The 1,105,548-nt window shown below is 46.3% G+C and overlaps 10 protein-coding genes, 2 long non-coding RNA genes and 9 other non-coding genes across 36 annotated transcripts in view; 9 read left to right on the forward strand and 12 right to left on the reverse strand.

The window, feature by feature from the left end:
- PLA2G15 (phospholipase A2 group XV) overlaps positions 1–8,127 on the forward strand; it is a 40,686-nt gene extending 32,559 nt beyond the window's left edge. The window contains exons 4-6 of the mRNA XM_029051101.2: positions 67–165; positions 1,483–1,707; positions 5,350–8,127. Coding sequence (XP_028906934.1) covers positions 67–165; positions 1,483–1,707; positions 5,350–5,861 — 836 coding nt within the window. The 3' untranslated portion in view covers positions 5,862–8,127. The remainder of the gene's footprint in view (positions 1–66; positions 166–1,482; positions 1,708–5,349) is intronic.
- Positions 8,128–26,771: 18,644 nt separating this feature from the next.
- Positions 26,772–46,936, forward strand: LOC103166279 (receptor-interacting serine/threonine-protein kinase 2-like). The gene is made up of 12 exons (XM_029051925.1): positions 26,772–26,871; positions 29,329–29,516; positions 31,243–31,396; positions 31,731–31,886; positions 32,738–32,886; positions 35,537–35,586; positions 37,103–37,264; positions 37,510–37,595; positions 39,181–39,249; positions 40,736–40,907; positions 42,060–42,248; positions 45,823–46,936. The coding sequence occupies exons 2-12, from the start codon at positions 29,365–29,367 to the stop codon at positions 46,143–46,145; spliced, it is 1,662 nt and encodes a 553-aa protein (XP_028907758.1). The 5' UTR covers positions 26,772–26,871; positions 29,329–29,364; the 3' UTR covers positions 46,146–46,936.
- Positions 46,937–48,068: 1,132 nt separating this feature from the next.
- Positions 48,069–48,206, reverse strand: LOC114807070. The gene has a single exon (XR_003755123.1). It is a non-coding gene; the product is annotated as a small nucleolar RNA SNORA7 (small nucleolar RNA).
- Positions 48,207–68,225: 20,019 nt separating this feature from the next.
- On the reverse strand, positions 68,226–68,363 carry LOC114807044. Its single transcript, XR_003755097.1, has one exon. It is a non-coding gene; the product is annotated as a small nucleolar RNA SNORA7 (small nucleolar RNA).
- Positions 68,364–84,427: 16,064 nt separating this feature from the next.
- SLC7A6 (solute carrier family 7 member 6) lies at positions 84,428–153,114 on the forward strand. 3 transcript variants are annotated; one of them, XM_029050886.1, is made up of 12 exons: positions 84,428–84,477; positions 86,142–86,215; positions 86,379–86,537; positions 110,678–111,240; positions 128,971–129,096; positions 131,893–132,037; positions 134,452–134,575; positions 145,458–145,561; positions 146,589–146,685; positions 147,892–148,041; positions 149,981–150,164; positions 150,797–153,114. In XM_029050886.1, the coding sequence occupies exons 4-12, from the start codon at positions 110,721–110,723 to the stop codon at positions 150,889–150,891; spliced, it is 1,545 nt and encodes a 514-aa protein (XP_028906719.1). In that variant the 5' UTR covers positions 84,428–84,477; positions 86,142–86,215; positions 86,379–86,537; positions 110,678–110,720; the 3' UTR covers positions 150,892–153,114. The 3 variants fall into 3 exon arrangements, with proteins under 3 accessions (XP_028906719.1, XP_028906717.1, XP_028906721.1); XM_029050884.1 differs by lacking the exon at positions 86,379–86,537; XM_029050888.2 differs by lacking the exons at positions 84,428–84,477; positions 86,142–86,215; positions 86,379–86,537 and adding an exon at positions 106,757–107,206.
- Positions 115,474–115,611, forward strand: LOC114806892. Its single transcript, XR_003754946.1, has one exon. It is a non-coding gene; the product is annotated as a small nucleolar RNA SNORA7 (small nucleolar RNA).
- On the reverse strand, positions 121,095–121,232 carry LOC114807107. Its single transcript, XR_003755160.1, has one exon. It is a non-coding gene; the product is annotated as a small nucleolar RNA SNORA7 (small nucleolar RNA).
- Positions 153,115–162,488: 9,374 nt separating the features above from the next.
- SLC7A6OS (solute carrier family 7 member 6 opposite strand) lies at positions 162,489–170,789 on the reverse strand. Its single transcript, XM_029050490.1, has 5 exons — positions 170,473–170,789; positions 166,171–166,554; positions 164,159–164,353; positions 163,001–163,115; positions 162,489–162,767 (listed from the first exon to the last, which is right to left on the reverse strand). The coding sequence occupies exons 1-5, from the start codon at positions 170,689–170,691 to the stop codon at positions 162,634–162,636; spliced, it is 1,047 nt and encodes a 348-aa protein (XP_028906323.1). The 5' UTR covers positions 170,692–170,789; the 3' UTR covers positions 162,489–162,633.
- Positions 170,790–170,843: 54 nt separating this feature from the next.
- On the forward strand, positions 170,844–240,746 carry PRMT7 (protein arginine methyltransferase 7). Of its 4 annotated transcripts, none has more exons than XM_029050485.2 (19): positions 170,844–170,932; positions 186,629–186,834; positions 188,703–188,739; positions 192,527–192,625; positions 202,537–202,686; positions 205,218–205,326; positions 207,259–207,371; positions 207,978–208,219; positions 208,660–208,840; positions 216,504–216,631; positions 217,919–218,057; positions 221,101–221,184; positions 222,420–222,467; positions 223,549–223,638; positions 227,735–227,896; positions 232,542–232,616; positions 234,063–234,226; positions 236,198–236,294; positions 240,538–240,746. In XM_029050485.2, the coding sequence occupies exons 2-19, from the start codon at positions 186,740–186,742 to the stop codon at positions 240,694–240,696; spliced, it is 2,172 nt and encodes a 723-aa protein (XP_028906318.1). In that variant the 5' UTR covers positions 170,844–170,932; positions 186,629–186,739; the 3' UTR covers positions 240,697–240,746. The 4 variants fall into 4 exon arrangements, with proteins under 4 accessions (XP_028906318.1, XP_028906319.1, XP_028906320.1 ...); XM_029050486.2 differs by having other exon boundaries at positions 234,066–234,226; XM_029050487.2 differs by lacking the exon at positions 192,527–192,625.
- LOC114806821 lies at positions 210,106–210,242 on the reverse strand. The gene has a single exon (XR_003754879.1). It is a non-coding gene; the product is annotated as a small nucleolar RNA SNORA7 (small nucleolar RNA).
- A 3,155-nt stretch (positions 240,747–243,901) lies between the features above and the next one.
- Positions 243,902–414,246, reverse strand: SMPD3 (sphingomyelin phosphodiesterase 3). 3 transcript variants are annotated; one of them, XM_029050603.2, is made up of 8 exons: positions 414,177–414,246; positions 302,338–303,974; positions 279,144–279,219; positions 270,159–270,314; positions 262,369–262,458; positions 259,313–259,376; positions 251,533–251,695; positions 243,902–249,264 (listed from the first exon to the last, which is right to left on the reverse strand). In XM_029050603.2, exons 2-8 carry the CDS (start codon positions 303,670–303,672, stop codon positions 249,163–249,165), a joined length of 1,986 nt encoding a protein of 661 aa, XP_028906436.1. In that variant the 5' UTR covers positions 303,673–303,974; positions 414,177–414,246; the 3' UTR covers positions 243,902–249,162. The 3 variants fall into 3 exon arrangements, with proteins under 3 accessions (XP_028906436.1, XP_039766069.1, XP_039766070.1); XM_039910135.1 differs by lacking the exon at positions 414,177–414,246 and adding an exon at positions 335,625–335,645; XM_039910136.1 differs by lacking the exon at positions 270,159–270,314.
- Positions 414,247–452,912: 38,666 nt separating this feature from the next.
- LOC114806438 lies at positions 452,913–535,513 on the reverse strand. Its single transcript, XR_003754473.1, has 3 exons — positions 535,365–535,513; positions 519,117–519,251; positions 452,913–452,988 (listed from the first exon to the last, which is right to left on the reverse strand). It is a non-coding gene; the product is annotated as an uncharacterized LOC114806438 (long non-coding RNA).
- On the forward strand, positions 532,772–534,122 carry LOC120638028. The gene is made up of 2 exons (XR_005659481.1): positions 532,772–532,983; positions 533,968–534,122. It is a non-coding gene; the product is annotated as an uncharacterized LOC120638028 (long non-coding RNA).
- A 276-nt stretch (positions 535,514–535,789) lies between the features above and the next one.
- OSGIN1 (oxidative stress induced growth inhibitor 1) lies at positions 535,790–871,456 on the forward strand. 9 transcript variants are annotated; one of them, XM_039910211.1, is made up of 16 exons: positions 535,790–535,842; positions 551,787–551,876; positions 577,581–577,768; positions 578,200–578,272; positions 584,628–584,684; positions 593,011–593,105; positions 689,948–690,045; positions 806,028–806,137; positions 831,175–831,238; positions 852,508–852,612; positions 853,219–853,261; positions 862,681–862,786; positions 865,435–865,571; positions 867,090–867,281; positions 868,172–868,263; positions 869,802–871,456. In XM_039910211.1, the coding sequence occupies exons 12-16, from the start codon at positions 862,720–862,722 to the stop codon at positions 870,799–870,801; spliced, it is 1,488 nt and encodes a 495-aa protein (XP_039766145.1). In that variant the 5' UTR covers positions 535,790–535,842; positions 551,787–551,876; positions 577,581–577,768; positions 578,200–578,272; positions 584,628–584,684; positions 593,011–593,105; positions 689,948–690,045; positions 806,028–806,137; positions 831,175–831,238; positions 852,508–852,612; positions 853,219–853,261; positions 862,681–862,719; the 3' UTR covers positions 870,802–871,456. The 9 variants fall into 9 exon arrangements, with proteins under 9 accessions (XP_039766145.1, XP_039766146.1, XP_039766143.1 ...); XM_039910212.1 differs by lacking the exons at positions 584,628–584,684; positions 831,175–831,238 and adding an exon at positions 812,103–812,147; XM_039910209.1 differs by lacking the exon at positions 584,628–584,684.
- Positions 635,664–635,801, reverse strand: LOC114807127. The gene has a single exon (XR_003755180.1). It is a non-coding gene; the product is annotated as a small nucleolar RNA SNORA7 (small nucleolar RNA).
- On the reverse strand, positions 747,316–747,453 carry LOC114807181. The gene has a single exon (XR_003755234.1). It is a non-coding gene; the product is annotated as a small nucleolar RNA SNORA7 (small nucleolar RNA).
- LOC100079251 (phospholipase A2, minor isoenzyme) lies at positions 775,780–787,761 on the reverse strand. Its single transcript, XM_029051239.2, has 4 exons — positions 787,566–787,761; positions 781,783–781,942; positions 779,737–779,864; positions 775,780–776,059 (listed from the first exon to the last, which is right to left on the reverse strand). Exons 1-4 carry the CDS (start codon positions 787,723–787,725, stop codon positions 775,938–775,940), a joined length of 570 nt encoding a protein of 189 aa, XP_028907072.1. The 5' UTR covers positions 787,726–787,761; the 3' UTR covers positions 775,780–775,937.
- Positions 808,748–808,885, reverse strand: LOC114807263. Its single transcript, XR_003755314.1, has one exon. It is a non-coding gene; the product is annotated as a small nucleolar RNA SNORA7 (small nucleolar RNA).
- A 34,633-nt stretch (positions 871,457–906,089) lies between the features above and the next one.
- NECAB2 (N-terminal EF-hand calcium binding protein 2) lies at positions 906,090–1,048,547 on the forward strand. The gene is made up of 13 exons (XM_029049794.2): positions 906,090–906,348; positions 914,638–914,662; positions 961,604–961,712; positions 983,094–983,119; positions 985,830–985,927; positions 1,010,761–1,010,897; positions 1,016,989–1,017,107; positions 1,019,050–1,019,129; positions 1,030,352–1,030,408; positions 1,036,521–1,036,633; positions 1,041,111–1,041,188; positions 1,046,566–1,046,657; positions 1,047,474–1,048,547. The coding sequence occupies exons 1-13, from the start codon at positions 906,142–906,144 to the stop codon at positions 1,047,500–1,047,502; spliced, it is 1,170 nt and encodes a 389-aa protein (XP_028905627.1). The 5' UTR covers positions 906,090–906,141; the 3' UTR covers positions 1,047,503–1,048,547.
- Positions 942,233–942,370, forward strand: LOC114806958. Its single transcript, XR_003755011.1, has one exon. It is a non-coding gene; the product is annotated as a small nucleolar RNA SNORA7 (small nucleolar RNA).
- Positions 1,048,548–1,053,573: 5,026 nt separating the features above from the next.
- On the reverse strand, positions 1,053,574–1,076,140 carry SLC38A8 (solute carrier family 38 member 8). Its single transcript, XM_029051723.2, has 11 exons — positions 1,075,958–1,076,140; positions 1,075,664–1,075,854; positions 1,071,733–1,071,931; positions 1,069,911–1,070,067; positions 1,067,879–1,067,983; positions 1,065,461–1,065,518; positions 1,061,784–1,061,898; positions 1,059,349–1,059,496; positions 1,057,203–1,057,387; positions 1,055,773–1,055,824; positions 1,053,574–1,053,788 (listed from the first exon to the last, which is right to left on the reverse strand). Exons 2-11 carry the CDS (start codon positions 1,075,850–1,075,852, stop codon positions 1,053,686–1,053,688), a joined length of 1,311 nt encoding a protein of 436 aa, XP_028907556.1. The 5' UTR covers positions 1,075,853–1,075,854; positions 1,075,958–1,076,140; the 3' UTR covers positions 1,053,574–1,053,685.
- Between the last annotated feature and the right edge of the window lie 29,408 nt (positions 1,076,141–1,105,548).

Here is a 1,105,548-nt window from a genome sequence, read left to right on the forward strand (position 1 = left end):
TCTAGGGCTAAAACTCTGTTTTGCAGGGGATACTGTAGTCATTGATGCATTCATTTTTGTCCCTAGGCATGTACTTTTTTAATCTGGTGGAGAGCCTGGCGGATTGGGGCTACAGGAGAGATGGAGATGTCAGGGGAGCCCCATATGATTGGCGGAGAGCACCAAGTAAGCCATACTCTATCCTTCAAGGCGGTATTGGTCTTCATTTTGCTGGAAAACAATATGCCCTTAGCCTGGACCTTCATAACCGTCCAAGCCACAGGCCTCCATTTCCCTCCCAGTTCAGCAGGGTTTCTCCAACCATTTATGGAAGGGCTAGGGTGAAAATCATGCCTCTCCTCCATACCCCCTCAGCCCCCCCGGCCTTTGAAACAGTAAATTTTAACTTCCTTGGCCAGAAAGAGAAGGAAGCAAAGAGCATACTGCAGACATTTCTCTTCCCCTTCCCCCTCCCCCAACCCAAATTTGTAGATTGCCTTTAACTGCTGGATTGGTTGTGGAAGTATATGGGAAGAGGGGCCCATTCTCTTTAGAAGGTTTTCAAACAAACTAAGTCTAACCCCTGAAGTGCATTCCCAAAGTGTGGCCATTGCGGGAAGCAAAAGTAGACTCAAACCTTGAGTAAATTGCACTTTGGAGTAGCTTTAGGGACCAGTCCCCAAAGCAATTGTAGTGAACAACTATATCCACTTGGGTTATATAGGGTACGTGGAAGACCACATTCAGGGACAGTAAGATTTCACATTCCGGATGATTTGGATGCCAATGAAAGACTTGTATACACCCATTAGCAAAAAGTCAGTGCATCTCCAAAGTCTGCCCTGGCAACCTTCTGCCTGTCCTGCTAGAGAAGGGAAGAGTTTGTTTTAAAGAGATTTTTGAAGTCTGGTCTAATAGATATAGGTTGATGTCCTTGTAGTACTGAAAGTGAACATTCAACTTGAACTGTAGAAGGACATCTAATGCTCCGTAAACAGACCAAGAGGTTGGTTGGGAAAGAATCCTCTCTTCCATTCTAATATAGTTTAGGGTTGACCCAGTGGATATGTGATTAATGGGTTTTTGTCTCTTTCTCCCTGTGGGTTTTCTATATTTGAAAGCTTTCTTGGTGTACCAGACTAGAGGGACAAAAAGGCTACAGTAAGCTTGTAGACTGGGAGTCCAAACCTAAGGCAGGCTAAGTTGTCAGCCAGATCTTCTGAAACTCTGCCAGTCAGAAGATGAATTAGGTTAGTTGACTCTCACCAAAGCCTGAACTGTAAATGAGCCAGAGCTTGCCATCAAAATTTTCCCTTCGGCTGCCTGGTTGTCCTTGGGCCTTATCTGCTAACCTCCTGTCTGTCAGAGAGACCACTTTCTTGTGGAAAGAGCCAAACCTGGGGGAATGTTGGGGGCGGGGGGAGGCGATTAACTTTTGCATGAGTTTGAAAACAGCCACTTGAACAGCTTTGTCTAAAGGGCATATGTTGATTGCCATTCCAGATGAGAACGGCGAGTATTTTGAAGCACTCCGGAAGATGATCGAAATGATGTACGAGCAGTATGGGGGACCTGTGGTTTTGATTGCCCACAGTATGGGTAACATGTACACCCTGTACTTCCTCAACCAGCAACCTCAGGGCTGGAAAGACAAGTACATCCATTCCTTTGTGGCATTAGGTGCCCCTTGGGGGGGCGTGGCAAAGACCCTCCGAGTTCTGGCTTCAGGTAAGCAGTCCTGAGGAGAGGGTTTCTTTCTGAATTACACCACTTACATACATATCCATATGTATTTATATTTATGTCCATCTCCCCCTCTAGATTGTAAACTCCTGGTGATCAAGAAACATGTCTATCAACTGTCTCGTACTCTCCCAAGTGTTTAGTCCAGTGCTTTGCCCGCAGGAAGCGCTCAATTAAATATCATGGATGGATTGGACTGAATGCATGGGAGGGTTCAGACTAGCTTTAAACGACAGGTTGTTCAGCCTAATTTAGTTTTCAAAGTGAAGGAGCACAAGTTTTGAGTTGACTGTTACTAGTAATTTATCCGTTCCGTCCTTCTGAGAGCCAGTGTCATCACTTTTTCTGATTAATGGCTCTTCTGGACATAGATTCCTCTTCCTTCACTAGAGCACTTTTATTACTCTCCTTCCCACTAAGCCCCACTTTCCCAAACCTGCATTTCTTGTGCTACCAAATTCTTAGTTTGCCATCGTGCTTTAGGAACTTCTTGGAACCCATCCAGTTTCCTTCACAGTGAGTGATCTGCCCTGGAGAGAACCTTCAGGCCTATAATGGATTCTTCATAATGACTGGATCCGCCCCTTCCCGTCCGCCCAAATAGCTGTGGTATAACCTCTGGTCACATTGGGACTAGACAATTTTATCTGTCTCCTCACTGTCTTCCCTTCCTCTAGCCTCTCCAATTCGTAGCACTCACTGCTGGATGGGTCACCTCTCTCCACTGGCTTCCCATAACTCTGCATCAAGCAGAAATTCCACCCAATTGGAACCAACTTTTAGGAGTATAACTCCCACCACCTTGCATCTCTGCTCTCTTCAACCTGCTTCTTCCCACCCTGCTCTCTTCATTCCTTCTAATTGTACCTTTCTCAACGCTTGCGCCTCTGTCAGTCAGTGCTATTTGAGTACTTACTGTGTGCAGAGCACTGTACTAGGAGCTTGGGAGAGTACAGTACAACAGAATTAGCAGACACCATTCCCTGCCCATAACGAGCTCACAGTCCCCTCACTCATGCTGTTTCCCTGGCCTGGAAACCCCCCTCTCCACCCCCCAAATCTTAAAGCCTACATCCTTCATTGTGCCTTCCTTGATTAGTTTTTAGCATCCTAAGTCTTAAAAACCCATCAGCCACCTCTAGCACCTATGTACACACTTATACTCCGCCTCAGCAGTTGAGTGTGTGTGTATGTGTATATATGTACTCACTTAATACAATTATTCATTTGGATTACTCTGTACTTTCCTTTGTCTCCCCCATTTGAGTATGAGCTCCTTGTGGCAGGGGACAGTGTTACTTGTTTGTTTTTGTACTTTACAAGCATGTAGTATAGTGCATTATACCTAATGAAAACTCAAATACTTCTACCCACATGGAGGCAGGAGAAATAGGTTTACCTTAGTACTTTCTGGAAAGATTTAGCTTGAGGGTTTCCTTTTATGGTTTGACACCTGATGCCGCTCATTACAAACACAGTTCTAGCTTGGTTTTAGTAGGTGAGAGACGAAGGAAGGGGGGAACCAATGAACCCGAAATGTGAAAAAGAATATCTGAGTTTGAGGTCGTCAAAAAAATCTTTTGGATGTTTTATCCATTACAGCAAATCATCCTCTACCCACAGCCCCTGTTCATTACTAATGATCCTAATGAGCTCTGATTTTCATGATCACCTGTCTGTTATCCCCGTCAAAGGCATTTCAGCTCCTACTGAGAGTTGAGCCCAGAGTAGGTGCCTGGGAGAGTACAACATTAAGCCAGACAGGATTACTGCCCTCCAGGAATTTACAATCTAATGGAGCAGACAGGCTGACCAAAGGTGTTAACAAAGAATGAGAACAGGAGGAAAAACAAGGACATAACTAAATAATCCAAATGTATCAGGAAGAAATAACTAAATAAATGAATATGCAAATATTCCTATCTTTTCACCACTTAGGTGGGCATAAGTGATAAGGATGGTATTGGGTTGAAGTGCCTGGGGTTTTGTAAATTTTAATTAGGAAAGACTTCTCAGAGGAGGTAGAGGTGATTAGGAGGCTTTGAATAAGGGGAAAACTATGGTCTGGATTTTTTTTTCAGTAGGGGAGGGAGATGGGGGTCTGAGACGAGAATCTAGAGCGAGTTGCCCTTTTTAAATTTCTCACGTGAGCAATTTTTTCACATTTCCCCCCAACTCACCCACACTCCCCTTTCCAGGCAAATGTGAGAGAAGCAGAATGGCCTGGTGGATAGAGCACGGGCCTGGGAGTCGGAAGGTCCTGTGTTCTAATCCTGGCTCCTCCACTTATCTGCTGTGTGACCTTGGGCAAGACACTTTGCTTTTCTGTGCCTCTGTTACCCCATCTGTAAAATGGGGATTAATACTGTGAACCAATGTAGAACATGGACTGTGTCCAACCTGATTAGCTTGTATCTTCCCCAGCACTTAGTACTGTGCCTGGCGCATAGTAAGCGCTTAACAAATATCATTTAAAAAAAAAAAGTGGCATGGGAAAATGAGGAAGGGAGGTGTGGGGCAACTCTTTCCCCTACTGTAATAAAAAAAAAAAAAAAAAGGGTGGAAGCAGGAAAAAAACCTGGGGCTGAACTTCCTGTCTGATGCTGAATTAGTTTGCCACACTCTTTGCCCTAGTTGGTTTTAGTTAATGAGATCACATTGCTGTAGGATCTGTGGGCCTAACCGTCCCCTAAGATTGCAGACATTAGATTAGACTGTGAGCCCATCATTGGGCAGGGATTGTCTCTCTCTGTTGCCGAATTGTACATTCCAAGCGCTTAGTACAGTGCTTTGCACATAGTAAGCGCTTGATAAATACGATTGAATGAATGAATGTTAATTCACCATGCCATGCAGACGCCCATGAATCAACGGCGACACCTAGCGGGTCTTCTAACTGCCAGCTTTCCTTACCTCAGGGAACGGATGTGGGAGGTGAATGCAGGATGCCTAAACTATACAGCCTTGCTTCTGACTTTCTGTATTGGCTTCTTTCATCGCCTCTTAATAATAATGATGGCATTTGTTAAGTGCTTACTGTGTGCCAAGCACTGTTCTAAGCGCTGGGGTAGATGCAGGGTAATCAGGTTGTCCCATGTGGGGCTCACAGTTTTCATCCCCATTTTGCAGATGAGGTAACTGAGGCACAGTGAAGTGACTTGCCCAAAGTCACACAGCTGACAAGTGGCGGAGGTGGGATTAGAACCCATGACCTCTGACTTCCAAGCCCGTGCTCTTCCCACTAGGCCACGCTTCTACCTTTGATTAAGCCGAGCCTTATATTAAATGTGTCTAGGGCAGTACTGACTTATGGAGCAGAAGGGAGCAATGTCAACTGTTCTCAGAGGGCCACAGATACAATTACGGAAGGGGGAGCTGAGACTTGATGGGTGGGAGTTTTCGTTGGTGGGGGGGATTCCCCCATTTTATTGGATTCTTCACGTACCCTGCAAAGCCACTAACTTGCCACCTGCACATCCACTTCAGCCTCAGACTAAGTGGCGGGAAGTTGGGTGAGGCAACCGTGTTGTGTGGGAGGGAAGGGGTGCCACTGACCAACCAGGAAGCTATTTCAGGGTGTCTCGTGTGCCATTTCTCAGTAACCAAAGGGCCTCTTCAACCTTGCAGGAGACAACAACCGGATTCCCGTCATCAGTACGCTGAAGATCCGAGAGCAGCAGAGGTCTGCGGTCTCGACCAACTGGCTGCTCCCGTACAATTACACCTGGTCTTCAGATAAAGTGTTTGTGAGCACCCCCACAGCCAATTACACCCTCCGGGATTACGAGAGGTTCTATAAGGATATCAACTTTACGGATGGCTGGTACATGCGACAAGACACAGAACCCTTGGTCTATCAGATGACCCCTCCTGGGGTGCGGCTTCACTGCCTGTATGGCACCGGGGTCCAGACCCCGGACTCATTCTACTATGAGAGCTTCCCTGATCGAGACCCCAAGATCTTCTACAGCGATGGCGACGGAACTGTGAACCTGCAGAGTTCGTCGTACTGCCGCAAATGGGTAGGCCAGCAGAAGCAGGAGGTGACGCTGTTAGAGCTGCAAGGTAACGAGCATATTGAAATGCTCTCGAACATCACCACCATTTCCTATTTGAAAAAGGTTCTCTTTGGTTCGTGACCACGTGTTCTGGTAGCCAACGCCATCACACCGGATGCCTTCCCTTTTAACAAGGGGGAAACACTACTTCAATGCCGTGAAATTTACTTTCCTTTTTACACTTTTGGAACCTCTTTGTCTTTCTCCCAAGGCCACCTCGTGAACTAATGGTTAATGATCATCTGTCTCTTTGGATTTGATATCTGTAATCCCAACCCCATCTCCCCTATGCCCCCAATTCCTTGTCATGTGCTTTCTGGGGCACCAGTGAACTATTCAGTGTTTCAACACTCTAGTTGATGAATTTGCTCACCATTCTGCCCAGAAGAACCGACTTCTCTCGCAGAAGAATGAACCAGTGGTCTGGCTCACTTCTGCAGTGATAAAAGTGTAGACAGTATCAGGGACCTGAGAGGAAAGTATGGTTTTTCCAAAGCTCTGTTTTCCCTGTCTGCTTCTGTGGGGTGTTTTATGAATTTAAAACCCACAAAAGCAAATAGAAAACCTTGGAAGTTGGGAAAAGAGTCCTTTCACTTGGTTCTAAAGTATATTTTATTTTCACACTGCCACATATTAAGCTAGCTGGCTTCTGGCCAAGAAAAGATCAGAGTTAAGTTCTTGATTGTATTCAGTCCTTTGCGGAAGCGAGACCATGGATCAACTGCACTGCTTAGTTCTTGATCAAACTGTTGCTCAGTCACAGGGCTCGAGGGTTTCAGGCTGCTCCTTCCTGAACAAGAAGGAAAGAACAGGCCTACTGGATTCCATGAAAAAGGATACTGTCAGGAATATGTAATGTTTGGATTACCCTATGTGTTTGCTAATCTGTTCAGGTACCAAAGTAACCGCGGATCTTATGGATACCAGTTTGAGAGGTGCACGCGTAGAAGATCATGGCAGTAAGGCTGCTGTTACCTCTGTCAGTAAATCAGGCGTTTTTTCTTTCTCCAGGATATTTAGGCTATTTATAGACCTGTAAAGATGCAGGCTCAGTTCTGGGCTGCTTCTAGAGGGTATGTCTATGACCGAGGTCCTTGAGATATTTTAATTTTACACCTGGAATGAGGGGGCAGGATACAAGCAGGTTAAATGCATCATTTGCTGACTTTTTTTTTTTGAGTCCCAGTGGGGCTACCCTTAAAGAGGCTAACTTTTCCTCCCCCATCCATCAAAGGCAGGCCATTGATCCTTAGCAAAGACGAGGCCCACAAACCTCGACTCAAGTAGCCCATTGCTCTTGCCACTGTTCTTTCATCTGCCATGTCTGACTGAAGGGTCCACCCCCCGCCCAACTCCCCACTCAGCCCTGTAATCTGTGCAGGGGCACAGATGTGGCCACACAAGCATCCCAGGTTGCTGTGCCAAGATCCCTTAAGGGCTCCCTTGCAGGAACCCACCCCTACTCTTTTTAAGTACATAAACAGTTTTTTGAGGGGGTTGTTAAATGAACCATTTCAAAATGTTTAAATCGAGGCTGGTCACGATTGTAGTGACCAAAGACATTTACCTTACTCTAAAGCAGAGCCCCCAAAGAATGTTTTAAGTACAAAGAACACTGCCTTATTTTTCCTCACCTCACTACAATAGCCAAATTTCAGCATGGTCCATTGTTCGGTTGTCTTCAGCCTCCTCCCAGTACCCACAGGCTTATCTGTCTCTCTTAAAGCTTTTTATTCTTCCTGCTTCACTCTGACCTTCCTTTAAGGTTATATGTAAATATCTGTTGCTGCTTTTACGTGTGCTGTGTACTTGCCCATGTTGGTGCATGTGTCTCCCCCCCACCCCCCCAACCCCCATTAGAGGCACCATATATCACATGGGGCAGAAAATTAGACGGGAGCCTACGCTCACCTATTGGATTCTCAGTAGTGTATTAGACGCATCTAAATTTTGTGTGCCTTTTTCTTTCAAGGCATTTTCCACAGTTAAATATGTAGCTTTATGAATGAGAGAAGGGGGGATAGGGAGGATTTTTAACCTTCATTTGTGTTTTGGAAGAATTTCAGGTGGATTTTTTTTTTTGTTTAGTTTTGTTTAATCTAGGCTAATTCCCAACCCCTGGTGCTATTCAGATTGGGGATCAAGGGAAAAGCATTATTGGCTGTTGACTTTTTATTCTTTTTCCTTTAAGATGTCTGGAAATGGAGCCATAGCTGGTTAGATTCTAAGACTGCTGGGAGGTGGCTGGCCTGTAATTCTGCTCCAGGGACCTCTCCTCTGTGGTATTTGGGAAATGCAACATCTTTGTGCTCATCTGAACCAGCTCTCTCTGCTCTCTTCAATAAATGTATTTGAGTGCCTACTGTGTGCAGAGCACTGTACTAAGCACTTGGGAGAGTACAGTAAAGATAAAACTCTCTTATTCTGGTGGGTTTTAAGAAGGATAAGTAAACCTGGTTTTATTGTCCTTAGTATCTGTTCATTCTTAGAATTTTAAAAGCAGTATAATGTATATCTAATTTTAAAATCTTTTTCCAAAAAAAAAAAAACCACGTTTGAGTCCAATGCCTGGAAACAAATGAAATTTCCAACCCACAATCACCACGTAGGACAGAAAAGCCACAAGAAGTGACCACCAGCCCTTCGAGGCTTGAGTGGTATCTAGAAACGCTTTACTCCTAGCCGACAGTAGGCCCACACCCTTCTTGGGAGTTGGGTAGGAATGAAAAGTGAATCATGAGGCTTCATAAAGCTGTAGTAGGCAGTCGGAGTCTTGGTGATGTCAGATTCAACTTGTCTTCGTAATCTCCTACCATGGGGGAAGTACCAACCTCAAGGGTTTTCAAATCAATTGGCACATGCATCTTTGGAAGTATCGACTATCACATTGTCTTTTATTTCCTAAGTTAAGACTGAAAATGACCCTGAACTGTTGGACGGTGCCTGCAGTTGGCATGGCAGACCTATTCCAAGGCGACCGAGCCCCACTAAGCCGCCCTGCTTGCCAGAATTGTTTAAAGTAACTGGTGTGGTTTTTAGCTTGAGGCCCATAGGTACTAGTGATATTCTATAGGGAATGCAGAATATAGAGGTTGTTTCCCCTAAGCACAAAAATGTGGGGGCCTCCAAGAAGAGGGCACAGGAGCACAAAACCTTAGACTTTCTGCAGTTTTAGCGTGCCAACCCTTTGCCCCAGGGCAGGGCCTAACCAAGAGTGGATCTGTTTCAACACTCAGATCCACTACTCTGTGAACTGTCATCTCAGACTTCCAGCATTCCTTATCCAGTACTTTACCTTATCCAGTAGCCAGTACCCTCTTGAATTCATGGATTTATTTTTAGGCAGCAGCTGAGGTTTCTGACTTGAATCGCAGAGCATAGTAGTCAGTGCCCACTTTTAGAAAAAAGAGGTCCTTGCTTTGATGGGATTGGTTGGCTTTTTTTTCGGGGGGGGGGGAGGGGGTGGGGTGGAGGGGGGGGAACTGTTCCCGAGAGTAGGATGACTACTGATGCTCTCATGGAAATCAGCCACCCAGACGCATGTGACATCACATGTATTACTCTGGGCACTCAACGTAGGGATGTCGTCCTACGCACCATTCGCAGCAGCCTATAGAAGTTCACCTCAACCTAGGGTGTCTTATGGGGGAAGACCCCCTGTAACACTCCACATTTTCTCAAGAATGTTTTCATTTCCTTCCCAGAGCTCTGTGAACCTGGGTGCCACTGCTGAGGTGGGGCATTTAGCCATAGGAGCCGAGGAGGAGGGAGACTGGGCTCTTGCATACTAGTACTGTATCTGTACCGGACAGGTAGTAGACCAGCTGAAAATTGGAATGTCTGCTAAAAAACTGGATGAATGGCCACCCCAACTAGGGGAAGAGTAGCAACGGCTCCGTGTGGGCTAGCAAAACACACTGAGGTTTCTCTGAGCCCATGGCCCACCTGGGAGGGAAAAAGTGCCCTATGGTACCAAGTTCAGTTGGCTTACAAGGGAACTAATTTTAAGGCTTTTTGTTTTTAAACTTCAGGGACACAAGTTGTAGTGTCAGATATCTCAGTATATTTTAAATGACTGTGTAGAAGTGTTCCTTTTTATTTCATTTTAAATCAAAGAATAAATCCCAGTAAATGAGTGTACATGTCTAAATGAAGGGGGAGCATATGTTATGTCCTACTGGAAATTAGGGTATTGATATCGCTTTAGAAGAAAACGTGTAGCCGTTGTTTCCTTCTGGGTTCTACAGTAAGTAAAGAAACCCTCTCATATCTAGTGCTGGCTCTTTATAACTTATTCCCCCCAGGGCCCTTTTTCATAAACCAAAAATCAAGGACCAAATGCACTCTTAGTGACAGAGCAAAATTTGTGACACATTTCATTAACGATGGTGCCACAGGAAACAGTGAGCAGTAGCAGAAAGTGACTTTGGAACCCAGCAATAATGGCAGAGGAGTTGCAGGCCAGACACGGTGTGTGCGAGGCCCTCTTGAAAAATTCAGGGAATGTGTAGTTATCACTTTGCTGCTCTATACTTAACAGTATTTTGTATGGAACCTAATTGTGAGACCCAGGATTTTATATGTATAATTCATAGACTATGTATATTAAATCCTGCACATAGTATCTATTTTTCTTTTGTCTGTGAATGATGAAACATGTCGATGGAAGATTTTACATTTTGTTGTACTTTGATAACATAATAAAGATCAATCTAATATTGATGGATTCATGTGTCATTGGAAATTTTTTAATAGCATTTTTTGAGCGCTTACTGTGTGCAAAGCACTGTACTAAGTGCTTAATTGATAAAACTTGAATGTTTCTTGAGTGATTAATCTGTATTCCTGCCGGTATGTGAACGGTATGTGTCAGACTCTCTTGCGTAACAGTGCATGTGGCAATCTGGAAAGTTACCCCAGTCTTGCTAATTGATGTTTGTTTACAGGTTCTCATTTTTGTTGTGTTGCTCTTCCTCCAGATCAAGGGGTTGGAACAAGCTGGCAGTGGGGCTTCATGCAGAGGCCAAACCCTCCTAGGGCAACCGCAGGACCAGTTTCTTCTTGGGTCCGTGCCCACGCCTCTGTAGGACACAAGGCCTGTAGGGCAGAGACCGGAGTTGGGATTAGAACACAGGTCCTTCTGACTCCCAGCCCCATGCCCTATCCACTAGGTCATGCATAGTTCCCATCATATTCATTCAATCATATTTATTGAGCGCTTACTGTGTGCAGAGCACTTTACTAAGCGCTTGGAATGTACAATTTGGCAACAGAATTCCCATCTGCATGCTCTAAGCCAGTGTTCTTCAAACTTGGTTGTGATCCTGCAATGGTACTGAGCGCTTACTGTGTGCAGAGCACTGTACTAAGTGCTTGAGAGAGTGCAATACACTCTAGACTATGAGCTCATTGTGGGCTGGGATTGTCACTTTATTATTGTTTTCTTTACCAAGCGCTTAGTATGGTGCTCTGCACAGAGTAAGTGCTTAATAAATGCGATTGAAAGGCACGTTTCTTGCCCACAATGAGCTTATAGTCTAGAGCGGGAGACAAACATTAATATGTACATAAATGCTGTGGGGCAAATACCAAATGGCCAAAGGTCACAGGTCCTAGTGGAGAGAGGGTTTAGGGGAGATCTCTTGGAGATGTGCTCTCAATAAGGCTTTAAAAGTGGGGAGAGTGATTGTCAGATATGAAGAGGGAGGGTGTTCTAGGCCAGAGGCAGGTTGTGGGCAAGAGATTGACGGTGAGGTAGATGAGACTGAGGTAGAGTGAGTAGGTTGGCATTAGAGGAGTGAAGTGTGCGTGCTGGGTTGTAGTAGGAGAGCAGTGAGGTGAGGTAGAAGGGGGCAAGGTGATTAAGTGCTTTAAATCTGATGGTAAGAAGTTTCTGTTTGATGTGGAGGTGGATGGACAACCACTGGAGGTTCTTGAAGAGTGGGAAAACATGGCCTGAATGTTTATGTAGAAAAATGATCGGGGCAGCAGAGTGAAGTATGGACTGGAGTCCATAGTTCATACTGGAGTCGTCACACAGTTTTAACTTAGCACAGAGTAAGCGCTCAATAAATACCATTGATTGACACAGCTTTGAAGTCTGAGGTCCTTAAGGACCTCAGGCTGAGGGACAGTTTGCTCCCTTTTTTGGTCCCCATTACTTTAAACTGGGCTTCAGTTTACTTTTGAAACTGGACTACTTTTTCTGAAGGAGTCCCTGCTCTCCCAGGTGCAATGAGTTGAGGGTCTTGTCCTAGCTTTCCTTGCCTCTCAGTGGTCTCCTGGAATTGTGAAGGATGGTCATAGTTTAAATTCCAAGAACTACATTCTGCTTGGTTGACTAAGCTCTGGCAGCTAGATGATGCAGCAGGAGAGAGGGCAATACCGTGTATGGTGTTTACTCCCTTTGCACTCTATCGGGACTCCCGAGATTTGTTATAAAGTTTATTAAGCACTTATACACCAAGCACTGTACTGTGCTGAGCACTGGAGTAGAAACAAACATAGCAGATCAGACAGGGTCTTTGTCCAGAAGCAGCATGGCCTAGTGGAAAGCTGCTAGTCCTGCTAATCCTGGCTCCGCCGTTAGCTGTGTGACCTTGGGCAAGTCACGTAACTTCTCTGTGCCTCAGTTACCTCATCTGTCAAATGGGGATTAAAAAAACTGTGAGCCCCATGTGGGACAACCTGATCACCTTGTATCCCCCAGCGCTTAGAACAGTGCTTTGCACATAGTAAGCGCTTAACAAATACCACAATTTATTTTAAGGGACTCAAGATCACATTCTAGGCTGCTTCCCTCCAACTTTTCAGATAAATAAACGTGTCTGACACCCAGGATAGCCAGACTGAATCAGAACCCTGGGTCCATGGAGCAGAGCCCTGGATTCTTGGAGGGCCTCCAGAACCCAATTTTTGCCTGTAGTCCTCAAGTTGGGGAACAAAAGTTCTAGAGTGGCCTGGTCCCCAGGAAATCCTGGGCCCGGCCCAGTTCACCAACCGAACACTCCGTTTTATTTATTCTGTTTCCACGACTTGTGAACATCTCTGTGCCTGTCTTCCTGGCTAGAAAATAAGCTCCTTGTGGGCAGGGAATGTGTATCATGCTGCTGTTTTACTTTCCAAGTGCTTAGTACAGCGTATTACTTGCAGTAGGCACTCAATACGGCTGCTGCTGCATCACAGGGAGCCAGAGTTCCCTGGTTCTCATCTAACCAAATGCCACCAGCTGAACCTGGAGTTGCTATCTACATTTGGACACACTTTCAAGGTTCAGTTAAGTGATGGGAAAATAAGTGTGACATTTAAGTGCTTACTGTGTGCCCAGCACAGTACTAGGATACCGTAGGCATCTTTGAGAATCAAAGTGGCTTAGTGGTTAGAACGCGGGCCTGGGAGTCAGAAGGACCCGAGTTCTAATTTGACTCTGCCACATGTCTGCTGTGTGACCTTGGGCAAGTCACTTCACTTTTCTGGCCCTCAGCTACCTTACCTGTAAAATGGGGATTAAGACTGTGAACCCCATGTGGAACAGGGTCTGTGTTCTACCCGATTTGCTTGGCACATAGTAAGTGCTTAACAAGTACCATTTTTTTTTTACTGTATAAATAATAATTGTGATATTAAGCATGCCCTATGTGCTAGACACTCTACTAAGCACTGTGGTATATATAAGATAATTAGGTTCTACATGGGGCTCACTAAGTAGGAGGGAGCACAGGAAGCATTTTGCCAATGAGGGACCCGAGGCACAAAGAAATTAAGTGACTTGTCCAAGGTCACCCAGCAGGTATTCATTCATTCAATAGTATTGAGCGCTTACTATGTGCAGAGCACTGTACTAAGCACTTGGAATGTACAATTCAGCAACAGATAGATAATCCCTGCCCGATAACGGGCTCACAGTCTTAAGGTATGTGGGGTTAGAACCCAGGTTCTCTGATTCCCAGGCTATTGCTCTTTCCACTGTGGGACAACTTCTCTTCCCATGCATCACTACTGATCTCCACATTTTCCAGTCCACAGGTTGTCAGGGGAGGTTTTTCAGATAGCTGTAATTAATGTTGGTATTAAGCGCTTACTATGTGCAGAGCACTGTTCTAAGTGCTGGGGTAGATACAGCGTAATCAGGTTGTCCCATGTGAGGCTCACAGTCTTCATCCCCATTTTACAGATGAGGTAACTGAGGCACAGAGAAGTGAAGTGACTTGCCCACAGTCACACAGCTGACAAGTGGCAGAGCTGGGATTCAAACCTATGACCTCTGACTCCCAAGCCCGGGCTCTTCCACTGAGCCACGCTGCTTCTCATAAGAGCTGTATTCTCTTTGCCCTGACTTAGCATGGGTAATCAGAAGTGGCTGTATTGGTGAAGGGCTTTAGAGCTATGGTGTTTATTCCTTCAGACACCCTTGTGAGGAACTGTGATCTATACATTTGAAAGGAGTCTGAGGTCAAGAAAAATTAAGCTACTTACCTAGGGTCACGGAGCCAGTCACTGGCAGAGAAAATTCCAGGACTCTCCCAGCTTTCTTTCATCAGTTTAAGGCACGGTGTAAGAAGTACTTGGTGCTTCGTTTCAGGGGCTGGCAAACCCAACAGGTGTTGGCATTGCCCATGGTTTGTTTTGTTTTTTGGTAAGAACTTGCTTCCTTCTCCACCCTGGCAGGAGATCTGGAAAGTGCTGTGAGAGTTACCTGCTTCTCAGGAGCCAGGACCTGTCTTGCAGGTCAGCACTTCATAGGGGCTCCGTGTATTTTACCCGGAGAGCAAGACAGAGGTGTCACAACATGGTCATGCCAGCTTGTTCAAGTTGGTCTTGGTCTCCTTTTTAAGATAACCTTCAGTTTTACTTTGAATCTTTGCAAACGTCAACCTCGTACCCCTCTGCCCTGGGGAGTGCAGCTAGGGGAATTCACCTCCTCCCCTCTCTCTCCATTTCTAGTGTTCAATGGCATTTTCTTCAGGCCCCAGGGTCAATGGCTTCTGCTGCTGCTTTCTCCTGTATCATCACAAATGCTGGGAATGAGGGATTCCCTGAATGAAGGGCTCAGAGGAGCCTTTTTTTTTTCATGATATTTGTAAAGCGCTTACTATGTGCCAGGCACTGGACTAAGCACTGAGGTAGATACAAATTAGCCAGTTGGACACATTCCATGTGCCACTTGGGACCCATAGTCTTAATCCCCATTTTACAGGTAAAGAAATTGTGGTATTTGTTAAGCACTTACTATGTGCCAGGCACTGTACTAAGTGCTGGCTTGGGTACAAGCAAATCGGGTTGGACACAGTCCCTGTCCCACGTGGGACTCAGTCTCAATCCCCATATTACAGATGAGGTAACTGAGGCCCAGAGAAATGACTTGTCCATGTCACACAGCAGACAAGTGGCAGAGTCAGGATTAGTATCCAGGCCCTTCTGACTCCCAGACCGATGCTCTATCCACTAGGCCAGGAGACTACTCACTCCAGTCCCTTGCACCAGACAAGTCTATACCCAAACCAGCTAGGACAGATGAAGCCCAAGGAAAGGAGATGTTGTGCAGGGATGGAGCCGAGCTTCCATCAAGGCAATTAGGTGATTGCCCTGGAATCCATTGGAGTTTAGGGAGCTCATTCAAGCTCATAGGAGGGGGGAGGTCCTGTTTGCTCCAACATATTCTGCCCATGGAAGTCTCTAGAATGGTGTATGGCACATAGTAAGCACTTAAATACCATCATTATTATTATTAAATCCAGGTCCTTTTGGGGCTGCTCCAAGCTCAGAGGGGATCAAAACTGTCTGCAGTTTTGAGATCAATCAATCAGTCAATTGTATTTACTGAACGCATATTGTATGCAGAGCTCCGTACAGTGCCTGAGAGAGTACAATATAATGGATTTGGTAGACAAGTTCCCTGCCCCAAAGGAGCTTACAGTCTAGAGTTCAGGGTTCGGAGCCTTGTGCATGGTATTGGTCCAGAACTATGAGCCTCAGAAGTACACAAGCTCCTAAGCTCTGTCCCCTTTACTCCTTCCTGCTTTCACCCACCCTCAGGTCCACAGCGCTTATGTACACATCTGTAATTTATTCATATTAGTGTCTGTCTCCTCTAGATTATAAAATCCTTGGCAGGAAATGTGTCTAACAACTCTGTACTCTTCCAAGTACTTAATACAGTGCTCTGCACACAGTAAAAGCTCAGTAAATACCAGTGAATGATTGATTCACAAGAAGCAATATGGCCCAGTAGAAAGAGCACAGGACTGTGAGTCAGGAGACCTGGGTTCTAATCCCAGCTCTGCCACTAGTCTGCTGTGTGACCTTGGGCAAGTCACTGAACTTCTCTGTGCCTCTTTCCTCATCTGTAAAATGGGGACTCAATCCCTCCCCCTTAAACTGTGGGTAGAGGACACATGGGACAGGGACTCATCTGATTATCTTGTATCTACCCCCAACAATTAGTGCAATGCTTGGCACCTAGTAGGTACTTAAATGCTGTTATTATTGTTATATTATTAATAATATTATTATATTGTTATCAACATCATCAGGACATCAGGAGGGAGAGATTCCAAAATAAACCTCTGCCTTGGGACTTGCAGCCAGGTGGTTCTTTCATGAAAACTGTCACAAGGAGTCGTCAAGTGAACCAGGCCCCAGTGTGCATTCAATGCGCAGCCTGGAAGAGAACCGGCTAGTCAGGAAGTGAGGAAGAGAGCAGGAGTTGGAGGAGAGTAGGCCATGAGGTGGAGAGTCACTAAGCCAAGGAACGGAAGCTGGAGCCAGCGTGGAGGAGAGTAAGGTAGAGAATTAGATTTGGCCAAACTCTGAGTGATGGTGATAATGGCTGGGCTGGGCCATCTTCAAAGCCTGACACCGCCTAGCCTGGGTGGGGCTGGGCCACAGCCAGGCATTGGGACCACTGATCTGTGAAAAGCCAGGATGTTGTGGACTAGCAATGGGCAGCCAGAAGGGTGAGGGTCACTGAGGAAGGGCCAGGGAAAACTGGGGTATGAATCAAACATTGCTATTTATTGAGCACTTATAGCATGTGATGCTTAATATTCATTCAATCAATTGTATTTATCGAGCGTTTACTGTGTGCAGAGCACTGTACTAAAAGGTTTGGAGAGTACAATATAACAATAAAACATACACATTCCCTACTACAGTGGTGAACGGGAGGGATGGAGCCAGGCGGGGATGTCCTCGCCCAAGCGGTTAGTACAGTGCTTGATACAGACACTCACACACATCCCCACCCAACAATGTCATAAAACTACCGAAAAAAAGATTAAAAAAAGAATTCAGCCATTTCAGGAGTGAACGAGAGAGAAGAATCTTGGCCCAGAATCAGCGACAAGGTTAGAATTCAGACCCTTCATTTCTTGCTTCTGTGGTGCAGTTTCTAGCATATGGTTTGCCTCATTGTACTAGCGCATAATAGTCCACGCCCTCTCTCCCTCTCGCTACCAAACTCTTTGAGAGCCAGCCTGTCTGGGTTCCGTTCACCCAACGGTAAACAGACCCCGACAGGCTGCCGCCATGCCTGGACTGGTCAAGCTGGCCACACCTGACCAGCTGGCATTCCTGGCCCTGGGCTTATTATGCTCAACCTCAGCAAGAAACAGTGAAAATAGAGGACCTTTCAGGTCGGGGGTGGGTGAAAGGGTGACCATGGCTTGAGGTGAAAGGGGGAGGGAGGGGAGGAGAGAGACGGAAGGTCATCCCACAGTGGGAGGAGGAGGTGGAGCTAACAGTTGCAATAAGTCCTGGGAGCCGAGGCTGGGGCTTTGTGGTCCAGTGGCAGACCCAAACTGGGTTTACAGATTTATACACAGAAACTTTTCTTCCCCTGACTTCAGTCTCTAGCTCCAGGGTTACAGTGCCTTACCAAGCACTTACCAAATACCATAATTTTTATTATTCCATAGGGAACCCATCAGTCGATCAAATGATCGATGGTATTTATTGAGCACTTACTGTATGCAGAGCACTGTACTAAGTGCTTGGGAGAGTACAATATAACAGAGTTGGTTGACACGTTCCCTACCCACAGTGAGCTAGGGCTTTCCCTAGCTTGTACTGGGGAACTTGCAAATTCTCTTTTGATTTCTGCTCCTTTTTCCCCCCTACTTCCCCTCCACCCCTCTCTTTGCTGAAAAGCTCTGAGTAGGCAGAGAACAAATCAGGAAAATGGAAAAGAAAGTTACCTCAGCTCCTTTGGTCTGTTGCAACAGGGGGAGCCTTCATTTTAATTTGTTCAGCAGCTGAGCAATGTGCTGTTATTTTTAGCTCCTCTGCTCTGGAAGGGGGAGCTGGGGAAGGTTAGGTTTTCTGAACTAAACTCCAGACCAATCAAGCTGGGACTCTTGAGCAGAGTCCAAATTCCCAGATAGTTCGTTTTGGAAATAGATTGTCCTGCTAGATCAGCAACCCCCAAACTGGGGCCAGGAGACTGTTTGTGGCTTGGCTTTTGAATTTCAGATGGCCCTGGCTGCTTCCCTGCCCCAACAAGCCGTGTGGGACTCATTCCCTCATTTTGCCAGCAGATCAGGAAGCATGTTTAAGTGAGAACAGACTAGAGACCTGCCAGGGAAAGAGGAGTAATATTTTAACTTGCAATTGCCTGGTACTGCTCAATCAATCAATGGTATTTTTGGTATGGTATTTAAGCGCTTACTACATGTCAAACACTGTTCTAAGCACTGGAGTAGGTATACATTAATTCAGTTGGACACAGTCCCTGTCCCATAGGGCCGCTGACAGTCTTAAGTAGGAGGGAGAACAGGCATTTAATCCCCATTTTACAGTTGAGGAAGCTGAAGCACAAAGAAGTTAAGTGACTTGCCCAAGGTCACACAGCAAGCAATTGGCAGAGCTGCGATTAGAACCCGGGTCCTTCCAACTCCCAAGCCTGTGCTCTACCCACTAGACCACACTGCCTCTCACATTCTTACTGAGCACTACCTGTGTACATAGCATTGTACTAAGCGCTTGGGAGTACAGTACAGTGAATCGGTAGACACATTCCCTGCCCTCAAGGAGCTTGTGATCCAGATGGCTTAATTTAGGTTCCATGACAGCATGGTGATTTATACTTCTACATGAAGTAGACCCCCACCTTCTCTCTGCCTCTTAAAAATTTACCTGCCAGCCCCCTGAAACCACAACTCTTTAAAGAGCTTCTTCCCATTTTCCTGTGTCTCACGATCATGCCCGAAACTACCCTGTTTTCCCCTTATTGACCGTCTCCCCTTGGTCCTTCCTTCTACCCCAGCTGGGCACTGCCTTTTCTCTTTTCGTTTCTTACCTTGTTTCCCTGCAAAGGCTGAACGCTTCTCCAGTTTACAGCACCTAAATGCTCAATAAATATGAATGATTGATTGCAGGGGGCAGACTTGGGCGAGATGTGGGAAAGATGACTGCTGTCTTCTCCCAGTTCTCTCCTTTTAGGAGTAAAAGTTGCCTTCCCTGTGACCTACCCTTAGTTCATTCTTTATATGTAAACTATCTGCATACCACATGTAAATTATATAGAAACATGGGCAAACCAGATGTGACCCTCTCCTCTCTCTCTCTTTTTAAAAAATATTTAAGCACTTACTCTGTGCCGAGCTCAGTATTAAGCGTTGAGCTAGATACAAGATAATCAGGTTGGACACAGTCCCTGTCCCCATAAAGCTCAAAATCTTCATCCCCATTTTACAGATGAGGTAACAGGCACAGAAAAGTAAAGTGACTTTCCAAGGTCACATAGACAAGCGGCAGAGCCAGATTAGAACCTGGGTCCTTTGACTCACATGTCTGTGCTCTTTCCATTAGGCACGGTGGAAAGAGCCTGGGCTTCGGAGTCAGAGGTCATGGGTTCGACTCGCGGCTCTGCCGCTTGTCAGCTGTGTGACTGTGGGCAAGTCACTTCACTTCTCTGTGCCTCAGTTACCTCATCTGTAAAATGGGGATTAAGACTGTGAGCCTCACGTGGGACAACCTGATTACCCTGTATCTACCCCAGCGCTTAGAACAGTGCTCTGCACAGAGTAAGCGCTTAACAAATACCAACATTATTATCAGGCCACACTGCTTTTCTGTTTCCTAGAGCTGGATGTGGCCCCAGCAAAGTTCAGCTGAATCAGCTCAACTCATCTCTTTCCGGTTTTTTTTTTGCCCCCATTTAGTAGAGAAGTAGTGGAGGTGATAGCAGCAATTGCAGCAGCAATTATGGATGTGGGGTTCATTCAATAGTATTAAGTGCTTACTATGTGAAGAGCACTGACCTAAGCGCTTGGAATGTACAGTTCGGCAACAGATAGAGACAATCCCTGCCCACTGATGGGCTCACAGTCTAAATGGGTTCTGCACTAGATACTTGAGCAGTACAGAATAACGAGGTGACGCTTTCCCTGCTGACAAGGTTTACGCTCCTTGTGTAAAGGAGTGACAAAAACTATGTACAGCTATAGTGACAAAAATAAATACATTAAGAGGTCACATACAAGGGCTAAGGAGGGTGTAACTATGTTCATAATGCTGGATATGGCTGAAGGGATCATAGTATAGCGGATAGAGCACGGGCCTGGGAGTCAGAAGGTCATGGGTTCTACTCCCGGCTCCGCTGCTTGTCTGCTGTGTGACCTTGGACAGGTCACTTCACTTTTCTGGGCCTCAGTTACCTCATCTGTGACATAGAGATTGAGACTGTCAGTCCGATGTGAGACAGGGACTGTGTTCAACCCGATTTGCTTGTATCCATCCCAGCGCTTAGTACAGTGCCTGTTACACAGTAAGCGCTTAACAAATACCCCAATTTTTATTATGATATTGATCAGGAAATTAATGGAGGGAAAGCTTATTGGAGAAGGTAGGACTGTAGAAGGGATTTAAATGTGGGGAGAGCGGGGGTCTGGCTGATGTAGGGAGGGAGGAAATAGCTTGAATGAGGAAAAGGAGGCAAAAGGGGCTGGGTCATTGTGTGGTCCAGGGTGGTTGAGGGGGCAATGTGGGCTCATCTTTCCCAATCTGGGGGTCCCTGAGGCATATAGTAGAGTTGATGAGCCATTCAGAGCAGGGGGGACCAAGGTCTGGGGACATTGAGACCTGAGAGAAAACAGGGCTGCCTGTGTGATCAGGGGTTGCCGGGGAGGGGTGAGGTGGGAAAGGCAGCTGGGCTCAGCTCTCTCTGCCTGGGGGTCCTCAGGGTTCACAGGATGGGAGCCTTCCCCAGCTTTGAGCCCCTGCCTCTCCCATTTCCAATACCCTTTCCTCCTTTCCTTAATAAGCTTTAGTGTTTGTCTCCCCCCACTAGATTGTATAGGCTCTTTGAAGGCAGGGATGATGTCCATTGCTTCTATTGTACTCTCCCAAGTGCATAGTACAGTGCTCTGCACACATAGCGGTGAGGGAGGAGGGGAAAGAGCAGATCCGGAAGTGACAGCACCAGAGGTGGGAGCCACTGCTTCGGGAAAGACCCGTTTGCATTCAGGGGTAAAGTGAGGGGCTCTTCCCGACCTGGGGACCCCGATCTTGGGCTTTCCCTGGCATCCACTCCCCACCATCAAAGCAACCCTGAAGGTTTTTTCCAGAGATTACAACATTTCCGCATCCTGGCTTCTGCCAAGATCAGCACACGGCCCCAGGGAACCCTCTGTGCCAAAGAGGAAGCTAAGGGGGATGGTGAGTCAGAAGTAGAACCGAGCTGATCCCACTCTCTGGGGAGCTGTTTGCACTCAGGGAGGGACATTGAAGGGGCATTTATCTCCCTGGGTGCCATGTCAGGCTGTGCCCCAGGCTAAGGTGACCATAAATTGGAGAGCACATAAAGGGCCTCCAGGTGGAATCCTTAGGCGGCTAGTCTGAAAAGGAAGCCAAGGAAGACAGGAGGCTAGAGAGGAACAGAAAAAAGATAGAGAGGGAATAGGAAGACAAAGAGAAGATGGGGAATTCATTCATTCAATTGTATTCACTGAGCGCTTACTGTGTGCAGAGCACTGTACTAAGCGCATGCAATGTACAATTTGGCAACAGAGAGAGACAATCCCTGCCCAGTAACGGGCTCACAGTCTAAAATGGGGAGACAGACAGCAAGACTGAGCTCCTCATCTTCCCTCCCAAGCCCGGTCCTCTCCCAGACTTCCCTATCACCGTGGATGGCATGACCATCCTTCCTGTCTCTCAGGCCCGCGATCTTGGTGTCATCCTTGACTCGTCTCTCTGGTTCACCCCACACATCCTATCCGTTACCGAGACCTGCCGGTTTCACCTTTACAATATCGCCAAGATCCGCCCTTTCCTCTCCACCCAAACGGCTACCTTACTGCTACAGGCTCTCGATATATCCCGGCTAGACTACTGTGTCAGCCTTCTCTCTGATCTCCCTTCCTCCTCTCTCGCCCCGCTCCAGTCTATTCTTCACTCTGCTGCCCAGCTCTTCTTCCTGCAGAAACGATCTGGGCATGTCACTCCCCTTCTTAAAAACTTCCAGTGGTTGCCTATCAACCTCCGCTCCAAACAAAAACTCCTCACTCTAGGCTTCAAGGCTCTACATCACCTCGCCTCTTTCTACCGCCCACCCCGCACGCTCCGCTCCTCCGCCGCCCACCTCCTCACCGTCCCTCGGTCTCGCCTGTCCCGCCATCGACCCCTGGGCCACGTCCTCCCGCGGTCCCGGAACGCCCTCCCTCCTCACCTCCGCCAAACTGATTCTCTTCCCCTCTTCAAAACCCTACTTAAAACTCACCTCCTCCAAGAGGCCTTCCCAGACTGAGCTCCTCTTCTCCCTCTACTCCCTCTACCACCCCCCTTCACCTCTCCGCAGCTTAACCCTCTTTTCCCCCCATTTCCCTCTGCTCCTCCTCCTCCTCCCTTCCCATCCCCTCAGCACTGTACTCGTCCGCTCAACTGTATATATTTTCATCACCCTATTTATTTTGTTAATGAAATGTACATCGCCTCGATTCTATTTAGTTGCCATTGTTCTTACGAGATGTTCTTCCCCTTGACTCTATTTATTGCCATTGTTCTTGTCTGTCCGTCTCCCCCGATTAGACTGTAAGCCGGTCAAAGGGCAGGGACTGTCTCTATCTGTTGCCGACTTGTTCATTCCAAGCGCTTAGTACAGTGCTCTGCACAGAATAAGCGCTCAATAAATACTATTGAATGAATGAATGAACAAGTAGTCAGGCATCAATACCATCAAAATAGATATTCAGTTGTATTTACTGAGCGCTTATTGTGTGCAGAGCACTGTACTAAGCACTTGGGAGAGTACAATACAACAATAAACAAACACATTCCTGCCCACAGTGAGTTTACAGTCTAGAGGGATGCCTCTCTCTCTCTCTCTCCTCTCCCCCCCCCCCCCCCCCCCCAGCACTCACCAAACCATCACCATTGCTCTGGGTTGTGGCCACACCGCCCAAATAGCAGCAGAAATGTTCTTGCTTCTGGCTGTATTCTGTCATAAGGTGTTTCTGCTGGAAACCTCCTGGGAGCAGCCAGTAAGCAACAGACTGGGCGGTGGTGGTGGTAGAGGACAAGGAGGAAGAGGGGAAATGAAGGAGAAAAAGGAGCAGGAGGAGTAGGCATAAGCGGTGGCGGTGACTTGACAGACTCTGCCACTTCCTGTTGGACTCCAAATTCTTGAAAATGCCTCAGATCAAGGATCCAAACCACAGTACTGCAATTATTCATTCATTAGTATTTATTGAGCGCTTACTATGTGCAGAGCACTGTACTAAGCGCTTGGAATGAACAAGTCAGCAACAGATAGAGACAGTCCCTGCCGTTTGACGGGCTTACGGTCTAATCAGGGGAGACGGACAGATGAGAACAATGGCAATAAATAAAGTCGAGGGGAAGAACATCTCGTAAAAACAATGGCAACTAAATAGAATCGAGGCGATGTACATTTCATTAACAAAATAAATAGGGTAATGAAAATATATACAGTTGAGCGGACGAGTACAGTGCCGAGGGGATGGGAAGGTAGAGGGGGAGGAGCAGAGGGAAATGGGGGGAAAAGAGGGTTAAGCTGCAGAGAGGTGAAGGGGGGGTGGTAGAGGGAGTAGAGGGAGAAGAGGAGCTCAGTCTGGGAAGGCCTCTTGGAGGAGGTGAGTTTTAAGTAGGGTTTTGAAGAGGGGAAGAGAATCAGTTTGGCGGAGGTGAGGAGGGAGGGCGTTCCGGGACCGCGGGAGGACGTGGCCCAGGGGTCGACGGCGGGATAGGCGAGACCGAGGGACGGTGAGGAGGTGGGCGGCAGAGGAGCGGAGCGTGCGGGGTGGGCGGTAGAAAGAGAGAAGGGAGGAGAGGTAGGAAGGGGCGAGGTGATGTAGAGCCTTGAAGCCTAGAGTGAGGAGTTTTTGTTTGGAGCGGAGGTCGATAGGCAACCACTGGAGTTGTTTAAGAAGGGGAGTGACATGCCCAGATCGTTTCTTCAGGAAGATGAGCCGGGCAGCGGAGTGAAGAATAGACTGGAGCGGGGCGAGAAAGGAGGAAGGGAGGTCAGAGAGAAGGCTGACACAGTAGTCTAGCCGGGATATAATGAGAGCCCGTAGCAGTAAGGTAGCCGTTTGGGTGGAGAGGAAAGGGCGGATCTTAGCTTTATGGCAGCCAGCAAAAGTTGGTCAAACATTTTTAGAGCACTCAGAACTCGAAAGATATGGAAGTTTAGTGGAGTACACAGGGAGAGGAAAAAGGGGAAAGTTTTATACCAAATCCGAATGCTGCCATTCCATTAATTTAGCCAGGGTTCAATATGGTTCAACCCCATCTCAGAGGCAAATTTCTGCAAGTACACAAAGTTCAACGGATACCAAGTCTTGGACCAGAGCATGTGTACTTATAATTGACCGTGAGGAACAGGACCTCCAATTCAGTTGGCAGAGGAAGTTTCAACATACAGGAAGAGGAAGATGAAGTTGAACAAGAGATATGAAGTTTACCTGCTCCTGAATTTGAAAGCTCTTTCTGGCTTACTGATCGGAGTTAATTCCCGGGGATTCTGCAAAAATCCTGCTGCAAAAGTAAGTTTCTCAATACCTCTTGATTCCCCCTTTGACCTTAGTTCTGTTTCAAAAACAGGGGCAGGAGGGTCTGAATATTTCCACCACCAGGCTCTGTCAACAGTTCCCTGCTGGGTGTCACTGCCACAGTTTAACTACACAAAGGATCTTAATATACGGTGACCTGACTCTTGGATTCTCAAAGTGGGACAGAGTGTGGAGCCCAGGTGGGGACCAACAAGGGAGGAAAGACGGACAGCCAGAGAAGGGAGGGGTAAATTTTTTTTTAAAAAAAAAAGACAAGGAGAAACACGCAAAGACAGAAAGAAAGAGGGAAGGAAGACGAGGGACAGGGAAAGAGGACAAAGGAGGAAGGTGGGGATAAGAGGTATGGAGACCAAAAATCTGGTCCCCTTAAACTGAAAATGGCAGAGAAGTGGGGAAGAGAGCTGGGGGTGGGGGAGGGAAGGAAGGGGGGGGAAAAGAATGAGGAGCAAGATGGGGTGTTGGGGCAGGGAGGGGGGACAGAGGAACAATAATAATGTGTCAAACCTTGTTCTAACTGCAGGGGAAAATACAAGATAATCAAGTTCGACACAGTCCCTGTCCCACACAGGACTTTAAGTCTAAGTAGGAAAGAGAACAAGTATTGAATCCCTACTTTACAGCTGAGGTAAATGAGGCCCCTAAAAGTGAAGTGACTTGCCCAAGGTCACACACAAGCAGGTGGCAAAGCTGGAATTAGAACCCCCAGTTTCTCTGACTCCCAGGCCTGGGCTATTGCCACGCTGGAATATACTTAGCATTCTGGCCACGTTAGCGATACGGATCCTGACACATCCTCTGGGACAATAAAAGCTCCACTCCCGTGGTCCAGATGGTCCGAGTCCCGCGCCGTTGCCGGATATCCAGTGTGCGGTGGTGGGGATTTCACTTCCTCAGCTAGGAGAATACCAAGGGCTCCCGGGGCATGGCAGCTCTGGAGCCCCAGACCCTGTCTTGAAGCTGGCATTCAGAGAGTCTAAGGGAAGGATCCTCTCCTCCTCTCTTCCTCCTCTCTTCAGAGGGCAGGAGAGGAAGAGAATCTAGAGGAACAGAGGAGGAAGAGTGGAAAGAGAAAGAAAGAGAGAATCAAACAATCAATGCATTGTGTGTGTATGTGTGTGCAGATCAGTCTGAGAGGGCAGATCATTGTACTAAGCATTTGGGAGAGTGGGTGGACATGTTCCCTGCCCACAGTGGGAGAAGAGAATATTTAAAGGTTGGGCAGACAGGACAGCTTTTCTCCTGAGCTTGCACCTTTGTTTATGGTGCTTGATCTGCCCAGGGATCCACCCAGTCGAATGCTACTGCCTGAGGAGTTCTAGGGACCTTTTTCCCTATGACGATGGGGTTGGTCTTTGGGAACTGTCTCACTCACGGCCCCACAGCCTGGTAATGCTTGCTGGGTGGGGGAGGCGGAGGGAAGGGGGTGCATGAGCCTGGGGGTAAAAAAAAAAAAAAGCCAGAAATGCAGTCTGTCAATGAGGTGGATGTGCTGATGGCAGTTTCCTGAGCCGATTCTGGGGGCGGGCCCCTCAGTCAGTCCAGAGTTCATAAACATTGTGGTCTGCCGGGGCAGTCCCTGATAGTGTTAGCTTGGACCTGAAAGTGAGGTTTGCCCCATGCAGGCTGTAGTCCGCAAAGGGGTTTTCCACTGGAAAATTCCCTTCCTGCAGTGCTGCTGCCCCTGGACAGAAAGTCTTTGTGTCCTGTCCGAGGCCCTGGGCCGCTTTCCATCCTCTGCGTCCCCCTACCCGGCCTCACGGGCCAGAAGCGTTTGAAGCAGTCGCTTCCCATGGGCGGTGGGGAGAGTGGCGGGGGGAGAGGGGGTGGCAGGGCGGGACTTTGGCAGGGGGGAGAGGGGGTGGCAGGGCGGGACTTTGGCAGGAGGAAATGTAGGGGCAGCCAATGACGGGCCGGTCAACAGCCTGGGCTGAGTCACAGTCAGGAGGACTGGACGGGGCTCGGACGGTTGCTGTCACTGGAGCTCAGCCTTGGAGCCTCTCTCTGTGTGTGCCCACAGGAGCACGCACAGGCAAGGCCATACACGTGTGCACTTGCCAGTGCAGGTGAGTTGATTCCTTTCCCTTCCCGCGGTCGAGCCGGAGGCTCCTACGTGGGCAAGAAACGGCTGTGCCGCCGACGGGGGCAGTATGGGGGTGAGAAGAGGGCACTTGCTGACCGGGATGCATCTGTTTACTGTGATAGTGTACTCTCCCAAGGGCTCAGTACAATGCTCTGCATACAGTAAGAGCTCAATAAATACGATTGAATGAATGGATCGAGCAGGAGACTCCGACATGGGCAAGAAACGGCTGTGCCGCCGATGGGGGCAGTTTGAGGCTGGAAAGAGGGCACTTGCTGGCAGGGAATGTGTCTGTTCATTGTTATACTGTCTTCTCCCAAGTGCTCAGTACAGTGCTCTGCATACAGTAAGTGCTCAATAAACATGTTTGACTGAATGACTGATGGAAGAGGGGACTGGGAGAGAGGTTGGCACCGGGTTCGGGCTTCTCCCAATGATTTCCCATCCTATGAAAGCTCCACAGACTGAGGACCCCAAAATTTACGTATCAATCAATCATGTATATTGAGAGCTTACTGTGTGCAGAGCACTGTGCTAAGCACTTGGGAAAGTACAATATAACAGAATTGATAGGAATGGATCTGGGGAAGCCTGTGTGGATTTTTTTTTTTGTCCCTGATGGATTCCTATTCCTCAATCAATCATATTTACTGAGCGCTTACTGTGTGCAAAGTGCTGAACTAAGTCCTTGGGAGAGCACAATATAACTGAGCTCATAGACATGTTCCCTGCCCACAGCGAGCTTACAGTCTAGAGGGAGATACAGCCATTAATATAAACAAATTATGGATACGTACGTAAATGGGTCTGTAGGGCTGAAGGAGGGATGAATAAAGGGTGTAAATCCTAGCGCAAGGGTGACGCAGATGGGAGTGGGAGAATAGGAAATGAGGGCTTAGTCAGGGAATGCCTCTTGGAAGAGATGTGCTTTTAACAAGGCTTTGAAAGTGGGGAGAGTGATGTCAACCCACTAACCCTATCTCTTAACCCCTAACCTCTAACTCTCTAACCCTTTAGCCCATATCTTCACCCCAAATGCAGCTCCCTAACTCTTTCTATCATTTGATTCCTTAACCCCAACCTCTTAACCTTTTAAACCCCTCACTCCTTAAATCCAATCCTCTGGCCCCAGTTCCCCTAATTCCAACTCTGACCCCCCGACTTCCACTCTCCTCCTATGTAGATGATATTGACATTATATTTTGCTATTGGATCTGAAACAAGGATCTACCAAGGGCTTAGTATGGTGCTTTGCACTCAGAAAGGAGCGCAGAGAGATCAGGCTCTGTGTGTGTGCGTGTGTATGGGTGACTTTTATATCCATGTACCAGTATGTCTATATGTTTCTTTGTGCCTGAGTCCTCTAGACTGTAAGCTCATTATGGGCAGGGAATGTGTCTTAGATTGCTGTGTTGTACTTTCCCAAGCATTTAGTACGCCATGCATACCGTAAATGCTCAGTAAATATTGATTGATTGAGCATCTGTGTAACTTCCTCCATGTGTCTGTTCTGTGTAAATCCGTGTGCCTTTGTGGCTTATGTGACCATGTGCCTCTGTGGTTCAACTGGGTCATTATTTCTGAATGATTGTAGCCTACAAGCCCAGATGTTCAGTATGTCCATGTGACCGTGTGACCACGTGGATCAGTAGATCTGCATGAGAGTATGCCCATGTGTCGTGTCCATAGGCGTCTGAGTTACCTTGTGTCCATATGCCTGTGTAACCATCTGACTATTTTTGTGTTGTCTGTGTGACTATGACTGCATGACCAGCTATTTGTGTGACTCTGACACCGTGTGTGTGCGTGTGTATGCGAGCTCCCCTCTGGCAGATGCCCTCTGGCCCTACCTGGATGTGACTCCTTTCCCTATCAATCTCTTCTCTGTTTCTGACACTCTAGCCACGTCAGTCTCTCCACCTCATATCTGGGCTCAAGGAGCCAGGGCTTGGCTCAAGGTGAGGGAAAGGGTAGTTGAGTGAATAGAGGGTTGGAAGAGAGTGGTTTGGATAAACGGGCGTTTGCCCTCCTTTAAAAACCTAAGAATGTTTTACTGGCTCCACCTTGCTTGTTTAAAGGGGTATCTATGTCCCCAAGCAGGGTCAAATTTTCACATGTGCAGCACCTTGAAGGTGAGGGCTGATCTAAAGGTTTGGGAATCTGGGTTGGAGACCTTATAATGGGCCCTGTTCTGGGTAGGCCAGAGGTACTATTATTATTATTATTATTTATGATCTGAAGACTCTGGATGAACATGGAAGTAACTTGGGCAGGAGTCTAGTCTGGGCGGTGGGGGCAGCGGTCACACTGGGAGTGTTTTTGGCACACGGACACAACTCTGTTGCCTTTGGTGCCGGACCCCTCAGAACATGGACTCAGCAGGTTTTGCCACGTATTCTCCAAGACCCAATCATCTGACCAGCTGACTGTGTCCTGGCAGGTTTCTCGCCCTCTTCTCACGGCCCATCTATCCAGCATGTCGGACAACATCCCCATCATCTCCCAGGAGGACCTGGGCCATCTCTTTCTGACCAAGTCCGAGTCTGGCTTCAGCCTCAGAGCTCAGTACCTGCCCCGGAACATCAGTGTCTCTGTGAAACTGCTGACCATTCAGTGGGGGACAGACAGGTGGGTCCTGAGGATGTGGCTGATTGACCCTCTGGCCTCTCCCCATTCTTGAGAGCCAGGGCAACTTGTTTGGCCCTGGGGTTGGGGCAGGATTTGAAATAACCAGCTTCAGACCCTGGCCTCCCTGAAAACAACTAGCACTGAGAGGGAGCAGCAAAGATTCCCAACTCTGCTCCACACCCCCTCTCCCTGTGATTCTCTGGGACCCTGGGAGTAAGGCGAAATCCCGGGTGGGGAATGGGGTGGGTAGAGCAATCTAGCCTTCACATTTACATCCTCCCTTGGGAGGCCTCACAAGGACTTCCCTTGGCCTGGATGGCTCTTAGCAATGTGCAACAGAATTGGTGAGCCCAGGATACCATTAGAGAAACAGCATGGTGTAGTGGATAGAGCACAGGCCTCGGAGTCAGAAGATCATGGATTCTAATTCCGGTTCCACCACTTGTCTGCTGTGTGACCTTGGGTAAATCACTTCTCTGGGCCTCAATTACCTCATCTGTAAAATGGGGATTGAAACTGGGAGCCCCATATGGGAGAGGGACAATGTCCAACCCTATTTGCTTGTGTCCACTCTGAGGCTTAGTACAGTGCCTGGCACATAGTAAGCACTTAACAAATACCACAATTATTATTATTATTATTTATTATCCCGACACGGAGCCTCTGGGCCCTGCAGGTTCAGCTGGATTCCCCCAGGGAAGAGAGACCTCCATAGGGTAAGCAGATGTGCACGCACACACCAGTGAATGACACTGTCTTTCACATGGATACACCCGTGCACACAAGCACATATAAGCTATTATCATCCATCTTCTGTGTTTAAAGATGACGCTACTGACAGTGAGATTTCATCCATGGGGGTTTGGTTGTGGCCAAAGAAAAAATACACACTCCACATTCCCATCCCTGATGTGCCATCTTGATGCATTTTATTTGCAGTGCCTTAGTCGGTTATACATACTCCACATACATATATGCATGCACATATAGCTGTCCTTCGGGTTTGAAGATGACGCTTCTGATGGTGAGACTAATTGGTGGTCGCAAATGCAGGTGATAAAAGCAATGAATGATTAATAATCTCTCCCAAATCATCTGCATGCAAAGACTGCCTCTTGCTGCATTGGTTACCCACAGTGCTTGACAGCATTTTTGTTCCTCCAGTTTTGTGTTGCAATCTTCCCCAAGCCTTTGTTCTGTGAAAGTCATCCAATTTCTAATTGCAGAATGCCAAGCTGGTTAGTCTTCTGCTGTTGTCTTCCAACTGTCCATGGCTATGCCTCACACATGTCCCTGTGCCTGTGTGCATACTCATACAAGCATGCAAAGACACATCTTCAGAGTAGTGACATCATTTGATTTATCCCTCTTAGGTACACAGTAATGGGCATACATGCAGGCAGATACACAAGCACAGACATATGGGCACTGGTGAAATTGCCTGCTTTACACCCACAGGGTGACCATCTTTTCCACACACAAACACAGACATGAGCACATAACCCGAGCACTGAACGCCCTTGGCATAAATGTTCTCTATGATGAACTGACTCCCTCTGGAAGTTGCAAGGCCCCCATGTGTGGCCATATACAAGAAGAGAAACAACAGAGATTTCCGGTCTTCGGGCTCTGGCTCTTCCAGTAGGTTCCGGGGCTCCGTCCTGAGGGAGTCCGGGGTCTCTTCGCTCTTTCCTCCTTCCTACTGATCCCATGTCCGTGCCTGCAGGGAGCTCCCGGAGCTGCTGCGGGAGGTGGCCGATGTTTGGAGCATCCGGTCCAGTCAGCTGCTGCCCCCTGTCGGGGTGTTCAGGGCGCCGGGGCTGCTGGGAGTCGTGACCGAATGGATGGAAGCGGGATCTCTGCAGGCACTCATCCATGAGGTACCCAGACTTCTCCCACCTCCCCAACCCTTGGGGACACCTAAGCCTAACGGAGTCTCTGGCCTGGGCAGGCCCTGCTTTCCCCCCAATTGATATCCTCTTCTCCCGTTCCGAGTCTGAAGGGGGCATGGGGTGGCCGGGGAGAAGATCTGCATTCAGTTTACACTCTGGTCACAGCCTTGATTGGGCTGGAAGCTGGAAAGTGGCATGAGGTGTGCCCATCAGCACCTGTTAAGCAAGAAGGCTCCCTTGGAGCCCCTTCCTGGGCCAGGGTAAAAATAACCAAGTTAAAGATTGACTCCAGGGCTTGAGCTTGCTTATTTCTTTATCCCAGCATCAGTTGTTTCCGGAAGTGCCCTTTCCCTTGTGCATGAGGATCCTGGCGGATGTGGCTGAAGGCCTGGACCATCTCCACAATCAATCTCCTCCTGTTCTCCACCAGGCTTTGAAGCCCTCCAATGTGCTCCTAGATGCCCGACTCAGAGCCAAGGTGAGGGCCTATGGGGAGGAATGGGCTTCTTGCTCTCTTCCCATTATCCACAAGGAATATCAGCCAAGACAGAACCTCAGCCCAGATGCTCAGGGATTCCAGGGAGGCAAGCAGCAGGGAATCCAGCCCCTTGCTCTGGACTGAGCTTTGAAGCTGCCTTAATTTAGGCCTGATGACTAGCCACTTGGCCTGCGCTCTGAAATACATCAGGCTGTCTTGACACTGGACATCATGAAGCGGTGTGGCCTAGTGGAAAGAGCACAGGCCTGGGAGTCCGAGGACCCGGGCTCTATTCTCAGCTCTGCCATTTGTCTGTGGTATGATCTTGGGCAAGTCACTTCACTTTGCTTGGCCTCTGTTTCTCTTTCTGTCAAATGGGGATTGAATCCCTGTTCTCCTTTCTAGGTAGACAATGAGCCCCATGTGGGACAGGGACTGTATCTGACATGATTATCTTGTGCCAACCCTCAGTGCTTGGCATCTAGAAAACACTTAACAAATCCCTTAGTTATTATTCAGTTATTAGGCTATGGGTAAGTACAAATTTTACCTGAAATGGCATCTCTGCTCTGGTTTAATCGTCCTGGTGATTTTGTACATGGCTATCAATTCAAGGTGGTATCAATTCAGGTCCAGATACTGGACCTGGATGGTGGGAGGGGCTGAGGAGAATTTAAGAGCTGGCATGTAACAATAAGATTGACCAATCACAACTCTTAAGTTATTTCCCTGATTCCTCACATCTTGCTTCTACCAACTCTTTTGTATTGTACTCTCCCAAGTGCTTAGTACAGTGTTCTGCACGCAATAAGCTCTCAATAAATACCAGTGATTGACTGATCCCCCCACAGATATCTGACTACGGTCTGGCCCATTGGAGAGAGAAGAATCAGAGAACTTCCCTGATGAATGGCAATACCCGGAGCACCTGCGATGTGGTCTATCTTTCCCCTGAGCGGCTCCATGGAGCTGAGCCCACCCCAAACAGTGATGTGTACAGGTGAGGGAGGGTATTGGTGAGGGTGACATATGAGGTCAGTGATGGCTCCTTTGTAGGGTAAGTCAGACAAGAGAGAGGATTCAGAGGAGTGCCATACAACCCCTGGGGGAGAGGACAAACTCATTCCCATTTGTGTCTGGCCCTAAATGCGGCAAAGTGAAGAGGATGGTTTCCTTTCATTCATTCAATAGTATTTATTGAGCGCTTACTATGTGCAGAGCACTGTACTAAGCACTTGGAATGAACAAGTCGGCAACAGATAGAGACAGTCCCTGCCCTTTGACGGGCTTACAGTCTAATCGGGGGAGACGGACAGACAAGAACAATGGCAATAAATAAAGTCGAGGGGAAGAACATCTCGTAAAAACAATGGCAACTAAATAGAATCGAGGCAATGTACATTTCATTAACAAAATAAATAGGGTGATGAAAATATATACAGTTGAGCGGACGAGTACAGTGCTGAGGGGATGGGAAGGGAGAGGAGGAGGAGCAGAGGGAAATGGGGGGAAAAGAGGGTTAAGCTGCGGAGAGGTGAAGGGGGGTGGTAGAGGGAGTAGAGGGAGAAGAGGAGCTCAGTCTGGGAAGGCCTCTTGGAGGAGGTGAGTTTTAAGTAGGGTTTTGAAGAAGGGAAGAGAATCAGTTTGGCGGAGGTGAGGAGGGAGGGCGTTCCAGGACCGCGGGAGGACGTGGCCCAGGGGTCGACGGCGGGATAGGCGAGACCGAGGGACGGTGAGGAGGTGGGCGGCGGAGGAGCGGAGCGTGCGAGGTGGGCGGTAGAAAGAGAGAAGGGAGGAGAGGTAGGAAGGGGCAAGGTGATGGAGAGCCTTGAAGCCTAGAGTGAGGAGTTTTTGTTTGGAGCGGAGGTTGATAGGCAACCACTGGAGTTGTTTAAGAAGGGGAGTGACATGCCCAGATCGTTTCTGCAGGAAGATGAGCCGGGCAGCGGAGTGAAGAATAGACCGGAGCGGGGCGAGAAAGGAGGAAGGGAGGTCAGAGAGAAGGCTGACACAGTAGTCTAGCCGGGATATAACGAGAGCCCGTAGCAGCAAGGTAGCCGTTTGGGTGGAGAGGAAAGGGCGGATCTTGGCGATATTGTAGAGGTGAAACCGGCAGGTCTTGGTAACGGATAGGATGTGTGGGGTGAACGAGAGAGACGAGTCAAGGATGACACCGAGATCGCGGGCCCGAGAGACAGGAAGGATGGTCGTGCCATCCACGGTGATAGGGAAGTCTGGGAGAGGACCGGGCTCGGGAGGGAAGATGAGGAGCTCAGTCTTGCTCATGTTGAGTTTTAGGTGGCGGGCCGACATCCAGGTGGAGACATCCTGGAGGCAGGAGGAGATGCGAGCCTGAAGGGAGGGGGAGAGGACAGGGGCGGAGATGTAGATCTGCGTGTCATCTGCGTAGAGATGGTAGTCAAAGCCGTGAGAGCGAATGAGTTCACCAAGGGAGTGAGTGTAAATGGAGAACAGAACAGGGCCAAGAACTGACCCTTGAGGAACTCCAACAGTTAAAGGATGGGAGGGGGAGGAGGTGCCAGCGAAGGAGACCGAGAATGACTGGCCAGAGAGGTAAGAGGAGAACCAGGAGAGGATGGAGTCCGTGAAGCCAAGGTGAGATAAGGTATGGAGGAGGAGGGGATGGTCGACAGTGTCAAAGGCAGCAGAGAGGTCAAGGAGGAATGGAGTAGGAGCCATTGGATTTGGCAAGAAGGAGGTCATGGGTGACCTTAGAGAGAGCAGTCTCGGTAGAGTGGAGGGGACGGAAGCCAGATTGGAGGGAGTCTAGGAGAGAATGGGAGTTAAGGTTATGGGAGTTTCCTGGTCCTGGGCAAGTCAGGTGGGAATGATGGGGCTCTGCCGAGTTTGAGTGGATCACAGGGAGGGCAGCTTCTCCCAGTCATTACCTCCGAGTGCTTCAGGGTCCATTCACTCTAAGCCGCCTGAGCTGTTGACCCAGCTGGAGTGAGAGTCAGATCAGCCAGTGAGACCCACATGTATTGAAGATGGAGTCGTTTGGTTAATCCCCAGGCACACGGGTGGCAGAAACAACAATCCAGAGAGAAAAGAAGTGGAGAGACAAGGCAGAGGGAGTGGCCCAGGGAGGCTTGGGAAAGGCCCTTGAGGCTGTCCAAGCCCTGGAATTTCTCCTGTTTTCCAGGGTAGGAGGCCGAAGTGTTTTTCTTTTTTTTCTCTCTCTCTCTCTTTCTCCCTCACTCCCTTTCTCCCTCCTCCTCACTCCCTGAGTCTTCAGAATCAGGCCAGGTAACAGCAAAAGATCCTGGTTCGAAGAGGTGAAACCTGGACATAGAGAGTTTGGTGACTCCGACTGCCGCAGCAGTCAGGGAATTCAGAACCCGTGACTCGCTGGGGCTTCACCAGCTCTCCTCATCTCCTTCTGGTTCCCCTTTTGCTTCCCCTTCTCTGGACTCTGGAGCAGGATGCGGCATAGCCCAGTCAAGAGAAAGTGCAGCTCAAATCAAGGGAGCCAGATCTGGGAAGGAACCTAGAATGGGAACAACTTCCATTCCCAATTTCTGACCATTCCCTTTTCCCATTTCTGTCTTGATCCTGGGCCTTTTCTGGTAGGGACTGAAGCCATCCTTCCTCCAAATGATCAGTAATCTCCCTTCCCCCTGCCTCTGCAGCTTTGCGGTGCTGTGCTGGGAGACTTTCAGCAGGCAGAAGCCTTTGGAGGGTAAGTATCTCTTGGGCATTGGGTCCTTTTGCTCGGCCTCTGATTGTTGTAGTTTCTCTTGGCTTTGTTGGCCTTCCCCCTGCAGTCCTTGTGGCTTCTAGAGCATGGCTGGGCCAGGCAAGCCCCTCTGTCACTCCTCAAAGGCTCCTGGGCTCAATTCCTGCCAAATGCTTACAGTTCCTCTCATTCTTGGTGTCCCTCTCCTTCCCTCCTCTTTCTTCTGCCTGTCCAAACCAGAGACTGTCAATGACCCTCTGTTTCCAAAGGCTGGACGCTCCTCTCCCTGACGTTGCTTGCCTTCAGGGCCCGGTACCCAGGTCAGGTGTGATCCCTGGGACCAGGCCAGCTTTCCCTGCTAGGGAAAGGGTGAGAAGAGTTAGAACAGGAAATGGACATTTTCCATACATCCACCACACATATGCACTCCCTCTCTATACCCACCCCACTCCAACCCCAGGGTGAACAGAGGGGAAAAAGCTGCTCCAGAAAGCCCAGAGGAGAGAGAGGCTTTTTGACCTTGGAAAGCCATTAGCATCTCTGAGTGTCTGCCTAGCTCTGATTCTGTCTGATGTCATCTTTATCTCTGTCTCTGCCTCTCCCTAGAGCTCTCTATTAAATAACATAATTCCACGAGCCCTATTATTCTGGATTAGACCACAGGTGCTTCCAGCCCAGTATTATGTCTCCAAAAGTGACATTGGGATTCTGGGAGGAAGCATAATAATAATAATAATGTTGGTATTTGTTAAGCGCTTACTATGTGCCGAGCACTGTTCTAAGCGCTGGGGTAGACACAGGGGAATCAGGTTGTTCCACGTGGGGCTCACAGTCTTAATCCTCATTTTACAGATGAGGTAACAGGCACCGAGAAGTTAAGTGACTTGCCCAAAGTCACACAGCTGACAAGTGGCCGAGTCGGGGTTCGAACCCATGACCTCTGATGGTGCCCTCCTGGACATCCATCTATATGATCAGAGTTGCAGCATCTATCATCCCTAACTTGCCCAACTCTTGGTCTCAATCAATGATATTTATTGAGTGCTTACTGTGTGCAGAGCACTGTACTGAGCGCTTGGGAGACGGCAAAACAATAGTCAGTAGATATGATCCCTGCTCACCGGTAGCTCTAGACTGTGAGCTCGTCCCTCTAGACTGTAAACTCATTGTGGGCAGGGAACGTGTCTGTTTATTGCTGTATTGCTGTATTGTACTCTCCCAAGCACTTAGTATAGTGTTCTGCACACAGTAAATGTTCAATAAATATGATTGAATGAAACTAGCTGATTCCTTGGTCTCTGTTACTGTCTCCAACTGGAAGTACACAGAAAACTACCTGTGTTCTCCGGCTCTGCCTCGGTTCAGTCCACAGTTTCTGACCTCTAGTACAGCCCCTACCTTGGTGCAAATCAATCTGTGGACAGCACTAGCGACCTCCTCTGGACCGAGGAGATGTTAAGAAACAAATACATTATGATAGAGAATTATGATTATGATAGAAAATGTCTATTTGTTTTAGAGAAGAAGACCCTGCTGGAGGCTGTGACTGGCATCAGCTGTGGCCTGAGACCAGAAATCGAGGAGGAGATGGTCCCCAGAGACGTCCCTCGGCGCCCACAGTTGCTGCAACTCCTCAAGCTCTGCTGGCATCAGAAACCCCAGCTCCGGCCCCCAGCCGCAGGTACCCTAAGCCCTCCCTACCTCTTTCAGCCACAGAGATGCCAGCGGGTTGGGGTGGATGATCACAGAGCTGAGTAATCCCTGTTCTAGGTTGACTCGGTGGCAACTGTAGGGGACTCTGGGACCAACCTCCCCTCTCCTACCCACCATGAGACAACCCCCCCCCCCGCACCCCGCTCCTCATCTGCTCCAACCTACCCTGGACTCAATTTCATCCTCCCCCACCGCAACCTCTTTGTCCCGCAGACTGTGCCGCTCTCCTAGAGGAAATCCTTGCTGCCCTCGGTCCAGAGGAGGTCGCTAGTGCTGTCCACAGACTGATTTGCACCAAGGTAGGGGCTGTACTAGAGGTCGGAAGCTGTGGGCTGAACCTAGGCAGAGCCGGAGAACACAGGCCAGAGAGGCCCTCCTTCTTCTCTGAAATGGGAAGCAACATGGCCTAGTGGGAAGAACATGGGCCTAGAAGTCAGAGGAACTGGATTCTCATCCCAGCTTCGACTCTAGCCTGCTGTGTGACCTTAGACAAGTCACTTCACTTCTCTGTGCCTCGTTTTCCTCATCTGTATACTGGGGATTAAATACTTGTTCTCCCTCCTACTTAGGCTGTGAGCCCCATGCAGGTCAGGGACTCTGTCCAGCCTAATTTACAAGTACCTATCCCACTCTTAGAACAGTATCTGATACATAGTAAATGCCGAACAAATACCATGAAAACAATCTGGGGATTTCTGAGGAGCATGGAGCAATTCATGCTGGAGGGATTTAGGTGGCTTTTAGTTAAATTCTGCCATGCCTTTCCCCACTCCCACTCCACCCTGACTCCTGTCTTCATGTTCACTTCCAACTAGAAAGTTTGGACTGGTTCCTGTTCATCCCCAATGTAACTCCAGCCAGAGGAGTCTGAGCCTGTGCTGGTTGCTCATTTGTTGCTCTTATTGCCTTATGCCTGCCCCCGTTCCAACAGGAAAGGTTTCCTTTGAGGCTTTGGGTGGAAAGGGGACAGCTAGGACTCTGTAGAAATGCCCTCCCTCTGGTCAGGGTCACAGTCAGCCCTCCTGGAGCTGGAGGAGTCAACACAGAGTCAGCCTGAAATGGTTGAAGTCATCTTGAAGCCCAGGAGGCCGTGGGACTGGGAGCTGGGGAGACTCCAACACAGTTAGCTGGGGCAGACACGGCGGGGTGGTGGCTTGACCGTTAAAGCAAGGATCGCAGTGGGAAGTGTTGAGGTTAGGCTTGAGGAAGAACTTGCCAAATGTAAGACCTGTAAGACTCTGAGGCAGATGACAGAGGGAGCCTGTGGAATGCCCTTTCCAAGGCCTCTAAGAACAGGAGAGTCCTTTGTCTGATTCGATTGGGAGAGGAATGTATTTTATGTTCCCAAGCACCTTGTGTAGGGCCCTGCACAGCGTGCTCATTGCTGTTGTTGATGAAGGATCTGACTTCTGATGCTAGCTCTGCCACTTGTCTTCTGTGTGACCTTGGGCAAGTCAATTCACTTCTCTGTGCCTCAGTTACCTCATCTGTAAAATTGGGATTAAGACTGTGAGTCTCATGTGGGACATGGACTGTGTCCAATCTGATTAGCTTGTATCTACCCTAGTGCTTAGTACAGTCCATGGCACATAGTAAGCGCTCAACAAATGCCATTAAAAAAAAATGACTCTGAAGTCACTGGATTAAACATGGAGACCTATCCTTCTTTGACCATCTTTCGACATGGCAAGACCCTGCCTGAAGGCCACTCTCCTCCCATAATACCCACTGAGGTTGTGAGGAGGTGGGCAGACGAATGCCCGATCATTGAGGGGATGGTGTTGGGGGCGCCAAGGTCAGAATGTGGGCAAACCTGCAGTCTGGTTTTTCAGTCCCTGATTGTTTCTCTCTTTTCTCTCTCCATCCTTTCTTCTCTTTCCCCAGGAGAGGGCAACAGAAGACTGCAAGACTCCCCAGCCACTCACTCTCCAAATTGATTTGCCCAATTTGGAGGTGAGCTCAAGTAATAGGTTTCTCCCCTTCCCTCTTTTGCCCCCCCTCCCCCCCACTTTAAACCCTTCTGGGAATATGGGAAACTGCTGCTGGAACTGGGCTCTTGAAGAAGAGTCTTCTCTGCCTTTCCCCACAGTCTGATCCAAGAGACTAGAGGAGGTTCCATCTTGGGGAGGTGAATCTACCTATTCCCATGTCACTCACCTGGCTCTGCGTAAATTAGGGAATCATCTGGACACTCTTCATTTTAGACTGAATCCAACCTGCCTCTCTGGCTGTCTCCTGAGCCACCGTGGTGGCACGCGCCCCCTGGGTTGCCGCTTCCCAGCCCGGAGCAGGAGCCAGAGCCTGTAACTAACCCTTACCCTATCCCTAGGCCTAGCTCTAGTTCTAGCCCTAACGCTAAACTTAACCCAAACCCTAACTCTAAACGTAACCCTAAGCCTAACTCTAATCCTAGGCAAGACTTACCTTTATCCCTAATACTAACCCTAAGCCTAATGCTAACCCTAACCCTCCCTCTCCAGACTGTAAGATCATTGTGGGCAGGGAATGTAGCTGCTTGTTTTTATATTGTACTCTCTGAAGCGCTTAGTACAGTGCTTTGCACACAGTAAGCACATTAAAATAAATGGCTGTCTCCTGAGCCACTGTGGTGGCACAAGTCCCGTCAGGTCGCCACTTCTCTGCCCGGAGCTGGGGCCGGAGCCAGAAAAGTAGAGCAGTGATAAAGCCCACAGGCTACTAGCCGGTGCCCAAAAATTAAGTCAACATCTCCGCTTCACCTCTGGTCCCTTTCTGGCTCCATGGGGTGAGGCGGACAAGCCCCAAATGCTGTGGAGGTGAAGCTAATGACTTTTCCTCTTCAGGGCCAATTCCCCCCTCGGCTGTGACTTGACAGTCCTGCTCAGGCATTCTGAGGAGTGAAGGCCACCTGTGCTAACTCAGCGCCAAACAAGGAGGGGAAAAGATGCAGCTTATTCAACTAGCCGGGGGCTGGTAGATGCACAAATATGCTTTCAGCAGGGGATTGGGATGCTATTCTTTGCCAGAGGAGTTTTGACTTGCCAAATTCAGTCTCAAAGCCTTAACTGAGCAGGCCCCTGCCCAGAACTGCCCATTTGCTAGCAAATGCGGGAACATTTTTCAAATGATTTGTGCTAAGTAGACTCAGAATTTGAGGGGGAAAAGAAAGGCAACATCTGGAATTTCCAATTCTTTGGTTTGGCAGCCCAAATTGGAGAGATTGCATGACACCCCACACTTTCCCCTTCCTTCCCCTGGCATAGAAAGTCGGGCAGAGATCTGCAAAGACAGGATAAGCTAGAGATGTAGAGCGAGAGGTAGGGGGAGAGAGACACAGAGAGAGGCACAGCGTATTTTGTAGCATCTTCAAATGATGCCAAGCAGGGTCCCCAATTTTCTTTTATGCTCTTCAAGAGGAATAAAAGCACCAAGTCTTTCTCTTTTTCATTTGTTCCTTCAGGTCCCTTACACCAAGAACCGTGACTCCAGGGTCATCAGCAAAGAGCTTCCTCTGCAGATACCCAGCCTGTCCACCAAGGCCTCGCCAGGGCTCAGCACAGGGAACAGGAAAGCAAGGGAGGACAGCCAGGAGGCGTCTGCGGACCGCCCACGCCCACCTCTGGTTCACCCAGGTATGTGGGGCTGGAGGAGGAGGAAGAGCCCACTTCAGAACTTGTTTAAAAGGGTAGAGAGTCTTCTGAAAATATTTCCTTCTCCAGGAGGCATTCCTGGATTAATTCCCACCTTCCTAGTCATGTCATCTCACCAGCCTCCTCAACAGTCATGTATTGATGACTGTTGGTTTATTTGCTATTGATTTCTTCACTTTTGTCTATTATTTATCTATTCTCTCAACTATAGTTAAGAAAGAGAAAACTATAGTTAAGAGGGAAACAGCATGACCTAGTGGCAAGAGCATGGGCTTGGGAGTCAGAGGACGTGGGTTCTAATCCCGGCTCCATCACTCGTCTGCTGTGTGACCTTGGGCAAGTCACTTAACTTCTCTGTGCTTCTGCTACCTCATCTGTAAAATGGGGATTAAGACTGTGAGTCCCATGTGGAACAGGGACTGTGTCCAACCTGATTACCTTGTATCTACCCCAATCTTAGAACAGTGCATGGTACATAGTAAGTGCTTAACAAATACCATAATTATTATTACATGCAACAATTGAAGGCAGAGATTGCATCTCTCAAATAGCCCCCCAGCACCCAGTTGAGTGCTATGCACCCCATAGGTGCTCAGAAAATACCATAGAGATACCAGAGATGGAGGGGAAAAACCCCAAAATTTGAGCAGGTGGTGACCGGAAAGAGCCACTTCTTCCCCATTCCAGACTTGCCCTGTGTTAGTGTTGCTCAGGGACTGGGACAGGTCTCTATTGTTCTTGAGACTGTTTTTCCATCTACGTATGAATATAAGACAGTGAGAGGGAGGTTGCTTGTTTGGTGGGGGCTGGGGAAAGTGGCTCTCCCTCCCCAAAAGCACCCTCTCTGTGCTTTTGGATGGGACCAGGAGACTCAGAGTGACCAGTTCTTAGGCATCCGATAGTTCTACCGAGAACAGTGTCTCGACCGTTGTTTTGGGGTCAGGCAGATTCAGAGACAGAAAGGAGAAGGTACAGACTTCTTCCTCTACTGCTGGGTGGATGTTAAAGATCAAACCTAGTAGGAGTGAGCAAGAAGACAGATAATGAGCTGCCCAAAGAAACAGACTCCCTCCGGTCCCCCTCCTCTGCCAAATCAGTGCACTTGGTTCTCACCCACCTGTTTCCCTCCTCCAGCTCATCTCATCTGCAGTGGTCAGCAGCCAGCCCAGCATCCCCCTCTGTCTGGTCACGGGATGTCCAATCTCAGAGCAAGTGAAAGAAGCAATGGATGGCATTCCTGGAAACAGAGGCAGCAGGTCACCGAGTATAGCCCCTCCCATCATTGCCCCCCATCACTCAGGCAGTCAAAGCAGATGGGTACGGGTGAGTTTGGCATGGGGCGGTCTGGGAGAGGGGAGATGGAGGGGGTGGGATGTGGGCAGGGGATCTCCAAATATCTGACTGAACTGAAGGGCCGGGAGTAGGAGGAAGTGTGGGTGGCCCAGCTCTACAAGTTTCCTTTAGATCAAGGTCTTAACTAAGTGAAACAGAAACTTTCTAGATCAGGTCTCAGGGAAGGAAGAAAATAACAAAAAAGCCATTCACAAGGGTAGCTGGTGCACAGTTAGGGAGAGAGAATATAAGAGAGACAAAAGTGAAGGAGAGAGAGAGAAGGAGGAGGAAGAGAGAGGGAGGGAGGATGGGTGAGAGAGGAAGGGAGGAAGAGAGGAAGAAAGGAAGGAAGAGAGGGAGGAGGGGAGGGAAAGATAGGGAGGAAGGGAGGAAGAGAGGGAGGGAAGAGAAGAGTGAGGGAGGGAGGATGAGAGTATGAGGAAGGAAGGGAGGATGAGAGTATGAGGAAGGAAGGGAGGATTAGAGTATGAGGAAGGAAGGGAGGATGAGAGTGTGAGGAAGGAAGGGAGGATGAGAGTGTGAGGAAGGGAGGGAGGAAGAGGTAGGGAGGAAAAGAGAGGGAGAGGGAGAAAGGGAGAGGAGAGAGAGAGGGGAAAGGGAGAGCAAGTGAGGGAAGAAGGGAGAGAGATTCATTCAATCATTTATTGAGGGCCTACTGCGTGCAGAGCACTGTACTAAGCACTCGGGAGAGTACAATACAACAATAACCTGACACATTCCCTGCCCACAATGAGCTTACAGACTAGAGTTGGGGGAGACAGACATGAATACAAATAAATAAAATTACAGATATGTATAGAAGTGCTGTGGGGTTGGGAGGGGGGAAGCGGAAAGGGAACAAGTCAACGTGACGCAGAAGGGAGTGGGAGGAGAGGAAAGGTGGGGCTTAGTATGGGAAGGCCTCTTGGAGAAGATGTATCTTCAGTAAGGCTTTGAAGCAGGGGGAGAGTAACCGTCTATCGGATTTGAGAAGGGAGGGCGTTCCAGGCCAGAGGCAGGACGTGGGCTAGGGGTCAGGGGTGAGATAGGTGGTATAGAAGCACAGTGAGAAGCTCAGCACTAGAGGAGTGAAGTATGCAGCCTGGGTTGTAGAAGGAGAGAAGCGAGGTGAGGTAGGAGGGGGCAAGGTGGTAGAGTACTTTAAAGCCAATGGTGAGGAGTTTTTGTTTCATGCGGAGGTGGATGGGCAACCTTTGGAGTTTTTTGAGGAGTGGGGTGACATGTCCTGAATGTTTCTGTAGAAAAATGATGTGGGCAGCAGAGTAAAGTATGGCTGAAATGGGGAGAGGCAGGAAGCTGTGAGGTCAGCAAACAGGCTGATGCAGTAATCCAGGTGGGATAGGATGAGTGATTTATTAACATGGTAGCAGTTTATGGATAGAGAGGAAAAGGCAGATTTTAGCAATGTTGTAAAAGTGGGATTGACAGGATTTAGTGATGGACTGAATATGTGGGTTAAATGAGAGAGAGGAGTCAAAGATAACACCAAGGTTATGGGCTTGTGAGACAGAAAGGATGATGGTGTCATCTACAGTGATGGGAAAGTCACGGGGAGGACAGGGTTTGGATGGGAAGATAAAGAGCTCTGTTCTGGACATGTTAAGGTTTGAGGTGATGGGAGGACATCCAAGTAGAGATGTCTTGAAGGCAGGGGGATATGGGAGACTGGAGAGAGAGAGAGAGAGAGAGAGAGAGATCGTTCAGGGCTGGAGTTGCAGATTTGGGTGTCATCTTCATAGAGGTGGCAGTTGAAGCCATGAGAGTGAATGAGTTCTCCAAGGGAGTGGGTATAAATGGAGAGTAGAAGGGGAACCAGAACCTTGAGGGAATCCCCACAGTTAGAGGGTGGGAGGCAGAGAAGTCTGTGAAGGAGACTGAGAATGAACGACCAGAGAGATGAGGAGAACCAGGAGAGGATAAAGTCAGTGAAGCCAAAGTTGGGTAATGTTTCCAGAAGAAGAGGGTGGTCTGCAGTGTCCAAGGCAGCCGAGGGGTCTAAGAGGATTAGAATGGAGTAGAGGCCATTGGATTTGGCAAGAAGTAGAATATTGGTGACCTTTAAGAGGGCGGTTTCTGTGGAGTGACTGGGACAGAAGCCAGATTGGAGGGGGTCAAGGATTGAATTGGAGGAGAGGAATTCGAGACAGCAGGCATAGACAACTCGCTCATGGAGTTTGGAGAGGAATGATAGGAGGGAGATGGGGTGATAACTGGAGGGAGCCGTGACCTCAAGGGAGGAGTATTTTTGGAGTGAGGAAGGAAGGGAGAGAGAGTGAGGAAGGAAGAAAGAGAGTGAGGGAAGAAGGTGGAGAGTGAGAGAAAGAGAAAGTGAGGGAGGAAGTGAGATGGAGAAAGAAAGCGAGGGAGGAGGGGAGAGACAGAGGGAGGAAGGGAAGAGAGAATTGGGAGGATGAAGGGAAGGAGAGAGTAAGAGAGAGAGTGGGGGAGGAACAGAAAGCAAGAGTGGAGAAGTGGAGAGAGAATGAATGGGGGAGGGAGGGAGAGAGTGAGAGAGAGAGAAGCAGAGTTGCTTAATGGATAGAGCATGGGCTTGAGAGTCAGAAGGACCTGGGTTCTAATCCTTGCTCTGCCACTTGTCCACTGTGTGACCTTGGAAAAGTCACTTAACTTTTGTGCATCAATTACCTCATCTGTAAAATGGTGATTAAGAATGAGAGCCCCATGTGAGATGTGGACTGTGGCCAGTCTGATTATCTTCTATCTACCACAGTAGTTAATACAGCACCTGGCACATAGCAAGCACTTTACAAATGCCATTTTAAAAAAGAGGGAGAGAGAGCAGGAGGAAGGGAGAGTGTGGGAGGGAGAGAGAGTGAGGAAAGATATTCATACAGTGCCCTGCACACAGTAAGTGCTCAGTGAATACAATTGATTGATGAAGGGGGAGCTAGGGGAGTGAGAGAAGGGGAAAAAAAGGGTTTTTTTTGTTGTTGGTATTTAAGCGCTTACTATGTGCCAAGCACTGTTCTAAGCGCTGGGGTAGACATAGGGGAATCAGGTTGTCCCACGTGGGGCTCACAGTCTTAATCCCCATTTTACAGATGAGGGAACTGAGGCACAGAGAAGTTAAGTGACTTGCCCACAGTCACACAGCTGACAAGTGGCAGAGCTGGGATTCGAACTCATGAGCCCTGACTCCAAAGCCCGTGCTCTTTCCACTGAGCCACGCTGCTTCTCTAAAAAAAAGGGTTGAGTGAAGAAAGGTGGGGGGGTGGGGAGGAAGAAAGAATGAGGAAGGGAGGGGAGAGAGACTGAGGAAGGAAGGGGTAGGAAACCCAGCTGTGACTGGGAGACCAAAGGCATTTGCCTCTGGGCCAGTCTCTCTTGGGCCCCAGCTCCCTGTCCTTAAACTGTGTACAGAGCCAGTCTTGGGGAATAGGCTAAGGCAGAGAGCGGAACACAGGACTTCCTACCCAACTATCTTATGGGTGCCTCGCCTCGGTGTGGGGTGGGGGAGATTGGGGAAAAAAACAGGCTTGCTTGGCTGCCAGCTCCATTCTCAATTTGTTCTCCATTTGTTCAGGGGCCAGTCCCCCAGAAAACTGCTGCCAGGTGCTGGAGTTGCGGCGAGAAGCGATCCTACGCCGCATGACTGAGGGCTGGCTGAACCGAGTCTTGGATGCCCTGCGGTCCCGCCAGGCCCTGTCACGTGCTGACTATGAGGCCATCACCTCTGGCCCCACAGTGACTGCCCGTGCCCGGGTGCTACTGGACACCTGCCTGTGCCTGGGGGAGGGGGCATCCCAGGTGGTAGTGGCCGTGCTCTTGGGTGGGCCAGGCGGCCCCTTGGCCCGGGATGGCTGCTGGCCAGAAGGCTTCACACTGACAAAATGGCAGCGACAGTGAGCCAATCTGCCTACCTCACCCACTGGGCTAAGACCACTGGGTTCTGCATCAACAAGGGGCCCTGAACTGGACAAAGAGGAGGAGGTGCCCATGGGAAGCCCAGGCTCCCCAGGGCCCTCCAGATGCTTCGTGCTGAGAAGGCGGATGGCAGTGTGATCTAAGGGGCTGGGGGGGCTGAATCCAGTTCAACCCCGGAGTTTGAGGAGCATCTGGGGAAGCAGGGAAGAGACACCTGGCTGCACTATTGGTCAAAGAGCCTGGGAGAACCAAGGGAGGAGAAAGTGTACTGGTCGCGGCAGCCAGTGGGGCACTGCTTGTTCCAGATACATGAGGAGCTGGGAAGGGTCAGGCCACAGAGTGGCATCGAAGCAGCTACTACTCACCCTAATCCTGAACTGAGTCTCCTCCTGAAAGCCTGGCCCCAGCCCTGGTCTTCGCCTCCATCCCAGTGTGAGGGCTGTCAACGCATCCTTACCCTCTGCTAGATCAGAGGTGGCGGCTGATAACCCGATGCATGGAACTGCCGGTCCTGGGCTCTGGTGCCTGGTTCTGCCTTCCACCATAGTCACCAGGCTGGCCAGCAACCCCCAGAGGCACAGAAAGTGGGACAAGGACACCTTTGACAGGTGGAAGACAGAGTGGACTCTCTCATTTTCAGGGGGTTATGACCCCAGCAGCAAGGGGCTGTCAGCAGTTCAGGGGCCCCTGAGTCCCACCTTATTCCTCATAATACTACTACTACTACTACTAATAATGATGGTATCTGTAAAGTGCTTACTATGTGCCAGGCACTGGACCAAGCACTGGGTTGGATACAAGCAAATTGAGTTGGACACAGTCCCTGTCCCACGTGGGGCTCACAGTCTCAATCCACATTTTACAGATGAGGTAATTGAGGCAAAGAGAAGGAAGTGACTTGCCCAGGGTCACACAACAGACAAGAGGTGGAGCCGGAATTAGAACCCATGACCTTATGGGTCCCAAGCCTATGCTCTACCCACTACAGCACGCCCATCTATTTTACTCAGGCATCACTTCCCTTCTTGGGAGTTCATTGTTTTCTTCTTTTCCAGAGGTTAGCTCTCTCCTCCCTATTTCTCTACCTCCCACACTCTGACTACTTCTCTGGGCTTTGATGAGATGGGGGTGAGGGCTGCTGTCTGACCATATGTGCATGGGGGACTGAGAAGAGGGAAGGAAAGTCACTGGGAAAGGGTAGGGCATCTCTAGAGAAGCAGCGTGGCTTCGTGGAACGAGCATGGGCTTGGGAGTCAGAGGACATGGGTTCTAATTCTGGCTCCACCACTTGTCTGCTGTATGACCTTGGGCAAGTCACTTAACTTCTCTGTGCCTCAGTTACCTCATCTGTAAAATGGGGATTAAAAGCGTAAGCCCCACCTGGGACAACCTGATTATCCTGTATCTACCCCAGAGTTTAGAACGGTGCATGGCACATAGTAAGTGCTTAACAAATACCACAATTATTATTATTATTGTCCCAGATGCGTTTGCCTTAAGTTCTGTATGACTGCTAGTTGAGGTTCTTTAGGCTTCCAGGGATGGTGAAGGCACTTGAGAGGGCACTAGATATTTATTGGTTTTTCTTTTATAAAGGTACCAGGCGGTTCTGAGGTGTCCTGTCTGATTTACCAGTTGGGACAGAATTTGCCTCGGTTGATCGGATTAGTCAGGGTTTGTCTTGTCTTATGCTGTCGAGTCGCTTCCGACCCATAGCGACTCTCTGGTAGAGATGTGTCCATGAAGCCCCACCTCCATCTGCAATCGTTCTGGTAGTGTATCCATAGAGGTTTTTTGGGTAAAAATACAAAAGCCGCTTACCATTACCTTCTTCCGTTTAGAAAAGTCGAGTCTCCACCCTCCACTCTCTCCCATGCCGCTGCTGCCCAGCACAGAGGAGTTTTGACCTGTAGCAGATTGCCTTCCACTTGCTAGCCACTGCTCAAGCTAGGAATGGAATGGGTATGCCTCTGCTTGACTCTCCCTCCCATAACCGAGACTGGTAGAGTACTGGAAACTCTCCAGGTGCCATCTTGAGTTGGGGAGACAGAGTTTAGGGAGGGGGGAAAAGGAATCTTTTGAAGGAGTTCATTCATTCAATAGTATTTATTGAGCGCTTACTATGTGCAGAGCACTGTACTAAGCGCTTGAAATGTACAAATGGGTAATAGAGACAGTCCCTGCCCTTTGATGGGCTTACAGTCTAATCGGGGGAGACGGACAGACAAGAACAATGGCAATAAATAGACTCGAGGGGAAGAACATCTCATTAAAACTATAGCAAATAAATAGAATCAGGGTGATGTACATCTCATTAACAAAATAAATAGGATAATGAAGATATATACAGTTGAGTGGACGAGTACAGTGCTGTGGGGATGGGACGGGAGAGGGGGAGGAGCAGAGGGAAAGGGGGGAGAAGAGGGTTTAGCTGCGGAGAGGTGAAGGGGGGGGTAGAGGGAGCAGAGGGAAAAGAGGAGCTCAGTCTGGGAAGGCCTCTTGGAGGAGGTGAGCTTTAAGTAGGGTTTTGAAGAGGGGAAGAGAGTTAGTTTGGCGGAGGTGAGGAGGGAAGGCGTTCCAGGACCGCCGGAGGACGTGGCCCAGGGGTCGGCGGCGGGATAGGCGAGAATGGGGGACGGTGAGGAGGTGGGCGGCAGAGGAGCGGAGCGTGCGGGGTGGGCAGTAGAAAGAGAGAAGGGAGGAGAGTGGAAGGGGCAAGGTGATGGAGAGCCTTGAAGCCTAGAGTGAGGCTTCATTGGGGCTGCATGCCCTCTGCTCCCTCCACTCCCTCTATCCCACCCTGCCCTGTCACTGAAAAGCCACAGAGTGGAATTGGTGGGCAGGAAACTGTTGGAACAGTGGGAATTGGGGCTACTGACCTACCTGTGACCAAACTGGAACCGCTGTTCTCCTCTCCCAGATAGCCTGAGAACACAGTCACCTTTTCCCTACTTTGAGGGGGTGGAGTGAGGCGGGGTGCGGCTGGGACTGAATCCGGCTGGGCTGGCCTGGGCATGGCAAAAAAGGGCAGGGAGAGGCTTGGCAGTATGAGGTGACTCTGAAGTAAGACCCCACTCTGCCTCTGCTAGGTGGCACAGAATCGTTCTCCAAATGCAGGTGCCAATTGGCCCGATCTGATGCGGCAGCTGTCCCGGTGAACTTCCCAAGAGTCCATTGGCCCAGGGAAGGGGCACATTGCTGGGAATCAGGGACTTGACTCTGTCCTGATTCTGGGGTGACGGAGCTGTGTCCTGACTGAGTGCCAGGTCAACCGTGGTCCGAGGGCAGGCCGAAAGTGCGGTCATCATTTTTCACAAGCAGGCTGCTGACTGTCTACAGTCTTCCTGTTGGTACGTCACCGCAAGTTCCGGAGTTGGGAATAGTCCCCTTTCAGTGCTTCTGGCACTGAGCCTCTGCTGGCCTGTGGGGAGCCACAGGGAGGCAGTTGATAACAATCTACAACTAAGCTGTGTCCAACTGAATTATCTTGCATCTACCCCAACATTTAGTTCAGTGTCTGGCACATAATAGGCGATTAACAAGTACCATAAGAGAAGCAGTGTGGCCTAGGGGAAAGAACACAGGCCTGAAAGTAAGGGGACCTGCATTCTAAACCCAGTTCTACCAGGTGTCTGATTGTGTGACCATGGACAAGTCACCTCACTTCTCTGTGCCTCAGTTCCTCACCCATAAAATGGGGATTAAATCCTACTCCCTCCTACTTAGACTGTGAGCCCCTGGTGGGACAAGGACTATATCCAACCTGATTAACTTGTACCTACCCCAGAACTTAGAAGAGTTCTTGGCAAATAGAAAGCGCTTAGCAAGTACCATCATTGTTAATTACTATTATTACCATTAAAACAAAAATGCTGCGATAGACTTCCATGTGTGCAGAACATTTCTGGACCAAACTGATGGAGGGTTGATCTGCATGAGGAGGAGACATGCCTGGGAAAGATTTTAAATCAGTGGGGATGACTCAGGGAGAAGCCATTTATCCTGGGCTCCAGGGTAATGGTTCACTCAGAGTGGCCTGTCCACACCCACTCCAGGACACAGTTGCCAAATGTTAGTAAATTCAAGCAACTGTGCCCTCAATTGCCACAGAAAAGGCTGGTGCAGTGGCATCCTGAAGCCCGCCATCACCGTCACAGTGTTTACAGAAATTGAAATGTTTCTGTGGTCTTTACAGACATGCCCAATTTGAGCTTATTTTCCTGAACTCTGAATTTGTCAACTACTGGAAACACTGGTGCAGCTGCAGCAAGCACCACTCTGTGGTTTTCTGGATGGTTGGTGACTCTACAGTAAGGACCACCAGAAGAAGGTGAGGCTGGAGGTGGAGAGTGGCTGAAGAATGACATCATCTGCAAAAGAGGACTCGGAAAAAACTTGGGATATCTGGTAAGGTGGAAATGCAAACAATTTTTAACCAAAAACATTACAAATGAGCTGTACAAACCAAAAACTTATAGCACTTACGTACGTAACCATAAATTATTTATATTAATGTCTATATCCCCTTCTAGACTGTAGGTTCACTGTGGTCAGGGAATGTATCTACCAACTCTGTTATATTGCATTCTCCCAAGCACTTAGTACAGTGTTCTGCTCACAGTAAGTGCTCAGTAAATATGACTGATTGATAGGCACGTGAATGCCAAAGATTGGTGGAGAAAGCCTGTTCTGCTTGCCATCAATGCAGTGACAACTGCCAAAACTGGAATTATCATCTACAGTTCAAGCCATTGGTTGGTATTGGCTTTGTATGTGCATGTCCAGCTGGAATTGTTTATTAATAATGATTGCGGTATTAAGCGTTTACTGTGTGCCAGGGACTGTACTAAGCACTGGGGTGGGTAGTTGGACACAATCCTGGTCCGACATGGGGCTCCCAGTCTCAATCCCCATTTTACAGATGAGATAACTGAGGCACAGAGAAGTGAAGTGACTTGCCCAAGGTCACACAACAGACAAGTGGCAGAGCTGGAATTCCAACCCATGCCCTTCTTACCCCCAGGCCAGTGCTCTACCCACTATGCCATGCTCTTTCTTTATTCACTTCATGCAGTTAGTTCACCTGCAAAATCTGCCCAAGGAGAAGCCCTCGTCCCAGTTCTGCTTGTTGACAAACGTGAGTATTTGTGGAGCTCTGGAACTCTGGAAATAACACAAACTTAATTGGAGAATGTGGAGGAAGGGCATGTTCGACCTGGGTTAGTTCAGCAACACACTGATATCATCGATTGACACTGCTTGCAAACCCCATTCCAGCCATGCAAACCATGTGCTTCCCCTCCTGCCAGACCCTACAAACGTACCCACCTCACCTTCCTCACATAGCCTTCCTCACCTCCCCTCTACTAGCATTTTCCCAGCACTTAGCTATAAGTAGATGTATTTTTATTATTTATGATTTGTCACTTTATTTGTACATTCCTGTTCTCTCATCTGCCTGGCTCCCCAGTATTACAATTCCTTCAAGCCCCAGGACTTGGCTCTTTTGTCTCTTCCCCTCAGCTCTTAGTAGAGCTCATAGCTCATAGTAGAGTCTAGTAGTGGCCAATGCCTGACACTCCTAGGAACTGGCCCAGGTTAGGGTATTTTTTTAGCCAGGTAGGCGGTAGTCATGGAGTCTCTTCCCATATTCCTTTCTAGAAGCATGACGTGGTGGATAGAGCATGGGCCTGGAAGTCAGAAGGTCATGGGTTCCCAGCTCCACTATTTGTCAGATGTGTGACTTTGGGAAAATCACTTCACTTCTCTGGGCCTCAGTTACCTCATCTGGAAAATGGGATTGAGACTGGGAGCCCAATATAGGACAGGATCTCTGTCCTGCTGCTCTCCACCACCCACCTCTGCTGCTGCTTCTGCCTAGATGGAAGCAGTGTCTGGTGACTGAGAGCTGCTCAGTCTATCTGACAATGGGCAATGGCAAAGACAGTAAGGATGGTTTGGTGGATTGTTCACCCCCACCCTTCTCTCTCTCTCTCTCTCTCTCTCTCCCTCTCTCTCTCTCTCTCCCCCCCCCCCACGCTTCCCCTGTTTCCCTCCCCATTCCCCCTCCCCATCTCCTCTCTCCCTCCTTTCCTCCCACTCCTCCATCCTTCCCTCTCTTTTCTCTCTCTCCTTTCAGATTCTTTTTGTCCATCTCACCTTAGAGAACCAGAATCTTGTCACTTCGCTACAGAGGCTCCTGATAACTACTCTTAAACCAACTCTTGTGGCTCCTAAACTGGGAAATGGAGCTGGGAGTAGTGTTCCCACTCCTAGCTGGAGTCCTGGAAGATGGTGCCTATGTGTTTCCCAGACAGATTAGCATTCAGGCCATCCCAGCAGCAGTGTCCCCAGGGAGAAGCTATCAGTGCTAACAAGGAGAAAAGGAATCAGGATCAGGGAAACAGAAGAAGGAGACAGGTCAGAAGTGAAGAGATAGAGGAGGGAATTAAAAGCAAACAAAAGAAACAGATCAGGCAAGAGAAAACAGAAGGAAGATGGTTTAATCTGCAGCAGGAGGGATTAGGTTAGCCCTAAAGAACAAGTTCCTAGCAATGAGAATTAAGTGGGTGATTAAGGGAGGTCTTGGAATCTCTTTCCCTAGAAGACTTGAAGAACAATAGAGATTCTTGTCTGGGTTAATAATAACAGTGGTATTTGTTAAGCACTTACTATGTGCCAAGCACTGTTCTAAGGACTGGGGTAGATCATAAGGTTGGACACAGCCCCTGTCCCACATGGGGCTCACAGTCTTAGTCCCCATTTTACAAATGAGGTAACTGAGGCCCAGAGAAGTGAAGTGACATGCCCAAGCTCACACAGCAGACAAGTGGTGGAGCTGGTATTAGAACCCATGTCCTCTGACTCCCAGGCCCGTACTTTTTCCACTGGGCCATTAGAAACAATCTTATGAAGAGGCAGGCAGGTGGACTAAATGACTTTCTATAAAAAAGCACCAGAAAACAGCAAGTAGTAGTAGTCAGGCCTTGGGAGATAGTTAATTCTGTTTCCATTTTAATTGCTGCCTAGAGAAGCCAAGTCATCTAGGATGCCAAACATAAACACATGAACAAAGCTCATTGCGGACAGGAAACGTGTCTACCAACTCTGTTATAGTGTGCTCTCCCAAGCACTTACACAGTGCTCTGCACACAGTAAGACTCAGTAAATACGATTGGTTGATTGATCAATCGATCATTGGGTCAGACCCAATGGTCTATGCAGCCCAGTATTCTGTCGCCGACAGCTGCAACCGGATGCTTGGAGGAACTGTGTGCTGGTTGCCCTCCTTAATACTGTAATGTTTAGAGATGGGCCACCTGACATCTCTAATTTTCCCCGTAGTGGACCACTTATCCTGTCTTTATGGTATTTGTTAAGTGTTTACTATGTGTCAAGTACAGTCCTAAGTGTTGGGGTAGATACAAGTTAATTAGGTCAGAAACAGTCTCTATCCCTGACGGGGCTCATAGTCTAAGTAGGAAGGAGAACAGGTATTAAATCCCCATTTTACAGATGAGAAAACTGAGGCACAAAAAAGTTATTTGCCCAAGGTCATACAGCAGGCAAGTGGCAGAGCTGGAATTAGAATCCAGGTCCTGACCCCCTGGACTGTGCTCTTTCCATGCTGCTCCATGGATATATTCAAACCCCACTCGAACCTGTTGATATTTTCAGCCTACACCACTCTCCATAGTAATAAATTCCCTGTTTACCACTACTGGATAAAGAAATATCTTTTTTGTTTGTTTTGAAGTTACCACCTCCAAGCTTTAATGGGAAGTCTCCTTCATCCTGTTACAGAAAGAAGAATTCCGTGTTTGCCCTGTCCATGCCCTTCATGATTTTGTAAACTTCAGTCATGTGCCCACCCTCCCCCACAGCCTGTATCTTTCCAGACTGAAGAGTTGTAACTTTCTCAGTTGTTCCTCCAATCTTCTGATCATCGCGGTTGCCCTCTTCTGTCCCTTTGGCGGTCCAATGATCCTGTAACCAGAACTGCACATGGTCTTCCAGTTGTGGGTGTACTGTGTTTTTATATACTGCAAGGACAAACTGTGCCTTTTTCTAATTTCCTATTACCTTCCAGATGAAGCCCATTTTGTTTAGCTTTTTTGGCTACAGCTGCACTTTAGACCAATAATCCAAAAGCACAATCAACAATGATTCTCCAGATCTCTTTCCTGAGTGGAGGCCGATAGCTCTGTGCCCTTCACCGTGGTGTTGTCATCTGGATTACTTTGCGCGGGGTTACTTTGAAGCTCATCTGCCATTCTTCAGTCCACCCAGTTGGCTCTCTGAGGGAGATCGTCCTGTAGTTTCTTCCCACCTGCAGGGCTTTTCACTTTCTGGAAGAGCTTAATGTCCTCTGCAAATTTTGAGATTTCATGACCCACTTCGCATTCAAATCTTTTAGGGAAATATCCACTCACTGGTATTGCCACTGGCCTTGGACCCAGTAGGTATCATAAACTAGGCTCGTTGTGTGCTCTGGACAGGTCCAAAACCCTCTTCAAATATTAAGTCACCATTACTATCAGGTTAAATGGACTGTGGAGGATTCCAGATCTGTCCTTGAAGGGCCTTGTGGACTTAGAGAAGTCCCTGAACTCTGGCCTGGCCCCTTTTCCCCTTCACCACTAGGAATTAAGAACCAATCTTAAAATGTAAAGACTGATTGGAGTTTTTTCCTCCCTCCACCCCATAACCTCCAACACCTCTTACCTCAGCCACGGCCCACAGGCAAGGCCAAATCTGAGGTTTCTGGTAAATTATGATGCAGCTATGGGCAGGAGCTATGGGGGTACAAGCGACCAGCAATTATCGGACAGTTATTATGCCCCTTGGTTGAAACTAGGGAGGGGGCATCTACACTGCCCTGCCAGGTGCCTCATGCACTCAAGGCCTCAGGTGTCTCTTCTTCAGGGTTTCCTCTAGACTGCAGGGAACTTGTTTACTTATTGTACTCTCCCAAGGGCTTAATACAGTGCTCTGCACAGAGTAAGCGCTCCACTGATTGATTGGACTCAGGCTTGGGTAGACGATGTCTCCTCAGGATATCTGTGCCTCAGGCTAAGGAATTCTCAGGGTGGCTGGAAGGATGTTGTCCTGCAGGGAGTAGGGCTGGGCTCCAGGTGGCTGGGAAGCTCAGGGTTGAGTATAGGCCTCAGGTTTTCTTTTTCTAGATTGTTCATGGACTCACATGGATGACTGCAGGCATATACATAGACACAGGTCTACACAGACATACACAAATTCCAATGCCATCTCCGCTACTTGTCTGCTGCGTGACCTTTGGCAAGTCACTTCACTTCTCCATGCCTCAATTCCCTCATCTGCAAAATGGGGAGTCAATGTCTGTTCTCCCTCCTATTTAGAGTGTGAGACCCATGTGCGTAATAAGAATGATGGTATTTGTGAAACGGTTACTATGTGCCAAGCACTGTTCCATGCACTGGGGTAGATACAAGGTAATCAGGTTGTCCCACATGGGGCTCACAGTCTTAATCCCCATTCTTTACATGAGGGAACTGAGGTACCGAGAAGTTAAGTGATTTGTCCAAAGTCATACAGCTGATAAGCGGTGGAGCCGGGATTAGAACCCTCGATCTCTGACTCCCAGCTCTGTGCTCTTTCTACTAAGTCACGTGCATAGTGTTTGGCACATAGTAAGTGCTTAACCAGTACCATAATAATTATTATAAATTACTCATTGCCATGTTCTTGGACCTTCTCTCCACCCCACTGCTTGGGTTATGCTGGTGAGACTCCTGTTTCTGTAGTGCTGGCAATGGGAGCCCAGATGCCATTTTAGGGGGGAAAGAGGGGTGGGGGGAATGGCAGCAGCAGGGTCCCACCTGATGGACTATAGTGGAAGGAGCAGGGGTTGTATCGATGGCCAGGAAGAGGCCATTTTGGCTCTGATGGCTGCTGAGGAAGAAACTCCACAAGACTGTAAGCTCCTTCCGGGTAAGGATCGTGTCTACCACCTCTGTGGCATTGTACTCTCTCAAGAGCATAGTATAGTGGTCTCCACAAAGTAAGCATTCAATGAATATAGCTGATTAATTGATTAAGAAGCTATCCCTACTTCCCCAGGCTGCTTCTGGTCAGATGCCAGCACAAGTGTCAAATCACCTCCAGCTAACCAGGCCAAAGTGAGACCTTATTGGGTCCCACAAGAGTCTTTCTGGGTGGATGAATGAAACTCCTAGATTGGTGTCTGTCCTGCCTATAGAGAGACTTCAATCACCAGAGGCAGCAGACACATCTGTTTAGAGCCTCCAGGGCAGATTTTTCTTCCCTTCAGCTCACCAATCACTTCCCCTATAGAGATTTTCCCCAGTTGTTTTCTTCTCAATTCCTTCCCTTGTTCTTTCTCTTCCCCCATCCCCCAACTCCCCCATTTCTGACCCTGCTCTTTTGCTTAGAAAATTGATGGGATTTTCCTGTCCTGGGGGCCTTGAGTTTATGGCTTCTGGTTGAACAGAACAGGACCTGTCTTTGCTGCAGAATAAGGGGATCTGCTGAATGGTGTTTGCTCTCCATTGTCTGCAATGAAGCAGAACGAGTCAAGAAGCAACTTGAACCTAAAGCAAACCAAGAAGGTGTTTTTCTCCCCAAGTCTTGGAGATAAGATTTATAAGCTCTCTCTCTCTAGCAATCACCTCAGTGAAGAGTGCAGAAATCAAAATTCCCTTCCAACAAATTCAAACCAGACTTTCCTTGGAAAATAATATATATCTTGACCCTCATGAGCACACAAAGTTTGATCAGAAACCAAAATGAGGGGCATGAGTGCTGCACCAATGATTTCTGATGAGCACAAGCTGAACTCTACCCTGAGGTTCTTCAAGAGCTGAGAATTCTAATGATTCTCATCTCCTGCTGGCTGAATGAAAACTGGAGTGAGTCTGGGGAGTACGTGAGGCAATCGGTATTCTCTAGAAGAGGTGGTCTGTTGGAACTTACAGTTGGTGGGGTCACTGCGCCCTTTGAAATCCATGAGGTGGAACCCTGTGTGGACTGAAATCCCAAGGCCCCAGGAAGGCAGGCCAGTTTCACAATGGATTGGCGCATTTTGCGCTACGACACGTTAATAAGGCGAAATCCCTCAAGATGATCGGATAAATGAATGATTTGTACAGGCTGCTGACATTGGCTTCATAGTCTAAATTACAAACTCACTAGACCTTGCAACCAGGGGGTGGCACCGGGGGAAAAGGAGGGGGGGACTTTCTGGGAGGTACAGTGCTCTGCACAGAGTAACCACTCAATTTGATTGATTGAATCATATTAATCAATGGCCTGGGAGGTCTCTTCTGCTCCCCCAGCTGTGGGGGTCAGCTCCAGAGGAAGACCGCGGCTGGCCTTTCCCCCCGCCTCCGCCTCGGGGGTCAGTTCTGGAGGAAGCGACCCAGGCCGACAGCACAGAGTATGTGGATTGGGGGTGGCCCCGGAGTGAATTGAAGGTAGGGTTGGGGGAGGAAGAGCGGGCAGGGATGAGAATTTAAGAACACTTAATGTTCTTCTCCCATTTTCAATTATTTATAAATTAATGAATCATTAATAATAATAATAATAATAATAATAATAATGTTGGTATTTGTTAAGCGCTTACTATGTGCCGAGCACTGTTCTAAGCGCTGGGGTAGACACAGGGGAATCAGGTTGTCCCACGTGGAGCTCACAGTCTTAATCCCCATTTTACAGATGAGGGAACTGAGGCACCGAGAAGTGAAGTGACTTGCCCAAAGTCACACAGCTGACAAGTGGCCGAGCCGGTATTCGAACCCATGACCTCTGACTCCAAAGCCCGTGCTCTTTCCACTGAGTCACGCCACCCTCCTTTTATATCTTTCATATCTCTCCCAGAAGTGCCTCTTTCCTGCTCTAGGAGCCCAGCTCACAAATGCCCAACTATGAGACCTCTTTCCTGCGTTCCTTCCTCCAGAGCTGACCACCGTGGCGGGGGCAAGAGGGCAGAGGCTGCCCAGGCCCTTTCTCTAGCTGACCTTCATCGTTGGGGCGAGGGGCAGAGGCCCCCCAGGCCCTTCCTCCAGAACTGACCCGCACAGTAGGGGTAGGGGGCAGAAGCTGCCCAGGCCCTTTCTTTGGAGCTGACTTCCATGGTAGGAGCTGAGGAGAGAGGCCCCACAGTAAAGCCTCAGAGGGCAGAGCCTCTGGTACCTGGCTTCCTCCACTGGAAATGCTTGTAGTTTCCAGGGAGTGGACCAGGGGGGCAGGCACCTAACTCACAAATGCCCAAATATAAGACCTCTTCCTCAGGTCCCTTCCTCCAGAATTGACCCCTGTGGTGGGGGCCAGAGACAGAGGCTCTGTGGTACAGGCTGGGGGGGTGGATGGGGAGCAGATTGGGGGGTGGGTGCCAGGCTGGCATCAGAGTGCATCATATGACCGGCAGATGTCAATCATAGGGGTTATGGCTCATAGGGGTCATGGGGTAATTCAACTTCTTCTAGTAGGGATTGGTAGATCTGATAGGACACCCACACTAATTCGTAATCCCAACAAACACCTCTTATGCAAATCATACCTCCTGTACTCCAAACCTGGACTGACTGTGTGTAACCCTTTTAGTACTTTGATATTCACCAACACCCCCCCCCCCCCCCCCCGACACACATTCAATCAATCAATCATATTAATTGAGTGGTTACTCTGTGCAGAGAGCTGTACTAAGCGCTTGGGCGAGTACAATACAACAGGGTTGGTAGACACGTTCCCTTCCCACAATGCACTTACAGTCTAGAGGGTGAGCTTACACACTAGAGTCTACATTCTACATTCTTTATACTCTATTTTCCCTATCTGTAATTTATTTTATTGTTTATCTTTCCCACTAGACTGTAAACTCCTTGAGGACAGGGGTCATATCTACCGACTCCATTCTATTGAACTTTCCCAAGTGCTCAGTACAGTGCTCTGCACACAGTAAATGCTCAATAAATACCATCAAATGAATGATTGTTGGGGGAAAGGCATTTGTAGTTGTCCCTGTTGTAGTCCTAGTGAGATCCCAGGGGATTTGGTAATGCGCAATTCTTCGACCAAGCCCCGTACCTTTTTTTCTGGCATTTAAGCATTACTATGGGAAGCAGTGTGGCTCAGTGGAAAGAGCCCGGGCTTTGGAGTCAGAGGTCATGGGTTCAAATCCCAGCTCTGCCACTTGTCAGCTGTGTGACTGTGGGCAAGTCACTTAACTTCTCTGTGCCTCAGTTACCTCATCTATCAAATGGGGATTGACTGTGAGCCTCATGTGGGACAATCTGATTACCCTGTATCTACCCCAGCGCTTAGAACAGTGCTCTGCACATAGTAAGTGCTTAACAAATACAAACAAATACAAATACCATTACTATGTGTCAAGCACTATTCTAAGTGCTGGAGTAGATATATGTTAATCAGGTAAGAGACAGTCCCTGTCCCACATGGGGCTCACAGTCTAAGTAGGACTTCCCTTTAACAATCAATTGTTTATTAAGGGCAGCAGCATGGCCTAGTGGAAAGCACATGTACCTGGGAGTCAGAGGACCTGGGTTCTAATCCCGGTTTCACCAGTCCTCTGCTGTGTGACCGTCTAAGACTGTGAGCCCCATGTGGGACTTGATTATATTTTATCTACCCCAGCACTTAGTACAGTTCCTGGCACATAATAAGCACTCAACAAATACCATAATTATTAGTAGTAGCAGGAGGAGGGAGAACAGGTATTCAATTCCCATTTTGCAGTTGAGGAAACTGAGGCACAGAGAAGCTAAATTGCCCAAGGTTACACAGCAGACAAATGGAAGAGCTGGGATTAGAACCCAGTCCCATGCTTATCCACTGTCCACTAGGCCACGCAGCTTCAGAAGCAGCGTGGCTCAGTGGAAAGAGCATGGGCTTTGGAGTCAGAGGTCATGAGTTTGAATTCCGGCTCTGCCACTTGTCAGCTGTGTGACTGTGGGCAAGTCACTTAACTTCTCTGTGCCTCAGTTACCTCATCTGTAAAATGGGGATTAAGACTGTGAGCCCCACGTGGGGACAACCTGATTCCCCTGTGTCTACCCCAGCGCTTAGAACAGTGCTCTGCACATAGTAAGCGCTTAAATACCAACATTATTATTCACGTGCTGGGACTTGCCATTTTTGGGGCCTAAGAGGGCCTGAAGGTGGGGCTGATTGAGGCCCGTCTCCATGCAGGGCTCTATAGTGAAGTTTCTCTTACCTTTAGTAAAGGTTATTCCTTGGATTTGTTTTTTTCCTGGACTATTGTTTGTTTGGATTTACTTTGGCTCCATGCACTTTGATTCATTTGAGGGACTTTCTTTCCCGGGCTACATATCAGTTAATAATAATAATGTTGGTATTTGTTAAGCGTTTACTATATGCCGAGCACTGTTCTAAGCGCTGGGGTAGACATAGGGGAATCAGGTTGTCCCACGTGGGGCTCACAGTCTTAATCCCCATTTTACAGATGAGGGAACTGAGGCACAGAGAAGTTAAGTGACTTGTCGGCTGTGTGACTGTGGGCAAGTGGCAGAGCTGGGATTCGAACTCATGAGCCCTTTCTCTAGTTATAAAAATATTTGAACATAAAACATAAACCAAATCTCCATTTCCTTCCTCCATGATGATATTCTGTCACCATCTTTCTCCAAAGGGCTTGGTTTGAGCTCCAGACATTAGCTGACAAATCCTTTCAACCTTCCTATGTGCTTGGAGAGAGGGTGGGGATTCATGTCCTCAGGCACAAGTTAAGTTAAGCCGTTTACCAGAGGACACTAAGGGAGGCAGGGGTGAAATCAGGGCACTGCCACAGTTGCACAATCTCTTCTTTCTCGCAGCCGTGTTTTAAAGAAGTCTTCTGGTTCAGTTATGCTTACCGCTGTCTTCCATCAGCAGCTTTCCCCCTCCCTTCTCCCCCAGCACTGAGAGCGGGTGGGCTCTTGCTCCTGCCAATGAGGTGGGTAGGAAGTGTGGCTTAGTGTATAGAGCACCCACCTGGGAGTCAGAAGGACCTGGGTTCTAATCCTAGCTCTGCCACATGTCTGCTGTGTGACTTTGGGCGAGTCATTTCATTTCTCTGGGCCTCAGTTACCTCATCCGTAAAATGGGGATTCAGACTGTGAGCCCCATGTAGGACAGGGACTGTACCCAACCTGATTAACTTATATCTACCCCAGTGCTTAGAACAATGCTTGGCACTTAGTAACTGCTTAACATGTACCATAATTATTATTTATTGAGTGCTTACTGTGTGCAGAGCATTGTACTAAGCGCTTGGGAGAGTACAATATAACCAAGTTGGTAGAAATGTTCCCAGCCCGCATCGAGCTTACGGTCTAGAGCGGCTTTGCCACTTTGTCAATATCAGTCACCCAGCTCTGCCTTCCAGCCTGGCCTTCAAGGGAAGAAGAGGAGGGAGAGGAAGAGGTGGGCATTTATTTGCCCAGCTCTCTATATGGAATGGGAGGGGTTTGTTTCTGCAGGTTTTTCTTCACGCGGAAAGGGTTCCTCCCCAGCGACCGAAGTTTTGGAGCCAAAGAGTTTGAGGTCTACGACCTGGCCCCCTCCACTTTCCTGCTACCACCAGGGCTGGCTACAGTCAGTATGCCAGGTAAGCAACTACCTCAGGGCACAGCTTCCGATAGCCATGTGAACTGGACCCTGGGAGGGGAAAGAAAGGGTTAATGGGCTGCCGTACGATAATGTCATTATGTTTACCGCTTGCACACACAGCGAAACGTGATGACGTTATACAGAATGATATGTTACACACTGCATGATGTCGTGCAGGCAATCGTTTCCCTGCCTCAGGCGGTCAGGTGTCTGAAGTCGGGCCTGGCTAGCGTTTGCCTACCACATATACCCACCCCAGCACTTACAGTACAGTGCCTGGCACAGAGTAAGCACTTGAACAATACTACAAGTATTATTACTATTACTATTATGTGAAGAAGAGGTGGAACCTCCCCCAGTAGTTGTAGCTAAAGAGAAGAGGAGTTGCTCATGAAGTCCCAAGCTCTTCCAGCACACCAGAGGGGAATTGAGACCTGGGGCCACAAGGATTGAAACTTGAGACAACTTCTCCACCTCCCATCACCACCTGCGTTGAAGAGGCAATGTCCTCCAGGTTGCCTTCAGCAAGTCCGGAGCCTTAAGGTGGGAGTTCAGAGTTGTTTTTTTTTTTTTTATGGTATTCATTTGTTAAGTAGCAGTGGCATGGGAGAGAGTCGAGGGAGGAGACTCACGTCGACTGTGCGGAAGGAGGCAATGGTAAACCACGTCCCTGTTTTTTTACCAAGAAAACTCTATGGATACACTACCAGAACAGTTGCAGATGGAGGTGGGGCGTTCTGGAAGAGATGCATCCATGGTGTCGCTCTGGGTCGGAGATGACAGCATAAGATAAGACAAGATTTGTTAAATGCTTACTTTGTGCCAGGCACTGTACTAAACACTGGTGTAGATGCCAGCTAATCAGGTTGGACCCAATCCTTGCCCCACATGGGACTCACACTCTTAATCACCATTTTACAGATGAGGGAACTGAGGCACAGAGAAGTGAGGTGACTTGCCCAAGGTCACACAGCAGACAAGTGGTGGAAGCAGAATTAGAACACAGGCCCAATCTAGCACTCCACCCCGTCACCACCACCTCCTCTCAAGCCCTGGTCCCCAGCTTAGAAAGGCTGATCTGTTACTTGCTCTCCTCTGCCACCTCTAGGATGGAGGGAGGGCAGAGCCCACTGGTACTTATATTAAAAAAAAAAAAAGCCAAATCTTTAAAAAAAAAAAAAAAGTTTCCTTTATTTCTGAGGGTGAGAAAGCCAAGGATCTGGAAATGTACAGGAAGAGGGGGAGTGGCATCGACTCTGTGCATCCATAGCAGCCATATTGGTAACAAAATCTGATCAAGATGCTGACTTGACTATCCAAATCGGTGGCCATCTTGGAAAGGTCAGAAACCCCTGTTGCACAGAGCCCTGAGCCAACCGCTTACTTTACTTTCTGTCCGAAGGCAGCCCTGGTGCCCTCTGCAGTTGTGGACAGTGTGAGGCTCTGCGGCCTTTAAATCCATTTATGGAACATTGGGAAAGATTATGAACTCTACTTTAATATCCTGGCTAGGCTGCTGCCCCACAGCTTTTGTCTTTTGGAACTATTTCTGAAATTTCTTGTGAGTTTTTTGTTTTTAAGATTTGAACCGGTATTTTTTGAAAATAGCCCTTTCCTCTTCTGCGTTGTTGCTCCTGATTTAGAGAAGAACTTCTTGAGGGCAGGAAGGGCCAGGGCTAGAGATTTCATGACTGTCTGGATTCAGACCAAGATGGCTTTGGAGAGGGGAGGGAGAAGAAGGGAAGGGGAAGGCTTAAGGTGCACAGCCACTTGCCAGCAGGAATTCTGCTCCTTAATCTGCCCCCCGCCCCCGTGGCCTGAACCTAGGCCTCTACTTCCAGGGGCTTCCCAGTGGATTCATTTCCAGTTTGTGGCCCCTGAAAATTCTTTCGACCAGCTCCAAAGACGAAGACCAGACCTATTCATTTAAGCTTGTTGTGAGCAAGGAATGTGTCTACTAACTTGGTTAGATTGTACTCTCCCAAGTGTTTAGTGTGTGCGTGTGTGTGTGTACGTGTGGTTGGTATTTGTTAAGCACGCGTGTGTGGGGTATTTGTTAAGTACTTACTGTGTGTCAGACACTATACTAAATGCTGGGGTAGATACAAGCTAATCAGGTTCGACAGAGTCCCTGCCCCACATGGGGCTCACAGTCCCAATTTCCATTTTACAGATGAGGTAACTGGGGCTCAGAGAAGTTAATTGTCTTGCCCAAGGTCACAGTAATAATAATAATGATGACATTTGTTATTCACTTACTATGTGCCAAGCACTGTTCTAAGTGCTGGGATAGATACAAGGTAATCGGGTTGTCCCATGTGGGGTTCACAGTCTTAATCCCCATTTTACAGATGAGGGAACTGAGGTACAGAAAAGTTAAGTGATTTGCCCAAAGTCACACGGGTGACAAGTGGTGGAGCCGGGATTAGAACCCACAACCTCTGATTCCCAAGCCTGTGCTCTTTCCACTAAGCCACGTGCTTAGTACAGTGCACTCCACATAGTAAATGTTCAATAAATACCACTGATTGATTAATTAGGGTTATCCCCCTCTCCCCCAGTTTACTACAGTTTACTACATCAAAGTGCGCTTAATAAATACCTGTCATGATAGTGATGAAATGTAGGCAACATCACAGGACTGGACAGAAGGAGCCCCCCAAAATTCTCTGATCTGGCAGCTAGAGGAAATGGCTTTCCCAGCCCCGTATGGATCAGTGTCAATAGCGGTCGAATGGCCCTGTGCAGCACATTGTAGTAGTAGGTTCTTGGGTAACATGATGACGATGATGATGATGACGATGATGAAGCCTCCATCCTGAGACTTCAAGACCAAGAACCGGCTCCAAGGAATTGATTATGGTGGTTTGTATAATACTAACCCACGCTTTCTCAGCCCTGCCGGTCATGTTCTTGTTGGGGCATGAACGAGCAAGTAGGCAGACAAGGGCGCCACACACTGCGAAGTGCGCGTGGAGGATTTTCACTCACCAGACGCTTTTATGGTCGAGGCGACCGCGGCATAGTGCCGATGCTGGGCCGACACAGTTGGCCTTCACCTCCCCGGTTAGCTGTTTTAGCTTGGAACGTGCAAAGGGGCATGGGAAGCAGTGTGACCAAGTGGATAGAATACAGGCCTGGGAGTCAGGGAACCTGGCTCCTAATCCTGGCTCTGCCACCTCCTGCCTGTTGTGTGATCCTGGGCAAGTCATATGACTTCTCTGCGCCTCAGTTACCTCATTTGGAAAGTCGGGACTAAATCCTCCTCCCTCCGACTTAGGCTTTGCGCCCCACGTGAGACAGGGACTGCATCTGACCGGATTATCTTGTATCCACCCCAGAGTTCGGCACACAACGACTAAAAAATACCATTATTGTTTTTATTTATTCCCCATTTAACCTCAGAGGTTAACACTCATAGGATCTTAGCGTTTACAGGGTCTTTGAGAGGCCATCTGGCCCCGGCCCCAGTCTCCAGGCAAGCGAATGACCACAACCCAGGGTGGATAGTCTATTTGTTTTTTCAGGATCTCTGGCGATGGAATTCCACAACCTCCCTTGGCTGCCAGTTCCAGTGTTTAATCCCCATCCCAATTATGAAATTCTTCCATGTGTCCAACTGACCTCTTTCTCGCTGCAGCTCAGGGACCATGTGAAATCCCTGTGTGGCCATGCAGAAGGGCTTTTCCCCTAGGCCTGAACCCTTTGATTTAGGGAAACAAGCAATCCTTTGAGGCAGCTAGATTGTCTCCCCGTACCCCTCTGCTGCCCTGACTGGACCTAGGTAAAGTCTGAGGGTCCTGGGGTCCCTGGGATATGCCCCTTGTCGCTCTCTGCTCACCGTCCCTGCCTGCCTTGAGGACTTCTGGTGGGGATTGGCAGCCTCTACCTCTTCTTCTACCCTGCCCCTTTGCAGTCACCCTCAGTGAGGAGGAAAACAGGAGATGAGAGGATGATTCAGGCCAGGGCTTGAAGAAAATCTACAGAATGTTTAATCTGCCCCCGTGATAATTGGCTGAATCTTGGGTAAAGAGAGGGAGGAAGCTTTTGACTTAAGCCATTCTCTGCTATTTGTGCAGATGGTGCTTATGCTGTGGCTATTGCATAAAATACTGGAGCCCTATCTGTCTGGGGACCAGACACTCGGCCACAGCTGAAAGTTAGTTTTTTAAAAAACTGGAATGTCACCCTGGTAGCCAGTGGGCTGTCAGTTGATGGGGACTTGAGGGAAGCAGCACAAGTAAGTGGTAGAAACAGTGGCTGCCGTCACTCCCTCCTACTGCCCTGGAGCAGCCATTTTGGAACTTTTTCTTATAAGTTCCAGCTTCTTATAAGTTTTACTTATAAGTTTCTTATAAGTTTTTCTTATAAGTTTCTTATAAGTTTTTCTTATAAGTGTTTCTTATAAGTTTTTCTTATAAGTTATGTTTTTCTTATAAGGAACTTTTTCTTATAAGTTATGTTTTTCTTATAAGGAACTTTTTCTTATAAGTTACAGTTTCTTATGAGTTCCAGTCAGTTCCGACTGACATCCCAAACTGCTCTCGACTGTAGTTTCCAACTGGCTGGGGCCTTGTGGACAGCAGAGGAAGGATTTTAAAGAAGCAACCACAGAACAAAACAGCCTCCCTTACCATGCTGAGTGACCTTCCCTTGCTCACCATGGTTAGGAGTGTACCATCACAGTAAACTTTATGAATAAAAATAATTATTATTATTTTATGGTACCTGTTAAACATTTACTATGTGCCGAGCACTGTTCTAAGCACTAAGGTAGATACAATGGGGTTGGACACAGTCCCTGTCCCACATGGGGCTCACACTCTTATCCCCATTTTCCAGATGAGGTGACTGAGGCACAGAGAAGTGAAGAGCCTTGCCCAAGGTCACACAGTAGACATGTGGCAGAGCCAGGGCTTTCTGAGTCCCAGGCCCACGCTCGATCCACTAAGCCACGCTGCTTCCCTTTAGAACACTGGGAAGCTGTGATGACTTGAGTACCAGGGACTGGAAACGCAGTCACTGGTCCAGGCACTTATATCCTGACTTGACTAGTACATCAGCCTCTTAGTTGCCCTCCCTACCTCCAGTCTCTCTGTCCTATCCAGTCCATACTTCACTCTGCAGCCTGGATCGTTTTCCAAAGCATTTATCTTGGCGTGTCTTGTCACTCTTCGAAGATCTCCAATGGTTGTCCATTCCTCTCCATATCAAACAAAACCACCTGACCAAAGGCTTTAAGACACTCAAATCAGTTCTCTCCCTCCTATTTATCCTCGCTCCTCACCCCCGACGCCCCATTTCCCATGCTTCATTCCTCTCAAGACAACCCACTCACAGTGCTTGAGTTTCATCTCTTCCACTGCCCATCTCTTGCTCATGCTCTCCCTTCTACCTGGAACTCACGCCTGCTTCACAACCGGTAAATCACAGGTCTCCCCATCCTCAAAGCCCTTCTGAAATCACATCTCCTTCAGGAGCCTTCCCTGATTAACCTCTCATCTCCCAACCCTATTTCTTCCTGACTTCTCCCATTCCAGCACTTTTGTCACCTAGGCAGTTGGGTACACTTAAGTACATATCTTCATACTCCATTGCTACAAATGCTGCCTCTCCTACTCTGGCTCCTACCACTTATTTTAGCGCCTGTCTCTCCTGCTAGATTGTAAGGTCACTGACATTCATTCATTCATTCAATCGTATTTATTGAGCGCATACTGTGTGCAAAGCACTGTACTAAGCACTTGGGAGAGTACAATATAACAACAAATGGACACGTTCCTGCCCACAATGAGCTCACAGTGTAGAGACGAGCTCGTCTACTAATGCTACTGTACTCTTCTAAGCGTTCAGTACAGTGCCAGGCACCCAACCAATCAGTGGCACTTATTGAGTGCTTACTGTGTGCAGAGCACTGTACTATGCACTGGGAACAGCAAATGCTTAATAAATACTATTGACTGATTGACTGATGGATGGACTATAACGCCCTAGGAATGGTGGGTAACTGCCCAACACAGGGCAGTTATGCCCCAAACACTCCACCACTTCTGGGCTTCCCAGAGAGAGCAAGAAACTTGGGCAAAGGAGAGTCCAGGACTGAAGACACATTGCTCTGTTCCTCCACTTCTCCTCTCCTGGCCCATTTGTAATGTGGTTTTCCTATTTACTGGGATATTGAAACTCTTCTTGTCTCGTCTTATGCTGTCGAGTCGTCTCCGACCCATAGTGACACCATGGACACAAAGCGACACTTCTCTCCCAGAACGCCTCACCTCCATCTGCAATCGTTCTGGTAGTGTATCCATAGAGTTTTCTTGGTAAAAACACGGAAGTGGTTTACCATTGCCTTCTTCTGCGCAGTAAACTTGAGTCTCCTCCCTCGACTCTCTCCCTCAGACTCTCTGTGCCACTGCTGCCCAGCGTAGGAGAGTTTTGACTTGTAGCAGATTGCCTTCCACTCACTAGCCACTGCCCAAGCAAGGAATGGAATGGGTATGCCTCTGCTCGACTCTCCCTCCCGTAGTCGAGACTGGTAGAGTACTGGGAACTTTCCAGGTGCACCCCTGAGAGGGGATTGAAACTCTCATCACCCAATAATCAATCAATCAATAGTATTTATTGAGTGCTTACTGTGTGCAGAGCACTGGACTAAGCACTTTAAGAAAGCACAAAACAGCAGAGTTAGCAGATACGTTCCCTGCCCACAACAAACTTACAGTCTAGAGGGGGAGACGGACATTCATATAAATAATTTCTAATATATGACTTAAAGATATGTACATAATGCTGTGGGGTTGAGGGTGGGGCAAATATCAAATGCCCAAGTGCTTAGATGACGCAGAAGGGAGAGAGAACCAGGGGGAAAAGGGCTAAATTGGAGAAGGCCTCTTGGAGGAGCTGTGATCTTAATAAGGCTTTGAAGGCGAGGAGAGTAGTGGTCTGGTATATATGAAGGGGGAGGGAGTTCCAGGCTAGGGGGAGGATGTGGGAAAGGGGTCGGCAGCAAGATACATGAGATCGAGGCACAGTGAATAAGTTGGCACTAGAGGAGGAAAGTGTGTGGGCTGGACTGTAGTAGATCAGAGAGGTGAGGAAGGGTGGGGAGAGCTGATGGAGTGTTTTAAAGCCAATGGTAAGGAGTTTCTGTTTGATGCAGAGATGGATGGGCAGCCAACTGAGGTTCTTGAGGAGTGGAGAGACGTTGACAACTTTTTTTAGAAAAATGATCCGTGCAACTGAGTGAGGTACGGACTGGAATGGGGAGGGACAGGAGGCAGGGAGGACGGCAAGAAGGCAGATGCAGTAGTCAAGGTGGGATAGAATATGTGCTTGGATCAAGCAAGGTAGAAGTTTGGATGGAGAAGAAAGGATCAATTTTAGTAATATTGTGAAGGTAGACCCAACAGAATTTGGTGACAGATTTAATATGTGGTGGAATGAGAGAGATGAGTCGAGGACAACGCCAAGGTTACAGGCTTTTGAGAGAGGGAGGATAGTGGTATTGTCTACAGTGATGGGGGAGGGCAGGGTACAGGTGGGAAGGTGAGGGTTTCAGTTTTGGACATGTTTAGTTTGAGCTGTCACCGGGACATCCAGGTAGAGATGTCCTGAAGGCAGGAAGAAATGCATGATTTCAGGGAAGGAGAGAAGTCAGAGCTGGAGATGTAAATTCAGGGCACCTTTTCTAAACATTCCACCAGCAACTGGGACATCTAGTTTGGGAAGTTTTGAGTTTGAGCTGTGCATTAGATGGGAATGATGCCACGCTTTCAGGGTTAGGTGCAACTCTTAAACTTTGGTCCATTCTGGTTGGTGAATTCTGGTATTGTCTTCCACTAAGGCAGTACCAGAAGCAGCATGGTATTCCACTGTCATGACATGGTCAAAAGTGCATGGGTCTAGGAGGCAGGAAGCCTGGGTTCTAATCCCAGCTCTGCCACTTGCCTGCTGTGTGACCTTGGGCAAGTCACTTAACTTCTCTGTGCCTCAGATTCCTCAACTGTAAAATGAGGATTCAATACCTGCTCTCCCTTATACTTTGACTGTGAGTCCCATGTGGGGCAGAGTCGGTGTCTTACTTGATTAAATTGTATCTATCCTAGAGCTTAGAAGAGTGCTTGACACATAGTAAGTACTTAAATATTATTATCTAACTGCATAGTCTATAAAAGGACTGTGTATTTTCCTGTGCTGCTAAATTCCCCAGCATGCTCAGACCAAGACTTCTAAAGTAGCCTCAGCCTCCAGATTCCTTCTTTATGAAAGGCAACATCCCACCAGCCTAGTGAGCAGTGTGGCCTAGTGAGAAGCAGCATGGGCTAGTGGATAGAGCACGGACCTAGAAGTCAGAAGGACCTGGGTTCTAACCCCAGCTCCACAACTTGTCCTCTGAGTGACCTCGGGCAAATTGCTTAACTTCAATCTGTGCTTCAGTTACCTCATCTGTAAAATGAGGATTAAGACCGTGAGCCCCATGTGGGATGTGGACTGATTAACTTATATCTACCCCAGTGCTTAGTACAGTGCCTGACACAGTGAGCACTGAGCCTTTTTTCTAGACCGTGAGCCCATTGTGGGCAGGGATTGTCTCTATTTGTTGCTGAATTGTACTTTCCAAGCACTTAGTATAGTACTCTGCACACAGTAAGCACTCAATAAATACGACTGAATGAATGAATGAACTTAACAAATACCATTTAAAGAAAAAAATCCTTCCTGCGGTGCTGGTTCCTATTCAGAAAAGCCAACCTTAAGCCAAACTGATTAGGGCTGTGTCAACAATTAGGCCTATTCTCCTAGCACCTATGGTGTTGGTTGGTGGGGGCAGAATGGGGGGCGGCAGAGGGTGGGGAGAAGGGGCAGGGGGAGAAGCTAGGGGAGTGGATGGAAACAAAGTGGAAAAGTTTAGTCTGATCATCCAAGTTAGCTGGGAATATGTTTAAACCCAAAGAAGTGAGGTGAGAAATTGTGTGTAAAGCAGCCCCCAAGCTTGCTATTCTCTGTTAACAGCGTTCACATAAGTGTTGACCAGTGAGATCACTCTAGGTTCAGATATTTTGGATGTTCAAATAGCCCATTTGTGTTTTCAATGGCAAGCTCAGCTCTGTCGGTCCCAGCTCTTTCCCATCATTGCAAATGCTGAGGTTCCTTTCTTCTGCTCCAAGTGAGCTTCAAATTTCCTTTTCCTCGGAGGGCAGAGTCTGACTTTTCCTAGCTTGTGACACATGTTCCTTTCTGGAAGCTCTAGATCTCATCAATCTAGTTTCATTGGTTTAGCGCTCCCTAGAGCAGTCACTCTGAAGCTTGTTGTGGGCAGGGAACATGTTCACCAACTCTGTTATATTGTACTCTCCCAAGCACTTAGTATGGTGCTCTGCACACAGTAAGCGCTTAATAAATACCATTGATTGATTGATTAGTCAGTCAGTCATATTTACTGAGTGCTTACTGTGTGCAAAACACTGTACTAAGTGCTTGGGAGAGTACAATATAACGATAAACAGACACGTTCCCTGCCCACAGCAACCTTACAGTCTAGAGGGGGAGACAGACATTAATATAAATAAGTTACAGATAGGTACATAGTGCTGTGGGGCTTGTGGGGAGGGGGATGAATAAAGGAAGCAACTCAGGGCGACACAGAAGGAAGTGGAAGAAGAGGAAAGGAAGGTCTTTTGGAGGAGAAGTGCCTTCAATAAGACTTGGAAGCGGGGGACAGCAATTGTCGGATATGAGGAGTGAGGCCATTCCAGGCCAGAGGCAGGACGTGGGCGAGGGGTTGGTGGTGAGACAGATGAGATTGAGGTATTGTGAGGTTAGCATTAGAAGAGTGAAGTGTGTGGGTTGGGTTGTAGTAAGAGAGTAGAGAGGTGAGGTAGGAGGGGGCAAGGTGATTGAGTGCTTTAAAGTCAATGGTGCGAAGTTTCTGTTTGATGCTTAGGGAGAGTGACTCCCTTCAGTAGCTGCCCAGTTCTAGAAATTATCAGGCAGAGGCAGAAGTATTGGCTGCAGGAGATGAAGGCAAGCCCTGACACTGTGACAGTTACTCGTAGTTGGGCAAACTGGCTGTGCCTGGGAATGATAATAATATTAATATTTTGGGAAGGCTGAATTTATATCACCCTTGATTTTCCAAAGTGTTTCCACGTTACTTCATTTTGTCCTCCTATCAGATTTGTGACGCAGGAAAAGGGAGGTATTGCCAGCCCCATTTCAGATGGGGAAACTAAGTCAAAGAGAGATTAAATGATTTCCCAAAGTAAAGACCAGAGCCCAGATCTCCTAACTCATAGTTGCCTGCTCTTTGGTCAGAAATCAATTAATTATATTTTTTAAGCACTTTCGATGTGCGAAGCACCAATATTAATTTAGACATAGGCTCTGGCCCATGGAACTCAAAATCTAAAAGATGAGGACATAGGGAAGAAATGGCAGGGTAAATTCAACAGTCCTGAAATAATAATAAAAATTAGCATTTCCTTCTCCATCTCCTCAGCACTGCAGGCTGGGCTGCCCCGTTGGGACTGCCCAAACTTCTCAACATTCCAAATGTGGGACTTGCCCTATGAAGAACATGGAAATTCCTATACATGAATAAGTATATATATAAATAAATCATATAATAATAATAATGATGATGGTATTTGTTAAGCGCTTACTATGTGCCAAGCACTGTTCTAAGCGCTGGGGTAGATACAAGGTAATCAGGTTGTCCCACGTGGGGCTCACAGTCTTAATCACCATTTTCCAGATGAGGTAACTGAGGCGCAGAGAAGTTAAATGACTTGCCCAAAGTCACACAGATCAGAGCCCACGACCTCAGACTCCCAAGCCCGGGCTCTTTCCACTAAGCCACACCCAGTATCCTTCAGAGACCAAGATGTTTGTGCCCTTTCCTGACTGCAGCCTCTGCCCCTCAGGCACTGCTTTCCCCTCCCCACCCCCCTCACTCCCCCCCACCCCCAAACACAAACGCACGCACACACACATGTACACACTCAGATTTGGAAGTGCAGTTGGCACTGGTCAAGTTTCAAGCCAATTTTCAGGCCATGGAGATCACTCACTCACTCACTTGTCCCATAAACTCAATTCACAACCTCTGAAACAATGTGTAAGATATCCCCCACTGCCTGGAATGCTCTCTTCATCAGTCTACATCTATACCCTCCTTCCAGTCTTTGTTAAAGATCCGCTTCCTCTAAGAGACCAGTCTATCATCATAGTGGTGCACAGTATTTACTGAGTACCCACTCTGTACCCTTTCACATAAACCATGCTGCAGGAGTCAGAGGATGTGGGTTCTAATTCCGGCCCTGCCACCCATCTGCTATGTGATCTTGAACAAGTCACTTCACTTCTCTGTGCCTCAGTTCCCTCATCCCCTTGATTCTATTTATCGTGATTAAGTTGTCTTGTTTTTGTCTGTCTGCCTCCCCCGATTAGACTGTAAGCCCGTCAGTGGGCAGGGATTGTCTCTATCTGTTGCCGAACTGTACATTCCAAGCGCTTAGTACAGTGCTCTGCACATAGTAAGTGCTCAATAAATACTAGTGAATGAATGAATGAATAAAATGGGGATTAAGACTGTGAGCTGTGGGATAGGGACTTTGTCCAAGCTTAGATTAGCTTGTATCTACCCCAGGGCTTAGAACAGTGCCTGGCAAATAGTAAACCTTTAACAAATACAACAGTGATTGTTATTATTATTACAGAGCAGCCTGGTCCTCTATTTATTTTTACCAGATGCTGTTCTCTCTGTGGCAAAATTTCCTGGAGCTTTCCCCAACTTTGTCCCTCCTGGGGCCCACACCCACCTCCAGTGTCTGATAAAGCATGCAGTGCCATGGGAGAATTCCCTGCAGATGGTGACCCCACCCTGCAAGTTGCTTTGGTTCTTAGGCAATCCTGAGGCAAAGTCACCGCATAAACCCAGGGCATTTACTCCCATCTGGAGCAGTTCTAGAGGGCCTGGTTTTCCCACTCGCCCTGTGACAGGGCCAGGGTTGTGGGTGCTGGAGAAATTCAAATAAATCCAGACCCGATCAATCAATGAAGCATGGTTTACTTGAATCTGTCTCTCATTTCCCTCTCCTCTCTCTTTCCGGAAAGAGATGCTTCCATATCTTTAAATTACATATTATACATTATCTATGTATATTTTTATGGTATTTAATAATGGTGGTATTTGTTAAGCGCTTACTATGTGCAAAGCACTGTTCTAAGCGCTGGGGGCGATACAAGGTGATTAGGGTGTCCCACATGGCTCACAGTTTTAATCCCCATTTTACAGATGAGGTAACTGAGGCACAGAGAAGTTAAATGATTTGCCCAAAGTCACACTGCTGGCAAGTGGCAGATCCAGGATTAGAACCCACGACCTCCAACTCCCGAGCCCGGGCTCTTTCCACTGAGCCACGCTGCTTAAGTACTTACTAGGTACCCGGCATTGTACTAAATGCTAAGGTAGATACGAGCTAATCGTGTTGGACACAGCCCATCAGCGCTTAGAACAGTGCTTGGCACATAGTGAGCACTTCAATACCATCATTATCATTATTTTCATTATTATATCCCACATGGGGTTCACAGTCTTAAACCCCAATTTATAGATGAGGTAATTGAGGCAGAGAGAAGTCACTTGCCCAACGTGTCACAGCAGACAAATGGCAGAACCGCAATTAGAACCCAGGTCCTTCTAACTTCAGGCCGGTGCTCTGTCCACTAAGCCACAGGGCTTCTAATGTCTCCCATTCTAGGCTGTAAGCCTGTCGTATTATACTCTCCCAAGTGCTTAGTACAGAACTGTGTTCTATTCATTCAATAGTATTTATTGAGCACTTACTATGTGCAGAGCACTGTAGTAAGCGCTTGGAATGTACAAATTGGTAACAGTTCTAGTCAGCGCTCAGTAAATACTACTGATTGGTTAAATGACTGAAAGAGCACAGGCCTGGGAATCAAAGAGTTCTAATTCCTGCTCTGTCAAGTGCTTGCTGTGTGACGTTGGGCAAGTCATTTAACTTCACTGTGCCTCAGTTTCCTCAACTGTGTAATGGTTGAGCCATTACACAGTGACTGAGACTGTGGGAGCCATGCCGGACAGGGACTGTGTCTGACCTAATTAATTTGTACTCACCCTAGCCCTCAGACACAGGGTAAACACTTAAATACCATTAAAAATCAATCAATAGTATTAATTGAGTGCTTACTCTGTGCCGAGCACTCTACTGAGCTCTCGGGAGAGTACATTACAAAAGATCTGGGAGACATGCTCCCTGCCTTCAAGAATCTTACAGTCTAATAATAATAATGGTGGTATTTGTTAAGCTCTTACTATGTGCAAAGCACTGTTCTAAGCACTGGGGGGGATTACAAGGTGATCAGGTTGTTCCATGTGGGGCTCACAGTCTTAATCCCCACTTTACAGATGAGGCTGCTGAGGCCCAGAGAAGTGAAGTGACTTGCCCAAAGTCACACAGCTGGCAAGCTGCGGAGCCGGGATTAGAACCCACGACCTCTGACTCCCAAGCCCGTGCTTTTTCCACTGAGCCACGCTGCCTCTCTAAGTCTAAATTCAGTCTAGTCATAAAATCCTAGTATCTTTCCCTTTCAACCATCCATTGCAGGCTGAATTTCCAGACCTTGAGAGTTCCCTGAAATGAATCATTAAAGAAAAATTTGCAAATACTTGGGTGATAAGGTGTTAATAAGTGCTCTCAAATCATATGAATTCACCTAATCTCATTTTGGACAAGGAGATTACCTTGCCTCACCTTGCCAGAGGTGAGGAAGAGTAGATATGGTATTTTGGGATTTGAAATGGCCAGGCCGCCTCACACATAAACTGGGAAAGGGAAAGGTAAATTAGAAATGTCATGGAAAATGAAATTTTTTTGAAAATAGGGAAGCAGCCTAAGGATTAGGGTTCCCTGCAGTGGGTACCTCCTGGAAGAAATTTTCATAATAAAAGAGCTATTTAACTCCTTGTAAAGGGCATAAGGTTACTGGCTGGGAGAGGCAAATCGATTACTTGAATTACCGTAGATCAATTATCCAAGAATATCGCAGTTGGCCTGCTTTTTTTAACAACAACCCAACAGAAGCACAGTTGTTATCAGTGCCACAGTTAGACCCAATCTCCTGAAGGTCGTGGATTCTAATCCTGCCTCTGCTACTTGTCAGCTCTGTGACCTTGGGCAAGTCACTTAACTTCTCTGTGCCTCAGTTACCTCATCTGTAAAATGGGGATGAAGGCTGTGAGCCCTATGTGGAACGGGGACTGTGTCTAACCCAATTTGCTTGTATCCACCCCTGCGGTTAGTACAGTTCCTGGCAAATAGTGAGCACTTAAATACCATTATTATTAATGATAATAATGAAAAACCACTGAAATCATTTCTTTGCCTACAAGAGGAGTTGATTCAAAGGAGCATCTCTGTATCAGACTTCTTTACATGATTGGAACCTGAAATAGGGTATCATTGAAAATTAAAGAGCCTTTCTCTCTCTCTCTCTCTCCCCCCAAATCCCAAAGAATCCCTGATCCTTCATTTCTTACTTATGCCACCCCTGACCGGGGGCACCCCCCAGCCCCTGTGGCCCACTGTCTCCCTCCCACCCCCCCCTTTCAGTGGCTTGCTGCGCCTCCCCCCCCAACCTGTCCCAGACAGCCATGTGTTGTTGCCATCGGAGAAGCAGCATGGCTCAGTGGAAAGAGCCCGGGCTTCGGAGTCAGAGGTCATGAGTTCGACTCCCAGCTCTGCCACTTGTCAGCTTTGTGACTGTGGGCATGTCACTTAACTTCTCTGTGCCTCAGTTCCCTCATCTGTAAAATGGGGATTAAAAGTGTGTGAGCCCCACGTGGGACAACCTGATTACCCCGTATCTCCCCCAGCGCTTAGAACATTCATTCAATAGTATTTATTGAGCGCTTACTATGTGCAGAGCACTGTACTAAGCGCTTGGAATGAACAAGTCGGCAACAGATAGAGACAGTCCCTGCCGTTTGACGGGCTTACAGTCTAATCGGGGGAGACGGACAGACAAGAGCAATGGCAATAAATAGAGTCAAGGGGAAGAACATCTCGTAAAAACAATGGCAACTAAATAGAATCAAGGCAATGTACAATTCATTAACAAAATAAATAGGGTAATGGAAATATATACAGTTGAGCGGACGAGTACAGTGCTGTGGGGATGGGAAGGGAGAGGTGGAGGAGCAGAGGGAAAGGGGGAAAAAGAGGGTTTAGCTGCGGAGAGGTAAAGGGGGGGTGGCAGAGGGAGTAGAGGGAGCAGAGGAGGTCAGTCTGGGAAGGCCTCTTGGAGGAGGTGTTTTAAGTAGGGTTTTGAAGAGGGGAAGAGAATCAGTTTGGCGGAGGTGAGGAGGGAGGGCGTTCCGGGACCGCGGGAGGACGTGGCCCAGGGGTCGACGGCGGGATAGGCGAGACCGAGGGATGGTGAGGAGGTGGGCGGCAGAGGAGCGGAGCGTGCGGGGTGGGCGGTAGAAAGAGAGAAGGGAGGAGAGGTAGGAAGGGGCAAGGTGATGGAGAGCCTTGAAGCCTAGAGTGAGGAGTTTTTGTTTGGAGCGGAGGTCGATAGGCAACCACTGGAGTTGTTTAAGAAGGGGAGTGACATGCCCAGATCGTTTCTGCAGGAAGATGAGCCGGGCAGCGGAGTGAAGAATAGACTGGAGCGGGGCGAGAGAGGAGGAAGGGAGGTCAGAGAGAAGGCTGACACAGTAGTCTAGCCGGGATATAACAAGAGCCCGTAGCAGTAAGGTAGCCGTTTGGGTGGAGAGGAAAGGGCGGATCTTGGCGATATTGTAGAGGTGAAACCGGCAGGTCTTGGTAACGGATAGGATGTGTGGGGTGAATGAGAGAGACGAGTCAAGGATGGCACCAAGATTGCAGGCCTGAGAGACGGGAAGGATGGTCGTGCCATCCACGGTGATAGGGAAGTCTGGGAGAGGACCGGGTTTGGGAGGGAAGATGAGGAGCTCAGTCTTGCTCATGTTGAGTTTTAGGTGGCGGGCCGACATCCAGGTGGAGACGTCCCGGAGGCAGGAGGAGATGCGAGCCTGAAGGGAGGGGGAGAGGACAGGGGCGGAGATGTAGATCTGCGTGTCATCTGCGTAGAGATGGTAGTCAAAGACGTGAGAGCGAATGAGTTCACCGAGGGAGTGAGTGTAAATAGAGAACAGAAGAGGGCCGAGAACTGACCCTTGAGGAACTCCAACAGTTAAAGGATGGGAGGGGGAGGAGGCGCCAGCGAAGGAGACTGAGAATGACCGGCCAGAGAGGTAAGAGGAGAACCAGGAGAGGACGGAGTCCGTGAAGCCAAGGTGAGATAAGGTATGGAGGAGGAGGGGATGGTCGACAGTGTCAAAGGCAGCTGAGAGGTCAAGGAGGATTAGAATGGAGTAGGAGCCATTGGATTTGGCAAGAAGGAGGTCATGGGTGACCTTAGAGAGAGCAGTCTCGGTAGAGTGGAGGGGACGGAAGCCAGATTGGAGGGGGTCTAGGAGAGAATGGGAGTTAAGGATTTCTAAGCATCGATTGTAGACGACTCGTTCTAGGATTTTGGAAAGGAAGGGTAGTAGGGAGATAGGGCGATAACTGGAGGGGGAAGTGGGGTCAAGAGTGGGTTTTTTTAGGATGGGGGAGACGTGGGCATGTTTGAAGGCAGCGGGGAAGGAGCCATTGGAGATTGAGTGGTTAAAAATAGAAGTTAAGGAAGGGAGGAGGGCAGGGGCGATGGTTTTAATAAGGTGAGAGGGAATGGGGTCCGAGGCGCAGGTGGAGGGGGTGGCACTTGCGAGGAGGGAGGAGATCTCCTCTGAGGATACTGCAGGGAAGGATGGGAAAGTAGGGGAGAGGGTTGGTGGGGGGGAGGGGAGAGGCGGAGGGGTGACTTTGGGGAGCTCAGACCTGATTGTGTTGATTTTCGTGAGGAAATAGGTGGCCAGATCATTGGGGGTGAGAGATGGGGGAGGGGGAGGTACAGGGGGCCTAAGGAGAGAGTTAAAGGTCCGGAACAATCGGCGGGGGTGACGGGCATGGGTGTCGATGAGGGAGGAGAAGAAGTTTTGCCTGGTGGAGGAGAGGGCAGAGTTAAGGCAGGAAAGGATAAAGTTGAAGTGTGTGAGGTCGGCTTGGTGCTTGGACTTTCGCCAGCAGCGCTCAGCAGCTCGAGCATAGGAGCGTAGGAGGCGGACAGAGGAGGTGATCCAGGGCTGTGGGTTAGTGGAGCGAGAGCGGCGGAGGGAAAGGGGGGCGAGAGAGTCGAGATGAGTAGAGAGGGTGGAGTTGAGAGCGGAGACCTGATCGTCGAGAGTGGGAAGTGAGGACAGGGCGGCAAGGTGAGGAGAGATGCTTTTGGAAAGACGGATGGGATCGAGAGAGCGGAGGTCTCTGTGGGGCAGTAGCGAAGATTTGCAGGGGGAGGGAGTGTGAGAGATGAGGCAGGTGAGAAGGTTATGGTCAGAGAGAGGGATTTCAGAGTCGGTGAGGGAGGAGATAGTGCAGCGGTAGGAGATGACGAGATCGAGGGTGTGACCGAGTCGGTGAGTGGGCGCGGTATGGTGGAGGAGGCGGTCGGCAGAGTTGAGGAGGGATAGCAGGCGGGCGGCAGAGGAGTCGTCGGGTACATCCATATGGATGTTGAAGTCTCCGAGGATCAGAGTGGGCAGAGAGAAGGAGAGAAGGAAGGTGAGAAAGGGGTCAAGGTGGTTGAAGAAGTCGGAGGTGGGACCGGGAGGGCGGTAGATGACAGCGACAAGTATCTGGAGGGGGTGGTAGAGGCGAATGATATGGGCTTCGAAGGAGGGGAAGGAAAGGGAGGGGGGAGGAGGGATAGTGCGGAAGCGGCAACGGGGCGAGAGGAGGAAGCCGACGCCTCCTCCCTTACCGGTGAGTCTGGGGGAGTGGGAGAAGGAGAGGCTTCCGCCGGAGAGAGCGGCGGCGGAGACCGTGTCTTCGGGAGAGAGCCACGTTTCCAAAAGGGCGAGGAGGAGGAGAGAGGGGGAGAGGAAAAGGTCATGGATGAAAGGTAGCTTACCTGTAATAGAGCGGGGGTTCCAGAGGCCACACTTGAAAGTAGCCGTGGGTGCAAGGGGGGAGGGGGGGAAGGGTGGGAGGAGGGGAGGGTTTGGATGGGAAGGAGGTGGCGGGGCCCTGGACGGGGAGGGGGGATGAGGGGTAGCGGTGGGACAAGAGGACTGGGATGGGGCGTGGGTGGGGAAGAGAGAAGGGGGGAGGGGGGAGGAGGGGGTTTGGTGGGGGGAAGAGTAGGGGGAGGGGGAAGAGGGGTAGCGCTGGTAAAGTGGGGTTCTAGAGCGGGGGAGGGGAGGGGGGGAGGAGACAGAGGAGAGAGCGGGAAAGAGCTGAGCGAGAGAGGGGAAGGGGAAGGGGAAGGGGAGGATAGGAAGGGGCGGGGGGGGGGGGGAGGAGGGACATGGCGAGGCCAGAGAGGTGGGTGGCAGCACGGACAACAATAAACAGTAACAAATGAAATCAGTAATATAGCAACATGATACAGTATGATACAATACAGTAGTGCTAATATAGCAACATGATACAGTATGAGCTCGGCACCTAGTAAGCGCTTAACAAATACCAACATTATTAGCGGGTGCAGGTGATATTCGCGGCTGCACGTCATTTACTGGACTCCCCTCTAACCAACCCTCTGCGATTACCAAGGGACTGACTACAGAATCTTCTAACTACTAAAGCACTATGAGTGACCAATATACCTTTCTACTTTAAAGGCTAGGGTCCATTATCTGCTTAGGGCTGAAGGAGAGAGGATGAGGGTTACGGATAGAGGCAATTATGGGAGAAAAGGAGTGGGATGGTGAAAATACTAGGGGGAAAAATTGGCTGAGTGTTATGGAGGCAAATCAGAGACTATAGCCAGAACTTTGGTTCAGGAAAAAGCTCAGATAAGGCATCTCTGTCATACGTTTTACCGAGAAGCAGCATAGCCTAGAGGAAAGAGCACAGGCCTGTGAATCAGAGCACCTGGTTTCTAATCCCAGCTCCATCACTTTCTTGCTATGTAATCGGGGCAAGTTAATTGATTCTCCTTGCCTCAATCTCCTCATCTTTAAAATGGGGATTCAATAACTGTTCTCCCTCCTACTTAGACTATAGGCTCCATGTGGGACAGGGACTGTGTCTGGCCTGATTATTTTGTAACTACCTCAGTGATTAGTACAACGCTTGGCACATAGCAAGCGCTTTACAGAGACCACAATTATTAACGGTGCCTGCTCTCCCAAGGCCAATGCACCGAAGAGCTAAAACACGAACTCATCTCTGGGTCTGGGTGGTGGGGGTTGAGGGGTGAAAGAGGCAGGTTCAAACCCACAGGTTTCTTCATCTAGAATTGGTCTGGTGAGACCGGAGGTCCCTGGGTGGAGAGGGAAGGGATGGAGAGAGGTTTCTAATTTGGGGGGACTCTAACTGGAGAAAATTCTGCAACTTTAGATGATGATTATTATTATTATTATTGTAGTATTTAAGTGCCAAGAACTGTTCTAAGCTCTGGAGTAGATACAAGGTAATCAGGTTGGACACAGTCCCTGTCCCACATGGGGCTCACAGTATCAATCTCCATTTTAGAGATGAGGTAAATGAGGCACAGAGAAGTCAAGTGAGCCCACATCCTCTGACTCCCCAGCCCGTGCTCTTGCCGCTAGGTCATGCTGATAACTCCTGATGCCGAGGAGTGTTTTCCATCGACGGTCGGACAGGGTGTGCACTTGTTTCAGGTTCAGCTGGGAGAGCAGACAGCCGGGTTGCGTTGGGTTGGGCCCTGGATTCCTAATGCAGCACTCTGTGTACTGGGCCCACCCAGTGGCTGCCTCTGCTGAGAGCCAGACTCAGCTTGACTCTGGGGAAGTTACCACAGACAGAGCAGTATTTGGATGTGGCCGCGTGATGGGTTTAATGCCTGAGTGCATGCCACCAGCAAAGGCAGTAGGCACGGTGAGGGCCCTGGGTGCTCCTGGTGAGAATCCAGGACTTCATCCCCTTCCTTCATCCTCAGTGACATCAATGTTCACATCACTCCCACCTGCCACTCACTTCTTGCTCATGCCCTTCCCCTGCCTACAATTCCCTTTCTCTTGATAGCTGACAGGTCATTGCTCTTCCCATCTTCAAAGCCCTTCTGAAGTCACAGGTCCTCCAGGAGGCTTTTCCTGAGTGGTCTAATCTCCCCACCTTTTAATAATAATAGTAATAATTATGGTATTTAAGCGCTTACTATATGCCAGGCACTCTAAGCACTGGGGTAGGTACAAGATAATCAGGTTGGACACAGTCGCTGTCCCACAGAGGTCTTATAGTCTTCATCCTCATTTTACAGATGTAGGAACTGAGGCACAGAGAAGTTAAGTGACTTGCCCAAGGTGGTCACATAACAGACAAATGGCTTATGATGTTCCCCCAGCTGCCATTTCAGCACTTCCTAAATTTTTTCCCCTAAATAACCCCCGTAGCATTTATATGCACAAATTATATAATCCATTACTTCCAACTAATTTAAGCATCTGTCTCACCTGCTAGATTATAAGGCTTCTGAGGGCAGAGATGGTGTCTAACTCTATTGTGCCTCTCCCAAGTACTTAGTAGGGTGCTCTGCATACAATAGGCACTCATGATGATTGATTGTACAACTCTGACTCTTCTGAATCCTACTGACCTTTGCCTCCATTTATATGCACAAATTATATAATCCATTACTTCCAACTAATTTAAGCATCTGTCTCACCTGCTAGATTATAAGGCTTTTGAGGGCAGAGATGGTGTCCAACTCTATTGTGCCTCTCCCAAGTACTTAGTAGGGTGCTCTGCATACAATAGGCACTCATGATGATTGTACAACTCTGACTCTTCTGAATCCTACTGACCTTTGCCTCTACTCTTCATCTGCTTCTCTGAGATCGTATCTCTAACTTTCCATCTCCATCTGGACTCTCTCACTCTTTCTCTCTCCATAATAGCTTATGATCTCGCCCACAGCCCCCTCCGCTCAACCAGCCCTATACTCCCATCGTGACCGCTGGTCTCTCAAAATCACCCCAATTCACTCAGACCATTTCTCCTTCCTTTTCTCATTGGCCGCTCCCCATCCTCCTTCACTCACCGAAACCCTATTCCTCTGTGGGACTTGACCACCCAACCTCAAGCCTTGGATCACCCCCACTGTCTGCTTTCTCTTTTACCATGCTCGCATAGCTAAGAACCAACAGAAATCAAGGTCATTTAGATGTTAATTTCCCCAGTTGCTGCCTTCTCCACTTGGAAAGCCCTCTCCTCAGGTACCCCTTCCTGACTGCCAACACCTCCACTGGTACCTTAGATCCCAACACTTCCCACTTTGTGAAAGATCTCATTCCTCCACCTCTATCCCCTTCTTCTCTGGCTCCATCACTGTCTCCTTCCCTTCTGCCATTAAACAAGTCTTCCTTCTTCTGTCCAGGTCTTCCCCGTTCTGGAACAGCTGCCTCTCCTCCCCACTTCCATTCAGTTACTGCCATCCTTCTTCTGCTGCTGCTGGCTAAATTCCTTGACCAGGCTGCCTGCACCTATGCTTCCATCTCCTGCCTATTCAACTCTTCCTGGCTCCTTAAACTGGATTTCACTTTGACCACTTCACTGAAACTGTTCTTGCAAAATCCACCAGTCGGTCAAGCAATGGTATTTATTGAGCGCTCGCTGTGTGCGGAGCACTGTACCAACCACTTGGAAGAGTACGAACCCACAGAGCTGGTACACACGTTCCCTGCCCACAGCCAGGTTTACAGTCTAGAAGGGGAGACAGACATTAAAATAAATGTCATGGCTGTGACCCCCTTCCATCCAAATCGCCGGGTCCCTCCTCTGTCCTGATCTTTCTGAACCTCTCTGTTCCCTTTGACACATAATTATAGACCGGCCATCCTCTCCTCCTTGAAACTCCTTCTGACTGCTGCCTCGAGAGCATAATACTGGCCTGCTCCTACCAACTGGAAGCTTCTTTTCTGTCAGTCCTCCTCTTGGCTTTACTTGCTAACTAGGAGGACTCCCCAGGCTGGAGCCTGGTTCGTCTGCTCTTACTTGATAGTCCCTCTTTTGGGGAGTTCCCCATTTATGACTTCCCCGGAGATTACTCCGGTGGAATTCTCCTTTCACCCCCGCCTCACTGTGTGATCCGGAGCAAGTCACCTTCCCTCTCTGAGCCTGTTACTTCCTCACCTCTAAAATGGGATCCAAATAAACAGCACGGCGGAAGAGCTGCGAAGGGACATAAGGTGCAGCGCCCTGCCGTTTCTTCAAGAGGCCGGCTGCTAGCGGGCCGAGGGTGGGAACGAACCGGCCGCACCGATACCGCATCTGGGTCACGATATGTCGGGAGCCGTGCAGCGGGACGATCTTCTCCCTGGCGTCCAGCTGCTCTCCGAGCCCCGGCTGGGGACTGTCGCGACATGACGCGCCGATCTGGCCGGTCCCAGGAGGCAGCCCCCCGCACCTGTCACCGTCCCCGCCCTCCCGCCATCACGTGGAGCGGGGAGGGGGATCCGGGAGGAGGGGCCGAGCGGCGGCGGCGGCGGGAGGAGGAGGAGCAGGAGCAGGCGGCGGCGGCGGCGGCGGCGGCGGAGGCGGAGGAGCATCTCGGAGGCGGCCGGGGCCATGCGGAGGTAACGGGCTCCGGGGTGGGACGATCCCGGGCGGGACCGGGGACCCCGGCGATCACTGTGAGGGGCGTCCCCCGGGCCCGGCCCCGCCCGCGGCTCTCTCTGGCGTCCGTCCCCGGGGGACCTCCCGAGGGGAGCCGGAGCCGGAGGAGCCCCCCGGGCTATTCCGTTTCAGCAGTTGCCGAGCCGGGGGCGGGCGGCGGGCCGGACCCGAGACCAGCCCCCGGGGCGGGGTAGAGGCGGACAGCTCTTGCGCCTCTCGCTCTTCGGCTTTGTCTCCGTCGGCTCTGCGACCTTCCCCGCGGGCTGCGGGGCCCGGCTCCCGCACGGCTCCCGCGGAGCCCACCAGTCCCACCGTCCCCGTGCCCTGGCCGGGATCTGCTGGGCGCAGACATCGCCCCAGGCAGGCCGTATGGAGGAGGGCCGGGCGGGGGAGGGGGGAGAGAGGTGGTCGTTCCACCTCCCGAATGGCCGAGGAGAGAGCCTATCTGAGGGGGAAGGGCTTTCTGCAACCAACGCGGGGAGCAACCCGGTGGGGGACCCCCGAGAAACACGGTTCTACTACCGAGGCCCGGCAAGCGGGGACGGGGCTTGGCCGAGGATCTCTGCAGTCTCCCTCTCCGGATGCCTGAAACTGATTCTCACTGCACTCCCGTAGGGCGGCGATGAGGCAGTGCTGCCCAGGCTGAGATTTGAGTCGAAATAAAATCGCCTGGCCCATCCGTTTTGACCCCCGCCGCACTCTCTGATTTTTCCTTTTTTTTGGAGGGGGTGGGGGCGAGGTAGCGGGCGGGAAATGATCTCTCTCTTGCTGTACTGTACTTTCCAAGCGTTCAGCGCAGTGCTGTGCACACAGTAAGGGCTCGATAAAAACGACCGAAGGAACGCATCGCTGAATTCCCGCCGTTCATGCGGGGAGAGCTGGTCCCCAGGTGCCCGGGCAAGCTGGGCAGGGACTCCCCACTCCGAAAATCTTTTTTGTCTTCTGTTGTGGTTGCTATGGAGGGCAGGGCTTGACCGGAGAGGCGGGGGTTACCGGATGGACCTTTAAATAGACCCGAGTTACCGTTCACCTCCCTCAAGAGAGGTCTCACCCTTGCGGGAGGCGTCTTAGGCGCGCTCTCCCTGGACGTTCCCGCAGCACTGTGTGGAGTCAGGGTGAGTTGTTCCTCTAAGATCAGGATGGTCTCACCAGCCGCCGCCTCCTTCCAAGGGATGAACTCGGTGGAATAGAGGGGCGGGCACGGGTGGGCTTTTGCTTCTGTTGAGAGTTCCCGAGCCACAAGTAATAATAATAATGTTGGCATTTGTTAAGCGCTTACTATGTGCAGAGCACTGTTCTAAGCGCTGGGGCAGACACAGGGGAATCAGGTTGTCCCACGTGGGGCTCACAGTCTTAATCCCCATTTTCCAGATGAGGGAACCGAGGCACAGAGAAGTGAAGTGACTTGCCTACAGTCACACAGCTGACAAGGCGGCAGCGCTTCCCCTGTGCACACAGTAGGCCCTTGCTAAGCGCCATCGATGATGACGAGGGAGATGGGTCTGGCCAAAGAAATGTTCATTTCGTCCCTACGAAATTAGAGATGTTCATATATTTTCCTTACTCCGGGATCTCGGTTGAAATGACTCAAAGAGGCTTTAGTGACTCAGTTACTGTCTTACAGGGTTTGAGAAGATAGGAGAGGAAGAAACTCCACATGAGTCCAAGATTATGTTTATACCCTAAGTACCATTTACGGTAAGTAATAGCTCATCGGTGGGGTTTGGCGGCTCTTAGCTCAGTGCCATTGTTATACTTCAAGCTCTCTGATGTGCGTCTTTCCCGGAAACCTGTGTAGCGATTGTGCCATCTGCTTGTTTTGTTTTTCCTTTTCTTTTTAATTTCCCTTCCCTCCTCCAAGTCGCTGATGAAACCACAGTCGGTGCATCGTAGACGAGCTTGGGGCAGAAATGGCAATGATGGCATGGTGGTATCAAGATGAAGAACTGTGTTGCTCATGTTTCCAGAACTTGGGCATAACCTCAGAACAGTGACTACCCTTTACACCAATAACCCACCGGTAGGAGTCAATCAATCCCTCGACTTTATTGAGCTCTTGCCGGGAAAGCATAATAGGAGAGAGTTGGTAGACACGGCGGCCCCTGCCTACAAAGAGCTTCCAGGCCGGGGCGGGGGTGGGGTGGGGATAGACATTAAAAAAAAAAATACGGATCGGGGAAATAGCAGAGTGTAAGAATATGTACGTAAGTGCCGTGGAACTGAGTGGGGGCCGACTATCAGGAACTTAAGGAGTACAGATCCAGGACAAGCTCCCTGCCCACAGGGAGCTTACAGACTAGAGGGGAAGATGGATGTTAAAATACATCGCAGGGTGGATATGTATGGTCCTGTGGGGGTAGGGTGAAAATCAAAGTGTTTCTGGGGGACAGACCCAAGCGCATAGGAAACGCAGAAGGGAGGGCAGATAGGGGAAAGGAGGGCTCAGTCAGGAAAGGCCTCTTGGAGGAGATGGGATTTTAGGAGGGTTTTGATGGTGGGGAGAGTGGTGGACTGTCGGCTATGAAGAGGGAGGGAATCTCCAGGATGGAGGCAGGATGTGGGCAAGGGGTCAGGGGCAGGTAGATTAGATTGAGGCACGGTGAGTAGGTCGGCGTCATTTCTTTGTATTTGGAGTTCAGTGGAATTATTATGAACTCACTGGTTTTCTAGAATTGAGGAAAATTACTTAAATCAGTCATAGGAAAGTCAGATATGATGAAACCACTAGTCAGAGCCAGATAAATGTTCTGAATGAGAGCCAACTGATCGTGAGAAAGGGGAAAAACATATCTCTAGCTCTTGGCCAGTCATCCGCAAGACGAGTTGGAGGTGGAGACAAAAGGTTGATTATCCCCCAAAGAGACAGAAACACACTTACTTCTACATTTTAAATTTCTTAGGCTTCATCTGTTTAGGCTGAAAACACCGGCCAACTCATCGGGCCAGCCACCCTGTCATTTGTGGCCTTTTCCAGCTCTTTTCTCCCTTCGGCCTTCGTCTCAAAACTTCAACAAACTTCCTTTGAATGATTTTTTCCTTTCCTGACTTCCTTTTGTTGAGGCATGGCAGATTTCTCCTCTTCTGCCCCTCCCCCTCCCTCTGTCCCTTCCCTTCCCTCTCCCCCTCTCCTTTCCCCTTGGCAATGTCTGGCGGTATGTGCTGGATTTTTCTGTGGCTGCCCTAAAGTATACATAAGTCACGTGACTATTTCCAAGGAAGGACTCCTCTGGCAAAAGGCTGTTCTAATTATGTCTGTTTTCCTGCTTCATTTGCAAAGGTGTTTGCATCAAATGCTACAGTACTGGTTTCTCTTCTGCAAAAGCTCTGTCAAATGTTTGCTGTTGATGGAGTCTTTTGAGTAAACAGTTTGGTGATTGCAGCTTGAAAGGGAACATGCTGGTGGGGTATTTTACAGTTTAAAGTGATTTTAACCTTGCCTCTCTTTAGGAAGAATTGTGGTGATGCGTTTATAGGACACTTTTCTTTCAAGCAATTCAGTGCTCTGAATATATCTATCATCTCATTTAGTCTCACAATCACCTTGTGCGAAGGCATTACAGAGTTCGTGAAAGAGAATGCTAGATATCGCTGACATTCTAAACCCTCATTTTGCTCATCCGCTAATTTAATAGCGGAAGTTAAAGCGAAGACTCGTGTTCCTAAGATTTCATTCTCTAGGATAAAACACTCTAGGACACTATATACATAGATATACAGATCGTATGCAGCTTAGTAGGAAAGACAAAAATTAGAGAAAGGGAAGAACAATGGAAAATGGAAAGGAAAACCATAACAATGAGCTGAAGAACAATGTGGCTAAAGGAGCCCTTTTTTAAACCATGCCCCTTCCAAACCTGAGTAATCCTCTCATTTCCCTCCCATCAATCACCTCTGCATTCACATCTTTATCTGTTGATTTATTTATTCATTTGTCTCTATTCTTTGCATCTATTCTCTGCCAATCACTTATGGCAGTTATTGAGCGCTTACTGTGTGGAGGGCACTGAACTAAGCCCTTGAGAGAATACAATAGAGTTGATAGACATTAACCCTGCCCTCTAGGAGGGGAGACCGGACATTCAAATAAATTACAAAAAGGGGAAGCAGCAGAGTATAAAGAGACGTACATAAGTGCTGTGGGGGTGGGGTGAGGATAAAAGTGGTTAGGGTGTAGGGACCCAAATGCATAGGTGACACAAAAGGGAGGGAGAGTAGGGTGGGGAGAAGAGAGGCTAGTCAGAAAAGGCTTCCCGGAGGGGACACACATGATTTTAGCCAAGCTTTGAAGATGGAGAGAATGGTGGTCTGGGAGTCAGAAGCCAGATGAGGAAACTGAGGCCCAGAGAAGTTAAATGACTTGCCCAAGGTTATACAACAGACAAGAAGTAGAGCCGGGACTACAACCCAGGTTTTCTAACTCCCAGGCCCACACTCTTTCCACTAAGGCTATGCTGCTTCCCCAGAGTCTGTTCCAAAAGTGGGGAAATGCAAGTCTGGGACACTCGTCTTTCCTCTCCACACCCACCTTCTGCCAACCTTCCCCTTCCCGGCAGAAACTCTGGCAGGTAGAGTCCCTGTTCTAGATGAACGAGCCTCTAACTCATGGCAACAGAGCAGGAAACATGCATTTTGTCAGACCTCTTTTTGCACCAGTCCCATCTGTCTCACCTAGTTATTTTTTGAATAAGGATAGCACATTCCGATCAGCATCCATGGGGTAACTAGATTCTTAGCTTCTTGAGGGCAGGGATCATGTCTATTATATTGAACTCTCCCAACTGCTTGTTACAGTCCTCTGCCTGCAGTAGATGGCCATTAATTGATTGATTGAGAACCACTGAGATTGGGGATGGAACCAAATGCAGCTCAAGTGAGTCAATGACTGGTGCTGGTGTGTCCACTCTCAGCTGGCCTTTTCCAATCACGTAGTGCCCAGTTCGGCATGCACCTAATCAATTAGTGATAGTTACTGAGTGTTTATTCTGTGAAGAGCACTATACTAAGCTTGGGAGAGTACAAAACAACAAAGTTGGTAGACAGGTTCCCTGCCAAATCCAATGGCTCCTACTCCATTCTAATCCTCCTTGACCTCTCTGCTGCCTTTGACACTGTCGACCATCCCCTCCTCCTCCATACCTTATCTCACCTTGGCTTCACGGACTCCGTCCTCTCCTGGTTCTCCTCTTACCTCTCTGGCCGGTCATTCCCGGTCTCCTTCGCTGGCGCCTCCTCCCCCTCCCATCCTTTAACTGTTGGAGTTCCTCAAGGGTCAGTTCTTGGCCCTGTTCTGTTCTCCATTTACACTCACTCCCTTGGTGAACTCATTCGCTCTCACGGCTTTGACTACCATCTCTACACAGATGACACGCAGATCTACATCTCCGCCCTGTCCTCTCCCCCTCCCTTCAGGCTCGCATCTCCTCCTGCCTCCGGGACGTCTCCACCTGGATGTCGGCCCGCCACCTAAAACTCAACATGAGCAAGACTGAGCTCCTCATCTTCCCTCCCAAACCCGGTCCTCTCCCAGACTTCCCTATCACCGTGGATGGCACGACCATCCTTCCCGTCTCTCAGGCCCGCAATCTCGGTGTCATCCTTGACTCGTCTCTCTCGTTCACCCCACACATCCTATCCGTTACCGAGACCTGCCGGTTTCACCTCTACAATATCGCCAAGATCCGCCCTTTCCTCTCCACCCAAACGGCTACCTTACTGCTATGGGCTCTCGTTATATCCCGGCTAGACTACTGTGTCGGCCTTCTCTCTGACCTCCCTTCCTCCTCTCTCGCCCCGCTCCAGTCTATTCTTCACTCCGCTTCCCGGCTCATCTTCCTGCAGAAACGATCTGGGCATGTCACTCCCCTTCTTAAACAACTCCAGTGGTTGCCTATCGACCTCCGCTCCAAACAAAAACTCCTCACTCTAGGCTTCAAGGCTCTACATCACCTTGCCCCTTCCTACCTCTCCTCCCTTCTCTCTTTCTACCACCCACCCCGCACGCTCCGCTCCTCTGCCGCCCACCTCCTCACCGTCCCTCGGTCTCGCCTATCCCGCCGTCGACCCCCGGGCCACGTCCTCCCGCGGTCCTGGAACGCCCTCCCTCCTCACCTCCGCCAAACTGATTCTCTTCCCCTCTTCAAAACCCTACTTAAAACTCACCTCCTCCAAGAGGCCTTCCCAGACTGAGCTCCTCTTCTCCCTCTACTCCCTCTGCCACCCCCCCTTTACCTCTCCGCAGCTAAACCCTCTTTTTCCCCCTTTCCCTCTGCTCCTCCACCTCTCCCTTCCCATCCCCACAGCACTGTACTCGTCCGCTCAACTGTATATATTTTCGTTACCCTATTTATTTTGCTAATGAATTGTACATCGCGTCGATTCTATTTAATTGCCATTGTTTTTACGAGATGTTCTTCCCCTTGACTCTATTTATTGCCATCGTTCTTGTCTGTCCGTCTCCCCCGATTAGACTGTAAGCCCGTCAAAGGGCAGGGACTGTCTCTATCTGTTGCCGACTTGTTCATCCCAAGCGCTTAGTACAGTGCTCTGCACATAGTAAGCGCTCAATAAATACTATTGAATGAATGAATGAATGAATGCCCGTAAACGGCTTACAGTCTAGAGAGGGAGATGGATATTAATATAAATAAATTATGGCTGTGTACCTAAGTCCTCCAGGGCTGAGGGTTGGGTCAATAAAGGGTACAAATCGAAGTGTAAGGGCAATGCAGAAGGGAGTGGGGGAAGAGAAAATGAGGGCTTAGTCAGGGTAGGTATGGGACTTCAGAATTCTTCTGGCTTGACAGTGCGTGACGAGCAAATTCGGAGAAACTGCCTCTCCTTTCAAGGCCCCTTCCATTCCTGAGCTTTTATGGCCTATGCGGACCAAGCTCAGGAGGGTGGCAGGCTGGTGATTTTTCCGGTGTATGGGATAACGGGGAAACCTGGCTTGGTTCCTGAAACTTTATCAAGTTAATCGTTTGGGCTGTCTGCTTCTTGGGAGAAATTGTCACGAATGTGTTCCTTGATTGACTGACTGGCTGGAAATACAGATGGCAAGGAGAAAATAGAAAGGTAAAATCTATCTCATGATAAGAAAGGCCAGGGTCTCCTGACTTATTCTTTCCTATCCTTTTTCAAGTGGGGCAGGACAGCCAAATTAACAGCCTTGGGTTGGAAAGAAATATGAATTCCTCCACTTGGTTATGTATTATTTTAACCTTCTTGTAGCTTTCTATTTTTTAATGGTACTATTCTTTCAAGGATTCCTCTTCACTGAGATGGAAATGTTGACAAGTAGCCTTTAATGGACATGAAAACTTGCACTGAAAGTACCTGATAAAGCATTTGGTAGAGGCTGTAATTACACGGCTTCTTTTTTTCAAGAGCCTTGGAGATTTTTTTTACCAGGCGTGAACTTTCAAACAGTGACAAAGGCATTTTATGGGTGTCAAAAAACTTAGGGTGAAGGGCTCGTATTTCATGCAGGCAGAAAGAGGACTGGGAGTGGATCTCATTGTTGGATGGTATCCTTTTTAGAAAAATCCTTAAGATCACTCTCCCAAGGCTCTCGGTCTGAGTGTTAGAGGCCAGCCACACTGGACCTGGCCCACTGGCCTCAGTCTGATTCCTGGACTGAGCAGTGGGCGGTGGCATGTGCTTGTGGCCTTTCCTGGCTCAGACCTTCTTGGACCGCTGCCAGAACTCCAGTGGCCTGAGAACACACACGTGTGCAGTAGTATCCTCATTCATGCCGAGAAGTGTGTTTTACGTGGTTTCCACTGTGCTATCCATGAGTCCCGAGCCCTGGGATTGTCTGGCTTGGGTAAGAGAGACCCCCTCAAATCAACAGATGCCCCCTTTCATTTAGTGATATTTCATGTCTCATGTGTTCTCCAGGGCTGCCATTCCTTATGCAAACGGAGTAGTCACTTCTTGCAACCGTGACCCTTTGGGCCCTCCCTCAGGCTGCTGAAATGAGCCACAAATTGCATTGGCTTTAGCGGTTTTTGCTACATGGCCCAGGCTGGTTGGGGATTCCCCAATTTCTCTGGGTTGTCTGGTCTATGGGAGCATCTCAAAGCTGCCTGATCCTGGTAGCTCCACACCTCCCTCAGCCTGTGACATAAGGCGGTCCAAAAGTTAGAAAACATGGCAATTGCAAAAAACTCTGGAAACGAGAACACTTAAAAGAACACAATGACCTCTAAAGTCAGAATATCCCAGGCTGGTAAGTATGGCAGAGCCAGCTGTTCCGCTCGGCCTCAGTGCGGCGCCCAGTAGTCAGAAGCTGGGGATGTCATCACCCACCGTTCAGCCAGTACCGGTGCCCGCGGGTCCAGCTGGGATTGTTTAGTCAAGTTCCATGGCTGGTTCTGTGCTACTTGGCGGCGTGTTTACACTATTGAAGCGACTCGTAATTGGAGGAGAACCCGGAGGCCTAGAATTTTAGACCTGGGCTGGTTTGGTGGCCTGTTGCGAGCAAGCCCAGGGTGCTGCCCCAAATAGCCATGATTACAAGAAAACAAACTCTCCCACCCCCAAAAAGTTAGTCCTGGCAGTAATCAACCCCACCATTCTCACGCACAGACCCTTTAGCGCACACATTCAAATACACCTCCGGGTTCACATGTAAAAGCACACATACGTAACACCTTCCTAATATTGAGATATATAAATATGTATACATGCATATATATATACTTATATTTCTTGCTATTAAGACAAATGGAAACAAAACCACAGAAGAAGAAAACAAAGAAAAAGGGAGAAAAAAGAATGAGGGAAAAAATAAGAGGGAGTAGAATGTGAAGAAAAGAAATGTAGTGCAGACTCCCAAGTGCTTAGTATGGTGTGCTGCACATAGTGAGCACTCAATAAGTAGCATGGCTCAGTGGAAAGAACATGGGTTTGGGAGTCGGAGGTCATGGGTTCGAATCCCAGTTCTGCCACTTGTCAGCTGTGTGACCGTGGGCAAGTCACTGAACTTCTCGGTGCCTCAGGTACCTCATCTGTAAAATGGGGATTAAGACTGTGAGTCCCATGTGGGACAACCTGACTATCCTGTATCTACCCCAGTGCTTAGAACAGTGCTCTGCACATAGTAAGCACTTAAATACCAACATTATTATTATAAGTACCATCGATGGTGATCAGTTCTGGAATGGAGAGAGGAGGAAGAAGAGGTAGGACTCACAGGGAACCTGGTCTTCACAGGCTCGGAGAGATGAGAGGACCTGTTCCCCCCCTTCTATATTTCATTTTTGTTGCCCCTCAGGATCCCTTCTCTTTCAGAGGAAAGAGCAAAGAGGAAATGCCTTTACATTCCGGTGTGTGCCTGTGGATAAAGCCAACAGGGAATTATTCTTTTCATTTTTAGTATATATAAGATTTTGCATAATATAAAAATCCTATAAATTTGTATCAAGCTTTTATTTTTATTAAGGACTTTCACCCCGGTGATCTCATTTTGTCTTTACACTATCCCTGGGAAGCAGGAAGTAGCGGATATTCATTTTACATGTGAGTAAACAAACATAAAGGTGACGTGATTTACTTAAAGTAACACAGTGGCCCAGTGGCAAAGCTAAGTCTAAAAACCAGGTCTCCTGCCTCCCAGACCCATGCTCTTTCCATTAGACCACACTGCCCTTTATTTGTAATCCATTTTAATCTGTTTCTTTCTGTAGACTGTAAACTCCTTGAGGGCAGGGATCGTGTCTACCAATTCTGTTGTCCTTTCCCAAGTGCTTAATACATTGCTCTGCACTCAAGTGCTCAATAAATACGATTGATTGATTGATTGATCGTCCCCTTTCAGAGCACAGTGCCATCCATAAAATCTCTCACTTCCAGGAAAAGGCACTCCCTTGAGCATAAACAAAAGGATCCTCTTCTTCCCCCAGCAGATGGTGGGTTTATGGAATTAGTTATCGCAGGAAGTTGTGCAGACAGAAAATATGAGCAGGATCAAGATGGGTTTGGACAAATTCAGGGATAGGAGATTTCTAATCGGCTACTAGAAATAAAGGTTGGGCTGTTAGGATTGTCCTAACAGTGAGGATGAATGCCAAAGAGGGGAATCAGCTCACTTTTGTTCCTGGCACCCAAGTGTTTCTGTTTTAGAGACAAGAATAACCACCTGATTTGATCATTGGTCTGACCCAGTAGAGGCAGTGCGTATGGTCTTATGTAGTTGAGGGGTAAGTGGTGGGTGAAGAGAGCCAATGTGTAAGAGGGGTAAAGCCGGTGGAAAGGCTTAAAGCCAATGTTTGAGGCAGAGGGAAATGGGATACCCCTGGGGGATGTTGAGAAATGAAGAGAACAAAGAGATACACGGCCAAGCAATGTTGCAGGAAGATGATCTGAAACAGCAACGTGTAATAGAGACTGAATGGGGAGAGGCTGGAGGCTGGGAGACCAGAAAAGGGTCGGATACGATATTCTAATTGTGATATAAAGGTGGCTGTTTGCATCGAGAAGGGGTGGATCTGGAAAACCTTGTGGAGGGGAAGAGAAGGGAAACTGGCAGAATTTAGTTGTTGATTAAATATGAGAGCTGAAGGACACTGAGGAGTCGAGGACGACCCCAAGGTTGCGGGCTTTTGGGATAAGGAAGATGGAAAACCCCGGGGTGGGGGAGAGTGGATTTGGGTGGGAAGATGAGAAGGACAATTTTAGACATGTTGCTAGATGAGCAAGTAGAAGGTGGGTAACAACTCCTTCCACCTGCACCTTTGACTCTATCTCTTAGCACCTTATCAAAACACTTGCTCTTTCTTTTCTTCTCTCCCTGATCATGATCTTCAACTGCTCACCCTCCAATAACTCCTTCCCCACTACATTCAAACATGCTTACATAGCCTCATCCTAAAAAAACCCCTCCCTTGTCCCTCATGGCTCCCTCCAGTTATCTCCCTCCTACCATTCCTCTCCAAACTCCTTGAGCGAGTTGTCTACACTCCTCCCTCCCCCTCCACTTCTCCTCCAATTCTGTTGTCTACACCCCTCCCTCCCCCTCCACTTCTCCAATTCTGTTGTCAACCCCCTGCAATCTGCTTCCTCCCCCTTCACTCCACAGAAGCTGCCCTGTCTCTAAGGTGACCAGTGACCTCCTTCTTGCCAAATCCAATGGATGCTACTCCATCCTAATCCTTCTCGACCTCTCAGCTGCTTTTGACACTGTTGATCACCCCCTTCCCCTGGAAACATTATCTAACCTTGGCTTCACTGACAGCGTCCTCTCCTGGTTCTCCTATCTCTCTGGCCGCTCCTTCTCGGGCTCCTCTGCCTCCCACCCTCTAACTGTGGGACTCCCTCACGGCTCAGTTCTGGTCCCCTTTGATTCTCCATCTACACCCACTCCCTTGGAGAACTCATTTGCTCCTATGGTTTCAACTAGCATCTCTACATCGATGATTCCCAAATCTGCCTCTCCAGCCCTGACCCTTCTCCTTCTCTGCAGTCTTGCATTTCCTCCTGCATTCAGAACAGCTCTACCTAACCACCCAAAACAGAACTTATCTTCCCACCCAAAACGTCTACAGTGGTGGGAAAGACGGGTAGACACAACACTATCCTCCCCATTGCACAAGACCAAAACCTCGGCATTGTCCTCGACTCATCTCTCTTATTCAGTCTGTCACCAAATCCTGTTGGTTCTATTTTCATAACATCACTAAAATCCACTCTTTCCTCTCTATCCAAACCGCTGCTACTCTGACCCAAGCACTTATCCTATCCTGCCTTGACTACTGCTTCAGCCTCCTCAATGACCTCCCTGCCTCCTGTCTCCCCCTACTCAGTCCATACTTCACTCTGCTGCCCGGATCATTTTTTGAAAAAAAGTTCAGTCCATGCCTCCCCATTCCTGAAGAACAGCCACTGGTTTCTCATCCACCTCCACATCAAACAGAAACTCTTGACCATCAGCTTTAAAGCACTCAACCAACTCACCCCTTCCTACCTCCCCTCGCTACTCTCCTACCTCAACCCAGTTGGCACACTTTGCTCCTCTAATGCCAACCTACTCACTGAACCTTGATCTCTTCTATCTCCTCATCGACCCCTTCCCCACATCCTCCCTCTGACTTGAACTCCCTCCCATTTCATATACCACAGCCCACCATTTTCCCCACCTTCAAAGCCTTATTAAAATCACTTCTCCTTCAAGGGGCCTTCCCCAACTAAGCCCTCATTTCCCCTACTCCCTCTCCCTTCTGCATTGCCCTTGCAGTTGATCCTTTAAACACTTATTTACCCCACTCCCAGCCACATGGCACTTCTGGACAGATCCATAATTAATTTTAATTGTCTGTGACTTCCACTAGACCGTAAGCTCTTGTGGGCAGGGAATGTGTCTACGGATTCTGTTATATTGTACTCTCCCAAGCACTTAGAGTTCTCTTTCCACAGTAAGTCCTCAATAAATACCATCGATTGATTGATAATGCAAGTGGGAGAGAGTGAGTGGGTGAATATGTGAGAGGGAGACTGGCAGGTTTGAGAGAGTCGGTATATAGACTATATATATGGCAGAAAGAAAAAGAGAGAGCAAGAAGGGGGAGGAGACACTGTGGGTGGTCAGTGAGCCCAAGATACTAGTTATTCTAATTATTAACAAATCTTACAGTTAATCAAGGACTGTTTCCCAAAGGATCTTGTGGATCTAATTTGGGTTTAAAATTACATCCCCAATATATATCAAAGGAAAGAAAGAAACCATTCATAATATTAGGAAATAAATCAAGGAAACCTGAGAATAAGACAGTTGGGAACAAACACAATGTGCTTATGTCAAGAATGGTTTGGCTGCAGGGTCTGAGGGAGGAAAAATAAATACCCACAGGTGGAAAACTGGCTGGAGATTGCATCAGAGTTGAAGTGCCCAAACCTCAAAATGTCTGCCTGTACAAATTTATTCTTACAACCCCGTTAAACAGTCTGCCCCTGGCTCTTCAGTAATCTGAGGAGTAACTCCCACCCCTGGTCTGGATCACTTCTGAATGGAAAAAGGGAAGAGCTTGGGGTTTTTGTCATGCACCTCAGTTGAAACCACACCAACCAATTCAGATTCCACCCAGCTGGTCACTCAGGTAGGGTAGGGGTTCAGAGCTGTGCAGTCACTTGTCGTGGGGTTTCTCTGATGGATTTTTTATTAAGGACCTGGGTTCTAATCTACTGTGTGACCTGGGGCAAGTCATTTAACTTCTCAGTCTCAGTTCCCTCGTCTGTAATGCGGGGATTAAGACTGTGAGCCTTTTGTTCATTCAATAGTATTTATTGAGCGCTTACTATGTGCAGAGCACTGTACTGAGCACTTGGAATGAACAAGTCGGCAACAGATAGAGACAGTCCCTGCCCTTTGATGGGCTTACGGTCTAATTGGGGGAGACAGACAAGAACAATGGCAATAAATAGAGTCAAGGGGAGGAACATCTCGTAAAAACAATGGCAACTAAATAGAATCAAGGCGATGTACAATTCATTAACAAAATAAATAGGGTGATGAAAATATATACAGTTGAGCAGACAAGTACAGTGCTGAGGGGATGGGAAGGGAGAGGGGGAGGAGCAGAGGGAAATGGGGGGAAAAGAGGGTTAAGCTGCAGAGAGGTGAAGGGGGGGGGCGGTAGAGGGAGTAGAGGGAGAAGGGGAGCTCAGTCTGGGAAGGCCTCTTGGAGGAGGTGTTTTAAGTAGGGTTTTGAAGAGGGGAAGAGAATTAATTTGGTGGAGGTGAGGAGGGAGGGCATTCCAGGACCGCGGGAGGATGTGGCCCAGGGGTCGACGACGGGATAGGCGAGACCGAGGGACGGTGAGGAGGTGGGCGGCAGAGGAGCGGAGCATGCGGGGAGGGCAGTAGAAAGAGAGAAGGGAGGAGAGGTAGGAAGGGGCAAGGTGATGTAGAGCCTTGAAGCCTAGAGTGAGGCTTTGTGTCTAACCTGATTACCTTGTATCTAACTCAGAGCTTAGAACAGTGCCCGGCACATAGTAAGTGCTTAACAACTACCATTAAAAAAAGGAATAGCTTTGTAATTCAAAGGTCAGTCACATGCTTTTGAAAGAACTGTGAACAGACTCGTCTAGGAATTCTGGACTTGCAATGAAAGTTGGGAGTGATTCCACCACATTTCCTTAGTCTGCCTATTTTAATTGGCAAGGCAACTCCCCATCCCTAAGAAAATTTGATTGTACATTTGGGGTGGTGCATGCTCTCAGTCTTTGCATTGGAGCAACAAAACCTGGACCTCACCACTGCCAGGAAAAATCTTCCTACTTTTATCCAGCGTTCCCTCCCTTTCCCATTTTCCCTTCCACTTGAGACAACCTCTATTGCTTGGTTCCTTTCATTCATTCATTCATTCAATAGTATTTATTGAGCGCTTACTATGTGCAGAGCACTGTACTAAGCGCTTGGGATGAACAAGTCGGCAACAGATAGAGACAGTCCCTGCCGTTTGACGGGCTTACAGTCTAATTGGGGGGGACGGACAGACAAGAACAATGGCACTAAACAGCGTCAAGGGGAAGAACATCTCATAAAAACAATGGCAACTAAATAGAATCAAGGCGATGTACAATTCATTAACAAAATAAATAGGGTAACGAAAATATATACAGTTGAGCGGACGGGTACAGTGCTGTGGGGATGGGAAGGGAGAGGTGGAGGAGCAGAGGGAAAAGGGGAAAATGAGGCTTTAGCTGCGGAGAGGTAAAGGGGGGATGGCAGAGGGAGTAGAGGGGGAAGAGGAGCTCAGTCTGGGAAGGCCTCTTGGAGGAGGTGATTTTTAAGTAAGGTTTTGAAGAGGGAAAGAGAATCAGTTTGGCGGAGGTGAGGAGGGAGGGCGTTCCAGGACCGCGGGAGGACGTGACCCAGGGGTCGACGGCGGGATAGGCGAGACCGAGGGACGGCGAGGAGGTGGGCGGCAGAGGAGCGGAGCGTGCGGGGTGGGCGGTAGAAAGAGAGAAGGGAGGAGAGGTAGGAAGGGGCAAGGTGATGGAGAGCCTTGAAGCCTAGAGTGAGGAGTTTTTGTTTGGAGCGGAGGTCGATAGGCAACCACTGGAGTTGTTTAAGAAGGGGAGTGACATGCCCAGATCGTTTCTGCAGGAAGATGAGCCGGGCAGCGGAGTGAAGAATAGACCGGAGCGGGGCGAGAGAGGAGGAAGGGAGGTCAGAGAGAAGGCTGACACAGTAGTCTAGCCGGGATATAACGAGAGCCCGTAATAGTAAGGTAGCCGTTTGGGTGGAGAGGAAAGGGCGGATAGATGGTTCCTCCATCTTGTGTGTTATGATTTGGTCTTTCATCCTTGGCCCCAGGGTTTTGTTAATCAAATATTTAGGGGTAGAATCCTGGGGTTAGAAGGGAACTTAAGCCCCCTGCCTCCAGGCAGGTAAATGGCTAAACAAACCAGGACCAATGATTTTCTATTCTTTCCTTAAAGATCTCCCAGATTGTAATTCCACCACCAATCCCTCTCCTTAGTCTAGTTCAACATCTGATCATCCAGGCTGCCAGGTAGCATAGAGGATTTATAAAGCAAAGGAGAAAGTCACTTGATGAGAAAGCAAGGTAGGTCTTCTATAGGAAATCCCAAGACCCAATGAACTGGTTCTCTACCCACCTGGCTGAGCTGAATTGGGTGTGAAAGGAGGAGTTGGGAAGGACAGCTTTTGCCATTCATTTGAGAATATCATACATGTCTCTCACTCTCTCACTTTCATTCACTCACTCTCTCTCTCTCACACACACACACACAAAGAGTGGACAATGACTGCATGGAGTTGTCAGGGATGTATGCCATGTGGAGATCAAAAGCTTAATGGTTGAAAACTGGTGATTTGCTAATAAACATGGCACTTAAACTCTCCCGGTTTCACCAGGAATCTGCCTACACCCCAACTGCCTTTTCCACCCATCTTCTTTTCCTCCCTTCAGCAGGAGGACAACAAAATTCCATCAGCGGTTTTTATTTTGCTCTGAGGGTTTTTTAAGATGAGGTAATCCAAATGTACTGCAAGTTCCCTTCTCCTTCCAAGGCCTCCTGAAGGCCGGTTCTGCATGCTTACTTGTATGTATTTTGGTCCGTTTTGGTGGAGGGGCAAAGGAAATCCAAGTCTTGTGTCATAGGATTCCTTCTCCACCTGTGAGTAACTCCAGCAGCCTGCCAAGCTGGAAAGGTCTGAAAGAAGGGGTTGCTAGCTTTATCGTTTCCCATTTCACTTGTCTAATACTGGCATCTGGGGGGATGAAATATGCTTTTTTTTCCCTTTGGTTTTTGCTTTTGCATCATTTGAGGGAGAGCAGGTGGGGCTTCCAGAACAGCTGATCCCTTTGCATTTTACCATTCCCAAGGCAGCCTGACAATTGGCAAGGCCTATTTATACTTATACCCTTGAGTTTGTTGGGTGGAGACTGAAGCTTCAGTTTATCTCTGAGATCACCTCTCTCCAACTCCGCCTCTACAGAAGTTGAATTTAGTTAGTGAGCCCTAGCTAATGGCGGAAGGATCTGCTTGGAAGACCTGGAATGCATTTCTCTCTCCATTCCCCTCCCTGCCCAACCCCCACTGGATAAAGCCCAGACTGTTTAATTAGTCTGGTAGCTTGGATTAAGTTGGGTGGGAACGTACCTGGTACTAGTTAGTTGATGTGGTTTCTTTTTGTCTTAGGTCTCCCAGATAGGAAAAACACTGACCAAAAATCAGTCGTAATAGCTCTAGGAGGCATCTGCACTTTTCTAAGTGAAATCAGCACTGTTTAAAAAATTTAGCTCTACTGCATGCAGTCTCTAGAGGGAAAGGTGAAGTGACCTAATGGCCTTGGATTTTGAGATTTTGTGTTTGAGGGATGGATTGGTTAGTTGTCCCCTGTCAGGTCAGTAGCCCTCGCTCTGTCGATGCCAGTTGTAAGTCAGGTAAGCCATTCTTTTTTTCTTTAACTGCTCCTCTTCTCTCTCAGTCTCCAATCAACTCGACCTTTTTAAAGGTGTGTCTCCTGTCCCAAACTCCCAATCCTATCCTGCGTGATTATCCTGTAGATTTAAACTCCTCCTGTGGACCCTAAGCGTCTTGTGGGCAGGGATCACGCCTACCTGGGGAAGCAGTGTTGCCTAGGGGCAAGACCACAGGTCTGGGAGTCAGAAGCCCTGGGTTCTCATCTGGTTCCACCACTTGCCTGCTGTGTGACCTTGGACAGTCACTTAATTTCTCTGTGCCTCAGTTCCTTCATCTGTAAAATGGGGATTCAGTACCTGTTCTCCCTCCTACTTAGACTGTGGGACCTGATGATCTTGTATCTATCCCGACGCTTAGTATAGTGCTTGGCATATAGTAAGTGCTTAACAAATACCACAATTATTACTATTATTATTACCAACTCTGTTGAATGGTACTTTCTCCAGCACTTAGTACAGTGCTCCGCACACAGTAAATGCTCAAAAAATACCAACGATTGACTGAAAAAAGAAAATTACTGGTCTTGCCCTCCCTGCACTTGTTTTCATCCCTGCCTGTGATGATCCCCTCCTGGTTGCCTTAATTGTGTATGTCCCTGTTTCTGTTTCCTGGGGGAAACCTGCGAGGTGAGGGCTGGGAGGCTCCAGGAGGGATAGGAATGGCTGTATTCAACAAATACCAAGGATTTATCAGAAAATGGGGCCTGTTGTGTGTGGGGGGTCTCACTTAATTAAGCCTTGGCACAGGTTTAAAGGTGGTTAGAGTGAGTTGGAATGAGGGGAGGGTGGAGTGAGTAAAGAACAGAATAATTGAAAATCTTGTTCTTTTAAGTGAAGCAGCTTGGCCTAAAGAACACAGGCCTGGGAAGCAGGGGACCTGAGTTCTAATCCCTGCTCTCCCCCTCATCTCCTCTGTGACCCTGGGCAAGTCCCTTCACTTCTCTGTGCTTCAGGTTCCTCATCTGTAAAATGAGGATTTGATACCTGTTCTCCCTCCCACTTAGACTGTGAGCCCCAAGGCGGAAAGAGACTGTGTTTGTGTTGATTAACTATCTACCCCGGTGCTTAGTACAGTGTTTAGCACATAGTAAACACCTAACAAATGCTATTATTATTATTATGTGGCTAGGTCACGGCTGGCAGCAACAGGGAGACTTTTTGGCACCGTGACTAGAAACAGCTAGCCAGTACTGCCTCTGCCATGGTGTTGATTGTAAGTCTGTACTCCTGGGAGTTGCTGAAGCTCACCTGTTGATGTTGTGTGATAATTTGGGCTCCATAAGAAGGCCCTTACTTATCTGCAGAATAATCAATGGGTAATCAAGGCCTGAGGTGGGGAGGGATCAGGTGGGTTGCTTTCCTACTTTTTCAACAGGGCCTGAAACCATCTTGCCCTTTCAGCAGGCTTGAGACTATCCCTGTATTTTTATGGTGGCCTGGTGAGACACCATCACATTTCCCGATTTCTCCAATTGAAATAACATGCTAACCATCTTACTTCTTTTAATTTTTACTTCTCACTGAGGCTACTATACAGTATTTGCCTGTTTAAGCGTCTTTCCCCCACCCCCAACACACACACACGCGCACACACACACACACACACACACCCCACACCCCCTCCCCCCAAATTTCAGGCTTAAAGGAAGTGGAAATGAGTCAAAGGGGAAATAAGAAGCATAATGCCACTGAAGCCATGCACCTCCACCCCCGATTGATGGTTGCAGTTTAGGATCATCCCCCTGCCTATACATCTTGCAGCTGTGAGGATTTTCCACAGGCTGGCATCCCCATGCTTCCTTCATCATCAGCAGCAATGGTATTTCTTGTGCTTAATAATTAGAGTACTTGTTAAGCACTTACTATGTGCCAAGCACTGTTCTAAGTCCTGGGGTAGATACAAGTTAGATTGGACACCGTCCATGTCCCACATAGGGCTCACACTCTTAATCCCCATTTTACAGATAACTGAGGCCCAGAGAAGTGAAGTGACTTGTCCGAGATCACACAGCAGACATGTGGCAGAGTCAGGATTAGAACCATGACCTGACTCCCAGGCCCGTGTTCTATCCACTAAGCCACGCTGTTTACTATCAGTCATATTTCAATTAATGGTACTTAGTGAGCACTTTTGTTCATTCAATAGTATTTATTGAGCGCTTACTATGTGCAGAGCACTGTACTAAGCGCTTGGGATGAACAAGTCGGCAACAGATAGAGACAGTCCCTGCCCTTTGACGGGCTTACAGTCTAATCGGGGGAGACGGACAGACAAGAACAATGGCACTAAACAGCGTCAAGGGGAAGAACATCTCATAAAAACAATGGCAACTAAATAGAATCAAGGCGATGTACAATTCATTAACAAAATAAATAGGGTAACGAAAATATATACAGTTGAGCGGACGGGTACAGTGCTGTGGGGATGGGAAGGGAGAGGTGGAGGAGCAGAGGGAAAAGGGGAAAATGAGGCTTTAGCTGCGGAGAGGTAAAGGGGGGATGGCAGAGGGAGTAGAGGGGGAAGAGGAGCTCAGTCTGGGAAGGCCTCTTGGAGGAGGTGATTTTTAAGTAAGGTTTTGAAGAGGGAAAGAGAATCAGTTTGGCGGAGGTGAGGAGGGAGGGCGTTCCAGGACCGCGGGAGGACGTGACCCAGGGGTCGACGGTGGGATAGGCGAGACCGAGGGACGGCGAGGAGGTGGGCGGCAGAGGAGCGGAGCGTGCGGGGTGGGCGGTAGAAAGAGAGAAGGGAGGAGAGGTAGGAAGGGGCAAGATGATGGAGAGCCTTGAAGCCTAGAGTGAGGAGTTTTTGTTTGGAGCGGAGGTCGATAGGCAACCACTGGAGTTGTTTAAGAAGGGGAGTGACATGCCCAGATCGTTTCTGCAGGAAGATGAGCCGGGCAGCGGAGTGAAGAATAGACCGGAGCGGGGCGAGAGAGGAGGAAGGGAGGTCAGAGAGAAGGCTGACACAGTAGTCTAGCCGGGATATAACGAGAGCCCGTAATAGTAAGGTAGCCGTTTGGGTGGAGAGGAAAGGGCGGATCTTGGCGATATTGTAGAGGTGAAACCGGCAGGTCTTGGTAACGGATAGGATGTGTGGGGTGAACGAGAGGGACGAGGCAAGGATGACACCGAGATTGCGGGCCTGCGGGACGGGAAGGATGGTCGTGCCATCCACGGTGATGGAGAAGTCTGGGAGCGGACCGGGCTTGGGAGGGAAGATGAGGAGCTCAGTCTTGCTCATGTTGAGTTTTAGGTGGCGGGCCGACATCCAGGTGGAGACGTCCCGGAGGCAGGAGGAGATGCGAGCCTGAAGGGAGGGGGAGAGGACAGGGGCGGAGATGTAGATCTGCGTGTCATCTGCGTAGAGATGGTAGTCAAAGCCGTGAGAGCGGATGAGTTCACCGAGGGAGTGAGTGTAAATGGAGAACAGAAGAGGGCCAAGAACTGACCCTTGAGGAACTCCAACAGTTAAAGGATGGGAGGGGGAGGAGGCTCCAGCGTAGGAGACCGAGAATGATCGGCCAGAGAGGTAAGAGGAGAACCAGGAGAGGACAGAGTCCGTGAAGCCAAGGTGAGATAAGGTATGGAGGAGGAGGGGATGGTCGACAGTGTCAAAGGCAGCAGAGAGGTCAAGGAGGATCAGAATGGAGTAGGAGCCATTGGATTTGGCAAGAAGGAGGTCATGGGTGACCTTAGAGAGAGCAGTCTCGGTAGAGTGGAGGGGACGGAAGCCAGATTGGAGGGGGTCTAGGAGAGAATGGGAGTTAAGGAATTCTAGGCATCGATTGTAGACGACTCGTTCTAAGATTTTGGAAAGGAAGGGTAGTAGGGAGATAGGACGATAACTGGAGGGGGAAGTGGGGTCAAGAGCGGGTTTTTTAGGATGGGGGAGACGTGGGCGTGTTTGAAGGCAGAGGGGAAGGAGCCCTTGGAGATTGAGTGGTTAAAAATAGAAGTTAAGGAAGGGAGGAGGGCAGGGGCGATGGTTTTAAGAAGGTGAGAGGGAATGGGGTCCGAGGCGCAGGTGGAGGGGGTGGCACTTGCGAGGAGGGAGGAGATCTCCTCTGAGGATACTGCAGGGAAGGATGGGAAAGTAGGGGAGGGGGTTGTTGGGGGGGAGGGGAGAGGCGGAGGGGTGACTTTTGGGGAGCTCAGACCTGATCGTGTTGATTTTCGTGAGGAAATAGGTGGCCAGATCATTAGGGGTGAGAGATGGGGGAGGGGGAGGAACAGGGGGCCTAAGGAGAGAGTTAAAGGTCCGGAACAATCGGCGGGGGTGACGGGCATGGGTGTCGATGAGGGAGGAGAAGAAGCTTTGCCTGGCGGAGGAGAGGGCAGAGTTAAGGCAGGAAAGGATAAATTTGAAGTGTGTGAGATCGGCTTGGTGCTTGGACTTTCGCCAGCAGCGCTCAGCAGCTCGAGCATAGGAGCGTAGGAGGCGGACGGAGGAGGTGATCCAGGGCTGTGGGTTAGTGGCGCGAGAGCGGCGGAGGGAAAGGGGGGCGAGAGAGTCGAGATGAGTAGAGAGGGTGGAGTTGAGAGCGGAGACCTGATCGTCGAGAGTGGGAAGAGAGGACAGGGCGGCAAGGTGAGGCGAGATGCTATTGGAAAGACGGATGGGATCGAGAGAGCGGAGGTCTCTGTGGGGCAGTAGCGAAGATTTGCAGGGGGAGGGAGTGTGAGAGATGAGGCAGGTGAGAAGGTTATGGTCCGAGAGAGGGATTTCAGAGTTGGTGAGTGAGGAGATAGTGCAGCGGTAGGAGATGACAAGATCGAGGGTGTGACCGAGTCGGTGAGTGGGCGCGGTATGGTGGAGGAGGAGGTCGGCAGAGTCGAGGAGGGATAGCAGGCGGGCGGCAGAGGAGTCGTCGGGTACATCCGTATGGATGTTGAAGTCTCCAAGGATCAGAGTGGGCAGAGAAAAGGAGAGAAGGAAGGTGAGAAAGGGGTCAAGGTGGTTGAAGAAGTCGGAGGTGGGACCGGGAGGGCGGTAGATGACGGCGACAAGTAACTGGAGTGGGTGGTAGAGGCGAATGATATGGGCTTCGAAGAGTGCTTGGGAGAGTACAATACACCAGAATTGGCAGATATGTTCCCTGCCCACAGTGGGCTTACAGTCTAAAGGACTTTAAAAATGGTATTTGTTAAATGATTACTTTTGTGTCCAGCACTGGGGTAGTTTATCAGGTTGGACACAGTCCCTGTCCTGAAAGGGGCTCACAGTCTAAGTTGGAGCAAGCAGAACATTTGATATTTTGTTTTCTAGGTAGCTACATTTGGGGATGGCCCAGGAAGGGCAAAGGTAATGAGTGAAATTCCAGGAAGTGTGAGGAGGAGGGTGTCCACTGACAACCTTCGCAAATGCTGGAGGAGGATGCACCTGTGACAACACCTGATTTACACCAGCGCACATGGGGCAATATAATGCTGATGTGGGCCATCTTGCAGAAGTACACCTGTGTCATACGATCCAAGAGAGTTTCTCCAGCAGAAACCCTGGACACTACACTTCAGTGCCTTTGCATTCCCCTCCCAGGCCCAGGTGGACTCTGGTGCTGTATCTGAGCCGCCAAACTCCAAGGGAGACTCGATGCTGCAGAAAACTCTAAAAAGGACCTAAAAGTGTCCAGTTCCAGGTTGGTGCTGGATGAGGGACAGAAAACTGAAAACTGGAATGTCGAGTATGGGCTCAAGTTACTGGCCACCCTAGAGCAAGTTGTGAATCAGACCATTCGACACAGTGAGTTTGCAGTTCTTACCTTAAAGAAGAGCTTTGCTTTTCCCAACTCTCATCAGTATTGTTTTGTTTTCTCTAGCTTTTAAAAAGATTGGTCAGTAGATAGGAACGAGAACCCCTGCCAACCTCCCTCCCCTCCCCCCCCATTCTCCCTCAGCAACCGGAACCACTTTGGACCTAACGTAAACATTCTGCATTCCAACGTAGCTGAAGTCCTAACTCCAGAGAGAGAGAGGCCTGTTTACGAAGTGGAAAACTTGTTTGAGTGCAAAATGTGGTAAACCTGATAGCTAATCCCAGAATAATTTTGGTATTTGTTACGCACTGTGTGTCAAGCACTGTTCTAAGTGCTGGGGTAGAGACAAGTTAATCTTGTTGGACACAGTCCCCGCCTCACATGGGTTCACAGACTAAGTAGGGGGGAGAACAGGTATTGAAGACCCATTTTGCTGGTGTGGGAATTGAGGCACAGAGAAGTTAAATGACTTACCCAAGGCCACACAGCAGACAAGTGGCAGAGCTGGGATTAGAACCCGGGTCATTTGATACCATGGCCCATGCCCTTTCCTCTGGCTGCTCCTCAATACATAACAAAGGACTGTCTCTTTCGCCTTTTGCTTTTCAATTCCAGTTTCTAGGGCTTGCCTCAAGAAGGGCTTCAGAAAGTGTAATGAACAGAAGGGGAAATGAGTAGTGGCATGAATTAACCCTAATTTTGGACTAATTGAATTTTCTGTTGGACTAGTTGATTATAGAGTTGGGCCAGTTACGTGAAAACAGATACAGATGGACCTTTTTACTTAGCTGCTAACTGTTGAAAATGTTGACTCCAGTGCAGTGATTAGCAAGAGCAGAAGGAAAGAATAAGCCATCTGGGAAAACAACACGTCTTTTTTTGCGGGGAGGAGTAGGGAATTAAGAAGGGTGCTCTTGAGTGGAGATACTAAATTGTTCCTATCCTGGCAGAGTGAAGTATAGTCTCAGATTTTAAAAAACAAAAACAAAAAAAGCCTTAAGAGGGTGTAATGCTTGCCTTATTGGCTCAGTGGATTATTTTCAGAAACACTGGTCTGACTTTTTTCTCAAGTCATTCCTATGTCTATGAAGAAAGTATTCTTTAGAATTTTCACTTTTCTTCCACTTTGCAAAAAAAAAAAAGTCCAAGAATTCCAAGAAAGTAAATGTACACTGCATATTAATGTGCATTAAGAAATCATCAAATAACATTGATTTGGCCACACATTATGCTAAGGCTAACCAAATCTAGTTAAGCAAATATAGTCTTCAGAACCAGACACGGTAGCTAAATTAAACAGGCAGTATTAGTGTGTTGCTGGCATTACATTCTTTTCAAAGCCAGTAATTAAACTCTTTGAGGAAGGTTAGTAATTTGAGAGTTTTCAATAGCTTGATCCAAAATGGAGGATTTAATTATTTTTAGGACTCCATAAGTAAACTTGGATCCCAGGCAAGCACCCTGCTTTTAGTTCTTAGAGCTGCTGTATCTCTCTAACCAATTTCTCACCATTTTTATGTTGATGTTTTGACTTTCTGCCAGTTCCCAGAGACCTGCCTGTACTTGTTGAATGAGAACAATCACCCACGTCACCTGCAGTGACAAGGCCTGAAACCCTTTTCCATATTTTCAGGCAATTGCCCAAAGTAGTTCTCATGGAGGAGACATGGCAGCCAGTGGGTATAGCATTACACAGATGACCTGTTTTTCCCTTCCCAGTTTACACTGATGTAGCCAGAATTTGGGGGAACTCAAAGTGGGCCAGCGGCCAGGGCCAGGAGGTAAGGCAAGAGCCAGGGAGCAGGGTTGAAAAAGCAGGAAAGCCAGAAAGTTGGAGCTGGACAGAAAGAGAAGGGTAAGGGGGAAAAAAAGATAGGAGGAAGAAGGAGCAGAAAAGACAGAAAAAAGAAGGGATAAAGAGAGGAGTAAAGCAACCAGAAATCTGGTCATCCTAAATGGGGTCAAGGGAGAGAGAGAGAGTAAGGAGGAGGAAGAAGGAGGGAATGGGCAGAAGGAAAAAGTGGCAGCATTTAGAAGAGGACTGAGTTTGTGCAGTGAAAGAGAGGGGTCAAAGTTGACATCAAGATTGTGAGCTTCTGGCACAGGGAGGGTAGTGGTGTTGTGTGATCATGGTGGGAAAGATAGGAGGAGTGGGTTTTGAAGAAAAGATGAGTTCAGTTTTTTCTATATTGAATGTAAGGGCATTCATGTGGAGATATCCTGGAGACAAGAGGAAATATGAGATTGTAAAGAAGTTTGGGGCTGGTGAGATAATATTTGGGAGTCATCCTCATAGAGGTGAAGCCATGTGAGTGGGTTTCCGGAGAGTAAGTGTAGTATAGAACAGTCAATGATGCTGAGATTGTGTTCTACGTGATAATGGACTCAGCGCTATCAGTCTTGACTAAAGAAAACAATCTCATGAGGAAAAAAAAAAAAAGGACTCCCCAGCTGTACATCTTTAGCCCAAAGCATTTCTCCTTTTCACTGTTGAATTGTATTCAAAAGTTCTGGTATCAAATTATCCTAATGTTTTTGGACCAACAGGTCAGTTATCCCGAGCACAGTTAAGATAAAAGCCAGAATGAATGAAAATTTTCAACTTTCATTTGGTTTTCCCTGTGTAGAAAAGACCAGGGCCTCTTGGAGTAAAGGTCAAAGCCATAAATCAAGAGTTCTGAATCAGCTGGTTGCAGCTTTTCTAGTCGCTTTAGGAGAGAGGCAAATTTTTGGTTCTTTCAGGAGGGTTGAGAAGAAAGAGGTTACCAACTTTAGGGAAATCTGCTTCTTTAAAGTGGGAATGAGGAGGAGGCGGGTTTGAGATCTAGAAAACTAGAATTGATGGAACAAGATTCCCCCAGGATGAAGGATGAGCAGTCCGTTAGATTGGAGGCAGGGATCATGTCTTCCAGCTCTATCGTTCTCTCCGAGGCACTGAGAACAGACAGAGGTTTATACTTAAGCACACAATAAATACTATTGCGTGATTAGAGAAATGGTGAGCAGGTTGAGAGCCTGGTCCCTGTCATTAGCTTAGAGACAGGGTGTCAGGTTCATTTAGAAGACATCAAAGAAACAACTTTGCAACACTTCTGAGTTAATTTCTTCTGGGAAGTTCAGAGCACTACTCATCTCTTTCATCCTCACAGCCCCACTAGGAGGCTGAGCTAGAGATGTAGTGTCATCGCTAGGTTAATGCTGCTCTGTTGGCCTGTTCTTTTGCCATCGACCTGCACCACCTGCCATTCTAATGTCTAGAAATGAGACTCTTTCCAAACAGCCATCCTGTATGGAGGGAAAAATGACATCGGTTCCCCTGCTCCACCCAAGGATGAGAAGAATGCTGCCTTGGAAGCCATCTTTTAGTTTGGGACCTTTGGGAATGCAAGATGGGAAGAGACTTACGACTTCATTCTGTTACACTAACGGACTCAGTTGTGTTTATTATTTGGTTGCAGGTTATAACTGAAGCTGTAGAGGAGAAGACTCAGGAAATCCACCATGGCAGAAGAGGCAAATATTAACTTTATGACTGAATACCGCCACATCCAGGAAGCAGAGAGGCCTGGCTCAGTTAGAGGCTGCGCCCTGTCAGAGGGACCTCAGGAAACATTGCAGCTGAAGAAAGAGATCTCTCTGCTGAATGGAGTCAGCCTCGTGGTGGGCAACATGATTGGCTCGGGGATTTTTGTTTCTCCGAAAGGCGTCCTCATCAACAGCGCATCCTATGGACTGTCGCTGGTGGTCTGGGCCATCGGGGGGATCTTTTCAATGATTGGGGCCCTCTGCTACGCCGAACTTGGGACGACCATCACTAAATCGGGGGCCAGCTATGCCTATATTCTGGAGGCATTTGGAGGCTTCATAGCTTTTATCCGCTTGTGGACCTCACTCTTGATCATTGAACCGACGAGCCAGGCCATCATCGCCATAACCTTTGCTAATTACATTGTCCAGCCTGTATTCCCTTCTTGCGAGCCCCCTTACGTAGCATGCCGTTTCCTGGCGGCAACTTGTATCTGTAAGTATTTTTCGGGGGCGGGGAGGTGGTGGCTTTTTTGCAGTAGGCAGTCTCTTTGGCTGCCATTATAGTTCCAGGTGGTGCTTTTAACACTCCACTGAGAGACTGTCCAGTGAGTTCTGGTCTGTCTCCCCCTACCACATCCCCTGACCCATTTCTGTAGCTTCCAGAAGCCGGAGAGGGGAAACTGTGTGGGGTAGGAGGAGAAGAGAGTGTTTTATCAAGAGAGACTTCAGGGTTGTGCGACGTCCTAGACATGCTAAAGTGGTGAGCGGCTTTCATTTTGCCTTCCTTTCTCACTGAACCAATCCCCAGTTGGTCAGGGTTGGAGCAGCGATTGCATTTTCAAACACAGCCATTGGCTCTCTGTTCCCTACTCCTCTTGCCAAGCCCCAGCAGCTGTGGGAGCTCCTGGGGAGGTTGCAGTGAGGATGCTGTGCCTGCCTTCCTTCTCTTCCTGAAGGTGGGTCGCCTTGGCAAGTATCAAAGTTAGCACACCCCTGGGTTTGGCTTTGCCATCCATGTGCCCTCTGTGCCAGAATTATCACCCTTCATGTCTGGTCCATTAGAAAACGAGCAGGGTGAGGACGGGGCTTGGAACTCCGTAGGTGAGGCCAGTTTATTCCTGTCATAACGATAATCGCTTTTGGAATAACCAGGGGAATGAGAGCTAAAGCCTCCGTTCTAGGGCTTGCCAAGGTGGAACCTGATAGCTTTTCAAGCCTCTGCTGGAGCCAACATAAAGGCACCTTACAAAAATGTCGGGAAGGGAGCCGGGCGGCGGGGGGAAGCCACCCACTCCTGTCTGGAAAGTGGAAATGGGATCCAGAAAGCAGGCCTTGCTTCTGGAAAAAACCCTCTCAGCTCAGTTACACAATTCAGTGTTCACACATCTGTCCTCTCCTGCCTCTGCTTCCTTACTGGCTTCAGTAACAACATCTTGGGTGAAGTCACCTCTTTGAGGAAAAAAATGCACATTTTTTTACATTCGTATTTCAGCCTTTTCTGATTAGGTTGTGTAAACAAGCAATGGACTAGAGTCTCCGCAGGAGATGTCAGATATCTCCCTGTGTTCCAACAGCTCAGGGTCAGAGACACTGACCTCATCCTTGAAACTCACTGGATTTCCCATTTGTGTGATCAGAATCCTGATGGACGGCTTTTTAACACAGTATCTGAAATAGCAAAACACACTTCAAATTCAAAGAGTACTGTTGAACTCTCTGTTCAAATGGAGAAATGGAATTTCCCACCACTTTTTTAGCCGGGCTGCCAGAAGGACTTAATTATAATTTATTCTTTCCATAGCCCTGTTTGCACAATGTTTGGCAGTACTCTGTGTTATATCTACAGTGTTAAAAATAGGCTAAGAGACTTTCTTTGATAAAGTAAAAGTAATTAAGAGCAGAGCAGCTTCTAATTACGGACAGTTAGTAAAGAGAGGGCAGAAACCCTGCTGGAATAGAGTGTTGTTCCTGATCTTGTTTGCAATCAAGGAGAAGTTGCCTGCTACACTTTGAGGGAGGTTCGACTGGCACTTGACAAAGCTAAATGATTTTATCCCTTTTAGCCAGATTATAGGTGGAACAACTCTGATGTTGCTTTTTTTTTTATCAGAGAAACTCATTATATTATGCACCATGTAAAAACTTCCTAATATGTTAGACAGTGGTAGTTTATATTGAGAACCCCTGGCATGCAGAACCCTGCTCTAGGCATTGTGGGCAATTCAGTCAATCAATCAATCAATGGTATTTATTGAGCACGTACTGTAGGCAGAGTATCGTACTAAGTGCTTGGGAGAGTATAATGCAACAGAGTTGGTTGGCGATTGCAGAGGAAAGGGAAAGGAAACGTCCCTGCCTTTGAGGACTTTGCTGTCTAATTAGGGAGAGAGGACAGGCACGAAGAGTAAAACGCAAAGGTATGCGTGATACAAGCATTAAATAACAAATGACCATTGAACTGAGGTATATGCACAAGAGCCAAAGGGAGTGCTACTCTGTGAGGGCTTCCTGGAGGCGGCGGTGTTTAAGTAGTGGTCTACAGTAGAAAACATGTGCGACTTGGTGGAGATGAGCTGGGAGGGCATTCCAGCCCAAATATATTGAATTAGAAAAAGGAATGGCATTTCGTAATTGTATTTCATTTCAGATCTACAGCACTTGTGCCACTGAGTGGTCCTGAGGCATTTTGGGTGGCATCTCTACCATCACCTTCATATAGAAATCTATCCTATTTTTCTCACTGTCTCCCTCTTTCACTTCTTTCCTTCTTCCCAGCTTGTTCGTTGGCCTTCCAGAAACATACACAGGTGTGTTCAGTCATACTGGCTCTACTCAAGGCTAAGGAGGTTGAAAAGATGTTGTCTCGGTGGTTTTATTCTCAGTTCTGTTTGTCGGCTCCTCCTCTGTCTCTCATCCTCTTATAGTGGACTTCCTTAAGGCTCTGTCTGTTTTGGGTCCTCTTCTTGCTTTATACTTAATCTCTCTCTCTCTTTCTCACCTCATCCTCATCGCTTCAGCTATCTCCTCTCTGTGGTTGACACCCAAATCCATCTCAATCTTGATCTCTCAACTGACCTGTAACCCCACATCTCCTCTGGCATCCAGCACATCTCCACTCATATGTCAAACTCAACATATCTAAAACAGAACTCCTCATTGTTTTCCTTCTACCTTTCCCCTTCTCAGTCAACAACATCCCCATTATCCACCTTGGTGGAGCCTCGGTGTTATCCTCAACTATTCATATTTTAAAAATGGTATTTTCTAAGCGCTTACTATATGTCAACACTTCTCCAAGCCCTGGGGTAGGCACAAATTAATTAGGTCAGACAGTCCCAGTCCCACATGGGGCTCCCAGTCTAAATAGGAGGGAGAGCAGTTATCCCCATTTTACAGTCGAGGAGACTGAGGCACAGAGAAGGTCAGTGACTTGCCCAACGTCACACAGCATGCAATTGGCAGAGCTGGGATTAGAACCCAGTTCTTCTGACTCCCAGGTCCGTGCTCTTTCTCCGCGAGGCCACACTCCTCATTCATTATCATTCAACTATCAGTCTACTGGCAAATCCTGCTGGTTTTTTCTACGCATCTCCCAGATCTTCCCTTTCCTCTTTACCAGAACTGCTTCCAGAAAAGTAGAGAAGCAGCATGTCTTAGTGGAAAGAGCACGGGCTTGGGAGTCAGAGGTCGTGAGTTCTAATCCCGGCTCTGCCACTTGTCAGCTATGAATGAATGTTAAGGAGGGTGTGAATAAGTTCATAAGTGTTAGAGTTGGCACTAACTTCTCTGTGCCTCAGTTAGCTCATCTGGAAAATGGGGATTAAGACTGTGAGCCCCTTGTGGGACAACCTGATAACCTTGTATTTATCCCAGTGCTTAGAACAGTGCTTGGCACATAGTAAGCACTTAACAAATACCATTATTATTATCATTATTATTATTATTATTATTATCACCACCCTGGTACAAGCACTGATCTTGCCATAGCTAGACTATTGCATCAGCTTCCTAGTTGGTCTGCCAGCCTCTCTCCTCTCTAATCTAGACTATATGTTGCTCTGGGGTTCATCTGTCGGAAGCGGCGCTTAGCCTATGTCTCTCCTCCCCTCAGAACCCTCCACTAGTTCCCTATGTCTCTTCTCATCATACAAGAACTCCACACAATTGGCTTCAAGGCTCTCTGCCATCTTGGCCCAGTTTACCTATCTGCTCTCTTCACCTGCTATTCCCAACCCACTTGTCTTTGTTCCTCCTAGCTGTACCTCGCTCTCGACTCTCTTGCCTCCGTCCCCTTGCTCACGCTGTTCCCTCGGCTTGAAATTCCTTCCCTTCCCACATCGGACAGACCCCAGCTCTCCCCGCGTTGAAATCCCTCCAAAAATCCCACCTCCTCCAACAAGGTTTTCCCAATTAATTTCCCAGCACCCTGTCATATCCCTTCTGCCAACTCTAACTCTTATGAACTTATTCACACCCTCCTTAACATTAATTTTTACCACCCTTAGCTGTAAATATTTTTATGTTCGTCAGCCCCATTAGAGTGCAAGCTCCTTGCGGGCAGAGCATCTCGTACAGTGCACTGCACCAAGTAGGTCCTCAGTAAGTGCTACTTACTACTATTATTACTACAATTCTCTTTGCTTCCAATGACGTCCTATGAATTTGTTGGGACACCAAGAGGTGAAATGTCAGCCCATTTGATTTTAGATGTGGCTAATGGACGATGTTCCTCTCAGGGTCACGCCTGGAGAGTTTCCAGTACCCTACCAGTCTCGACTATGAGAGGGAGAATCAAGCAGAGGCATACCCATTCCATTCCTAGCTTGGGTAGTGGCTGGCGAGTGGAAGGCAATCTGCTACAAGTCAAAACTCATCTGCGCTGGGCAGCAGCAGCACGGGAGAGAGTCGAGGGTGGAGATTCAGGTTTACTGCGCGGAAGGAGGCGGTGGTAACTGCTTCTGTATTTTTACCAAGAAAATTCTATTGATACGCTACCAGACCAAGTGCAGGGGGAGGTCGGGCGTTCCGGGAGAGATGTGTCCATGGCGTCGCTATGGGTCGGACATGATTCGACAGCATAAGACAACAATGGATGATATTAGTAGGAGCAAATAGACACCGAGTAGCATTTGCTATCATTATCTTAAGCACATATTTCTTAATTAGACCTAACCCTGTCTTGCTGCTTTCTTCCCTTCCAGCTGCCCTCCTCACTCTAGTGTTGTTATGGAATTTGTTAAGCACTTACTATGTGTCAAGCACTGTTCTAAGCTCTGGAGTAAATGCAAGTTAATCAGGTCAGATACAATCCCTGTCTCTTATGGAGCTCACAAGGTAAGTAGGAGGGGAATAGATATTGAATCCTCATTTTACAATTGAGGAAACTGAGGCACAGAGAAGTCAAGTGACTTGCCCAAGGACACACAGCAAGCAATTGGTAGAGCTGGGATAAGAACCCAGGTCCTCTCACTCCCAGATCTGTGGTCTTTCCACTAGGCCTGCTACTTCCACATGGGCATTTTGCAATTAACCAGCAACTACTGCTGCTAAGGGCCCACATCTGGAGTCTTCTTCTCCTCACTCTGAAAGCTAGTTTCAAGTTGTAATCGGGTACACAAAGCGTTAGAGAGCTTTTCCGCTCTAGCTTCACATCTCGTGGAGGGCCTCCCTGGGAGTTACCTCACTTTTGGGTGGGTCAGAGCCCCTCGTGGGTGGGGGTGGGGAAGGATGGCACACTCACATTTCTCGCACAATCTCCTGATGGTGAGACCGGCCTGCTTGTCCTTCCCTCGTTCTCCCCAATCTTCCCTAGCATTCCCTCTGATCTCTAGACAAACCTGAAGTTATAGACCTGACGCAGATGGAGACATCTCCTCGTGTGTGTTTATGTATGCATGCATATATGTATATGTGAGTGTGTGCGTATATATATATATATATGAATAGGAATGTTGTGAGACCTTTAGTCAAACAGCTGAAGCAGATGAACTTCCTTCACGTCACATCCAGTAGTAACTAAAGGTTAAGTCTTAAAGAATAGTCCAAAGCATAACCGACCATCCCAGGTTTAGTGCTGGCTGTCCTGAGCCCAGCTGCTATTGCCAACCATAACTAATAATTGCTATGTGTCAATTTCTAGCTTTTATGTGAGTATCCTTCTTCTGGGAACCTTAGCTAGGCTTTAAATTATAGATCGTACTTAGTAGGATCTTTAAATCATCTGGCCTGAGGGAGAGAGAGGAATAGGCCAAGAAAGAACTTAAGCAGAGATCTGTGAGTCTCTCTACATGTTCCATTATGGATGATCCTAGGGCACGGCCTGGGGGTGAGAAGGACCTGGGTTCCAATCCCGGCTCTGCCGCTTGTCTGCTGTGTTACTTTGGCCAAGTCACTTCACTTCTCCGGGCCTCAGTTTCCGATCTGTTAAATGGTGAAACTGTGAGCCCCATGCAGGACAGGGACTGTGTCCAACCCAAGTTGCTTGTATCTACTCCAGCACTTAGAACAGTGTCTGGCACATAGTAAATGCTTAATAAATACCATTATTATTACTGTTATGATTTTAAGAAGTTTCCCATTGATGAATTTGAGTATCGAGCTGTATGGTCACTTTTCACTTGTTTTTGAGGAATGTCTAGTTAACTGTAAGATGGATACTACCTCTTTCTTGGGATTCCAAAGTATAGGGCCTGCCTGTTTATTGCTACTCTACCCAGTAGCGTGCCAGCTCACGTAGCCAGGACTTGCCCTGAATAAACTGGAAAATATTTGCCTTGAGCATTCTGGGCCTTATCCTGGCTGCTGTCCTACAATTTCACTTCTAACACTGGTAGTGCAGGAGCCCCAGGCCAGAGGAGAGCTTAATCTCATTTTAGTGTAGGCCTTTTGTTAGTAGTTTGAGAGTAGTGACCCTTTTCCTTGTAGTGGAATAGAATGTTGGATTTCTAAGGGAAAGGCAGCATTTCAGTTGGGTTGGAAACTCCATTACTTACCCCTGCTGCATCAAAGTGGGCCTTAGGAGGAAAGGTCAGTGACTTTATCCTCATTCTACCATGTCAGTCCACAGTGATCTGGTCACTGTTCACTGCTTGACATGCTCAGTCAACTGCAAGAGTCATTCTTTTGATTTCCAAAGGTGCCCCCACATCACCCCCCTATCTCTGACCACCTCAGCTGTAGCAAAGTTGGCTGTCCATGGAAATACCATTCTGAGTCCATTAGAATGATCGCCCAATTTGAGGACAAAGAGATCCAGGAGAGTAGACACTGGTATGCTTCTAGACTTTGGACAGTTCCTGAACTATGCGTCCTAGAAGCTGAAGTTTTGTTTTTTACCCCGGTAAAATTTGGGATCTGCATTTCACTGTATGTACTAGAGGATAAATCGGAATGTTTTATTTACAGGGTATATTTGAGGGCTCTTTTGTTGTGCTCCTTGATAACATGACTATCCAGTTGCAAAGTATGGTTCAGTCATGGGGAAGCCTTTAAGTATTTTATGAAAAGGAGACTTCCAGCAATCAGAAGGTCCTATGGTAATCAGAAGTCTTATTTGCAATTTGAGCATTTGATTTCCCAGCTCTGGGGAAAGTCCTTTCTGATTTTTGGTTTTGAAGTTGTTATGCAGAGAAAATTCTCACTTTCTACTTCGTTATCATCTATTAAGCATTCTTCCAAGCAGTCCTTTCATAATTCCCTCTCAAATCTTCTAATGACCCTCAGTAATGGGGACTCTTAAATTTCCCCCCGGTTTTGGACTTGCATGCTGAGATGGCAGATTCTTCCCTCCCCACCATCTCTTCAAATTCTTGGAACCATGAGGAAGGGTTTAGGAATGTCAGAATAGATATGGCTCTCAGAATGTAAATCTGCTTTAATATACCAGGGCCCTTATTAGCGAGAAAGTTTTGGAAATATCAGGTCCCTTGAAGAAACTGGCAACTCTCCAAGGTGGAAGCCAATGGAGAGGCTTGCTTGGGGCCTAATTCTACACGGTTGATACCTTGATTAAGACCTAACCTTAAACATTGGCATCTTGAGCATTTCCTCTGTCAGGCCTTGCTGGGAGAAAGCTGGAATATCTTTTTATTGGATCAGGGTGTTGGAAGTGATTGGGATCAAGTACTGGGTAGTCTCCTGAGCTGGACATAATCAGGGAAGTCCCTTCAAATGTACCAGCAAGTATTTTTGCATTTAACTAAACACTGGGGTGTGTGTGTGTTTGTGTAAATATTTGGTGGATACTAGAGGCCCATAATTCCACATTACCCATTTCTCAAAGGCAGGTACTAAACCAACAGTACAAATGAGTATAGACCCACAGGCTGAAGGCAAGAGAGAAATCACATTTTGCCCAAATAAATGTTTTATTAAAGTAGAAAATCTAAGTCCATTATCTTCCTCCTGCCCCACACTGGAACTTTCCTTATAATAATAATGATATTTATCAAGTGCTTATTGCAAGCACGTTACTAACTGTTGGGGTAGAAACAAGATAATCAGACCAAATACAGTTCCTGGCCCACACGGGGCTCACAGTCTGAAAGAGGGAGAGCAGGTATCTTTTCCCCTTTTTACAGCTGAGGAAACTGAGGCTCAGCGAAGTTAAGTGACTTGCCCAAGATCACATGGCAGACCAGTGGTTTAGAACCCACATCTCTTGACTCCCAGTCCTGTGCCCTTTACCTGAGGCTACCCTGGGTCCCCATTTGATTGCATTTGATGTTCACTGATGGTGAAAAACTTTTGTGAGTGAAATTTCAAAAGAATTTATTTTCTAGGCTACTGAATGTAGTTACCAGACAGTTAGACCTCTGTGTTCTGGGAGCAGCTCTTTGTCATTAGTAAAGCGTAAACCTTATCAATTCATGACTATGAGTGGGATGTTAAGTTCAAAAAGTACTCGGTATAGATTAGAATGTGAGATTCTGGGCTATTCTTTTTTTCAAGCAAGTCAGGAAAGTAATGCAGTGACTTATTTTTGTTTGAGTGATTTTCTTTTAGTTGTGTTATGAATGGGCTGTCAGCCTGATCCAGTTCTGCCAAATCTGTAGATTATCTGGCCGAAATGTGCCTTTGGAAGACGCACGGCAGGTGGCTTCTCATTTTCTGCAGTGTTTGCTGTGTCCTGGGCTTATTATTTATTTATTTTTTCTGAAGCAGTTGAAATTGAGTCAGACTTTTGAAGCAATGTGAGGGGTCAGGCCTGGAGTTAGCAGCACCCAATTCTCACCTGCTGTTTTGGGTTGGTCTACTGAGCTGTTCTTGGCCAGTTTCCTACTGGGATCCTTGGCACTTTCGTTTCAGGCTACCCAGAGATCAGGGACTTACTTTCTTTACTGAGGAAATTGGAACCTTTTTGGTCTGGTCAGGTTCTTCTCTTTTCACAGGCCTGGTTCTTTACTGAGGGGCCCTGACATGTAATTACCCTGCCATGTTTATTTTAAGACCTCCTATTTTGCTGGCTTCTTTCCACTCCAGAGGGACAGATATCATATCATCAATGAAATACAGCCTCCTCTGAGGCTGCACAGCTGAAGTGAAATGGAAGGTGGATTTGCTCCTGTAGACAGCTCAAATGGATCATTCAAACACCCAAGTGTTTTGTTTGGGTTTTTTTGCCTAAATTTTTATAGTAGGGTGGTCTGCATGGGGCAATTCAGACCTTCCCTTCACCTGATCTCTTCAAACTCATTCATTTGTATTTATTGAATCTCTACTCTCAGCAGTAAATTGGACTAGGTGCTTGGGAGCATGCAATAAGAGTAAAAGGCATGACCCCTGCCCTACAGGAGTCTTGAATCTAGCAGGAAGGATGGCTAGACATAGACCGTATCCATAAAATCAACTGGAAACAGCAAGAACATAGCGATAACTGGAATAATTAAGACCAGTTATACACGAGTGCTAAGAGTGGCCCATGGGATAGGACCAGAGCGAGTGCCTCTAAGAAAATGTGGATTTTCAGGAGTCTTAGCAAGTGAGGAGCAATGGAGTCTGGTAGATTTGAAGCAGGGATGGAGTCTCAGAATGGTAAGGGAATGAGCACAAGGTTGGAGGCAGGAAAGCTGAAGGAGACATCAATAACCAGCAGCATTTACTGAGTCCTTACTGTGTCTTGTGTCTTGTCTTATGCTTTCGAGTCATCTCCAGCCCATAGCAACTCCATGTACACATCTCTCCTAGAACACCCCACCTCCACTTGCAATTGTTCTGGTAGTGTATCCACAGAGTTTTCTTGGTAAAAATATAGAAGTGGTTTACCATTACCTTCTTCCGTGCAGTAAGCCTGAGTCTCCACCTTCGGCTCTCTCCCATGCTGCTGCTGCCCAGCGCAGATGTGTTTTGACTTGTAGCAGATTGCCTTCCACTCGCTAGCCACTGCCCAAAGTAGGAATGGAATGGGTATGCCTCTGCTTGACTCTCCCTCCCAGAGTTGAGACTGGTAGAGTACTGGAAACTCTCTAGTTGCAATCCTGAGAAGGGGGCCTTACTGTGTGCAGACCACTATACTAAGTACTTGGATGTACAGGAGAAGATGAGTTTGGAATGATGGGAAGCAGCATGGCATAATGGATAGAGCACGGGCCTGGGAGTCAGGAGGTCATGGGTTCTAATCCTAGCTCTGCCACTTGCCTGCTATGTGACCTTGGGCAAATTTCTTCACTTCTCTGTGCCTCAGTTACCTCATCTGTAAAATGGGGATTGAGACTGTGAGCCCCATGTGGGACAGGGATTATGTCCAACCCTATTACCTTGTATCTACCCCAGCACTTAGTACAGTGCTTGGCACATAATAAGCACTTAACAAATATAGTAATAATAATAGTCATAATGAGTGAAGCGTACAAGCTGGGATGTAACAGGTAGATCCTTGAATCCCATGGCCAAACTTTTTGGTTTAATGTGGAAAGAATTGGGTAGTCTTTGGAGGTTTTCAAATAGCGGAGCGATATTCTTTGGTGTCTTAGGTGATTTGGGGCACCAGAGTGTAAAATAGACAGATGCACATGCAGAAAGAAGGTTAATGCTGGAGTCTGTGAAGATGATGAAAGCTTGAACCAGGGTGGTGATCATAAGGGTGGAGAGAAAGGTGGGTCTGAGAAATATTTTGGAAGAAAACCCAGTAAGATTTAGAAACAGACTGAATATGGAAGGTGAGAGACAGAGAGGAGTCAAAGATGACATCGTGGTTTTGGAATTTCTGGGACAGGGAGGATAGTGGTTTTTCAACCATAACTAGTAGTTGAATTAGAGGCATCATAGCCCTTCACAAAAACCAGGGGAATCCAACCAACACTCATCTTACTGGGAAAATGAGTCCTCCAGATGGACTTTGGTCCCTCTAAATTGTAAGCTCGTTATGGGCAGAGAATGTGTCTGCTAATTCTCTTGTACTCTCCCAAATGCTTAGTACAGTGTGTTGCACACAGTAAGCACTGAATAAATATCACTGATTGATGAATTGATTGATTAAGGGATTTGGTATCTTGTTGACAGAAGAAAAGTACCCCCAGAGCTTCAAGATTTATCAGCGCCCTTCAGCATCTTGAATTGGGCCTTGTGAAGTCAAGTACCAAGGTCTTGAAATCTTATTAATTATATGGAGAGGCAGAGGAATGTCAGCCCGTTGTGTTATTTTTCTTTTCATCTGCGAGGCTGTCTTATAAGCTGCTGACCCTGTTGGCTTCTCTTTATGTGTTCTAGCTGTCTTTCCTAGCCTTGGGTTGGAAGGGAAATGATTTATATTCCCAATAGCAGTACATTTTGGCTCTTGGAAACCATTACTTCATGAATCTCAGCCCTTCCCAGGATGTCTGTGGGATTTTGCATTTTGGGGTATGCTTGGTAATAGTTTGTGGGTTGAATATTGTCAAAAAGGAAATATAGATGTCCTAGACAAGGTTTCCATGTTGTTACAGGCTCTCCAGTTGCTTGTGAGAATGTCAAAGGTCCTGGCTCCATGGCCCTGTGTTGGGGGGCCGAATGTAGTAATAGTAGTCATAGCATATTTTATTTGGCACCCATTTGGTGCGGGAGACTGTATCAGCCACTTGGTTAGTACAGAATAATGAAGTGACCCGCTCCTTGACCACAAGGACCTTCTTACATTCCAATGGGGGAAGCAAACATTTAAAATCTTCGCAACTAGAGAGGCCAAAAATAAACGAGGCAGACATGAATGCTCTATTGGATAAAGCCCAAGGTGACTTTCAACAGTGGACCTAAAGTAAAGTAATTATTATTACTATGGTATTTAAGTGATTACAAGCACTGTTCTAAGTCCTGGGGTAGATATGAGTTAGGTTGGTCGCAGCCTCTGTCCCACATGGCCTTGTCTTATTCATTCATTCATTCAATCGTATTTATTGAGCACTTACTGTGTGCAGAGCACTGTACTGACCGCTTGTCTTATTCCATTGAGTTGTCTCCGATTCATGGTGCTCACGGTCTAAGTAGGAGGGAGACATATTTTGTATATGAAGAAACTGAGGTGCAGAGAAGTGAAGCGACTTGCCCAAGGTCACGCAGCAGACAAGTGGCAGAGCCGGGATTAGAACCCTCATCTTCTGACTCCCAGGCCCGTGCACTTTCCACTACGCCGTGCTGCTTGTTGATGCCAGTCCCTGATACCGGCTGTCTTACCGAATGTATCCATCCTAGGGATACAAGATACAAACTCATTTAAGCCGGACCCAAATAGTCCAAGTTTCTATCTAAAAAGACTAGGAGAAAAGCATAAAAATAAAGGTCTGTAGCTGACCGTTCAATCTTAAACTCACTCTTGTTATGTAGTCTCTGAAACAGATTAATTCATCACAGTAATAGCATGGCACATGGTTGCAAGCTAATGTTGAAATTTAATAGTACGTTGGGTGCACTCAGTGGCAGTTATCCAGGGGACAGCATGACGAGCAGTCAGCTAGTAAAGTTGGAACCTAGTAGCTTCCTTGTCCTGCACATTCTAGGTTGGCTTTTAGAAATGATTTAGCCTGGCCTTTGCCTGGGATTTGGAAGAAGTAATAATAATTATGGTATTTGTTTTCCAGCCACTGTACTCTCCCCCGATTAGACTGTTCTCCCCCGATTAGACTGTTCTCCCCCGATTAGACTGTAAGCCCGTCAAACGGCAGGGACTGTCTCTATCTGTTGCCGACTTGTTCATCCCAAGCGCTTAGTACAGTGCTCTGCACATAGTAAGCGCTCAATAAATACTATTGAATGAATGAATGAATACTAAGCGCTGAGGTGGATACAAACAAATTGGGTTGAACACAGTACCTGTCCCACGTGCGGCTCGCGGCCTCAATCCCCATTTTGCAGATGAGGTAACTGGGGCCCAGAGAAGTGAATTGACTTGCCCAAGGTCACACAGCAGACAAGTGGCGGATCCGGGATTAGAACCCATGCCCTTCTGACTCCCAGGCTTGTGCTCTATCCCCCACGCCATGCTGCTTCTCAGTCCTCTAGACTGTGACCTTGTTGTGGGCAGTGATTGTCACTCTTTATTGTTGTATTGTACTTTCCCAAACACTTAGTACAGTGCTCTGCACACAGGAAGTACTTTATAAATATGTTGAATGAAAGAAGTAGACAGGGAGATAAACCTTCAAGCCATGAAGGAGATCGGTCAATCGACAACAGTTATTGAGCTCTTACTATGGGCAGAGCACTGTACTAAGCACTTGGGAGAGTGTGATATAATAGCCCTGCCCAGAACGAGTTTACAGCCTAGAGGGGACGTATTTATGTTATTAATCTGCTGCCAATATCATGGCCACTAAAGCTGGAGGCTCCAGGCCTCCACCACCATTTTCTCAGCCCCACCTTCAGCAGCCATGGCCATGAGAAGCAGCGTGGCTCAGTAGAAAGAGCCCGGGCTTGGGAGTCAGAGATCTTGGGTTCTAATTCCGGCTCTGCCACTTATCTGCTGTTTGACCTTCTCTGGGCCTCAGGTACCTCATCTGTAAAATGGGGATGAAGACTGTGAGCTCCACGAGGGACAACCTGATTACTTCGTAGCTACCCCAATGCTTAGAACCGTGCTTGGCACATAGCAAGCACTGAACAAATACCATCATCCTTATCATTATGATTATTATTGTTATAACAGAGGTGGAAGTTGAGGTTAGTCTTGGCATTCTCATCTACTCATGTCTTTGCTAGAGTTTCTCATCTTTGCTGGGAGCCCAGGCAGGAGTAGGCCTGAAATACGCGGAACTGGAGCCTCATGTTTCCGTGGCCTTGAGCAGACCAGGGTGACCCAAATGTGTAATTCTGGACTATTATAGTACAGTATTTGCTTTGAATCTTGTAAATTTGGGGCAGCTTTGTGTGCTGTGGTATAAAAGGTGACACACAGCTAGTGCAATTGACTTGGTTAAAAATGGTTGCCCAAGGCTACAAAACAGTTTTCAGCTAAAGTGGCAGGAGCAGTCTTTATCATAGAAAGTCAGGCTGGAGGATATCACTCCAAGATTAAACCATCCTTCCTTCTGCTGCTTCTACCCCATTCCAGGAGTTTCAAACCAATCAACCAACATTCAGGGCCAGGGAGAGAGCTTCAAAAGGAATATTGGGAGAGCATTGCTACCAACATGCCTCTTAGCTAACATGGGTATTTTTCTAAATTTTTTTCTTTCCCTTTCACTCTCTACACCTGGCACTCCCATTATTGAATCATTTCAAATGATCAATATTTTGTTCTCACTCAATAATAGTGTATAAAATGGATCCAGGTGACAAGAAGGCCTGTAAGCAGGGTAAGCCATTCCTCTTTGTGTGTTCTTCCACTGACCCGATCCAAACAGGGGGGTTTCTGGGCAAGCGCAATTCCTCTGCTCGGGGCTTCCTGGCTGGTGTGGTGCTGAGTGTGGGGGTTAACACTGTAGGTTTTTAGCCTTCTCTACCTGACTTTTTTCACTCTCTGCCAGGGTCATTTCCATATCTTCCCCTTCTAATTGGGGTACCGCATGATAACGAGAACAGTCATCACCCAGAAAGGATGGCATCACTTGAAATACGTGGATTGGATGGGTGTGGATTCAATATCGCAGCTCTGGGCCGAGGCTGTAAGGCCTAATGAAAGACAGCTCATGGAGACTGATGGACATTGTTTTGGAAAGGTTCGTTCCTCTTTGGAGCAGCAGCTGTCAAGAGGAATAGACTTTCAGCTCCTTGAGGGCAGGGATCATGTCTATGAACGCTATTGTATTGTACTCTTCCAGGCAATTAGTACAGTACTCTGCACATAGTAATCAATCCATCAGTGGTATATATCGAGCATCTGTTATATGCAGAACACTGTATTAAGCGCTTGGGAGACTATACTAGAGTTAGTAGACAAGATCTCTGTCCACAATGAGCTTACTCTCTAGAGGGGGAAACAGACATTAAAATAAGCTACCGATAGGGAAAATGGCAGAGTATAAGGATATGTACCTAAGTGCCGTGGGGTTGGAGTGAGTATCCAAGCGTTTAAGGAGTTCAGACCCACGTGCATAGGTGATACAAAAAAGAGGGCAAATAGGGTAGTGAAATGGGTTAGTCAGGAAAGGCTTCTTGGAGGAGGTGTGATTTTTTTTTTAAAAGGGCTTTGGAAATGGGGAGAACGGCAATTTGTTGGATAAGATGGGGTAGGGGGTTCCAGGCCGGAGGGAGGACGTGAGAGAGACGAGATCAAGGTACAGTTAGTAGCTTGGCATTCGAGGAGTGAGCTGTGCAGGCTGGGTTGTAATAGGAGGTAAGATAAGAACAGGAGAGTAAGCGGTCAGTAAATACCATTGATTTATTGTGATGGCAAAATGTGGTGTCTGCTACTGGTAAAGTCTCAGGATACTCTCTTCCCTGACTACAGACTGCACCCATTCCCTATATCAGCCATGTTGCAATGTGTGCTGGGTGACAGGGTGAGAGAGTATAGATGGCTCAGGGCAAACTATCACTACTCCTGCAAAAACAACTGGTGAACATATTCTGCTGATGATAGGATATTCCTTGTCCCTCAACTATTGAGGTCTGAGCAATGTTCATCCAAATGGCAAGGGGCCAGAAAACCTGGTGTCCAACTGTATTTTCATGGACAGATTGTGCAAAAGAGTTTTAATGACACTCACAGATGCAGACTCACCCTGAGGAGCATGATCCTCAAACCCAAGGACAACTCTCTCAGAAGGAAGGAGCTAGGGATGAAAAATTGGGACCTTTGAAGATTGGCCAGGGGTACGGGAGAATAAGGCTCCCCTTTAGCAATGTTCAGACTTGGTAGACGGAGGGGAGACTGCTCTAGATGGGTTGAAAGATGGAGGCTTAGCTGGGAAACTGCCACTGGAGATTGAGGGTAACATTAGGCCCGTTAATCTCTTGATCCTGTGTTCTATTTAAGCTTGCAGGGCTAGGTGGAGTCAGCTCCAAGACAAATCCAATAGAGTTCAAGCTAAACTTAAGCCATTTCTCCCCTCCTCCTATGCTCCTCTTCCCTCCCTCCCCTTGAGCTTCTCTGATTAATCATTTATATTTACCCCAGTTGAATTCATGAATTTTTAAGATAGCAATACCTAGTGTATCCTGGGACTCTGTGAGACAATAGGGAAGATTTTGAAGATCTCTCGCTAAGGGGCAATGCATCTTGGGGTTTGTGTACACATACACACACACTCATGCACAAGCACATTTAGCAGATGTGTGCATAGAGCCATCTGGCAGCTATTTAAAGCAGTCAGCCGTGCTGTTCTGGTAAGTCTTAAATATTTGAGGCCAAGGTGGGTCAGATTCCAATTTTACCAATATGTTTGAGCGTGGGACTTTGAAAATCCATCCTGCATGCAGAAGTCTTTTGAACTCCCTCCCAATTCCTCCCCGCATCACAGAGCTTTTAATGGACAACCCCAGTCCAGGAATGTTGATACAAGTGGGTTGCCTGGTCCAGGTGCTAAGAGCTGTTGGAATGGTCCTGCACCCCATTTCCTCTAACAAATCGATCTGCCATCCATCTGGTCAAAGTTCAATTGCCTTTGGGATTGTGCATACGTTTGGATCTAACAGCTAATGTTTAAATTAAAAATAAGTTGATCTGTCATTCACCTAGTAAACACATGAATGCGTCCGAACTCCACAGAGATCATGGGCAAGGCTTATTCACTCTCCAAGGGGCCTCTTTGACTCTTCTCAGTTAATTGATATGAGTTTCATCATTCTTTCCAACAAGAACCCCTGCACGGCCTTACTTGGAGCACACTAGAAATAAAAAGGAAATGTTCCATCTTTTTTTCCAGCTCAATTTTTGGTAAGTGGCAAATGGATGCTTGAGAGCTAGCCTTTCCCTCTGGCCAGATCAATGCAGAGTAGGTACAATAGATGGAAAGCTCTGCATTTGGGCCAGCCAAATTAAGAACAAGTCTTCTATGGTTCTCTGAAGACAGTTGTTTAGGTTCTAGAGGGGGTGGCACTCTCTCACCTCCAGGATTAATGCCAGTTGTGAGCAGCACCAGGGATCAGGAGAAGACACGGTTCCAGAATACACCGGTACTGCCAAATCCAACAGAGATGGGGGAGTTGTATTTTCCCCATTAAAGGGAATGCCTCTGCCACTCCCTCCTCCGATCTAGCCCCCATTTCTCAATCTGGTAGGAGGAGGGATTTTACACTGGGGCTGACAGCAGACCCAGCCCATCCCCACACCCTTCTGTGAGTGGCACTACCTCAGAGCAGCATGGCTGTGGGGAGGATTCAGCAAGGCGATAGTTCACCTTCCATGTATTTTTCCCACCTCTAGTACCTTAACCTACCAGACCCTTAAATTAATCAAAGAGGGGTAAGCTTTCAGCCGGTTAACTTCCTTCAGTTGGATTGGCCTCGCTCTTTCTCTGGGTCTGGGCAAGGAGTCAGCTTGGGAAGGGAGCAGAGGTGGAAGAAAATGCCCACGGAAAGAATTCTCTGACGTGGTGAAGACTGGAGAGTCTTTTCTCACTCCTTCATTGGAGAAGACATCACATCTGGATCTTGAAATTTCCATTTTTGCCTGTGTGAAGTACAGGTTTCCCTGTTACACAATGCAATATTTTTTTTAAAAATCTCATGATTGCTCTTTCACATCAGTGATTAGCTTTGATGAGTCATGGCCTGGTAGGCTAATTCAGCTAAGTGGAGGGGATAAGAAATGAAATGCCATGTGCTCAACAACTTCTTAACTTCTTGTTTTCCTCCATGTTTTTTTCTCTCCTAGGTCTCCTAACATTTGTAAACTGTGCCTATGTTAAATGGGGAACACGGGTGCAGGATGTGTTCACCTATGCCAAAGTCCTTGCCCTTATTGCCATCATCGTAACGGGAATTGTTAAGCTGTGCCAGGGTAAGCTTATTCTGAAAGAGTGGGGAGTGGTGGATGTTTGGTTTCCAAATTCTCGAAATGCTTCTTGAATTGGCCCCTTGCAGGGGCTGAATCGATCATTCACAAAGGAATCCAAATTGATGTACTTCCTCTGCCTTTAATGCTCCTCTTGAGTGCAGCAAGGCAAGGTCTTAGAAAATGCAAGGATCCTTCCCAGAATGTATATGAAGCAGTTTCTGTGTCAGAGATTCTTTCCCTTAGGAACAACAGGGAAATCTAATTTTATGCTGTAGGTGTTCATCAACCATACTGAATCTTGTTTTCAGGAATTGGAAAGTCTCGATGCTTGATTTTCTGAAGCTGTGGCAGTTTATAAAACTTACCCTCCTGCGGTGCCCATCACTGGCCTCTTTGTGGTGTTGACCTGGGGTCATGCACGCACAAATAAGGTTAACTGTGCTGCTGAGGCAGGATTCCCTTATTTTTGGAAGCCAGTGTCGCAGCCCGATTTTATCTCCTTGTGTATTTTTCTGGGGCCGTCCCCAGCATAACTTCTTCCTGTTCAGGGAGGAGGACCTGAGAAGGCACTATTATCTAGTGGGACATGAAAGTAGTAGTGATTGGTGAGATACAATATGGATTCCATAGCCAAATCCTGTTGCCCTCTGCTCCTGTTTGCTAGGGTTTTCCCTGAACAGGATGTAAAGAACCTCGTGTGGGGGCACTAAGCCCCTCCTGTGAAATGGACTCATGAGTTGTGGTGGCAAGTCTGCCATCTTGATGGTGATGATAATAAAAATGTGGGCACTACTCAACATCAAATGGCAAGTTAGAATCACAAACCATGTGACTGAAGGAATGTTCACCTCAACAAATCTGCGCTGGGTGTCATGCATAAGGAGAATGGACAAAAGCAGGAGGCCGAAATGGCTATACCATGGTAAGCCAGAGTTGGGAAACAAAAAGACAACACCCTGCAATCAAGAAAGGAGCAGCTCTTTTGGAGCAGAAACTTCAAGGGGCAAAAACAAAAAATATCACCAGGCATGGCTAGCAACAGACATAACAGCATGACAAAGGGCCGTCTTTGTCTGTGTGTGGTGTGGTTGAGTCTATGGGTCTCTCATTGGCCTTTTCAGCCAAACCACGTCCTTAGGTGAATTTCACCATCAGTGGTGATTTCAAGTTTGAAGGTCAGCTATAAAATATCCATTTTTGGCACTCTGTTTTCCAAAATGCTTTCACATTCTCTCACTTTTTCCTCACATCTCTGTGAGGTAAGGAGAGGCAGATATTCTTATCCCCATTTAACATATGAGGAAACTGAGGCACCATGGTTAAATGACTTGCTTAGGGTCAGAAAGCAGGCCGGTGTCAGAGCTGGGACTAGAACCCAGGTCTCCTCACTCCAGACCCACAATTTTTCTATGAGATCACACTGCCTTCTACAGAGTCTTTCATTATGGAATCTCAAGGCACTTCACATTGGCATGGTAGTTTGAGTAAGAGAGCAAGAAAATCTGGTATTCATCCAAAGTTGTGGTCACCAGGGCTCCCCACTTACTGGCATGGGGCTTGTTACCAAACTCCCTGCTTTTTACGGTATCCCAGTTTAGCAAACACATTGCTTTAAACCACTCTTGGCTGTCACTCTTCTGTTTTTTCTAAGACCCTCTCCAAACTGTCAGATATAGACAGCCAACCTCCCATCCTTTACATTTTCCTACATATATCTTATAAATGCCTAATTCCCATCCACAGCACTGGGAAAATCTGTCACCATGGAGCAGGATTTTTTTTTGTTTTCTTAAAAAAAAAAAAAAAGGTCAGCTAAGGTTATCAAAAGGAATTAATTCTGAAGGCTCTGCAGGGCTTGGGATGTGTCTTAAGATTAGTGTTGCAGAGCTTCACAGAGTGACACCTGAACACTGTGAATAGGGTATAGGAAGTAAGGCAGGAAGAGTGTAATATCCCCAAGATGTCTTTACTTTTCTACAAAATGGCACAAACGGAAGAAAAAACAACACTATTAAGATTGAAAAATCTAATTTACACCTGAATGGTTGCGTTCTCATACCTATTACTGCTCTGTTTGTTGGCTCTGGCCCGATGAGGTGGTTGGGAATTGGTGCTCTCTGGGAACTTGATGGAGCAAATTTCATGAGAGTTGCAACATTGAGTTGCTCTTGAGAACTAAGTGCTGGCCAGGTGCCCCATTTTTTTTAAACTTGAAGTGAGTTGGGCAGTGTCAGTGCCTATGAATAGTGGAGTAAGAAGAAGTATGAGATGTGATTTTACACAAACAGAACAGAAAAACTCCCAAAAGCCACTCACCGCCAAAAGGAAACAAGGGGAACTGGAATTTTAATCAGGCACTTGAATTTGTTTTGACGAATTGCTGGATTTTCCCAGGATACAGGAGGTGGTTGAAAAGGGTTAAGCATTTTGTCCAGAGGTAAAAGTGATTCAACATAACCATGGGACAGTTCTTGAACATGTGTGGTGGGGAAAGGTAGATGAATAGTAGTAGTGCTTTGTAGCAGTTGACAGGAAATGGTTATTTTAGTTTGTCAATGAATGTCGTATGTCAAATAGAAGGGCAGCAGAACAGAGTTTCATTGTACTTTAAAATTGTCAGCATAATTTTAAGTTTCCTGAGGCTTTTTTTTAATATAGTTTTTATTACCACCTTATGTATTTTGAGATTGATATCTATCTATCTATCTATAGATAGATATATTTTAGGATGTGTGGCTACCTTTGGATCCTACTGGTTTACTTTTTTTTTTTTTTTGGTGTTTTCTTCTTCCCAAATAGGACATACGGATCACTTTCAGGACTCCTTTGAGGGATCATCCTGGGACATGGGAGATCTCTCTCTTGCCCTATACTCTGCCCTCTTCTCTTACTCAGGTTGGGACACCCTAAATTTTGTAACAGAAGAAATCAAAAATCCAGAAAGGTAAAGGAGGGAATTTATAATTAATTGACCTAGTTAACCCTGAACATGAGTGGGTGGTGGGTCTTTTTACAGTTAACACATGTCCAACGAGTACTGGATGTCTGGCCGGTAGAAAGGGCAGGAGAATTATCCTTTCTTTACCAACTGGTGACTTTTCAGAGTGGATTGTTTAAATGGAAATGCTTACTGTTTGCTGTACTAAGCGCTGGGAAAAAAATACACAAGTGGGAAATAGACATGGTTCCTGTCCCTCAAGGGGCTCACAATCTAGCAGCCTGCATGATCCACAGAAGTAATATTCCTGGTGAGAGTTTTCTGCTAAGCCAGCAAGAAAGGTTGATGATTTTCTCCCACATTTTTCTGCTTGCCTAGGTTTTGCTAGTCTTGGCTGAGAGCCATTCAAGAAGCCACCACAACTCTCGTGTCATGTGGTCTCATAAGTAAAATTTTGCAAACGCTACTGCACTCCCCAGTTCCCTTGTAATTTTATGGATCCTAAATAATTGTAGTTATTTGTTAAGCGCTTACTATGTGCCAAGAACTGTACTAAGTTCTAGGGTAGATACGAAGTAATCAGATTGTACAGTCTACGTGGGGCTCACAGCCTAAGTAGGAGGGAGAACGGGTATCGAATCCCCACTTTACAGATGAGGAAACTGAGGCCCGGTGAAACGACTTGCCCAAACCACACAGCAGGCCAGTGGCAGAGTTGGGATTAGAACCCAGGTCCTCTGACTCCCAGGCCCGGATTCTTTCTACTAGGCCATGCTGCTTTGCTACATAATGGCACTGACTTGAATCGAACCTGCAGCACCTGTGTGGCAGATGAGGATTCCACTATTGAATCATCAATGCTGACAGCCCTCTAGCATTAACCTATTTCTTTTTTACAGTATCTTCTAAGGTGGGAATGGGGACAAGTTTTTATTATTATTTTCATTTTATAGTTGGATAAAATGAAGAGTAATCATCTCGTATTAGAGCGAGGAGTGAAGCCTGGATATGTTGGTTTAGGAGGAACCTGGGGGCAGTGAAGTTGAGAAAGATTTGAGAGGTGTGTGTATGTGTTGTGTGTGAGAGAGAAAGTTTTGGGGGAGGAGGAGTGAAGAGAGGGTGTAGATAAATGAGAGTGAGGTCCCTGCTATGCAGTTTTCAAAATTACACCTCTAATCCTTAAGGAGCACCCCACTGGGATTCCATCTTGTCTTTGCGACTCCAGACTGGCGGGTGGCTAGGTTTTGGCAGTTACATCCAGGGATCTGGAATTCCTCTCCCTTAGACAATCAAAAAACTCCAGGTGTACATTCAGGTAGAGCTCCTTTTGAAAAAGGATTTGAAGCACCAGAGGTATCTTTCAGAAACCTTCCCTTCTTTCTCCCTGCAGTATCCTCTTTTCAGATTGAGAGGCTTTTCTTACAGCACTGTTGTGTAAGTGAGCTGCAAAGTGGGGCAGCTGTCTCTATTTTAGTCCTGTTGTAAAGACTGTGACTACTAGCAGAGTCTCTTAGTGGAAAGCAGTGTGAAAAGCAGCGTGGCCCAGTGGAAAGAGCCTGGGCTTGGGAGTCAGAAGACCTGGGTTTTAATTCCAGATCTGCCACTGGCCTGCTCTGTGACCTTGGTTGGGCAAGTCACTTCATTTCTCTGTGCCTCAGTTACCTCATCTATAAACTGAGGATTCAATATCTGCTCTCCTTCCTACTTAGACTGTGACCCTCAAGTGGGACAGGGAATGTGTCCAACCTGATAATGTATCTACCCAAGCACTTAGTACAGTGCTTGGCACAGAATTAAGTGTGTAGCAAGTACCACAATTATTATTATTAACACAGAAGTGGCTACTTTTTGAGTCTGCTTTCCACTATGGAAGCACACAGAGAAACAGATTACCATTGGCCGGCTCTGAAATCCTCATTCTGAATCAATCAGAGAGTTATATTCAGTTTTGCCCTAGTACCCCTGATCCTGTAGAGAGCTTAGAGGGCTCTGCTTAGAGGCTGGTGTCATTCTGGTACATACAGTTCTTTTGGCAAAAACTACAGCATAACTAAAATTACAGTCGGAGAATGCCAACTAGGCTATCCAGTGTGAACTTTTCAGAGTCTCACAGGGCTTCTTAGCTTTAGTTATACAACATTTATGATGTCTTTAAAATAGGGTTTGTTGAAGGGGAGCTGGGGTTGATTCACTGTACTGATATTAGAAAGAAAGTCCCCACTGGAAATGATTGAAATAAAAAGTTGGCTACTTTAATGGCCTAGGGCCTGCAACTTGACTGGTTCCATAAGTGGGACCAAAAGACCAACAGCATTATTATTTTTTTTTAAATGATTTCATCCTGGGTCTTAAATTTTACTTTTATTCCATTGAAACATTCAACTGTAGAATGATTCCTTTTTGTGTGTTTCCTTCATCAGGAACCTGCCACTGGCTATTGCAATTTCTATGCCCATAGTGACAGTCATCTATATTTTGACCAATGTTGCTTACTATGCAGTGCTGGATATCAGAGCTGTCTTTGGCAGTGATGCCGTGGCTGTGGTGAGTAAAATATTCCTTATGGCTATCCTAGCATTTGGTTTGCTATGTCAAGACATTTAAACTGCCCTGAATATTTTATATTGTTTTTGTTTTAGCCTCTGCAATTGAGCACAGTACTAATTCTTTTCTTATTTGTTCCCAAATGGAAAAACAGCAAAAACAGGGCAGGGTTTTGCTCTCGAACCACAACTTTTTCCCTATTTCCATAAGTGTATTGGACGCTGATTCCTGTGGTCGTCTTTGCTAGTCAAATACCACTTCAATAGTTCATTCTACCAACTCTGTTATAGTGTACTCTCCCAGGAGTTTAGTAGTGCACTGCAAACAATAAGTACTCAATAAATACCATTGATTGATTAATTCTCATACTACAGTATATATCACAAGGAGAAATTCACATAGAAAGTTTTTAATACAGAGCCGACTTACTGTTTTGTAATAAGCCCACTTCAATAAACTGAATTTGCTAAGAAACTGTAACTTTAGCCCTAGGCAAAATTTCTCTGATTTCCGATAGAAATAAGGATGTTCTATGTCATCATAATATCAGTTGAAAGGCTTGCATAAAGTGTAATGTCTTGTTGCCCTGCAGAATGTGAATTATTGGGTGGAACAAGCAAAGCCATGTTTTCTGTTGGTCATCCTGCTAATAAAATTACAGGGCGGAGAAGAATCAAGTCCTTCAAACTGGCCAGCACATCTTTAAGACGGGTGGCTTTCAATTGATTCACCAAAGTGGTTATTAATATGGCAGCCTCCCTACTTTTCCCATGAGACAGATCCACCCACTGAGATGATAACTCTGGGACCCAAGAACCTCCTTGTGGAACTCTTCTCTGATGGAATCTTTTAACTGTTTGCAGTACTTGAAGTGGAATTTAGCGATATGGGAGATGGTTCCAACTCCTGAACACTTTCCCCTCTGTTTCTCCACCCTTGGCCAATCTCTGTTCCTAACATCCATTGTGGTCAGTTGGGCAGCATCTTTTTTTTTGCCTGCCAGTAGGAACACTTTATTGCACCTCTGCAGTGGAGTTCTTGATTTGCTTTTTTGGCATTGAGTGTTTGTGCCTACATGTTGTCTTATGTGTGCATATGTGATTTTTGAGCAACCACATACATACAGAGAAGCAGCATGGCTCAGTGGAAAGAGCCCAGGCTTGGGAGTCAGAGGTCATGGGTTCGAATACCGGCTCTGCCACTTGTCAGCTGTGTGACTGTGGGCAAGTCACTTAACTTCTCTGTGCCTCAGTGACCTCACCTGTAAAATGGGGATTAACTGTGAGCCTCACGTGGGACAACCTGATTACCCTGTATCTACCCCAGTGCTTAGAACAGTGCTCTGCACATAGTTAGCGCTTAACAAATACCAACATTATTATTATTATTATTTCATAGGAATGAGACCATCTGAGGGCCAATATCAGATGAGGTTTCCTCTCTGTTGATCCCCTGAAGCATTTGAAGCCTTGCTGAAACTTTAGGGAAAATGGAAGAATCTCATTTAACTTTACTCTCCCACCCAAAATAAGATCCTAACTCTTATTTTGGTGCAGTGCCCATTTATTCCATTACTCTTTTGGGAAGTTCATTAACACATCTGTAAACTTCAACTTCCTCAAGTTTCTTTTCAGGAGGTTATTGAATTCTTAACCTACAAGTGAGCCTGGTTGCTCTTTTTCTTTCCCTTTTTGGGTGATCCAGTTCAACAAGCCTTTTCAATAATACTTTACGAGGGTACAAAGCCAGAGGTAATGGAAGGTTTCTGCACCATTCATGCTAAATTGTTTCCCCATTTTTAGTAGGGCTCACCTCAAGATGGATATCGGGAATCCTTTATTCTCTGCTCACTACGGGGATGGTTTTGATAATACTGATGGGTTGGGTTAGAGTAGAATGTTGTGTTACCTGAATCCAGGTCTTGGCTGTGAAATCAAATCCTTTTTTGCTGGTGTAGCTCTCGGTTTATTTTTGAAAAGGCTGCAGCTACCCAGAAGCAATCATCTTTTAAGTCTCTCACTGGACTGTTAAAAAAGGGAGTTTAGACTTGTTTGTCTTTGTGATCTCCACTCCAACTCCCATTATCTTTTTAAAAAAAAATTTCTGCCCTTTGTCCTATTTAAAGTAAAACTCCTTTCAACTTTTCACGAATTGTTCTCTTTTAACTTCTGCTTTATCATCATTTCCTCCTCCATCACTCATATAACCCCATGCTCACTGGGAAGGATGTTGAGGAATGCTTCTTGCAGTAGTATTTGAAGTTCTCCTGTCCTGGGCATCAGCACTACTGCACTATTGTAGAAAACAGCCCAAGCCCGTCTCTCCTTTCTCCACACCGGATGGCCAGTGTTGTCTACCGGAGTCAACAGGAAGATTCTCTTTGCCATTAGCAACTTTCCCAATGTATGCCCTGGAATCTCATCCTTTTCTGTTAACCAGGTTTTTATCCTACTGTGGGAATATGTACATTCCCTCACAACGTTTACTGTACTGGCTCACGGGGCACATGGCTCACCCTCTTCGTTGAGTGAAGGTGTGAGTCGAATCTTGGGAAAGGGAGTGGGAGCCAAATTGTGAATCAGATTCTCTCGCATGAGAGCGATGGGGTTGCTTATCCTCTCTCTTGTTTGAAGGGTCTGAAACATGTTGCTTGTGCTGCTGCTCATCTATCAGCAAAGAGTTTCTTAGAGTGCCATTCCAGGCAAGAGAGCAGTGAAGAGTGATCTCGAAGACTGTACAGCTTCAAAATGGGGTAATGGCACACGATGGGAAAGGGAATTGAAACCTTTTTCCGACTCCTGGCAAGCCTTTCTCCCCTCTGCTCCCCCCCAAAAGACAGTTGTGGTTTCATCACAGCTCTTAACAGTGAGTCAAGGCTGAAAACCTCTCCTAATGCTTGTGCTTTCTTGAGCTAGAAATGAGTTGAAATGGTCTGGAAATCTTTGAAACCACATAATTGCCAGTTTGAGAACCCTCCATTTCTTACTTTAGGACTGTGCATCTGAGAGAAATAAGTTGCTTTGATCCTTTTTATAAAAACATAACTGGGCTTTTTTGGGACACACAGCACACACAGATTTGTGTCAGGGATTGAGAGCAGGTGTATTGTGTGCAGAAGGGGCTGTGGAGGGAGCGGTGAGGGCGGGGTGGGACTCATCTGTTTAGTTATGCCATTCTAAATGTTAGTCTCCTCATTCACCTTTGGAAGGTAATATTCAAAAGATGAGAGACTAATGATGAGGAAAAACCTTCCTTAATTCTCATTTGGAAGGCAAACAGTTTAAAATTCCACTAAGGTGCATTCAATTGTTTTTCTAAAGCAAACAGCTCTGGTTGCTGCTGGGCAGGGAGGCCAGTAAACTGAATTCTCCAGAATGCATAGGTTGGAAACTAGACTGGATCCTCCAATTCTCCAGATAATTGAGGAGCTGCATGGCCCTAGGAATTCCTTGAGGTCAGATTTCCGATCTGACAGGGTCTGTGTCCAACCTATCTTGTATCTACGCTAGTGCTTAATTCAGTGTCTGGCACATAGTAAGCGCTTAACAAATACCACAATTATTATTATTATTATTATTATTGGGATTTGGGGGGAATCTCTTGGAGTCCCACCTAAACCTAACTCAGCTGCTGTTTGGAGATCAGGATTGTATATATATTGAGGTTTTTTAGGGATCCCTTAGGGATTTCCCCAAGGGTCAGACTGCTAACTCCAAGGTCCCTGCAGCAGGTTCACTTAACCATGTACACCCATTGGTCCAATTCCAGATTCTGCAAGTCTGGATGACTGAGTTTTCCAGCTATGCAGAGACTGGATATAAGAGACTTTACTTTATGAGCGAAAGATAGGCAATAGATGAAAAGGTAAGAGCAGGTTACTCTTCAAACAGGCATTTCCAATCATTGCTCCCTTGCATTTCCAATCATTGCTCCCTTTTTTCTCAAGCTCATGGCTTAGTAGAAAGACTCCGGGCTTGGGAGCCAGAGGACCCAGGTTCTAATCCCAGCTCTATCACTTGCCTGCTGTGTGACCTTGGATAAGTCACTTAACTTCTCTGGGTCTCAGTTTCCTCATCTGTGAAATGAGGCTAAATATTTGTCCTCCCACCCCCTTAGATTGTGAGCCCCGTATGGGACAGTGACTGTGTCCAACCTGATTATCTTGTATTTATCACAGCGCTTAGTACAGTGCTTGGCACATAGAAAGCACGAAACAAATATCACGGTTATTATTATTATTGTTATTAAGTTTTCCTTTGTAAGGCATCATTATGTGGGTTCCCTGAAATCTGGAAATCACAGGTGATCCAGTAAGGTTGCCTTTGCCTGCTGGGTAATATCAATCCCAGTTGGATGAGACCCTCTTCACTCCGAGTGAAGTGACTGGTATTGTGCCATGCGTCCCAGAGGGCAGTGGGGGGGGGAGAGGGGGGCTTTCAAGATAAAAGGCCAATCCCACGTGGAGAAAGCTCACTGAAATTTGGGGAGGTTTTGGCTTATTTCCCAGCTCTTCTTTTTGTCCCTGGACCCCTAAAGTGGGACAAAACATTTTACCTTTTTTACAGGGTCATCGTCCTGAAGATCTTGGCCGATAAATCCATAGCAGACCAGGCAATCTGTGTGCTTAAATATAAAACCCAGACAGCAACCCGACAGCTAAATGTACCTACTGGGCCACTGGACTACCCCACATTCCCCTGTGAACAGCAGCCAGTGCCCCCTAGGCTAATGGGTTTTCCAAACCACTTTCCCCAGACCTAAGGCTGGTTCTATGCTCCACCTGAAGTTTTATTCCACTTGGGGTTAGGAGGACGAAGATGCTCCCTCAGCAAAACAGAACCCCCACTGGGTTCTGGAATCAATCTTCAGGCCAACCCAAACTGGGCTCAATATCCTAGGGGAGCAGCAGAGTTGATTTTTCCCCCAGCCTCTCCATGGATTTGAACCCCCAGGGGCCACGGAGGCTCTAGAACTGGCCTGGCACCCCAGGGTACAGACCAGGGACATTTTAGCAAACACTCCAAACCTGTGAGGCACCCACCCACAGCTTTCCTGGTATACACTCAATGGCAGTACATCAGGCAGTAAACACCCAGTGGGGCACTGGATTGGGAAATGAAAAAAATATCCCAATGTTTTAATAATGTTGTTGTCGGAGATTGTTCAAAAGCTTCTATTCCTGATCAATTCATTATCCAAAGAATAACAGTTTTCTGGTGCTTAAGCCTGTTCCGAAGGAAAGGTGAGAAAGGAGAGGATGTGTGGAGAGACACACATGCCCACTTTTCTAGGATGAGCATAGATTCAAGTCACAACGATTACAATACCTTGTAGCCACCTCATTTTCCAACTCTCCGCTGACAGAGCAACGTGTAGATGGACAAAGCTGATGTAGAATTTGTCAAAGCCCTGGAAGAATGGTTGTTTAATTTTGTAATGCTTCTTGCTCTTCAGACGTTCTCAGAAGAAACGCTGAGCTTTATGAAATGGACCATCCCCCTAGCAGTGGCCTTCTCCTGTTATGGCGGACTAAATGCCTCTGTCTTAGCTGCCTCCAGGTAGGCGTACCATCACCCTCCACACATGCCCGCAAGCACCCCAGTTCCTTTGCCACTGCTTTTTATACCTCTGAGCCTCAGGAACTCCAGAGTGTATCCCAGGGTAGTGGTAGGTGAGATGAGGTGGAGTTGGAGTTGGGAGGGCTAGCTCCAGAGGTTTGCTTAGTCTCAGCCCTCCAAGTGAATGCTGATAGATTTTCCCCAGCTTCACCCTGCCTCCTTCCCCGCCATCCCACCTCATTTAATCACAGTCACCAGTATTTGTTGGAGCCTTGTTCCCTTTATCCTAAGCACCATGGTGGCAAGCTTTCTACTCCCCGGCTCAGAGCTAAGCGCTCAAGGCCCTGGGGTGCTATCATCTTTCAGTTCAACTCTAGAAAATTCACTACAGCTTCCTGTTGACAGCCTTGAGATGTGCAGGGTGAAAAGCCTATATGGTTTCTGGGATATGCCAAGAATGTTTTTCAAGATATGCCATTTCTCCAGGAGGGAATGGATGCAAGAGATCAGACCTGTGTCAGCAGGCACAGATTTCAAGCCTGGCCTGTCTTTGGTGGAAGAGCTGTTTTCTGTTTGTTCCAGGAATCTGTTTTGGTTGGCCCTTCTGAATTATTGTGCAAACAGTAGGTAGCAGTAGCACTTATTGTGTGTGTTCTGATGCTGCTGCTGGGCTATTGATGTGTGGACTAAGTGACTCCGGAGAAGTCACTTGAACTTCCTGGGCTTCAGCTTTCTTCCAGGTAAAATCAAGCTGGTGGACTCGGAATTGTTGAAGACCTTTTGGGGCTAAGGTGCAAGGCATGCTATGCATTCCAAAGCAGATTCATAGGTGTTTAGCTAGAAGTTGTTTAGTAACAAGGAAGCATCTAATAGCAGGCACATTTTGGTACTTAATAAATGCAGTACGATAAGGAAAAACTGCATAGCACAGTCCTGAACTTGTTCAAAGATGGAAAATTCCCAGGTGTATACACTTGTACGTTTGATTTGTCCCTGTCCTCTTTTCCCTGGAAAATATTTGTAAGCCAGTTCTTGGAATTTCTTCCTTTAAAATTTCTCCCTAAGGATTTACCCACAGGACATGCTTTGTCCCGGGCCCAGGCCATACGTTGTAACTCTAGTAGACGTGGAGGAAATACTTTTACCATTTTTTTGGGGGGGCGGGGGCGGGGGAGGAAGGTTGTTTTTTTTTCCCTTGGAGAGAGGAGAGAGCAAAAATGGGGCTCCTGTACTCATTGGCTGAGTCTGTCCAGGGCTGATATACAGTCAGGTTGAAAAAATTTCCCAGTCTCATATGTCCTATGGCTTCAGTGTATTCTGTCTCACTAGTCAACCAGTAGTTTTTGTTGTCATTCAATATCAAAGAACTAAAAAATATTTAAAGCTATATAAACGGACTTCTTTCCCCTATAAAAGTATGCCAGGCCATGCTTCCTGATTGCCCTGGGGCCCTACCCTCAGTTGGCAGCTGTAGGCTGGGGAGGGTCAGGGGGAGGGGAGGGGAGGAAGGGGGACTGGGGGATGATGGAGAATGGGGGAGGAGGGAAGCTGGTGGAGTTTATATGTCCTCTTCCAGGTTTCCCTTCCCCTACTTGGAAGAGAAAATGCCAAACTCAGAAGGTATAACTTTTTCTTTGTTTTGTTTTGTTACACTGAGATGTTAAAACAATAGCTAGTTGTAGTAGAATTAAGTACTATAGAACTAACTATATCCACTAGACTCCTAGACTCCAGTAGGGGTTTGGGAGACAGGTTTCTCCCTGAAGTATAATCCTCCCCTCTTCAAGACAGAATTACTACGAGAACCCCAGCAGCTCGCTCAGTACTAGCACAGGTCCCCAAGATGCCTGTATTTTACTTACGTGCAGCTCCCTGGGGGTGCATACATTGGAGTCCCTACCTCCCCTCAGCAAGAGGATTGTGGAGGGATCTTGTAATAGCTGATAGGCCTCTAAAATTTGGTGGTGGGTCAGGGAAGGGCATCAAAGGGCTCAAAATTGAGATCTATCAGGAAAGTCTCAAGGACCCAGGATTATTTAGCCTGCAGAAAATAAGGCTAAGGGGGCCCATGATGCTACTCAAGATTGTGGGGAGTCATTACAGAGAGGCTAGTGACCAGTGTTCTGAAGGGGTATAAATTGCAGCATGAGAGATTTGGATTAGATATAAGGAAGAACTTTCTGGAATTGAGTTGTTAAAGGGTTACTGAGAGAATGCTATTAATCGAGGTTGAAGAATCTCTCTAGATTTTTAAGAACAAGATACACTCGCCTCTGGCTGGGATGGTTTAGATGGGATTCTGCTTAAAGGTAGGGGGTGAACTGGATGATTTGAGTTCTGTTAGGATTCCTTTTCTACGAGATTAACTCCCCATTTAGGTTCCCAGAAGTGATGGCATCCTGAATCTCAGTGCATCTCCTTCCTCCCCCTATTAATTGGCTGTATATAAGGTGCTCCCCCAGAGCACTGTCTTCTGACTTGACCTAGCCTACTTCTGGCCCATCTTTGGGTGGACTTGTGCTGAGAGGAACTTGCTTAGTTACATCTGTTGCATCTGCTACATATTACATGTGTTTGGTGATTGTAGCACTCTCAAAAACATATCTCTTACATTCCTCCAGAACTTCTGAGGATTATAGTTGACTAGTTTTGTAAGCACTTTCATTTATTGAAAATTCACAGAGGATATGGCAGCTGCTTTAGGCATCTCTTGGTACTGCTTGGACTTTGGGTTTGGGAGAGGAGGCTAGCCTCCATTAGGGTTCTCAGTAATCCAATTTCTTTCTGGTTTACCTGTGTTTGTGAAAGGAACATATGCCAGGAGGCCTAGGTGCCAGCCACCTCTGTGGGGGTCATGGACTCCCAGCCTTGCTCACCCCAGATCTCTGAAAAGACTTGAGAGTTTTCCCTCAGGGCTTGCAAAGACCCAAATAGAGGCTTTCTGGCTTATTAGCTCTTTGATGTCTGTCCCTTCCCGGTCCTTACCCTCCTCTGCCATAATCTCTGACAACCTTTTTATCACCATGCTCAAAATGAAAAGTTGGCCCTTATTCCAGTAGATTCTGGAAATCTGCAGGGATCTTTTCTGCATTATTCATTAGGAGTGAGATAGAATAGAGGAAGGCAAGCCTGAGAACGACTATTTACTTATTTTTGCATGGGGCGGTGGGTGGGGGCACATCATCTCATTAACTTGGTGAATATGAATCTCTCACCATCTTTAGTTCATTTTACTCTTTATCTCCTTCTTCTCATTCTTCCTTATTTCTCTCCTTCCCTCCCTCTGCCTCTTTCTCCATAGCATAAAATCACGGTGAATTTTACTTTCTGAGACACTCTGGTTCCTTTCCATCCAGTTCTGTCACTTCATGGATAGGACGTGATTTCCCTCTTTGTGCTGCTCTGGCATCCGTCAGCATTCCCAGGCATTAGGACAAAATGCATCATTGGGTATCTGGAGCAACTGGTCTCCTTGGGAAAGTGACTTTGATCTCCTGACCAGAGGGGATGAGCTGGTGTTTGTCCCAGGCAAGGAGGCCACTTTTAGCCTCTCATGTTTTCCAACTTGCTTTTCAGGGTCTGCTTAGGTGAGCAAAATCATCTGTTGGGGGTGGGGGAGAAAGGCACCAGTAGAGAGGCCCTCACCTCTCTAGAGACTTCTCTGCTGGGACCTGTGGGTGGGGCCAGATCTTCATTCTCCTTTCTGAGGAATCAGGGAAGCCAGCAGAGTGGTACAGTAGGGAACTTAGAGAATCAATCAGAAACCCACCAGCAAAAAGTGTAAGGATGCAGAGCCGAACAGAGCCGGTTTATTGTCGAAAGGATAAGTGCCCTTGTACTTGTTCACAGATCCCATCTTGAACTTTCACTTTCCATATGGCCCAGGAAGTGTGACTTTAGTGACCTTCCTGGTTCCTTTTAAAGTCACTAGCAGTTTGAGAGAGAAAGAAGGGCTGAACCCAAACAAAAGGATGACCGAACAGGAGAAAATAGTCTTAAATTGCAACGAGAGAGCATTCGGTTGGATATAAGAAAGAACATCTAGACTGTCAGAGGAGTAAAATAGAATCGGTTACAGGAGGTTGCGTGGGCCGCATCCTCAGAGAATCTCAAAGGAGAGGTATCTGTCCATCCCGGCTGGTTTAAACCATTCTCCTGCCTGGAGGTGGGGGACTGGACCAGTTGACCTCTTGAAGTGTCTGTCGCTTCCGGGTTACAATAGCAGTCGAGTCAGTTGATTATATGGTTGGCCATCCTGGGCCTGCCTAAAAGTGAGTCCACTCCGCAAGTAGGTCTCGTTGAAATGGATTGGTTGCCCAGTCCCACTGGTACCACTGCTAAGAGGAGAGGCCACTCATTCTGGCCAGTCTTAGACCTGAACCTTTTAAAGTTGGTCCAGATCCATTGATCTCAGACCCATAGAATGGTTGTTGACTCACTTCAATAAGGCTTCTTGTTGGTTACATGATCTCTTCTATCATGCTTTAGTCTTTTGTCATTGCCTGGGACTCAGAAGCCCTTTCCCAATCTGCCTGCTTCAGCCATTGAACTTCCTGGCTTTGGCACTGACCCTCGGTCCCTCAGCCAAGCCCCTGCTCAGTTATCCTAATTAGATGGGCTCTCTGTTTCCATATAAGAGCTCCCCATTGATTTGTTAGAGGGTAAGTGGTGAGCAGCAGCAAAACCCAGAGCTGAGATCCAGAACCATTAGGTAGAAGCAGCTGTTGCTAGCTCTACCATGACACTTGGCTAAGTAATCTAAAAAATAACATGATGTGACTGACCTCAGTTGAACTCTGGGAGGATGCAGCTGTTCTGAGGGTCAGGTTTTCTTCAGAGTTGGGACAGATAATGAGAGCTGGGGCAGTGAGGGTGGATCTGGTGAAATGTGAGGATGACAAAAGAAAAAGAAGCCAGAAGGCCCAGTCTAAGAAAGTCCAAGAACTACACAGCAAGTCGGTGATCATTTTTAGAAGAAGGGATGATTTGGGAGAGTGGAAAAGCAAGAAAGTGAAAGCAAATATTTTCCACGCTGACGTTTGCTATATGTAAGTGGAGAATCATCTGTTAGTGGATATTTAGCCCCCTGATTTAAGGTTTCCATGCAGTAGACCTCATCTGTTACTGTCTGAGGCTTCTTTGGTCAGCCTTAAAACGCAAGGCTCCCGCAGTGGATGGTACTGTAATAACTGCCATTTTTAAGGTTTGTCATGATAATTTTCAAATCTTTTTTTTTAAACGACTGAGTTGGTAGCAACGATCGTCTCACGTCCGTCTTGTCTTTTGTCGGCATGTTAAAGTTTCTTTCTTTCTTCACCTGTCAGACATTTGCTGACCAGGCCTTTGGAGTATTCAGCTGGACGATCCCAATAGCGGTGGCTTTCTCATGTTTCGGGGGACTCAACGCGTCCATCTTTGCATCGTCGAGGTAGTGCATCTCCACGCCTCTCCACGGACAACACCGCAAGCTCATTTTGGGTCCTCTTCTCCACTGACGTGCCGATGGCCTCAAGTGTCCTAGAATTGGCCTTTCTCTCTGCGGGACTGAAACTTAACTTTTAAAGAACCTTTCCCCCACCCTCCGTCTTCATTACATTACTTGTACTGTCCCAGCGTGTCCAAGAGGGTTAGAGTGAGCATGTGGAGCTTGTTTTGGTTCAGTGGGCTGCCTGCCAGCCGTGTTATTTCATCCCTTCCCAGCCTGCACGGGTGGTTGACTTGGTTGTGACCCAGCCATGCTCACTGTTGACCTGAAGGGTATATTCTCTGTGCTTACTGCAAAACAATGAGCTTATCCTTTTAGCTGCTCTCTGCAGATTTGCTGGGAAGGGACCAAGGGGCTTTGCGGTGACCTGAACCAAAATGGAGGACTGATTTTTCTCTTCTTCCATTTCTTCCTAGTCCTCTCCACACATCCACACTGGGGCTTGAAAGCTTGTAAACCCAATTGGACCTTAGATGCTGCTTCTGGGGTTAAGTCCCAGGAACCCCTGAAGATTATGAACTTTTTAATTTTGGTTTGGACTGCCCAAAGGCTTCCACTGGCAAGTCAGCTGGTAATGCCCTCTCGAGCCAGTGTAGAGCCTTGCTACTGTTGCCCTTCTGAAACAAACAGTGTGAGAACAATAGAGCAGCTCTGACGACTATTAATTTGGTGGCCATGACATCAGGAAACCAGTTCAAGGACAAACGGCCCTGGCCGATGGGAGCTGCTGCCCCACAAAAGGGTTGCTTTTGCCAGATAGTTCTGATGAACTCAGGGACCTGGGGATTCCCACCAAGAGAAAAATCACTTCAGAGCGAGGTCTGGGTCATGATAGGTCGAAATATGCAGAGAGTTTTGTGCCCTGTCCTATGTGTGTGTGTATTTGTGTGTGTGGGTGTGTGTGTGATGCTCAGTTGTGTAAATGTGTTTGAGTATACCCACCTGACCTCATCTCTTGTCCTTTGGGCAGACTCTTCTTTGTAGGCTCCCGTGAAGGTCACCTCCCTGATCTGCTGTCCATGATCCATATAAAACGCTTCACTCCGGTGCCCGCACTCCTTTTCAATGTGAGCTGCTGATTTTCCTTCGGGCAGGTTTGAGAATGGGGCCATCCAGGCCGCTGCCCCAGACAAAAAAAAACAACCAGCAATCTGGGATGGTTGGTGTCACGCTTTCCCGTGGAGGGGGTGGCTGCCAATAACATCTGCTTGTTTTGAGTTTGAGGTTTTATAAAGGGGCGGTATGCTGGCTCTAATACTGCTGTCAGGTTGTTCAGGTCTTTCACTTTCTTGTCAAGCAAAGTAAGTCCATTGTGAAAGGAGGTCAGCACTCAGCTCTTGGTTAGGAAACAAAATTCAAACCTAACTTAATCCCCCACATTGCTCTGAGGCAAAGAAAATGTGCTGGTTTTCTTCTTCTTTTTTTAAGGGGATTTGTTAGGCATTTACTATGAGCCAGATCCTGCACTAAGCACTGAGGAAGATACGAGATAAACAGGTTAGACACAATCCTTGTCCCACATGGGGCTCCCAGTCTTAATCCCCATTTTATAGATGCGGTAACTGAGGCCCAGAGAAGTGAAGTGACTTGCTCAAGGTCACACAGCAGACAATTGGCAGAGCTGTGATTAGAACCCAGGTCCTCTGACTCTGCCCGTGCTCTTTCCACTAGGCCACGCTGCTTCTCATGCTACTGCTCATTGTGGGCAGGGAATGTGTCTGTTATATTGTACACAATGTGTTCAGTAAATATGATTGATTAGTTTTGGGGCTGTACAACCCAAGAGCCATTGTACCCTGGAGGAGGCCCCCTCCTCCTGTGCTGGGAGAATCAATAGATTTGGCTCCCACCCCCACCCCCCCAGGCCTGGTGAGAGACAACAGGGCCGGTTTCGAGGAGTTAATGTGGACTAACTGGCTAAGCAGGGGTCCCCAAAGGGTGACCCCTTGAAACTCCAATTAGAGGAACTGTAGCCGAGCAGGGGTAAGCAAAGGCAGGACGGGTGATACAGAATAGAAAGAGTGATCGGGGCTGGCGAGGAGAGCTGCTGGCTTATGGAATAGTCTCCCCAGAAATATGGAGGAAATGACATTTTCAGCTCAAATAGATGAAAAATCGGTATGGTGGGGGGTCTGGGGAGATCAAGACTGGCGTGGAAAGTGCTGGGTGAGAGGGACCTCTAATGGGAAGTGGGAAATAATGAAAAGGAGGTTCTCCTGGCCTGAGGTTGCTCCTTGTGGTACGCAGACTCATCACCCGTTTTTCCCCCACAGTGTGGCATGGCCCTGATTTACCTGATTGTGGAAGATGTTTTCCTGCTCATCAACTACTTCAGTTTCAGCTACTGGTTTTTTGTGGGTCTGTCGATCGCTGGGCAGCTATACCTTCGTTGGAAGGAGCCGGATCGGCCCAGGCCTCTCAAGGTGAGGATTCTCCAGAAAGACAGTGTGGTCCCCAGAAGGATGTCCCAGCCACCAAGTGACTGGCATGTGTCGGTGTGGTGTTTGTCTACCCCTCGGCTTCGTGCCAAGTACTAACAGGAAAGCCTAATCAAAGTTGGCGGGGGTGGGGGGTGGGGTGGCTCTGGGAAGACTTACCCCTCCCTGACCATCACCCCAGTCAGAAACCACCACTGGATTTTTGGGTCACACACTGTCACAAAACCATCAGCAGCAGGATTGATTTGGCTCCTACTCTGGCAGAGCACTGGACTAGATACTGCAAAAGAGGAAGATTGGGCCCTTAGAACAATTCTGGTATTAGTAGTGTGCTTACATTGTGCTAAATGCTGGGGTCGATAGAGTGCAATCAGATCAGCGTGGCCTAGTGGGAAGAGCACGGGCCTGGGAAATCAGCTTCTCTGGAGCCTAATCCCAGGTCTGCCACCTTTCTGCTGTGGAACCTTGAGCAAGTCACTTCTCTGTCCTCAGTTTCCTCAGCTTTAAAGTGGGGATTCAATGCCTGCTCATTCCTTCAGTCGTGTTTATTGAGTGTTTAGTGTGTGCAAAGCACTGTCTTGAGCGCTTGCTCCCTCCCACGTAGACTGTAATCCCCCTGTGGGCAGGGACTGTGTCCCACATGATTATCTTGTATCTTCAACAGTGCATAGTACAGCGCTCGGCACCTAGTAACTACAACTATTCTTATTAAATCAGACACAGTCCCACTCCCACATGGAGTTCCAAGGGCTAAACCTAATGGAAACAACTGGCAGTAACATATATAGTTCTGCCATCGCAGATGTTTTCACCACCTTTGAATGTGGGGTTTTTCAAGAACGCAATCCTCACAGTATAAGAGGACTGGGTGTAAGTGGGACAAGAGGCCAACAAAGAAATAATTAACAATTTAACATTAAACATTTGAGAGAGAAAACAAGTGCTACTCAGCAAGTTCCTCAGCACAGTAGGGTAAACTTCCTTGCTGTTTTCTCTCCCACCCACCCCCATCTCCTGATCTCATTCCCATTTCAGATCATTAACCAGCAATCCAGTTTTTGAAGTCATTCCTTCATCCATCCCCTGCCCCTACAGGGGGCAGGGCCGTTGGTTGTGAGTGGAGATGGCAAGATGGGGGTGGGGATTCTGAGGCTGTCTGCTCTCCTGTCTCACCCACCCTCTACTCCCTCACTCTTCTCTCCTTGCCTCTTTTCTTCCCTCTTCACGCCCCCAACCCCAACCACCCAAGGAAGGTATGTGAAATAGTCAGTGAGTCCAACTTCTGTGGGTGCATGGAACGGAAGCCAGATCTGATCCTGCCCTTTTCTCTCATCCAAGTTAGAAAACCCTATGATTGAGTGCTTAGACCGCTGTTCCTCTTGACAGTGCATTAATAATAATAATAATGATGGTATTTGTTAAGTGCTTACTATGTGCCAAACACTGTTCTAAGCACTAGGGTAGATACAAGGTAATCGGGTTGTCCCACTTGGGGCTCACAGTCTTAATCCCCACTTTACAGATGAGGTAACTGAGGCACAGAGAAGTGAAGTGACTTGCCCAAAGTCACACAGCTGACAAGTGGCAGAGCCGGGATTAGAGCCCATGACCTCTAACTCCTGAGCCCGGGATCTTTCCACTGAGCCACCCTGCTTCTTAAGAGCCGGGCAGTGACCAGAATTGTTTTAAGGGGCCAATCTTCCTCTTTTGCAGCATCCCGTCCAGCGTTCTGCCAAAGTAGGAGCCAAATCAATCCTGCTGATGGTTTGGTGACAGTGTGTGACAGGGTGGTTTATAGAGGTGGTGCGGAAGCTTCTGGGCTGAATGTAGGCAGCATGATCATTCAAGGGCTCTGCGTGAATGTGTTGTGTGTCTGAACAGTAGAGTCAGAGTGCTAGCTCACTGTTTCCTCCTCTTGTTTCAGCTGAGCCTGTTTTTCCCGATCACTTTCTGCTTGTGCTCCGTGTTCCTGGTGATCGTTCCTCTCTACAGCGACACCATTAACTCCCTGATCGGCATAGCCATCGCTCTGTCTGGCATTCCAGTCTACGTCTTGGGAGTCTATTTGCCCGTTTCCAGAAGGCCCCTCTTTATAAGAAAGCTTATTGGTAAGCCTCTCTGGAGGATATGGGGGTTTCTGCATTCTTTGCTAGAACAGGGAGTCTGGTGGGGGAAGAGCTTGAGGAGGGAGAGGTCAGGTGAGCCCGAATTCCCTCTCTTGGAATGTGGTAAACAGTCCTTGGTCTTTTGGCCAAAGACTAATGGGGTTGAGCCATTTTGGAAAAAATGTGCCTTTTTGTTTGCTTAATGTAACTTAGAGTTGATAAATAGCTGCTCTTTTGCCTACTTCCTTCACTTAGGAGAAGTGTCATTCCTGGGGGTTACTTTCCCTATAACAGTGCAATCTTCTATGAATGTCCTATGTCAGAGCTCAAAATGAAATCACACCTCACCCATTGCCTTTTTAGTCTATGTGGGATTCTTGTCCCCTTTACGCAGATGAAGCGCTGAGGCCCAGAGGGGTGAAATCCATGACTGGAGCTGGAGTTGACCCACAGTCCTTCGCTTAGATACCCACCACCTTTCTCAACCTTTCCCCTCTTTCCTCATCCCCAGAAGCCAGCTACCGCAAAGTACAGGAAAAGCTCCATTTGCTCCTGTCTTTGGATGAAGATGCCATTTCTGTCACTGGTCATTGGGTACAGAGATACTGATTTCCCATTCTGCCTTTCCTCTTTAGCTGCCGTCACTCGAGCCACTCAACTGCTCTGTTACTGCGTCTTGACAGAAATGGATCCGGGCGAAGGAAAGAAAGTCGACAGCAAATCCAACTAGAAGCAAAAAAAAAAGTGTTCTCCCTCCCCCCACCCTCTCCACCAGCAGACAGGCGGATCAGACACCAGTTCCTCAGTGGAACAGATGATGCATGATGGGGAAGCACAGGGCAGCAAAAGGACAGCCGAAGCAGTTTGTTGATGAGTGCCTGGACACTCTGCGGTATCTGAGTAAAGAGTATGGGCCCTCTTTTCCCATAAACTAGAGATGGAGTGTTATCAATCTCACCTATGGCTGACCTCTTTGATGTCAGGAATCCGGAACCTGAGGACTCTTCCCTGTAGTTTGGGAGAGGCTGGTTACGGGCCTCTGTCAGTCAGACTTCGGGCTGCGTGTGTGTGTGTGTGTGTGTGTGTATTTTGGGAAGGTGGTCCAGTGGGTGACGGTGGAACTGAATGGTCAGGCACATGGGATAGCAAACTTTGGGAGGCCAGGGCGGTCAATAAAGTAAAAACTATGCTGGGGACCATCCAGCCTGGGAGCTTTCCTTCTGCAGTCATCCCATTTTCAGATGTGCACAGCTGCCACACCCTGGCAGGGTGCGCAGAGAGGTCAGAAGGGGAAGCCCCGGCTAAGAACTGCTGCTAACTGTTTCCAAATTTGAGGCCAGGGGACCAAGGGCAAGAGCCCTCAGAAGAGGGTTCTTTCTTGCCTTTGGGGTTCTTTTGGCCAAGTCCAAACTCCTGACCTAAGGGCTCTAAGGCAAGGTCCATTGTCTTCTTTTCGCAGCCTCTGGCTTTCTGTCTGTCCCTAGGTCACAAATGCAGGGGAGTTTGCTGGCCCTTTATTTATTGAAATTATTTCTCCAATGTGACTGGTCTTGTAATAGTTTTGTTTTATTCATGCGTCTGGTGCCTTTTATACGCTGGAAATAGCCCCCCAAATCCCTAGAGCAAATTTCCCGAGGCTTCTGGAGGCACCTCCGGGCACTGCTGGGGAGACTGATGGTGGAGGAAGAGGTGCCTCCTCTGCCACCCTGGCCTGGCTGAGGACTGAGATCCGTTTGCGCAAGGTGGTCAGATTGGAACTTTTACCCTCGAATGAAACAAATTTTTCCATGTTGTTTCAATTGCTGTCAAGTCTTATCTGGAAAGTCAGACCTGAGAAGTGTCTCACAGTCATGTAAAATAAGTGGGTATCTAGATACACACGGATGTGTGTGTGTGTGTGTGTCCATATAACACTCATGTACAGATTTGTGTGCACATATTTGTACAAATGTGATTACACTCCATCCCCCAATGTGATGTTTATGTGTGTTTTGCAGTGATAATCTTTTTTTTTTCTTTTTTTAATTCTTGAAACCTTCGGGCTGGGATACACACGTAGAGTCCTGGAGTTGTCCCAAGTCAGTTGCCTCTGAAGCTGAATGTTTCTGTTACTTACCTCACAGGAGAGAGCCCTGCTATGGGGAAGCTTGCCAGGGCTGCCTAAATGGGAGTGAGCTGTAATAGCAGCTCTGATTCCTGAAAGGCTTTGATTCTTAAGGATGCTTAAGGGAAGTGCCTCTCTCTCTTTCTTTCTCTTACTCTCAGCAGCAGCAGAGCTCCGGAGTCTGTGGGGGCATTGCCAGAGCTGCTGGTGTTCTCTCTTTTGGATGCTAGTGACACAGAGTGGAGATGATCTAGGAAGAGACAAACCAGAAATCTCGGTGGATCTGTTTTTGGAAAACCACCACTGATGCCCTCCTTACCTGCTGAACTCTGTCTCACTCTGGTGCCAAGGGCCCCAGGCTGTCCCTTCCTGGGCTCTTTTGTTCATCGGCGATAATGTCTGCTGCAGCCCCCTGGAACTGAGTACCAAAAAGTTACATGCAGAGAAAAAGAAGAATCCAGTTCAGGCGAACTTAAAGGGACTCTGGAGGACAGGAAAGAACTTGGGGTGAGGGCTGGAGCCGTACTTCTTGGCTTGAATGAGTGGTGTCTCTACTGAAGTGCAAACTTGATTGCATTTGTTGAAAAATGTTACCGCTCGGAAGGAAAGGTAACACAGTTCTCTTTGTTTGTATTTCCTCGTTGCCTATTGCGTGCAGAGCACTGATCCTGGCATTTGGAAACGTGCAGTAGAAGTTGAAGACCCGATCCCTGCCCCCAGGGAGCATACAGTTTTAATCGGGGAGACAGGCAGACGTAAACTGTATATCTATCCTAAGAACATGAATTAAAACACTGATACAAACTGATTAAAGACAAAAACCAAGAATGAATAAAGAAATTAAATGAATCAAATAAATCTCTACTTGAGCGCTGAGGGTGGCTGATTGGGATGAGAAGACCAGAAAGCTGGAGATTAGTTGGGGAATGCCTCCTGGAGGAGGGGGCTTTTTAGGAGGACCCCGAAGGTGGGGAGGGGAGTGGTTTTTTGGATTTGAGAAGGGGAGGACTTTCCGCGGGGATCACCAGAGCCAGGAACCTGCTTGCTTAGCACGTCCCTTGCCTTTCCCTGGTGGATGGTGGAGCTTTTGTTTCAATAAAAAGAGAGATGGGAATGAGCCTCTCCCTGCTTGCTTTGCGGTTCCCAGCAGGGCTGGACTAGATAGTTGAGCTCCCAAGGTGCACTCCTCCTCAGGTCCCTCCTGCCACGGCACCTCGCTGCCCCTTTTCCGGGAGGGTGGTGGCCGTAACCGGATGGGATTGCTGGAGAAGCCATTCGTCTCCCCGGGGCTCAATCATAACCCAGCTCCCGAAACATCACCATTCTCCCCTGACCCGCTTTATATTGTGTTGTATCCTCCCCCTCCACCCCCCGGCTCAGGGGTCACCTAGAACAACTGATGTCCTTACCCCCCTCCACCCCCATTTTAGTACATCCCTGGACAAGCTCTTGGGGGCAGGGTTCTGGGAGTCAGAAGGACCGGGGTTCTAATTCTGGCTCCACCACTCATCTGCTGTGTGACCTTGGGCAAGTCACTTCACTTCTCTGTGCCTCAGTTACCTCATCTGTAAAATGGGGATTAAGAGTGTGAACCCCATGTGGGACGGAGACTGTGTCCAACCTAACTTGTATCTACCTCAGCGCTCAGTACAGTGCTTGGCACATAGCGCTTAACAAATACCACAGTTATTATTATTATTACTAAGCATTTGGGAGAATACAATATAACAATGAATAGACACGTTCCCTTTCGGCCCCTCTAGCTACCCTACTCAGTTTTACTATCCTACCTTACAGGGTTGTTGTGAGGCTAGTGAGATCACTGATGTAAAAGTTCAGTGGAAAACGAAAAGTACGCTACAAATTCAGGTCATTATTATTATTATTCTAAAGCAACCTGGGTTTTATTCCTCCTGACTAATGGTTTTCATTGGTTTGGGATTTGCGCTGCAATTTCCATTTCATTTCCTGCCTGAACCCCCGGGGGCAATCCTAGTCCCTTTCATAGAAAGAGCTTATTTAGTCAGAGCTCAGTGACCTTGACACCAGACCGAGCTGCTTTGTTAAGCGCATGTACCTTGTGCTCAAGGAGAGATGGATGCATTTGGTGTTTTGTCTGAAAGCCAATAGTCTTATGGAGGAAAAAAAGGAAACCTTGGTTAGAAACTTGTGGGGATATGTATCTCCCCCCAAAACAGTGCATTTCAAGGTTTGTTTTAAATGTTTGCTGTCGCTTTTCAGGATAAGGTAATGGAGCATTTAGCTCTTTCAAGCTACTAAACCCTATACGGTGGTGTTAGTGGTGGTGAAGGGCATGGGGAGGAATAACACTGCCAGCCACAGGCCTTTTCACAACAGTTCCTACTGCATCTTGCCCTGGGATAGCACATGCGATCTGTGCTTGGGCTGAATTTTTGTTAACATTCAGTACTGCCGTGTATTGAAAAAGGAATTTAAGGTTTGAGAGCTTTTCCAATACTTAGAAAGGGGGCTCATAACTCTAATTTTTAAAAGTTAGGATTGTGTGGATCAGGTTTATTTCTTGAAAAAGAAATTTTTCTTTAGAAATTCCTTTTTTTTTTTTTTTTAACAAATCTGGATAGAACACACCTAACGTTGACACCAACATAATGCCGCTGAGCTGGAATTAAAGTTCATGGAGTCATGCCCCCAATAGTCCAGCCTCCCAGCTCACCCGGGGTCTCCTGGCATCAACACATCAATCCAATTAACACAGCATTTTAAGCTATTACAGCCCCCAGAGGTATGGGAGGTCAGGAGCAGCAAGCAGGACTCCCCAACTGCCAAAGTTCCAGTTTACCTTCACATGGCATCCTGAGCCTGGGACTTCTCATTAATCTCTCTCAAAGTAACCCGGCTTCTCCCTGTCGACCTGTTGTTTGTATGAGTTAATCTCTCAGCTTTGGTCCAATGCCCCATTTTTTCGAAGTTTGGCCGTGGGCCGAGCTCCGAAGAGAATCTGTAGTGATTTCCACTAACCGGTGGTAATTACTGCTCTCTGGTGGCTTCGATGGGGATTCATTTGCTGCTTGGGTTAGAGGTTTTCAACCAGGGCTACCAGCTTTCCTTGGGAGTTCAGGCCCTGGCCATTTATGGCAGTTACTGAGCTGCTTCTCGGTGAGCTCCTTAAGGAAGACAAAATCCTTGGGTGCCCAGAAAGAAGCAGAGCAGCCACAGTCTGAGCAGGTGAGGAGGACACATGTCTCTTACCGGCTGCATGTGTACTGCTCCACTTCCTCAGTTCCAATTCTAGTGAGCACTTTGTGTTTGAGGGTGATATTTCAGATGACCCCAGGACAGTGTTGGAGAACAGATTATAAAAATCGGTGAAAAGTCCCCGGTCTAGGTGACAGAAGATTAGTTCTTTATGGTATTTGCTAAGTGTTTACTATGTGCTAGGCATTGTACTGAGCGCTGGGGTAGATGCAAGATAATCAGATCGGAGGCAGTCCATGCCCCACATGGGCCTCACAGTCTCAATCCCCATTTTGCAGATGAGGTAACTAAGGCACAGAGAAGTTAAATGACTTGCCTGAGGTCACACAGCAGAAAAGGGGCCGATCCAAGATTAGAACCCAGGTCCTTTTGACTCCTAGGCACGGGCTCTATCCACTAGGCCTTGCTCCTCCTCCAAACTCAACACTACGGTTTCAAAGAGCATTTTGAAGATGATTCTACGTCCCTCCTGGGGTAGAACCCTCCAAACCTGCTGTTTAACTGCAGTCAGATGCTCAAACAGCTTCCCTTTTTCTCTTACGTGCACCACTGACACCTCTTTGTTTAACTCAAGAGGTTCCTGGGATGGTCCTATTTATTCCCCATCAGCCAAAATTTCCCCTTTTTTATTTATATTTAATTTCTTGCTACAATGTAATTTTTTCCAAGGAGTTCAGCTGACATACTTTCCAAGCGCTAGTACAGTGCTCTGCACACAGTAAGCGCTCAATAAATACGATTGAATGAATGAATGAAAGTTTTTACAATTTTTCTTTGTTGTTTGTTGTCTCTCTGGGGACTAGTAGGAAGACTAAGGGCAGCTGCTGTTCTCTGAAATCCTTTTTCCACAGCTCTAATCCCTACTTGAGTTAAGAACTTTTATGAAGTTGTGAAGTCAGCCCTGTAAGATTGTCAAAATCTAATGAATGCATAAGCCCAGCTAGGGACCCTTCAGGGGTTCCAGTGAATGGGACACTAAGTATTTTTTAATCATGTTGGTTTCTATACTGGAAAATCCCAAAATCAAGTGGGTCAGACAACTCACCTCCCAAGGAAACTAAACCACTCTGTTAAAGCAGCTTAGGAGCGTTGGGCATTTTACATATTACTTCTATCCAGGCAACAGTGCAGTCTTGAATGCTTTGTGTAGATAGATATAGCCTTTGTATTTGACTTGTACTGTCAGTGGAGTTTGAGTGCCCACTGAATGCAAAGTATTGTACTAAATGCTTGGAAGAGTCCCAACAGAAGCACAGGACACATTCCCTACCCTCAGGGACCCACCTGACAGTGAAGTACACCTGTGGATGTGTGTGTATGTGTATGTGTGAAACTGCAAAGTCCCATGCAGGACTCAATCCTAACCACACTGTGCACTCACAAAAACAGTTCTTTGTTTTTCTGTTATGCTTGTTGTTTGCAACACCTGACGCTGTTTACGATTTAGCCATTTTGTCACACTATCCCCTCAAACAGCAAGCAGAAGAGGCTCGGGCTTTGAGGAATTGTTGGCCTCTTTGCACCTTCTCAAATTTATCCCAAAGTTGTTTTCTTAGAGGAGTTTCCTGGGTTTATGCAGCCTCGGCATCTTAGGGTCAGGGCAGTTGACTTTCTGATAGACTGTGTCCGCTCTCTTTTCTTGTACCATTACGGTGCTCGATACATAGTAAGCCCTACTAAAACCCAGTCTGCACACTTTGCTTCTCCAATCCAACCTACTCTGCATACCTCAATCTCGTCTATCCCCCAACTGACCCCTTGTCCGCATCCTTCCTCTGGCCTGGAACCCCCTCCCTCTTCATATCCGACAGTCCACCACCATTCCCCACATTCAAAACCTTCCTAAAATCAAATCAACCCCAAGATGTCTTCTCTAAACCCACCCCTCTGTGTCACCTGTGCAGTTGGCTGTGTTCCCTTTAAGCACTCTGTCACTCACTCCAGCCCCACAGCACTTATACACACATTTTATACTCTGTATTTCCCCTAGCTGTAATTTATTATAACGTCTGTCTCCCCATCTTATCTGTAAACTACTTGTGGGCAGGGATCATGTCCACCAACTCCAATGAATTGTATTTTCCCGAGTGCTTAGTACAAGTGCTCTACACAAAGTGCTCAGTAAATACCGTTGATCGATTTGATGAACAATTACCACAATTCTTACTATTATTCCAGAATTTAGTACTGGGCTTTGCTGATTGTAAGCATTTAACAAATGTTAGTAATAATAATAATCTGGTCATCTAATCAACCAGAGAGGGGAAGAGATAATTGGCTCATGAATATTTATGTCCTCTTCTCCCAGAGGAAAACCCCGGGAGCTATTAATAATAATGGAATTTGTTAAACATGTATTATCTGCAAAGCACTGTACTAAGTGCTGGAGTAGATTGACGCAAGCTAATCATTTTGGATACACTGCGAATCCCACCTGGGGCTCACAGTCGAAGAGTGAGGGAGAAGAGGTATTTTATCCTCATTTTTACAGATAAAGAAACTGAGGCAGAGAGAAGTTAAGTGACTTATCCCCAAACAGCAGGCATGTGGTAAAACCAAGGTTAGAGCCCAGGTCCTCTGATTCCTAGGCCTGTGCTCTTTTCCCTAAGCCATACTGCTTTTCTGCAGATGCAGACTGTGCTACCAGTTATCCTTTATTTCAGCATCCAGGGTAATGGTCCAGGCCGGTACAAGGCTCATTTGCAGAGTAATATTCTAATTATGGTATGGAATAAGCATTTACTACATGCCAAGCACTGGGGTAAATACAAAATAATCAGATCTAACACAATCCCTGTCCCACATGTTTTGCCACAATCCAAGAGGTGGAAATTTTTTCCACAAGATTTCAAGTGGAGTGTACTTCACTTTCTGAGGAATATGGGAAAACTAAACTCATGAGAGAGATCAACTTTCTTCCAGGTGGGAATTCCTTTTGGTTAATCAGTTAAGAACTTAAAGGATTTTTTTTTTCTAGCCATCATGCCTCTTCATCTTGCACTAGTATTTTCATTTCTAGGCTTGGGCAGTTTTCCTGCCCTTCACTTCATGACTCTTCCTTTTTCTTCTTTCCTCTTCCCCTTCGTGTTCTTTTTTTTCTTCTCATCTTCCCTTTTCACCTTTTCCTTTTTTAGCCAGGATGTGAGCTAAGGGGATGGGGGGAGCAGGAGCATCACATTCAGGTTGTGGGGGGCGGGGGAGGTTGAAGGGTGGAGGTCAGACAAGGATAAAAGGACTCGTGAAGTGGGAGAGATAAACAGAAAACGGGAACTGTGGGAATAGCTGAGCTGACTGGGTGCAGATTGGGGGAACCAAAGCAGTTCGACTCTACTCCGCTTGGGAAAGGAAAGCAGCTGCTGTGCTGGCTGGAAGTGGCAGTGTAAGGAGAGAAGGGGGAGTCTATGCAGGTATCATTCAATTGTCACTACCACATTTTCTGGGAGAGCCTGGGGTAATCACTGATCAATTAATTGGATTTATTGAGTGCTTAATGTGTGTGGAACACTTACTAAGGGCTTTGGAGACTATAATATAATGGAGTTGGTAGACACATTCCCTGCCCAAAAGGAACTTAGAGTCTAGAGGGGGAGACAGATATTAATATAAATAATTACAGATATGTACATATCTAATGTGTCAAAAGGGGGCCCAATCCCAGGTTGTCTTGGGTGGTCTCCCTGCACAAGCACCTCAGTTTCTGTTTGGACTGCCCCCCAGCAATGTCTTGCTTAGAGTGCTTCGCTCACACACGATGTTGACTCCCTGCTGGCGTGCCATGTTCTGTGGGTGGTGAGAGGAACCTGGTGGGGTTGGAACAGGACAGGAGGGATGGGAGGGGAAGGTGAGAACTTACTGGTTCAGTAAAAGCTGGGAGCAAAGCTACTGTGAGAATGAATGCAAATGTCCCCAAATAACGATTGCCCATTCTGTAGACATGTTTCATCATTTGAGGGGCACTACGTTGAATTCTGTGTTGTGCAGCAGAGAGGCAAGGACTTATTAAAACTGCAGGTCCCCCTAGAAATGCCAAGCACCTCGCCTTCCATCCTCACCAGCCTGACAGTCCATATCTTTGAGCAGTGGACAGGGGACTTTAGTGTCCCAAGTCTGAGTTGTGACATAGAATCCTGGAGGAGAGAGGTCGAACAGTGGTTAACAAGAGAGAGCTTCAGTCAGCTCTAACTTCCTAGTACTACTTCTATCTCTAACTCCTGCCCTACCTACCCACTGGGCATTTGGATTATGTCAAGGGAAGGAAAAAAGTGGCTGTGAAAAAAAATATTTGCGAATTAAGTCTTCCAGAAGTAGGATTTTTTTGCTGTCTGCCTGGCAGCCAGCTTGCCCCTACCTGTCCTTTCCCAGTGGATCACCAAGGCCTGTAGGCTGGGAAAGAAGCTGCCCTTCCCTCATGCCATCAGGACTGCCTATCAACCCCTGCTCCAGTCAGGGAAGGGTGAAAACCATGGCAGGATGTCACCATGTTCTCCTCCACCCTGTGACTCATGAGAAACCTGTACCTTCTCTAGTCCAGTCTCGGTACCCTAATGTTCTCACTGTATTTATCATTGTCCTTGTCTTGGGGGCTGTTTCATCTTCCCTTACGTGTCTGTCACGGCCCCATCCCCTTATTCTTACAATGTGAGTCCTTCTGGGTCCAGGGCCAACTTTAATTCTCACCCATGTATTTTTTTTTTTCCCAGCACAATTAGGCACCAATTGGTGATTAACAAATACTATTACCTCTACAGCCCACTGTGACTCATCAGTCACACTTCTTTCATACAGTTCTATCACTATCCAAAGCAGGTCTATTTTTGACGGTGACCAAGCTGCTTAGCTAAGAGTAAAGCTCTTACATAGTACAAAGCGGCAAAAGCTCTAAATTGTGGGTTTAAGACTGTGATATACATCACCTATTATTTTGGCACCTGGAATTGTTGCTGAAGCTTTCTTTAACCACCTCTACATGAACTATCTTATCTTAGCGCATGAGGGTTTGTTCCATGCTGGAAACAGTCGAATTACCAAAAAATTGTTACCTAGGTTGGTCTTAACTATCTTCTTACTGTTAGGACATCTAAAACCCTTCTTCTACCTGAAGACTGGGCTACCTGTACTTCTTTCAGTGACAGGCCTGGCATTATTTCCCACTGTTTCGGCACTTTCACCTCTAGCTTTGGTTTTCAGACAATGACTAAACCGGAGTAAATTAATGCTCGGAGTGGCAAAGTGAAATCATGTTCTCCGATTAGATTGACATTCCTTGAATCGAAAGCTTCTGTCATTTTCTTAAATGCATTTATGTGGTTGCCCCCCTTGGTCAGTCAGCTTTACTTGATGCTTCCGATCCTGGTTCTAAGCATTCAAACAGGAATCAAAAGCAGCCATGATTGGAACTAAGGAGTAAAGAGAGTTCATTTTAATATAACCCACTCAGTGCTTCAATTCACCTGGCAATTAATGTTTGGCACCGGAAGCCCTAGCCAGGCCCTTGAACACTGAACCATAGAGGCCGTCAAACCAGGAGGGAAAGTGCCAAGTTTCTGTGCCATTAGCACTTTATCAGCCCCTTCAACAGCTAGGCAGAGTAAGGATACGGGGACACCATGAGACCTTAACTTCTAGAATGTTGGGAAGGCCATGGCTGTGACTGCTTTATCCTGAACCTGGAGGAACCTCAAACTCTGTCCCTCCAGCCACAATATTCTACTGCTCTTTACCGTAGCGAGCTTGGTCCTTGTCTCACTTTTCTTACGTTTCCATGGCCAACTCTCTCTGCCTTAGATTGTTGAGTCCCTGGGGAACCAAAGGTCATGTCTGTCTTGTGTGTGTAGCTTTTCGTGGAGCTTAGAATAGTGTTTTGCCCATAGTTGGTGTTTAATAACCTCTACTGAATGAATGAAATTCCTTTCCATCAGAATTACATTTAGGGATCCCTTTTATAATAGACTTTCTACACATAATTTTCCTTAGCTGGGATACAGTTATTGTCTTACATCTAAGACATGTGGATTTATCTATTCTTCTGACTTTAGTTAATAGAGTGAATTTGATTGCCTCTGACTCATTTTTGGGTGGGAGAAGCAAGAGGAAAAGAGAGAGGGGGGAGTTAGATGTGGGTCAGATGGCTCAAACTCTGTATTTGAAATCTTTTCTTAGTTTCTTTAGTAATAATAATAATAATGGTATTTAACTTGTGTAGACACTTGGGAAATATAAAACATCTGAAATTGGCAGATGAAAAGGGGTTAAAGGCTGAATGCTATCAAATTCTGCTCTCCTCTCTGCAGGTTTTGGTGATTTTATAGACAGGTATGTGCCATAAATGTTCCTGACAGCTACAGGTGGAGTGTCCCAGGCCTGATAAAATGTGATCCCTTCCTTAAGGTCCTGTTCTTTTGACTCTAGCACTCTGGCAGCCCACACTTTTACCTTACTGTTTTGGGAGAGGGAGACCAACTTCTCTTACAAAGTGGCAATATGAACCTCCCCACACCCTGAAGTTGGGTTTTGGAAAAGAATAATTTTTTTCCTAGGAGGCCAAATAGCAACTTCCTTCTCCTGAGCCTCACTACAGCTGGTGGACTGAAAACTAACCCCCTCCTCCTTATTGGTTCACACTGTCCTCTGAAAGAGCTCAGACAGCCGCTCCAGGAGAGGACTAAAAGGAAAGAGTGGTTAAGGTAAGGACCCTGTAAAGAGCATTTTCCTGTGGTAAGGTTGGAAAGGAAAAACTACCGCCACTATCTGATAATGGGTTCTAAGGACCCTGAAAAGAGCATTTCCCTTTGGTAAGGTTGGAAAGGAAAAACTACCGCCACTATCTGATAATGGGTTCTAAGGACCCTGAAAAGAGCAGTTCTCTGTGGTAAGGTTGGAAAGGAAAAACTACCGCCACTATCTGATAATGGGTTCCAGTTAGCAGAGGTGAGAGTTCCAACGTTTCTGACGTTTTGGGGCTGGATCTCTACGTAGCTTGAAACTAATTCTGATTTTCAAATTATTTATTTTCCAAGAATTGTTTAACTTCAAATGTATGAGGGAAAAAAGCAAATGTAACTTTTTCTGGAGGATGGTGAGAAAATACACACACGTTCTGGAAAGTACTCTAGTAAGTGATCTTGGTCGCCATCAATCAGGGTCCAACTCTTGGACAGAATCTGAGTCACAGTCCTTGAGCTCAGCACCGTGGTATTTATCCCACGCCTCCTTTTGGGTACTTCCTTCATCCTCATCACTGTGACTTCTAGACTCTTCATCAGAGCCTAGAGAGAGACAACATTTACATTTTAATGTTTATCAAAAAATCCTCCTGGTCCCACGGGAGAGATTTTTCCGGCTGAAGCACAGATCGGTCCCACAAAAGGCAGAAGAGCTAAAGACCCTCTCCTGTTCTGGGATGACTACCCCAGGACTGCCCTGCTACTCATTACAGAGGGGATTCCAGTCCCCTTTCCCAAAGGCAGGAATGTTGAGAGTCAAGAGGCACACGACACACCTGAGTCGTCGTCATCTTCAAAAATGGTCTCATCAGGGTACTCGTTGCGCCAATTGTCCTCACTGTTTTCATCATCCTCATCGTCAAATATTTCCTCCAGTTCCTGCTCATCTATCTGTGTGATTCAAAATAAATTACTCTTTTGAGCCTTTGACAGGTAGTTTTGACATAAGCAGTCACAGTAGGTTGCCACTGGGGACCTGATTTTTTGTTTGGCAATAACCACATTGTGCTGTTTCCTCTTGGTAACCCCTATTGACAAGGAGCCAGAAGAGAGGAGAAGTCTGGAAGAGGAAGAAATACCTTTCTGGACTGAGGTAGTGTGCCCTAGAGCAAAGGGCATGGGCCTGGGACTCAGAGGACCTGGGTTCTAACTGTGACTCCCCCATTTTCCTGCTCTCAGGTCTTAGGTAAGCCACTTAGTTTCTCTGTGCTTCAAGTTCCTCCTCTATAAAAGAGGGATTAAATCCCTGTTCACCCTTCCTCCTTCAAGTGGGAGCCCCTTAAAGTGGACTAGCCCTGCTCTGTACAGACCAGTGCTTTGCACATAGTAAGTGCTTAACAAATATCATTATTACAGCTCTTGGCACATAAGTGCTTAACATATACCGCTATTATTATCACAGCTTCACTCATGTTATACTCAAAACCCTTCTGCCCCAGCCTTAGAGTGCAAAATGAACATACTGAACAAAGATGAGAGCAAAGAAAGCTATGAGAGGTTTGAGATCCTTTCCTACCCCTAACTGATCAACGTTGGCACCATGTGTTTTTGGGGGGTCATATTCTGTAAAATTTACTTTGAACACTTTCATTTGTATATACAAAATTTTGGATCCAGGGATACATGTGCAGTCATCAACCTGCCTCAAGATGGCAAGCACGGGAAGTCACACATAGCACTTCCCATTCTCTGGTCAGGGCAACGGGCGCCACGGCCTGTTGCTACCAAGTAAGGCCACACAGGGTAAGGAGAGATGGTCTGGCAAAAGTGTCCTACATTACTGTCAAACTTTTTTTTTGGTCTGGGTTAGAGTAGCTTAGAGAAAAAGAAGAAGTAGTAGAAGAAAAAAGAAAGGCCGATTAAGGGAACGAATTCATTCCCGTGTTTGGGTTTGACCCAAGACTCCTCAAGCAGATTTACAAACACACTCTTACCAGTTCACATTCTTCACTGTATCGGCGGACTGAAAGGACACCATCAATCCAGATTGGAATTGTGGTCTTTCTATAATAAATATCATATTCAAAATCCTCCTCTTCATCCTGTGGCCTTGTATTAGAATCTGCAGCTAAAAGGCTCTCGCGTAGCATCTTCATTGAGTTGCAAAGTATCGTCTCTGGCTCAGATATCTGCGAACAGCCAAAAGGAGCAAAAATGTGATCCGCAGAGAAATGGTTAGTGACCAAGATGCCAAATGTCCTTTAAATGGGGATTCCTATCATACTCCGGTTTAGGTCCAAGATCCTTACGCTCTGCCTCAAACTGCCCTCTTCACCTCACTCCTTGTTTCCTCCCCTTGGGCATATTCTCCCTAATGTACCTTTGTCAAATCATCCAATTCCCCACCTCCAAGCTCAGGCTGATTCCAACGCTCCTTTCCGTCACTTAAACAGCTTCTAAAATCCCACCTTCTCTCACTCAACAGAGACCTTTGATCTTGTGAACCCCTCCACTTACCCTAGATCACCTTACCCCATTTGCACTCCCTACCCAACCTCCCCTCTTGATGCACCAATCTATGCCCAACTCTGCTGTCTCCGCCAAACCCAACTCCCTTGCCCTCTGTCGATCTCACACACCCCTAGCCCCAGATCATCTCCACAGTATGCTTCCCACATTCCAATTTACACGCTTGGTTTCTCTCAAGCCAACCACTGTGCCTGATTCTTGTCTATCGCACTCCCTTTGGCTCATGTCCTCCCTTCTACCCAGAGCTACCTCTCCTTTCATATCTGACAGACCACTGCTCGTTCTCATCGTCGATGCCCTTTTAAAAATCATATCACCTCTAGGAGGCCTTCCCTCATCTCCCCACCCTATTTCTACCCCGTAACTGCCACTTCTGCATCACCTAAGCCTTTGGGTAATCACATCCTCCGCTGCACATAATGTACATCTATTTTACCCTCTATTGCTCTCTCCTACCTGTAACTTATCCTAGGATCTCTCTCTCCAGTTATAGGTTCCATGAGGGCAGGGATCATGTTTACTAACTTTATTATTCACCCCCAAATGCTTAGTACCAGGCTCTGCAGAATAAACTCAATGAATACTACTACAAGTCAGAACATATAGTGTGCTCTGACGCTTCAATGTTTATACACACACAACTCTCATGCATCATCGTACAACATGACTCATCTTTTTGCTTAAACATAGCGTAATTGTTCAATACTGTCCAATTGCCTTATAGTTCCTAAAGGGTAGAGAGTAAAACCACTCTAGAGTCCTACATTGGGCCTGTGTCGGGGCATATGGAAGTGGGCTGGGGCAAGATAGCATCGGTCCCTAGAAAAGCCACACAACCAAGATGAAGTCGCATGCACCTCTTCAGCAGTCCCAGAGAGGCACACATTCAAGCTTGCTGCAATGCTCACGTGAGATCCTGCCTCTTTTCCAAAAGTGGGAAAGTCAGACAGTGCCACTTACAGGAAGATCTTAAACACTTTTAGAGATGCTAATTTTGAATTAGCCACCACAGATGTTAAAATAGAAGCCATTACAGCAGTGAAGACTGCAAAACCAAATGGTGATTTTGTTATATGTTTATGCTCAGATAACTCCTAGTTCAAGCAATAGGGGCTACTATTTTTTTTTACACACTAACAGGTTCAATTACAGACCATGAATTTTCAGAGATGCACAGTTTGGGGTAAGACCACTGCATGGGGCCTACAGCACTTCATGTTGGCTTTTAATTCATATATCTGGTAGCTTCATCCCAGGGGCCTAGCTTGACACTGCTTCTAAAAGGGAGATTTATTGGGGTGGGGTTAGAAATTTTTACAGTTTGTATGGAGAACTGAGGTATAGAGTTTGAGAAATTCTTCTACTTATTCAGTGTCTGAGTTCAATTTGGCATCCCTAACCTTCAAGATTTGGAAAGTTTTTTTTGAAAGAATATAAAGACTGGTATGCTTTTTTTTTTAATGTACCCATCACTCACCTTGAAGGCAGCAGCTCCACCTTCTGAATCTTCTGTTTCTTCATGAACTATGTCAAACACCTGAAATTCTTGATCTTGATCTTGGCTTGAGCTAGGACCTGCGACATCACTTTCTTTTTCTTTCTTCTCTTCTGCCTTTTCCGAATCCTCTTCATCATTTTTAGGATTGCCGCTATCGCTTATACTAAGCTGGGCTATTTCTTCTTCCACGCAGTATGGCCGGCGCTGAGAGACCAGGCGATAGCGGCGTTCTTGCCTGCTGATCTTTTGGGAGACTTGAAGACTCTTCAGGATTCTTTGCTTACTTCCAGAAGATGGGCGTAAGAGACTTGCTGCTCTTTCTCGGGCGATAGCATCTTGAACACACTTTTTAACAGGTTCATTCTATGGGGCACAGAGAGAAGGAAATGAGTTAAATAACTTACTCCTGCAGTTAAACTGAACCAGTGCATGGCTATTAGGAAAACTAGACCGATGGTTTTATAGTACAAATTCATTTATCTGGCCCCTGCTATCCAGATCTAGTTTATTCTGGCTACTTTGGGTCTTGTTTACCATTGTATTTGCACTGTTTGACAGTCCGAGTTTTTGCTTCTCATGTTTCATGTATGTTTGGGGCTGGGAAAGGAAAGAGGACTGCTGAAAGAGAGCAGGGTCCAAGAAGGGCAAGGGAGGTGGTGGCCCAGAACAGAGGGAGAGAGAAAGCTGGGGAGGCAGATTCACTTCTGCATATTAGAACACAGTTCACATACCTTTCTGAACTTCCTAGACTTTCATACATCTAAACTGTGCCTGCCCCAGTTGATCCATGCATTCAAGGAACCTTATGCACCCTGTGGGGCCTCAACAAACATTTGAAGATAGCATTCTGGGGATGATCGATGCCCATCTCAGGGCAGAACAGACTCTCTGGAGCTAAGGCCCGAACTGAACCATCAGGGGGTGGAAAAAGGAATTGATATAGTGAGTGAGGCTAAAAGAGACGAGGTGCCATTCGTTGCCCTGAGTCTAGATAACTGTCAAATATGAGGGTACGAAACGTATGCTCCCTCATCTCCCACAGGCAATGTCAATTTAAGGCTCCTCCCCTAGACTGTATGTTCCTTGTCAGCAGGGAACCGATCTACCAACTCTGTTATATCGTACTCACCCAAGCTCTTAGTACAGTGCTCTGCACACAGTAAGCATTCAATAAATACGACTGACTGAGCTTCAGAGACCTTGAATCCAGGTACTGCAGTCTGGAGTTTGTGCCACACCAACCGCAGCCTTGCTGGCAGAGACGTTCAGTCTTTGATCATTATTATGCTAGATAGAGAAGCAGCGTGGCCTAGTGGAAAGATCCTGGCCCTGGGAGTCAGAGGACTTGGGTTCTAATCCCGGTTCTGCTACTTGCCTGCTCTGTGACCTTGGGCAAATCACCTTCTCTGTGCCTCAGTTTCCTCATCTGCAAAATGGGAATTCAATACCTGTTCTCCCTCCTACTTAGATTGGGAGCTCCATGTGGGACAGGTACTACGCCCGACCTGATTACTTTGTATCTACCCCCATCACTTAGAACAGTACTTGACACATAGTAAGCAGATACCACAATTATTATTATTGTGACTTAATGTGAGCTTTTCATGGAATCCTGAAGATGAGACAGAACCAGATGATTTCTACGACAGCACATGAGTAAGCACGTCACTGAACGCAGGGGTAGTCTCATTTTCTCACACTACTTTTCATAAAGGATGTTGCGACTGTAGACTGTTAGCTTGTTGTGGGCAGGGGATGTGTCCATTGTTATAGTGAACTCTCCCAGGTGCTTAGAACAGTGCTTTGCACACAGTAAGTGCTCCATATATTTGATTGAATGATCGACTGAATGAACGCATGAGAAAGTGGTGCTGCAGGCTAAGGCAAGGATAAAAATGACTTTAGGCTCCTACCTTCTTACTGATCAACTCTTCTCCCATTACACACTCTCCTATCACTGGCCACTAGTTCACATCTCCCCACACTGCCTGGTATTCCCTCCTCCTTGATATGAAGCAAATCACTGCTCTCTCCATCTTCAAAGCCTTTTTAAAAATCATATTGCCCCTACGAGGTTTTCCACAATTAACTTGGCCTAGTGATAGAGCACAGGCCTGGGAGTCAGAAGGACCTGGGTTCTAATCCTGCCTCTGCCACCTGCCTGCTCTGTGACCTTGGGCAAGTCACTTAACTTCTCTGTGCCTCAATTAACTCATCTGTAAACTGGGGATTAAGACCGTGAGCCCCATGTGGGAGAGGGACTGTGTCCAACCCAATTTGCTTGTATCTACCCCAGCGCCTAGTACAGTGCCAAGCACATAGTAAGCACTGAAATACCACCATTGCAATAATTATTGTAACCCTAACTTCTACTTCAGCACCTTTTTGCCATCTAAGGACTTAGAACGGAATCTTCCTTAGCCCAGAGGCATATCTCGATCAATGATATTTATTGGGCATTTACTCTATGTATTACGCATAGACATGATCCCTGCCCTCAGGAGCTTACAATTTAGTGAGGGAAGCAGATACTACAATAAATTACAGATAGGGCAGATCTTGTTGTTGGGGGGAGGGAGAGGAAGTAGGGTACCCAAGTGCTTAGGTGACCCAGAAGGGCTTGAGTGGCAATAGGGGGATGGGGAGATGAGAGATTAACCAGGGAAGGCTCCTTGGAGGAGATGTCATTTCAGAAGGGCATTGAAAATGGGGAGAGCACTGGCTTACAGGATGTGAAGGGGGAGCTCCACGTAGAGGGGAGGGCATGACAAATACTGTCCCCCACTTCAAAGCCTTATCGAAGGCACATCTCCTGCAAGAGGACTTCCCTGACTAAACCCTCCTTCCCTCTTCTCCCAATCCCTTCTGCATGGCCCTGACTTGCTTCCATTATTCATCCCCCCTCCCAGCCCTGCAGCACTTATGTACATATTGGTTATTTATTTATATTAACATCTGTCTCTCCCTCTAGGCTGTAAATTCATTGTGAGCACAGATTATGTCTATCGTTATACTGTACTCTCCCAAGTGCTTAGTACAGTGCTCTGAACACTGTAAGTGCTCAATAAATATGATTGAATGAACGAATCCTGAGCAGAAGGTTGACAGAGAGACCAAACATATCTTGCATACCCCATTACATAAAGCACTAACTCACAGACTCTACGCTTGTTGTGGGCAGTGAATGTGTCTGCTTATTCTGTTGTACTGTACTCTTTCCTGTGCTTAGTACAGTGTTCTACACATAGTAAGCACTCCATACCATTTATTGGGTATACGTGTATATATATACACACATCCCTTTTTCCCCCTACTTGTAACTTATTTTAGTGTCTGTCTCCCTCACTAGATTATAAAATCCTTGGGGGCAAAGATCATGTCTACCAACTCTATTGTGTTGTACTCTCCCAAGCATTTAGCACAGTGCTAAATAAACCATCGATTGACTGAATGGAGATGATTGAGGATTGATAGAGTAAATGAAGGGTTACAGTTTAGGGGCACGCCCACCTCACTGAGGGCAGAACAAATGAGCAAAGTGGCCTAGTGGAAAGCACAGGACCGGGAGTCAGAGGACCCGGATTCTAATCCCAGCTCCATCAGGTGCCGCGGTGCGACGTCGGGTCGGTCACTTCCCTGGGCCTCAGTTGCCTCACCTGTAAAATGCAGTTCAAATACCTGTTCTCCCTGTTACCTGGACTGTGACGGTTCCAACTTTATTTACTTGTACCTGCCTCAATGCTTGGAACAGTTGTTGACACGTAGTAAGCGCTTTACAAATAACACAAAAACGTCTGAGGGAACGACGCCATGGGGGGCATCTCACTGGGGTCAGGGCAAGTCTGAGGGAACGACGCCATGGGGGGCATCTCACTGGGGTCAGGGCAAGTCTGAGGGAACGACGCCATGGGGGGCATTTCACTGGGGTCAGGGCAAGTCTGAGGGAAAGAGGTCATGGGGGGGCATCTCACCGGGGTCTGGGCAAGACTGAGGGAACGAAGCCATGGGGGAGCATCTCACTGGGATCACGGCAAGTCTGAGGGAACGATACCATGGGGGGGCATCTCACTGGGGTCTGGGCAAGTCTGAGGGAACGAGGCCACGGCGGGGCATCTCTCTGGGGTCTGGGCAAGTCTGAGGGAACGAAGCCATGGGGGGGGCATCTCACTGGGGTCGGGGCAAGTCTAAGGGAACGAGGTCGGCTATCAAGAAGTGAGTCCCGCCGAGGCCGGGACAGCAGCAAACCCCGGGATCAAGGGATCGGGGGCCGGCCCAGGGTACCTGAGAGGATAAAGTAGCCGCCAGTTTAAACACATGGTCTTCCACCGGTTCCTTTCCCGGAGCCTTCGCCGACGTTCCCGCCTCCGCCCCGGCTTCGCTCTCACTCCCGGTCTCGCTTCGAAGTCGTTTACACGAAAGAATCAACGCCTCGGCCGGATCCACTCCGCGCTTCCGCTTCACCCGCAACACAGCGGGGGTTTTTTCGGCCGCCGCTGCCATTGCCGGGCCGGGGCAGGCCGGGAAGAGCCCTCGGCGTCGCGGAGGCCGGACGGTTTGGGGTACCGCCTCTAAGGCTCAGGGGCGGGGCGGGAAGGAGGCGAGGCCGGTATCGGGCCACCTCCTCCCCGCCCTCTTGCCGCTCCGCCCGAACGGAGCTCTTCTGCGCCACGCCGGGGGAGAGAGGCGCCGGGAAATGGCGGCGGCGGCGGTTAGACGGGGTGGTCGGGGACGGTTTTGAGAGGTGAGTGTGGGGGTTCGGTCGCGCGCCGCTCGGGACCGTTGCTGTTAGAACGGGCGGCCGCGCGAGGAGCGAGCCCGACGCATGCGCTGCTCTGCTCAAGGGCGCTGAGGCGCCTAACCGACCCCATCAGCGCGCGCGGGCTGGGGGTGGGGGATGGAGGGCCGTTGAGGGGGGGGGGATAACGATCGGTTAAGCGCTTACTATAATAAAAAGAAGAACGTTGGTCTCTGTTAAGCGCTTACTATGTTCAGAGCACCCTTCAAGCGCTGGGGGAGATCCGGGGTCATCAGGGTGTCCCCCGCGAGGCTCCCAGGCTTCATCCCCCTTTTGCAGATAATAATGTTGGTATCTGTTAAGCGCTTACTAGGTGCAGAGCACTGTTCTAAGCGCTGGGAGAGATACAGGGGAATGAGGTTGGCCCACGTGAGGCTCACAGTCTTCATCCCCATTTTACGGGTGAGGGAACTGAGGCACAGAGAAGTGAAGTGACTTGCCCACAGTCACACAGCTGACAAGGGGCAGAGTTGGGATTCGAACCCGTGACCTCTGACTCCCAAGCCTGGGTTCTTTCCACTGAGCCACGCTGCTACTTGCCCACGGTCACCCGGCTGCCAAGCGGCAGAGTCGGGATTCGAACTCATGACCTCGGCCTCCCAAGCCCGGGCTCTTGCCACTGAGCCCCGCTGCTTCTCTGCTTCTCCCGCTGCTTTGGAGCAGCGTGGCTCAGTGGAAAGAGGCCAGGCTTGGGAGTCAGAGGCCGTGGGCTCAAATCCCGGCTCCTCCACCTGTCAGCTGTGTGACTCTGGGCAAGTCACTTGACTTCTCGGTGCCTCAGTTCCCTCATCTGTAAAGTGGGCCCCAAGTGGGACAACCTGATCACCGTGTCTACCCCAGCGCTTAGAACAGTGCTCGGCACATAGTAAACGCTTCACAAATACCAATATTATTATTATTATTCTCTGTGCCAAGCACTCTTCTAAGCGCCGTCGTGGATGGTAGTGTGGTACCTCCTGCTCGCACCTGAAGCCCCCCTCCAGCTTTCTTACCATATTAATCTTAATAATCGTGGTATTTGTTAAGCGCTTACTATGTGCAGAACATTGCTGTAAGCGCTGGGGTAGATACAGGGTAATCAGATTGTCCCGCGAGGGGCTCACAGTCTCAATCCCCATTTTCATATGAGGGAACTGAGGCACAGAGAAGTGACTTGCCCAAGGTCACAGCAGACAAGCGGCAGAGTTGGGATTAGAACCCACGACCTCTGACTCCCAAGCCCGCGCTCTTTCCACTAAGCCACGCTGCTTCTCAATAATTAATTATGATGGGATTTGCTAAGCGCTTACTATGTGCAAAGTACTGTTCTAAGCGCTGTTGTGGGTGGTAATGTGGTCCCTCCAGCTCAGGGCCGAGAGGGCAGGAGGTTAGCCCCCGCCAAATTTCTTCACCCCCCCCCCCCACTTCCTTTCCGTATTAATAATGATGGTATTTGCTAAGCGCTTACTATGTGCTGAGCACTGTTCTAAGCGCCGGGCTGGATACAGGGTAATCGGGGGGGGGGGTCCCACGTGGGGCTCACAGGCTTCATCCCCATTTTACAGATGAGCTAACTGAGGCCCAGACAAGCGCAGCAACATGCCCAAGGTCACACAGCAGGCTTGGGGGAGTTGGGATTAGGACCTATGACCTTCAGTGTGGTTTAGTGGCTAGAGCCCGGTCTTGGGAGTCAGAGGACTTGGGTTCTAATCCCGCCTCCGCCACTTCTCTGCTGTGCGGCCTTGGGCAAGCCGCTTCACTTCTGTGCTTAGAGAGAGCAGTTTCAGTAGAGTGGAGGGGACGGAAGCCAGATTGGAGAGGGTCCAGGAGAGAATGGGAGTTAAGGAATTCTAAGCAGATTTGAACCCATGACCTCTGACCCCCAAGCCCGGGCTCTTGCCACTGAGCCACGCTGCTTCTCGTGTGCTTTGCATACAGTAAGTGCAGAATAACTGATTGATTCTCCCCCTGGGCTATTGCGTGTGTCCAGAGCATACTGTGTCCTCAGCTCTGCCCTAAGCGCCAGCCCCAACTTCTCTCCTTTGCAAGTTTCCTTCTCCTCTTCACTGTCACCTCAAAGTTAATTTGTCTAAAACTGAGCTCATCTTCCCTCCCAGACCCCTCCTCCATTCTAGGATAATAATCCAGAAACAGGCTCACAGTCCAACGGGTGAGGGAATGGGAAATAATAATTTATGTGCTTACTATGTACTAAGCACTGGAGTAGATACAAGATAGGTCAGACACAGTCTCTGTCCTACATGGGGCTCCCATTGTAAGTGAGAGCGAGACCAAGTATCTCATTCCCATTTTACAGATGAGGAAACAGGCGCAGAGAGGTTAAGTGGCTCGCTCAAGGTTTTACACCAGGCAGGTGGTGGAGTTGGGATTGGAACACAAGGGCCTCTGACTCCCAGGCCTGTCCTCTGGGAAACAGACCCACGAGGAAAAAAACAACCACCATATACTGAAACAGAAACAGTACATTAACCAAGGATAACAACAAGAACTTTAGTACATTATTGTAAAAGAAAATTTCAGTTTTCTATGCTTGCAGCAGCACCGATTTTATATATACCGTATATAGAAACAACTTGCTACTGGTTGGGTGGATGAGGCTGTCCCTCCGGTAGTAGAGGAGCAGCGTGGCTCAGTGGAAAGAGCCCGGGCTTGGGAGTTAGAGGTCATGGGTTTGAATTCAGGCTCTGCAACTTGTCAGCTGTGTGATTGTGGGCAAGTCACTTAACTTCTCTGTGCCTCAGTTACCTCATCTGTAAAATGGGGAGTAAGACTGTGAGCCCCACGTAGGGCAACCTGATTACCTTGGATCTACCCCAGCGCTTAGAACAATGCCATCATTATTATTATAGTAAGCGCATAACAAATGCCATCATTATTATTATTCTGACTCCCGGGCCCGGGTTCTTTCCACTAAACCAATAAGCCACGCTGCTTCTCACCCTTCCCTCCTTCCCTTTCTCTACTCTCCCCCATCCCTACTTTCCCCCTTTCCAACCCCACAACACTTACGTCCATATCTGTAATTTATTTATTTCTATTAATATCTGTCTCCCCCTCTAGACCGTAAGCTATTTCTATTAATATCTGTCTCCCCCTCTAGACCGTAGGCTCGTTGTGAACGGGGAATGTGTCTGCTTATAGCTCTATTGTATTCTCCCAAGTGCTTAAAACGGCACGCAGTAAATGCTCAATAAATACGATTGAAGGAATACTTTCCTCCCCTTTCTCCATCCTTCTCTGCCCTTATCTCTCCACCTGAATTGCTAACCACCTTAATCTGAGCACCTGTCCTATCCCATCTTGATTACTCCATCAGCCTCCTTGCTGACCTCCTCGACTTCTATCTCTCCCCACTTCAGTCCGCACTTCACTCTGGTGCCTGGATCATTTTTCCTTGAAAACATTCAGTCCATTTTTTCCCACTCTTCAAGAACTACCCGCGATTGCCCATCCACTTCCACGTCAAGCAGAAACTCCTTACCGTCGGCTTTAAAGCACTCAGTCACCTGGGGAAGCAGCATGGGCCTGTGGGGAGAGCACAGGCCCGGGAGTCATAGGGACCTGGGTTCTAATTCTGACTCCACCACTTGTCTGCTCTGCGACCTTGGGCAAGTCGCTTAATTTCCCTGTGCCTCAGTTACCTCATCTGTACAATGGGGATTAAGACTGTGAGCCCTAAGTGGGACAGGAACTGTGTCCATCCTGAGCAGCTTATATCTACCCCAGTGCTTAGAACACTGCCCGGCACGTAGTAAGTGCCTGACAATATCATCCTCCTCCACCTCATTCATTCATTCAATAGCATTTATTGAGCGCTTACTCTGTGCAGAGCACTGTACTAAGCGCTTGGAATGTAAAATTCGGCAACAGATAGAGGCAATCCCTGCCCAATGACGGGCTCACTGTCATTCAATCATTTATTGAGCGCTTCCCACGCGCAGAGCAATGTACTAAGCACTTGGGAGAGTACAGTATAACAATAAACATTCCTGAATGCCCCCAATGAACTTACAGTCTAGAGGTGGAGACAGACATTAATGTAAACCAATAAATTACAGATATGTACCTAAGTGCTGTGAGGCTGGGAGGGGCCTTGCTCCCTCCTACCTCACCTCACTGATCTCTCACTACAACCCAGCACGTACACTCTGCTCCTCTAATGCTACCAACTCTTTTCCCACATCCCGCCTCCTGCCTGGAACTTCCCCTGCGTGAGCCCGTTGTGAGGTGAGATTACCTCTATTCCGTGCTGAATTCCCTAGTGCTTAGTGCAGTGCTCTGCACCCAGTAAGCGCTCAATAAATACGGTTGAGTGAATGAATGAATAAATGAATCTGGCAGATGATTACTCTTCCCACCTTCTCCGACTAAGCCCTCATTTCCCCTACTCCCTCTCCCTTCTGCATCACCTGTGCACTTGGATTGGTGCCATTTATTCACCCCACTCTGTCCCACAGCACTTACGTACATATCCGTGCTCTGTATTAATGTCTGTCTCGTCCTGTAGACTGTAAGCTCGTTGTGGGCAGGGACCATGTATCGTTTTCTCCCAAGCACGTGGTACAGTGCTTTAATAATAATAATAATGTTGGTATTTGTTAAGCGCTTACTATGTGCAGAGCACTGTTCAAAGCGCTGGGGTAGATACAGGCTAATCAGGTTGTCCCACGTGAGGCTCACAGTCTTCATCCCCATTTTACAGATGAGGTAACTGAGGCACCGAGAAGTTAAGTGACTTGCCCAAAGTCACACAGCTGACAAGTGGCAGAGCTGGGATTCATTCAGTAGTATTTATTGAGCGCTTACTATGTGCAGAGCACTGTACTAAGCTCTTGGAATGTACAAATCAGCAACAGATAGAGACAGTCCCTGCCCTTGGACGGGCTTACAGTCTAATCGGGGGAGACAGACAAGAACAATGGCAATAAATAGAGTCAAGGGGAAGAACATCTCATAAAAACAATGGCAAATAAATAGAATCAGGGTGATGTACATTTCATTAAACAAAATAAACAAAATAAATAGGGTGATGAAGATATATACAGTTGAGCAGACAAGTACAGTGCTGAGGGGGTGGGACGGGAGGGGGGAGGAGAAGGAAAGGGGGGAGAAGAGGGTTTAGCTGCGGAGAGGTGAAGGGGGAGGGTAGAGGGAGCAGAGGGAAAAAAAGGGGGAGCTCAGTTTGGGAAGGCCTCTTGGAGGAGGTGAACTTTAAGTAGGGATTTGAAGAGGGGAAGAGAATTAGATTGACAGAGGTGAGGAGGGAGGGCATTCCAGGAATGTGGGAGGACGTGGCCCAGGGGTCGACGGCGGGATAGGCGAGACAGAGGGACATTGAGGAGGTGGGCGGCAGAGGAGCAGAGCGTGCGGGGTGGGCAGTAGAAAGAAGGGAGGAGAGGTAGGAAGAGGCAAGGTGATGGAGAGCTTTGAAGCCTAGAGTGAGGAGTTTTTGTTTTGAGCAGAGGTCGATAGGCAACCATTGGAGGTGTTTAAGAAGGGGAGTGACACGCCCAGAACTTTTCTGCAGGAAGATGAGCCGGGAAGCGGAGTGAAGAATAGACTGGAGCGGGGCAAGAGAGGAGGAAGGGAGATCAGAGAGAAGGCTGACACAGTAGTCTAGCCGGGATATAACGAGAGCCCGTAGCAGTAAGGTAGCCGTTTGGGTGGAGAGGAAAGGGCACATCTTGGCGATATTGTAAAGATGAGACCGGCAGGTCTTGGTAACGGATCAGATGTGTGGGGTGAACGAGAGAGATGAGTCAAAGATGACACCGAGCTTGCGGGCCTGAGAGGCGGAAGGATGGTCGTACCATCCACGGTGATAGGGAAGTCTGGGAGAGGACCAGGCTTGGGAGGGAAGATGAGGAGCTCAGTCTTGTTCATGTTGAGCTTTAGGTGGCGGGCACCTCAGTCTTGTTCATGTTGAGCTTTAGGTGGCGGGCAGACATCCAGGTGGAAACGTCCTGGAGGCAGGAGGAGATGTGAGCCTGAAGGGAGGGGGAGAGGACGGGCAGAGATGTAGATCTGCGTGTCATCTGCATAGAGATGGTAGTCAAAGCCGGTAGTCAAAGCCGTGAGAGCGAATAGGTTCACCAAGGGAGTGAGTGTAAATGGAGAACAGAAGAGGGCCAAGAACTGACCCCTGAGGAACTCCAACAGTTAAAGGATGGGAGGGGGAGGAGGCACCTGTGAAGGAGAGTGAGAATGACCAGACAGATAGATAAGAGAACCAGGAGAGGACTGAGTCTGTGAAGCCAAGGTGAGATAAGGTGTGGAGGAGGAGGGGATGGTCGACAGTGTCAGAGGCAGCTGAGAGGTCAAGGAGGATTAGAATGGAGTAGGAGCCATTGGATTTGGCAAGAAGGAGGTCATGGGTGACCTTAGAGAGAGCAGTCTCAGTAGAGTGGAGGGGACGGAAGCCAGATTGGAGGGGGTCCAGGAGAGAATGGGAGTTTAGGAATTCTAAGCAGATTTGAACCCATGACCTCTGACTCCCAAGCCCGGGCTCTTGCCACTGAGCCACGCTGCTTCTCGTGTGCTTTGCATACAGTAAGTGCAGAATAACTGATTGATTCTCCCCCTGGGCTATTGCGTGTGTCCAGAGCATACTGTGTCCTCAGCTCTGCCCTAAGTGCCAGCCCCAACCTCTCTCCTTTGCAAGTTTCCTTCTCCTCTTCACCGTCACCTCAAAGTTAATTTGTCTAAAACTGAGCTCATCTTCCCTCCCAGACCCCTCCTCCATTCTAGGATAATAATCCAGAAACAGGCTCACAGTCCAACGGGTGAGGGAATGGGAAATAATAATTTATGTGCTTACTATGTGCTAAGCACTGGAGTAGATACAAGATAGGTCAGACACAGTCTCTGTCCTACATGGGGCTCCCATTGTAAGTGAGAGCGAGACCAAGTATCTCATTCCCATTTTACAGATGAGGAAACAGGCGCAGAGAGGTTAAGTGGCTCGCTCAAGGTTTTACACCAGGCAGGTGGTGGAGTTGGGATTGGAACACAGGGCCTCTGACTCCCAGGCCTGTCCTCTGGGAAACAGACCCACGAGGAAAAAAACAACCACCATATACTGAAACAGAAACAGTACATTAACCAAGGATAACAACAAGAACTTTAGTACATTATTGTAAAAGAAAATTTCAGTTTTCTATGCTTGCAGCAGCACCGATTTTATATATACCGTATATAGAAACAACTTGCTACTGGTTGGGTGGATGAGGCTGTCCCTCCGGTAGTAGAGGAGCAGCGTGGCTCAGTGGAAAGAGCCCGGGCTTGGGAGTTAGAGGTCATGGGTTTGAATCCAGGCTCTGCAACTTGTCAGCTGTGTGATTGTGGGCAAATCACTTAACTTCTCTGTGCCTCAGTTACCTCATCTGTAAAATGGGGATGAAGACTGTGAGCCTCACGAGGGACAACCTGATTACCCTGTATCTACCCCAGCGCTTAGAACAGTGCTCTGCACATAGTAAGCGCTTAACAAATACCAACATTTTTATTATTAGTAGTAGAAGTTTATTGAGTACCCGCTTGGCGTTTGGAAAGTAAAGAATAATGAAGTGACCTGTTCCCTGCCCAGAGGGAGCTTCCATTCTTACACTCCAGTCCAGAGAATGTCCTGTATATTCTTAATGGGTGGGTGCCATTCTCCAATTCTCACCCTAATTCTCTTCTCTGAGTCTGGGTCAGCAGAAGCCCATAGATATTATCCTGTCGGGCTGTGCTGCTGATTCAACCTCAGACAATAGCTTTCCCCCTGCGGGAATTTTTGCTGTTTTGAGGGAATGCTAAAATCACCATTTTTTATAGAGATGAAAAATGACTAGTGAACTGGGTTTTCAAGTTATGTGCAGTATTAGTTTTCTGACACAGTCCTGTCCTGGTTCTCCTCCCGTCTCTGGCCGCTCCTTCTCGGTCTCTTTCACTGGCTCTTCCTCCGCCCCCCAGTTCCTAACTGTGGGTGCCTCTCAAGACTCTGTTCTGGGTCCCCTTCTGTTCTCCATCTACAGTCACTTCCGCAGTGAACCTGTCCGCTCCCACGGCGTCAAATACCGTATCTACACCGATGACACCCGAGCCTCACCAGCTCCAACCTCTCTCCTTCTCTGCAAGTTTGCATCTCCTCTTGCCAACAGGCTATCTTTAAATGGATGCTTCGCCATCCCCTCAAAGTCAACTTGTCTAAAACAGAGCTCATTTTCCCTCTCAAATCCTCTCCTCCATCAAACTTTCCCATCACCGTTGACAGCCCCACAACATCATATATCTCTCAAGCGTATTACCGTAGCCTTTTCCTGGATTCATTCATTCAATAGTATTTATTGAGCGCTTACTATGTGCAGAGCACTGTACTAAGCGCTTGGGATGAACAAGTCGGCAACAGATAGAGACAGTCCCTGCCGTTTGACGGGCTTACAGTCTAATCGGGGGAGACGGACAGACGAGAACAATGGCACTAAACAGCGTCAAGGGGAAGAACATCTCGTAAAAACAATGGCAACTAAATAGAATCGAGGCGATGTACAATTCATTAACAAAATAAATAGGGTAACGAAAATATATACAGTTGAGCGGACAAGTACAGTGCTGTGGGGATGGGAAGGGAGAGGTGGAGGAGCAGAGGGAAAAGGGGAAAATGAGGCTTTAGCTGCGGAGAGGTAAAGGGGGGGATGGCAGAGGGAGTAGAGGGGAAGAGGAGCTCAGTCTGGGAACGCCTCTTGGAGGAGGTGATTTTTAAGTAAGGTTTTGAAGAGGGAAAGAGAATCAGTTTGGCGGAGGTGAGGAGGGAGGGCGTTCCAGGACCGCGGGAGGACGTGACCCAGGGGTCGACGGCGGGATAGGCGAGACCGAGGGACGGCGAGGAGGTGGGCGGCAGAGGAGCGGAGCGTGCGGGGTGGGCGGTAGAAAGAGAGAAGGGAGGAGAGGTAGGAAGGGGCAAGGTGATGGAGAGCCTCGAAGCCTAGAGTGAGGAGTTTTTGTTTGGAGCGGAGGTCGATAGGCAACCACTGGAGTTGTTTAAGAAGGGGAGTGACAGGCCCAGATCGTTTCTGCGGGAAGATGAGCCGGGCAGCGGAGTGAAGAATAGACCGGAGCGGGGCGAGAGAGGAGGAAGGGAGGTCAGAGAGAAGGCTGACACAGTAGTCTAGCCGGGATATAACGAGAGCCCGTAATAGTAAGGTAGCCGTTTGGGTGGAGAGGAAAGGGCGGATCTTGGCGATATTGTAGAGGTGAAACCGGCAGGTCTCGGTAACGGATAGGATGTGTGGGGTGAACGAGAGGGACGAGTCAAGGATGACACCGAGATTGCGGGCCCGAGAGACAGGAAGGATGGTCGTGCCATCCATGGTGATAGAGAAGTCTGGGAGCGGACCGGGCTCGGGAGGGAAGATGAGGAGCTCAGTCTTGCTCATGTTGAGTTTTAGGTGGTGGGCCGACATCCAGGTGGAGACGTCCCGGAGGCAGGAGGAGATGCGAGCCTGAAGGGAGGGGGAGAGGACAGGGGTGGAGATGTAGATCTGTGTGTCATCTGCGTAGAGATGGTAGTCAAAGCCGTGAGAGCGGATGAGTTCACCGAGGGAGTGAGTGTAAATGGAGAACAGAAGAGGGCCAAGAACTGACCCTTGAGGAACTCCAACAGTTAAAGGATGGGAGGGGGAGGAGGCTCCAGCGTAGGAGACCGAGAATGATCGGCCAGAGAGGTAAGAGGAGAACCAGGAGAGGACAGAGTCCGTGAAGCCAAGGTGAGATAAGGTATGGAGGATTCCAAGGACTTATTGAGTATCCCCTTGGTGCGGTACACTGTACTAAGCTTGGGAGGTACAGAGTGAGGAAGTGCCGTGTTCTTTGCTCAGAAGGAGCAGCGTTGCCTAGTTGAAAGAGCGTGGGCCTGGGAGTCAGGGGACCTGGATTCTAATCCTGCCTCCGCCACTCTTCTCCCTCCCACTTAGGCGGTGGCGCTCCATGTGGGCCAGGGACTCTGTCTAACCTGATCATCTGGTATATACCCAGCATTTAGTACAGTGCTTGGCACATAGTAAATGCTTGACAGATTAAGCGCTTGACAAATACCATTATTGTCATTATTATTATTGAGCGTGCACTGTAACAGGGGAGACAAAAATATTTACTAGAGTGGGCAGCATAAATGCACTGAATGAACGATATCTAGACTTGAGTGTTAATCACCTTATAAAAACTATCGCCCCTTCCCTCCTCAACTTCTATCTTCAACCACTCACTCTCCAATGGCTTCTTCCCCTCTGCCTTCAAACATAATAATGTTGGCATTTGTTAAGCGCTTACTATGTGCAAGGCACTGTTCTAAGCGCTGGGGTAGATACAGGGTAATCAGGTTGTCCCACGTGAGGCTCACAGTTAATCCCCATTTTACAGATGAGGTAACTGAGGCACAGAGAAGTGGTGTGACTCGCCCACAGTCACACCGCTGAGAAGTGGCAGAGCCGGGATTCGAACCAATGACCTTTGACTCCCAAGCCCACGCTCTTTCCACTGTGCCACGCTGCTTCTCTGCCCGTGTCCATGTCTCCCCCATCCTAAAAAAACCCTCTCTCTACCCCACTTCCCCTTCCAGTTATCGACCTATTTCCCTCCTACCCTTCCTTTCCCAACTCCTAGATCGAGTCGTCTACACTCTCTGCCTTGAATTCCTCAACTCCAACTCTCTCATGGAACCCCTCCAATCTGGCTTCCGTTCCCTCCACTCCACTGAGACTGCTCTCTCAAAAGTCACCCGTGACCTCTTACTTGCCAAATCCAATGGCTCCTACTCTATCCTAATCCTCCTCGACCTCTCAGCTGCCTTTGCTTAGAGAAGCAGCGTGGCTCAGTGGAAAGAGCCCAGGCTTTGGAGTCAGAGGTCATGAGTTCAAATCCCGGCTCTGCCACTTGCCAGCTGTGTGACTGTGGGCAAGTCACTTCACTTCTCTGTGCCTCAGTTACCTCATCTGTAAAATGGGGATGAAGTCTGTGAGCCCCACGTGGAGAAGCAGCGTGGCTCAGTGGAAAGAGCATGGGCTTTGGAGTCAGGGCTCATGAGTTCAAATCCCAGCTCTGCCACTTGTCGGCTGTGTGACTGTGGGCAAGTCACTTAACTTCTCTGTGCCTCAGTTCCCTCATCTGTAAAATGGGGATCAAGACTGTGAGCCCCACGTGGGACAACCTGATTCCCCTATGTCTACCCCAGTGCTTAGAACAGTGCTCGGCACATAGTAAGCGCTTAACAAATACCAACAACCTGATTCCCCTGTGTCTACCCCAGCGCTTAGAACAGTGCTCTGCACATAGTAAGTGCTTAACAAAAAAAAAAAAACCATCATTTTTGATACTGTCGACCATCCCCTTCTCCTCCACACCATATCTTACCTTGGCTTCACGGACTCTGTCCTCTCCTGGTTCTCCCCTTATCTCTCTGGCCGGTCATTCTTGGTCTCCTTCCCCGGCTCCTCCTCCCCCTCCCATCCACTAACCGTAGGGGTTCCTCAAGGGTCAGTTCTTGGCCCTCTTCTATTCTCCATCTATACTCACTCCCTTGGTGAACTCATTCGCTCCCACGGCTTCAACTACCATCTCTATGCAGATGACACCCAAATCTACATCTCCTCCTCCCCTATTCTCTCCTCCTCCCTTCAGGCTCATATCTCCTCATGCCTCCAGGACGTCTCCACCTGGATGTCTGCCCGCCACCAAGACTGAGCTCCTCATCTTCCCTCCCAAACCCTGTCCTCTCCCTGACTTCCCTGTCACTGTGGACGGCCAGACCATCCTTCCCGTCTCACCGGCCCGCAACCTTGGTGTCATCCTTGACTCAGCTCTCACATTCACCCCACACATCCAGTTCGTCACCAACGCTTGCCGATCTCACCTTTACAATATCGCCAAGATCCGCCCTTTCCTCTCCATCCAAATGGCTATCGTGCTAGTACAAGCTGTCATAATATCCCGAATGGATTATTGTGTCAGCCTTCTCTCTGATCTCCCTTCCTCCTGTCTCTCCCCACTCGTCTATTCTTCATTTTGCTGCCTGGATCATCTTCCTACAGAAACGCTCTGGGCATGTCACTCCCCTCCTCAAAAACCTCCAGTGGTTGCCTATCAACCTCCGCACAAAACAAAAACTCCTCACTCTTGGCTTCAAAGCTCTCCATCACCTTGCCCCCTCCTACCTCACCTCCCTTCTCTCTTTCTACTGCCCACCCCGTACACTCTGCTCCTCTGCCGCTCACTTCCTCACAGTCCCCCATTCACGCCTATCCCGTCGTCGACCCCTGGCCCACGTCCTATCGCTGTCCTGGAATGCCCTCCCTCCTCACGTCCACCAAACTAACTCTCTTCCCCTCTTCAAAGCCCTACTGAGAGCTCACCTCCTCCAAGAGGCCTTCCCAGACTGAGCTACCCCCCTTCTCCCTCTGCTCCCCCTCCACCCTCTGCTCCCCCTCCACCCTCTGCTCCCCCTCCCCTCCCCACCCCACCATCTGCTCCTCCCCCTCCCCCCTCCCCTCCCCTCAGCACTGTGCTCATTTGTATATATTATTTATTGCCCTATTTATTTTGTTAATGAGGTGTACATCCCCTTGATTCTATATATCTTGATAATGTTGTCTTGCTTTTGTTTTGCTCTGCTGTCTGTCTCCCCGGATTAGACTGTAAACCCGTCAAAGGGCAGGGACTGTCTCTATCTGTTGCCGAATTGTACATTCCAAGGGCTTAGTACAGTGCTCTGCACATAGTAAGTGCTCAATAAATACTATTGAATGAATGAATGAAGGAAGGTGTAAATAAGTTCACGAGTGCTGGAATTGGTTGAAGCGATGGTATGGCTGAGGGTGCTCCAAAATTAATTGGGGAAAGCTTGTTGGAGGAGGTGGGATTATCAGAGGGCTTTGAATGTGGGGAGGGAGAGAATTTCAGACTGGAACAGCGTTAGCGAAGGGAGGAGATGTGAGGGTCGAGAGTGAACACGGCCCTCTCTTTCATTCCCCATATTTAGTATGTCACCATATCCTGTTGATGGTTTCTCCACAGCATTTCCTGAATCGACCCCATCCGTCACGCTGGCTCAGGCACTTGGCACATTACTAAGCCCTCAACAAATATTACAATTATTGTAATATAAAGCAACCCAAATCATTCAGATTCTCACAGAAGTGTCACCAGTTTAATTGTCCACTCCTCGCCCACTCTCTTCTCACGCTACACGCCAGGTTGCGCTCTTCGTTCCTTTCAAGCTAGCCTGTTTACCTCTCACTGCCTGCCTCATGCTAATGCCCTCTCTTCTGCCTGAAACTGTTTCTCCCTTCACATCTAGTAGACCACTACCCTCCCCATCGTCAAAGCCTTTATGAAATCACAAACAATAATCGATCAAACATATTGGTTGAGCATAAAGCAGTGTACTAAATGCTTGGCAGAGTAGAATGTAACAGTTGGTAGCCACATTCCTTGCCCTCAGTGAACTTAGTAATTGTAGTATTTAAATGTTTACTATGGGCCAAGCACTAGGCTAAGCGCTGAGGTAGATGCAAGATAGGTCAGACATAGGCTGTGAGCTCCATATGGGACAGGGACTAAGGGGGATGGAGAACAGGTATTAAATCCCCATTTTACAGATGAAGAAACTGGCACAGAAAAGTTAAGTGACTTGCTCAAGGTCACACAGCAGGCAAATGGCAGAGACAGGATTAGAACCCAGGCCCCTCAACTCACAGGCCTGTGCTCTTTCCGCCGGGCCATTCTGCTTCTCCATGTACATCTCTTCCAGGATGCTGTTTCAAATTAATCTCTCACATCCTCTCCTTATGTTTCCCTCAACTGCCACTTCTGTTTTCCCTAGGCCCTTGGATGCCAATCAACCAGTGGTACTTAGTGAGCACTTTCTGTGTGCAGAGCACTGTATTAAGCACTTAGGAGAGTGCAAGACAGTAGAATTGGTAAACAGGCTCTCTTCCCTCCCCGCTTCTAGACTGTGAGTCCATTGTGGGCAGGGATTGTCTCTCTCTATTGCTGTATTATACTTTCCAAACACTTAGTACAGTGCTCTGCACACAGTAAGTGCTCAATAAATGTGATTGAGTGAATGTACAATGTATAGTGCAGTCCGGGAGACAGACGTTAAAATTACGTACAGATAGGGGAAGTGGCAGAGTATAAGGAAAAATACATAAATACTGTGGGGCTGGGGGTGGGGTGAATGTCAAAGTGCTTAGGGGAAACACACCCAAGTGTAAAGACAGCACAGAAAGGAGGGCCAGTAGCGTGGGGGAATGAGAGGTTATTCAGGTTATTCTTGGAGGGGATCTGATTTTAGTAGGGAGTAGAAGATGAGGACAGTGGTAGTCTGTTGGATATAAAGTTCAGAGGGAGGACTGAGTGGTGAGAGATACGAGATCGAGGTACTGAGAGTGGATTGGCATTAGCGGAGTGAAGTGTGCTGGCTGGGTTGTAGTGGGAGATTAATGAGGCTAAATAGGAGGGGATGAGCTGATTGACCGCCGTAAAGCGGACGGTATGGAGTTTCTTTTCGATACAAAGAAGGATGGACAAGTATCGGCGGTTTCCGAGGGGTGGGGAGATGCACATGCAGTGTTATTTTAGAAAAATGATCCGGGCGGCAGAGTCAAGTATGGACTGGAGAGAGGAGACACTGGAGGCAGGGAGGTCAGGTACTCGTACACTGTGCCCCTGTTACACCATGTACATACCTTTATACTCTTTGGCTTCTTCTTCCTATCTTTAATTTATTATGTCTGTCTCCCCTGCTAGATAGAAAGGGTAAGGCTCATATTTACTAATCCCATTGTACTTTCCCAAGCCTTTAATACAGTGCTCAGTAAATACTATTGCTCATGCATTATTCTATACAATTGACCGGATCAAACTAAAGAACTAAAAAGTCGTAGTGTTGTACAGCCCTCTCTATGTCTTGTGAGGGCTGGACTCCACCCAGGTGCTGTATCCGGCCCCTTGAGCAGTTCCATCAGCATCATTTAACGGCCCACACTCAATATCAAATTGACAAAATCGTGAACAATGAAGTTCTGGAATGTAGTCAGTCTCCTGGCATCGAAGCTGTGCACATCTTAACACAGCTACGCCGGGTGGGACACGTGAGGAGAGTGAGTGATAGCAGTCTACCCAAACAGCTGCTGTATGGAGAGCTGAAGTTGGGAAACTGAAATCAAGAGGGGCAGAGGGAACGTTTTAAGGACTTGGTAAAACGGAGCCTCAAACAATTCCACATCCCAGCTGAAAATCGGGAGTTAGTTGCTGAAGACAGATCTGCGTGGTGCACTGTTATCAAGAAGGGAGTGACGATCTTTGAATAAAACCTTCGCCTGGAAGGAGAGACCGGTAGCCAAAAGAGAAAAAAGCACCAGGCCCTGCAAACGTTAAGCACAACAATGTGGCCAGGACTGTGGATCCTGCATTGGCCTTTTCAGCCACACACCTACTCACTCATAGGTGAACTTCACCATCAGTGGTGTCTTCTAGGACAACTAGATATACTGTCGATTGACCAGTTAGTGTTGAAATAGGCATTGTATTTTAAAATTTGAAAAATATTTTCCGCTGTATTAATTTTTCTTTGCTGTCTTTTTTTTGGGGCGGGGGTGCATGTAGGGTTAAGTTTCTCGCAGCTGATCCAGTACAGAAGCTCCCTCCACCGAACCCAGCTTTTCCACACATAAACTATTGCTATTGCTACTGTAAACCAGACCTGTGGTCGTTGCCATGAAAGTCTTCTGTGGAAGAGCAAATCCGACGACGGGAGCCGTGGAATGGCTAGAGGAAGATGAGCACTATGATTACCATCAAGAAATCGCAAGGTAACGGGAATATACTTTAGTCCCAATGTTTCATTCATTCGTTCAGTAGTATTTATTGAGCGCTTACTATGTGCAGAGCACTGTACTAAGTGCTTGGAATGTACAATTCGACAACAGAGAGAGACAATTCCTGCCCAATAACGGGCTCGTTGACACAGTTAAATTTCTGAATGTAGAACCTTAAGCTTTGGGCCCAGTATCAGCACAAGGTATAGGCTGAGTTTTTGAATATTTTTCTGCAAAGGATGTCAGTTCTGCTCCATACAAGTCCTTTTAGGTGAATTTTGCGCGAATGCTTATTAAGGGTACCTGGTTAGTGATTGCGGGGGTGGGGGTGATTCAGGCGGCAAATCTGGCAAATTCCACGTGGATTGTAAAGTCCACTTGGAATTCCACAACCTAGAATGGGTGGGGTGAGGTTCTTTGGTATTAATAGTCACAGATTCAAAACAAATCTACTTAAAAGCCTATGGGTATGCCTGCTCTTAATGGAAAAAGCCAATCATCTTTTGAAATGCGTTTTGGTTCTGGAAGGACTGCTGTAGTCTCATAAATTATGTAAAATCATAAAATGGGATTAGTGTGGGTCCCAGGGCGTTTTTCGTACCAAAGAAGACTTCGATCTGTAAACTTCCTTGTCCAGGCTTCACTGTGACCCCAAGAGAAGGTAGGACAGAAAAGAGGGCGGATAAACAGTGTTGGTTGTGGAGAACAGAAAGGATGCCGGGAGTAGATTTGAGGGACTTTGAATAAATTGGTGGTGGTGGTGGCAAAGGACTCTAAGACTAGACTGTGAGCCCGTCATTGGGCAGGGATTATCTCTATCTGTTGCTAAATTGTACATTCCAACTGCTTAGTCCAGTGCTCTGCACATAGTAAGCGCTCAATAAATTCTATTGAATGAATGAATAAAAGATCACCTAGCATCTCTTGCTAGCTGAAATGTTTGCTCTCCTGATGTTGACCATTGACATTCATTGAGTATCTATTATGTGTTCTGTCACCTCTAGTCAGTCAATCAGTGGTGTTCAATGAGCTTTTGTGTGCGGAACACTGTACTAAGCACTTAGGAGAGTTCAATACAGTAGAATTGGTAGACGCGTTCCCTGCCCATAAGTCTAAATGGGGCGTGGGGGCAGGATATATAAATGAATAAATTATGACTATCAAAGGCATTTTTGGACTTCTTATTGTGTGCAGAGCACTGTACTAAACGCTTGGGAGAGTACACTACGACAGAGTTGGTAGACACGTTCCCTGCCCGCCAGGAGCTTACAGTCTAAAGGGGCAGACACATATTCTCCAGGACCAACCCAGAACGCCTGATCCGGACTGGGAAGTGGAGCAGGAGTTCTAGATTTCCGGTCCTCACTCCGTCCCCGGAGCATCCCTCAGATTTTCTGTGCCGACGGACCAGGAGTGAGGTGGACCCATGGCTTGTCTTCACTGGGCTCCGGGGACTGGGACCAAGCTACCTACAGTTGCCCAAGCTACCCCCAAAGCTGTTGGGGTGTAGTTACTGGCTTTCTCCTCTGTGTCGGTCCCGTGGGGGTAGGGCTCCCTCCGCTCCCCACTCCCCTTCACCCACTTGGAGTGGATGCCTTTGCTTCTGTTGGCTTTGGGGGTCTGTCTCTGAGAAAACATCTTTGCTTGTTTCAAATGAAGAGTAAGAAGGGATGGAAGGAACATGCTGTATAGAAGACTTGCCATCCCCTCTGCTTCTCTGCAGCTACAAAGGTGCACTGCCGCACCCTCAGGAACCTCGGGTGGAAGAGTCCAAATGGGAACTTCGTTTTGTAACTGGTTTTGGAATGGATTCTATGTGCCAAAGTCCTCTAACTTTTTTGGCTTTTTTTGTTTGTTTTTAGATCATCCTACGCAGATATGCTGCACGACAAAGACAGAGTGAGTATAGAAGGAAAATAACTTGGTAAAGAATTACTCTTCGATTAGCAAGAAATTGTGGTGGGCCTAGCGAACCCCACTTCTGCACCCTTTCTGGCTGCTCCATCCGTCCCTCGCCTCAGAAGCTATCTTCCCACACAGCAAGGGGATCATTAAAATTCTAGCCATTCATCTTCCCTCCAGTGGTTGGCGGCGGGAAGCTTGGGGAGAAAGGACTGTGGTCATAATAATAATAATAACGATGGTATTTGTTAAGCGCTTACTATGTCAAAGCACTGTTCTAAGCGCTGGGGGGGATACCAGATGATCAGGTTGTTCCACGTGGGGCTCACAGTCTTAATCTCCATTTTACAGATGAGGGAACTGAGGCACAGAGAAGTTAAGTGATTTGCCCAAAGTCACACAGCTGACAAGCGGCGAAGCTGGGATTAGAACCCATGACCTCTGACTCCCAAGCCCGGGTTCTTTCCACTGATCGTATACTCTGATGCGTGTAGAATCCCTACAGGGGTCTCCGTTCCCTGGCGAATGTTTGGATCAATGACCCTGCCTGGACATCTCTCTACCCCCAGGATGTTTGGGAAGAGGAGGGATCCCTGACCTGGGCATTTACTTATTCCGATACCTATGAGGCCATTCATTCATTCATTCATTCAACTGTATTTATTGAGCACTTACTGTGTGCAGAGCACTGTGCTATAGCCGTAGCCCCCGCTTCCCTGAAGGAGGTGATTCACTCCCCGGTGCTGTTGCTCTGCAAGCCAAGCTGCTTCTTGCAGGGTGCCCTCGTCCTTGCTCCTGTGAAACCCTTTGGCGGGGCGGGGGGGCGGCCCGGGATCGACCATTCTCCCTGTGTCTAGTCCTTCATCTCTGGCTTGGGACAAATCCGTGCTTCCCAGAGGATTCTGCTTCTGTTCTGAATCTGCCAAACCCTTTTTCCTCTTCTGGGCCCTGGGTAGACCTAGGCCCATTCACCCCTTTCTCTTGGGGTCCCCTGGGGAAACCCTGACTTCCAGGTAACCTTGCCCCAGGGATTTGCTTTGCTCAGGTGTCAAAGGCAGTGAGATCTAGGCACCTCTCTCATCTGCCTGCCTCAGGGCAGGTTGTAAGCTCCCTCTAGACTGTAAACTCATTGTGGGTAGGGAATATGTCTTTTATATTGTATTCTCCCAAGCACTTAGTACAATGCTCTGCAAGCAGCAAGCGCTCAATAAATAGGATTGACTGGCCTACAGTGGCCTTTGAGATGCTAATCACTTGAGGGGATAGTGGAGCACCTGCACCCCAAACCCCATTCAAGACTTGAAGGATAAAGCTAGTGGGGGCTTAACCACCCCAGAATCAAGAGAGTTCACCCCCAACCCAGTATTAGCTTTACCACACCTCCCACAACAAGTGAAGGGTCGTTTCCAGTCTGGTCAGGGGTGAAGCCCCCTGGCACCTGAGAATCCTCAATGCTGCCGGTAGATTTTACATCTAGTCCTTCCTCTAGGACTGTCTGCTGTTTGACCTCAGCAGTACCAGCCTCTCTGCTCTCAGCCAAGCCCTCCCTATGTGGAGCTGATCCTGTGGGTGCCCCCATTTCTGGAGGCCCCCCCCAAAGGACAAGCCATATGGGGTGCTCAAGGGATCAACACTCAGTACAGTTCTCTGCACACAGTAAGCTCTCAATAAATGCAATTGATTGAATTAATGAATCAGGGAGTTCAGTGTGGGGCATGCTCTGGTCACGCTGTGTGACCTTGGGTAAGTCACTTCACTTCTCTAGGCCTCTGTTACCTCATCTGAAAAATGGGGATTGAGACTGTGAGCCCCAAGTGGGACAGGGGACCGTGTCCAACCTGATTTGCTTGTATCCACGCCAGAGCTGAATAGAGTGCCTGGCACATAGCGCTTAACAAATACCATCATTAATATTATTTTATCATCATTATTTCAGGTTTCCCCCCACCCTTCCAAGAGCATTGTGGAGCACGGCCCCAGTGTACACCCCACTACCTCAAGCTGTCCCTGCTGGCCTGCAGTCAGATCCTCAGTATCGGCTTGCTCCTGGCAGTCATGCTTTCCAGCTGCTGCTGTCAATCAGTGGTATTTATTGAGCACTTACCCTGTGCAGAGCACCGTACTAAGCACTTGGGAGAGTACAACCCAACAGAATTAGACACGTTCCCTGCCCATAACGGGCTTACACCCCTCAGCACACCCTTGGTTGACATCCGTCTGCTGCTCCGAAGTCCTAGAACTGTCTGGGGAAAAATTCTCCAAAAAATCCCTCCAGTTAGTAAGTCAGTCATATTTATCGAGCGCTTACTGTGTGTAGAGCACAGTATTAAGCGCTTGAGAGAATACAACAACAGGTCCAGGAAGATGGGGGGGTGGGGGTTGCTGAGGAAATCAGAGCACTGTCCTAAGTGCTTGGGAGGGTACAATGCTCTGCAGAGGATTTGGGAGAATACCGTAGCATTAGGAGCGACAAGCCCTACCCTCAAGGTGTCCACAATCCACTGTGCTCAGAGCACTGTACCAAGTGAGAGCTTGGGAGAGTACAATATAGTAGACGGGATCCTTTCTCTTCCCTCTGCCCGAGTCAGGTGAATGAGAGAAATCTCTCCCACCCACTGTGTTCACCTCTCCAGCCACTGAGGTCTCCCCCAGTGCCGGTTCTGGCTGTTTGAAGTTCTCGTCCTCCTCCCCAATGGGTAACCCCTCGGGGAACAGCATCTCGAGGCCTCGGAATTTTTCTTTCTCCAACTGAAAAGCTCTGAAGCTCAGCATTGAGAAGGAACAGCTTTCAGGAGGGAAAAAACGTTGCCCTCTAGGAGCTTTTTGCCGGATTTTTGCAAAGCTTGTCCTCTGCTGCTCTCTAGTTGCCATCTGTGTTATCGTCTTTAAACGTATTTCTCTCTTCCTAGAGCAGACTGTGCTGTACTTCTGGGTTAAAATAAAAAATAATAATAATAATGATAATACAGTCCTCTCTAGACTGTAAGCTCGTTGTGGGCATAGAATGTGTCCACCAACTCTATTGTATTGTTCTTTCCCAAGCGCACAGTACTGCACACAGTAAGCACTCAATAAATATGATGATAATTGTGGTATTTTTTAAGCACTCACTATGTTCCAAATACTGTACTAAATGCTGAAGTAGATAAAATACAGTCGGGTCAGGGACAGTCCTTGTCCCACGTGGTGCTCACTGCCTAAGTAGGAGGGAGATCAGGTATTGAATCCCCATTTTACAGATGTGGAAACTGAGACACAGAGAAGTTAAGTGACTTGCCCAAGGCCTCAAAGCAGGCAAGTGGTAGAGCCTGGATTAGAAGCCACTTCCTCTGACTCCAGGCTCATAATTAATCGTTGTTTATTGAGCGCTTACTGTGTGCAGAGCACTGCATTAAACCTTTGGAAGAGTACAGTATAACAGAGTTGGTGCACAAGTTCCCTGCCCACAGCGAGCATACAGTCTATAGTGCTGCCATTTTAGTAGTGATAGAGGTAATAATTTTTATTCTACTCTTCTTTTGTACAAAGGACTGTACTAAGTGGGTGAGAATTAAACGTGATCCCTGGCCCTGGCCGTGAGTAATTGGGAGAAGGCACTGATGATTTTAAATGTCTGCTGGGTTCCAACACCCTCCAGTTCTTCCCTCCCAGGGATGGACAAAATTGGGGCTACCTCCCCAGGGGACCCCAGTTCCTATAGCCACCCCACCCCCCTAGTCTCTCAAGCATCTCTCTGAATAGCAAGGGGATAGTTTCAAATCGAGCCAGCCACTCTCCCTTTCAGGGTTTAACGCAGGAAACTTGGCGCCCTCAGTTTCCCAGGCCGATGTGTCCCCCTGGACCCCAGGAGCTACCCGAGCCCCTTCTGCAGGCAGATACAAAGGTGAGACCTCTAAATGAGTTTTTAATAGAGTGAAGGTATTTTTAATGAGTTAATTAGGCAACAAATAGAACAGAATTCTCATCCAAAATTTGGCCTATACCTTTCCTCTAATGCTTTCCCCCTCTCCCCAGGACCCTTTCTACTTTCCTATAAGCATTCTCGTGCACCCAGTTTTCTGGTCTAGTCCTCTCTTCTCTTGTGGGGTGTCTCAGGTTCCAGTTTCACCCCCCTCTGAATATTCATGGTATTTGTTACCCACTTACTATGTGTCAGGCACTGTACTAAGCACTGGGGTAGATGCGAGCTAATCAAGTTGGGCACGATACATGTCCCACGTGGGGCTCAGAGTCTCAATCCCCATTTTCCAGATGAGGTAACTGTGGCACAGAGAAGTGAAGTGGCTTACCCAGGGTCACACTGCAGACAAGTGGGGTCGCCAGGATTAGAACCCAGGACCTTCCGACTCAAAGGCCCGTGCTCTGTCCACTGCACCATGCTGCTGCTCATAATCCTTTAACTCCCTCCCATAGGATAATAATTATAACGGTGATATTCGTTAAGCTGTGGACCAGTCAGTCAATCGATCAGTGGTATGATTGAGCCTGTACTGTGTGGAGAGAACTGTAGTAAGGACTTAGGAGAGTCCAGTAGAATTAGTAGACATGATCCCTGCTTTCGAGGAGTTTACTGTCTAGTGGATTCTACTGTGTTAAGCACTGGGATAGATACAGTATCGGATCAGCCACGTTCCCTGTCCCACATGAGGCTCACAGTCTAGGAGAGGAGAGAGAGCAGGTATGGAATCCCCATTTTACAGATGGGGGACTTAGGCAGAGAGAAGTTAAGAGTCTTGCCCACGGTCACACAGCAGACAGATGGCAGAACCGGGATCAGAACCCAGGTCTCCTGACTCCTAGTTCTGCTCTTTCGACTAGATCGCTACCACTGGTCCCGTCTCTGCCACTTGTCTGCTGTGTGACCTTGGGGAAGTCACTTCAGTTCTCTGGGCCTCAGTTACCTGCTCTGTAAAGTGGGGATTGAGACTTTGAGCCCCATGGAGGACAGGGACTGTGTCCAACCTGATTTGCTTGTGTCCATCCCAATGCTTAGTACGGTGCCTGGCACATAACAAATACTACAAATACCACCGTGCTGTTCATACAGGTGCCAGGCTAGCTCTGCTCTCTCTCGGTGCTAACGCTGTTAAGGGGTAGGCGCCTCACTCCTTTAGGAGCCTACACTTGGGACCCCAGGATGGAGAACAGGATCGCTTTCCAAAACCCTCTGCCCCCACCTCCTCCTTTCCCAATCCTTCCCTGTGATTGGCTGTGCTCCAGGTAAAGTTACCTTGTACATTTCTAAATAGTTAGTACAATTAACCTTCTCTCAGGGAGGAAGTTCACCACAGTCATACCGCGTCTTCAGAAAATGCATATTCTCCAAAAGGGCATGCACTGATCACCTAGAGACACGTCTGGTGCCCTTCCCAGGATCCATTCTGACCCTTGAGTCCTCAGCTGCACCGAGATCAAGTGGAGGATCTAGGCTGATTTGAATACCAATATCAAAGGGTGAGCTGTTCCCAGGGAAGGTACACAACCCAGGTTGACACTGGATCCCCAAGCTAAAATTAGTTCATCTCCCACCCAATTTGACCACGGTTGAATTTGCTCCAGAGGGAGGATACGAAGACCCATTTTAACACTTGGTCTCCAGCTTCCCTGACACCCGACAGGGCAGGAACTCAACCCCCGATTCCCCCTGATTTAATAATTCAGAAGATATGATTTCAAAATGCATGGTGTTTTCCGTGAATCGCTCTGTGGTACTTACTTAAAACTTACTTAAAAACTTAAAATGTTTACTTAAAACCAAATTAATAATTTTCTGTTAAACCTTCAGAGGGCACCCTAGACTGCGTTTTACAAGGTGCAGCTAGACAGTCACCTGGAGTTTTGTAGAAAGTCTGTTCGTCCATCTCTTTATTTGTGTTTTTATCATAAGGCTTTCCTATTCCAAGGTCGGTTAGGGAGCAATACAGTAATTGCAGCTTTTGACCATATCGGAGGATTGGTAGCAAGAGCAACAAACAGAAAAATTCACAGCCTTTTCCTCCGATGGTACATGAGGAAGAGAAGTAAAGTTGCCGGAAGAAGTAGGTAGCTAGTAGTCTCTCAGGAAGAGACGGTAAAAATGACATCACTTGCTTCCAGCCTTCTCGAGGACTAATAATAATTAATAATTATGGAATCTTTTCAGTGCTTAACACTGTTCGAAGCACCGGGGTAGATACAAGTTAATCAAATTGGACCCAGTATCTGTTCCGCATGGGGGTCAGAGTTTACGTAGGAGGAAGCAGGATTTAAATCCCCATTTTTAAGACGAGGCAACTGAGGCACAGAGAAGTGAAGTGACTTGCTCAAGGTCACACAGCAGACATTTGGCAGGTCCAGGATTAGAACCCAGGTCCTCTGACTCCCGTGCTCGTTCTCTTTCCGCTAGATTTTTGTGACCCTACACAATCCATGCCTCATCACCTCAGGTGGAGAGTAGTTTATGCAGAATGAGAAATGGACTGTTTAGATAAGTAGGTTTGGGCCAGCAGATAGTGAAGAGCGAGGGTTTTGACATCTTTACTCCACTGAGACTGCTCTCTCCTTGGTCACCAGTGACTTTATTGTCTAAACTAATGAATTCTATGCTGTCCTCAGGCTCCTTGACCTCTCTGCTTTTTTCGACACCAAGCACCGTTCATTCCCTCCTCCTTGAAACACTCTGAGCCCTCCGTTTTACAGATGAAGCCTAGAAGCAGCGTGCCCTAATGGAAAGAGTCAAGAGACCTAGGTTTCAATTCTGGCTCAGCCACTTGCCTGCTGTGTGACCTTGGGCAAGTCGTTGAATGTCAGTTTCCTCAACTGTGAAATGGAGGAAACCGGTTCTCCCTCCCTCTTAGACTTTGGGACTTGGACTGTGTCAGGCCTGATGATCTGGTATTGACTCCAGTGCTTAGTGCAGGGCTTGGCACCAAACAAATACCACTGTAATAATAATAATAAGGTCCTCACCTGGTTCTCCTCCCTCACTGAGCATTCCTTCTCGGTTTTATTCACTGGCTTCTCTTCCACCTCGCACCCCTAACCGAGAGTGTCCAACAAGGCTCGGTTCCTGACCTTTTACGCTTCTAAATCTGTGCTCACTCTCTTGGGGAGTTGACTCTCTCACATGGCTTTAACTATCACCTCTAAGTAGATGACACTCAAATCAACCTCTCCAGCCCTACCTTGCACCTAGTCTACACTTCTCCATTTCCTCATGGAAAGTCCAGCCATTATTCTTTGGCTGGAATCACGTGAGTTTAGAGCCACCAGAAGTGGCAGCAGCTGGCTGAAAACCAATCTGAAGCCTTGGGCTGGATAATAGTAATAATAATAATAATGATGGTATTTATTAAGAGCGTACTATGTGCCAGGCACTACACTGAGCACAGGGGTGGATACAAGCAAATCGAATTGAACACAGTCCCTGTCCTGTGTGGGGCTCACAGGTGGTTGTGACCCAGATTTGATCCAATCATTATCATCGTTATCATCAGTATTTATTGAGCGCTTTCTGGGTGCAGAGCACTGTTTTAAGTGCTTGGGAGAGTACAGTATAACAGAGTTGGTAGACACGTCCCTTGTCCACAGTGAGCTTACAGCCTACAGCATATAGATCCAAAAAGTAGCTTTGAGGTACTTGGTAAGGTTTATGAAATTGGCCATATTTCAAACTATGAAAAAGCCAGAATGTGTTGGGTAGAATGAGATCAGTGATGGATCATCTGAAAGGGCACTTGCTCCCTCTGAAATAGGTGGAAAGCATAATGTATCTGCTTACTGTGTGGTACTCTGCATGGATGAAGGGAGGAGAATGTCCTCTTGTGTAGAGTGAAGGGAAATAATTGGTGTAATCTTTCTAGATTTCAAGAAGACCTTTAATTCTGTCCTACGCGACATTTTCATTGATTAGTTGCAAAGGAATGAGTCCCACAAGGTGTGCCAGGATGCATTGTGGTACCGAGGAAATTGGTAAATGAACACAATTAAAATAGATTAGGGACAGGGCTTCTTTCCAGATGACTAGATAACATGCAGGGTCTTCTTCAGAATCTCTCAGCTTTTTTTGAGCTACCTTCTTTTAGTACATTTTTAACCCTTTTTTGAGCAGCTGTCAATATTCACAAGACTCTCCTTGTAACGCCGGCCAACAGCCTTTGGGGACTGCATCCAATTTTCTTGGGTCTCTTGAAAATGACCCAGCAAGGTTTATGTCTGTGTTCCATCCTTGTTAGATACGGGAAAGAAGACCGGCAGTTGAAAAATATGTGAGGTGTGGTGAAAATAAATCTGTAAACGTCACAACGTGTTTTGGGTGGAATGTGATGGCAGAGTCAGGAAACTCTCTTCTGGCATCTCTTCAGGGCGATGCTGTGTTGGAAGAAATGCTTGTGCTGATGGCTGTGGATGTGAGATGAGTGCTGTGATGTAAATTTTCCTGAACAAGGGCGTCTATAAGACAGCAACTCCCTTGCTATTTGGAGAGCTATTTTTTTTTAATGTATCTCTCTGGTGAATATGCACCCATACCCAGAGTTCATGAGGAGTGTGCTTTGCTTTTGTGTTATCCAAAAACTTGCCTCAAATAGCATGCTAGCTATCAAGAAATGAAAGAATACATATGAAAAATAGCAGTTGTAGTAGTTCCTTTAGAATGGGACTCAGGTGGAGGAGTTATCAGTCTTTACATGACAGGGTCCAAGCTGACAAGTAATGTGCCTGAAAAAATGCTTCTCCCAATCTCATAGCTTGGTTTAAGGGCTTACTTGTTTAACTGAAGAATTTAGCCTTGAATTTTACCAGGGGGAGGATAATGGATTTAAATCAACTTTTAGCCTGTGCGTATTACAGTTATGATGATATTTATTAAATGCTTATTACACGCTCTGTTAAGTATTGTGGTAGATCCAAGATAATCAGATTGGACACAGTCCAAGCGGGCTGGAGGTTTTATCTACATTTTACAGATGAAGAAACTGAGGCACAGAGAAGTCAAGTAATAGTATTTATTAAGAGCTTACTCTACGCAGAGTACTCTATTAAGTGCTGAAAAAGAGTGTGCAGGTAGGAATCGGGCATGGATCCTGTCCCTTAAAGGGGGTCCCTATCGGAATGTAAGCGGGGGAGGAAACTGGACACCAGGAGCAGCGTGGCGCAGTGGAAAAGAGCACGGGCTTTGGAGTCAGGGCTCATGAGTTCGAATCCCAGCTCTGCCACTTGTCAGCTGTGTGACTGTGGGCGAGTCACTTAACTTCTCTGTGCCTCAGTTCCCTCATCTGTAAAATGGGGATGAAGATGTGAGCCCCACGTGGGACAACCTGATTCCCCTGTGTTTACCCCAGCGCTTAGAACAGTGCTCGGCACATAGTAAGCGCTTAACAAATACCAACATTATTATTAAACAGTAAAGACCCTAAAACAGCATAAAAGGCCACATAGGCAAGTGGGCTTTTTTCTGCTAGACCTCACTACCTAAGCATGGATAGTTAAAATATCAGAAGGATAGTTAAAATATTCTGTTATTGAAAGATGGTATCAATCAGTTATTGGCATGTGTGTATAACATATGCAGAACCCTGAACTAAGCACTTGGGAGAGTACTTTAGGGCTGGGATGCATGATCCCTATCCTCAAGGGGGAGGCCGACATTAAAATAAATTACAACTAGGGGAAGCAGTTGAGTGTAAGGATTTTTCACTCCGCTGCCTGGATCATTTTTCTAAAATAAAAACGCTCAGTCCACATCTCCTCACTTCTCAAGAAACACCAGTGGTTGCCCATCCACCTCTGCATCAAACAGAAACTTCTTATCTTACCTTGCCCCCTCCTACTTTATCCCACTGATCTCCTACTACAGGCCAGCTTGCACACTTCGCTCCTCTAACGCCGGCTTGCTCACTGTGCCCGGAACTCATCTGTCTTGCCGCCGACCCCTTTCCCATATCCTCCCTCTGTCCCGGAACTCCCACCATGTATGCCCGACCACCACTCTTCCTCACCTTCAAAATCTTATTAAGGTCACATCACCTCCAAGAGGTCTTCCCTGATTAAGCCCTCTTTTCCCCGGCTCTTTCTCCCTTTTGCATCACCTATGCACTTGGATTTGTGCCCTTCGGGCACTTGCTATTCGCCCCACCTTCATCCCCACAGTTCCTCTGTATACATCCATAAATTGTTTATTTATGTAATGTTAGTGTCTGTGTCTCCCTCTAGACTGTAAACTCGTTGTGGGCAGGGAATGTGTCTACCTACTCTGTTGTGTTGTCCTCTTTCAAGCGCTTAGTACAGTGCTCTGCACAACATGACTCAATAAATGCCATTGATTGATTGGAATGGACATAGGTGTGGTGGAGGTGGGGTGAATATCAAAGTGCTTAGAGGGTATGAACCCGAATGCAGTGGTGATGCAGAAGAGAAAGAGAGTAGGGTGGGGAGATGAGAGGTAATTAGAGAAACAGCATGACCTAGTGGATAAAGCCCAGGCCTGAGAGTCAGAGGACCTGGGTTCTAATCCCGGATCCGCTACTTGCCCGCTGTGTGACCTTGGGCAAGGCACTAAATTTCTCTGTGCCTCAGTTTCCTCAGCTGCCAAATGGGGATTCAGTACCTGTTCTCCCTCCTACTTAGACTGTGAGCCCTATGTGGGACAAGGAGGGACTGTGTCTGACCTGATTAACTTGTATCTACCCCAGTGCTCAGAACAGTGCTTGACACATAGTAAGTGCTTAACAAATACGATAAAACACAAAGCTTACTTGAGTAGGTTGGTGTTAGAGGAGCCAAGTGTGTGGGCTGTACTCTCCCAAGCACTTAGTAGAGTCTTCTGCACACAGTAAGCCCTCAATAAATACCACTGATGATGATGATAATGATGGGTTTCAGTAGGAGAGGAGCCAGATTAGGGAGAAGGAGGGTGATATAGTGATGTCAGGCAAGGAACACTAAAATATGCCAAGAGGGATCTAGTAGAGAAAGTATTCACAGTGTTTAGTCAGCTTCATGGCAATCAGTTTTTTGGTGTGTTTTTTTTTGCGGGGAAAGCAATGGAAAAGATCAGTTCAAACTGAGGAGGTTTTAGACTTCCATCCCAGAATTGCAACTTAATTTTTAAAAATGCTACAAATATTGCCTCCGCATTTGGAGCAAAAAATATTTCCCTCCCCTGATTTCCCTTTCATATGATTGTAGTTATAATTTCCTTCAGTGACAGTCACAGATGCCTAAATCATGGTCGTTAAGCAGATCAAGGCGAGATGCACTTCTGCCACACCATTCTTAGTGCTTTAACCTGATGGAAATGGGTGAAATGGTCGGTAGAGCTCAAGATTAAAATCATTTGTGCAAGAAGTAAACATATGGCTCTCTCTTTTCAGCTGATAATTGAATGCTACATTCTGCTAATTAGCTGTGTGCATTTTCTGTGCTGTCTGTGGTCCTTTGAGATAAGTTGAGATTCTCTTCCCCAAGAAAGTACTTTCAAGTGCTCAGCCTAGATGAGGAATACCATTTGGCATATTGCAAGGCAGGAAGGAGCGATTCAGTCAGGAACAAGTACTTCGTCAGTCAGCAAAATCTGTCTTACTCTCTCCTCTATACCTTTTCTTTACCTCGTCTCTCTCTCTCGCCCGCACCCTTTTCTCATCACGTGCGACCCACTTCCTCTTCTTACCACAGCCAATTGAGCCAATCTTGGCACGGTCCTTAGCGCTCTTGAAGTTCCACTTGGTTTGGGGGTGCCGGGCAGTCACCCAATGGCCCAACTGGGCCTGCTAGATCATCCACAAGCTCATGCCTGGTGGAGTGCAGCATAGTCGCGTAAGGCTTCCCTACCAGACTTTAAAAAGAAGTCACTGAACGTGGTCAGGATATGAGATATCATGGAGAAAAATTTAGAAGACTAAAAATAAGGGTATTTATAAAGTGCTTACTAGGTGTCAAGAACTCTTCTAAGCGCTGGGGTAGATGCAAGTCCATCAGTCAATCATCAGTAGTATTTATTGAGCACTTACTGTGTGCAGAGCACTGTACTAAGTGCTTGGGAGAGTGTAATAGAGATGATAGACACATTCCCTGCCCACAGGGAGCTTATAGTCTAGACGGGGAGGCAGATATTAAAATAAATTACGGGTACGTACGTAAGTACCATGGGGCTGAGGATGGGGTGGAGAAAAGGATACAAATCCAAAAGCCAGGGCGACGAAGAAGGGAGACGGAGTAGGAGAAATGAGGGCTTAGATGGAGAAGGCGTCTTGGAAGAGATGTGATTTTAATAAGGCTTTGAAGGTGGGAGAGTGACCGTCTGTTGAATGTGAAGAGGAAGGGAGTTCCAGGCTAGAGGCAGGATGTGGGCGAGGGGCTGGCAGTGAGGTAGTTAAGATCGAGGTACAGTGAGTGGGTTGGTGTTAGAGAAGTGAAGTGAATGTAAACTTCAAAGGATTTCCAATCCACTCATCGGGTCAGATATAGTCCCTGACCCACATGGGGCTCATAGTCTAAGTAGGAGGGAGAACAGGCATTGAATCCTCATTTTACAGTTGAGGAATCTGAGGCACAGAGAAGTAAAGTGACTTGCCCAGGGTCCCACAGCGGGCAAGTGGCAGAGCTGGAATTGGAACCCAGGTCCTCTGACTTTCAGGCCTGGGCTCTTTTCACTAGGCCGCACTGCTCCTCTAGCAGAAGACTCTTGGGTTGGGGTGGCAGAGAGAAGAAAATGTCTCTCGGTAATGCCTGGCTCCTGGAAGTGTTTTCATTCAATTGACTCCCTAAATCATAGTTAGGATTGGTGTGTGTTTCCCAAGGGTTGAAGGAACGAAAACCAGAAGAATGTTTGATAGGTTTATCCAGGGATTTTTCTCTCACAGGGAGCCAATTGACATTGCCCATCAGGACAGCCCAACATTTATTTATTTGTATTGATGTCTGTGTCCACCCCACCCCACCCTGACTGTAAGCTTGTTGTGGGCAGGGAATGTGTCTGTTTATTGTTGTATTGTACTTTCCCAAGCACTCAGTAGAGTGCTCTGCACACAGTGAGCGCTCAGTAAATACGGTTAAATGAATAAATGACAGGAGTTTTCACGGGCTAGGCCTGTCCTGTGGGCCCTTTAGGGAGCCAGGCCCCTGGAACAACCATTCCTGCCTGTTGTCTGTCTGTCTTGTCCAACTAAGCGGTCAGGGAGAGGGGAAGAAGGGGACTAAATCTAGAATAGATATTCTCTGTTTCAATTTTAGAAAGAAAATGGAAAATTTGAATCTGACATTCCTTCCCCCAGCCGGAGCATACTGTGGCGGAAGCAGCCAGACCTACAGAGCAAGCCATTGAAATGGATCTCTGCCCTTTTGTCAATTATCCCGGCTGCCAGGGCCAGTCTGTGGTTGGGACAGACCAGACCCTCCAAATTTCAGTGCCCATCAGGCTCAGACTCAAGGGGGCTAGGGCTTGGCGCTAACGTATCTTGATTGAATTTGGCCCCAAGAGTCTGGCCCACAGTTCCCTACAACGAGGTAGAGTGTGAAAAGCGTCAGCAGATGGACCAGCCTGCAGTGATCAGAAGCACAGTGACGTTTTCTTTGAACACTAGCGCGGAGCTGACAGGGAGTCTGAAGGGAAGAACCTTCAAACCGTGCCAAGCTCTGCGAGTTGGGAGTGCAGGAGCAAACCATTTTTGATGTCTACAAGAGTGGAGAGGGCATCTCGGCTCCTATGTCGGTCCCTCGACTTTATTAGCGTCGTCTTTGAATGGGAAGAGCAGCTGTAATGATAATGTAGTTTTAGAATGGGGGAAACTAATCCCTGTCTCTTTTTCTCTCTTGGAGAATGTAAAATATTATCAGGGTATTCATGCTGCCGTGAGTAGAGTGAAAGGAAGAGGCCAGAAGGCAACGGTTCTGGACATTGGAACTGGTACAGGTCTCCTGTCTATGATGGCAGTTAAAGCTGGTGCTGATTTCTGCTATGCCGTTGAGGTGAGTGACACAACTGTACGTTGGCTGTCTCTTGAGTAGGCGCTATGTCTTCTTCAGGCGCTGTTTATGAATCTTGTGCATTTTCAAGTCGTTTCTATTACTGCAGCAAGGATGTTGGTTGTTTCTCCGAAATGTTGCGTGGATATGGGCGAGGCTTTTCCAACCAACGAACGTCTGCCTCCTGCTCCCTTCGGGGTGGCATAAGGGGCGTGTCATAAGGCTGTAGCCTTTTCCCAGATTCCATTTGCTGGGTAATGTCATGGCTTGGTAGAGGAGCTGGGGTCCCCTTAGTAGTGCATCTCATCACCTGCCTCTTCTCTCCCAAGCTTCCCTGGGCTAACTCTCCAGCACTCCTCCCCTCCCTCTCCTCCCTGCCACTGCCTCCCGTCATTTGAAGGGATCCCGAGATAAGCCCTAAGGTAAGCCACATGGCTTAGTGGATAGAACATGGGCCTGGGAGTCAGAAGGACCTGGGTTTAATCCTGGCTCCTCCACTTGTCTGCTGTGTGACCTTGGGCAAGTCACTTCACTTCTCTGTGCCTCAGTTACCTCGTCTGGAAAATGGGGATTAAGAATGTGAGCCCCGTGTGGGACATAGACTGTGTCCAACCATGTATCTACCCCAGCGCTTAGTATGGTGCCTGGCACATAGTAAGCACTTAACAAGTGCTATTAAAAAAAACAAAACATCAGTTTTTTTGTGTTTGGAAAGCTGATCGCACCAACATTACCAGACTTGATGAGGCAAAGATGGGGTCATTCGTTTCTAACATATAGTACTGTGCGTTGCCAAACAAAGCAGATGTTGTGCAGTATTTTTGTCTTTGAATTCCTCACAATCATTGTAGGAAATTATTCGTAAACACTATCTGAAATGAACCATTCCTTTGAGAAGAAAAGGCATGACTCTTGTAAGCCTTCCTTTCTGTCACAGTTTTATTGGATTTCCACGGATATGTGTTTCATTTTCAGAACTGTCATTCCAGTGTGTATGGAAAAAAAAATAGAGCAATGCTTTGTGTATTTAAATAGCCTCCAAAGCCCTTCATGCTGGCAGGTGGCAATCGACAATGGGGTGGCTCTTATTTTGAAGAGAAGTTTTAATAAGATTACATTATTAAGGGACAAAATATAATACTGTCCTGACTGCTGCAAGTATCAAACATTACAGCAGAGCAAAGGATGATTTTTATATATGCACACTGATTCAACATTTAGCTGGCTCACACATTGCATTGAACTGTTTTTGGAGACAATGCCCAGTTACTGCCATTAAGCAATTAGATTCTATATTTCAGCAAACAGTTAAGCATTTGCCAAACACAAAAACATTGTGGACTAGGGAAAATAGTCAAGCTGCTCTCCAAGTATATAGTGTAATTTGAAGACCACGCTGCTGATGGTGAGATTATATCTCTGAGTATGCGTGTCACTGAAGAGGAAAATAACTGCAAGACCAAGAACGTCTTTTAAAACGTCATTACTTAAAAAAATTCATTTTCTCTTTAGTTACTAATTAATGAAAACATTCTGTTTCAGCTGTCCTCCATGTAACCCCTGTCCGGACATTTTTTCATTCTCACTGGAGTACAAAACTCCTTCAGTTCACGTGGACGCAACTAATTCCTCTATTAGGCTCAGAATTTAAAGGAGACCAGCTGCCATGCTTTTTTTACTCTACTTATAAAGAGTATTGATATTACTACACAGAGAAAATTTAAAAAAAAGTTTAGAGAGGATAATTAGAGGATTATTTACCACAAAACTGCTTCCTAATGAACTCTTTTTAATAACGGGGCTCCTATATACCAAAGGTCTGAATATTTATTCTCAGCATTTTAATATGATGCAGTTTCTTTAATGTAAAGGCCCCTCTTGTCCCAAGAGGAGAGGCAGAGCAGACCAGCGGACTCTGATTCCTTCAAATTTAGTGAAACAATAAAATTGACTTCAGAGCGATTGGTCTCTGTCAGCGTCGGAGAGTAAGCGTGTGCTTTCGTGTGGGGAACCTGAACCCTGGCCTGAGCCTGTCTCAGAGGATATGTGAGAAAAGGAAGTGTAGGTGTTTTTCTGATGTGTGTCTTGTTCTGATGTGAATATATATCTATCTAGTTCTCTTTTTTTATATTGATGCTATTGATGCCTGTTTACTTATTTTGATGTCTGTCTCCCCCCTTCTAGACTATGAGCCCATTGTGGGCAGGGATTATCTCTGTGCTGAATTGTCCTTTCCAAGTGCTTAGTACAGTGCTCTGCACACAGTAAGCACTCAGTAAATAAGATTGAATGAATGAATGAAGTATCTGAATCCTGAATGTCAGGTCCAGCCCTGATTCCAGACAAGACCAGGCTTGGACTGGGCCTGGATGGCCCCAGACCTGGTGTGTAGTTTGGCACTGGTCAGGACTGGCCCTGGATTCTTGGCACGAGCAGGAGTTCTAGCAACTTGAGTTAGATTGGTTCCCCGATTTTTTCCACTCTACTCGCAACTCGTCCAGGTTCAGTTGGTTACTTATTGTGCTGATTTCCAGGTTTTCAAGCCTATGGCTGATGCTGCTGTGAAGATTGTGGAGAAAAATGGTTTGAGTGACAAAATTAAAATCATTAACAAGCATTCCACTGAGGTCACTGTAGGGCAAGGTAAGAATGTTGGTCTACTTGGTTAAAAAAAACCAAAGAATTCCACCTTTCCCTGGTTGAGGATGGAGTGATTTTAAGACTCTAAAAGTACACCCGCAATTTTATTTCTCGTGAGCTTTGGCAGTATAGTAAATTAAAAGAAATATTTAATCATTATGGTGCTGTTCTCCATCATTGTTTTCTAATCCCAGAAATTTCAATCATTCATTCATTCAGTCGTATATTTAGCGCTTATTGGGGGCAGAGCACTGTACTAAGCACTTGGGAGAGTACACTACAGCAATAAACAGTCACATTCCCTGCGCACAGCGAGCTTACGGTCTAGAGGGGGAGAGGCAGGCATCGATACAAATCAATAAAATAAAGATACAGTTATGTACATAAATGCTGTGGGGCTGGGAGAGGGGAAAAGAGCAAAGGGAGCAAGTCAGGGTGACGCAGAAGGGAGTGGGAGATGAGGAAAAGTTTGCAAGTTTGAAATCCCCCCATTAAAATATCGTTCTGAAGTTAACCACCTCGGAACTCTGCCCGCTGTCTTGCAGTAGGAAGAGGGGATTCTTAAAAATAATTTTTCTGTTCTTTCTTTCCCTTTAGTCCAGGGGCCCTGCTGTTGGTCCAGGGGAAAGACCAATATTCTGGGAAGCAGGAGACCTGCATTCTACTCCCACTTGGCAATGTGCGGCACTCCTGTGTGCCTGTTTGCCTGAGTCCACTGTGCCCCAGCGGGAAATTGATGGGCAGGAATGAGAATGCGAGTGACACTGGGCATAGCTCTATAATCGGTTTCTAGCTGTAGGTTCTCAGTCCTGAAATCTCAGGACTGAGGCTCATTTGTTGTTCCTGATGCTGCTGCTCTATCATCATCATCAGGGGATTATGGCAGAGGGATGGGGGAGTTACCCTGGGGAGGAATTGTTAAACCAGAATGTGTACCTAGAGGGATGTGGGCCTGGTTGAGGTGGTGGTCTGCCCTAGAATGGGTATCCAGGGGAATAGAGTTGAGTTTGTCCCTAGATGAGATGAAATTTCAAGGGAGGGAGTTTGATTGATTGATGGCAATTGATTGATTCCTGGGCAGAGGGTGTGTCTTGTTTTTATGGCATTATGGCATATGGCATATGGCATTATGGCATATGTCAGGTACTGTATTAAGCGCTGGGGTAGATACAGGCTAATCAGGTTGGTCAAAGTCCATGTCCCACTTGGGGCTCACTGTCGTAATCCCCAGTTTACACCATGTCCCACTTGGGGCTCACTGTCGTAATCCCCAGTTTACAAATGAGAGAACTGAGGCCCAGAGAAGTGAAATGAGTTGCCCATGGTCACACAGCAGAGAAGTGGTGGAGATGGGATTAGAACCCAGGTCCTTCTGACTCCCAGGCCCACGCTCTATCCATTAGGCCACACTACTACTCTTGCTCACCCTTTACCTTTCTTTCCCTCTCCATTTCTCCCCATCTTTTTGCACATATTTTTTTAACCTTTCTTGGACTCTGTTTCCTTCTCGTTGCCCGCTTTGTTTCTCAGAAGCAGAGGAAGTATGGTCAAGTAGAAAGAGCAGGGGTGGAGAATCAGGAGAACTGAGTCCTAGTCCCAGCTCTGCTGTAGGTCTGATGTGTGACCTTGGGCAAGTCACTTAACCTCTCTGGGTCTTAGGTTCCTCCATGACTCTCCCTGTCACTTAAGTCGTGAACCCTGAGAGGGACTGATCTGATTATCTTATATCTACCCCAGTGCTTAGTGCCTAAGAAGCACTTAATAAGTACCATTTTGATTAATAATAAAAGGGCTCCAAACTTCACCAGTGATATTTGTTAGAAGATGAGCTCAGTGATTTGTACAGATTTATAAGTACGTTGCCAAGGCAGCTCCAGAATGTCCCGTCTCTACCGTGAAGAGCCCTTTATCGGTTCTGTTCATTTTGCTTTTCAGATGGAGACATGCAGTGTCGTGCAAACATCCTGGTAACAGAGCTGTTTGATACCGAGCTGATTGGGGAGGGAGCGTTACCATCCTATGAACATGCACACAGGCATCTGGTAGAGGTAAGAAAATGGTCAGTCAGCTGCATTTTTTGAGCACTTACTGTGTGCATTTGGGCAGACCACTGCACTGAGTTCTTGGTAGAGTACAGTATGACAGCTGGCAGACAAGTTCCCTACCCCTGGGGAGCTTACAGTTTAGAATAAATAGAGTAAAATGCCTGCTGATTCCGAGTCATTTAGTCTCTCTGGGATTCAGATTCCTTCTTAAACGGGGAAGATACAAACCTGCCTCTCAGGCAGATGGGGAAGAATGACTCATTAATCACCAGAAGTTATTAGTGAGTGCCAATCCTGCTTAATTTTTAAATGATATTTAAGTGCTTACTATATGCCAGGCACTATACTAAGCTCTGGGGTCGATAGAAGCTTATCAGGTTGGACACAGTCCGAGTTCCCCGTGGGGCTCACAGTCCTAATCCCCAGATGAAGTAATTGAGGCACAGAGAAGTAAAGTGACCCGCCCAAAGTGGCAGGAGCTGGAATTAGAACCCAGGTCCTTCTGCCTCATTTTCTTCAGTTCTTCGCTGTGTCTCCTGCAGGGAGACCTGCCTGTTCTTTTCATTTACTACATGAATTTGCTTTCTCCTCTGTCTTTCCAACATTTAGGCAGAATGTGAGGCTGTGCCTCACAGGGCAACCGTGTATGCTCAACTGGTGGAGTCCAGAAGGATGTGGTCCTGGAATAAGTTGTTTCCCATTCACGTCCAGACAGGCGACGATCAGAACGTTCTTCTCTCCCCTTCAGAAATGGAGAACTGCCCCGGTGCTCCCTCGGTTTATGATATTCAGCTGAACCAGGTGCCAAGGGATGACTTCACCATCCTCAGTGATGTACTGACAATGTTCAGGTACTAAAGATGCTCGCGTGATTAGTGAAATACATTGCAGTGGCTCCCTGCCTCCTGGTTCAGCCAGCTTGCCCCTTACAAATGGTATCCCAGCACACAGAGTTACCTTCACCTGTTACGTCGTCACTTGTTAGCCGGTGGGTGCCTTTGCAGATATCTTGAGAAATAAGAAAAACCAGTCCTTTTGCGTCGGCAGTGGGCAAAATGAAAGCAATATGCTTTCAGAGATGGAATTTGATGACTCTTGTAGATTTGTTTTAATAAGGGGGAAGAGGTTCTGCCAGGTGGCAGGAGCCACGGGGGAGGTGAGCCATTCTTTGACTTAAGTGGCTAATTCTGTTGCTGGATTTCTCCAAGTACACACTGAAAATATGTGCAGATGATTGAAGGAGTTCTATGGCTTTGAAAGACAATAGAGCTCATGGAATGTTCTTCTACAGTGTGGATTTCAGCAAACAAGTCCATAGCAAGCCAGCCTGCCACGTGATTCAGTTTGAGTCAGTAGGATCTGGCAAAGCGCAGGTGGTCCTGTCATGGTGGGATATTGACATGGACCCAGAGGGGAAGATAAAATGCAGCATGGCACCCTACTGGGTTCATTCCGACCCTACAAATATCCAGGTAAGAGACAAGAGGTAATGTTTATTTTTCTCTGCGACAGCTCTCTTTTTAGCTCAAGAACAGTAATACGGTGGATATTGGGTGTTGTGGTTCTTAAATTTCGCCAGTTAGGCCATCAGGATTTTCTCATCACTGCCCAGCACTTGAACCTCTCTGTGACCAAGATCTTTGAGGACGAACAATTTTGGAGCACCATCATTACTATCAAAGTAATGAGAGTGGGAAATTGAAGAATAGTTTACAGTTGCTTGGGAATTCGGGGTGCTGGGCCAATACTGACAGATTAATCCTTGGGCAAGTCAGAGGTTGCATACAGTCGATATGCAAGGTGTTTTCAGTCTCAGTTCACTCGTCTCAGCCACATTTAAACTTAGTGAAAAATCATATCCTAGGCGGGAGCAGCGTCTTCAAGCGTGAAGCCGACAAACTCACTGGGTTTGTTCCCTCTTTACTATCACCCTCTTAGGAAAGACTGAGAATGGGTACTTCAGGCACTGTCTGCCACAGGAATCTCATTTTAGAACAGCAGTATATTCTGCTGGCAAAAGTAACAAAAGATGAGAGGGTAGAACTAATTTTGATTTGAAGGCCAAATTTACTGGAGGCCTCTCTGGGTTTCTAGCCTGGCCTTTCATCAGTTAACACCACCATCCTCTTGTCCTTGGTGAATTTGAAAGCTAGGGCCACGTTTCCCCAACAGGTTAGGTCAGAAAATAAAGGGCTTCTGGTAGAATTTATGTGGAGAGTTAGCAGAAGTAGAGAGGCTTGGCCGGGACAGGAGGATTATTAATTGCATTCTTAGGAGACGTGCTATAGATCTTTTAACCTTAATCACCCAAAAATCACCACATTGTCGTAGCATCAAACGAGGACAAGATTTGCCATTTCCTGAATAGTAATAATAATAATTGTGGTATTTGTTAAGCACTTCTGATGTGCCAAGCACTGTTCTAAGCACTGGGGTGGATCCAAGCTAATCAGGTTGGACACAGTCCCTATCCCCCATGGGGGCTCCCAATCTTAATCCCCATTTTGTTGTTGTTGTTGTCTTATGCTATCGAGTCGTGTCCGACCCATAGCGACACCATAGACGCATCTCTCCCAGAATTCCCAACTTCCATCTGCAGTCGTTCTGGTAGTGTATCCATAGAGTTTTCTTGGTAAAAATATGGAGGTGATTTAACACTGCCTCCTTCCGCGCAGTAAACGAGTCTCCGTCCTCGACTCTCTCCCAAGCTGCTGCTGCTCAGCACAGGTGAGTTTTGACTTGTAGCAGATTGCCTTCCACTCACTAGCCACTGCCCAAGCTAGGAATGGAATGGGTAGGCCTCTGCTTGACTCTCCCCCCGTAGTCGTGACTGGTAGAGTACTGGAAACTCTCCAGATGCAACCCTGAGAGGGTAGTCCCCATTTTACAGATGAGATAACTGAGGCACAGTAAAGTTACGTGACTTGCCCAAGGTCACACAGCAAGCAAACGGCAGATCTGGGATTAGAACCCACGTCCTCTGACTCCCCAGCCCCCTGCTCTTTCCACTAGGCCATGCCGCTTCCCTGAATCACTACCATGACTTAAGATCCCCCTTAGAATCACCTTCATCTGGCAAGGCTCCAGTCAAGGTCACCTGGCTGCGGGCTCAGGATCTTTCAGTATTTTTCAGATCCTGAAAGGACAGATTCTTTCTAGGAGATTCTCAGCAGGTATTAGGATGTATTGGCAAGGGGCCAAAAAAGCTGCACAACCGAGTTTTCACTGGCCCGGTGTCCAGGTAATCTCCAGTGTGACAATCACACCCATGGATACACTCATCACCAGCAGTGTTGTCTTTAAAGTGAAGGCAATCCTGTCTTTGCACACACACACAGACACACACACGCAGAGTCATCTTGACTCTAAGGCGGTTTTCATTATGCAGTTTGGATAGAACGTGGGTGGAAAAATAGGGGAACCACATGCCTTTGTGGCCATGAATTGGTCACAACCTGGCTGGGATCATGTCTACCAACTCTATTGTAGTGTTCTCTCCCAAGCGCTTACTACAGTGCTCTGCACACAGTGAGCATTCACTAATTAACAGTGATGGATTGATGCGACCTTCTCGGAATCTCTGTATCCCTTCGTTGCTATTGTATAGGGATTGGATTGTAAGTGTTTAAAGATCACTCTTATCATATGCTTACTGGAAACCCTGAACTTTAAGCTTTTACAGATCAGTTCTCTGTAAAATGCTAATAAATTCGCATTGATCGTAATGATTTTGAATCAGCACCATGCAGACGGTTTGGAAAAAAAACTTGGAAGACAGAATCCTGGATACCTTGAACTTTCTCCAGTGAACTGATTCGACTGTTTGCATTCCATCTTCCCCCTTTAACCCTTGGTTTAGCTGGTGGGCTTTTTTTCAAGAATGCAGCTCTCACCTTGTAGCAGGAATGACTGTGTCTATTTAAAACTTTTGGTGTTTTATCCCATTTTACCCCTATTTTCTGTCCTCCAATGCACTCATCTAAAAATTCAGGTTAATCTCCCCAGAATCTGGATTGTATAGATCCGTCCACCAAACTCCATTTAGCTCTGGTGCTGCTGTTTGCTAATAATAATAATAATACTTTTGGTATTTGTTAAGCGCCAGCTATGTGCAGAGCACTGTTCTAAGCGCTGGGGTAGATACAGAGTAATCAGGTTGTCCCACATGAGGCTTACAGGCTTAATCTCCATTTTACAGATGAGGTAACTGAGGCACAGAGAAGTTAAGTGACTTGCCCACAGTCACACAGCTAAGTGGCAGAGCCGGGATTCGAACCCATGACCTCTGACTCCCAAGCCCGGGCTCTTTCCACTGAGCCAAGCTGCCTCATCAAAGCGATCCACGCTTCATCACGCTGATCCACGTATCCCGCCTCTACCACTATATCAGTCTCTCTGCAGGCTTCCCCTCTCTGGTCCATGCTTCACTCTGCTGCCTGGATCATTTTTCTAATGAGAAGCAGCACAGTCTAGTGGAAAGAGCAAGGGCCTGGGAGTCAGAAGGACATGGGTCCAAATCCGACTCCACCACTTGTGTTCTGTGTGACCTTGGGCAAGTCAGTTCACTTCTCCGTGCCTCAGTTACCTCATCTATAAAAAGGGGATTAAGACTGTGAACCCCACGTGGGACAGGGACTGTGTCCAACCCAATTTCCTTGTACCCACCCCAGCTCTTAGAACTGTACTTGACACATAGTGCTTAACAAATATCATCGTTATTATTATTGTTCTTAAAAAAGAGCTTAGTCCACATCTCCCTACTCCTCAGAAACCTCCAGTGGTTGCCCATCCATCTCCTTATCTAACAGAAACTCCTTACCGTTGGCTTTAACACCCTCAATCAGCTGTCCTCCTACCTATCCTCACTCCTGTCCCACTGTTACCCAGGTCGCACACTTGGCACTGGTAGAGACTAATCTACCCGTCTCGGCTGTGGGAGGGAGGGTCAAGCAGAAGCCTACCCAATTCCACGCCTAGCTTGGGCAGCGACTAGTTAGTGGAAGACAATCTCCCGTTTAGACCGTGAGCCCGTCATTGGGCAGGGACTATATCTATCTGTTGCTGAATTGTACGTTCCAAGCGCTTAGTACAGTGCTCTGCACATAGTAAGTGCTCAATAAATACTATTGAATAAATCTGCTACAAGTCAAAACTCACCTGTGCCGGGCAGCAGCGCATGGGAGAGGGTCGAGGGCGGAGACTCAAGTTTACCGTGTGGAAGGAGGCAGTGGTAAATCATGTCCGTATTTTTCCCAAGAAAACCCTACGGATATATGACTAGAACGATTGCAGATGGAGTCTGTGGAGTCGCTACGGGTCGGAGACGACTTGGCAGTGTAAGACAAGACCAGCAACTCTCCCATCAGCCTGCCTGACTGCTGGTAGCGGGCATTGGTGCCACCTTCTCCCTGATTCTCCTGGATGGGGGAAAAGAGGGAGAGAGAGAGATTTAAAAAAAAGACAAATTTAAAATCAGACCTGATTTTATCCCAAATTAAAATAAATTATTTTAACGCCTCAAATCTACTTCCTAATTTTATTTCATATCAAGGGTTTTTTTTTTCTTTTGGAAGCTAGCCTTAGCTAGCATCTGATTATTTCAAGGATCTGATTTTCATTTCACAGCTTATGTCTTTGAATTATTTTCTGTTACTGAAACTCTCAGTGGAATGAGTGTTAGCATTACAAGAACAGTCTCTACTTTTCAGGTAGATGCTGTGCTTAAATGGAGCTATTTCCTATATTTTACCAAGAAAAATAGCACTCACTTAATGCTCTATTTGTCAGATTACTTTCAATCATTAGCCGTTGCTGATGCCCACAATTTTAGCTGAAGCGAGATGTGCTCACGAACAGCTTTCTCCCAGGGGCTGCCCATTATTTCACCATCTTCAGTCGAACTGACGGGTTACCTGATGTGAGTGGCAAAGATTCAGCCGTTGGACACCCCAGCTTCAACTTCAAAGTCTTAGGGCAACTTTCTAGCGTTGGGGCTGCTCCAGGGTTGAGGTTGGCTCTGGAAATGCACCTTAGGGCATGTAACTGCCCTGGATAATCTAGCGAGGGTCGTGCTGGTCCAGATCAATCAATCAATCGGTCAATCGATCCATGGTATTTCTTGAGCGCTTACTGTGTGCAGAGCACTGGACTCTGGGGAATGCCACAGAGGTTGGGGGGAATCTGGTCTTTGTGGAAATTCTGAGGTTCTCTGGCTACCTGGCTGGCACCAGGCCCTCTTTAAAAGCAGTTGGCCTACTGGTGAGAGAGCCCGGGCCTGAGAGTCAGAGGACCTGCGTTTTAATCCCGGCTCTGCTGCTTGTCTGCTGTGTGAGACCTTGGGTAACTCACTTCACTTCTCTGAGCCTCAGTTCCCTCATCTGCAAAATGGGGATTCAGTACCTGTTCTCCGTCCTACCTAGGCTTTAAGCCCCACTCAGTGGAAAGAGCCTGGGCTTGGGAGTCAGAGGTCAGGGGTTCGAATCCCGACTCTGCCACTTGTCAGCTGTGTGACTGTGGGCAAGTCACTTAACTTCTCTATGTCTCAGTTACCTCATCTGTAAAATGGGGATTAACTGTGAGCCTCACGTGGGACAACCTGATTACCCTGTATCTACCCCAGCACATAGAAAAGTGGTCTGCACATAGTAAGCGCTTAACAATACCAACATTATTATTTATCTCATATCTACCCCAGTACTTAATATAGTGTTTGGCACACAGTAACCACTTAACCAATACCACAATTATTAGAGCCACACAAGCCATTCTAAAACTCTAGGGGAACCCCGGAGCCGCCTCCCTCAGATGGGGAAGCTGCACGGCGTAGTGGATAGAGCACAGGCCAGGGAGTCAGAAAGTCATGGGCTCTAATCCTGTTTCTGCCTCACGACTGCTCTGTGACATTGGGTAAATCACTTAACTTCTCTGTGCCTCAGTAACCTCATCTGTAAAATGGGGATTAAGACTGTGAGCCCCACTTGGGGCAGGGATTGTGTCCAACCCAATTTCCTTGTGTCCACCCCAATGCTTAATACAGTTCTTGGTGCATAGTAAGTGTTTAACACATAACATTATTATAATTATTATTATTATTGTTCCCTAGGGCCAACCTGTATCTACCCAAGCCATCAGGTTGATACTGGAGCCCCCTGCATCTGCTCTGGTGGGCAGGGATCCCTGAACAGCCCCAGCCTGATCATCTTTTCCTCTGCATCTTATTGGGCTGTCAATAATAACAATAATAATAATACTTGTTAAGTGCTTACTATGTGTCAAGCACTGTTCTAAGCACAGGGGTAGATACAAGATAATTAGGTTGGACACAGTCCCCGTCCCACATGGGTCTCACAATCTTAATCACTATTTTACAGCTGGGTGAACTGAGGCACAGAGAAATGAAGTGATTTGCCCAAGGTCACACAAGAGACAGTTGGCGGAGCTGGGATTAGGACCCAGGTCCTTCTGACTTGCAGGCCTGAACTGTATCCACTAGGCCATACTGCTTCTCATCATGTCATCGTCAGCATCGCCATCAACAATGGTATTTATTCAGAGCTTAATGTGTGCAGAGCACTGTACTAAGCACTGGGGAGGGTACAGTGTAACAGAGTAGGTAGACACGTTCCCTGCCCACAACGAACAGAAGGTCATGGGTTCTAATCCCAGCTCTGCCACTTGCCTGCTGTATGACCTTAGGCAAGTCACTAAGCGCAGCGTGGCTCAGTGGAAAGAGCACGGGCTTTGGAGTCAGAGGTCATGGGTTCGAATTCCGGTTCTGCCACTTGTCAGCTGTGTGACTGTGGGCAAGTCACTTAACTTCTCTGTGCCTCAGTTCCCTCATCTGTAAAATGGGGATTAAGACTGTGAGCCCCATGTGGGACAACCTGATTCCCCTGTGTCTACCCCAGCACTTAGAACAGTGCTCTGCACATAGTAAGCGCTTAACAAATTCCAAAAAAACAAACAAAAAACGAACGTATAGGTGAGACCCCTTCTGCGGGGAAGAGGGCTCCTAGAAGCAGAGAGTTTGCTCGATCTCCCTGCTAGCTCACTGAAGGGTCTGAAAGTGCAGTCTCACTTGTTCCAGCCGGCGGGGAGGAGAAGCTGTCTTCCTTCTCTTGTGACAGATCGGGGGAAACTATAGCTCAGGGGTATTAAGTGACTTGGTAAAATCACACAGCCGACTTGTGCTGGGACTGGAGCTAACATCCAGGGCTCCTCGTTCATTCCATCGTATTTATGGAGCACTTACTCTGTGCAGAACACCATACTAAACGCTTGGGAAAGTACAATACCACAATAAACAGTGACGTTCCCTGCCTAACCTGCCTAATCATTCTACGTACCTCTGTGGGCCGTTCGGGGAACGTGTCTACCAACTCTGTTGAATTGGAGTAGTAATAATAGTAATGATCATGGTATTAAGTGCTTACTGTGTGTCACACACTGTACTAAGCACTGGGGTAGATACAGGGTAGTTGGGTTGGGCATAGTCCCTGTCCCACCTAGGGCTCACAGTCGTAATCCCCCTTTTCCAGATGAGGTAACTGAGTCACTGAGAAGTTAAGTGACTTGCCCAAGGTCACACCGCAGACAAGTGGGATTAAAACCCAGGTCTTTCTGACTCCCAGGCCCGGGCTCTATCCACTAAGCCATGCTGCTTCTCTAAGTATCCCAAGCGCTTAGTACAGTGCTCTGCACACAGTAAGCGCTTAATAAATACCATTGATTGATTTTTGGTAGGGTCTGTTTGAGAGATTTCATTATTGTTTCTGCTGCTAGTAACCGTTTATAATTTATAGTCATTATAAATGTACTTAAGCACTTAGTATGTGCCAAGCCCTGTTCTAAGTGCTGGGGTGGATACAAGATAATCAAGAGGGAGTAGAAGTTAATCCCCGTTTTACAGATGAGGAAACCGAGGCACAGAGAAGTTAAGTGACTCGTCCATGGTCCCACAGCAGACCAGCAGCAGAGCTGGGATTAGAACCCAGGTCCTCTGCCTCCCAGGCCTGTGCTCTTTCCACTAGGCCACGCTGCTTCTCATTTTTGTCATTTACCTCCTCAAAACAGCTTTTTTATCGTTAAGCACTCAGGGCGTTTGCGTCAATTTGTTTTTGCGTTCAACTATTTTAGTGGCGTGATCATTGGATGCAATGTGTGTACTTCTTACCACGCGAGGAGTTGGTTGCCCAAGATGAGACACTCTACCTGGCTGCCCAGCGTGATGATTACTGTGTGTGGTACAACCTGCAGAAAACCAGGTAATTCCCCCAGGAGAGAGGAGCAGAGCTCATCGTCATCTTGCTTAGCATCTCTGTGCTTGTTCAGAGTCAGTGTTTCTGAAGTGTGAAGACAAGGGATTCCTACCTCCTGTCTCTCCCCACTCCAGTCCATACTTCACTCTGCTGTCCATCCACCTCTGCGTCCGACAGAAACTCCTTACTGTCGTCCTTAAAGTAACCAATCACCTTGCCCCCTCCTACCTTACCTCCCTGATTTCCTACAACAACCCGGCTCGCACACTCTGCTCCTCCATTGTCAACCTTACTCCACTGTACCTTGATTTCATCTATCTTGCCGCTGACCTCTCGCCCACTTCCTGCCTCTGTCCTGGAACGCCTTCCCTCTTCATGTCCGAGAGCCGATCACTTTCGCCACCCCCTTCTGCATCACCTTCGCACTTGGATTTGATCACCCCTCCCTCAGCCCCACAGTACTTATGCACATATCTGTACTTTATTCATTCATTCATTCTTTCAATAGTATTTATTGAGCGCTTGGTATGTACAGAGTATGTGCAGAGCACTGTACTAAGCGCTTGGAATGTACAATTCAGCAACAGATAGAGACCATCCCTGCCCAATGACGGGCTTACAGTCTAATCGGGGGAGACAGACGGACAAAAACAAGACAACATAATCACGATACTTTCTATTAATGTGTGCATCTCCCTCTAGGCTGTAAGCTCAATGTGGGCTGGGAGCTTGTCTACCAACTCTGTTATATCATACTCTCCCCAGTGCTCTTGAGGGCAGAGATCGTGTCTACCAGTTCTAACGTATGGTACTCTCCAAAGCGCTTAGCGCAGTGCCCTGCACAGAGTAAGTGCTCAATAAATACCATTAATTGGTTGATTAAATGATTGACTTCCCATTTTAGGCCCTAGAGAATGTTTATGCCTGGGCCTACTGGCCCATAAAAACATCAAGCTTAGCTAGCGTAGGCATGATTCTGGTGCCAAATTTGTTTGCCTAGGTGGCTTTGGGCCCGAAGAAGCTTGTTGAAGGATTAGGTGTTTGGTCATTACGTATGAGAGCAGAATTGCATGATCAGTACATTGGAAGGGGTCATAATATCATAATAATAATATGGTAGAAAATATTACCAAACCCTTCCCCTCCGGGCCATGGGTTTTTTCTTGTAGGGTTAGTTACTTGCTGCGTAATCAAAGCCGAACGTGGCCTCTAAAATTCGACATGGAACATGCTAGACAAGATGAAAAAGGGGTGAAGTGCCTGGCAAGTTCCCATTGCTCGTGTCTCTTTTAGGTATGAAGCAATCAGGAGTGATTCCCATGGAGAGCGCCCAGTGTGTGAATGTCAGGCTCACTTGCTTTGGAACCGGCCTCGGTTTGGAGAGCTCAATGACCAGAACAGGACGGACCAGTACGTCCAGGCTTTAAAGAAGGTGAGTCTCCCTTCATCAGTGTCCTTGAGCAGTTCACGCTTTCCTCGTAAGGGAACTGGGAGTGGATCGGGCTGCTGTCTTTCCCCACAGGTTCTTTCTCTGGGGCCTAGCTTTTCTTGCCTTGTCCACACCCCAAGAATTTACTCCGTGACTGTCTCAAAGGAAGCCAACCTAGTAGAATATCAGTCTGTACTCTCAGTTATGCAGTTTGGCAGTTAGAGAAGCTAGCACAGTTGAGGGAAGAGTAGGGAACCAGTTTCCACAAGGCCATTGGCACCACACACTGCTGAATTGCAGACTTCACTAGGCCCTCATTAAAAATGGGGTTGCATATCCAAGGGCATTTCCAAATCTTGAGTGATTGATTGATTCATTCATTCATTGTTGTATTTTTTGAGCGCTTACTAAGCACTAGGGAGAGTACAATGTAACAATAAGACACATTCCCTGCCCACAGTGAGCTTACAGTCTAGAGGGGGAGATGGACATTAAATATAAATATCAATTAATTGATAATAGTAGTAATAGTATTTATGAAGGGGATGCTCAGTAAATGTCAGTGATCAACAAGGGAGGAACAGGAGAGCAAGCATCAAAAATGAACTGGAAGAATGTGGGTTTTTTTTTTTTTTAAAGTTGCTGCTGTGGGGAACCCTCAAGTTTGGGTTTATGAGGCAACCAGAGGGAAGAAGGTTTTCCATTAATCAGAACTCAATTTTCAGCAACTTTCAACTTAGTGTGAACATGGTGAATCAAGTGTTATTTGTAAAAGCTCTCTCTGTGTTTGGGCAATTTGCTTTTCTCTCCTGCAGATTGCCTAGTTAATCAGGAGCCTAATATCGCCAGTTAGGAGGTTGCATTCTCGTGGGACCCTGAGATATGGAAAGTTCACACCATAAAACTCACCCCATCCCCCATGCTCCCCACACACGAATACAACTGTTTCGTGCTATGCCGTGTCTCATTGGATCCAGACAGATGTGTGTCATTGGAAGAATGTCTAATTCTGCCAAAGCGTTGAATACAAAATGGATAGTGAAAATATGCACTATGGCAGGACTAAGTGTACTTGTAATTTAATTCAAAATTTTTTTTTTAATGGTATTAGTTAAACGCTCACTATGAGCCAGGCACTGTACTAAGCACTGGGGCAGTTGAACACAGTCCATACCCCATATGGGGCTCACAGTCTTCATCCCCATTTTACAGAGGAGGTAACTGAGACCCAGAGAAGTGAAGTGGCTTGCCCAAGGTCACACAGCAGACGAGTGGTGGAGCTGGGACTATAACCGAGATCCTTCTGACTCCCAGACCTGTGCTCTATCCAAAAGGCCATGCTGCTTCTCAATTTGGGTTGCTTCTGTGGCCAATTTGGGCTTTGAGGGGCGGGTATCAATGGGCTAGTTGAAAATTCTAATTTGTCGATTAATCCTTGTTGATCACTGCCTATAATCCCGAATCCTGCAGCACCGTGACCTGTTTCCCGACCATGTCTGCCTCTCCACATCCCACCCCTCCATTTTGAGGAACCTCTGCCCTAGATTATGTTGCTTCAAAACCTTTATTTCAAATTATTTAAATGGTACAGCATTTTATTTTGGGGGACTAAAGGTGCACACAAGATATAAACTCATTCTTACTCATTTTTTTGTATATGTATTTTTGTATTTGTATTTAGGTGCTTACTTTGTGTTAAGCACTTTTCTAAGCGCTGGGGTTAATCAGTCCAGATAGAGTCCCCGACCCACAAGGGGCTCCCAGTCTAAGAAGGTAGGAGACCGGGTATTGAATCCCCATTTTGCAATTGAGGAAACAGGCATAGAGAAGTTAAGTGACTTGCCCAAGGTCACACAGCAGGCAAGTGGTGGAGCTGGGATTAGAACCCAGTCCATCTGGCTTCCAGGCTCGTGGTGTATCCCCTAGGCCTTGCTGCTTCCCTCATTAGCCTTTGTAGTTACTTTTGTAGGTAGTTTTGTTGGTTTTAGTTGAATGGGATTAATTATGTACAGAAAGATTGGAGGTTGGGGAGGTGGAGAAAGGGAGGCCTTAATTTAATTAAGATGCTGGTTTTACCTAACCATTTCTCCTCTCACTCTGTGTCCTTAAGGAATGGGGTGAAGGTTTTTAAATTGGTCTCCGCATCACTTTCGTGCCCAAATCCTAAAGGATGGAGTCAGGAATGGGATTGGTTTGAAATTGGAAGAGCCCTTTCAGCAGAAAAATGGGCCCCCTGCGGGTGGGCCCCTGAGGTGTTCAGAAAATTTGCATAGGGGGTCAGGAATGGGAAAATCCCGTCTCCCCTCATCTCTCTTCGGATTCATTTCTAATCTCAGCAGGGCAGTGGGACAAAACTAGGAGGGAGGTACAAAGGGGTAGTTGACCTAGACTTATAGGAGAGTCAGTCAGTCATATTTAGAGTCAGTAATTGTATTTACTGAGCGCTTAATGTATGGTGGTTCTTAAGCGTTTACTCTGTGCCAAGCACTGTACTAAGCACTGTGGAAGATATAAGATAATCAAGTTGTACAAAGTCCTTGTTCCACATGAGGCTTATGGCCTAAGTGGGGAGGGAGAATGGGTAGTGAATCCCTGTTTTACAGATGAGGAAACTGAGGTGCAGAGAAGTTAAGTGAGTTGCCCAAGGACACACAGCAGGCAAGTGGTGGAACCTGGTATTAGAACCCAGGCCCTCTGACTCCCAGTCCCATTCTCTTTCTACTAGACCGTTCTGCTTCAGTATTAAGAGCTGTTGGGGGAGGCTGTTGTGGTGTTTTCAGTCAAAAGGTTCAAAAGCACAATGCCCTGTCCTAAGAGCCTTGGAGGATGCCATGAATTGCAGTGATACAGTTGCACTAGGACCTTCCAAACTGTGTCTTCTGAGGGAAAAGGTGTACATTTTCACAGCTGACCTTTATTCACCTCCCTCTTTTTGCCATTTTTTTTTCTTTTTCAAAGCCTTGGATTGTGACTGCATTTAAATGGTATTTTCAGGGAAACTGTATCTTCAGGGAAATGATCTGACTTTTCTGAGTTTTTTCATTAGGTGGTGAAAACCGACAGTGTTTGTCTCTGCATCAGTGATGGCAGCCTGCTTCCCATCCTGGCTCACTGTCTAGGAGCAGAACAGGTAACCAACTTGCTCTCTTCCTGTTTGTTCTTGTTCAATTGTATCTTGAGGTTGACAGCTACATGGAAGCGTTTTCTCAACTTACTCATGGTACATTTTTTCTTGGAGGAATGTTTTTGTACTGTTGACAGCTTTAACGACTGTAACCCCCAGCACCAAATGTAAATCTTGTCTTTCTGCTTAGATGGTTTTGGAGTTGTGATTATTAAGCAGAGCTCAGTGGTATTTATTGAGCATTTGTGGTGTGCTGAGCACTGTCCTACACTCTAGGGAGAGCACAGTGCAATAGAGTTTCTAGACACGATCCCTGCACTCAAGGAACTTACAGCAAATTGCAGATGGGCTATGGCAGAGTAGAAGAATATGTACATAACTGCTAGGGGGCAGAGGGTAGGATGAATATCAAGTGCTCAGAGGGTCCAGATTCAAGTGCATAGGCAATACAGAAGGGAGGGCAAAGGAGGGCTTAGTCGGGGAATGCCTCTTGGAGGAGATGTGATTTTAGGAGAGCTTTGAAGGTGGGGAAAGTGGTGGTCTGTTGGATATGAAGGGGGAGGGAGTTCCAGACCAGAGTGAGGACGCGGGCAAGGGGTCGGTGGCGAGACAGATGAGCTCGAGGTACGGCGAGTAGGTTGGCGTTAGAGGAGTTAAGTGTGCAGGTTGGGTTGTAATAGGAGACCAGTGAGGTAAGGGAGGAGGGGGAGATCCAATGGAATCCCTTAAAGCTGAACGAGCACAGGACTGAAAATCAGGAGGCCAGGGTTTTAATCCCGGCTCCGCTGCCTGTCTGCTGGGTGACCGTGGGTAAGACTCTTAATTTATCGGTGCCTCAGTTTCTCATCTGTTAAATGGGGATAAAATACCCATTCTGCCTCCCTCTTAGACCGTGAGCCCCGGATGGGACAAGGGACTGTGATTAACTTGAATCTACTTCAGTCCATAGCGCGGAGCTCGGCACACAGTAAATACTTAATAAATACCACCATTATTATCATTCATTGTTTGGTTTTCATTGGATAGTTTTCCCATCTGTAAAATGGGGGAAATAGTCTCTCTGCAGCGTGTATGAAGAACAGCGTGATGCTGGGATGGGTAGGTACACTTTAGTTGGTGACTAGACGACTTGTCTTTAGGTAATGATCTTATAAAAATTTCATTGTGGCCAACTTTCTAATTTACTTTCCGAATTCTGATCAGTGAATGTTTGTGACCAACGGCCAGACATTCTCTTTTAGGTATTTACAATAGAGAACTCAGCGGTATCTCATCGACTCATGAAAAAAGTAAGTGCTGGTGCTTTTAAATAATCAGTGAATTTGAATAGTTAACCAGGAGCAACGGTTAATCATTGCCCGGGGTGAAGATGCATCCAGAATTGAGTTCTTTGATTTGTTTCTTTGGTAAGGCCACCCCACCATTGCCCGGCCCTTGATCCACTCTCTGTAATTTTTAATTCGCTGCCAATGCAGCTTTCTTGCCCCACCACCCCTTCTTGCAGCTGGGTATGGGTGGCGATCCCCGCTGACAACAGCTAGTGTTTGCCAGGCCTGCGCCTGCTCCCCACCCATCCTGGCTAAGTGGTGCTCCCCCGCCCCTTGACAGATTACAGCAGGACCAGGGAGGTAAGAGTAGCGGGGGGACTCACAACCATACCCGATCCCCAGAAGCTCTTGAGCACGTCCAGGCTCCTCTCGGCATTGGAAGAACCTTGGCCACATGTGGCCACTGCTTAAATCCCTCCCCACCCCGCTCAGACAAGTCAGGTTGGGAGACGGCGTCCTGCTCGGCGGAAGATGCAGACAAAGCCAAAAGGGTATAAATATCTATTTACTTTCCCTCTTCTGCTCTTCTTTTACCATCCGGTGTCACCAGCCCGGGCTGAGACACACTTGGGGCATGGGCGGGACAGCGGCAGCCACCTGGCATGGGTTGGACCTGCCGATTCATCCCCAGGGTTGTGTTCAGCTGGGCAGGGTTGCACAGCATCAGAGGGAACAGCTCCTGTGCCACCCCGTTCCCTCTCGGGTTTTTGCCCTATGTGTGACAGCCTACACCTTCCCAATCCCACACTTTAGCCCGGAGCCCAAGACTGCTGCCCCTAAAGCCCCTGAAATAGTCCGGCCATGGCCATGTCGGGTAAGTTCTATGCTTCAGAGCTTGCAAGAGCTATATTTCTTTTTGAGTCTAAGTAGTTTATTATATGGGAGTCTCATTCTTAGGACATTATGATCTTTTCATATTGAATAGCTATAGTCCCTGCAGTTTAGAAGAAGGGTAGGTAGCCAGCTAAAAAATAGCTTAGAGAAAATAAACCTCGAGATGGGTAAAAATGAAGAAAATCATCCGCTTTCCCTTCCTTCTCAGATTTTTAAAGCCAACCATTTGGAGGAAAAAATTAATGTAATAGAGAAACGTCCTGAATTGCTAATCCCTGCTGATTTGGAGAATAAAAAGGTAAGTAACAGGAACATGCAGACATCTGTGTGCTGTGAAAGGCTCAGAAAATCTCCCTCCTTCTCATTTATTGTGGATCCCAATAGTAACGATCATTTAGAGGGTTCTGTGAGCAAACGTTCAAGCAAGCATCTCTGTCTGAGATGCCCAAAGAAAGTATTTTCGGTAAAGGCAGGTTCAAAACCATTTATTTGAACACTTTTGGTTTTATTTTGCCTTCAATTTCGTGATTCACATCTATCTGCATGACAAGTACTGTTTCAGTAATTCCACTCATTTCCCTTGTTTGCAAATGCCACAGGTGGCTAAACAAACACTTGGCATCCCATTTACCTGTTGGTGTTTTTACCACTGCTTAATTTTTATGGAATCAGACTCCAGCACAAATCCAGAATTGAGCATTATCCAGTTTTTGGTCTTAAGGTGAGGTATTTGACACATAGACTGCAAATTTGAAATTAATGTGCTCATCCACATTTACATGTAGTCCTAATAATTTTTATCTCAGGCATGCATACATAAAAATGAATTGGCTAAAGATGAATTTTTCCAGAAGACTTTAACTGATAAATGAAGATTTCTCTTAATTGTAGTAATCAGTGTTGAAAGCAGAACTTTTATGGCTTTTATGACTAAAATGGCTATAGTAGTGCTGCGGCGTATTTTCATGAGCGCAACATAAGACTCCTGCTTTGAGCAACTTTTGAAGAAAGTTCCTTTTGCTCCCTTAAGCCTCTGATGACAATAATGTTCAGTTTGATGTAATATTATTTTCAAAGTGTTTTTGGAACATAATGATTGGTGTCAGTTGTTTTTCTGAGGATGAGTGAAGCATGCAATTCATTTTGACCAGTTGATTCAATTAATTCCTAGGTGTCTACTTAGGTATCTACTATGTTTGACTACGAGATGCCTCTGAATTTTTCAAATATTAGTTTATTCCAAGCCACATTTTGATAGTTATTTTTAAACTTTTGTTTAAAAATGTGCTGTATGGTCAGTTTTGATGAGAGCTCTGTTTGTTCAAAACATCCAAAGGTCCTGTTGAAGGTTGCCAAGGGAAGGGCAGAGAAGGAAACAAGAAACTACATCATCCCCCAGGAAGCAAAGGGGCTGACTCATGACTTTTTTGCATCCAATAAAGGGTGGTCCTGGGTTGAGCTAAACCCCCTGAGTTCTACTGGTGGAGGGGCAGAGAATGATCTCTCTTTTTTTTTTTTCTCCTGCTCTTTCATCTATCTCTGTGGAGCTGGCTCCACAGGAGTAGGAAGTGCCTATCCCCTAATTAGGCTGATGGGCAGATAGGGTGGGTGATCTCTTTTGGAGCTTTCTGGTATAAATTCTAGTTTGTGATTGGAAATGTCTATATGAATGTACTTTCTTCAACTCCTTTCAATTAAAAATGTTATTTGTCAGAAGACATGTGCAATCAGAGTTTTATAGTCCTTCAGAGTACACGGACATTCTGTGTACTTTCAGATTCTGGCCAGACTCTTCATCCCCGTTATTCCTTTTGATTGCTTGGACTGGTGAAGGGCTACTAGTGATTTGGATTGTAGGTACTGTTCACAAGATGGCTCCTGTCTAACAACTTTCAAACAAATTGGTCTAACTAACTGGGTGCAACAGCTGGTGGTTTAGCTCCAAAAACATTCTACACTTTCACCTGCAGCTAAATATTTACGAAATAGCTTTGGTGAATGTTTGAAAATTGCTCTAAGCTTAATAACACATTTTTGTATAGGACAGAGTGCCTGACAGTTCATATTCTTGTTGACCGAGCTATCAGTTAAGTGGGAAATATCCGTAACATGCAGTGAGCAAGGGATATTTTCACCATTTTGAATATTTGAAACATAGCCCTCATCCATCACTGTCCATTGTTATGCAAAGAGTGTCTTTTACCAATTATTTCCATTGCTTATCCTAAAACTGGAATAATAGTAGTCCTACTTGCCTGGGGCACAAAAAAAAATCTACAAAATCAATAGTAATTGATGCTAACAATTATTATTTGCTTCTAATATAGCAAGCATTGTACTAAGCATTGTGAAGAGACATTCATTCATTCAATAGTATTTATTGAGTGCTTACTATGTGCAGAGCACTGTACTAAGCGCTTGGAATGTACAAATCGGTAACAGATAGAGACAGTCCCTGCCCTTTGACGGGCTTACAGTCTAATCGGGGGAGACGGACAGACAAGAACAATAGCAATAAATAGAATCAAGGGGATGAACATCTCATTAAAACAATAGCAAATAAACATTAATTCAGACAGTGACCCTGGCCCATGGGGCTCACGATCTAAGATAGTGGTAGAAGTGGAGGAAATGGACACAGGATGAAAAAAAAAGGCAGGCTAAATACAGTAATCCTGAAACATCAGCAACAGGAAAAAAATTGTCCACTCCCCATCTCCCCAGGGTCCTCAGGACTCTAGTCCAGTCCCCCCGATTTTGGCAGCTTTAGATCTCCCAATAGTCCAGATGTGGACAAGTCCCCTGATGGATTGGGTGGGAAGGAGGAAATGCGTACAAGTCTCAGACCACCCACACTGAACCCTGGGGTCCCCATGAAGGGGGAATGTCAATTGCTGGGCTGCAAGAATCTCAGTGCTTTTGCCCGCTGTCCGTTCCTGCCTGTCCTCCCCGATGTCAGCCAGGTCCAGGCATTTTTTTTTTTGTTCTCAGCCGTCAGAAAAGGTCACCTAAGTATGCACCACTGGTCGTCTCCAGTGTCGAGACTTTCATCAGTAATCCAGTTTATTTTTAGGTCTTTCATTCTTTTATTTTGGGGGTATCGATTATATACTTCTGGCAAATATGTTTGTAAATAATGAATCCATTTCAACATAGGCTTTGCTCCAGGACAGAGTTTTCTTCAGAGAGACTTTTTTTGATGGCACTGGGGTAGATGCAAGTTAATCAGGCCGAATATGGTCCCTGTCCCACGTGGGGCTCCCAGTCTAAGTAGGAGGGGGAACAGGTGTTGAATCCACATTTTGCAGTTGAGGAAACTGAGGCACAGAAATTAAATGACTTGCCCAGGGTTACACAGCAAGCAAGTGGTGGAGCTTGGATCAGAACCCAGGGCTTCCGGCTCCCAGGCCCGTGCTCTTTCCACTAGGCCACACTACTTCCCAAACTTATTGGGCTGGCACATGTTTTAGGCCCAATCCAGCACAAACAAAATTACAAAATTCTTTATTTTCCTTTTGTCCCGATTAGATCTGCATTTCAACCACGGTTGGTTCTCGATATGGTATTAAAGGCACAGGGTTTAAACATTCATCATGTAAGTTTCGTCGTGGGAAACTAGCCCACCAAGTAGATTTGGAGTAGATTTTGCCGAAATTTTTAGGCAGCAGTGTTTCCACGTGAATATAATTTCATCATTGATGTTATTTGCCATTTTGAAACTTCCAAGTCTGTGTTTGCTAAGAGTCAATCTCTCACAAACACTGACCATCTTAAACCTTGGACAAAAAAAGCTCTTGTATAAAAACCCTATTATCAAACATGACTTGAGAAGTCTTAGAGGAAAAGAGTACACATTTACCCAAACTCCAGGGTGAAAAGTGGTGCTTTTTGATGGAACGGTCCTATCTCTTTTCATCCTCACATGGCAAAGTGGAAGTGCCATTCGTTTATCTTTACCAAGATGTCTGATTTTCTTTCCTGTCACCAGATTCGGTTATGGGTTTGAGCCGGTGGGCAGCACTTTCGCCACAAGACTTGTAGGTTGAAGTGGCTGGTTTTGGCTTGTCCAAACATATTGTCAGTCAGCGTTTTGTCTGCTCTGTGGCCTTAGGCAAATCATTTAACTTCTCTGTGCCTCAGTTACTTCATCTGTAAAACGGGGATGAAGACTGTGAGCCCCATGTGGGACATGGACTGTGTCCATCCTGATTAGCTTGGATCTACCCCAGCGCTTAGTACAGTGCCCTGCACAGAGTAAGGGCTTAACAAATAAAAAACAAAAGATGTAGGGGGCGGGGAGGAGGCTGTTTTTAAGTGTCACCTCCCCCACCCATCGGCTGTAACGAAATGGGTAGGCCCAGCCTTACTTGTTTCTTGTATCTCCACCCGTCCAGGTCTCGGTTCTCCTGGCAGAACCGTTTTTCACCACAAGCCTATTGCCGTGGCACAACCTCTATTTCTGGTACGCCAGGACAGCCGTGGCCCAGCACCTCACCCCGGACATCACAGTCTTCCCACAGTCCGCCTCCCTCCACATGGTGGTCGTGGAATTCAAGGTAAAGCCGCCCTCTGGCATCTCGTGTGTGTTAAGTAATCAAGCCGTGGTATTTATTGGGTGCTCACTGAGCGCAGAGAACTGAACTAAGTGCTCGAGGGTGGAGATTGTGTCTAATAATAATAATAATGTTGGTATTTGTTAAGTGCTTACTATGTGCAGAGCACTGCTCTAAGCGCTGGGGTAGATACAGGGTAATCAGATTGTCCCACATGAGGCTCACAGTCTTAATCCCCATTTCATAGATGAGGGAACTGAGGCACAGAGAAGTTAAGTGACTTGCCCACAGTCACACAGCTGACAAGTGGCAGAGCTGGGATTTGAACCCCTGACCTCTGACTCCCAAGCCCAGGCTCTTTCCACTGGGCCACGCTGCTTCTCTATTTTATTGAACTCTCCCAAGTGGTTGGTACAGTGTGCTGCGCACAGTAGATGGCCACTAATTGATTGATTAAGAACCGCGGAGACTGGGGATGGACCCAAATACAACTCAAGTGAGTCTGTGACCAGTACTGGCGGGTGCACGTGTAACTGGGATTTTTCCATCAGCATGTAATTAGTCAAGCAATCAATCAGTGGTATTTTTTGAGCATCTACTCTATGCCGAGCACTGTACTAATTCGTTCAATTGTATTTATTGAGTGCTTACTGTGTGCAGAGCACTGTACTAAGCGCTTGGGGGAGTACAGTATAACAGTAAGCGGGCGCATTCCCTGCCCACAATGAGCTTATCGTCTAGAGGGGGAGAATCTTGGGAAAGTACAATACAACAGAGTTGGTATTCATTCATTCAGTTGTATTTATTGAGTGCTTACTCTGTGCAAAGGACTGTACTAAGTGCTTGGGAGAGTACCATATAGCAACAGACACATTTCTGCCCACACCCAGCTCACAGTCTAGAGGGAAAGACAGACGTTAATACAGATAAATAGATAAATTACAGGTATATACAGATCTATACATATGTGCTGTGAGGATGGGAGGGAAGATGAATGAAGGAGCAAGTAAGAGCAGAGCAGAAGGGAATGGGAGAAGAGGAGAGAAGGGCTTAGTCAGGGAAGGCTTCTTGGAGGAGATGGGCTTTCATTAAGGTTTTGAAGTGGGGAAGACATTCCCTGCTTACAAGGAGTTTACAATCCAGCAAGAAATTCTGATCAGAGGAAGTCAGTGTTTGGCTCCCAGATTTTGCATTCTCTGCTGCTTTTATTTCAGGATCCAATGCCTTGCCGCCTCATTGTTTTAAGACCGAGCAAATTGGCAAGTAAAATTGAAGTAGTTTGTGTGTTGTCAGTTCACAGTTATGCCTTATCTTGGAGTAATTAGAGTAACAAATTGAGTGCTTTAGAGCACATCCTGCACATCCTCCTTTCTCAACCATTAAGGGCCGTGTTTCCAATTGTTAAAAGCATTTAGGATGGAAGATTGAAGTTCTTTTTTTAAAAAAAAAAAAAGTCAAGACTCTGAAAAGCATCACTTTAATTTGTTCCCCTCAGCAGAAACCCAGTCATTTTGAAAAAATTAAAGTACTTTTTTATTAAATGAAAAATATGGCTTGATATGCAGAGAAAATTTGCTCAAGCGAATCACATTTGCTTTAGAGAAGGGATTCATAAATTAACAGTCTGAGATGGCAAAGTGGGGTACGTACTGAAATGGCATTTGGAGCGAGTTTCTGGATCGTTTCCTAATTGCACTACTTCAGACCACTTCGATCAAAATGCCCTAATGTTGGGTCCCCAACAGGCAACTTTCTTGGCAATTGGAGAAAATAAATAAAGCGAATCTTAACAGACCCTGCCTGCTACTTAGCCAGTGCAGAGCTCCCAGCCTGGTTTCCCATCCAGTGAAAGAGGGATAGGTGATATACTGTTTTTTGGAGCAGTTTTGTGATTTGCCTTGAGAGTGCCAGGATGGACTTGTGGCAGAATCTCCAGGTTCCCTTGTAAATGTCTCCTGATTGGCCCAGGCGTAGGCAAGACGGACAGCTAATTCCCAGGAGTGATGTCCCGGGGTGCTGGTGGACCTGTCCACCCGCCCACCTCTCTGCTGGCCTTCCTGGACTCTAGGGACCGTCCTGAAGCCACCCATGCTGGCAACGGGACGAGGTTTTCAGTGACAGAATGAGTCGGGTTGGGAGAGCCTGCGTTGCTCTCTGTCATTCAGGTCCTCAGGCTGAAGCCAGGGCCCTTGAGGGTAAACTGAGAGATGGGACTAATCATCATCATCATAATTGCTCGATAAATATGATTGAATGAATGAACGAATCATCATCAATGATTTAGAGTGCTTTCTCTGTGCTGAGCACTATGCTAAGCACTTGGAAGAGTACAGTACAACAGAGTTAGTCACGTTTCCTGCCCTCAATGCTCTTATAGTCTAGAGGGGGAGACAGAGGTTAATAAAAGTAAATAATTTATCTTGTATAATTTAGAGATATGGACGTAAGTGCTGTGGGCTTGAGGATGAGGCAGATATCAAATGCCCACAGATCCAAGTGCATACACTAAGGATACTTGCCTCTGCTTTTGTGTATTACATCAACATGGCCCAGGCACCAAGAGCTAGGTGCCGGGCGTCAGGCTGAGTCCGTGGCTAAACTGGAATTTTCTAATGAAAACTCCCTTAAGGCCTGACATAGATGTAGCTCAAGTATCTGAGTCATCACCTCAGAACCATAATTGAGGAGGTTTGGCCTTGTGGATTGCTGCTGTGCCCAGCATCCACACCCGGATCCAGTACCCAGGGTACAAAGTACTGGGCTAGGAATCGGAGTCCTACCCATCCATTTAATCCCGAGCTAGTTGAGAAGCAGCGTGGCTTAGTGGAAAGACTGCAGGCTTGGGAGTCAGAGGTCATGGGTTCTAATCCCGGCTCTGCCACTTGTCAGCTGTGTGACTTTGGGCAAGTTGCTTAACTTCTCTGGGCCTCAGTTACTTCATCTATAAAATGGGGATTAAGACTGTGAGCCCCACATGGGACAACCCGATTGCCTTGTGTCTACCCCAGTGCTTAGAACAGTGCTTGGCACATAGAAAGTGCTTAACATTAACAAATACTATCATTATTATTATTATTGTAGTAAGTGCTTAATGAATACCATCTTTTTTTTTTTTATCTCTGTTTGGGACTGGATCTGGTCAACCCCAACCACTAGTTAGGCCCTCTCTCCTCCCCTCACTCCTCTTCGCTCCACGTTGCCTCGTGTCATACCCCCTTGGCCTGTCACCAGCCTACGTGGAACCTGGGGACTGGGCCCTGGGGCCGAGGGAGAAGGCTTCAACCCCCACAGCTTTGGGGCAGAAAAGGCTGAAAAACTCTCATCAGTCAGGCAGACGTGCTGGGGATCCGAGTTCCTGACATGGGCTTTGAGCAGGGACTCGTGGTGCAGGGCTCCAGATGTGTTCACCCTCTCTGCATGGCCCCACCCTAGCTCTTGTGAGTTTGACATTAGCCTTAGGTTTTGGTCAAAATCGGAATTGCCCAGCAGAAAGTGGCTTTCCGGAAATTGCCCTGCCCTGTGCCACCATGGCCAGAGCCCCTGAGTCCTAGGGAACACCCCAAGGGCTTTGCAGACCTCAGGCGATTCATCTTCACAGCCTCCCTGTGAGATTGTTAAAATGCCGGGATTCTCAATTACACTATACAGATGAGGAAATAAAAACCTAGCTGGGCAAAAGCCTCGCACTAAAACCGAGGTCTCCTAGTATCTGTCGTGCTTTGATGCCTTCAGAGCGTGGGCATTGATACATATCAATTATGTATTAATGCCCACGCTCTGAAGGCATCAAAGCTGTAAGCCCATCAAAGGGCAGGGACTGTCTCTGTTACCAATTTGTACATTCCAAGCACTTAGTACAGTGCTGTGCACATAGTAAGCGCTCAATAAATACTATTGAATGAATATCAATTGCCCTAGACCTGTAGCCAGCCTCCCCATGGCTGTCATTTTTTCATGAAATCTCTTGAGTGTAAATTCTTGTTTAGAGTTCAACTTAAAGAATGGATGAAGGGCAGTCAGCACAATTTTTGAAGAAGCCCGTTCTGGGAGTAGCATACCTTTAAACTTCTAGAGTGCCCATTCCATGATCATTTGCAGGTTTTTCTTCCCCCGTCTCTAATCATTTTTACAACTTCTCTACCAGAGCTAAAGACTCACTTAATGAACACAGAGCAAACACTGCCCCGCTGAATTGTATTTGAAGCATTAGTATGCGGAGAGACTTCTATTACGTGGCTAGCCGGTAGAGAAAGGATTTGTTTTTAAAGCGTCTGTTTTAAAAGCAGTCCCAAAGAGTGTAGGCAGAAGCCAGCCTGCTGTCCTAGAGCACAAAAGGGTAACTTCTTTTGCTTTTAAATTTAATAAGAGCTGGGCAGCGGATGCTCACGAGGCAGAGAGGCTATGACGAGCTTCTTCCCAACAGGAGCGTGGCCCTTGTCCCGCTTAGCAGTCCCGACATAACATTGATTTCAATCCCCCAGCCATCGCTTTCAGACTCAGAGGAAGACCCCACCCCACTCCTTGGTTCTGAGCCATCTGAATTGAATCCTACCTGTGGATTCTCTCTGTTGGCTGCATGGTAACATTCAACAACCCTGATCCACACATTTTCAGTAGTATGTGAGTATTAGCTCTGCTCCCTCTGTAGGACCTGTGGAGGATTCGTAGCCCCTGTGGAAACTGCGAAGGCTTTGATGTTCACATTATGGACGACATGATTAAGGTAAGCAGGGTCACCTGTTACTTCTAAGCAGCAGGAACTGGCATTTCCCAGACCAAGCCAGCAATTCACGCAGCTGGGCTGGGTGGAAAGGGGGCTTTGCTATCTCATGTGAACTCCTCCGTGCCCGATCCCATTGTTCAGTCACTCAGTCAATCCTATTTATTGAGCACCTATTGTGTGCAAAGCACTGTACTAAGCACTTGGGAGAGTACAGTATGACAATATAACAGATACGTTCCCTGCCCACAACGAGCTTACAGTCTAGAGGGGGAGACATACATTAATATAAATAAAGAAAATTACAGATATGTACATAAGTGCTGCAGGGCTGGGGGATGAATAAAGGGAGCAAGTCAGGGTGACGCAGAAGGGAGTAGGAGAAGAGGAAAGGAGGGCATAGTCAGGGAAGGCCTGTTGGAGGAGATGTGACTTCAATAAGGCTTTGAAGGTGGGGAGAGTCATTGTCTGTTGGATATGAAGAGGGAGGGCGTTCCAGGCCAGAGGCAGGACATGGGCGAGAGGTCGGCGGCGAGATAAACGAGATCGAGGTACAGTGAGTAGGTTGGCATTAGAGGAATGAAGCCTGTGGGCTGAGCAGTCCACACAGGGCAGTTATACCTTTTGGAAGCCATGGGGCAGCTCAGTTACCTCTTGGTGCAGGGCTGGGCAGCCCCAGCGAAGCTGCCCCTCAGAGCCAGGGGTTAAAGTAGCGGGCTCTTGTTTTTACAAAAAGGGGAACTGTTGTTTTTCAAGTATCTGGAGAAAGGGCCTGTCAACACGAAGGCTTGTAAGAGACTTCTTCCCTGGAAGAAGAGAGTAACGGGTAGTGAAACCAGATCCAGTGTGGCTTCCTTCAGCAGCCCTTTGGGGCAGTGGCCTCCTGATGTGAAAGAAAAACATCATCGACTTGGAATAGTGCCAGGAGAAGTTGGGAATAGTGGTCAGGAATGGGACTGGGTTCCCACAGGAATTCAAAAGAGAAGACCTGGAGGGTGCTGGAATCTGCCCGCAGGAGTCCTAGTAATAATGGTAGCATTTGTCGAGTGCCCACTGGGTGCAAATGTACTGTGCTAAGCACGTGGGAAGTACAGAATAAAGAAGTGGCGTGTTCCCAGCCCTCAAGTAGCCTACACTGCTGGGTCAACAAACAGGGCCTCTAGGGGGGAGCTGGCAGGTAATGAGAATGAGGGAGCTGAGGGGAGGCTCTTCCCAGCCTGGTGCTTCTCACCCAGTCTTCCCACCCACCGAGCCTGGTTTGAACACATCTGTCTTTCGGTTCACCTGCAAGAGGCGTAGGGAGAGGGGCGGTGCGTCTGTACTGCGACCGTCCGTGCCCGACCCTTATCCCACCCTAGTCTCCCCCCTCTCCCCAGAGGTTGTCTTTATAGAGGCATTCCAGGTGCTTGTTGTGGGATTGTTTTACATCTTGCCACCCTTTTCTCTCAGCAGAACTCTCTGGACTTCAGGGAAGCTCAGGAAGCTGAACCTCACCCGCTCTGGGAATACCCCTGCCGAAGCCTCTCGGAACCCCAGGAGGTGATGACCTTTGATTTCAGGCAGCCTGTACCTCAGCAGATGCTTCACACGGCAGGCTCCGTAACGCTGTTAAAGTGAGTAGTCTCCTGGATGTGAGACACCCCCTGCCCCCCGAATGAAATACCCAATCTCAAGCTGCAACACTGGGGTTCCCCCTAGACCGGTGAGAGCTAGGACATGGAAGGCAGGGGAGCCTTGGGCAAGCACATCATGGGGTTGTAGTGATGCAGCTCCTATCGCTCTGGGTGAGGAGGTGCCTTGTAGTCTCTTGAAGAGTGCTCCACAAGGGACTGCTTAAGTGGCTCTTCATCTGATTGATTTACCTCTGTAGCGGTGACCAGGGATGTGGTTGGCGGTGTGGTGTGGAAATTCGCACACTTTGGAGACTCTAATTGACCCTAACTACAGCTGAATGCACTAAAAGACTAGACCTGGAGTGAAAAATGTAATATTTCAGTCCAAGCCCAGAATCACACCCTTTCCTCTGGACCTCCCTCTCTCCCTCCTCTCTCTCCTCCTTTACCTCCACCTCTCTTCCCTCCTCTCCCCCCCTCCCCATCCACCCACTTTCTCTCTCTTCCTCTCTCCCCCATTTCTCCTTTTCCTAGTCTACATTAAAACTCTGGAGGTCCTGCCATATAGGATGATTTCAAAAAAAAAAAAAGAAAGAAAAAAACACTTTGTACAAATTGCACTCCCACACCCATGCTCTTGAAATGATAGAAATCAGAGGTGTGGAGAGCTCTTTCCACTTCTAATCTAACACACTTTGCCAAAGCTGCAGGAAACCAGTTCTGTTTAAGCACTTTTTCTTCCAGCTCCCCTTCCCTCCCGCAAAGAACTTTTGCAGTCACATAAAGTGACAGTTAATCTTTAAAGCTGAGTCTTCTTTCATTCCTGTGTCAAAAGGCTGAAGGCAGAGCTTCTGGGGTTCTAGCTAAGTAGTGACTCATTACTAAAACTACCCGCAGTGGTCTGGATGGTCCTTTTAAAGGGGTTCCTCAGACTTGGCTTTTGGACCCCAGGTTAAAGGTGAGGAAACAGAGGCTTGGGACTGAAGGATCCGAAGTTGGCAAAAAAGCCAGAACCAGCTGCTGATCACAGTGCTCTGGGTGCCAGGGATGTCAATGAGGCTGTCATTCCTCTAGAAGTTCAAAGTAGCTTTCCCCCAGGAAGTTGCTTCTGCCGCCTGGGCTGTTTCTACATTTGCCTAACCAAGGGTTTGAATGCTTTGAATCTACCCTTTAAGTCTCAACATATCTACCCTTTAAGCCTCAACATTTTGCCTGCTAGCCGCTAGCCGCTAACCAGGGCCAGAAGGTGTTTTCCCTGTTTCTGTGTGGCGTGGGATGGGGTGGACAATGCTCTCCCTATATCTAAGACAGGAAGGCCCCGCTAAGGGTGAAAGCTCGAGTGCCTTGGTGTGGTAGACTCCCCCCACCCCCTCAACCTTGCTGTAAGTACAAGCGGGTTGTTGTAGCGGTTTATTTCACCCTCTGTTGAGAGGAATTTCTAGCCTGTAGAAAGTATGAATTCCTCCAAGGTTAGGCTATGCTGTGGTTCTTGCTCACTGGTCAGGTTACCTTGGTCCACTGGGCCCAGCGCTGGTCAGTGCTCAATGTTCCCGTCTTTTAGTATAGCAGCAGCGTGGTCTAGTGGATAGAGCACGGGCCTGTGAGTTGGAAGGATCTGGATTCTAATCCTGGTCTGCCATGAGTCTGCTGTGTGACCGTAGGCAAGTCACTTTACTTCTGTGCCTCAGTTATCTCATCTGTAAAATGGGGATTAAGCCTGTGAGCCCATTATGGGACAGAGACTGTATCCAACCTCATTACCTTGTATCTACCTCAGTGCTTAGTACAGCACCTGGCACATAGTAACCAATACCATAATTATTTGACAGGAAGACCTCCCCGAGCCCCTTATACTCTGCCAGGCCAACGCAGAGAGGGAAAGGAGTAGAAAAGAGTAGGCGGGCACCTTCCTGCACACTTTCTTTGGACTGACATGTTCGGAAACTAATCTCTGGCCCTGCTTCCTCCCAGGCCTGGGAAGAGCCACGGTGCGGTTCTGTGGATGGAATACCAGCTGACAGCTGATAGCTCAGTCAGCACGGGTCTTCTGCGGGCTTCAAATGAAAAGGTATTTCCAGGGGGAACCCATCAATTTTGTCTCCTTATAGTGAATGTGGGAGCCAGCCAAACTACCACACCGCCAATGGCCCAAGGTGGCAGTTGGTAATACCAGCCTGCTCACTGTACTTCTATTTCGTCTATTTCTTCGCCTACCCCTTGTCCTGCCTCTGGCCTGGAACTCTTTGCCTCTTCTTATCCGACTGATGATCACTCTCCCCACCTTCAAAGCCTTATTAAAATCACATCTCCAAGAGGTGTTTCCCGACAGTCCCCATTTCCCCTACTCCCTCTCCCTTCTGCGTCAACCTTGCACTTGGATTTGAACCCTTTATTCACTCCATCCTCAGCCCCAGAGCACTTATATACTTATATGAGGAGCAGCGTGGCTTAGTGGAAAGACCACGGGCTTGGGAGTCAGAGGTCGTGGGTTCCAATCCCAGCTCTGCCGCTTGTCAGCTGTGTGACTTCGGGCAAGTCACTTAACTTCTCTGTGCCTCAGTTACCTCATCTGTAAAATGGGGATGAAGAGTGTGAGCCCCACGTGGGACAACCTGATTACTTTGCATCTACCCCAGCGCTTGGCACATAGCAAGTGCTTAACAAATACCATTGTTAGTATTATTATCATAATAATAATAATAATGTTGGTATTTAAGCGCTTACTATGTGCCGAGCACTGTTCTAAGCGCTGGGGTAGACACAGGGGAATCAGGTTGTCCCACGTGGGGCTCACAGTCTTAATCCCCATTTTACAGATGAGGTGACTGAGGCACAGAGAAGTTAAGTGACTTGCCCAAAGTCACACAGCTGACAAGTGGCCGAGCCGGGATTCGAACCCATGAACTCTGACTCCAAAGCCCGTGCTCGTTCCACTGAGCCACGCTGCTTCTATAATTATAGATCCGTAATTTATATTAATACCTGTCTCCGCCTCTAGACTGTAAGGTCCTTGTGGGCAGGGAACGTGTCTTCCCCAAGCGCTTAGTCCAGTGCTCTGCACACAGAAAGCGCTCAATAAGTATGAATGATTGATAGAGAAGTTCTGGTGAAAGGCTCTGTGAAATAATTACCCTTACCTAGGCCACCTAGACAGCAACCAAGACGGTTCCGTTTGTACAAAAGCGTGAAGGAATAATTCCTACTCCCTGAGTTTGAATTGCAAAGCTGGAACCTCGGGGGGGGGGGTTATCTGCTTCAGCCCAAGGCTTCTGGGCCTACTGCTTGTGAGAGAGGGTGAGGTCTCCAGAGAGGGAGACTCCACCACATCCTACGTAAACATGCCTCTTCATGTTTAATCCCTCTGACAGTCAAAGCACTTCCTTCTTTAGTTAACCGAATTCTCTAGTGGCAATTTAAACCCATTTCCTCTAGTCTGACCGTCTGTGGATGTGGAGATGAACTCCTCAGATTAGCACTCAAGAATATGAAGGATGTTTTCAAGTTCCCCTATTCCTTTCTTTGAATTTTTTTTTTAAAGTATGGTATTTGTTAAGCACTTTACTATGTGCCAAGCACTTCTCTCCTCCAGGCTAAGCAACCCTTGTAAGGGCCCTTTTAGGGCCTATTTTCATTTTCCTTGCCTTTAATTAGTTTATGCTGTTCTTCCTTGCATCCTCTCCTGTGTCTCCACATAGCTTGTTAGCTTGTCGATGAGAGTTAATTTCGGTTTTTCATGACAAAAGCAATACTGTGGTCTAGATAGGGCACATCTATCGCTCCTTCCTCGTTTACGGGTCGTGCCACTCTAACATATGAGAAAAGTCAATTGGACGGGCACGATTTGCTCTTCACAGAGTCCTTGTTGACTCTTCTGTGGAATTTCATGTTCCTCTAGGTGATTATAAATTGATTTGATTTTTGTCTGTTCTACTATCTTCTTCCTTGGTGTCCAAGCTAAGTCCTTAGTCTGTGATTCCCCACTATAGTATGGCTGGTGGTTACTGTAGTGCTAATCACTGATTGTTTGGCCACCCTGGGAGAGCACCCCTTCTGTGCTTCCAACCCCGGCGGTTGGGGGCGGGGGGCAGGTCTGGCTGCACCAAGGCCGGGGGGCGTGGAGGGTGTCAGGTAGGGAGGCCAAGGCCCTGTTAGGCATCTGTGGTTTTTGCCCCTGTGCAGTTTTAGCGAGCTGCTGAAACCACAAGTCCCAGCAGGCCACTGGGACAACTGCATGTGTCCAAAAGGAATGGGTCGGCCCTTTTGCATCATAGGCTTCGGAAAGACCATGGTAGCTGGAGGCTGAATCAAAACAGCGCCAGTTGATAAGAAGCAGGAATAATGAGAGACGGCGCGTGCATGTGTGTGTATGAAGGGATCTGTTCATTGATTCTTTCAGCTAGATTCCCAAGCATGGGCAACAGCTCATGGGCTAGAGAAGCAGCATGGCTCAATGGAAAGAGTCCGGGCTTGGGAGTCAGAGTTCATTAGTTCGAATCCCAACTCTGCCACTTGTCAGCTGTGTGACTCTGGGCAAGTCACTTAACTTCTCTATGCCTCAGTTCCCTCATCTGTAAAATGGGGATTAACTGTGAGTCTCACGTGGGACAGCCTGATTACCCTGTGTCTACCCCAGCACTTAGAACAGTGCTCTGCACATAGTAAGCACTTAAATGCCAGCATTATTATTATTATTATGTTCCGACCCATCATTTTCGAACCCAAAGGCCATTATATAATATAATATGGAACGTAATATAGAAAGGCAGTGAGAAAGTGGGATGGGGACATAGACTTGCCCTTTGTATTGCAAAGCAGCACTACTGATGGTAGGAAGCAGCATGGCGTAATGGATAGAGCACGGGCCTCGGAGTCAGAAGGTCAGGGGTTCTAATCCCGACTCCGCCACTTGTCTGTTGTGTGACCTTGGGCAAGTCACTTCACTTCTCTTTGCCTCAGTTACCTCATCTGTAAAATGGGGACTTTGACTGTGAGCCTCACATGGGACAGGGACTGAGTCCGCCTCAATTTTGCTTGTACCCCACCCCAGCAAAGTGCCTGGTACATAGTAAATGCTTTACAAATACGATCATTATTATTATTTTTATCCCAGTGTGGGGTGTGGCCAAACAAAGTGTTTTCCCCCATTGGACTGGTGGGAAGCGAGAGGGGAATCTTTCCCAGCCCCGCTGCGGGGTGAAATGGCGCATTCAGAAATAGCAAAGCCGGGCCACCAAGGACACAGCCGCCTCTTCCGCAGCCAAGAGATCAGTGTGGGGCTGCTTATTCGGGTGCTTGGCTTGTTTTTTCCATTCGTGCTGATGCGCTGTGCTGTGAGTCACAGAACCTTCCATAGCCTCTTGCCCATAGACCAGCACTGGCGTTGCACCCAATAACAGCTTGTGAACAGCTTTTAAACCAGGTGAGGCCGCAGCAGGACGCCCCGCTCTCTAGTGGGCTGATGGAAATCTTCTCTCCAGACCCCAGTTGTACCTGAGGAAAGGATTAGAAAATGGGTATTCCTCATCCTAAACTAACAGGATAGCAGCATGGCCTAGTGGAGAGAGCCTGGGACTTGGAGTCAGGAGACATGGGTTCTAATCCTGGCTGTATCACTTCTCTGCTGTGCGACCATGGACAAGTCACGTAACTTGTCTGTGCCTCCTTTTCCTCCCCGTTCAAGTGGGGAATTCAATGTCTGTTCTCTCTCCTCCTTAGCCTGTAAACCCCGTGTGGAACAGGGATGGTGTCCCAACTGATTACCTGGTATCTATCCCAGTGCTTAGGGCAGTGCTTGGCACATAGTAAGCACTTAAATCTTAATACCCACAGATGAGGTAACTGAGGCACAGAGAAGTGAAGTGTCTTGCCCAAGGTCACACAACAGACAAGTGGCGGAGTCGGGATTAGGACCCACGACCTCCGACTCCCAAGCCCGTGCTCTTTCCACTAGGCCACGCTGCTTCAAATACCACGGTTGTTGCTGTTACCATTATTATCCGAGCCCAAAAGTAGGAAGGTAAGGTAAAATGAAAACAGGAGTTAACTCTAGCCAAGGTGTGATTCTCGGTTCTTTGCTTGGCCCCCTCCCCTCACTCCCCAAACACCGCCCACCCCCGCAAAAAAGATTTTTTCAATGGATAAACTGGCAAAAATGTATGTTGCCTTGCTGGGAATGCAGAAAGAGGTGACATCACTGACATGGCTCTTGGTTTGCCGTCCTTGATTGGGGGCCCCTACTCCATTCAGAAAAGGTTCGGGCGTGTCAGCCTCAGCTTTCAGGATTGAGATTTTTCTCTGTTTCTCTCCAACAGGGTGAGTGTCTCTGGAACACCCACTGCAAACAGGCGGTTTACTTCTTCAGCTCCATTTCTGAACGTGGGCCCGGGGTGGACTCTCATGCTGTCACCTACTCTCTCCAGTTTCATCCCAGCTCTGGTGATATTGTCATGGATTTCAGGCTCTCACCCTGAGAAAATCCCTCTCACTTTTAAGTTAGAAAATAAATAGAGAATGGTTGTCATCTATTGCCTTTCTTGGGGAGCAGGGTGGGGTGGGAGTGTTTATACACTGTCTACTGGAGGTTGCCGTCACCCCATTCCAAGCCAGATTTTGGATCAGCCGCATCTCAGGCGGACCTGGCCAGAGATTGATGTGGGGTCCGTTTATCTGACTTAACAAACAGAACAGCTCAGAAATACTCCAGTGGAGAAGGCAGCATGCTAACTCTGGGCACGTTGGGAGTAATTAAGAGTGGATAAGCAGCTCCCTAAAGTTTGTTGGAAGGGTACGAGACCTGTTTTTGCTATGGTAGAGACAATCAGAGGAAGTGGTCGGGGGAGAGTGTTGTGTGGGAGTGCTAATCTCTGTTGCCCAGCCCCTGCCACCCTAGGTGTCTCAGATTTGCTTTCAGTGGAAAATTGCTGCTAGGAACTAGTTGATGAGACTGGTCCAGGAGGGCTAAGCAACAGAAAAAAACGGAGTCGGGAAGCGGGGAGAGGGGCATGTTCCCGCACTGGGGATGATGCCCGTACCAGGCTGAAAACCTGCTTGTGAGGAAAGAAAAAAGGGAAGACGCTATTGGAATCTGTGAACAGACTCTTAGATCTTGCTAGGAGGACTGGGGGTGGGTGGAACATTAAAATGTTCGAACTGACTTGAGAGGTGGGCCATAGCTAATTCTCTCTCTCTCTCTTTTGCATCTGGCCAGGGGGATAAAAGTTGCTCAGCACTAGGGGCCCTCCCACGGCTATTGGGAGAATTAATTGGGGAAAGGTGCAGAAGGGCTCTGCAGAGGAGAAGTGCTTGTAATGCATGGCAGGCACATTGCCCAGCCCGGTTTGTTCTTTTGAAATCTTTCCTGAAATGTCCTCTTCCCCCTCCTCCCTGGTAATGCAGTTCCACAGCCTCCCCTCAAACCCTCAGGCAGTTAGTCTCCAGCGTGAAAACGTTTTGGGGAAAGAGTGGAGCGTTTTGATCGAGAAAAAAGATGGTGCCATTGAGCTCCAGACATTTCTAGTGCTCGGTCAGGGGTGGGTTATCCGAAATGAGGAACTGACAACCATCTGAGATGAAATTACAATCAGGGGCCAGGGCACTGATCTGGCCTGGGCCACCACACCCACGACCACCCCTGGAGCCCCCGGACCCGTTTCTTCCTTCTCTGCCTGCCAGTTATTCAGAGGGTGATTTTATCTGTGCCTATTTTTGGTCCAACAGACCTAAAGGGCTTGATAAAGAACTGATTCACCCTCCCCGTCCTCCTGACCATCCATCCAGCTGACCTACAGGGAATCCGATACAGACCAGGGAGACAAATTGCCATGGTCACAAAATGAATCTCTGCACTAGCTGAGACAAGCCTAGGCCCCAGGTTCCAGAGACGTGCTGTCCAGTGCCGAACTGGGGATTCATTCTAGAAGAGGCCTCACTGGGGAAGCCAGTCATGGTGGGGTTAGTGACTAATTCTTAGGAGAAACCCCAGGGTACGGCAAGCTTAAATTACTGTCTAATGGGGACACTGCATCAATCTAGCCTGTTTGCTAGGGTTCTGTTCTGGGTGTGACTTTAGATTTGGAGCTAGCACTCTAAGAGGATTTTCTCCCAGTGGGAGAGAGAGTACTTAATATGGTTCTCTGTAATCAATCGATCGATCATAAGCTCTGCCACTTGTCAGCTGTGTGACCGTGGGCAAGTCACTTAACTTCTCTGTGCCTCAATTCCCTCATCTGTAAAATGGGGATTAAGACTGTGAGCCCCATGTGGGACAACCTGATTCCCCTGTGTCTACCCCAGCGCTTAGAACAGTGCTCTGCACATAGTAAGCACTTAACAAATACCAACATTATTATTATTTATTAAACACTGTATGCAGAGCACTGTACTAAATGCTTGGAGGAGTACAATGTAATAGTGTTGGTAAACATGTTTCCAGTAAGTGCTCGATAAATACCATGGATTGATTGATTTTTTTTTTTTCCCCCTGCATTGTGGTGACATCCAGGTTAAAGGTGAGGAAACAGGCCTGGGACTAAGGAACCGAGGCAAGATGTGCCCGCCCACTCTTTTCTGTTCCCTCTTTTCCCTCTGCGTTTCCTGGCAGAGTATGAGGGGCTCACAGTGGTCCACTAGTTCTACCCTCTCTACTGCTGGGATTCTGCCCACCTGTCCTCCCTCGAGGGTTTCATGTTGAAGTTTTCACTCTGCTTTGGGAGGCGATACACACAAAAACTGGACTTTGGCCAGTTGAAAAGTAACCAGAAGCAACCCCTGCCAAGTGAAGAGTATTTCCCTTCCTGTTTTCTTTGAGAGGCGCTTTGGCCCATTTAAAATAGCTCTGTGGAATGGGGCTCCACTCTGTACTTTCCACTCTTCACATCTGTACCAGCAACATTCCCTTCAGGGGAGGTTTCCAGTCGACTCCCCTCTGTCCCCGCCTTCTGTGAGATGCTCACTGTGGTCTTGGTGATCAGTGTGGCTATCATCCCCCGGAATTGCTCTCAATCAGTCCGTGGTATTTACTGAGCGCCTTCCTGTGCCAAGCACTACTAAGCACTTGGGCGAAGGCAATGCAACGGAGTTGGTAGACACGTTCCCTGCCCACAAGGAGCTTGCAGACTAGAGAGGGGAACTTAGGAAGGGACAAGTCCTGAGAATGGGCAGTAGAGAAGAGCTTGCCTGTGGCGAGGGGAAGAGGAGCTCTATGGTTTCAGCGAAATTACCCAGGTCCATGCTTCACTGCCCTTCTCTTTTTCCTTCCATGGGCTAGCGGGGGCCGGAGCTCTACAAGGAGATATGGCCCCAAACCTTTCCTCCCAGATTTATGCAGATGGATGTTCCCTATTAATTCTTCTGCCGAAAGCAGCGCAGCCACGAGAAAACCCAGGGCCCCCGCCGAACTCCAGAAGTTGGAGTCAAAGGAGAGGTGAGGTGAAAGCTGAACACATCTTTCCATTTGAAATGGCGGGTGAAGCTCAGGGAGGGACGAAGTCTCTGGAGAGAGACGGGGGGCAGTCCACTGCACCGAGGTGAGGAGACCGCTCTGGTGAGCAACCATTAGGATGCTGGGGTGAGCCAGTCACTAGGAGTTGCTTCCAGGTTGTGGAACGCGAATGGCATAGGCAAGTGCTTTCTGGAGTGAGAGAACAAAATAGATCGACCAATCAAATAAGCAGCAGACACCTTTGAGCCTTGAAGCTTTATTGTTGCCTTTGCAGCCACCATGAATTCCTTTCAGCACCAATAAAGGAAATACCCCCATTTTTTCAAAATATTTTATCAGATGTAAGACTGGTTTCTTACAGGCAAAGAAACAGATGGACATGTATCCAATACATTTTTACCAAAACGTCAGGTGTGCGAACTGTATAAAACCCCTCAGGCCCCAGAAGAATACAATACAGAAAATCATTGAAATAAAAAAGGATTTTTTTTTCTTTTTTCTTTTTCTAACAGGAATTCCTAAACATTAGCAGTAAGACAATATTTAAAAAGCATCAAGATTAATATTCATAGTTCAAACTCAAGAGGTTCTGGATAAATGACAATGGACGCTTCCTTTCTAACCTGTCTGGGTGAACGGCTCATAAGAATGCTTTGATCCTGGGGATTGTGGGAATCCAAGCCCAGTCTTTTCCTTCCCCGCCTCCCCTCCCACCCCCCTTTTTCTCTCCCCTCTTTTTTCTCCCTCTCTTTCCCCCCACTCTCTGCTTCCCAAGATGGGTGGGGGCAGGGTGGGGTTAAGTTAGGGGGTGCAACCTTCCCACCAGGCCTGGGGGAATGCTGGACAATTTTTTTTTTTTTCCCTTTTCCAATCGAAACTGGAAAACTCCGCTTGGGATCAAGCCCCATGCGAGTCTGCGGGCTTTCTTTCTAAACCCGGTGTGACCCAGGGAGGGTGCTGGCTTGCCACTGAGGACTCTGGAATAAGAACTTGTGATCTCTGAACACCACAGAGCATTTGTATCAAAAGGTTAAAACGAGAGCCAGGTGCTTGCTGGCAGAGGGTCGCTGGCAATGGCCCTGCTGGGGAGACAAGGAGGGTGGTTGAGCCAAAGGCCACCAGGGGTTTTCCAAACATCGTCCCCTTTGTACAGAAGAGAGAACTGAGGCACAGGGAGATTGAGGTCTTGCCCAAGGCCACACAGTGAATAGGGAAGGGAGCTAGTGACTCAGGCATCCTGAGACCCAACCGGTGCTCTACCCACCGAGTCACGCTAGCCACAAACCGTTCCGACTGGGACCGACGGCTTCGCGCCAAGCAGGATGGCGCTTGGACGGCCCCTGTGCTCCGTCCGGCCTCGCAGAGAAGTATGGAACATCTCCCAGCCCACAGTTTGCCACCAGCCCACCTTCACCCCAAGCTCCTCCACCTGTGCTACCCAGAGAGGAAAATCAGCATTTTCTCCACACCTGGCTCTGAGCCCACGGCTATCTGCAAGGCGATATCTACAGTCAGCGACATGGGTGTGTAGCGATGTATACATTTGAACACACATTATATAGGAATGACGCTTCACAGCAATAGCTTAACCTGGTGTGTACTGTTGCCTGTGCTAGGTCACTTACACCTTCGGAATGGCCACACAAGCATAGGATTCATGCACAGACTACCGGATCTACGTGAATATCAAAAATCCCAGAGAGTCTATAGGCTGCTCTTTGGAGAGGTCCGAATCTCCCGGTTCTCTGAAAGCTTCCCGTACATCGAGGCTCCAGCTGAAGGGATGTCAGGGCCCAAGTATTTGCCAGCGCCTGAACGGATACTCGGGGTTCAGAATTTCCCACCGCTCAGACCGTCAGGGTTCTGAGGATGGGCAGCGATGGCTGCTGGTTGCTCAGTGGTAACGAACGGTGGCTTGAGAACGACAGACTCTCTGCCCAGTAGAGACCACCCGCTCCAGGAAAAGAAAACCCTCTAGGGATCGGTTCTCCAGCCCCATGGGGAGGCCGCTCTCTCCCCACTGTAGGTGGGCTCACCCGAGTATATGCAGGTGGGAGAATGCCCTCGTGGGGGGGCGGGGAGACCAGTCCAAAGTGAGACCCCCCCCTCCCCCCCCACCCGATAAACCTTAACAGACCTCCACAGCCTCTCCCGCACACCCTGAAGCTTGGGAACGGGAGATGACTTGAAGATAACTTGCTCCCCGCCACGACATTTTTCTGGACCAATTCAGAGGACCCTCCCCAAGGGTCTGAGCTCCCTTGGAGGAGGCTGAGTCTCTCAGGAGAACAGGCTCTGCCCGAGCCCCTGAACCCACAGGCTCAGAAGAGCCGATTCGGCTTGGGGCTACCTCCTTCTAGCGCTCAAAGGCCTTGGAGCGCTTGAGCGTCTGCTCCTGGAGATCTGTGCCCAACTTCAAAACCAATTTCCCCTCACACCTTCACAAACGCCGCCCAGAGCCTCGTTTGGAAGTGAGGGGGGGGGGGGGGGGCGGCAGATGGTGGGGGATGGGGATCCTCCTCCACTCAAACTCAGCAGCGGTGAAAGGAGCCGAGCTCCATTGCCGGGTAAAGGGCTAAGGCGTCTTTGGATACATGCCCTGGCCACCATCTGATGTCCTTCCGGTCTGCAGAGCGATGGGTCTCAACCCTCCCGTTCACTTTGCTCTGGGGTGGCCTGCTCCAGCATCTCCCTCCCATTGTCCTCAACTCTTCCAACAGCTCACGGCATCAGAAGGCACAGGGTTGATGCACTAAAACAAGAAGGACTTGCACAGGGGGATTGCGGGTAGCCCCTTCCTCCCCCACCCTTCCCCATCCCCCAGCCTGGCCATGGGTTTTGTTGGGGTTGTAAGACAGTCGTGAGTAAGGGCTTGGGGTGCTGTGGGTGAAGAACAATCACTTTATCAAGAGTGATCACCAAAAATCCCCAAGAGAGTCTAAATCGAAGAAACGACGGGCCTCAAAATTGGGAACATCCTATCCTCGCCTGTCTCCAAGGCAGAGGAACGGGCCCAGCTGTTTCTTTCAAAGACACTGCGAGTAGTCCCCAGTTTCAACTGGAAATCATTTGGATGAAGACAGCTTGAGGGCAGAGGTCACAGGCCGGACTGGCAGTGAGTGCCCCACGGAGCAGGTGTGAGCATGGGAGCAGGGCCTTGGCCCCCAGGCTCCAGCTGCTCTGGGAATGGGGTCTCAGCCTGATCTGCACGTGTAGGACAAAGATGGGCAATCCTGCCCCTCGGGGTTAATCTGCTCAGCCCCAGTCACGCCTCTAGGGGCCGCGGGCGCTGAACGGCCAGAAACGGACAAAAGACTAGAGACGGCTCAGAGCCTGAGCCAGAAGGAAAGCAGGGTTGGGGGTGGGTGATGCGTTAAGGATGGATTTTGCTGAGACCCCCGGAAAGGCAAGCGGCTGGTAAAGTCATTTGCCTGCAGAGCTCCCTGCTGGTGTGTCTATGTGTGTGTGCGTGTGTGTGTGCGCGCGCGCTCGCGCACGTGTTCACCTCACACCTACCGTGCGCGCGTACACACTCAAACACACACACGGCCCACCCGTGCAGACAGGCAGGCCGACGCAGAGGAGTTCGAGGGCCACCAGCCCCGGGAGCTAGTGTTGGACACCGGCAAGCCTGCGCTCAGGTCCTGTCTCAGCCAGAGGGGGACAGGTTTTGGCGGTGAGCTTGGTGTTGCCAAAATGCCCCCTCAAGCTGGCCCGTGGTCTGGCGTGTTTGGAGGATAAAGCTCGCTGGGCAGGCCGGACGGCCTGGCAGTTCCCGCCCGGGCCTCGCCCTCCTTCACCAGACCTGCACCAGCCTCGGCCGCACGCAGGAAGGAAGGAGGTAAACGTTGAGCGACAGGGAGCCGGGTTACTGTTGTGAAAGGGTGGGAATGGGTGTTGAGTAGAAGCCGGAGCCAATTGGCGGTCGCCCCTCCGCTCAGAGTCAGGCAGCCTCATTCTGGAGAAAATGTTCTCTCCGAGGAAGTAGCTGCTTCCCTGCCGGAGATCCACAGCAGGGCAATCTGCCTGTGGGGCCGTCCTGGCCGGGCCCCTCTGCGGCTGCCTCCTCCGGCCCCAGCCGGGCTCGTGAGGTAGGAACCATCAGCCCACCAGGCATGTGGGTAAACCGAGGCACAGAGCAGAAAAGCGATTTGCTCTGAATCGCCCAGTGATGCGCAGGACGGAGAGGGCGGATCCCGCCTCTTGCCAGTACGGTCTCTGGGGAGAGTTCGCTGGGGCGATGGCTCAGAGACCAGAGCGGGCTGGTGGCAGGGAGAACCTAAGCCCGTTCTCGCAGGGAGAAGAGAAGCCGTCAGTTTGGCCAGAAGAAAATGAAACAGCAAAGCTCCAACGGAGAGGTCTTACGATTGTTCTCATTACTATTCCCATCCAGAAAGCCGCTCCCTCTCCCGGTATCAGTTCTCCTCCTCCTTTCGGGAGGAAAATGGTATCCGCCTTCTGGATTTGTCCTTGCCACGCAACTGGTCCGCTGAAGCAGCAGCGTGGCGTCTCTGTGCTGTAACTAGCCCTATTAGGAGCCATCTGTCACAGGCGATTTCAGGGCTGCCCTACTGAGCTAGGGGGCAATGTCAATGGCAGGCTGTTAGCCGGGCGGCCCGAAGGGCTGGAAATGGACGTCAGATATTGCCAGAGGGAATCGTCTCCCATTACAAAGAAGAGCGAAGCATTCCGTGGTATAGAGCAAGCCCAGAGTTGGACTGCTTTTCTCTCTAAATCTAATGGCCCGTGAATTCGGGACCCTGAAAAGGAACACAGTATTTTTCCTAGAAATTGGATCAAAGCGTCATTGTTGTTGTCTTAAAAGTCCCACTGCACAGATAGAAAATTGGCTCAGCCTCAGAATGGATTTCTTTGGCTCGTTTCTCATCACGTTTTGAATTCTTACTCTAGTCTTACTCCACAGCTATCTTAATGGCTATTTCACCTCCAGAGGGTGCATGCAGTCCGAGCACATGCGTGAGCACAGACAAGCCACAACGACATTAGCAGGCTAAAAGAAACGAAGAAACCCAAAACAGACGCGTCAGTCGGCGTCGTAAATAGATAGTCAAAGAAACGATGCCAAACCCGTTAAGCAGCACTAACGCACAGACAGATTACAAACTAAATTGTGCTGTATAGTAGTAGGAAAAAAAAACACATTTCGTGAGGATGACACTGGGTCAAAGGAACCTGGCCCCCTCCCCCGGCCCGATCTTTGTGGCTCCCGTCAGCCCACAGTGAGAACTGTAGAGACAAAGGCAACTCCAACAGGAGCTCCCGTTTGGAGCATCACAATCCCTCCCCTTACACATGGCCTCCCGGGGGAGGTCCAGTGCGCTCTGGGGAGAGATTGATGATGCTGCCGGTGGAGGGGGGGGGGGCGGGGGCCTCCTGCAGAGCCAGGTCTCCTCTTCTTCAGTCATGTGTATGTGGCACCTGAACAGTCCTCTGTGGCCCAAGGATGTGGGTCTGGCTGTCTTCGGGCTCGGCTGTCTCACGGGTCCTCCTCCCCTGGGGACACCATCAAGCGCATCGCCACAGGCAAGTGGTCTGTCAGACCTGATAACTGGGTAATGAAGCTGAACTCCTCCACCTCCTGCAGCATGGAAACCAAGGGGAAGAGTAAGAGGGATAAATGCCAGCTGAAGCAACGAGAGGGATTCACGTTAGACCGAAGGAAAGACTTCTCGCCAGTGAGGAGGGCCGCTAGAGACTGCCGCGGGGGACGAAGCAGGGGTGGGGAAAACTCCCTCTCTTGGAGACAGAGGGAATTCCGGGGGCTGAAGGCCCCCGACAAGCCGCGGGACTGTGACGGAGAGACGACACTGTGATGAATGCCTGCCGTTACACTTCCTACCTAACCACCGCCTCCACCTTCCCCTCAGCCACCGCATCGCTCCCTTGGGAAGGGAAACCCGTAATGCTGTACTCACCCCGTGTCCTCCGCGGCACACATACGCACAGACCATCTCTTCTGCGCCCCACTTCTGCAGCAGCTCTCGTTGCTGGAAGACTCTTCCCTAACTCCCTAACGGCATTCTAGCCGCCACACAGAGTGCAGCCATGTGTTCGGGCAGAACCGATCGCATCTGTTTAGTTGCTTCTGATTTGTTCATCCACTTGTGTGCGCTATTTATGCAGTTTCTCAAGGTCTGCAACTATGTTTATTCAAAAATATACGTATGCTCGGTTTCCCCATAGGATTGTAAGCACCTCTAGGGCAACTTCATTCACACTGCTGCGGACGGAGCACCGTATCGGGCGTCTGAGAGGGTACGGTAAAAGTAAAAGATGCGGTCCCTGCCTTCGAAGATCTTACAATCTAGGGTAGGGTTCAGACCTTCTCTTTCTTCTGTAGGTTCCTAAGGGCTCAGTACAGCGTTCTGCCCACGGGGGACACCCGGCAGCTGACTTAGAACTGGGGCGGGCAGAACAAGGGAATCTAACTCGAATCCCTGGAAATAAATACTGTCGATATTCATAGGGGTTCGGATGGCAGAGAGTTTCCCTTGGAGACGAGCTGGAGGGGAGATCCAGGAGACGTCTCCAGGGAGCGAGGGCCAGTCGGTGACGCTCTGAGCTCTTTGAAGCCAGAATGCCGAGGTACAGAAGGGGAAGTTTCCGTTCCTATCACAAGGTAGGAGCTTCTGGGTGGCCCAGTGTCAGCCGCTTTGCCAAACAGGTGTGCGTAGAAATCACCAGCGGCCAGCAGTGGGCAACGGCGTTTGGATTATTCATTCACTCAATAGTATTTATTGAGCACTTACTATGTGCAGAGCACTGTACTAAGCGATTGGAATGTACAATTCGGCAACAGATAGAGACAATCCCTGCCCAATGATAGGAATTAGGAAGCTCTCAGTAGAGGGAGCAATCCACCGGTGGTATTTATGGAGGGCTTCAACTATCCCGTCTCTGGGCTGTCTACAGGGGAGAGTGACCAGGTCTAGGAGAAAATGTCCTGGAGTCTAGAAATATACTCACTGCTCCCTTCAAGAATATTTCCTAAGCACCCACTGTGTGCAGAGCCAGGATTGATGCTATAAATAATAATAACAGCCACCTCAGACAGAAACTCTTCATCTGTACTCGGCACCCTGCCTTTGGAGATCTCAAAGCACTTAAAATCCTTTGGGGGCAGGAAGGATGGCTCATCTCCTTCTTGCAAATGGAGAAACTGAGGCACAGCAAGGTGAAGTGTCCAAGCACAGCCACGCAGCAAAGTTAGTGAATTCATTAACCAGGTCTTCCATTTCTCGCACCAGTATTTTTCCTGTTGGTGGGTTGTCTCTGAGATATTTATGTTTTCAACCACTTGTCATTTTACATTCCGAATTTGGATCCTCTCTGAAACAGTCATTCATTCGATCGTATTTATTAAGCGCTTACTGTGTGCAGAGCACTGTACTAAGCGCTTGGGAAAGTACAGTATAACAATAAACAGTGACATTTCCAAATTCTCTACTTAGCCCTCCCAAAGAAAGACTTGGAGATAACATGGAGGCCAAATGGAGGCAAAACGTGAATCTCTGGTTACAAGAGCCTTGTAGATAAAGACCAGAAATGTACCAACCCCACGACATTTTTTACCCCACACCCAGCTTCCAGCTGACATTACCTAGAGAGTAGAAATAAGAAACATCGCAACCTTAATTTCTAGCCCATGGAAATGTTCCCTGGGCTTGGGGGCAGGGCACCCAGATACCAATAGGCCTGGGTTCCATCAACGCAGATTTCAACAAAGCCATGTCACTGTCAGTCTTTCCCTGCCAGCCCCTCCCCTCCCAGCCACCCACTCCTGACAGCACCTGTTTCCCACCAGCTCACCCAGAGTACCCAATCATTTTCCTCTTTAGAAACTCACTGCTTTCCATTCCAGGTAGAGGCCTTCCTCCGTGTAGAGCATGTAATCAATCCTTCTGCCACTTCCTTTTGCCAAATTCTTTCTCCCCTTCTGATTCGGTCCATGGTTCTTACTGGTGGGATACACGATGTAATCTTTTCTCCCTTCGTCACTTTCCAGGACCCTGGTTCACACAAACAAGAAAATTATCAGTAGACCAACTCTCAGCTCACAGGCAGATAATCGCAGCATCCCCGACTTGGGGTAGACGAGAAGGGGGAGTCCAGAGCAGCGCCCCATCTTTTGGAAACGGATTCCAACCTGGGCATCGGGAGGAAGCTTAAGGCAGACTCCCGGGGACCCGTCATTGCTTGTTAAAAGATGGATGGCCTCATTTGGGCCAGACTAAGCCTCTGTTTGCAACGAGAACTCTGTGGATGCGGTCTTCACCGTTGGGACTAAAATGAAGTTTGGAGTGTGTGAAAACACATGAATTTCCAAGGCAGGAAATGGGACAGGGAGGCACTTCAAGATGGACTACTGGGCTCTGTGTGTGTGCGCATTATTCTTATATTAGGAGGTATTGCCACTGCAGGTGAAATTTATGTGCAGGAACGGCTGAAAAGTCTGGTGCAGGACTCAGCTCCAACCACACTACAGACACAGAAACAGGCCCCCGTTGTGGGGATTTATTTACCGTTCGTCTAGTGCTATTTCCAGTTTTGCCGCTCGGTTTCATAATCATCTTTAAAGCTTTGGCATGGAAAAAAACCTGCTCTTTTCTTGATTGCAGCATGTTAGAAACAAGGTGATTTGACCCAACTCCAAATAATCTCTACTCCCCTGATGGATAGCTCTTCAATCGGCCAATCAGTCAATGGTATTTATTGAGTGTTTACCGATTAGCACTGTATGAAGCGCTTGGGAGAATATGATACAATTATACGATACAAGAGCTCAGAGAATTTTCTTATGTATTTCTTCCCTGATCCTCATGCCAACCCCAGGCCAGGTACAGGGGCAGTGGTTACTTTCTCTATTTCATGAGTAGGGAATTTGGGTCATGTAAAGCGAGGGGCTATAAAATGACTTTCCAAACTCTGCAGTGAGTTGGCTGCGGGAGCTTGGACTGAAACTGAGATCTCTGCAGCGTGAGAAACAGCGTAGCTTAGTGGAAAGAGCAAGGGGTTGGGAGTCAGAGGTCATGGGTTCGAATCGCGGCTCCGCCACTTGTCAGCTGTGTGAATTTGGGCAAGTCACTTAACTTCTCTGTGCCTCAGTTACCTCATCTGTATAATGGGGATTAAGACTGTGAGCCCCACGTGGGACAACCTGATAGCCTTGTATCTACCCCAGCGCTTAGAACAGTGCTTGGCACCAAGTACACGCTTAACAGATACCATTATTACTAAGTGCTTAGTACAGTGCTCTGCACACAGCGCTCAATAAATGACGATTGAATGAATGCACTCGGTTCCCCTGTCTACTCCTCCTGGGACACGCTCCAAAGCAGTGAAACATCTTTAGGATTGGACCTTCTCCTTTCAGATTCCAAGTCAAATGTGAGGCCATAAAAACATAAACAATGTCATACTGTATTAGACCCATGACACACTCAACCTGGGATTCTGTCTCTGACGGTGGCCATAAAGAATGCTTTCGTGGCAGCAGTATGAATATCCTTCCTCGTGATTATGATTAGCCCATCCAACACCCCTAACTCTTTCCTCTAATAAGTTGGCAGGGGTCTTTGGTTCAAATACCTATTAACCTGAGTCATCAAATACCCTTCCTTAACTTTCTTCAAAAAACTCAGTTATTGAACTCTCAGACATGAGTTGATCTTGAAGCCACAGATATTTTTTGCCTTCAAAGCCTCTGTGGTACAAATTCAAAATGTTGCATGCAAAGATGTGTCCTTTCAGAGTAGGCAGAAATCCAGTCTCAATGTATGAGTGAGAATGATGGGTTGAAATACATTAAGAACTAACGGGGCAGGTGGAACTTGTACAAAAACAAAATGGCCCCAGGCTGTTGTAGCTAAAAACGACGAGGGTGGCAGAACTGTTTTTAAACTACAGACTAGGGGAAAGCCAATGAGACTGGAAAGACACGAGACCTAGATTAACTCAACCTACAGGAGGGAGGTGGCTCAGGATAACTGGAGTGGTGAGGGTGTGGGGGGAATAGAAGGAAATCAGCATGGTCTGGTAGAAAGAGCACGAGTTTAGGAGTCAGAGAACCTGGGTTCTAATCCTAGCTCCTCCAATTGCTTGCTGTGTGACCTTGGGCAAGTCACTTAACTTCTCTGTGCCTCAGTTACCTCAACTGCAAAACAGGGATTAAATCCTCCTCCCTCTGATTTAGACTGTAAGCCCCACTGGGACATAGGACTGTTTCCAACCTTATAAACTTTTATCTATCCCAGTGCTTAGAACAGTGCTTAACATAGTGAGCACTTCACGAATACCACATTTTTTTTTTTTTTAGAAAAAAGGAAATAAAATTGAGTATTTGAGTAAAACGATGAGGGCAGGCAACACTGCCCACCAAATAGGGAAACCGGAAACTGTGAAAATGGGCAAAATATACTGAATGATTGCTTCTACACGGATGCTAGGAATCTAACAAATAAAATGGATGCATTGGAAACTTGGCAGCTAGGGAGGATGTAACTAGAATCTCCGAGGTTCGGAAGCAGTGAGGCCTAGTGGATAAAGGACAGGCTTGGGAGTCAGAGCACCTAGGTCCTAATCCCAGCTCTGCCAATTGCCTGCTGCATGACCTTGGACAAGTCATTTAACTTCTCTGTGCCTCAGTTTCCTCAACTGCAAAATGGGGATTCAATACCTGTTCTCCCTCCTTCTTAGATTGTGAGCCCTGTTTGGGACAGGGACCGTATCCGGTCCGATTAACTTGTATCTACCTAGTGCTTAAAACGGTGCTTGACCCATAGTGAATAAACACATATCATAAAAAAGCGAGAAGAAAACCAGTGAGATCCAGTGCTGCCGGGTTATAAACTCTACATGAAGGACCAGGATGGACAGGAGGACAGCAGGATGTCACTGAAGGTGACAGAAGGCCAATGATGGCAGCACAAAAATCTTCCCCACTAAGAGGAGTCCCTAAGGCAAACCTGAGGATAGAAATTCCACACTTAAACACAAATATCATAGGAGACACACACTAAAGACCACCTGGCCAGGAGGAGGGAAAGGAGCAGGGGGTGTTGGACAAAACTGCAGAAACCGTGAAACTAGGCCACACAGTAATAATGGGAAACTTCAGATGGCCTGACATAACTTGGCTGAATAACTCATCAGGAAGAGAAATGGAGGCAAATTTTTCGATTATGATAAATGACTGATTTCTGGGACAGCTAGTCATAGACTCAGTGGGACAAAGTAATTGACTCCATTTAATTCTGATGCAGAAGGTATCAGCAGGAGAGTCATTTTGCAAGAGCAGCCACAACTTGATTATATGAGGGAGTTTATATGAGGGAGGGGAGGAGGAAAAAGTCAAAAACTAAAATCCAACACACAAGAATATTCCATTTTAGAAAAGAAAACTATGAAAAAAAAATCCAGACTCTAGCTGGGATAAAGCTGAAAAGAGTAGGTGAAGAAACAAGTAACATACCTCCTGAAATCAAGGAAGCTTTATAAAACACAGTTTCGGCTGCCTAGGTAAAATAGGTGCCACAGAAAAATTACAGCCAAGTGACCAAACAGAAACCATGCAGCTTAACTGGTGGGGTAGAAGATGTCATCAGAAGGCTAAAGGCATCTTTTTGAAAATAGAAATCTCATTTGAGTGAGAATGGGGAAGTCTATAAAAGAGGGGCAGGGCAGGTATGAACAGGAAATTAGGCAGGGCAAAAAAGGAGTTTATAGTACACCCTGAAAGGGATGTCAACACTAGTAACAAAAGATTCTTCGAGTATAACAAAAGCAGGAAACGAGATAGGGAATCAGTTGGGCCACTTCAAGATGGTAGAGAAAAGGATGCTTTCAGGAACAAAGAGGAGTTAGCTGAGGGGCTTAATAAATTCTTTACTTTGGTCTTTACTGAGGAAGATGTTAGAGAGATTCCCGCATCCAAACCGTTTCTTGTAAAAACAGGCCACGGGAACTGGGTCAAATTGTGATGACCATACAGATTGTTTAGATGTGAGTTAGGCTGGCTGGGTAGCAGCCCCCCAAGAGTTCTGAAGGAGCTTGGTGAGGAAGGGTCAGAACTCCTGACAGTAGTATGTAACCTTTTGTTACAGATTACCACAGTCCTGGAGCTGAAGATGGTAGATTGCCAGTGTAATGCCCATCTATTGGAAGAGTTCCAGAAGAGAAGCTGGCAATTACAGAGCTGGTAAATTAGTACAATCTGGGATGCACGAGTCCTTTAGGAAAAAACCTGATAAGGGAAATTCACTTTGGTTTCTGTGAGGGGAAATGATGCCTAGTTAATAATGATAATAATGATGTTACTTGCTAAGCACTTACTATGTGCCAAGCACTTTCTTCAGTGGGGTAAAAAAGTAAATGGATAGGGGGACACCAGTGGACACAATATATTTAGATTTTCCAAAGGCCTTCGATAAGGCCTCGCCTCAAACCAAAGGCTTTTAAAAAACCCAAATCATAGATGGAGGGAATGCTTGGTCTTGGATAGAAAACCGGTTAAAAGATAGAGAACAAGGGTTAGGTACACATGGCCACTTTGCAGGATAGACAAGTACAAAACGAGGAGTCTTCCAAGGGATCTGTGCTAGAGTTGGTTTTGTTTGATGTTTTCATAAATATTCTGGAAGGGGGACTGTAGTCTTCTGGGTGGCAAAAAGTCATGCAGATGGAAAAAAAAACTACAGGAAAACTCATTTTATAAACCGAGTCCGTGTCCCTGATCATTCACCCTTCACTATATGTTCTCAGGCCCATGATATCCTTCCTAAGATGTAGCGACCAGAATCCTATGCAATACTACATGGTGAAAGTCCATGGCTTTAACTGGTGGTACATCTATTTTATTTTGGTTTATTTTCTTTTCTATTGAAGGAGGCTGGGCTGCAAAGTGGGGCAGTTATTTTCTCATATTTCAGGCAAGGAAAGGAGGCCTCTTCCTGTCCAGTATACCTCACACTTCTTGCTAATCAAATTCCATCAGAAAAAAATTAAACATAGGAGTGATAAGCCCTAAAGGACACAATAGCTGCAAAAAGCCGCTGATGCTCTCTTGAGGGCTCAGATAGATTCACATCGGAGACACTGGGGTGGAAGAAAAGACAAGCAACACTGAACGGCACTTCAGTGGAATCTGTTCACTTAGAGACAAATTAGAAATAAGGGCTTGCAAATGGGACAACGAGCAAACACGGGTTTCTACAAGAAGCTCTTTACCAGTCTTTAAAGATAAATATCCCAATAACATTTAGAACATCATTAAACCTCCAAAATAGGAAGCCATTACAGGCCATTTGCCTTCCATAATTAATTGCAGCATCAGTGAGCCGATAGTTGCTGATAAGCCAGGGTGAAGAGTCATTTTTAATCATCACTTCATAAAAGATGATTTTTGGGTACAGGATGAAGCCTCAGACAGTCTATAATCGAATTAATTGCTTCAAATCAGCTGAAAAGAGAGACAGTCTTGTTTCTATGCCATTTCCATCTAAATTGGTGCTACTGTCGGTCACTCAGATGGATGTCCTATTTGAAAGCCTCACTTAGATTCAAGATAGCGATTTGGTGGTGATGGAATCGTCTCTACTTTAAAAATGATCAGCTTGTATTAAACCGGGTGAACCTTGTTACCAATCTAATTGGTGACTGAAAGCCTCAGGTATTGCTCCAGGAGAAATCAGTTTATGCAAAAAGTGGGGGGTGTTTCAGCATCAGAGCCTCAGGGAACTCTGCCCAGTGACAGCTAGCTTACCTGTCCCAAATGATGGACAGCGGAGCTGGCAGCCAAGTGCTCTACAATCGATGGAGACATAATGGTCTGCTGTTCAGTCAGGGTGCCAAACTCACTGGAGCAGTTTATAGCGCTTATGAAAGGAACTAACAGCATTATTGATGGTTTTCTAATGAAAGACAAGCCTCCTTGGCTATCTCCATCGACTTGTCTGAAGCATTTAACCTAGGGGCCCATTTTCTTTTATTAATAGACCGGAGGAGATTGGTGTCTTTGGGTCCTATCCAGCGCAACTCAGGCCAAAGCAAACCCAGTGATAACTGTGTGGTTTTATGTTTCCACCAGATCTGATTACTGAAGGGGTTTCCACCAGGATCTATTTTAGCTCCAATCTCATTTTCCATTTCCATTAAAGAAATGGAATGAATGGCCGGAAGCTCATTAGCAGCATCTCCTCTCTGCTGAGGGAACGGGTTCCTTTTGTTCTACAGACTGGCTGATGAACGTGCCCCCACTATGGGACTTGAGGTGGGTACGAGGCTCTCGGAAACCCCGATTCTTGAATGCCATTGGCACACAGACTGGGCGGACCACAGGCCCAATGTCAACGACAAGGGGCACTGTTTTCTTTGTTGTTCTAATTTGGACTGCCTTTTCGCCTGCTGACCACATGACTCACTGTGGCAGGAATCGCCAAGACCCACCCTCTTTAGTGAGAAGTCCTATCGCGGGGCCACTTGAACCCAGTAAAGGGATAAAATTCCTGCTGGGAAAGCCAAAGGGTTGGGTGCCTTTGCAAGCCGCATCAACCTCCTTTGGAACAAGCCTCAGCCCTGGTCAACTGAGATTTTTTTATGCCATGGTCTCCTTGGTTTGTGATGTGAATTTGCATCCCTAAATTATGGCTGAAAAATGAGGACCCAAGAGAGGGCTCTGTACAGGCACAGTTCCCAAATCCCCGCATTGGAGACTTTCCAAACTAGGAAAACTCACCGGGCTTATCTGAAGGATGCAGGGCTTTCGGGCACCAGTTGTTGCCCAAGCAGACAGTGCTGAATTTGTTCAGTTTTACTACGTAGAATGGTAGGAAGTTGGCCACAACAAATGCTGACTCGCTGGCTTGGGCTCAGAACTGATAGGGCCCATGGTGTTGAGGGATTTTTCATTTGACTTAAGTTAGTTGGAATTAAATAGATTTGGCTTTCACTAAGGATCTTGGGAGCCCTTTCCACACTCACAACTGCCTCTGCTTTCCATTGTGCTTTTCCAGATGTAGCCGATACACGCACATTTGAGATGTTAGCGAGACTCCTAGGGGCTGGGGTTCAACTTCAACTTTGTTCTGATTTCCCAGATACTGCTTCCTCCAATTCCCAACCCTCCCACTCACTCTCTGTTTGTCTAACTGGTCATCCAGATGCAGAGATACTTTCAGTTACATCCCTCTTTTGGATTTTAGGCCCGTTTTTTCCCCTGCAGCAGAAGTTCTCAATTGTGGCCGCTGTTTTCATTCAATAGTATTTATTGAGCGCTTACTATGTGCAGAGCATTGTAATAAGCACTTGGGATGAACAAGTCGGCAACAGATAGAGACAGTCCCTGCCGTTTGACGGGCTTGTTTGAAGAGGTTTCCAGGCTATACAGAAGGGTGTAACTGCTGTCAGTGGAACCTAATTTGGCCCTGTGCAGGTCCAAAGCAAATCGAAGAGGAATTTTCTCACGCCTTCAGAATGTCCCCATGAGATGTGAAAGCTTGAAGTTATAAAACAAACCCCCCAAAATAAGCAACTGATATCTCCTAGCGGGCCAGGACAAATTTCAGCTTCCCAGGGACTGGCAAAACAATGTGTTGAAGGGGAAAAGCAAGAGAAAAAGTCAGGTGGCTTACTTTTGCAGATTGTCTGGGGTGCACACTTCTTCATCGTAGAGTCCTTCTGGGTCTAACAAGGTACCTGAGAACACAGGGGATTACAACCCACATTGAGTCGGTCTCTTTAACACAGAAGAGGAGTGTAAATTGCACTGGGAGAACAAAGACAAACTTTCTTAAAACCTCGGGTGCACGAAACTCTGCACATTTGCACACTGGCCATTGATTGCAATCCCGAAGGCTGGGCGAATAAGGAACAGAGAGCCCGAGGACTATCTCCAGACTACACGACATCCCAGCAGGGAAAGTGAACATGGCCAGTTTTCTGGCCCAGTTCTAGTGATGAGTGCTTGTCCATCTCTCTCTTCTCTGACCACGTGATTGAGGCTACTAATTAAATAAATGAACCTTGCTTTTTTTTTCTTTTCTAAGTTGTCAGGAGCAGGAAGGGAGCAGAAACTGTTGAGGATATATGTACGTAGTAACAGGTGCCGATGGCTTCAGGCTGGAAGATGGCGAGAGTTTTATGAATGTAGGCTGGTAAGATCAATGCTTACCCAATAACCTCTTCCCCTCTGTGGCACTGCACATTTACCCACAGTACCTGGGCCATTTCCAATTCTTCTGTGTATGGTAAGCCTCCCAAAGCTTCTGTTCTAAGAGAGCTCTCACCATTTCTAATTCTGTACACCAGTGTGATCTGTCTTCCAAGTCCCCACTGCTGTGCAACATCAATCATATTTATTGAGCACTTACTCTGTTCAGAGCACTGCACTAAGTGCTTAGGAGAGTACAATATAACAAACACATTCCCTGCCCACAGCGAGCTTACAGTTTAATAAATAACACAGATTGATTGATTGATTGGCTGCTGGAGAATGACTACGTTCTGGACTTTGTGGTTACTGATCCGTCTTGCCACTTGATTAAAGTTGCTGGTCGCTTAGGATCCCAAGATGGAATGGGAAATGGGACTAAAAAGACAGGGTGGGCGACTGCAGACTTTCAATACTCCCAGCCCTAAACCCACTGCTGTGGTCTTCAGGGCTGCGGTTAGCAGCCTGAGACTTGGCCCAAGCTGGGCCCTTTGAGCCCACCCCCACAAGGCATCCTTTTCCCCAATTCCTCCTCCAGGTGCCATCCCACGCTCCTTTCTGGATCAATCATAATGGTGGCCCTCCTACCCACTCACCTTTCCCCTTCCTACATCACCCCACCCACTAGCTGAGCAGCCTGGACCCTTTTTATTTGATCTTAACTATGGAATGTAGGTGGCATTGACGGACTTGCTCTAGGAGTGTAGTATGGAGACAGCGGTAGGTCCCGGTCACACATATATAAAGGTGGTTAGGCACTACAGACTTATGGTCTAAATTTTGTTGTCATGTTACTGCCACTTTCTATCTAACAGTTTTCCGAAGGATGCACTAGCCTTTGGATTTCATTTTTCTACCCTTACTTCATCGGACTATGTGCTGCTTAGGTAGCAGAACTCAGCAACGGTATTCAGCTCTGGGCCACTGTAGGCCTAGTGGAAAGAGCCTAGGACAGGGAGTCAGATGATCCATGCTCTAGTCCAGGCTCTGCCACATAATAACAATAATAATAACACTAATAGTACTTGTTAAGTGCTTACTATGTGCCAAGCACTGTTCTAAGCTCTGGGGTAGATACTAGATAATCGGGTTGGACATAGTCCCTGTCCTACGGGAGCTCACAGTCTTAATCCCCATTTTACAGATGAGGGAACTGAGTCCCAGAGAAGTTAAGTGACTTGCCCAAGGTCACACAGCAAGCATTCGGTGGAGTCAGGATTAGAACCCAGGGCTTCTGACTCCCTGGCCTGTGCTCTTTCCACTAGGCCATGCTGCCTCCACTTATCCACTGGATGACCTTGGGCCAGTTGTTTAACCTCTCTAGGCCTCAGTTTCATCCTCTGTAAACTGGGGATAAAATTCTTGCTTTCCTTCCTGCTAAGACTGTGAGCCCTGGGTGGGCCAGGGACTGTGTCTGATCTGATTATCTCATATCCACCCCAGGGCCTTGGTGCAGGGCTTAGCACATAGTAAGGGCTTAATTACTACCCCATCGTCACCATTGTTACTGAGATACTTGGCTGCACATAGGTTGCAAGTTGGTACATAATCTTGATCTTTTTCAGGCTAATTATCATAGTACTTTACTGATGTGGTGAAACGGTTTATAATCATCTGCATGTCTTCTTGTGTGTGTGCTTTTATAGCACAGGCATCAGCGTTTAGGACTCCTGTACCATTCCAGAAATTTGAACGAGGCTCCCATCCCGCTGAGTCACATGCTTTCCAGACAAGATCGCACAGTTCCTTGTTACATCTTCAACCGTGGCTTCGTCAAATAGGGAGAACAGGGCTGAATTTATACACAGCCCTGTTTACTCCATTAGTGCTAGGGAAAGCATTAGACAAGGACCCTTCAACTCAGACACAGCCAGCCAAATCACGGTGGAGTAGTCTGAGGCGCTCCATCAACTTTTCAGACCTGCCAATCTTGTGCAGTCACTGCCAGAGCCCCGGCGTATTTATGGTGTCAAATGCTTTTGAATTGGTCCAGGAACACTGTGGAGAGAGTCTTGGTATTGTTTCCTTCCTTTTCTGACATGCAGCAAATATCATATCCACTGTGTCCCGCTGTGGTCTAAAGCCATCTTGGGATTCCAGGAGCACAGGGTTAATAATGCTTCTTAATAATCGGTCCAGGAGGACGCTTGTTGCAAATAAGAAAATTCATCCTTGCAAAACTATGAATTGGCTGCCCCCGGCCCGCCCCCCCCCACCCCACACCATCACACCCATGTGTGGAAGTGATTGTACCTCGCATACGTATGCATCTTATTAGCGATCTGTTAGTTTCCATAGATGTTCCCTCGTTAGCTATAAGAAATACGCACTCTCACCCACAAAAGATCACAGTAACCCAATCCAGTTGCCTGGGTCGCCTCCCAGAGCAGTACTTCATCATACCCGAAGGTGGCATCTCGGCCCTGCAGCCTACATGCAAGGCAGTATTCTAACCCGAATCAAGCGTCAGAGCCTTACCGATTGCCCATGGTTTTTCCTCCCCCGGACCGACACGGCATGGGTCCTTGTAGTGTGTAAATATGGAGTGCTGTTGCTCCAATTTGTCATCTAAACAGAGAAGAACAGAGAGTCAGTCACTGAAAACCCGCTCCTGAGCCATGTGGTGAACGCGAAGAGCCCTTCTCCACCTCCTTTCCTTGCACTTCGGTGGGCTTTCTGGAGCAGCACCCAGGTCCTGAGGCTCTATCCCCACCCTTCCCTTCCTCGCCTGCTGGGTCTGAGCACAGTGACTGTACAGCAGGGACCTCGTTACCAGAGTGTTTGGAAACTCCAATGTACATTAATTGCTCCCCAAATGGTCCCAGACATTTATTAACTGGGCTTTGAGCGGTTTCCTAGCTTTCCACCTCTGGGAGGAAGCAAAGACTAACAAGTACAGGTGGCCCATGACAAAAGGCCCATTTGGAGGCATAATGGAAACTAAGTGAATGTGAGATTCAAGATAGCAAACAAGTTTAAAATGTTCAAAGTGGTTTACAACAGTTTCAAAGCCAACTTACTGCTTCTCTGTGTTTATAAATGACATCGAAATAACCCAGAAACCCACACATGGGGCCCCCAAACCTCAGGTCACCCTGTGGAATGCTACTCGGAAACTGAGCAAGTGGGTTTTATCCCTCTCCCATCGACAGATTTTGTGATCTTGATCAAGTCTCTTCCCTTCTCTGTGCTTTATCTTTCATACGCTATTAGACTGTGAGCCACGTGGTGGATAGGGGGTGGGCACCATCTAAGTAGCTTGTATCTACTGCAGTGCTCAGCAGCGCTTGCTATGTGTTAAACACTGTTCTAAGCACTGGGGTAGGGACAGATCAATGGGGTTGGACATATTCCCTGCCCCACATGGGGCTCGCAGTCTAAGTGAGAGGGAGAACTGGTGTCGAATCCCCATTTTACAGTTGAAGAAACCGAGGCACGGAGCAGTCAGGTGACTTGCCCAAGGTCAGAGAGCAAGCAATCGGCAGAGTCGGGATTAGAACCCAGGTTCTCTGACTCCAAGGCCTGTGTTCCTTCCACTAGGCCACGCTGCTTCTCCACCTAGCCAAAGCTCAATAAATACTACTATCGTTTATTTATCTGTGCCCAGGGATGACAGTATCTGCCCTCTCCATGTCTCTCCGGGGGGTTGAGAGGATGAATGAGATGACAGAGTGATGGAGCAGTATAGACATGTTGGTTCCCAAGCCTTCTTTCCCTAGGAAATGAGCCTAAGAATAATATGACCCAGGGTCAGGCACTTTTTTGCCTCTCTCTGGAGTTGCACTTTCTCTACGGCCTCATTTCAGAAATGGAAAAGAGTCCAATACAGGGAATAATCCTGGGAATCTGTGGTGCTCTGGTTGGGGGGAGGAGCTCTCCCTTCGAGCTAGGCAGCAATATCACAGTTCACGATAGAATAAGGGGATCAAATTTTGATGAGCTCAGAGAGGCACAGGGGACAGGGCCTCTAGGAACTGAGAAGGCTGGAATGACAGAAAGAAGGAGAGCCAAAGAGGGAAAAAAAGAGACAGGGAGAGAAACAGAAGGAAAAAGCATAGAAAACAGGAAAAAACATAGAAAGGGGAAGGACAGACAGAGGGAAACAGGGGTGACAGACACACGCACAGTTACACATCCATCCACCCACAGACATCCACTCACCCACACAACTCACCTTTCGGCCTCCTTTGCCACCACCGCCCAGGCCCCTGCAATGGAACGCTCACCACAGCTGCCTGGGCCGGGCCGGCCGGATGTCCAGTGCCAACGCCGACTCTGTGTCCTGGAAGTTTCTGGCACGGAACCACGTGAGGGCGGCCGCACCAGAAACCTTCAGGGAATAGCCGCGGAGTGGCCATTCCAGTCGCGGTGGCGGCAACGGCTGTGGCAGCCTCTTCCTCCACTTCCCCGCCGCCGCTGCCATGCCGTCTCCACCACCGTGGCTGTAAGATCTCCTCCTGCGGACCCCCGGCCAAAAGCCGGGCTCTACTGGGCCTTGGTGGAGGCCTTCAGGTGGTGGGATGAGACCCCAAAATGTGTGACTGTCCCACGCAATGTGGCACATCTGCTTGTTTTTAGATTAGAATCACCAGATCACAGAGCTGAGATGAATCCTGCCAGTTATTTGGTCTATATTCACTTCCTTGTGAAATGAACATGCACAAAAAATGCTGAGAAAAACCAACAACCCCATCTCAGAAAGTCCAAGTCACTGCGGCCCTTATAGGGGGCCCTAGCCCCGCCTGGGAAGGGCCCCTCTTAATAAGGAGTCCACAAGGCACTCTTCAACCCATTTGCACTAATTGATACTAACACCTGCCCTGGGGAGAATCCCAGTTCTTTTTGTCCCCGGCCCTGAATTTCCAGTCTATTTCCAAGACATTTCCACTGGGATCAAAATCAAAATTCCTTCTTGACCATGACCTCCTTGTGGACAGGGAACATGTCTACCAACTCTGTTATGCAGTGCTTGGCACATAATAGCGCTCAATAAATACCACTGATTGAATATACTGTCCTCTTCCAAGTGCTCAGTACAATGCTCTGCACACAGTAAGTGCTCAATAAATGCCATTGATTGATTGGATGACTACCACCAGCATAAACTGTTTTAATATCAAAAATGAAGCCCTCAATCTCAAACCTTTACTTTTTCCAACTTGCCCAGAGTCCACAGGCCTCCTTAAAGTCACATTTGAGGCCTTACACATTTGTTCCCTCTCCACATTCTAACCCACATCAATCCTACCCATTCTTCCTCAGGGATATTACATGGATCCACCCTTTCCTCTTCAGTGCCCCCTGCAACCTACGGCTGAATTACTACAGCAGGCTCTTGGCTGGGGTCTGTACCTCAGCCTTCCCCACTTTCCTACACCCGGCAGCTAGAATCACCTCCATCAAGCGTCACTGTAACTAGGTCGCTCTCCTACTCAAATGTCTGATTCCCAGTTACCATCGCATCAGTTCAAAATTCCAGATTTCCAGGTAGTTCACCAAATGCTGTTGCCCACCTTCCCACTCCTAGAACCTACTTACCTAACCACCCTCATCTCCCATTACAGCCTCGCTCAGACTTGCTGCTCCAGTCAGGTAACCCGGCTTATCATCAATGCTCCTAGGCCACTGCATAGACCATTTCCCCAACATGGAATGCTCTCCTCACTTCTCTTTGCCAAGCCATATCGTTCTCCTCGTCCCAAACTCTCCTAAAATGAAGACTTCCCAGATTAACTGCATGGTGCATGGTCTCGCCAATTATTCCAGCTATCCCCCACCCTCCTTCAGCACTTATGTCTACCTCTGTGATTATACTTCCACGTTCCTGTTGTTTGCTGCATTTTTTATGTTCCATGTCTCTGACACTTGCCCTTTTTGTCGACATATGTTTAGGTCAGGGAATGTTGGCATGTAAGTGTTTGTCCTGACTCCACCAATAGACTGTAATCTCTTTTGAGGTAAGCAATCGTGGCTTGTCCTTCCTTTGCAAATCTCCACAGCCCTAGAGCCAGTTCAATCTAGTGGGTGTTCAATAGATAGTGTTGATTGCCAACTGATGCATTTCTTGCGGCACGGTGGGAAAACACAATTCCTTCCCAAAATGGCACACTTGGGAGAAAAGTGTAAGAGTGCACTTTCCACCAGTTCAGCAAGAACAATGGTTCCAGTGATTTCACCATTTTTCTACAGTGGTCACCTCCACTCTAAAGAAATTAACTAGATCATTTTTCTAATGTCCACAAGAAACATTCTCTCCCCACAATCTCCCAGATGATTCTCCCAGAGAAGCAGTGTGGCTCAGTGGAAAGAGCATGGGCTTTGGAGTCAGAGGTCATGAGTTCGAATCCCAGCTCTGCCACTTGTCAGCTGTGTGACTGTGGGCAAGTCACTTAACTTCTCTGTGCCTCAGTTCCCTCATCTGTAAAATGGGGATGAAGACTGTGAGCCCCACGTGGGACAACCTGATTCCCCTGTGTCTACCCCAGCGCTTAGAATAGTACTCTGCACATAGTAAGCGCTTAACAAATACCAACATTATTATTATTATTATTATTCTTCCTTGGTGAACTCCAAAGAAGATGCTCAGAAAATGCCTATAAAAGGGAATCCTGTCTGATAAGAGGGGCAGCTGTTTCTGAATCCTGGGAACTTCACACCTTATTGTTGCAATGAACAGTCAGTCTGCCAACAATGTTTTCAGAACTCCCACTGTTCTAAGCTCTGGAGCACTCCAAAACAAGGGGATGACACAGATCGTCACCTTTGTGGAACTTCCAAACAACTTATTTCTAGACCATGAGAAGCAATGTGGCCTAGTGGAAAGAGCATGGGCCTGGGAGTCAGAGGACCTGGATTCTAATCCCAGCTCTGCCACGTGCCTGCTCTGTGACCTTGGGCAAGTCACTTAACTTCTCTGTGCCTCTGTTACCCCATCTGTAAAATGGGGATTAAGTCTTACTCCTTCCTAATTCGACTGAGAGCTCATGTGGAACAGGGACTCTGTCCGATCTCATTAAATTTTATCTACACTAGCGCTAAGAACGGTGTTTGGCACGTAGTAAGTACTTAGCAAGTATCATTAATTAAATAGTGATTTTAACCTGAAGTAACATTTACTATCACCCCTTCGGCATTCAAACCGTAGCCCATTAAAAAAATAACACAACTGCCTAATGCTGAAAGTCCTAACCCAAATTGTAAAGCCGACAGAAAACCAGCAGAAACCCTTTGAATTCCTTGTTACTGGGTCCATTTTTTTTCTGGAAGTACTTTGAACAACTTAAGTTCCCATCACTGACCCTTAAGTAGCACTCAAGGAACAGAGGACAGTGCTAAATGACATGATTTCCCGGAGTATCAGAACAACAGAATCTAGAGGATTTTTTTTTTAAAACAGATTCTGCTTCTCTGAAAGCCAAGCTGCACCTGCTCTTTAGGCAGCTTCTATCTTGGTAGAGGACATGCTGGGAAACAGTCAGAATTTATTCAATCACCTTTATTGCCCACCCACTGTGCTAATCTTGGTGCAACTGGAGTACGGTGAAGGGAGTAAAATACCAATGTTCACATACGCAACCCATTCAGCCCCTTGGCTAGCTATTCACTTCACAATCTCATGGAGGCATTCGACTTCCCTGCTTGCTACTCTCTTTTAAAATCAGCTCTGCCTCTCACTAAAAGACCGAGAAATGCAATCTCTCTCCAGGGGTCTTATCCCAGCTGAACTTCCAACTCTCATCACAAAATCTTAGCTCCTTCAAACTAGGTAATAATAATGTTGGTATTTGTTAAGCGCTTACTATGTGCCGAGCACTCTTCTAAACGCTGGGGTTGATACAGAGTAATCAGGCTGTCCCACATGAGGCTTACAGTCTTAATCCCCATTTTACAGATGAGGTAACTGAGGCACAGAGAAGTTAAGTGACTTGTCCAAAGTCACACAGCTGACAGGTGGCGGACCCGGGATTAGAACCCATGAACTGGGTACTTTATGCTTCAATCTCACTCACCCCCATTATGACTAAACCTACTCTCCTCCCCCCGCCCCCACACATCCCCACCATATTAAAGCCCCTGGGAAACTCCCACATGGAACTCCAGCCAGGTAGCTGAAGCATAGGAGCCCCTGGAGAGATAGCAAATTTGCGATGTGGTGGCTACCTCTTGATCCCCCACCAAGTAGGATTGATCTAGACCCATACTGATAGTTAAAACAGGAGTAGCTTGGCCATTTCCTTTCCAATATAGGAGCCTCCACACCCAAAAGGAAGGTACAGATCTATACATTTATGTGCACATCCATACATTTTTAATTTCTATTAATGTCTGCATCCCCTTCTAGACCGTAAGCTCAATGTGGGCAGGGACATATCAGTTCTATTGTACTCTCCCAAGTGGTAAGTACAGTGCTCTGCCTGCAGTAAGCGCTCAATAAACACCATTGATTGGTTGATTAATCAAAAGAAACACCACCTATGATGCGTGATGAATTCATCAGGTAACCAAAATGGTTGCAAGGCTTGGGAAAGAGACACAGTTGTGGCTCTCTCTTTTAAGGAGGAGGATTCTACCTCTGAGCTCAGGGCATAAATAGCTGAGGCTCAAGGGGAGAAAAATCTTACAATTAGGGCAGGTCTGTGCTGCCTCCATGTTATTCTGTCCAATCTGTAATGCTCATCTTTCCTAACCGAACCAATTTCCTTTCCCTCTTCAAAGCTCTACTAAAAAAACTACCTGCTGCAGAAAACCTTCCTAGATTACCTGGTTCCTATCACAGCACTCACTCTAGGAACTATTATTTCAAAACTGATTTTATATATATATATATATATATATACACACACATATACATAGTACGGTGCTCTGCACATAGTAAGCGCTCTATAAATACGATTGAATATACACATATATACATGCATATATGAAGATATATGTCTAAATATATCTTCATATATAATGCTTCTGTCATTTGCATTTTGATGAATACTTCTACAGGTTTATTTATGCTCTCCATGTCCCCATTTGTGTTTGTCTATTTGTTTTCTTGGAGGCAAAAGGATCCCACCCTTTCAGTAAGGCTTAAATCTTCACCAATTGAGCTCAGAGGAAGAAATTCCTCTCCTCCTCCTCCTCCTCCTCCTCCTCTAGAGAGTGCCAAAGCCGCGGCTCTTTTCTGAGCCTTACATCCATCTCTGATAGGTGGTGAATTTATTAAACATCACAGGCAATGCTTTCTTCCTTAGTGTCATTTGCTGTCAATTATGATAATAATAACTAATAACAATAATAATTATATTTAAGCACTTACTATGTGCCAAGCACTGTACTAAGCGCTGGGGTAAATACAAGATAATCAGGTTCCCCATGGGGCTCACATTCTAAATAGGAGAGAGCACAGGTATTGATTCCCCATTTTGCAGATGAGGAAACTGAACTTAAGTGACTTGCACAAGGTCATACAGCAGGTAAGTGGTAGAGCCAGGATTAGAACCCAGGGCCTCAGATTCCCAGGCCCATGCTCTTTCCACTAGGCCATGCTGCTCCACGTCAACTGAGATTTCATTTGGATGCTGTTTTAACATCTGGCACAAGTCTGGATCAGATCTTCTTAGATATTAGCACATTGAGAGCAAGTGTTAGGTTTCCTGCTTTCTTGTGATGCCCCCCGCCCAGGACCTCCTTCAGGCTTTCATGCAGCAGGTTCTCAATAAATCTGTCGACTGAGGGATTGTCTCCCTCCAGTGTAAAAATTAGTGACACATATGCTAAGGGAGCTTATCATCCAGAGGCTATAGGCAAAACAGACAGCGGGGAATGTGTTAGCTTTCATCTAACAACTTAGGATCTCAGCAAGGTGACCATTCCAAATCATGCTGAGCAGAAGGTTAACTTCCTATCTTTGAATTTGAAACTTTCAGAGGGCTAATCTAGGAAAGGACTGACTTGCGGCTGACTTTTTTTCTTTGGAGAATCACAGAATTCCCCATTCTCAAGTTGGAAAGGCCTTTTAAAGTCACCTGGCCCTCCTTCTCCCATAGGGAGACGTCACCTAACATTCCGGGCACATGGGTGCCCCTGCCTCAGTCTTAAAGAAGTTCAAGACTTCACTCAGTAACCCATTCCAGTTTCCGGTCACCCCAGTCCTCGGGATGTCCTTCTTGATGTCTAAAGGCCAAACTTCAAGTCCATTTTCTCAAGTTCTGGGGGCACCATAGGTTCATAGTTTTGATTTTGCATCATAAAGAAGAGGGGAAAGAAAGATGTCTCACCAGAGGAGCAGTTGTCAAAGTTGAGATCTCCACAGATCACATCAAACGCCACCAGCTCCTCTGGATTGGCTGTGCTGGAGGAGGAGGTAGATTTTCGAAAATCAGCCAGCCAATCCTGAAGCAGATCCAGTTGTTCACATCGAATGGTACTGTCTCCTACAGGGAGTAGAAAACAAGAAGGCCAGAGTACGATGAAAACCACTCCAACCGGGACACAGAGGGCTAAGCGCCTACTGTCCGAATAGCATTTTGGGGCTGACTCCATCCCTTATCAAAGTCGCAAGAGCCACATGCCACAGTGTACAAACCAGATGTCCATGAACTGCACATGTGGCATGGCTCCTCAGGCGGGATGAGGAGAAGGTCCTTCAGAAGGCGACTGCCTATAACTGACTCCCATGTGGCAGGAGCGCCCTTCTCCCCCAGATGGATGGCAATGGAGCAAGAGGTGTGGAATGAAACACCCGCTACAGATCCTGCTTTCCTCCTTGGATGCCTAACTACAATAGAGAGTCAGGCACACGGGCTCTTAGCACCTCATGATGAGATTCCTCCAGTTCTAGGGGGGTAAGAAGGCTCTAGACAGTTTGTTCAACCTCCAAGGGACAAACATGTTAAGACAAGGGTTATCCTTTCTGTCCCCAGAAGTGAAAAGGGGGATGTGATTGGCATTGTTCCCCACTGGGCAGTTGAACCTCACATGGGTGGGGCCCATGGGACCTCAGTCTTTGGGGTCAGGTTGGGCCTACCCAGACCGAAATCCGGTCGGGTTCGGTTAGGCTCAGATACTCCCTCCTTCCGCACACCTGCCCTGCTGCCAGGATAAGCAGTGAGGGAAGGGAAAGGGGTGCAATTCCCTTTTCAATTTCTTCTTTTTTTTTGGTTTCATCATGCCGCTCCTGCTGGAGGTGGAGCAGGACCATAGGCTGCACGTGGAAACAAAGCCCTGTGCAGCACTGAAAGGGGGCCATGGCCCCTTGACAAGTTGGCCCTGGTGCAGGTAGAACGGTCCTTTTTAGGGGTTCAGTGCCTGTTGAGCTTGGCCAGGGCTCAGACCAATCTGGGTTGGGTCCCAAAACACCAGCCCACGCAGAACTCTACAACACAGTCACTTACCGAAATAGGCCGGTTGCATCACTTGGGTGCCTGAGTTATTTAGAAGCTAAAGTATCAGTAAATCAGACAAATGTGAGTGAGGATATGTGTGTGTAAGAAAGAGAGAGACAAAGATAAAAACAGAGTGAAAAGTACACCTATGTGTATAACACACATATACATACACACACGTATAAATACATTGTATATAAATATGTATGAATATTCCAGGCAAGTTTAAAATATTTTGTAAACCACTACTGACCTTCCTAAACCGACATACATGTTGATTATGGTTTTATATTTGTGTTGAAACCACTATTTAAGGTGGGTTATTGATCCAAGAAATCCTTCACTGCTTCTTACAGGTACATTGTTCCACTCCTTATCAAAGGAGTTTAGGAAAGGGCAAACACCCATAACATATGATGAAGTTGAAAGGAGTCAGGTTTGGGAAATCTGAACATCCCGGAGAACAGGGCACAGGAACAGTATCGAGAGGCTTCTTGGCAAGGGGAGAGCAGATTTACCCAAGAAAAGGGACTTTATGATGAGGTCCAGGCAGGCAGGGGTGGAAGGATGAGCAGCTGGCATTGCCCAATATCTAGTTGTGGCTGACTGGCCAACATGGCCCATTGAACAAAGGTGTCCCACACACCCCGAGGCTTGCCAGTCTGAACAGAAAATGGGGGATGGGTTCCGGTCCAAAAGTGAAGTCTGTGAAAGAGACCTTTGTCTCTTCCAGCCTCTCACTGGAAGGGTCACACAGAAGAGAATGACACCTGAAAGGATGTGGAAAGTGTCACTATAGGAACTGTTTAGCAAAACTAGAAAAAAGCAGAAAGGTGAAGAGATGGAAGCATTAGTGACAGTCAGGTGACTTGCTTATGAAGCAACGAAATGGGTGCGGCCCAGTTCCTCAAATGGAACAGAATTCAGCAGGAGGGCACGGACGCAAAAGGGGAAATGGTGAAACTGATCCAAAACAAACTTAAAGCATATCATGCTATCCAATCTTTATCTCCTCTTAACAATGTCAGATTCCACCGGTTCTCTTTGAACAAGAAAGATCAGAAAAACACACGAACTAGACATTCTAAAACAGTTAAAGACAATAAAAGATTCAACAAACAAAGCAAGAAGACCATCTATGGAGCTGCTGGTGAAATCATTAAAAGGAAGTGAGGAAGGAATTGTCACTATCCTGTGGCTGATCCAGTAGGCTGCTGGCTTTCCAAGGAGTAGGAACCAATCTTAATTTTCAGGAGAGGACTTAGTTAAGGTCTCTTAAAATAGTTCTCCACACACCCAGACACACACATACACACACAGCCCTGAAGCCGAGTCATAATTGTTTTTGCAGCAGGAGATAACATTCCAGCAGAGGCAAAATCTATAACCCAACCACAATTTGTAAGCTCTTAGAGACGATGAGTGCTCTAGTGGTTTACTCATAAATCCATGAGCACTGGATCCCACAGACTGTTAAAAGATCATGAGAGCAAGTGGGAAATGGGAAGGTACTCCAATATTTTGCTGTCTCGGCATATCCTTTGAACTCCAGGGCAACTCACCCATTCAGACCTCAAAAATCAAGACCCCTGTTTTAAAGTGATGCCGTGATTGGAGATTCCCCATCAGAAACCATGAGCGATGAAGAGATTAGCATCCGGGGGTAAAGTATATCCTCCTGGGCTTCCATGCTTTCCCGATTCTAGACACCTTTTCCCTGGCCAGCTATGGCCATCTCTTCAGGGTTGGGCAGGTTCCAGTTTCTTATTCAGCTTGATATGTGAAATGCTTTTGATCAGCTAAAGGCACATTTGGAAAAGCTCCAAGTTATTGTAGTTTTCCATTCCATTGCCAACACTAGTAAGATTTACCCAAGGGCAAGCAGCCTGGAAAACAAACCTTCTCTTGCCCTGGAAAGTCCAGCATGACAGATCATTTAAAACATAGAGCCAAAGTTCAAAGATAGAAATGATGAAGTGGGTTAACTCGTGCACAAAAGGGGCATCCCCCTGAAGAATGGATCCATCTTTGATAAGTGAGCACGGTTCCTTTCTTGTTCTGCCTCATGACGTCTCTGTTAACAGAGTGCCACAGTGGTATCTAAGGAAGAATGGCAGCAGGGCTCTCATGAGGCCAGGGCTGGGAGAAAGGATGAGAAAGGAGCCCCAAGAAAGGAAGAGTCCATGCAGCGGCCCTGCTAGTGAGACCACCGGGAGGAGGAGGGCTGTAAAAACAGCCAAGAGGGAATAGGGAAAGAAAGTTATGCCACTAAAATGCAGCCGGGAAATTCCTGCCTCTTCCTATGTGCTGGCTACCATCTCTCTTCAGAGCTATGTGCGTTGAAGGTATCATTCCAGCTATTCTCTAAAAATAGGCCCCCGTTTCTCTGGACCAGGATGATGTGAGGCTTGTGACTGATTGCAAACCCCATTACAGCCTTCCGCTTTCTGCGCGGGCAGCACAGGAGCTGGGGAATTCAACTCACAGTCCATCTCCCTTCTGCCTCTGGGGAGAGACCAGCCAGCATACGGGCTTGGGTGAGCAGGGGAGGAGAAATCCCCCAAAGGCGACAAGGCCGAGTTCCTCCCGCTACACTACAGAGTTACCGCAACTGATGCGTACTTGAACCTGAAGGCAAGGTTGTCAGGCTGAGCCAGATTTCTCTGCCTGTTTGGAAGACAGCAGCAGAGTGTTTTCTGACCTGATATAAACTTTGGACTTGGAGGTCACTGAATGACTTCACTGCTCAAATCACTTAAAAAGCTTCAAGCGCTCCAGAATGAAGAGATGCCCCAATCTCTCCAACGAGGATAAAAGTCCACTAAAAAAAGCACTTTTCTGCTCCTTCAGAAAAATCCCCAATCCCAAATACATGAAATCATCTCAAGTCTGCCAGCCTCAAGTGTTTTATTGTATTTAGTTTACCCATGCATTAGCCTGGAAAATGTTTCAGCAAGTGTATAATTTCACAAAACAAAGCCCATAACATATCTGACTCTGTATAGAGTAGTAGCTGAAGTAGTAGAAATGTGTTTAAACAGAACAAATAATATTTTTAAACAGAGCATAAGCTTGCTAACAATTTATGCTGGAATTGGCAGGGAAAAACCAGGCTAAGAATTTGGACCACTTCCAACTGGTAGTTCTTCTAATAGATTCCGTCTCTTGGTAACTTCTTAATGAGGCTCAAAAGAGCAAGGCAACTTCAGGCCAATATTTCTGCTCAGTGAAATTTCATTTGTATATTCCTAATTAGTGTATTTTCCTGTATATTAGGGATTCACTTTTGTGGGCGGGGAGTGGGTTCTCCCTGAAATTTTACTACATAGATCTTGTGAACAGAGTAGCCAGGAAGCTTCTTTGATGGAAGCGATCTTTTCCTCACATACATTGGTTAAATCTCTCCGAATATCATGGCAAAATCAAAAGTAACTCAGAATTCAGGGGCCATGTGGATGTCGAATACGGTAAGTTCTTCTATAGCACATGTGTTTTCGGTAGAACGCTGTTAGAGAATTAACGTTCTTCCAACATCATGTGTCTATCTGGATAAAATGCAATGTGATATTGGAAGAAATGTTTGGGCACATGCGTGTCGTGCCGGTTAAGGGGTGAGTATTGTAGTGTAATGTGTACTCTAAGTGTTCCCTAATTTGTATCGACATAACTCCACGTTACAGGAGAATTGCCTGTGCAGGATTTGAAGTTTGTGGCCCATGGCGGCTCAAGACGATTTTGCATAATGAGATTTGGAGTAACATTCAAATGAGATGCCCCATTTTCATCACACTGCATTCTCCTCCTGTTCTCCAATTGAGCAAGTTGGCTCAGCTTCTCCAGAGTTAATGCAACCACAGGGAGAAATAGAGAGAGAGGGAGGGAGGGGAAACAGTGAGAGAAAGAGAGTGAGATGGAGAGACGGAGAGAGGGTGGAGGAAGAGAGAAAGAATGAGATAATCCAGCTGTTCTTCCAAGGGGCAAAAAACCTCTATTTCTAGTTGAAATGACTATTTCAGTGTTTAAGAAGAAGTAGAGGGCTAAAGTTGCTATTGTGCCAATCTCTGTCAGGCCCTGCAAATGTATGCAAGCTTGCCAGATCCATGGTTAAAAAAAGAAACTCAAATGAGTGGTGCTGACCCACCAACAAACCACAGATCCCAACGCCAAGTACTGCCAGAAGCTGCAGACTGCTTTTGTGTTGACACCACACACAATTGTCTCACCAAGCTGCCGAGTTGGGAGGCCCTCTCCAGCCACGTTGGCTTTGAGGCACTCCAGAGCCACGGTAGAGGCTTTCAGGTCAGAGTCCAAGGAGGGTTCGGTTGACCCTCATGTGCCCCAGTGGTGTCTACTCCATGCCAGGGGGAACTGCTGGCATGGAGATACACCCCAGGATTCTGGAGAGATCCAGAGCTTCCCCAAGTCCACTGGATCTGCCATTTGGAAGAGGAGGAGGAAGGGACGGGAATACTAGAAATAGTATTCCCGGAGAAGCAGCGTGGCTCACTGGAAAGAGCATGGGCTTTGGAGTCAGAGGTCATGGGTTCGAATCTTGGCTCTGCCACTTGTCAGCTGTGTGACTGTGGGCAAGTCACTTAACCTCTCTGTGCCTCAGTTACCTCATCTGTAAAATGGGGATTAAGACTGTGAGCCCCACATGGGACAACCTGATTCCCCTATGTCTACCCCAGCGCTTAGAACAGTGCTTGGCACATAGTAAGTGCTTAACAAATACCAACATTATTATTATTATTATTATTATTAGAAATAGCCTCAGCTCTCTAAGGGTCCCTGGATTGGGACGAGGCGGCCCAGCCTGACCTGATCCCCTGCTGCGATATCTAAAGCCAGAGAAGGTCAGTAAAAGCTGCTGTGTGGTTCACGGCGGGGCCCTACCCCACAGCAAACTAATTCTGGCAGCTAGGAGACACCATCATCACGTAGGTGGTTTTCTCAGGGTGAAGCTCAGCATGGCGTAATGGGTAGAACACGGGCCTGGGAGTCAAAAGGTTCTTATCCCGGCTCCGCCACTTGTCTGCTGTGTGACCTTGGGTGAGTCACTTTACTTCTCTGTGCCTCAGTTATCTCATCTGTAAAATGGGGATTAAGACTGTGAGCTCCAAGTGGGATAGGGACTGTGTCCAACCTGATAGTACAGTGCCTGGCACAAAGTAAGCACTTACAAATACAATAATAATAATAATAATATTATCGAGTTCTCTAAAACTGTTGCCACACTGTAAGAAGCCAAGGTTCCAAGCTGAGTTCTTCTACAGTACTTTCCCTAGGTGAAGATAGCCACACATCTGGAGCTGAGGACCAGAGTAATATTATCGTACAGGCCACATATCAGGGAGGTGTCACCCAAATTCTTCAGAATTTGCTCAATATAGGGTATGAGAATACTGCCATAGCCCCAGAGGGGAATGGGAGGGGATAGGCAGAGGATGAAAGATGACCCGAGTCTCCGAAGGGGCCCCTCTCCTATCAGTTGGAGATTGAGGCTGTTCTCCCTAACCTTCCCCACTCTAGCAACTCCTAAAATCATTATTTCCACAGTGGCGCACACCCTAAACCGGAAGAGACTCAAATACCAATCTGAGCTGTTAAAATCAGGAAAAGTGGACCTCCACAAGAACTCCCCACAGCGGTTATATATATATCCACAATTTATTTATATTAATGTCTGTCTCCCACTCTAGACTGTAACCTCCTTATGGGCAGGGAACGTGAATACCGACTTTGTTATACTGTACTCTTCTCACTCTAGGCTTCAAGGCTCTCCATCACCTTGCCCCTTCCTACCTTTCCTCCCGTCTCTCTTTCTACTGCCCACCCCGCACCCTCCGCTCCTCTGCCGCCCACCTCCTCACCGTTCCCTGTTCTCGCCTATCCCACCGATGACCACTGGGCCACGTCCTCCCTCCTCACCTCCGCCAAACTACTTCTCTTCCCCTCTTCAAAACCCTACTTAAAGCTCACCTCCTCCAAGAGGCCTTCCCTGACTGAGCTCCCCTTTTCCCTCTGCTCCCTCTACCGCCCCCCCCCCCACCTCTCCACAGCTAAACCCTCTTCTCCCCCATTTCCCTCTGCTCCTCCCCCTCTCCCGTCCCATCCCCTCAGCACTGTACTCGTCTGCTCAACTGTATATATCTTCATTACCCTATTTATTTTGTTAATGAGATGTACATCACCCTGATTCTATTTATTTGCTATTGTTTTAATGAGATGTTCTTCCCCTTGATTCTATTTATTGCCATTGTTCTTGTCTGTCTGTCTCCCCCGATTAGACTGTAAGCCCGTCATAGGTCAGGGACTGTCTCTGTTACCGATTTGTACATTCCAAGTGCTTAGTACAGTGCTCTGCACATAGTAAGCGCTCAATAAATACTATTGAATGGATACTCTCCTAGGGCTTAGTACAATGCTCTGCACACAGTTAGTGCTCAATCAGTACGATTGATTGACCTACTCTACTTTTCGCACTTTACATTTATTAGACATTTCCCCACGCAGAGCAGAGAGCTAGACCTAGACCTCGTTCTCAGGTTCCTTGAATCTACAGGGCAAGACAGAACCAAGCTACTCCATGGATGCGAGACATGACTGCCTCCCCCTCTAGACTGCGAACTCATTGCGGGCAGGGAATGTGTCAGTTTGCTGTTATATTGTACTCTCCCAAGCATTTAGTACTGTGCTTTGCACACAGTAAGTGCTCAATAAATACGACTGAATGAATGAATGAATCTGCTCTTGTTTCACTCTTAATAATAAGGATGTCTTCCTGATTTTTAAATAGCAACAAGAAGGATGAGGCCTGCATGGACTTGTACTCTTGGGAAAGAAGCCAAGGAGCTTTCAGAGGATAACATGCGCAGCGAGGAACAGTGGAGAAGGCAGCAGCAGCAGGAACATTGGAATCATGCTGTCCATTTGCATCAATCTGCGATATTCCCCCAAAGAATAATCAACCAGAAACTACGGGAATAAGCACCTACAAAGCCAAATTTGGAAAGGATAAACATGGGTAAATTCTGCTTTAGATCCCCGGAGGCAAAATACAATGTTAGAAGGAGCTCAGTTCAACCTCTTTGTCGGTGCTATTTGCAAGATAAAGTAAACATTACACCCCTGGTAAATGGCTCCATTTCCCTGCTTGAGGCAAGATTGTTATGGAATCTAAAGGAGCTGTAGTATCCTGTTGGAGGGAGAACTATCTTATGATCTGAAGAAAAAGGGGCTTTGGATTTGAAATTTACCAATTGCTAGACATGTCCTCTCTTTGAGAACATAGGGGAAGGAGATAGCATTTCCTAAGATCTTCATCTTTGGTGGGTTCAGTGATAACGATGGAGGATATGGCAGCTATATAGATAGCAAATACATCATTTATTGTGGAGGGAATAAAGGCTAAGAAATTGAAGCTCTTTTGGCTGTGTGGTCTCCTAAAGCTGAGAACGGAGATGCTGCAGATCTTTGTGGGAAGGATGCATTTTAGAGTACTGACCTCCCATTGGAAATAGCTATTCAAGCTCTGGTTAACCTGGTTTTTTTTTTCTGAGGTGTGAAGTTTTTGCATCATAACTATCTATCATCAAGTGATAGAAACGATTCCATGCCTACTCTTTGGGGGGCAGCAATCTGAGATGGCTACATCTTGACAAATTTGGGGATTTATAGCCTCCTGATTATATAGCAAAGTGTAATAATCTCAAACTCACTGGGTAGGGGGCTGTTTTTCCCTTCCCCACTTTCCTCGCTTTACTTTTTGACTCTGCTCGTACACCCTAATGTAAGGAATTGAGGAGACGTAATTATTTGCACTCCCTTCTTGCAGTAAATGAAGTCCAAAGAATTAAGGATTAGGTAGTGTCGTACCTGCCAGAGCATGCAAGTGAGTGCAGGAAATATATCCCACGATTCTTTGGTCCTGAGGTGTACTTCCCACTTGCACCTGAAAAGAAAGGGAGAGAGAATGAATCTGGTTAACTAGGTAATAATAATAATAATAATGATAATAATAATAATAATGATGTTGGTAACTGTTAAGCGCTTACTATGTGCCAAGCACTGTTCTAAGCGCTGGGGTAGATACAAGGTAATCAGGTTGTCCCACGTAGGGCTCACAGTCTTCATTCCCATTTTATGGATGAGGTAACTGAGGCACAGAGAAGTTAAGTGACTTGCCCAAGGTCAAAAAGCTGACAAGCGGCAGACCTGGGATTAAAACCTGTGACCTCTGACTCCCAAGCCCGGGCACTTTCCACTAAGCCACATTGCTTCTCTAGGTGGGTTGCAAGTTACCGGTTTTTGACCAGGTCATTGATGAATTCTATTCAGAAGATAGGTTTCAAAATGGCAAGATGGAAAAAATCATCAGGTACCTACGGATTCCTCAGCTAGACTGGAAGTGAGTGAAGAAGTTATATCCAAGTCTCAATCAAGCGATTGTTGGTATTTAGTGAGCACTTAGTGTGTTTAGATCACTGAACTATGTGCGTAGGAAAGTATAACACAGTAGAATTGGTAGACATAATCCCTGCCCTTAAGGAGTTTACAGTCTAGCAGTCCTGGCACTTTAATGATGCATGTTGCATTTTGATTTCAAAGAAAGGAAAGGAGACTTAGAAATGACAATGAATTGAGAAGCAACAATGCCTATTGGAAAGAGTACGGGCCTGTGAGTCGGAGGACCTGGGATCTAATTCCAATTTTGCCACTCATCTTCTGGGTGACCTTGGGCAAATCACTTAGCTTCTCTGTGCCTCAGTTTCCTCAACTGTAACAGGGATTAAGACTGTGAGTTCTATGTGGAATAGGGACTGTGTCCAACCTGATTATCTTACATCTGCCCCAGCATTTAATACAGTGCCTGGCACATAGCAAGTATTAAACTAACACCATAAAAAAGGGCATGAAATTTGGCATTAAAAATCAAATCTTCATTACAATCCAGTAACATCAAACTTTTCTTAAAGCCTAAGGAGATTAAAGCAATGGAAGCAATCAATCAATGGTATTTATTGAGCGCTTACTGTGTGCAGAGCACTTTACTAAGCACTTGGGAGAGTACAGTACAATAGAATTGGTAGACATGCTCCCTGCCCACAATGAGCTTACAGTCTAGAAGGGGAGAGAGACATTAATATAAGTAAATGTTACCAATCTGTATGTAAGTGCTGTGGGGCTGAGGGTGGGATGAATATCAAGTGTCCAAAGGGCAAAGACCCAGCTGCCTGAAATCTGGGGAAACACACTTCTTGACCCCTCCGTGAAAGAGAAATCGAGCTTATTGCCCAGTGCCTCGCCCTTGCCAGCCCTCATTTTCCACTGATTCAACCATATTCTCTGTGGGAGGAGTGAGAACTAGAGACAATCTGTGTCCCAGAGAAACGCCTGACTGAGAATTGATAATGGTCTCAGTCGACTTGACTGAGCCTGCCTGGTATCCTTGGCAAAGGCTGAATTGAAGTCATGTAAGAACTGGATCAGTTTACCTTATTGCATTGGGAGCAAGATGAGATTCTGGTTCTGTTTTTAGTTGCTCAAAGCAGTGGGCCATCTTAAAATGGGTATGACTCCACCCAGCACATACGCTGCTGCCATTAGCAATCTGGCCTGCCTTTCACTTTCCTCTCCAGACCGTTCACTGCTCACTCAGCTCCATGCATCAGAGTCCATTCTGGGTCAATTATTTTGTTTGTGAGACTTTCCGCCACAGCAATACTCAAAATATGGATTTTTGTTTTGTTTTGTTTTCGTGATTTCTGCTCTCATGGAGCTCAAAGACAATCCACAGATTCTTTGGCTTGGAGAGAGCTACGCTTCTATGGGGTTCAACCCCCGTGCCTGAGGCCTGGATGGTTGCGGTCTCCGCCAACGTTGAGAGGAAGGGGAACAAGGTGAGTGTGAGAGTGCGTTTCTGTTACAGTGAGTATGTCCCGGAGAGAAAATGTATAGGCCAGTATTCAAAAGCGTGGGAGAAGGTAAATGTAGGTGTTTGAGGGTAAAGTAAGATTGTAGAGGTGAGTGAGGGGGGAGTGAAGAGGAGTGAGTGAGATTGTGATTTGCTATGTCGAATTCATTTTCCATTTAAAAGCATCACATTTTAGGGGGTTGTCTTAAATCTAAGAACAAATGAGTTTGCCAACTGTCCCAAAATGTCCCACTCACATTCCATCTGGCAATTGGTTGAACTATAAAATGGCAAAATTATATCATTTGCTTGATGATGTCCTACTCCTTTTATTCTTTTTTTTCAGCTGCAAAGGAAAATGCTTAGTTAGCAAAGGACCTAACCATCATTTTCAATATGGTTTCTCTCATAGGGGCAAACCCCTCAACTCTCACTCTCCCTTGCCCCTCCCTTTCTAAGCCTCTCACTTCATTTGGCAGAAATACACACATGTAGCTGGTCCAGGAACTGCTTGAATTTATCCTCTATGCCAAATTCAAGGAAAACTGTAGCATAATATAAAAAGAAATTCCAATCACTGGATATAATTACAACGGAAAGCTTATTTTCCTTAACAGATTTCAAATATGATTAAACAGAAAAATGTGCAATAAAATAGGAGGCTGCATTTGGCAGATGAGAGGAAACTTGGGGTTCCATTAGAAACTATTAGCTGTTGAAGCGTGGCAGAGTTGCTCTAAGGTGATCTACCATTTAAGCAGCCCAGCTCTTAAATCAGCCATTTTAAACACTTAAATCAACTTTGAATTCCTCCTATTTCTACTTCTAAAGACTGTTGTGAAAATTCAGATCTGACCCCATACAGATGTACACGCCTAGCTACGGTCTTTTTTGTGGAAGATGTTGCCGCTGACAGAACAGCTACCCCGACTAAATACATCTAGGCGAGTCATCCATTGCCAAACAATAAACGTGAATAAAAGTGGAAGGCACCCTGCAGAGTACTTGCTATATCTAAAATTGGTTGACTTTTTCAGCCGAAGTGAATGCAGCTGGGTTCTGTATGGAAAGCAACCATCCCTGAGGTAGGAAGGGAAGGAGGGAAGCGTGCGAAATAATGATGCTAAACCCTTACTCTGTGCCAAGCACCAAACTCAGTGCCAGGGTAGATACAATCCCTGGCTCGAACACAGTCCCTGTCCCACAAGGTTGGTCAGCCGCTCCTACAACTCCTACACAACTCTGCTACCGTCCAACAGAACCACACAGGGGACTACATAAGTGACCTAAGACTGACCAGGAAAAATTAAGGGGAAAAATAACTCTTGCCTCTTCAGATCTGTGCCCAGTGATGTGGGGGGGAACTTGTCAAGGAAAACGCTGAAGCTCTTTGTGGGTAGGAAACATGTCTACCAACTCTGTTATATGATTGTGGGCAGGGAATTTGTCTGTGTAGTTTTGTGTTGTACTCTCCCAAGCACTTAGTACAGTGCTCTGGACAGAGTAAGTGCTCAATAAATACGATTGAATGAATACTCTCCCAACCACTTCATACAGAGCTCTGCACACAGTAATTGCTCAGTAAATCCAATTGAATGACTGATTTATTTTTACTGGTATTTGAAAAAAGCATTTACTATGTGTCAAACATTGTTCTAAGGACTGGGGTAGGTACAAGTTAATTAGGTTGGACACAGTCCTGTCCTGCATGGCGCTCACAATCTAAGTGGGAGGGAGAAGAGATTACTTTTTGCATTAAAGGAACTATTTTCTACAACACTATTAATTATAAGAGTTGAGTGATGGCACATGAAGGGATTGGGAAAAAAAGAGTCCTTTAAAACTTTGATATGGAACTTGATGGGTTTAAGTTAAATTCAGGTTCTTGAGGCTAGAAACCATTTCCTTAGTTATTAGACTTGCTCTCGGGCTTCCCTAGCAAGGAAACAGGATAATTCAAGCCTACAAAGATATCTTCTATAATATCCAGGCAGTTGGGCTAAAGTGTATCTTAAAAAATGAATTATCTAGATCAGTGAATGAATGCACATGTACGCAGAACACTGTACTAAGCGCTTGGGAGAGTTCAATCCAACAAATGTGGTAGATACGTTTCCTTCCCACAAGGAGCTTACAGTCTAGAAGGGGAGACAGACATTACTATGGATAAATAAATTATGGATATGTACATAAGTGCTATGGAACTGAGGGGGGGGTGAATATCTAGTGCTTAAGGGGACAAATCCAAGGTCAAGGATAATGTAGAAGGGAGAGGTGTGAGGGAAAAGAAGGCCTAACTGGGGAAGGCCCTTTGGAGGAGATGTGATTTTAATAAGGCTTCGAAGGTGGGGAGAGTGGCGATCAGTCGTATTTGCAGGGGAGGGAGTTCCAGGTGAAGGGGAGGATATGGGGAAGGGGTCGACAGTGAGATAGACAAGCTCGAGGTACATTGAGTAAGTTGGTGTTAGAAGAGTGAAGTGTGCAGACTGAACTGTAGTAGGAAATCAACAAGGTGAAGGGGGCAAGTTGATGAACTGTTTCTGTCTGATGCGGAGGTGGATAGGCAACCACTGGAGGTTCTTGAAGAGTAGGGAGACATGGACTGAATGTTTTGTGGAAAAATGATCCGGGCAGCAGAGTGAAGTATGGACTGGAGTGGGGAGAGATGGGAGGCAGGGAGGTCAGGGAGGAGGCTGATGCGTAATCAAGGCAGGTTTTGATAAGTGCTTGGATCTGCATAGTAGCAGTTTGGATGGAGAGGAAAGGGTGGATTTTAGTGATGTTGTGAAGGTTGAACTGACAGGATTTAGTAACAGATTGAATATGTGGGCTGAATGAGAGAGATGAGTCAAGGATAATGCCTAGGTTACGGGCTCATGAGGTAGAGGAGAGTGATGTTGTCTAAAGATGGTAGTTGAAACAGTAGGAGCAAATGAGTTCTCCAAGGAAGTGGGTGTGGATGGAAAATAGAAGGGGATGCACAACTGATCCTTGAGGTACACCCACTGTTAGAGGGTGGGAGGCAGAGGAGGAACCTAGATAATTCACAGTGTTGGCCCAGACAATATTTACTAGATTGACACCCCAAATTCATTTCCTCTTGGTTGATTTCAAAGTGAACCTTTTGTCAGTAGCTTCCCACAGTCTGCTGAATGTTTTCTAGTTGCCAAGTCTTTTTCTCTTAAAATAAAGGTGCATTTAAAACAATTATCTTTCAAGAGTTGTATGTTTAAACCATTACAAATAAATTGCTTGTCTCATTATGACTAACATAAGGGAACTCAAGGGAAATACTCTAACTTTTCACTTCAAAACACAAAGCAGGGCCACAATATGAAACCCAGTATCCAAAATAAATACCTCCTCAATCCTGCTTGCTTCACCTGTTCTTCAATCAAGCTGAATAGAATGCCAACTCTTTTTCAGTTACCCCCGAAGAAAGACAAACATAGAGGCCAACTCCTCGGGGGTGAAAGGAGACTGGCACTGAGGTTGGCACCGAGGGGTTGAAGTCATTAGCTTTGCCCCCTCAGCTCTTTGGACAGGGCAGGCAGCCGCAGCTGATCTGCCCTGACCTACCTGTCGTCTGGAGAGGGACCGAAGCTGAATCCAACATGTTGGCTCCACATTTACTCCCCTGCCAATCGGTCAATCAATGATATTTATTTATTGAGTACCTACTGTGTGCAGAGCACTGTTCTAAGTGCTTGGGAGGGCACAATAGAGTTAGTAAGCACGGTCCCGGCCCTCAGTCAGTCAATCGCACTTATTGAGCACTTACTATGTCCCGTACTTAGCGCTTGGAAGCATACAATATGACAGAGTTGGTAGACATGTTCCCTGCCCACAACGAGCTTACAGTCTAGAGGGGGAGACGGACATTAGTATAAGTAAATAAATTGAGGATATTCAGGAGCTTACATTCTAGGGCAGGGAGATCCCTACTAGCAACAGGAGGAGGAAGAGGACATTGTCACTGTCACACCCACCCCCAAAGTCCCATGAGGAGGAGCCATCTTCCCACTTCCCGAGCCCACCCCCACCCCAATCCAACCACCCAGTCTGGGATCCACTGGGGAAAAGACAGGGATCAGAACTCTGGAGCCTCTGCAGTGACCTCCACCCCACAGGGCCACAGAGATGCTGCACCACTTTCTGACTGGGTTTTGCTGGGCACTGGCTCCACACAAGCAGTAACTGCGTGGCCCCGTGGGGTGCAGGCTGCTACAGAGACTCTGCACCTTTGAACCCCGATCTTTCCTGATATATTCCTCATAGGCTGCCCAGGCAGATCAGGTGGGTGAACACCTTTTCCCCATCTCCCCTGAAAATCACCCCCTCCTCCCGCTCCGCCCTAAATGCCCCTCCCTCTTGATGCCTGGTTCTCAACACTCCTCCCTTATGCTTAAATAAAGAGTTGGTCATCGCTGTTCTTAGTATAGTGCTCTGCACATAGTAAGGACTCAATAAATACCACTGATTGTTAAAGACAGCCGTGGTTGCTGTACCCATTCAAACATAACCTGAGTGTTGAGGAGAGAGACAGAGGTAGGTTAAAGCTGAACCATTTTCCAGGAAGGCATCTTCTGGTGAGAAGATAATGGCCGGATGGTTTGAAATGTTTGGGAAAGGTAGATCATCACTTCTTTCCTAACAACAATGGAAGCCCTTCAGAGAGGTGAAGTAATTCTCATCACTGCAGACCTGCAGAGTCCATTTTGTTCCAAGCCCGAGAAAGAAACATAGTGCTCTTAGTGAGGCCACGGTGCTATTGGCCAAATGTCAGCTGCGTTTCTTTTAGAGAAGGAGTCATGATTCAGTGGGATATTCAAGCCTTGGACACAATTCCTGCTTTGGCACCAAAAGAGCTGAGTGTCTCCCAGTGTTGTACCATGCTGGCTTTTTCTCTGCCGAAGAGTGATGTTCTATATCATCTATTCAATACTGCATGGTCGCAGCAAGGATTAATTTAATAATTAGAATGTTAATAATTGTGGTATTTGTTTAGCATTTACTAGGTGCCAAAGACTGTATTAAGTGCTGAGGTGGATAAAGGATAATCAGATCAGACAGATCGGCGAAATAGTGTGGTCTAGTGGAAAGAGCAGGGCCTGGGAGTCAGAGAACCTAGGTTCTAATCCCGGCTCTGCCACTTGTCTGCTGTGTGACCTTGGGCAAGTCACTTCAATTCTCTGGGCCTCAGTTTCCTCAGTTGTAAAATGGGAATTTAGACTGTGAGCCCTATGTGGGACATGGATGCTACACAACTAGGTTATCCTGTATCTACCTCAGTGCTTAGTTCAGTGCCTGGCACATAGTATATGCTTACCAAACACCATTAAGAAAAATAAAAGTTTCTGTCCCACAGGGGGCTCACAGTCTAAGGGAGGGCAATGGGAGGGGGGAATGGTTTTTACTCATTTTAGAGATGGGAAACTGAGGCCTAGAGAAGTTAAGTGATTTGTCCAAGATCACACAGAAGGCATGGGGCAGGGCCTGGTTTAGAACCCAGGTTTCCTGACTCTTGGGCCTATGGTCAAGCCACTAGGACATGGCGGTTCACTATTAATCAAAATGAGAGATTTACACGACTCTTCACCTGCATAGCTTAAACAGATTATAGGAGTCCTGATTTTAAGATGCTAGCAACATGAGCTTTCACAAGGTTTCTCATGATGAAATCTCTTTGGTGAATGTGGGGGAAAAAGGGAGGTGAGCACTGTGTCCTTGGCTGAACACAGGTATCTTACCCACCCCATTTTTTCTGTGGTATTTCTTAAGCGTTCGCTATGTTTCAGGCACTGTACTACGCGTTAAGGTAGATACAAGCTAATCATGTTGGACACAGTGGCAGAGCTGGGATTAGAACCCAGGTTCTTCTGCCTGCCAGGCCCGTGCTCCTTCCGACTTTCATTAAAGGGCCTCCTGCCCCAAACAGGACAGCGCTCTCTTTGTTCGATCACACTCTCTCCCACAAGCAGCGGCTGCCCTTTAAAAGCAAATATTCCACCATTTCAGTAAAACGGGTCCATGACTGCAGTATACAATGCCAGTAATGTTCACGAGAGAACAAAATTGTAGGTTGGTTTTGAACAGACTTGAGTTTAGCAGCAAATGGATCTTTACAATGCTAAAGATAATTGGTTTTTTGGCCTTGGTGTCCTTCCAGGTAACAAATAAGTTTTTATAATGAGCATTAGTCATCTCACTGACACCTGGGCTATTATTTCATCAAGGCTCTGTCTCCAAATGACACAGCTCCATGGTCCAAAATGTCCTTAATATCATGGTAACATTCAATCTACATGACCTAGATACTGTAAAATAAATGAATCCCCAACCAATAGGCACAGTGGTGTACAAACATAGGAACAATAGAGCATCTCTCTGTAACAACAACTATCAGCCAAAGAACTGTATTGTAAAATGACTGAAATTTTGATGTACAATTAGGTGGAACTAGTGTTTTGAATGACATATTACCCACAAATACATCTGTCCTTGCAAAGGACCGGACTCTCTATTTCTGGAAAAAACAAACAAACCCCAAAACAGCTTAATGCTTAGTACATCTTGTCGAAGAAATCCTCCAGAAGAGATTGAACTCTACATTGAAATATCAGAGCTCGATTTGATGGTGGAGGAGAGGGGAAGTAGAGAGGTGTGACATTACGAGAAAGAAAGCCCTGAAACAGGGAAAACAGAAAATGGCTTAGATGGGACCCCTCTCACCTGCTCCATCGATATCACTGAGACCTCTTGCACCGAAGGCAAAGGGAGGTCCTCTCAGGAAAGGGATAAACAGATAACGGTAGGGGATATTTTGACTATCACTGAAGTAACTAGGACTGTGTAGCGACTTACCTGCTGCATAAAAAGATATTGGAGCTAAGGAGATAGGTAGATAGGCCCTTGGAGGCCTACTTAGATTGTGAACCTCCATAAGGGACAGGGACTGTGTCCAACCTAATGAACTTGTATCTACCCCAGTGCTTAGAATAGTGCTTGACCCATCATAAGCCCTCACCAGACACCATCATTAGTATTATTATTATTCAGAAGGAGAGCTAATAATAATAATAATGTTGGTATTTGTTAAGCGCTTACTATGTGCCGAGCACTGTTCTAAGCGCTGGGGTAGCTACAGGGTAATCAGGTTGTCCCACGTGAGGCTCACAGTTGATCCCCATTTTCCAGATGAGGTAACTGAGGCACCGAGAAGTTAAGTGACTTGCCCACAGTCACACAGCTGACAAGTGGCGGAGCCGGGATTCGAACCCATGACGTCTGACTCCCAAACCCGGGCTCTTTCCACTGAGCCACGCCGAAAGGAGACTGAAGTCCAAAATTTCCAGGACAGCATTCTCTGAAATGCAGCTGGTTCCATGAGCAGGGCCCCAGAGGCAGATGGAGAGGGAGAGTCAGTTTATAGATGAAAAAATGCCTAGAAGAGGTGTTTAGATACATGGAACTAGGGGAACTTTGGAAGCAGCTGGAACGTGTAGTGGAAGGACAGACTTCACCTGATCCAAAAATAGAGCTGGCTGTTGGAATCAAAATCAAAATTTTTTTTTATGGTACTTGTTCAGCACTTACTAATTGCCAAGCCATGTACTAAGCTGCTGGGGTAGATACAAGTTAATCAGTTTGGACACAGTCCCGATCCCACTTGGGGCTCACAGTTTAAGTAGGAGGGAGTAGGATTGACATTTTACAGATGAGGTAACTGAGGCACAGAGAAGTTAAGTGACTGGTCCAAAGTCACACAACACACATAGGCCAGAGCGGGAATTAGAACCCAGGTCCTCTGACTCCCAGGCCCATGCTCTTTCCACTAGGCCATGCTGCTTCTCAAACTGATTTCAAACTGAACACAGGGGGAAGTGCTGGTGGGTGCAGAAAAACATTCAACTCCTGGAAGGGAGGTGGCTCGGGGAAATTGGAGTGCTGCAGGGGAGGAATCAAAGGAAATCAAATTGAACATTTGAGGAAAATGATGAAGGCAGGTCACAGTGCCCATCAAATAAGGAAATTGGCAACTGTGGAAATGGGCAAAAGAAAGCAAAGCCAAAATATATTGAATGAATGCTTCTACATCGATGCTAGGAGCTTAACCAACTAAATGGATGCATTGAAAACTGATGGACAGGAAGGATGCTGATGTAACTGGCATCTCTGAGGTTTGGTAATGGGAAGAAAACCAATGAGATCCAGTGCTGCCAGGTTATAAACCCTACTGGAAGGACCAGGATGGACATGCGGGCAGGGGTGTGGCACAAAAATGGTAGTATAAAAATCTTCCCCAATAAGAGGAGCCCCAAAGGCACACCTTTGTATAGAAATCCCACACTTAAGCACAAATATCCCAGGAGGGACACACTACGGACCACTTGACCAGGAGGAGGAAAGGGGGCAGGGGGTGTTGGTTAAAATTGCGGAAACTGTGAAACGAGGGCATACGGTAATAGTGTGGAGACTTCAAGTAGCCTGATATAAGTTGGCTGTTCTTCCCCTGTCTTTCCCACACCTGTAGACAACACCACAATCCTATCTCATGAGCCTGTGATCTTGACATTGTCCTCGACTTATCTCTCTCATTCGAGGTTTGTGGATAGGCCAGATGACGGAGGGGCACTTAATCATGGAGCCAAAGGGACAAAAGCTAAACTCAATTTAATTCTAGTGAGGAGATATACGTGGGAGAATCACTCTGCAATAATGGCCACAACTTGATAAACTTTAATATTTTCTTAGCGGTGATGGGAAAGGAAGCCAGGCACATATGGAAAATTAGGCAGGTTAAAAAGGAGTTTGAAGAGCACCTTGCAAAAGATGTCAAAGCTAATAACAAAAGAGTCTTCGAATGTATCTAAAGCAGGAAATTGGATAGGAAGTTGGAGGGGCCACCTGAAGATGGAGGGGACTCAGGGATGAAAAGGAGATAGCTGACAGGCTCAAATAACTTCTTACTTTGATCTTACCTGGAACAAATTGGATGCTTTAGATTAAATTGATAAACTAGATGTAAACAAATCATTTAGAACTGGCTGGCTTCCACCCAAGAGCTCACCACCCAAAAGCTTGAAGTGGATAACACAGAACTCCTGGCAAGGGTGTGTAACCTATCATAATAATAAGAATAATAATTGAGGTATTTATTAAGCACTTACTTTGTGCCAGCCACTGCACTAAACGCTGGGGTGGATACAAGTATATCGGGTTGGACACAGTCCCTGTCCCACAGGGAGCTCACAGTCTCCATCTCCATTTTACAGATGAGGTAACTGAGGCACATAGAAGTCAAGTGACTCCCCCAGCGTCACACTGCGACAAGTGGTGGAGTAGGATTAGAACCCATGACCTCCTGACTCCTAGACCCAGGCTCTATCCACTCTGCCGTGCTGCTTCTACACAACATACATCTTACAAATGGCTACTCTATGGGCAGATCACCATCTGCAAGGACACTGACCTTATGCTTATTTACCTACAGCCATCTCTAGTACTTATGAAGAAAGTTATTCCTCCTTCTGCACAATAGTTTGTTTCTTTTTTCCCTTCTCTTTTCCTTTTCCTCTCTCCCTTTCTTTTTCCCCCTTCCCATTTTGTTGTTTTCTTCTGCCTCCCTGATTCTCTTATTCTTTTGAACTTAAGTTTTTTTTCCCCCCCATTTCTCTTTGATGAAAACCGACTAGCTAGCCTGGGCCCAGCATGCTGATGCTGATGCTGTCTTGAATGCCTGAGGGCTGCACTGTTACCCTAACATGTACATCTTTTATGAGTTTGATTTTAAAGTCCCACTCTTCAGCCATGTCAGAGTGAGAGGGATGTATCTTTGCTCTAGGGCTTCCTGACTCAAGATGCCCTGTAAACCAGGACATGCAGCACAGGTGAGGCACTGCTGTGCTCTTTCCATCACACTATTCTTCCACATGTCTTTTGTCGTCACTGTCTGAGACAGAAATTGGACTCCGTGGACCACTGGACTGACCCACTAGACTCCGAGTCTTATTCTGGTGTTCAGGCCAGGCACCATGACTGCTACTGGGGCATCTGGATCCTTCGATGCTGCTGAAATGGGGCACCTGGATCACTGTGCTGTATGGGCAGGTGCCCACCTTTGTGCCTTCTGGGAACCAACAATTTCCTTTTTTATGGTATTTGTTTAGCACTTACTGTACCAGGCACTGTTCTAAACTCTGGGGTAGATACAAGCTAATCATGTTGGGCACAGTTCATGTCCCACATGGGGCTCACAGTCTTCATCCCCATTTTACAGATGAGGGAAGTGAGGCACTGAGAAGTGAAGTGACTTGCCCAAGGTCACACAGCAGACAAGTGGCAGAGCAGGGATTAGAACCCAGGTCCTTCTGACTCCCAGGCCCACACTATCCACTAGGCCACACTGCTTCTGAGCAATAATAAAGATCTGAGCTCTTATTATTCCATTCAGGACCCTCTCCTAAGGTGATGGACAGGGAATGGGATAGGACCAAAAGGAAGGTACAGAAGAGAGAAAGGGAGACATAGAGAGTTGGACTCAGAGAAAGAGAGAGGTGGACAGAGAGAGACAGAGCCTCAGAAAGACAGAGGGAAAGAGAGAGAAAGGGAGAAGAAGAGAAACAGGGGGAGAGAAGGAAAGGGAGCACGTGCCAGAGGGGGCAGGGGTGACAGACATTTAATTCATTCAATCAGTTCTGAGTACCTATTGTGTACAAAGCACTGTACTGAGCACTTAGGAAAGTATGCTATAGAGAGAAGACAAGATCTTTGCCCATAAGGAGCTTACAGTCTAGCAGGGAAAATAGACATCTAGAAAAAGGAGGAAGAAATATTCAAATAGTAGAGTATGGAAATCAATAGGTACAATGAAAGGTTGAGTGCAAAAGTGCTGAGCTGATGAAAATAGGGAGGATAAGACTTGTAGAGGTGAAAAATTAACTAGGGAAAGCCCTCTGGTTGAGTTTTGATTTCAGAAGAATTTTGAAGATGGGGAGTGCTGTGGTCTGCCAGATTTGAAGGAGGATGGGAGTTCCAGGTGGGGGGAAGGGTAGGAGCGGTGGATGGTAAGTGGGAGAGTCAAGAATAAGACACAAGGAGAATGTGAGCTTGGGAGGAATAGTGTGTGAGCTGTATCTGGAGAAGAGAGTGGATAGGTAAGAGGGAGAGAGCTGAGGGAATAACTGGATGTCACTGCTCAGAGGTTTTCTGTTTGATGCAAAGAAATATGGGTAACTATCAGAAGTTTTTAAAGAGTGCAGATGTATGTGGAAACATTTTCGGAAGATTATCTGAGCAAAGAATAGACTACAGAGGGGAGAAGCTGGAGGCAGGGAGACCAGCGAGGAGGCTCATACAGTAGTCGTCAGGATACGATCGACATCTAGACCAGGGCAATGGCTGTTTGGATGGAGACGAAGGGGCAGTTTCAGGAAACATTGTGGTGAAAGAACCAACAAGATTTCACAAAAGAGTCTAGGTGACAGTTTAAAGAGAGAGAGAAGAATCAAGGATAATGCCAAGGTTGAGGCTTTCAGAAACAGGGAGATTTGTGGAATGGGAAACCTAGGTGGTGGAGAGGGTTTGGGAGGGAAGATGAGCAGTTCAGTTTGGTGCATATTGAGATTTAGGTGGTGGCAGACACCCACGTGGAGGTATCTTGTAGGTAAAGGGAAATGGTAAATTATAAATGGAGAGAGGTTGGGACCAGTGAGAGAGTTGTGGAAGTCACCCAAATAAATATGGTAGCTGAAGCCATAATAATAATGATGGTATTTGTTAAGCGCTTACTACACTCTGAGCACTGTTCTAAGCACTGGGGTAGATAGAAGGTAATCAGGTTGTCACAGTCTTGGGGCTCACAGTCTTAATCCCCATTTTCCAGATGAGGTAACTGAGGCCCAGAGACGTGAAGTGGCTTGCCCAAGGTCACACAGCACACAAGTGGAGGAGTCGGGATTAGAACCCACGTCGGATTAGAACCCCCGTCCTCGTCTTCTGAGTCCCAAGCCTCTGCTCTTTCCACTGAGCCACGCTGCTTCTTGGGGATGATGCCCCCAAGGCTGTGACTATAAATTTGTACTGGACTCTCCCAAGTCTTAATGCAGTGCTTTGTACATAGTAAGTGCTCAATAAATACCACCAATGTTGATAAAGTGGAAAGAAGGGGGGACCCAGAACAGACCTTTAAGGACCATCCTCGCTTAGGGGGTGAGATAGTAGTAATAACTATGGCATTTGTTAAGGGCCTACATTGTGCCAACCACTGTACTAATCGCTGGGGTAGGTACAAGATGATCAGGTTGGTCATAGTCCCTTTCCCACATGGGGGTCTCAGTCTAATTAGGAGGGAGTAGGTTTTAATCTCTATTTTACAGATGAAGTAACTGAGGCACAGAGAAGTTAAGTGACTTGCCCAAGGTCACACAGCAGGTAAATTCATTCAATCGTATTTATTGAGTGCTTACTGTGTGCAGAGCACTGTACTAAGCACTTGGAAAGTACAATTCAGCAGCAAATAGATTCAATCTCTAACCAACAATGGGCTCACAGTCTAGAAGATGGCGGAGTCAGAATTAGAACCTAGGACCTCTGACTCCTAGGCCCAGGCTCTTGCCACCAGACCACGCTGCTTCCCCATTTCCTGGATTTCACCCATTGGGGTGATGGGGGGGGGGGGCGGGGGTTCAGCTGGAGAGTCCTAGCAGCCAGGGATGTAAGAGGAAAACCAGGAGAGGACAGTGTCAGAGAAACCAAGGTTAGATAGAGTTTTCACGAGAAGGAAGTGGTCCACAGGGTAGAAGGCAGTGGAGAGGTCAACGAGAGTTAAGACGGGATAGAGACCATTCAATTTGGCAAAGAGGAGGTCATCGGTGGCCTTGGAGAGTGCAGTGGAGGAAATAGGATGGAAACCAGATTGTAGTGAGTCAAGAAGCAAGTTGGAAGAGAGGAAGTGGAGGCAGCGGATGTACACACAGACAAATTTACACATAGATGCATAAACACCCATTAAAACACACCAGAACACAGATAACACTCACCCAGTCATTGCCGCCTCATTGTGGTCTTGGTGGCTGCTGCCTCAGCATAACTACCTTTTCCAACCACTCCCTGAGCTGAAATCGCAGGGCCCGGGGTCCTAAACCGTTCACGAAGGCACCTGACTGCCTCTGCAGAAGCTATAAGTTGTTTCTATAGTGTTCCATTCATGCTGGAAACCTTTTCATCTCACCTTCTAACTATACCTTGCCCTAGACTCTCTCACTTTCAACAGCTCTGCCTCCCACCCCGTAACCGTGGTGGGGGTCCCTCAAGGCTTGGTTCTGGGTCCCCTTCTATTCTCCGTCTACACCCACTCCCTTGAAGAACTCATTTACTCCCATGGCTTCTACCACCTCTATGTGGAAGGGTCCCAGATTCAATTTCTGTTCTCCCACCCCACTCCTTTTTTTAAAAAAATGTTATTTGTTAAAGCGCTTACTATGTGCCAGGTACTGAACTAAGCCCTGGGGTAAATGTAAGCTAATTAGGTTAGACCCAGTCCACGTCCCACATGGGGATGACAGTCTTAATCCCTATTTTACGGATGAGGTAACTGAGTTCGAGAGAAGTAAAGCGACTTCCCAAGGTCACACAGCAGACAAATGGAGGAGTCGGGATTAGAACCCAGGTCCTTCTGACTTCCAGGCCCGTGCTCTATCAACCAGACCACGCTGCTTCTTTCTCCCTTAAATGTGAGCCCTATGTGGGACAGGGAGCATATCTGTCCTGAATAACTTGTACCAACCCCAGTGTTTAGGACAGTGTTTGACAACTAGCAAGCGCTTAACGAAGATGACAGTGATTTTTAGAAATACCATGAGTATTATTTCCTTCTTTTTGGTTGTACTGCTGAACAGTGTGCTGACTAGATAACAAAATTTTCCCTTTAGACTATATTCTTCTTGTGGGCAGGGAATGGGTCTACCCAATCTTTTATAGAGAAGCAGCGTGGCTCAGTGGAAAGAGCACGGGCTTTGGAGTCAGAGTTCATGGGTTCGAATCCCGGCTCGGCCACTTGTCAGCTGTGTGACTTTGGGCAAGTCACTTAACTTCTCTGTGCCTCAGTTACCTCATCTGTAAAATGGGGATTAAGACTGTGAGCCCCACGTGGGACAACCTGATTCCCCTGTGACTACCCCAGCGCTTAGAACAGTGCTCGGCACATAGTAAGCGCTTAACAAATAGCAACATTAATTACTGTACTCTCCCAAGTGTTTAGTACAGTGCACTGCCCCCAGTAAGTGCTCAATAAATACCATTGATCAATCTACATCTCTAGCCTTGCCCTCTCTCCTTCTCTGCAGTCTCACATTTCCTCCTGCCTTCAGGACATCACTTGGATGTCTTGCCAACACTTCAAATTAATACTGTACTCTCTCAAGTGCTTAGTATAGTGCTCTGCACACAATAAGCGCTCATTAAATTCAATTGACTGATTGATCACAACATTGCTAAAATCTGCCCTTTCCTCCCCATCCAAACAGCTACTACCTTGATCCAAGTACTTATTACATCCTACCTCTACTATGTATCAGCCTCATTGATCTCCCTCCCTCTTGTCTCTCCCTTCTTCAGTCCAAACTTGACTCTGCTGCCCAGATCATTTTTCTAAAAAAGTGTTCAGTTTATCATTCCTCACTCCTCAAGAAGCTCCAGTGGTTGCCAACCCACGTCTGCATCAAACAGAAACTTCTTAACTGTTGGTTTTAAAGTACTAAATCATCTTGCCCCCTTCCTCCCTTACCTCACTGATTTCCTACTACAACCCAGCCCCCTCGCTTCACTCCTCTAACACCAACCTACTCACTGTTCCTCGATCTTGTCTATCTTTCTGCCAACCCCTCGTCCATGTCCTCCCTCTGGCCTGGAACTCCCTCCCCCTCTGTATATGACCAACAGTCTCCCCACCTTCAAAGCTTTATTAAAGTCACATCTCCTCCAAGAGGCCTTTCCCAAATAAACCGTCAATTTCCCGCCTCCCTCTCCCTTCCACATGGCCTATGCACTTGGATTTATACCCTCTAAGCATTTATATTCACCTCACCCTCAGCCCCACAGCACTTCTGTACATATCCATAATTTATTTTAATGTCCATCTCCCCCTCGAGACTGTAAGCTTCTTTTGGGCAAGGACCATGACTATCAGTTCTGTTGTACTGTACTCTCCCAAGTTCTTAGTACAACAAGCTTACAGTCCAGACATATGGTCAACCTGAGGGTATCGGGCTCATACTGGGTAGTGTCCAAATATGAAGACTGTTATTCTTCTAAACCTGAAAAAATTTAGTAGAGAAGTCCCATGGCATTAAATGCACAGGAAGCGGACATCTAGACTTTAGAGTTCAATGACTACTCTCCTCAAAAATGGAGCTATCTGTGGCAAAACTGTCAAGGGAGCTATCTATATTTACTAAAGAAAATGCACTCCTCAGTGGTTTTTGGAAAGTCACACATTTTCACTAGTGATAGGAGAGACAGACCAACAGACAAGTCTAAACTACAGGAGAACCTCATGAAGACAAGGCTCTGCTGACAGATTTAGTTGGAGGCATTCAGCAAATCTTGAAATTTCTTAGACCCTCAGTCTCCTCATCTGGAAAATGGGGACACAGGAATGCATAGAGCACTGACTAGCCCATGATGCAGAATCTTTGTGGATTAAGGGGGTAACAGCAACAAAAATACCAACTAACTTCTTTCCGGTGGCAACAGGGCAATATGATTGTCAACTCCCTACTTAGCTTGTATCTAATTTATTCATTTATATTAATGTCTGTCTCCCCCTCTAGACCGTAAGCTCGTTGAGGGCAGGGAATGTGCCTACCAACTCTTTTGTAATGTACCCTCCCAAGCGCTTATTACAGTGTTCTGCTCACAGTAAGCACTCAATAAATACCACTGATTGATCTACCCCAGTGCTCGGTGCATAGAAAGTGCTTAACAAATATGACAATCATTATTAGTACTTACTATCCCAGGGTGGACTTGGAACTGGTGATGTAGTGATGAATATCCAAACTCCCTGCTCACTGGGCCATCTCACCCTGAAAGCTTTTCTTAATAAAATGCACATTAAAGGGATACTAAGGCTAATGCTTTACATAATAAACAGTTCTTTTATGGGAAAAGAATTCTGATTGCTTGGATCAAAAGAGAATCTATTAAATGGTGAGAAATGGTACACAAAAATAGAAAGAATAAGCCCCGCTATAATATGAATTCAATTGATTTCAATAACATTATATCATGTGGTGAAAGCACGGGCTATTTGTGTCAAACCTCGCAGGAAAGGGGACACAAATATAGAGATTTTTGTTCTGTGGATGAGGTCTCTCTTGAAACTATTTTCCGGCAGGTTCTACTCTAAAGGTCTCTTCTACTCAGAGACCTATCTATAAACAGAAGAGAAGTCAAACAAAGGTGCAGAGAAGCCAAAAGGATCTGAATGGAGACACCGGGACCTTGTGGCTCAGTGGAAAGAGCATGGGCTTGGGAGCCAGAGATCATGGGTTCGAATCCCGGCTCTGCCATCTGTCAGCTGTGTGACTGTGGGCAAGTCACTTAACTTCTCTGTGTCTCAGTTACCTCATCTGTAAAATGGGGATTAAGACTGTGAGCCTCATGTGGGACAACCTGATTACCCTGTATTTACCCCAGCGCTTAGAACAGTGCTCTGCACATAGTAAGCGCTTAACAAATACCAACATTATTATTATTATTATTATTACCTCCACTCACTATCTCTCATTCCTCTGACCAGTAAGGAGCCAGCAGCAACATCAAAGCAGTATTCAATCCTTTAGCTTTATAGTGATTGGGTGAGTTTCTCTAAGCACTTCTGGACTCACCAGTCAGTTTCTGAGAATAGTGGGTAGAGGTTCAGAAGGCCCCTCCCTAAAATAAAATGAATGAATCGTGCAATTACTCTAACTTGTAGATGGCCAAAATTCTCCTTAGGCAGGATGGCGGTGGGCCCTAAATGGGACCAGGGCAAGAGGAGGAGACAGAGATGGGGAAAAAAGGAGATGGGGAATGAAAAACAGGGAGGGGAGAGAGCGCAGAGAAGGTGTCCATCCTTGAATGTTTCTACCACCATTACTGGAGCAAGAGCACCGGGGCAAGGACGTGCAGTTGAACTGGGGTGTCAGCTTGGGGTGCTGCTGCTTCGGCTCACCTGGAAGTGGCAGTTGCACCATTGATGCTGGCCCCAGATTAACTAGCCCAATCTGGACCTAGCTGGCAGGGCTGCTGAGGTCGTTTTTGCCGACTCTTCTTCTTTCCATGGCAACAGAAAATGGTGGCCCCTGCTCAACTGGTCCGGCCTAGTGACACCTGATTATCTTACCTAATGGCCACACGATGACTTTTCTTCTTTTCTTATCTCCCTCTTGTCACAGTCAGTCATCAGTGACAATAAGCACAACTAAATTCTCAGAGGCAGCCAGCTCTGGTGGTGAGAGTCCTGGCAAGGAATCCCATCTTCCCGCTCATACCAGCCTTAGCGCTTAAATGTGAATTGTTCTATTTATTCTACTTATCTCCATTTTTACTTTTTTTTGTCACCAGGTAGAACTGTATTTTCTCTTTGATTCTTACTATATGTACATTCTCTCCATCTCCCGCATTAGAATCGTAAGCCCCTTGAGGACAGAGACCGTGTTTTCTATCTTTCACTGTTCTAAGCACCTACTCCAGTGTGCTCAATAGCTGCTGCTGGTGTGCCTGAATTATGTGTTGTTCAGACAGATTTCCTGCGAGACACTCCTTTTCGAGCACAACCCCGCCAACACCATTACGGCTGTGGTGACGGTGGAGTATTTGCTGCTGCTGTGGGAGAAGAGGAGAAGAAAGAGGGTCTTTTTCCACCACCCTGCCTGAAAATGGGAACTTTCAGGTGGTGGAATGGAATCCCCCAAATCAAGATGGCCCTACCTTAAGAAGGACTTCTGGCCACTGCCACTAAGGGCCAGGGGGCTAGCAGATTCCACCACAGGTACACCAGGAACAGTAAATTACAGATCCCCGGGTGAGATTAGAGGCAGTGTGGCCAAATGGAAAGAGCACAGGCCTGGGAGTCAGAGGATCTGGGTTCTAATCCCAGCTCCGTCATTTCCCTGCTGGGTGACCTTGGGCATGTCACTTCACTTTTCCATGGTTCAGTTTCTTCATCTGTAAACTGAGGATCTACTACCTGTTCTCCCTCCCCTTTAGATTATGAGTCCATTGAGGGACAGGCACCGTGTCTGTCACGATGATCTTGTATCTACCTTAGCACTTAGTACAGTGCTTGGCACCTAGTAAGCGCCTAACAAATACTACAATTATCATTATTTATTATTAGATTTGAGAGCAAAGGGTACTTATCCATGGAAGAGAAGTTTGCAAAACAAATTCCAAAGCGAAAGTGTCTGGGTCTCAAAAAAATAATCGTCGTTGGGGTGAAGCTACACTGATGTGCCTTGAATGCCTGATTGGGGATACCTTTGAAAGAAAGCCCTAATTGCCTAGCTGCATTGGCTACCTGAAAAAAAGTGGTTTTAAAAGGAAAATAAAAACCTTTTCAGACACTTCCATTTATCAGCATACTACTTATAGATCTCCAGGCACTAATGGAAACACCATACTTTTTAGCCTAAAAGAAGATTTCCTCTCAGAGATCAAAATCTCATTATCTCAACCACCAGGGCATTTATACCTATGCCAGCCACATGTAGGCAGAGGGAGGGAGAATGTGGGAGAAGAATGAGGTGGTGAATGAGGCAGGGGATTGTGGTTGGGTTTACAAAGGAATTGATTTGTACAGCAGCTGTGGTATCAAGAAAGGTCCCAACCCAGTGAGTGTCTGGGACAGCGTGAGTGGGCTGGAAGAGAATAGTCTTGATCTGGCAAAGGGATGAGGATGCTGAAAACTAGCAGGGGAAAAAAACTGAACAAAGACAAGAGAGAGAGTGGGTAGAGTAAAGAAGAGAAAACTGACCACTTAGGTTTCCTGCAAATTATTTGTGGGTTTCTGTTGGCTTCTTTGAGAAAACTGAAAATCTTGAGTTTTGCTGCAGAAAATCTGACAAGGCAGTGTCTAATGCTTGATAAGAAGACAATAGTCATTAACCATGCCATTAAAAGCCTAAAAATTTGTCCCCTGTATTTAAATTAGTAATATCCAGTTCAGTGATGACTTCAAAATCAAGTACACTTTAATAGCAGTGTGACCTAGTGGAAAGAGCATGGGACTGGAGTCAGAGGAACTGGGTTCAAATCCCAGCTCTGCTGCTTGTCTGCTCTGTGGAATTGGATGTCACTTAACTTCTCCATGCCTCAGTTTTCTTCTCGGCAAAATGGAGATTAAATATGTATTCTCCCTTCTTCTTAGGCTGGGAGCCCCATGTGGAACGGGGATGTTGTCCAACCTGCTTTTCTTGTATCTACTCCAGTGCTTTAGTACAGTGCTTGATATGCAGTAAGCACTGTAACAAATACCACAGTTATTATTATTATTGAGTACATATACCCTTCTGAAATAAGGGGCCCATAATATTTTTTGTCTCTGCTTGAAGCATCCACTGGGGAAAATGAGTCTAAATGAAAATCAAATTACTGGGCAAATTTTGATTCTGACATCCCTATCTATCACCCTTAATTTGAATTATTTGTGAATATTTGTCAACAGTGGAAGACCACAGGACTGGAAGTCAGGACACCTGGATGGCAGTCCCTACTCAGCCACTTGCCTGCCGTGGGACTTTGGGCAAGTCATTTAATTTTTCTGTGCCTTAGTCTCCTTATTTGTAAAATGTGGATTCAATATCTGTTCTCCCTCCTCCTTAGACTATGAGCTCCACGTGGGATAGGGACTGAGCCTGATCTGATTGTATTATATCTGCCCCAGTGCTTAGCTCAGTGGCTGGTGCATAGTAAGGACTTTACACGTACTATAATTATAATTTTTATTATTTATATTCTACTTTGCTGTTTTTTCTCTAATGGGGGATATCTTGGTTTCCCCAGCTATGTCAACTAAACTACCAGTAATTCTGTTGCATTGTACTCTCCCAAGCACTCAGTCCAGTGCTCTGCACATAGTAAGCACTCAATAAATACTGCTGAATGACCGATTGATTGACCTGTGGACTTTCTTCAGTCATAGTTAGGGAATCCCTTCATTTCCGGAGGAGTACGCTCATTTTAACTGGTCTGTCCAGTGCCTGGAGTTGCCAAAGCAAACCATCTCAGTCACTCTTGGGAAGTCAAATCTAAGATTAACAGTGTTGAGTAATAATGATAATTGTGGTATTTGTTAAGTGCTATGTGCCAAACACTGTACTAAGCACTGGGATAGATATAAGATAATCAGTTCCCACATAAGGCTCACAGTCTAAGTGGGAGGGAGAATAGTTTTTTTTTCATTGGTATTTGTTAAGCGCTTACTATGTGTCAGTTATTGTACTAAGCATTGGGGTAGATGAAAGGTAATCAGGTTGGACACATTCCATGTCCCACAGTCTTAATCCCCATATTACAGGTGAGCTAACAGAAGCACAGAAAAGTGAAGTGACCTGGCCAAGGTCACAGAGCAGGTATGTGGCAGAGCCAGTATTAGAACCCAGGTCCTCTGAGTCCCAGGCCCACGCTCTTTCCACTCGGTCCCGCTGCTCCTCGTACTGCCTACGCCTTGAAAAAAGCCAGAAGAGGCCTGGGATTGCAACATCAGAGTACTCTGATCCGCTTGTGACTCCAGCAAAAAGGGATGAATGATAAAGGCTCAGTCTATTAAGAAGCTGATAGGACAACTACGCAGTCGAAAAATATAGTGCCCCTAGAGGTGGCTGGGTTTAAATTAATAATAATAATAATAGTGTTGGTATTTGTTAAGCGCTTACTATGTGCAGAGCACTGTTCTAAGGGGTAGATACAGGGTAATCAGATTGTCCCACGTGAGGCTCACAGTTAATCCCCATTTTACAGATGAGGGAACTGAGGCCCAGAGAAGTGAAGTGACTTGCCCACAGTCACCCAGCTGACAGGTGGCAGATCTGGGATTCGAACCCATGTCCTCTGACTCCCAAGCCCGGGCTCTTTCCACTGAGCCACGCAAATTGCGGGCGGGAAGCCTCTTACCTTAAGAAACAAAGCTCCCTTGGAGGCCAGGGCATCTGATCCTCGTCCATTGGGGTAACAGTGATAGGCAGCATCCAGAACTGGATAACGGCTGGCAAAGAGGAGGCCGCTGTTCAGACACTTAAAGCTACAGCAACCGTGACAGCTGTAGACCCCAACATCATAGAGAATGTATTCGAAATAGTGGTGGAGCTGCTCTTTCAACTTCTCCGCTGCTCTTTTGTCAAAAACTTCCTGTAAGCATAGGAAGTCCAAGTTGGCAGGAAAGAAGGCAGAGATCTCATGGTCGAAGATCTCGTCGGTATGCTTCTTTTTTCTCACAGAGGTCTTCTTGATCACAGAGGCCTTGTAGAGCAACTTGTTGTTAATGGCGCTTTGGTCCACAGTGCCGTCTCCAATCCGAACTTTCACAAGGGACTCTCTGGAGGCAGTGTAGCTGTCTAAGCTTCCGGAGTCCCCTTCTTTCTGCTTATGGTTGTGGGTTTGACCCTTCTGGCCTTCCGTTTCAGCCTCTGGCGGAGGATCTGCTTGACAGTCAACCTGCCCAGTGGGGGCATCTACTTCTGGGTCTGAAAGCTGCGCTCCATCTTCCCCACCGATGCGGATGATACAGGCACTGTCTTCTCCCTCATTCGGTTCTGCAGCGGCTTTGGCGTCTCTGTTCTCCTCACTGTTCGTTGTTCCTCCGTTATCTCCCTTGTACTCCATGGATGTCGTCCTCTTAATGCCCATGTTGACAGCTCGGTTGGGGCCATCGCTGCCTTGGGGTGATACCAAGCTGCTGAAGCTTGCTGCACTGATGGAGGTGTTGGTTGGGGAATCGATGTATATTTTGATTTGGGGTCTGCTGGCCCCATTACGGATCCTTCGCCCAATCTCTTTGGCCCGGACTTGCGTGTTGAAGACGTTGTTGAATCTCGCCAGGGAGTCGGGAAGCAGGCAGACATTGGCAGTGCCAAAGCAGAAGCTTTTCCCGGTCCCTGCAGCCTTCCATTCGCTGAGAAGGGCAGAGCCGCTAGCCTGGCTTTTGTCTTCTAGCCTGGAATAGATGTACGGTCTCCTAGCTGACTGGAGGGGAGACCACAGCAGGAACCCGATCAAGGCAAAGGGCAGAGAGGCAACCAGGAGGGCCAAGTAGATGGGAGTGGTAATAATGACGCAGAGAACGTGAAAGTAGCATGGGTCGTCGGCCCGCTGGCGCTTCTCATAGGTGGTGGGTACAAAAGAGGCCAGAAGTCGGTCTGCTAGCCAGTAACATGGGAAGATCAGGGCCCAAGAAAAGGAATGCAGAACCGACAGAAAGCTGTTGGGAAAGGGGGCAGTGTATAAAACCATTGCAACTCAGTGATGGCAGAACCCGGCAAGCCCTACGACATGGTGTCTCTGTCAATAGTCCGTTAGAATTCCAAGGCGAGCCGGGTGTTGAAACTTCTTAGCCAATGTCCAAAAGGTCTGTGATTTGGACTTCAGGGAAAGGTATCACCTCCTAAATACCATTTCACTTTGTCTGAGAAGAAGTGAAAGGCCACTACACAAGGCATGAAATTGTTCTGTCCTTTGGATGGCTGCAGTCTCCCAAGGCCTCATTGTTCAATGCAGAATTCCATGCTGAGAAGCAGAGATGGCTGAAAGGAAACCTGAGGAGATAAACACAAATGAAGACTTCCCTTAATGTTTATTAAGTCATGTCCGAAGATTCCTCTTTTCCTATCTTTTCTCAGGCTGCTTTTTCTCCTCTCTCTTTCTATCTCACTGTGTCTCTCTCCCCACCCCCAACCCCCTGCATCACATCTCACCCACACTCAATAAGCATTCTTAATGGATTCGGATTTACCAAGACAGACTTCTCCATTTATTGGCAGACTTCTAAAAGAATAAAATAAACCCTAACTGCTAAAAATATTCAGGACAGATAAGTTCAGAGTCCCTTGGGGAATGCAACAGTAAGTTCTGTGGTTTTTGTGGATATCAACCTTAACCTCAATCCTGCAGTAACACATCTTCATTTCCATTCAAAAATCTCTTTCTTTAAGTTAAATTTTTATTTACATCAACCACATTTACAATTTAACAAATGGCATTGGCTAATTCTCGTTCATCTGTTCCAAAGCTGCTTGAGGCATTATAACATCTTTTCACTTAAATAATCAATCTTAAAGTGACAGACTTCCTTGGATGAATACACAAAAATTTCTCATGTGATGATGTTTATTGTGTCCAAGTTTATTGGCTCCTAAGAGAAGTTTTTATTTTTTAAATGCAGAGTTTTTGGTATATGATGTTGTATGCTTGCTTTGCATCAGCAACAGCTGTTGTAATTCCAGTTTCTTGACCAAATTTACAGGGGACAAAAGTGAAAAAAGAAACTATCTGTAAAGTGAGACCCCAAAAGGAAAAGTCCTTGGAAAATGGTGCCAAGAAAATTAAGAAAGATTCTAGATGATAAAATAGGCCAGAAATAGCTTGGTCTTAAACTAGTACAATTGAGAACTCATGTTCTAAGCCTGTGTTCCAAACTACTGTTCCCCAAACTGAGAGAAGCTTAAATAATCAAAAGAAAATGTGAATACCAAACAGATTTGGCAAGAAACCTGGACAATAAAGCCAAACTTTATTTTGTTCAGTTATCCAATCTTTTGATTATCCCAATTAGCCTAAATCCCAATTAGTTTAGATACTGTTTCTTCTAGTATAATAATAATGTTGGTATTTATTAAGCGCTTACTATGTGCAGAGCACTGTTCTAAGTGCTGGGATATACAGGGTAATCAGGTTGTCCCACATGAGGCTCACAGTCTTAATCCCCATTTTATAGATGAGGTAACTGAGGCACAGAGAAGTTAAGTGACTTGCCCACAGTCACACAGCTGACAAGTGGCAGAGCTGGGATTCAAACTCATGACCTCTGACTCCCAAGCCTGTCTCTTTCCACTGAGCCACGCTGCTTCTCTGCCACTGTAGAGGCAGTATAGCCACTGCCTCTACTATACCCACAGGTTGCCTCTGTGTACTGAATTAGTTTTACTATCAGAAACAAAAGCCACAAGGATGGACATTTATGAAGTTTTGAGAGAATACTTCATTTTTATAGGGAGATTTTCCCTTCTTAGTGCATGTCCTCTGATAGCATCATCAAGCCAAGCACTTAGTACAGTGCTCTGCACACAGTAATCGCTCAATAAATATGATTGAACGAATGAACGAAGGAATCAATCATGAATCATTGATATTTATGGAATGCTTACTGTGTGTAGAGCACTGTAATAGGTGTTTGGGAAGAGTATGATACAACAAAGTTGGTAGACACCTTCCCTGCCCACAGGAAGCTCACAAGGTAGAGGGGGAAAGAGATATTAAAATAAATTACAGGTAAGTACAGGTAAGTGTACAAGTAAATACAGGTAAGTGCTTGCCTATTGGGAGTAGAGGACTGTACTAAGTGCTTGGGAAACACACGGAAGTGTAATAGGTCCTCAAAATAAACCAAATTGAATAAACAAGAACAAATAAATGCACATCTTGTAGTATTCATCTTGTGATGCTTATGTGAGCCCCACAAAAGATAGATTAACTATTTTAGTTCATGTGCTATGTTTGGAATGCCTTGGGGGTTGGTGACATTGTCAGACTAAAAACATATTTTAAAGCCTTAATACATCCATGCAGGCTTTGAAATTGGACGCTGCTTCTTCCTTTATGTCCGTTCTAATGATACTAGAAGCGATTCCTGAACATGACATTGGAACACCTTTCATCTGCAGCCTTGTATGTTCAAAGAACACAGAGATTTAAACAAGGAGGGCCAGTCTGCTAGAAAGCATTCAACATAATGCACTTTTAACATAGGGGTGATGAGTAGCCCATCCAGAGTGTACTTCAGATTTGATTTTCTAAGAAAGTCATCACTGCTCAAAACCTGCAGGTGTGCCATCTTCTCTAATCTTCTAACATAGACACTGTACTGAAGGTCACCGTATGGGAATTGGAAATCTTAAAATTGTATGATTAGGAATTTGCCTGGTGGGAAGCGAGGGACTAGAAGAGATGGCTGAATCCTCCTCCCTCTTGCTTAGGCTATGAGCTTTATATGAGACAGAGACTGGGTCCAACCAGATTATCTTGTATCTATCCCAGCATTTAGTACAGTGCCTGACACATAGTAAGCACTTAAGTAGCATTTCTAAAAAAAAATGACCTCTCGAGACCTCTTTCAGTTATATCAGGTGAGCAGAAATTGCCAAAACACATGGTCAGCATGATTTGACTCAGTTATATCAGCTGAGTAGGGATTGCCAAAACATACGGCTATCTTTATATCTACCTAAGAATTTCTAAAGTGTTTTTCACAACAGTCCTTGGGAAGAGGACAATGAAGACAGCAGTGAGGCTTACTGGAAATAGCCCAGACCTGGGAGTCAGGAGACCTGGATCTAGGCCTGGTTCTACCACATGCCTGTTGTGTCACCTCGGGCAAGACACTTAACCTCTGTGCTTCAGTTTCCTCATCTATAAAATGGGGATAAGATCTCCCTCCTTCTGAAACTGTGAGCCCCGTGTAGGACAGGGATTGAGTCTGATATAATTATCTTGTATCTACCCCAGAGTTTAGAACAATGCTTGGCATATAGTAAGTTCTCACCAAATATCATCTGTCTTTTTTATTGTTTTGAAGGAGTCTTCAGTCGAGAACGATGGATGAGCCACAGGAAGGGAAGGCAAACAAGGGAAAGCTGTATTTTCTCCATCCGTTCGCTGTTTAGTTAGTGCTCACCAGTTGCCTAGCTCCAGATTCTCTCCAGAAATATCTGAAGGGAAAGCTTTCTTGAGTTAAATTTGGGAAATTCTCCATTCTAGTACTTCAGTAGGGTCATTGGAACTTTTGGGAGGAGATAGTAAAGTAAGATTCCCTCTCCCTTGGTATGACTTCAAGCTAATATAGTGTTCCTATTTAAAGGGCCTCTGTACAGTGATGAAAAGCATTCTAGTAATACACAGATGGTTAAACTTTGCTGTGAGTTTATTTGCCTTAAAAAATCAATACATGTGAGTCAAGTGCAAGGTCTTTTTTTTCTTCCTGAATTTCTTCCCCTTTTAAGTTTTGGGTATTTTCTTATGTGAGTTAATCACAGCCCATAGGGACTTCAAGTCACTTTAATCATTTAAAAAATTGTGAATAAGCCAAAATTGTTAAATATTTCCTTCTTGGGTGTCACATCCTTAAGGAGGGAATGCAACATAAAACAACATTCAGGTTTAGGTTTCTTAAAGTGGACACAATGGGAAACCTGTAAAATGGGCACTTCAGCTCACTTGCTTCCCTCTTCAGCAGGAGTATTTGCTTGTGCTTGTGGGTAGCTAGGAATCTGAGTATCCACCTCAGTGTGGTTCCATAGAAATGATGATGAAAAGGAATAAAATAACAGGGACGAGAATTCCCAGAAATAAGCTTTCTTTTAAGGAGAAGTAGCATGGTCCAGTGGAAAGAGCACGGGCCTGGGAGTCAGAGGACCTGGTTTCTAGTCCTGGCTCTATCCTCTGCCTTCTGTGTGACCTTGGGCAAGTCATTTCACTTTTCTGGGACTCAGTTTCCTTACCTAGGAAATGGGGATTCAATACCTGTTCTTCCTCTCCCTTAGGCTGTGAACCCCATGTGGGACAGCAACTGTGTCCAATTTGATTATGTTGTATCTACACCGCTGCTTGGTACAATGCTTGTCACATAGTAAGCATTTAACAAGTACCACAATTAATATTACTATTGAGCTCGGAGTAATTTATGCATACTATCTCATTAATTTGCACAATAAGACATCTTCCTCCCCAGCAGGGGGCAGGCATTGCTGCACTGTGTTTCCAGGCAAGGACGACGAAGGTATGGAGCTGGTAAGAAATTTTTCCAAGCTTACCCCCAATTATTAATGGAGAAGTGACTTTCAATGGCCCTTTGAGATTAACCACCCAACGACTATTGTCATGATACACTAAAGTTTGCCCCAAAGGAGACTTGGACTTTAAAGGCAACTTATGACCTGTATCCTGGGATTCCCCCAATATTCTAAGAAATAACATATCAACATGGTGCCTTTGTATCAGTTATGTAATCATATTGGGTCTGAAGGGCTCCTAAATGCAAAACCATAGCCACTGGCTTTATTTTTAGCAAAGAGAGAATTTGGTTAACAAAAGGAAAATTATGACAATTATGTAAAAAAAAAACAACCACCCCTCTATATTGCAGTCAGTTAAGGAATCTGACATGCTGACAAAAGGAAAAACACTTGAGAGTTTTGGAAGACAGTGCTTGAAGCTCACAACTTTATTCCTGGGTATTGTACAAGTTAATAAAAGCATAAGATATTATATAACACACAGGTGGCAATAGCTAAAAGGAGTTCCTGTTTCTCCCTTTTGTGTAAGAACGTGGAAGCCTTTAGAATCATCGACTTATAGAGCTAGAAGAGGCCTTGACAGATCTTAGGATTAGTGTCAGGGCTGGGAGTAGGCATTTTTGGCCTCATCATCACAGGGCTAAAAGGCAGCAGAGGGGAGCCCACACTGTAGCTCAAAGACATAATCAGGACTGTGGGAAGGGGAGTGCGAGTTGAAAGGAAAAGTGTCTTGTGTTCCCATTCTGTCCCCGAATGCCCGCCCCCCCTTCCCCCCCCCCCACTCTCCCTCAACCTTCTAGTTCCTCTTCTGTAACTGTCACACCCACCTCTCTCCATTGCTTTATTCAGCTTCATCACCCACCTGGCTGGCAAAGCAGATAGGAGAGTTTTACTGACAGCCGAGGACCCCCTGTGCTTCCCTTACCTTTTCCCACACCCCCTCACTCATCAGTGGAGGTCAGGGAACTAGGAATATACCCTTGAAGGCATGTGCCCCACTCGCAGTACTCTTGGCCGAATTACAGCTGTAATAGGTGCCTAGTTTTGTGCAAGTGAACTAAATATGAGGCGATGCAAGGAACCTTACAGTTTCATAGATAAACTTTATATTGTGCTTCCATAGGTGCAGTTTTCCTGAGCCCCATGAGGGGCGGCGACTGGGTCTGATCTGCTTTTCTTGTCTCTACCCCTGCATGGAACGCAGTGCTCGGCACGTAGTAAGCACTTCATAAATACCATCATTACTACTACTGGATGGGAAACAGCAACACGCGCAAAAGGTCATCATTAGTGTTCATTGAGGGTCTGTGTTCAGAGCACTGTACTAGCCACATGGGAGTATACAATGAAAATAGAAGAGACAGTTCCAGCCCCCTAGGAACAAATGCTCAAATGGAAGAGATGGCAGACACAGATAGTATATCTCTAATGGGAACACGAGCGAAAGCATAGAAACAATTGGGTCACAAAAAAAGCAACCAAAATTAATAAATGCATGAGTAAATCAGTGGAATTAATAAACCAATATACATATGGGTGCTAAGGGTGACTAATGGGATGACATGACCAGGAGGTAGGGATTAATCAAGGAATGCCTAACTTCTCATTTTCCCTCTTAAACCCTTCCCTCCTCCTAATTTCCCCAACTCTGTTGACAGCACCATCATCCTCCCTGTCCGAGAAGCCCATGACCTCGGTGGCTTGACTCCTTGACTCCTCACTGCCTTTTAGCTGTCACATCAGTCAACTTATAAATCCTGTCACTTTTTTCTCTACAACATCTCCCAGAACTGCCCCCTTCCTCTCCACCCAAACAGCCACCACCATGATTCGACCTCTCACCACGTTGGGGTTAGATTACAGTATCGGCCTCCTCATCCGCCTGCCAGACTCTAGCCTTTCTCTGCCTTCAATCTACACTTTACGCTGCCCCTCGAATCATCATCCTATCATCACGTCTCATTCCACATCTCAAAACCTCCAGTGACTACCCATTTCCCTCTGCATCAAGCAAAAACTCCTTACTATTGGCTTCAGGATTCTCTACCAACTTTTCCCATCTTGCACATCAGGTCTCTTGACCTGCTACCCTGGAGGTCAAGTTATTCTTTACCCTGTATCTAAAACTTCCTAAGTATTTATTAAGCACTTACTTATCCCCAGCACCACAGTAAGTGCTTAATAAATACTATCACTACTCCTAGGTCGGGATTCCAAATCCAGAATGTGCATACGTATTAGATTAACACTTGTCTCAACCCCAGCGTTCAGTACAGTACTTGGCCCATAGTATAGTGTTTAATAAATCCCATACATATCATTATTATTATTATTATTATTATTCCTACATTGGGATTCCAAATCCAAAAGGTACATATGTACTCAATTAAGATATTAGCTGTTCCAAGCCCTATAGCATAAAGAAATCCATTCTCAGGACAAAAAGTGTCTCCAGCATCATCTAGGATTCACAGTTTGGTAAACTTGGGCAATGATTTCAGTTATGCATGAGCTAAAACAGACATTTGGACGGAGCCCAGGACCAGTGCATCATTCTCTGTGATGATGAATATTGGTAATCCAAGGCTTTAAAGGAGGTAGATATATGGTCAGGGAATCCAGCTCATCATCATAATAGTAACATAAACTCCCTCAGATTGCACACACTGCATAATAAACCTCAGATTTAAAAGCTTAACTAACAATCCACACAAATATGCTAATCTATCATCAGCACTTCTCCTGAGGTAGCATTAGTATTTATAAGCGCTTATCGTGTGCAGGGCACCATCCTAAGGGCTGGGAAAAAAATACATAGGTGAGAATTAGACATGGTCCCTGCCTCCCCCGCCGCGGCTCCAAATCTGAGAATAAAGTGGGGAAGGGTTTGGTGACAGCCACGGTAGGAAAGATACGAAAGACTATAAATACAAAAACAACATAGAGGACAAGGATTTAGGCCTGCAGCTTAATTCTCCCGTGATCCAGGATGCACTGGGCATGTTGGAAGCAGGGGTCCGGTATAGCGCGATGGGGTTCCCAGTGGTTTCGCTCGGCAGTGGGAGGGCCAACTTTCTACCAAAGGAAGTGCCTACGCAGCTTCTGTTCTGAGCAGGATCTGAGCTAAACCACATTTGCTCAGACCCATGGTATAGGTAGGAGTTTCACAGTTTTGTAAGCAATCCAAGTTCAGGGAAAAAGCTTCTCCCCATCCCTGGAAACTGGGAAAAGGGGCTATTTTCCTGAACTTGGATTGCTTACAAAACTATGAAACTTTCACCCCCCGCCCCCCCCCCCAAAGCAAGGTGCAGGGGGCCATGTTACTGACCTCAGGGGGAGGCACTCTTCAATCAGTAGTATTTACTGAACATCTGTGTATGGAGCACTGTACTAAGCACTTGGGAGAGTACAATAGAATTAATAATAATGTTGGTATTTGTTAAGCTCTATGTGCAAAGCACTGTTCTAAGCACTGGGGTAGATACAGGGTCATCAGGTTGTCCCACGTGAGGCTCACAGTTAATCCCCATTTTACAGATGAGGGAACTGAGGCTCGGAGAAGCTAAGTGACTTGCCCGCAGTCACACAGCTGACAAGTGGCAGATCTGGGATTTGAACCCATGAACTCTGACTCCCAAGCCCGGGCTCTTTCCACTGAGCCACGCTGCTTCTCTCAATTAGCAGATGTGATCCCTGCCCTCAAAGAGTTTGTAATATAATGGGGGAGGCAGACACTAAAATGAATCCCAGAGAGGTGGAATATTACAAAGAGCTATATAGATATGTACATAGATGCAACCGGGAAGGTCTTGTTACTTAGGTGAAATGAAAGTGCTGAAGTGGCAGTTGTGAGGAGACGAGAAAATAATTAGGGACTTAGAGACTTTTACCCAATTTCAAATATGATCAATAGAGGTAGAACGTCAGAGTTTCCATGGTTTCTATTTTCTCTACCCTGGTGGGTCCAGTGCCCAATGCCTGTAGCACTTGTTTGATCTAAGAGGGCATATCGATCAAAACCTTTTGTTTGGAAATTCACAGAACAAGATTTTGACTCACCGTTCTATATGCTGTGTTCAACATCCAGTTGAATGGGAGGAATGGGGGTTAAAGTGTTATACGGGAATAATTTAACCTAATTTAATTCGAGAACACGTACTTACATGGAATGAGGTTTTTTTTTGCGGGGTTACCCTAAAATATGAGCGTTCTGAGTGGAAAGTTTAGGACCAATATGGCCCCAGATGGCGTAATGGATAGAGCACGGGCCTGGGAGTCAGAAGGTCATGGGTTCTAATCCCAGCTCCTCCACTTGTCTGATATGTGACCTTGGGCAAGTCACTTCCCTTCTCTGTGCCTCAGTCATCTCATCTGTAAAATGGGGATTGAGAGCTGTGAGCCCCACGTGGGACAGGGGATTGTATGCAACCTGATCTGTTTGTATCCACCCCAGCACTTGGACCAGTGCCTGGCACATAGTAAGCGCTTAATAAATACCATCATTATTCAAGAGCTTAGAACATTGCTTGGCACATAGTAAGTGCTTAACAAATACCATCATTATTATTATTATTTTTGCTTGAGTCTGTGCTTAAAACTAGTCCTATCGTAATTCAGTTCCTTTTTCTTTCAAGATTGTTCAACAAATGCTCACTGAACTCCAGCAAGAATGTTCCATTTGGGAACAAAATGCTTTAAATGACTATGTCTTTAAGATGTTAAACATTTTCAGATCTTAATTTCCCATTTCCTTCATAAGGCCTTCTTCACATTCTAATGTTTACTGCTTTCAAATTCTGAGATTTCCAGACCAATAGAGTCTCCTGATGAAAATAATGTGAGTTTGCGAACTATTAGTGAGTGGAACCACACCTTCGTATGCACCGACAAGGATCCTGGGGGCCCTGAAATATTAATCAGGACATCACTGTACCTTTTGTGATTATCCTCCACCTTCTTCCTACAGTCATTTTTTTTTTAAAAGCACTTACTATGTGCCAGGAATTCAGCCCTGGGGTAGATGCACGCTAATCAGACCGGACACAGTTCATGCCCCACATGGGAGTCACAGTCTTTCAATCCCCATTTTTCAGATGAGGGAACTAAAGCACAGAGAAGTTATGTGACTTGCCCAAGGTCACGTAGCAGACGAGTGGTAGAGTTAGGATTGGAACCCAGGTCCTCTGACTCCAAGGCCCGGGCTCTATCCACTAGCCCATGCTGCTTCTAATATTTGTTTTTGTCATATGTAATAATAATAATATTTTGTTAAGCTCTTACTATGTACCAGGCACCGTATTAAGCTCTGGAGTAGATACAAGCAAATTGGGTTGGTTACAGTCCCTGTCCCACGTTGGGGTTCACATATTTAACCCCATTTTACAGATGAGGTAACTGAGGCCCAGAGAAGTGAAGTGACTTGCCCAAGGTCAAAAAGCAGACAATTGGTGGAGATTGTTTAGTTTTTCGTTCCCGTCTGGATTCCACTTACACCCAGTGCTCTTGCCTAAAAATTAGAACCCACGTCCTGGGCTGTCACACTTAATTTACCTCATCCTTTATGCTCTACATCCACTAACCTCTTGTTTTAGTCAGAAATGCAAGCAACTGGCTCCCCTCCCCGAATTCACCTCTGCCCCCAAATGGAAAAAAAAGAAAAAAAAATCAACAACAAATGAGCATAGTGAGACTCTACAGGAGAGATTTTAAAGGAACCCTATCATTAGGAAGAAGTCGAGAACCTCTACCAACCCAGTCACTGCCACCATTTACTGTTTACAAGCACTGCAAAAGTTGCGCTGTCTTTATTTTGAGTCCTTATTTGGTACAGAGCAGTCAGAGAACTGTAGTATGAAAGCGTATGTGATTCTGAGATATTTGGCTCTGTTTATACAGTTAAAATAGAATGGGCAATATTTACAAATCACCTTTCAGCCTGATTTAGGCTCCTGCTTCATGGGAGCTCATGTAACTAAATAATTGTTGAATAAATCCAATCTTGGGAGACAGGCTGTTTAATGAAACTCAGTGAGGCAGAAGGGAATTAGCTTTGGTCATCTGAGTAGGAATTAGCTAGAAAACTTTTCCTAGTGCACCGTCGTCACTGTAGCCCAAACCCACTGGGTTCCTTTGAGCCAAAACTCCAGTAGTCTTGACATTGTCAATCCAGAGAGACAGCAGATTCATTCATTCAGTCATATTTGAGCTCTCACTTGTGGCGAGGCCATGTGCTTTGACATGTGACATCTTCCAGAAACCAGTAAGACCTTGGAAATCCTCAGGTGCTAGATGGGAACTCTGCAGTGCAAATGGCCTTCTCGTAGGCCGCCTGTAGCCCTTAGGTATTAATTCATGCCACTTTGGCCTCTTGCTTTAGGGAAGAGGCAGTTGTGCTATTCAGAAGCACCTCTGTGACCTGAACAGTCCTATTTAGGGAGGCAGTGCTCACTCCAAATGGCACAGGACCAGGAAAAGTGTCCTTCTATATTTACATATGCGTAATGTGTAAGAGATTATCTTTCAGTCACATTCATATTCACACATCCAAACTCACCGTAACCCAGCCTGGTCGTTGAACTGGAGGGACAGCAGTGTGTGGGGGCATATATGTATGCTCCTGAGAGATGGACATGTTTCACTGAACTCCGGAAACCTCACAGTTAAGGATGGGGGAAAGCAAGGTATGTCCAGAAACTTACTAGGCATTGACAAGAACCAGGCTCCTGACAATGCTGCGTTACCAGTTTCTCAACAGGCTATCACTCTCCTGTTCTTATTGCTCGCTAAAGATACCTGCTGCAGCTGGATTCCTCTAGTCTTTTTAGAGTGCTACTTGCCTGCTAGTCTCTAATTTGCACAGCTTCTTGATTTATAAGAGAAAGTGAGACAGACATCAGGATCGCAGTGAAAGTGTTTTCTCATTTTAGACCTTTAGGGAGGAAAATAAAAAAAAATTCCTGCTGCCTCATTTGTCTTAGAGAATAGACATCCCAGGTCTAGAAAAACTCTCCATTAAAGAAAGTAAGCTTCCCTAAGGAAGCTTCTTGATTCTGGGAGTCATCACCATCGGCGGGGCTAAAGGCTTATGCCTAGAAGATTGAAAATTTCCAGAAATTTCACAGTTATTGAAAAACCTTGTTGGATCAATTTTTTTTTTCAAAGAAATTTCCCACAAATTTTGGGAAATATCAAAATGGAGCCACTATCTATTCTCTTAGATCTAATTTCTAGACTGCAAGCTCCTGGTGGGTAAGGAATGTGCCTACCAAATATGTTGTATTATACTTTCCCAAATGCTTAGTACTGGACTCTGCACACAGTCAGCACTCAATAAACACCACTGATTGACCTAATGAATAACTTATCATTAGCTTTAGTTATCTGTGAGTAACCTATAATTATTCATAATTTAATTAATGGATAGTCTATAAATATTAAGACATTTCCTAGGAAATTTACAAGTCTAAATACCTTTGTTGTATCCACCCTATCCACGCAACGAGGGTGGGTAATCGGAACCTCTTTCTGGCTGTATCCTTCTAGACCATGAGCCCGTTGTTGGGTAGGGACTGTCTCTGTCTCTTGCCAAATTGTACTTTCCAAGTGCTTAGTACAGTGCTCTGCACATAGTAAGTGCTCAGTAAATACGACTGAATGAATCAACATCCAGGAGCAGAAGAACCAGGGAGACAGGGGTGGCATTTTGAAGTTTCAGGGAGGAGAAGCAGTTGCAATCCAGCTAAGGGCATGTCAGGGAGTTAGCAGAGTAGTGGAAGAGGGAGGGGAGAAGCTCCACTCTTTCTGGGACCAACTGCTGAAGTCTCAGAACTTAGACTTTCCTTTCTCAATAGGAATGAAACTGAACTGTGTGCACGTTGGTTTATTTATTTACTATTGCCTAAGCCATGTGGTAAATATAAGACAATCAGGACATGGTCCTGTCCCACCCGCCTCACAGTCTATCCTTATTTCACAGATGGGGAAATGGAGGACGGGAGAGGTTAAGTGATTTGCCGAAGGTCACACAGCTGGCCAGGGGCATAGCTGGGATTAGAACTCAGGTCTCAATACTAGGCCGTTTTGCCTCCAAAAAACATTTCTCCTCTGTGTTGCCACTGCCCCTGTGGCCGCTCCTCGACTGGGCACCGTGAGCAGCTTGACTGAGGCTCTTGAGTTCTCCTCCATCATCATATCACTTCCTCAGCCCTGCTGCCACCATCTTAGAGAGGGGCAGAGGCCCTCGCTGAAGCCAACTCTGGACTTGAGGTAGTTTCCCCACCAAAAAGGTAGAAAGTGGACTGAAATGTTTAGACTGTGAGCCCGTCACTGGGCAGGGATTGTGTCTATTGGTTGCCGAATTGTCTATTACAAGTGCTTAGTACAGTGCTCTGCACATAGTAAGCGCTCAATAAATACTATTGAATGAATGAATTTATTCCATATATTTATTTATTCTTTTATTTTTATTATTGTTGTCGAATTTAATAATAATAATGTTGGTATTTGTTAAGCGCTTACTATGCAGAGCACTGTTCTAAGCACTGGGGTAGATACAGGGTAATCAGGTTGTCCCGCGTGAGGCTCACAGTCTTAATCCCCATTTTACAGATGAGGTAACCAAGGCACAGAGAGGTTAATGATAATAATAATAATAATAATGATGTTGGTATTTGTTAAGTGCTTACTATGTGCAGAGCACTGTTCTAAGCGCTGGGGTAGATACAGGGTAATCAGGTTGTCCCGCATGAGGGTCACAACCTTAATCCACATTTTACAGATGAGGTAACTGAGGCACAGAGAAGTTAAGTGGCTTGCCCACAGTCACACAGCTGACAAGTGGCAGAGCTGGGATTTGAACCCATGACCTCGGACTCTCAAGCCCGTTAAGCGCTTACCATGTGTCAAGCACTGTTCTAAGTGCTGGGGTCGATACCAATTCATCAGGTTGGACACAGTCCCTGTCCCACATGAGGGCCATTAAGTTTTTACTCTTGTATTATCAGGTTTATTTCATATTCCCATTGTATGTGTATTATCTGTGTCTGCTTACCTGCCGCATTTAACTGTACAGTAGATTGTAAAGTCCTAGAAGGGAGGAGTGTTTTCTGCTTTCACTGGGTGCTCCTAAGCTCCTAGTACACAGTGTAGGGAAGCAGCATTGCCCCATGGAAGTAGGTCAGTCAGTCAATTGTATTTACTGAGCGCTTACTGTGTGCAGAGCACTGTACTAAGCTCTTGGGAGAGTACGATATGACAAATACATTCCCCGCCGACACGAGCTTACAGTCCAGAGGGGGCAACAGACATTAATAGAAATAAGTAAATTACTGATATGTAATTGGAAATATATGGAAAGAGCATGGGCCTGGGAGTCAGAGGTCCTGGGTTCTAATCCTACTCAGCCACTTACCTGCTGGGTGACCTTCGGCAAGTCCCGTAACTGCTCTGTGCTTCGGTTCCCTCATCTGCTAAATCGGGATGCGATACCCGTTCTCTTTCCTACTTAGACTGTCAGCCTCATGTGGGACCTGATTATGTTGTATCTATCCCATTGGTTAATACAGTGCTTGGAACATAGTAAGCACTTAACAAATACCATTATTATTTGTAGTACCCAGTAGCCACTCATCAATAACAATGAAGGTGAAAATGAGTTCTGCCAGGTGATGTGAACTTTCATTGATGATATGTGTGAGTAGATTGTGATTGCTTTGTTCCCTTTTCAAGTCTGTTTGTATTTTAGAGGTTCTCAGGCTCTGGTCACAGGTCCTGAGCAAGCCTCGATACACCTGCCTTATCCCAGTGAACGCTGAACGCTCAAGAAATGCTACCTAGTGGGTGGCAGCTGCCCCGGCACCCGCTGGGGTAAAGTGCTTTTCTATTTTACTTTCGTTTGGGTTGGGCATGAATTCTGGGGTCCTGTTCCCAATTTAAAAAGTCACCAATGGGACTCCTTGAAATCCTTCTTTTTGGGTCTGAGGTAGCAGGAGGGGATGTGGTGTTGATAGTGAAGGATAATAATAGATGTGGTATTTGTTAAGCACTTACTATTTGCCAAGCACTGGGTAAGATGACAAGATAGGTTGGGCACAGACCCAGCCCACATATGGTTCACAGCCTAAAGGGGAGGGAGAACAGGCATTGAAATCCCATTGTAGAGATGAGGTAGCTGAGGCACAGAGAGAAGCAGCGTGGCTCAGTGGAAAGAGCACGGGCTTAGGAGTCAGAGGTCATGGGTTCGAATCCCGGCTTTAGGCAAGTCACTGAACTTCTCGGTGCCTCAGGTACCTCATCTGTAAAATGGGGATGAAGACTGTGAGCCTCACGTGGGACAACCTGATTACCTTGTATCTACCCCAGCACTTAGAACAGTGCTCAGCACAGTAAGCACCTAACAAATACCAACATTATTATTATAATACCAATGCTCAGCACAGCATAGTAAGTGCTTAACAAATACCAACATTATTATTATTATTATTAAGCGACTTGCCCAAGGTCACCCAGCAGGCAAGTGAAGCAGCAGGAAAGTGCCACCCCATCTTCCTTTTCCTTATATTCCTCCCCTATATCCTTATATCCCTTCTCTGTAGCTGCCTTCCCCACACTATTTCCTGGAAGTTTCCAAAGCAGGGAGAACCACGCAGGGTGGCTGTGTCAGAAACCTGTAGCAAACAGGGTGTGGAAGCTGCTGTTGGGGCAGTAGCAATCATGATGGTGGGACAGTAACAGCAGCAAAAGAGGAAGAGGTGAAGGCAAAGGTTGAATGAAGGGCAGCAGAAGAAACATGGAATTGTCGGTAAGGGGCAGGATGAGTATTTGTGTGTGTGTGTCTATATGTCGATGCTATGTTTGCGTGTGTAGTCTTTCCCTTTCCCCATTGCTGTCTCTTGGACTCTTTCTGTCTCTTTTTCTCTCCTTCTCGCTTTGAAATTTTTTTTTTTTGCCCTCCTCTCTGTCTCCTGCTTTTTGGTCCTGCCTCCCAGAGGCCCTGCCCCTTGTTCCACTTTATGCTGTGGAAAACATAGTCAACTCATATTGTGAGTACTCAATGGTTCACCTTGCTCTCAGATGTTGGAGAACACAAAAGTGGGGAGGGTCAAAATTCTCTCGGAATAAATCTGGAGAGGGCACTCTACATGGATTAATGCAGAGAGCAAAATAGGGAAACTAGGGCTCACTGGCAGAATTTGCAGTTATTTTTAAGATGGATTTGCAAGATGCTGCCTGTGCATTAATAATTAATCCATCAGTTGTATTAATTGAGTGCTTATCGTGTGCAGTACACTGAACTAAGCACTTGGGAGAGTACAATAGAACAGAGTTGGTATACACATCCCCTGCCCACAGTCCAGAGGGGGATACCAACATTAATATAAATGACAGATGTGTACATAAGTGTGGTGGGCCCGAGGGAGGGGTGAATAAAGGATGCAAATCCAAGTGTAAAGGTGACGCAGAAGGGAGTTGGGGAAGAGAAAATGAGGGCTTGATTGGCGAAGGCCTCTCGGAGGAGATGTGCTTTCAATAAGGCTTTGAAGGTGGGGAGAGTTATTGTCTGTTGGATATGAAAGGGGAGGGATTTCCAGGCCAGAGACAGGACATAATAATAATAATAATGATTATTATTATGGTATTTGTTAAGTGCTTACAGCCAGGCACAGTACTAAGCACTAGGGTGGATACAAGCAAATCGGGTTGGACACAGTCCCTGACCCACATGAGGCTCACAGTTTTCATCCCCATTTTTACAGTTGAGGTAACTACTGAGGCACAAAGAAGTAGAGTGACTTGCCCAAGGTCACAGAACAGACAAGTGGCAGAGCCAGGATTAGAACCCATGATCTCCTGAGTCCCAGGCCCATGCTCTATCCACTATGCCACACTGCTTCCATTAAACCATGACATGGGCGAGGGGTCACTGGCGAGCTAGATGAGATCGAGGTAGAGTGAGTAGGTTGGCATTAAAGGAGCGAAGTGTGCGGACTGATTGTAGTAAGAAACCAGGGAGGTAAGATAGGAAAGGGCAAGGTGATTGGGTGCTTTAAAGCCAGCAGCAAGGAGTTTCTGTTTGCTGCAGAGGTGGATGGGCAACCACTGGAGGTTCTTGAGGAGTGGGGAAACGTGGACTACGTGGTTTTGTAGAAAAACTATCCTGGCAGCAGAATGAAGTATGGATTGGAGTGGGGAGAGACAGGAGGCAGGGAGGTCAATAAGGAGGTTGATGCAGTAATCAAGGTGGGATAGGATAAGCTCTGGGTTTAATGTGGTAGCCGTTTGGATGGAGAGGAAAGGGCGGATTTTAGCCAGGTTGTGAAGGTTGAACCAATCAGGATTTGGTGACAGACTGAATATGTGGGTCGAATGAGATAGATGAGTCGAGGATGATGATGATGGTATTTGTTAAGGGCTTACTATGTGCCAAGCACTGTTCTAAGCGCTGGGGTAGATACAAGGTAATCTGGTTGTCCCACGTGGGGCTCATAGTCTTAATCCCCATTTTACAAATGAGGTAACTGAGGCACAGAGAATTCGATTCAATTCAGTAGTATTTATTGAGCGCTTACTATGTGCAGAGCACTGAACTAAGCGCTTGGAATATACAGTTCAGCAGCAGATGGAGACAATCCCTGCCCAATACCGGGCTCACAGTCTAAACGGAGTGACTTGTCCAAAGTCACAGAGCTGACAAGTAGCAGAGCCCGGGATTAGAACCCACGACCTCTGACTTCCAAGCCCGTGCTTTTTCCACTAAGCCACGTTGGATAACGCCAAGGCTGCAGGCTTATGAGAAAAGATGGATGGTGGTGCTGTCTACTGTGATGGGAAAGTCAGAGGGAGGACAGGGTTTGGGTGGGAAGATAAGAAGTTCTGTTTTGCACAGAACCAATACCAGTCAATACCAATCTCTCTTGTGTGTACCTCTTTGTTTTTCCTTTTAATGTCTCTCTCTCATGTGCGTGCCTCTGATTCTCTCAATCAATCCATGATATTTTCTGAGTACCTATTAAATTCCAGAACTCTACCAAATGGTTGGGAGAGTGCAGTAATAGCAGAACACACAATCCGTCTCTTCAAGGAGCTTACAGTTTGATGAGGAGACTGACAAAAAGGATTTGCAGATAGTGAAAGCAAGAGGAAAGAACAGGCTAAAGGCTGAAGCAATACAAGCGTGAGGACGAAACCACCGGACAGATAATTGAATGCACAGATAAATCTATAAATAACACATACAAACCCACATATATGAGCTCCCGACGTTTGGAATAAAATAGACAAGTACTCAGGGCGAGTATTCTGTCCCTTTTCTGCCTTTTTCTCTCACCCACACAAGTTCAGGTCATCGACTTGGAGATTGACTCACCGGAGGGAGGGGGGAAGGGAGTGCTACTTTGACACTGAAAATCTGCGGACTTTAGCGTAGTAGCCCTCCTTACTCCTCCACTGCTAATGCCCAAGTCTTAGTTCTTCATTCATTCTCAACATAACCCTTAATCCCTTTTCGCCTTGCCACCACAAACCTGTTTTAGGCCTACCAGGTCAAGCAGAAGAAATCACCACCTACTCTATGTTGTTTTACTTGGCTGTTTGCTCTGCTTTATGGCTCCCAGCTCAACACAATTACAATCTGTTTTTTGCAACTAAAAGTAAAATGTTTAATTGAAAGGGTAATTGTTGCACATAAATCACCAACCCCAGCTGTGTTCATAAATGGATGCCCTTTTAAATATTTATATGAACAGCATTGTAATTGTATAGTTTTTGGCACATGTAGGAATGCAGCTCAATATTTTTCCCAACTGGTTGAATTTGGGGCCGAGGTGGTATGCATGTGAGAGAGGGAAACCTCCAGAAGTAAAAAAAAAAAAAAAAAAAAAAAAAAAAGGGTGGGGGTGGGGTGGGGAGAGGGACATATTGGCCAAACAGTATTTTCAATGAAGAATATCATCTTTGAAGGAACTTTACCAATGACATTCTCTTAGTAATACCAAGAGGCATCCTGACTTTAGAAATAGGGAAACTGAGAAAGGCAGTACCTTCTTGCAGGTCACAGTGTGAGTCAATAGCAAAATCAGAAGGAGGATCCATGAGTCCTGACCCTCTTCTCCCTCCTGGTCTTCTTCTCACACACAATAATATTTGTAACTTGTATTTGTCTTGTTGATTTGCTTCCGGGAGTCCAGAGTCTACCTACATATTCATTCATTCATCATAATGACTTCACCAGCCAGAAGTGATTATGCTCAGCATTGTACTAGGTGCTTAGGAAATTAGAAAGGCATTTTCTGCTTCTGAAGATTTAAAATTCAACTACAAGCAATTTTCCAAGATGAAATGATTGCTGCCAGGACCCCTCAGTGCTGCACTGTGAACCCCAGGGTCCAATGGCTATTTTTAGTTTTTAATTAATTGTTTCCCTCCACATTCTTTTACCTTTTTCATGACTTGCCAGGTGACTGCAGGTTTCAGGCAAGGTAGAGAGGCTTTAGGTGGGTGTGAGCCTCAGTTTACAGGAAAAGAAAGAGAAACCCAGAGAGACTGAGGGATTGGTGGTCCTGCAACCCAGCAAAAGCTCCCACGAATGGTACATCCCCTAACTTCAGGGCAGAAAAGAAATAGCCCACACCAGTCCAGCCCAGCCAAGAAACATAAGGATAAGGCCGATCCCAAGAGGATCCATTCTCAGAAGGACCTAGCAGCAAGGTGACATTCCCTCTGGTGTACGTGTCACAAAGTAAATCACCTCATGTAGACTGACTCACAGGACCAGAACCCAGGACTCTTGGCTCTCAGCCCGATGTTTTATCCATTAGACAGTGCTGCAGCTTAAATGTACTTCTGCACTTGCGGGATGGGCCCATCCCACCCGACACTTATTCACGAGAGTTTCTTAATTGCCTCTATGATAAAGAATGAAAGCACGCGAGCTTCAGATAACCTGGTTCTTTGAGTTAAAAGATGATCAACTCTCTCTACGCGTGTTGGGCATCTTTTCCTGCACCTCCAAGACATGAGGCAAGATTGATAGAAAAACACAGATTAGAACCGACCTATCTGAGAGAGACTTTTATCTCAGAGAGGTGGGGGTGAGAAGCTGAGGGTAAAAAAACGGCACAGACTTTGGAGGAGAGGAGGGATTCAAGTGGATGCCTCCATGGCCTGTTTTCACCTCATTAGTTGAAATGGCTGGCCTGCGAGGGAGGTAACTAGGGCAAGTTTGGGAAGTGTAGGGCCAAGCAGGATAATACCTTTTGCACCTCAGACATATGCACTGACCATGGAAGGTATGAAGAACAGCAAGTACCATTATGTCACACTCCCTCACTCCTTCCTTTTTTATTGTGGTCATGGGAGGCTGCTACTGGTCACCAGAGGTCACCTTACTGCAAAACACCTCAGGATCACCCAGGGAATCTCCCATATGGACTCCAGGACCCTTGTCCCTTCTAATCCTGAAGCAGAATTCAGCCTGGTAGGAAGGGTGTTGTAGCTGGGCGGAAACAGATGTCTTTCAAAAACCAGGCCCCTGGAAATGTGTCTACCACAATAAAATGGATGGTACCCTCTGTGTTGAACAAAGACACTAAATCAATCAATCAATTCCTTGATCAATGGTATTTATGGAGTGCGATCCGAAAGCTGGACAGTGAAAAAACATGAGAGAAAGAATAACGATTCTTTTGAAATGTGGTGCTGGAGAAGGCTTTTGTGAATACCATGGACTGCCAGAAAGACATACAAATGGATTCTAGAGCAAATTAAACCAAGTGGTCTTTGGAAGATCAAATGACTCGACTTAGATTAGCATATTTTGGACACATAATCAGGAGGACTAATTCTCTGGAGAAGACACTAATGCTAGGAAAAATCCAGGGAAAATGTGGAAGAGGCAGACCGGCAGCTAGACCGGTAGCTAGACGGATAGAGGCCATAACAATGATAACGGAAGAACCATTAGCAAGGTTGCGGATTACGGCAGAGGACAGGCCAATCTGGAGAAAGTATATCCATGGAGGCTCTATGAATTGGAAACCACTCAAAGGCACTTAATAATAATAGTAATACTGCCTGCAGAGCACTGTTACCAAGCCCTAAAGGAATGTATGCAGTACAGTTGGGAGATACAATCCCTGCCCAAGAGGAGCTTACGGTCTACTGGGGGTAACAAACATTAAAATAGATTACAAACAGGGGGCCCAGGCAGAAGAAATCCATGGGTTTACCAGAGTCTCTGACTCTCCCTCTGGCATCAGAGGGAGTCACCCAGGCTGTCTGAGACCAACAAAGCAATTCCCAGTGAAAAGGCAACTGTTGTACAAAGTGGCATTATTTATACACCTTTGATTACTACCTCCTGGGCTTGGTGCAATTTTAAATCAACAAATCCTGCTGTTAGCATATTACATAATTTATCTGTCCCATTTAAAGACATTTTACTTTCCTTTTAATACTTTCCTTAGGTACCCGCTTGACTTTATAAGAGTTGGAAGGTTACGTACATAAAGAAGTTAATAATGTTAATGGTGGAAAGCTTCTTCAATATCCCCAGGAACCAAAGTAGAAGAGAGATGACTCTGAGACCATTATCATTCTAGTAAAGTACTTCAAGGGTTCCAATGAGGCTGGTAAAAACCTTTGTATTTACCTGTCGTGGGGGAAGCAAATCTAATCAGAAGAGAAAAGGAGTTCCTATGAAGAGTCAATTCCTCTGACCACTTCTTTGTTCAGGCTTCCCTTACTAATCATGGCATTGGTTTTCCCTTAAAGGTTCCTTCTCGTCTCTGTACCTAGTCCCCTCCTACCAGCCCCTAGCCAGGTACATAGAAGGTAGGTGGGTACCAATGCATAGTTGCTATTTCCCTATTTCTTTCACTTAGTAATAAAGAGCAGCAGTAGAAATGTGGAGGTGTATGTTTACTTATCGTAATAAGATAATATCATTTCAGAACAGACCACAAGTTTAAAGGTACAGTTCCCTCATGTACAATGCCAATAAAAGAGTTGTTACTTATAACCACAACACAATTCAAAGTAAATTAAGGAAGTCACATGTGGATTCCTTAAACATATTTTTCTGTGATAAGGGTATGTCCTCATCATCATCATCATGTGGACATACTTGGAGAGCACACTCTGAGCCTGAACCTCTCTGCCTTTCTGTAGTGGACAGACCACGGGCCTGGTAAGATCATGGGTTCTAGTCTCTGCTCCTCCACCTGTCTGCTGTGTGACCTTGGGCAAGTCACTTCACTTCTCTGTCCCTCAGTTACCTCATCTGTAAAATGGGGATTGAGACTGTGAGCCCCACATGGGACAGGGACTGTGTCCAACCCGAAAGGCTTATATTCACCCCAGCACTTAGTAGAGTGCCGGGCACATAGTCAGTGCTTACCAAAGACTATAATAATAATACTGGTAATTATTATTATATATGTCCAGAGAATGAAGAGGATTTGGAGGAAAGATAAGAAGCACACTTATTGGGAATGAATTTTTATGAAGGGGAGATTTACTCGGGGGGAGGGAGAGAGGGAAGGAGGGGAGGTGGAGAGAGGGCACAATTTTTCAACCTTAGCAAGTCAGACATGCAAAACTACATATCCTCAGATACTTAAAGATACTTATCGTAATAAGATAATATCATTTCAGACCAGACCACAAGTTTAAAGGTACAGTTCCCTCATGTACAATGCCAATAAAAGAGTTGTTACTTATAACCACATCACAATTCAAAGTAAATGAAGGAAGTCACATGTGGATTCCTTAAACATATTTTTCTGTGATAAGGGTATGTCATCATCATCATCATCAGATTTAAGTGTTTGTTAAATAAGGAAGGTAAACATAAACAGTCCAAACCATTTAAAGAAACTATAATCTTTAAAGAGACCACATTAATAAGGACTTAGTAAGTGCTTCCTATGATGCAAAGCACTATGCTAAGCACTGGGGTAGATAGAAGATAATCAGATCAGATACAGTCCCTGTTCTACGCAGGGCTCAGAGTCTAAGAGGCAGGGAGAGAAGGTATTTTACCCCACTTAATAATAAGGATGGTATCTGTTAAGCACTTACTATGTGCCAAGCACTGTTCTAAGGGCTGGGGTAGATACAAGGTAATCAGGTTGTCCCACGTGGGGCTCAGAGTCTTAATCCTCATTTTACAGATGAGGTAACTGAGGCATAGAGAAGTTCAGTGGCTTGGCCAAGGCCCTGCAGCAGACAAGTGGCGGAGCTGGGATTAGAACCCACGTCCCCTGACTCCCAAGTCCATGCGCTTTCCACTAAGCCACACTACAGCCAAACTTTACAGATTGGTTAAGTGATTTGCCCAAGGTCACACAGCAGGCCTGTAGTGGAAGAGGGCTTACAACTCAGCCCCCCCACCCCATCAGTATGGACACAGAAATAAGTACAATTTACAGTGCTGTTAATATACACAGAGAAAAGTTAATTGTTTTGTAAACTCTCTGTGACTGTGCAAATGACTGTCTTTCAGCCCCGAGGTCTGACTGGGCCTGGTGTTTCTAGGACTGTTTAAAAATACAGATCACATCTTACAGTTCACGTGTTCGAGAGATTTAGATCAGCAAAACGTGGACTTTAAGAGGCTTGATTGGTCCACCACGACTTTAAAGCTCACCTCCTCCAAGAGGCCTTCCCAGACTGAGCTCCCCTTTTCCCTCTGCTCCCTCTATCCCCCCCCTTCACCTCTCTGCAGCTAAACCCTCTTCTCCCCCCTTTCCCTCTGCTCCTCCCCCTCTCCCATCCCATCCCCTCAGCACTGTACTCGTCCTCTCAACTATATATCTTCATCACCCTATTTATTTTGTTTAATGAGACGTACATCACCATGATTCTATTTATTTGCTATTGTTTTTATGAGATGTTCTTCCCCTTGACTCTATTTATTGCCATTGTTCTTGTCTGTCTATCTCCCCCGATTAGACTGTAAGCCCGTCAAAGGGCAGGGACTGTCTCTATCTGTTGCCGATTTGTACATTCCAAGCGCTTAGTACAGTGCTCTGCACATAGTAAGCTCTCAGTAAATACTATTGAATGAATGAATGACTTACTATGCAGTCCTGCTTTGGGACCTTTGGTTCAGGTGCATCCAGCCAGGCCCTAATGGAGCAATCTCAGGACTTTGATCCAATTCTCATGGTAGCCAAATTTACCTGGAAGCAACTATATCCAGATGACTCCCAGATCCACCTCTCCACTGCTTATCCTATCCACACTGCCTATGCTATTCTTTCACATAAGTGCCCGAAGCCTCTCCGGGTTATTCTGTAAGCTTGGGGACACTGTATCTTCCCAAGTCTGCCAAATATTTTCCTGTCCTTCCTTTCAAGAATGTCTGACATAGTCAACATTAAGTGGCAAGATAGGATCCCAAACAATGGAGTTGGAGAGTTAGAATTTTAGAGAATTAGAGAAGCAGCTTGGCCTAGTGAATATAGCCCAGGCCTGGGAGTCAGAAGGATCTGGGTTCTAATCCCAGCTCCCTCACTTGCCAATCAGTCAGTCAGTCGGATTTATTGAGTGCTTACTGTATGCAGAACAGTGTACTAAGCACTTGGTAGAGTACAATATAACAGAGTTGGTAGACATGTTCCCTTGCCTGGTGTGTGACCGTGGGTAAGTCACTTCACTTCTCTGTGCCTAGGTTACTCATCTGTAAAATGGGGATTCAGACTGTGAGCCCCCTGTGGGACGTGGACTGTGTCCAACCTGATTAGCTCGCATCCACCCCAGGGCTTAGTATAGTGCCTGGCACATAATAAATGCTTAAAAAATATCACCAAAAAAGGAGTCCGGGAATGAAGCCAGTCAACTAGCACTGAAGCTGTTTTCACTCCAACCCAGCTTTACTGGGTGGGACATGTGAAAAGAATGGATGACAGGAGAATATCCAAATAGCTGTTGTATGATGAGCTGAAATGGGGTGACTAAAAACAAGGGGAACAAAAGAAACACTTCAAGAATGTGGTAAAGCATAGTCTCCAACAATGCAGCATTACAGGTGGAGGTTGGGAGACAACTATGGCCAACAGACCAGTCTGGTGTGCCTCAATCAAGAAAGAAGTGATGCTTTCCAAGCAGAAGGATAGGGAGACCCTTGCCAGGCAGCTGTTGGAATGGCAGCAAAAACACATTAGCAGAACAAGGGACAATCTTTGGGAGTACACAGTGTGGTCAGGAATGTATCACTCTTTTCAGTCATACTTTTTGTCATCATGAGTAATTTTCACTGTCAAAGCTCTTTCCCCCCCACCCCCGGGCCCTCTTTCTACATTTGTATATTTATAAGTATATATGTGCATATATATATATATATATACATTTGTACACTCACATAGTTGTGAACATATGAATTAGAACAGTTGACAAGAATGCAGAACAGTTGAGGAAGGAACCTCAAAAGATAATGATGAATACTGTAGTATCCATAATCAAAGCTTTGTCCCATTTAAGATTTGCCTTATACTACATAAGCATTTTATGATGACATCTCACTCAGTAGTGGTTAGGTCAAAACACTTTTCTGAAGCAGTGCTCTCTACTCTAAATTTGGAATTTCTAACGATAAAATGGTAGAGAGGTTTTTCTGAGAAAAATATATCTGATTGAAAAAAAATCACTCACATTGCCTTTCCTCCCCACACACATGCTCAGCGCACCACGGCAGCCTGAAAGATCTCTCTTTACATCGTGCTTAAACCTCTGAATTTTGCATTAATGTCAAAACTGCACTTTGAACCGAACATTTTCATCACCAAGATATCGAAGCTACGTCAGCATCTTTCTCCTACTCTGCACAAAATGTACTTTTGTATGTTCTAGAAAGGCTAGGGTAAAGAACCAGAGTTGATTTTAAGAATAACTCTATTGAAAGCAGCATACTTTTGAGGCAGCACCAAGGTATGAGAGATGCTGCAGGACCTCTTCAGAACACGTTATCTCTGGTACTCTAGGAAGTATAGTCAGGCCTAGTAAAATAGATCAATGATAACTCACAATAGTGTGGGTATAAAAAACAGCCCTTGAGCAAGTGAGTGTCAACTAAATTTGCTAGATTTTGGATTTATATCATTGCAACCATGTGGCCTAGGTAACACAAACTCAGGCCTCACTGGATGTGCTCAGTGGATGGCATATGCATAATGAGCCAGCTTGCCTGAGCCTGAGACTTCTGTGGGTACATCTTGGGGAAATACAAGGAGACAGCAATCCCCTTTTACCCCCATCCTCATTTTTCCCTTGGAGGCACGTGGGCATCTACTTCAAACTGAGAATAACTCTCAAGGTAGTAGCTCTGCTGTCCATTCTACACCTTCCCAAAGGGGCTCTTTTTATGGTATTTGTTAAGTACTTACTAGGTGCCAGGCACTGTACTAAGCTCTGGGGTAGATACAAGTTTGCCAGGTTGGACACAGTCCCTGTCCCATATGGGGCTCACAGTCCTATCCCCATTTGACAGATGAAGTAACTGAGGCAGAGAGAAATGAAGCAACTTGCTCAAGGTGGCACAGCAGACAAGTGGCTGAGCTGGGATTAGAACCCAGGTACTTCTGACTCCCAGACCCGTGCTCAATCCACTAGGCCATGCTGTTTCTCTTTAGGTCTCTTTGAGAGGTATCAGAAAGAAACAGTGTTCAGTTGACAGAACTGCAGGCAACTGGCAACTGCGAGCCACTTCCGGGCCCATTCCCACAGGGCATTGTACCCTCAAGAGGGCAAGGATATGTAACATCCCTGTGCTGTGTGTAGCAGCCCAGTGAAGAGTGGCCTTTGGCATACTAAGGCACCTGATCTTTTTGGACAAAGAGGAAAGTTTAAATTGTTACAGATCACCTGGTCAGTCTAGCCAGGTTGTCTTCCAGAAGTGCTTTCTTGGCACATCGCTTGAGTTTGTGCTTCACTGACTCTTTCAAATTGTTCAATCTGCCTTCCCTGCTTAGATCCTTCCACTTTACCATAGCAGCTGCTGGTCATGCCAATCCAACAACCACCTTAGTACCCTTGAGTATAACCGTTTATTTAGGCTCTCACTCTTTTATCTGTGGATGACTGCTTCCACTTGTTTCCTCCATTAGATTGTAAACTCCTGCAGGGCAGGCACTGGGATTTTTATTGATGTTGTATGTTTCCAGAACTTTATGAACAGTGGAACAGTGATCATTTCTAGGAAACTGATTACTGATGGATAGATTTTTTTTAACTTGCTCTGAGGCTATTAAGAATAAACACCTGCTTTGGTGTTCTAATCACTTAAGGTATTTGGCCTGTTTCATAATTTGCTTCCTTGATTGGGTGCAGTTGAGAGAGTTCACTGGGAAACTTACAGGCTAGTCAGAGGTACAAGCTTGTGTTTCCTCTCTTTACTTTTTCCCCCGAGGGCCATTATATTGTGAGTACAAAGTGTGATACCCATGAGATATAATCTATTTTGCCTGCAGATCAAAGTCATCATAAGAAGCTCTGCAAGTTGACTGAGTCACTTAGGGCCGCAAGGAAGCATTTTGCATGCTGGGAAAGTTCTCCCTTGAGGTGCCTCCACATTAGTATTTCCATTGTGCAGTATTGTTCAGTTGTGCAAATTATTAAAATTGCTTTCATCTGGGGGTACAGAAACCATGCTGAACCATACAGAACCACTGCAAGGTTCTGAATCTGTGATTATGGCTTAAAATCCAGGAAGCTTACAGTTGCCTAGTATTGGGAAAGAAGGGTTGAACAGGCTCCTTCAATCTGGGGGCAGCGTGGCTTCGTGAACAGACCACAGGCCTGGAAGTCAGAAGGACCCGGCTTCTAATCCCGGCTCAGCGACATGTCTGCTGTGTGACCTTGGGCAAGTCACCTAACTTCTTTGTGCCTCATCTGTAAAATGGAGATTAAGTCCATAAGCCCCACGTAGGCCATGGACTGTGTCCAACCTGATTATCTTGTATCTACCCCAGTACTTAGTACAGTGTCTGGCACGTAGAAAGTGCTTAGCAGATACCATTAAAAAATGCATGTTATCAAATTGCTGGATGTTAGGAGTCCACATAAACAAGTTCAAAACACCGGATATATATTGTACTATGTCTTTAATAGTACATAGTCCCTGTAAGTACAGTGTACTGTGACCTTAATTTAAGCCAAAGTGGTCCTTTAGACAAGTGCATGCAAATGATTACCTTTGTTTGCTATAAGAAACTGTCTCAAGCCAACACAAAGTAGGCATTTCCCTGGCAGCAGCAATTAAGCGGCAGGAATGTCCAAGGGAACAAGAATAGGAAAATAAAGCAGGTTTGATGGGAAGAGTAGCCCTTATTCAGCTGGAGTGTCTTTCCCAAGCTGCTGTGGTGGGAAGAATCCCCTTTAGTTAGCTGTAGGGCCTTTTCCCTGAAGTACTATTACTTGTACACTGTTGCCTGAAGTATGTAAGGAAAACGGATACAAGAGATTCATTATAAAATTCACATCATCTCTATAGGCTGTAGCTACCGCTCTCCTGGATCAAGATGCACAAATCCCTTTATTCTTCAGCACCACTCTACAGTTGTCAAATATAAATACATATATATTCCCACTCCTTAGTCCACAGGATCTGCTGAAGCAAAATAATTGGCTTTTGTAGTCAGAGGATTTGCTCCAGAGGAATGGAACCATCTATCTTTTATTTTCTTGATAAGAACTGGTTTCAGCTTAGTTTTGATTTTTTTTTTATAGGCCCAGACACTTTGTCTCACTTTTTAAATAAAGGAAGCCTGAATAGTTACCGGTAGATTTCTTCTGAGATTTTTCTGGTTTGAAAAGAATCAACAGCAAGGAGTTCTTGTTGCAAAAATATTTTCAGAGTATCTTGATTTGAATTACATCCTCCTATTAGAGTAAATCTAGACCATCTCAGATGACAGGGAGCGAAAAGAGCAATCTCACGCACAGCATTTAAGCGCTGAAGTCGCAATTACAACTGTCAGCATGGTAGAGCCACTTCATCAACATCCAAAGGTACAGTGAAAAAGTAACTAAGAACGGTGATTCAAGTTACCAACGGATATTAGGATTCCATACCTCAGGACCCTAGAAACGAACTCTCTCTGTTGAAGAAATAGTTCTGGGATCCGACATGACTCTGCAATGACCCCTGCAGCAACTGTAGAGTGTCTATACTAAATCTGGAAATGAAGTAGTGTGAAACTCACTAGTTCCTGTATGTCTACCAACTCTGGTATACTGTACTCTCCCAAGTGCTTATTACACTGCTCTGCACACAGTAAGCACTTAGTAAATACCATTTATCTTTTGCAAATGAGCCATCCAGAAGCAGCGTGGCTCAGTGGAAAAAGCCCAGGTTTAGGAGTCAGAGGTCATGGGTTCTAATCCCAGCTCCGCCACCTGTCAGCTGTGTGACTTTGGGCAAGTCACTTAACTTCTCGGTGCCTCAGTTACCTCATCTGTAAAATGGGGATTAAGACTGTGAGCCTCACGTGGGACAACCTAATTACCCTGTATCTACCCCAGCGCTTAGAACAGTGCTCAGCACATAGTAAGCGCTTAACAAATACCAACAATAATATAATATTCTGCCTGGAACTCCCTCCCTCTTCACACAGTAATGCTATTTAAATGATTATTCTGTGTCTAGACAAACCTCTAGACTGAAAGCTCATTGTGAGCAGGGAACTTGTCTACCAACACTGCTATACTGTACTCTCCCAAGCGCTTACTACAGTGCTGTGCACACAGTAAGCACTCAATACATATGATTGATTGTGTCAAGTACCATACTAAGCGCTGGAGTAGATACAAGACAATCAGGTGCCACCTGGGGCTCAGAGTCAAAGGAGGAGGGAGAACAGGAACTGAATCCCCATTTTACAAATAAGGGAACCGAGGCACAGCAAAATTAAGTGACTTGCCCAAGGTCACGCAGCAGACAAGTGGCAGAGCAGGGATTAAAACCTAGGTCCTCTGAATCCCAGGCCCCTGCTCTTTCCACTATACTGTGCTGCCTCTCATCCGGGAGACCACTGCTCTCTCCACCTTCAAAGCCTTTCTGAAAGCACATCTCTTCCCTGATTAATCCCATTCCCCCACGCTATTTCGGCACTTTCACATCACCTAAGCACTTTGTGCTTGATCCTACCTGGGAGTGGCTCCTAGGTGTCTTTTCAGAAAAAGTAATTTCAAGTCAATTCAAGCCACAGCTCAACCCTCAGTCACTTATGCACATATCTTTGAAATCTGAAGTTTCTGCCTACTGGTAATTTATTTTAGTGCCCGGCTCCCCACCTAGATTGTAAGTGCCTTGAAGCAGTGTGGCTTAGTGGTAAGAATATGAGGCTGGGAGTCAGAGGACCTGGGCTCTAATCCTGGCTCTCTCACTTACCTGCTGTGTAACCTTGGGCAAATCACTTCATTTCTCTATGCTGCAGTTCCCTTATCTGTAAAATGGGAATTCAATACCTGTTCTCCTTCCTACTTCAATTGCAAGCCCCGTATGGCTCACAGACTGTCAGATCTGATTATCTTATATCTACTCCAGTGCTTAGCACACAGGAAATGCTTAACAGATACCACAATTATAATTAGGAATTGTGGCTAACTAACTCTATTGTACTCCCCCTAGCACTTAGTACAGTGATCTGAACAGACTAAATTTCAATGAATACTCTTGACTGATTGATTCAGTGAGATGGGGAGAGTTAGTGGAGAGCTTTGAAGCAGATTGTGTGGAGTTTTTGCTTGACGGGGAGGGAAATAGAAACCACTGGAGAGTTTTGAGGAGAAAAGAAATATGACTTAAGTGATGCTATAAGAAAAAGATCCATAATAATAATAATAATGTTGGTATTTGTTAAGCACTTACTATGTGCAGAGCACTGTTGTAAGCGCTGGGGTATACAGGGTAATCAGGTTGTCCTACATGAGGCTCACAGTCTTAATCCCCATTTTACAGATGAGGTAACTGAGGCACAGAGAAGTTAAGTGACTTGCCCACAGTCACACAGCTGACAAGTGGCAGAGCCGGAATTTGAACCCATGACCTCTGACTCCCAAGCCCAGGCTCTTTCCACTGAGCCACGCTGCTTCTCAATAATAATGTTGCTATTTGTTAAGTGCTTACTATTTGCAGAGCACTGTTCTAAGCAGTGGGGTAGATACAGGGTAATCAGGTTGTCCCAAGTAGGGCTCACAGTCTTAATCCCCATTTTACAGATGAGGTAAGTGGGGCACAGAAAAGTGAAGCGACTTGCCCACAGTCACACAGCTGACAAGTGGAAGAGCTGGGATTCGAATCCATAACCTCTGACTCCCAAGTCCGGGCTCTTTCCACTGAGCCATGTTATATTTATTTTTTTTTTTAAATGGTATTTGTTAAGCACTTACTATGTGCCAAGCACTGCAGTAAGATGGTGGGTGGGAGGGTTAGATATAGGCTAATTAGGTTGGACACAGTCCATTATCCCATATGGGCCTCACAGTTTTAATCCCCATTTTACAGATGAGGTAACTGAGGCACAGAGAATTTAAGTGACTTGCCCAAGGTCACACATCAGACAAGTGGCGGCGCTAAGATTAGAACCCAGGTCCTTCTGACTCCTAGGCATGTGCTCTATCCATTAGGCCATGTTGTTTCCCTGCTAGATTAGAGGGGGAAGAGGCTAATGGCAAGAAGACTAGTGAGGAGGCTGATGATACGGTAATCTAGTCATCATATGACAAGAACTTGAACCAAGGTGATAGCGGTCTCGGTGGACAGGAATGGGAGGATGAGGGATTATCTGGATTTTAAAAAATAGAATGAAAATGGGGCAGGAAAAGAATGCAACAACTCCCTATTCTATTGAGAGAGAAAATTGGCATCCAACAGGAAGCTGTGGCTTCACTAACTTCAACTCCAAGGTGCCTGAAGAAGAAAGAATCTGGGCAGTGATGGAAGCCAGAGCCCCCAAAACACATAGATTGTTAAATTCAGAGGAGTAAAATTTGCAGAATGAGCCAACACCGGGCCAGAGGGACTACAGGGAACACAAAACAGGCAGGTTGACAAGACTTGGCTCCCAGGTGACTACATAGAAAAAGTAATTTCAAATCAATTCAAACCAGAGCTACCACCTCAGTCACAGAAATTTACCTGCAGGAGCCTGGCAAACATAGATTGTTTAGGATGAGGCTACCTGTGACTCTATGTCAAACACGCTGACAAGAGGAGACATTCCAGCCTCATTGGGTCTGAGAGGTACATCTTCTGCAATTTATCTTTCTCCACCTGGTCTTTCCCAAGACAAAGAGTGTACTGTTTTAATATTTCAGGATTTTCTTGAGCTTCATGACATCCCACGATCACAGTCTTTGGCCTCATATCACATCAGCCATCTCTCCTTAGCTAGTAATGCTTACCTGGCTTTCTGAAGGGCTCTGAAGCACACATGCACAGCAAGCTAAATGCAGACTCAAGGTCTAGGCACACTTGGCCTGGAGAAGAGCTGAATTTGGAGCTTACTGACCAGGGAGTGGAGATCAGAGACAGGTGGAGCCCAGTTGGTTGATCACAGGACTGGGAGGTCTCATTAAGACCGAAACAAGTGGGCACAGTCTTTCTCAGGGTGTCCTCAAAGCACCACGTGGGCCTTGGATGGCGACTCTGAGGAAGGTCCAGACATTAAGCTGTGATCGATGTACTCAGCCTTACAGTGGTTAATGGAATGATAAATTTCATATTAAATTACACACAGGTTTTCCTTTGTGCCCCCCCACCCTGCTCAGCTTCCTACAGATGTCTGCTGTCATCATTTCCTAATTCAGACAGATCCAAATGACCTCACGTTAAATGTTAAAGGAAAGGCAACATCTGTATGGTCCTCTGGGCTTTACAATCACAGCTCTTCACTGCATCTGTTTCTCTGAAGCAAAACTGACACAGAGGCAGCAAGCCTATTCACATCAGCAGAGAACAGGAAGCAGTGGCCTGGACATACCAGCTGCAGGCATGAAGACAAAGTATAAACTCAGGACCTTTCCCTCTCTGCCATCACCAATGAAGCGAGTTAGAGGGGGAAAGATTTAATCCCTAAGTACACCGAGTACGCCCTGGGGTTTTCCTAAAGGTGAGAATTGAAACTTTCCCCTAGGCCCCCAATTCCCATTTCCTACAGGTGGCAGGGTCTACCTTGACACCAACCCCTTGGTCACATCCTTTCTCCGATCTGGCACTCCCTCCCACTTCATATACCTGACAGACCACTTCTCTCCCCTCTTCAAAGCCTTATAAAAATCATCTCCTGCAAGAGGCCTTCCTTTACTAAGCCCTCATTTCCTCTTTTCCTACTCCCTTCTTTATCATCTGTGCACTTGGCTCTGTACCCTTTAAGCCCTTGCTATTCACCCCACTCTCAGCCCCACAGCACTTATGTACATATCCCTAATTTATTTTAATGTCTGTCTCCTCCTCTAGAATGTAAACTTCTTGTTGGGCAGGGATCATGTCTACCAACTCTGTTGTACTCTCTCAAGTGCTTAGTACAAAGTGCTCAATAAATACCACTGATTGATTGATTAGAAAATCAGATCATGCTACATTGTCTTTCTTCGGTTCACGTGGCGAAGCATAACTGGGCCCAAGACACACCTTCTTCAAAAGCTTTACTCTAAAAGCAGCAGTTTCTCAGGTAGTGCTGGTCGAGCTTAGGCAATAAGAAACATCTCACTTCTCTCCCTGCACTTCTCTGCAGTGGAACTTGGGTCAAGGTCCTTTCCCTTCCCCAAGTTTTAGTTTGGTCATTTGTAAAGCCAGGATGACAAAAGTGCCTCCCCTCCTAGGTTGGGAAGGATCGATGATTAAATGATCGCTATTGTGAGGCAATTTACAAGAATTCATAATCTGCTCCAGGCACCCTCATTCTTCACTGTCGTCGGGTTGGTTATTAAAGAGATGTTATGGCAGAGAGAGGGAAGTGACTTGCAGCTGGTTCAGGTCGTCAGGGTTTGGTCAAAGGTAGAATTGAAGAGTTGGGGCATTCATTTATTCATTGTGGTACTTATTGAGCTCAGAATGAATGTTTGTTTCTGAGCAGGGCTAGTTCTTAGAAAAGTAGCTATAGACATTTCTGCATGTCGATAACATTGGAAACTAAGCAAAAAATATGGGAATTTGGTTTGGGGTTTCCTGTCCTTTGGTCAGTAAGAGGAGGCTAGTTTAAGCCTGTTTCGACAGAGCTTCGGCTGACTCCACTTGGACATTTTAGAAAAACAAAATCCTTCATAATTAGTTCTTAAATCCTCCCCTCCAACTGTGGAACAAACCCTAATCATTTTACTGAGAGAAAGCAGAGAGAGGGTGTGAAGAGTTACCCTTCTCTGCTCTGAAATGGCTCAGGCAGATGATTCCCTTTGCCAGATCCTAAGGGATGCCAGATGCCAGATGCTATACTCAACGTTCTGAAAAAAGGGCAGCTCAAAAGCTTTTTAATAATTAAAAAGAAAAGTGCAAAGACAAGTTTGAGGAAATGGTTGAGGGACAGCTGTGCAGCTGTGCTTCATGCAGCTGTTCCAAGTAGGTCTCCTAGCCAGGGTCAAGGTCGTGACAGTCTCCTAAGGGGGCTGGAAATCAAAATCTCCCCTCTTGCTTCTCCCCTGAGGTTGCCACCTCTTTCTGGGGACTATGATTTCCATTTGCTGGCCACAATAATGCCTACTATATGGTTAGCGACCATACTGTACTAAGCTCTTAGGAATGGATGTGTACAGGGTCGGTAGACATGTTCCCTGCCCACGACGAGCTTACAGTATAGAGGGGGAGATGGACGTTAATATAATTTATAAAGTCTATATAAACTCAGTTCTGGTCTAACACGTGTTTTCATTATATGATGTGGATGTCACAGATGGAAGAATTCTCTCTACAACACAATTCTGTTCTGGTATAACACAACCCACTAGTTGGAGCATGAAGTTTTGGTGTAGGAAGAAACTGCACACACTTGGTGTTGGTCAAGGAGTGAAGCTGCTATACTGCCCAATCCCAGCCTCAGAATTTACAGTACTGTATGGTATTTTGTGTTTCTTTGTGTTTTTGAAACTTGGCAGTATCTAATACAGTAAAACAGCAATGAATAACAAGGGAGGAAAGCATTCCGCTAGTGGTGGAAGTAGTAATATAGAGAGGGAGTGTGGTCTAGTGGAAAGTGCACAGGCCTTGGAGCCAGAGGCCCTGGGTTTTAATCCCAGATCCACCACTTGCCTGCCGTATGACCTTGGGCAAGTCCCTTCACTTCTCTGTGCCTTGGCTTCCTCATCTGTAAAATGGGGATTCGATCCCTGTTCTCCCTTCCTCCGTGAGTCCTTTGTGGGACAAGGACTGTGTCCCACTTGATTAACTCCTATTTCTCCCAATGCTTAATCCAGCACTTGGCACATAATAAGCACTTAACAGATACCATAATAATAATGATGATGATGATCAGGAATTTGTAGAGTAAAATGACAGCCATGGAGGTATCTTTGAGTCATCTAGCCTGTAACACATGAATTCTAAATCAACAGTTACTATAACTTGATTTTCCCATAGCATGAGGTTTTTCAAGAAGACAGCCACCACAGTATAGGAGAACTCAGGGTGCCGTATTAATATGCCCCCATTTGAAATCCTAGTCAATGGGAGTGCTCCTGAGGTTTGATGTTACACATGGAGCCTGGGTGATGGCAGCAATCAGGGCAGTCAACTCTCAAGAAATCCCCCACCCCCTACTAAGCCACAGAGTGAGCTGCCAGCCTTCCTGGATTTCACCCATCTATCCTCTTCCTACATTTTTCTCCCTTCCTTAATAACAATAATATTGATGGTATTTGTTAAGCGCTTACTATGCGCCAAGCACTGTTCTAAGCACTGGGATAGATACAAGGTAATCAGGTTGTCCCACGTGGGGCTCACAGTCTTCATCCCCATTTTACAGATGAGGTAACTGAGGCACAGAGAAGTGAAGTGACGTGCCCAAAGTCACACAGCTGGCAAGTGGCAGAGCCAGCATTAGAACCTTTGATCTCTGACTCCCAAGCCCTAAACTCTTTCCCCTAAGCCAACTAGTGTTGCCAGGCGGATAGACCACAAGCCTGAAAGTCAGAAGGACCTAAATTCTAATCCCAGCTCTGCCACTTGTCTGCTGTGTGACCTTGGGCAAGTCACTTCACTTCTCTGGGCCTCAGTTAACTCATCTGTAAAATGGGGATTAAGACTCTGAGCCCCATGTGGGGCAGGGACTGTGTCCAATCTGATTCCTGACGCATGATAAGTGCTTAACAAATGCCATTAAAAAACAAGAAACGAAAAAAATACCTCCTCTCTAAGCCTAATGCAGCAGTGATATTTTCCTCTATTTCCTAATCTGTGGAGTGGGAGAAGCAGTCCTTCCAGGTCAAAAAGCTAGTGATAACTTCTTTCTCTGCTGCCCTTAACCTTTCCCACCCAAAATAAATTCAGTAATGGTGACCTCCTGCATTTCATATTCCTTCCCCTCTATCCACCTAAAGGATTCTTCGGTTCTATTGGTGATAGTAATAATAATCATAATGGTATTTGTTAAGTACTTACTATGTGCCAGGCAGTATACTAAGCACTGAAGTGGATACAAGGTAATCAGATTGGACACAGTCCCTGTCCAATCTGGGAAGCAGCATGGCCTAGTTGAAAGAGTCGGGGCCTGGGAGTCAGAGGAGCTGGGTTCTAATCTCGCCTCTACCACTTGTCTGCTATATGACCTTGAGCAAGTTACTTAACTTCTCTGGGCCTGAATTTCTTCAACTGTACAATGGGGATACAATACCTGTTCTCCTTCCTACTGAGACTGTGAGCCCCACGTGGGACAAAGACTGTATCTGACCTCATTAACCTAGACCAGTGCTTGAGACATAGTATTTAACAAATACCATTATTATTGCTATAATTATTATCATTCACTGGTATTTATTCACAGAGCACCTGTGTGCAGAGAACTGTACTAAGCTCTTGGGAGAAAACAAAAGAGTCAGAAGACAAGATACCTGTCCTTGAGGTCTCACTGGGGAGACAGACACTAAAATAATTTACAGATAGGACGAAGAAGGGAAAGTAAATAGAAAGTAATGGAGTATGTACAAAAGTGCTAAGGACAGGATAAAGATAGGATAAAAGTGATAAAGAAGAGGGATTCTGGAAACTGTGACATTTGGATTTGACAGACTCTATGGGGAATTGCCTCTGCCAAGTAAGGGATTTCAGATTGTCTGGAGGGGATGCATATCCCAGTTGCAAGTCGGCAGTACATTCTCTCGGTTTTGACAGGAGATTAGCTGTATGAGAGTGATTTCTTTCCATCAGGACTCTTCTCTTTCTATTTCATTTAAAGCAAGTTTACTTGACTGTTAAATTCCCACCCTATAAGCCAGAGTAGCTCAAGGCAATTCTTTGCTTTCCTTCTTTTTACAAACTCTTCTCAGAAGCTGCTTGGGAGTGGTCAACCTAAAACATGGTGATTCTAGATTTGGAAGGGTGGGAAAGAGGGCTAAAGTGCCAAAAAGCAGAACAATTACCTCTTGAAAATTAAGAGGGTGTGAGAGCAAGTTGAAAACAGAGCTCCTGAGGAAGGAAAAGGCTGAACCCAAGAGAGAGTTCAGACTCATCTGATCTACATTTATTGAATTTCCTCATGAACCCAGCACTGATGTCCCTGCAGAAGATCACCTGCTCGTTTTCCTCTTAATCAAAGAAAGACAGGCAGTAGGAAAAGAAAAATCGTAAGTCATTAGTCCTTGCTGAGTAATAATAATAATTATGGTATTTGTTAAACACTTATTCTGAGGCAGGCACGGTACTAAGCACTGGGATAAATGCAAGATAATCAGATTGGACCCTGTCCATGTCCCACGTGAGGCTCCCAGTCTGAATCCTTATTTCACAGATGAGGTAACTGAAGCACAGAGAAGTGAAGTGACTTGCCCAAAGTCACACAGCAGACAAGTGGCTAAGCCGGGATTAGAACCCATGACCTTCTGACTCCCAGGCACATGCTCTATCTGCTACACAGTGCTGCTTCTCTACTGTTACCCAATTCTCCGGAATAGGATTGTACTCGTTAGAAAAGTAGGGATTACTACAGATATTTGTCTTGTTTTATGCTGTCGAATCATTTCCGACCCACAGCAACACCATGGACATATCTCTTCCAGAATGGCCCGCTCTCCAACTGCAATCGTTCTGGTAGTGTATCCATGCTGCCCAGCATGGGCGAGTTTTGACTTGCAGCAGAGATTGCCTTCCACTCACTAGCCACTGCCCAAGCTAGGAATGGAATGGGTATGGCTCTGCTTGACTCCCGTAGCCGAGATTGGTAGTATACTGGAAACTCTCCAGGTGTGACCCTGAGAGGGGATCACTATATTTACTTCACCCATACTGGAGATGGTTTTGAGACCCATCAGAAAGGACAGATGGAATGATTACTAGCTATTTTGACTCAAAGAGTTAGAGAAAAGCTAGAGAAGCAGTGTGGCCTAGTGGAAAGAGCATGGCCTAGGAGTCAGGGGACCTGGGTTCTAATCCCATTAGCCACTTGCCTGCTGGTTGACCTTGAACAAGTCTCTCAACTTCTCTGGGCTTCAGTTTCCTCATCTGTACGATGGGGATGAAATTCCTGTTCTCCGTCCCCCACTTAGACTGTGAGGCCCGTGTGGGACAGGAACTGGGTCTGACTTGATTATCTTATATGTATCCCAGTGCTCACTACAGCGCTTGGCACAAAGAAAGCACTTAACACATACCATTATCATCAGAGACACTGGGAGCCTCAGAGCACTTTTAGCAGAAGGACTAAGAAATGTGCTGGAACCAGATCTAGATTTTGCCCCCCTTTGAAGGGAGAGGAGATCCCCAAAAAACAAATCTGCTGTATTTGAGCATTGCCCAGTAGATGGATCCTCCTGAGTTTCATCTCTCTGCTTTATCTTTGATTCACTCAGGGTACCATAGCCTTCTGAGTAATTAATTCTCAAGAAGCAGCGTGGCGCAGTGGAAAGAGCACGGGCTTTGGAGTCAGGGCTCATGAGTTCGAATCCCAGCTCTGCCACTTGTCAGCTGTGTGACTGTGGGCAAGTCACTTAACTTCTCTGTGCCTCAGTTCCCTCATCTGTAAAATGGGGATTAAGACTGTGAGCCCCACGTGGGACAACCTGATTCCCCTGTGTTTACCCCAGCGCTTAGAACAGTGCTCTGCACATAGTAAGCGCTTAACAAATACCAACATTATTATTATTATTATTAATTAATTACAATTGCAAAGCCCCTTCTTTCTAAGGCCTCCAGTACTTCAATCCCCCTGCCTGGAGAAGAGGAGGCAGAAATCATGTTGCGGTCTCAGGAATATATTGAATGTTTGAAGTATTCTTATTCACTAAGCCATTTCTTTGCACTGAGCCCTACAAGTCTTTGGAAGAAATTTAAAGTCCTCTCATCAAGGGAAATAAGTGAAATAAGAGAGGGTCTAAGGAGCACTAAGCTATGTTTTAAACTGCTTCGGATACAGCTGCATTGCTTGGGAATGTGTTTACTAACTCTCTTGTATTGTACTCTCCCCAGTGCTTAGGACACTGTTCCGTGCATAGTAAGCGCTCACTCAATATCCTTGATTGATTGATTACTTTGGACAGGCTCCTTCTTCCTTATCCACATAGATCAGTTGATGACCATGCGGGTTCCACTAGAAGTTTGAGGTGGATGTGAGGATGATAAAGCACAGACTTTGTTCACAACCTTCAGTTAGAGGAGGCTTTGCAATTAACAGGTGTTTCTGATTTTTCCCTTGATTTCTATTCTTGGGCTCAGAAGGAATTTTGTTGATATCACTCAATCAATGATACTGATTGGGTGCTCATTGTGTGCAGAGTACTGTTCTCAGCATGGGAGAGTACAATATAACAGAGGTGGTAGACAGTTCCCTGACCACAAGGAGCTCTTCATGCTATGGTATTCAATGGTGATGTTGTGGGAACTTCACCCCAACTTGAACTATGGAATAAAAGGAAACCTTTGGTCTGTTTTTGCTTCAGCTGGAGTTAATGGCTGAGAGAAAGTAAAGAAAGGGGAGAAGGTATTGTTTTTTTCTTTTCCCCAGCTCCTGCTTATCATGAAAACACTGAAGCGAAAACAAAAAAAAGTAAAAGTCTACAGCGGCACTCTTTTCATTACAATTTTCTCTTTCCAGCACTCAAAACTATCTAGTTAAATAGGTTTTCAAGCAGCTTTAGAAACAGCAGGGGGAAGTCTCCTGGCATCTGTACTAGGGGGCCTCCAGAGGGAGGAAAGCAAAATTTCCAAAAAGGACTATTCTGCACTAGATGGTCTACACTTGAGTCTTCCGAAGCAAACATAAAAGCAAAACATCAAAATATGCTATTAAGCACCCCCCTTAACTACCAGCAAAGATGCTAATCTAAAAGGGGAAACAAGCTGTATAATTTAATGGTTGCACTGAATTTTTTGACTCCGTTAATGCCTAAACAAAGGAAGCTGTTTGTTAGACAACGAAATTAAAGCAAGAAACATTACCTCAAAATATAAAACAAATGAATTTTGGAACAGTCTCATGCTAAAACATAAATCTGTACACAGAACCCCACATTTATGGATTCAGTTCTAACAGAAGTGTCTGTGTGCGTATGACTGTGTAGGTGGTTAAGGTAATTTATGCTCTGAAATGAGACATCCCTTGTAATTTGCAATGGCTGAGAGGTGTGCTTTTGAACGGTACCACGCATCAGCAATCCATCAATCCTATCTAAATTGGCAGCAGTTTCTAATCAACCGACATGCCAACTAGTTGCTTATTATTGCTTTCAGAAACAGATGGCAGCTTTGAAAAAATTGCAGGATTTCTTAAAAATGTGCCAAAGCCCTTGCTTAGAAAACCCAATTCTTCAGAAATGGTTCAGTGCCAGGAGTCTTGCTGTCTGCAGTGCAAGTCGTAAAAGAAACCAACACACAATTCACTGTAATTTAGATTTTCAGTTAGAGATAAAGAAAGTATAAGAAGATGTAAAGCCGAAAAAAACCTATATGTCTTGTTCGTCTCTAGAAAGAGAGAATGTGAAGGTTGGAGTCCTACAGAAATTGCACCTTGACTAGTTACCTTCTACCTTTTTAAATTCCCTATGCCATTACTCCAAGATCATTTTTCTCCTCACTTTATGTCCTAAAATGTTGAGTGGTGTTGCTGTACCTTCATGAAGCTGTCTCATTTCACCCTAAAGTTGGTTTCACTTTACTACCATCCTATTTCCTGTTCATGTTCTATCACAAAATTCCTTGGGGGAGCCTCCTTTCTGACCTCTCAACCTCTTGTCTCTCCCCACTTCAGTCCATACTTCACTTTGCTGCCCGGATTATCTTTCTACAGAAATGTTCTGGGCATGTCACCCCCCTTCTCAAAAATCTCCAGTGGCTATCGACCTCCGTAACAAGCAAAAACTCTTCACTATTGGTTTCAAAGCTCTCCATCACTTTGACCCCTCTTACCTCACCTCCCTTCTCTCCTTCTCCATCCCAGTCCACACACTCCACTCCTCTGGTGCTAACCTGCTCAATGTGCCTTGCTCTCGCCTGTCCCGTCGTCGACCCCTGGCCCATGTCCTACCTCTGGCCTGGAATGTCCTCACTCCTCAGATCTGCCAAACAATCACACTTCCTCCCTTCAAAGCCCTACTGAAGGCTCACCTCCTCCAAGAGGCTTTCCCAGACTAAGCCCCCCTTTTCCTCAGCTCCCCCTCCCCTCCGCGTGACCGCGACTTGCTCTCTTTGCTCTACCCCCCAACAGCATTGTATATATGTGTACATACCTATAATTCTATTTATATTAATTCCTGTTTACTTGTTTTGATGTATATATACATATATCTATAATTCTATTTATTTATATTGATACCTGTTTATTTGTTTTGATGTCTCTCTCCCCCCTTCTAGACTGTAAGCCCGGTGTGGGCAAGGATTGTCTCTATGGCTGAATTGTACTTTCCAAGCGCTTAGTACAGTGCTCTGCACACAGTAAGCGCTCAATAAATACGACTGAATGACTACATGCATGCAGCAAACCAACTCTGAAATTCATCCAACCATATCTTATATCTTATCTCCTTCTAAAACACAGATCAAAGCTTATCATTAACACTGTACAGCACTTATGTACAAATCTATAAATTATTTATATTAACTTCTCTTTCCCCCTCTAGTCTGTAAAATCATTGTGGGCAGGGAAGGGTTCTACCGACTCCATTGCACTGTACTCTCCCAGGTGCTTTGTACAGTGCTCTGCACACAGTCAGCACTCAATAAAAATGATCGATTGATTAAATGACACTAAACTCACCTCGGGACAACTCTGATAGGTAGAGAATGTGAGGATCAATCAATCAATGATATATCAATGATACGTTCCCTGCCCGTGACTAGCTTATAGTCTAGAGAATATCCAAACCACTTCTGTACGGTGAATTGAAATGAAGTTACCAAAAGCCAAGGGGACAGAGGAAAGTCCTTAAAGGGGTGGCAAACCCAGCCTCAAATAAGAAAGCTGAACTACAACTGGGGAACACAGAGCAACTTGTAACATTACAATCCTAAAAGGAGAAGCTCTTCCCAAGCAGATTATTAAACCAAGAGAAGATCATTAAACCAAGACAAAAATGGAAAGAGTGCCAGGCCACTACAAACAGCAAATATGGCAGCACAACAAGGGGAACTCTTCGTATGTGCACTGTGGGCCTGGGTTTGTCATTCTCCCATAGTATCCTCTTTCAACACGTTCACATTTATAGATGAACTTTACTGCCAGTGGCAACATCTTTGAATACGAAGGGCAACTACATACATAAACACTTCCAATGGTGACCTAGTTCTTCCTGCAGAAAACAAAAATTCCCAACGATCGGCCGCTCCTTCTACCACGCAAACCTACACTTCACAAACAACTCTCCCAATTCTGACCCACTGCTAATGCCCTGCTCGTCAGTTTTGCCAGTTCACACCTTTCCTCCTTCAGGCCATGCCTGAAGACCCTGGGCAAGTCACTCAGCTTCTCTGTGCCTCAGTTCCCTCATCTGTAAAAAATAGTGATTAAGACTGTGAGCCATATGTGGGGCAGGGACTGTGTCCAGCTTATCTTGTAATAATAATGTTGGTATTTGTTAAGCGCTTACTATGTGCCGAGCACTGTTCTAAGCGCTGGGGTAGACATAGGGGAATCAGGTTGTCCCACGTGGGGCTCACAGTCTTAATCCCCATTTTACAGATGAGGGAACTGAGGCACAGAGAAGTTAAGTGACTTGCCCACAGTCACACAGCCGACAAGTGGCAGAGCTGGGATTCGAACTCATGAGCCCTGACTCCAAAGCCCATGGTCTTTCCACTGAGCCACGCTGCTTCTTGTATCTACCCCAGTGCTTAAAACAGTGTCTGGCAGATAGTAAGTGCTTAACAAATACCATAAGTATTCATTATTGTTATTATTATTAAAGAGTCACCTGGTCTTGAAGACATTCCCTGACTAGTCCTCCAATACATGCTGACGTTGTTGCTGCTGATCAATCAATCAATCCATTACTGCTATTTACTGAGCACTTACTGTGTACAGAGCGCTGTACTAAGTACTTGGGAGAATATAACTGAGTCGATAGACACGTTCCCTGCCCACAATAAGCTTACAGTCTACAGGGAGCTTACAGTCTAGATGCTGATGCTGATAAACATTCCTACACCCCCTAGTGGCATTAGGTTAAAGAAGTTGCTGGCCTTGGATTTTCTCATCTCTGTCCTCCCCCACCTAGTTGGGGAGTCAGTCTCTTGTGGGACAGGCACTGTCAAGTATTTTAATGTTGTATTCTCCCCAGTATTTTGCACATAGTAAGTACTCAATACCATAGCTAACTAATGAGAGGGAATGAAAAAAAGGAGACTAGGCAAATTACACTGGATGGAATGTACCTATGCCATACTTTCCTAAGCCTGCTCTATTCAAACATCATCTAGACCTGATGGACAAAATACGATGTCCACTCTGTCACTCGAGTTTATCATAATCAAAAATTTATTTACCTCATACGTTACCTCAAGGTCTTAAAATTGTAAAATGCAGTACACAGCGACACTACTGATGGAGTTTCCCATTAGGGATGGCAACTGAGTCTCAGTCCTAAGATTTCAGGATCGGGAACCTAGGTGGAGGAATGGAGTTTAGTTCTAGTGTTTCACGCCAGATCCACTTGTACACTCTCATCCCTGCCAGTCGTGGTTCCAGCGGAACACAGAGTCCACTGAGCAAGGTGATTGGCAGATGACACACCCCATCACCAAATGCATGTGGGTCTTTGCCCATGCCGGCCAGTTACAAGTGGAACTGAGACTAGAACCAGATTATTCATTCAATTCATTCAATTGTATTTATTGAGCACTTACTGTGTGCAGATTACTGGGCCAAGGACTCAAGACCACATCATAAAGCAGTGGTCAGGTTCAAAACTATGTCCCATGAAATATATGAAACTATATTAAACTGGGCTCTTTAAAAAAGAAACCCATAAAAAAATAAGAGCAACAAAACTATTTAAGCCATAATTAAAACCTCTCTGCAATCAACCAAGAAGGTTTTGGTCAGTGGGCAATCAACTCAAAGGTTTTGGGCCACTTGGCAATCAGTTAAAAAGGGTTTTGGAGACTCAGCAGGCACAAGTTATCATTTTTTTTTAAAAAAAAGAGCAAACATTGAGGGGGTTTGTAATCAGTTGTTCTTTTGGAATCAGCATTTTAGCAGGCCATGTTATAGCTGGGGTCTGAGGATAGTACCCAATGTACTCTTATATTTCTCAACAGACACAGCTAATGATGATCTGGCCATTTAGAGCTACAAAGCTCTCTGTCTTCTAAATTGTTCCCACATGTTCTGGGAAAGTAACCCAAGTCAATTCTTTAGCACCAGTGCTAGATTTTTAATAGAATTATTTAGGATTACGTAGCTTTAGCTCTACCACAGCCCAAGCCAGGCCTCTTGGCTGGGGTCTAAAAGTGTGGGCCTTGACAGATTTTAGGGTTGTATTTTTACACTACCAATAAATGGCAGAGTTGTTTGCAGCTTGTATTGTTAATTTAACTAATGTACTTTTCACTTATGTAGTTTAATTGCACCTGGGAATAATGAAGATTTATTTGTGTTTCTCACTCTTCACCTGGGTTTAGGCTTTTTTTTCCTTTTCTTTTGTTCCATGCCTATATACTGTGATGGAGGGCACTTGATGACTAAGGTGGCTAATATTATTTTATGTTTTCATTTCTGACATTTGTTGGGTACTTACTTGTGGTTTGTTAAAAATATTTTCTAAAAATTCAAATGCTCTTTCTTTGCATCCAGTTAATATTGAACAACTCAAGTCCACTTTTAAGTTAGCCTTGAAACACTTTCTTTCCTAGATTCCATTGGGTAACTTCCCCGTAGTTGGTAAAATAATGATTTTCAAATGTCGTTTTTTCATGAAAGATCTCCACTTTGATTGCAGAAACTCATGTTATTTATGTCAAATGCCTCAGATTTCTTCTAACCTAGGAGAGCTTCAACAAAAAAATAATGCAAACACATTTCCTGAGGCTGCCTTGATTTTTAATTCTACTTCGGCCCATCGTCTTATTCCTTCGGTCTCATCAATTTTAAGGGCCGTAAAACTTGTGCTGCTGCCTGCGAGTTTTCATCAAGTTAGTTTTTCTTTCAGAGAGAATTGGTCTCAAATGTTTATTGGATTTTCGTGATGCTCTTACATGAGAGCAGTTAGGTGCCTGCCATGCCTGGCTATAGGAGAGCAGCTCTTCTCTGAATGTGCATCATAGCGATGCATCCATTTATCCCTCATTATGTTATTGTAGCTTTGTAATAGTCTGACTTAGGAGGCACATTACATCTTTTCAAAACGGCAAACAATCTCCCTTGGACTTGATATTCTGCATTACCTACACACCCATTGCTTTATCATAAAGGCCCAAAACAACATTAGATTAATCACATCCCCATTCAGTTTAGAACATCTCTTCATCTGGTACTGTAAACTGCTGATCTTCTTTTGTAATGTGACACAGTATCTAGGTCGGTGCTCTGCACACATTAGCAATGCATTTTCTGAGACAGACCAATGGTTGGTAAAAACAGCCCAGTATTTCTAATGGTAGCAATAGGATGCTTGGGAGAATTGTGTGCTGTCTGTCCTACTGTGGGCCATCTAATATCCCTATCTTCCCTACCGACATGTTTAGCTTTCCCTCTACTAGCTCATTATGGACTTCTCAGCCATGAATTGAAGCAAACCCTCTTAAACATATTGATATCCCCCCCCCCAATTTCCCATAATAACAAATTCCCTATGCTTACTACCTGTTGCGGGAAGATGTTAATTTTTGTTTGAATCTCCCACTCTCAATCTTCAATAAGGGTCCCTGCTTCCTAGTGGTGTGGGATTTGGCAAACAGCAGTTCCATTTTCTCCCGGTCCACATCCTTCATCAATCAATAAATCAATTGTATTTATTGAGCATCTACCTGGAGAGTTTCCAGTACTCTACCAGTCTTGACTACGGGAGGGAGAGTCAAGCAGATGCATATCCATTCCATTCCTAGCATGAGCAGTGGCTAGTGAGTGGAAGGCAATCTGCTAAGAGTTAAAACTCACTTGTGCTGGGCAGCAGTGGCACGGGAGAGAGTGGAGGGTGGAGACTCGAGTTTACTGTACGGGAGGAGGCAATGGTAAGTCACTTCCATACTTTTACCAAGAAAAGTCTACAGATGCACTACAAGAACGATTGCAGAAGGAGGTGGGGTGTTCTGGGAGAGATGTGTCCATGGCTTTGCTACGTGTTGGAGACGACTCGACAGCATAAGACGAGAGTGGGTGCAGAGCACTGTACTGGGTGCTTGGGAGACTCCTACAGAATAGATTTCAATCAGCCTCAGTATTTCCACACAGCCGAACCTCAGTCCAAACTGCTGACCTACAATACGTGGATCAAGTGATTCCAGATATAAAGAGTCTACTCCAGAGCACTGCCACAATTTCAGCGCTTAGAATGGTGGTTGGCCCATAGTAAATGCTTAACAAATACCATAATTAATTAATTATTTCACTCCATTTTGGCCACTAGTTGAATTCCTCAGTACTTCATTAATTCTTATTACCACCACCAAGGAGAATGAGCCTGACTTAGGTGCAAATCAATACTTTGAGGGAAGTTCACCTATGAATACTGAGGGTAGTAACCCTGGCTGGAAGCTGGGGGATAAATTACATTATATTTCAAGAACCTTTCCAGCACACACCTGCCAAATAATGGTCCAAATCCTTTTTGGACACCAATGTCCCTTCCAACCCCCTTACTGCCTAATTGTATAATTCTGGCTTGGTAAACTGATGGCCCCTTTCTGGATCATTATTATTATTATGTTTGATATCTGTTAAGTGATTATTATGCGTTAAGCATGTTCTAAATGCTGGGGTACCTACAAGTTCATCAGTTGGACACAGTCCCTGTCCCACATGGGGCTCACAGTCTCAGTAGGAGGGAAAACAGGTATTTCATCTCCATTTTACAGTTGAGGAAACAGGCACAGAGAAGTGAAGTGACTTGCCCAAGGTCACACAGCAAGCAACTGGCAGAGCTGGGATTGGAACCCAGGTCCTCTGACTCTCAGGCCAATGGTGTTGCAGTAGGCCACGCTGCTTCTCGTGGATATATAGTTGTCGTTCATGGAGGGACAGTGTCCATGCCCCACTAATTCTCACTTAGACTCTTTCCTATGCTTAGTACAATGCACTGTATACAGTATGCACTTAAGAAATTCTAATAAATTTACTATTAATTTAATAATATTAAATAAATAAATACTATTTATTAAATACTAATAATAAATACTATTACTATTAATAAATGCTAATAAATACTTTTACTATTCCGTGCTCATAGAAATCGCCACTTATGATGAAATTCAAATTCAACCATATGGTGGATGTGATGCTGAAAAGGCCAGTGCAGGATCCACATTCCTGACCACGCTGTGCACAGACAAATGCTGTCCTATATTGTGCTGTTGGGTTTGTTACCTGCACCTTTCTTTCCTGGAGGGCACTGAGGAAAAAGCATCCAACATTACCTCAGATCAGACATGTTTCCCCTCTACATACTAACTGCATAGAATAATGGTAGAAAAACCATACTGTTTGGTACAATCTGCATACACCCACGCAGAAAGGCTAGGAAAATGCTCCAGTTGAATATGTGTAGAATTCTTACATGTGATGAGTCGACCATTCTACTGGGGAGATTCTAAGAGGGAACGGGCTGAAACTTAAACCGGAGGGATGAAGACTGAAGTAACAAGGAGAACGTCTCATCTGTAATCTTGGGATGGGTGACCAAAGACGGTTCTGAAAACCCTCCTCTAGGATATCTTTAAGGACAGGCCAGTTTCCCAGCTGTCTGGAGCTGATTTCTGCAGGGGGGGTGGGGGGTGGAGAGGAGAAGCGGTCCTAACCAGGTTGGAGATTTTAAGTTTCTACAAGTGTTCGTATAAATGTTAACATTCCACCCTGGCACCAGAGAATGCTCAAGAGGTTACTTAGGTAATAATAATATAATGATGGTATTTGTTAAGCACTTGCTATGTGCCAAACACTGTTTTAAGTGATGGGGTAGATACAGGGTAATCAGGTTGTCCCAAGTGAGGCTTACAGTCTTAATCCCCATTTTACCGATGAGGAAACTGAGGCACAGAGAAATTAAGTGACTTGCCCAAAGTCACACAGCTGACAAGTGGCAGAACAGGGATTAGAACCCACGACCTCTGACTCCCAAGCCTGTGCTCTTTCCACTAAGCCACGCTGCTTCTCAGTAGTTACACACTGGTATGGCGATATCATTTTCCTCCATCCAGTGTTGAATTGATTGGATCGTTTAAATTATTTTTTTCCCAGGGACAATTGGGGGTTGATTGCAAAGTGGGGAAAGAGGCTTACATTTCCGTTAGTTTCCAAAACAACATGAATGTAGAAAATATTCCTATTTAAAGTTCTCTCTTAAAAGACTCTACCTACAGTTATTTCTCCTACTCAAAATTCTAAGTGGTAAATGAGGAAAATGCTATCCGAATTGATTATTGGTAATAGCCAGAAGGAACCACTGTATAAGTATCACTCCACTGTCCCCCAAGCAGCTTTCTTCAGCCTATTGTAATCACCTTTGGCATTTTCTCTCTCAGTTCTGAATACAATACTAATTGAACCTCCACGGATGCCCACCTCCTCCTTCTATGGCAATCATTTTAGCTCTGCCTTTTGTCCTTGTAATGGTAGTTAAGAAGAAGGGAAGAATCCTATGCCGATTTCAGAATGGGCACATTTCTACCATCATTTGGAAAATACAGTTCCGTTCAGTGACAAAATGGCCTATGATTCATATCTTGATTGGCTTTTCTTTATGTGATCTATAACAGTAGGCATTCGTAGCCTGTAAAAACTGTATTTGGTGTCCTCAGCAGACCTGGGTTCTTCCCCTTGATTGTATTTATTGCCGTTGTTCTTGTCTGTCCGTCTCCCCCGATTAGACTGTAAGCCCGTCAAAGGGCAGGGACTGTCTCTGTTACCGATTTGTACATTCCAAGCACTTAGTATAGTTGTCTGCACATAGTAAGCGCTCAATAAATACTATTGAATGAATGACTGAATGAATGAATGAATGAATGGGTTCCGGCAGCTTCTTACCTAGTTTTGCTGTCCTGAGAAGTTCACCGTGATTCCCAAGGCTATTCCACAACAGTCTCAAAGTCTATGTGACAAACTGAAAGAGACTTGTCTGTCCTGTTCCTAAATCCAGTGTCTTGAGTATTATTATTTTGTGAAGGGCTTACAGTGTACAAGGTATTAAGTAGTGGAGGTATCACGTGAAAATAAAATCAAGCCATGGTCCCTGACTCATAAGATAAATGAATATAATAGAAGTATATAATGCAAATACAATGAAAGCAAATATAAAGTAAGTAGCAAACATATTGACTGTAAAAGATACAGCCCCTACTTGGAGAGGGTATTGTCAGGTACCTCACCACTCCAGGCAAACAGTAGTCCTTGGCCACAAATAATAATAATAATAATAACTGTGGTATTTGTTAAGCACTTCCTATGTGCCAGGCACTGTATTAAGCACTGGAGTGGATACAAGCAAATCGGGTTGGACACAGTCCCTGCCCCATATATGGCTCACAGTCTCAATCCCTATTTTACAGGTGAAGTGACTGAGGCATAGAGAAGTGAAGTGACTTGCCCAAGGCCACACAGCAGTCAAGTGGTGGAGGCAGGATTAGAACCCTCAACCTTCTGACTCCCAGGCCTGCACTCTATCCACGACGCCATACTGCTTTCCCAAAACTGCCACAACTTTCCCAGTGCTCAAAATGTTAGGAAGGCAAACTTAGCTCTCATGCTCAGGAGAAGGGGAGAGGTTAATTTAGTACAGTGCTCTGCACATGGTAAGCGCTCAATAAATACTATTGAAAGAATGAATAATTTGGGCACTGGCCTGCTACCTTGGAATCTCCAAGCCCCAAGATGAATAATAATGATGATGGCAATAATAAAAATAATAATATTAATAATGATGATAATGCACGGTATTTGTTAAGTGAAGCAGCGTGGCTCAGTGGAAAGAGCCTGGGCTTGGGAGTCAGAGGTCGTGGGTTCGAATTCCGGCTCTGCCACTTGTCAGCTGTGTGGCTGTGGGCAAGTCACTTAACTTCTCTGGGCCTCAGTTCCCTCATCTGTAAAATGGGGATGAAGACTGTGAGCCTTACGTGGGACAACCTGATTACCCTGTATCTACCCCAACGCTTAGAACAGTGCTCTGCACATAGTAAGCGCTTGACAAATACCAACATTATTATTTGTACCAAGCCCTGAGAAAGAGATTAGATACAGTCCCTACACCATATGGGCCTTCCAGGCTCCCAGGGGGGCTCTGGGTTTAGGAGTAATTCCATGAGCATAGAACAGAAGCCGTAATTGACAGTATTAGTCGGTGCATCTAGACTATAGTACCACTATACCATCTCCGGGAAAGACAGCAGCAGGATATTTAAACAAATGTTGTACGGTTAGCTGAAGTGGGGGAAATGGAAGTAAGGAGGGTAGAAGAGACATTTTAAAGACACCGTGAAGACAAATTCAGATGATGTGGCACAGCCATAGGCAGCTAGGAGATTTTGGCAGCAGCAGCAGCAGACCAGCCTGGCATGCAGCGATTAGGAATAGAGTGGCTCTCCGAAAGCAAAAGTTTCAATACAGTCAAAATAGCTAGAGGAAGAATAGAAAATGACACCAGAAACTACAGGCAGTAAATACAGCAGCACAGCATGGGCCAATCTTTATGTGCACACTGGGTGGAAGGGATTGTTGGCTACACACTGATCTTTTAAACCACAGTCACACCCGTAGTTAAATATTCCTATTAATAGCACCGTCTTTGAACCCCAAAGGCCAGATTATATATATATACACACATATATATATATATATATATACATATACACACACACACACATATATGTGTGCATGTATGTATATATATAGCATAGCTCAATTTTTCTTTCTGTCGCTGAAGCTCTATGGCAGTTTCCTATAATACCTAATGGTATTCTTCATCAGTCTATTAAAATGAACTAGTCCTACAAAGGTAGACAAGGATTATACATCATTCTTAATGGAGACAAGCAAGTTTTATCAGTGTGAAAGAATTAGGGCTTTTTTGGTGCTTGTGCCGTGAAGTGATTTTTATCAACAAGGGTATGATTTTTAAAATTCAATATATACTCCACTCTTGGGGGGGAGTGGACAAAGAAGTCCTATTCCTGACTGTTCCTTCTCCTAAATTCTACCTCACCATTACACCCCACTGAATCTCTGTGCTCTTATAACTTGTCCCGTAGCCTGGCATCCTGAAATTACACCTGACCAGTTCTGGTCCAACCTGATCTCCCACCCACAGGGAGACTTTATATAATATGCATATTTCAAAAAAATAATCTGGCTGATTATTTCAAGTAGAATTTAAATGCATTCTATTAAATTAGAAAACCATGTGATTTCCCAAAACATCCCTTCTATTCTTTACGGCTTCCCCAATAAAGTAGTATTAACTTTGGTTCAATTTAATGCAATGAGAAAAAAGCAAAGGGCAAGAAATTATTTTGATTAACCCAAGGCTCCCATTTTAGAAGGGAAAAGATTTTTTTTTTTCCAAAAAGAGCATTTGAAGGGTTAGCACAGTAGCTATAGTAGTAGCGCAGTACGAAAAGCAGCATGGCCTAGTGGAAAGAGTGCGGGCTTGGGATCAGAGGACCTGAGTTCTAATCCCGGCTGCGTCACTTGTCTGCTGTGTGACCTTGGACAAGTCACTTAATTTATCTGTGCCTCAGTTTCCTCACCTGCAAAATGGGGATTAAATCCTACTCCCTCCTTCCTAGACTGTGAGCCCCATGTGGGACAGGGACTGTGTCCGACCCAATTAACTTGTATCTGTCTCAGAGCTTAGAACAGTGCTAGGCACATAGTATGTCCTTAACAAATAGGATAATAATAATGATAATAGTGATGATGATCGTTCATATAATTATTCTGATAGCGATGAGCTACAACCAGGGGGGGTTCAATGACAGCAAGGGCAGGAGAACTGAGGTACAGAAAGAGGGCACTCCAGTTCCTCTAGAACCACTCTGAAATTGGATGAGACCAGATATTTTCTCTATTTCTCAGGGGTGTAAGCTCAAGCATAGAAGAGAGAAGTGGCTGTTCAGGCTAAGACACTTCTGCCCAAGGCAGCTTGACACTCTGTAGCTGTGATTATGTTTAGACTCCCCTGGTTAATAATGAGAAGAGTAAAGCATGACTAATTTTAAGTTCACAGTCATATAAATCTGAAAACGCAAATATTCACCCATACTTGGATACTCATTTCTTGTCCACAAATATTGGATACCAAAGAGAAGCAGCATGGCCTATTGGATAGAGCACGGCCCTGGGAGCCAGAAGGACCTGGGTTCTAATCCTAGCTCCACCACCTGTCCGCTGTGTGACCTTGGGCAATTCACTGAACTTCTCTGTGCCTCAGTTACTTCATCTGTAAAATGGGGATTAAGACTCTGAGCCCTCTAAGGGACACGAACTGTGTCCAACTTGATTATCTTGTATCTACCCCAGCCTGGCACACAGCAAGCATTTAATAAACACCATAAAAAGGGAAGATTCTTTATTGAATTCTCATCAACAAGTCCAAACCTAATTATTCTTATTGTCTACTGATTACAGAGAACTGAAAGGGCATGGATAAATGATAATCTCAATAATTCAATTTTGCCAATTTATTCAATTTGTTCAACCACTTTCCTCATCAAAATTTTTCATTAGAGCAACTCAAATTTTTCCTTTCTCCCCTCCCCCTCTAAATACTCTGGTGGAAGCCCTAATAAGTAGTGAAATGTTCAAAAGACAATGTAAGAAGTGCAAAGAGCTTGGTATTTGTTAAGCACTTACTATGTGCCAAGCACTGTACTAAGCACTGGGTTAGACACGAGATAATCAGGTCCCACATGGGGTCACAGTGTAAGTAAGAGAGAGAACAAGGATTGAACCCTCATTTTGCAGATGAGGGAACTGAGACACAGAGAAATGAAGTGACTTGCCCAAGGTCACACAGCAGACAAGTGGCAGAGCTGGGATTAGAACCCAGGTCCTCTGACTCCCAAACCTGGGCTCTTTCCACTAGGCCATGCTGCTTCTCTAGATAACCAGCCCTTGAATCATTAAAAGTTCACTGTAATTTGAATCTACAGAGCAAGAGGTGTTTTGGGTCTTGACTACTTCACGGAGTCTCCCATTGCCAAACTACATTCTTTTCCATGTCACCTGAGATCCACCACATTTCCTCCAAGAATGGGCTGGGGAATTTGAACTGCAAGATGCTGAAAACGTATAGCTTCATGGAGACTGCTTGCCTTCGGAATTCCCTCTTGTCTAGACCTCAACAGATCCAGCACTCAGGGGCAATTCAAAGGAACAACCTTGCCAAACTAAATGCATGGGTTGAATTGGACATCTTCCCAGAAATCTGGAGTATTTTGTTTTTAATTCCTGAAACAACAGGTGAATCCATACTACATCACCTTCCCTGAGGCATCACTGCTAGCCGCCCCCACTTTTACAGGCAAGGAAAGGGAACTGATTCTTTTAATGTCAATCTGTAATTTCTGGAGCTGGAAATAACAATAATAATAATAATGCTTGTTAAGTGTTTACTGTGTGTTGAGCACAAGTTGGATTCAGTCCCTATCCCACATGAGGCTCACAGACTAAGTAGGAGGGAAGATGATTTAATCTCCATTTTACAGATGAGGTAACTGAGGCACAGGGAAATTAAACGACTTGCCCAAGGTCCCACAGGCGACAAGTGGCACAGCCAGGATTAAAACCCAGGTCCTCTTATGCCCAGGTCCATGCTCTTTCCACTAGGCTGCACTGTTTCTCTAGAAACAGAGAATAAGAAAAGATTTCACTCTAGTCTGTAATCTGTGCCTTGTGTAATCAACTGTATTGTCAAGACAATAAGGACTCAGTAAATGGTAAATTTGTGCTCCCCTTCTCTCCACTGCCCTTTCCCCACAGGCTCCATCCAATCGCCACCTCCTCCCTGGAGATGGCAGACACTGGGATTGAGGTCATGGTGCCGTGGCTGAGAGGGCTAAGGTGGTCACCGATGACTCTCAGGAATACCGGACAAGGAGAGGCACATGACATCCCATGGGTTACTTGGGGTCTGCAGTGTGATGTGATGATGCTGCACCTGCCGTTTTGTGGAAGTAGACTGGAGTTACCCTGGACTGTATGCTATCTGTGGGCAGGGAATGTGCCCATTTATCATAATATTGCACTCTCCCAAGCGTTAATACAGCGCTGGGCACATAGTAAGCGCTCAACAAATATGATGGACTGACTGACTGAAGTACATCGAGCTTGTCTGAACTTAGAGCGTTTCTCTGGGAGGGCCCCTGAACTCCCCCCTTGTTCTAAAGTCTTTGCCTTCCCTCCCAAACCTGTGCAAACATGGGTGCCACATTTGAGCTGTGGTACACAGAGGCAGGAGACACACCAGAAGGCTTTCGGGGGCTTAAATCAGAAGTATGGCACATAAAGACATCCGGTCCTATATCCACACTGGACAGGCAAGCTGAAAACAAGACCGTCCAGTACAAACCTGGATGGCTGGCCATCCTACGAGTGGCAGTGGACGAGTTAGCGGTGGGTAGGGAGATTAGGGTTAGACTTGGCCAGGCTCTCGTCGGAGCCTCAGTCCCGAAAGGACTACAGCTGGGGTTTTTCTTCCCAGGGCAATGGCAGGCTGAACAGAGAAAATGGCAGCTGAGGCTCTGTATGCCAGATGGAGCTGAGCTCAGTATTTCCCCAAGCCCTTGGGGAAGAAGATGGACAGGAGGAGGAGGCTTCAGCAATAGCTGAGGATGGGCCTGCTGTGGCAGGTAGGTTCCTCAGATCACATAATGTCGCAGACAGAGGTGAGGAGGAATGTGAGGGGAGGAGAAGAAATAGCTGCAAAACCCAAGTCTGGAGACAACAAATTCCCAGATTCACCACTGACGGGAACTAAGATTGACTTTGTCTACAAAAGAGCCCGTTTGACTGCTTCTCACTGAATGTGGTGTGGAGGCTCACCGACTCCTACGTCTTCCCTCGTAGGAAAATACCAAGGGAAGTTAAGGAGAGGAAAAGTGGATTAGGAGATGCAAAGAGGAAATGATCTAAGGAAAAAAGGAACCTTTCCCCCCTCAGATTTACTACAAGATTAGGCCTGCTCTCGCTTCCTAGTTCCAACCCATGCTCACTGTGTCCACACAGCTTTGAGAACAAATTGTGCTGCAGAGACGAGACATTTTCCCCACTATATATAGATTTCTGCTCATCTTTTCAATAAGAGTCATTAAACATTTATGACCTCCCTTTACCTCCTTTTCAGAGACTTATAGATCAAACTGGATTGCTCAATATTTCACCCGCTGACACCCAACCCGGGTGGCTTCGGCAAGGAATAGGGAAGTTTCTAAACAATATCGATCAAGAACTTTCTATATCCATCCACGGTAAGGAGGATTTAACTGGAGTAGTACACAGTGGTGTTGCTGTTCTAGGGGAACACGCTCTCTAGAAAGTAGCTTTGGTGTTTACCCATACAGTTAGTAGAAAACAAGCTGTAAAAAGTAGACTTGATTTTTGTGATCTACTTTTGATTTTTTTCCTTCCGATCACTAAGCGGGAAAATTGTTTCCCAGATATTTTTTTTTTGTTAAAATACAAAGGGGGTTTGACAGCCGTTCTCATCACCCCATGCAAAAACAACTTTGTTTTCATTTTTGAGTGAAAAGGCCTTTAAGAAATGGATTCTATTTGTTATAAAGGCAAAACTCAACCCACTCCTCTAGGCCTGCCTCAGTCTTACTGTGTCAAACCTCTCTCTACTGCTATCTCCACTTGTCCCTTTTCCCAACCTAACCTTGTCAAAAAGCTTTCTCCCCTACAATTTGCACAGATTTCAGGAGGATCCACCCCTTTCCCCCCAACTCTCATTTTAAGGCTTAATTTCATTCATGGGTGAATCCACGCATCTGTTGGCAAATCAACTTCCTTAGCAGTACTCCTGGGGATTTTCTTGTTGTTCTATCATCTCAGCTTATACAGAAAATCTCCTCAATGAACCGGTCTGACTTCTGTAAAAACACCCCAGCAAGGTGCTTTGATTGGTTTAAAAGCCTCATGAGATTTCAAGCCCATGCATTTTCCTATAATGTGAAAGCTACTACTTCAGGTGAATGTTCGGTAGGTGGGGATGGTCTCCAGGAAGTTTCTTTTTCTCTAGTCCGTGGGAACTTCGCCACTCAGCCAGATAAGTGTAGAAATACTCCTTGTAAGGCAATTCTGGCCTCCTGTTCTACCTGTGCTGAGATGAAGCTGAAAGAGATTCCTCCAGTTTGGATTGTCAAACTGAGAAAACCCTTTCCCCTGGCTTTAACATCTAGATTTGCAGGATAGTGACTTGCTGATTGCTTGCCGGGGGGGTGTAGGTAAAATAGGTCTTCATGAGAAGTAAATAAAATGGGTAGTGTGTCAAAGTAGCTCTCACCCATTGATATAGATGCTCGGGTGATTTTATTTTTTTAGCCAGGTTCACAGTCTGAAAATGGTTTCAGAACCACAGGCTACCAGCCACCGTAGGTCTTTGAAATGACTGAATACAATCTGACAGCTACTCTGTTTTGTCTTTAGCAACTTCTGCTCTGGTCTGTGGTAACTTTTGCCTATTAAAAAATGAGGTGGACTGGTTTTTATTTGTTTGTAGGTTGAAGACTGTGAAATGAAGGCTGATAGGAACAATTTCCACCAACATTAACAGACCGTGTGCGCGCCCATCAGTAGGGGAATTTCTATCTTGCATTCAAATCTAGTCTTCCTAAACACCAGTGAAAAGAAGACTGTGTCTTAGAAGGAACTATTATGCAAATGATGTCATTAGGGAGAGAATTTTCAGGCTTGTGGAGGGACATCGCAGGACGGATTGCAGAATGTCAGGACATAAAACTGAATCTGTAAAGGAAATACTTTTCTCATTCTCAAGAAGATTCTGGATGGTGGGAGTGGGTGGAGGACCCAAGACAGGGTGAGGAGGAAGGGGAGGTTGAAGGAATGGACGTTCTGTCTTGAAATTTCTCCCCTGCCCGAGATGGACGGTCCGCTGCCCCCTCGTTGTTGGTCCAGTGGGAAAGGAGGAGAAGGTGGTTGGGACATCAGTGACCTGGGAATAATGACAACTCTTGACTTCTGCCTGCCACCCCATGCTGCGTGGCTCACTGGAAAGAGCACGGGCTTTGGAGTGAGAGGTCTTGGGTTCGAACCCCGGCTCTGCCACTTGCCAGCTGTGTGACTTTGGGCAAGTCACTTAACTTCTCAGTGCCTCAGTTCCCTCATCTGTAAAATGGGGATTAAGACTGTGAGCCCCACGTGGGACAACCTGATTCCCCTGTGTCTACCCCAGCGCTTAGAACAGTGCTCGGCACATAGTAAGCGCTTAACAAATACCAACATTATTATTATTATTATTAATGAGGCTTTCCCCTATGCACTCCCCCTGTCAGTTTCCCACTCTTTCAGAAGGATGGGGCCCTTTAGGGTGAGGGGCCCAGGCCAATTGAACTCATTGGCCCTACCCAAGGGACGGTTCTGGTCATCAGTCCCAGAGATATGACAGGATAGCTCGGAACATGCAAACAGATACTGCTAAAGGGGACACCTAGCAGACTGAAGATTTTGTATGCTGATATGCTACCTCCTCACCCTAACCCCTGCAGACTGTCAAATTCTCAATATCCCTTCTCCTTTCATATTCTGACATAATACTAACAATAATTATGGAATTTGCTAAGTGCTTACTATGTGCCAGGCACGGTACTAAGCACTGGGGTGGATACAAGCAAATTGGGTCGGACACAGTCCTTGGTCCCACATGGGGCTCACAGTCTCAATCCCCATTTTACAAATGAGGTAACTGAGGCCCAGAGAAGTGAAGTGACTTGCCCATAGTCATGCAGCAGACAAGAACCCTTGACCTCCTGACTCCCAGGCCCATGCTCAACCCACTATGCTATGCTGCTTCAACATAGATAGCCTTTCCAAGCTTGTAACTTCACTTTTTGTTCTTTTTTTTTTCTTTCTCTGCCCTGCAGATGCTTATTATTGAACAGAATTCAGTTTCAGCCTAAGTGGTACTTTCAGAAATTAAATCTCATAGTGGCTCACTGATGCTGGATTAGTACACAAGCACATTCATGGACCCAGCTGTAACTCCTAAGTATGCTCCTCAGTCAACAAATTAATCTAGTGAGAGTAAGGTCAAGTGACAAGTTCTTTTTGTAATGTCTCAGCAGAGGATGGAGTGGATAAAGAGTAGTGAGTATGAAGGAGAGGCCATCTGTTTATTAGCTGGATGCTTTAATATGTCTAGATTTCAATGGTGCTTAAAATTTCAGGTGCATTTTCAAACAAGAGGTTAATGTCTGAATCGGGAATGTCTGCATATTTAAATTCAGGGGCACATATACAAAGTTCATTTTTTCTTCTGGTGTAGAGATGGATGGATTTTAAGCATTTAGTCTGATCAACATCTGACACTAGGCTAAATCGACCCTCTTGGGTTGGCTTGCTCTAGTGGGACTAAGAGTTTTTGGATATCCAGGGCTTTACTCGCTCTTTGGATTTGGAGGCCAGGAAGGATGAAATTGTTAAAGAGATTTAGGCAAATTCACTCAAAACTACACTGTGGGAGTGATTCCATGAACAGGCTGAAGATGCTGAGCATTCCCAATGACTCCTGTCCAGTCGGTGGGGGCAGTAGGGAGGGGAGAGAGTGGTGAATATTTGCCAGTCTGACCTAACTTTATTTTTGTTAATTTTTTTATGGTACTTGTTAAGCACTTACTATGTGTCGGGCACTGTACTAGATACTGGGATAGATACAAGCTTATCAGGTTGGGCACAGTCCCTGTCCCACATGGGGCTTGCAATCTTAATCCCCATTTTACAGATGAGGTAACTGAGGCCTAGAGAAGTGGAGTGGCTTGCCCAAGGTTACAGAGCAGACAAGTGGCGGAGCTGGGATTAAAACCCAGGTCCTCTGACTCTCAGTCCTGTGTTCTTTCACACTAGGCCACACTGCTTCTTTGGACTGCAACCTCAGTGCCCGTGTTTGGTGAACATAAATCATGAGTTTTACATATCACGCATTTACTTTCTCATCTACACAGTGCAGCAAAGCAAGGAAGCCCGGTCACCCAGATCCAGCCTCTTGACCTAAAGTCAATCAATCAGTGGCATTTATCGAGTGCTTACTGCATTCAGGAGCACCGTATTAAGCACCTGGGAGAGGATAATATAACAAAGTTGGTAGACATTCCCTAAAGCATTAGTTCTGAGGACTTCCCCCGCTCTTTTCCACACGTGATCATTTTACTGTTGCCCAGCACTTGGGGTAAACCAGAGGGGTAAATAGGCATATGCAAGTGGAAACTCAGGGTGAAGTAATTAAAGAATGTTTATATGAGAAGGGATCCATCACTGGCTAGGGTGGTTGTGAAGTCAAAGGGAATGGGAGAAATCTAGGAGAAAAGCAATTCCAGTAATAAGAAGCCTAAGGGGTTAGTTAACAAAATGAAGTTCAAGAGCTTTTCAGTGAGGCCTGGAGAAAGCTATCTGATAATGGACTATTGTACAATGATGTACAAAATGTGTAGAATAGATTCAAGTGTATATTGAGGTATTTGGGGTGATCTATTTTTCCCCGGTCTGAAGTTGTTTTGGTATTTCTATCTATACCGGACTCTAAACCTGTGACTTTTACTGCTTCTTGCCAATTTGCACAAATATTTAAATCACATCTAAATGCCCTTGTTAAACCTGACATGTGATGAACTCCTGAGATGAATTTAACTGGAAATCTACAATTAAACGTTGAAGAGCAGAGTAATTGGCATAGCTTCAGCCAACTGTCTTTATTCTTCCCATCTACTCCTCCGTGAATAATGTCTCCTGAAGTGTTCTTTAGGACCACCCACGCTCATGATTTTTTTAGGGGTATTGGGTGAGAGAGCAAGGTTATGTCAAACCCTTGGGTTCCACAGGAAGATCTTATTCATTCGATCATATTTATTGAGCGCTTACTGTGTGCAGAGCACTGAAATAAGCGCTTGGAAAGTACAATTTGGCAATAGAAAGAGACAATCTCTACCCAACAATGGGCAATTGATGGTAGGGAAGAATAGGCAGGAAATAAAGGGGAAGAAAAATCAATGGTGAGGGAAAGTAAAATCGGGAAGAGGGAGACGGGAGAAAAGAATCGGATGGGCGTACAATGTAAGTTACAGTGCATTTAGAAATTGCCTCAGCTACCACTCAGTGGCATCAGAGCCGGAGGTGGGCCTTCGAGCAAACCGAAAGCGTTCCCATCGGCCTGGAATTGCTAGTATGCTTCATTAAGAGTCCGCCTTACTTTGAAGGAATTGATTTGGGTTCTGGCAACTGTCTGGCTTAATAGGTTGTAGATGCTATCATTAAAATTTCACTTGAAACAACTCTTCCCTTAAGGTTTTTTGGATTACCACTGTAGTTTTGTTAAAGACAAAAGAAAGAAGGAAATTAAAAACACATACATATCCGGGGACAGCCTAGTTGCCTGTATTGGAATGATAGAAAGTCTCAGACTGCCTCAGGAAAGGGACATTAGTCCAATACAAGTAGTCACTCTCCTTCTTTTGTATTCATTCATAAGTGAATCTTGATTGGTTTATAAATTAAATTACCCACTTCTGAAGGTGAGGCTGAGTTCTAAAGGAAAATTGAACCCTGAGATTTGTTCTTCAAGAAAGACTTGCCAAGTAGGTTTTACAGCATTCAAGACCCACTTCTCTTTAAAAAGGCTCTCAGTACCATAGGGGTGTGCCAAGGTGGACCTGGGCACTGGCTACCCAAAGATCAAAATGCCATCAGTGACGTAACCTCTCTGGCCAGAGGAGGCAGGACGGGAAGATAGGTGTCCCTCACCTCCGTGCCCACCCAATAAGGTATGGAAAGGAAGGGAGCGGAAGGGGGCGGAGATTGAACAGGAAGGAAGTGGGGACCACCCAAACCAAGGTAATAAATACCTGTTGCCTCTGGTGCTCGGGTCTCTCTCTCTGGGAAGATCACAGCAGTAGCAACGGCCACCCACGTGTCTCTCCCTGTCCCGAGCACCAGATGCCATTCTGCCACCAGGAACAACGCACAGAGACAGGGGTCGCGGGACGGGTGAGTGTAACACATAACTGGGTTAAATACATAAGCGGGCAATGTATAAGTGAGTATAATGCACATGTGAGTTTAGTGCGTAAGTGGGTAGTGTACAAGCGAGTGTAACGCGCAAGTGAGTTTAACGCACGAGTGTGTAACGCATAAGTAAATCTAAAGCCTAAATGGGGTCGGCGCATAAGTAGATTGAATGCTTAAGTGGATTCCTCCCAAGTGGGTGCGCACATGGTGGGAACTAGCCGTCTCACCACGTTGTTAGTAAACCATTAACGAGCTCTTCCTGGGCGGGCCCTGGTCCGCCCACACTCGAGTAACATACTAGTGTAATCCTCCCATCAGGGAAGCTTTAACACCAAATTCCTCCCAAAAGGGGAAGCTTTAACACCATACTTCCCCCAAAAGGGAAGGCCGACTGTCGCGTCTAAATAATTAATTAATTCAATCCGCCCCGTGGAATAAATTCTATACAAAACTCAGGTTTTCCATCTCCAGCCTCTCTCTCTCTCTCTCCCGCGCCGATTCCGAAAGAACCTGTCCCCAGCAACGGGTGACAAGGGGGAAACATGCAAGGCAGTTTTGCTCTATGGCAAGGCCCAGAAGCTCCGATGGAAAATAGATTGATCCACCTCTGACAGCTGCAATTGCAGCTGTAGCCCCAGACTGGGTTCTGAGAAGAAATAAGACACACCTTGTTCTTCAAAGGTGACCAAAAAAATTAAGCAAACTCTTTCTATGGCAGACTCAGAGAGCTGGAAATTTCCCATCAATGGGGCCTATTCATTTTGGGCCTAAACATCTGTGAACGTAGGGGGTGAAGGAAGGATGAGGATTTTAGTGGAAAATGAAAAGTCAGATGATCTTAATGGAAGAATGAAAAGAACATCTCCACGTGGGGCAGACTCAATACCATCAAAGCATTTCTGTGCCTCGCTCTCTCATTATGCCGTACTTTCATCTCTTCAGCTGCCAACCTCTAGCTCATGCCCCCCTCTCCACCCAACCCCCTGCTCTGACAGACATTGCTTTCCCCATCTTCAAAGCCTTTCTGAGATCACATCTCTTCCAGGAAGTTTTCCCCACCAATATCCCTAATCTCTTCACCTGCCACTTCATCCCTTCAGAACCACCTAGGGACTTAACATAAGCAGTTACCACAGTCCTTGGAGCACTTACGAACATATTATTCTATTCTATGTACTCTGTTATTGTCCCATCAACCAATCAATGGTATTTACTGAGTTCAAGGTGCTGTGCTATTCATTTGGGAGAGAACAGTACAAGAGAGTTGGTAGTCATGTTCCCTGCCCACAAGGATCTCACAGTCTGGATGGGAAGACAGACATTAAAATAAATTAGAGACAGGGGAAGCAACAGAGTATAAGGATATCTGGAATTTAAGCGTCTGTCTCTCCTGCTAGATTGTAAACTCCTTGAGGGCAGGGATCATGTCTCCTAAATCTTTTGTTCTCTCCCAAGTGTTTAGTACAGTGCCATACATATAGGAGGTGCTCAATAAATGTTATTGATTCATTTTATTGATGAAGGCAGTTCATTCAATCGTATTTATTGAGCACTTACTGTGTGCAGAACACTGTACTGAGGGCTTGGAAATTACAATTTAGCAATAGAGACAATCCCTGCCCACAACGGGCTGTTGACAGTCCCATTTTACAGATGGGAAAACTGAGTCCTAGTGATTAAATAATTTAATGGGAAACAGAGCAATACTGACAATAAGGTCAACTATCTAATTTGAAGTTGCTTGATTCATCTGCCCACACTATCCTTTAGCAGACTTTCTCTCTCTTCCACTAAACCAAGGTATTTAACTGATAGCAGCACAGAAGTAATGATTTAGGCAAAGGATGGAAAGAAATTGGGAAGCAGCAAGGCCTAGTGGAAAGAGCATGGGCCTGGGAGTGGGAGGATCAGGGTTTTAATCTGGGCACACAGAAAGCGCTCAAGTTCCACTGAAAAAAAGAAGAAATGATCTGTAGGCTTAGAATGGCTGCCAACTCTTCTAAGAAGGTGAAGGGGGTGAGAAATCTAGGAGGAAGCCATTGTGATCAATTAATCATATTTATCGAGCACTTATTGTGTGCAGAGCACTATATTGGGCACTTGGGAGAGTACAGTACAGCAGGGTTGGTAGACATGTTCTCTTCCCTCGTAGAGCTTACAGTACGGAGAGGGGAGACCGATATTCATATAAATAAATTATGGATATGTACGTAAGTGCTATGGGGCCAAGGGAGGGGTGAATGAATGGTGCAAATCTAAGTGCAAGAGCGATGTAGAAGGGAGCAGAAGAGGCACATTTTGGTGCATAAATGCCAGCCTGTTAGGTCAAGGTGGAGAGTTTTTGTGAGAGAGTGAAGAAGAGAGATAGAGAGAAAAGAAGTGTTTACACTCGGTGAGGGCCATTTCATACCCACCTGCTTTGTTGCTCTTCAACTGGGTATGCCATTTGATTGGATTCACCTCGCCTTCAACCTGGGACCCATTTGCTTTATGTGTTTCACATCATGCATATTAGTGAATTATTGATCGGATTCCATCCTCTAGGTTTCAGATAACCTAAGAGCCTTTACCCAAGGATAGACTTAATGTGTTCAGAAGCTCCTCGATGTCCCAAAGCCTCTTACTTGAAACATCATTTAAAATCCCTCACCAGAAATATTGCCAGCCAACTGCTACGCAGGCCAGCCAGGCCAAATACACGAGAAGCAGCATGGCTCAGTGGAAAGAGCCCGGGCTTGGGAGTCAGAGGTCATGGGTTTGAATCCTGGCTCTGCCACTTGTCAGCTATGTGACTGTGGGCAAGTCACTTCACTTTCTCTGTGCCTCAGTTACCTCATCTGTAAAATGGGGATTAATTGTGAGCCTCATGTGGGACAACCTGATGACCTGTATCTCCCCCAGCACTTAGAACAGTGCTCAGTACATAGTAAGTGCTTAACAAATACCAACATTATTATAATCCAACCCGTGGCTTTATAATCTTTCCCATGGTTTTCCCTCCACTACTTGAGGCCAGCTGAATTTCAAAATATCCATCTCTGCTTGGCTATGCTTCAAGAATTGATGGCAATGCAACAACAGACTTCCCACCTTTTTTTTTCTTTTTTATTAACCTCCTTTTTGTTCCGGTAGAGCCAAACTGAGAGTGGCAGGAAGGGGATTATCTAACAAGCAACAGCTCACACTGAAATGAGAGCAATTTAGGAGAAGCTATCTGTCTAGAGTCCTAGAATAATTCAAGCACCATGTGGGAAAAGGTGAAGAAATAATTCTGACAAATTCAGTATCCTTATTAGATTCCTAAAGTGTAACTGACATTGAAGTCTTCAAATCTGAGATCCAGAGTGGGGCTGTCTAGGATGACATCCTCAGGCCACTAAGCAGATTGTGTCAACAGCATACTGTGGGAGAAGGGATTTTATTGTTTGCAATTGCTTTTTTCCTTAGGGAGCCACAGCCACGCTAATAACCAGGCGCCGACGACGGCTCCCACAGACTGGAGCCCGATGACTCCTCTGTATGTTTGAAGCAGAATGGGGTGGGAGGGCAGGACAGTTTTGAAAGACTGGCATCCCAAATTATTAGCTTGGCCAGAGCTCTTTATCCCCATTTTACAGATGAGGTAACTGAGGAACCTAGAAGTCAAGTGACTTGCCCAAAGTCACACACCTGACAGGTGGCGGAGTCGGGATTAAAACCCATGACCTCTGACTCCTAAGCCTGTGTGCTTTCCACTGAGCCACGCTGCTTCTCTAAGCACTGTACTAAGCACTGTGGTAAATATGAGATAAACAGGTCCCACATGGGGCTCACAGTCTAAATAGGAGGGAGAACAGGTAGTGAATCCCGATTTTGCAGATGAGGAAATTGAGGCAATGAAAAGTTAAGTGTCTTGCCTAAGGTCACACAGCAGGTAAGTGGCGGATCTGGGATTGGAACTCAGTCCTCTGACTCCCAGGCCTCTGCTCTTTCCATTAGGATGTGCCGCTTGGGAGAGAACTGGGGATGGGCTAGATGGTGGTAGAAGTGATAAACTGATGAAAGGAGGTAAAGTCTCCACTTCCAGAGAAACTCTGGGCACGCAGAGACTCAATCTGAACGACTGGTACTAGCCCTGTAGTGACCAGATGTCATTAGACTGCATCAAGTTAATCTGGTTCTACACCCAATCAATCAACGGTATTTACTGAGTATTTACTGTGTGCAGAGCACTCCCCTAAGCACTTGGAAGAGGATAATATAACAGAGTTGGAAGATATGTTCCCCACCCACCAGGAGTTTACAGTTTAGAGGGGGAGACCGGAATTAAATTATGGACGTGTACATTACTCGTGTGGGGCTGAAGGTGTGGTGAAGCTTAACAAGCTCCATGTGTGAATCTTGCATGAATTTAAAGAAGATATGGAGAAGTCATTGGGGCACTAACACTCAATGGTTAAAACAGAATCTGAATTGATAAGTGGCTGGCCATTGGGTAGGCGGGAATCGGTGAGTGGAGCGTGCGGGGTGGGCGGTAGAAAGAGAGAAGGGAGGAGAGGTAGGAAGGGGCAAGGTGATGGAGAGCCTTGAAGCCTAGAGTGAGGAGTTTTTGTTTGGAGCGGAGGTCGATAGGCAACCACTGGAGTTGTTTAAGAAGGGGAGTGACATGCCCAGATCGTTTCTGCAGGAAGATGAGCCGGGCAGCGGAGTGAAGAATAGACCGGAGCGGGGTGAGAGAGGAGGAAGGGAGGTCAGAGAGAAGGCTGACACAGTAGTCTAGCCGGGATATAACGAGAGCCCGTAATAGTAAGGTAGCCGTTTGGGTGGAGAGGAAAGGGCGGATCTTGGCGATATCGTAGAGGTGAAACCGGCAGGTCTTGGTAACGGATAGGATGTGTGGGGTGAACGAGCGGGACGAGTCAAGGATGACACCGAGATTGCGGGCCTGCGGGACGGGAAGGATGGTCGTGCCATCCACGGTGATGGAGAAGTCTGGGAGCGGACCGGGCTTGGGAGGGAAGATGAGGAGCTCAGTCTTGCTCATGTTGAGTTTTAGGTGGCGGGCCGACATCCAGGTGGAGACGTCCCGGAGGCAGGAGGAGATGCGAGCCCGAAGGGAGGGGGAGAGGACAGGGGCGGAGATGTAGATCTGCGTGTCATCTGCGTAGAGATGGTAGTCAAGGCCGTGAGAGCGGATGAGTTTACCGAGGGAGTGAGTGTAAATGGAGAACAGAAGAGGGCCAAGAACTGACCCTTGAGGAACTCCAACAGTTAAAGGATGGGAGGGGGAGGAGGCTCCAGCGTAGGAGACCGAGAATGATCGGCCAGAGAGGTAAGAGGAGAACCAGGAGAGGACAGAGTCCGTGAAGCCAAGGTGAGATAAGGTATGGAGGAGGAGGGGATGGTCGACAGTGTCAAAGGCAGCAGAGAGGTCAAGGAGGATCAGAATGGAGTAGGAGCCGTTGGATTTGGCAAGAAGGAGGTCATGGGTGACCTTAGAGAGAGCAGTCTCAGTAGAGTGGAGGGGACGGAAGCCAGATTGGAGGGGGTCTAGGAGAGAATGGGAGTTAAGGAATTCTAGGCATCGATTGTAGACGACTCGTTCTAAGATTTTGGAAAGGAAGGGTAGTAGGGAGATAGGACGATAACTGGAGGGGGAAGTGGGGTCAAGAGCGGGTTTTTTTAGGATGGGGGAGACGTGGGCATGTTTGAAGGCAGAGGGGAAGGAGCCCTTGGAGATGCCGCCCACCTCCTCGCCGTCCCTCGGTCTCGCCTATCCCGCCGTCGACCCCTGGGTCACGTCCTCCCGCGGTCCTGGAACGCCCTCCCTCCTCACCTCCGCCAAACTGATTCTCTTTCCCTCTTCAAAACCTTACTTAAAAATCACCTCCTCCTAGAGGCGTTCCCAGACTGAGCTCCTCTTCCCCCTCTACTCCCTCTGCCATCCCCCCTTTACCTCTCCGCAGCTAAAGCCTCATTTTCCCCTTTTCCCTCTGCTCCTCCACCTCTCCCTTCCCATCCCCACAGCACTGTACTCGTCCGCTCAACTGTATATATTTTCGTTACCCTATTTATTTTGTTAATGAATTGTACATCGCCTTGATTCTATTTATTTGCCATTGTTTTTACAAGATGTTCTTCCCCTTGACGCTGTTTAGTGCCATTGTTCTTGTCTGTCCGTCTCCCCCGATTAGACTGTAAGCCCGTCAAACGGCAGGGACTGTCTCTATCTGTTGCCGACTTGTTCATCCCAAGCGCTTAGTACAGTGCTCTGCACATAGTAAGCGCTCAATAAATACTATTGAATGAATAAAATGGGGTGGAGAGGTTTCTAGCTCCCAGGTCCCTTTAGATCATTAGAATGAAAGTATCTGAAGAAGAGTAAAATGCATCTATGGAATACAAGATGTTGATGAGATGTTAGGATAAACAAAGCAGGGAGCCAAATGGCTTTCCCTTGGACCCAGTCAGGAAATAGGCTAGATAAACCTACATTTCTTGTGTCGTCCAAGTAAGAGTGCAGAAAACTAAATACTTGCTGAGCCTCGAGATGGATTGTTTTTGAAACAGCTCATTCCCAGCATCACACAACCAATTCAGACCTCAAAAACATCTATTCTGGTATCTGTTTAATTCGGCACAATGCATGAGATATTTTTGGATGAGCAATAAATCTTTAGGCCACTAAGGGACTACTGAGTACCTCACACCTGTAAATTTGGCCCTAGAAGAATTGTTTTTAATGGTATTTGTTAAGTGTTTACTATATGCCAGGCACTGTATGAAGCGCTGGGGTGGATAGACCTCCCTTCTCTCCTTCTATAACCCAACCCGCACACTTTGGTCCTCTGGTGCTAACCTCCTCACTGTTCCTCCATCTCACCTGTCTCGCCACTGACCCCTGGCCCATATCCTACCTCTGGCCTATGTTCTGCCTCTGGTCTGGAAAGCTCACCCCCCTCAAATCCACCAGACAATTAGTCTCCCTCTACTTTCAAAGCCTTACCAAAGGCACATCTCTTCCAAGAGGCCTTCCCAGACTAACCCCCACTATTCCTCATCTCCCACTTCCTTCCACAAAACCCTGACTCGCTCCCTTTGCTCTCCCCCACTCTTCCCAACCCACAGCATTTATGTATATATCTGTAATTTTTTTTACTTGTATTGATTTCTGTGTCTCCCCGCCCCCCGTTAGACTGTGAGCTCACTGGGGGCAGGGATTGTTTGTTTTTATTACTCTATTGTACTTTCCCAAACACTTAGTACAGTGCTCTGCACACAGTAAGCGCTCAATAAATACGATTGAATGAATGAATGAATGGACGATAATCAGACTGTACACAGTCCATGTCCCACAGGGGACTCACAGTCTTAATCCCCATTTTACAGATGAGGTAATGGAAGCACAGAGAAGTGAAGTGACTTACCCAAGATCACACAGCAGATTAGTGGTGGAGTCCGGATTAGAACCCAGGTCCTCTGACTGCCAGGCCTGTGCTCTTTCCACTAGGCAACACTGCTTCTAAATGCCATGCCTACTACCCCTGAGACTATAGAATTAAACACACATACCCAAAATGAGAATTGGCATAGAATTGAGAGAAACTTTTTCAGATTTTTCTTTTGACCTCTAATTTGACCTCTAATACATTACTAAGATACAGTTCCTTAACTGACAAGAGAAAAACACTGACTGGCGATGTCGAGTTGTCTTAGTTATCTAGACTTTAATTATAGTGATCATGTTTCCATTGCTTGTCATCCAGATGTATCCAAAGAAGATGATAAATTGAAGAAGGGCTATGCATGTAATGTGGGGAGAAGGGCTGGCTCTAGCTGTAAAATGCATTAGCTGCCTTAGGGACTTATCTTCTGAGTTTGGTTCCTTTCGATTTTTACATAATAGCACCTAATTCAAAACACCAATTTGCAGAAGTCCTTTTTTTCTTTTGAATTGCATTCATTTTACTCTATAGGGCGAAAGACAATGGACCGAAGTACACAGTGTATTTGAATAATGCGTTTCACAATATTATCTCTAGGCTTGGAAAAAAAAAGTCAAAATTCCCTTTCAGCCACAGAGCAGCATGTCTTCACTATGAATTGAATTCTGAGCGAGGAGGAAGTGAAAATGCCCATGAATTTTTACTGTAATCATCAGAGACCGGAAACCTAAGGAATTTAAACTCTGTTGCTTGGAAGGCCGGGCTTCTTTGGTCGAGGGGTCCAATTGCTCCCGGAGGCAGAGAAATGCCAATGGGTTTGTGTGTGTGTGTGTGGGGGGGGGAGGGGTGTCTGGGCTTGCAAGCCTGCAATTGCTCTACATTCCCAGCTTGATCTGAGAGTATGTAGGTGGCAACGGAAATCAGTGCAAGTGTTGAGACTCTCCAAGACTACCTTTCTTCTCTTGCCCACTCAGGCTAAAAGGTGCAGATTGCCTGGTCCTTCCACCATGATGTGCTTACTTTAGCAATCCATCCTACTTCCCCAACCCCTCCCCTGTGGTCTGCCTCTCCCTTTACTGTGTGTCAAGCACTGTTCTAAATACTGGGGTAGATACAAGTTAATCAGGTTGGACACAATCCCTGGTCTTAAGCAAGTAGTCACTTCAAAAATGGAAAGTTCATTTGAATGAGAACAGGAAAGCCTATCTAGAATGGCAGGTCAGGTTCAACAGGAAAGTAGGGTGGGCCACGAAGGATTATGAGGAGCGGTTTGCTAGAATACTAGAACCAATAATTAGAGATTCTTCAAATAAATGAAAAGCAAAAATCCAGCCAGGGAATCAGAGGGCCCCTGTTGAGCTTCTGTGTGACCTTGGACAAGTCACTTGACTTCTCTGTGCCTCAGTTACCTCATGTGTAAAATGCCATATCATGGATAGACCATTGTACCGGCCTCTCCGCCCTCTACTCTATACTACACTTTGCAGTTCGATTCATCTTACTGCAGTGTCTCTCAACAAATATCTCTCCACTCCACAAATCCCTCCACTGGCACATCCCTTCTCCCTCCACATCAAGTAAAAACTCCTCACAGTCGGCTCCAAGGCTCTCCGCCAACTCTCCCCATCTTACACATCTGCTCTTTTTACCTCCTATTCCCCGCCTCGCTTTCTTAACTCCTCCCAAGTTAACCTCGTAAATGTATCTCACTCTTGCCTCTAGACTGTAAGCTCCTGTGGCCAGGGAACATGTTTACCAACTCCAGTATACTGTACTCTCCCAAGTGCTTAGTACAGTGATCAGGACACAGTAAGTGCTCGATTAATATGACTGAATGTCTCCATTCCCTCTTGCATGCTGTTTCTCTGGCTTGTAACTTCAATATTCAAAGCCTTCCTGAAATCCCACCTCCTCCAACAAGCCTTCCCTGATTAATTCTCAGCACCCCAATCAATCAATCAATCAATCAAACATCAGTCACTGGTATTTATTGAGTCCTTACTAGGTGCAGAGCACTGTACTAAGTGCTTGGGAGAGTACAATACAACAGAATTAGCAGACACATTCCCTGTCCATAACAATGTCGTAACAACACATCGGCCAACTCTAGCACCTATGTAGGGAATGTGTCTATCAACTCTGTTATACTGTACTCTCCCAAGCACTTTGCACGCAGTAAGTGCTCAATAAATACCATTGATTGAGTGATTTACTTTTTATAGCTCTCCTCAGCCCTTATAGATGCATGTTTAGTCAATTGTGTGTCCAATTGTCTATTTTGAGTACTCTACAAATATTCTTTTGTCTTTCTCCCACATTCAAATGTGAGCTTCTTGTGGCCAGGGAATCTGTCATTTGTTTGTTTTGTACTTTGAATGCATCTGGTCTGCATTCAAATAAATGCTCTGAGGGATAGATGTTTATTGTTGATGTTAGCAAGTTATAAACAAATACTTCAATGTTCATGCTGTGCTGGGGCACACTAACTAGGATATAATTGAGCTATCTGCTATGGGGATAGTTACTCCAGGATGTAAATTGTAAATGCAACCTTTCCATTTGGGGTACATCAACTCGTTTAGGTTACTAGGGTAATGGGTTGCCAATTAAAATCCCAGACACAGTGCTTAAATCCCCAAAGGAGTTTAAGACATTCCCAAAGAAAAACTTACTTTACCTGGTTATTATTTTATGGTGCTTGTTAAGGGATTACTATGCTTCAAGCTCTCTTCTAAGAACCAGAGTAGATACAAGTCATCAAGTTGGACACAGTCCCTGTCCGCCTGGGTCTATTTTTACCCCCTGCACAGGACCGCCCTTCCAGCTGAGATCCTTGGATGAATTTGAGATTAATCATTTGAGATCCTCTGGTGAATACCCAACTCATGCACAACATGGACAGCAAGGTCCACTCTCCAAGAAGTGATGGCATCAGCCAGATTCACCAAAGAAAAACTTATTTTACCTGGTTGGAGCTGTAGGTGACAGACACTCAATAAGGTATTTGATGTCTGTTGTCCAGGCATCATACTGCAGCTATGTAATGGGACTCATTTACTTCTCATGTAAATTGAAAACAAGAACGGTAAATTCATTTTTATAAATGATCATCCTTATATTTGGAAAAAAATAAGCATGATCCAGGAGATGAATAAAGCCAGAATATGTGCCTCAAAGTTTAAATGGTGTCTGTTCTAATTTGTCTCTGATCTGCTGACAAGCAGAAACACAAAGGTAGATCCTATGCTTATTATTTTATGGTGCTTGTTAAGGGATTACTATGCTTCAAGCTCTCTTCTAAGAACCAGAGTAGATACAAGTCATCAAGTTGGACACAGTCCCTGTCCGCCTGGGTCTATTTTTACCCCCTGCACAGGACCGCCCTTCCAGCTGAGATCCTTGGATGAATTTGAGATTAATCATTTGAGATCCTCTGGTGAATACCCAACTCATGCACAACATGGACAGCAAGGTCCACTCTCCAAGAAGTGATGGCATCAGCCAGATTCACCAAGTAAAGCATTGAGTTTCACTGCTAATTTTCCAATTTTATATGGTAATGTTCTAAGCATTAAAACAGCCTCTGGTATAGCTGTGTAGTGGGTCATTTGGAGTGCTGTTGATGTCAGAACAATGCCAATTAGCAAAGCAGCAGAGTGCTGTTCGGATCGTCTAAGATCCAAGATGCGGGCCCTCGCACCAAAAGACACAACTTTTGGCTCTGCTGCGGTCACTGCTACTGTCCCCATCTGGAAGCCAATCCTAGAAGAATAAAGTGATTTCAACATTTCCCATTTACAAAAGACATTTAGTCCAGCAGGCTCAAAAGGAATGGCCGGCACACCCGCCTTCTCAAAAAGGAATCGGGTAGAGGAAGAATCATTTGTTAGCTCTGTCTACCCGTATCTTACATAAAGATTTCCAAAAGGCCCTTTAACCTCTTGAATTTCATTAGTCACAGAGAGATGTCATCTGTATTTTACCCAGGGCTGAACTAGTACCCTCCTCCAGTTCACTTCCCCTGAAACATTTGGCCCTGGTCTGCAGTTGATGGAAGCCTGACATAAAGTAATGTTAGCAAATTGAGAACCCTGCAGGGTATTAACTTCACACAGCCTTGGGTCACTACAGCTGTGGCTTAAGAAAAAAAAAAGGAAATGATAAATGATCTCATTTAGTAAACTACACTTTCAAAGTCAAGTAATTATTTAATTCCAATGAACCAGTGTGATAAGGTCAGTGTTTCCAGAGAACTACTTCCCAAGTGCCCAGGACAGTGCTTTACACACAGGTGGTCAATAGAGAGTGATGACGATGTTGATGATGGAGAAAATGCAAATAAGAGTTATCTTCCATTTAAAGCTGAGAAAACCACAGTCAGGACGTACAAACGAATAGAAGCATTTGGAAGAAACACAACAACTTATAAAATCACGCAAAATGAAATACAAGCAGCAGGTTAGGATCCTACTGCAACAAGAACATACATCAAAGGGAGCAACGTATCATCAAATTTTAGAATAAGAGACCTTGAGAGATCATCTGGATAAGCCTCTTGCCTCCAGGTAGATGAAGGACTAAACCATCCAAGAAAAACGGCTATCTATTTTTCTTAAAGAGACCTCTCTTGGAAGACTTTGATCGTACTTTTATTGCACTCTCCCAAGAGCTTACTACTATACTCTGCACAAAGTAGCAGCTCAATAAATGCAACTGAATGAATAGATTCCTAGTGTTTTATCACCCTAAGAGTCCAGAAGTTCTTTATTCTGTCCAACCCAAATCTCTCCTGCCTTAATTTCAAATCTTTTCTCTGACTGAGACCTCTGGGGATATGGCGATTAACTGGTGAGTGTATATCCTCTTCCTAAAATCCCTTCATAGATTTGAAGGCACTTAGGAATTCTTTCCAAATATGATGAAATATGATGAATATCTATATTGATCCAAGGAGGTGTTCTATTCAATATCTATATTCAATATATAGAATATATATATATATAGAGAGAGAGAGAGAATATAGATTTTGAATAGAACACCTCCTTGGATCAATCCCTTACAGTCTTCACTCGATAACACTCGCAGAGTTGGCACAAATCTTTTCGGGACAGCTCTCAAGCCATCTGTAATAGTGCAGTTGTGTGGTCGAGGCCATCTCTTCCCCTTGTAGATTAAAAAAGTGTTGTGGGCAAGTCACTTAACTTCTCAGTGCCTCAGTTACCTCATCTGTAAAATGGGGATTAATACTGTGAGCCTCACGTGGGACAACCTGATTATCCTGTATCTACCCCAGTGCTTAGAACAGTGCTCTGCACATAGTAAGCGCTTAACAAATACCAACATTATTATTATTATTATGTCCCCATTCTAGACTGTAAACTCCCCTCTGGACTGTAAGCTCATTGTGGGCAGGGAATGTCTCTACCAGCTCTGTTATAACATACTCCCCCAAGCATTCAGTACAGTGCTCTGCACACAGTAAGTGCTCAATAAATACAATTGATTGATTGATATGGTATGACATCAAAAGCTTCAATGCCCCTTCATCCTAACGTTCAAGGAAATTACATTGGTCTGGCACAATTTGCTCTTCACAGAGCTTTGGGGGTTCCTTTATACTATTTCTTTTACTGTTGCTACAGGTGACTTCCAGCTTATTTAATGATTTTACGGCTGGGGAATCGCTATATATAGTTAATATGGGGAAAAATATTTTTCAAGTGAAACCACGCCCACATGTTTTGAAGTACAGACTTGAGGCTACATTTGAAAGAAAGCTTTAACGCTCTACTTTTAAAAGATGCCTGAAAAATCTGACGAAACCTTTTCCCACCAACTACCATTCTTAAGCATTCTACTACATATTTAAGACAGTGCCACCTTGGATAAATCATTTCATTGCTGTCTGCCTCAGCTTGCCCATCTGTGAAATGGAAAAAAAATATCTATACCTACCTACCTCCAAGGGATTTACTTAGGACCCTGGCAAAGGGCCTCAGCCCTTCCACCATAGCCCTCCTGACACTGATAGATCTGTTTTGTTGGAGCTTTAATGCCGCAATTCATTTTGCTGGTGCTTAGAGAATCCTGAAGAACAAGCATTTCATACCCTTTTAAAAGATCATTACATCAGTCATTTATCAATCCTCAAAGCTCTATTGTAAAATGATAAATATCACTATCTGGAAGGCTTGTCCCCTAAAAGTCCCCCTCTTTGAAACTTAGCATCCAAGGATGCAGATCATTAGACCCCACTAATTTATATACATCCAATTTATTTGAAGATACCTTTTAAGCCTTTTCAGCTTTAGTTTCTCTTAATCTGTCCCCTACAATTTGGCCATTTCTTTATATTCTGCCTAATCAATTAATTAAAATTCATAGTTACTGAACAATACTAGACATTTGGGAGAGCTCGTTGTTGGCAGGAAACATGTCTACCAACTCTGTTATATTGTACTTTCCAAAGTGCTTAGTACAGTGCTCTGCACACAGTAAGAGTAAGTGCTCAATAAATTTGATTGAATAAATAGAAATGATTTCTGCCCTCAGAGAGCTTACCACCTAGCTTGGGGGGCTGGGGGGTGGGTGGGGCAAACACTAATTACAGACAGGAGGAAGAAGGAAAAGGGAACATCTTAAATATGTCTTATGTACATATCTGTAATTTATTTATTTTTATTAATGCTTGTCTCCCCCTCTAGATTATGAACTCCTTGTGGGCAGAGAATGTGTATACCAACTCTCTCGTATTCTCCAAAGTGCTTAGTACTCTGCACACTGTAATAGTAATGATAATATATTATTAGCATTATTATAGTATTTATTAAGCACTTAATATGTGTCAAGAACTGTTTCATGTGCCGGGATAGATACAAATTAATCATGCTGGACACAATCCCTGCCCCACATGGGCTCACAGTCTAAGTAAGAAAGCACTCGATAAATACCATTAATTAATAGGGTATGTAAGATATGTACATAAGTGCTACAGGTAACCTCTGGAGGTTTTTGAGAAGTGGGGAGATGCATGCAGAATGGTGTTTTAGAAAAATGATCCAGCCAGCAATGTGAAGTATGGACTGGAGAGGGGAGAGACTGGAGGCAGCAAGATTGATAAGGAGGCTGATGCAGTAGTCAAGGAGGGATATGATAAATGATAAATGTCTAGACCAGCATGGAAGTCATTTAAATGGAGAAGAAGGGGCAGGTTTGGAAAATGCTGCAGAGGAAAAACTGACAGAATTTGGCAAGAGCTTAGAATATGGGCTTTGAAAGAAAGAGAGAAGTCAAGGATCATGCCAACATCGTGGGCTTTGGAAATGGGGAGCATGGTGGCATTACAATAATGTTGGCATTTTTTAAGTGGTTACTACTGTTCTAAATGCCGGGGTAGATTAAAGGTTATCAGGTTGTCGCAGGTGGGGCTAACAGTCTTAATCCCCATTTTGCAGATGAGGTAACTGAGGCACAGAGAAGTGAAGTGACTTGCCCAAAGTCACACAGCTGACAAGTGGAGGACCTGGGATTAGAACCCGGGATGAAGGAGGAGAAATCAAGTTGCTGAGCAGAAGAGAGGACAGAGTTGCAGTAGGAAAAGATGAATTTGAAGTGAGTGAAGAAATCCTGGTGCCTGGATTTCTGTCAATAGAATTTCCCAGTGTGAGCAGAGGAAGCATAATGATCCAGGGCTGGGGGTAGTGGAGGCAGAGAAGTGAGGAAGGTAAATTCTTGCAATCTGGCTCTATTTCCCCCTTTTGTACTTTTCCTACTTGTCCTTCAAGTCTTTGTAGAGTTCTAGGTTTCGAAACTTGGAATTTTGTCCTCTTTTTCATCCTTCCTTTTCACTGCTATAGATTATTTCTGGGACTGCGGAACTCTTGTTGAAGACCAGCCAGATTTCATGAACTCCTTTACCATGTCGTCTTTCTCTACTTTGGGTCTTCTTAGTGCTCAAAACCTATTAAAATTTAATTTCTTAAAGTTTATTTTGTTTATCTTGCTTACTGCTCTCATCCATTTCTTTCGAATCTTGAGACTATAATTATATCTTTATATCCCTGTGATTAATGCATCTCTATTAATAAGCATTAAATCAAGACAGATATCCACCCTTATTGGTGTCTCTACATCTTGCACTGTGAAATCATTCCCAATTTTTTTTATGGCATTTATTCATCCACTGCTTGCTATGTGCCAGGCAGTGTTCTAAGCACTGGGGTAGATACAAGGTAATCAGGTTGGACACAGTCCAAGTCCCATATGGGGCTCACAGTCTTAATCCTCATTTTACAGATGAGGTAACAGAGGCATAGAGAAGTTAGATGACTTTCCCCAGGTCACTCAGCAGACAAGTGGTGGGGCCGGGATTAGAAACCAAGTCCTTCTGACTCCCAGACAAGTGCTCTATCTATTAGGCCATGCAGCTTCTCAGCATGGTACAAGAATGCCTGGTAATGCATTGATGTGCTTTTCCAGGAAATGCCCGAGTAAAGTCCCCCATAGCCATAGCAGATTCTGTCCCAAAGTTGCTTTGGTTCAATGACCAAAGAAGCCACCGGTCTACCTTCTTTTGGTGCGCATAGCAGTCGAATTCCTATCATGATGTCACCCTTATTCATTTCACCTTTCATTTCAGCAAGAGAAAAAATCACCTAATAATATAATCAAATGCAGGCACAGGGACCCTCTTTCATATCGAGCATGGGAGCAAATGGGAAAGTGGGGCAAAAAAGGGAGGAAAGAGACTCAGTCTAAGGGACAGAGTAGTAAGGGATGTACCCAGAGCCAAAGACTGTAGCCAGAAACAGACCTAAGTGGAGAGAAAATAGAGAGCAACAAAGGGACGGATCCAGAGAGAAAAGATAAGACACTACAGAGATATGAGAAAGAGCCAGAAGAGTCCCAGAGATATGAGGGAAAGATGAGACAGAAATAGGAAACGGGAAGAGACAGAGATGAAATGCCAGGAGACAGAAACAGCATTTTTACCTTAAGTCTCCTGCTGGAGGTTGAGCGTGGGGGAAGAAGAGGATGGTATGAAAGGGTAGAAGAGTGGATCCACCGTACATTGGGGTGGACTTCCTTGTGGACAGAGATCATGTCTCCCAACTCTACTTTCCCAAGTGTTTAGTACAGTGCTCTGCACATAGCAAGAGCTCAATAAATACCACTGATCTACTGACTGACTGATTGGGGGAGGGAAGGCTGGGACCACTGAAGACATGGCAGGGCCTGACCCTGGCAGAGGCTGAGAATTAAACTCACTGAAGCCACAGAAAGGGGTGAGATGCAGCTGCTAAGACTCTGGGAAGAGGGTGGAGATGGGCCTGCTGCATCTCCGTGATGGAGAAACAAGTTGGGCTTGCCACAGTCCGGAGTGCACTGGACGGGGGGCGTGGATGTGAGAAATGGTGTGACCCACTGGACTGTAAGTTCGCTGTGGGCAGGGAATGTCTCTGTTCTATTGTTGTGTTGTCCTCTCCCAAGTGCTTAGTACAGTACCCTGCACACAGTAAATGCTCAATAAATACCACTGATTGATCGAGTGACCCTACGTGGCAGAGGCCAGGTTTCCATCTTCAGAGGAGGGGAAATTGAGCTGCTGTTTTGGAAATCCCCAGCTAACACCTCAACTTCCATCCAGCACTAAGGAGCAGGATGGACTAGCTAGTGTTGCTCATCCCCCCTCCTCCCCACCCACCCCCCAAACAGTGAGAATATAAAAAATGGGTCCATTCCCACGGTCGCAATTCTGTGGGAAATTTGCCATTATCGCAAGGTTAAATTGACTCTGGTTGCAAGGCAGTTTATCACTTCAGGAAGAAACTGAATGTATTTTCAGTTAATCAAAGATAAAGCCAAAATTCGGATTTCTAGGTTAAAAATGCCAATTTAAAGTTTGATTTCCAATTCCCAGTTTGGGAGAATCAATCTTTTAATGAGCCAACAGGAAAAGATATTTATACGTATATATATATGTTATAATGAAAAGAAATAAAATCAGCACAAAAGTTTTAGGGAGAGCTACAGTTGTTTTCTCCAAATATCAGATGGTACCCTACATTTTCCCTAGAGTACTTACTGTAGGAAGCATTTGAATGAAGTAGGTGATGAGACTGAATAAAGAAATACAATATATTCTAAGCTAATCAGATAAAGTTTAAATAAATGCCACTTGATTTTTAATTTGTTCAGAACATAAATTATCTGGATATTTGAGTTTGGGGTTTATTATCAATTTCTTCATGGTGGAATCAACTGGGAAAACTAATTAGTCACGCACAAAACAAGAACCATTTATTCCAGATTATAAACTGCATTGTCTGAATTTCTCTTTTTCTAACTTTCATGCAAAGATAAATCAATCCTGAGTATAAAAGGAGGCCAACTAGGACTATAATTATGTTAAAGCAGCATGGTCTAATGAAAAGAGCACAGGACTGGGAGACAGAAGATCTGGGTTCTAATCCTGGTTCCAACATTTGCCTATTGTATGGCTCTGACCAAGTCAATTATCTTCTCCATATCTCAGTTTCCTCAATTGTAAAATGGGGATTAAACACCTGTTCTCCCTCCCATCTAGACTGAGAGGCCCCATATAGGACAGGGACTATGTCTGATATGACTGTATTTCTCCCCCAGCACTTGGCCAAGTGCTTGGCACATAGTAAGAGCTTAACAAATGCTACTATATTATTATTGTTATATTATTTTTCTTTGGTTATCCCAGAATGTTCTGGGAGGACTCTTGCTTACTTACAGAGGACTGCTGTTAATTCTCATTTAATATGGTCAATAAAGTGTCTCCTGGAAGTCCCAGGGAAGTCTGTTCAAATTGAGGAGTGTTTACTGATTAGATTAGAAAGAGGGCCCCTGTTAGGATTCCGGTTTGGGAGAGTTTATGTAGCTCATTGTCCTTGACCAGTTTCCACAGCTCTGCCAATTCCAATAAGATATTCACTTAACACTTATTCACTTATTGACACATGCTAAAAAAGATGGGGCATTAAAATGGATCAAAATTTGAATTTTCAAAATTCCCAAATTAATGGGGTTTTTTAAATGGTATTTTGTGAAGCGCTTACTATGGGTCAAACACTATTCTGAACGCTGGGGTAGCCACAAGTTACTCTAGTCCCTGTCCCACATGGAAGGGGAAAAGGCAGCGGGGTCAGGGGCAGAGAGAGCGGTGGGGACCTGGAGTGATTCCCGGTTAAATCCGCCATAAATGCAACTTTTCCGATTAGACTGTAAGCCCGTCAAACGGCAGGGACTGTCTCTATCTGTTGCCGACTTGTTCATTCCAATCGCTTAGTACAGTGTTCTGCACATAGTAAGCGCTCAATAAATACTATTGAATGAATGAATTTAGAAAGCCAGATACTTTATTTGAGCTCCATATCCACATGCTGAACTGATTTGAGCTCAGAATTTTCTTTCTTAATTAATCCTCTGCTCTAAGTTCCTTGTGGACAAGGATCGTGTATAACAACTCTATTACACTGTACTGTCCCAAGAGCTTACTAAAGTGCTCTGCACAAGGTAAGCACTCAACCAATACCAGTGACTGATTGATTCTATCACACTACTTGGCCAATCTAAAAGTTTCTCTCCTGTTGGATTTCTAGGGTGAGTTTGCAGTCTAGAGGAACGCTTACACCTGTTCATATGCACAGATATACGTAACTTCAATTCTAACTCCCACCTGTCTGAATTTCCACCATCAACATTCAGTACAAAGGGATTTTACATTATGTTACGTCCTGACGCAATTTAATTTGAGCTCAGCTAATAGCTAAGTTTTTTTTTTATGGATTCATTCATTCATTCATTCAACAGTGTTTATTGAGAGCTTACTATGTGCAGAGCACTGTACTAAGCACTTGGAATGTACAATTCGGCAACAGATAGAGACAATCCTTACCCACTGACGGGTTTACAGTCTCATCGGGAGAGACAGATAAAAAACAATAGCAATAAATAGAATCAAGGGGATGTATATCTCATTAACAAAATAAATAGGGTAATAAAAATATATACAAATGAGCGGACGAGCATAGTGCTGAGGGGAGGGGAAGGGAGATGGGGAGGAGCAGAGGGAAAGAGGGGGGAAAAGGGGGCTTAGCTGAGGGGAGGTGAAGGGGGAGGTAGAGAGGCAGCAGAGGGAGCAGAGGGAAAAGGGGAAGCTCAATCTGGGAAGGCCTCTTGGAGGAGGTGAGCTCTCAGTAGGGTTTTGAAGAGGGGAAGAGAGTTAGTTTGGCAGAGGTGAGGAGGGAGGGCATTCCAGGACAGCGGGAGGACGAGGGCCAGGGGTTGATGGTGGGATAGGAGAGAACGAGGGACGGTGAGGAGGTGGGCGGCAGAGGAGCGGAGCCTATGGTGTGGGCAGTAGAAAGAGAGAAGGGAGGAGAGGTAGGAACGGGCAAGGTGATGGAGAGCCTTGAAACCTAGAGTGAGAAGTAAAGAGAGATTGTTCTTCTTATGGCAAGATGTCATTCTTACATTTGTTTTTGTTATGTTTATCTCTTTGCCTTTTCTTTCACATTCCTTTAATTTAGGTTTGCATTAATGAAATTACATCTGATAGATGATCTGCCGACTCAGGCAGTTGGCAAAGGCCCTAAGTTTTGGCAAAAAGCATACCGTAATTCAGTTGCTCTATAACTGGCCTCTAAATTACCTTTGTAAAGAAAGGAAATATTAATGGTTTGGTCACTGGCCAAGTGATGAAACTGACTAAAGAGCAACTGGTTTTTCATTACCATTTTTTTTTTCAACAGAAGAATTCCCTCAACTCTAAGATGAGGAAGTTGAATTTCCAGTACTAAAAGGTCAGGTGCAGCAGGCAGAACTTGGGTCCTGTTTACAAAGCAGAGAAAAGAATGTAGTTTGGTTGTAAATTTATCTCTAGGAAATTAGCCAAGTTTGTAATAGTATTGAGAGCTTTAAAAAAACCCCTCAGAATTGGGGCCATACATGGTCAACGCTGAGGCTTATGAATGTGAAGTGAATTTGGGATAAGGGACAATTGAGAACACTTGGGCAGCATCTTTTCTCCACAGGTCTCAAAGTCTTTCATTCATTCATTCATTCAATCATATTTATTGAGCACTTATTGTGTGCAGAGCACTCTACCAAGCTTGGGAAAGCACAACACAAAAGTGAATAGACACGTTCCCTGCCCACAACGAGCTTACTTTCAAGGATGATCCTGTAAGTGACCTGTCCCCGCCCCCACACAGGCAATAGCTCAGCAAGTCGGAGGAAGGGCCCAGGAGTAGAATGAGTTCCTAATTGCCTTGTTCTGTTTTTAACCCAAGTCAAATGAAAAAATGGGGTACAGTGCTTTTTGTCCCAATGTTCAATCAGCCAGTCAATCAATCAACGGTAAGAATCGAACGCTTAGGAGAATATAACACACAGCGCACAAGGAGTTTACAGCCTAGAGGGCAAGATGAACATTAAAATAAAGGCTGGAACTTTGTCTCATACGGCTGCTTTTACCGCCTCTCCCAATTATATCGTTATATTTGCATAGTTTCAAATACTGAGTGAAAAGTTGTGTGTATTTTTGATGCACAGTGAGGGGGAAAGAAAAGTTTTCGAAAAGTCTTCCATCCTAATTCATTTTTGTACGTGTGAACTCATGTATATATGTACATTTTTATTTATACATTTCATTTATGCATTTATCTCTCTGTACACTCAGTTATTTGTTCAGTTATTTCATCCTCATGCGCCTGTGCGGCTTCTGGATTTATCCTGGTTCTTCCTTCTGCTTTCACTATCTGTAAATCATTTCTGCCTGCCCCCTCATTACACTGTAAGCCTCCTCAGGTCAGGGAACATGTGTCTTGCTGCAGTTAAATTCTTCCAAGCACATAATTAGTGCAGTGCCTAACACTCAGGAGGTGCTCAATAAATGTTAATGATTAATTCTACCTATTGAATCCTCCCAGACGGTCTCATGTCGATGCTATGCTTGTTTTCTCTGCCTTAGACTGTAAACTGCTCAAGGGTAGGGCAGTGATTATTTTAAAGAGGCAGTGAACGGATTTCTGTGCCCCTTGTGAGTGCTCAATCAATACACAATGAGGGTTTTAGTCAAAATCGAGGTTGTGATCTGTTTGGAATGGTTTATGTGCAATCCTACCTGAAGGCAGGGGGATGGACTTGTTGACCTCTCATGTTCCTTCCAGGCTTATCACTCAAGACCTACAACAGCTAACTGAAAAATTTCCATTTATAGGTTTACACTTTTTCACCATAGTGGTTTTGTATAGATTCTCTGAAACCCCTACCCGGGGAACAGTCAAAGATGCCCAGCATTGTAATCAAATTTCAAATGAAAAATTAACAGCAACACAGAGGGTCTGCTAGCTCTGATTTAATGCGTCAGAGTATTTGGTCTCTGCACAGCTCAGAAATGGCTGGTTAGCGTCAGGGGAGCAACTGAACTAAACAAACCCAGCACCTACACTTCAATAAATCAATTCATAGTCTACTTTTTAGATGTTGTTTTGGAGTAATGGCTGTTTGATTTGGTTTTAAAATGATTCATTTGTTTACTGGGTAGGTAAAAGGAGATTTGATTTATTATTTAAAACACACACGATTTAGCCTACAGCTCTTGATTTAATATTTTAGGTTTCTTGAACAATATGAGCATCATAGTTTCCAAAAGACTCTGAAGTTTCCATGTCACAGTCAAACACTGTGAAGTTTATCACATTCTTCCCTTCAACTCTGGGAAGGGGGTCGAGAACCCTCTCTCTCTATTCCTGTCCTGGATTGCCAGAGAGGCCAGCCTATTACCTAGCGATTTGGGGAGATACACTGTAGCCAACTCAGGAACACATATAGGTGCCTTACCTCTGTGCAGAGTTCATCCATCCCACGTGCAGGGAAAAGGAGAGGGTTTTTCCTCCCCTATGATTCTGGGTTAGCTGTCCATCTTGGAGTTAACCCAGCTGGCTGCCCCACTTCACAGGGTGAAAAATCAGCCTCGAAACTGTTTGGAAAGGTGGCCATAGTGGTGAGGGAATCCATTTCTTCCCAAAACATCTGGTTCAGATGTGTTAGTGAATCAATTTTCTTCAGGGTTTTCATGGTTATGAAGGAAACAAGGTACCAGTTTCCCCCTTGCTTTATGCTAGTCAAAATTACATTTTCCAGGACTTTTTCCCTGCAACCCACAAAAAACTAACAGATCTGAAATCACTTTCAACTTTAAAATTTAACCTCAAATTCAACTCATTATCTTCCTCTTGCAGATTTCTTTGGGTTTCAAAACAGCAACCCCACCTCACTTTCCTTTAGATTTGTGAACTTCATTGCTGGATTCACACAGAAAATAATTAAATTGATCTCAAACAGGTTGCCAAAAAAAAAAGACCAACCCAAAAAACAGGGACTGTAAATATTTTCTTGTACAGAGACATAGAAAAAACCCTTTCGCTTTATTAATACCATATTAGATCAACTGGCAGATCATCAAGCTAACAAAATTCAAAGGCAACAGATAGTACAGATAACTGGATGGCTGGCTCCTTCCCTAGGAAACCTCCAACAAACAGGACAAAATGTTTTCTTTGCAACCCATTGGGTTTCTGGCCCCTCTCCCTTTCTCCACTAGTCTCGCTAAACCCAAGAGCAGGGGTGGCAGGGACAATTCCAATCTCCACTTCCAAGCCTGTAGAGGGAGTAGGCAGTTTCCTGGACCTAAAACGCCTAGAGCTCCATTCTGTGAGTCCCTGGAATTCATGTAGCAGTAACAGAGTAGTTAAGCCTTTGTGGTTCTGGCCTCTTCCTCTCAGCTTTCTTGCCCTCACTGCCCAAAATAAATGTGGCGGCACTTGCCTCCCTCAGTTTAAGTTCTTCCCCTCATTTCCCCCTTCCCTGTTCACAACAGAACTTAACTGCTTATCTTATCTCCATATCTTCCCTTCCAAGCCCTGTCCTCTTCCTGACTTCCCTATCACTGTGGATGGTACGACCATCCTTCCTGTCTCTCAGGCCCGCAACCTCGTTGTCATCTTTGACTCGGCTCTCTCGTTCACCCTACACATCCAATCCGTCACCAAGACCTGCCGGTCTCACCTTTATAATATCGTTAAGATTCACCCTTTCCTCTACACCCAAACGGCTATCTTACTGGTACAGGCTCTCATAATATTCCGGTTGGATTGTTGTGTCAGCCTTCTCTCTGATCTCCCTTCCTCCTGTCTCTCCCCGCTCCAGTCTATTCTTCATTCCGCTGCCCGGCTCATCTTCCTGCAGAAACGCTCTGGGCATGTCACTCCCCTTCTTAAAAACCTCCAGTGGTTGCCTATCAACCTCCGCACGAAACAAAACCTTCTCACTCTAGGCTACAAGGCTCTCCATCACCTTGCCCCCTCCTACCTCTCCTCCCTTCTCTCTTTCTACTGCCCACCCTGCACGCTCCGCTCCTCTGCCGCCCACCTCCTCACCGTCCCCCGTTCTCGCCTATCCTGCCGTTGACCCCTTGCCCACGTCCTCCTGCCGTCCTGGAAAGCCCTCCCTCCTCACCTCCGCCAAACTAATTCTTTTCCCCTCTTCAAAGCCCTACTGAGAGCTCACCTCCTCCGAGAGGCCTTCCCAGAGCTTCCCCTTTTCCCTCTGCTCCCTCTGCTGCCTCTCTACCCCCCCTTCACCTCCCCTCAGCTAAGCCCCCTTTTCCCCCCTCTTTCCCTCTGCTCTTCCCCCTCTCCCTTCCCCTCCCTTCAGCACTGTGCTCGTCCACTCATTTGTATATATTTTTATTACCCTATTTATTTTGTTAATGAGATGTACATCACCTTGATTCTATTTATTGCCATTGTTTTTGTCTGTCTCCCTGATTAGACAGACTGTAAGCCCGTCAGTGGGCAGGAACCGTCTCTATCTGTTGCCGATTTGTACATTCCAAGTGCTTAGTACAGTGCTCTGCACATAGTAAGATCTCAATAAATACTATTGAATGAATGAATGAACAGAAGGCAGAAGGGCCATGTACCTTGGGTTCGCAGCCGTCTCTCCTCTACTAACAATATCTTCTAAAACACTTTCCTCTCAGTGACCCTATTTTAACCTCACAACACTGGGGAGACAGGTAAATTCCCCCCCCTCCCCCTGCCCCCACCCCCGCCCCAGCTGACCAGTAGCAGAGCTGGGACTTGAACCTACACTCTTGGGTTACTTTTGCAGTAGTGGGGATGGCTTGCATTGAGTCATCCACACTCTCTTGCCCAGTTCTCCTGGGCCCAGCAGCAGTCTGTGGTCTCAGAAAAATAAGATTTCTGAGACTTCAACGATAACATACATCACTGTGCCTCACACATCGGTTAAGCTCTCGTTAAGTATGGGGTCAGGGGTGGTCTCTCACTCATTACGGTGAAAACCAAGGGAAAGGCCAATATCCAGAAAACCAACAAAAATCCCCACAATAAACACCAGCTGCACACTGGTCTTTGCATAAGATCGTCCTCTAGACTATAAGTTCGTAAGCGTGTTGTGGGCAGGGGCTGGATCTACCAACTCTGTTTTATTGTGCTCTTCCAAGCACAGTGCTCTGCACACAGTAAGTGCTCAGTAAATACCACTGATTGATAAACAGATTGGAGCTGGAAAACAACAGGAGCATCAGAGCAAGGTATTTGTAATCAAGGCCAGGCAGCACAGGGTCACCTAACTTCTAGGGCTGGGCAGATTTGAAGGTCTGATCCCCACCACCACACAGACAAAAATACCTATACCCACAAATGCAGCCCCATTCCCCAGAAATATGTACCTACTGTGACAAACTATACCGCAGCTTCTCCCTCACAAACACAATAACTGATATACCAACACATACGCAGACTTATCCTTTGGGCTCAAAGATTATGCAACTGATGATGAAATGTTTAACTGATGTGTATGAGGGTAGCTGATAAGGCCAAAGTGGGATGACAATCCCTTATGCATCCCGTGCATATAAAAATTGGTCCTTCCCTGTACTTTCACATTTGTTATTTACAGTGCTTGGTGTCATTTTTTGTTTTTCCTTCTTGGCATCATGAATTTCCTAAAGCGGCTGCTCCAAGACAATCACCCTGTTTACAATGCTGTATGCCAGCTGATTTGTCTTCTGTTGCTATCTCCCAAACGTCTTCTGCTCTGCCTCATCATTTTGAGGTTTTACATGTATGTGGTTATGTGAATGTTTGATGAAAAACCACAAACATTCTCATACACGCACACATACACACATAAGAAAGACAGATGCATCATATAAATTCAGAAAAATAAAGGAGTAAAAGGATCAGGAAGAAAAATAATTTGAAGAGAGAGGGCAAATTTGTGAAACAGAAGATGGATCGGAGGCAGCGTCTTTGTGGATTGAAAAAGAATCAGGCTGAAGAGAGTGCAAAGGTACATGGGAGTAAGTCTGTCGATTAGACTGTAAGCCCGTCAAAGGGCAGGGACTGTCTCTATCTGTTACCGATTTGTACATTCCAAGTGCTTAGTACAGTGCTCTGCACATAGTAAGCACTCAATAAATACTATTGAATGAATAATTAGAGAGATTAAGATTATGTGGGTAGCAGAAAGAGTGTGTGGTCGGCAAAGTGTCCCAAGCATGCTGATTAACTCACTATTAATATTTTATAATGTCTAGAAAATCATTATTTTTGTGGTTATAGTAAAATAGAAAAGGGAACCAACCTAGTGTATACTGAATAGCCCAATACACCAGGGAATACTAATTATGACAAAACCCAAATAAGTAAAAGATGAGTGTATAATGGACCAACGCTCAGGGGAAGAACAACCATGGGAGCAGCTGAAGTGATTGTCCTGGGAGTTTAGGGGGCCTATCTGTGATCCCAGTCCTCTAGACCGTGAGCTCGTTGTGGGCAGGGGTTGTCTCTCTTTACTGCCGTATTGTACTACCTCTTACCTCTCTGGCCTGTCATTCTCGGTCTCCTTCGCTGGCGCCTCCTCCCCCTCCCATCCTCAACTGTTGGAGTTCCTCAAGGGTCAGTTCTTGGCCCTCTTCTGTTCTCCATTTACACTCACTCCCTTGGTGAACTCATTCGCTCTCACGGCTTTGACTACCATCTCTATGCAGATGACACTCAGATCTACATCTCCGCCCCGTCCTCTCCCCCTCCCTTCAGGCTCGCATCTCCTCCTGCCTCCGGGACGTCTCCACCTGGATGTCGGCCCGCCACCTAAAACTCAACATGAGCAAGACTGAGCTCCTCATCTTCCCTCCCAAACCCAGTCCTCTCCCAGGCTTCTCTATCACCGTGGATGGCACGACCATCCTTCCCGTCTCTCAGGCCCGCAATCTCGGTGTCATCCTTGACTCGTCTCTCTCGTTCACCCCACACATCCTATCCGTTACCAAGACCTGCCGGTTTCACCTTTACAGGTAGTATCCCGGCTGGATTATTGTGTCAGCCTTCTCTCTGACCTCCCTTCCTCCTCTCTCGCCCCGCTCCAGTCTATTCTTCACTCCACTGCCCGGCTCATCTCCCTGCAGAAACGATCTGGGCATGTCACTCCCCTTCTTAAACAACTCCAGTGGTTGCCTATCAACCTCCACTCCAAACAAAAACTCCTCACTCTAGGCTTCAAGGCTCTACATCACCTTGCCCCCTCCTACCTCTCCTCCCTTCTCTCTTTCTACTGCCCACCCCGCACGCTCCGCTCCTCTGCCGCCCACCTCCTCACCGTCCCCCGTTCTCGCCTATCCCGCCGTCGACCCCTGGGCCACGTCCTCCCGCGGTCCTGGAACGCCCTCCCTCCTCACTTCCGCCAAACTGATTCTCTTCCCCTCTTCAAAACCCTACTTAAAACTCACCTCCTCCAAGAGGCCTTCCCAGACTGAGCTCCTCTTCTCCCTCTACTCCCTCTACCACCCCCCCTTCACCTCTCCGCAGCTAAACCCTCTTTTCCCCCCTTTCCCTCTGCTCCTCCCCCTCTCCCTTCCCATCCCCTCAGCACTATACTCGTCCGCTTAACTGTATATATTTTCATTACCCTATTTATTTTGTTAATGAAATGTACATCGCCTTGATTCTATTTAGTTGCCACTGTTCTTATGAGATGTTCTTCCCCTTGACTCTATTTATTGCCATCGTTCTTGTCTGTCCGTCTCCCCCGATTAGACTGTAAGCCCGTCAAACGGCAGGGACTGTCTCTATCTGTTGCCGACTTGTTCATTCCAAGCGCTTAGTACAGTGCTCTGCACATAGTAAGCGCTCAATAAATACTATTGAATGAATACTATCCACGCATTTAGTACAGTACTCTGCACACAGTAAGTGCTCAATAAATATGATGGAATGAATGAATGAACACTCAAAGAAGTCAAGGGTTTTTTTAGTGGGGCCAGAGTAGCTCCCAAAACTCTTGGAATCCTGCATCTGGGACTGGGTGCATGGTAGTGCATGGTAGCTTTAATAATTATAATAATAATTATGGTACTTATTAAGCACTTACTATGTGCCAAGGACTGTTATAAGTGCTCTATAAGATACAAAATAATCAGGTTGTCCCACATGGGGCTCACAGTCTTAATCCCATTTTACAGACGAGGTAACTGAGGCACAGAGAAGTTAAGTGGCTTGCCCAAGGTCACACAGCAGACAAGTGGCAGAGCCAGGATTAGAACCCACGTCCCCTGGCTCCCAAGCCCGTGCTTTTTCCACTAAGCCATGCTGCTGCTGCATCATTATTGACCATCCATTTAGTTTGGTTTTTTCATACTTTTGTTATTGCGAAGTGTCTCTGTGTTTTTCCTCTTGTTCCCATTGTACATATATTATCTTGTTTGCCTCTCCCTGCTCCTTGAGGACAAGGGAATGTAGCTTTTATTTTAACTGTGTGCTCCCATGCTTCTAGTTTAGTGCTCTGCTCTCAATAAGTACTCAATAAATACTAATGAAGGAAGGAAGGAAGGAAGGAAGGAAGGAAGGAAGGAAGGAAGGAAGGAAGGAAGGAAGGAAGGAAGGAAGGAAGGCAGAGTAGATTTAAGGCGGGGGGTGGGTGAGCGGGGAAGATAAATTTTGAACTGAACTCCATGACCAGGGTCAACACTACTTCAGGGGCTATACAGCCCAACAAGCCTGCATCGTGGCTCAGTGGAAAGAGCCCGGGCTTGGGAGTCAGAGGTCATGGTTCGAATCCTGGTTCCGCCACTTGTCAGCTGTGTGACTCTGGGCAAGTCACTTAACCTCTCTGTGCCTCAGTTCCCTCATCTGTAAAGTGGACATTAAGACTGTGAGCCTCATGTGGGACAACTTGATTACCCTGTAACTACCCCAGCGCTTAGAACAGTGCTCTGCACAAAGTAAGCGCTTAACAAATACCAACATTATTATTATTATTATTATTACTTCCTGTACCCTAGGTCACCAGGCAAATGCCGAAAAGGCTAGCTGACTAATCCAACTTTACTCGCCAGGGAATTGACAGAGGAGGGACTGGGAATTAGCTCTCCTGACTCAGAGTGGGCCTTCTACCTTTGTAAGTAGGACAAGAATCTGAGAAATGATTTCTCCTCCAGATATGTTACCAATTCTTTTTTTACCCCTTATTGTGTCATGGGTGCAGAAAGATCATCAGTAGTAATAGTATTTGTTACATAATCTTGTTGTGGGCAGAAAATGTGTGTGCCAACTCTGCTGTATTATGCTCTCCCAGGTGCTTAGTACAGTGCTCTGCACCTAGTAAATACTCTACAAATACCACTGATGACTATGATGATGATTAGGCACTTGCTGGGTGCAGAGCACTCTACTAAGCTCTGGGTGGGAATTAGACATGGTCCATGTGCCTTTGGGATTTCACAGTTCATTCATTCATTCAATAGTATTTATGGAGCGCTTACTATGTGCAGAGCACTACACTAAGCGTTTGGAATGTACAATTCAGCAACAGATAGAAACAATCCCTGCCCAATGAGGGGTTCACAGTCTAAACAGCGTGGCTCAGTGGAAAGAGCCCAGGCTTGGGAGTAAGTGGTCATGGGTTTGAATCCTGGCTCCGCCACTTGTCAGCTGTGTGACTGTGGGCAAGTCACTTAACTTCTCTGTGCCTCAGTTACCTCACCTGTAAAAATGGGGATTAACTGTGAGCCTCACATGGGACAACCTGATTACCCTGTATCTACCCCAGTGATTACAACAGTGCTCTGCACATAGTAAGAGCTTAACAAATTCCAGCATTATTATTATTATTATTATTAAATGGGGCAGATAGACAAAAAAGCAAAACAGAACAAAAGAAAAACAAGACAACATCATCAAGATAAATAGAATCGAGGAGATATACACCTCATTAACAAAATAAATAGGGTAATAGATAATATATACAAATGAGCACAGTGCTGAGGGGAGGAGAAGGGGGAAGAGTGGGGGGGGAATCTAAGATGGGGCTCACAGGAGAGCACTGTGGGCTCCCTTCCATGGGTCATGGGTGAGCATTGTGATGTAGGCTTCCATTGGCCATGGGAGAGCATTGTGCTCTGTGCCTAAGCAATCATTGTGGAATGGCAGGAAGTGAGCCTTACTCTAGGAGCAACCATCTTTCTTCTATTGTTCCAAGCTCTTCTCAGTAGAAGGACAAAGAAGTGATGTTACAACTACCTTCTGATAGTTTACATAGTAGCATGTTGAGCCAAACTCGCTCTTTCTAGTACACAAGAGGTTCTTATTAAGGTTAAAAGAAATGGAAACTGTTTCCAATTTAAAATCCAATCGGCTGGTTCAAATTTGAGAAGTCAAATATGCAGGTGAAATAAAAATGGACATCAGCTACTGCTAGCTATTCCCCAAAGGCCCTATCTAAATATTTCTTTCCTACATGGCTCTCTTTAGGATAATTCAAGCAGGTTTGCAATTTAAATGGGAATAATCAGGTTCCTCTGCCACTGATCAAGACTAGGCAGGTGGTAATCCCCCATTTCATGGTTTGTAAAATTGATTTACGGCCATCTGTATTGCAATTATGACAAATAAAATGCCTTACCCCCATGTAAGTAGGGTGAAAGGGGATTCTGAGGGAGTTTTTGCTGCCGCATAGTGAACTGAAATTATTTTGTCATAAGTCGTATGGGTTTTTATGGTATCTGTTAAGCGCTTACTTTGTGCCAGATGCTGTACTAAGCGTTGGGGTAGAAATGAGCTAATCGGCTTGGCCTCAGTCCATGCCCCACATGGAGTTCACACCCTTAATCTCCATTTTACAGTTGACATAACTGAGGAACAGAAAGGTGAAGTGACTTACCCAAGATCACACAGCAGACAAGTGGCAGAGCTAGGATTAGAACCCAGGTCCTTCTGACTCCCGGGCCTGCGCTCTCTCCACCAGGATGTACTGCTTCTCAGTGCTTCTGAGAAGCACTGGAAGGGACCCGCTGGAAGAAGTGCTAGATTGTAAGCTGTTTGAAGGACAGGGATGGTGTCTACTATCTGCTGTACTCTTCCACGGGCTTAGTACAGTGATCTGCACACAGAAGGTACTCCATAAATACTTTTGTTTGATTGGAAGGAATGAAGATCCGATCAAATTCAGGAGGTGCTTTCCTTCCTGGGAATGCTGTTACACCATTGGATAAAATCCATATAAAGTAATACTCAGAATAACCAGAGAGTCACTTCAGCCTCCTCACTGGTTTCTCTGCCCCTCCCTCTCCCCTCTCCAGTCTATACTTCATTCTGCTGCTCAAATCGTCTTTCTGAAAATGTCATTCTGCCCTTGCCTTTCCATCCCATAAAAATCTCTCTCTCTCACACACACTCCAGCTCAGACTCACTGTTTCCTTCCATGCTCACCTTCCTATGGTGCCTCATTCTCAACAATCCTGCTAACCTTGGCTTCACTGACACCTTCCTCTCCCAGTTCCCCTCCTGTGTCTCCGGCTGCTCCTTCTCAGTCTCTTTCAGAGGCTCCTCCGCTGCCATCCACCCTCTGACAGTAGGGGGGTGGGGGGTCCTCAAGGCTCAGTTCTGGGTTCATTTCTATTCTCTACCTACACTTATTCCCTTGGAGAACTCATTCACTTCCATGGCTTCAAAACCATCGCTATCAATCCATCGTATTTATTGAGCACTTCCTGTGTGCAAAGCACTGTACTGAGCGCTTGGGAGACGACACTACAATGGTCTTACAGTCTAGAGTCTATGCTGATGATTGCCAAATCGACCTCTCCACTCCTGACCTCTCTCCTCTGTAATCTCACATTTCCTCCTGCCTTCAGGACATCTCTACTTGGATGTCCCACTAACATATTAACATATCCATAACATAACCCTTCATCTTCCCACCCAAACCCTATCCTCCCCCTGCCTTTCCCATCACCGTAGACTGTAAGCTCCTTATGGGCATTTTGACCAACTCTTGTTGTATTGTTTTCTCCCAAGTGCTTAGTACAGATCTCAGCACACAGTAAGTGTTCACCAAATACCATTGATTGACTGACTGATCCTTGATTCATGCCCTTCCTCCTGCCTGGAACTCCTTCCTACTTCAAATCCCCTAAACCACACCTCTCCCCATCTTCAAAACCCTTCTGAAATCCCAAGTACTCCAGAAGGATTTCCCTGAATGATTTTTCTTCTCAGTTTACATTCTGCCTACTATCATCTCAGCCCCTTTACACCACCTTAGCAGTTTTGTACTTACACCTTGTTGCACGTCTTTATTCTATCTCCCCCACTAGATTGGAAGCTCCTCGTGGCCTGGCATCGTGCCTTCTTCTACTGTTCTCTCCCAAGTGTTGTGGTCAGGGAATGTGTCTGTTTATTGTTTTATGGTACTCTCCCAAGAGCTTAGTAGAGTGCTCTGCACACAATAAGCACTCAATAAATACAACTGAATGAATGGTACATTGCTCTGCATATACTAGGCTCTCAATAAATACTACTAATAATAATGTTGGTATTTGTTAAGCGCTTACTATGTGCAGAGCACTGTTCTAAGCGCTGGGGGAGATACAGGGTAATCAGGTTGTCCCACGTGAGGCTCACAGTTAATCCCCATTTTACAGATGAGGGAACTGAGGCCCAGAGAAGTTAAGTGACTTGCCCACAGTCACACAGCTGACAAGTGGCAGAGCCGGGATTCGAACCCATGACCTCTGGCTCCCAAGCCTGGGCTCTTTCCACTGAGCCACGCTGCTTCTCTACTACTGATTTTTGGATAAATTGACTGCCTAGGGACATAGAGGGACTGTAAGATCCTTGTGGATAGGGAACATATTTACCAACTCTGCTGCATTGTACTCTCCCAAGCTTCTGGTACAGTACTCTGCGTGCTCGGGAGGGAACCTACCCATTGCACACGACCAACACCTATCAGTGTTTCAGGTTTCTTGGGGCCGAGCCAAGCGTCAGGAGGTTCCACTGCCCAAGAGAATGACGGTACCAGGGTTACACTGATTTTTCATCCTTAAATTTTGAATGCTATCTGCTACCTCTCCTGAGACAGAATGTTCTTCGTAGAGCAGTTTCTTAAGGATGCAAGAAAAATTGTGCGGGAAGAATGGTCCACAGAATTAGAAGATAAAATTAATCTCTGCCACTCATAGTTTCAAGGGATGGCAACAGTGCTCGGTAAATAGGGTCCAGGCAGCCAACATGACAAAATGCAGCCTCTGGATCTCCATGTCAAAACCTTGAGTGATGTGTGAGATAACAATTTTTCTCCCATATCTCCTTCCCATGACATGCAGTCGAGTTTTCATTATTAACTATAGATAAAAATCACACAAGAAAAAAGGTCAGCTGATGCTGTCATGTCTTTGCTTTCCACTCAAACAAAACTCTCCCCCCTGTAAAAAGGTGATGTAATCAAACTGGGAGAAAATATGCCACAACACAGAGCTGCCCAGAAAAGAAAATTGCAGTTCTTTGTTAAACTTCCTGAATTATGGTCAAAATAACCAAAGAAGGGGGTCATAATGCCTCTCTCACAGATATTTTGTGAGGATGAATGGAATAAACACATTAGACAAATAGAGAATATTATCATCATAGCTAGGCCTATGGACTTGGCTTTACCTGTAGTTACCTGATAGCTCAAATGTAAAGCCACCCTATTACACGGAATAGAAAATGGTGATTATTAGTTCCTATCAACTCCAGAGGGCCTTCTGCCTTGGAAAAAATAGTAAGACTTTTTCATGGGGTTGGTTTTCAGAGAAGACATTTTATTCCATAGTTCTAAGGCATTTATGGCTTATTAACTTTAATGGAGGTTACAAATGTGTAATTTGGAAAATGACAGACCCTTTCAGAAGTGAATACTTTGTTTATCCCAGGGACAGCTGCAAAATGCTAACTATGCCCCGGTCTCTCATAACTTAATGGTTATATTCTAGCAAAACCCTATGTTAAAGAAAACCTGTGCTGTAGTAGGCACCCTGTGTCTGACGCCACAAGCAAGTGCACAGATTGTTTCTTTTGACACTGCAGTGCGCTGTAGCCAAATAGGCTCGCATCATTGGACAACGCGTCCTAATTCCCTAACAACCTTGTAGCCAAAACATCTAGTGAAAACATGCCCTGTGACAGTACTGAATGAATTAAATTAGAAAATCTATTCTCCTGCTTTGCGATGGTAATATTCTTCTTAAAAAGAGCTAATCTAGAATGTGCACCTAGACAGGGATGAGCTTCATAATACAGTGTCTGCAACTTCAGACCAAAGGCCCTACTTTTGGGGGATGCAATGCGAAAGCTCTGTTGGTTTTACACATTGGGCTTTTCAGTTATACTCTTCCCCCCCACCCCACCCCCAGACAGATCTCACAGTCAGTAGCATCATCTTTAAAGAGGAAAGTCAACTGTAATCGGAATATCCACTGCCTTGTTCTTTTTTTCCAAATCTAAGGACAGCACTGTGAGGAAACCGGACCATACCTTCTCCGCTTTAGCCACTAAAGACCCAAGAGCATTCTCGACATACATCTTTCAGCATGCTACCTCAGAGGAAGGAATGGGAGAGAAGTAGAGGCAGTTCTTGCAGAATGAGTCAAAGAAATGCTGAAATGGAGTTAATTTGATACAGAATCAAAAAGCTGCTACTGTGGTGGTAAGCGTGTTATGTTTTTGGTAAAGAGCTATTGCTTTTTTTAAAAAGCTGTGCTGTAGTCTTTTTTTCCAGGTGGAATTTAACAATAGAGAAGTCTCAACTCAACAATCTGTGACTCATAACTATAACATTCCATCCTAGTACTAGGGTATCAGTTTACTCATTTGAATTCCCTCTGAAGAGAATGAAAAAACATATCTCAGATGTCTTTCTCTTCCCCTCTCTCCCTGCCTCTTTTCTTCCTCTGTACACATATGTGCTCATGTGTACTAATCATTATTATTGAGGGATGAACATGGATCCACACATGGCACCATAGCATCACTGAAGAATAGAACAGAGGTGATACCACCCTCTCCTCAAAGAGGGAAACATAAAGCAGTTACGGCAAAACTTCCAAGATCTCAGCACATCTCCCAAAACTGAGGATAGTGCTTTATGAAAAATAATTAACTACATAAGATGTGAAGACCTAGTTTTCACTTTGACACTCACTGAAGTCACCGCTGTAATTGACCCATGAAAAATAGCCAAAATCTCGGCCTTGATGCTGTGCCTGTCAAGATCTACAAGCTGGGAGAGGATGCCTGATGGGTTGCCTGTGTAAACTCTTTCGCTCATTGAAGGCAGGGAATGTGTCTGTTACTATACTGTCCTCTCCCAAGTGCTCAGTACAGTGCTCTGCACATAGTAAGTGCTCAATAAATATGATTGACTGACTGATTGAAGGTATGCCACTGGCTTTCAAAGAAGTCACCTTTAGAGAGGGAAGAAAGCTACTGCAGATATTACTAGGAGCTCACTGCCCTTTACTGCCAGGAAGATCTTAGCCAGAATCTTCCTGGATCAATTACTGAAGAACAGTTTTAACCATGATCCTCCAGACCCCAGAAGGCACAGAGGATATGATCTTTTCAGCACCTTAGCTATAGGAGAAATACAAGGAAGAGAAACCCTTAAAGCCTATAATTAGTGCTTGTAAACTCTGACTATCAGTTGACCTAGGCTCTGGCAAATTACTAAAATGTTTGGCAGCCCTGAAAAGTTTCTTTGGCTCGGGAGAGGCGAGAAGTCTCCTGGACAAAGAAGGCATTAAGTGATGAATGGAACTGAGTGACCAAGTGTCAACACCTGGTGCCATGTTTGATTCTAGCTAAGCAATGGGTGAGGGGTCTTGAGGGCCAGACCTGGATACCAAAGGGACCTGGGGGCTCTCTTTTGGAGGCAAACTTAGATCCAGGTAGAGGGAGAGCAGCAGGATAGATAAGCCTTTTTCTCTCTCTTTGATTAGGTGGTGATTTCTTTTTTCTGGGCTCAAGAAGGGTGAGAGGTCTCTGAGCCAAAGAAAGCTCCTAGAGGGCTGGGATCATGTCTTCCTACAATACTGCACTCTCCCAAGCACTTAGATCAGTGCTCTGCACACAAAAAGTGCTCAATAAATACGATCAAATGAATGAAATCAAAGTCACCATGAACCATTGGTGGATTGAGAAGCAGTGTGGCTTAATGGAAAGAACGCAGGCTTGAGAGTCAGAGAACCTGGCTTCTAATCCTGACTCTGCCACTTGTGTGACCTTGGGCAAGTGACTTCACTTCCTCATCTGCAAAATGGGGATTCAATACCCATTCTCCCTCCTACTTAGACTATGAGCCCCATGCAGGACAGAGACCACTAATGAACTGATTATCTTTTATCTACTCCAGTGCTTGGCACAGAGGAAAGCATTTAACAATTACCACACTTCTTGGTTGATAAGGAGTTAAAAATACTTTCAAGACTTAGATTGTGAATACCTCAAGGAACAGGGACCGTGTTTAATTCTTACCTGTGTATTTGCTTTTCCGTTTAGTACATTGCTCTGCAACAACAAATGCTCAATAATTGCTATTCCTACTGAGATACAATGAATCAAAATCTTTAACAACTGGGAGACAGAAGCAGAAGACAGGTGTACTATCATGGAACGGAGGATTCAGGAAGATCAACAAGAGGAAGGAACCAAAAACAGTGCCGGACACAGTGTGTAATAATTGTAAAAGTATGGCAGTGAGTAAGCTGTATATGTGCACTTTACTTTTTTACTGTCTTTTCCTTGCTATTTTTAAATTATCTGGGGGTCTGTCTTCCCCCATTAGTTTGCAAACTCCTTGGGTACAGGAACCATGTCTTGAGAAGCAGTTTGGCCTAGTGGAAAGAACCCAGGCCTGGGAGTCAGAGGACCTGAGTTCCAATCCTAGCTCCACCACTTTGCTGTATGACAGTGGACAACTCATTTAACTTCTCTGTACCTCAGTTTCCTCATCTGTAAAATGGAGATTAAATCCTATTTCCTCCTATTTAGACTGTGAGCCCAGCGTGAGGTAGGGAGTGTGTCCAACTGGAATATCTTGTATCTATCCCAGGAATACCACTATCATTATTGCCCTTATTGTGCTCTCCCAAACACTTGTACCGTGCAGTGCACACAATGTTCTGCACACAGGAGACACTCCACAAATATTATGGATTGGCTGGGTAGAAGGGAACATCAGTCACATATTATCCACACTTGCACATACTGATAAAAATCTCACCATCATTAACATCATTAACAAACTCAGAGGGCAACTGTACATATTCACACACACTACCTAGGTACCTCAATAAGCATATCATTTTAAAGTAAGAAATGGAAGGGAAAAACGATCTCCTTTCCTTTGCACTCCAAGATGGTCTTAGCCTAGGGGACTGGTAGTATTTTCATTAGAAATGCAGAGATCAAGATGTTAAGATGGCCTTCTGGACATCCTCATATCCAGGTTCCACTAGCGCTCCACAGTCACAGAACTACAGTCTGGTAAGCTCAAAATCCTTCCTCTATTTCTAATTTGCTTTTCTCTGAGAATTCTGCATCCAAGTATTTTCCCAGCAGAATGAAAGTAAAGGGTTACTGAATATTTGATTCCATAACTTTAAGTTCATTTTTTGGGTCTTAAAAATAAGCACTCAATCAATTAATCAATGGTATTTATTGAGCATTCACTAGATGCACAGCACTGTACTTTGGGAGAATACAACAGAATTAGCAGGCACAATCCCTGCCCATAATGACGTTACAGTCTAGAGGGGGACTTTAGACTCAATAAATATTACTGATTGTTTGATTGATCAAAAATAAGGGTCAGAAATAGGGAATCGCCATTAATGATGGGGATTTGATGTGATTTCAGCAGCTGATTCCCACCCCAAAGCGGCTACAGCCTTCAGCTTCCTGGTGGCCTCTGTGACATGCACTGCTTTAATTCAATATAAATGTGGCTTCAATTATGTTGACTGGGAATTTGACTTCTAGCAATGTAGACATGCCTTTTTCCTGCATGTCCAGACAAATTAACACTCTGATAGCGAGATGTATTGATTTTTCTTTGTTATTAGTTGTTAAAAGCTTAGAAGAGAGAAGAGAGCTGGTGAAATATTTTCCAAATTTTTTTGCACAGCTGGTTTAGTGAGATCAAGAGTTATACTTTCTCCATAAAAGCACTAATCGCTAGAAGTTATTTGCCTCTTTTTTATAGGAGGAGGAAGAAATACTTTGGCTTAAATAATTTCATGCTAACTGCTTATTAGTCCATTTCAAAGTTCCTTCCTGGGTCAGTATTTCAGCTTCCTGAATTTTCCTGCAATTTCAGCTGGTGGTGATGGAGAACTTCACAATTTGACTTAAGCTCTATGCATGGCTATAGAATTCTTATGTGATATTTGATACATGGGCTTTTTTCAATGTGATTGGATCTGTGACCTTTGGGCATTTGATATTCTCCCCACCCTCAAGCCCTCAGTACTTATATACATATCTTTCAATTATATTTTATAAAATATTTTTAGTAACATCTGTCTTCTCCTCTAGACTGTAAGCTCGTTGTGGGCAGGGAGCAAATCTACCAACCCTAGTCTATTGTACTCTCTCAAGTGCTTAGTACAGTGCTCTGCACACAGTAAGAGCTCAAAAAATACCATTGGTGGTGATGATGACTGGAGAATAAAATCCAGAGCTGAGAAGGTGTTAACACTGTAGCATAAAAGCATACAATTCAGCATGTGTTATTGATTGGCATACCTAAACTTTGTCTTGCTCCAAATTCCCTATATTCTATAGACAATTAGCACGTTCACATTCAAATGGGGAACCCGGAATAGTAATGATAAGGTAAGATCTTGTTTTTAACACAATTTTGGAACTAGAGGGCTAATCACTGAGGATTTATTAGAAGGATTTTATATGTCTGAATAAGAAGACAAGGTATAAAAATTAAGGGCTTACAGGAGATTTTAAAGCAACCTCTTCAAGATGATCTTTCTAAATCTTTGTAAATACCAAAATGCTCCTCTTTGACCTGAAAGATTTCTCATAAAAATCCTACAAAATGGTGAGAAAATACAAAATACTACATCAAAGCAAAGAAAAAGGGAAAAAAATGGCAAAAGGGAAGCAGAAACACAGATGACTCTAAAGGCATAACTTTTGGGGAAAAAAAATCAATCAATGGTATTTATTGAGGGCTTATTGGTTGCAGAGCACTGTTCTAAATTAACAACCTGAAACAGGACTCATATCTCATATAGGTTCTGGCAGATCCTAGAACGAATCCAGAAAACTTGACTGAAAAATAGCACAATTCAAGAAAAGAGGCTGGAAAATAATGCCACCTCTATCTATCAACACACATAATCAGAGAAAAATGAAGCAGTCTAGGATCAAAGAGAAAACCAGGCTTTTTAAACACTGCAAGGGCATAACCTGGAGGATCTCAGAAGTAGACAATCCAAGAGATTAATAATATTAATAATAATAATTATGGTACTTATTAAGCGCTTATTATGTGACAGGCACTGTTCTAAGCACTGAGTGGGGTGGGATAGAAGTTAATCAGGTTGGACATAGATTGAGAGAGGGCTTGTGAAAAAAACTCATCATGTCGCTCTGCATACATAATGGCAATGCTGCTTTGAGCCAGATAATATCTAGCTACAAGACAGTATCTTATGGGAACAATAGAAAAGTGATCAGGATTCCTTGTCTACTCTCCAATCACCTGTGAGATGAACAGCGATGACAGCATTCACCCCACTTAGATGGAGAAACTGAGTCACAAAACAATTGATTTCCACAGAATTAAGCATAAAAACTGAGGTAAAGTTAGGAGGGGATGCAGTAGTGGATTAATTCCCCCCACACCACTGACCCTTGGAAGTGTTTTCCAGGGACGGAGCAATTTCTTGGATGGTTGAGACTGGGTGGTTGAGACCTGACCGTGATGTGGTCTTAGATGGAATAGTGCCAAGAATACAGGACCAGTCTGGTTATATTTATTAATGATGACACAGCTAACAGATCACCTCTCAGTTCTGGAAAGTCCAAGTACATTGGAGAAGCAGCATAGCCTATTGGAAAGAGCATGGCCCTGGGAGTCCATGGGACCTGAGTTCTAATACTGCCTCTGCCACTTGTCTGCTGTGTGACCTTGGGCAAGTCACTTCACTTCTCTGTGCCTCAGTCATCTCATCTGTAAAATGGGAATTAAGATTGTTAGCCCTATGTAGGACATGGACTGTGTCCAAGCTGATTACCTTGTAGCTAATCTAATGCTCAGTAGAGTGCCTGGCACATAGTAAGCACTTAACAAATACCATAAAAACAAGGCAAAAGAACCCTGACCTTGATTCAATACAGGGACATGAGCCCAAGGAATTTCAGCCTTCTGGTCTTCATCCCATTTTCCCACTGGTTGTTTCCAGTGCAGGTGTGGGAGTTGGGGTTCTCTAACACCCCAAAAGGTTGGGGGGAGAATTCCAGAAACCTCCAGTGCTACTTCCAAAGTGTGGTAGGGTGCCCCAGCTCCCACCCTTGCACGGGAAACACCTGGTGGGAAAATCAATCAATCAATCAGTGATATTTATTGAGCACTTATTATGTGCACAGCACTGTATTAAGTGCTTGGAAGAGTACAATACAACAGAATTAACAGACATATTCCTTGCCCATTATGAGCTTACATGGGAGCAAAAAGAATTCCTTCTTGTCATTACAGGGCTTCCCAGAACAGGGTCAACGATTTCTGCAACCCCATCTTGGTTCAACTCTATGGGGGCAGGGAAGATCCAAGATCCACCAAAAACACTCCCTTGCCCTCCTCACACAAACCCTGCCTGATCCTCTGTTCAGGCGGCTCCCCAAGACAGATTCAAATCTACAAATTTATTAAGTGTTGTTTTAGCCAGGCCTATAATGCCCTCCCCTCACCGAATCCAGACCACAGCTTTCTCCATCTTCAAAGCCCTCCTAAAACCTACTTCCTTCAGGAAGCCTTCTTCGATCAATTCTAAACACTCCAAGTCATATCAACCCACAGCCACCCTTATCTATTTATACCCATCCTCGGCACTAATTTATAGACCAATACAACTAGTTTTCCTATGATGTGGATGGGGTTCTGTTCTTGAAGAACCTTGTGTTATGTGAAAACTGTGCTATAGTAACCATCGATTCAATGTAAATGAATGGATCAGGGGCTAGATAATTCAAAGATACCACCATGAATGATATTTTTTTTTACAAATTCCTAGAATTGTCATGTCTATCACTGACAGACTGTTTTACACCCTTGGCACTCCCCCAGATTCTCCCGTCACTGTAGACAACACCACTGTCCCCCCGGCCTCACAAACCCATAACCTTGGCATTATCCTCAACTCATCTCTCTCTTTCAACCCTCGTAACCAGTCACCAAATCCCATTGGCTCTCTAGAATCTAACATCTTTAGAATCCTCCTCTCTTCTCCAACCAAACTGCTACCATGCTGGTCCAAGCACTTACCTCATTTCCCCTCCACTACTGAATCTGCCTCCTCGCTGATCTCCCTGCCTCGTCTCTCTCCCCACTCTAGTTCATATTTCACTCTGCTGCCCAGAACATGTTTCTAAAAAAAATTCTGTCCACGTTTCCCCACTCCTCATAAACCTCCAGTGGCTGCCCATCCATTTTCACATCAAGCAGAAATTCCCAAATATCTGCTTGAGCTCAATCAACTTTCCCTCTCATACTTTACTCACTGATCTACTACAACCCAGCAAGCATACTTCACACCTTTAATACCAACGTCCTTATTGTACCTCGATCGTGTGCATCTCACCACCAACCCCTTGTCCATGTCCTCTTTCTGACCTGTAACTCCCTCCTCCTTCATATCCGACAGACCGCCACTGTCCCCACCTTCAAAGCCATCCCCAAGTCATATCTCCAGCAAGAGGTCTTCCCAGACTAAGCCCTCATTTCCCCCACTCACCCTCCCGTCTGTGTCACCTATGCACTTGGATTTGTACCCCTTAAGGGCTTAATATTCACTCCACCCTCAGCCCCAGAGCACTTATGTTCATGCTCTTATACCCTTATATCTATTTCCCCTTACCTGTAATTTATTTTAATGTCTGTTTTTCCTTCTAGACGGTAAGCTCCTTGTGGGCAGGGATTATGTCTACCAATTCTACTGTCCTCTCCCAAGGGCTTAGTAGAGTGCTAGGCACAGAATAAGCACTCAACAAATACCACTAATTAATGGCAGTACTCTCCCAAGAATTTGATACAATGCTATGCATGCAGAAGGTGCTTGATGAATATGATTAATGATGATAATGATGACTATGGTCGGGGAGAATATGAAATAGTTCACTCGCAACATTGGGATTAGAAGGTACCCCTTGAAACTTGAAGGTGGGGGGTTCAAGAAAAATGAAAGAAAATGCTGCTTTGCCGAACAGCTAAAAGTTAATCATAGGAAGTTGTGAGTCAGAGTATTTCATGGAGAATATATTCATGATTGGGTGGTCTAAGGACAGTTCCTAACCCTGAAGAGGAATAATAATAATAATGGTGGCATTTATTAAGCGTTTACTATGTGCAGAGCACTGTTCTAAGCACTGGGGTAGATACAGGGTAATCAGATTGTCCCACGTGAGGCTCACAGTTAATCCCCATTTTACAGATGAGGGAACTGAGGCCTAGAGAAGTTAAGTGACTTGCCCACAGTCACACATCTGACAAGTGGCAGAGCCGAGATTCAAACCCATGACCTCTGACTCCCAAGCCCGGGCTCTTTCCACTGAGCCGAGAGATATCGTACTGTCACTGCCAAAGCCCATTGATGTCCATATCGAAGCCTGACTATCAGCTGAATAGCTCATCAGTCTTTACCAGAGTGACATTTCTAATCATCACATGTTCTTGAATAGCCCCGCCTCAATCTTTTGGCAAACTTTTATTTTTAGCACCCAAATGAAGAAGCCATTACTGTTTAAGGCCAGATCACTTACCTCTCTGGTTAATCTCAACACTTCTAGAATGTTTATGGTGAACTTCTTTTCCATTTACTTTGTCTTCTAAAGGCCCTACTGGGAATGGACTAATAACTTTTTGTATTTGTTAGCTATCTTTCTTTGTCTCCCCATTAGAGTGAGATCAGGGACAATGTGGAACAAAGCTTTATAAAACACAAGGATCTGCTTGAGTGCCATAAATCCTGTGTGTGCTCCATAAAAACTCAGTGTTGATGATGGCACTGATGTTTGCAATTAATGCATGTTTGTTTCTTATTTAGAACTCTTTGAGGACAAGGCATAACACACAAACCTCCATCCCTCCCTTCACCTTGTATGTATCTAGAACGGTGCCATGCCCGAAGTAGCTGCTTGATAAATAGTCTAAGGGGAGAAGGACAAAGAGAGAATCACTGATAATTCATTGGCTGGAGAATGACAACCTGTATTCTAGGTGCTGCGTCTAAGGACTACACACAATCACTGATAATTCACTGACTGGAGAAAGACGACCCGTATTCTAGGGGCTGCGTCTAAGGACTACATGCTTGCCATGGTTTCAGAGGAAAATTTCAGGTTAATTTTCCAAGTATTTTTTTCCACAGATCCTTTGCCTTGAAAGGGCTGGTTCTGCCAGTGCCAGAGATACAGGTGCACATCAGTAAAGCTGGCAGCAACTAGGCCACTCAGCCCACTATGACTGGCCCCTCCAGGCTGTTCCTGGTGTGGCTGGATGATTGGTTTCCGGGAAGAATACCAGAAACTCCCAGCAATGGCTTGAAGAAGGCTATGGTGGGGAGGGTAGAGGCAGCAGGAGCAGTAAGGGTTGCTGTTGTCGTCGAAGAAGAGGAAAAGACTCCGTAGTTTCTCCTTTTCTTCTCCTCCTCACCATTGGGTCCCCTCATAGAACTCCATCTGAAAGCAAGAGCCTAATGGAGCCTGCCCTAGGACATTCAGGTGGCCGGTCAGAACCTCAACACACGTGACCGTCCCCCCTTCCCCCTCAAACTGAGATGGATGGTCACCTTAGACTTGAATCTGCAGCTCTCTTAGGAATGCTCAGCCTTGAACGGCACAAGTGAAGGGACTTCCAAAAGGACAAAAGTCAACACAGTGAGTGGCATCGACCCAAACTGTGAAATTTCATGAAGATGTTCCCTGCTCATAAATCCAGGCAGGCCTAGGGCAGCTAGTTTCGTTAGATTAATACAATCATCACTGACTCGTGCCAATAAAACTTCTAATGCTCCTCAGGCAATGCTTTCCAAAGACAGGGCATGACCTGATAGTTAATTATTATTTCAGCCTCACTAAAATGAAAAATCGGGAAATGGCATCTGCACTGCTGATTTAATCAGTATTGTTGAGAAAAAAATATTCACACTTTTATCAGTTAAATTAACCTTTGAAAATATTCTCAGTATCCATGACTCAAACTTTCATCTATTAGAATTAACCCAAGAACTCATATTTTTCTATGTAATCTGTTTTTTGGAACTTAAATAGAAAGACACCTAAATTAATTCAGATAGAAATTTACAGGTGTTATATAGCTGTACATTTTCTCTTCCTTTGCACAGATACAACCCTGTTCTTAAAATTTAAAGGTTTATAGACACTTTCATGGCTGGGAAACAATTCCTAATTTGATGTATCCAGCAAAGGTAACATACAAAGACCTCGGTTGAATTTCTATCTTTAAAAAAGTGCTGTTGTAGACTGTAAACTCATTGTGGGCAGGGAATATGTCAATCTGTTGTTGTATTTTACTCTCTCACACAGTAAGGACTCAATAAATACAAATGAATGAATGAAATCAGAAACATAACTTCCTAGGTGAGGTTGAATTGAAGAATTAAAAGTGTCCCAGAGACTGGGCTGAACTAGTTCCTCAGAGTAAGCTGGGGAAATTTTCATGTTGTCAGGCCATTCAATGAGTCTTCAAAGGGGAACAGGCAGGTAGTAGGGAGAAATTTTGAGGGAAGGTGTTATAGGGGAACTAGACGTGCTTCTTTTCCACTTACCGGCCAGATACTCGGGCCCGTCACCCAATCTCTTGAACTCTAATATCTACTGCCCTCAATACTAATGCTTAAATCCTGAGGTGGATGCTTTCTGTGGGTGGGTTTAAGGAGAAGCCGGGGGCCAGAGCCAGGTATTTCTGTACTCACGTTAGAGTTTCATAAAAATCAGGTTTCCTAAACTCTCACTCAGATGCCATCACTACTATTATGCTACTAGCTTCTCTTCTTTTACAAAAACAAGATTGATAAAGTCACATAATTTCACCGTTAGGAGTACTGAGAGCACTTGTCTCTCTTTTCTTTCTTTTTTTCTCCCTCTCTCATTCTCTCTTTTTCTCTCTCTCTTTTCTCTTACTCTCTCTCTCTCCTTTTGCCCTCCTATCTCCCTATTCTTCAGGGGTGGAAGAACATTTAGCACTGTACTAAGTGCTGGGGTGGATATAAGGTTGGACACAGTCCAAGTCCCACATGGGGCTCACAGACTTAATCCCCAGTTTACAGATGAGGTAACTGAAGCACGGAGAAGTGAAATGACTTGCCCAAGGTCACACAGCAGAGAAGTGGCAGAGCCAGGCTTAGAACCCAGGTCCTCTGACTCCCAGGCCTGTGTTTTTTCCACTAGACCATGCTGCTTCCCAAATTCATTGGAGAAAGCACCCTGGAGCAGTTGGATTTTCCAGAAGGTTTTGAAGATGGGGAGAGCTGTGGTCTGCCATATTTGAAGTTTAGCTTGGGAAGAGCAAAAGGGTGGGCTGGGGCATAGCCTTTAAGAATATTAATAAGTAAGAGGAAGGAAGTTGGTGAAGTACCTTGAAGCCAATGGGCTGGAGTTTCTGCTTAAGGAAGAGAGAAATGGGTAGTAACTGAAAGTAGGTTCTGCTACTCCTTCTCTTCTTTGATCTGCTTTTGTTTTTCCAGCTTCCTCCATAATTTATCTTTCTCATCCTGTCTCCCCAGGGTTGTCATCCCACAAGCCCTTCTGTGTCACCCTGACTTATTCCCTTTGCTCTTCCCCACAGCACTTATGTATATATCTGTAATTTTCTTTATATTGAGGTCTCTTTTATATTGATGGCTGCCCCCCCCCCCCCCCCCCCCCAGACTGTGAACTCCTTGTGAGCAGCGATTGTCACTCTTCATTGCTGTATTGTACTTTCCCAAGCACTTAGTGCTGTCCATACAATAAGCGCTTAATAAATACGATTGAATGAATGAATGAATGAATGAATGAATGAATGAATGAATGAAGCCCTGAGGATACATCAAGGCCTGAGGACCCTTTTTTTTAAAAAATAGTATTTGTTATGCACTTACTATGTGTCAGGCACTAAAATAAGCCCTGGGTTAGAAACAAGCTAATTAGGTTCGCCACAGTCCGTCCCACATGGGGTTCACAGTCTTAATCCCTAATTTACAGGTGACGTAACTGAGGTACAGAGAAGTTAAATGACTTGCCCAAGGTCATACAGCCAACAAGTGGTGAGGCCAGGATTAGATTCCCAGGCCCGTGCTCTTTCCACTCAGTCACCCCGCTTTCGGCAACAACCACTTTCTCACTTACTTTAAGGAGGATACTAGCTATAGACTCCCTAGGCCCAGAAGCTGGAGCTGTAAACTCGTTGCAGACAGGAAATGTGTCTGTTTGTTGTCATATTGTACTCTCCCGTGTGCTTAATACAGTGATCTGCTCACATTAAGTGCTCAATAAATACGATCGACTGATTGACTTCTCCCTTTAGGATACTGCAGGACCCAAGCTTCTTCCCTCGCCCGTTTCCTCAAACTTCCCTTTCTCAGCTCCCACTAAACCCAGATGTGGTATCTATGGAGTAGACTCCCCATGCTGTTACTGGAACGAGCTGAATGATGAGTTGTCTGGGAAACACCCAGGCCCTATCTTCCAGGGCTCTAGCTAGGAGCGAGAGGACTCCTAAATCTACTCTCCAAATTACTGGAGCTAGAGAAACTGACTCGAAGTCAACTGGGCGAGAGTGAGGTCATGGAGCTAAAAAAAATCTACTTTCCAGTGTTTAGATCTCTCCGCCCAGGAGAATTAGAGGAGCCCTTTCCATAGACAAAGACCCTGGTTTCCACAGAGAAAAGCACTTAAATGGCAGAGAGCAAGCTCATCAGACACATTGCGCCCTTCCCTGTGGGCCAATTCAAGCCTGCTTACAATTTGTGGTGAGCCTTTATCTTACCCACACGCTTATTTATTCAATCGATCAATCACATTTACTGACCCTTACTGTGTGCAGAGCACTACACCAAGCACTTGGGAGAGTGCAGTATTTTCTATCATCATTGTACAGCAAGGCCTGCATTTTGCTTTAGGAAATCCTCTTGCACATAAATGTGTGATACATAGTATGCCGAGTCAGGGTTTAAACAAGCAGGTATATAACAAAAGCTTAGCACAGAGGTGAGGATCTGGAAACTTAGAGAAGGGGGTAACTTCTTTTGATCGCAACTAAGAATCTAGAGAAGAGTTCTTAACAGTCACTCCAGCCTTGTTGCAAATATATCCAGTGGACTAGAAAATTGCTACTTTTTCTTGGCTACTCAGCTGTAACCTTGATGAGTTACTTTGGTTTGGTTTTGCTTCCTTTTGTTTTGTTTTTTAAAACAGATTTAATCCAATCTAATATGCATATAAATCCATCTGGGAAAACATAAACCTAATTCAGTTTTGCCTTCCTTTCTTCTAATTTTCTGAGAGAAGAATAACATAGCTAGGCAAAAACCTTGGGTACAAATGAAATCTCTTCTAAAAATTCTTCCCTCCCAGTTTGCCTCCATTGCTTCTCTCCCCTAGCCGCTCTCCTGCCTCTTCACCTCCTGCTCTAGACAAATGGATAAAATGTGAGGCCAAATATTCATTGGTGTGCTGAGCAGCAGAGGTTAAATGAATTGAATTGGATGGGTTCTTCACTGGCAAAGATTTCCTGAGAGTGAATTTGGGTCTGTGACAACAGCAGAATGACACTATGCACCGCAGGGCAGAACTGAAGCAGGCAACCTTTTGTGTTCAGGCTTGTGGTCCTCCCTCAAGCAGATCCTCCAGTGAAACTGGACTGAACGGACCAGAAGTTCCTGGCCAGTCCACTCCAATCTCCCCTGCTCAAGTCCCAGCCTGACCAACCTTGTACTTGGCTCCAGCCTCTGACGAGGAGCAAAAGGGCTTGGAGCGAACTAGGGCCAAACCAGAAGCTGAGCTGCACTCATATTTGGGGTGGGAGGGTGGGAGAACATATCGCACATATCCAGCCGGCCCTGGGACTCCTGGGAGGTATAGTCCCTTATACTGTGAGCCCCGTGTGGGACAAGAACTGTGCCTTGGGCCTATTCCTGAATAAGTGCACTGCTTGGCCCATAGAAGGTGCTTACTGATGTTATTATTATTATTATTATTATTCTTAGTCCTAGCAGTCCAAGGAAATACCATACAAATGAGGAACTACCCCCATCACAGCTCAAACCTCCTGAAAGCCCAGTGAAGGGCTCAGTGAGCCCATCTGAAGCAGCATGGCCTAGTGGAGAGAGCACTGGCCTGGGAGTCAGAAGGTCCTAGGTTCTAATCCTGGCCCTGCCACTTGTCTGCTGTGTGACCTCAGGCAAATCATTTCACTTCTGTGCTTCAGTTACCCTCTCTATAAAATGGGGATTAAGATTGTGAGCCCCATGTGGTACACAGACTTTGCCCACTTGCTTGTATCCACCCCAGCGCTTAGTACAATGCCTGGAATATAGCTAGCATTTAACAAATACCAAAATTATGATTATAGTAATTAAACTGGGCTTTGATTTGGAGCTAGCCTAACTCTGCCTCTTAAATTTGCGATCTGCAGGAGCCACAGACATAGTTCAGCCAGTGTGGAGCTTGACTTTGTGGTAAATGAAACTGCAGGTATTGTCCCAATCCCATTAAACTGATGATCTTGTCAGGAAATGTTTCTGTGATTGTCAAGAAGAAGCTGAAGTGTAAATTCACAAGGCATCTACAGAAAGTCAGTTATTTACACTTTTTGTGCTAGACCACTGTTCTAAAGGACAAGCATCTTACCTGAAGAAGAATGCTTAGGCTGCTGTAGTCTCTGCCGTCCTTTCTCCTTCAGCACTGAACTGTTTATCTGAAACGAGATGAATCCTGTTTAAAGTTATGAGTGAAAAAATCAGTAAAATAATTCAGTTGATTTTTCCACTACAGCAAGTGATTAACTTTCCAGTCAATATCAGTTTGGCTGTGGGAGTTTTTAGTGCAAGTCAGAGGACTGGATTCTAGTCCCTGACTCCCTCTGGCTTCTCTAATTCAGTTCACCTAACTGTAAAATGGGTGTATTAATCAGGGTCAGTTTTCTTCCAAAGAGAGTAAAAAAAAAAATTCAGAGTGATTTACTTACTTGATCACACAAACTCTAACATTCTTCTATTCACGTACTAATCGCTACACCCTCAGGGCACTTCACGGAAGAAAAAGTGAAAAGCGGAGGAACCGAGGGTGTAAAGCAGAAAGCCGGTTGATAATGTCACCATTTGAGAAGCTTCTATAACTAGCCCAAATCTCTTCCATGTTTTTTTTTGCACTTGTTTCTTTTCACACAACCTTGTAGAGCTTTTCAAATACATATTGGAGTTAGAGATCCGATTCACTTTACACTGAAATTTTCCATTATTTGACAAGATTTGGGAGTAAGTAAGGGAGCTCCCCATTTCTAGTTTAAATAACCACATACTGTGTTACTCAGACATCTTACTCGAAATTGCTCAGAAACACTCTCCAGGCTAGACTTAAAATACATTAAGCCAGAAAGTCCCAGAGGGTTGGTGTCTGCATGATTCTTCACTAGAAAATTGACCATTACCTCCACTGGCTTTACCAATATCTTATAACAACCCTTCACTCTCGCCTCCCCAATAGCAAAAATTTATTCTGTTCAAAACAGAGTTTAATGGCTAGAAAATAGCATTTTGTGGAGGTGTTTCCCTTAAAGGAATATGCTCAGTCTTTTGGGTCTTGAAATTTCAAGTTCTTTCTTTTCTGAAAGGAATAGGAAATTTTCTAGGTCAGGGATTCCATCAAAGTCTAACTGGCTTGGAAAAATGTCCCCTTCCCACCCATTCACATACTACAAGACTTTTTTAATCTATAAAATTCTACCAAACTGCATAGTAGAAATGAGCGAGAGTCAATCCAACGGTACATTCGTCAGTCCGAACAGAAGCTTAGTCAATTAATAAATCTGTTCTCACCTCATTAAAACATACTATTGCCATGATTAAAAAAACCCCAAAAACAAACCCTCTCCCCAAACCCCCATCCTTTTACAAAATCCGTAGGAAAAGGGTAAGAAATAATAACCTTTTATCTCCAGAGATGGAGTTTGGATCCATTTGTCTGTTACTCTTCTGTTCTGTTGATGGAGCTGGACGGTTGAGGCAGGCACTTGCTTAAATAGGGGATAAACTTGGCAAGAGCCTGCCATTCACTGCTCTGAGGTTGTTGTAACTCCCCTGAAGGGACCTCTACACAGTTGGCCATTTACATAGCACAAGAGGGCAGTGTCTTAAAAGCAAACAGAGGCCCAGACCCCAGAGTCAGTTTGGTTTGTTCCATTCCATGCCTTAAAAGAAGTACATTCCACTGAGAAACCATATGCAAATGAAGGAGACGCTATATATAGCAAGCAGCCTGGAGAGCAAATGCTGTCGCTGCATTTTGCCAGGTTTTTGCAGACCTTATATTAGCCCCCCCACCCCACCCCCACCAATTGGGCCCCAGTGTCCTTTCTGCTAGCTGCACATATGTGGACTGGAGACGATTCCTTCAGCTCTGCACATGTTCATGGTGAACGCGCTTACAGCTTTGACTCTCACCCAGAAAGTGCTGACAAAATCTTGCTACTCGCTTTTTGTGTACATACTCAAAAGAACTAACTTGGCCCTCATCATTCACTGCACCACATAAGGTGGTAATGTGTGTGCAAAATGGAAGCGGTGTAAATTAACAGCATTGATAATCAATTCTCACTTAGCTTGAAGGCATTATAATGACAGCCCATGGAACTGGGTGTGACAAAGTCATTGTCCACCGCCCCTTTCCTGGACCAAGGGGCAACCACAGTCCCTTTGCATTGGCTCTGCTCCGGGCAATCCTGCAGATCAAAACTCATCTACCTTTCAACAGAGGAAGAATTGAACTCATGATTAAGGAGAAGAGGGAAGGGTGCAGACTCCTTCCCATCGCTTGGGAACAATTCACTGCCCAAGAGCATCAGATGACTAGATAGGATCAGAGAGTAAGAAAACCTGGAATGTTGTCAACCCAGCAGCTTCAAAGGTAATAACTGGCCACATCCCACCTTTGCTGGACACAAGAGGAGAGTGGACAACATCAGGACAAACAGCTGCCATTTGGTGAGCCGAAATGGGGAGACCGTTAATGGGGAGGAGAGAGGAGATGTTTTAAAGACAACAGGAAGCAAAATGTCAAATGATGTGTCATAATCGTGGACAGCTGGGGGACATCAACAGAGGATAGACCAGTCTGGCATATAACTATTAGAAATGGGGTGGCTCTCTTAGAACAGATGCTTTGAGAAGACCACAGCACAAATGGAGAGAAATGAGAACTGTGGATTACAAGTCCGACGGAGCGGCAAGAGCTAATCTTTAGGTGCACCCGATGTATGAGGAATTGTTGACCTCATATTGGTTTTCTCACCCACACACACTCTGATAAAATCCCATCACCAATAGTGTGATCTATGATTCAAGACAAGTTAATCAGGTCGGTCAGAGACCCAGTCCCACATGCTGCCCACAGTCTAAGGAGGAGGAAGAACAGGTATTGAATCATCCCCCCTCCCTTCTTCCCTTCCTAACTGCCATGTTCAACTGTTCACCCTCCAACAGCTTCTTCCCCACTGCTTTCAAACGTGCCTATGTCTCCCCTAGCTCAAAAAAACCCCTCCTATGACCCCACGGCTCCCTCCAGTTACTGACCCATTTCCCTCCTACCATTCCTCTCCAAACTCCTCGAGTTAGTTTTCTACACCTGCTGTCTCAAATTCCTCTCCTCCAATTCTTTCCTTGACCCCCTCCCGTCTGGCTTCCGTCCCCTTCACTCTACAGAAACTGCCCTCTCAAAGGTCACAAATGATCTCCTTCTTGACAAATCCAACAGCCTTTACTCCGTCCTAATTCTCCTTGACCTTTCAGATGCCTTGGGACCAACCCCTCCTCCTGAAAACGTTATCCAATCTCGGCTTCACTGACACTGTCCTCCCCTGCTGGTTCTCCTCCTGTGTCTCTGGTTGCTCATTCTCAGTCTCTTTCATGGGCTCCTCCTCTACCTCCCACCCCCTAACTGTGGGTGTTCCTCAAGGTTCAGTTCTGGGATCACTTCTATCCTCCATCTGCACCCACTCCCTTGGAGAACTCATTTGCTCACATGGCTTCAACTACCACCTCCATGCAGATGATTCCCAAATCTACATCTCTGTCGCCTCACATTTCCTCCTGTCTACTTGGATGTCCTGCCATCACCTCAAACTGCATGTGTCAAAAACGGAACTCCTTATCTTCCCACCCAAACTCTGACTTTCCTATCACTTGTCCAGACTTGCTCCCTTTATTCGCCCCTCCTGCCCCAAGCCTCACAGCACTTACATTCATATCCATAATTTATTCATTTATATTAATGGTTTGTCTCCTCCACTAGACTGTAAGTCCATTGTGGGCAGGGACTATGTCTGTTATGTTACGCTGTACTCTCCCAAGTGCTTAGTATGGTGACCTGCACACAGTTGACTGATTGATTGGAATTGGTCTCCATAACAATGATTTAGGAGACACCTCAACCATCGCCCCTGCCCTCCTCCCTTCCTTAACTTCTATTTTTAACCACTCAATCTCCAATGGCTCCTTCCCCGCTGCCTTCAAACATGCCCACGTCTCCCCCATCCTAAAAAAAACCCGCTCTTGACCCCACTTCCCCCTCCAGTTATCTCCCTATCTCCCTAATACCCTTCCTTTCCAAAATCCTAGAACGAGTCGTCTACAATCGATGCTTAGAATTCCTTAACTCCCATTCTCTCCTGGACTCCCTCCAATCTGGCTTCCGTCCCCTCCACTCTACTGAGACTGCTCTCTCTAAGGACACCCATGACCTCCTTCTTGCCAAATCCAATGGCTCCTACTCCATTCTGATCCTCCTTGACCTCTCAGCTGCCTTTGACACTGTCGACCATCCCCTCCTCCTCTATACCTTATCTCACCTTGGCTTCACGGACTCCGTCCTCTCCTGGTTCTCCTCTTACCTCTCTGGCCGGTCATTCTCGGTCTCCTTCGCTGGCGCCTCCTCCCCTCCCATCCTTTAACTGTTGGAGTTCCTCAAGGGTCAGTTCTTGGCTCTCTTCTGTTCTCCATTTACACTCACTCCCTCGGTGAACTCATTCGATCTCACGGCTTTGACTACCATCTCTATGCAGATGACATGCAGATCTACATCTCCGCCCCTGTCCTCTCCCCCTCCCTTCAGGCTCACATCTCCTCCTGCCTCCAGGACGTCTCCACCTGGATGTCTGCCCGCCACCTAAAACTCAACATGAGCAAGACTGAGCTCCTCATCTTCCCTCCCAAACCCGGTCCTCTCCCCGACTTCTCTATCACCGTGGATGGCACGACCATCCTTCCCGTCTCTCAGGCCCGCAATCTCGGTGTCATCCTTGACTCGTCTCTCTCGTTCACCCCACACATCCTATCCATTACCAAGACCTGCCGGTTTCACCTCTACAATATCGCCAAGATCTGCCCTTTCCTCTCCACCCAAACGGCTACCTTACTGCTACGGGCTCTCGTTATATCCCGGCTAGACTACTGTGTCAGCCTTCTCTCTGACCTCCCTTCCTCCTCTCTCGCCCCGCTCCGGTCTATTCTTCACTCCGCTGCCCGGCTCATCTTCCTGCAGAAATGATCTGGGCATGTCACTCCCCTTCTTAAACAACTCCAGTGGTTGCCTATCAACCTCCGCTCCAAACAAAAACTCCTCACTCTAGGCTTCAAGGCTCTACATCACCTTGCCCCTTCCTACCTCCCCTCCCTTCTCTCTTTCTACTGCCCACCCCGCACGCTCCGCTCCTCTGCCGCCCACCTCCTCACCGTCCCTCGGTCTCGCCTATCCCGCCGTCGACCCCTGGGCCACGTCCTCCCGCGGTCCTGGAACGCCCTCCCTCCTCACCTCCGCCAAACTGATTCTCTTCCCCTCTTCAAAACCTTACTTAAAACTCACCTCCTCCAAGAGGCCTTCCCAGACTGAGCTCCTCTTCTCCCTCTACTCCCTCTGCCACCCCCCCCTTTACCTCTCTGCAGCTAAACCCTCTTTTTCCCCTTTTCCCTCTGCTCCTCCACCTCTCCCTTCCCATCCCCACAGCACTGTACTCGTCTGCTCGACTGTATATATTTCCATTACCCTATTTATTTTGTTAATGAATTGTACATTGCCTTGATTCTATTTAGTTGCCATTGTTTTTACGAGATGTTCTTCCCCTTGACTCTATTTATTGCCATTGTTCTTGTCTGTCCGTCTCCCCCGATTAGACTGTAAGCCCATCAAACGGCAGGGACTGTCTCTATCTGTTGCCGACTTGTTCATTCCAAGCACTTAGTACAGTGCTCTGCACATAGTAAGCGCTCAATAAATACTATTGAATGAATTTCTTAGTTTGCATTTAAGCTTGCTATAGATCCAAGAAGAGACAGTGAAATAATGGTGATTCCACTGTGTCCCTCCTTGCAGACAGGCAGATCGCTTAGGGGAGCAAAGATCTCACTTTCTGCGTCATTGAGGAAGGCAGCTTCTTCTTTAATCCCATATGCTCTCTACTTCCATGCCTAGAGTAAACAGGTAGCCCGGAGAAAATAAAACAATATGCATCAGATGTGAGCTTGTTGTGGGCGGGGAATGTCTACCAACTCTGTTATTCTGTATGCTCCCAAGAGCTTAGTACAGTGCTCTGCACACGGTAAGCTCTCAATAAATACAATCGATTGATTGAGTTAAGGCAATATGACAGCAGACAAGATAAGATGACAGTACGCAAGGTGCTGAAATGTGGGGCAAAAATGCTAAGAGCAGTCTGGAATGCAAGTCCAGAAGGTTGCCCCCAGTTCTCTAATAATATTAATAATAATAATGATGGTACTTATTAACACTGTGCCAAGCATTATTCTAAGTGCTGGGGTATATACAAGTTAATCAGGTTGGACAAAGTCCCTATCCCACATAATAATAATAATAATGTTGGTATTTGTTAAGCGCTTACTATGTGCAGAGCACTGTTCTAAGCGCTGGGGTAAACACAGGGGAATCAGGTTGTCCCACGTGGGGCTCACAGTCTTAATCCCCATTTTACAGATGAGGGAACTGAGGCACAGAGAAGTTAAGTGACTTGCCCACAGTCACACAGCTGACAAGTGGCAGAGCTGGGAGCTCACAGTCTTAATCCCCATTTTACAGAGGAGGTAACTGAAACCCAGAGAAGTTAAGTGACTCACCCAAGGTTACACAGTCGACATGGGGCATTAGAACTCAGGTCCTTCTGACTCCCAGGCCCGTGCTCTATTCACTAAGCCATATTGTGGAGAGTGAATTTTTGCAGAATTCCCATGTTGAGGAAAATTCATGCTTTAGTACTCATCCTGATGCTGAACACACACACACACACACACACACACACACACACTCACAAACACACAAATCATTTCTTCTGACCCCTCGTGGCGCTGTATCCAAACAGGCTCACACTGTCGGAAGAACGTTCCCTAATTCCCAGACAGCGCCGTAGCCAAAACATGTAGTAGAAACACGTGTTCTGGCAGAACTGAGCGTATGTCCATTTCAGCCAGCTCTGCTGCTTACAAAGACCATGATAACAGAACACCCCACACTAAAGAAGCTAGGGTCTGACTGCTCTTGCTATACTGTGAAAAGGACTTTTCATAGAACATATTCAGCTGGTCTGTTGCCCTATTTCTGGACAGCCAACAACAACAAGCCATGAAGAAACCACAGAAGCTTAAATTCAAGCAACACATTTTGGGGAAACACTTATATTGCTCCTGGCTCCTGCTGAGCCTAGCTACGGGCATTGATGGGAGGTATTTGAGTTAAACACTTCCCAAGTGTTTGGGGGATGCTTTTCAAATATTTCAATGGTTCATAATTGTTCATTTTTAACCTGAGAAATTGGGGCACAGTGATGACACGATCAAGATGGTTCTCATCGATGGGGAGGGTAGAAATAAGGGTTGTTTCTACACAAATGGGAAAGATGACACTTGGAGAGAGATGCAAGGGCCATCCATCACCAAGTCTGGTTTACTCAGTAGACAGAAGAGGTAGCTGGCTCCAGGACCACCCCACTTGAGGAGACTCCACAGATGTCTGGGGGACTCAACCCCCCTTTCATCTGCAAGCTCCCCCTCTAGCCTGTAAAGCTCTTTGTGGGCAGGGATCATACCTACCTACACTACTGTATTGTATAGTGCAATTTTTAAAAAATGAAAAAATGGGGATTAAGAGTGTGAGCCCATTGTAGGATAGGGATTGTGTCCAACCTGATTAACTTTATCTACCCCAGTGCTTAGAACAGTGCTTGGCACATAGTAAATGGTTAATAAGTACCATAGTTATCATTATGATTACTCTCCCAAGTTCTTAGTACAGTGCTCTGCACAAAGTAAGCACTCAGTGAATATCATTGATTGAGGAGTCTGCTGTAGTTCCTGGAGGGACTCATGACTTTCAGTTGGGTCTCACAAGGTTATCTTGACATTACAACCCCTCCCCCCGGTATCATTGAGGAGCTAAAGATGACCCCTGAAGTGTTGGGAGGGGAAGTGCACACTCAAAGGCAACGAAGGGAAGGGAAGATGGTGTCAACTTTAGCTTAGGGAACCCCACAAGTTTCCTCTGCCCAAGGCCCACCAGATCCTTAATCTGGTCCTAGGTATCACTACTAGCAAATACAGTTTTAAGGACTTCAAATTCCTTCTGAGAAATTAAAAGGCATAAAACAACAATTCACATTTATCCATTCTTTGGATTTTTGTCCCTCTTTGCTCTTGGTGGGATTTTCTTTGCATTTTCTTTGGATTTTTTCCCTCTTGATACCTCTAAAATAATCTAAGGCAGCAAAAATCCAATATGACACGCTTATATCTATTTTATTCTGGTTATTGGGTTAAGGGAAGAATTGAAATAAATATTCTTTTAGCATGAGGAATTTTTTGTCTTTTACTTCCTTTCTACCAATGTGATATTCATTTTGTCTGCTACCAAGATGGATGATGATGATGGTATTTGTTAAGCACTTACTATGTGCCAAGCACTGTTCTAAGCACTGGGGTAGATACAAGGTAATCAGGTTGTCTCACGTGGGACTCAGTCTTAATCCCCATTTTACAGATGGGGTAACTGAGGCACAGAGAAGTTGAGTGACTTGCCCAAAACCACACAGCTGATAAGTGGCGGAGCCGGGATTAAAACCCACGACCTCCGACTCCTAAGCCCGGGCTCTTTCCTCTAAGCCACGCCGTTCCTATAAGAATGGAACTATCCTTGCCTTGGGGTGTGGAGTTGATGTATGTTGGGTCAAAGACTCCTGAAAGTGACTGCTGATCTCGGAAAGTTGTCGAAGGACCCAACAAAGCAGCATGGCTTCTCAGTTTTAGCCTGGTTTCCTTTGCCTGTGTATTCTCCCCAGAGTTTCGGATGGCATTTCACACATTTTAAATGCTTCATCTCATGATTGCTTGATAAAGCTTATCAGAACACCAGGAACATTCTCTGGGCACCCTCTAGTTATCATCCCCTCTCCCGTCTTACCATTTTTGTCCTAATTTCTCCAATGGGGTGCCTACACTTATTGCATACACTCGTCTCCTCCAAATCTCTTGACCCTCTCCAGTCCAGCTTCCATCCTCTTCACTTCACTGACACTGCTCTCTCCAAGGCCAGTCAGTTCATTGTATTTATTGAGCGCTTACTGTGGGCAGAGTGCTTAGGAGAGTACAATATAACAATAAACAGAAACATTCCCTGCCCACAGCGAGCTTACAGCCCAGAGGACTGTAAGGTCACCAGTGCCAACCCTAAGAGAATCTATTCTATCCTAATCCTCCCTCTACTTCTATTCTAATCCTCCCTTCTCCCGGAGACACTGTCAGACCTCGCTTTCACTGACACAGGTCTTTCCCGGTTTTTCCTCTCTGGCAGATCCTTCTGTCTCCTCGGCCAGCTCTTCCCCTGCCTCCCACCACCTAACTGTGGGTTTCTTGTGAAATTCTGTTCTACGTCTCCTTACTCTACACTCTCTCCCCTGGGGAGCTCATCCACTCCCAAGGTTTCAACTACCACCTCACTGGCCCCAGCCTAGCTCTTTCTCGGAAACCTCACATCACCTCCTGTCTCCAGGACAGCTCTATGTGGATATCCTCGTGCTTAATACCTCCAAAACTGAACTTCTCAAATTCCCTCCCCAGTCCTCTCTGCCACGGCACTTTCCCATCACAGTCGACATTATCATCATCATTCTCATTTCTCAAACCCATAACCTTGGCGTTTTCCTTGACTCCCCATCTCTCTCGACTCCCATATTCAGACTACACCCTAGAGACTTGCATTCTTCCTGGTTCTCCCTTGATTCTATTTATTGTTATTGTTTTTGTCTGTCTGTCTCCCCCGGTTAGACTGTAAGCCCGTCAATGGGCAGGGACTGGCTCTATCTGTTGCCGATTTGTACATTCCAAGCGCTTAGTACAGTGCTCTGCACATAGTAAGGGCTCAATAAATACTATTGAATGAATGAATAATGTGCCCTTGGCTTTAACCTTTCCTAATTTGCTTCCCATCTCAAAAAATGGGATAATCCTACCTGTTCTCAACCTGTCTCACAGGGACATTTTAAGTATTAACCTTAAAGCGCTGCTTAGCTTCTTAGCTTGCCTAGTTTGTTTGTGTATGGAACATTTCATCATCATCACAAAGCTGGATTCTCAGAGGGCTTATGCTACATCCTGGGAACGTTAGCTACTCCTGGAAGCTGTGTTAGCTATTTCAGCCCACTAGGGCTTCGTTAAGATTTCAGAAGTAATAATTTCATTAACGGTACCAGAACATTGCATACTGGCCCCTGGTGGGATAAAAGAAAGTATTCGGCTCCTAAGAGTAGGCAACCTGCTCCTGGGATGTAGCTAAAACATTGGAGGATTCTGACCCAAGTGCTTAGTACAGTGCTCTGCACACAGTAAGTGCTCAATATATATGATTGAATGAATGACATATTGATAAGCATTTAGTATTATTGCCACCCACCTTAGTGATGGTAATAGTAAACTACAAAATACAGTTTTTCTACTCAAATATCTCCCCAGTAATTTGCAAGGATTAATTATGAACCTTGATTTAGCAGTGTGCTGCATCATAGAAATTTTAGTGGGCTAGGAAATAGATGAAAAGGAGGTTAAATGGCTTGGCCAAACTAACACAGTGAATTCACCGGTCACTGAAATCAAAGCTGAGCCTACACATCTACATAGGCAAAGCAAAATGAAAAGTTTAGGGCAATCAGCTGCATGATTCAGGACAAAAATCTCGCTGAGTAAAAAAAAAAAAAATTAGCTCCAAATGATCTGGATGGAAGTCTACGTTAATTTATCTTTGATGACTTTACCTCATATATGCACCCTTCACATATACATACACCCAGTCCAGAATTCCTGATCTATGCATTTTAACATTACCCACTAAACAAAGTGACCCTTGATTTTTAGTTTTAGAGAACACCTCTATACTCATTTTTGCAAGTGGCCTCATTCAGTGCAGTTTGGGGATTATAAAGAAAACTGAAGTCATGTTTAAAGCCATCATATATTCACTTTACTTGCAAGGGCAAACTTTTCTGGCAAAACAAGTAATGTATAGAAGTAAATCCCCCTCTGGTTTTGTGCTTTGCAATATGGGAAAAGGTGGCTCTGACATGAAATACGGTGAAGTTATTTTATTTTACGATGTAGCAGAATTTGCTTTAATGATTTTTAACTGCATAAATTCACATAGCGAGTGGAAGTTCAATGGCCGCAGTGTTCTGCGGACCAAATATTCTTCCGAAGTCATCCATATATTGGAATTCTTCATGATGAATGAAAACTGCAAATTTCTAAATCACCAGTTTTGGAACTGTCAAGATTAGACAAATAAGAAAAGCCACTACACCAAAGAACAAGTGACAGAACTAAGTCACCAGGCACTGAATGTTCAAAGACAGCAAGAAAACCAAGGAAGCTCCAATAATATGAGAGACAGTGATCTTTTGTACAAACTTTATCGTTTCCATGGGAAAAAATAATCCATTTAAATTAAATGGATAAAGGACAAACACATGATGTGGAATTCAGTGGCGAGAAGGTGTAACAGGCAGATTGGACAAATACTCAGAAAGTCAATATTTACTGTGCAACGAACTGTACTTGATTAATTCCGCGATCTTAATCTGATATTCCTTTTGTTTTTCAATTGCTAATGAACCCTAGGTGGAATGGAGATGTAGTCCTTTTCATAGAACTTATTCAAGTGAAAATACAGATAATGAACTAATTGCATGCATCCTGGGAAATGATTTTCTCTCTTACAACTTGATTTGAGTATGGGTAGTTGTCAAAAAAAATTGTTTTTCTTAACTGGCTTATAATGTAAAATAGCTATAAAAAATGTTTGCAAAATGATAGTGAACCCTATTATCCCAGTGCCTAACCTTATTTCCTGGTAGTACATTAGACATCCAGAGAGGAGCATTAACACAGCACAGGTCTCACAGGACAAAACTTTTAAATTAAAACAGACTTGGATTTTGAACCCCATGTAGGAAAGGGACTGTGTCCAACTTGATTATTTTGTATCTAACCCAGCACATAGTACCATGCTTGGCACATAATAAGCGATTAACCAGTATGATGATGATAATAGGAATGATAATAATTGTTATTCTTATTATCATCACGATTATTAAAGTGAAAAAACACTCAAAAGAAACACTAGGACATCTCACAAGAGCTGAGAAGAGCAAGTAAAGGAAACATTAGAGAGGCAGATCTGCGAGGCACTCTTCCCTAGAAAAACATGATCACTTTGCACTAAAGCATGTTTTCAAAAACGATATAATAATAATAACGTTGGTATTTGTTAAGCGTTTACTATGTGCAGAGCACTGTTCTAAGCACTGGGGTAGATACAGGGTAATCAGGTTGTCCCACGTGAGGCTCACAGTTAATCCCCATTTTACAGATGAGGTAACTGAGGCACAGAGAAGTTAAGTGACTTGCCCACAGTCACACAGCTGACAAGTGGCAGAGCCGGGAGTCGAACCCATGACCTCTGACTCCGAAGCCCAGGCTCTTTCCACTGAGCCACGCTGCTTCATTTATGATGTGGTCATGCCCCAAAGTAGCTCAGATGTAGAATAAGGCATCCAATATCTCCCAAAGCAATGGCGTGAACAAGTAGAATACTCAACTGGGGACGGAATCCTGGGTTCAGTTCTTGGATTTTCCCCAAACTGGGAGAAAATAGAAGGTAGAGTGATTTTTGTGATGAGAGTATACTTTTAATGATAATAATAATAATGTTGGTATTTGTTAAGCACTTACGATGTGCAGAGCACTGTTCTAAGCGCTGGGGTAGATACAGGGTAAGCAGGTTGTCCCACGTGAGGCTCACAGTTAATCTCCATTTTACAGATGAGGTAACTTTTAAGAGGGGAAAGTTCCAGGGAGGCAGAAAAGGCTGTAGGAATCCATACAAGCAACATAAATCATGATATAAAAAGCGATGTGTTTAATAAGTCAGCCGGTAACTGGATTTTTAGTACCTGAAGATACACAATTGCTTCAATAACTTCCAGTAGCAGGGAGCACTCGGGGAGATGTGTGCTATGTTGGGTGTTCCTGAAAACCTCTGCCACAGAGCTGAAATGGATTCAGTTGAGGAGTCTAGAAACTTGTTTCATCAGTAAATATTAATTTCATTTCCTGAATAATGTGCAAGGTGGAAATTAAATTCAGGAATTCACTCCAAAGTTTTTCATCACCTACACCTTTTCTAAATTGAAAAGGTAGTAAAAGTGTATAATGTTGCTGAAGCAGACTTCACACTTTAATCACGAGGATTTCATCCGTATCTCAAATGAGCTCAGTTTAAAACCAAGCAACGCTGGAAACCAGATACTTATCCCAAACTGCTTTTTAAATGGAGCATAATTTTATGGTATTTGTTAAACGCTTACTACATGTCAGGCAATGTACTAAGCAATGGGGTAGATGCAAAATGGGGTAGAGAAGCAGCGTGGCTCAGTGGAAAGAGCCCGGGCTTGGGAGTCAGAGGTCATGAGTTCGAATCCCGGCTCTGCCACTTGTCAGCTGTGTGACTGAGGGCAAGTCACTTAACTTCTCTGTGCCTCAGTTACCTCATCTGTAAAATGGGGATTAACTGTGAGCCTCATGTGGGACAACCTGATTACTCTGTATCTACCCCAGAGCTTAGAACAGTGCTTGGCACATAGTAAGCGCTTAACAAATGCCAACATTATTATTATTATTAACATAGAGAAGCAGCGTGGCTCAGTGGCAAGAGCCCGGGCTTGGGAGTCAGAGGTCATGGGTTCTACTCCCAGCTCTGCCACTTGTCAGCTGTGTGACTGTGGGCAAGTCACTTCATTTCTCTGTGACTCAGTTCCCTCATCTGTAAAATGGGGATGAAGACTGTGAGCCTCACGTGGGACAATCTGATTACCCTGTATCTACCCCAGCGCTTAGAACAGTGCTCTGCACATAGTAAGCGCTTAACAAATACCAATATTATTATCATTATTATTATTATTAAGATAATCATGTCGGACCCAATCCATGTCCTATATGGGGCTCACAGCATTAATCCCCATTTTACAGATGAGGTAACTGAGGCACAGAGAAGTGAAGTGCCTTGTCCAAGGTCACCCAGCAGAGAAGTGCAGAGTCATGATTAGAACCCAGGTCCTTCTGACTCCGAGGCCTGTGTTCTATCCACTAGACCACACTGTTTCTCTTCCACTGTAACTGCACATGCGGATATAAGCCCATTAAATACACAAAGGAATTCTCTGCCACTGATATCATTTGTGCTTCCTGGCGTATAATCCATGGAGATGGCATTCCAAGATGAATGTCCACTTTGCCTGCCTTCCTTCTTTCTTTACTTTCCTCGCTCCACCAGTTTGTAAACTCCTTGAGGGCAAAAGACACGTACATTCATTCTTTCGAACTCTCCCAAACAGTATAGTTCTCTGAGCAAGGTAGGTGGTCGATCAAGCAATCAATCAGTGGTATTTATTGAGTGCTTCCTGTGTGCAGAGCACTGAGAAGCAGCATTGCTTAGTGGAAAGAACCCGGGCTTGGGAGTCAGAGGTCATGAGTTTGAATCCCGGCTCTGCCACTTGGCAGCTGTGTGACCGTGGGCAAGTCACTTAACTTCTCTGTGCCTCAGTTCCCTCATCTGAAAAATGGGGATGAAGACTGTGAGCCTCACATGGGACAACCTGATTACCCTGTATCTACCCCAGCACTTAGAACAGTGCTCTGCACATAGTAAGCACTTAACAAATACCAACATTATTATCAGTAAGCACTTGGGAGAATACGATATAACAGAGTCGGTAGATCCGTTCCCTGCCCACAGAGAGCTTACAGTCTACTCTTTTGATTGCTTTAAGGACTAGGGATGAAAGCTAATGCTAAAGAAAGGTATTTTGAGAGCTTCTGGGCAGAGCCAAAAGGTGGAAAATGAGCCCACATGCTCCATCTTTGGCAGTACGTGATGGAGCAGTCAAAAAGCAGGAGTGGCACATGTAGCTGAAATGGCTGTTAATAGACTGTATTCCCACCCTGTTCCTCAAAATCCTGAGCTTCTCCCCTATGGCCGTGGGGGAAATGCGACTCCCACAGTGACATCTCTTGTCTTGTCTTATGCTGTCAATGAGATCTCAGATGGAAGAAAAGACAAAGAATAGCCCCACAGCAGCTCCTCTAAAGGCTGTCGGACAGACTGCACTCCCTAGAGACAACACTCGTTCTTTAATACTTAGGACACTACCAGCTTTCGGGATTTCTTCATTGGAAGAATTAGTAAAATAACAGTGGCTTTTCCCATTTCTCCTTCCTCAGGTTTTCTGAACCGGAAAGAACTCCTAAGGTTTTGCTGAATAGAGTTTCACAGAAAAGAAACCAAAGAAAAGTGCATCTGAGACATTTCATAATGACCACCTCAATCGATTAATCAATAGTATTTATTATCAATAATGATAATAGTAATAAATATGGTATTTGTAAAGTGCTTACTATGAGCCGAGCACTGTTCTAAGCACTGGGGTAGACACGAGGTAATCAGTTTTCCCAGGTGGGGGTCACAGTCTTAATCCCCATTTTATGGATGAGGTAACTGAGGCCCAGAGAAGTTAAGTGGCTCGCCCAAGGTCTCGCAGCAGACAAGGGGCGGAGCCGGGATTAGAACCCACGTCCTTTGACTCCCAAACCTGTGATCTTTCCACTGAGCCACACTGCTTCAAGCTTCCTTAAGCGCTTCCTGTGTGCAGAGCACTGTACTACGCACTTGGGAAAGTACCATAGAACAGAGCTGGTAGACACATTCTCTGCCCACAACGAGCTTTCAGTTTTAGACGATAAGGTTAAAGGGAAAAGTTAGAACAGCCAGATTTCCTAGAGAGCTGTTTGGCTCAGTTGAGGGTAGAGCAATAGGAGAAATAAAGGAAATTGAGATGGGGAGCAAAAAGGAGGATCCAAAATGGTTTATCCCAAATATATTATGTGAGAGAACGACGGGGTAACACACATACGTCTGTCTCCTTCTCTCCCTCTTCTCCTTCTCTGGGTAGGAACAGAAAGGATACACTAGGGGCTCTGAGCAAGAGACAAGTTTATTGCATGAAATTAAGGGTTTTTTTGTTATACTGCCAGTTGGCCAGATGCCTAATAAAAAAATTAAGATGAAAAAGGTCTCTGTCGTTCTCATGCTTAATGCATGAACACGGGTCTGCCTTCCATAAGGTCATCTGTGTTTAAAAGAACTGGTGGGTGAGGTTGAATTCAATGACATTATTTGATTTTGGTGCTTTGTGCCAGGATTTGATCCTGTGCAATTCTATGAGAGAAGCCCTCTGGATGTGAAAGCAGCCATTTGACATGAGTAATGATTCTGTTTCGCATTTTATAGCGTATTTTCCAAGGAGCTCAAAACTCAGGTTAATACCTAACCTCATTGCATTAGAGCTGACAGCAGATGTTTCCCTCAAGACAAGGGTGAATGTTAAATTCTACTTCAACAGCTGGTTTGAGGATTGCCCAGCCAGAGAAAATGAGAAACAAACAGCAGGACCCAATAATCTGCCCACATTGCAATGGAGGAAAAGTCTAAACTTGGACCCTAGTTTTTGCCATTATGTTACAAGGCAGCTTGGAGAACCCGCTTCTCTGCACCGATATTGCATTTTTATTCAGAATCTCAGATATTTATATAGAGGGAGGATAAGCCAGCAACCCAAAAAAGTCAGAAGTCCTGTATTCTAGTACCCCCTCCCGATTGTAAACTCCTTGTGGGCAGGGAACGTGTCTACCGACTCTAATATATTGTATTCTCCCAAGCACTTACTACAGTGCTCTGCACACAGTAAGCGTTCACTTAATACCACTGTTTGATTGACAGTCCCAGGCCTTGCTGTGAGACCCTGGGCAGGTGACTTTGCCTCCTTACGTCTCAGAATTTCCATTTTTGAAATGGGATAGATTCTCGTGGCTGTTGAGAGGATTAAGGAAAAAACTGTTTTAAGGTTCTATGAAGAAGGCACTGTTCAAATAGAGAACACTGTTAAATAATCGGACCTAGCAGTCTTCTGCTCATATCGTTTGCCACTCTTCGGCCCTGATGTGGTCTCAGGGAAAATTAGCTCCCTTTATGACCAATCATGATGATCTCAGGAATTCGCCACCAGCGGGATCACCATTAACCCACAAAAGTAGGTACTTAGTCAAAAAGATGACAAACATTTTCATTCCAAGATATTTTTAGATTTTTCTGGTTCTGTCTTTAATAGCTGTATTTAGTTGTCCTTCATACTGGAAGAAGAAACCACTGAAGATGTTCACCTGTAATAATGATAATGATACTAATAACTGTGGCATTTGTTAAGCACTTACTATGTGCCAGCCTCTGTTCGTAATGATACTAACAACTGTGGCATTTGTTAAGCACTTATTATGTGCCAGCCTCTGTTCGGAGTGCTGGGGTAGATACCAGCTAATCGGGTTGGACACAGTCCCTGTCCCTTATAGGGCTAACCTTCTCACTGTGCCCCGATTTCACTTATCTCGCCACCGACCCCTTGCCCACGTCCTGCCTCTGGCCTGGCTCCCTCTTCAAATCTGACAGACGGTTACTCTCCCCGCTTTCAAAGCCTTTTTGAAGGCACATCTCCTCCAGGAGACCTAAGCCCCTGCCTTTCTTCTTCTCCCACTCCCTCTGTGTCACCCTGACTTGGTTCTCCCACCCGCCACCCCCAGCCTCACACACGTCTGTTCATATCTGCAATTTACTTATATTAATATCTGCCTCTCCATCTCTAGAGTGCAAGCTCATTATGGGCAGGGAATATGCCTTTCTATCGTTCTACTGCACTCTCCCAAATGCTTAGCTCAGTGTTCTGCGCACAGTAAGCGCTCAAAAAACATGATGGAATGAATGAGTGGATTGGGCTCACAGTCTTAATCCCATTTTTCAGATGAGGGAACTGAGGCACAGAGTACCCTCCTCGACTATTCCCAGGTTTCAGCTGGGATGCAGCATTGTCTGAGGCTTTGTTTTACTGCATCCTTAGAACATTTCCTCTGCCCTCCTAAAAGAACTGGGGATGACAGTCCCAGGGATTAAAAACCAAAACCAAATACAACAGCGCTTAGAACAGTACCTGGCACGTAGTAAGCACTTCACAGATACCATAATAATAATATTATTATTATTAATAATAAGCTGCATTATTACAATTTATGTGCAACTTTAGAAGTTCTGTGTTTTCCAATGGCTTTTTGTATCTATATTCAAGAATATTTGGGGGAAATGTGGCAGAGCAGCTTCCTACTTTGAAACGGACAGAGCCAGGAAAGAGTCTTTCTGAGCCGTTCTGTAGCCACTGCCTATTTCCAGTTCCTCATAAACTCCTATAAAAGTCAGCTGACGTTTTGTCTCAGTCTGAAAGGAAAGTGTTGGTGAGTCCAAGAAAAATTCCTTTTTTAGTTTTGAGTAATGACAACAGGAGAAAATATACCCTACAAAATAGACAGTCGTATTTACTTTTTGCCTAATCCCAATATTTCTGAAACTCATAGCTTCAAAATCAAGTATTAGTTTTAAAACCGAATATCCATTTTCCCAGGTTTAGAAAGAAAGCCTTACTTTAGAAGTGAAAAAAGTTGGTAGCATGTAAAAGTGTCATTCTAAGCGTGAGCCACCAAAAATTCGAGTAATTTCGGCAGTGAATATATAATGAATCCCATTCATATAGCGCTCGCAGGATGAAGAGAAATTTTGCCTGAGGTTACTTATCTATAACTTCCTTTAAGGTCAATGAAACCTTTGAAACTTTCATGAGCTGAGACCGAACAGCCAAGAGCAGAATTTATCAATTGCTACTCTTCATACGAAGATTTCCCAATGGAGAAAATTATTTTCCTCACTACCTAAATACCCTTGAAATGGGTAATATTCTAATTTTTTTTTCCCGAAACTTAGTTCTTTTAAAATGGGCTTTAATGATATTTTAAGATAAATTGCAATCTGCAAAATCAACTTTCAGTATGGTCATCTTCCTTCGTTCCCTCACCCCAACCTATCCACAGCTTTATTCACTGTTAATACTCCCATGTGTGCAGAGCACTATGGGAAGTTACAAAGGCAATGGGACAGATGTAAAAACACACAAATGATAAAAATATATATTATTTCTATATATATTTATACATGTGTAGGCTAAGTTATACGCCTGCCCAAGCCACTCAAAAAAAACCAAACGCTTTTCAATTTCCTACAGTATACAGTAAAATAGACACATGAATAGAAGCTAGATTCAGTATAAACGTTCAGTTTGCAACTTGGTTAAGTCACTCCTGGAACCCAGGGCTTTAGTAATTGTGTCCAGAGCTGTACACATATTATTTTAAAAACAGCATCAGAAAAATCTACCATGCATTCAGTGCTCTGCACACAGTCAGTGCTCAATAAATACGATTGAATGAATCTGAAACGGAATCATTTGCAAAGGTATCTCATTAGAAGCATAATGAGAAACCTATGCATCTATCCAGCCTCTGGGAAGAGCTATTTGCTCTGTTGAATTTGTTCCAAGATTAAATTCATGAAGGAGGTATCAAGTCCAAATCAAAGCCAAAAGAACGGGAATAAGAATGTTGCCTCATTGAGACCCATCCATCTGTCCCTGAATCCTCCCAACCATATGTGCCTTCTTAGTCTGCAATTTATGGGCAAACATATCCTACTTTCTCTCACACTGAACCTCTGGTAAGTAACATTTCGGAGCTGAGGGATCAGACAAAACAAGTGACCTCTCGACCCAAGGATGGCTAATTGGCCTTCAGCAAACACCAGGCAATTCCCAGTGTATTTTAAAATAAAAGTAATTTGTAGAAGCCTTTGGTGATGTGAGTAATAATCTATTTATTATATGGTTAGTAGTTATAGTTATGGTGCTGAATACCAAATCATTTCCACTTCTCGTCTTCATCTTTTTCCTTTATACTTATTTAGCCTTCCCTGTCTCCCCATTACCCTATTGATCTCTTAACATTTCAGGAGACAATTATAGATTGGCAGGCTGGCTATTAGATCTTTTTTATTACATCACAGGAAATGGATAACCCTGTTAGTGTTTAAATCAAATGTAATCAAACAGTTAATTCAATTTGGTGGTTCTAAAAAATGTCAATCATATTGCAGAAGCTCATTTGATTCAAAACTGAGCCACTGAATTAGCAGAATATCACATACTAGTCTAGGTGCCTGGATTAGAAATAGACGGAAAAATCATAACCCATGGTCCAAATGCAGAAGGATTTTTTTAGAATTTCTGTTACAAGATTTTCAATAACATAAATAGGGTACACTCTGTCTAAGCCTTTCCTTCTGCACCCTCTATGCACTTAGGCCTGTACCCCTTAAACACTTTGATATTCACCCTTTTCCCAGCCACACATATACATACGTGTCCATCTGCAACTTATTTTAATGTGTGTCTCCCTCTCTAGTCTGTAAGTTCATTGTGGGCAGGGATCATCTCTACCAATTCTATTGTATTAACTCATAATTCCAAGATTTTATAGTGTACAGTGCTCCGCACCCAGTAAGGGCTCAATAAATACCATCGATTAGTTGATCGATTTGTGTAATATCTACTACCAAAGTGCTGAGGAAATCCTAAACATAGGGAAGCAGCGTGGCTCAGTGGAACGAGCCCGGGCTTGGGAGTCGGAGGTCATGGGTTCAAATCCCGGTTCTGCCACTTGGCAGCTGTGTGACTGTGGGCGAGTCACTTAACTTCTCTGTGCCTCAGTTCCTTCATCTGTAAGATGGGGATTAAGACTGTGAGCCTCACGTGGGACAACCTGATTACCCTGTATCTACCCAAGTGCTTAGAACAGTGCTCTGTACATAGTAAGCGCTTAATAAATACCAACAACATTATTATTACTAGACATTCTTTTGAACTTTTTGATTTCCTCCTACCTGCAAAAATTTGGGAGTTAGTTATAGCACCATTTTTTTGTACTGAAAATGGGATAACATTCTCTGGGTGGATCTCTAAAGTTTCATTACCTGAAGCACCCACAGAAGATATCTCCACAGACTTCTCCATCACCGTGGATGGCACGACCATCCTTCCCGTCCCGCAGGCCCGCAATCTCGGTGTCATCCTTGACTCGTCCCTCTCGTTCACCCCACACATCCTATCCGTTACCAAGACCTGCCGGTTTCACCTCTACAATATCGCCAAGATCCGCCCTTTCCTCTCCACCCAAACGGCTACCTTACTATTACGGGCTCTCGTTATATCCCGGCTAGACTACTGTGTCAGCCTTCTCTCTGACCTCCCTTCCTCCTCTCTCGCCCCGCTCCGGTCTATTCTTCACTCCGCTGCCCGGCTCATCTTCCTGCAGAAACGATCTGGGCATGTCACTCCCCTTCTTAAACAACTCCAGTGGTTGCCTATCGACCTCCGCTCCAAACAAAAACTCCTCACTCTAGGCTTCAAGGCTCTCCATCACCTTGCCCCTTCCTACCTCTCCTCCCTTCTCTCTTTCTACCGCCCACCCCGCACGCTCCGCTCCTCTGCCGCCCACCTCCTCGCCGTCCCTCGGTCTCGCCTATCCCGCCGTCGACCCCTGGGTCACGTCCTCCCGCGGTCCTGGAACGCCCTCCCTCCTCACCTCCGCCAAACTGATTCTCTTTCCCTCTTCAAAACCTTACTTAAAAATCACCTCCTCCAAGAGGCCTTCCCAGACTGAGCTCCTCTTCCCCCTCTACTCCCTCTGCCATCCCCCCTTTACCTCTCCGCAGCTAAAGCCTCATTTTCCCCTTTTCCCTCTGCTCCTCCACCTCTCCCTTCCCATCCCCACAGCACTGTACCCGTCCGCTCAACTGTATATATTTTCGTTACCCTATTTATTTTGTTAATGAATTGTACATCGCCTTGATTCTATTTAGTTGCCATTGTTTTTACGAGATGTTCTTCCCCTTGACGCTGTTTAGTGCCATTGTTCTTGTCTGTCCGTCTCCCCCGATTAGACTGTAAGCCCGTCAAACGGCAGGGACTGTCTCTATCTGTTGCCGACTTGTTCATCCCAAGCGCTTAGTACAGTGCTCTGCACATAGTAAGCGCTCAATAAATACTATTGAATGAATGAATGAAGATATATGGCCATTTCTAACATGGTCACAATAAAGATAAAATCTCTGAAGAATATGGCTCTGGTGACCGTGAGCTCATTATGGGCAGGGAATGTTTCTGCTAATTCTGGTGTATTGTACTCTCCCAAACACTTAGTACAGTGTTCTGCACATGGTAAGCACTCAAGAGATATCGCTGATTGATTCACTGATTCACCCAATTCATTCAGTTGTATTTATTGAGCACTTATTATGCATAGACAACTGTAGTAAGTGCTGGGGAGAGCACAATACAACAGTAAACAGACACATTCCTTGCCCACAATGAATTTACAGTCTAGAGAGGTGAGACAGACATTAATATAAATGAATTACAGATATGTACATAAGTGCTGTGGGGCTGTGAGGGGGGGAAGAACAAAGGGAGCAAGTCAGAGCGATGGAGAAGGGAGTGGGAGAAGAGGAAAGGGGGGATTAGTCAGGGAAGGCCTCTTGGAGGAGATGTGCCTCCAAAAAGGATTTGAAGGAGGGGAGAGTAATTGTCTGTCGGATTTGAGGAGGGAGGACATTCCAGGCTGTGGCAGGATGTGGGCAAGGGTTCAGCGGTGAGATAGATGAGACCGAGGCATAGTGAGAAATTAGCATTAGAGGAATGAAGTGTGTGGGCTGGGTTGTAGGAGGAGAGTAGCACGGTGAGGTAGGAGGGGGCAAGCTGATTGAGTGCTTGAAATCCAGTGGTGAGGGGTTTTTCTTTGTTGCGGAGGTGGACGGGCAACTACTGGAGTTTTCTGAGGAGTTGGGAAACATGTCCTTAATGTTTCTGTGGAAAAATGACCCAGGCAGCAAAGTGAAGTCTGGACTGGAGTGGGGAGAGACAGGAGGCTGGGACGTCAGCAAGGAGGCTGATGCAGTAATCCAGGCGGGATAGGATGAGTGATTGTATTAACGTGGTAGCTGTTTGGATGGAGAGGAAAGGGTGGATTTTAGCAATGCTGTGAAGGTGGGACCCACAGGATTTAGTGATGGATTGAATATGTGGGCTGAATGAGAGAGAGAAGTTGAGGATAATGCAAGGTTACAGGCTTGTGAGACAGGAAGGATGGTGGTGCCATCCAGAATAATGGGAAAATCAGGGGGAGGACAGGGTTCAGGTGGGAAGATAACTGTTTTGGACATGTTAAGCTTGAGGTGAGGAGAGGACATCCAAGTAGAGATGTCTTGAAGGCAGGAGGAAATATGAGACTGCAGAGAGGGAGAGAGATCAGGGTTGGAGATGTAGATTTGGAAATCATTTGCACTGAGGAGGTAGTTGAAGTCATGGGAACAAATGAGTTCTCCAAGGGAGTGGGTGTAGATGGAGAATAGAAGGGTGAAGATGGAGAATAGAAGGGGACCCAGAACTGAACCTTGAGGGACCCACACAGTTAGGGGGTGGGAGGCAGAGGAGGAGTCTGCGAAGGAGACAGAGAATGAATGACCAGAGAGAAAGAGGAGAACCAGGAGAGGACAATGGCAGCCAAGCTAAGGTTGGATAATGATTCCAGGAGAAGGGGGTGGTCAACGGTGTCGAAGGCAGCTGAGAGGTCGAGGAGGATTAGGATGGAGCCCAGGCCATTGGATTTGTCAAGAAGGAGATCACTGGTGACCTTTGAGAAAGTGGTTTCTGTGGAGGGAAAAGGACAGAAGCCAGGTTGGAGGGAGTCTAGAGAGAATTGGAGAAGAGGAATTTGAGAATGATTGATTGATTGTCCCTCCTGTACCAGCACTTATGCTGGATATAAAGCCCTCCAGTCTCAGAAAACACTGCTTGTTGCATGATTGCAGCTACCCATTGTAAAGATGAAAACTATCCCAGAATCCTGAGGTGTCTCTGGCTGAACAACTGCTTTGGATCCTGGCTCTAAATAAGTATGTATGCACTCCCTCTAGACTGTGAGCTTGTTATACGCAGGGAACCTGTCTACTAACTCAGATATATTGTACTCTCTCAAGCTCTTAGACTAGTGTTCTACGCATGGTAAGTGCTCAGGGAATACAGTTGATTGAGATACATGTATAGTGTGTATATAAATATCCTTCATATTTGAAGAAGACACACTGGCTGTGAAGAAGGGGAGTATAGAAGAATTTATGAAAGTAGGGGGTACAAATGTGAGCACGTCTGTGCATCTTGGGGAGGGTATATGTAAAAGAGACAAGTTACTCCACATTCAGCAGGTTGGGATGAGATCTTGGGTTCCATCTCACACTCGACGAGAAACCGGCAGCAAGATTCTTTTAAGTCTCACTTTGACCACAACCCTCTCCTGGCTCCGCCGTAACGAATCAAAGTGGGGCAGCAGCGACAAAGCAGGAGTTAAGTGGAGAAGTAGAGAAGAGTGTGTCGACAACATCTGTTCTTTAAGGCTTCCTTCCACTCCTCCTCTTCTCCTCTTGTGACAGCATTATCAACCGCACAGCATTTACATACATGTCCTTAATTAATTTATTTGTTTATTTTAACATCTGTCTCCCCCGCTAGACTGTAAGCTCATTGTGGGCAGGGAACATGTTTACAGACTTTGATAGACTGTACTCCCCCAAGTGCTTAGTACAGTGCTCTGCACAAGGTAAGTGCTCAATAAATACCATTGATTGATTGAATGATTACCATCACCACCACCAGCTCTACAGCCATGATAGACTGTAAGCTCACCATGGGCAGGGAATATGTCTATCAATTCTGTTATACTCTTCCAAGTGCTTTGTACAGTGGTCTGCATACAATAAGCACTCAAAATATACATTTAATTGAGTGATATGACATAACATCTCCCACTTCGGCTTATTATTAGAACAACCTCTGTATATCCCAGTTTCTGTTTTCGTTCAAGTGTCTCAAATCATAAAAGTTGAAAAATGGACTGTATGATAATCTCAGTGGAACCTTGATGCCAGCCAGGCAGCTTTCTAAAACCAAGACTCTCCTCTAAGATTTTTCTTGTATATTTTTAACTTCAAGGATTTGCAAGTGATGGAATTTGTCATTTCAGAATCATGTCATTTTCGACAACTCTCGGTAGAAGAACCCTTCCATCTTATCACGGCACTTTGGCAATGTAAAGGTGGCATTTCCTAATGTAGGAGGAGTGTTAATTAAAAAAAGGTGGGAAGCAGTATAGATTCGGACCCCATTTCCGCTCACCTTTTAAAAAACATCGCCCCTGCCCTCCTCCCTTCCTTAACTTCTATTTTTAACCACTCAATCTCCAATGGCTCCTTCCCCTCTGCCTTAAAACATGACCACGTCTCCCCCATCCTAAAAAAACCCTCTCTCGACCCCACTTCCCCTTCCAGTTATCACCCTATCTCCCTACTACCCTTCCTTTCCAAAATCCTAGAACGAGTCGTCTACAATCGCTGCTTAGAATTCCTTAACTCCCATTCTCTCCTGGACCCCCTCCAATCTGGCTTCCGTCCCCTCCACTCTACCGAGACTGCTCTCTCTAAGGTCACCCATGACCTCCTTCTTGCCAAATCCAATGGCTCCTACTCCATTCTAATCCTCCTTGACTTCTCTGCTGCCTTTGACACTGTTGACCATCCCCTCCTCCTCCACACCTTATCTCACCTTGGCTTCATGGACTCCGTCCTCTCCCGGTTCTCCTCTTATCTCTCTGGCCAGTCATTCTCAGTCTCCTTCGCAGGCGCCTCCTCCCCGTCCCATCCTTTAACGGTTGGAGTTTCTCAAGGGTCAGTTCTTGGCCCTCTTCTGTTCTCCATTTACACTCACTCCCTCGGTGAACTCATTCACTCTCACGACTTTGACTACCATCTCTACGCAGATGACACGCAGATCTACATCTCTGCCCCGTCCTCTCCCCCTCCCTTCGGGCTCGCATCTCCTCCTGCCTCCAGGATGTCTCCACCTGGATGTCTGCCCGCCACTTAAAACTCAACATGGCCAAAACTGAGCTCCTCATCTTCCCTCCCAAGCCCTGTCCTCTTCCTGACTTCCCTATCATTGTGGATGGTACGACCATGCTTCCCGTCTCTCAGGCCCGCACCCTCGATGTCATCTTTGACTCGGCTCTCTCGTTCACCCCACATATCCGATCCGTCACCAAAACCTGCCGGTCTCACCTTTATAATATCGCCAAGATCCACCCTTTCCTCTGCACCCAAACGGCTATCTTACTGTTACAGGCTCTCATAGTATCCCGGCTGGATTATTGTGTCAGCCTTCTCTCTGATTGCCCTTCCTCCTGTCTCTCCCCGCTCCAGTCTATTCTTCACTCTGCTGCCCGGCTCATCTTCCTGCAGAAATGATCTGGGCATGTCACTCCCCTTCTTAAACACCTCCAGTGGTTACCTATCAACCTCCGGTCCAAACAAAAACTCCTCACTCTAGGCTTCAAGGCTCTCCATCACCTTGCCCCTTCCTACCTCTCCTCCCTTCTCTCTTTCTACTGCCCACCCCGCACGCTCCGCTCCTCTGCCGCCCACCTCCTCACCGTCCCTCGGTCTCGCCTATCCCGCCGTCGACCCCTGGGCCACGTCCTCCCGCGGTCCTGGAATGCCCTCCCTCCTCACCTCTGCCAAACTAATTCTCTTCCCCTCTTCAAAACCCTATTTAAAACTCACCTCCTCCAAGAGGCCTTCCCAGACTGAGCTCCCCTTCTCCCTCTACTCCCTCTACCGCCCCCCCCTCACCTCTCCGCAGCTTAACCCTCTTTTCCCCCCACTTCCCTCTGCTCCTCCCCCTCTCCCTTCCCATCCCCTCAGCACTGTACTCATCTGCTCAACTGTATATATTTTCATTACCCTATTTATTTTGTTAATGAAATGTACATCGCCTTGATTCTATTTAGTTGCCATTGTTTTTGAGATGTTCTTCCCCTTGACTCTATTTATTGCCATTGTTCTTGTCTGTCCGTCTCCCCCGATTAGACTGTAAGCCTGTCAGACGGCAGGGACTGTCTCTATCTGTTGCCGACTTGTTCATTCCAAGCGCTTAGTACAGTGCTCTGCACATAGTAAGCGCTCAATAAATACTATTGAATGAATGAATGAATGAATGATTGAATAGATTCTTCCTCCGGACTTCTCCGCCTCCCTCGGTTTTCATCGCATCCTGCCGATGTGGGCATTAGATTTTTTTTGGTGAGGGGGAATCTTGTTTCTCTTCTCCTCTGAGTCCCTTACTTTTGCTGGATACACTCTTTATTATGCCTCGCTACCATCTCTCTTCTCATTTTATGTCGCCAGGTTGTCACCTTCCCAGAAGCCCTGAACAATTAGAAAAGCAGCATGGCCTAGTGTATATAGAGCACAGGCCTGGGAGTCAGAAGCATCTGGGTTCTAATCCTGGCTCTGCCGCTTGTCTGCTGTGTGACCTTGGGCAAATCGCTTCACTTCTCTGGGCCTCAGGTACCTCATCTGTAAAATAGGGACTAAGACTGTGAGCCCCGTGTGGCACATGGACTGTGTCCAAACTAACTACCCTAGCCCTTATTACAGCAGAGTGAGCATTTAACAAATACCATAAAGTAAGAATTAAAAAGAATTCCAATTGCCAGAGTCTCGTTCCAGTAGAACGCCCACTGTCTTGTGAAGGACCAACGGTGGGTCCCTAAGTGAACCAGAAGCTCTTTCTCTATGCTTAAGACCCTATGCTAAGGGTCCCTATCAGCAATTTTTACTAGTGTGGCCTAGTAGAAAGAGCATGGGTCTGGGAATCAGAGGACCTGAGCTCTAATCCTGGCCCCAACACTTGCCTGCTGTGTGACTTTGGACAAGTCACTTCACTTCTCTGCACCTCAGTTTCCTCATCTGGAAAATGGGGATTAACTCCTCCTGCCTCCTTAGACTGTGAGCCCTAAATAGGACAGGGACTCAGTCCAACCTGATTATCCTGTATCTACTCCAGCCTCTAGTACAGTGCTTGACACATAGTAAGTAAAGAGAAGCAGCGTGGCTCAGTGGAAAGACACAGGCCTGGGAGTCAGAGGTCATGGGTTCAAATGCCGGCTCAGCCACTTGTCAGCTGTGTGACTTTGGGCAAGTCACTTAACTTCTCTGGGCCTTAGTTACCCCATCTGTAAAATGGAGATTAAGACTGTGAGCCCCACGTGGGACAACCTGATCACCTTGTATCCTCCCCAGTGCTTAGAACAGTGTTTTGCACATAGTAAGCACTTAACAAATGCCATCATTATTATTATTATTTAACAAGTCAAATATGAATACAAATTGAACAAATACAATAATAATAATAATAATAATGATTTTTCAAGTGGCAGACAGGGGGCTTAAAATTCAGGAGTATCCTACACAACCTAGTACTCTGGGAAGGTTTACACCATACCCAAAACTGGCACTCACGGATTTTCTAGCCATCACGCTAAATGCGCTCAGGAGTCAAGGCAAGTTCTGGTCTCAGTGTGGAAGCTTTGGCTCTGCCTTTCAGTGTTGAGTTCGGAGACTTGGGTTTCCTGATCACGTCCTGAATAGGGGTCATCCTACTGTCTTCTCTTCTCCCAACTCCCAGCTGCTACTCCTGTGCGCATTGCTTCATGATCCAAACTCCATTCTTCTCCACCACTATAATGTAAGTTCCCTGAGGGCAGGGATCGTGTCTACCAACCCTATTATACTGTAATCTCCCTAGATCTTAGTACCGTGCTCGGCACGCAGTAAACGCCCCACAAATACCATCGATTCAACGATTGATCGATTCTTCCCTGATTCCCTCACTCTTAGCCATTCCCTTCCCCACACTGTCATCTCCTTTTGGGGTGCTATAGAAACTTTCAACATTACTCTTGAGTTTCCTGGAACCTGGGGAGGGGGTTTCAAGGCATCTGGGTAGGAGTCATCAAAGACCTCTGTAGGAATCTGGGTCAGGAGAAGAGCGGGCACCAGGAAAATGCTCCGAATTACATTTGTCTCACCCTCTAGAGTACAAGCTCCTAGTGGGCAGGAAATGTGTCGCTCCATCATTCTGCTTTCCCATGTCCTTGGGATAGCGCACCACACCAAGTATGTGCTCAACAGTACTACTAAAATCTCTACTCAGAAGAATGACAGGAAATCAGATTATGTAATTTTGCCTCCAAGCAGTGAGGCATTTGGACTGGATGCTGAGGTATATTAATCTTTTCATATTCCAAATTCAGGGATATTAGGAATGATTGTGAAGAAATATTGAACTCGCATATCAATGTTAATGTTCAGGAATATAAATGAGATTGAATACCATTTTTCACCGGTATGAACGTAATTACCCACCTGAGTTTGATTTGTGCATCTGAAATATTTGACCAAACACATTTGACATATATAAAGAACAGTTGGAGAATGTCTAGAAACATGGCTCTCTGTGAAATAGAAAAGTGATTAACATATATAATACATGTATATTTATATATTACCTATAATATCTTCTCCACAATAATCCCTTCAATTTAGGAAAGATCTTTTTATTAATCTGGTATGATTTGGGTTAGGTCACTTCAGGAGGAAAAGATTGACTCTTTCCCATGCTTCTCCCTCCTCCATTTCCTGTCCAAGGTCCTTGAAAGGGCTGCGTGCACTCAATGCTTTCACCTCCTCTTCTCCTCTTGACCCACTACAGTCAGGTTTTTGCCCCCTTCACTGATAATCTCTATGTGGATGCCTCTCAAATCCATTTCTCTTGCTCTGACCTCTCATCTACTAGCCTATCCCACATATCCTCTGCTCTCTATCTGGATGACTTTCTGGAACCTCAAACTCGACATGTCCAAACCTGGAACTTCTCTTAAACCTTCCCATCTTCTCAATTTCCTTCTGTGCCCTCCTTGCGCTTGGATTTGCTCCTTTTATTCACCCCTCCCCCTCAACCTCACAGCACTGATGTTCATAGCCGTAATTTAATTATATTGTCTGTCTCCCCCTCTAGACTGTAAGCTCACTGAGGACTAATCACGTGTCTACAAACTCTATTATGCTGTACTCTCCCAAGCATTTAGTACAGTGCTCTGCACATGGCAAGCTCTCAATAAATAGGATTGATTTATTCATCCATCTCCCTTGACACCACCACCATCCTCCCTGTGACCGAAGCAGCGACATCTAGTGGAAAGAGCGTGGGCCCGGGAGTCCGAGGACCTGGGTTCAAATCCTGCCTCCAACATTTGTCTGCTGCGTGGCCTTGGGCAGGCCACTTAACTTCTCCGTGCCTCAGTTACCTCATCTGTGAACGACTGGGAGCCCTATGTGGGACAGGCACTCTGTCTAACCCGCTTACCTTGTATAATAATAAGAATAATGATGATGATGATGGTATTTGTTAGCGCTTACTATGTGCCGAGCACTGTTCTAAGCGCTGGGGTGGATACAAGGTAATCATATTGTCCCACGTGGGGCTCACAGTCTTAATCCCCATTTTACAGATGAGGTAACTGAGGCACAGAGAAGTTAAGTGACTTGCCCAAAGTCACACAGCCAATAAGTGGCAGAGCCGTGATTAGAACCCATGACCTCTGACTTCCAAACCTGTGCTGTTTCCACTAAGCCATGCTGCTTCTCTATCCTCGTGCTGGGTCTACCACAGTATCTACTGTATATCTACCCCAGTGTTTAGTACAGTGCCTGGCACATAATAAGTGATTAACAAATACCATTTAAAAAAACAAAAAACCCCAAACCAGCAACCTTGCTATCATCCTCATCTCCCACTGTCATGCTGCTCTCACATCAAATCTATTGCCAAAATCTGTCAGATTTTCCTCAGAACCGATTCGAGGATCCACCCCTTCCTCACCACCCATACAGCCACCACCCTGCTTCGAGAGCTCATTATATCACGATTGGACGGAATAACCTCCCTGTTAGTCCCCCTGCCTTCAGCCTCTTCCCGCTTCAGTCTGAAATTCCACCCTGCTGCCTGGATCAACTTGCTGAAAAGTTATAAAGTTATTTGCAAACATCTCCCCACTTCTCAGACCAACTAAAGGTTTCCCTCCTCCCTCCACATCAAAGACTCTGTACCCTTGGCTTCAAGACTCCTCACCAGCTCTCTCTGCCTTTCTCCTCCTTCCCACCCACCAGTCAGCCATAGCCATCACCCCAGAACCATCCGATTTGTACATTCCAAGCACTTAGTACAGTGCTCTGTACATAGTAAGCGCTCAATAAATACTATTGAATGAATGAATGAACCACCGTCCACCTCTGAAACAGACATGACAGAAAGGAAAGGGGAGGAAAAATCAAGGTGTGGAGAGTGGGAGAAGCTTGAGAGACAGTAAAAGACAAGGGGAGAGGAAGGAGGGGGTGATAGAATGAGTCTTAGAAACAAAGAGACACAGAGAGGTATTTATGATATCTGTTAAGCCCTTACTATTTGCCAAACAGTGTATGTACCAAGAGTTGGGGTAGATATGCTACAATTAGATCAGACACAATCCCTGTCCCACCAAAGTTTCACAGTCTAAATGGGAAGGACAACACCAGTCATTGGGCAGGGATTGTCTCTATCTGTTGCCGAATTGTACATTCCAAGCGCTTAGTACAGTGCTCTGTACATAGTAAGTGCTCAATAAATACTATCGAATTAATTTCACCCCCATTTTACAGCTGAGGAACAGAGAGAAGCTGTGACCTGCCCAAGGTCAAACATCAGGCAAGTGATGGACCTAAGATTACAACCAATGTTCCCCAGCTCCCAGGCCCATGCTCTTCCCACTAGGCCACTTTGCTGCTTGGCAGTGCCAAAAATAGAGAAGAGGAAAAGGGAGGAGAGTAGAGCAACAGAACAAGGCAGAAAGAGTAAATGAATAGAAAGAGGGACAGGCAGATGACAGTAGTGACTGTGGTATTTGTGAAGTGCTTACTATTTGCCCAGTACGGCACAAAACGCTGGGCCTGATATAAGGTCATCAGGTCCCACATAGGGCTCACAGTCTAAGAAGGAGGGAAAACAGGGAGTGAATCCCCATATTGCAGATGAGGGACTGGAGGCCCAAAGAAGTGACTTGTGCTAGGTCATATGGCAGCTAAGTGGCCTGGTCAGGATTAGAACCCAGATCCTCACTCCCAGGCCTGTGCTTTTTCCACTAGACCATGCTCTTTCTCACACCACCACCGCCTCTATTCCTACTATCTCTTTTACTACTAATTAGTAGCATTCGTAATTAGTCGTATTCATTAAGCACCATATGTGCAGAGCATTTTACTAGGCTATAGGAAGTATACAAAAAACAGTAGAAGACATGGTTCCTGATCTTAAGGAGCTTAGAGGGGAGAGTGTCGGGCACAGAGAGAGAGGGGGTAAGGAAGTGAAAGATCAGAAATGGAGAGAGACAAAGAATGAAAGCAATAAGAAAAAAAGAGGAACAGCTATTGGAGACAGCAAAGAGAATGAGAAGGGAAAATGAGGCGAAACATTAAGAGGGGGAAAAAAGGGACCTCGAGTGTAGAGAAATAGGAATATAAGGGCACGGAAAGACGACTAAATAGAGACGGGTCAATAGAGAAGAAGAAATAGATGGACCAATATGAGAGTAGGGGCCTGAAGGGACAGGAGGAGAATGATGGGAGAAATTTACAGGAAAAGGAAGGAAAAAAGAATAGGAGAGCAGGAAGGCGAAGCAGCATCTGTTTAATCCAGGCAAAGACTGTTGTGGTGGTTTTTTTTTGCTAGTATTGTATAAATAGAGAAAATCTTAGCTCCCAAAATCCAGCAGGAGCTCTGAATAGTAAAGTGACCTAAATGATACCATCAGGTCCATAAATAACTACTGTACCCATTCATTAGCCAGCATAATTGAGCATCTGCCTCTGGGCCATTCCAGATATTATTCATTGAAAAAACATTGACAAAATTAAATGTTATCATTAAGAGTTACATGAAATACTCAGCTGAACTAGAGACATGTTTATTTTTCATTTTATGGCATGTAGTCGTGGAATACATGGCCTTCTGTATTATTATAGGGCACTGAAATCCCCCAAGATAATAAGCAGGGAGGACTCTCTCATTCTGGACAAATCCACTGAAATCTGAGGTGAAAGAAGCTGCCTGCAAACCACTCATCCTCAGATTATTGCTAGGCAGGAAAAGGAAGGGGGGCAATGGGGGAGGTAAAAAAAAAAAAATGAGGAGAGGAATCAAGACTGAGTAGAGAAAGTGTGGGGATTGAAGGAAAAAATAATCTTGCCGGACCTGATTGCTGACCTCGGTTCCAGATGCACCTTATAAATAATACTGGTCACTCTGTGTCCCACCGCTGAATATATATGTGTGGCCTTTGACCAGGGAGGGGTGACAAGTAAAGAGAAGATTAAGTAACCGGACTCAACTGGAATGGTTGATGAAGAGGACCTGGGTTGGGGGGTGGGGGGGATCAAAGTAGGGAGAGGAGGGATAAAGAGGCGAGTGGAGGGGTTCACGAGCCCAGACCCAGGTGATCCTCAGATCCCGAAAGACTGAGGCTAGGGCTGGGGGTTCATCAGGAGACGCTGCCGACTGCCGACCAGACCTGCCTCCCCCAACAGCCTGCCAGATGCCACAGAGCCAGTAACCATTTCTGCAGGGTGGGCAGAAGTCTGTCTTCCTGGCACTGGAAAGCCTGCGGCATTCTGTGGCAGTCCTATTTCCAATAATATTAGTTATGGTATTTGTTAAGTGCTTACTATGTGCCAGTCGCTGCACTAAGCGTTGGGGTGGATACAAGCAAATTGGGTTGGACACAGTCCAGGCAGGGGGTCACAGTCTCAATCCCCATTTAATAGATGAGGTAACTGAGGCCCAGAGAAGTGAATGTCCAAGGTCACACAGGAGACAAGTGGAGGAGCCGGTATTAGAACCCAGATCCTTCTGACTCCCAGGCCTGTGCTCTGTATGCTAGTCCATTCCTTCTCTGAGAAATTTTCTTCTTCCCCCCGCCCAACTTTTCCTAGGTGCATGGTATCTTATCTGTCCTTTCCTTCCTTAAATGACCTTCCCAGTCCTTGGGGAAAATATAATCCCCCACCTTGTGGCTCGCTGGTCTCCCGTTATACCATCTGGTGGTTGATTAAGTTCTCTGCCCCTTCTCATGCCCCCTTTTATACTTACCCTGTGCTCACCCTATATCCCGATTCGCTCATCTCACTGCCTCCCCAAAACACCCACACCAGAAATGTCTACCAACACCTCATCTCAATCCAGTGAGTTTCTACCCACTGCCCTCATTTCCCATCACCTACCCACCCACCAAACTCCACTTTGCTCTGCCCTCCAGAACCCCTATTCCATTATGGACAAACTCTCCTTCACCCTCGACCTGTTCCCGTCTTGCTCACTCCACTTCCTTACCATCACCAAGACCTAGCGCTCTCCTCTAGACTGTAACTTGTTGTGGGCAGGGAATCTGTTTAGTGTTCTATTGTACTCTCCCAAGCGCTTAGTACAGTGCTCTGCACACAGTAAGTGCTCAATAAATACAATTGACTGCCTGACTCCCACTTCTACCTCATCTTCTTTCCAACTATCTCTCAAGAAGTGGTGGTCTCCAACCTGCTCTTAAAATGCAACCCTTCTGACTGCACTGCAGACTCTGTCAATCAACCAATAAATCAATCAACCAATCAGTCATATTTATTGCAGACCTATGGGACGAAGTGCTTGGGAGAACACATCGAAGTGCTTGGGAGAGCACATTAGAAGTTAAAGACGGAGTTCCTGCCCTCGAGCTTACGATTCAATGGAGGAGGGAGACAGATGTAAAATTGTTTACAGTTAGGAGGCAAAAAGAGGCACAACTGGTTATTACAATAATACATAATAAATCTTTTGAATTACATGTTTTTAAAATAGTAGAGTACTTAAGTCAGTTTATACATAAATACTCATGGTGGCTATGAGTACATACATGCTGAGGTGATAGTTGGGAGGGTATGACCTGGGGAGAAGAAAATGAATCACGGCATGCCTCCTGGAGGAGGTGGGATTTCAGGGATCATATATTATTTATATAATAATATAATAATAAATACTTATAATAAATATTATTTAGTTTCCATCTTTGAAGACCGAGAGAGCAGTGGTTCAAAAGATTTCATTAATTCACTCAACCATACTTATTGAGTGCTTACTGTGTGCTTAGCACTGTACTAAACGATTGGGAGAGTACAATAATAATAATAATGATAGTATTTGTAAAGCGCTTACTATGTGCCGAGCACTGTTCTAAGCGCTGGGGTAGATACAAAGTTATCAGGTTGTCCTCCGGGAGGCTCACAGTCTTAATCCCCATTTTACAGGTGAGGTAACTCAGGCACAGAGAAGTTAAGAGATTTGCCCGCGGTCACAGAGCAGACAAGTGACGGACTGGGATTAGAACCCACGACCTCTGACTCCCAAGCCCGGGCTCTTTCTACTAAGCCACGCTACTTCTCGTGAACAGACACACTCTCTGTCCACAACGGGGAGGCAGGGAATAGGTCCGTTTATTGTTATATTGTACTCTCCCAAGTGCCGAGTACAGTGTTCTGCACACAGAGAGCACTCAATAAATATGATGGAATTGAACTATGGAGTCAAGAGGGCACATAAATATGCCCTCTTGCTTCGCCCTGACTTGCTCCCTTTGTTCTTCCCCCTTGCCACCCCCACAGCACTTACGTACGTAACTGTAATTTATTTATTTAGACTGATGTCTGTCTCCCCTGCTCTAGACTATAAGCTCATTGTGGGCAGGCGATGTGTCTGTTCATTGTCGTACTGTACTCTCCCAAGCGCTTAGTACAGTGCTCTGCACAGAGTAAGCAATCAATAAATATGACTGAATGAAGGAATATGAAGGAGAGAGCGGATCAGAGAGCCTTGAAGCTGACAGTTGGAAATCTCTTAGGGACACTGAGCTAAATCGCTAGCTATCGGAGGTTTCTGAAGAGGAGAGAGACGTGAGCCGAACAAAGTTTTCAGAAGGTGATCCTGGCTGGGGCCGGTAACGTAGACCGAAGACGAGAGAGGTGAAAGGGTGCTGCCGTGGCAGCTGGCACAGGGGCTTCATTGCGAGGAGTCTGGGGCCCTTATTCGCCTGGAGTCCCTGGGCCTCTGCCTCGGGAGTCCTTGCATTAATCCAGCCCTGCCTGCAGCTCAGCCTTTTGTCTATCTTGCATGGACCTGCTGCCATCCAGCAGCGAGAGAGGCCCGGAGGCATCTGCGCAGGGTGAAGAGGAGAAGTCACAGTGCAGCTGAGACCAGAAACACAAGGCATGAGGTGGGACTGGTGCCCAAGAATGAGGTGCCCTCCAGCCTTGTGACTGGTGTGGAGCTGCTGGGAATTTGGGGCGGGGGGATGAGGGCAATAAAGGGGAGGAAGACTCAGGAGGAGACACAGGGAGGATCAGGAAGGAACAAAAATAGAACACAGCAGCAACAACCATCATCTTCAGATCAACAACAAAGATTATAGCTGTGGCTACTGGTAACCTATTTTTATTCCCTTCTAATAAGTGCTACAGAGAAACCAGGAAAACCCTCAGTGTAGGCTATATTTGTTGGGGTGGTTTTTTTTTGAGGTACATTAACATTATGTTATGCTATGCTGTTATTATTGCCTGAATTTAAAATTCACTGCACATCACTATAGGATCGGGAGAGGGGGGAGGGAAGAGAGAGGCAACAAAGAGATGAGTAAAACAGCCAGCGGGGGAGAGGAGGAAGAGAGGGGCAGAAAGAGAGGGAGGCCCAAAGACAGGCAACAAGGAGAGACGAGAAAGAGAAGGATAAAGCAGAGACAAGAAGAGGGGCAGGGAGAGAAAAGGAGTTAGAATCAGAGACAGGGAGGAGAAGATAGCTTGGGAGAGAGTTGGAGGAGAAAATGAACAGGGAGGACAAAGGATGAGAAGAGGGCGAGATGAGGGGTGGGGGAGGGCGGTGAAGAAGAGGAGGGAGGGAGGAGGAGAAAACAATGGGTGAGATGAGGAGAGCGACAGAGATAAGGGAGAGAGAAAGGAGGAAACATCCTGGGGAAGATAGATGGTGATGGAGAAATGCTAAAATACCACGAATGTTTCATGGATGTTAGCTAGTCATAATCATTGCTAAATCATAAATACAGCATTACATGATGTCTTTAGTCACACAAAGGAAGTGTAACACTGCGTTTTGAGAAGTAAAGGAACCCAGGCAATGAAATATCCCTTTCAATTTTCAAAATATATGGTTTCATTATATTTATATTTCTGTACAAGGGAAAAATGTCTTATTTTATTGCCTGTTGGATAAAAATAAATATTACTAGATTTGAGAAAAATGTGTATTTTACATAATCAACTCCTTTATTGAACAAACATTTTATTTTCTCTTCCTCTTGAGTAAAAAAATACCCCACCCGCTTGATTCTCATGAATTAACTGGGAACAGATTGGAAAGCTGAAATTTTGGCACCAAAGGTAGCCTCTCTACCTACATGTCAAGAATAATTCATTACTAACCAAAAATATGCATGAAAATTTTGAAACAGAATCCTTTCACTTTTGAATATTCCATCTCCTTCAGCAAACATGCCGGTCTTATTGCCAAGGGTAATGCTACCTATGGAGAAGCATTCCTAAAGCATTTTTATAAGGAAAGTATTTTTAAAAAATTCCAAAGAGAAAGAAGAAATTGATTTTAAACCTTTTATGGGAGGAAAAACTAGAGAACATTTGACATCTGTGCCTCCCTTTCTGCCCCCGCTCCCCATTAATTGCTGAGAGAAACTGTGGATGGCTACTCTATTAATAGTTACAAGAAGACAATAATACATATTATGAGCCCGGGTTTTCACTTCTGTTCAATATGACTTTATGTAGGTGGGAATTATCTCTTGCCTCCCCCTTTTTCCTCATTCCCTATCAAAATCACCTGTAAATGACCATTTACTTTCTCCCTGCCTGCTACCATTAGCTACATGTGTGTTCAGAATAGTATCTGTAGGTCAACTTCACCTTCTCTGCAGATCAATCAATCGATCATATTTATTGAGCGCTTACTGTGTGCAGAGCACTGTATTAAACACTTGGGAGATTACTACATAATAGAAACGTCCCCTGCCCACAACGAGCTTACACGTGTAGAGGGAACTTATGGGAGATCACATCTTCAAAGTGATTCTGGTCCAACACTAAGGAAGCCTCCTTTAATCAATTCATCTATCAGTGGTATTTATTGAACACTTACTGTGTGCAGAGCACAGTGCTCGAGAAAGTACAATACAACAGGGTTAGTAGACCTGAGCCCTGCCCACAAGGAGCTTACAGTCTACTGGGGGAGATAGATGCTAAAATAGACTAGGGATAGGGGAAACAATAGGGTATAAAGATATTTACATAAGTATTGTGGGACTGGGGTAGTATCAAAGTGTTTAAGTGGCACTTATAATAATAATAATAATAATGATAGGGGTATTTTTTAAGCACTTACGATGTGCCAAGCACTGTTCTGAGCACTGGGATAGATAGAAGTTTATCAGGTTGTCTCATGTGGGGCTCACAGTCTTAATCCCCATTTTACAGTTGAGGTAACTGAGGCACAGAGAAATTAAGTGACTTGCCCAAGATCACATAGCTGACAGAGCTGGGATTAGAACCCACGACCTCTGACTCCCAAGCCCAGGCTCTTTCCACTGAGCCACGCTGCTTATCTACAGGTCCTCCAAGTGCCCTAACTGTGACACTGCCCAGGAAAGTATCTGGAAACCCTCTGGAGTGACTTAACCATCTATGTTTCAAACTGCACTTTAAACTTGCCTGTAGAACACCAGAAGTGGTTCAGGAGATTGGTCTCTGGTTTACCAATTTTCCATCCCATCCAGCAAGATCAGAACTAGAAATGGAGAGAGAAAATAGGTTAGTTTGGTCTACTAAAAGTGCAGCAACAAATCACTCGATGTAAAAATGTAATGCAGTTGAGTTCAGAAAAAGGAAGAAGGGGCTGGCAAACTGTCCTTCACCAGCCCCTGTGACTCCTGTTGAAATAAAAATGCAATAGAATACAGACACATTTCAGCTTACTTTGCACTTCGATTACTTATCCTCAACCTAAAAAATATACTACTTACAATGGATTCTGGCCTGCTCTATCTGGCATATTTCCTCTGCGCTGACATAATGGGTGGGATGGTTACGCAGGGGAGAACCTCTCAGATGTGGAAGCAATGGCAATGGGAAGAAGACCACCTCTCCTCTACCTCACCACTGTTATTGACAAAGAAGCTGAACCAGCCCACACAGGTGGATTATGGAAATTTCCCGTGAAATTCCCCAGCCTCCTGCCATTCCTGGCATTCACCACTACCCTTAGCCACTCTCAGACTCAGTGGGTAGTGATTACTTGCCTTCCCTAGATATATTCAGTTGTGCTGGAGGCAGCCATAGGTGATAAAGAATGGCAGCAACCCCAGAATCAATCAATCCATCGTATTTACTGAGCACTTACTGGGTGCAGAGCACTGTACTAAGTGCTCGGGTGAATACAATATAACAGACACATTCCCTGCCCACTATGAGCTTACAGTCTAGAGGGGGAGACAGACATTAATATAAATAAATGATGGATATGTGCCTAAGTGATATGGGGCTTGGAGGGAGGATAAATAAAATGAACAAGTCAAGGCGACACAAAGGAAGTGGAAGAAAAGGAAGAGAGGGCTTAGTCAGGGAAGGCCTTTTGGAGGAGATGTGCCTTAATGACGCTTTAAAGGGGGTGTAGAGTAATTGCCTGTAGGATATGAAGAGGGAGGGCGTTCCAGGACAGAGGCAGGATGTGGGCGAGAGGTTGGTGGCGAGATTGGAGAGACTGAGGTGCAGTGAGTAGGTTGGTATTAGAGGAGTGACGTGTGTGGGCTGGGTTGTAGTAGGAGAGTAGTGAGGTGAGGAAGGAGGGGGCAAGGTAATTGAGTGCTTTAAAGTTAATGGCAAGGGGGTTCTGTTTGAGGGGCAGCCACTGGATGTTCTTGAGGAAAGGGAAAACATGGCCTGAACGTTTTTGTAGAAAAATGATCCGGGCAGCAGAGTGAAGTAGGGACTGGAGTGGGGAGAGACAGGAGGTAGACTGCCTGTCTTAATGAAGATGGGGTAGGATGAGTGACTGGATTGGATTAAAATGGTAATCCAATGGACGGAGAGGAAAGGCCGGATTTTAGCGATGTTGTGAAGATGGGACGGGCAGGATTTAGTGACGGACTGAATATGTGGGTTGAATGAGAGAGAGGAGTCAAGGATAATGCCAAAGTTACAGGCTTGTGAGACAGGAGGGATGGCGGTGCCATCTACGGTGAAGGGAAAGTCAGTGGGAGGACAGGGTTTGGAGGGGGAGATAAGAAGTTCTGTTTTAGACATATTAAGTTTGAGGTGACAGGAGGACATCCAAGTAGAGATGTCTTGAAGGCAAGAGGAAATGCGAGACTGCAGAGAGGGATACAGATCAGGGCTGGAGATATAGATTCGGGTATCCTCCACATAGAGGTGTAGGGGAAGCCATGTGAGTGAATGAGTTTTCCAAGGGAGTGGGTGTAGATGGATTAGACTGTAAGCCCGTCAAACGGCAGGGACTGTCTCTATCTGTTGCAAACTTGTTCATCCCAAGCGCTTAGTACAGTGCTCTGCACATAGTAAGCGCTCAATAAATACTATTGAATGAATGAATGAGAACAGAAGGGGACTCAGAACTGAACCTTGAGGGACTCCTATAATTAGGGGGTGGGAGGCAGAGGAGAAGCCCGAGAAAGAGACTGAGAATGAGCAGCCAGAGAGATCGGTGGAGAACCAGGAGAGGACAGTGTCGGTGAAGCCGAGCTTGGATAGTGTTTCCAGGAGAAGGGGGTGGTCCACAGTGTCAAAAGTAGCTGAGAGATCGAGGAGGATTAGGATGGAGTAGAGGCTGTTGTAATTGGCAAGAAGGAGATCATTTGTTACCTTCGAGAGGGCAGTTTCTATGGAGTGAAGGGGACAGAAGCCAGATTGAAGGCCCCCAAGGAGAGAACTGGGGGAGAGGAACTTGAGGCAGTGGGTGTAGACATCTCGGTCAAGGAGTTTAGAGAGGAATGGTAGGAGAGAGATGGGACGATAACTAGAGGGAGCCGTGGGGTCAAGGAGGGTCTTTTTAGGCTAGGGGGGGCATTGGCATGTTTGAAAGCAGTGGAGAAGAAGCCACTGGAGAGTGAACAGTTGAAGATGATGGTTAAGGAGGGAAGAAAAGAAGGGTAAGTGTTTCGATAAGATGAGAAAGGATGGGGTCGGATGTGCAGGTGGAGGGGTGGATTTTGAGAGAAGACAAGAGATCTCTTGAGATACTGCCAGGAAAGATGGGAGAGTTGAAGGAGGGACAGGATAAGGGAGGGACTAGGGAAGGGCAGGGTGAGATTTTAGGGAGGACATGCCTGATAGTTTTGATTTTTTTAATGAAGTAGGTGGCCAGCTCATTAGGGACAAGAGATGGGGGAGGCAGGAGGACGGGGGTTTGAGGAGGGTATTAAACGTCTGGAACAACTGGCGAGGGTAATGAGCATGGGTGTCAATAAGGATGGAAAAATAATTTTTCCGGGCAGAGGAGAGGGCAAAGTTAAAACACGTAAGGATAAACTTGAAGTGGATGAGGTCGGCCTGATATCTCGATTTCTGCCAGCAGCGCTCTGTGGCTTGTGCACAGGAGCGAAGGAGGCGGACTGGGGATGTGATCCAGAGCTGCGGCTTAGGGGTACGAGATCGACGAAGGGATAGGGGAGTGAAGGAGTTGAGTTCAGTAGAGAGGGTGGTGTTGACAACGACAATTTGGTCATCACAGGAAGGTAGTTTGGGTATGGAGGCTAAATGGGGCATGCCAAGTTGAGAAAATGGGATGGGGTTAAAAGATCAGAGGTCTCTGTGGGGGAACAGCACAGACTTGAGGTGTGGAGGTGTGTGGGAGAGAAGGCAGGTGAGGAGGTTGTAGTCAGAGGGATTTCAGAGTTGATGAGGGTAGATATTGTGCAGGGGCTAGAGATAATGAGATCGAGCGTGTGTCCAAGTCGGTAAATGGCCTAGCTGGGGAGGAGCAGGAGCTCAGTGGCGTTGAGGAGTGAAAGAGAGCGGGCAGCAGAAGGATCGTCAGGTCATCAGGTACACCCTCCAAAATCTCCAGTGGTTGCCTATCCACCTCTGTATCAAACAAAAACTCCTTACCATTGGCTTTAAAGTATTCCATCACTTCGCCCCCTCTTACCTCACCTCGCTTCTCTCCTTCTAAAACCCAGCCCCCTCACTTCTCTCCTCTGCTGCTAACCTTCTCACTATGCCTCGATCGCGCCTGTCTCGCTGCCGATCCCTTGCCTAAGTTCTACCTCTGACCTGGAACGCCCTCCCTCCTCAAATCCCCCAATTATTCTCCCCCGCTTCAAAGTCTTACTGAAGGCACATCTCCTCCAAGAGGGCTTCCCAGACTAAACCCCACTTTTCCTCATCTCCCACTCCCTTTGCCGTTGCCCTGACTTGCTCCCTTTGCTCTTCACTCCCTCCCTGCCCCACAGCACTTATCTGTATCTGTGATTGTATTTATTTACATTGATGTCTACTTATTTATATCGATGTCTGTCTCCCCCCCGCCCCCCATGGACTGTGAGCTCTTTGTGGGCCGGGATTGTCACTCTTTATTGTTGTATTGCACTTGCCCAAGTGCTTAGTACAGTGCTCTGCACACAGTAAACACTTAATAAATACGATTGAATGAATGAATGAATATCTATGTGGATATTAAAGTCCCCAAGGATCAGTGTAGGGATGGAGAAAAAGAGAAGGAATGCAAGAAGGAGATCAAAATGGTTCAAAAAGTTGGAGATGGGCTTGAGGAGTGGTAGATGATTGGTACTAGAATCTGGAGTGGGTGGCAGAGGTGGACGATATGGGCTTTGAGGGAAGGGAAAGAAAGGGAGGGGGGAGATGGACCGGTGCGAAAGCGCATTGGAGCATGAGAAGGAGTGAGTGTGGGGGAATGGGTGAAGATGAGGCCTCCTTTAAAGAGAGCAGCAGAGGAGACCATGTCATCTGGGGAGAGTCAGGTTTCAGTGACGGCCAGGAGGAGCAGTTACTGGGTCAGGAACAGGTCAAGATAAAGGGAAGCTTCCCCATGATGGACCGGGGCTTTCCACGGGCTGCACTTGGCTGAGGCTGGAAGCAGGGAGGGGCGCGGGGGACAACCCAAGGGGTGGGGAGGGGTTGGATGGGAGCCAGCTGACATGGGCTGGTGCGGGGGAGTGGGGGAGGGGAGGGGTGGCTCTGGGACAGGATGACAGGGATGAGGATGGGGAGAGTGGTGGGGCCTGAATGAGGGGTTGGATAGAAGAGGAGGAGGAGAGGATGTGTTGGGAGGAAAAGAATAGGATGGGCTGACTGGAGGGTGGGGATTGAGGAGTCATGGTGAGGTCAGGGAAGTTTAAGGGAGGAGAGAAGAAGAGGAGAAAATAAATCTCCCCCTCTCTGTTCCTCTAGACTGTAAACTCCTAGTCGGCTAGGAACATGTCTACCAACTCTGTTATACTGTACTCTCCCAAGTGCTTAATACATAGGTCTGCACACAGTAAGTGCTCAATAAATGCCATTATATGACTGAGTGATTTCTCTTCTCCCTTTTTCACCTCCTCTCCCTTTTCTTTTCCCCATCCTCTCTCCTCTTTCTCTTTTTCTTCACTCTGCTGCTTTTATCGTTTTTCTAAAACTTCATTCTGTGCATGTCTCCCCACTCCTTAAAAACTTCCAATGGTCTTCCACCCATCTCTGCAACAAACAGAAACTCTTCACCATCAGCTTTAAGGCATTCCATCAGCTCTCTCCCTCCTACCTAGCCTCACTCCTCTCCCACTACAACTCGGCCCACACACTTCGCTTCTCTAACACCCAACCTACTCACTGTGCCTCAATTTCACCTCTCTCCTCATCAATCCTTGGCTCAAGCCCTGCCTCCTGCCTGGAACTCTCTCCACCTTCATATCCAACAGACCACCGCTCCCCCTTTCTTCGAAGTCTTACTAAAATCCTAACTCCTCCAAGAAGCCTTCCTGGCTAATCGCTCATCTCCCCACCATATTTCCCCTCCTGCTCTGTCACCTATGTACTTGAGTCCTTACCCCCATGCACTTAGGTATTCACCCCGCCACCCAGTACTTAAGTAAATATCTTTATACTTGGTTTCTTCTCCTACCACTGACGTCTTAATGTCAGTCTCCCCCAGTAGAGTGAAGCTCCTTGAGAGCAGGGATCATGTCTACTTACTCAATTACACTCTCTCCCATCTTTTTCCTCATCTTCCATCTCCCCTTACTTTATACTGGACAGAGGAATATGTAAGAGGGATATGTGCCGGGATAACTCAGAATTCAGTCTAATGGCATTTTCAGGGACTATTATAAAACCGTAAATCATAGCGGTTCGGCTTGGAACTGAAAAATGTAGAAAATTACCATTCAAAATGGGTTGCTTTATGAGAATAACTTTTTTGTATTGTTTGGATACCAAATCTTCTCTGGCTATAAATTCCTGTGCCTTGCTGAAGTGTTCAATTGTAAAAGAGCAATCTGTAAACTCTGCCCCCTGGCTGAAAGAGATATCACACTGGAATGATTCGCTCTGCCCCAAGGCTGAAAGGAATAGCACACTGGAATGATTCACGTCTGTTTTTCTTACTCAAAAGATTCCTAGACACACACAAGGTCTTGTAATCAAAAGCAGGCTAAAGTAAGGAGTCAAATGTCCTTTTACAATGTGGGTGGTGGATTAGGCAAAGTAAGTAGCAGTTGAAAATACTTGGTAATTTTAGAGTAAAACCAAGTGCTTTATCTTTAGAATGATAGGGGAGAATTAAGACAGAGGTGAACACTACATCACAGATATTAAACTTGGCATCTGCCTTGGCAAATTAAGACACTGGGCTTATGCTACTTGAGAAATCTGATTTCCAGAACTAGAAGATAAGGAATTAAGAAAGGCACAGATTGTACCGTCACCAATCCTCGAAAGGTGAAAATCTTTCAACGCTAATGGATGCAGTAGAAAAAACGTCTTCAAGAATGCTAAATGGGACAGCAGTACAGAGTAGAGAGTCTCCGTATCATACCCACATCAATCCTACTGTTTAAATAAGATGCTTTAGTCAATGGGTGCAATAGCAGAGGCTCCATGAGGATAACTCCTTCATTCACTTAGTTTACAGAGTGTGCATACTCTATAAATTACTGTGCGCTTAGTGCTTACTAGGCACTTGGGGGAACACAATAAAAATAAAAAAACATAATCCTGGCCCTTGAGGAGCCTACAATCTATGAGGCGGGCAGACACAAAGACAGCTCATATACAGTGTGAACGTGAACAGTAGCCTGGAAGGGCATTATTGAGATGATTTTCCCAGCGGAAATAACTGGTTTTGAACAGACTACGCACAGGCCTAAAGAATCACTCACTCAATCACTCAGTGGGATTTATTGAGAGCTTACTGTGTGCAGAGCACTGTACTAAGCACTCGGGAGAGTACAATACAACAGAATTGGCAGACACAATCCCTCCCCGCAAGGACCTTACAGTCAATCTAGTGGAGAAGCAAACAATCTAGGACTAGTCATGCCTTTCAGAAAAATCAGGATCCCGAAAGACAGGCTGAAAAACATAGGCCCTGAATTTGGGTTAAACCCATTAATGCAGCAGGGATCTATCGTTCTCTCAACTACACTTGCAGGCATGGATAAGAAGACACTTCTGTCAGTAGCCTCATCTTCAGAAATGAAAGACAACTGAATGTAGTCCTGTCTTAGAGGCCACTAGAGGAAAATAAGAGTGAGAGATGGAACTGGCAGAGACGGCACCTGCAAGATATAATGTTGCCCTTTGAACCGCTGGTCAGGGGAGATGGAGCCTGAGGGAGGTATTATTAAGGGTAAGTGAGTGAGGGACTGCAGGATACAGAGCAGAAAGAGATGAGGCTTGGGGAGATGGGGCTAGGGAGACATCAACTGGATTAGATGAAACTAGATTGCAAACTATAAAGCATTTTAATGCAAGGTGACAAGAAACAAAAGAGCCTTAGGAGCTATGAGGAGCAATATGATTATGGCCTCCTAATCTAGTTTTTCCCTCTTTAGATTTCAATTTTTACTAAATTTTCTCCATATTATATCCAAGTTCTTGAGGGGAAAATCACTACATTTTTGAAAATCAAGGGCAGTATTAATAACCAGTAAGATACCCCTTCATTAACTTGTTAGAAACATGTATGAGGGAATATTTTCCTGACCCTTTCCAGGTATAATGATCTTTTCACGGGCTGACTGTCCGCAGACAGAATGTATTTACATTCATGATTTTATTTGCAGACCTTCCGGGGAGGCGGCAGGAGAAGAGACATGTATAAAGAAGATCGCATCCCAGAAGACATTCAGACGGTAAAAACTACAATGGAAAGTCACTGAGGTGTCTACCCGCACGAGAGAAAGAGTAAACAAAACACATAAACAGACCAGTAAAGCAATGCAGGCAATTGTGCAGCAGGCAATTAGTATACAGAAAACATAACAGTCCAGAAAGCTCTTGTCAAAATGCAAGTTTAATTATGCATGTGAAAATAGATGTGATCACAGTTTGATTAGACTTGATTCTGGCATCTCTCCAAGGGGTCAAGGAAACACACTGCGTGCTGCTCACGATGCTTATGCTGCCTGACCGGCCTCACGGCTACCGTACCTCAAACAGACCCGAGACTTGGGTTCTAGTCCTGGCTCTGCCACGTGACTGCTGTGTGACCTTGGGCAAGTCATTTGACTTCTCTGGGCCTTAGTTTCCTCATCTGTGAAATGGGGATTAAGAATGTGAGCCCCATGTGGGACAGGGACTGGGTCCGACCTGATTAACTTATATCTACCCCAGTGCTTAGAACAGTTCTTGGCACATAGTAAGTGCTTATCAAGTACCGTAATTATTATTATTGTCTATTTAGGTAACAGTTGCCCATTTCAGCATTACTTGACATTGATTTTGTTTACAATGCTTAGATCCAGGAATGAGGGGATCGTGAACCCCCAGGGATTGCGACCGAAAAGGTAAAGTTTGCCCCTCTCCCTGAGCCAGAAAGTGTCTGGAGGTGGAATCATCTCTTTTTCCCCACGTTCCTCCCCAACTTCTTGCTTCCCATTGGCAGGCTGTAGTCCCTGGAACCTTTAGGGTTTTTTCTCCTCTTCCTCCTCCTCTGCCACGGCTCTGCTCTATGGCTGAGCTCTCGCTTACCCTCACCGGGCACTGAGGCAGGGCCACGGGCTACTCTCACCCCTCCAACTCAAAACCCCACGAGGGCTCACCTGCTTGAATCCTGGTCCACCCAGACCACCCAGAGGATAATAATAATAATAATGATAATGTTAGTATTTGTTAAGCGCTTACTATGTGCAGAGTAATAATAATAATAATGTTGGTATTTGTTAAGCGCTGGGGTAGGCACAGGGGAATCAGGTTGTCCCACGTGGGGCTCACGGTCTTAATCCCCATTTTACAGATGAGGTAACTGAGGCACAGAGAAGTTAAGTGACTTGTCCACAGTCACACAGCTGACAAGTGGCAGAGCCGGGGATCCTCCAGGATTGAGGTGGGGGTCAGTCAGGATTCCAGACTTCTAGCAGCAACTGTTCAAACCTGGAGGGGCCAAAGAGTCACTGCACTGCTTCTCAGCCCAGAGGCCTCAGCACCTCTGGCTCAGCTGACCTATCCTGGCCTGGTCATTGGGCAGGGATTGTCTCTATATGTTGCCGAATTGTCCATTCCAAGCGCTTAGTACAGTGCTTGACACATAGTAAGCACTCAATAAATACGAATGAATGAATGAATGAATGGTGCTGGAACCACTCCTCCTTGGTTGATGATGGAGGGACAGTGGGTCTGGGCTGGGGAGCAGTGTGACAACTGGGTAATCAATTCCCCAAGAAGCAGCGTGGCTCAGGGGAAAGAGCCCGGGCTTGAGAGTCAGGGGTCGTGGGTTCTAATCCCGGCTCTGCCGCTTATCAGCTGTGTGACTTTGGGTAAGTCACTTAACTTCTCTGTGCCTCGGTTACCTCATCTGGAAAATGGGGATTAAGACTGTGAGCCCCACGAGGGACAACCTGATTACCTTGTATCTACCCAATGCTCAGAACAGTGCTCGGCACACAGTAAGTACTTAACGAATACCAAATTATTATTAAATAGGAGGGGGGCAGGTGTCGAATCCCCATTTTACAGATAAGGAAACTGAGATACAGAGGAGCTACGTGACTCGTCCAAGGTCACAAAGCAGGCAACTGGCAGAGCTGGGTTTAGAACCCAGGTCTTCTGACTCCCAGGCCTGTGCTCTTTGCACTAGTCCACAGGGTTTCTTTGTATGTGAAAAAGGACCCCAGGGTTTAAATTCTTCTCTGGGAATTGTTAAATATTGGTTGGTTATTTTATGGTTAATTATTATTATTTCTTCCTGCTTTCAGGGCATCTCTATTTGGATGTACTGCCAACACCTCAAACGTAACATGTCCAAAACAGAATTCCTCATCTTCCCACCCAAACCCTGCCCTCCCCCTGATTTTCTCAACTCTGTAGATAGCACCACCATCCTTGTCATTATCCTTGACTCATTCAACCCACATGTTCAATCTGTCACCAAATCCTGTCAGTTCAGCCTTCACGCCATCGCTAGAATCCACTCTTTCCTTTCCATTCAAATTGCTACCATGTTAATGCAAGTCCCCTCTCAGGATGGCACTTGGAGAGTTTCCAGTCCTCTACCAGTCTCGGCTACGAGAGGGAGAGTCAAGCAGAGCCTAGCTTGGGCAGTGGCTAGCGAGTGCAAGGCAATCTGCTACAAGTCAAAATTCACCCGTGCTGGGCAGCCGCGGCATGGGAGAGAGTCGAGGGCGGAGACTCGAGTTTACTGCGCGGAAGGTGGAGATGGAAAACCACTTCCATGTTTTTACTAAGAAAACTCTACGGACACACTACCAGAACAACTGCAGACGGAGAGGGGGCGTTCTGGGAAAGATGCGTCCGTGGTGTCTCTAAGGGTCGGAAATGACTCGACGGCATAACGCAATACACAATAATGCAAGCACTTACCCTATCCCACCTTGATTACTGCATCAGTTTCCCCAGTCCTCAAGAACCTCCAGTGGTCGTTCCACCCTTGCATCAAACAGAAATTCCTTTACCGTTGGCTTTAAAGCACTCAATCACTTTTCCCCCTCCTACCTTACTTCTGCGATTCCCGACTACAGCCCAGCTCCTCTAACACCAACCTACCCACTGTACGGCGATCTCATCCATCTCGCCGCCGATCCCCGCCCAAGTCTTGCATCTGACCTGGAACTCCCTCCTCCTTCGTATCCAATACATGATCACTCTCCCCACCTTCAAAGCCATCTTAAAAGTTCATCTCCTCCAAGAGGCCTTCCCCCACTAAGCCCTAATTTCCTCTTCTCCCACTCACTTCTGCGACACCCTTACACTTGGATATGCACCCTTTATTTTCCTCACCTTCAGCCACACAGCACTTATATACATCTCTGTAATTTAGTTATATTAGTGGAGTGAGCAGGGGCCTGGGAGTCGGAGGTCATGGGTTCTAATCCCGACTCCTTCATTCATCTACTGTGTGACCTTGGGCAAGTCACTCAACTTCTCTGTGCCTCAGTTACCTCATCTGTAAAAAGTGGGGATTAAGACTGTGAGCCCAATGTGGGTCAGGGACAGTGTCCAACTTGATTAATTTGGATCCACCCCAGAGCCTAGAACAGTGGGTAGCACATAGTAACCGCTTAACAAGTACCATAATTATTATTATTATTGTGAACATCCATCTCACCCTTTAAACTAAACTCCTTGTGATCGAAAACACGTCTACCAACTTTGTTATACTGTACTCTCCCAAACACTCAGTACAGTGCTCTGCACACAGAAAAAACTCAGGAAATACAATTTCTATGAACGGACGTACCAATAACACACTTTTCTCTTTTAAACACATTCACAGAGTAGGTTTGTTGTTCCATATTCTGAAACTAAGCCGAGCCTGTTTCGGTACAACTAATTTTCAAAATAAGAAGCACGAATCTAGGATTCCCTGAGTTTTGTTAAAATGAGTTTATTCTACTCTCACCCTCTGAAAGCTCTTCAGTTGGTTGTATTTATATCTAGAGGCCAAATAACTGCCAGACTCCCAGTGATTTTCCAAGTGATGATTCTAAATACAGGAATATGAAGCTCCTCCGTGTTTTAGGATGATTCCAAATACAGGTATATGAAGCTCCTTAGGGCTTTCTCGGGGCTGTGGCCTGCAGTCTGTCATTCAACACAGTGTAGGGAGGGAAATGGATGCTGAGTGGGCACCTTATCTAAATTCACCGATGTGAGAAGGAGATAGTGGTGGCGAATTACCTATTCCAAATCCCTGGAAGTCAATGCTTCACCAAGTATTGCCACTATAGTAAATAGCTTCCCCAGAACTTCTCTGACCTAAGCATGAACTCCGGAGCTTAGGAAAGAACTAATGAAGTCACTGAAGTTGGAAGACAAACAAGCAGAGGAGGACATAGAAGATTTAAACAAGATACTTAGCAAACTAATCATCTTGGTGGAACTAGTCCAAGATATTGGGCTGGCTGGCTGTTAGGTGGTTTCTGAAACAAATACCTCCTGTTCTCCTAGTGGCGGTAGTATTTATTCCAAATCTGTTACGTCGGACTCTCCCAAATGCTTAGTACAATGCTCTGCACCCAGTAAGTGCTCAATAAATACGATTGATTGATTGAACACCCACTGTGCCTCTATCTCACCTGTCTCGCCGCTGACCCCTAGCCCGGAACGCCTTCCCTCCTCTAACCCGACAGACAACCACTCTCCCCCACTTCAAAAGTTAGAGAAGCAGTGTGGCTCAGTGGAAAGAGCCCGGGCTTGGGAGTCAGAGCCAAATCTCTATGGTGAGAAATCCCTGCTCTGCCACTTGGCAGCTATATGACTGTGGACAAGTCACTTAACTTCTCTGTGCCTCAGTTACCTCATCTGTAAAATGGGGATTAACTGTGAGGCTCACGTGGGACAATCTGATTACCCTGTATCTCCCCCAGCGCTTAGAACAGTGCTCTGCACATAGTAAGCGCTTAACAAATACCAACATTATTATTGAAGGCACATCTCCTCCAAGAAGCCTTCCCAGACTTCCCACCTTTCCTCATCTCCCACCCCCTTTGCTCTTCCCCCCTCCCAGCCACAAAGCACATATGTACATATCTGTAATTTTATTTAATCCCTTGCTCTTCCCCCCTCCCAGACCCAAAGCATTTATGTACATAACTTTAATTTTATTTATTTGTAATAATAATGTTGGTATTTGTTAAGCGCTTACTATGTGCAGAGCACTGTTCTAAGCGCTGGGGTAGATACAGGGTAATCAGGTTGTCCCACGTGAGGCTCACAGTCTTCATCCCCATTTTACAGATGAGGGAACTGAGGCACAGAGAAGTTAAGTGACTTGCCCACAGTCACACAGCTGACAAATTGATGTCTGCCTCCCCGACTGTAGACTCTAAGCTAGTTGTGGTCAGGGAATGTCACTGTTTATTGTTGTCTTGTACTTTCCCAAGTGCTTACTACAGTGCTCTGTACACAGTGAGCTGTCAATAAATATGACTGAATGAATCAATGAATGAGATGCACTGTACTTGGGAAGCACACATCAAAGAAGTGATCTATTTCCCAGCCATAAGGAGCTCACACTCAGATGGGACAGGAGGCATACATTTTTTTTAATATAGTCAAAATAAGTAAATGAATGTGCAATTGAATACACATATATATACATATATATATGTATATATATTTATATGTGTGTGTGTGTGTGCATCTCAAAGTGCTGAAGACTGGTATTCATCCTCAACAGGCTTGCATTCTCTAATTTCCTAACAGTGTTCTCACCAAAACACATAACCAAAACGTGCACTCTGCCAGAACTATATATACTTAAATGACCTCTCAATGCGTGAGGATTCTGAGGCAACCTCAGAGGGTCCCACAGAGGAAATGAATCTGGAAGTAGTCTCTGTTCTTATTTGATCATGGCAATAATATGGAATGGGACACATTTTCAGAGACTAGATTAGGAAATGTGACGCTGTGAACTTGGTATTCTCAGCATAGAGAAGGAGCATTGCCCAGTGGATAAAGCATGGATCTGGGAGTCAGAAGGACCTGGATTCTAATCCTGGCTCCACCACTTGCTCGCTGTGTGGCCTTCACTTCTCTGTGCCTTAGTTACCTCTTTTGTAAAATGGGGAGCCCCATGTGGGACGGGGACTGTGTCCAATCTGATTATATTGCATCTACCCCAGTGCTGAGAGCAGTGCCTGGCGGGCACGTAGTAAGCGCTTAGCAAATACCATTAAAAAAGGGAAAAATATTCAGAAAATATAAGCATCAAATACCTCACATGTAGAGATATACTGTATGAGAGGCCCTGTCCTCTACCTCATAATTACTGTCCTGGAAGTAGATGAGTATGGGGTAGTAGAAACACTCTTCCTGAAACTCTGACTGGCCTTGGCTATAAAGATTCAGTACCGTACAGGTTTTCATCTTATTTCTCCGACTGCAAGAACTGTGGATCTCCTTCGATCTCAATTCTCACTTGACATTCACTTCCCTTGGAAGATCATCGAATCATGTAGTTCCAGTTCCCAACTCTACGCATATACCTCCCAGATATACACCTCAGTTCCTGGAAACCTATTCTACAAACTCTTCATTTCCTCCTTCCTTTGGGATATCTTCCTCTGGATGATTGGATCAGCTTCAGTTTGTCCTTCCCCTTCTTTTAGGTCCCTGTAAAAACCCACCTCCTCCAAGAAGCATTCCCTGATTAGTTTCACAATCTTCCCTGATTAATTTCTCATCTTCCCACCTTATCATTCCATCAATCCATCAGTGGTGTCCATTGAGCACTTACTGGGGCCAGAGCACTGTCTGAAATACTTAGGAGAGTACAATACAATAGAGTTGGTAGTCATGATCCCCATCCACAGCAATAATAATGATTGTGATATTTGTTCAATGCTTACTATGTGTCAAGCACTGGTCTAAGTGCTGGGGTAGATAAAAGGTAATGATGTTGGATACAGTCCCTGCCCAACATGGGGCTCACAGTCTGAGTAGGAGGGAGAACAGGTATTGGAACTCCATTTGACAGATGAGGAAAATGAGGCACAGAGATGTTAAGCACTTGCCCAAGGTCAGACAGCAGGCAAGTGGCAGAGCCAGCTATTACCCAGGTCCTCTGATTCCCAGGCTCATGCTCTTTCCACCAGGCCAAGCCCTTCTGACATGGACGAACCCACGGAATAAGCTCCTCACAAGGATCTTATAGTCAAGAAGGGGAGACAGGCACTAAAATAACTTACAGAAAGGGGAAATGGCAGAGCTTAAGGATAAATACATAAGTGCTGTGGGGTCTGGGGGTGGGGTGAATATCAAAATGCTTACACACTTGGGCTACACATCCAAAAGCATAGGTGATGCAGTGAGGAGGGAAAATAGAGTGGGGAAATGAGGAATTAGCAAAGGCCTCTTGGAGGAGATGTAATTTTAGTAAGGCTTTGAAGATGGGGAGAGTGGTGGTCTGTCTGATGTGAAGGGGGAGGGAGTTCCAGACCAGAGGGAGGATGTGGGCAAGGGGTTGGAGGCTAGTGAGAGAAGACTGAGGCACGGTGGAGTAGGCCGGCAGGTAAGATAGGAGGGGAGAGCTGACTGATTGCTTTAAAATTAATGGTAAGAAGTTGTTCTTTGATGCGGAGATGGATGGATTACCACTGAAGGTTTTTGAGGAGTGGGGATTTTCTTTTTAGAAAAATGATCCCCGCAGCAGAGTGAAGTATGACAACTACCATGTCAGCACTTACTTGTCAAATAAGCACTTAAGTACAAACCTTGTATTTCCTGTTTCTTCCTCCTATCTATAATTTACTTTAGTGCCTGTCTCCCTCACTAGATTGAAAGCTCCTTGAGGGCAAAGATCATGCCCTGGGATCACCAATATTGATCGTATTGCACTCTTCCAAGTGCTTAGTACTGTGCTCTCTCTATACGTGATACACATTCAATAAATACCATTGATTGATAGTTCGATTAATGAGTTTCAGTGGGGTGACCATAAATGGAGCGGCCATTAGAACCTCCTCAATGACACAATGAAGCTCAAAAAGCGGCCTTGTTTTGGACAGTTGTTAAACAGCAGCAGAAGGTAGATCAGCCTGGCTCGCAGTAATCAGAAATGGGGGGCTATCTTTGAATAGAGGCCCTGGGAAGGTCATGACACCAAGAGTAAGAAACAAAAACAAGTCCAAGCACAGTGAGTAACAAATGGTCCAGTGCAGCCAGAGGATTGTCCAGCCGGCACTGATTTTTCATCAGCTACACTGGCACACACCAAAAAATTAGTGGGTTCTAATCCTGACTTCCTCACTTGCCTGTCGAGTGACCTCAGGCAAGTCACTTAATTTCTCTGGGCCTCAGTTACCTCATTTGTAAAATGGGAATCAATAATGTGAGCCCCAGGTAGGGCAGGGACTGCATCCAACCTGATTAACTTGTGACTTCCCCGGCATTCAGTACCACCCTGGCCCATAGTAAGCGCTTTACAAATACCATAAAAAAAACAAAAAGCCAATCATTATTATTTGTCTTGTCTTTGTTGTTGTTCTTGTTTTGGTTACTTCAGATTTCCTGGGCATAATTACCCTAACTCCTCTGCTTAATTAGGAATTAGAAATACAATTAAAGCACTGATTATGCCATACAAGATAAGAAAGTCCAGTTCATCAACAATAGAATTCTACTTCCAAAAGGTCCAAGATTTATTGCCTCTTGGGCCAAAAGGATGAATGTTAAATTTAGAAAGAGAAAAGCATAGAAAATAACTTTAGATTTAGGGAAAATCCATAATAAACCAGGGTCTCTTCCTTCTGAAATTGCTGCCATCAAGGAAGACAGAGGGGAGTTCACTGCTCCTTGAGCCATCATTGGTCAGGATTGGTTTAAAGGAACTGGGAATATTAATAGAAAGGAGCTTATTCAGAAGGTACGGCTACTGCACGGAAAGTTCTCTTAAGAATTTCCTAAGCCTAAGATTAGACTAAAACAAAATGTAGTACCGTTTTAAAGATAAATGACATGTCTGTAGATTTGATTCTAACTATAACTAAAATATAAGCAACATGGAGATCATTCATGAGAAGAAACTTTAAAATTCATGGAAAAAACATGGGAAGGGTCCACGCCCCTTCTGAGTTCACCACAATTTGGGGAACAATGGAGTTCACGTCCTCTTGATTACGAGAAGCAGCACGGCTTAGTGGAAAGAGAATGGACTTGAGAGTCAGAGGTCATGGGTTCAAATCCCGGCTCTGCCACTTGTCAGCTGTGTGCCCTTGGGCAAGTCACTTAACTTCTCTGTGCCTCAGTAACCTCATCTGTAAAATGGGGATGAAGACTGTGAGCCCCACGTGGGACAACCTGATTACCATGTATCTACCCCAACGCTTAGAACAGTGCTTGGCACATAGTAAGCGCTTAACAAATACCAACTTTATTATTATCATTACAATTCCTTAATCTAAGGTCTGTTTCCCTTCCCCACCTCCCGCCCCCAAAACTCTAAGCTCGTTGTGGGAAGGGAACATGTCTACCAACTCTGTTATATTGTACCCTCCAAAGTGCTTAGTACAGTGCTCTGTACACATCGATTAATTGATCGATTGCTCTTGGGTTATATCTGGTTCTTCTTGCTATAAGCTGTGGTTCACAAGCATAGCTGCCCGCAGTAGACTTGGTACCATGAAGGTGACATCATAGCCATTTCCCACCCAGCTTTTTGGGGCAGGAAGTAACTGGCTTGTCCCACCTCTTGGAGTTGGAAAGAGGCCGAGGAGAAGTCAAGAAAATGCCCATTGCTGAGAGGATGTGGCCCCACTCGGCCCAGGGACAAGCGGTGTTCCCAACGTCCTCGCTGGCTAGCAGGGCGAGCTGAAACTGCTTTAGCTCCGGCTCTCGCTCTCCCACCCCATCTCCAGGACCCGTGGAAACGGCAAGCAGCCGAAGCGCCGAAATGGACCAGTCAAGCCAGGCGCGGAAGGGGACTCCTCACCTATCCCCATGGGTGCCGGGGGCAAGGACAGCCCCTGTGCTGGATGCCACTCAAACTTATAATGGTCCTCAAGGGGGTTGGAGAAAAAAGATTTAGGCCACACACACCTAGGTCTGGAATGATGGTGACCCAGGAAGAGAAGGGAGGGAAGAGTAAGACAATACATGCATCTCTAGAACTTACTGTCCCTTTCTCAAATGAAAAGAACCAGTAATAAATTTATTTATTCATCTCTTTCTCTCCCCGGCCTTTTCTGTTTAATAAGTACGATTGGCATTTTGCACACAACTGCTCAAAGATTTCTTTTTGTTTGGCTCTTCTGCACAAAAAGGTTGCAACCTGTGCATTAAAGCCTCATCTAAGACCTATCTTCAACATTGGACTAAGGAAATTTCCACAATGTTAGGTTTCTAGGTGGAGTTTCCAGGGGTTGAAATTTCCCAAGTTGTGATTTCCAAGGATGGGACTTCCAGGGACTAGCGGCATTCCTAAAGGATTAGGCAGAGGTGGAACTTGGCAAAGGGAGATGGTTGCTCTCCTGAGCTCACTGAGAAAAATTCAGGCAATTTTGCAGGCCACCAGGCAAAACTCCATGGGAATGGAAGTGGTGATTTCCCCCAACCCCGTGGCCCACAGAAAGGGAATATTATTTGGTCTCCTCAACAGCCTCCCTTACCTGTACACATTTCCTAAATCTACATACACCCACCTCTCCCTGGGGCTAATTTTGGAATGATCGCTATGCACTTTGAGCCACCTACTGTCCACTAGACCCTGGCCTTCGAAAAATTAGCTTCTGCTACTTTCTTCCATGGCCAGTTCACCTAAGAATTTGGGAACATGAAGCACATAGCTTGCCGCAATTTGCAAGTCAGAAGGACCTGGGTTCTAATCCCAGATATGCCACTTACCTGCTGTGAGACTTTGTGCAAGTCACTTAATTTCTCTGAGCCTCAGTTACCTCATCTGCAAAATGGGGATTAAGACTATGAGCCCCACGTGGGACAGGGACTGTGTCAAATCTGATAAGCGTGTATCTACCCCACCACTTAGTACGGTGCCTGGAACATAATAAGCACTTATTAAAAAAAAAAGATGGGGCCGAATGGCAGTTCTCTATCGTTTATCCCCAATACACCCAAAGGCAGAATCTGAGTTTTAATGTATTGAAATGGCTGCTATCCATTCAAGTAAGGATTCAAGGGGCATCCCACATCACACTTGCCCTGAAAAAGTGTGATTTAAAGCAGGGTCAGTGACTTGGTAGCTAGAAACAGTACGGTCAAACTGGGTGCTAAGCAAATTACTATTTCAACATCTTTTCTCCTTATCTAGCATTGTTTCCTTAGCACTGTGACCCACACTGTTAGAAGTAGCTCTGAAATCTTCTACCTGACCCCTAAATCGGGTCATGGAGGGAAAAGAAGGAAAACTTTCCTATTTCCTTCAAAAATCATTTATAGAACTTAAGGGGAATGAGAAGCATTGCAAGTGACTCTTTTTTTCTTGTCTGAAAAAAAAAAATGATGTTGTTAAAATGGGCCTGTAATGCTTCCAGGGCTAGTTTAGATCACATCATCTAGGTGGAAACCTTTTATCTGCTCTCTTTTCAGCACTGATTTGATGTGAATTAGATTCTAAGAAACTTCAGAAATGGTTTCAAGCTACTTACAGAACCAATGTAACTTACAATAACAGGTCAAACCAAAAATCTGCAATTGACCGTAGAAAATTTTTAAAATCTAAGGCACACATTTATACTGCTGATGGATTTTGCCACCCTGAACTGGTACAGGAATTATAGACTCCTGCCGATCCCCAATCCATCTTAATTGGTGATTTATGATGCTGCAGTGGGTTCACAGTTGCAAATGAAGTGTGAAGAGAATGAGGGCCCGTGAGTTTGCCTGTAGACTTCCTCCTTTATGCAAACTCAATCTTTTCGTCAAAAGAGAGAAACTGATGTAGGATGAAAGGTGAGTAATGCTCCATTTAAGACAATTAGTGTAAACTCTAAGGTCCTGAGAATTATCCCCTGATATGAGTTGAATTGTACTAAAATGAAGCTCCCTTTCCCTTTTTTATGGTATCTGTTAAGTGCTTACTATGTGTCAAGCATTTTTTTAAGCTCTGGGATAGATCCAGGACAATCAAGTTGGACACAGTCCCTGTCCCACTTAGGGCTCACGGTCTAAGTGGGAAGGAGAGCAGGTATTGCATTCCTATTTTACAGTTGAGGAAACTGAGTCTCAGAGAAGTTAAGGGATGATGATGATGATGATTACGGTATTTGTTAAGCACTTACTATGTACGAGGCACTGAACTAAGCACTGGGGAGGATACAAGCAAATCGGGTGGACACAGTCCCTGTCCCATGTGGGCTCACAGTCTCAATTCGCATTTTCCAGATGTGGTAACTGAGGCACAGAGAATGATAAGAATAATTATGGTATTTGTTAAGCGCTTACTAAGTGCCAGGCACTGAACTAAGCACTGGGAAGTGGAGCGACTTGCCCAAGGTCACATAGCAGACAAGTGGCAGATCCAGGATTAGAAACCACGACCTCCTGACTCTCAGGCCCGTGCTCTATCCACTACACCATGCTGGTTGGTGCCTTGCCCGAGGCAACACGGAAGGCAAATGGCAGAGGAGTAGGGGAGTGAGTATGGAGACCTAGAGCTGGAATCTGGGGGGCCTCCAACCCTGACCCTCACCCGTATACAATTTGTCCCCTTCCCAGATCCTGGCAATCCTGACCTAGAGTAGGAAATGGGAATAGGGTCGGAGAAGGCCTGTGATTGCTATGGAGCAGAGGACAGTCTAGGATCTGACTGCAGGGGGTCCACATAACTGTGTGCAGGGGGTCCACACGCTGGGGAAGCAGCGTGACGTAGTGGATAGAGCACGGGCCTGCGAGTCGGAAGGACCCGGGTTCTAATCCCAGCTCTGCCAGTTGCCCGCTTTGTGACCTGGGCAAGTCACTTCACTTCTCTGTGCCTCAGTTACCTCATCTGTAAAATGGGGATTAACTGTGAGCCTTACGTGAGACAACCTGATGATCCTATATCTCCTCCAGCGCTTAGAACAGTGCTCTGCACATAGTAAGCGCTTAACAAATACCAACATTATTACATAACCTCTGTAGATCCTCAGGATTAAGCAGGGAGCCTCTATCTCCCTGCCAGGACTAGGAGTTGGGGGAAGAATATCTGATTTCCAACGCTACCAACTCACTCTGGAGTGAAGAAGTGGAGACCACAAGGGGACCCAACGTGTCAGAGTTTTTTGGGTTTCTTACGGTGTTTGTCAAGCCCTTACTATGGGCCAGGCACCGTACTAAGTGCTGGAGTAGATACAGGACAGTCAGATTGGACACCGTCCCTGTCCCACATGGGGCTCACAGTCTTAATCCCCATTTTACAGATGAGGTGACTGAGGGACAGAGAAGTGAAGTGACTTGCCCAGGTCACAAAGCGGGCAACTGGCAGAGCTGGGATTAGAACCCGGGTCCTTCCGACTCACAGGCCCGTGCTCTGTCCACTACGTCACGCTGCTTCTCTGAGTTGTCTGGACAGGAATAGGAGCGGGGAGACGATGCGATAGCTGGAGGATGCAATGGGATCCTGAGAGAGTTCTTTTAGTCTAGGGGAAACCCGCTATCTTTATCTACCCCTTCCAATAAAGTGACAGTCACTACTGCCTCATGAGCTGTTTGGCTGGTGACAGGAGGTGATCTGTCTAGAAGGTCGAGCATCCCTAGGTGTAACTGAAGATGGAAGTAGCGTGGCCTAATAATAATAATAATAATGTTGGTATTTGTTTAGCGCTTACTATGTGCAGAGCACTGTTCTAAGCGCTGGGGTAGACACAAGGGAATCAGGTTGTCCCACGTGGGGCCTACAGTCTTAATCCCCATTTTACAAATGAGGTAACTGAGGCACAGAGAAGTTAAGTGACTTGCCCAAGGTCACACAGCTGACAAGTGGCAGAGCCGGGATTCGAACCCATGACCTCTGACTCCAAAGCCCGTGCTCTTTCCACTGAGCCACGAGTATGGTTCTGGGAACCAGAAGTCCTGGGTTCTAAGCCCAGGTCCACCACGCACCTGCTGTACGACCTCGGCCAAGCCACTTAACTTCTTTGTGCCTCAGTTCCGTCATCTGCTAAATGGGGATTTAATACCTGTTCTCCCTCCTACTTAGACTGTGAGCTCCATGTGGGACCTGATTATCTTGTCTCTATGCCAGTGCTTAATACAGTGCTTGGCACCTAGTAAGCACTTAACAAATATAACAATATTATTTATTATTAGCATTAGTATTATGGATCTTACAGAGGATGATGATGGATTTTCTCTCTTTTCCCTGAAGACAGAAATAGGAAATGGCCTCCAATGTCACATGAACAATTTGGGTTGACCATGAAGAAAGTTTTTCTGATGGCGAGGAGTGTTCATTCATTCATTCATTCATTCATTCAATAGTAGTTATTGAGCACTTACTACGTGCAGAGCACTGTACTAAGCACTTGGAATGTACAATTCTTACATTCCAAGTGTTACAACTCAGAAGGCATTACCAAAAGAGCTTACTGAATCACCATGTCTAGAGTCCTTTCAAGCAACGATAGATTCTCGTTAGTATGGAATGGTTGGATGTGGTCCTACCCAAGAGCTAGATGATCCTTCAAGATCCCTTTCAGCACGAGGATTCTACTCTGTCATCAAAACACCCCTGGATTTGGAAAGATTTGCCTCCTGCTAAACCTTGGGATTCAGCCTTTTTGCCCTTGCTGAATGTCTTTTCCCAATGTTCTCAACCTCCTGGGAGTAGTTGGATTTATTCCTTATCACCGTAGGTAGCACCCTCTTTCCTGACTTCACCGTGCAGTCTTTAGTATTGAGGGTTCTCTCAGTACTCTTGGGAAGGTTTTACACATGTCGAGGCTGATGGCCTCATTGTTAACAAAGAAAGTGACAGATTATTTAAATCGTTTCTAGATGAGACTAAATTGCTTAAAGCTTCCAAGTCAATTTCAGTTTCACCTGTATTCACACCTTTCAGAAAAGGTAAGACACTCATCATAAGCTCATCTTATGCTGAGGTTGTCTGATCCAGCCTCCCGTCTCCAGTCTAGATCTTTCAAACACAGAAGAATGTCTATCCTTTGTTTAAATCTCAGTAGCCTGTCCTAGAAATTTATTTCTAGTTCTTCCTTATGTCTAACTGAATTCTCCCTTCTTCCAGTTTGAACCTAGTTCATCTTGTTAAGTAGAAGTAGTAATAATATTTAGAAGTGCTTACTGTATCCACAGCACTGTACTAAGCCCTGGGAGAGAAGACACATGTGGGAATTAGACATGGTCCCTGTCCCTCTGTGGACCTGGAGCATAACTCACCAACATCAACACCAACCGATTAGACTGTAACCCCATCAAAGGGCAGGGATTGTCTCTATCTGTTACCAATTTGTACATTCCAAGCGCTTAGTACAGTGCTCTGCACATAGTAAGCGCTCAATAAATACTATTGGATGAATGAACATCCTTTTCATGAAAGTGCTCATGGTATTTACCTTTCTCTCCTCCAGGTTAAATAACCCCTAATTTTTCTTATGAGCAATGGATTTTTCCTACTAAAAATGTTTCCAGAACGATCAACTTTCAGATCTACGCCTGACTCGATGGCGTGAATAAATAATATTTCGCAACAGTACCGGTATCTCAGATCAGAGCTCGGGCGTTCTGATGACTGAGTGCAATGTAAAATCCTTTTTGATTATCGGTGGCTTGCTGAATTGCTTTTCCAGGAGGTATTTGGGAAGTTAAAAGTCCCCGGTCACCCAGAGACCCTGGCCCAAGACCGCTCCGCTAAATTGACCAAAACCACCACCATTTCAAAGGCATCTTCTGTCCTGTGAACTCACAGCTAAAAAAATCCGTGAGGTGATATAGTGGAGTCACCATAAAATCATTTAAGGTTAGCATCACAATTTGCTCCATAGAAACCTAAAGCAATTGGCCTTGCACGAACTGAGAGATAGCAGGCCTTACTCCCTCTATTAACAATTTCCAGAGGGGATCATCTTTTAACATCTTTATTCTTTGAAATGAAACACTGGATATAGCTGGAAGCATTCAAGAAGCCACATGGCCTAGTGGATAGAGCACGGGTCTGGGCGTCAGAAGGACCCATGGTGTAGCGGACAGAGCAGGGGCCTAGGAGTCAGAAGGTCATGGGTTCTAATCTTGGCTCCACTACTTGTCTATTGTGTGACCTTGGGCAAGTCACTTAACTTTTCTGTGCCTCAGTTACCTCATCTGAAAAATGGGGATTAATACCGAGAGCCCCATGTGGGACAGGGACTGTATCCAACCTGATTGTAATAATAATAATAATAATGATAATGTTGGTATTTGTTAAGTGCTTACTATGTGCAAAGCACAGTTCTAAGCACTGGGAGGATACACGATGATCAGGTTGTCCCTCATGGGGCTCACAGTCTTCATCCCCATTTTACAGATAAGGTAACTGAGCCCCAGAGAAGTTAAGTGTCTTGCCCAAAGTCACACAGCTGACAAGTGGCAGAGCCGGGATTAGAACCCACGACCTCTGACTCCCAAGCCCGGGCTCTTTCCACTGAGCCACGCTGCTTCTCAATTGTAGATCGTAGATTGTATCTACCCCAGTGCTTAGTACAGTGCCTGGCACATAGAAAGCTCTTAACAAATACTATAAAAGGAGAAAAGCATTTGAATGTTTGTACTACTTCCTGGGTAAAAAGTATGGGGTAACTTGGAACCTGATGTTTCACCCTCCAGACTTGGGGTACGGAAAAATAGAAATTGCTCTTCAACAGCTCAGCCTTACAACTACCATAATTTGAATTCTTTTAAATGCAGTTAAAACAAATCTCAGGAAGGGTGTAAATTTAAGGCTGTGCGTTCGCAGATATAGTCAAGAATAATACTGCTTCCAAATTCACTGACGGACAGAAAATGCTGAAAACCCTTGGGTTTGGGGAAGCTGCGAGTCCAGCCGAAAAGAAAATCACTGGCTGCTTCACAGCTAATGCAGCAACATAAAAGGCCTTGCCCTACAATGTTTTACTTTGTGTGTGCTTTCTCTGAATAATTACATGTTGCTTAGTAAGCTGGGTTGTTCATTTATTAGTGTAACATGTGATTCTACTGATCAGAGTCCCAGACCTTCATTTTCAATAAACATAATAATCGGGCTGTATCGTTAGCGTGTCTGTGGAGAGCTAACTTTGGTACACTGCGGAATCCAAAAAAAATGTAGTTTTAAACCATCAGAAACCAGCAATTCTGAATTCATATAGTAACCTGTGCCATCTTCGGGAGCCCGGCACTGAAGCAAGCTCGGCAAAAACAGCAAATTGAAAGAGCCACACCCTATAACAAGGAAAGTCAGAGTAGGGTTCCACTGACGTCTCTCGGCCAAAACAGATGCAAACGAGTCATTTAGAAAAGGCTCTGTTTTCTTGACCGATCGCTTCTTATTCAAACAACAACTAATAAATGTAGCAAGTGGAGAATGAAAACCGATCTTCGATATTCTTACTTAACACACTATTTAAAGTCAAATTTAGAAAACATCTGGTTAAGTAATATAAACAGGACATTTTCACCTATGGAGTAACTTGAAATATTTCCTTAAATCTTGTACCGAAAAACTCCCCTGAGAATTGAAATGTTAAGTGCAAGGAGGAGAGCTCCTCTTCTGCCTTCATTAGAAAAACAAAAAACCTAACAAAAAAAAATCCTGTCAAGTGATGTATGTTGTTTTCCAAATCAAGGAGTTCTTGTTCTTTGGAATAAGTCCAAGTGTTTTCATTAAAGCAAAACTGATGGTCTAAATCTTCCGCTTCTCATGCAGAAGGAAAAGAAAGGAATGTTCTATGCCCATTCCCAGAATTTTCTTTTTTTTATTATTAAGCACATGCTATGTGAATAATAATAATAATAATGATAGTGGTATTTGTTAAGGAGCTCATTATGTGCCAAGCACTGTTCTAAGCGCTGGGGTAGATACAAGGTAATCATGTTGTCCCACGTGGGGCTCACAGTCTTAATCCCCCTTTTACAGATGCGGTAACAGAAGCACACAGAAGATAAGTGGGTTTGCCCAAGGTCACAGAGGGGACTAGTGGCAGAGCCGAGATTAGAACCCACGTCCTATGACTCCCAAACCCGTGATCTCTCCACTAAGCCACACTGCTTCTCCTGTGCCAGGGACTGTAATAAGCACTGGGGTAGATACAAGCTAATCAGGTTGGACACAGTCCATGTCCCACATGGAGCTCGCAGTATCAGTTCCCATTTTATCGATGAGGTAACTGAGGCCCAGAGAAGTTGAGTGACTTGCCCAAGGTCACAAAGCAGACAAGTGAGGGAGCCGGGATTAGAAGCCAGATCCTCAGACTCCCAGGCCCGTGCTCTTTCCGCTAGGCAATGCTGCTTCTCTTCTTACGTGTGACCAGAAGGGAGGGAGAGTACTAACTTTCATTCGTTCATTCGTATTTATTGAGCGCTTACGGTGTGCAGAGCACTGTACTATGAGCTCGGGAGAGTACAATACAACGAGAAACAGACTTTCCCAGGGATTCAACTGCAATGAGAAAGAGGTGAGAATAACCTTTCTCCTCAGTGAAGCTCCTTGGACTCCCAACTCCATCCTGTTCCAGATCGCCCTGCAGGTCATGCCCCCTTTCCAGACTTATTATTATTACCTCATCTGTAAAATGGGGGTTAATGGGGATTGTGAGCTTCATATGGGGCAGGGACTGTGTCCCACCTGCTTTGTTTGTATGAACCCCAGCGCTTAGAACAGTGCCTGGCACCCAATAAGCGCTTAACAGATAGCACAATTATTAGAATTATAATTATTATTATGTTTTCCTGTCTGAAGCAAGTATTCCTATTCAATCACTCTTTTTTTAAAAAAATGGTATTTGTTCAGCGCTTACTAAGTACCTAGCACAGGCTACCGAGCACTGAGTACTGATTAGCTTAGATATAAGCTAATCAGGTTGGACACAGGCCCTGTCCCATATGGGGCTCCTGGTCTTAACCCCATTTTACAGATGAGGTAATTGAGGCACCGAAAAGTGAAATGACTTATCTGGAATCACACAGCATACACATGATGGAACTGGGATTAGAGGCCAGGTCCTCAGACTCCCAGGCCTGTGCTCTTTCCACTAGACCATGCTACTTCTCAAACATCTTGTTTTACAAGTGGAAAAAAAAAAGCAGGGCTTGTACTCACTCTTGTACCAGAGACCTGTGAGCAACTGACTTTCCAAGGCATTTGGGGTTTAGGGGGCTAAATTAGGAGTTTAGGGTTTAGGGGGCCAAATTCTGAAGTGAAAACTAAACCTCCATGTGTAACTCAAACTCATTCACTATAGGTGGGGAGCTGCCCCCAAAGCATCTTGGAGAGGCCCCCACGAAAAAGATTTCAGATTGGGCCCTGACATCCCAATATCAGAGAATGTGAAAGGGGTTAGTGGGGCGCCTCAGCTCCTGGTACTCTGGGGACTTTTCATTCATTCATTCAATAGTATTTATTGAGCGCTTACTATGTGCAGAGCACTGTACTAAGCGCTTGGGATGAACAAGTCGGCAACAGATAGAGACAGTCCCTGCCGTTTGACGGGCTTACAGTCTAATCGGGGGAGATGGACAGACAAGAACAATGACAATAGAGTCGAGGGGAAGAACATCTCGTAAAAACAATGGCAACTAAATAGAATCAAGGCGATGTACAATTCATTAACAAAATAAATAGGGTAATGAAAATATTCCCTAAAATGCCGATGATATTTATTAAGCGCCTACTGTGTGCCAAGCACTGGGGTAAATACAAGGTTATCGGGTTGGACACACACACTGGGGCTCACATTCTTAATCCCCATTTTACAGATGAGGTAAGTGAGGCACAGAATTGCCCATGGTCACACAGCAGACAGGTGGTGGAGCCGGGATTAGAACCCAGGACCTACTGACTCCCAGACCCGTGCTCTATCCACTAGGCCCCCCTGCTTCTCCTAATAGAACCTGTGCACTGGCAGCTCAGATAGTTTAGGTGTATTGGGAGCTAACTAAGGTTCTAAGTGGTACATTCCCAAACTAGAATTCTGGGCACTCCTGGAGTTGTGCTGACAGGATTTTTTTGAAGTAGAAGGTCAATCTAAATCAATGCATCTCCCAAAGGACTGCTTTATCCCAGTAATCCTGTGTTCTAGAAGTACCTCTCTAAATCCACACATATCCAGTAGAGACCCTGCTCTAGCATAGACCCTGTTCAGAAGGTGTGGCGGAAGCATTCAGAGAAGTATCGAGCGTCTCCTTGCAAAGCACTGCTGGGAAAAAAATATGCCGGTGAGAATTAGACACGGTCACAGGCCTCCAAAGGGGTCACAATCTTAGAATGAGTGAGGGGAGTGTTGGCAGTAAGCAAATGTGAGATGATAAGCACACAAGAGCAACGTAAAAGATGAGGAAAATGGTAAGTACAAGAGTAGTAGGAAACCGTGGCCAAGAGTTACAGGCTCTTCACCCTTCAGAGTCCAACGTTCAAAGGGAAGCTAAGTGGCAAATTCATAAAGATTTAAATATTCTTCATTAGTTTTGGCTTTAACTCCATTCCTGCCCAGGTGAGAAGGGGCACGGTCAGTGGAAAGAGGGTGATGGTGGCCAAGGTCCATCTAACCCAATATCAATCAATATTGTTTATCGAATGCCTACTGTGTGCAGAGCACTGTATTAAGCATTTGGGAAAGTACAGTACAATAGAGGTGGTAGATGCAATGCCTGCCTTCGAGTAGCTTAGAGCCTACAGGATATTCATTCTCCCAACGGAAAGCGGTATGGTCTAATGGAAAGAGCACAGGCCTGCGAGTCAGACGACCTGTTTTTTAAACCCAGCACTGCCACTTGGGTGTCATATGACCCAACTTCTCTGTGCCTCAGTTCCTTCATCTGTAAAATTAAATCCCACTCCCTCCGACTTAGACCGTGAGTCCCATGGGGGACAGGGACTGTGTCCAGCCTAATTACCTTGTAATAATAATGTTGGTATTTGTTAAGCGCTTACAATGTGCAGAGCACTGTTCTAAGCGCTGGGGGAGATACAGGGTAATCAGGTTGTCCCATGTGAGGCTCACAGTTAATCCCCATTTTACAGATGAGGGAACTGAGGGACAGAAAAGTTAAGCGACTTGCCCACAGTCACACAGCTGACAAGTGGCAGATCTGGGATTCGAACCCATGACCTCTGGCTCCCAAGCCCGGGCTCTTTCCACTGAGCCACGCTCTACTCGAGTACTTAGAACAGTGCTTGATACATAGTAAGCACTTAACGGATACCCAATGTCATTATTATCCATGCTCTTTCTCGCTTTGTACACACTAACCCTCATCGCCATGAGGGAAGAGGTATCATGACTGCTCCCTACCATACGACGAGAATGACATTTGTCATCCTCTTCACAGGCTTGGAAATACTTCTCTCCACTAGGGTGGGCTACACGAGGCACAGGGGCGCATGGAAAAGTAGAGTGGGAACTGAAGGAAGCTTGTCTCCTGTGAAATGTGGCTTTGATAGTTTTGGGGGAGACAAATTTAGAAATGTTAATAAAAATAAAATCAAGTCAGGCAGCCACTGGCATTTCACTGAGGTCTTAAGAAAGACCAAAGCAAACATTTTCTCGAGACTCACTGATTTAGGCAGCCTAAGGTCACATAAGGATGGAAAAGTGGTGAGTAAGGAATTTCACCTCCACAAGAGCTTGACAGACATTATTTTGAGTGGTAGAACATTTTAGCCTTGGAAGGAAGATGAATGCAAAACCGCCTTTCATATTCAATACCCTCACTTTTATTTATAACGTGCCATAATGAGAGCTGTATTATGGAGCATCGAAATCTCCTCTATATGCCTAGGAGATCGGTAAAGCCAATTCAACTGTTTTCTTAAACCTTGTGATATAGATCCAGGTCTTCGGAACTGATGGCTGAGTCCACTGCCCTGAGTGGGTGCTGTGATCCCAACTGGAGTCCTGTTGGCCTTAGATACTTGGGAGGGTCAAAGAAGAGGGGAAGCTAGTATGTTTAAGAACGGTTTTCAATTAAAGATCAACCAACCAAGCCGGGATTCTATAGTGTAACGATTCTTTTCGTGAGGACTAATAATAATGATAATAATGATATTTGTTAAGCACCTACTTTGTGCCAGGTACTATTCTAAGCGCTGGGGTGAATACAAGCAAATCAGTTTGGACACCGTCCCTGTCGCACATGGGGCTCACAGTCTCAATCCCCATTTTACAGATGAGGACACTGAGGCCCAGAGAAGTGAAGCGACTTGCCCAAGTCACACAGCAGATAAAGTGGTGGGGGGAGGTCGGGATTAGAACCCACGCCCTTCTGACTCCCAGGATAGTGCTCTCGCCACTATGCCATGAGGGTTTCTTTTTCTTTCATTTAATGGACACATCCACAACAGGCCAAACCAATGGCATTTGGAAACGCTTTCACAGATTCCACCCACATCTTCTCAGCATTAACACCACCAGGTACTATTGCCAATTAATAATAATAATAATAATGATAATAATAATGTCGGTATTTGTTAAGCGCTTACTATGTGCAGAGCACTGTTCTAAGCACCGGGGGAGATACAGGGTAATCAGGTTGTCCCACGAGAGGATCACAGTCTTCATCCCCCTTTTACAGATGAGGGAACTGAGGCACCGAGAAGTGTAATTATGGTATTTGTTAAGCGCTTACTCTGTGCCGAGCACTGTTCTAAGCGCTGGGGTAGATACAGGATAATCAGGTCGTCCCACGTGGGGCTCACATTTTTTAATCCCCATTTTTGTCGATGAGATAACTGAGGCACAGAGAAGTTAAGTGACTTGCCCAAGGTCACACAGCAGACCTGTGGGATTAGAACCCACGCCCTCTGACTCCCAAACCCAGGCTCCTTCCACTAAGCCACGCCGCTTCTCTAATATCTGGGCTATTTTCTACTTCCACTTTTGTTGAGGGGGTGTCAGAATTCAGTACTCAAGGGCAGAAAAACTTTAGTTTGACTTTGTGGAAATGGTACTTTTGATCATCATCAATGATATTTATCGTACCCTTACTAGGTGCAGAGCACTGTACTGAGAGTTTGGGAGAGTACACTGCAACAGAGTTGGTAGACAACATGTTCCCTGCCCACAGTGAGCTTACAGTCTAGAAGATGAGATATTGTACCCTTGCGTACGCCTCCTGACTGGCTCAAGAGTCTGTCCAGTTGGCACTTACTGCCCAGGGACGTGAGTGGCTCTTGACTGATCTTTTCATTTGCCAATCAGCCATTCTGAATTTGGAGGATTTCCCAGAGGCTACCCAGCATGATAGTGGGCTGAAAAGACTGAGCGACGGGGTGAGAGGACTTAAAATGCAGTCTGTCAGTTAGACAGTCACGCTGACATCAGGGATATTGGCAGACTCAAAGGAGGGAATGCAAGTATAATGACTCCAAAAATGTTAATCCTGTCTTCATGGCACAGTCCCTGCTAACAATCAGTTGGCACCGAAGATTGGGTTTATCCTTTGCAGATTCAGGCCCAAAATAGATTTTTCTTCCAAAAAATGATCTCTGAAAGATTCACTCGCCATGTGCAGTTCCAATCAATGTGTAGATCCTCAGGGCCGCTGAACCAAAGGGAACAGCAGTGTGACGTAGTGGATAGAACCTGGGCCTGGGAGTCAGTAGATCAGGGGTTCTCATCCTGACTCCGCCACTTGTCTGCTATGTGACCTTGGGCAAGCCACTTCACTTCTCTGTGCCTCAGTTACCTTGATTGTAAAATGGGGATTGAGACCGTGAGCCCCACAAGGGACAGGGGCTGTGTCCAACTCAATTTGCTTGTATCCACCCCAGAGTTGAGTACAGTGCCTGGCACAAAGTGCTTAACATATACCATCATCATCATTATTATTATTATTGTTATTATTTTTCTGAACAGAAAGGATCAGGATCAGGTCCAAAGATTATTTTTTTCCACCTACTGAACTTTTCATACCTAGTTGCCTTCTTTTTCTTTTACATTTAAGTTTTCTGTGCCAGAAAACCATCTCTCCACTTTTGCACAATTCCCTGCCTGCTGTGCTTTCCCCTCTTTATTTCACCAAACCATCTCCTGCTTCTCCTTCAAAGGGCCACTAAAAACCTACCTCCTGCATGAAGCCTTCCCAGATTAACTTCCCACTTCCCCATGCCCTTCCCCAATCAAACCATTCATTCTAGGCACAAGAGCACTTACGAATCTCTCTCTAAATCTTGTGAATATATTCTATTTCTGTTATTTGTTCTCACCGAGTAGATTGTAAACTTAATGGCCGGGCCTGTACCTTGCTCTTTGGTTATTTCCTTCAGTGCCTTCTGCAGTTCACGGTACAAAGATGGTGCTCGATACTGTCATTTGTAAGGATGATGATGATGACGATGTTGAAGGTGATGTGATATAACGGGAAAGGGGAACGGGATTTTAGACACGTTATATTAAAAAAAACTCAGGTTGAAGGACGTGAGGTAAGGGAAAATTTAGGTACGGAAGCTGAAAGAAGGGGATCCCTAAATTTTACTCCAGTGCAAAGTTAATAATTTTGGATTCATGGATTGGATTAGGACACGATTGGATTGGGACACTAGAGACTTAGATTATAATCTAAATCTAATCCCCCAGTTAGACTGGAAGCTCATCAATGGGCAGGGATTGTCTCTGTTGCCGATTTATACATTCCAAGCGCTTAGTACAGTGCTCTGCACATAGTAAGCGCTCAATAAATACTATTGAATGAATGGTCTCAGTTACAGCACTTGTTGTTTGTAGGGGTCATTCACTTTATTATTCAAGAGGGAAGGCAAAGCCCTATGATCTGGCAGTACTGTGTAGCTCTTCAGATCCCTGAAACAGGGAAATCTTGCAAAGAATTGGATGAGCAGTTCTCAGTCCTACTCTATGGCTACCCCGTAGGCCTCAAGGGTTTGTTAGTGGTCACTTGAGAAGAAGCAGGGAGTAGGGAAGGACAGTGTGATCAACCGCGTAGGTAGTCCCCAGTAGGAACAGTAGGTATAGCTACATTTTATTTTTGAGGGTAAGACGGTAAGTTCGTTGTGGGCAGGGAATGTGTCTATAAACTCTGCTATATTGTTATGCTGTACTTTCCCAAGTGCTCTGTACAGTGTTCTGCCCACTGTAAGCGCTCAGTAAATGCAATTGATTGACTGAAGCTATCTTCATTGAGGGATTATTAAATTCCAGGATGACTGGGTGTTTAATTTCTGAATTTAATAGATAGAGCACAACTTGCCCATTGTCGGTGTTTACACGAGAAATGCACAGCTTTCCTTGAAGGTATTATACTACAAGCATTGTACATTACTCTGTACGAAGGATCCATTTGGATCTGCGTCTCAGTCATTCCAAGGGAATCCTGTCTAGAGACTTCTTAGAACTCATCTATACTCTGGAAACCCAAAGCAATTCTAAAAGGGACGTATTAATGTAAACACAATGCTTTGGTTCTTGATCTAATAGACTATTAGTAAATACTGATCCTTACTCTCATATTTCCTATCCCACAGAAACATTACACTTTTGGCAGGTACAAGAGATTTTTTTTGATCCATGGATTTTCTACCAAGTTTTAACAAATATTGCCAATGCTTTTCTCTTTTCAGCACACAGATGAGAGGGTGCTCAAGGGAAGCCCTATGGCCTAGTGGAAAAAATACGGGCCTAGTAGAAGACCTGAGTTCTAATTCTGGCTCCACCACTTGCCTGCTGTGTGACCTTGGACAAGTCATTTCCCTTCCTTTGTGCCCCAGTTTCCTCAGCTGTAAATTGGGGATGAAATATCTGTTCTCTCTCCTACTTGGACTGTGAGCCCCATGTGGGACAGGGATTGTGTCTGCTCCGATTAACATATATCTACCCCAGTACTTAGAACAGTACTTGACACACAGTAAACACTTAACAAATACCATAAAAAAGAGGGTCAGGCACTGCCAGGCTCACAGAGGGAGTGGTAGCCACACTGTAGCCACTAATCTTGCTTCTAATAATAATAATAATGGTATTTGTTAAGTGCTTACTATGTGCCAGCCACCATATTAAGTGCTGGGGTGGATACAAGCAAATCGGGTTAGACACAGTCCCTGTCCCACATGGGGCTCACAGTCTTAATCCCCTATTTACAGATGAGGTAACTGAGGCCCGGAGAAATGAATTGACTTGCCCAAGGTCACACTGCAGACAAGTGGCAGAGCCAGATTTAGATCCCAGGTCCTTCTGACTCCCAGGCCCGTGCTCTATCCACTAGGTTTGAATTGCCTTAGTTACTGCCATCCCGGATGTCCCGCCGTGCCCAAGCAGAGGCGAGTGGACAGAAAACCACACGAGATTCAGGCACAGCTGCGGCGCTCAACCTGAAAGTAGCAACCGATCCAAAAGTGGCGTCGGAAGTATCCCAGCTCCTGCTATCCGTGTCACTGAGCAAGTTGAGGGCGGAGACTGATACGCCAGTCAATATGACTTGGCGTGCCACCTTCCGGCCTTCATGCACGAGACTGCTTTTGCCAATCTTTGAACTAGTTACTAGACTACCTCCAATTTATACAGGTCTCTGATTGCACGTAACAAACAGCAGTTCTATGAAATAATGCCAGAGAAATATTTTTAAGCCTTGCCTAAATCCATGAATTTTTTAAATTAAGTTCAAGAATAATCACCATAACGCTGATCCATGAAACACTAGTAGTGGGCAGGATGTTGAATAAAATATAGAATTCTGCAAGATTCCTCTCATGGGAGCTTTCAGGTAGACATGGCAATCAAAAGCAGCATAGATCGTATGATACAAGGGGACAGGAGGAGGAGAACCCACTCCAGGGGCAAGTCAGGACAAAGAGAAGTAAGACAGTTAATGTTGACCGTACTTATTAACCAGTCACCATGTGCAGGGCACTGTAGTGGAAGTTTTGTCGTCACTGCCCACATCTGCATGGTGGAAACTTAATAGCAAGTTGAAAAATTTCACAGAATCCGTGTTTGTTTTTAATGGTGCTAACAGTATGGTGCTCATTAGGCACTTAACGGGGGCATTGGCTACTAGTACATTTTGTTGTAATTCCACACTGGGAACAGTTTTCCCGCATGTGTTTTTATGTACATGACTTGACTTTACAAGATGTGAACACCATGAGCTGAGATCTCCTTATGTTAGAGCCTCCTCCCAAACCATTTCTAGAACTGATAAAAAGGAACAGAGAGTTTCCTCTTGGAATCTTGTTTTTCATCCTTGACATTTACTGATTCCATTTAAAATGCATTTTCTGATATCAGAAAGAACACGATGTGGTTTCTTTACTGAACATTCTCCCACTGATTTAGGAAAGGGAAGGGAGAATAGCATTTTCAGCCCCATTTTATAGAAGGGGACAGTGAGGACTAGAAAAGTGAAGCAACTTGCCTCATGGCGTTCCATAAGACTGAAAACTAATCCCGGAATGGAATTCAGATTCCCTCAGTCTCGGATGACTATACGTCCCACTTTGGTTATGATTATCCTAGGCTCTTCCTACAGTCCCTCTAGGTAAGCTCGTCCTCTAGGCGGTGAGCTCTTTCTGGGCAGGGAATGTGTCTATTATATTGCTGTGTTTTACTCTCCCAAGCACTTAGTACAGTGCCCTGCACATAGTAAGCACTCAATAAATACAACTGATTGATTGACTGTCCCATACCATTTTAGACACATGGTAAACTGGTTGTTCTATCTTGCATGACCCTTATCTTCCCTTGCTCACTTTAAATACTTAGATTTTCACGTCTTGACATATGAAGTCTTTTAATTTTCCTGGGCCATCAGTACAAGCCCCAGAATGCTGTTGGACCGAAAATGAACATGTATGTTCTCGGGCTTCTTGTACTGATTTTGTACATTGTACTGTATTTCGTTAATGAAATGTACATCGCCTTGTTTCTATTTATTTGCTATTGTTTTAATGAGATGTTCATCCCCTTGATTCTATTTATTGCTATTGTTCTTGTCTGTCCGTCTCCACCGATTAGACTGTAAGCACGTCAAAGGGCAGGGACTGTCTCTATCTGTTACCGATTTGTACATTCCAAGTGCTTAGTACAGTGCTCTGCACATAGTAAGCGCTCAATAAATACTATTGAATGAATGAATGAATGAATGATGGCCCAGGAAATTCAAGGACTTCGTATGTCCCGCTGCCTCCATTCTTCTTTCGTCTTTTCCTATTCCTTGTTGTACGCTCCCAAGCTCTTAGCACAGTGCGCTGCACACAGTAAGCGCTCAATAAATATGAATGAATGAATGAAAGTTAGTACTGACAACCCCGCCACTCTCCCTCCCTTCTGGTCACATGTAAGAAGAGAAGCAGCCTTGCCCAGCGGAGCACGGGCCTGGGCTTCAGAGGATCTGGCTTCTAATCCCGGCTCCCTCACTTGTCTGCTTTGTGACCTTGGGCAAGTCACTCACCTTTCCTATTCCTGTCCTCCCCCTTCCTTGCCCCCTGGCCATCTCACAGTCGGAAGAGGAAGGAGTGCAAGTTTGGAGCCGTTTCTTCACATCCTGACTCTCAACCAAAATGACAAATATATGTCAGCCTGCTGCAGCCCCCAGATTATTCCTTAACCCACTTAGTCATCCCACTCTCCTACTTTGGCAACTTTTTCTACTTCCCAGAGCCTTTACTTTCTACTAAGTTATTATTATTATTATCCCTTTTCCCAAGTCAACCTTACTTCGTGAGGTTTGCTTTTTTCCCGTATTCTTGAAAGCTTAATCTCGTTTATGTACCTGGGTATCTACTTTTTCCAGGAATAATTCTCTTGGATTTTCTCTCAACCATGTAGTGAATTACTGCTGCAGATGGGTTGTAAAATTCTTTGTTTCCAATGAGGTGGGAATTTTGGAATGTAAACAAAGAAGAAAAAAAGCAAATGAAATTTACAAGCCCAATGCCTCAAAACTATTTGTATGTGCCTTTTCATGAATGCCATTCTGCTAGGAGCACCAATCAAATAAAACTAGAAAAGATCAGACATAAATGTGATTTTTTTTTTTAGTAATAGCAAAGAAGCCCAGCGTAGGAAGGGACAAATGGCTTACAAAGACATCAAAAGCAGAAGCAGAAATGACAACAGCTCCATTTCCCTTTACCACATGGGACATACGGACATCCGCGACTTCAATCCTCACTAAATGATGGGGACGCTTGCCTTGTGAGTTTAAGGATTAATGATACCCTAAACTTCTATAGGGTCCCCGAAGTGTTTGTTTATTTAAGAAGAGCAAGGAAAATAGATGTCTATTTTCCTTGGATCAGATGAGTAAACTGAGGCTCTCGTCCATCTCACCACCCACCTCTGGTCCACATCCTGTTTCTGGCCTGTAACGCCCGTCCTCTTCATATCTGACAGTTATTCTCTTCCCCTTCAAAGCCTTAATGAAAGCACATCTCCTCCAAGAGGCCTTCCTTAAGCCCTCCTTTCCTCTTCTCTCTTTCCCTTCTGCATCGCCCTGACTTGCTCCCTTTATTCATCCCCAGCCTCCCAACACTTACATACAAATCTGTAATTTTTTTTTATATGAACTTCTGTCCCCTCCTCTAAACTGTAAGCTCGTTGTGGGCAGGTGATGTGTCTGTTTATTGCTCTATTGCACTCTCCCAAGCCCTGAGACCAGGGCTCTGCTCATGGTAAGTGCTCGATAAATATGATTGACTGATAAGGAAACTGAAGAAGAGAGGGATTTACCTCATTTACGACGAGTCTGTGGCAGGGTCGGAACTTCCTCACAAGTCTAAGGGCTCCATCCTATCGAGTAACAGGACCTCAACAAGCCCACTAGTATTAACTGGGGCTCTTCTTCTGTAGGAATTCACCACCCGGTTAAGAGGAGAGTCAACAGTACCCAGGGGGTGCTCAATAAACGTCATCATGAACAGAAGGAGAGCAAACATCTAGACTAAGAGAAGAAAATTGGGGGGTGGGAGTTTTTTGTTTTTTTTTAAAACAGCTGTCCTGCCCTCGCTATCCCCAAACAGCGTGTTCAGAGATTCCCAGCTCCAGTCTTCAGAACCCCTCTATTTCCTGCCCCTCCCATTTATCTTTCAGTCAGGCCTGAACCTGGAAATAATAATAATTATAATAGTGATATTTGTTAAATGCCTACTATGTTCCAGGCACTATATTAAAGGTGGTTATGAGGAAATCGGGTTGGAAATCAGCTGTTCTAGGATTTGCGAGGTGGGAAGGGGGTGTTAAAAATAGGACTGATAATGATTCGCGCTCCCAGAGTTCCAGTGGCAGGACACAGAAACCCTGAAATGTGTCTTGCACAGCTTCTCAATTTGTCCAAGCTATAACGTTCAGATCTGTTGAATTTTAGAGTTCTCTGAAAGCTGTATCTGGAAGTCATTTTCGTCTCTTCTGTAAAAAGTGCCTTATGGTTTGCAAATGGCACCAAGAAGGCAGTCCTGGCAACTGAACTCCCTTCTCCTTTCTTCAATAGAAGTCCAGACAGGAACGCGTTGGACTCTCCCCGGATGTACTGCCAAGACCACTTCTGGTGGGATAAGGAGTTTTGTCGCCTTGGTTAATTTCATTCAGAGTCTCAAGACTGAAGTCAAGAAGCATATGTGGCCATACTGACAGTGGTGCTTCTCATGTACTTTTTTCTCTCTTCATTTATGAGATCTCTGACTCATTAGTGACTTTGGGGTCACTAATTTGAATTCTGCCTAGTTGCCAAGTGCCTGGCAGAGGTAATAATCCAAATGGCAATCTGGCTCCTACCAGCATCCTGTACTGCACTTAAAGGCAAATATATTTCTCAGGAAGATTCAGCAGCATCCTTGGGCGGGGGTGGACAAAACCCAGAAACTCAATGTATTAAGACAATATCTACATCACAGTGCAATTTCAGACAACAGTGAGGTACAGTAGACACGATCTTTGTCACACATCAGACGCTGGACTGCAGGGAACAACATCAAGGGCTCGACACACGAACTCTACGTGGACCATACCAAACATCTGATTCTACCAGTGGATGATGGAAAGTACTAAAGCAGTTTGGCAGCCCTGAGAAGTTTATCATGTTCCTTAAGACTTTTTCCCCATTACCAAGGGTGTAAAGCAAGGCAGGGATTAATCAATCAATCAGTGGTATTTATTGAGCGCTTACTATGTGGAGAGAATTGCACTTTGTGCTTGGAAGAGTACAATACAACCGAATTAGCAGACGCTTCCCCTGCCCATAATGAGCTTACAGTCTAGATCTGTACCAGATCCAATCAATCTACACGGCAGTGCTCAAGGGCGCTCACATTCACGAATGCAGTTAGTCTCGTGGCTGACAACCGAAGGAAACCCCCCTGCTCAACAACAAATCACTTGGAATCTAAGGTGAGAAACACCATTTCGGTCCTTCGGGAAACTCTTTCAACTCCGTAGCCTGAGAGCATCATCAGAAGTTCTCGACTCTCTCGTACGAGGAGGTGGGTACAATACAGCACATGTTTCCCACCTATTGAATTGTACTCTTCCAAGTGCTCAGTACAGTGCTAGGCACCCAGTAGGTGCTCAATAAATACCACTGATTGACTGTGGCAATTCTAGGCACTTCCACCTGGGTAACTCCTATCTCACTCTGTTCTAGGTGTGCATCCTGACAGTAACTCCTGGCACACAACAACCCTAAGTCAGAGGGGCATGCGGGCTCTTAGGAGAAGCAGCGTGAGCATGAGAGCACAGGCTTGGGAGTCAGAGGACGTGGGTTCTAATCCTGACTCTGCCACTTGTCAGCTGTGTGACCTTGGGCAAGTCCCTTAACTTCTCTGGGCCTCAGTTACCTCATCTGTAAAATGGGGATTAAGACTGAGTCCCATGTGCGACAGGGACTGTGTCCAACCTGATTACTTTGTATCTACTCTAGCTCTTAGAACAGTGTTTGGCACATAGTAAGCGCTTAGCAAATACCATAATAATAATAGTAATAATAATTATTATTATCTAAAGCCACCTTGGAGCCGGCAGGAAGGAGTTACCATGGGTAGAAGGGACTGCACTGCATTCATTCAATAGTATTTCATTCAATAGTACTTATTGAGCACTTACTATGTGCAGAGCACTGTACTAAGTGCTTGGAATGTACAAATCGGGAACAGATACAGTACCTGCCCTTTGACGGGCTTACGGTCTAATTTGAAACCCCACATCTCTCACTCTACTGTCTGAGAGTCCACAGCTACTTACAAACCATGGCAAGTGTTCTGAGGGCCAGAAATATTTATCGTTCCCTGCTCATACATGAGTTTCTAGATGCTCGTGACTGTATCCTGGTAGCCCACACAGATGAAATGCAGTTGCTTGTGAATCACTCAATCACATTTATTGAGCACCACTTCTCTGAACAAGAAAGTGCTGTGGATTTAACAATTAGTCTGAAAAAAAATCTAGCTCTTTCGCAGTGTGCACCTGGCAAATTCTACACACAACCAAGTATATCTGAAGCAGCATGGTGTAGTAGATAGAGTACGGGCCTGGGACTCAGAAGGTTATGGGTTCTAATTCCGACTCTGCCACTTGTCTGCTGTGTGACCCTGGGCAAGTCACTTTACTTCTGCGGGCCTCTGTACCCTCATCTGTAAAAGGGGGATTGAGACTGTGATCCCAAGCGCTTAGTAGAGTGCTCTGCACACAGTAAGTGTTCAATGAATATGATTGAATGAATGAATGAACGACAGGGACTGGGTCCAACCTGATTTGCTTGTATCTACCCCCAGCGCTTAGTACAGTGCCCGGCACATAGTAAGTGCTTAACAAATGCCATAATTATTATTATTATCAGGAACAAAGAACTGAATGCTACCTCTGAATTCTCTTACCTGGGTAGCATATTGTCCACTTATTTGCTCATTTGTATATATTTTTATTACCCTATTTATTTTGTCAGTGAGATGTACATCCCCTTGATTCTATTTATTGTAACTTCTCTGTGCCTGTTACCTCATCTGTAAAATGGGGATTAACTGTGAGCCTCACGTGGGACAACCTGATTACCCTGTATCTACCCCAGCACTTAGAACAGTGCTCAGCACATAGTAAGCGTTTAACAAATACCAACATTATTATTATTATTATTTTTGTCTGTCTCCCCCGATTAGACTGTGAGCCTACAGGGCAGGGATTGTCTCTATCTGTTGCCAAATTGTACATTTCAAGCGCTTAGTACAGTGCTCTGCACATAGTAAGTGCTCAATAAATACTATTGAATGAATGAACTTATGCAAGGATAGACACTGGAGGTAGAAACTCCAAGAAGGCTAGTGTGAACTTCAGGAAATCGGCGGAGAGAGTATGAAACCAACTTGGCATGAGCTGATTATGGACAGCGAAGGTGTCTACCAATTCTGCTATATTGTACTCTGCCAAGCGCTAATATGGTGCTCTGCACATAGTAAGCACTCACTAAATGTGATTGATTAATTGAACAAGATTCAGACCAAACTGAAGGTCAGCTTTTGTGACCGTGAGGCCCGGACTTCCCCCAGATGCTACATCTGACTTCTGGAGTAGTCTTAACATAATCCCTCATAGCTATTCTATGCTATTCTAGATTACTCTGGAAGCCCGGATTATCTTTCTACAGAAATGCTCTGGGCATGTCACTCCCCTCCTCAAAAATCTCCAGTGGTTGCCTATCAACCTTCTCATCAAGGAAAAACTCCTTGGCTTCAAAGCTCTCCATCACCTCGCCCCCTCCCACTTCACCTCCCTTCTCTCCTTCTCCAGTCCAGCCCTCACGCTCCACTCCTCTGCCGCTGCTAACCTCCTCATGGGACCTCGTTCTCGCCTGTCCCGCCGTCGATCTCTGGCCCACGTCCTCCCGCTCCTGGAATGCCCTACCTCCTCACCTCCGCCAAACTAGCTCTCGTCCCCTCTTCAAAGCCCTACTGAGAGCTCACCTCCTCCAAGAGGCCTTCCCAGACTGAGCCCACCTTTTCCTCTGCTCCTCCTCCCCTTCCCGTTGCCCCTACTCCCTCCCTCTGCTCTATCCCCTTCCCCACCACACACCACTTTTGTACATTTGTACATATTTATTACTCTATTTTATTAATGATGTATATGTATCTATAGTTCTATTTATCTGTTTTGGTGCTATTGATGCCTGTCTACTTGTTTTGTTTCGTTGTCTGTCTCCCCCTTCTAGACTGTGAGCCCGTTTTTGGGTAGGGATTGTCACCATCTGTTGCCGAATTGTACTTTCCAAGCATGTATTACGGTGCTCTGCACATAGTAAGTGCTCAATAAACACAATCAAATGAATGAAAACTACTCTGCTTTTTAGAGAAGCAGCATGGCCTAGTGGATAGAGCACAGGCCTGAGAGTCAGAAGTCATGGGTTCTAATCCCGGCTCCACCACTTGTCTGCTGTGTGACCTTGGGCAAGTCATTTCACTTCTCTGTTGCCTCAGTTACCTCATCTGTAAAATGGGGATTGAGACAAGCCTGATGTAGACACGGACTGTGTCGAACCCGATTTGCTTGTATTCTCCCCCAGTGCTCAGTACAGTGCCTGGCACATAGTAAAATGCTGAACGAATACCCCAGTTATTATTATTTATTACTCTATGGAACTTAGTAAAAACGGTGGGCAGAAGCAAAGCTTTCAAGACCCAATGGAGCAAAATTGCAAACATCACTGTGGACAGTTGGGAGACAGCAGCCGAAGACAAACCAGTTCAGTGTGCAGGAATCAGAAATGGGGTGAAGGTCTGGAAACAAAGACCTCAGGAAGAGCACATCAACAAAAGGGTGAAACAAAAGGGAGAAACAGCCTCAGGCACTGTTAGCAATAAATGCATCAAGAGGCATTCTTTATATGCACACAGTGCAGAAGAAATTATCAGGCAGTCACTGGTCTTATCAGCCCTGAATGCACAAACCAGAAAAAAAAAGAATCAACAACTCACAATCAGTAGCATCATCTTCAAATCTGAAGAACAGCTACATATATGAGAATTTATATTAAAGATTTCACTCTGAACCACTGGGAAAGAACATATTTTAAAAACCTGTAAATGGATTTGTGTGAAAAAAAAATCAAGAGGCCACTGCAATATTTCACTAATAAATGGAAAAAAAACCCTTAAAGGACATATCAAGCTCTTTCTTACCTCTGCCTAAGTTTAGCATCACTATATGCCCAACCTGTTGTCAATTTTCCTTCAGAAATGACAGGGTGGGTGGAAAGCTTCCTAACAGGCAAGTGTTGAATATTTGAAAAGTATAATTACGAAAAATGCAAAGCAATGAAAACCTTCTAACAGTTTACTTGAAATAAGTATGGTTGTGAAAACAGCACATAAAATAGAATGACACATCAGGGAATATTATACATAATATTCTCTGTATCATCAAACATCTTTGAAACGACAAATTGCACAGTTTTTAAACTCCAAAACGTATCATTTCCAAATTCAAAACAAAAAGATAAAGAATGCTCACTCATTTAATTTTTTCCTTAAGATATTTATCTTTGCCATTTGACCTGGTTACGGGTCTGGGTTCTTGAGTTATGAATCAAAGCACGGATCCAGAAACTAGAGTTTGATCTATGACCAGCAGCTATAGGAATAAAATACCTATCCGATTTGGCGCTCGTGGGAAGGTCTAGTCATTGGCCTCCCACTTCTCTACATTCATTAGACATGATTTAATCTGTTTCAGGCCAAAACCCAGTGTCTTTTACTCATCCCCACACCCGTTTTTGGGACGCGTCACGAGGATGACTTTGTCAGAAAGACGTCCCACCCTACCGAAGACAATGCTCGTGCCCCAAAAGCTCTAGGGCAGTGCCATTTTTCTCCTTGGTGCCGTGAAATTTTCTGCTTACGCTGAAAAATGAGGCAGGGAGTGCCAAATTTAGACCCAACTCATTATAGGCAAATTTCTAGCTAGCAATTGCACACAATTCACAAGGCAGTTCTTTGGAAATCTGGTCCTGGATCTTTTGAATGTTTTAAACAGCCTACGAAGTAGCCTTTGAAACTATTATCATTTCAAATAATTAATGAAATAAAATTGCTTACCAAGACCTTTGTTTAGCCGAAGCAACAATAGAAGAATGAGAGTCAAACTGTGTTTTTAAACGATTCAGAAGGAGAAAGCGTCTATTTATCATATTTCCTATGTGCCCCGTGCAAAAAAGAGGGCTTCATAAAAACTATTATTAATCAGTGCTTTAAAAGCTTTAAACCTGCTCTTTTCGAATAAAAATGATATCTATGGAAGTTTCCTTCCATGAGGAAATTTTTATTTGACCCAAAGTGCACATTCAAACTTTTAACATCATGAAAAATCTTTAATAAAGTCTTCTATGACCTAAAACTTGGTTTCTACACTTTTCTGCTCTGTTTCCAAGTAGTTTTCAAATTCATTTCATTACGACTACTGCCAGAATGGGACTCATTTCTGTCAACCAGTCCACAGAAATGTTCTTCAAAAAAGTGATGAGCAGAAAAGAAAACAAAAAAGGTTGTTGTGGTATCTGTGGGAGAGTAGCAAGGATGGAGAAACAATGGTCTGTGTTCTGTTCCTACAGCTACTTGGCGTGGCCTTGGTGAAGTGAAAACCTGTGGAAAGGGAGTTAAACGTGCCATTCATATAAATGTAAAGCATTCTGTATCTAAAGAGCAGGACAACTTCCTCTTCCACTGCTTCTTCGGAGAGATCTGGCTATATCGGAACCCAGTGAAGGCCCAGTCTTGACGACATAGCCTTCATTCATAACGTACCTGTGGGTTTAAGCCTTATTATAGTTACAAGAGGTGATCTCGCCTATCTAATGGGATAACGTACAGCTAGCACGGGATTAGGTGTGAGGGTTTTAACAGCGATGGTATTTATTAAGAGCTGCGTTAATTACTGGGGTAGACAGACGATCAGCAGATCCTTCTGCGGAGAATCACTCTTCGCTATGCACATAAGAGGAATGGCCCTGCAGGTGGCCACTAATTCCTTGCCTTTCCCGGTCTACATGCTCTGCCTTATGATGGGACTCCTCACTCTAGGCTTCAAGGCTCTACATCACCTTGCCCCTTCCTACCTCTCCTCCCTTCTCTCTTTCTACCGCCCACCCCGCACGCTCTGCTCCTCCGCCGCCCACTTCCTCACCGTCCCTCGGTCTCGCCTATCCCGCCGTCGATCCCCGGGCCACGTCCTCCCGCGGTCCTGGAACGCCCTCCCTCCTCACCTCCGCCAAACCGATTCTCTTCCCCTCTTCAAAACCCTACTTAAAACTCACCTCCTCCAAGAGGCCTTCCCAGACTGAGCTCCTCTTCTCCCTCTACTCCCTCTACCACCCCCCCCCCACCTCTCCGCAGCTTAACCCTCTTTTCCCCCCATTTCCCTCTGCTCCTCCTCCTCTCCCTTCCCATCCCCTCAGCACTGTACTCGTCCGCTCAACTGTATATATTTATTACCCTATTCATTTTGTTAATGAAATGTACATCGCCTTGATTCTATTTAGTTGCCATTGTTTTTACGAGATGTTCTTCCCCTTGACTCTATTTATTGCCATCGTTCTCGTCTGTCCGTCTCCCCCGATTAGACTGTAAGCCCGTCAAACGGCAGGGACTGTCTCTATCTGTTGCCGACTTGTTCATTCCAAGCGCTTAGTACAGTGCTCTGCACATAGTAAGCGCTCAATAAATACTATTGAATGAATGAATGAATGGGACAGAGGTGGAGCTGATGGAAAGAGCGTGCAGATGGAGAGTCTTCGCAAGCGTCTCAAGGAGTTGCTTTAGCAGTAACTTCAAAGAGCACCACCTCTGAAAAAATTCCAGCCAGGAGGAGGAGGAGGAGGCCAATTCCAAGAGGGGCGGGGACATTATTAGCCCTTTCCCTGACGTAAAGGAAGGATCAGGCTTACTGTGGGCTGTCAGGGGAGATACCCAAGAGGTCTTCCCTGACTAAACCCTCAGTTCCCCTCTCCGCCCTCCCCTCCGTGTCAACTCTGCACTCTGATCCTGACCCCTTAAGCACTTGATATGCACCCCACTCTCAACCCCACAACCTTCATGTACCTAACCTTGCACTCGGCCATTTCCCCTATTTGTAATTGATTTTCCTGTAATTTATTGTAATGTACTGTCATTTATTTTACTGTCTGTCTCCCCTTCTAGATTGGAAGCTTCTTCATTCAATTCCTTCAGTCATATTAACTGAGAGCTTACTGTGTGCGGAGCACTGTACTAAGCGCTCGGAAAGTAGAATTCGGCAACAGATAGAGACGATTCCTACCCAATAACAGGCTCACGCTCTAGAAGGGGGAGACAGACAACAAAACAAAACAAGTAGACTGGACTCTATAACATCAAAATAGATGAATAGAATTATAGATATATACACATCACTAATAAAATAAATAGAATAATAACTATGTTCAAATATGCAAAAGTACTGTGGGGTGGGGAAGGGGGTAGAGAAGAGGGAGGGAGTAGGGGCAACAGGGAGGGGAGGAGGAGCAGAGGAAAAGGGGAGCTCAGTCTGGGAAGGCCTCCTGGAGGAGGAGGACTCTCAAGAGGGCTTTGAAGGGGGGAAGAGAGCTAGTTTGGCGCTTGTAAGGAGGGAGGGCATTCCAGGCCAGAGGTAGGACACGGGCCAGGGGGCGACGGCGGGACAGGCAAGAACGAGGCCCAGTGAGGAGGTCGGCGGCAGCAGAGGAGTGGAGTGTCCGGGCTGGACTGGAGAAGGAGAGGAGGGAGGGGAGGTAGGAGGGGGCAAGGTGATGGAGAGCTTTGAAGCCAAGAGTGAGGAGTTTTTCCTTGATGAGAAGGTTGATAGGCAACCACTGGAGGTTTTTGAGGACGGGGGTGACGTGCCCAGAGCGTTTCTGTAGGAAGATAATCCGGGCAGCAGAGTGAAGTATAGACTGAAGCGGGGAGAGACAGGAAGATGGGAGATCAGAAAGGTGGGATCGTGCCTACCAACTCTATTGTATTGTACTTGTACACCGTTCTGCACACAGTAAGCACTCCATAAAAAACGGTGATCGATTGATTGCCTCAAAAATGACATGTGGGTGTGAGAGTGGAGCCCAAGGGAAGTGACTATTTTCCTCCTTCTAGAACTATGCTGACATTAGTTCACCTGTTGTGGTCAAGAGAACTTCATCCCAAACTGGAAGCAGAAGTTTGAACTTTAGCAGGCAGAGGAGAGCCCCTTCTTCCTCGTTCTAACAGCAACACCAGGCATTCAGAGTGTTCAGTAGCTTCATAGTGCTTCATCAATATTTGCTAATTAGCCCAATAGGAACATTCCTACGAGGCAAGCAAAATCCCCATCTCACAGTTGAGAAATGAGCTAAGGCGCCGAGGGGAAAAATGACTCATTCAAGGTCACGTTGCAAGTCTGTGCAGACGCGGCACCAGAACTCGGTTAATACCCACTTAGTGGGAGAAAAGTGGAATTAGCAAAACAGCCGACAAAAAGGAGCTTCAGCATAGTACCTATAAGCTGTAAAAGACACAAACGCATTATCTGGCCCATGAAATTTTAAATTTTCATTTCCTTTTTTTAATTTACCAGGTTCTAAGATCATTTCGTGCTGAAATGATTTCTTCAAGACGATGTTATTTCATAATGAAATTACTGAGCTAATGTCCACACTAGGACCTTCTGAGTAACTTTTCCATGCATATTTCATTCTCTGAGACTAGAGAATGAAAGAGTGGGGTGGATTAGCATTAGAGGTGACACTGTATTTTACAGAGCTTTTTGTCTGAGGACATCCGATCATTTTGTAGACACTACCTTACTGATCTTCAAAACACTTTTTATGAGGATTAGAAGTGTTTCCTTCAATTAGAAGATACACTATTCATTTGTGCTTACTATGTGCGGAGCACTGTACTAAATACTTGGCAAAGTACAATGCAACCCTCTCGCATCTCCCTTCCTCCTGTCTCTCCCCACTCCAGTCTATTTTTCATTCCGCTGCCCGGATCATCTTTTCATTCATTCAATAGTATTTATTGAGCGCTTACTATGTGCAGAGCCCTGTACTAAGCGCTTGGAATGTACAAATCGGTAATAGATAGAGACAGTCCCTGCCCTTTGAGGGGCTCATAGTCTCAACGGGGGAGACAGACAGCAAAGCAAAACAGAACAAAACAAAACAAAAACAAGACAACATCAAGATAAATAGAATCAAGAGGATGTGCACCTCATTAACAAAATAAATAGAGTAATAAATAATATATACAATTGAGCACAGTGCTGAGGGGAGGGGAAAGGGGAAGAGGGAGGAGGAGAGCGTGGGGGAAGGGGAGGGGGAGCAGAGGGAGAAGGGGGGGCTCAGTCTGGTAAGGCCTCTTGGAGGAGGTGAGCTCTCAGTAGGGCTTTGAAGAGGGGAAGAGAGTTTGGTGGAGGTGAGGAAGGAGGGCGTTCCAGGACAGCGGGAGGACGTGGGCCAGGGGTCGGATGACGGGACAGGTGTGAACAGAGGACCATGAGGAGGTGAGCAGCAGAGGAGCGGAGTACTACTGAATGAATGAAATAAATGAATAAACGGACACATTCCCTGCCCACAACGAGCTTAGAGTCTAGAGGGGAGGCAGTCAGACATCGGTCCAAATAAATAAATTACAGATATATACATAAGCGCCGTGGGGCTGGAAGGGGGGGCGGAAGAACAAAGGGAGCAAGTCAGGGTGACACAGAAGGGAAAGGGAGAAGAGGAAATGGAGGGTTTAGTCTGGGAAGGCCTCTTGGAGTAAATGTGCCTTCAGTAAGGCTTTGAAGTGGGGGAGAGTAATTGTCTGTTGGATTTGAGGAGGGAGGGCATTCCAGACCAGAGGGCCAGGGGTCGGCGGCGAGACAGGAGAGGCTGGGGCATAGTGAGGTTAGCACTAGAGGACTAGGCACACAATATCTGTAATTTACATATTTATATTAATGTCAGTCTGCCCCTCTAGACTGTAAGCTCCTTGTGGGAAGAGAATGTGTCTGTTTATTGTTATATTGTACTCTCCCAAGCGCTTAGTACAGTGCTCTGCACACAGTAAGCGCTCAATAAATGCAACTGAACGAATGAATTGAATGAATGAACACTAAGACCCATTGAAATTCCATGATTTTCACAAATGGGCAATCAGAAAACTTCTGTTCTATCCACTCATTTAATCAAAATACCATACAGCTTTCATTGGAAGAGGAATAAAACAATTTGCTTGACTGTGAAATATGGGGTTTAGGTAGCTAATTGCCTGTTGCAAACTTGCAGCTTAATTGCATAATCTTAGAATAGCAATTCCTTCATCGCAAGTCCTGTAGATATTCACTCGACAATGCTAACACAGGTGATTACCAGATAGAACAGGATAAAATTACTTGCTGGCATTGTGGGACTAGTGGGTTCTATTCTGGGGTTGCTGGAGAAATTTAGTGTAGGTGAAGACAATATGCCAAATGATATACCTGGGGGGATAAGGATACGGGGATAATGGAGCACCTTGTGTCCCTGTATCAAGCCCGCTATTACACAAGGAATAAGATATTGAACCATGGTCTTCCTTAGGGAAGCAGCATGGTCTAGCGGTTAGAGCAAGGACCTAGGAGTCAGAAGGACCTAGATTCTAGTCCCGGTTCTGCCAGTTGCCTACTGCGTGATGTTGGGCAAGCCACCTCATTTCTCTGTGCCTCAGTCACCTCATCTGTAAAAGGGGGATGAAGACTGTGAGCCCCAGGTGGGACTTGGACTGTGTCCAACCTGATTAGCTTCTATCTACCCCAGCGCTTAGTACAGTGCCAAGCATCTTGTATGCACTTAGCAAATAGCACTTGAAAAAAGTGAGGGTTAAATCTCACCTATCTTTCAGAAATTGGGTCAAAGAAAGAGTTTGGGTGGTCTGTATTACCTGTGAAGAGGAGGCTGAGACATCATTAACCCATATCTTAATAATAATAATAATAATGTTGGTATTTGTTAAGCGCTTACTATGTGCCGAGCACTGTTCTAAGCGCTGGGGTAGACACAGGGGAATCAGGTTGTCCCACGTGGGGCTCACAGTCTTAATCCCCATTTTACAGATGAGGTAACTGAGGCACAGAGAAGTTAAGTGACTTGCCCACAGTCACATAGCTGACAAGTGGCCGAGCCGGTATTCGAACCCATGACCTCTGACTCCAAAGCCCGTGCTCTTTCCACTGAGCCACGCTGCTTCTCTGGTGCATCTTCCATCATAAGCCTGAAAATCTGTACTGGAATACAGTTCTCATTTCCTAAGCACCAAGAATTCTGGTGCTGCACATATTAAGACTCAGCTACTAATGGTAAATGTCTGTTGTTGGACCCCTGAGGACTCCATCCAACACATAAGGGGCACGTTCAACCCCTGCTCTCAGGCTTTATGTTCCAGTGAGGAGAAAAATCTCCAAGGCGAGCACATACAAACATAACCAAGCTAGTCTTTCTGGCCTATAATCTTCCTTACTAGATTGAATGGAAAAGGACTCTGCAAACGTCTTCACCAAATAAGAGGGTGGTCATCCATAGCAGCACGGTGGGGTGGATAGAGCATGGGCTTGGGAGGCAGAAGGTCACGAGTTCTATTCCTGGCTCTGCCTCTTGTCTGCTGTGTGACCTTGGGCACGTCCCTTCACTTCTCTGTGCCTCAGTTACCTCCTCTGTAAAACGGGGATTGAGACTGTGAGCCCCACGTGGGGCAGGGACAGTGTGTCCAACCCGATTTGCTTGTATCCACCCCAGCGTTTAGTCCAGGGACTGTTGCATAGTAAGCACTTAACAGAATACCGTAATTATTATTATTTTTATAATTTAGGGGTAATCCTTCAGGGAACTCTTCACAGCAAATTCCCCCATCTTCCCAGTGTAGTACCGGAGGAGAAGAGGCCAGTTAGCCCCGGTGTTCTCTCCATGCAAAGCTCCATCTATGACAGCATTTACATGAAAGCGTAAGATGCAGGCCCCCTTGGCGCCACGTTCTTTGAAAGAAGGATTGCGTCACGTTGAAGATGGATCTTTTGCTTCATTAAGTCCTGGCTAGAATCAGACAGAAACGACTCCTGCTTCATACAAAGCCCATTCTACTTACCAGAAGGGAATTCTTGCTGTTACTGATATTTACAAAGACTGCTCTCATTTCCCCCTCTTTCTTTTACCCTCCTTCGGTTTCTTTCCTCTCCCCTCACCCTGCTTGAAGGAGAGCCGGAACCAGGTCTTTTTTATAGTAACTACCTCCTAAACAGATTAAATAAAGGTTAAGTATATTAATCGGAAGAAAGGAGGAAGGCAAAAGAAGAGGCTGCTGGAGAAATGATGGAGGTGTTTACCATCTTAGTTTCTTGTTTCCCGTGCTCATTGCTCAACCAATTCAATATGGGGAGACCACCATGTGGACCACAAGGGAAAACAGACTAAAAAATGTGACGTACCCAGCGTTTTCCAAATGCTAGGCGTTTCCATTTCCCATATACTTCCTTCGGTATCTTCCTGCTGTGGACTCTCACAATCTACTATCGTTGCTCTTTTTTTCCCATTTTTCAATATCGTATTTCATCTCCGCTTCATTGCAGAAGGGAAATATTTCTGGCTACAATAAATGTCACTATGGTTTATACACTAGCTCAGCTTTATTCAGAGCATTTAAAGACTATAAAAGCCTATTTATTATCTTGTGTATATATTTTCAGCTTTGGTGAGTCTGATCCCAAAGTATAAGGACCCGATGGGCCATAGAAGGTGGTTGAGCACAAGAAGCTAAAGGAAAGAAGCTGGGAAAATACTCTGGCCAGCGCAATTTGAAACAGTACAAAAAAAGAGGAGAAAGTGCACGTTCTCCCTTCAAAATTAGCATATGAACTACAAACACTTAATTTAATCAGTGGACTGTGGGATCATCTTGCTTGAATTCCTCACGGGTTTTGTAGGAGTTCACCGACAGCAACTTAAAACTGTAATCAGATCCTTTCAAAGCCCCTTTCTCCTTCAAGGTTGGTTTTAGATGATAAGCTTGGCTGAGTCCTCTAAAAAATGATTTTGTCCCCACCAACGCTCCTATTCAGACTACCACTGGAGCATTCAACACGGTATTAATAAAGTTACCTTGACCTGGCCCTTTCTGTGCATGGTTAAACAAACAAAATCCTAAGACAAGCAAAGTAAACCTTTTCCTGTATTCCTAGAGCTGATGCAGATTCTTACTCCCTGCTAGATGGGAAAGGGATCTTCACTTGACTTACAGTAAAAACTAATAATAATAATGGCATTTGTTAAGCGCTTACTATGTGCAGAGCACTGTTCTAAGCGCTGGGGTAGATACAGGGTAGTCAGATTGTCCCACGTGGGGCTCACGCTTTCTAATCCCCATTTTTACAGATGAGGGAACTGAGGCACAGAGAAGTTAAGCGACTTACCCAAGGTCACACAGCAGACAAGTGGCAGAGTCGGGATTAGAACCCTCGACCTCTGACTCCCAAGCCCGGGCTCTTTCCACTAAGCCACTCTGAATCGGTTGAAAACTTGCCATCAGTGGCATTACCTTGCAACCTGAAGGAGTCCTTGTGTAAGTACCTGACCATGTCAGAATTGGAGCAGCGTGGCTCAGTGGAAAGAGCACGGGCTTTGGAGTCAGGGCTCATGAGTTCGAATCCCAGCTCTGCCACTTGTCGGCTGTGTGACTGTGGGCAAATCACTTAACTTCTCTGTGCCTCAGTTCCCTCATCTGTAAAATGGGGATTAAGACTGTGAGCCCCACGTGGGACAACCTGATTCCCCAATGTCTACCCCAGCGCTTAGAACAGTGCTCGGCACATAGTAAGCGCTTAACAAATACCAACATTATTATTATTATTATGGAGGGTCCCTGTCTGATCTTTTCCCCATCACCACCATAGAAAAGCAGGGCGGCATCTTGGTCCAGGCTCATTCAACCTGTTCTCCACAGCCGTGCTTATGGATGCAACAAGTAATTTGGAGGCTTGGGTCACAATACAATTTCAATCCCCAGGGAAACATTTTCCATTTAATAGTTTAAGAACCTCATCCCAAATCCTGAAATCACTCATTCAGAAACTTCTATGTACTGATGACTCTGCTCTAGGGAACGTGCAGTTGATTACGAACCACTGTGCATGATCGGCAAAGAACCAGTGACTGACAGTCACCCTGAAGAAGACTAAGGTCATGTAGCAGGCGGCACCCGATGACCCTTACACACGACCAAATTATCCACCAGCTACAGGAATCGACCGCAGTCATTTCATTCTGCTACCTAGGCAACACATACTTCGGTGACGAAAGGAGAGTCAAAGAAGGCAGTGTATTCTTTGGGCGATTGACAGACAAATGGTAATGACACTCCGGCAACAATCTGTAAAACAAACTGAAGATTTATAGTTCTGAAGTGCAGTCAGCCCCCGTAGCACTCAAGCAATGTACGTCGCATTACACCTTCTTTGGGCAACCCACATAAGGGGAACGGATCACAGCAGGGTACCCATAGAGCTGCTCTAGGGAGAGCGAAAATTGGGAAACCATAAGTAGGGTGAACAGAAGAACCATTTTAAAGACGCAATTAAGCAAAACCTAAAACGATGTTGAGACGGTATTAGAGAACAGACCAGTCTGGCTTACAGCAATTAGAAATTGGGTAATTCTGTTAGAACAGACTCTTCGAGAGGGTCACAAGACAATGAGGGAGAAACCAAAACAGCACCATACGTTGTGGGCTTTAAATGGGACAGTTCAGCAAAGGGCAAACTTTACACAGGGGAGACACTGCTCTCTTGCAGCTGTTTTACCAGATATACTTGCACACGGTAATAAAACCTGTCGGTAGTATCATCTTCAAACTAGGACATATACATATGTTTATGTATACAGACATAGCTATAGATATATATATACATATATATATATACACATATGTATGTGTCTATCAATAGATACACACATTAAGTTAAAAAGAAAAAAAACACAAATATTTCAGTGGGTGGGGGAAAAACAATGAAGTCTATGGGTAAGCATACCCAATAGCACAACAGTTTCAAATTTTCAGTGAATGACTGAATAATGTTTTATATCTCTAAATAATGTTTGATATGTATGTTTTGAGGAGCAGCATGATCTAGTGGAAAGACCATGGGCCCGAGAGTCGGAGGACCAGGGTTCTAATCTTGGCTCTGACAATTGCATGCTGTGTGACCTTGGGCAATTTATTTCATTTCTCCGCACCTCGGTTTCCTCATGTGTAAATGGGGATTAAATCCTATTCCCGCCTAGACTGTGAGCCCCAAATGGAACAGGGAGTGTGTCCGACTTCATCAACTTGCATTCATTCAATCGCATTTATTAAGCGCTTACTGTGTGCAGAGCACCCCTCTTCCCCCTCCCCCTACTCTTCCCCCCACCTAACCCCCTCTTCACCCCCTCCCCCCTTCTCTCTTCCCCACCCATGCCCCATCCCAGTCCTCTTGTCCCACTGCCACCCCTCATCCCCCTCTCCTCGTCCAGGGCCCCGCCACCTCCTTCCCATCCAAACCCTCCCCTCCCCCCGCCCTTCCCCCCCTCCTCCCCTTGCACCCACAGCTACTTTCAAGTGTGGCCTCTGGAACCCCCGCTCTGTTACAGGCAAGCTACCTTTCATCCATGACCTTTTCCTCTCCCGCTCTCTCCTCCTCCTCACCCTTTCGGAAACGTGGCTCTCTCCCGAAGACACGGTCTCCGCCGCCGCTCTCTCCAGCGGAGGCCTCTCCTTCTCCCACTCCCCCAGACTCACCGGTAAGGGAGGAGGCGTCGGCTTCCTCCTCTCGCCCCGATGCCGCTTCCGCACTATCCCTCCTCCCCCCTCCCTCTCCTTCCCCTCCTTCGAAGCCCATATCATTCGCCTCTACCACCCACTCCAGTTACTTGTCGCCGTCATCTACCGCCCTCCCGGTCCCACCTCCGACTTCTTCAACCACCTTGACCCCTTTCTCACCTTCCTTCTCTCCTTCTCTCTGCCCACTCTGATCCTTGGAGACTTCAACATCCATACGGATGTACCCGACGACTCCTCTGCCGCCCACCTGCTATCCCTCCTCGACTCTGCCGACCTCCTCCTCCACCATACCGCGCCCACTCACCGACTCGGTCACACCCTCGATCTTGTCATCTCCTACCGCTGCACTATCTCCTCACTCACCAACTCTGAAATCCCTCTCTCGGACCATAACCTTCTCACCTGCCTCATCTCTCACACTCCCTCCCCCTGCAAATCTTCGCTACGGCCCCACAGAGACCTCCGCTCTCTTGATCCCATCCGTCTTTCCAATAGCATCTCGCCTCACCTTGCCGCCCTGTCCTCTCTTCCCACTCTCGACGATCAGGTCTCCGCTCTCAACTCCACCCTCTCTACTCATCTCGACTCTCTCGCCCCCCTTTCCCTCCGCCGCTCTCGCGCCACTAACCCACAGCCCTGGATCACCTCCTCCGTCCGCCTCCTACGCTCCTATGCTCGAGCTGCTGAGCGCTGCTGGCGAAAGTCCAAGCACCAAGCCGACCTCACACACTTCAAATTTATCCTTTCCTGCCTTAACTCTGCCCTCTCCTCCGCCAGGCAAAGCTTCTTCTCCTCCCTCATCGACACCCATGCCCGTCACCCCCACCGATTGTTCCGGACCTTTAACTCTCTCCTTAGGGCCCCTGTTCCTCCCCCTCCCCCATCTCTCACCCCCAATGATCTGGCCACCTATTTCCTCACGAAAATCAACACGATCAGGTCTGAGCTCCCCAAAGTCACCCCTCCGCCTCTCCCCTCCCCCCCAACAACCCCCTCCCCTACTTTCCCATCCTTCCCTGCAGTATCCTCAGAGGAGATCTCCTCCCTCCTCGCAAGTGCCACCCCCTCCACCTGCGCCTCGGACCCCATTCCCTCTCACCTTCTTAAAACCATCGCCCCTGCCCTCCTCCCTTCCTTAACTTCTATTTTTAACCACTCAATCTCCAAGGGCTCCTTCCCCTCTGCCTTCAAACACGCCCACATCTCCCCCATCCTAAAAAAACCCGCTCTTGACCCCACTTCCCCCTCCAGTTATCGTCCTATCTCCCTACTACCCTTCCTTTCCAAAATCTTAGAACGAGTCGTCTACAATCGATGCCTAGAATTCCTTAACTCCCATTCTCTCCTAGACCCCCTCCAATCTGGCTTCCGTCCCCTCCACTCTACCGAGACTGCTCTCTCTAAGGTCACCCATGACCTCCTTCTTGCCAAATCCAATGGCTCCTACTCCATTCTGATCCTCCTTGACCTCTCTGCTGCCTTTGACACTGTCGACCATCCCCTCCTCCTCCATACCTTATCTCACCTTGGCTTCACGGACTCTGTCCTCTCCTGGTTCTCCTCTTACCTCTCTGGCCGATCATTCTCGGTCTCCTACGCTGGAGCCTCCTCCCCCTCCCATCCTTTAACTGTTGGAGTTCCTCAAGGGTCAGTTCTTGGCCCTCTTCTGTTCTCCATTTACACTCACTCCCTCGGTGAACTCATCCGCTCTCACGGCTTTGACTACCATCTCTACGCAGATGACACGCAGATCTACATCTCCGCCCCTGTCCTCTCCCCCTCCCTTCAGGCTCGCATCTCCTCCTGCCTCCGGGACGTCTCCACCTGGATGTCGGCCCGCCACCTAAAACTCAACATGAGCAAGACTGAGCTCCTCATCTTCCCTCCCAAGCCCGATCCGCTCCCAGACTTCTCCATCACCGTGGATGGCATGACCATCCTTCCCGTCCCGCAGGCCCGCAATCTCGGTGTCATCCTTGACTCGTCCCTCTCGTTCACCCCACACATCCTATCCGTTACCAAGACCTGCCGGTTTCACCTCTACAATATCGCCAAGATCCGCCCTTTCCTCTCCACCCAAACGGCTACCTTACTATTACGGGCTCTCGTTATATCCCGGCTAGACTACTGTGTCAGCCTTCTCTCTGACCTCCCTTCCTCCTCTCTCGCCCCGCTCCGGTCTATTCTTCACTCCGCTGCCCGGCTCATCTTCCTGCAGAAACGATCTGGGCATGTCACTCCCCTTCTTAAACAACTCCAGTGGTTGCCTATCGACCTCCGCTCCAAACAAAAACTCCTCACTCTAGGCTTCAAGGCTCTCCATCACCTTGCCCCTTCCTACCTCTCCTCCCTTCTCTCTTTCTACCGCCCACCCCGCACGCTCCGCTCCTCTGCCGCCCACCTCCTCGCCGTCCCTCGGTCTCGCCTATCCCGCCGTCGACCCCTGGGTCACGTCCTCCCGCGGTCCTGGAACGCCCTCCCTCCTCACCTCCGCCAAACTGATTCTCTTTCCTTCTTCAAAACCTTACTTAAAAATCACCTCCTCCAAGAGGCCTTCCCAGACTGAGCTCCTCTTCCCCCTCTACTCCCTCTGCCATCCCCCCTTTACCTCTCCGCAGCTAAAGCCTCATTTTCCCCTTTTCCCTCTGCTCCTCCACCTCTCCCTTCCCATCCCCACAGCACTGTACCCGTCCGCTCAACTGTATATATTTTCGTTACCCTATTTATTTTGTTAATGAATTGTACATCGCCTTGATTCTATTTAGTTGCCATTGTTTTTACGAGATGTTCTTCCCCTTGACGCTGTTTAGTGCCATTGTTCTTGTCTGTCCGTCTCCCCCGATTAGACTGTAAGCCCGTCAAACGGCAGGGACTGTCTCTATCTGTTGCCGACTTGTTCATCCCAAGCGCTTAGTACAGTGCTCTGCACATAGTAAGCGCTCAATAAATACTATTGAATGAATGAATACTAAGCACCGGTACCTACCCCAGTGCTTAGAACAGTGCTTGACATATAGACAGTGCTTAAGAAATACCATGATAGGAATAATAACATAAAAAGGTGGGTGCTTGGCATGTGAATTGTGTGGCTTTATGCTCAGTAGGAATAAATGCTAGTGGCGTGTCTTTTCTAATGCTGACGGGAGGCACACATGAGTGGTGAAGAATAAGGAACATTTTCCCACTGCCTTGAGGAAATCCATGGAAGAGGCTCTCCTCCATGTTATTTGTACAACCTTGAAGACGTCTTATGTGGGTTTTCGTTTTGCTAATATCTGGTAATGATGTTCCACATTCTATCCAAATAACCCTTTTTATTGGCCAGCCAAGATTTGATTGAATTGTCAAGATTTCATGGATGGCAAAAAGCCACAAGATGCCCATTCCAAAAATTAATGCAAACACTTAAGGCTTGAAAAAGTTCCATCTGCAAATGGACACCAGTTAATTTAACTTGGGAGCAAAAATTGAAGAGAGCTGATGCTTTCTGAAAAGCCCGTAGCTACCGAGCACCATTCTAATCCCTTTGCATTCATTGAACTACAACTGACTACCTAGGACCACCTACTAATTTTAACCCTCCCCACCCATCCCCACATGCTATACATTATGGATAATGTACTAGGGAATATCTGATGAAGACCTGTTAATTTCATGAAGACCCCCTCCCAGCCCACAGCCATCTTAGACTAATTTTCTGCTGCTACCTCTGAAAATTTCTGACAAAATCCGGTCCGTAGCCGGATCACCTGATTTCATTTCTAATAGCAGAGAGAAATGTGCATAAACCCTGCCCAAAATGATGAAAACTAACAGAAGTGGAGTGGATTTATTTAGGAATAAGAATACAACTCCTGAAAGTCTAAATAACCCAGGCAATGAATATAACCCCAAACCAGCCCTTTACCCCTAAAATGGACCTGTTTCTGTTGTCATCCAAGCCAAGATGAAGTTTTGTCTAGTTTCTCTTGTGGCCCCAATTCTTCTCGTCCATATGGACAAGATTCAGCCTGAGATAACTGTGATCTAACTTCTAGAAAATGTCACTCTTCCAAAAATGAGTTTTCCATTCAATATGATGTAAATTTTACACCAAATCAAAAGAGAAATGAAAAGGTAACTAGGCAGAAAGCTAAATTTGAGAATGGAAAGGCAAACATAGGCCTACTAATTTTAGAATCATTTGTCTTAAATTTCTCTCAGAACTAGTGTAAAGAATTACAGTTGAAGTTGGCCAATATGTAGGTTGAGAATCCTGCATTTATTTTTTTCTGTTTCCAAAAAAGACTGCAGCCTGTAGTTTGAAAGGCTCTCAAATTAGTGTTCCACATCAAATAAGTAAAACTCATATTTTGCCCTCATTGATTCCGCTCACTGATGAAGGGTTCTACAAAATGTCCTTAAAAGAGCCCAATCTGAAATTAGATGGTATGAATAGAAACAAAGTAGCAGATTTTAATTTATATGCTAAAGTTAATAGAGACAATTCAAACAGATTATTCAGTTTATGGATCATCCAGGTCCCTTGACTCTCCTCCTTCTCTGCCCCGCTGCTTGCTTATCTATCAGTCGATTAATCGTAGTCATTGAGCACTCACTGTGTGCAGAGCACTGCACTAAGCACTTGGGCAAGCACAATATAACAGAGTTGCTAGACGTACACTTATTTGCAACTCCATTATATGATCTTCAGGTTCAGGAAAGAAAGGAAAGGCTCCTCGGAGTGACGGGACTAGGGACTGTAGACTCTAGACTGTGAGCTGGTTGTGGGCAGGGAATGTGTCTGCTTATTGTTATACTGTACTCTCCCAAGCGCTCAGTACAGTGCTCTGCACACGGTAAGAGCTCAATAAATGTGATGGACTGGCTAGGGAGAGCATGAATCATTGGAGAGTCATCGAAAATCCAAGACACTAAGCCATGGCAATAGTGTGTTGTGACAATCTGAATTCTCTTACCTGGGCAGCATATTGTCCACTAATTTGCTCATTTGTATATATTTTTATTACCCTATTTATTTTGTCAATGAGATGTACATCCCCTTAATTCTATTTATTGCTATTGTTTGTGTCTGTCTGTCTCCCCCGATTAGACTGTAAGCCCGTCAATGGGCAGGGATTGTCTCTACTTGTTGCCGAACTGTGCTTTCCATCTGCTTAGTACAGTGCTCTGCACACAGTAAGCGCTCAATAAATACGATCGAATGAATGAATGAATGAACCTCAGGCATGCCGGCTCTCCAGAGGGCCCTTGTGTCTCTGTACAATCAGTTTGGGCCTGGGTCAGGCCTCTCAAGGAAACACCCTGAACTTGTCCTACCTGGTCCAGACCCACAGTATAGTCTCTGGGGTTGCACCTCAAGGTGGACATGTCCTTCTGGACTGGAAGCTCCTTAAGGACAGGGATCGTGCTTTCTAACACTCGTACTTTCCCCAAGGGCTTACGACAGCGCTCTGCACACAGTCGGCGTTCAAAAATGCTATCGACTGATTTATTGGCAGCAACGTTCTTATAGCTTGGGCATCGACTAACGGCCCAGAGCCCTTATATCATTACATTTCAGTGGGAAGGGCGAGGCTGCTCTCCCGGCGATTCTTCCTCACACTTAGCTCAATCCCCCTCTCTGACCCTGATGGATGCCGGGAGTCCTCAGTAGACATACACAATTCCTAATTTGAGATTAGGGTATCTTAATGAGTCTTAAAATAATCATTCAAATACCCGCTCCTGCGTCTCAGAGAATCCCCAGCAAGTCAGCACAATCCCAATTACCCTGCAGCTGCTGATGGTCCAGGTGGGCCAGTAGCAGTTTGAGCAGATGGACTAGAAACTCTCGCCTTCCTCCAGCGCTGCCGATTCAGGGGTCCCTGATGGAGAAACCCTTCTCTAGGCAGGAGTCTGGGACCAAGAACTCTCCTCCATTAGCCCTGGTCCAGAGCGGTCAATGTAGGGATATTCCATCAGGTGATGAGGGTCCTTCGGATCCATGCTGGTCCTTGGGGATTCATTCAATCGTATTTATTGAGCGCTTACTGTGTATAAAGCACTGTACTAAGCGCTTGGGAGAGTACAAGGTAATGATAGAAAGACACAAGGAGCCCCAGGTGAGAATGACCCTTGGGCTAGTCTGAATGTTACCCCTTTCACAAGGGTCCCTACCCAGAAATGTCTTAGCAGGTACAGCACTGAGCTGATAAAGATGATCGGACATCTGGGAATTCACCGGAAAGGTGGAAATAGAAGCTTAACTCCAAAGCCTGAGCCTGTAGTCAGAGAATTTTGCTGCACTAGGCTGGCAGGAATGATACCGCAGATTGGGAACACCTCGTTAGGAAAGAGCCCCTGGACAGTGTTCTGCACACAGTAAGCGCTCAATAAATACGACTGAAAGAATGACCAGAGATATAGTTCATGGATCCACACAAAGCACGCTGAGACTTCAAAAACTTGGTTCCCGATCAAGTGGCTCCCTCTTTGCCGGGAAGTACACTGAACAATTGCTATTAGCCACATTGCTCTAGAAAAAAAAAAGGCAAGAAAAAAAAGGCAAGAACTTGTTTGGCTTTTTGCAGGTCACTACACACAGTCATTCCCATAGACAGTGTCTTTTCTTAACAGCAGGAAAACAGATTAACCCTGTTATAGTGTTGCCCTTTGTTCCAGATTGCTTTCAACTGGAAGAAAAGTGACTAGAATGTATTGAATGAAATGGGGAGCTGCAGAAATTTTATCACTTTCTTCTGAAAAGCTTGGGGCTAATACTGGGAAGACAATGTATATCAAGGCAACTCTGGACATTCGGTGAGGCACAGTTATGTTCCGTGATGATTTGTATAGCATAGATTGTAGAGGGGAGAGGCTGGAGGGAGGGAGACCAGAAAGAAGGCTCATACAGTAGTGAAGTTGCTATATGATCAGAGTTTACGTTCAGCATGGTGCAAAACTTTGACTTTCTTCAGATTTCTAGTCGGTCCACGGCACCAAATCTGCAAAGCGATTTCTCTCTCTCTCATCCCCGACTCATCTCCCTCATTCAACCCACATCTTCAATCTGTCACCAAATTCTGTTGGTTCCACCTTCACAACATGACTAACGTCCATCCTTTCCTCTCCTTCCCAACTGCTACTATGCTGATCCAAGCACTCATATCCCGCCTTGACTACCGCATCAGTCTCCTTGCTGACCTCCCTGCCTCCAGTCTCTCCCACCTCCAGTCCTTACTTCACTCTGCTGCCCTGTTCATTTTTCTAAAAAAAAAAAATGCTCAGGTCACATCTTCCCACTCCTTAAGAACCTCCAATGGCTTCCCATCCACCTCCACATTAAACAGAAACTCCTTACCATAGGCTTGAAAGCACGAAAGCACTCAATCAGCTTGCCCCCGTCCTATTTTACCTCACTGATTTCCTACTACGACCCAACCCGCAGACTTTGCCCCTCCAATACCAGCCTACTCACAGTACCTCGATCTCATCTATCTCACCCCCAACCCCTTGCTCGCATCCTCCCTCTGGCCTGCGACTCCTTCCTCCTTCATATACACCAGACCAGCACTCTCCCCAACTTCAAAGCCTTATTAAAATCACACCTCCGCCAAGAGGCCTTCCCTAAGCCCTAATTTCCCCTACACCCTCCTCTCCCTTCTGTGTCACCTATGCACTTGGACCTCTACCCTTTAAGTGCTTGATATTCACCCTCCCTCTGCCCCACAGCACTTATGTATATATTCAGAGTTTACTTATTCATATTAATTTGTCTCCCCTTCTAGGCCGTAAGCTCCCCGTGGGCAGGGAACTTATCTACCAACTCTCTTGTATGGTAACGATAATAATAACAATAATATTAATAATAATAATGTTGGTATTTGTTGGTATTTGTTAAGCGCTTACTATGTGCAGAGCACTGTTCTAAGCGCTGGGGTAGACACAGGGGAATCAGGTTGTCCCACATGGGGCTCACAGTCTTCACCTCCATTTTACAGATGAGGTAACTGAGGCACAGAGAAGTGAAGTGACAAGGTCACGCAGCAGACAAGCGGCGGAGGTGGGATTAGAACCCATGACCTCTGACTCCCAAGCCCGGGCTCTTACCGCTAGGTCACGCTGCTTCTCCTAAAGGACTGGACCTGCCACACAACCCTGCTGCTCTCTGACAGTGATGGGAAAAAGGTCCAGCAGGGAACCCTCAACTCTAATTTAACTGACCATATCACCGTGGAGTAAACTAAGGACTTGGGTGAGTTTGTAAGGCCATCCCCATTAGCGTAGCAATTTCCCCAACTCTCTCTCTCTCTCTGTTAAAGGTGTCAAATATTTTTCTAACAATAAGCAAGGCCTCGATGTTGTTCTCTGCGCTTTTCCTGGATCTGTTGTACTTCAGAGGTCATAGCTGCTTGTGATGGTCCAACAGGATAGCCCCACATATAGATAAGGAGGAAAGGGCCCCAGACTCTAGAACTTCTAGCAGTTGATCACTCACCTGGTCAGCCGGAGCTCAGTCTATTACAGGGAAGAAACTGAACAAGAAGGAGGGAGCTCAGAAAGTGGGGAGGAATCGCAGATCCACGGGAAGAGAAGGGTCAGGTTAGGGGTCCAAAGGGAGAGTACATAGGAAGCTAGAGTTGCTGTTTTATGTCTGAATGGAACATATGTGGGAAGCTGGTGTTGGGAATCAAGACACAGCAAATAAATCGATTATACAGTCGATCACACATGTATACACCGATGTCGAAGGAGGGTGTGAATAAATGCGTAATTCAGTAAATACTGGTCTACCCTGTTCACCCTCAGAGGTGGCTGAGTAAACTGTGCGTGTAGCCTACAAATTTGGAGAACAGTCATCGAGGTGAGGGAGTGGGGCATTTGCCTTTCTTCCTATCTTGGCAGCCAGCCCTTAGTAATAATGATAATAATAATGTTGGTATCCGTTAAGTGCTTACTATGTGCAGAGCGCTGTTCTAAGCACTGGGGTAGATATAGGGTAATCGGGTTGTCCCACGTGAGGCTCACAGTCTTCATCCCCATTTTTACAGATGAGGGAACTGAGGCCCAGAGAAGTGAAGTGACTTGCCCACAGTCACACAGCTGACAAGTGGCAGAGCTGGGATTCGAACCCATGACCTCTGACTCCCAAGCCCAGGCTCTTTCCACTGAGCCACGTATACGCTAACTGAACCCCAGGTGCTTCTTACACTTTCTGTGGGTCCCAAATCTAACAACTGTAATAATAACTGTGGAATTGGTTAAGCGCTTATTATGTGCCAGGCTCTGGACTAAGTGCTGGGATAGACACAAGTTAATCAGGTTGGACACGGTCCTCGTCCCCCACGAGACTCACGATCTTAATCCCCATTTTATAGATGAGGTAACTGAGGCACCGAGAAGTGAAGTGACTTGCCCAAGTCACACCGCAGACAAGTGGCAGAGCCGGGATTTGAACCCCCGACGTTCTGGCTCCCGGGTCCGTGCTCTATCCACTAGGCCACGTCGCTTTTCGCGTCACAGGATGGAGGCGACGAGGACGCGCTAACATGGCATCCCCAAAAGAGTAACTATCCCCTTTGTCTTGGACGCTAGAACCCTGATGCTGGCAACCGGGGGTCGCTATGGCCGCCGGTCTCAGAGCACACACAGTCATCACATTCAGCTCCTTCAGCAGCTCCACTGGCACCAAGTGTGAGGACTGATTGAATCCTCTGAAACCGATGGTGAGCCTTGAAGCGTTTATTCATTCAGTCGTATTTATTGAGCGCTTACTATGTGCAGAGCACCGTACCAAGCGCTTGGAACGTACAATTCGGCAACAGATTACTGAGTGCTTCCTGCGTGCCGAGCACTGTACTAGGCCCTTGGGAGGATACATTTGAGTCGGTAGACATCATCTCTGCCCACAAGGGAAGCAGCGTGGTCTAATGGGAAGAGCCCTGGCCTGGAAGTTAGAGGAGCTGGGTTCTAATTCCAGCTCCGCTACTTTCCTCCGCACCAACTCGGGCAAGTCACGTCACTTCTCTGTGCTTCAACTCCTCATCCGTAAAATCTGGGGAAACACAGCCCGCACACTCGGCTCCTCCGATGCCAACTTACTCTTGGCACCGCAACCTCGACTAGCTCGTCGCTGACCACTTGACAACTCCCTGCCTCTGGCCTGGAACGCCCTCCCTCCTCATACCTCACGGACAATTACTCTCTGCCTCTTCAAAGCCTTACTGAAGGCGCATCTCCTCCAAGAGGCCTTCCCCGACTAAGCCCCCATTTCCTTTCCTCTCGCTCCCCCCTTCTACGTTACCCTGATGTGCTTCCTTTATTCTCACCCCCATTCAGCCCCACAGCACTCATGTACCTATCCATAATTTATTTATTTATATTAATACCCGTCTCTCCCTCTAGACTGTAAGTTCTCTGTGGACAGGGAATAATGGATCTCCCAACTCCGGTATATTGTTTTCCCGTACTCTCCCGAGCACTTAGTACAGTGCTCTGCACAGAGTAAGGGCTCAATAAATATGAGTGATTGCAAATAGGGATCAAATACCTCTTCTCACCTCCCAGTTCCACTGGGAGCCCTTTGTGGGCCAGGTACCGTGTCCGACCTGACTACTGTGTACCGACCCCAGCGCTTAGTATAGTGTCTGGCGGGCATTAAGTGCTTAACCAGTACCATTATTAATTAGGAACTAACTGTCTATTATCCGAAAAATCGCCAATCCCTGTTGGAAATACTTGGGGAATGCTAGTCCTAGCCCTCTACCCCGGAACCCTGAGAGTATGTTAAGATGCAGTTCCCTCGAAGACCCAAGCTAAGTGGGGAATCTTTCCTCCTAACGACTCTATGAAAAACCCCACTGGGCTCCCCAGGTGCATGGGAGCTCTCGAGGCCACCCTGCCATAGCACGGTCTCTGCCTTGCTATCGCACCTTTGGGGAACTTAAAAGCTGAAGTACTTCAAGCACACACGGCTTCTGCGTCCAGTGCATATTTCAACACTTCCTCTGCCCGTCCTACTAGTTTTATAGGTGTAGCTCAGAGAAACTCTGTAAAACTCTGGGCGTATTTGGTGCACCGGATTTTCTTCCTCGTGCTAGGCCCCGAACCTGCAAACAAAACGTCTTTCCTGAGGGTAATTCTTTGTAAAATAGTTATTTCCCTGGGCTTGTCAGAAAAGAACATGTGGCCCAGCACGGTGTTCACTGCCGCGAGCCGGGTAGATTCTCATAAAGGCCACTCTGCTAATGCTAATGCTTGTAAGTTGCACACTGCTGTGTTTTAATTGATGGTGAAAAGGAGGAAAACGATTTAACAATGCCCGATATTACCTGAATCGGCGTCAAATTGTTAGATCAGAAACCAGGCTTCTTGGCTCTGAGGCCCACCTTGTAGACTGGCTAATGAGAGTATTTAAATACACGGTAAATAAGAAAAGCGCAAAACCTTCGATGGCACCATAGAATCAGGTCTGAGATTTTTCAGGATGCTTTCCTGAAAGACTCTTCTTTTTGTCCTGTATACAAGGAGAAAAGAATTCTACAAAACTAGCACAGCAGGAGAAATATCAGTGCTACCCTCTTCCTCCTTCCCCCATCCCCTGATCCTTAAGAATGCCTCTCTAGTGGGAGGAGAGTTCAATCAACATTCTTTATTCACCCTTAGCTTCTCCGATGAAATTGTCAACTGTGATTGACATCTTCGAGATGTAGGCAGCTGCCTTGGAGGACTGGAATAGTACAGTGGTCTGCACGCAGTAAGCGCACAATAAATAGATAGAATTGATTGATTGACTGATCGGAATGGAATGCTCATCCTGCATTTCAAGAACCTCATTGCCCGTTACTTACCAAACTGAGAAGTTTATTCAGTCGCTAGAAGAGATGTGATGAACCGGTAGCCCGCGTTAGACTGCTGCTCTGGGGTCAATCGGGAAACACAGCAAGGGTTGGTGCTCTGCCTTCAACGAAGACTTCAGAGATGTTCTGTGAGGAAAAGAATTGTTTTTGTTATGGCGTTTGTTAAACGCTTACTCTGTGCCAGGCACTGTACTAAGCGCTGGGGTAGAGAGGAGATAATCAGGTTGGATATAGTTTCATAAGGGCCACGCCCTGGAAAGGGAAAGCAGAAAATAGTGACCATGCAGATTTCTTAGAGTGAACAATATTCTCTTTGGGAAAGAAACAATATTATTTCTCTGCCCTCTTTTGATTGTTATTGGAGATCACTAAAGAGAAATGTGGCTTCCTTCTATGTTTGTCCTGCTGCAGAATTAAAATTCTGAAAGCTACTGACATGAAATGGAAAACACCGGTATTTTTTTAATAGCATTTATTAAGCACTTACTAGGTGTCAGGCACTGTACTAAGCGCTGGGGTAGATCAACTTGATCAAGTTATTGATATAATGATCAGTATCGATATAAAAAATGGGCCTATGTACTTAATTCCGTCTGTTCGGTTTCAGAGAGTACTTCTTTAGTTGAATACTTTATGCTTTGCCTGGAGGAAATGTCCTTGCTGTATCTATGTTTGGGAGGACCGATTAAATGTAACCTTGAGAAGCAGCGTGGCTCAGTGGAAAGAGCCCGGGCTTGGGAGTCAGAGGTCATGGGTTCGAATCCCAGCTCTGCCACTTGGCCAGCTGTGCGACTGTGGGCAAGTCACTTCACTTCTCTGGGCCTCAGTTACCTCATCTGGAAAATGGAGATTCAAACTGTGAGCCCCACGTGGGACAACCTGATCACCCTGTATCTACCCCAGCGCTTAGAACGGTGCTCTGCACATAGTAAGCGCTTAACAGATACCACCATTATTATTCAGTCCTCATAAGATACCACTGCTCCTATTCTGAGTCTTAGCCCTAATGTCGCTCCTTGGATTTAGTTACAACTTTATGAGGCCCAGCTTTCTACCTCAGTTTAGGACTGGCAGCATAATCTTCCAGTTTTATACAGTAATTGTCATCGATTGGGCTTTATATGAATAAGTTGGTGCTCTGATAACCTCTCTCCCTCTTTATTAAGCCGTAATGCTTTCACACCTCCTACCAGCCTGCCAGAGGGCCTTTGGCCTCACAATAGTTCCCTCTTTCTTAATGTCAGTGAATTTCCCACTCTTTTGGGGTATTCCGAGGAGTTTTCTCTGGGAGGTGGTTTCGCGGTCGAGGACAGGTAAGGCAGACCGACTGACCCAGAAGTAAAAACAGGAAGAAGAAGCTGTGAAGCGGAGCCGGAACCTGCTGAAAGAGTCAGAGGTTCGGGAAATGGGAGAGCCCACTCTGGGGGCGAAGGTAGGACAATTATCCTTGGGTTTGGCAGTTTCCGATTGCTTTTGAGTTTGCAGAGAGCCCAGGTAGCGGTAGTATTTATGGACTCTTTACCGCGCGCAAAGCACCGTATCGAGTGCTGGAAAAGAAAAGCGTGAACAGGGAAGAGGCCTTTCCCGAGACGTACCCTTGAGGAGCACTTTCTCCGTTTATTGGTCATATGTCGAAGATAAAGCAGCGGGAAAGCAAAACGGAAAAATAAAGTGTTTGCCACGGAACACGCTTTCAATCATTAATACAGCGGCCACGGAAATCAGCCCAGGCCAAGGGTCTGAAAGGAATGATGCCGTGAGGGAAGGAAGACTCTTATCAAAATGGAAAACATGCCGCACGGCAATGGTTCTGTACTTTTACAGCCTTCTGATGGTTGGGGCCACCAGGGACGTCAGTGATAGAAAGTCCACAGAAAAGACTGGTGAACATTTCAGGGGACCTAAGGGTTTTAGTTTTTAAACTTATCAGGAAATGCTGCATAAATGTAAAGGTAGAGAGTTCAGGGGGTGGTCTTCTCACACCCGGTCTATTTCCTTTAACGTCGATTGTGGATAACGATGGTATTTGTTGAGCGCTTACTATGTGCCAAGCACTGTTCTAAGCGCTGGGGTAGATACAAGGTAATCAGGTTGTCCCACCTGGGTCTTCATCCCCCATTCTACAGACGAGGTAACTGAGGCACAGAGAAGTTAGGTGACTTGCCCAAAGTCACACAGCTAACAAGTGGCAGAACCGGGATTAGAATCCACGACCTCTGACTCCCAAGCCTGGGCTCTTTCCACTAAGCCACGCTGCTAGTTCCTATTAGGAACTTTTCAAAACCAAAATTAACCACGGCCTAGTGGACAGAGCATGGGCCTGGGAATCAGAAGGACCTGGGTTCTAATCCCAGCTCAGCCACTGGTCTGCTGTGGGACCTTGGGCAAGGCACTTCACTTCTCTGGGCCTCAGTTACCTCATCTGTAAAATGGGGATAAGGACTGGGAGCTCCAGGTGGGACATGGACTGTGTCCAACCTGATGAGCTTCTATCTACCCCAGTGCTTAGTATAGTCCCTGACACATATTAAGCGCTTAAAAGTCATCGCTATGTTTCCAGATCTTCTACGCTCTTGTGATATTTCCTGCAGGGACAAAATAGATCACTCAGGTTGTACAACCAGACTGTTCTTCATTTCCTTGGGTTTTTTTGGTTTTTTTTTTTTCCTACTTCAATACAGCACTGAAGTTCTGACCTATTGCATTCAGTGCAAAGGAAAATGTTATGCAAAACACTTTATGCAATATAGGAAAACATTTGTGTAAGAAATTTAAATAATGTAATTGGACCTAGATAATGAGAGGTACCATTCTGTGCCGAATGCAAGCAGGTGGCAAAGTTTAAGAGGCAATTTAGCTCTCCATTCTGGGATGCAGAAAACAGCATACTCACCGAGCAAGGAAAAGGAGAAAATAAGTCTTAGTTTTACAGTATGATATTGAGTTATTTCGCCTGGTGCTAAAGTAGTAATGAGCCCAATTCTGCCTTCCGTAGAGGTCCGTTAGCAAGCCTGCCTATGCGACTACTCGAGAGCTTAACTCATACCGAGCAAGGAAAAGGAGAAAATAAGTCTTAGTTTTACAGTATGATATTGAGTTATTTCACCTGGTGCTAAAGTAGTAATGAGCCCAATTCTGCCTTCCGTAGAGGTCCGTTAGCAAGCCTGCCTATGCGACTACTCGAGAGCTTAACTCTAGCCGGAAAAAGTGATACAGGATACAGATACAAAAGTGATACAGAGCTCCGCTCTGGAACGCAACTACATCACCCCAGAAGCCCACGGTGCTTGGACCACGTCCGGAATGCTGAACCCCCAATCTGGTACGCAGCGGCAACTTACCTACAATGACTCCCGCACACGGCTTCTCGGATAAACGCGTGAGATAAACATCTCCTCCAAGAGGCCTTCCCTGACTAAGCCCTCATTTCCTCTTCTCCCGATCTCTTCTGCATTGCCGTCGCACTGGGATTTGCTCCCCTTTATTCACCCCTCCCTCAGCCCCGCGGCACGTAGAGCCATGTCCATCATTTATTTATTTATTAACGTCTGCCTGTGAGCTCGCTGTGGGCCGGGAACGCGTCTACCGACTCCGTCATATTGTGCTCTCCCTAGCACCAGGCTCTGCACACGGTAAGCACTCAGTAGACGTGATTGATTAGTTGAGAACTTGGTCTCCAAGGGCCATGGAAGCCACCAGCTTCTTAGCCAGCGATGGTCCGCTCGGTCCAAAGAGAGAATATAGAGGGAGGGTTCAGAATAAGTGTTGTTCCTTCTGGGCTCTGAAGGACAGGTCGGTATTGTACTCCCCTGAGCGCTTAGTACAGCGCTCCACATAGAGTAAGCATTCAGTAAATACTATTGATGACGATGATGATAAAAGCTCTCGTAATATCCCTGCTAGATTACTGTGTCAGCCTTCTCTCTGATCTCCCTTCCTCCTCTCTCTCCCCGCTCCAGTCTATTCTTCACTCCGCTGCCCGGCTCATCTTCCTGCAGAAACGCTCTGGGCGTGTCACTCCCCTTCTTAAAAACCTCCAGTGGTTGCCTATCGACCTCTGCACAAAACAGAAACTTCTCACTCTAGGCTTCATGGCTCTCCATCGCCTTGCCCCCTCCGACCTCTCCTCCCTTCTCTCTCTCTACTGCCCACCACGCACGCTCCGCTCCTCTGCCGCCCACCTCCTCACCGTCCCCCGTTCTCGCCTATCCTGCTGTCGACCCTGAGCCACGTCCTCCCGCGGTCCTGGAATGCCCTCCTCCTCACCTCTGCCAAACTAATTCTCTTCCCCTCTTCAAAACCCTACTTAAAGCTCACCTCCTCCAAGAGGCCTTCCCAGATTGAGCTCCCCTTTTCCCTCTGCCCCCTCTGCTCCCCCTTTACCCCCCTTCACCTCTCCTCAGCTAAACCCTCTTTTCCCCCCTTTCCCTCTGCTCCTCCCCCTCTCCCTTCCCATCCCCTCAGCACTGTACTCGGCCGCTCAACTGTATATATTTTCATTACCCTATTTATTTTGTTAATGAGATGTACATCACCTTGATTCTATTTATTTGCTATTGTTTTAATGAGATGTTCATCCCCTTGATTCTATTCATTGCTATTGTTCTTGTCTGTCCGTCTCCCCCGATTAGACCGTAAGCCCGTCAAAGGGCAGGGACTGTCTCTATCTGTTACAGATTTGTACATTCCAAGTGCTTAGTACAGTGCTCTGCACATAGTAAGCGCTCAATAAATACTATTGTTTGAATGAATGAATGAATAAAAGCCTGTGAGGGCCAGGCCCAACCTGGTCTGTGCATCCCGAGGTCCCAGGACTGTGGGCCTGGGTTGGGCTGCCCCTGAGCTGAACCCGGTTCAGGATCAGGAAGACCTAGAAAGCCACTTGGCTCTCTGGACTGTAAGTTCGTCGTGAGTGGGGAACATGTCTACCAACCTACGGCCCCCTCTGAAGTCAGAAAGGGAGTTTAATAATAATGTTGGTATTTGTTAAGCGCTTACTATGTGCAGAGCACTGTTCTAAGCGCTGGGGGAGATAGGGGGTCATCGGGTTATCCCACGTGAGGCTCACAGTCTTTATCCCCGTTTTACAGGTGAGGGAACTGAGGCCCAGAGAAGTGAAGTGACTTGCCCTCAGTCACACAGCTGCCAAGGGGCAGAGCCGGGATTCAAACTCTGACTCCCAAGCCCGGGCTCTTGCCACTGAGCCATGCTGCTTCTCTAAATATAATCATGTTGGTATTTGTTAAGCGTTTACTAAGTGCAGAGCACTGTTCTAAGCACTGGGGTAGATACAGGGCAATCAGGTTGTCCACGGGAGGCTCACAGTTAATCCCCATTTTACAGATGAGGTAACTGAGGCCCAGAGAAGTGAAGTGACTGGCCCACGGTCACACAGCTGACCAGGGGCAGGGCGGGGATTGGAACCCATGACCTCTGACTCCCAAGCCCGGGCTCTTGTCACTGAGCCACGCTGAGTTTAGGTCTGATGAGTGACCACTGTAACTGCATTTACAGCCTGGCGGTGAATGCGGCTGTCACGGATGTGTGGTTCTAATAGGGCATGATCTTGCTGCCCCAGATTCTTCCCCCACCGCTATGATTGTGAGGACACGTGGGCTTCTGGAAGCCCACTTCTATGAGCACATATTTCTGCTGCTGCTACTGGGCAGTGGCTGCGGCAACAGATAATAATAATGTTGGTATTTGTTAAGCGCTTACTATGTGCAGAGCACCGTTCTGAGCGCCGGGGGAGATATGGGGTAATCGGGTTGTCCCACGTGAGGCTCACAGTCTTCATCCCCATTTTACAGATGAGGTAACTGAGGCCCAGAGGAGTGAAGTGACTTGCCCACAGTCACACAGCTGAGAAAGGGCAGAGTCGGGATTCGAACCCCTGACCCCTGAGTCCCAAGCCCGGGCTCTTGCCATGGAGCCATGCTGCGTGCTTGTGAGAGTAGCTGCTGGAGGTGGAGAAGGGGAGGGGGAGAGGGCAGTCTGCTTGCCCGCTGTGTGAACTTGCGCAAGTCGCTTCACTTCTCTGGGCCTCATTTACCTCATCTGCAAAATGGGGATTGAGACTGTGAGTGCCGTGTGGGACAGGGACGGCGGCCAACCTGGTTAGCTTGTACCTGATCAGCTTGAGGCAAAGTAGTGCTTAACAAATACTGTTTAAAAGAAAATATTGATCACTCACATCCCACTTATTCGATTCCACTTATTGAGCTCTTACTGTGTGCAGAGCACTGTACTAAGCGCTTGGGAAAGTACAATCCAACAATGAACAGACACACTCTCTACCCACAACGAGCGCTGTGCTATTTAAATCAATAGATTTACACTTGTTTTCCACATGTTTATATTATAATAATAATGCTGGTATCTGTGAAGTGCTTACTATGTGCCAGGCACTGTTCTAAGCGCTGGGGTGGATACAAGGTAATCAGGTTGTCCCACGTGGGGCTCCCAGTCTTACTCCCCATTTTTCAGATGAGGGAACTGAGGCCCAGAGAAGTGAAGTGACTTGCCCAAAGTCACCCAGCTGACAAGTGGCGGATCCGGGACTAGAACCCGCGACTTCTGACTCCCCAGCCCGGGCTTCTTCCCCTAAGCCGTGCTGCTTCTCATCTCATTCACGCTTGGGAACTGTGTCCCACGGAACGTCCTGCAATTTGTTGTTATGCAAAACACTGCCGTTTCAAAAAAAAATAGATATATGTACCTACAGCGTGGCTCAGTGGAAAGAGCCCGGGCTTGGGAGTCAGAGGTCATGGGTTCGAATCCCGGCTCCGCACACACACGCAGCCGTCAGCTGTGTGACTGTGGGCAAGTCACTTCACTTCTCTGGGCCTCAGTTACCTCATCTGTAAAGTGGGGATGAAGACTGCGAGCCTCGCGTGGGACAATCTGATTACCCTGTGTCTACCCCAGCGCTCAGAACAGTGCTCTGCACATAGTAAGCGCTTAACAAATACCAACATTATTATTATTAACCAGAATACACTTGCATGCCCTAATGCTCCTGCTGATGACCACCATCTTTGGGAGCGGGTGGGATAGTACCATCTTTCTGATTACAGCATCCACTCACAGCACCTGGAGCTTGTGACTTCAGTTCGTTCAGGCAGTCTTATTTATTGAGCGCTTAGTCTGTACAGAGCACTGAACTAAGCACTTGGGAAAGTACCTCGTGTCCGCCCCCGGATAGTGAGCGCTTAACGGTTGCCATCGCTATTCTCACCACTATAAACAGTGACATTCCCTGCCCACAGTGAGCTTACAATCTGGAGGGATAAAATGGTATTTGTTAAGCGCTTACTACGTGTCAGGCCCTGTACTAAGCGCTGGGGTGGATACAAGCAAATCAGGTTAGACACAGTCCCAGTCCCACGTGGGGCTCACAGTCTCAATCCCCATTTTACGGATGAGCTGACTTTTCCTCATCTCCCACTCTCTTCTGAGTCGCCCTGCCTCACTCCCTGTGCTCTTCCCCCTCTCATTCATCCAATCGTATTTATTGAGCGCTTACTATGTGCAGAGCACTGTACTAAGCGCTTGGGATGTACAATTCGGCAACAGAAAGGGACAATCCCTGCCCAACGATGGGCTCGCAGTCTAAACAAGTCTCTCCCGGCCCCACAGCACTTAGGTACATATCTGTAATTTTATTTATTTGTAACGCTGTCTGTCTCCCCCCCCCCCGTCTAGACTGTGAACTCGTTGTGGGCGGGGATTACCTCTCTTTATTATTATATTGTGCTTTCCCAAGCGCTTAGTACAGTGCTCTGCACCTGGTAAGCGTTTAATACAAATCAATGAATGAATTTTTTTTACAGATGAGGTGACTGGGGCAGAGAGAAGTTAACTGACCTGCCCAAGGTCACACAGCAGACAAGTGGTGGAACTGGGACTAGAACTCTAATAATAATGTTGGTATTTGTTAAGCGCTTACTATGTGCCGAGCACTGTTCTAAGCGCTGGGGTAGACACAGGGGAATCAGGTTGTCCCACGTGGGGCTCACAGTCTTCATCCCCATTTTACAGATGAGGTAACTGAGGCACCGAGAAGTTAAGTGACTTGCCCAAAGTCACACAGCTAAGTGGCTGAGCCGGGATTCGAACCCTTGACCTCGGACTCCAAAGCCCGTGCTCTTTCCACTGAGCCACGCTGCTTCTCTAGACTCTAAGCCTGTGAGCAGGGACGATATCTGTCGTATTGTACTCTGCGTGGCTCAGTGGAAAGAGCCCGGGCTTGGGAGTCAGAGGTCATGGCTTTGAATCCTGGCTCTGCCACTTGTCAGCTGTCTGACCGTGGGCATGTCACTTCACTTCTCTGTGCCTGTTATCTCATCTGTAAAGTGGGGATTAAGACTGTGAGCCTCACGTGGGACAACCTGATTATCCTGTATCTCCCCCAGCGCTTAGAACAGTGCTCGGCACATAGTGAGCGCTAAACAAATACCAACATTATTATTAGTGCCGTATTCTGCGCACAGTAAGCCTCCCGTAAATGCCACTCACTTGAATTACAAGATCGCTCTTGCTGCTAAGCTTTTACCCATGCCTGTGTCTGATCAATTCAATGCGTGACTGACAATCCCTTCCATGTCGTGTCCACGTAAAGATAACACTTGGCTGCATTATTGCCTTTGTTTCTCACACCGCTTAATATGTTCTTTTCCTTTCTCCTCCTCGGCGGCACGATCTTCCCACAGCCTCTGCTTCGAGACACTTACCCCATGTTGGACATCCGAAAAACAAACAGATCTGCCTTCTGTTGCTTTCTCCCAGCTGTTCATTGCTATGCTAGAGCAGTTTGAGGTTTTGCTTCACTGTGTCTTTAAAGTGTTTTTCTCCCTCCCCACCAACCTTTTTCTATGATTAGTCCCTTCCAGCTCACCGTAAAGCAATCGTCTGGACATCTTGCCGTCAGCCATTCTCATCAAATGCCCTGCCCGGCAAGGTGTGATGTGACAAATATTCCTTTGATGCTGGTGGTTCCAAGACCTCGTTGTTCATGACCCTGACTTGCTACTTGATGTTAAGTATTGCACGTAGGTGACAGCGGTGGGACTGATTTTTTGCTTCATTGTGTCTTTAAATCATTTCTTCCATCTATCCTGCCTATGGCTCCTCTCTTTCAGCTTACCAGAGAACAGCTCGCAGGGTATCCCTTCGGGACTGCTCTAAAAATCATATGGGAGATGTCCGCGGTGGAGCTAAGTCTCACGTTCATAAAGAAGGTAGGACACTACAGCTGCCTTAGGTTCCTTCGGTTTGGACCGAATATTGATCAATCGGGGGTATTTACTGAGCTACTACCGTGGGCAGAATCCTCGGGAGATAAGACGGGAAGCAGAAGGCACTGTGCCTGCTTTCAAAGGGCCGCAAACGTAACGGGGAGACAGACAAATTATTTACGAACCGCGGTCACCGTAGCAGTGGCATTTACTGAGGTCCTATTGGGTGCAGCGCTCTGTACTAAGCACCCCGGAAAGTACAACACAGGCGTATCGCCTGCTCACCGCGAGCTTACGTTCTACCGGGGTGATACACATAGAAAGATTTGCAAATAATCAGAGTAGTTAACTGTACAACTGACCGAACACACACACGCTGAAGGAGGACGAGAAGTAATAGGTAGGAGGTGGAGGTTGTCGCTGGGCTGAGACTACTCGAAGACTCCAGGAGGCTTCTTGGAAGAGCAGGATTTGGGGAAGCGCTCGGCTCACGGGGAGAGCTGCGGCCTCCTGGATTACGACTGGGAAGGCTCTTCCCAGGCGGAGAAAAGGCGTGAGGGAGGGGACGGAGGCGGGAGAGTCAAGAGCGTGGTACACTTAGAAGGTTAGTTTGAGAGGAACAAAGAAGTGAGCTGCTGAGCAGTGGTGGAAGGGAGCTGGAAAAAAAAAAAGTAAGATGGGGAGAGTCGGGGGAGAGCGTTGAAGCCACTTGTGAGGATTTTTGTTTGATGCAGAGGGAAATGGGAAGGCAGTGAAGGTTTATGAGGAGTGGAGAGGTGCGTGCTAAGATGCAGGAGGAAGAAGGTGGCTTCAACAGGTCCCCGTCAGGATGACGCCAAGCTGGTGCCTCGTTCCCTATTTGAGCCTCCCAAAGGGCGAACCCTAACCTTCTCGATTTGGTTTACCGGCAGATTCGGGAGCTCTGCCGTCCTTCACAGCTCTCGCTGCAGCAGAGGCCTCAGCGAGGGCTGCATCTTCCCCCGTTGGTAGGCGAGCAGAGCGGCGTCCTGCTGGGCGGTAAGGGGACTTCCTTAAGGTTTCTTCTCCCTCCGATGAGGGCGGAGCCATCTCCTATCTTCGGTGGGGCTGGGGTGGGCCCACTCCCGCTCTCCAGGGGTGCCTAGAATTCGTTTGTCTGGTGTCACTCTGCAGAGCCTTGGATCTCTTCAATCTTGGCATCCCAACACCTTTTCCGTTCGAAAGGCCTAACCGGACAAGTGCTGGGTTGCCAAGCTTAAATGATGTAAGCTTCAGTAAGCATCCCTTCTGCATGGGTTATGAGGCTAAGAGTAATGATCATTACGGTATCTCTTAAGCATTTACCAGGTGCCAGGCACCGTACTAAGCACGGGGGTGGATACAGGCAAATCGGGTTGGACACAGTCCCTTTCCCATGTGAGGCTCCCGGTCTCACTTCCCATTTGACAGATGAGATAACTGAGGCACAGAGAAGGGAAGTGGCTTGTCCTAGGTCACAAGGGAGACAGGTGGCGGAGCGGGAATTAGAACCCATGACGTTCTAGGCCCGGGCTCCGTCCGCTCCTCGTCTCGGAGTCAGCAAACCAACGAGGCCGTTTTCTCCTGGGAGAACCCGTTGTCTCGAAGGTTGCCCAGAAGAGTCACTGATCACACTGGTAGGAGGAGGAAAAGATTCTTGTTCTCAAAGGGTTAGGGTTACGCGCTGCCTCTGCCGAGTTCCTTGGGTGCGACTGACCTCGGCTCTTCTGGGTAGTTTGGACGCCACTTTGCGATTGCGTGAGTTGTTCCACTAATGAAAATTTAGAATCTTTGAGGTGACGATCGGACTAGTACTCGCTACCACACGTTGCTACAGCGAAACGAACTTCCTTCAGGTCTCACCGTCGGACAATGAATGATACGATGAATAAGGTGCCACTAACTGAGTCTTGGGCGCATCCAAGATGCCTCTCTCCTATTCGGTCAAGGAAAAGCTACGTTGGTGATCGCGAGCTGTTTAGTATATTCTACACCTGGACCCTGAAAGGCTATTTAATTTCCCAATCTCAGGTCGTACCATGTCTTTTCTCCTCGTTTCAGCATCACCGCCCACGGGCGCATTTTAATCTTCCCTAAGAATCATCTGATAAGAGAGTGGTATTTCCGCGATGAGTCTGTCCACAACCTAGAGAATCTATTTTTTTCTTTCCCCCTCATTAGTGTTAATCAAGGGGGGGGGGGGGACACAGGCATACATAATTATGGCACAAGAACTTCCGCTTGAGAGGTAAGTTGAGGGTTGTTAGATGCTCACTAATCCCTCTGGGCGGCTTTAGCAGCAGCAGCAGCAGTATTTATTGAGCACCTGCTCTGAGCAGAGCACTGTCCTTGGGCTTAGGAGCAGGCATTAAAAATAAAAGACCAGGCCCCTGCCTTTAAGGAATTTACGATGGAATGGCAGATTAGGAAGGTTTGAGGCAAGTGATGGTCTGACTGCCAACCGTACACACCTGGGAGCCTTCATGCAGAGAAGGAATCGGCACTTATTTCCGCGAGATACCTTTCATCAGGAAACCTTGTTATGCTCGGTGGGGCAACGTCGACTCCGCATCTGGCTAGCTCGCGTGCAACAAGTGTTCTTTTTATTACCGGCCCCTCGCCCTTCGCAGTCCCATAGGGTCGTGATGTTCTCGGAAGCGATTGTTTCTTTAGGCTGTGGTAGGTTTTCGGTCTTGTTCAGTTTGGCCCTGCTAGCCGCGGATCCACCCATCACGGCCCTCTAGCGAACCTGGTCATTTTCGGGGCACCTTTTCCTAGTTCCCTTTCCCGCTGGGGGTTAAGGCTGAATAAAGCGGCTCAGATACCCAGGTGTAACCAAACAATGAGGCAACCTCTTGAGCTATTGAGAGGCTCATGCCTCGGGCCGCCTATTCACATACGGTTTTTGATTAAATTTTCCCCACTGTCAGTGGGATGTGAATTTGAGCCTGTTTTTTTTTTTTTTCCCCGTGGTGGGTTGTGCTGAACAATTCACACCCTCTCCTCCATTTCCACTCCGACCAGTGGCCACGAGGCAGAATATCTATGCGTCCTTATTGATCTCATTTATCACATCCCTCCAAAGACAGCAAAGATACCACCTTTCCAAGAAGTGCTAAGGGGCTAAGGGATTCATCTACTATCCCCGGACAAGTCACTGGCCGAGTATCTGTTGCCGAACTGTACGTGCCAAGGGCTTAGTACAAGTGCCCTGCACATAGTAAGAGCTCAATAAATACTACTGAATGAATGAATGAATGAACTGGCCGCTCTAAAATGCAGTTTTTTCTGGCTCCAGTCCAGAAGCAGCGTGGCTCGGTGGAAAAAGCGCGGGCTTGGGAGCCATGGCTCAGTGGAAAAAGCCCGGGCTTGGGAGCCAGAGGTCACGGGTTCGAATCCCGGCTCTGCTACTTGTCAGGTGTGTGACGGTGGGCAAGTCACTTCGCTTCTCTGGGCCTCAGTTCCCTCCTCTGTAAAATGGGGATTAAGACTGTGAGCCTCGCCCGGGACAACCCGATCACCTTGTATTCCCCCAGCGCATAGAACAGCGTTTTGCACATAGTAAGCACTTAACAAATAGCAATATTTATTTATTTATTTCTCTGGGCCTCAGTTCCCTCATCTGTAAAATGGGGATTAAGACTGAGCCTCGCGGGGGACAACCCGATCACCTCGTATTCCCCCAGCGCTTAGAACAGTGCTCTGCACCTAGTAAGCGCTTAACAAATTCCGACATTAGTATTATTATTATTAGTGAGATTTTTTTGTGTTGCCTTCCCCCCCGACGCCCCCCCCCATTAGATCACTCCGTTTGCAACAGAGGCAGCTATTAATTATCTGCGGCAACAGGCTTTCGGAGTAGGATGGATAACTGAAGCGCACAGATAATAAGCAGCGTGGCTCGGTGGAAAGAGCCCGGGCCGGGGAGCCAGAGGTCATGGGTTCGAATCCCGGCTCTGCCCCTTGGCAGCTGGGTGACTGTGGGCAAGTCACTTAACTTCTCTGTGCCTCAGTTACCTCATCTGTAAAATGAGGATGAAGACTGTGAGCCCCACGTGGGACAACCTGATTCCCCTGTGTCTACCCCAGCGCTTAGAACAGTGCTCGGCACATAGTAAGCGCTTAACAAATGCCAACATTATTATTAACATTATTATTCTCCGGGCCTCGGTGACCTCATCTGAAAAATGGGGGTGAAGAAGACCGTGAGCCTCACGGGGGCCAACCTGATGACCCTGCGTCTACCCCAGCGCTTAGAACAGGGCTCCGCACAGAGTAAGCGCTTAACAAATACCAACGTCATTATTAGTATTCTTAGCTACCCCTCGTGTCAGTGACCGGTTTCAATCTCCTCCCCCTCCACACCTCGTACCCGTTCCCAAGGAGCAAAATCCCCCTTTGACGGTCCGCCAGAAGTACTAACGAGCTGCGAAATGGCCAGAAGGCAGAGGGAGGGGCGGATGAGGGCTGGATAACGAGCAGTCGGCTAGAATGTGTATTGTGACCGCGGACCGCTATTTTTTTCCTGGAGCCCTGTTTGCCATTTGATGGGTTTGTGTCGAATTCCCAACCAGCAGAGGTCACCGCAGATGCTCCCGAACCTACTTTCAGACGCACCTTCGCAGGTATTCCGTTTTCGACCCACTTTTCACTCACTCTTTCGATTCTCTCCGGGGAAGGGGCGCGCCAGAAGGAGGGGAAACGCCTTGCCGGCCCGATTCCGCTCAACCGTTCGCTCGGCGGCAGTGCGGCTCTCATCTAAAAAGCCGGCAGAGGCGTCCTCCGTTGCTTATCCCCTGACTGTCACCGATCTCTCCTTGGGAATTCCGTTCCCGAGCCCCCAGTCCCCGCTGCCCGCTCCCCTCGGATCTCACTTCTCTCCCACCAGGATAAGATCGTCTTCGCCACCTCCTCCCTTTAAAGAACCCGCAGTTAGAGATAATTCGGTGGACTGGCTTCACCACCATCCACGGCTGAGGTCGGGCCCTAGCGCGGTCCTGTTAGTGCTGGGAGAAGTTTATGACTCTGGGGAGATGTCAGGAAGAGTGTGCGGGATGATATTTTAGCGGGAAGGGGGCGGGTGAGGTTTGGGGAGGGGGGGGTCGCGTACCATTTTTAACGGCGGTTTGAACGCCACCGGGTCTGCCTGGATTAAGCGGACACTCCGGGAAAATTCCCTGATGATTCAAATCTTGTCAATTTATTAAGTTCGAGATGGTCACCAAGAAGACTCGGGGTTTTCAGCTTTTTTTTTTCTTTTTGACAAGCACACATACCTCACCATCGTACGGTGGTCGAGCTACAGATCTCAGGAATCCGAGCCATTGTTCAGAACACACCGAACCACATGAGAGAGGAAAATCCCCCCCCAAAAGTAAATAGCATCATCCATTTTAATACGAATCGTTCCGATAGCCATCTAATTGATTTCGGTTTGATTCCGGTGAAGGAGCCCACTTAAACAATCTCCTCAATTCGTTGCACTGAGCTTGAAAGGTGAGTTCACTCTACCATTGTGTGCTGACTGGATCTTTAAACTCACGCACAGTGAAGTAAAAAATCTTTCTCTCTCTCTCTCTCTCTCTCTCTCCCTCCATGCGGACGATAAGCGAGACGACAGAAATATAGGAAGATAAACATTTTTAAAAAGCCCTAATTGGATCAAACATGGCTGACAACAGGAGAAAGGGGGAAAGGAGCCCAGCAAGAACACTGTTCCTAATGTGAAATAATCTGCCGCCTTTAATAAAGAAGATATCTCTGATGTGCCTTTCCGGGTTTCTCTAATCCAGTTGGGCAACAATTCGTTCCTAGCTTCGGTCACCCTACATTTAGGGGTGACTTCGTTCCATCTGCGCACACACTACAGAAAATCGATACTTTCTCCCCCACTCCTCTCCCCCACGCGTTTCTAAAACCTCTCAGAATTAGATTTACCTCTCCCGATACCGTAATCAAATACAATGGCCCTTCGGTCGTAGCCTAAGAGAGACGGAGAAGAGTTGAGGCCATATGTCAGTGGGTTAATCGGATCGCCTCTGATGCCTTTCTCGAAGCCTAAGCATCTTCTCCAGTTTTTCATCTTCCGCGGGAGGCTGGAGGGGAAACGTCTGGGCGCTTTTGTCTCCCTCTGCCTCGCTCAAGGCACGCTTTATGATTTAACTTCATCCTCCACGCCCAAGATAAGCAGTTTCAGCGAGTTTCCCCGCGAGCGGTGTTTCTTGCGCTCGGTGCCTGAAATGCAGCAGAGCAACCATGATGCCCGGGCACAGGGGGAACAAGCGGAGAGCCTCAGCCTATCACACCTATCACGTCCGGACGGGGTGGAAGCACACGATCTGGAGATCCGTGCCCCCCCACCCCCCAATAACCCCCACCTCCCGGCCCCTCTCGGAAAGGAGCCAGCCCTATTTCAACAGCGCCCTGGAAGGCGCCCACGCCCTTCATCATCTGGGGAGGTGGGAGAGGGGTTGTTTTTTTTTTTTCCTGCCCCCCACCCCGGGAAAGTCAAAAGCATTGAGCCGACGGTCTGCTCCAAAATGAATTCATCGCGGTTTGGCCTCCTAACGCCTCCCGCCCCCTTCTCTCTCCCTCCCGGCCACCTATTCGTGGGACCCGCACACCCCAAGCGGGGAAGAGAGAGCCACCCAGGCGAGAAGGAATTCGAGAGGAGGGGGGTGGGGATCGGGCCCCCCGCTGCAGCAGGGGAGCGGAGGGGCGCTGCACCGCCGTGGGGGGCGACTCCCTTCCCAGACACACACACGCACGATCGGAGACCCCCCCCCCCCCCAACCCGGTTCAGCCTCGAGCGAGGGACCCGCTGGCGGCGGCGGGCTCTGCCTTCCCGCGCACCCCAGCTCTGTCCCGGCCCCCCTTCCCCACGCCTCTTAGATCGGCGGGTGGGGGGGCCAAAGGCGAATTTCTAGGCAGGCGGTCCGAGCGCACTTTCCCCTCGTCCCGGGGGAGTCCGCTCGGCTGAAGCCGGAGCCGGGGCGGGGAGGCTCACCTCGCGGACTGGCGGGTGGGGAGGGGAGGCGGACGGGCTGCACCCTCGCCTGGCCGCTCAGCGCCGCGCCGCTCGCTCGGCTCCCATCCTCCGGCTCCGGGGGCGACGGGCTCGGACTCAGCACCCGGAGAGCCGAACAGCTCCGCGGCTCGGCCGGGCGCGCGGAGGCCCCGCCCCCCGGGCGCGGCGCTAGCCTATGGGGCCGCGGGCCGGCTCCGCCTCCCGCCCCCGCCCCCGCCCTCCTGGGCGCCGAACCACAGCTCCCGGCATGCCTGGCTCGGGTCGGGCCCCCGCGCGGCCCTCTGGGAAACGGAGTCCCGCTCGGCGGGGCGCGGCCGGGGCCGGGGCCGAGGGCCCGAAGGCGGGAACGCCATTTCCCAGCAGGCGCCGCGGAGGCGCGGCCTCGCTCGCTCGCTCGGGGAGGAGGCCCGGGGCCGCCCTCCGGCCGGGCCGAGAGAGGGGAGCTGGCCGCCGCCAGGTACTTTTCCGAGGGGCGACGAGCCCCCGGGGGGCCTCCGTCGTCGTCCTCCCCACCCCCCCCCGCCTCTTCTCCCGGGCTTCGGGGGGACCCAGGAGTCCCGTCCTCCCCTCCGCCTGGGGATTTCACCCCAACGAGCCTTTGGGTATTTCCGAATCCTTTTCGGCGTCGGGCTGGGTTCCTGGGGTCGTTCCCCTTCAGCCGTCGTGTTGGTGGTTCGAATCCCGGCTCTGCCCCTCGGCAGCTGTGCGACTGTGGGCGAGTCACTTCGCTTCTCTGGGCCTCAGTTCCCTCATCTGTAAAACGGGGATGAAGACCGTGAGCCTCCCGTGGGACGACCCGGTGACCCGGTATCTCCCCCAGCGCTTAGAACAGTGCTCTGCACAGAGTAAGCGCTAAACAAATACCAACATTATTATCATTATTATTATCCAGCGTGGCTCAGTGGAAAGAGCCCGGGCTTGGGAGGCCGAGGTCACGGGTTCGAATCCCGGCTCTGCCACTCGTCAACTGTGTGACTGAGGGCGAGTCACTTCGCTTCTCGGGGCCTCGGTCACCTCGTCTGGAAAATGGGGAGGAAGGCCGTGAACCTCCCGTGGGACGACCCGATGACCCTGTATCTCCCCCAGCGCTTAGAACAGTGCTCTGCACAGAGTAAGCGCTTAACCGATAGCGACATTATCATCCCTGCCCAGTGACGGGCTCACGGTCTGCTCGGTGTCCGAAAGAGCGGTAGGGGTCAAAGAGAATAATCTCCTTTTGTCAGGGGGCCAGGCGGGTTGGAAAAATAGGCCTTTAGCCCCAGCCTAACGTGTTGCAGCAGGTCCGGCGAGCTGGCAGCGGAGGTACGGGCCTCCGAGGAGAGCGGTCCGACTCCCGCGTCAAGCTGAGCGAAGCGCCGGGGTCGGTGACACCGAAGAGGGAGTGCCAGTAGAGAGACAGAGACGTAAGGTTGTGGAGGTGTCGGCCTCGACGTTACTCTGATTATACATTCGATAGTATTTATTGAGCGCTCACTATGTGCAGAGCACTGTACTGAGCGCTTGGAATGGACAATTCGGCAACAGATAGAGACGATCCCTGCCCATCGACGGGCTCGCGGTCTAATCGGGGACAAAAACAAGACGACTAAATCGCGATGAATAGAATCAAGGGGATGTCCACCTCGTTAACAAAATCAAAAGGGTAATAAAAATATATACAAAGGAGCACAGTGCTGAGGGGAGGGGGAGGAGCAGAGGGAAAGGGGGCTTAGCCGAGGGGAGGTGAAGGGGGGGCAGAGAGGGAGCAGAGGGAAAGGGGGAAGCTCAGTCTGGGAAGGCCTCTTGGAGGAGGTGAGCTCTCAGTAGGGCTTTGAAGAGGGGAAGAGAGTTAGTTTGGCGGAGGTGAGGGAGGGCGTGGCCCTATCGATGTCCGACTCCTCTTCAAGGCTCTAAGCTCCTCGTGGGCAGGGAACGTGTCTGCCAACTCTCTTGTACCCCTCCAAGTTTTTAGTATAGTGCTCTGCACGTGGTAAATACTCAGTAAACACCACTGACGATGATGATATCGCAAAGAATTACCAGAAGGGCGTGAGAGAGGGAGGTTAAGATAGGGATGATGATTAAAATAGATTTACAGTCTTTTGCGCTCGTTGGATAGAAGAAGGAATCCGTGACGGGGAACAAGACGATGTAGGGTGGGGAGGAGAGGGAATGGGAGAGCCGTTTGAGTGCGATGGGAGAACTAGGAAGAAGGTGAAGAAAAGTAGCTGAACCGATCAATCGTAAGGGGCATCTAGGGAAATGGAAGAATTTTGGAACTTTGGCTAAAGCGGGGTGCGTTGATGGGGTCTCCGTGGTCGATATCAGCATCTATGGGGCATCTCCTCCGAGCAATATACTCAAAGTATATTGAGTACACCACGCTACGGTATGGAGCTTCTATTCCTGGCAAACCCCCTCGTTAAAATGACCCCGTCCTATAGTGCTTCTACCCAACCGTTTCTTCTCACACGGCATCGCGTTCTATCCCGATAGACACGTGTCTGAATGAATGAATCTCCCCCGTTCCCTAACGGTGTTCTATACAGAACGCTTAGTGAGGATACGTATTATGAAGGAACTGAGCGAACTAGTTTTCAATCTCCTTTGTCTATTTTTTTTTAACCATTGGGTAATTTGCTAGAAGAGTGGCAAAACTCAGAAACGGTATTCAAATCTAGATCACTGATTGAAATCTTTGATGCGGTATGATGCGTATCCTCGGCCATTTTCAGGCTAATCGTCAGCTCTTAGCACTTTCCTGATTCTGAAACGGGGTTCGTAATCTGTATGTCTTTATGGATGTGTTCTTCCAAAGCGCAGTCATCAGAGTATAGGGTTAGAGGTTTGAGTGATTTGGATGAGGCTCTTTGTCTGTTGAGTTATAAGAGTATCCCAGAGGACTGAGATGCTGGCCTCCAAATTCCTTCTTACGTCCTTGAGCTTCGTTGCCTAAACTCAGTCGAATGAGCCCGGACCTATTTTTACCCCATCGGTCCTGGTGAAAGCCATTACCTTAGCTTCAAGATTCAGAGCAAACTCCCAGTCTGCAGAGCAACTATAGGGCCCAGTTTCCTATATGGGACGTGTGACGAAAATAGGTGACAGCAGCGTACCCGTATAGCTGCTCAACAGGGAAACCCCAAACAAGGAGGGCATCAGAAATGTTTCGAGGACGCAGTGAAGCCAAACCTTAAATGACGGAGTATAACTCTGGGCAGTTGAAAGAAGGCAGCTGAGAACATATCAGCTTGGGGAAAGTGATTAGAAAGGGGATGACTCTTTGAAAGACTTTAGAAGACTGTAACACAAAGATAGAGAAATGAAACTAATATAAGGCACAGAGGGGAACAGTCCAGGAAGGCAAGATTTTTTGTTTTTACACGTAGACACCGTAGAAGGGATAGTCAAACAGGACTCACTGGCCATATTTGTGCACAGTGATGGAGTATCCCCATCAATAGTGACATCTCTGACCCTGAAGGATGGTGGTGTGCAGAACGCTGTACTCAGGACCCGTCTTCTGCCGTCGAGTCGTTTCCGACCCATAGCCGCACCGCGGACGCGTCTCTCCCAGAGCGCCCCGCTCTCCATCTGCCATCGTTCCGGTAGTGGATCCGTAGAATTTTCTTAGTGGAGATACGGAGGTGGTTCACCATCGCCGCCTTCCGCGCGGTAAACTCGCGTCTCCGCCCTCGACTCTGCCGTGCCGCCGCTGCCCAGCACGGGTGAGTCTTGACTTGTAGCAGATTGCCTTCCACGCTAGCCACTGGCCAAGCTAGGAATGGAATGGATAGGCCTCTGTTGGACTCTCCCTCCCATAACCTAGACTGGTAGAGTACTGGAAACTCCCCCGTGCGACCCTGAGGGGGGAAGGGGGTTGGGACTAAAGGGAATTAAAAAGAACAAGACATGGTCTCTCCCCTCAATTGCCATCAACTAGAGGAAGCCAACAGATAGAAAGACAAGGACCAGCAGTTCGTTAAAAGCCCGAAAGTATGGATAACTGGACTGCATACATAAGCAGCTGAGGTGAGTGGCAACACCAGAACGGTGAAGAAGTTATTCTGGGAAGACTTTATGCGGGAGGTGGGTTTATAGGAGAGTTTTGAAGGAAGGGAATGGGTGGGATTTGGGAGAGAAGAGAGGCGAGGACACGCTAAGTGAGGAGAGCCGGGCGTACCACGATGACAGTGGTAAGAGAGTCGTGAGTTGCAGGTGGGGAGGCTTCCTTGGATGGGGTGAAGAATATAAACTGGGCCCAGTTTGAAAGAAAAGAAAGGGGGCCCAACAGGGGGAGGGAAAAAGAGGGGTCTAATAACAGGTGGGTGTGAGGTGGGGACAGGTGTCTTGCCTAGTAGATGAAAGAGGAGAAGCTGCAATCAGAATGGGGAGAGGTAGGGGCCTTTAGCAGGTGGAAATAATTAAGCCGGGGAAAGGAGCTACAAATCATCCGTCCAACGTGCAGTGGAAGCTTAAAAGGCTTATCGGATGCTGGGCTGCATTAGGAAAGGGATTGCAACAAACCATTTTCAACCGTTTAAAAGCATTGTGGCTTAGTGGAGAGAGCCGGGGCCTGGGAGTCATGGGGTCATGGTTTCTAATCCCGGCTCTGCCACTTGTCAGATCTGTGACTTTGGGCAAGTCACTTCTCTGTGCCTCAGTTACCTCCTCTGTAAAAATGGGGATTCAGACTGCGAGCCCCACGTGGGATAACCCGATTACCTCTTATCTACCCCAGTGCTTAGAACGGTGCTTGGCACATAGTAAGGGCTTACCAAATACCATAATTAATGTAATTGTTACGGTAGGTGTGAACGAGTATTGTATGCAGTTACATTTGCTACATCTTAAAGCTGGCCAAGGTGCAGAGAAGTGCAAATAAGATGATTTGGGGGTTGGGTAGGCAAAGGTGATTGGGACTCCGGTCTGGAGTCCAAAGGGGACGTGATTAAAGTTTACAGTGGAGGGTATGGATGGGGCAAACATGGAAGTATTGTTCCTCAAATCCCACAGTAGGATGAAGGTAATAGGTAGAAGCTGGAAGGGAGTAGGTTCAAAATAAAGCTATAGGAAGTATTTCTCCCAGCTGTCGGTGAACGTGGAACTTGTTAAAGTAGGAAGTTGTGCAGACTGGAAAATATCAGTAGGTTCAAGAGGGGCCCGACTATCTTCCTGCAGGAGAAGGTTATCCTGGATCATTAGAGGGAAGCTTAGGCCTGTTGGGTGGTCCATCATTAACCAGGAGGAGAGAGATCAAAAAATCAGCATTACATTTCCTCGATGTAAATCTTAAAAACCAAAGAATTTAGTATTTTGACTTCTTGCAGCAGAAATGCGTGAGTGGTTATCTTTGCTTTTTAAGATTTGGGTCTTTTCAAAGAATTTCACAAGTATAGAAATCGAAAATTTCAGGATTCACGTGGATCAGAGAGCATTAGAATGAACTTGGTTATTCATCGTAGAGGATCTCAGCAGTGCTTAATTTTGCTTGGGAGAGGTGCTGGGGTTCTAGCTGCTCCAACTGCTCTCATTTGCCTCCGCTTTCGGGGTGGAGGGAGGGCAGGGAAGGCCAGGTGGGATAAATTAATCCTTGGATCGCAGGGCATTTCAAGAATATATGCGCTAGTTACTTGATTCTCTCCGAAACTCTTCTGGTGAAGAAAGCAGCTGCCTCACCCTGGGTATTACTGCCACCGAACAGCGAGGGAGTTGAAGTGAAAAATTACGCCTCCCCGAAAGGGCACAATTTCAAAACAACATTAGAGCAGAGAATCCCCCCCTCCCCGCCGCCGTAAAAAGGGTAATGATCTAGGTTTTCCAATTATCAGAAAGCCACCACTTCTAACAATAGTTAACCGAAAATAATAAAAAAAAAGAAATAGAAAGATGTACCCAGTTGTAGTTTTACCGATTCCAGTAGGAAAGATTAAATTAAGCCTCATTAGAGTTATAGCTTGAAGCACAAGTCTCAGCTAGAAAATGTTTTTTAAAATTAAACTTAAATGACTTTAGCATATTTTGCCTATCTAATTCTTAAATGATCAGTTTTCCTTAACATAGAATATAATATAAATGAAACTGTGTAGAATTTTTTAAATGTTGAGTTTAATTGCTCACTGGCTTGCTGTAATTCTGAAATGCATTTAGCTGCTTTTCAGTATCCTTGAAAGAAATGGCTTGGATTTTATTCTTTTTCAAGTCACCATGCCTCCTTATTCACACAGACTACCCAGGTGGTTTAAATATCTATTATGTGAAATTTCTATAGGGAAAGTCGAATTGGGCCATGAAAATACCGTATGAGTAATGTTTAAAGTGAGGTAGTCAGGCACCGAGATTTAGGTTTTTTTGGTGTTTTTTTAAACAGTGGATCTGTTTTGCTATTAATATTGTATGACGGGAAAATTTCTGTAAATGGCATACGATAGAAACCGAAAATATTTATTTCAAAATCTTCTTTGTAGTTACTGGCAAAGAAAAATTGGAAAACCAAATTCACTCTCTCCCATTAATCTGGCCAAAATAATTTGAAAATATTTTTGGCTCTGTAGCATGTTTATTTATCTCTAGGATCTTGGAACAGACGGTCTTTACATATTAATGCAGGTCTCCCTTGCTTTGCGTGATTTCTCTCTGCATCGATTCAGACTTACACTAATCCCTTTTTTGACGGTAGAAATTTTCAGTGAACGGGGTGGTTCACAAGTGCACAATTGCTGCCCTGGATTTTAGCTGGCCTGACCCTACTTTAAACTTAACTCACTGGTTGTCCTTAGGTGCAAGAAAAACTGTGGATATTTGTCCCTGAGGTTTTAAGGAAGCAGCAGCGTTCTGTTACAGTGGGCTTCTCTTTTCTTTACAATTGTTTACCTATTTAGCATAAGGATATCTTTGTCCTTTTTCCCTCTCTTTACCACTTAATTTCTCTTCTTCCCCTTTCATATTCCTTGATGCTTGATTCGCGAAACTTTTCTGTGCTCATGCCTGTGTTTGTGCACGCTCAAACTGGTCAACGCTCAAGTTGCTTTGGGGAGAAGGGTGTTGCGGGGTTGTCTGGACCCCTTTGTGGTCAACCCGCAGAGCTCAAGAGCACCAGCTCTAACCGGAGTCCATCCAAACCCTCCCAAGCTCCTCCAGGTGGTCCCCAACCACAGCTGAGCCCCCGCTTTGGTCCTCACGGCAGAGAGGTAAGAAGCAAGAGACTGCTCCCCTCCCCCCAGCCTCACTTCGCTGTTCAACCCTTGTCCTCTCTGACCTTATGCACCGGCGCTTCCTGCCTCTCTGTGAACTCAGCTGCCCTCCCACCCTTGTTTGTTGGTTTTTTGTTGGTATTTGGGTAAGACCCGTGGGCTCTGACTCGCTTCCCTGGCCCCTGATGGGGGAGGGAAGGGCAGGGTCACTGCGACTGAAAACACTGGCCTCCCAGATTAGAGAAGCAGCGTGGCTCAGTGGCAAGACCCCGGGCTTAGGAGTCAGAGGTCATGGGTTCGAATCCCGCCTCTGCCACTCGGCAGCTGCGTGACTGTGGGCAGGTCACTCGACTTCTCTGTGCCTCAGTTACCTCATCTGTAAAATGGGGATGAAGACTGTGAGCCTCACGTGGGACAATCTGATGACCCTGTATCTCCCCCAGCGCTTAGAACAGTGCTCTGCACATAGTAAGCGCTTAACAAACGCCAACATTATTGTTATTATTATTATGGAGCTGGGTGCGGTGGGGGAAGGGCAGAGCGGCGGGCCCTCTTCTCGGGTTTCGGGCCATCTGATTGGTTCCTAATGTGACCCGATGTCTCACGTGAGATGGAATGGTCCTGAATGTCGGAGTTCCGTACCACCACCCAAAAAGCCGAAGAAGAGATTCGCAGGGTCCTGTCTTCAGCTGGAGCGAAGGACCGGGAAAATGGCAAAGGTTGCAGGGCGGAGGAAGACGGGCCCACCCAACTTCCTCCTCTTCCTGGGTGGGTCACGACTGTTGCTGCTAACACTAGGGTGACCTCAGCTATTTTAGCCCACCCTGGGGCTTCGCACGATGGGTGTGGCCAGGACTGGCACGTTTCGGACCATGCCAGAAACTTCCTCTCGCACACTGCTCTAGGTCGGACGAGACTGTCCCCGGCAGGAGCTGGGCGGCTAGTATTGCTGACATCCAGGCGGCAGTGGCCGCTATGTTGCTGGCAGTGGCTCTGGCTAACCCGGGCTCCCCTTGGCCAGGTCCCCCCCGCCCGAGACCTCCGAAACTTGGGGGAAAGGGTGGTGGAGGTGGGGGATCGGAACCTTCTCCATGACGCTTCTTTCTCTCCCTTTCCTTCCCCCGACTACCCCTTCCCCTTCCACCTTCCACCTTGCCAGTCTGCCTTTGTTCCCCTCGTTCAACCTCCGATGACCAAAATTCTGGTCACCCTATCTGTCCCACAGATAAATGGGTCAGTTCCCTTTTAGTAGCCCCTTCCTCCTCCTACTGCTAGGGTGAGGCGGCATAAGCGTGGGCGGTTCCAGTTCGGAAGAACTGGATAAACCACCCTTCTGGTGGCCCTGCCGGCCATCCCGTTTCTCCGAAGATATCAGGAGCCGGGGTGTGAATCCCTGGTGGGGCCCAGCGGCTGGAAAGAAAGGGAGAGCCAGCTCCAGCAGAGAACCGAGATGAGGATAGACCGACTCTGTTTGGCGGGCACGGGTCCCGACTGGCTGCAGACAAGACAGACCGATTCAAAAGGCACAGCCAGCGGGCAAACCGAAATGATCGAAAAAGCTGAGTCGGGAGAGGATCTTGAGTGCAGAGGAACCAACGAAACGGGCCAGCATCGGGAAAGCTTTCCCCGAAGGATCACTGTCTTCCGAAACAGCGGCCCTGTTAGGTGGTTTAGCAGAGGCACGCCTGTGTTGTGTTCCTCGGGCAAAGCAGAATAAGCAGAGGGGTCAGGCACAGGAGAGGACCTCAACAATCTGGCCTAGAAAGCAGAAATTTAGAGCAGAAGAACTCTTGCCGCTTGTTGGATGTTACCCTATGGTGTACGTGCTAGGTCCGGTTGCTTGACTGGAGGAATTTCCCAGTTCTGTCCTATCCCCCTGTTCAAGTTCCCGCTATCATTCACTCATCCTCATCTTTCCCAGCTCTAAGACGGAAGGTGAAAGAGCCGTGCTGACTATCCCATCACCTCTTTATGCTCCATTTCTGGGGCCATCCTAGCCAGAATCTTTCTGGACCAACTCTTGAAGAATTAACTGGGAACTTCCAAAATCGCGGTGTGACTTAGCCAGGTAGTGTGGCAGAGCGAACGGGATCTTTGCCACATATCTGATACGGGAAGATCGCAAGGAACGGCACCAAGATCTCTATACTGTCTTGTTAATCGAAAAGAAGTAGGCGACTCCCGTCGGGCGTGGTTCGGGAAATTACCAAATAGGTTTGGCGCTCTTAAATTCGTCATGATACGGAGTTCACCCGACGATCTGAATAGTTGTCAGAGTTGAGACCGCCCTCTCTGTTCTGCTGCCAGTTGGAAAAGTCAAGATCGTATGGTGGGCACAGCCCTCTTCAACTCGTTCGGCGCAACCGTGCCGGCGAGTTTAAAGACCCCGTCGGAATATGCTTCCGATCTTCGGGCAGACTTTTCCATCTCGATGGGCTAAGAGCATCATCTTAAGTTTTAGACAGTCAAGTATTGCATACTGTTGATTGGGGCTCAGAGACGCACACACACACCAGAAGTTAATGCGTTGTTATGGGCCGCCAGTTAGCTTGAAGAAAACCAAGGTGACGTACTAGCCTGCGCCTTAGAAATCCTACATGCAGAGTAGAATTGACTGCTGTAATGGAATTCTGCTACCTGTTTTTCTTTTTTTATGGTGCTTGTTAAATGCTGACTATGGGCCAGGCACTACACTAAGCTCTGGGGTCTTGTCTTACGCCGTCGAGTGGTTTCCGACCCGTAGCGACACCACGGACGCGTCTCTCCCAGAACGCCCCGCCCTCCACCTGCGATCCTTCTGGTGGCGTGTCTGTAGGGTTTTCTTGGTAAAAATAGGGAAGTGGTTTACCATCTCCACCTTCCGCTCAGTAAACCTGAGTCTCCATCCCCGACTCTCTCCCGTGCCGTCGCTGCCCAGCATGGGTGAGTTTTGTAGATGCGAGCCAATCAAGGTGGACACAGTCCATGTCCCACGTGGGGCTCACAGCCTTAATTCCCATTTGACCGACGAGGGAACTGCGGCACGGAAAATTGAAGTGATTCGCCCAAGTTCTCACAGCAGATAAGTGGAAGAGCTGGGAGTCCTTCCGTCTCCCAGGCCCATATACTCTATGCCCACATTAGGCCTTGCCGCTTCTTATCTAGGCAGCGTGCTGTCTAGTGGCGGGAAGAGCCCAGGACTGTCAGTGTGGAGTCCCCAGGTGTTTGGCCTGGCTCTGTCACTTGCCTGCTGTGACTTTTCGGGCGAGTCTCTTAACTTCTCGGTGCCTCAGTTTCTCCTTCTGTAAAATGGATTAAAATATTTGTTCTCCCTCCATCTTAGACTTGTGAGCCCCACGTGGGGCAGGGACTGAGTCTAATCTGCATATGTTGCATCTACTCCAGCACCTAGCACATAGTGAACACCTTAGTATATCACTTATTATAGACAAGGAAATAGAAAGCCAATTTATGAAGATTGAGAAATTCTTTAGGAGACTGAGTAGTGACAGGGTAAACGTCAAACCGAACAGGCCACCTACGGAGCGTAGAAAAGCTGAAAAATGACACATTGGACCTCAGCGTGGCTCAGTGGAAAGAGCACGGGCTTGGGAGTCCGAGGTCATGAGTTCGAATCCCGCTCTGCCACTTGTCAGCTGTGTGACTGTGGGCAAGTCACTTAACTTCTCTGTGCCTCAGTTACCTCATCTGTAAAATGGGGATTAACTGTGAGCCTCACGTGGGACAACCTGATTACCCTGTATCTACCCCAGCGCTTAGAACAGTGCCGGGCACATAGTAAGCGCTTAACAAATACCAACATAATAAATCTTGACTAGGTATTTTTTCACAGCATCGCAACCTTGTACATCCCTCCTTATTGGACTCAGGAATCCCCCCGATCGATAGCGGCTGCTTGAGGTTACTAGCTCTTCTGTTCATCCCTCCCCGTTCCTGTCATGCTGGATTTCAGAGACTGTCCAGAGGCCACCCGGGTGAGAGTGGGGAAGGAGTGGAAAAGCTAGCCATCAGAGGTAGGTAGGGGGTTCGGATTTGAGGTGAGGCGAGTGAAACGGGGTTCAGATACATTAATGTTGTCAACGTGCCACACTCCCTCCTGCTGTTGTGAGCTCGCTGCTCAATGTTCAGTTTACCCTTTGCGGATTCAGGCTCAGCCTGGAATTTATGGGAGAATTCTCTTCAAAAGAATACACCTGGCCGCCGCAGATCCCCTTCTCCACACCTTATCTCACCTTGGCTTCACGGACTCCGTCCTCTCTGGTTCTCCTCTTATCTCTCTGGCCGGTCATTCTCGGTCTCCTTCGCGGGGTCCTCCTTCCCCTCCCATCCTCTAACTGTTGGGGTTCCTCAAGGGTCAGTTCTTGGCCCTCTTCTGTTCTCCATTTACACTCACTCCCTCAGTGAACTCATCCGCTCTCACGGCTTCAACTATCACCTCTATGCAGATGACACAGATCTACATCTCCGCCCCTGTCCTCTTCCCCCTCCCTTCAGGCTTGTATCTCCTCCTGCCTCCAGGACGTCTCTACCTGGATGTCTGCCCGCCACCTAAAACTCAACATGGCCAGAACTGAGCTCTTTATCTTCCCTCCCAAGCCCTGTCCTCTTCCTGACTTCCCTATCACTGTGGATGGTACGACCATCCTTCCTGTCTCTCAAGCCCGCAACCTTGGTGTCATCCTTGACTCAGCTCTCTCGTTCACCCCACACATCCGATCCGTCACCAAGACCTGCTGGTCTCACCTTTATAATATCGCCAAGATCTGCCCTTTCTTCTCCACCCAAACGGCTATCTTACTGGCACAGGCTCTCATTCATTCAATAGTATTTATTGAGCGCTTACTATGTGCAGAGCACTGTACTAAGCGCTTGGGATGAACAAGTCGGCAACAGATAGAGACAGTCCCTGCCGTTTGACAGGCTTACTCTCGTAACATCCCGCCTGGATTATCGTGTCAGCCTTCTCTCTGATCTCCCTTCCTCCTCTCTCTCCCTGCTCCAGTCTATTCTTCACTCCGCTGCCCGGCTCATCTTCCCGCAGAAATGCTCTGGGCATGTCACTCCCCTTCTTAAAAACCTCCAGTGGCTGCCTATCAACCTCCGCACGAAACAAAACCTTCTCACTCTAGGCTTCAAGGTTCTCCATCACCTTGCCCCTTCCTACCTCTCCTCCCTTCTCTCTTTCCACTGCCCAACCTGCACGCTCCACTCCTCTGCCGCCCACCTCACCGTCCCCCGTTCTTGCCTATCCTGCCGTCGACCCCTGGGCCACGTCCTCCTGCGGTCCTGGAACGCCCTCCCTCCTCACCTCCGCCAAACTAACTCTCTTCCCCTCTTCAAAACCCTACTTAAAGCTCACCTCCTGCAAGAGGTCTTCCCAGACTGAGCTCCCCTTTTCCCTCTGCTCCCTCTGCTCCTCCTCTACCCTCCCCTTCACCTCTCCTCAGCTAAGCCCTCTTTTCCCCCCTTTCCCTCTGCTTCTCCCCCCTCCCTTCCCCTCCCCTCAGCACTGTACTCGTCCGCTCAACTGTATATATTTTCATGACCCTATTTATTTTGTTAATGAGATGTTCATCCCCTTGATTCTATTTATTGCTATTGTTTTTGTCTGTCCGTCTCCCCCGATTAGACTGTAAGCCCGTCAAAGGGTAGGGATTGTCTCTATCTGTTACCGATTTGTACATTCCAAGCGCTTAGTACAGTGCTCTGCACATAGTAAGCGCTCAATAAATACTATTGAATGAATGAATGAATGAATGAATATTGCCACTGCTTCAACCTCAGTTCCCTTGGCTATAGATGATGTTTGCCACCGTGCTGTATCCGAATTCTGTTGGCATGTTTATAAAGTATTCGACTAGCAGGCTCAAGGAAGTGTAACTTAGCATATTATTAATAATGGGAATGTCAAGCATGTTTTTTTTTGGTCAAACTAAGGGTCCTGTCACTTGTCAAGTGGAAATTGATTTCATCAAAATATAAAATATGCAGTGTATTAGCCGTGGAGGGTATCTGATTGCAAAAGTAAATTATTTAATTAGTCTCAAACTAATTAGCTAGAATTACTTTGAAGCAATAATGGAGATTTATTTGACACTTTTTAGCAAAATTCTGACTTGGGGGCGTCTGAGTGGGTTGGATGGGAGGAGGTGGGGGATAGTCTGTTTCTGTGCTTTAAACCACATCCAAGTGGATTTCTGCTAAATGCAGTTTTATCTTCATTAAAATAAACCGTTCTTGCACACTAGACAGTAATGTTGTCTAGAAGGTCGTGATTGGGGGGGGGGGGGAATGAATACTATTAAAAAATCCACCCCACCAGGCCATGAGTATCTTAATTAAGAATGAAAATCCCCAAAGCCTTCAAAACCCTTGAAGTCTGAAAGATTTTTCAAGTAGACTCTATGTTTTGGTTAGTCTCAGCTGTCAAACGGTCAAGATATATACATCCAAAATTTAGCTACTTAGCATTTTCTCCCAAAGTACCATTCACTAGGACCTTGCGTATTACTGCCATTGATCAGCTCATGCTCCGGGATTTCCCAATTTTAGGGGCTGTCACTTTCTGAGATTCCAGAGGAAATGGCAGGAAAGCTTTGGAAGGTTTCCATAATATTGGTTTCAAGGTGTACTTTAGATGGAGAGGATGGTTCTTAGCAGCTCTCTCTTCATCTGCCCTTCTTGGTTTGACCAGGCTCCAGCAGTTTGGGAGTGGCTATTTTGCAAGGCTGATTTATATCGATCTCTCAGTGCATTAGACAATGTCAGGACCAATGGGTCTGATCCTCTACTGACTTGTTCTGGGTTTTTGATGAGTTGCTTAACCTCTCTCGCTTCAGCTTCCCCCTGTACCATTGAGTTGAGGCCTGAAGCTTAAAATCTTTTAGATCCCCTTCTGTAAATGCAAAGAATCCTTACTGCTTAGTTGCTTGAATCCTCCCCAGCGCTTAGTACAGTGCCTGGCACGTGGTAAGCGCTTAAGTACTGTAGTTATTATTGATTATTATTATTGTTGTTAATTTCTCTTAGTAGAGAGCTCATGTGCGGAGTAGAGTGTTTGGAAAATATTATCAGTACCTTGAATAAAATGTGCCTTTCGATTCTGAAGTGTGGTGGCTCATCTTTCCTTCCTTCTGAAGGTGCCTGGCCACACCTCCACAGATCTAAAAAGAAAACCCAAAAGAAGAATTTAGATGAACCGATATCTAGGAGGTGACCTCCTATCATTGGATTGTCATTCATTCATTCAATAGTATTTATTGAGCGCTTACTATGTGCAGAGCACTGTACTAAGCGCTTGGAATGTACAAATCAGTAACAGATAGTGACAGTCCCTGCCCTTTGACGGGCTTACAGTCTAATCGCGGGAGACGGACAGACAAGAACAGTAGCAATAAATAGAATCAAGGGAAGAACAACTCATTAAAACAATAGCAAATAAATAGAATCAAGGTGATGTACATCTCGTTAACAAAATAAATAGGGTAATGAAGATATATACAGTTGAGCGGACGAGTATGGTGCTGAGGGGATGGGAAGGGAGAGGGGGAGGAGCAGAGGGAAAGGGGGGAGATGAGGGCTTAGCTGTGGAGAGGCGAAGAGGAGGGGGGTGGGGTAGAGGGAGCAGAGGGAAAAGGGGAGCTCAGTCTGGGAAGGCCTCTTGGAGGAGGTGAACTTTAAGCAGCAGGAAGACTTTACGGCTTCACCACCCTGCCATATGGTAGGGTTTCAGAGGCTTCGCTGACAGAAAGAATGACGGCATCAGCCCCCGGGGGAAAAGGTGACATTCTTTTCTTGTTCATGTGGTTGAAAGTCACTGAAAGACCTCTGGAGATGTTTCCCAGAATCGAAATCTCATAGTTTGTCTCGAAATCAAGGTAACGTCAGTTTCACATTTCCTGTGAGCCCACCATTGGGCAGGGACTGTCTCTGCCTGTTGTCGAATTGTACATTCCAAGCGCTTAGTCCAGTGCTCTGCACCTAGTAAGCGCTCAATAAATACCGTCGAATGAATGAATGAAAAGGACTAATTGTTGCAGAGCTCAGTCGTTGCAGCCGTGGCGTTGATTGAGTGCCCACGGAATGGAATGCCCTGTGCTGCGTGCTTGGGCAGTCAATCGATCGGTTGTATTGATTAATAATAATAATAATAATAATAATGTTGGTATTTGTTAAGCGCTTACTATGTGCCAAGTACTCTTCTAAGCGCTGGGGTAGATACAAGGTAATCAGGTTGTCCCACGTAGGGCTCACAGTCTCCATCCCCATTTTACAGATGAGGTGACTGAGGCACAGAGAAGTGAAGTGACTTGCCCATGCTCACGCAGCTGACAAGCGGCCGAGCAGGGATTAGAACCCATGACCTCTGACTCCCAAGCCCGGGCTCTTTCCACTGAGCCACGCTGCTTTTGCAGAACACTGTACTAAGTGCCTGGGAGAGTACAGTACAGCAGAATTAGCAGACATATTCCCCGACCGTAACGAGTTTACAGTCTAGAGGGGAAGAACAGAAGCACAAGACATGGTCCCTGCCCACAGGGGCTGTAGTGGCAAGAGCACGGGCTGGGGAGTCAGAGGACATGGGTTCTAATCCTGACTCCGCCACTTGTCTGCTGTGTGACCTTGGGGCAAGCTACTTCTCTGTGCCTCAGTTGCCTCATCTGTAAAATGGGGAATGAAACTGTGAGTCCCCTGCGGGACAACCTGATTGCCTTGTATCTACCCCAGCGTTTCGAATGGGGCTCGGCACATAATAAGCGCTCAACAAATGCCATGATTATCATTACCACTCCGAAGGGAAACAAGACGTAGAACCGTTCCTGAGCCGTGGAATCGGAACAGATGATCGAATATCCACATGTTTGCAAGTTCCGAGGATAGGCAAAGATAAATTCATAAGTGGAAGAGATGACTAAAGGGCTGATGTGATTCAGGATCCTGATGATTATTTGGGGGAAGGTTTTTGAAGGAGGTGGGATTTTATGAGGACTTTGAGAGGCGGGGGACAGTTGAGGCTGGGGGAACTTGGGGGGCAGGGTGTTCCAAGCTCTCGGGGCGACAGAAGCAAGGGATCAGAGGCGAGTGAGGTGAGAAGAGGGCATGGCCGGGGGGTCGGTTTGAGAGGAGTGAAGAATGTGAGCAGGGATGTGGGCGAGGAGAGCCGATAAGTAAGGCGCAGAGAGCCTGCACCGACTCAGTTTCCTTATTTCTGTTTCCCTTGCCCTGAAAGGTTTAGGTCCCAGGACCATCTGCTTCCTGGTGGATGTTGGGGAGTGAAGGAGAGGAAAGCCAACTGAAGTTCACTGCAGACAAGAAAGAGGTAACGCTTAAGTAGGGGAAGTTCGCCTTACCCGACTTGCAGGCCTGTTTATCCACCCGGCGTTTGCCCAGAGCCAACCTTAGTAACCTTAGCCATAAGGGAGACCCCACTAGGACTGACCCAAACCGTAATACCTCCCCGCCCTCCTCCCCCCCTTTCAATCTAAAAATAGTCCTGGGGAAGGAAGGGTACACACGTGGAACTAGGGGCATTTAGCAATGATGATGATGATATTTATTAAGCACTGACTATGTGCAAAGCACTGTTCTAAGCGCTGGGTGGGATACAAGGTGATCCCCCGTGGGGGTCACAGTCTTAATCCCCATTTTACCGATGAGGGAACGGAGGCACAGAGAAGTTAAGTGACTTGCCCACGGTCACCCAGCTGACAAGCGGCAGAGCCGGGATTAGAATCCAAGACCTCTGACTCCCAAGCCCGGGCTCTTTCCACTGAGCCACGCGTTTGTGCCCATGGTCCCCTCTGGGGCGTTTAGTTTTCCTCGTCCTCTGAGATTTATGTCTTGAAACGACACTTGCCTGCTGTGTGACTTTGGACAAGTCGCGCTCTTTTGCGCCTCAGTTTCCTCATCGGCGACATGGGGATTAAATTACTTGTTCTGCCTTCCACGTGATCCTGTCGCCATGTGGAGCGGGGACTGGGTCTGATCAATTTAGCAACCCCAGGGTTTAGTGCAGCTAAACCCTCTTCTCCCCCCTTTCCCTCTCCTCCTCCCCCCTCCCATCCCACCCCCTCAGCACTGTACTCGTCCGCTCAACTGTATATATTTTCATCACCCTATTTATTTTGTTTATTTTGTTTAATGAGATGTACATTACCCTGATTCTATTTATTTATTTATTTATTATTGCCATTGTTTTTATGAGATGTTCTTCCCCTTGACTCTATTTATTGCCATTGTTCTTGTCTGCCTGTCTCCCCGATTAGACTGTAAGCCCGTCAAAGGGGAGGGACTGTCTCTATCTGTTGCCGACTTGTACATTCCAAGCGCTTAGTACAGTGCTCTGCACATAGTAAGCGCTCAATAAATACTATTCAATGAATGAATGCAGTGTTTGGGCACAGAAGTGAGTGCTTAATAAATATCACTGTTATTGTCATCTTTGAACTCGTAGATGAATTACCTAGGTGAAGAGCAGAAGACTTTAGAACAGTGTCTGCGCACAGTAAGCGCAGTAAGCGCTCAATGAATACGATCGAATGAATTGAAGGAAAGACAGGGGAGTGGATGGAACGTTAAGGTATGATCCTTTAGTACCAGGGAGTGCTCAATAAATGGTTCTTGTTGAAAACGACGGTGGTGATAATGAGGATGAGCAACGTGATGTGTAGCACACTGGGGAATCTGCAGTCATATGTCCGATGCAATTTGCACAATTCATTCCACTCCATCTCTGGTGAATAACTTGATTTCTCAAACTCCTTGCTGGGAATGATTTTTCTCTCACCATCCTCCTCACCAGGTGGTTTAAAAAATATTATTTGGTTCTGATTCGATCTCAGAGGGGCAGGAAAGTAACATGTCACAACATGTGAAGTACATTACAAAATCATTGGTAGCTTAAACGTAATGTACACGATTTGTTCAACATAGTAAGTTATGCATTTGATGGTGTAAATTGAAGCCTACCCGGGCCTGATCATGGAGAAAGCACTTACGGTATTGAATTAATTTACTGATGTCTGAATATTAAAAAATGGCCCTACAGCGCTGACTTAAAGTTGTTTTGGCCTTACCGCTGGTCATTTTGTCATTCTTGAGCCAAACCAATCATTTTGAATTTGTGGTGTTTGTTTTTTTTGTTGTTCTTGTCACATTTGTAGGAATGGTGTTTGATCTTTTTATTGTCCACCATTTGGAGCTCTCTGAAGGCCTCACAGTGCCATCTTGATATCATATTTTCTGCACTTGTCCTCTACGCACAGATGTTATCTGATCAAATGGAAAGAATCACCATCCAATCAGAGATGGTCTCCGATCAGATGGAGAGAGTAGGGCAGTAGAAAAGCCTGAAATGCAGTTTTTAACAGAGGATAAACTGACATCTGGGTTCCTGAGGCAGGGTCTGAAGTGGGATTAGTGGTCCATAGCTCCAAAAAAAATATTAATCAGGTCTGCATGAGGCAATCCCAGCTAGGTTAAATTGTCACGTAACATTAGACCCCACCTGTCCAGATTGGGGCCAGAAATGGGTTTTTCTCCTGGAAAAAAAGGGTCTTCCAAAAAAAAAAAAAGAGCTAAACTTTTAAAAAGTTTTTAAAAATTCAGACATCAGTAAATTCACTCAATACCTTAATTGCTTCCTCCATTATCAGGCCCGGGTAGGCTTCAATTTTCTCCGTCAAATGCATAACTTACTATGCTGAACGAATCGTGCGCATTATGTTTAAGCTACCAATGATTATGGAATGTACTTTACGTGTTGTGACATGTTATTTTCCTGCCCACCTGAGATCGAATGAGATAAATGATGACCCATTCATCACTTTGAGTATATTCAAATTGCAACTCATACACAATGCATAAGGATGGCAATTAGATTGGGTTTTTTTATGTTTTCTTGTTCCCTGTTTATTTAAACCCGTAAATACAAATTGTGTTTAAAAAAAAAAAAAGGAAAACTCCATTGATGTCACAGGGGCCCATTGGAAAGAAACTCACTGTGTAGGATAATTGAATGATTGCATATCCATTGACTGTACGTTATTTCAACACATCCACCTAAGATGTGAATAGCCTCTATCTTGTGCAATACGAAGGTGTATGTAATTCAGCGTGACCCATTAGGATGATTTCAGGAACATGCTAATTTGACGGGGGCTAGGTAACCAGGGCGGAGAGCTGCCGCTTGTAAACGTCTCTGATCAGAGCGGTCGGACTCGGCTCTTCTAGATCGTAAGATCATTCTTAAAGATCCAAGGAAAGTTCTTAAGGAAGTTCAGAGAGAGCAAACGTACTAGAATGGCTCTTTCCTCTTCTTAGAATAGGTCTTATTAAATGGAGTCTTGCTGCTTTGGAAAACCAGCTTCCTAGGAGTACATTGGTGAGGGATGGAATATCCATATGGCTAGAGATTTGCCACTTTCCTAGCTTGGCATCTTCCGAAGGTGTCACTTTAAACAACACAGGGATGGGCTCTTAAGGATTTTTAAAAACTTATTATGGTGTTTAAGTGCTTACTATGTGCCAGGCCCTATACTAAGCCCTGGGGTAGATACAAGCTAATCGGGTTGGACACAGTCCATTTCCCACATGGGGTTCACAGTCTTAATCCCCATTTTACAAATGAGGTAACTGAGGCCCAGAGAAGTGAAGTGACTTCCCCAAGGTCACACAGCAGACAAGTGGCGAAGCCGGGATTAGAACCCCGGTCTTTCTGACTCCCAGGCCTGTGCTCAATCCACTAGGCCTCGCAGCTTCTCATTCAGTCCTTCTATCCCACAGGGTTTATATTCATTCAATATTCAATAGTATTTATTGAGCGCTTACTATGTGCAGAGCACTGTACTAAGCGCTTGGAATGTACAAATTGGTAACAGATAGAGTCAGTCCCTGCCCTTTGACGGGCTTACAGTCTAATCGGGGTTTATATTGGGTTTGATAAGTTTATATTCATGATGAACCTCACATTCAGGAAAACTCATGCTCTTGATAGTCAATCAATGGAATTTATTGAGCTCTTACTATGTGCAGAGCACTGTACTAAGCCCTTGGGAGAGAACGGTGCAACAGAATTAGCAGACATGTTCCCTGCCCATAACTAGCCAAGAGATGGGGAGTTTCTGCTTTAAGACCAGAACTCTGGGGTAGAAAGTAGGGTTAATTCATCCAGTATCTATTGTATGCGGCACTTGGGAGAGTGGCAATCTCTCTTCTGGTCTTTTTTCTCCTGCTCCCCTTATTGCTAGACTTAATTCTTATATGATCCTGCATAATATAAAAATAATAATAATGTTGGTATTTGTTAAGCGCTTACTATGTGCAGAGCACTGTTCTAAGTGCTGGGGGAGATACAGGGTAATCAGGTTGTCCCACGTGAGGCTCACAGTCTTAATCCCCATTTTACAGATGAGGTAACTGAGGCCCAGAGAAGTGAAGTGACTTGCCCACAGTCACACAGCGGACGAGTGGCAGAGCTGGGATTCGAACCCATGACCTCTGACTCCCAATCCCGGGCTCTTTCCACTGGGCCATGCTGCTTCTCCCCATTGCAAACAAGGGGCAATTTTGCAAGTAAGCCACCTTCTTGGAGGGCCTCACTCCTGTATCCGTGGCCCCATAGGGTTCCCTCCCGCCATTCTAGCTGAAGGTGGGACGCCGATGATCCCAGCCTTATGTGTTTCTGTTGGTGGGATGACCACCCCAGCCCCCAAAGTCCCAGATCAGGATGTCTGGTCACATTATCCCCACGACAGTGGAAGCAATATCACTTCTTAACTAGGTTGTAGATTAAAAGGATTATTAGCAGAGAGAGTTGAAGGAATTTACGGTAGTGAATCTCCTCTAGTATTCCTTTTTTCTTTTTTTTTTTAGGTATTTGTAAAGCGCTTATTAAGCGCGGGGGTTGATGCAACCTAATCAGGTTAGACACAGTCCATGTCCCACATGGGGTTCATTCATAGGTTTTCATCCCCATTTTACAGACGAGGTAACCTCGGCACAGAGGAGTTAATCGACGTGCCCGAGGTCACACAGCAGATAAGTGGCGGAGCTGGGATTAGAACCAGGTCCTTCTGACTCCCAGGCCCGTGCTCTACCCATTAGGCCGCACTGCATCTCAGATGAATGCCAGACTACCCCCAAACCTTTCTTACGTGTCCATTTTCAGTGCAGTCTTTGGTGGGTCAGTCCAGAATGAACCCCAGTCCAGAGAATGTTGGGGAAACCGAGTTTATTTTAGCTTCCCACTCTCCCAGAACAGCTCCTGGTCTGGATCTTCTGGGACAGTGGTTTGCCCTTCCTCTCACAGTTCTGTGTTTCAGTGTTCTGCTTTCTCTCGCTCCAGATTGTGAAGGAGGGAAAGGGGCATACAATTCATCAGGTCAGTGAAGAAATGGAATAGGAGGGTTGAGGAAAATTTATTATTTCTGTGAGGAAAAAACAAGGAAAAACTAATTTGAGTGAGAATGCAGTGACCAAGTCCCAACCTTATTAGTAGGGGCAGATTCATCGTTTCGCTGCTTTTGGACAGTAAATTTATCTTCACCACTCATTCAAAATTGTATAATAATTTTAAAAGTTTTAATTGGAAAATATTTTAATATGAACTTAGAAATGCCTTACATTACTGATGAAATGATTGGTTTGCATTCTCCTGACTGCTCCTAAACTGTAGGAGCCTCCTCTAAACTGTGAGCTCGTTGTGAGCAGGGATCGTGTCTACCAACTCTGGTGAATCATACTCTCCCAAGTGCTTCGTATAGTGCCCAATAAATGCCACTGATTGATTAATTGACTGATTGTTCCAGACGGGGCCCTAAGGGACTCCGACTCTCCCAACCTTCCCAACATACTACGAAGTGTTTCCGGGACTTGTTCCCACACTGTCCCTGTAGGATGGGTGGGAGAGGGAGGCCCAGTCCCATGGACCCTAGAGTCCTGTTAGGAGAACCCTGGGCTGGGAGGTGCAGCTTAGTTTCTGCCTACCTGTCTGGCCTTTTTTCACTTTATTTTTTCCCCTGTTTTTAATTTCCACCACCTTCTCCCCAGATTTGCCAGTGGGAAATCTCCGACTGCTTATTAGAAGCAACTAGCACAAAACTCATGCTTCACCCAGATGGGACAAACAGAGATGAGGGGTCCGTGAAGGGAGAGGGGACGTGAAGGACGGGTACAGCCAGTCGAAGGAGCAAGAAACTGCGGCCACCCCCAACGTGGCTGAAGCACGAATTCCTGTGGGGCTCAGCGTGCTGATCCTTTTCCGGTGAGAGGAGGGACCGAGGCTGTAGCTAGGGCAATTAGTATAATTTATTAGGCACCTACTGCGTGCGGAGTAATATACTAAGAACTTGGAAGAGAATAAGAGACTTGTAGACATGCTCTCTGCCCTCAGAGAGCTTACAACTAGAAATAGCATTTATGTCTAGTGAGGATGATGAGAGATTAAATTATAAATCGGAGGAAGAAAGAAAAGGAGAATATATAGAGAAGCAGCGTGGCTCAGTGGAAAGAGCCCAGGCTGGGGAGTCAGAGGTCATGGGTTCGAATTCTGACTCTGCCACTTGTCAGCTGTGCGACTTCGGGCAAGTAATAATAATAATAATGTTGGTATTTGTTAAGCGCTTACTATGTGCCGAGCACTGTTCTAAGCACTGGGGTAGACACAGGGGAATCAGGTTGTCCCACGTGGGGCTCACAGTCTTAATCCCCATTTTACAGATGAGGGAACTGAGGCACAGAGAAGTTAAGTGACTTGCCCACAGTCACACAGCCGACAAGTGGCAGATCTGGGATTCGAACTCATGAGCCCTGATTCCAAAGCCCGTGCTCTTTCCACTGAGCCACGTCACTTCACTTCTCTGGGCCTCAGTTACCCCATCTGTAAAATGGAGATTAAGACTGTGAGCCCCACATGGGACAACCTGATCACCTTGTATCCTCCCCAGCACTTAGAACAGTGCTTTGCACATAGTAAGCGCTTACCAAATACCATTATTATTATTATTATATATGTCTGCCTTGGGGGGTGGCTGAGTTAGCCCAAAGTCGTTCCTCCTTTTCTCACCCCCTTCCCCCCCCCCAACAACATGTCCATATATCCCCTCTTCTGGGAAGCAGAGCTGCAGAAGGGAACCATCCCCCAGCCCTCGCAGCCAATCACCACCTGGAAAGAGCACGGGTCTGGGAGTCAGAAGATCCGGGTTCTAATTCCAGCTGTGCCACTTGTCTGCCGTCTGACCTTGGGGAAGTCATTTGACTTCTCTGCTCCTGTTACCTCATCTGTAAAATGGGAATTAAATCCTCATCCCTTTGACTTAGACTCTGAGCCCCATGAGGGACAGGGTCTGGGAGCAACCTGATTATCTTGTATCTACTTCAGCGATTAGTACAGTGCCCGGCATATAGTAAGTGCTTAAGTATCATTTAAAAAAAAAAAGCGCACATAGATTTCTTATGTGTATATATAATATGTATTTATGTTTGTGTAGGTACACATTTGTATGTATTTGTACATACATGCATGTGCATTTTTACATACGTAGCCCAGAAGGCTGTGCTACTGAAATCTGATGTTCCTCATTCATAAATCTCTCGCCTCAAAAATTCTTAAACTTGAGGAAAGAATTTCTTGGGTTTTTTGTTTTTTTTTTACATAGATAGGCAAGTAGAACTGTATTATGGCAATCTACTCCTCTGACTCAGTGTTATAAGGTTTGCAAGGGCTGGAAACTTGTGGCCTGACCTGCTCCAGTTCCCATCTAAGCCTAGCTTGGCCCGATATTGATCTTCACCTACACCCACCTAGCCTAGTCTGATTCCAACCCCGTATTACAGGACTAGCGTTGGCATTAAACCAGAAGGGTTTGGCACCAAACATTGAAGAGGGAGGAAATTTACTTCCGGGTGGGGCCGAGGGATGTTTACTCTTACCTAAGGGCTGCTTTTTGTCACACGAATAGTTTATCACCGCAGTAGAGCCGCCTGTTCTTTTTTCCTTTTTCTGGCTCTGTACCGCAGTGCTTTACATGGATTGGGAATCCGGCAGACCCAGAGACAACTCTGTAAAGTGCATTTCACTGAACACTTTGGGTCCAGTGCACCGTTATTTCCCTGCCTATTGAAGGCACGTCTCCTCCAAGAGGCCTTCCCTGACTAAGCCCTCCTTTCCTCTTCTCCCATTCCTTTCTGTGCCACTGGAGCTGCTCCCTTTATTCATCTCCCGCCTCTCCCCCGACTTCCAGCCCCACAGCCCTTATGTACATATCCGTAATTGTATTTGTTTATATTAATGCCTGTTTCCCCTCTAGACTGTAAGCTCGTTGCGAGCAGGGATTGTCTCTCTTATTGTTATACTCTACTCTCCCAAGCTCTTGGTACATGGTAAGCACTCAGTAAGCACAGTTCACTGACTGGCTAAAATGGGGCAGGGCGAGAAGGGAGAAGGGAGTCAGGAAGATGGTCCAAGCCCATCTGGATTTAATTTTGCGCCAACCCAGTCTGGGGACTTGAGTGCCATGGACTCCGTGGTTTTCCTGTGTACGCTGAATCCTAGAGTCACTTCCAGTTATACCGACAGCCTGGCAAATTGATAGCCAAGCAGATAGCCAAGCAGCGTGCTCTTTGGCCCCCATCACTGGAGAGCCTACAGAGTTCTTCAGCCAAACACAAGGTGGGAATCAGACCTAAAGGGAACTACCCCCCAAATTCTTTGGTGCCTAATTCCTATCGGATGCACCTACCCCCCTCCCTTCCTTCCATAGATGGAGTCTGTTCCCCCACCCCACGCCCCCTTAGGCCTCCTGCTTTCTCTGCCATCTGCTGTAGAGGAGGAGAAAGGGGATCAGCCAAAGTACTATTTATTCCTGGCATGCTGCTGGTCCTTTCCAATCCCCATGCTTATCTCTATATACCCTGACTTGCTTGCTCAACAGCCCCTGACCTGTTCTCTCATCTGTGGCCTTAACCACACAGCCTGGTTTAGGCCTCCAGCTTCTCCGTATAGCTAGTTGCAGGTATGGTAATTGGGTCATGATTGTCGGATTTTTCCTTTTTTTTTCCTAGAACTGCAATATTTTGAGTTTACTACTTCCAAATCGGGTTCTTCTGGTGAGTGGGATACCCCGAGCCGTAGCCTGTCAGGCCCGAGGAGCACTGAGTAAGTGAGGTAAACATCTTGCATATGTGTGGCGGCACATGCTGGCAACCGGCCACGTTGAGTCATGTACTAGCCTGTTCTGCCTGCTTTCTAATTTTGGGTCATTCAAGAGTCAGGAAATTATCTGATGCCCGATGTGAACTAAAGAAGGAATCCACAGTTCTTTTCCAACTATGAGTCCTAACTCTTCCAGCTGTTTTAGTTGCCTGCTTGCAGTCAGTTGGGTTGGCCCTGCCATAGCTGAGGTTGGAGCCAGACGTGGGAGGTTCATGGGTGCCCAATCACTGCAGAGTTTGAATTCCTCTGTCCCAGGGATTTGGGGATTTTCGTACTGGTTAATTGTCTTAGTTATTTTCATTATGATTATTTTCCTCTAATTTGGAGGACAACGATCGCTCTTTTCTCCCAAGCGAACTTTATTAAGAATAAGAGTATTTGTCAAGCACTGCCTTGAGTGCTGGCGTAGAGACAAATTAATCAGATGGGACCCACTCCCTGTCCCTCATGGGGCTTAGCGTCTAAGTCAGAAGGAAGGGGATTTAATCCCCACTTTACAGATGAGGTAACTGAGGCCCAGAGAAGTTAAGTGCCTTGCCTAAGGTCACACCACAGGCATGTGGCGGAGCTGGGATTAGAACCCGGATCCTCTGACTCCCAGGCCCGTGCTCTTTCCACTAGGTCACTCTGTTTCTTAGCGTGGCCTAGCGACCGTGGTTTTGACCGTCTTGACTGAAGGGGATAAAATACTGGCCTGAATGGACTGTCGGTCGAACCCGGTATGGGATTTCTTAATTCCTTTTTTCCTTATTGTTTTTTTCACCCTCGTAATCATGAAACATTTATTAATTGAATGCTGTCTTTGTGCAGATCTAAATTCAGACTGACCAGATGGCCCTCTCTTCTCCGAATGCTAACCGCATCCATTCCGTCAATGGAAATGGAAAGGAGAGTCCAGATTCTCCACCAGAGTTGGGAATTATACCCAGAGTCGGGTTGTTCCGTAGGGCAAGGGAGCTTTTACCCCACGGATCACCTCTCTGTGTGTGTCTGTGGTCTTTCTGTTCCCCGGGGTCGTCTTTACTGCGGGCAAGCCCCTCTGGCCAGATCCTTGCCTCGGGCTCGATTCTCTCACATCTGACTCTGATTTAGACTTTAGTAAGCTACTTATTGTTACAGTGGCAGTCGGCCCCAAACTCTACATTCCTCCAAATAATTTGGAATCTAAATTGCCCGGAGCCATGGTTTGATAGTATTGGAGGAGGATGAAACAGATATGCGACTTGGCCCAGTCAGCAGCTGCCAGAAGGAACCATTGACCCCACTTTCAATTCTTGATACGCGTGCAGCGTAGAACCGTCCCTCTTTGCCTCTCCGTCTCCACTACTCACGAGCTCTCAAACATAAAAACAACAGTCCGTTTTTATGAGGTATGGCATTTCATTCATCCCAATTGAACGGCATTTATTCTCTTCTTTCTAAAGACCAAGATATGTAGAGGGAAAAGTGCGCTATTCTATGCTGCGAAAATTATTACTGCTTTTCTCTCTTCCTCAGTTTCAACCACTTATGCTAGAGACTGAGGCGAATTTAAAATCTTTACAGCTGCCATCTCTGCACGGGTGATCCTCAGATCTAGCAGCCATCCCCTCGCTCCTTCTCTGCAGTCCTGCATTTCCTCCTGCCTTCAAGGCTTCTCTTCTTGCATGTCCCACTGACACCTCATACTTAATATGTCTAAAAGAGAGCTCATCTTCCCACCAAACCCTGTCCTCCCCCTGACTTTTCCATCACTGTCTCCCTCCCTCCAGCTCGCAACCTTGGCATTATCTTCAACTCGTCTAATTCAACCCACATATTCAGTGTCACCGAATCCTGTTTGTTCCACCTTCACGCTCTCTCTCAAATCTTCCTCTTCCTCACCATCCAAACTGCTGCCGCGATGATTCTAGCGCTCGTCATATTCCACCTCGAGTAGAAGCAGCGTGGCCTAGTGGGAAGAGCACAGGCCTGGGAGTCAGAGGACCTGGGTTCTAATCCTGGATCCGTTACTCGCCTGCCGTGTGACATTGGGCAGGTCACTTAACTTCTATTTGCTTTCCTCATCTGCAAAATGGGGACTCAGTGTCTGTTCTCCCTCCTACTTGGACTGTGAGTCCGTGTGGGACCTGCTCATCTTGCGTCGACTCCAGCACTTAGTAAAGTGCCTGACACACAATGCAGCAGTTATTATTATCAGCCCCCTTGCTAAACTCCCTGCCTTGTCCCCTCTCCAATCCATGCTTTGCTCAGATCACTTGTCAAAAGAAATTATTCAATCTGTATCTCCCCAGTCCTCAAAAGCCTCCAGTCGTTGCATCCGCATTAACAGGAACTCCTTGCCATCAACTCTGAGGCACTCAATCATCCCTCCCACTCCTTCCTTACCTCGCTGATTTCTTGTTACAGCCCAGCCCCCATACTTCGCTCCCCCCGTGCCAACCGACTCTCCGTAACTCGATTTTGTCTCTCTCGCTGCCGACTCCTAGTCCGCGTCCTCCCTCTGGCCTGGAACTCCCTCCCGCTTCGTATCCAGAAGACCATCACTCTCCCTAACTTCAAGCCCTCCTAAATTCACATCTCCTCCAAGAGGCTTTCCCTGTAGAAGCCCTTCGTTTCCCGTAGCCGCCACCTTCTCTGTCTGTGTCTCCTGTGCACTCAGATCTGTACCCCCTGTGCATTTGACGTTTGCTCCAGAGTACATCCTTATTTCCTCTATTTGTAATCTTTTTTAACTGTCTCCCCCCTTCCCCCCCCCCAAGCCCCTGTGGACTGTAAACTCCTTGTGGACGGAGATCGTGACTACTAACTGTAGTATTATTGTACTTTCCCAAGCACTTAATGACGTGTCAGGCTAACAGCTTACTCCACACGGTATATACCATTGATTTCTTTATAGGTGTTTGTATTTCTTAGTGGAAATACCTGGTCTTTACCTGGGTGAGACAGTGCACTTATTGTCTTCTGTTTTCACTTTTCGCTTCTCTCTGCCCCTCAAGTCTTGCCACGCTCCCTGCCTGCCTGTCCTTACGTGCACTCGTGTGTGCGTGTATTCCCTTGTGCGTCTGGGCCTTGCGTGCCTCTGAGGTGTGCCTCTTTGCGTCCCCGCATAGCTCGAAGTCTTAGTTTTTTTGGAGCTTGTATCCTTATATGAATGTTAGTCCCAGCTCATGTGCGTGTCTGCTCTAATGGCCTTAGGGGAGGGCATATTAGGTGACTACTTGGGCCCCATACTTGAGTGGAAATGAACCTAGACCACAAGTCCATTTGGTTCCTGAAAACTACATTACAAGTTGGAACAATTTTGTAAACAGGGAATTGGTTGCCGAATGCCGTATTATAGCCAAAATTACCCAGAAGACTGTACTCAATCAATTATCCATGAGTTATAGAGCTATATTAATGCATTAATATCAAGTCAGATTCCACGATGGGGGAACGATTTCTATTTCATTGCACCTAAAATGGCCCTCCCCGGTTGCTCTGCCGAGTGCAACTACTCTACTCTCCTACTCTCTACTCTCTGGTGATCAGGTAACCGCATCCTCTTAAAACTCCCCCCCCAACCCCCGGCCCCATTTCCAAGCCATCACGACTCTTCCAATTGTTTCCCCACTTCTGCAAGGCTCTATCGCTTCCCTCTTCCCCCACCCCCCTCCCGCCCCCCAAATGTTCACCCCTCTGATACCATAAAGGAAGCTAGTGTTGTAAAGTGGACATGACAAATTTAGAAATGTTGTAAGTGCCATTCGTTTTAATTTGAAACGCCTCAGGTCAAAGACCGGCTCTATAGCCGATATTAAAAAGCTATTTCTTTCGCCATCTTAATATAAGCCTGGTTCTTTCTTAAACTTATGAATAGGAAAAAGTCAAATTGAAAATGTCCAATCTGCTTGTAAGGTATCAGAATTCAACCTCTGGTCCCAGCAGCCCTCAGGCTTTCGACGTAATCTGTTGACGGTACACCGCACTGCCGAGGAACACAGATGGACCCTCTGTCGTCACGGACAAAGCAAGAATGCCACAGTGAACGCCTAAATGCACCTTCTCCCATCAAGGAGGAGGCCCCCCGCCACAGCACAGAAAATTGGCCAGAATGTGGAGACATGACCGTAACCTCTTCTTTTGAGGAAGTAATCTCCACAAAGCCATGAAAAAAGCACCCACATCTGACGGCATTCCTGAGGAGGTTTACCAGCCAGGAAGGGGGACCTCCTCCTCAGACATTTGCACAAACTTTTCCACAGCATATGGTTCACTGAGGAAAGGACACAGGACTTCAGAAGCCACACGGATCACCATCTTCAAGAAGAAGGGACGGAATGCCGTTTGCGGAAACTGTAGGGGAATCTCTATGCTTTCCACTGCTGGACAAGATTCTAGTCAGTCACTCGGAAGAACCCAGGCAACTGTGCAGAGTGCCCAAATCACGGTGCTGCTTCAGAGCGAGTCCAGTGTACAAACAATAAAATAAAGTATGCAAAATGCTCCCCTGCCTTGTTTTTAAGGCCATTTTAGGCCTGTTTAATTTGTCAGATATTTCTGTAAAGGAATTTGTCTGCGTTATGCAATCAAGTCCAATCTGATTTTCCAAGGGCAGATACATTATGTCATTTCGTATGTCTAAATATGAATGTATAAATTTTAAAAGCCTTTTCAAACCTCACAGTGTAGATAATTTCAGAACCAACCTAGTCATTACATTTCCAAGACATAGTGTATTGCTGCAACCTCAGAGAAAGCCAGGCATTTGAAAGATCACAGGGGAGTTGGTTTAGAGGGTAGGCTAGCAACTAGGATGTAGGCATTTTATTCTTGATTCTGCCACTTCATCTAGCCAGGGAAGGCTATTCATTTTGTTATGCTTCAGTTTCTGCCTTTATTATGAAAGATGATATAGATGGTAGAAAATTGAATAGAAATGGAATTGAGGAGCATAAAGGATCGGGTGGTGGTTATTGCTGGAATGTCACGCTTATTCAACCCCAAACCCCTGTTTCCATTTGTGGGGAGGGAGGGAGGGAGTGGGCACCTCAGAGCGAGCTCCAAAATTCAGTCAGGCAGCAGATACCAATAAGAGAGCCTCCCAGCCAGTCAGGATGCACGCTCAAGAACTCAATCCGTGGAAAGAAGTGGGTTCGACCCCGCCACTTAATGCTTCACGGCACTTTCATTGTGAAATGCGATCAAAGGAACGCTATCAAATGCCCCCCATTTTATCTGTCTAACGAATTGGATATCAGGAGCGCTGTTGAGTGGGCAGACAGATTGAATTAATTTTTTTCATCTGCCTTTAGATTTGCCCTACAGAGACATGGCCAATGTACTCTACTTTTGTATAGCAGTTCCTGGAAATGATGAGTTGAAGGGAAAAAAGCTCAATCCCTATCAACTGTGCTAGCGGGGTTTCACGATCATCTGCGTGGCTTCTTTTGTTTTTTATATTATTATTATTATTGAGAATAAGAGCACAGTCGTCATCGCTCGGCAGTTCCTGGATGACTATCTCAAAGGCTTTCAGTGATGCTCGGAGCCTGTTGAGTTGGAAGAGTTTCCCGTGGATCAAAAGCGTTCTCCACCGTGGCAGGACAGAATAGGTTTATCATGCAGCCAACTGCTGTGAAGTAATTGAAGGAGTTTGCTGGGCCTTTCGGCGTGGTCAGACCTGTACTTTCCAAGCGCTCTGCACACAGTAGGCGCTCAATAAATACGACAATTGAATGAATTTGTTGAGTTTAGAGGTCTTGGGGTTGCTTTCCGCACTTGTCCTATATCTGTCATGCTGGAAAGATCATGTACCTCGTGCTGCATTTTGGTCTTCAGGCACATGAGCGTCAGGTACTTCAAGTAGGGAAATCCAGGTACATAGAGGTGAAGTGAGTGTCCCGGGGTGACAAGGTGAACTGACCACAATGTCTCGATGAGTACTCCATCGTCATTCATTCAGTTGTATTTATTGGGAGCTTACTGTGTGCATCATCGTCATCATTAAGTTTATTGACACCTGCAGGACATGTAACCCTGAAGTAGTCAGAGTTCCTGACTCCCAGACTTGTACTTAAGGTATTGCGCCAGGCACTTGACTGCATTGCATAACCTCGTTTATTAAGCTGCTTAAGCATTTTTGTTGGTGTTGTGTGAAACCCGGGTACCTATCAGCATAATGACTCGAAGGTCGAACTTTATTGTGGCTTGGGAATTCATGCGATTATCGACTGTCACTGCTTGGAAAGGAACCAGGCAGAGGGAACTATCTTAATGCTTAATGAGGTTCCTACTTTAGAAATTTTGCTTTTTACCAAAGCGAATAACCCCAGCAGGTCGCCACTTTTTGATTTAATAAAGCCACATGGTAGTGAGGGTTGGAAATTTCCCTGTTAAGTGGTTTGAAAGGGAGCGGAGCCATTTGACTAGTGGCGAGTAATAGAAGACTCGAGTCCTTAAGCCATGAAGAGAGACAATAGATCGATCTTTCTGTTCTCTGGCTCAATGAAATCCATGAAATCACTTTTATGTGCGGATCCCAAGAGGGAGAATAATTTTCTTTGTGAAGTTCACGATGATGTAGTTTCTTGTGGAAGAATACTTCTGGGGAATTTAGTTCCAAACTGGAGCACATTGTGTCAGAGGTGTTTCGTCTCCTCCGTGGAAGTCTTTCGAGATGAAGGATGCATTTTCTCTTCAATTACTATTATTTGGTGAATGTTTACGCTGCGCAGGGTGCGGTACTAAGCATTTGAGAGAGTCCAGCGGAGTTAGTAGACATGATCCCTGCCTTTTGAGGACTTTACAATCTAGGCAGACACTAAATAGACACTGGACAGGTAGGGGGAAGCAACAGATAGGTACATAAAGTGCTACTGAGGAGAGAGGGGGTCGATGTTACGGGGTCCTCAGGGAGTATTCTGTTTCATCTTATTATTTTTAAAAATCTGTATGTAGTACTTAGGTTTTTCTCCCCTGTCTCAATCCAAGTTCCGTACTAGGCTGGCTGGCAGTATTTGGAATTTAAACTTCTTGCGGGCAGGGGTAGGAGTCTATTTATTTAATTTATTTGTTTATTTAATGGCCATATTTAGCAGCCTGCATAGCAAATACCCCAGAGGTAAATTAGGACGTTTTTGTAAGCTGCATTAACTCTTTTGAGCCAGTAATTTAGTACTTTTCTGAGACTCATCCTTATCTTAGTACTTATTGAGCTTCAGCCGTGGGTAGAGCACTGTACAAGGTTCTTTGGAGCATATAAGAAAAAAAAGAAGAGACATCCCTAGACTCTAAGAGTTCTCGGTTTACTGGGAGAGGTGGCAGACCCAGATGATATACCTACAAAGATAGAGAAGCAGCGTGGCTCAGGGGGAAGAACCCGGGCTTGGGAGCCAGAGGTCACGGGTTCGAATTCCAGCTCTGCCACCTGTCAGCTGTGTGACTGTGGGCAAGTCACTTCACTTCTCTGTGCCTCAGTGACCTCATCTGTAAAATGGGGCTGAAGACTGTGAGCCTCATGTGGGACAACCTGATTACCCCGTATCTACCCCAGCGCTTAGAACAGTGCTCTGCACATAGTGAGCTCTTAACAAATACCAACATTATTATTAATATTATTATTATTATTATTATTATGACAGTTAAAAACCAAAGTAAGAAAATAAATGAGTAAATGGAACAAAATGATCTCTACACCTAGAGGGCCAAGGATGAATAAAAGATTGACCTCATCAGGGATGTCGGGGCTAGTTGGGGAAGGCCTCTCGGAGAAGGTGACGTTAGCCCGGTTTTGAATGTGGAGAGGGAGGGTGCTGTAGGCTAGAGATTGTAGAGGCGGGAACAAGTGAGAGCGAGAAGGTTTGTTTGGAAGGAGCGTGAGCTGGAGTGGAGGGGAGAAGAGAGCTTAATAATAATAATAATGTTGGTATTTGTTAAGCGCTTACTATGTGCCGAGCACTGTTCTAAGCGCTGGGGTAGACATAGGGGAATCAGGTTGTCCCACGTGGGGCTCACAGTCTTAATACCCATTTTACAGATGAGGGAACTGAGGCACAGAGAAGTTAAGTGACTTGCCCACAGTCACACAGCCGACAAGTGGCAGAGCTGGGATTCGAACTCATGAGCCCTGACTCCAAAGCCCATGCTCTTTCCACTGAGCCACGCTGCTTCTCCGTGTGGAAGCTTGTGGAAAGCCTTGCAGCCAGTTGTCTGGCAAAGTAGGTAGCCACCGTAGGATCTGAAGGAGGGAAGTAGTGTTTTCTGAATATCATTTTAGGAAGATGATCCGGGAGTGTCTGGAGGCTGAGGCCAGTAAGTTGGCTGGTGTGCTAATAGTCTAGTTATGAAACGACAAATGCTCAGATCAGGGTGGAGAGGAAGGGGTGGGTGACTCCAGGAAATATTGTGGAGGCAAAGTCAGCGGGATTTAATGTGGGAGGTAAAACAAAAGAGTCAAAGAGGTCCCCAAAGATGGTTGCTCTTGTGGACTGATGGGAAAGGTAGCAGGAAAAGTAGGTTTAGGAGGGAAGCTAGGGAGTTCAGGTTTTATGAGAGATTGGATTTGTGATATTGACCTGTTCCTGTGTGACTTTTTTATGGTATTAAGCGCTTACTGGGTGGTAGGCACTGTACCGAGTGCTGGGGTAGATAGGGGTTAATGAGGTTGGAAACAGTCTAGGACCCACTTGGGGCTCATGGTCATAATGCCCATTTTGCAGATGAGGGAACTGAGACACAGAGAAGCGACAGCAGACAAGTGGCAGAGCTGGGATTAGAACCCAGGTCCTTCTAACTCCCAGGCCCGTGCTCTACCCACTGGGCCCCGCTGCCTATAGCTGTGTGTATCCATCCGTGATGTCTTGTGTTTGGCTCTATCCCGGTGTGTTGGTTTGATTCTGTATACGTATGCTTGTGTCCTTGCATATTTGTGTGGACTTGTTTTCATATGTGATTCCCATGTTTATTTATCCAAATGGCCAGCTGTCTCTCTTCATGCCCCTCTCCTCCCCACCCCCCCAGTGAGCCTGTGTCAAGTGGCTGCAGCATCTTGGAATCACAAGGGAACCTCGCTCTAGGCTTCAAGGCTCTCCATCACCTTGCCCCTTCCTACCTCTCCTCCCTTCTCTCTTTCCACTGCCCACCCCGCACGCTCCGCTCCTCTGCCGCCCACCTCCTCACCGTCCCCCGTTTTCGCCAATCCCGCCGTCGACCCCCGGGCCACGTCCTCCCGCGGTCCTGGAACGCCCTCCCTCCTCACCTCCGCCAAACTATTTCTCTTCCCCTCTTCAAAACCCTCCTTAAAGCTCACCTCCTCCAAGAGGCCTTCCCAGATTGAGCTCCCCTTTTCCCTCCACAATGTGGTTAGGCACCTCCTGTTCCTGTCACCTCGCCTAGCTCAGGCCGCCTTTCTTCGTAGCCACCTGGGCCAGTAGCAGGCCTGGTGGCGGGGTTCTTCACGACGAGCTCCCTGCTTCTCTTTCTTGCCTCCCACGTCGGCCCTCTTCCGGACCTCGCCACCAGTAATAAGCTCAGTAAGGAACCACCTGCTAGAACATCGGTCAGAAGAAATTGAGACACAGTTCTGGCTTTTGAAGACCTTCCATTCCAGTGGCCACTGAAGTACTCTTAACCCTCTGTTGAGACAGTAGATTGCAGTAGGGCAGGAAAAGCCAGTTACATTAGGACAACAACAGAAAACCAGAGGGAGACAGCATGGCCTACTTGGGAAAACATGAGCCTGGGACCCAGAGGACGTGGATTCTATACGCAACTCTGCTACTTGTCTGCTGTGTGACCTTGGGCAAGTCACTTAACTTCTCTGGGCCTCAGTTTCCTCATCTTCAAAATGGAGAGCTCATCTCCTCCAGGAGGCCTTCCTGGGCTGAGCCTCTCCTTTCCCTCTGTTCCTCCTCCCCTCCTCATTCCTCCCTCTCCCGCCCTCTGCTCTTCCCCCTTCCCTTCCCCTCAGCACTGTGCATATTTGTATATATTATTTATTACCCTATTTATTTTGTTAATGATGTGTGCGTCTCCATGATTCTATTTATCTTGATGATTTTGTTTTGTTCTGTTTCGCTTTTCTGTCTGTCTCCCCTGTTTAGACTATGAGCCCATTATTGGGCAGGGATTGGTTGCCGCATTGTACATTCCAAGCGCTTAGTACAGTGCTCTGCACATAGTAAGCGCTCAATAAATACTATTGAATGAATGAATGAATGGGGATTCGATGCCCATTCTCCCTTAGAATAGTATTTGACACATAGTAAGCACTTCATGAATGCCACAAAAAAGAAAAAAGAAAAAAGGCACTTTCTATTGTAGGCCATTAGAACTCTTCCATATTCCTAAATGAAATCCTAGTAACCCGCAAAGGGCCTCAACTGCAGGAAATAGCTATTTCACAAGGTAAATCTAGCTTGGTAACTTCTATTGGATGAGGTTGAGACAATCAATCGTTGGTATTTGAGTACTTACTATGTGCTTCTCTGTGCCTCAGTTACCTCATCTGTAAAATGGGAATTAACTGTGAGCCTCACGTGGGACAACCTGATTACCCTGTATCTACCCCAGCGCTTAGAACAGTAAGCACATAGTAAGCGCTTAACAAATACTAACATTATTATTATTACTAAGCGCTTGGGAAAGTACAATACCACTAAGTTGGTAGGCCCGATCCCTGCCCCCAAGGAGCTTACAGTCTCCAGGGCGCGGCAGACATTAAATTAAGTTTACAGAAAGGGGATAAGAGTGTATAAGGATATTGAGAAGCAGCGTGGCTCAGTGGAAAGAGCCCGGGCTTGGGAGTCAGAGGTCATGGGTTCTAATCCCAGCTCCACCACTTGTCTGCTGTGTCACCTTGGGCAAGTCACAACTCCTCTGTACCTCAGTTACCTCATCTGTAAAAAGGGAATGAAGACTGTGAGACCTACATGGGACAACCTGATTACCTTGTATCTACCCCAGCGCTTAGAACAGTGCTCGGCTTAGAGTAAGCGCTTAACAAATACCAGCATTATTATTATATACGTAGGTTCTGTGGGGCTGGGATGAGTATCAAAGTGTCAGCAGTGTGATTTTGGGCAAGTCACTTAACTTCTCCATGCCTCAGTTACCTCATCTGTAAAATGGGGATTAAGACTGGAGCCCCACGTGGGACAACCTGATCACCTGGTCTCCCCCCCAGCACTTAGAAGAGTGCTTGGCACATAGTAAGCTCTTAACAAATGCCATCATTATTATTATTATTATTATAAAGGGTCCACAGCCAGGTACATTGTTTATAACTCTTTATATCGTACTCTCCCGGGGACTTAGTAACAGTGCTCTGTGTACAGTGAGTGCTCAACAAATAAGATCGATCGATCGATGCGTAGTCATTGTGAGAGCGAGAGGAGAAATGAGGGCTAAACATCTACATTCTACGAAAAGACACCGCACGTCCCATTACGAAATTGAATTAGGGTTAAGTAAATTCTGGGACCTAATGCTACTAACAGTCCCAGGAGCTGGTGGAGCAGTACTTATGTTCCGGTGGCTCCAGAGAAGGACTGGCTGAAGCTAAGGGACTAGAAACCCCTTCATTCAATCATATTTTTTGAGCGTTTACTGTGTGCAGAGCTCTGTACTGAGCACCTGGGAACGTACAGTGCAACGACAAACAGTTAAATTCCCCGCCCATAGTGAGCTCATGGTCAGAAAGCATTTGCGACCAGTTGAGTATTTCCTGAGTGCCCAGAGGTGTTTAATGTTCTACTGGGAGGCACTGGGGCCAAGTGGAAGAACCTGGGACTTCCACTTTTCACCCCGGTTCTGTTACTGGCCAGCTGGGTAACCTTGGGCGAATCTCTTAACCCCTTCGGGCCTCAGATTCCTTATCGTAAAATGGAGATAAGGTTCTTGGCTCTCCCCACTTCTTATACTGCGAAGCCCATAAGGAGCAGGGACTGTGTCTGACCTGATTGTCTTGTATCAACCCCAGCAGTTAACACAGTGTTTGGCACAGAGAAAAGACGTAATAGACACCCGAATTATTCCTCGCCGTGTGGGATGCATGGTAATACATACGTATCGCGTTCCTTCCTAATTGAAGATTGATGGTACTGACGAATAATTATCTGTGTGTCGGGGGGATCTCCGTGAAAAGACTGATACGTGACTAAATGCCTATTTAGACACCACCTAACTGAAAACACTGTCCTTTTTTTTGGCAGTTGCAGCCACTGTTTTCAGGGTTGTTTGCTATACACAGATTTACTACTTTACCCCCATTTAAATGACGCTCTTGCTCAAGCAAAGCCGTCCAAAGTCTAACAGAGAAGATAAGACAGCTGAATATATCCTCAGCACATATGCCCTGCAAATCAGAGAAGCAGCGTGGCCTAGTGGAAAGAGCACGGGCTTGGGAGTCAGAGGACCTACGTTCTAATCCTGGCTTTGCCACTTGTCTGCTCCGTGACCTCGGGCAAGTCACTTCACCTCTCTGTGCCTCAGTTACCTCATGGGTAAAATGGGGATTAAGATTGTGAGCCCCACGTGGAGCACGGGCGGCGTCCAGCCTGATTAGCTTGTACCTACCCCAGCGCTTCGTACAGAACCTGGCACGTAGTAAGCGCTTCACGAATCACATTAAAAAAATCTAGTAAGTATATAGTAGTGAAATTTTGGTTAAACACTACCTCATTTGGTGGAATCGACATAGGGTTTGGGATGTTAAAATATTTAGTTTCTACGTACAAACTGAACTAAAGATTTGCGCGGAGGCGATTCGAAAGGGAGATAACAATGTAACCTTCTGGATTAGCACAGATTCGGCAGAATTTTTGCCATTTTAATGAGGGAGAATTTCCATTCCTATCTAGGACAAAGGAAAATTCACCTTCGAGTGGTTAAGCCTTGGACCAATTTGAGGAACAGGCTAATGTTACAACAGAAAGGGAAATGTAAGTGCAGGGATTTCTGTCGTGACACTTCAGGCTTTCCACTTAGTGATAAGTCATTTCAAGTCCCCAGCTATCCACAAACTCTTTGGCCAAGGTTTCCATCTTGCTGCTAATAATGATGGAGGAAACTGGGTTAAAGGGTAGGGAGGAAGGAAAAAGCTATTCAGGCTGCCAGTGGCTCTGAAACAATAAATAGTCTTAGGATCCAGGAAAGGAATTGATTTTTTTTTTTTTTAAAATGAAGGGCACATCAGTCCATCACTAAGGTGCACCCAAAAAAAGAGGATGGTCCAAGGTGCGCATCTCTACTTGCAGGAGCCTGGCTGTGTGTCCTATGACACGGAAAACAGCATAGCTTAGCGGAAAGAGCCCGGGCTTGGGAGTCCGAGGTCGTGGGTTCTAATCCCAGCTCCGCCACTTGTCAGCTGTGTGACTTTGGGCAAGTCACTTCACTTCTCTGGGCCTCAGTTACCTCATCTGTAAAATGGGGATTCAGACTGTGAACCCCATGTGGGACAACCTAATTACCTTGTATCTACCCCAGCACTTAGAACAGTGCTGGGCACATAGTGAGTGCTTAGCAAATACCAGCATTATTATTATTATTAATCCCAGCTCTGCCAATTCTTGCGGTGTGAACTAGGGCAAGTCACTTGACTTCTCCGTGTCCGTTTCTTCGTCTGTAAAATGGGGATTCGGTTCCTGGTCTCCCTTCTACATAGACCGTGAGTCTCATAAGGGAAAGGGACTGTGTTCAGTCTGATTTCCTGGAATCTACCCCAGCACTTAGAACAGCATTTGACATCTATTAAGCACTCAATAAATATCATCATCATAATGATAGGCGTAACATTCCTGCATAACTTCAGGCTAAAGGAAAATTGGTGTTGTATTATCCAGCATACGTATTTATATAAACCCTTTTTTCCAACCCCTTCACTGACTGTATACTTGTAGGACAAACGTTCTCAAATTCCCTAGTGGCATTTTAGCCAAAATCTACAAAAGACGGCAAAAATTAGTGCAGATCGATGGAATTGATGATCCTGTCCACGTACGTGAGTGTCGCTGAAAGGACTGATGACAATCTAGAAATGAGCATAACTGATAGTGGTAAGCCAAGAGAAGCAGGGTGGCCTAGTGGAAAGAGCACAGGCTTAGGAGTCAGAGGACATGGGTTCTAATCCTCACTCCACCACTTGCTGTGTGTCCTTGGGCAAGTCACTTCACTTCTCTGTGCCTCGGTTTCCTCATCTGTAAAATGGGGATTAAATCCTACCCCCTCCTACTTAGGCTGTGAGCCCCAACTGGGACAAGGACTGTGGTGAACCTGATTATCGTGTATCTACCCCAGTGCCTGGAACATAGTAAGCACTTGAGTACCATTAAAAAACAATGCCTGTTCTCCCTTCTACTTTGAAAGGGAGTCAGTCAGCCAATCGTATTTATTGAGCACTTACCATGTGCCGAACACTGTACTAAGCGCTTGGGAGAGTAAGAAAAATAACACTATACCAGACACATTCCTTGCCCATAACGAGCTTATGGTCTAGAGGGAGAGACGGACGTTATGATGATGAAGATGTTGGTATTTGTTAAGCGCTTACTATGTGCAGAGCACTGTTCTAAGCACTGGGGGAGATACAGGGTAATCAGGTTGTCCCACATGAAGCTCACAGTCTTCATCCCCATTTTACAGATGAGGTAACTGAGTCACAGGGAAGTTAAGTGACTTGCCCCAAGTCACACAGCTGACGAGAGGCAGAGCAGGGATTCGAACCTATGACCTCTGACTCCCAAGCCTGTGCTCTTTCCACTGAGCCACACTGCTTCTTTATTATAAAGAAATAAAATTACAGATATGTACCTAAGTGCTGTGGGGCTGGGGAGGGGGGTGGAGGATGAAGAAAGGGAGCAAGACAAGGTGATGCAGAAGGGAGTGGGAGAAGAGGAAAGGAGGGGTTAGTTAAGGAAGGCCTCTTGGAGGAGATGTGTAAGCCCCATGTGGGACAGGGACTGTGTCTGACTAGACTAAGCAGTATAATAATAATAATGTTGGTATTTGTTAAGCATTTACTATGTGCAGAGCACTGTTCTAAGTGCTGGGGTAGATACAGGGTCATCGGGTTGTCCCACGTGAGGGTTAATCCCCATTTTACAGATGAGGGAACTGAGACCCGGAGAAGTGAAGTGACTTGCCCACAGTCACCCAGCTGACGAGTGGCAGAGGCGGCATTCGAACCCATGACCTCGGACTCCCAAGCCCGGGCTCTTTCCACTGAACCACGCTGCTTCTCTTCCCCAGCGCTTAGAACTGTGCTTGACCTATATAAGCACTTAACAAATACTAATTGGAATTATTATCGTGGCCGTTACGGTCTGGGGAGAGGCAGAAGGGCACCAAAGTACGAACGTTTCCTTCTAAAGAAGTTATAATTACAGCAGCAGGACCCGATTAGCACAGGTACAATGGCACGTCGTCTCTAGAGTCCCCGGGCGGTTGCCCACGCGCCCCGGCGTTAGTGGCGGCGCTGGGCCGAGCCTCTCCCGGTTGGTTTCTTTCTTCTGCCGGGCTTCGCGCCAAGGAGCCGCTCCGAGCCGCGTAAGGGAGTGACTGCTTGGCCCGGAGCCAGGTAGAGCAGCAAGATGGGGATGAAAGAACTGCCTCTCCTCGAGCCTCTTCCCTCAACACATTCAAAGTCTCTTCTGAAGGGACCTCCAATCCACCGCCCCCGATCTGGGCCCCTACTATCCTTCCTCTGACTCTGAATAGTAGAGGCGTGCGGTCAGGGCGTTGCAAGCCGTGGAGTGCCCCCGTCGACTACGAATCGCAAAATGCGGTGAAACACACCGCGAGAGAATGTCCATTTGATCATCGTCGGCATTCGTTCTGCATACTTTGGGCCAAGGTGACACAACTGTGCCGTCTAATCTCGCGCGGTACTCTGCGAGCTCAGCATGCCTTTCTGTTGCTTCCAACCTTATGGCGTTTTCTCTTGCGACAGCAAAGCCGCGCCTTCGAAAAACGCAGCTCAAGACGCGTCAGATTAGAGTAATTTAGTACGTCTACAGCGGCTGTGTAGGTGGGCCGCGGACAGAGGTCGGAGGGTGGAGGTGATGCCCGGCGTCGGCGGGAGTCTGCTGCCTCTGGAGTCGGGGAAGCACCGTGGCTCAGTGGAAAGAGCTCGGGCTTGGGAGTCCGAGGACGTGGGTTCTAATCCCGATTCCACCACTTGTCTGCCGTGTGACCTTGAGCAAGTCGCTTAACCTCTCTGTGCCTCAGTTACCTCATCTGTAAAACGGGGATTAAGACTGTGAGCCCCGTCTGAGTCAACCTGATGACCTTGTATCTACCCCAGCGCGTAGAACAGCACTCGACCCATAGTAAGCGCTTAACAAAAACCATAATTAGCAGCGTGGCTCAGTGGAAAGAGCCCGGGCTTGGGAGTCAGAGGTCATGGGTTCGAATTCCGACTCTGCCCCTTGTCAGCTGTGTGACTGTGGGCAAGTCACTTCACTTCTCTGGGCCTCAGTTCCCTCATCTGTAAAATGGGGATGAAGACTGTGAGCCTCACGTGGGACAACCTGGTTACCCTGTATCTACCCCAGCGTTTAGAACAGTGCTCTGCACGTAGTAAGCGCTTAACGAATACCAACATTATTATTATGATTATTATTATTATTAACTGCCGGGGTTGGAGGAGAGAGGGATAGGGGTGGGCGATACAGGCAGAGGCAAGAGGGAAAATTCAACGGGAACAAAAATATGACATCAGTAGCAATAACCATCACCTTTAGATCAATGATGAAGAGATTGGCTCTTGCTGCTGGAATCTTATTTTGTTCCCTATTAATGGGTGCTCCGTGGGAGCCAGGAAAACTACTACCTGGCTGTTCTTACTCCTTCCAGGTGGCATAGCCATAAAGCACACTGGACTTGACGAATGCTTTAAAGACCTGGAGTTGGGTCTGAACGCGGATTGTCTGCCCGTGCCATACTCTGTCAGTCTCTAAAAGCGTCTCCCGATGGCCGCCCTGACTTCACCAGAAGTAAATTTGTCCTGTCGCCGCACCCTGGCGACCTTGTCTGGTGATGAGGTAAGCCGACTCTACATCTACATCTTCCTGAAACCTTTTAAGATTGTTTAGCCCCATTTCCCTTCAGCTTCTGCTCCCTCCCTATTGTTTGTTTCACTTATGTACCCAGGCTCAGCCCCTTCTCTGACTGCTTCAGCAGGAGGAACTAGTCTGGGGAGGAGGCCCAGGAAGGGAATCACGGCTGCCTTCCCCCATCCTGGTTGACTTGGTCCCCGCGTTTATGGCCAGCTCACAGATTGCCATCAGGGGAGGAGCCGGTCACGGCTTTTGGAAAGGAAAGAAAAATACAGTGTACCGCCAGGCAAGGTGGGAGGGGGAAAAGGGGGTCAGATCCGGGTGGGGGGATGGAGAGGTGCACCCTAACGCAGCACTAACCCGATCCCCAACCCTAAACCTGGCCTTAATTCTAACCCTAGCTCTAACCCTAACAGGGGCGTTGTCACGGCGAGCTGGCTGACTGATTGCCGGCCGGGATACCACGGTGGGATGAGGACTTCTGGAGAAGTAAGTCAGCCCTGCTCTTTGCCTAGCTTGCGTCGTTGGACAGTGTGTTAGAGAAGCAGCGTGGCTCAGTGGAAAGAGCCCGGGCTTGGGAGTCAGAGGTCCTGGGTTCGATTCCCGGCTCTGACACTTGGCAGCTGTGTGAGTGTGGGCAAGTCACTTCACTTCTCTGTGCCTCAGTTACCTCATCTGTAAAATGGGGATTAACTGTGAGCCTCACGTGGAACAACCTGATTACCCTGTAACTACCCCGGCGCTTAGAACAGTGCTCTGCACATAGTAAGCGCTTAACAAATACCAACATTATTATTATTATTAGGAAACAGAATCCTGAGGCGGCATTCAGGTCTGGCTCACCAATGGAGATCCTTGGCTATGTAGAGGGTTTACCAGATATGAACTAGTGGTTACTCCGTTCTATTTGTCAGTGCATAAGGCTTGGTTGAATTTCTCAGGTGGTTCATAATTATCTGTTCATTTGTCGGTGTGGATAATCCTAGGGTACAGTCATCAATGGGGCTCCTTTAAGAATAATTGAAGGGAAGTTGAGTTTCTCTGAGGATTGGAATCGTGTACCGACACCAGCTTCCAGATTGCTTGTGGTGTCCTTAAGCGTGACTGGAACAGATTGAACAACATGGTGCTTAGGCGCAGCCCAGCTTTTATTCCATTGGTAATGGCGAAATGACCCACTAATTCTGATGTGGTAAGTCCCGTGGGATTGAGGTAACAGCATGGCCTAGTAGATAGAGCACGGGCCTGGGAGTCAGAAGGACCTGCGTTCCCATCCTAGCTCCGCCACTTGTCTGCTGCGTGACCTTGGGCAAGTCACTTTGCTTCTCCGTCCCTCAGTTACCTCACATATGAAATGGAGATGAAAACTGTGAGCCCATGTGGTACGGGGACCGTGTCCAACCTAATTAACTTGCCTTTACCCCAGAGCTCGGGAACAGGGCTTGGCACATACTAAGTGCTTAACAGCCACCGTAATTATGATTAAGTAGTCTCAGGGTCTTGACCAACATCTTTAGTAGTTGCCAGAGCACGGGTCTACGAATGAAATCAAATGCTTCCGTAAGGCATATGAGTCAGTCGGTGGTATTTCATTCACTGTCGTATTTATTGAGCGCTTACTGTGTGCAAAGCTGTGTACTAAGCATTTGGGAGAGTACAGTATCACGATCAACTGACACGTTCCCTGCCCACGATGAACTTGACTGCTTACCGTGTGCAGCGTACAGTACGACACTGAGAAGCAGCGTGGCTTAGTGAAAAGAGCAGGGGCTTGGGAGTCAGAGGTCGTGGGTTCTAATCTTGGCTCCGCCACTTATCCGCTGAGTGACTTTGGGCAAGTCACTTAACTTCTCTGTGCCTCAGCCACCTCTTCTGTAAAATGGGGATTAAGACTATGAGCCCCACGTGGGACAACCTGATGAACTTTATCTACCCCAGTGCTTAGAACAGTGCTTGGCACCTAGTAAGCACTTAAGGAATCCCATCGTTATTACAACTTTTTATTATTATTACTAAGTGCTTGGGAGAATATAATACAATGGAGTTGGTAGAGAGCTTCCCTGCCTACAAAGAGAAGACTTTGCAGGTGTCTCGTGGTGTTCCCTACCTTTCTGTAGCTGCCGTGCAGCAAAAATGGTATTTGCTGTGGTCTGAAGTTGTACTGCCATACTGGGAGTGTATACAGAGAAGCAGCGTGGCTCGGTGGAAAGAGCGTGGGCTTGGGAGTCAGAGGTCACGGGTTCTAATCCCGGCTCTGCCGCTGGTCAGCTGTGTGACCTCCGGCAAGTCACTTAACTTCTCTGTGCCTCAGTTACCTCATCTGTCAAATGGGGATTAAAACTATGAGCCCCATGTGGGACAACCTGATCAACTTGTATCCCTCAGCGCTTAAAACAGTGCTTTGCACATAGTAAGCGCTTAACAAATACCACAATTTATTTATTTATTTTATTTACTTAAAGATGTTCTTCAATAGGTGGTCTAGGAGGACTCTGGCCAGGAGTGTAGTGAGATCTCACAGTGGTTTCTCCAGTCAGCTCTCTCCCCTTTCTTCGGGAAGAGTTGGTGATAACGGTGGTGTCTTTGAAATCTTGTGGTATTTTTCCTCTTCCTCCTTTGCATCATCAGCATTTGTGGAATGGCTATCGTGTGCAGATCCTCCAACCCACCTCACCGTGATGCGGGGGTGAAATAATAAGAATAATGATAATTGGGGTATCTGTTAAGGGGTTATTATGTGCCAGGCGCTGAACTGAGCAGCGGATCAGGTTGCACACAATCCCTGTCCCACATGGGACTCACGGCCTTAACCCCCATTTTACAGATGAGTAAACTGGGGCCCAGAGCAGTGAAGTGACTTGCCCGGGGTCGTGCGGCAGACAGGTGGCGGAGCTGGGATTAGAACCCAGGTCCTTCCAACTCCCAGGACCACGCTCTATCCGCTGGGCCACGCCGCTTCTCGAACAACCCCAGAAGTAGGGGAGTGCCTGCTGGTAATGAAGGCTTTGGATTTGAAGACCCATGTGATGAGCAGGCTCGGTAGAAATCCCAAAAACAGATGGGCAACATAGGCCGCGAAGACCGCATTGGCAGTCCAAGAAAGGGCGTGTTGGTCTACGGAGCCATGGCCCAGCGTCGGCACTGTCCCGGGGACACTTTGGCCATCGGTAGGTTGTGGTGTGGTGGTAAATTCCTGGCTCGCCCTTCACAGTGAGATGTGCGTCTGCCTACGCGCTTGTCACTGGCGGGCGAAAAAAGAGTGCATGTGGCACTCGGTGAGCCACTGGCATTCCCGTCAAATTTCTTCATGCAGGCTGTCTCTCAAAGTGAGACTGGACTTAGACTCATCTGTCGAGGCTGAGAGACTTCGTGGTCGTCATTGCCGTCGTTACTGTGGGTAGATCTCTGGACTACGTGCTTAGGAACGTGCAACAGGACATGGTCCCTGACTTCGAGTCATGGCATTCCTCACTATTCCACCATTTATCAGGAGGAAAAACCCCATGCAGGCAGTGAGCAAAATACACCCTCTCTGCCTTTAGCTTTGGAGAAGTATCATCTCACCAGATCCATGTTTCATGGCTTTCTCTGCACTGAGCCCCTCAGTGGGCAGGGATCGTCTTCATCTGTTGCCGAATTGTACATTCCAAGCGCTTAGTACAGTGCTCTGCACATAGTAAGCGCTCAATAGATACTATTGAATGAATGAATGCCGACTTCATGAAGTAATGGAGCGAAAGCCACACCTTCACATGTTGGCAGGTTAACTGTTCCCTCCGTGGAAAGAGGACGGGTTTGGGGGTGAGAGCTCATGGGTTCTAATCCTGGCTCCGCTGCTTGTCGGCTGTGTGACTTTGGGCAAGTCACTTCACTTCTCTGGGCCTCAGTTACCTCATCTGGAAAATGAGGATCAAGACTCTGAGCCCCACGTGGGACAACCTGATCACCTTGGATCCCCCCCCCGCGCTTAGAACAGTGCTTCGCACGCAGTAAGTGCTTAACGCATGCCATTATTATTCTTATCATTATTTTTATGGCATCTGTTTAAGTGCTTACTGCGATCTAGGCACTGTACTAAGCGCTGAGGTAGATGCAAGCTAAATCAGGTCAGATACAGTCCCTGGCCCACGTGGGGCTCACAGTCTTAATCCCCATTTTACAGAAGAGGACACTGAGGCCCAGAGAAGTGAAGTGACTTGCCCAAGGCCCCAGACAAGTGGCAGAGCTGGGATTAGGATCCAGGTCCTTCCGACCCCAGGCTTGTGCTCTATCCACTAGGCTATGCTACTTCTCTTCAGAGTCCTCCTCGTTGAGGAGACGGTGTCATAAGGTGATCATTCATTCCCATTTGTGGACAGAATCTTATGGCCAGTCATGTCCTCTTTGGATCCGAGGGGCAGTTATCTTTATAGCTATTTGGTTTGGATGATGCTGCTTCCAAGAGCAAGCTCTTATTCATGTGGCTAACCAGACCGAGATGCTGCTGACAATTGGAAGTGAAGGTTTAAAAAAAACCAACCCTTAATGGAATGCCCAGATATTTAAGATATTAGAGGTGGGGGCTGGAGTGTCTGAGAAAAGGACCTTCAGGAGAGGGTCATTATTGCTCTCCCGAGGGCCTAATTTAGTCCTCTATACACACAGTAGGTGAGGGTACCCAATGAATAAAATTTACCCAGCATGATGTGTTGTCACTGCCTCCGTTTCTCCCTCACCTGCTTCTTCCTACATTTCTGATCATCTGATGCGATAAGCAAACCTACATAGGTTCGAAACCTCATGAACCTTTATTCAAGAAACATCAAATTTGAGGCAGCGTGGTTTAGTGGAAAGACCACTGGACTATAGACTGTAAACTCCTTGTGGGCGGGGATCGTTTCCCCCTACTCTGTCTTTGACTTTCCCCGCTTTGTGCGCTGCCTGCCAGCTGCCATCATCAATGCATGTGGGGGCCCCTCCACAGGCTGGTTAAAGGACTAGGGTGCCCCCCACCACACCCACACACCTTGGGGTGACCTCAGTGCCCCCCAACAGGAACTGTGCCCGGCTCACCACGTGAGCAGACGGTGCCGCTAGCGTACCGCAGACAGGGCCCCCAGGGCACTGGGGAAACCGGGCCGACGTCACGAGGATTTCTGCACCTGCGCTCCAGCCTGCTCCAGAGCCCAGCCTTTCCCCTCCCGGGTCAGTGGGAAATCTGGCTCAGCCATGGGACTTGGAACTTAATTTACCAGAACTGCCTACCGGTCCTTTCCAACTTTCACCCCCACCTATGATCTCTTCCACACCGAATGCTTGTAGAGACTACCCTTAGCCGACCTGCCGCGTTAACGGATAATGGCTGCATCTGTAGTCATTTGTAAATCTGCTTTTCGGCATCGCGACCTCAAAACGTTTGCCGATTGCCGTGTGTCAGACTGATTCGTCCATCCCGCGTTAACCCCCCAAAGCTCCTCATTATGCGACATCAATTTAGATCGTGTCTCACTGTGTCTACAAGGCATCTATTCTGCCTTTCCTGCTTGTGTATACCCTATTTCAGTTCACCGTACTTTTGTTCTGCTGTCATCCATTCTACTTGCATTCCCCACAGAGCAAAACCGAGTTGCAGAGAGCAACTCCTTGATATTGGTAGATAGGCTGAATTATTGGCAATCTCGTCTTGCCATTGGCTCATGGATGACACCAATGAAACTGCTCCGGGTCCTGGATGTGACAGTCATGGTAAGGTTTTCACAGGCAGGTAGAAGGCGGGTTGCTCTGCGCACAGTAAGCACTCAATAAATACCGTCGATCGATGGATTGCCGTGTGAACCTTCAGTTTGGTATGCACCTTGATGCCATATCGTCTCTCACGCCATCTTGTCAGTGGCCATAGCCCAGGGGAGAACAGTGAATTTCCTCCAGAGAAAGTCAGAAGCAGAGCAGTGGCGTAGAAGTTTTTGATTCTCAAGGATGAGAGGCTGATTGACAATAGCATTCCTGAGTGTAAACAAACTCAGGGATTTGAAACTGTGACCTGCATCAGTAGGTATCAGAGTAGGCCAACTTGGGGCTCCACCAATAGATCCGTAAACCTGAGTATGAGGACTTAGGAAATGCCAGCATTGGGGGATAACTCCTGAGTTCGTTAAAGTTTCCCACAACACTGTAGATGGGTTTATTTATCACAATCCGAGGAGGTATTCAGATCATTTTTCTCATTTGCGGGTGAAAAACTCACCTTGGCTTCAGAGTAGTCTAGTGACACAGACGTGGTACAGTGGCCTGGTGTTGTCCTGCCTTTGGTGATTTGGGAGCTTTTTCCTGAAAAATCCATCTCCTCCCTATCCTATTGAAGATCTAGCTTATTTTGTGAGGCGGTGCTGTAACTAGGCATTTTCGTGTCTAGGGCAAGAAAGAAAACTTGCGTCCCCTACCGTTATTTTTTATTAATTTAACCAAGCATTGGAGGCTTATGATTGTGTGATTTTTCTGCCCCCTCAGCTTTGTGTCCCGGGCCGCTGCCCTGCTCCTCTACCCTAGTTACAGCCCGAATCTGAGGAACTGGGGAGAGGGGTCGCCTCGATCGAATCCGAGGAATGTGGAAAGAAAAAGGACGGAAATGACTGGAAAGAAAAGACCACTCTGGAGGAGGAGGGGAAGGAAAATAGGAAGTGGTTTCCGTTAGAGAGAAAAGTGGTTACTTTGGAAGACGGGAACTTTTCCCACCCACAGGAGAAGTGAGAGGGAAAAAAAGCAACAGTTTGCTGTCCAAGAGAAGGACATTTGCTTTTCCCATTACCAGGAAAGGAAAAGGAGTATTTTCTCCAAATAGAAACTTTTCCTTCATTCATTTATTTAGGAGTCTGCCTGTGGAACTAATGCCCTGTACCCTAAGAATGGAAGGAGACCTATCCAGGTAAGGCCTACAGTGGCTGGGGCCAGAGGAGCCAAGATAGGGGAATGAAGAAGGGTGGAAGGGAGAGGGGAACAGAAGTTTGGAGAGAAAGTAAAGTGGGGAGCGAGAGGGGGTAGAAAAGAGGGTCAAGAAAAACGGGGAAGGGGCAGAGGGTAAAAATATTTTCATGGGAGGGTAACGGATTTGTTTAGGATTTGCCAGAATCCAGTTTTGTTGTTGGTGGCAAAATGTTTCTACGAGATCTAGGAAGACAGTCTAAAAATCTTGTTGTTGCTCCTGTGATTTTCTTGTCCCTTTCATGCTTCACACAGAATGGTCAGGTAGGGTCCCAAATGGTGACATCCCATTGTACACTGCCATTCCATCAGCACTGAAGCGGTGTCTGTCTCATCGGTGCCTTAGTGACTGTTGAGTTGAAATGGGAGAGCAATCAACTGAGTGGATAGAAGAAACATTTGTGAGGAATGATGCAGCAAAAGCTCAAATGATGTGGCATAGCTGGGAGATAGTGCTAGAAGACAGATCGGCTTGGTATAGAGCAATCAGAAGTGGGGTGACTCTCTTAGGACAGATATTTCAAGGCAACGGAATCACAGATATGTAGAACAGAAAACAAAGCAAGGTTCTATAGGTAATAAATGCAACAGGGCGGCAAGGGCTGATCTTCATGCAAATACGGTAGAAGGTATCGATAGTCATGCATCTGTTTTTAGTCGCATGGACAAAGTGAAACAAATCCCATCATCAAACTCGAGAGACATATCACTTTTTAGCTCCTTCACCCATGGCAAGAGATATTTGGGTAGGAACACCCACCTCAACCTACTTACTTTCACCCATCCACCTTGATTCATTGATTCATTCATTCAAGAGTATTTATTGAGCGCTTACTGTGTGCAGAGCACTTTTACTAAGCGCTTGGAATGGACAATCCGGCAACAGATAGAGACAATCCCTGCCCATTGATGGGTTTACAGTCTAATTGGGGGAGACAGACAAAAGCAATAGCAATAAATAGAATCAAGGCGATGTACATGTCATTAACAAAATAAATAGAGTAGTAAAAATATATACAAATGAGCGGACGAGCACAGTGCTGAGGGAGGTGAAGGGGGTGCAGAGAGGGAGCAGAGGGAAAAGGGGAAGCTCAGTCTGGAAAGGCCTCTTGGAGGAGGTGAGCTCTCAGTAGGGCTTTGAAGAGGGGAAGAGAATTAGTTTGGCGGAGGTGAGGAGGGAGGGCATTCCAGGATCTTCTCCCGCACTCACCTTTACACAGGCACATGTAGATATTGCCCTACACCCAGACCCCAAAGGAAAATCACTTACTGGAAGATATCTGAGGAAGGAAGGAAGAAAATTGGAGGTGGGGGGGAAAAACGGGAGACACGATGATTTTTCAGAAGAGAAAAAAGGATTGAGATCTTCCGGAGGAGATTTCCAGGAGGAAGAACTGTCAGGGCCTGGGGGAAAGATGGGAGTTTGGGGAAGAAGGGGAAAAGGGGACTCTCAGCCTGGAAAGGGATGAGGAATTCTTATAGTAGGACGGGAGGAGAAGGGTGGGAAAGGAAGAAGGGAGTCCTGAATTGATTTGGGGTGTAGGGAGCTTTGGCAAGGGGTTTCATGAAGAGTTAGTTCCCTGTTGCTTCTGCTTCCTTCGGTGGTCTTAGTGATCCTGTTGCCATCCAGGTTTTATTCCAGGCTGTGGCCACCTGATGGGCCACCGGAGGGGGACCAGGAACTGATCTCCCAAAGGTCACTGTGGCCACAGTCCTTCTTTCCCAGGATGTAGGGCTAAGGAAGGCAGGAGGAGGGGCCTAACCCTCCTGGCCAATCACTATCTTGACGACCCGAGACGGTCCCCAATGAAGAGCGGCCTTTCCAGGAGGAGGAGGTGATGGACAGCAGCGATGATGGCTGTAGTGGCAAGTGAGTGGGATTTTGGGGAGAGTCGGCCAGTCAATTGTGTTTATTGATAGTAATAATTGTGGTATTTAAGCACTTACTATATGTCAATCATTGTTCTAAGCACTGGGATAGATACCGGGGTAGACACACTAGGATAGAAGCAGCGTGGCTCAGTGGAAAGAGCCCGGGCTTGGTAGTCAGAGGTCATGGGTTCGAATCCCGGCTCCGCCACTTGTCAGCTGTGTGACTGTAGGCAAGTCACTTCACTTCTCTGGGCCTCAGTTACCTCATCTGTAAAATGGGGATGGAGATTGTGAGCCTCACGTGGGCCAACCTGATGACCCTGTATCTACCCCAGCACTTAGAACAGTGCTCTGCAAATAGTAAGCGCTTAACAAATGCCATAATTATTATTATTATTGCTCTGCACATAGTAAGCGCTTAACGAATACCATACCAACATTATTATTATTATTATTGTTATTTTCACTTTTCCTTAAATTCAACAGAACAAGAATTTTGCAAGTATTTTTCATTCATTCAGTCATGTTTATTGAGCACTCACTGTGTGCAGAGCACTGTACTAAGCCCTTGGGAGAGTTCAATACAACAATAAACAGCCACATTCCCAGCCCACAGTTTTCGATGATTTGTGGTTTCTGCCATGGGTCTGTTTTTGTGAGCGGGCTGACATTTCACAATTCCAAGAGCATTAAGCCTATAAACTCCTTTTTATTGGTTTTTTTCCCCCTAATTACCCCTATAAGAATTAATGCTCGGCAAGTCTTTTAACGCCCCAGAAAGCAGAATTCTAATAAATTTTCGTTGTGCGTTTGCTCTCAAAAGTGAAGCAGAAAAGTGAAGAAGGGGCCACCGAAAAGCACCTGGGCCTGGTCCAGTTTTGATCCTGCCAACTTGGGCAGGAGTCTGTTAATCTGAAATGATCCTTCCAAGAATGGTATTGATTCTTAAGATTTTTCCACAAGGAGCAGACTCCAATTTCCATAATAGCTCTGGAAGAGAATGAAATGATCTATTATTAATCTAAATAAGCATGTAAAAGATTAGGGGCTTGGGCCAAGAATAGACATCTGCATTAGCGGTTATTCAATTAAGGCTACGTTGAAAAACAAGAGCTTGTGGTGACCACACAAAAGGGCCAAAAGTCCAGCAGTCACCAGGGCACCACAGAAACAGAACATGTTTCTTGAATAGTCATACTTTTCCCCCTTTTCCTCACAAGAAGATGACTTTGGTTATGAACCAGGCAATTCCCCGCTTCGTGCCATACACTGGAGGTGCAGTACTAAATATCTGAGCCCTGCCAGGTGGGCAGAAGGCTAAAAACAAGCGTTGTGATCGTATGACGTCTGCAATTTTCCTGTACACGTGTGCTGCCAGTGCCTGACCGACACTCTTCCACATTGTGTGCGTGACAAGATAGTTTCTTGCTTTTATCCCATATAGAGTCTGTTTTTGAGAATTTTTCTAGGTATCCCAATCTATGAAGCTTTTGCTTAAGGAAAGAAACTTCTCTCCTGAATGCCGCCTGCCAGACTGGCCACCCCATCATTTACTGCTATACCACATTGTTTGACACTGTGCTGCAGTCTCTAAATTGCCTATTCTGCCCTCCTGGCTTTCACGTTCTCCTTTATCGTCCCCCATAGAGCCAACCGCCTGGCTATACTGATCCATCAGTGATATATATTGGGCGCTTACTGTGCACTGAGCGCTTACTGAGCCCTAAGCATTCATGTCATCTGTTCTTGCCTGTGTCCTGTGGCTGCACCATTAATTCGGTGCTGGCGAGATGACTGAGTTCCACAGCGTTTTTGGCTCTGTGCTTTAGGAGCATCGTCATCTGCCGATGGCAATTTCTGAGCCACTGTTGCAAAGGCTTTTGATGATGCTCACAGACTGCTGAGCTGAGAAAGTTCTCCGGTGGCTCGGAAGCATATTCTGACTTCAAGCTCCAGATAGACCCCCTCATTGCGTTCACAAGTGTGGAGACATACAGTGAGGTTGAATAGGTCTCGACGTATCACAAGACCCTGCTCAATCAATCAGTGATTTTTTTTTTGAGTAATGATTCTGCGCAAAGCACGCCAGTGGTGGTTAGGGGAAAAGGTTCAGGTCAGAAAGAGAACCTTCAACTCTGGCCTGACCGATCGTGCCATCTTGGAATAGCCTGTCTTAGTGAATGTCCTAGGACAGTCAAATGTGTATAGCAACGGGGAGAACTCTAGTGTCTTGATGTGTCAGATGCTTTTGTAAGGCCTGTGAGCATCGTATAGAGATTTTGATGTTGCTCTCTTCACTTTTCCTATAGCTTCATTACAGTGTGGCCTGGTGGAAAGAGAACAGACCTGGAAGTCAGAGGCCCTGGCTTCTAATCCCAGCTCTGCCAGCTGTGAGACCTTAGGCAGGTCACTTCACTTCTCTGTGCCTCAGTTTCCTCATCTATAAAATATATGTTCTCCCTTGTACTTAGGCTGCGAGCTCCATGTGGGACGAGGGCTATGATTACTGATTACCCGAATACTTTGTCTCTGCCCCAGTGTATATAGAAAGCAACAAGCAAATATTATTATGCAATAATGCCTGTTGTGTTTTGGTCTGAAGCCATACTGTTCTTCAAGTAGTCTTGAGATGTTGTTCTCCGATATCCTGTCCAGAAGGATTCTAACTCTAATCTCCTTGATGACGAAAGGAAAGCAGTGAATCGATCAGTGGTGTTTAATGGACACTTACTGTCTGCAGAGCGTTCAACTAAGTGCTTGAGAGAGTACCATACAATGGAGTTGGTAGACGTGATTCCCTCCGCCCCTGGCCACCCATGAGGAGCTTACGGTTTAGAGGGAAATGCCCTCCTTGAAGATGGCAACTTGGGTGGAATCTTTGAAAATATCGTGTCACTTCCTCAGCGCTGCATTTTGAGGAATAGGTTGTGCAGATGTCTATGGAATAGGTCCCCTCCTTGCCCATTAATTTCTGCAGAAATGCCATAAGATTGAATGCTTTTCCATTTTTCACGGCTATGACTGTGGAAGTTGCTTCTCAAAAGTTGGAGGTAAAGTCCCATCTCTCCCTCTTGGCTGGATTCCTATGCTTTTTTAAAAAATCAAATTGTATTCGTTAAGTGATTACCTTGTGTCAAGCACGGTTCTAAGTGCTGGAGTAGACGCAAGCTAATTAGGTTGGCCACAGTCCCTGCCCTTCATGGGGCTCACAGTCTAAGTAGGAGGGAGAACTGAGGCACAGAGAAGTTAAGTGACTTGCCTAAGGTTGCACAGCAAGGAGTCGGCGGATCCGGAATTAGAACCCAGGTCCTCTGACTCCCTGGCCTGGGTTCTTTCCACCAGGCCACTCAGCTTTCAAGAGACTCCTCCTCAAGGGTAGAAGATATGTTCAGAAGCTCATGATGCTCTTCTGGCTATCTGTACAAGATTCCTTCTTTGTGATGAGGGTGATCCCTTCTGTATTCTTCAGCAGTGCCATGGTAATATGTATGGGGTCATAGAGTGTCTTTAGTGATAAATCCAAGCCCTTAGTTTGTCAGTGGTCAGAATATCCCTGCCTCTCTTCAGCTTTGGCATCCCATCACCGGTTGTAAGTTTTTTCTCATTATAGTTGGGGTCTTGGGGAAAGAGTGTGATCTGGGAGTCAGAGGACCTGGGTTCTATTCCTGGTGCTGTCTTTTGTCTACTGTGTGCTCTTGGCCCAGTTACTCGACTTCTCTGGGCCTCAGTTTCCTCAGCAGTAAAATGGGGATTCAATACCTGTTCTCTCTCCTACTTAGACTGTGAGCCCCATGTGAGACAGGGACCGTGCCCAGCCCGATTATCTCGTATCTACCCCAGTGCTTCGTAAAGTGCTTGGCATAAAGTGAGCACTTTACAAGTATGATAATAAAAAAATTGGAGCTCATGCACACAAGCATCCAATTAGGTATTTTTGTGATGGGATATGGATGGGATGGGATGGGATATGAGCCTGGTGTGTAGGCTCAATATTTGTCTTGGTCAGAGACATCACAGGATATGGAAACCACTTGGAAAATGCTATTAGGGCTCTGCAATTCTCTTCTTTCATAGCCTCCCCTAATTCTGTCCCCACTCGGAGTTTGATGTGACCATAGCGATTTGCTTTCCATTCTCTGTAACTCTTTGTAATAATGGTAAAAGAGTTTTGGGACTTCAGAACTGGGTTTATTTTTAAATTTGGAGCTCCTATGTGGAACCAGTTTGGTCAACTTTCTTATCACAGCCCCATACATATTATTGACAACTTGGAAATAAAGTGGAAAGATGTTCTCCTCCAGCCTCCTTATACTTTTGGACTCAAACAGTTAGGCTTCAGTGCCATTCTTTCTGTATTTATTTACAGCTTCTCTCCCTGGGACCAGACCCTATTTTTAGTTTAGTCCACTTTGTTCTTCTTAGGCAGATTATTTGTATCCTTGGTGTGGTCTTAGAAATGAACTAAAAGCTCTTATAATGAATGAATTCGTTCCCTGGCCTACATAGGTAGTTTTGATAGTCTGACCAATATTTCTGTAATGTCTCAGTATCCTTGCTTAACACGGATGTTTAATCTCTGACAAATCATTGTGCTCAGTTTTCTCTTTTTGAATATCATATGATTTAGGTACATGGGGCTACGCGTGGGAAAAGATGCCCAACTTGGAAATGTTTACAACCCCTTGGCCATTTGCAATTCTGAGAGCTGTACTCTGAGTATGGCAGAACCAAGCTCATGATTTGTCAGATTTATTTAATGACTTTCCTTTATTCAGTCAAGGGAGGTCAATGTAGAAGCATAAATTGCATGAATTGAGAAGCGGTGTGGCTTAGGGGAAAGAGCCCGGGCCTGGGAGTCAGAGGTCGTGGGTTCTAATCCCGGCTCCGCCACTTGTCAGCTGTGTGACTTTGGGCAAGTCACTTAACTTCTCTGGGCCTCAGTTCCCTCGTCTGTAAAATGGGGATTAAGACCATGAGCCCCACGTGGGACAACCTGATTGCCTTGTATCTACCCCAGCACTTAGTGCTCAGCACGTAGTAAGCGCTTAACAAATACCATCATCATCATCATATAATTGTATCTAAAACTGTAAATAACAACCTAAACGTGCACTGTGGACTGAAAACAAAGGAAACAGGTGAAGAGGATAGGGCAAATAGTTGGAGAGGGAAGGTCATTGTGGGAGGAGGAGGAAGAGTTAAAGACCCATCCAAAACACAGGCAATTGGTGGTGAATTTAGTCCCTGGAAGTTATTCCTGTCCAGATCCTGTTACATGTGCCAGAAAAATGCTGCCAAGACTGTTACCCAGTTTCCTCTCTGGGGTGACCATCTGCAGTGGCCAGTAATGAAAGTTTCAGGAAGGCGGTGACCAGTTCCCTCGAGATTTTTCTAGTTTGTGAGCTCCTCGTGGGCAGGGATCATACGACCTATTCTATTGTATTGTACTCTCCCAGATGTTTAATACGAAGCTCTGCACAAAGCAAGAGCTCTACAAATATCATTGGTTGATTGAGTCTCCCCAAGCGTTATAGTACAGGATGACTGCTTCTGGCCTCTACACCAGATGGCTCAGAGCTTTCCAGCCAAGGGGAAAGTCTAGGTGACTATTAGCCTGTGTCAATTTTTTGGAGCCTCTTCTCTTTGCTTGGGTGCCATGGACTCCGTCCTAAAAATTCATCCACTGTGCTCTCAGAGGTGAAGCAGGGATATGCAGAGATAGGTTCATGAAGCTAATCAAGAAGAAGAAAGAGTACGCTCCCAGGGTATTTTTGTTTTAATAGATTCTGAAATAAGGTGGGATGTTCAAAATATTCGGGCTACCTTCTGACCTCAGAAGTTGTTGAATAACTCAAAGTGGAAAAGATTATTATTTTATGGTAACTTATAGGGGGCAGGACACATAATCAGGAGGACTAATTCTCTGGAGAAGAAACTAATGCTAGGAAAAGTCCAGGGAAAACGTGGAAGAGGCAGACCAGCAGCTAGATGGATAGAGACCATAACAACGATAACGGAAGAACCGTTAGAAAGGTTACGGATTATGCCAGAAGACAGGACCTTGTGGGAAAAATATATCCATAGGGTCGCTGTGAATCAGAAATGACTCAACAGCACTTGATAATAATGATAGAGGGCAGGGGCTTCCTTCTCAAAAGTGGTGCCAAAATTACTGTGCCTATGTATAAAACACCAAAGCTCTTAAGAAGGATATCCAGGAAATAAGACAAACCTTATACAATGGAAAGTAAGGTATGGACAGTGGCTCAAATCTGTCAAAAAATTCCATTGTCCTTAAAGAACATGGTAACGTTATTGAAAATATCCAGATGATTCATCAATTCTCATAAAAATTTCAACTACACCCTAATTCATTGGATTTCTTTTTTCATTTTCAGGGAATTCAAACGAAAAATGATATGGGATTTTCAGCAGAGGCAACTCGTACAGAAAATTCCTTGTAGAGTTGGAGGCCACGATAAATGGTGCAAAGGTAAATTCTCTGGATACCTAAACTCTGCACATTAACATGTGTTTTTCTACTGACTAAGAGCTTTCACAGGATTCCTCCTTTTCTTCCCCGCCTCCAACACACCCACATTTCCAGAGGAGCAAATCCTGTGGTGCAGTGGGGTGCTTTTTAAGGAAGATTAACCTCCCCTGAAACCAATTTATCTGAGAAATACTGTAGAATCTACTGCATTATAGATGGCAACATGAAGGTGGATGTTACCCAAGAGAATGCATCTTCCTCATCCTGCTTAGTAACATAGGCCTGACTACATTGTCCTTTTTATCCAGGAATTTCTGGCATTTTAAACGTGAGCTTCATTGTCTTCACTTTTTAGACGGGGGATATTTAGGCTCAGAGAGGCTGAAAGCTTTCCCAAAGCTGAGGAGCGAATCAGCCAGAGCTAGGAAAAAGAGTCCAGGAATCCCAAGTACATCCGCGTTCCTCTCCAAGGATTTTAAAACAAGCGTGTTTTAGGAACAGTTCCATTCTTTGCTGCCAGAAGCTGAGTATCAATATCTCAGATTTCAGTGTTGCCACTGGCACGGGCAAGATCTCTAAATTCATAATGCAATGGTTCCCTTTGTGGCTATTTACAGGATGGTAATGTCTGCTTTCTAAAGGGAGAAATCCTGAATCTAGTTCAACTGTTGGGTGTTTATTTCTAATCACAGTTTTTTGGGAGACTAAAAAAAAAAAATCCAACTTCTCTTTTAATACAGTGAACTGTAGATTTTTAAACACCTTCTTTTCAAAAGGTCCTGCTTTTAATAGTTTGCTGCTGAGCTTAATCGGTAAATGAAAGATGTGCTGTTGCTCAACTGATTATGAAATTTTAGATTTTGAATTTATAGTAATTGGACTCTCCTGGCTACATTGGATATGCAGTATTGTCATTGCCATCAGTAAAATGCCTCCCTTTTCAGAAGCATAAAATATTCTCTTTGGACCAGTGGATTAAACCTATGACTAGGAGTTATAAATTCCACTTCTGCCTTTGGGGACAGATCTCTTAAATTCTTCATGATCTTACCCACATCTCTAAGGTGGGAGTGCATTCTCTCACAGGGATGATACCAGAAGGCATTTCTGTGTTCGGCTCACTGGGCTATGTTGCATCTCCAACCCCTCTTCATGGTACCCTGCAGGTTTGAATTTATATTAAGGTACAAAATGCAGGGTTTTGGGTTTTTTTTTTTTAATGTACTCTAGTTTCAGTAGCTGCATTTGAAATGCCATGTAGAGTAGATCAAGCCTAAATGATTGATGGCGCAGCACACTATGTGGCCTGTTGTGAAGATACGTTTCCCCTATTTTTCCCTTCCGGCATATTGTCTCTCTTTTATTACATTCCTCTTCTCCCTTTCATTCTCTAAATTAGAAATATTGGAAGGTAGCTCCCCAAGACGGTTCCAGACAGGAATGTGTGATTTCCTCTATTTGAGCCAGGTTCTTCTGAGACTTCCCTGCATACCGCGTGTATTGAGTGTGTATGTGTGTCTCTCTTTGGCCTGACCTCATTTCACCGAACAGCCCTCCAGATTATTTCCTCATTTCTTAGAAACAAAGCCAGTCATGTGACCGTCTTAACTGCATCCCGAAACAAGTTATCTCTTTGTATGTGGGCTTCTCAATATTAGCCAAAGGGGATTTCCCACTTTCCTGGCTCTATCAGTAGTGGTTTTCACTGATGCCAGTCTGGAAAATCATTGCGTCCATTAGAAGCAGACATCAATTCCAAGGTGACAGGCAGTGGAAAAGCAGAGACCCCACCATCAATGGACTAATTGAACTTTTTTCTTCCTGGTGCTTAAATTATACACCCTAGTGGCAAATGAGATGCTTAGAGAGTTGCACCAGCTCTTAAAGACTTCTAGGTTGTCGGTAGAGCAGAAATTCATTCCCTGGTCTGTGAAATTATTGCCATTCCATCGGGGGAGGTGGGCCTGAGCACCTGACAAACTCTACCTGAGATTCAAAGTTCATGGGACACTAGTTAGAGAATTCATGAGTTAGAATTGAACTGAGGCTCCCCTGGGAGTTCCTCATCCACATGATGCTTAGTGGCACGAGACGGGCTTGGGAGTCAGAGGATGTGGGTTCTAATCCCGGCTCCGACACTTGTCTGCTGTGTGACCTTGAGCAAGTCACTTAACCTCTCTGTGCCTCAGTTCACTCATCTGTAAAATGGGGATGAAGACTGTGAGCCCCACAAGAGACAACCTGATTACCTTGTATCTACCCCAGTGCTTAGAACAGTGCTTGGCACATAATAAGCGCTTAACAAATACCATCATTATTATTGTTATGATGCAGCTGACTTCAGGCATCTGAGCTGGATTTGGATACAGTTGAGAATGAGAAGCAATGTGGCCTAGTGGAAAGAGCCGGGAGAGACAGAGGATCTGGGTTGTAATCCTGGCTCTGCCACTTGTCTGCTGTGTGACCTTGGGCAACTTCTTTGGGCAGTTCCCTCTTCTTCAAAATTGGGATGCAATACCTGTTCTTCCGCTTAGACTGTGAGTCCTCTGTGGGATCAGATTATTTTGGCACGTAGTAAACACTTATGCACTTATCATTATCACGAAAAGGAACTTGGAAAAAGTGTTTGGTCCACACCTTCTCCAAACAAGTCTCATCCTTGGACCCTAAAGTCTCAGACATTTCTCTGCTTCCGGGGCATCCTGTGCCAATCAGTTGTATTTATCGAGCACCTACTGGGTGTAGGGCACTGTACTAAGCATTTGGGAAAGTGCAGTGTAAAAGAGTTGGTAGACATATTCCCTGCCCACAAGGAGCTTACAGTCTAGAGGGGGGAGCTTCTAGAACTGTGACCAGCAACTGCCCTATTCTGGCCTGATCCAGCTTGGTATTGAACCTCAGGCTCTGCTGACCACAGACAGAGAAGCAGTGTGGCCTAGTGGAAAGAGCAAGGGCCTGGGAGTCAGAGAATGTGGGTTCTAATACCAGCTTCACCACTTGTCTGCTCTGTGACCTTGGGCAAGTGACTTAACTTTTCCTTGCCTCAGTTCCTTCATCTGTAAAATGGGGCTTAAGGCTGTGAGCCCTTTGTGGGACGGGGACCGTGTCCAACCCTAATATCTCGTATCTACCTCATCACTTAGAACGGTGCCTGGCACAGAGTAAGCGCTTAACAAATCCCACAATTATTATGTAGATAATATATGTACAAGATATGTACATAAGTGCTTAAGGAGTTGACTACTTTAGTGCTTAGGTGGCACAGGAGGGCTGAAAGTGGCAGTTGGAGGGATGTAAAGTGGGGAGATTGGAGATTAATTAGGGAAGATTTCCTGGCGGAGATAATTTCGGAAGGGCTTTGAAGATGGAGAGATCTGTGGTCTGTTGGATATGAAGGGTGAGGCAGTTCCAGGCAGGTGGAGGGCATGAGAAAGAGAGTGGCTGAGAGAAAAATGAAAATGAGGCACCATGAGAAGGTTGGCTGGAGAGGAATGAATAGTGAAAAGCAGGTGTACTGGGAGAAAAGAATGGATAGGTAGGAAGGAGAGAGAGCAGGTCGAAGACTTTAACACTAGTGATCAGGAGTTTCCACAAGATGGAAAGAAGTGGAGGTTTTTGGGGAGTGGGGAAACGTGTGCAGATGACATTTTTAAATTACTTGGATAATAGGATGAAGTATGGACTGAAGAAGGGAGAGACTGGAGGCAGGGAAATCAGTGAGGAGGCTCACTCTGGGCAGGGGCTGTGTCTACCAACTCTGTTATTTTACTCCCTGCATGCATCAAGTGCTCAATAAATACGACTGATTGAGGTTGATGCAGAAGTTAAGCCAGGAAAAGAGAAGCAGTGTGGCCTAGTGGAAAGAGCAAGGGCCTGGGAGTCAGAGAATGTGGGTTCTTAATCCCAATTTCACCACTTGTCTGCTGTGTGACCTTGGGTAAGTCACTTAACTTCTCTGTGCCTCAGTTACCTCATCTGTAAAATGGGGATTGAGACTGTGAGCCCCACAGGGGACATGGACTGCATCCAACCAGATTATCCTGTATCTACCCTAGTGCTCAGTATGGTGACTGGCACATAGTAAGCACTTAGCAGGTACCTTTTTTTTTTTTAAAGTGCCTGGACCAGCAGGGCGACCATTTGAATGGAGAGGATGGGGCATAGATTCTGCAAACGTGTAGAAAGAACTGCTAGAGATCAGGGGCGGACTGAAAATGGAAGTTGAAAGAGAGGGAGTAGTCACAAATGATGCCAAGGCCGTAAGGATAAGAAACAGTGAGGATGGCAATGCTGTCAACTCTGAGGGGCAAGTGAGAAGGAGGGGAAGGTTTGGGAGGGAAGATGAGGAGTTCAGTTTTAGACATGTTGAACTTGAGCTGTTGGCAGGGCATCCATGAGGAAAGATCCTCAAGGCAGAATCTTGATCCTCAAGATTGCAGAGGAGAGGGGTCAGGGCGAGTGAAGTAGATTTGGAAGTCATCCACATTGAAGTGGGGGGAGCTATTTAGGTGGAAGTGGACCCATTTTCCTCACAACTGGAAAACAAATAGCTGAAATTATTTCCAGCTCTTGGTCAGGCACCAGTTTACTACCTGGGTGTAACCTAGATACCCAGTGGAGCCTAATGTTAGCCATCCATCTTGTGCTATTACATAATGCTATTCTATTTCTAAGGGGGTCCTGCCTTTCACACCAGCAACGATTTCACATTTTAGCCACCTTAGAAAACGATTGGGTATAGTCTTGAGAGTCAAACGATGTAATTTTTGTACTCTGGCAGCAAACTTTCCTTTTCTATTCTTGTGAATGGGAAGTCTAAAAAGGGCTGTTTGGATTGCTAGCACGCGTGTAGACATGGTTCTTTTTTGGGGGTATGTATTTCAGATGAGTGTCTAAAATACAAAGCTCTGGGCTTGTGGTTAGGGTTTTTCTGATGTTTAACAGCACTGATTGAATCTTCAAAGAACACTCTTCCTTTTTCTCCCTCAAACCCTGTCTCCTTTTAATGTTCGGGGCCTATACATCAAGGGGACAATTTTCTAGAGAAAAAGATTGCTTTCAGAAGGCTGTCTTCTACCGAGCTATCTGCAGTTCTATTGTCATAAGTTTGGGGCTCACCCATCGGAGAAGGGTGTCATCAGGGTTAACAGGCTCTTTAGGCTGTTTTCTCTTTGTGGTCTGCAGAGAGGGAAGCTAGGCAGAGAATCATTATTGTGAACTAAATTCATCCAGTGTGGAACTTGCAGATGTAGGAGAGTCGGTCCTGAAATCGTACCTCTAAAAAAACCCTTGTCAATAAACACTCCAAGTAGAGACCTGCGTGGCTATTGTATTTTACACCCAAATCCTTCTCATGCCTGCAGACCACCCATGCATACCCAACCCATCCCTACAGAGAAGGTTGATTTACCTGGCTCGTCGTGGGCAGGGAATGTGTCTGTTACACTGTTCTATTGTACTCTCCTAAACGCTAGTACAGTGCCCTGCGCACCGTAAGCACTCAATAAATACGATTGACTGACTGGCGTGTGATAGCAGTTAGAGTCCCATGAGGCAGTGCTAATACTCTTGAAATTAAAATTTTCTACCCTGACGATACAGATCAGGAATCAAATAGATTTCTTTATGCTTGTGTTCACTGGAAGAGGACTGGGTTTTGAATTTTGGCAACAACTTAGTGGGTAATGGGTGCTCACTCTATAATTGTGCTCTCCTAGAAACACCACTTTACCCAAACCTGACCCACAAGCTTGTTGTAGGTGCCTGAGGTCAGGCCTGGTAAATTACAGGTATGCAAGTCTCCAACTTTAAGAAAGGAGGAGTTAAACCCTGAGGAACCTGGGAGGCTTGGGACGATTAGAGAGGAGGGCACAATTATCCTCCCATCCAGAATACTAGCCCAAAGAATTGAGGAAGCTATAGATGCGAGGCCTGGATAAACTAATAATCCCAAACTCGTTAGTAGAGTTGAATACCATGTTTGACACCACGCATGTCGAACTATTAATGATAATGTGAGTTCACTGCACTCTGGATAAATACAGAGGGCTCTGAGATAGTCTCCTGGGAAGACCCAGATGGGTGTATTTGTTAGGCAATTTCCGGGGTTGGCAGACAACCGGGATGGTAGCAATCATCGAGTTGGCCGGCCAGTGGGTTCTGAGGGTGCATGCTATCTCTGGAGAAAGGTAGTGGATCTCCTTGGGATATTGGGACACACTATTCCAAAGCCAGGCTGTCCTGACAAAACCAAGCCATCTGGCCGACCTATCTTCCCCACCTAGGGAAAGTTCTCAGGAGGTACAAAGTGTCCCAGTTTTAGTATCCTGGGACATAGTGCATCCCAAATATCCATGCCCCTTCCCTCTCTCTCTCCTGTGATTATATCCCAGTGCTTATTTTAGAATTTCAGCCATTCATTCATTCATTCATTCAATAGTATTTATTGAGCGCTTACTATGTGCAGAGCACTGTACTAAGCGCTTGGGATGAACAAGTCGGCAACAGATAGAGACAGTCCCTGCCGTTTGACGGGCTTACAGTCTAATCGGGGGAGACAGACAGATGAGAACAATGGCAATAAATAGAGTCAAGGGGAAAAACATCTCGTAAAAACAATGGCAACTAAATAGAATCAAGGCAATGTACAATTTATTAACAAAATAAATAGGGTAATGGAAATATATACAGTTGAGCGGACGAGTACAGTGCTGAGGGGATGGGAAGGGAGAGGGGGAGGAGCAGAGGGAAAGGGGGAAAAGAGGGTTTAGCTGCGGAGAGGTGAAGGGGGGGTGGTTGAGGGAGTAGAGGGAGAAGAGGAGCTCAGTCTGGGAAGGCCTCTTGGAGGAGGTGAGTTTTAAGTAGGGTTTTGAAGAGGGGAAGAGAATCAGTTTGGCGGAGGTGAGGAGGGAGGGCGTTCCGGGACCGCGGGAGGACGTGGCCCAGGGGTCGACGGCGGGATAGGCGAGACCGAGGGACGGTGAGGAGGTGGGCGGCAGAGGAGTGGAGCGTGCGGGGTGGGCGGTAGAAAGAGAGAAGGGAGGAGAGGTAGGAAGGGGCAAGGTGATGTAGAGCCTTGAAGCCTAGAGTGAGGAGTGAGGAGCCATTGCAGGAGATGCAGTGAGCAGTGGATGGCAGAAGGCATCTAGAGCTGCTGGTAAGCGCCAAAAGGTGCAGATAGTAGTAAGAGTGTTCTCTGAGAGCCCTGACTGCAATGTGCCCCACCATGCACCTGAGGCGTACAAAAGAAAGAAGTGGCACATTCCCTGCCTGCAGGAAGCTTACACTCTAACAGGAGAGACAGACGTAAAAGCAATTACCGATGGCGTGATCAAAATAATGATTTACATGTACATTTGAATAAACATGTCTACAAAAATGCTGAAGTTGGGTATGAATAAAGGTGTAAGTGGTAGAGGTGGCTGATGGGAATGCTGGGAATTAATTGGGGAAGGCTTGTTGAAAGAGGTGAGATTTCAGGAGAATTTCGGTGGTCTCTGGGATTTGGGTAGGGAGAGTTCCGATCTGGGGAATCCAGCCTCGGTGAAGGGATGGAGTGGGGAGTGTCACGGGCAAGTCACTTCACTTCTCTCTGCCTCAGTTACCTCATCTGTAAAATGGGGATTGAGGTTGGGAACCCCACACGGGGCAGGGACTGTGTCCAACTCGATTCGCTTGTATCCATCCCCGCTTTTAGTAGAGTGCCTGGCACATAGTAAGCACTTAGCAAATACTTTACTAATATCATTATTATTATTATTAAGAGTGAGGTTCAGTTAGACTAGCATGGGAGGAATGAAGACAGTGAGTTGGGGAGTAACTGGGGAAGACAGCAGCTATGTAAGGTATGTTAATTAGTGGAGAGCCTTAAAAAGCCAAATTGTGAGCAATTTTTGCTTTTTTTTGTGATATCTGTTAAGTGCTTACTATGTGCCAGGCACTTAACTTTGTTGCAGAGGGACACAGGAAGCCATTAGAGGGTTTTGAGGCACAGAGAGGTATGTGTCAAATAACATTTCAAGAAAATCCATGCAGTGGCATGTAGTGTAAACTGGAGAGGGGAGAGACTGCAGGCAGGGAAACCAGTGAGAAGGCTGCTATAATTGCCTAGCTATAATATGATTAGAGCTTGTACCAAGGGGGTAGCTATTTGGGTGGAAAGGAAGGGACAAATCCAAGATATTGTGTAGGAAGAATCAGCAGAATTTAGCAGTAGTTGGAATGAGAGAGCCAGAAGACGGTCAATAAATCACTAGTATTTGCCAAATGTTAACTCTGTGCAGAGCATGGGACTAAGCACTTGGAAGAATACACTAGAGTCAGTAAATATGATCCCTGCCCTCAAGGAGCTTGCAGTCTAGCAAGGGAGAGGAAGTAAAAGACTATTAAGATGGGTACCTAAGTGAAATGGGGAGGTGTGAGTAACCAAGTGTTTGGCTTAGTGCTGAAGTGGCAACTGGGGGTCAAGAAAGACTGACTGAAGGAGAATGATTTCAGAGAGGCTTTAAAGACCGTGAGAGCAATGCTCTGCCAGGTGTGAAAAGGGAGAACGTTACAGGTAGAAGGGAGGGCATGAGTAACAGGTTAAAGGTGAGGGAGATGAGAACGAGGCACAGTGAGGGAGTTGGCTTGAGAGGAACAACACATGCGAGCAGGGGTGTAGTGGGAGAAGAGCAAGGTTAAGTAGTGGGGTGACTGCCGATTGAGTGCCTTGAAGCCGAAAGGTAGGATTTCTGCTTGCTGCTGACAGGAGTGGGCAACCACTGGAGGATTTTAGAGGAGTGGGATGACCTAGGCAGAATGATAGTTTTGGGGGAGTTTTGGTTTTTTTTTTAAAATAAGAATTGGGCACCAGTGAATAAATTGTGGTATTTAAGTGCTTACTATATGCCATGCAGTATACTGAGTGTTGGGGTAGATACAAAGAATCAGATGGACATGGTCCCTGTCCCACATGGGGATCACAGTCTAAGGGGGAGGGAGACCAGTTATTTTATCTCCATTTTACAGATGAGGAAATGGAGGGCCACAGAAGCTGAATGACTTGTCCAAGGTCACACAGCAGAGCTAATGCCAAAGTTACAGGCTTGAGAGATAGGGAGAATGAGGTGGTCAATTGTGATGGTCAACTGTGGTCAACTGTGATTTTGGTGGAGGAGAGGATTTGGAGGAAAGGGTTAAGTTCGGGACGTGCTGAATTTGAGGCGCCTGTGAGAAATCCACATGTAGAGAATGCCCTGGAGGCAGGAGGAAGTGCAAGTTTGCAGAGAAGGAGAGAGGTTGGAGCTGTTAGATTTGGGAGTCATGCAAGTAGAGGTGCTAATTGAGTCCATGGAAGAAAGTGAATGAGCTGCTCAAAGGAGGGTAGACAGGGACCTGGAGAAGTGAGGGGAAGATCTTGGAGAAGTCCAGCCTCATGGTTTTGTTTTTTGTCAATGTATTAGCTGGCAAGGCCATCTGGGGGAAGTTCTGGCACTGGAGGTTTCTAGAGGGAGTTAATTTCTGGAATAGTTGGTCAGTAAGTCAGTCGTATTTATTGAGCACTGTACTGAGTGCTGGGGAGAGTACAGTATGACAACAGACAGACATATCTCCCGCCCACAACGAGCTGGGGCAGTGGGCGTGGGAATCAATTAGGGAAGTGAAGTAGTATTCCTGAGAGGAGGAAAATACAGTTATCCGATGTGAGGATGAATTTGAGAGGGCAGAGGTTGGCTTGGTGCCTGGATTTCCACCAACAGTGCTTTGCAGCAGGCGTGGAGGAGGTGCACTCTGGAGACGATCCAAGACTGGGGCTTGGTGGTCCAAGATCGACGGAGGTGTGAGGCAGTCGAGTTTGGAAGAGAGGGCATGGATTTGGGCCTCCAGAGAAGGGTGATTGGGTAGGGAGTCCAAATGGGGCACGATGACCTGGGACAAATGGAGGGGAGGGCGGTGTCGAGGATAACTCTGAGATTGCAGGTTTCTGGGAAAGGGAAGGTGGTGGTGTTGTCAACTGAGATGGGAAGTTAGGGGATGGTAAAGGGTGTAGGGTGAAAAATGAGAGGCATGGGTTTAGCAGGAAAATGAGCAATTCTATTTTAGACATACTGAGTTCGAGGTGCTGGTGAATTGTCTAAATGGAGATGTCCTGGAGGCAAGAGGAGATGTAGGATTACAAACCAGATGACAGGTAGATTTGGAACTCAATCACATAAAGGTGGTAGATGAAGCTATATAATAATTACTGTGGTATACGTTAAGCGCTTACTATGTGCCAGGCACTGGACTAAGCACTGGGCTGGATACAAGCAAATCGGGTTGGACACAGTCCCTGTCCCACATGGGGTTCAGAGTCTCAATTCCCATTTTACAGCTGAGGTAATTGAGGCCCAGAGAAGTTAAATGACTTGCCCAAGGTCACACAGCAGGCAAGTGGCGGAGCCAGGATTAGAACGCCTGACCTTTTGACTCCCAGGCCCGGGCTCTATCCACTACCCCGTAGTGACTGTAGAGTGAGAAGAGCAGGGGGCCCAGAACAGAGCTTTGCAGAATACCCAAAGAGGATAAGAAGCAAAAGAGGTGCCAGAGAGTGAAACTGAGGAGGGGTTAGAGAGGAAGGAGAATCAATCAATCCTTTTTTAATCACTCACGCAAATCCCGGTACTATGCTCTTGGGAGAGTGCAATATAGCAGAGTTGGTAAACACGTTTTCTACCCACAACAAGGTTACGGCCTAGAGGGGGAAAAATCAGATTAGTATCGTGTCAGGAAAAACCTAGACCTGGTAGTGTTTCAAGGAGATGGGAGCGATCCACAGTGTGCAAAGCGGCTTGAGGGATAGAGGAGGATCAGGACAGAGAATAGCTCTTTGGATTTAGATTTAAGGATGTCACTGAGGAATTTAGAAAGTTAAGTCTCGGGGCAGCGAAGGGTAGAGAGCCTGACTGGAGGGGGTTGTGAAGAGAGTTGGTGGAGAGGAAGAGAACCGGGATGGGAGGGCAGACGAGAGCTGTTCGCTGAAAATAGTGGGAGGGGCTGGAAAGGATGGAAGAAGAGTATTTAAAAAAAAATGATGGCCTCTGTTAGCGGCTTACTAGTACTCGGCGCTGAGAACAGTGCTTGGCACATAGTAAGCGCTTAACGCACTCCGTCATTATTATTATGTGTCAAACACTGTTCCACGTGCTGGCATAGATACAAGCTAATCAGTTTGGACACAGTCCCTGTCCCATATGGGGCTTACAGTCTTAATCCCCATTTTACAGATGAGGTAATTGAGGCACAAAGAAATTAAGCGACTTGCCCGAGGTCACACTGTGGACAAGAGGCAGAGGCAGAATTAGAACCCAGGACCTTCCGACTCCCAGGCCCATGCTCTATCCACTAGACCATGCTGCTTCCCACATGACATTGTTTTGAGCGTGGGGGGCAACAGTTGACTGAGGGGATAAGGTGCTTACAGTGTTATTACTGCCTCTGCTGTCCGCTCTCCCCTCCTTAGGAACCTTCCTATTTTAAGACTGTGTTGCAGAACAGGTCTGTGTCTGTGAGATATAATCTCTTCTGGAGAGAAGGATAAGCAGGAAAGGAGGGAAGGGAAAATTAAGGAGGGAGTTCCTTAATGAGGAGATGGTATAGGACTGGTCAATAGAGAAAAAAGGCTGTGTTTATGGCCAGTGATGCAAGGAGATGGGAGAGACAGGAAATAAAATCATTTTTCTCATCGCGGCTCCGCCACTTTGCTGTGTGACCTCGGGCGAGTCATTTAACTTCTCTGTGCCTCAGTTACCTCATTTATAAAATGGGGATTAAGACTGTGAACCCCATGTGGGACACGGACTGTGTCCAACCTGATTAGCTTGTATCTAACCCAGAACTTCTCAAAGTATCTGGCCCATAGTAAGCACTGAACACGTACCATTAAAAAAAAACAAACAAAATTCCATTATTGACTACTCCAAATCAGGAGCTATATAGGATTGGACCCAATCAAGTGACCCAGCTGAGGCTGATTTTTTTTGAAAGAAACTCCTCCGATTCTACTCTCCACCTAAATATCATTCAGCTGTATTTATTGAGCTCTCCCTGTGTGCAGAGCACTGTACTGAGCTCTTGGGAGAGCACAAGTGCCCCGCCGCTTGTCTGCTGTGTGACCTTGGGCAAGTCACTTAACTTCTCTGTGCCTCAGTGAGCCCCATGTGGGACGAGGTCGGTGTTCAACCCCATAATCTTGTATCTACCCCCCCCAGCACTTAGTACTGTGCCTGGCACATAGTAAATGCTTAACAAATACCATTAAAAGAAAGAGTTGGTAGACACGTTCCCTGCCCACAATGAGCTTACAGTCTAGAGAAGGATAAGATCTTAATATACTTAATATAAATGAATAAATTAAGTTTTGTACATAAGCGCTGTGGGGCTGAGGGAGGGGTGAATTAGTGTGCAAATCCAGGTGCAGGGGTGAAACAGAGGAAGTAGGAGAAGAGGAAAGGAGGATTTATTTGGGAAAGGCCTCTTGGAGGAGGCTCTTGACTGACTTCAGGTTGGGGTAACCCCAGGCAATGTTGATGGAGGCCACTTCTGTGGTGGGCAACGCAGATCTTGTTTTTTGGTCATCTGAATTTTAAATCTGCTCTGGGGAAGAAAGAACACACAGAATACCTTCACTTCCGTACCCCCAGCAGCCTCTTTTCCCAAATGTTGCTGTGGTCCCAGGTAAGAGTTAACAGCAGCTGCAGAAATTCCATTCATCTGGATCGTACGCTTTCTGGATTTGTTACATCATGGAAAGAACAGTGAAGCAGGTAGGCTTTATAGTGCCATGGTTGATATAGAGCCATTGTTTAAAAGTACTGAGAAAAGAGAGGAATTTAAAATTATAAATGGTTTACGATAACTCCCTGCCCTTAATCTCTCAGGCTTGGTTTGCTTTTAATTTGAGTGTATCATTTCTTGTATAAATAATGCTTGTAGAAATGGTCACAAACAGCAGTATATACTATTCCGGTAGAGTATATGAGAAGCAGCATCACCTAGTAGAAAGAGCACGGGCCTGGAAGACAGAGGACCTGGGTTCTAATCCCAGCTCTGCCATTTGCCTGCTGTGTGACCTTGGACCAGTCACTTAACTTCTCCATGCCTCAGTTTCTTCAACTGTAAAATGGGGATTAGCTATCTGTTCTCCCTCTTAGACTGTGAGGGACAGGGTCTCTGTTCAACCTGATTATTTTCGATTAGACTGTGAGCCCGTCACTGGGCAGGGATTGGCTCTATCTGTTGCCGAGTTGTCCATTCCAGGCGCTTAGTACAGTGCTCTGCACATAGTAAGTGCTCAATAAGTACTATTGAATGAATGAATGAATATCTACTCCGGCACTTAGTACAATGCTTGGCACATAGTAGCACGTACCTCTATATTATCATCATTATTATTACTATTATTATTATCATCATTTTTATTGTAACATGGTCATTTTCGTTCTGTAAATTAGGAGATGTCACTTGGTCCCCAGATTAAGCAAACCTTCCTGAGAAACAGATTTTATTAACAGTGAGACACGTTCATATAAGGAAGAGATTCTGGCATTGGTCCTCGTTCCCGGGTTTCTGTCATAGAAAACCTGTTACAGAATGTCCTTAATTTTCGATTAGCATTAGTATTATTCCCAGGGTACCCAGGTAGAGAAGGCACCATGTAGTGTTAAAATAGGCAAGCAGAAGGCAACACCCAGTCCATGGCACTCTGTTTTGGAAATTCCTTCTGGGAACTAAATCTTCATAAAATAGCATTCCACTGAAACTAATCTTTAAGTAAATTAATTAAATATCCTAAAACTGCCGCATTTATTGTTCACTTCAACCTGTTCATAGCTGACTTTAATCCAATTAAATCTTTATAATCTCTGTGCAGAATGTTGCAAGATACCTTTTGCAGAAATGAGCCACACACATTTACTGTGGATTTTTTTTTTTCCTAGCATCATTTTTTCCTCTTTTCAATCAATCCATCAATCCTCTTTTCCTTGTTTTCTTGCTGTGATCGCCTTGTCCTCTGGATGTGATGATTCAGAATGGTTCTATCCTTGGGGCAAAAGCAGAATTCCCAGTCTCTCTCCTGTTTGAAGATTCCTCATTGTGTTAAATTACCTTGGCTTCAATGCTGTCCATCAACTGATTTCCTTTTCTGCTACATAACAGTTCACGCCCTTCTTTCTTCCCAAGCTAACCTATGTCTCGCTCATGTTCACAACTCTCCTGGGTTTTTTTTGTTTTGTTTTGTTATTTGTTAAGCGCTTACTATGTGCCAAGCACTGTACTAAGTAAGCGCTGGGGTAGATACAAGATAATCGGTTCGGACACAGTGCGTGTCCCACATGGGGCTCTCAGTCCTAATCCCCATTTTACAGATGAGGTAACTGAAGCACAGAGAAGTTAAATGACTTGTCCAAGATCACGCAGCAGACAAGTGGCGGAGGCAGAATTTGAACCAGATCCTTCTGACTCACGCTCTATCCACTAGGCCACACTGCTTCAAGCCACCTTCTTGGTCCTGCCACACCACCATTCACCTTAGCTTTGATGTAGATGTGTTTGTTTGTTTGCTTTTCATTCCTGTTCACCCCATACATCTAGTAGCTCACCTTGTATATTAAGCAATTTGCTTTCACTTATCTCTCCCATTAGACTTTAAGTCTCCCAGGGGCGGGAATGTGATATTTTTGTGTTATCTTTCCAATGTGCCCGTATGCTTAGCAACAGTGCTCTACACACCAGCTCTCAGTAACTACAGTTGATGATGATGATGATCTCTGGATCTCTTTGGGGCACAAACTTAATAGAATTGGGTTTTGGTGAATGCTAAAATAAAGTTCCATAGAAAAAGGTTTCAAGAGGTGAGAGTCATGTTTTGAGAATATAGTTCCCAATAAGATTTAGTGGGAAAAACACAGGACTGAGAGTTAGGATACCTGGGTTCTAATGGGGGATCCCCTACTTGCCTGCTGGGTGACCTTGGGTAATTCACCTCACTTCCCCGTGCCTCAATTTCCTGATCTGTAAAGTGGGGATTAATTTGTTATTCTCCCTTCCCCTTGCACTGCGGGCCCTTTGTGGGACAGGAACTGTGTCTGATCTGATAGTATCATATCTCTACCTATGCTCAGCACAGTGTTGGACACATAGTAAGTCCTTAAATATTATTTATTATGTTTATTATTATCTGAAAAGTGAATATGCATTACATTGTGCCCGGGGGTAGCATTTGTCCTTCAAAGGAATTCAAAATGCTCTTGACCAGTAGTTAGTTTTGGTATTTATTAAGCACTAAAGTAATTTCAAGGTAAACAGATTAGACTCAGTCTCTGCTCCACATAAGATTCACAATCTAAATGATGGTAATAGTCAAAAAGGAAGCAACATAAATTGCAAAATCAACAATGCAGTAATGCAAGATAACAGTGTTTAAGGAAGTAGCTAAACACAGCTCCTAATGGTGCTCTGTGCTCCTCACCCTTCCAGGCCCAATAATATTCAGATTTGGTATTTGAACTAATGCATCTTTGAGGATCAGAATTCATATTATGTCATATTCTCCCAAACGCTTAGTACAGTGCTCCGCACGGAGTAAGTTTTCAATAAATATGATTGATTGATGAGATGGGGACACAGTCAGTGTAAATCAGAATTCAGAGATCTGTTGCTGGCCTCCAAACTTCACGTACACTCTGTCTCAATAATAGTTGTCCACATTCTATTTTCCCCACCAATGATTTGAGGAAAATACTCCAAAGTCATTTCTAGAGAGTTTAATCTCTCACTTAGGTTACTTTATTTAAACTAAAAAAAACACCCAGATGTGCGTTTTTACAATTCATCTAAACCAGTTGGACTTCTTCGGGCTTTAGAAGTCAGCTATCACAGTGAAGCAGCTTGATAATTAATTCCTGGTAAATTAATGAACTCATCAAAAATAACTTCAGGAAAAGTGTTCAGTCTTACGTTTGGGTCTAATATAATAATAGTAATTGTGATATATGTTAAGTGCTTACTATGTGACAAGCACTGTACTAAGCACTGGGGTAGATACAAGGTAATTGGGTTGGACACAGTCCCTGTCCCACACAGGGCTCACAGTCTTAATCCTCATTTTACAGGTGAGGTAACCGAGGCCCAGAGAAGTGAAGCGACTTGCCCGAGGTCACACAGCAGACAAGTGGCAGAGCTAGGATTAGAACCCAAGTCCTTCTGACTCCCAGGCCCATGCTCTATCCACTAGGCCATGCTGCTTCTCTCTAGACACCAAGAGTTAGTTATGGTATGTATTAATAATAATAATAATAATGGTATTTGTTAAGCGCTCACTATGTGCAGAGCACTGTTCTAAGCGCTGGGGGAGATACAGAGTAATCAGGTTGTCCCACGTGGAGCTCACAGTCTTCATCCCCATTTTACAGACGAGGTCACTGAGGCACAGAGAAGTGAAGAGTGACTTGCCCAAAGTCACACAGCTGACGAGTGGCAGAGCCAGAATTCGAACCCATGACCTCTGACTCCCAAGCCCGGGCTCTTTCCACTGACCCACGCTGCTTCTCTAAGCATTATTAAGCATTTACTTTGTGCCAACCACTAGGGTAGAGCCAAGGTAATCAGTTGAAGCACAGTCCCTGGCCCACACGGGACTCAGGATCCGGGACACAGATCCTGGGAATGGGTGAGCATCAGAACCACGTGCGGGTAAATCCGATGGTTCCTCTCAATTCAGACATTGTACTTCTTCAAAATATAAACCTGGTTCATATGGAACTAGCTTTTCAACAAATGGAATGCTGAGAAGGCCCCAGAGAATCTCAGAAATACTATTGTCATTACCGTGTTCAAGAAGGAAGGGAAAAGATCAAATTATGGCAATTACTGAAGCTTCTCATTACTTTCCATTGCTGGCCTGATTCTAGTCAGATTATCCCTATATCGTCTCCTGAAGAACGACGGCAACTCAACCTTCCCAGAATCGCGATGTGGCTTCAGATCATCTTTTGGCATGTTCTGCCCACAGTAAGTGCTCAATAAATTTGATTGAATGAATGGATGAATCTTTGCAGTCCCTCAGGTATAGGAAAAATACAGGGAGCCACTGTGAGACCTCTGTACAAATATTTACGACACCATCAGTAGATCTGGACTTTGGAAATTGCTTAGTAAATTTGGGTGCCCCGAAGAGTTCGCTGAGAGCCCGATACTACTTCATGACGTTACTAGGGGCTCTGTCAGAGCCGGGGAGGTGGGAGGCGGCCCCATCCGACAAGAAATGCCAAGACTATTTGAGAGAGTGGTTTGGGAACTGCTCTATGCAGGTGACTGAGCTCTTGAAGCACATCCACAAGAACGCCTGCAAATGATTAGGAATCTCTTCATAATCACTTCAGATTTAGCACCGCAGTATGGGCTGGTAATTAGTCTAAAGAAAACCAAAGTTAGGTCAGCCTATACCCAGAAAATCCTACACAAAACCAAAGATTTTCAGTGGCAACAGAGTACTTAAAGTTGTCACCTAGATCGGTTTCTTGAATGACACACAAAGAGGTAGAAAACGGGATCAAAAAGTCTAACTGCAAAGTAGAGCATAAAAACAGCAGGGCATCAAGATCCATACCAAGATGAAGGTCTCTCATAAAAATATTGATAATAATTGTGGTATTTGTTAGCACTTAATATGTGCCATGCGCTGAAGTAGATGCAAAATAATCATATCAGACAGTCTCTGCCCCACATGGGGCTCACAATCTAAGTAGGAAGACAAACAGGTATCTCATCCTCATTTTATAGATGAGGAAATGGAAGCACAGAGAAGTTGTGACTTGCCTAAGGTCACACAGCAAGCAAGTGGCAGAGCCAGAATTAGAACCCAGGTCCTCTGACTCCTGGACCCGTGATCTTTCCCCTAGGCCACGCTGCTTTCGTAAAGCTGCTGTTGTGATGTCCAACCTTCGCTATGACTGTGTGACGGAGACGCATCCAGCTTCTTGAGCGGTTTCCCCAGTGTCATCTTCCAACCATACTTAACATCGAAAGGCTTTGTTACCAATAATGAGGTCCTGGAATACGGTCCACTCAGGCAACCGGTCTGTCAATCGCATTTATTGAGCGCTGTGTCCAGAGCACTGTACTGAGTGCTGGGTAGAGTACGACATGACAATAAACAGACACATTCCCTGCCCACAATGAGCATACAGCCTAGAGCTTACATATAGTCTATTTCATCAACACTGAAGTGTAAGGGTCCACTTGGTGGGCTATGTGAGGAAAGTGGATGACAGCTGGATATCCAAGCAGTTGCTATAGAGGAGCAATCACAAGCTGGGGGACGGGGGGCAGAGTAAACAACTTAAAGACCTGATCAAGCATAATCTCAAAAAATGTGGCATACCAGTAGACTCTTGGTAACATTAATAATGCAAATCAAGTTGGACACAGTCCCTGTCCCATAAGGGGCTCCCAGTCTTAATCCCCATTTTACAGATGAGGTCACTGAAGCATGGAGAAATTCAGCGACTTTTGGAAAGCCAGGATTAGAACCCAGGTCTATTCACTAGCTTCTGTCGGGAGCTCTGTCGTGATGGCCTGGGGTTGTTCTCAAAAGCTGTGGATAGATCGGGCTACTGAGGTGCAGACTTATAAACAGAGACCGGCCCTATATGGAACAAAATCCATCAGTGCAGCGAAGAACTATCTTGATGTGCAGAAACGTGGCAAGGAGACTTGGTAGCATCTCATCCTCAATAGCGTCCTCTTTGGGTGTCGGGTGGAGAGAAGTAGCTTTATTGGGCAAGCCGGTTATCCCAAAGTGAGCAATACTCCTTTCCACCAGGCAGAAACTTAGTCGGTGAAACCTGAATCACTTGGGTTAGTTCGGCAGAGTGGAATCATAAAATAGGAAGGGATCCCAGGGCTTCATCTGGTCTGACTCCCTACCTCCAGATGAGTGACTATCCAGGACAGATGGCTGCCGGTTTGGACAGATGGCTGCCGGTTTTTTTCTTAAAGATCTACTGGGATGGTGATTCCACAGTCTCCCCTGAGAGCCTGTCCCAGTGTTTTATTCCCCTCAGAGACAAGAATTTCTCTATGTTCAGCCTCAGTCCCGCTGCAATTTAAGTCCGGCCCCTCTAGACCGTAAGCTCACTGTGGGCAGCCAACGTGTCTATCAACTCTGTTACATCGAACTCTCCCAAGCACTCAGTACAGTGCTCTGCACACAGTAAGTGTTCAACAAATATGATTTATTGATTGCCCAGCCTCCCTGGACATAGAAAACAGCTGGCCACTATCCTCCTTGTAGAAACTCTTTATCACGTTGAAGACAGTGGGTGGTGAGATTTCTAAATCAAAGGGTGTGTTCAGAGTTCATATAGAAAACAAATTGCAGCACTCTCCCGGGGCACCGACTGTCATCATCAACCCTAGCCCTGATTAAACCCTTACTGATTCTGTCTACACAAGGCTAAAGTGTTTGGAGGAGGGAAATTTTCCTCTAAAAATATTTTTGGACCCCATTTCTACCTTCATGTCTTCTGACCTGACCGAACAACCCTAAACATGGTGGTGGGGCTGCAGTGCATTCTGGTATGAGCAGCCCTCATAATAATAATGATTGATAGTGGCATTTGATAAATGCTTACTATATGCCAAGCATTGTTCTTAAGCGCTGGGGCAGGTCCAGGATAATCAGGGGGCTCTCAGACTAAGCAAGAGGGAGTATAGGTATTGAATCTCCATTTTGCAGATGAAGAAACTGAGGCACAGAGAAGTTAAGTGACTTGTCCAAGTTTGCACAATAGACAGGTGGCGGAGCCAGTATTAGAACCCAGATCCTCTGACTCCCAGGCCAGTGCTCTTTCCACTAAGCCACAATGCTTCTCTTCCCTCCTCACAGAGTATAGTAACACTTTATTGCTTTTGTTATTATAATAATGTTGGTATTTGTTAAGCGCTTACTATGTGCAGAGCACTGTTCTAAGCGCTGGGGTAGATACAGGGTAATCACGTTGTCCCACATGAGGCTCACAGTTAATCCCCATTTTACAGATGGGGTAACTGAGGCACCGAGAAGTTAAGTGACTTGCCCACAGTCACACAGCTGACAAGTGGCAGATCTGGGATTCGAACCCATGACCTCTGACTCCCAAGCTTGGACTCTTTCCACTGAGCCATGCTGCTTCTCATGATGCAATATTATGATTATTGTTATTATTTAGTAAGTGCTTACTTATGAGGTAAGGGCTGGAGCAGATAAATGATAATCGGCTCATTCCTTGTGCCACCTGGGGCTCACAGTTTAAGAGATAGGGAGAAAGGGTGATTGATCCCCAGGCTACAGATGAGGAGACCGAGGCCCAGAGAGGTTAAGTGATTTACAGAGACGGGAGGCATCCATTCACTAAGCAGCCACTTAAATTCAAACCCTCAGGTCTGCCTTGGGGAAATTCAGGAAAAAAAATGATTCGTTTAGGTGAGCCGGCCCTGAATTTTCCAATACTACTGGTCAGGTGATCAGGCAGAGAACCAGCGTAGCCTAATGGAAAAAACATGGGCCTGGGAGTCAGGGAAGCCGGGTTCTAATCCTGACTCTGCCAGTTGCCTGCTGTGGGGCCTTAATTATAACTGTGGTATTTATTAAGCACTTACTATGTGCCAAGCACTTCTCTAAGCACTGGGGTAGATACAAGGGAACCAGGTTGGACAAGGTCTCTGTCCCACATGGAGCTCACGGTCTTATTCCTCATTTTACAGATGAAGTGACCACACACAGCAGACCTGTGGCAGAGCTGGGATTAGAACCCACACCCTCTGACTGCCAGGCTTGTGCTCTTTCCACTAGGCCACGCTGCTTCTGGGCAAGTCAGCTCTGCCACTTGTCAGCTGTGTGACTGTGGGCAAGTCACTTAACTTCTCTGTGCCTCAGTTACCTCATCTGCAAAATGGGGATGAAGACTGTGAGCCTCATGTCGGACAACCTGATGACCTTGTATCTACCCCAGTGCTTAGAACAGTGCTCTGCACATAGTAAGTGCTTAACAAATACCAACATTAAGTCACTTCTCTGGGCCTCAATTTCCTCATCTCTAAAATGGGGATCCAGTACCTTTTCTCCCCGCGACCCCACACACACTTAGACTGTGAGCCCCGCGTGGGACAGAGACCGTGTCCAACCTCATTATCTTATAGCCTCCCCAGCGCTTGGTACAACACTTAACAAATGCCACTATTATCATTATCATCTATCCTTACTATTATTATCATCATCATTATTAATAGAACAATTTGGGCGGGGACCGGGCCAGGAAATTTAATCCTGGAAATAGCAAGTTATAATCCAAATAGAGAACCAGGAATTTCCTTACACGTGTGATTCAGCCCATAGGCAAGAGCAAGCTTTAGCTGCCGTATTTGCCAAGACCTATGATCCCACTTGGAATGAGTAGTTGCAAAACAGTAATGATAGTATTTATTAATCACCGACTGTTCCGAATGCTGGAGGGAAAAAAACCCAACAACCCTGGGTGAGATTTAGGCACAGTCAGTACCAGCGGGGTTTATCGGTGGGATGGGAGGTTGAGGCTGTACGCTGCCAGTTATGATGTACTTCCTGCTGGCACCGGGTCCCAAGATGGCCCAGGATGGATGGAGGATGACGAGGCTCCCCACCCAGGTAGCTCAGCGGTCCCGTCGGGCGGGAAGCCGAGGTTGAACACCACCGCCATGGTTTTAAAGCCCTTCAACCTGACGTGGTGCTCAATACCCTATTGCAGCCACACCGTTTCACCATGCCAGAAACCAGGCTGGCTTATTTAGTCCTGATTCTATTTTATCTCACCATGCTTTGTTAGACTGTGTACTGTCGAGGCAGCAGAATTCTGTGACTGCGTTTCATTTGGCTCTGTTTTTGAAACCTTTGGTTGCACGTAGTGTTTCCCCAGGTGTAGGCTGATTATAATAATAATAATGATAATTATGGTACTGATTAAGCCCTTACTATGTGCCAAGCACAGTTCTAAGAGCTGGGGTAGATACAAGTTAATCAGGTTGGACACAGTCCCTGTCCCACATTTTTACCGATGAGGTAGCACTTACGTCCACGTCTGTCATTGATTTATTTCTATTCGTGCCTGTCTCCCCCTCTAGACTGGAAGCTCACTGTGGGCAGGGAATGTGTCTATTGTATTGTTGGATCGTCCTGTCCCAAGCACTTAGTACAGTGATCTGTACGCGGTAAGCACTCAATAAATACAACTGAACGAACGACGTGAGGCCCAGAGAAGTGAGGCGACTTGCCCGAGGTCCCGCAGCAGACAAGTGGCAGAGCTGGGATTAGAACCCAGGTCCCTCTGACTCCCAGGCCCGGGCTCTATCCACTAAGCCACACTCCTTCTCTTCGCTTTTCTTCCGACTTCCTGCCAGTCCAGTGACCTGTGCCAAATCCGCAAATGATCACCCTCTGTGACTAGATTGAAGCCGGCCTCTTGATCAGTTAATCAGCACTACACCCAGTAGATGCTCAAAAATTGTTAAGCACTTGGGAAGTGTGCGATAGCCGTAGGAAGGGGAAATCTTCCTGGAGGAGATTAGCGTCTAGCCCTAGCCTCTCCAGTATGTACTTCAGAGAGCTGACAAGGCGGCAAACTCCCCATTGCTAACAAACACAGTGCTGAACAGTTTGAAAATTACTCAAGTAGATGATCCCTCAAAATCCCTTTTAGCTTAAAGCAGTACTTCATCTACACTAGGTGAATATCCAAAGTCCATATTGGCTTGGAACGACCTGATCGTAACAGTAATAACAATAGTATTTAAGTTCATTCATTGTCGTATTTATTGCACGCTTACTGTGTGCAGAGCACTGTACTAAACGCTTGGAAAGTAGAATTCGGCAACAGGTAGAGACGATCCCTACTCAACAAAGGGCTCACGGTCTTTTGCTTGCTATGTGCCAGGGACTGTACTAAGCGCTGGGGTGGATACAAGATAACAAAGCCTCATGGGGCTCACGGTCTTAATCCACATTTTACAGACGAGGGAACTGAGTCGCAGAGAAATGAAGTGACCTGCCCAAGGTCACACAGCAGACGAGCAGCAGAGCCAGAACCTTCTGGCTCCCAGGCCTGTGCTCTATCCACTGTGCCGTGCGGCTTCTCTTAGATTCCTTGGGGCCATCAGATATGATTGGTGACTTTGAAGTACTTACTCCAGGAGGTAGGCACCCTCAGCGACTCCTGACCAGAGTGATTTCTGGATTGGGTAAGGGGACCTGAATTTGGGGAAGTTAAAATAGGATCAGGGCAGGGCCTAGTGAGGATGAGGCTGAAAATGCAGCGAAGAGACCGGAGGTCAGAGAGAGAGGCCTGAAAGAGATTGGGGGGAATCAGAGAATGGTATTTATTGAGCATTTACTTTGTGCAGAGCACTGTACTAAGCACGGGGGAGAGTACGGTAAAATGGTTTGTAGGCACCTTCCATGCCCACATTGACCTTAGGGTTTAGAGGGGGAAGTGAGAGAATGGACAAGAAAGAGGGAGAGAGAGAGAGGACAGAAAGATCAGAGAAATAGAGGGGAACAGGGAAGGGAGAGACGGACCGTAAGGATGATGGGTTGGAAAAAACAAAAAGAAACTCAACTCAGTCCTGTTTGCTATGACTGCCCAGACTGTCGCCTTCCAGAGTATACCAGGTAGCATCTGTAATCCCGTGGCTTCATGGAAAGAGCCCGGGCTTGGGAGTCAGAGGTTGTGGGTTCTAATCCCGGCTCCGCCACTTGTCTGCTGTGTGACTTTGGGCAAGTCACTTAACTTCTCTGGGCCTCAGTGACCTCATCTGTAAAAATGAGGATTTAAAAATGTGAGCCCCACGTGGGACAATCTGATTACCCTGTATCTCCCCCAGCGCTTAGAACAGTGCTCTGCACATAGTAAATGCTTAACAAATACCGTTATTATTAATCCAGTCCAGGTAACAATGGAAATGCTGGTTGTCATGGTACAGATGGCAGCATTTCTTGGCCATGACATTCCCAAGGCCATTTCTCAGTGGTTTCTTACTGGATGCACTGGAAAGCTTCCAGAGATAACCTAGTAAGGCCCAGGTTGGTCTGAGCATGGCAGCAGCTGCAATTGTCACAGCTGCTGAAGAGATGGAGGGAGGAGAGCCCTGGGCTGCCTCTTCTCCACTCCTCCCGCTCCCTGTTGCCGGGCTGATCCTAGAGTGGGATCCCGAAGGTCACGTCCGGAGTTCTACCGAACCTGGGACGGAACCTCTGAGAGCGTAACTGTCCCTCCTGTTCTGATTATATTTGGTTTGGGAACCCCTGAAAAGCTGGGCAGTTCCAGGCCTCTGATTTTCCAGCTGCCTGGGGGATCAGGATCTCCTCCAGGACTTCCCCAAGTTCAGTAGAGTCCACCTCTCCTGAATCCCACTAAGCCACCTTTCATTCTGTGGTCTTCCTGGAGTACCTCTAAGTTGCCATGGCATTTAGGGGCGATGGGGTTACCCAGAGGCTGCCGAAGTCCCAACCTGTCAGGAACTTGCACCCCCAGAATAACGGCAAAAATCAGATGGTGGGATTCTGTCATGATGTTTTCCCTCCGGTTCCATGGGGCAGCTTCCAGAGGATTGGCACTTAAGCATTAGGTTGGTCCTGGGTGGAAACAAGACCCGATCAATATTTTCAGAGGAATTCTTGTTAGTATTATAGCAAGGAAAACTTGTTCTTTCCAAATATTCCTGCTTCATAGAGGCATTTTCAGCGGGGGCTCTGTCAGTGTTGGAGTTGATGAAGATGGTGTCACGGGAGTGTGCTGCAATTTGTTTTCGATGTGAACTCGGAACACACCCTTTGATTTAGAAATCCTTCCTCCCACATGCAGTTAATGTGGATCTGCCTTGCTATAAACCTGGGAGTTATGTCTCTGCACCCTGCTGCACTTCACTGCCTGCATTATAATCTTACCCATATTTCACAGGGTCTACAATGCGAACGTATCTACCCAAGGCAAGGACGGTGGAGGGGGAGAGGGAGAGGAATAGTGTGTGAGTCCAGATAGTCCTTCACCTGCCGAGTCTCATTTTGTGTTCTATGATTTCTCCTGAAGCAACTAGCCATATTTCAGACTTTCAGCACATTGCTGAGATTTATGCTGTAGAGAAAATGTATTGAATATGGAAGACGGAAACCTGCACCTCATAACTTAACACTGTCATTTTCCTCCAGGAAGCCTTCCCCGACTTAGCTCTCACGTCGTCACCCTATTTTCCTATTCTTCTGTATCACCTAGGCGTTTGAAGCCATAGGCCTTAAAGCACTTTGATACTCACCCCATCCCCAGAGCACTTCTGTACATATCCATACACCGTCGCTCTCCCTGGTTGCAATTTATTTTGTTTTCATCTCCCCAGCTAGATTGTAAACTTGAGTTCAGGGATCGTGTCTACCAACCCTATTGTATTGTACTCTCCCAAGCACGCAGTCCAGTGATCTGCACACAGTAAGCTCTCAACAATTGCCACTGATTGACAGATTGCTCAAAAGTCTTCCATTCCAAAAGAGCTTGTTCACCATCTGCAGGCTGAGAGGTAGTGTTGCCGAGCGGACAGAGCAGGGGCCTGGGAGTCAGGAGGACCTGAGTTCCAATCCTGACTCATTCATTCAATCGTATTTATTGAGCACTTACTGTGTGCAGAGCACTGTACTAAGCCCTCGGAAAGTACGATTCAGCCACAGAGAGAGACAGTCCCTGCCCACAGCGGGCTAACAGTCTGTGGGGGGGGGAGACAGACATCAATGTAAATAAAGAGAATTATAGATATATTCACAAGTGCTGTGGGGCAGGGGGCGGGGAAGAGCAAAGGGAGCAAGTCGAGCTGACGTGGAAGGGGGGAGCCGAGCAAAGGGGGGCTTAGTCTGGGAGGGACTCTTGGAGGAGGTGTGCCTTCAAAAGGGCTTCGAAGGGGGGAAGAATGATTATTTGGCGGGTTATAGGAGGGAGGCCGTTCCGGGCCAGAGGTAGGACGTGGGCCAGGGGTCGGCAGCGAGACAGGCGAGATCTAGGCGCTGTGAGAAGGTTGGCACCAGAGGAGCAGAGTGTGTGGGCTGGGAGGAGGAGGAGAGAAGGGACTCCACCATTTGTCTGCTCTGTGACCTTGGACAAGTCACTTCACTTCTCTGTGCCTCAGTTCCCTCATCTGTAAAATAAGTACTAAGTCTTTGGGACCTGAACTGTGTCCAACCTGATAAGCTTTTATCTACCCCAGTGCTCGGTGCAGTACCTGGCACATAGTAAGAGCTTAACAGATACCATAAAAAAATCTGTATTACTAGTAGCTGCCCTTAAGATGCTGTGCTCTGCCAACTTCTATTTGGTAGTTCATTGCAAAGCATTCCGGCGTGATAAGCACAGCTCGCCCGAAGTTGAGGATTGCCACAGAGTAGATTTCTTTTTTATTTTTTGGTCTGAATTACCCTGTGGAGTTGTCTACATGGAGCAATCAACCAGATAATTACCCCATCTTCCTATTCACTTGGACTTTACTGACCCAGTTTGTGTTTCCGTTTAGATGTCCCCATCCATAGATACCACAATCGAAGGCGGAAGTTTTAGGGGAGTGTGGGTGTAGCTGAAAAGACCAATGATTGACCCATCCATTCCATACTCTGTCACGCTGATGTGTTTGCCACGTCTATTGTTTTCTGGTGTGCCTGTTGATATCCCAATCTTCCTGAAGCCTTTGATCGGGGAGGGCAACCCTCCTCCCAGTTGCCGGGTCTGTGCGCTACTGTCATTTGCTGCAGTCTCCTGCTGTACCATATTATTTGCAATCGTCCCTCACTGTATATTTAACGTGTTTAAAAATTAGGGCTTGTGTAAGCCCCATTTCAGTTCACCACGCAGCCCCTTCCACGTCCCACCCAGCCAAACTACGTTCCAGTAATCATTGCCTTGGTGCTGGTAGGCTGGCTGTGTTCCAGGCCCTTGTGGTCAGTGATTCTGCCTTCCTTTGTGTGTTGTAATTGAACCCAGGCTAGGGGAGTCCGTCCTGGGTCAGTTCTTCTCAAAAGATCGAAAAGCACTGGACCAGGTGAACTTTGAAAGTGGCTTTCAGCTGTAAAATCTTAGCACAACACTGACTCGCCGAAGAAACCTCTCTGCCCATTCACGCTATTGCCTTGTCGGTCCGTGGCCCGACAGACAATCATACCATCGGTGCCCATTAAAGGGTGGCTTAGCTCGTAAACACGGGAATCATGAGTAGTCGCCTGCTCCTGCCTGAGTCACTTTTCTGGGATGAACATCAAAGATAAAGAAGTTTGGAAGGCAACTGACAGCCACCTTGATAAGCGTTTCTTGTTTGTACTGCCTGACTGGCTGCCAAATACTTATGTGATGAAAAGATGTTCTTCAGAGGCTTCTGAAACAAACTCTCGCTTTCGCAGGAAGCTTCTTCACATTTACTGGGAAGCCAGCGTGGCTGCCCCAGCATCCCGAAGTTTGAGAGGGCTCATCCTCTGTGGGAAGAGGTCCCAATCAATGGTGTCTATTGGGCAAGCCTAGGTGGAGCACTGTACAAAACGTTTGGGAAAGTGCAGTGAAAGTGGAAGACCCATCCCCTGCCCTCAAGGAGCTTCCAATTTAGATGGCATTATTATTCCAATGGCATGATTTATAAATAGTAGGAGTAGGAGGGAGGGAAAACAAAGCTAGAACTGGTTGTATTCATTCATTCAATCGGGTTTGAGTGCTTACTGTGTGTAGTGCACTGTACTAAGTACAATAGAAGAATAAACAGACATTCCCTGCCCACAACGAGTTTGTAGTCCAGAGGGTTGTAGTAGGAGTTTGAAAAGATGAATGTGTGGGTCACTGGTATTTATTGAGTGCTTACTAGGTGCAGAGTACCGTATTAAGCGCTTGGGAGAATACATTAAAAAACAAGTGGTGTAGTTCAATCAATATATGGATATAAGTTCTAAGGATGGGTTAGGATGGCCTAGTGGGAAGAGCATCGACCTGGGAATTAGAGGACCTGGGTTCTAATGAGGGGAAGCAGCGTGGCTCAGTGGAAAGAGCCTGGGCTTCGGAGTCAGAGGTCATGGGTTCGACTCCCGGGTCTGCCACTTGTCAGCTGTGTGACTGTGGGTGTCACTTAACTTCTCTGTGCCTCAGTTCCCTCATCTGTAAAATGGGGATTAACTGTGAGCCTCACGTGGGACAACCTGATTACCCTGTATCTACCCCAGCTCTTAGAACAGTGCTCTGCACATAGTAAGCACTTAACAAATACCAACATTACATTATTATTATGGCTCTGCCACTTGTCTGCTGCGTGTGACCTTGGGCAAGTCACTTCTCAGGGTCTGATTCCTCATATGTAAAAGAGGGATTAAATCCTACATCCTCCTATGCAGATTGTGAGCCCAGTATGGGTCAGGGACTGTGCCCATACTGATTATCTTGGAAATACCCCAGTGCTTGGATCAATGCATGGCACAGAGTAACCACTTAACAAGTACCATAGTTTTTATCATAACCATAAGCACTAAGGCTGATGGTTGGATTGATATGACTGAGAAGGAGGAGGTTAATCTGGAAGTGCCTCCTGGAAGAGGGGGATTTTCACTTTCCTCCTTTGGTTTAGTGGATTTGGGATGGGAGAAGGTATGAGGGAGTAGTCCAAAAGTGGAACGGTAAAGTGGTGATCTGGAGCAGATCTGGTCTGGGGAGTGGTCAGTGAAGGCAGGGATTGTCTCTCTCTATTGCTGAATTGTACACAGTAAGTGCTCAATAAATACGATTGAATGAATATGGAAGGAGAAGACATATGAGGGAGAGTCTTAAAGCTGATGGTTAAAGATTCCAGCTTGACTGGGAGGGAAGTGAGTGAAGCAGGGGTATTAGCTTTTGGGTTTGAGTGTGGAGGTGAAACTGGGGAGGGGTGGATCATAAAAGGGAGTGGGATATTGGGATTGGGGCTTTGAGAGGACCAGGGAGGAAAAGACGGGGAGAAGGAGGAAAAAAAGGAGTTCGAGGGATGGGGAAGGAGTTAGAAGGGGGAAAGGGAGCTAGAGAAGAGGTAAGGGAATGAAGTTGGTGCCTTTTGAGGAATGAAGAGGCACGCTAAATGACGTTACAGACCGATGACCTGCTCAATGGGCTGTAGCATAGCCTGAAGAGGGGACGGACCGGTAACCACAAGGCCAGTTAGTAATCAAAGCAGGAAATGAAGGGAAGGTGAACCATGGTGGGGTTCATTTGTGTGGAGAGGAAGGGACAGATCCAGGAAATATTGTAGAGGACAAAGTGGCAGAATTAAGTGGCAGACTGAATTTGAGAGCTGAAAGGTAATGATGAGCTGAAGGTGATAACAAGTGGACTTCTAATGCTTGTAGATCGGTATGCTTGTAGATCGGTGGTGCTGTCTACGGTGACGAAAAAGTTAGAAAGGAGGAAATGGTTTAAGAGGGAAGATGTTTAATTTTATCCGTGTTGAAACTGAGATGTGGTGCTTGGCACATAATAAGTGCTTAACAAATACCATCATTAGTATTATTATGTCTTGGAGGCAAAAAGCTTAGTACAATGCTCTGCACACAGTAATCAATAAGAATTATGGCACATGTGCCAAGCACTGTATTGAGCACTGGAGTTAGATACAAGCTAACCGGGTTGGACGCAATCCATGTCCCACATGGGGCTCACAGTCTAATTAGGAGGAAATAGGAGTTAAGCCCCATTTTACAGATGAGGAAATGGAGGCACAGAGAAGTTTAAGTGGCTGGCCCAAGGGTACACAGCAGACAAGTGACTCCCAGGTGTGCTCTTTCCACTAGGCCACACCGCTTCTCAGTAAGCGCTCAGTAAATTCCATTGATTGATTGGAGAGGAAATGCAAGATTGTAGAGCAGAAATGAGTTTGGGGCTAGTGATGTAGATCTGGGATCGACATCGGACCCATAATCACTCTCCCCACCTTCAAAACCTTATTAAAAGCACATCTCTTCCCAGAAATCTTCCCCGACTAAGCCCTCATCTCCTCTCCTCCCACTCCCTGCTGTGTCACCCTTGCACTTGGATTTGCACCCTTTACTCACCCCACCCTCAGCACCACAGCCCTTATGTACTGCACACAGTAAGCGCTCAGGAAATGCCATTGATTGATCTCGGTGTCGGTCACGCGGAGGTGGTACCTGAAACCGTACGAACAGATGAGCTCCCCAAAAGAGTGAGTGATAGCGACAAGAGCAGGGCACCCAGAACAGAGCCTTGTGGGGCACCTACTGTTGGGGATTGAGAAGTCTAAGAAAAGCCAGCGGGGGAGACTGAGAAGGAACAGTCAGAGAGGCAGGAAGAGAATCAGGAAAGCACCATGTTAGCAAAACCATGGTTAGATAGTGTTTCATTCATTCATTCATTCAGTAGTATTTTTTGAGTGCTCACTATGTGCGGAGCACTGTACTAAGCGCTTGGAATGGACAATTCGGCAACAGATAGAGACAATCCCTGCCCAATATCGAGGAGACGGCGGTGGTCATTAGTGTCAAAGGTTATTGAGAGGTTAAGAGGGATTAGGATATAGTAGCGCCCATTAGACTTGGCTAAGCGGAGGTTCTTGGTGACTATGTTGCTTCATGGGAGTGAAGGGGGTGGAAATCAGATTGCAAAGGGCCAAGAAAGCTGGTGGAGAAGAATGATAACACTTATGATATTTGGTAAGGGCTCACTATGTGTTAAGCACTAGAGTCGATGTAAGATACTCAAGTCAGACACAGTCCCTGTCCCACGTGGGCTCACCAGAATAAGGTGGAAGCAGCGTGACCTAGGAGAAAAGATCAAAGTCCTGGGAGTCAGAGGACCCGAGTTCTAATAATAATAATGGTGGTATATGTTAAACGCTTACTATGTGCAAAGCACTGTTCTAAGCGCTGGGGGGATACAAGGTGATCAGGTTGTCCCACGTGGGGCTCACAGTTTTAATCCCCATTTTCCAGTTGAGGTAACTGAGGCACAGAGAAGTTAAGTGACTTGACCAAAGTCACACAGCTGACAAGAGGCAGAGCCGGGATTAGAATCCATGACCTTCTGACTCCCAAGCCCAGGCTCTTTCCACTGAGCCACGCTGCTTCTCTACCAGTTGTCTGCTGGGTGATCTTGGGCAAGTCACTGCCACTTGTCAGCTGTGTGACTGTGGGCAAGTCACTTAACTTCTCTGCCCTCAGTTCCCTCATCTGTAAAATGGGGATTAACTGTGAGCCTCACGTGGGACAACCTGATTACCCTGTATCTACCCCAGTGCTTAGAACAGTGCTCTGCACATAGTAAGTGCTTAACAAATACCAACATTATTATTATTATTATTTCTGGGCCTCGGTTTCCTCATCTGTAAAATGTTCTCCCTCCTTGACTGAGGTCCCCATGTGAGACCTGATTATCTTGTATCTACCCCAGTGTTCTGTACAGTGCTTGGCACATAGTAAGCACTTAGCAATAGACACAATTATTATTATTTAAGAGGGAGGGAGTACAGGTAAGGAATTCCCATTTTACAGATGAGGAAACTGAGGCCCAGAGAAGTGAAGTGATTGCACAGGGTCAAACAGCAGGAAAGCGTTGGAGCTGGGATTAGAACCCAAGTCCCCAGGCTCCTAGGTCTGTGCTTTTTCCTCTGGGCCATGCTGAAGTGACAGTAGTGAATGTATACAGTGGATTAACAGAGTTTGGACAAAACGGGAACTAAGGACTATGGATTTACCTCTACGACCCAGAATGTTCCTGGCATGACTCTGGAAGCTCTCAGAATATACCGGAAGCATTGAGTCTCTCCTCCTTCCCCTCCTCTTCACAGCCGCCATTAAGGGAACACAATACTGAATTTTGCTGAGGGACCTATGTGGAACTTTCCAACTGCTCATTTCTCCACCAACTGTTGCCAAGATCTTCTTTTGAAATGTGGTGTCGGAGAAGGCTTTCGCGAATGCCATGGACTGCCCGAAAGACAAATAGATTTCGGAGCAAATTAAACCGAAGTGATCTTTGGAAGGCCACATGACTCAACTTAGATTAGCATATTTTGGACTCATAATCAGGAGGACTCATTCTCTGGAGAAGACACTGATGCTAGGAAAAGTCCAGGGAAAACATGGACGAGGCACACCAGCAGCTAGATGGGTAGAGACCATAACAACGATAACCGAAGAACCGTTAGGCTAGATAGATAGGTTGTCTATCAACTTCTGCACGAAAAAAGACCTCCTCACTCTTGGCTTCAAAACTGTCCATCACCTTGCCCCCGCCTACCTCACCTCCCTTCTCTCCTTCTACTGCCCACCCTGTAGGCTCCACTCCTCTTCTGCTCCCCTCTTCACTGTCCTCCGTTCACGCCTATCCCGCCGTCGACCCTGGCCCACGTCCTCCCGCTGTCCTGGAATGCCCTCCCTCCTCACCTCCACCAAACTAACTCTCTTCCCCTCTTCAGAGCCCTACTGAGAGCTCACCTCCTCCAGGAGGCCTTCCCAGACTGAGCCCCCCCTTTCCCTCTCCTCCCCTCCCCTCTCCCCTCCCCCCCTCTGCTATTTCCCCTTCCCCTCCTCTCAGCACTGTGCTCATTTGTATATATTATTTATTACCCTATTTATTTTGTTAATGAGGTGTATATCTCCTCTATTTTATTTATCTTGATGATGTTGTCTTGTTTTGTTTTGTTCTGTTTCGCTTTGCTGTCTGTCTCCCCCGTTTAGACTGTGAGCCCGTCATTGGGCAGGGATTGTCCCTGTTACCGAATTGTACATTCCAAGCGCTTAGTGCGGTGCTCTGCACATAGTAAGTGCTCAATAAATACTATTGGATGAATGAAAGAATGAGTTAAAAGGTTGCGGATTATGGCAGAGGACAGGACGTTCTGGAGAAAGTATATCCATGGAGTCGCTAGGAATCGGAAACAACTCGCCGGCACTTGATAATAATAATGTTGCCAAGAAACCTCAAGTACTTCATAGACCTGGCCTCATTCATACACTGTCCCTATGAGCTTGGTGGCCAGATGGTGATGGTGATACGACAGATCCCCAAGAAGTTCGATCATTGGTCTTGATCTTCAGTAGGTGGAGGAATAGCCATTGGATGGAATCTAGGGGATGGGATGGAGATATCAACTTAACTCGGGCAGTTGTGAGGACCCAAAGGAAGGAGAGGCTGCTGGTGAAGCTCTCAGTAAATATAAAGTACTGTGTAAATTTTTTTATGGTCTTTGTTAAGGGCTTACTGTAGTAAGCACTGGGGAAGATTCAAGGTAATCAGGTTGGACACAGTCCATGTCCCACATGGGAGGGGCTCACAGTCAATCCCCATTTTACAGATGAGGTGACTGAGGCACAGTGAAGTGACTTGCCCAAGGTCTCACAGCAGGCAAGTGGCGGAGCCGGGACAAGAATCCAGGTCCTTCTGACTCCCAGGCCGGTACTCTATCCACAGGGCCACGCTGCTTCTCTAAATGTAAGTGTAAATGCCATTTAGTAGTGATCTCATCTGATTTCCTGCTCTGTGAAATGGGCTTAATGATACTGTACACCTCGGACATTCCAGGGGATCTGTAGCCTGAAAGAGTGCTTGCTGAGTAGCTTGAGATTATGAAATAAAGGAATCCTCAAAACCACCAAGTATTGTTTGCATTCACGTTAACGAATTTAGTATAGCAAGGAAACAAACGTTTTATTATCCATATAACCCTACCTAGGAAGATTCCCCCAGTTGTTTGGGCAAGGCAGTTTCCGTCTTCCAAAGATACGCTTCCCTTCTCAGCTTCTTGTTAAAATGTGCTGGATTCAAACGTTCCACGACGACAACGCCGAGAGCCAATGACCACAGTGTCCATATTAAATCAACAGCAACCCCAAATTTAGTCTGAGGTAAACACTGCTGCAAGGAGCTCATTATAGAAGCACCAAAAAAGTTTTCTTTTGAGGGGAACTGAAATCGTCAAGACATTTAATATTCAATCTTGGACCATTTGGGATGCCTTCCCGGGAGCTGAGGGTTTTTGCCCATGCTTTCTTTTCGTTTCATCTTATATCAAAGCTGCCCACAGCTTAACCGTTGAGAATGGACTACTTAAAGACCAGCTGTCTGTGCTTAACTTCTATGATCAGACAGATTAAATTGAAGAACATATGCTGGTAAAGTAGAGTAAGGTGGCGCCTCAAATAATACAGAGGAGGAAAACTAGCATTAAAATGTATCTTCTTTCAAGTCAAACTTCTAATCTTGTGTCATTGAGAGATCAAAAAATTGGAAGTTGTGAGGTCCACTTTTAGCCTTATTTTCTCTCTAAGTTTCCTTAATGTGGGCCTCTAGAAGATTTAGAGGAAAATCAGAATTTCTGTGGTTACTGAAATAATATGGGGGATGGCGGCAGGGAATGATCGTTCGCTTTTATTTCCTTGGCATTCGGGCACCGGGAGGCAGAGATGTGATCCCAGGTAACAGTTGGTTCCTTGGGAACCTGTAACGAGAAAGAGATTCATTTTTTTGGTATGCCTATCTGCCTGTTTGTCTGGAAAGTCAAATGTGATTGGGACCTGAACTTTACTACCATGCAGTTTTGAAGTTAGATGCACACATCTTCACAGGGATTCATGGGACAGGGGCACATGGTAACAGCAGACTTGAGCCATGTGCGAGGTGAATAGAGATAGAGCTCTTTGTTGGACCATGGCTAGTACTCTTATTTGCTGTTGACGAAGTTAATCGCCGCAAAACGAGCAAAGCACCATCAACCCCATGAAGATCCCCGTGACGTGGCAAAAGGGATAGGGAGGCTTCTCGCAGTGTGTCTCGTGGAATACGGAGCAAGTTAAGGAAGATGTGTGAAAAGGGATGGAGTGCCGAGGCCGAAAAGTAAGGCAACGTGGACCGAAACCGAACCCCGGGCTTCTCCGCAGGCTTGAAGCGGCATGGCCTAGGGGAAGGAGCGTGGTCCTGGCAGTCAGAGGCCCCGGGTTCTAATCCCAGCTCCGTCACTTGTCTTCCGTGTGACCTTGGGTAAGTCACTTAAATTCTCGGTGCCTCAGTTTCCTCATTGGTAGAATGGGGATTAAATCCTCCTCCCTCTGATTTAGACTGTGAGCCCCATGTGGGACAGGGATTGTGTCCCCCTTGATTATCTTGTGTCTACCCAGCCTGGCACAGTGTAAGTGCTTAACAAGTACCATAATTTTTACTGAGGGGTACATGAACGCATAATAGTCTCATCAGTCACACACAGAGCTATTAAAAATCTCATCATAAGCAGCATTGTCTTTGAACCCAGAGGGCAGATATGCATACATCGATTGCTCAGCACAGTAAGTGCTCAATAAATGCTGTTAAATGATTGTTTGATCCACATGACGTTGTCCCGTCCGTCTGTCATTTTATGGCTGTATGGGGCACACGGTTTGCAAACTATGCCTGCCTCGTACATACGAGATCCAGTCAGTCATTCATTGATCCGAGTCACCCACTGAGTGACTTTCTATTTATTTATTTATTTATTAATTTGTTAAGCATTTACTATGTGCGAGACACTTTGCTAAGCTCTGGTGAAAATACAAGATAATCAGATTGGATGCAGTCCATGTCCCACGTGGGGCTCACAGTCTTAATCCCCATTTTGCAGATGAAGTAACTGAAGCAAAGAGGAAGTGAAATGACTTGCCCAAGGTCACACAGCAGGCAAGTTGTGGAGCCCAGGATTGGAACTCAGGTCTTCCTGACTCCCAGGCCCATGCTCTATCCACTAGGCTGTGCTGCTTCTTAATTTGGTTTGGTTTGCATTTTTCTGTTTTTATTTGATAGTTTTTGTATAGTATGAGAATCTTGTCATGAAATTACTGGACAAAGGTTGGAGGTTATTAAGTCCTAAAGCTCACTTCCCTGATCCGGCAATGGAAAGAAGATACATAGTCAGCCGTGTGAGCTGAGGCCAGATGATCTTCTTGGAGCAGGAGACAAGCAAAAGACAGAGGAGAAGGGGAAGGGGATCGTGACATAAAAATATACAAAGCCACAGTAAAATGGAGAGCAATAGTGGGCTAGAGAGAGGGACAAAAACAGTCCTTTGCCTTCATCCCCCACCAAACATCCCTCACATCACAGTGTTGGAGCACATGTAAATATATATGTGAGCATGAATGAGTTCGTGGTGCCTTTGTGGGTGTGAGGGAGTGTGTGTTTGTATGAAAGAGAGAATGTCTTTGAACTCGAGAGTCTGAGGAGATAAGCATAAGACAAGATGAGGGATAAAGAGAAATGGTCAGGGAATGTAAAGAGAAGGGAAATTAAGAAAAAAGGAAGCCCGCTGAGAGACAGGGAGAGAGGTGATAAGCTATAAAACATGACTGAGGAACAAGTTATTCCGCTAGAACCGTAAGAAAACGTGGTCAATTGTAATTCGTGAGATATTAGCTTGCTGTGTGATTCGTCTGCTTGCAACCTACCTTCTCTTCTCTGCACATAAATTTATTAATCATACTGAGTGCTTACCATGTGCAGAGCACTGTACTAAGCGCTTGGGGGAGTATAGTATAACGGAGTGGGTAGGCTCGTTTCCTGTCCACATTAAGCTTACATTCTAGCCGAGGAGACAGATGTCAATATAAATAAATTATGGTTATGCTCCTAAGTGCTGTGGGGCTGAGGTTGGGGTAAATAAAGCATGCAAACCCAAGCACGAGGGTGACCAAAAGGGAGTGGGAGAAGAGAAAATGAGGGCTTAGTTGGGAAAGGCCTCTTGGAGGAGATGTGCTTTAGTCAGGCTTTGAAGGTGGGAAGGGTGATCATCTGTTGGATATGAAGGAGGAGGGAGTTCTAGGCCAGAGGCAGGATCTGGGCGAGGGGTCGGCAGCAAGGTAGACACGATCAAGAAACAGTGAATAGGTTGGCACTAGAGACATTAAATTTACTGTTTTCTACCTCTCCTAACCACCTACCCACCTCCTCCTATCTACCTACCCACCTCCTCTTAACCACCCTTTACTTTTTTCCACCTACCCATTCTCTCTCCCTTACCAGTCCATTCTGTCCAAAGTTTTTTTGTCCTTATTTCTGGATGATTTCTCCCGTGATACTTTTTCTAGTTTTCTCTTTCTAAGTGATGTCCTGTCATTCTATTCTCCCACATATTTCCTGTGTTGTCCGGTATCTTCTCCTTTTTTTTTAAAAAAAAAAAAGGCTCTTCTCTCTTCTTGCAATTTCCTGCTTTGTTTTTGTCTCTTCTTTTCTGGGTTTTTTTTTCCCCCTCCCTCCTATTTTTCTCAACTGACTTTTTTTTTTGCCTCCTATTCCCCCTTCCCGTCCTGTTCATCTCCTCCTCCTCTCATTGTTTTCTTCCCCTCTCCTCCTTTATCACCACTCTCTTTTTTCTCTCTTTAGAGGACAGGGGAACTGGCTCAGTGATAAACACCACCAAGATATGCAGTGCAGCTTGAAGCACTTGAGATCCTGGACAGATACCACCGCAGCCCTCTGCCCTAACACGCATAGGTTGGGAGGATTTTGAAGCCCTGTTCTCTGGGCTGAGTGGAGTCATTTTAGGCCTTGAAAGACTTGGCCTCTTAGAGATGTTGATGTTAATGATTATTTTTCAAGAAGAGAACTTTGGCAGACCTATTTATTTAAAATGGGAACGAACAGAGGACTTTGGCTTCCAACTGAGACTGGGAGCTTCATGTTGATGCCAGTGGCTATTCTCATTGAGTAAGACTTCAGAATCGGGCATGGTGTAATGATAAATAAGTCTTTATGGAATAAGATCTCAGAGAATCTCAGATTCATTCCCTTTCTTGGAGGGTCTAGGGGAAAAAAAAAAGGACTAAGGAATGCATGAGGGAAATCCGGCACTATTTATTTTATTTCAAAGTCATGGGAGCGAGTGCATTAATACCTAATGGATGGATGGATAGATTAAGGAAGCAGAAGGAAATAGCCCACTGTATGCAGGTCAGATTTCACATCTCATCCAGGTTTGGGGCTTTTAAAGATAACAGACCATGATATATATGTTTAATCTCAGTTAAAGTGTATATTGAATGGTTAGCAGCCTTGTGGAACAGCTACCCATGATTCCTTTAGTACCATTCATTCATACATTCATGGCTGAAGTAAAGAAGGAGTCAGTAAAGTAACTTTCTGCAAACTTGCAACCAAGCATGACTATTTACCAGCCTGACAATACTGGCTCTAAGGTCTAAGTTGGGCAGGGATTGTCTCTCTCTCTTGCCGAATTGTACATTCCAAGCGCTTAGTACAGTGCTCTGCACACAGTAAGTGCTCAATAAATACGATCAAATGAATCCCGGAGAGTGGGAGGTATCTCTCCTGTGTCCCTCAGTTGATTCCGAGCCAACTTTTAGGTTCCCTAGTGCTGAGGAAATTAATGGAATTCACCGTTCCCTTTACAGTCGGACACGTGCTTTCCTTTCCTTATGGAGAGGAGCCAGGGACACCCGCAATCGATCGATGGCATTTCTTGAGAGCTTACCGTGTGCAGAGCACTGTACTAAGTGCTTAGGAGAGCACAATACAACAAAATTGGTAATCTCATTCCCTGCCCACAAGGAGTTTTACAGTCTGGGGGGACAGACGTTAACATAAATTACAGATAGGGGAAATGGCAGACCATAAAGGATATGGACATAAGTGCTGTGGGTCTGAAGGTGGGGCGAAAGCTTGTTCTCTAGACCATAAGCTCATTGCGGGCAGGGAATGTGTCTGTTTATTGTTATATTGTACTCTCCCAAACGCTCAGTACAGTGCTCTGCAAACAGTAAATGCTCAATAAATACAATTGAAAGAAATAAAGAAAAATGCTTGAAAGGTACAGATCCAGGTGCCCAGGCAAGGCAGAAGGCAGAGGGAGAATCTGTTTGGGGTTATTTTGGGACAGTATTACAGCTAGGTAAAGGGGATCCCAAGGTAACAGCAGTGTGTGAAGTAGGAAAAGAAAACCTATTAGAAATGGGATCTGTTACCCCCCACTCATGCCCTGTAGAGAGGCACAGAGGTTAATGCAGTGACTCAAATAACTGAGCAACATTTAGAGTAGAGGAAACCTCAGTGTTCTTAGCGGGGTGTGGCTGGCAAATCACTTTCGTTTGCAGGTTAATTTTAGGAAGACGTGCCTTTTGCCAGTGTTCTTACTGGCATATAGTTTATGGAAGGATTTATTTTAAACCCTGTGGTACAAAGGGAGCTGTGCCATTAGACACTTGGGTGGTTCGGCAGGAGCTTACGAAGCTTCTGGAATTTAAGAAAGCTCAAGCTTTGCTAAGCCCGGTGACCGCTACTGCCTCTTTTCAACTGCTGCTGCAAGTCCAATAGTTTTGCTGGTGCCCTTGTCTCTCCCCTGCCCATGCCCCCCAGCAACTCACACCTGCCTGCCCGTGCTTGTGGGGAGTTATGGTGCAAAACGGGCCTGGAAGTCAGAGGACCTGGGCTCTAATGGATGGATGGATAGATTAAGGAAGCAGAAGGAAAGAGCCCACTGTATGCAGGTCAGATTTCACATCTCGTCCCGGTTTGGGGCTTTTAAAGATAACAGACCATGGTATATGTGGTCTGCCACTTGCTTGCAGTGTGACCTTGGACAAGTCACTTCTCTGGGCTTCAGTTTCCTCAACTGTAAATTGGGGATTCGATAACTCTTCTCCCTCCACTTAGACTGGGAGCCCCATGTGGGACAGGGACTGTGTCTGACCGGATTAATTTGTATCCACTCCAACGCTTAGAACAGAGCTTGATATAGTAAGCACTTATCAAATACCGTAGTACTATTGAGGATCATTATTTCAAGATATTTTCATGTACATATATATCTGTAATTACATGTGCAGCAAGACACCGAGAAAGCGTTAAAGTTTTCGCCTGTCTGAGACATAAGCAGATAGCATAGACCTTGGGAATTTGGGCTAGGGAAGCGTAAAGGAAGAGCAGCAGCGTGCCTATTAAGCAGCGTGGCCTAGTGGAAAGAACACGGGCCTGGGAGTCAGGGGACATGGGTTCTAATCCTGGCTCTGTCCTGTGCGACTTTGGGGAAGTCACTTAACTTCTCAGTGCCTCAGTTTTCTCATCTGTAAAATGGGAGTGGAATACCTGTTCTCCCTCCCCCTTAGACTGTTATCCCCGTGTGGGACAGGGACTGTGCCCAATCTGATTATCTTGTATCTATTCATTCATCCCGTCGTATTTATTGCGCGCTTACTGTGTGCAAAGCACTGTACTAAGCAACTGGGAGAGTACATTATAACGACAGACACATTCTTTGCCCGCAACGAGCGTCCCAGCACTTAGCACAATGCTGGGCACATAGTAAGTGTTTATATATATCATATATATTGTAGTTATTATGAATAATACGATTAATAGAAATGATAAGAAAAAATTTCCAAACAAGTCAGCCAGGAAAGCATTCTTCCTTAGGATTCTTTAGCACGGTGTTAAAAAAAAAAAAGTCATTAAGAATTGTTCTTGCCCTTTACTAGTCAAGCTGATTGGTATGATGCTGCTGCTGATGATTATAGTGTTATGAAGTAGATGATGATCATGATGAACACGATGTTGTTGGGTGGTGGTCTAGAGCAAGGTAGAGAAGGGCTGTTATGCCAAAATTGGAAAATAAATGACTGGAAAAGCTTTTAAATGAGTGCATGTTCAATTTGACAGCCTCTTGAGGAAATGGAACTTGAAACACTGATTATGAAAATGTATAATAACTTCTCTTGTTATGCAGAGGGAGCTTTGTAGTTGGTTTGGTGCCTCAAAGCAATAGTCATTTTACAGAGAGGTAAACTGAGGCAGAGGGAAGATGAATCAAAGATCACATGGCAAGTCAATTGCAGAGCCAGGGATTACCGACTCCTTGCTCCTTAATCAGTAGACAACACTTCTTATTTTGATTATTAGTAAGCAAGCTCCTTTGGATCCTGGCTTGGCTGGCGTCACAGTTTTTATGGATTTATTTAACTCATTAGTAAAGGGCCTATTAGAGGGCAGCTAAGTCCTGTATGATTAATGCCAGAAGAAAAAAAACAGGCAACATGACCCAGATAAACAACCAGAAAAGTTACCAGAATTTAAGTAGGGAAATAAGCCTGGGGTCACTGAAAACCCTGCCCCTCCATCCCCCACCCATCCACACAGATTATTACAGAGTAGCAGAGAGAGTCAGGGAGTCCCAGCCAAATATCCGAGGAGAGAGCTTCATCAGTGGGTCAAAAGCCCGGTATCTGACATCAATGGAGCAGTGTGGCCCAGTGGATAGAGCATGGGCCTGGGAGTCAGAAGGACCTGAGTTCTAATCTTGCCTTTACCTCCTGTCTGCTGTGACCTTGGGCAAGTCACTTCATTTCTCTGGGCCCCAGTTCCCTCATCTGTAAAATGGAGATTGTTAATATTGTTATTAGTAATAAGTGTGGTGTTTATTAATAATGATAATAATAATGGTGTTTGTTAAGCGCTTACTATGTGCCGAGCACTGTTCTAAGCACTGGGATAGATACAAGGCTATCAGATTGTCCCCCGTGGGGCTCACGGTCTTAATCCCCATTTTACAGATGAGATAACTGAGGCCCAGAGGAGTGAAGTGACTTGGCCAAAGTCACACAGCTGACAAGTGGCAGAGCTGGGATTAGAACCCACGACCTCTGACTCCCAAGCCCGGGCTCTTTCCCCTAAGCCACGCTGTGAGCCTCATGTGGGTCAGGGACTGTGTTCAACTTGATTATCTTGTATCTACCCCAGTGCTTAGAACAGTGCCCGACACATAGTAAGCGCTTAGCAAATGCCATAAAAAGACATCAGCCCGTGACTGTCAATGTTGTTCCAGCAGCAAGCACTTCTAATTCTAAGTGTATTTGAATTGTAGAGCTAAGGCCAGCAGTGAGAGCTGTTTCCGCTGCAGAGAAGAGTCTGTGTGCTTTGTCAACTGGGAGTGTTTTCCCTGCTTCCGTGGGTGTAGATTCTAGACATTACCTCTTGTTTCAAGTCACAGTAATATCACCTCAGATTTGAGGCAATGTGATCCATCCTAAAGATCTGGACTCCTGATTTCTAATATTGTTTCTGCCACCGTGACTGTGTCTGGAAGGGTCTAGAATTTTTTAAAACTAGGACTTTCTTGTAGGAGACTTCAGTTTGGGTTCAAAGCTGAGTCCGGCAAACTGAAGGTGACCGTATTTTCTGGAGCCAAATAGGGGGCTGAGAATTAGGCCCCTAGGGGTGAAGCCAAAAAAGCAGGGAAGGAAGACTCGAGAGAGAGAGAGAGAGAGGGGAAGGGACGTCTCGTCTTGACTTTTGCCGTCGAGTTGTTTCTGACCCATAGCGACACCGCGGACACATCTCTCCCAGAACGCCCCGCTGTCCATCTGCAATCATTCCAGTAGTGGATCCATAGAGTTTTCTTGGTAAAGATATGGAAGTGGTTTACCACTGCCGCCTTCCACGCAGTAAACGCGAGTCTTCGCTCTCTACCCTCTCCCATGCCGCTGCTGCCCAGCGTGGGTGAGTTTTGACTTGTAACGGATGGCCTTCCACTCGCTAGCCACTGCCCAAGCTAGGAATGGAATGGGTAGGCCTCTGCTCGGCTCTCCCTCCCATAGCCGAGACTGGTAGAATACTGGAAACTCTCCAGGTGCGTCCCCGAGGGGGACGGAGGGGAGGTAGAGAGTAAGAAATGGAAAGAGAGAGAAGAAATCGACTGAAAGATACCTAGAGGGGAATAAAGAAGAGAGAGGCAGAGAAAGAAGGAAAGCGATAGAGAAGTAAAGGTAAAAGGATGATGGGGCAGAGAGGGAAAGAGACACAAAATGAGAACTAGACAAAAAGTGCAAGAGAAGCAGAGAGTACGAGGAAAGAGAGTCACACGAGGAGGTAAAGAGACAAAGAGAGGTGATGACCTCCCTCCAGCCTGGAATTCCCTCCCCCTTCATATCTGACAGACCACCTCTCTCCCCCTCTTCAAAGCCTTACTAAAATGATATCTCCTCCAGAAAGCCTTCCCTGACTAATCAGCCACCTCCTCACCTTAGTTCCCCTCCCTTCTGCATCTAATAATAATAATAATGTTGGTATTTGTTAAGCGCTTACTATGTGCAGAGCACTGTTCTAAGCGCTGGGGTAGATACAGGGTAATCAGATTGTCCCACGCGAGGCTCACAATCTTAATGCCCATTTTACGGATGAAGTAACTGAGGCCCAGAGAAGTTAAGTGACTTGCCCACAGTCACACAGCTGACAAGCGGCATCCGGGATTCGAACCCATGACCTCTAACTCCCAAGCCTGGGCGCTTGCCACTGAGCCACGCTGCTTCTCCAAACTATGTGCAGAGAACCGTTCTAAGCTCTGGGGTAGATACAGGGTAATCAGGTTGTCCCACGTGAGGCTCACAGTCTTAATCCCCATTTTACAGATGAGGGAACTGAGGCCCAGAGAAGTGAAGTGACTTGCCCACAGTCACACAGCTGACAAGTGGCAGAACCAGTATTCAAACCCATGACCTCTGACTCCCAAGCCCGGGCTCTTTCTACTGAGCCACACTGTTCTCTGTATATAGGGTTGGGCGAGGGGGATGCTAGCCTGTTCTCAGCAGCCCACCGGAAGGGGTGACAGATAATCACATTCCCACAGTGCTCTGCACACGGTAAGCTCTCACTCAAGACCACTGATTGATTGATTCCCAAAGCTCAGCTGTTCTTCATGGAGCCCCAGAAACCTACAGAAAATGGTGTTGTAGGAATTAGAACAGCTGTGATGGAAGCCAAAAAGGATAAAGATGAAGGGAAGGCGCTCTCCCCTGTTCCTTTGCTACCCATCAGGAGAAGCAGTATGGCATACCGGATAGAGCACGGGCCTGGGAGTCAGAAAGTCATGGGCTCTAATCCCAGCTCCGCCACTTGTCAGCTGTGTGACTCTGGGCAAGTCACTTAACTTCTCTGTGCCTCAGTTACCTCATCTGTAAAATGGGGGTCAACTGTGAGCCTCACGTGGGACAACCTGATTACCCTGTATTTACCCCAGCGCTTAGACAGTGCTCTGCACATAGTAAGCACTTAACAAATACCAACATTATTGTTCTCTGTGCCTCAGTTACCTCATCGGTAAAATGGGGATTGAGATTGTGAGCCCCACGTGGGCCTGGGACTGCATCCAACCCGATTTGCTTGTATCGACCCCAGCGCTTAGTACGGTGCCTGGCACATAGTAAGCACTTAACAAATACCGTAATAATTATCACGTTTCCGCCTTCCACCAGGTTGAAAAAGAAGACCTTTAAGGTGTCCCTCTGGCCATTTCCAGGTAGTGGCTGAGGCAACCGAGATTTGTGCTCTTCCTGTCTAATGTGGGATGGGTGGGGCACTCCCACCTCAAACCCTGACATCAGCGTTCAGGGGAGGTGGGGGGAAGGGACACTATACCTACTCGGTATGAGCATATATATGCATACGTACATGCATACACATACGGTATGTTCAAGAGCTGTTAGGTTGGCAGGCACATTCCCTGCCCAAAACAGTCTAGAGGGGGAGACGGACAGACATTAATATAAATAAGTAATCTATAATATATAATTTAAAGACATCTACGTAAGTGCTGTAGGGTTTAAGGTGGGATGAATATCTACTGCACAAAGGTCCAAAGCGCATAGATGATGCAGAAGGGAGAGGGAGCTAGAGAAAAGAGGGCTTAATCGGGGAAGGCCTCTTGGAGGGGATGTGATTTTAATAATGTTTTAAAGGTGGGAGAGTGGTGGTCTGACATATATGGAGGCGGAGGGAGTTCCGGGCTATGGGGAGGATGGGAGAAAGGCGCGGGGGAGGCGAGATCGACTGGGGAACGGTGAGGAATCTGGCGCTAGAGGGGCGGAATCTGCAGCCTGGGCTGTAGTAGGAGATCAGTGAGGTGAGGTAGGATGGGGCGAGTTGATTGAGTGCTTTAAAGCTAATGATAAGGAGTTTCTGTTAGATGTGGAGGTGGATGGCTGACCACTGGAGGTTCTTGAGGAGTGGGAAGACATGTACTGAACTCTTTTTTAGAAAAATGATCCATGCAACAGAGTGAAATACGGACTGGAATGGGGAGAGACGAGAGGCAAGGAAGGTCAGCAAAGAGGTAAATGCAGTAGTCAAGGTGGGTTAGGATAAGGGCTTGACTTGAGCTCATGGGGGACAGGAATGTGTCTGTGGTTACTGGGTGTACTCTCCCAAGGGCTTAGTACAGTGCTTGGCACACAGTAAGTACTCAATAAATATGAATGAATCAATGCAGTAGCAGCTTGGATGGAGCTGAAAGGGCAGATTTTAGCAATGTTGTGAAGGTAGAACCCACAGGAATCGGCGACAGATCGAAGAGTTGGAATGAGAGAGATGAGTTGAGGACTTCACAAAGTTTATGGGCCTGTGAGATAGGGAGGAAAGTGGTATTTTCTACGGTGACGGGAAAGACGAGAGAGGTCAGGGCTTGGGTGGAAATATAAGGAGTTCAGTTTTGGACCTGTTCAGTTTGAGGTGTCGTCAGGACATCCAGGCAGAGATGACCTGAAGGCAGGAGGAAATGCGAGACTGCAGAGGAGGAGAGCGGTTAGGGCTGGAGAGGTAAATTTGGAAATTTGGGAAGCTTAGGAATAGAGATGATCCACGTAAGAATGGTAGGTGAAGCTATGGGAACAAATGAGGTCTCCAAGAGAGTGAGTGTAGGTAGAGAATAGAAGGGGACCTAGAACTGAGTTTTGAGGGACCCACATGCTCAGCCAACAAAAGAAATTGAGAAAGAATGGTCAGAGAGATAGGAGGAGAACCAAAAGAGGACAGTGTCAGTGAAGCCGAGATTGGGTATAGTTTCCTGGAGAAGGGATGGTCTGCAGTGTCAAAGGCAGCTGAGCGGTCTAGGAGGATTAGGAAAGAGTCCTCCTAGAAGAAGAAGGTCACTGGTTACCTTTGAGAGGGCTGTTTCCATGGAGCGAAGCGGGTGGAAGCCAGATCGGAGGGGATCAAGGAGAGAATTGGAGGAGAAGAAGTGAAGGCGGTGGGTGTAAACAACTCTCTCAAGAATGGTAGGAGGGAAATGGAGTGATAACTGGAAGGAACCATGGGGTCAAGGGAGGGTTTTTTTAGGATTGGGGATACTGAGTGTGTTGGAAAGCAGTGGAGAAGAAGCCTTTAGAGTGTGAACTCTTGAAGATGGCAGTCAAAGAGGGAAGAAGGAAGGGGGCAAATGTTTTAAAAAGGTATGAAGGGATGGGGTCAGAAGCATAGTTGAGTTAGAGAGGAGGTGAGAGATCACTCTTTGAGTTACTGCAGGGAATATAGGGAGAATCGAGGATGGGGGATTGGAGAGGATCAGGGGAGATTTGGGGGAGATCACGCCTGATGGTTTCAATTTTGTTGATGAAGTATGTGGCCAGGCCATTAGGGGAAAGGGATGGTGGGAGGGTGGGGGGAGTCGGGGGGTACAGGAGGTTTGAGGAGGGAGTTAAATTTCTGGAACATCTGGCAGGGGCAGTGGGTTTGGGAGATAATTAGGAAGGAGAAGTATTGTTGATCACATCTACCAACTCTATTGCATCATACTTTCCCACGCACTTAATACAGTGCTCTGCACACAGTAAGTGCACAAATATGGCCTAGTGGATAGAGCACAGGCCTGGGAGTCAGAAGGACCTGGGTTCTAATCCCGGCTCCACTACTTATCTGCTGTGGGACCTTGGATGGGTCACTTCATTTCTCTGTGCCTCAATTATCTGTAAAATGGAGATTAAGACTGTAAGCCCCATGTGTGGGACAGGGACGGTGTCCCACCCGATTTACTTGTTTCCACCCCAGCAGTCAGTACAGTGCTTAACAAATACCACAATTACTATTATTATTATCATCATCATTACTATTATCATTATTATTAATTGAGTGAAACATCCAGTAATTGCAGTCTCTCTCCCAGCATGCTCTCGTTGCCCCCTACCATGGCCAACCGAACTGTCTGCCTCTGACATGCTCTGTATGCAATGAGCCAGGCATAAAAGCTAGACTGTGAGCTCGTTGTGGGTAGGGAATGTGTCTACCAACTCTGTTGTACCGTACTCTCCCAAGTGCTTAGTACAGTGCTCTGCACACAGAGAGAGCACAATAAGTACCATTGATTGATAACAATAATAATTATGTTACTTGTTAAGCGCTTACTATATGCCAAGCACTGTTTTAAGCACTGGTGTGGATAGAAGCAAATCAGGTCGGACACAGTCCCTGTCCCACATGGAGCTCACAGTCCAAGTTGGAGGGAGAACAGGTTTGGAATCCTCATTTTGCAGTCGAGAAAGCCGAGGCACAGAGAAATTAAGGAACTTGCCCAAAGCCACACAGCATGCACCCGCATAGCCGGGATTAGAACCCAGGTCCTCTGGCGCCCAGGCCAGGGCTTTTTCCTTTAGGTCACTCTGCTTCCCTAAAATGATTCTTTCTGGGATGTCAAGAGGGCAGATACACTGAATGGATGCTATGGGGGAGTGAAGATTTTGGAAGGACTGTCAGAGATCAAAGCTTGAAGCTCATTTCAATCACAGGGTGTAAAATTGGATTGTTACACCCCAAAATGTTTGCGTACAAGAAACACTAAGGAATGAAACTCCAGTATTAGGTGGCATATTCACGTTACTTTGAATGGGTTAAAGAATGTATGGTTGCACGTCAGCTTTTGCTACATATATTTTTAAATACGAAAAAAAATTGGTTGAGCTGAATCCATGCTGCTGCAGTGTTATCCTCATTATCTTACTTTCTTTTAAAAACGGGCAGTCTCGAGTAAAATTTTGCCACATTTACATTCTTTCTCCTTGAGGTCCCGTGGACCATCCAAATCCAAGTTGTCAGATTTTTCTGACAACTCAGGCCTTGTTAAGCCATCTCACAACCTTTGTTCTGGATACCTAAACCCTTTTGATCTGAGTCCTCTGTTCTCCAAAGCTAAATGTGACTCTTGAGAACAATCAATGTAACTTTTTATTTTTCTCCCAATTTTCCACTTGTCAGCATTGGAAGTGCATCAGAGAGAGCTGCATGCTGAGCGTTTGAACGGCTCCATCCACCCATTTCATTTTTAGCCAAATTGGGCTTGGGAGGCAGGTGGGGGGTTTAGCCAAAGTGCTCAGAATAAGAACTCTCAATAAGGAGGCTCTCGGATGCTCATTAATCCAGAGTATTTTACTGTAAATCGAAGAATGGCCCAATCTTGGCCACCCGTGACTCTTTTAAAGCCAAATTTCAGCTCTCTGGTCAACAAAAGAAACATTTAGAAATTCAGATGGAAGGGCAGCTGCCTTGCCATTTCTCCAAGGCGGCCCTTTGTGAAAAGTAGATTTGAATTTGTTTCGGGGATGCATCTTCAACTGAGGTTTTCCTTGCAAATGTAATGCTTCCTGCCAAGCACATGGACTTTTCCCAGCTTTATTCCTCTGTTACTTTCCATTGAAGGTACATTTGATTGTACTGGTCTCTATCCACTTCTTTCCCCTCAGTATGCCTCAGTATCACTTGGATGAAGTACTTGTTGTTCACTGTATGGCCAGTGACCCTGTGAAAGAGATTGGAAAAGCTGGCATGGCCTAGTGGGTAGAGCACGGCCCGGGAGTCAGAAGGACCTGAGTTCTAAGCCCGGCTCGGCCACTTGTCTGCTGGGTGACCTTGGGCAAGTCACTTAATTTCTCTGGGCCTCAGGTACCTCCTCTGTAAAATGGGGATTAAGACCGTGAGCTCCGTGTGGGACAGGGACTGTGTCCAACCTGGTTGTCTTGGATAATGATAACGATGATGGCATTTAAGTGCTTACTATGTGCCAGGCACTGTTCTAAGCGCTGGGCTAGATACAAAGTCATCAGGTTGTCCCACCTGGAGCTCACAGGCTTAATCCCCATTTTCCAGATGAGGGAACTGAAGCACAGAGAAGTTAAGCATCTTGCTCAAGGTCACACAGCAGACAAGTGGCGGAGCCAGGATTAGAACCCGTGTCCTCTGACTCCCAAGCCCCTGCTCTTTCCACTAAGCCACACTGTTTCTCGTATCTACCCCAGCGCTTAGTATAGAACTTGGCATATAGTAAATGCTTAACAAGTATCATTTAAAATAAAGTGAATTGGCAGATTGTGATCTGGGCCCTTGGAGTTGTGCCCATCCTATAAATTCCTGTGAGCGTGGAGGGTGAGGGAGGGGTCCAGAAACTCCCCAGTTAGCAGGATGGTTGAGGATCGAACACCGATCAATCAGTGGTATTTATTGAGCGCTTACTGGTCACAGAGCCCTGGACTAAGCATGTGGGAGAGTACAGTTCAAAAGAGCCACGATCCTTGCCCACATCAGCCTGAAACTACTGGTGTCCCTGACCGTGTCTCCCGATCTGGACTGGAAGCTCACTGTGGGCAGGGAACGGGTCTGTTTATTGTTGCGGTGTGCTCTCCCAAGTGCTTAGTACGGTGCTCTGCATATGGAAAGCGCTCAAAAAATATGACTGAATGAAAGAATAGGTGGGCCATCGGGCTATCCTGCTTAGTACTCCTGCCTGCCCAGCCGCTCCACATGCCTTTGGCTTGGTCATTGATGACCGTGTCAGCTCCCGCCCGTTTCCACCACCGCTTCTGGGTCTACGTCCAGGCGAACAGATCACCATGGGAAGCCCAGGATGGCCCTACGTGACTTCAGGAGGGTTCCAGTCAGTCAGTCAATCGTATTCACTGAGCGCTTCCCGTGTGCGGAGCAGATCAGACACCGTGACACCCTGGACTATAAGCTAGTTGTGGGCAGGGAATGTGTCTGTTATAGTGTTACATTGTACTCTCCCAAGTGGTTAGTACAGTGCTCTGCACACAGTAAGAGCTCAATAAATACGATTGACTCACCGATTGACCCTTTGTCCCACATGGGGCTCACAGTCTAAGAAACATCATTTATGTTGTGGGCAGGGAATTTCATTCAATAGTATCTATTGAGCGCTTACTATGTGCAGAGCACTGAACTAAGTGCTTGGAATGTATACATCGGTAACAGATAGAGACAGTCCCTGCCCTTTGATGGGCTTACAGTCTAATCGGGGGAGACGGACAGACAAGAACAATGGCAATAAATAGAATCAAGAATAAATAGAATCAAGAATGTGACTACCAATTCGGTTGTCCTCTCCCAAGTGCTTAGAAAAGTGCTCAGCACACAGTAAGCGCTCAGTAAATACTATTATTGTTGATAATGATGACGTATACCTGCTCCCAACAGCTTAAAGGATGGGGTGGAGGGAGTTGGTTTCTCCTCTACAACTCCCAGAGGTGCCTGGCTGCTCCCATGGGAGCCTTGGTTGGGGAAATTTTACCATCGTTATTGTATTTTATCTGTTTGCCTAGTGCCTGATATAATCCCTACATCTTTTCTCTGAAGCATCTGGAAGTTATTCCGCCTGCAGGATTCGCTTTCCAAAAGCAAATCTCCTGCAACTATTTTGAGAGAATTACCATTACTCCCATGTGCCTGTAAAGATTTTTCTCCACTGATTTGGTTCCATTTATTTAGGCCTTGTATTCCCTCTTCTGAAAGTCACATTCATCCTTTTTGTGTCCATCTTGGTTAGGTGTCAATTACTAGGTACGAGCCCAATACCCTTGCTGTTTTTTCCACCTTGTTACAACATGCTTTGTCTCTTCTTAGTGCAGCATCTCTGTCTGTAAAGCTATGTAATGAAAGAGGCTCTTGAAGTGGTTTCTATTTAGAGAGAGAGAGAGAGAGAGAACTTTGCATTTCAGCCTATTTATGGCACTTCCTTAACTTCTCAGATGTGCAGTACAGGGATTTGTGTGAACCTGGTTGGTCTGGTGACAAATTATTTAAAGTCAAAACACCTAACATCAAATGGTCTGAAATCCTCCAAGAGTCCAGAAGTCTAAATCCACTCAACTAAATAGTCAATAGGTGTTTTTCACATTAAAAAAAAGTAGAGGGCAGAAAGCCGTAGTGGATCTTTTGTCTTGTTTTGTGAACCTTGTACACTCAGATGGTTTGATTCTTTAGAGGATTGAATTTTAAATGTATAATTTTCAGTGAATTGCTGTGCTATCTCAAATGGGGACAGATCTGAAGTACATGGAATCCCTCCCTTTAAAATAATAGATTTATCAACTGTGGGAGCAGATGTCAGGCCATGTGAATTCCAGGTATCAAACTCTGAACACTTAACTGAAACTTTGCGGTGTACCGTCAAATCTCATTAGTAGCTTTTCGGTCACTTCTTCCAAACTCTATATTTAGGGAAGGATTAGGATTTTGCCACACAAAGGGGCCATTTTCAATATTTGTAAAAATGTTTTTACTGAATACTGATTTCACAGGGGACAGAAGTAAACTTATCTTTCAAAGCCACATTCACAGCTTTCCAGATGGGAGAGTCAGTTTTTTGCCATCCCTTAGTTTTTTGGGTTTTTTTCATTTAAAATTTTTCAATAATGAAGTTTATTATAAATATATTTCATTATGAACTTAAAATTTGAAATTTGCACTGCACATCTCACCTTTCTGCAAAGCAATTGTTGATATTAAATCAATCAATGGTATTGATTGAGTGTTTATTGTGTACAGAGAGCACTGTGCTACAAGAAGCAGCGTGGCTCAGTGGAAAGAGCATGGGCTTAGGAGTCAGAGGTCATGGGTCCCAATCTCAGCTCCTCCAGTTGTCAGCTGTGTGACTTTGGGCAAGTCACTTAACCTCTTGGTGCCTCAGTTACCTCATCTGTAAAATGGGGATTAAGACTGTGAGCCCCACATGGGACAACCTGATCACCCTGTATCTACCCTAGAACTTAGAACGGTGCTCAGTACATAGTAAGCGCTTAACAAATACCAACATTATTGTTATTATTATTACCAAGTGCTTGGGGAGAGTACAACTGATCCCTTCCAACTAGTTGTTTACGGTCTAGTGGGGGAGATAAATATTAAAATAAATTACTAATAGGGGAAGCAACAGAGTTTAAGACTATGTGCGTACGTGTCATGACTATAAAATTCTTGGGGAATACCAACCCAGAGGCAAAAGAGACAGAAGAGAGAGAGAATGGGGGGGAAGTCAGGGAAGGATTCCTGGAGGAATTATTATTTTAGTAGGGCTTTGAAGATGGGGAGAGTGACAGTCTCTCTGATATGACGAGGGAGGGGGTTTATTGTTATATTGTATTCTCCCAAGCTCTTGGTACAGTGCTTTGCACACAGTAAGTGTTCAGTGTTGCTTAGAGAAGCAAGATGGCGTAGTGGATAGAGCACGGGCCTTGGAGTCAGAAGGTCATGGGTTCTAATTCCTACTCTGCCACTTGAATGATGTGTGGACTTGGGCAAGTCACTTTATTTCCCTGTGCCTCAGTTACCTCATCTGAGACTGTGAGCCCTACATGGGACAGAGACTGTATCCAACCCGATTTGCTTGTATCTACCCCAGAGCATAGTATAGTGACTGGCACCTAATAAGTGCTTAACAAATACCATTGCTATTAATAAATATGATTGAATTGAATCAAATTGTGTTCCAGGGAGGAGGGAGGATGTGAGCAAGGGAGAATATTGCCAATAATTCTGTAACGACACATGTTTATCACTTTTTCTTGAGCTCATTTTTCATGACACACACATACATATGACGATGGCATTTGTTAAGCGCTTACTATGTGCAAAACACTGTTCTAAGCGCTGGGGAGGATACAAGGTGATAAGTTTGTCCCACGTGGGGCGCACAGTCTTGATCCCCATTTTACAGGTGAGGTAACTGAGGCACAGAGAAGTTAGGTGACTGGCCCAAAGTCACACAGCTGACAAGCGGCTGAGCTGGGGTTTGAACCCATGACCTCTGACTCCCAAGCCCGTGCTCTTTCCACTGAGTCACGCTGCTTAAGTCACTTCACTTCTCTGGGCCTCAGTGACCTCATCTGTAAAATGGGGATTAACTGTGAGCCTCACGTGGGACAACCTGATTACCCCGTATCTACCCCAGCGCTTTAAACAGTGCTCTGCACATAGTAAGCGCTTAACAAATACCAACATTATTATTATTATCCCTCTAGACTGTAAGCTCATCCTCTGGACTGTAAGCTCACTGTGGGCAGGGAGTGTGTCTTTTTATTATCGCATTATACTCTCCCAAACGCTTAGTACAGTGCTCCACACACAGTAAGCACTCAATAAATATCACTGAGCGAATGAATGAATGAATCCCAGGGCCTTCTTCCCGACTCACTTTGCTCCATATGTGCTGGATGGGGAGAAGCCATGGCGGCACGAAATGTAGACTGTTGGGAAGACTGCAGCTGGGGCGGTCATGGTGGCTAAGACTTGTTGGACTGTGAGCCGTGAGAACCCCGAAACTCTGCTCGGTCACAGTACTCTACAGCTTTTGTTTGTACTTATCCCTTTCCTCATTTTTTATTTTGATTTTGTGTTATTCTTGTCTTTTTTCCCCTCACCGCCCCACCCCCCCATTTGTAGATTGTGAGCCCCTTGAGGGCCAGGGACCCCATCTATTCTCCCTCATGTATTCTTTCCCAGCATTTAGTTCAGTGCTTTGCACACAGTCAGTGCTTAATAAAGATAATTGTCACTATTATTACAGGACCTAAAGGAGTAGAGCAGCAATGCCTGGTCAACCTGTGAAATAGTGTTCAGAGGATATGTGCTAAACTCATTTTGAAAAAGTGGCAACTGATAATAATAATAATAATTCTGGTATTTAAGTGCTTACTATGTACCAGGCAGTGTACTAAGCTGTGGGGTGCATATAGAGAAGGAGCATTGCCTAGTGGCAAGAGCACAGGCTTAATAATAATAATAATAATAATAATAATGTTGGTATTTAAGCGCTTATTATGTGCAGAGCACTGTTCTAAGCACTGGGGTAGACGCAGGGGAATCAGGTTGTCCCACGTGGGGCTCACAGTCTTAATCCCCATTTTACAGATGAGGGAACTGAGGCACCGAGAAGTTAAGTGACTTGCCCACAGTCACACAGCTGACAAGTGGCAGAGCTGGGATTCGAACTCATGAGCCCTGACTCCAAAGCCCGTGCTCTTTCCACTGCGCCATGCTGCTTCTCTGGGAGTCAGAGGAGTCAGGCTTGGGAGTCAGAGGACATGGATTCTAGTTCCGGCTCCGCCACTTGCCCACTGTGTGACCTTGGGCAAGTCACTTCACTTCTCTGTGCCTCAGTTACCTCATCTGTAAAGTGAGGATTGAGACTGTGAGCCTCATGTGGGACAGGGACTGTGTCCAACCCGATTTGCTTGTATCCACCCCGGTGCTTAGAACAGTGCCTGAAACACAGTAAGTGCTTAACAAATACCACAGTTGTTATTATTATTAGTGGATAGAGCACACGCCTGGGAGTCAGAAGGACCTGGGTTCTAATCCCGGCTTGGCCACTTGTCTGCTGTGTGACCTTGGAAAAGTCACTTAACTTGTCCGTGTCTCAGTTACCTCGTCTGTAAAATGGGGTTGAAGACTGTGCGCTCCATGTGGGACAGGTACTGTCCAACCTGAATAGCTTGTATCTACCCCAGAGCTTAGAACAGTGCTTGACACATAGTAAGCACTTAATAAATATCATTATTATTATCTTCTTAAAATGTCACCCAGCACACTTAGAGAAAGCAGCAAGAGCTAGAGGGAAGAATCTAGAGGAAAAAGTACGAGCCTGCGAGTCAGAAGACCCGAGTTCTAAACCTGGCTCTGATGCTAACCTGCTGTGTGACCCTGGGCAATTCACTTTAACTTCCCTGTGCTTCAGTTTCCTCATCTGTAAAATGGGGATTCAATACCTGTTCTCTCTCCCCTTTAGACTATGAACCTCATGTGGTTCAGGGACTGTGTCTGACCTGATAATCTTGCCCCAATGCTTAGAAAGGTGCTTGGCATAGAGTAAGTGCTTAACAAATACGACGATCGTCATCATCAAGGAGTAGAAAGGAGAGGAAGAAAAATAGAGAAAAGGAGACATAAACTGGGAAGAAGGCATCAATTTTGCCGCAGAAGGAGAAGCACTGGCGGGAACGGTGTCAGGAAGACGAGCACGGCTCTACAAGTGGAACAAGGCGGGACTTCTCCGGTGGGGCAGAACCAGTGGTTTGCAAATAAAGAGAGTGGAAAAGGCAGTAAAGTGAGATAGAACAGAAGGAGAAGCAGGGAGAGAGATAACATTCAGAGAGAGAGAGAGGAGAAGAGCAGGAATGACAGACAAGTGCACTCCTACAAAGACAGAAGCGACAGCATCTCTGTCTGGAACAGCAGCAAGGAAGCGGCAAGAAAGAAGTGGTCAAAATTTTTCATCCCCTCCCTTTGTTCTTGCCAATGACACCACTGTTGCTGCCATGTAGCTTCAGTAGACTGTTCCCTAAAGGCACAGCTGCTTGCCATATTTTTTTTTAGAGTGGTATTTGTTAAACGCTTACTATGTGCCAGGCACCGTTCTAAGCACCGGGTCGACGCAAGGTAGTCAGGTTGGACACAATCCATGCCCCACATGGGGCTCACAGTCTTTATCCCCATTTACAGATGCGGTAATAATAATAATAATAATGTTGGTATTTGTTAAGCGCTTACTATGTGCAGAGCACTGTTCTAAGCACTGGGGGAGATACAGGGTAATCAGTTAATCCCCATTTTACAGATGAGGTAACTGAGGCACAGAGAAGTTAAGTGACTTGCCCACAATCACACATCTAACAGGTGGCAGAGCCGGGAGTCGAACCCATGACCTCTGACTCCGAAGCCCAGGCTCTTTCCACTGAGCCACGCTGCTTCCCTAACTGAGGCACCGAGAAGTGAAGCGACTTGGCCAGGCTCACACAGCAAACAAGTGGCGGAGCTGGGATTAGAACCCAGGTCATTCATTCACTCGTTTTTATTGAGCACTTACTGCATGCAGAGCACTGTACTAAGCGCTTGGGAAAGTGCAATGCAACAATAAACAGTCCTTCAGACTCCTGGGCCCATGCTCTAGCCACTAGGCCACACTGCTTCTCTGTATTCCAGAAATTCCCGGATAAGTGAACTGCAGAAAAGGCCGTCCCGGAAAAAGGGGCATGATGGCAGCAGACATGGCAACCGAGAGGGGGAGACTTTTCTCTCCGTCATTTATCTTTTTTCCCCTTTCCCCAAGTCCCGCTACCGCTACTGTGTGCTGGACTCCACGCTCTGCTCCCATCACCGGGGTCACTTCCATCGCCGCCGGACAAAGTGGTCTCTTCAGGGCGTCTGACCAGGCATTTTGTGGGATGGAGAAAGGTCTGAAATTCATGATTAGCTCATAAGACGGGATCCCAGTGATGCTATGCAGGAGCAGGGGTGAGAGTAAGGGCGTGACATACAAACATAGCCCGGGTAATTCCGCTAGTAATTAATAAAAGTGGACAGAAACCATTCTTGGAAATATAAAGAAATATGCTCCAGAGCTCTTGGCTCATCACTCATATGGGATCGCTCTTCGTTTTAGAAGAATGGGTACTGGGATTGGGGGAAAAATTTAGAGCATGCGAGGAAGTTCGTTTGAAGTTGATTAACAAGGATTAGGACTTTTGTTTAAGCAATTCTCTTCTGTTAATTGATTATCCTTCTAAGAAGGTTAAAAATAATCAAAATATGGCATTCCTTTTGCCTAGGGCCTTCCAATGAAGAGTGGGAATATTATAGTCCTGAGTTCATGTCTTAGAGTTCAGACGGTTGAAAAACGAGCTATATCTGGTGCTGTAATCAATCTAAAGACCCTTACGCAAAACAGAATCGCAAGGGCTTTCTAGTGTATTTTCCACGAATGCTTCACCTAACAAGTTTGGCATGTCAACCCAGAAACCAGAATCATTTTTGCTTTTAGTTGGTTGGAGGAGAAAGGTCTGTGAACTGTTTTTGGAATACTGGATAGTGTTTTGTGAATATAGCCATATAGCACAGAACTCCAGTAATGTGAAAAGCAGATGGAAGCATGTAGATGTGACTGGAGCATACAGATTTAAATAACCGAGTGGTACAATGCGGAGCTCAGATGACCTCCCTTCTAACTACTGAGAAACAAATACCGCTGAATTAATTACAGACCTAAGAAGGTTTTCTGCTGAGCAAAGCCAAGACAGAGCTGTTTATCTGAACTCCCTCCTCTTTAATTTAAATGTTTAGCTTGTTGGATCCGCATTATCGTTATTATTGCGGTATTTGTTAAGCACTTACTCTGCGTCAAGCATAGTAGATACGTGTTCATCAGGTTGGATACAGCCCCTGTCCCACATGGGGCTCACAGTCTAAATAAGAGGGAGAACAGGCATTGAATCCCCATTGTATAGATGCGGAAACTGAGGCCCAGAGAAGTGAAATGACTTGTCCAAGGTCACACAGCAGGCAACTGGCGGAGCTGGGATTAGAACCCAGGTCCTCTGGCTCCCAGGCCCGGGTTCTTTCCACTAGGCCACGCTGCTCCCTATGCTCCAAGATTTATCCTTTTTGTTCCATAATCACTCAAGTTAGCCGGAAGTGACCTCAGTGGAAAGAAAGGGGATGGGCTTAGGTGCTGGAGTTGCCATAGGAATGGCAGGGGTGCAGTGGATTTGAACAACAGCTGCTGTGCTGTTTCACACAAAGCGTTGGAATCAGCCTGGACTTCCGAAAGGCTTTAGATTCCATCCCACCACTGAGGTAGAAGTGCTGGACATGTTGCGGATGTTCAGTTGCCTGGTGCTTCCCACCCAAAGAGTTGTGGTCAATGGCTCAGGGTCAGCGGGAAGGGACATTTTAAGTGGTGTCCCATAGGCATTACTTAACATGAATTAATCATTGAATTGAATAGTGGGAGTGAGCGCATGCTGTGGATGACTCCAAGTTCAGGAGGTGGCTAAATGGATTTCAGTTTGACTTGACAAATTAGCAAAACAGCTCTCAGAAACGAGAACGATTTCAACTACGTTGTGACCCGGGCAAGGTAGTGCACTTACGGATTCTCTGTCATCTAATCTCTCACTCAGGCTGTTCCCCTAGTCTGGAACCTCGCCCCCCACCCCCACCCCTCGCCCCCACCCCCAAAATCCACCGGACCACATCTCTCTCCATCTGCGACTAATTAATTTTCAACTCCTCGGTGGCCCCAATCCACCACCTACCCTTAGCACTTCTGTATTTTATTTCTATCCCCTGCACTCAGGCATATATGTTTTTAATCGATATATTTTCTTTTCTCTTTTGTACATTCAATTATTTGCTCAGCTATTTCCTCCCGAAATATCTGTTCTACTTCCAGCCTTGCCCTTCCTTCTGCTCCCACCATTTGTAAATAAGTTTTGTCTATCTCCTTTGTTATACTGTAAACCCCTTGTGGGCCAGAAACGAGTCTTGTGCTTTCGTAGTACTTTCCCAAGTACGGGGTGCAGTACGCTGCACTCGGTGGGTGCTCGATCGATACAGTTGCTGCTGCCACTCCTGCAGTGTGGGAAATCTCTAACTAGGCCCAAACTGATCAAGGATCATAGTGGCCTAGGTTAACATGAATCAGCAGGGCAGTATTATTATTTTTAAAAGTGAACTGGATGTTAGGACATGTTAATAGGAATATGACCTAAAAGATCCAGAAGTCAGGCCTCAATTAAACTTGATTAAGAGAGGAAAGTGTGGCCGGACACGCACTTGAATTGCTCTGGTGGTAGTGGTGATAGTTTGTGCTGAGCCATCCACACTCTCTCGCTTGGAACCCCTGTGCCCAGCAGTGCATTTTGTGAGATGACTGGAAGTGAGAACAAGTGAAGTCTGCAGTCACAGAACAAAATACCTCTGAAGCTCCCCCTCTAACTATAACAATAAGAATTATGGTATTTGTTAAGCGCTTACTTTGTGCCAGACACAGTACTAAACACTGGGATGGATACAAGCAAATTGGGTTGGACACAGTCCCTGTCCGCACAGGGCTCACAGTCTTAATCCCCATTTTACAGATGAGGTAACCGAGGCACAGTGAAGTGACTTGCCCTAGGCCACACAGCGGACAAGTGGCAGAGCCGGGATTAGAACCTGTGATCTTTTGACACCCAGGCCGTGCTCTATCCACTGCGCCATGCTGCTCCTGTAGACTGTAAGCTCATTGTGGACAGGGAATGTGTGAGTTTATCACTGTATTGTACTCTCCCAAGCGCTTAGTACAGTGTTCTGCACACGGTAAGCACTCAATAAATAAGATTGAATGAATGAATGTATGAATGAGGCCTTAAGAGCAGTGCCCTCCCCTATTTTGAAAGCCGCTATTGAGTATGATAAGCAAGAGTGGCTTATTATGTGTTGGAGCTGGGGGGAAAGAGGTTCTTTTCTACTTTCTTGGAGAAACCAGGTGAAAAGGAAAAAGAAGAAGCAAAAAAAGTTCAAGACGTGGACCCCACATTTAAGATGGCTTATTACCATCTAATACTTCATATCATCAAATTTGGGTTCACAGGACTTCCATGTACTAGCTAATCCCACAGGGAAGGGAGGTAGAAAAGAGGGAGGACATTAACTCACTGGTGGATTGCTATAAAGGAGGACTCGCTTCAGTTTCTCCATTAGTACAAACCAAGATCTTACCCTGTGTTGTGCTTCTAAACTCGGCAGAGAGAAGAGGAGAAGCAACAAGTCCTGGTATAAAGCGCATAGGACTATGAGTCAGGATTCATTCATTCATTCATTCATTCAATAGTATTTATTGAGCACTTACTATGTGCAGAGCACTGTACTAAGCGCTTGGGATGAACAAGTCGGCAACAGATAGAGACAGTCCCTGCCGTTTGACGGGCTTACAGTCTTATCGGGGGAGATGGACAGACAAGAACAAACCTGGGTTCTAATCTCTGCTCTGCCACTTGCCTGTTGTGTGACCTGGGTAAGTCACCTGACTTCTCTGTGCTTCAGCTTCTTCATCTCTAAAATGGGGAATAGATTATTATAATTACTGTTATTATTATTATATTTGTTAAACACTATGTGTGACACACTGTTCTAAGCACTGGGGTAGATACCAGTTTATCAGGTTGGACAGGATCCCTGTCCCACATGGGGCTCTCAGTCTAAATCCCTCTTCTCCCTCTCCTTTAGACTGTGAGCCCCATGTGGGACAGTGACTATGCCTAATCTGATTGTGTTATATCAACCCACACAACACAACCGCTTGACAAAGTATACACTTAACAAATACCACAATTAATGAATTAGTTGAGTCTCCACAAATACAAGATGGCGTTTTTCATCTCTCCCAAGACTCACTCTTTCTATTTTCACTTCAGACCAGTGAGCATCAGTACGAATGACACCCCATCTGTTGCTTGGAATTGACCCCTGCATCCGCGTTAACCATTTTTCCTCGAGAAGTTTACTTCTAGAATTATTTTTCAGGCCTCACTCAGGACAGTTCCTCAAAGAGAATTCATCTGTGGTAGAGGCCGGAGTGCTGGCAGGTATACAAAGGAGGATTCATTTTTGTGACTTCAGTGCTACCAGAAGCAGAAACACCATGAAAAGAATTTAGATTCTTCATTAATCAATCAGTCGATCATATTTATTGAGCACTTACTGTGTGCAGGGCACATAATTTATCTAATTATTGCATCCAGTAGCTCACAGATGATCATACATTGTCTGCAGCTGAGATTTTCCTAAAGGAAGTGAGATGAGGGGTTGTTTCAGGATTTAAGGGCTGTGAAGGCTTAGGGCTACCTGTCACACCAGCGGTGGGGTATAGATCACTCTACAGGCAGTTCTCAGACTTAAAACAATTGGTTCCTGAAAAATTAGGTCTCAAGCTGAAATGTTGAAAAGTCAGAAAAGTCAGAAAGCATTTTCTCCTAGCAACATGGTTTTAAATGGGGGATTGGTTCCTGAGCCAAGTTCAGATATCATTATCATCATTATCATCATCATCATTTTATTTAAGCACTTACTACATGTCAAGCATTGTTCTAAGTGCTGGGGTGGATGCAAGTTAATCAGGTCAAACACAGTCCCTGTCTCACATGGGGCTCACAGTCTAAGTAGAAGAGAGAATAAATACCCTATTTTTAAAAATCAGAATTACCCGGAATTCTTTACTCGGTCTGTAAAATGGGGACTCATCCAGTACTCCGTACAGTGCCTGGCACATAGTGAGTGCTTAACAAATACCATAGTTATCATTACCGTGTGGGCCATGGATTGTGTTCAATTTGATTCGCTGGTATCTACCCCAGTGTTGAGTGTAGTGCCTAGCACCTAGTAAGCGCTTAACAAATACCATTAAAAAAAAGAGTGAGATAACTACATTAATATATTTGTAGTGAGTCAGAGAGGCTCCACAATGGGGTAGCCAACTTTTACGTCATTGGAAGTGGTATGGAGGTATCAACCCTCCCTGGTGATACCAGCTGCCGACGTGGTGAAGCCCCATCCCTTCATCTCCCCCTGCCGGGCTTCTCCCGCTTCACCTCCCACCCCTTTAAACTCTCCCTCCGGCCCAACCCTGAATTGATACTTTAAAATAGTTTCCCCGTTTCCCACAGCTCCCTTGTGTCCCCCCGTCCCCACCATCCTCCCAGAGCTACTGTGGTTAAATCAAAACCTATGTGTTAGCGTGGTAAAGTCAAAATCTGTGTGTTGTGAAGTTGAAATAGGATGTAAATTTGTCTGTGCGGTACATAACTTGAAATACCTCAAGTTGAGAACTGCTACCCGAATGGCATTTTCTGCCCAGGTCAGGGCTGAAGTAGAGCTTTCCTCACCTCTGGAAAGCTAGGTGTCGTACCTGTGTGTCAATATAAAAATTTAGGAATGTGTAAAATGATAAGGGAACAAAAACCCTTGAGGAAGGACAACTGGAAGAGCATGAAAAAGCTGAGGGGGCGGAAGGCTGGCCATGTGCTAAGCATAGAGCCCAGAACTTTTCTGTTCTGTTGCTTATCTGGGAATAGATTCTGCTCCTGTTTCCTCTCTGTGTTAGAACAAGCAAGCTGTCAATTTTTTGCGTGTGGGGATAAGGCACGAATCACATGAAGACAAGCCTATTAGAAAAATAGCATCCAGCACACCCTGGCTAGATTTAGTATATATAAATTCCAAACTGGCTAAATCAGCCACATAGACATGATGGTATTTCAGAAGATGGTGATGGACACCACACTCCTACTAGTGTGGAGAGAAGCAGCGTGGCCTAGTGGATAGAGGATAGGCCTGGGAGTCAGAAGGACCTGAGTTCTAATCCCAGCTCTCCCACCTGTCTGCTGTGTGACCTTGGGCAAGTCACTTTACTTCTCTGGGCCTCAGCTCATCTGTAAAATGGGGATTAAGAGTGTGAGCGCCATGTGGGACAGGGACTGTGTCCAACCTGATCGGAAGCAGCGTGGCTCAGTAGAAAGAGCCCGGGCTTGAGAGTCAGAGGTCATGGGTTCGAATCCTGGCTCTGCCACCTGGCAGCTCTGTGACTGTGGGCAAGTCACTTAACTTCTCTGTATCTCAGTTCCCTCATCTGTAAAATGGGGATGAAGACTGTGAGCCTCACGTGGGACAACCTGATTACCCTGTATCTACACCAGCGCTTAGAAAAGTGCTCTGCACATAGTAAGCACTTAACAAATACCAACATTATTATTATTATTATTATTTGCCTGTATCCACCCCAACGCTTAATCCAGTGCCTGGCGCATAGTAAGCACTTAACAAATACCACAGTTATTATGGTCATTATTGGTCCTGGATTTGTAGTCACCTGCCTGGAGACAGGAGCCTGGGTCAGTTGAGGTCTCAAGGCCCGTCCCAGCTCTCAGAGTTTAAGAGCTTCTTCAGCTTCAGCCCCGGATCTGTGGACAAGTCCCTGAATGGCTCTGCTCTGATGAACAGGAATGCGGCAGGAATACTCACGGGGTCACGCATGAGAAAACGCGGTGTTGTGCAGGAGATGCAGGTCTGAATGAAAAGAAGAGCCAAATAAAAATACAGCCAAAACCCAAACTGAAAAAGATAAAAGTTTGCTATCTGGGGTGATGTTACTTCTCAGTTTGGTGAGATTAGACTTGCAGATCCTGGGAAGCTGACTCAACTCAGTGTTTCTCTGTTGTGACGGAAAAATGCTCTCTGAAGAGAAAATTAATTCGTTCTCTGAAGAATCATATTCTGCCTCAGGGAAGAAAAGGCTGAGTTCCAGTGCTCCTTTCTTTTGCTTTGGCAGAGTATCACTCAAGAGTATATGCCTTCCCGAACTGTACAGGCAGAGGTGTGAGATGATAGAAAGGCTTTGAATCACCTTGGATATTCTGAGCCCAGAAAGGCAAGTCATGATCCCTGATTTTTAATTCCAGCATGTCTCTGACTCACTGTGTGGCCCGGGTCTCAGTTACCTTATCCCTCAAAGTGGCCATAAAAAACCCAGGGCTACTGTTTCCATTAACTAATGAGTGATGATGGCAAAGTTATACCATGAATTATTGCTGTCATTACTGTGCTACTCTAAGTGGCACCCTGGTTAGCATTCCATCCAAACACACATTCCAAGAAATTTACTCATGTTATGGTGTCGTGCAAGATAAATCAGTCATGTAATTCAGATTTAAAATGTTTAAAACAACGCCTATTAGCGAAGCATTTCAGACTTGAGGCCTAAAAATCATTTCTTAGCTGCTGACTAATTCAGTTAAGAGAGAGAAAACAAGCCCACATAAGTCTTTATATGCTTGGGGTTGTTCATCAGATATTTCTTATTTCTTGGAATCAATCAGAGAAATGAAGGGGTGGATGGGACCGTCTAGTCAGTCTCCCTCCCTTTAGGCAAGGGTACAATTAAACCACCCAAAACAGATCTATCTTAGAAAGATCTATTCCTAGAAAGGGATTCCACAACCTCCTTGGGTAACCCATTGCAAAGCTAAATAATCCTCAGTGCAGGTAAATCTTTCTTATATCTCACACGCACCCCGTGCGTTGGAGTGTAAACTTCTGTTTTTTGTTTTGCTTTTGGTTCAGTCCTTAGTGAAGGAGTAGTAGGGTTTGTTGAGCACTCATTTGTTGTACCGCACAGTACTAGTCACTTGGGAAGCTCAAAATAAAGAAGTGACACATTCCCTGCCCACAGGATGCTTATACTCTAATGGGGTGTGGGGAGGGGGGAGAGAGGAGGAAGGATAAAAAGATTCTCAAGTAGAGTTTTCATAACAAGTTGAGCAGGCAGATATACATGAGTGCCAAGGAGTGAAGATTTTGACGGGTTGAACGCTGTCTCCTGTACACGAGTCCTTTTTATGAAGTATTCAGAGATGGATAAATTGTCCCTCCTCTTTCTCTTCTCCAGGTTAAATCATCCCAGTTCCTCTGACATTTCCTAGCTCAAATCCTCCATCTGGGTGACTCTCTGAATCATTTCCCACGCCCATCTTTAGTTGGAGAGCCTAGATCTAGACAGAATTGTTTAATTAGGATCTGATCCATGTGGAGTATAATGGGAGAATCGTAATAATGATGGTATTTGTTAAATGCTTACTGTGTGCCATGCACTGTTGTAAGCACTGGGGTAGATACAAGGTAATCAGGTTGTTCCACGTGGGGCTCACAGACTTAATCTCGATTTTACAGATGAGGTAACTGAGGCACAGAGAAGTTATTTGCCCAAAGTCACACAGCTGATAAGTACAAAACCCACGACCTCAGACTCCCAAGCCCGTGCTCTTTCCACTAAGCCGCGCTGCTTCTCTTCATAGGAAACTTTGGATACTCTATTTTGTCTCTTTCCTTCCTTCTTGTGACTGAATGGCATCAAGACACCCATACAAGACCCCCTCAAATATTTGAGCATTGGATCAAGGCAGAAGCAATGTGGTCTAGTGGAAAGAGTACAGGCCTGGGACTCAGAGGACCTGGGTTCTAATTCCACCTCTGTCACTTAGCTGCTGTGTGACAAGTCACTGTGTGCTGTGTGGCAAGTCACTTAACTAATCTGTGCCTCAGTTTTCTTACCTGCAAAATGGGGATTCAATACCTTCTTTTCCCTCTTATTCAGACTGTAAGCCCCATGTGGGATCTGATTATCTTGTCTCTACCCCAGGGCTTAGTATAGTGGTTGGTACATAGTAAGAGGATGGGTACTGTTTATCAATCGTGGGGAATCCTTTTCATCCCATCCAGAGTGGGTTGGGTTCCAGGACCTTGCTCAGACCCGGGATTTGCATTGACTAACCCTCTTCTAACATCACAGTAAGGCAGATTTAAGCCCCCCACCCCCACCGCCCACAGGAGCAGGGGTATGGCAAAAGCTAGGATGGGGCCTCAGTGCCACCATGAACTCTAGGTTTCCCAAGGGCTGCTCCTGCCCAAAGCAGCCTTTGCCCTGTTGTCCAAAACCACAGTAGAGCAGACTCCACCCTTGGAAACAATGGGGACTTCAATCAATCAATCATATTTATTGAGCACTTACTGTGTGCATAGCACTGTACTAAGCACTTGGGAGAGTATAATATAACCAAGTTGGTAGACACGTTCCCTGCCCATAACAACCTTACAATCTAGTGGGGGAGACAGACATTAATATGAATAAATAAATTGTGAATATGTACGTAAATGCTGTGGGGCTCGGGGAGGTGAATAAAGGGAGAAAATCAGAATGATGCAGAAGGGAGTGGGATAACAGGAAATGTGGGCTTAGGGATGGCCTCTTGGAGGAGTTGTGCCTTCCATAAGTCTTTGAAGGTGAGGAGAGTAACTGTCAGATATTCATTCATTCATTCGATCGTATTTATTGAGCGCTTACTGTGTGCAGAGCATTGTACTAAGTGCTTGGGAAGTACAATTCAGCAACAAATAGAGACAGTCCCTGCCCACAATGGGCTCACAGTCTAGAAGGGGAGACAGACATCAAAACAAGTAAACAGGCATCAGTAGCTTTATTATAAATAAAAAGAATTATAGATATATACACACCATTAATAAAAATAAATAGAATTACAATTATAAATATGTACATATATATACAAAAGTGCTGTGGGGCAGGGTGGGTAGAGCAAAGGGAGTGAGTTGGGTGATGGGAAGAGGTGGGGGAGCATAAAAATAAATGGAATTACAATTATAATTATGTACATATATGCAAAAATGCTGTGGTGTGGGGGTGTAGAGCAAAGGGAGTGAGTTGAGGCGATGGGAAGACGTGGGGGAGCAGAGGAAAAGGAGGGCTTAGTCTGGGAAGGCCTCCTGAAGGAGGTGAGCTTTCAGTAGTAGAATATGCACAGGGAGGGAGTTCCAGGCCAGAGGCAGGATGTGGATGAGAGGTCAGTGGTTAGATAGATGAGATTAAGGTACAGAGAGTAGGTTGGCATCAGAGGAGCCAAGTGTGTGGGCTGGTTGTAGTAGGAGAGCAGCAAGGGAGGTAGGAGGGGGCAAGGTGATTGAGTGCTTTAAAGCCAATGGGAAGGAGTTCCTGTTTGATGCATGGGTGGATGGGCAACCACTAGAGGTTCTTGAGGAGAGGGGAAACGTGGACTGAACTTTTTTGTGGAAAAATGACCTGGACAGCAGAGTGAAGTATGGACTGGAGTGGGGAGAGACAGGAGGCAGGGAGGTCAGCAAGTAGGCTGATACAGTCATCTAGGCAGGATTGAAAAAGCGTTAGGATTAGCGTGATAGCAGTTTGGGTGGAGAGGAAAGAGCAGATTTTAATGATGTTGTGAAGGTTGAACCATTAGCCTTTAGTGACAGATTGAATGCGTGAGTTGAATGAGATTGATTAAGGATAACGCCACGATTAAAGGCTTGTGAGGTGGGAAGGATGGTGGTGCTGTCTACAGTGATGGGAAAGTCAGGGGAGGACAGGGTTTGGGTGGGAAGATAAGGAGCTCTGTTTGGACATGCTAGGTTTGAGATGTCGGTGGGACACCCAAGTAGAGATGTTCTGAAGGCAGGAGGAAATGCAAGACTGCAGAGAAGGAGAGAGATCGGGGATACAGTAGGAGATTTGGGAATCAACCGCATAGCGGTTGTCGTTGAAACCTTGGGAGTGAATGAGTCCTCCAAGGGAGTGAGTGTAGTTGGAGAATACAAGGGGACCCAGAACTTAACCTTAAGGGACTCCCACAGTTAGGGGGTGGGAGGCAGAGGTGGAACCCGCAAAGGAGACTGAGAATGAGTGGCCAGAGAGGTAAGAGGAGAACTAAGAGAGGACAGTGTCAGTGAAGCCGAGGTTGGACAGTGTTTCCAGGAGAAGGGAGTGGTTGACAGTGTCAAAGGCAGCTGGGAGGTCAAGGAGGATTAGGCCGGAGTAGGGGCTGTTGGATTTAGCAAGGGCGGCTTCTGTGCATCGAAGGGGACAGAAGCCAGATTGGAAGGGGTCAAGGGGAGAATTGAAGGAGAGGATCTTGAGACAGTGAAGACAACTGACTCGACTAGTTTGGAGAGAAATGGTAGAAGGGAGATGGGGCGATAACTGGGGTCAAGGGAGGTTTTTTTGGGCTAGGGGGCATGAGCATGTTTGAAAGCAGTGGGAAAGGAGACATTGGAGAGCAAGCAGTTAAATATGGCCGTCAGGAAGGGAGTGTTTTTATAAGGTGCGAAGGGATGGGGTCAGAGGCATGGGTGGAGAGGGTGGATTTTGAGAGAAGGTAGGAGTTCTCCTCATGAGATATTGCTGGGAAGGATGGAAGACTGGAAGAAGGGGCAGAAGGAGGGAGGAACTGGAGTGGAGTAGGGGAGATTTTAGGGAGATCACACGTGATAATTTTAATTTTCTCAATAAAGAGGGTAGCCAGGTCATTAGGAGCGAGGGACAGGGACAGGGGGTTTGAGGAGGGAGTTAAACGTCTGGAACAACTGGTGAGGACAGTGGGTGAATAGGATGGAGAAATAATTTTGCCAGGCAGAGTTAGAGCACGCAAGGATGAACTTGAGGTGGACAAGGTCAGCCTGATATCTAGATTTGCACCAGCAGTGCTCTGCGACTCGTGCACAGGATCAAAAGAAGAAGACTGCGTAGGTGATCCAGGGCTGTGGGTTAGTGGTACAAGAACGACCAAGGGGTGGGGAGTGAGAGAGTTGAGTTCAGTAGGGAGGGTGGAGTTGAGCGTGTTGATTTGGTCATCAAAGGAAGGTAGTTTGCGTTTGGAAGCTAAATGGAGCACGATGACCTGAGAAAATTGGATGGGATCAAAAGATCACAGGTCTCTGTGGGGGAACAGGACAGATTTGCAGGGAGGAGATATGTGGGAGAGAAGGCACGAGGGGAGGTTGTGATCAGATAGAGGGATTTCAGAGTTGGTGAGGGTAGAGATTGTACAATGCTAGAGAGTGTCCTCCCCAATCTAGATTATAAACCCTTTGAGAAGCAGTGTGGTCTGATGGAAAGATCATAATAATAATAATAATGTTGGTGTTTGTTAAGCGCTATGTGCAGAGCACTGTTCTAAGCCCTGGGGTAGATACAGGGGAATCAGGTTGTCCCATGTGAGGCTCACAGTTAATCCCCATTTTACAGATGAGGTCACTGAGGCCCAGAGAAGTGAAGTGACTTGCCCACAGTCACACAGCTGTCAAGTGGCAGAGCTGGGATTAGAACCCATGATCTCTGACTCCCAAGCCTGAGCTCTTTCCACTGAGCCACGCTGCTTCTCTAAGATCTCTAAGATCATGGGGCCTGAGATTCAGAAAGACCTGGGTTCTCATCTCAACTCCCCTATTTGTCTGCTATTTGACTTGGGCAAGTCACTTAACTTCTCTGGGCCTCAGTTACCTCATCTGTGAAATGGGACATGGACTGTGTCCAATCTAATTAGCTTGCATTTACCCCAGTGCTCAGGACAGGGTTTAATAATAATAATTATTACAGTATTTGTTAAGCACTTACTATGTGCCAGAGACTGTCCTAAGCGCTGGGGTGGATACAAGCAAATCAGGTTGGACACAGTCCCTGTCCCCTGTGGGGCTGACACTCTCAATCCCCATTTTACAGATGAGGTAACTGAGGCACAGACAAGCCAAGTGACCTGCCCTAGGTCACCCAGCAGGCAAGTGGCTAGTAGACATGAGCCCTGCTCTCAAGGATCTTACAATCTAGCATATGAAATAATATGATTTTTAAATGGTTTGTTATATGTTTTCTATGTGCCAGGCACTGTACTAAGAGGTGGGGTAGATATAAGATAATCATGTTGGACACAACCCATGTCTTATAGATGAGGTAACTGAGGCACAGATAAACGAAATGACTTGCCCAAGGTCCCACAGCAGACAAGTGGCAGATCCAGAATTAGAACCCAGGTCCTCTGACTCCCAGGTCCATTCTCTATCCAGTAGGCCAAGCTGCATCAGAATAATTCCCAAACAGACCAGTGTGGGAGAAGGGAAAATTGCGATGGTCAAAGATGTTCCTATGAGTAGTAAGGGAGACCCAGTTTGTTCTAGACCCTCTCAAATCCTGTTGCCCAGAAGCAGTGTGACCTAGTGGATAGAGCATGTACCTGGGACTCAGAAGGGCCTGGGTTCTAATGCCGGCTCCGTCACTTGTCTGCTGTGTGACCTTGGGCAAGTCGCTTAACTTCTCGGTGCCTCAGTTGCCTCGTCTGTAAAATAGGAATTTTACAAGTGTGGGCCCCATGTGGGACAGGGACTCTGTCCAATTGGGTAAACTCGTATCTACCCCAGTCCTTAGTACAGTGTGTAGCACGTAGTAAGCTCTTAACAAATACCATTAAAAAAAAAGATGGGGGGGGAATCAGCCTACAGCAGACTCCATTAGGTCCCTGTATGTTCTCAAGAGTCACCCTGTTCTAAATCCAGGGGGCACTGAGGCCCTTAGCATTTAGAGAGTCTTCCTAGCTTCCTAGCACTGTATGTCGAACCCATACTATCTTCACTGGCCTGGGGTAGGGGAACGTAGCCGCCCTTTTCAGATGATTTAACAATCCCCAACAGATCCTATTCTCTCACCGAAATGGGCACCTGTGACCTCCAATAGTCATCATGGGAAGATCCAGATGAGCCAAGTTAGATTTATTCTGGCCATGCTGTACTTGGCCAAATTTGGAATGAAAATTTGAAACGTCATTAGTACTCAGCATGAATGAGAGTTAACCCTCAACTTTTATTGCAGTGTGTTCCCTACAGCTGGGATCCAAGTGACCTTGATCATTAGATTGCTTTTTAAACAAAGTATGAGAAAGAATTCAGCATGAATAATTGTATACATTTCCAGGTTTAGGTTTTCATTTCTTGCTGGGGGAGAAATGAAACCTGTTCCCAGAAAACCAGAAAACCAGGATAATTCTGCATGAGGTCTCTTTTAGAAGCAGGCTCTAGCTTTGTTTTTCATTGTGAGTCGGGTCCAGGGTGGCGAATTGGGGCTCCCATCTTCTCCCACAGACGTATCAGATGTAAATCCAAGTCAGGGAAGGCTCTGAGAAGCTCCATTTCATTTTGAATACTTGGGATGTTCAGCTTTTAGCCCCATTGCCATTTTGCTTTAAGCTGCAGTTATTTTAGGGCCAACACATCAGAATAAGAATTAGACATCTAACTACTTCAACTCCTTTAGACTGTGAGCCTGCTGTTGGGCAGGGATTGTCTCTATCTATTGATGAATTGTACACTCCAAGCGCTTAGTACAGTGCTCTGCACGCAGTCAGCGCTCAATAAATACAATTGAATGAATGAACTCAGCTCTGGACTGTGTTCCAACTTGTATCTACCCCAAGGCTGAATATGGTCCTTGGCATGTGGCAAGCACTTAACAAATACCATAACCATCTCCCCTCCTACTAAAACCCAGCTTGCACGCTTTTCTCCTCTAACATCAACCTCCTTACCGTACCGCCTCGATCTCATTTATCTCACTGCCGCTCACTTGCCCGCAGCCTCTCTCTGTCCTGGAACTCCCTCCCACTTCATAGGTGACAGACCACCACTCTCCCCATCTCCAAAGCTCTCCTAAAGTCACATCTCCTCCAAGAGGCCTTCCCTGACTAATTCCTCATTTCCCCAATCCACCCTCCCTTCCGCATTGCCTATGCACTTCGATCTGTACACTTTGATCACTTGACATTTACCCCACCCTCAGCCCCACAGTCCTTACGTACGTATCCTAGAACCCTGCCATTTCCCCTATCGGTATTGATCTCAATGTTTGTCTCCCTACCCTAGACTGTAAGCTTCCTTTATTTTTTTTTAAATGGTATTTGTTAAGCGCTTACTATGTGCCAAGTACTGTTCTAGGTTCTTGTGGACAGGTTATCACGTCCACCATCCCTTGCATATGGCATAGCCTCCCAAGTAGTTAGTGTGGTGCTCTGCAGAGTGTGAGCACTCAATAACTATCAATTGATATTCGGATTTCTTAATGAGACGATGAGGAGTATTGATTATTTCACACAGGTCGTCTTCTGTGTTTTCTGTTTATCAGAATGGGAGGCAGAATCGCCTAGTGGAAAGAGCACGGGCCAGAGAATAGAGGGTCTCAGTTCTAAGCCTGGATCTGCTGGTTGCCTGCTGTTTGACCTGGTGCTTAACAAATACCCCGATCATTATTATTATTATCATCATCATAATCACTATTATTACAATGGGGATAGAACACCTGTTCTCCTTCCCTCTTAGACCGTAAGCCCTGTGTGGGACAAGGACTGGGCCCATTCTGATTATTTTGTACCTACCACGGTGCTTGGAACATAATGAAATCTTATTACCTGCCATCGTTAGCGGCACTATGCTGCGGCCATTTGGGTGTAAGTAGGACCTGCATGTCAAAGACCTCTGTGTGATCTTCACAATGTGCAGCAGCCCTTCTTAGCTACTAGCTGTGTGCCCAAGCACAAACACTGCTGTCAGGGATGAGAGAATGCGAGTGGTGCAGTGCAAACCACTAGCACCGTAATCAATTTCTTCACACGGTCTCATTCCTGAAGCCTCAGATCTGCAGCTCGCCTGTTGTTCTTGACGGAAGACCCTGCCAACATTTCAAGGCGTTTCTTTTTCAGGCTATTATCCTTCAGCTGGATCTCAGAAAAAAAAGTCATTACACTTTGGGCATGAAAAGATTATTGAAGCATTAGCTTGATCTCCCCAAAACATTTAGCCAGATAGTCTCCCTCCTGCTAATGATAGATGAATCTAAGAAAGGTCGCAGGGCTTCCAGGTCTAATTTATCAAAACGGATTTTGACATGCTACCGAGAAAGCCGAGAGATGGAAGAGGTGGAATTCCTACTAATAGCTACGGCTTGTTCTGCTGGATCAATTTCAGTCCCTGGATCAAAGGATGCAAACTTCAATAGAAGGCATTCTAAACTACGCACATTTTCCTGAAGTATCGTAGAGCATCCATCCCCCCGAAGACCCTGCCCTCAGTCTCTGGGCTTTATGTTCAGATCCACAAAAGAATCAACGAACTACAAACTTTGGTTTATTGCTAATTGTTTCTGGCATCCAAATTTTACAATCCACAGATTTTCCTTCAGAGGTTCGTGGGTGATTTCCAAATAATCACGCTGAATTTTCTTCCCTTGAAAAGATTAGTGGTATTTCAAACTGAAAATAATTGGGTAGAAGGTGAGGGATAGGGATGGAATGTTTTTGAGTAAGCGCCCAGGAAAAATTTCCCCTCGGGCTGGATTAGGAGGAAATAATTAGATCACGTACGATTCTTCCATATCCTGGTAACAATTTATTGCTCCTGTCCAAACAGGAGACAGTGCCTTACCAACGAGTCTCAGTGAACCTAGGACTCTGTTGGTAGCTATTTCTACAGTGCATAATAGTAAGTGCTGCTGGGCCATTAGGAGAGTCTGAAAGGTTGGCTAAAGGCAGATCAAAAGTCTAAGGCGAGAGTTAGTGTAAAAGAGTCGAGGCCTGGATTGTCTTCCTAGAGGTTCTGCCGTCTAGGTTCAGACAGAATTCCGGTTGCAGGGAGTTGCACAGCCTTGATTTTTTTCAACTAAGAAAGGCCTTGTTCACTCTGGTGTTTTCTAAAGTTAGGCCAGCCAGCCAACTGTCGAGTTTCAGTGAGGTATGTTCAAGGTAGAAGCTATGAGTCAGTTCCATAGGTAGCATTGAGTCATTACTCAATTGCTCAATCAGTGCACCCACTGAGAATAATACACTGTACTACGAGCTTTGGAAAATACAACAGAAGGACCCGGCACACCCCCTGTCCATAGCGAGCTTACGTTCTAATGGGGCAGACAGACCTCAAAATGCTGACAAGTGGTAGAATCCAAACAAATAATTGAGTGTATTGTATATATGTGTGTGTGCGTGTGTGTTTGTATATATATGTATATGTATATATATATATATATATAGTACTCTTCCAAATGCTTAGTACAGTGCTCTGCCTACATATATATATCCAAGTTCTGAGGATGAGTCCAGATAAGATATGAGTGATAGAGGCAACAGTTGGCTCGATACAGCTTGGGGTGTCAATCAGAAAAGGCTCGCTGAAGGCGTTGAGATTTTAGGAGGGTTTTGGAGGTTGGGAGGCCTGAGGTGAGAAGCAGCATCGTGTAGTGGATAGAGTACAGGCCTGGAGGTAATAATAATAATGTTGGTATTTGTTAAGTGCTTACTATGTGCAGAGCACTGTTCGAAGCGCTGGGGTAGATACAGGGTAATCAGGTTCTCCCACGTGAGGCTCACAGCCTTCATCCCCATTTTACAGATGAGGTAACTGAAGGACAGAGAAGTTAAGTGCCTTGCCCACAGTCACACAGCTGACAAGTGGCAGAGCTGGTATTCAAACCCATGACTCTGACTCCCAAGCCCGGGCTCTTTCCACTGAGCCACGCTGCTTCTCCGTCAGAAGGTCATGGGCTCTAATCCCTGCTCCTCCACTTGTCTGCTGCGTGTCCTTGGGCAAGTCACTTAACTTCTCTTGGCCTCTGTTACCTCATCTGTAAAATGGGGATTGAGACTCTGAGCCCCCTGTGGGACAAGGACCATGTCCAACCGGATTTACTTGTCACCACCCCAGTGCTTAGATGAGTGTGTGGCACATAGGAAGTGCTTAACAAATACCCCCATTACTATTATTCTTATCGTCATCATAATTGACCTTAAAAATAGGAATAAGACCTTGGAGTTGTAGGAGGTAGCACAGTGGCAGATCCAAATGGGAGCAACTGGATCAGTGCTGCAAACAGGGAGAAGGAAGAGAGCCCTGTCCCTGGGATGGAGCCAATTTGCCTCAAATTGGAGCTAAATGCCGGGGTGGGTTGGGGAGGGAATTCCAGAACACAGAAAAACAGCAATACTACAGCAGGAGACAGACCTACGTGGTTCCTGGTCTTAAGTAGTTTTGACTCTTTCCCAAATAGAAACCAAAGAAGCCACCCTCCGACCCACCCAAGAATCTGTTCCTCAGTTAACCAGGAAAATTCCAGACCAACAACCCACAGAACCACCCTTCCCTAATTGGAACACCCAGATCCGCCCCTGCTCAGCAACCACTGTAAGGTCTGCGATGTATTGCCTCCCGTCAGTAAGGGCCACTGCTTAAGGGCTTCTGCTTCCGAGTGACTCTGCAGTAATTCTTGCCTAGCGTGCTGTTAGTTACTCAGGGAAGTGTCCGGCTCAGGTATCGTTGTGATCAGAACTTTGTTTTGGAATGAAGGACTCAGCCTTCTTCTCAGATGTCTTTGGGACACTTGAAAGGGATTCGAGACAGAAGTGCAGTGGGAATCCACTAACAATCCCAACAGACCACGGGCCTGGGAGTCAGAAGGTCATGGGTTCTAATTCCGCTCCGCCATTTGTCTGCTGTGTAACACTGGGCAGGTGACTTCACTTCTCTGCATCTCAGTTATCTGTAAAATGGGGAATGAGGCTGTGAGCCCCTCATAGGGCAGGGACTGTGTCCAACCTGCTTTGCTTAGTACAGTGCCTGGCACATAGTAAGCGCTTAACAAATACCATAATTATTTAAGTTGAAATGAGTCCTTCATTTCTCCTGCCCACTATCGGCACCATCTTGAAGATGTTAGGGTTAAATTGTAGGTACAGGAGCCAGAATAATGGAACAGGATTTGATCCAGGATCATGGAGACATCAATTCTTCTGGATCTGCTGGAGGTTGGTTCACATCCATGCAGGTTCTGGTAGTCCAGAAGACTTTGAGGCCTGAACATTTCACCCAGGGACTTCAAGAATCCATCAAATAATTGCGCTGGAGCATTCAACTGACAAAATCTGCCACTGAAGGTGTTGCACGCGCATGGATTCCTACAATCTTCTAAGTCTGAGCGTTCTCTAATTTTTAAGGCTTTTCAAGGCATAATAATATTTGAGAATATTACTCCTCAGGAGGAACATTTTAATGTGTTTTTTGGGGGTAGCGGTTGCCAGTTTAACCTGAAATAAACCAACTTGTCTGTTCCCCCACGCAGTCTTCAATAGTATTTTACAGAAAATACCAGGAAGGCAAAAACTAGAAGTGAAGTCAGTAACTAATAATTCCAAATCGCCTGAAATATAGGAGGACTAACATTACCACTTTACTTAATTGTGGTGGATTTGTGATGCATTTTCTCTATGGGTGTTGAAAGCAATTATTAGAAAACAAACTACTTGTACCTCCATTATTATAAAATGTTCCCTCTAATGGTACTAACACAACAGGCAGTAGGTTTTTTTAAAGCATTTATTGTTTCTGGAGCAGTTTCATAGAGCTCCACAGTATGCAGTTCCATTGCATAATTTCCCAAACTTGTCTGCTTGATTTCTTTCTTTCCTAGAATCTGAAATGTAGGAGATTTTTCAGTAGAAAACTCATTATTCCAAAAATGGAAGAAATTTTTCTGAGTTTTTTATTGTGCTTAAATTCTTTGAAGTCGATCAATCAGTCGACATAGCCTCAATTTATTTCAATGTCTGTCTCTCCCTTTAGGCTGTAAGTTCCTTGTGGGCAGGGACCGTATCTACCAACTCTGTTGTAGTGTGCTCTCCCAAGTGCTTAGTACAGTGCTCTGCACACAGCAATTATAATGATAATTATGGTATTTATTAAGCACTTACTATGTGCCAGGAGCTGTACTAAGAGCTGGGGTAGATCCAAGCAAATAGGGTTGGAAACGGTCCCTGTCCCACGGGCTCATGGTCTCCATCCCCATTTTACAGATGAGGTAACTGAGCTCCAGAGAAGTGAAGTGACTTGCCCAAGGTCACACAGCAGACAAGTGGCAGAGCCGGGACTAGGACCCATGCATGACCTTCTGACTCCCAGGCCCGTGATTTATCCACTATGCCATAAATACCATTGATTGATTGGTATTTATTGAGTGCTGACTATGTGCAGAACACTGTACTGAGGTCTCAAACCTTGCAACTTAATCAAATTCTCTCTTGTTTTGAAGGACAGGAAAACACAGAAGGTTATGGGGAACAAAAGGGTTAAAGAGACAAGGACTTATTCATTTGTTTGAGTTTCAAAACTATGGCCCTATACAACCCCAAAGAGCTACCTAGTTGGTGAGCAGGCTAATCATCCTGCCAATGTAGCCCTGTCTTAAGGATTTCTCAGCTCTGCCGAATACCCTGAACCTCCATTGTTTGTAAACTTAGCTTCATGCCGAAAAAGAACATGAATAGATTACAAAAGCCTGATAAAGCACAGTGCAGTTTCAGGGACTGACTCTTCCTGCAGACCTTTCCTAGTCACACATCCCTTCTAAATCTTATAAAATCTCATAAAAGTGAACGTGTAACATCAGACTTGAAAATGCTTAGACTGATTCCTTTGTCTCTGTCCAACTAGATTATGATTAATCATTTCTCTGTAATGCAGCTATGAAGTTTAACCCCAATAAGGTTTCAGAGTAAATGAAGTTGATTGTGTCTTTGATACTTGCCGAGGTCTGAGTGAATCTTGAAAAAAGCTAGACTATTGCTTGCTATATTAAGTCCACAATTTCACATCTCCTGTCAAATTTAGTCCTGTCAACCTAAATGCAGGATTTGTATTTCAGAATTCTTCTAATTTGGCCCAAGTCACTACCAAGGCTAACGATTGTCACTTTAAAACCAGGGTCCTGCCTGTTTCCATTTGAGACCTCTACACTCAAGAGCTGTCTCTATCTCTCTCTCTCACAAACACACACACCTTTTCTCCCTCCTACTTGGACTGTGAACCCCATGTGAGGCGGAGACTGTGTCCAACCTGATTATTTTGTATCTGCTCCAGTGCTTAGCACATAGTACGTGCTTAACAAATACCACAATTATTATTATTATTACAACAGCACACATGCAAGCATACACATAATAATAATTATGGTATTTGTGAAGCACTTACTGTGTGCCAAGGACTGTTCTCAGCGCTGGGGGTTGTCCCACGTGGGGCTCACAGTCTTTAATCCCCATTTTACAGTTGAGGTAACTGAGGCACAGAGAAGTTAAGTGGCTTTCCCAAGGTCACACAGCAGACAAGAAGTGGCAGAGGCAGGATTAGAACCCATGTCCTCTGACTCCCAAGCCCGTGCTCTTTCCATTAGGCCATGCTGCATCTCTATGTGCATCTGAATTCACGAGAGTGCTTTTAAGGCAATACCATTCCATTTACTGGTTAAGGTTTGTCGAGAATTTTATTTCTTAACTCATTTCTCCAACCATTTGTTTCTGAAGATAGTCTTCACAAATTTTAGCTTGTATCTCCAATGTCTCAAGTCACCTGAGCAAAGAGGAAACTGAATCTTTGGAATACTTGTTCAAGACCTTATTTTGTAAATTGTTTTTTCCTGTCACATTTGATATGATTTCATATTCAGGAAAGTAGCTGAGACTGAGTCCAAGAAAGAGTAAGATACACTTGAAACTCTGTGTTTGGGCCTCACAGGAGGAGTCCAGCAGGACTAGTCAGTTCTCCAAATGAGAAGTCAAGGAGCTTAGGGGCGTGGATGACCAAACAGCAAGGTGTACAGGGTCGGTTTCTAGTCCTGCTTTGCAACTGCCTTATTTTGAGCCTCCAGATAAATTTCTGCACCTCTCTTTTTTTCTCATCTGTCAGATGGGATAATCCTCAAATCCTAACCACTGATCTATAGCTCTGCCCACCCAACTCCAGGCAATCTAGTCAGCCTTCATGACTGTGCCTTCTTGTCTTTATTTTTCTTTCCTTTCTAAAATTAAGAGGCTCATCTGGTTTCAACTATGAATGCCCAGAGAAGTTGTTGGGAATCACAGAGCGCTTTGTTGTCAGCAGACTTGGGAATCCAGAGTGGTAATTTTTATGATCCTAGAGTATTTGATTTGTGAATGGATTTTTTTTCTTTCTTCAGTCAAGGATAATTAAAAGATTAACAAGTAGTCTATTTTAATTGGTGGTTAAAAGGAGTTGCTTGGATTAGGCAGCCCAGGAATTCCCTCACAATGTGAAGAGGGCTGTTAATATTTGACTGCTCTTAGATCTTCAAACCAGCCTGTAGGTAGAAAAGCCTACAGGGGTGGTATTTGGTAAGAGCTTACTAGGTGACAAGCATTAAACTAAACTGATAGGAAGATGATGCAATATAAACCTGAATGTTGACTTAAACAGGGACATGCCCACTGGGAAATCTGAATTTTAGTGTGGCTTAGTGCATAGAGCACAGGCCTGGAAGTCGAAAGGACCTGGGTTCTAATCCTAGTTCTGTCGCTTGTCTGCTGTGTGACCTTGGGTGAGTCACTTCACTTCTCTGTGCTTCAGTTCCCTCCTCTGTAAAATGGGGATTAAGACTGTGAGCTCCATGTGTGACGTGGACTTCTTCCAACCTGATTAGCTTGGTACAACGCTTAGTACAGTACCTGGCCCGTAGTAAGCACTGAACAAATACCATGAAAAATCCTTGTTGTGTATCATAAATCTGGTTAGTGCCCTGAATATCAATCTATCAGTGATACATTTTGAGCACTTACTGTGTGCAGAGCACTGTACTAAGCGCTTGGAATGTACAATTCGGCAACAGATAGAGACAGTCCCTCCCAACAGGGCTCACAGTCTAGAAGGGGGAGACAGACAACAAAACAAGTAGACAGGCATCAATAGCATCAAAATAGATAAATAGAATTATAGCTATATACACATCATTAATAAAATAGAGTAATAAATATGCACAAGTATACACAAGTGCTGAGGGGCAGGGAAGGGGATAGAGCAGACCGAGGGAGTAGGGGAGATGGGGAGGGGAGGAGGAGCAGAGGAAAAGAGGAGCTCAGTCTGGGAAGGCATCCTGGAAGAGGTGAGCTCTCAGTAGAGCTTTGAAGAGGGGAAGAGAGCTAGTTTGGCGTATGTGAGGAGGGAGGGCATTCCAGGCCAGAGGTAGGATGAGGGCCAAGGTTCCACGGCGGGACAGGCAAGAACGAGGCCCAATGAGGAGGTTAGTGGCAGAGGAGCGGAGTGTGCAGGCTGGGCTGTAGGAGGAGAGGAGAGAGGTGAGGTAGGAGGCGGGGCAAGGTGATGGAGAGCTTTGAAGCCAATAGTGAGGAGTTTTTGCTTCATGTGAAGGTTGATAGGCAACCACTGGAAATTTATGAGAAAGGGAGTGACATGCCCAGTGCTAAGCACCTACTATGTGCCAAGCACTGTTTTAAGTGCTGGGGTAGATATAAGTTAATCAGGTTGGACACAGCCCCTGTCCCCGATGGGGCTCACACTCTTAATCCCCATTTGACAGTTGAGGTAACTGAGGCCCAGATAATTTAAGTGACTTGCCCAAGGTCATGCAGCAGACATGTGGCAGAGCCAGAATTGGAACCCAGGTCCTTCTGACTCCCAGTCCCGTGCTCTATCCACTAAGCCACGTTGCTACCTTAATGGCATATTTTGGGGGAGGGGATTACTGGCTCCCTCTGTTCCTCCCCTATTTTCAGTCCAGACCCATTATTTATATTAATGTCAGTCTCCCCCTCAACTGTAAACTCATCATGGGTTGGGAACATGTCTATCAACTCTTGTATTTTGCTCTCCCAAGTGCTTAGTCCAGTGCTGTGTGCACAGCACTCAATAAATACCAATGATTAATTCCAGAGCAGAAAGCAGGAGAGCTTGCATTTCCCGATCCTTAAGTTCACTGCAGTAACTGCAAGCCCAGACTTCGTCACGTGAGTTCCTCTGTGGCCGGTCACGTGAAAATGAGCTCCATGAAATGTTGCTGGGAAAGAGCCAGTCCAGTGGGGTCATCTTGATGTCTTGGAAATCACCCTACTTTTGTGTTTGCTTCTCCTCTATTCCTGAACCCGCCAAGTAGTTTCAACATTCTACCCAGGCAGATTGCCATGAAGTATGGACTTCTGGGGAAGCACTGGCTTTGTTTTCTGGTTTAAACAGCCAGAAACATTCTTTCCTTTCTAGAGTATGTAAATGGGTACAGGACAGTCTCTATCAGGGTCAGCCAAGAGGCAGGTTGGGAACAGCTGGGGGCTTGCGGAGCACAATATTGTTCCTTCTTTGCTGTCACAGCCACCCCTGCCTCCTACCTCCTGCTAACCTCCATTCCAGTTGCAAGTGTCACCCAGGGCTAGGATAAAGTGACAGCACAAAGTGGGATGGGTGCAGGGTTTCAAAAAGGGCTAGGGCCAAAATAGGCAGGCGACAATACCTGCTGACATCAATCCTTGCAGCAAACAGCTGACAACAGCCAACAGCAACGGAACCCAGATGCCACTGATGGATTGATCTATCGGCAAGTCAAGGGAAGCAGTGAACAGTGGCATCCAAACCTCCCCATTTGCTGCTGTGGCTGCTTCAGTTTCTTGTTGACATTTCTACCATAACCATGTTATGCAGTTAAAACGGGCCGGTCCCAGCTGTGACAGGAATGATGCTGTGAAAGGAAAGGTACAGCAGGCGCAAACCTAGGAGTAGAGTAGGCTGCATCACATCCACTACAGCTTCCCTTTCTTTACCACTGCCCTTGGTTGCTGCCACGCTGTGCTACTGGCTGCCATCCTCTGTGTGCTTTAAGGCTGCGTGGCAGCTTCCCTTACCGTCACCGCTTGCTGAGAAGATCCAGCTGAGTAGTTAATGTGGGAGAGAGGAGCTGATATCCAGGATCCTGGCTACGGTCGGCACTGCTATCGCTAATCCTCCTGGCCGTATTTTGGATGGCCCAAAATTCATGACTGTTCTTCCTCATGTGGGGTGACTAATCACTTTAAGCTGCAGGGGGCAGGGAAAGTTGGGGTCCTGACAGTCACAGAGCCATAGGAACTATGAAGAGCCTCCCCAGATTTCTCCAGAAAGCTAAAAGTAACTCCACACCTAGTTGTACTAGAGCAGTAGTACCAGTAATAGTAGGAGGAATTATTGAGTGCTCTCAATAGGTGCTGTAATAGGTGCTTGGGAAGAAAAGAATAATAAAATGCCACATTGCCTACCCATAGGAAGCTTACACTCAAACAGGGAAATCAAACGTATATCTATTTACAACTCTGCCAAAAGAAATAATTAAGCAGACATATATACATGGGTGATCGGGGGGATGTAAATAAATTAATAAGTGGTAGAGTTGGCCGAAGGGATGGTATGGCTCAGGGTGCTGAGAACTTAATCTGAGAAAGCTCACTGGAGGGGGTGGGACTTTAAAAGAGTGGGGAGAGCAGTGATTTGGGGAGAGCGAGAGTTCCAAGTCAGGAGAACACCGTCAGGTGACAGAGGCAGGAGAGTCAAGGGTAAGGTGCAGCTAGAAGGTTGGCTTGCGAAGAACCTAGTCAAAAGGCCACTGGATGTATAATAAATGGTGGGCAGGGGCGGTGTCTACCAACTCCATTGTATTGTACTTTCCCATGTGCTTAGTACAGTCTTCTGCACACAGTAGGCATTCAAGAAATACCATTGATAAATTGACTGAAATAGGGCCTGTGTTTGGAGGGGCAGGCTGGTTATCCGTGTGGGACAGGGACTGTGTCCAACTCGATTTGCTTGTATCCACCTCAGTGCTTAGTACAGTGCCTGGCATATTAGTAAGAGCTTAACAAATACCATCGTACCGTCGGACATTGGGATGGGGCATCCAGCTTTGCCCACAGGGGATCCCAAACTTTGGGGAGCCTCCAATGGACACAGCAACTCCAGAAGGAAAGGGTCCCAGATGGGCTCGACCCACAGGGGCAGTTTAAGGAGCAAGTTAACCCTCCTTGTCTGAAAGCAGCCCGGGTTCAAGCCCAGGAGTGATCTGCCCAGGGTCATCAAATCTCTAGTGGCAGCCCTATGTGGGGGAGGATGGCATTTGTGATTTTCTGCCCTGGGCCTCCACTTTTCTAATGCCAGACCTTTAAATAAATATGTGACGGCAGAGCCCCGCTAAACTTTATTGAGCAAAGAAATGCTTCAATCCTGCATCCCTAGGCAGTCATAATGCCCAAATAACCTCCCCCACCATGTCACCTCAGTTCTCGTCACTTCTGAATATTTTCCAAATTGGTCCTCGGTTGCATTTAAAATTGTGTGTTTGCAACTACTTTCAGGTGCCGTCGCAGTGGCCTGGTTTTCAGGCTGTGTCGGTTCTCGGACCCTCACGCAAATAAAATGTGATCAGATTTCTTGGAACGTTGCCATCTGGTGGAATGCAGTAGTGACACTCAGTTTGATTTCTTCTTCCTAAAGTTGTACTAGGTATCCCGATTTCTTCTTCCATCCCTCCATGTTGCTTCTGAAATACCAGCATTGCAATTACGAAGTGAAACTTATGCCTCATCAGGGATATTTTGACATTCTTCTCTTAGGCACTGACTAGATCCTGGCAGGTTGAGAGATGCACTGAGTTTTCATTCCCGGCAAGTGCATTATTAGAACATTAAAAAAAAATAGAACCCTATTCTCTAACACTTTCCTAGTCTCCTTATCTTTTTCTCTATGCCTCAATCTTTGTTTCTGGCAGTGATATAAGCTATGTCCAGTAGAACTTTGTACGGTATGGCTTTATAGAGTACATCTGTGATACTGCACGGCTATAGCCCACTCGCTTCTTGAATACCATGGGAACTCTTGCTTAGCATGGATTCTGATGTCTAAAAATAGCATCATAATCTCAGAAATAGGGATGGCTTTCAGCAAAGCCAGCTTTCCTCCTAAAGTATTATGCCAATCTGTGCCAATCACTTGCTGACCTTTTTTTGATGCCAGAGACTATTGTACTGTACAGTTTTATGCCAGGAGCAGAGAATTAGAAAGTTCAGGAGAGCCAGCCTACTTCCCGTGAGTACAAAATGCTAGAACTAGGCAGTTGATCCAGAGTGGAAGTGCCTTTATTGCATATTATGGTACTGTACTTTAATAAATAAAATAAAATACATAAAATTGAGCCAAGTGATACAATACAGAATATGCAAGTTGCCCAACTCTAGCATGAATTGCTGAGATTTTAAGGAAGTTCATATTCAGCTATTAATATGAATGCTAAAATTTCTTATTTTTATAGTGTTTGAAATTTGCAATTTCATTGCATATTGATAATGAAAAGGGAGGCACCGATTGATTTCATTGATAATGAAGAGGACTTTATAAAGTTGTCCATTTCAAGTACTCATTATTCCTAAATTCTTAAAATATTATGAAAAATCCAAGGTCCTGAAATCCTAATCCTAATTCCATTGACTCTATATATTGTTGTCATTCAGTCAGTCGTATTTAGTTAGTGCTTACTGCATGAAGCATTAGGTGTCCCTTGTAATCAAACAAAAAACCACTGATGGTGAAATTCACCAGTGAGAGGGTGTGTAGCCCAAAAGACCAATTTGGCAACTACAATTCCACCCACACTGTGCACACAAAACGCTGGCCCTTGTTGTGTTTTCACAACTCACAGACCAAATGGTTTCTGGAACACAGTCTTACACATGAGAGTTTTCCAAGAAGGCAAAGATAAGGTCATTCTAGATTGTGTGGTCCTCTCAGGTTTCAAGGTCAGTTTGGGAAAGCCCAGTTTGGGAAAGGCTTGGGAAAGAGGCATGCCTTCTGGCTTTTGCTAGCTCTTCCATCAGCATTTTTCCATTTTGTTCATCCATCTTCACTCTCATGGAGTCAACTGCGGAGCCCCAGACCCCATGAGTCTCTAGGAGCAGAGTTTCCAAGAATCTAATCTCCAGTTTCAGTTAGAAAATGCCCTGTTTCTGCCTTGACCTAGGCCACGCTGGATGCTGGAAATCCTCCTCCCTAAAGCATTAAACTTTGGGTCAGTGTTGAATGAAAAGTAGAGCCCTTCATGGGTTGGGCCTAGTCTGGACTTCTTGAAGGAGCCAGACCTCTGGAGTCAGGTAGTAGTAATAGTATTTATTAACCCTTACTGTGTGCAGAGCACTCTACTAAGCACTGAGGAAGAATACACAGGTGGGAATTAAACACCGTCCCTGTCATTCAGGGGGCTCACAATCTAGGTCAGACTTGGGCTAACCAGTGGGTAGCTCAAACAGAGCACTTCTCCCTCACAATCCTCATTTTGGGGCTTTCAGACTGTGGGGAACAGCAGCTGGGGCACTTCCCCACACACCCCTCGTGGCTTAATGGAAAGAGCACGGGTTTGGGAGTCAGAGGTCATGGGTTCTAATCCCAGCTCCGCCACTTATCAGCTGTGTGACCTTAGGCAAGTCACTTAACTTCTCTGTGCCTCAGTTACCTCATCTGTAAAATGGGGATGAAGATTGTGAGCCCCACATGGGACAACCTGATTACCTTGTATCTACCCCCTACCCCAGTGCTTAGAAAAGTACTTGGCACATAGTAAGCGCTTAACAAATACCAACATTATTTCCCCTTAGATAATAAGCGCGTTATGGGCAGGGAACATGCCTGTTAATTTTGTTGTATTGTACTCTCCGAAGTGCTTGGTACAGTGCAGAGAAGGACCATGGTGTAGCGGATAGAGCACGGGCCTGAGAGTCAGAAGGTCATGGGTTCTAATCCCGGCTCCGCTACTTGTCTGCTGTGTGACCTTGGGCAAGTTGCTTCAATTCTCTGGGACTCAGTTACCCCATCTGTAAAATGGGAATTAAGCCCGGGAGCCCCATGTGGGACAGGGACTGAGTCCAACCTGAATTACCTTGTCTCTACCCCAGCGTTTAGAACAGTGTCTGGCACACTGTAAGCACTAAATACATACCATCATTATTATTATTATAGTGCTCTGCACACCATAAATGCTCAATTAATAACATTAATTGATGGATTGATGGGATCATCCCCTTGGCTGCTAGTAATCAACTTCCAATTGCCGTTCACGGACCACACATGGACCGCGGTACCAACAGGAAGAGAGCCTGGACTCGATCACTTTTGGTCTGTTTTGGTGCTCAGATACAGAGGCTGGAGCTGGAACCAGGCTAGGCCTGGTGTGGGTTGGGGCCCTGATTTCCAGCCCACTCAGGGTTCTCTAATTAAGAGGTTCCCAGCAGCCAAGAGCATTTCTTCCTAAAGAGTCTATCAGTCAGCAGATGGAAACAGCAGATCTGGTAGCCTAAACAGCCTCCTCCATCCTCAATTTAATTAATCAAATCTCAATTTCAGACCATAACCTTCTCCCTCAATTTTTTTTAATTAAAAAAAATTTCCACTGTATATGTGTCTCTCAGTGGCAGAGCAAACATTCCAGGTTTCTTTGAGAAGTCTGCCCCTGCTTTTACAGAGAAGATTAGCTTCCTCTCACCCTCCTTCCTTCCCTTCTGTCCCTCTTTCCTTCATTCCTTCCTCCCTCTGTTCTTCTTGCCATCCTTATCTTCCTTCCTCCTTTTTTTCCATCCTTCCTCCTTTTCCTTTCCTTCCTTCCTTCCGTCTTCCTTTTCTTTTGCAGTATTTATTGTAAGCTCCTCCTCTAAACTGAAAGCTCCTTGTGGACAGGGAACACGTCTACTGACTCTGTTATATTGTACTCTCCCAAGCATTTACTACAGTGCTCTGTACATAGTAAGCACTCAGTAAATACTATTGATTGATTGAATAGCCAATATGTGCAGAACACCATATCGGGTGCTATGAATGAGCAGGATCCCTGACTCAAACCACCCACTTCTAGGATTGGTAAAGTTTTGGCCACCCTATAAAACTGTGGTACAGTGCAATTTTAATATCTGCATTTCATTCTAGCCACCACAGTTTAAGAAAGTATCATAGACCTGGAGAAGACACAGAGAAGGTCAACCGTGGAAACAGAGTTGAGGGCAGGAAATGTGTCTTCCAGCTCAGTTGGATTATACACCTCCAAGTGCTTAGAACAGTGCTCTGCACACAGTAAGCACTCAATAACTACCACTGATTGATAGAGAGGCTTCCTTATGAAGACAGGCTAAAATAATTAGGGGGTTAGGACTCGAGTCAGGAAAGGCATAGGCTGAGAGGGGACACGATTAAAGCGTCCTGAATCGTGAAGGGTTTGGACAAGGCAAATACAGACTTATTGTTCACCAAATCTTACAACACCAAGTCGAAGGACCACCCACTGAAGCTTGAGGGTGGTAGGTTCAAAATATGCAAAAGGAAACAATTGGAAGCACAGCTTGAGGTAAACATAGGGAATTTGTTATCACAGGAAGTTATGAGGACAAAAATGTCAGCAGGTTCAACGGAGGTTTTTATGAATTCATGTACTAGAGATCTAGAGATGTTTGAGGGGAGTTAGGATTACTGAATGTTCCTTCTGTAATCATCAAAATAGATGTCAAGGAGGACAACCAGCACACACTGCCCTGAAAGCACCACGAAAAGGCAATTTGTGCTTGGTGCATCGGTACCTCAAGGAGATAGACACCAGCTGATACTCCCGATCTCCTCCCTGGAATCTGCTTTTTAGGGAGTAATGTGGAGGAAAGATGAGGATCATTGTTTGGAAGGATGAGCTGCATTATGGTGAAGACTTCATTGCCTTTAAACCACTTGCCCGAGAGATCACAGAGATTCTGACCAATATGAGGCACTCCTCCTGACTCCCACAATGACAACATGCTCAGCTTTGCAGACATGGGGCTAACCCTCTGATGGGCCTGAGATTGAATTTAGATTGTTAGCGGGATCTGATGGAGCCAGAAAGTTCAGGCCCAAAGAATCTCAATCAGGTGGCCCTGAGGCAGGCAGAGTCACTGTCATGGCCTGGAAAATATTCCCAGCTCAATCCTCCTGCCATTCAGAAGTGCTTCCTTTCCCAAGTCCCTCAGCAAAATGTGTTGATTCCTTGTCTGACCTGCTCCTGGAACAGGCGATGAGACTTTAATTTCACGTGCTTGGTTTCTGCACTGGGAGGGATCTTTCACAGCACATTCTTTGGCTAAGCTCCATAACTTCCTTTTGATTTTTTTATGACCCATTTACTTTAAAGTTTTCAAAGTATGTGGTTAACCACTCCACTCCCACTAAAGTTAGCACACTCACCAGAGCTCTTGCTCTGTCTAGTACTTTGAAATCTGAGACCTTGAGGAATTGGAAATTAGTGATAAAGTCAAACATATACACACAAACACAAACACACAGTGCCCCAGCATTCTTAAGGGATAGAAGAAACTAGGTGAGGAGTTAGGACTTAGAGGCTTGTGTCAGGTGGTCAAGGCAGGCTGGAGGGAAGATGCCAGGGCCTTAGCTTCCAGGGGGTAGAGTTGAAAAAGATGGGAGTACAGCAGAAATAAAGAGAGGGGGAAAGCCCTCCTAAAAACCTCATCTCCAGGATGACTTCCCTGATTCATTCTCAACATCCCAAGTCCTCTCTACATTAAGCCTCACCATTGGCTTTAAGGCGCAATTTAAGAATAAGGTAGGGAAGGGATTGATGCTAGGCACAGAAGCAAAGATGAAATAATATAAATCCCCACATAACTTCAAAAACAAAGTAAAGAGTCCAGCAGGTCAGGTGGTAGAGGGGACCGGTAGGTACTTCAAGGTGCAGCCTTCCCAGGTCAACAATCCAGTCACAACCAACGTTTTCCCAGTGTTCTAGAATTTGTAGAGCCCAGGCGCTGCTGCAGGTCACATCCCCCATGCCCCCCCCCCCACCTGCACAGGATATGGTGGGAGTTGGGGTTCTGGCTGGAGTGATGGGAAGGGAAGTTCTATGATGAATGCATGAACAGGCCCAGAACAGTCCAGGTCTTACCAGGGAAGCAGCATGGCGTAGTGGATAGAGCACAGGCCTGGGAGTCAGAAGATCATGGGTTCTAATCCCAGCTCTGCTACTTGTCTGCTGTGTAACCTTGGGCAAGTCACTTCTCTGTGCCTCAGTTACCTTGTTTGTGAAATGGGGATGAGGGTAAATGTGAGCCCTATGCGAGACAGGTACTGTGTCCAACCCAATTTGCCTGTGTTCACCCCAGGGCTTTGTAGAGTGCCTGGCACATAGTAAGCCCTTAACAAATGCCATAGTTATTATTATTATAATTATTATTATTACCTAGTTCTGACGGAAACCCACCCCCAACCTCCCTACACTCTACCTACCTCTAGTCCAACAACCTGTTCCCTCCACAAATTGAAAGGTGAGAATCTTCCTCCCCTGGTTGGACTTGACATTTGCCTCAGCCTGGAAGAAGGTTGCTTACAAGTTGATGAAATTCCCAAGTAAAGCTGCAGCAAAAAGGTTCAGATTTTGATGAACCCCTATTTCTCAGGGGTCTGGCAGAATAAAGCGGAATGTATTCCTGTAGATTCTGTATTCCGAACAATACTCATGTTTTATTCCAGAAATGGGTAGGATTTGGCAGGCATAGTGTCGGTATGCTCACAACATCCAGTGTGCGTGTGAGATCGGCGGTAAGGGGAAAGGTATATTATTGTTTGCTTTTTCACAATAGGAAAATAATGGCTGGAGAGTAGACTCTCCTTCCATTTTATAGATTTTTTTTCTTTTTTCCTTTTCTCCCCATTCTTACACTACCCACACTCCATCAGCCCATTGACATTCGAAGCCATGCTCCCTGTGTCACACCTTGGCTGGGTGAGACCCGTGAAGAGACTAGACCCCGGCAGAATCCCCAAACAGATGCTTTCTGGTGAACTGAAGTGGAAGGACCAAAATCGAAAAGGAACCCATAAAATGTTTTAAAGACAATGAAGTGAAGCTTCAGACACTGTGACAGAGCTGTGGCCAGCTGGGAAACTGAAGCAGCAGATAGTCAATCCAGTTTGGTCTGTAGCTATTAGAAATGGGATGACTTTTTCTGGGCAGAGCCTTCTAGGAAATCACAACACCGGGGAGAAAGAATAAAAACAGGCTCCAGTCACCAATGGAAGTAAATATGTCAGTACAGTAAGGAAGCAGTGTGGCCTAGTGGAAGGAACAAGGACCTGGGAGTCATAAGACCTGGGTTCTAATTCCGGGTCTGCCACCTGCCTGCTGTGTGACCTTAGGCAAGTCACTTAACTTCTCTGTGCCTCAGTTACCTCATCTGAAAAATGGAAATTAAATCCCTCTCCCTCTGACTTAGACTGTGAGCCCCATGTGGGTAGGGGACGGTGTCTAACCTGATTACCTTGTATCTACCTGATGCTTAGAACAGTGCTTGACACATAGTAAGCACTTAACAGATACCATAATTATCAATTGTGATTATTAAGGAAAAATCTTTGAATGTAGATGATGAGGAAGATATTGCCACATTGTGTGTGTGTGTGTGAGAGAGAGAGACACATCTTTGGCAGAGTGGCATCTTTGAACCCCAAATAATACATATCTTTCTATGTTGCATATATATTGTGATTTTAATTATTTATTACTGAAGCATTCTAGCATCTCCATGAGGAAGAACAAGAATCCCCCCTCCTCCACACCTCACCCTCATACACAAGGAATGGTTAAAGAGTTTTTCCAAGAACATACACTGGCTATGTTTGCTTGGGTTAAAGTATTTTGAAAGCAATTCTTTTTACCAGAAAATTCTGCCTAGGGAAAACCTTATGTTAGTTACAGCCTAATGTTAGTAGGAACTGTGCTGTGTACACAAGACTAATGATCTGGGAGTCACATCCAACTAAGCCCTCCTCCGAGCCTTGAAGTCAGTAATGTACAGCTAGCTGATTGACAGGTAATAATAATAATAATGATGGTATTTGTTAAGCGCTTACTATATACCAAACACTGTTCTAAGCGCTGGGGTAGATACAAGGTAATCAGGTTGTCCCGCATGGGGCTCACAGTCTTCATCTCCGTTTTACAGATGAGGTAACTGAGGCACAGAGAAGTTAAGTGACTTGCCCAAAGTCACACAGACGATAAGTGGCAGAGCCAGGATAAGAACCCATGACCTCTGACTCCCAAGCCCTTGCTCTTTCCCCTACGCCACGCTGCTTCTCTAAAGGTAGCACTTTAGGCTTTTCCCTCTTCATCTCCCCTTTTCACTGCTGCCTCGGGAGGGTCTCAAGGCAGTCCCCAGAATCCAGGCAGGATGGCGGGAGAGCGAACTGGGCCAGGGTTGATCCATTCAATCATATTTATTGAGTACTTGCTGTGTACAAAGCACTGTACTAAGCGCTTGGGACAGTACGTTATAACAATAAAACAGCCACATTCCCTTGCCCACAGTGAACTTACAATCTAGAGGGTCCAGAGCAGTGGCAGCCCAGCAAATCTCTACGCCAAAGTTTCCTGCCTTCATCACCCCGGACTCTACCCTTGCTCGTATGCTCATTTCCCCGACACTTCCTGGGCTACACATCAGGTCCAGAGCAGCAGTTACTGTGGAGGTCAAAATGGGTTCAGAAGCGTCAAAGTCGATTCACTTGTACTGGGCAGCAGCGGCGTGAAAAGAGTCAAAGGCGGATGACAAAGTGCTCAAAATGTCAAAAGACAACGACAGAGACTCCGGTTTTTACTGTGCGGAAGAAAACAATGGTAAACCACTTCCATATCTTTACCAAGAAAACTCTATGGGTACTCATACCAGAATGACTTTACAACAGAAGATGGGACATGCTGAAGAAGGTGTGTCCTTGGAGTCGCCATGGGTCGGAAGCGAGTCGACAGCATTTGAAGAAGAAAAATGGGGTAGAGGAGAAAGAAGTGTTTGGCAAATGGCTCCTTGGAGGCCGGCCCCTCTGGTTGCAGAAACCGCTTTGAAATGGGGTTGGTCAAAAGCAGTTGGCCTAGTTGTTGTTATAAAAGAGGCTCTAGGTAGGGTGTTTAGAGCCCCCAGCATCTCTGGAAAGCAGTCATCAATCAAGCAGACCCTTGAGATAATTCGTAGTTCTGCTCACAGACGTAATCTCACACAACAGTTTCCTGTCTGCTCTATTTCAGCCTAATGCTTTTGAGTCTGACTGTGCTGAACTGTGATAAAAATTATTGGTATGAAACCCTCCCAACACTGGCTGACTAGTGTGTGAAATATCATTATGGATGTTAAGGTGCACATGGTTGCTGTGAACATTTCTCAAGTGGCCATTCAGTTCGCCCTTTGCATCCTCGGGCGTAAATTGTCGGCTTCATAAGAGGTTCTTCTCCCAAGTTCTCTTTCGGGAACTTAGAGGATTTAATTCCCACCCCCCCAATCTTCCTCCATTTTAACATCATTACCCTATGTTGACTTTTCCTCCCGTGATAGGAATCAATACCCAGGGCACTGTATTTACACCCTACTGACTTAGTGTCCGTAAAAGGTGAGGATTCTTTCATCTCAAGACTTCAGTATAAAAATTTTTATTTTTATCTCCCCAGTTGGACTATGAGGCAGGGAACCTGTCACTTTGCTATTTTGTATTTCTCAAGCACCTAGTATCGTGCACCGTGCTCAGTAAATGCCGCTATTATTCAATAGTATTTATTGAGCGCTTACTATGTGCAGAGCAGTGTACTAAGCACTTGGAATGGAATGTACAATTCCTGGCAGTACTAGCAGTAGTCTGAACAGAGTCAAAGAGGACTAATGTTTGTCAAAGTGCCTAGTTAACATATACTGTCAACCCCATGTGGGATAGGTACTGTGTCCAATGAGATTATCTTGCATCTACCCCAACACTTAGAACAGTGCTTGGCACGCTCAGTAAGCCCTTAACGAATACTATTTTCCTCATACTCATCTGAGAGTGAGACAGATGTTACCATTTGCTTACAAATTGATGCCCCGCCATCAGCAGAGTTTGTGGGGTGCACATCCTAAAGCTGTCTTTCCATGAATGTAGGGAATGGCTCAGGGCTTAGACCTTCCTATTGGAAACTTCGTGTGCGGTACTGGCGGGCGATGACTGCGTGGCCCACCTTATACTCTCTCCTCACCAGGCAATATCGACCCAAGCGAGCTGGAGTGGCCGGAAGGAGCAGTGGTGGAAACCTGATGCTTCAGCATATCAATCTCCTCAGGTCAGGACCCAAGGACCTTGAAACAGCACTTATTTCCTCTTTCAAGGGCCTCCTCGTTCAAGACACCAATCAATCAATCAATCATATTAATTGAGTGCTTACTGTGTGCAGAGCTCTGTACTAAGTGCTTGGGGAAGTAATAATAATAATGATGGTATTTGTTAAGCGCTTACTATTGCCGAGCACTGTTCTAAGCACTGGGGGAGATACAAGGTAAGCAGGTTGTCCCACGTGGGGCTCACAGTCTTAATCCCCATTTTCCAGATGAGGTACTGAAGCACCGAGAAGTTAAGTGACTTGCCCCAAGTCACACAGCTGATAAGTGGCAGAGCCACGATTAGAACCCACATCTTCTGACTCCCAAGCCCGTGCTCTTTCCACTAAGCCACGCCGCTTCTCAATATAACAGAGTTAGTAGATGCGTTCTCGTCCCGCAACGAGCTTACAGTCTAGAGGGGGAGACAGACATTAAAATAAAGAAATCAATTCACAGATATTCGATCGTATTTATTGAGCATTTACTGTGTGCAGAGCACTGTACTAAGCGCTTGGGAGAGTACAGTAACACAACAGGCACATTCCTGCCCACAACGAGCTCACACAGTCTAGAGGGGGAGATATGTACATAAGTGATGTGGGGCCGAGGGAGGGGTGATAAAGGGAGCAAATCCAATGCCAGGGTGACACAGAAGGGAGTGGGAGAAGAGAAAATGAGGGCTTAGTCAGGGACGGCCTCTTGGAGGAGGTGAGATGTGCCTTCTATAAGGCTTTGAAGGAGGGGTGAGTAATCATCGGTCAGATATGAAAGAGGGACAGCGTTCCAGGCAAGAGGTCGGCAGCGAGCTAGGTGAGATCAAAGTACAGTGAGTAGGGTAGCATTAGAGAGTGAAACGTGCAGGCTGAGTTGTAGTAGGAGAGCAGCGAGGTAAGGTAGGAACCCCTACAGCTTTCCCCTGGGCAGGTGGCTTGCCCTCAGGGCACTGATGCAGCAGGGCTGGCTCCGTCATGGCTACCTCCCAGAAAAGAGGGGGCTTACTTGGTGAGGGATCCAGGGCAATCGTTCTGCTCATAACCTTCCTTCTTTTAACCCTGGCAGCATGAATGCAGTCATCTGAACCTATGTGAATGGAATCGGCGGGCACTGCTCTTGTGGTTCATGAGAAGGGTTAGTACTAAGGGAGCTTGTCTGTTTGATTTAAACACTACTGTTCTTCTTATAGCTCATTCTTATCTCTGGGAAAAAAAGGCTTTGCTTGATTGGTTCTTATTAATTTATAGAGCTCCAGTCCCATCTGTCATGGCCTCGTGCAATATTTAGACCAAATGAAAAGGCCCATATAAAACCCTTTTAAAACTATAAAAACAAACCAATCTAACATTCAAAGAAGTCTTCAGCTTGATTTAAAGCAACGGGTTGTGTCCTAGGAACTTAATGAGAAAGAGAGTACGGGCACACATTTCTGAGACTGCAGCCTACATTTTGCTACAAGCAGAGTTATTTAGATCAATCATTCTCAAACCCGAGCACCTGATAATTTGGGGAGTACCACAGAACACTTGCCGGAGCTTCTTCCAGGTGCCAGCAGGAATGCTTGAGCCCTATTCCCAACACTGTTTCAGTTCCATCCCATCCCAGCAGCACTAGAATCTGTTTCATTTGGTCCTCGCATGCCTGTTATCACCTTCTTAGAGTGTGAGCCTGTGCAGGTCCAGAGATTGAGACTTGTTTATCTTTTATTGTATTTGTTGTATCCTTCCCCAGCCCTTAGTACAGTGCTTTTTACACAATAAACACTCACTGAACATCACTGAACAAATGAATGAATTAAAAAAAACAAGCCTCTTATCCCCCTCCCTCCTGCATCTCATCCTCCAAAGAACCAGGCATGTGGATAGAGGTTGGAGCCCGGAGCAACCAGCAGATCTCCACGCTAGGAACCAGGAAAATGGAAGGAGGGAAGGAGGCTTTATGAAGGATTGGGGAAAAGGAAGGTTCTTAGAAGAGAGGAAAGGAGGGGAGAATAAAGGCAAGGAAACATGTTAAAAAGAACAGGAGGGGAGGGGATAAAAGTCAATAGACTAAGTCGGGGAAGAGGAAAAGAAGGCAAGAGGAAGGAAAAAGGAGAAGCAAAAAAGAAAACAGGAGATGATAAGGGAAGGAAAAGTATGAAGATTCAGAAAGGAGATACCTAAGAGAACAATGAGAAGCAGCGTGGCGCAGTGGAAAGAGCATGGGCTTTGGAGTCAGGGCTCATGAGTTCGAATCCCAGCTCTGCCACTTGTCAGCTGTGTGACTGTGGGCAAGTCACTTAACTTCTCTGTGCCTCAGTTCCCTCATCTGTAAAATGGGGATGAAGACTGTGAGCCCCACGTGGGACAACCTGATTCCCCTGTGTTTACCCCAGCGCTTAGAACAGTGCTCTGCACATAGTAAGCGCTTAACAAATACCAACATTATTATTATTATTATTAATAAATGAAAGGGTGCTAGACCCCAGAGAAAGTGAAAAGATGAGAAAAGAGAAATAAAGCGGGGAAGAAAAGATAGATGAGCACAAAAACAAAGAGAATAGAAAGATTTGGATGGAATGGTCAGGGGGACCATTCATCCTAATTTCTCCCATATGGTCCTGGTTTAGGGGGGATTCTGTTACTCTAGAAATCTCATCCAAACTCCTAGAATGGCCAGGTAGAGCTAGGGCCGGGAGTGCGCTCGGACATTCAGACCCCAAGCAACTGTTTCTAGGAATTAGCATTCAGTCTTGCATGCATGGCCTTACTCTGAGCATTACCAGAGAAGGTATAAGTGTTTGTGGGCTTATAACTTGGAGAAGTATTTCGAGAAGATATATCGAAAGAAGATCTTCCCTAGGCCCATTTTCCATTTTTCTGGGAGGTGGGTCTCCGGCTAGAGCGGTGGGTCTGTGGCAGCTGAAAAATTCCACACACTGCCTCCGCCTACCAGTTTGGGCTCTTTGTTTAAATCTTCTTTAAGACGGGAAGGGCTATAAATGAAAGGGAATGGATGGTTGAGAGAGAGACTGGGTGGGTGGGCAGATGGATGGGAGAGAGTAGGAGGGGGGTGGGGAGATTGAGCTTGAGTGGATGCGAGAAGTTGTTCAGTGTCTTAATAAAAGTCCTTCCTTCAGCTTATGCTTGGGTGAAAACAATAACTTAAGAAGATCCAGACACGTACTTATTTATGCTTGATATTGTAATGGTGATCAAGAATATTTTGGTGAGAAACTGCTTTGCCTCACTTCTATCAGAGACCATCCAAATGCTTGAAATATTTATAACTCACTGGAAAACATGCTTGGCATTTCCCAATATTTTGCTGAAGAATTCGTGTGCATGGACTGCTAATGGGGCTGCTGTCATGAATGGTGAGAAAAATGGTCTACTGATTCTTTGTGACATGGACTGCAATCGAGACATATATCACTCTTGATGTTTAGGTCACCAAGAGTGAATATTTGATGATGTTCTTATTTGTCTTCAGCCTCTGCCCAGGGGAATCAGTGGGTACCTAATGACCCTAACCTTCCTCTAAAACAGAAGCACTGTGCTGTGGTCATCAGGGTATACGCTCCCTTCCTTGACTGATAGCAGTGAGAAGAAAGAAGAATTCTATAAAGCTCTAGATAAACTCATTGCAGCCGAAGTAGACAACAACATCAAGAAGGCTATAACTCTACTTAGGGTGACTGTGACATCAATATGGCATCTAGATTCAGACCAACCTGAAGGTCTATAGAGCAGATTGTAATATCAAACTTTCCTTATGACTGTGAGATTACACCTACCACAAGACACCACATCCGACTTCTGAACAGTTCTATTAATGCCACTTCTGTGCCATACTGACCATCAAATGACACGACAGGTCCTTGAATGTTCTTGGCCCACCAGCATTGAAGTAATTCTCATCACGTGTCACTTTCTCTGAGTGGGACAGGTGAAGAGAATGGAGGACATTAAGCTGTCCAAACAGCTGCATCTCAGTTAGCTGAAATAAGGGCAGTAATAATGATAATAATAATTGTGGTATTTGTTAAGCGCTTACTTGTAAATGGTGTTTCAAAGGAGCATTTTATAGGCACCATGAAGCGTAACTGTAAATACTGTGGGTATAGGGTGAAAAGTTGAAAACAATGGCAGAAGATATAAAAGAGCAAATCTACTTTGCACCACTGCAGTCTGAGGTTGCACTGCAAGTTTGGGAGCACATGGTTAATGATTTTCTTTAATAGTTGGGGAGGACACTGACTGAGAGTTTGTTGGCAATAAGGAGCAATGAGAGTACACAACAGTTTCTACAGTTTGCTCTCTCGCTTTTCTTCATGAAGATGGTGAAAATGGTGAAAATCCATTGTGCTCTGCACGCGTGGGTTCGTATCCTACCCTTGTCGTTGAAATTTTAAGTGCTTAGTACAATGATCTGCACCCAATAATTGCTCAATAAATACAATTGAGTGAAAATGATTATGTTTCTGAAATCTTGAGTTGTTTTCTTAGTGCCCCATACGTTGAGGAAGATCCTGGGTAGGCAACTAAGTGTAACAACCCCTTCTTGATTCTAGATCTGAGAACCGGGGGCTTGGCCATTCTTCATGGATTCAACTACGGTCATGACTTCATTAAATGTTGGAGCAGAAGCCAGATCTTCACATGTGGCCAGGTAAGCTATTCTTCAAAGGAACTCCTCCTAAATGTCGAGGCAATCATTGATGTGTCGGTGCCAACTCTAAGATTCCTTCCCTGTTTGCAGTGAGGTCAGAGCCACCTCTACGCTTTGGTGGTTCTGAGGCTGTGACAATGGGCTTATATACAGGTTTCCCTTACCATTCGCAGGACTTGGGTTCCCCAAAGTGCCCACAGTTAGTAAAACCAAAGACTTCTGAAGTATAACGGGCTTCCAGGAATTGCCCCCTGTCCATCACACCCAGTGGTTAAATCCAAGAAAGTTTGTGAAAAAAACACAAACAAAAAACATTCTAAGCCCTATGGGTTATCCGCTGCTCTGGTTGCAAGAAAAATCAGAATGTTTAAAGTTCACTGTTGCCATGGTGCTGGGCACCAGGTATTGGGATTTTTTATCAGTAGGTCATTAGCATTACACAGGAAACTTAATTGTAATTGTTTAGAGTTCATCCTTACCGTAAGTTTACAGTTACAATTAGTTCCATGGGTAATACTAATGAGATACTGATGAAGTAATGGGAGAACACAATGCTTTCCCAGTGAGAGCGCAGCTGGCTTGAAATGGCAGGTAATATTACTTACCATCGTGGAAAACCGCGGTTACTTCTAGCTGTATTCCATGGTAGCCGAACAGTGTACAGAAAATTGAAAGTAGGTATTGTACTCAAAACCTTGGTTGGAAAAACAACGGTTGCCAAGGGAAACCTGTACACTCTTCAGGGATGTGTATATAGGTCCTTGATTTGGTTTTGGTCTGCTTACTCTTGTATTTCTTCAGCCTTGGCGTTCCACCTCCTGTTGTACGTATTTCTTAGTTTGGGTGTTTTCTTTTGTTTTTTACTCAATGCTCAATGCAGTATAAACAGATTTCTGGAAAGAGAAAGTTTTAGGAAAAAAGACCTAGAAAAGTCTTTTGTTGCCCTTTGGAAGAATGAAAGGAGAAGGTGCTTGTCCAATTAGGGTAGTGGGGAGAGTATATTGGTAGTAATTGTCTAAAAGGAGTTTGTCGGTTTGGTCAGTTTATCAGACTCCGTGTGTGGGATTGAATGCTGAAGCATCCATAATTTAAAAGGATTCCGACGGGCTGTTTGATCTATTGGGGTATCATTGATTATGAAAGCCCAGCTTAGACACATGTATTCAAATTATCATGCCTATTTTTGCACATAAAGCAATACACTCATATTTCAGTTGCTCTGAAGTGGAAAAATGCAAAGCCACCTTTTTGAGAGTACCCGATTTAATAAAGCAAAGAAAACAGAGCCAGGCACTTCTCACATGAACCTCTGTGATTTTCAAATGCAACTGTGTCTATTAGCTTTTATGGAAGATGTTGCTTTGCCTTATAGTGTTCACAGAAGCGTAGAGGATCGAAAGGGAAACTGGGAACCAAATCATTCTTTTTTGGGTGCTCTGCTTTTATAATTACACCTGACTCTTTTCTATTCAGTAACCTTTCTTCCCCCTCTCTTCGGATTTATCTGTTGTCAAGAAAAAGTAATACATATTTAATATGACTCTATCCATTCAGGGGATTATGGATCTAAAAATATTTTGTTTCTTCAGAGTGAATGCCTGGGGGTTTTGTATCTTTCCTGTGGTATCAGAAGAGGATGTGGTCAGGAGGAAATTGGATGAAGTCCTTTCATCAGCCTGAATAGTATTTGAATCATTTAATTTAAGATCTGCCAACCTCAGGAGATTATTTTATTTTTCAAGCCTATTTTAGCCCGCTAGAAGAGCCAGCCTAAATCCGAGCAGTGTGAATAAGTAATGTCTTGCACTTGCACATGGATAATCTCTGAAGTTCTTGCATTTGTGTGGGCAGCTAAATTGGGGAAAATCACTTTGGGGAGAGTTCAAAAATAATCTGTAATTCTGAAATGTGCCCTTGACATTTCAGGTCCTGGAACATGAGTACCTTTAGAATTGGTGGCTTCCCTTTCCTCTTCTTCCTTCGGGTTGCTATTTTGAATTTTTTCTGAAAGGAGGGTGCTGGGAGTACAGGACTGGTGATTGAATCTTCGCAATCAGTATTTGCATACTCTCTGTTCCAAGCAGATTGCTAGGTAGAGAATCTTAAACAAATTAAATGCCAGTCACAGCCCCGATTCTGTTCCCTTTCTATTATCTTTGGTGATGTTTAAACTTGCTGTAGATCTTTTTTTTTTCCTTTCAGAGTTGCACTTTGCATTCTAATCAGATGTTAGAACTTGATAGATGTGCCTGCTCAAAGCAAATCTAATGGCAAGTTGGAAAAGATTTTCCCAAATCTACAGGCTTCTTAGTGTCCTAAATAGTCTCTCTCCTACTAGTCAGCTAGTTTAGGAGTGGATGCTGGAGATTTTTTTTTTTTGATCACAGTTTAACAGGGTTGGACTCCACAGCGCTATCTTGAGCTAGGTCCAGTAGGGTGTTTTTTTCCATGAGATTGCCTCTTGATTGGTCCAGCAGTCTGCCTGTTTGGCAAGTGCTGCTTCAGGGTGTTGGCAGTCATACACCAATATTTAAGCACTTTCTCTTCGTATCTATCCATTTTTCCCTGTTCTTCTTTCTGCAGATAATTTTGGATTTGTCTCCCCTGCTCTGTAAGCTCCTTAAGGTCAAGGATCATGTCTTCTGACTCTATTGTATTCTCCCAAGGCGTGGCCTCCCAATGCAAGGGGGCAGAATTGGGTGGGGTGGCAGGGCTGAGGGCTAGAGAAGGCCCAAATACTACTTGCCACTTAGATGAAGGGACATGGCATAAATTGGGAGGGAGGATTGGAGGTTGGGACTCCATAGACATGAATTGATCTTGCCTGGATAAACCATTCGACACTGATAATAATAATAATAACAATAATAATGGTATTTGTTAAGTGCTTACTATGTGCCAGGCACTGTTCTAGTCCTGGGGTAGATACAAGATAGTCATATTGGACACAGTCCCTGTCCCGCATAGGGCTCACATTCTTAATCCCCATTTTACAGATGAGGGAACGGAGGCCAAGAAAAGTGAAGGGGCTGGCCCAAGGTCACACAGCAGACAAGACTGTGAGCCCGTTATTGGGCAGGGATTGTCTCTATCTGTTGCCGAATTGTACATTCCAAGCGCTTAGTAGAGTGTTCTGCACAAAGTAAGCACTCAATAAATACGATTGAATGAAGTGGCCGAGCTGGGATTAGAACCCATGATCTCCTGACTCCGAGGCCCGTGCTCTATCCACTAGGCCATGCTGCTTCCCTATGTTGTCATGGTGCCTAAAGTAGCTTTTGCCCTCTTCATTCCAGGGCCTCAGGTGGTCATTTTCTACAGGAAAATCCCTATGAAAAAAGACATCCAAACCTTGCAGACAAATGTGAAGGCCACCAAAAGCCATGAAAAATTCTTGACTCCCTTCCTCCCAATAAAAGGGAAGGTGCTCTTTGGCCAAAAGTAGGGCATTTAGGTAAAAGCAAAAAGGAAGGCAACAAGTTGCTCTCCCTACCTCTTAGACTGTGAGCCCCATGCAGAGTTCTGTCTGTATCCAATCGGATTCCCTTATGTCTACCCCAGTATTTAGTATTTAGTTCCCGGTTAGCATGGTGTAAGCACTTAATTCCATAAAACTAACTAACAATATTTATTTTTTCAAAAGACTGAGCCCAACCTTCCCCAGCCTGGACTTTAAAGCACTCAATCACCTTGCCCCCTCCTACCTTACTTAGCTTATTTCGTAATACAACCCACCCAGCCCACACACTTCGCTCCTCTGATGCTGACCTACTCACCATACCTTGATCTCTATCTCACCGCTGACCTCTCGCCCACTTCCTGCCACTAGCCTGGAATGCCCTCCCTCTTCATATCTGACAGACAATTACTCTCCCCACCTTCAAAGCCTTAATGAAGCTCTTATACAATATATTATAAACTACTTATTTATTCACATTAATGTCCATCTCCCCATCTAAATTGTAAGCTTGTTAAGGGCAGGGAATGTGTCTGCTAATTCTGCTGGATTATACTCTCCCAAGCACTTAATATAGTGCTCTGCACAAAGTAAGCACTCAATAAATGCCATTAATTGATTGACTGATTGATTGAAGGCACGTCTCTTCCAAGAAGCCTTCCCCGGCTAAGCTCTCATTTCCTCTTCTACTACTCCCTTGCACATTGTCCTTGCACGTGGGTTTGCTCCCCCTTTTCACTCTTCTCTCAGCCCCACACCACTTATATCTGAAATTTGTTTCTTTATATTAATGTCTCTTCCCCTCTAGACCGTAAGTAAGCTCGCTGTGGGCCAAGAATGTGTCTGCTGAATTGTACTCTCCCAAGCACTTAATACAGTGCTCTGCACACAGTAAGCACTCAATAAATATGATTAATTGACTAACTGCAGCAGCAGCAGCGACAGCAGAGATTCACCGGATTATTTCTTCAAGTATATTTTGGTTTATCTCCCACTAACCCAGCTTAGTGAAAGATGAACCAAAACAAAGAACGTTGAAATAAATATTTAGCCTCCTTTTCTCCCTCTCTTAATAATAATAATAATAATGTTGGTATTTGTTAAGCTCTTACTGTGTGCCGAGCACTGGTATAAGCGCTGGGGTAGAGACAGAGAAATCAGGTTGTCCCACGTGAGGCTCACAGTTAATCCCCATTTTACAGATGAGGGAACTGAGGCACAGAGAAGTTAAGTGACTTGCCCACAGTCACACAGCTGACAAGTGGCAGATCTGGGATTCGAACTCATGACCTCGGACTCCCAAGCCCGTGCTCTTTCCACTGAGCCACGCTGTTATACCTTACACCCATGGGACACAGGTAGCAGTAGAGTTGTCCTTCGATTCCAAGATGATGCTGCCAGTGTTGAGATTGCATCCATGAATGTGAGTGTCAGAGAGAAAATCTCTTGCACATTTGCATATTTGTCCTTGAAAATAGAGTAGGGTGACTTTTCTGGCCCTCCTCATTCAGTGTGAGCATTGCTCAGACTCTAATGACTAAGAGGGGAAAGATTTGTCCTAACACCAGCAGGTAGGACAAGTGCTTGAGCTGTTTTGGCAGTAAGTGGTGATGGTTTGCACTGAGTCATCCACACTCTTCCACCCAGTCCCCTGTGTCCAGAAGCACAAAAGGCCACCCGGCTGGTAGGGAGAAAGGGTGCAGTTTTGGGTCATGAAACAGAAAGTTTCTGAGGCCCCAACAGCCACTGACATCACTGTATCCCTACCCTTTGGTAAGCCATTGTTGGCTACTCAACAACACACAACATTGACTTATTGGAAGGGTTAAGGTTCTTTTCCACTTCCATGCAAAAGCCAAGGGAAAAGCAAAAAACAAAACAAAACAAAAAACATGAAGGCCTTTAATGCCAACCCCAGGACAAATGAGCTAGGGACATCCTGGTTACATTTTGATATCCTCTTCCCTGCGAGCTACACTGAACTTGTATTGTGGGTCTGCATCTCTACCCCAGAAAAGTTTCATTGGCTAGTAGGGGTCACGTCCCCGGTGACACTCCAGTTTTCTGACAAAATTGAGTTGAGGTTTCTCTCTGTGAAGATCAAAGGTTGGATATGAGTCTTTTATTTTGGGTGAGGTAGGGACCTTCTCTGGGGGAAGTGTGATAATGGCAGTCAGATTTCTTGAAAAATTCCATGAGTACCTTGGAGGAAAGCTGAGATCCAAAAGGTAGCTGCTGATGCTGAAGAAAAATCTGTGGAAAGTGTTTTTCATTTCAGGAGCCTATGTGGAAGAACAAGAATGAAGATTTTTTTCTATCTTCCATCTCACTAACTCTGTGGTACCATTTGGAGATAACTTCCTGTTGGATAAGCGTAATTCTTGGAAAATCTGTTGCAGTGTTTGGAAAAGAGGGATACCCTTGGCAGACACAATTTAAATGCAGTGTTTCTTTTATGGTAAATTGCAAACACCAGGTGAAGAAGCTTAATCATCACTACAGCTATAAATTTGCTGACCACAAACATAACAAAGCTCTACTGGCAAATCCTGAGCATCTGCTGAAAGATTATTTACATTCTACTCCGGTTCAAACAAAGAATATTTCACTTCTCAGAGGATGTCTTTCCTATCACATCTGCTTCCAGCAGACTAGAATAACAGATCTCTGGGCACATGGACCATTTCCCTTCAGGAAAGGTTAGAGTTTTGTATGGAGACTCTGCACTGTGATTTCTGTTTTCTAGAGGTTGACTGGAACCCTTCACAAAGAAGCAGGTTATTTGCTAAAATGGCCTTATGGGAAATCATATTCATCAGAAGCTCTGGGGTGTTGCAGTTGTATTCCTGGGTCATATTAATTTTTCTCTGTCAGTGGCAATGTAACCACAGGGCCAGGTGTACTTTTGAAAAGGAATTTTCTAATGGAAAATTACTTTTTTGAACCAAATCTGGATGGGGTAAACCTAATTTTAAGCACCAAGCTAACCTTGGCAGAGATTGTCCAGTGCTAGCTTTCCTGGAGTTACTAATTCTCACCTTAGAGGTTACATAAGTACATATATATATAGTTGTCTTTTGGTTTTTGAAGATAGGAAATATATTGGCCTAGTGAAAGGAACACTGGCCTGTGAGTCAGAGGACCTGAGTTCTAATCCCAGCTCCGCCATTTGCCTGCTGTGTCACCTTGGATGATTCACTTCTCTGTGCCTCAATTTCCTCATCTGTAAAATGGGAGTGGAATACCTGTTCTCCCTCCCCCTTAGACTATGATCCCCATGTGGGACAGGGACGGTATCCAATCTGATTATGTTGAATCCGTGTACTCTGCACACAGTAGGTGCTCAATAACTACTCCTGACCATTGGCTTTAAAGTAATATATCATCTCTCCCCCTCTTATTTATCAGTTCTCTTTTCCCACTAAACCCCAGCCCGCCCTCCTTGATCCTCTCAAGCTAACCTTCCCACTGTGTCTCTTTGTCAAAGAGATTGTCCAACCTCATGCCACCGAGAATCCCATCATCCCTTTCTCCAACGCAGGAAAGGAAGAGAAAACTCCTGCAGGCTGATTCTGTTGTATTTTACTCTCCCAAATGCTTAGTACAGTGTATTGCACATAGTAAATGCTCAATAAATTGCCACTGATTAGTTGATTGACCCCCACAATAGGTCCCTGAACACTGGGCTGCTGCCAAAACCAACTGGTCGGGAGAGAGGCTGCTCAACCGGGAATCCCCCGGCCTCTGTTCCGGCCTGGGAAATAATACTTATAATTGTGATGTTTGCAAAGTGTTTACTATGTTACAAGCACTGTGCTGAATGTTGGTGTAGATACACTACGAGCAGATCAGATGGGGCTCCCATCTAAGGGGACGGCGGAGAAACTACTGCAGAGTGAGGCCTTCTCAACTTTTAGAACATCAGGAAGGCCGTCGGTGTGGTGGTGGCTGGGACCGTTGAACCAGGAACTCAGCTCCTGAGCCACAATACCCTGCTGCTCTCGTCAAAATTTTCGCTGTCCTTGTCTCATATATTGATTTCGTGTTTTTATTGTTTCTCTTTTCCTTGTGTGACCATTGCCCATTATTCCCCTCTCCCTCTTGATTCTTGTTTTGTGAGCCCCCTTCCAAACCCCCACCAGGAAATGCCACTCAGCCTCAGACAAGAGACAGTACCAAGCAAGCATCTTCAGCTGCCCACCTCAGAGAACAAACGACTCTTACAGCTGTGTTCCCCGGGTCCCTCTAGATTCAGCCCGTCCCTCCCCTGGTCCCATCCGTCCTTTCAATTGCTTAATCAGTAGTCTCTATTGAGCACCTAGCACTCCCCAGGTCCCTGTCCCACACAGGGCTCACAGTCTTAGGAGCAGCGTGGCTCAGGGAAAAGAGAATGGGCTTGGGAATCAGAGGTCATGGGTTCGAATTCTGGCTCTGCCACTTGGCAGCTGTATGACTGTGGGCAAGTCACTTAACTTCTCTGTGCCTCAGTTACCTCATCTGTGAAATGGCGATTAAGACTGTGAGCCCCACGCGGGACAAACTGATTACCCTGTATCTACCCCAGCACTTAGAACAGTGCTCTGCACATAGTAAGCGCTTAACAGATACCAACATTATTATTATTATTACTACAATCCAACAGAGTGGATGGATGTGTTCCTTGCCCACAAGGAGATTATACTGCTCTCTTCTGCCTATACCCACATTCCTCCCCTCCCACCCCCCAACCCTGCAGCCTATAGCTTAACTAGCTTAGCTTCCTCTCCTCTCTTCCCCATGTTCCCTACTGCTCAGTGCATCTCCCGAGACTCCCCTTCCCCATACCCCCGCTCTGGGATCCAAAGGAAAAATCTGGGCAACATGGGCAGTGATCTTTGGGCTTTGCTCCCTGGAGTAGAGGCTCAGGATCCCGACTTTCCCTTCCCTCCCCCAGTCGTGGGAACTAGTGAAAAAACCTGGAGTCAACAGGTTCATTGTCCCTTCCTGTCGGCGGGCAGCTGACTTCTCTCCCCAGATTGAGTCTACCCAGCTCTAAACCTGTTCTCCGACATGACCAGATGAGATACGGTCACTGCCAGCCACTTGCCCCTCCCACCCTGACCTATCTCAACCCCCAGCTCACGGCTGCAAACTGCTTATCTGCCTCCCCACCTCCTTGACCAGCTGCCTGTGGGCCAGCAGGGAATGGGAAGCCCACATTTGAAAGGCCCCAAGATCACATGTTGTGCATCCCCAGGACCCCTGGATTCTCTGGACTGTAAGCCAGTTGTAGGCAGGGAATGTGTCTATTGTTGTACTCTCCCAAGCGCTTAGTACAGCTCTCTGCACACAGTAAGCGCTTAATGAATACGATTGAATGAATGAATGAATGAATGAATGAATGAAAGGGACAGCCAACCCTGCATTCCACCTTCCCCCAGCCACCCTTCTGTCTTCCCTGGGGCAGAGAGAGCCAAGCATGGAGAGCCACTTGTCTGCTGTGTGACCTTGTGCAAGTCATTTACTTCTCTGTGCTTCAGTTAACACATCTGTAAAAAGGGGATTAAGACTGTGTATGAACCAATTTGCTTCCACTTTTCTCCCCCATTCAATTGTAAACTTCTTGAGAGCAAGGATCATATTTTTTATGTATGTTCCCCGTCACCTAGTACAGTGCTCTAGTAAATGCTGCTGCTGCTGCAGCTGACTGAAATGATAATTGGTTCCCCATGCCTCTGGCTCCAGGCTGGCCCATCCTCAACTCCCTTCTCCCCAGTCTGCTGTTCTTGGTTTGGGCTTTTCCTGCAACGAACTCTTTTCCCTCCCACACTCCGTGGTTCCCATATGTACAGTGCAGGCAGAGACAGAAGATAGGATGTTAAGGTTAATGGTCTTGAAGATTAAAATATTCAAAACCAGATATCAGATGTGACAGATAGGAAGTCCTTCCTTCACAGTTAAGGTCACCTTGCAATGAATCCCTAGCATCTTAACGTGTTTAACTCATCCATGTGGAACTACCCTGGATTTTTCTTTCTGTTGACAGATATTCAATATAAAACATATCCTAAGACCTATGATATCTTTCTATCGGACTTGTTAGAATGCCCACCGTGTTGCTAACAAAAGTACCTCTCACAGTCCTAAACTCTGACTGATCCTAAAACATGGACCGTTTGGTTTTTTGAACTATTTCAGATTGGTTATGGAGGAGAGAGCCAATGGCAAATTTTCCACATCTCAGACCCGCTCGCCATCACTATTATGAGATAAGTTCAGATGTTAATGAGAAATGTTCAGCAATGGAGCTGATGCATTCAGTTAGCTCTAGAGGTTTCTGTGGTTCACCCAAACCAATATTTAATTAGAGATTTTGTTGAAGACTTGAATACATTAAAGAAACAACAGTTTTCCTGCTACAGCATATTGATTTCAATAGTAGATTTATACATTCCAGGTTAACCACCATAAATGAGTAGTTGAATGTATATCTGAGAGCCCTTGAAATCATGGGGCAGCAGCCACCTACGTTCAATCTAAGACATGGCAATCAGGACATCTGTGTTTTCTGGGATGGCCTTTTTTATACAATGGATTTGAGTCCTTTGGTTCTGCTTCTTTGTAACATCATTTGCTGTAATTTGGGTACATTGGATGAGGCATGTAAACTCAGAGTGGCAGGGTTTATGGGCAAATGCATTTTTAAGAAAGTGAGGGTTTGCTGATACACATGCTTTGAAATGCTGCAGGGAATGAAAACTTTGCTCCTGGGAAAATTACATCTGTACATTCTCTGAATAAAATCAAATTGATTCATGCTGACAGTGATCTATGGAGAAGACCTTGTCTTATGCTGTCAAGTCATTTCCGACCCATAGCAACACCACGGGCGCATATCTCCCAGAATGCCCCACTCTCCGTCTGCAGTCATTCTGGTTGGATCCATGGAGTTTTCTTGGTAAAAATACAGAAATGGTTTACCATTGCCTCCTTCCGCGCAGTAAACTTGAGTCTACACCCTCGACTCTCTCCCATGCTGCTGCTGCCCAGCATGGGTGAGTTTTGACTTGTAGCAGATTGCCTTTTGCTCACCAGCCACTGGTCAAGGTAGGAATGGAATGGGTATGCCTCTGCTTGACTCTCCCTCCTGTAGCTGAGACTGGAGAGTACTGAAAACTCTCCAGGTGTGATCATGAGAGGAGTTGAAGACCTTAGAGAAGAGAGAAGGAAAATGCTGGATATGGTTTGAATGAAGCAAATTTCTCCTTTTAAAACCTCCACATATTTTCTATTCATTCTTAAATAAATGTCCTTGAAGGCCTGAGGTGGAGTAATGCACAAGAAGCACGTCTGCAGTTGGAAGTCTGCATTGAAGACTTTGTATAGAGAAATAAAAGCTGGAGATTGTTTTCATGAAGCGAATTCCTCCCTTTTCACCACAGATATTCTCTTTGTTGGCCTTGAAGACCTTAGGTTGTCAAATAAGCAGGACATTTTTCACATGAAGCAGAAGTCTCCTTTTTTAATGCCATGTACTATCTCTACAGGCCTTGAAGACCTTAGAGAAATAAAGCTAGAGTTTGACTGCATGAACCAAATTTCTCCTTTTTCACCTCAAATATTCTCCTTGGAGGCCTTGAAGACCTAAGACCTTATGGAAATAACACTTGGAGATTTTTAGCATGAAGTGAACTAATCATTTTTCACCTCACATATTCTCCTTGGAGGCCTTGAAGACCTAAGACCTTACAGAAATAACACTTGGAGATTGCATGAAGTGAGCTAATCATTCTTCACCTCATATATTCTCTTGGAAAGGCCTTGAAGACCTAAGGTGGACAAATGAGCAGGACAGTTTTTTCATGAAGCAAAATTCTCCTTTTTGAACCCCATATATTTTTTTTCATGCCTTGAAGATCTGATTTAGAAAAATGAGGGCAGGAAATTGTTTGCTTAAAGCAAATTTCCCCTTTTTTCACTTGAAATATTCTGAGTCTATGAAGACCTTAGAGAAACCCAAACCGGAGATCGTCTGCATGTCACCTCATATCTCCTCCTCTTTCGGGGCCTTGAAGACCCTCGGTAGAGAAATCAAAGCTGCAGGCTGTTTGCATGTAGCAAATTTCTCCTTCTACATCTCAAATATTCTCTTTTCCGTCCTTGAAGACCTTAGGTAGAGAAATAAAAGCTGGAGGTTGTTTCCATGAAGCCAGTTTCTTCTTTTCCAGCTCATATATTTTCTTTTCAGGACTAGAAGACCTTGGCCAGCATATTAGAAAAGTCTTTGCATGAAGTCAATTTCTCCTTTTTTAACCCCAAATATTCTCTTTTCAGGCCTTGATGATCTGAGGTAGAGAAAGAAAAACAGAAGGTTTTTTGCATGAAGCAATCTTCTCCTTTTTCACCTCAGAGAATCTCGATTCACTCTCAATTAAAAAGCCTTGAAGGTCTGAGGTGGACTAGTAATGCACAGAAGATGTTTCCGCACGAAGCCAATTTCTCCTTGTCTAGCTCATCTATTTTCAGGCCTTGAAGACCTTAAACAGAACATTAGAAGAGTGTTTGCATGAAGACAGTGTCTCTTTTTTCCACCCCACCTATGCTCTTTTCAGCCCTTGAAGACCTTATTTAGGTAGGAAATGATCAGGTGAGATTTTCTATGAAGCAGATTTCTCCTTTTTCCATCTCATATATTTGCTTTTCATGCCTTGAAGACCTTAGGTAGATAAATTCAAGCAGGAGATTGTTCTCATGAAGTACATTTCTCCTTTTCCATCTTGGATAGTCTCTCTTAATGCTCAATAAAAGATCTTGAAGGCCTAAGGTGGAGGAGCACACAGTAATGTTTCCTACATGCAGGAAAACCTTTCCTTCTGCAGCTCATAAGTATTCTCTTTTCAGAACTTGAATGCTATACATGGAGAAATAGGTGGGATAATGGGTTTTTTTTTTCATGAAGCAAATTATTTCTCTTGCACAACGCATATTCTCTGTTCATTCAGAGTTGAAGCAAATTATTTCTCTTGCACAACCAATATTGTCTATTCATTCAGAGTTGAAATGTCAAAGGTGCTTTTAGGTTTAGAGTAACTAAGAATTATCGTCATTGTCATTTTGGTATATTTTTAGTAAGTGCCCATGTGCACATGATGCTGTGCTCAGCGTCATTATCTGATCGGTGAAGTCATACTTTGTGTTTCAAGATTGAGCTATGAGCAATTCCGTTCCCTATACACATTCCCATCATCAGCATTTACTGAACACTTACTGTGTGCCGTGCACGCTACGAGGTCCTTTCGATGTATAACAGAAGTGAAGGAAAAGGTCCTTGCCCTCAGGGAACTTGAAGTATAATAATAACTGTGGTATTTGTTATGCACTTACTACGTGCCATGCACTCTCCTAAGCAATGGGATAGACACAAGTTAATCAATTTGGGCACTGTCCCTGTCCCACAGCGGCTCACAGTTCTCACAGTCTAAGTACAAGGGAGGAGGATTTAATCCCCATTTTACAGATAAGATAACTGAGGCCTAGAGAAGTGAAGTACTTGCTCAAGGTCACACAGCAGACAAGTGGCAGAGCTGGAATTAGAACCCAGGTCTCCTGACTCCCAGGCCCATGTTCTTTCCACTAGGCCACTCTGCTTCCCAATGGGAGAAAGAGGCAGACATAAAATGAAGAGCATGGGCCTGGGAGTCAGAGAACCTGGATTCTAATTCCAGATCTGGCAACCTGCCACCTGTGTGACCTTGTACAAGTCACTTCACTATTCTCTGCCTCATTTTCCTTGTCTGCCAAATGAGAATTAAATACCCGTTCCTTTTCCTCCCTAGACCGTGAGTCCAGGTGAGATAGGGATTATGTCTGTCCTCATTATCTTATATCTATCCCGGTTCCTAGTACAATGCTTGGCACTTAATAAGTGCTTAGCAAATACCACAATTATTATCATCATTGCTAAGTTGTAAATACATTATAAGTATACATGTAACATGGACAACTTGGTAAAATCCAAAGTAAAAATGAAAAACACATGAATAAATAAGTGGAATCAATATACAGATATACCCTTGCATACTACGAGTGGCCGATGGGATGACATGAATTGATTGGGAAATTGATTGGGGAATGCTTCCTGGAGGAGGTGGCTTTGGGGGAAGACTTTAAAAGTGGAGAGGAATGTGGTTTGGCAGATTTGAAAAGGGAGGGAGTGACAGGCAGGGGTAAAAGTATGTGCAATGAGTCAGAGATAGAATAATCAGGAGTTTGAAGCAGCATGGCCTAGTGGAAGGAGCATGGGCCTGGGAGTCCGAGGAACTGGATTCTAATCTGGACTTCACCACTTGCCTGCTGTGAAATGGGGATTAAATGCCTATTGTCTCTCCTACTTAGACTGTGAGCCTCACGAGGGACTGGGATTGCGGCTTAGTACAGTGCTTGGCACATAGGGAGCATTTAACAAATACCATAATTATTAGTAACTGTTATTACTTGTCCCTGTATGCAAACTTGACTAAGATTATGCAAAGCAATATGCTCGGTAACCCCTTGTGCAGGGACAGAGTTCTTGGAAAATGATATCCCACATTCTAAAACAGAAAACACTCAATCAAATTCATAAATTTGCCACACAGTTTTCTAGGTGCATTCTCCGTTGATCGATAATCACCCCAACGGATTCATTACATGCTTAGGCTATGGATTAAAATTCGCACATTGTGTTTAAGTGAAAGCATCCGAGTGGATTCTTTGGTAGGGATTGAGTGCTGAGAGACTAATGGGAGTCAAATAGGTGTTTATGATTAGGATAAGGAACTGTTTAAGCCCCAAATCTTTGGACAGGAGATAAGAAACTCATAGGTCTATATTACTGCAGTACTTGAAACACTCTTAACTCTCCTCCTCCTTTAAAGCAAATCACCCCTGCTTTTTGGACTCTCAACTCCTGATTAACCTGATTACTTCTTAAGGCTTATTCCACAAGTGCTAGTCACAAAACACACACACACATACACATATACACCTACCCACCCACTGCTATCAGGCACTTTTTTCCCAACTATTCCCTTTCCATGATATTATTCTAAATCAACTTTTAACCCCTTTTACAGCAGGGCATATTTAAAAAGAGGCATATATATGTGAGTGGGGAAGGCATCCCCTGCCTTTAAGACAAAGGAGGTTGTTGAGCTCAACGAATGTTCGGCAATGAAGGCAGAAGAACAGCATCTGAGAGCTAACCAAATGCGGGTTTTTAGGAGACTTGCCAGTTACAGCAAAGCGTTCTCACTCCAAGTTTTCCTTCAAAGCTGCATCCTGAGAAGAAGGGTCATATCTAGCTTTGTAGGGCTTTCCAAAATAGTCTCTGCTTAAAATATCTCCAAAGCTGCGTCCAAGAGACCATATTTTTATAATAGCTTTGCTCAGACATACAGATCAGCTGCCTCTCCAGGCTGTTTTTGTGAGGCTGCATTTTGCAGTTCAACAACAATGTGCACGCATCCACTTCTTTCCCAGGTCTATACAGGGGGCTCCTCCGTGACTCAAGAAAGGAGCAGCAGCTGCCTCTCAGTGCTAAGCAGAAAATCATCCACTACCATTATTTGGGCTGCAGGAGGCCCGGTTAGCTGGCTCTATGACCTTTTAAGCGAAATCTATTTTCGCTGAGTGAGTTGCTCAGAAGGACGAGGCATGGCCGTGATTTTTGTGGTCACATGAGTGGCCATTTTTCTCCAAGTTTTGAAGGTCGACCGACCAAACTTTTTCTCGGTGGGGTTTTTTTGTTATTGTTTTTCGTTTCTGTTTTTTGATTTGGATTTTGGGGGATTCTTGCAGAGAGCAACTTAAGGGCCTAAATGATAGTTAAATGATGGGGAAAACAACCCAAAATTCTTTAGAGGAAGGAAACATAAATTCAAGAGAGCTACTTCTCTGAGAGTGCATGCAGGCATGAACAAAACAAGAACCTTGAGTTCAGAATCCCCATAAATCAATCAATCAATCATGTTTATTGAGTGTTTACTGTTTGCAGAGCACCATACAAATAAGTGCTTGAGAGAGGACAGTACGAGTTGGTAGTGATCCCTGCCCTCAAAGAGTTTACAATCTATCCATGGGCCTTTTTAAAATTTTATCGGTCAGGAGTATTTCATTACATCTTGGTCTTTGCCAGAGACCTCAGTGACTCTGAATGAGTCATTTAAATGATCGGAGCCTCGATTTTCTTGTCTACAGAGTATGTGTGTGTAGGGGGGAGATTAGGAGGGGAATAGCATTAGTCACTCCCAGAGCTAATGGAAGAATCATGTTCTAATCAACCCTTTCAAGTGTGTAAATGTTTACCATGTGGTTGATACTGCAAAGATTCAGAGTCCACATTGATTAAAGAAATAGAGCTAGTGTTCAGGGATTAAGAAAAGGGCCAAAATCAAGTGACCATATTTTGGGGAGCTCAAAGTGGGACTTCTGGCAAATGGGGCTTCCATGGGAGTGGAGCAGCTGGTCAAGACTAAGGAGAAGAAAAAGATGGGGAAAAGGGAAGTCGAATAGAAAGAGAATCAGAAACAGAAAGACACAGAGAAACAGAGAGACAAAGAGAGAGCAATAGAAAGCGCAGCCAAGTGAGAGAGGATGAAGGAGCCAGAAGCAGAGAGAGAGAGGGAGAGAGAGACAGAGAGAGAGACAATATAGAGAAAGGAAAAAAATAGGGAAACTCCCCAGCAATGGTAAAAGACATATATACCTATACCCACACAAACCCAAAGGACTTATCCAATGACGAGCTCATCCTCCAGCCTGTAAACTCGCTGTGGGCAGGAAATGTGTCTGTTAAATTGTGTGTTGTACTCTCCCAAGCACTTAGTATACAGTAAGCACTCAATAAATAGGATCGATTGATTGACTGACGGTGTCATCCATTAGTGACAGCAGCAGGTAAATGGAAAGAGGAAGAGAGAAGCAGCAGAGTCCCCTATGCCAGAAACATCTGGTAGCCAGGTTCTGACTAGAGGTACTGCTCCAGAGGTTTCCAGCATAGGGGAAACTATGTGCAGGCTAAGGGTGCCAGGAATCCTAGAGACCAGCCGCTGAACACAGGAGCAGCGGTGACAGCCGCTTCAGAGCAGAGCTGCATCTCTCCATCTCTACCAGCTCGATTGTATCTGTCAACCAGCTTTCCAATGTGGGGCATCCCTCTGCCACTACTCTTGTGGCCATCTTTCCACCTTTGCCAAAAATGGGGCTTTGGGAGCCATTTCAGGGGATAGTGGGATGGTGGGGGGTTGGAGTTGCAATTTGGAAGTGTCCCGCACAGTGCAAGGTTCTGAACATTTTAGCCAAAATCCAAATCTCACTCCCCTAGCCCTGTGCAAGTTGCCCTGTTTCTGAGGTTTCCTATATTCCCCAAACCTGCACATGTCCTTTGGATGGGGAAGAGCCGGAGAGGTAGGAAGAAGAGAATGGGGGAAGTCAGTTCAAAGCAGAGATTGAAACATCACTTGCATCTTGTTTTATTTTTGTCCATTTCACACATACTAATACAGTAAATATCTCGGCAGGATGTGAATAAAGCAGCAGTTTGATCAGATGACCTTTTGGGGATGTGTTTTAGACCCATCCTTAATGTTTGTCAGATTATTTGTGTTCTTGAAAATAAAGCAGCTGCCACAGTACTGAGGGACATCTGAGTGACATTTTTAAATGACAGTTCATGAGCTCTTTAGACTTCTGAAAACTGAATCTAACATTTATATTTCAGAATTCATTTGCAGTTGATGTATCTGGTATTTGCGATATGGAAACAACATCAGGAGGAAAGGAAAGAGGAGCAAGGTTGACAGAGAGCATGGTTTACCTTGCATTGACTGCGACACCGACTTCATTTACTGGTGAACAGATGGGAATGCGTTCCATGCTGCGGGAAGCAGCATGGCCTAGTGGATGGAGCACGGACCTGGGTTCTAATCCTGGCTCCACCACTTGTCTGTGTGACCTTGGGCAAGTCACGTAACTTCTATATGCCTCGGTTACCTCACCTGTAAAATGGGGATTCATAATAATAATTACGGTATTTGTTAAACACTTACTATGTGCTAAGCACTGTTCTAAGCGCTGAGGTAGATACAGGGTAATCAGCTTGTCCCACGTGGGGCTCACACTTTTAATCTCCATTTTACAGATGAAGTAACTGAGGCCCAGAGAAGTGAAGTGACTTGCCCAAAGTCACACAGCTAACAAGTGGCAGAGCCGGGATTAGAACCCATGACCTCTCCTAAGCCCATGCTCTTTCCACTGAGCCACACTGCTTCTAAGGATGTGAGCCCTGTGTGGGACAGGGACTGTGTCCAACCTGATTAGCTTGTATCTACCCCAGTGATTAGAACAGTGCTTGACACCTAGTAAGCGCTTAACAGATACAACAGTGATGATGATGATGATGATGACGGTGGTGGTGGTAGTAATAATAATAATAAGAATAATGATAATGTTGGTATTTGTTAAGCATTTACTATGTGCAGAGCACTGTTTTAAGCGCTGGGGTAGATACAGGGAATGAGGTTGTCCCACGTGAGGCTCACAGTCTTCATCCCCATTTTACAGAGGAGGGAACTGAGGCACAGAGAAGTAAAGTGACTTGCCCACAGTCATACAGCTGACAAGGGGCAGAGCTGGGATTCGAACCCATGACCTCTGACTCCCAAGCCCGGGCTCTTTCCACTGAGTCACGCTGCTTCTATTAGTGTCCTCCATTTAGAATTATAGACAAGATTAGTCCCTGACACTTCAAGACCAATGACCCGCACAAAAGAACTCCTTATAGAGCTAGTGGTTCGAACAGTGCTACTCGCACTCTCTCTTCCCTGGAAGTCACGTTCCCAATGGAGCAAATGGGGCTCTCCCGCTGAACACAACGAGTGAGGAGGTGGGCAGAGGTGCAGCACATGGCGATGGATATGCAAAGTGTCTTTTTAACCTAAAAGACCCATTTACAGCTTGTGACAAATCACATCATACTCTTTAGGTTACAGGCTCACTTTTGCCAACAACTGCCCTCCATCGACAACATACCTGGGGTCGCTGTAAGAGGACACCCCCCCCACCACCAAAGGCCATACACTTCCTGCCCCAGCATCCCAGGATAGTTGCCCAATGCACACTCCGACACATCAAGTGCCATTTACTGGATTCGGGTGCACATCAGGGCTAGCTCACAGTGGCACACTGGAACAAAGTGTGCAGCCTGGGTTGTAGTAGAAGGGGAGTGACATTAAGTAAGGGCAAGGGAGCTGAGTGAGTGCCTTGAAGCTGAAGGTGAGGAGTTAGGCAACCATTTGGAGGTTTTTGAGGAGTGAGGAGACGTGTGCAGGAATAGAAATAGGACCCGATCAGCAGAGTGAAGTACGCATTGGAGGGGGAGAGGCTGGAGGTCAGCGAGGAGGCTGATGCAGTAATTGAGGTAGGATATGACAAGTGCTTAAGCCAGTATGCTGGCAGTTTGAATAGAGAGGAAGGAGGCAATTCTGGAGATGTGATGGAGATAGAATCAACAAGATTTAGTGACTGAGAGATTATGCGGGTTGAAGGAGAAGGATGAATCAAGGATAATGCTCAAGTTTCAGGTTTGGGAGAGGAAAGTTGGGAGTCTTGTCACTGGTGATGGGAAAGTTAGGAGAAGGAGAGAGTTTTGGAGGGAAGATGAGAAGTTTAGTTTGAGCCATGTTGATTTTTGAAATCATGGCGGGGCATCCAGGTAGAGATGCCCTGAAAGCAAGAGAAAATCTGAGACTGCAGAGAAGGAGAAAGGTCAAGGCTGGTGAGGTAGATTTGGAAATCTAGAGAAGCAGTGTGGCCTAGTAGATAGGTCATGGGCCTGAGTGTCAGAAGGACCTGGGTTCTAATCCCAGTTCTGCCACTTGTCTGCTGTGTGACCTTGGGCAGATCACTTCACTTCTCTGTGCCTCAGTTACCTCATCAGTAAAATGGGGATTAAGACTGAGACCAGGACTGTATCCAACCTGATTAGCTTGTATCTATCTTAGTAGAGTGCCTGACATAGTGCTTAACAAATGCCAGAGAGGGTAGTTGAAGCCCCATCTGCCCTAAGCTCTAGCAAACACGGAGAGATAACCAAGGGTGGAGTAGGAGGAAGAGGAGCTACAGAGAGAGGAATGTCTTTCTGTCGTATTCTTTTTTTAATTTAAAGTTAAATTTTGGAGCTTTTTTTAAGGTATTCGTTAAATGCTTACTATGTGTCAAGGATAGTTGAAGTGTCAAGGTTGATGCAAGCTAATAGGGTGGATACAGTCCCTATCCCACATGGGGCTCACTGTCAAAGTAGGAAGGCAAACAGGTATTGAATCCTCATTTTGCAGTTGAGGAAACTGAGGCATAGAGAAGTTAAGTGATTTGCCCAAGGTCACACAGCAGGCAAGTGGTGGAGTCAGGATTAGAACCCAGGACCTCTGGCTCCTAGGCCTGGACCCTTTCTTTTAGGCCATGTTGCCTCCATGCTGCTTTTCCCCACACCATCTCTGGCCCACAGAGAAAATCCCAAATAATTAATTTTAAATGTAAAAAAAACAAACCCTCTGCCTTTTCCTCCCAAGTTCACTGCAGCCTGATTTGCTGTGGTCCCAACTTGGATGGGATTAATGATGGCTGGAGGATCAAAACTGGCTTTGGTGGTTTTTGTTTTAGTATACAGCAAACCTATGCACCACCCCTTTGGCAGCAGGGCCCAGAGGAACTTCACTTTGATAGGAAAAGTCAAAGTGCCAAATTCTGTTGCACTGAAGGGTACTTGATTAAGGTCCATGGCCCGAGGCATCTGAGCTGGTATCTGGGCGACATCAAAGAAGCAGACACACATTAAAAATAGCTGTTTCTTCATTTTTAAGACACAGTTTGGGACAAGTTTTAGTCCAACTACCAATGAACGATTTTATGTGCTGTATCCTTAAAAAATAATTTAAGAGAATAATTGTGTAACAGAATTGTACTCAGCAGATATTGATAAGCCCAGAGGGTTTCATTTGAGAAAGTATTAGTGGACCATACTGCTGGTCAGAATCCAAGAGCTTCAGTTTCCAAAGCGCATATGGCTGTCAACTGATAAGCACTCGTGGCGGAAAAGAATAATCCTAACTAACCATCATCAGATAATCAGATCTTGTACAGTACTTGAAATCACATTCTGAACGAGGCAGAAGTGAAACTTTGTTGTTTGAAATTTTAGGGGCAAGTTTTTGCCCCGTGGACTGACCCCATAACTCTCCATTTGAACCCTTAAGAGCACAAACACTTCCTCTGCCTACAAAAATGATATATGTCACAGATGGATGGATTTCCTGTTAGAGGCAGGATCGCAGCTGAGCCTGAATTTGAGAGGAGGCACAGCTCCTTTCATCCATCCCAAGACCCTTGTGTTTTCTGCCAAAAAGGGACTGGATTCACCAAGCCTTCAATGACCAATCTAGAGTACATTCCCCAGATCTTCAGAGACCGGCCCAAAACAATGTTCCAAATCCAAACTCCCGTGAATTTCCTCCTCCCCCAATCTTAATCCTCACCAAGTCCCTCAGATCCAAAGTCCTCTCAGCTGTGAGCCCCATGTGGGACAGAGGCTGCATTCAACTTAACTCATATCAACCCCAGGGCTTAGTACAGTGCTTAGCACGTAGTACTTAGCAAATATCATCATTACTGACTATTATCATTATTCGATGGGCAGTGTAGGGCTCTGTACACCGCAGAGTGATTTGGAACTCCCTGCGCTGCTGGAACTGCATCATACCTGGGTCATCTTCATGAGCATTTAGGTTTGGCTTAAAGAACCTGTAAAATGGAGTTTTTTCCCTCAGGAGAACGTTGGTGAGGTGCAGTGAATTAGCAAGGAAACACTCATACACTGAGGCAGAGCCCTTGAGGCAGCAGGATGTGGTCAGTTAGCCTAGTTGTGGCTGAAGTTGGTAGGGCTATATGAGGTAACAGCTACTCCCCAATTTGTGGGTTAGGGAGCTTACTTAGCATGCTGTAATGAGTGTGGGGGATGATGTAGTTGGGCATGGTATGGCTCAATCATGCCTCGTGTCAGAAACTGTTATGGAGCCCACCAAGAATATAATGAGATGAAGTAAGGTGGACTCCGATGGAAACTGGGCAGGTGAACAGCAGGAAGGCTCATGTGATGCCTTCTGTGTTACCTGGGGCACATAGCATAACGTGTCCTTCTAAAATATGCACATCTATGCACATCTCCCCACCCCTCAAAAATCCTCCAGTGGTTGCCCATCCATCTCTGCATCAAGCTGAAACTCCCAGTGTCACCTTTAAAGCACCTATTCAGCTCTCTGCCCCTCCCAGTCAATCAATGGTATTTATTCTGCATGTACTTTGTGTTGAGCACTGTACTAAGTGCTTGGCCCTCGGTCCTTTCCCACTATAATCCAGCCTGCACGCTTTGCTCCTCTAATACCGTCCTATTCGCTGCTTCGCTATGGATTATCTCAGTCAACTCCTTGCACCCTCCCTCCTGCCTGGAAGTCCCTTCCACCTCATTTCTGACAAACACCGCCCTTCGCATCTTCAAAGCCCATCTAAAATCACCTTCCGGGAAGCTTCCCTGGTCCGACCCTACTTCCCTCCATACATCTATGCGTTTGAGTCCTTGCCCCCGTTTTCTCGTAAAGCATATGTATATATCTTTATTCTTGGTTGCTTCCCCTACCTGTCTCGTTCTCGAGTTCAAGGATCATGTCTCCTAACTGTTGTACTCTCCCAAGTGCTTGTACACGGTAAGAGAGCTCACCTTCTCCAAGAGGCCTTCCCAGACTGAGCTTCCCCTTTTTCCTCTGTTCCCTCTGTTCCCTCTCTGCTCCCCCTCCACCCTCTGCTCCCTCCCCCTTCTCCCTTCATCTCCCCTCAGCGCTGTGCTCATTTGTATATATTTTTGTTACCCTATTTATTTGTTAATGAGGTGTACATCCCCTTGATTCTATTTATCGTGATTATGTTGTCTTGTTTTTGTCCGTCTCTCTCCCCCGATTAGACTGTGAGCCCGTCATTGGGCAGGGATTGTCTCTATCTATTGCCGAATTGTATATTCCAAGCGCTTAGTACAGTGCTCTGTACATAGTAAGTGCTCAATAAATACTATTGAGTGAATGAATGAATGAAATACCAATGATTGATTGATAGTAGTAGGAACATTTATTGAGCTCCCTCTTCTTGCTGGGCACTCTAATTGGCACTTGGGAAGCTGACAGTATAAACATGTAATTCAGGGAGGTTATACTCTTTACAACTAGAGGGGTCAAAATAAATTGAGCAGACATATGTGCATGAGGGCTGAGAAGCATGGGGAGCAGAGTAGCCTAGTGGAAAGAGCCAAGGCCTGGGAATCAGAGGACCTGGGTTCTAATCCTGGTTCCACCACTTGTCTGCTGTGTGACCTTGTGCCAGTTACTTAACCTCTGCGTGCCTCAGTTATCTCATCTGTAAAGTGGGAATTCTATGCTACTCCCTCCTGCTTAGGCTGTGAGCCTCATGTGAGAGAGGGACTGTATCGGACCTGATTAACTTGTATCTACTGCAGCGCTTAGAACAGTGCTCGACACAGTAAGTGCTTAAATTATACCCTGATTAGTTAATGAATTAATCTTCATGAGTGGTAGAGTTGCCTGAAGGAATGGTACTGCGCAACTTGCCGGGAACCTAAAACATTTCTCCAGCGGGATTCTCCTCCCTTCAACTTAGCTCAGGGTGGGCAGGGAGTGTGTCTGTACTCTTGTACCCTTCCAAGCACTTACTACAATGCTCTACACACAGTAAGTACTCAATAAATACGACTGATGAATGAACGTGCTCCCGAAGTTTGCATTCTCCTCCCAAGTCTTTGTGAACCTGGCCACTACTTCTGAATCATGGAACTCAGAGGGCAGAACCAAGGCAGAGGAGGACTGGGCACCTTAAATAACGAGCTCATTTCCCCTTCTGTGTTTCCCTTGCACTTGGATCTGTACCCTTTAAACACTTGATGTTCACACCACCCTCAGCCCCTCGGCACTTACATCCGTATTCGTAATTTAATTATGATGTCTGTCTCCTCCCCTAGACTGTAAGCTCCTTTTGGGCAGGGAACTCGTCCACTACCTCTGTTGTATTGTAGTCTCCCATGAGCTTCATATCTTGCTTTTCACACAATAAACACCCAACAAATACCATTGATTGATTGAACGATTGGACAAAAAGCCATCCTGTCCGATATGGATTTGGCACAGGGGACAGACCCTCTGAAAATCAATCTCCCTGGTATAAAATTGGATGAATGATCCCCTAGAAACAATCTTTTGGAGGAGTGTGGGGCTTTTTAGACTTTGGGCGAGCCACTTAGTTTCTTTGGATCTGCCTTCTCCCCTCCTCTTTTTTTTGTAGGAGTGGGAATGAATGTTTGAGTTGATACTCTGTTCCTTGGAAGCTCAGGCTGCTGCAGAAACTTTGAATAATAACAAGACTGGGTAAAAATTTTCTCTCTGCCCTCTTAAAAGATTGATTTTTTTTGGAAACGCTTATCCAATAGGTATTAAGCAAATGGAGTGTGCTAAGCATGGTGCAGAACCCAAAAGGATTTCTGCTCTGTGGAGCTCAAAATATTCACAGATGTACTCTCATTAGTCTTCGGGAGTAAAAGAGAAAAACGGAAGGCATCATTTCCAGTAGTACCATCGCTCCTGTTTTATAATAAAGGAAATGAACGTACAGAGTGATCTGTCCCAGGTTACGCAACCAGTCAGTCATCCCTGGCAAAAGATCTCGGGTCTCCTCTCTTCCCAATTAAGAATATAAGCACTGCCCTCAGTGGGCCTGACCAATGATTCCAGCTAACTCAGGGGCCATTCATTCATTCATTCAATAGTATTTATTGAGCGCTTACTATGTGCAGGGCACTGTACTAAGCACTTGGAATATACAATTGGGCAACAGATAGAGACAATCCCTGCCCAATGATGGGCTCACAGTCTAATCGGGGGAGAGAGACAGACAAAAACAAGACAACGTAATCAAGATAAATAGAATCAAGGGGATGTACACCTCATTAACAAAATAAAATAAAATAAAATGCCTGGAGGAATCCTTGGATAGTTGCCCGCCTCGGTGTCGATCCTCGCACGTAGAAGGCGACCGCTAACATCCCCAACTTTCCCTCTAGTAACCCGTTATAGACTGCTGATCAGTGGATCAATCCATGTTCATCTTGAATGTATTGATCCTTTCAGGCCTGCAACTCCCTATGTTAACAGAGTTTACTTTTACCACCTGGTGGTTGAAAAAGTGTTTCGGTTGTTTGTTTTGATTTTACTATCTCCAAGTTTCAATAGGCATCCCATTGTCCTGTTGTGGGGCGATTTAATGAAAAACAATTCTATGTTTGGAATTGTTCCAGACTCTTCATGTGTTTGTAAGCTTCAATTACTTCATCTCTCAACCTTTGCCTCTCTAGATTGAAGAGTTGGGCCCCACTGAGTCCCTCAATAGCTTTCTGCTTTTGATATATTTGAAGAACTGTTATTGTTTTGTTTGTTTTGGTAGCTTTAGGATCTGTGGCAGAGGAGTAATAGTATTTATTAAGTACTTTCTAGATACAGAGTATTGTGCTGAGTGCTGAGAAAGAATACACAGGTGGAAATTCATTCATTCATTCAATTGTATTTATTGAGCACTTACTGTGTGCAGAGCACTGTGCTAAGCCCTTGGAAAGTACAGTTCAGCAACAAAGAGAGACAGGCCCGGCCCACAACAGGCTCATAATCTAGAAGGGGGGAATTAGATAGGATCTCTGTCCCTCAGGGGGCTGACAACCTGAAAATAAAAAGGGGGAGAGGGGACTGGTGACAGACACATAAGGAAACTCTTCAAACTTCTCTTTGGCCCACCTAATTTCTAGTTTCCACTCAACGCTCTTACTGCTATGTCCATTCTCACTCAGGTGATTGCTCCATTCTTTTTTTCAAAGAGGACCATTTCCCCCCTCTGATAACCTTTCTTTACCATGCCAGTCCTTGATGGAGGTGAAATAGGGGATCCTGCAAATATATATATATATTTTTTCCAGAGTCCTGACTCAACAGGGTCCTCACCGGACTGCATTTTTGACCTGGTTCTTAAGCATACCCATTGTTTGGCTATGGCCTATGGATGATAGTCAGTCCCAACGAACTTCTAAATAAGATAAAGTGTAGGTCTTTCCCAAGGTAGGTGACCTTTGGAAAAGAAGGACAAAAAACGTCTTTTAAGAAGAAGTTAAATGAAGATAAATGAAGTCGCAAGTGAACTGGAATTGGCTAGAAAGGGTCCACTGGAAGAAGCAAGGGCCAACAGATTCTGGGAGAGGTTCTAGTGGTTGTAAATGTTGTCATTTTTGCTCAAAGAAATAGGAGGACTGATACTCGAGGATTTGGGGGGAACCCACACGTTCCAGTGATACAACCCTATTGCAATGAACCAGCACTGCCACAGAGGTTCTGCTTTAATGACACCAAATCAGCATCACCATTTTCATGTGAGAAATCATCATTTTCTTGTGAGAAGCAGCATGGCTCAGTGGAATGAGTATGGGCTTAGGAGTCAGAGGTCATGGGTTCTAATTCCGGTACCGCCACCTGTCAGCTGTGTGACCTTGGGCAAGTCACAACTTCTCGGTGCCTCAGTTCCCTCATTTGGAAAATGGGGATGAAGATTGTGAGCCTCACGTGGGACAACCTGATTACCCTGTATCTCCCCCAGCGCTTAGAACAGTGCTTGGCACATAGTAAGCGCTTAACAAATACCAACATACAGTATAACAGACACATCCCCTGCCCACAACAAGCTGGCAGTCTAGAGGGGGAGACCGACATTAATTTAAATAAATAAATTACAGATATGTATGTAAGTGCTGTGGGGCTGAGGGGTTGATGAATCTCTAGCCTGTAAGCTCATCGTGGGCAGGGATGTGTCTGTTTATTGTTATATTGTACTCGCTCAAGCACTTAGTACAGTGCTTTGCACACAGTAAACACTCAATGAATGCGATCGAATGAATGAATGAATGAGTAAAGGGAGCAAATCAGGGCAATGCAGAAGGGAGTGGGAGAAAAGGAAATGAGGGCTTAGTCAGGGAAGGCCTCTTGGAGAAGATGTGCCTTCAATAAGGCTTTGAAGATGGGGAGAGTAATTATCTGTTGGATATGAAGCAGGAGAGCGTTCCAGGCCAGAAGCAGGAAGTGGGTGAGAGATTGACAGCGAGATAGACGAGATTGAGGTGCAGCGAGTAGGTTGGCATTAGAGGAGTGAAGTTTGTGGGCTGGATTGTAGCTCACTGTGGGCAAGGAATGTGTCCGTCTGTTATTATATCGTAGCCTCCCAAGGACTTAGTACAGTGCTGTGCACACAGTAAGCATCCAATAAATGTGAATGACTGACTGACTAGGAGAGTAACAAGGAGAGGTAGGAGGGGGCAAGGTGATTGAGTGCTTTAAAGCCGATGGTAGGGAGTTTCAGTTTAATGATTAGGTGGATGGGCAACCAGTGGAGGTTCTTGAGGAGTGAGGAAACAACATTTCTGTAGAAAAATGATCTGGGCAGCAGAATGAAGTATGGACTGAAGTGGAGGGAGACAGAAGGCAGGTAAGTCAGCAGGGAGGCTATACAGTAATCAGGGTGGGATAGGATAAGTGTTTGGATTAACTGTAAGATCCTTGTGGGCAGGTAACATGTCTACCAACTCTGTTATACTGGACTCTCCCAAGCATTTAGTGCAGTGCTCTGCACACAGTAAGCACTCAATAAATATAATTGATTGATTGAGTAGTAGTCATAATGGTACTAATTGTTTTAATTGAATGCCAACTGTAATCTCCCTCTGGACGGTAAGCTCCTCGTGGACAGGGAGAGTGTCTACCAACTCTATGGTATTGTATTCTCCCAAGTGCTTAGTACAGTTCTCTGAACATAGTAAGCATTCAGTAAATACCACCCATTAAGTGCAATGCACTCTACCAAATGCAAGGGAAGTACAAAAAGAGGTAACGTGTTCCTTGTCTACAAGGACCTTACACTCTAATGGGGGAGACAGACATGAAAGTATTCACAAATAGAATAATTGAAATAAATCATTGAAAGTACAAGTGAATAAACATGTACATGAAAGCGCTGAGGATGGGCATGAATGAGATCATAAGTGATGGAGATGGCTAGAGATGATTGATGTTGTAGGTTGCCGGGTATTAATCAGGAAAGCCTTGTTGGGGGAGGTGGGATTTTTGGAAGGCTTTGAAGATGAAGAGAGTTTGGGCCTGTTGGATTTGGAGAGAGAGGGAGTTCCAAGGTAGGAGAAAAGATTGTGAGCAAGGGGAAGGAAGCGTGGCCTGATAATAATAATAAAAATAATGATGATGGTATTTGTTAAGCCAAGCACCGTTCTAAGCACTGGGGCTGGGGGGATACTCTGCACACAGTAAGTGCTCAATAAATATGATTGAATGAGTGAATACCAGGTAATCAGGTTGTCCCACGTGGGGTTCACAGTCTTAATCCTCATTTTACAGATGAGGTCACTGAGGCACAGAGAAGTTAAATGACTTACCCAAAGTCACACAGCTGACAAGTAGCGGAGCTGTGTTTAGAACCCGTAACCTCTGACTCCCAAGCCCAGGCTCTTTCCACTGAGCCACGTTGCTTCTCTGTTGGATAGAGCCCAGGCCTGGGGGTCAGAAGAACCCGAGTTCTAATCCCAGTTCTGCCAGTTGTCTGCTGTGTGACCTTGGGCAAGTCATTTCACTTCTCTGTACCTCAGTTCCCTCATTGTAAAATGGGGTTTAAGATGGTGAGCCCCATGTGGGACATGGACTGTGTCCAACATGATTAGCTTGTATCTACCCCAGCACAGTGGGGTACAGTGTCTGGCACATAGTAATCCCTTAACAAATACCATTAAAAAAAAGAAGGTATTATACTCTCCCAAGAGCATAGTACAGTGCTCTGCATATAATAAGTTCTCAATAAGTACCATTGATAATGAAGATGATAAAGGTGATGAAAAGTTAGAGGTTAGCTTGGGAGAAATGAAGTGAGCGAGTTGGGGAATGGTGGGTAGGGGGCTGAGACTGGGACAGGATCTACGTCACTTGCCCCGAGACTGCTATTTTCAGGTCAGAGACAGGCACACTCAACCCATCAGCAGCTGTAGGGTGTCCTGTTCCTAGAATTGAGACTTGGAGAGTAATGGGGATTGTGCTGTGTTGTCTGAGGAACCTGGAGTGGTTGCCTGAGTGGTTCTTCTAAAATCCAAATAGACATTCTTAGCTCATGTTTCTAAGGGGGACAGAAGCAGTGAGCTGATTATCGATTGCCAAAGGGATGAATGCGGAGTTCAAAGGAGAACAGAGATTTGACAGTGCCACAGAAGCCAAAGCTACAGAGGGTGTGGGGGGTGAGAATCATCACCAAGGGGAGACAAAGAAGAGCTAGGAGGGCGTTGAGGTCATCGGTCCCCTCAGTGAAGGAGGGGTTGGTGGAGGGGTGAGGGTGTGGGAACCATCCAGGAGGGATTGAGCTGGGGAGGAAGTGGAGAGAATGAGGAAAGGCTGTGCATTCATTAAGCTTGTTTATTTCATGAGGACTAGGACCAGGTGATCTCTCCATGGGGCTATTTGGTTGTAGCATTTGTTAAGCACTTACTATGTGCCAAGCACTGTACTAAACACAAGCATAGATACAAGATAATCAGGTTCCACATGGGGCTCAGAGTCTAAATGGGAGGGAGATCAGATATTGAATCCCCATTCTGCAGGTGAGGAAACTGAGGCACAGAGTAGGTAAGTGACTTTACCAAAGTCACACAGCAGGTACATGGCGGAGCCAGGATTAGAATCCAGGTCCTCTGACTCCCAGGCATGGGCTCTTTCCACGGGGCCACACTGCCTCTGGCCCTTTTTGAGGCTAAGGGAGATCTGGGCATGTTTGATTTACAATGGGGAAGAGCACCTGAGGAGAGAGATAAATGCCAAGTGCTTAGTACAGTGTTCTGCGCACACTAAGCACTCAATAAATATGATTGATGGATGGATTGATCGACAAATTGGAGGTCTGGTTGGCCAGAGAAAACGTGACCTAGCAGGGGGAGGAATTGCTACCCTCTTGAAGGAGGAATAATTTGATCAGATGAGGGGTAAGGAGGAGAAAACAGCAGCGTGAGGAGGTGAAAGCAGATAAGGTTGTAGAGGAAGCGTGACCCACTGTGGCTGAACTATCAGTATTACCATGTTTTTAAATGGGGAAAATCGTGACCCATGAAATTCGGTTACTCTTTACACTGTCGCAGTCTGCGATCCCACGCTCCTTAAAAGGGGCTGCCGTCATCTATCGCTAATGTGCTGGCTGAGGGATGGACAGCAGTTTAAATTGTGTTACAGAGCTAAAGCCTCCTTGTTCTGTGCAGCCTCCTTGTTGGGGTACTGTTTTACCTGGAATTCACTAAATCAGGATAATACGAAATTGTTCGGAAAAGCTGTTTGCGTCCTGTGTGCCTACAGCGCTGGAGCACAAATTGGAACACCTCTGAGGCAAAGAACTTTGACCCTAAATTTGTTGCGGCAACTAGATTAACCTTTCCTAAGGATTCTGTTTTCCCTCTCTCGCATGGCCCACTCTAAGCTGACCGCCAGACCGCTGAACTAATGAAGTGCTTACACAAGGTTAAGCTGGGTGCATGGGTACTATCTGTCTACCAGAGAGTGAAAATGAGAATTATAATTTTATACACCCTCTACCATGCAGACTGACATTCTCATTTTAGCTGAGTTAATTAACAACAGCAAAGCATTAGTTTATTCTTAATATGCTCCCCAAGCCCATTTTTCTCCAACTATTCTGTCTTGTTCATGTTTCAAATCATTAAGTGGCATGAGATAAATTTTGCTCAAAGTGAGTAATGAGAAATCTGAAGGGAAGGGAGGAAAGAGAGACTATTTTTAACAATGCGAGGAAATGAGAAGAATATGAGTTAGGAAACAATGAAATGTGAAAGTTCCTTCCATAGGAGCTGTTGGAATTTGGTCACCGTGAGCTAGGTGCATGAGAGTTGCAGAGTTCCTTTCTCTCTGGTGGTCGTGTCAGCACAGCAGCTGGGAAGCAGCATGGTCCAGTGGAAAAAGCACAGGCCTGGGAGTCAGAGGACCTGGGTCCTGGCTCCGTCACGTTCCTGCTGCCTGACCTTGGGCAAGTCACACAACTTCTCTGGGCCTCAGTTTCCTCACCTGCAAAATGGGAATTCAGTACCTGTTCTCCCTCCTACTTAGACTGTGAGCCCCGTGTGGCACTTGATTATCTTGTATCTACCCCAGTGTTTAGTACAGAGCTTGGCACACAGTCAGCATTTAACCGATACTACAATTATTAAAGAGCATACAAACTAATTGAGAAGACAGTCGTGAAAAGAAATTACAGACAGGGGAGGGAGCAGTATATAAAAATAGATGAACATAAGTGCTGAGGGGATAGGGATGGGCTGAGTATCAAAGAGCCTAATGAGTAGAGGCCCAAGTGCATATAGACAATGCAGAAGAGAGGGTGAACAGAGTGGGAAAAAGTGAGACTTTCAGGGAAGGTCTGTTAGAGAAAGATATCACTTTAGTAGGACTTTGGAGGTAGGGAGAGTGGTAGTCTTTTGGTTATAAAGGGGGAGGTAATTCCAGGCCAGAGGGAGGACGTGGGCAAGGGGTCAGCAGTGAGACAGATGAGATCAAGGTACCGTGAGTTGGTTGGTACTAGAGAAGCGAAGTGTGCGGGCTGGGTTACAGTAGGATTAGTGAGGTTAGGTAGGAGGGGGAGGAGCAGATTTATTGCCTTAAGCCAATGGTAAGGAGTTTCTGTTTGATGTGGAGATGGATGGGCAACCACTGGAGATTCTTGAGGAGTGGAGAGACGTGTGCAGAATGATTTTTTAGAAAAATGATCCAGGCAGCAGAGTGAAGTATTGACTAAAGTGGGGAGAGACTGAAGGCAGGGAGGTTGAAATGTTGCAGAGGTAGAAATGACAGGATTTGATAACAGGACTGAATACGTGGGTTGAATGAGAGAGATGAGGACCAGGACAAGGACCAGGTTACAGGTTTGGGAGACAGGGAGGCTGGTGATGTTTTCTGTAGTCAGGGTTTTGGGGGAAAGAAGAGGATTTCTTCTTTGGACTTGTTAAGCTTGAGGCGTTGGGGTGACATCCCAGTAGAGATGTCCTGAAGGCAGGAGAAATATTAGACCCCAGAGGACAGAGGTCAGGATTGGAGAGGTAGATTTGGGAACCATCCACATAGAGATGGTAGTTGCCATCGGAACGAATGAGTTCTCCAAGGGACGGAGTGGAGACTGAGAGTAAGAGGGGCCTCAGGAATGAACCTTGAGGGACCCCCCACAGTTAGGGGGTGGGAGGTCCATGAAAGAGACTGAGGGGGAGCAGCCAGGGAGGCAGGAGGAGAGCCAGGAGAGGACAGGGTCAGTGTTTCTTTTTTTTGCACTCAGTACCTGGTGCAATGCTCTGCTCCTTGGAACAGTGAGGAATTCAAATCTCCAGTTCCACAGGTTAAACCAGAAATTCAGGAATGTATCTGGGAGCCACCACAAGGTGATACAGTAATTACAACCTGGTAATTGGGAATCTCTCATCATAAAGAGCTTCGAGTTAAAGAGATTGAAGAGAAACATTAATTAATTAATTGCAGTATCTATGTGCCAGACATTGTACTAAGCGCTGGGATGGATACAGGGAAATAGGGTTGGACACAGTCCCTGACCCATGCACTGGGCTTACAGCCTCAATCCCCATTTGACAGATGAGGTAACTGAGGACCAGAGAAGTGAAGTGACTTGCCCAAGGTCACGCAGCTGACAAGTGGCAGAGACGGGATTAGGACCCATGACCTTATGACTCCCGAGGCCCGTGCTGTATCCACTATTCCATGCTGCACATTGCGCCCTCTCTTCCACTCTTTATCAATACCTACCTAGGTTTCAGTGTTTAGGGAGGGACCTGCTGGAGAGGAGAGGGAACGGTTTGTCACTTTTGTGTTAGGGAAGCAAGTCAGGCAGGAACACCTTTCAGAGGAGCGATGTTCACTCCTGAGAGAAACCTGAGAAGTTACATTCTCAACCCCTTTCCTGTCGAATTACGTACCCTCTGTGGCCTGCACATATCCTCACCCTCTCCCTCCTTCCTGGCATTCAGCGGCTCCCTCCATCGCCTCCCCCTTACAGAGGGGGAGGTGGGGTGAGGGGGGACCTCCACCACCCGCTTTGGACCTTTTCCTCCTCACCCCCATCCCCTAATGGCTGCAAATGTTTACTGTGGGAGGTGGCAGCAGAAAACCAAGGAGGGGAAGGAGATTTCTGCCCTGTGCCTCTGCCACCTGCTGTCTCCTATCTTGCCAGGGCCTCTCAAATTTGCAGGGAGCAGGGAGATGGGAAGGTGAGCCCAGGGTGCGGGACAGGGGCCAGAAAACCATCAGGAACCGAGAAGGCTGGGCTAGAATGGATGGGGCAGAGCTACTCTTCTGGGAAATTCATCGAAGTTAGAAAACTGAACTTCAGCCACTTCAACCAGTCAGCTGGGAGTACAGGACTTATGGAGGTGCCTTTCTATAACAAGATCTCAGTTAGACTCACGAAGTAAAGATTTTTTCGGGAATTATGATCATGAAGTGGGTGCCGAACTTTAGAAATGGTTATCATTTGTTGTCACTTTGGGATGGGAGAGAACCAGGTTTGCAGTGATTTATGGGTTATGATGAACAGAGCTGTGAAAAGTCATCCTCCGGGGAGCAGCAACCTGTACCGTATCATCCCCGGGGAGCAGTGAAACCAGAGTGCATGGCTTTCTGTATACTTTTGTAAAATTAAAGTTGCTTCTCAAGGTTGTTGGGCTTTTTTTTTTCCTGGGGCAACAATTCCATGGGAAAAGTCCTTGAGAACCATCTTTCGCTTCACAGCCCTGTCCCCGTGCAGAAAACCTTGCATTCTTCTCTCACCCTGCTGCCTTCTCCCTAATTTTGCTGCCATCTGATGATAACAGTGTACAGTTCACCCTCCCCAGTGACAAACTCTCAGGGCTCCATATTTCTGGGGGAGAAATTTGGCATTCAGCTCAAGTGACTTTTTAGAACTTCAAAACTACCTTGCATTATTTTTTTAATTAAAAAAAATATATTGGACTGCTAGTTTTGAAATCATAGCCCACTGGACAAGAAGATTGGTTGGTGAATTCCCTTTCCCTAATTAACTCTTTCTTCTGTGGCGAGACAGGATGGTCAATTTTTATTGACCATGGCTTGTCCCTAAGGCTGCACTACTCTCTGTCCCAGTCTTCTATCTATTAGGTCTTTCAGCAAACTGACATGTTCATCGTTGTTAGACAAACTTCCTGAACTGTGGCTAGGTCACCACTATGCAGAAAAAAGGAAGCTGGTGACTTTATTTTTCTGGGAGAATTTCCTAGCATCCTGAGCTACAGCATCCCTTCCACCAACTCAAGCACTTATGGACTTATTTACACCCTCCTTAGCAATCATCCATGTATGTCTACTCAATTTATTTATTTTGATATCGCTGATATCGCTGATAGAGTATAAACTCCTTGAGGGGAAGGAGCTTGCCACTTCAGTATTCTGAACTTCTCAAGGACTTAGTACAGGGCACTGCACTAAATAGGCCCTCAATAAATTCTGCTACTACTGCTATTCTCATGTTCACTCTGCCTCTTCCCAGAATCGATTACATCTCATCTGATTTATGGCTCCTTATCACATTCCCCATTTCTCCCAATCCCACAGAATTCTGTATATCTTTATTAGCAACCCCAAGCACCCGTACATATTTCGTGTCATATGGCAGCAGATTCCCATAATGAAGCTCTCCAAAATTGTCTTTTTTCTCAAACTGACTTCTCAAATTCATTTAATTGCTGTTACCATAGGAATATTGTTCAGCAAAATCCTTACATGAATCTGCAAGATACCCAAATGCCTTTTACTATAATTCAAGGCCTTTCACTGCAGGAGCAAAATCCAAGTCCTGAAATTCCTTTTCAAACTTTGCTGGGTTTAAATAATTCTATCTGTAGGGGAAGAGGATAGGACAGCCCCCCGGAGATGATGGCCAGTGGCTTTGTTCTATGGAAAAAGGACCCTGAACATTTGAATTCTGGAATTGAGCCTGGCCATGTGAGCGTGAGGCTTGCGTGTGGGTAGACTATAGACTCAAGACTGTAAGCTCGCCCTCTAGACTGTAAGTTCATCGTGGACAGGGAACTAATCTGCCAACTCTGTTATATTGTACTCTCCCAAGCGCATAGTACATGCTCTGCACACAGTAAGCACTCAATAAATATGATTGATTGGTTGATTGAGACCTTAAATAACCATTTCTCTGCCCTCTGCTGTAATAGATCTAGGCCCCTAGCCCAAGGAACCAGAAATTCTGCTTACTTTAAGGTAAGCTCTGACCTCAACACTGGATATGATGTGCGAATCAACTCCAAATGGCAGGACCACCGCAGATCTGCCCATGTGGCATTTGATTCTAAATGAGGAAAGCCCTTGAAGCTGTTTCCCAGCCAGGAGAATGAGAATTAGTGTCTGCAGTGTAAACTCAGGAGTTCTCTAGAAGTACCCAACAGAAATGTCAAAATAAGCAGAAAGTGCTCTTTGGTAGAGAGTACTTATGCCCCAGTAAGCTCATGGTTTTCTGAGTAGTTGCCAAGCAACCTGGTTTTTGTAGCCAGTTCTGCCTCACTGAGCAACCTGGCAAGTCACTTCCTTTCTGAAGGTCTCAGTTTTCCCCCTCTGTAAAATGAGTTTTAATCCCAGCATCTTCTCAACTTCAGAGGTCCCTGGTTGGGGGTATGTGTTAGGGTGTAGGAACAAGAAACCTTAAAGGAGGGAAAGTCTGAGATGAATCAAGAAAACAAATAGCTCATGTTGTAACTGCACAAGACACTTGTAAAAAAAAATGCCCGTTTCTGTGTGCTGGTCCAGTGTAGAACTAACATGTCTCGCAAGAAAATCAGATCAGCAGCAGCAGCAGCAGCAGTAGTGATTGAGGGCCTACCCTGCAGAACACAGTGTTAGACATTAAGGAGAATCACAGCAAGATCTCTGCCCTCAAAGAGAATGCAGCCTGATGGCACAGAAGCAGTTTGAGCACCTCAAATTAGACCTGTCGCTTTTTGGTGAATTCCTATGCTCTCATAGGGTCGGCTCAGGCAGAGACCTTGATGCCTGAGTGAGAATCGGCTAAGTGGCAATCTCAGTCTCAAACCGCTATAAAAGTCCAGTTCGCTGGTGATGTAGACTTATAGTTTCTCTTTTTGGGGCCTATGGATTTCATGTCAGTAGTTATGGTTCCACTTTTGACGTAAAGTTCAGTTAGAGGTTAAAAAGTTCATATCACATTGCACTGGCTCAAGAGAGACTTCCCCTGGGAACTTTAAAAAAGTAATTATTTTAAAACCCAATATAGAGTCAGTTTGGCCGGGGGGATGGGGTTTGGGGGGGCAGTGTTCGTTTTTTCTGGAATTTGTTAAGTGCTTTCTATGTGCCAGGCACTGTACTAAGCACTGGGGTAGAAGCAAGTTAGTCTGGCTGGACACAGTTCATGCCCGGCTCTGCCACTTATCAGCTGTGTGACTTTGGGCAAGTCACTCAACTTCTCTGTGCCTCAGTCACCTCATCTGTAAAATGGGGACTAAGACTGTGAGCTCCACGTGGGACAACCTCATTACACTGTATCTACCCCAGCGCTTAGAACAGTGCTTGACACATAGTAAGTGTTTAACAAATATCATCACCATCATTATTATTTTTATGTCCCATATGGGGCTCACAGTCTTAATTCCCATTTTACACTACCCCAGCAAAAGAGACCCTTCCAAGGAGAGGGAAGGGTAGAGGTGGCATGCGAGCAGCAGTAGTGGGGGATGTCCAGAAAAGCAGATGGAGAGAACTGGTCTAGGGGAACTTGGGAGTGAAGCAGAAAAAGCGTTTGAAGGAAACCTGACTGTGGGCCTTCCAGCCTCTTCTGGATCCCTGTGGCAAAATATTTCCCCAACCCACTGCTCCAGTTCTTTGATCTCTGGATGCTGATTGGCCAGAACCCCCCAACACCTACTCAAGAATTCCTGAGAGCCCATCGACATCCTTGCTACAGTAGTATGGTAAATTAAAGAGCTAACAGACTGTGGCTTTACAGGTGAGACATCTGGATTCCAAACCACCATCTGAACAACGGTGTGGTTATAAATGTGTACTCACAGGCTTGACGGTCCAAGAGTGGGTGTTTTGGGGTCACTGGCATCATTATTTCCCCAGAGCTCAACAGCGTCCTGTCAAGACCATCTGTGGGGGAAGCAGCACAGAAGATGACCTGCTATGATTTAATTCCCAAACCCTTAACTCCTGTGCTGGCAATGTGCTATCTGCACTGAGGTGGTGGTTATTCCCAAGTACTAGACTAACCATGGTAAATTGAGGTCTTCTTTGGTGATGATTGTCACCAAGAAAAGTTACTAATTAGTTAACCAGCTTGGCTGGGAAGCAGAGGTGATTCCCCTCCTTGGGTTCCTTTCAAAGACTATGCAAAGAAACAATAAAAACCTCACTGTGTCTTTTTGGGAAAAAAAATGGTATTTGTTAAGTATTTATTATGTGTCAAGCACAATTCTAAGCGCTGGGATAGATATAAGTTAATCAGGCCAGATACAGTCCCTGTCCCACATGGGGATCACACTCTAAGTAGAAGGGAGAATAGGTATTGAATCCCCCTTTTTCAGTTGAGGAAATGGAGGCACCGTAAAGTTAAATGACTTGCCGAAAGTCACACAGCAGGCCAGTGGCAGAGCTGGGATTAGAACCCAGTTCTTCTGGCCTCCAGATCTGAGCTTTATCCAGGAGGCCACACTGCTTCCCGATGTAAGAGGAGGAAACTGAGGCTGTGGGTACTACTAATATGCCCAGAGTGCCCTAAAGTTTTGTGGGGGAAGTTCACAACAGTGACCAGGGACTCTTGCATTGAACCCTATGGACCATCTTGTTCTTCCTTAGATCATGGGCAGTCTCTTTTCATTTATGTCCTCCACAAGCTACGGCTACCTTACTGCTACAGGCTCTCGTAATATTCCGGCTAGACTACTGAGTCAGCCTTCTCTCTGATCTCCCTTCCTCCTCTCTCGCCCCGCTCCAGTCTATTTTTCACTCCGCTACCCGGCTCATCTTCCTGCAGAAACGTTCTGGGCATGTCACTCCCTTTCTTAAAAACCTCTAGTGGTTGCCTATCAACCTCCTCTCAAAACAAAATCTCCTCACTCTAGGCTTCAAAGCTCTCCATCACCTTGCCCCTTCCTACCTCTCCTCCCTTCTCTCTTTCTACTGCCCACCCCGCACACTCTGCTCCTCTGCCGCCCACATCCTCACCGTCCCTCAGTCTCGTCTATCCCGCCATCGACCCCTGGGCCACGTCCTCCCGCAGTCCTGGAATGCCCTCCCTCCTCACCTCCGACAATCTAATTCTCTTCCCTTCTTCAAATCCCTACTTAAAGCTCACCTCCTCCAAGAGGTCTTCCCAGGCTGAACTCCCCCCTTTTTCCCTCTGATCCCTCTACCCCCTCACTCTCCACAGCTAAACCCTCTTCTCCCCCCTTTCCCTCTCCTCCTCCCCCTTCCCGTCCCACCCCCTCAGCACTGTACTCGTCCGCTCTTCTATATATATCTTCATCACCCTATTTATTTTGTTTAATGAGATGTACATCACCCTGATTCTATTTATTTGCCATTGTTTTTATGAGATGTTCTTCCCCTTGACTCTATTTATTGCCATTGTTCTTGTCTGCCTGTCTCCCCCGATTAGACTGTAAGCCTGTCAAAGGCCAGGGACTGTCTCTATCTGTTGCCGATTTGTACATTCCAAGCGCTTAGTACAGTGCTCTGCACATAGTAAGCGCTCAATAAATACTATTGAATGAATGAATGAATGAATGGTTCAAGATTGAGGAAATCTCCCTCATTAAGCAGCCCTTCTTATCTCTCACTATTTTAATCATGGAAATGTTGATGTTGGGCTGGATTCTAGGGAGAAATCATTGTTTAACAGAGAGGGCAAGTGTATGGGAGTCAGAGGACCTGAGGTCTAATCCCAGTTCTAACTAGTCTGTGTTAGCTTGGGCAAGTCCCTTACTTTCCCATGCCTGAATTTCCTCATTTCTAAAATGGGGATAATAATAATACCTGCCTCTTTCTACTTGCCAGGGATGTTGTGAGAACAAAATGAGACCAGAAATGAGAAAACACTTTAGAAACATAAAAAATACACCGTATTAATTCAAGGTTCATCCAGTTCTCCTATTACAGGGGAATTGCATACTTGCAAAGCCCCACATTAAGGAAAAAATAATGCTTTCTGACCCTGTGCACTCATGCACAGACCATTTCTTCCAGCACTACAGCACACTGTATCCAAACAATCTCGGATCATTAGATGTGTGTTCGCTAGTTCCCTAACAGCATTCTAGCAAAATGCATAGTGATAAGGTACATTATGGCAGAAATGAGTTTATTATTATTATTATTTTCATTTTCCCCACTCATACCCCACCTTTCAGGGAGCTCTCTTCATGGGCGATCCAAAGTCAAACTGTGTGGCCTAATTTTCCATTCATCAAATAAGTCCTGGGAAGAACAGTGGGTGGAGAAGGGAAGAAATGGTCGCTTTATTTCCACCCTGACCAGTCAACCTGATGTGGGGAGAATAAACACACATTGTGGTGTTATGTCCCTCCACCTGAAAGGTGTAAGACAGGACCCATTCAAGTGGCATCCCAGATCCTCTGGACTGCAACAAGGGGATGATTGAGGTGGTGGGGATGATAGCAGCAGTGACAATTAATCGTGCCAGCACTGAAATAGAGGAGGGCTCCTTTTTCATTCTCGTCTGCTTCGGTGGGGACACTAGCATCAGCTGCCATTACCACTGCTAGAACCACCATGATCACTTTGACTGAACTGGTCTTCCTGAGTCAGTGACTGGAGTTTCCATCGTGGCCAGAAATTCCCATCTCTGGCCAAGTTGTGGGACAGGCTGGGCAGGATCCTTGGCCATATTCCTCAGCCTTATGCCTCCCAATCCACTTTCAGGGTTATTAAAAGGCCTCTGACAAAATGGCAAAGCACGAAAATAACGGCCACTAAATAGCGACAGCTTCAAGGTTGCAGCAGTGGGGGCAGGTTCGGCCAAAGCGTTGACCTCTAGGAATGTGCAGGGCAGTCTCCCCAGCCTGACCCTGATGGGGGCAAATAAAGCAGTGGGGGTCCACCCATTGTGAAGGGTCTAATTTCATCTCCAGCCCCCAGTTTTCATCGTCATGAGCACTGTGTGCAGAGATTTGACCTAGATGCTTGGGTATGTGCAATAGAAATAAGACATGAACTCTGCCCTTACAATCTAATGGGAAAGAGAGCTGAGCACAAAATGTCAAATATACAGTAAGTAAGAGAAGAGAATAAATAGAAAAGATAAATCTAAGTAAGCAATTAAATATACTGAAGAGCTAATTGACCAGTCAATCTATCAGTAGTATTTATCAAGCCCTTACTGGATGCAGACCACTATACTAAGGACTTGGGAAAGTACAGTACAATTGATAGGTATGATCCCTGCCTTCGAGGAGCTTACAGTGTGAGGAAGATGGACTTTCAAATAAATTATAAAGAAGGGAAGCAAAGGGGTTGTTCATAAATGCTGTGGGCCGGGGCTGGGGTGAAAATGAAAGTGTTTAGGGAGTACGGACTTAAGTGCACAAGTGATGCTGAAGAGAGGGTTAATTGAGTGGGAAGATAAGAGGTTAGTCAGGGAAGGCTTCTTAGACGAGATGTGATTTTAGTCTGGCTCTGAAATGGGGGCACTGGTGTTCTGCTAGATATGCAGGGAAGGGGAATTCTGGGCGTGAGCAAGGGGTCGACGACGATCATGGCACAATAAGAAGGTTGGAGTTAGAGGAGGGAAATGTGCAGAGTGGGTTGTAGTGGGAGAAGAGTAAGGACAGGTAAGAGGGAGAGAATTAATTGAGAGCCTTAAAACCGATGGTGAGGAGTTTCTGTTCAATGCAGAGATGGCTGGGCAACCATTAGAAATTTTTGAGGAGTGGGAAGATATAGACCTAATGAGGATTTAGAAAAATGATCTGGGTAGCAGAGTGAAGTATGCACTGGAGAGGGGAGAAGCTGGAGGCAGGCAAGTCAGCAAAGAGAATGATGCAGTAGTTGCAATGGGATATGGTAAATTCTTGGACCAGTGTGGTAGCAGATTGGAAGGAGAGGAAGGGGTGGATTTTAGAGATGTCCTGAAGGTAGAACTGTCAAGATTTGGTGACTGACTGAAAATGTCATTTGAATAAGTTGAGTTAAGCATAATGGCAAAGTTTTGGATGAGACAGGGAAGATGGTGGCGTTGGCAACTATGGTGGGAATTTTTTTATGGTATTGGCAGTTACTATGTGCCAGGCACTGTACTAAGCACCGGAGTAGACACAAGGTAATGGGGTTGGACACAGTTCCTGTCCCACATAGGGCTCTCAGTCTTAATCCCCATTTTGCAGTTGAGGAAACTGAGGCACAGAGAAGTTAAGCGATTTGCCCAAAGTCACACAGCAGACAAGTGGCAGAGCCAGGATTGGAACCCAGGTCCTTGTAGGGGAGGAGAGGTTTTGGGTGGGAAGATAAAGGAGGAGTTCTGTTTCAGTTATTGTTAAGTTTGAGGTGTCAGCAGAACATCCAAGTAAAGATATCCTGAAGGCAGTAGATGTTAGATTGTACAGAAGTATAAAGGTTGGGGTTGACAGGGAAGATTTGGGATCTGTGTAGAGATGGTAATTGGAGCCATGGAAGTACATGAGTTCTCCAAGGGACTGGATATAAATAGGGACTAGAAAGGAACCCCAAACTGAGCACTGAGGGACCTACTACAGTTAGGAGGTTGGAGGCAGAAAAGGAGCCAGTTAAAGAAATTGAGAAGGAGCATCCAGAGAGGTAGAAGGTGAACCAGGAGAGGACAGTGTTAGTGAAACCAAGGTTAGATAATGTTTCCAGGAAACGGGGTAGGTTCACAGTGCCAGAGGCTTCCAAGAGGTCTAGGAGGATTAAGATGGGTGAGAGAGACTGTTTGATATAATAATGTTGGTATTTGTTAAGCGCTTACTATGTGCCAAGCACTGTTCTAAGCGCTGGGGTAGACACAGGGGAATCAGGTTGTCCCACGTGGGGCTCACAGTCTTCATCCCCATTTTACAGATGAGGTAACTGAGGCACCGAGTAGTTAAGTGACTTGCCCAAAGTCACACAGCTGACAAGTGGCCGAGCTGAGATTCGACCAGGAGGAGGTCATCAGTGACCTTGGAGAGAGCTGTTTCAGCGGAGAGGATGTAGAGGATGCCAGACTTGAGGGGGTCAAGGAGGGAGTTGGAGGAAAAAAAGTGGAAGCAGTGGGGGAAAACTTGAGGAGCTAGGAAAGGAATGATAGGAGGGAGTAGGAGCTATAACTGGAGAGTGTTATGGGGTCAAGTGAGGGGGCTTTTTTTAGGCTAGGGAATATATGGATATGTTTGAAAGCAGAGGGGATGGAGCCAGAGAGAGTGAGTGGTTGAAAATGGTGGTCAGGGAGGGGAGAAAGGAAGGAGTCAATGTTTTCACAAGGTACGAAGGGATGGGGTCAGATGGCCAGGTGGATTGTGAAAGGAAGCAGATTTCCTCTTGAGAGACAGCGTGGAAGGATATGAGAATGACGTAGGGGCAGGAAGGAGATTAAACTAGGGAGGTGTGGGGGAGATTTTAAGGCATTCATGCCCGATGGTTTCAATTTTGTCGAAATAGATGGCAAGATCATTAGGAGCAAGTTAGGGAGGTGGGAGGGCTGGGGGTTTAAGGAAGGAGTTAAAAGTCAGAGACAGTTGGTGCAAGCCAGGGGCATGGGAGTCAATAAGAGAGAAGAAATATTATTGCTGGGCAGAGATGGCAGAGTGACCAAAAGTGAGGATCAGTTTGAAGTGAATGAAGTTGACCTGATATCTGTATTTCTACCAGCAGGAAGGAACGGGAAGGGAGTTCCGGATGAATGGAAGGATGCGAATAAGGAGTAGGAGGCGGGAGAGTTAAGAACAATGCAGGAGAACCAATGAGTGTCAGCTAAAGTGCCTTAACACAGCTAAGCATAGGGACCTGAAAAGGACTCAGGAGAAGCAAGTGGGTTCCTTTTGAAGAGTGCCAATTCACCAAGTGAGGGTCAGAAAGACTCCCAAATTTCTATCTCCACTCAGCAAGACTCAAGTTTCTATGGGCCCCACTATTGGGTCTCTGGTGAGGCTTGAAATGGGTGGGGGCCCATAAAGTGTGTGTGGGGGGAGGTTGGTGATAATGGTGTTGCCCCCGGAGCTAGATACACTTGAAGCCATTTGCCCCCATGGCACTCAAGACTCCCACTCAGTTGCTCCCTAAGCAAGGAGCCATTGTTTAGCTCCTGAGTCCCAAGTCCTGACTTTGGAACACATCTGCAAAACTCACAGAATCCAGATGTAAAACACGACCTTTCATGGGTTTTAATGCTCTCCATTGTTTCAAGGCCTCATAGCAATGCATATTTTATAGTCTGATCTGCCATCTAGTGTTTAATTCCCAGAGACTTTGCAACAGTTACACACTTCTCAACGGGTCTTTGCCATTCTACCAGATTTTTGAGACCCCATTCTTGTGAAAGGAGCAGATGCTAGTGTGCTTGAACAAATGAAATTTGTGGTTTGAAACCAAATATTTTTCTTTCTGATCCCTCAATTTAGAACTGTGAGTTTTCTAGTGTCCAATTTGTAACACTTGGCTTCTCATTCTCATTGATAACTTAAGGTCCCTTAGTTGGTCTCAAGGCTGCCTTGGTAGTAGGGTCCATATATCCTGGTTTAATTGGGAAGTCCTGGATTTGTGGGTCTCTCGGCCAGTGTTTGACTATCTCTTGGTATTTTCAGCACCGGTTACGGGTCAGAGACAGAGAGTATGACTTAGAGGGTATGGACCCTCTGTGACTTTTGCAGTCATAAAATCTGGGGTCCTGTTTCCAGCTTGAAGATGGGCTTGAGAGGAATGCCAGGTACCATCTGTGGCTCCTCTGGAGTCAGAGGATTCCTGGAATCTATTTCTAACCCTGGTGTGGGTTTCAGGGGTCCACTGTTTCTTCTGTTGATGGACTCTTATTGGGTAGAATAAGCTCTTTTGAAGCCCCACTCCCTGGAATTTCTGCCCGGAGTCCAGATTGTTTTGGAAAAAAAAAATCTATTTTCATCCTGTTTTTCAGTCCCCAAAGAATATGATGCAGCAATGAATTTCTGCCTGGGTAGGTACAGAAAGCTTAAGTGAATTGTACAAGACTACAAAGTGAGTCATGGAGAGCGTTGGTTTCTATCGTAAACCCAGGTTCGGAGAGGACCTTGAAAAGCCAATTAGTGTAACATTGTAGCCACACTAAAAAGATGTAATGCTACACATGCACAGGTAATACTGGGAGTGGCCCAAGCTGTCAGAATAAGGCTCTGTTTGCTGGGAAATTGGCAGTTTTCTCAAAAGTGATATGAATATGGCAAACAGCCCTTCACTGGTCGGACTTTAAAGATTTGGTTCAATACTCAGCCCATAAATAATGAGTATCCACTTCAGATGGGTATCCCATAGTCTCCTAAGGATGAGTTCTAATCACCTCCTGGTTTTGTAGCCACAGTGGTATACTTTTACCTGCTAATGGGTGGCAAATTCCCAGTTCCCAACATAGCACTGTGCACAAGTCAGCATTTCTTGATGATGTTGATGGTGGTGAGCATGATCGTGGTGAAGTGAATTTAACTTCCCACAGCAGCTATAAGATGAGAGAATACTCTGACAAAGTTATTGGACATTTGTTGAGATTCCTGAAAGGAGTTGAGGAATTTTCTCCTCTACAGACCTTTAAAAATCTTCAAAGTACATTTATAAAGCTTCATTCTGTATGCAATGCTATGGGGGGTGCTTTACAAAGCAAGTTATCCAAACCCAGTTTTGGGTCCCAGGAATTTGCAATCCTAAAAACAGAGTAGATTGTCTTCCATTTAAGAAGGTTTAGTTATGGTGCTGCCTGTGAATCAGGGGAGACCTGTGATTTTATGATTAAGATTTTGTAACAAGCACCAAGTTATTGTGGGTGATCTGCATTTGCAATGATGAAGCAAAGAAGGAAGAGGGTACATACAGAACTGGGAGTCAGGAGACCTGGGTCCTAGAGAAGCAGCGTGGCTTAGTGGAATGAGCCCGGGCTTGGGAGTCAGAGGTTGTGGGTTCTAATCCCGCCTCTGCCACTTGTCAGCAGCATGAATTTGAGCAAGTCACTTAACTTCTCTGTGCCTCAGTTACATCATCTGTAAAATGGGGATTAAGACTATGAGCCCCACGTGGAACAACCTGATTACCTTGTATCTACCCCAGTGCTTAGAACAGTGCTTGGCACATAGTAAGCACTTAACAAATGTCATCATCGTCATTATTATTATTAACTCCATCACTGCCCTGCTCTGTAACCTTGGACAAGTCATTTAACTTCTCTGCCTCTATTTACTCATCTGAAAATGGGGATTCAATACCTGTTCTCCCTCTCCCTTAGACTGTGAGCCCCAGTGGAGAAAGAGACTGTGAATGATCTGAGTATTATACCTAGCCCAGTGCTTAGCACCATGGTTGGCACATAGTAAGTGCTTAACAAATGCCACAATTATTTTGTCTATCTCCATATATCTGAGGTGGGTGTTGCCCAACTGGAGAGAGGTCCACATTGGTGGGATCAATCAAGCAATGGTATTTATTGAGTGCTTACTGTGTGCAGAGCACTGTTAAGTACCTGGGAAAATACAATATGACAGAGTCTGTAAACATCTTCCCTGCCCAGAAGGAACTTACAGTCTAGAGGGGGAGAACAGACAAAAGTGCTGTGAGGCTGAAGGTGGGTTCAATAAGGGGTACAAATCCAAGTACAAGGGCGATGCAGAAGGGAGAGGGAGTAGGAAAATGAGGGCTTAGTCAGGGAAGGCCTCTTGGAGGAGATGTGATTTTAGTAAGGCTTTGAAGGTAGGGACTGTGGTGGTCTGGTCTCTTGACTATGAAGAGGGAGGGAATTTCAGGACAAAAGGAGGATGTGGCCAAGGGATTGGTTATACAGTGAGTATGTGTATGTATCTATAATTCTATTTATAATTATGCTACTGATGCCTGTTTGTTTTTATGTCTGTCTCCCCCCTTCTAAACTGTGAGCCCTTTGTGGGCAGGGATTGTCTCTATTTATTGCTGAATGGTACTTCCCAAGTGCTTAGTAGAGTAAGCACTCACTAAATCTGATTGAAAGAATGAATAAATGAACTGAATAACTCCTCCTGGGACCACTGCCCCTCACGGTTTGGCCTGTTGGTTAGGTAGGTGTTGCTTGTTTGGGAGTCATGGCGGGGTGGAGAGGACCATTCCATACCTGGTCTATATTCTAGAAATGTATATCCACTTAGAATTTATCACTATCAAATCCTTCTAAACACTGACAGGGGATAGAGCACGGGCCTGGCAGTAAGAAGTTCAGAGGTTCTATCCCGGCTCTGCCGCTTGTCTGCTGAGTGATCTTGGGCAAGTCACTTTACTTCTCTGGGCCTCAGTTACCTCATCTGGAAAATGGGGATTGAGATTGTAAACCCATGTGGGACAGGGACTGTGTGTCCAACCCGATTTGCTTGTATCCATCCCAGTGCTTAGTACAGTGCCTGGCACATAGTAAGTGCTTATCAAATACCAGAATCAATATTATCATTATTATCCTTTCTCTTCCCATTCTGCCCTCTTGAAATCCGGACAGAGTGTGGGGGCAGGCAGTGCGGCTTCCTAGGTGCAGCAGAAAAGACCAGAAGATAAAAACCAATCTGCCTAATCTGTCTTTAACCCTGCAAGAGGGACCTAAAGCTGCAAGAAGAAGGGACCGAGGAGAGCAGAAAGCAAAAGCAGCAATAGCAGAGGCAGCTAAAGCCCTGAAAGACTGTATCTTTGCTCTAATCTTTATTCTGTGTTAGTGGCATCTCCTTCCCAGCCCCTCCCCTTCCACTCAAGAGACGACGCTTTGCTCTCCATTTCACCTTGCATTCCTTTCTTGGATTGTGTATGCTGCTTTTATTTTCCACAGCAGAGTTCTCATTATTCATCTGATTTTTCTGGCTCCCTTATCAACATCCCTGTATGGCCAAGTCATTTGTTCCCTCTGATCTCTTCGCTTCCCTCTCCTTTAACTCCCTTCTTGCCTCACTCCACCCAAGTGCGTAGGTGACACTGAAAGGAGGACTTGATGCAGAAGAGAGGGCTTAAACAGGGAAGCAAGAGCTTAGATAGGGAAGTGAGAGTTTAGGCAGGAAAAGCCTCTTGGAGGAGATGTGAATTAAGTAGGGTTTGAAGGTGTGAAGAGTGGTGGTCTATCGGATATCATTCAGTTGTATTTGTTGGGTGCTAACTGTGTGGACAGCACTGTATTTAGCGGTTGGGAGAGTACAATACATCAGAATGGGTAGATATGATCCTTGCCCTTAAGGAAAGGGGAGGGAGTTCCAGGGGAGAGGGACGAAGTGGACAAAAGATTGGCGATGAAATAGATGAGATTCAGGTATAGTGAATAGGTCGGTGTTAGACGAACCAAGTATGTAGGTTGGGGTGTAGCAATAATTCATTAAAAATAATTATGATATGTGTTACGTGCTTATTATGTGTCAACCAGTGTATTAGGTCCTGGGGTGATTACAGGATAATAAGGCCAGGCACACTCCCTATCCCCTTTGGGGCTCACAGTCTAAGTAGAAGGAAGTAGAATTTAACCCCATTTTATAGATGAGGAAACTGAGGTACAGGGAAGGTAAGTGATTTGCCCAAGGTCACACAGCAGGCAAGTGGCAGAGCTGGAATTAGAACCCAAGTCCTCTGACTCCCTGGTCTGTGTTCTTTCCCCTAAACCACACTGCTTCTCCAAGAGATCAGTGAGGTAAGGTAGGAGGGAGAGAGCTGATTGAGTGCTTTAAAACCGAGAGTAAGGAGTTTCTCTCCTCAACCCCCGCTATTATTTGATGGGGTTCTTTCAGCTAGTAGCATTGAAATAGGTGTTTTGTGGATCTTCTGATTAACTGGTCTCATTTTCATTCAAGATGCTTTTCAAAACCTATCTGCTTTTCATATCTTTGCATAAAAAGAATTTCTTCTGACCTTTCATAAATCTGTTCATATCCCATTATAGCTCCAGCTATTTTTGTGTTTTATGTTTCCATCAAATTGAGCAAAATTGGAGTAGAAGCTTTCTTTATGGCTTAAGATAGCATGATAGTATCACTGAGGTTATTAGATTGGTACCATGGATTCTTTTTCCCATCTCCATCCTTGTGTTAAAATTAACTCTCACTAAAGCCTGCATTTGGGATGCTTCTTTTTTCTAGTGGTGGGTATGGTTCGCCATTCCCTCCTCATATAAAGACCGGGACATGAAATGACAATCCTAAGTTTTTTTTCCCTGCAACAGTTCCCCAACAAAGATCTTAAAGCCTGCCAGCTCTCCTGAAGCGCCTTCAACTGGAGGCTTAGGAAATGGACAGTGCATTTGTGTTGTTTTGTTTTTTTGTTTGTTTGTTTTATGGTATCTGTTAAACGCTTTACTGCGTGCCAAGAACCACACTAAGCATTGGGGTAGGTACAAGCTAGTCAGGTTGGACACAGTCCATGTCCCACATGGGGCTCACACTCTTAATCCCCATTTGACATTTGAGGTAACTGAGGTATAGAAAAGTTAAGTGACTGGCCCAAAGTCACATAGAAGATGAGTGGCAGAGCTGGGATTAGAGCCCAGGTCCTCTGGGAGCCATAGACCACAGCGTTGGGTTCTTTATTAATAGGAATGTTCCCAGTCCTATTTCTCTGATGGCTGATGCCACTGTCCAGCTTTGTTTCTCAGAAGTCATTAGGAAAACTGGTAAAATACTTATTCCACCCAGATGAACTCTCTCTCTCTCTGGGTCTGTGCCCCTCTCTTTCTGTGTTTTGTCTTGATCTTTTTTTCCCTCATTGCCTTTCTCTCTTTTTGTTTATATCTCTGCTTATTTCTTGCTTTTTTTCACTTTATCTTTCCTTCTCTGTATTTCTTTGCCTAGGTCTTTTTGTCTCCCTGGGTGTCTGTTCTGAACGTCACTGTTTTTCTGGAACTCATTTTCTTGGAATCTCTGCTTTCTCTCCCTGTTTCTCTCTGTCCGGTACTTAACCTCCTCACCACACCCAGAGTTCATCGTAGCCAAGTTTACCAGGTCCTGCAGCTTGAGGTGGCAGGAGTGAGAAGCAGTAGGTGCCAGGATGCCAGCAGGGGCAAAGAGCTGAAGGTCACCTGCGTGCACATGCAGTTCAGTCTTGTACTAGCCTGACAGCTCAGAAGGTTTACAGAGAAGGAAACCATGGGGAAAATGATTTATTAAATTTTGCAAAGGAAAGCCTGAGTTACTGGATCTCATCTCCGCTAAATTCCAGTAACTAAACAGAGAGAGTCATTTTCCAAAGATAGCACGCACTCCAGAAGCGAAGTTCCTAATCTTTGGATTTGGTTGCTATATGTCTAGTAAATTTAGATTAAAGGCCACTGATTATATGGGGCTCCTAATGACTGCTTTCCTTCTCTTTGTCAGATGAAAATCGTCCTAACTTTTTACTCATCATTCCTCTGATAGATGAGTTAAGAAGTGTTTTATAAATTGTCCTTTAGCCCAACCCAGGTTCATTTCCTCTTTAATCTTTCTCTTCTACTAGGGGAAGGAGGAGACAGTATCACCACCCCCTTCAATCCACAAAAAACACCTTCTCAAAGGTCACAAATGATTTCCTTCTTAACAAATCCAATGGTCTCTACTCCATCCTAATCCTCCTTGACCTCTCAGCTGCCTTTGACACTGTCAACCACCCCCTTCTCCTGGAAACATTGTCCAACCTCAACTTCACTGACACTTTCTTCTGGTTCTCTTCCTATCTCTCTGGCCACTCATTCTCAGTCTCTTTCTCGGACTCCTCCTCTGCCTCCCATCCCCTAACTATGGGAGTCCCTCAAGGATTAGTTCTGGATTCCCTTCTACTATCTACACCCACTCCCTTGGAGAAGTCATTTACTCTCATGGCTCAAATACCCTCTCTATGCAGATGATTCCCAAATCTACATCTGCTGCCCTGATCCCTCTCCTTCTCTGCAGTCTCTCATTTCCTCCTTCCTTCAGGACATCTCTTCTTGGATGTCCCACCGACACCTGAAACTTAAACATATCCAAAACAGAACTCCTTATCTTCCTACCCAAACTCTGTCCTCCTCCTGACTTTCCCATCACTGTAGATGGCACCACCATCCTTTCTGTCTCACAAGCCTGTAACCTTGGTGTTATCCTGGACTCACCTCTCTCATTCAACACACATATTCAATCTGTCACTAAATTCTGTCAGTTCAGTCTTCACGATGTAGCTAAAATCCTCCCTTTCCTTTCCATCCAAATTGCTACCATGTGAATCCAAGCACTTATCCTGTCCTGGCTCGATTACTATATCAGCCTCCTTTCTGACCTCCCTGCCTCCTGTCTCTCCCCACTCCAGTCCACACTTCACACTGCTGCCCGGATCATTTTTCTACAAAAACATTATTTAGTCCATGTTTCCCCACTCCTCAAGAGCCTCCAGTGGTTTGCCCCTCCACCTCCACATCAAACAGAAACTCCTTACCTAAAGCCTTAAAGCATGCAATCGCCCTGACCCCTCCTACATTATTCGCTGCTCTCCTACTACAACCCAGCCCACAGCACTTACTGTGTACAAACACTGTACTAAGCACAAGAGACAGTACAATACAACAGAGTTGATATACACATTCCCTACCCAGAGGGGGAGACAGACATTAATATAAATAAATAAATTACAGACATGTTCATAAATGCTGTGGGGCTGGGAGATTGCTGTATTCTTCCATGTAATTAGTTACAGTGCTTAGCACTCAGTAGGTTTGGTGCAAAAATCAACGCTTAAGTAAATCAATAAATATCTGCCCAAATCCCTGGCAGCAGTTCGAATGAAGGGAATGCTTTTGAATATTGACATCTCATAACCTCAAACAAGGCTTCTCTGTTTCAGGAAATAAGGAAAGGAAGTTCCTTCACCTCTATCAATGTATACTTCAGGAGAGTAGACCTCTAGGCTGGGACTAGATAGGTAGAGAGAGAGGAGTGTTTTCATAAAGCGACCCTGCCCTAACCACCACCACACAGCATCTGCCTCTGCCATCTATGTCACAGAAGCATCTTGCTCCACTTTACCTCTCTAGTCTCTCAGCCAGATGTGGTTGGGGAAGTTGACAGTCCTAAAACCTTTTTTTTCTGTTGGAAAAATCTCAGATTAAAAGCAGTTATCTCAGAAGATGGGATGAGTATGTATGTAAAGAATAGTGGTCTAGGTTTACTCTCAAGTTGCTTGGAAAGGAAGCCCCTTCCTTAATCCCTTGAAATTTGTGTATATTCAATTTCTAAGTCCAGGGCATCCCTGCCCATAGGCATCCTGTTTGAGAACTACTGGGACCAGTAGAAATAGGACTAAGTGAGTAGAGGAATAAAATTCAGATTTTATTTCTCAGAAAGGGACAGGAATGGGTGGGGGGAGGATGGAGTGAGTGGGGAAGGGGGCTTGGGGCGGGGGCAAGAGAGGGTGCAAAGTGTTTTTTAAAAAAATGGCATATCTTGACAGCTGGCTCTACCAGGGCGTTTCTCACTAGGAGTGGCGGTGATATTTAGCAAGTCTGTGGGTCTGACATGGTACCCCTAAGAGCTCTGGTTAAAAAAAAAAAGCTGTTGGAATAGGAAGTTGAACTTGGTAGATTTAAATCAGATTTTTGGATTATTTGTATAGCAGCAGGCCCTAGTAGAAAGAACATGGGCCTGGAAGTCAGAAGACCTGGGTTCTAATTCTGGTTCTACAACTTTTTTTATGGTCTTTCTCAAGCACTTACTGTGTGCCAGGCACTGTCCTAAGCACTGGAATAGATATTTATTAAGTTGGACACAGTCCATGTCCCATATAGGGTCGTAGTCTTAATCACCATTTTACAGATATGGGAACTGAGGTGCACCAAGAAGTTAAGTGACTTGCCCAAGGTCACACAGCAGACAAGTGACGAAGCTGGGATTAGAACCCAGGTCGTTCTGACTCCCAGGCCCATTCTCTATCCACTAGGCCACACTGCCTCTCATGCTGCTTCTGCCTCTTGCCTGCTGTGTGACCCCGGGCAAGTTACTTAACTTCTCTGAGCCTCAGCTTCTTCATCCGTAAAATAGGAATTAAATCCTCCTCCCTCCTACTTAGACTATGAGTCCCATGTAGGACAGGGACAATGAGTATCTTGTTTCTACCCCCAACACTCTTAGTACAGTGCTCAGCACATAATAAGGGCTTGATAAATATCATAAAAATAAAAAACATATCTGTTTAGTTGTTTGGCTAGCTGTCACCAGAAATCTCCTTACAACCCAGATAAGCAGTTCCTCCCACTTTATTCGGTCGAATTTATTGAACATTTACTGTGTGCAGAGCACTGTACTAAGCGCTTGGGAAGTATAATTCCACAACAAATAGAGATAATCCCTGCCCATAATGGGGTCACTTGTCTGTAAGCCCCTTGTGAGCAGGGATTGTGTCTACCAACTTTATTGTATTGTACTCTCCCAAGTGCTATCACAGTGCTCCATACAAAGTGCTCAGCAAATTCCATGGATTGATCAATAAGCCATTTGTACATAGAAAGCGCTCAACAGTACCATAATAATAATAATTCTTATTAATAATAATAATAATAAATACAAGTGATATTTTGTTAAGTCCTTACTCCATGTCTAACACTTTTCTAAGCAGTGGGGTAGATAGAAATTAATTGGGCCGTCACAGTCTCTGACCTATATAGGGCTCATAGCCTAAGTAGGAGGTAGAACAGGTATTGAATCCCCATTTTACAGCTGAGGAAACTGAGGCCCAGAGAAGTGAAGTGACTTACCCCAGGTCACACAACAGGCAAGAGGTGGAGCTGGGATTAGAACTCAGGTCCTCTGATCTCCAGGCCTGTGCTCTTTCCATTAGACCATGCTACTTCACCCAATCCGTGGTATTTACTGAGCATTTACTGTTTGCAGAGTACTGTACTAAGTGCTTGGGAGAGAACAGTACAATAGAATTGGTTGACACGATCCCAGTCCACAAGGACCTTTCAGTCTAGAGGGAGAACCAGACATTAAAATAAAGCACAGATAGGGAAAATCGTAGAGTATAAAAATACTTTGCACATTTGGCTCCTCTAATGCCAACCTACTCACTGTATCTCGATCTCATCTATCTCGCCGCCGACCTCTCGCCCACGTCCTACCTCTGGCCTGGAACACCCTCCCTCTTCTTATTCGACCAACAATCACTCTCCCCACCTTCAAAGCCTTACTGAAGGCACATCTCCAAGAGGCCTTCCCCGACTAGGCCCTCTTTCCTCTACCAACGTGTCTACCAACTCTGTTATATTGTACTCTCCCAAACGCTTAGTGCAATGTTCCCCACACAGTGAGTGCTTAGTAAATACGAGTGAATGATCAATATGTACATAAGTGCTGTGGGGCTGTGGTGAGTATCAAAGTGTTTAATGGGTATGCAGTCAAGTGCATAGGTAATGCAGAGGGAAAGGCAGATAGGGGAATTGGGGGCTTAGGCGTAGTTTCTTAGCACTGTATTTATTTCTTCTGTGCAAGTCCTCATTCCTGAAGCCACAGGACAGAGGCTCATCAGTCATTCCTGACTGAAGTTTCCATCAAGCTATCACGGTGCTGTTATCATTTCTGCCTCTTATTCCCAGAATTGTAAATGAGTATAGCGTGCTACTAATTAGCATGATACTGGAACAGGTTAATAATACCCAAGAGCAGGAAAGTAACCCTTCCAGGATGTTACTAGAGTCCTTGGTGCTGCTTCCACATTTAAGAGACTTGTGTAAAAACTCAAAAAGGTCTTGAAGAGTGGAGTAGTGGTATTTATTGAGCCCTAAATAGGGACAGTGCACTGTACCAAACTCTTGGGAAAGTACGATAGAAGCATGGGAGATGTTCTCTGCCCTCAAGGATGTTAAAAAAGAGTTAAGGTTGTTGGGATTGTTCAGGTTAAAAGAAAAGAGAGAGGTAACTTTGAAAAGTTTTTCAATCATTTGGAGGGTTGCTTTATGGAGTATGCTGATCAACTCATACCCATCGAGTCAGAGAACAAGAGAAAGTAGGTCTAGTTCACAGGTGATTGGCGTAAAGAAAAAATGGTCAACTCTGTAGTTCAATCAATAGTATTTATTGAGTGTCTATTGTGGGTTGAACCCTGAACTTAGCACTTGAGAGTACTCTAGAAGTCAGAGAAGCAGTGCCTATCCTTGAGGAGTTCAGTAGTAAATATAGCATTTATTAATTGCTTAGTATGTGCCAAGCACTATGATAATTTACAGTCTAATGGGGAGCTAATTAGAACTGGGGACATAGATTAGACAACAAGGAGACAGACAACAAGGCTGGGTGTCCTCTTGAGGTCTCTTCCACTCCAAGGAAAAGCTCCCTGAGGATTAACTATGACCCATCTTCTGTTGGAAATAACCATCTCAGAGAAGCAAATACTCAAACCCAAATGTTTCAAAATGTTTCTATATTCAAGAGATGTCCCCATTTGATGCGCATCTGAACACCTCTGAGTTTAGGAATGCCAAGCTGGAAGCAGTTGTGTGTTCTGCCCTAATTAAAACGTTCTTGCCTCCTTCCTTCCCTCCCAGATCTTTTCCTTCAAGTAGATCAGTCTCACAGATATAGTAAAAAAAAAAAAAACTCGTTTGCAAACGTTTTCACCAGCCTGTAAAACATGCACTGGCCCCATGCCCCCAATGGCCAATGCTACTCACCTCTCTCACCACAGCCTAGGACTGTCACCAGAAGAATGCAGGGTCTGGTGGATGAGAGCAGCAGAAGGAAGGAAGGAGGCTTCATGTAGTTCGAGAAACATAGACCACCTTATGGCTGCAGGTGGATTTGGATCTGTGGTGAGATAGATGAGATCGAGGTACAGTGAGTAGGTTGGCATTAGAGGAGCAAAGTGAGTGGGATGGGTTATAGTAGGAAATCAGCATTGTAAAGTAGGAGGGGGCTAGCTGATTGAGCGCTTTAAAGCTGATAATAAGGAGTTTCAGTTTGACATGGTGGTGGATAGGCAACCACTGGAGTTTCTTGAGGAGTGGGGGAATATGGACCAAACGTGTGTTTTTTTTAGAAAAATGACCTGGGCAGCCGAATGAAGGATGGACTGGAGTGGAGAGAGACCAGAGGCAGGGAGATCAGTGAGGAGCCTGATCAATTAATCAAGGTGGGATAGGATAAATGCTTGGATCAGCAAGCAGCAATTTCGATGGTGAGGAAAGGGCAGATTTTAGCAATGTTGTGTAGGTAGAACTGACAGGACTCGGTGACAGATTGAATATGTGGGCTGAATGAGAGGGATGAATCGAGGAAAATGCCAAGGTTATGGGCTTGTGAGCCAGGCAGAGGGGGAGTTCATGAAAGAGACTGAGAATGAACAGCCAGAGAGACAGGAGGAGAACCAGGAGAGGACAGAGCTTAGGACACCCACACTCCAACCCTGCCTTTCCCCTCCCCTATAAGGATAGGGGAGACTGAGATAGGATGCCCCAAGCCCTGATCCAACCACAGTAGCCCTCTCACCAGTCCCGCTCCCTGATTCCATACCCTCACATTCCCAGCATCCAACCTGTGAAGGACACAGCCTGGGGCCTACTCTGGGACAGCAGGAGTGCAGAGAGGGCTCTGGAAATCTCCATCGCCTCCAGTACTCCCATGGATACAAGAACCTTCTCTGTCATGCACGGCCATCTGCGTCCCTCCCCACCCCAGGTCCCTTCTAGCTTCGGTATACACAGGCCTAGCCCCAATTCATTCCCCAGGGAAGAACACAGAGAGGCCAGAGAGAAATGCCCAACCTGGGTGCAAGGGGTGGGACGGGGGGAACAGGGAAGAGGGGGCTCCAGCTACGAGCCAGGCTACCGTGGGCCAGGTCTTGCTGCATATGCCTGGCACCATACCGCATCTTCCTTAGGGTCGTAAGCCCTATGCCACCCCCAGGATTCTTTCTTCCACTATTCCGATGAGGTGACCACCCAGATTTGTACAGGCTTAAAGACCATGACTTAATGGATGGTTATCAACACTGCTCGGTGACATAAACCAGATGTACCACCCTGTCCCAGTCACAGTTACCTTCTTCTTCCTCTCGCCCCACTCGCTTCTCACACTCTCTTCCTCTTCTCTCACTCCCTTTGCCCACTCCCTTCCTCTTCTCCCACTCCCCTCTGTGTCACCCTTGGCTTTGGTTTTGCTCCCCTTTTTCACCCCTTCCTCTGCCCCATAGCACTTACATATATCTTCATAATTTATTTCTTCATATGAATGTCTGTCTCCCCCTCTAGACCATAAGCTCATTGTGAGCAGGGAATGTGTCTACCAATTCGGTTATATTTTACTCTCCCAAGAACTTAGAACAGTGCTCTGCACACAGTAGATTCTCTATAAATACAATTGATTGATTGATACCTGCCACTCCCCAGGTCCCTGGGTGAAAAGAACACAAGCAACTCGCTGGGGCAAATACAGAATTCTTCCATCCACATGTGCTCCCAAGAAATTTCTACATAAGGTAGGAAGTGGCAAAGATTACCGAATTTTCTCATAGGCCCCCTAGTTAACCATGTAACCTATAGAGGCAGCCTAACCAGTGTGAGTATTCAGTCTTTCTAATTGTGAGGATGTTAGGATCAGAGCCCATGGAAAAATGAGGCGCACCCCTGTTCTGGATTCCATTTCCAGCTTTCCAAGATTATCAGGAGCCTTGTTTTACCCAGTTCTGTTTTATACACAAATTCCTTTTTATTGTAACTTAGCTGTTCCTGGTTTGCTGTGAAGTTTGGTAATGGAGGATCAGCATGAAGTGGTGAGCTGCCTTTTGGAGAAGAGGCATTTTCATTAATGGACTCTCACTGCAACTGCTGGGAACTGGGGCACCTTGCAAACCTTCCTAGCTGGGGAAGCACTTGCCAGTCAGCTTTTAAGAGTGAAAACACCTCAGGCCAGGCCAGTTTGAGTTCGTATTCTCAGCATGAGGATGATTATTTAACCAGACAAAGGGCCAGTGGCTGATTTATCAGCAGGCACTATCGGGCAAGGCCTAGAGCTACAAACTTGTTGATGGTGGAAATTTTCTAGGAAAAAAAAAAACCCTAAAAAACCTTCATATGAGTTCTACGGTGTACCTCCTCATTCTTTTTCCAACTGCAGTTGGTGCCCTACATATTACTACTAATAATAATGGTATTTGTTAAGCGCTTACTATGTGCCAAGCACTGTTCTAAGCACTGGGATCTTGTCTTGTGTCATCGAGTTGTCTCAGACCCATAGCGACGCCATGGACACATCTCTCACAGAATGCCCCACCTCCATCTGCAATCCATAGAGTTTTCTTGGTAAAAATATGGAAGTGGCTTACCATTGCCTCCTTCCACGCTGCAAATTTGAGTCTCTGCCCTCGACTCTCTCCCACACCACTGCTACCCAGCACAGGTGAGTTTTGACTTGTAACAGATTGCCTTCCACTCACTAGCCACTGCCCAAGCAAGGAATAGAATGAGTGTTCCTCTGCTTGACTCTCCTTCCCATAGTCAAGACTGGTAGAGTACTGGAAACTCTCCAGGTGTGACCTTGAGAGGGGAAGCACTGGGGTAGATACAAGGTAATCAGGTTGTCCCACGTGGGGCTGACATAATCCCCATTTTACAGACGAGGTTACGGAGGCAGAGAAGTTAAGTGACTTGCCCAAAATCACACAGCTGATGTGGCGGAGTCGGGATTAGAACCCACGACCTCCGACTCCCAAGCCCAGGCTCTATCCGCTAAGCCACATGAACACACACTGCCAGGCAGTGTAACCAACATGGCAGAATTCCTTATACGGCTGTAGTGGCTCATACGGGAAGCTTGCTTTAGAAACAACGTGGCTGCCTAGGCAGGAGAATTCTTAGTTTTAAAAAAAAAACACAAAGGAGGAGACTATCACGAAACTTAGTGCCCTTGGGTGGCACAGTGACAAATCTGCCCCTGCCTCTTCTCCACTCCCTCTCCCACTCTCTTCTGTGTTACCCTTGCACCATGATTTGCACTCTTTATTCACTCCACCTTAGTCCCCCAGCACTTATGTACATATTCATAATATAAATAATGTCTGTCTCCCCCTCTAGACTGTAAACCCATTGTAAGCAGGGAACGGATCTACTGCCTCTGTTATATTGTACTCTCCCAAACACTTAGTACAGTGCTCTGCACACAGTAAGCGCTCAAGAAATACCATTGATTGATCGATAGAGGTATTTCTTAGTTTCACGTTCAAACTTGGGTGAGGGAGATTGTAAGCTCGTGGTATGTAGCCAGGGAATGTGCCTGTTTATTGTTGCATTGTACTCTTCCAAGCGCTTAGTACAGTGCTCTGCACACAGTAAGTGCTCAGTAAATACAATGGAATGAATGAGTCATGGATTGCCTCTGGAAAAAGATGAAGAGAAAGACAGTCACATGTGGATTTGAAAATACCAAGTGAAGGGAGGGGTCCCAGTGCCTACTAGGTGGGTCAGTGTGGCTGGAGCTTAAAGAGTCTGTGTGATGCAGTGACTCCAAAAAACTGCCACCTCATCTGAAACTACTGGTTAACATTGACCAATTTAACCCGGGACGATCAGGTATGGAGTGACTCTTTTAGATCACAGGCTTCAGGAAGATTGTGATAGCCGGAGACTGAATCAAGAGTGCCAGATGATAAGTAGGAACTGCAACAGCCCAGAGAAATGAGAGAGAGAGAGAGAGCGGGGGCAGGGGGTGAGAGAAACAAAAGGGAGGGCAAGGGGGAGAGAGAAACAAAAGGGAGGGCGGGGGGAGAGAGGAGAGAGAGTGAATGTATGCGCTGTGTAGAAAGGATTGCTCGTTGGCCTTTTCAGCCTCATTGCCAGGCAGAGGTTGGAGTTATCAGCCACACACATATGGATAAGATCTCACCATCAGTCACATTATTTTTGGACCCTGAAAGGCAGCCATACATATAGATGTAAACATAAATTCCTCTCTACTTCTGAATGATATAAGCACACCTTCTCTGGCTTATGGGAAACAGGACCTTGAAGGACTAATTAGTAACCCCTGCAATTCCATAGTTGAATGGGAAATCCATTATTGCTAGAAAACAATCTGCTCACCCTCCAGTGACTTATGTTTCTGGCCTTGATCCTGGCATAGGGATTTGAGATTTGGATTTATGAATCCCCCTTTGGCTGAGTTCACAAGCACTTGTTTCAGGGGATGTTATCCAGTAGTTAAATATTCGAGAGGGAAGAAATGAAAACCAGTGGCATAAGGCTGGGTTACCAGCAAATTGTACATATATGTCTTTCATTTTGGAAGGCGACCCTATTGATGTTGGCAACCTATCCAGGTGAAAGGTGTGACTGAAGAGATGGATGAGTGACCAACAGCCATTCCACATTATGTGCATGGAAAAAGAATGCCGTGCTGTGGGCTGTTTGATACTTACAGTGCCTGTCTGTTTTCAAGCCTGCTTCTTGGAATCTTGAAGAGGCTCCCAGAAACCTCTGCCCACAGCGAGCAACCCTCCCTGACTATGCTTTTCAGGCTAGCCTGTACGTTTCAGTGGTCTCCCAACAGTCCACTGCTCTATCGCATTGTCTAAGACTGTGTGCTCTCACTATGTCTTTAAAATATTTGTTCTACCCTCCCTATTTGCCTTATGCCCCCTTTCAGTTCACCACAATCAGTCGTATTTATTGAGCACTTTCTGTGTGCAGAGCACTGTACTAACTGCTTTTTTATGGTGTTTGTTAAGCGCTTACCATGTGCCAGTCACTCTACAAAGACAATCAGATTGGACACAGTCCATGTCCCACATGGGGCTCAGAGCTTTAATCTCCATTGTACGGATCAGATAACTGAGGCACAGAGAACTTAAGTGACTTTCCCAAGGCCACACAGCACAAAAGTGGCAGAGCCAGGATTAGAACCCAGGTCCTCTGACTCCCAGGCCCGTGCTCTTTCCACTAGGTAACACTGCTTCTCGCTTGGGAGAGTACAACATAACAGAGTTGGTAGACTCTGGTAGACAAAGAGGTTACAGTCTAGAGAGGGAGACAGATGTTAATATAAATAAATAAATGACAGATATGTGCATAAGTTCTGTGGGTCTGCAAGTGAGGTGAATACTAAGTGCTTAAAAGGTACAGATCCGAGTGTATAAGCAACTCAGAAGGGAGAGAGAGTAGGGGAAAAGAGGGCGTAGTCAGGGAAGGTTTCTTGGAGTAGATGTGCTTTTAATAAGGCTTTGAAGATGGGGAGAGTGTTCTCCCCCTCTAGACTTTAAGCTCACTGTGGGCAGGAAATGTGTTTATCAACTCTGTTATATTGTACTCTCCCAAACACTTAATGCAGTGCTCTGCACACAGTAAGCACGCAATTAATCTGATTGATTGATTGATCATCTGTCAGACATGAAGGGGGTGGGCTTTCCAAGCCAGAGATGGGATGTGGGTGAGGAGTTGGCGGCGTTGAGGTACATGAGTAGGTTGGCATTAGAGAAGTGAAGGGATTGGGCTGGGTTGTAGTAGGAAATCAGTGAGATAAGGTAGGAGGGGGAGAGCTGATTGAGTGCTTTAAAGCTTATACTAAGGAGGTTCTGTCTGATGCGGAGGTGGATGGACAACCACTGGAGGTTCTTGAGGTGTGGGGAAACAGAGACTAAATGGTTTCGTAGAAAAATGATCCAGGTAGCAGAGTGAAGTCCATAGACTGGAGTGGGCAGAGACGGGAGGCAGGGAGGTCAGCGAGGAGACTCATGCAGTGAAGCAGTGTGGCTCAGTGGAAAGAGCCCGGGCTTGGGAGTCAGAGGTCATGGGTTCGAATCTGGGCTCAGCCACTTGTCAACTGTGTGACTTTGGGCAAGTCACTTCACTTCTCTGTGCCTCAGTTACCTCATCTGTAAAATGGGGATGAAGACTGTGAGCTTCACGTGGGACAATCTGATTACCCTGTATCTCCTCCAGCGCTTAGAACAGTGCTCTGCACATAGTAAGCGCTTAACAAATACCAACATTATTATAGGATAAGTGCTTGGAGCAACATGGTAGCAGCTTGGATGTTGGCCCATCCAGTCTTCTCACATGTGCTGTGCAAGTTCAGTCATTCATTAGTACATTTATTGAATGTCTACTGGGTGCAGAGCACTGTAGTGAGCCCCGGAGAGAGGTACAAGGATGATAATACAGGCCCTGCCCCTAGCCCTTGAGGGGGGCTCACATTCTAGGAGTTGGGGAGGAGGGCATGACAACAGACACACGACAGAGATTTGTACAAAGCAATATCAGCACACAAGAGCAACAATAAGAGCCACAGTACATAGTGGCCAAAGGAGTAGTTTTCAGGCTTTTCCTCACTCAAGCACAACCTCAAGAGTCACAACCTCAAAAACATCCTGCTGCCACTTCTCCTTCCATGGGCTTTGTTGGGGAAAGAGGGAAAGTGACCTCTCTCCCGTGACTTCTGTGGGTCTCGGCATTCTGATGAGAGGGGAATAGCCAAGGCCGCATGTCAATACTGCTTCTTCTTCTCCTGCCAGGACACCCTGGGTGGCAAGTTGTGTAGTTTAGGTGGTAAAGCTACTCTTTCCTAATGGTTGGCCTAGGTCCTGTTGGATACCAAAGTGAATAGAGCCGCAGAATCTGATGGCCATCAGCGGAAAAACATTTCAAGAGATCAACAGGTCCATGTCTCTGCCACAGTATTGGAGCCGGTTTATAATAAGCAAACCAAGACTCTTTGATGGGCACCTAACTTATTTTGAAGCAACTTCAAAAAGGAGCTCCACAACCTCTTTAGGGAATCTGTTTCAGGGTTTCACTGACCTGGATTTCCTAAAAGGTCTCATCGTGTTTCACCCAAACTGTTTTTTCTTGTCCTTTCAACCCATTTCCCCTTCCCTTTCTCCTTGCTAGCTAAGGCAAAGAAGGGATTGTTGCTTTCCAATGAAGCTTCTCTCCCACCTCCCAACCACAACATCGTGTTTGACTATTGAAGGTGGGGCTGGCCACCTTTATCCTTGACTTCCTCAAGATGAGCAAATTGAATGCTTTGAAACTCTCCTCCTGGGTAATGTCTTCTAGATTGTGCCACTGTCCTCATTACTCTGAGAAATCCACATTCTTTCCAAAGTAAAATACCCCAAAATGGATTCGGGCTTCCATGTGATTCTCTGAGGATCAGCAGAATGAGATGGTTACTCTATGGGTCATTTCATAAAATATTATCCTACAATTTCAAAATCTAGTTGGGTTGTTTTGCTACTAAACTCTTCATTATTTTAATTATACCTGGTCGTCCACTGTGACCTCCAGGTCATTTCCCCTCTCCTCGCCCCAAATTTAATAATGCAGTCTGTCCTCTTCCATTTGGAAATTACTGGATTTATTAAGCCTAAGGGTATCACTTTGAATTTGTGCGAACAATACTGAGATGCATCCCACTTGATTAATACATTTCTCCAATTTGACCTGATAATTGAAAATTCAAATTCCGTAAAGTAGGAGCAATTCCTGTCAAGTAGGTATCATAGGCACACTTTTAATACCTTTTTAAACTAGCCTCAACAATCATTTTGTTACCTCACATCTCTCTGTTGCCAAACTTTGGCAGAATTGACTAAGAGAATATAGGATCCCTTTTGAGAGAGAGTTACCATCTCAGAGAAAGGAGTAGGGATAGTTCAGAGCATGCTTTCTAATTGCAAGCCCCACCTTTCAGGTTACATTTAATTATTCTCAAACTCCTCAGCCCTTGCTGCTTTTTCATCTGTCCCCTTTGGAAACATTCTACTGGGAAGAAAAGGTTAGATCACATCAGAGTTAGTCTCCCCTACTAACTAACAGTTCTATGACACACTGAGGTGGAAAAAAAAAAAGATTACAAAGGACCACTGGGGGATTTAAAAGACCTAAGACCAAGCCCACCTCTCTCTGCCTTCAGTTTAGCTTTACAGTTCAAATCTCTGATTCCAAAATGGCCGTAAAACAAACCGTAATGGCTGGATGCCATATGACCGTATCAAAGAAGCCCGCTATTGTTGCCTGTCTAGACCACTTCCCCTCCCTAATGTTCTAATTCCCTCTTGCTGTAGTCTAAAAGAAGACTTTCAAAAGGAGCACCTTTTAGAGATGGGATTTCGTTTTTCTTTCCCTCTAAATCGCTTGCCCTTTGACCTTTTGAATGTACCCCAAAGTAACTCTAATCAGCTGGAAATTTGCTGCTTTTATTGACCAAACTCTTCTGTCCCTTGTTGCCCTCCAGTTCTGCCTGAGCCTGGTTTCTATAGCAATGCCTCTGTCACCAGCGGGAGGCTAAATACATAATTAAAGCAAATATAAGCCAGAGATGTTATTAACCCTGGAAACCAGAGCATTTGCACTGGGCCTGTTCCTTTCTCCCGGGTAAATATCTACTGCTGTTTTGGCAAAGAACACGTTTAAATATTTACCTGGAAGATCTGCAAAGGTGGGAGCCTCCAGTTTTTTGAGTAATTTTATAACTGTGCTATACATCATGAAAGCCATCCTTCACAGACCAGGCCTGATCTGGATGCCTCTTACTTGGGGCCGGTTCCCCGGTCATTTGTCAGATGGAGACCCTTCATTCCCCACTTCAAGTCCGAGAGGGAGATATGAGGTTGTTCTGCCAAAGCCATATTAGGATCTCATGGAAATGCTTTCCCCAGGTTAGATAGCTAATAGTCTTCTCCTCTCTCCTAGACTCTCAATCAGCCCTTTCTTTTTCCCTTTAAATTCCCCTTTCTATTTTGCACCCTCACCACTTCTCTCTTTCACTCGTCTTCCCCTAGCGAAGACAGAGACATCATTTATCAGAGAAACATACACATTCACACATATTCCATACACTCGTATACACACTGATATGCAAATGCTCCTTCTCCCGCCCCTAACCACATCCTGTGATGGGGGTCAGTGAAGTGGAGAGGTGGTGGCCTGGCTTTTGCCTGTCTTCTGTCTGCCCTTGGCTGGGATGGGGAGTCTACCTCTGGAGTCAGGCAGGAGGCTTCATTAAGCCCCACTCCATAGACCCAGAGCAATGGTGATTGGGGTGGGAGCAACCAAGATCACACATCTGGAAAAGAGCTAGTTCCTGGAGATGTCCAAGGTTGCGAAACAATGTCAGCAACTGTGGTAGCGGAGGCAAAAATGAGTCTCTAGGTGCTGTTGCTGCGGGGAAAGGGCCAGTGGAATGGTTAGAGGTCTGGGTCTAGTTGTTGTCTGTCTCCCCTGTTTAGACTTGGGCAGGGATTGTCTCTATCTGGAATTGTACATTCCAAGCGCTTAGTACAGTGCTCTGCACATAGTAAGCTCTCAGTAAATACTATTGAATGAATGAAATGAATGAATGAAGTGGGTGATAGAGGTAGACAACGTGGGCTTTAAACGAAGAGAAGTAAGAGGTGGAGAGGGGATTGAAAGGGTGTGAAAGCAGCATTTGGGGGTGGGGGAGTGGCGAGGAGTGGGCCAACTTCATTCATTCAGTCGTTTTTATTGAGCACTTACTGGGTGCAGAGCACTGTACTAAGTGCTTAGGAAAGTACAATATAACAATAAACAGACACATTCCCTGCCAACGCCTCTCCTTTCCCCTGTGAGTCTGGGGAAATTGAAGAAGGTGCAGCCTTCCCTCGGGAAAGAATGGCAGGGGATGTAATGTCATCAACCAAAAACCAGGGGTGTGGTCCAGATCTGCCTTGCTGCACTTTTAAGACATATCTAGTAGGATGGTAGCAATTGTGATGACATTCATGACCACACAGACAGACTAGATTCTGGCCCTCTGATGGGAATGGCCAAAGAACAGTAGCAACTTCTGGGATTAGCTGGGCGGGAACCATATCTAGAGACCTGTCTGGACATTAGTTTGCCTGAATGATACTGCAAAGAATGTGGGGTCCAGGCAGCTTTTCCCAAGCTATGCTACTATGGCTAGGAGAATGACTTTGCAGACAAAACCAACAGTGGCTAGAGAAAAGAAGGCTGAAGGGAAATTCACTGAACCATCATTCAAGGAGTAGGGCACTTTGGAAAGAAAGGGGCCCAGCAACCTGTGGGAATCTAAGAGTTGAGATGCTTTACAGGAAGCATCTGGCTTACACCCTAGAAAACCAGCGGCTAGACAAAGCCCTTCTGAAGTCAACCTGCAGCTTCTAGAGATCACATTTTCAGTCTATTTCGGCCAGTCGATGGCTTTCCAGCCCTCCGAAACAAGCCCCCTCCACACCCTCTACAGCTAAATGCGCCAAGTGGAATGTCAGCATCAAACAGTCCATGCGGATAGCATCAGCAGCGTGAGGAAGTGGGGCCCACCTAGAATAAGGACAACACTGGTTGGGGTCCCCTAGGAACACCCCCTTTACACCTATCTGCCACTCTCTTGGGCTAGAAAATAATCGCATGTGGCTCCTAGACTTGGTAAATTTTGACCGTTTCTAGATGAGACTGTAACTTGGGTCCTGGAAGAATCCGACTCAACAAATTTGGGCAGGATTATTTAATGGAGAAGGCCGTCTCTCTCCATGGAGGAAGGAACAGGAGGAAATGAGTTCAGACTATAGGGAGACAGGTTTCATATAGAGTAGAACAGCCTGCCTGCAAGAATGTTTAGTCCCTGGAACAGATACCTGAAGAAAGCAGTGGACTTGCCTTCCCTGTAAACCCCTTGGCTGGAGACAGAGGACTGGGCAAATTGACCTTTGGAAACCCCTCTAACCCTGTGAGTCTATGGACTTCGTGGAATTGCTCTTGGGAATAAATCCAGAGGGTAAGTGTGTTTATGTGTCTGAATAACCAGTAAGTAAGTAATGTACATGAGGTTAGGAGAAACACTCTTCTCTGGACAGAAGTACAGCACTACAATGCCCAAACTACAACTACTCAGTTAAATGTGATGAGAAGCATCATGGGATTTCCATTAGTGTTCGCCTTCCTGATCATCTTTTATCAGTAATCAAGAACACTCGGAACTGGAAATGGATGGTGGGCCTGAGTCCCTCCTGCTCCATGGCAACAGGTGGGGAAAGGATATAGGCTAAGATTTCTCTGACTCCTCCAAGAAAGAGCCGAGACAGGCAGGGATCTCAGCATCAGAAATGGCTCAGGTCTAAGGGAAGGCACCCACCATGCTCCTCGGTTTGCAGAGAGAGAGCCTCCCAAGGAGGATTATGGTAACCAGTGTTGACTCATGTTTACCTCCCAACCATCACAGAATCAGCCAGGATGATATGGACTTTAATCATAAGTGACTGGGAGTGTGGTGAGTCGGGGGAATTAAAAAGCTTTTATCTCATTAGAATCCCTTCGGTTCAAGGATGATCTATTTGGACTGAACAATTGCGAGCCTTCTGGTGAATTGCCTGTCCATCAACATGCTCGGCCTGGGCATGCCACTGCCATTCAGAGAGATATTTATTTGGTCCTTTTGGAGGTATGGAGGCAGCAGCACACACTGTGCCTTATAAAGAGCTCTGAAACGAATTCCTTTTACCAGAAGTCAGGTTGGGCTCCGGCTGCAGTAAATGAATGCTTGTCTCGTATGTCTGACTGTCTGGGTAAGGCAAGGGAGGAAAAGTACCACTGCTTTCTCGATTTTTGGAGTGGTTTTCATCCCAATCAGAGTGGAGAGCATCAACAGATGGTTTGCCTCGAGGTAGGAGGTAGTCCCAACCGAACTGATGAGATACCTCTGAAACTGAAGCAGTCAAGTGTATGAGAAATTTTGTACTTTCTTTCTTTAGGAAGAACACTTTGGAGCTGCCCCAATGGTCAATCATTATTAGTAATAATAATAATAAAATTATGTTAATTGTGGTATTTGTTAAGAGCTTACTATGTGCCAGGGACTGTACTAAACGCTGAGGTAGATAAAGGATAATCAGGTTGTGTGCAGTCCCTGTCCCACATGGGGCTCACAGTCTTAGTCCTCATTTCACAGATGAGGAAACTGAAGCACAGTTAAGTAACTTGCCCAAGGTCATTCAGCAGACAAGTGGCAGAGCCGGGATTAGAGCCAGTGTCCTCTGACTCCCAGGCCTGTGCTTTTCCCACTAGGTCACCCTGCTTCTTAATTAATTAATGGTATTTATGGAGCAGTTACTGTATGCAGAGCACTGTACTAAGTGTTTAGGAGAGTACACTACAACAGAGTTGGTAAGCATGTTCCCTGCCCCCAAGAGACTAGGGGCAACTGTCTAGTTTACAATCTAGAGAGTGAGATAGATATTAAATTATACATATATATATACATTTATATATATATATACACACATATATATGTATATATATGTACATAAGTGCTGTGTGGGACTGAGGGTGGAATGAATATAATAATAATAATAATGATATTTGTTAAGTGCTTACTATGTGCCAAGCACTGTTCTAAGTGCTGGATATCAGTGGCTTACAGAGTACAGAGCCAAATGCATAGGCGATACAGAAGGGAGAGTGAGTAGGGGAAATGAGGACTTAGAGAAGGCTTCATGGAGGAGAAGCGATTTTAGTAAGGCTTCAAAGGTGGGGAAAGTGGTGTCAAATATGAAGGGGGAAGGAGTTCCAGGTCAAAGGGAGGACATGGACAAGGGGTAGACGGTGAGATAGATGAGATCGAGGTATAGAGGGTAAGTTGGCATTAGAGGACTGAATCGTGCAGGCTGGGTTCTAGTAAGAAATCAGCGAGGTAAGATAGGAGGGGTGAACTGATTAAGTGCTTTAATTAAAGCTGATGGTAAGGAATTAGGGAAGGTAAGATAAAGTCAAAGCAGCAAAATTAAAAGAAGTTCTTTCCAATCAGGAGCTCTGTGCAGGTTGCCAAGGGAAGGGGGAGGTACAGAGGAGGTAATTCTTTCTCCCTGGGTAAGCTCTTGAGGAGACCATCCTCGGGGTTAAGACTAGTCCTTTTTCCTTATCCACTAAAGAGCAAGCAGATGGAAATCTTTACATAGCAAGTTAGATAGATAACATCAGTAGGGCAGAGAAAATAAATGTTAGGTCCATGATAGGTTATTAGATTGAAAACTTAAGGATGTTGGATGGTACATATATAGCCATGAAGTTGACTGTCAAAGAGAGGAACCATCAGCCTGTTCCTCCCAATGCTGGCGTCATGGTCAAAGAGCGAACACTGGACTAGGTGGACCACTGATCTGACCCAGGATGGCATTGTTTATGTTCTCATCAGAACAAAATGTGAACAGAATGTGAACAGACTGAAAATGGCCAGTTATAATGATGCACTTTCTGATCATTCAGAGAGTATTTTTCTTCATTTTTTTTTTAAAAAAACACTCTGCACTTTTATTCCCCAGCTCTTTCCTCTGCAGTCCTCTCTCCCTCATCTTTCCCCTTGCCCTGCAAAGGAACACAGTGCTTTGGACTTTAGGGTATTGATGTGAAAAAAAAAATGAGAATTTGCTAGACAATTTTCACCCCATCACTTGGCAAATCCTGAGCTTAAAGGAAAAAAAATAGCTTATAAGGAGAATAAACAGTTAGACCAACACAAAAACATAATTTTCATTCCTGTTCCCAAAAGGGAAGATCGAGCCCAGAGAAACTAAGTGACTTCCTCCATTTTGATCAAATGCATATAGGAGGAGCTGGGATCTGGGAACAGAGGTGATTACCCCTAACTGCCAATTTGGATCTCTAATTGTCTAGCCAAACTCACTTGTTGTCTACTCTGCTTCAAGGGAAGAACTATGGTTTTGAAGCACTGTTCACATTTCTCACGATTGAGGAGAAAAGTTTCAATTATTTTTCAATGTCTCTAATGTATTCAGAATCAGATTCACTTTTAATTTGTTCAGGAAAGGAACTGCTAAATGACTAAGAATGCTGTTCTCATGGAGAAGGGCCTCTTTTTAATCTTTTCAAATCAGTCTGGGCTGGGATTCTTGGATTCATACGGTTTGGGATAAAAGTTGGATCTAACTAAAGAATGGAGATTATGTAATTGAAAATTTAAATTTATGTTTTCTCCTTTTGCATTGTATTTCATGAAAATAAGGCTCCTAGAATTGAAACCTCTTTTTCATTCAAAACCCACTGCCTGCAGTCTTTCTTCTGGGTGGTGGGAAATTCGGAGGAAAGGGCAGAAAAGGCCATAAAGGGAGGTGAGGGCTGGGGAAGTGTGGAGAGCCTTTAAAGCGTATTTTACTTTCTAAATTTAAAGGTAATTCTAGGGGGATTTCCTTGCCAAAGAGTGGCCAAAAATCCCCCAAGAATTAACTTTGCATTTAGGAGAAATCAATCAATTGTATTTATTGAGTGCTTACTGTGTGCAGAGCACTGTACTAAGCAGTCAGGAGAGTACAGTATAACAGAATTGGCAGACATGTTCCCTGCCCACAAGTTTACAGTCTAGAGGAAATGTCCACAGGCCATAATTTCTGTATCTCTTCTCTCCCTCCCCGCCACCCTTCCACCACACCCATCACTCGGTCATCACCACCAGGTAACTACAGGGTCCTGGTATGGTATATCTCCCATTTTCTATAGTTTAGGAACAAAGCTGAACTTTGACAGAAGATTAAAAGTTTACTTCCGTATATAAGATATGCAGCATTCTCAGATGGGCAGAGGTGGGGATGGGAGAGAGCAGGGAGGGTGCCTAAGTAGAACAAGAAGCCTGTACAATTTGGGAAAGTAGAGCCTACGAATTCAAATTTTAAAAGGTTGTTTTAACTGTGGAGACTCCTGCCTCTCATCAGCTCTGCTCTGATGGAAGGAGGTTGCTATGGCAATGTAGATAATGCAGAATGCGGCCAAAGCTGGTTCTAGCTCTGCTTCAAATCCTAAGACTAAATATGTCAACATCTGTTATAGTGTTTAAAATGTAAACCTCACACCTGTGCTTGCTCTCAGCATTTTCCAAGTGGGATGCATAGAAAGAGATAATAGTTTTGTTTTTGCTTTTCTAACTCTTTCCACCTGGACTCTTCTGGAAACCCTCAAATCAGCTTTTCCTTAGAGGCAAGAAAAAGGATTCAAAGATGAGCATATTAATATATTAACAAGTGTTTCAGACTTGCAAAGAGAAGAGAATCTGCCTGCTAGGCTGAGTTCACCTATGTCAGGATCACTAGTCCTGGAACAACTGACCAGCAATGGTGTGCAGTGGACTGTAAGCTAGTTGTGCGCAGGGAATACGTCCTATCAACTCTGTTCCTCCCAAGCGTTTAATAGAGCGTTACACATACCATAAGCGCTCAATAAATAAAATTGGTTGATTGATTTTTAGTCATGTGGTAAGAAGAGAGCCACATCATGACGCCCCGCACACCTCAAAAAAACCAACTGAAAAAACCTACAACAGGGATTGTCTTGGTTTCCTTTTCATACCTATTGGTCAGGAGCAAAAATATGATCAATCAAACAGTGGTATTTATCGAGTGCTTACCATGTGCAGAGCACTGTATTAATCGCTTGGGAGAGTATGCTACGACAGACTTGGTAATAGACACATTCCCTGCCCGCAAGGAGCTTACAGTTTAGAGGAATGTCTCCAGCAACAGCTATTTTGTTCCTTACTAATCATCACTTTTTTGCTCCCACCTGGCCCACCGCTTCCTCTCAACTCAGCAGCTTCAAAACAGCCCCTTCCCTGCCCTGAGTCCCTAGTCCATTTACCCAATATTTATCCACAACTAAGCTATTTTAACACTGCCTAACTTAAGCTGTATTTCTTTGGCATGGCTTTGATGGGTAAGAAGACAAATTAGTGTTCAAAACGTGAGAAAGGCCTGCTGAATTCTCATAGCGTGACCGGAGATTAAACAGCATACTTGTGTTGTCTCAGCTCAAATAAAGTGAGGGTAATGATGCACACTATAATGAAATGAATAGACATTTTATTGTATCATTTTAGCATCAGATTTCTAGCTTTCTGATAGATCATGCATTCACATGCCCCGACCAGGTTGCTGGGAGCTCGGAGCAGGATGGGGGCAGGCCGAAACAGTCGGGGGAGTAGCCGAAAGGAAGACCAAAAGAGAGGGCAAATAAGACAGAGTGGGGGACAGAGAGACTCATGGATAAAATTGAAAGGGTAAAAGGGAAAGAGAGGGTAGAGAGGGAGGGGGGTGACTGCCATCTACCTCCATCTGCGACTAAACACTGTCTTGAACCTTGAGGGCAGAGAGGGAGAGGGGTTACTGCCATCTACCTCCATCTGTGACTACCACTGTCTTGAACCTTGTACGATATTTTACAACACTGTACAACAGAGTTGTACAAGCACTTGGTACAGTGTTCTGTACTGCACCCAGTAAGTACCCAGTAAATATCATTGATTGATTGATTGATTGTCTTCTGCTACTATAGCCAGCACTGCTAATGCACACCAAGGATCGGTTAAGTGGCTGAGGTGCTGGTGGCTGCTCTGAGGATCCAGGAAGGACCAAGTCAGCTGTTTTTTGTTGTTTGTTTTGTTTTCATGGTATTTAGTAAGTGCTTACTATATGCCAGGCACTGTACTAAGCTCCGGGGTAGATACAAGACAATCAGATTGGACACAGTCCATGTCCCACATGGGGCTCACAGTCTTCATCCCCATTTTACAGATGAGGAAACTGAGGTGCAGAGAAGTGAAATGATTCACCCAAGCTCACACAGCAGATAAGTGGTGGACCCGGGATCAGAACCCCTATCCTTCTGACTTCCAGGCCTGTGCTCTATCCACTAGGCCACAATGCTTCTCAGGTGCTGTGCTGACACCACCACCAAAGATTATAAGATGAAGAAAAGGAGACTGGACAACCTCTCCTCCAACCAGTATTTATTGAGTGCTTACTGAGTGCCAAGCACTGTACTGACCACTTGGGAGAGTGCCCTTCCTCCTTGCTGCTGTGCCACCACCAGCTATATCCCCTACCATCGCCCCAATCATAAACAGGGTCCAAATGGATCCCACTGCAGGCCTCTTGGGTAGCGGGATGGATCCACAAATGTCATCACTTTTTACTTGTCTGCTACATGACCTTGGGCACCCCGGTTAACTTCTCTGTGCCTCAGTTACCTCTTCTGTAAAATGGGGATTAAGACTCTGAGCCCCATGTGGAACAACCTGATTACCTTGTATCTACCCCAGTGCTTGACACATAGTAAACACTTAATAAATATCATAATTATATATATATATGTATATCTTATGACTATTTATTTCGGCTCTCACCCCCGATATATGTGTGCTACTACCTGCTATATCCTTGTTCTTTCTCCCGCTATCATTATTTGTAAGTATTTAATGTCAGTAACTAATTGATAAAAGCAGTAGTGATCTGAATAAAAGCTGCCTCTTATTTAGCTTTCTTCAGCATAGCTCCCAAGAGCAAAAACAACATATGGTGGTGCCATTTTTGTTGATCTTTCAGGGAATTTTCATACGTTAAATGGTCATGTTTCTTTTTTCTAGATTTAAGTTATTAGAAACGCCTCTAATTATTCAGGGAATAGTGTAATACTAAACCATTCTGATTTTTATCTTCATAAATAACTTTTGGCAAAAGGGACCCTCCTCGACTAAACACACCATAGCAGGTGTGCTAAATGGGAACATTATCCTAAATATATACCAACCAGACCACCCAAGTCATCCATGTAATCATTCAGGGTGTCTGTCATTATCTGGCAGTTCTTTGGAAAAGACTTTATAATGCCCAATCCACTCTTAATAGGCTTTAAAAATTTCTGGATCTTGCCCACCCAAACCCAATTATTTTAAGGATTTGCTTGCACAGCTGAAATGTTCAAGGGTTAGGTGAATGGGAACAATCCCAGCAGCAGGAGCACTCACTGGGACACATGCACATTTAAATCTTCTTGCTTTATATTGCCTTTGTCTCCTGGAAGTGGAAATATTTCCCATCCTGGGCAATTAAGCCAATCCATCAAACAGCGGTATTTATTGAGTGCTTAATCTGTGCAGAGCATTGTGCTAAGCATTTGAGAGTACACACTTTCCCTGCCCTCAAGGAACTCACTACATAGCAGCGAAGACAGATAGTAAAAGAAAGTACTGGTAGAGAAAGCAGCCAAGTAGAAAGATATGCATAAAAGTTCTGTGGAGGTGTCTACTATGTTTATTGTTACAACGTACTCCCCCAAGTGTTTAATGCAGTGCTCTGTACACAGTAAGCGCTCAATAAATATGATTGATTGATTGAGATGGAGGTGGAATGAGTACCTAAGTGCTTAGGAGGTAAAGACCCATTGCCTAGTTGATGCAATAGGTAGGGAAATTGGGTGGGAAGATAAGAGATTAGTCAGGGAAGGTTTCCTGGAAGAGACTTGATTTTAATAGGGCTTTGAAAATGAGGTTAATGCTAGTGTGTTGGAGCTTGTTATGGGCAGGGAATGTGTCTGCTAATTCCGTCGTACTCTCCCAAGCACTTAGTAAAGTGCTCTGCACATAGTAAACACTCAATAAATACGATTGATTGATTGATTGATTAAAATGTAGGAGGAGGGAGTTCCAGGCAGGAGGAATGGTGTGAGCAAGGCGAAGACTACAAAAGAGGCAAGAGTGAGGCACAGTAAGTAGGTTGATATTAGAAGAGTGAAATGTGTGGGCTGGGTTGTAGTGGGAGAGGAGTGAGGATACACAGGGAGGAGAGAGCTGATTGGGCACCTTGAAGCCGATGGTGAGAAGTTTCTTCTTGTTATAGAGATGGCTGGACAACTATTGGAGGCTTTTGAGGAGTGGGAAGACTTGTGCAGAACAATGTATTAGAAAAACGATCCAGGGAGCAGAGCAAAGAATGCGCTGGAGAAGGGAGAGGCTGAGAGGCAGAGAGGCCAGTGAGAAGGGTGATGCAAGCTGAAACCAAGATAAAGGAAGAATATTTAAATTTCCATGTTAACTTTCCTTTCTCCTTCTTCCCCCTTGCTGGGACTCAGTAGCAGGAGGATGTGGGAGCAGCTCTGCAGGTCTGCCAAAACTGGGCTCCACTACTGCTCCTCCAGGCCAGACCTGGCTGATGCACATCCTGGTCATCATCATCATCATCATCATCATCATCATCATCATCAATGGTATTTATGCTAATTGTCTATTCAAGGAAATTGGATTGTGTGGGGTAAAACTTTTGTACTCCATAGTGTGCATGTGTGTGTGGTAGGGGCTGGGGGAGGAGGGGAAGGGGAAAGAGGGGGTTTACACCAGATCTGCCCTGTAAAATAAGGAAGATTTTATTTTGTCAAATGCTCAAGCAGCACCTTCCCCAAGGGGTTTACAGTGATTGAAGAGACCCACTGTCAGGACATCCAAAGGACTCTTGGGCCTTAGAAAGATCACTGAGGTAAAGGGTTTGGGATACAGCAGAGGATCTGGGTTCTAATCCTGACTTCTCTAGTTGTCTCCTGTGTGACCTTGGGCAAGCCATTTTACTTCTCTGTGTCTCAGTTGCCTCATCTGTAAAATGGGGATTAAGACTGTGAGCCCTGTGTGGGACATGGACTATGTCCAACATGATTATCTTGTACCTATCCCAGTGCTTAGAGCAGTGCCTGACATATAGTAAGCACTTAACAAATACCATTAAAAGAAAACGGCAAGTGGGGATTTGAAGAAATCTGGGAATGAGATTGGTTAGTCTACCACCGATAAGGGGAGAACCAAGGATCTGCCTACCCACCTGTCTAAGATCCTGCCTCCCTCTCACTCCCAAATCCTGTTTCACTCCTTCCCCTCTGCCCTATCACAGTACCATAGAAGACATTTGTATGAATATTAGCTTTCCCAGAGAAAAAGTGTATTTCTGAAAAAGACCAGGCCCCAAGCAGATGGAAAAAAGAAGAGAAAATGTCATTCTTTGGTAAAGAAGAAATAAACAAAACACTGTCCATGAAGATCTGGAATTCATACACTCAACCCATTCTTAGCAATATAGAGTTAGAATGCCCTGGAACTTTTTTCCATTTATCCTACGTTTTCCAACTATCTTTTATTTGAGCATGACTAGGGGAAAGGAAAATGTGGAAAAACACTGAATGGAGGGATGTTCTAATACATTTTGTATTGCAGGGTGAAATGGTAGGATTTTAGTGGTGGCAGAATAATTACCCCAGTGTAATTCTGTACAATGGAGATGATAAAACTGTAAATCTTGAGGAAATCTTAGAAGATAATCTGACCAAATGAAAGGGAAAACTGACTAGGCACAGTTACAGGGGAAAAAAATCCTGGTATTATGCATGGTCTGTGGATAGAACACGGGCCTGTGAGTCAGAAGGACCTGGATTCTAATCCCGCTCCAACACTTGTCTGCTGCGAGACCTTGGGCAAGTCGCTTTACTTCTCAATGCTTCGGTTACCTCATCTGGAAAATGGGAATTAGGACTGTGAGCCCCATGTGGAACAGGGACTGTGTCCAACCCAGTGGCCCCTGAGGTGGCCTCTGATGCATCCCTTGAATTTGTACAACTTTTAGCTTTCCAAAGCACTTGGATATGGTATCTTATTGCATCATCCCTGAGAGATTGGGAGAGACAGATATTTTGATGAGAAAACTGAGCCCCAGAGAGGTTAAGTATTTTGCCTAAGGACACACAATAGGCAATGTTCGAGTTAGCACTCCCTCCTACTTCGAATGTGAGCCGCACATGGGAAAAGAGACTGTGTTTGACCTGATTATCTTGTATCTGCCCCAGAGTTTAGTACATTACCTGGCACATAGTAAGCAGTTAACAAATACCACAAGTTTTATTTTATTATCATTATTATTATTATTATTATCACAACTTGAGCCACCATTTTGGGATCTGATAAGACCCTTATTGGAAAACAAGGTCTGATTCTGGTCAGGTATATTTTAATAAAGATGTGAGGAAATTGGAGAAGGTCCAGAATAGACTAAAGGAATGTAAAAAGGTCCCATTAGGAAAGGATAAAGGAACTGGGTTGTTTGTCCGAGAGAAAGAAAGCTGAGTGACTTACTATTAGTGTTTTCAAGCCCAGCTTTTATGGAAAGGAAGCTGACCAGATGTTTTCCATTTCCCCAGAAGACTGAAAAAGATTAAATGTAGTTAAATAAGGAAGAGCGAATAGACTGTTAGACTGATTAAGCACTGGAAATGGCACTAAGGGAAGCAGGAGAAACAGTGTGGACTAGTGGAAAAAGCTGGCCAAGAGATTTAAGTTCTAGTTGTTTTTTGTTTTTCTTATGGTACTTGTTAAGTGCTTACTTTGTGTCAGGTACTGTACTAAGCTCTGGGAAAGATACAAGATATCAGGTCAAACACGATCTCTGTCCCAGGTGCGGCTCAAAGTCGAAGTAGGAGGGAGGGCCAACTCGAACATTGCCTATTGTGTGTCCTTAGGCAAAATACTTAACCTCTCTGGGGCTGTTTCCTCATCAAAATATGTCTCTCCCAATCTCTCAGGGATGATGTAATGAGATAACTGATGTCCAGCTGCTTTGGAAAGCTAAAAGTGTTGTACAAATTCAAGGGACGCATCAGAGGCCTCCTCAGGAGCAGCCAGCCACCAAGGCAGTTTCTGCGTCAAAGGAAAGAATAGGAGAAAGAGGAAGAAGAGAGGGAGGAGGAGAGGAGAGGACAGCAAGAAAAGGGAGAGGGTGAGATAAGGGAAGGGAGAGGCAGGAAAGGTCACTGGGAATTCCCAGCACCTATGTACATCTCTATGAATTAATTCTTTATTTATATTAATGTCCGTCTCCCCTTCTAGACTGTAAGCTCAATGTGGGCAGGGAAAGTGTCTACCAACACTCTTGCATTGTATAGTTAGTATAGTGCTCTGCAACACAGTATGTGCTCAATAAATTCGATTGATTGACTGACTGATCTAAACCAGCCTTCTTCAGAACAGGATGGGGGGGCAGGGCTCCGACAGGGAGCGGTTAGCAAGCAAGTGTCCATAGTAGTTGGCTAGAGTAGCCACTAAACTAGCCAAGTTTGAAAATTACGTAGATCGTAAAGTGCACAACCAAATTTAAGCTGGACTTGTGGCCAGTACCCTACTTTATATATGAACCACTGGTGGAACCCTCCCTCCAGATAGTATCATGGTTCCCTCTTGGAGTGAGGGCTCTACATTTTTTCTTTTTGTGGTTTTTGTTAAGCGTTTACTATAATAACAATAATAATAATAATGGTACTTGTTAAGCGCTTACCATGTGCCAGGCACTGTTCTAAACGCTGGGATAGAAACAAAGTAATCAGGTTGTCCCACATAGTGCTAACAGTCTTAATCTTAACCGAAGCACACAGAAGTCAAGTGACTTGCCCAAAGTGTCACACAGCTGGCAAGTGATAGAGCTGGGATTAGAACCCATAACCTCTGATTCCCAAGTCCGTGCTCTTTCCACTGAGCCACTAAGCCACGCTGCTTCTCCGCTTACTATGTGTCAGGCACTGCTCTAAGTGCTGGGGTAGATACAAGATAATCAGGTTGGACACAGTCCCTCTCCCACATGGGGCTCACAGTCTTAATCCCCTTTTTATAGATGAGGTAAGTGAGGCACAGAGAAGTGAAGTGACTTGCCCAACATCACACAACAGACAAGCGGCAAAGCCAAGACTAGAACACTGGTCCTTCTGAGTCTCAGGCCTGTGCTGTATATGCTAGACCACGCTGCCTCTCAGAGTAAGCAGATATAGGAGGTGGAAGTGGATGAGTTGATCATTGGACAAGTAGAAATCTGGGTTTGGATGACCAGGTGCACTTCAGAGTGCCCATGTTGATAGGTTGATAAAGGGACAAGGGTGGAGTAAGTGGTCATGGTACATGTTGGGCCCAATAACATAGGGAAGGATAGCAAGGAAAAGTCCTAGAAGCTAAATTTAGGCTCACAGGCGGGAGAATGATGACCAAAGCCTCCCTGATAGGAGTCTTTGAAATGTTACCAGTTCTACACCTAGGGCCTTTGTAGTAGAGAGAGCACCAGAGTCTAAGTGTGTAAGTGAGTCAGTGATGCAGAGTCATTAGCTACATTAGGAAATGGAGACTTTGGGGGGCAGGGGAAACAGATTCAGCAGGTGTGGGCTTCACCTGAACCCAAATAGCATCAGGCTGCCAGCACTAAAATGACATAACCCCTGAGCGGGAAGAAGGTTGTGAGTATTGGAGTGCTAGGGGGGTCCAGATGTACCCAAATGGGAAATAGGAGAAAAAAAGAGGGGCAAGTTAGGCTGCCCATCAAACAGGAGAGCCATCAATAGGAGAAATTGCCAAAAAGCAAGGCCAAAATATCAAAAATGCCTCACTACGCTAACCTAGTAGTCTAAAGAATAAAATGGAGGAATTAGAATGCTTTGTAACTACCAAAGACTTCTATGTAACTGGTATCTCTGGGGTTTGACGGAGGGAAGAAAACAAATGGGATCCTGGGCTGCCGGGCCATAAACTCATCAGGAAGGACCAGGATGGGAACTCAAGCAGAGGTTTGGCACAGTCAGTGAGAGATGACAAAAACCTCGTGGGATAAAAGGATTACCTAAGGTGCACCTTTGGATAGAAATTTCAAACTTCAATAAAAACATCAGAGTAGGGGCACTACGGACCACCTAGCCAGGAGGAGGAAAGTAAGCAGGGGATGCTGCTACAGAAGATTGTGGAAGCTATAAAACTAGGGCAGAGAGTAATAGTCAGAGACTTCCATTATCTATTCTCCCAGATATTTGGTTAAATAACTCATCAGGACATGAAGTGGAATTACAGTTTTGAATGAGATGAATGACTGTTCTTGGAACAACCAGTCCTAGAACCCAAAGCAAAATAACATACTGGGTTTAATTCTGAGTAGTGGACAGGATCTGGTGCAGGAGATAAATGTTTAATAGGATCAGGCGTCCTGCTGAGGTAGAGCAGTCATGATTTTTGGAGCTCGGTCCTTTCACCTGAAAAGCCTCTGGCGACATCCATTAGGGCTCTGCTTTCAACTGGAATGACAGGAAGCTAGGAGTAACTGCCTGACCTCGTCTTCCTCTTCAGTGGAAGTAGCTGCCTTTCAGTCGATGGTATTTATTGAACACTTACTGTGTACAGAGCACTGTACCAAACACTTTGGAAATTACAATGCGACAGAGTTGATAGACATAATAATAACAGCAACAATAATAATAATAATTGCAGCATTTGTTAAGCACTTACTATGTGCCAAGCACTGGTCTAAGTTCTGGGGTACTTAAGATGAGCAGATTGGACACAGTCCCTTTTCCACATGGGGCTCACAATCCAAGAGGGAAGGAGAAAAGGAATTTCATTGCCATTTTTCAGAGAAAACTGAGACACTGAGAAAGTAACTGACTTGCCCAAGGTCATCCAGCGGGCAAGTGGCAGAGATGGGTTAGAACCCAGGTCCTCTGACTTCCAGGCCCATGCTCTTTCCACTAGGCTTTGCTGCTTCCACCTGCCCAGGCCAGCCTGCCCTCCTGCCCTCCCCAAGGTCAGTGGCCAGCTCCCACTCTCTCCACCCTAACATCCCCACTAGTTTACAACCTATGCTCCTCCACTCACCATGGCTAAAGTGATCCTCCTGTGCCTTCCCTAGAACACTTCAGGAAAGGGCCAGGAAGGCCAAATTGAACTGAGGTATTTCCATTGCTATTACCACCACCATTTCTGTCTGGATCAGGGACAGTGGTAAAGGAGGTGCTGGAAGATGGTGAAGTGGTGATATGTTGCCTCTCCCTTTTCCTATATCCATCTCCCTCTCTCTTTTTCCTCTCCCACCCCTACCTTCTTTTCCCTGTTTCTCTTTCTCCCCTCTTCCTTCTTTCCTTTCCTCTCCCTTTTTCTTCGTCTTTTTTTCCCTTCTCACCTTAGACTCCCATCATCTTTCTGGATTTGTGTCCTTTCTATGCCCTGTCTCTGGACCCTCTCCCTATTACCATTCTGGGTGATCAGAAATCTGACCACCTTCTAATGCCCGAAAGCCATTCTGCGATAGTGACCACAACACAGTTATATTAAACAGCCTTACTGGGGGAAGGAAGCCAAAAAAAACCCTCAACTCAAGGTTTCTAAATTTTAGAAAATGGAGCAATGAAAAAAAAATACAGACCTTAGTTAGGAAAATGCTAGGGGAGGTAGCTAAAAAAACAAGTAACCTAACTGGAAACCTAGAGGGATATTGTGAAGTTAAAATAAGATCATTAATGTAAAAGTCCTTTAGAAAAATATGAGTCCTATACAAGGCACTGAGGGATTATTTCATACCTCAAGTGATAGTTTCCTGAAATCCTATACCAATGTAACTAATCCATGCCATGTCAAACTAAAATCCTGTTTTCCTGATTGGTATGGTTAGCATTTTCTTACTAATCTATGTAATGGAGAATGGAGAATTTGTTGGAAATAAATGTGCCTCTATTCTGGGTTTCTGACCTCATTCTTTATCTAAAACATTTAGAACTCTCTAGCTGCCCAAGATTCTGATGCAAAGGGATCAAAGGATTTTCTGGTTTAGTTTTGTAAAATAAATAGCCTTTAGGCCCTCCATGAAAAATCAACAGAGAAGGGTTGTTTTATTCTTAAAATGAAACCACGTCTTGAAGTGAGTTAGCTATTTATACTGATTTGAAATAGCTACCAAACTCAGTTAATTATTTTTAAAAAATCTTTCCTGAAAGAGAGAAACAAAGGCTAATGACTTCTAAATTGGTTAGAGATTTTTTTCCTGTCTGTGAGTGAAAAAAATTCATTATCAAGACACTTTAATCCAAGCAAATAGAAATCTATAACCCTGGGAACTGGTATCGAGAGTTCTGAAAATTAGATTGAGAGAAAAAATTTTAAAAAAAAACTTGCAATGGGTGAAAATTCTTCCGAATAGATGATCAAGGGCTAAAAGGAAACAGAAGACAAAAATGGAAATTTTCCTGACACTTAACCCAGGCCCAATGCAAAAGTGTGGCCCAAGCCATAACGCTGCCAACCCACTGGGTTCACATCTACCCTCTGTTGCCTCGATGGGATTTAGAACAAAATAATTTTCCAAAATATTGTTAGAGCATGGCCTAGTGGGAAGAGCACAGGCCTGGGAGTTAGAGAACTTGGGTTCTAATCCTGGCTCCATCATTTGCCTGCTGTGTGACCTTGGGTAAGTCACTTTACTTCCTCTGTCCCTCAGTTTCCTTATTTGTAAAATAGAGAGGAAATGCTTGTTCTTCCTTCCCTTCAGACTGTGCGCCCCATTGGAAAGGGACAGTGTCTGATCTGATTGCATTGTCTCTTCCCCAGTGTTTAGTACAGTGCTTGACACATAGTAAGTGCTTAACTGTGTGGCTTTGGGCCGGTTACTTAACTTCTCTGTGCCACAGTTACCTCATCTGTAAAAGAGGGATTAAGAGTGAGCCCCATATGGGACAATGACTGGGTCCAATCTGCTTTGCTTGTATCGACCACAGTACTCAGTACAGTGCCTGGCACATACTAAATACTTAACAGATGCCTTAAAAAAACTATAATTATGGTTCTCTTCACCTCCAGCTGCTTATCCACTTGCTGCCCCAGATTTTGGTGTTGTAGTGTTTCAGTACTCCACAAAAGGCACCGTGATTACGCTCCACACCTGCCACTGGACGCCACATGAAATGCGAGCTTGGACCGACACGGTTCACCAAGAGGTTATGTGATTACCCGGACTCAGATTACAGATACTGTGGATAATGCATGTTCTTCCTTCCTGCTTCCACTATGCAGCTGGCTCTGGGACTGTTTCTCCACTCCTCTGTGGATGATTCCCAAATCTACCTCTTAAACCCTGACCTTTCACCTTCTAGCATTTCCTCAATCAAACTATCAATCAATCGTGTTTATTGAGCTTGTGCCTTCAAGGACATCTCTATTTGGGTGTCCAGCCAACACCTCACACTTCATAAGTCCAAAGCAGAATTTCCCATCTTCCCACCCAAACAATGTCCTCCCCCTCACTTTTCCATCACTGTAGACAGGACCACCATCCTCCCTGTCTCATAAGCCTGTAACCTTGGCATTACCTTGGCATTATCCTTGATTCATCTCTCCATTCAATCCACACATTAAATCTGTTATGAAATCCTTTTGGCTCTACCTTCACAACATCGCTGGAATCCACCCTTTCCTCTCTATCCAAACTGCTACCATGATGATCCAAGCGCTCATTTCCCACCTCGATTACTGCATCAGCCTTCTCGCAGACCTCCCTACCTAATAATAATAATAATGTTGGTATTTGTTAAGCGCTTACTATGTGCCAAGCACTGTTCTAAGCGCTGGGGTAGACACAGGGGAATCAGGTTGTCCCACATGGGGCTCACAGTCTTAATCCCCCTTTTACAGATGAGGTAACTGAGGCACCGAGAAGTTAAGTGACTTGCCCAAAGTCACACAGCTGACAAGTGGCCGAGCCAGGATTTGAACCCATGACCTCTGACTCCAAAGCCTGTGCTCTTTCCACTGAGCCATGCTGCTTCTCCAGTCCATACTCCACTCATACCTACTGTCTCTCCCCTCTCCAGTCCATACTCCACTCAGCTGCCCAGATCATTTTTCTGAAAAACCATTCAGTCCATATCTTCCCACTCCTCAAAAACCTCCAGTGGCTGCCCATCCACCTCCACATCAAACAGAAACTCCTTATCTTCAGCTTTAAGGTGCTCAAATCAGCTCTCCTTCCTACCAACCTCCCTCACTGACCTCCTACTACAAGCCAACCCACAAACTCTGCTCCTTCAACACCAACCTACCCTCCGTACCTTGATCTCATCTATCCTGCCACCAACACACTTGCCCACATTCTCCCTCATGCCTGGAACCCCCTCTCCCTTCACATATGACAGTCCACCATACTCCCCACTTTCAAAACTCTCCTAAAAACTCATCTCCTGAAGGGGCCTTCCCAGACTAAGCCCTTTATTTCTCCTTTCCACTGTCCTCTCAGTGTCAACTATGACCTTGACCATGTACCCCTTAAGCACTTCAATACTCACCCCAACCCTTCAATGCTTTTGTCAGCACTCTTAAATTCTGTTTCCCCTATCCCTAATCCATTTAAATGTCTATCTTCCCCTGTAGGCTATCAACTCCTTGTGGGGAGAGATCATATCTACCAACTCTTATTGTAGTTCCCCAGGTGCATAAATACAGTGCTCTGCAATCAATCAATCAATAGTATTTATTGAGTGCCTACTATGTGCAGAGCACTGTACTAAGCACTTGGGAGAGTACAGTATAACTGAGTTGGTAGACACCTTCCCTGCCCAGTAAGTGCTTAATAAATACCATTGATTGATTGAAAATCTTGCACATCTCAGGGCTACACACGCAAACTCTGTCTCTCTCAAAATAAATCCATCTAAACCCTGGTTTCAACTCTCAAAATAGTTGTTGGGTTTAAGTGGCCAGGGAAGTTGCTGGACAGGAGCCAAGGCTTTGGTTTGACTGCTAGATAAATCCACGCCAGATCTTTTCATATGCCTTAGTACAGTGGTGAAATTCAAAACCTGTTCTCCCTCCTACTTAGATCGCATGTGGGATGGGACTGACTATCTGGCTTGATTAACTTGTATCTACCCCAGCACTTAGATTAGTGTCATAAAAACAAAGATAATCAGGTTGGATGCAGTCACTGTCCCACACAGGGCTCACACTCTTAATCCCCATTTTACAGATGAGGTAACTGAGGCACAAAGTTAAGTGACTTGCTCAAGGTCACATAGCAGACAAGTACCAGAGCCAGGACCAGAACCCAGGTCCTCTGACTCCCAGACCCAAGCTTTTTCCACCAGGTCACATTGCTTTTCTTTTGCAGCCAGATGAGCTGAATAGCAAGTGTTCAACCCAGCACCAGAGTATTCTGTGATCTCCCAAAACAAACTCACCCTGGTGGGACATTCACAGTTCCAAAAGAGATGTCACAAAAACTGATAAGGAAGGTTTGTGCAGGAAGATATTTTCCTGTGAAAAATCTACCCGCAAGCTTTCTGTCACCGAAAGTGAATTGGAGAAAGTCAGTAGCTGTGCAAACACTTTTCTGGGCCAGTTTTGAAAATACAATTTACAAGTTCAGAACAGGCACTGGAAAGTTTTTTCTCTGCCTTGCCATTTCAGGGGGAATGAGGGAAGAAGGGGAGCCATGGGGGAAAGGGATGGGGCCTTACCTCATTAAAGCATCAGCTTTTGAGTGTCAGCTTCTGAATGCTGCTGCTCTGGAGATAGCAGTGACTCCCTGTCCAGTGAAATGTGTATTGTCAAAATCCTAAACACAGTGTGCTTCAGAGAAACAGCATGGCATAGTGGATAGAACATGGGCCTGGGAGTCAGAAGGTCATGGGGTTTAATCCTGGCTCCTCCACTTGTCTGCTGTGTGACCTAGGGCAAGTCCCTTTGCTTCTCTGTGCCTCAGTTACCTCATCTGTAAAATGGGGATTGAGACTGTGAGCCCAGTGTGGGACAGGGACTGTGTCCAACCCCATTTGCTTTATCCACCCCAGTGCTTAGTACAGTGTCTGGCACATAGCACTTAACAAATACCATCATCATTATTACTATTATTATTATTCAGACTGAAAGTTCCTTTTTGGGGGGAAGCTTTCTTTTAGTCTCAGGCTGGTGACCCTGGGTGCCTTTTTAGCATGTATGCCAGGGATTTCCAATGCCCAATTTAGAAACAGCTACCCATGATTGAATGACAACCAAGGGGTAGAAATGTGTAAAATTGACCTTCTGTTGCCTGGTGACAATTAAAATCCCCTCTCTCTCTCTATCCTCCCCTGAGTCCCTGAGGCTTTTGACGCCTGAGCAAGTTAATGCTCCTGCATTTGGGAGGGCTCTCGGCTACATAAATACTGTTGCTGCTCCCTTACCTGTTTGGCAGAGAGCCTGACCCTGAAGAACACCAAGGTGAAGTGGGAAGGAGAAGATGAGAAAAGTAACCAAAATTGGTGAAATTACTTTCCTTTCTTGGTTCACAGTAAAAATGAAAACTTCAACAGAGCGCCTCCCTGCTCCCCTTCCCCCCAACACCTCCCAAGTGGGTTCATCCCCCGGCAACCAAAAATCAGCTACGGTGGCACCCTGAGAAATCCATCGCCTTCACAGAGCTTCTTCAAAGAGGGCAGGGGCAGAGGGAGGATCCTGCAAGGGTCCTATTATGGGTCGGGGATCCGAATCGATTTTTTCCAAAGGCACCCGCTGGGACACGCATCAAGTCTAACAAAGAGTTAAATTAAATGAACCACAATCAATATGAATGAGGAAAAACAGCAAAGAAGGCCATTTATATGCCACAGCCACAAGGCTGGGAGTCTGTTCCTGAGTGGAAGGACATAGGTAACACAGTCCTATGTGTTCACATCTTTCACATCTTGATGAATATACCCCATAGAAACAGGAGGTATAATTAAGAAGATCCACAGTTTAATTCTCTCATTCCATTTTATAATTAGGGAAAGGGTAATGGCAATGCTCCATTTTCCCTCGACCCAACCTGTACTCACACTCTTCAACTCCCATGGAAGTTTGAAGATGAGATTGCAATACTTGATGGTTGTAAAATTCACTCTTTCATGACTTTCCCAAGCCTAGGTTTAACTCCCCCAAATTATCTTTGGGTGTCATAGCCACTTGATTGGGGAAGACTAAAGTCCCGTGAGATGGTGGGTTTATGCAGGGAAGGAGAGTGATGGTGACTGAGGGGCAAAATCAAAATGCCACCAGGGCATGTTTCATCTGATGGAGAAAAAAGCCCGAAGCCTCCCCAGATGGAGAGCTGAACCCCAACTCCTACCTACCGGAGATAGCCACCCAGGAAAGTCAACAATGAACTGGAAAATAGGGAGGTTTTAGAGGATCTTCTTCTCCTTAGGTTTTCTCAGGAAAGCAAATAATAGGTCTCCCGGGATTATTGACCCCATCGATGGAGAGGGAAGCCAAGGAGAAGACGGGTCAATCAACCAATAGTCTTTGGTGTTTATTGAGCACCTACTGTTTACAGAGCATTGTGTTAAGCACTTGGGAAAGCATGACAGAACCCAAAAACATAGGCCCTGTCCTCAAGGGATGTACAGTCTAGTGGTACTGGAGTTAAAGCAGCATCCGCAGTCCTCTTCACTGACAGTATTTCTTCCTTTCCAGGCTCTTATGCCACACGTTGTACTTAACTCTCGAAAAGCACAGAGCCGCCTCTCCATCACACTCACAGATGTGTGTCTGGCAGGGATCAATGTCACCTAGTGAGAAAGGTAAAAGAAAAGACCATGAGCAAAGCCTGGGGCAGCTCCCAGGCATCCTATCAGGGTTCAGCTGAGCCTGGAAATTCCCTAACTCCTTAGCCACAGCATGGAAGGAGTGCTTTTTCGCCTGCTTCTGAAAGGCTGGATCCAAAATAAGGAAAAAGCACACTAGAACCAGTGGATTTGGAAATACTTTTGAAGGCAGGGTGGGAAGCAGTGTGGTCTAGTGTTAGGAGTCCGGGACTGGGAGTCAGAGGGCCTGGGTTCTAATCCCGGCTCTGCCACTTGTCTGCTTTGTGACCTTGGGCAAGTCACTTCACTTCTCTGTGCCTCAGTTAACTCATCTGTATAATGAGGATTACATCCTCCCCGCTCTGACTGTGAGCCCCACGTGGGACAGGGACTATGTCCAACCTGATTATCTCATGTCTACCCCAGCACTTAGTACAGTGCTAGGCACATAGTAAGCACTTCATTCATTCATTCAATCAATTATATTTATTGAGCGCTTATTGTGTGCGGACCACTGTACTAAGTACAATTTGGCAACAGATAGAGACAATCCCTACCCAACAATGGGCTCACAGTCTAAAAGGGGGAGACAGACAGCAAAACAAAACAAGTAGTCAGGCGTCAATACCATCAAAATAAATAGAATCATAAATATATACACATCATTAATAAGCACTTGTTAAGGACTTATTAAGCACTTGTTAAGCACTTAACAAGTACCATAAAAAAGCAAATCAAAGCAAAACAAAGTTTAAAATAAAGAAATCGCAGTTTGGACCAGGTAATCCTGCAGTCCTTTGGAAGCTGTTCCATTCTCTACATGGCAAGGCAATTGCTGGCATTATTCCCCACAATGATTTCCTCTTTCCCTGGACATTTGAATTCTGAGTCAGGAGTATTCGATCAACCCGTTCCCTGGCTGACACAGGGAATTACTCAGGCAGCTTGGAATGAAGTGAGTTTTCCATCTCTCCTCTCTTCAGCCAATAATCTGGATTGGTTTATTATGATCAGTTAAGTCGTTTGGATATCTTTCATTCCTGCTAAGGAAAAAAACGTTCCATTTGGCTGGAAAAGGTTGTTACACAAATGTTGACTCAGGGGTCACCCAGCTCATACGTGCTTTAGGAACTCTGTGAGTTGTCCCAAGTGTGATTTACTGTGTGTGAACTTCTTAACTGTCCGATCATTTTGGCTACTACATTAATGGCCGGTCACTGAATATTCAGCTTGTAGAGCCAAAGTTAATAATGAACTTGGAGATTGCAAGCAGCTCCTTTCTGTCAATAGGCACCCCAGTCACAGCTGGGAGATTCCCAAAGCTAGCTAAGAGAAAGGAGTAACTGTCACCTTCATCCCTGCTCTAGCCAGGAGGGGACTAGGGGCTTAGGAACAATTTTTACCAACTTCAAAAAAAAAAAAAAAAGAGAGAGCCCACTCTTCATTTTGGGCTCAAAACAGGGTTCTAAATCAAATAAGGAGAGAGTGATCAAATTAAGAATTCTGTAAAGCTGCAGGAGAAGAAATTGTGACCCAGAGCCTTATAAATTGTGACCCAGAAGCATGACCCTTGGGGTGTACTGGGGAAGATATCTGCCCATGGATACACAGTGAGTTAAAAATTAGTATTTATTACACCCACAATGTGCATGGCACAGTTCTAGCTATTTGGGACCCAGGTTAACAAATGGACATGGTCCTTGCTCTAAGGAAGTTCTAGTAGGAGAGCCAAGAAAAGACCCATGTGGGCATGGTCAAGATCACATGCATGTTGTTAATGGATGGCTAGAAAGAAAATAGCCATGAAACGTCCGGTCTCTACTGGAGAGAAACTATTGTCCTCAAAGTAGGACAGCAATAGTTGTTTGTAAACTGGCTAGATTCAGAATCGGCATTGCGACATTCAGTGAAACTAGACTGGGGGAGCTTTGGATGCAGTTAATCGGTGAAGCCCTACTGAAGGAAGTGACCTTGAGCTGAGATTGATTGAAGAAGATTGAAGTGAAGCAGCATGGTCCAGTGGAAAGATTAGGGACTGGGAATCAGTGGACCTGCATTCTAATTCTGTGTAACCTTGGCCAACTCACCACTCTGTGCCTCAGTTACCTCAACTGTAAATTGGAGATTAAATCTTCCTCCCTCCAACTTAGACTGCAAGCCCCAGGTGGGACAGGGACTGTGTCCAACCTGATAAATGTGTATCTCCCCTAGCACTTGTAGTAAGCGCTTAACAAATAGCATTAAAAAAGTGATCTAGGAGTCAAGAGCAGGGAAGGTGCTCCAAGTGAAAGGGTGCATTTGGGCAGGAAGAAGATTTGGTACACAGGGCCATCCAAAAGCCAACTTGGCTGTAACAGGGGTTTCTGGGGTATAACAAGGTATTACACAGAGGAAAGTATCTGCTAAAGTGGAATCGGGTGATAGGAGAAACCAAGAGCAGATGAATTCCTCGCCAGAGTAGCTGTAGAGGACCAGGGCATTGGGAGACCCCTGTGACTTTGAGGAGGCAAAGGGAAGAGAGATTGATGCCTTGGAGAGATTTCAGCAAAGAGTAGATCCAAGATTTGACAAAACCTAGAGCGGTAAGGAGTATCCAGAAGAAGAGGCTGATCAGTACCGGCGAATCCTGAGAAATGGTCGAGAAGGCCTGGCACAAAGTAAGCACTGAAGAAGTAGCGTAATAAATTATTGCTCCCTCTAGATTGTAAGCTCATTGTGGACGGGGAACATATTTGTCAACTCTGTTACATTGTATTTTCCCAAGTGCTTAGTACAGTGTTCTGCGCATAATAAGAGATCAATAAATTTGATTGTTTGAAGTACAAGCTTTTGAATCAGGTGTCAGAGCCTGAAATTCAACCCAGATGTTCTGAATACAATTCTGATGCACTTTCCCCTAGACTAATTCCTCAGCGACAAGTAATCAGAAGCGTATTGGGAAAAACCTTAGAAATATGAACTAAAACCAGATCAATTTGGGGCTATGCAGTGACTGCTGATTTATTATTATAAAATCACAGAATCACACTCTTTCCTTCTCGGTCTTGGGAAATAAAGTCTTTTCCTTAAATTGTTCAATAAACTGTTATCTGGCCAAGACTTCCCTCAATTTATCTTTGGTGGAAAATGAAGAAAATCCTTCTCCTGCCAAACTCAGGTAATTGTATTATTATTATTAACACTAATATTAATAATAATATTCATACTATACTAAGCACTGGGGTAGATACAAGATAATCAGGTCGGACACAGTCTCTGTCCCACATCAGGCTCACAGTTTGAGGGAGGGAGTACAGGTATCTTATCCCCAGTTCACAGGTGAGGAAACTGAGGCACAGAGAAGTTAAGTGAATTGCTTGAGATCAGCCAGCTTTCAAATGGCAGAGCCAGAATTAGAACCCAGGTCCTCTGACTCCCAGGCCTGGACTCTTCCAACTAATCCATGTTGCTTTTCAATTCTGGAAATAATCGCTCAAATGAGTCCTGTAGATTTCTGGGATTTCAGGGTCTGTTTTTGGAAGTGACCCTTGGTGAGAGACCTGAGAGAAGACCATGTCACACTGCTGCTATAGGGCACGAGGAATGTTCAGGTGCATTTCAGTCTCAGAGAGCAAACCCAAGCTTCTGGAACCCAGAGAAGGAATGTCACCCACATGACTTACCCTGACAGGCGATGCTCGTCTCAGAGCAGGTGTAGGCGTAACTCATGCTGTATGGGTTGGGAAGGAACTTTGAACATTTGGAAATACCCCAGGCCTGAGTGTAACAATCATCATGGTTCTGACAGCATCTGGAAAGACATGAAGAGTGTGGGGCCCCTGCAGAAAAGGATTGCTCTAGGGCAGGAGTTGTGTTTCTGGGGCCCCGCCAATTCAACCAGAACCAACCAAGCAAACGTTCGCCAGACCGGCAAGTGCAGCCCAGCATCGTGACCACCCACGGGTGGTGTGACTTGTGCTCGGCAGTCTGAGTGGCAGGGCTCATCCTCCCCTATACCTATTAAAACGTCATCCTGAGGGAACATCCCGAAGAGTGGCAAAGAGATCCCTTGCCTGACCCATACTCTGCTCTTCCCTGAATCTCTTGTAGAGCAAGGTACACCAGTTTGGCTGGGGGTGGGTGTGCTGGGGCTCCTTCAGTTTTCGGAAGCCGCTAGAGCCCAAGAGTGTGAGCAGAGGCATCCTGGGTTAGCCCGGAGGTCTATCCAGCCCAGTGCTCCATCTCTGATGGGGGCAACTGGGTAAAGTTGGAGGGGCCAAGTCTAATGGACGAGACTAATCCCAAAACTGTAAGCTCCTCTGGACTGTAAGCTTGTTGTGGGCAGGGGACGTGTTTACCAAGGCCGTAATATTGTACTCTCCCAAAAGCTAAATATAGTGCTCCACACAAAGTAAGAGCTCAATAAATTGATTGATTAACGGTCAACCTTGTTGGTAGCTGTCCTCGTAGTCAGGAACAGACCATCCAACAGCCCTAATTCGGCACTCTGATAAAGCATCATGTGCCTATGAGGCATGAATCCAAACCCTTCGGGAGCCTGTTAATTTCCAGCATAATAAAACCCAGAAAGAGTCCTGCCACACCCCCCTGGAGAGCTCTCCTCCAGAAGCAGATGCAGAGGGAGGGAGAAGGGCATGTGGTTTAATATTCCTAACTTTTCCCAGGGAAGCTGCATTTTGGTGATTAGACAGTTTTCGCTCATTAAACTAAATTGCATTAGTAACATTAGACACCCAATTGCCACCCACCGCATTGTCTCTTCGGGTTTTTCTCTGCAGGACTTAATAACCACTTAATTTAGAACTGCACTAACGTGCCATTGGCTTGTCACTGCAGGCTCTGATTTGCCTAACTGATTAGCAGAGACAGTTTCATATCCATAGACATAATAATACTTCAGGCTCATGGACTGCTTTCTGAGCCTGTGGAATATTTTAGCATGTTCTTTCCACTTCACAGTAAATAACCACAGAACTTAGCCTAGGGACAGGGAACAGGGCGTTAATGGTGGACAACAAAACAGCCCTGGATCCCTCTCCCCCATGCCAAAGGAGAGACAGTTTTGAGTAGGTGGTCTCTCCCCAAACCCACCCAAAAAACTCCAAATCTGAGCTTCTGGTGGAGCCCACCTAGCTACACCCCTAAGCGAGGCTTCCAGATGGGCTGAGAGATTTATAGCAAATGCTCTGTTCCCCTAGACTGAAAGCTCCTTTGTGGGCAGGGAATGTGTCTACCAACTCTGTTATATTGGCCTCTCCCAAGTGCTTAGTACAGTGCTCTGCACGCAGTAAGTGCTCAATAAATATAATCTATTGATTTAGCTCTCCTGTTGTTATCGCTACTGAGAAAATTGGCCAACTCCTGGCAGAAGTTTGCAGCCTATTTGATGAGCTCAAAGCCTCCCTGCAAAGGAGTCTTCTGCAGGGCCAGCTCATCACTAATGAGGAAAGAGCAATGGGTAGTGTTCTAAAGCACAGCGAAAGAGCTGTAGGTTGGATATGTGGGATTTCTGAAGGCAGCTTCTCTGGCAGCTTTTGCACATCGGTGGCTTCCAATGTCCAGGATGGTTTAGCTGCAATCCTGCCTGGAGGCAAGAGGATGGGATAGGTGGCCTACATCCAGGTTGCCCTCATGCCCAAACAAACTAATTCTGCGGGTTCCCAAAGGCTGGAATGCACTTGGGTCACCGTTTTTGTGAGGTTCCTAACCTGTCGAGTTCATCCCCTGGTGTCCCAGACCCTCCAAAACTGCAGTAACAGCCATATTCATTGAACTGGAAGAGAGGCCAGCTCCCAGGAATGGTACATAGTATCACCCCTCGGAACTGCCAGATGGCTCGTGGTGCAGGGTGAACAGAGATGATAGTGCCTGAAAAAAAATAAAAAGATGGTATTGCACAAGGCTTGTCGCCCCCATATTCTGTACCCAGCAGGTAGGGGGTGAAGACCGCTAGCAGCCAGGTTCCTGGGAGGTGAGTTTCTTTCAGAGGTAGCCAGGTACTCACTCTTCCCCCATCCACCTTGTCCCTTGTCTCAGGCCATGGTGAGGGGCATTTTGGATGGCTATGATTCATTTTGCCGAGGCAGAAGGGTACTCTGGGACACATTCTACATGGCCTGGAAAAGTCATCCACCTCGTCCTAGTTGAGATTCTGAAATTCTCCCCAGTGACCAGAAGGCATTTGTCTTTCCCAGCCACTAATGTTGCAACTGTGACGGTCCTTACTGTTTATGTGCCATTCGTGATGTGTTCAGAGGGCGAACGGGAGAGGGGGCGTCATCAACTGATTGTTGATGGCAGAGTAGGGCCTGGAAATTGAAAGTAGGCGTGCTGAGGCCATTAAGGAGCATGTTGCTAGCTTCTATTTATAAAATGGCATCCGGGTCGCGGGGGAAGAAAAATTGCTCCTGAAAAAAACCAAAAGTCCTCTCTTGTCAGAGGGTTTATCTTTTGCAGAGATGGATCTTCGTTGCTCTGTTTAGTAAGGCTGTCATTCCCACCCTGACATGAAACAGAATGTGAAAACTCTAACTGGATATCTGGAGCCTCATGAGAAGCTACAGTCGCCAAGGGTAGAGGGAGGTGGAGACCAGCACCTCATTTAAAGGACCACACATGGGCCAGCTAGGTCTGCAGATCTCCTCTGGGAACACTACCCAGTCTCACTGCTTCTGAGAAAAGATAGAACCAGCTCCCTGTTAGATGACCCCTGTTACTTAAAACACTGCTGCAGGTGCCAAATCACAAATGGAGATTAGTTTGGTGCCCAAACTCACCAGTAGCTCCCACGGGGCCTACGTTAAAATTAAGCTAAGAGAATGAGCAAAAAGTGTATCAATAGCATTCAAATCTCCGGGCAAAATTCAGGCTGAAATAAAACCTTGGAACTAAAAGCCTTTCACATTTTTAAAAAGAAAATGTTCCTGGGATCTGAAGCCTGAGGATTGCCTAGGGATTTTGACCGGAGAAAACTACCTGTCTGTCTGTTCTCTCTGGCTGGGCAGACCCAGAACACTTTCCAGAGGGAGACAGTCTGGGTGAAGAGGCCTAAGATGTGCATGCAGGGAAGAGCAGAGCAAGGACTTGGGGAGAAAAGTCAGGTGACACCTTCTTTTCCCCTTCCTCCTAGACCTTGCCATCTGCTTCTGAAGGGGAGATGTGTTTGGTTGTCCTCCTTCCTCTCTGTCTCTGGGATGTGACTGGGCTTTGAAGAGAAGTCAGAGAACCATCCCCTGAAATAGGACAGGAGGGTAGAATGCCACTCTCGTTACGTCCTTAGGGAAAGATTCGACCAGCAGCAGTGAGAGGCCTTCTCAGTTTGTAGAACATCAAGAAGTTTACCAACGTAGCAGCAGCAGCTGTGACTTTTGGGACTGTTGGTCTGAGCTGTGAAGGAGCCTGAAATCTCGTGGCTCCTTTCATGTTTATCATCATCTTTCTCATTTGTATTTTTGTTCCTCTCTTTTTTTAATGATATTTTTCAACACTTCCTATGTGCCAGGCACTTTTAAGTGCTGGGGTAGATACAAGCTAATCGGGTTGGACACAGACCCTGTCCTAAATGGGGCTCACAGTCTTAATCCTCATTTTACAGATGAGGTAACTGAGGCATGGATAAGTGAAGTGACTTGCCCAAGGTCACACAGCAGACAAGTGGAAGAGCTGGGATTAAAACACAGGTCATCAGACTCCCAGGCCCGTGCTCTTTCCATTAGGCAACACTGCTTCTCTTTCCTTCCATGTCTGTCTCCAACACCTCCTCCCCTCCTCTTTCTTAGATTGTGAGTCCCATGGAGGTCAAGGATGGTGTGTATATCTATTCCTGTATTCCTTTCCCCAGCACTCTGTGTACAATACTCTGCACACAGTAAGCACTTAACAAATACTATTACTCTTACTACTATAAGCTGTCATCATTTGACACTGTCCTCCTAAGCCCACTGTGGGTAGGGAATGTGTCTGTTACATTACACTAAGCACTTTCCCAAGTGCTTAGTACAGTGCTCTGCACACAGTAAGCACTCAATAAATACAACTGACTGACTGACAAGGAAAGTGTCTACCAACTCTGTTATATTGTACTCTCCCAAGCACTTAGAAAAGTGCTCTGAGCATAGCAAACACTCAATAAATATGATTGACATTAATTAATCCAAGCTTCTCAACTTTGGTTACCCCTTCCACAGCCCTTGAGTAACATTTCTCAGAGTCCAGTGGGGGCTCTGTGGGGTAGTGGGCTTGTGGCTAGACTGTAAACTCCTTGTGGGCAGGGAACGTGTCTACCAACTCTGTTATATTCTACTCTCCCAAGCACTTAGTGCAGTGTTCTGTACTCGATAAATATCACTGATTGATTGATTGATTGATTGATTGATAAAAAATAACCAAAGGAAGTTACAGTCCAACAGAAGCACCCTCAGAAGCAAGACAACCCGGAGCACCCTGACTGCCACTTGTCAGCTGTGTGACTGTGGGCAAGTCACTTAACTTCTCTGTGCCTCAGTTCCCTCATCTGTAAAATGGGGATTAAGACTGTGAGCCCCACGTGGGACAACCTGATTCCCCTGTGTCTACCCCAGCGCTTAGAACAGTGCTCGGCACATAGTAAGCGCTTAACAAATACCAACATTATTATTACTGTTTTATGAACTCTGCCCGGTGACTGCTTAGTGTCTGCTCCTGGTGGGCATGCGGGGTTAAAGTGGTGAAGGTGTATATCGTGAACAGAAGTCATGAGGATAAAATGATCTCTTCTGCCGGTTGGATAACAGACAGCAAGCAACCTTGGGGCAATGAAGTTGGGGTTGGGGTCGTCAAGTATCTTATATTTCCAGCGGATTGCAGGATTCCCCCTTCGCAGGTTGGCCTGGGATCATCGGCGACTCAAGCAGAAAGCTAAAATGAGTCAGTCTCCACTTCCCAGGTTCTGCCTTCACCTCCCTCTGAAAAAAATCCAGAAGGGAAAATGGGGAGGCATGGCAAATAGATAATTTCCAACAGTCCTTATTGGTCCGGCAGCTAACTGCGGAGAGCTGGGACCAGAGACTTGCCCCTTGTCTATTGGCCATCCAATCTGATGGCAATATATGATTGGGTGTTTATTGAGTTGTCAAGGAGCCTAGAGAGAGAGTACTGTAGAGGAGAAGTAATGGCCTCAACATGTCACTTGGCCAGGAGTTTTCATCCTCTGCTTGATGACAAATATCTGCTGAGCTTGACACCACTGTACCCTGGAGTTCACACAAATGGGCCCAGCGGGAAGGCGGGAGAAAAGAAAGGAAAATCCCTTTCTCTGCTCATCATGCCAGATGGTGGGAGTGGAATGAAGTGAGCAGCCTAATCCAATGGGTTTCTGCCAAGGGAAGTTGCCCGTGATCAGTGAGCAGCCAGAAGGCTTCCTAGAAGAAGGGTGTTGAGCAGGAGTTTGAAAGAGGAAAAGCTAGTGAGTCAGCAAAGGGTCCTTTAGGGCTCTCCGACTGCAAGGGAGGCATACATTGTCAAGATGTTAGTCAGTCAGTCAATCATATTTATTAAGCACTCCCTGTGTACAGGGCACTGTACTGAGCACTTGGGAGAGTACCAAACAACAATATAACAGATTCTCTGCCCACAACGGATTTACAGCCAGATGGGGAGACAGACATTAATATAAATAAATTATTCAATAGTATTTATTGAGCACTTACTATGTGCAGAGCACTGTACTAAGCGCTTGGAATGTACAATTTGGCAACAGATAGAGATAATCCCTGCCCAATGACGGGCTCACAGTCTAATCGGGGGAGACAGGTGGCAGAGCAAAACAGAACGAAACAAAAACAAGACAACATTATCACGATAAATAGAATCAAGAGGATGTACACCTCATTAACAAAATAAATAGGGTAGTAAATAATATATACAAATGAGCACAGAGCTGAGGGGAGCGGAGGGGGGAGAGGGAGGAGCAGAGGATGGGGTGGGGAGGGGAGGGGGAGCAGAGGGAAAGGGGGCTCAGCTGAGGGGAGGTGAAGGGGGCAGGGGGAGGAGCAGAGGGTGGAAGGGAAGCAGAGGGAAAAGGGGGTAGCTCAGTCTGACAGATATGCACATAAGTGGGGCTGGGAGGGAGGATAAATAAAGGGAGCAAGTCAGAGCAACACAGAAGGGAGTAGAAGAAAAGGAAAAGGGAGCTTAATCAGGGAAGGCCTCTTGGAGGAGATGTGCCTTCAATAGGCTTTGAAAGGTGGGAGAGTAATCGTCTGTCGGATATGAGGAGGGAGATCATTTCAGAATGTGGGTGAGAGGTCAATGGTGAGATAGGCGAGATCAAGGTACCCTAAAAAGGTTAGCATTAGAGGAGCAAAGTGTGTGGGTTGGGTTGTAGTAGGAGAGTAGTGGGGTGAGCTGAGCGGGGGCGAGGTGATTGAGTGCTTTAAAGCCCATGGTGAGGAGTTTCTGTTAGATGTGGAGGAAGATGGGCAACCACTGGAGTTTTCTGAAGAGTGAGGAAACATGGCCTGAATGTTTTTGTAGAAAAATGATCGGAGCAGCAGAATGAAGTGTGGGTTGGAGTGGGGAGAGACAGGAGGCAGGGAGGTCAGCAGGGAGGCTGATACAGTAATCAATAATAATAATAATAATACTGTTGGTATTTGTTAAGCGCTTACTATGTGCAGAGCACTGTTCTAAGCGCTGGGGTAGATACAGGGTAATCAGGTTGTCCCACATGAAGTTCACAGTCTTCATCCCCATTTTACAGATGAGGTAACTAAGTGAAGTGACTTGCCCTAAGTCACACAGCTGACAGGTGGTAGAACCCATGACCTCTGGCCCCCAAGCCCGTGCTCTTTCCACTGAGCCACGCTGCTTCCCTACCAAGGCAGGATAGGATAAGTGATTGGATTAACATGGTAGCAGTCTTATTCCCCATCCCTTTCCCTGAGTTCAGCAACTCAGAATGTGCTGTTTCTCCCCACTCCAGCCCTCAAATTGGAGAGAGAGTGTGTGTGTGTGTGTATGTGTGTGTGTGTGTGTTGGGGGGGTGGCGGGGATTGCTATGAAGGGTTTTCTCTGTCTCTCTGACCTCACCACCCTTAGAAAAGTTGACTATCCACCCCTTCTGAGCTTTTCCAGGCTGTAAGCTTATTATGAGCAGGGAACACGCCTGCTAATTCTGTGGTATTGTACTCTCCCAAGTGCTTAATGCAGCGCTCTGCACAAAGTAAACGCTCAATAAATACCATTTGATAGATTGATTCTCCACTGTCTGCTAAGAGGGAGGCAATCTCTTTTTCTTTACTCTTGCCAATCAATCAGTGGTATCTATTAGGCACTTACTGTGTGCAGAGCACTCCACCAAGCGCTTGGAAAAGTACAACAGAGTTGGTAGACACTTTCCCTGCCCACAAGGGGACAATCCTTCCCCTGCTGCTCCAACCCCATCCACAACCCTGCCTCCCCTTTCTATTCTAAATTTATTCTATAAATTTTAAATCCAAACCCAACATCTTACCTGCCCAGAGGAATGCCCACAGAATGAAGAACATTGCTCCAGCCAAGAAGCGTGGGTGCACTAGTTTGTTCTTTCTTCCCCCTTCTTGCTCTCTTTCTCTGTCTCCCTCAGCTGGAATCTCTGCTTTTCTGTAGAGTCCCGACCTTGATGCCTCCGGCATATCTGCTTCTGGGCTTTTTATAGCCAGCAGCAAATGGTCTGTTCTCAGCTACCATTTAAAAACAAAACTAATGGGATCTTTCTGAGGAGGACAAGATGTTGATGCCACCAGATGTCAATAAAAGACCATCTCAGCTGGTTTCAGCCTGAAATAACACATTTGTGTCTTCATTCTGGGAAAAGAAAGGATTCTCAACAGTTTTGTCTTCCTAAACTCTTAATTCATTGTTAATTATTCATTTCCTCCTTCTTCTTTCCTCTAGAAAGTTATTGAAAAACTTAACTAATAATAGGAATAGCATATTGTGGTATTCATTAAGTGCTTACTATGTGCCAAACACTGTACTAAGTGATGATATGAAATGAGCGTGGCCCACATGGGGCTCATAATCTAAGACGGAGGAGAACAGGTATTGAATCCCCATTTTACAGAGGATGGAACTGAGGCCCAGAGAAGTTAAGTAACTTGCCCAAGGTCACACAGCAGGCAAGTGATGCCAGGATTAGAACCCAGGTCCTCTGTGTCAGGTCCGTGTTATTTCCACTAGGCCACGCCGCTTCTGTACTGTGTATTTCCATCACCTGCCCGAGGAGGGATTCAGCAAATGGCAACCACTCTTATTTCACTGATCTCCCATCAGGGAGGATGCCGGAGTAGCTTTGGAGATTGTAATTCTCCTCTAACAAGGAGAGTGTGGGCATGATCCAGGGCTAGGGGTCGGCAGAGTGAGAGCAACAGAGGCACAAGAAGGCATAGCCCCCAGCCTCCAACCCCTTCCCTCTAGTTAGGTTCAATCAATCAGTCAATCAATGATATTTATTGAGCACTTACTGTGTACAGAGCACTACTCAGCTCTTGAGGAAAGTACAAAATCACAGACTTGGTGGACACGTTCCCTGCGCACAGTGAGCTTACAGTCTAGTCTTGAAGTCCGCCACTGTTGACGGTTCCCTCAGAAACTTGGTGTGCAGGTGCTGTGCCTTCTTTCTTCCTTAGGCTGTGGCTGCAAGGGGAGCTGGGGGCTGAATCCTATGATGGGAGACTGAGAGAGGGGTGCACGAAAGGGGCTTCTTTTACTTCCAGATGATAATAATAATAATTATTATTATGGTATTTGTTAAGTGCTTACTACGTGCAGAGCACTGTTCTAAGTGCTGGGGTAAATACAGGGTAATCAGATTGTCCCACGTGGGGCTCACATTTTTTAATCCCATTTTTACAGATGAGGTAACTGAGGCACAGAGAAGTTAAGTAACTTGCCCAAGGTCACACAGCAGGCAAGTCGCGGAGCCAGGATTAGAACCCATGACCTCTGACTCCCAAGTCCGTTCCATGCTCTTTCCACTACTGGTCAGAATTTGACATTGCGACCCACCCTGTCTATCCCTCCAGCTTCCCAGCTGAGCCATTTTACTTGTTTTTCTTTACTCACCCAAACTTTCCCACAGCTCTTTTAAACCTCTGACCCCATGACTCCCCTGCTCTCTCTGCCAGACCGGCTCGGTGCTCATAACCGGACCCCACCCCTTGCTGAAAACCGGGAAGAGGAATCCTCCTTTGCCTGACACTACAGCCCAGCAAGAGTGGTGATGGGTGTTGGCATGTGGCAACTGCCTGACCCTCCTGACAAGGCATAACTGCTAGGGATGGGTGCTGGCAGCCTGGCCCTGGTGAAGCTGTTTGGGCCAGCTGGAGGCTGCCCTGCACCTGCAGAACTATTAGGATTAGGTAGCCATGAATGGAGGACAATAGCAGAATCAGTAGTCGTGGAGGAGTAGGAGAAAGTCTGTCCCCCATTTTCCTATCTTGCCCCAGTTCTTATTATCTATCTCCCCTCCTCTTTCCCTCTCACCATCATCATCATCATCATCGATGGTATTTATTGAGCACTTAATGTGGGTAGAGCACTGTACTAAGCCCTCGGGGGAGTACAGTACAACAGAATTGTTAGACACTTTCCTTGCCCACAACAAGCTTATTCTCCTCCTCTCCTTTTGGCTTTTCCCCCGTTTTCCTTTCTCCCTGCCATCTCCCCTTTTCCCTCCTTGTGGGCAAGGAACACGTCTATCGACTCAGTTATATTGTACTCTCCCAAGTGCTTAGAGCACTGTTCTGTGCACAGCAAGCACTCAATAAATACAATTGATTGATTTCCCGCTCCTCCCTCCTCTCTTTTTTACCCCCTTCCCCTTTCCGAACACCACCAATCTCTTTGTCACCATGCCTGCTTTTAATCCTTTCCTCCATCCTGCCTTCCACACGCACCACCTGATAAGAAAACTATGAAAGGGAAGGCTTACTGCTGTTAATTAATCAGTGGTATTTATTGCGCACTTACTGTGTGCAGAGCACTGTACTAAGCCCTTGAGAGAGTACAATAAAACAGAGTTGGTAGACTCGTTCCCTGCTCACAGCGAGCTTACTCTCCTCCTCTCTCTTTGGCTTTCCCCTTTTTCTTTTCTCCCTTTCATCTCTCCTTTTCCCTCCTTGTGGGCAGAGAACACGTCTACCAACTCTGTACTTTCCATGCGCTTAGTACAGTGCTCTGCACACAGTAAATGCTCAATAAATGCGATCAAATGAATGACCTCAGTTATATTGCATTCTCCCAAGTGCTTAGTACAGTGTTCTGCACACAGTAAGTGCTCAGTAAACACAATTGATTTCCCCTTTCCTCCCTCTTTTCTTTCTGTACCTTCTTCCCCTTTTTGTGCACTGCCAATCTCTTTTCGACCCTCCCTCCTTTTAATCCTTTCCTCTGCCCTGCCTTCTGCAGGCACCACCCGGTAAAAGAACTACAAAAGGAAAAGCTCACCGCTGTTACCAATCAATGGTATTTATTGAGCATTTACTGTGTGCAGAGCACCGTACTAAGCTCTTGAGAGAGTGCAATACAACAGAATTGGTAGACATATTCCCTCCCCACAACGAGCTAGATTGGGTTTTCACCTCATCTCCATGATCTGGCTGCCCCTAATACGTCTGCTTGAGTGGGTGTTGACGGCAGACCTGTTACGATACTTTGAGAGAGTCAGAACAGTTAAAACATCAAAAAGCAGTAATGGTCATATTTTTTCTCCGGGCACGTTCTGCAATAAAATACACTTGTGCCTGTGGCTGGAGACCCATCCCAGTGTGACTTGCAGGAAGTGCTTGCCTGGAATATGAAGGCAGCCCTGTCCCCCTGCTGGTAAGCACAAAGCCTGTGAGGAGAGCGTCACAGAGTCGGAAGACTTAATGCATCAGACCTGCCAGCACACTGGCAAGGTGTCACTCCCACTCCCAGCAAGATATTCCCTGTGGTGCCCAGCTGGTGTCCAGGTAGGCAAATTGCTTTTCTTTAACTCATGCCACCCTACCCTTGCCTCCCCATCCCCACCCACCCCATCCGCAACCCCATCTTCCTTTCTGTCTTTTAAATTAATCCCCCTCTTCCTCCTTGCCCTGTCCCCACCGTACCAGTATCATTCCCACCCTCCCTCAACTCGCTCGCTGCTGCTCTGCAGCTTTTAGGGGAGGAGGGGGGCTTTGGGAGAGGAGGTAGTAGAGCAGCAGGGTTGGGAGGTAGAAGGGACCATTTAAAATGAAAAAGCCAGACAGGTTTGGGGTGGGAAAAGGCAGTTTGTCTTCCTCTCCCCACCCTCTCACCCCATCATCCTTGTGCCACCTCACAGGTCTTCCCCTGTCGCCCAAAGTCATTGGGTGGGGGCACAAGGGATGGATCAGAGAGAAGAGGAGGGGACAAGTTTAAAAGGCCAAAAGACAAGAGCATATGGGGTTCAGAGGAGAGGGAAAATGGGAGACCCTTACGGCATAGGGAGGATAGGGCTGGGTGCGGTCTCCCGCAACAGTGGGTGCCACATATTTTTTCTTTAAAAAAAATGTAGATGGGATGAGTGGGACCAGTAGGGACAACTAACTCCCGCAACAGTGGGTGCCACATGTTTTTTTCTTTAAAAAAAAATGTAGATGGCATCAGTGGGACCAGTAGGGACAACTACCAGGGGGAGAGGCAGGGATAGGAGTAAGCAAATGGGTGCTGGAAGTCTTTGAAGACATTTTAAATGACAACACAGAGCACTTGCATTTCTACATTTTCAACCTTTCAGCTTTGCAGAGTGTCTGTTTAGGGCAACAGTTCCTGGTGTGTGAAGGGTCGGGGAGAAGATGAGGGGAGCTGAGGAGAGAGGCTGGGGATGAACACAGGGGAACCAGGCAGAATCTTTAGGGAGGGGATGGCGAGATTGTTTCACTTGTAATGAAGTAGAAGTCTGCTACCTTTTCATTAAAACCACTCTGACTCAAGATCAATACATGAATGTAACCAGCTTACTCATCTACAGTTGATGGAGTGCCCAATTCTGGATAATTTGGGGATTCGACCTTGGTTTAGAAACCAGTGTCCCGGGTATAACATTGTTCCAATGAGAATACTGGCTCTGACTCTAATGCCAACCTACTCGTACCTCGATCTTGTCTATCTCGCCACCGACCCCTCGCCCATATCCTGCCTCTGGCCTGGAGCTCTCTGCCTCTTCATTTCCAACAGACTCTCACTCTCCCCACCTTCAAAGCCTTTATTAAAAGCACATCTCCTCCAAGAGTCCTTCGCTAACTTAGCCCTCATTTCCTCTTCTCCCGCTCCCTTCTGCGTTGTCTTGCACTTGGATCTGCATCCTATATTCACCTTTCCCTCAGCCCCATAGCATCTATGTACATATCTGTAATTGATTTATATTAATGTCTGTCTCTCCCTCTAGACTGTAAGCTCACTGTGGGCAGGCAAGGTGTCTACCGACTGTTATATTGTACTCTCCTAAGCCCTTAGCACAGTGCTCTGCATACAGTAAGCTCTCAATAAATACTATCAATCAATTGATTGACAACATTTCTACTTAAGATCCAGGCATCGATTGTGCTGTAGGTCGGATGATTACATGGCCAAGTGAATATGACTGCTTGATCTGGTACCACCAGGAGGGTCCAGGACATGACCTCCAAAATATGCCAACTCATTTTGTGATTAAGAATATAGAGTTCATATTTTTTGAATAATTATTCATAAAATACCTGAAACAGAACGCTAAGACTCTCCCCATCAAATTGTGAGATATTCACTTGAAAGCCAACATAGCATAGTACTGGGAACATGGGCCTGGGAGTCAGGAAGTAATGGGTTCTAATCCTGACTCTGCCCCTTGTCTGCTGTGTGACCTTGGGCAAGTCACTCCACTTCTCTGGGCTCTAGTTACCTCATCTGTAAAATGAGGATTGAGACTGTGAGCCCGATGTGGGACAAGGACTGCGTTCAATCTGATTTGCTTGTATCGACCCCAGTACTTAGTACAATGCCTGGCACACAGTAAACACTTAACAAATATCACAATTATTATTAATAATTATAAAATGAACAGGGGGTAATGGAGCAGCTTCTGAATGAGGACAGAGTGGAAGGGCTAGGAGGCTTCGGTCTGGAAAGAAGAAGGCTGAAAGGAGAAGTGATTTAGGCATAAGGAATCATGGACAGAATTGTTTTTGGAAAATCACTCAACACCGGGGTGAGGGAGCACCCCCTGAAGCTCAACAGTGGCCAATTCAGAAACCCACAAAAAGAAACACTTTCTCACCCAGTGAGTGGTAAATATATGCATTCATCATCGTCGTCATCATTAACAGCATTTACTGCGCTCCTCCTGTGAACAGAGCACTGAATTAAGGCACTTGGGGACATATAATAGAAATAAAACTTGTGGTTCTGCCTTGAGGGGTTTACAGTTTAATGGGCAGGGCGAATGGATCCAAATTGCCAAATAGAGAAAAGGTAAGACAGTCAAAGGAAAGACTTAGAGATTAAAAAGTAAGCAAATGATGAAATGGATAAAATAAATAAACCGGCATGCAAATGAACACTAGTGAGGGGCTGATGGAGTGGGGCAGGTTGAGTCAGGGAATGCCAAGAAGTTGTGCAGGCCGAAATCTTCTAGGTTTGTATCCATTCATGCCTGAGAAGTTTATAATGGATTTTTAGAGACAACTCTAGGGTTGTTAGAGGGAAAATGAAAGAAGTTGGAGGCTCAAGAAGGTTTAGATCAATTCATGGACAAAAGACCCATGATGAGTTATTAGAGGGAGAGTGGAAGATATTAGTCAATGCAGTCGATTGTCAAGAAGAGCAACCATCACACCATCCCTCTGAACGTCCTTTGGTGGCCCTCAAAGACACAATCCTGGCCCCCATGGACCATTGCTCTGATCCTATATTGTTATTCTGTATGTCCTTGTGAACAATGCATCTTCAGACTACAGTAGGGCACAGTGATTATTAATTTTTGTTTTATTGGTATTGGTTAAGCACTTATCATTGGCCAGGCACTCTACAAAGCACTAGGGTAGATAAAAGATGATCAGGTTGGACACAGTCCATGTCCCATATGGAGCTCACAGTATTATTCACCATTTTGCAGATGAGGTTACCGAGGCACAGAAAAGTTAAGTAATTTGCCCAAGATCACACAGCAGACAAGCGGCAGAGCTGGGATTAGAACCCAGGTCCTCTCACTCTGAGGCCCATGCTCTCTCCAGTAGGCCATGCTGCTTACCTGATCTTTCCTGCAAATCAGATACAGGAAATACAGGATACAGAGAAAGCACAGGGAACTACACCAAGTCATCCTTTCCACAGTGTTCATAGTGTTTATGAAAGCATTTGACACCCTTAGCCAAGCTGAATTTTGGAATCTATTTAAAAAGTTTGTCTGCCCAGAGATGTTTAGAAAGGTCCTAAAGTTACTCCATGGTATGACTGAGAGCAACAGAAATGGAGGGCTCTTATCTGATTCTTTCAATCAATCAGTTAAAGGTATTTATTGAGTGCTTAGCATGTGCTGAGCCCTATACTAAGCACTCGGGAGAGTATAGTATAACAGAGTTGGTAGATGCATTCCCTGCCCACAAGGAGCTTAAAGTCTAGAGGGGGAGACAGACATTAAAATAAATTATGCATACGGGAAATAGATTGTCTGGATGTGTACATAAGTACTGTGTGGTGGAGGGTGGGGTGAATATCAAAGTGTTTAAGGGGTATAGATCCAAGTGCATAAGTGATGCAGAAGGGAGGGCAAATGGGGGAAATGAGAGCTAAGTCAAGGTAGACCTCTTGAAGGAGATCTGGTTTTAGGAGGCTTTTTAAGATGGGGAAGGTGGTGATCCATTGGATATGAAGTGGGGCAGGGGGAGTTCTAAGCAGAGGGACAACATGGGTAAGAGGTAGCATCAAGAACAATGAGATTGAGGTACAGTGAGTACGGTTGACATTAGAGGAGGGAAGCATGCAGGCTGGATTGTAGTAGAAGATCAGGGAGGTTAAGTCAGTGGGGAGAACTGATTGAGGGTCTTAAAGCCGACTGTAAGGAGTTTCTGTTTGATGCCACAGTGGATGGGCAACCACTGGAGGTTTTCGAGGAGTAAGGAGACCTGGACTGAACTTTTTTTTATAAAAGTGATCTGGATAGCAGAGTGAAGTATGGACTAGAGCGGGGAGAGACCAGAAGCAGGGAGGTCAGCAGGAGGCTAATGAAATAGTGGAGGTGGGAAATGATGATTAGACTCTGAGCCGGTCATTGGGCAGGGATTGTCTCTATCTGTTGCTGAATTGTACATTCCAAGCGCTTAGTACAGTGCTGGGCACATAGTAAGTGCTCAATAAATGCGATTGAATGAGTGGGTGCTTGGGTCAGTGGGGTAGCAGTTTGGAAGGAGAGTAAAGGGTGAGTTCTAGAGATGTTGCGAAGGTAAAACCAACAGGATTTGGTGAAATATAGAACATGTGAGTTGTATCAATGGAGTAAAACAGATTTGTGTAAATTAGAGTCTTCTTTAGCCTCCTCACAACCATGCTTGAGCATACAACAAAGAATGTAGAAGCTGATGTCCAGACTATTATTTCAGTGCTCCAGGAAACTCTTCCAGCTCAAGAGACTAAGAGCATTATTGACAGTTTTTGAATCACTCATCTAGAACTCTAATCAGCTAAAAGCCGTGTTCTAGGAGCACACACACAAGAAAATGTGCATCGGTATGAATGACATCATGGAATCAGCTAATCCTTATAGAATGACCACTGGCCGAAGAAGATTGGCCGGGACCTGGTAAACCCCACACTGACATTGGTGGCACAAAGATGAATGCTGTCACTGCATTCTGCTACTTTGGCAGTCCTTTGTCCAATGATTCAAGGCTAGACAGAGATTAAAAAAAAAAAACTGCCCACAGCATTGGTGGCCCCTGCCTCAAATATATGAGGCAGCTTCTTAGAGGAAAGCTAACTGGGTCGATCAGATTTAATTCAGTAAAATGCCCTGTCAAGATTTGACCTGCAGTTCCTTCCTTCCTTCCTTCCTTCCTTCCTTCCTTCCTCCCTCCCTCCCTCCTTCCTTCCTTCCTTCCTTCCTTCCTTCCTTCCTTCCTTCCTCCCTCCCTCCCTCCCTCCCTCCCTCCCTCCCTCCTTCCTTCCTTCCTTCCTTCCTTCCTTCCTTCCTTCCTTCCTTCCTTCCTCCCTCCCTCCCTCCCTCCCTCCCTCCCTCCTTCCTTCCTTCCTTCCTTCCTTCCTTCCTTCCTTCCTTCCTTCCTTCCTTCCTTCCTTCCTTCCTTCCTTCCTTCCTTCCTTCCTTCCTTCCTTCCTTCCTTCCTTCCTTCCTTCCTTCCTTCCTTCCTTCCTTCCTTCCTCTGTCCTATTTCCATTCCCAGTGAAAGACCCTCTGAATAGTTTGATGGTACAAACAAACAAAAGCTTTTAACAGTGTCAGCCTTAAGAGGTATTGGGTCCCCGAGTGATAGAGTCATTTGGGACTCCTTATACGCTGCGTTTTGATGACCTATTAAGCAAATCAGATATCTTTCCATTTCTCTTTGCTCAGTTCCCAAGTTTCAAACAAGTTAAAAAGAGAAAAGGGTTTTAACCGTTAAGCTATAGAATAGGTTCCCAGCCCCTAAGGTGGTTTGGTACGCTCTTCTCTTAAAGACTGCTACTGTTTTTAAGGTTTCACTGGGGTTTCTTTCACTCGTTTGGGGATCTACAACCCTAGAAAACTTGGGATGGGTGCTTTTGTAAGGAAGGGAAGACAGGGAAATGTGGCTGTTCACGGATTGGAAAGAGAATAGAAGCAGTAACTGCTCTTGATCACAAGAGGGAGGTGCAGGACAGGACAGGTTTAAACTAAAGACAAGGTTTCTGAAAAATCAGAAAACTCTTCGTTACTTGTGGACGAGGGACATATATAATGATAATAATGATAACAATAATAATAATGATAATAATAATGATAATAATGTTGGTATTTGTTAAGCGCTTACTATGTGCCAAGCACTGTTCTAAGCGCTGAATGTGGGTTCGGTTTAGGAGTTGGTAGATGAATCCCCCTGTATTACCCAATTTTTCAGATCTGTGCTCTGTAAACCAAACCTTTGGCAGATTTTTAAGGGCCCTTTCTTCTTCACGTGTCACTTCACCAAATCAACCTTTTTAGTCTCTCTGAAAACTATAAATCACAATCACTCCAGAAGACACCTCATTTCTCAAAGTGAGTTTCATGGGGGAGGATTTCCTCAAAAATGGTCCTGCAGGCCTGTCATTTCAGGTCAATTTACTTTCATTATGGTATTTATTATCTGCTTACCATATGCCAAACACCCCACTAAGAGCTAGGATAGATCCATTCATTCAATCATATTTATTAAGCGCTTACTGTGTGCAGAACACTGTACTAAGTGCTTGGGAAAGTACAATATAATAATAATGGATGACAATCCCTGCCCACAACGAGCTCACAGTCTAGAGGGGGGAGGCAGACATCAATACAAATAAATAAAATTACAGATCTATACATAAGTGCTGTGGAACTGGGGGTGGGGGGAGACCAAAGGGAGCAAGTCAGGGAGACACAGAAGGGAATGGGAGATGAGGAAAAGTGGGGCTTAGTCTGGGAAGGCCTCTTGGAGTAGATGTGCCTTCAGTAAGGCTTTGAAGATCCAAGATAGGTAGATGAAACCCAGTCCCTGTCACACATGAGGCTCATGGTCTAAGGGGTAGGGGGGAGCAGGGATTAAATCCCCATTTTCAGATGAGGAAACTGGAGCTCAGAGAGGTTAAGTAATTTTCTCAAGATCTCACAACAGACTTCCAGACCCAGACCTTTACACTAGGCTGTCACCCACATGGAAAAAGAAGCAGAGAAAGGAGGAGAGAGAAATTGGGGTGAGTGCAGGGTCCTGGGTACTTTTCTATAAGGCCATGTAAGAAGCAGTATGGCCTAGTGGAAAGAGCTCGGGCCTGGGGACCCAGAGGATTTGAGTGCTAATCCTGGATCCACCACTTGCCTGCCATGTGACCTTGGACATCTCACTTCACTTCTCTGTGCTTCGGTTTCCTCATCTGTAAAATAGGGTTTCAATGCCTGTTTTCCCTCCTACTTAGACTGTGAGCTCCATGTGGAACAGGGACTGTGTCTGACCTGATTAATTTGTACCTACCCTAGAGCTTAGAACAGTGCTTGGCACATACTGAACACTTAACAAATACCATAATCATTATGGACGGCTGCTATCCAGAGCTTCTGTCTGCCTGACAATTTGCAGAAGGTCAAAGACCAGAAATCAGAATTCACGATTTGATCTCAAAGGGTTTCTTGGCCAAGATGGGATCCACATTACAGCAACTGTTCCTTGTCAGGTGGAGTAAACCTTGGCAAAAAGAGGTGGTCGTTTGCAAAATCAAATGAAAGTGGTCTGGAAAGAGTGCCCAGAGGGAGGCTGGAGTACAAAAAATACTGTCCACCGAGCACTCCTTCTCTCAATTTCTCCCCTATTGGGTCTCACTGACCACATCTCATTCCTGGCCAGGGAAGGGGCTTATGGGCTGCAGAATTTGGTTGGGGGAGAGAAAGGAGGGCTGCAAAGGAGTGGACTTGCCTTCCAGGATATCCATTCCTCTCCTGCTGGTAGTGACCTGATGTCCCAACTTAGAAGGGCCAGTCATGATGCAAAGGGATGACCGTGGCTGCAGAAAGGAATCTTCTCCCTGCTCCCACCACCAGCCTCGTGTGGCAGCAGCAGGGGAAACAGACAGGGTCCCATCCTTCCCTGCTGCTTTTATGTCAGCTGCCATTTCCCTATGTTGTCTGGGCCAGGCTGTGGTGGTGGTAGAATGCCATGGCAGCAGACAGTCAGCAGGGAAAGCTTCATTGCAATTATGCCCTCTTTTCTGCTACCACCACAGCAGTGGGGTTTACTGCCCCAGCCTTAGCAGAATTATCAAAAAGTGGAGAAGGGGGAGGAGAGAAGCTGCCCTGCCTCTGACCCTATTCCTGCTCCAGGGCTTTCTCTCTTTTTGCCTCCTTTTCCTGCATTTTTCTCCTTTCTAAACTTGAACCACAGACACCCCCACCTCCTGGAAGCCCATCCCCTTATTCTACGGTGAACTCCCCCAAAGTACAGTCACTTGAATTGTTGGGTAAGCACAGCTGTTGGCAATGGGCTGCTCCGAGTTGACTCTTCTCTAGCAGTCTCACAGGTGGATGATGGAAGGAAAAAGCCAGGGGAACTCAGAGTTCTGATGTTCCCTGCGGCTTCTGCCTTCCTTTTCCTTTTGCCTCACATGGGATTACAAGGGGGGATTTGCTGCACCAAGACCTTAAACTGCATCCTCACTGCGATTGCGTATTTGATCTGGCTCTTGAACACACTTACGAATTTGCATACAGCCCTAGGGGCAACAGAATTAAAGCCAACAAACTTCTTCGAGTTTACGTTGAGAAGCAGTGAGGCCTCTTGGATAGAGCATGGGCCTGGGACTCAACTGGCTTCTAATCTGGATTCCATCACTTGTCTGCTGTGTGACCTTGGACAAGTCATTTAAGTTCTCTGCGCCTCAAATACCTTATCTGTAAAATGGGGATTGATTGTGAGCCCCGTGTGGCATGGACTGTGTCCAATCTGATTATCTTGTATCTCCCCCAGCACTTAGTACTTGCTTAAAAAAACCATATTAAAAAGAGGCAAGTCTCCCTAAGTGAAGTGAGACCGGCTGGAAGGAACCCAGTGGAAGGGATAAGCATCGAGGTAGAGTTCTGGAGAAGCTCCCCTGGCTAGATTTGCTGAACTCTGTTGTGTAGCATTATAGCTCTTCTGTGACCTCAGTGAAGAGGACAATAGTCATCTCAGTTGCCTATAGAAACCAAAAGACAGAACCTCAAGGAGTGGCTTGAGTAGCCAGGACCCAGTACCATCTGGAGGCATGCTCCCATAGCTTGGACCCAATGTAGCCCAGAAGAGAGTTCCACTAGGCTAGGCCCAGTGTTGGCAAGAGGGGGTTTCTGAAGGTGAAAAACTTACTTCAATGACAATTCAATGAGCAGCACTAAAAGGTAATTGGAATCCTGTTATCTCTTTGGGATATTGCCTGGGTTATTGCACCTAATCAGTCCTTATCTTATGTTTATGCATGGAGCATTCATTCCCAACACCCCCCAGTGTCCTAGGGAACTGAGTGGTGGCTCTGGGCAAGTGGACCCAACTCTTCCTACTGAAGAGATTCTCAAAGTTCACCTAGAAGCTTAATGTTGATGTAAGCTGGTTGGGGGCAGGGAACATGTCTACCGGCTCTGTTTTATTGTCCTCTCCCAGGATCTGTGAGTAAATTCAGATTTCCTGCCCTAGGGAATAAATTCTCTGTACAAAGATAGTCAGCAAACAGGATTCCAAATTTCCAAGGAAAGTGACTTTGTTTCAGGGAAAATTCTCTCCTTATATCCAGTGTAAGTCCATAGTTCTCCATTCACTTAAGACCTGGACTTGTAAGTTTTTACCAAATTTAACCCAATTACTCCCTCTCTCCTCTACCTCTCCTCCCTCGATTAATCTCATCAAGAGTCAAATTAAACACAAAAATAATCACTGAATTTTATTTTCTTTTGCAATTTAAGTTTTTCTCAACACTCCCCTGCCAAAATGGACTTTACTTGATTTACAAATCTATCCTAATTCTGCCATGGTCTACTTGCATCAATTTAGCACATTTATTATTAAGTCATTTTGGCACATTTTTGTGATGAATTGCCCCAGCTCCACTGTCTCCTATTTCATCAGGAGAATTTGGAATGTGATATGTGGAAGGTTTAATGTGTCATAAACATTTTGTGTTCTGGGAGCTTTTGTTCCTGCTCTCCACGCTTACAATAGTCTTATGTTTCCATGGGCAACTGGGACCCATGGTCAATTTTTATATATCTCTTTCTTCTCTCTTCAATATAGAGCCCTCACCCCATAACTAAGGTCTGGGTATTGCTTTGTTACGTTTTATATTGATGCTGGAGCCTGGTCCCCTCAATTAAACCTTAATGTAGTCTGTATCTGGGATACCAAGTATTTGTTTAGTCATTTGTGCCATTTGCAAACACCAGAAAGGAGTGATATTACTGAAGAAGCACTTAGGATATAATCACTGTAGAAGGGCTATAAAAACCTAAAATAAAACCCCTGATATTTGAAATCTGAATTCTATTTTATCCCAAGATTTTTAAAATTAACTTCCCAATTACATATGTTTTAATCCTCTAAAATCCATTTACTTAAGTTGGCTCTAGGTCCGCAGGAATTTATTTTTTTTGGTATTTGTTAAGCGCTTAGCCATGTGTCAAGCATTGTTCTAAGCACTGGGGTAGATATAAATTAATCATGTTGGACACAGTCCCAGTCCTACATGGGGCTCACAGCTTAAGTAAAAGGGAGAACAGGGATAATAATAATGATTACTATGGTATTTGTTAAGTGCTTACTATGTGCCAAGCACTGTTCTAAGCACTGGGGTAGATACAAAGTGGGGCTCACAGTCTTAATCCCCATTTTACAGATGAGGTAACCGAAGCACAGAGAAGTTAAGTGGCTTGCCCAAGGTCACACAGCAGATGAATAGCAGAGCTGGGATTAGAACTCAAGTCCTTTGGCTCCCAGGTCCAAGCTTTTATTCACCAGACTATGCTGCTTCCCTGATGTGTTCTATGTTAAAAACCAGTGCTTTTTAACTTATTTTTTTAAGTATTGCTAGAAAACTTGACCTGGCTCCCATCTTGGTACTATTTCATATTCATTCATTCATTCAATCATATTTATTGAGCACTTACTATGTGCAGAGCACTGTACTAAGTCCTTGGAAAGTACAATACAGCAATAAAGAGAGACAATCCCTGCCCACAATGGGCTTACAGTCTAGTAGGGGGGAGACAGACATCGATACAAGTAAACAGGCATCGATACAAGTAAACAGGCCGGGGAGGCGGGGGAGAGCAAAGGGTGATGCAGTCATGGTGATGCAGAAGGGAGGGGGAGCTGAGGAAGAATGAGGCTTAGTCTGGGAAGGCCTCGTGGAGGTGGTAACACCTTCAGTAGGGCTTTGAAGGGAGGAAGAGTGATTGTCTGATGGATTTGAGGAGGGAGGGCATTCCAGGCCAGAGCTAAGATGTGGGCCAGGTGTCGGCAGCGAGACAGGTGAGATGGAGGCACAGTGAGAAGGTTAGCACCAGAGGAGCAGAGCATGTGAACTGGGTTGTAGAAGGAGAGTAGGGAGGTGAGGTTAGGAAGAGGCAAGGTGATGGAGAGCTTTAAAGCCAATAGTGAGGAGTTTTTGTTTGATACAGAGGTGGGTAGGCAACTACCGGAGATCTTTGAGGAGGAGGGTGACATGCCCTGAACGTTTCTGTAGAAAAATAATCTGGGCAGCGGAGTGAAATAGGGAATGAAGTGGGGAGAGGCAGGAGGTTGGGAGGTCAGAAAGGAGGCTGATGCAGTAATCCAATCGGGATAGGATGAGAGATTGTATTAACGTGGCAGCTGTTTGGATGGACAGGAAAGGGCAGATCTTAGTGATGTTGTGAAGGTGAGGGAAGGATGGTTGTGCCGTCTACAGTGATAGGAGAGTTACGGAGAGGACAGGGTTTGGGAGAGAAGATAAGAAGCTTGGGAAGATAAGAAACTCTGTCTTGGACATGTTGAGCTTGAGGTGGTGGGAGAACATCCAAATAGAGATGTTCTGAAGGCAGGAGGAGATGCGAGCTTGGAGGAAGGGGGAGAGAACAGGGGAGGAGATATAGATTTGGGTGTCATCCACATATGGTAGTTGAAGCCTTGGGAGCGAATGAGTTCTCCAAGGGAGTGAGCGTAGGTGGAGAATAGAAGGGGACCAAGAACTGAACCTTGAGGGACCCCTACAGTTAGGGGATGGGAGAGGGAGGAGGAGCCCACGAAGGAGACTGAGAATGAACGTCCAGAGAGATAAGAGGAGAACCAGGAGAGGATGGAGTCAGTGAAGCCAAGGTTGGATAACGAATCAAGGAGAAGGAGATGGTTGACATTGTCAAAGGCAGTTGAGAGGTCGAAGAGGATTAGGATGGAGTAGGAGCCATTGGATTTGGCAAGAAGGAGATCATTGGTGACCTTTGAGAGGGCAGTTTCAGTGGAACGAAGGGGGCAGGAGCCAGATTGGAGGGGTTTCAGGAGAGAGTTGGAGGAGAGGAATTGAAGGCAGCAAGTGTAGATGACTCACTCAAAGAGTTTGGAGAGGAAAGGTAGGAGGGAGATGGGGTGATAATTGGAGGGGGCTGTGGAGTCAAAGGAGGATTTTTTTAGGATGGGGGAAATGTGGGTATGTTTGAAGGCAGTGGGGAAGAAGCCATTGGAGAGTGAGAGGTTGAAGATGGTAGTTAAGGAGGGAAGGGGTGAGAGTTTTTATAAGGTGCAAAGGAATGGGATCTGATGCACATGTGGAGGGGGTGGCACTTGAAAGGAGACAGGAGATCTCCTCTGGAGATACTGCTGGGAAGGATGGGAAAGTTGAAGACGGGGCCAAGAGGAGGGGGGATTGAGGAGGTGGAGGGGTGATTTGGGGGAGTTTATGCCTGATGGTATTCATTTTCTTAATAAAGTAAATGGCCAGATCATTGGAGTGAGGGATGGGGGGGGGGGTCAGGGGGACAAGTGGTCTGAGGAGGGAGTTAAATGTCTAGAACAACTGGCGAGGGTGATGGGCATGGGTGTCAATAAGGGAAGAGAAATAGTTTTGCCGACCAAGGAGAGGGCAGTTAAAGCAAGAAAGGACAAACTTGAAATGGACAAGGTCGGCCCCATGTAATGATTTCCACCAGCATCATTCAGCAGCTCGAGCATATGAGCGAAGGAGGTGGACAGTGCAGGTGATCCAGGGCTGTAGGTTAGTGGTACGAGAGCGACAAAGGGATAGGGGAGCGAGAGAGATGGGTTGAGTAGAGAGGGTGGTGTTCAGAGCAACTGTTTGGTCATCAAGAGTGGGTAGACTAAGTGTGGAGGCTAGGTGGAGTGTGATGTGCAGAGAGAGCTGGATGGGGTCGAGAGATTGGAGGCCTCTGTGGGGGAATAGTGCAGATTTACGGGGAGGAGGGGTGTGGGAGAGGAGGCAAGTGAGAAGGTTGTGGCCAGAGAGAGGGATTTCAGATTTGGTGAGGGTAGAGATTGTGCAGTGGTTAGAAATGATGAGATGGAGTGTGTATCCAAGTTGATGGGCGCGGGGGGAGGTAGGGTGGAAGCAGGAGGTCGGCGATCAGAGATCTGGGAAAAGCAATTGAGACTCCGCTCATTAAGTCTGCAGTCGGCACTAATTTGGGTAGGATTATTCATACCAGAGAAGAGCACAATAAAATTCATAATGATTCATCAAACTGAATGAAATTCAATAAAGGCAAGTACAAGGTAGAATGCTTAGGAGCAAGAAACAAACAGCACAAACACAGGATAGGGAAATGCTGGTTAGGAGCAGCAGAAAAACAAAAGCATGAAGGATGGAGTGTACCACAAGCTTCATATGAATGGGCAACATAGTCCTTTTAATTGTATCCCAGTTTTCTGTTGTTCTTGCTGTTGTTACCAGAGAAGCAGTGTAGCCTAGTGGAAAGAACATGGGACTGGGAGTCAGCAGGATCTGGGTTCTAATTCATTCATTCATTCAATCATATTTATTGAGCACTTACTCTGTGCAGAGAACTGTACAAAGTTCAGCAACAGAGACAGACCCTACCCAAAAATGGACTCACAGTCTAGATCCCAGCTCTCTCTGCTGTGTGACCATGGGCAACTCACTTTACTTCTCTATTCCTCGATTACCTCATCTGTAAAATGGGACATGGACTGTATCCAACCCAATAAGCTTGTATCTACCCCAGCATTTAGTACAATGCCTGGCACATAATAAGTGCTTAACAGATGCCATTTAAAAAAAAAAAGAAACAGAACCATGGTGTGGGAGCTGCAAGTTAATCCTTTTACTATATTCTTTACTAGTCGAAGCCTTAGGAGAATATATCTAATTTTGGTCACTATATATTTTAAAAGGCTGGAGAGAAGCTGGAGAGGAACCAGAGAAAAGCAGAAAAAAATGATTAAAGTAATTTCAATGAAAGGTCTTTGTTGAAAGGTTAAAGGGAATGGGAGTTGATTAACCTGGAAAAAAAAGGTCTAATGGATGGTTTAACTCTCAAGTATAAGCAAGGTTGTAATGAAACAAAGGAGCCACTGAAAAGTTGGTCTCTATTCCCCAGGGGACTGAGAGGAAATGAATTTAAGCTGCTGCAAGAGTTAATTGGTGGATGATAAAACCCTGTTATAGGCTATTGAGGTCAACTTTGGAGCCTCTTTTCCTGGAATTATTTTTAAAGGTGGTTGGGACTGTCACTTGTCTGGAGACAGGGGGCTGGACCAGTTAATAATAATAATAATAATGATGGTATTTGTAAAGCACTTACTATGTGCCGAGCACTGTTCTAAACACTGGGGTAGATACAAAGTTATCAAGTTGAACTACGTGGGGCTCACAGTCTTAATCCCCATTACAGGTGAGGTAACTGAATCACAGAGAAGTTAAGCGAGTTGCTCAAGGTCACACCGCAGACAAGTAGCGGAGCCGGGATTAGAACCCACGACCTCTGGCTCCCAAGCCTGGGCTCTTTCCACTAAGCCACGCTGCTTCTCTAAATGAGCCTTGATGAGCCTTGAAGTCATCCATCTCTAGAATTTTACAAGTTATCTAGTTTGGGGCAGGGAATGTGTCTGTTTACTGTCGTATTGTACTCTTGCAAGCACTTCGAACAGTGCTCTGCACACAGTAAGTGCTCAATAAGTACAACTGAATGAATGAATAAGATTCTAAGTTCTGTGTCTGTGCCTATCCCTCTACTGAAACTATGCCCTTCACTCAGTGAGGCTGTTTTCTGCATACATTTCCCTAGGAAACCACAGAGTTTGAAGTTCCATCTGACACTGCCTCTAAGGAAAGCAAAATATTCACCATCCCAGGGCAGCATTTCCTGAAACCTAACACTCACCCTGCCCTCTCCAGGTAAGTCAATCAATCAGTCCGTCATTCACATTTGTTGAGCCCTTACTGTTCCAGTGTACTGTACTAAGTGCTTGGGAGATTACAGTATAACAGAGCTGGTAGACATGTTCCCTGCCCACAACAATCTTACAGTCTAGAGGGGGAGACAGACATTAATATGAATAAATAAATTACAGATAGGTACATAAGTGCTGTGGGGCTGAGGGAGTGCAAGGGTAACTCGGAAGGGAGTGGGAGAAGAGGTAAAGAGGGCTTAGTAGGGGAAGCCCTCTTGGAGGAGATGTGCTTTTCATAAGCCTTGGAAGGTGGGAAGAGTGATTGTCGGAGATGAAGAGGGAGAGCATCCCAGGCCAGAGGAGGACGTGGGCGAGAGGTCAGCGGTGAGATAGGCGAGACTGAGGTACAGTGAGTAAGTTGGCATTAGAGGAGCAAAATGTGCGGGCTGGGTTGTAGTAGGAAATCAGGGAGGTAAGGTAGGAGTGGGCAAGGTGACAGTGCTTTGAAGCTTTTGGTAAGGACTTTCTGTTTGATGTGGAGGTGGAAGGGCAACCACTGGAGGCTCTGAGTAGTGGGTAAACATGGACTGAACACTTTTGTAGAAAAATGATCTGGACTGCAGTGTGAATAACAATAATAATAATAATTATGGCATTTGTAAAGCGCTTCCTATGTGCCAAGCACTGTTCTAACCTCTGGGGTAGATACCAAGTAATCAGGTTGTCCCACATGGGGCTCGCAGTCTTATGACTGTGTATGGACTGAAGTATGGACTGGAGTGGGAGAGACAGGAGGCAGGCAAGTCAACAAGGAGGCTGATGCAGTAATCAAGGCAGGATAGAATAAGTGCTTGGATTAAAGTGGTAGCAATTTAAATGGAGATGAAAGGGCAGATTTTAGCAATACTGTGAAGGTTGAACCAACAGATTTTGGTGACAGATTGAATATGTGGGTAGAATGAGAGAGATGAGTAGAGGATAACGCTAAGGTTGTGGGCCCGTGAGTCAGGAAGGATGGTGGTGCTGTCTACAGTGATGGGAAAGTGAGGGGGAGGACAGGGTTCAGATGGAAAGATAAGGAGTTTTGTTTTGGACATGTTAAGTTTGAGATGTCAGCAGGACATCCAAGTAGAAATATTCTGAAGGCAGAAGAAAATGAGAGACTGCAGAGAAAGAGTGAAATCAGGGCTGGAGACATAGATTGGGGAATCATTTGCATAGAGATGGTAGTTTAAGCTATGGAAAAGAATGAGTTTTTCAAGGGGGTGGGTGTCGATGGAGAATAGAAGGGACCCCAGAACTGAGCCTTGAGGGACTTTCACAGTTAGGGGATAGGAGGCAGAGGAGGTTCCCACAAAAGAGACTGAGAATGAGCAGGCAGAGAGATAAGAGGAGAGCCAGGAGAGCACAGTGTCAGAAAAGCTAAAGTTGGATAATGTTTCCAGGACAAGGGGGTGGTTAACAGTGTCAAAGGCAGCTGAGAGGTCGAGGAGGATTAAGATGAAGTAGAGGCCATTGGCTGTGGCAAGATGAAGATCTCTGGTGACCTTTGAGAGGATGGTTTGTGTGGAGTGAAGAAAGCAGAAGCTAGATTGGAGGGGGTCAAGGAGAGAATTGGAGGAGAGGAAGTGGAGACAGTGGGTTTAGACAACTCACTCAAGGATTTTGAAGAGTTATGGTAGGAAGGAGGTAGGGCGATAACTAGAGGGAACTGTGGGTCAAGGGAGAGGTTTTCCTTCCATGGATTCCTTCTTCATAAAAAGTTTCCAAATAGCCAGAAGCTAGGAGACCACAAGAAGAGGGATGGGTTTGGTGCAGGGTCCAATTCCTGAAGTGTTTGGTCACTGCTGACCAAGAATTATTAATTATAATAATAAGAACAATAACAATATTTGTGGTATTAAGCGCTGTACAAGAGCAATGTACTAAATTCTGGGCTAGAAACAAGATTTTCAGCTTGGGTACAGTCCCTGTCCCACAGAGGGCTCACAGTCTAAGTAAGAGAGAGATCAAGCCTTGAATCTCCACTTTACAGATGATGAGGCACAGAGAAGTGAAGCAATTTGCCCAAGATCACACAGCAAGCAAGTGATGGATAGGGGATGAGAAACCAGGTCCTCTAACTCCCAGGCCCATGTTCTTTCCTGTAGGCTACACTGCTTCCTAATCAGTCTTATCCTTGGTTACTACCACTAATAATGATAATAATGATAATAATAATAATGTTATTTGTTAAGTGCATACAATGTGCCAAGTTCTTTGTTAAATGCTGGAGTGCATATGAGATAAGCAGGTCAGCCACATATGGGGCTCACAGTCTGAGGAGAAGAAAGATGTACTTTTGGGTCAACCTGAAGCCCTGTACCAATAGCAGTGAGAATGGGAAGAAGGCTGGAGTCACTAAGGGAGGCTTGACTCGTCTTATGCCGTCGAGTCGTCTCCGACCATAGCGACGCCACGGACACATCTCTCCCAGGCGCCCCACCTCCACCAGCAATGGTTATGGTAGTGTATCCATAGAGTTTTCTTGGTAACTTGGTATTTCTGCGCAGTAAACTTGTCTCCACCCTCGTCTCTCTCCCATGCCTCTGCTGGCCAGCACAGGGGAGTTTTAACTTGTAGCAGATTGCCTTCCACTCGCTAGCCACTGCCCAAGCTAGAAATGGAATGGATATGCCTCTGCTTGACTTGCCCTCCCCTAGTCAAGACTAGTAGCATAATGGAAACTCTCGAGGTGTGACCCTGAGAGGAGAAGGGAGGCTAGGCAAATAATAATAAGCCTAGGATTATTTTTCAGTTTTCAAACAAATTAAGCTCCCTTTCAGCCAATTGGTTTAACCACTGTACAGTTTCTGACACCATAATTTCATTTTTCTTCTAAATCAGAAATTCCATTTAGAACCCCGTATCTTCCCCTGCACTGCATTTTCCTCTCCAAAGTGGCCTAGTGGAAAGAACAGGGCCAGGAGTTGGAGGTCCTGGGTTCTAATTCATCTCTTCCATTTGCCTGCTGTGTAACCTTGGATCAGTCACTTCACTTCTCTGTGCCTCAGTTTCTTCAACTATAAAATGGGGATTCAATATCATTCTTCCTCCTACTTGGGCTGTGAGCCCCATGTGGGACAGTGACTGTCTGATTAACTCGTGTCTACCCCAGTGCTTAGTACAGTGCTTGGCACATAGTAAATGCTTAATATGCTTAATAAATACCACAGGTATTATGAATATTAGGATTATGAAGCTCAGATATGAATATCATTCTTCCTTCTCACATAAGATATTAACCATCTGGAGAGTTAGCATCTTCCCAGAAGTGGGATTGATAAAAAAAAAAGATCACACGCTCTGTCAAACTCTGCTTACTGTGTGCAGAGCATTGTACTAAGCACTTGGGAGAGTACAACAGAGTTGGAAGACACAGTCCCTGCCCACAGTGAGCTTGCACTAACCACTGTGCAGGTTAGACCAGAGACGGCAATGAAGGAGAACAGCTTTGCTGGCTATGATTTAGCTTCCTCTGCATCGCCACCTAAAATCCAGAAGGACCATAGTATTTGAATGGAGCAAGAAGGAAGTGAAAGATGAGACAAGCAGAAGGAAATCCTCTGTCACACAGTAGAGGGTGATCATAAGGAATTTGTTATCACGGGGAGTTGTAGGGGCAGAAAATAGCAGTCGATTCAAGAGGGGTTTAGATAAATTCAGGGATGAGAAGTTCAAAATGGGTTAGGAACATTTACAGGCTCAAGAAGGATTTAGGTTCAGGGATGGTTGAGCCATGATGACTTAAAAAATGGAAAGGTTAGGGCTGTTAGAACAGTGTTTTTATTGTGGTACTTAGTATTCACTTATTGTGCCAAAGACTGTACTAAATGGTGGGATAAATACAGGATAATCAGATTGGACACCATCCCTTTCCCATATAAGGCTCATAGTCAAAGAGAGAAGGAGAACAGGTCTCTTATTCCCATTTTTTGGATGAGGAAACTGAAGCACAGAAAGGTGAAATTACTTGCCCATGGTCACACATCAGGTCATAGATGGAACTGGGATTAGAATCCAGGTCTCCTGATTTCCAGCCCCATGTTCCTTCCATAAAATACAGACAACGAGGATCAATGTCTTCTGTCAAATGACCAATGGGAGTAAAAGATACTTGTTTTCTAAATTGCATTTAGTTAGGAAAGGAGAAAAAAAAAGTCTTAATGTTGTACTCCTTTACAAAAGAATATAAAACTGTGAGAAGTGGTCAGAGTACTCTATGGCTGCCAGTGTAAGAGCCAGTTCTGTGACTCTATTTAAAAAAAAATTAGCCAATCTTCTGATTTGGTTGCTAGAGTCTGCATGTTCTGGAACAACTGGAAACTGCGTCTCAACTGCTAAGGTAGGAGGAAGGAAGGGGAGCGTGGCTCAGCTTGACAGAAGAGAGTATGACTGAGTAGGATTAGGTCCAGAGCACATTGCAGGAACACAGTGAAACAGTTTAAGAATGCACCTTCTTTCATTCATTCAATCACATTTATTGAGCGCTTACTGTGTGCAGAGCACCTGACTAAGCGCTTGGAATGTACAATTCAGCAACAGATAGAGACAATCCCTGCCCAACAATGGGCTCACAGTCTAAAAGGGGGAGACAGACAGCAAAACAAAACAAGTAGGCATCGATTCCATCAAATAGATAAATAGAATCATAGATATATACACATCATTAATAAAAGAGTAATAAATAATATATGCAAATATACACAAGTGTTGTGGGGAGGGGAAGAGGGTAGGGCAGAGAGAGGGAGTAGGGGGAATGGGGAGGGGAGGAGGGGCAGAGGGAAAAGGAGGGCTCGGTCTGGGAAGGCCTCCTGGAGGAGGTGAGCTCTCAGTAGGGTTTTGAAGAGGGGAAGAGAGTTAGTTTGGCGGATGGGAGGAAGGAGGGCATTCCATGTCAGTGGTAGGACATGGGCCAGGGGTCAATGGTGGGACAGGTGAGAACGAGGCACAGTGAGGAGGTGAGCGGCAGAGGAGTGGAGTGTATGGGGTGGGCTGTAGAAAGAGAGAAGGGAGGTGAGGTAGGAGGGGGCAAGGTGATGGAGAGCTTTGAAGCCAAGAGTGAGGAGTTTTTCCTTCACAGGAAGGTTGAAAGGCAACCACTGGAAGTTTTTGAGGAGGAGAGTGACATGTCCTGAGCATTTCTGTAGAAAGATAATACAGGCAGCAGAGTGAAGTATAGACTGAAGCGGGGAGAGGCAGAAGGACTGTCTCTATCTGTTGCCGACTTGTTCATTCCAAGTGCTTAGTACAGTGCTCTGCACATAGTAAGCGCTCAATAAATACTATTGAATGAATGAAAGATCAGAGAAGAGGGTGATGCAATAATCCAGTCGGGATACTGTCTTTGGTAGAGGGCAGTACCGATTCAGTTCAGTGATGGTTTTGAGAGCATCTTTGAGGTGTGGTTAGATGAAAGGGGGAAAATAAAATGAGCTAGGATTGCTGAGTTCAAGATTCAGGAAGCCTCATTTCAAGTTCAAGACTCTCGTTTTCCTTCTTCCTGCACACCTCAGAAAGGAGATGTGTGGCTAATCTGAAATGTGGCAATCAGCTGAGTGTTGGAAAAAAGCTGAGGTGGACGGATCAGCCATGGGCATTGCACATTGTAATTAACCAAACAGCAGAAGCTGAGAGGAAAAACCCCACACTAGGAAAAACAGCACCAGGTGTTGCAAACAGCAGTTCCATCAGCACAACTGGAAATGGTCTTCGTGTGGGCGTATTGTGGTTAGGACCTGTAGGTCCCTCATGAGTCTTTTTGATTCCATGACAGATAGATGCTGACAAGCCCAATGTAAATCACTCCATCACTGCCACCTGTCACCCAGATAAGCTTTTTTTCTTTGCTGTTCACGTCCTCCCCTCCCACCCCCCCCCCCCCCCGCCCCAACTCCCCTTCTAATGCCCGCCCCCATTCACTCCCCCAGCCTTTAAACCTCTCTCCCTGTGACTGCCTGCTGAAGGAGCTGGAGGTACGTGTTTCTCCTATTCATATCTCTTTATGCCTGTCTCATGGTTTTGGAGTTTCCAGTAGGTATTGAGCTGGAAGGAAACTGTGAAGCAGGGAAGAGACAGAAAACCACAGTGGTAAGAGGTATTTGGGTTTCTCTTTTTTTAAAAGGAGCCTGGTGGGGGTAGGGGACTTCAAGGTTTCAGGATGTGGAGTTGGCACAGCTAGGGGTGGGACTGAGTTTGGGGCTACAGCGTGCCAGTGTGAAGTTGGGGAGAGGAAAGGAGTTGTGGGGATGGAAGTTGAAAGGAGAATAAGACTAGTGATGCTGGGTGGGGTGGTGGAAGAGCAGGGAGAGTAAAGAAAAATGATGAAAATGGTTTATCTGATTAACAGGTGACAAGGCAAATTTGTAAATTGTCCATAATTAATTGAATTGTCAGCAACAGCAAGAAAGAATGTTCCTCTCTCACTGGTCAGTCTCTTAAGTTACCCCCACATCTATGGATAAATTTCTCCATCAGGGGCATCATTTTTTTTTTAATTTAGAGGACAGCTAACAACAGTTTACAGTCAAAAGGAAAGACAGACACAAATGTCAAGCCAACACTGATTAGAGTAACAGCAATATTTGCTAACCGGCTTCTGCGTGTGTGCAGAGCACTATACGGCTTGCTGAGCAGCTTCCGTTAGTAGAGCACTTTGCTTACCGAACGGTGAGAAATGATAAGACACAGTGCCTGCCAGACTGTTTTCCAAGCTCAAATCAATTCCCCAGCCTGTGGGAGGTAAAGCCCCTGAGCTGGGCTACTCCAAAGTGCTCCTGTGGTGTGGCCAACGTTGCCTAGAAACCTCACTAGGATCTCTGGATGATTGACCAGACCACAGCTTTTATTGCAGCCAGTATTACTGGGCGACCAGGAGCTGAAGGAAGCAAGGCAACATTGTTCTGGGGGACCAATCTCCCCTGCCCTGGGCAACCCCTACTCTTTTGAAATGTAGTTGATGAATGGAGTTCCCCAACATCCCCAGACTCAACCACAAACATCGAGAAGAGGAATTCCGAATGCCTAGGGCAACACCTCTAAAGTTAAGATCAGATGACCTAAAACAAGCAGTTTTTTTTCTCTCTCTCATAATCAAAAGTCCCAAGTCTCCCTATCCCTGCAGTCACTTGAATCTCAGTCTGGCAGGATAGACGCATGCCAAAGGCTCTGATTGATTTAAACCAGATTGCCCCTTAGAAATGTTTGTTGGACAGCTGGCAGAGGCTGGGAAATGACTGACTGCCGGGCATTTGACTGGGGTCTGGAGTGAGTTTGGTAGTAGAGAGCAGGTCTGACGGAGAGGATGCCATCTTTTTTGCTCCCCAACTTGTCCAAAGGCTGGATGGTTGGATGTATCTACCCCAGCGCTTAGAACAGTACTTGATCCAAAGTAAGCACTTAACAAATTGCATCATAATTATCACATATTGGGTCTGGCCCTGCCCTCACCACTGCCTATAGGCAATATTTTGAGACTTATTCTGCAGAGCAACAAGTTGTCATCCCAATAGGGATTACAGATGGGTTGGGGGCTGCGGAATTTCGCCCTTACAAGTTTTTTATTTGGGTCTTCTACCTCTGCCTTTCACCTCTGCAATTTTGCATTTCCTTTTACCTCCAAGGCATTTCCACATGGATTTCCTACTGATATCTTATGCTCAATAGGCCTTACCTTTTCTGAATCCTACCACACCCTCCAGTTACAACCCTATCTCCCCTCTCCCAGTCCTGCCCAAACTCTTGCAATGAATTGTCTACCTATTTATTATGGTTCTTGTTAAGCGCTTACTATGTACCAAGCACTGTTCTAAGTACTGGGGTAGATACAAGCTAATCAGGTTGGACACAGTCCTTGTCCCACATTGGGCTTACACTCTTATCCCCATTTTACAGATGAGGCAACTGAGGCAGAGATAAGTGAAGTGACTTGCCTGAGGTCACACAGCAGACACATGGCAGAGCCGGGATTAGAACCCAGATCCTTCTGACTTCCAGGCCCATGCTCTATCCACTAAGCCACACTGCTTCTCACCTGTACCCTCCACTGCCTCTACTTCTTCTCCTCCATCTCTCAATTGATACTTATCAATCTGGTTTCCACACCCTCAACTCCACTGAGACCGCATTCTCCAAAGTCACCAATGACCTCCTCCCTGCCAAATCCAAGAGACTACTCTACTCTATTTAAGTACTTCCTTCTAGCTGTCAATTATTTTGTGTCTGCCTCTCCTGCTCTCCCATGTTAGATTGTAAGCTCCTCAATGGCAGGGATATTGTTTTTTTATCTCTAACGTATCCACCCGAACGCTTAACATGGTGCTGTGCACACAATAGGCACTCAATCAATATTATTCATTGATATCTATATTTGTGTGGCTCAGAAATAGGGGTGACTTCATGGACTACCACGACATCGGGCAGAGCTTTCAGAGGGTAGAGTTTCTGTGTGTTTTTTTAATAGTATTTAAGCACTTACTCTGTGCTAAGCACTGTACTAAGTACTGAGGTAGATACAAAGGCTGCATGCATAGAGAAGCAGCATGGCATGGTGGATAAAGCACAGGCCTGGAAGTCAGAAGGTCATGGGTTTTAATACTGGCTCTGCCACTTGTCTGCTGTGTGACCTTAGGTAAGTCACTTCACTTCTCCAGCCTCAGTGACCTCATGTGGAAAATGAAGAGTGAGAATGTGAGCCCCACATGGGACAGGGACTGCCTCCAACCCGATTTGCTTATATCTACCCCAGCACTTAGTACAGTGCCTGGCATAGAGTAAGCATTTAACAAATGCCATTATTATTATTATTATTATTATAAGCTTATCAGATTAGACACAGCCCCTGTCCCACATGGAGCTCACAGTCTTATTCCCCATTTTTACAGATGAGGTAACTGAGGCCCACAGACATGAAGTGATTTGCCCAAGGTCACATGGCCCACAAGTGGTGGAGCCAGGATTAGAACACAGTTCCTTCTGATTCCCAGGGCCGTGATCTATCCACTAGGTCACACTGTGGGCGGGGCAAGCTAGAAGTGCTTCCAGGCCTGGACTGGCCAGTTGGCAATTCTACCAGATGCCAGGGAGCTGATGATCAGACCCCAGGCCTCATGAGAAAACCAAAATAAAAAGAAAAATTAAAACTACAGTCTTATAACAGGCATGTCAAACACATGTCTTATAAAGGGCAGCCTGCCGAGATCAGGAGGGGAAGAAAGATATTACCAAGGCAGCCTCATCCCCTTGCTGTAGTCTGCAGGTGCTGCAGTGCCACTGTTACTGTTGCTAGGGGCTCCTCCCCAGGCTTTTGAGCATTTGCCCAGCCAGAAACCACAAAGAGCACCTTGGCCCTGGCAACAAGAACAGAAGCGTCTCCAGCCTGGAACAAGGACCTGAGTTGCCAGCAAAGGATGTGCGGGAAGGACAGTCCTGTTACCACTCTTGCCAGCTGCTTCTGCGACTGACCCGCTGATTGAGAGGAAGATTGGGTGGCTGGGGTGGCTGGCGGGGGGGCGGGGCGGGGGGGGGGTTTGTGTGTGTGTGTACATAGAGGGGTTCAAAAGATCAATTGCATTGAGTTTAACCATCCGAATAATGAAACAGATGTCATTTAAAGTATATTTTGTTCCAGCAATGCATACAGATTAAGCTTGGTGAAATTTACTTCATCAGTTACATTTTTAGCTGTCTACTCCCCCAAAACAGGTTTTCATTCTGTTCTATTATCGATAAGCTGACCTTTTATAAAATAACGTAAACAGATGTGTAAAAACAGTGTTTTATGAAGTGCTATTGGCTGTGGTTGAAAAAAATCATCAAATGTTTAAACATTAGCAGAGTAGAATAGCATAGTACCTTCAGCCTAAATGTGGACCAGTATACCCTAAACTTTTTTTTATCTCAACCCATCGCTTGTTAGTGCTGTTCCCTCACCTAACTCTGGAAAAGTACAAAATGTGTACCTCCCCACTCAGGTTGCTGAACAAATTCTCTGGTTCCTCCAGAGACTATCTCCTCTCCACACACACCCCTCCCCCCGACACACTGATGGTTTTCTGCTAGGCTGAAGTATCAGAGTTTATTCCTTGAGCCCATGGGAATCATGGGTCCATGAGATCCACCAGACCCTGACAGTGGAGCTTATTTCAATGATGTACAAGTTGCTGCTGTCAGTGATCTTCTTCTGAGACCAGACCAAACATGCCTTCAGCTTTCCCACTAGCGACCAAGCATAAAAGTCAGAATGGGACTTTCTTTCAAACATCCCTTCGAAATTTAACCTGCTCAAACCCTACTCATTGCAAATAGCCTAGCTGAGCATCCCTTTGCGTGAGAAATTGCTTGTGGGAGCCTGGCTTGTGGCAAGAGGATTTTGTACAATGTTGTGGAATTTCTGGGTAAGACCCAGAGTCCAGTTCAGAAGAAATTGGGATAATCCTACCCAAGTCAGAGCCTCATGGTCCCCAGGGCTGGCACCCTGGTCAACATCCTGCTAGGTGAGCTGGGGACATTTGTGGCAATGAAATCAATGAGGATGGGAGCCAGAAGGAGGAAACAATGAAAGGGAAAAAGGGAAGAGAAGATGGAGCATGGCTTAAGTGGAGTTCTGCCTGGAGTTGGGGGAACTAGGCCATCTTTCGTGGTCCCACCCCACCTATGGATTCTGTTCTTGGAGGAATGAAAGGTTTAGATGACCATTTGGGAGCCCTGTTCCAGCTTCATAAAGATTTGAAATCTGTGAGAGCAAAGTGTCATACTGAAATGCTAAAACAGTCAATTAGATTTTTAGATTATTTAGGGGCATAGAGAGTCAGGAAGAGGAATTCTGGAGTAGAATTCAAAATATACTTGCTATGACAGTAAATTTCAGTTCCTTTATTTTTCAAAGCCCTTCTGGGATTGGAAGGGTGTTCAAATGGAGCAATCAGGAGACAGGAAAGGAAGGAAGGAAGGAACAGAGGGCTGTGGGCTGGAATTTTTCCACATAAGGACTAGTGTAACAAGCTGCAGGCAGGAGACTGGAATGCTTTTCCTGGCTCTAACCCAGCACTTGATGGTAAAACTGGGCAAATCCCACCTCCTGTTAAGTCTTCCGTTTGCCCATCTGTCAAATGTCTTTGGCGGGAGCACAAGTGAAATCTAGGCTGCAGAGATCTTCAACCAACTCAAAAAAAAAAAGGGTCCTGCGTAAACTCAAAAACAGAGTCCAGTACTATGTCAGTAGAGCTGACTTAGGAGTCGTGGATAAACCAGACAGTGTTGGGATCGGATTTGCAAATAAATTTTCTCAAGGATGCAGCTAGCTAGGCATTTGACTCATTGGTAGCTAAACAGCCCCAAGACGGCAATTTGAAAATGCCTTTTCCTTAAAATCCCTGTGATGGTTGAGAAGGTAAATGGTGTTTCCAAATCTTCTCAATAGCCACAGTACTCAGGCTGTTCCCTATAATGTGGGCCTGAGCACATCCATCACTAATCCTGGAATTTTCAGTTCATGAATTTCACATCTGGAAAACAGATTCTCCTAGTCCTGCTTTAAAGGAAGTAGAGCCAGGGCTGTCACTTGAGTTGAAAACCAAGGGCTGGGACTGACTCTTGGATCATTTTCTTCATTTCCCCATTATTTTGCAGTGCAGGAGGCTTAAGTGCCAAGTTCCATACCCAAGGCAAATAAAACATGACCTCAACTCATTTTCTGGCTCCCTCCCCATACTGCCTACCCCACTCCAGCACTGCTTGCTCCAAGATTGGGCATCTCGAGCCAGTAGGAACAGGACTGGCATATGCTGCTCAAGTTTGCTGCTTGATGGAGCCATACTGGAAGCATGACGGGGCCCTGCCCTGCTGTCGCTGGCCACCGGAGGGAAGACCCACTTTGGCCCCCTTCTCTTTTACAGATGGGACCCTAAGGCGTTCTGAGAACCCTAGGATGCAGCAAATCCACAGAGAGAGGGAGGAAGTCAGTCATCCTTACCTGCCTGCTCCCCAGACACTTGTGGCCTGAGCTAGACTTCCCCCCAGAGAGCCGCTATCTGGGCACAATGACTTTAGGAAGAAAATGCCAATAGTTATCAATCAATATTTATTCATACAAATAATAAAAATCTTAAGAGCATTTGTTAAGCATTTACTAAACTCTGGATACAGGATAATCAGATCACAACCCCTGTCCCACAAGGGGCTCACAGTCTAAGAGGAAGGGAGAGCATCAATTTCATCCCCATTTTAAAGATGAGAAAGCTGAGGCACAGAGAAGTTAAGTGACTTGGTGGAGGTCACACAGCAGGCATGTGGCAGAGCCAGAATTAGAACCCAGGTCTCATGATTCCCAGCCCTGTGCTATTTCTACTAGGCAAAACTCCTTCCTACATTTATTTGATAATTCAATCAAATCAGTATTTATTGAGTGCTTATTCTGTGTAGCTCACTGTACTGAGTGCTTGGAAGAGTGCAAGAGTAATAGTAGCCATTATCCTTGCCCTTAAGGAGTTTACAATCTAGCAGAATGAAGCAGCACGGTGAACAGAGGCTCTAACAAGAGGTTTTCAAAATCTCCAAGTGTCTGGAGTTATAGGTTTGTTCACTAGTTACTGGTAGTCTGATAGCAGCAGGGTTGATATCTGGTCATAGTGGTTTTAGTCCAGCGAGTAGAGTTTGAGCTAAGAGGAAGCTGAGCTTCTGATTGATGATTCCAACAGCTGACCCAAGGGTACTTCACCCAGAGAAGCTGCTCCTCACTAAATGGACCCCTAGAGAAGCAGCGTGGCTCAGCGGAAAGAGCCCGGGTTTGGGATTCAGAGGTCATGGGTTCGAATCCAGGCTCTGGCACTTGTCAGCTGTGTGACTGGGGGCAAGTCACTTCACTTCTCTGTGCCTCAGTTACCTCCTCTGTAAAATGGGGATTAACTGTGAGCCTCACATGGGACAACCTGATTACCCTATATCTACCCCAGTGCTTAGAGCAGTGCTCTGCACATAGTAAGTGCTTAACAAATACCAACATCATTATTATTATTATTATTATTCAGATAATCCACAGATAGCCATACCTGCCCCACTCTCTTTAGGTTTAACTAGACTTAGAAGCAGCATGACCTACTGGAAAGATCTTTGGCCTGGGAGTCAGAGGTCTTGGGTCCTGATCCTGCCACCACTGCTTGCCAGTTATGTGACCTTGGGCAAGCCACTGCAGTTCTCTGTGCCTCAGTTTCCTCAACTGCTAAATGGGGATTCAATATCTGTGTTCCCTCCTACTTAGACTGTGATCTCCATGTGGGACAGGGACTGTGACTGTCCTGATTAATTTCTATCTACCCCATTGCTTAGAATAGTGTTTGACACATAGTAAATACTTCAGAAATACCAAAAAAAAAGTGCAAACAATGGCGAGATGTGTGTGGTTAACGCCAAATGCCTGACTGACAATCCTTCGCACATGATGTACATGTAAAGATTTTTCCGATCTTCATTTCTTGTCCAGGGTGGGGTGCTGCTGCTGCTGTCCTTGGTGTCATGAAATGTCAAAGCAGCATTCCCATTTCTGATTAACGCATTCCAGGCTGACCTATGTCTTCTGCTGCTCTCTCGACTGTCCTCCGCTTTGCCACATCATTTGCAGTTTTGCTTCACTGTGCCTTGAAAGTGTTTCTTCCGTCCTACTTAGTTACCCTGATTCAGCTCATATGAGAGCACGTGTTTAGGCATCCTGCTGTTACCCATTCTCCACCAGTGCCCTGCCCAGTAAAGGTGAGATGTGCTGAGCAGTGCTTCAGTGTTGATAGACTGACTGTGTTCCAAGGCCTTGTTGTTGGCGATGCCGTTGTGCCTCTTGGTTAAGTATGGCACCTAGGTAGTGTTGGTGGGACTGCTTTAGGAATTGGATGGGGTATGAGAGGTAGGTCTGGGTCTCCCAGCCAAAAAGAAGGTTTGACACAACAATTGACCCCTATACCTTGGGTTCAGTCTGAATCTTGATTGACACACTGGCCCCATGCTCTGTCAGCCTCCCAAAAGATACACTAACCTTGTTGATTCAGTGTTTTCCCTTTGGGTCTATCCTTGGGTCTTTTGGACAAAATTCAGTAAAGACATTGAAATGTGTCACTGATGGATAGCCTGAGTTGTAAATAGGGTTGCCAGGTGTGGGTTGATGCATATCTTCCCATTAATTGTCAGCCAGTATAGTGCATTGCTGATTCTGAGAAGCAGTAGTGGAAGGAGCAAGGAGCTGAGAGTCAAGATTTGGGTTCTAATCCCAGTTCTGTCACTTGCCAACTATGTGCCCTTGGGCAGGTCGCTTAGCTTCTTGATACTTCAGTTTCCTCATCTGACAAATTAGGATTAAATGCCTGTCCTCCCTCCCCACTGGAGCCAGCCCTGGAGGGTCAGGGACTGTATCTGATTGTATTTTTCAATCAATGGTATTTACTGAGCACTCACTCTGTGCAGAGTGCTATACTAAGTGCTTGGGAGAATACGAGACAGAATTAGCAGACACCATTCCCTGCCCATAGTGTATCTACCTCAGCACTTAACACAATGCTTGGCACATAGTAAACGCTTAAAAATAGCACAAACCTTATTATTAGATACATGAATGCCTTCTTGGGGGTGAGCTGCAAGAGTGCAGTCATGAATTTATAATAGCCCCTACAATGAGGGATTCAAGGACTTCCAGCAAGGCTCTTTGACTAGACCCCACCCACCAGCTCCTTTGCATCCTTGAGTGAGGTGGAGTAGAATAGTCTGGACTGAACGTGTACATGACAAAGACTTCCACTCGAAACCACTGGCCTCATTTAATCATGTTTCTTATCATTTTCTCCTCGGGCTAACACACCCTGGGTGCCATTGGCTTGCAAAAGTGAAAGGTTAAATTAAATGTCTTCAGCTGTTCTGGACATAAATGTGGCTGCAAAATCACTATTTATACCACTGGGCCTGTATGCAGAGGGTGTGCCAGTGAGATGTCTGCATGCAGGGGGTTGGTATGTAGGTAAGATGTCGAGGTCCAATGTCATGAACCCCCTCAAAAGAGCCAGTGAGGGCCAGTAGGCACCTCCTTTCTTCCCCCAGCCACTCTTTGCCATGGCCACGCAACCCTAGCCCAGTCCTTCTCTTCAACAACTCCATGACTTCCTGCTTGCTACCTCGCCAGGAGCTGTTACACTAGGGGAGGAGAAGAAGTGGGAGAGGCTTCACTGGAGTGTAGCCCTTGGGAGATCTGTGGATATCTGCCCAACCCAATGGGGATATGTGTTCATTATCTGGCTAATTGGATCAACCTGAACACCCAAGCCAAATCTTTCAAGCCAGTAAATACATCTTGAATCCAGGATGATCAGCTGGGGCTGACTGCACTGATCTAGCTAACTGGATAATGGACAGAGCTCTGGCTTCCCTTTGAGTGGACCAGATCCAGTGCATGTGGATGTGCAACTTAACTGTTGTCCCTCAAAATCTAGTCTGTAACCCCAACTGCTAGATAGGTTCAAGGGTAGGTAGGTCTGGGTTAGCCAAGGAAGCAGTTTTTTCTCATTCCAGTCAGTCAATTGTATTTATTGAGCACTTTCTGTGTGCAGAGCACTGAACTAAGCACTTGGTATGACAATAAGACATATTCCCCACCCACAGTGAGCTTACAGTCCCTGCCTTGTGTGGGAAGAAATCTGCAGCCCAAGATTTTTTTTTTTTATGGTATCTGTTAAGTGCTTACTCTGTGTCAGGCACTGTACTAAGCACTGGGGAAGATACAAGATATACTCCCTCTTCCCCAGAGGGCTCTCAGTCTTAATCTCCATATTACAGATAAGGTAACTGAGGCACAGAGAAGTGAAGTGACTTGCCCAAGATCACACAGCAGACAAGTGGCAGAGCTGAGATTAAAATCCAGATCCTCTGACTCCCAGGCCTGTGCTCTATCCACTAGGCTACACTTCTTCTCAGTTTCATTAGCAAAGATGTTCCCATCCCATTGGATGTTACCAAGAAACCTGTCTGTGACTCCACAACACATTGCCCCACATCTTGGGAGCTTGGGGAGAAGAAGGCTCTATTTTGACAGCTTGCCCTCAGCAAGGAGCATCAAATAGGGTGCAAGAGGGTACATGTTTGCAGTTATATTTCAGCTCCTCCCTCTGCCATGACTGGAAACCTTTCTCATAGGACTGCCCTAGAATTCTTTCCCATCACTTCCTCCTGGGCTCACCCCATTCCTTAGGCTCTGATTGTACTTGCCAGGACTTTTATAAAAGCCTCTCGTGGCTGGGCTTTGCCAATCCTGGGTAGAGCAGGTGTTATACCAGGTGTGTGAGCTGGGCCTTTATACAACCCATGACAGCTCAAGGAGGGAAAACTTGGATTATCATGCACCACAGTGAGCTTTCCAGTTTCACTTCCACTGTGTCTGGAAGATTTTTCTCTTTTTCCTATAGGCTTAGTTACTGGTGGCTCCTAGAGAGTGCTCTGCACACAGTAAGCACTCAATAAATACCATTGATTGATGATATGATGGGCTTAGTGGGTGACTAAAAAACCCTCCTTCCTCCCCTCCACGTTTCCCCCCAACACCCTCCCTCCAAGAATGTGGCAGTGACCCAGAAGGAATATTGACCCTGTGAGTACTTTTTTATGTTATTTGTTCATTCATTCAATAGTATTTATTGAGTGCTTACTATGTGCAGAGCACTGTACTAAGCGCTTGGGATGAACAAGTCAGCAACAGATAGAGACAGTCCCTGCCGTTTGACGGGCTTACAGTCTAATCGGGGGAGATGGACAGACAAGAACAATGGCAATAAATAGAGTCGAGGGGAAGAACATCTCGTAAAAACAATGGCAACTAAATAGAATCAAGGCGATGTACAATTCATTAACAAAATACATAGGGTAATGGAAGTATATACAGTTAAGCGGATGAGTACAGTGCTGTGGGGAGGGGAAGGGAGAGGTGGAGGAGCAGAGGGAAAGGGGGAAAAGAGGGTTTAGCTGCGGAGAGGTGAAGGGGGGGTGGTAGAGGGAGTAGAGGGAGAAGGGAGCTCAGTCTGGGAAGGCCTCTTGGAGGAGGTGAGTTTTAAGTAGGGTTTTGAAGAGGGGAAGCGAATCAGTTTGGCGGAGGTGAGGAGGGAGGGCGTTCCAGGACCGCGGGAGGATGTGGCCCAGGGGTTGACGGCGGGATAGGCGAGACCGAGGGACAGTGAGGAGGTGGGCAGCAGAGGAGTGGAGCATGCGGGGTGGGTGGTAGAAAGAGAGAAGGGAGGAGAGGTAGGAAGGGGCAAGGTGATGTAGAGCCTTGAAGCCTAGAGTGAGGAGTTTTTGTTTGGAGCGGAGGTTGATAGGCAACCAAGAGCTTAAGAGCTCTTGTTAAGAGCTTAGTATGTGTCAAGCACTCTTCTAAGCACTGGGTTTATCAGGAAGGACACGGTTGACGTAGGATTTAATCCCCATTTTATAGTTGAAGAAACTGAGGCACGGAAGTTCAATGACTTGCCCAAGGTCACACATGAAGCAATTAGCAGAGCTGAAATTAGAACCCAGGTCTGCTGCTCCCAGGCCCATGCTCTTTCCACTAGGTCACACTGCTTCTCTGTTATCAGGACTTTGTGGTATCACTGGTTGGAAAATGGACTCACCATAGATCTAGTGGGCAGTTTGGTATTTAGGGATTGGGGTATTTAGCAGTGGATTGGGAGAGAGATAAAGCAAGTTCAGGGGATGGTTCTGAAATTTAGGACTTTAAAGGAAGGCATAATTTGAAAGGGCAGAAGGAAGAAAGGGAAAGACTGGGGGATAAAGATGAAGACAACTGCCAGGATTTGAGTCTGGAGAAACTCTCTTGAGGTCAAGGGAAATCAGCATTGCCTATCAGTCTGGGAAGAGGAATCCACCTTCCTCAGGCAAGCCTCTGGGGATGGGCAGTTTTGGCTGCCAAACTGAGGAGAGGTCATCCAGGCAATAATGTTACAATGAACCAGCTGGAGTAAAAACCAGATAGGATCAGAAAGCAAAGTGATTAATGGGAATAGACTATGGCACTGAGATTCCGAACTCTGCCCTAGAAGACAAACATCATCCAGATCCAGTAAGTACAAGATGGTTAAGCAAATTGTACATTTTATTTTTCCAAATTCTCCTGAGATTTTTCTCACCACAACTTGGTTAAGTGGTTCAACACTAGTGGAGTGGGTTTCAATAGAAGGGGCTCCTCCCATCCCTCCCACTCTTCTCTCACCTCTCTCCTCTCAAATGCTAAATACGAGGCACCACATATAGTAGGAACTTAAAAAACACCTTATTCATTCATTCAATAGTATTTATTGAGCGCTTACTATGTGCAGAGCACTGTACTAAGCGCTTGGAATGAACAAGTCGGCAACAGATACAGTCCCTGCTGGCGTGGCTTCACCAGCTGAACCACAGTGGTAGCTCCTGCCTTGTATCTCTGTTCAATTGTCATCACCAAATAAACTTGGAGCGCATAGGGCACAGCCTGGAGAATGAAATAACAGAGAGAAGAGAGAGGATTTAAATAGGGTCCAATTCAGGGCATGTCTGTGGTGTTCTTTGGTGGTCCAACTGATTTCACATGATATCAACTTACCTATTTTGTTTTTGATTCTTTGTTTTCTTAGGAGCATAAGCATAATTCTTGCATAGATAGAACCAATCAATCCAAGATATTTAGCACTTACTGTGTATTGTACTAAGAGCTTGGGAAAATACAATAGAGTTGCTTAGTAGACATGATCCTTGCCTTCCAAGAGCTTACAGTGTTCATTCATTCGTTCAATCATTTACTGAGTGCTTACTGTGTGCAGAGCACTTTAGTAAGCGCTTGAAAAGTACAATACAGAAGTAGAGAGACAATCCCTGCCCATAACAGGCTTACAGTCTACAGGGGGAGAGGCAGCCTTCAAAACAAGTAAACAGGCATCAATATAAATAGAATTATAGATATATACATATATACATAAGTGCTGTGGGATGAGGAGGGAGAGCAGAAGGAGCTAGTCTAGGTGACGCAGAAGGGAGGTGGAGCTGAGGAAAAGGGGATTTATTCTGTGAAGGCCTCTTGGAGGAGGTGCGCCTTCAGTAGGGTTTTGAAGCGGGCAAGAGTGATGGTCTGGTGTATTTGGGGAGGAAAGGAGTTCCAGGCCAGAGTTAGGATAATAATAATAATGTTGGTATTTAAGTGCTTACTATGTGCAGAGCACTGTTCTAAGCACTGGGGTAGATACAGGGTAATCAGGTTGTCCCACGTGAGGCTCACAGTTAATCCCCATTTTACAGATGTGGTAACTGAGGAACAGAGAAGCTAAGTGACTTGCCCACAGTCACACAGCTGACAAGTGGCAGAGCCGACATTTGAACTCATGACCTCCGACTCCCAAGCCCGTGCTCTTTCCACTGAGCCACGCTGCTTCTCATGTTAGGATGTAGGCAAGGGCTCGGTGGCAAGACAGGTGAGATCAAGGCACAGTGAGATTAGCACCAGAGGAGCGGAGTGTGGGGGCTGGGATGTAGAAGGAGAGAGGGAAGCAGCGTGGCTCAGTGGAAAGAGCAAGGGCTTTGTAGTCAGAGGTCATGGGTTCAAATCCTGGCTCGGCCATTTGTCAGCTGTGTGACTTTGGGCAAGTCACTTAACTTCTCGGTGCCTCAGTTACCTCATCTGTAAAATGGGGATTAAGACTGTGAGCCCCACGTGGGGACAACCTGATTCCCTTGTGTCTACCCCAGCGCTTAGAACAGTGCTCGGCACATAGTAAGTGCTTAACAAATACCAACATTATTATTAACATTATAAGGGAGGTGAGGAAGAAAGGGGCAAGGTGATAGAGAGCTATAAAGCCAATAGTGAGGAGTTTTTGTTTAATACAGAGGTTGATAGGCAACCACTGGAGATTTTTGAGGAGGGGGGTGACATGCCCTGAACGTGTCTGAAGAAAGATAATCTGGGCAGCGGCTGAAGTGAGGAAAGGCAGGAGGTGGGAGGTCAGAAAGGAGGCTGATGTAGTAATCCAGTAGGGATAGAATGAGTGATTGTCCTAACGTGGTAGCAGTTTGGATGGAGAGGAAAGGGCAGATCTTGGTGGTGATGTGAAGGTGACTGACAGGATTTGGTGACAGACTGGATATGTGGGTTGAATGAGAGAAAGGAGTCAAGGATGACAGCAAGGTTATGGGTTTGTGAGATGGGAAGAATGGCTCTGCCGTCTACAGTGATGGGAAAGTTCGGGAGAGGACAGGGTTTGGGAGGGAAGATAAGGAGCTCTGTCTTGGACATGTTGAGTTTTAGGTGGCGGGAGGACATCCAAGTAGAGCTGTCCTGAAGGCAGGAAGGGAAGAGATGCGAGCCTGGAGGGAGAGAGAACAGGGGAGGAGACGTAGATTTGGGTGTCATCCGTATAGAGATGGTAGTTGAAGCCATGGGAGAGAATGAGTTCTCCAAGGTAGTGAGTGTAGATGGAGAATAGAAGGGGACCAAGAATTGAACTTTAAGGGACCCTACAGTTAGGGGATGAGAGGGGGAGGAGGAGCCCATGGGACTGACATGAAAATCAATTACAGGTAAGTGAAGCAATAGAGTATAAGGATATGTGCATAAGTGCTGTGGAAGTGGAGTGAGAATCAAAGTGCTTGAGGAGTATGGAGTATTATGTGTCAGGCACCTGGGTAGATACACACTAATCAGGTTGGACACAGTCCCTGTCCCACAAAGAGTTTACAGTCTTAATCACCATTTCACAGATGAGGTAATTGGGGAACAGAGAACTTAAGTGACTTGCTCAAGAGCACACAGCACACAAGTGAATGATTGGGATTAGAACCAGGTTCTTTAACTCCCAAGCCCTTGCTCTTTCCACTAGGCATGCTTCTCATGCATATAACTCATAGGTGACTCAAGGGAGGGAGAATAGGGTGGGGAGATTAGAGATCAATCAGGAGGAGATGTGGTTTTAGAAGGGCTTTGTAAATTTAGTAACAAAATCAAAAGTAAACCTCTAGACTGTAAACTCATCATGAGCAGGGAACATGTCTGCTAATTCTGTTGTACCCTCCCAAGCACTTAGAGTGCTCTGCACATAGGTGCTCAATGAATAGCATTGATGGATTGTTAAGAACTTTAGTAATTTCTGTCCAAAGAGGAAACCAGTCTTTTTAGGGTTTCAAGAGAAAGACCCAAACCCAAGCAGAACTAATGTGAGACAGGATAGAAAGCCAGCCCTTATTCATTCATTCATTCATTCATTCATTCATTCATTCATTCATTCATTCTCTCTCCCTCTCTCTCTTTGTGAAATCTAATTTTTTTGGATTGAGAACAGGAAAAGACAGGAATGTCAGCTTTTACTCACTCCTTTGAGCACCAGAGCCACTCTATCTCCTTCCCTCATGAAACCTTTTAGCAAGGAAGCCTTCTGAGACTAAAGTTGGAATAAGGAGAGCGAGCTCCAGACCCTGTCTTTAATGCCTGCTCTTAGATCCCAACTTCTCCGGAGGAGCATTCCTCCAGAACTTAATATTTATTGAGTGCTTACTGTATGTAGAGCACTGTACTGATCACTTGGGAGAGTACAACATGACAGAGTTGGTAGACATTTCAGAGGAGAGAATGAGTTGTGAAAAGAAAACCTCCAAAGCTTGTAAACAGTCATCCATTCTGCCCTGTGGTGTTTGCCATATATTAGTGGGGTCTCTACTGATGAATCAAGGCAAGGGGTTGAAACAACTACCTGACAAATTCAGGGGAAACCCTATCTTTACCTGAATTATCTTCTTGCTCTTCCCCATGAGAAAAAACATCCATAACGTTAGTTCAGCTTTATAGGCAAGTCACATTCATCGGTTCCTGTGAACCAGGAAGCAGCATGGTCTAGTAGATAGATCATTGGCTTGGGAGTCAGAGGGATCTGAGTTCTTATCCTGGTTCCGCCACTTGTCTGCTGTGTGACCTTGGACAAGTCACTTCTCTATGCCCTAATTACCTCATCTGTTAAATGGTGATGGAGACTGAGAGCTCCATGTGGGACATTCTGTGTCCAACCTTTTTAGCTTGTATCTATCCCAGTGCTTAGTACAGTGCCTGGCACATAGAAAGTGCTTAAGAAATACCATTAAAAAACAGCAACTGGCACCGCTTCTGCTGATGATGAGTTCGTTTTTCTGTCAGCAACGTGGTACCTTCCCAAGGGGTATTTTACAGTGCTCATTACATGTATGGATGAGGAATTTTTCTGGAGGCAATCTTAAAACTGTCAGTGGCACTAGATCAGCAGATTTCATCATAAACTCATTAGAGAGGTGCCAAAGTTAGTGCCAGGGACAAAAACTGTGGAGATTGGATAGCTTCCTCCATTCCACATGCCTGCCTTAGGCGGCACTGCTATTGCTGCTGCGACTGAAACAGGCTGGGAAGGCTCCCCTGCTCAGTCTTTTAAAATGCACCAGTTGAAAGATTCAGCCCTTTTGGGAGTTGCCCAAGAAACCTAAAGGGATTGGGTATCTTTCAACATTTTAATTAAAATGTGCTCACTTTTCTGGGGGAAAGACAGATGCATGCTTTCAAACTCCAATTTCCTCCTTTAGAGAAAATCCCAGATTTCTTGGCCAGCATCCCAATTGTCAGCCACCGTTTTTGTAAGGGAAATTGTCCTATGCTGAGAGAGAGAGCTATGCCTCAACTTTCACCGCACCGTGTGCGTGGTTGCCACAAACTGAACTAGGCCTGTAGTGAAAGTCAATTTTGAACAATGGACACACACCCACAGTATAATAATCTGTGAAACGCAGTTGTAAATGTTACATGTTGGACAAGACAGCATAGGGCAGGCAAAACTTTTGAAATACATTTTAACCTTAGACACCAACTTAGCAATTGTGGAGATTCAGTTGAGCAGACAAGGGTGATATTTTTGGAGCCCTGTATCACTTGTACATCTATTCCTATCTCCAATCCACCCAGGAAACCCTGACGGGCAATCAGCATTTCCTCCTGATTGCCCAGACTTCAGGTCTAATTTTGTCCCTTGTCCTGCACCTGTTGATTTGCTTCAAATGCTTTTTTTTCTTGAATCTCTTTGTATTTTGCTCTCTCCACCATTCTCTCCCTCACTGCCTTTCTCCATCCTTCTGTTATGGAGGCATAGCCACTACCCAAAACTTTGGATGGGGGAAGGAAGATGAACGGGAAAAATTAACCTAGAGGATGGGTGTGAACGTGTAAATGTCCCTTCTTGCTGGGCAGTGGAGGGTGAGGAAAATGTGGAAAGATACTTTTAGCTAGGTAAAGCCCAGGAGCAAAAGTAACTACCATAGGAAACACTAGCTATGTGTTCTATTAAAAGTTATAATAATGTTGGTATTTAGCGCTTACTATGTGCAGAGCACTGTTCTAAGCGCTGGGGGAGATACAGGGTCATCAGGTGGTCCCACATGGGGCTCACAGTCTTAATCCCCATTTTACAGATGAGGTAACTGAGGCACAGAGAAGTTAAGTAACTTGCCCACAGTCACACAGCTGACAAGTGGCAGAGCCGGGATTCAAACCCATGCCCTCTGACTCCAAAGCCCGTGCTCTTTCCACTGAGCCATTCTGCTCCTCTATCCATTTCAGTTATCCATTTCAGGGGAAGCCATGTTAAAATCACTAGGGCATATGAGGTAAAATTCAATCTAATAAAAGAACAAATTGAAAAAGTACAGGAACTAGAGTGAGGGCTCTTTGGTTTGCAACCTTATTAGAACGAGTAGATGCCTACAAGTAACTAACACTGAAGGATGAATGGTCACACCAAGGGGAAGAGAAATTGTGCCCAAGAGCGGGGTAGGGGGAAATAACTATTCACTAAACCTTGCTTCAAGGTTTATTTCATTTAACTGTGCCACTTAGAAACACATGGATGCTGAAATTATATTCAAGCAGTTGTTTGCATTACACTATACAGATTTGGCCAGTGTCTTTCCATGAACAAAACAAAGTTGAATAGAATAGTTGATAGGATTACAAATAATTAATACTTAGATAACTACATTAAAGATAACTATGTAGATAAGTACATAAATAACTACATATCTTTTAATGAAGATAAATGAAATCCCAGAAGCTGAATGAAGGCAGAAAGGGGAGAGCAAGCGCCTGAGCCCTATCACTTTCCATAACGAGTCAATTTCTTTCCCCTTAATTCCACCAAATAGATTCCTCATTCTATTGGAGAAACCTGGATTCCCTCCTGACTCTGCTCACTGGAAGAGATTTTTATATTACCATTCAATTATGGACTATGTGAGGGTATATCTAGTATGTAATTGCCATGCTAGATAAAATCCAAGTCTTCAGAAGGTCCCTGTGTAATAATGTTCATAAGAATCACTGTCCTTCATAGTAAGTGAGGGGGTACCCCTGTAGGCGGATGCGGCTGAAAAGATCAATGCAGGATAGACACCTCTTCCTACATTGTTCACAACCAAGGCTAGCTCCATGCCATGCTTGTGATTTTGTCCCTCATCAGGACTTGTCTCTGTTTTTTGATTCTTTGACAATCACAATGTCAGGAGGCAAAGGCTTTGTTCTAGGAGAGCAACCCCTTTCCCAATTGTTGCTCACAAGGTTGGTCTGCCTACTGTAGTGGTCTTCCAAAAGTGCACTGCCCTTCCACATTATTTGAGAATGGGCTTCGCTGTGTCTTTATAAAATGTTTTTACCCCCTCGGGAGTTGTGTGTACTTTTTTTTTTCCATTTCCCATACAACACGTGTGACCTTTGGATATTTGGTATTTGCCCCCAACCCCACTGCACTTATGTGCATATCTTTAAATCATATATTATAAATTTCTTATATTAATCTCTCTCCCTCTAAACTGTAAGCTTATCTGCTAATTCTGTTGGACTGTACTCTCCCAAGCACTTAGTACAGTGTTTTGCACCTAGTAAGTCCTCACTAAATACCATTGATTGATAACAGCTGCTTCAGTATCCTGTCATCTATTTTCCTCACATGTCCCATCCAGTGTAACTATGCTGTTTGGAGCATTCCTTCAATGCCGGTGAGCTGGTAGCATTTCAGGATCTCAGGTAAGACTAAATTCAGCCTTCCAAGTTTTTTGTTTCTTGGTTTTAAGTTGGTTTTTTTGAAGTGTAATACTAGTCCCTTAAAATGGAACTGAAAGATTATAGCATAAACTGCATGTACCTGCAGCTGAACTAGATTTACTCATCTATATTTAGCAGTCCTTTGTTTTTGAAGCTGACACCCCAGTCAGTGAGATGGGAGGGTAGCTGAAAAGATCAGGTGAGTGGCCAATCAGCCATTTTACATTATGTGCCAGATAAATGATTCCTGGGTGCCCTGGTGCATTTGCTATATGCGAAGTTTGCCTCTGGTTTTGAAGCAGTTTCTTCACAGCACTGTATTAAGCACTTAGAAAAGTACAATACAACAATAAACAGACACATTCCCTGCCCACAGTGAGCTTACAGTCTGGGGTGGGAGGGTGGGGGAGAGACAAATGAATACAAATCAATAAAATTACAGATATGTATATAAATGCCATGGGGCTGGGAGGGGGGAAGAGCAAAGGGAACAAGTCAGGGCAATGCAGAAGGAAGTGGGAAAGGAGGAAAGGTGGGGCTTAGCCTGAGAAGGCCTCTTGGAGAAGATGTGCCGTCAATAAGGCTTTGAAAGGGGTGGCGGGGGATAGTTATTGTCGTATTTGACTAGGGAGGGCTTTCCAGGCCAGAGGCAGGAGGCTGGTCTTTCTGATGTGGTGATTTCCCACCAGTCCGAAAAGGCTTCACTTCTGTTTTTAAAATACTTGTTCTGCCCACCCTGCTTGTATGTATCTTCGATAGTTCAGCATACAGGAGTTGCTACTGTCTGTTCTCTTCATATGTCCCACCCAGCAAAGCTGTGTTACTGTGAGCATTGCCTTAATGCTAGTGAATAGACTGTGAATCAGTAACCTGTTGTCAGTGTGGAGGCTGATGGGATTCAAGGTGAAATAGGATAAGTGCTTGGATCAAGGGTAATAGCAGTTTGGATGGAGAGAAAATTATGGATTCTAGAGAGGTTGTGAAGGTAGAACTGACAGCATTTGGTGACCAATTGACTCTGTGGGTTGAATGAGAGAGATTAGTCGAAGATATTGCCAAGGTTATGGGCTCGTGAGACAGAGAGGATAGTGATGTCTACAGTGATGAGGAGGACAGGGTTTGGTTGTGAAGATGAGTTCTGTATTGGACAGTCTGACATGAACTGCAGGGCCCTGGACAGGACCATATTGAGCACCAAGATTTCCTGCAGCAAGTCTGTGCATCCGTCACTGATGTGAATGCTAGATATGCTCTCTGCTCATCCCTGGATCGTTCTCCAATTCTGTTCCTCCCATACCTATCTCAGGTCATATTTCACCCTGCTGAAATACTAATGGCAGTGACCTTTTCTTCTCCATCATATGGGATTCACTCACATTCGCTTTCCTGTTGACAAGGCTCAAAACCTTCCCTCTAAATATCTGGCTCTGGAAGGAGATGAAATAGGAAGGGCAAAATTCCTGAGGTTGTAGAAGCTAAATCATGTGACTAAAGATAAGGTTACAACAGGAAACACTTGTGTCCTAGCATCGCGAAAATCCCTCAGATTGACTCATTGTTCCCAGAACTAAGCACTCCTTGTGAGAGGCCCATTTGGAAGAATATGAGGAAAAACATCTCCTTCCTTCTCTTCAGGCCCCCCAGTACTGAAAATCGATAGCCACATACCATCCCAAGAGGAGTGTCCCAGAACAGAGGGAAAGACAAAGGCATGTAGTTGCCAAGGAGAAAATATGTCTTTGTGGTAACACTTGGCATGCTACTCCACAGAGAACAGGATTGATCTCCAAGCACCCACTAAATCACTATGGTAAAGGAGTCAAACTTCTCTAGCAAATTCAATGTGGAATCTTGGATGACTGATAAACTGGATAACTTGGGTAACCCAGTGGTTGAGTACCCTCCCAGAGACTGTCATTTACTTGTCCCGAGGCCTTTGCTAGTCACAAATTCTCCCTGAACCCAATCAGTAGTATTGATGGAGGGCCTCCTCTGTGTAGAGCACTTGGGAAAGTACAGTCAAGGTTAAAGGCATAATTCTGGCCCTCAGTGAGCACACCATCCAACCCAAGAAATGTACATTTATTTTTTTATGGCATTTAAAGGCTTACTATGTGCCACACACTGTTCTAAGTGCTGGGGTAGATGCAAGCTAATCAATTTAGACATAGTCCATGTCCCACAAGGGACTCACAGTGGTAAGCTCATTTTCCAGATGAGGCATCTGAGGCACAGAGAAGTCAAATGTCTTGCCCAAAGTCACATAGACAAGTGGCAGAGCCAGGATTAGAACACTGGTCCTTCTGACTGATCTGCATTTCTTAGGGCTTTGGGGTAGAATGAACTGAGAATGGTCGCAGAGCCCATAAATTCTAAATGGCATGCTGAACAATAAAAATACGGATCCTTAGTGATGTAGAAGGCTTTTTTTTTTTTTAGCAATGACTGGATGTATTTGAAATCATATTAGGAAAAAAATCCCTGACACTCTAAGGAAGGGAAGAGAAACAGGCAGCTTTCCATTGGGCTTTTTTGAAAATTTAAAGTTGTCTCTTGGGGATTTCCCCCGAGATTTCCCCAGAGACAACAATTTTGCAGGGAACGGCACTGAGAATTCACTTTAACTGTATCAAAATATGCAGAAGGCTACCCATCACCTGACTTTGCCACACCAGGGACAACTGAGTTCAGGTCACTACTCCCATTCTAGTTTTGTCATTGTTTGGCTAGTTAAAGCTGTCATAATCAGGGGTTGGGCTTTTTCTCTGGAACAAGGAGGAATGTATAATATTGCAAGTTGGTGGAGTACCTCCAAAGTTCTTAGAGCACTTATGCTCAGTTTTTTTTTAAAAAAACTATATATATATACATATATATAGATAGATATAGATGTATGTATATATCACAGGTTGTTCTGAATAGAATAAGGAATAGCCCTCGTGGAAAAAGCATGGCCATGGGTTCTAATCCTAGCTCTGCCACTTGCTGGCAGGGTGACCTTGAACAAGACACTTAACTTCTCTGTGCCTCAGTTTCCTCAACTGTGTAATAATAAAGTTGGTATTTGTTAAGCGCATACTATGTGCAGAGCACTGTTCTAAGCACTGAGGTAGATACAGGGTATTAAGGTTGCCCCACGTGGAGCTCACAGTCTTAATCCCCATTTTCCAGATGAGGTCACTGAGGCACAGAGAAGTGAAGTGAGTTGCCCACAGTCACATAGCTGACAGGGGGCAGATATGGGATTCGAACCCATGACCTCTGGCTCCCAAGTCCGTGCTCTTTCCACTGAGCCACACTGCTTCTCGTAATGGGGAGTTAAAAACTGTTCTCCCTCAAACTTAAACTGTGAGCCCATGTGGGACAAGGATTGTGTCTGACCAGATTAAGCTGTACATAACCCAGTGCTTAGAACAGTGCTTGACACATACTAAGCGCTTAACAAATATATTTACATTTCCAAGCACTTAGTACCGTGCTCTGCACACAGTAAGTGCTCAATAAATATGATTGAATGAATACATTTTTTATTATTATTATTATAGGCCTGAAGTGGAATCAATCAATGAGTCAATTGTATTAATCACCTACTGAATGCAGAGAACTGTACTAAGCAGTTAGTGTATAGTAGAAGTAGTAGACAGGATCCTTGCCCTTAAGGAGTTTACAGTCTAGCAGTTTACAGTTTATTCACGGGACAGACACAAAAAATGAATTCATCTCTTCCCATTTACACCAGGTAGTCTAGAGGGTAATGACTCACTGGTTGATCTGAGCAAAGTTACTCAACCTCTTTGGGTCACCGTTTCTTTGCCTGCAAAATGGAGATAATTCCTGTCCCACCCCTGCCTCCCAGGGATGTTGTGAAGCCAAATCAATCATATTTATTCATTCATTCATTCAACTGTATTGATTGAATGCTTACTATGTGCAGAGCATTGTGATTTATTGAGTGCTTACTGGGAGCAGAGCATTGTACTAAGTGCTTGGGAAAGTACAGTACAACAGAATTGGTTGAGAGGATCCCTGCCCACAGTAAATTTACAGTTGTAGAGGGGGAAACAGACATGAATATAAATAAATTATGGATATCACCATCCTTTCACGGGCTAGGTAAACAGCTGAGCAGACTATGTGGAGCTTCAACAGTTTGAACTGAGTGAAATATTAAGTAGAGAAAGGCCCTGACTTGTATCTTCCTTCCCCCCAGTAAGGTTAAGGAGGTATGTTGTACGTGTAGAATCATAGGCTGCAAGACTAGTAAATAGCTTTTTTCATACAAGGTAGCCTGGCATTGTTTCCCTGTTCATTTTTTCCTTAACCAGCAGCTTATAAAACAGGCAGGTGGAAGGTGAAAACCATATATGGATTGTGACTGAATCCATATATGGACTGTGACTGAAGCCATATATAGATTCCCAGGGAAGGATGGGTCCAGGGGACGGTTTAGAATCCACCGTGTAATCTGAGGGATGGTTTTGAGAAGCCAGTGATTTCTGCACCAGGTCATACTTAGACCAAGTATGGGCAGGGAATGTCTACCAGCTCTGTTATATTGTACTCTCCCAAGCATTTAGTACAGTGCAGTGGAGAAGCAGCGTAGCTCAGTGGAAAGAGCACGGGCTTTGCAGTCAGAGGTCATGGGTTTGAATCCCAGCTGTGCCACTTGTCAGCTGTGTGACTGTGGGAAAGTCACTTAACTTCTCTGTGCCTCAGTTACCTCATCTGTAAAATGGGGATTAAGACTGTGAGCCCCACGTGGGACAATCTGATTCTCCTGTGTCTACCCCAGCGCTTAGAACACTGCTCTGCACATAGTAAGTGCTTAGCAAATACCAACATTATTATTATTAACACAGTAAGTGCTCAATAAATGCGATTGATTACTGACTATTTCCTCCATGAGTTTCTAATGTGGGGGGCAATATCTTAGGAACCTTGCCTCTAAAAACTAGAAGGGGAAACTTCAGCAAGGACTCTGTGCAGCAATTGATGGTGGCAGGAGCTGGGAAGTAGCAATTTGTGACTGACCTTTAACGACTCGCTTTGTATCTTGGCTTTTCTAACGGTAAGATGGGGATGATGCAGAGTGCATGTGAAAAACCTTTATCGCTGGCTGAAAGCCACTACTGCAATAGCAAGTCTCTCTGCAGATTTGAAAACGCTGACAGCACCCTGGATCTCAATTTTGGAATGCACGGCCACTTTGTGGGTCTTTTTTTTTTTTTTTTTTTTGGAGGTTTAGAGGGGTTTAGGAGCGGAACTCTACTACTTTGCAATATGAAGAACAGTGCCATTTGGGAAGGCTGTGGAAAGCTTGTTCTTGTATCTTTGTTCTAACCTGAAACAACCCAACCCAAATGCCTGTTCAGGGCGGGCTGTCTCCCCAGACGACAGCTGGCAAACATGCGTACTCCTGAGTTCATCAGAAGGCACGTACAAGGACACTGTAGCAGGGCACAACTCCTTTGACCTCACAAGTTTCATCCAGCTGACTAGTCCTCTAGACTTTAAACTCACTGTGGGCAGGGAATGTGTCTACCAACTCTGTTATAATGTTCTCTCTCCCTAGCGCTTAGTACAATGCTTTGCCCACAGGCATTCAGTAAATACGATTGATTTTGACCAAGGTAAACCCAGCTCAATTGCCACTGAAAACATTCGGGAGAAATTGCCACGTCACTACAGCCAATCATCTCACTCAAGCCGTGGGCCCACGGTGGTAAAGGGACTATGTCTGACCTGATTAGCTTGTATCTAACCCAGCACTTAGACCAGTGATTGATATATAGTAAGCAATCAGGTAATTATTGTTATTGCCATCATCATCATCACCAAGAAGTTCCACTCCAGGTTAAGGATTAGGAAAAGTAAAGCTGAGAATATGGCCCAAAATTTTAGATTCCGCCTTTGTAAAATGCAAGAAGGTGTGTGTGTGTGTGTGTATGTGGGTGTGGTGTTATGTCCCATTAACCCAACTCAATTTAGTGGAGAATGAAAGTGAGACCCGGGGCCTCATGACTGGTATCTATTCTCCAAAACTCCCCAGGAAAACAAAACAGAAAACCCAAGTTGGGGCATCTAAACCCAATCAAACCAAGGGAGCTATGATGCAAGCAAGACCACAGCTTCCTCCAAGAATGTTCCGGAGATGGAGGTCAGAGGAAGAAAATGAGGAATTAGGCTCTGGGCAGTAGATTGTCTATCTGGCTCAGCTGGTGGAATGAGTCCAGCCATGGGCTCCCATGATTCAGACCTCTGGGACCTTCTCCCTGGAGCAGCTCATTGCCAAGACCTAGGGCCTACATTGTTGCCTGAACTGCTAGCATCATTATTAAATATTTCCATTTCATGAAGAGCATTGTGATTCTCTTGTCAGACATTCCTGTGAGGCAGGATTAGCAGGGAAGGCTTAGAATAGTACAGTGCCTGGCACATAGTGAGCACTTAACAAATACCATAATTATTATCAACTTCCTCCCTAGAGAGCTTCTAGGAGAGGTGAGATCCTCTTACTGTCTGGGTCTCAATCAGGCTTGGTGCTATTTTTTTTCCATGGTATTTGTTAAGTGCTTACTATGTACCAGGCACTGTACTAAGCAATGGGGTAAATAAATAAATTGTGGTATTTGTTAAGTGCTTACTATGTGCAAAGCACTGTCCTAAGCGCTGGGGGATACAAGGTTGTCCCACGTGGGGCTCACAGTTTTAATCCCCATTTGACAGATGAGGTAAATGAGGCACAGAGAAGTTGTGACTTCCCCAAGGTCACACAGCTGACTAGCAGCGGAGTGGGGATTAGAACCCGTGACCTCTGACTCCCAAGCCCATGCTCTTTCCACTGAGCCACGCTGCTTCTCTGTTTATCATGTTGGACACAGTCCCTGTCCCACCGGGGGTTCAGTCTTATTCCCCAATTTTACAGAGGCACAGAGAGGTTAAGTGACTTGCCCAGGGTCACACAAAAGTCAAATGGAGCCAGGATTACAACACAAGTCCTTCTGACTCCTAGGCCCATGCTCTATCCACAAGGCCACGCTGCTTCGCAGTGCCATTCTTCCCAGGGGCAGGGGGATGGACAAAGTGACCTCTTAACATCCCTGCTAGTCCTAGGAGTCTAGGATTTTCATCCTGGATCTTTCAGGAAGGAAACTTAATACGGAGATCTGCATACACTAAATGCTCAGTAAATATCATTGATTAAAACTGAGCAAGGAGAAGTTAATGTGTAAAATAGCAGTTTTGGGGGGTTTTTTTGGTAGTTGAAGATGATGCCACCCACGGGAATGGCAGTGGCTGAAAGGACTGTTGTGCTGATCTGCTGCTTGCTTGCAGTCCCTGGTACTGTTTTCAGGCTTTTCCTCTTCATTTTGCAAGTCTTTCAAAGCTCTTGCTTTGAAAAGTCCACTTTTTCTTGTTCACAGTACATCATTAAGCTCCTTGTGGGCAGAGAATTTGTCTTTTGCTTCTGTTGTGCTTGGGTGTCGTGTCCATTATGTCACACTCAAAAAATACAATTAATACTACTGCCCGACTGGTCTTGGGGCTGCAGTACATCTCCCAGTATTCAGCCTGAAGGCAACATTTTCTGAGGTTGGGCTTCACTGCATCTTTAAGGAATTGCCTCTGTCCGCTCCTCTAATTTCAATCCACCCTTTTCAGTTCACCATATAGTAACCACTTAGGTATTCTACCATCATCCATTCCATGCACATGCCCCAACCAGCGAAATTGTGCTGAGGTGAGTATAGCTTTGCTGCTGAGTGTCTGACTTTATTCCAAGATTTCAGTGTTTGTGATCCTGTCATAATTGTGGTATTAAGCACTTATTATGTGTCGAGCACTGTTCTAAATTCTAGAGAAGATACAGGATAATCAGTTCGGTTATCAGTTATCAGATAATCAGTTCCCCCTCTTTTTTTTGCTCCCTCCTTTCTCCCTTTGACCCGCTCCACTCTCCCCCAACAACTGGCTCTGACTTCACTCCCTTTTTCTGAACCCCACCACCATCCTGCCAAAAGAGGAATAGGTTTTGGGCCACTTAAGCATAACAATAATAATAATTATGGTATTTAAGCACTTATGTGCCAAGCACTGTACTAAGTGCTGGGATAGGTACAAGCTAATCAGGTCCCACATGGGGCTCTCAGTCCAAGTGAAAACGAAGACAGGTAGTCATTCATTCAATCGTATTTATTGAGTACTTACTGTGAGCAGAGCACTGTGCTAAGTGCTTGGGAGAGAACAATAAACAGACATTCCCTGCCCACAACAAGCTTACAGTTTAGAGGGGGAGGTATTGAATCCCCATTTTGCAGATGAGGGAAATGAGGCACACAGAAGTTAAGTAACTTGCCCAAGGTCACGCAGCAGACAAATAGAAGAATGGGAATTAGAACTCAAGCCTTCTGATTCCCGGGTCTGTGCTCTTTCTACTAGGCCATGCTGCTTCCCATCCTTGGTAAATTGGTTAAATTGCTTCTTGAATCATCTAGACTGATAGCTCGTTGTGGGCAGGGAACAGGTCTATCAACTCTGTTGTACTCTCCCAAGCGCTTAGTACAGTGGTCTGCACACAGTAAGCGGGTCAATAAATACAATCGATTGATCAAAGCAAGTAGTACAGTATATAACAACTAGAAATAGTTTGTCTGTTTACACTATTGCCATGGCAGCTAGCACAACAGCACACTTATGTAGGAGAAAGTTAGACAAACACACACACTCACTCACCAGCTGGGACACTGTGGATGGCTGTGGACAAATGCCTTGATGCAAGAAGTTCAAACAGGTGTGTCTTGGGAGTGTGACTGTCTCTACCTGTTGCCGAATTGTACTTTCCAAGCGCTGAGGACAGTGCTCTGCACAGTGCAAGTGCTCAGTAAATACAACTGAATGAATGAATGAAGGTTGGAGTCAGGGAGAGTGGGGACTCTGCCATCCCCCATTCAACTTCAAGCCTAGTTTGACTGGACCCAGCTTCAGGGTATAGAAAAGGCTCTTCCCAGTTGCTGGGCAACCAGGGGTGCGGCGGTGGAAGCAGATACACAGTTCTTCAAACTGGTCTAAGTTCAAGCTCGAGCATTTTCTTTCCTTTGCATTGCTTGAGTTAGGCCCAGAGGCAAAAACCAGACTCCGACACTCCCAGTGCCCACAGCTCGGTAGTGGGTAGTGGGTGCTCTCTAATGAGGGAGATGATGATGATGATGTTGATGAGAAAGAAAAGACAGGAAAAAGAGAACTGTGGATTTACACTTCTCTGCCCTGCTTTTGGAAATGTTGCTTACCAATCCCTTGGAAGCAACACTCCTCATAATAATAATAATAATAATAATAATGTTGGTATTAATTGCTTTCTAGGTGCCAAGCACTGTTCTAAGCACTGGGGTAGATGCAAGGTAATCAGGTTGTCCCACGTAGGGCTCACAGTCTTGATCCCCATTTTACAGATGAGGTAACTGAGGCACAGAGAAGTTAAGTGACTCATCAAAGAGCAGTTAAGCTGGAATGTGGAGCAGCTTCTATCTCTGTGTTTCCCGAAGTTGGGATTGAAGGGGGTGGAGAGGAGATTTTATTCCTAACGAAGCAGCTAGGAAAGAGCATGGGCCTGGGAGTTAGAGGACCTGGGTTCTAATCCTTTCTCTGCCACAGGTCTGCTGTGTGATCTTGGGTAAGTCACTTAACTTCTCTATGCCTCAGTTTCCTCATCTGTAAAATTCCTACTCTCTCCTTAGACTGTGAGCCCATGTGGGACAGGGACTGTGTCCAACCTGATTGTTTTATATCTACCCAAGCACTTAGAACAGTGCTTGATACATTAGCTTGTATCTTAACAAATAGCTCAATGTGGCCCGGGAATGTGTCTCTTATATTGTACTCTGCACACAATAAACACTCAATAAGTATGATTCACTGACTGACCATTACATAATAAGTGCTTAAATACCATAATAATAGTAATCACCATTATTAGTAGTATTATTATTATTTCCAGTCAAACTCATGCCTGAGGGTGAGTGACCCATCCCCTCTTCCCCACCCCCCCTCCCCACCCCGGCAAAGTCCATTCATTCATTCAATAGTATTTATTGAGCGCTTACTATGTGCAGAGCACTGTACTAAGCGCTTGGGATGAACAGGTCAGCAACAGATAGAGACAGTCCCTGCGGTTTGACGGGCTTACAGTCTAATCGGGGGAGATGGACAGACAAGAACAATGGCAATAAATAGAGTCGAGGGGAAGAACATCTCGTAAAAACAATGGCAACTAAATAGAATCAAGGCGATGTACAATTCATTAACAAAATAAATAGGGTAATGGAAATACATACAGTTGAGCGGACGAGTACAGTGCTGTGGGGAGGGGAAGGGAGAGGTGGAAGAGCAGAGGGAAAGGGGGAAAAGAGGGTTTAGCTGCGGAGAGGTGTTGAAACCCCTGATATTTTTCTATGCTCAAGAGTAGTCGGGTGCTGTTGGGAGGCAGGGGTCCTGCTGACTCAGGTTTTGGGAATTTTCCCTCCTGCAGATGGCATGTGTCTGTCCCCAAGCATAACTGCAGAGAGTTTGGTCCAGTGAGGGGGGCAACTAGGTTTCAGGGAGTTTCTATGCTTGGGTTAGGCCAAACTGGACACATGATTCATCTAATTCTTTTCATTTGAGTGGAGATGGCAACACTTAGACACTCTCCACAGTTATACAAGCAATGGAGAGGTTTCTATCATCCTAACGAGTTGAAATAAAATGCATGCTGGGCTCGCAAAAGGGAAAGGAACAAAATCCCGCTTTTCAGTTTTTCAGAAATCAACTATCAATGAGGCCAACGGGTATTCAAAATTCTGAGGATTCATGTGTGCCAAGACAGGCTATTGAATTTTGCTTTTTGTTCTCTATACCCTTTGGCTAGCTCTCATACAACACTACTCACCCAATCCCTTCCCCCAGTCTTATCCTGAATGGTATTTTTTGTTCAAATTTTTCAGAGCTCCTCCTCCTGCAAAGTGGTGAAATAGATTTTTTTTCTTCTGTTTACCCAGCAAAGATGCCCCTTAAATCTTCACCTTCACCCTTTTCATCCTTGTCTACAGTTCTGGAGTTAGGCCCTAAACAATCTACCCTCTGTTAGAAGCCAACATCACTATGGCACAATGTCAACCATCAAGCAATCAGTGATATTTATTGAGTACTTACTGTGTGCAGAGAAAGGTGTGAAGTGCTTGGGAGAGGACAATACATGATCCTTGCCCTCAAGGAGCTTACAATCTAGTGGAAGAGACAGACACTAAAGTAAATTCCTGAAAAGTAAGAGAATGTAAGGATATGTACAGAGTGCCGTGAGACAAGAGGCCTGAATATGGCTTTTTCTTATGTCAGCAAAGTTGTGTTATTCTGAGTCTGACTAGCCTGTTGATCAGTTTCTTAGTGAATCAATCCTCAGGCACACTGAAGTGTTATTACAGTCAAGGGGCCCATTATCTGAATTTTAGTGACCATTCTAGCTTGTCAGACTTGGAATCACAGCCTCTCCTCCTGACAACTTCTTCACTGTGTCATTATCAAAACTGCATTTTGTCTTGAAATGCCACAATCCCCCTTAAACCCCTTCCGCTCTTATTCCACTCACCAAGTCCTTTAACTACCCTTGAATGTTTCTCTGGATGAATTTCCCAAAACTCCCTCATCAGCTTCCTGAACTGAGAAGCAGCATGGCTCAGTGGAAAGAGCATGGGCTTGGCAGTCAGAGGTCATGGGTTCTAGTGCCGCCTCTGCCACTTGTCAGCTGGGTCACTTCTCTGTGCCTCAATAACCTCATCTGTAAAATGGGGATGAAGACTGTGAGCCCCACGTGGGACAACCTGATCACCTTGTATCCCCCTCCCCCTGGCACTTAGAACAGTGCTTTGCACACAGTAAGCACTTAACAAATACCATCATTATTATTATTCCTGAATGACCTGACAACAGGGATGACAGACTCCGGTGAAGGAAGAAGGGCTTGGCTCCCGATTCATGTTTAACACCAAGGCGGCGTTCCCCATAGGCTGATTTCTCCCTTGTTCAGACTTGACTTATACCATGGCCAACTCTTCCCAACTTGATGATGTTGGGAGGTGGGGTGTGAGGTGTTGCAGCTCCTTCAGGATCTCATGGCTATATCCCAGAAATGAAGAAAATAAATTGGATAAAGCATTAGCATTTAAAGAGATGGCAGTGCAATCAGAGTACTGTTGATCCAATGAAGAAATGGTGGCCCAGTGGTGTGATGGGCAGGGGAAGGGCCTGGGCTCAGCAGAGAAAGAAGGTAAGAAAGTGAGCCAGAATGACCCTTTCTCTGCCTCCTTCCATTCCCTGAACATCCCCTAATAATGTTACTGAGGGTTTCCAGCCTGGCCCAAATCCTGGCGGAAAAAGCTCCCAGTGTTCCTGAAGGAGCTCCCAGTCAGCATCTGCTGGGTCCTTAAAGCCCTCCTTATTTCTCATTTTACTGCAGATTTGAAGCATCCTACTCACTGTCCCCCAAGTCCATGCACCTCTCTTGCTGCCACCATTCTATAGCTAAAGGCATCTCCCTGAAAGGGTAGGGGTCAGCGGGGGACTAACCTACCATCTTCCAACTGCAGGTCCCTAGGTTGTGTGTCTCCCTGGCACCAGGAGCTTCCCCCCGACCCGCCCCCCCACCCAAGCCCCTACCCCTGGCAGACACTAAGACCTTGGATCTCTACTTTAATATATTCTAATAAGGTAGCAACCAAAATAAAAAAATCCAGGTTAAAGCTGCTAGTAGTGAGAGAGGAGGGGAGACCAGATATCACATCCTGATTTTACAGAAGAGAAAACTGAGGCACAGAGAAGTTAAATGACTTGCCGAAGGCCACACGGCAGACAAGTGGCAGAGCCTGGATTAGAACCCAAGTCTCCTGACTCCCAGGATTGTGCTCTAGCCACTAGGCAATACTGCTTTCTAGAACCCCATGCCGGCCTCTTTTTTGGTCTGTCTTCTGCACAGGAATTTGCCAGCAGGCTCCAAGCATACCCTCTCATCCCACAGCTCCTTCCCAGCCCTGGCACTGGTGTTTTCCATCATCCCAACCCCCTCCAGGGCCTCCTCTCCCTGTTCAAGAGCCAGGATGGTTTTCATTTCAGAGAATCACATCAAGTCCAAACAAAGCAGGCCAACAGGAACCCCCCTGGAGCCATTCAGTGTCCCGTGTGCAGAGTACTGAGATGGCCACTCCCCAGAAGAGGAGGAGATCTGGGCTGGCTCTTACACAGTCACATGCTGGTCTTTGTTTAACTCCGCTGAATTGAGGCAGGCCCTAATGCAGTGCCCAGCACACTGGAGACAGCAGCTAGGAATTGTTTGTTGAGGATGAATGAGTATCAAGATTGAGAAGCAGCATGGTTTAGTGGATAGAGCCCGGGCCTGGGAGTCAGAAGGACCTGGGTTCTAATCCCAGTTCCACCACTTGTCCGCTGTGTGACCTTGAGCAAGTCACGTAATTTCTCTGTACCTCAGTTTTCTCATCTGTAGAATGGGGAATAAGACTGTGAGGCCCATGTGGGACAGGGACTGGGTTCAGCCTGATTATTTTGTATCTACCCCAATGCCTAGTACAGTGCCAGGAACATAATAAGTGCTTAACAAATACCATAAAAAAAATACTTCTACCCATGGCTACAGGAAATGGCCCCGTGTATCTTTGTAAGGAGCTAGAGAAATTGCAAACATGTCCTGGTTACTTTTTAGGGCACTGGTTTGGGTAAGACCAACTTCAGTCTGCACAGGGGACTAATTGGGAGCTGCAAGGCACCCCGAAAGGCAAATACGTAGAGCTGGCTTCTCGAGGGGCCTGCTCTTGAACTCTACAGGGTTTTCCTGCCATCAGAAAATGAAGCTATCTGGCTTCCTCCCACAGCCGTGCCCAGGAACAATACACCATTCTGGGGCCGGATTCCCCGGTTTATCTTCCCCATGAATCTCACGTATGCGGTGTGCTCACCTGGCACCCAGGACTGCTCTGATACATCCCCAGGCACTAAGTGGGGTGCAGGGTATTGGTTCATCACCTGGCTTCCAGGCTCAGGAACAGTCATGTTCACGAAGTGGAAATTGGGCAATTTCAAGCCAAGATAATTTCCCCCAAATGACCCAGCCCTGGGCCCAACAGAGCAAATAGATCCAACCCAGGGCAAGAGACTGATAGTCAAAGCATCCAAAATAGAGAGGGTCTTACCCTCACCTTTTTTTGTTTAACAGTATTTGTTAAGCACTTACTATGTGCCAAGCCCTAGAGTATATACAAGCTAATCAAGTTGGACACAGTCCCTGTCCCACATAGGGCTCACAATCTTTATCCTCATTTTACAGATGAGGTATCTGAGGAACAGAGAAGTTAAGTGACTTGTCCAAGGTCACACAGCAGACAGGTTCACACAGGAGACCTCCAAGTCAAGCCTCTAGAGAGTTATCAGAAAGGCTGAGCTCCTCCTTGATACACAGGGGAAAATGAGTCAATGGGACAGGGCAGGGTAGGGTGGACGGAGGAGAACAGGACCTCACCCGGCATGCCAATTCTCTCTGCTTTACTTTACAAGCTTTACTCTCTGCCCCTCACTGTTCCTGTTGCAAGTGGTGTTTAACAAGAGGTAGCTGGGGCAGAGCCTGCTTGCTCAGGTTACAGAGTGGGTCTGAACAGGCAAATAAGCTGGGCGGCCATCGTTTTCTGGTCTGTATCCTTGGCTTCCCCACCTGCATGTTATGGAGGACAAGGAAGGTCTGGTAAGAATTAGACCATCCTGGTCAGAGAAAAGAAGACTTTCTGGGAACGGACTGACATTATGTGGCCTGATCTAATCTGTAAAGGAGCAAATCAAGGCCTGTTACGGAGTTCTCCCACAGTGTGGAGGCACTGATCCAATCACTGGACGTAATCTGGAGAAGGCCTGGTCCCTTTCCTGGAATTGCTGGCTGGTCTTAAACAGATCTTTTGCCAGAATTGGAGGAGACCTTGTTTGGGCTGACTTTGTGAAGTTCATGCTGAACCACAGGCCACTTTTAGTTTGCCAAGTTGAGACCAGTTCCCTATGGCCAAAATCAAACTCTTTGTCTTCTCTCCTAAACCACCTCCCCCTAGGTTTCCTCTCTTGGTCAACATCATCACCATCTTCCTCGTCCCAGGAGCTGGCAACATCAGTATCATCTTTGACTCCTCTCTTGTTTACCTCCCACATTCAGTTGGATTTTAAATCCAGCCCATTCTTCCTCCATTAATCCATCCATAGTTTTTATTGAGCACCTCCAGGGTTCAGAACACTACACTAAGCGACTGGGGGAGTACAATGCAATTTATAGGCAATAGTATATTTCATAGCTCTGCCCCCTTCCTTTATCCTTATGCTCACCATGCTGGCTCAATACCAGTTCCCTCTTTTTTTTTTAATGGCATTTGTTAAGCATTTACTATGTGTCAAGCACCGTGCTGGGCTCTGGTGTATATCAGGTATAACAATCAGGTTGGACACTGTCCATGTCTCACATGAGACTCCCAGTTTTAATCCCTACTTTACAGCTGAGGTAACTGAGGCACAGAGAAGTTAAGTGATTTGCTCAAGGTCCCAAAGCAGACAAGTGGCAGAGCCAGATTTAGAATCCAGGTTCTTCTGCCTCCCAGGCCCGAGCTCTCTTCACTAGGCCAAGCTGCTTCTCCCTCCTGGTTGGACTTCTATAATAGCCTCCTTCCTGGGATCCCTGCCTCCAGCACCTCCCCACTTCATTCTAGCCTACATATAGTTGCACATATCTCTTTTAAAAAGAAAAAAAAAGAAGTAGGGATCAGAACACGTCACTCCCCTCCTCCAACTTCTCCAAGGACTCACCACTGTTCATTGTATTAAAGGAAAAATTCCTATCAGCTTCAAGATTCTCCATCAGCTGGGCTCCCTCTTACCTACCTGATCTCTTCTCCTGCTAAACCCCAGCTTGTGCTCCTCACTTCATATAAGCAAATCTTCTAACCATTCCTGCTCTGGGCTCTACCACCTCTAACCCATTTCTCAGGACTTTCTACTGCCTGGAATGCTCTCCCTCCTTAGTTTTGCCAAACCTCATCCCTCCCCTCCTTCAAAGCCCTTCTAAAAAGTCACTTCCTCCTGAAAGCCATCTCTGATTAACCACTCCCACCCCAACCTTCCCAGTCATGTCATTCCTCTGCTACCTCAGCACTTATATTTATATATTCATTTTTTTATTTTCTTACATATACCTAGTATTTATATTACCTCTCTCACTCTTTAACCTAGAGTTTATTGTACTATTATTTGTGCTGCTTGTCTCCCCCATTGGACCATAAGCCCTTTAAGGGTAGGGGTGCGTTTCATGTTTCCTCAAGTGCCTAGTTCAGATCTCACTGAATGCTATTAATAATAATGATAATATTGATATTACGTTGATGCTGGATCCATTTTCATCACTCCCCTTCTCATCCTTTGCCATTAAAAGGGAAATGCGTAATAGATGAGGTAACTATTTTTGTTCTTAATGAATTGATCAATCAAAATTATTTATTAAGCACTTACTGTGTACACAGCACTGTACTAAGAGCTTGGGAAATTACAGTACAACAGAGTTGGCAGATGTGATTCCTGCCCACAAAGAATTTACAGTCTACGGGATGGCAGATATTAAAATAGGTTATAGATAGGAGAAATAGAATATTTCAATATTTATATGAGTATTGTGGGGCTGGGGTGAGTATCAAAATGATTAAGGGGCACACAGATAGGTTCATAGTCTATGCATAGGGGAGAGCATAGAGGTGAAATAAAGGGTTTAGTCTGGGAAGGCCTCTTGGAAGAGTTTTGATTTTAGGAGGATTTTGAAGTTGAGGAGAGTGGTGGGCTGTCGGGCCTAAACGGGGAGGGAGTCCCAATCCCAAGGGAGAACCTGGGCAAGGGCTCTGTGGTGAGATAGGTGAGCTTGAGGTACAGAGAGTAGGTTGGTGCTAAAGGAGCGGAGTGTGCAGCAAGGTTAGGTAGGAGGGTTGAGTGCCTTCAAGCTGCTGGTAAGGGATCTCTATTTGATGCAGAAGTGAATGGGCAACTATTGAAGGGTTTTGAGGAGTGGGGAGCTGTGGACTGAATGATTTTTCAGAAAAATGATCCAGGCAGGAGAGTAAAGTACTGACTGAAGAGGGGAGAGACAGACGTGCTCACCGCGCCTTCTGCCACACAAACCGAGACGCAGCACCTTTTGGGTGACTGACTCCTTTATATAGAAGGCCTTGCCAGCTGGTCTCAAGGACAGACTGTCACCCATGGTCACATTTATGGAGGGGTCTAGGAACCAATAAATGAGGGAAGGCACCAACCTAATTATCCTGCAGGAAAGAAGGTGGGAAAATACCTGGTTTTCAGAGGATGTAATCATGCTTTCAGGCCATGAGACTGGCATTCAATTTGGGAAAGGACTGATTCTCGATCCATTTCTCTCTATTGGCCTCCCACCAATCCTTAGTACTCTTGAGAGTGAGCAACTAGCTGAGGCATGGAAGAAGACAGTTCATGGAGGGGAGGATGAGGGGCCTCGTACTCAGGGTTGTGAACAGACTTTTCAGGTGTTATTGGGTACTGCAGAGATCTGCACAGGTCAAGGTCTTGAGTCAAGGGCTGACACTTTGAGGCCTGGCCCAGTTTGGCCCAGGCTCAGGAAAACCTGAGCTTCAGTTCCACCAAAATGAGCCCCAGGAATGTAGATCCATCACTGGCTGTGTGACTTTGGGCAATTCATTTAACTGCTCCATACCTCAGTTTTCTCATCTGTAAAATGGGGGCTGGGAGGCAGTGTTAGAAGCGAACAAAGCAGGTATTCATCCGAGGCTGCCAATCTCCAGGAGCTACCAACTGGGGGGAAATCATTTCACCTGGGACTCCCAGGTTATTAGCTCCCAGGCTCATTTGGGGTGGGGGCTTTTAATCAATCGGTGGTAATCATTGAGCACTATTCTGTGCAGAGTACTGCACTAAGCATTTGGGAAAGTCCAATTCAATAGACTCAGTAGGCATGATCACTGCCCACAAAGAGCTTACACTCTAGAGGGGCATTTACAGTCAATCAATCAATCAATCAATTGTATTTATTGAGTGCTGACTGTGTGCAGATCCCTATACTAAGAGCTTGGAAAGTACAATACAGCAATAAAGAGAGACAATCCCTGCCCACCACGGGCTTACAGTCTAGAGTCTAGATGGGGGTTTAGCAATCAGGTCTATAGCGCCAGAGGGTAGTTACATGTCTTAAGCCTACCCCAACCGGAAGCCACCCCATTGGAGCCCAGAAACTGCCAGGACTATGCAAGTTTTCCAGATGCATGACTGGTTCTTTTCCCTCTTCCCTCAAGCTCATCTATCTCACCACCGAGCCCTTGCCCACGTTCTCCCTCAGGACTGGGACTCCCTTCCCGTTTAGGTCCAACAGCCTACCACTCTCCCCAGCTTCAAAACCCTCCTAAAATCTCTTCTCATCTCATCTTTCATCCCCTCCTCTGAGGCCTTCCCAGACTAAACCCTTTATTTCCTCTATATGCGTTCTCCTATGCATAGACTCCTTGTAAGCTCCTTGTGGGCAGAGAACATCTCAACCAACTCTGTTATACTGTACTCACCCAAGCGTTTAACGCAGTCCTCTGCACGCGGTAAGCACTCAATAAGTACAATTGATTGATTGAAAAAGTACTTATTACGGTGCCCTACACACAGTAAGCGCTCAATAAATACAATTGATTGATTGCTCTATGTAATTCAATGACTCGGCATGAAAACTCACAGGAGACCCTATGCCAGCCCTTTGCACTGCCCCCGGCCTCACGGACCGTGCAACTGAGAGGAGTAGTAATGGTTTGGAGGAGGAACTGTAAATCACAGCAGAGGGGACTCCAGGATCCCACACCTTGTAGAGAATCCTCTGCTGAGCCCCCGGGGAACACTTGAGCCCCACCCGTCCTCACTGCAGTATACACAAATGGGTGAAAGATGGCCCCCCCAAGCCACTGCCCCAGCTAGAAAGTCTCCAGTTCAGCATGGCAGTTCTGCCCACTTTCACCCCAGGCCAAAACTTCCAGTTATGTTTATCCCTTTAGACTCACAAACAAGATCCTATCTCCACCTAGTCTGAAGGGTAGGTAAATAAAGCAAGGATGGCAGAGTGAAAAGGTCCTTTCCCAGCCCTGAAAACCAGGTGTCAGCAGATTTCAAAATCCTTGAAAAACAGCCAAGTTCAGTCTAGGTGGCAGAGGGGTAGGGAATGGGTAGGGGAGCCTGTGGCTGGAAGAGATTGTGGTTTGGTGACTTGGAGAGGGCCCCTTCCCCTTTTTCCGGTGCCTCAGCACAGCTGAAGTCTAGAAAAACTTAAGCCCACTTCCTAGGGATGGCGAGACAGCAATAAGGTAACATCTGGAAGCCATATGGAGCTCCTCCTAGGAAACACACCATAAAGCATGGCAAATGAAGCCAGTAGGATTTTCAGAAATGGATTTCCCTTGATAGAGTGGGAAAGTGTTGGTAATTCTCCTCATCTACATCCATCTCAACTGAGCTTTTTTTAGTTTTGTTTATGGTATTCGTTAGGCACTTACTATGTGCCAAGCGCCGTACTAAGCGCCGAGGTAGTTACAAGAGACTCACACTGGACACAATCTCCTTGTCCCACATGGGGCTCACAGTCTTGGTCAGAGGGAGTAGGATTTAATCCTCATTTTACAGATGAGAAAACTGAGGCACAGAAGAGTTAAGTGATTTGCCCAAGATCACACACAGCAGACTTGCTGCTACTACTGCTGCCTGGGTCTCCTCTCGTGTTACGCATCCCAGTTGCACCTGGTCTTTCCTTTGCCGGTAGTTTTTTTGTTTTGTTTTTTTCTAGAGCACCTTTGCCAGGTGTCTTTTGCATGCAGGTGCTTTGCCTAAACTTGAATACTTATGCACGCATTGTTTAATTACCTAAAAGACTCGACGCCAAGCCGAGAAAGGCCTTTCCAAAACCGTCAGGGGAGATTTGAAGACACCTTTCTTATGGTCTTCCCTATCACAAGAATTCTGAAGACAGGGAACTAGCAAATTCAGAAGATTAATTGTTCACGCTCGGGCAACTTTGCGTGTCCAAGGACTTCGATTACTCAATAACTGAGAACTCCCACCACCTCGGGATGGAATCCATAGTGACTAGAGAGACTCTACGGAAGAGCAGGGCCAACTGAAATGCTCCAGATGTTAAACTGCAATAAAAATAGCTAGCTGATGTGACATTTTTCATTGAAATGGAAACAAATGTCTTTCTGTTTATTAAATAAGAATGAAAGATGGCAGGCGTTCTTAGCACCAGTGACAGCCACGGGTGTTTGCTAGGATTGTGCAGCCAGCTGGCCAGACTGGACCCAATTTTCTCACTCTGTTTTTTTCAGCCTATTTGCCTCTCCCACCCTCAGCCTCACCCATAGGCCTCCAGATTCTAGTCAGCTCAAGCCCCACTAATCACCAGGCGATGATACAGTGGCCAGTCTGGGACGAATAAACTAAAACAGTGTCGGTGTCTCTATGGTAGCCGGTTGCCTGTGGCAAAGAAAGAGGAGCACCGGTGTGCCACCAGCAGATGAGGCCATCAAGGGAAATAGTTTCGCCTTGAGGTCATTGACTTCTCGTGACTATGGCTTATCCCGGAGATGAGAGGATACAGTTACACATTCACAGTCCCGCAGGGAACCGAGGGATTTTAACTATTAAATGGCCCTTCTGGAAAGCAAGCAAAGATTGTGCTCCTCCCCTTTTTGCAGAGGAAAAGAGCCAGATTTGGCTTTGTGTTAAACCCAATCCTCTGGAAAGTATCATTTCAGGAAAGCCCCACCTGGGTCATTTCAACCCCCCAGCCCTCACCCGCCCCCCACTCGTTCCTGGGTGGAGAGCTAGCTCTCATGAATCAAACTCAGATCACATCAAATAGCGGATTCTTCTTCCCCCCACCCAAACACACCCCAAAGCCTGGAGACAGATACCTTTGAACTGTCTCTGGCTTGTCTCTTGTCACTCACATGGCAAACTCACCCAAGAAGCTCTGCAAGTTCATTCATAAACTGAGCAACCCTGCTGACTCATGCTTATGAAAGTGATTTTCCTAGCCACGCCCCCCAACCCTAGCCCTGCCTTCCTCCCTGTAATAAGAATTGGTTCCCTACTACATTTAAGCAGACGCTTGAATTCCCACGTAGGAACAACCATCCAGAAGAACGGCCGGGATCCATGAGCTATTTGGCTTCGGGAAAGAGCAAGCTAGAGAGATAGTTTTCCCTCTCTCCCCAGCTTTCCACACTAAGGTAAGAGAGCTCTGAGTCAACAAGCGGGGCCAGGGAAAGCAGAAAGGCCAGTGACCAAGCAAGGTCCTGGGAAGGTGAACTTTAAAAGACAGTGTCAACGTTAGCCTTAGCAAGGAGACCCAATCGTACATCTGAACTGGAGTTGAGGCAAGAGAAAAAAACTCCAGCAGAGGGGGCAACGGAGCCATCCCAATTTCACTGTCTGGAAGACAATCCAAATAATAATAATACTACTAATAATATTTTTAAGCGCTTATTCTGTGCCAGGCCCTAAGCTAAGTGGGATGGATACAAGCAAATCGAGTTGGACCCAATCCCTTTCCCACATGGGGCTCACAGTCTCAATCCCCATTTTACAGATGAGGTAATTGAGGCAAATGAGTAAGGGCAGATTCCATTAGAAGTCTCTGCTAAGGAAACAATGGAGAAATCCCCCAGGTAGTCAAGCAGGTTTATGAGGTGCTGTCTTAGTTCCAACAGCTGTGTTTGTGCCCCTCCTCCTCCCTTTATGTTTTCAGAAAGCATCTGCACTTTTTAATATCTGGTTTGTCTTAGCAGCAACCAAAATCCAGCATGTCAGTTACCCAAAGTGTCTTCTTCCTCCAGGTCGTGAGAGCTCTGTTGGAAACCTGGGCCCCAGGAGAGCAAGGTGAGTGGCAGTATACTTTTCTCAGCCTGAGCAAACCCTAACTGGGTGGCAACCTGATTCGATAGCACAAAGAATGCCATTCAGCGAAGTCCTAAAACCGAGAGAAGGAGACCACGTACATGGGAGCCCCTTCAGCCAGAGGCTATTGAGTTCCTAGGCCTTGCTTGTTTATACCTGAATGTTTTGTATGAGGAAATGGCAGACACGACAACAATGTGTCTTCTTTCGCCTCAGTGTTCCTTTAGCCATAATTCCAATAACCTGGCCAAGACGGAAGGGGAGACAGGGAAAGATGATGTGGGGGATGGGGTAGTAGCATGAGAGGAGGAAGAGGCAGGCAGTGAGGAGTGGTTGATCTTTGTTGTCTTATTTGACAGTCAACGAATGACCGGTTTCTTTAGTCTGAGATTCCTTTTCAGTGTTTGGATTTGCCTTGTGCCATGTTGGGAAGGGAAGACAGTAAGAGCCATCAGAGCCATCACGTGATCACAAAAGACTGAAAACCATGTAACATGGGATCTGGCTCCTGACCCAGGGCCGCTGTGTAGTGCTAGGGGGCTGAGAGGAAGGACTGGCAGAGACCAGAGATCTGATAATCCCGGAAACCAGGGAGAATTCCTTCCCTTGGTTCCCCTTGTGGGCATGCATTATGCAATGCAGAGATTAGTCATCACTTCCTTGTTTCTGAGCCTCACAAACCACTAACCAAAGGTGTCAGGTGACCTCCCTAGCACATGGTACCGGCTACCCAACGGGGTCTCATCAGAGAAATAGCAGGCTCCCAAAGAAGGCATGGGACGTCTAACACCCTGGGTTCTTCGGAACCTGAAATCTGGTGTAGCTGCTGTCCTTTCCTCCCATTTAAAGCATCCCAGTGGTGTACATGTAGCCATTGGAGCTGGGCCCCTATACGATGAAATGCTCCTCCACCCCCGTCAAGGAAGTATGTCGTGGCAGACAAGACCTGAACTGGGAGCTGAGGGGCCTAGCTGCTCTTCGAGCTCCATCTCTCGCTGTGTGACCTTGCTCAGATTCTATCTCGTTTCCCCACTGGAAAACCCAAGCTGCCATGTTCCATACCCTACTGGGGCAGTGGAGAGGGGTGAGTAAGCCTGAGCCCCCTTGCTCCTTTTGGGGAGTCACAGTCTCTCCCATCCCCAAGGAAATCCCCTCCCAAACATGTCTTCATGGGCTGAAAGATGGTCCGGGACATGATGAGTCCTGTAACTCGCCTCCACAACCAATTGCTAAGCCTTTTGAAATCCTAAAACAGGAAGGAGGCTGGGTGCAGAGAATTGCAGCAGACAAGCAAATGAGCAGGTGCTAAGTCTTTGAGGAAATCAGGCTGAACCTCAGGAAATTAAATTCGATTTGCCTCTCCTTTCCATGAACTCTAGGTTTCTGTATCTTTGGGGAGTGCCGAGAGTGTTTGTGGCAGGAGGCTGGATCCGTTCACTTGGCTTAGAGAAGTGGGAAGCAGGAAGAGCGGGGGCCAGTGAAAAAGGGGAGTCAGGAGGTAACACTGCTGAGGATATTCAAGTCTGGGGCAGGGGAAAGTATCTGTAGACCTGTGAGCATTGTAAATCTCTCTGGCCGGCTTTGTGGTTGTTGTCATGACAAAGGTCAAGTACTGGTGTTTCACTTACTGAAAGGTATACCTGTTTGGGCCTGGGATAGGGATCCAATTTTCTAGCCTTTTAGTGGTTTCTGGAGGCCTCCTTTTCCCCCCTTGATACAGCATACTTCCCTTCCCCTCCGCTCACACTCCCCTTCTCCACCCTTCACATGATGAGGTGTGATTTCCCAGCTGTACTGTGGATCTTTGTGTCAGACCCATCTATACAGAGACAGGAGACAAAAACAGACTGGCTGGTGCTTCATCAGGGTATACATAGTCAAACAGAGGGGCTTCCAGAATCAAGCCAAGCCAAGTGGATAACCAAATCCCTTGTGCTGCAGCTCCTCTCCTTGGGGGAGAAAGACTGGCCAGGCAGGAGATAAAAGAGCTGAAAGGTTCTTTTTGTGAGATCTCACCCAGCCAGCCGGGGCTGTGCCTCAGTCACTGGGCCCTGGACCCTGCTGAACTGCAAGATCAATCTGGCTGAAGGGAAACATTCCTTGAGGGGCAACTTGACCCTGGAAAAAGCAGAGAGGACTGTCTTGGTGTGCTTTGGATTGGCTGACTGCACAGGCACTGGCTCTACTGGGCAGTGGGCAACCCCCTGGGCTAGACTTGACTCGGGCATTTTCCAGATTGCTGAAGGGCTCTAGGAACCAGAAGAGGACAGTCATCAGTTGGGAGGCCACGGTTTCCCCCTCCCTGTGGCCATTTTTGAGTCTTCAGGAATGGAACGCACTGCTGGGGGAAGGACTTGGAGGCTAGAGGGAAAGGTGGGTAAGGCACCGAAACTGGAGAGGAAATCCTCAAGGGAGAAGAATCAGGCATGATGACTGTGTTTTAAGAGAAAGAGTTATAAGTAAGAGAAAAGAGTCAAAGTCTAGATGTACTAGGGAAGTAGAGGCTGTGGGAGACAGAGGGGCAGAGAAACAAAGGAATAAGAACTGAAGGATTAAAAGTTTCCCAGCCTTAGAGTTTGCCCTGGAACAGCCACAACAGTCAGAAGACTCAGAACAGAGCTAAGACCAAGGTTGTGCCACCTGTCCTTGGGCTTCCTCTGGCATTGCCCTCAGGTGCCCTCCTTGACCCCTAAGGACAGGTGACTGCCACCCCCTACCTCCCTATGGCTCAGTGGAAAGAGCCTGGGCTTGGGAGTCAGAGGTCATGGGTGCTAATCCCGGCTCTGCTGCTTGCCAGCTGGGTGACTTTGGGCAAGTCACTTCACTTCTCTGTGCCTCAGTTACCTCATCTGTAAAATGGGGATTAAAACTGTGAGTCCCGTGTGAGACTACCTGATCACCTTGTATCCCCCAGCGCTTAGAACAGTGCTTTGCACATAGTAAGTGCTTAACAAATACCACCATTTATTAGAGAAGCAGTGTGGCTCAGTGGAAAGAGCACGGGCTTGGGAGTCAGAGGTCATGAGTTCGAATCCTGGCTCTGCCATTTGGCAGCTGTGTGACTGTGGGCAAGTCACTTCACTTCTCTCTGCCTCAGTTACCTCATCTGTAAAACAGGGATTAACTGTGAGCCTCACGTGGGACAACCTGATGACCCTGTATCTACCCCAGTGCTTAGAACAGTGCTTGGCACATAGTAAGTGCTTAACAAAAACCAACATTGTTATTATTATTACTTCCTCCCTGCCATTACTAGAGGGCTGTGGCAGGGGTTTGGGTGGAGGAAAAGCATGGGTGTTGGGTTGGGGCTACCCTGGGCAAGGAGTCAGAGGAGACAAGGGTTACATAGCTTCCAAGGAAGTGGACCGCTCCAGGAGTGGGGGTGAAAAAGGAACAAAGAAAGACGGAAAGAGCAGTGGAAAGAAAAAAGGCAGAGACAGGCCAAGAGAGAGACAGAAAGACAAACAGTAAACAGGCACATGTATGGGGATCTCCCTCTTATCCCAGGTAGCCCTCTCATCAATACTCACTTGCTACAACTACTGCTCTCAAGCAAACACATACTACTCAACATGAGCAAGACTGAGCTCCTCATCTTCCCTCCCAAACCCGGTCCTCTCCCAGACTTCCCTATCACCGTGGATAGCACGACCATCCTTCCCGTCTCTCAGGCCCGCAATCTCGGTGTCATCCTTGACTCGTCTCTCTCATTCACCCCACACATCCTATCCGTTACCAAGACCTGCCAGTCTCACCTTTACAATATCGCCAAGATCCGCCCTTTCCTCTCCACCCAAACGGCTACCTTACTATTACGGGCTCTCGTTATATCCCGGCTAGACTACTGTATCAGCCTTCTCTCTGATCTCCCTTCCTCCTCTCTCGCCCCACTCCAGTCTATTCTTTACTCCGCTGCCCGGCTCATCTTCCTGCAGAAACGATCTGGGCATGTCACTCCCCTTCTTAAATACCTCCAGTGGTTGCCTATCAACCTCTGCTCCAAACAAAAACTCCTCACTCTAGGCTTCAAGGCTCTACGTTACCTTGCCCCTTCCTACCTCTCCTCCTTTTTCTCTTTCTACCGCCCACCCCGCACGCTCCGCTCCTCTGCCGCCCACCTCCTCACCGTCCCTCGGTCTCGCCTATCCCGCCGTTGACCCCTGGGCCACGTCCTCCCGCGGTCCTAGAACGCCCTCCCTCCTCACCTCCACCAAACTGATTCTCTTCCCCTCTTCAAAACCCGACTTAAAACTCACCTCCTCCAAGAGGCCTTCCCAGACTGAGCTCCCCTTCTCCCTCTACTCCCTCTACCACCCCCCCTCACCTCTCCGCAGCTTAACCCTCTTTTCCCCCCATTTCCCTCTGCTCCTCCCCCTCTCCCTTCCCATCCCCTCAGCACTGTACTCGTCCGCTCAACTGTATATATTTTCATTACCCTATTTATTTTGTTAATGAAATGTACATCGTCTTGATTCTATTTAGCTGCCATTGTTTTTACGAGATGTTCTTCCCCTTGACTCTGTTTATTGCCATTGTTCTTGTCTGTCTGTCTCCCCCGATTAGACCGTAAGCCCATCAAATGGCAGGGACTGTCTCTATCTGTTGCCGACTTGTTCATTCCAAGCGCTTAGTACAGTGCTCTGCACATAGTAAGCGCTCAATAAATACTATTGAATGAATGAATGAACATACCCAGAACACTCCTGAGACAACATCAAGGGAGCTCCTCACCAGCATGATGCCCGGTACCCTGTCCCTGCAGTAGCCAGTAGCCAACAACCAAGAGTAGAGAAAGGAGGCAAGGTGAGAAGATTGTATGGCCTTCCCTGATGCTTTCATGTTCCCCACTGACTGGCTTCTGAAATCAGGTCCACTGCAACCTCCAACTGCTACTTGGAGGTTGTGGCCGAAAGGCTGTTTGGAAGGCCTTGAGCAAAGAGCACAATAATGACTGGGAAGTAGGGAAATCTGCAACTTGGCTTCCCCTCTCTTGCTGCTGTGTTGCCGCTGACATTGCTCTCTACTCCTGGCTCCTCCAGGGACAGGGCTTCTTGCTGCAGTCACTTAAATACAGGCCAAAAGTGGGCTCTATTCCAGGTGGCTGGTGTTGGCCAAAAGTGCCGAATGCAGGGTGTCTGGTCACTTGGGGCTGGGCTGAGCCCTGACTCTCCCCGTCATCTCCCTCTGCCCCCAGAGAGGCCGGGCATGAGGAAGGAACTCCTGGGGACAGAAAGAGGTCCCAACCCCTGACTACCCATTCCAGGCACAAAGCCAGCCTGATCCACTATTGCTCGACTAATTCAACTTGCCAAGAGCAGGATCGGGTCTCCTAAGGCATGAAGTTTGGAGTGGGCAGGAACCGTTAGAACAGGCCCCATGGAAGCAACTCTCTCTGTTTCCATCTCTCCCCGTATTATCACACCAGAAACCAGGAATCTCAGGGGGCCTCACCTCCTCCACACAGCCAAGTAAGGCCCACACCAAGTGATTTTTTTTCCTCAGTTATTTTTTTGTTTCACCATGAAATTTTTCAAATCACAATGAGCAGCAAGCCCGAAAACTCATCCCCTAGAAAAAGGAACTTCCTGCAAAATGAGGAATGGAGAGTCTTATGAGGAAAACCTGAACTGAACTTCACCCTCTCAGAAGGTCAAAGAACCAAAAAGTTGATCTGAAAGTTCTGGTTGGTGTGAAGGAGCCAAGTTCTATAGAACTGTTTCCTTTTCCTCTCTGCACCTGGCCCATTATGAGCCACAGTGGTGTTACAAACACATCCCCCCTTACCCAGCACAGGTGACAACTTTAAGTAATTCATGACTTGGTAGTGGTCCAGAGAAATTGGCTTGATTGGGATTTGGAGAGTGATAAATGGGATAAAAATATGTCTGGGTCAGGCACTTTCCCTCAGGAGTCTCACCATTAATCTAAGTCTGCATACCCAGGTCGATATTTTCTGTGCTCACCCTCCTCCTTCCCAGCAGTACCACACCGGTGTGCTAATGACTTCCCCTCTACCTGCGCATGTGGCAGCTGCATTTTCACACTTAACTGAGACTCCCAGCAATGAGACTCACAGTGGAGTGGGGTTGCCACTTCCCTGATTGGTTTCCTCAAAGGCTGGAATTACTTCAGCAAAAAGGAAACACACACACGCCCGCCCGCACGTGTGCATGTATGCACATACACATACGCACACATGCTCGCGAGCCCGCCTCAGCCACCCCCTTTTAGAGTTATTGATTTCCATGTTTTCAAGTGAACCAAAAAACGATTGTAAAACGGCCCCGCAACTCCACTGGGATTTTATCAAATTAAAGCCACACGCTTGCTCATTTGAAAATCTCTCCTCCCCTGGCGCCAGAGGCCAGGACCATGTTTGCTGAGTGTCCATCCAATTAGGTTTGGACTGGAGTGCTCAGTCGCTTGTGCACAAGAACATCCCCTCCTAGTTTAGAGCGGCAAGCAGGATGGACCATTAGCTCCAAATCATCAGCAGGGGAGGAAATAATTTCATAAAGATAGAGAGCAAGTTCAGCCTGTACTCTGTGCAGGGTCTCAGAAGAGCAGCTGGCCAAAGTAGATGAGCCAAATGGTATTTCAGCATTTAGAGGGTTTGGGATTTCTGTCTTGAAGGGGGTGAAGCACATGAAGCTTTCATTTAACAGGCCTGTTCCTAACCCAGCTGCCCGGTCCCCTTCCACCTCATCCCTCTGTTTGACTAACACGAGTTAGCCTTACAGGAATCGTTTTTCTGCCTTCCTTTCGGGAAAGCTTTCTCCCCGTGAGCTCATGATGGGAACATGAATCATTTTTGAAGGGTCAGGATTACTGACTTGACAAGCACCCTAACACTCAGTTATTGCTGCCATTAAGGTTGGACCTTCTTTTTTAAAGGCTAGAAATACCCTGCCCTCCTGCAGGGGCTCTAGCAATGATTCTGAGCCTCTCAGTCAGTTCTCCAACCTTTTCCCAAACGATAAAGGATGATATTTTCAGTAGTAAAGAGGGAACCCTGGGCTCCCGAGATTTGCAAGTCTTTTGGGAACTGGATCCTCGATGGCGCCCTTTCCTATTGTGAGTTCAGACCCCAGCTTCGGCTTTACAGTCCAAATCCCCCAACTGAGAAGCAGGGCCCTCTCATCCCTAACAGGGAGAGGAGGATCATTCTCCTGACGTAGCCTATGTCTTGGCTCCTTGTGTTCATTCATTCATTCATTCATTCATTCAATAGTATTTATTGAGTGTTTACTATGTGCAGAGCACTGTACTAAGTGCTTGAAATGTACAAATCGGTAACAGATAGAGACAGTCCCTGCCCTTTGATGGGCTTACAGTCTAATCGGGGGAGACAGACAAAAATAATAGCAATAAATAAAATCAAGGGGATGAACATCTCATTAAAACAATAGCAAATAAATAGAATCAAGGTGATGTACATCTCAGCAAAATAAATAGGGTAATGAAAATATATACAGTTGAGCGGACGAGTACAGTGCTGAGGGGAGGAGGAGGGAGAGTGGGAGGAGCAGAGGGAAAGGGGGGAAGAGAAGGCTTAGGTGAGGAGAGGAAGCAGAGGGGGAGCAGAGGGAGCAGAGGGAAAAGGGGAGCTCAGTCTGTTAAGGCCTCTTGGAGGAGGTGAGCTTTAAGTACGGTTTTGAAGAGGGGAAGAGAATTAGTTTGGCGGAGGTGAGGAGGGAGGGCATTCCAGGACCATGGGAGGACGTGGCCCAGGGGTTGACGGTGGGATAGGCGAGAATGGGATGGTGAGTTGGGCAGCAGAGGAGCAGAGCGTGCGGGGTGGGCAGTAGAAAGAGAGAAGGGAGGAGAGGTAGGAGGGGGCAAGGTGATGGAGAGCCTTGAAGCCTAGAGTGAGAAGTTTTTGTTTCATGCGGAGGTTGATAGGCAGCCACTGGAGGTTTTTAAGAAGGGGAGTGATATGCCCAAAGCGTTTCTGCAGGAAGATGAGCCAGGCAGCGGAGTGAAGAATAGACTGGAGCGGGGAGAGACAGGAGGAAGGGAGATCAGAGAGAAGGCTGACACGATAATTCAGCCGGGATACTACAAGAGCCCATAACAGTAAGATAGCCATTTGGGTGGAGAGGAAAGGGTGGATCTTGGCGATATTATAAAGGTGAGACCGGCAGGTTTTGGTGACGGGTCGGATGTGTGGGGTGAACGAGAGAGCCGAGTCAAAGATGACATCGAGGGTGCGGGCCTGAGAGACGGGAAGGATGGTCGTACCATCCACAATGATAGGGAAGTCAGGAAGAGGACAGGGCTTGGGAGGGAAGATGAGGAGCTCAGTTTTGGCCATGTTGAGTTTTAAGTGGCGGGCAGACATCCAGGTAGAGACGTCTTGGAGGCAGGAGGAGATGCGAGCCCGAAGGGAGGGGGAGAGGACGGGGCAGAGATGTAGATCTGTGTGTCATCTGCATAGAGATGATAGTTGAAGCCGTGAGAACGGATGAGTTCACCGAGGGAGTGAGTGTATGTGCAGAACAGAGAGGGACAAGAACTGACCCTTGAGGAACCCCAACAATTAGAGGATGGGAGGGGGAGGAGGAGCCTGCAAAGGAGACTGAGAATGAACGACCAGAGAGATAAGAGGAGAACCAGGAGAGGACAGAGTCCGTGAAGCCAAGGTGAGATAAGGTGTGGAGGAGAAGGGGATGGTCAACAGTGTCAAAGGCAGCTGAGAGGTCAAAGAGGATTAGGATAGAGTAGGAGCCATTGGATTTGGCAAGAAGGAGGTTCGTGGGTGACTTTAGAGAGAGCAGTCTCGGTAGAGTGGAGGGGACGGAAGCCAGATTGGAAGGGGTCCAGGAGAGAATTGGAGTTAAGGAATTCTAGGCAGCGAGTGTAGACGACTCATTCTAGGAGCTTGGAAAGGAAGGGTAGTAGAGAGATAGGGCGATAACTGGAAGGGGAAGTGGGGTCGAGAGAGAGTTTTTTTAGGATGGGGGGACATGGGCATGTTTGAAGGCAGAGGGGAAGAAGCCATTGGAGAGTGAGCGGTTAAAGATAGAAGAGGGCAGGGACGATGGTTTTTATAAGATGAACGGGAATGGGGTCCGAGGCACAGGTGGAGGGGGTGGCACTTGTGAGGAGGGAGGAGATTTCCTCTGAGGATACTGCAGGGAAGGATGGGAAAGTAGGGGAGAGGGTTGGAGGGGGGAGGCAGGAAGGGGAGGGGTGACTTTGGGGAGCTCAGACCTGATTGTGTTAATTTTCGTGATCAAGTAGGTGGCCAGATCATTAAGGGTGAGGGATGGGGAAGGGGGAGGAACAGGGGGCCTAAGGAGAGAATTAAAGGTCCGGAATAATTGACAGGGGTGACGGGCTGTGTTGGGAGACCACCCCCACTCCATGACTGATTTGGCATAATTGGGACATTTTTGCAGGTTGACTTCCAGCCGTGAAACTCTTCACCAGCCTTCAGAATGTCTTCTGTGTGGAAAGAGCATCCAAGCCTGAGCAGTTCCAAGCCACTTCCGGTTGTCATAATAGGTAGGTATTCTCTAGGAAACCTGCTCCCTCAACACTGCTCCCTGCCCATTTCAGGGCTGAGCTGTCACTTGGATATATTGTGCCATGGCAAAAGACCCAGGGCTCTCTCTTCCAGCTGGAGATCTCCCAAAGACAGTGTGCTTCCGCTACACTTCGCTGCTGAGAATAGAGAGAACCCCACCAAGAAAAAGAAAAGTGAACTAAGGAGAAATTTTGCTCAAGGCATTTCCTTAGGTCTGAAATGTGGATCTTGTAAACAGTAGAATTTTCTCTAAAGTTGCTTCCTTGGAATGTGTCAGATGATTGATTTGACCATCTCTGTTGCTTTAGGAAATAAAAGACTTGATGGAGGGAAAATAGTGAGTGACTCATGGATTTCAGAGATTTGTGGTTTGGGGGATTGCCTTTTTTTCTTTTAATTCTTCCCGGGAGTTAGTCAGAGTAGTGATGACACCTCCTGGCAGGGCAAATCAGGTCTGCTCTGCCTTGGCCTTCTGGGGTTCCAAGCTGCCTTCTTTGTTTGCTTTTGGTTCCTGCTGTCTCCAGAAGGTCCTGGGAACCATGGGGGGTGAGGAGGGACTACTCAGAGCCCAGGGGAAGTCTCCCACTCCCACATGGACCTCAGATTCCCAAACCTCCCCTGAGAGTAGCCGTTGATGAAGCACAGGTTCATAGAGCAGCACAGGAGCCTAGAGCCTTAGGCTGATCTTGGAAGGGGCCCACCAATATCAACAAAGTGAACAGCAACTGAACTCCTCCATCAATCAATCAATAGTATTTGAGCGCTTACAGTGAATAGAGCACTGTACCGAGCACTTCTGGTGGCCTCCCATTGTAAAGAGAGGTCAGTGAGAGAGTCTCGCCTCCCCCTTCGCATTGCCCCACAGCACAAAATTCAGGAAGGCGACTCCAACCTCACTCTCCCATGAAGCAGTGACCCTGTTAGCTTTCTTTTGGTTGACAACAGAGTTCTCACCCAAATGTTCTCTTTGCTTGGCAGAGAGCGGGTTTCTGGGAAGGCCAGAAATAATAATAATAATAGTTCCCCCTCCTTTGCTAGATGTCCTTAAGGGAAATTTCCCATTTTTTCCCATCTCCAGGAAACACTGCTCACAGCTGCCCATGCAGTGGTCCTACAAAATGTCTGGAGACCATTGAAATCCTCTCCAGCGAGAGCTGAGCTAAATATAGATTGTTGTTGCTATTGTTTGCAGTTTTAATGTTATTTTAACTTCACTGTTTGCACTGGCATTTCTTCACCGTTTGCACTGGCATTTTAATTGACTCTGCCCTTGGGCAGAGTCAGCTGAAGCTCTAATCCCCCACTGCTGCCCCACTCACAGTTCAGAAAAAAAAAAGAGCTAACAATTGAGACAGACCTAGAGTAAACACAGAGCTGGCCAAAGGCACCTATGTCATATCGACCTGTCCTGAAGATGGGCCCTTGCTCTCCTCTGGGGACACCCAAGGAGGAAGCAGACTCTCCCTTTGCCTCAGGAAAGAGAAAGTGGCAGGAGCAGTGAACTTGACTCTAGTGGGGCACTGATGCCAGGCTGTAGCTTTCAATTGATGATTCCCTTCATCTAGGCTACCCGTCCCCAGTAGAACTTGAATTCTGGGGACTAAGGCCTCTTTCTCAACCACGGGACCTTGCTCCCACACAGGATGTCTGAGAGGAATATTCACATGGGGGCTCAGAGCCCAGCAATGCGTTCCCTGCTCCTGGCCACTTGGAAGAGTTTTCCATCCCATTCCTAGGTCGGAGTCCTGGATTTTCCTGAGATGAGGGTGTCCATTCCGGCACTCATCTTGAAGGTCTACAGGAGGAAGCTCTAAGAAGAACTCACTGCCTTTTGGCCAATCAGACCACACAGGTCCAAGAGGCATCCGTAGTAAACCAAGAACACCAGACTGGAGCCAGACAAACTCACAGAAAGATAGACTCTGCTGAGAGTGTCACATCTTCAGGTTCCACCTTCTTCTCCCTGCAGGTCTTGATCAAATTCCTCCAGCTGTGGGGCTCTCCTTGCGTGTAAAGCAATTCTGGGGCCAACAAGGACTTGCTTGTTCCCTTTATTATTAGAGCACCAAGAGGCCAAGGGCCATGGCTTCCAGTTCAGCCTCTCTCTCACAGCAGGATTTAACTCCCCGTCTGGAGGCCGAGTCCAGTTCCCTCCACATTATTAATCAGTCAGTGGTATGATATTGATTGACTGATTGATTCTCTCATCTGTCTCTCTGCAGTACTAAATGGTGTAGATCCAAAGGGCTCAGGGTCTAGGATGAGAATGGATGCTCGGGGCCAGGAGACTGTGATGAAGGCAAAGGATGTGGACTCCGGTGGCCTCGTCTATTCTAATTCTGGCAGCCGAGAATTAATAACCGACTATGACTCAGCCTCCCAAGAACTCAGAGTCAGGGCCTGCTCTATAGGGATTCTTTCCGAGCAGATTTCATCACCTTATCGGAATCAGCACCGGGTGAGAACCCCGCAGGGGAGATGGTCTGTCCCAGGATCACCATAAAGGATCGCCCCTTGAGGACCCTTCCCCAGATGTGCCTTTTGCCACGGCACTGTGAAATGCTGTCCCCCCTCCTTAGACCGGACCCCTCGGCAGTCACAGGGCTCTCTCGTCCTCTCATTTCAGGGAACGGCCCCTCTGGAATCTGCCTGTCCTATTTGCTCTCTGGCTACACCCCCTATGTCAGGAGAGATGCTGTCCACCCGCACCCGATCCTACAGAAGAAACTTGAGGAAACACCAGAGGTCTCAATCATTGACCAGGTCAGTGTGAGAATCTCCTCATCTCCGCTGGAGAGACCTATCCTCTCCAGGGCCTGCAGACCCACCTGTTTGGGCTCAGAGCCAGACAAAGTCTTGCCATTCCCATCGGCGGAGACTGGTGGGGACTGGCCCACTACCAACCCACCAGCTAGGACATGCCTAGACTGCAGCTGGCACTATGCTCTTCATGAACAATGCCTGTGAATCCACTATCTGCTTTGCTTCACTTGTCAGTAGAAACCTGATCTCAACAGGTGTCCTCACAGTTCACTAGTGCCAGGGCAGAGTCCTCCCTGGAGGACTCCTGCTCCCCACTGGAACATACTTGAATTCAGCTGCCCCAGGGATCCAGTCCCTGCAACAGAGTGGTAGGAGCGGCTAGCTCGTGCTTGGTACCAATATAGCCCGCTACCTGAGTTCACCCGGCAGACAGCAGGGGTTGATGAGGCTGGGGGTGGAGGGAAGCTAAGTGGGGACATTACCCCAACCTCCTGAAGGAGCAGGGGTGAGTGTGTGAACACTGGGGTTGGGGGGGGAGCGGGGAGGAGCATGTAATTGTCCTTCACAGGGAGGACAAGTTCATCCAAGTGTGTGAGTGGTTAAAAGGACACTTCCTTCCACACTGCACACCCATAAAGAAAGTAAGACAGCCTCGCTAGCTCCTTGCTCAATTGAGAAGAGCGGGGCTGCCCTAAATGGATCAATTCGGACATCAAGGATGCTGTCAGAAGGTACTGCTGCTTCGTCAGCAACCCAAAGACGCCTGTTTGCCTGCTTACAGAGGACACTTGTTTACTGTGGGGATAGTCCATGGTAAAGGAACTGAGAATATTTAACAGTGAGGGAAGAAATTCCTCCGCAGCAGCAGGATGGGGCAAGGAGGCGTTATCCCCAATCTATCAAGGTTGTTATCTGAGTCATGATACCAGAATCCTCCCCCATCGTCGGCTCCAACCATTCATCCATCCCATCCTGTCCCAAGGAGCCTCAACTCCAGCTTCCCATAAATTGGAGGTGGGGGCAGGGAGTTACATGAAGAGAAGGTACAGCCTTCTGGCCTGAGTTTGCAGAGTATAAAAAGTGAATGAATAACTAGTGGATTTTGCTGCTTGCCGGGAATGTATCATTGATCCCGGTGGGTGTTCTTGGATCAGGACTCTGGCCTGGCAGCTATTTGCACTGCTGTCCACTCCACTCCTCCCCTCCCCAATGCCATTTTGAGATGGTATCAGAGAGGGGTGGGACTACTGCAGATGCAGTGTCGATACATTCCTTCCTCCCCTTCCCCCAGGCATATGTCCAACATGAGACCTTTGCACTGGGGGGGATGGAGGGGCGGGGGAGAAGAGAGAGGAGGTGCCATGTCCCACCCCTACCCCCTTCCTTACTCTTTCTGGACTTTTCCCCCCATGACAGAAGAAGATTCAGGCTCATTATTGTTTTCCACAGGGACCTCATGCAGGGAAGACAGTAAAGAAACCTCACCTGTTCTCAGTCAGGCTCTTCTGTGTCTTCCAGGACCTGGAATACCTGTCGGAGGGCTTGGAAGGGCGATGCTACAGCCCAGTGGCTCTTCTTTTTGACACTCTACTCCGCCCAGATACAGATATAGGTGGAAGTGCAGAATCTGTCCTCACTTGGTGGCACCAAGAGAACAGGGCCATCCCCCACCTGGTCCTGGGCAAAAACCTCCCTGGAGGAGCATGGCACGTGAGTAGATAAAGACGGGCACCCGAGAGCCTTCCCACTCCAGTGTCAGTGACAAATTGGGACCCAGGGGCTCTGGGGAGCTTCTCTCTCTAGTTCTCCATTCAAATATGGAGTCAATTTACTTCCGATTGGCACAGTCAATCAATCAAAGTTATTTATTGAGTACTTACTGTGCGCTAAATGCTCAGGAGAGTACAGTACAGCAGAGTTGGCAGATACGTCACTGCCCACAAGGACCTTGCAGTCTAGAGGAGGAGACAGACATTGATATAAATAAGTTATGGAAATGTACATAAGTGCTGTGGGACTGAGGGTGGGGTGAATATCAAATGCCCATATGGGGCAAATCCAAGTCCACAGATGACACAGAAGGGAGAGGGAGTTGGGGGAAAAGAGGCCTGATCACCCTGTCCCTCCCACCCCCTTGCCTGGGATCCAGACAGCATCCTTTGCTAGTTGATTCCAATCTCTAAAATCCTTCTCTGAGGGGACGTTCATGCCCTTAGCTGCCCTGAACCCCTCCTGCTGCAATTGAAGACCACTTTCTCCCTTTCTGTTATGTGATCTGCTACCAGGATGATTTTTCACAGGATGGGATTGGGATTAACTCCGTCAGCCCTCTTTCACCCACACAGAGAAACACCAGTGGGCCTCCCTCTGCATTGCAGGCAGTGCTGAGACACCCCGCCCTGGCCAGAACCCTGGCAACTGGACTCCATCCCCAGGGCAGAGGACATGAGGGCACGAAGGGAGGGGCCGTGTAGGAGAGTGATGGGTTTCAGTACCACTGAAAAAGAACAGGTCAACAGAATTAGCCTGCCCTGCCTTGGGCAGTCCTAGCAGGGAAATCTGGCTGACGTATGGGCTCTCCATCTCTCGTCTCTTCCCAGTCCATCGAGGGCTCGATGATCACACTAAGCCAAGGCGAGTGGATGGGCCTCCCAGACCTTCAGTTCAAAGACTGGATGAAGAAGAAAAGACGGTAAGCAATCTGAGCACTACCCAGATTTAAAGTCCCAAACATGGAGAGGGGGAGGTGGAGGGAGAGGAGGCGGAGGAAGTGGGAGAGGGAGAGAATGAGAGAGAGAGGTGTTGATTCTGAACTTCTGGGGTGAAGTCACCCCTGTAATTTCTTTTTATTGGTACAGCAGCTGTGGGCTTGTCATTGCAAGCACCCACAGTTTCTGTCTGTCAGCAGGTTGAGGCAGGTACAGTGACTGCAGACAGGCATCAGAATGAACCCCCCAACCATGGACAATAACAGGACAGCCCTCTATACCCATCCCATCCCAACACTAGAACAGCACCAACTAGGTTTGCCCTGTGTGTTCTGGGCAGAGCTAGAGGTATCTCACCCACTCAGGGACCTGGAAACACACCCCTTCTCACACCCTAGTATGGGGCTGGAAAGGACCAGCTCTCCGGTCACTTTTTGCACAGGCTTGGGGCAAATGGACATGTGAGGAAAAGTCGGGGGGAGTCGGGGCAAGAAGAGAAGGCCTCATGGAACAGTAACTGTGGCTTAGTAGATCGTACATGAGCCTAGGAGTTGGAGGACCTGGGTTCTAAGCTCTGCCACTGGCCTGCTGTGTGCCCTTGGACAAGTCACTTCACTTCTCTGGACCACAGTTTTCCTCATCTGTAAAATGGGGATGCAATTTTACATTGTCCATGGGGAGCAGGGACTGTATCTGACCTGATTATCTGGTATCTACCCTGGTGTCTAATACAGTGCTTGATACATTGTAAGCACTGAACAAATACCACAGTGATTTTCTGTCTCCCTCCTCAGCTGGTCTGAAAGGACCTTTTTCAGGGCTCATTTAAATCCCATTGGGCTGCTTCCCCAAATTTTCCAAATTTAAATGGGCCCTTCCTGCCCCCGAGGCTCCACCACCTTCAGCTTCCCACTGCTCCTCCCCACCGGTGTTTTCTGGGCTGTCTGCCAGCTAAGCCCGTGTAGACTGGGCCAGTGCCCAGGACGGCCCACCACTGTTCAGTTTCTCTGCTGGGCACTAACGAGTGAGTCTCCCCCAAGCTCCATGCAAATTCTTGGTAGATGAATTTCATTTTTAAGACTACACAACCAGGGAGAGAACAACTGATCTCTTCTGTGTGACCTGAAGCCAAACCAAACATATAGTCATGCATTATCCCCCTCCGGGAAGGCAAATGGTCTGAACCTGACTGAGACTCATTCAGATGAGATGATTGAAAGTTCTCATCTCCCAACAAAATGGGGTTTAGTTACTTCAGCAGGGGGCTACCCTCATTTGTTTGATCGTCTAGACTGCCCGAGGGATTAGCTGAACTCACCTCACTTTGGGTCATCAGTTGGGTCAGAAGCCTGTCATCATTTGGATAATTGGGTTTCTGCAGTAATTTGATTTTTCTGTCCTTCTCCCCGAGCTCACCGGGGGAATCCTGGAGGGTTACTGGCACAGTAAGGCAGGTCCCATGGGCAAATGGCCCCGAGGGATGCTGGGCTGACCTAGTGTCCCTGCCGTTTTCCTGCCGCAGAGGCTTCAGAAACAGTCGGGCCACGGCGGGAGACATCGCTCACTATTACCAGAACTATGTGATGAAGAAGGGGCTATACCATAACTTCCACTGTGGCAGCACGGTGACAGCTGTGAGGAGGGTTGGTCCCCGGCAAGAGCTGGGCTCTGGTCCTGACTGCTTCTCCGACTGGAGTGCCCAGGAGCCGGCAGCCTGCCAGGCTGCCCCAGACCAGCAGCTCTTCCAGGTGAGTGGCTTCACGGAGGGGAGTGATGGAAGTCAGCAGCCCTTCTCCGTCTCCGCCGAGAACGTGGTCCTGGCCACGGGGACGTATGACAGCCCGGCCTGGCTCGGCATCCCTGGGGAAGATCTTCCCTTTGTCCACCACGAACTCTCCGTGCTGGAGACTTCCACCAAGGATGGGACCTTGGACCAGACCTCGGACCCCGTCCTGATCGTCGGGGCTGGGCTGTCAGCGGCCGACGCTGTCCTCTTCGCCCGGCACTGCAACGTGCCCGTGATCCACGCCTTCCGGAGGAAAGTGGATGACCCTGGCCTCATCTTCAACCAGCTCCCCAAGATGATGTACCCAGAGTACCACAAAGTCCACCAGATGATGCGGGAACAATCCATACTGACTCTGGGTTCATACGAGGGCTACCTCAGCCTCCCGGAGCACCAGCTCCTCTTCTTCAAAGACGACAAGAGGTGTGTGTTCCAGGACGGCAGGGGGCAGCAAAAGGTCTTCAGCATCTCCCTGGCTCTCCTCCTCATCGGTTCCAACCCCAACCTCTCCTTCCTGCCCGACAATGGAGCCGACCTGGCCGTGGACCCCCTAAAGCCTGTGAACCCCAAGAGGAACCCCATCGATGTTGCCCCCTTCACCTACGAGTGCGTCCAGGAGCCAGGTCTCTACGCTTTGGGGCCTCTGGCGGGCGACAACTTTGTGCGCTTTGTGCAAGGAGGTGCCCTGGCCGTGGCCAGTTCCTTGTTGAGGAAAGAAAAGAAAAACCCCACTTAGTGTAGCACGCCCCTGTTCCGCCCCCCCCTCCCCCCACCCCACCCCCCAAATCACATCAACAAGCCGGCAAAACCAATTCTCCCAGAGGAGTAGAAGGGGGTCCGTTTGCCTGTCTGTGTAACTCGGGTTCTGCCTGTCAAACCAAATGGGTTTGTTCACCAGGCCTGGTTTTCAGGGGAGCCAGTGCTGCTGGCACTTTCCTTTTGCGGCAGGATGTTTAATCTGAAGAGGGAGCCCGGTGGGGGCCGGGAAGTCGGGGGAGTGGTTTCTCGACTTCCTTTCTTTAAAAGTCAAAGCCTCCAAATGGCCCCAGTCCTGCTCATGGAGTCTAGGTGGGTGAGAGGACAAGCAACAGGTGACCTAGGTCTGCTGCATGGGCCTGTGGGTTGGCTGCACCCCCATGTCCCAACCCGACCTCCCAGAATTTGGGCCTCATATCACTAATTGGCTCAAGGGAAATGGGACGGAGAGTTCGAACCGCTGCTAGAATGTGTGCTGCAAGTTCTCAGTCTGAGGCGAGCCCCCTGCAGGAATTTGCACACTGGTGGATCCCACCTGGAAATGGGGAGGAACGGCTCTGGTCCACACATCATCAGGATCAGGGTTCATGCCTCCAAATGGCAACGTTTACAATAAAAAGACTTTGACAACCATTCCCTTTGAGTGGAGTGTGTGTTTGCCAGTGTATGTTCAGAGTAAAAAAGCCCCAGGCCCCTGGCCAGGTCCCACCGCCAATGGCCAGGCCTTTTTGGGAGCGGAGCAGGAGGCTGTGGGCACCACCAACTGTCATCCAACCAGATAAGCCCAGGGCACACTGGTGAGGAAAGTGCAAGGGCTGCGGCAAGAGGGAGGAGGGGGAGAAGAACAGGTAGGGATGAGCCGGCTTTGGACCTAAAGCAAGAACGAACGTGGGGTGGAGGAGCACGCTCAAACCTCGGTCTGCCCAGATTCAATGTCTTAGACATGTGGCTAAGAAGACAACCCTGCCTCAACGCTTCCAGTCTTGAACTCTTCAACTGTCTCTCTCTGGAGTGCTTTGAGGGGTGTGAGAAAGGGCAATTCAGGCTCAGTTCTGACAAGCCTCTTTGGGGGGCTACCTATGTGAGGAGGAGTGTTCCCATCCCTTCCCCTCGAGCTGGAAAAAAGCTAGCAAGATCAGGGCACTTTGGTGGTCATTTTTAAAAGTTTCCAGGCTCCAGAATGGCAGAGAGGAGTTTGTGGACAGAGCAAGAGAGAGGGAGCAGGGTACAGCAGTGGGGGGGGGGGGAACAACATTGTCTTTTCCCGGTCACCCAGATGTCCCGTGAACCCCAGATTGAAAATCACCAATCTAGGGCAGAGAGTCCCTGCTTGAACAAACATGGCATCATTGACCCACTTGGCAGGAACTGGTGCTACCTGAAGCGAAAGCCCTGGAACTCATGGTTAGGGAGTGCAGCTACCAACTCTGTTGTATTGCACTCTCCCAAGCACTTAGTACAGTGTTCTGCACACAGTAAATGCTCAATAAATTCTATTGATTGATCTCAGTTCTCCAAAGGGCAGGGGCACTGGGGTGACTTCAAACAGTCAGTCTGGAACTCTCCTTGAGACCCAACTATTCCAGGTCCCCGCCTCTTCTCTTCCTCTTCTAATGGCTGCCTGATGTGACCACTGGGGGAGGGCCCCAGGGAGCTGTGGTCTTTCAGTAGGCTCCCATCCTGGCCCTCGAGGAAGAGCAGAATCCGGTTCCTGAGAAATTTTGGCTTGGAGCCATGAGGAATTGAGAGGTGGGGAGGCTTCCAGAAGCAGAGAAATAGCTGTTTCTGGCTGAGTCTGGGATGGGAGTGTAGGATGAGGTGGCGAGGCAGGGGGAACCTAAGGGGAGAAGTTGTCTTCTAGCCAAAGTCAGGCAACTGGATGGTCTCCCCAGAGTTCTGAAATAACTCCCTCTACAAATCGCTGACTCGGGGAAAGCTTTCATGCCTGAGATTGTCAGTAGGGAAATCATCCAGGGAACCCAAAAGCAGTCTGTGGGGGCAGGGGGTGCTGTATGTCATTTCCTCCCCTTCTTTTCTCCCTTCTCTAGTAGGGAGAGGTAAAGGCATGTTTTTCTAACCTGACCTGACAAGTCCCCATTGGCCCCCGGGACTTTTCCGAGAAGAGCCAGGGGTCATGGGTGGTCATTGACCGTTGGCTGCAAACCTTAGGTTTCTGTCTGACTGGGCCCCCATCCCTGCCAACTGTCCAATAGCCAACCCAGCATGTCCTCAGCGGGTTCAGGCAACACCGGCTGGGCCTCGGGGTTAGCGAGGGAAAGCATAATAATATCCACTTCCAGCTTCCCATGAGTGTGGCCCTTCAGCAGACAGGGATGGGAATGGCCAAGGCTGGTCCCGTAACTATTCCCTGAGCTAACAAAGCAAATCAGAGATGCGGCTCAGGGTCAAAGAGGCGCAAAAAAACTGCAGCTTTTTTTCCAACTGAAAGTACAGCGTTGGGGCACAGGGAGAACTGGAAAACGGGCTTCACTTTTCACCTTACCACAGGTCTTGGACAAAGAGTTGGGTATCCCAACACTAAGAGTAAGAGTAAGTTTCCAATGATCTGGTCACATGCAGGACTGGCTTGGAGGTAGAGGGTATGGAGTGAAATATGAATTGAGAGGCATCCTTCGGGCATAACCCCTGATGCTGCAGACATTTCCCCCATTCCATAGTAGACTCCCCCCAACTTGGTATATCTGACTTCCCCTCAGCTCGGGTACTGATGTGCCCATCTCTCTCCTTTCTCCCACCAGACATTCCTCGCCTTGGCTCACCATTCCTCACCATTCCTCACTTGGTCAGTCCCATGGGCAGAACTCCATCCCCCACTCCCAACCTCGGTTTTGCAGCCAGCCATCACCTGCCTTTATCACTCCTAACCTAGGCTGAGAGCAGTAGGGGAGGATGGGCTCTTGCAGGGATACCAGGACACCAGCCCTGGCTCAGTGTTGACTGTCCCGGGGCTGAGCATTAACCCCCTTCCCCTCCAACGTTCAAGGTGGTGGGAAACTTGAAGCACCGACCAGTCCTATGTCCTGGAGTCACTGAGCCTCTTTCTTGGATCTTGCTGACCCCTTGTCCATGTCCTCCCGAGACCTGGAACTCCCTCCTCCTTGGTATCTGATAGTCCACCACTTGCCCCATTTTCAAAACCTTGTTAAAATTACACCTCCAAGAGGCCTTCCCTGAATTATCCCCTCGATTCCCCTATTTGCCCTCCCTTCTGCATCGCCTAGTCACTTGGCCGGGTATCCCTTAAGCACTTGATATTCACCCCAATCTAAGTCCCACAGCACTTATGTGCATATCCTTATACCCTGCCATTTTTCCTACATGTAAACTCCCCATTGATTGATTCACGCATTGATTTCCCCCAAGGTCTCATGAAGGGGGAGACAGCTTATCTCTCATAGTCTTAGGCATTCTAGAGGCGGCTGGAGGGTTGTACTCTTGTATATGCTTAGTACAGTGCTCTGTGCATAGTAAACATTCAATAAATATCACTGATGATGAATGGGAAGTGAGAAAAACTAAAGGTACCTTGGCCTAGGGGTGTCTAAGCCAAGGAATAGAGGACTGCACTCCCCTTTCATGAGGCATCTGCTCTGGGTAAGAGGCCTACCAGCCCAGAGGCAGGGGAATACATAAAATGACTTCTGGAGGACCAGGCCAGGCTATGGGGCCTGTTATTTTCATATTGTATTTTATTTAGCATATACATATGTGTAAAACGCCATTTCCTCAATGCACACTTGCATCTGCTAGGTAAGGCCTTTCTGTCTCCCTCTCTCAGTCTCTCTTTCTCACATTCATTCATCCGCTCACTCTCTCACTCGGTCGCTCGCTCGCTGCCTGTAAATCCGAATATAGGGCAGCCAGAGACACACAGACACACGTGATGTCGGAGCTCCCTCTGGTGGCTTCAGAGCTTCCTTCGCCACTTGTCTCGGGGTAATTCAATCCCGTCGTCTAGGGGGATGGTCCAGGAGTGGGCACTACAGAAGGAATATCTTCTCCCCTGAAAACTCTCCCATCCCTCCCCCCAAAAATCCTATCTTTGTCACTCTCACCTTTTCTGTCTCTCACTTCCTTTTGAACTCCCCTCCCTCCCCTGTCACCTAAGTACCCTCCTCCCAGTTCTTCCCTTTAGCCTCACACAGATCCGGGCAGTCCCCTGACTCTCTCTAGGTTCCTAAAATCATGAAAGATCATCTAGCCCAGTTCCCTGACTCCACGCAGAGAAATGCTAAAACCATCTGGAAAAACAGTTTTTATTATTATTTTTAAAAGATCTCCAAGGATGGACTCCCGGAAACCTCCCACTGATTGCTCTTCCTACTCTTTTCCCCTCAGGCCAAGAGGCTCATCAATCCATCAATCAATGGTATTTATTTAGTCCTTACTTTGTGCAGAGTACTGTACTAAGCACCTGGAGGAGTACAACACAATAGAGTTGGTTAACACTCCCCCTCTATATATGCCAGACCACCACCCTCCTCATCTTCAAAGACTTACTGAGGTCATATATTCTTCAAGAGGCTTTCCCTGATTAATCTCTCTTTTTCCTGACTCCCTCTCTTTTTTTCTAATGGCTTTTGTTAAGTGCTTACTAGCTCATTGTGGGCAGGAATGTTCATTCATTCATTCAATAGTATTTATTGAGCGCTTACTATGTGCAGAGCACTGTACTAAGCGCTTGGGATGAACAAGTCGGCAACAGATAGAGACAGTCCCTGCCGTTTGACGGGCTTACAGTCTAATCGGGGGAGACGGACAGACAAGAACAATGGCACTAAACAGCGTCAAGGGGAAGAACATCTCGTAAAAACAATGGCAACTAAATAGAATCAAGGCGATGTACAATTCATTAACAAAATAAATAGGGTAACGAAAATATATACAGTTGAGCGGACGGGTACAGTGCTGTGGGGATGGGAAGGGAGAGGTGGAGGAGCAGAGGGAAAAGGGGAAAATGAGGCTTTAGCTGCGGAGAGGTAAAGGGGGGATGGCAGAGGGAGTAGAGGGGGAAGAGGAGCTCAGTCTGGGAAGGCCTCTTGGAGGAGGTGATTTTTAAGTAAGGTTTTGAAGAGGGAAAGAGAATCAGTTTGGCGGAGGTGAGGAGGGAGGGCGTTCCAGGACCGCGGGAGGACGTGACCCAGGGGTCGACGGCGGGATAGGCGAGACCGAGGGACGGCGAGGAGGTGGGCGGCAGAGGAGCGGAGCGTGCGGGGTGGGCGGTAGAAAGAGAGAAGGGAGGAGAGGTAGGAAGGGGCAAGGTGATGGAGAGCCTTGAAGCCTAGAGTGAGGAGTTTTTGTTTGGAGCGGAGGTCGATAGGCAACCACTGGAGTTGTTTAAGAAGGGGAGTGACATGCCCAGATCGTTTCTGCGGGAAGATGAGCCGGGCAGCGGAGTGAAGAATAGACCGGAGCGGGGCGAGAGAGGAGGAAGGGAGGTCAGAGAGAAGGCTGACACAGTAGTCTAGCCGGGATATAACGAGAGCCCGTAATAGTAAGGTAGCCGTTTGGGTGGAGAGGAAAGGGCGGATCTTGGCGATATTGTAGAGGTGAAACCGGCAGGTCTTGGTAACGGATAGGATGTGTGGGGTGAACGAGAGGGACGAGTCAAGGATGACACCGAGATTGCGGGCCTGCGGGACGGGAAGGATGGTCGTGCCATCCACGGTGATGGAGAAGTCTGGGAGCGGACCGGGCTTGGGAGGGAAGATGAGGAGCTCAGTCTTGCTCATGTTGAGTTTTAGGTGGCGGGCCGACATCCAGGTGGAGACGTCCCGGAGGCAGGAGGAGATGCGAGCCTGAAGGGAGGGGGAGAGGACAGGGGCGGAGATGTAGATCTGCGTGTCATCTGCGTAGAGATGGTAGTCAAAGCCGTGAGAGCGGATGAGTTCACCGAGGGAGTGAGTGTAAATGGAGAACAGAAGAGGGCCAAGAACTGACCCTTGAGGAACTCCAACAGTTAAAGGATGGGAGGGGGAGGAGGCTCCAGCGTAGGAGACCGAGAATGATCGGCCAGAGAGGTAAGAGGAGAACCAGGAGAGGACAGAGTCCGTGAAGCCAAGGTGAGATAAGGTATGGAGGAGGAGGGGATGGTGTCTGTTTGTTGTTATATTGTACTCTCCCAAGCGCTTAATACAGTGCTTTGAGCACAGCAAGCTCTCAATAAATAGGATTGAATGAATGAATTAATATATGCCAGGCACTGTACTAAGCGCTAGGGTAGATTAAAAACTAAGCAGGTTGGACACAGTCCATATCCCACATGTGCCTCTGGCTGAATCAGAATTTAAGGCAGCCTAAACTTAAATCTTAATCCCCATTTGACAGATGAGGTAAGTGAGGCACAGAGAGGTTATGTGACTTGCCCAAGGTCACACAGCAGACAAGTGGCAGAGCCGGAATTAGTACCCAGATTCTTCTGACTCCCAGGCCTGTGCTTTTCCCACTAGGTCACACTTCTTCATGGCCTCTCCCTTCTACTTCGTTCATGCACTTTATACTGACCTTTGGGCGTTTGATATTAGCCCCATCTTCAGCCCCACAGCACTAACGTGCATATCCATAATTTATTTATTTATATTAATGTCTGTCTCCCATGCTAGACTTTAAACACACTGTAGTCAGGGAGAGTGCCTATCAACTATGTTGTACTGCACTCTCCCAAGCATTTAGTACAATGCTCTGCACATAGTAAGCACTCAAGAAGTATTATTGATAATGATGATTATGATGATGATAGACATGTTGCCTGCCCACAAGGAATTTATAATATATCTCCACTCAAGAGAGGGTGGGTGAAAGGGCAGAATGTTATGTTCCCCTCTCCTCTCCAAACAACAACACTATCCCTTTCCTTTCCGCTCAGAGAGGAAATAGACAAGCAGGGATGGCAGTCAGCGGAAACACAGATGCTGGATTTATGGTGGTAACTGGCCCATTAAGATAGCTAACACTGTGTCTGGGATTAATATCATGGCCCTGGACTTGACCTATGCCAGTCAAAACTCAAGGTATCGAGTACCCTTTAGCCTTCTAGGAGAGACACATGCCTGCCCAGGCTAAAGGAGGGTTCTACTTGTCCAATGTCAGGGAAAAGGATGCAATGATCCCTTAGCTCTGGGAGAATCACAGTGTCATATTTGCCATTATGTACCTCTGATCCTCAAACTGAGCTAAGAATCCCCACTCTGGAGTCAGGAGATCCTGAAATCTCAGAAAGTATCCTTCCTACAGTGCTCAAGGTATCCTGACCACAGTCTGATCTTCAGCTGCCTGGTTAAGATAAGGTACTGAATATTTTAACATATATTTTTTTTAATTTTCAACTGAGCCTCCTTGGGCTGTAGCTCTTCCTGCCTAGTTTCCAAGGATGGATTTGGCTCCAGACTTCACATTGACCAGGAAAGGGAGCACCAAGGAGGACCTGCCCCCCCAAGGAAGACTCTCCAGTGTCAGGAAAGTGGCAGAGGTCCTCAAAATTGTGGTTATGGCATCAGTGTCATACTATGTTGTGTGTCTGGCATAACATATGTGCCATCCTATGCTTCTCCTTCCTTGGTATTTGGGAGAACCCTCACTCAAGTGCTTAATACTGTATACTGCAAAAAGAAGCTGCTCAATAAGTACTTTCTTTTCTAACTTCTCTTTCCAGTAGTGGTGGCCGCAGTGCATCCTCAGCCTTACATCTCATCTCTGGTTGTTTTGCTCTAGGCTCTGGTTTGAAACTGCACATGTGCAGTAAACTCTCTTTTCCCTCTAGACCATATGCTCAGTGTGGGCAGGGCATGTATCTATTAACTCTGTCATATTGTACTCTCCCAAATGCTTAGTACAGTACTATGAACACAGTAAGTGTTCAATAAGTATGATTGATTGAATGATTAAGAGTCAACAGTGGCCACCTTAATCCTAAATTGGCTCTACACCAAAGCCCCTGGCTTCCTAGGGGTGGACCTGCTATCTGCAGTTATGCACGTTTTCCAGTTAATTGTAAATTTTAAATCAATGGTATTTATTGACTGCTTACTATGTGCAAAGCACTGTTCTAAGAACTTGGGAGAGTGCAATACAACAGAATTAGCAAACTCATTCGATGCCCACAGTGAGCTTTCAGTCTATAGCCAGGTTGGTACCACTGACTCTGATCAGATCTGTCCAGTCTGGGGAGGCTTGGATTTCCCTAATGCAGCCTTGGCCCCAAAGGTGTTGTGAAGTTGGCCCTGTGGATCCCAGGGGCCTTGAGCATCCTGAGAGGCAGATGGGACTGGGGGTTAGCACCCCTATTTCCTTGAAAAATGCTAGAGATTGATAATGAGCCAGGGAAGGAAACACACAGCCTCCTACTGACTCCTAGGGGATGGCAAAAAGGTGCAGGGCAGAGACACCAGGCAAGAGATGGGAAGTCCCCACAGGGTACAGTGGAATTAATTAATCAATCAATCAATCAATCCTATTTATTTACTGTATCAGAGCACTGTACTAAGTGCTTGTGAAAGTATAGTACAACAGAATTAGGGAACGCATTCCCTGCCCCAGATGAGCTTACAGTCTAGAGGTTTAGGGTCTAAAATAGAAGGTTCTCAAATAGGACAGAAGCAACATACCAGCTTCTCCAGGGAGAGGATCCCCTGGGGACTGCCAGACAACAAGGTCACTGCCCAGGATTTTCCAGAGCATAAGGAATTGCTGAAGAACCAGGAATCTTTCATTCTTTCAACAAACTCCAAGCCCTGATGTGGGCACTGTGGGGCAGGACAGGGGAAAAAGACCCAGAGCCTGCCCATGTGAGTTGCTGTCTACTGAGGGGAGATGGCAACACAGCCACACTGAGGGTTTAGCAGTGGTAGACTGTTCCCTTAGAAACCTAAATGGCCTCTCCGACAATTTGTAGACCAAATTGATAATCCACGTGTAAGGAAATCACTGGACCTAGGCAGTGATCACTGTAAATTCTGAAGGAACGCCTAGAGGAAGTTGTGGAACACCAGGCAAGAATATGTAACCTATTGTTACAAATGGCACCTGTACCAGAAGACTGGCAGATCTCCAATGGAATTTCCATGGATAAAAGAGGCTCCAGAGGCAATCTTGGGAAGTATGGATTGGAAACTCTCACATCTATGTCTGGCAAATTAGTAACATAAGTAATAAAATGTAATATCAATGAACACCTAGGCAACATAAGCTACTGGGGGAAAGACAGCATGGTAACAAGAAATCAAGCATCACTAACCTACCGGACTTCTCTGAAGGGATCAATAAGAATGTGGATCAAGAGAAACCAGTAGCATAATATACTTAGGTTTTCAAAAGGCTTTGGGCATGGCTCCTCCCCAAAGGTATTTACAAAACCAGTGTAATTATGGGATCGGAGGAAATGTTCTGTCATGGATAGAAATGGCTAAAAAATAGGAAACAAAGAAAATGGATAAACTGCCACTTTGGGAGATAAAAAAGTATAAATAGTAGGTTCCCCAAAGATGACTAAAACCGTTAGGTTCAACACCTACATAAGCAATCTGAAAGAGAGTGTGCTGTGAAATTTCCAGGTTTTCGGGTAACATTATGTATGCGCTTCGAGACGTTAAAATATCATACAGATGAAGAAAGCACAGGAAGACTGAAAGAGGTGGATGAGTGGGTCAATAAATAGCAGCTGGGCTTCAGTGTGAGCAAGTGTAAGGAAATGTGCCTAAAGAAAAATGATCCCATACTGAAAGACTCTGAATCGTGACTTTTTTTAAAACTATGTGCAGCAGCAGCCAAAAACACCAACCAAATTCTGGTCACCATCAGAAAGCAAATAGAAAACAAATAAAAGGCACCATTTTGTCCCTTTATGAGATCATGGTATGCCCCCACCTGGAATATTGTATTCATTCATTCATTCAATAGTATTTATTGAGCGCTTACTATGTGCAGAGCACAGTACTAAGCGCTTGGAATGTACAAATCGGCAACAGATAGAGACAGTCCCTGCCCTTTGACGGGCTTACAGTCTAACTGGGGGAGACAGGCAAAAACAATAGCAATAAATAGAATCAAGGGGATATACATCTCATTAAAACAGTAGCAATAAATAGAAGCAGGGTGATATACATCTCATTAACAAAATAAATAGGGTAATAAAAATATATATAAATGAACGGATGAGCACAGTGCTGAGGGGAGGGGAAGGGAGAGGGGGAGGAGCAGAGGGAAAGGGAGGGAAAAGGGGGCTTAGCTGAGGGGAGGTGAAGTGGGAGGTAGAGAGGCAGCAGAGGGAGCAGAGGGAAAAGGGGAAGCCCAGTCTGGGAAGGCCTCTTGGAGGAGGTGAGCTCTCAGTAGGGCTTTGAAGAGGGGAAGGGAATTAGTTTGGCAGAGGTGAGGAGGGAGGGCATTCAAGGACAGCAGGAGGACGTGGCCCAGGGGTCGACGGCAGGATAGGCAAGAATGAGGGACGGTGAGGAGGTGGGCGGCAGAGGAGCGGAGCTTGTGGGGTGGGCAGTCGAAAGAGAGAAGGGAGGAGAGGTAGGAGGGGGCAAGGTGATGGAGAGCCTTGTAGCCTAGAGTGATGCAATGCTGGTTGTCACATCTTAGGAAGGACATAATAATGCTGGAAAAGGCACAGAGAAGGACAACCAAGGAGGTGTTTAAGAGCAGTTACTATGTGCCAAACACTGAACTAACTGTTTGGGAGAAACAGAATTGGAAGACATGTTCCCTGCCCACAAGGAGATTACAGTCTAGAGGTGGAGACAGATACTAAAATAATAGAGAAGCAGCATGGCCCACTGAATAGCACATAGGACTGGGAGTCAGAAGGACCTGAGTTCTAATCCCAGCTCTGTCACTTGTCTGCCATGTGATCTCGGATGTTACTTAACTTCTCTGTGCCTCAGTTTCCTTATCTGTAAAATGGGGATTAAGACTGTGAGCTCCATGTGGGACAGGGACTGTGTCCAAACTGATTAGCTTGTATCCACCCCAGCATTTAGTACAATGCCTGGCACTAGGTAATTCTTAACAAATACCATAAAAATACAGATATGCGTGGCTCAGTAGAAAGAGCATGGGCTTGGGAGTCAGAGGTCATGAGTTTGAATCCCGGCTCTGCCACTTGTCATCTGTGTGACTGTGGGCAAGTCACTTAACTTCTCTGTGCCTCAGCTACCTCATCTGTAAAATGGGGATTAACTGTGAGCCTCACGTGGAACAACCTGATTATCCTGTATCTACCCCAGGGCTTAGAACAGTGCTCAGCACATAGTAAGCGCTTAACAAATACCAACATTATTATTATTAAGTACTGTGGGTTGGGGAAGCTTCCAGATGAGGGCAGGCTGAAAATATTAGGACTCCAGTTTGGAAAGATGCAGACTGGGAGGGGACATGGTTGAAGCCTATAAAATTTTGGAAGATGTAGCCAGGGATAATATGAACTTCTTGGGTTTTTTGTTTGTTTTGGGTTTTTTTAATGGCATTATTTATGCTCCTGTCTCTTGGTTCTAAATTGAGACCCTGTCCCACATGCCCAAGCCCCTGGCCCACCCCTGCCATTTCCCCCTCCCCCCAGCCATTGGAAAACTACCCCCCAGAAGCAGCGTGGCTCAGTGGAAAGAGCCCGGGCTTTGGAGTCAGAGGTCATGGGTTCGAATCCCAGCTCTGCCACTTGTCAGCTGTGTGACTCTGGGCAAGTCACTTAACTTCTCTGTGCCTCAGTTACCTCATCTGTAAAATGGGGATGAAGACTGTGAGCCCCACGTGGGACAACCTGATTCCCCTGTGTCTACCCCAGCGCTTCGAACAGTGCTTGGCACATAGTAAGCACTTAACAAATACCAACATTATTATTCCTCAAGGCAGGAATGTTCTGATCCCAGTTCCATCTGGTCTTTCATAGGAGTGAATTAAATGGGGGTATTTCTGAATACTCCTTGGATGTTTTCCTAGCAAAGCACTTGGTTTGGTGGGAGAGGAGGGTGGGAGAGGTTTGGATAGGACTATGGCCCTAGATGGGGGTAGAGTGGCTGCTCAGGAAACTGAAGGTAGTCAGAGAGGGAGGTCCAAATAAGTAGAAGCAGATCCTCCGCGTTGCTATCAGCCATCACCTCCTCAGACTCTAAGCACACTTAGATGCCACAGTGGACTTCTTGAACAGTTCCATCAGCTTCACTTATGGGCCATAAGCAACATCTAGTGGCAAGACAAGTTTACAAACATTGAAGTTTGTGGCCAGCTTCAGCAGCGACTGGTCAGTTAAGCACCCAGTAGAAACAGCAAAGCCTAATGGAAAGAGCACAGGTCTGGGAGTCAGAGGACTTCATCAGTGGTATTTATTGAGCACTTACTATGTACGGAGCACTGTACTAAACACGTGGGAGAGGACAGTACAATATCTTCCCTGCCCATGATGAGTTTACAGTCTAGAGGGACGTGATTAGGACCTGGCTTCTAATCCTGGCTCTCCCATAAGCCTGCTGTGTGACCTTGGACAAGTCATTTAACTTCTCTATGCCTCCATTCCCTAATCTGTAAAATGGGCATTCAATATCTGTTTTCCCTCCTACTTACACTATGTGTCAAGCACTGTCCTAAGTGCTGGGCTAGATACAAGTTAATCAGATTGGACACAGTCCCTGCCCAAATGGATTGAATCCCTATTGTACAGTTGAGGAAACTGAGGCATAGAGAAGTTAAGTGTCTTGCCTAGGGTCTCCCATTAGGCAAGTGGTGGATCCGGGATTAGAACCCAGGTCTTCTGACTCCCAGTCCCGTGTTCTTTCCACCAGGTTACCCCACTTCCCAACCTTCAGTCTGTAAGCTCCTTGTGGACAGGGATTACATCTATTACATTGCACTTCCCAAGTGCTTAGTACAGTGTTCTGCACACAGTAAGGGTTCAATAAATACCTTTAGTTGATTGATTGATTGACAACTACACATTTATGTACACTCAATGCTGCCAGAATGTATGTTTTCACTAAGCATTTTAGCTAGAACAAGTTGGCAGAATGAGGGAATGTTCTTTCCACAGTGCACGTGTCTGGATGTGATGTTAAATGTGCACGCATATCTGTGTGAACCTAGGCGAGCACAACAGTGACAGGTTTCCATAACATATGGTTCTCCAAGAATGCAACCCTGCGTTCTAGGAGAACTGGGCATTTATGTGTGTCTAACCAGGCTCATCTGTCTTGTCCCAATGCCATGAAGCAGAGGCCTGACTCCCACTCAATTGATCAACGGTATTTACTGTGTGCAGAATACTGTACTAACTGCTAGGGAGCATTCAGTACAATAGAGTTGGAAGAGTTGGAAGATGCCAATCTGCCCACAGGTACTTTACAATCTAGAGGGAGAAGTTTATGGTGTAGAGGGGTCCCTGTTGGAGCCCCCGGGGAGTAGCTGTGATCTGCAAGGGGTGGGGGTGGGGATAGCAGGAAGGGAGTAAGGACCCAGATTACCACACTTGAAGACCAGGATGGCCACAGCTGGGCCAGTGACTGAGATGCAGGGTCAGACTGGATCAGAAATCATTACTAGAAAATGCTGCAGTGACATCTCTGTGCCTCAGTTACCTCATCTGTAAAATGGGGATTAAGTCTGTGAGCCCTATGTGGGACAACCTGATGATCTTGTATCTACCCCAGTGCTTAGGACAGTGCTTGGCACATAGTAAGCACTTAACAAACACCATCATTATTATTATAACTCTGGGAGAGGGAGGAGGAAGAGGCAGACAAGGAAGGGGCTATAGCTTAAAAACCACAAGTTCCTTTCTCTCTAACCTTCCCCATAATGGCTCCAAGTGATTCCTTATTTGCCTTGAATTCCAAAGAGCATCTCAGAAGCAAACACAACCCAGATCAGCCTGGAGGAATTTTCCTAGTATTTTCCTGTCTGGCCCTGCTCAGATAGGAGGGGAAATACATGAGTTTCTACTGCTGAGGTATCCTAAATTCTTTAATATCCACGACGTTGGGCAGGAGGGACTGAGAGAAAAAATGTAAATGAACATCATTTTCACCTGCCCACTCATCTGTCCGTTCTATAGATCCCAGCCTGGGCTCAGTTCACAGTTCTCCTCACTAACAAGGCAGGTGATTTCACACCTGGATTGAGTCAACTGAAGACTGAGCCCTAGACAGGGGGCTTAAAGCCCATAGCAGAGGGAAGTGTCCACCAGAATAAACCTCACCTCATTCTATTCTCTTTTAAGTATCCTTTTCTGTTCCTCACTTTTGCTGGGCAGTTATCAGAGGAAGGCCCAACAGTCATAGTGAAGGTAAGAATAGGAAGGTTGTTGTTTGATCAGCTGTGGTGGTGGTCCCCCTCCCTTGATAGTCTGAGCGGCCTCCTTGAGAGTCATGAATGCCCTCTTAGGACAGTGGACCTGAGGATTTGTTCAGTTTGCCCACTGATCAAGCAGTCCTATCCTAGAGGGAAGTGGACCTCACCAGCTCTTCTTCCCTCCCTCATCTCCTAATCACTTTTGTACATATGTGTAACATTTATACTAATGTCTATCTCTCTAGACTAAGTCTATTGTGGGCAGAGAATGTATCTACTAACTTGGTTATAGTGTACTCTCCCAAATGCTTAGTACAGGGCCCTACATCCCTGGTGTGTAAGTACTCAATAAATACAATTGTTGGCTTTAGCCAGAGTAGAAATGGAGGCACCATGAGGGTATGTGACTGGGTTGGAGAAGCAGAGAGTGATTCCATGCCACTAACCCCTAGGAGCTTAGCTTTCATCTCCTTCTGAAACAGCAGGGCAAATTTTTCTCTTCTAGGTTTTGATGAAAGGCACCATATCTTTCCCCCTTAAAACCCTGAAGGTCACTGTTAAGTACTCCCCTCCAGAGAGAGTCTCTTAACACCCTGAGGTGAGTGTATGTGTTTGTACTCTTGCTGTCCTCTGACCTTTACTCCAGGCTGTCCATCCATACTACAGTTCTATTCTGTGTCCTGCTGAAGTTGAGAACTTTTCAGCTGTGCTGATAGCTCCCTGGTGTCTGTTTGAAACTAAACTTAAACCCATCTATTGTTGCAGAGGGTTTTCTCTTTCAATTGGAAGGGCCTAGATCCATTAAGATCTGGGTGACAGGGACAGGGTGAGTCACAATCACATCTCTCCTCTCTTTTATACGCCTGAGGGTTGAGATTTGCTCTTCAAATCTGCCTCTTCAGAGGTGGCTGACTCAATCTGGATCCAGCCTCCTAATACAGAGGGAGAAAAGACCAAAAAACCTTTCAGGAATAAAAGGATCAAAAACCGTCTCTCTCCTAATTATCCCCAGGAAAATTTGGCATCCAACTAATGACAGGAAAAAGCTTGTGGAGAGAGTCTCTGAGCCGGTTTCCATTGGCACCTGTTAAAACAAACACCGATGATCCCAGAAAAGGGAAAGTGTCACCCAGGCTCCTCTGAACTGACAATAGGTAAAAAGGAAAGGAGACAGTATCATTACCTAAAGCTGTCTCCCTTAAGACAGACTGTGTCCCTATCCTGGCCAGCCAGACATACAGGATAGATTCTAAGCAGGTTAATTGTTCAGCCACCTTGTCTCACTCTATCTCGGCTTTTGCCTGTCTCTGTCTCTCACTCTGTCTCTTTGTCTTGCTCTGTCTCTCTCTGAATCTCTCTCTCCAGGGCCCTACACAGAATTATTGGTGACCCAAGTTCAGGCAGAAGAGATAGCAAGAAACTATCTTGGACAATTCTGTGTGGCAAAGACCTCTGCACAGTGAGAAAGATAGTAATTGTGGTATGTATTAAGCTCTTACTATGTGCCAGACACTGTTCTTAGCACTGGGAAGTAGGTATAAGCTAATTGGGTTGGATACAGTCCCTGTCTCCCATAGGGCTCACAGTCTTAATTCCCATTTTACAGATGAGGAAGTTGTGATTTGCCCATCTTCCTGATGGGCCAATCAATCATTTTTTTGAACACTTACTCTGTGTAGAGCACCATATGAAGTGCTTGGGAGAGTACAATACAATGGAGTTGGTAGACATGTTCCCTGCCTGCAAAGAACTTAGTCTAGAGGGTGACATCAGTATAATCAAATCAGATATATACATGTGGGCTGAGGAAGGGAGTGAATAAAAGGAGCAAATCCAAGTGGGATGCAGAAGGGCAATAGAGGAAATGACGGTTTAGTTGGGGAAGGCCTCGTGGGAGATGAGCCTTTATTAAGGCCAAGGCCCACTACTTTAGAGCCCCAGGAAAACAAATGAAAATTTTGTCAGTCTATGGATAGGATTGTGATGTGGGGGAGGAATGGAAGCTTTTATCTGCAATATAGCCTGGTTTCTCTCAACTCTAAACCACACATATGGTGATAGCTTGAGTAGCTGGTCATCAAATGGTTTTGTTCAGGGAGGCACATTCTAGAGTCTTGCATTGAGGGTGTTGCAGGTGTGTGGCCATTGGGGTGGGAAGGAGGTATGCTGGGGAGGCTATAGGCTGGGAAGGAAGGAAGCTTTTAAAATGTAGGATGGCACCTAAGTGAACTCAGAGAGATCCTGGCTCATGCTGGGTGTTTGTAATCAGCCAGGAGGAGCCTCCAAAGGGGGTGAAGATGAGCATACATCAGACTGGAGCATGCTTCTCTTCCATGTGATGCCCTCCTAGCTCAGGGTCTCTCTCCAGAAGGCACTGGAATATTAAAGAACCATGAAGGTCATTAAGCACTTTGTACTAAGAGCTGGGGTAGATAGAAGAGAATCAATTACATCACAGTATCTGTCCCACAAGAGGACTCACAATCTAAATGGGAGGTGGGGGCAGGGAGGGACCAAGGCATAAGATACAAACAGTAGGAACAAATCGAAGAATTCAACATGAAACAGTCCTTAGAATGGGCAGTCCTCAGACCTCTCACTAGTCCAGGCAAACAGTCCTTGATTATGAGTGGTCACCAACATCCCACCCTTCCAATGGTTGGGAAGGAAGGTTTTACTCTTACAGTGTTGGGCAGGATTGGGGAGGCTAACCCCAGCCATTGGGCAGTCCCCAAACTGACTCCTGAGCTCGAGGTTAGTAGAGCAACTCTGGCTAAGATTGTGGATCCTAAATATCTCCACACTATATCTCTTTTGTCTCTTCCTTTGCTGTCTCTAGGATTCTAAGAACAGGGAAGGCTTTCTAGCTACTGTGCCCCTCATTCAGGGTGCTCCAACAGGTGCAAGAAAGGTCTGGTGGTAAGAGTACAGGCCTGGGCGTCATAGGGCCTGGGTTCTAATCCTAAGTCTACCACTTGTCTGCTGTGTGATGTTGGGCAAATTTGTTACGTTTTCTGTGTCTGTTTCCTCATCCGTAAAATGGAGGTGCATACCTATTCTCCCTCCTACTTAGGCTGTGAGCCTCATGGGGGCAAGGACTGTGTCCAACTTGATTATTTTGTATTTACCCCAGCACTTAATACAGTGCTTGACACTTAGTAAGCATTTAACAAATACCACAGTAGTTATTGTTATTGGGTAGCAATGAAGCCTTCTTGCTGTATGACATCAGTAAGTACCATAAGAAAAAGGTTCTCTTTCACTGTGATTCAAGCTTGACAATACCCCATCAGCATCCCATATGGGCCATCAGCATTGACCAAGAACCACCTGGAAACAAAGTATAAGGTTTGCCCTTCTTGATCCACCCTAGGAACCTTAAAACTCAACAAACAGTTCAGGTAGATGGCAGATCTCTTTCCTTCGGGTTAGAGGTTGGACTGGGAGAAACTGGGACTCAGGGAGCAGCCACAGTCTTGAAACAAAAGACCAGAACTTTACTGGAGAAAGAATTGTTAGGTTTTATGTCAACTAACCCAAACCCTCAAAAATTCACTGGGTAAATGGAGTTTCAGCAAAGGGATCAACTGTCTTGAAGAAGCATCATCAGGTTCTCTCAGGCCAGGCATCTGTCTGGTCTTGTCACAACTGCTATTCTTTTCTCAAGGGCTAAATCTTGAGGCGATATCCATAGAGTTTCTGAGCAAGAAATGAGTCAAATCACTGACAGGCAGCAGATGTCTTTGGGAACAAAGAATCAGGAGATTTCTTACATTGAATGGGACCCATTCTACCTTTTCCTGAGATCTCTTCCTACATTGATTCCTGGAAAAATCTGAAAGCTCCTGGCGTTGCAGAGGAAATTGCATTAAAATGGATGCAAATAGGTCAAGCACTAAATTGTCTATTGCTTTGCACATGACTGTGCATTTCATCAAAATCATTGAGTTTCTGAGCCTGGAAGTTTATTAAGTTTCTCTTTACCTCTAACTCACTTTGTCCCAAACAATACCACCACTCATCTGACACCACTCTTTGTCACCAAAACAGCCAGGAGACCAAAACCCATTTGTTAATATCACTGGGTGAAGATGAAGAATAATTAGCAGTATTTGCCACTTCTACAGGAAACCTAATAACCTCATCCATCAGTTTCAAAAGGCTCATTGATCTGTGGCTAGAGGGAATTCTAAATATAATTCTGGACCTGCCATCATTTACTTAGGATTTCTGAGCACTGAGGAGAGTAGGCCCTGAAGGCAGGAGCCCTAGACTTGGGTGTGTATGAGAGGAGTCAGTGTCTGGACTACTATATTACCTCGTTCAGCAGCTGTTCTGGCCATTACTGAAGAGAACCCAAGCATGGAACCAAGCAATTCTTGCTGGAATGGTATTTATTTCTCCCCTCACCGCTCCCACCCCCATTTGTGTTGCCTGCAATCTGCCAGAGGGCTCAGGCAGTATGGCCCCTGATCCAGGGATCCCATTGCCAGAGCAGTTTTCCTTGCCCATCTGCCTCTGTCTCTTGGGAACTTTTTTTAATGGTATTGTTAAGAGCTTATGCGCCAGGCTTATTAAGTGCTAGGGTAGGTACAAGATCCACATGGGGCTCACAGTCTTAATTGGTTGAACAAACTATGCCTTAGTTTCCTCAATTGTAAAATGGGGATTCAATACCTTTTCTCCTGCCTACTTAATCTGGAACCCCAAGTGAGGCAGGGATTTTGTCTGACCTGATTAATTCATATCTACCTCAGTGCTTAGAACAGTACTTAGCATGTAGTAAGAGCTTAACAAATACTGTAATAATAATCCCCATTTTGTAAATGAGGCACAAAAGTGAAATAACTTGCACAAGATCACACTGCAGGTAAATGGGAGAGCCAGGAAGGGTTAGAACTCAGGTCCTCTGACTCCCAGGACTGTGCTCTTTCCAAGTAGGCCACACTGCTTCTCATCAGGAATCATTCCTCCTTTGAACCCTTCCTGATGCTGGGGAGACCAGGCAGTCTTAACTTTCTGCGTTCTAGCTTTCTATGTAAAACAGCTAGTTGTCCCTGAAGTCAAGGTGTGATTGGAGACAGTTCCCAACGAACATTCAGTCTCACTGAGAACAGGGCAGGAAAACTTGTAGTGGTCTCTCGTAGTCGTGGTGTTTGACTACCTACTAACTGTAATTCCCTGTACTAAGCAGTTGGGCAGTGCAACAGAAGCACGAGAGAGAGTCTCTGTCCACAAGGAGTTTACACTATAATGAAGAAAATGGAAATAATCACAGCTGTGAAATAATGTCAACACCAATGTTCACTCAAGTAGGCATGGTTACACAAATGCTGATGCTGGGCATAAATAAATCCACAAGAGGTGGCTGAGGGGTAGATATGACTTGAGGAACTGATAATTAGAGAACATGTGTATGAGGAGGTGGGATTTTAGAAGGGTTTGAAAGTTTAAAAGGGCTGAGTTCTGGCAAATTTTTTGGGGGGAGGGAGTCATTTAGGGGAGGGGAGGGAATTCCAGAGCGTTAAAGCAGAGTATGGGGTCTTAGCTGGTTAAGACAAGCATGAGTTACACTTAGGAAGTGGGTTTGGGAGAAGTGAGATGTGAGCCACAGAGGATCAGGAATGGAGAGTGGGCAAAGTGGAGAAAAGCAGAGATGCCTAGGGATAGAACATGGGCCTGGGAGTCAAAATGACCTGGGTTCTAATCCCAACTCCTCCACTTCTCTACAATGTGACCTTGGGCAAGTCACTCAACTTCTCTGTGTTTACCTAATCTGTAAAATGGGGATTAAGACCGAACCCCATGTGGGACAGCAACTGTGTCCAACCTGATTTGCTTGTACCCACCCAGTGCTTAGTAAATTGCCTAGCACATAATAAGCTCTTAACAAATGCTGTAATTATTACTATTATTGATGGGGACCCTTGAAACTGAGGCCAAGAAGTCTTTGCTTGATGTGGAGGGAGATGAATAACCATGGGAGGATTTCAAGTAGTGGGGAGATGTCGGAATAAAGTTTCAGAAAGAGGATCTGAACAGTCATGTTGCATATGGACCAAAGCAGAGAGAAGCTGGAGGCAGGAAGGCTAGTGAAGAGGCCAATATAATAATCCAAATATCACTCAATAGTATTTATTGAACACTACCACAACCCAGCCTGCACACTTTGCTCCTCTAATACCAACCTACTCACTATACCTTGCCCCCTGATGCCAACCCCTCACCCAAATCCTGCCTGGAACTCCCTCCTGCTTCATATCCAACAGACCATCACTCTCCTCATCTTCAAAGCCTTATTGGAAGCACATCTCCTCCAAGAGGCGTTGCCCGGCTTAGCCCACATTTCCTCTTCTCCCACTCCCTTCTGCATCACCCCTGCACTGGGATTTGCTTCCTTTATTCATCCTTCCCTCAGCCCCATGGCACTTATGTCCATGTCCATAATTTATTCATATTGCCTGTTGCCCCCTCTAGGCTGTAATCTCCTTGTGGTCAGGGAATATGTCTACCAACTCTGTTATACTGTACTTTCCCAAGTGCTTAGTACAGTGCTTTGCATACAGTAAGCACTCAATAAATACAATGGCTTGATTGAAAGGAGGTGCTCAGTAAATAGCATTTATTGATTAGGTCTCAAAGCTGGGCACACATCTAGTTGTCAATGTTGCCACGATGCTGACACGGTGGGATAGTACCCGCTGCCTTCCTCCCCTGGTCGCTGCTCTCCTGTCAGGACTTGGACCTTTTGAATCAGCCTTCAGTCTTCAGCAGTCTGGCTTCAGTCAGGTTTTACATACATAAAACCTGCATCCGGTTGCATCCTCCCACTTCTGCCTCGGGTTGTCCCTGGGGCCTCTTTGGTTAGAAGCAAGGAAGAGAAAACTATGGGTTGGCCTGAAATAAGCTTGGGGGTTTGTTTTTTCTCCTGGGACTGACAATAAATCTGGAAGAAATTTGATTTTCAGAAGAATTTTTGACAGCAAAAGCAATCTTATATGAATTACTGTACCAGACAAACGGTCCTCCCCCAGACTGTACATAATAATTAGTTTATTTACCTGTGATGCTCTGAAAGTACGAGTCACAATAAAAGGAGATTCCAGGCTTCCTGCTGCTCTATCTATGCCCCGAACCTTAGTCTTAGGCTGTCCTAGGGTGCTTGGTAATGCTGTAACTCCATAGGATCTCTAGAAAGAGGGAAGACTTTTTCCATGACCTTCCTTGAAGTTTCCTGCTTTGATTTTGGTTCATTCAGGTCCATCACATGTTGAAATGGGGTTACATTCCTTGAAAATGTGGGCATATCATGAATGGTTGAATCATAGTGTATTTTTTCCCATAAACTTATGTATGACACATTAGGGTCCTTTTCAGGACCTCTGGAAGAGTAATATGAAGTTCCTTTATTTGCAATATACTGTGATGTTAAGCACCTTTGGATGATTGGTCTATATTAAAGCAATGCAAAACATAACATCATAATTATGAATAAATGAGGGATTGTAACATTACTATGAGTCTTTGCAGAAGGTTACAGAAGTAAAAGTTTGTTCCACTTACTGTGGTAGTGGTTTTTCAACTTGAGTGGAGAATGTGTCCCAATTAGGTTGCATAGAAGCCTTTTCTTTTGTTTTTCTTAAAGCACTTTATAGCAGCCAAACTTCTTTAGAACACCTTTACACAGCATCAGACTCCTCTCCCAATTAGGGCTGTCTTCTTTTCCTCCTTCTTCCTTCCTTCTTCTTCTTCTACTTGTAAGGACATCTGCTTCTCTTGAAAATTGGTGCAAGCAATCTTAATACTATTATTTCAGCTGATGGTGGAAAAATCATAACTTCACCTGTTTGAGCATCATGAAGTGATGCATTGGATTGTCTGAGGGGGGTCTCAAAGTCTGACACAAGCGGTGGGCACAGCTTCCTCCAAGATCCACTCATTCGTGTTGGATTGCTTAATCTCAATTGAGGTGGGGAGTGACTGGAGAGGAGATCAATCACATTTATTGAGTGCTTACTGTGGGCAGAACACTATACTAAACTCTTGGGGGAGTACAGTGTAACCGAGTTAGTAGACCCATTCCCTGCCCCCAGCGAGCTTACAGTCTAGAGGGGGGAGACAGATATTAATATAAATTAATTATGTATTTGTATATGTGCTGTTGGGCTGAGGAAGGGAGTGAACAGAGGGTGCAAGTCCAAGAAGAACTACTGCAGTGCTCAGCCAGAAGGATGCTTCTAATTGGGGAAAGTCATCAAACAATATAGGTTGTCACATCAGGCAGATGGGCACCGAGAGGTTAAGCGATTTGCTCAGAATCACACAGCAGATTAGTGGGGGAGCTGAGTTTAGAGCCCACATGCTTTGACTCCCAAATCTGTGCTCTTTTCACTAGGCTATGTTGCTTCTCCAAAGATCAAGTAGTACTCCAAACCAGGTTTCCATTTACTTACCTCTTGAAATTTGAAGGTAGACTGTAGGGCAGGGCTGTTCACCCTAGAAGACCTGGAAGCAAGGAGAGGAAGAGAAGCTGGGACAAAGTTTGAGCAGCCCAACTGTGTCTGGGACATGGAGCCTTCATCTAGGAGATGGCAACTGAATTTGAGCCTGATTCACTAGAATCTTCGATTCATTGTCGTATTTGAGTGCTTATTGTGTGCAGAGCACTGTACTAAGCGCTTGGGAGAGTACAATATGACAATAAACAGGCACAATCCCTGCCCACAGTGAGCTTACGGTCTAGAGGGGGAGACAGACATTAATATAAATTAATTACAGATATGTAGTTAAGTGGCGAGGGGCTAGGAGGGGGGATGAATAAAGGGAGAAAATCAGGGTGATGCAGAAAGAAGTGGGATTGAAACACCAACTGGAAAAGTCCACACGTTTACTAGAAAGAGGGCAACTATGCCACCATCTTAAGTCATGGGAATGACATCTTCCAAGTCTGGAAATTTGGCATTATCTTCAATGCATCTCTCTCTCAACCCATGTGTTCAATCTGACATGAGATCCTGTTGGTTCTACCTTTGCAACATCTCTAGAATCTGCCCTTTCCTCTCTATCCAAATTGGTACCACACTCATCATTTCCTGCCTTGACTACTGCATCAGCCTCCTTGTTCAGCTCTCTGCCTCCTCTCTCTCCCCGCTCTAGTCCATGCTTCATCTGCTGCCTGGATCATTCTAAAAAAAAATTTCAGTCCGTATCTCCCCTCTCCTCAAAAATTTTCAGTGGTTGACCATCCACCTCCACATCAAACACCTGAGCATCCGTTTTAAGGCACTCAACCAGTTCTCTCCCTCCTGCCTAACCTCACTGATCTCCTACAACAACCCAATCCACACACTCCACTAACACCCAACCTACTCACTGTACCTCTTTTTCATCTATCCCACCACCAACCCCTTGCCCATATTCTCCCTTGGACTTGGAACTCCCTCCCCTTTTCTTATCCAGCACTCATCCCCACCTTGCAGCAAGACATGGTGGAAAGAACATGGGCCTGGGAGTCGGAAGGTCACAGGTTCTAATTCCGGCTCTGCCACTCCTCTGTTGTGTGACACTGGGCAAGTCACATCATTTATCTGTGCCTCAGTTACCTCATCTGTAAAATGGGGATTGCGACTGTGAGCCCCATATGGGACAGGGACTGTGTCCAACCCGATTTGCTTGTATCCACCCCAGCGCTTAGTACAGTGCCTGGTACATCATAATTGCTTAACAAATTATTATCATTTTTATTATTATTCAAAACCCTCCTAAAGTCACACCTCCAAGAGGCCTTTTCTGACTATTTCCCCTATCTGCCCTCCCCGTTGAGTTGACTATGAACTTGTCTATGTACCCCTTAAGCACTTATTCACCCCTGCCTCACAGTGTTTATGCAAATAGTCTTACACTCTAGTATTTCCCCTATCACTAATCCACTTTATTTGTATTCCCTCCCCCTGTAGACTGTAAGCTCTTCGTGAGCAGGGATTGTGTCTACCAACTCTGTTGTCTTGTCCTCTCCCAAATGCTTAATACAGTGCTCTGCACACAGTAAGCGCTCAGTATATACCACTGATTAGATGTTGTCTCTTGGTAGAGAACATTAGGAGCTTGGGAAACAGTTTGGTCTAGTGGGAAGAGCACGGAGCCTAGTAGGCAGGAGGCCTGGTTCTAATACCGGCTCTTCCACAGCAAGTCACTTCACATCTCTGAGCCTTCATTTCCTTATCTTTAAAATGAGGATTCAATATCTGTTAGTACAGTATATCTTGTATCTCCTAATACAGTGCTTAACAAATACCATTATTATTATTTTTATTACCATTAAAAAGCACAGGACCAATGCTATGAGTTCCGTTTTTCAATTGTGATTTAAATTCTTATTTAATCCAAAATTTATTTTAGACCCTCTGAACCTGTGATCTGCTGCTAATCATCATGACCTCTCTATGACGCTGTGATGTGCCTATGGCAATAGGATTCTGGGAGGTTAATTTCTCTTGCCAGAACAGTTTTCATTTATACTTTCCCTTAGTGACCACATTCCTGCTCAGGACAATAATGGCAAAATTCAGATGGTCTGAATAAATATCACTGACAGAAGAAAAAAAAAAGCCAACTAAAACCCGCTCCAGGGAAAAATCCTCTGCACAACCTGTCAGAGGAAGTAATAGGCTGTTCTTTATCCAAACGTCTAGAAGGCTAACAAAGCAATTTCAAAGAAAGTGCTGTGGGTGTGACATCTTTGAAAAACCAATATTAGCTGCTGCTGCATCATTAGAAAAGAAACAGATCTTGCTGTCTGAGACTCTGGAAAACAACTTAGGCCCAAATCCAATACTAAAGCAAAATATTGCTCAACATCTGTCCGAAATCCAAGGTGCCACTGTGGGGATCTCTGTCAAGGTGCAGGGAACCAACCCCTAACTCCTGGCTTATTTCTCTTTACCCCAGGATGGCTCTGTGTCAGCCTGACAGCAGCCCCAGTTTCTTTCATTCATTCATTCATTCAATCGTATTTATTGAGCACATACTGTGCACAGAGCACTGTACTAAGCACTTGGAAAGCACAATTCGGCAACAGATAGAGACAATCCCTACCCAACAACGGGCTCACAGTCTAGACCATTCAAGCTGGATAACTGGAATCCTGGGCCATTTGTCTTGGATCTTGGCCGCATGGCTGGGAACATAATAATAATAATAATGTTGGTATTTGTTTAGTGCTTACTATGTGCAGAGCACTGTTCTAAGTGCTGGGATAGATACAAGGTAATCAGGTTGTCCCATGTGAGGCTCACAATCTTAATCCCCATTTTACAGATGAGGTAACTGAAGCACAGAGAAGTGAAGTGACTTGCCCGCAGTCACACAGCTGACAAGTGGCAGAGCAGGGATTCGAACCCATGGCCTCTGACTCCCAAGCCCATGCTCTTTCCACTGAGCCATGCTGCTTCCCCATATTGTCTGTCATTCCCAGGGAGAACCTGTCTGTGGGAGCAGAGTGGGGTTTCCAGCCTCCTGGATGGGTTGGTCTAGCACAAAAAATAGTCAGGGACTTCTAATACATTGTGGGGTTGGGGGAGATGAGTGTCTTCAGCTCGATCCTAAAGATCTAAGTCTTAGGATCTTAAACTGTAACTTCCTTGTAGGAAATGAGGATGTCTACCAACTCGATTATATTGTACTCCCCCAAGCACTCTGTGCAGTGCTCTGTATTCAATAAGTGCTCAAAAATACCATTGATTGAATGATTTAGGTGAAGGCCAAGATAATCTTGACCAGGCAAATGGACCTGAAGGAAAATACAAGTCAGGGCTCTTCTAGTCAATCATATTTATTGAGCACTTACTGTGTGCAGAGAACTCTACAAAGCACTAGGGAAGTTTAATATAACAATTGGAACACATGTTTCCTGTCCACAAGGAGCTTAGTCTAATTTTTCTAGGAAAAGAAATTAGACTGCCTGAACTCCCTTACGCAACGCTGTAATCTCCCAAACATGTAGTACAGTGCTCTGCACAGAGTAAGTGTTTAATAAATACTATTGATTACTTGATTTAGATGATAGCCACGGTAGTCTTGACCAGACAAATGGATCTAAAGAAACAAGCTCACTAAAAGAAAATATGAGTCAGGGCTTTTCTAGTAATCAATCATATATAGTAAGCGCTTACTGTGTGCAGAGCATTGTACTAAACACTTGGGAGCATTTATTATAACAGAATTGTATGTATGTTCCCTGTTCACAAAGAGCTTCTCTAGCAAGAAAAAGTCAAATTTTCAGCACTCCCTTATCATAGGTTGGGGGAGTATAAGGTTGCTGAAGTTTCTTTAGAAACCTGGAGGCTAAATTTTAGTCCCTAGTCCAAGAACCTGGTGGGGAAATCTCCTTAAATTAGAACTAGCAGTTCCCTGGCCCTAGGTGCTATTAGAAGTAGTAGTAGAATTTATTGAGCACCCACTTGGTTTAGTGTACTGTACTAGATGCTTGGGAGGCACAGAATGAAGAAGTGACACATTCCCTTCAACAAGGAGCTTACACTAGAATGGAAGATAAACATAAAATATTTACTACTAGTGTAGTCATTATAAATTGGAAAATTGATTATTTATGGATATGTGACTTCTAAGGAGGCTATAAAGAGGTTCAAAAGTGTTAGTTTAGCTGAAAGCATGATATGGCTCAGGGTGCTGAGAAATCATCTGGGGAAAATTTGAGAGGATGGGATTTTTAGGAGGGCTTTAAATGCTCTGTTGGAAGGGGAGAGTGTTACATGATGGGAGAACATCGTGAGCAAGGGGAGGGAGGCAGGAGAGTAGGGAGTACAGCTAGAAGGTTGGCTTGGGAGGAGTGAAGACATCTGGGGATTAGTGGGTGAAGAGAGAAAGTAGGAAAGGTGGGGCCAGGTGGGGAGAGCCTTGCAGCCAACTGTGAGTGGTTTCTATTTGATGCAGACACACACAAGAAGTCATAGGAGGGTTCTGAGGAGAGGAAAGATGTGGGCTGAGCGATGCTTCAGGAAAATGAACCATGGAAAAGCATGTAGAGAAGCAATGTGGCTCAGTGGAAAGAGCACGGGCTTGGGAGTCAGAGGTCATGGGTTCTAATCCTGGATCCACCACTTGTCAGCTGTGTGACTTTGGGCAAGTCACGTAACTTCTCTGTGCCTCAGTTTTCTCACCTGTAAAATGGGGATTAAGACTGAGCCCCACGTGGCACATGGACTTTGTCCAATCACATTTGCTTGTATCCACCCCAGAACTCAGTACAGTTCCTGGCATATAGTAAGCACTTAACAAATACCAGTTACTATTATTATTGGAATTGTCCTATAGGCAAGGAGATGAAGAATCAGGAGTTAGATGAATTTGGGAGTCATCCCCACAGAGACTGTAGCTGAATAGGTGAACTCCCCAAGGAAGTGAATGAGAGCATGTAGATGTAATTCTGTGAGGAGATCTTCCAAAAGGGCAGAAAAGCTCTGAGAGTCTATCAGTGATCCTCAAAACAAACCTTGAGAATCCAAATCAATCCATGTCCTCATTGTTAGGATAGCAAGAATAGAGTTCCTTAAGCTTAACTCTTAAGCTTCCCTCTGGTGTGGCTCTTCCCAAATACCCACTGTCTGTTCTCACCTGGGTCCGGACCTCATCCTGTCAACCTGCTAAGTATTAGCAGATGCATTCCTCATTGGCAATGTATTCTTCAGGCCAAGACTACTTGCCGTCCTTGCAAGGAGCCTCCAGCCACTGAAGCCAGGTTCCTTGGGGGCTCAGGACTCAAACCCCTGCCAAGAATGTTGGCCAAAACCATCATGCTGAAGTCTCCACCTCCCCTCCCCTAGGAGTGGAGGGTGCATGCTGCAAGGATCATGGGCACTATACATTTTTGGAACACAGGTTTTTGCTGCTCCTGAGCTGGTGATGAGGGAGAGGAGGGAAGAGAGCTGGTTCTGAAGTTTAAACATGAGTGACTTCTGTGTTTGTCTCCCCTTCTAGATTGTAAATTCTCTGTGAGGAGGGACTATCTTCTATTTACATGGCTTTGTATATTTTTCCCAAGAGTCTCTATAGTACTATATAAAGTAGATACTCATCAAATGCTAGTAATCAATCAATCAAGCCATCACTCCGGGATAAAGAAGCAGGAAGGAATGTAAAATTAAGATGGGAGAGGATAATGGTCTGTGGCTGCTTGTCTGGCTAACAGGAGGACTCCCTTTCTGATGGCTATCTTGAATTTCTCCCTCTCCAAAGGACTGTGGCTCTCAGGGTAACCTGATTTGCAACATTATCATAACTCTGCGGAAGGGAGGCAGCTGAAGGCTGCTGTGGAATGTGATACTCAGTTTGAACCCGAGCAGAATCAAATGAAACAAAAGCTTCTAGGACCCAACCTGGTTGAGCAACCACTGTCATTCCAAAACCAAGAAAATGAGCCTTGGCCTTCATGCCCAGAACCTGAAAAAAATCCAAGAGGGACTTGAGAATCACATGCAGAGGGCTTAATGAGAAACTGAAAATATTCAGTCACTCCTTTTTATTCCCAGTTTGTTTTGGTTTGAATAGTTTTGTTGGGGGAGAAATCCGCTTAATGCTGCATTTGACCTTGGGTATGTTTTGCCCAGCTGATTCTGTTCCACGCAATCAATATTTAATGGTTTCGGTAGCTGAGTACCATTAGTCCTACCTCAGAGCTCACCTCAGGAATCATGACATCACATATCCACCTGATTGACAGAGCATTTTAGGCTTTTTCAAGCCCTTAATCATGTTCCTTCATCCCACTTGACTTCTCTGTGACTCAGTTACCTCAACTGTAAACTGGGAATTGAGACTGTAAGCCCCACGTGGGACAGGGACTGTGCCCAATCCGATTTGCTCGCATCCACCCCAGCACTTAGTACAATGCCTGGCACTAGTAAGTGCTTAACAAATACTATAATTATTATTTATTGTTATTTTATGGTGGGGAGCCTCAGGACAGTCCCCAGAATCCAAACAAGTTGGTAGAGGGATAAGAAGAACAGTTCAGGAACCTTGATACCTCCAGGCAGCATCTGTCAATCAGGGGCACCCCTGGGCCAATCAGAAGGTACACATGAAGATGCAATTTTGTCTCAGTGCTTGCCACCTGATGCTTTTCGGTACTTCTGTACTGAATGTGACATGTACTAGTAGCAAATCCTATTCACGAAGAAGATGTATGTCATTCGAGCTGTTAAAAAATTTGTAGATTCTGAAGAATATTTTCCAACTTTGCCACTTGTCAACTTAGCAGGTGAATGTTTTGGTCCTGTTGTCTTAGCCTAGTAGTTAGGGGAGCAGTGGGGGGGGTGGTTAGGAGAACATGAGACTATGTAAACTCTTCAAGGGCAGGGACCAGGCATTTTCTTTCTGTTATACATCCCCAAGCACCTAGAACAGTACAGTCCTCTGCATACTGTAGACATTCAATAATTACTGATAGCCCTGAATAAAATCAGAGTGAGCCCAGGGCCCTAATCTCTCCCTTATTCCTCCCCTATTTGTATAAAGGGTATTTACGTGCTTACCATGTGCCAGGTACTGTACTAAGAGCTGGGGTAGATTTGAAGTGCTCAATTAAGACACAGTCCCTGTCCCAAGTGGGGCTCACCCTCATCTCAAATAAACATCTTCTCTCCTTACCAGGAGACATAGGAAGTGCTTCCATACGTAACAGATATTGACTCAGGTTCACTTATGAAGCACTGAACCCTATTTTAGGAAACTTTCAATGTCTGGTTTGCTTCACAGTGAAAACAAACCTCCCTCCTGCCCCTTTTCACACTCCTCTATTTTCCTGGGTATTCCACTCTTTATCCTCCTTTTCCTCCCTTGATTCAAAATCCACCTCAAGGCCCCATTTCCTTCAGGAAGCCCACACTGATTATATGTGTTTGGAATGATATAATGGGGCCTCCCATCAAAAGGATGGCTAAGGCTCAGTGCACGAAGGAATTGATTACAGTTTTAGGGGTTTGCACAGGGTCACTTTCACTCTCATCGTGCCAGTCACGTTCTCACTAGGGGCACAGGGTGCAGTGAGAAGGAAAGCAGGCAGGAGTGCAGCTAAGTGGTCGCGAAGGCTTTTTACACACAGGACTCATTTATGGCCCAAAATGATCACAGATCTTTCCAATGGACCAATAGCAAGACTTAGAATGTTATTCTACCCACCCCATGAATTACTATATTCTGCTCGCTCTCCACCTTCGTCACACCATCCACTTCCACCAGGAGTAATGGAGTTTATTGAGCCTCTGCTGGGTCCAATACCGTATACTAAGTGATTGGAAAAGTACAACCAAAGCAATTCCACTAAACCTCGGGGTCAAATGAACAAAATATTATTGCAGATATAGTGGCTGTGGATCAGGATCAGGTTGCCAAACTGGGGATAGCACCTCCAGGGACTAGAACCCATCTGATGCTTGCATCCCATTGCCCTTCTGATATTCGTTCATTCAATAGTATTTATTGAGCGCTTACTATGTGCAGAGCACTGTACTAAGCGCTTGGAATGTACAAATCGGTAACAGATAGAAACAGTCCCTGACCTTTGATATCCCACCCTCTAGGTTGGTCTGCTGTAACCAAGGAATAAAGGAAACCCTAACTTGGTTTTCCCATTTTCAAATGTAAGCAGGAAATATTTGGCGACATAAATGAAAAGTAACAACTGTATAACTAGACTGTATAGAGGGCATGGAGGAGCCCTACCCTCTATACAGTCTAGTTATACAATTCTGTGTTTAGAGACCACCGCCTGTTACATAACCTTGCTTTTGCCAGCAGATGGAGCATTTAGCTCACTAGAGCTTTTCTTCCACATGCTTATTTTCAGTCAGGCAGGGGCTTGGAGATACAGCAATGTCAATCAGTTATCTTCTAGGTTTCTAAGGAAATGAGGCCTCAGAAGAGAAGGGGCCAAGCTGAAACACAGGGAAATAAAGGAAAGGGCCAGGGACCAGTTTTAGACTGCACCTGGGCAAGGTTGCTTTCATGCCGACTGGCTGTGTTGTACAATAAGAAGAGGAAAAAAATAATAGTGGTATTTGGTAAGCACTTACTCTGTTCCAAACAAGTAGTAAGCACTGGGTTGGAAACAAGATAATCAGGTCAGGCATAGTCTCTGTCCCAAATAGGGCTCCCTGTTCTTTTCCTCAATGGACTCCCTGCCCTAGATGCCTAACACCCTGGCAGTCTTGTGGTTCCTTACCCAAAAAAACTCATGGCAGAATCCCCTTTCTCGAGAGAGGATGATATCTCAGGGGCTAGCGTGAGCCTATCTCCAACCCACTGAGGAGGCCTGGCTGGTAAAGGAGCCCTCGGTATGGAAAGAGCAGGGTGGATGGGGAGGCTCCGAAGGGAGATAACTCCTCCCAGGGTTTGCCTCAAAGCAGCAAGTTCAATTTCTGGTATGACCCAGTTACAGGATATCCCAAGCACCAGTGATTCATCCTTTACCAAGAGCCCCACTGGCTGCAACAAGTGAGATGGGATACAGAACACTGCAAAATGCATGGCAGAAAATCACATACCAAACCCATTTAGTCAGTCAATCATATTGTGTTCAGAGCACTGTGCTAAGTGCTGGGGAGAGAACATTAGAGCAGACCTTCCCTGCCCACAACAAGCTTACCGTCTATAGGGGGAGGCAGACATTAACATTAAAAAAAATTACAGATATGCACATAAGTGCTGTGGGGAGGGGAGGGAAGGAGAGAATAAAGGGAGCAAGTCAGGGCGATGCAGAAGGGAGTTAAGGAAAAGGCCAAAGTGAATGGCAATGTAGTTCTGGTGCTGCTTCATAGGCCAACAGGGAGTTGCCAGAGTGGCCACCTCAGTAGTTGCTGCAATCTTCACTGTCCCATGTTAACCAACGTTTCCAAAATTCCTGCTGAAACTATCCACCCATATGAAATATTCCAGGTGGTCTTCTATAAGAAACCTTCCACAGATGTTATAGTCCCAGTAGGCATTTGCATCATCATAATAATAGTGGTATTTTGTTAAGCATTTACTATGTGCCAAGTGCTGGGGTAGATACAAGATAATCAGATTGGATCCAGGCCCTGTCCCACCTGGGGCTAATATTCTAAGAGAGAGGGAGAAAAGGCAATTAATCCCCATTTTACAGATGAGGAAGCCCAAGGCAAATGGTGGGATCAGAACCCAAGCCCCCTTACTCCCAGGCTCATATACCTCCGACTAGATCATGCTGCTTCTCTAATTCTGGCTGTTTCAACATCCCCACCAAGAGGGGATGTGGATTGTACACAGGGGTAGAAGAGGACCAAGTCCCAGTACATCTTTTTACTGTTCAGAATGCCCTCCTCCCTGGTGTTGGGTGTGTGCCACTTGTCTGAAAGAACTGTATATATATACTATGACAAGTTATATGTATTGTACATAGCTGTCCTTCATATTCAAGTATGATCCTATCAGTGAAAGAACTTATCTATGCATGTAGAGGTGATTGGAAAGACTTATATGCAATGAATGCTTTGTGCACAAAAAAATAGACACCCTGCTGATGTACCTACCATTTGCAGTCTTTGTCAGATCTGCTTCTGGATCTTCAATCTTTCCAAAATATAATAATAATAATTGTGGAATTTAAGTGTTTAGTATGTGCCCGGCACCGAACTAAGCTCTGGGGCAGATACAAGTAAATTGGGTTAGACACAGTCCCTGTCCCATGTGAGGCTCAAAGTACCAATCCCCATTTTACAGATGAGGTAACTGAGGCACAGGGAAGTGAAGTGACTTGCCCAAGGTCACAGAGCAAACTAGTGGCGGAGCTGGTATTAGAAACCAAGACCTTTTGACTCCCAGGCCCGTGCTCTATCCACTACACCATGCTGCTTCTCATGCTGCTTCTCAGAAGTAGCATGGCCTAGTGGCAAAAGCACAGACTTTGGAGTCAGAAGTCACGGGTTCTGATCCAGCCTCTGCCACTTGTCTGCTGTGACCTTGGGCAAGTCACTTAACTTCTCTGTGTCACCTCATCTGTAAAATGGGGATTGAGACTGTGAGCCCATATGAGACAGGGACTGTGTCCAACCTGACTGCCTTGTATCTACCCCAGTGCTTAGAACAGTGCTTGGCAGATAGTAAGTTCTTACCAAATACCATAATTATTATTATGCTGTTCTCTCTGCTATATGTTTTTGGTCATCTCTAATGGTCTATCATGCCTTGCCTCTTTTGGCTCTAACCTTCTCAAGAGCAGGAATGATGTCTTCTATGTGTTGTGTGACCACTGTGACACTGGTGCAAAATTTAGCACACAGTAGGGGCTCAGTGTACCTGAGTCGATGGAAGTTCTGGGGAGATGGATCTGGGAAGGTCCTTGAAGGCAGAAAAAGCCAGGACCAGTAGAAACTTGGACTAAGCAAAGGAAGGAGTGAAAACACTGAGCAATGCCTCAGATAGGGAGGGCGACAGCGATGCTTCCTTGAGGCCTGGGGAGGGAAAGGGAGAAGAGCAATCCAGGCAGTGAAAAGGCTTCTGACCAATCTGTGACAGCAAGGCCAGAGAAATATGGGACTGCCAAGAACTGAAGCTAGAACTCAAGGGGACAACTGAGAGAATCCCAACTCTGGGTCCATCATTGGAGAGGTGAGGATAGGAAGAGGGACCCCTTCACCACCATGGAAAAGTTGGGAGGTTTTCCTGTCATTTAACCAAGAAAGCTCTGGGAAAGCTGAGTGGAGCAGGTGTTGGAGAAAGGGGGAAATGAGCTATGGAGGAGAGGCTGCTGAATGGCTCTCAAAAGGAGACAGGAGGAGAGCAGCCACTGGCCCTGCCCTCTTCTTTTGGATCCCCATTCCCCTTATCATCATCAATATTTATCAAACCTCTCCTGAGGTCAGGGCACTAGAATAGATACTTGGGGAATGGTCCTGGCTCTCAAGAAGTTTAAAATCTGATGAGAAAGTCAAGCAGGGTAAAACAGTGAAATTACAATCATCAAGAGTACATCTGTTTAGATAAAATTGATAGGTAGATAAGAAGATATGTAAGTGTTGAGGTGCCAGGGGGCTGATATGATTATGATGGGAAAATTATTCAGGGAGGACCTTGTGGAGGAGATGACTTTTTAGAAGGGTTGTGAAGGGAGGGGAGGTTTGATGAGATTGAGGGAAGAGAGGATCCCGGGGGATGGTAAAGGACTGGGTGAAGGGAGTAGGGTCCCAGATTGTGGACTACATTTCTTCAGAGCATAGCTAGTTTTCAAGGTTTCTGTCCTCTCCCTGGAGTTGGGGTGAAATTGGGCTGTCGGGAAGTGGAGGGGAAGCATAGGGACCTGGCCCTAACCAAAAGGATCGGCTTCAGGTCCAAAGTGAGGGAGAGGAGCCAGGAGTCCAGCTCCCTCTGCCCCCCAAAATCTAGGACTCTTGCATAAGGCTCTCCAGAGAAGCAGAGGAAAGGGTGGAGATCTCTGAGGAAGGGCGCCACAGTGGGGAGAAGAGAACAGGAGGGAGACCAAGTTCCAAGAGAGGCAGAAACGTGGCAGGCGTGTGTGGGACAGTGAGAGGTAGTCAGGACTATGAGCCCCACGTGGGACGGGGACTGTGTCCAATCTGTTTATTTTGCGTCTACCCCAGTGTTCAGTACAGGTGCTTGGCCCATAGTAAGCACTTAACGGACGCACCTAAGAGGGACTGGGAGGGAGATAGAAAGTTGGGCTTGGGAGGCAGAGGGGTTGGGCCAAGGGGTTTGAGGTGGGAGAAGTCCTAAAGTCAAGGGAGGGGATTGCGGGGGGTCTCAGGCTCGAGTGGGGTTCAGGACTGCGAGTGGGAGAGGGGAGCCTCCAGATGAGGGGAAGGCGTGGCTGCTGGTGGGGATCGTGCTCCCAAACCCCGCGCAAGAGATGCAGGCGCGGGGCGGGCGAGCGGGGGCGGGGTTTGCGGCGGCGACGACGCCTCCCGGAGCCGGCGAGGAGAGGTGATGCGGCGTGGGGGGAGGAGGTCCCGGCTTCAGCATGAGGGCGGCGTGAGCGATGTGCGAGCAGGCAGCGCGCCTCTGCAGGGACGGCGTGCACAGGCTGCTTCGCAAGCCGCCGCCGCAGGGCCGGGCGCTGGGAGGGCTGCTGCGCTGGGTGGGCGCCAGGATGAGCGACCCCAGGGAGCCGCTGCCCGAGGGGCCGAGGGCCGGACACGGCTTGTGCCCGGCGCCGCCCCGGAGGGGCACCTCGGTCATCCTGGACGTGAGTATCGCCCGGCCCCGGCCGCTCGGCTCCTTGCCCCCCGCCCCGCCGTCCGGAGGGCTTGATCCCGGGACCTCCTCCCCTTCCCGGGATTTCCCCGCCACCGACGAGCCTCACCTCAGTTTTTCCATCTCCCAGGCCCGCCCCCCTGCTCCGTAGCACTCGTCTGGGAGGAGAGACCGTAGGGGGAGAAGCCGGAGGCAGGGCGGGACGGGCTGGGACGGGACGGGGCCAGAGTGTAGGGAGCCGGTCGGCTACGGACGCAGCTGGGATCAGGGTTGGTTGGGGTCGGGCAGGATAGGGGAGGCCCCTTTCCCGGACCGACTCCGGCCCTGAGCCCTTTGGTGCCTCTTCTAGGTGGCGGGGACAGGGGGAGGGAGGGGGGAGTCGGTGGGCGTTGGAGGGGAAGGGAGGGAGATTAGCCCAGGCAACGAGAGAGAAAAGGGCAGGGAACCCGCGGGGTGCCGTGAGGGGGAGGTTGCCAGAGAACCGATGAGGGGAACTCGCTCCGGGCCGGCTCGTACAGTGCCGCCCCTCCGCAGCCCGATTCTTGCCCGGGCTTGGATGGAGGGAGTGTCGATCAGTGGGGGTCGGGAGGGAGGAGGGCTCCATACTGTGATCCCGCTATGGGCAGGGATTGTCTCCATTTGCTGCTGAATTGTACTTCCCAAGCGCTTAGTACGGTGCTCTGCACAGAGTGAGCGCTCGATAAATACGACTGAATGAATGAATGAAAGCCCCAGCTGCATTTAGCATCCTAAAAAGGCGTCGCTAGGTACCCAAAACGAAGAGGGGGTGGTTCGGGCCCTTTCGATATCCCGGACGCACTCCCACCCGCGAAAATCCCCGAAGCTCCCATCCCGGTCTTGTCGGTGGGGCCCGAGCCCGAAGTTCCCGGGGCGGGGACGGGAGTGAGATTCGGGGTTTGAAAACTGCCGCTCCAAGAAACGGGACCGATCCCGGGAAGGGCCGGTTTAAGGAGCGGAGAATTCCGCGAGAGAAACGCCGACCGGCCCGGGCCACCAGAACACTCCCTTCTCGGAGCTGGGGAGATGAAGTGGTAGAGATTTTTCTGGAGCTACTGAAACCGATTCGGAGCTACTGTCCAGCGTCCGCCCCGATCCCCGCGCTCCACCCGACTGGGTTGATGCGGAGTCACCGGAGGCTCAGCAGGATTCAGGTCTGGGCTGAGGATTCGGAATCGGGAATCGCTCGCTCGATCTTGTTTATCGAGTGCTTATCGGTGCCCGAGGGGCTGTGCTAAACGCTTGGGAGAGTTCACTATTACAGAGTTAGTAGACACGTTTCCTGCCCACAACGAGTTTATAGTCTACCTGAACGTATTTCGCCCCCACCTTTCTCTTTCCCGGATCCCTTCCCAGTCTGGTCAAAGACTGCGCTGGTTCCCAGCTGCTGAGCATATTGCAGACCGGAACTCAATAATAAATATATTTATATTAACGTCTATCTCCCCCTCTAGACTGTGAGCTCGTTGCGGGCAGGGAATATATCTACCAACTCTATTATACTGTACTCAGTACTATACTGTACTGAGAAGCAGCGTGGCTCAGTGGAAAGAGCACGGGCTTTGGAGTCAGAGGTCATGGGTTCGAATCCCAGCTCTGCCACTTCTCAGCTGTGTGACTGTGGGCAAGTCACTTAACTTCTCTGTGCCTCAGTTCCCTCATCTGTAAAATGAGGATGAAGACTGTGAGCCCCACGTGGGACAACCTGATTCCCCTGTGTCCACCCCAGCACTTAGAACAGTGCTCTGCACATAGTAAGCGCTTAACAAATACCAACATTATTATTAGTAGTAGTATTATTACTCTCTCGAGCGCTTAGTACAGAGTTCTGCATACAGTAAGCACTCAATAAATTGATCGATTTATCGGTCGACTGGAGTTTCTGTCCTCCAGAGCTAGAAGCAGCGCTACTGCTGAAGGTTATTTTCCCTGTGCCAGTTGTCATCAGTGGATCCCTAGGGTCGCAGCTACATCCATGGGGCACAGTCTGTTTGAGGGGGTGAGAAATGCTGAAAATTCCAATTCAACAGGATCACCTTGGGTCTGGGTCTCCTATGCACTAACAGACCTGATGGGATCTCCTGGGGTCCCTTGAAGACCCAAGGGTAGACAAGAAGGTGATTGAGTTTTGGCGGCTTAGTTGAAAGTTTCACTGACATCACTTTTAAAAGATACAGTTTTCTCTAAAATCCTGAGAATTGGTGAACCAGTAATATGAGAGCCATGCTGGAGATTCCCAAGTGTCAGCTCATCTTAGCCTTCTTCCTACCTAAGGTCTCCATTCCCTTCCTCCACACCTCCTCTCCTCTCCCAATGTGCATTCAATAAATACGAGTGAATGAATGAATGAATGAATGAATGAATGAATGAATGTGTTGCCCTCAGCAGAGACTTCCCTGGTAGCAACTATTTATTTCCCTCCCCCAGTTCATATATATATATCTATATGTATAATTTTTTTTGGTGGAGGAAACATAGGAAAATTAGTCACCATCCTATCATGCAGTGGAGCTGCAGTCCCTTTGAACCCCCACCTCTCAATCTCTTTTTGTTAGTGTTGGCTAGGGAATCCAGTGGAGGTTTGTGTTTCCCTCAGAATTCAATTCCGTAGCCAGATCGTTTGCCACCTGGCATTTAGTCTGGGGCGAGAGGGCAGGTGGGGTGAGAAATGGGAGGTGGAAGTTGGATGATTCTCCTGCTTTAGTTCAGCCTCATTCACCCTGTCCTGCCCCTTTGCCATCCTCCTTGCCTGGTGCCTGCCTGGTCTTTGAAACTGGACACAATGAATGTCCCCCTCCTTCCTGGCCCTTGGCATTTCCCTCTGGGATAAGTAGTCACTTAAAGCCAAATTAAACCCTTTGGCAATGCCTATCCCTCTGGGGCAGCTGGACCCCAAGGCTGGATGAAGAGACTGTTTGGACGGGGATGGGGGGGGGGTGGCAAGAGGATGAGGGCCTAGGAGCATAGCCTTAGCAGGTAAGAAACAAGAAGGCGAGGTGATCTGAGCCTTCTTTATTTCACTTTGTTCCTTTCCAACTCCAGGAATAAGGAGTGAAGAATCTTCCTCCTTAGCTGTTGGACACTGGACTGAATTAGAACCTTGGGAAGGAGATGGGTTGGAATGGATTTTTTCTGCACCAGAGTTCCATCAAGGAACCATTCTGCTTTGACAGGAATTGGCTTGATGGGTCTGAACTGACCTGATCTGAGCTGCTGGATTACTTAAGGTTCTGAGATTCCCTTCTACTCCTAATGATTTAGCATTGTGTGACCCTTTACCAACTCAGATAACTGTACAATCATTTCCTACTCTTCCTACTTACCTGTCAGCTGCCAGAGAGAAAGGCCAGCTCAGTCCTCCTCTCTTCTCTCTTTTTACCTTTCCTGGGTTTTTTCCTAATAAGTCCCAGCCTCGGGCCCAACTCCTGCCCAGCCCTAGCCTGTCTCAGATTTTGACTGTGGAAGTCTGGGATTTACCAGCCCCTGGGTTTGTTATAGAGACAGTTGGGTGGTACCCTGTGTGGCAAGGGTGTTGTGCAGTGTCAGTCCTCAGCCACAAGACCATTAGCCACTCCGACAGGGGGAAAAGGCCCCAGTAACAGCACCGTAACAGTTTTCCAGTGTCAAGGTCTAGGACTTGCTTCCCCTCCTTCCCGTAAGCAGTTGTTTTTTCCCCTCTGCTCTCCAGCCTCAGCTATGCCTCCTGTCCCTCCCTGGCTTATTCACACTCCTGACTCCTTCCATCGGGTAGCCATATGCCCACGCCTCTTTCTGAGGTCAGCTCTGCTGGCATTGGTTTTGAAATGCCACTGACTAACAACACTGAAAATCTCTCTCAGAAACCTCCTCCACCGACTACGTCTTTCCGCTCCCCTCTTGCCTGGCTTGAATAGGGAAAGATCTTGGTCTCTGGAGGTTGGCTGCAGTCTGGCCCCCAGAGCCCAGGTGACCATGACTAAAGTTTAAAGCCATCCTCTCTCTCTCCTTTTGGACTCTCTGACCCTCCTTTTCCCCACCCCTTTTTATAAAATAATATATGTTAAGTGCTTACTATGTGCCAGGCACTGTACTAAGTGCTGGTGTAGATACAAATTAATCAAGTTGGGCACAGACCATGTCCCTCTTGGGGCTCACAGTCTTAAAACCCCCATTTTACAGATGAGGTAACTGAGGTCCAGAGACGTTAAGCGACTTGCCCAAGGTCACACAGCAGACAAGTGACAGAGCTAGGATTAGAAGGTCCACTGACTCCCAGGCCCGTGCACTTTCTACTAAGCTACGCCACTTCTCCCCTTGACCACCCTCCTTTCTGTGGGTGATGTTCTGTTGCAGCGTGAGAGCGAGGTCATCTTCAGGAGTTTGAGGACAGCTTGCTAAAAATGACCCCCCTCCCGGAGTCCCCAGCTGTGCAACATGAGGCTCAGTCGGGGGTTCCAGGTGGGGTGCATGGCTGTGCTTGGTTGAGTGGTGTCAGTTCACCTATCCATGAACATAAGAACCCCTCACCAACTCTTGGAGCCAAAAGATTTTTCTAAGCATCTCACTGCGACCAGATGGTTGTTGATCAGGGCCGCTTTATTAGGCTGCAGGCAACTCTGGTTGTGTGTTTTAAGAGTTAGACAAGCTGCAGCTCTCTGACATAGTGCAATTTGCCCTGTCTTTGCCTTTGGGTTGTCTTAAGTGGGTGTCACTGCATGGCTGCCAAGTCCAGGATTTCCACAGTAGGGAAAGCACCAGCTATTCTGGCCACCGTCCATGAAAGGCAGCGTGGCCTACTAGGAAGAGCACAGTCCTCCAAGTCTGGAGACCTGGTTTCTAATTCCAGGTCTGCCACTTGCCTGCTGTATGAACTTGGGCAAGTCATACCTGTTCTCCCTTCCCCTGTGAGCCTCATGTGGAATGGAAGCTGTGTCCAACCTGATTATCTTGTATCCCTCCCAGCACTTAGTACAGTGCTTGGCACATACTAAGTGTTTAACAGATACTACAATTATTACTATTATTTTTAAATCCTTTCCTCTCCTTGACAGATTCTCATTTCCTAGACTTCCTAACCAGAGGTTGTGGTAGGCTGAGGCTGGGACCAGGGCTGGGGTGGGGGGGGGGGTCTCTCAGGGGAAAAACCCAGAAAAAGATATCTAAAGGGAAGAAGGAAGGACTGGATTGACACCACATCCCTTAAGCAGCAGAGAGCAAGGACTGAGATTTGCTTCGTCTTTGAGCTCTCATGGTCCATGATCTGCTGGAGACTGAATGTGGATCGCTTTATCTCTGAGTCCACATGAGGAGCCCATCTGGACAGCGCAGCAGCTTTGTTGCATTTTGGAAGCTGCATCTTGCCATGGCCACTCTGTGAAAATGGGACTGGCTGATGAAAATAGCCCATTGACCAAACTCACACAAGAATAGTTGAGCCCTGACACTCTGCATAAGCCCCTCAGATCTCCCATTGCATGAAGGTGGTGTCAGTACCCCGGCGTTCCACTTGGAAAAAAATTTGCACCACTGTGGATGTGAGGGGGTGTGAGTTCATGTGTGTCCTGTCTCCCTGTGTGACTCTTTTCTGGATTCTTTCTTCTCCTTCAAGACTGTCTGCCTCTCTTTGTGATCTCATGCTTCCTGACGCACCACCCTGCATGTTCTTAGTCTTCTCCATCTCCCATTGACTACTTGTGCCCAGGAGTAAAGATGTCTTTTGTGCCTCCCTTATCCTCCCAACCACATTCTCCTGTTCCTTCCTTAGTGCCAAGTACTCTAATATGACCCAGCTTCCTACTCTTCAAAAGCCCATTCTGCTCTAAGTCTCAATCCTGGGCCCCTCAGCCCAAGATCACCAGCCACCTCCCTCTTGCCATATTGTGCTTCAGCCTCATTTATCCCCACCACCTCTGATGGTCTCCACCGTTAGGATCCCATAGAACCTCAGTTCTACACTCTAGACAAACTGCCTTTAACCCTGGTCCAACGACTTGCTATCCCACAAACCTGATAAAATCATATTCCCTACTGTGCTCACTCCAACACAGTAGGTTTCCCTGTACCTCTCTTATTCCTCTGGTATCATCACCTTACCTTCTTTCCATTCTGCACTTCACCTACACCACTCCCCAAATCTACTCTCACTAAGATTGTCTCAGTCCTTTCCTGGCTGAATCCAGTGACCTCATCTCTGTTCTCATTCTCCTGGACATTTCTTTGGTCTCTGAAACTGTTGATTACTCTCTTCTCAATCAATCAATCAATTGTTCTTATTGGGCACTTACTGTGTACAGAGCTCTGTAGTAAGTGCTTGGAAAAGTACAATATAACAGTTGGTAAGCATGTTTCCTGCCCACAAGGAGCTTACAGTCTAGAGAGGGAGAAAGACATTGAAATAAATTACAGATATGTACATAATTGCTGTGGGACTGAGGGTGGGATAAATAAAGGGTACAAATCATTCATTCAATTGTATTTATTAAGCACTTGCAGAGCACTGTACTGAGTGCTTGGGAAAGTACACTACAACAATAAAAAGTGACAATCCCAGCCCACAAAGAGCTCACAGTCTAGATGGGGGCAGGCAGGCATCAATACAAATAAATAAAATTACAGATATATGCATAAGTGCTGTGGGACTGGGGGAGGGGGTGAAGAGAAAAGGGAGCAAGTCAGCATGACTCAGAAGGGAGTGGGAGATGAGGAAAAGTGGGGTTTAGTCTGGGAAGGCCTCTTGGAGGTGATGTGCCTTCCATGAGGCTGTGAAGGTGGGGAGAGTAATTGTCTGTCAGACACAGTCTCTGTCTCTCATGAGGCTCACAGTCCAAGAGAGAGGGAGGACAGGTATTGAAACCCCATTTTATAGATGAGGAAACTGAGGCACAGAGAAGTTGAGTGACTTGTCCAAAGTCAAACAGTATGCAAATGGCGGAGCTGGAATTAGAACCCAGGTCCCCTGAATCCCAAGCCTGTGCTCTTTCCACTAGGCCATGCAATTAGTCTCAGAATATTCATTCATTCGGGAGACACAGAAGGAAAAGGGAATAGGGGAAATGAGGGCCTAGTCAGCAAGGCTTCTTGGAGGAGATGTACTCTTAATAAGGCTTTGAAGGTAGGGAGAGTGGTCATCTGTTAGATACGAAGAGGAAGGAGTTCCAGACCAGAGGCAGGACGTAGGTGGTGAGGTAGACGAGAAGAGGCTTTCTAATCTTGACTTCAGCAATACCGTGCTCTCCTGATCCTCCTCTTACTTCCCTGGCCTGCTTTTGTCTCCTAATAATAATAATATAAGAATGATTATGGTATTTGTTAAGCACTTACTATGTGCCAAGCCCTGTACTAAGCACTGTGGTAGATCAACCAGGTCGGACACAGTCCCTGTCCCACATGGGGCTCATAGTCTGGGGGGCCTTTGCTGCCTCTTACCTGGACAGGAAAAGTAAGCTGTGGAAAAATAGTTTGAATAATAGTTGCAAATCCACCTTTCTGCTTCTCTTCCCAACTCCCAGGCCTGCTCCTTTCCTTTTCCAGACTCCTGCTGCCCACAAGATGTATCATCATAGTATCACTGAGGAGAACAGAAGGGGCTTGGGGACATTTGGGGGCTGCTAAATATAAGTATTTAGAACCCACCTGCAAGGCTGAGCTCCATCTCCCCACTCAGTGTCATTCACAATTGGCTGTGTGGAGAAATCTGTCATCATCTAATATCATATTTTGCACATTTACACCTGTTCATTCCCACCTGAGTGATCTAAACCACAGCAAATCTGACTGGCTGTGTGTGTGTGTGTGTGTGTGTGTGAGTGTCTGTGTGAGTGAGCGAGAGAGAGAGCACGAGCAAGCGAGAGATACTTCATTTTAGACCTAAATTTACCATACCTCCTTCCCACCCACAGACCTACTGAGATTGTGCTCCCAACATTAAAAAGTATTCACTCCAGAGATGCAGGATTACGAAGCACTTGAAAGAGAATACTGTTGATCCCAAATACAAAGCTACACTCACCCTGTGCTTCTCTCCTCTCACAGTAAAGCCCTAGACCTGACCAAGAGTGGGTGATGGGATGAGGTTATTTGCCCCTAACATTTCTCCCCTGCTCCCCTTTGTCCTTCTTGGGGATGGAGAGAGAGAGTGGAGAGGGAATGCCAGAAGGAATGAACCCATAATGGAAATCATTGGGATCCAGTGTAATCTGGTGTTTTAGAGAGAAAGCACCGAGGCGGCCAGACTGCTCCACAGAATGCTGACAATGCATCTTCCTTTGTTTTGTTTTTTTTATAGATATTCCGTCGGGCCGACAAGAATGGTGAGTCCAACTTCTCTTTCCCATATGTCCTGCTTCTCTCCAGGCCCACAAGGCCGCCATTCTCATAAGACACTATTCATTTCAGATTTGTGGGCTTGGGAATATGGGGAAAGAAGAATGAGTAAAACAGTATGGCCCAGTGGAAAGAGCACAGGCCTCGGGGGTCAGAGGACCTGGATTCTAATACTGGCTCTGCCACTTGCCTGCTGTATGACCTTGGGTAAGTCACTTCACTTCTTTGAGCCTCAGTTTTCTCATCTATAAAATGGGAATTCAATACCTATTCTCCCCTTCCCTTTAGACTGTGAGTCACAAGTGGGACAGGGAGGGAATGTGCCCGGCTTATTTAACTTGTATCTACCCCAGTGCTTAGTATGGTGTTTGGTACACAGAAAGCTCTTAACAAATACCATAATTATAATTATTGTGACAAAACTTTTCCATGCCTCAGCTTTCTCATGTGTATAATGGGGTTTGAATATCTGTTCTCCCTCCCACTTAGTCCTTCCCAAGAGGGACAGGGACTGCATTTGACCTGATTATCTTGTATCTACCCTCAGCACTTAGTACAGTATTCATTCATTCATTAAATCATATTTGTTGAGCTCTTACTGTGTGCAGAGCTCTGGATTAAGCACTTGGAAAGTACAATTCAGCAACAGATAGAGACAATCCCTACCCAACAACGGGCTCACAGTCTAGAAGGGGGAGACAGACAACAAAACAAAACAAGTAGGCATCAATATCAATACCATCAAAATAGATAAACAGAATTATAAATATATTCACATTAATAAAATAGAGCAATAAATATGTACGAATATACACAAGTGCTGTGGGGAGGGCAAGGGAGTAGAGCAGAGGGAGGAAGTAGGGGTGATGGGGAGGGGAGGAGGAGCAGAGGAAAAGGGGGACTCAATCTAGGAAGACCTCCTGGAGAAGGAGAGCTCTCAGTAGGGCTTTGAAGATGGGAAGAGAGCTAGTTTGGCGATGTGAGGGGGGAGGGCATTCCAGGCCAGAGGTAGGATGTGGGCCAGGAGTTGACGGCGGGACAGGTGAGAACGAGGCACAGCGAGGAGGTTAGCAACAGAGGAGCAGAGTGTGCGGGGTGGGCTGCTGACGGAGAGAAGGGAGGTGAGGTAGGAGGGGGCAAGGTGATGGAGAGCTTTGAAGCCAATAGTGAAGAGTTTTTGCTTTAGCATATAGTAAGCCCTTAAATACCAAATACCAAGAATAACAATAAAAAAGGGGACACGGCCAGACAATCCAGAGACTCACTTATCTTCTGGCCTTGCCCCATGGAAGACTTCTTCACAGAATCCAGGAACCAGAAAATGTCTGGTTCAGAAAATGTCTGTTTTTGGTCTCCCTCAAGGAAAATCTTCAGTAGTCAGTCAGTCAATCAAATTTATTGTGTTTGTGTGCGCAGGACTGTACTAAGCACTTGAGAGAGTACAATATAACAGACACATTCCCTGCCCACAATGAGTTTACAGTCTTGAGTGGATCCAGGGGTGAAGTGGTGAAGCTGAGGTTCTAACTTCAGGCAGCTGGAACTGGATTTAATTGCTCTCCACTGCTCCCGGATCTCATGACTCTGTCGGAGGCTGTCCTTTTGTGGGGTTTGACTAACCTGCCCTTCTCTGGGGAGAGTTGTGTGGCTGGTTCCTAGTAAAGCCCCTTGTGGGCAAGGAAGAGGATCTTAATCTCAAGAGTCTTCTCAGGCTGAGAACTGGTTCACTTTGGTTGTCTCTCCCCAGGGAAGACTGGTGTTTACCTGGGCATCAGGAGACCTAGGTTTGAGTCCCAGCTCTGCCACTGACAACTTGTGTGACCTTGGGCAAGTCACCTAACTTAGCTGGGCCTTGGTTTCCTCATTTGTAAAGTGGGATAAAATAGATTGTGAGCCCCATGGGGCAGTAACTGTGTGTCGTCGCATATCCTATCTACGCCAGTGCTCAACTTGCAGTAAGCACTTAAGTGCTACTTTCATTATTCCATTTTTATTATTATTATTATTGTGAGTGCCGCCAGTTCTCCAGGGTCACAGTCTGCAAATGGTTAGGCTCCTCCCCTCCACACCCCCACTTTGGAACCTGGAGCAATAATTTCTTAGTGTGTGTTGATAATCAGGGAGGCAAGCTTTGCTCTGACAGCCATAGACATTCTTACAGTGGAAGCAGAGGCAACTCTAGGCTGTTTGGAAACACAGTGAAAATTTAGGAAAACCTCACCTCTGAGCAGGAGGTCAAAGCCATTACTGGAAAGGTAGGATGCTCAATATTTCTCCTGGGCTCATTAGTGAACTTCCTTTCTGGGACTACAAAGGCAAAGGGAAATCAATGGTATTTATTGAGCACTTACTGTGTACAGAGCACTGTACTAAGTGTGTGATACTGTACTAATGGCGTTGAAGTAATTATCTGGATAATTCAATCAACATAAACAGCCAGTCTGTATAATTCATCCCCCAAACACCCCTTTTTTCTCAATAGGATTTTTCTCAATCAACAAATGGAACCACTACTTCACTGGATAAGCTTGTGAAATTCATTACCACCATCCTGGGGTGGTAGAATAAAAAGTAGATAATGTAGAGGCTTTACTTGAGTTCAGCCTTTACCAAGGAAGATGTTAGAGTCCCCACACCCACGTTGGGGTTTTTTTGTAGCATGTCAGAGGAAATGGAGTAGACCATGGTCATCCTCCAGGATGCCTTAGACCAAAGTGATAATGTATATGTGAACAGTTCCCCAGGACCAGATGGTCTCCACCCAAGAGTTCTAAAGGAACTCAAAAGGGAAGATGCAGAACTCCTCTAGACTGTAAGCTCATAGTGGACAGGGAATGTGTCTGTTTATTGTTGTATTATACTCTTCCAAGCATTTAGTACAGTGCTTTGCACACAGTAAGTGCTCAATAAGTACAATTAAATGACTGTGACCTATTATTACAAATAACCACTGAAGCAGAGGACTGGTGGATCATCAGTGTGACTTACAGTTATGAAAAAGGTTCCAAAGGTGATCTAGGCAATGAATGCTGGAAAATCCCACTTCTATACCTGGACAATAAGTTTTTATTTATAAGTTTAGGATTAGTGAGCTCTTGGAAAAACACAATCTGTTGGGGGAAAGACAACATGATTACTGAAAGGGGAAATTATTCTTCACTAACATGCTGAAGGTTGTTGAAAGGATCAATAAACATGTGGCTTGAAAGAGAAGCAGTGTACAAAACACATTTAAGTTTTCAAAAAGCCTTTGACAGGATTCCAGACCAAAAACTTTTAAAAATACCTCAGGAATCATATAATTTGAGGGAATATTCTGTCAGAGAGAGAAAACTGGGTCAAAGATAGGAAACAGAGTCAAGGGAGAAGCTGTGTGGCCTAGTAGATTGAGCTTGGGCCTGGGAGTCAGAAGGACCTGGGTTCTAATCCCAACTCCTCCACTTGTCTGCTGGGTGATCTTGAGCAAGTTACTTCACTTCTCTGTGCCTCAGTTCCCTCCTCATCTATAAAATGAGGATTAAGCCTATGAGCCCCATGTGGGACATGGATTGTATCCAACCTGATTAGTTAGTATCTATCCCAGCATGGCTTGTAGTAAAAGCTTAACAAATACTATGTTAAAAAAAACAACACCCTTTTCAGGAGGGAGAAGTGTTAATAGTGGTGTTCACCAGAGGTCAATGTTAGGGCTGGATTTGTTTAATATCTTCATAAATGTTCCAGAAATGGAATCCCCAGGTTTCCAGGTGGGACTACGCTCTTTGGGGTGTTAAAATGCTGCATAAATGAGGAAAATAAAAAGTCAGAAAGGATCATATAAACCTGGCATTGAGTGAATAGTTTGAAAAAAGCCAGCTGACCTTCAATTTGAGCACAGTGTATAGTAGTACACCTTGGGAAAATAATCCAAATGACAACTACATGATGATATAAACTATTAGCTCTCAAGAAGGAGATCTAGGAGTTATTTGTGACATTAAAAGGATTGCCCAATATGTGATAGCCATCGAAAAAGGCCAACTGAATGCTGGGCATCAGCAGAAAGGGAATTTAAAATATAACAAAAGGCCCTGTTTTGTCACTATATAAAGTCATGATCCACCCGTACTTGGAAGTGTGTTTAATTCTAGTTAATGCATTTTAGGTTGCTCCTTTGATGTTGCGGGTGGAAGATTCAAAACAAACAAAAGGAAACACTTCTTTGTACAGCGGGTAGAAAGCATATGGTATTCATTTCCACAGGAAATTGTCCAGGCAGAAAATATCAGCAGATTCAAGATGGGTTTGGATAAATTCATGGACAAGGGGTCCATAATTAATTAGTGGAGGGAAAATTAGAGATGGAGAGGAAAAGCTGGGGATTTAGATGGGACACCCTGCCACTTCAGAATGGTTCAATCAGCACATTCATTGTTCCTCCAGCCATTCTGTAGGCACTGCTGGCAGTAAACTAATGGTCTGGAAGAATTATTTTTCTGATCCAATCAGGCCATTTATGTTTTCCATTATTCCAAGGATTGCACTGAGTCTCCATTTCCCCTTGCCTGTATAGACACAAGCACGGTGTGGCAAATAATCTGGCATTCTTCTTGGCTTTAGTTTTTCCATCTGACTTTTGGGGATTTAGTGCTTTGGGATCTCAAGATTCTTGCCATTAGTAAACTTCACAATCCCCTGCAGAGGGCTCCATCCTCCTTCTGAACATGACATTCCAAAGGTGGTTCCCAGGATAGGGAGAAGAAAGTTAGTTGGAGCAGTAGCTTTTAGGGAAAAATAATCAAGGACTGGATTTCCTTTCTTTGTATGCCACTTATGCCTTGTGGGTGGGAAGAGGGTGAGGTTTGGGGAGAAATATGAGCAGGGGAGCTAGACAGACTGAGATGATTGCAGGATCTGCTGCACTGTGGCTTGTGTCTGGCAGAGGAAACAGTTTTCTGGGAAAAAAAAAATTAGAAATGAAGATGAAGAAAAGCAAATGGTGGAACAGATGTTGAACCTTTCAGTCTGGAATCTGATCAGATTTGACTAAAGATCATATCATGTAAAATCATAAGGTCCTGTAGCAACTCAGCTTTTGTGTATTTCACTAATTGCATTATAGAAGACATAAATGTGAGACAAATGACTTGTCTCCAGCCTGGTGCTGGGTGGAGGGGTGTCTGTGCAGTGGGATGAATAAATGATGATGACTGAGAGCTAAGCAGTGATCCTGGGCACATTTGGAGCATTCTGGTATCCCTACACTGCTGCAGTTGAATTGTTCCCAGAGTGGAGAGAAGGAAGAACTGTCTCTTCGGAGGCACAGACCTTAGGGCACCATAACTGGTGTAAGTTCCAACAGTCCATTATGGTCAGTTTGGGGGATGACGCAAAGGAGACTGCAGGAACAATGTAAGATCTGTCTCATCCCAAACTGAGTCGTAAGAGTTCACTGCCCATTCTCGGTCTCTCTGAGGTCTATCTCCCTTCTCGAGGGAAGGAGGGACAGGACCGTAGAAATGGGGTTTCCCTGTGGTGCCGTGAGGGGGACACAAGGATCTCTGGGCACTGTGTCTGCACAGTGGTGTGTCAGTCACCACACTGCTGGGAGCTACAGGACCCTGGCCCTGGGAGGCCCCATATGGGAATACCTTGACCCCCTAAGTCAAATCTGACCCACATTTCTGGGACTCAACCTGGCTCAGACCAGTGATCAGGCTGGGAAGCTCCACAGCTGTGGGCCAGGCCCATATAGAGCAATAAAGCCCAGGAGGAACCTGGGTCAGGAATCTGCATCCCTCTAGACTGTAAACTCACTGTGGGTAGGGAACATGCTTACCAACTCTGTTGTATTGGACTCTCCCAAGTGCTTAGTTCAGTGCTCTGCCCAGTGATAACTCAATAAATACCACTGATTGATCATGAATGAAACAAGTTTGCATCCTTGTGCACATACCCGCACACAAGTTCTAGTAATGAAAACATCTTAGTAACATTAAGAGGTTCTCTCAATCGATTAATGGTAGTATGTGTTTTCTGTGTGCAGAGCACTGTACTAGGCACTTGGTAGAGTACAATATAACGAGTTGGTAGACACATTCCCTGCCCAGAAGGAACTTCTAGTCTAAAGGGGGAGACAGATATTAAAATAAATTGTGGATAGGTGTGGATGAGTGCTGTGGGGCAGAGGGTGGGATGAATATCAAATGTTTAAAGGGTACAGATCCTCTAAGGAACAGCATGGCCTAGTGAAAAGAGAATGAGTCAAAGGACCTGGGTTCTAATCATGACTCTGCCACTTGTTGGCTGTGTGACCTTGGACAAGTCACTTAATTTCTCTGTGCCTCAGTTACCTCATCTGTCCAATGGGGATTAAATCTGACTCCCTTCTATTTAGACTGTGAGCCCCACGGCAACAGGGCCTGTGTCCAACCTGATAAACCTGTACCTACCCCAGCACTTAGAACAGTGTTTGACAAATAGCACTTAACAAATACCATTAAAAAAAGATCTGAGTGTCTCTGAGAGAAGTGGATTTAACAAATTGAGGAAATTAAGCAACTGGGGGAATACTAACAAGTTAGTTATTTTGCCCCTTCCAATCTGCATTCCACATAAGCAGCAACTATTGAATTTACAGTGATAAAGATGTCAAATTTGAGGTGATTTCTTCCCTGGCTCTCTTCCCTTTAGGCAGCCATTATTCAACATGCAATCTACCTCTGCAAGAGCCACTTTATGGGGGAGCTGGGTATGAGCCTGGAGCAGAAACAACCAGGGTGTTTGATTTAGCCTCAGTCACTCTTTTTACACTGAATTCACAGAGTAAGCTGGCAACTCCCAGGAATCAAAATAGCACTCCTGTTTCCCAATGGGTATGAAATAAAATGTTCCCCCTCCCCCACCTCACCCCAGCTGAGCATGTGTCTGCTGTGCTGCTGATGAAAGGTACTGATCCCAGCCCCAACTGCGCAGATGCATATTTACTGGAAAAATCTCGATTCCTTTTATCCCGTTGGGCACATGCTCTATCTCGCCTCCAATCCAATTATCTCCATCATCGAGAAATGTTCTGTCTTTAATGAAGACCCTCAGACACCCTGGTTTCAGAATTTTTTCCATTTTAGCAGGAGAAAATGTAGGGCTAGTTGTACATGAATTATGTGCAGGCATGCTCTGGGAATAATTATATCACCAAGATATAATTATAGATTACATTTAGGTTGCTTCTGAATTACCTTTTTTGATATCTTAATGGAAATATTCATGTCAGGCCTGAAAAATGGAGCTTGTCTTTAGCCAGGAGCTTTGGGGAAGAGAAGTTCAAAACACAAATGGGTTAGGGCCTGACCAGGACATCTTTAATCGTCCTGCTCGCTTCCCAGAGTTGGACCACTGCTGTGTTGGGGAGGTTCCCTCCACCCAGACCCCCATGGTGCATTCAAGGGAGAGATGCTGCTGAGAAATACCACTTTTCAGAATAGAGAAAAAGAAAGGATTGGGGAGGGACAGAGGGAGAGGTGGGAGACCTGAAATCTTGAGCAGGCCACCAGGATTTTTTGTGGTTTCCCTCTGGGGATGTCCAACTCTGCCTTTACCTCTTCCCATTCCATGACAGGGGAGTATTGATTCCCTCCTTCCTTTCCCTTGTTCCTTCTCCCCTTAATCCAAGGCCTCGCTCATTGTCCTTCCTCAAGACTGTAAGCTCGTTGTTGTGGGAAGGGGAACGTGTCTACCAACTCTGTTGTACTCGCCCAAGTGCTTTGCCCAGTGTTCTGCACACAATAAGTGCTCAATAAATACCACTAATTGATCGATTGAGTCAGGCTCCCTACCCCAGCCTGTATGCTCACCAGACACCCCTTGGCCATCGCACTCAGTAAAGCACCTATTTCTGGTTGCTCTTTAGCTTGGGTGTTTTTTGGCTGGGGCGTGAATGAAGAGGTCATGAGTTCGAATCCCAGCTCTGCCACTTGTCAGCTGTGTGACTGTGGGCAAGTCACTTAACTTCTCTGTGCCTCAGTTACCTCATCTGTAAAATGGGGATTAAGACTGTGAGCCCCACGTGGGACACCCTGATTCCCCTGTGTCTACCCCAGCGCTTAGAACAGTGCTCGGCACATAGTAAGCGCTTAACAAATACCAACATTATTAAGTGCAGCAGTGAAATTCTTGATATTCTGAAAGGCATGTTTCATGGTGAAGAACCTAAGACCAAAAGAACCGCTATTAAATTCTTAATAAGAAGAAAAACCCAGGGCATCAAGGTAGTATTTTCTGAGCTCTACCTGTGTTCAGAGCACTGCAGTGTGTGAACACCAACCAGCAGCATACCGTTCACTTACTAATTTCTTTTCCCTACCTTATTTGCCCTCTCTTCTCCATCATCTATGCACAAGGGTTTGTACCCATTAAGCACTTTGATTCTCTCTCCACCCCAGCCCGACATCACCCTTTAACACTTTAATATTCACCCCAGTCCCACATCCTTCCCTCCCTTTGAGCACATTTAATAAATTAGATGCTACATTTGTGTTTCTCTTTCAAATTTTGGTGTGAATCAGAGCATAAATTCCAAGATAAATGGAAAAATAAATATCGAGAGGGATTTTTAAGCATACATAAAACATTTTCTCTTGGTTCGATGCCTTGTGGTCGTCTTTAAGGGCCAGAGGCTTCTTAGTGATTATTAAGTCAAGACAACTAATTTGAATTTTCAAAACTTCATGGTCCCAGAAGGCAGAGAGCTGCAAGATTGACTGGGGTCCTAAAGACTTTAAGTAGGACACCAGGTTGGATTTAGAGGAAAGGGCTAGAAGGACCCTCCACTCTCCCTAGACTACAGAGGGGTCCTTAAGAGAAGGCTTCCTTAGCCTAGTCCTCCTGCCCTGTATCAGCCCCAGCCTGATGTGAAGAATTGTCTGGTTGTGCTCACGAATGAAGTCCAGCAATGAATTTCTTGATATTCTGAAAGGCATGTTTCATGCTGAAGAACCTAAGGCCAAAAGAACTGTTATTACTAGGTCTGATCAATGGTCCATCCAGCCTAGAATGCTTGGAGGAATCGTGTGCTGGCTGCCTTTGACTCCGTTAATGGTTCAGAGTGTGACTGCTAATGTCATTTACATGCTTAATGGATCCTCTAGTAATCCATTATGGACTACTCCTCCCTGAATTTTTCCAGACCTCTCTGACACAGAGCTGCTTTTGGCTTTACAACTTCCTGGGGTCCAAATTACACATGCTTATTCCCTGCTAGGTGTTTGTTTGGAATCTACCACCCTTGGGCTCCATGTGTTTCCCTCCTCCTATTATGGAATGTGGCAAATGGCAATTCTGTATTTGCTGGGTCAACATGCTCCCTGAGTGTGTAAAATTCAATCACATTCCCTCTCACCCTTCATCTTTCCAGTAGTAATCATATTTATTAAGCTCTTACAGTGTGTGCAGAAGACTCTACTAAGCTCTGGGAGAGAATACACAGGTGGGAATTAGACATGGTCCCTGTCTCTCGGGCATGGACCCATTCCTCAGGGGCCTCACAATCTTTCCAGGCTAAAGAACCCCCTCTTTTTTATCTATTCTATTTTTCTTGGTTTCCCTCTGTGCTTGGCGCCATAGTAAGCACTTAACAAGTACCATAATTATTCATATTAGAACATTTCTCCATTCCACTGACAGACCCTTCTGTCATAAGACCTTTCTGCATAAACTTCTGAACCCTGAGGGTCTGGGCATATAGAATTGCTTTTTTTTTCTTCCCTAGTAACATTAATTTGAGGTTGGAGCTCTTCAAAAACTGAACATTGAGGTGTAGGCTCTGCCCTAGAGGGGCTTATGACAACCCTGTGAGGGGCTGCTGAATGAAGTGGAGAGATTACCCGTGCCCTTAGGACTGGAGACAGAATTAGGGCTGGTAAGAGAAAAAGTACATCTCTCCTCTCATCCCTCAAGGGATGACTCCAGGCTGGAAAGGCCCTTCTTACAGGTGGCAATGAGGGAAAGATGTTACCGTTGGCAGGAGTGCCCTGACCTCAAGTTCTTCTGATTACAGCGGGCAGAGGTTGTGCCCAAGGTACCTGACCTTGTGATCACTTTGAAATCTGAGAGGATGTTGGATCTCTGATCCTTCACATCACCTGTGTCTATTTAATAATAAGAATAATAAGGGTATGTGTTAAGCATTTCCTATGTGCCAAACACTGTGCTAAGTGCTGAGGTAGATGCAGGATAATCAGATCCAACATACATGGGGCTCACAGTCTAAGGGATAGGGAGGGAGGGATGTGTCTGTGTGATCATCCCATTTCTTCCCTTCTCCCCAACAAATCCCCAAGGTATCAAAAACTCCCTCTTCCCACTACCCCCCCAGCCACACACACATAAACCCACTTACTTGGGCTGACTCCCAGTCTGGAGCCGGGCCACTGGTGCTCCATGGGGCAGGGAACATTTGTCTTGCTTCTTTTATACTCTCCCAAGCACTTAGTACAGTGCTGTGTAGCCAGTAGGTGCTAAATAAATGTCATTGATTGAATGCCCACAAACTGGACCATTTCCCAAAATAGCTTCTTCTCTCCAGCTCCTCATCAAAGTCATTCCCACCACTTTGCTGGTTCCCTGTCACCCCAGGAAGCCCTCTTGCATTTGTTCTAAAGTGATTAAGGTGCAATTTCAGCTCATTGAACTGTCACTTAACTGGCTGATTGTTCATGTCTGTGGATTCGCTGAATTAAAATTTGAATCTGATTGATTTCTCTGGGCTCCAGTCAGGCTGTTCTAGATAGCCCACCTGGGGCTGAGGCTATTTTTTCTGAGTAGATATTGTGCCCAAAGGGCAGGTGAAGTCTAGAGGAGGAAGCTGAGGCTCTTAAAATAGACCAGACCTTCGGTAAGATGGCATTAGACTGGGAGATGTAGGGAGAGGGAAGGTTTTGACAGAAATCTGGCTGTAAGAGGTAGAGTCTCCCAGCAGGACCGACCTCAAACCTTGCCAAAGGCAGAATGAGTGCAAACTGGTCTGGTGGCCCATCTCCCATGCAGCAGAAAAGTCAGGTGCATTTTCTGATTCCCACGCAGGTGGAGGTCTCTGTTGGGGGGTAGCTCAGCCAGGTGGCAAACCGCATCTCCCATGCCCCCCACCCCCGCATCCCCAAGTCTCCTTAGGAGAAACCCAGATTGATCCAGAAAACAGCCCCAGGGTCTAATTTATTGAAACTCTACAGCATGTACAAGGCCACGCACACAGTGGGTGCTCAGTAAATATTAATTGGTGATGAATATGCTAAGCTTGAAATGACAGCATCTTTAATTAGCAATTTAATTAGGCTGAAACCATGCCAAGCTGGCTGCTTCTGGAACCAGGAGTAGATTTGCTGATTAAGAACGGAAATGGAAGATTATTTTGGCATACTCCACTTTGCTATTTCATGAACTGGACCCCCACTTGATGTCACAGTCATTGGTCAGAAATTGGCAGTCCACATGATTTTCCCTTCATCTCTGTTGTTCATTCAGTGCATTCTCACAAGCTTCCTCCAGCTTTCTGATCAATATCCCTCAGGGAGCCTTTTCTTTGTGCTTAGGAGTCATTCAGTTCTGTGAGAAAGTGTGTCCTCAAAGGAACACCTCTGGCCCGGGTGACCATTCCTGGAAATTTTTCATCTTTGCTGTGAGGTTCTTTAGCAGTTCTCTAGGGGTCTAGATCCCACAAGCCCAACAGCCTTTCCTGTGGGTTCCCTAGCCATGATCAGCTCAGTTTCACTCAGAGTTTTCTCTGATGTATTGTTCATTGTGGGCAGGGAACTTGTCTACTAATTCTGTTGTATCGTACTCTGCACACAGTAAGGACTTAATAAATACCATTGAGTGGAAAAAGAAGTTGGGATGGTCCAGTTCTGTTTTGTCCTGATCTATTCTGCTTCTGGGGATTTGACTTGTTTCCTTAACTTCGATTGTCAAACTCTGGGCTGAGGGCCTGTTGAGACTGGTGGGTGGGAAATAATAGGGTGAAGTGAACGAGAAGCAGTGTGGTCTAGTGGTAAAAACATGGGCCTGGGAGTCAGAAGGACCTGGGTTCCAATCAGGACTCCACTACCTACCTGCTATGTGACCTTGGGCAAGTCACTTAACTTCTCTGTGCCTCAGTTACTTCATCTGTGAATTGGGGATTAAGACTGTAAACCCTATGTGGGACAGGGACTGTGTCCAACCTGATTAGCTTGTTACCTCTCTGGCACTTAGCACAGTGCCTGGCACGTAGTTAACCCTTAACAAATACCATTAAGAAAAAAAGGAGAGTAGGGTTTCAGGCAGGAAGTACCTAAGGGCTGATGAAGAGGAGAGCTGATGATCTGACTCATGCCTGAGTGAGTGACTGGTTGAGAGTGGCACAACGTGGGATGAGTTAAGAACTAAAGGGGTAAGAAAGGTTCTGAGGAAGGTCTTCCAAGGAGCCTGGGAAGATTCCCTATGTCTTTGGAACATTCTGTTCTTTCATCTCCTTTCATTCTGACACTCCTCTAGACTGTAAGTTCAAGTTGGGTAGGGAACATGTAACTACCAAGTCTGTGGTATTATAGTCTCTCAAGTGCTTAGTAATGTGCTCTGCACTCAGTAAATGTTCAATAAATGCCACTGATTGATTGAGTCTCCCAATCTTGGGTAATCAAAGGAGGAAACAAGGGTTAAGAGACCAAATATCAGTTTCTCGTAATCAGGCTAGCTTTTGTCACTGAAAACGCTAAGAGGTCTTTTAAATAAACCTGAAACCAGTTACTCCTGCACTTCAGAAGAATGGAAGAACATCAGCTTGTAGGTCAGAGCAATGATTCATTCAGCCCAGTACTCTATCTCCAACAGGGGAAACAGAATATTTGGAGAAATCATTTGCTTTTTGTATGCCTTGATGCAGTCCTCAACTTTTCCTATCTATACCTCTAGCTTTCATTCTAGTGCCCCTCTATGGGCAACTTTATTCACTACCCTCTTGGTTCGGTTAACGTTTTCTACCCATATAACTTTCTGTGTTAATGAATTCCACATATTTACCACCTGCTGTGTGAAGAAGTGTTTCCTTTCTTTTGTTTTGAACCTACCACTTTCAAGCTTCAGTGGGTGCTCCCTTGTCCTACTGTTGTGGGATTTGAACAACAATTCTGTATTCACCCTTCATTCATTCATTCATTCATTCATTCATTCATTCAATAGTATTTATTGAGCGCTTACTATGTGCAGAGCACTGTACTAAGCGCTTGGGATGAACAAGTCGGCAACAGATAGAGACAGTCCCTGCCGTTTGACGGGCTTACAGTCTAATCGGGGGAGACGGACAGACAAGAACAATGGCACTAAACAGCGTCAAGGGGAAGAACATCTCGTAAAAACAATGGCAACTAAATAGAATCAAGGCGATGTACAATTCATTAACAAAATAAATAGGGTAACGAAAATATATACAGTTGAGCGGACAAGTACAGTGCTGTGGGGATGGGAAGGGAGAGGTGGAGGAGCAGAGGAAAAAGGGGAAAATGAGGCTTTAGCTGCGGAGAGGTAAAGGGGGGATGGCAGAGCGAGTAGAGGGGGAAGAGGAGCTCAGTCTGGGAACGCCTCTTGGAGGAGGTGATTTTTAAGTAAGGTTTTGAAGAGGGAAAGAGAATCAGTTTGGCGGAGGTGAGGAGGGAGGGCGTTCCAGGACCGCGGGAGGACGTGACCCAGGGGTCGACGGCGGGATAGGCGAGACCGAGGGACGGTGAGGAGGTGGGCGGCAGAGGAGCGGAGCGTGCGGGGTGGGCGGTAGAAAGAGAGAAGGGAGGAGAGGTAGGAAGGGGCAAGGTGATGGAGAGCCTTGAAGCCTAGAGTGAGGAGTTTTTGTTTGGAGCGGAGGTTGATAGGCAACCACTGGAGTTGTTTAAGAAGGGGAGTGACATGCCCAGATCGTTTCTGCAGGAAGATGAGCCGGGCAGCGGAGTGAAGAATAGACCGGAGCGGGGCGAGAGAGGAGGAAGGGAGGTCAGAGAGAAGGCTGACACAGTAGTCTAGCCGGGATATAACGAGAGCCCGTAATAGTAAGGTAGCCGTTTGGGTGGAGAGGAAAGGGCGGATCTTGGCGATATTGTAGAGGTGAAACCGGCAGGTCTTGGTAACGGATAGGATGTGTGGGGTGAACGAGAGGGACGAGTCAAGGATGACACCGAGATTGCGGGCCTGCGGGACGGGAAGGATGGTCGTGCCATCCACGGTGATAGAGAAGTCTGGGAGCGGACCGGGTTTGGGAGGGAAGATGAGGAGCTCAGTCTTGCTCATGTTGAGTTTTAGGTGGCGGGCCGACATCCAGGTGGAGACGTCCCGGAGGCAGGAGGAGATGCGAGCCTGAAGGGAGGGGGAGAGGACAGGGGCGGAGATGTAGATCTGCGTGTCATCTGCGTAGAGATGGTAGTCAAAGCCGTGAGAGCGGATGAGTTCACCGAGGGAGTGAGTGTAAATGGAGAACAGAAGAGGGCCAAGAACTGACCCTTGAGGAACTCCAACAGTTAAAGGATGGGAGGGGGAGGAGGCTCCAGCGTAGGAGACCGAGAATGACCGGCCAGAGAGGTAAGAGGAGAACCAGGAGAGGACAGAGTCCGTGAAGCCAAGGTGAGATAAGGTATGGAGGAGGAGGGGATGGTCGACAGTGTCAAAGGCAGCAGAGAGGTCAAGGAGGATCAAAATGGAGTAGGAGCCATTGGATTTGGCAAGAAGGAGGTCATGGGTGACCTTAGAGAGAGCAGTCTCGGTAGAGTGGAGGGGACGGAAGCCAGATTGGAGGGGGTCTAGGAGAGAATGGGAGTTAAGGAATTCTAGGCATCGATTGTAGACGACTCGTTCTAGGATTTTGGAAAGGAAGGGTAGTAGGGAGATAGGACGATAACTGGAGGGGGAAGTGGGGTCAAGAGCGGGTTTTTTTAGGATGGGGGAGACGTGGGCATGTTTGAAGGCAGAGGGGAAGGAGCCCTTGGAGATTGAGTGGTTAAAAATAGAAGTTAAGGAAGGGAGGAGGGCAGGGGCGATGGTTTTAAGAAGGTGAGAGGGAATGGGGTCCGAGGCGCAGGTGGAGGGGGTGGCACTTGCGAGGAGGGAGGAGATCTCCTCTGAGGATACTGCAGGGAAGGATGGGAAAGTAGGGGAGGGGGTTGTTGGGGGGGAGGGGAGAGGCGGAGGGGTGACTTTGGGGAGCTCAGACCTGATCGTGTTGATTTTCGTGAGGAAATAGGTGGCCAGATCATTGGGGGTGAGAGATGGGGGAGGGGGAGGAACAGGGAGCCTAAGGAGAGAGTTAAAGGTCCGGAACAATCGGCGGGGGTGACAGGCATGGGTGTCGATGAGGGAGGAGAAGAAGCTTTGCCTGGCGGAGGAGAGGGCAGAGTTAAGGTAGGAAAGGATAAATTGGAGTGTGTGAGGTCGGCTTGGTGCTTGGACTTTCGCCAGCAGCGCTCAGCAGCTCGAGCATAGGAGCGTAGGAGGCGGACGGAGGAGGTGATCCAGGGCTGTGGGTTAGTGGAGCGAGAGCGGCGGAGGGAAAGGGGGGCGAGAGAGTCGAGATGAGTAGAGAGGGTGGAGTTGAGAGCGGAGACCTGATCGTCGAGAGTGGGAAGAGAGGACAGGGCAAGGTGAGGAGAGATGCTATTGGAAAGACGGATGGGATCGAGAGAGCGGAGGTCTCTGTGGGGCAGTAGCGAAGATTTGCAGGGGGAGGGAGTGTGAGAGATGAGGCAGGTGAGAAGGTTATGGTCAGAGAGAGGGATTTCAGAGTTGGTGAGGGAGGAGATAGTGCAGCGGTAGGAGATGACGAGATCGAGGGTTCATTCATTCATTCAGTAGTATTTATTGAGCACTTACTATGTGCAGAGCACTGTACTAAGCGCTTGGAATGTACATTTCGGCAACAGATAGAGACAATCGCTGCCTAATGATGGGCTCACTGTCTAAATGGGGGAGCCAGACAGCAAGGCAAAACAAAAACAAGACAACATCATCAAGATAAATAGATTCAAGGAGATGTATACCTCATTATCAAAATAAATAGGGTAATAAATAATATATGCAAATGCACACAGTACTGAGGGGAGGGGAAGGGGGAAGAAAAGAGGGGATAGGAGAGGAGAAGCAGAGGGAAAGGAGGGGTCAGTCTGGGAAGGCCTTCTGGAGGAGGTGAGTTCTCAGTAGGGCTTTGAAGATGGGAAGAGAGTTAGTTGGCGGATGGGAGGAGGGAGGGCATTCCAGGACAGCGGAAGGACATGGGCCAGGGGTCGACGGCGGGATAGGCATGAACAGGGAACAGTGAGGAGGTGAATGGCAGAGGAGCGGAGTGTACAGGGTGGGCGGTAGAAAGAGAGAAGGGAGGTGAGGTAGGAGGGGGCAAGGTGATGGAGAGCTTTGAAGCCAAGAGTGAGGAGTTTTTTTTTCATGTGGAGGTTGATAGGCAACCACTGGAGGTTTTTGAGGAGGGGAGTGACATGCCCAGAGCGTTTCTGTAGGAAGATGATACAGGCAGCAGAATGAAGAATAGACTGGAGTGGGGAGAGACAGGAGGAAGGGAGATCTGAGAAGAGACTGACACAATAATCCAGTCAGGATATTGTGAGAGCTTGTACCAGCACAATAGCCGTTTGGATGGAGAGGAAGGGCAGATCTTGGTGATATTGTAAAGGTGAGACTGGTAGGTGTTGGTAACGGATTGGATGTGTGGGGTGAATGAGAGAGCTGAGTCAAGGATGACACCAAGGTTGCGGGACTGTGAGACAGGAAGGATGGTCATGCTGTCCACAGTGACAGGGAAGCCAGGGAGAGGACAGGGTTTGGGAGGGAAGATAAGGAGCTCATTTTTAGACATGTTGAGTTTTAGGTGGTGGGCAGACATCCAGGTGGAGACATCCTGGAGGCAGGAGGAGATACGAGCCTGGAGGGAAGAGGAGAGAACAGGGGAGGAGATGTAGATTTGGGTGTCATCTGCATAGAGATGATAGTTGAAGCCATAGATAATAGTTGAGGATTTCATAGACTTCAGTCATGTCCTCTCTCAACCTTCATCTTTCCAGAATTAAGAGTCCTAAATGCTTCAGCCTAGCCTCATACAGAAACTTCTCAATCCCCCTGCTCATCATGGTGTCCTCCCCTAAACCTTCTTCATCATTAGGTAGTTCAGACTTGGATTATTCTTCTCAAGACCTATTACCTTGCACTTCCTCACACTGAAGCTCATCTGTCATTTTTCAGCCCATTCACTCTGCTTTAACAATTAATGGTATTTACTGAGTTCTTACTCTGTTCAGAACACTATGCTAAGGTCTTGGGGAGAGTACAATACAACAAAGTTGGCAGACAGGTTCTCTGCCCAAAATGAACTTACAGTCTAGAGGACTTATGAGGTGTTCCTGCTGTTTATCCTCATCTACATGGCATTTCACCCCCCAGAAGAGCATGGGGTTCTCCACAAACTTGGAGATTTTCCTTCACACTTTTCTTTCAAATCGTTTCTGAAGATGCTGAACAAACCCAGTCCTAGCATCAATCCTTGAGTGACTCAGTATTTACACTTCTCTATCCTTGAAAGTGGCCTCATATTCGTGTTTCCTATCTTTTAGGCAGTTTTCATCATGGTAAAACATTCCCTGGGCTACCAAGATAGCTCTGATTTTTTTTAAGCCTTCTATGTGGAACTTTGTCAATCCACTTGAAAATCTAAATACAGTCAGTTCTCCTGTAGCAGGGATATTGTATACTTGACAAACCCCAAATTAGGGAAAACTGACCCTATGATACTCAGTCCTTGACTGATGCTGTGTACCTGCTCACAATTGTTTCTTCCACTGTTGCATTGCGTGTCACTGAATGTTCCCTAATTCCCTAACAGAGTTATACCCAAAATACACAGTGAAAATGTGCACTTTGGAAGACCTGAGTGTATATTATGTTTACCAGTTCCCCTCTCTCCACAGAATGATAATGATAATTATGACATCATTTATGTGCTTTCCAGGTGCCAAGTACTATACCGAGCACTGGAGTAGATACAAGGCACAGACCCTGTTCCACATGGGGCTCACAGTCTAAGTAAGAGGGAGAGTAGGTATTGAATCCTCATTTTACAGAGGAGGAAACTGAGGCACAGAGGAGTTAAGTGACTTGTCGCACAGTCACATGGCAGACAAGTGATAGCCAGGAATAGAACCCAAGTCCTCTGACTCCCAGATCCAGTCTCTTTCCACTAGGCTGTACTGATCCTTCAATAATTCAAGTAGAGTTGCAAGGCCTGATTTTCCCTCACAGAATGAATGCATGCTATTTATCCCCCACAGGCTGTGTTTTTTTGTAACTCCTCACTGATCATAACAGGCAGCAAACCTTTCCTTTTGTTGGGGTCCTTCAACTGAGGCAAAAAGCAGACTATAAGTGGAATAACCTGAAACTCCTTCAGCATTAAACCCTGTCTGGAGGTGCAAAAACTCAATCTCCAGGGGAGGGTGATTTCTGCTGCCTGGAATCCAATCAGTGGTTTATCAGCTGGGAATCAGAAATGGTCCCTGAACTGCATCCTAATGATGCTAAGTCCCTGTTAATGTCTGTCAGCTGAGACCCACAGTCTTTCTGACCAATTTAGGAGCCTGAACCTGGGTTCTTTCCTTTGAGAGTAGCACAGATGCCTCCTTGTCATGGACTTTGTGAAAAATGGGTTCTGTTTCTCACTGAATGAAGTCTTATGGTAAATTGCTTCTTAATACTTGATCACTTTGCACTCACTCACTCTGGGGAACTCATCCATAGAGAAGCGTCCTGGCTCAGTGCAAAGAGCACGGGCTTGGGTGTTGGAGGTCATGGGTTCTAATCCCGGCTCTGCCACTTGTCAGCTGTGTGACTTTGGGCAAGTCACTTAACTTCTCTGAGCCTCAGTTCCCTAATCTGTAAAATGGGGGTTAAGACTGTGGGCCCCATGTGGGACAACCTGATTACCTTGTATCCTCCCCAGTGCTTAGAACAGTGCTTGGCACATAGTAAATGCTTAACAAATGCCATTATTATTATTATTATCCTTCATCTGCTCATACTGCTTCAGCTATCACCACTAGGTAGGTGACTCCCAAATTGATCAGGCTAGCCCCAACCTTTCCCTTGCTTGGCAATCTCATATTTTCTCCTGCCTCAAGGATGTCTCTACATAGATGTTCTGTTGGCATCTCAAACTCAGCATGGCTAAAGCTGAACTCATCTTCCCTCCCAAGTCCGTACTTCTTCCTATCTTCCCCATCACAATCAACATCACCACCATCCTCTCTGTCCCTGAAGCCCACGGCCTTGGGATCATCCTGTACACCTTGCTATCTTTCAACTCTCATATTTAGGCTAATGCAAAATCCTGCTATTTCCTTCTCTGTGACATTTCCAGACTCACCCTTTCCTCTCCACCCAAACTGCTAACCATCCTGGTAGAGGCTCTTGTCACCAGTCTCACTGCCTGCAGCCTCTTCCCTCTCCAGTGTACACACTCAGTTATCTATGTGTGGGGGGCGGTGTATTCTGGACATACCCAGCATCAAGGTTGCCTTGACCACCCCAGCATACATACATGGGCACAATTCTTTCTGCCAACATTGGATCGTGTTCTGTCTGGAACATTACTGTCAGGGACAAGACAATGGGAGTGGCCTGGTACAGAGCACTATTGCTATAATGAACTCCTTTGCCTCAGTCCTGAAGTCTCAGAGCCAAGGCTCATCCATCATTTTTTACAGGAGGCTCCTTCATCCTGAAGGTTCTGTTATATCCTAACAGTGATCCATCCAAAAAGAGCAGTGAAAATGCACTTTAGGGAAGAACCAAATGTACTACACTCTACAACCTGGACTGTCTTTCTAAAACATCCCTCAGCATACTCCATCTCTCACAGATCTTCCGTGTTTACCATTTTTTCTTGCTGCATCAGGTCTTTGCTCCTTACCATTGACTTCAAGGCACTCCACCAGTTCTCTCCTTTTATTTATCAGGGGCCATTTTTATTGGGGTCTCTTGCTCATTTGAAATCTCAGAAAGGAAAAGAAGATAAGGAGCCCCTGTTAGTCCCTGGCAGTTAGCACAGCTGATTGCCTCCCAGATTGAGCCAACAATGGGCTCGGGGCTGGACTGGAACCTCAGCTTCACTCATCTAACATAGAGTGTGGAATTGGATAGAAGGTTTTGACCAGATCAGCTTAGGTCCCTCTACCCTCTGATGATGATGCTCAGACATCCCCTCAAACAATCAATCCTTTTAGTGAGTAAGTCTCCACCTTCTAGTGTCTGGAAGAAAATAGGTTTTCATTTTTTATTGTATTATTCTGCCCTCACTTAGAGAGTGCAGGATGCCCAGGGTTGACGGGAACACAACTATGGAGTTTAATGCCATCGTTAGAGACAGCTGCAGACTAACAGGGTGGGGCTGGAAGGAGGGAGAGGTTCTTTTTTCCCCAGACTCTAGGGAGCTTTTAGGGGATATTCATTTGGGAGGAACTGATTTTAGTGAATCACATCCTGTTTGAAGATAGAGCTGGGACAGAGCAGCCTACTAGGAGGAGACTCTGGGCAAGTGGTTCCCCCCAGATAAAGACCTTTTTTCCTTCCACTTCCCCTTCCCCTGCACCTTGGCTCCTCAGGCAGTCGGGGAAGGGGAGAGCATGGAGAGTATTTAATGTCATCTTTAACAGCCTCCTTATCATCTAGAAACCCCTTATGGACCTGGCACTGGGCATGGATTTGTAGGTGTTATACCATTAATGGTAATTTAAAATTATGCTATTTATTGCAGTGAGAAATCTTAGTTAGTTTTATTGTACTTAACCCCAAAAGAATAGGCAGTAATTGATCTCTGCGTGTCAAAAATATTAAAGTCCTGGCCTGACCCACACTAATGAAAGTGCTCAACGCCACCAGAAAGAGAGGAGCTGAGACATTTCTGTTTAATTAAGAGCAGTTGCTAACCTCTCGGAGCTGGTGATCTAAAACAGACACTGATGATATACACAGACAACTAGAAGGATAAACTTCCAAGCAGCGGAACAAGCATTCATAAATAATAAAGAGATCCGTACATGCACTAATTATAAGTGTTTGTGTGACTTGTTTCCAGCTAGTAAAAACTAGGAAGTGTCAACTGACTGTTAGTGGTGATGGGATTTTCGTTCTTGCTTGAAGTCAGTCAGGGACCAGTGTCCTGGGAGAAGGAGAATTGGGGGAACAATTTGAAACTTGGAAGGACAGGAATTTTGGGAGGTGATATCCTAGGCTCAGGATGCAGTGTGTGAAGCAAAAGGGACTCTGTTGATGGAGTGACTAGATAAATGGGAATGGGAGAAAAGGCTCATCTCTACATATTAGAAAGGACATCGTGCAGCTGGAGAAGGGATAGAGAAAGTAACCAAGATGACAGGGAAATGGAGATACTTCCATAGGAGGACCAATTGAAAGAATTAAGACTCTTAAGACTGGAAAAATTCAGGCTGAAATGGGGCATGACTGAAGTTCATAAAAATCATGAAGAGTTTGGAGAGGTTGGACGTGGAATTGGAGTTAGCTAAAAATCCACAAAACCAGAGCAAGAAGCACACATTGAACCTACCACCTTCTTAGGTTCAAAAAAACTAAAAGAAACACTTAACACAGGAGAAGGTAAGATTCATTACCACGAGAAGCTGTGCAATAGGTTCAAAGAGAGACTGGAAAAATTCATGGATGAGAAATCCCTAATAGTTATTAAGAGGGCAAAGATGGGGATGTTGGAAGGTACATTCTTAAATATATAGCTGTCTGTCAAAGAGGGCAAGCAACCCTCTTTCTTTTGTGCCACAGTTGGAGATAGTACTGAGCTGAAAGATTAATTGGTCTGACCCAGAATGGTATCACTTATGTCTTTATGTTTTTTCTCTCTGTTAAGCAGGTGTCTAATATTTCTGTGATGAGGATTTATTTCTACTTGCACATTGGATATCTGTATTCATCTCAACCCCCACATTAGACTGAAAGCTCTTGAAAGGCAGGGATCATGTTTTGTGTTCTCCTTTGTAGTCCCCACTGTTCTCAGAACAGTGTTTTGCACTTGATAAATTCTGAACAAATAAATGAATGAAAGACCAGGTCGATGTCTGGATGAGAAGTCTTCCCTGCTCAAAATGGAGGGGAGGAGAGCAGGGAAATGGTGGGAGATGAGGAAGGGTAGTTTTCTAGGACTGTCAATTTGAAGGGCTTTGAAGCAGCTTGTGAGAAGTTTGAGCCTGATGGTTGGGCTCTTAAGAGGGGAATGTCAGGATCAAACAGTCATGGGGACCATTTGGCTTTGACAGTTGGGTTAAGGTGGCCCTTGTCCTGGTCTGGCAAAGTTTCTCCGGGCTCTTTCTTTTGGCACAAGGAGTTTGTGCTCCGGAATTCAAGCTGAGAGCAGAATAGGGAAATCATCTCACTGTACATGAAAACCTAAACTAGAGGAATAAAAAAGAGAAATATAACCTATTCAATTTCTTTTAGTCACTGACTGATTCTTCACTGACTGATTTCTTTTAGGCACTCGGCCCATGACTTTAGAAAAAATTAATTCAGTATATTGTGAGCTTCCTAGAGATCCATTTTGTGGCTTCCCCAGACCTTGTTATTTATTACTGTTATTTAGTTTGGAAATTGCAGTGGCATGCAGATAAAAGTTTTTCAATTACCAGAGAGGATGAAAACAAGTAATACTGCATGTTATGCCCACTTAGTAAAATAGCGCATTTAAAAGAGTGTTCATGTTCAGAAAATTAAGTCAAGTGATTTATCTCTCTTAAAAGCCTATCATTTAGATGACAGGCAAATGTGGATTTGTAGGTGTTATACCATTAATGGTAATTTAAAATTATGCTATTTATTGCAGTGAGCAATCTTAGTTAGTTTTATTGTACTTAACCCCAAAAGAATAGGCAGTAATTGATCTCTGCGTGTCAAAAATATTAAAGTCCTGGCCTGACCCACACTAATGAAAGTGCTCAACGCCACCAGAAAGAGAGGAGCTGAGACATTTCTGTTTAATTAAGAGCAGAAGAGCTGAACAGTCCATCCCTGTCATTGTTCTGCATTTCCCCCCACCATATCCTTCCCTGCCACCCCTTTACTCTCCTTCCAAGCATATTCATTAGAACCCCAAGGCCAGAACAGCTCAAAATTTTTTAAATGAGCTTTAATTTTTAAAATATGAACCCTGACATTTGAAAGGTCACTCGCCGCAGAGTGACACACAAAAGGGAGCGACACACAGCTCGTTAGTGAGGCTGTTTCAGCTGGAACTTGGCAGTACCAAGATGCTGTTGTCTAATTGGATGAGTCTTCTTGTTTTGTGCGTTTGGGCCCTAATTAGAGTTGCATTTGATAGCTGCAGGTTCATTAGGAATGGCATTTTTGAGGTAATATGACAAGATTGAGTCCCATCTTCTCAGCTGCCCTTTTGTCAACTGCCTGCTGTTCTCACTGGCAACAGTATAGAAATCACATGTTTTGCAAATGGGAAAACTGAGCAGACCCTCCCACCAGCACCTGTCCCCATCACACAATTCACCTGCTGCACACTTCCTCAAAAGAAGCGAGACATATACTTGACTGTAAATATGGTATGCATTTGTTTAGTGTTAGCCAGGTGGTAACAGTCGGTTTTCTCCCGTTGCATCAATCTTCATCAGTGCAGGTAACTATCCCTCATTGAATTAAGTCAAGAGTTTCATAAGGGCAATCAGCAATCAGTGGTATTTATTAAGTGCTTCCTTTGTGCAGAGCACTGTACTGAGCACTGGGCAGAGTACAATATGACAGCATTGATAGACATGTCCCCTGACCACAACGAGCTTACAATCTGTAGGACTGTACTTCAGTACTCAGTAAGCATTTAGTTAATACTTTTACTACTATTCCTTTTCAGTTAAGTGAGGAGAAGGGACATCTTGGGTTGGAAGGTCTAGAGCGGGCAGCCTGATGGTGGTGCTAGGGAACTCTCAGAGATTCTCCAGGGGAGTGAAGATTGTCTCCTTTCCTCTGGCTGAAAGGAAATTTGATCTTCTCCTCCTACCCACCTCCCTCTTTTCAGACCCTTTTCTTAGGTTTCACCTCCTCCATGCCACTGCAGTTTCCAAACTAAATAACAATAATAAACTCCCGGGAGTCATACCAGGGTGTGAGATTCTAACCAGGGCTGAAGTTACAGCTGCTTGGTAAAGAAAGCAACAGCCCTCCCCCTCAGCTGTGACTAGCTTTCTGTAAAATGTTTCTGTAAAACCACCATCAGAGGGTTTGTAGCCTCACTCAGTCAATCAATCCATGGTATTTAGTAAGTGCTTCCTAGGTGCCGAGTCTCTAGACTGTAAGCTTGTTGTGGGCAGGGAATGTGTCTATGAACTCTGTTTTAGTGTCCTCTCCCAAGAGCTTAGTACAGTGCTCTGCACACAGTGAGTGTTCAATAAATACTATTCATTTCTTTCAAACCTAGAAGCAAAGTGGGTGGGTCAGCACCAGGGCACCTCCAACAGCCACTTCTGCTATAAGAACATTTCTAGATTCTGGAGCTTGGGGCCAAGGGTGGGATAGAACCTCTCTGAAAACTAGAGCAGGGCTATGGCACTTGAGCAGTCAAATGCATGCCAGGAGTCCCCCGAGGGGAGAGAAATGGCCTACTGTCTATTGCAGTTTCAGGATGAGAGTAGCAGGGTGAGTCATTCATTCATTCAATCGTGTTTATTGAGTGCTCACTGAGTGCAAAGCACTATACTAAGTGCTTAGAAAGTACAATTCAGAGCTCTCCCTTCCCTTTAGCTAGTGCTGCTGCCTCAGTGAAATATCACTGCATTTAAGAAAGCTTCATTATTCTGTGCAGGTGTGAATCAGGATGTCCATGTGTAGAATTGTTCCTCTGGCTGATTGTTTGGGAGTCTGAGGCTCCCTACATCTCACTGCCAATGTGGCTGGATAGCCATGTGTTCCATCTGCCTGAGTGCCTGGGCATCTGTGGGTTGGAGTGTCTGAGCTTCAGTGATTGTCAGCACCTCCTAGTATCCGTCAGTCTGAGTGTCTGCTGCAGTTGTGGAGAGGAGTCTTAATTTGAAACCTTATTCACCTGAAAGCGAGCTCACTCACAGACCAGTGTCAATGGGCTCCCAGCTTCCTTCCCCAAGCCTGGAACTCGGCTGACCCCTCACATGCAAGGGCTAGGACCCCACTTCTTACAGATCCTCTGCATCTCTAAATTTCCAGAACCCCAGATGCTTGGAGAGTTAGCTTGTGCTTTATTGCTAGGCTCCTAGGCCTTTTAAGCTCAGAGCAATTAGAGTGAAGGGTTGACAGAGAGGACTCTAATGAAAGTGCAGAGGAAGCACAGGATCCCTCTCTCCCTTATTAGTCTCTGCAAAACAAGAACCAGGATTGACCAGTTCTAGGGCTGTGTGAAGTGCTGTCTGATTTCAGCCCTGGGATGTGACCAGGAGAAAATGGAGAAGAGGAGAATTTGTGGGGAAAGCACTCCTCTGTAAAATTGCTTTTGTAGCCATAGCGGGAGGTGAGTGAGGATTGGGAAATCAGGCTCACCATAGAATGGAGAAATATCAAATATGAGAAGAAAGACTAATTGAAAGGAGACAGCCACAAGACCAGGAAAAAGCAAAAACACCATTTTGTGGAGCAACCATCACTGTGGCAACTTGGGCTTGATATCTGACTGTAATGTGATGTTTAGCGAAGCCCTGGCATTTTTTTTAATGGTATTTTTTAAGCACTTATTATGTGCCAGGCACTGCACTAAGCACTGGGGTAGACACAAAATAATCAGGTTGGACACAGTCTGAGTACCACATGGGACTCGCAGCCTTAATCCCTATTTTACGGATGAGGTAACTGAGGCACAGAGAAGTACAGCGACTTGCCCAAGGTCACACAGCAGATAAGTGGTGGAGCCGGAATTAGAACCCAAGTCCTCTGACTCCCAGGCCTGTGATCTTTCCACTAGCCCACATTACTTCCCTAAGGCATTTAGGTGGATGAGGTGCATTCTTAGCCCACATTACTTCCCTAAGGCATTTAGGTGGATGAGGTGCATTCACCGATCCCACCCTGCCAGGCCTCTTCTCCCTGAGATGCGGTGAATGTGAGACCATCCAACCTTCTGCTCTAACTTTTGGTGCTCACCTGGCTCCAGCTACTCTTCATCTGTGTAGCTCTGAAATGGGACCAGGCTTCACCACGCATCTTTATTTCCCCAGTCGCTCTGCTTCCCAGGGCTCATTTTCAATGCCTGGTCACTTGGAACGTGGTTTCTTCCCCACTGGCCCAATTGGCTCGGAACCTACAGTAGCTGAAACCTCCGGGGAGTAGGTGAAGTTGTGGTGGCTCCCCTCAGTCCCTCTTAGTCAATCAATCTATCAGTGGTATTTGAGTGCTTACTATGTGCAGAGCACTGTACTAAGCACTTAGGAGAGTACAATACAGCAGATTTGGGAGACACGTTCCCTGCCCACAGTGAGTTTACAGTCTCTTGGAATTCCTGTTAGATTGTCATTCTCAGCACATGCTGGGGCAATTCCCTCTGCACATGCAACTTTTATCCCAAGGCTGGAGTGACACCTGTCCCCAGGCACCACACAGGAGAAATGAATCCTTGGTTGGGACTTAAGTTCTACTTGTCAGCTGTGTGACTTTGGGCAAGTCACTTAACTTCTCTGTGCCTCAATTACCTCATCTGTAAAATGGGGATTAAGACTGTGACCCTCACCAGGGACAACCTGATTACCCTGTATCTACCCCAGTGCTTACAACAGTGCTCTGCACATAGTAAGCGCTTAACAAATATCAACATCATTATTATTACTTAAGCATCCAATAGAAGCAGCATGGCCTAGTGGAAAGAACAAAGGCCTGGGAATCAGAGGACCTGACTTCTAATCCCAGCTCCACCACTTGTCTGCTCTGGGACTGTGGGCAAGTCATGTAAATTCCCTGGGCCTCAGTTACCTAAACTGAAAAATGGGGATTGAGACTTGCACCTCATGTGGGACAGGGACTGTGTCCAACCTGATTATCTTGTATCTACCCTAGTGCTTAATAGTGCCTGGCACATTGTAAGCCCTTAACAAATACCATTTAAAAAACCAGCAAGGCTTCTCTGAAAGTCCTTCTCTGGAAGGAGAGTTTGATAGCTCTGGGCTAGTCAGATCCCATTCCCTGAGAATAAGGGGACCTAGAGAGGTTCTGTGGTCTGACTGTTTAAGTTCCACATCACTGGTATTTATTGAGTGCTTACTGTTTGCACAGCACTTACTGTACTAGGCACTTGAGAAAATGCAATACAATAGAGTTGCAGGTGGATGTGGGCAGGGATTGTCTCTTTTTATTGCTGAATTGTACTTTCCAAACTGCTTAGAATAGTGGTCTGCACAGGGTAAGCCCTCAACAAATATGATTGAATGAATGAATAACCCATGACCACAAAGAGCTTGCAGTCTAGAGGTGGGGAGGCAAACAGCAAAATAAATTAAAGATAGGGGAAACAGCAGAGTATATGGATATGTACTCCCCTCTCTGGGTCACACCTGGAGAGTTTCCAGTACTCTACCAGTCTCAACTATGGGAGGGAGAGTCAAGCAGAGACATATCCATTCCATTCCTAGCTTGGGCAGTAGCTAGCGAGTAGAAGGCAATCTGCTACAAGTCAAAACTCACCTGTGCTGGGCAGGAGCGGCATGGGAGAGAGTTGAGGGCAGCGACTCAAGTTTACTGCATGGAAGGAGGCAATGGTAAACCACTTCCCTATTTTTACAAAGAAAACTCTACGGATACACTACCCAAATGATTACAGATGGAGGTGGGGTGCTCTGGGAGAGATGTGTCCATGGCGTCTCTATGGTTCGGAGACGATTTGATGGCATAAGACAAGACAAGGTCAGTACTGTGGGGTTGGGGATGGAGTATCAGATGTTGCCAGTTACATACTTGGCTGTTTAATTTCTGGCTTTTGTTGATTCAGTATTCATCCATGCCAGAAATTACAGGAGGAGACTAGCTCCCGAGTGTGTCTTTGAGAGTTAGACTGACATTGCTTCCTTTGAGTCCTAAGAGATTTCCTTTCCCCCAGTATACTCCCATCCTTTTGTCAGTGGCTGTCAACCTGGGAGCAAGGTTTCTCGATTCACCATGGAAGGGCCCACTTCCTAGCCTCTTCCCTCTTCTGCTCTTTTTTTCCTTCCTAGTCTCTGATGTCCTCAGATCCTGCCCCAGAACAGGCTAGAGCCTGTGTTTTTCACCCTTTTATTCTGGAGTGGTAGGAAAGCTAGCCTGCAACAACCTTGCCCATTATTTTTTTCCTTCCCCACCGCAAAAAAACATCTCTGAGAGCAGTAGCTAAGATTCGCTGGCCTTAAGCCCTAGTTACCAGCTGCTCGAGAGAAAAATAATTCCAGCTTGAGCTGTGAAGCTGCCACTGATGAGAGCCCCCTAAAAAGAGGCTCTGGTCTGTGAATCCACCCTGTATTGGAAAAAAAAAAGCAGTAGGGGAAGTGACAAGAAAATAGGTTTCAGAAATACGCTTTTGATGTTGACTTGATAAGTCTTAGGCATCACTTGCTGTGGATCACTGAAGAAGATTTGTTCAAAGTGAGTGGTTCTGGTTAAATTTGAGACCTGAGGCTGATGTGTAGAGGGTTTGATAGGGAGCATGGCCTGGGCAGAAAGGATGGATGGGGCAAAGAAGAGTCCGAGCCCAGGCATTCAGATGTCTTTTTGAGAGACATCGAAAGAGAGATCACCTTGCCTCCACCTACCTCACCTTGCTACTTTCCTACTACAACCCAGCCCACACACTTGGCTCTTCTAATGCTAACCTACTCAGTGTACCTTGATCCTGTCCATCTCCCCACTGACCTCTCACCTACATCCTGCCTCTGGTTGAAGTGCCCTTTCTATTCATATCTGACAGCCGATCACTCTCCTCACCTTCAAAACCTTACTAAAGGCACATTGCCTCCAAGAGGCCTTCCCCAGCTAAGCCTTCATTTCCTCTTCTCCCTCTCCCTTCTGGGTCACCTTTGCAAATCACTTTATTCACCATCCCCTCAGCCCCCCAGCACCTACATACATATCTGTGATTTATTCATTTATATTAACGTCTGTCTCCCCCTCTAGACTATAAGCTTGTTGTGGGCAGGGAACGTATCTACCAATTCTGTTGTATTGTACTCTCTTTGCACACATTAATCACTCAATAAAAATGATTGAGAGAGAAGGAGAGAAAGAGAGATCTTTGGCCACTGAGTTGAAGAGGATATAGGTGTTGGTGGAATTCTGCATCTCTTTTTCCTTCATCAAGCCCCAGGCAGGGTGCCCCAGCTACCTATTTACTGTACCTCACATCTCACCTCTCTCACTGCCAGACCTTTGCTTGATCCAGAGCCTCAGTGAAATCTAGTAGAAGAAGGAGACAGTGATGAGACCTGAAATGGGAAGTCTATATATGTGGTATGGGTTGAGGTCACTGAAAAGCACAATCCACAGTCCAGGAAATTCCCTGAAGGGAGTAAGAGTTGTGTCTGGAGCTAAAAACATCTGGACAGGACACTATCAGCTCATTTTTCTTATGACCACACTAGGTAACTTCTGTTGATTGGTGGCTTTAAAGATTTTCTTCAATACTTGGTAACCCTCACCTTATGATAATTAAGTTGTATTTGGTAAGCACTTACTATGTGCCAAGCACTGTACTAGTCACTGGGGTAAATACAAGATAACCAGGTCAACACAGTCCCTGTCCCACAGTCTGAGTGGAAGGAAGAAGTATCAAATCCCCATTTTAGAGATGAGGAAACTGAGGCCTAGAGAAGTGAAGTGACTTGCCCAAGGTCCTCCAGCAAGCAAGTAGCAGAGCTGGGATTAGAACCCAGGTCCCCTAACCTTCAGGTCCATACTTTTCCCACTAGGCCACACTTTTTATTTCCCCAGTCTCAGGTACCCACTGGCTGTGCCGAAACCCTGTGATTGGGGGCCAGGGACAATTCTTTGTCTGCCTCAGTCCCCTGCTGCTCTTCCCTTTGCCTAATAAGATGGGGATCAGGTTGGAGTCCAGCTGGTGGGGAGGGGAGGACCAGGTAATGGCTAGTGGTCATTGTTCATTTTGCTGCTGGAGAACATGTTTGGGTCATGAAGATTTATTTTATCTGTCTATAACACAGTAAAGCAGAGAGCAAGCTCACCCACGATTCACTTGGTAGGTTTACTTTTTATGCTCAGGATGAAAGTGTTACAAGTTAACAGGACCTGTAAGCAGTTTGGCCTAGGGGATAGAGCCCAGGCCTGGGAGTCATAGGATGTGAGTTCTAATCCTGCCTCGTCTCTCTTGTTCACCCCACACATCCTATCCGTTACCAAGACCTGCCGGTTTCACCTCTACAATATCGCCAAGATCCGCCCTTTCCTCTCCACCCAAACGGCTACCTTACTGTTACAGGCTCTCGTTATATCCCGGCTAAACTACTGTGTCAGCCTTCTCTCTGACCTCCCTTCCTCCTCTCTCGCCCCGCTCCAGTCTATTCTTCACTCCGCTGCCCGGCTCATCTTCCTCCAGAAACGATCTGGGCATGTCACTCCCCTTCTTAAACAACTCCAGTGGTTGCCTATCAACCTCCGCTCCAAACAAAAACTCCTCACTCTAGGCTTCAAAGCTCTCCATCACCTTGCCCCTTCCTACCTCTCCTCCCTTCTCTCTTTCTACCGCCCACCCCGCACGCTCCGCTCCTCCGCCGCCCACCTCCTCACCGTCCCTCGGTCTCGCCTATCCCGCCGTCGACCCCTGGGTCACGTCCTCCCGCGGTCCTGGAACGCCCTCCCTCCTCACCTCCGCCAAACTGATTCTCTTTCCCTCTTCAAAACCCTACTTAAAACTCACCTCCTCCAAGAGGCGTTCCCAGACTGAGCTCCTCTTCTCCCTCTACTCCCTCTGCCATCCCCCCTTTACCTCTCCGCAGCTAAACCCTCTTTTTCCCCTTTTCCCTCTGCTCCTCCACCTCTCCCTTCCCATCCCCACAGCACTGTACTCGTCCGCTCAACTGTATATATTTTCGTTACCCTATTTATTTTGTTAATGAATTGTACATCGCCTTGATTTTATTTAGTTGCCTTTGTTTTTACGAGATGTTCTTCCCCTTGACTCTATTTATTGCCATTGTTCTTGTCTGTCTGTCTCCCCCGATTAGACCGTAAGCCCGTCAAATGGCAGGGACTGTCTCTATCTGTTGCCGACTTGTTCATCCCAAGCGCTTAGTACAGTGCTCTGCACATAGTAAGCGCTCAATAAATACTATTGAATGAATGAATACTTGTCTGCCTGGGAGTCAGAGGACCTGGGTTCTAATCCTAGCTCTGTCACTTGTCTGCCGTGTGACCTTAGGCAAGACACAACTTCTCTGTGCCTCGTTTACCTCTTCTGTAAAATGGGGCTTAAGACTATGAGCCCCATGTGGGACAGGGACTGTGTCCAACCCGATTAACTTGTATCGACCCCCACGCTTCATACAGTGCCCGGCACATAGTAAGCACTTAACAAATATGACAGTTATTATTGTTATCCAGATTCCCCAAAGTGAAATTCTCAAGGATGAGATGAATCAATGTTGACATTTGTTAGGCACTTGCTATGTGCCAGGCACTGAGGTACATACAAGGTAATTAGGTTGGACACAGTCCCAATCCCACAGTCTAAAATGGAGAGAGAACAGAGTTTGAATCCCCCTTTTACAGATGAGGAAACTAAAGCCCAAAGAAGCAAGTGACTTACCCAAGGTCTCACAGAAGGCAAGAAGCAGAGTCAGGATTAGAACCAGCGTGTTTTAATGGAAAGAGCACGGATTTGGGAGTCAAAGGACGTAGGTTCTCACCCTGACTCTGTTAGTTGCCTGCTGTGTGACTTTGGGCAAGCCATTTAACTTCTCTATGCCTCAGTTACCTATCTGTAAAATGGGGATTAAGACCATGAGCCCCACATGGGACAACCTGATTATCTTGTATCTACCCCAGTGTTTAGAACAGTGCTTGGCACATAGTAAGCACTTAAATACCACAATAATAATAATAACCAAGGTCCTCATTCTTTCCACTAGGCCATAATGAGCCAAAGTTATAAATCTGCTATTTCTAATGAGTGTGGGCTGCTAATTAGTGGGTTGAGGGTTAAGGACCTGAATGAAGAATAGCCACTGCCCAACTACATAAGTATGCCTGTCAGTGAGGGGAAACAGAAGACACTTGTTTGGTTTTTCCCTGGCACTAATTTGTCCCTCCTTTTTACCGGATTTAATGAATCCCACAGCGTCAGTGCATTGACCTAATTGAACTAGTGATGGAGGAGCTCGCATTCAGTAGGTGATATAGCCTCTCAGTAATATCAGCTGGTGGGAGTGAAACTCCACCCCCAACCCTTGACAATTAGCTCTGCAACTGCATTCCCTTTTATATGGAGGTTTGTTCCAAAGTCACTATTCCTTAGGGGTTGCTGGGCAGACTGAATGAAGGGTATTAAATGGTGGGGGCTGCAACTAGGCATCAGTAGACCCCAAGGAGGGATCTCATATAATGCCTAGAAAGCAGAGATCTGACAGGCTAGAGAGTGTAGGGAAGAACTACAGAGGGCAGAGACTCCTCTTTCTCCCCAGTTGTAGTAATTTCCCTCTTTCCTCCCCACACTGATGTGAAGGGAAAGGATGTAATCACTGTCTCCCACATAGTAGCATAGGGCAGAGATGAGAATAGGCCCCATGTGTCCTATGTGATCCTCCCTTCTGTAGAAGAGCAATAGGACGCAGTCTTAGAGCAGACAGCTCTGGTGGCACATTTCCCACCGGATGCTTGAGTGAGGATGCTAGACTTCCTCTTGTGGGGGCGGTTGGAGGGGGACTGTGATTGGGTCCACCATTGTACCCTTTATTGTGAATGTGACTTCTAAAAGGTCACCAAATCCTTTTGGTTCTAGCTTCATAACATTTCTAAAATCCTTCCCCTTTCCTCTCCATCCAAACTGCTCTCATGCTGGTCCAAGCACTTATCCCATCCTGCCTTGAGTACTGCATCAGTCTCCTTGCTGACCTTCCTGCCTCCTTGCCATCCAACTCTTCATCAAACAGAAATGCCTTACCATTGATTTTAGAGCACTCAATCCCCTTGTCCCCTCCTATCTTACTTTGCTTAATTCCTAAAACCCAGAATGTTCACATCACTCCTCTAATGCCAACCTACTCACTGTATCTTAATCATGTCTGTCTCACTGCTGACCCCTTGACCACATCCTTCCTCTGACATGGAACTCCTTCTCCCTTTATATATGACAGACCACCTCACTCCCCACCTCCAAAGCTTTATTAAAAGCACATCTTCTCCAAGAGGCCTTTGCTGACTAAGCCCTCATTTCCCCCATTCCCTCTCCCTTCTGTGTCACCCTTGCACTTGGATTTGTACTCCTTATTCACCCCACCCTCAGCCCCACAGCACATATGTCCATATCTGTAACTTATTTGAATGTCTGTCTCCCCCTCTAGACTGTAATACTAATAAGGGGAACATGCCTACCAATTCTGTTAAATGTTTAGTACAGTGCCCTGCACACAGTAAGCACTCAAATATGATTGACTGAGATCCTTGTTTATGGTATTTAAGCATTTACTAGGTGCCAGCCACTACTAAGTGCTGGAGTAGATACAAACTAATCAGGTTGGACACAGTGTAAGTCCCATATGGGGCTTACAATTTTAATCCACATTTTACAGATGAGGTAATTGAGGCACAGAAAAGTTAAGTGACCCACCCAAGGTCACACAGCAGAAAAGTGATGAAACCAGGATTAAAACCCATGTCCTTTTGACTCCTAACCCATGCTCTACCCTCTAGGGCACACTTCTTTCTTTCTGGCAAGGTGAGACTGCTCATAGCTTCTAGGAGGTTTCCCATTTCTCTACCTGGAGAAGGCCTAGCATAGAGTCCTGCACCAGGTTTTCTTAACATTCCCTCTTCCAGGGTATTCAACACCCACCCTGTTCCCCCAACCAGAGACTGTCTCAGCACCAGGGACCAGGCCTGAGAAAACTGCAGTGATTCCCCATTCAGAAGATTCAATAAGGATATAGAGATAAAGAAGCTGTGTTTCTAAGAACAGCCATGTCTGAAGGCTCTTTGTCACGGATAATGTCAGACAGATGCTCTGTCCAACACAGTCAGATCTCAACAGGAGGTGTGGACAGAGGGAGTTTCAGCTTTGAAGAGCCAGGCAGGAAATGTCATCAGGGGAGGAAGGTGTCTTGACGGGGCAGGGGGAGGAAAGAAAACTGTAGAGAAGGGCTTTTCAGCAGTGAAATACCTCACAGCAGTGCCAGGTGGTCCTCAGCTCATGCCTCTAAAATAAATTATTTGGGCATGCCTGGTAAGGGACGGTGAAGGCAGAGCAATGGGTCAAGTGGGCTTTAGTAGGCAATCGCAGGGAATGTGTCTACCAAATCTGTTACATTGCACTCACCCAAGCACTTAGTACAGTGCTTTGTATACACTAAGCACTCAATAAATACGTTTGTTTGATTGATATCCCAAGCTAACCTTTTGACAGTACTTCACTTGTGAATCTTCCCAGCTCCGACTAATTGCTCACCCTTTTCCTTGCCTGGAATGCCCTCTCCCCTCAGCTTCACTGAAACATGTCCCTCTCCTCCTCCAGAGCCCTCCTAAAATGTCACCTCATGCAGGAGGCAGTCCCTCTCTTACCTTCCTGGTCATTCCATCCCATCAGCCATCTATTCATTTGCTTGTTTCTGCATTTGATTCCATTCCATCACTCTCTTATTCTATTGTATATGTGGCTATTTGTGTTCCCTTATCTCCCTTGTTGGATTGTAAGCACCTCAGGGGCAGGGATAATACTTTTATTTCTACTGCATGCTCCCAAGGATTTAGTACAGTGCTCTACACACAGTAGGAGCTCAGCTAATCCCATTAGTGGTGGTGATAAAGAATCCCATGGTGGGGTCTTGAATGTTTTCCCAAAGGCCTGGTGTGAACAGAAGCAGCCTGATCTGGTAGAAAGAGCATGGATCTGGGAGTCAGAGGGCCTGGGTTCTAATCCCAGCTCTGCCACTTGTCCTCTGTGTGACCTTGGGCAAATCGCTTCACTTCTCTGGGCCTCAGTTATGAGGATTAAGACTGGGAGCCCTATGTGGGACAGGGACTGTGTCAAACCTGATTATTTTGTCTCTACCCCAGAGCTTACTTGGTGCAGTGCCTGGCACATAGTAAGCGCTTAACAAATGCCATTTTAAAAAAAGCCAAACAAACAGAAAAGCAGCCAAGGGAGAGCCAGCATTGCCTAGTGGGTGAATCCAAGGTCTGTGTCTATTATTTCTGAGAGAGGGAATGATAATTATAATATTTGTTTAGTGCTTATGTGCCAGGCATATAAGGAAATCCCTTTCACTGATACCTACCTTCTAGACTGTAAGCTCATTGTGGGCAGGGAACGTGTCTGTTTATTGTTATATTGTATGCTCCCCAGTGCTTAGTACAGTGTTCTGCACCCAGTAAGCACTTCATAAATATGCTTGAATGACTACCTATCATTAACAGTATTTTCTGAGCACTTACTGTGTGCAGAGCACTATACTAAGTGCTTAGGAGAGTACAACAGAGTTGGCAGACACATTCCCTGCCTACTACAAGCTTACAGGCTAGGGGATGTTGGATGGGAGTCAATTAAACCCTTTATTCTGCCCCTTGAGGTCAGGTCCCCTCACTCTCTTCCCAGGGCTCACGTTTGTCAGCAACTGAAGTTGTGACAGGAGCAGTTCAACATTGCAGGGGAAGATTGGGTTAGGAATGGATCCGATTTCCTCTAATATTAGTTCCAAAATCCTGGATTGGGGCTCCAAACAGTGAAGCTTTTGGATGTTGATACTAGGGTGGAAATAATAGTGGAAGCAATTCCAAGATATCCCACCTTCACTAATAAGCAACTCATTAACAGGGATGGAATGCCCTGGATTGGGATGGAGTGGGATACAGCCTTCACCAGGACTTCAAACTGACCCCCTAGAGATATCTTATAGGTTCACTTAGAGGTTTCCTTCAGGGGAGATTTGAGACCCATTCCCAAATGGGTAATGACAATACCACATAATAACAATAATAATTATGGTATTTGTCAATTGTTCACAAGGTGCCAGGCACTGTACTAATCGCTGGATGTCTTCCCTCTTGAAGCTGCACAAGTTTTTTGCAGACTCACAGATGGCCAGCTTCCCCCATTACCTAATCCTAGCCTCAGTCTGTGTACAGCTTGGTGTTTCTGCGGCAAAGCCCTAGAAGATGAAGGAAGGTTTCCAGGAATTAGCCGGGATTGAGTGCTGTCTCTCCTGCTGCATAATTTACCATGCCCTTCTCCCAGCCCATGGAACTTACAGAATGTTCCCTCTATACATCTCACCATGCAAGAGAGGAGTAGGACTGAGGACCTAGATTGAAATGAGCCTTGGGCAAGGATGATTCTGGTTCTGTCCCCAGAGGGAGAAGATGTAGGGGTGAAGGGATCAAGCAGGTGGTGACCAGGTCAACCTTGCATCATCTTTATCATCTTGTTTCCTTCCACCCCAAGAACCACAGAGTTCCAGTAACGAAGCTCAGTGGTTTCTTTGGCTCATGCTGGAGAAGAGCATCCTTAGATGTGTACCCAGAAATAATAATAATAATAATAGTATTTGATAAGTGCTTATTATGTGTCAAGCACTGTTCCAAGAACTGGAGTAGATACAAGCTAATCAGGTTGAACACAGTCCACGTCCCACATGGGGGCTCATAGTCTTAAATCCCATTTTACAGATAAGGAAACTGAGAACAGAAAAATTAAATGACGTGCCCAAGGTCACACAGCAGACAAGTGGAGGAGCCTGGAGTAGAACCCTGGTCCTTCCAACTCCCAGGCCCATGCTCCATCCACTAGGCCAGTGATAAAGATAAATAATAAATCTATTCCCAAGCTATCTTGATCTCTTTACCTAAGATCTTTCATCATGTTCTTTCTTCCTTACATATCAGCTCTACCCCCATACCCCAGTTTGCACTCTTCACTTCTCCCAAGTTAACTTTCTAAACATTCCTCACTTTCAACTATTCCCCATACCCTTCCCCCCTCCCTCCTGGAACTCTTTTCTCCCTTCAGATCTACCAGACCACAGCTTTCTCCATCTTCAAAGCCCTCCAAAATCTTCCCCAGCTAAATCACAGCACCCCAATTCAAGTCAGTCCAACAGCCACTCTTAGCACTTACGTGTATATGGATTTATGTATTCCACTTATTTTTTCAAACTCTTACTGTTGCCAATTATATCTATCCTTTCCTCCTCCCACCAAATCAATCCATTAGTGGCATTTATTGAGCACTTACTGAGTGTATACAATTTATCTCTGCCTGTCTCCCTCATTAGATTGTCAGTTCCTTGAGGACAGGGACTGTGTCTTATTTTCATTATATACTCCCAAATGCTTAGTATAGTGCTCTGAATCCAGGAGGTGCTCAGTAAATACTGTTGATTGATTACAATTCTCTTTGTTCAAATGCCCTGTCATATTGTTCAAGGCTTCTTTTCGATGCAACTTCTGCCTCTCTTGCTTTTGGTCACCCTTTTTTAGCTCTCCATTCAGCAGCTGTTTCAGTATACTGCTGTCCTCACAAATCCCATCTGTGAAGGTGTACTGAGGAAAGCCTAGCATCATTACTAGAAGATGGGCTTGATTTAAGGACTTCTTTGTTCTTGATCCTATCTTGTCAATCGATGTTGCTCTCTGTGGGCAGGGAACATGCAGCTCTGTTATACTGTACTCTCCCAAGTGCTTAGTACAGAGTAAGTGCTCAGTAAATATGATTGATTATGTTGTCAATGGCCTGTAAGTCATGCTGATGAGATTCAGTCAACATTACAGTAAGTAGTGTCACCTTAGAATCTGAAATCTGAAAGCCCTGAAAGATCTGAATCTGAAAGACCATTACATCTATTGTGTGCAAAATACTGACCCTAGGTGCTGGAGAATACACAAATGAAGTAAAAGATGTGATTCCCTTTCCTCGGGGATCTTATTGGAACAGGGAAGACACACATAAATTTATGAATATGCCAAAAGTGAGAAACTGGGTAGTTACTTGTCTATTATTAATAAGCCAATACATTATGATACTAAGCACTATGAACCAAGCACTGTGCTGAAGTGAATACAAGATCATATCAGACATGCACAGTCCCTATCCCTCATGGAACTCACAGTCTAAAAGGGAGAGAGAGTAGGTATCTTGTGCCCATTTTATCATTCTTATTTATGGACTGTCTATTTTGTCCCAAGCACTGTACTAAGTGCTTGGGAGAGTAAAATAGACTTGTGAGAAGCAGCCTGGCCTAATGGAAAGAGCACAGGCCTGCGAGTCAGAAGATGTGGGTTCTAATCTCGGCTCCACCAATTGCCTACTGTGTCACCTTGGGCAAGTCACTTAACTTCTCTGGGCCTAAATTTTCCTCATCTGTAAATTGAGGATGAAATACCTGTTTTTCTACTTAGACTATGAGCTCCATGTGGGACTGGGACAGTGACTGTGTCCAATCTGATGAACTTGTATCTACCCCAGTCCTTAGAACAGTGCTTCACACAAAGTAAGTGCTTAACAAATACCATCATTATTATTATTATTATTATCACCATCATTAATATTCATGATTTTTACAGGAGAGGAAGAGAGGTCAAGCGATTTGCCCAGTGTCACACAGCAGGCCAGTGACCCCGGCTAGGACCAGAACCCAGATCACCACACTCCCAGTCCCATGCTGTCTTCCGCTCTTTCCACTAGGCCATGCTGAGTGTGGCCGGGGTTAATGGGGAGGTTACTTTTAGGTAGAAGCTCGTGACTTCTCAGACAGATGGAACCTCTTCCCTTCCTTCTGGGCAGCAGCACTCTGCAGCGGTGTGCTGAGCAAGCGTAGATTAGGCAGGGAACATGATCAGATAAATGTCAGCCCTTCCCTTGACACTTCACCCTGACCTCCCCTGCCTACAGAGGAGTGGGGAGAGAGAATCAGAATATATGGCTATATCCCATGCCATTCACCATATACCCTTCTCTGAGCCTTTGCTGTGGTCTGTATTATGAGGCGTGACAAGGGTTGAGCTGTGAATAGGAATTTGTGTTCAGAAAGGGCACCACTTCAGTAGAACTATTAAACCTTCAGCCCAGTTGAAGGAAATCCCCTTCTAAGGCAGTAGGGGAAATGTTTTGTAGCTGGGTCACATCAAAAGAAGAAAGAAGCTCCCTGCTAAATGAAGACCAGTTAGGTCCAGATCTGAGACATGGGGTTTAGTAGCAGGGTAAGAATGGATTGGAGACAGAAACTGATGCCTTCCTGCAACTCCCTCCCCCATCCCCAACATCTTCCAAAGATTGAAACTGGAGAAAATGACAACCAAGTGTTCCCAATTAAAAAAAAAAACAAAAAACTGACACTTAAATCCCTGTTGAACATGTCATGCTAACAGATAGGATTTTGTCACAGTGAATTTGTTGCTTTCATTCTATACTCATGGGAATTTTTTAGGCAAAGGAGAGAAAACAAGTATGAATTCTCTGCTGGCCTGAATGACAGTTCTTTGTACTCTTTGTGATTTTGCCCTATTGGGCAGGCAGCTGGAAAAAGTGCTAATTGCCTATTCTCCTATGTCCTGGACAGCTCACCCTCCCATCTGCATCAGGGCTTTGCACAGATATGAAATAAGGAATCACAGCTTGGGTTGCAGGAAAGTTCCTGTGAAGGCTAGGATTGCTGGATTGTCTTTATTTCCCCCAAGCAATTAGGAAACCTACAGCAATAAATTATTTGGGATTTTTTTTAGTTTTCCAAGGGTTGGTCTGAGACATTTGGCTGCCCTGAGGTGGGGGCCCAAGAGATGCTCTTCTCTTTCTCTTTGCACATGTCCACATCTCTCTCCCCTCCTCCGGTCCCACATTCTGCACGGTCATCTTATCATGACATGCATGCATGCAACATAATGTCATGATGTCACACCATTTTAGAAAAGAATATTTTGCTGCTACTCTACGCCTATGGCTTCCCCTCTACCAAGCACCGCAGGCAGCTTGACTTTGAGACCCTAATTTATGCCCCACGAATAGATCTCTTCTATTCTGTCACCACCTTGGAAAAAGGCAGCCACTCTCCCTTCTCCTCCCCACCCACATCATGCAATTCCCTGAGCCACTGACATGTCCTACTTAGACCATGGGGTCACCAGCCTGGCTTATAGAGGGGTCAGGAGGAGAGGAGAGAAGGTGGGGAAAACAACCAGTTACCTAATATGTTGAGAGAAAAAAAATAAGTGGCTAATAGGAACTGGGAAGGTGTAAGCATGTTTGGCTTTTCTGCCCAATTTCCAACTCCCTAATATTGCACCATGAGGAAATGTGTCTGGGGAACTAAGCATCTGTGACCTCTTACCAAGCCTGAGGATTCTAGGGGCTGAGTGAGATTTGAAATCTGGTAGTAGAGTAAAAAAAAGATCAACTGAGCAATACTAACCCTGCTGACCCACCCTTGAACTTAATATATGGAATAGGAGCCACATAGATTGGAGTGATGTGGGGTTATTAGGATAATTCCTCTAGCCTGTAAGTTCTTGGTAGGCAGGGAGCTTGTCTAATCAACTCTATTGTTTCATACTCTCCCAAGAGCTTAGTACAGGACTCTGCACTCGGTGCTCAATAAATACCATGGATTGATAGATTGATCTGATAACAGAGAAGCAGCATGGCCTAGTGGAAAGAGCACTGGCTTGGGAATCAGAGGACCTGGGTTCTAATCCTAACTCTCTGCTGCTGCATGACCATGGGCAAGTCACTTAACTTGTCTGTGCCTCAGTTCCCTCATCTACAAAATGGGGAACAAGTATCTGTCCTCCCACTTAGACTGTGAGCCCCATGTATATTTTGTATCTACCCCAGCGCTTAGTACAGTCCTTGGTACATAACACTTAACAAATACTACAAACAAATACCACAAATAACAGAGGCAGAGGAAGGTGTGGAGGAAGAGGATAAATTTTGTCTGCAGTGGTTAGATCACATGTATAAATCAGAAATTCAGTCCTCTGTTGGATGGGGTCTTTCCAAGGTCCACTGAGTTGGCAAAGTCTCCAGAGTCAAGATGCTCTGGAGTTTGTCAGAAAGACTATGGGCCAGGGGTGAGTCTCAGCACCTATGTGGCACTAAATCTAATGTGGCAAAAGGACAACTTTGGTGAGTGCTCATGCCTAACAGGGAACTGATTCTGACTGCTTTCAAGGACATTAAACCTCAGTGCCACAAAAATATAGGCTCCAATTTCCCCCTCTCTTCCAGGCTGTATCTCCTGTATTTCTTACTATACCAAGAATCTACCATGTACCATAAAAGCTTGGGCTGTAAGAAAAATCCAAAAAACCCTAAGAGTTCAATTAGCTTATCCCACTGCCTTTGGAAGAAACTCAGACAGATGGGAATATCTCCTGTTTTTGAAGGTAACAAAGGTTAATCATCAACACATTCAATGAGCAAATGTTCAGTCATGTGCACCCATACTACAAACAATAAAGCCACTTAAGTCTAAGTTTCAGTGCAACAAATGCTCAAAATGGCACATATGAATGACATGTAAGGTGACCATAACATCCTCAACTACTGTTGTAATCAATCATATATATTGAGCGCTTACTTTGTGCAGAACACTGTACTAAGGACTTGGAAAAGTACAATATAATAGCTTTGGTGAACACTCGTGCTGCCCACAACGTGTGGCTTAAGTAACTATGATAAATGCATTTGAATTTATGTGCAGGGATTTTCCAAATAATACTTATCTTTGGAAGCTTCCCAGGGACTTTTTGACCCTGAGCAAATTGTTCCTGACTCCAATCCATAACCTTAGCTCTCATCCAACCTTTTCTTTAAACCTGACTCTGACCCAACCCTAGTCATTCAGTGACTTGATTCCTGTAAAAGACTGAAGTGAAATTGTTGGTATTATTAGGGTTGGAGTTTTGACAGTTTGTCTCACATCTGTTTTTCAAGACTTAGAGGAAGAGATTCCCTTAGCTCCCTCAGTAACTTATTCTACCGTCCTCACAACCCTGTCCGTAATACCTTCCTTGTATCTGCAACAGTTTACTTCCCTCATGAACTGTTCATCAGATAAAATGATGAATAGTTGATTATGCATCAAACAATAAACTTTCATGTGTTTGAAGATCATCATTAAATCATCCCTCAGTTTTCTCTTCTCCAGACCCTCATCCTAGTTTTGTAATGTTTTCTCGTAGATCCTATTTGCCAATCTTATATCTTTGGAGCTCTTTTCTGAACCCCCTCCAACTTCTCCATAACAATAGCTGAGTAACACTGAATGGTAAAGAAGACTCTAGTGAGGGGTTGAGGCCCAGGAGAAGATGTCCCACATCAAACATGAATAATTTCCTGCTTCCATATGGAGATAATACAACTGGATTTGTTGGGTTTTTTTATAATGGTATTTGTTAAGCACTTACTATGTGCCAGGCACCGTACTAAGCACTAAGGTAGATAAAAGCTAATCAGGTTGGACCCAGTCCATGTCCCACATGGAGCTCACGATCTTAATCCCTGTTCTACAGATGAAGTAACTGAGACACAGAGAAGTGAAGTGACTTGCCCAAGGTCACACAGCAGGCAAGTGGCAGAGCTGAGAGTAAAACCCACGTCCTTCTGATTCCCAGGCCCATACTCTATCCACTAGGCCATGCTGCTTCCCAGCTTGTGAGAGTCTTAGTATGTTGGTAATGTTTTAGCCATAATACTCTGGTAATAGAATGGAGACTTCCCCCACCCCGCTCTTCGAGAACTTCCTAAATATTTTCATTAATGATTATTATGAAAAGCAATCAAAGCTGGAGGTTCAGTGTGCATGAATCGGGCCATCTGTTTTCCATTTGCCACGACCACAAACAGGCTTGCAGGAGAGATGGTCTGGGTTTCTGCCGTTCTGGTAATGATCTGCCAAGGCTGCAGAGCAGGGAGAGATTGCCGGGTCCTGGATTTGTTAGCAGAAGGCCGATTTCCGGAATATACACTGAAGCACTAGTTATTTCCGGCAACATGACTCTTGCAACTTCTCTTCTTCCCTTTTCCTGATAAAGCTGGATGGAATAAGCCAGGTGGTTCAAGCACTACAGTTCTCATTTCAACAACCATGGTACCAAGCTGATAAAGGGTTTGTTGGTCAGGATTGCTTGGGTGTTTTTTGTTTTTTTCCTTCTCACTCTGTTCCCAGCGTGATTCTGCCCAAAAACTATCTGCTGGATGCTCCCTAGGCATGCCCCCGATCATGCTGCTTCCAAACTGAAGACAGCTGTATGCCACTTGAGGAAACATTTTCTTTCTCAGACTAGAAACTACCCTCTCTTCATGGATGGTTGGGCTTCCTGGGGTGGGGCCACATTGGTGTCAAGAGATTAGTGGAGTTAAGTGAGTTATTTTGGGAAGGTGGACCCATCATATATCATTCTTTTCCACTCAACAACTTTTCACTATAGAAGCGGTACACCCACCTAATGGAAAGATCATGGACCCAGGAGTCAGAAGACCTGTTTTCTAATCCCAACTCCACCATGTGCCTGTTGTGTGACCGAGGGCAAGTCATTTAACTTCTCTGTGCCTCAGTTTCCTCCCCTGTAAAATGAGGATTCAACTTCCATTCTCCCTCTTCCTTGGGTTGTGAGCCCCACATGGAAAGGGACTGGGTCCAATCTGCTTATATTGCATTTACTCCAGCACTTGGTGCGGTGCTGGGCACAGAGTAAGTGCTGAACAGATATTATTAATACTAATCATGGTATCCGTTAATCACTTACTACATGCCAAACAGTATACTAACCACTGGGGTGAATCCAGGATAATCAGGTCAGACACAGTCCCACTCCTTCATCAGACTCACAGTCTAAGTAGGAGGTAGAACCAGGTATAGAAAGTCCATTTTATAATGAGGAATCAGGCCTGTTGGGGGCACAGCAGGGTCTTGCTGCTGGAAGGACAGACAGAGGTATACTGTTCTTTACCCACAGACCAACAGTCTCTCAAGGCTATGCTGTTGACTTCCTGGAGAGTGGCCAAGAGTGGGTTGTGGGCTCACTGCAAACCATCGCCATTAATCAAAAACTATTCAAGTCCAAATAATAACAGTAATAATGATAAAGGTATTTGTTAAGCACTTACTATGTACTGTACTAAGCACTGGGGTATATAGAAGCAAATAAGGTTGGACACAGTCCCTGTCCCATGTGGGGCTCAGCGTCTCAAACCCCATTTTACAGATGAAGTAACTGAGGCCCAGAGAAGTGAAGCGACTTGCCCAAGGTCATAAAGCAAACAAATGGTGGAGCGGGGATTAAAACCTATGACCTTCTGACTCCCAGGCCCGTGCTTTATCCATTTTGCCATACTTTTTCTCCTAATGACATTTTGTACCTACACTCAAAAGTCTCCTGTATGAGTAGGAAGTCCTTGAATTGATCTCTTGGTTGCTAAAGAGGCAGCAGTCCCACTCAGCAGCACTCTGGTTGTCTGAACAACTTGACTCAAAGGTGCACTGAGAAGGAAAGTGTCCTAGTGAGAAGAAGCATGGTCTAGTGGAAAGAACAGGGGCCTGGGAGTCAGAGGACCTGGGTTCTTATCCTGGCCCTGACACTTGCCAGTTGTGTGATATTAGGCAAGTCACTTCACTTCTCGGGCCCCAGTTCCCTCATCTGCAAAATGGGGATTCAATACCTCTTTTCCCTCCTACCTACAGAAGGTGAGCCCTTTACAGGACCTGATGATTTTGTATCTACCCCAGCGCTTAGAGTAGTGCTTGGCACATAGTGAGCACTTAAAGAAAACTATCATTATTATTATTATTATCCGAAAATGGGAAGGAGAGTCAAAAAGGTGGATAGACCTGTGAGTCAGATGACCTGAGTTCTAATCCCAGCTCTGCCGCTTGTCTGCTGTGTGACCTTGGACAAGTCACTTAACTTCTCTGTGTCTGTTACCTCATCTGTTAAAATGGGGATAAAGACCGTGAGCCTCATGTGGGATATGGACTGTGTCTAACCTGATTAGCTTGTATCTACTCCAGCGCTTAGTTCAGTCCCTAGCACTTAACAAACACCATTAAAAAAGCATTGTATTAAGCACTGGAATAGAATACAATAAAGAAGAACACTACTCAGTCCTGGTCCTCGGGCTCACAATCTAAAATGGGAGCTGGAAGATTGGTGAAGGACACATGCGGTCACAAGATTGAAATGATAAACAAACCTAAGAGCACAAAGGCAATAATAAACCACAGTAAGAACAGCAGAACATTATAATCAAAGGAGTCTTTTTCATGCTCTCTTCGCGCAGGCAGAGCTGGCCAGAGTCCAGTAGGCACGCAAGCCACAGCCTTCCCAGCATGCTCCTTGTACAATAAACCCTTCGACAATCTTCTCTGAATTCTCTTTTCCTTCAGAGCCACTCTGTCCCCTCCATCTCCTGTCCTGACCACATGTCTATACTGCATTTCCGTGGGCCCCCTCTGACCAGGTTGACTACCTTGAAGAAGGTTTTTCTTGAGCTTCCCTGCTGCAACTGAAGGAGGAAAAGAGACAATCTCCTCAACCCCACTCATCAGGAGTCTGGGCGATCTTTTGCTCTAGGGTGCAATTGGTCTGGGTTCACCGTGCCAGACTGACTCAGATACCCAGGATCTAGCCGAGCCCTGTTTCAAGGGCAGGCCGGAAACCCAGATGGCCTCTGAGAAGAAGGAGGGTAAGGAAGCTGGGACTTCCACCAAGTCAGCTCCCGCTGTCTGGCTTTCTCCTTTCCTTTTGCCTCCTCTGATGCCTCTACCTGATAAATGGGAGACCCCCAAATATACCCTCTTGTCTTGTCTTATGCTGTCTAGTTGTCTCTGACCCATACGGACGCCATGGACACATCTCTCCCAGAACACCCCTCCTCCATCTGCAAACCCAAATGGAATGGGTAGGCCTCTGCTTGACTCTCCCTCCTGTAGCTGAGATTGATAAAGCACAGGAAACTCTCCAGATGCGACCCTGAGAGGGTAAAGATACCCTCGGTACTTCCATAATGCATGTTTTCACTACACATTGTGAACAGAATGCAATGTGATTTTGGAAGAAAGGTTTATATGTAGCTATGTCCAAGCGCGTTATTATTTTTATTGTTAAGTGCTTACTAAGTGTCAAACACTGTACTAAACACTGGGGTGGATACAAGTTAATCAGATTGGACACAATTCCTGCTGCTCATGGGGCTTACAGCCTACGTAGGAGGGAGAACAGGAACATAATCCCCATTTTACAGTTGAAGAAACTGAGACACAGAGAAAAGTGACTTGCCCAGGGTCACACAGCAAGCAATTGGCAGAACCGGGATTAGAACTCAGGTCATCTGATTCCCTGGCCCAAGCTTTTTCCACTGGGCTAGGCATGTACTATAATGTGAGTTTTCCTTAATGTGGGGGTTCATCAAGAATGTAACCCCTGTACATGAGTATACTGAGTGTGCAAGGCAGTCAACATGGCAGAAACGCAGGCCAGCTTATGGGTATGCAGGGCAGATGATGGAAATGTGAATTTTGCTCTCTACTGGAGGTTCTTGTAACAACCCTGGAGAGAAAGGAGGTTGCAACCACTGACTAAAATGAAGATTGGGGCATATATGTAGCTTTCCATTTTCCAGGCCCTCCCTCTGCTCAGATACCAGAGATATTCAGAGTGGGATGTAGCTGTTCTTGGGTCAGTTGCTTACCAGCCCCCTTAACATTCATTGTCTTGTTCCTTTGCAGATGATGGGAAGCTGTCCTTGGAGGAATTCCAGCTGTTCTTTGCCGATGGAGTTCTTAATGAGGAAGAACTTGAGAAACTCTTCCACACCATTGATTCCGACAACACTAAGTAAGCTAGACCATCGGCCCCTGGGTCCCCTGCCCTTGATTAAAGTTCTGAAACTTGGCATAAACGTAAGAAGCCCACACTTATTCAGACACTGGTCAGCTCCATTTCAGTTTTACTCTTTATCCCCGTGCCAAGAGTTCCTCCAGATGCCTTCTTGGGAAGTTGGGGTGATGAGCCTACTCTAATGGTTCCCTAACCCCTTTGCCTAAGTCCTGAGGTTTCAGAACAGGAGTGTTGCTCCTGTCTGCCCCACTTCCAACAAAGGGGCTAGGATGGGTGTCATTGTCAGGGTGCCAGAAAAGCCAGTGAGGCCTCTCTTCCTTTTGGTAAACCCCTGCCCACCTCCCTAGTTTCTTTCCCCTAGACTTGTCCTTTTTTCCTCATGTGGTAAAATGCAGACTGGGCCTTATTGAGAGAAGGCACAGCAAGGAGCCACAGATGGTCTCATAATGCTGCAAAACTAGTTGAGAGTCACAGAGGTGAGAGTTCGACTAGCCCTGGCTAAGAGTGAGATAAAAAAGCTGAGCACAAAAGGAGAATCCAACACTAGCTGAAAGGGAGATCATGAATCTGAACTCTGGACAGGGAAAAGACTGGGGTCTACAAGGTGAAGCAACTCTGAGCCCCAGCTGAATGGTCAGATTGAATAGCTGTGGGAGTCAGAGTTATTACAATACAATTCAATGCTCTATTGTATCGTACTTTCCCAAGAACTCTGCACACAGTAAGCACTTATATATCATTGGAAAAAAGGAGGGAGCCCAGGTGGCATCCTCTGAATCTCTGCTCAGGAGTGAAGGAGACCAGATACCCCAGGAAATCATTGAGTCGAGAGGGATCTGAAACCAAGGACTTACCCAGCCCAAGTTGCAGTGGTGAGTGAAGAAATGTAGTAGTAATGGTATTTATTGAGCACCCACTAGATGCAGTGCACTGTACTAAGAACTTGGAAAAGTCCAACAAGTGCATGAGTTACATTCTCTGACCCTAAGGAGAGGAGAGAGGGGAGTTGAAGAAGGTGATGAGAGTTGGGAAAAAGAAATGGGAATTGGGTGGGGGTGGCTCACTGAACCGCCATCATCGCCCCAATCCTCCACTGCCTTCTCCACCTCCAGTGGCTACTATAGCCAGCCCCGTGGCTACCACCAAAGTAGGAGCAGAGGTGACCAGTATACGGCAGAGAACAGTGAAGAGGGGAAGAAGTAGAGAAAAGTTGTTTCTGCTTCCGTCACCCCACCGCTCACTAAACTGAGGCCATTTATGGGAGATTCTAGTGTGACAACAGGGATAATAGCTGATGCCAGAGACAAAAATGGAGGGAAGACTGGGTAGCCTCTTTTCCAGTCCTCCACCCTGCTGCCACACTGTAACCTCCACCTTTGCCATAGCTGAGAGATTCTCTTCTGGAAGATGAAAGGAGCTTGGGTCTAAGAGTCAGAGGGCCTCTGTTTTCATCCAAACTTGGCCACTGGCCTACTGTGTGGTCTCAGGCAAGTCCCTCAATTGCTCTGTGCCTCAGTTTCTCTAACTATAAAATAGGGATAATACTCGCCTTTCCCTACCTCCCAAGGATATCATGAGGACAAAAATAAGCTCAGAAATGCAAAGACTCCTTGTAAAATATAAGTTCAAATTGGTTAATTGTCACCCAGGCCAAAAATAGGACATTACTGGGTCAGTCAATACTATTTATTGAGGGCCTACTGAAGGCACTGAACTAAGTGTTTGGAAGCGCTTAGTACAGTGCTCTGCACATAGTAAGCGCTCAATAAATACTATTGAATGAAGAGTACAATAAGAGTGATCCCTGCCCAAAGTGTGACCATCCTGCCTAATGCAGGATGTCTATTCCCCTTACCCCTCAGGGCTATGGATGATATATGGGTCTGTTCTGGTTGAACCCGAAAATGAAGAGGGGAAAATGGTCAGAGTGTATCTTTGGGCAGATATTCCTGATCCTGGAGGTGGACAAAGTCTGATGTGTGAGGGAGAAACGTTGTGAAATCTCTTTCTCTGAGAGACAGGAGAGATTTCTTTAGTCAGCAGAGATTCCCATCTGGGGATGAGATGGCTTAGGTGTGGTCCAGCCACACAATCGGTGGCAGAAATATTCTCCTCTAACAGTCTGGCCCGCTGAATATGTGAGAGGCCAATTGACTCTGCCAGAGTGCTACTGGGAACTGGTAAATTTTCACATTCCAGTTAAAATTGCCTGTGGGCCCAGATGCTCAGCCGGTTGCTCAGGCTTTGTTTATCAGCAGCTCCCACATTCAATGTCCTATATGAGACCCCTGCTGGTGCCGGAATTTCCCAGGAGTCTGCCCAGAAATCAGATTAATATTACAGCCTGGCGCCACCAGCGGGACAATTTCACAGATATTTAATGATAACTTTATCTTGGCTTTGCATCTGCTCACGGTGTCTCTCTCTCTTTCCCCCGTTCCTAGCTCTCCCCACTTTCATCTCACTTTTTTCCTTTTTGTTGACTGAAACTTTCCTTGGCCGAGATCTGGGCTCTGGAGCAGGCAGTTGGCTCTGAATTCAAACCCCTGGCTCTGCTACGTTGTCTGGGCCACTCTGGCATATAAACAGGAGTTCCAAGCTGACTCGGAGCCTGAAACCCAGGGGTAAAGGAGAGGAGAAGCTGCTGGTTGAGTGTTAAGGACCAGAGTGAGAATTGAACTCCAGATTCCAATCCTGGCTCTGTCATCAGTGTGCAATCAGTGTGCAGGCCTTAGACTCTCTATACCTCCCTTTATACATTTAATAATAATGATATTTGTTAAGTGCTTACTATGTGCTAAGCTCTGTTCTAAGCATTGAGGTAGATACAAGGTAATCAGATTTTCCCACGTGAGGCTCACAGTCTTAATCCCCATTTTACAGAAGAGGTAACTGAGGCACAGAGAAGTTAAGTGACTTGCCTAAGGTCACACAGCAGACAAGAGATTGAGCTGAGATTAGAACCCATGGATTCCCAAGCCTGTGCTCTTGCCACTAGGTCATCCTGCTTCTACTAGGCCATGCTGCTTCTAGGCCATTTGTGAAACTGGGGATGATTGGAATTACTTACTGATCTCACAGCACACTGTGCGAATATATATATGGTGTATATATATATATATATATATATCTACATATATATTTATCTTAGGGAAGCAGCATAACCTAGGTGAAAGGGCCTGGGCCTGGGAGTGAGAGAACCTGGTTCTAATCCCAGCTCTATCACTTGTAAACTGTGTGACCTTGAGCAAGTCACTTATATTCCCTCTGCCTCAGTTCCAACATCTATAAAATGGGGATTCAATACCTGTTTACCTTCTTCCTTAGACTGTCAGCGTCATGTGGGACCTGATTGTCTTGTATCTACCCCAGCACTTAGTACAGTGCTTGATACGTAGTAAGTACTGAAAAAATACCACAATTATTATCATCATTATTATTATTGCTATATTTTTATTATTAGTATTGTTATCTTTGTTTCTCCTGACATCCTGCTAATTGTACCTTCCGTTCAACTCTCCTGCCTCCACCCCCTTGCTCAGGTTGTTCCCTGGCTTGAAACTCCATTCCACCCAACCCAACAGACCACAGTTATCCCCACATTCAAATCCCACCTCAACAAACCTTTCCTAATTCATTCCCAGTCCCCTAAAGAATAAAAATCCATCATTCATCACTAACACTTATACCCATCCCCATAACTTTGGTATGCCCAATACATTCAAGGATTTATTTTGGCTACTCTATTTGTAAATACTTTTATGCCTTTCTCCCACCTTAGAGTGAGAGCTCCTTGTGGGCAGGCAATGTGTCACTTCTCCATTTGATCTTTCCCAAGTGTTCAGTACAGTGCATTTTATCCAGGGGGTGCTCAATAGATTCTCTTAGTACTAGTGGATATGATCAGGAGTCAGTCCCCTAGGTTTTAACATTCTCTCAAGCCTATGCTTAGGTAGAGACCCAGAGAACAGATATAAGGCTTTTTCATGATAAGTGATACAAGCTACCTCATCCAGGGAATTCCGAGCTCTTTACAAAGGTGACCTGGCAGCATTGTGGTTAGCTTCTTCTTGTTCTCCTTCCCCGTGGACCTATTAATGCTGACTCTTTCATCCTCACCTCTTCCTTCTGTTAGCTGCTAGCATTTGTGTCAAATGAGTATCATTTCACCTGGAATGTTCACATATGAGCACTTACTCTGATCTTTTTCATAGGCATCCTGCTGTAATCTCAGATGGAATTGGTGCTTTAATTGTCATTTTTATAATTGCGTGGGGAAATGTGGGCCTTTTTATGATTTTTGTTTCTTAAAACTACTGAAATTCAAACAAATGAATTGCATTTTAAAAAGAGCTTACTTTAGTCTCAAAGCTGGCTGGGGCTTTTGTGTCCTGTGTGATGCCTTGGCTTTCCATCTCATTCCTCAGTTGGGTTTCCTTATTGGGTCCCTTAAAGATTTGGTTGCTTTAATTATTCTGAAAGCAGAGTAACTGCAGAGCTAAAAATTATTTCATGGAGGTTATTGAATCATCCCTCACAACACTGCAATTACAGGATGGTGGTACCATTTCCAACATATCCCAAACACACAACCTTTCCAATCAGTTCTCATTTTTTCTGACTGGTGTCTCCCCAGCGCTTCAACAAAACTACTTGGATCCCATTTTCTCTTCCTCCTCCAGCACCCCATGTTTAACCTGGGATAATTGACATGGGAAATGGGTCAATTCCAGCATTTAAAAAAAGTTTCCACTTTCTCATCCCTTTTATTCCCCATCACGGAGACCTTCTGCTTCAGTAGAAAGTCCTCGATTTTGAGTATTTCTTCTGTTTATTTCCCAAGTACATTTTCTTACCCTTGCAGGTTCCTTTCCAAATAACTCTAATTCTTTTATTATTGCTTTCTTCTTCTAGTTCATATTTCTGTCCTGGTTTCATATCTAGGCAAGATAAGACTTTTCAGGCCTAAATATTAGAGCTAGTTAGTTTAGTGGGTTTTTTTGTTTTAATTCCCTCCAGCTATTTCCCCACCGGCAGCATTGCCCAAGGATGGGGGATATGTTCCATCTTCACTGTAGGCATCATGGCTGGAGCGTTTTATCACTGATCTTGGAGAAATGTAGCAGTGAAAGAGTCTATAGTGCTGCTCATAATCAATCAGTCGCATTTATTGAGCACTTACTGTGTACAGGACACTGTACTAAGCGCTTGGGAGAGTACAATACAGCAGAGTTGGTAAACATGTTCCCTGCCCACAAAGAGCTTACAGTCTAGATGGGGAGACAGACATTAATATAAATACTTAAATTGTAGATGAGTACGTGAGTTCTGTGGGGCCGAAGGCGGGGTGAACAAAGGGTGTGAGTCCATGAGCAAGGGCAATGCAGACAGGAGAGGGCGTAGGGGAAATGAGGGCTTAGTTGGGAAAGGCTTTTCCCATGCCAATTCAATGTATTTTTCTCAAGTTTGGTGTGCATTCAGCTCTCCATAAGCTGCTTTTCTGGGACTTTCCAGACCGTTTTCAGAAATCTCCATCTCCCTCTTGTTTGTCTAATCTCTGGGTCTCTCAACAGGACTGGAGATCTTTCTGAATTCAGAAATGCTCTCTTCTTGTGCTGAGTGGTCACCCAATTGACCTACTGTCTTCTCCTGAAGCCATCCTTAAGCCTTCCTGTTGGGAGTTTGGCCAGTAATGGTGGTTATTAGGCTTCAGCAGCTGCAGCTACTGGCTCCAAATAACAGCAATAGCAGCAGCACAAAGCAAGGAGATGGTAATTGTTAAGGACTTGCTATGTGCCAGGGGTATATACAAGCAAATCAGGTTGGTCATATTCTCTGTTCCACAAGGGGCTCACATTCTTAATCCCCATTTTACAAATGAGAGAACTGAGGCATAGAGAAGTGAAGTGACTTGCTCAAGATCACACAGCAGACAAGTGGTGGAGCGGTATTAGAACCCAGGTCCCTCTGACTCCTAGGTCCGTGTTCTAGGCCACTAGGCCACGCTCATTTCCCCCCTACACTGTTGAGTCCAATGAAGACTGTCTGGCCCGATTAACTTGTATCTACCCCAGTGCTTAGGACAAAGTTTGGTACATAGTAAGCACCTAACAAATATTATTACTATTATTATAGTTGTTGCTGTTATTAGCAGTAGTATTATTTCCAGAGCCCAAGTCTGAAAAGTGGGCTTGCCTTTCCCTGTGACCTTGGCCAACCAGTCAGACCCTGCTTTCTCCCCTGTGCCAACCGTCTCTTTACTCCTTGAGCTGATTGGTTATCTCCACAGGGAAGCCCCGCCCTAGAAATCAATCAGTAGTGTTTATTGAGTAGTTACTGTGTGCAGAGCACTGTACTGAGCGCTTGGGAAAACACAGTAGAGCTGGTAGACACAATCCCTGCCCACAAGAGTTTCTAGAGCTCACCGTCTAGAAGAAATGTTAGGAGAGAGTAAACAGTCCTGTATCACCTTCACAATGCACTCTGCTGCTGCTGCTGCGCTTTTGCAGAAATCTAGGCACCAGGCCCACCTTGGGCCACTTCAAATTCTTCCTCACCTGCAATAACTCTGCCCTCTCCCCTGCTCGGCAACTCTCTTCCTCCCTCATCGACTCCTATGCTCACTGCCTTCGCCAACTATTCCATACCTTTAACTACCTCCTGAAACTCTCACTTCTTTTATCCTCCCTGCCTGTTTCCCCCTCTAAACCATAAGCTCCTTCAATCAATGGTATTTATTGAACACTTACTATGTGCATAGCACTGTTCTAAGCACTTGGGAGAGCACAATACAAGATAATTAGCAGACATGCTCCATGCCCTTACTGAACTTACAGTCTAGAGAGGCTTACAGTGTAGAAGGACTTGTAGGCAGGGAGCATGTCACCCGACTGCTATATTTTATTCTCCCAAGCCCTTAGTACAGTGGTCGGCACAAAGTAGGTGCTCAAAAAATACCATTGATTGATTCTATCATGATCTCCCTGAGCCTTGATCTTTCCTGATTAGAATCCTAATCTTTTCAGTACAACCTCCTCATATTCAATAGTATTTATTGAGCGCTTACTATGTGCAGAGCACTGTACTAAGCGCTTGGGATGAACAAGTCGGCAACAGATAGAGACAGTCCCTGCCGTTTGACGGGCTTACAGTCTAATCGGGGAAGACGGACAGACAAGAACAATGGCAATAAACAGCGTCAAGGGGAAGAACATCTCGTAAAAACAATGGCAACTAAATAGAATCAAGGCGATGTACAATTCATTAACAAAATAAATAGGGTAACGAAAATATATACAGTTGAGCGGACGAGTACAGTGCTGTGGGGATGGGAAGGGAGAGGTGGAGGAGCAGAGGGAAAAGGGGAAAATGAGGCTTTAGCTGCGGAGAGGTAAAGGGGGGATGGCAGAGGGAGTAGAGGGGGAAGAGGAGCTCAGTCTGGGAACGCCTCTTGGAGGAGGTGAGTTTTAAGTAGGGTTTTGAAGAGGGAAAGAGAATCAGTTTGGCGGAGGTGAAGAGGGAGGGCGTTCCAGGACCACGGGAGGACGTGACCCAGGGGTCGACGGCGGGATAGGCGAGACCGAGGGACGGTGAGGAGGTGGGTGGCAGAGGAGCGGAGCGTGCGGGGTGGGCGGTAGAAAGAGAGAAGGGAGGAGAGGTAGGAAGGGGCAAGGTGATGGAGAGCCTTGAAGCCTAGAGTGAGGAGTTTTTGTTTGGAGCGGAGGTCGATAGGCAACCACTGGAGTTGTTTAAGAAGGGGAGTGACATGCCCAGATCGTTTCTGCAGGAAGATGAGCCGGGCAGCGGAGTGAAGAATAGACCGGAGCGGGGCGAGAGAGGAGGAAGGGAGGTCAGAGAGAAGGCTGACACAGTAGTCTAGCCGGGATATAACGAGAGCCCGTAATAGTAAGGTAGCCGTTTGGGTGGAGAGGAAAGGGCGGATCTTGGCGATATTGTAGAGGTGAAACCGGCAGGTCTTGGTAACGGATAGGATGTGTGGGGTGAACGAGAGGGACGAGTCAAGGATGACACCGAGATTGCGGGCCTGCGGGACGGGAAGGATGGTCGTGCCATCCACGGTGATGGAGAAGTCTGGGAGCGGACCGGGCTTGGGAGGGAAGATGAGGAGCTCAGTCTTGCTCATGTTGAGTTTTAGGTGGCGGGCCGACATCCAGGTGGAGACGTCCCGGAGGCAGGAGGAGATGCGAGCCTGAAGGGAGGGGGAGAGGACAGGGGCGGAGATGTAGATCTGCGTGTCATCTGCGTAGAGATGGTAGTCAAAGCCGTGAGAGCGGATGAGTTCACCGAGGGAGTGAGTGTAAATGGAGAACAGAAGAGGGCCAAGAACTGACCCTTGAGGAACTCCAACAGTTAAAGGATGGGAGGGAGGAGGCTCTAGCAAAGGAGACCGAGAATGATCGGCCAGAGAGGTAAGAGGAGAACCAGGAGAGGACAGAGTCCGTGAAGCCAAGGTGAGATAAGGTATGGAGGAGGAGGGGATAGTCGACAGTGTCAAAGGCAGCAGAGAGGTCAAGGAGGATCAGAATGGAGTAGGAGCCATTGGATTTGGCAAGAAGGAGGTCATGGGTGACCTTAGAGAGAGCAGTCTCGGTAGAGTGGAGGGGACGGAAGCCAGATTGGAGGGGGTCTAGGAGAGAATGGGAGTTAAGGAATTCTAGGCATCGGTTGTAGACAACTCGTTCTAGGATTTTGGAAAGGAAGGGTAGTAGGGAGATAGGACGATAACTGGAGGGGGAAGTGGGGTCAAGAGCGGGTTTTTTTAGGATGGGGGAGACGTGGGCATGTTTGAAGGCAGAGGGGAAGGAGCCCTTGGAGATTGAGTGGTTAAAAATAGAAGTTAAGGAAGGGAGGAGGGCAGGGGCGATGGTTTTAAGAAGGTGAGAGGGAATGGGGTCCGAGGCGCAGGTGGAGGGGGTGGCACTTGCGAGGAGGGAGGAGATCTCCTCTGAGGATACTGCAGGGAAGGATGGGAAAGTAGGGGAGGGGGTTGTTGGGGGGGAGGGGAGAGGCGGAGGGGTGACTTTGGGGAGCTCAGACCTGATCGTGTTGATTTTCGTGAGGAAATAGGTGGCCAGATCATTGGGGGTGAGAGATGGGGGAGGGGGAGGAACAGGGGGCCTAAGGAGAGAGTTAAAGGTCCGGAACAATCGGCGGGGGTGACGGGCATGGGTGTCGATGAGGGAGGAGAAGAAGCTTTGCCTGGCGGAGGAGAGGGCAGAGTTAAGGTAGGAAAGGATAAATTGGAGTGTGTGAGGTCGGCTTGGTGCTTGGACTTTCGCCAGCAGCGCTCAGCAGCTCGAGCATAGGAGCGTAGGAGGCAGACGGAGGAGGTGATCCAGGGCTGTGGGTTAGTGGAGCGAGAGCGGCGGAGGGAAAGGGGGGCGAGAGAGTCGAGATGAGTAGAGAGGGTGGAGTTGAGAGCGGAGACCTGATCGTCGAGAGTGGGAAGAGAGGACAGGGCAAGGTGAGGAGAGATGCTATTGGAAAGACGGATGGGATCGAGAGAGCGGAGGTCTCTGTGGGGCAGTAGCGAAGATTTGCAGGGGGAGGGAGTGTGAGAGATGAGGCAGGTGAGAAGGTTATGGTCAGAGAGAGGGATTTCAGAGTTGGTGAGGGAGGAGATAGTGCAGCGGTAGGAGATGACGAGATCGGGGGTGTGACCGAGTCGGTGAGTGGGCGCGGTATGGTGGAGGAGGAGGTCGGCAGAGTCGAGGAGGGATAGCAGGCGGGCGGCAGAGGAGTCGTCGGGTACATCCGTATGGATGTTGAAGTCTCCAAGGATCAGAGTGGGCAGAGAAAAGGAGAGAAGGAAGGTGAGACCTCTCCATTTCCCTAATCATCTCGGCTATATCTTCTCAAGCTATATTATATTCTTCTAAAGACATGGCAACCAATATTTGAAATGTGGGCATAAAGTGGAAAAGCAAAAACCTGATTTTGCTTTCTTTTCTCTCCCCCTCCTGATTGTCAGTGCCCAGTATTTGGTTGGGCTTTTTGACAGATGATGGTATTTATTAAATGCTTTCTATGTGCCAAACCCTGTACTAAGTGCTGGAGTAGATACACAATAATCAGGTAGGACATAGACCCAGTCCCACATGGAGATAACAGTCTGAGGGAGGGAGAAGAGGTATTTAAACTCCAAAATATATAGATAGGGAAACTGAGACCCAGGGAGGTTAAGTGAGTGGCTCAAGGCAAGGAGCAAAGCTGGGCTTAAGAACCAGGGTCCTTTGGTTCCCAGTCCTGTAATTTTTCCATTAGACTACGCTGCCTTCTGGACCAATTATTAAAAAGAAAAGTCAATGAGGACTTCGAGCTCTCTATCCTGAGTCATGATGGTTTCCAAGTCCATGAAGTTCTAGCTCATCTAATATGGATTACTTTCCCCTTAGGGGCATCACCTTGCACTTGCTCACACTGAAGCCCATCTGCCATTTTACAACCCATTCACTCAGCTTTATGAAATCTTCCTACATCTTATCCCCAACTGCATCGCATTATACCACACAGAAGAATTTAGGGCCACCTGTAAACATCAAGGCTTTATTTACAGAATCTTTCTTCCAGATCATTTATGAAGACTTAAAACTGGACCTAAACACTAAATTGTGGGCTCACCCCACAATTTCCATTCCTTCCAGAAAAATAGCCAGATAGTTCCTCCTCTTGGTTTTCTTTGAGCCAGTTTTTGTTCCATGGCAGAACATCTCTTCTGACTTCACTGTCACTGAGTTTCTTCTTCTTTGGTGTGGAACCTTGTCAGTCGATCAATCAGTGGCACTGATTGAGTTCTCACTGTGAGCAGAGCACTGTACTAAGTGCTTGGGAAAGTGCATTACAGTGGGATGGGTAAAAGCAATCCCTATCCACAAGGAGCAGTGTAGAAATAAACATGGCCTAGTAGAAAGAGCACAGGCCTGGGAGACCTGGCTCAGAGGATTTGGGTTCTAATTCTGGCTCTGCCCCTTTCCTGCTGTGTGACCAGTCATTTAACTTCTCTGAGCCACAGTTTCCTCAACTGTAAAATTGGGATTCAATACTTGTTCTCCCTTCTATTTAAACTGAAAGCCCTGTGTGGGACAGGAACTGCATCTGACCTGATTAACTATTATCTACCCCAGCGCTTAGAACAGTTCTTGACATATAGCAAGTGCTTAACAAATACCATGAAAAAAAGAGCTTACAGTCTATGTGGGAGGCAGACATTAAAATAAATTACAGATAGGGGAACTTGTAGAGTATAAAGATCCGTAAATAAGTGCTGTGGGTCTGGGGAGCGTATCTAAGTGTTTAAAGGGTACACAGCCAAATGCATAACCGACACAGAGTGGAAGACGGATAGGGGAGAGACGGATCTAGTCAGGGAAGGCTTCTTGGAAGAGGAGATGTGATTTTAGGAGGCTTTAGGAGATGGGGAGAGTGGTGGACTGGGAGAGGGAGTTCCAGGCCTGAGGGAGAATGTAGGCAAGGGGTCAGTGGTGAGTTAGATGAGATCGAGCTACAAAGAGTAAGTTGGTTTAGAAAAAAGAAATGTCTAGGCTGGATTGTAGTAGGAGAGCAAAGAGGTGAGATAGGAGGGAGAGAACTGATTGTGTGCTTTAAAGCCACTTGTAAGGAGTTTCTGTTTGATGCAGCAATGAATGGGCAACCACTGGAGGTTCTTGAGGAGTGGTGAAACATGGACTGAGTGGTTTTGTGGAAAAATGATCCAGGCAGCAGAGTGGGGAGAGACAGGAGGCAGGGAGGTCAATGAAGAGGCAGATGCAGTAGTCAAGGCGGGTTAGGATAAATGCTTACATCAGTGTGGTAGCTATTTGGATGGAGAGGAAAGGGTGGATTCTAGAGATGTTGTGAAAGGCAGAAGCCTTCTGAAAATCTAAATATATTGTGTCCACTGCTTCCCTTGTACATGCATTTAACAGATGTTAGGTCTTTCTCTACATTTAAGGAAACATTTGTACCCACTATAGGTTTTAAATGAAGCCTTTCTCTATTGGATAGGTTCAAAGAAACACCTGTAACTTATTTGAATTCTCAGTCCTATCATCTTTACTGGAAATTTCTCCATAACTGGCCTATTGTGTGTTGCTTGGACACTGGATTACCAAAGTGTCACACACTTTTTTTTCTGAGCAGCAGAAATGTTGAACAGTGACACCCTGCAGAGCACAGGTGAAGAAGTGACTGTGAAGGAAGGAAACTGACCACAGAGGGTCCATTTACTTTAATAATTTAGTTCAAGCACAAAAGTGATTTTTTTCTTTCCTTTTCTTGAGTCCTTTTTCTATCTCATGAAATTTTCATAGGCTTCTCTCTAGAGAGCTAATCTGCCTATTGGAGCAAAAACTTTCAAATGGGATGTGCATCCCTTTTCCAAAGGAGTCAGAATAACTACATTAGCATTTCACTCCACTTGCATATGTTCTCCTCCAACTAGATTCAGGGTCTGGTAAGTTAATTGTCTTCCTTTCTTCTCCATTTCTTTTGGAGTTTATCTACCCACCTGTTTGGGTATTGAACAAGCCTCAGGGGCTGAAATTCTGGCACTGAGCCCAGTGAGAGTAATGGTTTAGAGGTCGAAGAGTTCAGTACAGTGGCATTCTCCCAACCCAATTATCTTGTCTTTACCCCAGCGCTTAATATAATGCCTGGCACATAAAAAGTGCTTAACAAATACCACAATTATTATTATTATTATGAGAAGCAGCGTGGTTTAGTGGCAAGAGCACAGGCTTGGGAGTCAGAGGTCATGGGTTCTAATCCTGACTCTGCCACTTGTCAGCTGTGTGACTTTGGGCAAGTCACTTAACATCTCTATGCCTCAGTTACCTCATCCGGAAAATGGGGATCAGGACTGTGAGCCCCACGTGGGACAACCTCATTACCTTGCATCTACCCCAGCACTTAGAACAGTGTTTGGCAAATAGTAAGAGCTTAACAAGTACCAATATTATTATTAGTAGTAGTATTATTAGATAGCTACTGCTGAAACTGGGTGTTGACCATCACAATTTCTCTCTGTCATCACAACTCTTCATCTTTAAAACAGTGATTAACAGTCACTAGTACAGTGTTTGTTAAGTGCATACTATGTGACAAGCACTGTTCTAAAGGTTGGAGTCGATACAAATTAATCAGGTCAGGCTCAGTCCTTGTCCCACCTGAGGTTCACAGTCTAAGTAGGAGGGAGAACAAGCAGTGAATTTGATGAAGAGACTGAAGCACAGGGAAGTTGTGATTAGTCCAAGGTCACAAAACAGACAAGTGGCAGAGCCAGCATTAGAACCCTATAACATTGGACAGACATTGTCCACACCCTTCCCTGAACAAATCCATCAAACCACATCCCTCCCTCCCTTCCTTCAAAATCTTCCTCAAAGGCTTCCTTCTCCAGGAAGTAGTCCCTGGCTAATCTCCACTTCCCTGGTCAGGCCATCTCACTAGCCACCTTTAGAACCCATGTGTATATCATTTTATCTATTCCACTTATACATCTTTGGATTTTGTGATTACCATTCGTATCTGTTATTCCTCTTGCTCCCACTGTGTACATATACAATCATGGAGTTGTCAAGGAAAACTTTTGGTTATAAGTAGGATTTCCCAGATGTGGGGCTGGTATATAAATTGCATTTTTTTTTTCAAATTTATTGTGAGTCCATTGCGCTGTGTTAAATCTGCCAAGCAACTCATAATCATTTCTGTGTCATCTTGTATGAGTGCCTCCAGAGCTCAGTCATCTGCATAAAGCAGTTTCTGAATCACACACTCTCCGACTGTCATAGCAAGCAAAGAGGACTGCCCATGAAGGCATAATTTTTTCACACACACATGGTCAACAACACTAAAGTTGATGGGCTTGCCTGAAAATGTTAGCAAATTCCTCCCTCCCCCCACCCTCCAACACACACACACACACACACACAGTTGATGGTGAAGTCATTCATTCATTCAGTCATATTTATTAAGTTCTCACTGTGTGCAGAGCACTGTACTAAGCGCTTGGGAAAGTACAATACAAGGCTCTCCATCACCTTGCCCCCTCCTACCTCTCTTCCCTTATCTCTTTCCACTGCCCACCCCGCACGCTCCGCTCCTCTGCCGCCCTCCTCCTCACTGTCCCCCATTCTCACCTATCCCGCCTTGGACCCCTCCTGGGCCACGTCCTCCCACGGTCCTGGAATGCCCTCCTCCTCACCTCCGCCAAACTAATTCTCTTCCCCTCTTCAAAACCCTACTTAAAGCTCACCTCCTCCGAGAGGCCTTCCCAGACTGAACTCCCCCCTTTTTCCCTCTGCTCCCTCTACCCCCCCTTCACCTCTCCACAGCTAAACCCTCTTTTCCCCCCATTTCCCTCTGCTCCTCCCCCTCTCCCATCCCATCCCCTCAGCACTGTACTCGTCCGCTCAACTGTATATATTTTCATTTCCCTATTATTTTGTTAATGAGATGTACATCACCTTGATTCTATTCATTTGCTATTGTTTTAATGAGATGTTCATCCTCTTGATTCTATGCATTGCTATTGTTCTTGTCTGTCCGTCTCCCCTGATTAGACTGTAAGCCCATCAAAGGGCAGGGACTGTCTCTATCTGTTACCGATTTGTACATTCCAAGTGCTTAGGACAGTGCTCTGCACATAGTAAGAGCTCAATAAATACTATTGAATGAACATTAAACAGTGACATTCTCTGCCCACATTGAACTCACAGTCTAGAAGGATGTGGTTAGGGATGGAAGAGGGAAGGGGGTAAGTGTTTTGATAAGGTGCAAAGGGATGGGGTCAAAGGGGCAGGTAGAGGGGGTAGATTTCAAAGGGAAGTGGGAGCTCTCGTGAGATGCCAAGATAGAATGATCAGGGTTCTAATCACAGCTCTGCCATTTGTCTGCTGGGTGACTATGGGGATGTCACTTAACTTCTCTGTATCTCATCTTTAAAATGGATATTAACATAGTGAGCCCCATGTGGGACATGGAATGTGTCCAGCCTGATTAGCTTATATCTACCCCAGCATTTAGTACAGTGCCTGGCACATAGTAAGCATTTAACAAATACCATAAAAAGGGGACGAGAGAGTTGATTAAGTGGTTGGGGTTGGGTGGGACTGAAAAGATGTAGGGGAGGTTTGGGGGAGGTTTTAGGGAGTTCACATCAGATTGTTTCAATTTTGTCTGTGAAATGGCTGGCAAGGTCATCAGAGGCAAGAGATGGAGGAGGGGAAGGAGTTCTAAGAAGACAGTTAAAAGTCAGAAACGGTGCGGACAATGGGCAAGCAAATCAATAAGGGAATATTATAAGTATTATAATACAGTATAAGTATTGTTGCTGGGTGGAGGAGAGAGCAGAGTTGCAGCAGGTGAGGATAAGTTTTAGATGGACAAGGTCATCTTGGTGTCTGGATTTCCACCAGTAGCACTCTGTGACACAAGCACAGGAGCAGAGGAACTGTACTGTGGCGGTGATCCAGGGCTGCTGGTTTGTGCTATGAGATTGACAAAGGGACAAGAATGTGAGGGAGTTGAGTTCAGGGTAGAGGACATAGATTTGTACATTAAAAGAGAGTAGGTTGGGTCAGGAAACTCAATTGGGAATGATCACTTGGGATAATTGGAAAGAGTCAAGAGATTGGAGGTTTCTGTAGGGAAACAAGATAGAGTTGCGGGAAGACGGTGTAGGAGAAGAGGCCGATGAGTTTGGGGTTGGAGGGAGGACTGAGGCACAGAGACGTTTAGTAGACATGCCCAAGGTCACACAGCACCAAGTAGCAAGTCTCCTGACTCCCAGTCCCTTGCTCTTTCCCCTAGGCCAAATTATTTCATGCTCTTCTCAATATGCTGTACCTCAGCCTACCTATTTTTTTGTTGTACCCACTGCCCAGTGCAGGGGTGAAAAAGTGCAAAGAAGCTGCACAAACACTAATACTATAAAAATAATGATGGTATTTGTTAAGCACTTACTATGTGCCAGGCACTGTACTAAGCTTCTTGCAGGCTCTCGGTTCTAAAGTCTTTGTGACTGACCTGAAGCTTGTCCATTGTTTTTGACAGGTGACTCCATCCAGCTATTCAAGGCAGGAGCTGGCTCCTTTATTTAGTTCTATTATGTGGCACCAAATACACAGTAGATGCTCAGTAAATACTTTTGATGGTGACAGAGGAATAAGTCAAACCCAGATCAGGACAGAGAGGGACCATCAGGCTGTCTTGGGCCATATTTCAAGCATCCGGTGGATTGCAGTGCTTCCTGTTCACAAGAAGATAAAGGGGATCTGGGTCAGAGTTTCATGTGGACTTTCAGAAGAAAAGGGAAAGAGAAACAGGAGGCCTTGGCAGGAAACTGGAGTAGCACGGAGAATTTCCCTGTTCAAGATATAGAAAGTGAAGATGATTCAGGTTAAGGAAGGCAGGACTGAGGGTGAGCTGCCTGCAGTTTCAAATGAATAAGAATAATAATAATAATTGTGGTATTTGTTAAGCACTTACTATGTTCCAGGCGCTGTACTAAGTGCTGGGGTAGACACAAGGTAATTGGGTTGGACACAGTCCCTGTCCATATTGCGCTCACAATCTTAATCCCCATTTTACAGACGAGGTAACTGAGATACAGAGAAGTGAAGTGATTTACCTAAGGTCACACAGCAGGCAAGTGGTGGAGCTAGGATTAGAACCCAGGTCTTTCTGCCTCCCAGTTTCATGCTCTACCCACTAGGCCATGAATGGAGAGCCGACTTCCCCACATGGACCTGGGATGATCACTCGGAGCATTTTCCTGCCAGATTGTGTGGCTATTCCTATGCAGACTACAGTGATGTGGCGATCACTGTAGCTGATGCTGAGTGGCTCAGATCTCGTGGTTCTGTGTAAAAAATATTAATGAGACTGAAGCAGGCTGAGTCCAGAGGAGAACCCTCTGGTAGAGCTTTGAAAGCGACAATAGAGATCCCAACTAGCCCTCCAGGTAAAAAATTGGGTAGTGGACTACTGAAAGAAAGCTCATCACTGCTGGTCAGGGGCTGGTGGGATCAATTCAGTCAGTCAATCAGTGGTATTTATTGAGCATTTACTTTGTGCAGAGCACCATCCTAAGTGTTTGGGAAAGTACAGTACGGTTGGTAGACGTGATCCTTGTCCTCAAGGAGCTTACAGTCTAATGGGGAAGGCAGACAAAATAAATTACAGGTAAGGGAAGCAACCAAGTATAGGATATAAACATATATGTACATGTATATATATACATATACAAATCCCATGAGTGTGGGGATGATCAGGATGGCGTGGAGGGAGATTACTTAAGTGCTTAGGGGTGGGACTAAGGGCATAGGAGAGGCAGTAGGGAGGAAAAATAGGGTTAGGGGGTGAGATCATTTCCCCTGGAAAAAGTCAGGGAGCTCTGGTTTTGTACTCTCCCAAGTGCACATAGTAAGCGCTCAATAAATACTACCACTGACTGATTGACTGTGGGGAAGGATTGTAGAATCAGAGCTGCCTCAGCTGCTGCTGCTGACAACAATGGGAAGGAGCAGAGAGATGTCTGACGGCGTCATCGTAACAGAATCTGCCCCAGATACACTGTGTGATCTACAGGAGAAATCGTCTTCTCCATAGTGTTAGACTAAAGACCCCACTTATTGTAGTCTCCTGCAGGCTTGCCAGACTGAATGCTTCTGGGGATGTGAGAACAGATAGCTCACAGAAGAGGCTTGGGCCATTTCTAGAGAAATGAACACTATCTCTTGAAACTGAAGAGAATGAAAAATATAGACTCAGAACAACAACTTGAATTACTACAAAGCTTTCTCTCTCTCCCACCCCATCCCTGTGAAGTAGGGAGAGGCAGGTAGTAGTAACTTCATGTTTGAGGAATGGGCACAGAGAAATTTAGTGACTTCTCCAAGGTCACACAGCAGGTCAGTGGCAGAGCCAAGACTAACACCCAGTAGAAGTAACAGTATATATTAAGGATGTATTATGGGCAAAGCACTGTGCTAAGAGCTAAGGTAAACAAAAGGTAACAGATTGGCAAGGTACCTGTCCCACCCGGGGCTCACAGTCTAAACAGGAATCCTGATTCCCAACCCTGCAGATTTCCATTCGACTATGCCACGGTGTTGATTCTGTCATGACTTTGTTGAGAGAAGTCATCATAAACAGACCAGTCTGGTGAGTGGCATCAAAAGAAAAATTGATTTCCTTGAACAGAGTCTTTGGGAAGATAGGGAGACTGAAACTGATTCAAAATGATTGGCAGGTTCTGCAAATACCAAACACAGCATGGAGCCAAAGATCCTTTCAGGCACAGTCGCAAACAATGAGACCCAACAATGAATTGTTGGGAGAGCACTGCAGCGGATAGATCAGTCTGGTGGGCAGCAATCAGAAAAGGGGTGAGATGCAGCTTGACCTAGTGGAAAGACCACCGGACTGGGAGTCAGGAGACCCAGGTTTAAGTCTTGGCTCTGCCACTTGCCTGCTGTGTGACCTTGGGCAAGTCACTTGACTTCTGTGAGCCTCAGTTTCCTCATCTGTAAAATGGGGATTAAATAACTGTTCTCCCTTCCCCTTAGACTGGGAGCTTCATGTGGGACAGGGCTTGTGTCTTATCTGATTGTATTGCCTCACACAGTGCTTGTCACACAGTAAGCACTTAGTAAATATTAGTAGTAGTAATAATAATAATATCCTTGATTGGAGATTTCAAGAAGATCAGGATACCAATAGGCAGATTCAAAGACTCCCTGTATGGGGCAAGTTTAATCAACATAGCAAGGACTATTCTTAAATTCAAACAATGCAGAAGAGAGTTTGTCATGTATCTGGCTTTTTAGCTACCCTATACATATGGAGAAGATAATGATAATAACTGTGGCATTTGTTAAGCGCTTACTCTGTGTCAGGCATTGTACTAAGTGCTGGAGTGGATACAAATTGGGTTGCACATAATCCCTTTCCCACATGGGGCTCACAGCCTTAATCCCCATTTTGTAAACGGGGGATCCGAGGCCCAGAGAAGTGAAGTGACTTGCCCAAGATCACACAGCAGGCAATAATAATGTTGGTATTTGTCAAGCGCATACTATGTGCAGAGCACTGTTCTAAGCACTGGGGTAGATACAGGGTAATCAGGTTGTCCCACGTGAGGCTCACAGTCTTCATCCCCATTTTACAGATGAGGTCACTGAGGCACAGAGAAGTGAAGTGACTTGCCCACAGTCACACAGCTGCCAAGTGGCAGAGCCAGGATTCGAACCCATGATATCTGATTCCCAAACCCGGGCTCTAGTGATGGAGCCAGAATTAGAACCCAGGTCTTTCGGGCTCCCAGGCCCATCCTCTATCCACTAAGCCATGCTGCTTCTCTATCTCACCATCAGTAACTTCATCATTGAAGACAAAAAAATAGCATGCATGCATAATTTTTTTCATATTTATAGTGTGTGGAATGGAGTGGTAGGGTTGATAGGATGTTTCAGCCACCCCTACACACAAAGATTGGATCTCACTGTCAAAATATGTTTCTTTCAATAGGAAGAATAAGTGTACCTGTATGAAAAAGCAGTGTGACTTAGTAGAAAGAGCATGGGCTTGGGAGTCAATGATCATGGGTTCTAATCCCAGCTCCACCACTTGTCAGCTGTGTGAATTGGGGCAAGTCACTTAACCTCTCTGTGCCTCAGTTAAAATGGGGATTAAGACTGAGTCCCACGTGGGACAACCTGATTGCCTTGTATCTATGCCAGTGCTTAGAGCAGTGTTTGGCACATAGTAAGTGCTTAACGAATGCCATTATTATTATTATGTGAATATACGAATATACATGTATACACTCACACATACATTCCTCCTGTAACAGGGGGATCACATTCCTGATGAGCTCCATGTTAAGGAAATCTCCCTAGGGCGATGCTACACACATATGCATAATCGTTTCTTCCAACATCCCATTTTATCCAGACATATGTCACTGGAAGAAAGTTAATTATCGGAAACATGTAGTGAGGACATGCGTGAGGGAGAACTGACTGTATACATAATCTCAAATATAATAAAGCTGTCTCCAAGGATAGAATTGTTTTTATGCCTTTTTTTTAAATCATAGAAAAGAGTTGCAAATGGGACCAGGGGTCTCCTCTGGGAGGCCCCTGCAGCAACCCCCATCTGCCCTCTCCTATGGGAAGAGCATTTTTAAAGTTCTCCTGGCAACTGAAGACTGAGCTGCTCAGAGGAGTCTTTCATCTACTTAAGCAGAAAAGGTTATTCCCTAGGCTGAAACCAAACAGGTGATGATTGGCATTTGAGTCACTCATCCAAGCAGCAATTTGCATGAGTAACAGCTTGAGCCTTTGATATGTTTGCAATCTGTGAATTCACTTTATTTATTTATTTAGGTTCTCTCTAAGATTTCACACTTGGGGGAATGTTTTTATAGACTCAATGTGAGTCTAAAGTGGATCCTACTCAGAGCCAGAATATATCTCTTAATCTACCCTGGCCTTTTTGATGGCAGCCCAAAGCACCTAACTTCCTCCTGAAGTTGGGAGTTGGGAATTAGTTTACCTTTACCAAAACGGGGAAAACGGACCCCAGAGAGGTAAAAGAACTTGACAAAGATCACACTAGATGCCAGGAGTAGGTCTCAGGATCTGTTTTTCTGATGATAATAATAATAATAATTGTGGTACTTGTTAAATCCTTATTATGTGCTAAGCACTGGGGTAGATACCAGATAATCAGATCCCACATGAGATTCATAGTCTAAGTAGGAGGGAGAACTGATATTGCATCCCCATTTTGCAGATGTGGGAACTGAGGACAAGTGACTTGTCCAAGATCTCACAGTAGATACCTGGCAGAGCCAGAATTATAACCCAGTTCCTCCGACTCCCAGGCCCATGCTCTTTCCACTAGGCTATGCTGCTCCTTTGGGCAGAGCCCTTTGGGGAGTACCTTACTGTGATACTGTAAATTCCTTGAGAGCAGGGATCTTGTCTACCAAAAGGGGAGACAGACACTAAGATAAATTACAGGTAAAGGAAGCAACCAAATATCAGGATATGCATATAAGCACCAGGTTGGGGGCTGGGTTAGGAGGGGGGAGTACCTAAGAGCTTTGGGAGTGAGACTTAAGTGCATGGGTGGGAGAATAAGATAGCAGGGGAGTGAGATTTTAGTGTCTGGGGAATCTATATAATCACTCTTGATCAGGTAGGATATGTGATCTTGTTGGTAAATTCCTGGGGAACCCAGACCTCCACTTGGTCCATAATTAGTGTTAAACTGTCATTAATCCATGACCATTCTGAAAGGCCTGGTTCTTCCCTCAATCTCTCTCTCTTTCTCTCTCCTGCCCTCATGCAGCAATGTGGATACCAAGGAGCTCTGTGGTAGGTAACTTCTCATATCTTTCATATACCTGACTAGTGCCTAAACCAGCCAAAATATTTCTGTAGGTGCATGAGATCCTTCTATCTACTCACAGCATGCTCAAATTGTTCTGTCTCTCGTGTTTACCCATATGGAAAATGTAGTCCATCCAAGGGACCTCCAGGGCTTACAGACCACCTGTCCCAAAGAGCATTTTTCTGTGGAATGGCATATTGTTGTCTTTGTCAGTTTCACTGTGTTTGGATCTGCCCACGATGATGATGGATCTGCCCATGAGAAGCAGCGTGGCTTAGTGGCTAGAGCACAGGCCTGGGAGTCAGAAGGTCATGGGTTCTAATCCCGGCTCCCCCCCTTGTCTGCTGTGTGGCCTTGGGCAAGCTATTTCACTTCTTTGTGCCTCAGTTGCCTCATTTGTAAAATGGGGATGAAGACTGTGAGCCCTGTGCGGGACAGGGACTGTGTCCAAACTGATTTGCTTATATCCACTGCCTATTACAGTAATAATAATAATAATGATGGCATTTGCTAAGCACTTATTACGTGCAAAGAAACACTGTTCCAAGCGCTGGAGAGGATACAAGGTGATCAGGTTGTCCCACATGGGGCTCACAGTCTTAATCCCCATTTTACAGGTGAGGTAACTGAGGCACAGAGAAGTTAAGTGACTTGCCCAAAATCACACAGCTGACAAGCGGCTGAGCCAGAATTTGAACCATGACCCCTGACTCCCAAGCCCGTGCTCTTTCCACTGAGCCACACTGCTTCTCTACAATGTCTGCCACATAGTAAATGCTTAACAAATACCATAATAATAATAATTATAATGATCGATCATTCAATCAATGGTGTTTATTACACTTAAGGACAGAAATTGTGCCTTCAATCAACGGTATTTATAAAGTGCTTACTGAGTGCAAAGTCCTGCATTAAGCACTTTAGAGAATCTAATACAACCGAGTTAGTAAGCACATACCCTACCCACATGGAGCTTACAGTCCAGAGAGGGTGGTACTCTCACACAGCTGCCAGGACCCAAATGCGGGGAAGAGGTACTGGGGGGGGGGGGGCAAAAGGGAGGAGTTATCAACCCCCCTAACTGACTGGCAGAAGAATGGACCGAGTGGCCGAACATGAGATGTTTGCCTCAGTCTGGATCTCAGTAGCCCCTTGAGGAAACAGCAGCAATTCCAAGTTGGACAAAATGTGACCCTCTGCAGCCATTAACAGTTCCCTTGGGGAATCTCTGCTGCCTCCTGCTTACAGAGTAGCACAGTTATGTTCCCCTCTCAGGTCCCTGCTAAAGTAGACACTGCTTCCAACTTGGGTTGGGCATTTGAACATTTTTACTCTACTGTGCTATCACGCCCACTGACACTGCAGCCCGAGTGGTTGTTTCTCTCAGGTACCCTCTGAAGCTGGCCTGCTCCCTCACTTCTTCTAGCATCTCTTTCTCCCTTATGAGTTCAGGCCTTTCCCCCTGCCCTCATTCCTCCAACTGCAGTGACTGAATTAGCCAGGAGCCCAGTTTTGGTTGGGGAAGATCAATCGAGCAATCACAATTATCGAGCACTTACTGTGTGCAGAGGCCTGTACTAAGCACTTGGGCGAGTGCAGTATAACAGAATTGGTAGACGTGTTCCCTGCCCACAAGGCGTTTACGGTCTAGAAAGGGAGATGGACATTAAAATAAATTATGGATAAGTACATTAAGTGCTGTGGGGCTGGTGATGGGGTGAATACAGGGTAAAGGGAAATTGGTGGGCCCCATTTGCAGGGCTCCCCAATCTCATTTTGTCCCCAGTTCTATGTTGCTTTGGCCCATTCTAATCCTAAAGATTCTGTTTCCAGGTGGCTGAATCAGGAAGTGGGTGATGCTCTGAAAACCAGCAGCACCACCACTACCTCACACTGTTGAGACATGAATCGTGTTGAAGGTTGGAGGTTGAGTAGGAAGTTGAGTGGTGGAAAAGCAGCTTCCCCTGTTCCTGTACTCAACCAGCTGAACACTGTTGGTGGAAATCCAGAAACCAAGCAGCTTTAAATGTGCCCTTGCCTGTTATAACTCTGCCCTTTCATCTAATCAACAACACTACTACACCTCCCTTACTGACTCCCGTGTCCACAGCCCACCAATGATTCCAGATCTTTTACTCTCTCCTGAAACTCTCCTCCCTCTAACTCAAATAGTGGTATTTACTCAGTGTTTCCTATGTGTAAAGTACTGTATTAAGCACTTGGGGGAAGCACAAGAGAAGCAAAAGTCAGAGTCCATACCCTCGGTGGACAATGGGAAAGACAGGAAGACAGAAAATATTTCAGAGTGGGAGAAGAGGGAGAAGAAAAATAGAACTGAGTGGCACAGATATATCAGGATAGAATAGCCAAATAAATAATTGAATTTGCCTATATGAACTAGTGTTGAGGATGAGTATGTAGACATAAGAGAAGACTTCTTGGAGGAAGTAGGAAGATAAATTCCAACAAACACAGTTCATATATAGTTACACTTTTGTTTTAAAAGAATCCAAACGTCATGCCCTCTTTTTCCCTGCCTTCTTTTCCAATTCACCACTGCCCTCTTCATCATTTCATATCCTAAAACTCATATCCTTTACCTCTTATCCCCCCCACTACAAGTGCTCCCACATTTCTCTTTTCAAATCACACTCTGGCATTTAAACCTCCTCTCTCCCGTCTTCTCTCCTTTAGATTACTTTGTGGATCACATGGGAGACTATGAAGACGTCCTAGCTTCCTTGGAGACCCTCAATCACTCAATCCTGAAGGCCATGGGCTATACCAAGCAGGTGAGTGAGGTCATTAACCACTGAGTCAGACAAGTCCTCCATGAGTGGGCAGCCCTGAAGGTCCTGTGCGAACCTTGCTAAAAAAGTAAAGAGGCTAAAAAAGTAGAAACAGATCGAAGTTTCCCATTCTACCCCAGAGAAAAAGGAGGATTCTGAGGTTGAGTAGAGAGCTTCTGTGACTGCAGTGACTAAAAAGTTGCGAGATCCTTGGCTGGGACACTAACTTTACTGCCCCATTTATGGAGTCAAGCATTTTCAAACACCTGAATTCAAGTTCAGTAAGCTGGCCGTCCACCAGTCTGTCCTAGAGGCTTTCCTTGAAAAATGGAAGGGAGAGATGTGAACATAGTGTGAAGGAAATGGACAAGAGGAAATGGGCTTAAATTAAAACTAGGAGAGATTTTGTTTGGCTACAAAGCAGCACGGCCTAATGGAGAGAGCACGAGCCTAGAAGTCAGAGAGACCTGGATTCTAATGCTGGCTCCACCACTTGTCTGCTGTATGACCTTGGGCAAGCTGCTTAACTTCTCTGTGCCTCAGTTACCTCATCTGTAAAATGGGGATTAAGACTGTGAGCCCCATGTGGAACAACCTGATTACCTTATATCTACTACAGCACTGAGAACAGTGCTTTGCACATTGTAAGCACTTAACAAATACCATTATCATTATTATTATTATTATTATTATTATTATTAAGCCCTTACTGTATGCAAAGCACTGTACTGACCACTTAGGGGAGTACAATGTAATAAAATTGGTAGATACATTCCCTGCTCACAAGGAGCTTACAATCCATTCATTCGTTCATTCGTATTTATTGAGTGCTTACTGTGTGCAGAGCTCTGTACTAAGCACTTGGCAAGTACAATTGAGCAACAAATAGAGACAATCCCTACCCAGCAATGGGTTCACAGTCTAGAAGGGGGAAGACAAACATCAAAACAAGTAAACAGGCATCAATAGCATCACTATAAATAAATAGAATTATAGCTATATACACATCATTAATAAAATACATAGAATAATAAATTTATACATATATTCACAAGTGCTGTGAGGCAGGGAGGGCAGTAGAGCAGAGGGAAGGAGTTGGGGTGATTGGGAGGGAAGGTGGAGCAGAGGAAAAGGGGGGCTTAGTCTGGGAAGGCCCCCTGGAGGTTGTGAGCTTTCAGTAGAGCTTTGAAGGGGGGAAGTGTGCTAATTTGGCAGAGGTGAGGAGGGAGGGCATTCTAAGCCAGAAGTAGGACGTGGGCCAAGGGTTGACGGTGGGACAGGTGAGAATGAGGCACGGTGAGGTTAGCACCAGAGGAGCAGAATGTGAGGGCTGGGCTGTAGAAGGAGAGAAGGAGAGAGAACTCCTTTAACTGTTGGAGTTCCTCAAGGATCAGTTCTTGGCCCTCTTCTGTTCTCCATTTACACTCACTCCCTCAGTGAACTCATTCGCTCTCACGGCTTTGACTACCATCTCTACGCAGATGACACGCAGATCTACATCTCCGCCCCTGTCCTCTCCCCCTCCCTTCAGGCTCGCATTTCCTCCTGCCTCCGGGATGTCTCCACCTGGATGTCGGCCCGCCACCTAAAACTCAACATGAGCAAGACTGAGCTCCTCATCTTCCCTCCCAAACCTGGTCCTCTCCCAGACTTCCCTATCACCGTGGATGACACGACCATCCTTCCCGTCTCTCAGGCCCGCAATCTCGGTATCATCCTTGACTCGTCTCTCTCATTCACCCCACACATCCTATCTCTTACCAAGACCTGCCGGTTTCACCTTTACGATATCGCCAAGATCCGCCCTTTCCTCTCCACCCAAAACGGCTACCTTACTGCTACAGGCTCTAGTTATATCCCAGCTAGACTACTGTGTCAGCCTTCTCTCTGACCTCCCTTCCACCTCTCTCGCCCCGCTCCGGTCTATTCTTCACTCCGCTGCCCGGCTCATCTTCCTGCAGAAACGATCTGGGCATGTCACTCCCCTTCTTAAACAACTCCAGTGGTTGCCTATCAACCTCCGCTCCAAACAAAAACTCCTCACTCTAGGCTTCAAGACTCTCCATCACCTTGCCCCTTCCTACCTCTCCTCCCTTCTCTCTTTCTACCGCCCACCCCGCACGCTCCGCTCCTCTGCCGCCCACCTCCTCACCGTCCCTCGGTCTCGCCTATCCCGCCGTCGACCCCCAGGCCACGTCCTCCCGCGGTCCTGGAACGCCCTCCCTCCTCACCTCCGCCAAACTGATTCTCTTCCCCTCTTCAAAACCCTACTTAAAGCTCACCTCCTGCAAAAGGCCTTCCCAGACTGAGCTCCTCTTCTCCCTCTACTCCCTCTACCACCCCCCCTTCACCTCTCCGCAGCTTAACCCTCTTTTCCCCCCATTTCCCTCTGCTCCTCTCCCTCTCCCTTCCCATCCCCTCAGCACTGTACTCATCCGTTCAACTGTATATATTTTCATTACCCTATTTATTTTGTTAATGAAATGTACATCGCCTTAATTCTGTTTAGTTGCCATTGTTTTTACGAGACGTTCTTCCCCTTGACTCTATTTATTGCCATTGTTCTTGTCTGTCTGTCTCCCCTGATTAGACTGTAAGCCCGTGAAACGGCCAGGACTGTCTCTATCTGTTGCCGACTTGTTCATTCCAAGCGCTTAGTACAGTGCTCTGCACATAGTAAGCGCTCAATAAATACTATTGAATGAATGAATGAAAGGGAGGTGAGGTAGGAGGGGGCAAGGTGATGGAGAGCTTTGAAGCCAATAGTGAGGAGTTTTTGCTTGATATGGAGGTTGATAGGCAACCACTGGAGATTTTTGAGGAGGGGGTGACATAACAATAATAATAATAATGTTGGTATTTGTTAAGCACTTACTATGTGCAGAGCACTGTTCTAAGCTCTGGGGTAGACACAGGGGAATCAGGTTGTCCCACGTGGGGCTCACAGTCTTAATCCCCATTTTACAGATGAGGGAACTGAGGCACAGAGAAGTTAAGTGACTTGCCCACAGTCACACAGCTGACAAGTGGCAGAGCTGGGATTCGAACTCATGACGAGCCGGGATTCAAACCCATGACCTCTGACCCCAAAGCCCGTGCTCTTTCCACTGAGCCACGCTGCTTCTCTAAGCATTTCTGTAGAAAGATAATCCAGGCAGCAGAATGAAGTATAGATTGAAGTCGGGAGAGACAGGAGTTTGGGAGATCAGAAAGGATGCTGATGCAGTGATCCAGTCAGGATATGATGAGTGATTGTACTAACAAAGTAGCAGTTTGGATGGAGAGGAAAGGGTGGATCTTGGCGATGTTGTGAAGGTGAAACTGGCAGGTTTTGGTGACAGACTGGATATGTGGGGTGAATGAGAGCACAGAATCAAGGATGACACCAAGGTTGCGGGCTTGTGAGACAGGAAGGATGGTAGTGCCCTCCTCAGTGACGGGCAAGTTGGGGAGAGGCCAGAGTTTGGGAGGGAAGATAAGGAGCTCAATCTTGGACATGTTGAGTTTTAGGTGGTGGGAGGACATCCAGGTGGAGATGTCCTGAAGACAAGAGGAGATGCAAGGCTGGAAGGAGGGAGAGAGAACAGGGGAGGAGATATAGATTTGGGTATCATCCGTGTAGAGATGACAGTTGAAGCCATGGGAGTGAATGAGTTCAGCAAGGGCATGAGTATAGATGGAGAACTGATCCTTGAGGAACCCCTACAGTTAGGGGATGGGAGGGGGAGGAGGAGCCCTCGAAGAAGACTGAGAATGAACGGCCAGGGGGCTCAGCACCCGGGAGATGCTCGGCGAATCCCAACAACGGATGACTGGGCTGGGGCCATGCCAAGAGCCACCTCCAGAGACCAGTACCCATTCCCTAGCACAATGGGGAACCGTCTTCTGAAACTAATGAAAGCAGAGAGTTATGTATTCTGCCTGGTGCGGAGGGGGCTTAAGGTCTAGAGGACCATAAGCCACTATTGCTCCTTTCAAGGGATTGGGTCAGAGAGACTGATTGTCATTATTACTTTGAATGGTGGTGATTACATTTGTCAAGAGTTTAATTTATGCCAAGTCCAGCTCCCTTTTGGAGGCGTACCACAGCCTGCTTCTCAATTTCCCTGTCCTTGACGTTGGAAAGAACACTTTGTAGTAGGTGCAGGATTGTATGAAGGCTGAATAAACAGCCAATTCCCGCAGAGCTCCCCTACCCTAGGCTTGTGTCCTCTGGGCACCAACCTGACCAATGTGGTTGATGTGTGTGAAACTTCCTGGTGCAAATTCCACCAGGTGTAAATCTGATTTTGGCAAGTGTCTGCTTGGGCCTGATTGGAAACTTGAAAGAGTCTCTGGGGCTCTATCAGATCTCTGGAAGTGGTTTTGGCCTCTTTCCATAAGCATCCCCACTGCAGCTGTTCTACCACAGAGGCTAAAATAGCAGTTGAGCTCAATGTAATGAGACCTTTCTCGAGCAGCATGGGTGACTCTCGACAGGCAGAGCCCTGGAAGACAGATGCCTCTGCTCTGCCAAACACGAGGCAGCTGGCTCACAGACAAATGTATGTCTCTTCCAGGCACAAGAATCCCATAGAAGTCACTCCATCTCCTTGTCGTCTTCTCAGCTTAGGGCCTTCCTTGAGCATTTCCTGCCCACCGTCTCTTTGGGGGCCAGACTTTCCCTTTCCACTCCTAATTATCTGTTATCCTCAACCAGGGGACCTGCCTGAAGGAAGAGATGCCTATTCAGTCAAATGAGTCCCTCAGCAGCACTGGGTAAATGGCCCAGGCCAAGATGGGGTAGTTGAGTGGTGATAACAGGGGACGGTGTATCATCTCTAGACCGGGTCCCACAGAGATGGCTCCGCAAGCTGGGTTTTCAGGAGTAGCCAAAGCCTCACACCTCGTGAGGCCTAGCTGACAGAGCTGCTGGGGTGGCTCCCGAGCCCCGGCCCCTGTCTGGGCCATCCTGTGAGGAACTTTTCCAATCAACCAATCAATGGTATTTATTGAGCACTTACCATGAGCAGAGCACTCCCCTGACTTCCTCCTCCTCCCCCTGCCACTTTCCTGCTTTCTCTTACTCCTTTCCTACTCCTTACCCCCCTCCTTTCCCCATCTCCCTCTGTCACCCCTCCCATCAGCCAAGATTTACAGGCATCTCAGCTGGTCATCTTTTCCTTTCAAGTGACAACAGCCCAACCAGTTTCAGTTTTTTTGGGTCACAGACATGACCCAAAAAATCAAAAGCGGGTAGTGGGGCCGGCCATCCCATTTTGGGGTTGTTCTGCCAAAATCGGGATGTCTTGACATGTCTGCCCCCTCTAGACTGTAAGCAGGGAGCTTGTCTACCAACTGTTGCATCGTACTCTCCCAAGGGCTTATTACAATGCTCTGCACACAGTAAGCAGTCAATAAATACGATTGATTGATTGATTAGCAATGAGTAGGACTCCAAAGAGCTGCTAGGGCTGTGCGGGTCAGCAGGGGGTGGGGTGGAAACAAGGAGAACACTGGCCCAGGCCATTCAAGCAATTGCACTAACGGTCCCCCCCAGAATCAGGATCTTTTATGTTAGCAGGTGTTTTTCATCCAGCAAGGTTGAGGTCTTTCATATGTTAATAGATTCACTTGTGAAGTAGTCAAATGTTTGCCTTCATTGGAGGCTAATTATCTGTCAGCCAATCAGTGCTGGTGGAGTCCCCCACCCACCCCCATTTGTCAGTGTTGGGGAATGGTGGGGAAAGAGAGAGTGTTCCCTATGTAATTAAAACTGCCAAAGAGGAGCCCATGCATGCTGTAGCTGCTTTTATTCGATAAATTCTCTGAGCAGTGAGGGGTCGGAGAAGGTTAAACTGAAGCCTGTTAGGGAGAAGATGTGGGAGAATTGAATCCTGTGGGGTGGGAGGGGAGGAGCTTGGGTTTTGGTGACTACAGAAGCCTTGGTGAGGTGCTGGTGTAGGGTCTCACGAAGCCAATCCGATTTATGGACAGTAATCCTTCCGTTCGACAAATTCATCAGAGATTGACTGTTTTCTAGGCAGCTTGCCAAAGTGACTCAACCATTTCTCAAATATACTAAGGTTTGATTTTGGCACCGCTAGCAAAGAGAGGTGAGGGAGGAGACAAGTTGGAACTCCCTCTGGAGCCAGGTTAGGGGCAGGTGAGTGAGTGGGTGTTTAGAGCAGTGGATCCCACATCTCCTGGGGGATTTGCTTCTCCTCTCTGGAGGAGCCTCAGTGGGAGTTCTCACTCTCCCCCTCGCCATCCTTACAAAACTGGGGATAGAACTCAGTCTCTGGTCCAGGCTGGGGAGGATTCAAGGACGTAAGGGTCACTTGGCTCAGACACCCTTTGGAGCTCAGCCAAAGTCCTACTCCACCCCCACCTCCCATACTTTGTGCTTTTGCTTTGGGAAGGGCACAGGACTGGTAAGTCAGTAGAACTGGGCTTCCCAAGTACTTAGTACAGTGTTCTGAACACAGTAAGTACTCGATAAATACCACTGTTCGAATGACCTGGGGAACAGAGCACCTAATATCTCTTTTCCCAGAGTTTCTGCTTTTGCTAAGGAAAGGGCTCCTAGGCGCCCCAAAACTGTGCCACCATGATACAAGCAGCAGCAAGCTTGACTCAGTTCAGTCACCCTTATGGGCACTTCCAAACTGCTCCCCAGCCTCTGTCAATCAATCAGTGGTATTTGAGCACTTACTCTGTGCAGAGCACTATATTAAACGCTTGGGAGAGAACAACGGAGTTGGTAGACACATTCCTTGCCTAGAAGGAGCAGTCTATGGAAGGAGACAGACATTTAAAATAGATTAGGGATAGGGGAAATTTGTCTTGGGGGCATAGATTAGCAAGATGCAGTCCTATCCTGAACCTGCTGGCAGGTCATAGGGCTTTCCTAACTCTGGGATATTGACCAAAGAGCAACAGATTTGAGCCTATTTCTTATAGAGAGGTGAGTGGTGGTAATAGTGGTAATAATAATATTATGTATTTTGTCTAGACCCTGAGCTCACTGTGGGTAGGGATGTGTCTGTTATGTTGTACTCTCCCAAGCACTTAGTACAGTGCTTTGCACACAGTAGGAGCTCAATAAATATGATTGAATGAATGAACTTCCTGTGCAAAGCCCTGTATTGGGCACTAGGAAGGAATAGTGGCCTAGTGGAAAGAGCATGGGCCTGGGAGTCAGAAGACCTGAGTTCTAATTTTGGCTCCACTACTTGTCAGCTGTTTGGCTTTGGTCAAGTTATTCTCTCTGCTTCAGTTTCTGGCTCTCTTCCTAAACAGCAGTGTTTGTCCTCTCTCTTACTTAGACTGTGAGCCCATGTGGGGCAGGGACTTTGCCCCAACCTGATTATCTCATATCTACCCCAGGGTTTAGTACAGTGCTTGGTACATAGTAAGTGCTTAACAAATGCCACAGTTATTAATGTGTGTGTGAGAATTAGGAGGAAGGAGGACTGGTGACAGAGACAAAGAATACTAAAACAGTAAAAACAGAAAAACACATATAAGATGGAGGAAAGGAATGAATACAAAAAATAAAAGCCATGAGTACTGTGACTATAAGAGAAGAGTTTTGGGCACCTCTTGGCTCAGAGTCCAACAGTCCCAGCCTTCCAATATTCTACATTTTGTGAAGCCAGAATGCTGCTTCTGCCCTTCCTGCTGTATTTGCCAGCGAGTTTGGGAATAAAGAAATAACATATTAGAGTATCAACTCCTAGTGGGCAGGAGCATCACTATTCTTTATTTCCCAAGCCCCTGGTACCGTTTGCTGCAGCAAGTGGACACTCAGTAAATGCAGCTACTGCTGTTATTATTCCTGATAGGTAATAGCACAATTAGAAGCTTTGTCTTCCTGACTTTTCCTCCAGGACTGGGGACTATCTTCAGACACCAGGTAATTCAAGGAGATTGTGGCTGTGCAGACTTGGTCCCTGAGTATAGACAGTAAGATTGATGTGGTCAGGGAATGTGTCTACCAACTCTGTTGCATAGTACTCTCCCAAATGCTTAGTACAATACTCTGTACACAGTAAGTGCTCAATAAATAATAACAGCATTTAAGTGCTTACAGGGTGCCAGGCACTGTACTAAGCACTGGGGTAGATACAAGCTAAGCAAGTTGGACACAGTTCCTGCCCCACGTAGGGCTCACAGTCTTAATCCCCACTTTAGAGATGAGGAAACTGAGGCACAGAGACATTAAGTTACTTGCCCAAGGTCACACAGCAGACAAGTGGCAGAGCCGGGATTAGAAGTCAGACCTATCCTCTATCCACTAGGCCATGCTGCTTTTCAATACCAATGATGGAGTGAGCCAGGGCTATGGTCCCCAGCCTTTATATGGGCCCTCAGGGAGTCAGGTGACAGCTACTCCCTTGTGCAGTGTACCAAACCTTGAGTCTCCTGGTGGAGAATGTTACAGTAAAACCCCCGTTCCTCATGGCCAGGGAACCCCAATCCCTCAACATCCCCTCCGGAGTCCTTCCTGTCCTCCCAGTGATCCAGATAGCTCATTATAAGCAGCAAAGGATTTTATTTCTGAAGTTCCCCTCTTTGGGTGCACTCCAAAGGGAGCCTCTCAACCTGATTCGATACAGGTTGAATGATTTTGTTCCTTAGAAACGCCTAACCCTTCCTCTGCCTCTTTCATGGCAGAGTGAGTGGTGTGTCCTAGATTTTTCCAAGAAGTGTCCCATTCTTCCCAAAGAAACTGCATAGAGAGGCAAGCAGCTTCAAGGGCACTCCCCACCCTCATTGATCTTGGTTCTCTCTGAAGGACCTCCATCACCCAGTTTCAACTAGTTTCAACTAGATGCTTTGTTATATCTGTTAAGCACTTACAATGTATCAGAAACTGTACTAAGCACTGGGGTAGGTACAAGCTAATTAGGTTGGACACAGTCCCTGTTCCCATGTGGGGCTCATAGTCTTAATCCACATTTTACAGATGAAGAAACTGAGACACAGAGAAGTTCAGTGATTTGCTCAGTGTTACACAGCAGACAAGTGGCAGAGCCATGATAAGAACCAGATCCTTCTTACTCCCAGGACTTTGCTCTTTCCACTAAGCCACGCTGCTTGGTTTGCAGGGCAACCTTAGATCTGTGCCTCCTGACTCAGCAGTGGTCAGTGTCTTTTCCACAGCAACCATTTGTCTGCTGTGTGACTGTGGGTAAGTCACTTGACTTCTCTGTGCCTCAGTTGCCTCATATTTGCAACTGAGATTAAGACTGTGAGTCCTATGTGGGACATGTGCTTGTTTATTATATTGTACTCTCTCAAGTGCTCAGTACAGTGCTCACAGTAAGCGCTCAATAAATGTGAATGAATGAATGAATGAATGTAGACTGTGTCCAAATTGAATGGCTTGTATGTACTCCAATGCTTAGAAGAGTGCCTGGTGAATGGTAGGTGCCTAACAAATACCATGGGAATGGGGGGAGAAGCAGCTATTTCACAAGCCTAGCTTTTCATCTTACACCTGGCCTTACATCCTCTTTAGAATCCGAATCCGGGCTTCTCACCTTACATTCTTCTTTGCAAACCTGGCCTTCCACTTCACATCCTTAAGTAAACCTGGCATTCCACCTTACATTGTATAGCCCTATTGCGGTTGCACAGGATTCGGAGTCTAGAGTCCCCAACTCCCTTCCATTCCCCAGGGTTATTACACACAACAGAGAGGGTGATTTCAGCAAAGGCCCTGAGGCTAGAGGCCATTTACTCCTCTCCTGGCCCCAAGAGGGGATGAGGGCCTGGCCATATTCCCAGCCCTGTTTTTACCAAATCAATCAACCAATTGTATTTATTGAGCACTTACTGTGTGCAGAGCACTGTATTAAGCGCTTGGGAGAGCACACTATAGCAGAGTTGGTAGACATGTTCTCTGGCCGCAATGAGCTTACAGTCTAGAGCGGGAGACAGATGTGAATATAAATAAATTAATTCTGGATATGTACATAGGTTCTGTGGGGCTGAGGGTGGGGTGTATAAAGGATGCAAATCCAAGTATAAGGGCGATACAGAAGTGGGAGAAGAGGAAATGAGGGCTTAGCTGGGGAAGGCCTCTTGGAGGAGTTGTGCTTTTAATAAGGCATCGAAGACTCTTGTCAAGTCTTGACAGAATCCTGACAGTCTTGATAAGTGCCCTGGAGGCAGTTTCCAGCACTACTAGCAGTCTGAATGCTGGCTTGGGTACAGATGGAGAAGCTGAAGTCCAGAGAGGTTAAGTGGCTAGCCTGAGGTTACACCATGGGTCTGGGACACATCAGGGACTAGAATCACCAACCAGGTTGTCCTTCCCTCTTCTTTAACCTTCAGTTGTCAGCTCCTCGAGGACAGTGTGTCTTCTCCTTTGTGGAAGGGCCTATCTAGTACAGTGCTCTGCACATGGGAGGCACTCGATAAATGCTGCTGTGATGATAATAATGCCAGGGTCTGGGAGAAGTGCGGCCAAGTGGTGAACTGGTGTCTGCTCTTCTATGCCTGTTGCGTGAACATGACTGAGATGGTTGCAGGAAACTAAAGGCCTGGGCTCAGACAAGGAGTCTGCTCTAAGAAAGTGGCTGGCAAATGCTCTTGTCACTTTTCACTTCATGTTGACAACTTGGCTTCTCACCTGGTTTGGTTTGTGATGTATATATTCTGGCTTCACTTTTGTCTGTAAGGCTATTTAAGGACTTAATCTCTCTCCTCCTCTAGACCCATTTATTCTCTTGGGAAATGCAAAGATTTAGCAAGTGTTTTCAACAGAAAGCCCCACAATATCTCCTGAATCTGTGTAAATGCTCTCTTCTTAAATGGCAGCCTATGTTCTCTGTCAGTCTACCTACACTAGTGACTAGCTCAGGTTTAGAAGCAGCATGGCATAGTGTATAGAGAATGGGCCTGAGGGTCAGAAGGGCCTGGGGGTCAGAAGGTCATGGGTTCTAATCCCACTGCCACTTGTCTGCTGTGTGACCTTGGGCAAGTCACTTTACTTCTGTTTCCCTCAGTTACCTCATCTGTAAAATGGTGATTGAGAGTGTGAGCCCCCTGTGGGACAGGGATTGCATCCAGCTTGATTTGCTTGTATCCCCAGCACTTAATACAGGGCCTGGCATATAGTAATTGCTTAACAAATACCACAATTATTAATTATTATTACTATTAGAAACCTGTAGACACTCAAATACTTGATGACTGAATCTCTTGGTCTCATTCGCTCAGGACGTGGGCATAGGAGAGAGGGGTCCACTGCCTCTCTTACTCTCTCCCAACCTTTACCTCAGCACAAGGGTTTCCCTGGCAGAGGCAGAAGGGATAGATAGTGTGGGTGAGGACAGACAGGGCAGCAGTTGAGCTGCAGCCACATGGTTCCCATTACTGTTAGGAGGAAACCACATGGTGCCTCTTGGCAACATTTTTCAGGGGAAGGAGAGAGCAGTTTGGCTCTTTGGCCCCAGCTCTTGCAGAGAGCTACCCATTCCAGAGTCTGAAGGGGAAGGCCCTGGAGCTTGAACAATCGATCTATTAATCAGTGGTATTTATTGATCCCTTATTGGGTGCAGATCCCTGTACTAAGAACTTGGGAAAGTACAATACAAATGATAGACAGGATCCCTGCCTTCAAGCAGCTTACTGTTTTCCTCAAGGGAGAAGGATGCAGCCTTAGGGGTCAGAAGGACAAAGCCTCTTGGACTTGAAGCTATGGCTCTCCTTACTGACCCTCCATCTTAGAAGCAAGGCTAATCTATGCCAAGGGGAAGGCTAGCATGGTGTGCTTGGCAGGGGTAAGGAAGAAAGGGCAGGTGGGGAGCGTCTTTAAGACATTCCAGCAGCTTTCTCCCTCTTTCTTATCCATTCCCTTCTTCCACTACACCCCAGCTCTCATGCTTCATTTCTCTCAAGCCAACCTTCTTCGTATGCCTCTAGCTCATCTGTCTCAACATCAGCCCCCTGTTCGTGCCCTCCCTCCATCTGAATCTCCCTCCCCATTCATATGTGGTCTGCTCTCCCTGTTTTCAAAGCCCTTCTGAAATCACAGCTCCTCCAGGAGGCCTTCCCCAAGTAATTTCTAAATCTCTTCACTCTCTATTCCCCAACTTTGACTTTGGCCATTCTGAGATGCCAAAGTATTTGAATGCTAACAAACCCCACCTCCCTTAGTATGTATCTTTATACTCTGGCACTTTCTATGATTTATTTCAGTGTCTGTCTCCTCCTCGAGACTGTAAGATACTTGAGGTAGGTCTACGTGTCTTCAAATTCTATTGAATAGTCCAAAGCACAAAGGGCAGTGCTCTGCACATAGTAGGAGCACGATGAATACTACTGATTGATGATCGGGTGGTACCTCTGTCCATAGGGAGTAAAATAGATGTTGCTCAAACCTGAGAGTTAGTATCTAAGTCAGCCACATATAGGCTTCTGACTCGTCGTCATCATCGGTATTTGAGTTCCTACCATAGGGAGAGCAGTGTATTAGGGACTTGCAAACATTTTAAAAAGGTAGAAGGCATGGTCCTTGCCCTGGAGGGGCTTAGAGCCCAGTGGGGGAGATGTGCTGACACAGATTTAGGAAATACCACAATAAAACTGGTAATAACATAAGTAAACAAAAAGGAATGAGCAAATGAATGAATGACTAGATAAATGGAATAAATAAACCATTACACACCAGAGTGCTAAGAGTGGCTGATGGGATACCCTGATGAGGGAGATGAGGATTACTTGGAAAATGACTCCTAGAGGACTTGGTTTTTTTTTTTTTTAGAAAGGCTTTGATGATGTGGAGGTATTAGGTTTGGCAGATTTGAGGAGGGAGAGAGTTCCATGCAGAGTGAAAGCCATATCAAATGGGTCAGAGATAAGAGTGGGGGAAGAGAGGCATAATTAGCAGGTTAGCTGAGGTGCAACAGGAGGAGATATAAGCACGGTAAGAAAACATTCATTCAATCACATTTATTGAGCGCTTACTACATGCAGAGCACTGTACCAAGTGCTTGGATGAGAGGCAGCAGAGCCCAGTGGAAATTTCAAGCACAGGACTGTGAGTCAGGACACCTGGGTTCTAGCCCTGGTTCTGCCATCTGTCTCCTGTGTGACTTTGGACAAGTCACTAACTTCTGTGCCTCAGCTTCCTCATCTATAAATGGGGATAAAATACCAATTCCCCCTGCCTCTTAGACTGTGGGCCCCACATGGGACAGGAACTGTGTCCAATCTAATTATCTTGTATCTATCCCAGCATTTAGCACAATTCTAGGTACATACTAAAACCTTAAAAAATTCCATCAGTGTCAGTATTCCATGTAGTAGAGAGCCTTGAATCCAATCTTCAAGAGTTTCTGTTTGATGTGGAGAGAAATAGGTAACCAGTGGAGGTTTCTGAGGAGAGGGGGAGGTAACCAGTGGAGGTTCATATCCGAAGGACCAACACCCTCACCCTCTTCAAAGTCTGCAAGAATCAGAATGGCCTAATGGAAAGATGACAGGGCTGTGAGTCAGAGGACCTGGGTTCTAATCCTTACTCCACTTGCCTGCTGTGTGACTTCAGGCAAGTCACTTAACTTCTCAGTGTCTCATTTACCCACTCCGTAAAATGGGGATAAAGACAGCCCTGTGGGGGACAGGCCCTATGTCCAACCTGATTATCTTGTATCTACCCCAGCACTTAGTAAGCATTTAACAAATACCATAAAAAACCCCCACTAAAGTCATATATCCTCCAGAAAGCCTTCCCTGACTAATCTCCCATCTCCCCAGACTGTTCACCCCCACCTTCTGTGTCACCTACCAACTCAAGTCCAAACTTCACTCACCCCACCCCACACAGCACTTTTGTACATTTCCTTATACTCTGTTACTTCCCTTACTTGTAATTTATTTTTAATGTCTGTCTCCTCAAGTAGATTGTAAGCTCCTTGAGGGCCGGGATTGCCTCTCCCTACTTTATTGGATTGTACTCTCCCAAGTGCTTAGTGCTGTGGTCACAGTAAACACTCAATGAATACAACGGATTTATTGATGTTTTCTGCATAACGTTTTAGAAAGGTGATCTTTTCAGCGGAGTGGGAGAGGCTGGGAGACCAGGAAGGAAGCTGATGTAGTAGTCCAGCTAAGAGGTGATGATGACTTGGACTGGTAACAGTGGCAAGAAAGGGGATAGCTTATTGAATAATTTGTTGGGTCTGCTATTTGCACAGCCAATAGTAGTTAGAATGTAGGCTCCTTAAGGACAAGGACTATGTCTTATTGTATGCTCCCAAGCACCATGTGTACCGGGGGGTGTATAGGAGTGTGTGTATATGTGTATATAATATATATACATATATAGTCACTGATGGTAGGGCCTATCAATGCCTGAAAAGACCATTGTGTGATTGAGACTCTCTTCTACATTGTTTGCACAGAAAGCTAGCTCCTTGCTGCATTAATGGATTTGGTCCATTGAGAGCTGGTCTCTATTTTCAAGCCTACCTCTTGGAATCCCAAACTTCAGGAAGCCTTTTCTTGAGGAGAGCAAGCTCTCTCCCATTTGCTGTCCATCAGGCTAGTTTCAATCCATCAATCAATTGTATATATTTTAGTGTTATGTGTTAAGCGCTGTACTAACTGCTGGGGTAGATATAAGATATTCAGGTTGGACAAAGTCCCTGTCCCCTATAGGGTTCACAGTCTTAATCCCCATTTTACTAATGAGGCTACTGACGCACAGAGGAGTGAAGTAACTTGCCCAAGGTCAAATAGAGGACAAATGGAAGAGTTGGGGCTAGAACCCAGGTCCTCTGTCCCCACCCAGACCCTTGTTCTTTCTACTAGGTCACACTGCTTCTCTGTTTATCGAGTGCTTACTGTGTTGAGAGCACTGTACTAACCACTTGGAAGAGTACAATAGAGTTAGAAGACAAAAGCCCTGCTTTTAAGGAGCTTACAATAGTATATTTCTGCTTAACAATTGCCAGAGCCCTCATCTGTTGATGGTATCAAATACTTGTAACAGTATACTCTTCTTGTTCTGTGTACTTTTCCTGAATCTGTCATACTGCAAGGATCATATGTTTTGCCCTTCATATTGGTATGTTTCCACATGGCTATTAGGGGAGAAGCAGTGTGGCTCAGTGGAAAGAGCACGGGCTTTGGAGTCAGGGCTCATGAGTTCGAATCCCAGCTCTGCCACTTGTCGGCTGTGTGACTGTGGGCAAGTCACTTAACTTCTCTGTGCCTCAGTTCCCTCATCTGTAAAATGGGGATTAAGACTGTGAGCCCCACGTGGGACAACCCGATTCCCCTGTGTCTACCCCAGCGCTTAGAACAGTGCTCGGCACATAGTAAGCGCTTAATAAATACCAACATTATTATTATTAACACGCAATCGACTGTGTTCATTAGTCTGTCCAGAAGGATTCTGGCTAGAATTTTGGTCAGGAATGGAAACCACTGATGATCCCCCTGCAGTTTTCAAAGACAGCTCTCTTCCCCCATCATATTGAAGGTGGTGATTACAGTGATATCTTTAAAAGTCTTGTGGCATTTGCTCAGATTTCTATATGTTGAGGAAAAGCTTGTGTTAACATTTGAGGATTAAGTGTCATCCCCCTCCACCACCCACTTGCTTGTAGACTTCTAGAGGAATGCTCTGTACACAGTAAGCACTCAATAAATACTAATAATGAAATGTCTGAATAATACCAGAAGAGTGTGTCAAAAGCTATCAAGATTGGGTAGAGTAGGTGGGAGAAAGTGGTGAGGGTGGACGAGGCCTAATTCCCCCGGTGCTTTTCCCTGACGTCTTTCCAAGAGGGAGGTGTAGCTTTGTCATCAGTCATCCAAGGATCCCACGCTTTGTGCTGGTTATTTCCCTAGGGGCAATTCCGGTACATCATTAGTTCCCAGTCAGCCTTCTTGGAACCTAAGCCTTCCAGCAGGGAGCCCGAGGGAATTCTTCCCCAGTTCAGTCTCCATCCCTTCCATCCAGGGACACCTCTCATCTCCTCCTGGGGCCTATAGTTTTCCTAGGCAAAGCTGCATTGTACTGATGGCCCCTTTGGCAGCGGGCATTTGGGGATACAGTTCCCACTGATTATCATCTAAATGAATCCCTGCATTTCTGCCCTGGGCTCCTTCTACAGAGCTAGACATTTCATGGTGTTCCCACCAATAGCTTTATGACAGGAAAGTGAGAACAATTATTTAAATTGTTGCTAATTAAGCTGGATCTCCATTTTCTCCCCCCAACTTTGTTTTAGCATCTCAGATGTTAACTAAATATTTTTGTCTTTTATTGGAATCTAGCGAAGTCGGTAAATTCCTAAATAGAGGCAGCAATTTCACTCATCCAATAAAGGCAGGGGAGAAGCTTTGTGAAACGTGGATTTTTGCGGACGAGGCAGACAGGCAGAATTCCCCTCACCCAAACTTTAACTCCCAGCCTGAGCAGTCACCAGGTATCCCTGGACCAAGTTCAGTCTGATCAACTCAGGCTAGGCTCAGATGAGACACTGCTGTTTTTGCTTTTTCTCCATACCCTGTCTTCTCCCTTAAATCTGCAAAGAAGCCCATGGATTTGCTGCTAATTGGCATGATCAAATGGCGTTTGTCCAGTAATTCTTGGAGCCAGAATAACATCAATAGCAGCAAACTGTGAGTTTTAACTTTGAACTAATGATTAGTTTCAGGGAAAGAGCTAGGAATTCAAGTCCCGCCCTCTCCGTGGTCCAGGGCTACAAACCAGCTTAATTGAACAGCAATTACTCTGCATCATCATAAATATTTTAGTTTCTTTAGCACAACAAGGAGGAAATAATTGTCCTAGGCAGAATTAATCAGAGCAAACCTCATTAACTCTCCCCAGGACAACCTGACACATGTACTAACGAGCACCAGAGAGAAATTCATTAGGAACCAATCTTCCTAATGACCTGTCCTACACAACTTCTGGTGAGGACACTCGAGCTTTGGGGGTGACAGCCCCTCAGTATGTCCCCTGGCCTGTGTCCCTGAGCAAAAATGAAGGTCTTCAGGCAGCTTTGTATTTGTGTCAGGGGGTTGGTGTGGGGGGAAGCTCTCTCTGTTGACCTAAGTTCCATATGTGACCTGGGGGTGACTCTGTCTATACTTACTTCCACCCAGAGAATGTGCTGTGAGAATCTCCCTAGTTCTGGTAGTGATCATAATAGACCACTGCAAGATGAATAAAACCAAGCACTGAAGTGTTGTCAATCAAAAACCCCAATCCCGAGGTGTATTAATAAGAATAGAATGGGAAATTAATCCTTAATGCAATGTATGCAACCACAGGTGATTGCCCAAGTGCCCACTTTATGGGGGCAGAGGGAGGGGCAACTGTCCCCACAACTTTCTGCCCTGGACTTCCAGACTTCCATATCCCAGGTTTCTGACAAGACCTGAGAGTTTTCAATCAATGAGAAGCAGTGTGGCCAGATGAATAGAGCACAGGCCTGGGGGTCAGAAAGACCTGGGTTCTAATTCTGGCTCTGCCACTTGTCTGCTGTGTGACCTTGGGCAAGTCACTTCACTTCTCTGGCCTCAGTTACCTCATCTGTAAAGTGGAGATTAATACTATGAGCCCCATGTGGGACATGGACTGTGTCCAACTTGATTATTTTGTTTCTACCCCAGTACTTATAGTGAGCGCTTAACAAATACCATAAAAAGGTGAGAAAAAAGTAGCTTTCTGGCCTATTTAGTCTTTTGCTCCCATGCTCAAAATGTAGAGATGGCACTCCTGAATGCATTTATATATAGCTGTCCTTTATAGCCAGATGACAATTTTCACTGCCAATGTAACTGAATAAAAACTATTACAATATTTGTTTAGTGCTCACTATGTGTCAAGCCCTGTTCTAAGCACTGGGGTATATACAAGCTAATCATATGGGACAAAGTCCCTATCCCACATGGAGTTCACAGTCTAAGTAAAAGGGAAAACAGGTATTTAATCCCCATTTTACAGATGAGAAAACTGAGGCACAGAGAAGTTAAGTGACTTTCCCAAGATCATACAACAAGCAATTGGTAGAGCTGGGATTATAACCAGGTCCTCCAACTCCCAGGCCCATGCTTTTTCCACTAGGCCAGGCTGCTTCTCAATCAAAAAGACTTGTATAGGTGTATCTACAGATTCTCCCACAGTCCTGACGGCACTGTGCACACACAATGTGTGCAAAAGAGCTGCCGGTCACATCAAGATTGTCCCTGCTCCTTTTGTCCTTTGCAGTACTGTTGCATTTGCTATTTTCAGGGCCTGGTATTGTTTTCAATTCTAATAGTCTCATTAGCTTTCCGAACCATTGCTCAAAAAGATCTACTCCATTTCTAATCACAACAATGGGCAAATCCTTATTAGAGGATTGCTACCAATTTTGGATAAACTAAAGGACCAGAGAAGAGCAAGGCAAATGATGAAAAGGTTAGAAAATGGGTCCAATGAGGAAAGATGAAAGGAAATGGGGTTGTTTAGTCTGGAGAAAATCTAAGCACGATCTAAAAATCTATGAATAGCCTGCGTGATAAGGATGTCAATCAGTCCTTTGAAAGCCAGTAAAGAGGAAATGGTTTTAAACTGGCCGTGAGAGCTTGGTGAGATTTAATTCTGGGATGGGAGAAAGGGGGTGATTGTGAAATTAGCCCTCCTTAGAGATCTTTGAAAAGAGGAGAACCCACTCTCTGTCTGGCATGGTGTGACCATTCACCTGGAGGCAGGCTATTGGATCAGATGATCTCCTGAGAAGGCTGCTGCTTGAAGATATATTAAAATCCAACAGGCGTGTGGGTCTCTAACCTCAGTGAGGCCACTCATCATCCCCCCTCACTCCCATGGGCATGATCCTCCAGAACAGGAAACCACGACTGTCCCTCTTCCCATGAACAAGGCACTGAGCCTTTCCTCTTCTGCCTCCCGACAGCCACTATATTCAGGGCTCTAGGTGTCCCTTCCCATCAGTTAATTGTATTTATTGAACACATACTGTGTGCAGAGCACAGTACTAAGTGCTTGGGGGAGAGTATACTATAACAGAGTTGGCAGACACATTCTCTGCCCCTAAAGCACTTACAGGCTAGAGGGGAGCTCGCCATGTCCAAAGCTTCAGGTATATCCTCCTAACTCCTCTCCCCTCTCTTCCCCCATGGCTGACGTAGGTTTCTGTGATGCACTCTATATATATGATGTGATTTGGGCAGGGTGGGGAGGTCTTGAGGTTCCAGCTCACTTCATGACAGCATCAATCTCCTGAATGAATCCAAGAAATCTCTTCCTGGAGCAATGGTGAAACAGGCATCTTTTCCACCCTCACACACCTATTCCTCTCTCTTCCCCAGAGGAAGTTGGTGCCAGGATCCTGACTCTGAGCGAAACCCATGCTGCCTGCCTCGTGGCTGGAAGCTTTTTAGGCTTTGGTTTGCACAGATAAAGATGTTGAAAATATATGAGAATTGCTTGCAGGTTTTATTACTACTAAAGAGCAACTAGGAAGGATAATCAATAATTGTAATTTGGCAGAAATTGTGTTCTAAAGCTGAAACACTTTTCCAAAATGACCATCTGGCCCATAACAAATCAGCTCTTCTTGTCTGTTAAAACCCAGCCTCATCCCAAATTCTATTAAATCTCCCCCTTTATTGGCTGTTTGGGTGTATGAATCAGAGAAGGATATTACCAGACTCTTCCTTCCCCGTCTCTCTGTCTCTACAACTTGCTCTCTTACATCTTCGCTTTGGTTCTCTCTGTCTCTCTTACTCTATTTTTCCCCCCTCTAACCATATTTCTTATTGAGCTACACAATTATTATTAATTTCTATTAAATGTGACATATGGGTTAAGATGTTTCTGTCTCTCCCGTGAGCCTAGATGTCTGGCAGTTTGAAATACCTCTTTCCTGCTTTCAATAGCCTGCCCCTTATTGAAACATGAATTGAATCCCAATCAAAACTATGATTGGTAACGAACACAAGAGGTTTGTAAGCCATGGACATTTTAAAACTCATTTAAAGTCCTTGTCCCTTGTGTCTGGAGTTTAAACATTGGCTGTGAGGTTGGGTGCAAGGCAGGAAATTAAACTGAAATGAGGATTTGAGGCCCTTACCTTTGGAGGAGAGAACAAGGGTGGGAGAGCAAATTAGGGGGAGCTGTTCATCACACCTCTCCCATCAGTTCCTGCTTGACCTTCCCAGAGAAGCTAGATAGTCTCTAGAAGCAAGGCAAGTGGACTCCAGACCTGTTAGGCAGCAGGGTCATGAAACTGAGGGCTCCATTCTGCTACCACAAAGCCTCAGCTTCCAGCTGGGGGGCAGAGGTGAGGCTACATTGCTTGATCTCTCCTGCCTTCTCTTCAGCAGCAAGAGCTGAAAGGGCTTTTCCTGGGGCCTAGGTTAACTATTTTTTGGATCCCCGATCACTCTCTGCACCACCTTCCATTTTGCTTCTTACATGGGGCCACAGCCAAGTGTGCACTCACTTCTTCCCTCTCCCTCCCTCCCTCTCCCTCCCTCATCTCTCTCCTTCCATCTTCCTCCCTCTCTCCCTTCTCTCTCCTTCCCTCTTCCTCTCCCTCCTTCCATCTTCCTTCCTCTCTCTCCCTTCTCTCTTCTTCCCGCTTCCTCTCCCTCCCTCCATCTCTCTCCCTTCTCTCTCCTTCCCTCTTCCTCTCCCTCCCTCTCTCTCCCTCCCCTCTTCTTCCCTCATCCTTCCCTCTCGCTCCTCATTCTCCTTTGTTCTCCCTCCCTCCTCCTGCTCACTCTCCCTCCCTCCTCCTCTGACTCTCGCCCTTCCTCTGCATTCCCCAAAGAGCAATTTCCTGGGAGGCAATTGAAATTCTTGGAGCCTCATTGCAGCCAGGGCATTTTTGCATATCCAGTAGCTTGCTAGAAGTCATAGTGAAAATTACCTATTCTACTGGATGTAATTGTCTTGCCTTATGCTGTCATCTCTGACCCATAGTGACTCCGCTGGATGTGATTATCAGTCCCAAAACATTTTAGGCACACTCTAGATCCATCCAGAACAGCATTAGACAGGGGAAAGACTCTGATCGACAGAGGGGAGGTGACCAAACAACAGCCTTGAGAGGCAGGTCCAAGGACCATTGACCCCCTAGCTGGACTCCACCTACAGAGGGGACTACTTTGGCCATGTAGGGATGGAAATGGCAAACTGCCCCCAGGTCCCTTTCCTTGGACCTCCCTCACCAGGGACTTGACTGCCTGGGAGATATTTGGGTCCTAGGATCCCTGAGCCAGCCTGACCACCCCTTCAGTGCCTGGCCAAGTTTTGGAAGATCCCTAGCATGGCAGTGATCCGGCAATCGAATACTTTTATTCTGCATTGTTGTTTCTGTGTTGGGCGAGGATAGGTGTGGCCATAAGCCTGTAATGTGTGTGTGTCAGGGAGATCTGTCCAAAGCTCATTTCTTCCTGAGAATCATCCCCAGACAACTGAGCTGCCTGAACTTATCTAATTCTCTTCCCAGTCTGTCCCAGTTCTGCAGCAGGTGCCTGTGTCTGGCCCCGACATTTATCCCTGGAGAGAGTGTGGGAAGTGCTGCATTCTTTCTCTAACCACCTGCTTCCTCTTCACTGTGGGTCCTTGTGTCAGCTCAACAGCTTGTAATAATTAAAAAAAATATTGTGGGATTTAAACACTTCACTGAACTAAGCACTAGGGTGCATATGATAAAAGCAGATTGAACACAGTCCCTGTCTCACATGGGGTTCACAGTATGAGGGAGGAAAAATAGGTATTTTCTTCCCATTTTACAGAAGAAGTAACTGAGACACAGAGAAGTGAAGTGACTTGCCCAAGATCACACAGCAGGCAAGTGGTGGAGTCAGGATTGGAAGCCAGGTCCTCTGACTCCTAGGCCTGTGTTCTATCCACTATCCCATGCTGCTTCTCATCTTTGGTGTACCTTTGGCTCAGAAGCAGGCAAGGGGGCTTGGACTAGAGGAGCTGTCCAATCCTTTCTCCAGACCTAGGCTCTTGCTCTTAGGGCTGGCCACCAGCTGCCATGAGGCCAAACACCTCTACTCCAAGGCCAAGGCCATGCTATTAGTTATACACTAGGGTCAGAGTTGGCTGCTCCAGAGCCCTGGGAGTTCATTTTTCCTGGCATGGCATCCACCTGCCAGCCTTTGAGGGACCACACAGCACTCGTCCTTCCCGTTACCTCTGAAAGAAGATATAAATCCACTCGGAGGCAGAAACTCTTTTATGGCATTTGTTAAGCACATACTATGTACCAGTCACTGTTCTAAGCACTGGGGTGGATATAAGCTAATCAGGTTGAACACAGTCCATATCCCACAAAGTGCTTACAGTCTTAATACCCATTTTACAGATGAGGTAACAGGCATAGAGAAGTCAAGCAAATTGCCCAAGGTCCCCCAGCAGACAAGTGAAGGGGCCGAGATTAGAACCCAGGTCCTTCCAACTCCCAGGCCCTTGCTCTACCCACTAGGTCATGCTGCTTCTCAATCTACTCCCGTTTGTTTACCACATGGAGTCAGACAAGGGTGAATGGATAGTTCTGCATGAGTCTTCACCACTATCTTGCACCTAAAACCTAATAATAATAACAATCGTATTTGCTAAGCACTTATTTTGTGCTAAGCGCTAAGGTAGATAAAGAATAATCAGATCAGAAACAGTCCCTGTTCCCACTCCGGGCTCACAGTCTATGGGAGAGGGAGAATAGGTTTTTAATCCCCATTTTACAGATGAGGGTACTGAGGCACATTTAATGACTTGCCCAAGGTCACTCAGGCAAATGGTGGAGCAGGGATTAGAACCCAGGTCAGTGGAGAGTTTGTCCAGGGGACCTGTGCCCTTCTAGCTGTGCTTCAGCCCAAGCGCAACTCAAGAGAGGGAGGCCCCAGTCTCCTTCCTTTCCTCACCTTAACCGGCTACTTACCTCTCTGTGGGAACTTCATTTTGACCCAATCTGTTCTTTACTTGAGCCTGGCTGGGGTTTCAGACTGATTTGCAGAGGAGATATTTAAGGTTTAAAGAGCCTGAGGATTGCCAGGAAGGCACACTGCATCCAGCATGCTTGGCAGAGTTTTGCCATTTTTTCTCTCTCTCATGCCTGAGGTTGCTTAGCAGATGCCAGCGACATAATGAGCCCTCCCCCATCACCATTACCCCTTCCCCCCAAAAAATGATGAACAGGACCTCTTGGGCTCCCAAGGTCCTGGCCCAGCCCCGGGCTGTATTACAGAGATAAAGTGAGAGGATGAAGCTAGAGCCCCTCAGGGGCATGCTGGGTGTCTGTGTTGAGTGCTTAGATTTCTCAGTGTTGCCAGTTACCAAGATAATGATCTCAGATGCTTGAGTCCCAGTCCACTGAGGCTGGTCTGCTTGTTGCATCAAAAATGGGACATCTGGGGAAAACCATTTGCTCCTCAAACACTGGAGCGAGACCCCATTTCCCTGATTCACACATAGGGATTCCAAACTCCTCACACAGCTTCGGTTTCTAGGAAAAACCAGCAACAGAACAGCGTTACTACAACCAGACAGAAACTACACGTAACATTTAGGGCAATGGTTCTACTTCATTCTAGTAGAGTCCAGCCCTCTAGCGCCTGAACACCCAAACAGAATGGGGCCTGGGCCAAACTGGAAGTAGTTCACTTTCAGGGGGTGCAGATGCAATCCCAGCAGCCCAGAGGACAACCATGCATGTTAGGAGGAGATGGGAGGAGGAAACTTACATTCCCTCATAAGTTCTTTGGTCCAGCCCGGTAAACCTGCTAACCACATACCACCCATGACCCTCCCACTTCCATGCATTGCAAAAGCCGTCCCATCCACCTGGAATGCTCTCCCCTCTCTTCTTCACCGAACCAAGTCCTTTCCTCCTTCAAAATACTATTAAAAAAACTCCCTGCCTCCAAAAAGCCTTCCTTGGTTGATTCCACCTGGCTCCTTCCATTCTAGTTAACACTCAAGATCGGACATCAATTTAGTGATTAGAGACTACAGGGAGAACATCATTAGAGTAAGAGAAAACAAAAGTGTGGTTCAATTAATAATTAATAATGCTGCATTTAAGGTTAAAGGAACCATATTTTCCAGAGCTCACAGGAGGATGGGGTAGAGCCTACACGGTCTAGAACTTCTTATTTAGAGAGAACTACAGCAATGCCCTTTGACCTGTCAAGTCCTTGTAGTGAATATTTTTTCCAAGTTTTATATTCACTAAGCACTTACGGGTCTATTGGACCTTTAAATCCACTAGATGGTAAACTCCTCAATGCCAGGGAATGTATCCTTTGTTGTATACTCCTGCACACCCTGCACAGTGTTGTGCACACAGTTGGTGCTGCTAATGATGACCAGATCCAGGTTTCACCTGAATCTCTAAAGTGCTGTGTCTGTGTCTATCACGTAGGTTATGCTTCTTTCGTACATATTTGTATATCACCTAAGATTTATAATTGTGCAATTGCTCAATCTTCCTCAGGCTGAGAGCTCCTTGAGGGCAGGACTCCTTGTCCTCTTTCTCTTCCCCTTTAATTCCCTCTCCACAGTACCTAGATCCGGGTTCTGCACTCAGTAGCAGCTCAGTACAGGCTGACGACTGACCTGAGGGGTTATCTGATCCATCCCCCTGCTCCCAAGCAGGATCATCCCTAAATCATTCTGAAAAGATTAGCCACTCTTGTATTTAGTGATCTCTAGAGACTACTACCTTAGTGTTGCATTTCAGCATCTATCTCCCTTCAAATCCAGAAATAAGTTTTGCTGGGCCAGTTCTCTCCCTCCCTCCCTCCCCACCCCAAACCCATCTTTCTCAGCCTCCTACTGATTATTCCTCTGGTTCCCTCTTCAGGTGTATGAGAGGGGAACCAATGTGGACCAGTTTGTGACCCGCTTCCTGCTGAAAGAGACGGCCAACCAGATCCAGTCACTGTTGAGCTCTGTGGAGAGTGCGGTTGATGCCATTGATGAACAAACCAATCAGATCAGGTCAGTGCAGTGATGGATCTCCACTTGGAGGAGCAGGGTAGTCGGTGACAGCTTGATATGTATCTGTAGGAGTCTGTGACTGTGTGTGTGTTTGTGATCTGCCATTGGGACAAAATCATGTGGGTGTTTGTGGTGGGGTGCTATTTGGGCAAACAGACTACAGTAGGATACCCAAACAACTGTACTGTGGTGAGCTGAAATGGGGTAATTGCAGAAAAGGAAGACTGAAGAAATGCTTTCAAGACATGATCAAGTAAAAGCTTAAATGTTGTGGCAAAGCAGTGGACGGTTGGGAAAAGATGTTGTAGAAGACTAGTCAAGCTGGTGTGCAGTAATCAAAAATGGCTGACTGTCTTAGACCAACGTTTTGGTACGACTGCAACACTAAGAGGAAGAAAAGGGCAGTGGGTCAAAAGTGTAACAGTGCTGCAAAGGGCAATCTTTCAATCAATCGTGTTTATTGAGCACTTACTGTGTGCAGACCACTGTACTAAGAGCTTGGAAGAGTACAATATAAAAGAGTCTCCTTGCCCACTATGTGGAAAGGATTAGTGGTCATGCACTGGTTTTATCGGTTTCATCTGCCCACAGAGAGGTCAATGACAGTAGCATCATCTTTGAACCCAAAGGCCAGCTAAACAGATATTTGGGAGAAAGGGATGGGCAAGGTGAGATGTGTGGTCAGGATCACAAAGAGTGAAGGGTCCATTCTTCCCCTTGCCCCAAGGTCTCCAGAGCCCTTCTCAGTTGAATGCAGAGGATGCTTGGGGACACTCCTGTGAGAAGGGGCTGAGACTTTGTTATTTGGGGAAAAAGAGTGGGACTTTGTTTTGAGGTGAAGAGGACAGGGCCTCTCTTTAAAACCCTCTCTTTAAAACCCTCTCTTTAAAACCACGCTGGAGAAACAGCGTGGCTCAGTGGAAAGAGCACGGGCTTTGGAGTCAGAGGTCATGAGTTCAAATCCCAGATCTACCACTTGTCAGCTGTGTGACCGTGGGCAAGTCACTTCACTTCTCTGTGCCTCAGTTCCCTCATCTGTAAAATGGGGATTAAGACTGTGAGCCCCACGTGGGACATCCCGATTCCCCTGTGTCTACCCCAGCGCTTAGAACAGTGCTCGGCACATAGTAAGCGCTTAACAAATACCAACATTATTATTATTATTAAAATGTCCCTGGGACCTGAAAGACCTTCTGCCTTAACAGAAAGGAGCAGGCATCAGCTAAGGCATGAAGCCTGAGTCAAGACAGCCCGGGTGGGGAGATCCAGCCACCTCCTCTACCTCTACTATCTCTCTCGAGAATCTCAGACCATCACCTGGCCTCTTTGAGCCTCTTAAACCATGATCCCTGTGTGGAACAAAGACAAGAACTGAATCCAATCAGATTTTCTTGTATTTACCCCAGTGCTCAACACAGTGCAGGGAAGAGTTAGCACTTAACAAATCTCATAATTATTATTTGGGCCTCCATTTTCCCTAACTATATGCCAATCCTTTTATTCATTATTCAATAGTATTTATTGAGCGCTTACTATGTGCAGAGCACTGTACTAAGCGCTTGGGATGAACAAGTCGGCAACAGATAGAGACAGTCCCTGCCGTTTGACGGGCTTACAGTCTTTTACCCGCCTCATCTCCATCCCTGCCCAACAGAGGGGTGACCCTAGGGGCAGCATCGATGCAGTTTCTTAATGAGAAAAGACATGATTATAGCACTTGTTGTTCCCTTTAATTAATTTCCCAGCTGAGGTCCCCAGGCTCCGAAAATTAAACCAGACATGGGCACCATGGTGACAGTATCTGTAACATCCCCATCTCCAGTGGGAGGTGGTGTCAGGGGGAGGGGGAGGAGAGCCTATGGATGGGACCACAGAGGCAGGTGGGGAACCTCCTTGATGGGCTGGGGGCTGGACTCCCTGAGGACTAGGGGGTTGGGCCAATGTTGTGTGTGGTGAGAGCAGCTTGATGACATTCAATCAATCAATTATATTTATTAAATTATTATTATTATTAGGGTATGTGTTAAGTGCTTACTAGGTGCCAGGCACTGTACTAAGTGCTGGGGTGGATACAACCAAACCGGGTTGGACACAGTCCCTGTTCCATCCAAGGCTCACACTCTTAATCCTCATTTTACAGATGAAGGAACTGAGACACAGAGAAGTTTAGTGTCTTGCCCAAGGTCACACAGCAGACAAGTGGCAGAGCCGGGATTAGAACCCATGACCTTCTGACTCCTAGGCCCGTGCTCTATCCACTGTGCCATGCTGCTACTCATCCACTGTGCCATGCTGCTTCTTAAATGTTTCTTAAGTGCTTACTACAACTACTAATAATAATGGTATTTGTTAAGTGCTTACTATGTGCCAAGCACTGTTCTAAGCACTGGAGTAAATACAAGATAATAGGATTGTCCCACGTGGGGCTCATAGTCTTAATTCCCATTAGACAGATGAGCTAACTCAGGCACAGAGAAGGTAAGTGACTTGCCCAAAGTCACACAGCTGATAAGTGGCAGAGCTGGGATTAGAACCCACAGCCTCTGACTCCCAAGCCCGTGCTCTTTCCACTAAGCCATGCTGCTTCTCGGCTTACTGTGTACAGAGCACTGTTCTAAGCACTTGGGAGAGAGTACAGTATGACAGAGTTGGTAGGCATGTTCCCTACCCACAAGGAGTGTACAGTCTAGAGGAACAGAGGAGAGGGTCTGAAGCCTAAGACTGAGACTTTGAGACTCATTGAGGAGTCTCCATTCCCAGCCCAGAGAAAGAGAGGAGGGAAGGATAAAGGGTCCAAGTGTCCTGGTCTCAATGATGAGCACGGCCCAAGGACAATGCAACTCTATTGCCATATGAGCAGTTGGGGGAGTGAAAGCTTCAAGAAATAGCTAGCTATTCCTCTAAATGAAAAGTAGCTGAGGATGAAGTCATTACTGGATCAGTTGGGGAAAGGGAATGGCGGAGGAGGGAGAGGAGTCTGGGACAAGTTTGAGCCATACAGTCTTGGAGCGGGAAGCAAAAGAGAGAACAGGTTATTCAGGTCCCAGACTTCAGTCCCTGGCACTGGCTCTAGGCTGACAGGGTCTTTCAAAGATCATTTCACTCAACCCTCTGCCTGGAAAATATAGAGTTTGCCTGGGGATCTCCCTCTGCCACTACTCCAGGATCTACCTGTCCTTCATCCTGAAGAAGTACTTCTTTAAATCCAATCCCAGTAATAATAATGATTTGCATTTATGTAATACTTCTTTTATCCCAATTGCTTTCATGTCATTTTTTTTCATTTTAGCCTCTCAACTTTCTTGTGAAGTAGAGAGAGATAGGTGGTATTATCATTTTACAGATGAACAAACTGAGGCCCAGAGAGGCAGGTTTAGCCTTAGCCCCTCTTTTCCTGTCCTCAAGGGGGTTGGAAAATTTTAGGCTTCCTGCCTGAGCTGAATCCCAGATATGTTTGGGGCCTTAAACTGGGTGTCCTTGGGTTCTGCCTCCTTGAGGACAATCTGTAGCCAGACATTATGGGATAAAGTTTCTGGGTCACTCCCTGGGCTGCCCAGAGATGTGATATTTATCCTCCAAGAAAAATAGGATCTATGTGGATAAAGCAATTCCCCAGATACCTGGGTCCTTCAGAGATTCAGGTGGAAAGGGGACTGAGCCCCACCTCTGATCAGGACCACAGGAGTGGCTTTATGAATTCTGAGGGGGGCCCACCTCTGCTGCCAAAACTGGGGAGGTGTAGGAACTCCCAGTACATCAAGAACTCCCTCCACTTAGATTGTGAGCCCTATATGAGGGACAGGGACTATGTCTGGCCTGATGAACTTGTATGTGCCCCATCGCTTAGATGGTAACTGACACATAGTAAACACTTAACAAAACATCATAAAAAAAGCACCAGAGCCAACTCCTAGTGGTGTTTCTCTCCTGTCTAGGTGTCAGTAAAGTTGGTTTCTCTTCCATTTGGGATCCATCAAGGAAGATGATTTTCCTAGGAGACAGTCCTACAGGGGCCTTGGGGTGGGGCTCTGAACACAAGGTCCCTGTCTCTGTTAAGAACAGAACAAGTGATATTCACATGAACAGGTCCTCATCTGGATGACTCGCAGGAATTTGGAGCAGTAAAAACTTGGAGCCCATAGTGCTCTGGGTAGACAGCGTGGCCTAATAGAAAGAGCATGAGGCCAGGAGTCTGGTGACCCAGTTTCTAGTCCCAGCTTTGCTACTGGCCTGCTGTGTGACATTGGGTAAGTCACTTAACCTCTCTGGGTCTCCATTTCATCTGTAAAATGAGGAGAAGATGGTTTATGAGCCCCATGTGGAAAAGGGATAGTATATATTCTGAAAACTTTGTTACCTACCATACAACTTAGTACAAAAAAAGCACTTATGGACTGCCTGAATTGTTATTCAGTCCAAAGCTGGGGTTCCCAAAAAGAATAGAGCCCCTTTTCCTCCCAGGATACCTCATTCCAGAAGTTGTAGCTGCAGAGGCCTTTTCTTTTCTGGGAAGGGGAGAAGATTGGCAGTTGGATTTGGCTTTTTTTCACAATGTGGAGATTCTCTAAATCCCAGTTAAGAGTGGGAAAGTTATGCACCCTTTGTTAAGCATAGTGAGTGAGGCTGCTGGCCAGAGAGCTGCCTATGTCCTCCAAGCATCAAGAGTACTAATCAACTCCCAGAGTTCTTATAGGGTGCCACAACTCTCCTCTCAACTAATTAGAAGGAGCTTGGCCTAGTGGAGAGTCTGGACCTGGGAATCAGAGGGCCTGGGTTCTAATTCCACTTCTGCCAATTGCCTGCTATGTGACTTTGGGTAAGTCACTTAATTTCTCAGGGCCTCAGTTGCCTTATCTTTAAAATGGGGATTGAATCCCCTCTAGACTGTAAGCTCACTCTGGGTGGGGAATGTGTCTACTAACTCCGTTGTATTGTACTCTCCCAAGCGCACAGTAAGTGGTAAGTAAATATCATTGATGATGATACCTGTTCTTCCTCCTACTTAGACTGTGAGCCTCATGTGGGACAGGGACTGTGTTCCACCTGATTGACTTGTATCTACCCCAGTGCTTAGAACAGTGCTTGACACAGAATAAGTGCTTAACAAATACAGTTTAAAAAAAAAAAAACACTCCTCAGCCAACACAGCCTCTTTGCCCTGTGGGTGAAGTGCATCATGGGATGGGACTGCTGGGTAGGGTTTGGAACTCATGGATGCCCAGAAAGACACCCATGGGAACTTCCCTAGAACCTCACACTTACTTCTGAGAACTCTGTCAACAATCTGCCAAAACTGAACGCTGAAACTCCTACCTGAAAAGCGTGGCAGGATATTTTGCAAAACATCCTTCATCCCAAGTTTAAATCCTCAGGTGTGAGCAAGTAGTCTACTCCCTTAGAGTAATAACAAGCAAAGACTGTGTAGCTGGGAAGAATGGTTTTGCATATCCCAGGTTTGTAGAATTCCTGACCATGCACATTCCAGGGGATTTACCTATGAAGGAATGTTGTCCCCAGCTCTGGGAGGGACCTTTGTACCTTTCAATCACAGTGGTATTTATTGAGCACTTACTGTTTGCAGAGCACTATACTAAACACTTGGAAGAGTACAATACAACAAAGTTGGTAGACATGCTCTCTGCCCTCAAAGAAACTATTCTCTGTTTCTGTATCCTCCCCAGGCCTTGGAAACTGGGCCACTTCAGTCCTTTTCAGGCAAAGTCCTACCCCAGCCATTTGCTTTTTTGGAGTCTGCTTTGTCAGAAGCAGGGGTCGCAAGTCAATGTGTCAATTCTGATGTTTCAAGGTGACTGTCAGCCACTGTGCCATGGAGGATGGGTCAGCCCCATGGGAAGAGGGAGGAGGACAGCTTTCTAAAGTGTTCAGAACCCCCCACCCTATAGAGGGAGGGCATTTCCAAAGTAGCTAGAGGCTGGAGCATTGTTTCAGGGTCTGCGAGACTTCAGGAGGGTCGACTCTGGGTCCAGCTGTTGGACTGTGATTCTTCTCATTCCATTGCCCTTTCTACCCCTCACAAGATGAGGAGAGGCCCTCTGCCAGTTTCTATAAATTTCTCATTCTTGACTTATAGACAGCACCACAGCAAGCCTGACCACGGCAGCATGGAAACCTGGTATGAGAAGCCTGTACCCAGTTACACTTCCAACAACAGAGTTGCGACTAAGGAGCCCAGGAAGAGCTTCCAGCCCGGTGAGCAGAAATGGGTGGGGGGTTTGTAGTCTCCCCCGATTAGACTGTAAGCCCGTCAAATGGCAGGGACTGTCTCTATCTGTTGCCGACTTGTTCATTCCAAGCGCTTAGTACAGTGCTCTGCACATAGTAAGCGCTCAATAAATACTATTGAATGAATGAATAGTATCTCTCTCCCCCCGTCCCTTTTGGAGGTGAAAGGGAGACCTTGGGGATCCCTCCGGGAAGCCATGCTGTCTGCAGAAATGGTCCCATAGGACTTGGAAAGCTGCTGGGTCCTGCCACCACATGAGAAAATGAGCTTTCAAGTCTAGCTTAGCCATTCATTTTGCCTGATGTCCTGATGTACTTGGCCTGGAGCCAGGAGCACAAACAATGGAGACGCAGTTGGAGTGAGAAGTAGGGTGAGGGATGGGCTGCAGCCAGGAATGCCTATTAAGGACTCTTCAGAACCCCCTGACAGGGTCAGATCCCCCAAGCTCCTTCCTGGGGCTGGAGTCTTGCCGACCCAGGTTCCTCCCAGAGACATCAAGACTTCCAATCAGTCCCTTCCCAGAACATGATAGCAAGTAAACAGATCTGCTCTTCATGAAGATAGAACTGCCCAGATGTAAAACAAAAGCACAGCCCACAACTGTACCATGGTCTTTTTGGCAGGTAAAATAAGGTGATGGTCCCAGTATGAATGGGACACTGATGTGTTTGACTTGCCCAAAGCCCAAGGGGGTGTATGTCTATGGCCAGTTTCAGCAGTGATTCGTCAGTTAAGCACCCAGTAGAAGCAGTGCGGTCTAGTGGATAGAGCACAAGCCTGAGAGTCGGAGGACCTGGATTCTAATCCCGGCTCTGCCACTTGCCTGCTTTAGGACTTTGGACAAGTCACTTAACTTCTCTGTGCTTCAGCTTCCTCAACTGTAAAATGGGGATTAAATCCTCCTCCTTCCGACTTCGACTGTGAGCCCCATGGGGGACAGGGACTGTGTCCAACCTGATTATCTTGTATCTATCCCAGCACTTAGAATAGTGCTTAACATATAGTAAGTGCTTAACAAATGCCACTAAAAAAGAACCCACCACCACTTGACTCCCCCAGCTTAGTTTATCATATGGGTTCATGAAATCATACCCTTGCAAGAGTCACCTCAAGATATGAGTACAAAGTTGGAAACATTCAATAAAAGCTATGACATGGTGAAAGCTGTCAGCAGCATATTGTAAAAACAGATAGAAATCTCTTTAAAAGAAACTCATTGACAATTCTTGAAAGCCAGTCCCCAACCCCTTCTGTAGATTGATTTTAGGATGCAATTAAGGTTAGAAGGCATTAATGGAGGTAAAGGAGCAAGAGAAGGGGAGAAGGAGGAAGAGAATAGGGTTCCAGGATGCTTCTGCCAGTCAGTGATTCAGCAAGCAGGCCCGCCACAATCCATCACTGGTTTCTACCCCTGCACGGTCCTAGTTCCAAACAGAATCCTAAATCAATCAATGGGACTTATTGAGTACTTACTGTGTGCAGAGGACTGTAGTAAGTGCTTGGGAGAGTAGAGTAAAACAGAGTAGGTACACATAATAAATATGACTGAATGAATTCCTGGCCCACAAAGAGATTGAATCCAGATAATACCCAGGACTCTCCCAAGGTGGTTCAGACACAAATTAATGTGGTCAGAATCCACCACATCTCAAGACACATTCTCCAGGAAGGAATGCAGAGTCCAGGCTTGGAAGTAACTCACTGTTTCCTGGGTATTTCCCTTTTCTCCTTCAGAACTCTTCCCTGGTCCCAATCATGGTTCTGGCCAGTGTATACAACCTAGAGGTGTTCTGATCCTGAATGCTGAACACTCCCAGGAGTCAGATGTTCTCGAGAGGAGAGTCTTCCAGCAGTTGTCTTGTTAGATTCCCCCAACCTTCATTGAACAACTCTGACTTCTCCCATCAGGTTCTCCTGAAACCAAGGAGGAGGGGCTGGAAGTACAGATCAACCGGTTAGCCGAGCTTATCGGAAGACTGGAAAATAAGGTAAGAAAGCGTTCCAGGTGGGTATGTTCATGAGAATGGACCAGGCCTGGGGACGGGCTGCCTGTGTTAGTCCCAGAAGTCAACTCATCCCAGGAGATCATGTCTCTGCCAAAGCATTTTCTGCCTATCTGGGTCATGCTTCCTTCCTTCTCATTCTCTCTCTTCCTGTATTTCCGCCTTACCATCCTTCCTACACTCATGCTGTGCTTAGTCTCCAGCCTCTTTCTTCCCCATCATTTTCCCTCTCCCCCCACTCCTTCCTGCAATCAATATATTCCTTTCCCCAACCTAGTATTTCTCATTCTTGCAAACTCTCCTCCTATCTCTGTTTTTTTTTTTCTCCTTTTCCTTCCTTACTTCTGGAAGAATCATTTCCCCACCCACCCCTTCCACTCCCTCCTACATCCCCATCACTCCAGTATTTCTCAGACATTCTCCTCTTCATCTTATCTCCCTCATACCCATAATGCATAAGAGTGGGTCCCTGGTGTGTGGACTCTGAGTTCTTACCACAAGTGCCAGCTGAAGCATCAAGTAATCCCGGTCACTGATAAAATTCACATCTCTGCCTTGCCGCGGTCAGCTCATCGCTGTAATTGTGGGCAACTGTGAACTGTGAGGAGGAACAGCGCTAGATAAAAGCACAGTCCATAATGCTCATGATGCAGCAATAATACCCGAAACACGAGAACACCAGCAGGGCTCTGATGGTCTCAAATAAAATCAAATGACCAGATCACCTCCCTCTCTCCCTCAGTCCCAGAGAAGATAAGAAACAGACTTGAGCAGAGGGGAATATGGCTGAATTGGAGCCACAGGCTGGAAGGATTCTACCCAGACAGAGGCTGGATTTGTGGTTCTGTCCGGGCAAGCGCAGAATTAGGAGTAAGGGGCAGAGAAAGGCAATCAATCAATCGTATTTACTGAGTGCTTACCATGTGCAGAGCACTGTACTAAACACTTGGGGGAGTACAATATAACAGAGTTGGTAAACACATTCCCTGCTCACAGCAAGCTTACAGTCTAGAGGGGGTGGGGCAAATGGTGCCTGAAGGGCAAATCTCCAAATACCACTTGCATGGAGCCAATCTGTACCCTGTTCTGAGAAAGACTGTCTCCCTCGGGCAAGAGGTACAGGGTAAGCAGAGCAGCACAAGCATTTATGAAAATCCTCTCTCCTATCAGACTCCCTACCTGATTTTATCTCTGAGTCTGTTTCTTTCCCTCTACTTCCCTCTGGTCTTGTGCCTCTCCGTCTCTAGCCCATTTCTCCCCTGCTTTAATGTCAGTTCCCTTCTTGGAGAATATACATAATATTTCATTCAAATATTCAACTCCATTAGTTAATCTAGACTGTTAGCCAATGAAAACCCTAGATCCTCCAGGATAATAAGCAGCTCTCTAAAATTGCCATCTCAACTTGGAGCTGTAAAGGCAATAAAAGTGTTCAGAAGAGAAGAGTTTAGGAAGGATTTTCAACCTTAAATTGATTTTGGGCATCTCACCCCCACAAATGTATCCCTCAAACAGGGTCTTTCTTTTACCAAAAGAGTCTTAAAACTGGGGTGCCTCCACATATTCACCTGTCTGTGAATCTGGGGATGATGGAGAAGGATTCTGGAATAATTTGGCCCTGGAGCTTGGACCTGAGGAGATGTGAACAGCTGTCTGGTGGTGGCAGGGGCAGAAACAAAGAGACTCCTTAAAAATGTCCTTCCCTTCCCTTTTCTTTTCCTAGGACAGGATTTTTCTTTCCAGCTATAGTATTGATGTTACTCATTAACATTTTTTAAAGCACTTACTGGATGAATCTGCAAAGAGTAAACCTCACATTGGATTGAAAAAGTTTTTTACAGAATCCACAGAATCTTAATGGACCTAATGATAGCAATCTCAATAGCTAATAATCCTAGGAGATATATAACCAGTAATTTGTCGCATTGCAGCACAGGAGGACTAAAAACCATTAAGTTGAGGAAGTGTAGACAAGTTTGTTGGGGTTTCGGGTGGGTTCTTTTTCCCAGTAAAATTGTGTGCTCATGTGTGTCTCCTGATTGGTCCAAGGGTCTGGCCAATTGACAGGTGCTGCCCAGAGAAAATAATAATAATAATGTTGGTATTTGTTAAGCGCTTACTATGTGCAGAGCACTGTTCTAAGCGCTGGGGGAGATACAGGGTAATCAGGTTGTCCCACATGAGGCTCACAGTTAATCCCCATTTTACAGATGAGGTAACTGAGGCACAGAGAAGTTAAATGACTTGTCCACAGTCACACAGCTGACAAGTGGCAGAGCCGGGATTCAAACCCATGACCTCTGACTCCCAAGCCCGGGCTCTTTCCACTGAGCCACGCTGCTGCTAGTTGTTTGGCAGTGGGGTGAAAGAGGAGTGTACCAGCCTGCCTGGACTCTGGAGATTGCCTTGAGGGCACTCAGGACCCAGTGGAGCAAAGGAATTAGGCTCAGCGTGGGGATGAAAAGACCCAAAATACAGCCTGTCCATTATGTGGATGTGCTAAGAAGCGTTGAGAAGGGAGATGAGTAATAATAATAATAATAATTATTACTATTATGGTACTTGTTAAGCACTTACTATGTGCCAAGCACTGTTCTAAGCACTGAGGTCGATACAAGTTAGTCAGGTTGGACACAGTCCCTGTCCCACATGGGGCTCACACTTTTAATCCTCATTTTACTGAGGTAACTAAGGCAGAGAGAGGTGAAGTGACTTGCCCTAGGTCACATAGCAGACAAGTGGCGGAGGTGGAATTAGACCCATGTCCTCTAACTCCCAAGCCCGTGCTCTTGCCACTAGGCCATGCTGCTTATCGTAGTACAAAGCTCCCCAAACAGAAATCCCATTTGCACTGAGGAATCCCCACAGATCATTATCTTGTCTCTTTTCATTCGGGGCAAAGGGAGAATTTTCTACTAGAAAATGCCTGTCTAAAATTATACCTATCCCTCCCAACACAACCATTGGAAGTGCCAAACAATTGTATCAGTCAGTCGATTATATTTATTGAGTGCTTACTGTGTTCAAAGCACTGTACTAAGTGCTTGGGAGCGCACAACACAACGATATGAGAGACACATTCCCTGCCCACAATTTAATAGCAGTAGCAATAGTAACTGATGGGGGAAAGGTCAGGTGTACACACACATGTACCAATCTCATGATAGCTGGATGTGGAAATGCATTCAGCGGTGTGCACCTATTCCAAGTGCCATCCTTGCCACACCTTTGACAACACAGTCAGGCCAAAAACTCCAAGGCATGAACGCCCAAGTGATGCATGACTCCTCGAGAGCCTTCTAAGTCTTGGCATCAAACCACCTCCCGGAATCTGCCTCACCCTTCCTCTATTTCTCCTTCAGGATCCCAAGAAACAAGGCTTAGTATATATTTAATGGCTCAAAGCACCAAAAAAAAAAAAAGAGGGGGCCGCGGGGAGATGCTCATATATTTTGTTTTTAAGCTGAGCGCCGTGTCTGAGTGCCTAGAAACTACAGTGAGAGGCACCAGAGAGTGAGGAAGAGAGGGGGAGGCATAAGAAAAGAGAAGGAGTGTACCAGCTGGCTGAAAATGTCATCCGCAGTGCAACTCTTCCTGTGGGGGTCCCGCGTAAACCCGAGGGAATTGGAAAGCAAACCGTTCAGCAATGGAGTGCGATGAGTAGTTACTTAGACCAGGAGACCAAGTGGAAGGATTTCTAGCTCCATCTAGTGTTGGGCCTAGGAGCTAACCGCTCTCTTTGCGACACTGAGACCATTTGAGCCGAGGTGCTTGTTTATCCTAGGACAGAGACAAAACTGGCATAAAGCAAAACAACATCCATTGCATTCGTAAGAAGTCTGGAATCTACCTCTCTCCTTCCTTAGTCTGGGTTCGCTTGGCTCCCCTCTATGTTCAGTAAGCTCGTTGTGGGCAGGGAATGTGTCTACTTGTACCGTAATCGAGCTCTTAATATTCATTCAGTAGTATTTATTGAGCGCTTACTATGTGCAGAGCACTGTACTAAGCGCTTGGAATATACAATTCGGCAACAGATGGAGACAATCCCTGCCCAATGACGGGCTCACAGTCTAATGGTGCTCTGCACAGAGTAAGTGGTCAATAAATACGATTGAATGACCCGATCCCACACCCACTCATCTTTTTCTGAACCAGAGTCTTGACCCCCTACAGTTCAGCCTTCCTGTGTCAGTGTTACCCAGCATGACTGCCTAGGGCTCTGCCAACGGAGGAGGGGAAATTGCTCAAGGGAAGGTCTCTGGCAGGGTAGGATATTAGCATGTATCTAAGGTTCCTCTCACCTTCTGGACTGTCCATTGTGCCTGAACTTGCATTTTCTTCCTGTGTGACAGTGCTCCCTAGGCAAAGAAGCTGGCGGGAGGGGAAAAAATAGAATTAGCTCAAGGGTCCTAATTTGATTCTGTTTCTTTTTTCACTGGTCCTGCTGTTTCCTCAGAGATGCAATAGCTTTCCAATCCTGCTCCCTAATTGCTCTCGTGTTCCTTGCAGTCCCCCAACCTTCCCTCCTAACTCAAGCATCCTTGTTGGGGGGAAATCTCATTCTTTGAATTAAGATGCTTGGCTTTGGGAAAGGAAGGTCGCAGCAGTTACAGGTTTCTTGTATCAGAGTCACCTTCACCAGTCTAAATTTATGAGTACTCCCAGGGTGGCAAGTGCCACTGTAAGAAAAGGCGGGGGAAAAGGAGGGATGGAGAAGAGGAGAGAGAGAGCTACACTTCTAGCCATCAAGGAAATTATGAACTAGACAGGAAAATAACCATTGTAATTCTCCAGGCCAGCTTTCCTCTCTCTTCCCTTCCCCTCCCCTAGGATACTTTTGGGTTGTTTCCTTCTTCATTTAGTTCATAATCTTGAGCTTTCATAAATAGCTCCTTCATTATCGGGAAAAATGTAGATGTTAATAAAAGTTAAATTGCAGTGAAATTCCTTCCCCTGAAGTTAAATTATTCAGCCCCAAGAATGATTGGAAGTTCATCATTGTGAGTAATTAATTAGAGGGATTGGGAAGAATCCAGTGAGCGGGTTATGTTGTAATACTTCATTTTCCTTTGCCATCGGCTGGTGTCCTGGGGGAGAAGCTCTTGGCACAGAGCCAGTCAGGAACTATGAAATGTTCAGAGAAAGTGCCTGCTTCTGTCCAAAAGAGGCCAAAAGAGGAACGTGCTTGTTCCCTCTTGAGAGGTTCTGAGTTTAGACTGCTGAGGAGTTAAGTACAGTCAGCTAATGCTGACCTGCTTACATCATTAGGAGCCACGTACGATGGGGGCCCAACCTGCCCAGTAGGGCAGAGGTAAGAGTGATAGAGTAACAGGGATGGATTGTGGGTCAGTTTAGGGGGCGTTTAAAGGATCGGGAGAGAGAGCTAAGATGTCTGACCAAGAGCATGGAAAGTAAGAACTGAGTAGAATTCCTGAGGATGTCACAAGGACAGGTGCTGCCCAGTGTGCCACATTCGGGGAGACTCTGCAGGAAGTCTCTCCACAGAGGCGGGGAGAGGGGAATTCATCTACTGAGGTTGTCATAACAACTTTGGGTTCCTTGGTAAGTGATGCTCAGTCTGAGTTTATTTTTAGACTATTGGTTGTCAAGACAACCAAATGCAGTTCTGAGAAGATGAAATTGTGATTGGTTTAATGCATTTTATTATTATTTTTACTCGTTTGTTTTCAGCAACTCGGGTTTGCCTTTGTTCTGCAACAGGGTCAATGGGAAATGAAGTGTGGGTGAGGTAAAGGGAGCAAAGCCTGGCTAGCACAGCAGGAGACGGGCCTCTGGACAGATCAGACCCTTGCATTAGGCTCCTACCTTCCCTTCCCCAGATTCCAGACTCTACTTGGGCCCTAGCCACACCCTGTGAGCCACTGTGGCTTCCTTAGGCTCATCTGAAGAGGAGACTCTCGGACCCCAGACTTTCTTAGGGAAATTCCCCAAGTTCCAGGGCTGCAGAACACCACTGGCACTGTTGGGAGGTTAGTGTTGTGCTTCTTCTAAGTTGCCTATCAAGTCAACACTTTACCATTCAAGTGGTTGCCAAGAAGGCGAACCACATGGATTGTCATTGAGCCCATCAAAATCATCCGGGTGAAACCTGCCCAGGCTGGGGTGTCTTGAACGATTCATCAGGTCTTTTTTCTGTTGGCCTCAACCCCAAGCCCCGGCAAATAAAATAAACATTTTTTTATGGTATTTGTTAAATGCATACTATGTGTCAAACACTGTTCCAAGCACTGGAGTAGATACAAGTTAATTAGGTTGGACACAGTCCCTGTTCTGCATGGGGCTCACATTCTAAGTAGGAGGGGGAGAACTGAGTCACAGAGAAGTTATATGATTTTTCCAAGGTCACACAGAAAACAATTGGCAGAGAGGAATTAGAACCCAGGTCCTCTGACTCCAAGGCCCGTGCTCTTTCCACTAGGCCATGCTGTTTCTCATATCCATGACTAATCAGTCAATCAACCAACGGTATTTAGTGAACGCTTACTGGGTGCAGGACACTGTACTAAGCCAGCTTCATTCTACAACTTTAAAAGGTCCCAAAAGAGTCTAATTCCAGGTCTGAGCAAAGGCTGTGAGACCAAGAAGAGAGGGTAATAATAATTGTGGTATTCTTTTTAAGTGCTTACTATGTGCCAGATACTGTACTAAGAAGTGGGGTAGGTATTTGGGTTGGACACAGTCCCTATCCCACATAGGGCTCACAATCATAATTCCCATTTTCCAGATGAGGTAACTGAGGCACAGAGAAGTGAAGTGATTTGCCCAAGGTCACACAGCAGGCAAGTTGCAGACCAGGGATTAGAACCCAGATCCTTCTGACTCCCAGGCCTGTGCTCTATCCACTTGGCCACGCATACACCTGGGAAGAGGGAAGCGAGACTCTTCAAGGTTGTTGATTCCAGAAACTGAAGCTGAGGATCTCTGAACAGCTGTTTCTGGTGGCTGGAGCCCAGCAGCGCTCTCCACTTATTTTTCTTAGCCTGGGTGTGTGCACTTCTGCTGTGATTGATGCTTTACTGAGAAGCGGCTGTGTGTTTTTCACCTCTCCTACTAACAGAAATTCCCTCGGCTTCCTACTGGAACAAATGTCCCATCCATGCCTATGATTCTCTAGTTCAAAACCATCTCTCCCAAATCCTGTTCTAAAATAAAATCAACCAACAGGGCTTATTCCCCCGCTCCCATCATATTATTACCCTCAAGGCCATCTGTTAGGAATCTCCCAATTTCATTAAAAAGTCTAACAAATAATACAAATCAGAAAAATCTCAGCGATGGGAAACTAAATTGAAAAGGAAATAGCTTAGGTGAACACATTTTTCCAATTAGAATCTGTAAATCCACTTGCAAGGAAACAGTTCCAACAGCAGTCTCATCTGCCTGAGACCTGTTAAATTATATACCTTGAGGCAGCTGTCAGAGTAAGGGATGTGGCTAAGCTCTTTCCATCTCAGTGGTTCTGCAGTATTTAGTCCCGGCCCACTGCCTGATCTCCGGATGTTTGACAGAATCAAGGCCTCAACCAGAAAGCTTTAGAGATCAAAATCAGAGTGCAGTGAGATTACCTTTGCTAGTCTGCTGACAGTGACCTATGGAATTCTTTCACAGGAAGCAGTTTCAGCATTTGATGAGCGTCCTTCTGGGGTGCAATGGGACTTTCTTAGCATCTGGTGATGTGGCTTTCTGCACATAAATCATCTCTCCCTGACCACTTCTACCCGAGGCTGGAACAAGCCCTCCTTTCCATAAAGCCATGATGGACGACTATTTGCGATGCCCAAATTCAATCTAAATGTAAAATTGGAGGCCTAGCATCTGTTCCTTGCTGCTGAAACTCCCTAATTTAGTGACCGAACATGCAGTGGGTAATCTCTCTCTCCTAGCATCTGAGAATGGCTCAGGGAGTTGCTAGGCAGGACTACGGGAAAAGTCCAAGAAAGCAGTGTGAAGGAATGGCAAAGACTATGGTTCAGCTTCTCTGGCCAAGGAACCTGTCCCAGGGTTTATGTAGCAGGAACTTGGGGCACAAGAAACAGTATTCCTGAGAACTTCCTAGGTTTCCCTGTCCAGTCCAAAGAGATGCCCCAAAGGCCTCTTGAAGTGTGGAGAAAATTGCTTATAATAAACAGCTGGGCTTTGAGGCAACTTAGGTGTAATGTTTTGTGTGTAGCTTGCTATGGGATAGAGAATGAGGGAAAAACTCTCAGGTCAAAATAAATAAGAAGGCTTGGCCAATTCCTCTGGAGAGTCTGTTTCTGAAGCTTCTTTCTCTGCCTTGAGGTGGTAGCATTTATTGAGAGCCCTCACTTGATGTGGTGCACTGTACTGTACTAGGCATTTGGGATGGACAGAATAAAGAAGTGACACATCCCCTGGCCACAAGGAGCTTACATTCCAATGGGATAAACAAACACAAAAATAGAGGAGTCAAAATAAATAAATTGAGCAGACTCCTATACACAAAAGTGCTAAGCCAAGCATTTAGTACAGTATGCTGCACGCAGTAAGTGCTCAATAAATGCCACTGATTGACGGTGTAAATAGTTTCATAAGTGCTGGAGTTGGCTGAAGGGGTAATATAGTTCAAGGTGCTGGGAATTTAATCGGAAAGCTTGTTGGAGGGGTTGGGATTTTAGGAGGGATTTGACTGAGAGGAGAGCTGTGGTCTGACCGATGCAGGAAGGGAGGAAGTTCCAAGCAAGAGGAACAGCAATTTTCCCTATCTGTAATTTGTTTCTATGTTTGTATCCCCCTCCAGACTGTAAGCTCCTTATGGGCAGACACCATGCCTACCAAGTCTTTTGTATTATACTCTCCCAAGTACTTAATACAGTGCTCTGCACACAGTAAGAGCTCAATGAATACCACTCACTGATTGGGCCATACAGCAGCAGGTAGTGTAGACTGGATGGGGGAAGAGCCCGAGAGACCAACAAGGAAGGTTAATGCAATAAACTAGCCAAGGCAATGCCAGAGTTTGTACCAGAGCAAGAGCAGTTTGGATGAAGAAAAAAGGGTGGATCTGAGAAATATTGTATAGTAAAAAGCAGGATTTGGCAGTAGACTGGAAGTGAGAGTTGACTGACAGTGAAGTGTCAAGGATGATGGCAAGGTTGCAGGATTCTGGGATAGGGAGGATGGTGGTGATGTTGTTGCCTGAGATGGGAAAAGTTAGCAGGACAAATGAGTTTAGGGGAAAAGATGAGGAGTTTTGTTTTAGACATGTTGAGTATGATGTGAGGTGCCGGCAGGACATCCAATTGGAGATGTCCTGGAAGCAAAAAGAGAGGTGGGATTGTTCCTGTTCCATCCCCAAAAGAAGGATGCTATCTCCCCATCTTCTACTGCCTCCTCTGAGCCAATGGGGCTGAGAGGTGAATAAGAGGAGAGTCATCTGCCTATTTGTCTGGAGTCCCCCACTCTCCGCCTCTCCCATTAAAGCTTGAGACTGATCAAGATTGGCACGGAACCCTAATAAAAATCTGCTTTTCCCTCAAAGCTACTCATGTATAATTTCTAATCTGCCTGGATCTGATGTTATCAGAAATGTCATATTCACTTTCCACCTTCTCCTGCTGTCCCCTGCTATAACCTCCTTTAGCTCTTGCTGTGAGGAAAATTTGGGAGAAACATCAATCTTATTTTTTGAACACTTATTGTATGCAGCACACTATACTGATGGGGAAAATGCAATAGAGTAAGGGGACATGATCCCTGCCCTCAAAGAGCTAACAATCTAGCCGGGGAGACAGATGCTAAAATAAATTACAGATAAGGGAAGCAGCATAGTATAAGAATATGTACAGAAGGGCTGTGGGGGAAGGGGAGTGGGATGAGTACCCAAGTGCTTAGGAGGCAGGTATGGATTCGAATACATGGATGACAGAGTAGGGAAGGAAAATAGGATAAGGAACTAAAGCGAGCTCTGGGCCACAGCAAGAGGCATTTCGGGATCAGGTTTAAAATATATTTTTATGGTATTTGTTAAGCGCTTACTATGTGTCAAGCACTCTTCTAAGTGTTGAGGTAGATACAAATTAATGAGGCTGGATAAGGTCCCTGTCCCACATGGGGCTCAGAGTCTAAGTAGGAGGGAGAACAGGTATTGAATCCCCATTTTGCAGTTTAGGCAACTGAGGCTCTGAGAAGTTAAGTGATTTGTCCAAGGTCACACAGCAGGCAAATGGCAGAGCTGGGATTAGAATCCAGGTCCTCTGGTTCCCAGGACCGTGCTCTTTCCACTAGACCTCGTTGTTTCCTTCTCCCTTTGCCTCTCTCCCAGCTGTTAACCCAAGAGCCTCATGAGACCAGGTAAGAAGCCCTGTGGATGGGATCCAGCTGCCAGCAGGAATTGTAAACACGCCATGGTGTGAGACTCACAGGAGTGTCAAGGAATAGTTCATGTGTTTAATCCAAGACTGCAGTGGGCTGCCAGACTACCTCTCTAGGCAGTAAGGAAAAGTGGTGGGGAGATGAAGAACGACAGTGAACTGGGACAGTATGGAGTCTGGAGTTCTAATTCCTGCCCCTCCTTTTCCCTTACTATGACATCTTGAGCAAATTACTGAATTACTGCAATTACTGAACCCCTGCCAGATGAAAAGCACTGAAAGTTATTCGCTTGGGGAAGTAAAAAGCAAACATGCTTTTATAACTGTAAAAACCATCCTACACCTGGATTGGTTGAATACTGTGTGGTACTGGTTGTTAGCCTGTTCATCCCTAAACATAATAATAGATTTTAGGTTGGCCAACCATCCCCAATCTTTCCAAGTATCTTGTTGCTACTTTCAGAGAGAGAATACTGGGTTAGGTGGGCCATTGGTCTGAATCGATATTAGCATTTCTTATGTGCTTTTGCCAAATACTCTGGGAGGCACTTGGAAATAGTTCGAGAAACAGGCTTCCTTTGGATTCTGCATGTGTTTACTGATGGATGAGGCTGTCTTTTAGAACACCTTCTGCTGATTGATGGGGTCTACTTCCCATTCCCTACTCTGCGTAGGTTACCTAAAGAGCAAAGGCAAAATTCTTCCAATCCATATACAGCCCAGAAAGCCGTTCACGTGGAGATAGTTATTGGAACTGAATCTCCTCCCCTGGATCCCTAACATACACACCCAGATCAGGAATTTGATCAGTCTCCAAGACACAAATCCCCCATAACTCTATTTTGTTGCTTTCAGACACTCTGGTTTGACCTGCAGCAACGCCTGTCAGACAGCGATAGTACAGCCTGCGCAGTGAGTATATAATAATAATAATAGTACTTGTTCATTCATTCATTAATTCATTCAATAGTATTTATTGAGCACTTACTATGTGCAGAGCACTGTACTAAGCGCTTGGAATGTACAAATCGGTAACAGATAGAGACAGTCCCTGCCCTTTGACGGGCTTACAGTCTAATCAGGGGAGACGGACAAACAAGAACAATAACAATAGCAATGTTAAGTGCTTACTATGTGCCAAGCACTGTTCTAAATGCTGGGGTAGATACAACTTAATCAGGTTGGACACAGTCCCTGTCCCACATGGGGCTCCCACTCTTAATCCCCATTTTACAGATGAGGTGACTAAGGCCCAGAGAAATTAAGTGATTTGCCCAAGGTCACACAGCAGACAAGTGGCAGAGCAGGGATTAGAACCCAGGTCCTTATGACTCCCAGACCTGTGCTCTCTCCACTAAGCCAGACTGCTTTGTATATCTACCTCACTGTTCTGGGCCCTATTCTGCTGGAGGCATCTGATGAAGTGAAAAGGGAAAAGAACCCTAAAGGCTTACCCGAGACAGGTCCTGCTCACATGTGTGCTAGAGAGGGAGGGTCCAGACCTAACTGTCTCTCTGGGAACTTCAGGCAAGTTCCAAGTGGGTCAGGTTCTACTCAAACCCAAAGGTACAGCTGCGCCAACCCTAAGAGCACTTGGAATGCTAAACTGATTGCTTTTCAGCTCACTACTTCAGTCTTCCTGGGGCAACACCCATCTGTTTGTATGTCCGTCCAACTGGCTCCTCTCCTACAGATCAGAAGAGCACAAACTTCAAGGTGGGGTTGCCTAGTGTAAACTAACACAACCACTGACCAAGTTCCCCTCCCAAAATTTGCCTCTGAAAATACTCCAAACTAGAAAATATAGGAGAAATATGACTGGTTAGATGAGGTCCTCTAGGTATTCACCCAGTTAAATAAGAATCTGATCTACTATTGAGCCTGCAGACCTTCAAGATCAGCAGCTAATCTGCCCCCTCAGAATCTGCAAATGAAATAAAGATTGGATTCTCTGCCTTGAACTAGGCTGATTGTAATTGGAGTAATTCTCAGTGTCCTAGCTGGAAATGGGGCCAGTCTAAGGCATTGGTGGGCATGGTTGATGCATATTACTGAGCTCTCAACCAAAGGTTCACTCCTCTTCAGAATGCACGCACCCCTCACTCCGTTCATGTATTCATGTGCACCCCTCCATTTTGCAGAGGTGTGGCAAAGTGCCCGGGGTGACACCCAGGGGCTTCTTGACATATCACACTGACTGACAGTAAAGGTCAGAGGAGCTGTACAAGCACTACTGGCCTCAAGAAACTGGAGCTTCAAATTAGCAACAAAAGCACAAATGGAGGGTCACCTGTTTTCATTGCCACTGAAAGAAGCTCTGGGCCAGAAAGACTGCTCTTTGGCTTGCTTCTCCCTTAGACACCAATTTCTCCTCTTCCTGGGTATAGAGGATTGCTGCTTTGTCCTAGCTCTGCTCTAGCAGAGGCAGAGGGCCCGGATATTTGTCTTTAGACCAGCAGTCTGGAGAGTAGGCATGGAAAGTCATGACAGAACCAGGATCCTTTGGCATTGTCATCTTCAGAGAAGGTCCTGGGGGGTTGTCCGGTTTCACCTCTACAATATCGCCAAGATCCGCCCTTTCCTCTCCACCCAAATGGCTACCTTACTGTTACGGGCTCTCGTTATATCCCGGCTAGACTACTGTGTCAGCCTTCTCTCTGACCTCCCTTCCTCCTTTCTCGCCCCGCTCCAGTCTATTCTTCACTTTGCTGCCCGGCTCATCTTCCTGCAGAAACGATCTGGGCATGTCACTCCCCTTCTTAAACAACTCCAGTGGTTGCCTATCAACCTCCGCTCCAAACAAAAACTCCTCACTCTAGGCTTCAAGGCTCTCCATCACCTTGCCCCTTCCTACCTCTCCTCCCTTCTCTCTTTCTACCACCCACCCCGCACGCTCCGCTCCTCTGCCGCCCACCTCCTCACCGTCCCTCGGTCTCGCCTATCCCGCCGTCGACCCCTGGGTCACGTCCTCCCGCGGTCCTGGAACGCCCTCCCTCCTCACCTCCGCCAAACTGATTCTCTTTCCCTCTTCAAAACCCTACTTAAAACTCACCTCCTCCAAGAGGCGTTCCCAGACTGAGCTCCTCTTCTCCCTCTACTCCCTCTGCCATCCCCCCTTTACCTCTCCGCAGCTAAACCCTCATTTTCCCCTTTTCCCTCTGCTCCTCCACCTCTCCCTTCCCATCCCCACAGCACTGTACTTGTCCGCTCAACTGTATATATTTTCGTTACCCTATTTATTTTGTTAATGAATTGTACATTGCCTTGATTCTATTTAGTTGCCATTGTTTTTACGAGATGTTCTTCCCCTTGACTCTGTTTATTGCCATTGTTCTTGTCTGTCCGTCTCCCCCGATTAGACTGTAAGCCCGTCAAACGGCAGGGACTGTCTCTATCTGTTGCCGACTTGTTCATCCCAAGCGCTTAGTACAGTGCTCTGCACATAGTAGGCGCTCAATAAATACTATAAATAAATACTATTGAATTGTCAGCTTAGATCACTCTCTTCATCATCATCATCATTAATGGTATTTATTAAGTGCTTACTGTGTACAGAGCACTGTACTAGTGCTTGGGAAAATATAATGCAATGGAGTTAGCAGATATGTTCCCTGCCCACAATGAGCTTACAGTCTAGCGGGAGAGACAGTCATTAATATAAATAAATAATGATGGCATTTGTTAAGCGCTTACTATGTGCCAAGCACTGTTCTAAGCGCTGGGGGAGATACAAGGTAATCAGGTTGTCCCACTTGGGGCTCACAGTCTTAATCCCCATTATACAGATGAGGGAACTGAGGCCCAGAGAAGTCAAGTGACTTGTCCAGGGTCACACAGCAGACAAGTGGCGGAGCCAGGATTAGAACCCACAACCTCTGACTCCCAAGCCCGGGCTCTTTCTACTGAGCCATGCTGCTTCTCTATAAATAAATAATTTATAATATACAATTTAAAGGTGTGGACATAAGTCTCTTGGCCTCAGGGTTACAGTTTCTCCTCATTCTCCAGCCAAAGACTTGCATGGCTACAGTATTTTGCACATGTATCCACTGGTGAGAGGGTCCACTCACCTCACCCTACCCAAGCTGCATTGTTTTGATAGTTAGATTCCCTTGAGGTGGTGCTAATATGTTCTACTCTGAGTGTCCCCATATTTTAAAGTTTCTATCCTACAAATGAACTCTCCCTTTTGTTTCTTTGTGGTTTTGTTCTGTTGAAAAGGATTTGGTTTAATGGCCAAATTGCTGTCCACACGTACACACACACACACACACACTTTACACACAAGCAATGCTAATTACCTGACCTGCAATATTTCTGTGGGTGTCTATGGGTAAAGGCAGGAAAATTGCAGATATGCAACCTTTCAATCTTCTTCTCTTCAGGAATATTGTGAGTTGATGTCTTAGACTTTTAAGCCCAGATGTAAGGACAGTAAGAGGCTATCCTTTCCCTCTGCCTTCTAGTCACATACTGAAATCTGGCAGCAGGTCAGTCTCCCTGTATCCAACCTCCCCCATCCATCAATCAATGATATTTATTGTTTACTGTACTAAGTGCTTGGGAGAGTACAACAGAGATGATAGACATGATAGTTACCTACAAGGAGCTTGCAGTCTATCCCAAACTGAGGTGCTAATCCTAAAGCACAACTAGGATCTCTCTTGTAAAAAATATGGAAGGGTATGTTGATTGTGCATCGCCTTTTACAATCATACTCACGCGTATGGATAGGACCTAACCGTTAGGTTTGTGTACACACACACACACACACACACTCAACCCACACCCCACCGCCCCTGCCTTGAGATCCCAGCACAAATTCCACCCTCTCCTTTTATGCAAATATCTTATCTCTGGGTCCTGATGCATTATGCAGCTTTCAGCATTACATATATTTATACTCTGATATGTTTTTCAAAGCTATATATATCAGAGAGGCCAAAGGAAGGGATATATATATATATATATATGTATAAATATTCTTCCTTTCTGCCCACAAACTCCTCCTGTCAATTCCAAAGGATTATTTATCCCAGCCTCAGAAGTGAATGTAAGCCACAAAATCAATCTGTTCTTGAGAATGTAACTGGTTATAATTCTGGACTCGACTGTAAACCTCTTCAGGAGTTAATTGGGGTTGGGGGAGGACGAGGAGATTGAGAGGAGGCAAGAGACTTCTAAAATCATACCTGATTTCATGATCCAAGAAATCAATAGGTACTACCTTGCCCATGCTCATCCACGGAGATTTCCTTAGAGGGTTGTTAACCTCTTTCAAGTTATCAGGTGGCTATGATTTTTTTCCACCCTGAAATAAAAATAAAAACACCTGCAGGAAACTATCCTTAATAAAGTCTCTATGTTGACTGAAAAGACTTCATTTTTCACCTATTATTGGCATATATCTTCCCTCAGAAGTCTGAGGTTCAGAAACTAAAAATGGATGTTTTCTCCTCTGAAAAGGCTTTGCTTGGCTCAGCCTGGGATACAGCTTATTCTACAACACCTAATCCAAACCACACTAACAGCATAGGCTGAGGGTCACTTTAGCAAAACACATTTTTTGAACTACAAAAAGTTTGGGAGGAGAAAGGAGCCCGCAAATCTTTTAGGCAAATCAGCACCATTTAGCTAAGCGATGTCATTTTCAAAAGTAGGTATGTCTGCATGCTTCTTTGAATAAAACTTCCCTGGGGAGGTTTGGTATATCTTTACAGTGATTTTTCCACCTATATATAAAGTTGAAGAGAGCCAGCCACTTCTTTTGGCTATACCAGAAGGAACCCTAACATTTGGTGAAAATTCTCAGGAAAGACTTTCTCTGAAGTGGAGAAAAAGCATGAGCTTCAATTTTCAAATTAGATCATTGAAGATTTCTCATGTGCTACAGCTTTGTTCTAAGAGTCGCAGCTTCCATTTCCTCTGGAGAGCAAGGCTTAATTAGAAGTGCAATCAAAAAATGCTCGGAGCTGATTATGGAGCTAGTCTGGGTTGGGTGGCCAAAGTGGCACTTCAAAGAATCAGAAGGCCTCTGTCAGCTCTTCAGTCTATACTTCACTGGTCTTGGTAATTCCCCAGCCGTAATATCTGCCTGTCCATCACTTATCTAACTGTCTGGCTTTCTCTTTTCAATCATTCACCCATATTCTATCATTTTTGAGCTGGGCATAAAAGTTTGAGGTTTTTCCGATCTTGCCCGTGAAAATAGAGGGTCTGCCTAGACACAGCCAAAAGGAAGGGCAGGAACAGTAAGTCATTTTAGTAGTGTTGGGTTTCTCTTTTACACTTTGGATAGCAGCTGGTCAAGTTGTGACTTCTGATCGCAGACCTTGAGCCTTGCCCAACTTCCCCTAGCTCCCATCCACTCCTTTGGAATGGCAGTTGGCTGGCAGAGAGCCCTGCAAGTGACAGCTGATTTTTCAGCCAAGTCCTTGAAGTACAGAGAACAACTGTGTATTCATCAGAACTAGTACAGCTAGGTGACAGTCCTGGGTATTTGAAAAAGTAATTGAACCAGAGTGTTTCCGGCCTGCCCTACTTTCTCCTCAGTTACTCAGGGGCCTCGGACGTGGGGGTTCTTTGAGAGATGCTTGTGTTAAAGTCAAGGTCACTAACTCTTTTGCACATTTAAAAAAAAAATCAAGTGAAAGTATCTGAGGGGGACCTTTAGCAGCAGGCACTGATTTTTGGTGGAAAGTTGGTGTTCTGCTATTCCTGCTGCCCTCCCCTTGGTCAGAATGTGCCTGTGGTGAACAGGAACCTAGACTCACCATCCTCCAGTACTCTTACCCAATCTGGGAATCTTAGCACAGTGGAAATGGCCCAGCCCAAGTAGAGCATTTTCTTCCAGCTGCAAAGAGAGGTCAAAGGTCCTGGCACTCCCAGAAAACCAGGAGAGGCCATTTCTACCTTATCAAACAGAGGATAGAGCACTACTTACTGAGTCCTTTGGGGATGGGAGTGGAAAACCAGCAACAAGAGGGGTCTGACCAATGCAATGCTTCTCTCCCTGCTATTTCAGTACCTCCTCCTAGTTCGGCAGGAGATGGCCGTTTCCCAGAAACACCTGGGAGAATTCTGCAGCTCCCTGAAACAGTATCTGAAGAGTGTGGCGGGAGAGAGGGACTGCTTCCAGTAAGTACTATTTGGGTTTCTTCAGAGATGGAGGAAGAAGAGGGAAGTTGTGAGGTGGACTTTTCCCCGATTGATAGGGCAGGACTTCCGCTGGTACGATGAGTCAAATACCCCTTTTGATATTCAGTCCCACTGGTGAGATTCAAGAGGGAAAGAAGAGGGAAACGTCAAAGAGGGGACAAGGGTCTCAGGCCTTAGGAAAGGGATGAAATATTTTCTGAATAAACCTAGTGTGCATCATCTCCTTCCCCTTGAGACTCCCCTAATCACATTTCACAAGAATTAAGCCCTAAAGGTCTGTTAAAGCAAGGAAACACCCAAATGGGGTACCCATTATGCCCATCAAATGTACAACAGCCTCTTCTGCATTTAGAATGTTACCCAGTGCCCCATCACACCACCATTCCCCAATCCGGTCACACACAACCTTAGTTACACCCAACTCTTCTCCCTCTCAGGTGAAACAAGTGTCCTCCTATGGCAAAAACACATAAGTGCTCATAAACATGGATTTCCATGAAAACCAAACAAAAATAGAGGTTATTCCACTTCCTTTTGACCCCTGCTTCAAATGTGAAGCTGCAGACAAATACTTTTTGACTCAGGTATAGCAAGACTCCAAGTTGGAGCATTGTCTGAAATGTCCCAAGGCCCCAGTGGTGTCAGCTTCATGTCACAGTTTCCTACCTAAGAGGATTGGTGTTATCCATTTGTACCCACCACTCCCATTTGCCTTTGGGAGGTGACTTGGGATGTTGAGCCTAACGTGCTAAGCTGCCAAGTTTGATTCAAATATTGTGTCCCACCCATCCTTCCCCAAACTATAGCAAGAAGCCCCTTGGCCAGAGTGAAAAGGAGACACCTTTGGGTGTCTTGGACCATCCTACCTCCAGCCCAACATCAAAGGTCCCCTCCCTGGAGACCCCTCCCCTGATTCCATGCCCACTCTCACAGTGAACCCCAGGGAACAAGCTAAAGCCTCAGTGTTGAATGCTGGAAAGCAAGTTCAACCATCCAGGCAGCCCTGTGACCAGTAGGGAGTTTAGGGCTCTGGTGGTATTAAGGTCTTATTCCCTGTTTGGATGATTTGCTCCTTCTTGGTGTTGGCTTGTACAAGATTTTCATTGTTAATTTGAGTTTCTTTGAATCTACAGTGTTATATTTTGTTCAAGTTTTTGTCTTTGCTGGCAACCTCCTTGAGGACAGAATCTGGGTGTTCTACCTTTAATGCACCTTACCCAGCACCTAGCACATCAAGAGGACAAGTATCCTTATTTTAGTAGTACAATCATGGCATTTCAACAGGTCCAAGTTGGGATCTATTAAGGACCCTGTTTTAGGTTGGGGTTGGGGAAGAAATCATCCCTGTAGTGGCAGGAGGAACAGCCACCACTGCTGTTTAGGCTAAACTTGGCTTTCTAATAATAATAATGGTACTTGTTAAGCACTTACTGTGTGTCAAGCACTGATCTAAGCGCTGGGGTAGATACAAGCTAATCAGGATGGTCACAGTCCCGCTCCCACAAGGGGCTCACACTTTTAATCCCCATTTTACAGATGAGGTAACTGAGGCCCAGAGAAGTGAAGTGACTTGTCCAAGGTCACATAGCAGACAAGTGGCAGAGGAGGGATTAGAACCCAGGTTCTTCTGACTCCCAGGCCTGTGATCTATCCACTAAGCCATGCTGCTTCCTTTTCTGGGCCAAGGATGTCCCAGAGTTTCTGGTAAAGTCAGACACTCCCATCCAGAGATTTAGACTACCTAGGAGGCCCCAGCTACCTTCATTCTGTGTCACGGCTGCCCAGAGCTGCCTGACTAGGTCCTCTGACAAAAGACGGCTGAGCCTCTAAAAGAAGCACCACAACTTCCTGCAGATCTGCAAACAGTGCTCTTCTCTTTGCTGATGTCTAACAACTCAGTGTGCCATCTGAGAAGACACATTGCTCCATATCACTCTGGAGTTTGCCTGTTATATCTGTCTGCAGGAGGAATATTGTGAGTTAGGAAAGAGCTAAAATTTGCACTTGTTTCCTTTCACTTGTTCTACGTGCTGTGTTTTGCTTGCACTCTAAGTCTTTAGCATGGGAGGGTAATGGCCCAGTAAATGGAATCCACTAAGGATAGAGACTAGGATAACCAGTACTTCCTAAAGTTCATTCATTTATCATTCAATCGTATTTATTATGTGCTTCCGTGTGCAGAGCACTGAACTAAGTGCTTGGGAAAGTACAATAGAGCAATAAAGAGTGACAATCCCTGCCCACAATGAGCTCACAGTCTAGAGGGGGCAGAGATAGACATCAATACAAATAAACAGACAATATAAATAAACAAAATTACAGGTATATACCTAAGTGCTGTGGGGTGGAGAGAGTGGGGAAGAGCAAAGGGAGCAAGTCAGGCGACACAAAAGGGAGTGGAAGATGAGGAAAAGTGGGGCTTAGTCTGGGAAGGCCTCTTAGATGAGATGAGCCTTCAGTAAGGCTTTGAAGGCGGGGAGAGTAATTGACTGGCAGATTTGAGGAGGGAGAGCGTTCCAGGCCAGAAGTAGGACGTGGGCCAGGAGCTGGCAGTGAGACAGGTGAGATTGAGGCATAGTTAGAAGATTAGCACCATAGGAGCAAAGTATGAGGACTGCGTTGTAGAAGGAGAGAAGCGAGGTGGGGTAGGAGGGGGCAAGGTGATGAAGTGTTTTAAAGCCAATGGCGAGAAGTTTTTGTTTAATATGGAGGTGGATAGGTAACCACTGGAGATTTTTGAGGCAGGGGGTGACATGTCTTGAACATTTCTGTAGAAAGATGATCTGGGCAGCAGAGTGAAGTATGGACTGAAGTGGGGAAAGGCAGCAAGTTGGAAGATCAGCAAGGAGACTGATGCAGTAATCTAGGCAGAATAGAATGAGTGGTTGTAATAACATGGTAGTAGTTTGGATGGAGAGGCAAGGGTGGATTTTAGCAATGTTGTGAAGATGAGACTGACAGGATTTGGTGACGGATTGAATATTTGGGTTGAATGAAAGAGAGAAGTCAAGGATAATGCCAAAGTTACAGGCTTGTGAGACAGGAAGGATGGTGATGCCATCTACAGTGTTGAGAAAGTCCGGGAGATGACAGGGCTGGGGTGGGAGGATAAGAAGGTCTGTTTTGGACATTTTAAGTTTGAGGTGATGGGAGGACATCTAAATAGAGATGTCTTGAAGGCAGGAGGAGATGCAAGCCTGGAGAGACGGAGGGAAATCGGGGAGGAGATGTAGATTTGGGTATCATCTGCATAGAGATGGTAGTTGAAGCCATGGGAGTGAATGAGTTCTCCAAGGGAATGAGTGTAGATGGAGAATAGAAGGGGATGAAGAACTGAACCTTGAGGAACATACACAGTTAGGGGGTGGGAGGAGAGGAGGAACCCATGAAGGACACTGAGAATGAATGGCCAGAAAGATAAGAGGAGAACCAGGAGAGGACAAAGTCAGTGAAGCCAAGGTTGGATAATGTTTACAGGTGAAGGGGTGGTCCACAGTGTCAAAGGCAGCTGAGAGGTCGAGGAGGATTAGGTTGGAGTAGAAGCCGTTGGATTTGGCAAGAAGGACATCATTGGTGACCTTTGATGGGTGGTTTCAGAGGAGTAAAGTGGGGGGCGGAAGCCAAATTGTAGGGTGTCCAGGAGAGAATTGGGGGAGAGGAATTTGAGACAGCAGGTGCAGACATCTCACTCAAGGATTTTGTAGAGGAATGGTAGGAGGGAAATGGGGCAATACCTGGAAGGAGCTATGAGGTCAGAGGTTCAAGGGCCCTAGCTCAGCCACCTGCAAAGGCAAATAATAGTCATAATTGTGGTATTTGTCACACACTGTTCTAAGTGCTAGGGAAGATACAGAATGATCAGGTCAGACAATCCCTGTACCACACCAGGACTCATAATATAAGTAGGAGAGAGAACAGATATTGAATCTCCATTTTACAGATGAGGTAACTGAGGTCCAGAAAAGTTAAGTGACTTACCCAAGGTCACACAGCAGGTACATGGTGAAGCTGGGATTAGAACCCAGGTTCTCTGACTCCCAAGCTTGTGTTCTTTCCACTAGACCAAAGTGCTCCTCAGCTACACCAATGCCCTTTTTCTACCTGAACCCCCAATCTCTGCTGGCAACACTTCCCAGGTTTCATTCATTCATTCATTCATTCATTCATTCAATCGTATTTATTGAGCACTTACTGTGTGCAGAGCACTGTACTAGCACTTGAAAAGTACAATTCAGCAACAAATAGAGACATTTCCTGTCTTAAGCTGTGTCAAGTCACCGTAATATCTCCCTGCTTCTTATTACCTCTATAGGTGGTTGTTACCCTCCAGTGCTGAGAAAGATGCAGAAAGTTGTTTGCTGAGAAAGATGTGATGGGTTGCTTGCTAAGTGGGATATAATGGAGCTTCGAGATGTCTTTTGAGGTCACAGTGTTTCTAACTTTTGCTTTCTTTCAGTATAACAGCCGTGAGGCTGCCTGATGGACTCACATTCATTGTGTATGAGTTCTGGGAAACAGAAGAGGATTGGAAGAGGTAGGAATGAGACTTGAGATACAGTATTGTCCTTTGTATTTCGAGATTGCATAACTGAAAATGAACCATCCTACCTGAGTGTGTAATTGTGGCTGAAAAGACTAATGTGGGACCAATAATTCCTTCCAGGCTGTGTACCTCCTGTAATCTTTTTTTGGTTTATGGCCACTGCTGCTATTTGCTGCACCAGATGCCATTTTTGACTTTATTTCCTTGCACTGCAGTTAGGCCAAACTTTTGTCCAAGGAGATCACTCCATCCCTTATTGCTGAAGGCCAGACCAATCTGTCTCCTGCTGATACTTCTGAAGAGCCTATTATGAGCTCAAAACAACATGTTGTTTGAAGTTGTGGTTTATTGGACGGGATGTCTTAGATTTTCAAATCCTTTTTTCAACTCTCAAATGACTGAGGGTGAGAGGAGAAGGCCTTGGTATGGATTACCCAAAACCAGATCCTCAGAACATCTAAATTAGGCAGTAATGTGTAGCATTTATTGAAATTTCCATTTGAGCTACTAATTTAGCTGGAGGCAGTTGTAAAAGTTCAAATTGAAATTAGTCTTTAGTAGAAATATCACCAACCTATCCACAGCATGAGCTGGTCTGTTCTTCCAGGTAGTCCTGAAAAAGATCCGATCCATTTGTTCTGAGGAGTGAACTGACTGATGAGAGACTCAGTGCCACCTGAAAATAATTTAAAATGTTCCCTGCCCCTCTTTTTCCTACCCATTGGTGATAGGACCCTAGAGAGATAGCCATGCCCTTTTCCCTTTCCCTCTTGTTTATCTCCAAAGTGATGACTCCATTCCTGAATAATCCAATCAGTTTTAGTTATTCACCTATCACTAATTACACTGGCCCATGTCTTTATATATATTATGGTATTTGGTAAGCACTTACTATGTGTCAAGCACTGTTCTAAGTGCTGGGGTGGATACAAGTTAAACAGGTTGGACACAGTCCCTGTCCCACATAGGCCTCACAGTCTAAGGAGAAAGGAGAATAGGTATTTAATCCCCATTTTACAGTTGAGAAAACTAAGGCATAGAGAAGTTAAGTGACTTGCCCAGGGTCATCCAACAAGCAGAACCCACATCCTCTGATTCCTGGACACATGCTCTTTCCACTAGACCATGCTGCTTCTCAGTTTATATGGAGGAAAGGGTGCGGTCAACTGATTTATTCAAGGCAGGTTAGCTGAAAAGAGGAAAATGCTATTCTCGGGATAGATTACAGAGTCCAGACTGCTTCTTTTGCATCAGTAAAGTTTAATCAGAGTCAACCACAGGGAACTTGAATTCTGAAGTCACACCAACTTGTTCTCCCAAGCTTAAACTACGTTGACCTTTCATAAATTTGTACCACTTTCTCTCTCTCTCTCTGACGTCCCCTTTAGCTCTTTGGCAGATTCCATTCCTGAAGCCATGCCTCTTGAAATAGAAATGATGGGGATTAAATGTTACAGTGCTGCTCCTACCTTTCTGATTGGTCTTTCTCAGATTAATTTGTGGACTCTTTTTCCACCTCTCACTCTCTGTGAGCATCCCACAGGGCTCTGTTGTGAGTCCATAGCTTTTTTTGACTTCACACCATAAGAGCCTAACTTTCATTTTGAGGGTGGGAATTTTAGGGGAGATGATTCAGAGGGGACAAGCTTCATTGAGTTAATAAGGCAGAAAAACACCATTTTAGGTCTCTTTAGCCCTGGTTGGAAATTCAGGTCTTGTCAGAGACCTGGGAAGAGCAAGTCTGGAAGCCTAAGGCACAAAGCTGTGGGGGTAATCACCACCATCACCTCTGTGGAATAGGCATCCAAACTTTACACTCACTCTTGGCAAGCTCATCCACTCACATGGCTGTAGCTGCCACCTCTATGTTGATGATTCCCTAATCTACCTTACCACTCACAACCTCTCTCTTACTATACATTGCATTTCCTCTTGCCTCCAGGTTATCTCCACAAAGATGGCCTGCTGGCACTGAAAACTGAGCATTTCTTAAACTGAACTCCTCAACTTACCTCCTAAAACCCACTCCTCTTCCTAACTTCCTTATCTCTGACAACACCATCCTCGCTGACCCAGAAGCCTGCAAATTTGATGTCATCTTAGATGCCTCACTATCTTTTAGACCTCACTGCCTGTTGCTAAATCCTTCTGGCTTTCTCATAATATTTCTCTAATCCAACCAAGCAGTCACCAGTTCTCAATCAACTACCAATTTAGATTACTGTAATAGCCTCCAACATCTCCCCTCTTCTGTCTTATTATACTGCCCAGGCTAGATCATTGCCCTAAAATGTCATTCCTTTCCTCAAAAATATCCTACAGCTACCCATTTCCCTGGGCATCAAGCCAAAATTCCTGTCCATTGGCTTTAAGCCTCTCCAGAAGTTTCTTACTTATTTCCCCTCTTCACTCCCTACCCCCACTCTCTGCTCTATGCTTCTCCCAAGCAAACTTTCTCACTGTCCCTTGCTCTCACCTCTCCTGCTTCCAGCCCCTTGTCCATATCTTGTCCTCTACCTGGCACTCCCTCCCACTTCAAATATGCCAGGCCACTACTCTCCCTACCTTCAAAGTCCTCCTGAAATCCACCTGTCTCACTCTAGACTGTAATCTCATCGAGGGCAGGGCATGTGTCCACAACATCCCCCCTCTCCTATAAAAGCACTTATCTATTCACTTATCCATCTTTGCATTATCTTTTTTCTCTTAATTGTAAAGAAGTTTGTGCCTGTCTCCCACATTAGATTGTAAATCCTGTAAGGGCAGGGATTGTGCCTTTTACTGCTGTTGTGCTCTCCCAAGTCCCTGGTACAGTGCTCTCCACACAGTAGACAATTGATGGATGGACCAAATTTCCATGTGTTAACTCAGTTTGACATCCAAAAATTTAGAAAGGTCATTTTTTCCACGATGCCAAGAAGGCAGAGTGAAGGCCATCTGGTATTTGATTTTTTTTGGTTTGCTGAGCAGAAGAATGAATCTGGATCAACAGCAAGTTTCAAGACCAAAAGACCCTTCTCTTCTCCAGCAATTACTTGGGTGAGAATAATTTGCAAGTTAGTGTGTTAAAATGGCAAAGTGAGCACAGGTTCAATCCTGACCAGGCACCACCTTTACTCTTCCTGGAGGTGATCCATTGAGTCAATTAAACAACTTGGTAACCAACAGCTAAAAACACCTACTAATATCTCAGTGACAAGGGAGAAGCATGGGATGAGCCACTAGGTCTTTTTCATCTCTAATTACTTTCACTGTAGACCAGAAGTCCCAGTGTTTTTGTGAACAGAGACATAAATCATGAAATATTGATGAGGTTGTAGACTGTAACACATAACACTAATGAAGTGGATAAGGGTAAGTGGGAGGAACTGACCAAGAATGAGCCTTATGAGTCTGATTTTCAGGGTTGTCAAGTAAGAGAAAGTGTGAAGATCAAGAGGAAGTGGAACAAATCAAATGCTCACTTGAGCCACACATTTATTACCACTAGTCTTCGAATGAGTTGGATAAATTTTTTCCTCCATTAGCACTTCGTTCTTTAATGTCTTAATAAGCAGATACAGGTGATGAAGTATTTACAATGGAAGTCATTAGCAAGGAACGAATTTTGAGGCCCACTCAATATCATTGATTGAAGAATTTACCTAATTTGCCCCGTGTTTCTTTCATCTTACTGAAGACTATCATTAGCTATATGTTCCAAGACTGATAATATGGCTTTGAACCATAGCATGGCACAGGGATTATGATCTTCACAACATATCAAATACAGGTAAATACAAGGAGCATTATCTAGTTCTGTTACTTCATAGACCTTACAAAATCTGTAGACCTGGGCCCTGGCATCTACTAAGTAAATCTGGTTGTCCTGAGAAGTTCATCAGTTGCTTGTATCCACCCCAGAGCTTAGTCGGGCACATAATAAGTGCTTAACAAATACCATAATTATTATTATTATTACTATTATCAAATTCCTGAGAGTTCTCCATGATACAATTAGTTGGACAAAGCTGAGAGCCCCTGATTGGTATGACCTATTCGTTATCAACAAAGGTATGAAACAGGACTGTGTACTAGGTCGGGTTCTGTTTATTCTATTCAGCCATCTCCCCTCCTCAAGATTCACCAAGGGAACTGGATATTGGCTTTAGAATACCATTTCTGATCCTCCAGAAAATCTTCCAACTCAATGGGCTTGTGACCAACTAACTGAACAACTAACTTGAGCAAAGCAATTAAGATGGTTACCCAGGAATTTCTCTACCCAAAGTACTGCATCCCAGAGTGAGAACCTTAAGAAGTTATGCAGATGATTGTGAATTGCTTTGCAGAGTCAGGTTGGAACTACAGACTTACAATAAAAACTAAAGAAAAGCAAGTTATTGTTCCAGATTGACCCAGGGAAACCAGGCATGCTCATATGCACCTGCCTGTGTGTGCATTCACACACACACACCCTTTCATTGGCAGCATGGACCTAAAGCTGTCATGAAATTCTGCTATCTAGCAGCATGTTGTCCAATGATGTTACTAACAATGTGGCATCAAGGTTCAAACCAAACTGAAGGTCTATATTTGGCAAGATTTGGACCAATAATACCACCACATCTGGCTCCTTGAACAGATTCCATCATTGTCACTTGTGTGCCATTCTCAACATTAGGTAGCATGTTGCGATCCATTTACCAGTATTGAAGATATGCTCACCAGGATGGTAGCTTTAGATTAAGGCAGTGAGGGAGGAGCAGGATTGGTATGGCAGTGACAAAAATGGGGAGAGAGGGACAAGTGTTTCAAAAAGGGGCATTCAGTTCAGCTGGGGTAGAGGGACTGATGTCCTGGACTGTATGATAAGTGTAGATGGGGGTCTCTCCAAAGTTATAGGGATCGTTTGTTTTTATTAAAAGCAATTTAAAAGATAGATGCAGGATAAATGGGCAGGTAAGTGGGAGAAGGGGGAAAAAAATAGACTAACCTGGCAACAGCTAACTGCAACAGGGTGATTTTCACTCCTGCCAGCAGGACAAATTGTACATATGCTGTCCTGGCCTGAAAGTCTTGTACACTGTCATACTACTTTCATGTTGTGCCTCCATTTTTCCATCTGTAAAATGGGGACATGTAAATTGGCCCCAGCCACATACAAGTTCAGGTCAAGATCAGAGTCTTCATTCCCAGATCATCTATATCTATTCCCCAAGACTTCTTGCTAATGATTCTAGTTAGGATTCCACCCAGCCCCTACTCATCCAGAGCCACATCCCAACCCAGGAGAGGCATGGTCACCACCTGAGTGGTGGGGACCCCACACCTCTCACTCTACCTGTTAAGAACTAGAGGACCCAAAACTCTCAACTTTGGCTTTCAGGCACCTGCAGAGTGCAGTCTGTAAAGGATTCCAGCACGTGAAGGTGGACACACTGACCCAGCCCGAAGCTGTCTCTAGTGTCTCTGTGCCAGGTAAGAACAAGAACAGCAAAAGGACCCTTTGAGATCTTGAGGAATGCCAGTGGTTTAAAATCAACCGTACCTCAATCCCAAACTTCAAGTGGTTCTACTTTACTGGGTACTTGGTAGCTTCTGCCAGAACTCCTGCCCTTCCTGTCATTTTGCATTGGCTGCCAGAGCTTTCAAAAATAATTTTGTTAGGGCCCAATTCCATGGGCTTCCACACTTCCTCTTTCCCCTCCTCAAGCAAGTCATTAAAAAGCCTGGCCCCTCCTGAAATCTGGAGTGATGGAGTGATGGAGTTGCCCTTACACCATCATTTCCCAACCTACCCAGCCCTCATTCCTCCAGGGCCATTGTCCCAACCCAGAAGAAGTCCATCCAAGCCCAGCCACTAACTGGAATGCCAGGGACCCCTCACCTTATTCATTTTCTAATGCACAGCTCCCTCCACCACCCCAGGCCCAGCTCCAGAGGCCAGTTAGGCTGCATAGGCTGCCCACTTTTGCAAATTTCCACTAGCTTTCTTCCCCATCGGGAAGATTCTTGGAGTTCTCTCTCCTGCCTGTGACAGTCTAGTAGAAAGGCACTGCCTCCCCAGATTCCAGTTGTATTTGTCCAGCATGGGGCCAGGTTGATTTTCTAACTGCTTAGTACAGTGCTCTGCACACAGTAAGTGCTCAATAAATAGCATTGATTGATTGATTGAACTGCACGTAGAATGGCCCTGGCTGTGGACCTATTTCCTTCCACAAGACAGGTAGTAACTTGGAGGGGGTAACCACAGCTCATGGGGACAAACTCTGAATTCTTCTGGTTCTTTTGCAGCTGCTTGGTGCACTCTGAACAAAGACTGACTTGGCTCCTGCAGAGGACCTCGTGGGAAACGTGAGCCCGCCAGTGGTGGCCTCTTCTCTCTCCCTCTCTCTCTCTTTCTCCTGGCCCCTTCTTTAATGCCCTCATCATAAAGAACTTGACTTTTGTCTTTTCTAATAACTTTGTTACAAGTGCTGTCTTTTGAATACACTTCTAAACAGGAATGTGGGAGATGTGTTTGCTTGCTGTTTGAAGTGAAGGAAAAAAAAATCCCACATCCCATTGTAGGCATTACCTTTGGACCTTGCTGCTCATCCCCATGCCAAGCTTCCTCCTCCCCCCAAAGTCGAAACCAGATGAGAAGGGTAGAGATTGAAGACCTGATAGATGTCAAGTCGACAAGGACCAATTCTAGACCAAGTCCACCAAAATCATCTTCATATCAGGCCTACTTCCAACATTACCATTGTTTTTCAAATACTCTCCCTTGAGGTGGCAAAATGACTCAGCTAAAGAATGTTAGGAAGGACTGGGATTGTTCAGGATCCAACTACCACTGGGGAGGGGAGGCATGGGGGATGCCTGGCCCTGCCATCAGCAGTGGCTTAAGGAATGATACCAAAGGTCTCTCCTCATTCTGCTTCTCATTTCTAAGTGTCAAGGTTTTCTTGTTCGCTTTCTATGTAGGTTGATAAGATCCTCCCCCATCCCCAACCAAAAGAGTCCATAACGAGTGAGCTTCTTTCTCTTTAAAAGCAGTGCATGATCTGTAATCCTTGATGTACTCGCTTGAGCTGCCTTCTTGCTCTAGAAAGTAGCTGTCCATTCCTTTACTTGGGTTTTGTGCTTTTATCTTTCTCTTGTATCTGAGACTGAAGCAGGGGAACGCCTTCTGAAGGCTGCTGACTAGCTTGTTTCCTCCCTGTCGCGTTTGATATTACTCTCCTTGTATCTTAGGAAACTGGATCCTATAGATTCAAACTGTGGTACTTTGCAAAACGTCCGTATAGTAAATAAAAACAATTTAATATTAGGATATGCGCAGTTGAGAAACCTGGAACCAAATAAACTGGTTGGAAAACGTGTTCTCCCCATGTTTGTTTTCACACCTTTCTATTGCAGTCACCTCCCCGACCCTTCCCTGCCCATATTACTTAGCCCTTGAAGGAGCATTTTATTTGAAAAGTGCTTTATGTTCATGTTTAAGCAACAGCCCGAGTAGCTTTTATAAAAAGTGTAATACTAGTGGAAATACCTGGTCTTCACCCAGGTTCGATACACTTCTTATTCTTGCTCTCTCTTTTTGTGTGTTCCTTTCTCCACTCTATTGTTCTAAGACTATAACCTAAGCAAGACCATGAGTGGGCCAGTGCAATGGTCCATCCAGACTGGGATTCTGACCCCAATAGTGGTAACAGGATGTTTGGAGGAACCATGTGATGGTTGCCTTCCTTGACATCCATCCTCATGGTTTACCTCATGGTGAACCATTCAACTTCTCTAACTTTCCATCTAGTAACCTCTGATGAACTTCCCTCCCATACATTTATTCAAATCCTTCTTGAACCTACTGATATTTCTCTGCCCACCTAACTTCCTGTGGTAGCAAATTCCATAGGTTTATGACCTCCTGTGAGAAGAAGTGTTTCTTTCTGTTTGTTTTGAAACTTCCACCTTCACACTTCAATGGGTGTCCCCCTGTCCTAACTTTCTGGGATTTGGAAAACAACAATTCAGTGTTCACTTTGTCCTCACCATAAATGATTTCCAAACCTCACATGTGTCCCCTCAACCTTTGTCTTTCCAGACTGAAGAGTCCTAAGCTCTCATGAATTCACTTCTCCATTCCCCAGATCATCTTGGTTGTCCTTCTCTATGCCTTCTCCAGCTCTATAATGTCCTTCCTAAAATGTGACAACCAGTGCTGCACACAGAATTCCAGGTGTGATTGTGCCATAGTTTTATATTGTGGCAAAATTCCATCTTTTGTTTCTATTTTCCTTCCTGCTGAGGTCAAGCATTTGGTTGGCCTTTTGTCTGCTGCCATGCAGTGGGCCAATGATTTAAAAATGCTGTCCGTAGTGACTCTGAGATTTATTTCCTGAGTCATGACAGATTGCTCTGTGCCCATCAGCATGTAATTGTAATTTGGATCATTTTTCTCTAGGTGGTTTTTCTGGCACTTGCTCACATAGCTGTCATGGTTCTGCCCTCTCGGGAAACCTTATGAGGTCTTCCTGCTGTTTATCCCCATCTGCAAAATCAATTAACCACCCCAAATTGTTTAGTGCTGGCTTCAAATTTAGAAATCTCACTGCACACTCCTTCTCCTGGTTCATTTATGAAGAGGTTAAACGGAAAATGGTCCTAGCACTGATCCCTGGAGGATCCACCAATTGCACTGTTCCATCCTGAAAAGTGGTGGTTTATCCCCTATTCTTTGTTTTCTATCTTTTGGTCAGTTTTTCCTCCAATTCTATTATTACTCGGTTCCTTTGGTGTGGAACCTTGTCAAAGGTTTGGTGAAAATCAAAATGTATCCTCTCCTGTGGTTCCCCTCAATCTACATGCTTGTTGATGCCTTCAAAGAACTCCAACAGGTTAATCCAGCCTTTTTTCACTACACAGAAGCCATGGCATCTTTTCCTCCAGCAGCTTGTTTTTTTCTAAGTGCTTACTGATCCTAAACTTAATTACTGAGTCCAAGTTGCCAGGTAGAGAAGTGAGAATTATTATTCTACAATTCCCAGGATCATCCCTGAACTCTTTTTACTGAAGGGAATTACACTGACAATTCTCCAGTCTTCCATTACAGTGGACATTTGTAACAGAAGATTTCACACTCTCACCAGAAGTTCTGCAACCTCCCCTCTTGAGCTCCATCAGCACTCTCAGATGGGTATCATATGATACCAGTGATGATTTGTATCGAGTTTATCGAGTTGATCTAAAATATCCTGGAGGGGGCCACCACAATTTGGCCCAGTGGTTCTTACCTTTCTGTGACACAAAACAATTTGGGTGTGGGAATCTGTCTACTGTCTTCCTCAGAAAATCCTGAACCAGATAATTTATTGAGCCTTTCAGGTATTGCCTTCTCACTCCTGAATGCACCTTTTTCTCCACAATTACCAAATGGACCCGCTGATTCCCCATCTGGCTTCATGCAACAGAGCAAAGAACATTCCTCTTTGTACCAGAATAAGGGATTTGTTCATTAGTAGCATCAGATTCACAAGGATATTAATATGAACCAGCTAGGTCCTTTACTGGTCATCTGGTAGATGTCCATGGACCCGACTAGGCTTTACTTTATGTGCAATAATGTAATCTCCTTTGTGGTTTATTTTACTACATAGTAAAATGTAGTTAAGACATTTATTATTTTACCATGGGCTTTTTTAAAGGTAAGAAACAGCCTCATGAAATGATCCCAGATGAAGGGTGCCCTCCGGTCTGTGAAACTCCTAAAATATGCAGTGTTACACTTTACACAAGAGAGGGCTCTTGTCTGTGCCAACCTCTCACTTCAGATAGGCTTGACTGACAGCCACTCCCAACCCTAGGATGAGTTGAGTAGGTCTATGATGGAGGCAGATGTACTCTGCCCAAAGATGAATGTTCCACAGAGGATGGAGAGTACACCCCAGTTTATCTTCTAGACTGTAAATCCGTTGAGGGCAGGGATTGTCTCTCTTTATTGCTGAATTGTACTTTCCAAGTGCTTAGTACGGTGCTCTGCACAGACTAAGTGCTCAATAAATACGATTGAATGAACGAATTAAACACGACCTAGAGATTGCATGTAACCCACAGTTATTGGTCAGAAAGGTCAGAAAAAGAATAATCAGAGCCAAAGATTTTGCTAATAACCCTGGTTTGTTTGTCAAGCGAGTCACACCCACTTCTCAAATCCCGCCCGCTTCCCTGAGGAAATTTATGAGACGTGTTTAAAGGGTCTGAAAAAAGAACTCCAGAGGAAAAAAATGATAGTTACAATGACAGGAACTGTGGGGAAAATGTAAGGACTATTCCCTGCAACAAATTCCTGTCAAGGTAATGGAGGACTTTGTTCTTCCTGTCCCATGCCCATGCAAAGGGCTCCTGGATTGAAAGGGAGGGCCCCTCAAGAGGCTCTAGGTTCACTTCTTTTGGGGTCAAACTGATCCCAGGCCCTAAATGGCTAATCTGGGCCTAAATCCAGGTACCCCTGAGATGAAGAGAAGCAGTGTGAAAAGAGCACGGGCCTAGGAGTCAGAGAACCTGTATTCTAACTAATCCCAGCTCCACTGCTTGTCTGCTGTGTGAAATTTACCCCACCCCTCTCCCGATTCACAGCCAAGTCTCCCCACTCCCGCTATCTGCAACTACATATCAGAGCTCAGGGGTCCTTTTGGTGGAATAGAACGCCCTGGTGCTAGAAGAAAACTGCTGCTATCCCTTAGAGATTTATTATTATTTTGGTTTTTGTTAAGCATTTACTATGTGCCAGGCACTGTACTACGCACTGATGTAGGTACAATATTATATTAATGTCTGTATCCCCCTCTAGACTGTAAGCTCACTGTAGACAGGGAATGTGTCTGTTTATTGTTATACTGTACTTTCCCAAGCACTTTCGTACAGTGCTCTGCCCAGAGTAAGCACTCAAGAAATACGATTGACTGATTGGCTGATTGTCACAGTTCCTGGCCCACATGGGGCTCACAGTCTAAATTGGAGTAGGGGAAGATTAAATTCCCATTTTACAGATGAGGTAACTGAGACACAGAGAAATTAAGTGACGTGTCCAAGGTTATGCAGCAGACAAGTGGCAGAGATAGGATTAGAACCCAGATCCTGTGTGACCTTGGGCAAATAATTTAAACTTCTCTGGGCCTCAGTTACCTCATCTGCAAAATGGGGATTAAATCCTCCTCCCTCCAATTTAAACTGTGAGCTCCTGGTGGGACACAGATGGTGTCCAACCTGATAAACTTGTATCTACTCCAGCATTTAGTACAGTGCCTGGCACATAGTAAACACTTAACAAATACCATAAAAAAAAGAATAAAAAAGAATTCTCTGACTCCCAAGCCTGTGTTCTTTCCACTAAGCAGTATTGATCTTTCACTAAGCAATACTGCTTTGGAAGATGTTCCTAATTTACCCTGTTCCTGCTGCTGCTTTGTGCTGGAATCCTGGATTTCCCAAGCTTTAAATCTATTGACTGCCATAAATAATAACAATAATAAGAATAATTCTGGTATTTGTTAAGCACTTACTGTGTGCCAGGGACTGTACTAAGTGCTGGGGTGGATTCACACAAATCGGGTTGGACACAGTCTCTGTCCCACATGGGGCTCACAGTCTTAATCCCCATTTCACACATGAGGAAACTGAGCCCCAGAGAAGTGAAGTGATTTGCCCAAGGTCACACAGCAAACAAGTGGCAGAGCCAGGATTAGAACCCACACCCTTCTGACTCCCAGGCTCATGCTCTATCCCCTACACCATGCTGCTTCCCATAAATTATGGTCTCCCCTCCCATGCTCTGTAGTAATCCCTGGGAGATTCATATCTGGTTTTGGTTTCATTAAAATCTAACCAACTCTGATGCCGGTAATGGGAGCCAGAAGTCATGCCCCTGGGCAGCAGAAGCCCAGAACGCCCTTACAATCAGTACTTGAGGTTCCACAGGGAGTCACCTGATTGACCGAATGACTCCCTCTTTGCCCTTGCAAAGAAAGCCAGTGCCAGCATGGGATGCCATGGTCCTGCCCAGCATATCCAGTAAAGAGCATTGCTGTGGTCCTCTTGATGTGTTGACTTGTTCTTTCTGGAACTGGGCTATTGGGATGGAGTGGAGGTGGATGAGGGTAGCTTGTCGGGGGAGTTTTCTCACAGTGTTGTCAAGAATATTGACACAATTGACTGATGTTGTTAGACGAGTCTGTTTTCCCCACTTTGGCTTGTGGGTTTAGCCCAAGATCTGAATGGATTTTCTTCCAATCACCACACCACACCCTAGGTACCACACTTTGCAACCACTGATAATAATTCACAGACATTTATTTTTACCAAGGACTTTTTTTAATGGTAAGAAACATCCTCATGAAATGATTGCAGATGAAGGGTGCTTTATGGTGCTCCTAAAATTTGCCATGATACACTTTGCAGGAGACGCCTTCTGTCTGTATCATCCTCCCGTTTCAGACAGGTTCGACCGACAGCCACCCCCAACCCTAGGATGAGTTGAGCAGGTCCATAATGGCAGCAGATGTGCTCTGCCCAAAGATAAATGTTCCAGAGAGGATGGAGATTACACCCCAGCTTATCAAACAGGACCTAGAGGTGGAATGAAGCCCAATTTAGTCACCAGAAAGGGACAGAAAAAAAATAAGAGAATTTAATAAAAGAATTTGCTTAGGCTCAAGAGTGCAACTGCATGTCAAAAGGAGATCATACCCTTTATGATCCTGTATGGACCTTTATGTCCTCCATGTAGCTCAACAGCCTTAAAGGCTCTATATAATAAGTTCATTAAGGACAGGGAACATGCTGCTAATTCTGTTGTATCATATTCTTCCAAGTACTTAGTACTCTGCACATAGAATGCTCTCAATAAATACCACTGATTGATTGATCAGAGGCAACATCTATTTTGAATAAAAAACTATTGCTGAATCATTCATGATGATGAAAGATTGCATGGAGGATTGAAATCCATGGAAAATATCACACTTCATCCAATATCCCTGAAAACATTGCACCAGAGTTGTCCTGGTGCCAGAAAAATCTGGCTCAAAAATCTGAATTCCAGCTCTTGCCTTGTTTAGACAAGGTTGGAGGTGTGAATGAGTAGTGAGGTGCCCAGAAGGTGGCAGAAAGGGGAACAGGGAATGGCCTAGATATCCTATAACCAGAATAACAAAGCTAAGTGTTACCAAAAAGAGAGGTAAAGGAAAATACTATTTATTAATGAGGATTTAATACTATTTATTCATTAATTCAAAATGTCTCTGGGCAGAAATAGCTTTTCCTAAACTTTCCCTTTCTAAATGTTAGTGTGGCCTCTGATCCAAGAACTCCTAATGGATTATGCCAGGAGCCTTGAGATGGTCTCATCTTTCTTCATAGCCTCCAAATCACCACAGGCTCATTCATTCAATCGTATTTATTGAGCGCTTACTGTGTGCAGTGCACTGAACTAAGCACTTGGATGTTAGTTGTTGCCATGACTAGGGATTAGGGGTGCAACAGAGAAACAAAGACAGAGGTGTGAAGTATCATGCACAGATAACATCCCAAACTCCATTAATCAATCAATGGTATTTATTGAGTGTTTACTGTGTACAGAGCACTCTGTATGGAGCACTGTGTGCTGTGCTTGGGAGAGCGCAATACAAAAAAAGGGGGGGGACAGTAGAGATATCCCTGTCCACAAGCAATTTACAAAGAAGAGAGTCAAAACGAGTTTTATTTTTATGCTATTTGTTAAATGCTAACTATACGCCAGGCACTGTATTAAGCGCTGGGGTAGATACAGGCTCATCAGGTTGGACATAGTTCATGTCCCACATGGGGCTCACGGTCTTAATCCCTATTTTACAATGAGGTCACTGAAGCATAGAGAAGTTAAGTGACTTGCTCAAGATCACACAGCAGGCAAGTGGTGGAGTCAGGATTAGAACCCAGGTCCTTCTAATTCCAGGCCCATTCTCTATCCACTAGGCCTTGCTGCTTCTCACTGTGGAATGTAGTTCTATTTCTGCCTCTGCACCTCTCAGGACACCAGTCACATTCAGAACCTATCCTTCGGTTTCTGAAGGACAAATCAGGACAGCTAGGAGAAGGTGTTCATGGACCAGAGGCCTGAGCGTGTGACCACTGTCTTTCAAAGACCACACTTTCAGCAACAAGGCATCTCCTGGCAACTAGCAGAAAAGTCAAAAGGAAACAGATTTCAAGGGCTCATCTGCAGCTCCTAATGATCCACTAATTGGCGGATCAGATCGCTGAAGCTTGGTGTTTAACAGGTTGCTAGCAACTCCCTACCATTGAGGTAGGGCCTTATTCATTTCACCACATTCAAAAGTATGGTAACACCACCCACCTCCTGATTTGGATTGGTGACTTTCCTCTGAAGAGAGCTGGAAGTTGTAGAGTGGAGGGCAAAGAGTAGAGGGAACTGGGAAGTGTTCAAAAACTCCATGGGGGAGACAATGGGCAAGAGACAAAAGGGACAGAGGAGGAATCCAGAATCACAGCTCGAAGGACATAGCACGGCTGACTCGGAGAAGCTGTGCTACATATGCTGGGGCAAACTTACTTTGTTTTTGGCTGGATGCTCTCGGTCTCCATCGCACAGATGAGACACAGTCCTGCCAATGGAAAGGACACAGTGATTGGCAGTTCCCCGACCCATAACAACTTCATGAGAATTCCCCCTCCTTTGAGTTTCACCAGAACCAACTCCATACTACCTCAGTGGGGAAGAAGCTTGGGGCTGAGAGTGAAAACACACACTCAACTTTGCCAAAAAATTCTGGAAACAGTCCAGCTTTTCAGCGTGACAAGACACAGAAACCACCCGAGAGTACTTATGTGAGTCTATGTAGCAGAGCACTGTATTAAGTGCCTGGGGAAAATTTCCCTGCCCCCAAAGAGCTTGTACTCTAATGAGAGAGACAGACACAAAATTAGGAGGAAAAAGAGAGTGATACAACTGACTATACCAAGAGAATGGAAAGATGGATAGGTGAATAAAATTGTGTGGAAATTGTAAACTGTCAGTCCCTATATACACAAGTGCTACAGGTAGCTAGGAGTGCTTAAGTTGTTGAGGTGGTATTAAGGAAAGTATGACCTAGGGAGAAGAAAATCATTTCCCTGAGGTTGATTTGAAAGGGAGGGTGGAGGTGATCCCTCACACACATACACACAAACTGAGCCTGGCTAATGTTATCTATCATGCAGAGTTGAACTTTGGTTCAAAAAATAAAAAAAAATCCCCAACTCTCCTTGTCCCGAGATCCACCTGAAAGCTAATTCCCTGGTAGAGAAGGCATTGGTGATGGGTGCAGGAGAAATGGAACCTCTGTCCAAACCTTCCCTTCACCCCTCCCCTATGTTACTTCAATATTCCTCTCCAAGAGCACCTGCTCCCACACCCCACAAAAACGAAGGTCCATTGAGTGGACTGCCCACCTCAGACCATGTTTAACATCGCTAGAGGAAGATTCGGCAAAACTTTTCCATCCCCTTTTCCCATCGCCAAAGGAGACAGACCCCTGAATCATGCCAGGAAGAAGGGAAGCCACCTGATATCAGGGCACTTTTTTTCCCATTCTGGCTCAGGCCGCTGGGGCAGGAAACACCCAACCTAGCCTGAGCCCAACAGAACTCCATGGGGTTTAATAAGGCATGATTATTCCTAAATGTCTCAAGCTACAGAGTGCTCCAAAAGCCAGCCAGTTTCCCCAGTGAAGCCTCAGGTCCCACAGAGCATCTTGCTGGCCTCCCTCTTAGAACCCCCTCCCCTCCGATCCCATGAGTAGCCAAGACCCTTTCCCTGAAGCAGCCAGTCACTAGATTGTCTTCCTGGAAAGACTATTCATTCAATAGTATTTATTGAGCACTTACTATGTGCAGAGCACTGTACTAAGCACTTGGAATGTACAATTCGGCAACAGATAGAGACAATCCCTGCCCACTGATGGGCTTACAGTCTAAGATTATCACCTCAAAGCAGAGTCTCACCTGGAAAGATGAAGATGAAGAAAGCACTGATCCCTCCAATCATACTAATGACTTTGCTGATGTCAGGGACAAGCAGAGCAACAAGGAGCGTCGTGACAATCCACAGTACCGTCAGCAACATTCTGGACAAAGCCTCTGAGGGCTTTGCAGACAACAAAGGTGCACAGACATCCTGGGTCACTGACCTACAGGACAGATCCCAAAAGCCTCAGATGACACCAACAGCTTGGGCATCTTGTTAGTATCATTATTATTATTACTCTATTTGTGAAGCACTATTTCTTTGTTAAGCATTGTTTGCATCAAGCACCGTACTAAGTGCTGGGATAGAGACAGGTTAATCTGCTTGGACACGGTCCCTGTCCCACATGGAGCTCACAGTCTAAATAGGAGAGAGACAGGTATTTAATTTCTATTTTATAGGTGAGGAAACTGAGGCACAGAGAAGTTAAATGATTTGCCCAAGGTCATACAGCAAGCCATTGTCAGAGCAGGGATTAGAACCAGTAGGTTAGTAGGTCCCCTGACTCCCATGCTTAGACTCTTTGTTAGGCCATGATGCTTCTTCTGGACAAATCACAATGATATCCTTATTAGTGGTCCTTTCTCCAGAAGTTATTGTCTCTTTCACTTCAGGGTACTGTTCGTCATCCTCCCCAAGTGAGTACTTATCCACTCTTTGGGGGAGATGGAGGGGAGTGTCAAGAAGCAGTGTGGCATGTGGAATGGATAGATCATGGGCCTGGGAGTCAGAAGGACCTGGGTTCAAATCATGGCTCCACCCTTTGTCTGCTGTGTGACTCTGGATAAGTCGCTTGACTTCTCTGTGCCTCAGTTACTCATCTGTAAAATGGGGATTAAGACTGTGAGCCTCATGTAGGACATGGACTGTGTCCAACCTGATTAGCTTGTATCTACCCCCAGAGTTTAGAACAGTGCCTAGCACAGAGTAAGTGTTAAATAACAATTTTTTTAAAAAAAACCCCTATACCTATTCTCAAGGGTGGTTCCAGCACACAAACCCAACATCAATGTACTAGTCTCAGCCACAACCAACCTCACTGCTGAGGAGTAGCATGGCCTTGTGGAAAGAGCAAAGGCCTGGGAATCAGGGGACCTGGGTTCCAATTCCCCTTATTTGCTGTGTGACCTTGGGCAAGTCCCTTTGTTTTTTGGTGCATCAGTTTACTCATTTGTAAAATGGAGCTGAAACACCTTTTCTCCCTCCCCCTCAGATTGTGAGCCCCATGTGGGACAGGGATTGCGTCTGACCTGATAATCTTCTATCTACCCTACTTTATTATTATTATTATTATCAGCAGAAGCCACTTAGCTCTATGAGCAAATGAGGGCAACTGACAGTGGCCCCTAGGGGGCATCATCTTCAGAAGAGCCTCTGTCAATGCTTCAAAAGAACCATAGCCTAGTTAGTCTGGAAGGGAGGCAGTAAGCAAGGGGTGCAGTGGGCCTGTGTGGCTTAGTGGAAAGGGCTCGGGCTTGAGAGTCAGAGGACGTGGGTTCTAATCCCAGGTCCCCCACTTGTCAGCTGTGTGGCTTTGGGCAAGTCACTTAATTTCTCTGTGCCTCAGTTACTTTGTCTGTAAAATGGGGATGAAGACTGTGAGCCCCACATGGGACAACCTGATAACCTTGTATCTATCCTACCACTTAGAACAGTGCTTGGCATGTAGTAAGTGCTTAACAAATACCATTATTATTATTATTACCCTGTGGATCCTGGGCAGGTTTCTGTGCCTGTTCCTCCCTACAGATCAAGTTTCCTCATCTGCAAAATCCCTGAGCCCCATCCCTCCCATCCCCATCCGTGGATGAGCGAGGTCCAGTCAATGAGTCAATCCAGTCACTATCTCTGTGGAAATGTTTCCTATGGCCATTTTCTGCTCCCTGATTTTCACCCAGTTGAAAGAAGGGATCAAATCTCAACAAGGTCCCATCCCATTTGTGCTCCAGTCAGACTCTACAATATCCAGCTGTCATTAATTGGCAACAGAATGAAAACCTCAGTTCTGAATCACTACCTTCTGTGGGAAGCAAAGGATTCCTGCCCCCCAGCCCCACATGCAGACTTACAGGGGAGGCTCACCATGTTCTGGATCAATGAAATGAACTCAAATGCGCTTATTACCTCCCCAGGAGTAGAACAATGGGGTAGATGGTGATGATGGAGATGCCAAAGAGGAGTCGAGCTACAATGATCATCACGTCATTTCCAGGGTAGGACATCAGAACATCAGCAGAAACGTCAGCCCCAAAGGTCAAGTAGCCATAAATGCCTGGAAAGCATCGGGAGGATTTATAAATACATGGAAGATCATACTGATGCAGTTTATCTGACTTGACCCAGAAAGAGTGCAAACCACATCCACTAAATGTTTCCACTAGTGGCTTGAAAAACTTCTGCAGGGATCAGTGGTTGACTTAATAAAGTTGTTGAAATAGAGAAGGCTGGAAAGCAGATAATAATAATGATGACATTTGTTAAGTGCTTACTGTGTGCCAACCCCTGTTCTAAGCGCTGGGGTAGACACAAGGTAATCAGGTTGTCCCACGTGGGGCTCACCGGCTTCATTCCCATTTTACAGATGAGGTAACTGAGGCACAGAGACGTTAAGTGACTTGCCCAATGCCACAAAGCTGACAAGTGGCAGAGGCAGGATTAAAACCTAAGACCTCTGACTCCCAAGCCCATGCTCTTTTCACTAAGCCACGCTGCTTCTCACTAAGCCATGCTGCTTCTCCAGATGCCAGAGTCTTCAAATGTGGTTTGTCCAAGACTCTTGTTTTTTGGTAAATCTGTGTACAATAGGTCCACAGTAAGTTAGTGGGAAAGTATTAAAGCTGGTAGATGGCTCATCTTTGAGAAACAGCATGGCCTAGTAGATAGAGCCTGGGAGTCAGAAGGACCTCGGTTCTAAACCCGGCTCTGCCTCTTGTCTGCTGTTTGACCTTGTGCAAGTCGCTTAACTTCTCTTTGCCTTAATTACCTCATATGTGAAATGGGGATTGACTATGAGCCCTATCTGGAACACTGGACTGTGTCCAACCCGATTACTCAGTGCTTAACAAATACCATAAAAAAAGTCTGGTGGAGAATTTGCCCCGATTTTACCCACAAGTGAATGGCAGAGACACTTCTGTTTGGTTAGGGCAGGAGCGGATAATCAATCACAAGTCATAAAACCCTGCTGGAAAGGCTACCTGGGTAAAGGAAAATCCCCTGGGAGGGCCTGGCTGAACAAAAGATGTACTGTTCTTAGCTCATGGACATGGGAGGGGAGAAACTATAGAGACTGCTCACATCCTCCCTCTAATAACTCCCCCCTTCACATAGGGCAGACCACTGCTCTCCCCATCTTCAAAGCCCAGCTTAAAAAAAAATCACATCTCCTCCTTCAAGAGGCCTACCCTAATTAATCTCTCTTCTCCCTACTCAATTTCCCCTTTACTACATCACCTATGGACTTAAATCCCTACCCTCTAAGACCTTAGAAACTCACCCATCCCCACAGCAATTAAATTCATATCTTTAGACTCTGCTGCTTCTCTATACTTGTGCTTTATTTTAATGTCTGCCTCCCCACCCCACTAGATTGTAAGGTCCTTAAAGACAGGAATTGTGTCTAATAACTTGATTGTATTCTCCCAAGTACTTAGTGTAATCCTGTGGACAGAGTAAGGACTCAATAAATAATAATAATGATAATACTAATAATCGTGGTATTTGTTAAGCACTGACTATGTGCCAAGCACTGTACTAAGCTCTGGGGTAGATAGAAGATAATCAGGTCAGACACAGTCCCTGTCCCACCTGGAGCTCATAGTCTAAATAGAAGGGAGAACAGGTATTGAATCCCTAGTACAGATGAGAAAACAGAGGCAAGGAGAAGTGAAGTGATTTGCCCAAGGCCTCACAGCAGGCAAGTGGCAGAGCTGGTATTAGAACCCAGACCCTCAGACTCCCGGGCCCATACTCTTTACATTAGACCAGTAATCAATCAATAAATACTATCAATTGATTGATCGACGTAGTCCCTCCGTAGGCACTAGCGAAGTCAATCAGTGGATCATCCTCCCCAGACTAAGAAAGCACCCCAATGGACTACTGCCAGCAGAGTCCCAAAACTTTCACTGGCCTTAACACATGCAGGAATTCCTAGAGCCCAAGCCCTCTACATGAAAGTCCTCACTTCAAGGGTCTCTCTGAAAACTCAAGTTTTTAGGTTGCTCACGGATTAAAGGTCCCATGCACATGACCCCAGATCACATCTTACAAGCTGACAGCAAAGGAAAGCCATGGGATTTGACATCCCTTGGGGCATGAGGAAAAGATGAAGTCAGATGACTCACTGCCACACCAAGAGGCAGCAGCTCCAGACCCTGACTGGGTCCGAGTCTCTGCCGGGGCTCCTGCACCAATAACTGCCCCTGCCCCTAAGCGGTGTGCCAGAGGACCGTAGAGTGGGGGTCACCAAAGTGAAGAAATAAATATTTCAGCAAGTCGTAACAACGTGGCACATCCTTTTCAGATGTGGGGGGAAGAAAAGACGGAGCTGAGTTTACCTGTCAAGGAATAGATCAGCAAACAGATCAGCATGGAGAGCACAGACACCGTGAACCAGTGCGTGAGCTGCCTGTTGTGCATGCTGCAGTAGACAGCAACGGAGGCTTCATGACACTGGAAGACAAAGGAGAGAAAGACGGAACACAGTCGTGGGGGCTGAGCCACAGCCCTTCCCCTGCATGCTGCGCCGAGGAGAACTAAAGATCCTGTTGTTCTAACCTGCCACCCGGCTGTCCGCCACCACAACAGGGTCATTCCTGGTGCCGAAGGCTTTGGGGCTGTGCCTGGGGTGCTTTAGGGAGAGGTCTTGGTTATGGAATTTCCCCTCTCACTCCCTGAGGAGCTCTGCTCCCTAGAGCTATTACCCAGAGCACCTAAAACCTCCATTCCCAGATTGGCTCCTATTGCTATCAACATGGTACACAGCTTGGATTTTTCTCTCTCCGAAAAAGTTTCCAGACTCTGACTAGGAACAGTTGACTTGGCAAGTGGAATCTTGAGTGGGCTCAGTGACTTACTCCTGACTGTGACCTCCACAATGGTCCCTCTCCTCACCATTTCTGTGCCTTGGGTTCCCTGTGCGAGACCAAAATTGGACCACTGAGGGCTCACATACTGGAGAGGGCTTCTTTCTTGAGCAACACTCATGGTCCCCAAATCCTTCCACTTCCAATTTTTGGTGGGAACTGATTTGGAGCAAAGAAATGCTCGCTTGGGAGATGAGTAGGATTGCCAAATTTTGGTCAGAGAACATGAGTTGCTGCCTTCTTGGGTGGGCCTGCCATTATTTTAAAAGCCCAACAGTAGGCTGGGAGCCGGTGAAAGGGGACAGACAGGCCAGAAATAAGCACTTATGGAGTTCCCTAGTTCCCTCCAAGCATTCACACAGTAAGCATTGACTGATTGATTCAGTCGACAGACCTATTCGGGAGCAGTGTGATCTAGTTGATAGAGCATGGGCCTGGGATTCAGAATTCATTCACTCATTCAATGATATTTATTGAGCACTTACTGTGTGCAGAGCACTGTACTAAATGCTTGGAAAGTACAATTTGGCAAGAATCCCTACCCAACAACGGGCTCACAGTCTAGAAGGGGGGCTCACAGTCTAGAAGGGAGGCTTACAGTCTAGACGGTGAGGCTCACAGTCTAGAAGGACCTGGGTTCTAGTCCCAGCTCTGTTACTTACCTGCTGTGTGACCCTGGGCAAGTCATTTAACTTCTCTCAGTTACCACAGCAGTAAAATGAGTATTATGACTGTGAAACCCCTGTGGGACATGGACCGTGTCCAACCTGATTACCTTGTATCTACCCCAGAGCTTAGAACAGTGCCTGGCAGATAATAATAATAACAGCAAAAAGTCTATCTGTTAAGCCCTTACTATGTGCCCAGCACTGTAAGCACTTAACAAATGCCATAAAAAAAATGAGGGATGTCCAGCAGCCCTTTCCAGGAGAGGTATCACTCATCCATCTGCCCATTGAATCCCTGGTTATTTAAGGGGGCCTGAAAGCCTCTCAGCTGATAGGGGATAGAGATAGCTGGAGTAACCCATGCAAGTTCTGGGTAACCTATGTAAGTTCTCAAACTTCTAACAGTTTCCCCAGCCATTAGATGCAGACAGAAATACTGATCTACACCATAGGATTAGGAGAGGTGGCAAAGCTGATTCATTTCACATCTGGTCATGTTTATTCCATTTTGTTGATACTTCTGAATTGCGGTCTGGGTCCACCCAAATAGGCCATCATATAGTAAACTGTATGGATTCACATAGGCTCTTTCATTCACAAAGTTCAAAGCGATTCTTCCACCAGAGGTCTTTTTCTCTCCATATGAGGGAGGGCTAGCAGTTTGGTAATTGCCTGTGGACCCATGAACCTGGGTTGAACAGGCTTATGAAACCCTTGAAGAAGCCATGGTAGGTGTATGGAGCCTCCAAAAATAGAGACACCAATTCTAAGGTCTGATGGTTAGATGGTGAGACAGCACCACTTAGGCTCTTCCTACTCCTCTCTCCTCCCCAACGCCCACCAACAGCTGCTCCGCCAAAGGGCAGGAAGAGAGCCTAAGATATTACTGACCTTTATACCATTGCTGCAGAGAGAGAAAAGGACTATTAGCTCTGTTTTTCAGATGAGAAATTGTCCCTGTAGTGACAATTCTTGTGGCTAGCTATACTGCCAACTTCATTTATATTTAGGGACACTTTTAGCCCCGCTGCTAAAATAACTAGTAGGTAGAACTATCGCATTTCACTGGCCTCATGCAGAGATAGGGCTGCAGGAGGAGAGAATGCCTGCATCCCATTTATGACTCTAGGAGACCTTAACCCTGGCTTAAAAATGGATATGGAAATGGCTGTACTGTGGTCCCAGGGTCCAGGTGGAAGACAGGCTAAAAAGAGGAAAGGTGTTACAGTGAATTGGCATGTTCTGGCCCACTTCAACTACCACTTACACATACTTCTGTTTTTAAAAGGAAACACAGTAGACTACAGGTGAAACTGTATTTGGCTGAATTGCTGTTCCTCAAGGGGCCACTCTAAGCTCTCTCAGGAAGACAGAACCTACTCAAAAGAGAAGTTCTCCAGGGGGAAAGGTAGTTAGGTTGGGATAGCCAGTGATGGCTACCAGACCCCAAGATGCACATGACCTTACATGCATTAGCCCAGCATGCAATGCAGGATAAAGATGTCATAAAGATGCCATTTTGTGAAAACCCACCAGATTCTGCTATTTTATTAAATGGTATTTGTTAAGCACTCGCCATGTGCCACATGGGACTCACAGTCTTAATGCCCATTTTATAGATGAAGAAACCGAGGCACAGAAAAGGTAAGTGATTTGTCCAAGGTCATACAGCAGACAAGTGATGAAGTGGGATTAGAACCCAGGTGCTTCTGACTCCCAGGCCCATGCTCTATCCATAAGACCACCCACACCAAAACCTAGAATATTTCTCCAGGGTACCCTGACCCTCCACAGTGAGAACTGCTGTGGTTCCTCTCCAAGGTCCCTCTGACTGTGTCCGCTGTTTTCAGGCTGCAAAATTAGGTGGCAAGAGCCAAGAGGAACGGAGGCTTGGCGCTGAAAATATAAATGGCAGACCAAAGGTTTCTGACGCTGAATCAGTTCTAGACAGGGGACAGCTTAAAACTAGACTATTCGATATAAAACTGGACAAACGACCACTCTACCAGATGGAGCTTTTTGTTACCGTGATAGAAGGAAGAAGGAATGCCCTGACAGTAACTGCAAAACCATTCAAAAGCTAAATAACCTGCATGGCCTAGTGGAAAGAGCCTGAGCCTGGGAATCAGAGGACCTGGGTTCTAATCCCGGCTCCACCACTTGTCTGATCTTGGAATAAGTCACTTAACTTCTCTGGGCCTCAATTTCTTCATCTGTAAAATGGGGCTTCAATATCTGTTCTCCTTCTTACTTAGACTGTGAGACCTGTGTTGGATCTGATTAACTTGTATCTACCCCAGGACTTAGAACACTGCTTGACACATATTAAGTGCTTAAAAAATACCATTAATATTATTATTATTATTATAGTAAGATTGCTCCCAATCCACCCCCCATCCCTACCAAGGTAATCCATGACAGAGTCATGAAGAACCCAAAACCAAATTCAGATTTTCATTTTTAGACCCAAGTTGAAGTTACCTGAAATCCAAAGCAGATAGTTGGGAAAATATTAAACACGAACACCCATGAAGATGGTCTGCAAAAATAAGTTGGGTTTTTTTTTAAAAAAAAAAGCAAGTCAGTTATGTACAGTAATGTATTGGAACAAACTAAAATGCTCTTAGTTTAGTGTCTGGGTTTAATTAAAAGTTTCAAAATATACTGACCAGGGTTTTGAAAAATACGAGAACAGTATGGCTCCCAAATGGAATCATGTTACAGACAGAACCTTTGAAACAAATCTGTTGGAGCATTTTCTCTAAAGTTAGGTTTTAGACAGCAGTAACTGAGTACTTTTTCTGTAAACTTTTCTAGGTAATTCACTCTGGAAGGATTCCATAACTTTCCTTCTCAAGGTTATTCCTAGGCAAAGTTGTAACCCCTCCTGTGCCTATCACTGAACTACTAAGGAGGAGGGAAAGCAGAAGAAAAGAGCAGGGAACCTCCTCTGTATCTGACCGCTAAATATGGAGTGAAGAGTCAGATCTAGCAAGAGGAATATTAGATACATACATCAGGCAAGTAGGCTAAAATCCTGAGCCTCCCATTGTCAGATCTGATCAGTGGTCCATCCTAGTAAGTCAGTAATTTGTCTCAAAGTGGCAACAAGATGCTTAGAAGAACCATGTGATAGTTGCCCTTCTTGATATCCATCCTCATGTTAGGGATAGACCATCTAACATCATTAACTTTGCCCCACACATCCCCAAATTCACCTCCAGTTACTACTGTGGACCGTTTGTCTTGGAGTTTTTCCCCCACTCCTCAAGACTAGCGACAAGGTCTAGTGTACAGAGCACAGGCATGGAAGTCAGAAGGACCAGGGTTCCAATCCTGGCTCCACCATTTTTCTGCTGTATGATCTCGGGCAAGTCACTTCACTTTTCTTTGCTTCAGTTACATCATCTGTAAAATGGGGATTAAGACTGTGAGCCCCATGTGGGACAGGGACTGTGCCCAACCTGATTAACTTGTATCTACCCCAGTGCTTAGTACAGTGCTTGGCACATAGTGAGCACTTAAATACCATTAAAAAACAAATTTTTTTTCTGCCTGCCCAACTTCCAGTGGTAGTGCATTCCATATGCTTGCCATCCATAGTGTAAAGATGGGTTTCTTTAATGTTTGCTTTGAACTTACTACCTCAGGTTTCAATGGGTGACCTCTCATACTGGTGTTGTAGGATTTAGTGAACAACAATTCTGCCCACCCTTAATGATTTTGTGAGCTTCCTCACCACCTGATAATCTTGGAGGCCCTTCTTCGAGTCACCTCCAGCTCTATTGTGCACTTCTTCAGATTAGGTGACCAGAACTGAAGCCAGTATTCCAGGCACATCAAGGTCTAATTTGCCTTCTGTTTTGTTTTCTATCCTCTTCCTGATGATGCTAGGTTGTTTGTCAAAATAACTGAATTTCCCAAATCCTGGTAGAGTTGGAACTCTCTGAACCTATTAGCCTCAGAGGGATTAGTGCCCTTAATAGAGCAGATTGCTAAAGAACTCTCACTAAGCTCTTCAAGACCTTTCCCATTCATGCCTGGGAAGCAGAGATGGAGCATGGATTATCTTGTTTTCTAGATGAGTTAACAACTTGGAATGGAAAAGGACCACCCAAGACCGAAGAGCCTAGGTCTTCCCCTCCCAAGATAGGGCTCTCTGCACAACTTGGGAGGAACACCAAATCATCTGAAGTTAATCAGCAAATCCCAATGGCCTACATTTCCATAGATTGAAAATAATCTCAGTCAAAAACAGGTACCGCAACCTGTTAAAGTTAGGCCATTCTCCCACCCCATATCCCTCCTCCCATATTCCCAACACCTGGAAAGCACTATTCTTCCACCTAATTTTAATCTGTCTGCTCATCAGCTTTTGAGGCTTCATCTGACCTCATTTCGACCCAGGATGTAGAGCCTACATACCCCTCGGTGACCTCTAAGGAACATGACCATTCTCCAAGCAGGTAAAGTAAATCTATCTTCCATTTGGTGTTTGGTAGAGCTCCATCCTCCCAAGAGGAAGGGGCTCCAACGGTGTCCCAGGATTGGCATTAGTACCAGTTGGAGTCCTCATCCACTGAAGTGGAGGGAGTCCATTATGAGTATAGCTTCCTTTTTATCCAATATGGTATTTGTTAAGTGCTTTCTCTATGCCGGGCACTGTACTAAGCACTGGGGTAGATACAAGCTAATCAGTTAGGACATGGTCCCAGTCCCACATAGGGCTCTGACCTGGCACCTAATTACATCAACAATTGGTTTGATCCACGTTTGGAAAGTTGGTGACTTGACAGTAGTCGGGTTTATGCTGCTGCAGAACTATTTAGTGTTTTAGCCTATTCATTATAGTACTTACCGTGCCTAACCCAGGAATCAGTGAGTTACCCTTACACTTACCTCAAAGAATGAGGAAGAATCTCCTGATGGGGACTATCTGGCTGGAGGTGATACTTCACCATAATGACCAGGGTCAGATAACAGGCTGCCAAAGTACCTAGGATACTAGAAAACACACACATACATATATATGGGTAGAAGAATCTCCCTGTGAAGTCTAGAAGCATTAACGGCATAGGGTTCAGTATATACTTCCTGGGCATATAATTATGGTTGAGAAAATACTATGCAATAGAAATCAACCCAGGAATCACAAGTGTCCATTATGTGGGGAAATTGGGGATTATGGGAAGCAGCGTGGCTCAGTGGAAAGAGCACGGGCTTGGGAGTCAGAGGTCATGGGTTTGAATCCCTACTCTGCCACTTTTCAGCTGTGTGACTGTGGGCAAGTCACTTAACTTCTCTGTGCCTCAATTACCTCATCTGTAAAATGGGGATGAAGACTTTGAGCCTCACATGGGACAACCTGATTACCCTGCATCTACCCCAGCGCTTAGAACAGTACTCTGCACATAGTAAGCGCTTAACAAATACCAATATTATTATTATTAATAGCCCCACAGCTGTGTGAACCAGACTCCCAGACTTGTTCCTGCCAAATCTCTGACAAGACCTGAGACTTCTCGATCTGGGCTGAAAAGACCCCCATATGGTGGCTTGCTGGCCTAAAGCCTGTTCCCTCCTAGTCCTTATCTTCCCTAAAATACCTGCCTGCTTTTGCCCCTACACTCAAGATGAAGATATATATACTTCATACTTCTGGATAAATATACTTGTAACTGTCCTTTGAATGCCAGGAATGACCATAGCCAGGCTGACCTGCATCCTAAGAAGTCAGATATCTGTATCCAACCTTGATGTCTGATGGCCTAGATGTAGGTAGGGGATTTCTAAGCCCCAGAGTGGAAGGTCTATCCCTCTTTTCACCTTGAGGCGAGACTCCTTTTTCTGACCCTGAGTGCTGGGGCTATTGTAGACAGCAACCTGAGTCCAAAGTCAATTTCCAAAACCACAAATTGGGTCATCCTAGCAGCCTGGCTTAGTGGGTAGAGCATGGGCCTGGGAGTCAGAGGGATCTGAGTTCTAATCCCAGCTCTGCCACTTATCTGCTGTGTGACCTTGGGTGAGTCATTTCACTTCTCTGGGCCTCAGTTACCTCATCTGGAAAATGGGGATTAAGACTGTGAGCCCTATGTGGGCCAGGGACTGTATCCAACCTAATTACCTTGTATCTACCCCAGTGCTTAGTACAGTGCCTGACAAACAGTAAGTGCTTAACAAATACCACAATTATTATTATTACTATAATATTATTATATAATATACTATATTATAATATTATATACTATATGTAATATAGTATAATTATAATACATACTATAAAATATTATAATATAATTATTACTAATAATTGTGGTATTTCCCAAGGGCCTAGGGAGGCAGCAGGGAGGGTGAAAAAGGTGAATAAAGCATTCACCCATTTTTAGCAGGTGGCACCACAGTCCCAGAATCCGTCTCTAAATAAATCTCAATCCACCAAGACCCCAAGCAAAATGGTGGATACCCAGTGCTTAGGTACGATGCACTTCAAGGTTTGTTAGCCATGGCACCTCTGGGCTTGCTGTTTCATGCTAGAGAAGCAGCGTGGCTTAGTGGAAAGAGCATGGGCTTGGGAGTCAGAGGTCATGGGTTCTAATCCCGATCCACCACTTGTCAGCTGTGTGACCTTGGGCAAGTCACTTAGCTTCTCTGTGTCTCACTTACCTCATCTGTAAAATGGGGATGAAGACTGTGAGCCCTACATGGGACAACCTGATAACCTTGAATCTACCCCAGTGCTTACAATAGTGCTTGGCACATAATAAGCGCTTAACAAATACCAGCATCATTATTATTATTATTATTATTATTATTCTGTGTCTGGAACTTTGTGCTGCTGCTCATGTGAGTTCTAGCGCTGCTTTCATTTCAAATTAAACACTGAGGTTTAAGCCTCAAGTTCAACAGTCCAGCAGGTTGTGGTCAACAGTACCTGGTATACTTCTGGAACCCGATCTCCCGAGGGGCAGAAAGCGGGAGAATGACGACGATGCAGAGCACGGATAGCGTGAAGCGTTGGTCCATGTACCAGGGCCGGGGGAAGGGAGCTGCTCCACTGAGGGTTTCATTAAGGTAAAGAGAGTCACATACTAGAGAGGACAGATGCAAGAGATGATGGAAAGGTTGTGATCACAAGTGTAATGAACTGGCAATATTCCAACATCCACCCACAGATTCAATCTGTCACCATATCCTGTCAGTTCTACCTTCACAACATCACTAAAATTTGTCCTTTCTTCTCCATCCAAACTGCTACAATGCTGATCCAAGCACTTCTCCTATCCTGCCTTGACTACTGCATCTGCCTCCTCTCTGACCTCCCGGCCTCCTGTCTCTCCAATCCACACTTCGCTCAGCTGCACGGATCATCTATCAACAAAAATGTTCAGAGTCCTCATTTCCCCCACTCCTCCAGAACCTCCAATGGCTGTCTATCCACCTCCACATCAAACAGAAATTCCGTAACATCGGCTTTAAAGCATTCAATCAGCTTGCCCCATCCTACCTCGCCTCACTAATCTCATACTACAGCCCAGCCCGCACACTCTGTTCTTCTAGCACCAGCTTACTCACTGTGTCCCGACTTTGTCTATCCAACGTCCACCCTCTATCCTGGAACTCCTTCCCCCGCCATGTACACCAGATCACCACTCTCTCCACCTTCACAGAACAACTAAGGTCACATCTTCTTCATGAGGCCGTACCTGATTAAGCCCTCTTTTCCCAGACTCGCTTTTCCTTCTGCATTGTCTATGCACTTGGATCTGTGACCTTTGGACATTTGATATTTGCCCCATTCCCAACCCCACAGCAATTATGTATTCATCTTTAAATTATTTATTCCTATTAATGTCTGTCTTCCTCTCTAGACTGTAAGGTCATTGTGGGCAGGGAACGTCTGCTAATTCTGTTGCATTGTACTTTCCCAAGCATTTAAAATAATGCTCAGCACATAGTAAGCGCTCAATTAATGTCACTGATAGATTGAGTCTAGCACACTAGAACTGTGTCATGGCCTATTTGTTAATAATAGTGTCCAAGACCCTGATATTGATGTCAAATAGTAGCACTGAGTTAGGATTCCATTTTTGATGCACATAAAGTGGATTTTTGAAGTTCATGATTGTTTGTTTCCCAGCTAGTTGGGGGTGGCGAGTGGAGCAAGGCCGGGTGGCTGGTGGGGGTTGGGGGGGTGGGAGGGGACATTACCAAAGTGGAAATTAACCTTGTAATTAACAGTGAGAGTTGGTAATAGCATCCACTGGGCTAGGAAGGCTTTTAAGATCACACAGCTGCACATTCAACTCCTTCATAAGAGTTCATAGGTGACCTGTTCCACCATGAACCAGTAAGGATGGGGTGTGGAGTATGCCCATCGGTTGCCGCGAAAACCCTGTTTTCCCATTGTGTGGGGGCTTCAGATACTGACTCCTGTGGTAGCCCCAGATGCCACAGTGGTCTTCAAGGCCGCAGCCTCTAGCTCTGGGGGCTAACATCCCACCTGGCTCACACTGAAGTACTTGCCCCTTCAGATCCAGTCTTATGGTCACCCACCCACATAGCCCTCATACTTCTTCTCCCTCCTGCCGTGAGTTTTGTGGTGGCGGGAGTAAGGCAGCCAAGCCCTCTTCTGCTGCTGCTGCTTCTCCGCATGACATCCGATGTGGAGTGGTGGGGGGAGAGGAGGGTGGTGCTACTCACCATTGTTCCTGAACAGTGGAGTACAGAGAGACAGAACAAATCATGCTGCTTACATTTTTCCAGTTGATCTCCCACAACTCTGAGGAAAGCCACAGAAATCATGAAGAGGTTTACAATGAAGCAAATTTCACAGAGTTTCCCCACCGCTTGGCCACAGAGCTCTCTTACGACACCCTGGTAGGTAGACTGGCTGCTAATGGAGGCAGCATATCCCAGGATAACCAGTCCGCTGATTAGAAAGATCAAGGAAACCTGCAAAGCAACATCATTCAAGGAGAACAGTCTGCATTAGGGGTGGACAATAATAATAATAATAATTATGGTATTTAAGTGCTTACATTGTATCAAGCACTGTACTAAGCACTGGGATAGATACAAGATCATCTGGTCCCACATGGAGCTCACATTCTAAGGAGAGAGAACAGGTATTGAATCCCTATTTTGCAAATGAGGGAACCAAGGCACAGAGAGTTAAGTGATTTGCCCAAGGTCACACAGCAGGCAAGTAGATCCGGGAATAGAACCCAGGTCCTCTGACTGCCAGACCCGTGCTCTTTCCACTAGATCATGCTGCTTCATGATGGATTTTCGAGAGGGAATCAGCCACTGCATCAAAGCCACAGGATCATTATTCCTCAAGAACTACATTGTTGTGCAACTGCAAACCAAGATGTTCCAGATCCACTCCTTAGAGTAGCCTCTTACTAGGAAAGTCTATGGTTAGCAGAGGATTTGGGAACCTTGGGTAAGATAATTATATAATGGTATTTGTTAAGTGCTTACTCTGTGCCAAGCACTGTTCTAAGTGCTGGAGTAGACACAAACTTATCAATTTGGACACATTCCCTGTCCCGCACGGACACAGTCCGTTCACAGTCTAAGTAGGAGGGAGTAGGATTTAATCCCCATTTTACAGATGAGAAAACTGATACCCTGAGAAATGAATTGACTTGCCCAAGGTCACACAGCAGGCAAGTGGTGGAGCTGGGATTAGAACCCAGCTCCTCTGACTCCCAGCCCTATGCTCTTTCCATTAGGTCATGCTACTTCTCATAGGTGAGTCTGAGGACTGCCTGTATTTGCACGTGAACTTGGGTCAGCCATCCTTTCTTTCCAAAGGATATTCCTTCCTTTAAATGGTATACTATCCCTACTGGTTCCTAAACCCCCAAGCGCCTTTCTTCTCTCCCTACTCTGGCAAAAAGGTAGATTGCCAATCAATCAGCCAATAAGATAAGAGTGAGTATATAATGCTTACTATGTCCCATGCACTATACTAAGTGCTGGAGTAGATACAAGATAATCAGGTTGGACACAGACTCTGTCCCACATAGAGCTCAGTCTTAATCCCCATTTTACAGATGAGGTAACTCAGGCACAAAGAAGTAAAGTGATTTGCCCAAGGTTACCTAGCAGGTACATGGTGGATCCAGGATTAGAACCCAGATCCTCTGAGTCCCAGGCCCCGTGCTCTTTTCATTAGACCACACTACTTCTCGGGTGCGCTCTAATTAGCAATCGGGCACAGCGGATCACGCTTTGTCAAGAGGCACCCTATTCCAACTCATTGGTTTCCATTGCAATTTAGGGAAGACATCAGAAAATGATGCACAGACCTCAAGTCCTCCTAAAAGGAAACTATATTGCTAGCTAAAGAATTAAAGGATGTGCCAGATAAAAATCCTTTAGCTGGTCATATTTAAATTGTCAATCTTACCAAATTAGACAGATATTTACTTAAATATATATCACCCAATAGCTATTGGGCCACAAATGACTGGAATCTCAGAGAATATGCAACCCTGATACTTTCTGATATTTCCTAAAGATTGGTATTAAAGAGCTAATATTAGGGACCAGCCCCCAGGGTGGCTTAATATGGTAAGCAAGGCAGCTATCTCACAGCATACCATCAGAGGGGGCGACTGCAGGGTAGCAACAGATAACATTGGGAAAGTTCCCAGCCTCTGTCTGGCTGAGTCAGAAGTGGTTCCTGTGTGAACAACGATATGAGAGGAGAATGCAATAAGTCTGGGGCAAGGCAGGGGTTTGGAGGAGAAAGTGCTAGAGAATAGGGGTCACTCCCCCCACACACACACAAAAAAAAATGCTCTAGGTTCAGGGGCTCAGTGGACTGCCTTGTAATGTAACTGTGTCATACAGTACCAAATTTTTCCCAACCTCAGGGTAGCCAAGTCTCTGAAGCTTCATGTGCATGAAGCTTCATGAGAAGCAGCATGGCCTAGTAGATAGAGCACAGGCCTGGGGGTCAGAAGGTCCTGGGTTCTAATCCTGGGATCCGCCACTTGTCTTCTGTGTGACCTTGGGCAAGTCACTTCACTTCTCTGTACCTTAGTTACCTCATCTGTAAAATGGGATTAAGACTGTGAGCCCCATGCAGGACAGGTATTAGTCCAACCCGATTTGTTTGTATTCACCCCACCACTTAGTACAGCGCCTGCCCATAGTAAGTGCTTAAGTATGATTATTATTATTATTACGTACATGCAATTTTGCAACTTCAGGAGAAAACGCTTCTAAAGTAGAAAGTGATTGACATCTTAATGGTAGTAAAAATGAAAGCAGAGTTTTTATCCCTCAAACGACAATTGTGCTTCAGTACTTCTACAGCTGAGTTTCTCCACAGTGAAGTTGGGGTGTTTTAAGTCAGATTATTCAACCACAAACACTAATGAAAGTGAACAGTGGATGAACACTGTTTTGAAAACACTGCAATATATTCAACTCATTTGGTGGGTGCAGATGAAAGCTTGAGCTGCTTTATGAAAAAGAACTGAAAGTTTTGCAACTTGTGTTGAACACACATTCAACAAGGTTCTGATGAAATACAGTACAATTGCAGCAATGCTACTAAAGAAGCTAGTAAGAACCCCAGAAACCTGAAGAGAGATAACGCACCGCCACATATTTTCCAGGAGGTGGTGATTGCTTTGAAAATAGAATGACTATTTGTTCTAAGAGTCCAATGTTTTGAAATGTGGCCCTGTGCAGATGGTACCTCAATCAGAGCAAGATAACTCTTCGCCATAAATAATCAAGCGTCTACATTTGTGTTTTCCATGATTCAACAGTCTAACTTGAGAGGCACAGATTGTAATTTCAATTAACTCCAAAGGGAGTTTAGCAGCCTTGGAACTATGTAATTCCTATAATCCATATGTCTGGCCACCTTTCACCCTTTCCTTATCCAGTCTCAAAAAAAACCAGTCTAATCATCTGGAGAATTAATTGCCCCTTTTTAAGAATCCCTGTGCCTGACCCTGTCAAGTCTGATTCTTGTGATAGCATCTGGATTAAAGAACTCCCCATCACCCCCACCAACTCAGTGGCACCCAGGTTTCATCTCCCTACAGCTACTGCTAAGCTTAAACACTCAGCTGGGGGTGACTTTAGAAACATCTTAAAAATGAACAAAAAGCCTTAGAATTATATGGAGTCAATAGTGTTTTTGAGCAAATGGTCACTGAGGTGGCCACAATGGGGCTTAAAGAGGAACCTATCTCTTGTAAAGTCATTTTACCTGGGCTGAATCATTTTGAGCCAGGCCAAGATCATCTGACAGCAAGTCAACATATACCCTGACTGCAGCACAGGGGGACCTTGGAATCTTTTTTCAGAGAAGGGATGGAAATGCCAGGTTCCCTACCTTTCTATAGGAGCTTTAGTTTTGGTTTATAGAAGAAAAAAAGTTAAAGTTCCATCATCAAAGGTTCTGTTGGCAGCCTGTTCACAAAACACACCAGAGACAAATCAGTCTCAATAGAGTTCATTTGTTCTCAGCAGAATAATAATAATTGTGGTACTTGTTAAGCACTTACTATATGCCAGTCATTGTACTAAGCACCAGGGTAGATACACTCTAAGCAGATCAGACACAGTCCCTGTCCTACAGAGGGCTCCCAGGCTAAGGGAACTATCTAATCCTGCCAAAATTTAAAATGAAGAGATCGCCGTTAAACTTACCAGCTCCACTAGGACAGCTGTGGTGATCCCTCCTGCCTTGTTGAAAGCCCATGGAAAATTTAGGAGTCCTGCTCCAAGAGAAGATTTTAACATGATGAAGACAGCTCCGGCAGAAGACAAGTTTGGACTGGCTACATCTACAGGAGGCTTCCTTGACAAACTGAGTCTCTCACTACATAATTCCTCCATTTCTAAAAAGAAAAAAAGGATTTAGCCTTAAAGCTCGCTCTCTTCCCTTGCCAAACCCTATCAGACTTTCCCAGGCTTTGTTCTGCTTTCCTGCCTTCTCCTCACCTTCAGAAGAATGAAGAGGCAGACAGCACTCATGCAGGCATCTGAGTATGGTGTGATGTGGTGTCCTGCCTACCCCTGGGCTCTCACACACCTAAGGAAAGAGAATTAACAAGTTAAATGTACATCTTTCCTCCCCACAACTCCAGATTTTAAATTCAGAGGTCTTTTCTGCTCAGCCAATAGGAATCTGGAAAATGTGTTACACATTAATCTGTTTTCAGTCATTTCTCTGGGGAGGGGTTAAAAAAAGAGTCAAGTTACTGACTAAATTCCTTATTAAAGTTCCAAGAGGGATAGAAGTGCCAGCTATGAATAGCAGGGCTGGACAATGAGGAATCTGAAGACACCCACACTCCCTGCTTTTCCTCTTCTCCCTCACTGCCAAAATGAACCCCTCAAGCATAGGGTTAAAAAGGTCAGAAGGGGGGAAGAAGCAATAAAGCAGGTCTGGGGATGTGGAGGGAGGAGATGAGGAAAAAAAACACATTAAAAACACACTCAGGAGTAATGGGAAATAGGGCTGTCTCTAGTTTTCTTGGGATGTAGGTGGAGAGACCTTTTAAGGCTCCCCATTTCACAGATACTTGAGAGTGGGAGCTTGCAGTGGGGTCCCTGCTTTCCCCCTCCATACCCGCTGCCGCCCCCCAGAGTGTGGAGAGAAGACAGGGCTGAGACCCAGAGGGGAAGAAGAACAGCAGGGGTACTGATGGCGACAGGATGGGCCTGGAACGCAGGGCAATTAGTAGAGCCGGGATTAGAATCCAAGTCCTCTGACTCCTAGACCCAAGCCTTTTCCACTGGGCCAGGGAATGTGGCCAACTTTGTTGTACCGTACTCTCCCAAGCACGGAGGCCACCGTGGGTGGAGGGTGGAAAATAGAGAATAGAAGTCTCACACAGAGAAGATGCTCAGACTTTCAGGGTTGGGGGGCGACATTCATCTTGTTGCTTCAATAGCTTGAGGCAGGTCCCATTCATTGCCTCATTTTTGGCTGGAGCCAAGGGGCGTGAATCCTTGAAACAAAAATAGTAGCAGGAAAGAGGACAAAGGGGAGAAGGAAGTTGCCCTGGGCCACCACCTCCTCCTTCTCTCCACTGGGGATGGGCCTGAGTAAGAGTTTCTGATGTGACCAGCACTGTAGTACACCCAGTTCTGCCATAACATGTGTTTTCATTACATGATTTGAATAGTAATCAGTGCTAGCTCTGTGCCAAGCATTGTACTAAGTGCTGGGGTAGACACAAAATAATCAGATCAGACCAGTCCTTGTCTCACATGGGGCTTACAGTCTATTTCATCCCCATTTTACAGATGAGGAAACTGAGGCACAGAGAAGTTAAGTGCCTTGCCCATGGTCACAGAGCAAGTAAGTGGAAAATCTGGGATTAAGAACCCAGGTCCCCTGGCTCCCAGGCCCATGCTCTTTCCACTAGGGCACACTACTTCTCACCTCTAGCAAGAAGGAAGAATGAGGGAGCATTCTTCCCACAACATGAATCTGTTCTAGTATAACACAGACCACAACTTCCGCAAGTCATCATTATCATCATCAATAGCATTTATTGAATGCTTACCCTATGCAGAGCATTGTCCTAAGTGCTTGGGCGAATACAGCAGAATCCATCAATCAGTGGTATTTACTGAGCATTTACTGTATGCAGAGCACTGTACTAAGTACTTGGGAGAGTACAATACATTAGAATAGGTAGTCACAATCCCTGCAGTGTGGCCTAATGGAAAAGGCACAGGCCTGGGAATCACAGGACCTGGGTTCTAATCCCAGTTGTGCCAATTGCTTGCTGGGTGACCTTGAGCAAGTCACTTCACTTCTCTGTGCCTTGGTTTCCTCAACTGTAAAATGGGGATTCAATCCTTGTTCTTCCTCCTATTTAAACTGCGAGTCCCACGTGGGACAGGGACTATGTCCAACCTGATGCACTTGTATCTACCCCAGCACTTAAAACATTCATTCAGCCATTCAATCAACATTGTTTTGACATGTTGTAAGGACTTAACAAATACCATTTTAAAAAAGAAGCTTATAGTCCAGAGGGGGAGACAGACCTTCATATAAATAATTACAGATATGAACATAAGTACTGTAGGGCTGATGGTGGAGTGAATTTAGAGCGCTTCAAGGGTACAGATCCAAGTACATAGGTGACACAGATGGGAGACGGAGTGGGGGAAAAGAGGACTTAATTGGGGAAGGCCTCTTGAAGATGTGCTTTTAATAAGGCTGTGAAGGTGGGGAGAGTGGTGGTCTGTCATATATAGAGTGGGGGTGGTTGGGGGGGGGAGTTCCAGGTCAGAGGGAGGACGGTGACGAGCTAGATGAGATCGAGATACAGTAAGTTGGCATAAGTACGGACTGGGTTTTAGTAGGAAATCAGTGAGGTATGATAGGAGGGAGAGAGCTGAATGAGTGCTTTTAAAGCCGAAAAGGAGTTTCCATTTGATGCGGAGGTGGATGGTCAACCACTGGAGGTTCTTGAGAAGCGGGGAGACATAGGCTAAACTTTTTTAAGAAAAATGATTCAAGCAGGAGAGTAAAGTATGAACTGCAGTGGGGAGAGACAGGAAGCAGGGTGGTCAGTGAGGAGGCTGATGCAGTAGTCAGGTCGGGAGAGGATAAGTTCTTGGAACGGACTAGTATCAGTTGGGATGGAGAAGGAAAGGCAAATTTTAACAATGCCGTGAAAGTACAACTGACATGAATTGGTGACAGATTGAATATGTAGGTTGAATGAGAGAGATGAGTTGAAGATGATGCCAAGGTTATGGGCTTGGGAGACAGGGATGATAATGGTGTTGTCCATGGTGAAGGGAAAGCTGGGGAAGAACAGGATTGTTGTTTTTTATGATATTTGTTAAGTGCTTAGTATGTGCCAGGCACTGTATTAAGCATTGGGGTAGATACAAGCAAATCAGGTTGGACACAGTCCATGGCCCAAATGGGCTCACAGTCTTAATCCCTCTTTTACAGATGAGGTAACTGAGGCACAAAGAAGTTAAATGACTTGCTCAATGTCACACAGCAGAAAAGTGGCAGAGCTGGAGGGATAGAATCCAGGTCCTTCTGACTCCCAGGCCTGCGCTCTATCCATTAGGCCATGCTGCTTGGATAGATTTGGGTAGGAAGATGAGGAGTTTCATTTTGGACATGCTTAGTTTGATGTGTCAGTGGGACATTCAGGTTGAAATGTCCTGAAGGCAGAAGATGTGAAACTGCAGAGGAGAGAGGTCAGAGCTGGAGGGATAAATTTTTGAGAATCATCCTCGTGTAGATGGTAGTTGAAGCCATGGGACCATCTGCCCTTAAGGAGTTCATAAGGTAAATTTTTTACAATAGGGGGAGGAGGACAAACAACGATATAACAGGTAGTAGTATGAAGACATCAGAATCAATTATTGAATGTACTATTGTAAACACATATACTGTATAAATAAATAAAATAATTTGGTATTTGTTAAGCGCTTACTATGTGCCAAGCACTGTTCTAAGTGCTGGGGTAGATACAAGCTAATCGGGTTGTCCCACCTGGGGCTCGTAGTTTTAATCCCCATTTTCCAGATGAGGTAACTGAGGCACAGAGAAGTTAAGTGACTTGCCCAAGGTCACACAGCTGATAAGTGGTGGAGCCAGGATTAGAACCCATGACCTCTGACTCTCAAGCCCGGGCTTTTTCCACCTAGCCACGCTGCTTCTCTGTATGCATAACTGCTGAGGATGGGTATAAATTCATAAATGCTTCAGCATTAAAAGGAATAATCCTTTGTGCTTAGCTCCTTTCTGCTGGGAATTCCATTCTTTCCAGAGGGGGTGTCACATTAATTTCAGAGCAGAGAGGAGGAAGGGAAGAGGTGGGAATTATTCTCCCAGTTTGTAGAGTTCAGGCATAGGTCAGCTGAAGTGACTCCCCCAGAATGTCCTGAGCCATTAAACCATTTGATGAAAGGCATGAATCCCTCCTGAGCTGAAAAGTTACCTACTTTTCACTCCATGTAGAACTTGTGCACTGCTTGGGTTTTGTTGAACTGTTCTGTAATTCTTTCCCCCACTCAAAGTCCTCCCAAGTTTAAATAATGCAAACCAATCCATCTGTAAGCCTGTCTAATGGCTTCAAATTCATTTTATATTTCACAAATATCTGACCTCCTGATCCCAATAAGGATGACAAAGAGACTCTTATTGGCTGCTAGAAGGACTTATGGGTGACTAATTATGACTGTTACCTCAATTATATTTCTACAGCCTAAGGTATTTGTAACCACTTAAAGAGCCCCTTTTAGTCCTTCATTAGCTGTACATAAAAGGATTCAGAAATAATTACCCTGCATGACTTAGAAATTGGTCACTGGGCTGTGAATTCTTGCAAGAGGGAAAATTGCTTCAATCTGTTCTGGTGCTTTGACATGGTTCCTTTCTCAGGCTGCCAGATTATTGAGGGGCTTGTAACCTTTCCCCAGTGTGGCCCTGAAGAAGATGGTTACCCAGGGAGCTCTTGCCTGAATATACTGGGAACAGGACTTCCTAGGCTATGCAATCCCTTTAAAGAACTCATGAGGACACCTGACACCCATGACAGCCCTGGACCAGCTGCCTTTTCCTCAGGCCTACAGAAACTGGCATCACCACCACCACAGTATGGCAGGTACTGGCAGGGGCATCGTGTTCCCTCACCAGGTGGTGAACAGGCAGCTTGGGCACAGGATAAGAGGAGAGCAGGAATCAGCGACATACCCACCTGAATCTTTTTCTGCCTGACATGGTGTTTCCAGCCCCAGTGTGGGGAGAAAGAGGGGAGGGGAAGGAAAGAAAGGGAAAAGAAGGAGGGCCTGCTCCCCCTTCCCTACCCCTGATTACTTCAACGAGTGGAGAGACCTAGGCTCAAGTGGCAAGGAATTGTTCCTTCCCTTTTTGTCCAGGGTAAACTGTGGGAATTTAAAAATAACGGTCATTCCCAACATTGATTGGGAAATTCACAATTTGCTGGATGCTGATCAGAATACCCCAAATTACTCTGTGAGCTCAAAGAAGCATGGGTGCTGAAAAATCTGTGGGACTGCAAGACAAGAGACCTGGGTCCTAATCCCAGCAATGCCACTGAACTCCTGTGTGACTTGGGCATATCACTCTGAGTCTCTGTTATCTACTGATAAATCAATAACATTTATTGAACACCTACTGAGTCATGGCACTGAACTGAGTACTTGAGATAGTTAAAATGGTATTGAGACACATGTACCCTGCCCTCCGGCTTACATTCTAATGGGAGAAGCAGACAAAAAATATTTATAGATTTATAGAATTATTTCTACTATTTATAAAATTAATTCTATATGGTGAAAGCCAGAGAAAGAACAAGCATAAGCAGGAAGTAATGCAGACACATCACAAGGAAAGAGCAAAAAAATTATTGTAAATATACATATATAAATAAGAACATATATATGTATATGAATGCTGAGGATATAATTAAAATATAGAAAGTGTCAACAATGAGCATTGGTCTGATGTAGTTAGGGCATTTATGAATTAATTGGGAAACGTTTGCTGGAGTAGGTGTCTTCTTGTTTTAATGTTCCTGATTTAAATCTGACCTACAAACATAGATTGTGAGCCCCTCGCGAGACAGGGACTGTGTCTAATTCCCCCCACTTTTTCCCAGCACTTACTACAGTGTTATGTACCCACTAAGCAACTAATAAATACTAGGCTTACTGTTTGTGGATTTACCAACTCTGATATACTGTACTGTTCAAAGCACTTCGTACAGAGCTCTGTACAGAGTAAGTGCTCAATAAATATGATTGACCGTTAAAAGTGAGGAAAGTTGTGGTCTGACAGAACCAGGAGGATGACAAACGTCTCGAGGCTTCCCCTCCAACCTGCCCCAGCCTGGGAGCAGTGGCATGGAGTTCTTTCCCTACCGTCTGAGAAATGGATCGGGCCAGGCTGGTGGCTAGAGTCAGTGGGAATTCCCGAGTTTTGCTACTTCCAGATCCCACTGCCTCTTTCCCATCCCCTGGCACTCTATTATCGAGTGTGTGTGTTGTGTCCCCATCCTGTCATGGAGGAGTTTCCTCTGCCCCTTGGTCTTTCATGTTTTCTATGAACCGGGCTCGACAGGCACGGGAAGCAGCCTGGATCCATCTCACCAGACCTGCTCCCTGAAGGCTGGCCGCTGGGGTTCAGGAGAAGGCCTGGAGCCCCATTCCCTCGCTGGACAAGCGACTCTCCGAATGTTCAGGTTCCTCGCCCGCAGAGGACTCCCTCTTGGCTCCCAGTCGCAAAGGTGCCCCCACGCTTGACCGATCTGGGCCGTGTTCTTGCCGGCGGTGTTCTGGGCCCTGTCTTGACCCCTCTCGCCCTCGGTTGGGCACTGGGTACAGTGTGCCACGCACAGTGCAGTGCTCTTTTGCTACTGCGGATGGATTGCCACCCCCTCTGGGCTCCCCCCGGCCTGGGATCGCCCTGTGAGTCGTCCCGAGGAGCCACACTTTCCAGACCGGGGAACGGCTGGGCCGGAGGACCGTTCTTCCTCCCTGGGGGCACAGGTTGACAGCGGTAGCCGGTAGGCGATGGGGTGTACTCCTCCGTCAGTCTGGGGGGTGGACGCTCCGGGTCTGCTCTCTCAGAAGCGGACTGCAGCTCAGGGCCGGTTTCAGGGGAGGGCGGAGGGGCCGTTGACCGTCGGGGCAGGACCCTCGCAGTCGGGCGTGCTGGCCAAGAGGCGGCCCGAGGAGCACCAGCCTTCCCCATTCCCTCCCTGGGCTAGCAACTCTCCGAATGTGAAGATTCCACACCCGCAGATGGCTCGAGGACTCTTCTCGGTGTCCGGATGTAAAAGTGCCCTGACTCTGGGCCGATCTGGGCCTTGTTCTTGTCGGCTGCCTTCCGGGGTCTGTCTTGACTCCTCTCGTCCTTGGTCGGGCACTAAGTACAGTGCTCCGCACCCACAGCCAGTGCCCATCTACTCCTGCAGATGGATCGACATCTCCCCCGGGGTTCTCCTGGCCTGGGATCGCTCTGTGAGTCGCCCCAAGGAGCCACACCTTCAAGACCGGGACGGCTGAACCCGAGGGCTGTTCTCTCCCTGGGGGTGCAGGACAATAGTGGTAGCTGGGGAGAGGTGGGGTACACCCCTCAAGCAGACTGGGTAGGGTGTGGCACACGCCTTGGGTCTGCTCTGGAAGAGATGGACTCTTGCTCAGGACCGGTCTCAGGGCACGTGAAGGGGGCAGTTGGTTGGGGCTGCCAGGCGGGGACCTTGGAGGCACCTTCACAATATCGCCAAGATCCGCCCTTTCCTCTCCATCCAAACGGCTCTCTTACTGGGACAGGCTCTCGTAATATCCCGGCTGGATTATCGTGTCAGCCTTCTCTCTGATCTCCCTTCCTCCTGTCTCTCCCCGCTCCAGTCTATTCTTCACTCCGCTGCCCGGCTCATCTTCCTGCAGAAACGCTCTGGGCGTGTCACTCCCCTTCTTAAAAACCTCCAGTGGTTGCCCATCAACCTCCGCTCGAAACAAAAACTCCTCACTCTTGGCCTCAGAGCTGTCCATCACCTTGCCCCCTCCTACCCCTCCGCCCTTCTCTCTTTCTACTGCCCACCCCGTACGCTCCGCGCCTGTGCCGCTCACCTCCTCGCCGTCCCCCCTTCGCGCCTATCCCACTGTCGACCCCTGGCCCGCGTCCTACCGCTGTCCCGGAACGCCCTCCCTCCTCCCATCCGCCAAACTAACTCTCTTCCCCTCTTCAAAGCCCTACCGAGAGCTCACCTCCTCCCGGAGGCCTTCCCAGACTGAGCCCCCCTTTCCCTCTGCTCCCTCCCCCCCCACTCTCTGCTCTTGCCCCTTCCCCTCCCCTCAGCACTGTGCTCATTTCCATATATCATTTATTATCCTATTTATTTTGTTAATAAGGTGTACATCCCCTTGATTCTATTTATCTTGATGATGTTGTCTCGTTTTTGTTTTGTTCTGTTTTGCTTTGCTGTCTGTCTCCCCGTTTAGACTGTGAGCCCGTCGTTGGGCAGGGATCGTCTCTATCTGTTCCCGAATTGTACATTCCAAGCGCTTAGTACTGTGCTCTGCACACAGTAAGCGCTCGATAAATACTATTGAATGAACGAACCCTCCAAATCAGACGTGCTGGCGTCCGGCCCGGTGGTGGGCGAACAGAAGATGGAGGAGCTGGGGGCGAGGACGCGGCCCAAGGAGCACCACTGCTGCATGGGCAAGTTCTTGGACGCCGGATCCCCAGCCCCTCAGCCCGTTGAAAGCCATCCCGGCCCTTTGGAAGTCATCCCAGTCTGTTGGAAGCCATCCCTTCTCAGGGTCTCCGCACCGGAGTCCTCGCAGAGGCTATTGCGAAGTGCCTTGCCTGGGGCGGCCCTTTGCTGCCACCTAGTGGTCGGTCCGGGAACCGCTGCCCGGTTGGAAAGCTTGCCGAACCCCCAGCCCCAAGTGGGCCGCTGTCCCCCGAAAGCCAAACAAACCACCGGTCTCACTGGGTCAGACCATTGGACCGCACCGCCCTGCCGCCGGGGGACCTGCCCGTCCCGGATCTGCAAGACCGGGAGCCTCTGCGGGGGCCGGGCCAGCCACGGTGAAGGTTTCGGACCCCCAGGGACAAGCGAGACGGTTGCGTGAGGCAGACGGTAAGGCTGTGTTTAAAAAACTCCGTGGTCTGCACTTCCGGTTAAGCCACTTTGGTTTCCAGCTGGTTTGCATTCATTCATTCATTCATTCATTCAATAGTATTTATTGAGCGCTTACCATGTGCAGAGCACTGCACTAAGCGCTTGGAATGTACAATCTGGCAACAGATAGAGACAATCCCTGCCCATTGACGGGCTTACAGTCTAATCGGGGGAGACAGACAGACAAAAACACTAGCAATAAATAGAATCAAGGGGATGTACATCTCATTAACAAAATCCATAGGGTAATAAAAATATATACGAATGAGCGGACGAGCACAGCGCGGAGGGGAAGGGAGAGGGGGAGGAGCAGAGGGAAGGCGGGGGGAAGGGGGCTTAGCTGAGGGGAGGTGAAGGGGGGGCAGAGAGGCAGCAGAGGGAGCAGGGCAAAGGGGAAGCTCAGTCTGGGAAGGCCTCTTGGAGGAGGTGAGCTCACAGTAGGGCTTTGAAGAGGGGAAGAGAGTTAGTTTGGCGGAGGTGAGGAGGGAGGGCGTTCCGGGACCGCGGGAGGACGTGGGCCAGGGGTCGACGCCGGAGAGGCGAGAATGGGGGACGGTGAGGAGGTGGGCGGCAGAGGAGCGGAGCCTACGGGGTGGGCAGTGGAAAGAGAGAAGGGAGGAGAGGTAGGAGGGGGCAAGGTGATGGAGAGCCTCGAAGGCTAGAGTGAGAAGTTTTTGTTTCGTGCGGAGGTTGATAGGCAACCACTGGAGGTTTTTGAGAAGGGGAGTGACATGCCCAGAGCGTTTCTGCGGGAAGATGAGCCGGGCAGCAGAGTGAGGAAGAGACTGGAGCGGGGAGAGACAGGAGGCAGGGAGATCAGAGAGAAGACTGACACGATAATCCAGCGGGGATATTACGAGAGCCTGTACCAGTAAGATAGCCGTTGGGGTGGAGAGGAAAGGGCGGATCTTGGCGATATTATAAAGGTGAGACCGGCAGGTCTCGGTGACGGATCGGATGTGTGGGGCGAACGAGAGAGCCGAGGCAAGGATGACACCGAGGTTGCGGGCTTGAGAGACGGGAAGGATGGTCGTACCATCCACGGTGATAGGGAAGTCGGGAAGAGGACAGGGCTTGGGAGGGAAGATGCGGAGCTCAGTTTTGGACATGTTGAGTTTCAGGTGGCGGGCAGACATCCGGGTAGAGACGTCCCGGAGGCAGGAGGAGATACGAGCCTGAAGGGACGGGGAGAGGACAGGGGCGGAGATGTAGATCTGTGTGTCATCTGCATAGAGCTGATAGTTGAAGTCCTCACTCACTTCCCAACCTCCTGCCTCTCCCCACTTCAGTTCATACTTCACTCCGCTGCCCAGCTTATCTTTCTACAGAAACGTTCAGGACGTGTCACTCCTCCTCCAGTGGTTGCCCGTCCACCTCCGTATCAAACAAAACCCCTCACCATTGGCTTTAAAGCGCTCCATCACCTTGCCCCCTCTTACCTCACCTCCCTCCTCTCCTTCTACAACCCAGACCCCATACTTGGCTCCTCTAGTGCTAACCTTCTCACTGTGCCTCAATTTCACCTGTCTCGCCTCCAACCCCTGGCCCACGTCCTGCCTCTGGCCTGGAACGCCCTCCTTCCTCAAATCCGACAGCCAGTTACCGTCTCCCACTTCAAAGCCTTACGGAAGGCACATCTCCTCCAAGAGGCCTTCCCAGGCTAAGTCCCACTTCTCTTCACCTCCCACTCCTTTCTGCGTGGTCCTGACTTCCTCCCTTTGCTTTTCCTCCGGCTGCCACCCTCCCAGCCCCGCAGCACTTAGGTATTTATCTGTAATTTCATTTATTTGTATTGAAGTCTGTCTCCCCCACCCTCTAGACTCTGAGCTTTTTGTGGGCAGGGATTGTCACTTTATTGAGAAGCAGCGTGGTTTAGTGGAAAGAGCATGGGCTTGGGAGTCAGAGGTAGTGGGTTCTAATCCCGGCCCCGCCACTTGTCTGCTGTGTGACTGTGGGCAAGTCACTTCACTTCTCTGTGCCTCAGTTCCCTCATCTGTAAAATGGGGATTAAGACTGTGAGCCCCACGTGGGACAACCTGATTCCCCTGTGTCTACCCCAGCGCTGAGAACAGTGCTCTGCACATAGTAAGCGCTTAACAAATACCAACATCATTATCATTATTATTATTCTCTGTGCCTCAGTTACCTCATCTGTAAAATGGGGATTCAGACTGTGAGCCCCGCGTGGGACAACCTGATAACCTTGTATCTACCCCAGCGCTTAGAACAGTGCTTGGCACATAGTAAGCGCTTAACAAATACCATCATTATTATTACAGTTATCGTGGTATTGTACTTTCCCAAGCGCTTAGTACAGTGCTCTGCACACAGTAAGCACTTACTAAATATGAGCGAATGAATGAACTCCGTCAAGATGTTTGAACAGGAATGGTAGGAGTGAGGTGGGGAGAGAGCCGAGAGAACCGTGGGGAGAGGGAGGGTTTTTTTAGGGCAGGGGATACATAATCCTGTTTGAATGCAGTGGGGAGGAAGCTGTTGGAAAGTGAACGGATGATGAAGTCAGTCAAGGAGGGAAAAAGGGAGGGGGCGAGTATTTTTAAAAAGTATGAAGAAGGGATGGGGTCAGAAGAACAGGTGTGTGGGGAGTAGATTAACAGAGGGGGCGAGAGATCTCTTCTTGAGTTACTGAGGGGAATAGAGGGAGCGTTGAAGAGGGCGGTGGAGGAGGCGAGGATTGGAGAGGAGCAGAGGAGATTTGGGGGAGATTGCGCCGGATGGTTTCAATTTTGTTTGATGAAGTATGTGGCCAGGTCATTAGGGGAAAGGGACGGTGGGGGCAGGGGGACAGGAGGTCTGAGGGAGGGAGTTAAACATCTGGAACAGCTGGTGGGGTCAGTGGGGCGGGGAATGAATTAGGAAGGAGAAGTGTTGTTGGGCAGAGGAGAGAGCCGAATTGAAGCAAGAAAAAGAGTGAATTGAAGGTGTACAAGGTCAGAGAGATGTCTGAATTTCCACCGACAGCGCTTGGCAGCTCGGGCACGGGGCAGAGGGAGCGTACTGTGGCGGTGACTGACGATCGTGGGTTAGCGGTACAAGACTGGCGGGGGGAAGGGAACGCAAGGGAGGTGAGTGCAGGCGAGAGGGTGGTGTTGAGGGCGTTGATTTGGGTGTCAAGAGGAGGCAGTTTGTCTGTGGAGACTTAATGGGGCAGGATGGTTGTAGAATATTGAAGGGGGATCAAAAGAATGCGGGACTGTGTCCGGGGAAACAGGACAGATTTGTGGGCGTTGGGTTATGGGGAAAGAGCAGCTGTTGAAGTTGTGGTCTGATAGAGAATTGGTGAGGGAAGAGCTTGTACAGTGACTAGAGAATATAAAATCAAGCGTGTGCCCCAATTGGTGAGAGTGTGAGGTGGGGTGGAGCAGGAGGTCATTGGAGTAGAGTGAGAGGAGGTGGACGGTAGAAGGGTGGTCAGGGACAGCCACAGTCAAGTCCCCGAGGATCAACGTAGGGATGGAGAATGAAAGAAGGAATGTAAGAAAGGGATCGAAATCATTCAGAAAGTTGTAGGAGGGGTCTGGGGGTGGGGGTGGGGGGGCAGTAGATAACCATTGGACTGGGCAGCAGAGGCGGTTGACATGAGCTTCAGAGGAAGGGAAAGAGGGATGGGGGAGGTGGGATGGCGTAAAAGCGGCACTGGGGAAAGAGAAGGAAATCAAAGTGCTGTGGGGCGGGGAGGGTGGTAGAGCAGAGGGAGAGAGTAGGGGCGATGGGGAGCAGAGGAGGAGCAAAGGGAAAGGGGGGCTTAGCCTGGGAAGGCCTCCTGGAGGAGGTGAGCTTTCGATCGGGCTTTAAAGGGGGGAAGTGTACTGGTTCGGCAGATTTGAGGAGGGAGGGCATTCCAGGCCAGAGGTAGGGTGTGGGCCAGGGGCTGGCAGTGAGACAGGAGAGACTGAGGCACAGTTAGAAGGTTAGCACCAGAGGAGAGAAGTGTGCGGGCTGGGTTGAAGAAGGAGAGAAGAGAGGTGAGGTAGGAGGGGACAAGGTGATGGAGGTGCTTTGAAGCCAGTAGCGAAGAGTTTTTGCTTGATACGGAGGTTGATAGGCAACCACTGGAGATTTTTGAGGAGGAGGGTGACATGCTCAGAGCATTTCTGTAGAAAGATCATTCGGGCAGCAGACTGAAGTATTGATTGAAGTGGGGAGAGGCAGGAGGTTGGGAGATCAGAAAGGATGCTGATGCAGTAATCCAGTCGGGATACGATGAGTGATCGTACTAACAAGGTAGCGGTTTGGATGGAGAGGAGAGGGCGGATCGTGGCGGTGTTGTGAAGGTGAGACCGGCAGCTGTTGGTGACGGATTGGATATGTGGGGTGAATGAGAGAACGGAGTCAAGGATGACACCAAGGTTGCGGGCTTGTGAGACGGGAAGGATGGTAGTGCCGTCCACGGTGACGAGAAAGTCAGGGAGAGAACAGGGTCTGGGAGGGAAGATAAGAAAGAAAATTGAGTCCGAAAACACTGGCGGCATTCAGGCTATCCCCCCTAGTCACCTTAGGAAAGCACAGCCTGGTGGCCAAAAGACTTCCTAACTCAAAGAATGTAAATGGGGTGTAGGATGGGAATGCTGGTGAGTTGATCTACGCAAGACTTACTAGCTTTAACTCGCCTTTCCACTTGGGTTTTGCCTTCATATATATGTACGCGCACACACACACACACACACACACACACACATATACACACATACATATATATATGTACATATACATATATGGTATTTGTTAAGTGCTTACTGTGTGCCAGGTACTGTATTAAGTGCTGGGTTAGATCCAAGCTAATCAGGTTGGACACAGTCCATGTCCTACATGGGGCTCTCAAGTCTGATCCCCATTTTACAGACAAGGATACCGAGGCACGGAGAAGTTCAGTGACACACGGAAGACAAGTGGCACGACTGGAATTAGAACCCAGGTCCTTCTGATTCCCAGGCCTGTGCTCTGTCCACTAGAAACAGTGTGGCTTAGCGAAAAGAGCGCGGGTTTGGGAGTCAGATTCTATGGGTTCTAATCCCGGCTCCACCGCCTGTCAACTGTGTGACTTGGGGCAAATCACTTAATTTCTCTGGGCCTCAGTTACCTCATCTGCAAAAGAGGGATTAAGACTGAGCCCCGCGTGGGACAACCCGATGACCTTGTATCTACCCCAGCACTTAGAACCGTGCTTAGCACATAGTAAGCGCTTAACTAAAACTGTCATCATCATCATCATTATTATTATTAGGCCATGCTGCTTCTCTGCACTTGGATTTGTACCCTTAATTCACCCCACCCTCAGCCCCAAAGCACTTATGTACCCATCTGTAATTACTTTTTCTGTCTCTCGCCCTCTGTGCTGAAGCTCCATGTGGCCAGGGAATGTGTCTACCAACTCTTCCTAGATTGTGCTCTCCCAGAGCTAAGTACGATGCCCTGCACTCGGGAACTAACCCGCAACCACGGATCACTGCCTCGGTACGCTTCCTCTGTTCCTGCCCCCAAGGTGCTGAGCGCTATTGGCCAAAATCCAGACATGTCTCCGACCTTGAACACTTTCAAGTCATTCTTACCTGCTTCAGTTAGGCCCTCTCCTCTTCCCGACAACAATACTTCTCCTTCCTAATTCATTCCCCTACCCACTGATCCCGCCAACTGTTCCAGACGTTGAACTCCCTCCTCAAACCTCCTGTCCCCCCGCCCCCGCCATCCCTTTCCCTTAATGACCCGGCCACATACTTCACCAAACAAAATTGAAACCATCAGGTGGGATCTCCCCAAGATCTCCCCTGCTCCTCTCCAATTCCCCCCTTCTCCCCCGCCCTCTTCAACTCCCCCTATATTCCCCATGGTAACTCGAGAAGAGATCTCTTGCCTCCTCTCCAAATCTGGCCCCCCACAACTGTGCTTCTGACCCAATCCCTTTATACCTTTTTAAAACACTCACCTCCTCTCTCCTTCCCTCCTTGACTGCCATCTTCACCCATTCACTTTCCAAGAGCTTCTTCTCCACTGCATTCAAACATGCTTCTGTATTCCCCATCCTAAAAAAAAAACCCCTCCCTTGACCCGCACAGCTGCCTCTAGTTCTCGCTCCATCTCCCTCCTATCAATCCTCTCCAAACGTCTTGACAGAGTTGTATGCACCTGCTGCAGTCTCTACTTCCTCTCCTGGATCCTCTCCAACCTGGCTTCTGCCCCCTTCACTTGACAGAAACAGCTCTCTCTAAGGTAACAGATGATATCCGTATCCCAACTGGATTCCTGCAACTGCATCCTTTCTGATCTCCCAACCTCGTGTCTCTCCCCACTTCAGTCTATACTTCACTCTGCTGCCCGGATTATCTTTCTAAAGAAAAGCATTGGGCATGTCACACCCCTCTTCAAAACTCTCCAGTGGTTGTCTATCAACCTCCCTATCAAGCAAATACTCTTCACTATTGGCTTCAAAGCTCTCCATCCCCTTGCCCCCTCCTACCTCACCTCCCTTCTCTCCTTCTACAGCCCAGCTCGCACGCTCCGCTCCTCTTGTGCTAACCTTCTCACGGTACCTCATTCTCACCTGTCCCGCCGTTGATCCCAGGCCCACCTCCTGTCTCTGGCCTGGAATGCCCTCCCTCCTCAAATCCGCCAAACTAGCACACTTGCCCCCTTCAAGACCCTACTGAAGGCTCACCTCCTCCAGGAGGCCTTCCCAGACTAAGCCCTCCTTTTCCTCTGCTCCTCCTCCCCTCCCCACGGCCCGACTCCCTCCCTCTGCTCTACCCCCCTCTCCGCCCTACGGCACTTGTGTATATATGTACATGTTTATTATTCTATTTCTTTTAGTAATGATGTGCATATATCTATAATTATATTTATTTACATTGTTGCCATTGATGCCTGTCTACTTGTTTTGTTTTGTTGTCAGTCTCCCCCTTTCTAGACTGTGAGTCCGTTGTAGGGTAGGGATTGCCTCTATTTGTTGCTGAATTGTACTTTCCAAGCGCTTAGTACAGTGCTCGATAAATACGATGGAATGAATGAATGAATGAATGAATGAATGAATTCCTCTAGCCCAATACAATAGCCTCTACTCCATCCTATTTGGCCCAGTGGATAGAGCATGGTCCTGGGAGTCAGAAGGTCATGGGTTCTAATCCCAGCTCCGCCACTTGTCTGCTGTGTGACCCTGGCCAAGTCACTTCTCGTCTCTGGGCCTCGGTTACCTCATCTGGAAAATGGGGATTGAGACTGTGAGCCCCACATGGGACAGGGACTGTGTCCAACCTGATTTGCTTGTATCCACTCCAGCGCTTAGTACAGTGCCTGACACACACATAGTAAGCACTTAACAAATACCACCATTATTATTATTAGACCTCTCAGCTCCCTGTCAGCAGGGAGGATTAACGTGGTAGCAGTTTGGATGGCAAGCGATGTTGTGAAAGTTGAACCGACAGGATTTAGTATCATATTGACTATGCGGGCTGCCTGAGTGAGAGGAGTCGAGGACAAGGCCCACGTTACAGGTTGGTGAGGCAGGAAGGATGGTGGTGCCATCTACAGTGATGAGAAAATAAGCGGGAGGAAAGAGTGGGACGATAAGGAGTTCTGTTTTGGAGATGTTTAATTTGAGGTATCTGCAGGACATCCAGGTAGAGCTGTCTTGAAGGCAGGAGGAAACGTGAGACTGTCAAGAGGTGGAGAGATCAGGGCTGAAGATGTAGATTTGGAAATCATCCACAAAGAGGTGGGTCGTTGAAGCCATGGGGTTGAATGAGTTCTCCAAGGGAGTGGTGGAGTTGGAGAATAGAAGGGGACCCAGAACTGCCCTTTCTTCTCCCACCCAAACTGCTACCTTGCTGGCACAATCTCTCATAATAGCCCGCCTGGACTCCTGCATCAGCCTCCTTTCTGATCTCCCATCCTCCTGTCTCTCCCCGCTTCAGTCTATACGTCACTCCGCTGCCTGGATTATCTTTCTACAGAAACACTCTGGGCATGTGTTGCGGATTGCCTCAAGATGGTGATGGTGAGGCCAGCCTCAACCCCAAGCCAAGGGACCTGTGCCATGTGACCTGTAAAATGCCTGCGCCATTGCCTGTGCCATGTGGACTGTAAAATGGCCACGCCACGTGAAACTCCTCCACCATGTGCCACTTCAAACTTCGTGCGCCACTCTCGCGCGGACCGGTCGGGTGTCACGGGATCACGAAAGTGCTTACTGATCGGTTACTGTTACTAGGTGTGCCTAGCCCCGATTGGGTGCCCTGTGCCAGCGGGGGGTTTCGCCGTACCAATAAAGCTGGCAGGGCGGCCCAGGATCGGGGCGCTGCGGTCACTCGTACCCCACTGGGGTGAACGGGCCGCTCGCCACTTTCCTACTGTCCTGTTCTTTGACCCGTTCTCTCGGAGACTTTCGTCTCTTCATCGACTAAACGAACCCTTTCTAATTTGTCTAATTTTTGTCGATAACACATGTCGTTCCCCTCCTCAAAAATCTCCAGTGGTTGCCTATCAACCTTCGCACGAGGCAAAAACTCCTCACTCTTGGCTTCAAAGCTGTCCATCACCTTGCCCCCTCCTACCTCACCTCCCTTCTCTCTTTCTACTCATTCATTCATTCATTCATTCATTCATTCAATAGTATTTATTGAGCGCTTACTATGTGCAGAGCACTGTACTAAGCGCTTGGGATGAACAAGTCGGCAACAGATAGAGACAGTCCCTGCCGTTTGACGGGCTTACAGTCTAATCGGGGGAGACGGACAGACAAGAACAATGGCAATAAACAGAGTCGAGGGGAAGAACATCTCGTAAAAACAATGGCAACTAAATAGAATCAAGGCGATGTACAATTCATTAACAAAATAAATAGGGTAACGAAAATATATACAGTTGAGCAGACGAGTACAGTGCTGTGGGGATGGGAAGGGAGAGGTGGAGGAGCAGAGGGAAAAGGGGAAAATGAGGGTTTAGCTGCGGAGAGGTAAAGGGGGGATGGCAGAGGGAGTAGAGGGAGAAGAGGAGCTCGGTCTGGGAACGCCTCTTGGAGGAGGTGAGTTTTAAGTAGGGTTTTGAAGAGGGAAAGAGAATCAGTTTGGCGGAGGTGAGGAGGGAGGGCGTTCCAGGACCACGGGAGGACGTGACCCAGGGGTCGACGGCGGGATGGGCGAGACCGAGGGACGGTGAGGAGGTGGGCGGCAGAGGAGCGGAGCGTGCGGGGTGGGCGGTAGAAAGAGAGAAGGGAGGAGAGGTAGGAAGGGGCAAGGTGATGGAGAGCCTCGAAGCCTAGAGTGAGGAGTTTTTGTTTGGAGCGGAGGTTGATAGGCAACCACTGGAGTTGTTTAAGAAGGGGAGTGACATGCCCAGATCGTTTCTGCAGGAAGTCTACTGCCCACCCCGTACATTCCGCTCCTCTGCCGTTAACCTCCTCACTGTGCCTCGTTCCCGCCTGTCCCGCCGTCGACCCCTGACCCACGTCCTACCTCTGACCTGGAATTCCCTCCTTCCTCACATCCACCAAACTAACTCTCTTACCCTCTTCAAAGCCCTACTGTGAGCTCTCCTCCTCCAGGAGGCCTTCCCGGACTGAGCCCTCCCTTTCCCTCTGCTCCTCTTCCCCTCCCCAGTGCCCCTACTCCCTCCCTCCGCTCTACCCCCTCCCCTCCCCACAGCACTTGTGTATATTTGTCCATATTTATTGCTGTATTCATTTTATTAATGATGTGCATTTATCTATGGTTCCATTCACCTATTTTGATGGTAGCGATGCCGGTCTACTTGTTTTGTTTTATTGTCTGTCTCCCCCTTTTAGACTGTGAGCCCGTTGTTGGGTAGGGATTGTCTCTATCTGTTGCCGAATTGTACTTTCCAAGCACTTAGTACAGTGGTATGCACACAGTAAGCGCTCAATAAATATGATTGATTGAATGAATGAATGAATGAATGAACCTTGAGGGACTCCCACAGTTAGGGAATGGGAAGTAGAGGAAGAGCCCACCAAAGAGATTGAGAAGGAGTGGTCAGAGAGATAGGAGGAGAACCAGGAGAGGATAGTGTCAGTGAAGCCAAGGTTGGATAATGTTTTCAGGAGAAGGGAGTGGTCCACAAAGTCGAAGGCAGCTGAGCAATCAAAGAGGATTAGGATGGAGTAGAGGCCGTTGGATTTGGCAAAAGGAGATCATCTGTGACCTTTGAGAGGGTGGTTTCTGTGGAGTGAAGGAGATGGAAGCCAGATTGCAGGAGGTCAAGGAGAGAATTGGAGGAGAGGAACTGGAGGCAATGGGCATAGAAAACTCCCTCCACGAGTTTGGAGAGGAATGGTAGGAGGGAGATTGGGCGATAACTGGAGGGAGCCGTGGGGTCGAGGGTTTGTTTTTATCTTTTAAGATAGAGGAGACCAGGGCGTGTTTGAAAGCAGAGGGGGGAAAGCCACTGGAGACCGAAGAGCTGAAGATGGAGGTCAGGGAGGGAAGAAGAGGAGGGCTGTGGTTTGAGAAGGTGCAAGTGGATAGGGTCGGAGGCGCAGGTGGAGGGGGTGGATTATTGAGAAAAGGCAGAAGATCTCTTCTTGAGATACTGCTGAGAAAAATGGGAGAGTTGAAGGAGCAGGAGGAGGGAGGGACTGAGGAGGATCAGGGGAAATTTTAGGGAGATCTCATCTATCTCCCTGCCAACCCCTTTCCCACATCCTCCCCCGAGTCTGGAACTCCCTCCCCCTCCAGAAATGCCAGACCACCTCTCTCCCCACCTTCAAAGCCTTATTAAGGTCACATCTCCTTCCCCCGAGAGGCTTTCCCTGATTAAGCCCTTTTTCCCTCCGGTTCCCTCTCCCTTCTGCGTCCTCTGGATGCTTGGATCTGTGACCTTTGGGACTTTACTATTCGCCCCACCCTCATCCCCATAGCACGTTTACACTTCTCTTTAAATCATACGTTAAAATTGATTTATTTATATTCATGTCTGTCTCCCGGGCAGAATGTAAGCTCTGTTGTTATTGGGGTTTTTGGGGGGGGTGCGTGGCGGGGGGTGGGGGGTGGGGGTGTTCTTTTTTTAATGATATTTGTTAAGCACCTCTATGTGTCCAACACAGTTCTAAGCCCTGGGGTAGGTACAAGTTAATTAGCTCTCTCTCACCTTTTCGTATTTCCTCCTGCCTTCAAGACATCTCTACTTGGATGTCTTCCCATCACCTCAAATGTAATATGTTTAAAGCTGAACCTGCTATCTTCCTACCCAAACACTGTCCTCCCCCTCACTTTCCCATCACTGTAGACAGCACCACCATCCTTTCTGTCTCAGAAGCCCATAACCTTGGCCTTATCCTGGACTCCTCTCTCTCATTCAACCCACGTATTCAATCCATCACTAAATCCTGTCAATTCTGCCTTCACCACATCGCTAAAATCCAGCCTTTCCTCTCCATCCAAACTGTTACCAGGTTGATCCAATCGCTTGTCCTGCCCCGCCCTGTCGATTGCATCAGCCTCCTTGCTGACTTCCCTGCTTCCTAGCTCACCCCACTCCAGTCCATCCTTCACGCTCCTACCATCATTTTTCTTTAAAAAACGTTCAGACCATGTTTCCCCACTCGGGAAACTCCAGTGGTTGCCCATAAACCTCCACATCAAACAACAACTCCTCACCATTGGTATTAAAGCGCTCTATCACCTTGTCCCCACCTACCTCACCTCCCCACTCTCCTACTGCAACGCAGCCCACACATGTGCTCCTCTAATGCTAACCTACTCGCTCTGTACCCCGATATCGTCTATCTCGCTGACGACCTCTTGCCCACGTCCTACCTTTGGCCTATAATGCCCTCCCCCTTCGTGTCTGGTACAAGCTGGTACAATCTCTCATGATATCCCGCCTGGACGACTGCATCGGCCTCCTTTCCGATCTCCCATCCTCCTGTCTCTCCCCGCTTCGGTCCATACTTCACTCCGCTGCCCGGATTATCTTTCTACAGAAACGCTCTGGGCATGTCACTCCCCTCCTCGAAAATCTGCAGTGGTTGCCTATCAACCTTCGCATGAAGCAAAAACTCCTCACTCTTGGCTTCAAAGCTCGCCATCACCTTGCCCCCTCCTACCTCACCTCCCTTCACTCTTTCTGCAGCCCACCCCATACACTCCGCTCCTCTGCCGCTAACCTCCGCACGGTGCCTCGTTCCCGCCTGTCCCGCCGTCGGCCTCTGGCCCAAGTCCTACCCCTGACCCTGGAACGCCCTCCCTCCTCCCATCTGCCAAACGAACTCTCTTCCCCTCTTCAAAGCCCTCCTGAGAGCTCACCTCCTCCAGGAGGCCTTCCAAGAGTGAGCACTCCCTTTCCCTCTGACCCTCCTCCCTTCCCCATTCCCCCTATGCCCTCCCTCTGCTCTACCCCCTTCCCCTCCCCACAGCACTTGTGTATATTTGTGTATATCATGTATTACTCTATCTTATGAAGGACGTGTACATATCTATGATTCTATTTCTCTTGATGGTATCGATGCCCGACTACTTGTTTTGTTTTGTTGTCTGTCTCCCCCTTTTAGACTCTGAGCCCGTTGTTGGTAAGGGATCGTCTCTATCTGGCACCGAATCGTACATTCCAAGCGCTTAGTCCAGTGCTCTGCACACAGTAAGCGCTCAATAAGTACGATCGAATGAATGAATGAATGAATGAATGAATGAATGACAATGACTGTCTCAACCTTCAAAGCCTTACCGAAGGCACATCTCCTCAGTGAGGCCTTCCCCGACCAAGACCATTTATCCTCTTCCTCCACTCCCTTCTGGGTTGTGCTGACTGGCTCCTTTCATTCATCCCACCTCCCAATCCCACAGCACTTATGATTGATATTAATGTCTGTCTCCCACCACTGACTGTAAGACCGTTGTGGGCAGGGGATGTATCTGTTTACTGTTGCACTCTCCCAACACCTTAGTGCAGTGCTCCGCACAAAGTAAGCGCTCAATAAATATGATCGAATGAAGCAATTGAAAGGACACACTCCCTGTCCCGCAAAGGGCTCACGGTCCAAGCTCGTGGTGTGCAGGGAACGCGTCGGCCAACCGATTCGCATCGTACTCTTGCAACCGCTTCGGAGCGTGCTCTGCCCCTAGTAAGCACTCAGTAAGTCCCCTTAGAGGAGGAGACGGAGGAAGAGGATAAACGCGACCGGTCGATCGACTGCAGTAGGGAGGACTTGCCGATGCACATCAGTGGAGCCAGCGGGGCAGACCGAAAATTCATTCAATAGTATTTATCGAGCGCTTACTATGTGCAGAGCACTGTACTGAGCTCTAGGAATGTACAATTCGGCAAGAGAGACAATCCCTGCCCAATGACGGGCTTAAAGAGAGAGAGAGTGTGTGTTTGTGTGTGTGTCCGTGCGCGTGTGTAGGGGAGGGGGAGCAGAATATCCTCTCGCCACGTGCGGCCCAGCTAAAAGCAGCTCGGTAGAAGATTCTGGTACCGTTGGGAAGGTTGCGAGCGAGGCCCGCCCGGCCGCTCCCCGCCCCCACCCCCAGGCCCGCGCTCCCGGCCTGGGCGTTGCCCCGGTAACCGCTGGCCCAAACCATTAGAGAAGGAGGCTAGGGGGCGCCGGCAGTTCCCCGGGCGGAAAGGCGCGCTCCCCGGGGCAGCAGGGACCGTTGGAGCCGCCGTGTCCCCCCCCCCCTCCCCTCAGGGGCCTGGGGTTGGTTCAGCCCAACGGCCGCGGGTCCCGGAGGAGAAGACGGGGCCCCGCCGCCATTGCCGCCTGGGACCATGCCGTGGCGAGGGTCGTCTCTGGGTTCGGGGGTACGGGAGGCCTGGGGCCGCTCGGCCGCCCCCGGCCCCCGGCCCCCGGCCCCCGGCCCCCGGCCCCCAGCCCCCAGGCCCAGATCGGCCGAGTCCCCGGCCACGTGGCGTCTTCGGGCCGAGGCCGGCGAGGGCCCGCTCTGGAAGAGAGCGCCAAGCCCCCCGAGCCCCGCCGCGGGCCGCCCAGCGGGGCGGAGGGACTTCTCCTCAGAGCTCGTCGCCCGGCGGGGCCCGGGCCCGGCCCCGCGCCCGCCGCGTCGTCGGCTGAGGAGAAGGAAGGTGAGGAGAGGCGGGAGCGGGGCGAGATGGCGGCGCGGAAAGGCGGGAGCGGGGCGAGATGGCGGCGCGGAGAGGCGGGAGAGGGGCGAGATGGCGGCCAGGAGAGGCGGGAGAGGGGCGAGATGGCGGCCAGGAGAGGCGGGAGAGGGGCGAGATGGCGGCCAGGAGAGGCGGGAGAGGGGCGAGATGGCGGCCAGGAGAGGCGGGAGAGGGGCGAGATGGCGGCCAGGAGAGGCCCGAGAGGGGCAAGACGGCGGCCAGGGGAGGCGGGAGAGGGGCGAGACGGCGGCCAGGAGAGGCCCGAGAGGGGCAAGACGGCGGCCAGGGGAGGCGGGAGAGGGGCGAGACGGCGGCCAGGGGAGGCGGGAGAGGGGCAAGATGGCGGCCAGAAGAGGCGCGAGGAGAGGCGCGAGAGGGGCAAGATGGCGGCCAGGAAAGGCGCGAGGAGAGGCGCGAGAGGGGCAAGATGGCGGCCAGGAGAGGCGGGAGAGGGGCAAGATGGCGGCCAGGGGAGGCGGGAGAGGGGCAAGATGGCGGCCAGGAGAGAGGGAGAGGGGCAAGATGGCGGCCAGGGAGGCGGGAGAGGGCAAGATGGCGGCCAGGAGAGGCGGAGAGGGCGAGATGGCGCGCCAGGAGAGGCCCGAGAGGGGCAAGATGGCGGCCAGGGAGGCGGGAGAGGGCAAAGATGGCGGCCAGGGGAGGCGGGAGAGGGGCAAGATGGCGGCCAGGGAGGCGGGAGAGGGGCAAGATGGCGGCCGGGGAGGCGGGAGAGGGGCAAGATGGCGGCCAGGGGAGGCGGGAGAGGGGCGAGAAGGCGGCCAGGGGAGGCCGGAGAGGGGCAAGATGGCGGCCAGGGGAGGCGGGAGAGGGGCAAGATGGCGGCCAGGGGAGGCGGGAGAGGGGCAAGATGGCGGCCGGGGAGGCGGGAGAGGGGCAAGATGGCGGCCGGGGAGGCGGGAGAGGGGCAAGATGGCGGCCAGGAGAGGCGGGAGAGGGGCGAGATGGCGGCCAGGAGAGGCGGGAGAGGGGCGAGATGGCGGCCAGGAGAGGCGGGAGAGGGGCGAGATGGCGGCCAGGAGAGGCGGGAGAGGGGCGAGATGGCGGCCAGGAGAGGCGGGAGAGGGGCGAGATGGCGGCCAGGAGAGGCCCGAGAGGGCAAGACGGCGGCCAGGGAGGCGGGAGAGGGGCGAGACGGCGGCCAGGAGAGGCCCGAGAGGGGCAAGACGGCGGCCAGGGGAGGCGGGAGGGGCGAGACGGCGGCCAGGGGAGGCGGGAGAGGGGCAAGATGGCGGCCAGAAGAGGCGCGAGGAGAGGCGCGAGAGGGCAAGATGGCGGCCAGGAAAGGCGCGAGGAGAGGCGCGAGAGGGGCAAGATGGCGGCCAGGAGGGGCGCGAGGAGGGGCGCGAGAGGGGCAAGATGGCGGCCAGGGGAGGCGGGAGAGGGGCAAGATGGCGGCCAGGAGAGGAGGGAGAGGGGCAAGATGGCGGCCAGGGGAGGCGGGAGAGGGGCAAGATGGCGGCCAGGAGAGGCGGGAGAGGGGCGAGATGGCGGCCAGGAGAGGCCCGAGAGGGGCAAGATGGCGGCCAGGGGAGGCGGGAGAGGGGCAAGATGGCGGCCAGGGGAGGCGGGAGAGGGGCAAGATGGCGGCCAGGAGAGGCGGGAGAGGGGCAAGATGGCGGCCAGGGGAGGCGGGAGAGGGCAAGATGGCGGCCGGGGAGGCGGGAGAGGGCAAGATGGCGGCCAGGGGAGGCGGGAGAGGGGCAAGATGGCGGCCAGGGGAGGCGGGAGAGGGGCGAGATGGCGGCCAGGGGAGGCGGGAGAGGGGAGATGGACTGTGGCCGGTCTGAGCCCCGGGGCTCCCCCGGGGCTCCCCCGGGCTCCCCGGGGCTCCCCGGGGCTCTGGGCTCCCTCCCCGTCCTCCCTGACGCCACCGTTCTCGGCCCGCCCGCCTTTAGTCCGCAGAGGTGCCGACGGGCAACCGAGGAGAGGACTCCGTTGGAGAAATCCCCACGCGGAGGAGCCGGCGATGAGTGACCGCCAAGCCTCCGGTAAATGCCATCGATTGATCTTTCGGCTGTGGGACTTGGGGCCGGTCACTTAACTTCTCCGGGCCTCGCTTACCCCATCGGTAAAACGGGGATTAGGACGGGCGCGAGCCCCACGCGGGAAAACCCCATAACCCGGTACCTCCCCCGACGCTCGGAACGGTGCTCGGCACGCGATGAGGGCTCACCGAATACCGGTATCGTTATCGTCGTTCTCATTGTGACTCGGACGTCGACCGGTCTCTAGTCGCTCCTGCCCGGAGACCGCGACGGTTTGTCGGCTCTGGGCAGAGTCAGGGGTCACGATGGAATTAAGAGCCGGCGGTCGACGCGCGTCATCCTATCGACCGGCTGACCGGGCGCGCCTGGTGGGAATTTGCATTCGGGAATGAGGCGGCCACTGTCTGACCTCTGTAACCTTCTCTTCTCTTTTAGGCTCAGTGCTGAGCGGGCACGGGCGTTCTCAGCCAGGCGGCCACCCGCTTCCTCCCGGGTGGCCCTGGCCCTCTCCTGTCCGGCGAGGTACGTGTCTTAAAGTCCGTCCGTGCGGCGTCTCCAGGGCGCTCGGAGTAGGCGTCGGGCTTCTCTCGACTCGGGAGGCGGGTCCGTTCCCCAACGGGTGCCGCGGATCCCCGTTCCGCGTCTGGAAGAGAACGGGTCGAGACGATCCCGTTTGGGTTCGCCGCCCCCTCACGGGCTGCCTTCTTACCTTTCCAGGCCGGAGCGGGAGCCTGGACGCCGGCGGCGGGGGCGTCCCGTCCAGCTTCGGGTGACGGCCGCTCGGCCCGAGCATCGGGGCGGGCGTCCGGGAAGGGGACCCTGCCCGGGCACGCCGTGACGGTGAGTCGGTCAAGCGGCCCGAGCGTTTCCGGGCCTGGAGGCCGACCGTGGTGGGGGTGGTTGGTGCCTGAGGGGGCAGACGGAGTCTGCGAGCGCTACTTGGACTCCGTTTCCCGACCCCGGTTCTCCGCGCCTGACCGCTGGGACGTCAGCGTGCTTCGTCCCTGGGAATCATTCCCCCTCGCTGTGCTCGGCGTGCGGCTGCAGCCTTGTGAAAGTTCCAGGGGACGGCAGGGTGACTGCGGGGACTTTGAAGGACCGAGGCCTGGTGCTGCTCGTTCATCGTCCGAGAGCTGGGGTGGCAGCCGGCGGGGGGCTGGGGTGGGGAGGGAGTCGGAATTTGTGTGGGAGACCCTCTGGCAGCGAGGGGAGAAGGCGGGCATCTCGTCCGAAGCGCCAGCCCCCCGGGAAGGCCGGGCTGTTTCCGTAGACGCCCGGGGGCGGGCACCGTAGGCCGTCACGACCGGGGGACCCTCTGGGCCCCGCGGCCCCTCGGGCGTAACTGACATTGGCACCGCCTCGGGCCCCGCTCTCCGAGTCATTGGCTGTCGAGCTGAGGGGCCTCGCGTTCCCGTTTCATTGACCTAAGCCCCGTCCCCCCGCCCCCCCCCCGTCCCGCCTGGCTGCCAGGATTTCCTTCCACGGTGTTCCGGTGCTGTTGACTGTTGCCCGTGGTAAAGCGAGGCCTCGTTTGGCGCTCGAGGCGACCTGTCTATTTTTTCCCGTCCCCGTCGTCTCCGGGGGCCTAGTGACGGAGACAGTCGGAGGAACGGGTGACGGCCGGCCGCCTCCGTAGCCCTCCTCGAGGCCCTTAGACGAGCCACTCACGAGCCTCCCTTTTCCCCTGATGGGCCCTTCGTCCCGGGATTGACCCAAGCCCTTCCTGAAGCTCTGACTTTGCCCCGACTGCCCGGCTTTCTCCGGTACCTAGAGGTCAGGAGGCCTCTGCGCTCACGGGCGTCATATTCGCCTAACACCTTTTAAAACGTTTCCCGTTCCTAAGAAAGGAGTAAGCTTTCAGCCCCCGAGTGGGGAAGACCTCGGGAAGGAGGTGGAATTTCAAGCCATGGTCTCCCCCCGACACCCCCAACCCCTCCCCGCACCCAGCAGGCAGCAGCAGGCAGGCGGAGGCAGCGTGTGATTCGGCAAGCGGGAGGCGTCCTTCCCTGCGCGGGAGCCCGTTCTGGCTCCGGGCGTCGAAAAGGGAGAGTCCTGCGGCCCGGGGTTCGGCCAGAAGGCGCCCCTCGTACGATGGGGGAGGTGGGCGCGCGTGGGCTCGAAAGGAGCCCAACGGGGTCCCCGTACGGCTCCTTTGTTCGGAAACGGAGTCGAGAGGCAGAGGGGAAAGAAAGGGGGGGGTTTCATCTTTCTCTCGTAACTACGGCAGCTGATTCTGGAAGGGGGCTCGGGCCATCGGGGAACTTTCAGGTTCTTCAGCTCCGGGAACCGGAGCGGGGAAAGCCCGGCCCGGTGTGCGCGAGCGAGCCGGGGCCGGCGACCCGTATCGTGTCCGTTACTCTTTCGGTGAAGAGGGATGAGCACCTTGGGTTGGGGGGCGGTGCCGGGTGGTGGGTCTCCCAGGCGGCCAGAGACGGAGCATCTCAGGCCCCTCCTCGTTGCTCGGGAGGTCCGCGCCCCTGGCTCACGGAACCCCCGTCCCCTTCCCAGGTCCCCGCGGGAGCGGTCGAGGAGATCCGCACGTCGGGAGAACGGCGACCGGAGGGGGCCCCGCCGGTGACGGACGAGGAGGCAGGCGCACGTCGAGAGGAAGCTCGGGGGCCGCCGGCAGGCCGGGCGGCGGAGACGACGACGCAAACGCGATCCGGGGCGGCGTGAGCTCGGTGGGTGGCCCAGGTAGAGCCGGAGGCTGGAGGCTCTTAGGGGTAGGGGCCGGGAGGGGCGGAGCACCGCCCCCAACCCCGCCCCCCCCCCACAGCCCCGTATGGCCACCTGCGGGAGCCCACGGAAGAGCGGCCCGGTCCCTCCCGGCAGGGCTGTAGGAAAGACCGCTGGCCCCTTCTGTTGGGTCGTCGGTCCGTCGGCAGAGAGCACGTAGAAGAGCGGGGGCCCGGGGTGTCGCCGCGAGAGACAGAAGGGGTCCCCGTTCTTTCCCCTACCGTCCGATTGCGGGAGAAGCGGAGGGGCGTGCTCCTCCGGCTCAGGTCCCTACGGTCCCGGGCGTGGCGCGGGCTGGGAGGCGCGGTGGCGATGGAATGGGATCGTGGGTTCCCGCGCGATTCGCTGGCCGGGGGGGGGGGGGGGGCCGCGAGTCGTTCAGGTCTGCTTTCCGGAGGCAGTCGGTGCGGGCGCTGACCCCCGGGAGGCCTGCGGAGACTCTCCTCTCGGTGACTCCGTATGGGGAAGAGCGGGGACTCGGGGAGCCCAGTGCTGTCTTGGTGGCTCTCTGCCCCCATCCCGTGTCCTCTGGACCCGCTCCGTCGTCGAGGGTCTCCTTCCCGCTCCACGGCGTTTCTGCCCTCTCGGGTGGTCCAGTTGAAGCTCCCGGGGGCGACTTTGTTCGTTCGGGCCCAGAGGATCCGGTCGCTCGCTGATCCCGGCGGTCCGGACCCCGAACGTGCCTCCCCGAGGCAATGTTGCTTCCGAGGGCTCACTGTGTCTCCGGGGCCCGATCTACCGGTCGGACGCCGATCCCTGGGCCTCGGTTCCTGCTCTGGGGAATCTCCTCCGTCTCTCCCCAGTGGGGTTCCTGCACGGTCGTTCTACCCCGCGCCCGGTTTCCGCGTAGAAAACTGCCCGCGGGGAGGAAGTGGGAGGGCAGGGGGACCGCGGGCAGGGGGCGAGACTGGGCTGCGATCCCGGCGAGGTCTGGGGTCGGGAAGAAGGCAAAGGCCGTAGCACGTGGGGATGGAAGGGAGTCCGGTCCCCGGGCGTTTGCACCTCTGACCGGCGGCGGACGGACCGCCGGCCCTTCTGTCCCCTTCTCGACCCCCCTCGCTGACCTCAGTCGAGGTTTCTGATAGATTTCCGTCGCTGAAGGCCGGGCGGGTCACGGGGGCTTGCAAGGGTAAGGTCCCTAAACGCTTCCACCGCGGGAGCAGCAGGGCGCGGACTGGCTAGGAGCCGGGGCCCGTGGGACCGATGAAACGGTGGAAAGAAGGTAGAAAACCCGTCATAGGTGCGGGCCCCGCCGCGTCCATCCGGCGGTCAGGCGGAGCCTTCGGCTACTTCGGTCCCCCACCGTCTGGGTGTCCCGGTGGGAGGCGAAAGGGGCGTCGGTTGCGTTGGACCGTCCGGGGGCGGGGAGAAGCGGAGGGTGCGCTGCTCCGGCTTAGATCCCTACGGTCGCCCTGCAGGGACTGCGTGGGGAGCGGGCCCCGGGGTTTCCCGATGGGACGGTATCGTGGCGTGGCGGGATCCACCCGGCCGGGAGCGGGATTGCGAGCCTGGGGGCCCGGGCCCCGGATCCGGCCGGGGCAGGGAGCGGCCCCACGGGAGGCCCGCGGAGACCCTCCTCCCGGGTGACTCTCCATCTCTCTCTTTCTCCATCTCCACCCGCTCCCTTGGAGAAGTCATTCGCCTCCTATGGCTTCAACTACCCTCTCTAGGTGGATGATTCCCAAACGTAGGTCTCCAGCCCTGACCTCCCTCTTCCGTGCAGTCTTGCAATTCCTCCTGCCTTCCGGGCGTCTCTACCTTGCTGTCCCGCCGACACCTCAAAGTAAACGGGTCTAACGGCTGAACTCCTCATCTTCCTGACCCGAAACCAAAACCCCGTCTTCCCCGTGTCTCCCGTCGTTCTAGTCGATATCATCTCCGTCCCCGTCTCACAGACGCGTAACCTTGGCCCTGTCCTCGGCTCATCCCTCTCATTCCACCCGCGTCTTCAATCTCTAACGGATTCCTGTCGCGAGATGGAACGGTGTCCGGTGCCTGCGGGATCCCCCCCGACCTTCCGTGAGAGCGGGATCTCGCGTGTGCCGGTCTGGGC

The sequence above is a fragment of the Ornithorhynchus anatinus genome, chromosome X1, assembly GCF_004115215.2.
Source record: "Ornithorhynchus anatinus isolate Pmale09 chromosome X1, mOrnAna1.pri.v4, whole genome shotgun sequence".
Classification (NCBI taxonomy): Eukaryota; Metazoa; Chordata; class Mammalia; order Monotremata; family Ornithorhynchidae; genus Ornithorhynchus; species Ornithorhynchus anatinus.

Bases quoted from the DNA above. Each gene is read 5' to 3' on its own strand.
- SLC7A6OS (XM_029050490.1), bottom strand. From the start codon at position 170,691: ATGGCAGCGGCGGCCGAAAAAACCCCCGCTGTGTTGCGGGTGAAGCGG. The intron at 164,354-166,170 runs GTGAGTGATGGG...GGCTGTTCGCAG, and splicing joins GTGGAGCTGCTGCCTTCAAG to ATATCTGAGCCAGAGACGAT. The intron at 163,116-164,158 runs GTAAGAGTGTGT...TGAATCACACAG, and splicing joins ACAGTGAAGAATGTGAACTG to ATAGATGAGCAGGAACTGGA.
- SMPD3 (XM_029050603.2), bottom strand. From the start codon at position 303,672: ATGGTTTTATACACTGCCCCCTTTCCCAACAGCTTTCTGTCGGTTCTG. The intron at 279,220-302,337 runs GTAAGAGGCTTC...CTTTCTTTTCAG, and splicing joins AGGGAGCTTTGTTTCTTAAG to GTGCAAGTGGGAAGTACACC. The intron at 259,377-262,368 runs GTAAGGCTCTGA...CTGTGTTCTCAG, and splicing joins GGAAAAACCATGGGCAATCG to GTACCTTGTTAGACCCAGAA.
- LOC100079251 (XM_029051239.2), bottom strand. From the start codon at position 787,725: ATGCCGGAGGCATCAAGGTCGGGACTCTACAGAAAAGCAGAGATTCCA. The intron at 781,943-787,565 runs GTAAGATGTTGG...ATTTTTTTTCAG, and splicing joins GTGGGCATTCCTCTGGGCAG to GCACTATCATCTCTGTTCAC. The intron at 776,060-779,736 runs GTAAGTCATGTG...CTTTCTCACTAG, and splicing joins GACGAGCATCGCCTGTCAGG to GTGACATTGATCCCTGCCAG.
- SLC7A6 (XM_029050886.1), top strand. From the start codon at position 110,721: ATGGCAGAAGAGGCAAATATTAACTTTATGACTGAATACCGCCACATC. The intron at 132,038-134,451 runs GTAAAGGAGGGA...TTCCTTCATCAG, and splicing joins GAAATCAAAAATCCAGAAAG to GAACCTGCCACTGGCTATTG. The intron at 150,165-150,796 runs GTAAGCCTCTCT...TTTCCTCTTTAG, and splicing joins CTTTATAAGAAAGCTTATTG to CTGCCGTCACTCGAGCCACT.
- PRMT7 (XM_029050485.2), top strand. From the start codon at position 186,740: ATGAAAGTCTTCTGTGGAAGAGCAAATCCGACGACGGGAGCCGTGGAA. The intron at 186,835-188,702 runs GTAACGGGAATA...GTTTGTTTTTAG, and splicing joins TACCATCAAGAAATCGCAAG to ATCATCCTACGCAGATATGC. The intron at 202,687-205,217 runs GTGAGTGACACA...GCTGATTTCCAG, and splicing joins ATTTCTGCTATGCCGTTGAG to GTTTTCAAGCCTATGGCTGA.
- OSGIN1 (XM_039910211.1), top strand. From the start codon at position 862,720: ATGTCTTCTGTGTGGAAAGAGCATCCAAGCCTGAGCAGTTCCAAGCCA. The intron at 865,572-867,089 runs GTCAGTGTGAGA...TGTGTCTTCCAG, and splicing joins AGGTCTCAATCATTGACCAG to GACCTGGAATACCTGTCGGA. The intron at 867,282-868,171 runs GTGAGTAGATAA...GTCTCTTCCCAG, and splicing joins TCCCTGGAGGAGCATGGCAC to TCCATCGAGGGCTCGATGAT.
- SLC38A8 (XM_029051723.2), bottom strand. From the start codon at position 1,075,852: ATGGAGGAATTATGTAGTGAGAGACTCAGTTTGTCAAGGAAGCCTCCT. The intron at 1,057,388-1,059,348 runs GTAATAAGCGCA...TCTGTCCTGTAG, and splicing joins ATTGTTCTACTCCTGGGGAG to GTCAGTGACCCAGGATGTCT. The intron at 1,055,825-1,057,202 runs GTGAGACTCTGC...TTCCATTGGCAG, and splicing joins CTTCATCTTCATCTTTCCAG to GACTGTGTCTCATCTGTGCG.
- LOC103166279 (XM_029051925.1), top strand. From the start codon at position 29,365: ATGTCGGACAACATCCCCATCATCTCCCAGGAGGACCTGGGCCATCTC. The intron at 31,397-31,730 runs GTACCCAGACTT...TCTTTATCCCAG, and splicing joins TGCAGGCACTCATCCATGAG to CATCAGTTGTTTCCGGAAGT. The intron at 40,908-42,059 runs GTATGTGGGGCT...TCCCTCCTCCAG, and splicing joins CCCACCTCTGGTTCACCCAG to CTCATCTCATCTGCAGTGGT.
- NECAB2 (XM_029049794.2), top strand. From the start codon at position 906,142: ATGTGCGAGCAGGCAGCGCGCCTCTGCAGGGACGGCGTGCACAGGCTG. The intron at 906,349-914,637 runs GTGAGTATCGCC...TTTTTTTTATAG, and splicing joins GCACCTCGGTCATCCTGGAC to ATATTCCGTCGGGCCGACAA. The intron at 1,017,108-1,019,049 runs GTGAGCAGAAAT...TTCTCCCATCAG, and splicing joins CAGGAAGAGCTTCCAGCCCG to GTTCTCCTGAAACCAAGGAG.